Genomic DNA, 1,153,433 nt, shown 5'->3' on the forward strand with positions numbered 1-1,153,433 from the left:
CCTGAACTGGAAGCATAAATCTAATTTATACTCCCCGAAATAATCCCTAGCTGCTGCCAGACTTTGCTGTAGGCCACTTGGGGTGAGATCACTCAATGCAGTCATCAGCATTCAATTGGGCCCAGTATTTTGTTACATTCATTGTTTTAGGATCTAATTTCACACCCCTTCGATTACTCTCAACACCAGAAAAGAAAAAAAAAAGAAGAAAATGGTGCCATTAGCAATACCAACCGCAGAATAATCATTTTAGCAACACAAACGACTGGCGTGATTGTTACTCCACAGCACACAGTCATTGCTTGCTATAAGCAAGCTGAATCAGTAGCCAGTCTGGGACCCCAATGCTACTGACATTCTCCAATAGGCTTCTATGAGCTACAGTATCAAGTGAATGATGATGCACATCCAGGGCAACAAACAAATTCACACCTCTCCCTTTGGTATACTTTTCTCATCAGAATAGCGAATATAAGCGTTGTAAACCGTAGAGAACGCTGCACGGAAACCTGCCCGTTACCAGAAACCAGTGGGTTCTTTCAGCCCACTATGCCAATCTAGAAGTCATCCGGCTAGTAAAATCCCCTCCTAGAATATCAGAAAAGAGTTTGTAATGTGTCACTTTGTGTACACCTGAATGGTAACGACATTAGCCCAGGCTGTTCCTGCACCATAAAATCTGTTCACCAGCCTGGTAAGTGAACCAACATCTCTCAATATATAGCATGCAGACGGCTAGCTTTCAGCATATTTCGGTCACCAAAGGAGAAACTATACAATTTTCAGACAGATTCTAACACGTGTTGGCGTCAGACAAAAGGGCTAATAAAAATGTTTGATCTATTTCTCCAGGGAAGACCGGGTTGTCCAATTCAGGTTACTCCCTGTGGGCACCTGCAGCCTCTACGCTGCGGAAAGTATGCACGTCGGTTGTTTAACATAGTCTCCTTTTTTCGATTTTAAAAGCAATTCATATCGTTTCTTAATCTCCATTTCTCCCTTCCCAGAAACGAAGACATGAGGGCAGTATAAACTTCACATTAGCTTTTCTAAATTCTGTATCAAACTAGGCATTAGGAATCCAAACAAGCAGTTTTATAATTGGGCACATTTGATCTCCTTAATTGAACAGCAGGGAACCAGTTTAATTCTGTTCAACTTTCGCTTTAACTCCGATAAAAAAAAAGTCCATTCCCACTTCAATCCAAGACGTAATTTGTCTGGGTCTCTGGAACATCGTGCACTCAGCCACCCACACCTGTGCTAGCATTACTAGCTTTCCCCTCACACTCCAGACCAGTTAAGGCATAGTGCATTCTGTTCACATCTAGGGTGCAACTAAATCCCAAAGCCAGCTTCACAATAAAGAGGTCTGTACAATCAACTAATACAATTATTTAACTGGCTTGCTTCTTATTGGTCGGTCATGATGTGACATTCCCCTAACAAATATCCAGTAATGCATTTCTTATATAGCACAACATACCTAGAGGTCTCACAGCGCTGAAATAACAGAAGGCATTATTATCCCACACAGTGGGACTCAATTTATCGACCTCAGAAGGATGAAGGGTTGAGTGAACCTGCCGGAATTGGAATCGGCCACAGCAGGCTGCACACCCATATCCAGGACGAGCACTTCGCTCACTGTGCAATCAGCCCATTACATGCCTGCCAATAAATTTGGCTAGTAGGTCATCCAGTTATCGACTTTAATGTTCAGTTGTCTGTGTGGTACCTTTAACAGAACACAATTTCTAATGACATTTCCCCACCTGGAAAAATGACAGACATTGCCATCCCCCATCAATCAAGTTGTGTCCCAGTTAGAATCTGACAGATTATCTAAACCGCTTGCTTTGCCCAACACTCGGAAAATGGACAGTCTCACTGTATTTCCTAAAACACTGAAGGCGGAATTGTTCTGAAGGAAGATTGGCTATGTATTAGATTTGATTGCTGTCTGGGTCGAGCACTTTGAAACGTATCGGTCGTACTGCCTCTCGTGAGAGAACTAGAAATACCATCATTCAAGGAAACTGCCAGAGAACCAAAAAGATAAACACCCCAACATGGCTACTAACAGAGTTCCTTGATGAGCTGATGCTACAGTTCAGTAGATTGTAGAACGTTTACTATTTTGGTGCCCCAAGATGCAGGCCATCTAACAGAATGTAATTTTGAGTTACCGTCAATGTTTCTAGAAATGGACATGGCTTAGTTGAGATTTTTGTATGTTAGCGGTCTTGGAATTTGTAAGTTTGTCGATTGGTTTAGGCTGTGTTTATTTTGATATAAACCTTTGTATGGGTAGCATCTGAATCTTAGGTCCCAAAAGTACACGATCACTGAGAAGGGTGGGGACTAAGGGTGTCACTTGCCAAAGAACAGACTTGCATACAACTCTGCCTTTTGCAAGTAGGCTTTATGTGAAAGTTTTTTTCTGGAACGAGTCATCTTTTCAAATACTTCCATAGAAAAGCAACAAAGTACGTACAAAAAAAAAGGCCATCATATGGGGGAAGGAAGATAGTTCATGATAAGGTCATCAGAGATGTAACAAAATGTGATGAGTGATTGGTATCATTATCAGACTAATGTGGAACAAAAGCCTGGGGAGGGCTGAACGGGTTTATCTTTTAGCACCCGGTGGAAACGGACATGGGAATCAAGCACGGTACAAAAAACAGGAGCACGATAAAGAGTTGCACAGGGAAAGTGGATGAACTGCACACTATGCAGCAGATAAAGGACCCAAACTGGAGCGGAGCACGTGGGGGTGGGGCGTTGTCACAGAAAAGACACGCAAGCCAACAAGACCATCATCTAAATGAGGGCCCATTTGCTGCAAAAAAGGTTCTGGTGAGGGTTTCAAGCAAGCCCAAGAGGATGGCAGGGTGCAGAGGAAAATGGCATACTGTTGAACACAAAGCATAAAACGCATGCGTTTACCACGGGATTCACCCCATGTCGTTGGCATCCTGACTGGTCAGGGCTAGTTTTAAGGGTGTGTGGGAAAGTGCAAGTCAACATGGATATCATTAGTGGGAGAAAAGAGGCTCGTTTGGTCTATTTATTGAAAGTGACAATGGATTTCACAAGTTAAAATGGTACAGAATTAGGAAATGGCATTAAAAACTCTGATGAGCTACTGCTTCTTGGTTGCTACACCTTGTGAAGGGATGGATATAACATGGCATTGTGTTACCTGGAGTGGTGAGGATATGGTGTTGGAATGCAACATTAGCAGAGGGTTGAGACATACTGGAAAGGGCGGCTTTGGCAGAGTCCGATTTGCCTACACCACTGAGTCACATGTTTTTATGGCAAAGTAGGGAGACCGCCTGTGAAGCAAGCATGACGGCTTGCCCCTCATGTATAACACAATAAATCACATTCAGATGTGTACCGCTGCAAGGATCACACACTCAATACCAATGGCGCCGTCGTTCAAGAATACACTCAATACCAACGGCGCTGTCGTTCAAGAATACACTCAGCCCATTAAACAACAAGCAATTTTTCAACAATTTATTCCTATCAAAAGTGTCCAAAAACAATTTTAAAAAAAATGTTTTAGATCTGTTTCCTGCAGAACCTCATAAGGTCCCTCTTGGCAGCAGTAGGACAAGAGTCAACGCATATTAAGTACCAGTGCAATAAATGCCAACAACTCGGCATTGTATGGCCATGCTCCCACTGAACAGCTGCAAGTTGGACCAAAGATGTTTAGGCTACTTTTTGAAAGAGCAGGTTTTTACAAGCAATGGCAACGTAAGCGAAGCACCCAATGCCGTGCACTCGAAATCCGCAATTAATGAAACCCTTTCAAGCACAGGATCGCTAATTGGATAAAGTCCATTGCAGAACTGCACACTTTCCGTTTGATGGTAAATGCAGTCCAAGGAGCTCAAAATCCTTTAGGTAAGGATCACTGACGTCAGACGCTTGAAGACGCTAGGAACAACTTGCCCCAGCCCATTTCTAACAGTTTTTTTTTCCACAAAGGAAAAGCTCTTTAAAAGTCTTCCAACTTCCACAATGTGCCTGTTTGGAGGGCCACATATCCAAAGTTCACATGTCATTGGGGAGCCCAAACAATTTGACCGTGCCAGCTTCCCGATTGCTGTCGTATTTTCCATCCTTGTCATCACATGCAAAGGCCAGTAGGGGGCGCTTGGGGTGCCAGGCCACTGTGAAGGTGGGCGACTCGCACTGAACTTCACACAGCTTCTCACCTGAAGTCATTAAAAAGATGAAATGGCAATAAGTGCAACAGCAAGTCATCAAATGAATAAAGAAAAGTGCTAACAGAACTTTACAAAAAACGATGTGTTTAATAAAGTCCAGTATAGTATATACCTAGCACGCTCTCATTGTACCGTCTAGTGCAACACTTTCAAAATGCCCCACAAGGGTATACTGAAATATTTAAAAACTGGCCAACAGTGCACTCTGCTAGAGACTATGGGTACCCATTCGTGACTCTGAGCAGGCACATCCTTTGTGAAACGATCTTTTCTATGCTGCCAAACGCACACCATGTTACCCTTGTTGCATATACCTTTTCTGTAATATCATGGCCTGCAGTTCAGCAAATTTCTTAATAGCGGCAGTCCCTGACAGTATGCAGCAAACAACAATGTTTATCTGGCACCCCTCCCCCCCAATCACAAACAAAAAATAAATACTAACATACATGTTACATGTCGATAACCCCAGAAGAGTAACAGATTAAATGAGGCAGAAACAATTTATTACTACCCCTCCTAAGCAACAGCAGTGTCCATTTGTTGGGTAACTGAACAGATCACTAGCCTTGCTGTTGGCTCTATCAACTAATCTTGCCTCTGCGTAATTTGCACCCCTCCCCCACCCCTGGGTAGGATATCTCCCATTGCCACACACACACGCCATTCTTTCGCTAGCTCCCTCCCCCCTAAAAGAAACCCCCCAATTTAGTCATTATGAATCAGTAACTCCACAAGGAAACAATGTGCAGCATACCCGTTTCGACCAGTGCGATATCGATGAAGTGATCCTCCGACGCAGAGGCCAGCATTTTCCCATCGTGACTGAAGCTCAGGGTTCTCACCGGCCAGTCAAGTCTGCAAGTAAGAATACACCAATGAGTTACAAGGCGCACAACTGGTGAGATGAAGCTGAAAGCGAACAACGCCTGGTTGCAAAAGACATCTAACCACAGCTTTATGGCAGAACTGCTCATGGCTATTCACCTTGGACCTCTAAATCCTACTCATTTACGTATGCTCTACACCGAAGGAGCTGTTAAAACCACTTTAATGTGTAAATGAAGCATGTGGTCTCTTCGTTTTGATTGCTCTGAATGTGAAGACAGACCATGTTGCTACTTCATTTCCCATAAGAATGCTCCCATGTGCTCCATGTACATCTAGCTCATGATGGTCTCATTTAGGAGGTCATTACATAATGCGTGTGATGTCACGCATTGACCTTAGTTCGATTGTCTTCCATCGCAATACATACTGTTGATAGGGAAGGAGGTATGACATTGTCTCCGTTTTATCCAAACACTCCGAGCAGGAAACTTTTTAGAAATGCAATACGAATGAAAGAGTGCAAGAGCTTCTCATATACGGACCACCTAACACAAGAGGGACTGGAAAACAGGCTCAGGTGGAGCAAACAGAAAGGAGGATCGCCAAAAGGCAGGGACGAGCCAAATCCAATATCAAGGCTGTATGCTAGCCCCAGGGACAGAGCACAACAACCAATCCCCATCCCAGGTGCCACAAGAGTCCCATTACACCAGCAAGACATTGGGGACAAGCACCTATAAGATCCCAATGTCTCAGTCAGTTGGTAGAGGAATTAGAATGAAGAGCTCACTCAGAGCTGGCCGGGTCCAGAAGGAGCTGGAGAAGAACAGGAGCTGGGGCTGGAGGCAAGGTGAGAAGCCTAGAAAGGAAGGCGATGAGGACAAGAGCAAGCTGGAAGACAGGCCCATAAAGCTGGGGGTAGGGAGGAGACCAGAAGCTGGGGAAGGACCGATCCTAGAAGTGGGGTATTCGGAGACCCAGCCGGCTGGGAGGAGCAAGACTCAGACTCCTGTAAAAAGAAATCATGAGGCGGCTGGGAGAAGATAAATACATAAAAAAGGTTATACAAAATCTCAGCGTGCTGGGAAGAGAAAGACTCAGGAGTAGAAGGAGGAGAACCCAGACCTCACATCAACATGGCAAAATGGTTGAAGAAGGTAGGAAGGACAGATGGCTGGTGAGAGAACACCGATTAGAGCTGGGCATGAAAAGAACAGGAGAGAGGAAAGATGCGTAGTTGGTGGAAGGGTTGTTGAGAGTTTGGGGAGTGTCAAAACACTGGAGAGGCGGTGATAGAAATAAGTAGAGGTGGAACGTGCAATATCAAGGTGTTGAAGCAGGAGGGGTAGAAGGAACTAAAGAAGGGAGGTGGAGGAACACAGCACTAAGGAAGGGCGGGAGACAAGTGGAATATTGTTGGAGTAGGAAGAAGAATATGCATCATAAGTGAGATAGGAGATCATGAGTGAGAAGGAGGTGGTGGAACTGAAACTACAACTGTTTACAGCCAAATAGTGCTGTGGAACAACATTTGAGGCAAGACGCTGGGTGAAGTGTTGTACGTGGGTGAGAACCAAAACCCTGGGAGAGATGGAGGAGCAGAGGCATAGTGAGAATCCGGACCAGACTAGAGCAGCTGTTCATCCTTTTAGTATTGGTCAAATGTACTAAATGAAAAAAAATCGACCCCTCCTTTCACAAATGAGGCTGAATTTTAAAAATGTATGCAAATATTCAATTTTGCCTCTTATTGAATTCTTAAGTAGAGGTGGTTATTTTATACTGTACAGACATATGCCTATCTGATATCTATGAATGTGTTAATATGCTGCAAGGACGCTTCATGAAAACTACATTACATTTGGCTCTGTCTATTCCAAATGCGGTGATTCGCTACGAATTTGGTACATTATCTTTGGCAAGCCACCTCAAATGGCAATCTCTATGTACTTATGCCAAGATCTTGGAACTCCAAAGAACTCCTTATATCTTGATTTTAATACTATAGCCTCACAAAATGTCCTGAAATCTTTATCCACCTTTATTAAACGTATGAATGAGATATTTTTGGATTTGGGTGTTACACACAAAGATCTAACACAGTGTCCAGGCTTTGGAAAAAAAAATTATATATATATATATATATATATATGACTGGATTTCTTCTACCGAATTGCTAAGCACATATACAACTTTTAAAGAATATGCTAAACATACTAACATTGAATATAGGCAAAACAAATTGCCTTGTTTTGCCTAGATTCAAACTACAGAAAGCGGGTGGGTCCCGCTCCCCCACACTAGCTTCCAAACTATGGAACACCATGCCCAACTAGCTGAGATCTGAACCCTCATTCCACTCCTTTAAAATCAAGACAAAATCGTGGCTAGCAGTTCCTGTCAACCCTCCGACTGTTTAGTCTGCACAGTTTGCCACCACACCTACGACAACCTGCTCCTGCATATACTCTGTACTTTCTTGTACAATCATTTATGCATATCCCTCATGCTCTTCAGTTATCTCACTGTATATTTTGTAATTAACAATATCATGTAGTATACTTGTACACTGTAAATGTAAAATACATCACATGCCGCATCTACCACATTGTATATTTTGAAATTATTAGCATTATGTATTATATCCTTGTACCTAACTGTATCACATGCCTGTAACAAAAACCAAAGCCCCAGATGCCTCTGGGCCCGGCACGCTCTACAAATAAAGAAATACAAATACTAAGAAAAGAGTGCCCTGTAGCAATTACATCATTTCTACCACTTCTTGCAGATTCCCTCTTTGCAACTGCCCTGTTGAATCTCTTAAACATCTCATCTTGGAATGTCCTCACTTTAAGGTTCCACGTACGCTTTATCTGAACAAATTTGTGAATCCTGCATTTGCGGACTCGTACGATTACTTACGGGCCAGAATGATGCTAGGAACTCAAACCTCTGATCTTTGACCTAGTTCAGCTGCTTCGAATTGTTGAAACTGAATTAAAAAAAATCTATGAAGAGAAATGTGGATTAGCAATATGGTGATGTTATCGAATCTTGTTATTTAAGATTTATGGCCATTAATTTGAGAAACGCAGGTTCCCATGAATTGTATAAAAAGGTTAGTCTTATCTTTCTATTCGCAAGAAGTCCCTCTACCATGCACCTTCATTGCTTTGCTTTTTGTGCCAATGACGAACTATGACCATCTCGATATTCGCTCCAAGTATAAAGGAACGCATTTTTGCACATTGCAGTTTGCATAGAGATATTTGCACAATGTATTTTGTATGGAGAGGATCTATAATTGTTTCATTGATTCTCTTACCTCAAATCGAATTGTTTATTATTCAAATTTTAAAGGTAGTTTTTGTATAGGATACATGTTTTAATATTGTTTTGTTTACTTCGTATGATATTGTTATGCTTTTTCTTAGAGCAGTTGCAAGGCACGCAGTGGCTCCGATTCTTGCTGGAAGGCTGGCCTCTCAACACGACAGGCCCCAAGTCCAAAGCTGAAAGAACCAAAGGGGCCATTAGAAACCTGCATAGAGTCTAAATATGAGGAGGATTCATGAGACCATGAAGCCTGAGACTATCTGCTTACTGGTATTGGTGTTAAGCAACAAGGAGAGACCTGGCCTGATTGAGAACTGGTAGAGGTTTTGGTTGAACACTATTCCCCGAAGAGACTTTTTTTAAATGTATTTTTAAGTTGTGCTTGTGCAGAATCACTACCTCAGCCTGGAGAACAGCCATCTAACATTTGGCCAAATACAGCCTCAACTGTTTTATTTCGGCCCCAAATTCCACCCATTTGTTAATAAAACCTCTAACCCTATTCCCTTGTCTGGCCTTTTAAAATAAATCTTTATAATTGTTCATAACTTACAGAGGATAAGTTATCAGATAGTAAATGTGCTGCAGGATGTGTGTGAGAAATGCTTCACAGTCTGATGAATGGACATTCACCAAAGTAATGCATACCCATTAGTCTAATAATGCCACATATGTACGACCATGGCTTAAACTCACAAATATCTGAAGCTGTAAGAGTAAAAGGTAAAAGGGCGGGCAATAAGAACACAAACAAAATGTAACAGCTAGGTTTGATTTCTTAAAAATAGGTATCCAATTAAAGCCAATGGTTTCATGAATACATCCACCTTGTCGAAGTCGTTCTTCAAATCATCTCTTCAACATATGTCATGTGCATACTGCCAACAAATTACACCCTTAATAGTCTCTGTAGTCTGCTTGAGAAAGTTCCTAAACTGCTTTTCTAGCCATGAGGAATTCGAGAAACAGGATTTCTTTGGAGGTAAATGTGTCAATGATGGTGTGAAGAAAACCGTGCACAAGTCAAAGAATTTTGTATTCACATCTTTGAACATTAGTGAAAAGACCAGAAGTGTGAAGATTTTGAAGTACCCCAGAGCATGTGTGTGCATAGGGGGGGATTTGTAGTCTAGCACTAAATGCTATGCACCATCTTGTGTGGGTCTATTGTATGGATTTGCCTGTTGTATTAGGAAACCTTGGTCCAACAATTGGTCTACATTTCCAGAGTGGAAAGACACCCGCTATAGTAGCAGCTCTTGCTAGTCATGGATGATCATGCCACTGTAAAAGGCAGACTGCAAGTGACCTGTTGCAGTGATCTGGATGGCACGAGGTGCCTTTATGGCTTTGGACATCCAAGGAGGCTTCGGGATGAGTGTATAGCCAGGCCAGATTATGTGCAGAGCATCGGCAGGTGGGGGGAAGGAAGGTACACCTGGTTAAAGACATCTCTGGCTGCATACAGACAGGCTAGTGATTGAACGTTCGAGAAGAAACAGAACATGGAGACAGTGTCGCCTGCATCAGGGGATTATGTAGTTGTGAGGAAGATGGGGAGAGTGACCAGTGTAGGCGTGGGCAGTGTAGGTGTCTAGATGTGTGCCTGGTGCGATCTGTTAAGCATGCAAGGAATTTAATGGTGGGGGGTGGCTGGGAACCAGAGCCAGATGTTTGCAGACATTGACTCAAGTTTTATATCATTGAGTTTTGCCTCGAACTTACAGGATTCCCCTCCACCCCTGAGAGGTTGAGGCTCTCTGTGTAGTCAGTTTGCCAGGTTATGTAAGTTGAGTGGGAATGTTTTAGGCTGTTTTGTCGGTCATGGTGGCAGCAGGAGTGCATTATTAATGGAGCGCTGGTGGAATTCTCTTGCGCTTCCACATCCAGGTTGAGGCAGCCGCCTTAGTTTACTGGGGGCTTCTCTACACAACTGGTGAGTTGGGAACAGGACATTTTGCAACTCTGACTGGTATGTATTTGGATAGCAGACGAGGTCCAAGATAATAATTTTGAAAGGGTGTAGTTGGGATGAATGTACAGCCTGTGTTGGCAAGCCACATACATAATTGCCCATTTGCTTCGTGGGTTAGCCACCACGGCAGCCATTTGTCAGTGGCTGCCTTCAGAAGGTGAACAGACATGTCCGACTGGCTATAGGAGGACGGAACAGTTGGGGGAACCAAAGATCGCATTGCGTTGCATTCTGCTACTTGTAGACTTATGTTGTATAGGCTAAGTCTAATGTGGTAGTCACCAGGACTTTCATCAAGATGAGCATAATTAAATTAGTTAATCTTTTCAAACATGCGGAATACCAGATACCAGTCTCCAAGCACATGACTGGGATTCGAACCTGTTTTGCTCTGCATTGACTTGCTTTCAAGATAGACACATTGCCCTGAGTTATCCTCCTGACTTGGGGGCATAGCAAATATCCGTCTGAAATTACTGAAAATGTGGACTATAGAGGTTACTAAATTCAACATGCCGATAACCTCCATTATCTGCTACGTCTAAAACATCTGGGTGGGGGAGGGGGAAGCCTTACAATATGTTCCATCATAAACCATATTGTGCTATCTCCACTTTCACATGAAGCTACTGCTAGCGAGCTGGTGGAGCACCAAGGGATCCGAGCAGTGACGTAGACATTTGTCGGAAACAGATCCCAAGGGAATCAAAATGCTGGGGTGGATCTATGGAAACTCCCGGGAGAGGAGGCATAATTTGAAATTTTATTGAGCTTTGTATCCCTTGAACCAGTTTTAGACCTGTCCCGGACAAATTGCCATCCATCCTCTAGTATCATGTTAAGAAAGTTTGGTGCGATGCTGGTCACGCTCTGCCTGTTGATCCAATGCTTGTACAATTCTGTTAGCAGCTATTGTAAATCATTCAGCAATCATGCAAAGTTAATCTGATTCCTTTAATTTAGATAACAGCCGACACGTGTTGCGACCCACAGGTCGTTCTCAAGGCTCTGCTGATTGAAAATCTCAATTAGTGAAGTAAGTCTGATATGTAAGCCTCCTGTTAGATCTACTGTCACTGTCCGTATCCCCGTTGGGTTTCCTGCATTACAAAGATCTAACTTATTTCACTAATTGATATTTTCAAACAGCATAGCCTTGAGAACAACATTCTGCAGGTGAATTTTGGAAAAAACGCAGGAAGCTCTATAGTTTGATTTACATGGAACTTTGACACGAACATTGGTGAAAAACGAGGATGTGCGCGTAGCACCACTGTCTTTATGCAGAACTATACAGAGGTCTGAGCTTGTAGTTCACTGACCCTTCTGAAGTCTGGCTTTGTGCACAGGCTCAAAGGCCCCCCCCCACGAGCCTTGCGAGTATGACATTGAGGTCCGAAGCAAAAGTGGGATTAGAGATTGGAGGGTACAGTTTGACGCCCTCCATGAAAGCCTCAACTGCGGCACCTGCCAACACAAAGATGTACTGTTAGATGTGGTAAGCGCAGAGTGCCGTTCCCGAGTCAAGTAGCTAGAGAAGTTGGTTTACTGCATTGGTTGGTGAATAATCGTTGGGATTGAGAAAGTGTGGTCTGCACCACAACACAAAGTGTTTTCATTTGTTAAAATAGCAGTGCTGTGTGTTAGGCTTGCATAACTCCTTGAGTATTTTCATGCACCTTTGGTCTAGGTGACCAGATTCTATGACCTCAGGAGCCGAGCTGCTAAGTTCAGCTTCTGAGGGCATGGGTGCAGCATTGTACCCAGATTCTGGGTCAACAGGTTGTCCGTGCAAGATAGTTTCATGGGAGGACACAGGGATATCCTTTGGGGGTGTGAGAACCAGGTATGGCAAGGCCACATTGGGGCCATTAAGATCAATGTTACTTGATCCTGGCTGTAGCTTGTGGATCATTATGCTGAGAAGCAGTGTCCGGTTGGGGGGTGGGGATGTAGGAAGTGTATGAAAATCTCCCTGACTAGCATCAGAAGAGCGTTCCCCTTGGATCCCTTCTGGGGAACCCTGGACGCGTAATCTTAGCATCGCGCCTTTTCCAGGGTCACAAAAAAGTATTTCTGGGAACCCCCAGTTTGAGAAGACATTGGCTAGCACGTCTGTGTTTAGTTGCCATTTGGGACTATTTCGTGCGGTCGCCCCCGACCCCCCCCCCCGGTTGCCAGTTTGCTTGCTCCTTTCGTAAGGACAGACGCGGAACGGGGGCTCCCACCTATGCTCGGTGGGGGAATTGCCTGATGAGCTGGATTTTGCTCATTCCCCAGATCCCCATACGATCAGAGTATGATCAAGAAATAAATGGACAGAGACCTCCAGGCGCACTAGACTTGGGGCCTGGCGCTTCCACCCCCCTCAACGGCGACGCAAGTCAAGCAGAGCAGCACACCAAAGCTACAAAAAACGATGACACTGAAGGGAGTTGAATCTTATTTAGCTTCCCAAGCTGAGCTGGGAACTTTGGGATCCAACTACTTCAGCCAGCTCTGTAGTTATAGTCTGGGGATTGGCATTATAGGGGAGTGTGGGACCTCCTGAAAGGTTCTAAAGGACTTTTCTATTAGTCTACACGTCACTAAAATGGCAACCAAGACCAAAGGCAAAGTGAATAAAGGAAATGCGCCACACGCGGATACTACGGGCCCCCTCGCATCTATGTGGGTAAACAAAGATACGAATGATGAGCGCAGGCCTGCCCAGGGGGGATCCCCGAGGCAAGAGGCCCTCCTGGAGAGCTCAGATGGGGTCATACCAATAACACGCCAAGACCTGCGAGGAGAGATGAGCTCACTTCAGGCTTCACTGGGAAGAACATTTCAGGAACAATTTCAACTAATGAGATCAGACATTAACCAAGCTATGGCAGAAATTAAGCAGGAAGTAAGCGAACTGGGTGAGAGAACAGATATAATCGAAAAATGCTTACAAGATGTGGGCAAAGCATCGATGGAAAACAGCGAGGCTATTGAAAGACTTGATATAACGACGCGCAACCTAGAGATTAGAATGGAGGATATGGAAAACAGATCTCGGAGAGTCAATATTAGGTTGAAGCTTCTGCAAGAAACGGTTCAGGATCAGGACCTGGAACACGGTTCAGGGAATTTTCGCTGAGCTACTGGGGGAATCTGCCCCCAACAAGATCGAGCTAGATATGGTCCACAGAGTAGGATACCTCAACAGGAGCCCGAAGGCCAGACCGCGTGATGTACTGGCTGCATTCACAAGATACGCCCAGAAGGAGGCGGTCCTCAGGGCAGCCAGACAAAAAGAGCCGTTGATATTCCCTGGTCAGCGAATTGAAAAATACCAAGACCTGGCTGCCAGCACACTGCTGAAACGGCTGCAATGGAGCCCGTTAACTTCAAAGCTCAAGGAAAATGGAATAAAATACAGGTGGACTTTCTCATTCAGGATAAACTGGATGCACGTCAACACAAGGGTGAGTACTTCATATAATGCGCAATTACCTCAAGGGTTTATTTCCTAGGGACCTGCTTCATACTGGTGGTGGATTGGTAAGTCCCTTCTGATATGTAGGCGATGGTCCTAAAGAAATGGAATGCAGGTTATAGACCATAGACGTCCATTCTAGCATGTTGGTAAAGTGGTGCAGTTAACTCAAAAGGTTAGCTGCAGAGTTGTAGGGATGTTTGAATATCGTCTAGCGCTTGTAGCGTAGCCGTAGGGTATGCAATCCTCAAAGTCCTTAAGCTTAATGGCGATCCAGGCTCAAAGACAGTCTAAATATATATACAGGAACGTGCGTCCCTTAATTAACAGGTCTTCATCCAAATGGATATTAATGACCGAGTCCATTATGCGCTAAATGTGTTTCTTACCTCTGTTAAAAAAATACTCATCAGGCAACAGTCTTCAGACTGCTGCGACGGACACGCGAGTAAAAATCGTGGGAGGACGAAAGTGAAAGTTTATACTCATGACGTGTGAACGCGGGTGCGCGATGACGTCATATGTAAACAATGACCATCACGCTCCGCGCTTACTCGGGAGCGAGAAATCTCAATGGTACGTGCAAGAACAATAAAAAAAGTGAAAAAGAAATGATTGTTTGGTCTGATATGTTCTAGGACTACTGTGCAAAATGAATAATGCTGTGTAGTATTACCATTACACATTCATGAAGAATGCAGAGTAGGTCAAGGTATTATGGTATCTATAATAGCAAGGGGCACCTCTGCTCACAGTATTAGTTGTAAAACCGCATTAGAGGTTTTCATATTTCTACTCAAGTTTACTCAGGAGAAGGCAATTATGTCTGTGGGATTACAGACATAGCGACAGTATGGTTCCCCATGTGAATCATGTTTTTCTGGTTTGTTAATAGGTAATTCCAAACAGAAGACGAGTGTACACAAACACAGATAGTAGGTATCTAACAGTATATATTCTAAGATTTTTCTTATTGGTTCTCCAGCTTTAAGTGAGTAGGTTCAGATCTACCTGTGGTTATCTTTCAATATTGAGCACGTTACATTCATATTGCTAATTACAACCATTAAAAAGAATTTGCAAACCAGTACATAGTCAGCATTAGAGATTTATTCTGCAGATTCTTACCATCTACATAGCAGTAAATAGCTGGACGCTGGTCTACTCTCTAAGGTTACCCAATTAAATGCGAGTAAAGGAACCGCAATTCCCATGTTATAGCAACATATCCCAATGTCTCCCATGAAATTCAGATCTATATCCTGTGTATGTATAATATGATTTCCTACATTGAAATGGTGGTATCATATGTATGGTTAGTAACCCTATGGGTTTAGAGTTCGGGATTGCATGTAGGTGGACTCGGTCCCTCAACCACCTCAACAGGCTTATACTGATATTCAATTTGCATATGACAGATTATTCCAAAAACTGAGGATAATGCTTTTAGAGGAATGTTCCTAAGTGGAAGTCTTCATTCATCCCATATGGGCTCATGCTGTCAAGTTGATCGATCCAGTAGCGTTTGCATTGATCTAGCCTCCTGGCATGATTTCCTCCTGTTGGTGCTATCTGAATCACTTACAAAATTTGATATCTTAATTGTGCTACGGTGTGGCGTTTCTCCATGAAGTGTCTCGCAAATGGTGATGATGGTTCATTTTACGTTCTGATGTTACTCTCATGTTCATTGCATCTTTTTCATCCTCCGTCTGGTCTGCCCCACATAATATATGCCACATGGGCAGCTCAGTGCATATATTACCAACTTTGTATCGCAGGTGGCATAATGTCTACGTTTGATTTTCGCCCCTATGCGCGGGTGTCTCACAATCGCCTTTTGTGATGTTGTTACAATTTCCACAGTGTAAGCATGCAAATGTTCCAAATTTCTTGGTTTGTAATGTCCTTTGGCGTGGGTCACGATTCTGCTTTTACCAGCTTATCTGTAAAGTGACCTCCACTGTTGTAAGCTACAAGTGGAGGTTCTGGAAATAGTCTTTGCAATTGGGGATCCAATTGGATAATCCTCCAGGTTTTTCTTATGAGACGGTTAATCTGATGATTTCGGCTTGAATATTTCAAGGTGTACAAAAATCGTATTTCCTTCTCCGGTTTTTTCTTTAGTAATTCATCTCTTGATGTGAGTGCAGATCTCTTTAGCTGCTGTTATTACACTCTCATGGTAACCTCCCTCTGTGTATTTAGCTGATGTCTTGTCCATTTGTACTGTTAGTGTAGATTCTACTGATGTTCTTTTTGCCCAGAGGAACTGACTGTACGGTAGGTTATCTCCAATATATTTGGATGATGGCTTCTATAGTGTAAGCTGTTATTAACATCTGTGGGCTTAGTGAACAGATTGGTAATGATTATGCCATCCTTCAGTTCAAGTTCTACATCCAAGTAATGGATCTTCGGTGTTCCGATCTCTATTGTAAATTTTATTCTGTCATCAATGGAATTAATATATGTCAGAAAGGTTTCCAATTGTGTTGTATCCCCTCTCAGGATTACAAACACATCATCGATGTATCTCATCAAACATATTAGTCTAGTACTCCATTCCACACGTGAGGTGATCTGTTGCGATTCCAGGTGATGCATAAAAAGGTTAGCATAGGCGGGGGGCATTGCTGAGCCCATGGAGGTGCCGGAGGCCTGTAAATAAAACTGATGATTGAATCTAAAGAAGCTGTTGTGTAGTCTAATTTTAGCCAGTTCGATTATGAATGAATTTTCGGCTTTGCACTTGTTTTCTCCCAACAGTGCCCATTCCAGTGCTTCTAGTCCCTTGTCATGTGGGAGGGATGTGTACAAACTTTGTACATCAAAGGTTACCAGAAGGTCATTTTCTTGTAGATTTTGTATGGCGTTTATGACATTCGGAAAATGTGTGGTATCTCGGAGGTATGTGCTGAAGGATTTTGTCCACGTAAATAGCCAATGGATCAAACACACTGTCTGTTCCTGCAACAATTGGTCTCCATGGAGGTTTTGTGAGTTGTTTGTGAATTTTAGGGAGGCCGTAAAACACAGGTGTTATTGGGTTAGTTTTGAATAGGTAACGCTTCGTTTTGTCCGAGATCCAGCCTTTTTCGAGGGCCTTCTCTAGCACCGTCTCAATCAGTGTTGACATTTTATGAGTCGGGTCCTAGTTAATTGGTATATAGGTATCCCCGTCGTTCAATAGTGCCATGCAATGTGAATTGTAGAAGGTGGTATCCATAATCACTATTGCCCCTCCTTTATCTGCCGGCTTCAATGTCAGGGTGCTGTCAAGTCCTTAATGATTCTACTCTGGTGTTTGATATATTTCTTGACTTTGTTATAGTCGATTTTCTTTATTTGACTCAACATCTGAGATTCAAAAAGTTTCAGCGTGCTGTTCTGGATGGGGGGGTCAAATGAGCTTTTAGGTTTTATCAAGAAATTCCGTTGTCACTAGATCATCATTAGGTGGTTGTGCGTCAAAGAACACTTTTAGCCGCATCTTTCTCAGTCTGTGCAAATTCACCCGTTCTTCTAAATGCGTGGTGTTTTGAGTGGGGGTAAAGGACAAGCCTAGGTTCAATAGCTCAAGTTGATTCTTGGCCAGTTGTTTTGAAGATAGATTGACCACTAGGTGTTGTTTGGTTTGTTCCTTGGTCTTCGGTTTCTTAGCCCCTCTTCTTGTGGTCTTTTGTACAAAAAAAGCTTGGGGTACTGAGGAAGATGTCGCAATCTGGGAGGTGTGGAGAATCCCGGTTCTTGAAGATGTTGACAGGGGTTGTCCCGTTGGTATGTCACCTGTTCTCCTCGTGTCTTCACCACTTGATGGAATTTCACTACTTATATCACTGGTGTCTTGTCTTGGTGTCTCGGTCTGGGGTCTATTTGGACGAGTTGACCTTGTGTTTTGGTAAAACTCTTGCCAAGAGTACACAATGTCCTGTGAATGATCCAGGTTATCATGCCTGAATTTGCGTACTTTGCATTGTTAGATTTCTTTTTTATATTGGTCTAGTGATAGGTTAATATACTCTATAATATTGTTTTCAATTACTCCCTGGTTTTAAAGGAACTAAGCTCTTCACTAAGATCACTGATCTCTTGGTCTAGCTTTGTGACCGATTTGGACAGTTCTTCGATGGTGAGTGGTATTAAATCAAGTGACCATTTGTTCAGTATTTGTTCCCACTTTTTTTTACAAATTCAGGGACTTCCTTGCAGAGGGTTGGTTTTAAGTAGACTCTTAATCCCGTTGGTATCCTTGGGACGCGGTAGTTTTGTGCAAGTGTGGCATGCAGCTTCTTTGAGATTTCCCTGCGAATCAGTTTCTCTAGGCAGAAGATTATTTGTTCCCGATTGGTTGCTACCCGGGGTGGTAATTTATTTCTTTGATTAAGCCTAGTATACTTGATGCTTCTGCCTCATTAAAAGCGAATGTTCCAGCGTGCTTATTAGTGATTGTATACATTTTTGATAAAGACCTATTCTTCCTTGCTGGTTTCTTTGGCGGGTGCAGGCTATGTTACAGTGTCACACACTCAGAAGACATATATATATATATATATTGGGCAGAAAATAGTAAACAATGCTGCACACCAGTGGTTAAATGTGTGTGTTAACAGGTTATGTGGAGGTAGTGAGGCGCAGAGGAGAAAGAGGGAGACACAACCCCGACACTAGGCTGTGGTATACAGAAAGCCAAGAAAGTATCCACAAGCAGTGGATCACCCGCATCCCGTGCACACTCTGGTTTCTGTCAAGGACAAAAAGATTTTTCTTACAATACTGTATGCATTCAATTAAATCTGTCAGTTCTCATTTACAATTTTACATGTATTCAAAAATGTTTTCAATGAAAGGTTTTCTTTCCAAATAACGAAGGTAATTGAATCTGACATAGAACAGTCAAAGTTTGTTAAATACAATACTTGTTGCTGTACTTAAAGCATTTGCTCTGCCCCCTTTACAGCATAGAGTTCTTTCATCCTGAAATTTACAGTGGTGGTCTCCTATTTAAATTAAGCGCCAACTGAATGAATAATCTGTGCTATTCACCAATAGAGGCAAAACAAGTTTTGGGCAGTTGAAATATAGTTAACAGCTATTGCAAGTAGACATCCATGCTCATGCTGGATATCTTTTGTGCCTTCTATCTTTAATACCAAGTTACTGGCTGCTTGCTACTCCTCTATATGGTACATTAACATCTTGCAGTGCTCATTTTCCAATCCTCTATCTGCAGTGTATCTGTTTCTTGGAACTATTCTGCTCAACCTACTACATTGTCCTGCAAACAATGGCTTACACTAAAAACAACCAAAAAAGTACACCAACAATCAAGGATTCTACTACTCCATCCACCACACTGAAAAGACCCAAAAGCGACTCTCCACCACCGCACTCTTTATCAGACCCAGCTATTGAGGCCATTCTTTCTGAAATCAGATCCCTAAAACCCTTTATAGAAACCACAGATCAAAAGCTTCAGCAACTTGACAATAGATGTAAAGGGTTTGAGTGTTGAATGGAAGAGGTGGAAAAAAGGGTCAGAATTGTGGAAGACCTATCTCCAAGGGTGGCTCGGTTAGAAAAATCAGTTAAAGACCTACAGAAGCACAACAAGGACTTGTAAAACAGGAATAGACGCAATTATCTTTGTGTTTCTGGTCTACCAGAGGGCTGCGAAAGCTCCAATCCCATGGCCTTCCTACAAAAACTACCTGCTATTCTTAATCTTCCTCCAGAGACTCCACTTAACATTCAATGAGCTCATCGTGTCGAACAACTGAGAATTTCAGCTTCTTCTCATCCTGCTTCCAGAACTCTCATTCAATTTACTTGAAGATACTCAGCTCCAAATCATTATGTCCTCTGTCAAGGAAATAAAATCTCTAACATGGCACGGCTGTAAGCTTTTCATCTCACAAGATGTGGCCAAAAGTACTGCTCTACACTGGAAAGAATGTCCCCCACTACGCCCTGCGTTGAAGCAGCTCAACATTCGATATGGCTTATATCATCCCTGTAATTTCAAGGTCACTCACAATGGCAGCTCTGCTATGTTTGACGGCCCGAAGGACTCAAAAGCTTTCATATGTACTTTAAAAATTGAAAATGTGGGCACATCCACTCCGGTGACTCCAACCTCTTGAATCCTAATTTTACTTGTTCTTCATTTTTCTGGTTTTATATCTTTTTTCTTATACCAGTTAATCTCATTCTTCTCATAATGCCGTTATCTCTCGTACTATTTTTTGTGAGACAATAGCGGTATGGCATCCTTCTGCCGTGTACCATCTTTTTCCTTCTGACAGACCGGCGGTGTCAATGGTTCCCGTGACATCTTCCCTTCCTTCCCTTTTGCATTTTTCCAGGTCTGATTATTTTCTTGTTCGTCTGTCTGTTTCCTCATAATGTGAAGCATGTTCTTCATGTGTACCTATGGCTCTCTAGTTTCAGGTTGCTTTAGTCGGATGTGTTTTTTAATCAGGCCATTTATCCCCCCTCCCCGTTTTCCTCCTGTGTTCCCCTTTTATACATTACTCTTGATTTTGAGAATGGTAATTGCACTCTGTTTTCTGAAATGGATTACTTAACCGAAAATTGGCCTTGGTGGGCTCATCATTGTTCTCCACATCTGTATTATGTATGCTAAGATGCTAACATATTACATTTACATGTGTCTCTTAATTGTATCTCCTGCAACATTAAGGGCTGCAATAACCCCATCAAAAGATGTAAAGTTTTATGTCATTTGAACAAACATAATTCATCTGTGGCATGCTTACAAGAAACACATTTATCCTTGCAAGAGGCTATGAAATTGAAATTATGTTGGTTAAGGAGGTTGTTGCTAGCCCATCAGTTGCAAAAAGAATGGTGTGGCTATACTGATTAGTAAAAAGTTATATAAAAAGTTATCTTTTAAAATTCTGAGTAGTGACGCCGATACAGAGGAACGATGGGTATGGGTCAAGCTCCAGATCGATTCTACTTTTGTTTCGATCCTCAATGTATATGGTGCTACAAAGCCTGACCACCAGTTTTGGACAGCTATTAAAAAAATTATTCTCATCAATAATTTCCCTATCTTAATTATGTGTGGGGATGTCAATCAAGTCCTTGACTTGATTTTTGGACAGGAAATCCAGTGTAGTACATATATCCTCAAAAACCCAAGTCTTTTTTAGGATGTCTTTCTGAAACCGGTCTAATAGAGGTTGTCGCATCCCACATAACTTGACTACACCTCCCATTCTCTTCTTCACAATACGCTATCTCATCTCAATCTTCACCTCCAAAACACTCACATGAACTATTGTAGATTCAATCATTTCCAATATTATCATCTCAGATCATGCCCCTGTTAGAACTACATTCATCTTTGATAACGTCAGTAAACCCTCCTCACCTTTGAAATTTAACAGCCACTTATTACAGTATCAACAGATCATTCTCTCTGTCCAGTCCTTCCTGCAAGAGTTTTACGATAAGAACCTTGTTGAAGAACTTCAGTTGTGAATAACTGGGATGCTTGCAAAGGAGCACTTAGATGTCACATTATGGCATATTCTGGTAGGATGAAGAGACTGCGTAAAAAACAACTTGATGATCTATATTCTCGTTTGACTTCTGTAGAGAAACTATACTACAATAATCTTAATACCACCAATCTTCACCTGGTTATAGCTCTGCAGTGCCAAATTAATAATGAATTTACCAATTTAGCGGCAGGTACAATACTCAAATATAAATCTAAAATATATCAAACTTCTAACAAGGCTGGTAAATCACTAGCCTCATATTTGAAAACCAGGAAAGAAAGATGCTATGTGTCCAACATTAAAGACGCCTCAGGCGCAATACATAATCACCCTAAAGCTATCCTGAATTGCTTTCTAGAAATTCAATGAAAACATACAATCCGGATACCCCTATTCATACCAAGAAAATGCAGTCTTTTCTTAATAAAATTAATAGATCGTCCTATCCACAAATTGACCTCTCTCACCTAGACAGTGACATTACACTATTAGATATCAACCACGCTATAAAAGGGCTAGGCAAAAACAAGGCTCCAGGTCCCGATGGTTTTTCAGTTGAATTCTTCAACTCCCTGGCACATTCTATTGCACCAAAACTCAGTCATTATTCTCATACTATCTCACAAAAATACTCCTCAAGTTCATTTTCTGAAGCTTTGATTATATTATTCCCTAAGCCGGATAAAGATTATCTCTTCTAATGCCAGACTTTCTAGATGCCCTCCATATTGTTTCCAAAGACAAAAAAGATAGACAAGGATACTCTGCAATTGCTCTCGATGCTCAAAAGGCTTTTGATCGCGTTAGCTAGATCTTCATGTTCGACTCCCTTCAATGGCACGGCTGCAGTGAAAAATGTACCACCTTAGTTAAACTTCTCTACTCATGCCCTATATCATCCCCTTTAATCAATGGTCTAACTTCCTCCTTCTTTCCTCTCTTCAGGGGCACACAACAGGGATGTCCCTTTTCCCCTATTCTCTACATTCTATCATTAGAACCTTGATTAGAATCTATTAGAGAAAACAGAACTATTCCAGGAATCCCAGCTAGTTCATCGCATTTTAAAACTGCAGCGTATGCTGATGACGTCCTTATTTTCATTAAAAATCCCAAACTCCTTATCACCCACCTACTAGATTCCCTTCATCAATTCAGTGCAGTTTCTGAGTATAAACCTAATAAGAAAAAGTCTGAAATATTACCCCCTAGCCCCTTCTGTCTTAAACATGAATTGGAACCTTACGGTTTAAAATGGTGTAATGAATTCATTGAATATCTCGGTATTAGTTACACGTCCACGATTCAGAATACTATTAACCTTTTTGTTAGATAAACAAAGATCTTACCTCCAAATGGTCTCCCCTTTATCTTTCATGGTGGGGCAGGCTCGATACTATTAAAATGATGCTCTCCCCTATTATCCTCAGCTTCTCCCTGTTCCTCGCCCTCTCTCTTTTTTCAAACCAATCTATTCTACTTGACATCCTCTGGGGCTCTGGCAAATGTAAAAGAATATCTACGGCAAAATGATTTGCTCCTTATCATATGGGTGGGGTCAAGTTTCCAGATTTCAAACTAGATCACTCTGCTTAACAATCCTGCTGTTGGTTTAATTCCCCTCACATTTGGTCTATCCTTATGAACCTGCGGATCTCATTTATCTCTTTAATCACACCTCCATGTCTCTGTCTGAACCTAATAAAGCCTCTGTGGCTGCCCTCAAGATCTTTCTTTTTCCACACAATAAAACCCTAACAATAACTTACCCCCACCCCACCCCCGTTGTGACATAACAAAAACATCGCCATTACTAATAGAGTATTGTACCGGAAATCTTGGATAAAAACAAGGCATTAGATTTATACAACAAATTATTAAGGGCCCTGACATTCTTCCTTTTCAGCAGTTCAGACACTTATACTCTATCCTAGCACTGAATTCAACTTTTACAATAAGCTTATCAACTCCTGTCTAGATGCTCTTCAACTTTTCTAATAACATCCTATCCCCAGATGTTCTTAGGCTGTGGCAACTAACCACCTCATTAGACCTCAAGGCTTTAAAACTCTATAAAGCCCTTAACACGAAATCTATTACTCAACCAGTACATTTATTATGGGAAGCAGACTTTGGACTAACACTTAATCGGATTTGGTCTTTGATATTCTCCAAAATTAGAAACATTTCAACAGCAGCCAACATAACACAGCACTTTCTTTTTTTCATTCATAGGGAATTTATTACCCCTGTCAAACTTTCCAAATCTAAAAACGAACTAAGCAATAGTTGCTGAATGCCCCGGCTTCCTATGAACAGATGTTTTTTAGCTGTTAGTTTTTCGTTCTGGCAAAATATTTGGATATTCCTTAAACGTATATTTTTTTTATCAATGTTCCACTATCTTTTAAATATTGTCTTCGGTAGCCTCGCCTTTGAAGGCCAAAATGAGTTGGTTTCAGGGAAATTATATGATCTATTTATAACTATTGCTTTAAAAAACGTATAACGGCAAATTGGAAAAACTCACGCGCACAGATTGGTGGCACAATATTTGTAATGTACAAAATCTGGAACAAAGCAAGGCTAATTCACAAAATTCCATTCAAAAGCACAATACAAAACGGTCATTTTTTATTATCCACTATCTTAACTATTACAATGTCACATCACATGGCACATACAAATGTCTCTTCTATTTTCATTGTACCTGCATTTATTCAAAGGTTTTATTTCCTACTGCATTTAAAATGCATGTGTTCTTAATTTTCCTCCTCGCCTTCCCCCCTTCCCAACCTCTTTTCCCCCGCTTGTCTCCCTAGTCTGTCCCCCCATGTCCGTCTGTTTCCTAAAAAAAAAAAATCAGCTGTTCTAAAAATGCTGACATCATTGAATATGATAGAATAAAGGCTTATGTCTCAAGTATGTTTATTATAATTTATCATCAGTTCCTATTATTATCCACTTTTAGTTTTCTGGCTTATATCATCTTGTATCTAATTCAATATCTGCATTGTTGTATTGCTTCTTCTTACACTAATCTCAATAAATATTATTGAACAAAAAGAAAAATATGAAAGTATGCATCGTCATGTCCAATGTTGCCATGTAATCCCTTATCTTTAATAGTGGGATGAGTTCATGCAACCTTGTCATCATGAATTTTTGAGGTCTGTGTGAAGAAATTGACTTAGCCGGTACAGAAATGGCACTGAACGACTTTGCAGTTTTAACATCAGTCTTGCAGGCTTGAAGTACCTCATCCGTCTGGGCAGCGGGGGGGGGGGGGTAATATTCCCATCAAAGGGTAAATGATCACCTCCTCATGGATATCTAGACCTCAGAGTGAAGAGAAGTTTCAAGATCGGCATTGTCTCCACATACAAACAGAACAGTTTGTAGCTCTAGGTGTGTTACCAGCGATGGCGTGATGATTTACCTGCAACTGCTATGAAGCCGCTTCTTACCCTTATAACAACCGAAGGAAAAAATGTCCCTTGAGCATAAGCATGAAAACAATCTCCAAACCTTTCTAAAGCTTCCCAGTTGTGCAAGTTGTACATAGCCAATACAGATGCCACACTAATCTGTCTCGAGGAAAGTGTGGCGTTCTTTTTGCCCTGACATTGCAACAACTTTGAATCTTTGCCCAGGACGGAAGCTGGATTCCAAATAGGGCTTTTGCAATTACTGAGGGATGCAGAGACAATCCTAGACTATGTAGCCCATGATGATAAAATGCTCATCCTTTGGGGTTTTACAGAGTCCAAGGAGTTGCAAATCTGTTCATAATGAGGCTTTGACCAATTGCTCATTGCATATTTCATGAATGAAGCCTCTCTTGCTAACAGTAGTTTATCTGATACGGAAGAAGAAGAAAGCCTTGGAAAAAAGGCCAGAGGAGGCAGGCTCCCGAGAAGTCAACACATCCAATGCCTGCATAGCGACTGATTATCAAATAGAACTTCTTGGAGGAATAAATATGTGCCTAGTCCCCCTTCATCCAAGTAATACAAAATGTCTACTTTTCTTTGCGGCAGGAGAGTCGACTTAACTCTGTAGGTACCAGATAAGGAAAAGAACCAAAAAAGGTTCAGATGGCAAAATATGTATCCGATAGCTTGTTGGCAAAGACATCCAGGGACCATACATTTTGAAGAGGGTGCAGAAGGCCCAGAAACTGACTCTTATCTTAAAGAAGCCATACGAGATGTAGGAGCGTCCACCAGAGTTCACAATTCACCTGAGGGCAAAGAAGGTACTAAAGACTTGTCAGTGTTATGGCACACATTTAAAGTTGCAGGTCATTGAACCTGAAGGTTGGAAAGGCAAGTCAGTAATGAAAGCTGGAAGGTACAAGGAAAAACCTGCGAAAAAATTACACAATGTGAGAAGTCTTCTCCCGTACTAAAACGATCCTGAGGTGGTACTATGAATTATTTGGATGGATCGAAATTATCACTCTCAAAAGGCAGAAACCTGCAAATGTTCTAAGGGAGAGTTATACACACTTATGATATGAAGAAAGTTTGTGCTTGTGTTCATGCATCTTATGAACAGAAGCTGCTCAAGTACCGAAGCCGGTCTTGTATGTTGTCTGTGCTCCATCTTAATGGGATTTCCCCTGTTTTTGGTTTGTTGGTACCAAGGTAACCAGCTAAGGAATCGCTGCTGCAGACTTAACGATACAGGGACCCTGGAGTGAGTTAGTAAATGTTTTTTATTAACGTTTCCACAAAGCATCACAGCATAACAAAGGAGATGATTCAAACTTCTACAAAGTTGGACAAATGTATGATGGTGCAGACCTATTTCACTATTCAATTATTCTGCGGTATTAGGTCTACATTGGAGACTTAACCCATATTCACTTCAGCTTCCCTTATCAACTGGTATTTATCAATACATTTGATACATTGCATGTGCTGTAGGTTCCATTCCCAGAGGTTCTAACAGTCAGGTGAGTTTTGTATGGGATCCAGATATCTGTGGGTCTTGTGGATATCGAGGTCATGCCCCGATATGATTCTACCTTTTCATAACTGAAGGATAATTCTCAGAGTGGGGCTTGTACTCTTGGAGAGTGTTGGGGAGAATTCTCCTAAAAGGCTAATTTCCCTTACCTATAGAGTCCCCCAGCAGCTTTGCTAGATTAGAAGGGTATATTTTTTTCACATGCCAAGAGCGTGACTCTTTTTCCCACTCCTAGACAGATGGCTGATGCGTGTTTTAGGCTATATTTTGTGCTTCTGGTCCATGGGGTTTTTCTCAACCTCATAGGTATCATCTTTTTACATGTGTGTTACACAGCACCCTCAGTGCAGTAACACAGTGGTGTCATATTGACCCCCAAACAGTATCCATACCGTGGGACGGACTACTGTCTCCCAGGGCATGTACAGTCCCCATTGACTTTACTAGTCAATAGTTATGAACAAAACCAGTACAACCCATTTTACTATGGAAGTACTGGAAAGGGTTAATAGTTTTTCCCTGGTGTTCATTTTCGAGAGGGTACCGTCCAGTCTCTCTCTCCAAAGTTTCTGGCTGGTGGCAGTGGTTACTGCCATTAATATTCAACTGTGAATATTTTCCTATGGGATTTTCCCATTGTTCGAGGCTACCACTTTTACTGACAGCCTCTAACAAACCGCTGTTTATTTTTTTATTAACTTTAATCCGATGTTTTTTTTTTTGCCAGATATTTAATAATATTTCCTTCTCGTGTCTTTCTCTGAAATCCTAACCCAGGTCGGGGATCCTTTGTTCGTCCTTTTGGCGGGCTTCTGCACAGAAGTCCTCCTTTCGGCGCCACTGAGTCTGGGGTAGACAGGATGTGGGGGGGGGGGGGGAATAGGCACCCTGAACAGGCTTACCTAAGCAACTCAAGTCACAGTCTGCCCTGATAGGCTGGGGGGGTTATCCTGCCAGGATATACTGTGTGAGTGACAGCTAGGCTGTATGAATGAGAGTTTTTCTGCATAAAAGCAGGGCTCTGAGGACTGGAGGACAAGACGTCACCACTGGACCTAAGAAATCCGAAGAGGAGAGAAGCCGAAGACATCTGCAACGACAACCACCGGTGAAGTCCTGCTGCAGATCCTCACCACTTTTCTCCAACGACTCGAGAAGATCTTCACCTGCAAGAGTCTTCTTCCCTTGAGCTGGTGGGGCCAACCAGTTCGCCAATCGCCTTCCAGGACCTGCCTTGGTCGAATCGCCAGTGCCAAGCATTAGGAGACCGGATAGCCAGGCACCCGTCCACCACGACCGTGATTTAAAGGAGCGTACCTTTTATTTAGTTTTGGGAGCACTGCGGCTGGCTTCATCCCTGGGCAGTGCAGTAACTCGAACCTTCCTCCACGACGAGAGCCTCTCTTCCTCTGCTGGATCTCCCGAATTGCCAGGAACTACCGCCACCGTAGGAGCCTCTTCCAATTTCAAGGTACATTGTTCCGCCAGGCCTCCGGTTTCCTTGGGTACTGCTAAAGGTGTTTTAAATCCTTTACTTACCTTCTGGGTTGGCCGCCCTGATCGTCTAACATTGTCTTTTACCTTCTGCAACCGCCTTTTCAAATCGTTAAACAAAGACTTGACCGCAGCTACTAGAACCGTTTGATCTTGGGCACTTTGCCTTGTACCACTGACTCTGGCACAGGCCTATTGACTCTGGCTAAATCTGTTACAACTGCCTTCTCTAGATTGCTTTTCATCAGGAAATGTGTTGGTGCACCTAAACTCTTATTACCACTTTTTCTTTCCCCCTTTTTAATATTGTGAAGTGCCATTTTGCTCTGTTTTCACCTAAGTATTGCCTATGCTGAAGTACTGCCTTGCCTAACTTGTTCACAATCCAATTGGGAAGTGTTGCTGGTGTGTTTAGGAGTCTAACCCTGTATGTCTTGCCCTTTCCCTCCCTCTGAAGAAATTGTTAGAGTGCCATTTCTGCTTATACACTGCCGTTTTGCTCAGTTTTCACTCTTGCTCAAACTGGTCTACAATTTAAATAGGGAGTTGTGTATACTTTTCTTGACTGTTTTAACTCACTTTAATGATAGTCATTTGTGTGTTGATTTAAGGGTGTGTAAAATAAATATATATATTCTTTTTGATAGACAGCCTTGGTCAATGTTTCCTTGTTCCATAGTATTGTAGCCCTATTGTGTAAAGCCCGAATACTGCTCATCTCCCCCTGAGATAAGTCTGACTGCTCAGCCAGAGCTACCAACTAAATCTGTGTGGTACAGAGTGATTCCAAAGGGGATTTATATACCTGTAGTCTTAATCTTCTGTAGTGCTCCCTAAAGGAACTGCATAGGATTCTGCCTAACAGAGAGTGGGCCTTGCCCCCATGCTTTTGTGATAGAGCGTTTGCTAACAGAAGCAATAGTCCTGCAATTTTGAGCATGCAATTTTGAGCTCTCCCTCTACCTGTGGTGTTCCCCAGCTGTCCAACCACTCTCTCTGCCTGTTCAACCAATGCCTGGCACTTCTTGCCCACCGCATTGCCACTCTCTGCCCCAACTTCCAGTGCTATGCGGATGTCACTCAGCGTATTTTCAGGCTACCTTCAGCCACCTCTTCTCCATCACTCATCTCTGACTGTCTGCTATCCATGAGTGGTGTGCCGCCAATGATCTCTGCATTAAGGCCATTAAGACAGATTCTCCTCATCAGCACACACGCTCCCCCCCTTTCCTGTCACTCTGGTCAGCCTCTCTGGACCCTCTTCCTGCAAGGCTAAAAACCTTGGAGTCATCTTCAACTCCACTCTCCTTCTCCCCTCACGTCTCTAAGAAGTCGCACTACCAGCTGCACCTCTTCAGAGGTATTCTGCCTTTCATCTCCTTCCCCCAGAAGCTCACCGTCTCCCAGAGCTCTGGTTCTCTCTAGGCTGGACTAATGCAACAACCTCTTTCTAAATCTGTCTGCTTCTACTCTCCGCCCTCTGCAACTCATCCAGAACAGGACTGCGAGACTTGTCCTTGGCCTCAAGGCCAGGCATCGTATCTCTCCAGGACTGAAATCTCTGCACTGGCTCCCAGTGGCTGCAAGGATTAAGTTCAAAACCCTCTGCATTGTCCACTAGGCCTTCTGGGATCTGGGGCCTCAATACCTTCAACTCTCTCTTCCTAAATATCTTCCTTCTCAAGCTCTTTGCTCATCCGCCTCCAACTCCCTCAGGGTCAATCGCTTCTCCAAGCAACAAGTTGGTGGTAGATCTCTTTCTTCAGCTGGGGCCTAACTCTGGAACAGCCTCCCTGCCTGCCTGAAACTTGAGCACCATCTCCAGTTCCGGAAGCACCTAAAAACCTTCCTTTGCTTCTGCTTTCTCTCCCCCTCTCCCCTGTTGACTTCCTGACTGAAACTGCACTGGTTACCGGGCTACCCTTCTGATCTCTGGCCCAGGTCACCTCCCTCACCAGTTGTACACCTGCACTGCCTCGCTGGCAACCCCCACACTTCGGGACTGTTTTCTGTATCCCTACAGTCCCCCTAACAGCACATGACACCTGATGTCTGCACTTACCTTTGTACTTGCCACCAGCTGGCCGTATTTTTTATTTATTCTATTATCCCCATATCATATCAATGGCCTTTGTATATCCTAATGTTGGGTACGTTTCTCTAAAGTCCAATTGGAATGAGACTCTACAAGACCACTCCCTTAGTTTTAGGGCCCCAACTTCTAATATGGGCCTGTGCCACCCAAGATTGGTAGAGTGGCAGAGCAGCCAAGCTTATCTTGGGAGGAGGAATGTGAGCTGTAAATTAGTACACAGCAATCAAAACATATATAGACCCAGCAAAACACTTACAAACTTAGTTATCAAAAATAGTGATTGATTGTATATATACACAAACAAGGCAGTTATCAACTAAAGTAACATATCAACTAGCAACAAACAAACATCAGGATAATCAGGAGAAATAAAGCAGCGGAGTAAATTGCCATGTACTTTTCCTACCCCCGCACGGAGCGACTTCTGGTCAGGTAAGTAAAAGCACCTATTTGAATTAACTATGACATGCATTATTTACAGTAAAAGCATTTCTGATGATTATATCTGCTTAGATTCACATGCTGTGCATATAGTACGACATCCAGTGGTAACCGCAGAGCAGTGCAACTCGTCTTTCGAGAATCTAAAAGGGAACGTCGACATGGGCGTGCCTGTAACTCTATCCCCAATGTGACGTGTAGTGTACCCAAGATCCCTCACACGCCGAGGTCCCTCCGATTGTATTTTTTCTGCCGTAAGCGAGTCTTGTGACTATCGCGAGCGTGTTCAGAAAAGAGAGAAAAGCAGTAGACGTCCATGTTCCTTCCATCCGAGCGGGGAGGAAGGGTGGGCGCATGTGAATCTAAGCAGATACAATCATCAGAAATGCTTTTACGCTAAGTAATGCATGTCTTCTCATGCTTGTCGTTCTGCTTAGAATCACATGCTGTGCATAGACTAGCAAGCAGTACCCGGAGTTGGGTTGTGAGAAGGAACAATAGTGAAAAGATGTCTTTGTACTGCTTGTCCCACCTGAGAATAAGACCTAGAATGAGTGTCTAGGCAATAGTGTTTTGAAAAGGTGTGTACAGAACTCCAAGTTGCTGCTTTGCAAATGGACTCTAGGAGAACATTTGCAATGAATGCTATGGAAGCCCCGTGCCTCGAGTAGTGTGCTCTAGGCTTGAAGGGCAGTTCTCTTAGCAAGACTGTAACAGAGTGTGATTCATTTGACAATCCGCCTTGAGATAGATTTGAGACAGGGTCTCCCTCTCTACCTGCTGCTACTGAAACGAAAAACCGATTTGTTTTCCTTAGTGGTCGAGTTCTTTCCATGTAGAACATGACTGCCCTGTGTACATCCAGTGTTTGCAGGCATCTCCAGCGTAAACACATTTCCCTGACCATGTGATCCAGAGTCCGTTCCCCTTGGACATTTTCTGGGGGTACCTGGAGGCGAAGTCTTGGCATCGAGCGTTCTCCAGAGTTGCAAACAAGTTTATCCCTGGGAACCCCATTCTGCGAAAACTTTGGAGGCAATGTCTTTGTGTAATCGACATTCGTAGTCCATGGGAAGTGGGAAATCTCTGCTGACTACGTCTGCCAGAAGATTGAGTTCCCCTGGAACATGTCGTGATAACAGGAACATGTGTCCGAGAGCCCACTTCCAAATGTTCTGAGACAGTTTGGACAGCCCTGGAGAGTGAGTGCCTGGTTTGTTCAGATGGTACATGGCCGTGGTGCTGTCTGTAATGATCAGGACCGTCTTTCCTTGCAGTTGTGTCTGAAAGGCTTTCAGAGCTTTGAATATTGCTGATAGCTCCAACAGATTTATGTGGTTGGATGCAACTTCTGAGGACCAGACTCTGTGCGCCGTTTGCTAAAGCAGGTGAGCTCCCCCATCCTGTGAGAGATGCATCGGTCATGAGAGTGGCTTCTACTGCTGTGGTGGTGAAGGACTCTACTTTCAAGAGGTTTTCCCATCGACCACCACTGGAGAGAGAGAACGAGGGCTGGCAGAGACAACCAGATCATCCCATTGTCCGCTTGCCTGACACCCCTGGCTGTTGAGCCACTCTTGCATTGGACGCATGCGCAGCCGCGCGTGAAGAACCAAATAAATCCATGACACCATCATTCCTAACAGTCACATTGCCTTGCGTACAGTCAACTCCCGACTGGCTACATATTGAGGGATTTGAAACATGTTCTGGACCCTCTCGTTGGAGGGGACAACCATGTTGTCCCTTGTTCATATTAGAGCCCCTAGGAATAGTTTGACTGGACTGGACTGGGGTCTAAGCGGGATTTCTTCTCTTTGATGGAGAATCCCAGGCTGAATAAGAGGTCCATCGTCTTTTGAGTATTTGACAGGCATTTTCCGTGGGAATCCCCGGTTATGAGCCAGTCGTCGAGGTAAGGATAAACTGGGATGATAGCCTGCGCAGGTGTGCTGCTGCCACTGTCAGTACCTTTGTAAATACCCTTGGTGCTGAGGCAATGCCGAAGGGTAGTACTTTGAACTGATAGTGTGTCTTCTATCATGAAGATGAGGTATTTTCTGTGCGCTGGCAACATTGAAATATGAACGCATACATCTTTCATGTCCAATGTTGCCATGTAGTCTCCCTCTGTGAGCAGGGGAATTACTTCCTGCAGAGTGACCATACAAAACTTTTGAGGTTTGACAAATGTGTTCGCTGGGCGTAAATCTAGTACAGGGCGCATGGTGAGATCCTTTTTGGGTACAAGGAAGTACCCTGAATAAATACCCTTGTTTACCTGTAGAAGAGGTGTGACTTCTATGGCAGCCTTTTCCTGCAGGATCTCATCCTCTTGTAGCAGGATGCGCAGGTGTTCCGGCGTCAGGCGTCTTGATCGTGGAGGTCTGAATTAAGGGGGGGCCGGCAGAATTCTATGGAGTACCCACCGGTCTGTAGTTATCCCCTCCCGTGCTTGAAGAAGTGATGTTAGCCAGCCCCCTACAGGGGAGGCATCGGAGGGGACCCAGATCTGCTGGTCATTTTTGACCTGAGGCTGGGGAGCCTTAGGAGTGGAATTCCGGCCCCTTCCCACATAGTTGACCTCCAGGGGGAAACAGGGTAGCGTAGCTGGTTCCCTGGTGTGAGGACCAGTTATTTCCCGAGCCATATTGGTTGGGAGGAAAGAGAGATTGGCCACGAAAGGAACGTCTAGAAACGCTCCCTCTCCTTGGGGAAGCCCTCTGTTTGATTTGATCCAGGGTCTTGAGGGCGTTGGGCTCCTTTTTAGCTGTTTCAAGCGCTTCATTAACCGCTTTCCCAAATAAGTTTGTTTCCTCCACAGGCTTATTTATTAATGGAGCTTGGGTTTCTGGTTTGAAACCGGAGTTTCGTAACCATGCATGCCTCTTTAGGAGGGTTCCTTGTGCAAAGGTCCTGCCAGCTGTTTGTCGCATCCAAAGTATTTTTGAGAATACTCTGATTAACCCATTTGCCCTCAGCCACAATGGAAAGCAGGCGAGCATGCAGCGGTTAAGGGACTTCTTGAAGGCCCTCCTGTAGCACGTTCCATTGTGCATCTGAATAGCTAGTAAACAAAGTTGAGTTATTAGCTATGCAAGTGGAAAAAGCTGCGGCAGTTGTGACCCTCTTCCCTAGTGCGTATAACCTTTTGCACTCCTTGTCAGTGGTGCTTCTACTGTTGGCATGGGGACTCCCGTCCTCTTCCTGGTTGTAGTTAATACTGGGGAATCAAGAGTAGCATGTCCTCTGGTGTAAAGCGGGGGAAGGTCAGAAGGGGAAGGGTGAAAGTTTTTCTACTCTAGGACTGACTGCCCTTGTTAGAGCCGGTGTCAACAATGAAGGAGCCAAGTGTTTGATTGAATTCAACAAAGGAATAGCCTGGTCGGTGGTTTTTCTTTTAAGATGTCCTCGACAAAATCAGCCTCTGGTACAGCTTCCTGAGTAGCAATCTGGAAATGTTCAGCTGCCCTCCTTAAAACGGCGTTAAACACCATCTGGTCGTCAACTGGGGAGGCCTGTCGAGTAGGTGTGGTAGGGGGTGAATCCATGCACAGGGCGTCAGGTTCCGGTGTTGAAGTAGGTGATGCCCAAGGCCGAGGGTCGACTCAGTCGTGGTTGTCCTCCCATCCCTCTGTGGGGTCAATGGGATCATCTCCAGGGTCCCCAAATGGATATTCATCCTGGTTGAATTGATCTATAGGGATCTCATCCTCAGTGAGGTCATAAGTCTCTTCTTCTTGAGAAGGATCAAAGGTTTTTTGAAACAGGAAGAAAAAGGCTCTTCTCTCGAGGCCTTTTGGGTGGGGACTTCTCAGAGTTCTACAAACCTCTCTAACCCATTCATACACCCCTCAAACTTCTCTTCGGTCCATATTGAGGAACCAGGAGTCTAGGGGTGGAAAAGGTTCTTCTAGTTGATCTTCTGATTTAGCACGTCGAAGAATGACAAAGGGCCCTTTGAAAAGCCTTTGAGGTTCGCACAGTTGTGGCATATCTTCGGACATATCTTTAGGCCTATGTGTAGGTTGACTAGTCCTTAGGTTTATACTTCGGTTTTGACAAGTCCTTTGGTTTCGATGAGTCCTTTGACCGTTCTTTGATTTGCCACCGAAACCATGTTAGCAATGCTTTCGGTAATACTTGGAGTCACCAGAGTGTTTAGACTGCGGTTGCGCGGTTTATTTCGGCGTAACCGGGGCCTTTCGTTCTGCCTTTTCTGATGCGCTTCGACGGACGCTTCAATATTGGTGGTAGCGCCTTTTGATTTAAAATGCGCTGTCGCATGCCGCACCTGCGGTTGCGGGAAGGGCTGCCGATCCCGACTATCGGCGGGCACTGCCACTCCTTGGCGCTATGGAACGCTTTGACTTTTGTCGAAGACAGACCGGTGGTTGTGTCTTTAGTGTGGGAAGAATGTACGTCTTTGTCGACGGGATGTACAGTCCCCATAGCATGACTCGCGTCATGTCTGTTGGGGCTGGGGACGGATGACGCGGAGCGAGAACGCTCCACCGTGAGGTCAACGGTCTCCAGTTTCAGAGCCCTGGTCGTCACGAAGCGGCTGTGGCGGCAGGGGGGGGGGGGAGACTGACTACTCCTCGGCCTGCGACATCCCGTAGGCCGCAAACCACTTAACACAGCGCTCCTTCAGTGTCTTCGGATGCATAGGCCACCTTGTTGTGGTCAAAGGGGTTCGTCTTTCCACAGGAATTTGGCTTTGCATGAAGGACAAAACCTAAATGGAGTCCTCTCCATAGCGGAGGAATAATACAGTGACAAGACCAAGAGAGGAAAGGGAAAGCATTCTTACATAGGAAATGTCCACCCCACAGTACCTTGAGAGTGAGGATGATGCAGCTGAAAGCCTTCTGGAGGCACAGCTGCAAAACCAGTCTCCTACTGCTTGGTCGTGGTGACGAAAGGGGGACCCTGGATGGGCTCCTGCAGCAGTAGTCGAGAGAAAGACTTGCGTTTTCTTACTCCTGCATTGGTCAGTTTTGGCGCCTTTTTCCTCAGCGACAGGAGCGAACAATCACAGCTGTTTGGAATCTTATTTTCTCGGTCCTACACTCCGATGAGGGGACTCTGAGAAGATTTGTGCTTCTGCAGGTCCACACGGATGTTCCAACGAGATTGGTCAATGGCAAGGCAGTGCACTTTAAGGTGGTTGACATACCATGCGTAACAGGGTTCTGCTGCCTTGGAAGGTGGCAGGATGGCTCAAATTGAAGAGTGTATGAAGGCTGGTTATAACCACCAGAGGAAAGAAGGAAGTCATCCTTGGCAGAGCTGCCCAGTAAAATTGAAAAACAGGGGCCAGGACAGCAGCAGTACTTCTGTGGTTACTGGAGGTGCTGCAGGCACCTCTGGTTGTCATCTTCCTAGGAGTTTCAGTTCCAGTGGTTGACTTCGCCGTCTGTCGCAAAAGCCTTGCCTTTTACGCAGGAACCCATTTATTCAGTCCTATGGACCGGTCAATCATCTGGGTAGAACCGCCAGCAGCCCAGTTTGAACTGGTTCCAGCCATGCATACCCTAAGACAAAGGCCAGAGAGGTTTCGGGTTCCTGCCTCAGCAGACACACGGAGCCTAGGCGTGCTTCACAAAGGGAGCCCGCAAAAGACAACCTCAAAAAGAACACAGCCCTACCTGAAAAGGTAGAAGGGCCATGAAGGAACAGGCACATGAAAAATTGTGCTGAAAGACTGGGGCCATTTTGGCTAAAACTGTCATCCATCGGTGCTGTACTGCAGCTGCAAAAACAGCCAGCGAATAAATAACACAGAAATGGTAGAAAAATGTATCCACTGCCACCAGCCATTTAGGTCTGTTACTAGAACTATACAAGTTACAGGAGCAGTGCGGAAGGAGTTACTGTGTAGCCCCACAGCACTCCATATAAGGTGGTGTGTGCAGATCCCACTACAGTGTAGCCCCTCAGCACTCCACATAAGGTGATGTGTGCTGATATCACAAAAAGAAAGGTAAAAAAGATGAACGTATCCTACTATCCTTGGGAACAGTAGTTCTCAGGGAAGAGTAATAAATAAAAAAAGGGAACACCAAGGGACTCCCCAGCAACACTGCATGTAAGAGTGCTGCTTGATGCAAAAATCCATTACAGATGCCTGTAGGGATATACATGGAGGAAAGTCAAAAGAAATACAGAAACAAAAAAGAAAGACTGAATAGTAAAAAGTCCCAGTCACTCAGTCACTCAGGAGAATAAATCACAAAAACAAAATCACAGAAGTCCAGCAAAAGTGCTGGGGGTCTCAGATTGGAAAATAGGAGATAATGTGAAATTTTCCATCAAAATTCCACTAAAATACCTTGCACCAAAATATGAATAGGATAAATGACTCACTTTAATGGTACTTCTGGTGCTTTTATCTGCTTAGATTCATATGCTCTGCATAGTCCGACATCTAGTGGAAGTTGCACAGTATTACAAGATTTGTTTTCAAAACTCAAAAACTGACATCGACAGGGCACGTTTAGTAATACTATCCCTAGTGTGAGGTGTACTGTATCCATGGTCCTTCACGCGTAGAGGTCCCTCAGATTGTTTCTGCCATGAGGTTGCATGAAGTGTAGGGAGAGTACAGATGTGATAAAGCAGCAACAGTGACAACCTAGAAAACATCTATGCGCCTTCTACTCCAGTAGGGGAGGAAGGGTGGGCGCATGAGAATCTAAGCAGATACAAGCACCAGAAATACTATTATGTATCTCTTCTGGAGCTTGTATCTGGAGGAGGAGACGGGAAGTTAAATAGTACAACGGCAAATAGATGTTTTAGGACAGGTTGTCCCACCTGTGAATCTGCTTTAGAGTGCGTCAATGCAGTAATGCTGTGTGAACATATGGATGGAACTCCATGTAGCAGCCTTGCAGATGGGGTCTAGAGGGAAGTTTGCAATGAAAGCTAAGGTAGCTCCTGTACCTCTGGTACAGTGTGCCCTAGAGGTGAAAGGTAAGACTTTCTTGGATAGGGAATAGCAGAGCTGTGCGCACTGGGGTATCCATCTGGTGATGGCATTCTTCGATATGGGATCACCCTCTCTACCAGGCGCTATGGAAACAAAGTTGGTTTTCCTTAGAGGTTTTGTTGTGTTCACATAGTAGAAGGCAGCCCTCCATACATCAAGTGTATGGAGAATTCTTTCTACTGAGTTTGATGGATTTTGAAAGACGGTAGGAGGTTCTATGGATTGGTTTACATGGAACTTTGAAATGAACTTCGGTGAGAACCTAGGATGTGTTCGGAGGACAACCTTGTCCTTGTGTATAATATAAGAGACTTGTACAGACAAAGCCTGTAGCTCACCGACTAATCTTATGGAGGTGATAGCTACTAGGAATGCAGTCTTGTAAGATGTTTTAGGCTGGCCTTGTGCATAGGCTCAAAGGGTGGGCCCATGAGCTTGCAGAGCACAACACAGATCCCAACCCGGAGGAGGGTTGGAAATTGGGGCGCATAGCCCCTTTACCCCTTCCATGAATGCCTTAATGACAGGGACTTTCACCAGGACACCTTGTTCTATGAAGTGGTGTACGCCGACAGGGCCGCCAGATGCACCTTTATGGAATGAAATACTAGGCCGGAGTCTAGTAGGTAAAGCATGTAGTGTAGAACGTTAGATGGAAAACATTCTATTGGGTTTCGTGATTGTGATGTACACCATATCACAAATCTCTTCCACATATTATAATAGCAGTGCCTGGTGTTGGGTTTCCGTGCCTCTTAAGGATATCCATACAACTTTGTGGAAAATTTAAGTGGTCAAACTATTACTTCAGGAGCCAAGCCGGCAAGTTCATAGACTGTGGGCAGGGTGGAGGGATGCAGCTTTGTTTTTTTTTTATTTATTTGAATTTGTAAAGCGCACTACAGCCCAAGGGAATCGAGGCGATGTTGCAGAGGTAGCATGCACCAGTGGAACGCAATAATGCCAGTCGAGCCCAGTTTATACAAACAATAGGGTTCGGATAGCTTTCCTGAAGGCTGTGTGCGAATCAATGCTTATCGGGTGCGGTGGTAGGGAATTCCAGTGTGTTGCGACAATGACAGGGAAGCTAGATCCTCCTGCGCAAGTCATCTGGGTCTCAGGAATGGTGATTCAGTTTGTGTATGCGGTTCTTGGGGGTCTGCCTGTGGTAGGGTTGGCAATTTTCTGTGAAAAGGTAAAGGGGGGGCAGTGTTATGAAGATATTTGTGGGAGAGGGCAAGAGTTTTGAAAAGGATGCGCTCCTTGATGGGGAGCCAGTGGACAAGTTTCCTGGTTGCTGAAAAGTGGTCCCTTTTGCATATGCCGGTGGCCGCCCTGAGTGCATTGTTTTGGATAGTCTGAGTTTTCTGATGCTTTTTACGGAAGTGCCTGCTAGGAGGGCGTTGCAGTAATCAAGCCGAGACCCGATTATTGCTATGGTAAGCCAGTGCTCGGAAAAAAAAGGTCTAGGTGCAGTAAGCAATTTAGAGTGGTAAGCTGCTGCAGACGCTATGGCGTTGACTTGTCTGACCATCGATAGGTTGGAGCCTAGGTAGACCCCCAGGGTTTTGACCGCCTGTGAAACAGGGATTGAAGTGTTATCGACTGAGAAAGATCTGTTCTTTTCATCGAGTTTCTTTAGGGTTCCTGGTGATCCAATAAGTTTGGTTTTTTCACCGTTAAGGCACAACCAGTTTTCTGCCATCCAAGTTTGAATCGTGGCATAAATTGAGTTTAGAGTTTCCCTGTCAGACTCAGTCACCAGTGAGAGAGGTGACCTGCGTGTCATCAGCATAGTTAATTTATGTGATGCCTAGTGAGTCCAGGAAATTGAATAGTGGCCTCATGAACAGGTTGTAGAGGGTGGGTGGAATGCAGGATCCTAGTGGAACTTCACATTGGATCAGATTAGGGCTGCCGCAAGCTTGGTCAGAAAAAACGTTCATACCTCTTTCTTGGAGAAAGGATGTGATCCAGGCTATAGCATTGGGTAAAAAATTGGCAGCGGAGGAGAGGTGGTGGCAGAGGGTATAATGGTCCACCAAGTCAAAAGCTGAGGAGAAGTCAACGAACAGAAGGAGGGCGGGTTGGCCTGCGTCCCTGAAATCATCAATTTGGTTTGAGGTCCAATAGTGCGGTTTCGGTCCCATGGCCACGACGGAAGCCCGACTGCCAGAGGCCAAGAAGGTTATTAGCCTCTAGGAATTTATGGCCCCCCGGTTACATTGTTTGTAAACCCCACCCACCCCTATGTCCCCCGTTTCAGTGTTTGCGGCCCCCACCCACATACCCCTGTGACATGGTTTGTGCTCCCCACAGGTTCTAGGCTGCCCCCTACCCTTCCCCAGACCTTCCCTCCTGTAAATTTCAGGCACTACCCCAATTGCCGCATGGCATACTAATTGTAGCCGCCTGTCTTCACAGCATCCTTTCACCTCTCCTCCTACCCCCCCTTTTTTTATGTCCATTAGCATTTACTCTTCTCATTTGTCCCGTGACCTCTGATAGCAGCTTGTCCGTCTCCCTCCTTCCCTTCTTGTCTTTTCCTCCCTCTCCCCCCAGCAATATTCTGAATTGTCGCCCAACCTATTTCCATAGTCGCTTGTTTTGTTCCTCTCCTCCACCCTCTCTCCACAACCCCCCCCCAAACCCCTTTCCCCACGTGTTACTCATGCACTACATCAATTGTCGTCAGGCATAGTAATGTTACTGCTGGTTTTGTCTCACTCTTCCCTTCCCCTCTTCTCCTTAATTGTTCCTTGCCCTATCTGAACTGTCGCCAGGCTGGATATGATAGTTATTTTTCACATTCTGATCTGTTTCAAGGACTTGTTAAGAATGTATGTATTTTTTTCTCCCATGTTCCCTCCCTCCTTGAAGCTCTTTGAAACACATTGTGTATAGGCGCTATACAAATAATCGATTCAATTCAGGTGAGCTGCTTTGCCGAGGATTTTTAATAGGAAAGGGACTGTGGTGATGGGTCTGTAGTTCCTTGGGATGGTTGGGTCGAGCAAGGGTTTCTTCAGAAGCGGGCGTACCCAGGCTTCTTTGAGACAAGGAGGGACATGGTCTGACGTGAAGGAGGCTTTGATAAAGGCTGTGCGAGTGTAGAGGTACATTCTTTGATAACTTGAGCGGGACAGGCTTCTCCTTTACAGTTGGGAGGGTTTGATTGATTTAAGGAGGGCTATGACTTCCTGTTCGTTCATTTCCTTGAAGGAAAAGGAAGGGACGTCACAAGGTGTTACAGTGGAGGTTAGATATTTGTTGTATTAGTGCCTGTTGGTGGTCGATTATTTTGGTTTAAGAATGTTCAGCTTGTCCAGCAAGGCATCCTGGATACTGTTACACAACTCCTTGTCTTTAGTGACGGTTGGCAGGGTGGGAGCTGGAGTTTCCAACTCTCTGAAAATGGTAAAGATCTTTTTGGAGCCTGATTTAGCATTTGCTATCCTAGTGTTGAACGAGTTGGACTTGGCTTTAATAACGGCAGATTTGTATTCTCTGGAGATGGACTTGAATGCTAATCTAGAGGAGTCACTAGGCTTTGCTAACCAGTTAGTGTGCGCTGTTCTTTTCCTAGTGCCCAACTCAAGAAGCTCAGAGGAGAACCATGCATTCATGTGTTTGGTGTGTAGAGAAAACGCACTGGTGGGGGATATCTGTACTTCTGCTCTCTACATGGCAGAGGAGAGGCAAAGAGGACCCCAGCCAAGATTCTCTATTACGGTAGCAATGGACGAGCAATCAAGACCTAGCTTCTCAGGAGGTGATGCGGCCCGGTTCTAAGTATAGTGTAGTCCCTAAGTACCCACAAAGGAATGTCCATACACTGCATTAGTTAAAACACAGTCTTTATATAAATAAGGTGCAATGTTACATACACTATCACGATAACACACTTTGTGCTCCGACAATTCCAAAATGGTAAAAATGTACAGTTCTAGGTGGTAACACGATTACTCCGATTCCATTAAAATGCATCAACTGTACTCGGGTCAGATAGCATACGAATCAACACAGCAAAACGATATCAACCATAGACTTAGGAGGAAGACAAGTTGGTTAGACAATTGGCAGAATACTGGCCCCGTTACCTAGACACAATTCTGTATGAGGATCTGCCACCTGGGCAAACTGTAAATTAAGATGCACTACAAGCCCAGTCAATATATTGTCAATTTAAAGTTGCATCTTCTTCTATAGTTCTGCAACCCAAATGTACCCTGTGTTGTAGAGTTCTTTGTCTGGGAATCGAAAGACCCTTACCGAGTGTGCTCCCTTTAAAGCAGGAGCCACGGGTCGTCAAACTTTCGAGATGAAGAAAAGGTGAACGTTTGTCATTGAGGCAGCAGCTTCAGTCCTTGTGGTGCTCATTGACGAGTGATCATAAACGTCCTGCAACAGGGGAAGCGTGCGTTGCACCTTGACAACGATTGTTTGTTGCCGTAAAGAGTTCGAGAAGAACTTTGGCCCAGCAAGGGCGCCGAGTCGTCAGCATCTGGCGTCGGCGAACAGGACGGGACCACGGCTGGCTTCAGTAGCTTCGTCGGCGTCCGAGGTCTTCGGGTGGCAGGAAACCCACCGGAAGATTCTCCTCGGTCATCGGCGACCTCGACTTTCTCCGACAGGACGCAAGTGGTCGACAGTGATGAACAAGGAAGTCCTTGGATTAAATGTTTTTAGGCAAAGTGAGCAAGGCAGCTCCGTGGTGGCAGCAACTGGCGATATCAGAGGCAGCAGGTGTAGCAGTGTCAAGGGTCATATTCACAGGCACAGTGGCGGAAGCAACTGGTGGCAGCATAGGGGCATTCATTTTGGCAGAATCAACATTCATATTCAAGGGCACAGTGGAGGCAACAACTGGTGTTAGCATAGGGGCAATCATTGTAGCAGAATCAACATTCATATTCAAAAGGCACAGTGGCGGAAGCAACTGGTGGCAGCATAGGGGCATTCATTTTGGCAGAATCAACATTCATATTCAAGGGCACAGTGGAGGCAACAACTGGTGTTAGCATAGGGGCAATCATTGTAGCAGAATCAACATTCATATTCAAAAGGCACAGTGGCGGAAGAAACTGGTGGCAGCATAGGGGCATTCATTTTGGCAGAATCAACATTCATGTTCAAAGGCACAGTGGAGGCAGCAATTAGTGTTCGCATGAGGGCAGATACTCGACCATCCTGGGAAGTGTAGGTAATAGGCTTGGTGATGGTTACCATAGCTTTCAGTAGAGGTGCAGACACTACATCCTCAGGATTCCTTGCTGTAATCACGGGAGCATTAGCAGGCGAGGGCAGTGCCGGGTGCTCAGACTGATGGCGGGTTGCTTTCAAGTGCGATCGTCTTGTTGCACGGGTGCATAATCTATGAAGTGACGGTGCGGAGATGAGACTTAACGACCTGTGCACCTTAGTTTGCATAGGTGCGGATGTCAAGCAGAGAGGAAGTCATGAAGGTTGCGTGATGGCTCATTTGACACGGCGGGTAGATTTGTCAGATTGAATCATGCATAGAGCGTGATCAGATCAAGTTAGGTTGGCTCCATACTGAGCCAGGCAGGAGCTCAGTATATATGCGGGCAGGGATGTCACGTCTGCGACCGCAGGAGTGGAGTAGCACCCAAAGCTGTTGGTGCGGGCGATCTGATGTAAAGGAACGTGGAGGGCGCTAGATGGGTATGTGAGCCTAGACCCTAGATGCAAGTTCCTGGTAAGGAGGTGCGGGGCTTTGAAGGAGAGAGGGGCAGAGAGGGTGCACGCTCGAAGGCAGGTAGCCCTCATGGCCAAGACGTTTGGCGTAGATTTAACTGCCTTGGCGATATCAGGAGATCAGGTGAAAAGGGATATAGCGCTCCTTCTAGAAGCAGGCCATTTACCTTGGTGGACAGGCCCGTAGCATTGGCTGGCGGCAGTCGGCATCCTCAAGCTGCAGAGAGCAGCTGGGGCCTTTTCATCCGGCCTTCTTCTGAAGGCTTTGCCTACTGGTTTCCCCCCTCTCCCTTTAAGGCGGGAGAGGAGGAGCAAGCAGGCATGGGCAGCCAATCAACACTCGGGCCAGCAGCGATGAGGCTCCCGGGTGCTCTTGTTTATGTTGGTTGCCATGACACCCAAGTCGGCCATTTTACAGTCGCTGGATACCGCGTTGAGCTCAGTGATCGAAGGGGATGCGAGGGAACACTCCGGTGTCCCTCGTGTCTTCTGTGTTGCAAATTCCTCCCGACGTGGATCAGACCCTCGTGTTTTATCAACATGTTGTATGGGAGCTTGATTGGGATCGCACAGCGCCACCTTGAGTAAATGTGGAAACCAAGGTTGTCTCACCCACATAGGAGCAACCAAGAACAGAGTTACTTGCTCCTGGTGCATTTTGTGCACTATCTTGCTCAGGAGTGGCATCTGAGGAAAAGCTTTAGCAAGTTCTCCTGACCAGTTCATCCACGGGGTGTTCCCTTTGGACCCTGGTTGGGGAAAGCTGGACGCCAAGTCTGGGCATTGTGTGTTTAGGGTTGTGGCGAACAAGTCTATGGGGGCATGACCCCATAGTGAGAATATTAAGTCTAGGAAATCTGTCGAGTTGCCACTCATGTTCTTCTGGTAGAGTGTCTGCTTAGAGTGTCTACCAGAGAATAGAGTTCCCCTGGAACATGTTGAGATGTTAGGAACATGTTCCGCTTGAGTGCCCACAACCATATTTTTGGGGATAGTTTGGACAGATTTACAGTGTGCCTTCAATCCGAATTGAAGAGCCTTGAGACCTGCCAGGAGTTCTATGGAGTCGATATGTCTGGGCAGTAGCGTGTGTCCAATGGCCGTGGGCTGTGTGGTGGAGGAAGAGGGCCACCCCATCCGGCGAGTGAGGTATCTGTAGTTAGGATCGCTTGTGCTGGTGGAGCACGAAAAGGTTTTCCTTTTAACAGGTTGTCCTTGAACCACCAGCGAAGAGCCTGAACCAGGGTTAGCGAAACAACCAATAGATCGTCCCCACTGTCCGCTTGCCCAAGACCAGTTTTGCTAACCATTCATGCATCGGACGTGGCATGAAGCCATCATCCCGAGCAAACGCATTGCTTTGCGTACTTTTATTTGGCGACCAACCTTGTAGTGAGTGCTATGCTGGGAATGCATTGGAGGGACAGGGCCTCCATGTCCTTGTCCTGTATTCCCTTACGTGCATTCTGAGTTTTCTGCACAGGAGTCCATGTTGGACTCCTGGCAGTGCAGCTCTTCCTCTTTTTGGTTGTGGTGAACAGAGACCCTTGGGATACCCCTATGGCACCCATGGGTGGTAGTAGAACCTTGTGCCCCTAGTGTATGTTTTTGGGCACTTGTGTGTTGCCCACAGAGCAGGGTATGCACTGGTGGCAGCTCCATGCTGAATTTGACAGGTGCTCAAAGTATCCCCCATTTTTGCATACCCAGGCCCTGCCATAGGAATCAGTGGATTCCTGACAGGTGACAAGATGGCCCCTGTGGCCTCTTGGTTTCTATTATCCGTTACCTTGTTTTCCCAAAGGCCTGGGAAGCCCAGACTCTGTCCCTCCCCCTGACTGGCTGTTGGGTGGAAGAACCACATATGGTACTCTGGCCAGACTGGCTAGAGCCTTCCCAGTGACTGTATGTTGTGGGTACACCCGTGGGTGGGACCTGGGTGAATGGTGTGTGTGACCAATATGCATTCCATGGGTGTCTAGTATCTGTGTGTGACACAAAGAATGAGACAGCCCTGCCTGAAACTGACATGATTGCAGTTTAGTGTGCTGAAAGGCTGGGTGCTTGCCCCAATCCACATGCCTTGTTATGGGTCTCTGGGTGGAAGTGAATGGCCTGAAAGCACTGTGAGCCCGATTGGCTGCCTGTCTGCATGAACGCCCTTTTGACTGATTGGCTGACTGAGCTTGGCTCAGCAGTGTGAATGAGTGACAGATCTGTATATCTGGGGACCCCTCACTTACCAAATTGTTCAGAAGCTGAAGTTGAAGCTGCTTTTCCTTGAAGCCCAGCTGGAAGAAGGTGGTTTGCTGCTGCTCTCAGTCGACAAAATCCGAAAGCTGCCATGTCTGTCAAGGACTGATCCAAGATAGGACCTGTTTAGGAGACCTCTCCCCGAGCTACGAGGGAACATCGTGCAGAAGCTGATCTTCATCAAGGCACTCTGGAAGTTAGTCCCAACAGGCTGTCGACGGGGTCTGCCGAGAAACATTGAAGTAAAGCACCATGACATTGAGGCTATCAAAGTCCATCACTATCAACCGGGTTTCAGAGGATGTCTGACTTCTGGAAGCCCATCGAGTCGTACTGCCCCGAAGCGGGGACAGCTTGATGCGCCGTGCTGCTAGACGACCAGAGCTGCACCGCTTCACCATTGCTTAAGAACATTTAAACCAAGGGCTCCCGTGCCATCACCTTTGACAGCTTTGTCCCACCACAGAAGGTCAAGGTTACCGAAGATTGAGGAGAATCTGCCGGTGGGTTTCCCGCCACGTGAAGTCCACAGGACTATGATGAGTGAAAATCCAGCCATACTAGAGTCCCGATTGTAGACACCAACACCCAATGCCCACTGCCGGGCCCACGCTTGTCACAGAGTCCTCTTTGAAGCACTGAACTCTTGTCAACGAGGTGCACCGCACGCCTCGTCTATGCATCAAGCATCACGACGACCGTGCCTCCTGCTTTAAAGGGAGTCCACCCACAAGGAATCAGTCGACGAGTCGAAGAACCTCTGCTAACGCAGGTACATTGGGGTAGTGGAACATTTTGGCCAAGAAACAAGACTATTTATACATATATGGACTGGATTGTTAATACACTTTATTACAGGTTGCCCAGGCGGGGGTGGGGTCCTCACTCAGAACTGCCTCTAGGTAGATGGGGTCAGCATTCTGCCATTGTTTTATCCAAGTTGTCTTCCTACCCATGTCCTGTGCTGCTACACATTACTGTTTGATTTGTATGCCATTAGAAACCGTCAGTAGTTGATGCATTTTAAAGCAGTCAAAAGTTGTGTGGTACCACATAGGCATCGTATATATTTGCCATATTAGATTTTCCAAAGTACAAAGTGTTTTATTAATTGTATATATACCTTGAACCTTATTTATATATAAAGAACTGTTAGCAAAGAACAGTGTGTGGACATTCCGTTGTGGGGGGCTTGGGGACTACACTGTACTTAAGAACCAGCCTACATCACCTCCTGAGAGCTTAAGCCTTGGTTGCTTTACCATTGCTACCACAGAGAACCTTGGCTGCTTTGCCCTGTGCTTCTACTGTGCCATATAGTAGAGGGCAGGAGTCCAGATAACCCCCCACCTCCAGTCTTTACAGGGAGGTGCCTGCAACAGCATGTTCTGTATCCTCGTCTGAGTGGAAAGCCAGCTCCTCTATTATGTTTAGGATAGCCCAAGATATAATTTTCTTTGGCTGGGGACTAGACTTTCTTCTAGTTTATGGAGAAGCCTGTATCAAGAGAAGGTTTATTGTCTTTTGCGTATTTAATTTGCAAATTTGAGGAGTTTCCCTGGTGATTAGCCAGTCGTCCAGCTAAGGGTATACTGGGGTGGACTTTCTGCGCAGGTGTGTTGCCACTACTGCGAATACCTTTGTGAATACTCTTGGTGCAGAGGCAATGCCGAATGGGAGTACTTTGAACTGGTAGTGTACTCCAGCCATCCTCAAGCGCAAGTATTTTAAGTGTGCCGTGTGCATTGAAATATGAAAGTATGCATCTTCCATGTCCAACATTGCCATGAAGTCTTCCCGTTTTAGGTGTGGAATCACCTCCTGTAGCGTGATCATACGAAATTTTGGGGTTGGGCATATTTGTTCGCAGAGCGCTGATCTAATTCTGGGCGCATGGTAACGTCTTTCTTTGGCACAAAGAAGTATGTTCAATAGATACCCTTGTTTACCTCGTTTGCTGGGACGATCCCTATGGCGTCCTTCTCGAGTAGCACCTTTATTTCCTCCAGCAGTATGCTTTATTCATGTGCTGTCATTTTCTTCGGTTTGTTTGTTTAATCATTTATAATGCGCACCAGACCCAAGGGTATCAGGGCGCAGCAGTTACAAGATATGCAAAGTTTAAGTTCACAAGTTAGTTACAGGATATGCAAAGCTTAGGTTCACAAGTTACAGAGTAAATAGGGAAAGGTACATTTACAGGCAAAGGATAAGTCAGTGATTACAGTGATGTGAATATACAGTGTGCAGTGTACAAGAAATGTTACTTAAGTGCAGAGCATGCAGGTACAGTACAAAGTATGAGTGATAACCGAGCGAGTCTTAGAGATCAGTGGACTTGAGCCAATTAATGTAGCTAAGTCTGAAGTTCAGATAGGGTTGGTCTTCCCTAATGGGGTGTGGCAGAGAGTTCCATAGTTGGGCAGCTTTGACGGGAAAACTACAGTGGAGAGCCAGTTATTTTGTCGCCTGATCGCGTAATATTTGATCTTCTAGCCACGCCGAGTGCCGCTCTAAGGGCATTATTCTGGAGGATTTGTATCTTCTGAATAATCTATTTGTTGGGGCCAATGTAGAGGGCATTACAAAAGTCTAGTCTAGAGCGTAGAAGGGCTCTGACTACTACGATGCAATTGTCCTCTGAGAGAAAAGGTTTGCCAGTTCTGATAAGCTTACAAGTGTAGGCAGTGGCTGAGGCCATGGAGTTCACCTGTTTGGTGAAGGAGAGAGAGGAATCCAGGTAAATACTGAGGGTTTTTACCTCTTTAGCCACCTTGATAAGGTTGCCATCGATTATGGAGTAGTAGTCTCGGCCTAGTTTCTTCAGGTTGGGGGAGGGGGTCCCCAAGATGATGAGCTCAGTTTTGTCATCATTCAGGCAGAGACCGTAAGTAGCCATCTAGGATCTGAGCATCATCTGCATAATTGGTGTAGGCGATACCAAGATGGTCCAGATCGTCAAAAAGTGGCTTGGTGAATATGTGGAGACGCAGGAGTCCTGGGGAACCCCGCAAGTGATAGGGATGGCGCCTGCTGCTGCTGTAGAAGACCCTAATGGTCCAGTCACTCAAGAAAGACTTGATCCAGGCTATAGCCTCTTCAGAAAAGTGGGCGGCTGAGTCTAGGTGGCTGCATAAGACCTTGTGGTCCACAAGGTCAAATGCAGCCGACAGGTCAAGCAGTAGGAGGGCGTCTGTTTTTCCTTTGTCTCTTAACTCATCGACTTGTGTCTTCAAGTCGATAAGGGTGGTCTCAGTTCCGTGATGGGGACCGAAACCTGATTGGTGTGCTCCTAAGACTTTAAGTTTCAAGTAATGCTGGATTTGGAGTTAGGCAATCTTGTCGAGTATTTTTAGCAGAAAGGGTACTGTCGTGATGGGACGGTAGTTGGTGGGTAGGAGTGGATCAAGTGTTTGCTTTTTTAACAATGGGAGCACCGAAGATTGAAAAATGAGGCATTGATAAGTTTGGTTATAAAGGGTGCAAGGTCCCTTGCAGCATCCTTTATGAGCTGGGCAGAGGTCGCCCTGGCAGTTGGAGGGCTTGAGCGTATTAACTTTCTACCTCAAGGATAGATGTTTTAGTGAAACTGAAAAGGGCAGGGGGGGTTAGATAAGGTGTCCTTAACGGGGAGGTCAGGAGTAGTATTGTTAGAGGTGGTGACCTGAGATGGTTTTTTAGGGCCATTTTATTTTGGAGGGTGGTTACTTTGTTAGAGTGCTTGTTGTATATCTAAGCACCAAGTTTTATCCTTAGTGCAAGTGTCAGTTGTGAGGATGGGAGACTAGTTCCTTGTGAATGGTGAATAATTCCTTAATACTGGAGTTGGCGTTGGAAATTTGCTTGTTGTAGGAATTGCATTTGGCCAGGTAAACTTTTTTGTAATGGGATGCAATTTAGGTTAGTTTGGTTGAATCAGCATCCGAAGGGAGTAGTCTCCAAGAAGTTTCACAACTCCTCTTTAGTTGTCATAGGTCCCTTAACTGAGGGGTGAACAATGTTTTCAGGTGCGATTTGGCCTTGCTAGATCTGAGTTTCATAGGGGCAATAGTGTCAAGTGATGTTAACATAATTTTATTGTACTCGTTAACAAGTGTTTCTGGATCTAGGTCAGCAGCAAGCGAGTTAAGGGTGGGGAGGATGGCAGAGATCACCTTTATCCACTGTGATACACTTTGTTTCTTGTTAGACAAGGTGGGGTAATAAGTGTAGCTGGTGGGAGTGGTCTGGTAGTTGAAAGTGCAAAGGACAGGAGGAAATGGTCAGTCCAGGGTTGCGAGGAAATGGAGGTAATATTGGCGGTGCAGTTGTAGTCCGCCACCCAGTCGAGAATTCTCCCTTTATAATGAGTGGGTTCGCAGATTTTTTGGGATAGACCAAGTTCGGAAAGTATAATAGCAGTAGCTATGGCATATTCATCTAGTGGGTTGTTGAAATCACCTAAATGTAATAACAGAGGTGGTTTTGAGGTTATTGGAAAGGTATAGATGTCCTCCTCGAAAGAGCCGATAGGTCCAGGAGGTCTATAAATTAGGTGAATCGTAAGGGTCTGGGACTTGACTAATGGGAGTTTGATTGCGAGGGTTTCACAGGATCTGAAGATCTGGAAGGGACAGAGTCTCATATAAAGGATGGATTTAGAAATAATGGCAATGCCTCCACCTCAAGCTTGGTCTCTGGCTTGTCTCAGTATTGTGTAGTCATCTGGAACTGCTAAGGATAGCATGGGCCCTGCTGCTTCATGCTGCCAGGTCTCTGCGAAGGCAAGGAAATCCAGGTTGTCTGCCAATATTAGGTCAGATATGTCTGTAGCATGAGCGACCATCAACCTAGCATTTATTAGGGCTCCTTTGAGTGGGTTGGCAGTAGTCGTAGCTGTGGCCCCAGTGGAGGTAATATTTGGAAGTACATTCTTGGGTTTGTAGGCATTGTAGGGTTCATTAGTAGCGTGGAGGTAAGGTTTAGTGATAGTGGGGTTAACACTAATGGTCTTCTGGCTGGTTGAAGGGATAGTTCTCTTATTAACCGTAGGCAGCGATCTGGTAAGAGTTTCGAAGACTTTAGATAATCTGGAGCGGAGTCTGGAGTTCCTAGAGCCTAGAGTACAGGGATTGCTTAGGAATGGGTTCAAGTGGAATAACTGGCTTGTCCGGTGGTAGGAGAGCCTGTCGATATTTTGGTCAGACTTGGTGGGTTGTGTGTGTCCAGGAGGGAGTATGAAATCGGCTAAACCAGCAGTGCAAGCATAGTATAGTATAGTATAGTATGCTGGTTGGACCGTGCAAACAAGCACAGTATGCACAGTGGCTAATCTAGTGCTAGCCAGCATGGGAGTCAATAGTGTGGTCGAATATGTACTGCATAAAATCGATGCGAGACAGTCCACGGCAAATGTTAAAGTATATCAATCGGTATACATATACTGCTATTGACACAGTTAGAAGCGCATAACATGGTGTGAACAGCCGGTATGTAATCACCGCGATGACAATCAACAGGCATGTAGATACATTGGAGTAACTAGAAGTATATAAAGGCAGTGGGTACAGATTACGGGCAAGCAGATACAATATATGTGAGCAGCCGTAGTTATCCATGGAAGAACTATGATCGCGGGCGGCTCAGAACGTTGAGGCGTAGAGATATGAATGTTCGCTGTAGTACATTTACACTCTTAGCGAATAGTCGTGGTAGTTAGGCCGGGAATATGATAAGCCGAACCTGGGTTAGAACACAAATATTTAAGCAGGTTTTAAGCAAGTTTGTACTTTTCAGATCGACTCGTGCGTAAGTCAAGTGTAGACTTGGGGGCTCAGTGAAATGTGAACGATGGTGGTGTTGTACCTTTAGAAAGGGAGTGGGAAACACCGCGCTCCCATGAGCACAACAGGCGCAGAACAGGGCCTTTTCCTCTGCGCCTTCTCCGGATGGGCAACGCTGGCTTCCGCCTGCCAGTGGCTCACGTACGGGTTTGTAGGGCGTTGTGTTGCTAGGTGACGTTCAGGCTGCTGCGTTTAGCGCAGGCGGCCATTTTATGATCAGGCACAATAGAATTAACGTGATACAGGGCGGGCCGCAGTATACACGATGGCCAGCAAGGGCAATGCAAGTAAAAGCAACAGATGTCCGTTGCTGCTAGGCCCTCAAGTGCTCACCTCGGGGTGATATGGCCTTTGAATCAGCTGCTCCTGCAACTCAGTCATGAAGAATAGATCAGCTGCTTCGGCAGGCGGTAGGGTGGTCTTTGTAGCAACTCGAAACAATACCCACCTTCCACAGTGGACAACACCCACTTGTCTGATGTTATCCCTTCTCATGCGAGGGTGAATTGAGAAATGTGGCCTCCTACTGGAGTGGCATGGGAGGGGACCTGAAACAGCTTGTCATTGTTGAGGGGGTTGAGGCTCTCCCACGTGAGGTTCTGCTCCTTTTATTTCCTCTTTGAAAATTGGACGAGGAACTTCGGCCTTGATACAAGGCCTGCCCGCCGGAGAGTAGCCCGAGGAACGTTGTGCACCCTGCCTCCGAAATCTCCTAGAGTTTGGGGACCCCCGTTGGGAATAGGGTTTGTCAACTGTCCAAGGTATTTAAGAGCAGCATACTTCTACGGCCTAGACAAATAACACATTTGGCTCTACTGCCAAGGGTTGCTTGAGTCTCTAACTTGAACCCAGATTGTCTAAGCCAAGCATGGTGCTTGATGAGTGTGCCTTCCGCTATGATGCGTCCTGCATCATCTGCCACATCAAGGATATTCTTTAGGATTCAGTTTGAGATCAGCATGCCTTCGGAGATAGTCAGTAATTAAGCCTTTAGTGGTTCTGGGACGGGTTCTATTTGGGGTTCCAGAACATCCCATTTGTGGCAGCCGTAACTAGCTAACAACGTAGTGTTGTTAGTGATTCTAGTCTGGTATGCTTCTTTCTCCCAAAAGTATATATCTTTTTGATCTCCTTGTCTGGCGGGACTTCTGCGGACACCAGCGGAGTGCCTGCCCTTCTCCTGGGGGGTGGGGACCAGTGGGGAATCTGGCTTGAGCTGACCTCCGATACACAGCTGGGTCTGTGGGCGCAGGCCTGAATAGCTTCTCTATTCTACAGTTGACCGCCCTTGTGAGACTAGGCACCAGTAGGGATGGTTGGATACATCTCTGTACAGAATGCAGGAGTGGTATAAACTGGGCAGCGGACCTCTTGTCCCCCAGAATATCTTCCACAAAGTCATTGTCGACCTGTGCCTCCCAAGTGTCGCTATTAAAATGCTGTGCCGCTTTAGCAGTTCATTGTACTGGAGTTAATTGCCAATTAGGCAAATCTGCTACAGGCTGGTCCTGGTGGTCTGGCGACTGAAGTCATTGGGCCTCATTACGAGGTTGGAGGTAGCCATGGTGCCATTAGCGCCATGGCTGCCTCCAAAACCCTTCCAACTTCGCCCTGATGAATGGAGCAATTACCGGTCCAGTCCATGGTTGGCGGGACCGGTAATTCCCCATTCACCAGAACCATTCCCCATTCCCATTGAGCCCTATGGGGGCTCAAATCGGAATGGTCTTGGTGAATGGGGAATTCACCCTACTTGCGGCACCGTACAAATTGCGGTACCGTTATTAGCTCTAGAGTCCCTTTGCGGGTCCCGTCCCCAACGCCTGGAAACACCAGGTGTTAAGGAAGGACCCGCAAAGGGAACTCATAGTAGGGCGGTAAGGGATTACCGATGCCCTTGCCGGTAATCCCTTACCGCCCACCTCGTAATGAGGCCCACTGTCATAAAACTGGTCTTGGCCATAGGGGCAGAGTGGTCATCAATAGAGTCCTGAGAGGGAATATATATATATATATATATATATATATATATATATATATATATATACATATACATATACATACACACACATATATACACTTACACTTATACTATACACTTATAACAAAGCGTTTCAAAGCGCTCCAACGCAAGGAGGGATTCTTACTAGGCATTGTTACATTCAGAATGGGCTGAGCGTTTAGAGGTACAACATTGGATAGGCAGAATACAAACTCTTATAACATAAAACAATATGTAATGCATGTGGCCAAAGGTCGTTACAAAATGTATGAGCTGAACATGGAGGAGAGAAGGGGGGTGGAGGTGGCAAGACAAACCTGGCAATACGTGCAAGATACAAGTAGTTTGGGATGGGGCGAAGGGTGGAGGGGGAGGCAAGTACGCACATCAAGTCGAAGTGATGGATCAGATTATAAACAGTCACTTAGTTTCAATTATATGCACAGGCACAGTATACATATGCTGAAGAGGTGGCTTTAGAAGTAGTGACAGATTCAAATGTATAAGTGAGCTGCTTACTCACGAATGAGAACTGCCGGATGTAGTGAAATCTGGTGAGACTTGTGTGAGGAGTCATCGAAAGTCCCAAGATCAGGTGACACCTGCAGATGCACCCGAGAGTAGGGGGAGGGGCAGAGGTAGACCCGCCACTTCCGGACAGGCTCAGACAGGGGACTTAGTTTGTCACTTAAGGGTGGGCCGGCTACCGCCTGGTGGTTCCCCCATTATCCCTATGATGAAACTGCCCAATCACTGCATCAGCAGTGCTCGACGATGGTGACGGCACTCCAGTGCCCGAGTAAAAACAAATGCAGAATGATGGAATGAACTAAGCGCCCAATGATGATGCAGGTTCCCAATGATATGTCTGAAAAGTGTCTTGCAACATCGAGGACGGAGTGCCTAGAACATAGGTGCTAAGCTGTGGTTCAAGACAAGACCTTTTGTCAGAGGGGTGGCAATGCGTGGCAGTGCCGATGCCCATGGCTGTGGCTGTGAGGCATCTTTAAGAATTGTTAATTGGTCAGGATATCTGTGCATGAAGACTACGAAACAAGAACTTATCCTTATGATCTTATTATGATCTTATTGAATTGTTCAGGTGTATATTTGCATGTGGGCGGGAAACCCGACATGACGGGCGTGGCCTGGGAACAGGGGTCGCCTGGGAGGGGTGGGTGACATCCTTATGGCGCCTGAGCGAGTGTCTAAGAGGACGAAAAACCCTGTCTGGGTGTCTTTTGGGGCCAAGCGCTTCGAGAAATATATGTTTTGCCGACCTTGCCTTAAGCAGCGATGCACTGACTTGTTTCTTAATTAGTTGGTGCATTTTCTGCATGGTCTCGAAATGCCTTTTGCCACCCGCTTTTCAGCGCGCAAAAGGAGGGCCTTTTTATGTGCGGTGCCCAAACTGACTTTCTCTTTATACTTTGGGGAACTGTCGTGAGGCTAAAGCATGCGTGATGGTCCAGAGGGCAGTGAAGAACCGGAGGCTTTATCCCTGGACACCGCATGGGTCTCGACACTACCATTGAGAGTCGGCCGCGAGTAATGTCTTTAGTGGGTTTGTGTGTGCCTTAGACGCTGGGTGTCTTCTCCATCACAGAACCGCCGACCTACTTCTTGGAGTCAGGGCCACCCCCCCACCCCTCGGTGTCACTCATGACCTTCATACTCCCCTCGCTGGCGTCTTCCGTCACATCGATGGAGGCCTCGGCCTGCAGGGCATGAGCTAGCCAGCGTTTGGTATGCCGATCCTTTAGGGTCTTAGGCTGAAAAGGTTTACAGAATTTACAATCCTTTTGGCGTGATCCCTCAGAAGACCGTGATTGCACACTGAATGCACGTCCTTCCACAGAAATTTTCGGTTGGCAGGAGAGCCAAAATTTAAATGGGGTTTTGTCCATTGTATGTTAAAAGGGCAGATGGGTGAGAAAAGAAGAACGGGGATGATGGAATAAGCATTCTCTAAAGAGTTCAGTATGAAGAACCAATGTCACCGATGGCATCAATAGCTCGAGCTGCGCTCGTTGCTTCAGTTCTGTTTTTTCGATGAAACATATAGGAGGAACACCCAGGCGTGCCCCATAACTGATGCACTCATCGTGAGAGGAAAGTGCAAGAAAACGTAAACTGTACTGTGGGGTAGGATGGGAGGGTCGATGAGGAATACGTGGGAGGAACATCCAGTCGAAAGAACGTTACAGTTGGTAAGTAACTTGTTCTTCAAATGGATTGTGTCCTCCCAAGTATTCCTCATCTTATGATAGACTCCCATAGCAGTGACAATTATGGGAGGCGGGAGTACTAGTTTTATTTTTCGTGAACAGAATGCAGAACTGCCTTGGCAAATAATCCCTCATTGGAGGAGGCAGTATCCAAGCAGTAATGCTTGACAAAAGTATGCATTGTTTTCCAAGTTGCAGCTGCACAAATATCCGGTGCCGGGACTCCCCTCTTTAGAGCCGCAGAAGTAGCCATTCCCCTTGTAGAATGGGCACAAAGCCCATCTGGTGGGTCTTTTCCCGCTAATCTGTAGTATTCAATTATGACTAAGATGATCCAGCGGGATATGGTCTGTTTTGTTACAGATAAGCCTAGTTTATGACCAGTACAACCCACAAATAGTAGGTCATCCTGTCTCAATTTAGAGATCCTTGAGATTTAAAAACCAAGAGCCCTCTTGGGATCTAGTCTGTGCAGTCTCTCCTCTTCCTTACAAACATTCGTCAACACTGCTTGCTGTCAGCACGGCAACAGAATCCGAACGGGCAAGACTTTCGTTCATTCAGTGGTAAGCAGCTTCCGCTCTTTTTTCTAACCTCTTTTTAGCAGGAAGTTGGATTAGATCAACTTCAACCCATGCTATACTACCCAAATCACCTCTTCCATACAGCCCATTTTCACCCCCTTTTCCCATTTGGTTCATGTATACCTCCACCATTACAATAAAAGTATATTTACATCTTTTTTCTATTTAGTATCTTTTCGGACCAAACTGCTGCCTGTACCACTTAATTACATATATCTTTATACTAATCTTATGACTATGTGTAAATCTTCTAAATACTGAGCCAGTACACATAGCAATAACATACATTGAGAGAAATATTTTTATACTCATTTTTCAACAGAACAGAACCTGTGCTACAGACCAAACAACGTATTCTATAATTATGTGGAAATCACCATATCAACATCATTGACCTCGCACATAAGTACATATTATGTTTTCTTGTGACACCTTATTGAGATATAATGTGACATCTAGCACAAGACATAATGCTGCTTCCCACTTGATCCTCACCCTTTCTTCTTTCTTTCCCTTTCTTCCTCCTTCCTCTCAGATCTAAATAAAATTGTTCTACACCACAATCCTCCTGAAGAACTGCCGCGCATCAGCGGCGGGGAAACACGTGTTGAGGAATCATACTGCTTCGCTCTGTTAAACCATAACCTTCTAAGCCTCAATCGTCTTCATAAACTATCTCATTGAAATCAGGACTTCTACCCCATTATCTAGTGAACACAACTAAGGATATTACAATTTGGAACTTTACTGGATTGAGGAACCATATTGCTTCGCTCTGTCAAACTAAAATCTTTCAAGCCTCAATCATCCTCAAACTATCTTATTTGAAACCAGGACTTCTATTCCAATACCTAGTGAACACAACTAAAGATATCATAATTTGGAATCTAACTGGATCAAAATAAAGCATCAGCGAACTTAGTGACGACAACTAAGTACCTTTACAAAAACAATCACAGCTAACGTGCAATTTACTTTGAGGACTTTGCGCTAGCAATTTAGGACATTACAAGCCATCATCACCTCCACAAATTTTCTTTTCTGGAACCAGGATCCTTCCCTTGGACTTTGTCACAGTATCAGAAAAAATCTTTTTTGCTTTTGTCACCGTATCCAGGCTTGTCTGTCTTATCTATGCTTGAATTTAATAACTTGTAATTAAATATCTTGTTGAATATCACTATTAGTGTCATCACTTTATTTTGAGAAGCGCGACAGGAGGGCTTTTTTCCCCTTCAGTTTCTCTCCTCTTCCTTGCCCAAATGAGGAGGATAAAATGTTGGTAGTACTATTTTTTGTGACAAATGGAAGTCCGAAACTACCTCCGGTAAGAATGAAGGTTTAACTTTAATCCTTATAAAAAAATAGTATATGGTGGTCTGAATGAGAGAGCCTAAAGTTCACTAACCTTGCGGGCTGATGATAGGGCCACAAGAAGGACAGTTTTTAGTGTTAAAAGCCTCAATGGACATGAGTGCAGAGGCTCAAAAGGAATGCAAGTCAAGAATTTTAATACTAAATTTAAGTCCCAAGTTGGGACATGAAAAGGTATTGGAGGGTGTACGTTAGCAAGTCCTTTTAAGAATTGAATTATTAGTGGTATTTTGAAATATGAAACTTCTTCCGAGGTGTGCTTGAAAATGGACAGCGCAGCAAGGTATCCTTCGATTGTTCCTATTTGGAGCCCCAGATTGGCTAGATGTAATAGAAAAGAGAGCACTACTGGAGTGCCACATTGAAAAGGGTCCACATCCTTATCTTTGCACCAGTTACTAAACCTGTTCCAGCGACATCGATACAAAGATTTTGTTGCTGGCCTTCTGGCCGAAAGCAAGACTTACATTACGTCATCCGGAAGATCCCAATCCTTGTATCTCAACCTCTCAGAAACCATGCGTGAAGGTTGAGTGTCTTGACCTCTAGATGGAGAGCCCGACCTTCCTCTTGCGAGAGAAGATCCTCTTTGCGGAAGACGTATTGGAGGGAAGATGGACATGTCTAGAAGTTCTGGGTACCACGTCCTCCTGGCCCAATTTGGGGCAATTAGGATCATGGTTTTCCTGAACAACCTCCCGATTACTTGAGGAATCACGGGGGCTGGGGGGAAACGTGTACAGCAGTGGAAACTTCCACTTTACTATGAATGCGTCTCCCAGAGCTCCTCTTTGAGGAAATTCCCTTGAGCAGTACTGATCGCACTTCCGGTTGATCGCGGTGGCGAACAGATCCACCTGAGGGGTTCCCCAAAGGGCGAAGATCTCCAGAAGGACTTCCTGAGCCAGCTCCCACTCGTGAGAGACCGTGCTCTGCCTGCTCAGAGCGTCTGCTGCCGTGTTATTCTCTCCGGCTAGGTGAATTGCCGATAGAGAAATTCCTTCTCGTATTGCCCAGAACCATAGCTGCATTGCCTCTCTGCACAGTGGTAGTGACCCTACTCCTCCTCTTTTGTTGAGGTAGTACATGGCCACCGTGTTGTCCGTCATTATCAGGACATTCTTTCCCTCTACAGAGGGCAGAAAGGCCTTCAGCGCTAGTCTGATTGCCCTTAGCTCCAAAAGGCTGATGTGTAGTTTGGACTCCGATGGAGACCAATGACCGCTGATTGTCAGATCGTTCGTGTGTGCTCCCCACCCTGTGAGTGAGGCGTCCGTCACTACTGTTATCTCCGGCCTTGGTTGCCAAAAACACTCTCCCTTGAGAATGTTGTCGTTGCAAGCCCACCATAAAAGATCCTGAGCAACACTCGGGATTTGCAGAAGATCCAACATATTCCCTGAGAACTGGGACGACTGAGTTCTGAGTGCCCATTGAAGGGATCTCATTCTCAACCTGGCCTCTGGTACTAGGAAAATGCAGGATGCCATGAGGCCGAGCAACGTGAGCAAATCGAAGGCCGGTAGAGGTTGGGCATTCTGGAATTTTGTTACCATCTGCTGGATGTGGAGAGCTCTCACTTCGGGAGGTGAGGCTTTTCCCGAGGAAGTGTCCAAGACTGCTCTGATAAACTGGAGCTTCTGGGATGGTATCATGTGGGACTTCTTTAAATTGAAGGAGAAGCCCAATTTGTGGAGGAAGTGGCAGGTGATCGAAAAATGTTCCTGAGCTTGTTCTGGAGAACTTGCTCTGATCAACCAGTCATCCAGGTAGGGATATATGTGAATACCTCCTCTCCTGAGACTTGCTGTCACAACCGTCAACAGTTTGGTGAAAACCCTCGGGGCGGAGGTCAACCCGAATGGCAGAACTCGAAACTGATAATGAGAATTGCCAATCGCGAACCTCAGGTACTTTCTGTGCTTTGGATGTATTGGCACATGAAAGTAAGCATCCTGAAGGTCCAATGATACCAATCAATCTTGGAGTTGGAGAGCCTGAAGGATCTGAGAAAGTCACCATCTTGAACTTGTCCTTCCTGAGGAACTTGTTCAAGTTTCTTAAGTCCAAGATGGGTCTCAGTCCTCCGTCCTTTTTTGTAATGAGAAAATATGGGGAGTACCAACCCCTGTTCCTCTCCGCTACAGGTACCAGTTCTATGGCACCTTTCTCTAGCAGGGTTAAAATTTCCTGCAACAGGAGCGGATCTGGAATTTTGACAGAGTTGGCTCCCGGTGGATGATTCTGATGATGATTTTTAGAAAGGGGAGACGGTAACCTTGGGCTACTGTTTCCAGTGCCCAAGCATCTGAGGTAATGCCCCGCCATTCCTTCAGATGCTGAGAGATCCTGCCTCCCACTGGTGTTTTGTGCAACAAGGTCTCAGAGGGATTTGGAGGCGGCTGCAGGAGTGGCTGAGGGTACAGATGCCGCTCCCGAGGCTGATTGTGCACCTCTTCCTCGTGCTCCACGAGGGAAGTTTCTTTTGCCCCTTTGAGAAGCCTGTCCTTTTCCTCTACCAAAAGAGGAATAGTATCGAAAAGAACGACCCCTCCAGGAAGATGAGCTGGAATAGGGTTTTAGAGGCTGGCGCATGGAGGTGCTAAGCGATTTAGCTGCCGCTTTCGAGGTCTGAAGTTTTTCTAGGCTTTCATCAGCCTTGCTGCCAAACAGCCTCTAGCCATCAAAGGGCATGTTAAGGAGTCTGGCTTGCACATCTGGTGCAACCCCCGACTTCCTCAACCACGCAAATCTGCATAGCACAACGCTTGCAGCCATGGACCTGCTGATACTATCAGCAGTATCCAGTCGAGACTGGAGACATTCGCCCATTGCCTCCTTCCCGTCTTTGACTATATTCAGGAAGCCTTCCCTTTCCTCGCCTTCCGGAATATGATCTGCCGCCGTCGAAATACAGTCCCACAGGGTATGGGTAAACCTGGCCAGGGTACAAGTGACATTTGTCGATTTAAGGGCCATACTGCCTGAAGTGAAAGCTTTACGTGCCCATGCGTCAACTTTTTTATCCTCTCTATCTGGAGGAATAGTGGGATATGCAGTTTATTTTGATGTAGATGCTGCCTGAATGACTTGACTTTCTGGAGTCAGATGCTTAAATATTCAGGATCCGTTCCAGCTGGTTTATATTTTTTTGGAAAAGTGCCATCTGCAGCAGCAATACGCTGAGGTCTATCCCAGTTTTTTTCCACCGTCCTATGAAGAGCCCTGTGAAAGGGGAGAACTGGATCTTTTTGAGGCTCTCTGACAAATATCTGTCATGTCATCCTGTTCAAAAACAGGTGAAGTGTTACCCCAACCCATATATTCTATTACTCTGGTCATAGTACCCCTGTACCCAGCATCTGCATGCTCTGCAGGATCAGGTCTGGCAAAATAATTCTGGGGAGGTGTCAATTCCACTGGCAGAATGTAGAGCATCACTCAGGTCTCTCATTCTAGATTCCTGGTCAATAAGTTCCTCAGGAACTTGCTTTGTGCCATAAGAAACTCCAAAAGGAGTAACTTTGTCTTCTTCTGAGCCAGATTCCTCATAAATTGAGGACATGGACTTAAAAGTCTGACCTGGGCAAAGGAGTGAACCTCCTTTTCTTCTTCTTCTACCATACGTGTAGAAGGGATTGATAAATCCTTCGAAGTTGTCGAAGGAGTCTTCGGTGACTTCGAAGATGACTTTGACACGGGCGGCGAGGATGTTTTTGGTTTTGGTGCTGAAACGGTCGACACCGACAATGTGTTTTTTGTATGGCATCCGAGAAGTGCTCGACTCTCGAAGAGTCTTCGACGGCTTGGCGTCGACTAGAGTTTTTTTAGTATCCTCGACACTACTGGTTTTTACAATGGTAGTCTTGGACTTCCCTTCGTCGTCCAATGGAGCGACCTTAGGGGTATGGCGTTTGAGGTTCTTTCAAGGGGTTCGGGGCCGCGTTCTCGAAAACCTCCATCTTTTTACGGAATTCTTCCCATTTACTGGCAGAATCCGATTTTGTCGGACATCGAATTTCTTCGGTCGACTCTGAAGAAGATGATGAGGGAGATCTATGTCTCCTCTTCATTTTTTTAGACTATGACGAAGAGTGTCTCAATCCACTCCTAGATCGAGATCTCTTGGAGTGCCTATGGCGATCCGATTCCTTCGAATTAGTCACTTTATGTTTTTTAGACAGCCTTCTTAGAGGCTTCCCTCCCCACCGACAGTTTACCTCTCCTCTCACGAAGAGCTTTTGCGGTCATGGATTGGCAGGAACCGCAGGCGTCTGTTCGGTGACTGGAATCGAGACACCAGAGACAAACCCGGTGGGGATCTGTGATCGACTTTTGATCCACAATCTACACACTTCTTGAACCCAGTCTTGGGTGTCGAAGGAGTCGAAGAGGACATTTTCTTCACAGAAAATCTGAAGCGCGCCGTTCTCGATAGCGAAGCGACCGGAAAAACAGAACTGAAGCAACGGGCGCGGCTCAAGCTCTTTATACCATCGGTGACGTCAACAGAGTACGGAGTCCGTCGAGGGACAATCGACGCCACGACCTCGAGCACAGCGCCCTTTGCCGAAGCAGCGAAGCTGGAGACAACGAGTTATCATAAAATGAGGAATACGTGGGAGGACACAATCCATTCAAAATATAATTACATTTCCATGCGAGGTGGAGAAAATATCGGCTAGCTCTGCATGACAACATTGAGAAGTATTTGAATAATACACACACAGATAAACTGGTGTGTAATGGAACTGGTGCAAAAAGATGAACATAAAATGAGTTTAAAAACGGCTATTCAACGATAAATGATCCACATTTTGTTGTGCATAAATGGATTTCCATTCAGCTTCCGTTATGTCCCAGCGTAAAGATTTTTTGCTTTTATTGTACTTAGCTAGACGATTTCCCAGAACCAAAGAGAAAACATTTATCCTGAGACAATGAATAGTACGGCAGTTCAGATTAGGGTTTCCTCACAGAACAGGAAAGTGAAAAGATATCACAGCTGTGCAACATCTGCATACTGAATGCAGACACCACAGCGGTCAACAAAACCTCCCAGCAACTCTGCTCATTGAATGAAAATTATGGGAGGCGGGATCAAACCCAGAGGCAACCGGCAACACATGGTCAGGCAAGGCTGACCTAGAACATTTCATCTTGAACAGATGGTGATGTGTGTTAGGAATTTTTCTAAAGTCCACCTTTGGTATGTCCCCTCGGTATACAGTACTCCACATCTAGTATGGACCTGTACCACACTCAAGGTGTTGGTATTGCGGAGGAGCAACCAGGCTTCTCTTAGGAGTGATATGTGAGCTGTAGGTCAGTAGGGAGACCTTGGAATATACATCGGTCCAAAGAAACACTTGAAGTTATATAAAAATAGTTATTTTATATATACGCAAGGCAAAGATAACTCTTCAGATAGGTAAGTGCTATTTCAAGTCTAGTAAACACGAGAAAACCAATGCAATAATTCAGGGGAGTAAACCAGTGTAAAAACGTATACAGTTGATAAATGCAATTCAAAGCAAGTAAAACCACTGTTCTAGTACTCTGACTGTTCTGTTGTAGGAATTCAATGAACGAACACCAACAATAGCAGGTAAGCACTTTAAGACTTGCAATGCTTTGCCGAGCCCCTAAGGCTTTAGCAGTTCACCCCTATCTAGCTATGAGCTCTTCAAAGTCAGATTAGAGGGAAAAGAAGGTAAAGGACAGCTGTAGACAAGGCAAAGCTCCAGGACTCTTGAATTACAAGTAAGAAGCTTTTATCAGTAGAAAGGATTCAAGGACTTTGGAGACAGCATCCTGAAAGCACACAAGCATTAGACCTGTGCAAACATGTATGTTGGCAAACTCCCAAACACTTGAATCAGCACTCCAACAACAAAGCAGCAGCAGACCGACACAAGCTAAGTATTACCACACGTCCCACAGTACCTGAGGAGCTATGAAGATGAAGCTGGACGCCTTCACGATACAGCAGCACGCGACCCGCTCTCCCATTCCTTGGTTGTGGGGACGAAAGGAGGGACTCTTGAAGGGGTGACGTAGCAGAAGTCGAGAAGGTTCATCCAGCAAAGGATTCTTCGTTTTCCAATACAGATCAGGGGTTTTGGCACCTTTTATCGCACACCAATGAAGCACGGTTACTGCCAGGTTCGATTTGCCTCGCTTGCTCAGCCCTGCACTCTGGTGAGGGGACCATATGCAACAGCCAATCCGGCCAAAAAGCTCCTTCTCAAAAGATAACCTTCTCCCAAGGCAAGAAGGCAGGCGGGCCAAATAGTTAGGTGCACGAATTTCCAGAGAATAGGGGGAGAGCATCTTCGCTAGTCATTTGAACAACTAGATAACTGCCAAAGCACAGATCTGAAGGAGCGTCCTGGAAACCAGCACTTTCATAGGGCACATCTTAAAAAAATCAAGTTAGCATTTTATTTTAACCATGGGGCACAAATGTGTTTAGGGGGAGTTGCTGCTGCAATGTTCCACGAATTAGATACCCTAAGTTACTGGTGTGCATGCAGGAAGTGTCTCCATGGACGTAAGCAGAGGCAATTCACCTTCATCAAAAGCAAAGACGTGCCTTTCATTCATTCATTCCTGATCCCTCAAACCACAAACATGTCATTTAACGCATTCCCATTGTGACAAATGGAAAGGGGTGAGGAAGAATTCAATACCTTCAACTTTTTTGTTTTAAAGGCTATTAAGGTTTTACCCCAGTATTAATACTCCCCTCCCCCAACCACTCTCCATTGCAGCCAGATAGGGCGGAGCGAAATAATGAAAAGTAAACCGGGTACTTTTTTTTTTTAAAGAAAACACCCAATGCCGAGACAGACCTAGCGCCTGCCCTCTGGTCAATTTGGTGCCACACCATCCCAGCGCTTGCCTCTGCCCAGGCACTGGTGCCCCACCGGCAATGAGAAATATTGCTCTTTTGTATCAAATTTGGTAGTTACCCATTGCTGGAGGTACCTTAACTGCACCCCAGAAAGTGCACTCTTCTCTGAAATGTCCTGGATATTCAATTAATCTTATTCACAAAGAAATAGTTGATCTTCCTACAAAGCATTGGAGAATGGACTACACTGGTGGATTTAGATATATTGGTTAGGGAGTTTTACTAAAGTCCACCTGTGGTAGAATTGTACAAGACTCACTCTTAGATGTACGGCTCCAACTCTTAGGTTTGGCCTGACCTACCCAAAAAGTAAGGCTATGGTCGAGCAGCCAGGCTTAGTATAGGAGGGAGAGGAGGGAGAAGGGCTGTAGCTGAGTACAAAGACCTTTGAGCAAACGTCTAGTCAAGGAAAAAATAGTTATATAAAAATATATATAGACACTAGGACAAAGTTAAAATCGCTACAGTTCAGGTAAGTAAACCAGATAGATCTATACATCAGATATTTCCTGTTGCAATACTCAGTTCAATATTAGATTGTAAGATGATGTACAGGTAAGTATAGAGTAGCTTCAAGTTAGCAAATCATTCATCAACCAACATTTACTCAAATAGCAATACTGGTAGGTCGGCAACTTTTAAGAAAGCCTTAAGGACACTGGGAACCAGCGACTCTTGGGCGGCAGAACAAAGGAAAGCAAACACTGTCAAATATGTCAAATATCAGAAGAATCTTTTTCGTAACAAGTAATAGAATTTTATTCAAAGGGTTCAGGAGGGACTAGATAGGCCACCTGAAGGATTTCAGTCTCTGTGACGGATGTCCTTAGGCCCAGGAGAACAGGATTGGGTCATCCATCCCAAAGTAGCTCAGGAGGAGCAAACAAACACAACTGCATAGGTAAGCACCCAGGAGTCAGTCAGTACCTTCTGTGACGAAGGACGATGTTGTTACTGTCAGGTGCCCGCGGTAAGATGACAGCAGCTCTAGTTCGGGTCTCCGTCCTTGACGACTGGAGGAGGAACTTTCTGCAGGAGCAGATGGTCGGACGGTCACATTCGAAATCGAGGCACTTGGTTGCAGAGTCTCGACACCTGCTAGCAGTGATTGTCGTCAACTGGCAGACTTGCTTCCTTCTCTCGGTCCTCAACTCTTCTGAAGGGACTTCTAGGATCGGGATGGAGTCTCTGTAGGCTCAGACAGATGTCCACAAGTTTGAAGCCAGAACCGCGCTGGACAGGACCGATGCACTGCATCAATGCCAGAAGTCCCAGGGTATTGGGTTTTGCAGGTTTGGATGGTAGCAGCACTTAATGGGATGACAAACTGCAGATTGTCTCGAGACTGGTTAGGCCCGGAAGTCCAAGGGAGGAAGCCGTCCTGTCTGGCTCTTCCCTGTCGCACAGAAGAAAGGGCTGCAGCAGCAGCGGTCAGCTTGCAAGGGGTCCACAATGAGTACAACAGTGAAGTAGTCTAGGGACACACTTAGACAAACAGGTATAAAACTACTACTTTACTTAGTAGTCATTGTTCACTGTTATTTGACCATAACAGGTATTATCACACAACAAAAAGTGTACCCCATTGCACTGCATTGTAAGATGCATTGTACAATGATGGGAACTACCACAAGTGGTAAAGAGTTACTAAACGTAGTAACTAGACTAAGGGAAACAATGTTTCCCAGTACTGGGAGCCTGAAGGACATGGCAATGTCCCCATAACAAATGAGCAAAAGCCAGTGTAGTGAAGGCTTCACTGCACTGTAAAAAAAACAGGTCTCAGACAAAAATAAAAGCAAAATGTTTGGGGGTTCATAGAAATGGAAGGAAAGGTGCAGTAAAGAGGAATCTTACCTAACAAAAGGATAAGCCATTGTGAGTTGGCGAGAAAAGACAGGTACCATTTTAGGTCAATGGTGACCCATGTGTCCTTTACCACAGCTGTGACAGCAGCCTACGTGTACAACTCTCAAACGTTGGCAGAAAATATCCATAGCCACCAGCCACTTGGATAGACTTGCCACTAACTAGAACGTCACAGGAGAAGTGTGCAACGCCATAAAATTTGTCCCATCCATATAAGGTGGGGTGTGCTGATCTCACAAATGAAAAGCCTATGTAGGATAAAACATATCCCTCTATCCTGGTAACAATGTTTTCAGGAATATAAAAGAAAAGAAGCTCGAGGAGCTCCCAGCAACACTGCACTGCAGATGCTGTGTTCTGCAAATAGTAAAATATGAATGCCTCAAAAAGATGGCAGAATGCAGACTCCATCAAAGCTAACCAAATAGGGATCCCAAAGTCACAGAAAAAGAATGAGTGAGGGAGGAAAAAGGTTCCCACTCACTCAGGAGAGTCAGATAAAACCCCAAAAGTCCAGCCAAAGTGCTCTGGGGCTCACTTATTGGGGAGAAAAAAACACAAGATAGAAATTCTACCTAGCAATATCCATACATCTGAGATAAGAGCAATAATAAACTACTGATACTTGCCCCATCAATTAAGCCAGAATAATAATGCAACTGCCTCCTTACTCAAGTTCCTAAGATTTAGTAAGGCACATTGTAGGTGATAAGAACTGCCTCAATTAGAATTCTGCCTAACATTTCTCTAATTTTCAAATCTGACATTTATTTTAATTTTAGGAAGGGTACCAGTAGATACCTGGTTTCTTTTAGGGGAGTTTGAATTTGTTTTGGTACAGTGGCACCAAGGAAAGAAACAGCAATGCATTATTAAAAGTAATTTTCAATTGAAGGTCGGAGGTTACAACTGAAGGACATCCAAATTGGGGGCCTGGTGGGCAGCACCACAGGAGGTATTCATGTAAAGAGATGCAGAAGGAGAGGGTGGACAGCAGAGGTAACGGCGAAAGGGTGCATGTTTTTACCAGTAAATCAAGCTGGCAATTTGCACACCCTGATTTGCAGCCACATATTCTCTAAACAGGTTGTCAACACCAAACTTACACAATTAGCGGGCATCAGATGAACACTGCTTGTGTTTTATAGTGGAGCCACAGCTCCTCCATTCTGGCAAGAGGCAAGTGAGTTGTTTGTAGAAGGGGGGCAGGGCATGGGCAAAGCAGCAATCTCTGCCTGGTCTTCATTCAACACAGCATAAATGCTAATTTGTAAAGACGACTGTATGAGGGTACAAAAAGCATTTGCAGACAAAATCACATCAGCACAGGCCAGAGTAGGCAAGGACCTGGATCAACTGAATATGCAAGGATTGACACTGTTGGGGTAAAGAAAGTTCTTGACCCCCTACTCTCGTTCAATTTCTCTGCCGTAACGGACAAAGAGGGAGCTGAATTATTGAGTACTTTGCACCCTACCAGTTGCCCAGGAGACCTTCTACCCTCTAAAATAATTCTTGAGCACAAGGACCTATTTGTGCCGTTCCTTCAAAGATTTGTCAAGGTTTCTTTTGCAAAGTTTGGTCCCTGTGGTCATTAAGGATGTTGTGGGTACTCCCCTCCTGAAGAAACCAGGGCCGTATCCCAAAGATTACTCCAACCTTATACCCCTTTTTTACTTTACACAATTAAAGTGGCTACCACTAAGATGCAAGTTCACGTGGAGACCATCAGCCTTCTACATAAGAAACAGTCTGGTTTCCGATGTGCCCATGGGATCGAGAGTGCTCTGCTTCACACCTTCAAACCCAAATGCTCTCGGCCTTAGAAAGGAGTGGTTCAGGACTGCTGATTCTTTTAGATATCAGCAATGTTCAATCTCCTGGACCATAAAAGAATGCTGCACAGGCTGACCGACAGGTTGTTAATCAATGAAAGCCACAGCATGGATGGAATCCTTCCTCTGTGGCCGTAACTCTAGAATCTGTTGGAGAGATGTTTTGTCCGACCCTGAACCCATCCTGTGCGGGGTTCCACAGGGGACTTGCTTATCCCCATCGCTCTAACATTTATATCAAACCGTTGTGTGATGAGATTGGGGATATTTTTCACCAATTATGCAGAGGACTTCCAGCTTTCCATGGACTTGGGGATTATGCAATCGATCAGGAAAAGCTAAATACCATCTATATGCTCATTAAAGGTTGGATGTCCTCAATCTGGCTCTGCCTAAATGCCTCTAAAACAGAGCTAATCATAAGTCAAGAATATAAGAGCTTCTGTATTGACGGAGGCCGTATGCCTGTGATCAGTAAAGTTAAAACCCCTGGTACTTTTATGAGGGCCTCGCTCAACGCTGACTTGCATATTCATTTTATAGTTAAGAATGTCAACTACTACCCAAGAGCCCCGAGACAGACCTGCCCTATGGTCACTAGACCAAACCGTGTGAAATTGGTCCGAGCCATCATTTTATCGCGGCTCGACTACTGCAATTCACTGCTTGGAGGTGCAAGCAAGGATTGTATGAATATGCTTCAAAATGACGCAGTACGTATAGTGTACAACATTGCACGTAGGGACCCAGTATCTGCAGCCCACCGGGAACTTCCCTGGCACCCGATGGTAGCGAGAGTGCAGTATGCACACAGTCCAATTGACCACTGGTTTTAAAACTCTGGGAAATGGGCGGTCTTTTCCCATCCTGATCTCACAGGCTTGGAACGAGCTCCCAGAACAGTTGCAGAAAGAAAACCACCTCAGCTTTAGAAAACATTATTTGCCTAGGTTAGCCCTCTCGCCGGTTTCTTTTCGTGTCGTCTGTGTTTGTCCTTCAATGTAGTGCCTGGATGCCTACAGGCTTTGGTGCTCGTCAATGAAGTGCTTAAGCTACAAAAACATTTTAGGTACCAAAAAAACAAATTTAACAAAATGATGGACATGCAAGAAGCCCTCCAGGTAAGCCAGAGACTGTTGTGTTATACTGCCTAAAATAAGGCAAATTAAAACAGGCAGTAACTAATATACAGGTGTTTGGTCTCAGCATAGCAGTGAAGGTAACAAAGGGCAGACGCAACAGCAGTCAATGCCACACAGTGGAATTACTTTTCTATTCATTCATTTGAAGAGGGCCATTTCATTGATGGCAATTACTGGGCACAAAGAAAGTAGGAGTTAAAACAAAAATGTAAATCTACAATTTAACAATACCCTAGTCAAGAAAGAGAACTACTTTTTTTACTCCTTGTAATTTTTAATGGTTTATTTGTACAGCGCTTGTAAACAAATGAAGTGCTTCAAAGTGCTTCAAGGCAGAAAGGGAGCAAGGGAAAAACAGTAGTCATTCTTAGGCCTTGAAGTGTCTGAATGTTCTAACAAAAATCATTTGCGTACTAGGCCTGATGGCATTTCACCTAGTGCAAGTGCATGAAGTGTAACAGGCTCAACATGATTAGGGAGGGAAGACAAGACAGAACTTACTAGACTAGTAAATTAGGCCATGCAAAGGTACAGGCGGAGGTGCAACAGTGGGAGAAGGGGAAGACAGTGCGCCCAGTCTAGCAGGGCCCTGGGTTAAGTGCATAGATGTTACCCCTCTCATGGAACGAAAGCTGAAAGTGCGAAAGTGCAGTAGTGCTGCGCATAGTGCAGAGGCATGGAGGCAAGTACAAAGCCTGGGGCCTGTGAGGCTCTGGAGGGGAGTCAGCAAAAACTGAGCAGAATTAGGGGAGAGATGGAGGAGTGAGGCTGGAGAGAAAGAGAATCAAGGTTAGCAAAGAAGAGGGAGAGAGAAAGAGCAAGAGAAAACGAAGATCTTGGAGTTCCCGGAACTTAAGGCGTTCTGGCTCAAGGCGAATAGGCATGGAAGCTGTTCCAGAGGGAGGCACCTGCAGAGGATAAAGGTCTACCCCCAAATCCTCTAGTGCCCCATTTGCAGTCCATATTGTACAGTCCTTAAGTCACTCACCTGGAAAAGCACCGTACGCAGACCAGCTCATCTACATCCCACAGGCTAACGAGGGCGTCTGCACTTCCTGTGGCAAAGTACTTTCCTGTGGGATCAAACTTAATGCAGATGCAGTTAGAAGGGTGGGCGTTGATGGACTGCACCGGCTTAAGCTCTGGATAGCTGGAGAGGGTAGAATAGCAGAGGTGACATGAACCATAGGACACCAATACGGTCCTAATATTTGAAAGAAAAGGCATACACACAACATGGAAAAAGCATATTAATGTTCTACAGCTGTCTGCAACCTGTGCTCTTTGGACGGTTTGCACTACAACTATTAGGATTCCCTACCATGGACAACACTGGCTAGGACTAACGGCGAGGTGGCTCAAAACAACGTATAGCTATATCTGCACTCTTGGCAGCTCTCACTTTGGCAACTTGCAGCAAAGAACTTTTTCTGCGCAGTCTGTTGTGGACAGCATTGCCTGGGAAACCTTTTCATGCAATCACCGTCAAAGGTATTTATTGCAGAGCACATCTAATCGCAATCCAGCTCCAGTTGTATTGGTGCTACCACAGAGTTGAAAATTAAGATTCGATGAGCAGGATCTAAAACCAGTTCCTGGGTGTCGGGCATCACCCAGTATGCAGGCGCTACCTCTGAGGAACCAGGAGCATGTGCACAGCGCACTGCTAATCTAACTTCCACGAGATACACACTAACTTTTTGCCCATTATATAGGTTTATTTCTATTTAAATGTGCGCTAATCGTCTTTATGTACATTCTCAAATACAAAGTAAATGTTGCATGCATGTTTGTAAGGCACCAGTTGGCCTGGGGAGATAAAAGAAGCTCTTGTTAACTGTTGCTTTTAAGCGAGCCAAGCTCTGCTATGGTAGAAGCAGACGCTCAATAGCTCCCAGCAATTTCAAACCCTGTAGCAGATTAACAATTGACAATGTGCACTCTGTATAGGGCTTTGACGCAACCAAGCATTGTCCTACTGCTTACCTCAGGATATTGATGCACCCATTTCCATTGGTTAGAAAGAAGAGGTTGTTGTCATTGTTCCACGAGATTTCATTTACTTCGAACTTGAACTGCTCTTCAAACTTGCAGCGATGCATCTTGGCATCAATGAACGTCACCACATCATCCTTGTTCCCGACAGCAATAGTCTGCCCATCAGGGCTCCAGCAGATGTTAATGTTCTCTCCTTTAATGTAAAAACAATGTTGTTAGCATGGTCAAGCCTCCATCAGCTGCTCAGATTGCACTTCCTATTCATCAAGCATAGAGCACATGTTATGCTAGATTAGGTTACTGGGATTTTCACAGTGAGCCACTGCTAAACACATGACTGCAGATGTTTTGGCATATCTGAAACAAATGGCTGGGCTAGGTTAGTGGAGAAGAGAGAAAGTGCAAGATAACTTTCCTGTTCTGTTGATGCGCGCAGTTTAGTAGCATCCAGGTACTGTGTGCTGGTTATTAGTTTAGGCTCCCTGTGTCAAGGGTATAATGTCATGTGTGTCCAGATGGAAGCACTATGTACCTGTAGTGCTCTGCCCCAGTCAGAGATGTGCAGGTTCTTTGCAGGGGTACACTTCTGTTTGTAGGAAGGAATTTTAAATTACTGTGTGTACATGGCATAGTTGGTTTGCATACAGTGCGTTTGGACGTCAAGGAGCATTATAATGCTCAGGCACACAATTCATACTATAAAATACATTGGGGCAACAGTTAATATAGGGTGCGAGTGTGCAAGCGTGCAAACCTCCTGGTACACAGTTCAGCATCTGCACATGTCCCTTCTTCAGCAATTGTGCAAGTTAGTTTCAGGAAAATGAACTAAATGGCCCACTGTCTCTCCAGTTATGCACAGATGGAGCCTTGGGGTTTGCCATACCCACCAATCTGAATGATGTACCTTTCAAAGCTTTGGTGAGCATCCAACTAGGCTAGTCCAACCCCATTCACTCGGGCACATCCACAGAAATGTGGATTGAGGGGTCTGGCTACAGTGCCTTTATGGGCCCTGCAACAAGCCTACATGGGTAGAACAATATCTTTAGCCATTCCTTGTGGCACAACCAAAGGAAAGGCCACAAAAAAAGAAATGGGTGCAGTGTTAAGAGTTTTAAAAGTCTTGATAGTCATTTTCCCAACATATGTGGCAAATGGCTACCAACACAGTAAAAAGGTTACAGCATGGTGTAACCAAAATCAAAATACAACTACCTCTAGCACACTACCCAACCCACTTTCTGGGCAAGAACTCACAAGGACAAATAGGCGTGCTCTGGGAGGACCCTTTCCCGTTAAGCCGGACAGGCTACAAGCGCAACATACCAAAAAGGAATCAAAGCTGCAGTAGTAAGACAGCTCAGCGGGTTAAACGCTCGTTGCTGTGATCTGCGTTTATTCTGCAGGTCGCAGGTTCAAATCCTGGCAAGGCCAACTCAGCCTTTAATCCTTCTGAAGTCGATAAATGTGTACCAATTTAAGTTGGGTAGTAATAGTAATGTAGGTAAATATGTCCCATGTAAAGCACTTTAGATTAAAGCGCTATATATAACAAATTAGTATTATACTTCCGTTTAAGTGCCGCCACCAGCAAAAGAATGTGCTCAAACTCAAATAAACCCAACAAAAGGTTAAGGGCAGTCAAAGTTAGTGTTAGGTAAGATTTTCACATTCGCGATACATCTTCCTCACCTGTGTCAACCCCAGAACACTTTGCTTTGTCATTATTTTATCTTGTCCCTATGGGAGTGGGAATCTTTTTCCTCTTACCTGTCTTTTACTGTTTTTATGGGTGACCTTTTAAATGTCTCTGCATAGTGTATGGTTGAAGTTCCTACAACTTTTAGGCTTATACTGGGTTGCCCCTTTGGGCCCCCATGTTCATTTCGCCTTCATATACTTCGGTGAACTACTGTTCTCAAGTAGTAAAGAGGGATTTCCGTCCCCTTTACATTTCGTATAAGTGAGCCAGTAGACTCCCACACCTTATGTGGAGTGCTGGGGGAATACAACGTATCCCATTTCTTACTTACCTGGTAACATTTTGTTACAATTGCGAGTTTACATGAATGGCTGGTGGCATTGGTTTTACCTTTAGGACTTTTACTCGCAAGGCTGTTAATTCAGCCTTGGTAATGCACAGAAAGGCCACCATTTTGCTAAAAATGGTGGGGTCCTTTTACGCCATTTCTTGTGTGCTTGCTGTTTGGGGTTTTCCCCCCGGCTTTCTAGGTGGGAACGACCTCAGAGGAGGTTTGGTCTTCAGCTGGAATCCTTTGGATTCCCCGCCCAGGCCCCAGAGTGACTGGAAAGGCAGGAAGAGCGGGAGGAGCCCAAAACTCAGCAGCCCTTTACCTCTCATATAATAACTTTATTCGGCTAAAAGCAATGAAAGTATGCAAACACAATGATCCAAAAAATACAAGTATATGAAAGACATTTCCTATAAATGGACAGGTAAATTTGGGCAGCTGCGAATTGGAGGTGAACTGGACGTCACTTGGTTCTTTGGTAATGCTTAGGTACATGCCAGCAGCTATATCGAAACACAAAAATACCCTGCGATTGTCAGTGGACCGTGAACCTTGATGGCTTAGGCACAGTGGCCTTACTTAAGGCCCGATTTCCCAGTGGTACAGCATTTGCTGCCGTGAGCACACACCAATAGGGAGTTTTCACAAGGCAGGAGATTAGGAATTAGGTAGGTGTCTGCACGACCTCGAGATTCTGTATGTCCTCAAGTAGGGCATGGTCTTTAAACTCAATTCTAATAGAGACATGTGTGTGGGCACCCTTTCAGTAGAACCCGATTCAGCAGGCAATTTGTTCCAGCCTAACAAACGTGCAGCTGCTCACCGCCCAGATCCAGTAAAGGCACTTTTTTTTTAAAAGGGCATCTCTGGATTCGTGATTGTTTGAGGCAAGCTTGGAGACCCTGTGGAGGTAGAATGCCCCCCCCCCCCACCTGTGACAGCATCATCCTCCTTCTGTTAGAAGTTATACTGCCAAATGGACAAGCCATCCAGGTAGTTTCCCTTTTCGAGATGCTAGATATCCTGGGAACCCCGGCTATATGTGGGAGCAGGGATACAACAGTGTGGGCTGGGAGGAAGTATGGCCAGACTCGTTTCGGGCTTGATTGTTTCTAACTGGTTTAGGTAATGCCATCATACAAATCGGGCCTGTTAGGAGATGAGTGGTTATCTCTGGCCCATTCATATGCCCATTGTAATCCCCCACCCCTCCCCCATCTTGCCCCTAATCATTTTGGATAGAACCAAGGATATTAGGATTATCAGGGCTATTCTCAGGCACTGACAGACCTTAGTCCACTTGATGCATGTGCGCCCCCTCCTTTGGCCCACGGGACGGTTGGGTACCTCTCCTTTGTAAGCCCCCACCAACCAATTAAATAAAATGAGAAACCAGGTTCTTAAGTTGGGAGAGTTCGGCCAGAACGGAGCTATACTGGCAAGCGATGGACTACACCCAACTGTAATGGTTGGTGAAACCATGGCTATTTGCTCACAGGGAATGGTGCACGGGGGCACAGTGTCTTGTCTGGCAGTGGATCACCAGGAACCCCCGCTGAGAATGCCAGAGTAACCGTTTCTACAAGCCCTCTATTCGCAGGCACAGGCAGATCTTCACCCCACAGTTGTCTTGTGGGCGATCCTTGCACACGTGGTCAAATCCATCCTTTTTGCCGAGTGAGATGGTACTTCAAATAGAGGCGCCATGGGCTTTGTTGTATTGTCCCTTGTCACAGATGTCCCAAGTGTCCCAGGTGTCATGCTACAATGGATAGGAGGATCACTAGGAGGTTGAGGAGTCGGGTCAACTGGGCCTGCAGAAATGGCTGGGGTTGTGAGCATTGTACAACTGATGAGGGCATTCCAGGGTCGAGTTGAGTGGCAGCCCTTCCCCTTACGGAGGACCCAGGAGGGACGCCGATGAGTGCCGGGAAGGGCACTGCTACCTCACCTTCAGTTGTGGGGCATGTGGTATCATCAGTTTTAACAGTTTCCCAGTTTCCAGAATTGACAAAGTCAGCAGGAACTTGTGGTTCGAGCCCCGCTCCCCGCGGGCTGGAAGTAGTTACAATAGTTAAAAACACTGAATGATCCCAGAAAGTTATTAATATCCGTGATGAGAAGATGGGCATTCCCAAAGGATCTCATATCATTCCCTGAGCTCTGTGTGTCTGGTGGCCAGTGGAAGATACACTAGGGGGTTTCTTTTTCTTTTTATAAATAGGATTATCCGCTGTGAAATAGGTGCGGGAACAGCTTCAAAAACAGTTCGCTCTTCCAAAGTGGCATGGGGGGGGGGGGGTTAGCCCTTCCATTTACATCCACCAGTCCTTAGGACTCCTGATGAAATCTCTCCTGTATCTCCCGCTGGATCAATTACTCCAGGACCTGGGCCACCTGAGCAGTGTGGTAGTGTTATGACAGGGTGACAAGGTGTCTCTCACCTCTAGGCTTGTGTTCCCCGCTCTGGCTCTTCTGTGACTAAGGTTTCACTGCACTGGCGCCAGCAAGACGCTGTATGTAAAGTACAGGTACTCCCAGGTTCCTGCTGAGGGATGCTGAGAATCTTACGTGTAACTCCTCTCCAGGATACCACCAGGTGCGAACACCCACTGGGTGCAAACACATGCACCATTTCACCCCATGTGCCCTTAGCCCTTTGTCTTTCACCTTGCCTGAAAGGAACCAACTACCAGTGGGGGGCTGGATGTCCTTATTGAACAGCCAGACTGCCCCTTGCTGTAAAATGCAGGGAGAGAAAGCAGATGTTGTGCTGTTCCTGTTAAATACTCCGAAATGACCACTAGAGCTGAAACTGAAGAGGAAGATGAAGAATCAGCGGCAGTAGAGATTGTGAGGGACCAGAGAGTCCGCTGTGTAACCGCAGCCTGCAGTTACCCTTCCTTCCCAGCAACAGATCCCGAAAAGGAAGACCCTGACCCAGAGCCTGGTGGGATCCACTAAACTGAAGAAGACCTGCATTTTCAGCCATCCCTTTTCGAGCTGCAACCTTACCGGGCTGCATTACCCCAATGCCCTGGGACCTCAAGCCATTACGCAGTGCATAGTCTTCCGAATCGTGCTGAAACTCTGGTGGCATCCTTCTGGATCTCCAGAGACTTGAATTGCATCCTTGAAGTCCCTCACAAGAGTGCTAGACAAGATTAGAGAGAATCCGACCAGCGATATTCAGTCTTCTCCTGGCTCCTGAAAAGGGTGCCAAAACCACAGAACTGCATCCATCCGCTAAGAAACATTTCCCTGGAATCTTCCCCGTTGATCCCTGCTGCGAATTCCCCTCCAGAGTCCTGTCTTAACGACAAAGAATTCATCTAACAGGTTTTTGGCTGCAGATCATGAAGACATCCAGCAGCAAACTCTTCAGTGCTGAGGTACTGTGTTGCCAAGGGTATTACTTACCTTAAGCCTTTTGTGATTCCAGTTAAGCTTTGGTAATGAATCATGTGACTGGGAGTCCTCTCATCCAGTTCACCTAGGCCCATTGCCGGAATCCCTCTAACGGGTCTTCTCTGAAGTCCCTGGAACCCTTTTACAACTCTAAAGTAAGATAGATACTTGTTTTAAAACAGCTTTCCTCAGCAACTCTGACCTGTGCTACATCTGTGCCTATCCCAACCAGTCTGTTCGCCACTAGAGACCTACTGAGAATACTCATGCTCCAAAAATAGAGAAGGACTTATGGTTTGGACCTTTTGCTTAGTAAATACAACAATAGTTTAAAAGTTACTTATTTGTAATAGATGTGGTAACTGTCCCACTGAAATGTGAGGAGTTACAATAGTTCTTACTATCCTTTCAATGCGTTTTGCCATTCTTAAAAGTATATGGGATACATCACTCACCGTAATCGTATTTGATGCTTGTATCTGCTTAGATTCACATGCCACGCATAGGCCGACATCTAGTGGTAGCCGTGCAGTATTATTGTTTTTGAAACTCGAAAAGGGACGTTGACAGGGCGTGCCAGTAATGCCATCCTTAGTGCGACGTCCACTGTACACATGGTCCTTCACGTGTCGATGTCCCTCAGATGCTTTTGTTTCTGACATGAGGTAGCATGAGGTCCAGCGTGAGAACAGATGTTATAAAGCAGATGAGTAGATAAAGCCAGAAAACATCTATGCACCTTCTAATGCACAGGGGAACAAGGGTGGCCGCATGTGAATCTAAGCAGATACTAGCTTCAGAAATATGATTATGGTGAGTAAATGTATCCCTTATGAGGCTTGTGGATCTGCCTAGATCAAATGCTATGCATAGATTAACAAGCAGTGTCTGGAGATTTTCTTAGCTGCGTTTGAAGGGTTTTGAAAGAAAGAAGGTAGTTCAATGGACTGGTTAACATGGAACTTGGATATTAGCTTAGGTGAAAACCTAGGGTGTGTTCTTAGTACCAACTTGTCTTTGTGGATAACAAAGAAAGGGTCTTGCACCGACAAAGCTGGTAGCTCACCGACTTCTTATGGAGGTGATGGCCACCAGAAAAGCCATTTTGTACGGTAGGTGTTTAAGGCTGGATTTATGCATAGGCACAAATGGTGGACCTAGGAGTATGAGCTTTGAGAGCGTCACATTGATATACCACCATGGAGGTGGGTTTGAAATTGGGGGTGGGGCAGGGGGGGGAGTGGTGGTTAAGAGCACTCCATGGACGCCTTAACAGGGACTTTCCACCAGGACACCCTGTTTTGAGAAGTTGTGTATGCAGATGGGAGCTACTAGGTGAACTTTGATGGAGTTGAATACTAGGCCAGATTCTAGTAAGTGAAGAATGGGTGATGAGGTACATTCAATGGGGTTTACATTTTTGGACTGGCACCATATTACAAATCCTTTCCATTTGTTAAAGTAACAAGTGTCTGGTGTTTGGTTTCTGTGCCTCTGAGGATTTTCAAACACCTTTGAGGTAGTTTTAGATGACCAAGCTACGACTTCAGGAGCCAAGCTGCCAAGTTCATTACCAAGGACATGGATGTAACGTTGTCCCCCAGTGTTGGATTAGCATGTTGAAGGGGCACGGGAGCTTGATTGGATCGCACATCACCAGTTTGCACAGATGCGGATGCCATTGTTGTCTCACCCACGTAGGAGCCTCTACGATTAGAGTTACTTGTTCCTGGTGCATCTGGGGCACCATCCTGCTCAGGAGCGGTGTTGGGGGGAAAAGCCTAAGCAAATTACCCTGACCGGATCATCCACAGGGCATTCCCCTTGGATCTGGGTTGTGGAAATCTGGATGTGAAGTTTGGCCTTTTTGTGTTTAGGCTTGAGGCGAACAAGTCCAAAGGAGGACAGCTCCAGAGGGAAATTATATAGTCTAAATGTTCTCTCCTGAGCTGCCACTCATGTTCTTTGTGTAGGGAATCTCTGCTTAGCGAGTCTGCCAGAAAGGAGCTCCCCTGGAATGTGTTGACACTACGAACAGGTTCCGCTCAAGTGCCCACGTCAACATTTTTTTGGGCTAGCCTGGACAGACTTGGAGAGTGTGCCTCCCTGCTTGTTTTTGTAAAACATGGCAGTGGTGCAGTCTGTGAGGACTTGTACGGTTTGACCAGTTAGATGCACTTGAAAGGTTTGTAGGCCCTTGAGCATGGCTACCAGCTCCAAAAGGTTTATGTGATTCTGGGCTGTGATTTGTTTCCACAGGCCATGCACTGTCTGGTGAAGGTAATGGGCTCCCCACCTGGAGTGTGATGCGTCTGTTTTAACAATCACTTGCAGTGGAGGGCTGTGAAATTGTTTTACCTTTAACAGATTTTCCTTTGTCCACCAGTATAGCGCTTAAACTAGGATGTTACGCTCACCTGGTATCCACGGGGACGCCACCCAGCTGCAGGGACTCTGGTGCCCTTCTCAGCCGCTCCCTGGTATAATCAGCGGGGAAGTTCTGCCTGGAAAACAGATGGGCAATGTTCAAGACTGGGCAACTGGGGTAAGAGCCTCCCAACACCCCGTATGCCCGCAGCCCCTCCCCGGACCTTTCCTCACCTTGTTGTGGGTTTTGGCGTGCTCTCCGTCCTGCCTTCTTGGCAGGGGCGCGTTGTCCTTTGTGGGCGAGTGCGATCTAGTTACTTCACTGATGCTGCCCTTTAGAGTCTTTCAGGTAGGTCCAATTACTGTTATACTGTAAGCCTTTCCTGGATTCAATAGTGTCTTTTCTCTCTCCTAAGGTGCGCAGAAGTTCGCTGTGGAACGTTGGCTGAATTTGGACTCACCGGCAGGTGATGGTGTTTCGAGAGCGCCTTGATGCGGTAAGTAGGCGCTATGTGCAGCGCTATGATGCCTTGCCTTTGCTAACCTGTTTTTTGTTCCCGTAGGTTGCGGTGCTCACCCAGAGCAAGAAGTCCCAAGGCGATGCTGGTCGATGGGCGACTTGAGAGGTAAGCTGCCAGCACAATTGTAAATGTCTAATGTCTTGTTTCTCCCCTTTTGCAGAACCGACGGTCCGGGAGGCTTGCTGTTCCTTGGATGCTGTTTGCAGGAGCAGAGGGCAGCTAGCAGAGGAATCACAGGTAAGCTGCTGCTAATAGCGATGTCCCTTTTGTTTTTCAGGTGCTGTTCTTCCGAGGTTCGCAGATGCTGCTGAACACGATGAGCGTCACGTTGCAGGATTGCAAAATAACGAAGCGTGTTCTCCAAGTCGGGTGTGGTTTAAATATCATCAAGAAAGTAGTCCAGGTAAAATAGTCCCTAGGCTACCACACCCAAAACACTATACCGCATAGCTTGGTTCCAAGGAGTCAAGCTATGTGGATGCCTCCATGTTGATTGGCATTGAAATAAAGTAGTTCCCAAGCACAAGTCTCCATTAAGTATGAGCCTGGCGCCTGTGCCAGGAGTGGCCCCAAAAGGGCCTAGGCAAAGGATGTCTAAGCTTGTTGGGAGCCCGAGCCGAGACCCCTCCTGGCCCATGCGCCTGCCGGGGGGGTGAGGGGGGTTTTCAGGAAGTGGTTTGTGACATAGGGTTAGCGAAACAACCACTAGATCATCCCACTGACCACTTGCCTGAAACCACTGTTGTTTCACTGACCACTGTTTCACTAACCACTGTTGCATTGGGTGCATGCACAACCCATGCTGCACAACCGTGCACGTGGAGCCAGGTAAATGCATGAAGCCATCATCCCGTGCAAGCGCATTGCTTTGCATAAAGTTATTTGGCGACCGGCTAGGTCCTGAGGTATTTGCAGAAGTATGTTTTGTACTCTTTCGTTTGATGGGAAGACTAGCCCCTCTGTTTTTATGATAGCTCCTAAGAACTGTTTGGTATTGATTGGAGCGAAACCATTTCTTTCTCATTGATTGAGAATCCCATTTGGAAGAGAAGATTGATTGTTCTTTGGGTATTTTGCCTGCAGATCTGAGGGGATTCACCTGTTATCAGCCAGTTGTCCAGAGAAGGGTACACTGGGATTGATTCTCTGCGTAGGTGCGCCGCCACTACTGCTAGTAACTAGGTGAATACCCTGTGGGATTACTTCTTGTAGTGTTGTCATGTGAAAGTGTTTGCAGGGCGCAGGTCTAGGTCTTTCTTTGGCACAAGAAGTGCAATGAATAGATACCCTTGTTTACCCGGTTTGCAGGGAGGTTTTCTAATGGCGTCCATTAGCAGCAGTGCTTTGACCTCTTCCAGCCGAATGTGCTGTTTGTATGAGCTCTAGGCAATAGCCTCCCGCCATGGTGGAAAGTTGTGTTATGTTACTTTGCATGTATACAGCGCCTTATGTATCATTGGTATGATCTCAAAGTGCTGGTAGGTTGAACACCCTGGGGAACCGGGGCAGGAGGTGGTTGGGGGGGAGGGGGGAGGGAGAGGGGGAGATTCATTCTGGTGGGTTGATACCCAGACTGATTTCTGGCTGCGTTAGGCCTGAGGGGACGCATAGGCTAGCGGTGTGTGCTGAGCTAGCTGTGTTGAATTAGGATGATGAGGAGTATGTACCGGGTGTTAGTATGAGAACTGCTATACCAAATGTGTCATAGGATTGCTGTGTTCTAGGTGAGTGGTGGTGTATAGGAGAGAGTAAGCGTGGTGGCGTGATATGGTAGTTTTCAGTAAGGTGCTTGAGATCGAGCACTCATCTGTACCATCTATTCTATCAGTTTTATTCACTCTGTCCGTTCATTCAGCTTCGTCTGTTCATACATTTCGTCTGGATCATTTAGGTTACTACTCTTCCCATTAATTCCATCATTCGATCCTTCATCTACATGAACTGCTCCATGCAATCCGTTGATAAATTTCATCCTTCCCATCAGTTTAGTGTGTTCCGTTTGTTCCATCCTTTTTATTCATTCGATCTGTTCCATGTGTTTTACACACTTCAACCATTCCATCCGGCTCCGTCGCTCCATCCAGTTCATCAATTCCATCCATTCTACCCGTCTCATCCACTCTACCTGTTCCATTCACTTCCTCTATTCCATCAGACCGAGCCACTCCATCTGTTCCCTCTGCTTTGTTTGTTTCATTAACTCCATCTGTACTGTCTACTGGATCCGTTTTCATCCACTGCATCGGTTCAGTCCATTTGATCGGTTCCATTTGTTAAAGCTACTAATTTTCCATTCGTTCAATCTGCTCGGTAGGCTCACCCGTTCAATCCACTCATCATTTTTATATGTTCGACTCCTACCATCCATTCAGTCTGTTCCATCCATTCATTTGTGTCACCCACTCCACCCGTTCTAATAACTATGTGTTTCGTCTGTTCCATTTTCTCTGTTAGCCAGTATGTTTACTCTGTTCCATCTGATTCATCTGTTCCAGTCACTTCATCCGTTCGTTTTGACCAGTAGGCTTATTCCCGCTAGCCCTTTGTTCCATCCTTTGCATTCACTCTATCCATTTGATTCATTGTGTGCGTTCGATCTGCTCTGCAACAGAGCACGGTGAGTGAAAGGCCCTCTTTAGGGCTTTTTTTATTCCAACTTCCATTCGATGCATCCGTTTCACCCACTGCATCCACTTCATCAGTTTTAATTTACATTAGCAGTTTTACTTTTCCATTTTTCTCGATCTGGTCACGATGCTGGATGTTATTTTTCATACAGCAACCTTGGGCTACTGTTTGTTGTTGCTGTTATACTGTTTGTGTTAAGAGTTGATTTTAGGGGAAGAGCCACGTTTTCAGTAATTTGTGGAAAGGCACAAGGTCCTCAGTGATTTGGATGTGGGGTGGAAGTGAGTTCCACAGAGTGGGGGCTAGGGCTGAGAATGATGATCCACCTAACCTGACAGTTGGTTTTTGGTATCACTAGGAGGCAGGCAGAGCTTGATCTTAGAGTGGGTGGTGGATGGTAGGGTTTTAGTTTGTCCTGAAGATATTGAGGTCCTGTTTTATGCATTGCTCGGTGAGAGATGCATAAGGTTTTGAATGTCACCCTTCGGGCAACCGGAAGCCAGTGCAGAGTTTTGAGAGCTGGGGAGATGTGATCTCTTGGGCAAAGTGCTAGTAGCAGTTTGGCCGCTGTATTTTGTGCTCTTTGTAGTTTAGTCAGGTGGTATGCATGGACTCTGAGGTAGAGGGGGTTAGCATAGTCCAGTCTTGACATAACGATTGAATGGACCGCAGACAGTCTGTTGGGAAAGGAGAGGTATGGAAAAATGCGCCTAAGAATTTTGAGGTGGTAGTGGCAGGACTTCGAGACGTTGTTGACTTGGAGCAAGAGGGTTAGGTCAGAGTCGAGAGTGCATCCAAGGATTGTTACTGAGTTTGAGGTCGACAGGGAATTGCCCATGGGAGATGGCCAGGGTAGGGGGTGCGGAAGAAGTTCGGTGTTGACTGGTAGGGTGGGGGAAGCATAGGAGGAGAGTAGGGTTATTTGGTTTCTATTGTTGAGGAAGGATGCTATTCATTTAAGAGCGTTTCCACAGATTCCTAGGGAGTGAAGCAGTCGAGGAGGATGGAGTGGTTGATTGTGTCAAAGGGAAGGTAGGCCATGTGTTGTTGGCGGTATGTTTCAGTGGGTGGCCAGAGCAAAATGTCTGAGAATTGTCTTCATTTCCAGCCAATTTCAGAGACATTTCCCTGTGTCCACTCACTGAAACACGTCGCCAACAACAGATATCATACATTCTCGCGTTCCCACAGGTGTCCCGACGAACAAGGTACCTCACATGTGTGGGTGCAGCTACCGGGGGCGCAAATGGAAAAGGGTAACCCACTGGTAACCCCAAGCCTTTCGCCACATCCCATTTTGTTCATGTGGGCAAACTACAGATTTGGGCCTAGGGTGTCGAAGCCAGCAAGGAAAACAGGGAACCCCATGCATTTCCGAAAAGAGGACACCCTTTGGAATCCATAGAGGTCCGACTTGCGCAAATCGGCCCAGAATCTGCTACCCAGAACCCCCGGCAAATTCCAAATTTGGGGGTAAAAAACACAATTTCCAGACATTTCACTCTGCTCAACCACCGAAACACGCTGCCAATCACAGATGTCATACCTTCCCGCGTTCCCACAGGTGTCCCAATGAAAACGGTACCTCACATGTGTGGGTTCACCAATCTAGCTGCAAAGGGAAAAGGCTAACACATTGATAACCACAAAAGGGTTTGGGGAGATAACCTACAGATTTGGGCTTTTGGTGTCCAAGCCACCAAGGAAAACTGGGAACCCCATGCATTTCTGAAAAGAGGGCACCAGTAGGAATCCACAGAGGTACAACTTGCGCGAAGCGGACCAGAATGTTTTACCCAGAACCCCTGACAAAGTGAAAAATGTGGAGGTTTTTTCGGCACATTTCGGACTTTGCCGGGGCTTCTGGGTAATACATTCTGGGCCGATTTGTGCAAATCATACCTCTGCGGATTCCCACGGGTGTCCTCTTTTTGGAAATGCATGGGGTTCCCCGTTTTCCTTGGTGGCTTGGACACCCGAGGCCCATATCTGTATGGTGTGCCGGAAGGCAGAGAGTCTGAAATTCCGGCCTGAAAACAGACTTGGGGTTACTTGTGTTTTAGGCTTTCCCCTTGGCGCATCCACACATGTGAGGTACCGTCACCTGTGGGAACGCGGGACGGTAGGCCATGTGGTGTGTGGTTTTCATAACGTTTTGACCCATTTGCTGGTGCCCTTTGTCACACAACCCTTTCATTTCCCAAATGTGACCTACATTTAGTCGCTGCTTTAGGCACCCTCACTTTTGTAACCTGCACAAGTCACCTACCCTTGAAAAGGTATGCCTGTGCTCTTTCAAAAAATGTATGCTTGCCGTTCCTCACCACATTGGTTTTCCCGATTTGCTCATGCCAAGTGCGTCTGTTCAGGCCGTGAGCGTAAAACTCCTGTGTACCATGGTTCAGTGTTTGGCTTGTGGTATTGCTTGTTTGGTAAAACACTACAAAAAATGTGTGCTCTCCTAACTGCAAGAGTCGGGGGAATGTAGCGGAGCATTGCTTTTCTCAAAATTCATAGAAGCCATTGCCGTACCAAGCTAACCATGTCCAACACATACCTTTTTGTTCGGTCATTTTCCCGCTTTTCCCCCCAATCTATGGCGGTTTCCCCTACCTAGTTGTTGCCTGACCTACGCAAATCACCCCTTCCTAAACTTGGAATTTTGTCTACTTTTCAGAAATATATGCCTTTCTGTCCTCCAAATCAGCTTTCCTACCCTTTTCTTCCATTCCGTCCATGCATGTACAATTGGCAAAAATGGCCAAAATCGCCTACCTCTCACAAAACGGTTGATAACCACATCAAAATAATTTATTTCCGTTTCCACTCAACCTGCTCTTGAAAGCCAGGCAATTGGGGAATTCAGCACAGCAAACCATTCGTTCCTAGCTCTTACAAAGAAAAAACCAAAGGCTACTTTGTAAATCAATTTATTGGCATTTTTTGAAAAAAAACCCAAATTGTCCCCTTTTTGGTTATTTTCTCTCACCCCCCACAGCAACCTAGGATTCCTGGGCGGCGTTACGACCGCCTACATGTGGGAAAAAACAAGCCAAATTTGGCCGCAATCTCATGTAACAAAAAAGTTACAAGCCACACATACCGAAATCACCAAAAAAAGGCCCTGGCACTGGGGAGAAATACCCATGGCATTTAAAGGGTTAAACTTTGTACAAGTAATGGTGTTAGCCAAAAGAAAGAACTCTGCCACATGCGCCCGACTATGATGGCGGAAAAAACAATCTGAGGGACCTCGACGCGTGAAGGACCATGGGTACACTGGATGTCACACTAGGGATAGTATTACTGGCACGCCCTGTCGAAGTCCCTTTTCGAGTTTTGAAAACAAAAAATACAATACTCCACGGCTACCACTAGATGTCGGCCTATGCATAGCATGGGATCTAAGCAGATCCACAAGCCTCAGAAATAAGGTTATTTTATTCACCTGTGAATTGGTTCCCCCACTTCCCAAAAGTAATACTGTTGGCTTCACCCAACTATTCCTTTCATAATACAAAAGTGTATACGAGTTTACCAACTAGGTCTTGCTTCCCCATACCTGCTGTATAGCCAGTCTAGAAAAAGTCTGCCTTGGGTTGTACTTACCTTGAATAGTTGTGTGCAATTCTTAATAAGCATATTGTGGGATTTACTAACCTTGGTCTGCCTTGTGCCATCCTAAAATAAGTTATGAGAGTTACTGCTTACCTCAATCTGTGTTCCACTGATCTGAAAGGCAACTAATAGTTTATTACAACATTAGGTCTTACTCCCCTAGCATAACAGGGTTATTCTAAATGTGGTTATAGGTTTATACTGTTCCATGAATGTGTGTTTCACTATTCAGAAAAGTATCCTGGTAACAGGGTTGGTTTCCCCAAGTGATTTCTTAGCAGAGTGTCACTGCATAACAGACAGGGTCTACTACCCTTGAATTACTGCAAGTAATCTAGAAGTAATTTGTGATTTTACTCTCCCCTGAAGAGCTGCGTTCTATACTAAATGTGTAAGATCAGGTTTGATGTGCCTAGAAATACTGTGTTATTCTAAGCAAGGTCTATGCTTTGGCCTATGTTTTGGCGTGTGTACCTTAAGCATTGCGTTGTGTTTTAATATGGGGTTTACGATTCTATGACAAAGTACTTAACAACCAAGATTTACCTTGACCTATTTGTATCTATAATAAACCTTTATTTTGTATAATACTTCTGGGTGTTAGTGTTTCATTTGAACCATTTGTATGCTCTTTGTACCTTCCAACAGACCTCTCCCTCCTAAGATACTTCTGGCTGCTCGGTCTACGCTACCAAATACTCAGGTGGTAAAGCCTTATACTAAAAGTGGAGTTTTGTACTGTCTCAGTTGTATAGTTTTACTAAACCCTTAGTTGTACTTCAGAAAGACTGTCCTAACAGTTAGCAATGGGAACCGAAACCATTTCTAACTTATCACCTCTGTTTCCATCTCCCCTCTTGGGAGTCTTGCTGTGAGTGCTCATCCACTACTACGCCTTGGTGAGGCAGCCAATATACAAAGAAGCCCTGCATCAAAGGTGCATATTGGCATTACTGAACCCTAAACTTAGGATCTGGGAAAATACTTTCAACAGCTACATATAGAAGGATCAATGAAATTGGCAGGGACCATCATCTAGGCAATCTGGGAAATTTACTGGTGCATTGCAACAACATTAGGAAGAACAATAGAAGTACATGAGACCAGTTTAAAAATTGAGAAATTGTGGTAGCAAACACTGCAGAATATTACTTGAATACTGCACATTTGGCATTAACATTAGTGAGATGGGGGCGTGGCTTGGACGCCATGTGAAAGGACGTGCCTGAACGGGAGCTCCCGCTGATCCGAACATTATCCGGCTGAATCCGCGCAACGGCCGCTACGATGTGGCATAGACGGTGATGACTGTAAATGCGAAGCTCGGCTGCACATGTGGATGCATTCTCATACGGGATTGTGCAGCGCTTGTGTACTCAGGAGCCGCGTGAAGTTTTTGGGCCGGAGCTTCGCCGGCAGACAAAATGGCTGCCGTCGCTTGATGTTGGGACAAAGGATCGGGGACCGGATTCTGGAGGCGATTCCCTCAGTTCACGTTCAGCGCGATCCAGCGAGAGCAAGCTTGACTGGAGGTAGCCGAAACTGTGTGGCGACGGGGGGACATAGTGCCCCCAGGCCTGGGGCCTAAGCGAGATCGAAGGGACGCTCCTGATCGAAGATATGACGAGCAAGCTCCTGAGGGCGAAGAATAAACAGCCCACGCTCGACGAATTTGCCAAGACATCGCCTGGCACCGAGGGGACCAGGAGCAAAGAGAAGGCCCAGCCCAAGGAGATGGCCGCAGGAGGAACGAACCAGGAGGTCCTGGCAGCGATCGCAGATCTGAAGGCGACATGGGAGACCAAACTCCAACTTGCGGTGGCCGAACTGAAAACTGCGATGGAACTTCAGGTCGGGGCGGTACAGGAGGACGTGAACCTCCTGAGGCAAGATGTGCGAACCCTGGCCGAGCGCACAGAAACCCTGGAGAAGGAGATGGGCCCGACTGTGGCGGAAAGCACCGCGCACAAACGAGAGATCCATGCCCTGGTGCAGAGGGTAGGCAACCTGGAAAGCAGGGCTGAAGAGGCAGAAGGTCGGGCCCGCAGAAACAACATCCGGATTGTGGGCCTACCAGAGGGAGCTGAGGGCCAGAATCCCACAGATTTTATTGAGACTTTGCTGCTGCAGGAGATCACCGGAGGTGCCCTAACGCAGGGATTTGCAGTGGAGAGGGCACATAGGGCCCTGATCAGAAGGCCACCGCCGGGTAATCCGCCCAGGCCCGTGATCGCCAAGATCCTCAACTACAAAGACCGGGAGAAGATTCTGGAACATTTTCGTAAAGGGGGCACCATACGGCGAGGGGAGGCAACCATCACTGCTTACCCCGACTACACTCTACAAGTGCAGCGCAGTCGGATGAACTTTGGGGCGGTCAAAAGGCGCCTGCGGACGGCCGGTTTCAAGTATATGTTACTCTACCCAGCCAAACTTAAGGTCTTCTTCAAGGCTAAGACGCTGTTTTTCGACACCTCTGAGGAGGCCATGGAATGGCTCGATGCGCAGAACTGCCCTCAGGAGCCTGATGAGCAGATGGCGGACGGAGCAGGGAGAGTTAAGTGAAACAGTGGGCCCGGCGGACTTTGAACATTTGGACTGGAATATAGTCTTTGCCACTTTGTGATGGGGATGCACTTTTTAACTGTTTCGAACATGGTCCGCGAGCGCGGATATAAATGTGTAGGGGGCATCCGAGGGCCGTTTTATTCGTACCCCAGTGTGTTGTTAGGTTAGTCACTGTGTGGGGTGTGACACCCTGTCGGGTTCTCTACGGGGGCTTCCGTAGAGAACCGAACACGGGGATGCCTGAGATCCAGGGATGGAGCTGGGCGGTTGGTTGGGTTAGGGGGGTGGGGGGTGTTAGTTGTTATGTGAGCCTGGGGAAGAAACTGAGAAGGGATGTAGTCGGGACTGGGGGGAGGTGATCAGACCAGAGGGGGAAGTGGGAGCTACGGATAAATCATGGGAGACCTTAAGGTATTGACATGGAATGTTAGAGGGTTGAATAGCTACCTGAAGCGTAATAAGGTCATGTTGTATTTGAAGAGGCAGAGGATAGACGTGGCCTTGTTACAGGAGACGCATTTGACACGGGATAAACTTGAAATGGTGCGGAGAAAATGGAGGGGGACAGTGGTTGGATCCACATTCTCTGCGTATGCCAGGGGTGTGCTGGTTTGGGTTGCACCACATGTCCCGTTCAAGCTCTTGGGGGAGGTTGTGGAGTCGGACGGGCGGCTGGCCATGGTTCGGGGGATTGTGGAAGGTAGAGTTGTCTGTATCATAAACACTTATGCGCCCAACCAGGACACAGCGACTTACTTCAAGACACTGCGCGCGAGACTCGGTGAAGGGATGGGGAGCACAGTAATCTGGGGTGGAGACTTTAATTGTGTGCTTAACCCCAGGGAGGACAGGTCGGATGACAAAATGGTTAGGCCCAGCCCAGCGGCCAAGGTGTTGCAGTCGCTGCTAGCGGATCTAGGCCTGGTAGACGTGTGGAGAGCGAGACACCCGGGTGGGAGGCAGTATTCGCACTATTCGGCTCCGCACCAACTGCACACGAGGCTCGACTACTTTTTTGCCACTCCAGACATTCTTACGGAGTGTGAACAGATTGACTACAGGGCGAGGGTCCTCTCGGACCACTCGCCCCTAATCATGCATTGGCGGCTGCGCCCCCCACGTGCACGGATTCCAACATGGCGCCTTCGGGCGGAAGCGCTACGGGATCCGGTATTCAAGGAGGACATGAGGGAGGAGATAGTCGCGTACTTTGAGTCGAACACAGGGAGTGTCAAATCGGCTGGTACTTTGTGGGAGGCTTTTAAGGTGGTGATGAGGGGAGTTGCTATCGCGAAGTCCAAGGGATTAATGGGCGGAATCCTGACCGACCTGCGAGAGGCCGAGATCGAGCTGGAAAAAGAATTGGAGAAGGGTGGGACCGATATGGAAGTAGTTACTGAGCTGCAGCAGCGGTGCTCTGGGCATTGGGACAGACTTTGTAACCTGAATTTTACGAAGTACATTGAGAGGTTGCATGCGGGTGGGGACAAGACAGGCAGGCTCCTCGCTTGGCTATATAAGAGCGAAACCCCTAGGGCTCCGATCCGATCGGTCATCACCGAAGGGGGTGCGGAGATCGATACGCAAGAAGGGGTAAATGGGGCATTCGCAGAATACTACCAAACATTGTATGAAGATCGGGAAGGGGGGAGCCGAGAGGAGATAGATGAAGTACTCGGGGATATAGGCCTGCCCAGAATCAGCGATGAAGAGCGAGAGGAGATGGATGCTCCGATCACTCTGGAAGAGCTCAGAGAAATAGTGCGACAGCTGCCCACTTGCAAGGCCCCGGGAGCGGACGGGTTCCCCAGCGAGTTTTATAAGGCGTATGGGGAGGAGGTACTCCCACCCATGCTGGACATGTTTAATGAGGCGTTTGAGCTGGGACAGCTACCAGAATCACTCAGGGAAGCGGTCATAGTGCCACTCCCCAAGCACAATACACCGGGACACGGTTGCGGCTCCTATCGACCCTTGTCAATGCTGAACCAGGACAGCAAGATCCTAACAGCTGTCTTGGCGGCTAGAATGAGGAGAGTGATAGGCAAGCTGATTCACCCTGACCAGACGGGCTATGTCCCGGACAGGAACATTACCCACAACCATAGACGCCTACACAGAGTGGTCGAATGGGGATGTAGCAAAGACGGCGAAATGGCGATAGTGGCGCTGGATGCGGTCAAGGCGTTCGACTCTGTTCGTTGGCCGTGGCTGTTGGCGGCACTGGATCACTTCGGAATGGGGCCAGGGTACAGGAGGTGGGCCAAATTATTATATAGCGCGCCTCTAGCCAGAGTTCGTACGGGGGCAGTAGTGTCGGATAGGTGGCAGTTAGGTAGAGGCACCAGGCAGGGATGTCCTTGGTCCCCAAGGTTGTACATCCTGGCCCTTGAGCCCTTGGCAATTTACCTCCGGCAACAGTATGACCCGGTGGGCATAGAGGTGGGGGGGGAGAGCCATCTGATATCCCTGTATGCCGACGATATGCTGTTGTACCTCCAATACCCTGAAGAGAACTTGCAATATGTCTTGGAGGTGATGGAGGTTTGCTTGGCTTTCTGGTATAGCGGTCAACCCTCGGAAATCCACCCTGTTCCCGCTGGGCGGCTTTGTGGGGATACCGGCTGAGAGGTTGCCAGTATTGCGAATCCCATGGGCGACAAGCACCTTTCGGTACCTTGGCATAGACGTATATCACACGACCGGGGAGGAACACAGGCACAATACTGAAATGGCAGTGGGGAGGATCGAGAAGTGCATGAGGTTTTGGGAGAAACTACCCTTAGCGATGATGGGCCGGGGTGCTATGCTTAAGATGGTCGTGCTACCTAGGCTGCTGCATTATTTCAATAACATTCCATACATGATACCCAAGGGGTTTTTTGCTAGACTACATAGGGTATGTAGAGATTTCTTATGGCAGGGCACGCGTAACAGGGTCGCATTGTGGAAATTGCAGAAGGCTTATGAGAAAGGCGGCGTGAGGCTGCCGAACTTTGAGGCCTACTACGTGGCAGCGCAGCTGCAGTACGTGGCCAAGTGGCTTTCGGACGACGAAACCCCGGAACATAGACTGTTGGGAAAGGACTGCTCCCCCTTCTACCTGCGAGAGATTATTTGGGTATCCAGCACATGGATGAGGGGGCGTCCTAAGATGCTAGCGTTGGGCAGGAACATGTGGCGAAGAGCCTGCCGGATGATGGGGGATCCCCTGCCGTGCATGCCGCAGCTGCCGCTGGTGGCCTTGGCAGGGGAAGACAGACAGCTTAGGGCCATCCTGCGAACATACTGGGAGTCAGTGGGGCTGGTCACTTTGGGGGACATTTGGCAGGATGGGGCCTTGGCGGAGTTCGCAGATCTAGAGGCGGGGGCGGGGCTGCATGCGGGGCAATACATGACGTTCCACAGAGTGGTCAGGGAGGTCCGGAGCACTTGGCCCGAGACCGTATTGGCTGACGAGCCGGATGCGACGCTGGAGATTATGTATGACGCATCCGAGGGCGGGCATGAGGTCTCCAGGCTGTACGAGATGCTGATGGCAAAGGTTGGGAAGGATTTGGGGTACCTGAGGTTGGAATGGGAAACAGAGATGGGGGCCCCGATGGCGGATGGGCAGTGGGAGCGCGCCCTGGGGTACCACAAAAAAGTATCGAGGAATGCCAGGTTTAAACAGATACAACTATATATCACGCATAGGGCATATATGACCCCCCTGAGAATTTCCAGATTTCGAGACGCTGGGCGCCAGGCGTGTCCCAAGTGTAACACAGAGAACGCTGATATGATTCACATGTTCTGGGCCTGCCCTGTGATTGCAACCTACTGGAGTGAAGTGGCGCAGAAGCTGGCAGGGAGGGGCATTGTACTTAAGATAGATTCGGCCTGGGCCTGTTTGCTTGGAGGGTACCCCAGGGCGCGCAAGCTTCGGCACGTGGAGAAGCTTAAAGATTTGGCTTATACACTTGCCAAACGCAGAATAGCCATGGGATGGAAGAATTGTCAGAGGCCACGGGTGGAGGTATGGTGGCGTGACCTCCAGAAATGGGCTGCCGCCGAGACGACAGCATGGTGGGAGGCCAGCAGGGCGGGAGGGGAGGAAGAGGTGAGCTCCCTCACGGCATGGAAGGTGCTATTGGCTGAACTGTTTAGTACGGGGTCGACCTCGGCTGGATCTGAGAGCGACGGAACCCCACCACACGGAACGGACAATGATGGTGGACACCCTACAGGCTCATAGGGGGGAGGGAAGGGGATTGTTAAGTTAATTCTGTTCTGTTTTTTCTTTCTTTTCTTTTTCATATCTGTTGTTTGGCCTTTGTTGTGGCTTGATGTGTTCTATTTATGTTCTGTTGCACTGTGTGGTCGTTATAAAATAAAATACATTTTTAAAAAAAAAACATTAGTGAGATCCAAGGGAACATCGCATATTTGGATGGAGTGTCTGGGAGATTGAAGGATATTTTAGGGTGATTTGGAAACATCTGGGAGAAAACATTAACAAAATATACCTTGTAGACCACTGCAAGTGGTCTGAGACATTGTTTATTCTGTAACATGTAGTGCTGTGCACTGTTTTTTCATTCAGGTAGGATCTGTCCTGGTACATAGTCCTACTAGAGCGGAGAGCTTGCCCTGTACGTGTCGGAGGACTTCTGTGGTACGCGTTTATCTTACGGCATCCACCTTAAACAGGTCAGGATGCATCATAATGTGTGCAGTCTCTGCACTGAGGGAACGATTACATTCTGGGACAAGTCACGCTTTAGAAGGTCCTGAAAGGACTGTATACCTTTTGACCATCTTTTTTAAGGTGGCATCAAGATTTAGTGATGCAAATTGTATTCTGGTGCATGTACTCCAGAAACATCTGTACTTTGTGATGCAGATTGCAGTCACTAACATGTAGTCACTAACATGTAGTCACATGGGGCTTTAAACAATGAGCAGAGAAATGTGCATTCATCAACATCTAGTCCTATGAAAGTTAACAGAAAGGCCATCTTAAGTGAGTGAACCAGAATGCCTTTTGTGGCATAGAGTGCTGTTGAGATATCTGTATTCAGGGAGGCTGGTAGGTTTACTTGAGGCGAGTCTTGCGACAACATTTATATTAAGGGACTTGTACTGCATTCTATAATAAAGTGTCAGTTATGGTCTTCTGCACCATAATAGGCACACTGACATTCCCCTATGAGGTCTTCCATAAAAAGCAAAAGAGCATTCTTGGATATGTACCCCCCCCCCAATAACAAAGCTCCCCCTGATGCAGATGAAGTGCACAACTTTTTAAAATTGTGATTTACTTGCAGACGCGCTTTCGTTTATGAGAATCAGGCCTGGGCTCTGCAATTAAAGGCAAGCTGTCCGACAGTAATTATTTTCTTTTAATGTTGATATAAGTCTAAGACAAAAGAGGACACCACATTTTAAAAAGACTACTTTGCTTCACACATCAAAAACCTGAAAGGCAAAATATAATGTGTTCTTTGCTTGTGAACAGGGATGCTAGCAAAGATACAGGAATGCGCTTCCCATCAACATACACCATGATCTGTTTTCATTCAATTTATCTGGCTGCCGGTCCAACCTCTGATGTAACATTCTCAAAAGTACTACTGACAAGAAAGCAGGTCTGTGCCATGAAGATTTGCTCTTTAAAAAAATAATCATTTTATATTTTCAACAAATTTAATATTTATAACGCACCAACGGTACATAGGCCAAGATGCGCACAAAAGAAAAACAGCAGGAGCAAATAAAAAGATACAAAGACAAACATGATAAACAACGAGAGACCGCTTAAGAAATACCAGTAATAAGAATTGGATTAAATGCCAGTGATATCCAAAGGCCGGTTAAGAGAAGAAGTGGGTCTTGAGCACCTTCTTGAAGAGTGGCAGCAAGTGAATTTCTCTGTGATCTGGTGGAAGATTGTTCCATAGATGAGGCACTGTGGTGTCAAAAGCCAATCTCCCAGCTCTTTGGAGTTTAACACGTGGGGTAACTAAAAGATAGATGTTATTAGAACGCAATGTGCGCAAGCTGGATTTGAAGGTCAATCTGGCTTTCAGGTAGAAGGGAGCAAACCCATACAGATACTTATAGGCAATATGCAGAGATCACGATGAGCTTCACCGATGCGGCCCATACCCTTAAACTGATAAATAATCCTGACTCCACTATTCTGCAAAGGCTGCAGTTTGGATAAATTGAGGGGTGACATGCAGGAAGCAACCACAATCAATTTTTGCCCCAACAATAGCTCGTGCTAGGTGGGCACTCTAGAACGAAAGGGGGGGATTACGGCAGAGCAGCTTCAAGTAGTACGATGTTGTAGACACAACATGGCTGGTGTGAGCCTTCATATTTAAGCTAGTGTCAAGGCAGTCCACCATGTTCTGAACCTTAGCTGCCAACAGGACAGCGCATCTGGCACTAGTAACTCTCTGCAAAACCTACCTAGTCTACATTGTGTGCCGACAATAAGAAACTCTGTTTTTGAATCATTAAGCGGCAGACCATTAAAGGCCATCCAACTTTGGATGATGTTATAAATCTCAATGTCAGCTGCATCCGGTTTATAATCCCTAAAGAGTTGGCAATACCTGTGTGTCATTGGCACGGTTGGTGTAAAGAAAAAGATCAAGAATATCAAAGATAACAAATAGGACCCCTGTGGGACTCGCATTCCAGATTAACTGGAATGGCTTCAGGTGAAGACTCAGTTTATTCAGACAAAGTGGAAGGAACCCAGTTTGCAGCTGGAGGTGAAGTTAGCTGGGGAATACAACCAGTCAGTATATCAAATACTGCAGATGGATCCAGGCGAATAAGGAATGCCAATCCACTCTTGTCCACAATCTGTAGCATGCTGGGCTTAAGGTCCAGCAATGCAATCTCCATGCCATGAACGACCTTGAACCCAGATTACCTGCAGACAAGTAGGGTAGGTTGTGCCCGTCAAGATAAGAGCTGGACTGTAAATAGGCAACCCCATAAATGATAGTTAGTAGGAACGACACATTGGTTATGGGCTGATTATTAGTAGGCACATTTGGTGTCCAACATGCCAGTTTAAGAGATGACAGAATTATGGGTGAGCTAAAGGAGGTACTGATGAACTTAGTAATAGCGACAACCAAAGTGGCAGGAAAATAGTTTACAATAGCGCCTGGACAAGGATCCTCTTTACACACCATGAGCTTAAGAGAATGGATAACAGATGTGACCTCATATTCCGTAACCTTGGAGAACATGAATGATGGATCAACACATGGAGGAGACTCCCTACGAAGGTGGTGTGGGGAGGGCTTGTCTTGTTTTGGAGTAGTGTCTGCTTATGAGTGTGAACCTTACTCATAAGAGCCTCCTGTATCTAGGTACACCATGCCTCATCCTCCAAGATGGATACACATGGTTTCACATCCAGGGATTCCAATTCTAACAATTTTAAATAATTCATTATTAAGACTAAATCGCTACTCATAATGTTCTTTCTTAGCCATAATTAGGGCACTCTATCATTTAGTTATCTGTAAGTAACTTTCCTTATTGTGAGCAGATAAAGATATTATCAAATTTTTGTAGGATCCATTTTTCTCCTATCGGAATTTGGGTAGCCCCAGTCAATACAGATATTTTCGATCCCTTAATGGAATGATCTCATCACTAGCCGATAGTAATGATCTGCAATATCTTAAACCGAGTAAAGTGAAGCAAGCACTTCCGGAGAAGAGCTCAGCACAGAGGAAAATAAATAACATTTTCTTAAAAATCTCAATTTTACACAAATTGCGTATAATTACCCCAATGTGAGTAGGGTGTATTCGGGGCTTAAGATCTGGGGTTGGCAAAACAAATGTAATAAAATGGTGATCTGACCACTGTTCGAGCGATCAGTTTTATGCTTAATCCCCTCTGAGTGAGACAACCAGCACTTTTTGCTGGACTTCGGGACCTTTTTTCTTGTTCTCCTGAATGAAGGGATCCTTTGTCTCCCCCTCCACCCCCCGCCCTCAATCATTCTTATTTGCTCCAACCAAGGGAACTCTGTTCTTTATGTTTTACCTTATTCTATGCTTTCCTCCATATCTCTTAAAGGCAATGGTTTCACGTTTACAGCTCACAGCACCCTATGTGAAGTGTTGGTGGGGACCTTTTGGGTTCTCCTTTTATATGCTTTCATTTCTCCCCCCCCCCCGCCAACTACTGTTCTTAAAGAAAAAGGGATACGAGAGATTAGCACACCCACCTTATGTGGAGACAACTAATGTCCCCCTTCCCTCTGCTCCTGCAACTTGTTGATTACAGTGACAACCCTATAGTTATGGCTGGTGGCAGGGGATGTGTTCTACCCACATTGCTGCAGACTGTATTCACAGCCCCGGTTATGCATAAAAGGGTAACCTATGTTCTAACATGGTGGCTCCTTTCTTTTTTCACCATTTCTTGTGTGGTTGTGCCTCGTTAGCCCTTCTACCATTCTAGGTAGGGGAAGTCTGAATGTGAGTTTTGCCTTTGGCGGGAACCCTTTGTTTGCCCACCTAGTCTACAGTGTATCTGAGGACAGGAAGCGGGGGTGGGGAGGGGGTGAGTTGGACACTCTCCTGCCCTTTGTCTGCTGACGGGCCTGAATGGAACCAGTTTCCACTGGGGAGCCGTCTGTCCTGATTGGACAGTGTAAGGGAGGCCTGGTATCACAAATATGACACTGACAATAGTTACAAGTTTCAAAACCTTTATTAGATTCTTGGAGTTTGGAAATACTCCTACTTTGATCTATAATTAGTCACTACCATCAAATAATAAAGAGAATACAGTCCTAGTCAGTCTTTGTCAAGTCAAAATGGCCTATACCAGCAAAACCGAATGCCTACCCTATCGCTTATACAAAAAGTGTGTAAAAGGGAATATGTATGCAAAGGAAAGTCAGTGTTCTAACATAAAAGATCAAGATGGCGATGTCAGCTCTCATCCCCACATTGGACAGCACAGAGTAAGTCGGCCCACAAACAGGATGACACTCTGGCTCAGGTCATCAACAAAGGCAGTTCAAAAAGTGGGTCGAGGCCCTCTTGGCCTTCCACATTAAAGTCACTTATTCTAATGTTGCAAAAGTTCTTTCACAGTTCAACCACTGTTCACGTAGGTCTCCCTCAGTCAGGCTCAGACCTTTCAACCAAAAAGTACCCGATTGTACGTAGATCTCCCTCAGAAAGGCTAGCACCTCGCAATCAATGCAGTCGCAGGGGATCCCTTCCCCCCACTTTTTTTTCCACGCTTTGGTCTCCCCGAGTCAGGCTCGGACCTTTCACTGATGTCGAAGACTGTCGAATGTGCGAGGCTTTTACCATAAACCTCTGCAGGACCACGTCAACTTTCACTGCAGTTTCTCCTTTATGTCATTTACCGCAGTGTCCCTTGGTCTTGGCAGTTCCATACCACAAAAGTTCAAAGAAATCTTCCTCTTAAAGCAATCACCTTTCAACTTCCCCTTTCGTCAGGGTTGATCTTGACCATTGCACCGTTCAGAGTTTGTTCACTTTAGATCTAGACATCAATGATTTCGCAGGAACTGTTGTGTGGGCTACTTCCTGGCTTCTCAATTATCGTCAACTGAAAGTTCAATACAAGTTTGCTTTCTTTTGCGTCCCATCAGCATGTGTGCAACCTTCAATTGTAACATACACTGTTGCGGCTTCAATCTTTCCTTGACACACCAGCCTGTCATGTCTCACTAACTTACCGGCTGTGTGCATTCCTTTGTCTTTGCAGCTTTAATTCCTGAGTCAAGGTTAATACCACTGGCTTGGCCTCGCCTCGCAAACTCTGTCGTTGACCCGGGAGGGTTGCCGGAGTCCTTTAAACACAATGCAGGTTTCTTCTGGTCTGCGATTTGGCTTTCTCTGCGTATCCTCCACGCTTTCCCGGAGGCAACAACCTCCGGCAGGGAACTTCAGGGTTTCTCTACACTTCCCTCTCGTCCCTCGATCGGTCGTCCTGCTCCAGTGGGTTATCCTTCACCCCGGAAGATATGCTCCTTGTCGTGTCTTACCTTGCTCAGAGTGTGTCTCTATGTTCCACCTTTTATCCGTGTGGGGGGAGCTAATGGGTATGTGATATGTGATTAAGGTCAAGTGCCAGACTTTGCCTGACCTGATTAGCGGGACATGTCCAATGAGACATGCAAGTGTTAGCCTCCTTACCCTCAGTCGACCTCTTCCTCGGCCAAGTGTTTCTGTAGAAAGGGTGCTCTCGCGGGGGTGGGGGGGGGGGGGCAGTGGGGGTTGGCGGTTTGGGGTGTTGGAGAATCCTATAAAATCGGATGGGGTACAGGAAAAAGGGGTGGGGGAATGCTGCATCTTACCAATCGTCTCACCCCCCCATTCCCCGAAGTACCGCCCCCCCACCCTTGTGATCCGCCCGCACTGGTCCACTCCCAGGGTCTGGATCCAAAAGGCGATGGCCGTGCCCTGCCACCCAAGAGAGAGAGAGAGATATCCCTGGGGGCTAGCAAGTGAGACACTCTTTGGTTCCTCACAACAGCCATCCACCCCTTTCTGTAAACTGCAGGGAGAGTTTGCAGAGGAATGAATGGGAAAGGTGGGGTTCTTGAGGCAGAAGGCAAGTCGACCACTGGAACAGAAGATCCGAATCAGAAGAGGACCATAGTTGCCGGCAGACCCTTCCAGTAACCGCAAAGAGACCGCTGCTGTGACCTTCCAGGGCTGCAAACTGCGAATAGCAAGGGACCTCCATTGCAATACATCGTCTTCCAGTGCACAAATCCTCCCAGAACTTTGGTGAGGTCCAGTTGGATCTCCAGAGTCAATATCACCCTCTGCAAGTCCCCTCACCAGAATGCAGGACTGCAGAATCAAGACGGACTGACCGGACAATAACAGTTCACTGTTGAGGCTTTTGAAAAAGGCACTAAAACTGCAGACCGATTTCGGAGATTGAAGAATTTTTTGCAGAGGGTCATTTATCACGACTGCTGCTGCAACATACCTTCCAGAGTTCCTCCTTTAGTCACCACGCCGAGGAAACAGGCGACCGGGTCCATCGCTGCTGCATCGGTAAAGAAACCAGCTGCATTTTCCTCAATACACCCAAGGTACTGTGGGGCTAAAGGTAGTAATGACCTCAAGCCGAATAGTCGCTCCAGTGTGAAACCAGGAGTTGGGGTGTTCACCCATGCCCATTGCCCAGGCTTAACAGCTTGTGCGCCTATAGGAAATACTTTACAAGGTCCATACTAACATTTGAATTCCACTAAAGCGTTAATTTTAAAGTAACTTGGAACTTTGCCTATTCTGCTGCTTCATAAGACTTTACACCCCTCCTCAACTGCCCTTGATAAACTCAACTGGTTAGGGATTGGACTGCTAAAGCATTAGAAACATTGAAAAGTGTTAAGCAGCAGATTGCGACTGCTAGTGCTGAATAACTCATTTTCCTTCTAACAGAACTTTGTCCGAGTGACATTACAAATTAATGATGTTAGGACAGTTTTTCTGAAGTCCAACTAAGGGCTTAGTAAAACCATACAACCGAGATTACAACTCCACTCTTAGTATAAAGCTGTACCACCAGAGCATTTGGTAACATAAAACGAGCAGCCAGGCTTATTTTAGAAGGGAGAGTGTGCTGCAGGAAGGCACAAAGAACGTGTATTATACAAAGGGTTCAACAGAAACACTTACAATCAGAAGTATTATAAAAAATAAAAGGTTCATTATAAATACAATTGGACCAAGCTAAGTTAAGTCTTGGGGTTAGTACTTTGTCATAGAGTCATAAACACATTAACACAACGTTTGCAGGTACACAGACCAAAGCATAAACCTTGTTTAGAATAACAGTAATTCAGACCTCATACACATTTAGTATAGGCCACACCTATTCATGGGGGTGCGGGGGTAAAACCATAAGCTACTTTCAGATTACCCTACAGTAAATCAAGTGTAGTAGACCCTGTCAGTCATGCAGGTTAGTAAACCAACTCCGTTATCAGGATACCTTTCTGAATATTGGAAAAGGAACAGTATCGACCTATAACTACATTCAGGATAACACTTGGTTATACCAGGTGAGTAAGAGCTTTTGGTGCAATATACAATTGCAGTTGCTTTTCAGATCAGTGGAACACAGACAAAGGTAAGCAATAGCCTTCTACAAGGTCAGCTACACCTTAAGGACACTTTAAGGGGTTCCATGTAATAATGTTGCCACAAAAATATCGCCATACAAAAATATCGCCGAAAGATTGTCGTTTTTTGTGGTGACATTATTGCATGGAACATGCGGGGGAGACCCCCGCAACCCCCACTTTTTTTTTTGCCCCTATTGCCACATATATGGTCACCCAAATAATATTTGGGTGACATTTTTGCGGCGATATTATTTACGGCGACCATATATGTGGCGCTATTAATACCCGATACCCTTTAAGGATGGCACGCAGCTATTCTAGGCAGGTACAACTAAAGGGTGTAATACAGTTACTTTTCAGATCAGTGGAACACAGACTAAGCTAACCAATAACCAACTTATTTTAGGATGGCACACAGCTATTCAAGTTAAGTAAACCCCAATGCAGGCTTATTCTAAACAGGATATACAGCAGGTCAGGGGAAGCAAGACCCAGTTGGTAAACCTATACATTAATATTCTGAAAGAAATAGTTAAGTGAAGCCACCAGCTTCTGTGAAAGAGGCATAACCAATTCACAGGCGAGTAAAGAAACCTCACATATACTTTTCAGAATGGCAGAACACATTCAAGGTAAGTAAGAACTTGTTTAACTGCTCACTCTCATAGGGGCAGTTACCAACCAACTCTTTCACAAGTAACTAACTTTTAAAAACGTATACTTTCCAAGGCAGAATCATTTTCTTATCCAGTCCTTCAAAAGTATACTGCACGAGTTCTCTCAGAGGCATAAGAGGGACCCTAGTGGTCTAGGAGCCAGCTGTAGGCTGGGTGAGATAGAGTTAAGTTGCAGGGAAAGTCACAGTAAATTCTGCCCATCAGCCTATTCAGCGGCTATCCTAGCAGCAAAATAACTTTACTTTGCCTGTAAAATTGAGATTTCATTGAATCAGCCTAAGGCTCTCTTTGCTGTGATAAAGTCTTTATCCTCTTCCACTAAATGTGTCCCTAGTATTAGACCTACTCAGGAGCTGTGTGACTTATCTTACTTTATTATTAATTAGGTCATGACTATCCGTGCTTATACTGCAGAGAGCTCTGCTCTTTTTGCTCCTGACCCAATGTCTAGCAATTTGTTTCCTCTATTCTCAGAGGATTTGGCCCGGAATGCTATGCAACGGATCAAGACTAGTGCACCATCTGATCCATTGCCTCTAGGTGTGATGAAGGAGATTTCATCTCATCTCTTAGGAGAGATTACGGCAGCTGTGAACATCTCTTGGCAGCCGGGGTCCATCCCCTCCAAGCTCAAAGCTGCTACGGTTATCCCCCCTTCTAAAGAAACCTGCTTTAGACTCGTCCCTACCTTCCAATTTTCAGCCCATTTCTCTTCTCCCTTTTCTGATGAAACTTCTGGAATCACTGGTCTCCCCTATTCGGTTGTCTTTTCTGGAATCTTACAATTTCCTTGATCCAGCCCAATCTGGTTTTCGTCCAGGCAGGGGCACGGAGTGTCCTTGTCTCTGTCCAGGATGATATGGGCAGGCTGGTGGACATAGCTCCCCTACCCTCTGCCCGAACCCCGTGAGGGATGCTGTGCACACCACCCGTTACGCTCACCTGGTATCCGCGGGGACGCCACCCAGCCGTAGGGACTCTGGTATCCTTCTCTGCGGTTCCCAGGTGTGACCAGCAGCGAAGTTCTGCCTGGAATACAGGTGGGCAATGTTCAAGACTGGGCAACTGGGGTAAACAAACCCCCACCACCCCGTATGCCCGCAGCCCCTCTGGACCTCTCCTCAGCTCGTTTTTAATTCAGGTGTGCTCTCTGTCCTGTCTTCTTGGCAGGAGCGCGTTGTCCTTTGTGGGCGAATGCGATCTAGTTACTTCACTGATGCCGGCCCGTTTTGAGTCTTTCAGGTAGGTCTGATTGCTGTTGTATATTGTTGTTATTTTTGCATGCCTTTCTTGGTTTAAATAATGTCTTTTTCTCTTCCTTAGGTGCGCGGAAGTCCAATGTGATGCATTGGCTGAATTGGGTCTCGCCGGTAAATGATGGCGTATTAAGAGCGCCTTGATGCGGTAGGTAGGCGCTATGTGCAGCGCTATGATGCCTTGCCTTTGCTAACCTGTTGTCTTTTCTTTCCCACAGATTGCGGCGATCACCCGTTGTATGAAATCCCAAGGCGATGCTGGTCGATGGGTGACTTGCGAGGTAAGCTTAGACAGTTTGTTATGTTGTAAAAGTGTCTAATGTCTTGTTTCTTCCTTTTTTGCAGATCCACCGGTCCGGGAGACGCACTGATCCTAGGATGCTGTTTGCAGGAGCTGCGGGCATCTAACAATGAAATTACAGGTAAGCTACTGCTGTTAATGTCTTTTTGTCTCTTTACAGATGCTGTTTTTCCGAGGTTCGCGGGTACAGCTGAACACGATGAGCGTCACGTTGCAGGATTGCAAAGTAACGCGAAGCGCGTTATCCAAGTCGGGTGTGATTTAAATAGCTTCAAGAAAGTATTCCAGGTAAAGTAGTTCCTAGGTTACCACACCCAAAACACTATACCGCATACCTTGGTTCCAAGGAGCCAAGCTATGTGGATGCCTCCATGTTAGCTGGAACTTGAAATAAAGTAGTTCCCTAAACACAAGTCTTTATTAAGTATGAGTCTGGTGCCAAAGGCTCCAGGACTGGCCCCAAGAGGGCCTAGGCAAAGTATGCCTAAGTTTGTTGGAGACCCGAGCCAAGACCCCTCCTGGCCCATGGGCTTGCCAGGGAGGTTTCTGGTGTGGGTCGTGACAGCACCACTATCCTCGTGCGGGCATTGTCCCTGGCCATGGTCTTTGTTGCACGGCTGATGGCCTTCACGTGCCTATTGTGTCCTCAATCTTTAGCGGACGTGCCTCTAGGACATCCAGTCACACCATCACAGCAGCCACAGGACCAGTAGGGGGTGTTGGGGTGGGGTTGCGAAGCCTGGGGGGGCTGGACTGCCTGAGGGTGTGTCCTTATCAGCCACCCAGGTGTTGGCGCGACATCGGCGTACCAGGCACTCTGGTCTTGGGCTGTGCACCTCCACACGGTGATGGCTCTCCGGTGGTGTGCTCATTTCCGGCACATTCATTTCTTCAGGTGTGGGGGCCGAAGCAGCATGCTTGTCGTTGCTGCTTGCCCCTCCCCCTCCTTGTCAGCCCTGGAGGGTTGGGCCATTGGTGGTGGTGTGGCCCTAGAGGGTTGTGCCCTTGGTGGTGGCGTGGCACTGCTGCAGTGTGGTGTGCTGTGGTAGGTTGCAGGGTGCTGGTGGAGGCATGAGTGGGCGCTCAATGGGATAGCCCTGCTACCTCATCCACCCTGGACGCCTCAGGTGATGCCTGCGTGCATGTAGGGGACATAGGGGATGGCATTAGATCACATTTGATCACGTGTTTTGGCATGCATAGCAGTACATACAGGAGGGTGGGGGTTGCACAGGGCGGTTGGACTCATCAACAGGCACAGCCTTCTTGCATTTTGCAGTGGGTTGGTATATATGGGGCCTGGTGCGGAAGGGGGGGGACATACTTGGGAATGTGGCTTCCTGGTGGTGGCATTGCATGGGTAAATTGTTGACATAGGCAGTTATTAATTGTCTGGCATCTGGTTTACACAGCCAGCTGGCAATGGTGCACTGCTGTACCCACACCATGGCTGTGTGTTGCATGGCACTTGGATGTGTCCCTTGGCTGCCCTCCCCACAGCTCAGGCTCATAGGGGTGGCCTAGGTGAACTGGCACATGGGTGCTGCTGTGGGTGCCTGTGATGGCTTACACACTGCACCCAACTCACAATGCCCGGCTCATGGATATTCCCACTGGGGTAAGGTGTGGCCGGATGGTCAGATTACATATGGTATTGGAGGGTTGACTCACCTTCAGCCTCCTGGGTGGCAGTGCCTGCCTCCACGCCTCCGACTCCCTCTGTCTCTGCCATGTTTATAATGCTGCTGCATCGCTCCTCATCGCATGAGCTTGGTGGTGGTTATCTGCCTTCGGTGCCATGCAGTCTGTCTGGTGCTGGGCTAGGATGCCCCGGACCCGCAGGTCATTTAAGCACTTCCTGCAGTCTTCCCCATCCCTGTGGACACCACAGAGGCAGACACCTTCTGGCCGATGAGGCCCCAGATGTGCTTGCAGAGCTTTATTTGTAAATGGTGTGCCCCATACAGCTCCTAATAGTGCCAAAACAACTCCTCCACAAGGATGTTGAGCTCAGACTCTGTACATTATGGTTTACGGAGCCAATCCTGGGCTGACTTGCCCCTTGCACGCTCCTATGACATTTCCGTTGTGTTCAGTTGCTCTGGGTGGCTGCCAGGGGCTCAGATTTCTTTTTATGGATTGCGATTTCGAAAATGGCTGCTGCAGTGTTTCCCATTGTGGCAGTAATGCATTTCCTGCACGCTATTACCGTGCGATGTTGGATGCAGACTACGCTAGCTCCATTTAGGTTGGGATTTCAGGAGTTATGTTTTCGGGCGTTATTGGCATCGAACGGTATTCACGTTAACACCGGGGACTTGTGCGCGTGGCCACAGCTGTGATACTGTGGTTTCAGCATGATTACTACCGACGTTAACGCTAAAACCGCTCGACAGGTATTACACCCAGATAACACCCAACTCGTGATGAGGCCCCATGTCTTATAAATGACCATGCAATATATTGAAATAGTCTGAAAAGGTAACCATTAAGTTTTCCATTTTTGGGTAACATTTCCATTGATTTTTTATTACACACGTTTCCTTCGTCACATGATTTACTACGATTCGTACATTTTGAACTTTAGATGACTTTGTGTATCCCTATTTTAGAGATACTCGCATAGTTCAGTGCAATGCGAGCCTTGCCAAACACTCAAATTGTGTCCTTTTTTAAATTACCATGTCTGTCTTCACAGATCGTAAACATGGAGGAAACCACAGACACATCCAAGATCCGAATGGTGAAGCCAAGCAACTTGCACAGAAACATTTTTTAATCTTTTTTGATGTGGTCTAAATTATAATACTGTCCATTTTCTATTGAACAATGGTATGAATATATACATCGATTAAAGGACTGTGATGCTACATCGACCACTATTCCAGAGTCAACACAACAGCAACCTAACTCACCTTTCAAGTAATTGCTTTAGAATATTCCTTCAGATTAGACTACTCAAAATATGTATTTGTACAAGTTCAACTTAAAACATATTGATTATCTATGTATAATATTAGCTTTTGTTATAAACTGGCTTGTAGGCTTTGTCAATAGAGAACATCTTTTACATGTCATTTTTTTAAGTGTTACATCTATTATTACAATTACTGTTATATAGGTGGAGCCTGGAACTTCAACAACATACTATTGTTCTACTGCAACTGGTGTGGAGTATGAGGTATGAGAAGTGATAATCAGTAACTATTAGGATAAATCAATAAATTATCAATCTTTTTTTACATTTAAGATTTTGATAATTTGCAATGGTCAGCAAATTGCAAAGCATTAGGTCAACAATCTAGATGTATTTATCGCAGAACACATAAAACAATGAAAGTAAACCTAAACTTTAGCTGCTTAGCGAAAAATTGAAAATCCGTGAAACAAAATAACTACAGCGCATTAAAGGAGCTACAATTTAATCAATATGTTTTGCAGGAGTATCCTGCACCAACTCCCTGCGACATCTCTGAAGGTTCTCAGGTACAGTTTTCAAATCGGTCTTTAAAATGTTACACGTACACAGTTTTTGACTTCATATCAATACTAATTTGTAATTGAAAAAATGTTACTCATCTTTTTACATACTGTAAGGTCGACAATCCACTTTCTCAAGATGTACTGTGAGATCATAGATTTTAAACATTAAATTGTTTAACAATTTAATCAATGTTCTTTGAATTTGTTACGTACAAGGAATGTACTATGAAGCGGTCAAAATTGAATAGACATGGACAAGAGGTATACATGAGATATTGTAAAATATCAGCAATCCATTTTAACAGATGTAATATTTAATATGTTTTAATGGTTTCCATAGTGACATTCTGATATATATAATTATTTAAGTGGAAGAGCAAATTTCGAGGTTTATACAATTTCAAAATGCTGTTCTTCAGCTTGGTCTAGTGGGCGGCAAATCCAATTCGACTGTTTCAAGGAAAATAAGGAAAACAAGGGCACAACTTTTTTTTTTATAAATTGCTTATCAGTTATTTCATTGATGTTACATTTTCATGTTGCAATTCATAAATTGTGTGTGCAATGTATTAAGCATGTTTATTTCTCTTCTATTAGAGGCCTAGGAAGAAGAGGAGCATAAAGACTCGGACAACTACACAAACTAATGATGTCACTTGCCAAACAGTTGTCACTTGGGAGCAACTACTTGTTTAGGCTCAGCATGGTCCTTGCAAGAGTTAGTGTTGCGATGCAAATGTCCAGTGGCCCGAGTTTAAATTAAATGTCAGCAGTGACCCATGGAAAGCAACCCTGTATCATTGTTACAGCACACCATGTCACCCAGAAAAATGAGACAACAAAGTAGATGTTTCAGAATTCCTTTCAGAACTGCTCACACATTCCACACCCTGTAAAATAATTCTATATAAGAAACAGATGATGTGCCCTGTTTCCCCGGTACATGAGAACAAATCAGAAATAATCACACAGAAATAACAAAAGCCTCTTTCCTACTGATTGACGATTGTGCTTGTGATGTGGACTTCACTCTTCCGAGCGTTGAGGACTTACCCACCACCATGGAATCGCAAACCACTATACTTATGGACAATTCGCTATTAAATGAACCAAAACACATTGTATTCAACTGCGGTCTGATCAAGATTATAAAAATGATTAAATGAGATCATAAATTGCATAGGAGGATTTGTGGGGAGCCATTGGTGAAGTTTACTGGTGTAGTCAACGGCACCAACCTGAAGATCAAGGGTAGCAGTGTACACCACCTTATCTCACTTTCATGATCTGCTCAACCTATACTTGGAAAACTGACTGCTGGAAATTTACTTTGTTCATCTGCTTTCTTGTTTAGCAGATCAACATACAGCACAATTATACTACAAATATCAGAAGGATTTCTTGTTCCACTATTAGCCAGGCATGGACACTCGAACAAATGTCAATGGACAATGCTCTCGCTGGCAAAAGGCTCTAGCTTGCTTGTGATGGACAGTTTGACAGTCCGAGGTTTTTATACTAAATGCTACATTTGCCACTTCCAAGATATGGAACCCAAATAAATATTGAGTTCAGTCATCGTGCAAGTATCTGAATTCACATCTTCTGTTGCCATGGAAAAATATGGTTTAATTAAATCCATTCAACTTCTGCAATACAAAGAAATGTAAATAGACCCGATAGCCACTGACAGGCGCATTTCTCAGACAAAGCATCAATAGGATGTCTGGCACATCACAAAAAAAAAAAAAAGAAAAGTGAAAAAAAAGACAGCTGCTGGAACAAACCGTTACAGAAAACCTTTTATATTGGTCACAGTCTATCGGCAACCATCTTTGGTGGAGCTCAAACGTGTGAGGGATCTGTAGCTATTCTGCTTGAAAAAAAGCCATTAATTGAAGAAGTTCTAACATACACCTTTGAAAGAAAACAAACGTTCACATGCACCATTGAGCAAGGAGCAGGAGTGTAAGAAAAGGTGGTTAGTCCCAGGCTCTCCTCCTTACACAGAACCTGAGAAGATTGCGTACAACAAAACACTTTCAAGTGACATGCGAGGACTCCGAGTTCAGCCACAATGGAGATTTAGAGGTGTGCCATAATATCTGCCTAAAGTACATTCCTTAATGGTTGCATTTTGGCATAGACGGTATGAAAGCCAGAACAAGACTGGCTGTACTTGCACACAACGAGAACGTTTGGAAGAGAACAAGCAAAAACTTCAAGAATTTTTGGGATCTCGTTACAACAAGAAATTTACCAAAAGAAGCAAACAGCGAGTGGCAAAGCCAATCTTCCAGCAGATGGTTTTGAATTTGTGAAATATCCGACATTGAATTCACTGGCCATGCAAACGCATGGAGTTGTTCCAGATTTTGCTTCCAAGACCCAGTCTATGCCACAGAACATTGCAAAAGAGGTTTGCACTCCCAAACGTGAACTTGCTGAAAGGTTTACTTCAAGATTCAAATAATGTGTGCCTCTCTTCACAATGTTTAACAAAGCCAGTTTCAAGCTTTTTCATTGTACAATAAATGGAATACTATGCCACTTGAGATGCAATTGTTGAATAATTTATTTTTAGATTAATTACTGTTTCTGGAGTAATGTCACTAGATAGGCCTTAACTTTTATTGATTTTTGTATTTTACCATCATATTTCAAGTGTGCGACTCAAACAAAATCATACAACAGTTACCAGGAACTACTGTTGGCTCCCCGGGCCAACCAATGTAACGTTATAAACTAGCTAAGTGTTCCCTAGTGGTAGCTCCTGGTGACCGGTTAAAGCTGGATGCCCAGGCACCCCTTGCAATTCCTGCTTAGTCAATCCTAATGTCGAGACCGGTTTGTAATGAACTCACAATAGTTGACTAATAGAAGAAGAAAATAGGAGTAGCAGACATACAGGAACTCAGTATCTCCAGAGCTTGGGTCCTCGCCAGGCTGGACTACTGCAACAGCCTCTTCCTCAATCTGCCTTAATCCTCCCTTCGCCCCTTCAAATGATCCAGAATAGGACAGCAAGACTTATCCTTAGTCTCAAGCGCAAGGACCGCATAACTCAAGCCCAGAAATATCTCCACTGGCTCCTGGTGGCTGTGAGGATCAAGTTCAAGACCCTCTGCATCATCCACATAGCTTTCCGGGGCCAGGGTCCCCACTACATCCAACTATTTACCTAAATATCTCCCTCTTCGAGACCTTCGGTTATCTAGCTGCAATTCTATGCAGATCAGACGCTATTCCAAGAAGTGGTGGGTAGATCTCTTTCCTCGGCCGAAGCATCCCTCTGTAATGGCCTTCCTGCCCTTAAGGCTTCTGCCTCATCTCCTTAAGTTCCGGAATATTCTCAAGACACAACTTTACTCTTCTTCACCCTCCCTGCCCCCACACTTGTCCACCAAGCCTCCACTTGGCACCCTCCTCCACCTGACCTCCCCTTAGCAGCAGCAGGATCCTCCTGCTCCGCACCCCTCCTGCCCTGCACCTTCCCCTCACCCTAGAATTTTCCCTTCTGCCCTCACCTACATCTCCCCACTGCCTCCACCCTGCACTTCTTGTTACTGCTCTTGCATGATCCGAATGACACAAGGCCGAGTAAGATAATTGTTTTTTTTCTTCCCTGCGCCGCATCTTTGTCTTGTGGCGCCTTGAAACAGCATTTTTTGTATAGGCGCTTCACAAATAACCAATAAATAAAATAAATTAAGTCAAACCTCGCTGGAAAGTAGGAATCATGATAAGTGGCAGCAGATAGCAATAGACCAAGTATTTATTTGCCAACATTGAAATAACGAGCAAAGGAATAGGTCTTGCCAATGTGCACTATGAACATGCGTCTGTGGCCTTTGCACATTTACTTCTTACTGTGGAGGACAACGAGGCACTCATGCATCAATAGGATTGCTGCAATAGATAAAGATCAGCCTTTCAAAACTGCACTCTAGGCATGATGGAATTTTAGTGATGTAAACTTTTTTTCTTTCTATTGTTGCTCATTCACTTTGACTCCTCCCTCTCCTTTTCCCACCATATTTCTCTTACCTCTTGCGCGTCGCTACCATCTTTTCAATATTTGCAAAGTCCGCTCCTCTCTCACCTTCCATGTCACTAAACTTTTAATCTCCTCCCTTATCTTCTCTACCCTCTTTTCTCCTCTTTGGACTACCTGCTTCTCATCTTGCCCCCCTCAAATCCATCTACCACTCAGCCGTCCATACCCTGTCTCCTTGCCCCTCATCACTCAGTTCTTCTTAGATTTCCTCCCTTGGCTCGCTTCCCTTTCGCTCCCAACTTAAATTTCATTTCCTCTGTCTAGTCTTTAAATCTCTCCATGATCTTGCTCCCCCCTTAGATCTCCTCTCTCCTCTTTCTACACTCCTTCCCGCTCCCTTCGTTCTGCTGATCACTTCCTTCTCACCGTCCCTCCTTCCCCATATGCCTCCTCCAGTTTCCGCTCCTTTCAGCTCCTACCCCCCTGCACTGGAACTCTACCTCTCTCAATCCGCTCTACGCCTGCCTTTTCCTCCTTCCGTACTTCCCTGAAATCTCTCCTTCTCCATTCCCGCCCGGATACCTTTCCCACTTCTCACTCTCTCTCCTTCCCTCACATCTTCCCTATGTACCTCTCCCTACCCACTCCCGCCCCTTACCCTCCCTCATGTTCACCCTTATACCCTTTGTTTCCCTCTTCATTTCCTTCCTCACCCCTTCCCTATACACTCACAAATTGCTCTGTTTTATTGGTTTGATTCATGATTGTAAATTGCTTCTACGGTAATCATTTTCTATGTATTTTGTTGTTATAATGTAAAGCGCTTTGGATTAAAGCACTATATAAAACAAATACAATACAATCCAGTTAAAGACTTATTTTAGACACTCAATAAGGGTTGAGTGATCGGTTTCAGTGTCTTCGATTTTGTAGATGATTTGAGCGTCATCTGCGTAGTTGTAGCATGTCATTTTGTGAAGATTCGGATTACTGGAGTCTGGTAGATGTTGCAGTACAGTGGTGATAGGGAGCACCCTTGTGGTTTTACTTAGTTATATTATACCAATGTGCGCCTGTCAAGGATACAGTTTACCGGTCGACAGCTTCTTCAACCACAAATGGAGAATAATCAACAACGATTCTGTGCTGACCATTATCTGGGACGATCGCCAGACACCAATCTGTCCTTTTGTGGTTGCAGTTCTAAAGGAGCAACAGGGCAGCCTATAGGTTCTGAAAAAATGCGGATGTGAAAGTGTTGCATCTGAAATTTAAACCACCAATTTCTTCTCTGTAATGGAACGCCATGAAATCGGCAATGGAAGATAATAACTTGAAAAATGTGAAAAATGTAAAGACTGGGATTAATCCATCGATGAACGGATTAGAAGATCACTGTTCAGTTACACAAAAAATTAGAAACATGCAATTTTCGCTAGCTATAACCTTGACTGGGAAAAGTTAGTCATATTTTTGTGGGCTTAATTACTGCTTTTCTTCGTTATTTCAAAAGTAAAAGTACTTATTACGCTCCCGGCTATCTTCAAAATAAACCGTTTATCATTTTTGTGAAACGAAACAAAAGTTTTGTGTCTGTTGTGGATGTTTGTGACCTAGTTTTCTATTATCTAACGTTATCACGTTAGTTTCTGCAAAAAATGGCGAAACAAATTCAGAAAGGCAGAAAAGGCGGAGTTCGGTATTAGAAAAAAGAAGGAAAGGAAATCAATTCAAATGAGTGTCCCTCCCCAAAACCCCCGGTCCTCTTATTCGACACTAAGCGTATTCAAGGGTTTCGGGGGTGTCCCCCGCATCCATAAAAGGAAAACGGGGGACAAATAAAGAATTTTTGAAGAAAATCACCCTGCAGTGGTATTTGCGCTTCTCAATGGGGAGGCAGAACTCACATCGCAGGGTGAGCGTTGGAGACCAGGAGCACAGGTAAGTGAGACACCAGGGATAGGTATGGAAGTATTAAGGGTTAGGTGGGTGAAGCGAAGGGGATGGTGGCAAGGAGTGCGATTTGTTCCCTTTTACGAACATTTCTAATTCATCATTTTCAAATTCAAAATGTTTGTAAACGAAATAATCATGTACATCCATCACGTTGGTGATGACAGGGTACGTTTGGAAAAGCTTCCGACTAACATTAAAATAGGTACTCATCTTGAGTGTCTAGTGATGTCAGCGTTCGGGCGGGTAATCGGAGCGCCACAAGGGCACTTGAAGTTAGGGTGATGGATCAACAGATAACATTAGCACAAGATGGCAGTACCAGTCATTTAAAATGAGAAAAACTAAGCTAACTTGCATTGGAATTATAATTTTTTTTTTTTAGTTTAAGAACGATCTATGTATGCTCTAAAATACATGCCCAATTGGGCTAACAACATTTCTGAACGAGCTACCACTTTAAATATTACCATCACCTCCAGCCAACAGGATCTACTTTTCCATTATAAATCCAGCAAGTCCCCTAATGTAGAGGGGAAAAAAACAAAACAGAACTGGACAAACTTGTCCAGACTACCCTGCTGTCATAGGTCTGCATCACCACGACTCCCTAATCATCTACAGAGCCCCTGGCTATGACGGACAATTCCCAAGCAACTTCTGTGATTCCATAGCCACCATCCAAATAAACCATTCCGCCCTCAACCTTCTAGGGGACTTTAATATCTGGCTCGACATTCCCACCAACCCCATGACCCACTCACTGGTCGACTGCCTGGATGAGCTTAACCTCTGCCTTCTCATGAACGGCTCAACTCACTCTAAAGGACCCACCCTTGATGCCATCTTTAGCTCCCACGACCAGATACATTTAAGCCCCACTATACCTATCAACTGGTCTGATCACTTCATTTTGCCTTTCACCATTCGCTCGCTTGCCCACCACCATCCCCACACTTGAACCAGAACCCCTGTATCAATGCAAATGCTGGAAGAAACTAAAGATCCTCCCTAACCTAGCCGATGCCCTGCTTCAAACTCCTCCCTCAACCATCCCACGTAATGAACCCTTAACCATCAACTCCTTTGACTCTTGGCTCAATATCTCACTAATCCCACTCACCCCCACCTGCCAATCCTTCGCTTGCCGTGGCCCTTATCCCAGATGGTTTACACCAGAACTGAAGACTGCAAAACAACTGGATAAATCCCTCGAACGCAAATGGCGGAAAGATAAAAAACAACCCGAGTAGATCCACCCTGGACCGACACCATTGCCACTACAAAGTCGAAATCCGAAAGCAAAAAAAGTCACTACTTTTCTTGAATCCTCAAATGTGAAAACCCCAGCAAGGAACTCCACAAAATCATTTCTGAATTCACCAAGCCAACCTGTACCTCCACCCCAATATCAGTCAATATGCAACTCGCTCCCTCCACTTCTACACCACTGCTCTCAACATAACAAATTCTCTCAACAAACTGGCTCTCCTGTCCCCACCATGTAATGCACCCGCCCTACCAGTCACCCCCCCGCCTGCCCCAGCAACTACAACCCAACACACATTCGACTCATTCACACCAATATCGAGAGATCGAGAGACATTTCACAACCTTCTCTCTGCCTGGAAACCATCTGGCTTCCCCCTTGACCCCTGCCCAGCCTCAATCCTCAAAGAAATATCCTCATCCACCTGGGCAGGAGAGTATGCAAGAACCATCCTAAATGACTCCCTCTCCTCGGGAATCGACACCTTCAAAACTGCACATGTCAATCCTCTTCTAAAAAAAGACTTCCCTCAACCCCAAAAACTAGCGCCCGATCTCAAACACCGGGTGCTTGATCGAACCGCATACTCCCAACTAAATGCCTTTGTCGAATCCAACAATCTAATATAGACCCTGCACAATCAGGCTTCAGACCACGACAGGGAACCAAAACCACTCTGACCTCAATCTCAGACAATCTTAAAATCACTGCAGACTCTGCGGGATGCGCTGCACTAATCCTTCCAGACCTCTCTGCTGCCTTTGACACAATCAACCACTCAATCCTCCTCGACCGCCTCCACTCCCTAGGAATCCGTGGAAACGCTCTTAAATGGATGGCATCCTTCCTCAACAAGAGGAAACAAAAACACTCTCCACCTTTGCTTCCGCCACCTGAACAGTCAATACCAGAGTCCCACAAGGAACATGCCTATCAGCCCTCCTGTTCAACCTCTACATGTCCACCCTCCTAGAAATAATCCTCCCGCACAATATCCTGTGCCATGACTACGCCGATGACACCCAAATAATCCTACAACTCCTCAACTCAAACTCCAACTGTCAGCCCGACCTCGCAGCCTGCCTCCTTGACATTGGTCGTTGGATGACTACAAACCACCTCCTCCTAAACCCTACTAAAACCGAAATCATGGTGTGCGGCAACACCAAGCTTCTCCCACACTCTACCATGGCCCACATCCATGGGCAATCTACCCACCACCTTGACCACCTTGGATGCACTCTCGACTCCGACCTAACCCTCTCTCGCCAAATCAACAACTTATCTGATGGAACGGATAGAGGGGATGGAACGGATAAATGGAGTGTACGGAACAGATGGAACAGATGGAAATGAAGAAACACATGAAATGATTAAACGGATGGAACATATGGAGTGGATGGAAATAATGAACCCATGGAGCAAACGGAACAGATAGAGTGGATGGAACAGATAGGATAGAGTAGGGAGCGGACAGAGTGCATGGAGCGGACAGAGTGCATGGAGCGGACCAAACAAATGTCGTTGGTGGTGCGGATGACAGACAACGCAGATTTTATGGATGTTGCAGATGCTGCGGATGTCACAGATCTAACAGATGCTACAGTTGGTACAGACGTTGCAGTGCAAATGTTATGGATATTGCGGATACTACCGGCTATGCAGATGCTACGAATGGTGTGAATGCTACAGGGGTGCAGATGCCACGGATGGTGCGGACAGGGTAGATGCTACGGATACTGCGGATGGTGCGGATGGTGCGGATGCTATGGATGGTGCAGATGATGCGGACACTGCGGATGGTGCAGACGCCGAGGATGGTGCGGACACTGTGGCAGATGGTACATATCTGTATCTCCTATTTAGGCTATGTGCCTGTATCCTCATGTTATCTGTATCACATGTTTACCCCCATCTATCCTGTGACTATATATACACACCTATATGTACGCCCCCCCCTGTCCTGCTCTCATGCCTGGTCGCAGGCGCTTTACTGATAACCACCATATCACACTACTATGCATACTATCTCCTATATACCATCATTCAACTAGAACACAGCTATACCATGATAAATTCGGCCTAGCTGTTCTCATACTAACATGACCCCACAAACACATCATCCTAATAAAACACTGCTAGCTGAGCACATTCCGGATAGCTTAGGCGTCTCCCCAGGCCTAACGCAGCCAGAACTCAGTCTGGGTGTCCACCTTCCAGACTGAACACATCCGACTGATTTCCTCAGCACCCCACCTACCGCTAAGAAGCCGCTTTCATGCAACAACCACACCAGCTGCACACATATTCGGTGCGCCCACGCACCATACGACACTCTCTCTTTACTGACTTGAACTGCGGTTCCCTAGGGCGTTCAACCTACCAGCGCTTTGTGGTCGTACCAATGATATATAAGGCGCTATACAAATGCCAAATAACATAACATTGCCTGTGATCACAATTGCCATTTTGTTTTTTTCCAAGCCAAAAGCAGAGACTAAAACAATGATTTACTTTATTAGAATAATTGAAGGTACTCATTCACCATCTACAGCACCTACCTCCCCATAGTCACCAAGGTAAACAAATGGCTAGTGATCAGCATAGGCCACATTTGTACACCTCATATTCATACAAAGACTAGACAGCTGAGAACAGAGTAATTCTTCAAAGTTGAACACAGAGGATTCAACTCTGAGTAAACCAGTGTCTGTGGCTCCTTGATTAAAATGGGAAAGCATTTTACTTGTATTAATGCGGGTTCATTTTGAATTACAATAATTAGAAACATGTTGATTGTCCATGTTGTAAAACTAATAAAAATATTATTTTTTTTAAAGAAATATGTGGCTCCTATAAATTTGATGTGGTTCCTAAAATAATAGCCTGGTGAGCTAATGACTTAAGACAAAATGTCTGAAGTAACACCCCTTTCATGGGAAACACCACAGTGTAAACCCTACCAAACATTGGAAAATCCCTGCAATATAAACAAACATTGTTTTCTTAAAATAAGGAGCATGCAGTCTTGGAACCCCCAGTTTTCACCGATCACCAAATAGTATTCTTATTATGAACTTGAAATTAAAGTACTTAAGTGATAAGAAGAGACAACAGAGCAGGAAATCTTAGAAAAAATAATTAAAATTCACTTGTATTCTCATTTGCACGTTCATTGTCAATAACAATCTTGGATTCTGCTGCCGCAAAAGAGTTCATTTCGACTACAGTCCTGTTGCAATAACTTTTCTCCGAATTACATGTGTAACTACAGCCAATGTCTGCTCTTCAGCCATTAAAAGGGGAGTCCCAATTCTTTTGGAAGGTTAACTGGTTTGGAAAAGGCTGTGAAGGGAGATGAACAGTGGTGGCATATATTCAGATCTTATTTGATAGCAAGGGGGACTGCAGTATGATGCGCAGCTTTCAGTAGATTAAGCCTTCTTTTTTCACAACATTTCGGCCCTAGGGTATTAGTGAACTGTGCTCTGTAAATGGTGTCATTTTAAAGAGATGTTTTGCTGGACAAAGGTGATCTAGTTAAGCGAAAGAATTCTGGTGCAGAAGGACGAGTTCTAAGAAGAACATAGCACAGATACATCTCTGAGGGAACCAAGATGGCAGAGAATACAGAACAATTAAATTGGTAGAACAAGCTTTATGCTGCTAAAGAGGAACACAGTGGGGTTGAATAACCTGAAGTGCAGTTGAATTCTATGGTAGGAAGACGTGTAGCCCTTTGTCAATTGTAATCAGGCAGAACGGATCAATTCAAGGCCGACAAATACATTAAGGTTTTCAACCTATATATACAAGCACAAATGTATTGGAAATTCTACAAAGATGGGCCAACTAAGAAAACTAACAATTTACCTTCCCCTAGGAAGTTCAAGCAAAACAATCAGAGGGGTGAACAAAGTCTCTGGATTATGTAATGCTTACTTCAGTAGTCTCTTCAGGATGCAGTAAGGTCATGTTTGGTCTGACCGTACCGTGGTCCGTCTGACACAACGGAAGAATTTTTTCCAATAATGATCAGTCGATTTGGGGCAAAAAAAATAAAATTAAATAAATAACGTACCAAGCGTGTGGTACAGTACACAAGCCACTCCAGGAACCTGAGCTAGCATGTCAATACTAATAAAATGTATTGTTAACCCTAATCAGTGTGACTTAAAATAAAAAACCAGCCCAACACAATTAATTGGTATACAGTAATAAAAACAAAAATGCCAACATTTGATCTTCTAGTTCAAATCTCATCTAATTGAGTGTGATGGGGGAGGGCCGATACACCTCCAATAGCTCAAGATTTTCCACAAGTGTGAAGTAGCTTGGTTTTAGATTCCTTTGTGTCCTCAATCAACTCGTTATTTTAATGCAAAGTCATTTTAACACAGATTTTTTTTTTAGGAATATGCTGTAGTTATCCAGCACTAAATCTGGTAGAACAGGCGTAGAGTGGTCCTGAATCCAGGTTTTAGTGATGAAAAGCAAACCTACTCTCCCTCCTCTCCCCCCCCCCCCGTTGTAGTACATTGTGAACTAATGTTGCGCTGTTCATAGGCGAGAGTGCATTCATGCACATGAATATTAGGCTGTGCCGAGACATATTTTGAGCAAAGTTTGACTTTTATAAATGAGAATTTGACAGTAAAGATTTTCTTCCACCAGACACCTTTGGTCTGGGCACTTACGATTGTGACATGAACAGAGCTAGAACAGGCATTATTAAACACTAGCACTTTTTTTGTTTTTGTTTTATTGGTTAAACAATTCAACCATTAACATAAAAGACAAAGATTTTAAAAATACCAAAAAAAGAAGACAGTGTAAAAATAAAATGGAAGCAAACTAATCAAATCAAACCATGCAATAAATTCATCTTTCCTTTGCAGATTGAATAACCTTTCGCACCAAAAAAAAAAAAAAACACCTAAAATTTAGACTGCATTTGCAATCAACACAACTCATGTCATCTTCAGACAATTAGTATTTCCATGTTTCAGATAGACTACACGTCCTTCACATTAAGAGTTAAATCAAAGGAGGATGAGACAGCATTTACAATTGATGTAGTTGAACCTGAAACAGTAATTCCACATATAATCTGCAGATATTGCATACTCATTTTGACATTTATAGAATGCTCTCATCCTAATGTGTTTTAGAGCATCACATACAAGCAGTAAATGCCTGCCTATCTACAACTGTTTCATCGTTGCAAAATCTGCAGAAAAAAGTACCTGTTGTCAGTCCATATCTCAGTAATACTTCTTTGGTCCAAACCAAATGTAATCGTAATCTAAGAAAGGTGGATCCTACCAGTCTGCTGGAATAGTATATGGCCAATATTCCCTGTTTTTTTATGATCGTATTTGAGATGGCTTAAAGATGGATATGCATGAAGTTCCGAAATAGTATTGGTCCAATCTGCTGCAAATAATGCTTTCTTTAATTTATCTGGGTTTCCAGTGAGATCTAGCATAGAGCATCCTGACTCAGCCAAAAGAATTTGTGCCAACCCCTTTAACTTAGACAAGGGACGAAGTTCACCACGTTCACATGCCTTTTTAAGTTCCCCCAACAATGAGTTCTCTGATGCAGTTAACAGTTTCCCCATAGAAGGATAGGTAACGCCAAGATGATCAAGCCTTTAGCGAAATGGTCCACAGTTTGTACCGGAAGATTACACGCGACATTGACGATGGAAGATGCAAGACCCTTTTCCATATTGAGGCTTCCAAAAAAAGGAAACTAATAGTACTGGATCACCTATTTCAATCCTGTAGAGTAATTTCAGGACAATGTTGCCCTCGAAGAAAGGCCTACAGGGCAGTAAGGAGAACTGAGTCCACCCTCTCTAACTGATAGGCCAATTTGGTGGTCTTAGATAGAAATCATGATGAGGGATTCTTTGGAATATATCTTACAGCGCAAACACTGAAAAGAATCTATCCTCTCAACCACTTCCGATTGAACCCTCCACTTGAGTGTGACCTACTTCCGGGTATTAGAGAGTTGCAACACCTTGGTCTTTACAGGGTTCAGTGTTAAAGAATTGGCCTTCACAAAAGCAGAGAACCCGTTCAAGAGTCGCTGGAGGACAATGGGTGAGTTATCAAACACAAAAGTCATCTCATAGCCCATCCATAAAAGATTTTAAAATTGATATTTTCAGGGTTGCCAAGGACATCGGCTGTAAATGCTGTTCCAAATCAGCAATGTCCAGACTGTATAGGCAAGGGGCTAAGAAGCACCCCTGGCATACCCATTTGTATGTTTTCATTGGGCGGGACAACAAACCTTGGTGGTTCAGACTTATTTGTATAGTTCGGTGGCTATGGAGCACAAATATTAGTCTTGGAAGACATGGTGGAATACCCCATTTCCAAATTTTACGCCACAGCAGTGATCTATCGGATGTTGCTGCAAGGTTGATAGTAGCCATGTAAATCGGGTTACTCCCTCTTGACCAAGCCCTACTCTGTATACACTTAAGTGGCACATCGTTCTAAATGGTACCCATCCCCCTCCAGAATCTAGTTTGCCACTTGGGCATTATATTTTGGCTATTGGCCCAAGTTTCCAGGTGTTATAACAGGACGCAGGAAAACAGTTTGAGTGCGCGTCAAGTATGGCTATTGGGCGGTAGTTGGATGACGGCGCTCTATCCACTGTCTTGTAAATGGGAATACTGTGGGCACTGCCCCACGTTGGATGAAATTGCTCAAGTTCAATGATGTCGAGAAATACAGTGTGTCAAATTTTTGCCCAGTGTGGCGGGTTCTGTTTAAACAACCTATTTATAAGCCCATTTGGACCCGGAGCCCTCGAGTTACTGATGTTACCAATTAAATATAATACCCAAAGGGTCAACCTTCGCAAAATCATTAGCTACTGTACCTCTGACTTGATGGGTGGGCATAGCGTACATGGACTCTAAACGATTTACCCAGTCTTCCTCTGCGACACATGTTTTTTAACATTGGCCTTTTACAGGCAGAAGTGTATTTCAGCAGAGTGGTCATTTGCATTTCTCACATTTTCATGGATTCTTTCAGAGTGTATTAAGGGCACTTCTTCATACTATAAAAACACATCAATTAATTACATACGCAACACTTTCATACATCAACAGAAATTACATTAATCCATAAAAAACAAAAACTAAAAATAGATCATTGGATCTTCAAACAATAACCAACCTTTTGTGGAGACAGTGGTGATGGATTTATCAAAACGTACGTCCCAAATTCGGACAGTTTTGTCCCCAGATGCTGTGACAAAGAGTTCAGGGTTGGTTGGATGCCAACACAGCTGATCCACGCTGTCCCCATGTCCCCGAAAATTGTTCTCCTTAACCTAGAGGGGTGTGCGAACACAAACACAAATTAACAATGCTGACAAAGTACTTACAAGCATTTGACTAAGAAAATCCATTATAACACTGCCATACAAAAGACCTCCAATGGCCCCAGTAGAACCAAATGTACTCTGGCATCAAACTTCAACTTCGAGCAGGAGCACGAGTGGCCAGAGAGGCTGCACTAGGGGCACAAAGCTCATCCTGCCCCAGTTTGCCACACATTAAACATTGACCCACAGTTAAAAGTGCCACACAATCTCATCACCCTCTTCCGCCTCACACACCTACACCCCAAACCAGGACTGCAAGCAATTGGCAATTAATTCAAAATGGATTAGCCAATAATGTGCCAGTTACACAAAGTGCACAACATAACCCAATGCTGAACTTCAATCATCATTGCAAATGGAAAATGTAGTGTCAGACCTCCCCATCAACCAGTATGCAGACAATTCCCAACTTTACCAGAGAGCAACACCTCTTCAAAATATTAATCACATAAATACCAATCTAGGTCCAATCTAGGTTGAATTGTTTGACCAAGTCCTTGCCTAGGTCTTGGGGGTGAGGGGTGGTCTGACTACAGGGGCCAGCTACCAGCGTGTGCGCGCACGCGCACACACACACACACACACACACACACACACACACACACACACACACACACACACTAAGCGATGCTGGGACAAGAGGCTGCGCAGAGAGGTTCCTCTGGTCTATACCCACCATGCCTCTGCCATCTGACATTGAGCGGGAACATGCTCATGTCCCCTTTAGAGAGGTCCCAGGCATAGGTTATTACAGGCAAAATACAAGCACCCCAATTGTACACTTTCTTCCCAAACACTGTTCAATAAAGTAGTTGTGGGACTACCACCTCATGTGAGGTAGTCTTGTATTGCCTTTACAAAACAGAGTTTACTACTGGGACCATCAAGAAAGTCCACAAAGAACAATGTTCCAACCAGGAGCACCTGAACTTGAAACACCAGATTATTTCCAAAAGTAGTGTTCCCAGCAGTCACAAGCATGGACACATGCAGGTATAATGCTGTGGTTCTAGGGTGCATATCTGGAAACAGTTTGAAACAGGAAATGAACAACCTAATAATTGTGGAAGCCATTGATCATTAATTAAATAGAAATTGAGGTAACATATGGAACGGACTAAAGTCGATAGTTTGGGAGAGATTAAGAAACAAACATTAGAACAACAGTATCAAAATAAAAACATTGAATTATGTACTGTAAATAGATAGCCCTGAAGAAGCTCACCATACACTTGGTAATTTACATGTGCTGTGTAGTGCAACACCTGAAGGCTGAGACTAATCCGTCAGATCTCCAACGAAATTCATTTAAATGGATATTCTGACTGACAACTAATCTATTGAGTACTTTTGATCACTAATAGAATTGAATGTAATGGGCATTAAAACATTTTTAAAAAGTATTGGGCTAAGAAAGAGCAAAGGAAGGTTTCACTATACTTGGAGAAGTTAATTGGACTTAATTTCTTGATTTTCCTTTTGTGACTAAAATAGACAAACACGTAACATTAGTCTGACCTTAAGAAAGTAAGCCAATATTAAAATATACGCATTTCTAATTTTCGCACAATATTCTATAATTACCTAAATATTAAATTCTATTGTATATGGCAAGGGCAAGTAACAGTTCATGGTAATGGATTAAGCTGCGACTAGAAATAAAAGAAAATCTTAAAGGAAAACTTTTTTTCCTCACAGAATATAGCGCAACACAAGCACAAGCATGCCAAGGAGCCTCGAATCAACCAAGTTACAGTAACTGCTGTGCAAAAACGTACAGATACATGAACCGTAGACCTCACCTGTAGCAGCCCACTTTAGGCATGCACAGAGTGCAACCAAAATATGGCAGCTGGTCTCAATCAAGGCACGTACCAGTATGGGTGGCCCCCAAGGGGAGCGCCAACCCGCAATGTAACCTAAAAGCTTTATGGGAAAACGTGGGTATTTTGAGACTTAGCAGCAGAAAACGATCAGATTACAGCAAGAGAAACGATGCTGGATATAAGAGGTCAGAAGGACGTGTCGAGCATGAAGGCGCGAGGCGAAATCAGGAGGAAGAGGGTGAAGAATATTGTTTCCCATTCCGAACCTCTATGTTGAGGACTATGAAGAAACGTTCATACACAGTGGGCACCAACATCCACTCTCCGCCCCCTCACCCCTGCCCCCAATCACCCACAAAGCAATGTTCTGAACAAACAAATGACATCCTGGTCATCTGGAAAGGGGGTCAAGATCTAGAAAACATTTCTGATGGAGGGGTCAATTACCCAAATGCTGTGTGTTCTCAGTTAAGATTTATAATTACCATACACAGACATTGTTTAACATTTTTTCCGAGACCATTTGGTGAAAAATTCTTTACACCAGAAACCTTACCATGAAAAAGGTACCTTACAGGCAAAAGCTGCCTACAGAAACAGTACTAAATGGATCAAATTTGAAGAAGAGGCAGACATCTTCATAAATAGACAGGAGGTATATCTGAAAAGACTATAAAGAAAACACACAAAAACAGAGGCGCACATATATAGCCTGTGCGTGCATTTGAGGGGGTCATACGTGCACGCGAGATGTGCGAGACATGCTCGCGAAAGTCAATAGCTTTGCTATAATTTCATACATACAAATACATAAAAACATAGTGTCTAGACAAATGGCAAGTTTTGGAGTCTGTCTCTCTGCAATGGACACCATCGAGCAGAAGTTACTCATTGTGCATGTTCATGAAACACAATGCTGATTCAAACCTAGTGTAAGCACACCCTTGGCAACACAAGTCAATGGCAAACTGCAATACACAGAGTGGTGGTCTTCATGCTCAAGTATCAGTGAGGGAATATGCATGCGTGAAGCAAACACCAGAAGAACAAGGAACAGAACATTAATTTTTCAAAATAAATAAATAAATAAATGAAAGGTACTGATAGTCCCTATGGTAGCACATTTGAACAGCGAAGAGGATGACATTGTACAAACAACCAAATTGGCAATGGAGGGAGGACTACTGCTCTGTAAGGGTAGAGGGTTGAATAGTGACTGAAGCGCCTACTCTGCCCCAACACTACTACTAAAACAGCAGGGATCTCAATGTTATGTTATAAGTACTTATATAGAGGACCATCACCAACGGAATTGGTCCCCAGGCGATCTGGCGGATCTGTAAACAGGAAGGAGGGTGGGTAGGGTTAGTCAGGAAGAGGGAAGGAGGAGTGTGGGAGAAGTGGTGTGCTGTTGGCAGCTTCAGCTCGGTATACACCGAGTGCTGGGCTTTGGTGCACGTATTGGGTCGGGCGAGACCTTGTGTGCTGTAGGTGCAGTTTATGTGTTGTTGATGCGGTGTGGTAAAGTGTGTGCAGATTGCTGGGAGAAAAAAGGTTGTGTGACTTGTGTGGGTAGAGTATGCAGAAAATTGAGGATTGGGTTAGCGGGGTTTGTATCCTGATTCAGGTACTTCTGGGTCTGTTTGAGCTGTATCCCTGTGGGTGGGGTTCTTGCTGGTTCCTTATGGGCCGTCTCGCTGTGGTGGTGCTGCGCGGATCCAGCTGTATCATACTGAGTATTGTATGGAGTGATGGGTGTGTCTGAACCTTTTCTTCGGGTGTGGAACTGGGTTGGTACCATCTATTCTCTTGTTATCCAAGTCAGTTGAGGCTTTGAATGGTTCAGGGTCGGAGTGCTCTTGATGAGGCGTCCTAGTGCATCCATCTTGGTCAGCCTGTGTATTCAGTCGTTAGTTTCTTCCTACCATGACTATCTTTCAGTTAGTACTTTGGTTTCCGTGGGGTGACTTCCTTAGGGCTATTGTTTAGTTGTAGTTTGTGTATGATAGCGCATTGTGCTTCCCGCTGTATCTTGATGAGCATTGTGTAATGTGGTTGCTTATTCTGTTGCGCACCCTCTGGATTGGAGCTAATAATAAAGGGTTTCCTATTCCCTTGCTATCTGCCGTGAGTAGGTATGTTGGGAATGGCTATAGTTTAGGGTCATGGTCCTATTGATGAGTCGTCCTGGTGTTTGTCTTCGTCTTTCTATGTATTCGGTCGTTGGTCCTATTACAGCTGTCTCTCGGTTAGTCGTTTGGCATGTCGTGGGATATTTTCCTTAGGGTTTTTCATCGATTGCTTGGTGTGCATCAGGCTCTGTCTCTTTGTTCATCTATGTTTTAGTTGTGTGTGCGGCCCTGTGGCCGGTCTTTCTAGTTCTGACATGAAGAGCTAAGTTTTGGAGTAGTTTCCTAAATAGTAGGTGGTTTCTTGTGTTACCCATGTACTTTGGAAGGTCGTTCCACAATGTGTGTCACAATGTAAAGATGACGCCTATTGAGTTTGTCAGACTCCAAAGTCAAAAGAAACACCGAGTCCAAATCACAGAAAAATAAATGAGGGAGTGGGGAAAAGGTCTCACTCTCTCCAGGTTAGAAATTAAAAGTCCTCAAGTCCAGCAAAAAGAGCTGGGGATCTCTAAGGTAGAAGGGAACTAGCACATTCCTGAGAAGTCTCCCAAACACAGGGCCGGGGTCAAAATGTCCGGCAGAAGAAGCAGATCCAGAATTTTGAAAGAGTTGTTTCCCGGTGGATGATCCAGAGGCTTTTTTGGAAAGGAAGGCAGTAACCTTGGGCTACAGTTTCCAGAGCCCAAGCATCTGAAGTAATTCCTCGCCACTTGTTCAGGTGCTGAGTAAGTCTGCCTCCCACCAGGGTCATGTGAGTCAAGGCCTCAGAGTGGTTTTGAGGCGGCTGAAGCAGTGGCTAATGGTAAAACTGCTGCTGCTTGGGTTGTCAAGAACAGATGAAAGAAACTGAAGGTATACCCTTTTTGCCATTTTAGGTAGAACAGGCCGAGGGTAAGCTATTCTGTTCAGAAGGGCTGCGAGCTAGCACAGAAGCATCCAAAACCACAATTGTACTCCAGTACCAAAGCACAGATTGGTCGAATAAAAGGGCCCTGTGCAAATGAACGCAGGCAGAGACTGGCATGATTTGGGCTTTTGTGTAGGCATGGCAAAAGGCACTTGCCAGGCACAGCCATAGTGAATTAACTGCCCATTAATGGTAGCAGGTGAAAAATGGTGCGAGTATCTGGGCATCTAATAGCGGTGTCTAGCAAATGCCAAATACTTGTATACAAGCCAAAACTGATGCTCGTTTTTAACAGATCTTCACTGAAGGACATGTAGAATGCTTATAAATCGAGTGGCTGAGGGCAGACCTGGTTGACATGTTTATTACAGCAGTAGTGGGGTTACAACTCTAATTAAGTCATTAACTCTGAGGACTGCTTTGAAAAAACACCGGCAGGCACGGAGTGCACATTTGATGGTAAGGCTTGATTAACACACGCTCAAAGAGTTCCCATGAGAAGGTGTTTTGGGGGGCGGGGAGGGGCAGGAAATGGGTGGGAATTGCCATAGGAATTAGCGTGGCTATGGGCAGGCAATGGGTGGGAAAATAACCAAACACCACCTACAAGCTGCGTGTCCCTCCTCATATGCCATTTTCCATATCTGTACTCCAAAGCAATAGTTTTGGCTTTCAGGTGTCGTAAGCGACACCCAATAGCCCCAGCTAAAAAGGTAAAGAGTGGGGTTTAATGGCACTAGTGACATTTACGGCATACAAAGGGGGCAGGACTACTTTAAATACCCCTATTCTTGTCCTGTAAAGATCAAGATCTGCTTCCAAGTGCTTCCTGATGTGGCGATTCGTAATTGGATGGGCGAGCTGGGCAACTAGGACCCACAATAGGTGCAATTCAACAATCAGCACATGGCACGAAGAAGCTTGGGAAAGGTAGGAAATGTCCTGCTTAGTGTAGTTCACAAGTAGTTTGAGGCAGGAAACAGGGTGAAGAGCTGTTCCTTGACTTCTGGGTTGCTGGGAGGCTCCGTCTCAGGTCAAAGATAACGCCTTTATTCTTCACTTCGCAACCAGCTAGGTTTATAGCAAGCACTTGCACAGTTCCCCCTCCTCCACCGAGCATGTTCCTGGTTACCAGTGTCCCACCTGCAGTAGACCCTCCCCAGGCAGCAGGTCATCCCAAATATTCCTTGCGATGGTAATGGGGAAAAGGTGTGCCCCATTTACCGAGGCCTCTGACTTGAAGTCCATTGAAGTCGGCGACTTTTGGAGCAGACTGCACCCCCAACAGATCGTCAGGTTTATCATTCTTCAATGTCCAAAAATGATATCAAGGTGTGGGGGGGGGGGTCTTCCCCACCTATTATAAAGGCAAAAGGACCGGGCTTGCTGAGCTCGGAATAGTCTGCCTGGCATTGTCATACCCAAAGCACTTTGTAGGAAAGGAGGAGGGAACCAAATTCAAGACGGTTGGACCCTGCTGCAACTATAGCTTTCTCCTGGCCTACTCTGAAACCTGTCCCCCTGCTCTCTGTGCCTACATCAAAGGGACTCCAGCCGTTCCTACCCTGGCGTGAACCCATTTTGTCCTTGATGGGCCTCTCGTTTTGAAGCCCTGATCCCATCCCACCACTAGTCTATTTCCCGACTTCTGCAGAAAGAGTTAAAGCTTTCCAGGAACATATGGACCTGGAAGATGAACACAGATTGCCCGTTTTGGGCAAAACAGGTTCCAGGTAGCTGAACATACAGGAATCCTCTGCCAGTTGAGTGAATCATTGAAAACCAAGACGATATAACAAATGACAGTAAATTGATGTCACTAGTAGAATTGTATAATCCCAGGAGTAACCACTACTAGTAGAATTGTATAATCCCAGGAGTAACCACGTCAAACCAGTCATGGCTTACATTTATTCAGATCTGCCACCAGACTCTGGGGGCACACAATAACATTTTAAAACTTTACTCCCTTTCCAAAAGGGCATCTTGTTTTCAATCACCAAAATAAATCAGCATGAAGGCTACCTTCATATTGTAAACTTCTACCACTTTTTTAGCACATTTGTTAACCAAAATCGGGTTTACACTTCTTGGTGAACAAATTGGCTTGACACTTCCTAAAAGTGAAACCTCATTGCATCTAATATGCTTCTGGCATGCCAAATAATCATGCCCTGTGAGGTTTACAGGGGGTGTCGTATATGTGGATGAATGCACCTAATGACCTGCAGGCCCATCTCGGTACAAAGCAAACAAAACCAGATTGTAAAATACAGACCACTGTGAAAGAATGTGTACCAGATTCATGGCAGAATTCATTTAAAATCAACCCTATAGATAAGGGGTGTATTGCCCCCCCTAAAAATTGGCAAATGCTGCCAAAAAAAAAATTGGAAGTAAAAATGCTCCCAACAAAAAATAAAAAAGTAGAATGTTTCACCCTCATAGCTCCATGGATATGTTTGGACCAGTAGTACCCCAGGAATAAACTACTATTTTTAACTGCCCGATTGGAAATCTTATAACATGCATGAATAACTAGGTATAAAGAAATAATTAGTACAAAAACATTTCCGTTAAAACATTTTTACTCCCTTATACAATACTCTCATTGGGGAATTTAACTTACATTTTTGTTCCCTAAAAAAATCATTTCACTCCCAACTTTAAAAAAAAAGGGAATAAAATACTACGACTTCCATATCTTGTCTGGAGCACTGCATTAAAGGAATCCTAAAAATAAAAATTTAAAAACCTGGGAGAGACTTTGCCCATAGCAGATGGAAATCGGACATCTACATGCCGATGAAAACTGCATGCTATGGAAAGAGTAAACTATGGCCCAGAGCAATATTGTGGGTCGTAATGAGGAGTTTTAAATAGGTGTAATGCCACCGTGTAAATGGTGAATGTGGTTAGTCACTTGTGTTACATATGGCCTAGTAGTGATTGTAGATTAACCTGGACCCTCATCCAGGTCCCTGCTTCACCAAACTCTGCCTCCACATTAGAAGGCCCTACATTGGTTTCCAATATTCCCCAACCTTTCGAGAGGAGGGTAATGTAGGGTGCTTTCTACTCCCTTCCAAAATGGCTCCAAGGGAACTTTGCACCAGCAAAAAGTCAAAATTGAATGGACTGGGTACTTTATCTACCACATTTCAAACAAAGTACATAGACAACCATAAGGAGGGCTGCAGAATAACATTTTGTGCCTTGCCACCATTAGTGATGTGCTCTCACTAATAGACATAGAAAGACTATCAACTGAGGCACTTCCTTTTAGGCCCAGGAGACCACCAATATATACAAGGGTAATTCCATACCACGCCCTGCAGACCACAGCAAGCAGGTTTGCACCAATACTTTTACAAGATCATTCTTCCATGGAACGTCTGCTCACCCCAAACTTACCTTTATGTAGTAAGTACATTCCTTTTGGCTCTTGGGGCATCCCTGCCCAGTACCAAGTGAGCACAATATACCAACGAAACAGAGAAGAACACTAACACACAGGTCACTCTGCCCCTGTGGCATAAAAAAGGTCTGACTCTGATGCACTCCCTTTGTCGCGTAATCACAAGAACCAATCAAACGGGAAATTCTGTACATATGCGCGTCACAATTTGCTGACCACATCAAAAAGAGTATACCAAATAATTTTGCACAGAGGGTCAACTTATGCAGTGCTTCCGCTAGGTAAGAACACATTTTTAACATACATAATAAGGATTCCAGAACACACACAAAAAATAAATAAATACATACAATTTCCGTTATCCCTCTACTACTCCATCCCTCCCGCACCATGGCCCTACTCTGTCGTATAACGAGAGAACCAGTCTGTCTACTAACATCTATCCACCTTTGTTAAATTACAGCTGGGACAGCACACACGTCCTATGAGGTAGGTCCCACCGGGACACTCAGCCCAGGATACTTAAAGATGCGAAGAAACCAGTATAATTTAGCAACTGATAACCATGCCATCTCAACCATGCCATCTCGTCCCCACCCACCCATACTTACCACAGGGTTTGGAAGAGGTTGCACTTAAAGATCACTAGAATTCCCATGGTATGTGTGGTAGCTATTACTTACACCACACATTTGTGTTCTGAACACAAGACCATTCCCACAATAGTTGTAATACCATTCATCCAGAGGGGGCTCTCAATGTCACTCTTCCGGCAACATTCTTATAGGGAATCGGGTCGTCCATTAATCAGGGACAAGGATACAGCGAGACCTGGCGCCAAATGCGAGCCTCTCATCATTTTAATAATCTGAGCAAATGCCCAAAATGTTGACCTTGCCAAAGATTGTTGGAGCATACCAGCAAGTTGAGGTAATAGAGGCTATGAAGGACGCAAGGCAAGCTTTTTTAAGTGCCCAATCTAATAAAACACCTTACTCGAAATTATACATTGTGCTCTGCAGGTTACACCCCCGATGTCTGCTTAGGGCCCTCAAGCCATTGAACTCTCTGCCTTGCAACTTTAGACAGATTTCTGCAGAAGTACCTTAGCTCGGTGAGCTATAGTAGGATGTGTAAGTGATTTCAATCCGGCACTTCACCCAAGTCAATGCCTAGCATGGGATGCACAACTGAAACCCTTAATTGATTTGTGTCTATAAGTTTGTTTATTGTGAACGATGTACCACTTATCTCTTTTAACCCCCCCCCTGGTCACACTGAACCAGGAATCAGGCTGGTTTGCAAAGTTAAAATATTTATTTTACATTTCACAACATAACACTATTTTTAATGGCTGCACAATGATCACCAATGGGGTGATGTCACACTACAATCTCTTTAATCAGAAGGAGTAATGATGGGAAAGAACAATGCAGCACAGAAAGAATACTTGTTTGTGTTCAATCAAATGGCAACGTGATTACCATTTCCCCCTGCACACCCCTCAATCCCCTCAATATGCAATATAAAGAAATGGAGAGAGCACAGGTTTCAGGAATGCAGAATTCAAGCAAATATATCAATCCCAATTTCTCCCCAGTTGATTGGCAAACTTGTCAAAAATGATTTTAAAGTTGGCTTTGAATGAATGGGGTAAAACTGAAAATGGTTTTAATTCACTGGAATTGTTGAAATACTAATGGGAGCCGCTTTGTAGGGTTTCAGACAAACACTAGCAATGAGTAGAGAGAAAGAAGCAAGTAGAAAACTGAATTTTGAGGTCGGGTGCAATGAAAAGCTATTTTACACGTTCTAGATTGGAGCCACACAAAAAATGTGCGGCAACCTTTTCCGCGCTTGGTAAGCGCGATTACGGAAGTATGAAGAAGTTATGAAAGTTTTCATGGAGGTCGTTTTTTTCAGCTAGAGGCAAAATGTAAAACAAAAATGCGCTTTTAAAATACAAACAAGGTTTCTTTACACTAGGGATGGACTATGAAGATACAAACTACATGACATCACAGCCACCAGACCAGGACGTCACCGATCAGCTTTTTTGTCCGCCGAGACACTTGCCTTCTTCAGATAAAATATATCAGTGCAAAGATGATTTTAACAATATTATTACAGGACTATAGTATAAGAGTGTTCAGGCAAGACAAAAAAGATTTCTAACAATACAGGTCTGGATATAAAATAGCTTTGATTTGGATAGGGATGACTATGGACAGTACATAGGCTAGTGACAATCCTATACTATGGATACTCACTACCAATGTTTTGAATGGAACCGTCTGGGATTCTGGTCAGGGATTTCTTGGACAGACTGCTGGGCACACCGGACTGGACGGGTCGGGTCAGCGATCAGCAGGGCCCTCTGGACACCACACGGCAGGAAATTAGGACCAGCTGAAAGTGGTTCAGCTATGCTCGGAGCCTTTATGCAGTCTGGAACAAGGAATATGGATGGATCTCCTTCAAAGTGCTTCGCCAAATTCGAGATGGTGGGTGGATCAGTCTGTCTTTCTAGGTCCTCAGCGGTCTCTATTTATGTGTTTCATAAAGGGGTGGGTATACTGAATTATCCTAGGCGCACCCCCTAGGTAGTCTATTGGCTAAAGTCTGCTCTCTCCCTTGATTTGAGGGGAAAACAGAGTGTCATCATGATGATGCGGTTTATGAGGCAGGGAAAACCTCTTGCACAAAAACCTATTTTTCTTTACATGTGAAAATTTATACCAATAACATACATAGATCACATATTTTGTGGAGCACACTCTTCCAATCTTCGTTGCGGTGGGATCTTGGGTCTGGATTTGACAAGTTTTCACACTTTTTGTCCGGGACACAAGGTCTAATTTGTCCACAATATTATACATATGTGCACATTGTATATGGGCATAATCGTATGAAGTTTCATGCTTCTGACGAATACAATTGCTACAAAACCTGAATTTTCACTACGCCTTCTCAGAACATCGCACAGAGTTCTGGGCCCTTTCAAAATGTGCACAGAAAAAAAAAACATTAATACTGTCATTTTACAATTTTTACAAGTTTGCATGGTCATTTATCAGTCTTTTTTAAAAATATGCTTTCTGTCCATTGAGAATCTACAAAAATGTATATCCCCGCCTCCAAAGGTTTCTTTAGCTCAAGAGCAATCCCGCCTTCTTCCTCTGGCAGATGCCACTGTTGACACTTACAATCTGCATATCCTTTCAGCCAAGGAAGGTTAATTGTCTCCCAAGAGCAGCAGCCCAAAATCTCCTCCCCTCTTAATCAACACATGAATGTGAGTTCCTGGCCTTTGTGGGAAGCAGAAGAGATGCCTTTTGTTAGGGGAAAGCTAGGGAAAACTGGTTTGGTGACCGAGTTCAGCTAAATCCACTGTCAATTTATAACATTTTCTTAATTTAAAATAAAACTTGCAATTTTTAATCAAGCAGCTAGAACTCTGATTCCAGTCTATAAACCATGGAGATTAAATAGTTACAATTTATGTTCCTCTTAATGACAGGTCACTTAGATTTACGACATTAGATCTTAATGGTGCAAATTTGCAGTTTAAATGCAGGCTTTTTAAACAGTCACAGACAGCCGCTGGTACTGCTCCCATATTTTGACAGATTTTCACAGTCAAGCACACTTTTTAATGTGGATATTTTGATGACAGATTCCACTTTTCCTCACATTATGGGTTCATATTGATTCCTTAAATTAAGTGGCGGGTAACATCCAGCACAGATATTGTGTGTTTTGATCCGGTATTCTGTATTTTCAGCAACCAAGAAAAAAGGGGTTTAAGAGCAATTTCTGGGTTTCTTGCAATAAAGCACCGCCTTTCCTGCAGTGTTCCATTTTTACTCGGTAGGCAGCCCAGTGACAGGATTCAGCAGCGAGGTCTCCTTTCCACTACGCGTATAGGCGCGTTATAAATGCCATATCATATCATATAATTACTACTGACAACAGGCAAAGTAGATTTGGCAGCCATCTTTCCGTGTTTCAAAGCGCAATTTTCATAGGTTTTGGCACGCATAGGGCTTTTGCAGACATTTTTGATGATTCTTTAACCATCAGCTCACAGGGATGTCGCAGGGCAGAGTAGAGTGGGTTAAAACATCCCACAGATGTAATGTGTGCAGTGCAAATCATGCACTGAGATCTGTTAAGGATTTCAATCAGGCAATACACCTGGGTCTCAGCCTAGCATGCAATGCACAAATGAAATACTTAATTATTGTCTATAGGTTCAATATTCTGAGTGATATACCACTCATATCACACCGCTTCTCAAAATACCCCCAGGTCACAATGGACCAGGAATCAATATTTCCTTATTTAAAATTCAAACATATGTTTTAATACATATGGGGCAGCAATCACCAATGTGGTGATAATACAAATCAGAAAGTAGGCAAGGCAGTTGAATTCACTTATAGCAACACATAATATAAAAACACAGGGAAAGAACAGTTTGGCTTGTTTAAAAGATAGCGCTTAGGTTAAGATTTCCCCCCTGCAAGTTTCTCAACTCACAAAGAAGCAATTCTACACAGATCTAAGTGAGCAGCAGGCATTTAGGAATAAGGAACAGTGTATAGGGTTTAAATGCAATCTTCCCTCCCCAAACAAGAGAGAAACACGTTTTTGTGTAAATGTTACACTTTTAATGACATTTGCTTAGTGAAACAATGAAAAGGGTGCAAAAATCCTTAAATGAATATATATTCCTTTGGGAACAACACTGAAAAGATCCCAACAAAAAGAAGCTATCATATGAGCAACAATACACACTTTAATCAGAATGGAAGTTTGGAAATACTGTGAATGCGAATTCCCGCCTAAATTTCCCATATGCGATTTTTAAGAAAGACGTTTTTAGGTGTGGATGTAGCTAAGGGTCTTAGGTTTAAATCTGAGTTGAAATTAAGTCTCTAGCTATAAAATTGAGGAAGTTATACAAGTTTGAATGAGAGGCGTTTGTGGAAAATTAGAACAGAGAAAAACAGGAAATCTGTAATGACAGGTTGATTTTACTTAAACTAGATTAATGCTAAGAAAAAGAGAATGCCACCCGTGAATCTCCACAGTTAAGCACGGCCGCTTGTAACCCTTCACGTGGCGGATACTCCGTTTTCTTTATGGGAATTACTTTATTTAATCCAAATCACCAATGACTTATATCCAAGAAAAACAAATGAGAAAATATCACTAAAATTTGGAATCACAGATAGGGTGGCAAGAATGGTTCTGACAATATTATGGTTCTTAAGTTAAAGATGGGACAGGTTATAGATTGAGATAGGAGAGGGCAATATGTGCTATGGTTTACTATGATTCCTATTGATACTTACAGTCCACTTTAATTTAAGATTTGGACCGTCAGGGTTCTGGTCATCCGGATCAGTTTACAGACAGCAGGGCACTTCTGGCGGGATAGGTCAGCTGGGCGGTTCTGGTCAATTGGACTGGTACAGCAGATACTAGGAATATGTTTACATATGAATCACAATTTATATGAAAAAATATAATATAACACTTTCTTCATCTGTGAGTAAATTTCCTGTCACTTCAAAGAAACATTAGTCCATGTGACAAACTCATATTTGGCTTCAGGCCAATAGTCCTTTGTTTGAGGGTTTCTTTAATGCACAACGCGTTTCGGGCTCTGAACACCCTTGATCAGGTGCGGACAAATGTCTTATTTTAATGATTTTAGGTTCTGAAAATTATAGCATGTATTTATGATCAGTTCCTTAATCCTTGTTTTCTCAAATATAATTTTTACTGTTTTTGTGATTTTTATCAGTGTTAATTTGGACCTCATGTACCTGTAACTCTGAAGATTTTTCTTCTTACAGACATCTCAAAACGTGTCCGTGCTGCTTGTACAGTTGGGTCTGGTTCTATGCCTGCTCTTTCCTTCAAGCGCCTTTGGCGGTTTTTAGTCTATAGAGAAAACGAAAAACGTTCGCTTTGGAAACTGACTATAGTTCTTATGTGGGTGGGTTTTGTGCTGGAAACAGTCACTAGAACATAGCGCTGTGTCCCAGTCACAGAACCCTGGTTAACTGATTCTGGAACAACTTGCATTTTTCTGTGCCAGTCTGATTTGTTCTGCTCACCTCAGCGTGGCTGTCTCCCCGGGTGGCCTGGTTTCTTTTCTCCACTCTGTCTCGCGTCCTTGCCTCCGGCCTGCTTGTCCTTGTTCACTTCTTACCCCGTTGGTCTTCTCGTGACTTCTCCTGGTTACGGAGAATGAAGTGCTTGTGTCGCCTGGTTCTGCTTTCGCGTTCACATAGTTTTGTTGGTTACGATGGTAACCATGTTGTAATCAGTCCTTTCTCTCTTTCCATCTAGACGAAGATGTCTATTCCTGTGGGTTTCGCCGAGCGCCATCTTGTAATATCTTGGGGTGGTGGAATCATTGTGTTGAGTAACACTAGTACTTTCTCCCAATGTGTATCTGCAACAATTTCACTGATGTGTTCCGAGGGCTCTGGCTTGTGGTATGCACCATATCATTTGTAGAAATGTCCTCTTCAGTAGTCATTTGATTTTCTAATCATGAGAACCGTCTATTTCCGGTGGGGATCACTGCGTTTAATTAACTTGTGCTTTCTCGTGATCTGTGTTGGCTACACTTGCCCTAGTGTGTATAATAGGCTCAATCATGGAGCGCTCATACTATGGTTGATAAAATGCACATTTTAACAGTCATAAGCCGTGTTGCAGCGATTTTTGTAAAAACTATTTTGCACGTTATAGGAAACAACGTAGGTCCCAATCAGCGTTCATCCCATTCACTGCATAGAATTAAATTTTTCAATCCAATAGGTTTCTTTCTGTAACAGTATTTTATTGAGGTTTCCCCCTCTCCTCAGTGTTTTTATCTGTTCAAGAATAATGAACCTTATTTGGGCAATATTGTGTCTCTTTTTGAAATGTTGCATTACTGGAGATTTGATGGCACCTGTCCTTATATTTGACTTGTGTTCTGACCATCTTGTTTTCACTTTCCTTGTCATTACCACGTAATATATACCGCAGGGGCATCTTATTCCATATATTACATTCTTAGAGTCACATGTAGACGAGTGATGGAGATTTTTCGTATACCCTTTATGGGGATGGGTAATGGTGTTACCTTTGATTAAGTTGTTGCAGTTATGGGTTTGTCTTTCAGCTGAAAAATCTGCTTTAACCAGATGCTCTCCGATTGATTTACTTTTATTGTAGGCAAAAAGTGGGGTGTTCTGGAAAAAGTCTTTTCATCATGGGATCAAGTGTGAGTTGTCAGTTTTTTTTGATGATTTTCTTTTTTCGACTCTGTTGAGAGTATGTGGTAACATATACCAATTTCTCCACTTCTGTTTTTTCTTTAGGTTTCAATGCTTCTTCTCTAGTGATCCTGCTTACTTTATCCACACTTGTGCTGATGTTAATTGGCTGGTAACCCCTTTTTTCAAATTTACTTTTGAGGACTTCCGTCTTGTTATTGTATTCATCTTCTTCCGAGATAATCCATCTGCATCTTAAAATTTGACTGAATGGTATACTTTCTATTGTTCTTCGTGGATGAAAGCTAATTGTGTGTATATTGTTTCCAGTTTGCTTCTTTTCTTGTATATTTGGATATCCAAGAATTCAGTTGTGTCTCTACTTGTCTTTGTTGTTAATTTTATTCTGGGTGCCTTTCTATTCAGATGTTGAAAGAATATCTCTAGTTCTTCATAAGGGCCACTTCAGATGCCAAAGATGTCACCTATGAAGCAGTAAATACATTTTATAGTTGCTTCGTCCACCTTTCTTCATTGAAGATATCTGTATCTTCTAGGTACGCCATGTAAGTGTTAGCATAGCTGGGAGCCATGGCGGCCCACATTGATGTTCCTGACGTTTGCACAAAGTACTTGTCCTCGAACATAAAAAAGTTGTTCTGCAAAACGATTTTTAACAATTTTAGAATTAACAGTTTGTCTGCTTTACAATCCGTGTAATAGGAACTCCATGGCTTCCAGTCGCCCCTCGTGGGTGATGTTAGTGTAAAGACTTACAACATCCATTGTGAAGAGAATGTCATGTTCTTCATTTATTTCGATGTTCTTTAATTTGTTCAAAAAATCATTTGTGTCTGATATAGGTCTTGAATTTATGAACTGAGGGTTGGATTGCCGGGTCTATTTATTGTGCCAGAGGTTCAAGTAAACTGTTGTTGGCCGCAATGATTGGTCTTCCTGGTGGATTCATCAGATCTTTGTGTACTTTTGGTAGCATGTATATTATAGGGATTGATGGATGAAGATTCATCAAGAAATTTTTTGTACGGTGATTAATTAATTTGTCATTTTCCGCTTCATCTAATGTGATTTTTATGAGTTTCTGGACTTTTTCGGTGGGATTTTCAAAGATTTCAAGATGTCATCTGACAACTGTCTTTCTATTTCCATTTTATATTGTTCTGAATTCATCACTACCAGTGCACCTCCCTTATCTGCTGGTTTCAGTATTAGAATAGGATTTTGCCACAGGTTTTTCAGCACCTGTTGCTCTCCTTGTAAAATTCATTTTCGTTCTTTTCGGTAATTCAGTTTCTCCAGATCTTTTAGAACCTGTTTTTGGAACACTTCAATCAGTGGGTTTTGTATTGGTGGCATAAATGTACTTTTTGATTGCAAATATCTAGAAATGACATCTTCTTTTGGAGTTCCCCATTCACATGTATCTAAGAATAATTTGAGTTTCATCTTCCGAGTCAGTTTAAAGAAATCAATTTTTTTCTTTTAAAAGTGAACTGCTGTGGCTGGGGACGAATGAAATACCTTTTTGTAAAGTTTTTTCCTCAAATTTGCTCAACCTATAGTCGGAAATATTGATGACTAACTTCTCTTCTGCATGAAGTTCACTTTCCGGCTTGGATTTTTTCTTCTTGCCTCTTCTTGTTTTGCCCGATCTAAAAAAGATGCAATATTTTCAGATGGTGATTTTGTTCCCTTTGATGTTGTTGGTACTTGTTCGTCTCTTTCTGTGGATGTTTGTTGTTCTAGTTCCGGTATTTCTGATTCACCACTTGATGCCTCAGAGGAGGCACTTCCTGTAGTCAGGGTTCTTTTATTGTAGGGTGTTCTTCCACTTTTCGAATTATCTTTCTGTTGATAATATTCCATCCATGAATAAACAATGTCCAGCTTGTAATCTAGAGTATCCCTTCGGAATTTTCTTGGCTTCCATTTCTTAAACCTCAATAAAAATACTGTTACAGAAAGAAACATATTGGATTGAAAAATGTTATTCTATGCAGCCGAATGGGATGAACGCTGATTGGGACCTAAGTTGTTTCGTATAACGTGCAAAATAGTTTTTACAAAAATTGCTGCAACACGGCTTATGACTGTTAAAATGTACATTCTATCAACCATACTATGACCGCTCCATGATTGAGCCTATTAAGTGTAGCCAACACAGATCACGAGAAAGCACAAGTTAATTAAACACAGTGATCCCCACTGGAAATAGACGGTTCTCATGATTAGAAAACCGAGCGAACACAGTCAAATGACTGCTGAAGTGGACATTTGTACAAATTATATGGTGCATACCACAAGCCAGAGCCCTGGGAACACATCAGTGAAGTTGTTGCAGATACGCATTGGGAGAAAGTACTAGTGTTACTCAACACAATGATTCCACCACCCTAAGATATTACAGGATGGGGCTCGGCGAAACCCACAGGAAGACATCTTCGTCTACATGGAAAGAGAGAAAGGACCAATTACAACACGGTTACCATCGTAACCAACAAAACTATGTGAACGCGAAAGCAGAACCAGGCGACTCGAGCACTTCATTCTCCGTAACCAGGAGATGTTACGAGAAGACCAACAGAGTAAGAAGTGAACAAGGACAAGCAGACCAGAGGCAAGGACACAAGACAGAGTGGAGAAAAGAAACCAGGCCACCCGGGGAGAACGGCATGCTGAGATGAGCAGAACAAATCAGACAAGCACAGAAAAATGCAATTTGTTCCAGAGTCAGTTAACCAGGGTTCTGTGAGTGGGACACAGCACTATGTTCTAGTGACTGTTCCCAGCACAAAACCCACCCACAAAAGAACTATAGTCAGTTTCCAAAGCGAACGTTTTTCATTTTCTCTACAGACTAAAAACCGCCAACGGCGCTTGAAGGAAAGAGCAGGCATAGAACCAGACCCAACTGTACAAGCAGCAATGACACGTTTGAGATGTTTACAAAAAGAAAAAATCTTCAGAGTTACAGGTACATGAGGTCCAAACACTGATAAAAATTACAAAAACAGTAAAAATGATATTATTTGAGAAAACAAGGATTAAGGAACTGATCAGAAATACGTGTTATTTTAATTTTCAGAACCTAAAAATCATTAAAATAAGACATTTGTCCGCACCTGATGAAGGGTGTTCAGAGCCCGAAATGTGTTGTGCATTAAAGAAACCCTCAAACAAAGGACTATTGGCCTGAAGTCAAATATAAGTTTGACACATGGACTAATGTTTCTTTGAAGTGACAAGAAATTTACTCACAGATGAAGAAAGTGTTATACTATATTTTTTCGTATAAATTGTGATTCATATGTAAACATATTCCTAGTATCTTTTGTTTCACACTGTTAAGCATGAGGTAATGCCAAAATGGTATAATGATCGATGTTTTGAATATTGAAGAAATTTGAAAACTAATGGTTTACATTAGTCATCATCGAACATACTTAGTTTAAATAATTAAAAAAAGTGAAAAACTGCAAGCAATTAGAATATTTTTGCATAGTTGTATGCTCAAAGGTGTGCACAGAGCCAAGGTAATTTTTGCTAAACTGACCCCAAAAATTGTTTCATGTATATTGGATTCTGTAGCCCAGAATCTGACTCGGTCAGCACCTAAATAATTCAGAAAGTGATTTGAAATGTTCTATCAGAACGAGAAGGCAAATCCAAGAAAGGTGTGCTCCTCTACACCACTGTTACCATTGTTACAATTGGACTGGTACCTCAGACTGGAATGGATTGGCCCTTCTGGTTACTGGACACCGTAGATCAGCAGGATTGCGAGTTTCAGCCGGCCAGCATTAATGGTAGCAAGCCAGATTGGATCAGAATTATTTCCCTTAAGTTTGGGGATGGTTTCAGTATTTGGGCCTAGCTGAAATAGAGTTCAGCAAATGCTGAGGCCTTGGCTTTCAAAGAAATCTTGAATCGGGAACAAGATGAAGAAGTCAGGAACAGAACGCCACACGGAAATCAGGATGGAGTCAGGAATCAGTTTGCGTCTGTGTGTTGTGAGGTTCCCCTATTTGTCCTGCCAAATGGCATCACTAAGTTTATGGTAGCGGCAGACTTACAACCCACACGCACTAGGCTATGATTGGTCAAAGGCACATTTTCGCCTTGCTTTTTGCTGGTTGGATGGCAGAAAGGGTTGTCATATTTTATGATGTGACTTGGGAACTTCCCACAGTTATTTGGACCAAAATTTAACTTTGCCATTAATACATATTTATATAATTATTCCCTGTAATAAAATCGGACACATACATTTCATATTTTGTGGGTTACGTTTACATCCAACTCCCAGGTCGGTGGGATCTTCCTTCGTCTTTCTGAGGAATTTTGTCAATTTTAATCATAAAGGTTTGGCATAACAATTCCTAATTCGGTACCTATATGTGCAATCACCCCTAGAACATTGGTACACAATCTTGATCTGCAGCATTAATAGTTTCTGCACAATTAGTCTTTTTGCATAACTTCAGTTCCTTACGTAGTGAGAAATCCTACCATGTCTTCACATGTCTATCATAAATTCAGATTTCAATGTAGGTACTTTTCATTACTTTACTTATTTTTGCTGCCAAATTAAATGCCATGATGTTCTGTGGCAAAATAAGCAATTTAAACTCAAAATCACAGGTCAGTTTTTTTCTTACTTCCCAAGTGTGAGCAAATGGCCAGTCCCTTGAAGTTCACAGAGAAGCCTCTCCCAGCATCCTGCCCCTCCTCTGGGAGGCTGGTTGTCCAAGCCTTCTATTGCCTTTGTTTGAATCATGTCTAATGAGGTCCTTTGTTATGAGTATGTGAGGCCTCCCAGCAGCAATTAGGCCTTCCTGCCAGCAGTGAAGTGTCAACCTTTCCCAGGCTGAGGATTGTCAAGCAGATTTTAACTCCAAGCTGGGTTACTTTAAGTTTTCACCTACATCTTTCATTAAAATATATAAAATGAACACAGTTTATAGGTGGATTTTTAAATGTCTTAAAGAATTAAACCTTTAAACAAAAATGTGCTTTCAAAAAAGGCGATTTTGCACTTTCTTCATGGAAAAACACATTAAACTGAGTTCTTTTAAATACGATTTTCCTATGCAGCACATACACAGTTTGATTCAGCATTAGGTCTTCCCTTGAGAGCTGGGATTGTTTGCAGTCTGGATACATGTATCGTGCCTCTGTTTAAAGTTTCTGTCTGCACAGCTGATTTTGTTACATGTTGCCATTTTAGCCGCGTTTTTCCCCGTGGAAGTGAAAACAAATGTCCCTGGGCTGCTTTTTCCTTAGATACATTTTCTAAAGCTGTCAGTCAATGGGACCCGGTTCCTCTGAGCCCCACTGGATGATCCTGACATTTCAGTACCCTTTTACTCTCAATGATTCAATGGAAATAAATTGATCTAGGGCCAAAACAGCACTTTTGAAGATTGCAAGCTGGCATTTTAAAAGGCATTTCAGCACAATTCTGAGGCTTTGTTCCATGTTGAATGTAACAGAGCCCACTGACATGCTCTTGCAGTGATAACTGTGGTTTCACCACCCCTTGACTGTGTGTGGCCAGGTGTGCAGCCTTTTCTTGATTGTGACCCAATGCAGTTTTGCAGATTTTGGCGCGCACAGGAGTCGGCGCATCCATTTTGGGCTGTTTCTTTCACCATTTGTAAGTGGGGCACATTGGAATGGGTCAAAATATCCCACAGATCTACCACCGTGCTCAAGCTTCACAAGTGCCCCACCCAGATAGCTTTATTACAGGATTATAACCTGTGGCTAATTTAGGGATTCAGAGATCTCGGCTGCTGAAAGTTTAAACCACGGACTGTGTCACAGGTCTGCTCCAAGCAATTTTGAAGGTGTTCAAAAACAACTGTCTTTTCTTCTCTCCTTCCTCTACTAGTCACCTTCATCCTCCCAAGTTCGAGCTCTAAGGCTGCAGAGTTACTTACAAAATCTGAAGGAGTGAATAAAGCAATTGGGGAAGGAGAGAAGGCGAGTGTGTGGTCGTGGCAAGGTGGAGGAGTGAGTGAATGAATGGAGTGCGGAATCAGATCTGGTATAAGTGCAGGTAGACGAGAGGCAGCCTTACACTCACGTGCACGCTATAAACCCCTAGCAACAAAACATATAGGCGCAGACAAGCATCAAACCGTACATGCACACTTATACATTTGTAAGTGCTTCCCTTTTGAGGTTGAAGTTCTGTAAAATAAACTACAACTCTGGGAGTATATGTTATAATATTTAGGGATGGGTTGCATTTGAGTATCAGGTATTCACCTAATAGGAGTTCTTTCTATGTTTCTTTGTTTAGTAAGTGCTTCTATGTTAGGTGAGCAATTGTTGCAATATCTCCACTACAGAAAATCATCATTAAACAAGCTCAGAAAAGGGCGAGAAAAATGTGAGAGGAGCTACTTAATGGTTTGGTGCCTTGAAGGCCCTTCAAGGGATAAAAAGGTTTGCACTTCTTCCACAATGCCCATACCAGGAATATCCTCAGATGAGAACAGTGATGCAGACCCACTGGCTGAACATTGCAGTTTTGAAGTTCAGATGTATTGGAACCTCACAGAAATACAGCTTCAAGGTTGGCACCTACGTTTTATATATATTTTTTTCTTACTATTTTATTCTCCGTTTTCTCCTCTCCTCGCCCCCTTTTCTTTTTTCTGTGCACTTAATCTTTCAGAATTGTCCCTGGGCCTAGTATGAGAGCTACAAATGTTTGTCTCCTCCCTGCCATTAATTGTCCCCCATCCCCTCCAGCACCATCAGGCTTAGTACGATAGTCGCTTGTATTGTTCCTCTCCCTCCTTTCTCCCCCCCCCCACTCACCTATTGTTAATCTCCAGCTCTACCAGAAATGTCGTCAGATCAAGTACGGTAGTCGCCTGTCTGTTTCCCATTTCCTTCCTATAAAAGTTGCCAGGCCAAGTACGATAGTTGATTTCACATTATTATTGTTCATCGCCTGTAAGAATGTCATTGTATTTTCGCTTGTTCCCTCCCTTGCTGTGAAGCGCTTTGAAAAACATTGTGTATAGGCATTATTTAAATAAACTATCATATCATATCACTTTGCACAGGACAAGCCCCAACTGTGTGAACTTGCTGTTGCCATGAATTTCCACCCCGACACGAAGACATAAGCCTTTCTAGGCAATACAATCTAGAAAAACGTGCTGTGAATTCTACTGGTTAAACATTAGAAAAAGTGGGTGGGGTGCAGTTAAGATTTGCTCACCAGTTCTATGTGGAATACCGAGAAACAAGAGATGCAATCTGAGCACTTGTAGGTAAAAAGTAGGTGAAAGCCCTGTCAGAAAGAAAAAGACAATGGTCCGAATCTGTTGCGCCACAATTTCTTGTATCTATATGGAGTCTTTCAAACTTGTACGTTTAGGTACACTTTCATTTCTTCATGTATTGTGCATTCACTCCATTATGTCTTCATTGTTTCTTATTTTTCCATTTCCTGACTCAATTGGTTGATTTGTGTAAATTGTACATTGGCTAAGATTCCCTCTCAAAGTCCCTCGACACGAGTTTCCCCATCTTATATTATCAGACGGTTCATCAGGAGGGATTCAACTCAATTATAATAAAGCTTGAACCTGTAATTAAATGGAAATATGTGCATCAATACCTATAGTAAATTAGAAACAGCTATACTGCGAGATCTCCATTTGTGTAACTTGTGTATTGGGACACTTGTTTTTCATTCTCTAGTTTTAAAGCTTGAAAGTGCCTTATGGGGCGTTACCCATTCTTACCTTAATTTAGCTTACTTGTGGATTTTGAGATCGTTATGTCCTTCAAAAAGTCTTTGCAGATGATGAATATACTGTGGTTATTCTCTAGTGGACATATAGTACTGTCTCCATTGTAGAATCAATTTCTTGCTTTAATTGAAAATCTATTGCGATCTTTCTAAAAGAGGGGGGAAATAAATGAAGAGCCATACTTATTGCTCTCTATTATGTGTCATTTCCTACTGTTTCATATAAGCTGCTGTGTACACAGCTCACAATATCTCATTTATAAATTGCTTTTTTGTTGGCCCAGTGACTTACCTTGAGAATACCGTTTTTCAGTATTTCTACACGCTCGAAGTTTCCTCGCGGCATTTCGGCCGTGCTATTTTCAAAATGCCTGCTTATTATATGTACGTGGTAACGTCAAATTTGCATCACCGCGTCATAACCCAGTCTCCATTTTGGATTGGGGAACCATTTTGTTGCCATAGTTTACTTTCTGGAAAACAATTGCGGTGTACCAAACTATGTTGGAATTGAATGAGTTTACAATATTGATGTATATTGTTGGGCTGTTAAATGCTTAGAAGACAAATATAGCCGCCCTGCAACATGGGGTAGGCACCATGTTTATGCTCTCTGAATTGACTTGTGCATCTGTGTGCCGCCGCCCTGCAACATGGGTTAGGCACCATGTTTTATGCTCGCTAAATTGACTCTTGTATCTGTGTGCCGTTGCTGCCTTGTAACATGGGTTAGGCACCATGATTATGCTCCAATGGATATGATCACCACGTACCTCTCTTTTGCACTTTGCTTATAATGCCTGACTTTGCACTTTTCCACATTGCTGTAATGCACCCTTATGCTTCATATTCTGCAATCAATCTCTTAAGCGCCTAGATAGTGCTATACAAATAAACTCATTCTTTTCATTTCTCTCTTCCCCTCTTTTAATATACAATCCTTCACTTGAAATGATGAATGAACTGATAAACATTTTATATTGTTGGAGATCTAGTTGGCTATTCCTATTACTAGATGGAATCAATACTTTATATGTAAAGACATCTACTGAATGAGGTCTTGTGCGAGTTCATACATATGATGGGAGACTGAAATGCACACTAAATACTTGACAAGCTTATGCACTACATGAAAATTATAAAGATAATGGAATCATAAACAGTGATGCATCTCAGCTCTCCTTCTCCTGCTAGACCTCTCAGCGGCATTTGATTTGGTAGATCACAAAACCCTATATCATCATCTATCTTCCACGGCCAACTTCTCCCCGAAAGCCTGTGAATGGATATCGTCCTTCCTCAGAGAAAGAGTGATGAAGGTGTTCTCCGATTCCTCGAGTGCCATCCCAAGTCCAATTAAATGTGGGGTCCCTCAAGGATCCTGCATAGCACAACTCTCTACAACCCGTTTACCAGGCCACTGTTCCAAATTCTCAATGCCCTGGGCATCTCATATAGTAACTATGCAGATGACACCCAGGTGCTCATCTCACTGACAGGTGACAATTCAGTCCTGGATGGCTGAAAACTGGCTGTGTCTAAACAGTGAGAAAACGGAACTCCTGCTAATTGGATCCACAGCTACACTGGGCAAATTGGGCTTGCAATACGGCTCATTCACAATAGATAACTTTATGTTATCAAGACACTATGTGTGTATTTTGAACTTAGCATGACCATGGAGAGGCAGGTTAATGCCATAGCCTCCTCAGCTGCCTATCATTCCAAACTTATCAATGCAGTCAGGCCGTTCCTATCACAAGAGAACTGCTTCACCATTGCTAGGCCCACCATCGGGTCCAGGCTGGATTACTCCAATGCTCTCTTTGCTGGAACGTCCCAAAATAATTTGGCTAAACTCCAAGTAGCTCAGAATAATGCCCTGAGGGCCGCAGCTGGTATCACACGTAGGGATCACATTTATGGGGTCAGAAGGCAGGTGCACTGGCTACCTGTCAAAGAAAGGATTATTTTCAAAACACTGGCAATTGCACACAAATGTCTCCATCAATAGCGCCCATTTACCTAGCTCAAAGGATCATCAAAAAAACACCCCCTAGACCTTCCAGAACTGCATATGCCAATCGCCTCATTGTTCCTCCTACACGAAGAGTAGGAGCCGGTGGTTCTAGGTTCCCAACCCAGGCTGCAACCTACTGGAACACCCTCCCAGCAGGGGCGCCAAGTATGGGAGGGCTCCGGGACCCGAGCCCCCGACGGCAGAATGAAGTCGGGGCTGAGCCCCCTCTCCCCCCGGGCCGCAGAGAAGAGACGTAGTATGGATGGCCCTTTGTTCCATCCATACTGTGTTTCTCTCTGGCGGCCCAGGTAAAATCCGGATTAAAAAACAATGTTTAGAGTTGAGGGACAGATGCAAAGCAAGAGGCTCTTGCTTTCCATCTGTGCCTCCATTTCTAAAAATCGTTTTGGGTTGGGTGTATTTGTACATCTGTGCACCCCACTTTGGAAGAGGAGTGCACAGATGTAGAGGAACACCCAACCCAAAACGATTTTTAGAAATGGAGGAACAGATGGAAAGCAAGAGCCTCTGTCCCTCAATTTATAAAAATCGTTTTGGGTTGGGTGTACCTCTACATCTGTGCACCCCTCTTGCATTGCATCTGCGGAGGGAGGGGGCAGGGAGAGAGCAAATGAGACTGGTTGCATGTCTCCGAGTGTGCACGTGGTGAGGGTGAATGCTATGGGCGGGGAACAGAGGCATTGAGGAAGAGAACTCCCCTGAATTCTAAGGAAGGAAACAGTATGGGGGGGTGTGGGGCAGTAGAATGTGATAATTCGGCATTTTCAAGACCACACAAATCGGCCAAAATAAAATCTGTCTTTTTTGTATTTTTTCTTCATAATGCAGAATTATCACATAGAACTCAGTATGAATCTATGCTTCACTTTTAATGGCACTTCTCAATAGGGCTGCTATACTTCAATAGGAAATGACCAACACTACCCCGCAAGGAATTGCATACTCTTGATGCCACCAAAGCAGCACTTCACCCACCACAGTTGCTTTATTTTTAATGGCACAGTGTGTGTACTTCTCAGCCACTCTGCTTTACATTTAAACAGACCGAATTGTCATTTCTCAGCAGAACTGCAAAACTATACCATTGTGTTCTGTATGTTGAGTACTACTTCACCACGAATGTGGATTCATGGCACTCTCCCAGTGTCTAAATAGTAGATCTGGCTACATTCAATTGGCAACAGGCATGTCCCGAGCTGCCTGCTGTCCATAAGCTGCCACTCAGGATGTTGGAAGCCATCATGGGGCAAGAGATAGAAGGTTTGTGTCTGTAAGATATCACAATATACAATTGTCTTCCCAGATGGGAGACTCACTCCATTAATATACATGGGGTCACTGAGATGACCAAGAGTGAAACTGTACATTCAGTTGTGAGATTACCAGCAACAGGTGATACTAGCCAAGGAGTGAGGTGCCCACTCAATCAGACCCTCCAGCTTATAGCGATTTTGCGATCCTGCAAAATGCTGCAAAAATGGCCGTTTTGCGCAAAAGGCCGCAAAAACGGCAGTTTTGTGCAAAAACAGCATCTTTTAAAAACTTTTTTTTTACTTTTTTTGTAAGTAATTTGCAAAAATTACTGTTTTAAGAAAAATTATACTCGGGGTGCCAGGTTCTCAATTTTATTTTTTACACAAGAAATGAAATTTGCCAAGGCATCTCATCACTTGCGCCACAAAAAAGTGCAGCCCAATCCACAAGGGACACATGAATGGGCACATTTTATATGCGCGCCCATTCAGATGGCCTTTTTCACCTCCTTCATCAAATAAAGTAGCGTTTCTGTCAATTTAAAAGTGCATCCCTCATTTCCAAGCAAAATGCACTTTTAAATGTGTAGAAATTGTAGACAACCCTACGCGCATGGGATGTGGGGCTGACACTGGATGACAGGGTCTTTCCTGACCCTGTCATGCATTTCTTTTAAGGTATGAACCGCTGCTGTGTTGCTTGCATTTCTGTTCCTCAAACAGGATCAAAATGAATTTTTTGGGTCGCATTTTACAGCGGCAGGCACCTGGAGGGCCTGTCCCTGTGAAAGGCGCTGGGAGCTTGCAGAACACTGTCAGGAGAGCGATTCCATTCAAAGTACTGCCCATTTTGATGACAAAAATCTATCGAATGTTCCAATTTGACCTATTTCGTCCAGTACTATTCGATCGATTTTTATAAATACTGAACATATGTTGCGGGGGTGTAACCCGCTACCCATGTTCAGTATTTTTGGTCTAGGGTGGTTGAGAAGTGTTTTCCCCTTTTTCTTCAAAATTGGAGGCGGGGACAGAAAAAAAGAAAATAACGAAAAAGGGACCCTGCGGAGTCGGATCCAACCCGCGTTAGAGGGACGGATCTGGCACCGCAGGGTTGCAGGGGAAGCAGCAGCGACCAAGCAGTTAAGTAGGGGAGGTGGTGGGGTGGTGGTGAAAGGTACATTTTGGCTTGTTTGGCAGAAGTGCAAATCAATTTGCAGCGAAATTGACTACGGTCAATTCCGCCGCAAATAATTACACTTCGGTCAAACAACCCAGATCACCATTCAAGGCAGCTAGCCAGCACACAATTTGCGGTACAGCTCAAGCCTGTGGAAATGCGCCGGTCACCTTTGAGAATAAGGTGACCTTCTCATTTCCAAAAATAGCATATCCTCCGTTCTTTTTTTAAATGCCCCATTATTTGAGGAACTGGGTCAAAATGTACCATTCAAAAAAATAAAAAAAATGGTTACACTATGAGAGAGAGGGAGAGTGATGGGTGAGATGTGAAGTGATAGGCAAGAAAGCAGAGGGAGAGCAGTGGGTCAGAGGAGGAAGCGCTGCACAAGAGAGCAGAGGAAGCAGTGATGCGGTGGGCCAGAAATCTGAGAGCAAGCAGAGGTACAGAAAGTAGAGGGAGCGTGTGGTCAGTGAGCCAGAAAGCAGAGAGGAAGCGGTTGGCCAGAAAGAGGCAGTGAGCTGCAGATTGGGAAAAAGGATGAGGGAAGAGTGCGATAGAATGGGAGAAAGGATGCAAGATGCAGAAGCAGCACAAAAGAATGAAGGACTGTATATTTGCGGAGGAATTGGAGAGTGTAAGGTGCGAGTTGGGAGTACGATTTGGTGTGGCAGGGGCTGGGCAGTGTAAATTGTGACTTGACAGTGTGACATAGCACGTGTGTATTTGTATGACAGAGTGAGAGGTTAAGGAATGTAAGTTGTGATGGAGAGTTGGTGAGATGTGTGTTGGTGAGAGAGGTGTGTTGGTGTTTGGGGGATTGGAGAACATAGAAGGGGAATATTTTCAGCATTACAATTGATAATGATCAATTTAGTTAATACTATTAAATAGGCATGAACATTAAACCAGAAATGTAGCCAAGCCAGAGACATCTGGGACTCTTCCTTTTAAATTAATACAAAAGATATATAATAATGATACCCTGGCTCTTTTGTAGCCTTGCACTATGCCTATTTTCTGCAATGTGTCAATCTTACACCCTCCAGTTAATACAAAATGTCCCACAAAAATTCTGCAATAAATAAAGGTTTGTGCCGCAAAATTTGCCATTTCATGCCACAAAATCCTGGAAGATCTGCTCAATATATCACACTGTTTAAGTGTGTGAGACCCATCCTAAATGCTTGCCCAAAGAGCCTTGGCCAGAATTTCACACTGAAGAAGTGAGCATGTGATCCAGGGTCTGCAGCCCACACACACACGCAGGGAATTTCCATGCTCCCACTTGCGAGATTTGCACCAAATTAGTGAGATTGTGCGCCAAGGTAGGATGCACACGCACAGTCTTTGCTCTGAGGTTTGACACACTCACGGGATGGGATGGCATTTCGGTCTCCCATCCTACTTGTGTTGCTCTGCCTTTTGAGGGCCACATGAGGACCCTGGCTCCTGCCCTGGCTGACTTTTGCAACCACTCCTTCGCCTCTGGAGTCTTCCCATCCCCACTCAAGCACTCCCTTGTGCACCCTCTTCTTAAGAAACCCTCTTCCGACCCCTCCTGCCCGGTTAACTATCGCCCAATCTCCATCACTCCCTTCCTGGGCAAGCTCCTGGAGAAACTGGCCATCTCCCAGCGTAACCTCCATGCTGAAACTGTTGGTAGTCTCCATGACCATCAATCTGGCTTCAGAGCGGCCAGAAGCACGGAAACTGCTCTCCTGAACATCCGTGAGGACCTACTCTTGAACCTCGACTCAACACTCCGTGTGTTCTCATTCTGCTCGATCTCTCTTCTGCCTTTGACACTGTCAACCATGCCATCCTGCTCAACCGTCTCCGTGATAACCTGGGTATCACTGGTCAGGCTCTGGCGTGGCTGACCTCTTTCCTTTCCAATCGACCCTCCCAGGTCCAACTTGGGTCCTTCCTCTCTGACATCTTTTTCTCTACCTGTGGTGTTCCCCGGGATCTAATCTCTCTCCCTGGCTGTTCAACCAGTATCTGGCACTCCTTGCCCACCGCATCGCCGCTCTCTGCCCCTACTTTCAGTGCTATGCGGACGACACCCAGCTCATTTTCAGGCTACCCTCGGCCTCCTCCTCTCCTTCCCTCATCTCTGACTGTGTCTGCCATCCAGGAATGGTGTGCCGCCAATGACCTCTGCCTTAATGCTAGTAAGACTGAGATTCTACTCATCAGCACACCCACTCCCTCCTTCCCTGTAGCTCTCTGGCCAGCCTCGCTTGGCCCTCCTCCTGCAAGGCAAAAAACCTCGGGGTCATCTTCGACTCCACACTCTCCTTCTCTCCTCATATATCTGACGTCTCTAAGAAGTCACACTACCAGCTGCACCTCCTCAGAGGTATTCTTCCCTTCCTCTCCTGCCCCCAGAAGCTCACTGTCTCCCGAGCCCTGGTTCTCTCGAAGCTGGACTACTTTAACGGCCTCTATCTTAATCTGCCTGCCTCCACTCTCCGCCCCCTGCAACTCATCCAGGACAGAACTGCGAGACTTGTCCTTGGCCTCATGCCCAGGGACCGTATTTCTCCAGGACTGAAATCTCTACACTGGCCCCCAGTGGCTGCGAGGATTAAGTTCAAAACCCTCTGCATTGTCCACAAGGCCTTCTGGGGCCTAAATACCTTCAACTCTCTCTTCCTAAATATCTTCCTTCCTGAACCCTTCGCTCATCCATCTCCAACTCCCTCAGGGTCAGCCGCTTCTCGAAGCAACGAGCTGGGGGTAGATCTCTCGCCGTGGCAGGGGCCTCCCTCTGGAACAGCCTTCCTGCCTCCCTGAAACTTGAGGAGAACCATCTCCGGTTCCGGAAGCACCTCAAAACCTTCCTCTTTGCTTCTGCTTTCTCTCTCCCTCTCCCCTGCTAAATTCTCGACTGAATCTGCACCGAATCTGCAACTGGGCCACTCTCACCGACCTCGGTCCTGGGCCCAGCCACTCTCCTCTTGCACTGCCTCCCTGGCAACCCCTGCACTGAGGGACTGTCTCTGTATCCCTACAGCCCCCCCTTTCCCAGCACTTGCCTGCACTTACCTTGCACTTGCCACCAGCTGGACCTATTTATTTACTTTATTCTACTTACTTGTACTGCACTTCCCCCCTCCCCTTCCCCTTGCACTTTTCCCTTCCCCCTACCCCTGCACTTGCGCGGTCTGAATGACACCTGGCCTAGTAGGATCGTTGTCTGTCTTCCCCTTGTTCCCCCCTCCCTGCCTCGTCGCGCCTTAAAACACTTGTGTATAGGCGCATTACAAATGCCATATCATATCATATATCATACTACAACCTGGATTATTATAGAGGGGTGGAGTAGGGGCAGTGAGGGCCTACTGGAATGCAACTGGAAGGCTGAAACCTCCTTCTTACTTGACTTTAGTATATGCAGTACAAGCTAGCCAATGTTTCCACTGTTCTGCACCCCACCCCCTTGCACCAAGTTGGCGACTACATGCAAATGGTCATAACTGCCGGTGATGTAACTTGCTACATTTGGGCAACCCCCGGGGGAAATTCATAAGTCAGCTCCCCTGCCTCCCACCCCAAGTCAGAATGATCGTATCTCGTACAGCCTTCCATAAGGCGTTAAAGACGAGGATTTTTGTTTGATTCGCAACGGTATTAATCCACTGTACTGGGCCTCTCTCCTGTAACCCTGAAGCAAGCCTGCATACATATTCTTTACAGCGCCTCTATGCTCGTTGGCTGTAGTGCGCTATACAAATATTGAAATAATCTCCACGTCTGTGTTCAGGCCTGAAAAACAACTGTCCATAGAACAGATCCAAGACGCTTCTTTATATCCAAGTAGTTTCTCATGGTCCGCCCCCCTCATCCTCTTGGGGGCATATCAATTATGTTCCAAACCAAAAGCCCCGTTAAGAAGTCTGAGGCACCAACACAGAAAATGAAAATCAAAAGACGTGTTAAACGTCTTTTGACATGTATAATTGTACCGAGGATGTTACATACACATAACCTTTCAACAGTTACTTGAAAATAACTACCGCACACAACTTTTTAATTGTATACACAAAGCCAACCGAATGCGTTATTCAAACGCCCAGTGTACATTAGTTCTTTGTCGCTGACAGCTTCACATCGCTTCGAGTCTTTCAATTGGGCTTTGAATCAGCAAGCACCAATGGTCATTTCTTTCCCCTTACCAGTCGGTCTTTTTCCAACAGGAAAACACTGGCCGTCTTGTCGAAGGACCCCGATGCTAGCCGGCGACCGTCACAGCTCCACGCCACAGAGTGCACTTTGGAGGAATGAGCCAGAAACTCACGGGTCTTGCAGTTTCCCCGAAAGAACTCCTGCATCTCCTGAGCATATTGGGAAGCCATGGCGAGACGGAGCGCCATGGCAATACTGCGCCTGCGCACGACACAGACTCATGCAGCCAATCACTGGCGAAGCAGGACTAGAGCCCCGCATAAGTTAAAAGTTTGTGTGTTTATGGGAATGGTTGCGGCCATCTTAGAATCATGATTTTCCGTTCAATGAGAAGTCAATGTACACGTGCAGCTCTAAAATGACAGACCCCACTAACACAGGAGACATTTTTTTTAAAGCAAATCCTATTATTACAGGCACGGCAGTTTGTTGCCAATTTGGTGCTCAGGGCGAAACACTAGCATGTGCCCCCTTGAATGGCACTTCACTCCCAAACTCACCTCTGTGTCATGCGACAAAACCCTCTTCAATATCAAATCATTGCTAAACAAATACAGTGGGTTTTATTACATTGTAATTCAAGTACTTTACAGGAGAAATCGAATGTGGAAACACAGATGTTGCTGCCCAGAAAAATGGTTCTTCTGTCACCTGCTCTTAGGGAAGGTCTTGCCTGAATGCAGTGTCAAACTGTCTGTACTGATACACTGTGGTTTGACCAGCCTGCTGGGGTATGAGGGCACTGTTATGCTCTTTCAAATGTGACGGCACAGTAATAATGAAGCAGGGAGGCAAATGTAAACACATAGCCCTGTGGATATGCAGCAATCTCTTTATTAAGCGCGAATTGCCGCCTGAGCAGAAACTCAACCACGTGGGCCGCAACCCAGAAAACATAAAGATGGAAAGGAAACACGGCTCCTTAACAATAGAAATGGGAGGTTACATCTTCCCCTTCCTCAACAGAAAACTTGGGGTCTCTTAGTTCATTTCTTCTATCCACATTGAAGGCCTGCGCACCACTCTTCGCGAGGGGATGCGTACCGTTGGGCACTCGCTTGTGGTGCAGTCACTGGCGCTATCACCAGCGTCCCTGTCCTCTTCTCTGTATTCAGAGTCTGAATCCGAGGAGTCCTCTTCCGTGATAGGGTTGGTGTTTTCCTGGCCTCTGTCACCTTCGAAAGTTCGGAAAAATGATGAGTTCTGGATGATGGTGCCCCGTGGGCTTGCCGCAGTTATCATTGACCCTTGTATGTGTGTTACGGTCATTGGTTCAGGCTTGAACACAGGGATGTCTTTGACATCCTGGCTTTGTTTTACCAGGACTTGGTCCCCTATCTGGATGTGGCAGGGTTTTGCTTTCCTTTTTTGGTCGGCATATTTCTTCATCCTTGCTTTGCTATCTCTGTCCTTTGTTCTTGTGGTGTCGAAGTATGTGTTGGGGAGCGAGGCACTTGGATTTTGTGGCAGTGTGGTTCTTACCACTCATCCAAACATCAGTGCCGAGGGACACTCTCCTGTTAAGCTGTGTGGGGTGTTTCTGTGTTCTCTTAGTAACGTGCATATTGCCTGCATGAAAGAGCCATTGGTGATTGAGCAGATTTGTAGGGCCCGTTTCAGGTTACCCATAAATCTTTCCACCGTTCCACAGCGGCGTGATCTTGCGATGCTGAAAGCCAAGATGTTCTGCGAACATGGCGAAATCATGTCCGCCGAATGGGAGGCCATTGTCTGATGTTAATGTGAACGGAATCCCATAATATGCAAAAGTCTTGTCTAATGCCGGTATTACTGCTCGGGCACTGGTAGAGTGAATGAGATGCACCTCCGGGAATGTGGACATATCGTCGAATCGCAAGCACGTACTTGCCATTTGCTAATGGGCCGAACATGTCAATGGCAACCTCGTCCCATACTTGCAGTGGCATTAAAGACATTTTGAGGGGCTCTGGAAAAGTGCATGGGACGACTGCCCTACATGCAAAGCATTTGCTGAGTATCTGTTCGAATTTCTCGTCCATCATGGGGAACCACACTTTGGTCCTTAGCTGTCACTTCGTCGATACAATTCCCCTGTGTCCCAAGTGTGCTAGTGCCAACAGTTGTTCTTGCAAGCTTGTGGGGATGACGATTCTATTTTCTTTGAGTAGGAGTGCTTCCGGAGACATAGGCAGCGTGTGGTTGATGAGTTTGAATGTGCAAAAATCTCTCTCTTCGGCTGAAGATAGGGTTTTCCCAGGGTCGGTTTTGGCGTGCCACTGATTTGACCTCAGGCATTCTTGTACTTTTTGAAGTAGATGGTCATTCTTCAGAGCTTCTACTAGCTGAGCACTTATGATGGACTTGGGAAGTGCATTGCTTATTAAGTAGTGTATGTACTGGTTTGCTTTGTTGGACTGGCGTTCCTCATGGGCAGGAAGCTGGTATCTGGACAGGAAGTCCACCGGGTTGTTGTCCTTCCCTAGGCGGTCTATAATCTTAAATGAGTATTCTTGCAGTCTTAGACCCCACCTTGCGATGCGTGGTGGCATCTTAGCTGTAGGTTTGCCATATATTGTGGTCAGAGCCTGGTGATCAGTGATGATTGTGAATGGTCGTCCATATAGGAACAGGTGGTAGTGTTGGCATGCCCACACAACCGCACGGCTTTCCTTCTCCGGTTGTGAATATGCGCATTTGGTTGTTGAGAGGCTGAGGCTGGGATAGGCTACGATGTGCCTCGGGGAGTCGGGTAAGGCTCCTGGTCTAGATTGTGCGAGTATCGTTCCTAGCCCAACAGGGCTGGCATCCATTGTCAATTCTGTGTCTAGACCCGGGTCATAGTATGCCATGCAGGATGCTGACGCGATGCGTCTCTTGATTTCCTAGAAGGCTTCTTCGCACTTGTCAGACCAGTAGAAGTCTTGATGTTTCCCTGTCAGTAGTCGGAGGGGTGTGCTCACTGAAGCAAAATCCTGAATGTAGCGCGTACAGTAGCTCGCCATTACCAGGAATTATATAACTGCAGATCCGGAGGTAGTTGTGGGAGCCTCCACAGGTGCTTTTACGTTTTCTGGGTCCGGTTGTAGGCCATTGCTTGAAAATATCTGTATGATAAATTTTAATGCGGATTTGTGCACTTGCACTTGTCTGGGTTGAGCGTGAGGTGAGCATCCTCAAGGGCCATACAAACTCTTCTTAATGTGTCATCGTGTATTTCTTGGGTAGTGCCGAGAATTAAAATGTCATCACTATAATTTAAACAATTTGGAATGTGCTTGATAACTTGATGGATTTCGTTTTGGAATATTTCAGACGATGATGACACTCCAAAGCTGAGTCCTTTGTACCTAAACAGGCCCAGGTGTGTGGAGAAAGTGGTGATGTATCGGGATGATGGATGCAGTTCAAGTTGGTGATATCCCTTATTTAAGTCCAATTTGGAGAATACGTTTGCCCCATGTAGTAGATGCATCATGTCCGTCAAACTGGGTGCAAGATGATGTTCTCTTTCTATGGCTACATTTGGGGCACTCATGTCCACGCAAATGCTGATGCTGGTTTTGTTTTCGTTTTTAGGCACGGGCATAGTGGGGGATACCCACGGTGTGGGTCCCGACGCAGATTCCATTATGTCTTGTTCCAACAGGGATTGAATTTCATCCTCCACATGTCTCTGGATATTTAGGGGAATGCCTCTGTAGTGTTAAGCCGTCGGTTGATTCTGCGTGTTTAGATGCAATTTGATTTGTTTGCCCTTGAGCTTCCCCAGACCTTTAAATAACGACAGAAACATTTTCTGTATCATTTCCTTCGGGCTGGTGGTGTATGCTGCAGACATGATCTGGTACATTATATGTATGAGACCCATTTGAATGGCTGATCGGAAACTGAGTGTGCTTCCCCCTGGTAGCTCTTCTTTTATGACATAAGTTTAGATTTATTAGACTTTTGTCCTTGTATTGACATGTAGCTGTAAACATACCTCAACAGTTGAGAGGTGTGTTCGATCCATATGCGTAGATCAGGGTGTCTGCTTCGCGTACATCTTTCTTTGTGGTCAGAGACTCATATGTGTCCTCGTTGATTACATTTACTGTGGCACCGGTGTCGATTAGAAATTCACGACTCTGCCCATTTACTTGTAGCAATAATGTCAGACTGTATTCTGCAGCAATGCTATTCGCTATAGCATGAGCGTATCCTCTCTTGCGATCTTCGCTGGAGGAAGAGGAGTGTGAGTCCCAACGACGTCGTTGTCATGCCTGCTGGACATATCTCTGGACCAGGAACGACCTCTCCATACAAAATGAGTTACGCCCATAGAACCACTAGACCATTCTACTCGAAATGGAGGTTGTTCGATGCATTGCCCGGAAAACGATGTCTGCATTTTTCACGTCGTTAAAATTCACGTGATTTAGTTCCGCCACGTGTATCACGGCAGTGCATACATAAGCGTTTTGCAGCTGAACTCCGGACCTGAGTTCTCGCATTCCCTTCAGCAATTTCTTTGGCCTTTTTTGAGCGTGTTTTCCTCCACACGCTAATTCCTGGAGCCGTGTATCCTGTTCGCGTGCCAAATCTCCACGCGGACGCTGTCTGCAAGCGCGGCTGTCCTGAGCTGCGTGTATCCTGTTCGCGTGTCAAATCTCCACGCGGACGCTGTCTGCAAGCGCGGCTGTCCTGAGCTGCGTGTATCCTGTTCGCGTGCCAAATCTCCACGCGGACGCTGTCTGCAAGCACGGCTGTCCTGAGCTGCGTGTATCCTGTTCGCGTGCCAAATCTCCACGTGGACGCTGTCTGCAAGCGCGGCTGTCCTGAGCTGCGTGTATCCTGTCCGCGTACTAAATCTCCACGCGGACGCTGTCTGCAAGCGCGGCTGTCCTGAGCTGCGTGTATCCTGTTTGCTTGCTAAATCTTCACGCGGAAACGCTGTCTCCAAGCGCGGCTGGCCTGGCTGCATGTACGCTGTCGCGTGCAACCCTGCACGTGGTTTTCTGAACTTCTTTGAACCTTTGGTGCCTGTGACAGTTAACAGATGAAAATCTAATTTTGTTCTTCGTGGGAAAGAAAGTATTTCATGAACTATTGGAAGGTGATTGTGCACAGTACTTTGGTCGGTATCCTGTGGTGCACCAACCCGGTATCTAGCGTGAGCCTCGTGCCGTTCGGGATAAGCCGCCCTTACTAATCTTCCCATCCTTTATCGTTGTTTCAACTCCTGGTTTTCTTCAAGAGACTTTCGTTGAATTCTTCAGTTTGGCCATAAGGTTAGTGTTTCGAATTAATGCTAATACTGTGCTATCATAGTGATTTGAGTTTGGGACAGTTTCTTATGATACTTTATCTATCCTAGGCATATCTTACGATACAATACCCACGCCCTTTCCAGTGATCCATCTCTCTGCCTGTTTTATCAGTCAGAGAGTTGTATCATTTGGAAGGTCTAATTTGACCTACCTACAATCAAGTCGTGTGAAAAAGGATCCGGAAGAGCCCTACCAATTGCATCCTTTTTTGGTTAGCGTATCCTTTTCAATTGATACATTGGTGATTTTTGACAGAATCAGAACCCATGGAGGGCACGGATCCTTTAACTGTTTTGACTCAGTTAATCACTGACTTGAGAAATGAAATGATTACGGCACAGGACATGCTACGGCATCAAATGGATGTTATGCAAGATGCCATGCATGCCACTCCTCAGGGAGCACAGGTTCCAGTAGCCACTGCATCTGGATCTGGGACTACGACACCATCATTATCACAGGAAACTCTTAAAGTGGTTATGCCCACACAGTTTCCCTTGGCTCCCCCGGAAAGGTTCACAGGTGATCCTAAAACCTATAGAACTTTTGTTAATCAGTGCCGACTTCATTTCCTTTGCCGGCCTAATTCGTTTCCCGATCTAACTACTAAAGCAGCATTTGTGCTTTCCCATTTGGGGGGTACAGCTGCTGCTTGGGCAAATCCTTTATTGGAATCAAATAGCCCCTTGTTGTACAATTGCGATGATCTTCTGGCTGCTATGAACAAAGTCTTTGATATGCGCTACGCTACTCAAGCCACAGATCTGGAGTTGCTGAATCTACAACAAGGCACTTAACCTCTGTTGGCTTACATCGCACGATTCAACCAATTAACAGCCGAAACCCAATGGCCGGAAGACAAGAAGACGGCTGTTTTCTACAAGGGTCTTTCAGAAGAACTCAAAGATGCCTTGTCCATGGTTCCAGTGGTTCCTACATGTTTTTCAGAATTTCTTGATTTGATTTTACAAATTGATGCCCAAAGAAATGCCCGCAAAGGAGAGAGAAAACCTTTCCTTCATGCACCGGTTCGTTCTGATACACCGGCAGCTTCTTCGAATGATCCTGAACCAATGCAAATTGGTGCGGTGAGAGGCCGGTTGTCTAGAGCAGAAAGAGAGAACCGAAGAAAAAATAATTTATGTATGTATTGCGGTTCATCTGAGCATTTACTGGCGGCATGTCCTAAAAAACCAGTTAAGCCTTCGGGAAACGCCAAAACTCGACAGTAGCAGGAGTCCCTGTGTCGAGTGTTACACCGGACTCCATTACATTTCCAGCGCATGCACCTATAGCTGTTGAGATGACTTTACGTTTTGATGATCAAGAATTGGTTTCCAAGGCTATGGTTGATTCTGGAGCCACTAATAATTACATCGATATCACATATGCCAAGAAATGTTCTATACCCCTTGTAGACAAGAACAAACCTGAAACTGTTAATACGGTGGATGGATCAGTCTTGATTTCCGGTATGGTAACTCAGGAGACTGTACCTATTCAGATGACTTTATTAAATGGTCATTCGGAGGAAATAGTCTTCAATGTCATTGCGGCTCCTCAGTACAAAATATTACTTGGACTTAATTGGTTGACTCTTCATAATCCCGCCATTGACTGAGTTACGGGATTGATCCAATATCCTTCCGTTTTTTGCAATGAACATTGCTTTACCAGTCAGGTGGTGTCAAATAAATCACATATTTTGGCCTCTATGGAGGGAATTTCCACTATTAGTGTGGTACATCCGAGCGGTACACATCCCAAGTGAATATGCAGATTTTGCTGATATGTTTGACAAAGGTCAGGCAGAACAGCTGCCTCCACATAGGCAGTATGATTGTCCAATTGAACTAATTCCTGGAGCTAAAATCCCTACTGGTTGAGTTTATTCTTTAACTCCCAAAGAAGATGTTGTCTTGAAAGAATACATCGATAAAGCTCTTGATATGGGATTTATACGGCCATCTCAATCGCCGGCTGCCTCTTTATTCTTTGTTCCAAAGAAGGAAGGAGATCTAAGGCCTTGCATTGATTACAGGGCTATTAACGAAATCACCATAAAGAATCAGTACCCTTTACCACTGATTAATGTTCTGTTAGATCAATTAGGAACTTCCAAGTATTTCTCTAAATTGGACTTGCGCGGTGCTTACAATCTGGTTCGCATTCGCGAAGGAGACGAATGGAAGACCGCTTTTAAGATGCGGTACGGCCTTTATGAATATTTAGTGATGCCTTTTGGTCTTTGTAACGCTCCCGCCACATTTCAGTTCTTCATGAACAATATCTTCAGAGATAACCTTCCGGCGAGCGGGCAGGAGCCCCCACCTCTACACCATCGGAGCGGGCAGGAGCCCCCACCTCTGCACCATCGGAGCGGGCAGGAGCCCCCACCTCTGCACCGTCGGAGCGGGCAGGAGCCTCTAGCACACACGAGGCACAGCCAGGACTCCAGGTGTGCCATCCAGTGGAATCCCCTGCTCGCACCCTCCTGGGCACTTCCTGCCACTACTGCAGTGCCTCACTTGCATGTTTACCCACCTTTTGGCCCACAACCCGCACGCGCCGACATTACAAAAAAACAAAATGTTGGGCGCGATGCGGGATGAAAGCGAGGCTCGGCCTCGACTTCGTTGCTAGGCAACGCATCTTTGCTTTACATAAACAGGAACTTCCACCGGCAGGCGGAATAGCCGGCGGCCACCCCAAGGCCACTATAAGGCCAAGCTGCCCTGTTTGCCCCTGTTCGCCGCTGGCAGGCGCGAGGCGCTCGTACCTATCGAACCTTGCTATTTGGACTTGTTTCCATCACAGGCATCCACCTGCTGCCACCCTTCTCCGTAAAAAGTGCCTTTTGTCTCGGAACCACAAAGTGCCGAGTGCCAGGTCTCCTGCTCCTCCTGGAACCCACCTACAACATCCTGATTATGCATGCACCTATTCAGGGTAAGAAGCTCACCACCAGCATGCTACCCAAACCGTTAATGTAACCTTGTTGCACTGTTTGTTCACACTGCTACTAGTAATTGACTTCAAGTCACTCTTCTCATGCTGCTTGAACATTGACACTGGTACACTTGTACATTGCTGCTTGGTCTCACAACACCCGTACTACACCTTTGTCACATACACATACCTGTGTATGGCTGTGTGGCCTGAGTACACTCGCCACTTTCAACTGTGTTGTGCCTTATGGTCGCCTCAGACCACTTTAAATTGTGTTGTGCCTTATGGTCGCCTCAGACCACTTTAAATTTTGTTGTGCCTTATGGTCGCTTTCAGACCACTTCAAACTGTGTTGTGCCTTATGGTCGCTTTCAGACCACTTTAAATTGTGTTGTGCCTTATGGTCGCCTCAGACCACCTTAAACGGTGTCATGCATTATGGTCGCTTTCAGACCACTTTAAATTGTGTTGTGCCTTATGGTCGCCCGAGACCACTTTAAATTGTGTCGTGCCTTATGGTCGCTTTCAGACCACTTCAAATTGTGTTGTGCCTTATGGTCGCTTTCAGACCACTTCAAATTGTGTTGTGCCTTATGGTCACTTTCAGACCACTTCAAATTGTGTTGTGCCTTATGGTCGCTTTCAGACCACTTTAAATTGTGTTGTGCCTTATGGTCGCTTTCAGACCACTTTAAATTGTGTTGTGCCTTATGGTCGCTTTCAGACCACTTCAAATTGTGCTGTACCTTATGCCTTTGTCAATCTCTAGGTGCCATGCCGCAGTATATATGCATTATTAGCCATGATTAGGACTCTCAATCCTAGGCGCCATGTTGTAATATGTTTGCATATTAGCCACAATTAGGACTCTCCAAGTCTGAACCCTTGCTGTAGCATATCCGCCTTACAGATACTAACAGGATCTTCCAACCTAGATTGATAGTACATCTGCACCCCAGTCCCTACCGGACTTGCCAAATACAGGCACTATCTTGCCATTCCCACAATATGTACGCTACTACCTGCTTCTCACACACACGCGGTACCATAGCCTGGACTCTTCTAACCATCACCATAACAATGGCCCTTACTAACTCTACACCCTGCAACTTGCAAGAGAGAAACCTGCGATTTAGAGCTAGGCTCCCACGACTTTATGACATCAAAAATAAAAGAACCAATCCACCAGTACCCACGCGCACCTCCACTGCCATTAATCCTAACCTCCCAGACCCTGCGACGATAAATCGTCCTGAACCACTTGATTACCTATACTACAAACAGAGGAGACCTAACCACCCTAATCCCAGATCTGCCAAAGATAACACGATAAGTCCAACACTATCAGGAGCCCTTATTAATGCTAGGTCCCTTATAGCACACAATACCGAAATAGCTGAAATACTGTCTATGGAAAATTTAGATATCCTTGCTGTCACTGAAACCTGGCTCCATGATGCAGCTGGTCCTGCCCTCTCGACTGCCATACCAGATAATTTGAATATCCTAAGAGTCGACCGACCTAACACCAGAGGAGGCGGCCTGGCCATCATAACCAAAACACATCTAGCTGCCAGACTCGCCCCACACCCAGCTTTCACATTGTGTGAACTTCTCTCAGCTAAAATACCTATCTCAAATAACAGCACACTAACAATACTTCTTGTGTACAGACCACCAGGTCCACTAGGCAACTTTGAGGAAGACCTATCCAGCCTCCTCACTGACAGCATTAAAGACTCCACTCAGCTCCTTCTACTAGGCGACTTTAACCTAGGTTTTAATGACGCTGAAGACAAACAAGCCCAAGCAATCCAATCCATTCTAGTCAATCACGACATTACCCAAAATGTCCTAGTTCCTACACATACAAAAGGACGTACACTAGACTGGATAGCCAACCACAACTGCAACATCACCATCTCTAGTATCCTACCTCAAATATGGACTGACCATTATCTTATATGCTTTACAGCCAACATCGAACCTCCCAAACCTAATAAGAATAAAATAGCACCCCCCATGCCAACAAGAAGTAAAAAAGAAATCACAGCTGAAAAACGACTTCCACTTCTCCTACCAACTCTCACAGCTAGTTCTAATGAATCCAACCCTAGTGAGTTAGTTGAATCATTTAACAACTCCATGACCAAAGCTCTAGACTTGATTGCCCCTACCAAACTCCATAAAAGTAAACGTGAAACTCACTTTAACTCTTTGTTCACCCCCCATCTCAAAGAAATGCGTATCCAAAAACACAAACTCCAAGCTATTTGGAGGCATACTCCTTCCGCTGACAATAAAACCACACTTGCTAACTTTGCCAAAAAATACAAAAAGGAAATTATTCAAACGAAAAAAGATTCATTCAATGATAGAATCAGTAAAGCCAACTCTAACTCCAAAGAGCTCTTCACCATTCTCCGTGAATTGGAAAATCCTATTGCCCCTACAGACAATGTCCCCAAGGACAAATCCTGGTGCACTAGTATCCAAAATGCTCTAGCAAATAAAATCACAACCCTTCAATCTAAGATTGCTAAGAAAAAAGCCTCTTTGGGCCCTTGTGGAACTCACACCACCCCAGTGAAGGAGTTACCAAGCACACCCACCCAAAATAACGCTAAACCCTTCAGGTTTACCAATATCTCTATATTGGAAACTGAAAAGGTCATTCTGTCCCTTAAACCGTCGAATTGCCAAGGTGACAGTTGCCCTGTGCAAATCATCAAGGATGCAGCCAGAGATCTAGCACCCTTCATCTCGAAACCTATCAATGCCTCCTTCAACACGAGCACTGTACCCACCAACCTCAAAGAATCCTGGGTTCTCCCCCTTCTCAAAAAACAGGCACTTGACCCAGCTGTCCCCACTAACTACAGGCCTATTACTACGGTCCCATTTCTCCTTAAAATCATTGACAGAGTAGCCTACCTCTAAATCCAAAAATATTTAGAGACGCACCAACTATTAGGTTCACGGTAATCTGGCTTCAGACCACTGCACGGTACTGAAACGGCCCTCATTGACCTCAAGACACAAATCGACGAGCTGTAAGGATAAAGGTACTACAGCTATTCTCCTCCTCCTTGACCTATCAGCGGCCTTTGACCTAGTGGATCATGCAGTATTATGCAACCATCTAGCGTCTGCCGCTCACTTCTCAAGTGAAGCTATAGCATGGGTACAATCCTTCCTAGCCAACCGTACGATGAGAGTGTTCTCCCCTGTAGCGGCAGCGGACCCAATCCAGATCACTTGTGGTGTCCCACAAGGCTCATGTGTCTCCCCGACAATGTACAATATCTTTACTAAGCCTCTCTTCGACAAACTTGACAAATTAGGGGTAACCTATACGAATTATGCGGACGATACGCAGATTCTCATACCTCTATCAGGCAACTTTGTCGAAGACACAGCTCTAATAAACAAAATCTACCTCCTCATTCAGGCATGGATGGCCTCCCACGGCCTCTGCCTAAATGACGACAAAACTGAGATATTAATACTGGGGTCCGACTCCAACCTAAAAAAACTGAGTCCCAACTATCGCAATTCCAACATAGATGGTAACACAATCAAGGTGGCCACCGAGGTAAAAACTCTAGGCTTTTACCTCGATTCCACTTTATCTCTTAAAAAACAAGTTAACACCCTGGCATCCTCTACAGCGTACACCTGTAAATTAATCAGGACCTGTAGACCTTACCTCTCTAAAACTAACTGCATCATGCTAGCCAATGCATTAGTTATGTCCAAACTGGACTATTGCAATGCCCTCTATGCAGGTGCCAACAAATCCTTTATAAATAAAATGCAAATCCTCCAAAATAACGCTCTTAGAGCAGCCCTTGACATACCCCGTAAAGCACATATTTCAAACGTTAGGAAAGACCACCACTGGCTCAAAATTAGCGACAGAGTCCTGCTCAAGACACTATTGCTTACCCATAAAGGGCTCAACAACACTGCTCCCCCCTACATCTCGGCCAGACTGACTAGAAAATCATCCAGTCACCACACTAGGGCTACTAACCACTACCTGCTCGAAACCCCCAGATTCAGACGATCCAAAGCGGGCGGAGCAAGCTTCCCTGTCAGAGCTGCCCAGGCCTGGAACGCATTGCCCATTGCACTGAGAGCTAACCTACCCTACTCTAATTTCAGATGCAAGGTAAAAAACTGGCTCTGGACTAACGACAATTAATTCTCGTGGCACCCAACGACCACGATACCCTTGTCTAAAATGATTCTGCTCTCACACCTTTACCTCTCAAAACTGTAATATGTTAGTTTTTTCTTCCACACGGCGTGTATTGACATGTACTTACCGCATTGTTATGTTTTTTTATACTCTGTATGTAACCTAAGATTAAGTAACCTTGTACCTGCTGCGCCCGCCTACCCTTGGGTTTTGTGCGCATTATCAAATAAACAAATCAAATCAAATATGATGGACCAATTCGTGGTGATTTACTTGGATGACATTTTGATATATTCATCGTCTTTTCCAGAACATGTTAAACACGTGTTAGCTGTCTTACAAAGACTGAGAGAGAACAAACTTTTTGTTAAAGCCGAGAAATGTGTCTTTCATACACAAGAAGTGGAATTTCTGGGTTACGACATTACCAATCAAGGTGTTCGAATGAGTCGTTCCAAAGTGAAGGCCATATTGAATTGGCCTGTTCCACACAATGTCAAGTCATTACAGTCATTCCTAGGTTTTGCGAATTTTTATCGCAGATTTATTCGTTCTTTCTCCAAAACAGTGGCCCCATTGACAGCTTTTACTAGTTCCAAAGTTCCATTCTGTTGGAACCAGAATGCCCAAGTTTCTTTTGAGAGGTTAAAGGAAGCATTTACCACTGCACCTGTACTTCAACATCCTGATCCGGATTGTCAGTTTATCGTTGAAGCAGACGCTTCCAGTGTCGCTACAGGAGCTGCACTTTCGCAAGTTTGTGCAGAAACCAAGGAGGAGCATCCAGTTGCTTTCTTCTCACGTAAGCTTACCTCATATGAACAAAACTATACTGTCACTGAGCGTGAATTACTTGCAATCAAGGATGCTTTCCAAGAATGGCGACATCATCTTCTTGGGGCCAAACATCAGGTGCTGGTGTATTCGGATCATAGAAATCTTCAGGCATTCAAAACTATGAAAGGTTTTACAGCTAGACAGGCCAGATGGCATGTCTTTTTTGCTCAATACGATTTTCGAATTACTTATCGCCCTGCCAGACAACATGTCAAGTCGGATGCTTTGTCTCGCATCGGAGAAGAGGTGAAGGAAGAACCATCGGTGCAAAATAAGTTGTTGGCAGATCACGTGATATGTAGTTGTTCTGCACAACCGTCCCTAAAAAACGAGTTACAGGAGTGGGTGAAACTAAATCCACAATTGATTCAGGAATTGAATATTGACATATACAATGGTTTGCCTTTCAAACAAGGAGTACTCTATCTACCAACTGGTACCACTCGGAACAAGGCCCTCAGTTGGGGTCATGATTCCTTGATTGCCGCCCATCCTGGACAGAAGAAGACCCTAGAGTTGCTGAAAAGATGGTGTTAGTGGCCGTCTATAACACACAATGTTCTAAATTATGTTTCAACATGTTCTGTATGCAGTCAATGCAAGAACACTCCTGGCAAACCAGTGGGTTTACTCCAGTCCCTACCTGTTCCTAAAAAACCATGGGACATGATATCAATGGATTTTGTGGTAGAACTTCCAAGAAATAAAGGCTACGATACCATATGGGTGGTGGTGGACTACTTTACAAAATTGGCGCTTTTTATTCCCTGTATTGGTGTACCAACAGCTGCTGGTCTGGCTGATCTATTCATCTGGCATATATTCCGGTTTTTTGGCCTACCTTCAGTGATAATCACTGACAGGGGCTCACAATTTGCGTCACGTTTTTGGAGAGCACTAAATTCGGCATTACTAATTGATGACAGGTTGTCTAGTGCTTATCACCCTCAAACGGATGGACAGACTGAGAGAGTCAATAGCACTATGGAACAATATCTGCGATGTTTGTGCCTGCAGTTTCAGTCAGATTGGCTCAATGTTCTGCCGGCAACGGAGTTCGCCTATAATAATTCCTACCATAGTGCCATAGGTTCTTCGCCTTTCTATGCTCTGTATGGGCAACACCCACGATCCATTCCTTTGGATTCCAGTTTGTCTTTGGATATTCCTGCAGCAGGACGTAATATTAGAGATCTAAAGAGTCTACAGACGAAAGTTAAGCAGCAATTGGAGCAAGCTAAAAAACGAGATAAGACCTATGCAGATGCTCATAGAATCCCTGCACCTGTTACAAAGCAGGTATGAAGGTATGGCTATCCACAAAAAACTTGAGGATACCCGGTAAAAAGAAATTGTTGCCTAAATACATCGGGCCATATGAAGTGCTCCACGTTATAAATCCGGCTGCTGTCCGTCTGGCATTGCCACAACGGTGGCGAGTGCATCCTGTATTCCACGTGTCACTCATCAAACCGTGCTCGGATGCTACTAGATTGCCTATACGGCCTGTTGCTATTTCTGTGAAAGGGTCAGACGAATATGAAGTACAAGACATACTGGACATGAGGCTACGGTCTGGGAAACCATATTATCTGGTGGATTGGAAAGGTTATGGTCCCGAGGATAGATCCTGGGAACCTCTGTCTAACATTCATGCTCCTGCTTTATTAAGGCGATTCCACTCGAAAAGGGGAGAGGCTGCTCCTTTGGGGGGTGGCACTGTCATGCCTGCTGGAGATATCTCTGGACCAGGAACGACCTCTCCATACAAAATGAGTTACGCCCATAGAACCACTATACCATTTTACTCGAAATGGAGGTTGTTCGATGCATTGCCCGGAAAATGACGTATGCATTTTTCACGTCGTTAAAATTCACGTGATTTAGTTCTGTCACGTGTATCACGGCAAACGCCGATCGCTGCTTCTGATTAAGTCAATTTTGGCGTTTTGTAGCTGAACTCCGGACCTGCGTTCTCGCATTCCCTTCAGCAACTTCTTTGGTCTTTTTTGAGCGTGTTTTCCTCCACACGCTAATTCCTGGAGCCGAGTATCCTGTTCGCGTGCCAAATCTCCATGCGGACGCTGTCTGCAAGCGTGGCTGTCCTGAGCTGCGTGTATCCTGTTCGCGTGCCAAATCTCCACGCGAACGCTGTCTGCAAGCGCGGCTGTCCTGAGCTGCGTGTATCCTGTTTGCTTGCTAAATCTTCACGCGGAAACGCTGTCTCCAAGCGCAGCTGGCCTGGCTGCGTATACGCTGTCGCGTGCAACCCTGCGCATGGTTTTCTGAACTTCTTTGAACCTTTGGTGCCTGTGACAGTTAACAGGTGAAAATCTAATTTTCTTCTTCGTGGGAAAGAAAGTATTTCATGAACTATTGGAAGGTGATTGTGCACAGTACTTTGGACGCTATCCTGTGGTGCACCAACCCGGTATCTAGCGTGAGCCTTGTGCCGTTCGGGATAAGTCTCCCTTACTAATCTTCCCCTCCTTTATCGTTGTTTCAACTCCTGGTTTTCTTCAAGAGACTTTCGTTGAATTCTTCAGTTTGGCCATAAGGTTAGTGTTTCGAATTAATGCTAATACTGTGCTATCATAGTGATTTAAAGTTTGGGACAGTTTCTTATGATACTTTATCTATCCTAGGCATATCTTACGATACAATACCCACGCCCTTTCCAGTGATCCATCTCTCTGCCTGTTTTATCAGTCAGAGAGTTGCATCATTTGGAAGGTCTAATTTGACCTACCTACAATCAAGTCGTGTGAAAAGGGATCCGGAAGAGCCCTACCAATTGTATCCTTTTTTGGTTACAGTATCCTTTTCAATTGATACATTGGTGATTTTTGACAGTCGTGGAAATTCATCTAGGTATATAACCTTGTCACGTGGGTGCCGCTTTTGTGAGTCTTGTCTTCCCCTGTGGCAACTAGAGTGACCTCTCTGTTCTAAATTTCTGTCTGTCTCTGCGTGACGATTATCGCGAGTCGCTGTGGGAGCTAAGCCTGCTGGTGGCGGGAGACCTCCCGTGTAGGGTCGCAGGCTTTCTCGCCTTGAGCGACGGCCAACTTGTCTCAAGGAATCTCTGCTTGTTTCCGCTGATTGGAAGAATATAATGTTTTTGCAGACAGATTGGAAGTGGTTCTCCCCTCCACATTTGTCACAATGATGACCTATTGCCGGGCATGGACCAACGTGAGAGAATTTATAGCCACATCTGTAGCATTTCTTTTGCTCTGTTGTGTCTCCTAGCGTTCTGATGGGGCACACCATTGCTGACGCTGTGGATTGCATTATCTTGATGTTTCTAAGTGACTCTTTTTGCAAAGATAGCACAGAGTCTGCTTTCAATAATTGTAGGATTTCGTCCAGCGTTCTGCTTTTCTGGAGCAATTTTTTCGGAATTCAGGCGACTCACAGTCCGCTATTGCTTGAGACTTCAGTGCTTCTTCAGTCGAGTATCGATCAAAGTCACAGTATTTAGCACATTTTCTCAACCACATCACAAAATTGTCCATGTTTTCACCCTTGTCTTGGGTGGTGGTATGCAAAATATGCCTTTAATAATCTACGTTTCTCAATGGTGCAAAGTAGTTGTTCAGGGAATCAATGACGCCTTGAAATGTGTCAGTATTGTTTTCTGGCATCTCGAATACAATGGGCCTCATTACAAGTGAAGCGGTAAGGGGTTAACGGCACCGGTAAAGGTGCCGGCGCCGTTAACCCCGTACCGCCTCATTATGAGGTTCCCTCGCGAGTCCCACTCTGACTGTCTGGTCAGACCAGACGTCCTTTGCGGGTCCCGCAAGGGGACCAGCATGCTAACAACGGGTCTGTTCTTAACAGGCCCGTTGTTAGCATGTTTCCCATTCCCATTGAGCCCTATGGGGGCTCAAATGGGAATGGGGATGGTCCGGGGCCGGGTTCCCTGAATGGGGAAATACCGGGCCCTCCAAAGTCGGAATGGCTCAGTATTTCCCGATTCAGGGACCACGGACTCGGACCCGAGTTTGGAGGCAGCCATGGCCTTGTCAAGGGCATGGCTGCCTCCAAACTCGTAATGAGGCCCAATGTTTCTTTTTTTTTAACTTTATTATTAGGTTTTTAACAAAAGCAAACAGAAGCGACCTGTACCTACAGGTCCAAATAACAAAGAGACAAAACAGTACGTTCATAGCACATACAATGCACATCTAATAACTGTGGATCGAACATTCTTTAGCGTAGTTGTCCTTTAAGCTAGTCTGTTCTGCTGAGCGCTTGTGATCATATCTGGGGTCTGACGTTCAACCTGGATATGCTTTGCGGGTTTAAGATTGAGAGTTTACGGCATCAGGAGCCGACAGTAAGTAGCTAATGTAGGGGGCCCAAATGTCGGGAGGACGCGCATACAGGGGAAGGGTCCGTATAAAGTCAGCATCCAGGTCTTGACAGTAAAGGATGTCTTTCTTCCATGCTGTGAGTAAGGGAAGGGGGCCTCGTCCCCAAGTCAGGGCTATTCTTCTGCGGGCAAGCACCAGGAGCAGCGAGGCCAGCTTCCTCACTGGGGCTTGTAGGTGTTTCGTCATACTCAGGAGAGCGAAGGTCGGATCAGGGGCCAGCACCTCACCGATTATGGCACTCGTATGTTGTAGGACTGAGGACCAAAATCGGGCTACTCCCGGGCAGTGCCATGCGAGGTGAATAAAGTCAGCGGAGGGAGTGCCGCACCTTTCGCATTGGTCGGAGGCTTCAGGGTGGTGTTGTCGTTTCTTTTGGGGACTGTAGTATGTTTGATGCATGAAGTTGAAGTGGATCTGTTTAAATTGAGTGTTTAGAGCTACTTTTTGGGTTTGTCGAAGGATATAGGTCCATTCGTCTTCGGGTATTGTGGCATGTAGGGCCGCCTCCCAGCGCTGTTTCGCCCTTACGGCGGTCACAGTTGTGTCAGCGAGCAGTGTTCTGTAAATTGTGGAAACTAATCAACCCTCTCCCTTTGCCTGGATCACCTTGTGTAACAGGGGCCATGTCGGCGGTTGTTTGGGGATGTTGGGAAGTGGGTCTGTAAGGTGTGTCTCAGTCTGAAGTAGAGAAAAATGTCAAGCGAGGTGGTGCCGCCCCTTTCCCTGATCATTTGTGGGGTTATAAACATGTTGTCTGGGAAGAGGTCCCCAAAAGTCTTGATGTTGGTCTTGTCCAGCCAAGTCAAAAATACTTTTTCGTTGGTCAGGGGAATGCCGGGGATAAACTTGATGGGCAGTAGCGGCGAGTATCTTATCTGTAGTTCGTATTTACGGGCGATTTTCTTCCAGATGACATATGATGATAGGACTGTGGTTAGCGTGTTATGCGGGACCGAGAGATTGCTGAAGATGACGGCTGATAAGAAATCGGGGGAGGCTAAGGCACGTTCAACTTGTACATGTGGACGGACATATTCAGTGGCATACCAGTGGCTTAAGAATTGGGCGTGAGCGGCCCAGTAGTACTTTTCTATATCGGGCATTGCAAGGCCGCCCTGCGACACCGGTAATGTCAGCGTCGCGTAGGCGACTCTTGCTGGTTTGCCCGCCCATATTAGTTCTAAGATGAGGCTTCTAATTTTCTGAAGGAATGTGCGTGGAGTATTAGGGGTATATTCGTGAACAAATAAAGGAGTTTGGGGAGAATCACCATCTTAGTCAGCGAGACCCTCCCCCATAGTGTTAGGGGAAGCGACTTCCATCTCTGGATGCGCTCGCGGAGGGATTGGACCACTTGTCCGTAGTTGTCTTTAAAGATCTCGTCATGGTTGAGCGACATGAGAATGCCAAGATAGCGGACTCCGGTGCTTTCCCACCTGAATCCGTGGTCATCACGGAACCTAGATGTGGCCATTGTCAGAGGAAATATTACCGATTTGGAATGGTTTATTTTGAGACCAGAGATGCCGCTAAATCGGACCACTTTGCGCATAATGGGGTTGAGATTCACTTGGGGATCTTTAGTGAAGAGCATCACGTCATCAGCATAGAGGGAGACGATCAATCTATGTGGGCCCAGGGTGATGCCTCTATTAAACCGGTGCGTTCTTAGCCTAGAGGCAAGTGGTTCCATAATTAGGGCAAAAATAAGGGCCGACAGTGGACAGCCCTGTCTAGTTCCACGTTCCAGCCTGACTCCGGGGGATCTGGTAGAGCCAAGGGTGATGTAAGAACGGGGGTCGTTGTATAGTAATGAAACCAACCTGATAAAACGTCTTCCCAGACCCATTTGTGTGAGCGTTCCAAAGAGGTATGGCCATTCGACTGAGTCGAAGGCCTTCTCAGCGTCTAACAGCGCTGCAATGGCCTGTTGTGTGGGGTCGAGTGCGGCGATGACTCCAAACAATCGTCGGATACCATATGTCGTGTTACGACCAGGAGTGAAGCCGGCTTGGTCACCCAGGACCAGTGCCGGCATGAGAGGAAGGAGGCGGTTTGCAAGGATCTTGGCCAGAATCTTGTTGTCGAGGTTAATTAGTGAGATCGGCCTGTAGGAGGCGCAGTCATCTTGGGGTTTGCCTGATTTGTGGATGAGAATTACATTGGCTTCGCGGAGGGTGGGTGGAAGGATCCCTCGCTCCAGGGCCTCTTCGTATACTTGGAGGAGTAGCGGAGCTAGCGCGGAGGCATGGGCTTTATAAAATTCGCCTGTGAGGCCATCAGGACCAGGTGCCTTAGTGTTTGGGAGAGATTTTATTGTCTCAGTGATTTCCTCCTGTGTGATGGGTGCGTTCAGTGGTTCGCGTAGGTCATGGATTACCCAGTACAGTTCGGTATCGTTAAGGTAGTTCTGAATCTCTTCGGGGTTACTAGTGATATGGGAGCTGTACAGGTCTTGATAGAAATCGTGGAATGTGCTCACAATATCTCCTTCGGTGTATGTCAAATTTCAACTCGTGTCTCGGATACATTCCACCCGAGAGGGTGATTGATCTATCCTCAGAAGGCGGGCCAGGAGCGCCCCGGGTTTCTGTCCCTCCCCATATTGCTTGATCTTGTGATTGCGACCCAGAAATTTCAGTTCGCGTTCGGCTGACTCTTGGAATTTCGACAGTTCTATCTTTAGATCGGCCTGGGTCTGCACGCTGGGGGATGTTGATTGTTTGTTTCCTAGGTCTTTCAGGCGTTGTTCACTTTCTGATAGCTCGCGCCTAATCAATTTTAGGATGCCATTTTCCTTGGCCATGCACACGCCTCTCACGTAGCATTTCAGCGTTTCCCATAACGTGCCGGCTGAATCGACTGACCCCTGGTTTGTCTCAAGGAACGTGGTGATGTCCTGGCGAAGCTCATCAGCGAAGACAGGATCTGACAGCGAGCCCGACTTAAATCTCCAATTCACGGGGGTTCTTGGAGCCTCGGATAACATAAAGTCAAGTGTGACCATGGAATGGTCGGAGAGGGTTTGTGGCAGGATTTGGCAGGAACCCCAACTGTATGGACTGTGGGTCCAGACCAGTAGATAGTCGATGCGAGAGCTGGTGTTGTGAACCGCTGAGTGAAAGGTGTAGTCTTGGGAATTCGGATGGGTGTGTCTCCAGATATCGGATAGATCAAAGGCCTGGCAGATCTCTGTGACCTGGCGGCTGGCCTTGGAGATTCTGCTGTTGGAGCTGTGCGATTTGTCGATTTGGGGGTCGAGCGGGGTGTTGAGATCAGCACCCCAGATGATCGTTGCAGAGGTATACGCACTCAGGTTTGACATAATCCAATTAAAGTTATTCGGTCCGTCGACATTGGGGGCGTAGGTGTTCACCACAACTATTTCTTTCCCAGCAAGGAGACCTCGCACTAGCAGGAACCTGCCCTCTTCGTCCTTTTTGAAGCTGATCAGGCTAAAACTGGCTTTCTTGTCAATCAGTATCGCAACGCCTCTCGCATATGAAGAGTACAAGGAGAAGTATCTATGACAGCCCCATGAGCGGGCCCAAAATTGCTCTGCTGATGGTGAAAGGTGGGTTTCTTGTAGCATAGCGATAGTGACCTTGTGTCTCCGCAAGTATTGCAGCACTTTCCTGAGTTTGGCGGGTTGGTTGCCACTGCGGATGTTCCAAGTAGCAGTTCTAAGTAAACCCAGATTGCAGCGGTAGTAAGGAGGGGGCTGGCGCCACCTCAATCATGCGGATCAAGTAAGACTTAAGGGTGCTAATGGGCCTGTTACGTGTTCTAGGTTCCGGAATGTGGAACTGTGATTGTAGTGTGCTTGAACGTGGTTGGTAGGACGAAAACAACTTGCAAACTCCTGGATCCCTCCCCTGCGCAGGCAACCCCCAACAGGCCCACGAGATAACCACCCTCCCCTGTCTGGGCAACTCCCAACTGGCCCATAGTGAACAGTTCCCAGTGAACAAAACAGTCAGCATTGCTGTGCTGGGGGCGCTAGTGGCCTTCCAAGTGGTGGCTGGCTCCCAACCTCAGTGTGAGTTTGTTCCGGATCGGCGAGAATGTTTCTTGTTTTAGCGAGATATCTCTTGTATGAGCCAATAATAGAATATGTCTTTTATGGCGGATCTCTTCTCGGTCTGTTTCCTCGTTGTGGGTTTGCCACGTTTGGGGCAGATCTGCAGCCATTGCGGTCTAGGTATTCATTAGTCTCCTCCGGCGTGTTGAAGAACTGCGTTTTGCCTCTGTATTGTATGCAAAGTTTTGCTGGAAAAAGCATGGAATACTGAATTTGATTCTCTTGTAATCTTCGCTTTACTGTTGTGAATGAAAGCCTTTGCGCCTGAACTGCTTGGGAGAAGTCAGGGAAGAATTAAATCTTGTCACCATCATATTGAAGTGTGCCTTTGTCTCTGGCGGCTCTCAGAATGGCGTCGCGGTCCCTGTAATTGAACAATTTTGCTATTATGGGCCGAGGATTTGTTCCTGGGACAGGTCTTGCGTTGGGGACTCTATGGGCTCTCTTGACCACGAAGAGTTTGGATAGGATCTCTGTTCCGAATAGATCTGTGCAGATTTTTTCTACGTACTCTTCCATTCTTTGGTTAGGCTGGTTTTCTCTAACACCGACAATCCTTATATTATTTCGTCGGGAGCGTCCTTCGAGATCTTCGTTCTTGGCGCTCACCGCCTTCACTTGCGCTTCTAATAAGTATACTCTGGTGGTTAGGGCCGAAGAGCCATCATCTAGGTCGGAGACTCTCTGCTCGATCGTATCTAATCTGTCAGCGTGTTTGTCTAACCGATGTTGGAGCTGGTCGACTTTAGAGGAGAGGGAGTCTAGTTTGCTGCCTAGGCCTCCTATTCCTGCCTTGAGGTCTAGCAGAATTTCTCTGATATCAAGTTCTTGTGGCTCTCCGGCTTCGTGAGGCAGTTCTTGATTGGGTGATTGTGGTCTGCTGTTTGGGGCGGTTGCCTTGGTGGAGGAACAGCCTTCAAAGTTTAGTTTTCGCTGTGATCTGTCATTTTTCCCCATCTTTGTGATGACTACGGATGGCGGGGCACTAGGGAGTCAACGTGCGGCACACCCGCGACGGGCAGCTGGAGGACCACAGGGTATTCCAATGCCTGGAAGGCCGGGGTTCTTGGGTCTCAGGTTTGTTGTCGCCCTATAGCCGTTATACTGTCCAGTATGGCGTGGAGGAGGCCCGTGTGCCAGGCCGCAGGAGGGATGCCAGCAGTTCCAGAGTAACATGCCTATTGGTGTTCCTTCAGACACGTCTTGGGTATTGCCGCAGAGTGGACCAGGCTGCTCTCGGGTTCTGGGGGTGTGATTACGCCAGCTATCTGGTCCGGAGTTCACTCGTTGGGTACTGGGTGCGCAGTACCGGAGGGGTCTGCGGCTTCATGGGGTGATGGGATGATCCGTGTGGGCTGGCCTTCCCCTTATGCGTGTGGAGCCACACGGGTAAGCAATGTGGAGGCCCCGCGTGGCTCCTTGACTGGTGAGTTAGTTTTGCTGCCGCGGTGGGTGACCTTAGGATGGTCTTGGCGCTGGAATATGGTGGCCTCTGCCACACCCCCGGCCGATCGCTGATTTTCCCCCCGGCACGTGACGGGTTACAGGGCCCGCTGGCCATGAGGAGCACCGGCCTGCAGCACGGGAGATCTGGGAGCCGCCAGGCCCGCCGCGGGTCCCCGCGACTGAGGCCGGGGGTGCAGGGCGCACGTACCTGGTTTCCTGCCGGGCTGCCGCTCCGGTTCCCGTGCCGACTCCCACGGCACCCGCGGGCTCCGCCGGCCCTCCGATTGCGCGTCAGCCTCTGCAGCCGCGCCCCTCCGAACCTCCAGGAGCTCCAGCGGCGCACGGTGGGTGGTCCGGGCCGGCGCCGAAGAGCGTTGTGGAGACACGGCCCCTCGCTCCACGCAGCTCCGCAGGAACGCCGGCCTGGCGCGGGCTTCACCCCGTGTTGAGGTGGCCGGTTCCGCTTCCCGTCACTTTCCCCCGCGGCTTCGGTGAGGCTGCGCTCTCCGGTCAGCTGAAAGGAGGGGGGGTGGGTGGCCTCTCCGCCTCTCGCACACGGGCGGGACCACGAAGGGCAGGTGAAATGCCCGCGGGAGCCTGTGGGGAAACTTTCTGGCTGTCGGTGGCTGGAGATCCTAAGCTGTCTGGATGCCACGGAACGCATGATTAATCAGGATTTTTAGGGAGCTCCACGGAGCTCACAGGGAGGCCGCCATCTTGGAGAGGCCCAATGTTTCTTACTACCAGGCCAAGAGAAGGCATCAGAATTCCTCGTAATCTGCGTTCTTCTCAGACTCCTGATGCGTTGATGCATATTTGCAGTTCTTTTAGCCATCTGGCCCATCTAGGCGCCAAACTGCTGGTATCAAAAATGTCGAAGTGCTGCATGGCCTGCAGCCACAGTGAGTCAGTTCCACTGTCATCCCTGGGTGTAGGGTGGTGAGACGTGGAGCTAGACTGAGGGTTTTGCAGACTACTGTCAGTCTCATTGCTGGACATGGTGGCAAGGGACTATTTAAGTTTCACCAGGGCAGATGATGCTGACTTGTGTTCACAGTCTATTGATGTAGGTGGCTGGATGGCCACAGCACAGTAGATGAGGCCTTTAGTGGCACATGCTGTCAGGGCACATAGCTGGAGGGACAATGGGAAATTGTCATGATGCCTACGTCCAAGGAGCCAGGTCCGACCCAGCAACCCCAGAGGCAGGCATCATTCCCCCCAGGGAAGTGCCAGCGGGCCCAAGCTGGGGCCCTTTGGACACAGTCCTGGCGCCTTAGGCACCAGGCTCATAAAGCTAGACATGTGTTCAAGTGTTTTAATGTGCACTTACCTGATGCAGACCATGCTGCTACATCCAGGCCCTCTTGAGGCCTGAATGGAACTACTTTACCTGTGGGACTACTTTCCACCTGGGTGTGGTCGGGGAAGGATACATACCTGATCGGTGGAAGGATACATGCCTGGAACTTCTTCCAAAGCTATTTAAACCACGCCCGATCAGCAACTCACGCTTCGCGTTGTTCTGCTCCTCGCAGCTGGACGCTCACCGTGTCAGCTCCTGCATCTGGACTTCAGCCACGCCTGTCAGCATCCTGGGTCGCCTGCAAAGTGAGATAAGAGAGAATTGGGGAGAGAAAGAAGACCTTACCTGCTAAAGCTGCATCACGGGGACATCACACCGACGATCCTGAAAGGGAAGACATCATTCTAAATGCATTTCGCTTCGATCGCTGCAGCGCTGCATTTCACCCACCTTTCCTGGGCGCCTCCATCTTCAGCAGCGATCATCCGGATCCGCACCCACTTCCCAGAGCCTAGAGAGAAAAGACAAGAAAACAAGGTGAGAGAAGGAAGGGAAATAGGAAAAGCTCAGTTTCCTTCTAAGACTTACCTGTTGGGTCATTCCCATTTCATTTCGGGTCCTGCCGCTTCCTGGCATTCCGGACCCCGGCCCCAATGGGGAAAAAAGACAAAGACATTGAATGAGCGAATGCAAAGACATTACCTGAACGCTCATCCAGAACTTACACTTCGGGTCGGCGCCATATCTCCGGCATTCCGAACCCCGGCCCCTAAGGGGAAAAAGACATAAGCATTAGCGCTTGCTGCAATAAGACAATGAACATTATTATTAAGCTTGAACTTTTGAACTTGCAACAGAACTCTTACAGCGCCTCACCTGAATAGTCAAGCTTATTTTGAACTCCCATCAAACCTCAATCCAGTGAAGTAACTGGGTTTCAACGCGCCCCTGCATCAGAAGCAGGATGGAGAACTCATCCTTCCAGACCCTAAGGTGAGACTTCACGGGGAATCGTGGAAGGGTATCGAGGAGGGTTGGAAGGGAGTGGGAGGCTTGAGCATTATTCCGTCAGTAGGTAATACTCCCTTTTCACGCACAGGGGAATATTCCTGCGAGCCAGAAAAGCCACAGTAGAGGGGCCCTTCCTGTCCATCATCAGAGTCCTGCGCTTCACCATTGAAGAAGCATCAGCACTCGAAGCCAGACCTGCGCCTCCGTGGGAATCAGGTGAGCGTGACAGAAATGCAGCGTGCTCTGTAAAATGGTGGTTTCAATCTTTCCTCAGTGACGGCGCTCGTGATTCAGGGCTAGAGGAAGGTCTGCATATCATGCGCATGCCACCCGCGATGGAGAAATTTCACTGTGGTAGAGTAATGTAGCAGAAAATGTGTCTGTCTTACTTCCTCGTGTGGGGAGTGCTGGGGAGCGTGTCTTCTGATCCTGTGATGTGGCCCAGGATTTGGAAACGTACCGCGCTGCGTGGGGTGCAACCCACAAAACATAACGATGGAAAGGAGACACGGCTCCTTTCCATAGCTATAGAAATGGGACGTTGCTGGCACACTGGACCACTGACCCTGTGTTTCAGGTGTTCTGTTCGAACCATCTCACTTGTTTTTTGCGAGGAGTAACACCATACTAACCATATGAATTATTTTCTGATAGAAGGTTATCATTACAAGGTGGACAGTCTGATAGACTCATATTGTTCTCTATCAGAATATCCCTATGGGAGAGGGAAAGGGGATAAATAGCACCAATGACTGTGCCTGTCTGCTTTGCATTAAATCACAGAGCATTTCGGGAATATAACAATGATCAGAGATCTCTACATGCAGGGGTGCTGCTAGGTCTGGAAAAGATCTGGGGCTACGATAATGTCGGGACTGTCGGGACTTGGGGCTAGCCAGCCTTTTGGTTGTAGCTCCTGAGCACCTATCCGGTGCTACAACCAAAAGATCCAAGGCTATAGCCCCCTCAGTCCTCCCCCCAGCAACGCCTCTACATGTGATAAACAAGTCTATGATAAAAAAGGTTGTATGTATGAATTGGTAAATACATAACAGACACATGGCTTGGTGCTCACATCACTGTTCCCAACACTCACCCTAACATTAAAATGTTTATAACCATGAACCATACACACTCATTCAGACATGTAAAGGTTTGGGATTTGAGGATAAAATGGCTGCAACATCAGCCACTCAAAATGGGGTACAAGGGCTCTTTTGCTTCTTGGTTCTAGAGAATTTTACATGAGGAGGGGCTGGGTCTCAGTATGAGCATGGCCAGCTCCCAATACAGAAACATCTTTTGCGAATGATATCTTTAGACAGGAACTGATACCTTATAAGAGACACCCAATAAAGAGGGAAAATATACAGAAAGGATTGTATTTCTTACAACCATTAACCTGACCAGTAATATGCTGATAAAGCGTTTTAAACAGAACCGGGTTCTGATACGTGCTATAGGGTCCACAATTCACCAGCCACTACCTCCTCAGCATTGCATAGGCCTCATGGGTTATTTCTGCAATAAAGAGCAGGTCCATGGTTTATCTAACAGAGCTGGAATTAGCATCTCTTATTAGTGCTAGCCTGCAGCTAGTGAAAATCATGGTGTGGCAGTGTAGAAAGGGTGTTTGGCCTAATGGATGTACAATTTGAGGTAAAAACTTTGATTGCTTTATGTGTTTAAGTGTGGGGATAGTATGACACCCTCATTAGAGCTACATAATTAAACAATTCCAGTGTGCTATTGTATGAAGGTGGGACACAACAAACAAAAGGAGTTATATATGCTGTTACCTAAAGGAGCAGCACATACACGCCTTAACAAACAGGGTGATAACTTCGGCAGAGCACAAATCATTGCTGCCCACATACACTGCATTGATTTGCCACAGACTAATGTCGGCACAGTGACACAATGGACCATGCTTTCCAAATCAAGGTGTCTGTAAAGCATCTCAGAGGCTGCGTTCGCAATATGCATTCTTTCATTTGAAACAAAGGAATTATTAACTTTCTACCAGTGGTGAACTAAGAGGCAGCTGTCTGGGTTGGGCCCTTCCCGTGCCCCCTCTGCACCCCGGCAGCGCCTTAAGCTCTGCTCCGTGGGCAGTGCCCACCCCCTGCCCACCCCAGGAAACGGGGCTGATTACAGGCACGGAAGAGGGAAGCGCTATATAAAAACCTGTTATTATAATGAGTGAGTAGCCTACCAGCAGAGTATGTTATGGGGCCTGCTCTTGTCACATAGCTGCCCTCAAGGACTACAAGACACCGTGGTCAAGTTACTGTCGCTGGTGCCGGTGTTGTGGCGGGTCCGCTCTTTATTGTTATTATTAAAAAATATGTTATTTGTGTTGGTTAATTCACGTCTTGAGGAGGTAAGGATGTTAGTGACGCCACGGATAGCCCGTGGGAAGTATTGCTCCGCGATAGGCAGATGCACCCACGATTCACTTGTGGGTCACTGCACAGCTGAGTTAACCGCTGAATCGATTGAGACTGTGCCTTTTACTGTTGGGAACGAAGCTACGTGTAAACCGCACAACACGTTAGGAAGTACCTCGCTGTGACTTAAGCGAGAGGCAGCTGCATCCCTGACTTACCCCGACTTACCCGTGGGTCACTGCTTAGGTGAGTTAACCACAAAACTGATTAAGACGGTTCATTTCACTGTTGGGAACACAGCGACGTGTAAACCGCGCAACACAAGAAGAAGTAAGTACCCTGCTGTGACTGAAGCCAACAACAGGTATCCCATACCTAGTAATCAACCATGATACCCGGCATCCCAATAGAGCATGGAGGCCCACTAGGACTGTAGATTTGCACAGCTACTGCTGAAGTTTACCCACACAATGTGCTTTTGCCGTATTGGCTGGCGATATCCAAGACAGTAGACGAGCCAGCAAGAAAAGGTCTCTCCTATGCAGTTTAATGGTCCAGTGCATGTGGATGATGAATACGCAACGTCTGTGTGGGTTTACCCCTCCTCCAGAGGGAAGATACCTGCACGTGCACGGTAGCCAGTAAAGAGCTATGTCTGAAGATTGAAGCTTACTGACTAGAATGGCTAATCCCCCACACTAACGTGAGATGGGGGTTTAGATTCTATTAAAGACAAGGAGGCGATTATTATGCATTACAATCTTTACTCTGCAGCAAAGAAAAACAACTTTTACAAACAAAAAAGTTGTAAAGAACAGAACTAAATAGAGTTCAATGTCAATGTAAGGGAGCTCCCCAATCCATCATGGAGGACAGGTCATGCCCTGCAGGAGACCAATGAGCAGGGACCCTTCCTTATATAAGTCCATTACTCTAATCCCAATTTCTCTTTCTGTAGCTGTCTTGAACCAGATGTCCACTGCACAGATCAGATGATAAACAATGAAGGCAAATCCAGCGAAGCTCTCGTATCATGCACTCCATAACTTGTAACTGCGAGCCACACTCCTGATCAGAACCTCAACTCGTAGCTGTTAGAACAACAAGCAAGGGGAGAACAGCAAACCAAAGAATGTTCTCTCTTGAAACACCTTTTTACATGCATGTCATAACTGTCATATCATATCATATCAAGGGTGGATGGGTGGGATAATAATCACCTCCTTGTCTTTAATAGAATCTAAACCCCCATCTCACGTTAGTATGGGGGATTAGCCATTCTATGACAGGACAGGCGGCTCATATTATGCAAGTTCGAAGCCATTGCATCCCATTAGTATAACATGATCAATACAATAAAGCCAATATAATAAAATAATATAATAAAATAATAGGAGAAGAAAACGTTTTCTATGCTTTCATTAGATCAATCAGCAGACCGCAAGAGAATTGCCCAAGACTAGGCTGGCCGATTAACTGTCTTATAAGGCATAGACAAATCCACTGCAAGAAAAAAACAACTGGAAGATGTGCCAATTCCAATGTCCCTTACAGGCCACCAAAACCAACTGGTTAAAAAGTGGGGGAAAACACTGAACAAAGTTTTCCTATACTAATAGGTTAGGACAAACCCCATCGGAACAATAAACTCCTCCGTTGTCCAATCAAACATTTAAAACACTTAAATTCATACCATCTTTGGGAACCTAGACAGCAAACCAAAGAAGATAAGCACTTAGCTCTCCTGGAGATAAAGAAAAAATACCCCTAGGGGTGAAAGCTTTGTAGGTTCCATCCCATGCGTTAAAGGAAGATATTGCATTAGAAACCGGGCTTGTCACATAACTACACTGGGGAACGAGTGGGAAAGACAAATCTTCATAAAAGGTAAAACGGGAGTAAAAAGGTTGTTTTATTAATCTGTAATAGGACGACCTATCCTGAGCGGAGCTGAAAAGCAATAGACTTAACACACAATTGTCTTCAGACATATGGGTATACTAAAGAAGGTATGTCTTCTGGAGGCAGAAGCAGAATGGAAGAGAGGGGTCCCGCCTGAAAAGCTAAACATGCCAAACCGCCAGAACTGAGACCTTCAGACCTCCTGAGCTCTTGAAGAAGGACTCTGACACCATGACAAAAGGCAGATATTTACAAAAACCTGACCCTTAAGAGACCAAAACTGACAATGAGAAAAAATGTATCTTACATCCAATTGCTACCATTATAGTGATATCTGAACCCCCTTGTAGCTTGAACCTTGTTCCCTCCTCCATGGTTGAAACATCCCCTAGAGGATCATAAACTAACCAAAGGAGGACCCTTAAATTCCAAAGTCTTAGCAAAACTCTAAACTGCAAAGAACTGATCACTAAACAGTTCAAATGAAGTTGCTCACCAGAAGAGGACCCGCCTCTATCTTAGGCAATTTGAAGAACCTTGAAGCTCCCAGCACCCTGAGCTGGCACCTTATTGCAAAAAAACAATCTCCTGTGAAAACCCAAAAGGTCTACCTGCCATGCAGGTGACTAGGAGAATCAAGTCATTAACTAAATATATATATCCCTGCCCTCTGGGAAACGCACAGACTGACACCTTTTGATAGTTAATGTAGAGACGCTGGAACGCATTGTAAGAAGAGGGTCGTAATAACTTGGATGGGAGATTAGTAGCGCTCCCAGACCCCTCTAACCCACCAAAGGACATTGAGCCTTCCCAAAGGAGGAGAACCCTCCCCCACTTATCTAAGGAAAACCTTGCAACCCAGAAGAAGGCTACCCTGAAGACCACGCTAAAGCCCCGCTTTACACCTTTAAAATAAATAAATACACTTTTGCACTTCTAACCAACCCCCTGACCGTGGAAGGGGCTCCGATTAACTCATTGAAATAACAGGAATTAGCACAAAGGAAAGCAAACTGACGGGAAGGAAATGCTCAGTGTGAGTCTGCACTGATCACGAGTGAGAACTCCTGTAAAAGGAAAAACAAAAACCATCGGGTGTTATTCCAAGAGGTGTAATATCATAATGCAATCTCCCCCAAGGATGGCGGGAAGGGGAATGAGGGGGGAAAGGACTCTGGGGAATTATCATGTCCCGTAAATGAAAGGTTGTGAAAGAATACTGGGACCACTGTCCCCTCAAACCCTGAGGTCTGAGTCTCTTTATGCGTGTGAGGCTGAACTGGCCACTAAGGGAATCAGGGGGAAGGAAAAATATTAAGCACATTGCCCATAGCAGAAATAGCACTTATATAGTGCTACAAACCCTCAGGTATACTAGTGTTGCTCATCACTACTACAAACAGTGTGTGGTGTGAGGTGTTTACTAGCCAGATGAAAGACTGAATTAAACCTTTCCAAGTTAGGAACCTGCATCAGTAGGCTCCGCACGGCTGTGAAAGCCTGCAGTATATTATCTGCACTGTAGAAAAAATTATATACATATATAACGAAAGAGGCTAAACAACTCTCTTGAGGGTACAGAAACCTACTTGTACTCCTCGAGCCGAGGAGAAATTGTAACACACTGCTAGACGGTTAGCTGAACAATAGGCCAAGCTTTGGGAGGAAACCCATGGGGCAGGCGCCAGAAAGTTATTATTTGGCAACTCGTCCATCTGATACCAGCAAGTGTTTCCAAACACTCCATCCAAGCAGAACATGGATGCCCAACCTGCCTTGTAACAAAACTGAACAGTTACCCTCGAGCTGACCTTGTCTCCACCAATAGTTTAATAGTAAAATGAATGTCAAAATGGGACAAATAGAAAGGGAAACACCTCCCCAGTAAAGAGAGCCTCAAGCCCTGCAGACCTCAATAGGGGCATAAAGTATAATTTTCTTCCTCATGATGTGAGAACATTTCTGCAGCTTAATCAGCATGGGTATTGGGTGGAGCAATTGTTATTGGGGAAAGCAAAAACCTAAGGAAAGGACTGAGTTGTCCTAAAACTAACTAAGGTAAAGGGTGCCAGAATTTTAACTAAAAGATGAAGGTTAACACCAGAGCGATGGCTAGAGGAGAGGTAAAACCCCCACATGAGTTTCTTTATAACTACCTCCTCACACTCTTTTCTTTTAAGTACTTAATAAATAAAAAATATAAAATATATAAAATATATAAAATATCCAAGGAAGAGGGGTTATGCCCTCACAGGGGTCCGAACCCCCGGCCCTCATAGAAGCGGATACCTACTGAGCTATCCGGGCTACTGACAATTCTGAGAAACGCAAATGTGTTCCAGTCAACACTTAAACATATTAGCAGCTATTAAAATCCATGGCGCTAACCTGCCATGATGCTAATTACGCCACCGTAATTTACGGTGGCGTAATTAGCGCCTTCCCCACTCCCATTATGCCCTATGGGGCAAAAATGGGAATGGGGAAGGGAAAATGGGAAATGGGGATTTACCGCCCCACTCACCTTGGAATGGGGCGGTAAATCCGCCATCCACCATTGTGTAAACGTAGTTTACACCATGGTGGTAAAGTTGGCGCAATTAGCGCCTGGGTTGTAATGACCCCCATTGTTTAGCAAAAGAGTACACTGAGCAAGTGCACACTCAGCTGCTCAACCTAGCAGGGTGTGGCAACCAGCAGTACACGAGGGAGCACCTCTCAGTAGCATCCAGGCAAAGCCTGAAACCTAGCAGGTTATGGCATACTTACAGAAAAAAAAAATTAAAGACATCTGCCATATGCAGCACCTAAACAAAGCTGCCGACCTTAAGGGAGGAATACACTGAGCAAGTGTGCCTCCATCTGCTCGCCCGAGCAGGGCGTGATAACCAGCAGTACACAAGGGGGTAACCTCGCTGTAGAACTCAGGCAGAACCTGAAACCAAGCCGGTTATGGCACACAAACAGTTAAGGTAATCACCAACGCCATATGCAGCACACAAACAAAGTTGCCAACTTTAAGCGAGGAATACACTGAGCAAGTGTACCTCAAACTGCTCACCCGAGCAGGGTGTGGAACCAGCAGTACACAAGGGGTTTACCTCGCAGAAGAACACAGGCAAGCCTGCAACCAAGCAGATTTATGGCTCCCATACAGTGAAAGAAATCACCAATGCCATATACAGCACCTAAACAAAGCTGCTGACCTTAAGGGAGGAATACACTGAACAAGTGCACCTCAAACTGCTCACCCGAGCAGGGTGTGGAACCAGCAATACACGAGGGGTTTACCTTGCAGAACAAAACAGGCAAAGCCTGCACCGAGCAGGTTTATGGCACCTACAGTGAAGATAATCCTTTATGCCATATGCCGCGCTTAAACAAAACTGCAGACTAGAAGCGCATCAGGCACTGGAGCGCGGGTTTCAAACATATAAATTACAAAACATTCATATTCAAAAGTAATTAAAATTATATATATAATTTTGCTAAAGTGAAAAAATGCAGACTGGGCTGTCTCAAGTTGTCGCGCATAACTAGGGTGACCAGGCAACCCGGATTTCATTTTAGAAACCCCCTCTGGGATTTGCATGGTTGGGCGGTATGGTAAATAAAAATGGAATTATTATTTTTCCCCAACACGTTCAGAATTTTTAAGTTGTAGGGTAGGTTCAAACCTCGAACCTTCCAGGTACCAGTGACAACCCCTACTGACTGTGCTACAGACTGGCTTCAAAATAATAGAAAAGAAGGAAACATAGGAAACATAGCGGACCGAGCACGCCCGCAGCACCTGGCAGTCCCAGGTGTAATTCAAAGGAAAATAAAACGTAAATTTAACCAATATACATTTTTAAATATCCATGATGTTCTGGACATTGTTTTAGAACTCAGGTACCCAGCCTCCCAACACCAAGCACTTAGCCGTTGAGCCACTGGAGGGTGTGCTATCCAAATAAACACTGCAGCCCACAAAAGGGCTTTGTACTCGGGTCGCCAGCCCTGCAGGCCCCGAATAAGCTAATTAGACACACACGGAGGCTAAAACAAACAAAAGAGAGGCTTGCGTGCACTGGCCTTGAAGCTTATCAGCTTCAGTCAGACAGGCGCGATGGCCGTAAACCTGAAATAAACAGAACAAATTAGAAGAGGAATGCTTGCGTGCGCCTGCACGAAGCATTACCAGCTTCTGACAGCCCATAAATCTTTATATAAAGAGAAAACAATACACGCTTAAGCAAACGCCCAGAGGCAAACCAGCGCAAGCGTTGGAAAGTCAAATAAACAGTACTTTATAATCAAAAAGGACCAATATATATTAAATGTACACAAAGAAATGCTACAAGTACACAATTATCCTTCCCTAATGTAACCAATTTAGGTTTATGTCTACAGACAACATGCAAGACACAAACTGAAAGGCGTGAACTTAGCTGTGGTGTCAGCAGCAAAGAAAGAGGAATTTGGATTAGAGTAATGGACTTATATAAGGAAGGGTCCCTGCTCATTGGTCTCCTGCAGGGCATGACCTGTCCTCCATGATGGATTGGGGAGCTCCCTTACATTGACATTGAACTCTATTTAGTTCTGTTCTTTACAACTTTTTTGTTTGTAAAAGTTTTTTTTTCTTTGCTGCTGTGGTTTCGGAGTAAAGATTGTAATGCATAATATGAGCCTCCTGTCTTGTCATAGAATTTAAAACTACAGTGTTACATTGATGAACCCAATCCACTGTGGAAGATTGAACTTGTATTGTTGTACAGTGCATTTGATGAAAACTGATATCCCCTGATGAATTTCCATAGAGTAATGAACTAAGAGGTTTAGGAAAGAAACATGTTGGACATTTTAGAATTTTGTCATGGATTTGTGTATGTTGAGTATGGCATGAATGTTTTGTGAGAGATGAGCAGTGGGGTGTGAATTAATGAATGTAGATGCAAATTTTGCACAGCACCAGCCACTTTATTGCTTAGGAAATCCAAAATAATTTGACTTAACGATTTACTGCACTATCTGTTTTTGCTGCACGATAACAACATCAATTGGAATGATGATTCTTCAAGTATTGTTTTGATTTTAAATATTGTTATTATTATATTAAAATATGTATTTTTTCAAATTGAGTATTGGTTCAGACTGATTAATTATTCGGTCAAGGCTGAAGTCGCAAGTTTCTAACAATTGAGAATATGTCCACAAGCGCGTATGGTTGTTTGTTAAAGGTATAACCTGCTTTGAGGGATTGCTTGTGGAGTTTTCTCCTTCCAGCCTCTTATGGTTGTTGTTTGGTTAGTTCAACCCTTACACATGCTGTCAACAATTACAAACAAATTCTTCCACACATACAAATTAATAACTCCAGAGGTTCCGAGCCATTACAAAAATCAATTAAATTAAACATATTATATCCCTCTTTAAATGATGGTGAACACTTAAAATCATTTATCTTTAAAACCAATCAAATTGATTTTTAAATAAACATTTACAATTCTTATTGTTGATGCAATACTACTACCACTTACAGTCTTTTACATAATTCATGTTTGTTTTCTTGATGCTGGACGCACCCTGTCATTAGTGGAGTCACATGTCATACCATCCCATCCAGCCTACCAAAACAAAACAACAAACTACAACCACCTTAACAGCCTTGGTTACATGACTTTGCCACCAAATGCAATGTCCATTATGTAGTCCTGTTCTCCATCGTCACGTGATCTTCCAGCCCACGCTCAACCTGGCTGCTCTCGCCCTCAGGCTCCTCCTCAGCACTGCTGGTGGTCCATGACAGCTCCCCCTTCAGACTCCCGTGGACTCTGCGGCTTTTACTCAGAATCGGCAGAACCAGCTGCAGTTTCTCGTGAGTGACTCGCTGCCTCTCAGCCATAACCATCAAACCCTGCTTCTGAGTGACCATCCAGCGACGTGGCAGTCAGGCCCCTTTGTTTCAATTCCTTAGCATGAACTTACTGCTGCGTGGCATGCAGCAAGTCCGGACACAGTAGGCTAAGCTCCCTTGAACCCTGCTCAGGAAGCAGTGGTACACCTTCCGGGCCAAGAAGGCCTCTGTGGGAGCCGTCTCTGAAGTGGTGTGAGGGGTGGTCATGTACACCAGAAGGCATGATGTTAGGGCCTCCTCTAGGGATTGTCCTTGGTCTTGACCAATGCGGAAGGCCTTATTGAGGGTCCGCATTAATCGCTCGACCTCCCCTTAGGCCCCTGGCCAGCATGGGGTGATGTGTGGATGTTCCACACCATGGAACGCAAGGAACCTCGCAAAATCCTCCCCTTGAAATGGTGGTCCATTTTCCGACCTCACCGATTCAGATAGCCCAATGGCCACAACCAGCTGTTCCAGGACCGGTAGTACTGTTTTTTTTTATGATGAGTTTGCCTACAAACTTTACATTATTATATTTCTACTAAAATACATTTCCATATATTCATTTCATCTTTTAATTCCAAAACATTTAAAATAAACATCTTCTCTAAAAGTCCTTAGGTCCTCTTATTCACTTGACACTCCACTTTCAAAGTCCGACTTATCATTTTCTCTCATTGCCTGTTTATTCTTTTAACAGACTTAATGAGGACCAGAATTGAACCACTCTCATTGTCCATCATTGTCATCTTGTCCTGTCATGATATATGCCCATCGTTCTTTCTCATCTAAGGCTCTTTTATCTGTTGGCAGCATATTAGCGAAAAGGTGTCGTTTATCTGTCAATGCAGTGCATTCCATTAGCAAATGGTATATTGATTCTTTATATGTCTTTTGCTCGCAGAATCTACATGATATCATTTCTTTCTCGATATGTTTAGAAAGTATTTCTAATCAACCTGTCAGGGAATTTCTTCAAATAGGTTGGTATCTCGTTTAAGCTTCTAATATCTTGATCTATCTGTATGTTCAATTTGTATTCTTTTTTCGTTTGTACTGTGTCTGCCACCGTGGATGCCACAAAAGGCACCAGTTGATACCTTGAGTATTCAACCACCACTACTAGGAAGTGCTGTGACTGATGCACTCTAATAAAATGCAGGCTGAGGGCTTTCCAGGGCTCTGTTGCTCGTTCCGGGGAATTAATCGGCAGGGCTCTGGCTGTGAGCCTGGCCACTCAGCCCCACACTTACCTCTCCGGAGCACTGTTCACCTTGACTTCCAGGTCAGGGAACCACACATTTTCCCAGAGAAGGGCCTTGGTTTTGCTAGCTCCCTGATGTCCCACATGGGCCAATTCCAGCACCCGCTGCTGCAACTCTTGAGGTATCACCAATTGCGAGCCCCTCAGAAGGACCCCTTCCAGGCCATTAGATAGCTTGCCCCTCACCCTCCATAGTCCTTTAAGGAACGCCTGAGATTCTAGCGCCCAGTGACTGTTGGATGTCAGGTAAAACTTCCACTGCCCATCATGTAGCTGGACAGTCCATTGCAGCGAATTGCGGCCGCATTAACGAGATTTTCCATACCATCATCCACCTTGACACAGCATTCCGTTGTTAGAAGCAGATGCCTCGACAAGTAATCAGCCAGATTGTCAGCCCTGGCCCTAAAAACCAGTGTCATACCATATTCTTGAAGCTGCAGCAGCAACCTCTCCAGCCGGACGGGTGGTCGCTGCGCCGACCCTGTCTTGATGGGGATCAATGGCTTGTCGTTTGTAAATGTAGTCACAGGGTGGCCGTAGATGTACAGGTGAAAGTGCTTACACCCCCTGAGCACCACCAGAGCCTCCCTCTTGATTTGAGAGTACCTGCGTTCATTAGCGGTAAGAGCCTTTCTGGTATACCCCATTGGGTGCCTCTCGCCTTCCAGGTTGAACTGCAGAAGCACCGTCCTGTCATGCGGCGCCTCTTCCGTTGGTCTCTATGACACCGATGGAAGCGAATTGCGTGTTTACATATTCCTCCATTCAACATGGAGTCGACTGCCTTCTGCAACGTTGCAGTCTACCAAGGATCAGGTGACTCACTGGCCCCGCCTACCTTTCCAGGGAAGATTCTTCAGTCAGTGAATCCAGGAAGTCACTGGGTTGCTACTCCTGATAGCGAACGCTCCGTGAGTGCGATTCTATCCTAATTCTTACCTTTTCATGTGCTAACAGATCTCTAACATATATCCCACTTCTATTTTAGAACTCTCTTCCTCTTTCCAGTTTCGTACGCCATCCCAACCCGGCACGTGACAATTCCGGTTTCTCGTGGACCAGGTAGTTGGTACTTCGGCTTTCCGATTGCAAACCCTCTTCCCTGCCAGACTCCTTATTCCGTTTTTCCTTCCATTACTAGATTCGACTTCACAGACCATCTTGTGAAAGATAGACACACTACCCGCTACAAAGGTGCTGCAATCCTCAAACACACTCCGCCCACTAACGATCCAGCAAACTAAAGTAAAGGAATTACTTCCATACGTTACCTCCGCGGCAACCGCACAGGGTAAACAAAGGTAAAAGGAAGGTTCCTTTCTTTTTCCAATACCTTAGAGTACGTTTCTCTTCTTCTCATGTCTTTCCTCATGTTTTTGCATACTTAGTAACTAGATCCCTCTCCTCCTACGCCGGTACGCACATTACAGCTTTCAGAGAACACTCCTCCCAGAGAACTATTAACAGGTGCTACGTATTTCTAATCCTCCTAAATATAAGCCCTCCTTTTTCATCTTTTTGACACTAAATCATTCTGTCATTTTCTTTATCACAGTACCCTAACAACCTACCATCTCTCCGGCTGATCCTTCAGAATTAAGATAGAAGTCTACATCTACAGATTCCATTGGGCTCGGTCCTCCTTCAACTGAAGATCAGGGTTTTCTTCCCCAGAGAGTTTCCCTGAGGGTCCTGGCAATCTGTTGCCGTTCCCTGGCACAGGAGCCCAGGGTCCACAGGGGGATTCCTTGATTCCCACAACTGCTGTTTCTGATTCCAGTGTTCCTGAAGGTGGGTCACTTTGTGTACTTAATACGATAGTGATACTCACAATTTATAACATGTCCCCAGCCCTATCGGACTGGCATCGACTACCAGCTCAGTGGTATGCGATGGGTGAAATTATGCCATGGAAGTTTACGCAACCTGGGCTGCTTGCCCTACTTCCATTCTTGGTCTTTCTTCATGAGGAGAGTGGTTTTCCTGGTTTGGGAGACAACAGCAGGGCACGCTATGGGTTAACAATGCACTTATTTCTTGAGTGTCAATAGTGACTTGTGTCCTTGTACATCATTTTTTTAATAAAGCATAGTCAATAACGCGAAATCAATGAGAATTGGTACATACTCTTTTCATATGGTGCATTCAATTTGTGCAGATTTACATTAATAAAACAAAGTTTTTCACAACGAAAGATTCCATTGAGAAATATTTTTCATAGATCAAAATGAGTCCATTATTCATGTGAAAATACTTTCATTGAAAAGTCCATCTGCATAAAACACTATTATCTCTTTCAAGGAGCCAATTGTACTGAAGTAGATCTGTGTAGTCCAGTACCACTACGTGTATGTGTACACTACGCGTTTTCGGATAATGAGACCTTCCATCAGGTGTGAATAGTAGGGTAATTTTCTGCAAGACAAGTAAATAAGAGCTAGGTCACTATTACTTAAATGTATGTTATTCAGTCAATAAATAAATCGGAAATTGAAATTCAGCTGATCTGAGTTGTCTGTATCTATTCCAAAGTGGAAAAAACATTCTAAGTTAAATCAACCATCCAAGAGAAGTAATTCTAGATATGCAGCTGCATATTGTTCGTGTGGCCTCAGTATTTTATCCATTAGTGCCTGGAAGGTAGCTGGAGCCCCATGTAGCCAAAAGGGCAAAACCGTGAATTAGAACAGGCCCTGGGGTGTGTCAAATGCTGTCTTCTCTTGGTCAGCAGGTTTGAGGGGAATCTGCCAATAGCCTTTTGTCAAGTCCAGGGTGCTCAGGAATGCGGCCAAACCTAGTCTTTCTATGAGCTCATCAATTCTGGGCATCGGATACACTTCATACTTTGAAATGGCATTCAGTTGCCTAAAGTCCATACAGAACCTGGTGGAGCCGTCTGGTTTTGGCACTAAGACGACTGCAGAACACCAGGTGATCTCCCCATGTTTTGCCTCCGGAATTCGGTATGGCCTAAGGCGTACTGTTTTCCCCTCCTCTGTAGGTATGGAATGGGTCGCCAAATGGGTCCGTCCTGGTATACCAGAAAAGGTCTCGGCTACCGGGTTCAATGTAGCAAATAATTCCGTTCTTTGGTTCTTATTTAATTGCTCCCCCAATTGCACATCCTGTAGGCTACTATGTTGGTTTGGGACCAATTGTTCTGGGACGGACATATCTGATAAGGTTGAACACAGCACAATTTGGGTTCCTTCTTTCCACAGCTTGAGTAGATTGATATTATAGTTTTGATATTTGTTTTTCCGTTCGGGTTGTTCCACCTCATAGTTTACTGGTCCCAAGATTTTGGTTACCTGATAAGGCCTGTGGCATTGGGCCAGCATTTTATTTGTGTGGGTAGGCAGTAGTACCAGTACCTTGTCACCTATCTTCAAGGATCTGGGTCTGCTTCCTTGGTCATAGTACTTTTCTTGCTTTTCTTGTGCTCTACCCAGGTTTTCTTGAGCGTAGTCCCTCAGTTTCCCCAATTGCTCCCTCAGGTCGTGAACATAGTCTGTGAGGGATGTTTCTTCATGTTGTTCCCAATTGTCCTTTAGTAATCCCAGCACCAACTTGGGTTGTCTCCCGAATAACAGCTCAAAAGGGGAGTACCCTGTGGACGATTGGGGTGTATCCCTTAGAACCATTAGCACCCCTGGCAAAACCCGTTCCCACCCCAATCCAGTAGGGCTGGTGGCTCTCTTTATCATCTGTTTAATGGTCTTGTTATATCTTTCCACCAACCCATCTGTCTGTGGGTGGTACACTGAGGGTTTTAGGTGATGTATACCCAGGGTTTTGCACACTTCCCTCATAACGACTGATGCGAAATTGCTCCCTTGGTCTGTCACGATCTCAAGGGGTATTCCCACTCTAGCAAAGAAGGGTAATAGGACATCGCACACCTGTCTGGCTCAGGTTCCTCTTAAAGGGAACGCCTCAGGGTATCTAGTGGCGTAATCCACTATTACTAGGAGGAACCAAAATCCTCGATTAGAGGGTTCTAATGGCCTACTATGTCCATTCCTATCCTCTGGAATGGCTCCTTGATCAAGGGCATTCGTTGCAGGGGTAATCGGGCTGGTGTGTGGTTGCTCGTTTTCTGAAATAGGACACCCTCCTGGCAGTATTTGGCTATATATGCGTATATCCCCGGCCAGTAGAAGTTCTGTAATACCCTTTTCCCCCATCATGTTTTCTTCTAAGTGACCTCCTATGGAATGATCATGTGCTAGTTTAATCAGTGTCTTCCGATACGACTGGGGAACCAACAATTGTTCCTTCTCTTCGTTGTCTGTTCCTCTGGTCACCCTATAATATAGCCCTTGTTTCTTCTTGAAGTGTGGAGTTTCGCTCTGTTTTAAGGCTTGTTCACGTGCTCGTTTTAGGGTTTCGTCTAGCCCTGCTTCAGTCTGGAAGGATGGCAGATGATCCCCCACTCGCCAGTCTATGAGGGCAATATCCTCTTCTTTTCTCCCATTCTGTTTATTCTTCCTTTTCTGGTTCCTGGTGGGGTTTCCCCTTATGTCCCTTCCTCTTATCTCGGTTTGGGCAAATGGGGCGTCCTTTAACCATTGATCAAACTCAGGAATGTCTGTCCCTATTAGGACGGGAGCGGGCAGGGTGGGGATAATGGCCACTTTAACCGGTAGTTCCTTCCCCTGTAACCCTAATACAACACAACTTCTTTTGTTGGGTACCCTTTAATATCCCCATGTACACATTTAATGTCAATAGATCTCACCTGTCCTGGATCTGGTTCGCTCACATGTGGTTGTATGACCGTCTGTCGACTTCCGCTATCCATCATAGCTTGTTGAGGATGTTCATCCACTGTTACCTCTATTACAAAGGGCAACTTTTTCCGATTTCCATGCTGTTGTAAGGTCCCTATTTCCATGGGTTCGGTCTTGTTTCTCTTGGCACAAAACCGGGCAATGTGTCCCCATTCCCCACATTCAAAGCATTGGGGCGTCTATCCTTTCATTAGGCTGGTGCCTTTATTGGTCTTCAGTTCAGGTCTTGTTCTCTGCTCCGGCGCGCCTCCCTGGTTGTTACTGCGCAAGGTGGGAAGATCATGGTGGTGCCTTGCTGGTAGCGTTGAAATATTGCGAGGGGTTCCGGCCTTTTGGTAGGCCATGGCCACATCAATAGCTTCAGACAGGGTCAGGCGGTGACGTTGCCTAACCCACCTTTGGATGGGCCCTGGTAAGGCTTCAATGAATTGTTCAAGCATTATCTTCTCTTTTATTTGCCCAATTGTGGCTGTATTGGTTTGCAACCATTTCTCCGCTAAATCTTGTATTCGATAAAAGAGCTGCCTTGGGCTTTCGCCGGGTTTTGTCAGTTTTCGGAATTGGAGCTTATAGGATTCATCGTCCATTCCTAGCCTCTCCAGTACTGACTTCTTGATGTCTGCATATGGGGTGTCCCCATTAGGATTGGCCACCTGATAGGCTCCTTGGATCACTCCAGTGAGAAGGGGTGCCAGAAAGAAAGACCATCGGTCCTGTGGCCATTGTGCCGCTCGAGCTATTCGTTCAAAATGTACAAAGAAGAAACTGGGATCCTCTCCCGCCTGGTATTTTTGAAGCACTGTAGGGGGAATGGCTGGATGTGACCTGTGTGCCGCTACTGATTCCCCCAGAATCCTCAGGGCTTCCCTGCCCTGCTCTTGGGCTGCTGTTTGTACCTGTATAGCCTGTTGCAGGGCTTGACTATCTGCTTGGGCCTGATGACCTTGCACCTGCACTAGTTGTTGTAACTGTTGTTGCCCCTCAGCCAATGCCTTTATGACTGCCTCCATGGTTTTAGGGTAGACGTGTCTCTGCGAATCCTACTGCTGCCACCACTGTTAAGTAGTGAGCCAGAGACAAGAAGGTAAGGTAACCAATAAGATTTTATTTGTACAGCACACCAGTGGTTAATCGGTTTGGGTACAACCGGTCTTCTTCTCAGCCAATTAGCTTCAGTTAAAGTTCGTAAGGCAAAACAATAAAAAGGGGTTTCACAGGCTGCTCCTAACCTCAGAACTCAAGGATTGCAATATTTCCACAAATGAAGTTCGTAACGTGTAACTCAAAGTTGCAGTATTCCAAATGAATGCAGTTCATAACATGGAAAACACAGGAATGGCAGCCTTTCTTTCCCCAAAACGGCCATTCGTACCTTGAAAACCCCAGAGTAAAATCCTCCTTAAAGCAACATGTATTAAGGACTCAAGCTTTTTTATTCCACACGCTCAAATGGTTCAGAGCTTAATTTTCCCTGCCCTGCTGCAGGTTCCCAGACTCAGCCGTTCCGCGCTGGCCTCAGGCTGGAATTCAGTAAATAAAGAAACTTTCCTTTTCACGCTGTTGAGACTCCTTTCTCGTCAGACGCCTTCATCTGCTGTGCAGTCGGATTTGACTGCAGGACCGGTATGGGGCACTCCGGTGAGATTTCCTTTTCCCTCTAATACGCCCACCGATATGGGGTACTGGTCTCGTACCATTCCTGGCCCACTCCGTCAGCCTGCTTCCACTCCTGCAAAGCGAGAGACAAGTTGAGTTGTTTTCCGATGCTTTTAACTCCGATGTGCCTCCTCCCCAGCAATTAGCGTCGGGCTTTTCCAGCCCTGGGCTCCTTACACCTGATGCTAATTCACCTCCTCCGAGCTTCAACCTCACGGAGTTAGCCTTGGTTTTAAACCCCGACTGCCCGAAACCCACAGTATAGGGAAACATGGTTTTCCGTCTTTCTTGTCTGATTTCTATTCCTATTTTCTGGCTTTTGTTTTGATTATGTATTCGGTGGGGCATTCTGGGATATGTAGTCTGTGTCTCTTCTTCTTCCCTCGTGTCGCTTAGATTTAGCTTTGTTTTGTCCAGTGTGATAGTTGACTGGTGGGGCATTCTGGGATATGTAGTCTGGGTTTTTACTTGTTCACTCGTGTCTCTTAGATTTGGCATTACATGGTCCGGTGTGATATTAGACTCATATCCCTCCCTCCTGCTTTGTTCAGTAGTGGCCGCTACTGTTTCCCCATCACACATACTCAATGGGGAGGTTTATTTTCGATAAAGCAGTCCTTGTTTAATAAAGAAAAAAGGACTCCCTTTCTTTAAGCCTTCTACTGGTATTGCTTGTAAAAATGCTTCAGCGATAACTGGATTATTCCGCTGGGCGAAGCCCAAGTCTGGATAGATGGTGGATTCCTTTCCCCTCCTTTCTTCGACGTCAACTGACTCATCGGCTTCCCCAAAGCCTAAGTTACCTCTCTCTGCTTTATCGGGTTCACCTTCCACAAAATGAAGAAATAGAGCTCTTTCCAAAATCCCCTTTGCAATTTGATCTCCCTGGCATACCTCAAAAGGGATCTCATCATGGTTTTGTTTAAGAGAACCTTCACGCCTCCTCTAAAGTCAGGATCGATAACGCCTGCTAAGACATCTATCCCGAACTTCCACGCAAGGCCAGATTTTGGAGATAATCGAATGTAACACCCCAGAGGGGGGTATCAAAACCAAGTCTGTAGGAATCATTCCTCTCTTACCAGGGGGAATGGTGGCTTCCCTACTTCTGCAGATGTCAAACCCTAGTGATTCCTTGGTGGCAATGGAAGGGGTAGAGGCTCTTTGACTAGGTTTTTTAAATTGTAGGGTTCCCGCAATTCGTGTCAATTGAGTCAGATCCCACTCTGACACCATATATAAGGAACTCATGGTGGCAACAGTAAAGACAGACACAAGTGATCACAGTTCAAGGGTGTTTGTTCAACTATAAATGCAGGGTGGAAAAATATCTTACCTAAATCTAAAATGGGAGCAAGCATCAACCATCAAATGAAAAATAAGGCAATCCTAGTGGCGGTGTGTCAGAATAAAAAGGCCTATATTAAGAAAAACCTATTGACAATTATTTACAACTAATTACAGAATAAGTGTGGGATATAGTATCAAAATAAAGGAAACAGTGTTCAAATAATAAGTCAGGATGTTATTGCCTTGAGGTCTCCCATATCACGTTTTTAGCACAGGACAAGGTGGGGCATTGGAGCAAAGAACACACTTGAGCCTCTTCAGCACGAGCTGATAGTTCCGTTCCAGCGAGCAGGTTCTTCGATAGTAAGGAGTCTGTTTCCTTTGAGGCTTGATGTATCCAACAAACAAACACAAAGCTCTGCTTCACAAAGATTTTGTTTTGGGTGAAGACTTCACCCATGGGTCCCCCTCTTCCAGGCGCAGACCCTTAATAATATTGCTTATAACGATTTCACAAAACAGTTCCTTTCTTATTGAACTTTGGGTGCTAGTATTTCACCCCTGGATCTCCCTCAACCGGGCTTGGATCTCAATTGACAAGGGGAACACATTCATTCCCCCTGCCCCCGTCTCGCAATACGTCTCACTTTCACAAATCACAATGTCTTTTTAAACAGGTTTCTCTCAGCAGCGGGGTTCACTCTTGCCGACCATGCCGATATACAGTTCATGTACTAACTTTTCACAATGCAGGAATCGGTTCCCTTACTTTCTCAAAAGTTTGTCGGCAAATACTTTGGATTGTACAGGGATTTTGCTCGACCTCCTTTATGACCACTTTGACCTATCTTGGTGGATCTCCTATGGCCTTCTAGTATCTGTAGTCGTATTTGACACGGGATTGACCAGGGTTTCTCGAGTCAGCACCCACGTGGTTCTGGTTACCTCTGCAGCTGGTCTTCCCTTAACATATAGTTCTTTGAGCTCTTCTTCATATGCCAATTTGCGACTTTCATTCAACAGAGCCCGGTTCTTATCGGTTTTCCCTTCGACTCACCGACTGTGATGAACCGATTGGCTTTCCTTGGATCTGGAGTCAAGGCTGTCACCACGGTAGCAGGAGTTTCCCTCGCTACGACTTATCAGCGTTGTTAAGACGGATTTCTGAACTCTGTCCTGGTGGCGCAGAAGTTCAGAAGGCCAACCTAATTACTTGGAACAGGGTAACCTCTGGACGAGCCAGACCAATCAAGGTAGCGATCGCGGCGGTCAAGACTAGGTCTCAAGAGGGGTGAGGGTGACTGAAAGCCCGCAATGAGCACACAAAGCAAGAGCGCTTACAAACTACTCCAAACAGTTGTTATATCAAAAATATATACACATTTATTTTAAGGCCTTTAAATCAACGACCGTAGCGAGAAAATCACAATATCACAATATTAAGCCAACACATACCATATCAACACAATATATATACAAATAGGACAGTCGCAAGCATTAGAGGCACGAAATGTGTAGTCCACCTGCAAGGGAAGGAAAACAGGCAGTGCGATAATGCTTTCGACGCAGTTCGCCTTCAGAGGCACCTAACTAGATGGAAGTCCGAGCCCTGCGAAGAGTGGAGCCTTGTGCTCAAAGTACCTGCCACGCCGGTGCCAACGGGCAAAAGGGGAAGCTCTTCGGAGGAAGTCAGGCAGTTCGGGTTAGTGCACAGCAGAAGGAGAACAGGTTCCGCAACTCAAGCGCAGCCTCCACAGCGAGCAGAAGCAGAGCGCGAGTACGGACAAAAGGGTGCTGTTTTTACACAGCGGGGAAAAGCAATGGGCTACTGCAGGAGGGCGACCAGATCCTAGCTATACTACTCACCGGTCCCCGATGCAAGCAGACCCAGGCTTCTCCACGTTAGTTTCAGCAGCTGGCAGGTTCAGAAGAGCAGGGAACGCCTCGTCGTCGTGTAGAGCAAAAAGACGTCCCAATCGAAGAAACCTGCACAGTTTTGTCACCACCGCAGGGCAACGGAGCGGCCGTGTGTATCCGAGCCAAATGTACACTACTCACTTCAGACTTGGGAACGCCAAGTGTACGAAGCGTGTGAGAGTGACCAGGACTCGAAATACAACACAACCTGGCGGCAGTTACAGAGCAGGACTCCCTTGTAAGCTGGTCAGTCAACTGGATGGCCCAGAGACACTTCCGAAGGCTTACTTGGCAGGAGATGATGAAGTCGCCGGGAATAGCTGTTCCTGCTATTCCAAAGGTCGAAGCACCAGTACAGGCCTTCTGGTTCGATCAAAGGAGGAAAGGGTTTCACAGGACGACAGCAGTGCAAAGGAGGATTCCTTCAGCGGGTCACCAGCGATTCCTCGGTCCAGCCTCGTGGTTGCAGGATACTTGGCTCCTGTATTCCTTCGTTCGTGAGAACTCAGGAGATCGACATGGTAGTGGTGTTTCCAGCCCCCTCTTATCCACGGTTCCCTTCGCGCCAAAACGGAGGGGAGCCAATGGGAGATCCGCTCATCAACACACATACCATACGTGGATCAATCGCGGACCACGGTGGTCCCAGGCATTCACACCACCCTAGACTCTCTGGCACCCAGGATGTGTATTGGGACCAGACATCCCAGCCCACACCCTGGAGGCACACAAAAGACATGTAGAAGCCCGCGAAAGCAACCACGTTTCGCGGGAAAGTACATGCCCAAATAAGGAAGGCCCTGGGTCGCTCGACCTGGGGAAGGTGAAGGGAGCAAGACGGTCAGTGGACAGGACAAAGGAGCCTCGTGGTCTGGCCATTTTGGGAGCCAGGCCACCATTTTGGGTTCAGTGCGAAAAACGCGCTCAGAACGCCAAAAGGAGCTCAAAATACACAAAACGATCGCTGCCACCATTCCAGTCCCTGAATGACTTGCACCGATCAAATACCATCCTAAACGAGTATCTAGGGCCTGTAGAAGGCTAGAGACCCAAGAGAGCTGTAACTTAGCTTACAATGCCCTCTTGTGTCATGTTGCACTAAAGCCGCAACATGATAAAAGAAACTACGGGAAACAGCGTTCCCCGGTACTGACTGTCTTAAGGGCATGTCAGTTTCCCCGTAAGAAAAGGAGCGAAAGCCCAGAGGAGTGCGGCAGAAGGCTGCACTTCTCTGGCAAAGTCAAGAACAAGGTGAAAAACAACAGCAAAAAGTTTAGGGGTTGCCACATGGAAGGAAAATTACCTACAATTATGAAATCTTTCCTAACACTCGCCCCTCCAAGACTATGGACAGGGGGAACTAATCCACCCCTGGATGAGTCTCTTGTTCAGGTCGGTTAAACATTCTGGACAACCCATCAGCATTGCTATGTTGGACACCTGGCCTATGCTCAATAGTGAAGTCGAAGCCTTGTAGACTTATGGACCACCTAAGCAACTTTGGATTCTCCCCCTTCATGTTCATTAGCCACTTTAACGGCTTATGGTCAGTCTGCACAGTGAAGTGGGTCCCATAGAGGTAGGGCCTCAGCTTCCCTTGGGCCCACACAACAGAGAAACATTCTTTCTCTACCGTGGACCATCTGAGCTCTCTGTCCTTAAGCTGGCGACTAATAAAACCGATAGGGTGTTCCTTACCCTTCTCATCTACTTGTGATAGTACAGCTCCTATCCCAGTGTCAGAGGCATCCGTCTGCACGATAAAAGGTCTTTGATAATCAGGGGCCCTGAGGACAGGGGCCTGGCACAAGGAGTCTTTTAAGCCATTGAAGGCCTTCTCACACTCGTCGGTCCAAGTTACCTTCTTGGATTTCTTCGGAGTTGTGAGGGCAGTCAGAGGAGCAGCTATGGTGCCATAGTCTGCCACAAAATTGCGGTAATACCCCGTGAGTCCTAAGAAGGCTCTCACTTGGGTTTGTGTAGTGGGGGTAGGCCAGTCTTGTACTGCTTGTACCTGACTGAGTAGAGGCTGTCTCCTCCCTCCACCTACTTCATGTCCAAGGTAAACCACTGAGCCTTGTCCATTTTGGTGAGGGGCCACTCGGACACCCTCAAAAGAGCTATCTGAAGGACTGCTTTGGAACAGGTCGGGGAGAGGTTCAGACTCCTCTTCCTCAACGTCTGAAGCCAGTAGCAGTGCTGCGATTTCGACTCTTGGGACGAAAGCCTTCAGCCTATTCACGTGAAACACTTTTGGAGCCTGTCCAGGCCTTCCAAGGTCCACTAAATAGTTGACCTCACCCAGGGGCTCCACCATTGTGTAAGGGCCTGACCATTTGTCCTGTAAAGCTCGAGGCCTTATGGGATTCATGATCAGGACTTGCTGACCAGGTGTAAAGTTGATGAGGGAAGCTTTCTGGTCGTACCAATGTTTCACCAGCGCTTGCCCTGCCTTCAATTTATCACTAGCCAAGCCCATCAGAAGTACCATCCGTTTTCTGAGCCCTAGCACATAATCAACTACATTGGTAGTAACAGGGGGAGTGGGCATCTCCCATCCCTCTTTGACGATGGCTAAGGGTCCCCGTACGGGATGACCGAACAGAAGTTCGAAGGGGCTGAAGCCAACCCCCTCCTGTGGTACCTCTCGGTAGGCAAACAGTAAGCATGGTAAAAGAAGATCCCATTTTCTTCTCTGAGGCTCCTCCAGAGCCCCAATCATGCTCTTTAACGTTCTGTTGAAACGTTCCACCAGACCATTGGTCTGGGGGTGGTATGCAGAAGAGAACTTGTAGGTGACCCCACATTCTTTCCACATAGCCTGCATATACTTCGACATAAAGTTGCTGCCACGATCTGACACAACTTCTTTAGGGAAGCCAACCCTAGTAAATATGCCGAGTAAAGCTTTTGCAACTGACTTGGCAGTTACAGTTTTCAATGGGATGGCCTCAGGATACCTGGTTGCATGGTCGACCAGCACCAGGATAAACCTATTGCCTGAGGATGTTTGCGGGTCAAGGGGACCAACGATGTCGATCCCTACCCTTTCAAATGGTAGCCCCACAACTGGGAGCGGTACCAACGGAGCTTGGATTGTCGCGCCAACCTTACCAGACAACTGGCAGGAGGCACAACTCCTGCAGTGACTTTCTACTTGCACCCCCATCTTGGGCCAGTAGAAGTGCATGGATAACCTTTGCTTGGTCCTCTTCATACCAAGGTGACCAGCAAGGGGAACTTCATGCGCCAACTGCAGGAGGAAGGGCCTAACAGCAAGGGGAACCACCAACCTCCTATGGTCTCCTTCTGTAGACTCTGTGGGCTCACTATACAGGAGTCCACCTTCCCAATAAATCCTATGTGTCCCAGGAGGTTCACCCTCAAGCTGGGCGCAGGCCTGTCTCCTTAGGCCTTCCAGAGATGGGCACTCACGTTGGCCTTTACTGAATTCGTCCCTATCAGGACCTCCTTCAACTAACAAGTCTTTTAGTTCAGGATGATCGTTGGGGTCGAATACTTCAGGCATCGCCACTTCCTCGTCAGGCCCGGGCGATTGACCAACTTCCTCCACCGCAGTGGTAGGCGAGCTCGGGGGAATATTCTCTTTCCCTCGTTTTGACTTGTAGACTCCTTTCGCCTTGGGTTTCCCCTTCGGCTGGGGCGGCGTATTAGACTTGGCCAATGCTGCCCGTGCTTGAGACCGTGTGTAGGGTCTTTCGGCAGTGTCTCCTACGAGCCCTAAAGCTCTGAGATCATTACCCAACAAGACCTTTCCCGGGACGTTTCTCTGAATGCTCACTGGAATCCTGACTGCTGTACCATTTAAAGTAAGATTTACAGGTATTACTGGAAACATACGGAGGGGGCCGTCAGCCAACTTAGTGGGCATCAGAGTAGCTCTGGCAACTTCCTCTGAGTCTACCAAGGTAGAATCCACTACAGTGCGACTGCACCCACTATCCCTAAGAGCTGGAGTATCCACTCCATTGATCAGCACACTGTCTTTAAAGTAGTGCTTGGTATTATCCGGAATCCTAGCATAAGCCTCTGCGACTTTAGGCTCCCAGGAACCCAGGGACACTAAAACTACCTCAGCCTCTATTCCGCTGGGAAATGAGTCTGAGGAGAAGGATGCTCCTGTAATCTCTTCTTCCTCGTAGGAGGAGAAGGCCAGATTAGCGGAGTGGACCCCCAAAGGTCTAACCTTACACCGGGGATCCCCCTTCACATGGTCAGTTGCTCCACAAGAAAAACAAGCCCCAGTGGGTCTGTTTACGTAGGGAGGCTTATTGTAACCAGAGTTCTGTTTCGGAGGCTGACCTCCACTACCCTGTGAGTTCTCTTGTGTCTTACCCTTGTTTTTCTTTTTGTGGCCCTTATGGGAAGAAGATTTAGCAGATTCCCCACCCTCCATATCTTTGGACTTTTTCCCTTCCTCCTGCTTACCAGGATGAGTTTTGTCCTTATGGGACACTCGATGTGACACCCATAAGTCTGCTGCAATGGCCAGCTTCTTAGGATCTATCTCCTTCGAATCGGCCAAATGCTGCTTAAGCTCCGGGGAAGAAGAAGCAAAAATGTGTTCAGCATGACAAGATTTATCATGCCTTCGAAGGTAGAAACCTTATAACCTTCGACCCAGCCAGTTACGTTTTTCAAGGATTCAGCGACATAAGATACCCAAGTACCACCTTCCTTTTTCTTATACTCTCGAAAACGCTTTAAATATTGGGCCGGAGTCTTCCCAAACTTTAAAATGAGAGTTTGCTTTAACATTGCGAAATCAGCTCGCTCAGCCTTCGACATTTCCATAATGGCACTACAGCCAGAATGGGGCAGTCTACTGAGCAACCACGCAATCTTATCAGCATTGTCAACTTCTTGAACCTCGCATGCATACTCAAACGCATTCAGCCAGTCCATAATGTCATTCCTTTCTTCATACACACTGAGCAGATCTTTCGGAAACCGTGGATGAGAGGAAGCCCCAGACCCATGTCCAGGACCCTTGGACCCATTTGCAACCTGAAGCTTGGCCAGTTCCAACTGGTGATCCCTGTCTTTTTGTTTTTCTGCCTGTTCGATTTTTAGTTTGGCTATGCTGAATTCAAGCTCCTGCTGCCTAAACCGCAGCTCTTGCTTCTTGAATTCAAGCATAGCCTCCCCATCAGCACTGGCAGAGGAAACATTAGACATCACATCCTCCCTGTCCTCGTGGTCGCGATGGATCAGTGCAGCGGCAGAACCGTCGGTTCTACCAGTGAGAGCAGCCCCACCACCTTCTGCACTGTCCTCAGAAGTTATAGCGTCAAGCTGCGCTTCTTGCCACGCCACGATTCTTTGGATCATTTCCAATTTAGTGCCTTGAGAGGAAACACCTCTCTCCGCACACATCTTCTTCAATGTTTCTGATTTGGAAGCATTTAAAGTTAACAAGGTATTTGTTTCCATACTGTTAGATAGGACTATGGCCTTTTTAAAGTTATACTACAACAATTCACTACGTGTACTGGTTGGAATAACCTGAAATGCCTTAGTTCGTGCGCAACACTGGATACCTTCAGTCGTATCCCACCGCTGTACACCAATTTGTTAAGACGGATTTCTGAACTCTGTCCTGGTGGCGCAGAAGTTCAGAAGGCCAACCTAATTACTTGGAACAGGGTAACCTCTGGATGAGCCAGACCAATCAAGGTAGCGATCGCGGCGGTCAAGACTAGGTCTCAAGAGGGGTGAGGGTGACTGAAAGCCCGCAATGAGCACACAAAGCAAGAGCGCTTACAAACTACTCCAAACAGTTGTTATATCAAAAATATATACACATTTATTTTAAGGCCTTTAAAACAACGACCGTAGCGAGAAAATCACAATATCACAATATTAAGCCAACACATACCATATCAACACAATATATATACAAATACGACAGTCGCAAGCATTAGAGGCACGAAATGTGTAGTCCACCTGCAAGGGAAGGAAAACAGGCAGTGCGATAATGCTTTCGACGCAGTTCGCCTTCAGAGGCACCTAACTAGATGGAAGTCCGAGCCCTGCGAAGAGTGGAGCCTTGTGCTCAAAGTACCTGCCACGCCGGTGCCAACGGGCAAAAGGGGAAGCTCTTCGGAGGAAGTCAGGCAGTTCGGGTTAGTGCACAGCAGAAGGAGAACAGGTTCCGCAACTCAAGCGCAGCCTCCACAGCGAGCAGAAGCAGAGCGCGAGTACGGACAAAAGGGTGCTGTTTTTACACAGCGGGGAAAAGCAATGGGCTACTGCAGGAGGGCGACCAGATCCTAGCTATACTACTCACCGGTCCCCGATGCAAGCAGACCCAGGCTTCTCCACGTTAGTTTCAGCAGCTGGCAGGTTCAGAAGAGCAGGGAACGCCTCGCCGTCGTGTAGAGCAAAAAGACGTCCCAATCGAAGAAACCTGCACAGTTTTGTCACCACCGCAGGGCAACGGAGCGGCCGTGTGTATCCGAGCCAAATGTACACTACTCACTTCAGACTTGGGAACGCCAAGTGTACGAAGCGTGTGAGAGTGACCAGGACTCGAAATACAACACAACCTGGCGGCAGTTACAGAGCAGGACTCCCTTGTAAGCTGGTCAGTCAACTGGATGGCCCAGAGACACTTCCGAAGGCTTACTTGGCAGGAGATGATGAAGTCGCCGGGAATAGCTGTTCCTGCTATTCCAAAGGTCGAAGCACCAGTACAGGCCTTCTGGTTCGATCAAAGGAGGAAAGGGTTTCACAGGACGACAGCAGTGCAAAGGAGGATTCCTTCAGCGGGTCACCAGCGATTCCTCGGTCCAGCCTCGTGGTTGCAGGATACTTGGCTCCTGTATTCCTTCGTTCGTGAGAACTCAGGAGATCGACATGGTAGTGGTGTTTCCAGCCCCCTCTTATCCACGGTTCCCTTCGCGCCAAAACGGAGGGGAGCCAATGGGAGATCCGCTCATCAACACACATACCATACGTGGACCAATCGCGGACCACGGTGGTCCCAGGCATTCACACCACCCTAGACTCTCTGGCACCCAGGATGTGTATTGGGACCAGACATCCCAGCCCACACCCTGGAGGCACACAAAAGACATGTAGAAGCCCGCGAAAGCAACCACGTTTCGCGGGAAAGTACATGCCCAAATAAGGAAGGCCCCGGGTCGCTCGACCTGGGGAAGGTGAAGGGAGCAAGACGGTCAGTGGACAGGACAAAGGAGCCTCGTGGTCTGGCCATTTTGGGAGCCAGGCCACCATTTTGGGTTCAGTGCGAAAAACGCGCTCAGAACGCCAAAAGGAGCTCAAAATACACAAAACGATCGCTGCCACCATTCCAGTCCCTGAATGACTTGCACCGATCAAATACCATCCTAAACGAGTATCTAGGGCCTGTAGAAGGCTAGAGACCCAAGAGAGCTGTAACTTAGCTTACAGTGCCCTCTTGTGTCATGTTGCACTAAAGCCGCAACATGATAAAAGAAACTACGGGAAACAGCGTTCCCCGGTACTGACTGTCTTAAGGGCATGTCAGTTTCCCCGTAAGAAAAGGAGCGAAAGCCCAGAGGAGTGCGGCAGAAGGCTGCACTTCTCTGGCAAAGTCAAGAACAAGGTGAAAAACAACAGCAAAAAGTTTAGGGGTTGCCACATGGAAGGAAAATTACCTACAATTATGAAATCTTTCCTAACAAGCGTGGACACACTGCATGTACCATTGACGACTGTTGCAAAATACTTAACTATTGTCTATGGCCTTACGATTCCCTCTGTGGAGGTTTGGCGGGTCTGAGTCGAAAAGGGCAAGGTCGCGTCTCTCCTTGTCACTTCTCGATGTTTGCCGCCTTTCTCCTCCTTTAGAATTGCCGGGTCTGGATAGCTGTCTCGTCGTGCTGTCTGCCTCGCTCGTCTTGTGATCCACCTTAAATCCCTTTGGGGAAAGGAAAGGGCTGTCAGGTGTGCGTGATCCAGGTCTATTGCCTGACCCTGGTATTGGGACACGTCAGGAAAATGGCCATGGTGTTAGTCTGTTGTCTTTCATATTGTGCGAAAGTGTTCATGTGGGAAAAGGAGGGGCAGTGTTTTGGAATGTCCTACGTGGTAGGATGGGGAAAAGGTGTTACAAGAAGGAGAGGGATACCGCATCTCACCCGTCGGCATCCTGCTCCCACTCCCCAAGAACCGCCCATCCAGGTGATCCGCCCTCACTGGTCCACCCACAGGAACGGGATCCAATAGTAATGGCCGTGTCCTGGCCACCTGGATGACAGATCCCAGGGACTAGCTAGGGAGACACCTTCGGGTTTCTCACAGGATGCAGTCTGGACCGGTAGAGCCCAGGAGCAGAGGTGTCACAACTACCGTGGTTGGGCCGCCGTAGGTCTCTCCAAGCGAGGAATTCCATGCTCTGGAAACGGCATGCTGCTGCTCCTATTTTCTGGCACTTGAAGCTGCCTTGCAAGAGAGCAGCAGCCACTCTCACACGCGTCTGTTGCCACAGTAACACCTGTAACACCGGCATGGGTGTTAGGTCAGTTGATTGCTGCTGTCGGCCCCAGCTCCACCTACGCTTTAAAAGCGTAACCAAATAGAGGCTCGCTGCTTCTGATTAGCAACTTTCCGAATTCACATGTTTTGTCTTGGTAAAGTGCATTACCGCTGACCCGGCTTGCCTTACGGACTGCTTCCTGTCTTCAGAACTTATCCGTACTTTCATCACAGACTATTTGCCTTCCTTTGCTACCGCTGACTCTGCTTGCCTTATGGACTGCTTCCTGTCTTCATCCCTTATCAGTACCTTCATCACAGACTATTCACCTTCATTTGCTGCACCTCTGACCCGGCTTGACTTACGTACTCCTTACTGTCTTCAGCCCTTATCGGTATCTTCATCACAGTCTGCTAGTTTAACTCTGTTCTTCAATTACGGTAAGTTTCCGACTTCAGGCATCACCTCAGCTGTTTTTTTTTGTGTCACAAACTAAACTTGGCACCTACAACGGATTGCTTACTCTTCTCATCCCAGTAGCCTGACTTACATACCTTGCTACTGTCAGCTCCATAGTAATCATTGTCTGCTATTAACAGTTACTCCTCATCTTGAAGTCTTGCACTGCAGCAATAATTTCTGCTTGTTCCGGACCTGTGGCAATTGTTATCCTCTCTTCCTGAAGATTTATTAGAACACATACTCAGCTTATGGCTACAATCGGATTCCTGTGTACATCCAGGATGCTCTGCAGTGACACTCTGTGCACCAACCCGACACTAGTGTGGCACTCGTGCTAGTCGGGCATAAATTCTCATACTAACCTTCCTATTTGTTATTTTATCCCAGTCGTTGTCTATGATTCTTTCAATTACTCATCATCTCCTCCTTCAGTCCAACCATATTTGGTCAGAAAGAACGCCTCATTCTTATGTATGCACTTTATGTTTCCTTGTCAGGGGTTATATTATCATTGCTGTCAATGTAGGTCCCGGAGGGGAGGCAGTCCTGACACATCTCACACCCAGGTATTCATCACAGTTAGAACAGTGTTTGGAAAATCTGACACCATCTTACACCGATTATTAACTATTGTGCCTTTCCTTGCAGCCTTGGTGACTGGCGGTGTGTTCTCCCCGCTCTTTTGTGTGATCTGTCCCTTTGGCGGGTTCCTACCTTTACCGCAGAGGGGTGTATCATAAAAAAGAGTTTTTCCCTCACGAGAGGAGGCCTGGGTTAAGGTCTAACCCAGGCTCTTCAATCAAGATCATCCTTTTCCAAATTGTCTGTCACTTCTGCTTCTCCGGAGCCCTTGGTTTGGTGAGTAACAAGAGTAAAGTAGGAGCCCTTCCCCAGATACAGGCCCCTTTATTTAAAACACAAAAATCCATGTTATAGAATGTGCCTTTTCCTAAAATTGCAACCTTTTCCGTATACAATTTTTTCATGGTGCAGAATCAGAGGCTTTTGAAAACGTCAGGCTCTTTGCTTTTCATAGGCGCAACCACTCTGACCCTTCTACTCCTCTCATTGTGCTTCATTTCCTGTTACCTTCAGGTGCTTCCTGCACCCCTTTGCTTATTCTTTCCTTTCCGTGCACATTTGAACTCTTCTTTCCTTTCCATGCACACTTGCACTCTTGTTATTCCTTTGCATGCACACTTGCACCTGCTTTTCTGTTTCTTTCTTATCGTGCCCCTGTTGCCAAGAGAAAACACAGAGAAGTTGAAGCGCTGACTATGGGACAACAGGTTACTCGACCCTGGTCATAATTTCAGAAATTTGTGGTCGGGTGGATTCCGGGTCGATAACAGTGCGGGCAGAAAGAAGTACAAAATCGGGAGACAAGGAAGGTCAAGGAGCGTTCCAAAAGTCATAAGGGGGATTTCCAGTTTAACAGGCAGACAAGGAGCAAGACAAAAGGATCACCGTGGGACGTAGCAGAGTCGTAGATCAAGAGAGCAAGACAGGTCACAAGGTTCGGTAAGGCTGTAGAAAGTAAATTCAGAAGCAGTGAATTCAAAAACAGGCGGGGCATAAGTAGGAAGGTACAGAAGTCACATGACAGCATGGGAATGGTTCTAACGTAAAAAAACATGTGATCTAATGAACGCGGAAGGACTGCGTCTCCACAGCAACCCCCAACGCCGCCGAAGAGAGACACAGTGGTTAGCTGTTGGCTTGGGAATACGTGGACAACGTTGACCAGATACTTTAGTGAGTAAACGGGAGGCTAATGTAGAGAAAGAATTACTTGCCGGAAAACGCGTTTCCGATCTCCCTGAATTCCGGGGCTCCCGTCGTTTCCTGACACCTGTGAATTTAAGAAAGAACTGTGACATGTTAAAGTTGTGTGTTTGAAAGTTGGAAGAGGTTGAGAATCTTGGGGAAAGGAATCCTGACAGGCCTAGAAGGAAAAACATCCGGATAGCAGTGACTTTGTGTTTAACAGTTGGAAGGGGCCTGAGGCTTGGGCAAGGGAACCCTAAGAGGCTCAACCAAGTTAGAGACGTATTAGTTTGGTTATCGTATTGAGATTAAAGTGTGAGGAAGCGAACCCCAAGAAGCTTACAAAAGGAACTGTGTTACTATTATTCTATGTTGTTTTGAAACTTGAACAAGCTGAAGCTTGGGGAAGGGAACCCCAAGGAACTCAAAGACATTGAAGGTAGTTGGAATAACTACAAGGGGCCTGTGGAGAAGGTCTTATGAACAGCCATGTTGATTGAACTAATTTCTGTGATGTTGACCAAGTAGCACCTGGTAAGAAAACCACCTGAGACCAACCATGGATTCCACTTTTTGTTGAATCACTATTTTCTTATTTTTGAAAATACTTCCTATTACATTTTTCTACAGAGTGAGGGCAAGAATAGGTTTGGACACAGACAGACTTTGATGTTGGACTCTTAGACAACAATGGCCATTAGAAACATCCGTTAAGGGAATTACCCCTTTAGAGTTAGGGCCAGTCAGGCATTACACCAACGCAGGAACCTTAGTAAATAAAGGTTTTCAAGATAATCCTTTTGAGTCTGTGTCTCTCTTGATACCATGCCTGTCTCACATATGGTGTCAGTAGTAGGAAGCAACTCAACTGAATCAAGCTGAGGGACCCTGAAGTATGAGAAGTTAAGTGATAGGGCGTCCAACCCTTCAGTGCCCAAAAAAAGGTCTGTTGGGTTTGATCTTTGTAGTAGCCGGACAGAGACCATCCCACCAAAGGAAAGACGTCTTATCCCTACTGATCTTGTTCTTATTCCAATTCCCAAAATGTACATTAGGTGGGCACACAAGTTAGGACTGCCATGGAAGTTTGGCATCGTTGTCCTGGCTGGGAGGATTGCCCCTGGTTTTAGTGGGGATGTAAATGTACTGCTCCAAAACCATGGGGAGGAGGCCTTTCACATCCAGGCGGGAGACCAAACAGGCGAAGGAATACTTGAAAGAGTCATGTTGCCTATCCCTAGGGAAGAGACCAAGAAAGATGTTACTGAACGAGGGACTTTAGGCTTTGGGGAAGCTGATGCGCAACCGCGTTCTACCCAAACCTCAGCCATCCAGGACGAAAGCTCTGACATTCTCCCCTACTTAGCCTTTGCTCAGCAGAACAATCCTCTACTAGCTGAAGCCTTTCTACAGGTTGTACCTGAGTCTGAGGGTCAGAAGGGAGGAGGGCCATTTTTCCTTTTAAAGAAAGGACTCCTGTATAGAGGGGATGTTACTTCTGACGGGATACCAAGAATACAGCTAGTGGTTCCCGAAGTCACCAACAAATAGTTCTCAAGATCGCACACTCACATCTCACATCTCCCAGGAGAGCATTTAGGTCAAGCCGATAATCAGATTCACTTGGCCAACAGGTTCTATTGGCCGGGGATACATGTCGATCTGAAAAATATTATTCAAACCTATGAGTTATGTCAACGCACAAGTACTCATTTACCTCCATCAGCCCCTTTAAATCCATTACCGATAATCGAAGTGCCATTCTTGAGAATCAGAATGGACATCATTGGGCCCCTCAAACAATCTAAGCTAGGGAACAAATATGTATTGGTGATACTGGACTTTGCCACCCTATACCTAGAGGCAATTCCCTTATGCAACAACACCACCCAACAGATACTCAAACATTTACTTTCCTTCTTTTCTCAAGCAGGTTTCCCTAAGGAAATTCTAATGGACCAGGGCACCACCTTTATGAGTAAACTCATGGGGGATGTAAAAGAGCTACTTCATATAAACACCTTCAGAATGTCCGTTTATCACCCCCTGACAGACAAATTAGTTAAATGGTTTAATAAGACCCTTAAGACCAAGTCTTAAAAAACATATTGACAAGGACGGTACCAACTGGGACCAAATGATTCCATGGGCTCTCTTTGCCATAAGAAAAACCTCTCAAGCATCCACTGGTTTCTCAACTTTTAAACTATTGTATGGGCAAGAAGCAAGAGATGTTTTCGATATGCTTTGAAAAACATGGGAGGAGAGGGAAGAGGCTCCAACACCATTGTTGCAGATCGCCTCTCAGTTAAAAGAGCATATGGCAACCATCCGGCCTTTGGTTCAAGATCACCTTGGTAAATCTTAAAGTCAACAGAAAGCGTCTTATGATAAGAAGGTGTCACTTATTTTTCCATTGGCTAAAACGTCCTTGTGCTTCTCCCTACCTCAAATAACAAGCTCATTTCTAAATGGCATGGCCCATATTTATTTATTTTTATGTTTACATTTATAAAGCGCACATAGCAGCCCTTGTTACAAGCAATGCTTACTTAGTTACAGGAGAACGGAATAAAAGACAGCCTTGAAAGACAGCCTGTCTGTGGTCTGTGGTTCATGGTTACAGTGAACCTAGTACCAGACAGGTAGTGATTGCACGTCAAAAGTATCAAGTGGTGGGGGTTTACTATGGTTCAAAGGTTACAGGTGAACCAGATACAACTAATACCTTGTGGACAAGATATCTAGGAATACCTAGGGGTGTAGTGTGGACTAGTTGAAGAGCCTTGTTTTGTGGGCTTTGTGGAAGGACATGTGAGAGGTCTCGTTCCTTAGGGTGTTTGGGAGGGCATTCCTTTGTTTTGGCGCTATGAAAGGTAAGCTGGCACTGCCCGCTTTGACCCTTTTGATAGTGGGGTCGTTCATCTGGTTGGAGTAGTGTGATCGGATGGATCTGGAGGACCTGGGTCTGACTACTTTCCCTGCGAGATAAGAAGGGGCTGTGAGAGCGAGGCACTTGTGGGTTATGGCTAGGGTCTTGAATATGATGTGTTCTTTGATGGGTAGCCAATGAGCAACGCACCGAGAATGGGAGATATGCTCTGTCTTGGGAATGTTCAGGGCAGCTCTGAGCACATTATTTTGAATGATTTGAATTCTGTTGAGATTTTTGGCTGAAGTGCTGGCAAAAAAGGACATTGCAGTAGTCAAGTTTTGCCCCAATAGTGTCTCTGGCTATTGAGAGGCAGTTCTGTTCGGACAGTTAGGATTTAACTGCATTAATCAATTTAGTTGTATATGAGGCCGAGGAGGCAATGGCACTTACCTGGCGTGTCATGGAGAGTGTGGAATCGAGGTACACACCCATAGTTTTTACTGAGGGTGAAACAGTGATTAGTGTGTCATCTATAGTGAAAGCACTGTATTGTTTATTGAGTTTATTAAGTGTTTCCTTGGGGCCGACTAGGAGGACTTCTGTTTTATCCCCGTTGAGGCAGAGACCGTTCGCTGCCATCCAGGCTTGGATGGTGGCATAAGTCGTGTGCAGTGTCTTGGCATCTTCTTCGTATGAGCCAGAGAGAGGGAGGAGGACCTGCGTGTCGTCGGCATAGTTTGTGTAAGCTATGCCAAGAGCGTCCAACAATTTGGGTGCAACAATTTCTTGAGGAAGTGCAGTTGTTTTGGGTGGAACCTCATCTCTGTGAGGCTTTAAATCAGGAGATTACGCTGGAAGAGATTTTGGCGGTGGTTAACGGGCTTCCGTGTTCCAAGTCACCAGGGCCAGACGGACTGTCTGGGGAATTTTATAAGGTGTATGCCTCCATTCTCGCTCCCGTTCTCTTGTGGGTCTATGCGGAGTCGCTTGCTGCTGGGACGCTTTCCGCCTCGATGCGTGAGGCGAATACGGTGCTGCTGCATAAGAAGGCCGAACCGGCCAAGGACTGCGCTTCATACCGACCGATCTCCTTTAATCAATGTTAACAACAAGATTTTTGCCACAGTGCTCGCTAACTGACTTCTCCCCTTGCTGCCAGGGCTAGTGCTGGCGGATCAGGTCAGGTTTACCCTCAGGAGAAATACGTTTGGTTTATGATGTTTTGTGGGGATTCTGGAAGCACTTGAATGGGAGTCACAGGCGGTCACTGTTTTTCTGGACACCAACAAGGCTTTTGACACTGTCGAATGGCCCTTTTTATTTGCGGTACTACAAAAACGTGAGATGGGCGCTCACTTTATATCATTGGTGTCCCTGCTATATGTAAACCCATCAGCGAGGATCGTGGTGGGTCATGCCAGATACGAAAGCTTCGATATGGGGAGAGAGACACGTAAGGGCTGCCCGCTTTACCCGCTCCTGTTTGCTCTAGCAACAGAGTCACTGGCTGCGATTCTACGGGAATGGCATATCCAGAGGGTGTTGTGGCTGGGGCCGCATACAGTGATCATCTCTTTGTATGCGGCGGACCTGGCCCTGTTTATCGAGGATCCGGCATGTAACCTGAGCCCAGTAATGCGAGAAGTGGTTAGGTTTGGGGAGTTCTCGGGTCTTAAGATCAATCACAATAAATCAGTGGTTTTTTCCCTGACGTAAAGGATGAGAAAGTTCACGGACGAGTTTGGCCTTAAGTGGGAATCCTCTGGGGTCCGCTACCTGTCGGTGGAGGTGTCACGCAGTTGGGACAACCTGTTTCGAGACAAAAATGGGAGAACAATTGGGTCCCTCCAGGATCCAGTGGCGAGATGGCAGACACTCCCTCTCACACTGCTGGGCCGTATCTCGATTGTGAAAATGATTATTCTCCCCAATTTTCTTTATCTCTTTCTTAACATTCCATTGCTTCTGTCCGGGGGCTTCTTCTTACGCCTATGGGGGGGGTCATCCTTGACTTGCTCTGGGCAGGGAAACCAGCGAGGCATTGCTACAGAGGGTGATTCAATCCCAGGGAGAAGGCCGTCTGGTTTCACGCATATACAGTAGTCATATGTTTTGTTATTTGGCCTTTATATATTGTGCTGTCTATATCATTAGTATGACCTCAAAGCGCCTGTGGGTTGAACTCCCTCGGGGACTGCAGTCCAAGTCAGTCGAGAGAGTAGGCTGTTATAGGGTGCTTGGGTGCACTCAATATGTGAGCAGCTGATGTGATTGCTTGATTTATTTTATTTATTTATTTTAATTCTTATAACGCGCCGTATGCCCATAGGCCTCAGGGCGCACAAAAAACAGAGACATAGACAGGACAACAAGAGAGATTAAGCAGGATCGGAAAGGGGTCATAAGGGTTACTCCATGTTAAAAAGGTAGGTTTTTATGGCTTTGTAAAAGGAGGTAGTTTTTGATTTGTCGTAGCCCTGTCGGCAGAGCATTCCAAAATAGAGTGCCCTGAATGTCAAGCATGGTGGCTCCAAATTTTGCGTTCTTAAATCTGGGGGAAGCAAGGACTATGGCAGAGGATGAACGAAGATTTCTTCCATTGCTCTTGATGTTAATGCGTTCAGACAAGTAGGTGGGACTGCTGAAAAAGAGGCATTTATGTGTCTTAGTGAGCATTTTATGTGTAATGCAGTGTTTAACTGGTAGCCAATGAAGCTTCTTCCTGAAGATGGAGCTATTGGAGCGACGAGATTGAGTGAAGATGGTCCGCACGGCATTGTTCTGGGCCACTTGTAAGGATTGGATATTTGCGTCAGTAGTACCAGACAATAGTCTATTGCAATAGTCCAGTCTGGAGTTTATCAACGCTGTGGATAGAAGAGCACAGTTTTTGGCTGTTAGATATGGACAGATGTAATTGATTTGCTTATTGATCAGTCCGCAGCTAGACCTGATGTAAGAGACATGCGGCTTCATGGATAATTCGTCGTCTAAGACAACTCCCAGAGTTTTTAACTTCCTCTGGACTGTGATGATGTTGCCTGCAATAAGGAAGTTGGAATGATCAGTATCTAGTTTGCTCTGGGTGTTCTTGGAGGATACTATCATCAGTTCGGTTTTATTGTTGTTTAAGGCTAGAGAGTTACAAGCCATCCAATCCTGGATGGCTTTGTAAATGTTATTGATGGCCTCAACATCATTTCTGTACTGACCACTAAGCTGTATGACCACCTGTGTGTCGTCTGCGTAGTTGGTATACTGAACACCATGTTTGTTTAAGAGGTTCAAGAGAGGGCAAATGTACAAATTTAAAAGCAGTGGCAACAGGCAGGAGCCTTTAGGACACCACAGGTTTGGGAGATAGGAGTGGAGTGGTGGCTCCCTACACAAACCCTAACCATGCGAGGGCCCAAAAAGGAGGCGATCCAGTTAGATGCCATCGAGGAACAATGTACGACCTCTCCGAGCCTTGTCACTAGTAAGCTGTGATCTACCAGATCAAAGGCTGCGGAGAGGTCAAGAAGCATCAGTAGTGCGGCTTGATTCTTGTCAGCAATGATCGCCAGTGTGGATTTAAGGTCGAGCATGGCTGTTTCAGTACCATGCCGAGCCCTATAACCCTACTGTCGAGTGCCGAGGATCTTGTGTTCTTCAACATGAGCCTGGAGTTGTTTGTAGGCCAGTTTGTCCAGTATCTTTAGTATAAAAGGCACGTTGGTTATTGGCCTATAATTATCCTTATTGGTGGGGTCTAAATTTTCCTTTTTCAACAAGGGTGTTATCCAAGCTGATTTTAGCGCATATGGTACCACACCTTCGTCAAAAGATATGTTTATCAACTTGGTGATCCAGGGTACTAGCAAGTCACTCGATTCTTTGAAAATGTTCGTGGGACAATCGTCACCAGGGCAGGAAGTAGATTTAAGATCTTGTATGACCTTGAGCACTTCCTTTTCAGAACAGTGGGAAAAGGAGAATTGGGGTATTTTATCTTCATTGTTATTGAGGTGCTTGGCATTTTTTGTGGGCAGTGGCTGTGTTACGTTGCTAAGGGATTTATTGATTTTGTCTTTATGAGAGTCCATTTTCGAAAGGAAAGCATTGTGGATGTCTTGACACCATTTTGAGTCTATAGTTAAGTTATTGGAAGGTGGAGGCTGGTCCTGAAAATCAGATAGGATTTTAAACAGTTCACCAACATTGGATTGAGCATTTATAATTCTTTTGTTGTAATGTGTGGCTTTTGCATTAGTGATACGTTTCTTGTATTCACGGGTGAATTTTTTGTAGGCATCTAGTGTGTTGTTGTTAGGGTCCTGTCTCCAGGATCTTTCCAGAGCCCTTTTGTTTTGTCTGGCCCTAACAATGTCATCTGAGAACCAGGTGTTTTTTGTAGTTTCAGACTTGATGGATTTCATTTTCATAGTTGATGGTAGCTGCACCCTAACCTTAGGTGTGTTGGTAATGAGAGATCAGTTGAATGTGTGCAGTCTGGGGGTTGGTCTCCGAGACTGCATTCTGGCGGCAGTAGGCCTGTGTAGGGCGTTTATGTGTGCAGCTAGGCCGATTTCTGCGTGGGGTGTAGCTGCGTTCTAGCAGGATGTTGAGGTGTTCATGGAGTATTGTTGCTACGTGAGCAGGAAGGCCGAAATTGATTGGGGTGTGACTGCGCTCTATTCTGTGTTGGTGTAGAGTAGATAGTCAGCATAGTGGTAGGAGAGGTGAGTGTCTGGAATGGAGGTTTTATTGTTATGAGCCCACTGTTCTGGATTACATTCATGCGCTTCACGATAGCTGTACTCAGTGAGAGATGGGAGAGGGGTAGGTAGGCATGTGTAGTGGACTCAGGAAGTCGCTAGTTAGTGGTCCTATATCTAGTGCCTGCAGGACGCTAAGGTTGTCATCAATGGCAACTGCTTTCTGATTCTGTCATGGTGACTTGTTAGTCACTTCAGCGGTGTCATTGTTCGGTATCTTCTCGAACATTTGTCTGCAGGTTGTATTTACATTCCGATGTAATGATGTTGAAGTCATGGTCCATGGGGTTGTAGTGTTTTAGCGGCCCTAGATGGTCTTAATCATGTTTACGGAAAGAGCCAGGTCTTTAGAGCTTTGCGGAAGTCCATATAGACTTGGGTGTGTCGAATGTGTGGGGGGAGTGAGTTCCACATCTTGGATCCAAGGTTAATAAGGCAGATCCTCCAATCCTGGCTAAATTGGAGGTTGGAATCACTAGTGAGAGGGCAGTGCTAGATCTTCGGGTGCGTGAATGAAGGTAGGGTTTAATCTTCTCTTGTAGGAACGTTGGGCCGGTCTTGTGCACTGCTCGGTGTGTAATGCATAGAGTTTTGAAGGTGGCCCTTTGTCCTACAGGGAGCCAGTGAAGGGTGCAGAGAGCGGGCGAGATGTGGTCTCTGTGTCCCAGGGCGAGAAGGAGAAGGGCAGCAGTGTTTTGGGTTCTTTGGAGTTTGCCAAATTGGTATGCCAGTAGTCCCAGGTATAAGGAGTTGGCATAGGCCAGTCTTGACATAACAATGGATATAGCAGTGGACATAGCAGAAGAGAGTCGTTTGGAGTAGGTGAGGTAAGGAAAAATGTGTCTAGGGAGTTTGAGGTGGAAGTGACAAGATTTTGATACATTATTGATCTGAGAGCAGAGAGTTAGGTCTGAGTCCATAGTGCAGCCACGGTTTTTTACTGTTTTGGAGGGAGGGGGTGCCAAGAGAGGAAGGCCATGGCAGTGGTTGCGGGAGAAGGGCAGTACTGCCGCACACCATGATTTCAGTTTTATCTGGGTTCAGAAGGAGGTGTTTTTTTTGTCATCCATCAGTGAATATCACTATGGCAAGCATCAAGGTTGGGGCGTGGATTGGTGCTTGTTTTGGGAATTCTCAAGATAATTTGGGTATCATCGGCGTAGTTGTAACAGGAGAGGTTGTGCGCACAGATGATTCCTGGTGGCATGGTCAGATAGAGGTTAAATAGGAGAGCAGAGAGGCAGGCGGCTTGGGGTACTCCTGTGTTCACAGCGCGAGCAGTTGAGCCAAAACGGGAGAGGAAATCAATTTGTTTCCTGTTGCTGAGGAAGGAGGCAATCCATTTGAGTGCCGTGCCACGGATTCCTAGGGAGTGGAGGCAGTCAAGGAGGATATAATGGTTAACGGTGTTGAATGCTCCTGATAGACCAAGGAGAATCGGTGCTGCGCAACCCTCTGAGTCTGCCTAGACCTTGAGTTGATCTCAGATCGAGATCAAAGTAGTTTCTGTGCCATGGTGCGCCCTTAAGCGTGATTGTGCAGGGTCAAGTAGTTTGTTGGATTCTACAAAGCGGATGAGCTGGGAGTATGCAGCCCTGTCAACGAGTTTCGCGAGAAATCTGGTGTTGGAGATCGGTCTGTAATTCTTGGGGTCAAGGGGTTTGAGGGATTCCTTTTTTAGAAGGGGTTTGACATGCTCTATTTTAAAAGCCTCTGGAAAGGAGCCAGAGGTGAGGGAGTCATTTAGTAAGGACCGTGCATGTTCTCCTGCGCAAGTAGAGAATATTTCTTTCAAAAGAGAGGCGGGCCAGGGGTCGAGGGGGGATCCGGAGGGTCAGCTGCTGGATAGTATATCAAAGAACTTGTTTCTCGAGATGGGTTGGAAAGAGTCAAAGGCTGGCATTGCGGACGTCAGGTAGATGGGATCAGGAGGGGTAGCGGTTGGCGGGGGGGTGAGGGTGGAGAGTTTGGAATTAAGGGTTGCCGTCCTGTCAAGTGCAGTGTTGTAGAAATGTAGTGAGAGGGAATCGCAGAGAGTTTGCGTGGTGGTGGTTTGGGTAGAGGTGCAAGTAGGTTTCACAAATCCTGAGATAATCTTGTGGAGTTCTGTGCTGCTGCTGCCACAGTTCAGAATTTGTTTATTGTAATAGGCCTTTTTGGCTTTTCGGATCTTGGATTTGTAGTTAGGTTTGTGGTGGTAGGAGAACATAGATCTGCTAAGAGCAGATTTAGATGCTCACAATTTGCACTCAATGGCCTCCTAAACTTTAGTGTGTGGCTCTGCTCAACATGAAACATTTTAGGCTGACACCTTTCTCCCCACTCCATGGAGCCATTCTATGCAGGTAAATTAATCAGCTAAATTATCCAGAGTACAAAAAGAGTGTTGCATGAAAAGAAAATGCTTTCAAAGAGTTGGCGTAGGGCCTTGAAGAGGAATTATAGGACTGACAAATGAGAAAATAAATATTTTTAAAAAAGAAAAAGGGGACACCCCAACCTCAATCTCTATGGACAATGTTTAGTGAGCTGGGCATCCACGTTTTTGAATTTAAAATAAAAAACTAAAATAAAAAAAGGAGGACAAAGACAAACAAAAAACAAGATGCCAGGATTCAAAGACTTACAGGGCTGCAAAAAGAATACAACTATCTTCTCTATCTTTCTAAAAGCGTCAAGTACCTACATTTAAGATACATCTTGTCAGCTGACCCGAAGTCAGGTAGGTGTTTAAGAAACTGGGACTGGATTAAACATTTGGGGTCTCATTGTTAAATTGTGCTATGAATCCGCATCAGTTTGGCTTGTGGCCTGGTCTCCCTTCTTGGCCAGCACTCCTGGGCTCCAACTGGCCTGCCCTTCGGCACACGTTACGGGAACTCCATTCTTCAGAGGCCTTGCCTGGGAAGCCAGCCAAGGGCCACAGCCAAGGGCAGCTCTCTTGAGAAAGCTCTCCTTCCCAGTTTTCCCCTGTATGCCGTGGACGCCTGACAGAACTTCCTACAGCGAGAACAAGGTCAGGTGGTTTGGGCAGTGAGCACAGCCATTACTGTACTCTAGTAAAACCACACCACTACTACATTACTACTACCTGCTACCAATACAGTGTTTACTGTGCTCATTACTCTGCCGCTGTATCATATAGCCATTATACCGCGAATATATTCACGGCATAGGCTAGCCAATTACTCCTTCTACTTAACCCCAGGTGCATCATTGTTTACTTTATTTGAATCTGGATCAATTGTAAACACTGCTGATATTTCACATCTAGGTGAATTGTAGGCCCTGCTTGTTTACTGCGTCTAGGTGAATTATAGGCCCTGCTTGTATACTGTATCTAGGTGAGTTGTAGGTCTGGCTTGAATATTGCATATGGGTGAATATAAGCACTGCTTATTAAATCTAACTGGGTAGTAGGCATTGCCTACAATTTGAAACTAGATGCATTGCTGCACCCTTGGGTTAACCGTGTGTTGCACTGAGTTAGCCATTGTGTTGAACTGTGCCGCTCTCTATAGAGAGTCATTGTGGTGAAGTGTGCTGCACTCTTTAGTTAGCCATTATGCTGAACTGTGCTGCGCTCTATGGCGAGCCATTGTATTGAACTGTGCAGCGCACTACAGGGAACCATTGTGTAGAACAAGCTGGCAGTACAGCCACTACTGAACACACAGGGGCTTCACACCAGCCCCAAAGTCTGACTAAGGTAAGACACCACTGACCCTAATAGTGGTGAGCCACACTGCACTAAAGTGCATTTCCTCCCACAGAGCAAAGGAAATATAAGATTGGCAACACTGGTTATCAATCAAGAACCCAGCAACCAACGGAAGGCCAGCACCTCTGTGAACTGAACATAAACTGCAGACCCCATAAGGAGAAAGAGACACACTGGGCCAACAAGGGAAGAAATAACCACAGGTTAATAGAGGGAGGCTTTCACCACAGTGAACCCAATACAAATGCAAATTTATAGAAACACACTTAAGGAGACAACCATACAGAACCCCCACAAGGGGGAACAAAAAGAACAACACCGGTGACCATAAGGAAGGAAGGGCCCTGCCATCGTGGAACAGACACAACCACATCACCACTGAAAGACCACCACCTCTGAACCAGATACGACAAAACCACAGGACACCATAAGGAGAGACAACCACAAATGCAAAACCGGTACAACCACAAATGACCACAGGAAGGCCACCGCAGGGAGGCACTCGCCACTACTGAACCCAACACTAATACAAGAGCCCATAAAGGGTGACTGCCACTCAGGAACCCACAAGGGAAAACCAAACCACAGGAAGGCCTTCCCCACTGTGAACCTGACGCAACTACAACTACAAAACTACAGGCTCCCATAAGGGAAGATCAAAACTAAAGGGTACCAAAGAGAGGCATTCGCAACTGAACCCGATATGAACACAAATACAAACATAATTACATAACTGCCAGACCCCGCAAGGGCAGGCACTCCACAAGGAAAGATCTAACCACAGGCCACAGCAGATCACCACAGGAGTCCCTCGCTGCAGCGAGACAGATACTAGTTGTTATTATACAAGAGATATCCTCGTGCACAGACTAGTCCAACCCGCAACAAACAACCCTGCCTAGAATAAAAGCATCTGCACAGAACACAGTACAATATGCCACTCACAAGGAAAGACTGACATACAAGGACCAACCGAAACAGAGCAAATTAAATGGAACACCACACCTGAAAATAGATGTACACCAAAGGATCATCCAGCTTGACTGCTTGACTAACAGAAATAAGCAAATTTGCCGAAACAAGACTAATATCGCTCTACCCAACACCCTACATGCCAACCCAGCACCCACTTGGACAGCCAACAATACCAAAGAATCCCAAGCACATCATCAGGATAAGGGAACAACAAAGATGTGAAACTTCCATAAACAAACCAGAAGGAAAGGACATCACCATGCCAATTATCACCAAATATTTGCACAACCAAAGGATCCAGCAACATCAACTAAGACGACCACAATGAAGACATCAACCCAATACAGAACCCAACTGAACTACTCAATGAAGAATCATACCCCACAGGCCCAACCATGCAATCAAGCAGCAATAAAGAACAACATCGCCATCAAAAGACACAGCCAAAAACCAAACAAATCACAAGAGTCAAAAAGTTACATTATAGCCTAGTCAACGCCACGTCCATGTCCAGACACAACAGAAATCTATGACCCGCTATATGACGGAGTGATAGACCTCCTATTCATCACTGAAACAAGGCTTACTCAAAACAACAAGATCATAGTGCGCGACTGCATACCCAACAACTTCAATCTCAAGTAAGCCAACAGACAAGGAAAAAGAGGACAACTCGCTGTGGCATACAAAGACTGCCTAACAATAACACAGCCAAACTATTAAACATCACAACCTGCGAATCACTAATACAATTATACTCAGATCCTCAAACGAATATCATGTTTGTACTCATTTATAGGCCACCAACCTAGGACCCTACATTCATAGACACCTTCGTAGAAGCAGTCACCAACATGGCCATCGAACACGATCACCTGATCATCCTTGGAGACCAACATCTGGCTCGAAGAAGAGAACACCAACTCACCCAAAACACTAACCAGTCAACTATGGGCAATGGATCTAAGACAAATGTTGAAAGGAGCAACGCACACAGCAGGCCACACCCTAGATGCAATCTTTGGCAACAAAACCTTGTCACTACGGCAGCCCCAATGTAAATCCCTCTGGAGTGACCACCTATTTATACCCACTGTGATCCTTGCACCCTGAAGGATTCCTGACATTCGCCCAATAACCCAGCAATCCAGATAAGTAATTAGAGAACCATCAACAACTAAACGCAACCAGTTTAGAAGTAAGGACAAATTAAATGGATCACGAAAACAGTAGATGACATCGCACCAGAAAAACCTTTCTACCAATCAGGGAAGAAAACATTGGCTAGATGGTTCATGCCCCATCTTAAAGCACTGGAAAAAAGAAACAGGAAACTACAACAAAAATGGAGAAAAAACTACAACCAACATAATAAACTAGATAACAAAGACAGATTAGGCTATACAAAGTCAAAATGCTCAAAATGCTCAAAGCCAAAAAGAAACTCTACAATGAACAGATCGTATAAACAGGCAACGCCCAGAAAGAAATGTTCAATTTCATAAACGAGATGCAACACCAGTCCATGTGTAACACCGATCCCTACATGAAAATTACGTGACTACCTCGCCAACCACTTTAAAAATAAAATCACCAACATTCAGCTAATCATACAAGCAAGCCAAAAAAGTCCCACAGACCACCTTAACCAGCGTACACCCGACCAACGACCAGACTAGACGTATTATTGCCAATCTCAACAGATAAATTCAGCAACCTGGTGAGCAAAAGCAACAGAGCGGCAGATCGGAAAGGTTGCCGCCAAAAAGGGTGTTTTCACAAACAAATCACAGCAAAAAGGCTGTGGTGTGACCAGGTAAAAGTGTCTCCATTATACTGCACAAGTGGAACGAGGGTTGTGGGGGTCCCCCACCCTGCTTCCCTTGAATGGTATAATGGGTCCAGTGGTTACGGGACTGTCCGCCGCATCCATTACATGGATTGCGCGGGCCACACCAATGCCCTTTTGCAGCACTTTTCCATGAAAACAGCCTCCTTGGCGGCGAGATTCTCACATGGAATGTGGAATACAACCTCTGGCTCTCACTAGCAACAGGACCACTGCCACAAGCCTTCAAATCACCCTATATCAAACCACTCCTTAACAATCCCTCGTGAAACTTGAAAGAGCTTACTAACTACTGACAAATTGCAAATATACCATACCCGGCAAAGCTACTAGAAAGCTACGCCTACGAGCAAATCCTGGAATATATGGAAAACAACCTGCTGCTTGATCTGGTACAAGTGGTCTTCAGACCCATGACCAGTGGTCGAAGTGTAAGAAGAGAAGTAGTGGAACTATTTTCCCTGCTGGCTTGTCACTACTCCACACAAACCCCATCATCACGCACCCTCCCACACGACTCCTGAATAAATGTGCCTGCTGTTTAAGGAAACGTTCAGTTCAGTGCACTGAAGTGCTAGTTTCATCTTCTTCCTACACTTACCTTAAAACGAATTCCTTCCAGAACGGTTTGTTTTAAAATAAAAGTACAAACATAGAGGAGCACTGCTCCCCACCGCCCCTGCCCACTTCGACCACTGCCCATTACAGGAACGGGATCTGCGCTACTATCAGGGATGACCTAAAGACCAACGCATACTCCAACACAATCTGCACTAATACTACACAATCTCTCAGCAGCCTTCGACGCAGTCAACCACGACACTCATCAAGAGACTAGAAAATATTGGGATAGGCAACACTGCTCTCCTCTGTTTAAAGTCCTTCCTCACAGAAAGAACTATCTGGCTGCAATTGTTCAAATTAGCACCTCGGAAAGCAACATGCAGTGTGCCACAGGGCTCATCGCCTTCACCATTAATCTTACATCTACATGACTCTGCTGATCAGACTCATCAAAAACCATGGCCTCACCTACAACAACTATGCAGACACCCGAATCATCTTTGAAATGCAGGCGGTGAGGAGCAAAACCCGACACTAACCAACAGCCTCACTGAATTAAACCAATGGATGAGCACCAACAGCACTCAACCCGGACAAGACCGAATGAAATCATGATAACACCCAATGACCTAGAAAACAACCAGCACATCCCATGGCCCGCCAAACAAGGCACCTCGCTAGATCCTTCCAAGGTAGTAAAAATTCTAGGAATCCTAATGTACTACGAGCTAACACTAGAACCACAAGTAAACGCTGTAGTTAAGAAATGCTTCTTTCACCTACACACGATAAAGAAAATACTTCCCTACCTCTCCTTCACACATAGAATGCTTGCCGTCATCTATTAGTTAAGAATAGATTCTGCCAACAGCAGCTACAACAGAATTCAACGAATACAGAACGCAGCTGCAAGACTACTCCTTGAACTGACTAGAAGAGAACACATCACACAAGCACTGAGAAAGCTGCACTGACTGCCAGTCAAAAAAACAAATCAACTTCAAAGCACTCTGTATTACAGAGCAATCCACGGCCAAGCAGGTAAATGCATACAAGAGAAAATCACCATATACAAACCAACACGAAATCTAAGATCCAGCAGCGACAAAGCATCAAACACAAATACTCAAAACAATGGCAGATATACCAAGGGAAGGGTAAGCACGAAGCGGCGGTGGGAGGGAGACCTGGGTAGGAGCATATTGGAAGAGGACTGGACATACATATTGGACCAAACCCAGAGGATGTTGCTGAAGCCAGGCTCCACACAGGCACTTTTCTTCTGTTTCGGACTCTTGTGCTATGTGCAGATCTGTGCCAGCGGGATGTCTTCATTTGGCCTGGGACTGCCCACAGATTTCCCACTTCTGGGCCGGGGTACTGGAGAAGCCTCCTTGATTGTTGGTGAAGGATTAGAGCTGGATCCCGTGCTTGCACTCCTGGGTTGCACAAGGTCCTTGTTGAGGGGGATCAGGCGCCTGACAGGACTGCCACTGGTGACCGCCCGCAGGAGGGTGGCCATGACAGGTGAGGGGGTCATCCCCCCAGCCTACAGGGGTGGATGCAGGATGTGGCATACTGTCATGATGTGGCGACTGCTTTCATTCGAACTCTACCACTGCATGCTCGGCCACCGGCGGTCTGGGCTCCATATGTGCAATATTTGATTACAACGTCTGATTTGAACAGTGGTCTGGAATTGTGGGCGAGATTGATATCATATGTAATGTCAATGTACATGGCCGACTGTAAATGATGGGCAAGTCAATGTCACTTGCGTTGTTACTGCATATTGTACTCTTCTGTTAAGGCAGGCGGTGGGGGGAATCAGACTCTTCATGTTTCTTTTGTGTTGCAAAACCAAAATAAAGTATTTTTTTTAAAAAAAGAAATATCAGTACGTATCAGCAGATATTACCAAATTACTGTGAATGCAAGCAAACGTACAAGGCCAAACGCTAATGATGTTATTTTTAAAAAAAAATTTTTTTTTTTATTATTGTTTGGCTGTAAACAACAACCTTTCAATAAATACAATTTACAGATCAATTCATCAGTACATTTTTTTAAAAATCATCTCATACCATTTAAAAAAAACAAGGTGTATACAGTCTTCCAGGTGCGTTCACATTCTGAGATTAGTTCAGAATTACTTTTAAAACAATTCATTTAAGAAGCCAGTTGTTGCTAATCTAATTGACATTAGTTTTGGACCAAAAATCAGCAGCCATAATTCCTCGATATCAGTTATCGTCTGATCTTTAAAACAGTGGAAAAAATATTTACGACGTGCAACATACAGTACTGGACAATAGGCTATGACATGTTTCAGGGTTTCTTTAGTATTGCAATCTTTACAGAACCGGCAGATATTTTCACTAACATCTATTCATTTCCGCCTGGCTAATATAACTTTGGTATGCCAGAGGTTGAGACGGAATCGAATATAGTTGTCTCTAAATTTTGGAGATGGATATTTTAGAATATATGATTCAGTACCTCTAAACCTCTTATGGCCAAATTGAGCTGAATTCCAGTCTCTAAAATGGGAACATTTTTCAAGCGTATATATCCAGTCTCTTCGATACAGTTTTATTTTGGCCTGTACAGGAGTATGGATTAGAGAGTCTAAAGAAATATCCGCATCAGTAAGAATATATAAAGCTGTGTTTAGCCAATACTTAGGGTATTGATGTTCAGAATATTTTAAGTATTGGCCTAAAATACAAGAAATATCCATGTATTGTAATGACAATATACACTTTCTTAAAAAGGCTATACATTTCCATGCAACAGCACTAAATAGAGACAATAGTCCTAATTCGAATCGAAGCATTGCAATAGGTACACAGGTAGGAAGATTAAAAAGTACGCGCCAATATTTGCCTTCCATACGGTACCAGAATACCCGGGGCAACATTGACGCAGCTTCTGAGCTATACGTGATAATAGGTTTGACTTTCATAGAATAAAATGATAATAAATGATTACACGTGAACTTTCCAAACTTATATAATATAACCTTGGATTGAGAAATCAGGACCTGTAAATTCGATTCAAGGTCCATTTGGAATACTTTATCATTATCATTCAAGCTAATCATACTACCTAAATATCTATATCATGGTGTAATAAGGATTTGAGCACTTTTAATAGACCACTTAAATTGGGAATATTTAGTGGTTTTACGATTATGACACACCATAATTTGCGTTTTAGTTAAATTGATGGTCATGGCATTTTCCAAAGTATACTCAGATAACCCATTAATCAGTCGTTGCAATCCAGCCGGGGTTTTTGAGAGCAGAATAAGATCATCTGCATAGAGAATCCAAGGTATCTGATCCTGGCCTAGTTTAAGGGCATCAGAATTAATATTCTTGAATTTTTCACCCATATCCAGAATAAATAAGTTAAATATTGTAGCCGCCATGATACACACTTGCTTCAACCCTCGGTATGTTAAGAGAGGGGGGGTTAGCATCCCATCGAGGGTTAGGCAAACATAAACTGACATATTTTCATGAAAAATAGCAATAAGTTTGACCAGTGAATAAGGGCAGCCCATTAGCAACAATTTATGCAGCATTAAGTTGCGATCTATAGAATCAAATGCCTCTTTGAAGTCTACAAAAGCAATGAAAAGAGATTGCTTTTGCTGGCAGCAGAGGGCCTTGATTGAGGTCTCGCATGTTTGATTAATTAATCCATTGGTGAAGATCTCTTAAAATTAGGGAAGCAAAGATTTTCCCCGGGACATCCAGTAGGGCGATAGGCCTATAATTGGTAGGATCGTGTCTATCGCCCTTTTTATAAATGGGTACAATCAATGAAGTGCACCACGAGCTTGGTATCTTTTGGGTGACTAGAACTTGTGAGAATATTTCAAACAGGGTTGGTGCCCATAGATCTGGAAACTCCTTCAACATAACATTGGAAAGCCCATCCGGGCCCGGGGCTCGCGACCTACTTGCCTTATGGATATAATAAAGAATATTGTCAATTGTGAAAGCTATTGGAAAAGGGCCCTCTAGTTTTACAGGAGGTATACAGTGATCAGAAGAGGATGATGCATAAAGTCGGAAAAATGAGATTGCCATACTGACGGAGCAACATCATTAATCTGTATCTGACACTGAGAGGATTTATATGTTTCCGTTATTAAGGACCAACATTCTGCAGAGTTTTTTGATAAAACTTTGGCCAGCATAGCTTCACCATCTTTTTGAAATAAGGTAGATTGGTATGTTCTTCTCCAATTCCTATATTGGGTCTTAATAGCTTTAAGAGCCCCGCCCAACGTTGGTCGACTGGTAAAGACTGTGCCAATTTCTTTTTTTTCCGGAATAGTGTTTTCCCGTTCTGCATATTTAGGTCATAAGAGTGAGATGTGACAGAAGAACTTATTCGCTTTGTTGATCCAGCAAACTGATACATTAGTTTTGTGTAATCATAATCACTGTCATGAACCATGGACATAGCCCCTTCTGGTCTTCCTGGTCCTGGTCCAGATGGAGAGTGTGCTCCTTGATACTTCCAACATGGCCGTGCCCAGTGCCGTGTTCCGTACTAGCCTGTACGTCGGATACGGCACGTTCTATAAATGGGCCACGCCCCCAAGCCTCCGCGCGTCTCAACGCTATCTCTAGGTAGTGTCTCGACGTGTGTGTGCTGCTCGGCGTTACCCTTCCAAGTTCCTGGCCAACTCCCTTATTCTTTCTTCCCTTTTCCCCTGTTTCCAGTATCCCTTACCTTTCTTCAATCCTCTTCCTGGACGTCCTGGAACACGTGACTTCCTGGAACTTTGAACGCTCGCGCTGGAGTCAGACTCGACTTGCGCGCACTTATACAAGTCCCGGTCCGGCCGGGAGAAGGAGTCCTCCGCGGAACGCCACAAGAAGAGAACTCAGGTGAGCCGGGGGGAAACCTTTGACAATCACAGCTCATGGCATTTCTCAGGCTCGTACAGGTGGCTTTGAGACGATCCGTGAAATGCAATAGCTTAGATCTAGACCACCGTAATCGATTTCGAGCACAATTGACCTGGGTCGTACCTTCCATAGTCATAGGCATCGATAGGGGAGTAATATCATGACCACTAGAACTAAATGTCCAATTGAGATTCAGCATGTTCTGTCCGAGCTCACCAAAACCTGAAACCCCTTCAAGAGATGGAACGGTGAACGACTAACATAGATAAAATCGATGATAGCCATAGAGTTACCCCTCTTCCAAGTCGGGTGAGGGGGACAATCCTCAGGGAAGGAGCCATTCACCATCAGCGTGTATTTTGATTGGATAAACATATTCCAACATCGTAAGCGTTCATCAGAGGTTACTTTGAATTTATTTAAACAACGCAGGTTCAGATCCCCTGCTAAAATTATGTGACACTGCTTAGGATGTTGATATATTTTCTCCCATAAGTACTCTAAAGTTCTCAGATATGCGTTAGTTGAAAGAGCTGCAGGGTTCCAATACGTATTAATTATAAAATAGTGGGTTTCAACGATAGTCAATTGAACAAGTTCAATATATGGAGTCGAGGCTTCATATGTGATCATTGACATAGCCAGGGATGTTTTCAACAACAACAACAATCCAGACATAGGGAGACCTTTAGTAGCAGAAATTGCAGGATTAAGGATGGAGTGATAGCCATCCAAGGACGGACAATGGGAGAACATTGTTTCCTGAAGTAGGATAATATCATAATCTCTTAATTTGGTAGCTGCAACAGAAACCGCTAGGGTCCAAATTAAGAGAGTCGCTTACTAATAGCTGCTCAACCTTACACGGGTCAGACTTAGAGATGACTCTTAGATGGTCAGTCGAGAGTTTGAATCCCATATCCCATAGCACTGGACGGGCAGCCAATATAGTATTTAACACTACTCTTCAGCGCAGCCAGAGCCGTGCTATGGAGAGATCATGACTAAATGGGAATTCAAGTTGCTCAATGTCACCCGAATTAATATCCTCCAGAGCATAAGTGTCACCAAAGATGGCCAATACGCTAGAGCGATTCAAATTGTAAGAAGGGAACGGTAAAGGTCTGCATTTGATTATTAAAGAGTGGAGATTATTCTTTACATCAAATTTTTTTGCTTGATTTGTTTACTATTGGTATTAATAACAGGCGCAGGTGGGGGGCCCACCCTTTCAAAAGAAGAGGACAAAATTTGATTTTGGATGGAAGTAGCAGTAGGTAAAGGCAGTCTCAATAGACCATCATCACCTAGAGCATCACATCTGCCTGGAATAGGATGGTATTTTAGCATATATTGTTCAATGGTTGAGGTTATAATATAGTCTAAGGCAGGGGGCCCCAGGTGTAGAGTTGCATTGATCCATTTTATTAGAGGCCATCAAGGAAGAGGGGGGTAACGGCTGAAGTACAACCTTTGAGGTAGGAAACTGCTGCGGTTGAGGCAGCCTAACTTCTTGCGACAATGTAAGGTAACCATCTTTCAAATTATGAACATCAGAGATGTTGGTTTCTAATAGTGGAGGATTAGAGGTTTTAGCATTCAGATAGAGATCTATCTCTTTGCGCAACTCAGCACGCTTCAAGCGCAAGCCAGCAATCGCTAAATCATTTATTTTTGGAATATTGGGTTTATCCTGTGGGCTATCCAAAACCACAGGCTTCTTCTCGATCAGAGCCACAATATCATCCAAGGGAGAATGGTCCACCGGATTTCTCACAGTGAACGACTCCCTTGACTTTCTTTCGGCGGTGAGTTTAGCATATTTATTCTGAACTGCTTTAGCTGCCATAGTAATTTTATTTTTAGCGGGTAACTTCAACCCCTTAAAAAATGATTTTGCAATAGATGAAGGATCTGTTGTTTAGACCGATTTTTAGTTTTTTTTCTCATAGGGTTCGTATTAGTCGACGTAAATTGTTTAGAATGGGCAGTACCCGCAAAAATTGTAAATAGTTCCTTGGGTAACTGAAGACCAGTCTCCGTCACATTAGAAGGTAAAGAGCTAGTTAACGGACACTCAGGCGCATGACTCTGAGCAGGAGAACAAACTTCTTGTATTATTTGCGGGAAGAAAGGGAGAACAGTCGAAGAGGCGGCGGCCAGATTAGCTGCAGTTAATTGGGGTTTGTCAAATGGGGAAAGGGAAGTCCTTAGTTGCTTTCTGCTGCAATAAATTTGCTAGAGGTAACTGTTGTTTTTCAGGTAAAGTAGGGATAATTTCCTTAGTTGATTTCCGTTGTTGTAGGATCAACTGTGATTGCCATCTTGTTAATTTTATAAGTTGTTTATCTTGCATTTGAAGTTTTTCATTTAAAGTTTCAAATAATTTAAATAACGAAGATATGGCCAAATTCATTGCGTGTAAGGTAGTTTCAACCAATATCGCAGAAGACAGTGACAGAGCAGATGGCGGGGAAGGGGAGGGAATAGAGGACTGAGTGGCAGCATTCGGGATAGTTTGGGGCTGTCGAGGTGTAGGGGCTGTGTAGGAGGAAACTGACATATGTTTCTCATCATCTGAGTAAATGTGAAAGATTTCAGGTAGCTCATAATTGGTCCCAGAAGCCACATTGTCATCAATAAAAGATGAATTAGAATGAAGTTCAATTATGGCCTGGTCCCTTATGGACACATCGGCGAATGCTGCGGATGTAGGATTAGAGGATATGGCTGGCATAAATGAGATACATGGAGCAGATAGGGTTACAGGGCGTTTTAAACCTGGTATAATGGGGGATTTCTCAAAGGGACCATGTTATACACTTGAGGCAGCATTGTAACAAATTGCGTTGAGGCTTGATTGTTATTAACACATGGTAATTTTTTCGAACTAATAATAGGAGCCAACAAAGTAGCCGGTAGCTCAGGGCCCGCTTTAGGCTGTAAAGGTATCTCACTACCTTTCAGCATTGTTACATCAGAGATAAAACACATAAAATTATGAGAAGCTAAAGCTGTATGTTGGTCAGTAACGGCATAATTGGAAGAAAGAACATTATTAAATACCTTCTTATCTTTACTCACGGTGGAAAGCATCTGTTGGATATCACGAGAAACTACTGTGGGTTTGGTTCTGTCAATTTTTGGGACTCGTGAACATGAGGTGGCACGCGGTCGCGGCGTGCTTCCCATTTGCTTTCTTTTCTGATTAGCAGGAGGAGGGGAGGGCGGAACAGACTCCAGCTTGTTTGACCTCAAAAAATACAAGCGACGGCGCATTTAAGGCACAGCTAATAAACAATTATTTTAAAATTGCAGTTATAATATTATAAAATCAGCTAACGTCTAAAAAGAATAAGTGAAACTGCCTACTGCACGGCTGCACAGCAAACAGCCAACAGTCACTTAGGAATCACTTGTGAAGCGCGCGCTGAAGCGCGTTCACAAGGTAGTTGTAGAAACGCTGGGAAAATGGCCGGGTGCAGGAGGAGCCAATACACTCTGCAAACAAAAGCAATAGATTAGCCGTACATGGTGTAGAAAAGTTCAAAAGTTCATTCGAAATGTTGAGAAAAGTTCATAACAGGCGCAGGGGGTGGTGCATACCATTCGCTCCAAGGCACGTCACATGGACGCAGTCGCTGAAGCGAAGACCAAAAAGCCAAGGAAACCGGCAGCACAACTGCGCCCATAACAGCCAACAGTCACATAGGAATCACTTGTGAACCCGTTGCCAAGTCCTACTACAGATGTCAGGATTTTGTATGGTGCCACTGCTGCTGGGGACTTTGCTGTCCTAGATGGGATGATAGAGCCAATATGTGTTCCGGAACGTAAATATACCAGGCACCCGTACACGGCGTGGATGTGTTATTATATAGCACTTACGCTTAAGTGCTTCATATAGAAGAAATATACATACAATATCACCCAACCTGTGTTGGTACTCATTTATCATCCTCAGCAGGATGAAAGGTTGAGTTGACCTTGCCGGGAGTCGAACCTGCAACCTGCAGATCACACACACATTGCAGCAGCGAGTGCTAAACCCACTGAGCTATTGTACTGGCTATAGCTATCAGAAAACCCACCATTCCAGAAACAAAGAGCCACATGCTACTGGCCACAACCCAGGACCCCAGGAGCCCAATAAAACATTTTTGAGGTGTAACAAAGGAGACCACAGGGCTAGCCTCAGAGGTCGCAAGTGTGAAACCCCAAGGGTCGCAGGTGCAACGCCTGGCGACCCCTAAATGACATGCCTGAGGAAGAACAGACAAGGTAAATCAGAACAACAGAAGAGGAATAAAGGGCACACCTCAATGGTGAACAAGAAGTAATGGGAACCATACATTGGACAAACAATGAGGAATCCCACTATGGGTGTACACACAGGTTGACTTGAGAATAGCCACAGAAATAAGGGAAGCTCAATGCCTCTCTGCAAGTTATTGTTACAGGCACCACATCCTGCAAACCCACGGAAGGGGGCAGCACAAAGGCAAGTAGCAAACACACTGGCAGAAGGAGGAGGTGCAGGATAGAGCCTGCAAGGCTTTAAAAATTGGAGCCAGTGTGGGAAAAGACGTATTTGTATTCCCGCCTGTGTTCAGAAAAAGTTAAAATGAAACACCGGAACAGAATTTTGTCTTATCTCAGGGACACATGTTTTTATTATAGCTGCAGCTATCTCCTCATTGTCATGCAATCTGCCATGTGAACCACCCGCCCTCTCATTATCTAGCTATTCCTGCTATCCCCCATGCATAAGAAGAGCATGTATAGGTTTTTACAGTTAGTGTAGTCTTACAAAGGTCTTTGACCCTGGCTAAATCTGAACTGGCTAGTGCGTCCACTTACTCTCTCGCAGCTGTTCCTCGGCTTTATAACATGCTAAACTTGTTCCGTAAGTACAAGTGGGCTGCTGAATCCATACACAGGCATTTACTATTATTGCAAGCTCAGGATTTCTAAAGCAAGACCTGTTTGCAATTTTCTGTTTTAGAGAACCACCTATTTCAAAAAGGCTTCTAAAGCCTACAATATTTAATACACAGCTCACAATCAATCCTTTTCTTACATAGTTCTCTAAAACACCTACTTAATCTGCCATGTCTATAGCTAACATTTCTCTAATCATGTTTTCTTGCATAATAAAACATTTGTAGTAGATTTTGGAGTTACTTGTGATTGTGATCTGAGCCATGAAGGCATTGGAGAAATGAATTACTATACTAAACAAGCATAGTGCTACATAACATTCCAATAATACTACTCACTTCATCTAAAACGTTTCGTTTTACCAGTACTGCAGGCACAACCCCTTGGCATGCCATTTATTTCTTCTTTGCACAAATCCTCTCTGCGATGAAATAGCCATACATGTGGTTTTGGCATAGCTTATTATGGAGCAAAGCAAAATTGCACCAGTACAGACATTATGGAGCCAAATTGCCCCTTGGAGCATCTTGTTTCACCCTTAGTTAATCTTTAATAATGGCCTTGCCCATTCGATAGTTGCTCCTTACAGGACGTAATTCCTTTTCTCCATTTGCAGATCCGCTTCCAGCGTCCTAGATATTGTGATTCCTCTGTTGATCCAAAATTGTCTTTTGAAGAATAGCAATGAAAATGTCCAATGTCTCAACAGAAGGGGTACCTTTCTAGTATATGACAGATCACACAATGGTGTGGGTAGAAGGATGAAGCTTGCTTTTAAGAATAAAAGCGTAGATCCAAAACTAGCAGCCACAATATTTTTGATGCTGTCTGAGTGGTAAGCAGTGCCTGCAATGCCCCTTTTTCAACTGGGATGCAGTCCTGATGCTGACAGATACCCATTTACGAGCCTGGATGCTGTGTTCTGTCCCCTTCCAATGGTATTTTAGAACCTGTTTGCAGAGAGTAGACAACTGTCTAGCTATCTCTTACAGTAGTTGATTAACAGTGGATAAAGCACATGTTTTGGTAGCTGGACAGCCCATGACTACCTCATAAAGAGAACACCCAAAACCTGAATGCCAGCATTTAACAATGTATACATTGCTGTTGCTCCATACAGTATGTGGCAGGCCAAATCAGGGTAAATACTCCTCTATGTATTTTTAACAATGCTCACTTCCGTACTGTTCTATCTGGCAAATGCTTCTGGTTGTTTGCTAAACATACATACTATCACTAATATACTATATATAACATATTTCTCTTTGACAGGGAGGCAGCCTTAATACACTCTAACTGTAATGCTTCAAAAGAAATTCAGGTAGCTAAATAATGTCTTTTTTAAATATTTTGGGCTTCCTCACTCTCACCAATCTTAGGTTTTATTGTTACTCCCCACTTGCAGTGAGCAACCCTACACATTCCTTCTGCACCTACATAAGATGGGCCCTGAGCACAGAACAACATTAAAGGCTAATACATATGTGGTAATCTCCATTTTCTTCTCATTTTACATTTCTTAGCCAATAACGACCTACATATTTCTCAGTCTGTTTCCATTCCGGAAGCTCTTGCACAGCGGCCTCAGCCTAAATAGTTTGCACTATCTCAAGAATATGTATCAACATATCATTTCCTCTGGCTGCATCATGTGTGTAATATACATGTCTAATACAAAGGACTGTATGGTTGCCTTTGCAATTTGGTCAACAAAAACATTATGTCACAGATCTCTGGGTGGGACAACTCACAAGAGAGTCTTGGAATGGTTTAACTGGATTTATTCAATAATAGTAATAGAGCAAAACGGGGAAAAACCATGGGTCGTGTTGGTCTTCTTTTCCAGTATTAGGATGCCTCTCTTTCTCTTTCATGCGGGAACCGCCAAGGGGTGTGTAGTGATACACACAATTGCAAATTTGCCAATCAGGGCTTTAGATGACAGCATTAACCGCTGAAAGCCAATAGTTTATTCAAAGTATGTGCCAAAAATGCTGACAGTAGTCTGTTGTAGCACTTCCATTACGCATTAGTGAGCTACAAGGAATATGCAGGACTAGTAGGGGTGGTAGGTCACATTATGCATTGTAGATAGACAGGCAGGGCGAAGGCCCCAGCTCTGTAGCTAATAGACATTATTGGAGTGTTTGGAACATTATGGCACCTATATAGCGCTTAGATAGCCAATCTTAAGCGCTATGAACACTAAGCTATGAGTGCATGCCTTTTAGAGCTTGCTCACATGGGGTTAATTCATCTCGGCTTCTCTTAGAATATTCTGCCTTTCTAACTGTAGCCCTGCATGGCTTCGTAAACTAATCTTCCTTTCTCTGGGAAGGCACTGATAAGACATTCCTGAGCTTTCGCGCAGATGGGCTCCAAGCAGGGAGGGACACAGAAAAGGAGCACAGTGGAAATTCACAGAGTTGGGTTTTTCCATGAGCAAGCCTATATTTTGCACAGGGAAAGTTCTGGAACTGTGCGTCATGGACTGACAGCACGAGATTATAAAAATGCATGCCCACATGACTCAGGTGGGAGATCGATCTGTGGACTTGGTTCGAGCAAGATCAAGTGTCCGGAATCTGTGGCTCTTTCGGCACCCTACAGCGCTGTCCTCTGAGCGGGGCTTGTTACAGCTAGCTTATGAGGGCCAGGGTCTCCCAGTGCTGATTGAAGGGGCGTAAGACTGTGTTTCTCTATGTTTCTCTAAGTTCTATGTTTCTCTATATTTTGCATTTCTCTAAGTTTTGTGCTTTGTAATCTTCTCTAACTTGAATCCCAAAATGTTGCTGAAATTCAATGTTTAGAATAAATACTAAAACTTTTTGAAGGTGTCATTTGTCACTAGCATGAGTTCACTGCTCTGCACAATAAAACCTGTATTTTGGGCTGAATTGGGTAATTTTTGCTCTAAGGGCTGGTCCCGAGGAAGATTTGCCCAATATCAAGACATTTGGTGGCAGCTTGGGGATTTGTGCAGAGCAGTGCCTTGCTGTGAAATGACAAATTGTGTGAGAGAACACAGTGCAGAGTGATGAGCAGGCTGTCGCATTTCCTTGGTGGTCTCACTGCAGCTCTGAGACACAAAAGACAGCAACATTGTGTCGGCTTGCCGTGGCCGATAGCTTGTGTGGTTAAGACTCCCTTCAGTAAATCAGTCGTGACTGACTTATTGCTTGGGAATGGAGCCAGGGAGCACATGGCGATAAACAAGCGGGAAATGGCTATGTTTAAAGCGCTCAGATGAATGGTCAAGAAAGATTTATGTTCAATTAGGAAAGAATTTTATCATCCGGCTTCCCCAGTTTAAAGTTGTAATTTGAAATGCAAAGTGAGACGGAGTTCTCAACTCTATTCTGTCATGAGGGCAGGAAAATAGTTGCGAGGATTTGACATGCAAATTGTGAATAGTAATTCAACCATTGATTCAGCCCCAGTGTGCTAGCGAGTGGGGGGCTGTAATGTAAGGAGGTGAAGGTTCGCTTTTTTAAATGTATGATTTTGAAGTGTTGACATTCCTGAAGATAACGTGGGAATGAGCCGTGTTTAGGAGAAAGAGTAACATCTGTGTTGAGAGCCTAGAGGGTTTGTTTTTCTTTTGGCAACTGTAAATTCCATGTGCTGGTGGTGCATTCTGTTTTAAGGAAACACACTAAAATGGCTACATTGCATTTTAGCTGTGCCATGCTTACAATGGGTGAGAGACTCACTTAAAAAAGAAAGTGAGTGAATGGTATTTGGATTTTCAATTTTTGTGTATTGATTTGGAATTGCAGAATCAGTTTGCAATGGTTTGGGGGGAAAAGACAATTTATATTTTTCTAAATTGCCCCTAAATTGCCCCTGGAGTATTTTTGACTGTTCTCACGCTATGCCATGGATTTGTACTGTTGCGTTATAAGTGATGTATGTTTTGGAAATAGTGACCTGTTGACTGCGGTACATGGTGAAAAATGTTGACACATTAACAGCCCACAAGCAATATAGAGTGTGGGTTGCTCTTGCAGGAAAAAAAAAACATGCATGGAGCTGCACTACACATGGGATGTTTTAAATGCACTGAAATAAGTGGTTATATTCTGGCAATGGTACAACAGAATGAAAAATCTGTGTGTGATAAGACAGCACAAAGATTTAGTGGGTTGCGGGTTCTTTTGAAAGATAGCACATTGCATTGGAGTGAGTTTGTGAAGCCAAACTACAAGGTTACGAGGAAAAAGAAAAAAAAATGTATGCCTTTAAATGGGACATTGATCAGTTTAAAACAGGCTAAAAGACGCTTTGACATTTTGTAAAAATTACATGGAGTAGAATCTGATGACAAGAAAAAGTGCCTCTTGTGAAAATAAGAGTCTTGCTGTGCAGAGCTTGTGCCTTGAAGATAACTTGCACTGTCTTGGGCGAGGTGCGCGAAGAAAAAAAAACACTGTTGGAGGAAGGCAGAAAAGCAGAATACTGCGCTCCTGTTCAGTGAAATGGTGTTTACAGAAGCTGGCAGATATGGGAGCGTTTCTGAGTTGCTGAAAGCAGTGCAGGAAACAGTTAATCTGGATGAACTGTCTGAACCGAGTGCCTTCCATTGAAGCCGCCACAGTTTAAGAATTTTAGGCAAAGAGATAAGTTTGCTGCTGCTCATGGCGCTGCCATGTGCACATGAAAGATAAACAATGACATTCCTGCATTCCATCCCCTGTGAGAGATACCGTCAGTGTGAGCAAAAACTGAGGAGGGGGGTGCAAAGACAGAATGCTGAAACAGAACTGAAGGCAATAATTGCTGTGAGTGAGAAATTGAAAAAGAGTGCAATCTACCTTACATGCTGATGTACGCATGCTTTCTAACACCGGCATGCAATAACAGAGCTGATCAGAAGTAAAGAATTTGCCCAGTATCAACACTGGAAGGAAAACAAACGCTGCATGCAGAATGGCAGACGGGCACATCACATCTGAACATTTGGGGAACCTGTGCAACTGTGAATGGGCTAAGAAAAGACAGCTGCCCATTTCAAGAGACATTGCCGTGCAAGCTGCATCCCATGCGCCATGTGATGTGATGTGAAGTGAAGAGACATTGCCGTGCAAGCTGCATCCCAGTGCTCCATGTGATGTGAACTGAAGTAAAGCGCTGTGCACTGGAGAAGAAACCTCTAGGCGCTTTGAGAAGTGAAAATACACAGCTGGCAAAAATGCAAGCTACATTGCCAGGGCTGGAGTAACTGACAAAGACATTATGGTGTTCCAGATGGAAGCAAAACTGACAAAGGTATCCGTTTTGCAAGAGACAACATGCAGAACTGAGTATAACATGAACACTGCACATTAGCCATGATCCAGAAGCCTCACGGCTTAGTGCAAGAATGAATGATTTGTTGAAGCAACAAAAGGAACTGACTCAGACTATCGCGCTCAAAGGGGTGGCCCAAGAAATCAGCAGACACCCTTTGGGAAAATGACAAGTGGAAAACCAGAGGCTTGAAAGACACTAGCTGTATGGAGAAAAATAAACAAAGCTGCTTGTGCAACTGCAGGCGGTATGGGACTGAAAGACTTTACCTTTGAAAAATGGAGTGATGCCAGCAGGGCAACCTAAATCAAGATCATGAAACACTGGAAGCAAGTTGGCGCCTGGCATTCGTGATCGCTCTGGTGACAAAGAAAAGCATTGATCCATTGAGAAGTGCGACCTGGGTACTTATTATATGGCTTTTGTAAAATCACAGATCAGTCTGAAGTACCATTGACCAACTATGATCGCATTGCACAAATGAGTTTATGATTAGGTAGTTACACCCCGTATGGTTGAGTGCAAATAAGCACCCAGTAACATGCAGAAGGGTGACAAATAATTGCAGTAGTTACCTGATGAGACTTCTGAAGGTGGGGGGTGGTGTTAAGGGAAGGGGTGGATAACGCTGATATTGAAGTTTTGATGACATCCTAACATGAAGAATAATGACATTGTACTTTTGATGAAATCCTAACATTTCTGTTTGTATTTTGCCTAGGCAAAAAACCAAGACAGTTGCGTGCCATGATTGGGGTAGATGTGTGCAATTTGCGGGTGACACTGATCAGTCAAGCAGACGCATTCTCAGAGAAAGCGAGTCACTGCGAGATGAAATGTGAACTTTGAACCTGCCCTGCACCACACTCAATGCTGCTAACATGCATGACGTATGAGGACATTTGTTCTGCAACCTGTGAGAAGGTGTCCAACAGAGTAATAACTTTTGCTGAACTGGCACGGTGCAGACTTGGCTAGTTATCAAACATTTGATGCTGCACATTCAAATGATTCAGTTGCTGGAAATAACCTGGTTGATATGTTTTGCCTTTCTTGTTTAAAGGACTGTGGAGAATGGGTTGTGGACTGTGAGACCATGCACCACAAACAGCTGTGTGACACAGCACTTGAATGCTAACACATTGAAAAATGGTTTTTAAATGCATTTTTGAGATGAATCTGAAAAAACGAAATGTTTTGCTCTTCCAACTGAATTGCTTTAACCAGAGATGCTTTGCTTTTTTGAAAAAAAAAAAACTTCTACGTTGCACGTAGGCAAGAAAATGATTTATGAATTGTTGGGGCAGCAGGATTATGCAAGCAGGAGCGTAATATATTTTGAGATAAAATGAGTGCGCACACCAAAGTCAGCTGTGCGTAGGTTAAGGTCCTTAATTTGAAGTAATGCTGCCAAGTGTGTGAGCTCTAATTTGAGATGGTAACCTTTGAAACACTGGATACTTTTACAGCCAGCCTTAAGGCGGGTAAAATGAAACCATGACTGACTTGATGTTTGATTTTATGACACATAGTGTGACACGGTTTTTGTTAAACCAACCAGTTTCATGTTTTTTGTGGGGACAGCTGTCTCCAGCACAATAATGCAAAGAGTCACCTTTTGATTGTAGACATTTAGAATAATTCTTTGGAAAAGCGCTACAAATGAGTATCCACATGGAATTGCTAGCGTACTGGCCTGGCACATTGTCGGGCATCTTTTGTCACTGACTCATATGACTGGTGTTTATGAGATCCTAGGCCCAAATGTTTCAGTGAATGGATCCAACAATTTGTTTGTTTTATGTTTTTCTGACCAAGAACTGCAGCAAGTGTTCTCGCCAAGATTTTATGGACTATAACTTGACTAAATGCATTTCACACAATGGTATGATGAAACAGTCACTGCCGGATGGTAGTATGGTGTTTGTAGCTAAAACTAATATTGTATATGGTAGGCATCCCACTTGGAGAAGGATATTCTCCAAGTCACACAAGGTAGAAAATGTGAACATGTTAGATTTTCCAGCAGTAAGGCAACATTTAAATTGTAGGCTGGTAATGCACACCTCTATTATTACAGTGATACACTTAGACATAGATTTATCACGAGGCAATGTTTCCTTAGTACTACCAAGCTGCTACAAATGGAGTCCATTTCTATGGCCCATCACCAAGGTGCGCGTAGCTAGGGAGCTCGATTCATTATTTGCGGGAGCAGCGGGGAGTAACCGGAGCTTTATCACAATAAGCTAGCCACTATGGGTTCTGATGCCAGCTCTGCTATAAAACCTCTGGCCTAGTGGGGCCCATTGATACGCCCAACACTGCTACAAGTATTGGCAACCACTGGAGATGGCAGAATTTTAGGTATGAAGACATTTTTTCTGCCATAGGGCAGGTCAACAAGACTGCTAAATACACACGATGCATTTTATGGCAAACATTGTTAAATCAGCAGGTGTTGGCTTTTCACTCTGAGTGGGGGCGACCATCCTCAACACACTGGCACACAGAGCTACAGTTACCAGCAAACATATGGATCAAACCGCTTGCTTTTGATTGCATGAATAACACATGCCATGCTTTAATGCAAATTAGTAGAATTGTTTTTATTTTGATAACCTGGTGCCCATGGGTTCACCTTGCTCATGAAATTAGATGGTTTTTGGTTGGGTTCCACATACATGGGGGAAGTGTCTAATCACACAGCCCATAGTCACATTTGAATGCCCTGGGATCAGGGGGAGGGTAGGCCCTTAGAGTGAAAGGCTGCCAGGTTTAGAATTGGTAACCATACATAAATGCAATAGTGCATTGTAGATTAGACTACACCGGATTGCCTTGACATTCTAACTGCATGCTGCTTTTTAACTGACAATCAGTTATACAATCATTATTTAGGTATTTTTGTGTAGGCCAGGTTTTGGCAAGGGTATATGTCACTGTTCACTTTGTGTACATTTTTGTTTAGGTAGTGTTTTTACTAACCTTGCATGCCACGCTGACTAACCGCTAGAAGATAGTTTGCTTAAACCTCTTGCTTAGCCCCAAGGTCTTTATCACTGCACTACATACTATGTTGATGGGTATTAGTCAGCATTGTCGCACACACTTTGAATAGGGGTGGAGTGTAGTGATACACACAATTGCAAATTTGCCAATCAGGGCTTTAGATGACAGCATTAGCCGCTGAAAGCCAATAGTTTATTCAAAGTATGTGCCAAAAATGCTGACAGTAGTCTGTTGTAGCACTTCCATTACGCAATAGTGAGCTACAAGGAATATGCAGGCCTAGTAGGGGTGGTAGGTCACATTATGCATTGTAGATAGACAGGCAGGGCGAAGGCCCCAGCTCTGTAGCTAATAGACATTATTGGAGTGTTTGGAACATTATGGCACCTATATAGCGCTTAGATAGCCAATCTTAAGCGCTATGAACACTAAGCTATGAGTGCATGCCTTTTAGAGCTTGCTCACATGGGGTTAATTCATCTCGGCTTCTCTTAGAATATTCTGCCTTTCTAACTGTAGCCCTGCATGGCTTCGTAAACTAATCTTCCTTTCTCTGGGAAGGCACTGATAAGACATTCCTGAGCTTTCGCGCAGATGGGCTCCAAGCAGGGAGGGGCACAGAAAAGGAGCACAGTGGAAATTCACAGAGTTGGGTTTTTCCATGAGCAAGCCTATATTTTGCACAGGGAAAGTTCTGGAACTGTGCGTCATGGACTGACAGCACAAGATTATAAAAATGCATGCCCACATGACTCAGGTGGGAGATCGATCTGTGGACTTGGTTCGAGCAAGATCAAGTGTCCAGAATCTGTGGCTCTGTCGGCACCCTACAGCGCTGTCTTCTGAGCGGGGCTTGTTACAGCTAGCTTATGAGGGCCAGGGTCTCCCAGTGCTGATTGAAGGGGCGTAAGACTGTGTTTCTCTATGTTTCTCTAGGTTCTATGTTTCTCTATATTTTGCATTTCTCTAAGTTTTGTGCTTTGTAATCTTCTCTAACTTGAATCCCAAAATGTTGCTGAAATTCACTGTTTAGAATAAATACTAAAACTTTTTGAAGGTGTCATTTGTCACTAGCATGAGTTCACTGCTCGGCACAATAGAACCTGTATTTTGGGCTGAATTGGGTAATTTTTGCTCTAAGGGCTGGTCCCGAGGAAGATTTGCCCAATATCAAGACAGGGTGTTGTGTCTTCTCCCTGGGATGTGCACTGTAGGCTCTGTCTTTCCTTCAAGGTCGTTAGGGAGGTTTTATTGTTCCCTCTGCTATTTCTCCTTTAGATTTTCATCAGAGTTACTCTCAAAGTTCTTGACTCAAACTTTAGCCCGCATCAGATAGGGACTGGCTTGATGTGTCTCTTTGACACTGTTGTTGTTTTTATACGGGACTCCTTTTTAAATGTGTTTGCACCTTGATGACAGTTATGTTTTGATCTGAGTCGCCGTGTAACCAACAAGGGCACAGGAGTTCCTGCCCTTCTGTACTTGATCATAGCATGGGCATCCCAGTGCCTTGTCCTCCCCCCTCTCTTTATCCAGACCCCTCGCTCCCCCCTCCCTCTTCACCCCCCCTTCCTCCCGGCATAAGTCATACATTACATGTTGAACCAAAGAATGACACCAACACTTTGTTTAAGATTGGAAGATTAGAATGCCTCAGCAGCTTTATTTTGCATAAAGTCTTGGAGTTATCTTACAGGCGATCCGTAATTCACTGCCACTGATATGCTACTCAATGTGCGGCTACCTAGGTATTCCTTGCCCCCCCCCTCCCTTATCGTCCTCGTCCGGTGGACGCCTCAGATTGAGCCCGGCCCTTACTAGTAACCTCTCTCAACCCCGGCCGTTTGTGATTTGATTTTTTCTACCCCGTGTTTTCCCTAGGCCCCCTTTTTTCTCTAGGTCTTAGTTGGGAATACCCGACCCCCCCGCTCCTCCCCTGACACTTCCCCTGCGTTCTGGTCTGGGTCTAGCTAAAACCGGCAGCCACGCGGTGCCTCGCTAATGTTCAGGTTCCTATACCGGCACCACCACAAGTGCCCCAACATTACACATATTCCATATCCGTAGTTAGGGCCGACACCGCCCTCCGATGCCGGCCCCCACTTTCTGCCTGCCTAGTTGGTCATCGCTTTGCGACGTCCATCTAACCTTTTCCTTTCTAACTCTACTCTGTCCCCCCTACGTCCCCCAGTTGCTGCTGGTACTGGAATCCCAGCCCTATCTATGCTATGCAACCCCCAGGTCTCCCTTCCGTCTTCCCGAGCCCCCAAGAACTTCCCTGTTCCCTCTCTCCCAAGGCTCCCCTGGTGACGTCTTACCCAGTGCCCCCCCTGCCAGCGTCATGTCTCTTCCAGATACCCTATCCCTCCTTCTTCCTTCCTTTCCCAACTGGCTCCTCCATTCCCCCGGTCCACCCTTTGCTGCGCCCCGCCAAGCCCCCTTTTTCCTGTCCTTTCTGGCCCTCCCTGTCCTGGCTCCCTTTCCCCCCAGATATTCTTCCCTTTCTTGAATCCCCCCACAAATCCCCCCCCTTCGTGAAGACTTCCCCTTGCTGTTATTTTGTCCCCGTTACCTAACCCCCCGTATTCTCCTCTTGTTCCCCCCCAACCGGCTTCTCTTGCTGCCCTTGTTTGAGTTTGTTGTTCGTCCCCCCCCCCCACAATTTTGGTCTTGGAATTGGCTCCCAAGTCCCCTACATCCCTCCCCTTTTTCCCAGGGCCTCCCCCAAGCCTATTGCTCTTGGGGCGCCGTACATCTAATCTATTGGCTGATCATTCCCCTATAGGTCTGTCAGTGCTTCGTTAAAGCGATCGCAATGTAACTCCGCTGGGCAACCTGTAAAACAAAAAAGACAATTTATTACCAAACATTTTTTATTTTGGGAGGGTGGGTGGGAAACAAAACGATGCTCCAGTGAGGCGGGAAACCGAGGGAGAATGTGTGATTGTTCTCACAAGCCCGTGCCTTTATGGGCTGGCTTCTCCTCGGTTTCCCGCCCCGCCCCTCCGGTTTCGCGCGTTTCAGGGGGGCGGGCTCCGTGTGCCTCTCTTCCTCCCGCCCCCCTGACCAAGCGCCCGCCAGAGTATCTGACCCCGCAGGGTATTTCTGCTAGCGTATGCAATGTCTCATTCAATCAACTTCACCTCTGTTTTACGATATCACCCTCTCCTTCACTTACTTCGGCGACGGATTGCCATCTGTTCTTTGTGTCGGGCTTCAGAGACCCAACTCCGCCTCTGCTATCAGCTGTTTTGACATCCCGCCTCTCGTCAGCTGTCCTCTCCCTCGTAGCCCCTCTCCTGTCTTCAGCGGGATTCACCGTGGAGACGGCAAGCTCCTCCCACCGAGCCGAAACCCCTCCTTCAGGACAGTGGGGGCTAGGAGCGGGAGCAGGTTCTCTCCGAGTGCCATGAGGAGAAGGCGGGTCACCGGACTTCTCTGCTCTGAACTTCTCACTGCGTAGTAGTTTTAAACGTTATGGATTTCCTTCGTTGTTACAATGACTTGCAACGTAAACTCAGCCAACGGGCACAAACAACTCAGCCAACGGGCTAGAACATCTGGATATACACAATCAAAGAAACTCGTATCTTGTTTCTTCTGACACGCAACTTAATATGCCCATTTGTAACTTGGTTCGTCTTCCGGGCTAGCTGCTTCCTATCAAAAAATAAAACAAACAAGAACAAAACCAGTACATTGGAAAAAAATACCTACAACTTGGAAGACCACTTTCTATTGGAGCACAGAAGTGTCTGTCAAACCAATCAAAAGGCTCTATGACTTTATCCATTTACTCTCTCCTTGCTGTGCTGCCTGGTGAAGCTGCCTGACCTACCCATCTGGGACTGGGACTGATCTCCTTTCCGTACCTCTGCCTCATTACTCATTACTTTTAATTTGTCTTATGAGAGGGGTAGCAAGGTAGCAGGATTCAGAGTATCACAACGCTACATGGTAATGTTTGAAGCTAACACCTTCAGCTCAGATCTTTTTAACCTGACATTTATCAATTGCATTTGGCGCAAACAATGTAACTTGGTGTCTTTGCATTATGACATTGGCCTGTTTCATAGAAAGGGCTGCAGCCGCTACAACCCATAAACAATTTGCAAGTGCTTTTGTGTGTCCAATGTAGAAGAAAAATAGGCACAAAGTCTCCTTTCCCCGACTTGCTGTTGAGTTAGTACAGTTAATGCACAGCCTTGCTTTTCATGCACAAACATAAATCAGGCATGCCTAAAAACAGATGAATTATATAAAACAGATATTAAAACATCAAAAGATTCTTGCAGAGTGGCATTCCATGGCAAGGGAACTGGGGTGAGTTGGATGCAAATGTTTGAGCAAATCCATTCCCTACAGATTTAAAACACATTTATTAGTGACAACAAGCTGAGCCATGCACAATATAGGATGTATACTGAACTGTTTAGGATCAGATATTTGGACTTTGGCCCAGCTCTACACTGTGCAGTCTATTTTTCTATAGTCATCTTCATAATGATTCCTAGCTGAATATTACTGGCCTTGCCTAGGGTGAACATTTCTGGCATGGTGATTGGCATAATACCTAGCCATAGTAGTCAGCCATGTCATTTGTTTAGAAGAGGCAACAATCCCTCTATAAAATGTGATCAAAAAGCTTTCTGCCCCTCTGGCATAGCCATGTCCATTCCACTAAACGAGGTAAAAGCTTCTTCTTTTCATGCAAAATATTTTTCAACTGACTTCCCTTTTTCCTGTCAGCAAGCAGTCAATGTAACCCAATTCATTTGTTTGCGGTGAACCACTTGCTGGATACATGTTATTAGCAGTGCTGGAAGAGCTACTATTTCTTTGGCCTATTCCCCAGTCTTCCCCCTTTCCTTCGGTGCCTCTGTCAGTTCATACCACTTTATGAGAGGATCTAAACTGTTTTGCATTCTGCATTGGCGTTACATATCTGCTAGCAGAATACATGAAAACCACTGATCTATATTTCCCAATTTGAGTGGATCTGTTTTAAGTACCCTGTCTGCCTGGGTGCACCACGGTTCTGGATTGTATCTAATATATGGATAATCTTTGGTAAAAGACAGTAATTCCACATGGTTCCAAGGGACATGAACTTGGTGAGTCAGGTTCTCGGTATCAAACCCATGCACCTCTCTCATTGGAAATGCTTGAGTTGCCATAGACTTTGATGGAGCATTTATGATCCATAATAAAAATGTTGACACTATTGCAGGACAGAATTTTGTCTCAAGTTTATACTTCTTAACTGCTTGGTCCATGTCCTCATAATTATTTATTTTATTTTATTTATTTGCATTTGTTAAGTGCACTTGCAGCCCATAAGGCATCGAGGCACTGTTACAGAGAATACGCAGATTTAAGATTACAGACAGGTGCCAGGAGGGCTCTTAGTTACAGATTGTCAGGCATATATGCAGTGGATGATACAGATTCAGGTTAGACAAAAAGTCTGGTTTTGATAGCCTTGCGAAAGGCTAGGTGGGACTCCGTCTGGTAAGGGATACACTTGCTCCTTAACGTTTAGCCTTTTATGCAGCTCCCACATGTGTTTGCCCAGCCTTTGTACTATTGCAAATACAAGTGTATCTCATTCCTGGGGCACATATACTTTAGCCTGTTCAACTCCTAGTAGCCCCTTTTTTATCCATGTTAACACTACCTTTTCTGTGGTTTCTGTGTCATGGGCTGTAATCCCGCACCTTGATGTGGCGAGGTCACCTCATCACCAGGTACACAGTAGGGGGGGATGGAGGAGGCAGTTCTACCATTAAACATTCTAACAATGGATCTGTTTTATCCTCCAATATCTTTTTTGATTATGGTGTCGGGGTGAGGTGTAAATCCTGGCTGCATCACACCCTCAGTCCTCGTATTTTCACGGTCTCACTCATCCCAATCTTTTTTTTATCTCTTTATGATTATATGCATGCTCTTCCTTTCAGATTGTGGTTTACGTTTTTTAATCTGCTTCCTTCATATAATTTTGTCGAGCACAGTGTTCCCATTGCTTATACATTTCCCATTGCAGGGGTCTAATGCCTTATCACCCTTTGAGGCTAATATTTCCCTTAAATATCCTATTTTTCCTAGATCAAAAGACCCATGCACTTGGAATTTTATTTGCAAAAACGACACTACCCCCAAACCTCTCCTGATCAGTAATTCCCATCCTGGCTTTCCTTCCAGAGGAACAGACACATGTTTTTCTATTTCCTATTGACTCTTACAACATTTTTATCCCAACTCTTTATCGATTACTTTGTTTCCCCTTTTCTTTTGTGATCACAAAAGTTGCATTGATAATGTCCCACTTTAAATACAACGTGACCACAATCAATGCAGTCTACATACTTATTTCATGAAATCTCCATTCCATGGTTTCAACAGTGTACACAGAGTGTATTTCCCTATGGTTCATTTTAGCAGTAAGCTTCCATAGAAACACATAATTACATTTGTAAGCGTATTTCCCTATGACTCATTAAAATTATGCTTTCCACCGGAAACACAACATTACATTTCTAAGCGCATTCCCCTATGGCTCATTATCAGAATGCTTTCCACAGGGAATATATTACATTTTCATAATATCAAACCATTAAATATAATTCTGGAATGGTCTTGTTCTGGAGTGACGCCCGGCCGGCCCAAAGAGTCGGGGTTTGCTCTGCAGTACTTTAAGACAAGATAGCTGTACCTTGAGATGGATGGGGGTGCAAGTTTTCTTACTCCAACACCAATCAATAAGGACAACGCAATGGTTTGGCAAAGGGGAGTCCGTTTATTGACAAGTACAAAAAATGGGGAAACATGGAAATCAACAGTGTCGCTTCAACTCCCTCGAACTTCATACAAAACATAACTTTTATACTCAAAACGCATCATAATCTGAAGTGTAACACTCAAAAGTTAACATGCAATTCTATTGGTTAGGAAAAGGTAACTTTAATATAGGTGCTATATCTGTATATGGTAACGGAGTGAGGGGATTGGGTAAACACTATCAGGTGGGCGTCTAAGCCTTTCCTTCAAAAATGCCTGCTGTAGACTTCACTACAGGTACAACGTCCTATAGGTTCTATTAACTATAGGACCCTAGATTATTGGGTCCATTGTGATTGGGTTGGCATCAACCTCATGCATACATTTCCACTTTGCTTAGCAGCACGCAGAACGGTCAACCAGGTGCAGGGTGCCCTAAGATTCACCCGGCCGTCCCTCAATCCATCATTACTTAAGTGGCTATGTGTTAATTATTTGGCTGTGGTCGGCCTCAAAACTGTGTCTTCTTGTCAGGAAAAGTTATGATATCTCTGACTGGGCGGCTGCCAAGCGTAGGTGTGAACCCATGCCTCTTCTTGCTCGGCTGGTCACGTGCTAGCACAGCATGGATTTAACTAGTTTCTTTCAATTTGTGCATTTGATTTTCGTTTCACCGCCACCTGCCTTCGCCTTCTTATCTCGATCCTTCAGAGGCAGGATATTTTCTGTTCTTAGCTTCAATTAAAAGTAACTACTGTTCATAGCTTCTATTGATATGACCTTGGCCTCCCTGACACAAGCTGCCTCTGCCGAGTTTCGATTCAGCCTTCATTCCTCGTGTTTGCTAGAATATGAATCTTCTTGCGTTTGGCCTACAATAACCTGGGTTGGTTCTGTTTTTAGTGCAAAGTGGACTCGTACTTGTATAACATGCTTCATTTTGAGGTAGATTGTGTACAATGGCGTTTGCTGCTCTATTCTTGTACTTAGCATAGCAAGCCACACTGTTTCCTTAGCTTTCTTGCAGTTACAAGCATATGTACAGGCGTTAGCTGGTTGAATATCTTCATCCTGCTTACAGTTTAAGCTCCTTTGTGTTCTAACATCGCTTTCTTCTTATAGGTTCACAACATCCTTATTCATGGCATTTCGTCTCTTTGTGTCATCCTTGGGTCATCATATCTTCTATGGGTGTGTTAGTCCAGGCCCTCGTGACGTCACCATTTGTCTTCCATTAAGGATGTTTTGGTTTCTTCCTGTACAGTACCTAAAGAATTCTTCATTTCCTTTCATTTGCTGGTAGGGTTTTCTTAGTGGATACCTCGCTGTCCAATAGGTATTGTTCTTGTGATAGCTACTGGGCAGAGCCCTACTGCGGCTCTCTGCTGATTTATTTGCTCTTCATACATCACATATCTCAGTGTGAACATTCCTGGTACTTCAAAATGGGCGACTGGAGCGCAGGCTTTATTTGGGACCTCCTCTACACTCCCCCCTCTGGTCGATTCATCGACCAATTCCTCCTTTGGATTCAACTTACTTGGTTCCACTGTATTCATCTTCACTTCGTCATCTGGGTTTGTTCCTTCTTCATCTTCTGGGTCTGTGCACGATGGTTTGAAGAAGTGTCTCTTTTGAGTCCATATTTTTATTACTCCTCTCAGGCTTCCTGCTGTCCTTACATGTTCTTCTTTGTGCCATGTCATCAGCTGACATTGTCCACTTGGGCTGCAATAAATCCATCTTCCCACATAATTTCTGCGTTTCCTGAGATAAAGAAACTTTGTACCTTCTGGCGTGTGCTTGCTGGCCTTCACAAAGTCTCTTATTTCTTCATCAGTCAGATCTCTGGGCTTCCATCCTGGTTTGACATCAATCATGATCTTCATCGCTATGGCTTTCTTGGCAGTTTTCTGGCATTGTGAGATTATTATCTTGATAACACAAAATCCCAGCAATATCATCACTAGCAGGGCTCCCAGGAACTTGAATGCATCTGCCATCCATTGTGGAAGCCATGAAAACAGTGATCCAAACCAGCTGTCACCATCAACTTCGTCGGTTTCATTAGTCATCTGGTTCTGCAGGTTTGTCAGCATACCTATAGCTTCCGTTAAAGTTCCATTTTCTTCGTCATGAGAAGGTATAAATGTGCAACATGATTCTCCAATTTTTGCACAAACTCCTCTATCCATAGCTGTGATCATGTCAAGAACATATCTGTTCTGGAGAGTCATCAGTCGGATGACTCTTAATTCTTCCTTGATTGCATTGAATCCTTTTATGGCCGTGTTGATCATCTGTAGCAATTCCCATCTGGTTATCTGCAATCATTTAGTATTTACTCCAACTTGGATTCTTGGCATGAAGATCATTGTGAACACTGATGAGGTGAGGCTAAACAGCCTGTGTTGATATGGGATTGCATGAAATGCTTCTTCTGATTTAGCAGAGAAGTAATTTTCTCTCTTCATTCCAGTTATCAGTTCCACAGATCTCTTCTTCCTCAGGTGAGCATCTGCTTTCGGGAAACTGTCAATGTTCAGGTCACTTTCCGGGATTACTAGTGCTAGAACGTGGACATTCACTATTGTGCATATGCCTCCCCATTTTTCGGCAGTCTGATGTATGCTTTGGGTCCACATGCCCAATAATGATCTATACTTACTGCAGTCCTATGAGTCATTCCTGGAGCCTCAAAAATTGGTCCACACTTTTGATTCTCCCCCATTTTTCTTGTGCCCTTGTTCCTGAAGCACAATTTCGGGTTTTCGAGAGGCACTATCTGCAAGGGTCCTCCTCTGTCTTTGACCCATGTCATTAATTTTGTAGGTTTAGGCCATAGTGGTTTGCACAGTCTTTGTGAGTTTTCGATGGCTTCCTTGCAGGTTCTGAGGACCATCCATGCTCGGCAGATCACCACTCCTTGTTCCCAACCATCTGGTGAAAGTACTGTTCCCCAAATCTGCATTTGGCCTCTGTTTTTCCAAATTTGAGCCTCTTCTGGAGTTTTCCCTTGGACGTTCAGTCTCGGGTTTACGTCCCATCTTATTCCTGCTCCTTTAACTTCAGGTTTGTCGTACCTGATCACATGATTCCCAGTATGGGCTCTGTTTCTCGTTTTAATGTCCTAAACATAATCATCTTCATTGGGATAAGCTGTTTCAGTTGCACTTATCAGTGAGGCATCACTTCCCATGAACTGCCCTCTGGTAATGCACATTACTATGTGTGAGAGACAGTGGCCCTCATTACGACCCTTTCGTTAAGGGGTTAACAGCGCCTTAAAAGGTGTCGGCGCTGTTAAACCCTTAACGCCTGATTACGAGGTCCCTTTGCGGCTCCCGACCTTAACGGCAGGTCTGGACCAGCCGTTAAAGTAGGGACCCGCAAAGGGACTTTTGAGGTAATTACGGTACCGCAATTTGCGGTACCGTAATTACTGCCTTCCCCAGTCCCATTGAGCCCTATGTGGCAAAAATGGGAATGGGGAGGGGCCAATGGTAAATGGGGAATTACCGCCCGCCAACCTTGGAATGGGGTGATAATTCCCCATTTACCATTGGCGGAATCGGTAAGTTACCGGCGTTAACCATGGCGCTATTAGCGCCATTGGTTAACGCCGGAGTCGTAATGAGGGCCAGTGTGCTGTTGGGACATCAATTTCTACAGCCACAAAGATCTTGGACTTTCCCATGCTGTATGGTAGGAGTGCACAAACGAAGCATTGCCCTTCGGATTTTCATCTTCCAACTTCCTTCATGTGCTGGTACCAAATGTTGTTTCCCAGATGTGCTGTGCTGTCCAGGTAGTCGTTTAGTTCATTGTCATCTTCATGCATGCTTCTCTTAATTCTTAGTGTTCTCATGTAGTTTGCTGCTACTACATATCTGAATGCATCTGTGTGGCTCTATCTTGTGGAGGGTTCTCAGGTATCCTGGCCCATGGTGCAGGCTGCAGTAATCTGGCTTACAGAGTAGCAGTGTGTGTGAGGTCATCTGCTAGAGGAATGTTTGTGGTGGAAGTGTTCTGCTGGGTGACGGTTGATCAGAGAGAGAAAGCAGTGAGCAGAGAAGATGGGTGTGGGGGTGAGCCCGGTGTTTCCCTTGTGATCTTGTGTCCCCTACCATCCCTGTGTCTTGTTGAGGAGTACAGGACAAGGACAATAAAGACTCTAAGAATTTACCTGGAGTACTGGATGTCTTCATTACTACACTGGCGATGAGGATGGGATGGTAGGTGGATTGCCTTCCAGATGGCGCTGCTGAGGGGGGTGCAGCACTCCTGGAACACTGCACCCGTGATGCCCCCCCCACACCCAGGCGGGTCCTTGCAGTGCTTAATTTGTGGCAGTGGTTGCCAGTTCCCAACACCGGCACTCTTTTTTGGGGACCGGGACATGGCTAGGCATGTGCAATTACTTTGTTCAGTTTCCACCGTTCCAAGATCATAAATCATTGCTCTGCAGCTCTGCTTGCAGTTGCAGGCCATGGCTGGCTGCTGGGCCTGGGAGTACAGCAACAAACAGCCAATGAAAACCAACATTCTGTTGTTAATATGCAGTATTTGATACATTCTATATAGTAACACAGAATGTACAGTTTTCGTTGGCTGTTCTCCAGCCAGTGAAATGACATGATGACCTGCGTGGGTCATATGGGTCTGTTGCTGTTGCGAGGGCAGGCAGACCACCTTCACTTCACGAGGCACACTTGATTTGATAAGGCGTGGCCGTGCCGTGACTCGTGAGAAAGCCTGCCTGCCTCACGTGTGGTCCCGTGTGCGGCCTACTACAGTTGCAGGCTTTCAGTTTCAGCTTAAGTTCCTTAGGCTGCTAAGGTAAGTCAAGTGTCAGTTAAACTTTCTGGCCCTCATTACGACCCTGGCGGAAAGTGACTGACCTGACCGCCATAGCGTAAATAGCGTTTCCGCCATTGCACGACGGAGCAAAGTGCGGCTAATTCCGACCCATCGGGCACGAGCACTACGCCATGGCGGAAGTGCAAAGTCCGCGATGGCAGAAATGACCCCAAAACGCCCCTCACCGCCGTCGTACGGCGCCCTAGGTGCAATTCCGCCACCCATCTTAGCGGTCACCGTAATGAGCGGCAATCGGAAAGTACGGTGACCGTAAATATACGGAAACGGAAGTAAAAACATGGTCCCGGAACGGGAAACAGCACGCCGTACACCTATAAAATCAGAATTCCCACACAACCATTAAAAATACTACCCTGAGACACATCCCAACCCGTCATCCACCCTAGTGAAAGCAATAAAAATGGGAAAAGTAGAGAAAAAAGCGTGCGACCGCAAGCGGCAGGTCCACTTCTCCCGTGAGGAACTCACCGTGCTCACAGAGACCCTCCAGGAGAATGCTGCCGTCGTCTTCTCGACGCAAATGACCAGGACGGCACTTGCGAACAAGAAGGCCATATGGGCCCTGGTGGCACAGCGGGTAAGTGCGGTGGGGACCGCACCCCGCAACCCACAGCAATGCAGAAAGCGATGGGACGACCTGCGGATCCGCGTCCGTAGCATAATTTCTGCCAACCGAAACATTGCCACAGCTACCGGGGGAGGATCGGAATCACCCATCAAGTTGACCCCCTGGGAAGAAATCTGTGCCTCCACCATTGGAATGGAGAGTATAGAGGGAGTCGGAGGGATGGAGAAAGGAGTGCAGACATCCGAAGAATCAGGTAGGTGGGCCAAATTAAACAATGCTAAATCCACAATGTCCAATCATGTGAAGTACCATGTGTCCACATAGTCCAACAGTAACACATGTCCAGGAGAACGTCCACATACATCGGCCTGATAGCGCACTTTAAAACTCACATTAAATACATAAATAATTAAAAATCCTAAAAACACCCTCTACACGTGCAGCAGGCACACCCTAACTGCAGGCTGCAAAACAACTGCATCCTCAATCCACACAAAAATGAAACCACCTCCAAGGCCCCGACCCAAATCACCCTCAGGTACCACCCCAATGCATGTGATACATTGCCATTCCAATTTCAACAGACCCATTAATAACGCTCGCCCTCCTTTACTCCACCAGAGGGTCCGATTCAAACGACGAGCTCCAGGACACCCCTACCAGCACACCTGCAAAGAGGGCCAAGACCAACGGCCAAAGACCCTCCACCTCAGCTGCACGCATCAAGACACGGCAGCAGCACAAATCAAGTGGCAGCACACAGGAGGGAACTTCAACAGGCACCCCAGCAGCCAGCATGCCCACAACAGCACCACCACTGGTCCCCCCAATGGATGCCACAGAAGGCACTGCTTCTGGTGGCAGCAGCACCATAGGTGACACTGCATTAATGGCAGCATGCTCCGACACAGAAAACGGGGATGTCGAAGTAAGATCCATCCATGACCTGTCTCAATCCCCCTGTTTGTTTCATCCCGTACACCATGAGGATACCACGCAGGGGCACCCACAAGATGACGACTGGCCATCCCCCACAAGCCCTGTGGCAAGGCAACATGAGGTGACCAGCCCCTCTGTGACACCACCGCAAATGGCCATGGCACAGCAGAGGCAACAGTCCCTCGACCAGGTGATCGTGCAACAGCAGCAACTGGCCACGCTCCTCAAGGACCATGCTGATGAATGTGGGGCTACTAAGGCAGCCATAGAAACATCAACTGAGACACTTAGGGCAGAAATGGAGAGAAGCACCGAGAGCCTGAGAGTACAAATGGAGAGAAGCACCGAGAGCCTGAGAGTACAAATGGAGAGAAGCACCGAGAGCCTGAGGGGGGAACTGCATGCGACGTCCAAAGACGTATGTGCTGAACTTGCCGCTGTGCGCCGTGTGCTCACTGAGCTCTCACAAACCCTTAGGGACATGCATGGACGTGAGCAGGCAGAGACATCATCCGTTGCAAGTTCCGTCCAGGGCAGCCCCCAACGTAGATCTGGGAGGAACCTGCGCTCCACAGGCAGGGGTGCCCCTGATACCCGGAGAGGGGGCTTGCAATAGCGTCTGCCCACTGACTATGAGCATCTTCGGACACTGGTGTTCGGGGGGGAGGTAGGAGGGTGGAGGGGGTGTGTTGGGCTCACTTGGGTGGCGGGTCGATGGGGTGTGTAACATAATTTCACATATGCTATAAACAATGCACGATCATCCAATGAGATGTGTGGACATTGATCTCTGTGTACGAGGCCTTTATAGGCGTACAGTCCATATTGTGCATGTTCCAGACACACACAGTGCCACAAGTCCCGTGTCCATGTATCAGCCACCAGGCGTGAGTGCTAGAAGCATGAATCAATGAGAATCTGACGAATGTCACGGCCCTCCTGTGCCTCGCAGACTCCTTGAGGTGCTGCCACATCCCCACCCTCATCATGACCATCTTCAGGTGCTTGCAGTTCTGCGTCAGGGGGCATGGGCACATTTCTACGTACGCACATGTTGTGTAGCATGACACATGCCATGACCATCTTTGCAACCTTCACATGGCGGTACAGGAGTGCCCCGCCAGACCTGCTGAGGCAGCGGAAACGAGTCTTCAGTAGGCCGAATGCCTGTTCAATGACTACACGGGTACGTGAGTGGGCATGGTTGTAGTCCTCCTCAGGCTGGTTCTGTGGGTTCCGGAGTGGTGTAAGGAGCCATCTCTTCAGTGGATACCCGGCATCACCTGTATGTGGACAATGAAGGATGTTTGTGGAATGACATTGCTACGTAGGCCCCCCCCCCTTCCTGCCAGGTCATTGCCGCATCACATACCCCACATTATCATGCATGAAATGAGACTCACCGAGTAGCCAGGATCTGTTCCCTGCGTGTCGCTCCATGTAGCGTGGTATTTTAGAGTTCCTCAAGACCATAGAATCATGGGTTGATCCTGGAAATCGTGCACAACAATGTGTAATGATCCTGTTGGAGTCACACACCATTTGTACATTCAGAGAATTAAATTGTTTTCGGTTGCGGTACTTGGCCTCCATGGCATGTGGGACGACCAATTCCACATGGGTGCAGTCGATGGCACCAATGCAACCCGGTATGCCGCCAAGTGCATGGAATCCCACTTTTGTGTTCGTAATTTCCTGATCCGAGCGTGGCAGAGAGATGTAGTCGTCTGCGTGCTTCAGGAGGGCATTGAGCACTTCCAATAGTGTCTGTGAGAACACTGGCTGTGAAATGCCATGCAACTGTCCGACTGTGTGCTGGTAGGTGCCTGTGGCCAGGAAGTGGAGTACAGACACCACCTTCAGTAGGGGTGGAATGGCGGTTGGGCTATCTATCATGCTGACAAGGTCAGCCTGTGTCATGTCCACAATGGCGGTTATGGTGTCCCGGTCCAAACGGTAGAGGGTGTGGATCTGCTCATCCGTGAGGTCGAACGGATGTGCTCGGAGGCGTGGGATTGCGGGCTGCCTGCGTGGTGGTAGTGGCTGTGCTGGCGGGCCTTGCTGGGCCTGCCTTGCCCTCCTCCTCCTCCTGCGTCTCCTCTGTGCGGCCGGTTGTTGTAGTAGTTGGTGTTCGTCTTCTTCTTGAAGTTGGAGTACTTGCAGTGCTATCAGGTCCCCCAGGGCCAACATCGCTAGTCCTGCCGGTAGCATTTTGGAGTGGGTGTGGTTGTGGGAGGGGGTTGGGTGTGCAATTTATGTGTTTTCAAGCTGTATTGCCTCCACCTGTGGTGATTCATTCCACCTGCGCAAGCTGCAATCCCCTTTGGGCGAGCACGTCCCGCACACAACGCTGCAATTCGACGCATGGCATCTTGCTATTACAATCATGTATTTGATCCCGATGGCAGTGAAATAATGGTTCATATGTTCATTCTGCTATGGTCCCATTGTTTCACATACTATCTTTGCAGTCGCGAACAAACTTGTGAAGGGTCAGTGGAATGTAGTACTCGATTAACGGTGGACCCTCATGCAGCACTGTACCGCGGTTCACCGACGGGCGGGGCGTCCCATTTGTGAGTGAAGCCACTTTGCATTTTCACACATTTCCGCACTACATGGATGGATTTGTGATTTCAAGCGGTCACAGATGCCTTTTCGACGTGATGTTGCAAATGAGGAATTCGAAGGACGGCGCTTTCGGTCTTCAGCTAGTGACGAGGAGACGCCCACAGGTCTGACTGCAAATATAACGTTCTATTGTTTAATGTCCTTGGGACAGGGGCCATGGCGAGAATGCAATGATTGATATGAATAGTATGGGATGCGCAATAGCGTAGTGGACGATAAGGCAGGACGTTCCCAAATACATGTTACTTCACAACACTGGAATTCCGGCCTGGAGCACAGTGGATTTTGCAGACTGCATTACGCACGGACTCAATGGAAAATTCACATGTTATGTGAGTAAGTAATCAGGCGTTTTCATACCGGGATGAGGGAATGATGTATGGATGCATGGACATATGATCTGATGGAGAGTTTGCCATTTACAGGGCTTTTTGGGATCTATCCACCTCCCCTGCGCTATGTGATGCAGAGCTGCCATAGTGGGACCATCGTCTATCTGCCCTTGTTGAACCCTCCCTGTCTCGACGCGCCTTCAGACACTTGTGTCTATGCATGTTACTAATCCCATCGAATGGATTCGGTTTTGACAGACGCATGCACACAAACACTCGTTTGTAATAGTGTTTTCACCTCGATTTTCATAGTTATGATTCGCAGGTGATTTTTGGGTGGGAATAATCCTTTGGAGTGGGCTAGCATGCATATGGCTGTGGATTTAGTGTGGTGATTGAAGTGAGTAATACAAATCAAGTTCTGATGCCCATACTATTCTTTTTCATTTCATTTGGGTGACAGGTATCTCCTCCCCTTTTGCCGCTGCCATCTGTATGCCACTCCTGCAGATGGCTTTTACTCCCGACACCTGCTGCTTCGAGTTAATCAGTGGAGCACCATTACGATCTTATGGGACGATCGACAATGGGCCACATGCCCTTACGCAGTTCTAGTGGCTAGGAGCAACATTTGGACCTTTCAGCTGGATTAGTGCCTACCTAATTGGACGGCCCTGCGGTTCTAGGCGCTTCCATGTTGCCTTTTTGGACGTGAATGTAGCCCCTGTGTACCATGGAGGAACAGGGCGTCACACAAGAAGAAGCTGGTCATTTATTGCGGATGCAGCCCACAATGATGAAATGTATTTTGGGGTTCATGACCTAATGGCTGTATGGGCTTGGTGATTTTGTGGTGCATTAAATTTCTATTCTGATATTAACCGTGTAGCGTTCTTCTTTGCAAGTAATGTAGCATATTCCTATTTGTGGTGCGATGTTTTGTGAGGAGATCTGCATTGGGTTCCGCCTTCTGGTTATAGTTGCGTGGTACTGTACTGGCCGCGTTTGCCTACGAAGCCCAGTGTGGTCAGGGATCGGGGCTACCATTATGACTGTTTTAATGAGGTCATGCTCATGGGCGGGGGATTAGCTTTTGTGTAACAGATGCCGGTCAGCCAGGTGGATTGGTGGAATGATGTGATTATCAGAATATGGCTGGTCACAGGTGCCTGTGTTTGCGTGCGTTTCTTGGAGGGAGACTGAGGTCATGTCCATTGGAATAGCTTCTGTATTCGTGCCATCTGTGCCCTGCAGCTCCCATTGTCCCCTCTTGAGATGAGCCTGGCTGCTCAGTCACTCTGCCAACTTGTGTGGTACATGCTTATGCAGATGGTTGGTTTGTTTACTGGCAGGATTACAGGGCTGGTGCAGTCTCACTCAAGATACTGCTTTGAATGTTGCCTTACACTGGTGTCAAGCGATGGGGGGCCTGTTTTTGTTTGTCTCATATTTCAGTTCATGTTGCTGTACTTGAACCTTCACATGCCTGTGCTGCATCAGTGCGGCAATGGTGCCATGGCAAATATGGATGGCCACTCACAAGGCACTTGGAGCCCCTAGATTAATTTGTTCGTTGGCATGCATGGGTGACTTGTACATTTCACTGGTTGCATTGTGTGACTTCATTGCACCTACGGGGAGTTGTGCAATGTGGCCAGGGAGTGGTGTACAGGCACTCAGTAGGGCCGTTTACGGTTGATTCGCGATGCCGTACTTCTCACCATGGCGGAATGGTACTTTCCGCCATGCTTGATGGCGTTAGGTACATGTCCGCTAGGGTCAGAATTCGCGTACCATTGCGCCATGGTGGTAGTTACGGTTTGGCATGGCGCGCGTGCGCGTACTTGGTGCAGTTAGCGTTGGCGTTCACTACGGTGTCGCTAATGGCATCGTACTTTACGGTGACGGGTCATAATCGCACCGAGCGCTATTCGATGGCGGTATTGCATTTCCGCCATCGTTTTTCGATTTCCGCCAGGGTCGTAATGAGGGCCTCTGTCTGGATTTTCACCACTAAACTAAGCAGGCTCAGGATTGGACAAAGCAGCTGGCAGGCCGCGGGCACAAGGCAATGCGAGCGGCGCTGGCAGTCCAGGCAGTCCAGCGGCAGCAATGTCATCAATTAGCCAGTGAGTGCTGCCCCGGCGGCGCAATTATAATGTAACGGCCACCGGGGCAGCAAATAATAACAGCCTGCCCGAGCCCTGGGGCGGCCCCCTGCCCCCCTCAACTTTCACTGTCTGTGGCAGGTGTGGCGACTGGCGTGGCCCGCCGCGGCCCGTCCCGCGGCCGCCGCAAGCTCAGGATTGGCCCGAGCTGGCAGGCTGCGGGCGCAAGGAAATGTGAGCGCCGCGCAGTCCAGCATCATCCAGCCAGTGCGGCTGCCTGGCCGGCCGCAATTATAATGTGACGGGCCAGGCACAACAAACCAAACCCGGCCATAACTGGCTGCATGGTGCACCAATGCCTAACACGCCATAACACGCAGAAAGTCATGAGGGAGCATAACAAGGCATACCATCCATAGAAGGAATATATGCATGCCAAGAACAAAGGGCATAAAAGGCACAAAGGGCATAAAAGGAATCAAGGGCATAAAAAAGTGCTGCACGGATCAACAACCACGAACTAAGCTGTACATGGTGTGATAAGGCACGACAAGGCAACCTCCATTTCAAATCATTGCAATGCATAACCATGCATAACAAAGCATAGCAAGGCTTTTCAAGGAGTACGTGGGTTAATGAGGGTGAGAGGGGATGTGTCAGTACTGGGTGTGGGTAAGTGGAGTCGAGAGGCCGGTGCAGGTGAGTTGGTGGGTGATGGTAAGAAGTGTTGGGTGGGGGAGTCTCCGTGAGGTTCATGAGGTGACGTTGGGGCCAAGAGAGGGTGTGTTGGATGGCAGGAGTGAGAGGAGGTGTGGTTGGGGTGAATGGAGATGATTAGGGCTGGGGTGGGTGGGAGGGACCTGGATGGGTAGGTGGGTAGGGTGAAATAAGGAGCTGTAGTGGAGAGGTGATATAATGGTGGTATGCTGGGTATGTGTGTGTGACTGTGGGGTGATGGGTTGGGTGGAAGGCTTCAGGGTGGATCTGTGGGAGTTTCCCATTGCCAGGGGTCCTGTGACTTGAGATCCATGGTGGGGTGAGAGTAGCTGGGAGATGTAGGCTAAGTGGTTGGGGGCGAGAAGAGATGATCTGATTGACTGGTTGCCGTGCAAGGGTGTGGGCCGGATAGGTGGAGTGGAGGTGAGAAGAGGTGGGTGTTTCCATTGCTGGGGATTGGAGGGGAGCATGGGTATGGCTTTCCCAGTGGCCTTGTCTATGCAGTCTCATGCAGGGCAGTACTTATTCCTGGAGAGGTTGGGAGCCAGTTGTCTTAAAGGTCATGAGACTACACTCTCTGCAGAGCGGGTTGGCGCAGAGCTTTCTTAAATGACCAGATGTTTGGCTTGGTGCGTGTACCCTATGGAAGAGAGTTCTAGATCTTAGGTGTCATGACAGAGACTGCGTTATCTACTATGCCAATCTTTATGGAACAGTGGGGTTGCTAGCGTTGAAGTCAACCACATTTTAATTTCTCTGTACCTTATAATCCCCTTCTGGGGAACCCTTCTATGCACAATGTAACTTGCCCACTAACATTCATCTCTCTTCATAAAAGTTTATCTTCCTTGTATCTTGTCTAGCTTGTCTAATTTCCGGCACCTCTATGGCCTGGTCATGTGCCCTCTGCTGATTGAGACCCCCCCATGTCCGCCTGTATTTCAGGGGCACCTTTCTTACCATACAGCTCCTTGAATGGGACCCGGGCTAGTTCTAGCCTTCAGTATGCCTCTTCACACACTGTTTGATGCTGTCCGGGCGGCAGAACAGCACTGCAGCCTTGGCTGGACGAGGTGGGTAATGTAAGGCAGCCCTAGGGCCCCTAGGACTGCCTAGGTCCTCTGACCAAGACTGCCAGTGTCGCAGTGCCAGTTGTGCCGCTCAGATCATGTTGTGGTGCCTGGGAGGGGATTTCACTGTGTGGCCTTCAGTGGCAGCGCTAGCGACCAGTGCACAAGTAAATGAGCAGGGTCTGAATGGACCTGCCAGTAGGAGGAATGCATCTGGCCTTACATATGGGAAGGAAGGTGCATGCAGGATAAGTGAGTCAGGGCGGGGGCAGCCTTCACAGTCACCTCGTAAATTTCACACATGCCGATTTAATGATTTTTATATGCAAAAATGCCTTCCGTTCCACCATGAATGTGCAAGGTGGGAGCCGGAGGCTGTTGTGTTGTTATGACAAGTTTATTCCAGACAAATGCAGCATCTTTGCCCAAAATGAGGCACAGGTGGCTATGTCTTGTAATTGTGAAACCGAGCGGATTAAGGTCGGGAGGTGGATTCATAAATTAAAATCCAGGTCCCTGCTCCATTCACAAATACAGTGATGCAAACAAAGAAAACGAAAACGAACAGAGTTACCTGCAGTGGCAATGGATCTCGTTTGGGGGCAAAGGTTGTGAACGATATTTCAAATGTCGATGAGGGCTGTACCTGGTAAGTAGTGCAAAAGAGACTAGCAATACAAATGAGATCATACAGCTCGATGATTAACAAAACGCAGGTGAATTTAATTTGGCATGCCATGCCAGGTGAACAGGTGCTGAACTGTTCCGTAATGCCTGGGCAGGTTCACACATAGACAGTAGCGTGTGTGTCCATGGGATGGGATGAGTAGATCTGTGAGGTTGTTTAGGTTCAGCTGAGCCGGCCCCACAGGGTTACCTAATTGCCTGCCCTGCCCATGACAAACAAAGGCCATGTTGTACCTACCTGCAGCGACGGCGCTGAGTCTTTACATGTTATGGTATTATAGGTTATTTATAACGCACCTAATACCACCAGAGTTCGGTTTCCAAGCGCAGATCTGGGATTCAAACCTCTGTTTCTCTGCGTGGTCTTGTTTCCAAAACCAGTGCTTTGCCCCTGTGCGTGCATGTTATAATACAAGGTATTAATTAAAACAGTAATAATTTGTTTAGGGTAATTCCCTAACTTGCTCTTAGGTATATTTATGAAGTATTAGCAGCACCATGGGAGGTGCCTGCTGTTCAGCATAAGTGTATAATCCTGGCCAGATAATGTAATCTCACCTGACTTCCACTGCAAAGGGTCACTCTACCCTCTTCTTCCCCTCTGCATTGTTGAAGGCAAGTCAAACATATGTCTGCGGGTGCTGTGATAGAGGTCAGTAAAATATTGTGCAGTGTGTGTAACGTCCTGTCATCTTAAATCCAAACTGCCATAGAAAGTTTGCCCTGTTAGTAAAATGTCTCTCTTGCAATACGTACAGATTTGGCCCACTGTGTCCTATGAGGCTTTTTTTTCCCCGCCCTCATGTTTGGTGCATACAGTTCAGGGGGCAATGGTCGTGCCTTTTGTGTGAACCCAAATATCCCAATTCTGCCTGCAGCAGTTTAATTTCCTATTGAGCATATACAGGTATCACGCCAGCGGTTTGCAATTTAATTGACTTAGTGCCTTTGCCCCCCTTTAGGTTTGCAGTGAGCGACTTCATCAGAGCTTTCAGAGTCGCAGGCTGCTGTGTGGTATGCTGCATCCTTGTCCCTGAAAACAAAGTAAGAATTAAGACGTACTTTACCAAGCATAAGTGGGGTGTAATTGTTTTAATGACTCAAGGAAAGTGGGTGTTTTTTTTTAAATGGAGACGGGCATGGGTACTACACTACAGAGCGACATTTCAAAAGTCACAAAATTAAATTGTATGGTTCAGTGTGGTGTGTTGGGGGATACAAGGAGGCAAATGGCACTTTGCAGCCATTTACAAACCACCCACATGGTATTTGTTGTTAGATTTCTTTTTGCAATGTTCTCTTCAGCCAGGACATGTCAAACGTGTGCACATTTGTATTTATTAGCCCGGCTCTAATGGAAAGCGCATTCCATGTGTGCACCATAATATGTGTTTGTTCTTATACATTTGCTGTTCACCAGTCCTTGATTCCATTTGAAGCACTTAAGAGGTCTGTTGTCCTGTCATGTCCTGACCCCTGGCCTGATCATTGTGTGTAGTGAAACTTCTAAGGAATCCCATGATATTGATTATCCCTACTTCTCATTTATTTCCCTAGAATGTCTGGAACCCAGAAGAAAATGTCTTCATATTTTTCAAAGCCTGGTAAAAAAACGTAGCACAGATGAGCCCTCAAGCAAGCAAAGTAAACGGGAATCTGGTTCTAAGTCAGATAGTGTTCGTGAAGAACCAGAAAAAACACTAGATGAGACCACCAGCGCTACTACTGTCAACATCCAAACAGAAAACCAGAAGCAAGCATTCCACTTGGAGAGGGACTGAGCGACACTGGTATCACTGATGAAGATTGCGAACCACCGAACGACAGTGACACAGAAACTCCAAGTACTAGCACGCCGGAATCTGGTCAATTATCACTTCTGCAACGTTCAGCTCCCTTAACAAAAGTCTGACTCCCTAAAGGTTGGAAGCTGGACCAGAAACAATTTTTTCAAAGCAAGTACCCATGGTTGATTGTTAGAGGACACACTCTTGGATGCACCATTTGCCGTCAAGTCAATAGCTTTGGTGCAGAGAAAATTCATGGGATGAAATTGTCTAAAGAATGGACTGAGTGTACTATTAGCTCATATGGTACCAACAAAGACAAGCAACAAAGATCCTTATGAAAGAAGATTACCGAACATTTTTCAACAAAGGCACACGTCACAGCATCAAAAATATTAGAGCAGGCAAAAAAAAGATAGATTGCTTACAGTAACGTCTAGAGCCCAGGCAGGGAAAATAGCAACAACTGCCAGAATATTCTGAACGGCTTATAAAGAAGCAAAGCGAAACAGGCCAGCCTATGGTTTTGAATCTGAGATAGACTGCCAGCAATTGAATGAGCTAGATATGGGACGCATTTTACATTCCAATGTGGCTTGCTCAAGCATACAGCAGCACATTTAATCGGAAATTAAATGAAAGACATTTGCCAAAATAGTTGCGTCTTCTCCTAAGGTGAGCCTTTTGCTTGATGAGGCAACTGCCCTAAATAAAAAACAGTGCTTTAATTGTGTACCTACGTACTCAGCTGCAGATATGGAGTCTCCAGCTAATATTTTTGTTGACCTTATCGAGCTCAGTGATGTGTCTGCTGAAGGTATAGTGAATAGTTTGCTGTCTTTGCTCCAAAAGGACCCAATTAACGTTAGTGGACTTTCTCACCAAATGTCTGGTGTCAGTCGCTTGTGATGGAGCATCAGTAATGTTTGGCCGCAATAGTGGGGTTGTGAAAAGGTTATTAGAAAGAATTTCTCCCAATATGTAGCCTGGCACTGCTCAGCACACCGCTTAGAACTTGCAGACAATGATGTCATGAAAGACATTGGAGCTACAAATCATTTCAAAGCATTGCTAGACAAACTGTATTCTGTATAAAATCGTTTGCAGCTAAAAGAATGTGCAGATGCTCTTGACATTCAGCTTTGTAAAATAGGAAGAGTGTTAGATACTCGCTGGGTTGCCTCAAGCTACAGAACAGTAGAGGCTGTCTGGAATGCTTATCCTGCACTTTACAAACACTTTACATTGGCATCTTGTGATGGCACAACACGAAACATGTACACTGGACTATGTAGGCGCCTTTCGTCTCTGCAGTTTGTTGGTAATCTTGGGATTATGTTTGATGCACTTCAAGAGTTATCAGAATTGTCTCTTGACTTACACAAGCGTGATTACACGATAATTGTTGCACATTGTGCTATTTGCAGACAAATATCAGTGTTTGAGCCAATGGTAGAAAGGTGAGGAAAACACTCTTCCCAGTGCCAGAAGGCCATAGTAGAAAATAGTTTCCAAGGAGTGACCCTGCATGAAGGAAAGGCGTGCGACAAAAGAATTGAACATGGACAGTTTTTTCGCAGTCTTGCAGAAAATGTACAGAGTCGTTTGTTGTCTACAGGAGGTTCTGCTGCTGCTGACAACAAAGTTGCGTACGAGAAACTAATAAGCGAACTCAAGGTTTTGTGCAAGCAGTACTGGCCAGTTGAGTTAACACCTACGTGTGGAGAAAGTGAGATAGAGTCTCTGTGTGAAAGATTTGACATTGGTGACTCGTCAAACCATTCGGGGAACATAGGGAGACAGGTGGAAAAGAAGCTAATAGACACTACAAGGAACTTTTGACAGCTGTGGACACTGTTGCCATCTCCACTGCTGAGTGTGAACAAGGGTTTTCACAAATGAATCTTGTCTGCACATCAACAAGAACATCCCTGCATACTGACACCATTTCATCCTTATTATTTATTAATCTCGTTGGCCCACCGTTGAAGAAGTTCAACCCCATCCCCTATGTCAATTCATGGATTGCAAAAGGACAAAGAGCTACTGATGACCCTAGGAGTAAGGAACGAAATGAGGACATGGCCAGGTCAGATTTAGACATTTTATGGGCTTTTATGAGCGAATAGAGACACCTATGCACACTATTGACCTTGTAATTATTTAATATATTATTTATTTGTACTTTATTTAGTAACTGCTATTTGCATTTGTTTGTTTTGTTCATCTATTGCAAATTGCACTTTACTATAGCAGCTTAGCCATGTTGATCCCAACCAGCTTTTGGCAAAGTTGTAATAGAATCTGGAGTTACCATGACATTTTGTGAAATGTTATACAGAATAGTTTGCCATGTTAGGCTAAATACTGTGGCTGGCAGAATGTTAATTACTTCAAACAAACACAACATTTAAATAGCATTTGCCAGACTTCTATTTAATTGATATAGATTCAATGCCTTCTTTACCTCCTTTTCTAAGTTTAAAATGAAAGCCAAACATGGCACCTTGTTCTTTCTTGTTTGGTTCTTTTCTATATCCAATGTGTTTGTTTATTCTTAGTGTGTTTATTTATTATTTATTCAGTGTGAGGTTAAATAAAAAAGTGTTTTTGAGGATCATGTCCCAGATTTGTAATTACTGCAATATCTGTTAACTTTCATTCAATCAAACCTAATGTTTCAAATACAGTATTATTTTTCCTAGTGTACGTCAAAACAGAAAGATACTCTCACTTTGAGTCTCACAAGAGACCCCAGCTCCACTCAGCCATTTGGGAAACAGGGCCGTGGGAGGGGGTGGGCGGTGGGGGATCATTCTACAAAATTGACAAATAAGATAACATCCACAGGTTTGCAACAATTTTATCAAATGCATTATCACTTCGAGGACTGCAAATATGGTCCAGATGTCTATCGAGTGTGGTTTAGAACTTAGAAGTGTGTTCAAATGCACTTGTTTGCCTCTGAGGTTGCCGGAATGCTGGAACCACTACACCTACCATAACAAGTAAGTGTTTTCCAACTTTAAAGCATTATACTTTCTCAACCCATGTGTGCCCTTCCCCATCCATCCCACTACTAGCCTGTGCCAGCATTTGCTGCAGCGCCAAACATGTGACATGGTGCAGCAGCAGTGTAATGGGCTGGTGGTGGGCTGATCTAGGTAGGTCTAGCACTGAAATGGTGCGGACCGCGCGTCCGCACTGCGGGGCGGCACCGCACCCGGCATTATGGGGCCAATATTTTTTGGGCACTGCCACTTATTTTTTTACAAATTAAGCACTGGGTCCTTGTCGAGTTGGCCCGGCGTATGGAGTTCGTTGCCCTTTGGGACCACGTTGGGCTGTATTTGCTGTTTCTGCCAATTGGAGCCAATGACAGCATTTCTCCGAGTTGTGGAAGGCGGCGCTACGGGCGCACAATGGGCTGGCGCCCCTCTGTCCAGCGTGTAGTCGAGGGTGGTTTCGGAGTGCAGCCCGTGTCCTGGACTGGGAGCTGACCTACTATCTGAGCAGCCTGGGGTGCCACCGTCGGAGGGCGGACCTGCTCCGCCGCGTTCCCAGCCAGGATGGAGTCTGAGCGCAGTGGTAGTCGTAACAAGTGGGGTCCGTTCCACCTGTTTTGTGCTGGAGTTGTTCTCAGAGTCTCACTGGACTGGGAGAGGGAGCAACCTCCATGCCGGTTTGGAGGATTTGGTTCTGGCTCTTTTTGGAGTCTCCGTGCTGTGGAGAAATCAGCCCGATTGTTGGAGGTGTCCACGGTCCTCCTGTTAGCTTTGCAGGAGGGGCAACGGGTGTCTTGTGCCCATTTCCGCTGTAACTTTCTTCCATGCCCACGGGAAATCCTGTCTTTCTGGGACGGTGGTCCGGCATAGGAGTGGTGACGTCACTCTGGTGCGGCTGGTCCCAGGTCTGTCACGTTATCAGAAGGCCGTTGGTGTTTTCTAGGGGCGGTTCCACACTCGTACTGTAGAACGAGGATGTTAACAAGAACGCGTCCATGGGTGGGCATGTTTTTTTATATATTGACGTGATCTGGCCGAGGTTTCAGGCATGGACATGCGATGGTGGAGCCAACAACCAGAAGCGAGTTTCAAGTTTTGTTTACATTGTTGCCATAACGAAGAGACTTTCATTAGTGACAGAGTGGTCGTGTGCCAGCCAAGGGGCATTCTACCAGGTTAGTGTTTTGGGCCGTATGAGAGGGTATGATAGAGTATATGTTGTGGCCCATGTTAGAGGGTTCGGTGCCTGGTGTCCCCATTTTAGGTCCCCGGAGTAGAATAGGGGTGTGTTACTGAAGGCCGTTGTTAGCCCCCTGTGGTGTCCTTTGTTGTGGCCTTTCGTGGGAAATAGACCCTTGGTATATGGGTTTAGGTTTTCCTTTGCAACTCCCAGGTGAGGGGTAGGGGGTTTGTAATGTAATTTAATATTCTGCAAATGTGTAATGTAATGAATACTGCAAATGCAAATGTCCAATACCATCTGTGATTCATCTGGGGGGGTGGAACGTAGTTTCTGGGTAGTGTTAACCCCAAGGAGTGTGGATTGGGGTTTGAACTTATTTAAAGAAGAAAATATGAAAATGCATTAATGTGACCTTTGTCATTTGGATCACTGACTTTCATGCAACATTGACATTGTTTGGTGCCCAGGAGTTCATGTCGGTTTGCAGCTGTGGGCTGTGCTGGGGGTCATCATCTAATTTCTTCACATGTATTATGCAATGTTTTAGCTTTGAAAAGTGCTTTTCATGGTGTTTGCAATCAATTTCCATGTTATTATGATATGTTATCGCCATGTCATACTGTTGCATGTTTAGTGTTATCAGTGTTCGGGGTGTGAGTGTAGTGAATAGGGGCATGCAAGTAGTTTGGTACACCTGTGGTCACATGTTTTATGAGTTTTTAGCGCCTGGTGTGTGCACCGGAGCGGTTCTCCATGTCTGTGTGTGAGAATTTGTGTTGAGCTAGTTGACTGTAGGAGTTGTTGTTTTGCCATGGTGCCCAGTTTTGATATTGGGGTAGGTCGCTGTGTGTGTGGTCATGGGTTGGACTAGATTCATTGCCCATGTGTGTGTGTGTAGAGTGTTAGGTGTGTCTGTTCTCATTCCGCTGTTCTATTGTAGTGCCTGGTCTAACCCCGGTGGTTTCATGGTGCCTGGTTTGGTCCCAGAATAGGTCGCTATAGTGTTTTGGTCCCAGTTGTGCACTATTCCTGAGCGTGTGGTTGCAGTTAATATAATGGTTATAGTGTTGTGTTGTAGTCATTAGTGCCTGATGTGTCGTCAGGGTGGGTCACTATTGGCGTGGGTGTTGTGTCATTAGTGCCGGATGTGCCATCAGTGTGGGTCACTATTGGCATTGGTGTGTGGTCATTAGTGCCTGATGGTTTCAGGGAAGGTCACTTTTGGCATTGGGTGTTGTTCACAGGGCAGTTGTTTTGCTGCAGTGTATTCCATAGCGTTGTTTTAACTTTAGTCTGGTCGCTATGCCTGAGTTCTGTTGAATTTTCATGTCGTCCATAGTGCTTGGTCTAAGGGCCGAAGTAGGTCACTATGGGGTTTGGGTTTTAACTTTGCCAGTGTACCTCCTGTTTCCGAGTTTTGGTAAATCAGGTTGTCACTAGTTGTTTAGAAATGGTGTAATGTTAGTAAGAGGAAATGGCCAACAGTTTTGTGGTAGTGGAGCAGGATTGTGGATGCGGTTTTTCTTTTTACTGCAGTCAGGGTTGTGCTGCGTGGGTCCCTCGGTTGCTGTTGGGCATTTGTTGTTGCTCCCTTATGGGGCGGTTGGTTTGTGCTCAGAGGGGCAGCTCTGATACTTCGAGGTGGCAGACCGGAGTGGACGGTGTTAAGTGCGTTGGAGGGTAAATTGGTTAGGTAGTTGTGTTAGTGTTATCTAACAATAGCGTGGCTAGGGGTGGCAGCCCTAGGCCCTGAGGGTCAGCTCAGGACAGGCGTAAGTGCTCTGTTTATTATTTTTGAGGCCTTGAAGTGTTAACCGAGGGATTTGGTGAGTTGTGTTGTGCGGTTAGCGTGCCGTTGGCATTTTCTACTTGGTCCGGTTTGCCCTGTGAATGGTTTTCTTTTGTGTGGTTCCTATTAATTGAAGTTGCCAGGGGTTCGGTAAATAGGCGGCCACTGTGTAGCGGAAGTTCTGGTACTGTGTTGTGTTGGATGTTTAAGGTTTGGTGCTGGTCATGTTACCTTAGTCATTTTTTGTGTTTCCCTAGGGAGGGGGAGGTGTAGTAATCTGGCTTACAGAGTAGCAGTGTGTGTGAGGTCATCTGCTAGTGGAATGTTTGTGGTGGAAGTGTTTTGCTGGGTGTCGGTTGGTCAGAGAGAGAAAGCGGTGAGCAAAGAAGATGGGTGTGGGGGTGAGCCCGGCGTTGCCCTTGTGATCTTGTGTCCCCTACCATCCCTGTGTCTTGTTGAGGAGTACAGGACAAGGACACTAAAGACTCTAAGAACTTACGTGGAGTACTGGAGGTCTTCATTACTACACAGGCTTCTTCATCTGCGCTATTTGAGTCAACAGGAGTCTGGCAGCTCTTTCCTGGTCCTCATGCATCTTTTCTCTGCTGCGTGCAAATGCCCATGCCAACCAGCCTGACACTCGTCCAGTATATGGCTGTATTGTGGAACTGGTACTTGTCCTTTGTGTTGGAACATGTATGCTGGGTAATGCAGTCTCTGTGGTTTTATTTTTCAGCTCCTCATGCAGTTTCCTCGCTCTGGCTATGTGCGGGAATAGTAAGTCTACTAACATTTGTGTCCTTGCGGAGAGTTTTTCTGAGGCTGCTCTGTTTTCTTAAGGGTTTCTGATATGACTGCTACTGTTGGTCTTTCTCTTAATTCTTCTTGTTTTCTCATGCTATCTTCTGTGAGAGTTTTTATAGTGGGCAGTCTCGTCTTCTCTACTGCCTTCGTTTGTGGTTCTGCGGTCATTGACACTAGGCCTGTTTCGTGTGCATTCAGTGTGTGTGTGTGCGCGCGTGTAGTTGTCAGTGTTTTTTCTTCATTCATTTCATGCCGACCCTGTCTCCGGCTTTCCTGCTCATTCGTTACCATAAGTGTGTGTATATCGCTATAATCACGTTCATTTCAAGTTAATTTACTCTACCATCAGATTTTCTAGGGACTGCAATGACTATATAAGGTCTGGGTGCTCTTGTGGGCTTCATCCGTGCATCATCAGGTGGGTGCACTGAAATTGGAACGCTTCGTGCACCAATAAAGAATGCAGTTCTGATCGTTAATGACAGTAAAATAATAATAAATACAATGCATAAGTACATTATGGTTCAATATGTAAGGCAAAGCATTTTCTTCCAGAGAAGCAGGGGTGCCTCTCTGCTTGTGGGAGGACCAGGTTGCTGCTCTGGGCCCCCATCTCGATCATTCGTCAAATGTCAATGTTATTATTCCCTTAACCAATGTCATCTTTCAAATACTGCGTTTGCGAGTGTTAGATGATTCACAAGTGTCCTCCCTCTTGCGGGCGACGGATTGTCTCTTATTTCAGGATACAGTTCCTTTGCTAGACTTTGGGAAAAACAGATTATATAACACTTCAGTGAGCCCTTTTACTGTGCATGTTCAATGTAGGTCAGTGTCGTGATCTTGGCGATCCGCCTTGATGGTCGTGCAGCTATAAACTACCTCCGTCCCCAAGTACCGCTCGAGCAGAAAAAAATATACTGCCCTAGCAATCTTTGAGGCCACAGGTGATGAGTGGCGTCGTCAGATACCGGGAACACCGGAAGGACCCCTGAGTGCTGTAATGCAAAGGTTAGGATCAGGTACGCTTTGAACAAGAATGGCAGTGCAAGCAGACAAGGAAAAATGACAAAGCTTACCCTGGGGATGATAGAACCGGTGGGAAACCTGAATAGACAACAAGGGAAGACCAACAGCAGGCTGGGATGTGCTGCAGTTCCTCCAACTCACACCTGCAGCCAGAGCGTGACCAGAGAGCAAGTCAATCCAAGGTCCAGGTGGTTATTAGCTCGCCAAGACAGAAGGGTAATCCAGAGCAATTCCAGGGCCAGAAAGGGGGGTCAAGAGTTCCAAGGGTCCAGAAGCTACGACGAATCCAAAGGGAAATCCAAGACAAGTCCAAATAACGTTCCGTGGTCGAGTTCCAAACTGTAGCTAGAAGCAAAAGGGTAATGCCGAACAGGTCTCAGGTAGAAACAGCTGTGAAGCGCTGAGTGTTTCCTCTCGGCTCCTTTTGAAGGGAAGCTAGATCACGTGACAGGGCACGTGACCGCACAGGAGCGTCACGTGAGGCCGGACGCCATCAGTGATTGGTGTTTGTCCAACGTGGAAGCCGGCGTCGGCTGCAGACGAAGAACCCATGACTAGTCACGTGATCGTCTGAGCGAGACGCGATCGGGTTCTCCCGTGCGCGGGAGCTGGAGCCGACGACCCCGGAGCCGTCGAGCATGGATGAGACGCCAGGGCAAGCGCCAACACGGAAACGGGCAGAAGGAGGTGGTTCTGACCCCTCTGACATCCCGCCTGCCGTGTCTTCCCTGTTGGTGTGGGTGGTGGGTATGGGAACGGATGGTGCCGGGTAAGTGTCGGGAGGAGGGCATGATTGAGGACGTGACAGTCAGCTCCCAATCAACCCCTCGAATCTGCTTCAGTCCTGAGGACATGTTGGACACTGGTCAGTATGAAGAAATAGGGAAAAAATAACAAATATAACAAATGGAGTTCTCGACTCTGCTTCCTCGATCTGTCCCTTGGCAGAAAGTTTTACTGTCTTCTCCTAAGGATTCGATGGAGATTGGAAGTTGTGCTATAATAGCATGCAAGAGCATGTTTAGCTGAGTACACTTTACTGGTTCTCTGAGGAATGTATGTACGTCAACATTGGTTGGTCTTCCCACTAGCTCTGGAAAGTTCTCAATGAGGTGAAAGAAGACGTTGTAGGCAAATCTGCTGTCTTCTGGTGACAAGGACATCTGTCCAATCTTCGTTGAGTTTCAGGATCATATGTTTTTTCCTTGATGTAAACAATGTCTGCACTGTCCGTTCGCGTGGAGTGTGACCAAAATAATGATCTTATTCAAAAGATGGCTTAAATGTTCAGTGTTTGTTGGATCTCAAAGAAATGTACATGTATCAGTTGTTCTCCCGACAATGGTTGGACAGTCTTGGATTATGCAGAAGAATATTGTGTTGACAAGCTCATTTATTTCCGCCTGTGTTGGGAACATTTGCTTCTTTCTCACTGTACTCAGGGAGTATAATAAATTGTTCAGCAATGACAGTAAGCAGTTGTCTTATTATATTTTTGTTTTCAGGATCTTGAAGAAAGTCTGTGACACTTGTGAGCCTCCCTACCAATGACAGATATGATCTTAGCACTAGGTTGAAATAGGTGACCACGTCTTTTGTGACATCTCTACTGTGGGACATCATAAGTGATTCCAAATAGGGTCTCGGTGTGGAAGGAATCAGGGTACTGTATCTTCTTCCAATTTATGTGTCCTTGATAAAAATTTGGCATATCCTTCCTAATCAAGGCTTCAGCTTGCCTCAGTCCAAAGTTCAAAGTCAACAGACTATGTTGTGGCTTATACGTGCAATTTTCATCTTCACCACATCCTTTTGCAAAAAGTTCCTTGTCTTTACTTTGCTGGTCATGCGTCCTTCTTCCTCGTCATGGATCTCGTCTGCACGTGCTGTGGTTCTTCCCCGTTGCTCGTCGAGTCCTCTCGTTGGGGTGCAGGCAGGGGGCTTTCTCCGATGTAGGGTTTGATATCACTGAGAAAAATCCATGCTCTCTTGTCCTTTAGCTTCACAGCGGACGGAGTGCAGTCCTCTATGATAAAAGGACCATTGAATCTTGGCTCGTCCCACCTTTTCCTTGTATGGTTTCTCACCAGGACGGCATCTCCAGGGAAGATGAGTGTAACACATAGACCTTTAACTGAGTCTGGTTTAGTGTCTACTTCTGTGTTCTGTGCTGCACTGCACCCTTTTCGTCGTTGCTGCAGCTGGTCTGAAATTACAGTAAGGCAAGATGTCATACAGTTTAGATAGTTTTGTATTTCAGATCCTAAGCCCTCTCCTGTTGACTGGGCATCACATCTAGCTCTATCTCAGTGTGTTAGGGGGGTTCTCATTCTTCTTCCTGTGGCTATCTTGTGTGGCGTAAAATGATGGTCGGAGCCAGGTTGGTTCCGAAGAGCATACAGTGTCAGTGGAAGGCTGGGCAACCATCCCCACTTTAGTGTAAGCTTCAACTTGGTTATTCTTTCTTTCAACAAGCCGTTGAGCTTCTTACAGATCCCAATACCTTGTGGAAGATACGCCGACGAGAACCTGTGCTTTATACCAAGCAGCAAGTTAATCTGCTCGAACACTCCATTGACAAAATGAGGGCCATTAATTGATCTCATGACTTCGCATACCCCCCACCTGGGGAACACTTCCCTCATTAAAAATGTGCCCGCACAGGTAGAGTTTGGGTGTGTACATGGACCTGCCTCTATCCATCTAGAGAATGGACACACCACAACAATTAAATATCTGTACCTGGTACATACTTGAATCATGTCGACGTAATCGACATGCAAGTTCTGAAAAGGCTCATTTGGCCTGGGGATGACTCCTCTCACAACCTTTAGTGGGTGCCCAGCAGTGAATTGCTGGCAGATTATGCAGTTCACCAGAAAGAATGCAACATGCTCGGTTAAATTCGGTATGAACCAGTCTTCCACAAGCATTGCTGCTAGATTCTCTTTTGTCATATGCACTGGGTAATGTAACTGCTCCAGCACTGTTTTTAATAGGGCTACAGGCATTCCTGGTTTACCAGTGCTGCCTTGTGGCTACAAGCTGTCAGAGGGGTTTAAAGAACACCCTCAATGTTTCCATAGGTTTTTCTATTCCTGTGGTGCCTCCCCTTGGAGTTCCATTAACTGAGTTTGCCCCAAATTGTTGTAGCCTTCAGGTGTTCTTCATACAACCAACATTAGTCCATTGGTATGGATAGTTTCTACTGCCATAACCGTCTCACTTTTTGATGCCATTCGCTGTGCTTCCGTGTCTGCTGCTTGATTTCCACGTGAGATAAAATCTGTCCCTTTCATTTGGGCGGCGCATTTCATGACCGCTATGCCCTCTGGGAGCTGTAGTGCCTTGATCAGCCTGTCCAATAAGGCTGCGTGCTGCACTGGCATCTGCTCGGAGGTAGCCCCTCCTTTTCCAGCGTGCTAAGCCTGCATGCACTGTTGACATCACATAGGCGGAGCCACTGTACACCGTTACTTCCTGGTCTGCATGATTCTCAATGGCGAGTATCAACGGCAATAATTCTGCAGCCTATGCTGAATAATGAGATGGTATTCGTGCACTAAGAAGCACTTGGAACTCGCAATTTGCTGTGTGCTTTATCACAGCAATGCCTGTGTATCTTTGCCCATCACTTTGTTCGATTCTCGAAGACCCGTCAATAAAGACGATCTCTCCTCCTGCCAAGGCATTTTCTTTCACCCTGGGAATTTCATCATAGAATTCTTCATAATTCGTGCAGTCATGTATCGGCTCTCCCTTAGTGACTGGCTCTGCGATGAACATAGCTGGGATTACTATCTTACATCAGACTATTTTAATCAATGGGTTTGATATGATCACTTCATAAGCAGAAGCTCTCTGAGATGTCAATGTGCCCTTTGTTTTCTCTAGAATGGCAAATAATGAGTGCTCGACGTACAACGTCATGGAACATCCCATCACAATGGTTGTAGCCTACTGTATGGCAAATGCCGCGGCAGCTAAACTTTGTTCACATGGGAAGTGGCCTCTCATTACTGGGTCCAGATTCCCACTGTAGTATGCTAGGGACTTGTACCCCAAGGAGGTTCTTTGAGGGAGAACTGCCGTCATGAAGCTGCCATCTGTGTGTGAAAACAGGTAAAAATCCTCTGCATAATTGGGAATTCAGAGAACTGGAGCCGTACAGATCGCTCTCTTGAGTTCAGCAAACCCTTTCTCCATGGCTTCAGACCATACAATCTTTTCTTTTGTCACTTGGGCCTTATTTTTAGGGCCTGCAGTAAAGGCTTAGTATAAGAGCTGTAATCGAAAACCCATGCCCTAACATAGTTGCACAGGCCTAGAAAGTTCTGCATTTGCTTTATCGTGTGTGGCTTGGCTGTGTTCAATATGGCTTCAGCCCTTTCTGGGGTCACTTTCTTGCCTTCATGTGAGATCAGCTGGCCTATGCACAGCACTTCCTGTTGGTAATATTGTAACTTTTCCTTGTCAACCTTATAACCTTTCTCAGCCAGTATAGTCAGTAGTTGAATAGAATCGTGCCTGCATTGTTCTTCTGTTGTGCTGCAAATTAGGATGTCATCCACATATTGTAAGACGACATTTTCTAGTGCAATATTGCTCAAATCCATCTGCAGGACTCTGCTGAAAATAGACAGAGATTCACAGTATCCCTGTGGCAGCCTCAGGCTTTTCAGACGCATTTGTCTGAACGTGAATGACATCAGATCTTGTGATTCACGTTGCAACGGGAATGAGAAAAATGCATTTTTCAAGTCAATCACTGTGAAATATTTTGCCTCAATGCGTATATTACATAGAATTGTAGCCGGGTTAGGGACTAAAGGGAACTGAGCGTCAACAATATCATTTATTGGGCGTAAATCCTGAATTAAACACCAAGACCCTCCCTTTGATTTTTTGATCGGATAAACCGCGGTATTGCATGACGACTCTGACGTCACTAAAATGCCCTTGTCCATCATGGCAGAACTTGTCTTAGAAATCCCTTCTTCTGCCTCTAGGGACATGGGATATTGTCGTACCTTGGGTAGAATTGCTCCTGGTTTTTATTTAATCTTCACTTCCCCAACCCCCTTCAAGAGGCCTATGTCATAGGGTCCTGTAGTCCACACTAAGACAGGCACTTTGGCTATGTCGTCATCAAAATATTCTGAACGTTTTAGCGCCAACATCATTCTCTGAGGTACTTTTCTTTTAATCACCTTTACCGGACAGGCGAGGATTACCTCTACCATTGTCTCTCCCATTTCTGCTTGTTCTTCAAACAGATCATCATCGGTGATGTCAGTCACTCGATATCCTTCTTCGATGGCGATAATCGTGCACCATTGTCTGCCTTCATCATCGTAACCGTCAACCAGTACCACTTTCCCTCGCACTGCAGCTGTGTGTATCATCAAGGAAAATACTTGTCCCTCCTCCTCATGCATCGGTATTCTTGGTCTGAATAAGAACTGATCAGGGGTTCTTATAATTTTGTCTGCAAGGCCTGGTAATACCGCCATAAGCACACCCATGCCATATGCAAACATTTCTGGTTCTAATGGTATGGCCCTCATGGCTCTGTGTCCTGAATATGCTATAATCATTTCACATGCATTTGAGTAGTGCATTCCTGGGGTGTAGCATACTATGCCCTCCTCCGTGAACAAAATTGTCATGTTCAACTTTGTCATTAGGTCTCGACCCAAAATGTTTCCTGGGGTCTGACGTGAATACAATAATGGTACATTCATTTCACACTCTCCTATGGAGACTGGGAGTGTATTTGTAAAGGGTACTCGACTGTGAGCTCCTGTAAAACTCTGAGTATCTATGGCCTCGCCAGACAAGGAAACTTTGCCTTCATGTATGCACAAGCGTGTTGCACCCGTGTCCACTAGGAAGGAATATTCTTTACCCCCTATAACGACATCCACCCTAGGTTCCCTGTGAGGGTCTGCTGTCACTGATAGGATAGAGCGCATCAGGGTTCCCAGTGAGCCGTCCTAGTCCATGTACAAATTTGGCCCACTGTGTACTTGCAGATTTCCCCCATTCCCAATGTTATTTCCCCTTCCAGGGTTTGGAGTCTGCCCTGTGCTCATCATGTGTGACACTTTCAACGGTGCCTGTTGGGTTTGTCTTTGTGGAAAAATTGCCCATGTCTGAGGTTGCACTCCTTGTTGCGCTCCTGGCGCTTGTTGTTGCACCGTGTGATTCTGTGCAACGCCCTGTTGTAAAACTGCAGGTGGATTTGCCATGCCTGCTCCCATTTCTTGGCTGTTCTGTATCATGCCTCGATTTCTGCATGTGTGCGCCAAGTGCCCTGTCATTCCACATAGCCAACATACTGGCGGTGGTCGGATTACTTGTCCATTCGACATATCCGGGTTTCAATTTTGCATGTTTTGGAAGCCTCCTTGATTATTTTGGAAACTTCCCTGATTGCTCTGCCATCCTCTTCCCCTAAATCCTCTTCCCCGTGGGTAAAAACCTACGTTACTTTGATTATTCTGTTGTGGACTAGCCACCTGCTGGGTGTTTTGTTCAGCTGCGCTAGTTAGCATGGCCCCTTCAAGAGCATACTTTGATAATTTCTTCTGCACCAATTTCGCTTCCTCACCCTTTTGAGTTGCTTCCTTTTTTTGATTCTTTTCCTGCAGCAGTCTACAATAATGTGCGATAGTCAACTGTATTTCAGCCCAATGTTTAGCCTCAACTCCTACCAATTTCTTGAGTTGTTTCTGCACTGGTTCTGGCAAGCCTTGGCACAATATATGGTAAAACACAGGTATTGATTTCGTCCAAGATTCATGCTTTTCGGGCACCCATTCATCATGGAAATTCTGTATATAAATTAGCAGATCTTCAGAATCCTTCATTTTTCGAGTCATTATAGCTCCCATATCGGAAGTATCTGGGTAAAGTACTCATAGCGCTTTCCAGACTGCAGCACTACAATTCTTAAATGGCGCTCCATCATGTGCGGTATTAATTGTGGTTACACCAGGGTAGCCTGCTCGTGCCCACACATCGTCTGCTCTCTCACCATGTATGGCGATTAGAAGACCCTTAATGTACCCTATAGCTAACCTGTTTCCTCCGGTCATTTTTTCTAACTCATGTATCCATTTTCCGGCTCCCGATGTCAGCATTGGAAGCTTGTTTTTCAAATTTTCTCGATCCATGTGTGGCCATGGAATATATTGTGGTCTTACTCCCCCCTTCTCTAGTAGAGGAAATTGAAATGCATAGCCCTCTTCCTCTTCTCTCATTGTCCTCCTGTCTATTGCAGGGGTAATATTCCCGTATCGCCGTCTACCTGGCAATGTCCATAGGCTGTCTACATAGGGTGGTGAAGATGTACTGGAGGACCCGAATTAAAAATATATCGAATCAACAGCTGAATGAACTGGAGGCCCCCCCCACTTAAACCTAAGCAGAGAAAGTCGTATGGACGTATGTGGTGTTGTAATTATGTTACGCTCACCTGGTTCCCACGGGGGTGTCGACCGGAACTGGGCCGCTGTTATTTCCACCAGCGTGACGTGTAGCGCCGAGATGACTGACTGGACTGGCCCGCTCAGCCTAGTTTGTCTGGCTCGTAAGAATATTCTTCTGCAAAGGAGAAGAGGAATTAACCACCCGTGGAATTGAGTGTCAACCCACCTTCCCCACTCCCGTTGTCTTCCCACTGATCACTCTTGATGTCCCCTCCTTAGTCTCACCTGATGGTTTGGAAGGATGAGATCTCCATCCTGCGTCGACCGCAGGGGCGCGTTGATGACCAGTTACTTCACTGCCGTAGAGGAATTGGTGAGTTCCAGAATTGACTCTAAAGTCCAATTGTTCATAAGAGTTCAAATGTCTGCTCTTCACTCTGTCCGATTCCTTGCAGGTTGCCGATTAATCCACTCGAAGATTTCCAAATGGCACTCGGTAAGATTCAGGTAAGTCTATTGTGGTTTTCCCCTTAGGGGCCGGGGTACGGCGATGAAGCAGAGTGGACTGTGCCGACCCGAGATGAGATGAGACCCCCGTGGTAAATCAGGTAAGTTTTGTGGGGGGGTAACTGGTATTGTCCTTGCTTTCTCCCCTTAGGGGCCGGGGTACGGCGATGAAGCAGAGTTGACTGCGCCGACCCGAAATGAGGTGAGTACCTCCCGTGGTAAATCAGGTAAGGCCTTGGGGGTAGCTTGTATGGCCTTAGAGAGTCCCCTTGCTCACCTTGCTGTCTTTGCCTCCTTAGGTGTCGGAGGGCGGCCGCGAGATGGAGAGAGCGTGATGGAATGCTGAAGTACCGCCAAGCAGGTGAGTTCAGCGCGGCGCCGTAGGAATGCGAAGCAATGCTTCAAAGACTTCTGTCTTTCAGTTTCGTGGCGAAATGGATCAGGATTCAGGTAAGGATTAAAGTTAAAACTCCTGTTCTAACCTTTATCCTTTTTGTCTTTTTGTTTCAGGAGTCCCAGGACTGAAGCGGGCGTGGCTGAAGACTGGAGCTGCTGAAAACACGGTGAGCGTTACGCTGCAGCAAGCAGAATAACGCGACGCACGTGTGGCTGTCCGGGCGTGGTTTAGTCTTCCGGGGGCAGGCATCATGACAAATTATGTGAAAATGGTATTCATAATGTTAGTATATACAAGTATTCAAAAAAGCATCGTATTCATAAGGTAGAAAATGTCATTACTATGATGTAATAAGGTGGCAAGGCACAGAATGGACAATAACATTTTCTGTACATAGACAGAAAATCGCCTTGGCTAAATGCCTTTAATGAAAATGCATGTACTGAAAATGTGGCTAAAATGAGCAGAGAGTGTAGGATGAGATCATTTTGAAGTAGAAACATTCAAGGGTAGTAAGCTGTCAGAATGTTGACGAATAGGCAGTAAGCAGACATTAAATTGGGCCTGGTTGAAAACCTTATCTGAAGAATCCAGCTGCACCAATTATAATTGAACAGAGCACCGGAGAAGAGTCAGGAATGCATGCTAGAGTGTATTTCATTTTGAAGGTTTAGTTCAATTAAAATTAATTGCCCAGTGAGCTAATGCTAATGATGAAGTTGTCTAAGACTGTGCAGGAACGGTGGGGGCAGATTGCTCCCTCACATTTGGCTATAAAAATGAGCTCTGTGTGATGCTGGGGAGAGTTGAGGTTGGGAGTTCAACCACGGAACAGGGGCTGCTCTGTGCCAGCAGTGGCATGAAATAAACCTCTATGAACTTAACAGTCTCTGTGCTGATCCATTGAGTTGTCCTTATTGAATTGTGTTGGAGTATGTGAATCCTGCACCCCAACCTCCTCAAGGTGCAGCTAAGTTGTTTTACAGGTAAAAAAGGGTGTGCTCTGACCTATGGGCCCGTCAGAGGACTCTGCGCCCTGCTGTACATTTGGTAGCGAGGAGGATGGTTGTTGACCATCAACTATTGATTAAAATAAGACACCTAATGGCCGTTGACACAAAGTAACTCTAGGTCTTTGGCAAAATCATGAGTCCTTCACCATTTCGGGCTGAGTAGACTGTGAAGCTCCCCGTAGACAATGGTAGTGTAATTGAGACTGCAGACGGGACCTGAAGGAGCCCGTGTTTATGAACATCTCCATTTCCATTCCTACGGGCAGCTAACCAGACGAAAACCTGAAGAAGGCAGTGATCGAGAGGATTGGGAGAACAAAGGTGAGTGAAAACCGCCCTAGCCAATAGAGACAGGGACACAGGGAAAAAGAATAATGGCAGTCAAGATTTGGGAACAAAGCAAAAATATTAACTGCATTTAAAAATCAATAACAAGAGTAAAATATTCATGAGGGGCTCGCATGCAACCGACCAGATCGTGTCTGAACTTTGTCGTTATGTTATGTTGTGTGTCTAAGTGTTGCATGTTGCGGCTGTTCATTTGATTTATCTTATGGCATAACTGAATGCGCACTGTAAAAATATTGGAGCTAGTATAAAAATGATATTTTAAGCTAAATAAAAAAATTGGCGTCAAGCCAAGGTTTTGAAATTGCATTAAAATAAATGATCAGATATTATAGTTTAAAGCACACAAATTCGTGGTGATTGCAGCCCAAAAAGAGTTAGACAGCTTTTCAAAAGTGCAAAAAAATTGGTACACTTTAAGCAAACACATTTTGTTTCAAACCAGCAGCTATGGAGTTAGATTTGTGATGTCCTCTTAGAAGACAAGATAACTGACAAATCGTGCCAAGAACGATAGATTTTCGCAGTAAAATAGCTGAATTAAAATGATTTATAGAAGTACTCTTTCTCGTGCGTTAAGCGCGCGCTGAGGGAAAAGCAGGGGAGGTCCGGCTAGAACCAGGAACTGTGAGCCTGAAGCAAAGACAGAGCTTAGTGAAATTAAATCGAGGGCGCATTTGCACCTAAACTCAAAAAGAATAAAATATATATTATAAGCTGGTTTTGTTAAAATGTGTGTATGAGGTTGCAGGTAGTGATTTAAAAGATCGTAAGGTTTTATATTTAACATCAGAAGCAGGCAGTACAAGAGAAATGAAACATGCTTGCTTTATGGCCCACGAAAGTGAGCAGTGATTTGTCAAGAAAGGAATGTGCAAAGACAGTTTTGAGATAAATACTGCACGGCAAATGACCCTGCCTTGCAAAGCTGTATGGGAAAAGAGACAGGCTAACAGCCGTTGTAATTGTTAGGCTATTTCAGTGATCTGGAAAATGCTCGAGTGAATGCGTCTTATACATTGCATGTATTTTTTGAAAATAAGGTGCTTTACATACAAAATGAGTGAGTTCCATGGTAGAACAGCCCAGTTGTGAAGTTTAAAGGCAGCTATATATGTGTAACGCTCACCTGATTCCCGCAGAGGCGCCGGTCTTGACTGGGTGAATGCCGTATCTTCAAAGGTGATGTGTAACACACGGTTGGCTCTTTGGGCTGGACCTCTGTGCACTGTATGTCTGACTCGAAGAGTAAGATGTCTGCAGATAGAAAATATGGGATTAATGAACTGGGGTTATTGGGTGCCTCTCTCCTCTTCCCTTTCTCTTCTCCTGTAGAACCCCAAAGGTTAACGCCCTCACCTTAGGTAAGTGAACGCCGAGCTCTCCATCTGCCTCGGGGCAGGGTGCCATAACCAGTTTCTTCACTGGATAAGGGTGCAGGCCTCTTGACCTCAGAGGACTGCTGTCCGTCGTTAACTGCACGAACGGTAAGTTCTGGGCACTTCAAATGTCTTAAAAGTCTTTTGTAATGATATCTCTTGTTTTGCAGGGTTCCGGCGATGGTGGATGGCGGGCTGATGAGAGTTGAGGATCGAACCCGCGTGAGGAATAGAAGCGCCTGGAAGCACGTAAGTAAGCGCTTGTAGCCTGCTTCACGATGCGCACTAACTGTCCCTTTTATCTTGCAGGTACAAGTTCGGAGCTTTAGAGAAGCTGAAGGGTGCTGGAATACCCACTGGATTCGGCGTGGGAAGGAGTAATGGCACGTGAGTAATAAAGTTGCCCAATGTCTTTAAACGCACCTTCTTTTGTCTTTCAGTTGCGGGATGCAGCGCCGAAGGCCTCCGGAGCGTGCGAAGAGCTGGTAAGCTTTTTGTCTTTCAGATGCCGGAATGCAGTGCGAAGACCTCCGGAGCATGCGAAGAGTAGGTAAGCCTTTGTCTTTCAGATGCCGGAATGCAGCGCGAGGCGTTGGTGACAGCCGATGGACCAGGTAAGAGATGCACTGCCACTGAAGACCGTAGTGCTAACCTGTTCTTTCTTTGTCTTTACAGGTGCTGCTGAAGACTGGATTCCAGGATGGTAAGCCTTTGTTCCCTTAGGCCCAGGTTCAGAAGCAGAAGACACGATGAGCGTTCTGCTGCAGAGAATGCAGAATAACGCAAAGCAAGATTCATCCATCGGGTGTGGTTTAAATAGCCTCCTGTAGTGCTTAGGTGTCTCCTTCCACAGCCACGCCTAGGTAAGAAAAGAGTTCCTGCTTTCCAGAAGAGTTCCAGTGTTCTGAACCTAGGGACTGGCTCCTGCCCCACCCAACAGGAAAAGTAGTCCCAAACAGAAGAGGATCAGGGGTTCAACTGGCAGGTAAGTAAGCAGCATGGTCTGCTGCAGGTAAGTCCACCCAAGCATTATGAGCCCGGCGCTTCCAGCGCTGGGACTGGGCATCTTTATGAACCTGGTGCCACTGGCGCCAGGACAGGGTCCAAAAGGTCCCAATTGGGACTGGCTGGCACTCGGAACCGGGGTTATGGGTCTGCTTCCAAGGGAGTCGGGCAAGTCCTGATCTTTTGGAAGCAGAGATCATGACAGCACTATTCTTTGCCGAGTTTGACTTCATAATTACCACCTAGGTAGGCCCTGCAGCGACACGTGTGCATGTGTTTATGTATTCTTAAGTGCTGTATGGAAACAGAATGCTAGCAGTAGTGGTGAACTTTAACATTGAGTTTGCAGGGTGAGCGCGCCTAATTGGCTTATTATATTGGGATTTTAATACTTGCATGGGGAGGGGGAATTCAAGGCTGTGTTTGACCATCCTGCGCACATAATGGGGGAACCAGTGATGACAATGAAACATGTCTTACCTCCATTTCTATTCCTTTATATTGTGGGGTGGCAAGCAGCCTGGTGTGGGAGGGCAACCTGGACCTGGTTGAGCATAACAGAAGACATTGGCTGGGTCATTGCGCCAACAGTCCCAGTGGCACATACATGCAGGACTGCCAGCAATTTAGACAAAAGGAATATGGCAGTCAGTGTATGAATGTTGCTTTCTATAGCATGTGTGGCTCTGAAGGAGCTAGAGAATGGAGGTCATAGTTTAATTTAGCTGCCTCCTCGCTCACAACCCCTTTCTGGGCTAGCAGAGATCCTTCAAAGGGCAGAATCTGTGTCTGTGCATATCTATGAATGCCACCAGCCTCATACATGTCACTCAATTGTGTGCTGTTTGGATACGTGGCTTTCATACCCTTTGTTTGCAGACACCTTGGCTCAGATATTGCTTTGTATTCCTGATATGTGGACCTGTAGTTAAGTCTATTGTGTATGTGCATTGTATGCCAGAGGCACAGTGTTGCCATGTTTTGTGAACTGCCTTTGGGAGTGTTGATGTTACGAAAAGCCGGCGGACCTGGAATGTTTGGCATCGCTGGCGCCGCATTTCCTCTGCCTATAGGAGTACCCCCAAGATGGCATACCGGACAAAGGGTATCAGTACAGTCTTGCAGACAGCCGAGAAGCCCGGCCCCCAAACCCGGATGCAGTATTTCTGGAACAGAAACCAAGACCGCAGTGCGTTGCTACTGCGTATGGTGGTTGCGCTACACAATCCTCTTCCACACGTCTGCCGAGCGCGGACGCTCACCTTGCCGTTCTGTTTAGAACACAGATTTCCATTTCAATCCGTCCTCATTCCCAAACCCAGAACGGCAGAGTCAAGACTACATCACCCAGAATTCACTTTGCCCACTCCACGGAAATCCCACACAGCACTTCTGAAACCAATCTTGTCTTCGATCGGCAGGACTTTCCATCAGCTACACGCTAGGCGATCATTTCCTTGCACCTGAAAGGTAGTATAGCCCTCTCCTAATACTTTACGTCTATCACGCTAGACATCCCTTTAACTCTCCTCTTTATATTATAGTCGTGCTCCGAGCCTTAGAAAACAACTAAGTCCATCAAGCCAGCAATTCCGAGAGGGAAAACCCACGCTCTCTAGCGACGATCCCTATTCCTCGTGATCAGCGCTCTCAAGCCTCACAGGGTTTTTCTCCCTTCCGAGGGTTTCCCTGTCGTATTCTCCTGTTGCTTAAACTCGCGAGCTCGGAGAGAACGTGGTAGGTGAACTTCTCATCTCCTCTAATCGTTCTGAAGAAAAGGTAAGCTCTTCTTCGATTGTACTGTCTAAACTGTCATCAACTGAGTAGGAGTGTTATTTCAAAGGAAGAGTTGGATATTTGTAACAGTTGATAGGTGCTTCATTTTAGAAAATTGTATTTGTATGCATTATTTGTTAATGCCTTCACATTAGTCCAGTCCAGATGTCCATGAGCTGGGGAAAAAAAAAACATTGCCGACATTTCAGTGGATTCCAGGCTGTTTAGACTCATAATTAGGCCAGGATTTGTGATGTCATATTTCTGTGGGTTTGGACAGTAAATCACACATCTTGGAAGCCATTTTTCCAAAATGCCTTGCAGAGGGAGAAGCCACCGACACACTGGTTGGTGTAAGGTGGCCTAGCTCACTCCCAAATTCCCACAAAGATGCGTACGCCTCACCAACTTCCAAAGTCACCAGCCACCACTGGGCTGAACTGACCCTAGCAGCAGCATCAGTTAAATATACCAGCTCTGTGTAAGACTTACATTTGTGATTTTAAAAAAAGTAGCCTTTCCTACATGGATAGCCAGTGAGCAGCTCATCTGGCGCAAAGTCATGTGTATTCTTTCAAAGAATACTGAGAGTTGCATACTGCAGCACTCAGCACGTTCAGAGCCTGTGAGGATTTTTGTGAGATGCCTGCAAGGATGACAGTGTAGTAATACAATTTAACACTGGTAAGGACACGAGCAATGAATGAGCAGGGTTTTTTAAGTATGGCAGGGAAAGGAAAGGGCTGGAGGCATTAGCAAATGTGATAGTGGAAGGGAAGTAATGACACATGGACGTCACTCCACCAAAATGATAGAGGTAGCGGAAGTGACATCTCATGACCCTTGACCTCTGATGATATCACTGTAGGAAAAGTTTTAAACTTTTTATTTTAGGGGAGCAAAGGAGACCGCAGGGCAACAAGGGATACTTCAGGGGCTGCAGCCGCGACCAACGGTGACCCCCAAATGACGTCCCTGCAATGGCACTCTAACGATAAAGTGCAACAAACAGAGTGTAGCATGTAACCTGGCATGGCATGAGCAAGGGTTATTTTACAGCTACAGAAGTAGTGTTAGAATTAAAAGAGGTAGTGATAAACTTCATGAGATGAGAAGCAAGTGATTTTACATGGGGTTTTAAATCAACGTGCAGGCAGGAGCAGGCACTGCCCTGTAGCTGAATGGTCCATTGCCATTCATGCGTTCTATCATTTTTTACTTATAATGCCCCCTGAAATTGAAGGAGGTTACTGGATCGTCTGTGACCTGCTTTTGGGGAATTTTGGGGATAGCACACATGTAGTGAAGGGGGTTTTGGGGTGCTCCTAATGGCTTTTTCTAGGAGCTCCACCGTGAGTGGTAGGACAGTTTGCATGGAGTCATACCAGGGGTGGTAGTTTACAATTTTGAGGCCTTGTCAGTCGGAGTGGAGAAAATGTTTATTAACTAGGGAAAAACTTTTGGTTTGAGATGAGCAGTTGAGATTCTGGTATCGTAGGAATTAGATGAATGAAGAAAGGCTTGAATGACAAAGCGTGAAAGCATGATGACAGTGTTGAGGTTACCAAGGAAAACATGATTATTTAGGGCATGCCTTAGTTAAACACAAGCAATTTTGAAGGCATGAAAGCGGCAGAAGGCAAATGAGATTGGGTGAGTGAGAAGTAAAAGATTTTAGTATGTGTGCAGCGTGATGAATATAGTCAGCTGTATAACCTGGTGAAGAAATAACAAAAAAAAGAGATTAAGGATTTTAGAAATTCAGGCGCAGGCTGCGAATTATGAACATTTGCAGACACGAGGTAGAAACAGATGGCCTCCAGGAAAATAAAGGCAGCCATAAAATAGGGAAATATGGCAAATAAATAAAGAGCAAGCAGAATGAAATAAGAATCATGAATGACGGTAGTGGTTCAAGTAAGGTTTCCGGGGGGGCACCCAAGAGAAAAACGTAAGGATTCTGGGGGGCACCCGAGAGAAAAACTTAAGGATTCCGGGGGGGCACCCGAGAGAAAAATGTAAGGTTTCCGGGGGGGGCACCCGAGAGAAAAACTTAAGGTTTCCATAAGGTTACCGGGGGGTGGCACCTGAGAGAAAAACGTAAGAGGATTCGCCTTGTTCCTGCGCTTTAATACAGCGGTCAGAAGAAATGTGAACCCAGAGCCCACATAATAGGGGATGATAGGCTATGGTGACGATTAAAGACGGCATCATAGGGGTTCGTTTACACCGCATGTCGGGGTATTGATTAGAAGGCAGGTATACGTGTGTCCAGCTGGTGTTCGTCTAGTCTGTCAAGTGTCTGTTATACATGTCCCGTTGTATGTCACATGTAAGGAATTTTGTCTCCTTGTTGGTTGAAATCAAGTAAGGGTTTTATGCGATTCTATAGTTGAGAGGGAATCGCACACAGATTGATGTCCTTTGAGTAAATTGGCGGTATAAATAATTTGGCAGGAAGAGACTGGATTGGAGATTGCGGTATTTGGTGCTCGCTCATAGTAATGGGAGTGTTGGACTCACATAGGTATATCATTAGAAACAGAGTGAAGCCCGGAAAACATTACTCCAAGTGGAGGAGTGGGTTAAAGGTACCGCCCACAAGATGTTTATGCTGCGGCCACAAATTGAGTCTTCATCTAAAGCCATCTTACAACGCATGGCAACTTACTTGCTTGCCACATATACAAGCAAAAGTTAGAAAATGCTATGCTATTCTCAAATTGTAAAAATATAAGAACAAGGAAAGGAGGAAGAACCTCCCACAGCTTGGTTGGAAATAAATATATATATATGCACTGAGGGGGGTGAGACACCTGCAGCAATGCCCGCCCCGCCTGAAACAGGAACCGAGGGAAGTAAGCCTGAGGGACTCTACCCATTACAGATTGCTCAAAGCAGCCACAGGGTATAGCAACCCGGCTTATGAGTCGCCTACATGAAGTAGTAACAGAAATCAAGGGAAGGATAAGGACAAGAATCTCACGTCCTTAGCCCCAAAGGGACAAGGGGAGACGCGATGATGCGTTAATGAAGGAGGGGATCAGGCACAGGCAAGTGCATCTCTCGATAAGGGGAGAGGGGGAAAGAAGAGGAAAGAAAGTGAAGACAGAACTGATGAGATGGCATTTACAAAGGACGAATGGATGGGAGGACAAATCTCATTGAAACTCGATGGGAAAGGAAGTGATGATGGGAGGCCTAAAGAGAAGTTAATTGAGGCACAGAGGAAGAAGAAAGAGAAGGAGTTAAGGGACGGAAGGACAAGAAGTAAAGTTAGGCTAAGGCGGAAACAGCTTTATCACGAAGAGCAAGAAAAGCAGCTTGATCGCAAACCAGAGAGTAGCCTATGAACGAGACAGACAGAAACAGTAGAGGTTAGAAGAAAAGAAAAAGGTACGTGAAAGAAGGGATGAGGAAGTTCAAAGGAAAGATGAACGTAAAAATAAAGGGAAAAGTAAGAAGGTAGGGTCAGAAAAGAGGCGAAGAAGCGCAAAAGGATTGGTCACAGGAATAAATAAGCAAATAAATAAATCAGGAAATACTGAAATTGAGTGGTTATCTTGAATAAGAAATGAATAAAGGGAAAATTGACAAATAGGAACAATTGGGCAAATTAATAGAAGGATAAGGGATACACTCAAAAGCATAAATCGAAAAGAAAAAAAGTGAAAAACAAATAGCAATTATGAGGTTTCCTGACCAACAGAAAAAAGGAGCGTTGGACAATAAAAAACATCAAGAGACCATGAAGACCAAGAAAAGCAGTATGGCTGATAAAATTGGGTCAATTAAACGAAGGAAACCTGCACAAGTAAGCTAAACAACTTGTGAATGTCAGTAACAATTTTGATTTATTTTTCAGACAAGCTATGAACCTCTTGCGTGTAAGCACAAGAAATTGTCTGCATGGCCTTAAATTAGGGAGAAAAGAGAAAAAGGTAGGTACTAGTTCACGCCAAAAGGGTGTGAACACACAATCGATCAACACTAAAGGTAAGAGGATCCAGGTGAGTAACTGTCTTCAAAAGTTAGCTGTTTTTCCCAAGACAGGTACAACAGGTGTGGAAAGAGTAGAAAATAGATAACAACATGGCCATTTCAGACAACCACAGGAAAGAGAAGTAAAATTGAAAGTGGGTAATCATTTTCATGTTCATAATGTCAAAAGCATTGTTATGATAGAGGTATGCAAGCATTAGAATAGGCAAACATTAATGGGAACAATAAAGGTGGAGGCACGTAGTAAGAATTGGTGCCATAGTCTTAGAAGACAGGGGTAGGCTAGATCAAATTAGACAGGGACGGTGTGCAGTGAAACGCCTCTCTTTTATCTCCCTCAGATGAACATAAAGCACAAGCATAGACCATGGTCCAACTAACGGCAATAAAAGAATAGGAAGAATGGCAGCTGAGCCTAGGAAGTATGTGCAGCTAACCAGCAAGAATTTACTGCTAAACTGAAGAAGTATGTGTAGCTAAGCAGCAAGAATGTACTGCGAACCTGGAAGAATGCAGCTAAACTGAGCAAAGAACCAAGCCGAAATTAAGTATCCCCACGGGGTGGTTGGAAAATAGTTGTTTATGTGCACCAACGAATAGGGGAGAATGACCCAGAGAGTATTTTTTGCTAGCAGAAAAGGAGGAAGGGGGTTAAAGTCGGGAAGAAAACCTGATCCTTTGCAAATGCCCGAATGACTTTTGCCTTTATTTTTACTTTTTACAGACGACAGGGATCCCCAAGGACGTTTCTGTCATCTACTATGGACGTGCCTAGAAGACCAGGAAAGAAGAAGACATCTTTCTTTAATTATTTTGTCTCCTTAGGGTTGCATTTGGCACCCGGAAGGGGAATATGTGTCCCATGAAGGACATGATATATTTTGTGTTATTGAAAACAAAAATCATTTTCTAAGCCAGCTGACACAGAGCTAAGAATGGGGGGTATTTTAGTTATGGTGAGAAAATGACCCACAAAAGGGAAATGTTCAAAAGAAAATGTTTTGTAGCTTGTCTAGGGGGCAGGGGTGTCAAATCAGAGGGAATGTCTCGCAATTTCTAGGGAATAAGGTATAAAAGCCAATGCGAAAAGAGGTTTTAAGAAAATAGGTTGGTAGGAAATGTGTTAAATAATAGAGACCTGTTTATTTTACAAAAGAAACTCATTCCGTTTTATATTACAGGTATACGTCAAGGGACCTGTATGCCTTGGGAAATTAACGTTGAACCGCGTGAGGAGAGAGGAAGGCTGTAGAGAAACCCAGTGAAAGCCTGAAGCTGAATTATGTCTGCAAAAAGACTCCCCCAACCCTGCATCCCCATGCCGAACCGTCCCATCTTGTGGACTCATTGAACAATGAACCCTTTTTGAAAGAGAGACAATCTGGAGCAAAAAACTGAACTTCATGTGAAAAGGAAAAAACAATGGACTTCTGGTCTAAGCATCAAAAAGAACCTGGGAGACGGATTGTGAAAACAGCACAATGGAAAGGAAAAGGCGACAGGACACAGATGGTCCACTAATGCCAAACAAAAGACGAATAAAATGGAAGATACGGAAATGGAAAGAGTGTGGAAAAGAGGGAAGGACAAAGTGAAAACAATATGCATGGGCAGGAGAAGGTGATCAAGGAGAGACTGTACTTTGTTGGGATGGGAGTTGCAGACAAGGTGTGACATACGAAGAGACAATGGGCTAATGGGTTACCTCAAAGCTTGACCAAGCCTCTCGAGTCTCACAATGGCTGTGAATCGTCCAAGGCATACAGTTAGATTAAAGGCACATGATTACAGGAAGTAGGGCTTACATGAAAGGAGATGACACACACATGTTTGTTTTAAATAACAATACGTTAGTATGTGCCAAGTTATAAGATTGTGTTAAGATAAATATCAAGGAGAATAGACATCGAATATGGTTTAAAGTTGTTGTTTTACAAACAAAAACTTTCAAGACGGGGGAGTGTACTGGAGGACCCAAATGAAAAATGTATTGAATCAACAGCTGAATGAACTGGAGGGCCCCCGCCACCACTTAAACCTAAGCAGAGAAAGTTGTATGGACTTATGTGGTGTTGTAATTATGTGAAAATGGTGTTCATAATGTTAGTATATACAAGTATTCAGAAAATCATTGTATTCATAAGGTAGAAAATGTCATTACCATGATGTAGTAAGGTGGCAAGGCACAGAATGGACAATAACATTTTCTGTACATAGACAGAAAATCGCCTTGGCTAAATGCCTTTAATGAAAATGCATGTTCTGAAAATGTGGCTAAAATGAGCAGAGAGTGTAGGATGAGATCATTTTAAAGTTGAAACATTCAAGGGTAGTAAGCTGTCAGAATGTTGACGAATAGGCAGTAAGCAGACATTACATTGGGCCTGGTCGAAAACCTTATCAGAAGAATCCAGCTGCACCAATTATAACTGAAAAGAGCACCAAAGAAGAGTCAGGAATGCATGCTAGAGCGTATTTCATTTTAAAGGTTTAGTTCAATTAAAATGAATTGCCCAGTGAACTAATGCTAACGATGAAGTTGTCTAAGACTGTGCAGGAACGGTGGGGGCAGATTGCTCCCTCACATTTGGCTATGAAAATGAGCTCTGTGTGATGCTGGGGAGAGTTGAGGCTGGGAGCTCAACCACGGAACAGAGGCTGCTCTGTGCCAGCAGTGGCATGAAATAAACCTCTATGAATTTAACAGTCTCTGTGCTGATCCATTGAGTTGTCCTTATTGAATTGTGTTGGAGTTTGTGAATCCTGCAGCCCAACCTCCTCAAGGTGCAGCTATCTTGTTTTACAGGAACAAAAGGGTGTGCTCTGACCTATGGGCCCGTCAGAGGACTCTGCGCCCTCCTGTACAAAGATAGCCCCCTCTGACCATGAGGTACTCCTTCATGTCAGTCAGACTGCGTGGCTGACTCTGATGCCATTGGTGCAGACTTGCTGGTGTCTGACCATTGTATCCCTTTTTCCCTTGGGAGTCGTCTCTCGCTTCGTCCCTTTTCCTCTTTCTCCTCGCACTCCTCTCTTTCGGAGTCGGACATTGTCTGTCCCCAACTTGTGCGACTTCTAGTATCCTCTTTGTACCTACTTATTTCTAGCCTATCCAGGGATAAGTCTCTATTTCCACTACTCCGGGAGACATCCTCAGTTTCGCAAAGCTGAGTGCTCTCCAGGCGCTCATCCTCCCCCTCTCCTTGGGGTATTTGGTCTAGCCCCATTTCATCATATATTTTATCGATCGTTTCGCTGATGCTTCTGGTATCGAAGTCATCTTCAACATTTGCCCTAGACGTACCTGGTATTGAATTGTACGCTGGAAGACATTCTTCAAGGTCTTCCCAGTCTACAACTGGATTGAGTTTTTTAACTTCCCTCTCCAAATATTCAATATCCCGTGCTCTCTGTCTTTGCTTACATTCAATATCGTCATGAAATTCTTTGCGCTTCCTCGCCTCTTCTCTGACCCTATCTTCTTCCTTTCTCTTTTCATTTCTACGCTCATCTGCCCTTTGCATTTCCTCATCTCTTCGTCTCCTTATCCTTTTCTCGCGTATCCTTTGCTCTTCTTCTAACCTTTGCTGTTTCTGTCTGTCTGGATCGTAGACTGTTCTTGGGTTGGGATCGAGCTGTTTTTCTTGCTCCTCGCGATATAGCTGTTCTCGCCTTTGTCTGTCTTTCCTTCTTATCCTTTCGTCTCTTAACTCCTTTTCTTTCCCCTTTTTCTGTGTCTCATCTAACCTCTCCCTTTGTCTTGCATCATCAATGCCTTTACCACCGAATTTCAATAAAATGTGTCCTCCCATCCATTCATCTTTTGCTAATGCTATCTCATTAGTTCTGTCTTCGCTCCCTTTCCATCTCTTCCCTTCTCTCTCCTTGTCAAGAGATGCACTTGTCTGTGCTTGATCTCTTCTTTTGTCATCGCGTCTCCCCTTGTCCCTTGGGACTGCGGAGGTAATATTCTTGTCCTTATCTCTCTCTTGATTCTCGTCACTACTATGGGGGTCATTCCGAGTCGGGTGGTAGGGGATACCGGGCACCGGTAAGGAGACCGGTGCCGGTAATCCCCTACCGATCGATTCCGAGGTCCCCTAACGGGAACCCTAAGGGATGTGTGGTCGGACCAAACGTCCCTTACAGGTCCCATTAGGGGACCAGGACGCTAATTACGGGCCTGCCATTAGCAGGCCCGTAAATAGCACCTTCCCCATTCCCATTGAGCCCTATGGGCTCAATGGGAATGGGGAATGGTTGGTGCAATGGGGACTTACCGGTCCCGCCAGAGTCGGACTAGACTGGTAAGTCCCCATTGCACCAAACCGGACACGGTCACGGTATGGGAGGCAGCCATGGAGCTAATTGCTCCATGGCTACCACCATACTCGTAATGACCCCCAATGTGTAGGTGACTCATATACAGGGTTGCTGTACCCTGTGGCTGCTTTAAGTTCCCTCAACGGGTATAATCCCTCGTCCTTACTTCCTTCAATTTTCGTTTCGGGCAGGGCAGGTGGCGCGGTAGGCGTCTCACCCCCCTCTGTGCATACATTAAGTATCCAATCTGTTGGCGGCTCCTCCTCCTTTACCTGTTTGTACATTTTCCACAACTCGAGAACAGCAAGGCGTTTTTCTAACTTCTTGCCTGTATATGTGACATGCAAATATGTCGTCATATGTTGCAAGGCGGCTTTAGATAAAGACCCGTTTTGTGGCCAAGGCATAAACATCTTGTGGGCAGTACCTTTAACCCACTCAGTGCTATATTTTTTTAGCTTGTGTCATGTTTTGGCAATTGCTTACATAAGTGTGCTAATGGAGTTATGTCTTCCATGCTTAAATCTGTTCCCTTTCCTTTTATAAAACACTTGTCAACGCTTTCATGCAACTTCAACACTTCCAACAATATGAGCGAGCACCAAACACTGCAAGCTCCAATCCAAATTTTCCACAAAAAATGTTTATATTACCGATTTGTTCCAAAAACATCAATTCATGTGCAATTCTATCTCCATTATTAAATCGATACTTTTTAAATCAGTTTTCTGAAAAACAAATATTTTACATAGGATGCCATAACAAAACATATAAGACAGACGCTTGACAGACTAGACGAACACCAGCTAGACGGACACAGATATCTCTGCCTCTAATCATTACCCCTTCATGGAGTTTAAACGTACCCGTCACAACGTCTTTAAACGTTGTGGTAGCCTAATCGTTCCCCATTATGTGGGACTCTGCGTACACGTTTCTTCTAGCCGTTATATTTAAAGCATAGGAATAAGGCGAATCTCTCACTTCTCAGGTGTCTGTCCCGGTAACCTCTCCCTTCTCGGGTGTCCTCCCCGGTAACCTTTATTTATTTTAATTATTCTCAAGTCATCATCCCCTTATACATATATACAGTCTTCTCTATTCTTCAGTATTTTGTTTTACCTCCTCCTTCCGTTACCTTTCCGTTTACTTGTTCTAAGGCATGCACTGTTTGCCAAAGCACTCCATTTTTTCTTCACTCACCGTTCGCATAGTTCTTCTCTGGACCCTCTAGATCACTGTCTTTGTTACCCCCTTCTTCAGCTTTTCGCCCGATCGGCTGCCTGTAGGAATGGGAAGGGAAGTGTGGGAAAACGGGTCCCTTCAGGCCCTAACTGCAGTTTCTTGCTTACGCTACCATTGTCTACGGGGAGCTTCATGGTCTACTCAGCCCAATGGCAAAGGACTTGTGATATTGCCGAAGACCTTTTACTTTATGTCGACGGCCAATAGGTGTCTTATTTTAATCAATAATCGATAGTCAATAAACCATCAAATCTCTGCTACCAAGTGTACTGGAGCCCCCGGCTGGCCCATAGAGGGGTTTGCTCTGCAGTACTTTGAGACAAGATAGCTGCACCTTGAGATGGATGGGGGTGCAGGTTTTCTTACTCCAACACCAATGAATAAGGACAACTCAATGGTTTGGCAAAGGGGAGTCCGTTTAATGACAAGTACAATAAACGGGGAAACATGGAAATCAACAGTGATGCGATAGCTCGTCTCGCTTCAACTCCCTCGAACTTCACACAAAACATAACTTTATACTCAAAACGCGTCATAATCTGACGTGTAACACTCAAAAGTTAACATGCAATTCTATTGGTTAGGAAACGGTAACTTTAATATGGGTGCTATATCTGTATATGGTAACAGAGTGAGGGGATTGGGTAAACACTATCAGGTGGGCGTCTAAGCCTTTCCTTCAAAAATGCCTGCTGTAGACGTCACTAAAGGTACAAAGTCATATTGGTTCTATTAACTATAGGACCCTAGATTATTTGGTCCATTGTGATTTGGTTGGTATCAACCCCATGCATAAATTTCCACTTTGGTTAGCAGCACGCAGAACGGTCAACCAGGTGCACGGTGCCCTAAGATTCACCCGGCCTTCCCTCGATCCATGATTACTTTAGTGGCTATGTGTCAATTAGTTGGCTCTGGTCAGCCTCGAAACTGTGTCTTCTTGTCAGGAAAAGTTAAGATATCTCTGTCTGGGCGGCTGCCAAGCGCAGGTGTGAACCCGTGTCTCTTCTCGCTCGGCTGGTCATGTGCTAGCACACCATGGATTTACCTAGTTTATTTCAATTTGTGCATTTGATTTTCGTTTCACCGCCACCTGCCTTCGCCTTCTTATCTCGATCCTTCAGAGGCAGGATATTCTGTTCTTAGCTTCAATTAAAAGTAACGACTGTTCATAGCTTCTATTGATATGACCTTTACTTCCCTGGCACGAGCTCCCTCTGCCGAGTTTCGATTCAGCCTTCTTTCCTCGTGTTTGCTAGAATATGAATCTTCTTGTGTTTGGCCTACAATAACCTGGGTTGGTTCTGTTTTTAGTGCAAAGTGGACTCGCACTTGTATAACATGCTTCATTTTGAGGTAGATTGTGTACAATGGCGCTTGCCGCTCTATTCTTCTACTTAGCATAGCAAGCCACACTGTTTCCTTAGCTTTCTTGCAGTTACAAGCATATGTACAGGCATTAGCTGGTTGAATATCTTCATCCTGCTTACAGTTTAAGCTCCTTTGTGTTCTAACATCGCGTTCTTCTTATAGGTTCACGACATCCTTATTCATGGCATTTCATCTCTTTGTGTCCTCCTTGGGTCGTCATATCTTCTATTGGTGTGTTAGTCCAGGCCCTCGTGACGTCACCATTCGTCTTCCATTAAGGATTTTTTGGTTTCTTCCTGCACATTACTTAAGCAATCTTCATTTCGTTTTATTTGCTGGTAGGGATTTCTTAGTGGATACCTCACTGTCCATGGTTGTCTGGTTATTGGTACTTCAATAGGTATTGTTCTTCTGATAGGTACTGGGCAGGACCTACTGTAGCTGTCTGCTGATTTATTTGCTCCTCATACGTCACATTTCTCAGTGTGAACGTTTCTGGTACTTCAAAATGGGCGACTGGAGCGCAGGCTTTATTTGGGACCTCCTCTACAGTCTCACCTAATTTTCTGCAGTATTCTGTGCCAGTGCTTCATCAGGAATGTAAATCACTTTTCCTCACACCGACAGAGCTCCTCTGTTGTAGGGATCTATCGTGTCCAAGAAGTCAGCTGGTGAGTGAAGATGTGTCTGCAAGAAAAACAGCAGTGTACCCCACTCCCGACTCCCACCTTTGAGTGTTCTCCGACCGTGGCATGCTTAGTCCAACTGGATTGTAAATGCAATGAGGTCTCATCTAGTGGTGCCAATTGTAACGCTCACCTGGTTCCCTCGGAGGCGCAGGCCTTGATCTGGTGGGGATACCGTCTTCAGTGTTAGGCGCAGGGTTTGTTTTGCTCCCGGACAGGGCCACCTTCTCACCGAAAGTTTAAGCTGAAGAGTGAGGTGTCTGCAAGGGTAAACCAAGGTATTAGTGATTGGAAGGTTGGGAAAGTTCCTAGCCCCTCTCGCCCTTTCTTTCCCCGTGGAACTGGGTTGATAATTGCGCTTACCTTAGATAGGTAAATGCCGGGCTCTCCATCCTGCGTCTTGTGCAGGGGCGCTGGGTCCAGTTGCTTCACTGGATGCGAGCTCTGCCTCTTGATAGCAGAGGGTTAGCTGAGAGCGAAGAAGCCGTTAGTGCACAAGCGTGCCTTGTAAGTATTTAAGTTCCTTTTAGATTGTTCTCTTCTCTTTCAAAAGTCTTAAGTCTTTAAAGTCTATGTCTTTTCCTTTTCAGATGCTGTGGCGGTGAAGATTATCCTTCTAATGGCACGTAAGTAGAAAGACTGCACTAGCGCTGTAGAATGCACCGTAATGTCTCTTTTGTCTTTGCAGGTGCCGAGGTGCAGCGCGGACAGATTGGAAGCGAACGTAACACAGGTAAGCAGTCTTGTAACTAAGCGTTACTAACCGATGTATCTTGTCTTGCAGGTGCCGGAATGCAGCGCGAGCTGAGTTGGAACGGGCGTAACACAGGTAAGCAGACTTTGTAGTTAAATATTACTGACCGATGTTCTTCTCTTTGCAGATGTCGGATGCCGGAAGAGAAAGGCTGAAAAAGGCGCCTTGGATGCTGCCGTTGGATTAGGTAAGTAGATGCGCTGCCTTTGCTTTAGCCTAACCTGTGCCTTTGTTTTGCAGGAGCTGCTGAAGACTGAAGAAGACTGAAGGTTGGATCCCAGCAGGTGATTTCGTGTTCACAGGATCTGGAGCTGGAGGTTTCCTGGAGCTGACACGGTGAGCGTCCTGCTGCAGATGCAGAATAACGCGAAGCACGTGAAACCAATCGGGTGTGGTTTAAATAGCCTTCTGTAGTGCTTAGGCGTCTTCTTCCACGGCCTCACCTAGGTAAGAAAAAGAGTTCCAGATTTCTAGAAGAGTTCCTGTGTTCTGCTTCCAGGGAGTGGCTCCTGCTCCACCCAGACAGAAAAAGTAGTCCCAGGCAGAGAAGGATCAGGAGACCAGCTAGCTGGTAAGTAAGCAGCATGGTCTGCTACAGGTAGGTCCACCAAGCACTCTTATCTAATATTAGCCCGGCGCTTCCTGTGCCGGGACCAGTCACCTTCATGAGCCTGGCGCCACTGGCGCCAGGACAAGGTCCAAAAGGTCCCAATAGGGACTGGCTGGTTCCTGGGATCAGAGTTATGGGCCTGCTTCCAAGGTCGTGGGGCAAGTCCTGACCCCTTGGAAGCAGGGATCATGTCAGCACCCCCCCTTAAGGCCACTCCCAAGGTTGACTTCTCCGGAGCTCTTGGTTTGTTAGGAAATGTCCGATGAAATTTCTTGATTAGTCGAGGTGCGTGTACATGTTCTGCAGGTTCCCAAGATCTTTCTTGGGGGCCGTAGCCTTTCCAGTCAATCAGGTAGTGTAGTTTTGATTTGGAGATCTTGGAATCCAGGATATTTTTGATTTCAAACTCGAGTTCTCCGTCAACTAGGATAGGTCCAGGAGATTTAGTCAATCGGGTTTCTGGTTGAACAGGTTTTAGTAGTGAAACATGAAAGACTGGGTGCATTTTCATACGAGAGGGTAAATCCAACTTGACCGCTACTGGATTTATTATGGCAGTGATAGAGTAGGGTCCCAGGTATCTTGGGTTAAAGGTGCGTGATCCCTTTAAGGGTAAATGTTTGGTGGATAACCAGACTTGATCTCCTATTTGGTATTGAGGGGTTTCCTTCCGATGTTGATCTGCTCCTTTCTTGTATTGTTCCTTGGCCTTTTGAAGGTGGGTAGTAGCTTCCTTGAAGGCTTGGGTGATGGTTGAATGTAGGTGGTCAACTGCTGGTGTTCCAAGATCCTGAGGTGGATCCAGGTTAGAGGTTCGAGGATGGTTACCATACAAAAGAAAAAACGGGGTCTTTCCGGTTCCAGAGTGGACTGAGTTATTGTAAGCGTACTCGGCTATCCAAAGGATGTCCTTCCAAGTTCCTTCTGTCTGTTGCAGCATGCAGCGCAGGTACTGTTCCAAAGTCTGATTGGTCCTTTCGGTCTGACCGTCGGTTTGTGGGTGGTGACTGGTTGAAAGTCTCACATCAATTTGAGCCAACCGACAGCAACTCCGCCAGAAGTGGGAGATGAATTGACTTCCTCTGTCCGAGATTAAAATTGAAGGAAAGCCGTGCAACCGAACGATGTTTTCAAGAAATTCTCGAGCCAGGATTGCTGCTGACGGTAAACCCTTTAGTGGGATGAAATGTGCCATTTTTGAGAATAAGTCTACGATTACCAGGATTGTATTGTATCCGGAACAGGGAGGTAAGTCGGTGATAAAGTCCATGGAGAGGGTATGCCAGGGACGAGGTGGGATGTCAATTGGTTGTAAGAGGCCTGCTGGTTTCTCCTTAGGACTCTTGTTTTGGGCGCACACTCCACAGGACATGACAAAGTTTCTGATGTCCTTTCTCCAAGATGGCCACCAGAAGTGACGCTTGACCTTTTCCGAGGTCTTGGCCATACCCGGGTGTCCTTCCATTAAGGAGTCATGATAACAAGAGATGACTTGATTTTGTAAGCTAGTACAGGGTAGATAAAGTCGTTCCTTGAAGTACAATAAGTCGTTCTTTACTGTGAAGTCTTCCCCCTGAAGATGCCATTTTTGTATGTCTGCTGGAGTTACAAGTTGTTTAACCTGGGCTTCAATATCTTCAATGGATTGCATGCCGATCAGACCCAGGATTCTTTGTTCAGGAATAATAGGTACGGGCTCAGGGTTAACCATGTGTTCATCTACTCCAATTCGAGAGAGGGCATCCGCTTTACCATTCTTATTGCCTGGTCGGTAGGTGATTATAAAATCAAATTCAGCAAAAAATAATGCCCAGCGAAGTTGTCTGGAGGATTGGTCTTTGGCTGATTTAAGATACTATAGGTTACGATGGTCAGTAATGACGGTGACAGTGTGTCGGGCTCCTAGGAGATAATGGCGCCAGGCCTTAAAGGCGGACTTAATAGCCAAAAGTTCCTTATCAGTAATGGTGTAGTTGATTTCTGGGGCCGAGAATTTGCGAGACCAAAACGCCACGGGTGTAACTGGTTGGTTTCTGGATCTCTTTGTGAAAGCACTGCTCCCATAGCGAGGCTGGAGGCATCGGTCTCGACGATGTAAGGTAGTTCCGGGCGGGGATGTTTTAAAATCGGGGCTGAGGTAAATTTAGTCTTTAGCTCCTGAAAGGCTTGTTCTGCCTCGGTAGACCATTCAAAACGTTTGTTTTTTCTGAGGAGAGCTGTAATGGGTTGGACTACCCGAGAGAAGTCTGGAATAAACCTACGATAGAAGTTGGCGAAGCCCAACATACTTTGAACCCCTTTTACAGACGTTGGTGAGGGCCACTTGATGATTGCGTCTACTTTCCTCGAGTCCATGTGAACTCCGTCAGGCGACAAAATAAATCCCAAAAATTCGACCTCAGTGACATGAAAGACGCACTTCTCTAATTTTGCAAAAAGTTTGTGTTTTCGGAGCCTCTCCAGTACCGCGGTGACGTGTTTTCAGTGTTCTGCCTCAGAGGACGAATAAACCAGAATATCGTCAATATAAACAACTACACACACATCAATGAGTTCACGGAGCACGTCATTCATAAAGAACTGGAACGCGGCCGGTGCGTTACACAACCCGAAGGGCATCACTTGATACTCGAACAGTTCATACTTGGTACGAAAGGCCGTCTTCCATTCATCGCCCTCCTTTATTCGCACCAAATGGTAGGCTCCTCTGAGGTCCAACTTAGTGTATATACAGGCGTTTTTGACTTGGTCAAGTAGTTCTGGGATCAATGGCAATGGATACCTGTTCTTAATTGTAATCTGGTTCAGGGCACGGTAGTCTATACACGTTCTTAAGTCTCCCTCCTTTTTTGGCACGAAGAACAGAGCTGAGGAGGCCGGGGACTTCGAAGGACGGATGAATCCATTAGCCAAGTACTGGTCCAAATATTGCCTTAGGTGGAGATTTTCAGGTTCAGTGAGGGCATAAATCCGACTGCACGGAGGAGTGGATCCGGGAATCAGGTCTATCTGACAGTCGTATGATCTGTGGGGAGGCAAAGAATTAGCTTGGTCTTTCCGAAAGACATCTTGGAATTCCTGGTATTCAGGAGGCAGTTGTGGACTCTCAGAAACAGTTGCAGCTAGTTTGGTGGAGGGCTGAGGGTAACAGGTAGAAGCGCATTCTGGAAACCGGATTGTCTTTGCTCGCCAATCAATTTGAGGATTGTGTTTCTCCAACCAAGGAACTCCCAAGATGACTTGAAACTGCGGGGCCTTGATCACATCAAACACGATCTTCTCTTGATGCCCATCTTGGCTTACTAACGTTACTTCCATGGTGGTGTGAGTTACGGGTCCGGAAGCTATTTCCGTCCCATCCACGGTGGTGATGACGTCTTTCACCGTCTTTGGACAAAGAGATAGATTCATCCTGGCGGCCAGTCCACAGTCCAAGTAATTCCCGATTGCGCCACTATCAATGTATGCTTTAATGGCATGCATACGATTAGGTTGCTCTGGACTCACGAGGACCATGGGCATGATGAAATGCGAGGTCAAAGAACTGGTTTTAATGCTCGGCAAGCGGACCTCTACACTTGCCGGGCGAGGTCCCGGCTCAGAATTCTCGGTACCTTTATCAGACGCCCCTACTATCTTCTTCTTGGGCTTCACTGGACAATCTCGAAGAAAGTGCCCTGAGTTTCCGCAATAGAGGCATAATTGCAGTTGTCTCCTCCTTTCCCTCTCCTTTTGGGTTAAAGGTCCTTTAACAACCCCTATTTGCATGGGTTCCACAGAATCAGTTCCTTTCGTGGAACTTTGTAGCCTTGGAAAAAGTCGGGTTTCAAATCTGGATCAATCGGCTTTCCGATCCTGTAGTCGATGATCCAGTTGCACTACCAGATCGATATATTCGGAACAGTCTTGTGGAGGATTTACCACTTGAGCCAGAACGTCTTTTAATTCCCCACGCAGACCTCTGTAAAACAGTGTGATCCTCTTATCCTCCGGCCATCCGGTTTCCACCACTAGTCTGTTAAATGATGCAATATAAGTCAGAAGATCTTGATTGCCCTGTCGTAGTGAAAGAAGTTCATTGTCCAAGGCCTGTCCCTGATAGTGCTTTGCGAACAGTTTCTCCATACTGGCTTGGAAGTCCTGGAAGTTATGGAGAATGGGGTCATCTTGAGACACTAAAGGAACAGACCAATCTGCGGCACTGCCACTGAGTTAAGAGAGCACGAAGGCCACTTTAGCCTGGTCCGTTGGAAAAGCGGCGGGTCTGCATAAAAAGTGCAAGCGACATTAATTGATGAACACAGCAAACCTTTTCGGATCACCTGAAAAGCGTTCGGGCGGAGCCAAAGGTATATTTCCTGGTAGATTGATTTGCACCGGATTTGAGGAAGCTGTAGGAGCGTGGCCCCCACTAGGGGTGGGTAGAGGAGTTTGTCCAGCTTGGGCTTGCAGCAATTGCCTAGCCAAATCGTCTGTTCGCTCCTTGGAGACCACTAACTCCCTCCTTAGGGCATTTGTTTCCTGACGTGCGGCGTGTACTTCCGCCCTCAACTCCCCGAGTAAATGGGCCAATTGGTCTGTGTCTGAGGTTTCCATTGCGCCTGGGCGGGAATTATGTGGTATGGCTTCGCGTTCTGTAACGCTCACCTGGTTCCCTCGGAGGAGCAGGCCTTGATCTGGTGGGGATACCGTCTTCAGTGTTAGGCGCAGGGTTTGTTTTGCTCCCGGACAGGGCCACCTTCTCACCGAAAGTTTAAGCTGAAGAGTGAGGTGTCTGCAAGGGTAAACCAAGGTATTAGTGATTGGAAGGTTGGGAAAGTTCCTAGCCCCTCTCGCCCTTTCTTTCCCCGTGGAACTGGGTTGATAATTGCGCTTACCTTAGATAGGTAAATGCCGGGCTCTCCATCCTGCGTCTTGTGCAGGGGCGCTGGGTCCAGTTGCTTCACTGGATGCGAGCTCTGCCTCTTGATAGCAGAGGGTTAGCTGAGAGCGAAGAAGCCGTTAGTGCACAAGCGTGCCTTGTAAGTATTTAAGTTCCTTTTAGATTGTTCTCTTCTCTTTCAAAAGTCTTAAGTCTTTAAAGTCTATGTCTTTTCCTTTTCAGATGCTGTGGCGGTGAAGATTATCCTTCTAATGGCACGTAAGTAGAAAGACTGCACTAGCGCTGTAGAATGCACCGTAATGTCTCTTTTGTCTTTGCAGGTGCCGAGGTGCAGCGCGGACAGATTGGAAGCGAACGTAACACAGGTAAGCAGTCTTGTAACTAAGCGTTACTAACCGCTGTATCTTGTCTTGCAGGTGCCGGAATGCAGCGCGAGCTGAGTTGGAACGGGCGTAACACAGGTAAGCAGACTTTGTAGTTAAATAATACTGACCGATGTTCTTTCTCTTTGCAGATGTCGGATGCCGGAAGAGAAAGGCTGAAAAAGGCGCCTTGGATGCTGCCGTTGGATTAGGTAAGTAGATGCGCTGCCTTTGCTTTAGCCTAACCTGTGCCTTTGTTTTGCAGGAGCTGCTGAAGACTGAAGAAGACTGAAGGTTGGATCCCAGCAGGTGATTTCGTGTTCACAGGATCTGGAGCTGGAGGTTTCCTGGAGCTGACACGGTGAGCGTCTTGCTGCAGATGCAGAATAACGCGAAGCACGTGAAACCAATCGGGTGTGGTTTAAATAGCCTTCTGTAGTGCTTAGGCGTCTTCTTCCACGGCCTCACCTAGGTAAGAAAAAGAGTTCCAGATTTCTAGAAGAGTTCCTGTGTTCTGCTTCCAGGGAGTGGCTCCTGCTCCACCCAGACAGAAAAAGTAGTCCCAGGCAGAGAAGGATCAGGAGACCAGCTAGCTGGTAAGTAAGCAGCATGGTCTGCTACAGGTAGGTCCACCAAGCACTCTTATCTAATATTAGCCCGGCGCTTCCTGTGCCGGGACCAGTCACCTTCATGAGCCTGGCGCCACTGGCGCCAGGACAAGGTCCAAAAGGTCCCAATAGGGACTGGCTGGTTCCCGGGATCAGAGTTATGGGCCTGCTTCCAAGGTCGTGGGGCAAGTCCTGACCCCTTGGAAGCAGGGATCATGACACCAATTGTGGAAAAATACTTATTTGTATTCCTGCCTGTGTTCAGAAAATAACTTTAAGGCACAATGAAACACGGGAAAAGAATTGTGTCTTATTCTGAGACACATGTTTTTATTATAGCTGCAGCTATCTCCACATGGTCATACAATTTGCCATGTGAACCATCTGCCCTCTCATTTTCTGCTGTGTCTGCTCTCCCCCATTTATAAGGAGAGTATTTATACATTGTACAGTTAGTGTAGTCTTACAAAGGTCTTTGACCCTGCCTAAATCTGAACTAGCCATGGCGTCAACGTACTCTCTCGCAGCTGTTCCTTGACTATACAACAAGCTAAACTTGTTCTGTAAGTACAAGTGGGCAGCTGAATCCATACACAGTCATTTACTGTTATTGCAAGCTCAGGATTTCTAAAGCAAGACCTGCACGCAGTTTTCTGTTTTAGAGAACCTATATCAAATTGGCTTCCAAACACTACAATTTTTAAAACATAGCTTTCACCAGGCAGCAGAAGAGCAGACAAGAGTCACAGGAAAAGCACAAGGCATAAGTCAGCAAGGCAGAGAGAGATTCAAATGGGTCACAGCTGCACGAGGTTCAGAATGCAATGCAAGAACAAGGAAGCTTCAGAGCGTGGCAGTTTATAAGCAGTGCTAGCAGGGTGGAAAGCTGCATGCTCAGGCGGAACACACGGTCACATGTGTGGTAAATGGAAATCTATGGCATGGACTTTGGGAGAGTATCCAATGCTGACAAGCACCGGGATTTTTTGTATAGAAACAAAAGCACAATAATAGCTGTGGCATTTTGGATTTTGCATTCCATTGAAAGGAGTCTGTTTGCTTCCAGTCAGAGTTAAACCAGTGTGCATGCAACTCAGATTCCAAAAGAGTTTCTGGTTTTGACTGCCGGGTTTTCCAGGTATATTATGGGAATTGAAGTCCATGTTTTTGTAAATACAGATTTATGGAAGGAAATGATTCAGGGTCTTCTCTGTAGATGGTAGACAACACCCTGCATGTCTACAGACTGCACCACCCAGAGGCAGAGATGTGACAGTTCGTAACGTGACAACAGGGAGAAGGATTTGACCAGATTTCACCAAAGTCCTAGGATATTGCTAACATTTTAACTTGACGCAGTGAACAAATATCTAACAATTCATCTTTTATCAAATTCAGGTGGTTTTGAACAGAGATGAATCCAATACAAGAGATCTAAATTGAAATGTGTTGTTTATAAATGTTCAATCAAGCTCAGTATGGACAAGTATATTAGGAGTACTTTGTAGAATTGCCAACAGATTTTTGAGGTAGCTGTTTCGGCAGATACACGTTTTATGCCCTCCAACGTTCCCCAAAACTTTGCTCCATATAGGTCACTTTCGATTGACTGTTTTTTTAAACTTCCAGGGCCAAAGATATAGATCTATTGCCAATGGTATGTGCAAATGTCAACATTACAGAAGACATTCTGATATCTTGAAGCACTCCACCCTATGCATACGATTCACTTGACTTCGTCATTTCCTAAGAGGTCCCATGCGTTGGCATCCTCTTCCTCCGAGTTTGAGATGGGTTGCAGAGGGGGCATGCACTATGTTCACACCCTCCACCCTGAGAGATTTGTTAAGAGCATCTTCCATGTAGTCTGCTCTTGTGTCTGCAAGCTTTTATGAGCGCCACACTTCCAGTGACCTCTGGAGCAAAATCCCTGGTTTTGAGAGTATTTGGCTCCTTAGCCTCGCATAGAAGCAGCTTTGGATCCGGAACGCCCAGGTCTCCTCTTCTTCATCAGCTAGAGTGCAAGTCCGGGCCAGATACCTGATATTCATTTGGTGATTTGTGTACTTCCTAAAGCAACTGGCAGAGCAGAACACTTTCGTAGTCCACATAGACAAGTGGGGTCAAATATTATGTAAGTGCTTTCTTTGCTGCATCATGGAGTGAGTCTACAGGCTTTTATTTATTTGTATTTAGTTTATTTATATAGCGCGCCTGGCCCAGAGGCATCTGGGCACATTTCTTTAACAGTTACATATACAGTAGCACAAATATACACAGGATGCATATATATATAAAACATTTACTAATACAATTTACATACAGTAGATATTTACAATAGAGATTGACAAGACATAAACAAGGCATGGCAAAGCAGTAGATAGCAACACAGGTTGCAGTTGGCAGTATGATAAAAGATGGCTTTAGTAGTCCTGTGCTGCAAGCCAAGTTTTAACTTTACATCTGAATGAGTGGAATGAGGGTTCTGATCCGAGTGGGTTAGGTAGTGAGTTCCACAGTTTAGTGGCAAGCACCGGGAAGCTGCTTAAACCTAGGTAATGATAGGCAATGTGCTTGAGCAGCTTGGTTTGAATGTTGGGTGTGAAGCGGTTCGCCAGGTATTTTGGTACCTGGTTGGCAGGGCATGTATGCGTAAGTGAGAGAGATTTGAGGCTGATTCTTTGAGTCACCGATAACCAATGCAGACTACTTCTGGTGTCAGAGATATTATTTCTTGAGATGTTTAGTGCTGCCCTAATGGCGTTATTCTGTGTTACCTGTACCTTATTTAAGCTCTGTTGACTAGTCCCTAGATAGAGTGCGTTGCAGTAGTTGAGTTTCGACATGATGAGGGTTCTAGCAAGGGTGGTGCAGTTGACTGTGGTGAGGAATGGTCGACGTGCCGTGATAAGTTTGCATGTATAGGCTGTTGATGATATTACAGCGTTAGTTTGTCTTGATAGGGCTAGTGTAGAATCGAGATATATCCCTAGGGTTTTAGTGTTGTTAGACACCTTTATGATGTTGCCATCAATGATTAAAGATTTGAAGGCAGGGTCTAGTCTATTGAGTCTAGGTTGGGATCAAAGGAGGAGTAGCTTGGTTTTATCGTCATTAAGACAGAGCCTCTGTTGTACCATCCAGGCCTGGATGACTAAATAGACGTCATTTAATGCTTTGGAGTAAACTGTGTGGTTCCCGGTGATAGGGATGAGTATTTGGGTGTCTTCTGCGTAATTCCTGTAGGTGACACCCAAATAGTCAAGAATGTCAAAGAGGGGCTTCGTAAACACATTGTAGAGTGTTGGTGATACGCATGATCCTTGTGTGACCACATACAACACTGGGGATGGCAGAGGCCACTGGGAAAAAGACCCTCATAGATCTATTTCCCAAGAATGATCTGATCCAAGAGGTAGCTTTGTCAGACAAGTGGGCTGCAGAGGTGAGATGTTGGCAGAGTATTTGGTGGTTAACCAGATCGAAAGCCGCCGATAAATCCAGCAGTAGTAGGAGGGCCAGCTTGCCGTTCTTCGATTTGAGTTTTTAAATAGATTAGGGCTGTTTCGGTTCCACGGCTTGAGAATCTTAGAGATTTTATGTTGTGCTCTGCCTGCTCAGAATGTGTACCACCAGCCTTTGAGAGCCAGAAAGGAGTACCGACATTAGGGGGGAAATGGAGGTTCCCTCTCCTCATCTGAAAGGATGCCACAAGGGCCTCAACCACCCACACCCTGGTGGGCTTCATCAACATTCCAAGGAGTGCCTGGAGTAACTGGTTCTCCATCTGTTCTGAGACATGTGAATTAAACGACTACATAGAGTTGCACATTACTTTCTTGCAATGGGATCAATCTCCCACTTTGCAATGAATAACAGATCTAGACGTTCAATATACATACTGACAAAACTAGACAGTGAGGTAGCTGGACAATGGTACAAATAGAGGGGCCCGCAAAGAGGGTCAGACACACAGATGCACACGAGTCTTTGGCATATAGAGAGGAACACAGATAGTGCGTATAAGCGTTATTTTTTATTAAAAATCATAACATGCATGCAGGGGAAAACCAGCGTTAGCACTTCCGTGCTGTGGGGTCCCCTGCATGCAATTTTAAACATTCACGAGGCAAAGCGGAACAGGAACCAAGCTCGCTTTTACTCTTCCGTGTTCCTGTTGTCTTGTGAAAAAGTTACCGTCTGCAAAGTACGCTTTTCAAAATAACGTTTACTAATAGATTCCCATGGGGTCTGCCTGGGCTTTAGGTTCACACCTACGTGAAATGCGTAACACTAAACACACTGATGAGATAATGCAGAGCAGAGATTCTATCGCCGCCCTAACTCCGACTCTGCAATCACTGCCCAAGAGTGGGCTGTGGTGTTAAAAGGAGGATAAAAAAAAGGAATATGCCTTTGATGCCCCCATTTAACGCTCCACGGCCTCCACCCATAGGAAAATGAGTCAGAGTGCATGTGTCCTGTGTTTACTCATGGTCAATTTCAATTTGTCAAACGTGATATCGAGCAGAGAAGCATGTTATGAAACACAAGAGCAACAAATCAGCAATGTATCAAAACAATCTCTTTGTTTTGCATAAGTATTGACAAACAGGACTTATTTCAAAAAACAAACATGCCATTGAAAAATAATCGAAACAGGATCTAGAGGGCGTGACGTTTGAGATGAAATGAAACTTGGCGTGAGTCAGAATATCCCCTCCTTCTACAGCTGTCAGCGGGCCGCACGAGACAGCAAGAATGCGTTTTTTTTAAATGAGAAATGTTGCTGTTGTGCCTGCAGGTGAGAGCTTCGCCGGCCCGCCCGACGCACAATAACCGCACATCCTTAGAGCCTGGCTTGAGATTGATTGCTCGCGTCTGCCTACGCCGCTCTGTCATTGATTATACCAGCCTGCCTCTCCACACTTTATTATGGATTGCTGCTGCCTCGTCCTGAACGCACCCGGAAGTCCCTCACCCTCCCACAGCTAAGCACCCGTGAATCCCGTGATGAGAGCTACACCAGTGGGTCATGGAGCAGGTCATCATCATCTCGGACGGGGAGGAGGAGATGGGCGCCCGCCCCCGCAAAAGGCGGCGGAGGGCGGGGACCAGTTGCAGCCCTGCCACTGCGGTGAGTTACTAGGAGAGGGCACGCGCGTACCATAACAAGAGCCCTTATCGGGGCATCTACTCAGAAGGGAGACCCCTTCAAGCCCCGTGGAACCCCCATTCCAAACGGCTCATCTTCCGTTGGACACCACCCCCCACCCATTTTCCCCCTGACGCCATCACCCCCAGGGGCCCACTTAAGATACTCAATTTCGTATGACCAGTTCCGGCATCTAACTCATCCCCATCGTCCAATGCTCCATTGCCCCGTGAATGAGTGTCCTTCATATAAACCCCCTGCAATAGTCGCCCCCCGCCTTCAGGTTACCGGGACATCAGCATCCTAGAGTGGCCCAGCTACCAAACTTTACATCAGCACCATCACGGCCGTGGGGAGCCTTTAACGGGATCCTCAGGACTTTAGCAATGAAACGTCACATGATGTGGATTGTTTACATATCCTTCTTTTGCATATAGACATCATTACACCATTAAGTGCCTAAAGTGGCATTTGTCTTCACTAGTTGCAGTCGCGTGGCATTTCTGTTTTACATTGCAGGTTTACAATCGAGCGACACACCTTGGGTGTCCAAGACATGGCCCAGTTTAGACACTATACATTCGTCTCTCAAAGCAACGCACTCCCGCGAATTCCAAACATGTTCTTGTTGCCAAACGTGTTCTCGTTCAAATGGAGGCGCGGGAATAGGCGGTGCTTTCTGAAAGCGGCGCAGGGTTTTAGGGATGGCGTCAAGGCTTTTCAAATGAAAGTGTCATCAAGCCTCCGGGCCTCCTCAGCAACTGCGCCCACATTTCCAGTCAGCAGCCTAGTAACGCCACAATACATTCCTTTATGTATTACTCACATTCTGGGGCTTGCAGTGTGCGCTTTGCAGCACTAGCCTTACAAGCTGCGTTTGCTAGAGCCTGTCCGTGCTTCCATTGGGGAAAACATACGTTTTATCACATTGTTGCCTTTCAACACTGGTTCCTCCATGTCGGCCACTTGCTTGCAAAGAAGGATTCTGTGCTCTAGCACCTCGAAGCGCCTGCATCGGTATTACCAATAATGATCACAGACCAAATAATCAGACAGACCAAAGAAAGTTGGTAAAACAATGCTTTAATCTCAATGACAGAAAGCAGCGAGAAATACAGCTATCAAAGTAGATACTTAATTTTTCACACCAAAGTTTGCTTGCAAAGTTTATTTGTCTTTACATGCATAATTCAAGATGTCATGCTATGTTGCATTTCACAAAAACCTCATGTGGGAGGGATTGGATTAGGGGAACATATCTATTTATAGAATAATGTTATAATATCTCATTGGCTTCGCCTTATCTGTAAGGCACCCCATAGCTACTTTTACACATGTCACATACTGATTATGGCAGCAGGCTAATAACTGCAACATTGTATATGAAACTGCATGGCCGGTCTTTTGATTGGTTAGTAACCCTATCCAACAGTGGACTTTCGGCTTGTTTTAGCAGTGCGATCAAAGTGAAACCTAGGTGTTCAAGCTGTGTCAGCTTGTTTTCCCAATTAGTCCATTGTATGTCATCAACTTGATCCTTAGCCAAGGTCTATTGTTTGTAGTTGACCTCGTAGTCTGCTCACTGTTCTGTGACATTCGAGGGAGTGTGAGTACACCTCTTTCTGAACTCTAAGCTCTATCACATGTCAGGAGCAGTGCCAGCATTGAGCGTGTGCAGCATGTATGGCTGCACTTGGCCCCGTGCATGCTAGGGCCCCGCACTGAGGGTGCTGTTGACCCCTCCTCCACCCCCCTCTTTCAGGCTGCAGCATGGACCATGTGCTCAGAGTACCTAAACCTGCTGCAGTGCAATCTGAGCTCAGGGGCGGCACTCGCTGCAGCACGCACGACGACAGGGAAGCTTGCTGGAATATCTTTTTTTCAAAAGCGGCTATTCTCCCTTGAGGTTTGGCTCCCTTTTTGTTTTTTGTGGTGAGGCAACTTGTCACCTGTCAACCTCCTGCTGCGACTCTGGAGAGTCAAACACCACCCCCCCGCCCCCGCAACCTCACATCCCCCGTCGCAATGTCCCAATAGGCACTCTCGGTGCCTCGTAAGCACTGCTGATCACTTTCTTTCTTAAAGCTGAGTGTTTAAAGTGGGTGCAATTTACTATTGATGGCTTATTTAAGCGACAATTGTTGTTAAGAACTGCAAAGGGACACATTTATTATTTTGATGCAAAGCAGCAGTTAGCTGCCTAAATCTGTGCCTTCTTCCAGCACAATTAAACCTATTGCACAAAACCTTTTTTAGCTATTTGCGGTTTTTTCCACATGCTTATATTTACCAAGCCAAAAAGCGTTTATGTAGACTGTAACGTTTTCCTCACATTATATATGAAGCATGCTAGTGAGCCATGAATATTTACCAAGGGTGCAACAAGAGGTTTCTCATCCTGGAGACTGGAGGGGATATTTTCTCTGGTTCTGGCCCCGTACTGATTTTCAGGGCAAAATTCGATGCATGTTGGTGGACAGTGTCCGCCCACTTTTTTCAATGGGTAGATGCAACCCAGGATCTGTGTTTTTGAGGCCAGCATTAAAAAAAAAAAAAAGTTTGCTTGCTCAAGTGTTCAGCTACTAGGATTTCATACCAGGTTGTCCTGTTTCCAATGCAGACGCTTACCCACAACAACACATAAAAGTGCCATTGAAGCGCACGCCTGATGTTTTGGATTTTGCTTTCTTGAGAATATTTAATTATTAATTGTTGGGCTTAAAAGTTGGGCACCTTAAGGGGACCTGCACTTAATTGGCTGCACTTGTCCCCGCAAATCCTAGAGCTGGCCCTGGTCAATTTCCGTCTCTCAGTTTCTGCTATTTGAGTTAATTAACCAGTGTGTCATTACCCTTTCTGGCCTTAAGATACTTGCTCACTCCATCTCACACAGGTGTTTGCCTTCATGGTTGTTCACTACTTGGCATCAGCTAATGTCCTTGTCCTCCTAATCTTAGCAAAAATATGTCTTGTGTATGTGGTCTATTCATTCGCCCCTCTCTGTGCCTTACGCCTATCTCGAAATAGCCTCCTTGACTGAAGGCCAACGTACTCCCTTATTTTGCACATGAAAACAGCTTCTTCATCAATTCTTCAATTTGCAATCCTAGGTATCTGGGTTTATTCTTTAACACAAGCAGTTGTCCATTTTCTTCCAATGGCCATCCTAAACGTTTTATTTTTGTATATACCTCTTCTTAGCAAGTTCTATATGCTTTTTCTATCTTGCGTTTCAGCGTCTTTACAATTATTGGTCATCACGGTACTTCTTATTTTCATGACAACTTCATCTTTCGGTACATGTTTCTCTTGGTGCTTCTGTTACATCGTTTGTCTCAAGTATTTTCATATTGTTTCAACATAGGCTCATATGTCTTCTTTATGACATATCGCTGTCATCTGACTCTTGTTTTAACGTTCATCCATGATTCTCAGAGACACTTCCTGGCATTTAGGCAATTGACAGCCTTCTTGGTAACTTCCCTTCATTGTCTCTGTGAGGATATATTCTGAATGGCTGTCTGAGTGCACATGGTCTTTCGCACAATTGATGTGGTATGGACATGTCACACAAACTTGTGCATGAATTCCCAATGGTAGTCCTTTGCCTGCTACACCAATAGGACGTGGTGAAGGGGCGGGGACTAGAGAAGAGGCCTCCACCTGCTCCTCTACAATTCATAGCTATTCAGCAGGCTTTCAGTGTTTCAGCTCCCTGCTGGATTACTGTCTCATGATAATTGGTGGCTATTAGCTTTATCTCGGTTAATAATGTATGCCTGCACAGGGGTGCCTCAGACTGCATTCCACTCAAAGCAAGGGTGGGGGCATCATGTTGAAATGGGCCCCACACACATTTTAAGCTTGCCTGTGGACAGCACATAACCTATTACAGCATAAATGCAGAGATAGAGTTGTCAAGTTTTAATCTTCATTGCAGCAGAGTGCTCAATGAATGTACAAGGGCTTGTAGCATCGATGGGCATATTACTTTAGAGTCTTGAAGAACAAAAATGATCGGCAGAGCCACACCAATGTCCATGAGTGCAGCAGTTGGCAATCTGCTAAACCGAAAGAGAGAGTGAAGGCATAGGAATTAATCTTAATCTAGACAATATTTCGGAATGCAACCATTAACACTACGTTGTTTATGGTGAGTCTTGGCTAGTTCATTTTGATCCCACTTTACATTGGAACACAACAGGATTGTGCAAGGATCTTTATTACCATGACCGGAAATATGTAAAAAAAAAAAAAAAATAAGGCTGAGGGGCGTGGCCCCAGGCCAGGTCACAGCTCTTCATGGAACCCAAGCCTGTCCAATTTGCATGTAAGCGAAGGGAGCATACGAATGGCCACAACTTTGAACGTGAAACTTGTCTGTGATAGTGATTCAGTAAGAAACCGTTTTGTGCGAGTAATGGAACTTTTATTGGTTACAATAGTCTCCATAACAAAAACCTGTCTGTAAATTGCAGGACATATATAACACTTTGGACATCCTCTGAACAGTATGTGAGGCTTTGGCTGTTTCGGCATCCAGTCTCCCATACCAAGTCTTGTATAGGGGCTGCTTGTGCGTCAGAGCTTGGCATGGGAGCAGATCTGAGAGTTTCCTGGGCCTTGGGACAGAGCAGAGCTCCGTCAAGACAAACTTTGCCAGAGCTCCGCTCTGTCTTGTTCTGGCCCATTTCCTACACTGGGTTGTAGAGGTGCAGTGTTGTGATATTTCATGTATGTTGGGAATGGTGCTCAGTTGTCGTGTGGGCACCTCAGTTGGTATGCGTATTGTTGGCTGGAATGTAACATTTGAGCATGTTAGAGCAAGGGGCAGTCAGATGAGACCTCATTCCGTATGTTGGGGAGTGGTCCAAGCAATCCTGAAGTCCGTATAGCAATTAAAAACATGACCTAGCAAGGTATAAGAAAGAATACAAAGGCCACAACACAACAAAACAAGCTGGTCTCATCCCCAACACTCTGACTAATGAGGATCTGGGAATTGGCAAATGAGAGAAGGGTACTTTCTGAAGACCTACTTTGTGTTCATTAATCTAAGCACAGAGGGTCTTGTGATTATCTTTTGGTTTAAATAATGGCTCGTCTGGGAAATGAAAAGCCCTGGCCCCCATTTAAACATCCCTTTTTTTTTTTCTTTATTATATTACAGCTAGTGCTTTAGCTTTTTATAAACCAAGATTTTCATAACCATAGTTATTGTTTCCCCCAATTACTAGACGTTCACGTTGTGGCAATTCTGCTTGCTTCTGTATTCGCCTCTGTGGGCTATTACATCAAGCCTCAAGTCCGATTCCATTGCCCAATTTGAGCTGAAGTCTTAGTCTATCTAAGACTCAAGTTCAACGTATTGGATACAATACGTTGAACTTGAGCCTTCTATAGTTCGTAGGGATATAGGAGTTGGGTATTTCTTTGTGATAATGACCTGGTGCTAGTGGCCTCAGCTGCCTGTTGATGTAATCTTTGCTGGTGCTTTTTGTCGTTAATTCATATCCAGGTCTGTTCTCCACCGAATGCCAGATTCTTGTACAAGTAGCCATTTTATACTCCTTCAATAGTTTTTTTGTTGCATCAGTTGGGGCCTTATGCCAGAGGCTGTAGTCGAATGAATACATGTTCTGGTAATACATTGCTTGTTGCATAGTTGGCATCATGTTCTCAGAGGGGGTGGTCACATTCCCACAGAGGGAATTACACTGGAGTACAGGCGTTTAGCAGCTTCTTGATACAGCGACTCTGTAATCTTTTTACCTCTTTGCAGTTATTCCATCCCAATACCATGCACCCATACAGTAGCTTTGGTGCGATTTTCATTTTGTATACAGTCATCGAGGCAGCTGATGAACAGCCTGAGTGTTGTGCCGCAAATCATTTAATGGCAAGGCACCCAACTGTTGCCTTGGTTCTTGCTCAAGATGGCCAATGTGTGCTCCCCAGTATAGAAGACTGTGAAAGAAGACGCCCAGAGATCTATATTCATCTACCTGTTCTAGTCTGGGCCCATGCAATGTCCAGTGAAACTTCTTCCGGACCTTTTTCCTGTTAGGCTGAAATGACTTTTGTGCAGACTGATTAAATCATGATCTTTAGCGAATGTGATCAATAGATCTGAGTACAATTTGCGGACTTTTTTTGGAGTGAGGTATAAGCACAAGGTCATCTGCATATAACCATGCTATATCTGTTGTTCCTAACTTTGGCGGATTAGATGATGTGGATTCAGGCAAGCAGTGTGAGATCCACCAGATACAAATTAAAAAGTAGAGGTGCCAATACATAATCTTGTTTGAAGCCTGTTGTGGTGCGCATGCAGTCAGTTAAGTTGCCATTGTTCTTGGTTCGTACTCTGACGATTGTATTTGTATACAATGCGCTGATGTGTGGGAAAATACTCATTTGTATTCCTGCTTGTTCTCAGAATATAACTAAGGCAAAATGAAACCACTGGAACAGAATTAGTCTTCCAATTTGGATAATTACTTCTCTGATCCATTGTAGCGCACTCCAATTTTACATACTTTAGATACCAGATGGCTACGTGTTTGATCATCTGACTTATGGATACGCTCCCATCTGTTGCCTTTATAAGGTTAGTGTGTTTTTACTAGGGGTGTACCGAATAGTGAAATTACTATTCGGCCGAATAGTGAGCCGAATAGTTGTATTTTAAAAAATACATTGCCCAGAACATGAGAAATACTGCTCCGCAAGACAGTAAAGAGCATGTGAATGCACGCATCATGGATGCACACATTCAGCTGCCCTTTTCAACCCCATTTGAGCATTTGCATAACCAAAAGAGGCCCTAGAAATAATTTTAAAATTGGCCCCATATTACACATTTTCAGCAAGTCTAACCCTTTTCCTATGGGAACATTTGCAACATGGCCCAACATTTCTGGGGGAGAACTAAAGCCCAATTTGCCAATGGTCATTGCGCAGGTAGCACTACTTAATTTTCTGTACATTCAAGGTGGGGTGTTACTCTTTCAGCCCCCAGCGTCCACCTCAACCTCCTCAAACGGTATAACCGTCTGGGCCAGGAGCTTTGTGCGCCAGGAGCGCCCTAATCACCTTTCTCACCTCTCTTCCGAAATTTCTTGATTGAGGGCTTCCCTCGTATTCCTACTACTTTCCCCCAGTTTCACCTTTTGTATAAATTTCTCCTGTGTTTCGCTCCGGGGGGCCTGAGAGGCATATAGGGAGTTGTAGTACTCCGCAATAGCCTCCTGTAAATCTTCTTGCCTTGTAACCCGAGCACCTGACTCTGATTTCAGTGCTGTGATCGCATTTCTTGCCCTTTTACCCCAGGCGAGCTAATAATGCATCCAGCTTATTGGCTTTCATGTAGTATTTTTGCCTCACAGCCAGCAGGGCACCATCAGCCTTCTTAGTGTGCAAGAGTTCCAACTGACCACCGCTTTTCTGTAAACCCGCATTGCTGCCCGGGAGCGGGTATCGCCTGCCGCTGGCCTAGCAGCCTCCACTTCGCCCTCTAACTGGGCCTCTAGTATTTTCAATTGCTTCGCACGGTGAGCTGACGCTGCATCAGTTTCCCCCCCCCTAGAGCGGCTTTAAAAGCATCCCACCTTACCCCCTCCCCCTATGTCCTCCTTCCTATTGGTATCAAAGAATAATTGATCTTCTCCAATTTTTTTTTCCCCCCTAACCTCGGGATCCCTCACTATGGCCTCTGAAAATTTCCAACCCCACAGTCCCTTCACCCTCCGGCCTGGGTCTAACACCATGCAAACCGTTTTATGGTCCGCTATTCCTATCGGCCCAGTATGTACCTCTCGAATGCTACCCACCAGGCCTGCCTACCCACCAGGCCTGCCGAAACCCAAATATAATCAATTCTGGACTGCGAGCCGTGAACCCCCGATAGAAAGGTGTGGCCTTCCTAGTCTCCCTTACATTCCATTATCGCGCAGTCCCACCCTACTAATCCTTTTTTTCATCTCTGCGGACATTACTGCTCCTCCCCCGTATGACCGCTTTCCACCCCTGTCCCATGCAATATTGAGATCGTCCATAAGGACGATCTGACCCCATGCTTCGTCCTCTAACACCTTCAGGACCCGATGCAAAAATTGCTCCTGACCCGTGTTAGGGGCATACACTACTGTAACTGTGTATTGGGCCTCTTGGTACTTCCCCCCCTGGCTATTATATACCTCCCTTCTTTATCCCTAAACAGATCGCAGACTCTGAAATCCACCGTGTTTCGAATGGCTACGGCCACCCCCCTTGCTTTGCTACGACCTGAGGCATGGAGGATACGGTCGAATCTGCGTAATTTTAATCTGCGCTGGTCCCTGTGTACCAAGTGCGTTTCCTGAAGCCCCATAATGTCCTGCCCCTCCTTCCGCGTGAAATGCTCCAGCTTCTTCCTTTTTTAAGAGGGGTATTCAACCCCCTCACGTTATGTGTTGGCCACTTAAGCGGACCCCTAACAATGCTTGGTCGCCACGCTTGGTAGCCTCCTATTGCCCCTCCCCACAGTTGGCTGCTCGTTGCCCTCCCCCCCTCCCCCCAACACTCCCCTTTGTCTCTCCCCCTCCCCGCTCCAAACCCCCACTGAAGAATAACACCTTTCCCGCACTCTCTCCACTCCTAACTCGGGCATCTCGCCCTTTCCCTTTCCCAAAATGGCTGCTCCACCAGTAACCCCAATGCTTTCATCCGCCTTTTAAAGGCCCACCACCCCTATTACTGTCCATTCTGCGTAGGGATTCATTCACTTTTGTGCTCTCCCTTCGCCGAGTTTTCCTGGATGCTGCAGGTCGTTATCCTTTGGTTCTTTCCTCCGTTAATCCCCTACAGTCGTCCACTCCCACTCCCAAGACCTCGATCTGGATCGGCCGGTCGTGTTTCTTGGCTTTGAGCCCGATGGGGTGTCCTCCAGGTCCATGCGCAACAGGTCAGCTCTTTCTTGAAGTGATGTGATCCGCCTCTGGGCACCCTCCCATTCAAAGAGCAGACCAAACGGATAGGTCCATTTGTATTGTATTGCTTTCTCGTTTAGTAGCTTCAGTAGCGGACCCATCTGCCTCCTCTTCAGGAGTGTACTGCTTGCCAGATCTTGAAACAGCGCAATCGGTTGACTCTCAAACATAATGGGTTCCTTTAGTCTTGCTGCCCTGAGAACCGTTTCTTTTTGTGCATACCTAGCGAATGCTGCCAGGACGTCCCTCGGCCGCGCAGACTGTCCCTTAGTCAGACGCCCCATTCTATGTACGCGATCTAGCTCAGCTTTCCAGGCTCGCTCTCGCCCAGGATATCTGCAAAGATGCCTTGGAGTACCTCTTTCAAGTTCTTATCCTGTACTGTTTCCGGCAACATTTTCACTCTGATGTTAATTCTGCGGGATCGGTTTTCCAAGTCCTCCATCTGCATTTCCAGGTTTCTGGTGGCGGTATCCAACCTTTCGATTGCTTCGCTATTGGCAGTGGTGTCTTTATCCACTTCCTGGAGGCCTCTCTCTAGGGTATCTGTTCTTTCGCCCAGTTGACGTATTTCTTATTTCATTTCTCCTAAAGCCTCATTAAGGTCTGCTCGCATCAACTGGAATTGCTCTTGAAAAGTCTTTGCTAAATTATTTTTGTAAAGCTTGCAACTCCCCTAGGAATTCTTGCCTATGCATTATTGCCAAGTCCTCTGCATTCCCCTGGGGGGTGCCCTCCCCCACGATCTACCTGGGGGGGGGGAGGTCTGCTTCCTTCCTTCAAGGCCTGCACCGGCCACAGTTCGTGGAGGGTGCCACGATTATCTCCTGAGGCCTGAGGCGCCTTGCTCCCCTTCCCCTTGATATTCGTGGTCATTCCGCCTGCCTCGCCTCTCCCTGAGGCCGTGTTGATGTATCCGCGGAGGGCTGCAAACTCCCCGCGAGCAGGAGGATGGGGCTTTCTGTAGCATGGGTCCGCTCCCTCTGTATAGCTGGCCCAGGAATTTGTTTCTCCCCAGGGGCCCCCCTAGATGCCCAGCTGGAAGCCGGCACTTGACCACCAGCACCACTCAGTAAACAGGGGTGGCCACACCTCCTCCTCGACCCGGGGACAAGTGTTGCTGTGGCTATGCTCCTCTGAAAACTCTCAATGTCCCCTCCAGGCATGGGTCAGTTGCCCGCTGTGTTTGTACTCCTCGCTCTCGGCGCCCCAGTGTCCGAAACGCCTTTACACCCCCGAACGCAGGACCAGTCCGAGCAGCGCTCGGAGAAGTTGGGGGAGCAGGGGCCCACGCGCCTGCCCAGGTTTCACCGCTTGGCGGACGGATAGGGGTACCCCCCCCTTCCAAGATGGTCTCCTACCTTCTACTGCTCCTCCAACCAGCCGGAGCGCCACTGTTGGTTGTGCTCCCTTGTCTGCAGTCTCCCGCGGGCCGCCTCTCTCCCACTGGCTCACAGATTCTCCCTGCGTCGCAGCAGCCGGTCGCCTCCTCACCCCTCCGTATCTCAACACCAGCTGCTTGCGGGTTAGGCTCCGCGGGCTCGCCGTCTGTGGGCGGCTGTTGCCAGCAGCTTCTCCTCGATCCGGGCTCCCGCACTCACTCAGCCCCCGGTCCCAACCTGGGCACAGTCAACAAGAACGGGCCGCCTCCAGGTGAGTCTTTGTCGCTGCAGCCGCCTTTACTTTTGATGGCCTCAAGACCTCCGCGGGACCCTCGGTAGGCTGCGTCCCGCTCCCGCTATCCACGCTACGCACCAGTCCTCCCCTGCCGATCCTCCGCTCTGTGCCTCCTCAGTGGCCGCACACGCCAAAGCACCCCGGCACGCTGTTCAACGGGGCGATCGGCTTCGCTACCCTTTGGATTTTTCCACAATCGCTATCCCGAAGGTCCCGAGCTACCCAAACCTTGGCTGCTGCTGGGGGTGGTGGGCACCTTTAGCAGATGGGTCTGGGGAGCGCCGTCGGCACGTCCACACAGTGCCGGTGGCCATCTTGGAATCCCCGTCCGTTTTTTAAGAACGGAAAACTGAGATCTCAGACCGCCTAGAGGACGCACAGCTCTTAATGTATTGTAGGTAATTCGACACAATGCCCTCCTGTAGGAACCGGCTCCTTTCTCGGCCGCTATGCAGGGTATTTTTGCTTGTGTTGCGTGCAGCAGTAGTCAGTAAGCTATAAGCTTACTGGCTACTGCTGTTTTCCCACTGTTCTCTTTCGTTCGAGGATTGGCTATCGTCTCTCACACTGAGAGAAAATTGGCAATCATCGAAATTCGAGTAAGTATTCCAGGAACCTTCGGCCGAACCCGAATAGCTGATTTTCAGCCGAAATTCGGCCAAATACCTACTCGAAGCCGAAGTTCGGTACACCCCTAGTTTTTACAAATGCAGCCTCTGCACATTTTTGGTCAGTCTCTCAGTACCGTTAGGTGAGAACTTGGGGATATTGGTTAAAGTCCCTTTTTGTTCTGGTGTGTTTTTTTTTTTTTTTTTTTTTTTTTTTTTTTTTTGTCTCCACAGATGAATAATAATTTTTATCATCTGTGTTCCTATGGGCAGCGCGAGTGAAGCAACTACTTTCTGCGCCCTCTATGGACCCATCAAGGTGAACTTGGCCTACTTGATTTTGGCAGTCCTATAAATTTAATTCTAATTGGTGTTGGGTGTGTTTTGAGTCAGTCAGGTTCAATCACAGTTTTATTTTTTTTTTTTTATTCTTTTTTTTTTTTTTTTTCTCTTTTTTTTTTTTTTTTCCTTGTTTGGTATTTTTTTATGTGTGCATTAGCATTCTACTAGTGGTCCAGATCTTCAATCAAAATTGAAACAGTATATCTGCCACTATGCGACCTACTGGTTTATTATTTTGTATGCTAAAAATGTGCATGCTTCCAAAAGATTAACTGCTGTGTCACTTGTGTACCCTGACGAACAACTATCCGTTTTTTCTTCTTTCCTTTTTTTTACTGAACTAGATTACTCTTTTGTCGTTGAAACTACGCTTATGATGATACTTTGTAATGATACACTCGTAGTAGGCACTAAGCACTTTTTGACAATACCTTCACACTGACTATCGCACACTGTTTTAGATAGACAGTGGGCTATGAATTATATTTAGCAGTGTCCTATAGGTAGTTTTTAGATTTTCTAGAACTTTTTTTGATAACTATATACAATAATATACATTTTAAGATGTTATTGTGTGGATGAACATTTTTATTTCTACTGTGGTTTTTGTATAACTAATAAAATATGTTGCTTTAATTACTTACCTGACTGAACCGCTCATCACGCCCACACCTACCTGAGCCAACTACTTATTGAATAATTGTTGTATTCATCCGTGTGACCTCTTGTTCTGTTATTTTTTTACATATAGTTCCACGGGATAGGGGTTACCCATTCTTTTTGCTTCTAAAATTGTACTCCTGCCAAGGCATTAGCTTACTCTCTCGCAGCTGTTCCTTGGCTCTGTAACACCCTAGCATTTGCTCTGTAAGCAAAAGTTGCTTACAGAGCAAATGCTAGGGTGTTACCAGCCGAACCCATATAAAGGCATTTACTTAAATTGCAAGCTAAGGAGTGCTGATGCAAGATATGTTTGCAGTTTTCTGTTTCAGGGAACCTATGTCGGAAAACCAGCTTCCAAAGCCTAACATTTTTTTAATACAAAGCTCACAGATGCGCAATAGACCTTGCGATATACCCCAGGAGTTCAATTTTGGCCAGAGTGTCGCACAGTGAACCACGTCGAACGCTGAGCTAAAGTCCACCAAAGCTGTATGTAACTGGCAGATTTCGTAGGGACCGTGCGCTTTCCACTTCACTGCTGAGAAGCATCAAATTGTCCATGGTGGAGCACTATTTGCGGAAACCAACTGGTTGAAAGGAAGTATTTGTTTCTGGACAGGCAATTGTTAGCTCGGCCAACAGTGTCCTGGCAAATATTTTTGTGGGGGGGATCCAGATAGCTGTTGTGTTCGTTATACAGTCTGCGTTTGGGTCCAAGTGCCAGGTAACAACCAGTGTTGCTAATAGATGCGAACACCCAATGGAGGACCTCTGTCCATCTAACCAGATTGCGTTCATTAAGGCACTTCAGGTGCCATCCAGCCCCAATGCTTTTTTTAATGCGGTTCCCAATATCCTTCTGATTGCATTTAGGAATCTATTTAATATTTGCCCATGCAGACTTTTCTTTAGGCGTTGTTCTGCTTAATTTATGCTTGGTTCAAAATGGCGCGGGCGCGCAATGCATTCTGGGAGCGCTCGGAGCCATGTTGGATATTTACTTCACTCCGCAGTGAAAGGCTGCACACATTTTGCTGAAGTGTTAGGTTCACAGTGCTGAGACAAACATGCTTTTTCAAACTTGGTATGCAGTCAAGGCCATTTCTGCTGGGGAAAAACTAATGTTATGACTTGCTACTGTTCTCCGTGGAGCATGTTTTTAGAGCAGGGAGGCCCTGCGTTCCTTGGGAGAGCTCTCGATTGACCCAGCTGGCAACCGACGGCTGTTCCTCAACTGCGCAGGTGCAATTCCAGAGAATGAACTCCCCTTTTGTGGCGTTCCTATATATGCGGAAACCCGGAGGGGTCAGGTGAGACTTCAGCCAGAGTAGGACGCTCCGTCTGGCCTTCCTGTGAGCTGTAGCACTCTTCCTGGCTGCCCCCTGGAGTCTTTCAGCCGCTTCTGGATGAGATGAGGACAAGAATTATGCTCGCGGTGATGTATTTCTTTTGACTTCTTTACTTCTTCTGTGATCTATGCCCATGTTAGTTTTAGGAGTTATTTCTATGTACTTGTAATCTTTGAATAAATAGCAGTAAAGAGCTGATTATCTTCTAAAGAGTGGGTGGCTGTGAGTTATTGTGTCCATTTGTTTATGGGTTGAAGTATTTGCTCTATAATTGCATTGGTGATTTATGGTTGTTCCGTGCACTTTGCAGAGGAGAGCAATACAGGCGTGGTGGTGTTTCCTAGTGTGTTTTTGTGTTTGTTTGATGCCTCACTAGAAGGTTGGGGTTGCTGGATGACAGTTTTCAAAAATGCTCTTTGTTCTTAACTGCGCTTCATCGATCTTGGCAGTTTTTTCATATATATATATATATATATATATATATATATTTTTTTTTTTTAGCTTGACCATGCTTCTATGTGCCCGCAGCCAGGATCGATATTGTGTTTTTAATACTCTCCAACTGGTAACGATTTTCTGCGGGTCAGTGTTCTCTGGAGATGCATTTTCAGGGCTTTTCAAGGATCCTTTTTCTGTTCCATGTTTGGTGATCGTAGCCATAGGAATGGTTGCGCCTCTTTGTGCTCTCCAGTATCGACTGCCATCTTTTGGTGTTTGAGGGCGGGAATGTGTGGGTAACAGTTTCAGTGATAAGTGCCTCATATTCCTCTGTAATAGTCATTTCTGCTGCCAGTGAGACGTCAAGTCCCATCCGAGGACTTTGAGGAGTATCAGTCCATCTTGCAAGTACTCCCACACTTTGATGAAGCACAAACCTGCCCACTCCAGTTTGTAGTGCTTCCATGATATTCTGTTAGCGCCCTCGTTAATATTTATGTTGCCAATCTGATCTCTAGTATATTTGATTTCTGGGGAAACATGCAAGGATTAGGGGAATGTGGTCACTTTCTTTCTCTTCCACCACTACTGAAGTCCTGAACTAAGTGACAGTAGCGGGCCTGAATAAAACAATAGTCAATGGTATTTGCCACGTGTGTCTTTTTTTAAAGCTTCTACCGTTTAGCATGACAAAGCCAATGGTTTATTAAGTAGGCTTTCCATTTTTTACTTTTGGTATTGCTTGTTGTTTTCTAGAGCAATGTCGGTGGGATATTTAGTACATTCTCCAATTTAGTTACTTGTGGTAGTTTCGTGTTCAGATTTCCCAGATTAACATGATTCGTATAGGGGTTGGTGGTGTTAGACTTCCATCGCAGTGTCAATGCCATACATGATTTCCTTTTGTTCTTTATGTTCCAGTTGGGTCATATATATTTGTAACGAGGGTCATCTGGGGTGATCCGATCCATTAGTAGATGGTCTGTATTTCCTGCGATTTGTTTCAGGGAGAATGAGTAGGTCACACTGATTAATAGTCCTCCCATAGGCCCCTGCCTTGCTAAGATCTGTAGCTAGTTTCTTCTGTCACATATCAGGGGGTGCATAGCCCATGTTTCTTGCAAGACAGCTACTGCAAAGACATTGAGGTGGCTCCAGATTTCCCTCCTGTTATTGGTAGTTGGATGGCCCTCTGGTTTTCCAGGAGTGCACTTGTGCCATGCTGTTTGGTTCTAGGAATTAATTTGGGTTGTAGTGCTCCCGCTGGCCGTGTCCAATCATCTCTGAGGAATGTTGGGTGCAATTGGCCTTGTTGTCTTCACATATGTCGTCCTTGCCCAGTTATGAGTGATTTTCACTATCTGGTTTCCTTGGCCTAATTGTATAGGTTTGCCAGTGTTCCTGTCCCTCCCCAATTGGGTTAAGGGACTTGTTCTCCTACTGGACATGGCCCTGCATTTGTAAGACCATCTTTAGGAATCTGCTATTGTGGGTCAAAATCCTAGCTTTGATAGAATTTGAGTTAACGTATGCAATGGCCTTTGTCGTGCTCCTCTTCCAACTGGTTCACAATTTGTATGTCACTCGTGGTGATTAATCTCAATGGATATAAAGAATATAAAGAGTGGCATAGCAATAAGATGGCGCTGCAGTTGGGAATGCTCTGTCTGGAAGTGCAAAAGTTGCTTTTGATGTATATTCCCAGCCCAGGGTCTACATCATTCGTCTTTGCCGGGAATAACCAGTGTAGGTGTGGCAGAGATTATGAAGGCAAGATTAGAGATGATTGGTTTTATACCTAAATATTGTGATATCATTTTGAGAGTTTCTGTATGTGAAAGAACTTCCCTATAGATGCTTTTGCAATTGCTGACAAAAGATGTCAGAAGGCAGTCCAGAGCCTGCATCTTGGGGGTTGAGGAAAATGAAAGGTGTTTATTGGCCAGGTGCTCTGTGTGCCACCATTGGTGCCTCTGCTTGTATGGTGTTGGGCTGTGTCGCTGTCATAGTGCTGTCTACTATTGTTATTACTGGTTCATGGAGCCAGACCCCTCTGAGGAATTTGTTTCACTGATGGTGCCAATGTCCAGTATCCTAGAGTTCAGCAGGGGGAGCTCAGGTGTGCATGTCAGACTGCCGTCCAATATTGTACCAGGGGCTAGCAGATCTCTCGCTACATTAGCTGTTCCTGCTTCTTTGTCTGCTACCCTGCTGGAATTTGCATCTACCACTGGGGGAAATGAATGTAGATTTTCCCTCTTCCTCCGATATGGTAGTGGCAGATACTTGGAGGTAGGGATCAGGTGAGTAGTAATATTTTCTTCAAAGGCATTTAGAATTGACCGAGTCATTCTAGTGCCTATGCATGCCAGCAAGGTGTTAATCTGGTCAACTAGTGGCTCATTGTAATATGCAGTTTCATTCTCGCTTGTGAAGTATTCTGTAATTTACTTAGTCATTAATAGTGCTTTGAGCTCACCTCCCCTTTTGTTTGCCATGGGTGCGTGTCTCTGCTGGGAGGATCAGTGTGACCAGTCCGCTCCCGGATGTGTATTTTGCTGTTGTCAGCCAGAGGGGAGATACCACTCATCCTTCTAGTGTTGGGCTCACCAGCTTCTTGGACGCCGGATGACGATGTGACGGCGACTTGCTTTGCGCGCTAATTAGCAGCTTTTTGTAGCCTGGTATTGGCGGTTTAAAGGGCAGCTTTGCCCTGTAGTCACTGCCTCCTGCTGCCACGTAATCTAGATCTTGGTGTGCTCGTAGTTGCTCTCGGGTAAAGGATGCCATCATGAAAGAATAAGCCATAAGTCCTTTTTATGTTGGTTGGCAGGAGGGAGAGCCGTCTCAAACTTCGCCCATACTTACTCAGGTGTCATGCGCACTGAGGCTGTTATGACTTTTGCACATCGGGCCATGAACAGCGTTTGTCAAATGATTAGACAGGTGCCAGATTCCCTGATCGTTTCTCCCAGAAGGCTATCTCCATGTCCCTCAGAATCCTAAAACTCTTCTAACACAGACTCATGCCAAAATTAATACTGCCCCTTCACCTGGGTTTGAGGCAGCTCCATACCTTCAGTGTCTGAATAATTCTGAAACCTTGCTAGAGGGTTTCAAGGGGAGGTTGATTATATGAGGACTAGGAAATGGGAAATGTGGGTGGGTGTATTCTCAAAGTACCCCGCACATCTGGGTGCACCATCTGTTAGGGGAGTTTTTCTAAAGTCCCACTTGGAGGTAAGACTTTAGTAAGCTATCCCAGTGGTGCTGATTATGTTGTTGGGGTGTCATCTTCACTTGCAACATCCACAATTTCTCACCCTGTGCATTGCGACTGGAACCATAAACACTTTCTGGCAATTGTTGATTCTCCTTGCAGCGATCATCATTCCCTTGTCAGTGACATTGTTGGGGGGGGGGGGGTCTTGTGTAATGGTTTGAACTTTTCTCCTTGATTATTATAGTCCTTCACTAGAACCTGGTCTCCAAGCTTTGTCCAAGGTTTCACTCCTGCCCTTTGACTCATCTCTTTTGTATAATTCTCATAAGCTGATTTGCTGGAATGGTTTCACTCGCTGCGTTTTCAAGCAACATGAAGGCCGGGGCCTGGGGAGCATGTCATTTGAAGTATGACTTTTATCCCTATAGTTCAGTAGTCTGCAAATGTTGACTGTCCAGATGTTTTGGACTACAACTGCCTTCAGCCCTGGACAGCATAGTCTATGATATGATATGATAAGGCATTTGTAATGCGCCTATACACAAGTGTTTCAAGGTGCGACGAGGCAGGGAGGGGGGAACAAGGGGAAGACAGACAACGATCCTACTAGGCCAGGTGTCATTCAGATCGTGCAGGGGTAGGGGGAAGGGAGAGGTGCATGGGGAAGGGGAGGGGGGGGGGAAGTGCAGTACAAGGTAAGTAGAATAAATAAATAAAAGGGCCAACTGGTGGCAAGTGCAAGGTAAGTGCAGAACAAGTGCTGGGAAGGGGGGGCTGTAGGGATACAGAGACAGTCCGCAGTCCAGGGGTTGCCAGGGAGGCAGTGCAAGTGGAGAGTGGCTGGGCCCAGGACCGAGGTCGGTGAGAGTGGCCCAGTTGCAGATTCAGTGCAGTGTCAGCGAAGAATTAGCAGGGGAGAGGGAGAGAGAAAGCAGAAGCAAAGAGGAAGGTTTTGAGGTGCTTCCGGAACCGGAGATGGTTCTCCTCAAGTTTCAGGGGGGCAGGAAGGCTGTTCCAGAGGGAGGCCCCTGCCGCGGAGAGAGATTACCCCCAGCTCGTTGCTTCGAGAAGCGGCTGACCCTGAGGGAGTTGGAGACGGATGAGCGAAGGGCTCGGGAAGGAAGATATTTAGGAAGAGAGAGTTGAAGGTATTTGGGCCTCAAGGGATCATGGGAGTCATAGTGCAAAACAATTACGCAGGTTCATCCTTTGTCTAGATATAGCAATTCATAGCTACTATATACATTAAAAGCTGTAAATCCAAACTTACGAATATACTGTGGTTCACAATAATTGCCTCCCATTTTTAGTGTTCTGACCCATAACCTTCAATTTATTTTGGGCACAGTACCCGTTATAGCTCTAGTCCTAAGTGTCCTGGCAATGTGAGGAGTCCGGAATGAAACTAGGACACAAGATTGCATTGTTTTTGGTTAAAGACTTTTATTCAAATGAAAGAGTTGGGGGGGGAAAAGGCCTCTTGACCCTGCTCTAAGAGGAATTTTGGTACCGAAACCAAAACTAAGAATCTGCCGTGTCAGGATGTCAAAAACCAAACTGTTTGGCCCAGTTGCCGAAACGCCCCGGTGTCCCCCCCAAGTTTGCTTGGGCTTACTCACTGGCTCTGTGTAGCGTCTTCGGTCCTGTTAACGCTTACGCTGTTTGTCTTTGCCTCTTGCTGCCCGCTATGGGCTGCTCTGACATCTCCGGCTTCTCCCGTGACTCCGCTCCTGCAGGCCTGCTCTTCTTGAGGTCCCAGTGTGGGTGATGCTGCTTCTTCCAGCTGCTGAAAGGCCAGCAATCCTCTCGTAGTTCCTGGCGTCTTCATGGCACATCCTGCTTGCGCAACGTTACTTTACTTCTCTGCTGGCGAGCCCCTTCGTTCCACCACAACGGCTCGTGCCTCCAGTTTCCACAGGCTTCCGAAGGAGATGCAACGTCTTCATCTTTAAGTGTCCCGCACAACTGGGATTTCGGAAAACATCTAGCACACAGCTTGAGGTTCCTATTGCTCTGCGTCATCTCCTTCATCCTCCTCATCCCAGTACTTGAGTAGTTGTGGGAATTGTAGTCCATTGATATCAACTGATGAATAGTATTTGGAAAATCTCTCTCAATGGTTCTGTATGAAAACACTGTTCTGTATTAAGGGGAAATGGAACTGAAAAAGGTGTTCTTGGAGCTTTTACTTTTTAGACCAGGAATGGGAGGTTGTTCTGGATGGTGTTGGGGAAATGGTTTCTCTATTCCCTAAAGGGGGGAGCAGATTCATGGCAATAGACCATTAGGGTATTGGGTATCAGGGGATCTTTTTCATGGGCAAATGGGTGGGATACCATGTGTCATCCAATTAAGTAATGACATCTCCTCGGTAGTTGTCTCCTCCCATGTGATCCTCCCTCATATAGCCGCCCCCAGGGTCCGAATCGGGTAGCGGCTGCCGCCCCTGGCCACGTGGGAGGTCGTCACTGCTGGGGAATCCATGATGATTCGATTCATCACACTGGCCTGGTCCTTTAGCCCTCTCCCAAGAGGAGAGGGTTTTGTGAGAAACCTGGGGGTATTCTCCCAAGCGAGCCTCAAGAATTCCTTTTTCAGGTGGCCATAGAAGGGTTGATCCCAACCCTGGGGCTGAAAGAGAGAGAAGGGATCACCTGGATGAGGAAAACCAGGGGTATGCTCGGGGAAATGCCCCAGGTGAGACGCAGTATTATGCTGAGGAAGGAGAGGACGCCAATATCCCTGAGGACTTTGTGGGCTATAATACTTCTGCCTCCCTTCGTCCCATTGAATCTCTGTTTTCCTGTGTCCTACCCAAACACTCCCGAACATTCTTTTGCACGTCCCTCTGGTTTTTCTCTTCCAAACACCAGGAGAAAACACTACCATTCCCACAATCGCCCTTGTTCATTTCACAGTAATAATGACGACACCCGCCCCTCTTTTCGACACAGACACCAAAGACATTTCTCTGACATGTTTCCCTGACATGTCCTAACACCAGGGTCCGGCAATTGACCGGAATCGCACACACCCGACGGCCCTTTCCCTTTCCCTTCCCCTTCCTCACATGGATAAAAGGTCGAGCACGAGAGCACAATACAAGCAAGGCAGGCCACACAATGAGAGAGCTAACGCAGTACGGCAGTTCAAGAGGAGGAGAAAGACGGTGCGAACCGAGAGGATGACGAGGAGAGACGTGACCTTGCCCTTCCCGAGTCAGGCCCGTGACTTCTCTACAGAAGGAATCGTAAGACCGCGAACATTATCCAGCGGGTGTTACCGCAGATGTCGAACGGTACACAAGGCCCTCCTACGCTGATAACCAAGCTGAGGGGAGACGCTTGCCACTGTGGTACCGGCCTTGACTCAAGAGAACAGAAGAAGCCGAGCGGTTAATCACAGCTGGTAAGTTGAGGGGAGAGCCGATAAGAATCCGAACTTTGTTTGAAAAAAAGTAGCAAAATGGCTAATTGAAGAAAGTGTCAAGAATTGTTTGATATAAGAGGGGGAAAAGCAGCGAAAAGAGGATTCAGACACCACATGGGTGTTCACTTGAGAAACTGTGGGCGATTACCCTAAGATTGAAACTGTTACCAGAAGGCCTTGGGTACATCGCGAGAAGAGGGTCAAAGTGGTTATATGGGGGTCTAGAAAAATCCTCTGTACAGTCGAAAGTCTTTGAATGACAAAGGAAGGTAAAACTAAGGGGAAGTGAATCCGGCAACGTAAAACTGTGTGTATTACAAAGATTGGCAAGAGTGAACCCGACGGAGGGATGCCGATGAAAAGGGGGCAAAGTCTGAAGCCCCAGGGTACAGTGTGTTGATAAGAGTGGATCCGGCAAAGGGTTGTCCACAGTGAACTGTATGAAAAGACATTAAGATTTGTGAAAGGCACAGAGAAGATTGTGTTGAAAGCCGTAGTGAACCCGACGTAGGGAGGCTGACATTCGAGAGGGGTCTGAGCCCGGTCGAGGCGGACCCAGGGGTGAAGAAGCATCCCTCTGTAAACCAGTAGAAGAAAACTTTTGTTTTGTTGTTCTAAATATCGTAGGCCTTCGGAAGCAAGAGACACCACATCGAAGACCCCGATATCGTAAGGAACTTTCTAGGGATCTGAGCCTGGAAGAGGGGGATCCAAGGGTGAGCAGGCATCACCCAACGTGCAAGCAGAAATGAACTCTTTGGTTCTTATTTTGGAATACATCAGATCCTCAGAGGCAAGAGGCTTTTTGTAGAAAAGAGACTTAACCACGGAAGGCTCTGATAGTTGAGATCGGAACTGTTAGCTCCTGCTGGGAAAGCTTGAGTGTGTGCTGTGCTCCGTAGTCCTGCCTTGTCCCGTGCTCAAAACGTGGGGAAGGTAGACCCTGTCTACTGCATCCTGACTTATTATTTGTGAACACTTCTTTCTTTCCTGTGAACTCTATCCCACACTCTTTGTTTGCAATTAGCGTAAGGATTGGCAACAGGTTTTTCTTAGATAGGCCCTTTTATTTGGCAAGACACCTGTAGGACTGCGTTATCATTTGATGGTCGTAGCTTGCTCCCATCTTCGATTTAGGTTTAGATTAGGCGACCCCCGCACCACCTGCATATACAGTTTAATGAACACCCTTGAACTGTGAGCATGTGTCTGTCTTTACTGTTGCCACCATGAGTTCCTTTCAGTTCCCAGAGTACATCCACTTCCAGCACTGGCCATATATCACAGCTGCAAAACAAGGCATGTAATGTCAAAAGAAGGAATATATGTATTTCTATATTGGTCATTTTTACAGCGCCTATGCACTTAAACAAGCTTTTCAAAGCACTCCAACGCCGGGTGGGAGTAGGTTAGCAAACAGAAATTGACATTCTTAATAGGCATTGGAGCATTCAGAAAAATGCTAAGTTTTGGAGGTACACCAAAGAACAAAGGGAATACAAACTGGTTACAACATATGACGTAAATGATTGTACGTGCCTGACAGTCGTTTTAACAATGTAAGAGCTATATAAAAAAAAGGAGAGGGGGGAGGAATGGGTAAGACGAACAAGGAAGAGTTCATCATACGAGCGTTTCTGTGCAGGAAAGGGTTGCAAATATGGCACAAGATAGAGTTCTTGCACAAAAGCGAGGAAATTAAACAAAAGCATGTTTGCCATGGTCTCAAAAGGGTGACGTAGCCAATGATAAGGCGGGCTCAGTCACATTTCCCAATAAATGAGTGTGAAAGAGATCTTGGTGCATGAAAAGGATTAACATTGAGTTGCAGCGCAGCTATAGTCTTGGTTCTATACATTTAAAGAGAAACCTGTCCCCAATTTAAGTAAGCCCCCAGACCCAGCCAATCTTATTCTGTAAACATAAACCAACTCTCCTGCCAGGGTGGCCAACTTTACAACATTATTTCTGCAGACGCTTTAGTCCGGTTGCGTCCAAACATTACTGAACCGAACTTGAGTAACAATACTGTTGACAGAGCCCCACCAAATGCTAGAACTGATTATATTTCCTTGAAAAGCAGTCACGAGAATGTTCGCCGCCGCGCCCCAAATCTGGCCATCTTATGGACCCATGGGAGGGCCCAGCAAACCAGTTTGAAGGCCACTGTTTTAAACAGAGGCAGATCTGGTGTGCGCCGCCATTCCCTGCAGCATCACCCTCTTTAAACCCCATATGTCCACCTTTTTGTTAACATTGGCGGTAGTGACATTTTTAAACACACCCACCACACACCTATGCATACAGGGCACACTTGTTTGATTTCATTCCTGCACCAATTCTGGGATTTCCGAGGCTCGTGTACCGACATGATCAGAAATGACATCAAATGGAAGGAGAGCCGAATAAATATGTGATGCTTAATACGTGAATGGTAACGATGAGTATGGAACAACTCTAGTCTACTAAACCACGACTGAGGCTTTTTATTGGAAAGTAAAATCTGTAAACTTATTTCCAGGGGCTCACAATTTTGGCAGATAAACAATGAGGTTACATTATTTGCTCAGGGTCAGACGGTTTGGTAAAGAGTGAAACTGGGATTTAGGCCCAGCCTGCAATTTAGAACTTAACCACCTATCCTCCCAGCTTCATATAAATATTGTGATTGCTGCCTGAAAGCTTCCAGGGAGAAGTGGGATGCACAAAAGAGCGTTGTTAGTGCCGATGCCTAACAGTGTGTCCTGCTTATCCATGATGGATGCACATTGGAGCTGCATGGCGTGCGTGTGTGAGTCACAGTCACAGGGGAGCAGGACAGGGCATTCAGGCCCTGCACTGGGAATAGGTGGATGGCCGTGGCAGGGTGTCTGTCTCTCTCACTCTCTCACTCTCTCACTCTCTGTGTGACAAATCAACTTGCGGTGCACCAGTTGTCCAGGGATGAATATAGGTTTCTAAACCATCAATCAGCCCCACACCTCTACACCAGAAGGGATCTGAACAAATTGGAAACGCATAAACCTCATTGTCCAATTTTTGGTAACATGGGCCAAACGGCAGGCTTATCTCCTACTTCATTATTCTTACAATAGACCGTTCTATCACCCACCCTGTAAAGGAACACAGAGGACAGACATTTTCACGGAGGGAAAGGGATGCACTCTGGATACGGACAGGAGGGTGGTCGGTAAAGCAATCATTCTTAACTGTTCAAGGTTATTTGGTTTCAGCACCAAGGGGTCGTAAATTTCACTAGGGGCCTTCGGAGAAGGACCAGGGGGACAGAACCACAATGTACCTGGTGCTTGAGATGATCTTGATGCTTGACATCATCAAGTCGGTTCCAGGACGCTTTTCAGCTCCTGCGACAGAGTTCAAGACCGGAGACGGCTGCAGTATCAGGCGGCAGGCAGTTCGGCAAGTGAGGCTGGACGGATGGCTACAGACTGGCCTACACGGCAGCTTTGGGGTCAAGAATCACTGTCTCTGTACTGGTTGACGGATCTCGAATGCTGGTTGAGGCGACTTGGATGATTTTAGTGACTGCAGCACGACAACAGTCAGTGGTGCAGCCAGTCGTGGTTTGTGGGCTTGACTGCCTCGAAAATGTCCTTTAAAAGATGGATGCTTGTTGTGGCACTCCCATTAGCTTCTTCACAGGGGTTTTGTTCTCCTTTAAGGCGGACGGACCAAAGCGGAGGAGAGTGTTTGCAGGCAGCAGCTTTGTTCGTTGCTCAGAGACTCTCTGGCACTTCACACCTAGGAAGCTTGCTAGCAGAAGCTAGCGGGGCACCATGTGTGCTGGCTGGGTACCGGTTCTGGAGCTGCTGGATGGGTCCTCTGAGGTCGGTATCTCCCTCTGTTCCCTGGGAGATGTTTAGGGTAGGAATCTTGATTCCCTCTTGGAAATCCTGGCCTTCCTTCACTGGCAGAAGCTGCAAGGCAGACTATACCTTCAGCCAGGTTCCAAATGAACCCTTTCAAAGTCGTCGGATGATCTGCCAAAAGAGGGGCTCAACCCTCTTTTAAAGCCAAATGGGCTCCAGTGATTGGTGCAGGCTAAGCCTACCTTAAGGAACCAATCCTGGGTCTCCATCAACCGTCTTCTGTTGTCTGAGATCATAACCCGAGTGCTTTGCAACAGAAAGGGTAAGGGCTGATAACATTTATTACTAAGTCCCACCCATCTCCCTTTCTGTTTTGATCAAAATCTCTCTCTCTGGTTAATTGAGCTCTCTGTGGCTCCTGATCAAAGCACAGATTTCCCTTGAAGTTTGTGGTGAGAACCGACCTTCTGTCTTCATTAATTCACATACATCTTCCCTCTGAAAGGGGGTCTCCCTGCCGGGGTTGCCTACTGTAAACAGTTGTCCCAGACATGCCATTTACTGCCCTTCATACAGAGGGGAGGGAGCTAGCTTCAAGTTGACACATTGCATATCAAAAGAGGTGTTGGTGTGTCCTGTCCTCTGTGAACAAGCCCCTTTGCAGGTCTGCTTCAATTAACTCTCATTATGCGCTGCCACCACCAAGAACCATAATATAACAGGTCGGATCCATGGAGCCTTTGATATTTTAATTAGGCTGGCCATCGCTGGTGGAAGGTGTTGCCTTCCCCAATGCCTGAGCTGTGTTGATGTACCCGTGGCTGTCACATTCCAGCTGAACATGACAGGGAGGACTGCACCTGTATTACCCCCCCCCCCCCCCCCCCACTCCCTCAGAGAACACTTGACTATGTGTTTGTTGTGCGGCGAGCATAGGAAAGTGTGCGGATTAGCTCCACGCATTTTCTGTGGTTGATCTCCCACCATTCATTTTCATTACCAAACTTCAAAAAAGCCAAGGCGAGTGCACACTCCCAGTGCGAATGGGCGATTCCTCAGGCTCCTAAAAGAAGGACAAAGAGTGGCCTTTAACAGGCAGCTTCTGCTGGCAACCTAGATCCAAATATTCATTAAAGTGTGGGTTTCAACAGCCTAAACAAATGTTTTTTAGGTGCGCCTTGAAAAGGGCACATCCGATGATAAAGCTGACTTATTTTTTTCATTTATTGATCTGTTTGTAACATATACATCTGTATGGAAACCACTTTAGCAAAAGAAGTATGGTTTTAGCTTGATTTGAGTGGAAGAATACAATAAAACTGTATTCTGAGACCAGGCCTGATTTGCAGATGGTCTTTCCCCTTTTGTAACGGTTTGGCGTGCTGAAAAACATATAATTTAGCTATAGTCGCTCCCAGTGGGACAGGCATGCCCAAACGTGATTCCCGAGCCTGCTGGCCCTAAAGATTCAAGCTACACTTCACTGATGATGTCCAATGAGGTAGAAACATGTCTGGGGTTGCTTGTGGTCTTGTGCAGAAAGAATGTGGCCAAGCAGTTCGGGCTGGACTGCCCTTTTTCGGGTGGGACCAAGCTTGATTTGCATATGGTCTTTCCCCCTTTTACAGTGGTTTGGCAGGCTGAAAAATTAGGGTCTGGATGGTTTCCCACAGCTGTGCCCTTGGTTATGATTGATGCAAAGCCTTCCAGCCATCTCCTTTTGATTTTGTTGTGACATAGACTAACAGTAAAAGAAAATGTTATCGGGGCCAGTGCAAGGATTTTTGCCACCTAGACAAATCCTAATCCCAATGCGTCCTGACTATACAGTCCCCTTCATCCCAGATGTAATAGGGGAATTGGTGTAAGGGGGGTGTTGGTGAGTGGGGTGTGTGGGCGCTTGGAGCATAGAAGGGGAATATTTTCACAATTATAACTGATAATGATAACGTTCATATCAAGTAGGCATGCACATTAAACCAAAAAAGTAGAGTAAAACGAGCACTGTTCTGTCAAATCTGGCACTCTAAATTGGTACAAAAGGTGCAAATAATGATAACCTGGCTCACTCGTAGCCTCACACCATGCCTCTTTCTTGCAACCTGGAAATCTTGCACCCTGCAGTCAAGTGCTACAAAATTGCAGCAATAAATAAAATGTTGTGCTGCAAAATTAGCTTTTTATATGCCGCAACATTTTCTATTTCATGCCGCCTTACCCTACAGGGTCCGTGTAATACTCTGCTAACACAAAACAAGACCTCTGAAAGCCTATGTGCTCCTCTGCACTTGAAATATAAGACAAAAAAGTGTGAGCCCCAATCACTGGGAAGGCTTTCAACAGCAGTTCCTGTAGCATCGAAACCGAGTCAGAACTTCACTGCACTGGAATGGTGCTGTGGGACACAGGACATAGCCCATTAAATCCAGACAGTCCAGAAGAAAAAAAGTACAGTGTTGTAATTAGGAAAGCAGGATAAATCAGATTGCACTATGAAACCTCATGTAAGGTTATTACAAATGCCTGGGATCCTCTCCTAGGACATAGAGTGGGACGTAGACAAGGACTAACATTTTGGAGTGTACCACTCATTCAACCTCAACTTGGGTAATTCTAAGCAATGACATCATATTCATGCAGAGTTTAGGTATTTTCAAGCAGACAGTGGACTACCTTAACGAGTTTACTGCAAACACCCGTCCCCCAACGCCCCCCCCCCCCCACCACCCTGTGAGAAACCAGAAGGTGTCTCGCCCGCTAATGCCCAGGGATCTGTCATCCAGGCAGCATGACACGGCCATCACAGTTCCTGGGAGTGGACCATTGCGGGAGGATCACCTGGATCAGTGGTTTTAGGGGAGTGGGAGTGGGACACCGGATGGTGAGACGCGGTATCCCCTTCCCTGCAACACCTTTTCCCCCATCCTACTAGGTAGGATACTTAGGAACTCAAGCCCCCCCATACCCCCACTCCCCTTTTCCTGACACAAACACTTTCTCACGGGACAGCTCACTGGGAGAGAAAACGGACTAACCCCTTAGCTGTATACCTGACATGTCCCAACACAAGGGTCGGGCAATTACTGATCATTACACACACTGGACTTCCATCACACTTCCACACATGGAAGAAGGCGGAGCACGAAAGCACACTCTGAGCAAGACAAACCGCACGAGGAAGCAGCAGTTCCAAGATGGCAGTTTAAGACCAGGAGCAAGACCAAAGAGGGTTGCAAGGAGGGGAAGTACCCTTCACCTTTTCGGAGAAAAAACGCTGCTATCATGAGTCCTCGAAAATAGGAAAGGTAAGACCTGGAATTAAAGCTGAAGAAATGTGCAGTGTCTGTCTGAGGTACCCGGGGCTCGCCTGTGTCGATAGCCCAGGCGGGGAGGAGCGATTGCCGCTGTGGTACTGTCCTTGTGTTACGCTCACCTGGTTCCCACAGGGGCGTCGATGGGACCCGGACAGCTGCTGTCTCCACCAATGAGATGCGTAGTGAAGAGATGACGGTCTGGACTGGCCCGCCTAATCTTGTCTGCTGGATTCGTAGAAGTATTCTCCTGCAAGTGGAGAAAGGCATTTAGCCACCCGTGGACTTTAGTGATGGCCCCCCAACTGTTCTCGTTCTCCCCACTAATCACCTCCGATATCCCCACTTGGTAACCTCACCTTATGTTTTTAAATGATGAGCGCTCCATCCTGTATGGCATGCAGGGGCGCTTAGATACCAGTTACTTCACTGGTTTGAAGGTACTGAAGGAGTTCCGGAGGAATATTGACTCCAGTGTCTATAAAGTTCAAAGAGTTCAATATGTCCGATGTTCACTCTTGTTCCATTCCCTCGTTATGTTGCAGCTGGGTCCAAAAGAATATTGCCTGGAGGCAGCTGATGGCGTTCAGGTAAGAGTCTGTATTACCAAACACTGTCCGGTAAAAGTTGTATGAGTTTAACTTGCTGTTTTCTCTCCCTTTATAGTTGTGGCATAGAAAGATGCAGCGAATTAAAGGATAATACCTCCGGTGGTAAAGCAGGTAAGCCTATGGTGGCAAAGAGATTGTATTTGTCGGTTTTCTCGGCTCACCTTGTTGTTCCTTTTGTTTTCCCCCCCAGGTGCTGGGTTTCGACGAAGAAAATGATGGCGGCAGCGCCGAGTTGAAAGATGCGGTGGACTGGTGAGTATAACGCGGCGATGCTGCTGGCGAAGCGACGCGTGCTGAAATAATGTCCTTTCCAGGCTCGGAGATGTGCTGGGTCCGGAATCGGGTAAGGAATCAAATAATGTCCGTGATCTAACCTCTTCTCCTTTCTTTTCCTTTTGTCTAGGAGCTCCGGATTCGAGGCGGGCGTGGCAGAAGACTGGATGCTGACTTGCAGACACGGTGAGCGTTACGCTGCTGGATGCAGAATAACACGAAGCATGAGCTGCTGTTCGGGTGTGGTTTAAATAGCCTGCAAAGTAGTCCAAGGTAAGAAGTTCCCCAGAACCACACCCGAGTAAAAAATAGTCCCTGTAATAAAATAGTCCCATCCAGGCCTCACGTTGGCTTGGACTCATTTGCAGCATGGTCTGCATAAGGTAAGTAAAGTCTATGAGCCTTGCGCCTAAGGCGCCAGGACTGATTTCTATGATGAGCCTTGCGCCTAAGGCGCCAGGACTGAATCCAAACAGCCCCCAGCTGGAGCTGTTGGGGTTTTAATGAGTATCTGGATGCCTGCTCCCGGGGCTGATGGACTCGATCCGGATGCCCGAGGGTAGGCATCATGACACCTTGGCTCCTACAACAAAGCATTGCCAGTAAAGTCAGCACAGCCGGTGAGTCAGGGAGACTGATACAAGACCGATCTGTGTTAGCGCCAAGGTTGCAAGCAGCAACATTGTATGAAAGAATTTGAAAGGAACAGCATATGAAGCCTATGTGGTGAGCGGCACAAATATAATTGAACATCCAAGGAGTGACCTGAACTTTTGAAAAGATAGATATAATATACATAGTGGTCTGGCACCATGTGGGTGCTCATTGAAAGGTCTCTGTTAGGTATCCGACTGTGAGGTGGCAAAGGTAAAATTGTGAATTTGGGAACTAGAAGTGGGCCTGCAACAGGTAGAGCTAAACCCAGCGCACATTCAAAAGTCTTCGATGGCTAATACGAACTGCAATTGGTCTGTGGCTGTTTGAGGGGGATCCGGGGTGAACCGTGAGTCACCCGAGAGGATATTTTCTGAACATTGGAGAAGGGGATCTGAGCCTGGAAGACTGGGGGATCCAAAGTAAAGATTGTGGTATAAGAAAGGGATCGGAGCCTGGTGAGGGCGATCCAGGGTGAAGTCAAATCACCTGACTTAAGTACTTGTAAGAGGAAAGTAACTTTGTTTTGGTACATCAGGCCCTCTGAATTGAGAGACTTTGATAACGTAAGCGACTTGGGCTCAGAAGGCCCTGATGCTGGTAATGGAACTGTGTCCTTGTGCTGAAAAAGTCAGAGAGAGTGCTATGCTCGAGTGAACCGTCTTGTCCCGTGCTGAAAACGTGGGTAAGGATTCCTAGTCATTTCATCGACTGAAGCATCGAAATGCCACACCATCGAAACCAAAGCAGTGTTTACCAATGCATCGACAGGCTATCTATTACAAGTAAAAGTGCTTTTCCATGTAAACCAGTCCATCGAAAATATAAATGGACTGGTTTCAATGGAAATACACTTTTACATGTAAAAGATAACGTTACAAAAAAAATGTATTGAAATGCTAAAGTCACCTGGAGCTGTCCAGTGCTTTCCAGCACCCCCCCCAACCCGCACTCCAACCCTAACCCTAATGTAACCCTTAATCTAACCCTAGTCCCAACCCCAACCCTAACCCTAATGTAACCCTAGCCCCAACCCTAACCCCAGTTTCGATTATGCCATCGAATTAGAATCAATAGAAGGGCATTTCAATGGAAATGCTTATAATTCGATGGTATAACATTCGATGGAATGGGTTTAGATGAATTGACTAGATACTGTGGGGAAGGGAGGCCAACAGCCTGATCATTCTGACATCATTCTGTGAACACTTTTCTTTTTCATGAACACTACCCCACACTGTTTGTTTAGAGATAAGGATTGGCAATATTTATTTTTTAGTATAGGCCTTTTTATTTTGACGAAACTCCACTAGGACTTTATTATTCGATGGTCGTAGCTTGCTCCCATTTATAGATTTAGCTTTAGATAAGCGTTTATCACAAGTTCAATAAACACCCTTGAACTGTGGCCAATTGTGTCTATTTTACTATTGATACCATGCCTTTCTTACACCCCACATTCATGGAAAAGTAAATGTGACTAGAAACCTCTGGTTATTAAGCATGTTATAAATAACCCATCATGTCCTATATCTTTAGGTGAACAGGTACAAACATGAACCATACCAAGATCAGAATTCAGTCACTTACCAGTTCATGAGACTATCTACATAGGAAGAATAGAAAACCTAGTAAGAACCTAAAGAAACCTAAGCTGTACAGGTCAGAACAGATCAGGCAGCAGAACCGGGTGCTCCAGACGCACCACACCGAGACATACATAACTGGTCTCACATTTTCACCTGTACCCTAACCCCCACAAGAAGAAAGCGAAGTGGAAGGATGGGGGCATGGGCCACAGATGCTCAGCATGTACCATAACAAGACATTTCCCCCAACCCCCACCACCCCAACCCCCATATGTTATTTACCATACATATACACAGTGCTCCAGATAGGATTTTGTAGTGAGAGTATTTACTCCCAATTTTCAGAATTGGAGAGTAAATCCAATTTCCAGAGTAAAACTTATTTTCATCCTTCGCAAGAGAGTAAAAAGTGTCTGACAACTATCCAATTTGTGCGTAAAATTAACTCTGTTCGAAAACATAAGTGACAAAACAGCTGTATTTCAAAGTGGTTCTAAATAATGTATTGCACCTGTGGAAAAAGAAATTACCCACACAAGAACCTTGTAGATGCATACTACCCAACTTCATCTTCGTGATACTTGGGCACAAACTCTCTTAAGAGTTACTATAGATGCCAGCTAGTAACATCGGGTGATTCATAAATCAAGTCCATCACTCTACTAGCATCACTTCTCTGCCTCTCGGGCCTACTGTTGCTGCCTGGCACTACCTGCTTGACAGCCACTCCATGTTTTGCTCCATCTCTCCTTCCCTTTGCAACTTTGTTTCCCCTGTACCTCACTTTCTGACGCTTTGCTTCTCACCCTTGTGTTGCGATGCTACATTTTGTGGTCTGTTTCTCTGTCACTCTGCCTCTCCCATCTCTACATTCTATTGTTGCTTTTTTCCTTCTATATCTTGCTGTATTGGTTGATATAAGTCCTCTTTCTCTCATGTCATTACTCTGGCTATATCTGTTTTTTCATTTCCTCGGTGATGGTTGCTACTCCTTTTTATTCTTTCTTGCGGTGTCTCTTATGATATTGGCCTGCCCTTCTCTAGTCTTTTCCATTTACATCTCTCCCCACCTGCTGTTGATCTGTGTTTTATTTGATTGTCTATAAATGTCATGTTTGCTCTTCTTCTACCCCTTACTTCTATTGTGGGATCGTCCTATTATTAACTCTTGTTTCCCTTCTCACTTTCTTTGTTGCCCTATCATGTAGCTCATTGCTCTTTTCCTGTTGCTCGAATTCCTGTTATGGATTGTCTAGTATGTTCTCTGTCCCTTCGGCCCCTCACCCCCTGCCACACCTTTTCTGTATTGCTTGTTCAGAGTTGCTCTTACTCTCCTGTTTTTCTGTTTGTCTTTTAATATTGCACCAATAAATATCCAAAAAGCTGAAAATGCCTTTTCCATTTAAAATTCTAGTGCAGCTTTACCAGTGGGTGCTCCTTTTTAGGTGTGTGCAAACAGTCTTTTGGCCATTAGGCTGTGAATTATAGAGTTGGAGGTTTGTCTGACCAGATGCACCACTTACTTGAATGCAGATGCTTTACCAACCCTGTATGCCAGTACAAGTGCAAGACCCCGTATGAGATGTTTGTTCTGAGCCATTACAGTTATAGCAGCCTCGGTCAGGTGGGTTTTTTGAGCCATTACAAGTATAGCAGCACTGAAGAGCTGTGTGTTCTGAGCCATTGCAGGTATAGCACCCTTATGAGGTGTCTGTTCTGCGCCTTTACAATTAAGACACGCCTGGTTGATTATCAACCAGTATGAGAAAAATCCCAATGGTATTCAGTGTAATCTAGTGCCTGAGGCCAAGTGGATAGAACATCTCACAAAAAACGTAGAAAATTCCCACAAGGTCCTACATGGCCCCGGCAAAGATGTCAAATGGTATCTCTCTTTTGATGAACAAGACTTAGCAGATCTAATTGCTAAATCATCCTCTTCTAAAGCAGCAGGCGCAAATGGGCTGACATATCAGGTCTTAAAGAATAATATAGCTGTTTGGTCCAGAATGCTGCATTGGCTTTTCAAAGAGATCCTCAAGAAGCAATTATCCCCCCCCCCCACCCTTCATTGAAAATGGCTACAATTATCCAGTTTTTAAGGGGGGGGGGGCGCGATCAATCACAATCGTCGAATTTTATTTGAAATTGTCGGCCTTGGCCAGACCGAGGATCAATACGAACAAGATCCACTGGCTGGCCTATGCTGACGACCTTGTTCTTTTGGACAACACAGCCATGGGGCTTCAGCATCTCATAAATAAGCTGAGTGACTACGCCAAGTAGAACGGGCTCTGTATAAACCCAACGAAATCTAAAGTAGGTGTTTTCAAGCACACGCGCAAAAAGGTTGATTTCTCCCAATGGGTGTTGGACGGTCAGGTCCTCCCCATAGTGGAGGAAGTAGTGTATTTGGGATACATGATTTACGCGTCTCCCTCGATGAATACGGTGGAAATGGATGTGCAGAACAAAATTAAGCAGCTTATACCACAAATGAGAAAAGTCCTCTTTTTTTAAATTTACGTTTGTGCCCCTAATAAAATTTTATACAGCAAATGTCACTTCAGTGATTTTATACGGGCTGGGGGCTAAACCCCAGCTGTGGAGCATAAATTGGCAAAAATGGGAGGGCTCAGTTTGGAAGAGAGCCCTTGGACTCCCAATGATCCTTTCAATGTCAAGCCTAAGATTTGAGTTGGGTTTGAAATCCTTGACAACATTGGCAGAATGGAGATTGGTCTCCCTTTTTCGGCTAATTATCGCAGCCCAGGAAGGTACGTTATATGCAGACATTAGGGCTCACTTGGAGCACTCTAAATCCAAACCACTGTCTCAGTTAGCATTAAAAGTAAAGGAGATCCTCGCCAAGGCTGATGCCGATCTCGAAACATTAATTATCAACCCTGTAAAAGCAAAAAAAGCCCTTGAACTGACGGACTGGATCCTAACAGCTAAATAGGTTCTTATCAGTTGACCAGAAATGAGGGTCTCTGTCAAGATACCCGGTGAGGTTTCCGGATTGGAAAATTAGGAAAAATGTCCTAAGAACTTGTTTAAATCTGGTCCAAACTGGAGAGATTCTTGTTAAGAGGGCAAGGGGACGTAACTAATAAATTATGTGGCATATGTACAAATCTGGAAAATCAATCTCGGAAACATCTTTTGCTGGATTGTGAAGGTACTTGGCAACTAAGATTGGCCTTATTTGCTAGATTTACAGCTAGAGAAGATGGCATAGTTTCTGAAATGTTTTGGGACAGATTGATTTTGTGCTATGACACAGCACTAATGATAGCGGTGGTTCAGGTTTTGAAAGATGTGATATAACAATATGTAAACATCTTTAGACCATAACTACCGTTTGTTTTGGGTTGTATATGCCTTTTTTTTGTGCTTGAAGGAATCTGGGTTCAATGTTTGGCTCTGTTTGATTGGAAAAAAGCTCTTAGTCTTTTTTTTTTCTTCTACTTCCAGGAAATCTAAATTGTTTTATGGGTCTTAAACATATTATTCTGACTTTTTTCTTATTTACTTTTTGTTTATGTGCTATTTGAAGTATTAGTTCTTGTTTTACATTGTAAAAGTTTTCTTTATAACCAAATACAATAACCAAAATAATTTTCAAAAACAAACATGTTACACAATAATCTCTGCAGCAGGGTTATCGAGCCACTGAGCTGCCTTTTCCAAAAGGCTGTTGACACTGAAGGGCACATAGGGTTGTGGCACTGGCAATTCCATGTGAGGCTTGCTTGACGTAAATGGCTTGTCCAAAGCTCTAAGCTTGTTTGGACTATCCTAAATTAGTCAGGAGATTCATAAAAAGGGTTTGAAATGTGCTAGATTTTTGGCAGTGGGGTCTCAGTAATCGGACATAGGAGAAGCAGAAGTTTTGAAAAGCGAAAGACCGAGTAGAAGGGATTGAAGTGTATGACAGCAATACCATCTTCTCACACTGTCAGAGGTTAGTGGGGAGGGCTCCGTACTTTAGCTCGCTGCAGAAAATGACAACACGTGTTCGTGCTTTCTTAACAGCCGCTCTGTTAAGAAATTCAGGCACTGTCCTAAAACATAGCGGTCCTGCTAAGAAATGTGGGCATGATGCAATCAGCCCTGCTGTGAATATTTGGCATTGTGCCATGACATGGGTACGGTATAGCAGCTCCGTTGATAAATTAGGATACTTAGCCTGAAATATATAGCAGTCCCGTTGAGAGATACAGGTACAAGCTGTGCCACTGAAAATATATACAGCAATGCCTCTACCTGTATCCATTATACATGCTTGCGGTGGGTGGTCGGAAAGGGAGTTAAAGTTCAGACCACATGCCTAGCTATGCAATATGTGTGCTTCTGTGATGAAAAGAAAACAAAGTATGAAATGCCCATGCCGCTGCAACTGCGCTGTCTCCATTAAAGACAATTAAGCAGAAATTCAGCCCTTGTTTAAGACAAATATCATTTTTACACAATGCTACCTGTGTCCAAAAGAAAAGTGAAAAGCATGTTCATGATTCAAGATGCTGTAATACCACTGTAAACTAAAACATGCAGGCAGTTGAACAAAGTGAAAAAAACACAAATTCTTGTTTACTTTACTCAAAGTATTATCTTGATAGCATCATTAACAGAGGAGAGTTTTTTAAAAAATTTAAACCGACCAGGACTCATCCCAGTTGCTGGGATACACATGGGTGTATATGAACACTTTTGCATACATCAATGCAAGCAGCTTCAACGTTGTAATCTGCAACGTTGACGTTGCTTACTTTGGTTTATATGAATGTGTTCATATACACCCATGTTCTCAGCAGCATTTTTGTAAAATAACGAATGTCGTTATTTTACAAAAATACTGCTAAGATTTCAGTATTGTGCCTGTTCTGACAAACAGGCTCAATCCTGAAGGTTCACTGTCGTGCACTACGAGGACGCCCAGGCCCACTTGGAAATACTGGTGGAGCCTGGGCGTACTGATTTGGCGCAGTGAATCCTGCTTTTTAGCACATTCACTGCGCCAAGTTCAGAATCGGGCCCTGAGGGTGTTCTAATAACTTTTTAGACTCTTTATAGACCTGCAGCTCAGGCTGTACCGGGCGTTATGGTCCCTCATACCTCGTTAAAAGTCTTCACAGTCCATAACGCCTGGTACGGCCCTCGCTGCAGGTATATAAAGCTATATTATATGTAGTTAGAGGGTGGTTCGAGGCTTGCCTACCAGAGAGGTGCAGCCAAGAAAGTAACTAACACTTATAGACTCTCTAACCAGATATGTTCCCCTAACCAATCCCTGAACCCAATGGGTTTTATTACTTGCCACCTAGGATGTCGTCGCTGACGCACTTTGAGGTATAAACTCTTTGTGTAACCAAACTACATTTGAGTGCGTGCACTATGGACCGTTGTTCGCCAGATTGCCCTACTTTATTAAACTGATAATAAAGTAGCATTTTGCCATATTCTTTGAGTCTGTCCGGTTATTTGGGTTCAAATTAATTTTGTTATGGTAATTCCATTCTGCGCATAAACAACGCTCCAGGTGCTACTGCAAAGCCACATGCGGCTGGTCTTAGTCTTGACGCAATGACAGTATTTGCATCAATTTTAGCACTGACATTAACGGCCCAGTTGTGGTAGTTGGGGTTGCACAAATAATCCCATGAATCCTGTCATTGTTCCAGTGCTTAAACCAACCTGAATCTGGTTTTGGCACAAGCGCTACAACCAACAGTGGAAGAAGACACAGCATCATTTTGACACAGCCATTATATCCGTAGTTTGCTTATTCCCAGTTTGATCCTATCCCAGTACAGTCGCAATTTAATCTTGAGTTTGTATAGCCCCCAAAATGGAGCTAGATGACGCCTCCACTTTTTTCCAGTTTGCATTGTGCCTGGTATTTTCAAATTTGCTGAAGCCAATTCTAGTTCCAGTTTGACAATTTCTTATTTTAATTGTGTTCATCATGTTTGACGGGATTCCAGTATCCTGGTGTTTCACAACTCTAGTATATTAGCAGGTTGCACAGTTTAGGCGTACTTCAATTTTACGATTGTGTAATAGCACAGTGAGGTACAAAAAACTGCAATGTAATCGGACACCCAGTTTACTGTTAGAAAATATCAATACACTCCCAGTTTGGACATTTCGCTCAGTTCAGGTATACTCGGTTTTAAAATCCAAATGAGCTTCCAGTTTGCAAAACCCATTGCCGTCGAAGTTTGAACATCTAAGCATATATTTCCATTCTGTCCAATTAAACTATTTGCAGTGAAAAATCCCAGTATATTCCTAGTTTCACAATTCCAGTATACTCCGGGTGCGACAACTCCTGTATACCTCCAGACCCACAATATTGGTATGCTGTGTATTCCCAGATTGCAAACTTCAGGCATATTTTCAGTTTGTTTTAAGAGTTTGTAAAACTCCAGACATTTTCTAAATTTGCAAAATATCTGTGTATTCCCAGATGGGATTGTCCCAGTGTATATTTATCGTGTTTGTCCAATGCCAATGTGACCACAGTTTGCCAACGCCATTGTGCTCCTACTATCCCATTCCTAACTTCTTCGGCCAACCCCGGAATGTTTCCAGTTGGCCCAACTCTGGTATATTCCTTGTTTCTACAATCCCAGTTTTGTTCTGAGTTTCAGGCTTGGGATTCTGTGCTACAGATGTGTTCCAGACTAGTTTTACGATGGTTCCAGTTTGCCAAATTCAATTATTACCTCTTTGACAATCCCAGTTTCATTTTTTATTTTGAACATTTTGCCAGTATGCGAAAATCCACTGTATTCCCAGTTTGCACAGTTCACGGATACTACACTTTTTCTGCGCAATTTTGTATATACCCTTATAGAATTGACACTATGCATTTTTTCTTCCGTTTTACTTTACATTGCCAGTATTTTACCAGATTAATCTAATTGTGCACACTTACAGATTAACAATTGCAGTATAGTGCAATTTTTTAAACATTTTTGTATATTCACAGTTTAATAATCCCAGGCCACTCATTTTGCACAAGTATATTCTGAGGTTGCTCATTCCAGTTTCGACCGTCTTAGTGTATTCACATAACCACAGTCTATACACACTGTTCGACAGTCTTGGCATATATTTTGCAGGTTTAGTTTAGTGTGACTGCACTCTACAGGTTTTGCAGTGTGCTTTGCTGGTGTGCGCCACAAAACATTGGAAGGTGCCATTAAATCTTGTATGTCATTTAGTAGATTAAACTCGCCACCACTATATTTATTGTATGGAAAGTAAATGTACATGTGCCTTGCAGGTGTGTTGGCTTCCTTGAGTTGGCACATAGTTGGGCAGTGAATATTCCCTCTCTTCCTTCGACGTTGCCATATCTTCCATTTAATAACCTATTGCAGTAAATACAGAGAAACTGCCTGACCTTTATCCACAATGAAATACTGCAAGCCAGCGGCAGAAACCCTGCTCTTTCAATAAGAACGTCCAATGTGTGGTGTCCTGTTAAATGCCCTGTGGTTTAGTAGCATCCTGCACCTCTGTGCACCTACAATGTCCAGTTTAATGCAATCAGGGATTGTGCTATTGAGTTGGAAATGACATTCAGTACACACTGATGGTTTGGAAAGAAACTGATTAGTATTACTTTGACAAAGCGATAAATGCCACAAGTCTATGACATAAACATTAGCTACCATCTCAGGATCTGAAGAGGACCAGCCAAGGTGTGCACGCTTTTTTGAGAGTACTGAACCTTCTGCCAAGTAGTTCAATCTGGAAATTAAAAAGGTAGCCCTGATTGGAAAACCAGGAAAATTGTCATGAATGATCCCAGCACAGGATGTCCAGTGATAAGGACCAGATGCAGGATGAGGAAAGATTGAGTTGGCTAGAGATGGGAGCAGAAGTACTCCAGTAACAGCTGATTATGTGAGTGAAATCCCTGATTGAGTTGGCAGTCACTAGCAGCCAAATGTTGACCAGTTCTCCTGTTGGTTGGCTGTGGTGGAGAGCATGGTTTGTTCTGTTGAAGAAATTCTACATTTCAGTTGTAGAGATGCTGAAACCAGAGCTGTCCTTGTCTGTGTCTTCCCTAGGTAAGTGTCGGTGGAGATAGTTGCTAGGTCGAGTTCCTTGATTGGACCAGAGGTGAATCAGTTGGCTGTGCCAGCTATTGTGCTTGCTGAAGTAGGACTAGGATCAGAGCTGGAACTACCTGGTTTTAAAGACACTAACAGGAGGGCTCCCTGCTGGGAAATGTACACTTATGGACATACACATCAGACTGGGCTATGTGGGCACATCCCAGAGTTTGTAAATGATGCAGCACTTGGAACGACGCTTTATGAGTAGGAAAGATCCCTGGGTAGAAGAGGAAGCCCCACAAAGCCTGAGTTCAGAGTTGGTTCTGCTGTCAAATTCCCTTGTTTGAGATGGCAAAGATTCAGATCAAAGCATGAGGTATGGATGACTTCAATTATTGTTCTAGCCTGGCTTTCAAAACAGAGGGCAGTCTAAAAAAAAAAATATATATATATATATATATATATTTTTTTTTTTTATTAATCCCAGTTTTAGCAAATTGGTATATTTGTCCTCAAAAGCAGGTTCGGTGTTCCCATAAAATGTAAAAGTGTATCCTCTTCAAATCCTGAGATGGTCTCTGCACGTTAAGAAACGTGCATGCACTGTCAGCTGTAGTATTGCTGCCACACCAGAGAAAAATGCACAGTGGGATTGGATATTTAACACCGCCCCATTACCCTGGGAACTTGCTCACAAAACTGCTCTGATAGCCAGTGCCCCTCTTTTTCCTGCTTCGAATAACATTTGTAAGAAATGATTTTCACTTCCAGTCCTAATAATTCTGGGTATGGCTATTATGTTGGCAATATGTGTTTCATTCATGTGCTGGAACCTTTATTTTCTCCTCTGCTGGGTCTGGGGAGGTTTAAATTGGTGTGTTGATCACCCTTAGCGGCACTGAGGACCTCACTTGTCTGTCCCAAGTAGCAGAGCATAAGCAGCTGCTGCAGCCAGCCCTATGCTGCCTTCTTCTGCACCTAGTCTTACTAATTGCTCCAAGGGAATACGCCTCTCAAGGGATCATAACTTGCGGTGGAGCGCAAGGATGTCCCTGGACCTTGCCTTCTACTGTTGGAAGTAGCAGTGCTGATGGTGTGTAGGGCTTGCATCTGTTGCCACGGTGCCTGTCTGCATTCCTTTCTGGAACTCCACCAGCCTGCTATTCCAGAGAAGCTTTCAAAAGGCAACATGTTAAGTGATCTCAGGGATCAGCACTTGGAGATCCTTATTCCTTAACCAAGATAAGATAATGTTGGTGTCGCAGCCCTCGTACACTTCCCTGTTTTTGGATTGGTGAATGAGACGTACCTGGAGATTGCTGTCATAGCAAAGCTACAGGCCAGATTTACCAGCTAAGGGGAGGATCCAGCCCAAGCGCTCTTCCGAATATCTCATCTTAGGGAGCTTGCGGTGAATGGAGCAGAGTTCCACCAGCCTAGTGTACTCTTCTGTGCCTGCCCTTGCCATTCCAAAGCCCATGGCAAATATGCTCCATTGCTGTGGAGACGGATTTAATCTTGCAGCAGGTGGTAGCCAACATGTAGAGGCTGTCCCCTATCCTCTTTCTCTCTGCAGGTTCTCTTCGGTAGGTAAAGACTGTTTGTTTGCAGGTTGGATATGGTATGTGCAGGATGTATCTGACCCAACAGGGCCATGTTGGTCTTTGGATGAAGTGGCTTGCAGAGTATTAGTGGAGGGCCCATTTCAAAATGCTGTTTGGGGGGCCATTGACTACAGCTGGGAAAACCTGCCTATAAATTGTAACAAGAAAAATGCGTTATTTAAGGTTATCAAATTTCAAAAGGGGAGTGGAAAATGGTAAGTCTGTGTTTTGGGGCACAGGCATTTTCCGCCTGTGTAGTTTTGTATGCCTGGAGCACATCTCTCACCAGACAACCAACATATTATTAAGAAAGTTAAGAAGAATTCAGTACAGTATGGATAAAGCCACAGAGATGCGTATTATTACAATGTGATGTCGAGGTTATGCTAGAGGTGATTTTGAAAAAATGTTCCAATTTTTGTCTGTTGGTACAGCGTAAGGATACCTTCTGCTTAGAGTCGCAGACTAATCCTGTTGCTGAGAGCCAGTGGATAACTTACCTTTTTGGAGCTATATAAAGGTGTCTCATTGACTCAGAATGATTTTTCATATGAGGGTCCTTGGACTCGTAACAGTCTCAGAGGAGCAAATTCTAGCAATAGTAGCTCTGACTTGAGTCCCTGGCCCTAATGACTCGTGCAACATGGTGATGAAAGTAACTCGGGAGATTTGGGCTTTGATTCTCCTCTTACTTTTTAGTAACATTTTAGAAACTAGCTCTTCCCCCCCAACCACATGGGGAAACTTCAATTATAATCCCAATCTTTAAAACGGGAGATCAAACTTGTCCAGGTAGCTATCACCCCATTACCCTCCTGGATGCCAACAGTAACATTTTCTCTGCACTGTTTTTTTAAATATTTTTATTTTTTATTGGTTTAACAATTCAATTTACAGACTTATATACATTTGCATGACAATGCACCACCCATTGTGTCTGTGCATTCCAACACCCACCCCAATACCCCCCACCCGCTACCCAGCCTATTCAAAATACAATGTTCTGCCACATTACATACAACTGTACTAAGTATATGCATTGACATTAGTCCGTTGCTTGTGATGGGGCATTTATTACCCTTCGGGTATCACTGTGTGCCGAGGCCATCAATTCCTGCACCATATGCATCCAGGAATCTAAGTCTAAGAAGGCTTATGTAATCTGTTGTACTGGCTCGAGATCAAGGCCATCAATGCCTCACAAAATATACTAGGACATTTGGGGGGGTGGGGGATTGCAAAGTGATGGTGGTTCTGAGCATTGTCTACCTGGGTTTCAACTTAATGAAAGTCTCCTCATGCAGTATTACGTGACAAGCTATCTGAGAGGGGGTCTGTAGTATACTAGCATTGCAAGTGTCTTATAATGTCCAGCCTGGAAGGTGATGGGATGAGGGTTCCGGAAAGTGGTGAGAGAGCAGTTGAGAGCACGAGTGCAGGCTGGACAAATAGATGCTGCGCTGCTGATGGGGTTTATGGAGATTTATAGAAACTAAACTACCTTAATCCTTAATAAGGATGCTGTGCATACCTTTCTTGGTATGGCAGAATACTATTCGAGATGTGTTCCCAGTTTTGCAGATATGACGCTGAACATGACACTGTTGATTAAGAATCTCGCTCAATTTGAATGCAACTCGAAGTGTACTGAAGAATTGGATTCTGTCAAGGCCACATTGGAATCTATCCCATCACTTAAAGATTTTAAGTTCGGTAAGAGATTGATAATCTCCACGGATGCCAGCAACATGGGACACATGCTGTCTTCACTCGAATGGACGGTGGTAAAGCATGTATCCCCTTTCCATCACGTCTTTTTGGCGGAGCAGAGGTGAACTACTGCACGATTGAGAAGGAACTGCTGGCCGTCAAGTTGCCGATAGACTTTTCTATGGTGAAATAAATCGATCGTACGTACAGATCTTCCCCAACAAGGGTGAAACACGTGTATGGGGTTGCTGGTGGTACTCTCGTTCAGGTTGGAATTGCCATTGCATTTCGGTGCTGGACTGCCCCTGGGCAGGACAAAGACTGATATGCAAATGGATATTTCCCATCTGTGAAAGGCACAGTGAGTAAAAGCAGTGGCTGCGAACTCTCAAGTGGTTAATAACCACTGAACAGGTTATCAAGTCTGTTCTTTCGAGAGAGGGGCACCCGCTACCTTTGCAAAACTAATTTCTATTTAAAGACATGTTCTACATACAAATCAGCGGGACTGCCATGGGCGCAGCCTTCGCCCCGAGCATGGCCATAATATTTATGGCTGAATATGAAGGGATCCATGTCCTGAAAGTCAACAACCCCTTCCATGACAAGATACATCACTGGTACCAATACATTGATGAAGTCATCCTAATCTGGAAAAGTGACGAGCAAACCCTAAACCACTTTCTGACATGGTTGAACAGACCAACCCAGGAAATCAAGTTTACAATGACCAGCATCAATGCAGAGATAAACTTCCTAGACCTCACAATTAAACCATCCAACAGGGCCCTGACATGCACTCTGTTTTTGAAAGAAACAGACAGGAACATTGTTTTACACTATAAAAGCAATCGCCCAAATAATCTTTGGGATAATCTTCCATACGGACAGTTTCTTCGCCTTCGCAGAAACTGCACGGAGGCATCACAGTACCACACACATGCCAACATTCTGCAAGAAAAACTACATGCTAGAGGGTACCCTAAAAAACTCCTCAGCAATACCAAAAAAAAGAGCCAAGTATACACCAAGAGAATCCGTGGTAACACCCAAAATCCACACCAATGTTGATGTCTTGACCGGTGTGTCTACATTTGGCCCTACTACCATCAAGTTGGAAGGATTTATCAAGAAATTCTGGCCACTAGTACAACTGAGCCTACCATAAGAGAAACCTCCTAAAATTGCACTTGGACGCTCCAAAAATCTTAAGGACATGCTGACCAATGCTAGCATGAGCAAGAACACCAGATCCTTTACCTGGGACATTAGAAAAATTAAAGGCCACCACCCTTGTGGGATGTGCTCTTGTTGCAGGTTGACTAGAAAAATGTCATCCTTCCTAATTCAAGACAGGGTATGGAACATTCACCACTTCTCCAACTGCCAAACGTCCAATGTAATAGAATGCCTGTGTGGACTTCGATATGTTGGAAAAACAAAGATAAATGTGTACAAAAGAATGTGAACACAGGTCCAGAATTCGATACAGAACTTTAACAGCCCCTATGGTGCCCCACTATGTTGCATTTCAGCATAGCCCTGACGATCTGCTTTGGTGGGTCCTTGACACAGTATCCACCTCCTCTAACACCACCAGTGCCCTCAACCATAAAGAGGCCTGGTGGATGTTCAAACCTGACTCTATAAATAAAGGTCTGAATTAGGAATCACCTAGCGGCCCATACAGCTAATAACCCTGCCTTTGCATCCAGTACTTGACATTAAGGGCCGTGTACCCCTGCTGCCCCCCCCCCCCACTGGGTGTCTGGGCTGTACCAGCATCATAGTCTGTGCCTTATCTGCCAGCTATCTGTCCTAAACATGTCCACTCTCCAGGCTTACCAGCACATGCCTTCCAGTTTCGTGCCACACAATACCTATCATAACCCCAGCACCTCGGGACCCGCTACCTCGGGCCCCTTGGACCTAGCGTCCTCCATTTCCATAGATACCAGTCCTTACACCTACACGCATGTGCCGTGTGACTACATCAATCTCCCCTGCGCACGTGGGTCTTTAGACTCCCGCTCCAATTTTTCCTTGCGGCCCCCCATGTAGTCCACCATTTAATTAGGCCCCCTAGCTCCACCAGGTATGGCCTCAACCCAGAATTTTGGGTCGTACTCACTTCACTTTCCGCTTAGCACCGTGTACACTAAGGTAGTGCGCAGGGAGTAGTGTCTCTTGTGACGCATGCGCACCTGCCCTACATGACACAGCTCTAACTAGATCTAACATGTATCCCGCTTTTCAGCAGCGGGCGGCTTCTCGGTACAGCTACTCGTGCGGCCAAGTTACACAGCCCGTCCAGGTAAGGAGCTTCACCCCCTCCTCTCCCCTCTTGTGCAACCCCCCCTAGGGCTGTGCACTTTCGGTGACTAAGCTGGTCCTTCAATCTTTACAGGACCTCGTACCTGCCTACTGGATCCTCCACACTTTAGGAGCCCAGCCTCAGATTGCGATCTTGACTCCCCAACCTCTTTGAAGAGGCAACACCATCTTGCTTACCAGCGCCTTTGGAACTCGGCCATACCCAAGAACCATGGTAAATACTTCTAGATCCTTGACCCTCCTTTTTTTTTCTACTATTAATCGCTACCTGGACAGACTTTAGAACTATGTCCTCGCATGTCTCCCACAGCACTACGGCCCCAAAGTGGGAGTCTGCAACACTCTTGGTCCCCAAAGAAATTAAGAATATTTTAATTCTACCCCAGAGAGAGATCCTGGTCCCAGCACACGGAAGGTCAGTGTCCTCACACCTAGTACTGTCTTTTGTGTCAGCAGAATTTCTGCCTAGTTTAATGTCAGAGTTTGAAGCACCTATGTGAAACACACAATATGGCTAACGCCAGCCCTTTTTTTATATGTTCCTCCTATAGGGAGACCTTCCCAGCCTATTGAAGAAGGCTTTTGAACAGCATCTTGTCGCAACGTCTGGGGTCCCTCTACTGTCTACGTTTAGGCTACCCCGTACTACATCTGAACTATCGATTCAAACCTAGATGTTGACCTTTGATTAGGCCACCCTTTTGTGCCCGGCTTCTGCAACTATGCATCTATATAGATTGCTGTAATGTGACTGATACCCACTGTAACTGTTGTACTATACAAGTCACTGGAGCTGAAGGATTTGCTCACAAATAGCACTTTATACCATTTGAGTTCTTGCTGCTTATACCACCTACAATACTTCGTTTCAAGTTTTTGAACAGCTCTAAGACCACTTATAAATACTGGTCCTATTTATGAAAACCTGTGTGTTCTATTGTGTAATAAGGTTGTAAATTATGCAGATGTTACACTTGAATTGCTCTCTAGTGTACCCCTCATGACAAGGACATAAATCTGGTTTAGCAAATTGACAGTAAAATGGTTAAATACCCAGGGAAGGACACCCCCATGTATCTACGCATTCTGAACAAGGCACCTTAGGAACGCATGAGAACCTTGCAACCGTTTCTCTTGGGTACAACGTCATAATTTGTTACAATACTTTGTAAGGAATGCAGCTCCTGCTCCGCTACTATACAGCTCTCCCGGCACACCAGCGATGGCACCGTCCAGGCCTGTGGCACACCGAGAAGTCTCTAACTGAGAGCGCTACCACCATGGCCTCACACGGAGCAGCACACTCTGCAGGTGTTTCCGGACTAGCACCGCAACTCCCACTGTTCTGACAGGTAAGCCGCTCAACCGTTTGCATGCAGCGCTACTACCAGTGGCTGCCCTCCTTGAGCAGTACCCTTTCCATAATGTGAGTGATGTCTGTGCTGGTCGGTAGCACAATCCTCACTGTTACACTCCAGGCTCAGCCACGTCTGCCCCTGGCAAACTTTTGTATTCTAAAGGATGCCACTTTTTCTCACATAATCCAAAAAAACAGATCCTCGCTAGGACTGCTACCGGTCCCCTCCAGTGGCCACAATTCTCCAGGGTGGCCCCACTGGGAACTGCTTCCCCAACTGTTTAATCTCTTCCAGGCTGACATTAGTTCTGTTACCAGTTAAGGGAGCAGCCAGTGTCGGTACCACTTCAAACGCAAGACCTAGAAAAACTGATGTCAAAAAGACCAAAACTACAATAAACTCTTGACACCTAAAACCAAACAAGGTGACAGTGAAGATACCCCACTGCCACCTATTTAGGAGTTTAATCCCGTGCAAACTGGGCTGCTCTGTAGTACGTTCGCATTTCGAAGGGATTGTGTCCTCCGATGTATTCCTTATCTTTGATAATACGTTTCCAGCTTGCTGGCCTTAGAAATTTTTTCTCTGTAGAGGGCGCTGCGTGTCGACGTCCGCCGAGTCGATGTCCCTCGACGGCCACCGTATCGGCGCCGACGTCACCATGCCCATAAGTAGCCACGCGCGGTGTCCGTTGCTCAGTTCCGTTTTTCCATTCTTCGTGGAGCCTCGGAACATGCTCAGTTCAGTCAGATAACTAATCTACATCTACTCGAAATATACCAACTCGTTCTCGATGGCATCTTCATCGGAACCGACAACGCCGCGATCCGGCTTCAAAAAATGTCGAGACTGCGGTAAAAAAATGACGATAACGGATCCACACAGGATCTGCTTGTGGTGCTTGGGAGCCGAGCACCATTGTTCGTAGTTTGAGGACTGCATGTCCATGACGGCGAAAGCCTTGCACGAGCGCAAGGGGAATCTCGAGAGAGGTAAGTCGGTCAAAACCTCCTCAAAAGTTTCTTCGGCCGGGTCGAGGCATTTGTCTCCTCGCCGTCAAACATTCCCATTCTAGATCTCGAAGTAGCTCCCACCATTCGGCGAGATCAAGACACTCAAAGAGACGTGGAAGATCCCCTTCCTCGTCTTCTTTTTCCCCAGAAAGGGTCTCCTGCCCCACAAAACACAGCTCTCGGGCTGAGTAGGAGGAATTCAGGAAGAAAATGTTAAGCGTCTTCGAGAAAGCAGCCTCGTCCCCCTGAAGACAGCTGAGGGTGATACCCCGGGTGAAAAACCCAAAAAATCAAAACGCAGCGAGTCGCAGCACCCGGTGAAACATTCCACCCGAGAGCACCACGGACCATCGGGTAAGAAGGCACCGTCTTCGTTGTCGAAGATCCCTTCGACGCATGGATCGACGCCGTTGTCGAAGGGTTCTTCGACGCATCGGTCGATCGACTTGACGCCATAGTCGAGGCCGACATCGACGCCGATGAAGGAGAAGACCACGGCTACTCCACAGACAACAGTGATTCCAAGAGCCTTCGGCACGACGCCGAGACTGTCGTCGATGTCCTCTAGTAGGATCCCGATCCTCTCGAGTTCCTCGAGGCCTCTTCCAGTTTTCTCAATGCCCTTTTCAGCGCCTTCGAAGCCTGTCACATCGGCGTCGACGACATCAACGTTTTCTTGCCCAATAATGACGAATTTGGCTCCTTCTGCCTTAGAAATGGGTTTTATACCATTTCAGAGGTCATGTCAGAGTACCCTGGATTATCTTCAATTTATGAAGAAGGGGAAGATTCTGACCAGGAAACCTTTGAGTTGCAGAGGACCACACTACCTGTTTCAGAGGATTTCACCTCTGAGGAAAGAAGGTTGAAAGACCTACAGGAGTCATTACATGAGGCAAGTGGGCTGGACACTTCCCCAGAAGTGGATTTTGTTAAGCCAGACCCAGGGGAACATGCCGAAACACCCTATAGAACCCTGATGGCAAGAATTATTGAATTCATGGGTTGGTCTGCGCCTTCGCCTGTTTTTCAACAGGATGACCTGACAGACATATTAGACAAAGGTCCACAGGAGGATCCTGTGGTCCCCTTATATACAGCCTTACAAAGAAAAATTGCATCTAACTGGGAAACTCCTGAAGTTATCCCTGCTGTCAATAAAAGATTATCAGCCAAGTATAGGGTATCTGCTGCTGACCCTGAATACCTATCGAAACACCCAACTCCAGAGAGCCTGGTGGTCCAAGCGGCAACTTCATCAAGCAGCAGGACCGCTTACCCTACTTTCCCACAGGATAGAGATGACAAGAGGTACGATTCTATGGCAAAGAAAGTCTTCTCTGCTTGTAGTATGGCGTTGAAGTCCATCAACGCCACCTGTACGCTCGCCATGTTCAGTCACACACTGTGGGAGTGTGCTTCATCAGCGGCTGACTGCATACCCGAAGGAGAGGAAAAGGAAGCCTTCCTTAACATTATTAAAGATGCCATGTGCGAGTCACTTCAAACTGGCATCGATTCCGCTGACTGTATCAGCAGGGCCATGGCGGCAAGTACAACAATCCGCAGGCATGCGTGGTTGCGAAAGTCGGGCTTTGCTCCAGATGTACAGGCCAGACTTTTGAATATGCCCTTTGACGGCTCTTCATTATTCGGAAAAAAGGCTGATGACAGTCTGGAAAAGCTGCAGACATCTAAAGCAGCAGGAGCTGCTATCCGCCAAACTCCTTTTCGCCCCTTGGGAACCTCTGGGAAACGAAAGTCCTTTTCGCTATTATTCCGCATTCGGGAAAGGCAGAGGACAGCCGGCTCAGAGGCCAAAGGAGATCCACCCGAGGTGGACAGGTCAAAGGTACTAAGGCTGCAGCAGCAGCAGGTGCCTCTTTACCCTCAGCATCTGCATCAGCCGCCCCAAAACCACTGAGGTCTTTCCACACAAAACACCTGTAGGGGGCAGGTTAACTCACCATCTGACGGAATGGCAGGCTATAACGTCAGATGCTTGGGCATTGGAGACAGTTGCCCAGGGTTACTGCCTACCCTTTCTACACATCCCTCAGTCATCCACCGGGGAACAGCTCTCTAAAAGTTCCAGATCCGCTCCTCTTGCAGGAAATTATAGACCTTCTAGAGAAAGGTGCCATAGAACCGGTACCTGTAGCGGACAGGAACAAGGGCTGGTACTCTTCCCTCCCCCCCCCAACCCTCCCCCCCGCCTATTTTCTCATACCAAAGAAGGACGGAGGACTGAGACCCATCCTGGATTTACGAGAATTGAACAAGTTCCTTAGGAAGGACAAGTTCAAGATGGTAACTCTCTCTGATCCTTAAGGCCCTCCAGCTCCAGGACTGGCTGGTATCTCTGGACCTTCAGGATGCTTATTTCCATGTGCCAATCCATCCCAAACACAGGAAATACCTGAGGTTCGCAATTGGCGACTCATTATCAATTTCAAGTTCTGCCGTTTGGGCTGACCTCCGCCCCGAGGGTCTTCACCAAGCTGATGTCGGTAGTGGCTGTGAGTCTAAGGAGGGAAGGGATCCACGTCTACCCCTACCTGGACGATTGGCAGATCAGGGCTGTATCTTCGGAACAAGCTCAGACCCAACTAGATTATGTCTGCCACTTCCTTCACAAACTGGGCTTCTCCCTCAATTTAAAGAAGTCACAGATGATACCATCACAGAGACTCCAGTTCATTGGAGCGGTCCTGGACACTTCCCTGGGAAAAGCCTCGCCACCAGAGGTGAGGGCTCAAGATATTCTGCAGATGGTCAACAAGTTTCAAAATGCCCAACATCTCCCAGCCTTTGACTTTTTTGAGGTTGCTAGGCCTCATGGCATCCTGCATCTTCCTTGTGCCAGAGGCTCGCCTGAGAACTCAGTGGTTGCAATTCTCAGGGAGAATGACAGATCTCCTCCGGATTCCGGACAAAGTAGCCCGCGACCTTCAATGGTGGGCCTATCCAGAGAACATCTTGAAAGGAGAACTGTTTTGGCAACCATGGCCGGAGATAACTGTAGTCACAGATGCCTCACTCATGGGGTGGGGAGCCCATGCCAACGACTTGACCATCAGCGGTCGTTGGTCTCCATCGGAGTCCAGACTACACATCAACCTATTGGAGCTGAGAGCGATCAGACTAGCGCTGAAAGCTTTCCTGCCATCAGTACAGGGGAGAAATGTCCTGATATTGACGGACAACACGGTGGCCATGCACTACCTCAACAAAAGGGGAGGCGTAGGGTCACTGCCACTGTGAGAGAGGCAATGCAGCTCTGGTTTTGGGAAATTCGGGAAGGAATCTCTCTATCGGCAGTCCACCTAGCCGGAGAGAAGAACTTGACAGCGGACGCTCTGAGCAGGCAGAGCAGTCTCCCACGAGTGGGAGCTAGCCCAGGAAGTCCTCCAAGAGATCTTTGCCCTTTGGGGAACCCCTCAGGTGGATCTGTTCGCCACAAGCACCAACAGGAAGTGCGATCTGTTCTGTTTGAGGGAATTCCCCCCCGAGAGGAGCTCTGGGTGACGCGTTCGTAGTGGACTGGGAGTTTCCACTCCTTTACGCGTTACCACCAGTCCCTGTTATTCATCAAATGATCGGAAGGTTGAGAAGATTCCGGAAAACCATGATCCTAATTGCCCCGGACTGGGCCAGGAGAACGTGGTACCCGGACCTTCTAGATATGTCCATCTGCTCTCCAATCCGTCTTCCACTCAAAGAGAATCTTCTCTCGCAGAAGGGAGGTCAGGTTCTCCATCCAGACACCAGAACCCTCAACCTTCACGCTTGGCTTCTGAAAGGGTGAGGTACAAGGATTGGGATCTCCCTGATGACGTCATGGAGGTGTTGCTTTCGGCCAGAAGACCAGCAACAAAGTCTTTATACCGCTGCCGTTGGAACAAATTTTGCAGCAGGTGTAGGGAAGAGAATATTGACCCTTTTTCATGTGGTACACCAACAGTGTTATCGTTTCTACTCTACTTGGCAAACTCGGGCCTTCAAGTTGGCACTGTAAAAGGCTATCTCGCAGCGCTTTCAATCTTCAAGCGCACTGCAGAGGAACCATCGTATTTCAAACTACCTTTAGTGATACAATTTCTCAAAGGATTAACTAATGTTTATCCTCCAAAACCATTCCAGGTTCCCTTATGGGACTTAAATTTAGTCTTAAACTTCCTAATGGGCACTCCATTCGAACCACTTCACTCTTGTTCGCTGAGATTTCTTGCGCTTAAAACTGTCCTATTGGTAGCACTAAAATCTGCTAGGAGGGTGAGCAAGCTACAAGCTCTCTCCTGTAAACCCCCACATACAATTTTCCACAAGGACAAAGTTGTATTACAGGTGAAGCCTAAATTCCTCCCAAAGGTGGTTTCTTAATTTCATATTACTCAGAAAATTACCTTACCTTCGTTCTACCCTCCTCCCCATCCGGGGAAAGAGGAAGAAAGGCTACATAGGCTGGACCCAAGGCGAGCTCTAAGCTTTTACATCAGTAGAATGGCTAGAATCAGGCAAGCAGACCAACTGTTTGTAGGATACTCGGGTCACAAGTTGGGACTACCCATAACAAAACAAACCATTTCCAGGTGGATTATTTTGGCCATTCTGGAATGTTACAAACTGGCAGGGAAAGAGCCACCCCAAAATCTCATTCAACCAGGGGTATCGCATCCTCTTTGGCTCTCCAAATAGGGGTACCGGTCGGAGACATAGGTGCGTCTGCCACATACATTCACAAAATTTTACAACCTGGATTCCTCCACTAGTCAAGAGACAAGATTTGGCAAGGCCGTATTACATGCGGTCCATCCCTAAAGGGATACATAACATTCTTACTCCCACCTCCAATTACATACCACTGCTATGGGAGTCTATCAAAGATGAGGAATACGTCGGAGGACACAATCCCTTCGAAGAACAAGTTACTTCTTATCTTGTAACGTTCTTTCGACGGGATGTTCCTCCGACGTATTCCTTATCGCCCCTCCCATCCATCCCCGCAGTAATACTTCCCTTGTGGTTGCAGCTTACGCTCCTTCAAGGTCAATAACCAATTCAGGCATGACTTTTCTTATGCTACAAAACGGAACTGAGCAACGGACGCCGTGCGTGGCTATTAATGGGCATGGTGACGTCGGCGCCGATACGGTGGCCGTCGAGGGACATCGACTCGGCGGACGTCGACGTGCAGCGCCCTCTACAGAGAAAACATTTCTGAGGCCAGCAAGCTGGAAACATATTATCAAAGATAAGAATACGTCAGAGGAACATCCCGTCGAAAGAACGTTACAAGGTAAGAAGTAACTTGTTCTTCTGGCAGACTCGCCCCTCCCTTCTCCTTGGGCTGTATTAACACCCTGTAGGCCACTCTCTGCATTTTACCCTGCCACAGGAAGCGCAGTATCCTTTTTAGCTCCTCAAAGTGCAGGTTGGGCAAATCTATAGGCAATGCCTGATACAGATAGAGCACTCTGGGGAGAAGCGTTGTCTTCAGCCGGCCCATCCACGCAATGGTAATTCGTCCAGGTGTCCAGTTCCCCGAAGAGCTGGTTCAGTAGTGGGGGGAAGTTTTTTTCATAGAGGTCGCCCAGGTCCGCAGGAATTATCTCTCCATTCTGCTTTGCGGCCCCCAGTGACCCCTCTTAATGGGAGATGTACTGATTTACTTACGTTCACCTTGAACCCAGACACACTACCGTACCTCTTCATTGTTTGAAGCACCCTAGAGACCGTTTCTTCTCCCGCTGAGAAGTACAGTAGAACGTCATCCGCGTACATGCTCAACTTGTAGTCATCATCTCGCACCCTGATGCCTCCTATTTGGCCATCCCTATGTATTTTATCCTTTAGTGGCTCCATTGTCAGCGCAAAAGGAGGGGCAAGAGCGGGCACCCCTGCCTAGTTCCCCTACTGAGAGCCAATTCCCTGGATTTTGTCCCGTTCATGACCACCCTCGCTGTGGGTCCTGAGTAAATTGCCCTGATAGCACTACACATTCTTTCTCCTGCTCCTATTTTTCGTAACTCTGCAAACAGGAACCCCCATTCAACTCGGTTGAATGCCTTTTCTGTTTCAAGACTCGGCAAAGCATGGTCCCCCCAATCTTCTCCGACGTGTTCCATAAGGTCCAGTGTCTCTCTAATTGCATCCAGACCCTGCCTACCCACTATAAATCCCATTGGACCTGGGTGGACGATTCGAGGTAGCTTCTCCTCGAACCGTGTCACCAAAATTCGGGTGAATCTTTTCTCGTACACATTCAAAAGCGAGGTGGGGCGGTATGAGAAGCATTGGGTGGGGTCCCTTCGTTCGGGATCATGGAGATTAGTGCCTTGCTGAACGTGGGTGCAGCCATTATACAATTTCACCATATGTTGAGAGAGGACTCCCGCATATTTCTTAGAAACCTATGTTGTACCCATCCTCTCCTGGTTCCTTCCCGCTCGTGACGCAGGATATCGCCTCCTGTACTTCGGGTGTTATAGAGCTCTCTAGTTGCTCTGTTTCTGAACTTGTGAATCCCTTCATGTCCACCTCCCACAGGTATTCATCCACTGCGGTTGGTTCGGGGGAGCCTCATATTCGTACAGTTTCTCGTAGTACTGGGCAAACCCTTCTGCTATGTCTTTTGGTGCAGCCCGGGCACCTTCAGCGGGGTTTCCAAGATTGGATACCCACCTTTCTGCTCTCTATGCACAGAGCCTCACCGTCAGGATTGTGTCTGCCTTATCCCCTTTCTCGTAGTATTTTTGTTTAATGCATCCATTTCCACATGGTGTCTCCCATCCCCAGTGCTTTCAGCTCTGTTCTCTTAGCAAGCAATGCATCTCTAATTTCTTCTATGTCCCCCTCTGTGGCGTGCATCCTTTCCTCCCCCTCCACTATCTCGCTCCGCAATCTCTCCTCATTCAGATTTCTTCATCTTAATTTTTTCATCTTGCCCCCTCTCTGATTAGTAGCCCTCTCCAGGTTGCCTTCACATTATCCCAGACCACCTCTGTGCGAACATCCCCGGTATCGTTCAGCTCAAAGTATTCAGTTATTGCTTTAGCCACTTGGTCTGCAAAGAGGGGGTCTTTTCAAAGCGTCTCATTACACGGCCAGCCGCTGTCCGGCCTGTGTAATCCAATTATGTCAAGGGTCATTAGTACCATGTCGTGGTCGGTTCCTACCCACCAGTCTGCTTGCAAAGCCCATCACCTTGGTCCCCTGATCTCTATTCAGGAGCATGTAATCAATCCTTGTATATGTTTTGTGGGGGTGCTGAGAAAAAGGTGTACCCTTCCTCACGTGGGTGCTACTCTCTCCACACATCAATGAGGCCCAGTGTCTCAATCGCCCGCCCTTGATACCCTAGTGTTTCATCTCCTCTCCCCGGTGCCTGCTGGTCCACCGTTTTCCTTTGCCAGGGTTCGTCTGCCAACGAGTTGTGCCCCCCCCCCCGCAGCCACCCTACCCCTGTATTGCGTTGAGCGCATTAGTTATAAATTGCCTTTGCCCCCGATTCGGTGCATAAAATGCCACTAGTAACACTCTCGCCCCCTTCATAATGCCTTGCAGTATCAGTAACCTCCCCTCCAGCAGGTTGGTGGCTACACATTCCTGCAATTTACATTGTTTGTGGAGCACCATTCCGCCCCCCCCCCCTTTTTTTGGAGCTTCCTGAAGCCCAGTGGTTCTGTCCCATCCCTGCGCATTTTAACGTCTTCTCCTCCCCTTGGTTCAACCGTGTTTCCTGAAAGAAGAGCATGTCCAGGGAGGCTTTACAGAATTCTCTGGCAACCGAAGATCATTGTCGGGGAGTTTAGACCCTTACATTCAACGTTCCTACAACCAGACCCCTGCAAACTTCACCTTTCCCCATTGCAAACGCTCCACTCTGCCTACATTCCCTCTATGCAGGTGCTATATTCATTGCACCTGCCATTTCTAACCCTGGAGCCGTTTTGATAACCACAACCCCACAATAACTGCAAAATCTTTTGGAACTGTAACTTGAGTTTGATCAGAGTCATGGAGACGCCATCTCTCCCAACAAGGGCCACTTCAGAGCAGAGGTGTGAGCCTCCCCCCAGCAATCCATTTTAGCACTTATACCTTCCACCCAGAATCGTTCTCTCTGCATCTTCATTCAAGTTGTCACTCCAATGGACTTATGCTCCTGTGACTGCTCTGGCAGTCTAGGGGTCTTATGGGGTGAGGGCCCGTTCAGCCCTATATATTTTCCTGCCTGTTTGTCCTCTCCTCCTCCTCTGTGGTCCCGGGACCGAGCCAGGTCTTTCCTTGCTTGTACTCGGCACTTCGGGTCCCCTTGTTTCCATTTCCATGCCTGCTGTAAGGTGGCCCAGGGCCTGTTCTGCCTCCACCGCCTAAATTATCGGGTAGTCTACTGAGTACACTTCAAATTGTAACGAGAAGGAGTATCCCTACCGGTACCTGATGCCTTTTATCCTGGAGTCACTGATAGATCGTCACCTTAGAGCCTTCAAAGTCCAATTGCTTTGCTTTATTTAGCACCTCTGTTTTATCTTTGTAGCCCAAGAATTTTGCCACTATGGAGCGTGGGCCATTCCCATATGGTTTTCCTCTCCTGTGTGCCCTTTCAAGTTGCACCTCTTTACCTCCATCTGCCTCAAACAGGTGGTGCACCAGGCCCTGAACCTTCTCCTCCACTTGCCTCAGGGTTTATCTTGCTGTCTCTCTCAGGCCCAGTATTCGTATGTTAAGTCTTTCTCTGTTTTCCAGGTCATCCATTTTCAGCATGACTTCCTCCTCCCGGAGCTCTAGCTCTGTCCATCTAGCACCGAGGCTCATTTCAACTAAATCTACATTCAGTTGGTTTTGTTCTAGGCCCTCCACTTTGCTCTCCACCATTGTCTTTGTGCTGATTGGGTCGGCCGATGAGGCCTGTATATCACCCCCTGAGGGCTTTGTTTTCAGCTAGTATGTGTCGTGAGTCTTCCTTGGTCGAGAATTGGGACATGTCGATTTCTGCCATCTTTTTCGACTCCAGTGCCTTCTTAGTTATCCCACCCATTTTTCCTTGCTGTGGCGTTGCACTGTCCATCTCTACCCCTTGTCCGCCTTGCTCCGGGTGTTTTCCCATACCCTCCCGGTGTTTCTTGTTCCTCTCTTGTTCTCTTCCAGCTACCTCCTGTGACTTGCTCCTCTAGATGCCTGGGGTATCTTCTGTTGTACCCCCTCCCCTTTTTTCCAGGCTCCACAGGTTTACCCCTTCTGCATTCTCTCTATGCACTTTTCTCAAGTTCCACTGTCATTCAACATGCAGGTGTCGTTGCACTCTCCTCCCAGTACCTGCTCACTGGTATCAGCTCACTTGCCCACTAGTCTGGGTGTCTGTTGGCTACCCACTGTCCACGGGGTCCGTATTCACGTTTCCTCCTACCTGTGCCCCTTTTTGGTTTGCTTGACGGTGGCAACCTCAGATCTTGTCTGCCTTCTGGGGGGCCATTTCCCGCCTGCCTGGGAGGTCCGGGGCACGAGCAGATCCAGCCACTGTATTTTCAGTCTGCCCCAACCCTTCCTGCTGTCTCTATTGTTCCTTCTCAAATCACCCATCTGAGGATGTTGCAGAGCGGGTGCCTCGTTGGACCCTGTGGTCCCCCAGTGAGGTTCTGGTCCTTCCTTGGTATCTCACTGGGCTTGGTGGGCAGAGGGGAGGGGGAGGCCGCGCAGTGCCGTGTGTTTCAGGTGGGTGCCTTTTCCCCTTCAGCAACGTGCGGCTGCTGCCTGGTCTCTGTTTCAGTACGTTCCTCCCTCCGCTTTTGTGCTGTTAGTTAAGCGAGGGGTGTTGGTGGAACTGCAGCAGGGGTGCTAGCCCGCCTCCGGCTGAAGTCCACGGGTGTCCCACAGTTCACTGCTCCCTGTTGCCTATGGCTCCCCCTCCTTCTCTCCCCGCGCATCCCTTTGGGGGCTACATGGGGTCCCTGGGTCCCAACTGGTGTCCAAATACCCCCGTTACTTATGTTTGTCTCTCCGCCGCCCCCTCTGCTCTTTCCTTCCTAGTTATGGGGTGAGGGGGGACACTGTGCAGAGGTCCCTGTCTGATGCGCTGCAGGCGGTGCTTGGCAGTGGGTGCTGGTCCCGCTCCCCCCACGGGTAGGGCTCCCAGCTTCCCTGGGACTTTACGCTATCTCACGGGGGCAGAGCGGGGGCTTCTGTTACGGGCCACTCTCACCTCTTTCCTCCGTTCGCCACGCAGTGTTCCTCACGTCGGGTCGCAACGCCAGCTCTCCGATCAGGGCTCAGCGTCCGGGCCCCTTTTTCCGCTCTTCCCTGCAGCTTCGGTGGGGTTTATGGTATGACCCCGTGCCTCTGAGTCCTGCCAGGTTCCCGGGGGAGGGATTCGCTCTGGTGCACAGCTGTTTGCTCCTTGTGACGCAGGCCTTGCGTCCTCTTCGTTTGCCCGGAGGCCCCACAGCGTTCTCGCGTCGCCGTTCAGCACCCTTGACTCTGCGTTTCCCCTCCTGTTATTCGAGTACCATGCACTTTATCCGACGGCAGCCATATTTTTCTCCGAAATCTCTGGGTGGAAAATCACTATTTCATCGGTTCATTGCTGGTGGAGGCGGGAGCAGCTTGCCGCCATCCCCTCACGCGCCCCCTAGTGGTCTCCTTCCTGAGTCATTTTAACGCAGATATTGCAGTGCCATGTGCACTTTTTAGCTTTAATAAAAAGGCTCTATAACCTTGATTTCTGCAATAATAGAACCATTATCTGCCCATCATGTTATCTGTACTGCGTTAACGTTAAGGGAAGGGGGGGTCAGCACCCCTCTACAGCCTGTTGCATTAGTGCTCTGGGTTTTAATTCCTTCATTTTCTTTTATTTTTCTCCTTTTATCTTTAAAATGGCGATTTGCATAATATCTAGTCATGGTCAAAATCTGAGCAGTAGTTTGTCGGCCATGTAGACTCCTAGTATGTCATTCTATGCAACAATCCCTCTACAAAATGTGAACTAAAGGCTTTCTGTCCTTCTGGCATAGCCATGTCCATTCCACTAAACGAGGTTAATGCTTCTTCCTTTCGTACAAAATATTTTTCAACTGACTCTCCTTGTCTGCAAGCAGTCAATTTATCCCAATTCATTTGCTTGCGGAAGACCACTTGCTGGATACGTGTTATTGGCAGTGCTAGAATAGCTATTCTTTGGACAATTTCCCAGTCTTCCCCTTTTATTTGCTGCCTCTGCCAGCTCCTTACACTTTATGACAGGATTTAAACTGTCTTGCATTCTGCATTGGCGCCATATATCATTTGGTAAGGAGGTTGATGAGTCTTGAAAAGGTTAAGATTGATTTAGATACACTTGATGCACTATGGCATTATCTAGTTTGTGTGTCCTTTCAGAGGGACGTCTTCCAGAAGACTTTCCAGATAAATAATCCTGAAATCCTCCCAAAAGCTATATCAAGTGAGCCAGTCTGCACAACAGTCCTTCAACCATTCTTCCCAAGGACAGTACAGACCACATCACAGAGGACAAGGTTGTCTATGTGGGTCTCTTGCCAAGGGCAGTACCACACCTTAACAGTGACTACCAATAGTCCCTTTCCTAACTTGCAGCTCCACTAGGTGTGGGGCATAAAACATGGAACCCACACTTCGGGAGTGTTGTTAGATACCGTGCTACATGAATGCTGTATAGAATTTCAAGAAATGCCCTACACAGTACCACCAAAAAAAGCTGCACCCTACTGAAAAATCAGATGATTATCCTATTAAAGGAAGAGGTTGCAGTACTTCTATAATAAGGAGCTTTCGAAGAGGTCATTATTCAAGAAACACAGTATTGTATAACATTTACTTGCTGATGCCCAAAAAAGGATGGACTCATGTCACCATCCCTTGACCTGTGGCCAGCAGAAGTAAAGAAGAAAGCTTACAGAACAACTTTGGACATGAGAGATGCGTGGTTTCAGTTTTCCATGTTTCAGAGCCATTGAAAGTTCCTACAATTCAATGTAGATCAAATAAACTTATCAGTTGAAACGTTATTCCATTTTGGCATAACAAAAGCACCTTGTGTCTTAAAGAAGATTATTGGCAGCGGTTGTCTCGCCTCTGCTATAGGCAGGTTGCATACCATTCTACTCTTGCTGGACAACTGCCTAATTTTCAGAAACCTGCTGAGGCAGTGCTTTGGGAATACACCAAATAGTACAATGTTCCTTTTATTAATTGGGAATCTCCATAAATAAGCTAAAATAGTCTGATCCTGGCACAAATAAAGATATTTCTAAGTGCATATTTAAATACAGCAGAAACACTAGCCTACATTTCAATGCAGAGGGTCAAGGCTTTCAAAACACTTGATATACACAGATATATACGTTATTTCATTTACTACCATTTTGTATTTACATTTTGATATATACACAGCTGTGTGTATTCTCAAATGGGGAGAGGAACCCTGGATTTGCACTTTATTTTGATCTATGTCTACTAAATAAAGATGTTTGTGCGATCTCGCATGTAGGTGGCGGGTTACAACTGAGCATTTAACCCACATAAACAATATCGAGATATATATCATATATCACCATTCAGCCCAAAAATATAGAGATCTGACATTTGGCCCATATCGCCCAGCCCTGGCCTCATGCATGTTAAAGAGGTGACCATTCATCAGTGAACTTGTGCAGGTGATCGATAACCAATACCTTCCTCCAAGGGTGGGGTGCATACCTTCATCATATCACATCACTTCTCAGGGAACGAGGACAACAAGTTAAGCTTCTCTGCACATCAATGTCTTAGAACTAAAGTTTGTACAAAACGTGTTATTAAGCATCCAAACACATATTGTAAACGAGTACATTTCCCATCAAAACTGACAACACGATAGTGATGTTTTATCTAAACAAACAGGTGGGGTGGCATCAAATTCCCTGACATTATTCAACATGGGTGGTGCAACTGATTTTGACACTGGTCCAATCTTAGGAGCATATTGCAACAAGCACAGAATCTTCGAGGAGTACAGCTTTTAGCAGACAGCCTCAGCAGAAATGACGAACACTAATGGGAGTTAACCTCAAAAGCACACATCTGTTTTTGCCAGTTGGGGTACTCCAGATATTGATTAACTTTCAAAACATAAATGTTTAATGCCACTCCTTCCCCTACAGGCACACAGAAGAGGGGGTTCTCAAGGTAATGCTCTAAAGGTGACCCTGGCAGGAATATTTGCCTACACTTCCCGCTTAGCCCCAGATGTCTCAAATCCACAGAATAGTCCACGAACTACACCATGTGAGCATGACACTAATACCGATCACAACAACATGGGTGTCAATGTGTGTGGTTTTTCCATGTACTGTGCAATGCACTAGTACATTCCGTTGGGCTGCTTCCAATGTATGCTTCAACCCAATGTATGCTTCAACATGACATCAACATCGGTTAACCAATCCACATCCTCCTAAGCTAAACCTGGTAGCCAGGTACCTGAGGTCAGAGTTTGGACACTTTTATCTCCCTCCAAGGTGCATGAACCTCCCCAGCGAAGCTGTTAAAGAGGTCAGTTCCTAGCCATAACTCCATTTTAAAGTCCGCCTTCACTGGAAATAAATATGCACCATGCAAGAAAGAGACACATGGGCAGCATGTCACAGGATAGAAAACATTTATCGCTGAATTTATGCATCCATCATGATTTTATAAGGTGGCATAAATTACACAATTTTAAACTGGTACGTACCTTCTATTTTGATAGGCCAGTATACTTAAAGGTCAAATGCATCACTTGTTTTCCATTGGACATAAACACTTCCTGAAACACATGATCATTTTCTGTCCCAATTACCTAATTTATGTTAATCACCATGACTAGGTGTTATGCAGTTTTTCTAAATCACACGACATGTGTTGCAACCTTTTAAAACTAGAAAAACAGGTTTTGGAATGATGCACTTCATAGCACACTGTGTCCAAGACATATATAAGCTGTCTGGCTTTCTATTGGTTACCCAGTCTGGCTCATGTTTCCTCTGAATTTATGCCAGCAACACTATTGAAAAATAATATATTCTGCTATTTAAACTGCTGAATCACTACATATTGGCTTCTGCTCAATGTTCTCCCTTCCTGAGTTTGCACATGGCACTATATGTTCTGTTTGCTTAACACTTCTAACTTTTCAGGAGATTTAATGCATGCAGTTTATTTGTAGTACATGATGTAATATGGCTGCCTTTTGCTGACCTATATTCTATATCAGAAATCTATATTCTGTGTTAATGATGTGTGTGATGACTTTTACACTGTTAGACAGGAAGTTGGCGTACATGCCCTGAATGATATTTTCACCTATCTATCACCAGAGAGAGTGGGTCTACTCCTCTTCAAAGCCCACAAACCAGACACTCTTGTCACTTTAACAAATGGAAAAGATTTGCCATTTGGTGTGGTACACATACATTAATCGTGTGGATTGGCACCTGGATACATGGTCACATAACTTCTGTGCTGATTAGACTGTGATTTAGTTGTCATTTGCCTTAAGGTAAAGCTCTTTACCTCTATAGAATTCACTGCATCGCAACATATGTTTTTTTATGCTGGAAAGTGCCAGTCTTCAACACATTCTTTGAAGGAGTTAAATGCATGAACATACCAACTGTTCAAGCGGCTCAAAACTGGGATTTAAACAGTTTTGCACGGACTGATGCTTCCTCCATTTGTACGTATTCATAAGCGTTCCTTAAAACAGTGTGTTTTGAAGTAAACTTTGTTGGTTCCATTGCATGCATAAGAAGAGTGCGTGAATTGCATTGAATTCACGTACTATTGAATGCCATTGAATGATCCATTTGTGGCAAATGACGCAGTGGCTTTTAGAACTCAGCAAAACATTTCACCTAAATGAATTTCCATATTTTATGTAAACAAGTCCATTGAACTACCTGCATTCTTCCAAAAAGGCCACCGTCTCATGCAGAAAGACCTTTATACACATTAGATTTGTGTAGAGCAGTAATGCTATACATGGACAGAACAAATCAGTATCTAGGACTAGTTGGCTATTAATTGCTTTTGTCACAGGTCAAAAAAGTAGCTCATTTCAGGGGTTTCAAAATTTGCACAAAAGGTGTTTTTGCCAACTGGAAGGGTTAACTGCACCAGAGAAGAAAAGCTATGCTTAAATTCCCGGCCAATGCTCCTCCAGGCAGTATTTTCAAAGTGGGAACGTGGCGTTCAGAGCACACTTTTACACATCACTATAGCATAGGTACACATACTGGAGCAGATTAGCAGGTGGGTGAATTGGGATTGATGAGCATCAGAAGATGAGCGTTAATTGCCCAACAATAGTTTTTCTAGTGCTTAGAGTAACATGTGCCCACCCATCCCAAATGCAAAACTCTTTGCAAGGAGACAACCTGCTGTCTGCCTAACGGATTGACAGAAAGTAAACCATCCCAGGGCTTCGTCACAGCGGGACATTGTGGCAGCCTGCACACACAGAGTGACAGAAATGCCCCTGTCAACACCTACTTTTACTTTGAATGTAAACTAATCGTATTACTCTGGATCAACCACTAGATGCCAGAACCTGCACAGCATGCTTTTCTAAACCGATGAAAGCATCTAAAAGGCTATTACTGGGTAAGTAATGTCAGTTATATAGCTTTGCTGGCCCCAAATTTGGGGGCAACCACCAAAGTGTTCCTTACTCTCCCTGGGTCTGTATCCTGACCCAGGTAGTTGTATTGGTTCTGTTTGGATGACCCTGTACTTTTAAAAGAGTAAACCGCCCAAGTTGTAGCCATTTTAGCCTACATGAATTGTTTTCTTCCTGAAGACTTCCAAAATAGAGCTCCCGGCTCTGTGAAATACATTTACCAGGCAAATGTGCATTGCTATCCTTGTGAGTAATTTAGTGGAGACCAGCAATGCCAATATAGATTGACTTTTCTTACGTATGCTCCAGCCAGAAGCTCGTAAAGGAATGTGTAGGGTAATCTCGGTAGTGTTCTAAAAAGATTTTACACGCACAGTTGCCATTGTAGTAGTCTTACAATGCTGGAGCTTTTCCTGATGGTGGTATATGGTTCCCCCAGCCCAAGGTGAACCAGACTGTGGTCCGGTGTGGACAGGAAATGTGAAAAGAGCAAAGTGTGAGGGGATAAGAAAAGCCAGGAGTAGGATATTATCGGACCAATAAATGGAAAGGTAAAATGGTAGGGTGTACGCTTGTGGCTGTAAGGGTGCATGTGTAATCCTTGGTAGTGGATAAGACTAAAGTTGATCATCAAGGAAGGGAGTAAAATCCGGCCAGGATATTTGGGTTATGTTGGGGCAGTTTCTAGTACAGTGATTTTTAAGATAATAGTCTGTGACTTCATATGCTGGCTGTCGGATTCCTCTGAAATCCGCAAACTCTGACTTTGCCCAGAAGTCTGTCCACAACGGTTTGTGTGGTTGTCTGCAACAGGTGGCTCGCCGGCAACCCCCCTGGCCTGGTACATAACTAGGGCACTGTGAGAAACCTGAAGGTGTCTCACTGGCTAGTCCCGGGGATCTGTCATCCTGGTGGCCAGGACACAGCCATCGATATTGGATCCAGTTTGTGGGGGTGGACCAGTGCGGGAGGATGACCTGGATGGTGCCGGGGGGTGTTTGGGAAGTGGAACACAGACTGGCGAGACGCAGTTCCACCTTTTCCGCATTCTACCTCGTAGCATATTCAAAAGTTCATTCCTCCTTTTCCTACACAAACACTTTCTCACACAGTGAAAGACAATGGTCTAACAGCAGAGCCTTTTACCTGACATGTCCCAACACAAAGGTTAGGCAGAGTCGGGCAATTGCTGATAACTACGCATGCATGACTGCCCTTTCCCTTCCCCACAGGGATAAAAGGCAGAGCACGTTGGCACACTATGAGCAAGGCTGAAAACACGCGGAAACAAGCTATTCCGGGAGCAGTTCAAATGAAGGAGTCACAGCACCAAGCTTCAAACGTGGGGAAGGGAGACCCGGGCTACAACATCCTGACTTATCTTTTTTGAGAACCCTTCTTTCTTTGTGACCATTACCCACACTATTTTTTATTTAGAGGTAAGGACTGGGAATTTTATTATTTTTTTTTTTTTTTAGTATATGCCCTTTTTATTTGACAAGACTCCACTAGGACTGTATTCTTCTTATTATTATTTGATGGTCGTAGCTTGCTCCCATCTTAGATTGAGGTTTAGATTAGGCGTTTATCCCAACCATTTTTAGAGTTTAATAAACACTGTTGAACTGTGATCACTTGTCTTGCTTTGATACCATGCCTTCGGTTGTAGGTGAAAAGGGTCGACTCCAAACCTATACGGAAGCAAAAAAATAAAAAAAAAATACATTTAAAAAAAGGCATTCAACCTTTTTTTCGGTCCTTTTGACTCAAAACGATTGTAATTCGAATCGATGTATTCGACCCTTTGACTGGACACCCATGCCTTCCTTACAGCACCAATAACAGTCACAAAAAGTAACAAATTGCTATTTGCAATTATGGTCCAAACTATTTGACTGCTGCCTAAGAGGTTCCAAATAGTTCATTTTAGAGCATATTTGGTCACTGACATTGACCAAAACTAACAGCTGCACAGCGCAGTAACTCTTCAAACTCGCTTACTTGGGGGCCAAAAATCGGATCTTAGCTGGTATGTTGGGCCAGCCCTAAGGACATTGTCCTTTTGCCTTATTGGGCAGTCTGAGCCTGCCTCTCCCCTCCAGTTTAATATAGAAGTTGGCATTATGTACCAGAAACTTTGTTAACTGCTGGGACTCGATCATAAAGCACCTAAGAGAGACAACTGATTAGAGGACCATAGTGGGAGGTCTGCACTTGCATCTTTTGTGACTTCTAATATAACGGCAAACGTCTACTACTTTCATGACTAGAAGGAACCGTTTCCAGTGCTGTTTTCCTCCGATCCATTGGGGACAACTGTATCCATTCTTTAAGAGGCAGTGATTGTCACTGTTCCCTCCTCAGAACTCTGTTGTGCTGTTTGACCTCTGGAGCCTTGCACTTCATCCTCCTGACGTCCTGGCATGGCTGCCTTCTCAGCTGGACCCTTTACTCAATGATGCATCCCTGTAGCAGGATCCTGCTATTGTCGTCTAGGTGTGAAGACCTTCAGTTGCACTTGCTCTGAACTGTGACTGATGGGTGACCTTTGAGTGAAACTGTCACTTGTTAAATCTACGAAGGTATGCCATTGTTCTGCTGCCTTTGTTTCTTCAAGGGTCCCTCTGGCCTCCAGATCTATTCCTCTGGGGTTGGACATCTTCTACCACAGTTTAGTTTGTTTATTTATAAAGCGCATCCGAACCCTCAGGTAACTGGGCGCATAATCATGTGTACAGCAGAGTTACATATCGTTACACGAGCATCATAGTACAACAGACAGAATGTACATTAGTCCAGGCTCTGAATCTTACATACAAGAGTAGAATATACCAAGAAAAGTATGTACAGAGAATATGCAAAAAAGAAAAAAAAGTTACAGTGGCTAAAGTGGACCGGGTTACAGGTTGGTCCTGAATAGGCTGTAGGTGGAGTGAACATTACTACAGGTAGAGGGCGACGGCTAGCTAGTCATGTCGGTGAGAGTCTGGCTGTTTAAGCTAGTAGCCATGATTTTACCATGGCTCTGAATGGCCAGAATGCGGCTTCAGATCTAATTGTAGTGGGGAGGGTGTTCCAACATTGTGCTGCAAGCACTGGAAAACTGGAGCCCCCCTGCTGTTTTTAGGTTATAATTAGGGATCTTTAGTTGGTGTAGGTAAGGTGTTCTGGTGGGTCTAGTGGGGCAGTGTCTAGCGAATTTGTCAGAAAGGTATGTTGGGGCAGTATGTGATAGGCACTTGTGGGTGATGACCAGTGTTCTTTGCTTAATTCTGTCACGGATCAGAGCCAGTGGACTTCTTTTCTAACCATGGATATGTGCGCCTTGCGCGGGAGGTTGAGGGCACATCTTAGTGCATTATTTTGCAGGATCTGGAGTCTGTTCAAATTTTTAGTGGTAGTGCCAGTCCCTGCCACCCTGGCTTTCATACTGTGGCTGGGCCTGCTGCTCCAAGGGCTCTATTCTGCAGGCTCTTATCTCATTCTATTCCTCTGGATTTTTTGTTGTGATCTCTGACTCACCTATGAAGGTTGGTTTGTTCCCTTTGCCCATGACTGTAGTGTTCTATGTCATTTCTCTGCTTTATGAAGGTCGATTGTGTGTGGCCAGAAAAAGGACATGGCTGAGGATTTTTATTAATTTTTTTAATTCGGGGGTATTTACCCCACCACCACATGCACACACAATATATATATTTTTTTAACTTAACTACATTTTGACTTATTACCCACTGTATGGCCCCTGTGCTGATCTAGCGTATCCAAAACTGAAGTGTGTGTGACTGTCCCTGCTGGTGATGTCATCACTCACCTTTGCAAGCTCTGACCTGGAGTTTGGCAAGCGGAACAGTTAATCTGGACTGCCTCTGATCCCTCTGGGGATCTTCTTTGGGTCTAAACTGCTTTTATTGCACCATGTGCAGAATCTCTTCTTAATGTAGTGTGGGATAACATTGGCCCATTCTTTCATGTGGACCCTTGGATTTAACATTTTGGGAATGGGATGTTGAGGCCCTTTTGCCTTCCAAAAAGTCCTTATTTCTGCATTCTATAGTCCATAGGACAACTTTCTGTGTTTTCCACATATGTTCATTTGAGTTCTTTTTAAATGTGTATATAATGTGTATATTTTAATTCCTTCATGCAGTGTCATCATGTAAAGCATATATATTTTTAAAGCTAGGTTGTGTGGACCTCCCCTTGCCATTCAACCACTCAAAAGTCAGCCATTCTAAAGGGAAACACCCGGTCAGCCAATTAAAGTGATGCATCTGGATCCTAGAAGTAAATCCTAACCAAATCTTCCTAAGAGTCAGTATGTGTACTATTGTGATCTGGACAGTAGAATATGAGCATGTTGGTAGTACGTAGAGGCATTTGAGGTTTTCTATCCAGAGCTGCCACGTGGACATTCTGTCAGTGGGGCACATTGGGCAGAGTCACTTTGGAGGAGCCTGGTGCACCCTAGAATTTAACAGGAATACCTAGCAACAGAAAATGGGTAACACCTGATGGCAAAATCACAGGGGAGCAAGTCCCAGTGAAGCAAAATGGCTGTTGGCAATACCTCACAGCAGAGACGTGTGGGCACATCCAGTAGTAGACTTATGGTGGACAAATCCAAGAATAATTAATAGCAAGACGTCTAGGTGCTAGGCCATGATCTGTGACATAGGAGCTAACTTGATGGAACTCCTGAGTGTACAGCTGCAGTGGGAATATTCTGGAGCAAATTGTAGGGAAGCCCGTGCGCATATCGGTACATTCTCCTGCACCGGTGCAGGTTGAAGAAGAGCCTGTGTGCTTCTTTTTAAGGTACAGCTAGAATAAACTGGATATTTAAATGAGTGGGGCTGCTGCGATTTACTTTAGAAATGCTTACATTTCCTAACTGCTTCTGTTCGGTATGTACATGCTCCTTTTCCCCCCTACCACCTGCCTCTGGTTCATAATGTATACGCTGCTCCCAAAGTCCTTTTTTTGTTAGTAGATTCAGCCTCCATCCTGTCGGTTATGTTTGTGCAACACTGCATGGGTCCTTTTAAGCGCATTATCTCTGCAATTCATTTCAAAATGGGAATGTTTCAGTGTGCTTGTTTCTTGTTATAGGATCTCATCGATTTAACAGAAGAGGACTTCAATGTTGACAGAAGGCACAGCGATGGTGGAGTGATTGATCTGACCAACCTCGAGGGGTTGGAAGACATGCAGGACAGGTCTGGATCCAGAACAGAATCAGACGGCGAATTGTATCAATCTGAGGAGGACTGCATGTTCATCAAATCAGAGGAATCTAGCAAAGTGTCCTCCCTCCATGGTGTTCGAGAACAGACCAATTCCTCCCCGGAGTTGGACCTGTTCAAGAGTGGCACTTCTTCAGAGTTCAACTCTTCCACCTCCAACTCTTTGGAGGACTGCTTCAAAAGCAGAGACCGGCTGAGTGATAATGGGACTGCTGCAAGCAGTGACTTGGGCTCTCTGGATAACATTGATCTTGTGGCACCCAGCAACATGTACTCCTCGAGCAGTAAAAGCAGCTTCACATCATTAGGATCTCTGTCAGATGACCTTCAGGACAGTAGCTCCAAGAGCAGCTTTACAGCTTCTCCAGCAGTGCAGGAGGATGGCAGAGAAATGAAATCCCTTCTTTACAGAAGAGACTCCTTTGAAAACCCTCCCCATTGCTCCAAAATGTTTCACAGTGACTCCCTAGACAACCATATTCTCCTCTCCAGCAGAGAATCAAGTGATGAAAGACCCCTGCTAGAAACCTCATTCCATTGCTCGAGTAGGGAGTCACATAATGGCTCCTCTCTAGGAAACCTTCCTTCTTTGTCGAATGATTCCCCGCTGTCGGCGTCAGTAGAAAATTCACCTCACGTCCCCAGCAGGGAATCGTGTGATGGCAGACTTTCTCTAGAAAACCTGTCCCCTTATAGGAGCAATTCCTGTGTCACCGGACCCTTACTAGAATCATCTCTCCATCCCTCTAGCAGGGAGTTGCATGAAAGCAGGCCCTCCCCTCAAACCCCCCATCTTTTCTCCAGCATAGAATTCAGTGACCGCAATGCCTCACTCGAAACATTTCAATTTCTGTTTAACAGGGAATCCCGTCACCCAAGTCTACCTCCAGCAAACTCTCTCCATGTCTCCAGAAGAGAATCCTGTGATAGCAGGCAGACCTGCCTCCCAAACATCTCCACCTTTTTTAGAAAGGAGTCTTGGGATAGTAAACATTCTCCAAACAATGTGACCCTTATGTGCAGCACAGCCTCTTCTAATAGCAGACCCAACCTTGGAATACCTACAATGACGAGAGAGCCATCCAGCAGCGTCTCTCAAGAATGTAATACTTTGCATAATCCCCACTTGACCTCTTCTCCCTCTCTGGGATTTGTGGTGGTAGAGCCACATGACCCCTCAAGGACCACTGTGCCACAGTTGTCTCCATCTGCAGCAAACAAAGTGGATTCTGAACGGTCCCTTGATGCTGCTGACACGCCAGTTGTAGCAAGCCGGGCTTGGCTGAACAAACTTAAATACTTCCGGAAGCTCCCCATACAGCACATCTTCTTCCAGGGCCTCAAGTTGGATGCAGAGACTATAAAGGTACATTTTGGTTGGGTGTTATCTGTTCCAGGGTCCATTGTTGTATTGTCTATTTTGCCTGTTTATCCGCATTTAACGGAGCCAAAAACATCCTTGTAGGTTGATTTAAAACATTAACTTTTGAAAAGATGACTATTTTATGGGCCTCTATTTTAAATGAAAAAAGTGTTTACCCTGGTGTGAAGTGGGGTGGCAGGTAGCGAAGATGAAGACCAGAGCAATCTTGTTGGCAACCTCTTTTTAGTCCTGTTCTGACTTGCAAGGCGTAGGAGCATGGACCCCATCCTTCTCCTAAGTAAATGTCCACCATGCCTCCAACACTCCACTGCACACATTTTAAAATCCTATAAGACAAAACTCCCCATTACCAGAATTTCATTGCAATCCTTGCCACTCATGGACTTCTCCACAAGGGACCCTGTTGAGTACCCCCTGCCCTCTTAGCCATTAACGGACAACCCAACACTCTAGCCGCGGGGGGTGATGTTGCACATTCATTGCTCTGCTAGGTGACCCATGCCAGATCAGACTTTAAACACATCTGCAACATCTATACCATAGAACTGGACATTCCTCTCATCCTCAGAACTTCTGATAACAGTCCTTAACAAATAGAATAATCCCTCTGCTACACCTAGCAAACCATATTATCCACAGGAAATCACTATAGGTCCCTTGTACAAATTCTCTTGCCGACCGGCTTTTAACCTCTTGGCATCAACGTACATGGTTCATCCTACACCTGCTACAAAACCATCACCTCTATTGTACTCTTGGCCTTTGAAAAAGCTTTTTGGAACAGTTCTTAGCCCCAGTGAAACGCATCTTTCTCTCCTTTGCACACCTACCCCCTAGCAGATTTCAGTTTTGTGCTTGAGGATAACTCAGTCGGTTCATCTAACAAATTGCTCGACACATGCAGCGACCTACACTTTTATATTTTATCCAAAGACCCTCCCCATAACCAGGAACACAGTCGGCCAACATGGTCTGGAAGTAGGCAGAATTGGCTCACCCTTTGTCCTATGGTAAGCTTTTAGGAGTGTCTTATTCTCTATTAAGCTGCACACGACTAAATGGAACCATTAAGACTCATCTGGTTCATATCAAACAAAAATGTCCTCTCTGGATAATTTCATGTTTCCCTGAAAGAAAATGTAGCACACATCAATCTCGAGTCTACTCTCAAGCCTCCGAGCTCTGTCAAACAGCAGATCTCTCACTGTGGAGTACTGCATACTCGTACAGAGGAACCAAAGCCACAGCCAACCAAACCCCTGGTTCACAAAAACACTCTACAAACTCAACAAAAGATGGATACAATCTGGCAGAGACCCAAAGACTCTAGGCACGTGTTCAACACAAACATGCTGTAGAAATGTACCAGAAAGCAATTTTCAACATTGAAATAGATCACTTTGCTAGACAAACAAAAATTTCATACACTGGTCAAGGGAGTGGAAACAATTGGTGCAGCAATTCATCTCACTGCAATGTTCCCCATCTTTGTTTTACCCTACCCCCCCATTGCTGAAAAGTAGGACATTAATCGGCCAGGTTAACCAGGGATCTGACCCACTCTACCAACAATACAACCCACTAAATAGATTCTCATTTTCAGTTGCACACGCAAATAACCTGCTCCCCAACAGACTAGAATGACCACAAAGCATCGGCCATTGCAGCGGCCCCTGCTCACCTCCTCTTCAAACCCTCACTGCGTTCATCAGCAGCTCACTACAGACAGGACAAGATGAACTCTCAACTCCATGATCACAGCCCTACTGAAACAGAATTGTTGGATCCCAACAATTAAAGCCACATTACACTACATTGGAATTTCAGTTTCACAGAAGAAAATAAATAGTATTGATTGCGTAGTTCCATGCACCCGCAACAGGTTGCCTACGTCTCGCCACAGAGTGATGGATCAAGTCCTTCTTCTCAGACCCCAGCCTCAGTATATGACTAGGAAACCTATCGTCCAATCAAAACTATGGAGTGTCGTGTAATTAAAGTCCCCCGCGACCCTCCCCTTTCCAACATTTGTCAAGCCGTCCATGGGAACAGTAATTGTGACAGTGTATACACTGCAAGGTGAGTGCAGACGCCTGATTTTCCGTGGCTGGCAGAAGGGGCTGCCACTGCAAATTGAATGTGGTTACCTGATGTGCAGCGGTAGGCAGACGTGGCTGTCAACAGACTGTTCTATTTGCTGCACTGCTCTGTCCACCCCTCATTTGTAGCCTGGGTACTGTTTTGCACCCAGTTTTACCAAAGTGGTTTTGAAAGCCGCAGAAGACGATGGCTCCTGATGCACTCACAGGCAAGGTGGAGCTTAGCGGTGGGGATAGGGTTACCAGACCAATTCCTAGCCCTTCTTTAATCTTTACATTGTGGGGGTTTGTGGAAAAGCCAGGGTGAGTTACAATATATAACTCATGAACAAGGGCAACAATTAACTTGTTGTAGTGTTGACCAATGACCTGCCTTAATACCATGTATCCTGGCTTGTTTTTCATACAGCCTTTTGCAACATATTCATGCATTTTATGCTGTTCACATACCTGACATTTTTAGATTCCCGTTATTATTCTTTTTACTTTTTTGTTATGAATCTTGTATACTGAGCCAAAACACCAGCATAGTGGTCTGGAAGTATCCAGGAGGTTTTTCTGGAGTGTGACTTATTGTGTCTCCACCCAGGGTATTTAGAACTTATTCTGACAAGGAAAAGGAGCAGCGGGAGGATAAGTGAAGCAGGAATGGTGAGTGACGCAGGTGCCAGAAACAGAGGAACGGGAGGCTGGAGACAGGGAAGTCATGTTTTGTGATGGCATGCATGCCTGTAGATAAAGGTATAGAGTGCCAAATATCAGAATTGAAGAAAATGTATTTTCTAACATGTTTGCAATCATATGGACTGTAAATGTGATATTTTTCCAAAGCATTAGGTCATTAAGAACTGTTTGGCTGTGTAATGGGCGTGAGAGCTGCTCAAGTGGACCCTTAAGGTGTGTTGGCTTTGTGCCAGGATTGCCTTTAAATATTTACCAAAAGGCAACCCCTGAATAGTAATTCTGGGACTTCCAATCTTAGAGGCCAAGAATGGCCCAATAAGGAATACACTGTGTAAAAGGTGGACAGCAAAGGGAATGTAGGACAGGTATAGTTCCACTGGTAAAATACTAGCATAGGTTGAGGCACGGTACCCTTAAATGAGAGGGTCTCAATCATATTGAGCCAGTGTTGGAACATGACATTTTCCTGCGAACATCAAACCAATGGAATCCATCTGTTTTTAGCACCTTCTAAATGGAGGTGAATTTCATTGGAATTAATTGTAAATGCCTCTGGTAATCGTTAATTGCTGGAGGCATTTACACTTTTTCCAAAACTTAGTGGAACAAAAAGATTGTGGCATTTTTGCATGTTTTAACTCTTGTTTTCCTGTGTTCCAAACCAAGAAAATGGCATGGAGTGTACCCTCCCGGACATGCAAACGTTGCGTCTCCCGTCCACACAACTAATATGTTTTTCTTTAAAATGCGGCCCAGTGAATCCAGTCCCTGAAGCCATTTTATATGCAAGTGCCTACCTGCTCCTAGAGAATGGCAAGTGTAATGCGGCCAATAAGAAGAATAAACCTGATACCAGGAAGGTTGGCACTCGAGGAAAAATAGTTGTAAAGGCAGTGTTTAATGACTGCAACCGTGTAAGCTCATTTATTTATTAATTTTTATTTATATAAGGCGCCACATGCCCATGCGCTTCAGAGCTCATGTATGAATCAAATCAAATTCAATACATGGAATGGGATGATGCCCTTGCGTGGCAGGCAGGTGGAACAAGTTGCTTCAAGGGCTTTTGAAAATGGACACAGACCACTCTCACTGCCACTTGAGGGCTTGCTCTGGTGAAAGGTCCAAGTTGAAGCCGCTTAAAGTGGGGAAAATTATGCTTAACCCCCAGCACCTCTAATAGCTGAAAATGTGTAGACTATTGCTCGCACTGTCACGTTGCCATGGACACACTCCCCTGCATATAACCAGGTGCATCACAATAGGTCCAGAAGGACAGTGGAGGAATGGGGGCTGTTCTCACAATTGTGCGTCTGGCATGATGTGAAACTGAGGTTTCTCTGGGATCTCTAAGTTATGGAAACCAGGGGCCCTGGAAAGAGGAAAGCATGAGTGCTATCAGTGACAAACTGCCCAGAGCCCATCACTCTTGCACCCCATGTTCAGACTAATCTTAGATTCTAGGTCAACCAAGACTGGACAGTCCAGCGAGCAATTCCACTGTGGAAGGTAAAACTGGAGATCGTTCCACGCAGGAGACGGATGACTCTCTACAGAATACCAGGTACTAAGTCATGGAGTCTTGACTGGGAAGTTGTAGCAGGGAAGGGTGACACGGGCAGAAGTGTTGGCAGGAGTTGAGCTGAAGTCTTGCACAGTGTGAGAAACCTCTATTGGATCAAGTTCTTGGGGCTGGAGCAGTGCGGGAGGATCACCTGGATGGGCAGGGGCGGGGGGGCCTTTCGGGGAGAGGAAGTGGGACACTGAAGGGTGAGATGCGGTATCCCCTTCCTTGTGACACCTTTTCCCCATCCTACCAGGTAGTTTACCTAGAAGCTCAATTTTCCCCAACCCCCACAACCCCCTTTTTGCGACAAAACACTTTCTCACGGACAATTCATTGTGAGCGACAACGGACTAACATCAGAGCCATATACCTGACATTTCCCAACACAAGGGTCAGGCAGAGTCGGGCAATTACACACACCTTACTTCATTCACACTTTACCACACGGATAAAAGTCAGAGCACGAAAGCACACTGAGCAAGACAAAATGCGCGAGGAAGCAGCAATTGCGAGATGGCAGTTTAAACCAAGGAGAAAGGCGGCGAGACCTGAGAGGATGACAAGGAGGGCATTACCTTGCCCTTTTCAACAAAGAACCGTGACTTTCAAGAAGCCTCAAGGAAAAGAAACGTAAGACCGGGAATTGCAGCTGACGAACGGTGGTGTGCGTCAATGATACATGTGGCACTCCTGCATTGTTTGCCAAGGCGGGGAGAAGCGATTGCCACTGTGGTACTGTCCTTGACTCCAACAGCAAAGCAACGGGAGTGAGTTCCGCACAGCCAGTGAGTTGGAGAAACTGATAGCAAACCAGACTGTTATGCTCAAGGTTGCAAGCAGCAACATTGTATGAAAAAAGAACTTGTATATGATTTGAACTTTATGAAACCAAACTAGGTACCAGATACAGAGTGCTCCGGCCCCACATGGTTGCTCTCTCAAAGGTCTCTGTTTAGTCCCCCTCCCCTCTGAATGGTTAAGAATGATTGACTGTGAAATCGAAGTGGTCCTGTACCGGGTTAAGTTGAATCCCGTGCACATTCGAAAGTCTTAGTCTGTAAACTGAAATTGGTCTGAGCCCGGCCAAGGGGAACTAATGGTATAATAGGGGATCTGAGCCTGGCTGAGGGGGATCCAGGATGAAGAGTGAATCGACAGACTTTAATATTTGGGAAGGAACTTCTTTTTGTCGTTTCTGGTACATCAGACCCTCTGACTCAAGAGACTTTGAATAAAAGACTTGGGAACAGAAGGCCCTGCTGTTGGTAAAAGGAACAGCGACCTTGTGCCGAAGAAGCACAAGAGTGTGCTGTGCTCTTGTGACCGGCCTTGTCCCGTACTAAAAATGTGGGTAAGAGAGGCCAGCGGCCTAAACACCCCGACTTAGCATTTTGTGAACACGTCTTCCTTTTTGTGACCATTATCCCACACTATTTGTAGCATACCAGTAAGGATTGGCAATTTCTTTAGTATAGGCCCTTTTTATTGGACTAGATGCCACTAGGACTGTATTTATTATTATTTGATGGTCGTAGCTTGCACCCATCCTAGATTTAGGCGTTTTCACACCCCTGATAAAGTTCAATAAACACCCTTGAACTGTGATCACTTGTGTCTTACTTTGATACCATGCCTTCCTTACAGCAGGTTCAGGACAGACAGACTGACGAGATGACCTATGATGAAGGACATTCATTCCACTGCTATTTGCCCTGCAGTCATCCATCATGATGACGACTGGGCATAATCCTTCCAGTGCCCCCTGTGATGAACCAGGAATGAGACACGGACGCAGAGGACTCATGTTTTTGGTTATAAACTTTATTTAAATAATGTCTTGGTAAAATTCCTGACTATGCCTAAACCTGGAGGTATTTCCCTACCTCAACCAAAAAAGTAAGGGCCGTTCCTTCGTCAAGATGTCCAAAGCAAAATTGTCCTGTGTCCTAAGTCCTAAGCTAGCCCACGCTCTCTAAAAGTAACTCTGTTGCTAAGGGTAATGTCTTTGGCCTTGAAAGTGCACAAATGGTCAAGTTCAAATGAAAGGTGTACCCCCAACACAAAATTTCCAATGAATAGTATGCAGAGTTCCAGGGAATGGTTCCCTGCCCCAGATTCCTTCTTCACCAATACAACAGATCAACAAAAACAGCAACGTTCGTTATAGCCCAACTACTTCCTCTTGGAGTTGCTCTCCACTCCTAGGGAAATGTTCCTTTCACCAGGTAGTTCAACCAATTCAAATTCCTAAGGGTATATTCTTTGTTCAACAAAACAACCTGGGTGCAAAACAACTTGGATGCGGGTCCCGGCCTCGCAGGATACTTGGTATACTCCTGTGCCAGATTCTATTCCACTTTAATTTCAATTTGTCTCACAGGCTTTTCTTTGCCTGGTATACTCTCATAACAGGATTTTCTCGCACAGTTCACTTATAAATGTGCAAACGTGTCTTCTGTAATTATTTCTTTTGACATATCTGATTTCAAATCCCTTTCATTCACTTCACTGGCTCGTGTGTGTCTTTGATAGCGTTGCCAAAGCACCCCAGTGTCCCAGCTTCCCTTCTCAGTACTCGCTGGCTTTTTGTGGCGTTCTGTGGTCCTCTCGCAGTAAACATGAAGCATTGTTCTGTCTCCATTTCATGGGTTCACTGGTTTCGCCCAATAGCTTACACATCCTTTGCTGCTACCGATCTGCTGCTGGGCCCTTCTGTGTTCGGGTGGGATGGGCACTGCTTCTCGGTTCCGTAGCGCCAGGAAGGCGTCTTATCTCTTCCTACTATGGTCCCAGCATGGCGAACCGGCTCCAGCAGTCCTTCTCCTTCCACTGTCTCCCTGCGCTTCTATGTTCCACGGTCTTCTCTGTGGCTCGGCAGGCCCTCGGTCAGCACCAAGACGATGAAGCTTCTCCAGATGGCGTCTTTCTCTTCTATGCTGGTTGGGTTTTTTAAATGTCCCAGCACCTATAATAAACTCGCAACCACTACAGCACGTCTGTGCTTCTCAGCCTCACTGATCCTCACTGCTCCATTCAGCCTCAGCAACCCAGTGTTATCTCCCCCCACCCTCCAGGGACGCCTCTGCCGTTGTGGTCCTCCCTCAAATAGCCGCCCCCAGGGTCAGTATCAGGTAGCAGCTGCTGGCAACTTTCCTAGTCCTACATAGAACACAAGTAAGAGGATGATGCCTAGCAAATGCATCATCGTGGGCTGTGGCCCAAATTATCTCACCTAACTTTTATTGATCTGCAAAGCATTTCTTACTCCAATTCTCTGGCCTATCATTAGATCATGCAGTTTTGCCTATGTTACCAGCTGCAGTGCTGTCCCCTCATCGACATCCACCTTTTGTTTAATGTAATGATTGTTTTCCAATGCTTTTCCAATGTTTTCTTTCTTTGGCAGGTTGTAAGGGTTTCGAGGAGTGGCATGTTTGTGGTTATAGACCTTTGATGGTAAAAGAAACCCTCACTATCCCTATCTCTCTATCCCTATCTCTAAGAGGTGTTTCCCTGCCTCAAATCAATAGTAGAGCATCTGTTAAAATGTCTGTCCAAATGAAAGTCCGCCATCCTGTGTCACAACCTACTTCTACCTTTTACAGCTAAAGACTAATCTAGATCAACAGAAAGTTCCTTCTCAAGGAGAATTACTCCCTTCTCCTGGTATGGGGGTGGCGTTCCCAAAATGCTCTCGTGCAACAAGGTTCTGGGGGAATGACTCCCTTCCCCTAGCTTGTAGCAATCCTACAGAAAGTTATTTCTTCAGGAGAATGATTCCCTTCTCCTGGCATACGGGTGGTGTTCTGAAAATGTCCTCTTGTAAACCGAAACCAGGGGAATGACTTCCTTCCCTTGGCTGGTAGTTTCAGCACTTCCTGAACAGGAGAATGGCTACCTTCTCAATACAGTTAACAACAAGGCCATGGGAATTTCTCCCTTCCCCTGGCATTTCTCCACCGTGCTTGAAAGGATTCGGTTTTCTCACCAGGAGAAGGACTACCTCCTGATTTATTTATTTTTTTTTTATTTTTTTTTACTTTGGTTTTATCTTGGTATTCGTTCACTGGATCAAAAAGAAGAGTCCTTCTTATGTTTCCATTTTATGGGGCTTAACATCAAAACCTGTTGTCAATGGCTCCTTGGTATTCCTCATGCTTCCTGTGAGCCACTTCGTCTCCGTACTAGGACGGTCAGTAATCATGTTTTCAGTGCTCTTCTTCCTAGTACCTTCTGCCTTAGTTGTTTACCTGACTCTACAGAAATACATATTTACATTCAATATAGTGGTTTGAGATGGAGGGGGGGGGCTAAGGCATGTGGGGGTGTCTTAACCACACCTAGAGGGACTATTGGGTAGTGGCCTCACCTTCCTAGCCTCATCGGAAAGAGCTCCCTCTTGTGGAGAAGGGATGATACCTGGTGAATCGTCGCATACCCTTCCCCTTAATACTGCTGGCTTCTCCATCTCCCTCTAAGGGAAGCCAAGAAAGGAAATTGACATTTCCCTGTTCTCTGCCTTTTCTGTGTTCTACATTAAAACAGAAAGGCTGGAGATCAAGGAACCAGCGCATTATTTGTGGGATTGCCTTTCCTCGGACTGGGCCAGGTGAGTGCAGAGTGGTCAGTTACTCATTTGAATTTCATTGGGTTCTTTTTCCCCGTAGATTCCTCATCAGATAGCCATTCCATTGTCAGCTGCTCGGAAAATTCAACAGGGGGCATAGTGCACCTCGACTCAGCCGTCGATCCATCTTGACTTGATGCCTCAGTCGTCAGCTCCAGACGTGACATCGATCATTGTACGTATACTACATCACTACGCCCCTCTACCTCCGTTAATCTTTTCAACGTGCTCGACACGCTGCTCGAGGAACAATGCTTTACTTCGTTTTTTCTCAACATTTTGTTGTCGTTGTTGGAACACGAGTCAAGCCATGTCCAGAGCCTCCGGATTCAAGCGCTTCAGTGATTGCAGCTCCAAATGTTTGTTAAGGACCCACACGACATCTCTGTGTGGTGTCTCGGTCTCGGCCACGACACAGAGAGCTGTAGTTCGTGTGGCAAGATGAATCCGAAGTCCCTCACAGAACGAGCAGCGATGTCGACCTCCCTCAATCCCCCGGGGTGCTCGACCGTTTGGTCGCCGGAAGCTGAAAAGGAGGGGCCGGCCCCAGTAAAGGAAGAGGGGCATTGGAAAAATAGATCACATTCCCGAAGCCATTTGTCCTCTTCCACCTCCCACAAGAAGAAATGATGGCACCGATACCGGCGCAAGTCCTCCGATTCTGGGAGGAATTTAAAACACAAATGTAACACATGTTTTGGAAGACAGCTGTGGGTAAGGTTGAGCACTCCATGCAGCAGGCCCCAGTAGCTCCAACGGTACCCGGTGACCCTAGCCCCAGAGCAAAAACCATCATGAAACCATCGGCGGAGCCATCTGGCTCTGCACCAAGCAAGGGCGGGCCACCTTCAGCACAGGTCCTTTCCAAAGCGCCCTCAGCACCAAAGAAACTGTTGGCGCCCACGTCCTGGACTGACCTTTTCGGAGCCACTGACGACAAGGGCAGCTTTGACCCTACCTACTGAGGGGCTGGAGGATCCAACTTTTTCATCGACCACGTAAATCTAGTGACACTGGCTGAAGGTCTCCATGTGGAAACGCAGCAGGCCCACCCATAAGGCCACGCTACTGCCAAATACAGCAGGGCTTTGGTGGACAGGGTGGTGGATACCCTGGGGTGGGGTGCTCCAGTTAGGCCTGTTTAAGGCTATGAGTTAACTGACATACTGTGTCCTGCTCTGGAGGGGTTGGTGGTGCAGGTGGCCACATCTACATCCAGTCTCCCAACTGATAGGGAGGGAAAAAAGCTTGACGCCTTTGCAAAGATCAGGCAGCATGGCCTTGAAGGCGATCAGTGACTCTTGCGGTTTCGCCAAATATTCTGATCGTGGATGACCATTGGGGAGGCTGCCCAGTAGGTACCCAAAGGGAAGATGCAGGAAGGCTTCCAACGTTTGGTAGACCACTGCAAGGAGGTGGCCCGGCAGTCTTTGCAGATGGGCCTGGACGTCACAGACTATATCGGCAGATTGATGGAGTTGGACACAGTGCTCTGGAGGCAGGCTTTCCTGCATACTTCAGGATTCTTACAGAATGTCCAAAATAAACTTCTTGACATTGATTTCGATGGTGAGAATCTTTTCGGCCCAAGGTCGACGACTCTGGAGAAATTCAGAGTTCAAGCTAGCCGCAAAGTTGTTGGGCCTAGCTGTGCAACAGACGGCCAAGCCTGCCTTTTTTATTTCTCATCAATGGGGTAGAGGCTACAGGTGCTATGTCCCCTATGGTAGGAAGGCTCTGCTCCCGCAAGCCAGGCAGGGGCATAGGCGTTTCTCGTTCTTTGGAAGGGCCATGGAGGCCTCTAGAGGCCCGCAGACAGCAGCTGCCCTGAAAGCCGCGTTGCTTTCTCCCCCACGATACCCCGGTTTGAGGGAGGATATTCGTGCACTGGGCCCAATGGCGGGAGATTACCAACGGCGCCTGGGCTCTTCAGCTTATGTAGTGCAGTTACTGTCTGCTTTTCTTAAAAAAGCCACTTGACAGCCCACCACCACTACCACCACCAGAACAGGAGCATCAGGAAGAAATGCAAGCCCTGCTTTTGAAGGATGCCGTGGAAGAGCAGAGAGGATTGGGCTGGTATTCACAGTATTTTCTGGTACCCAAGAAAGTTGGAGGACTCCGTCCCATTTTGGACCTTCGAGCCTTGAACAAGTTTCAGAGGAAAGACAAGTTCAAGATGGTGACATTGAGAGAAACTCTCCATGTTGTAAAACTGGCTGGTGTCGATAGATCTCCAGGATGCATACTGTCATGTGCTGATCCTGTGATTTTTGATGGAAGTTCCTGAGATTCCTCATAGGGGACCAGCATTCCCATTTCAAGGCGCTTCCCTTTGGGTTGACCTCCACTCCGAGGGTCTTCACCAAGGTCGCGGAGGTAGTCACGGCCCACCTCGGGAGAACCAGCGTCCATTTGTTTCCGTACCTGGATGACTGGCTGATCCGGGGAAGGTCGACTGCGCAGGTTTTGTCCCATCTCGCAGGCACCTGTTCACTACTCCACAGGCTGGGTTTCTCCCTGAACTTGCAGAAGTACCACACATCAGCACCGAGTCTCCAGTTCATCGGAGCAGTCCTAGACACTCTGGTGGTGAAGGCTTTTCCTCCTGAGGAGAGAGTAGCCAGTGTTTGACAGATGGTCCAGCTCTTCCCGAACCACACCACCTTGGCAGTGGCTTCCTTCCTCCACCTATTGGGTCTCATGGCCTCCCGCATATTTGTGGTGCCAGAGTCCAGCGTAGTAACGGATGTGTCCTTGAAAGGTTGGCACGCTCCCTGCGAGAACTTGCAGGTGAGCGGCCTTTGGTCAGCGATTGAGGCCAGGTGTCACATAAACAGACTGGAGTAGCGAGCCGCCATCGGGTTGAATATGAAGGCATTCGCACCCCCCACCCCCCCTGTTTAAATATTCCAAGCTGTGGTATTCGACAGCATCCACTTTTTTTTCGATCAGTCCTATTATGGGCACTTTTGTACCATGGTGCCAGCAGTTCTGTTATAGTTGTCTTTCAGTTTTTTGAGCTTGGTAAGACAATAACGTACTCTTCAAATGGCAACCTGTACCGGCATTGGATTTAGTCATCCCTCCATATAGTAATGCCTGGGTGAGAGTTCAGTGAGACATTCAAAATTATAATTGAAACATCACCATTCTGGCTCTTCGGCTTTATTAAATGGCGTGCAGATTCCAGCTACCACCATAGTTTTTAACTTATTTTTTAAGGACATGTGATAGATAATGCAGCTCATCTCTAAAACAATTACTTGCCCATTTAGGGTGCTTTCTGATCATTTTTTTTGCTATCAGTTATCCACTGCACAGCTCTACTCTGTAGATGACCTCTGTCTAGAAAGTGCAAATATTCTGAGCAATATTGAGTTACTTTTGTTTTCTGTGTGGGTCTGAACAATCCAAATTCTTGAAATTTTCGTTGCTTCAGTCAATTTCATTTCAGTCTTTTGATTTATTTTAGGTGTTTGAAGAACTCTTCCTAGCCCATTCTAAATTAGGTACTCTAGCAGTGCTCTACATGAGGAGGGCAATGTTTTCAAGAGGTGCGTTCTTTAGCGCATGGAGTGAATTTCAGATAAGGCATAATTCCACAGCCCCACAAATCCCTGCCAAACCACAATGGAGAGTTTTTGCTACCGCAGACTGTTTTTGATCACCTCTATGGTTATTTCTTGTGCTACTCGCATCGAATGCTTTGTTAGTCTCTCAAAGCATTAAAGTCTCAGAGTCTGGCCTCTTACCTGAGTTCTGGTTTAGCAAAGGAACAAAGCAGCAAACCCATTAGCTTACAGAAAAATCTGTGTGAGTAGCTGCTTCATTGAGCAGCAGCCTCACTGGCTTATAGAGGCTTGTATCGAGTTTGGCGGGACAACTTTACAGCAAATTGTGGTGTCTGAGCTAACAAGGCTTCAAACGGCCCAGACCATCTAGCTTCTACACAGGTTTTCCAGCTATGACCGTTCAGAAATAACCAGTGTCCTGGTTAAAACTAAGTGTTTCCAGCACCTTTGGTAGCAATCAATGCACCTACAGATAGTTAACAACTTTCACTAACTGTGTACAGTAATTAAATACTGCGTCATCCATTAACTGCTGTGACAAATCTTATGATGTTGTGCCTTCTCCTCGAAGGGGAGACACTACCCGTAAGGCCAGAGAGGTGAGGCTGCTACCCGATAGACTCCCTGGGGGTGGAGCGCAGCGGGATTCCCCCTCTGGAATACAGGGAGGAAGGACATAATGGTTGAACGCGGTATTCTTCTACCTCACCAGACCCTCACTTAACTCCAATGCTCTCACACTCCCATCTACCCCCATACTTCTATGTGTGTAGGTAAGGTAGATATTCCAACCTCCTCAAGAAGTACTGAGAGGAGGAAGAGTGAAGGAGACCTAAAGGTATCCTCCCTCAGAAGAACTGGGTCGAGGAAGAATGAAGACCTAAAGGTAACCTCCTTAATAGACACTGACTCTAGGAAGAACATTGGTTACCCAAGGGAGAATAATAATCGAAGTACTGGGACGAGGAGGAGACACAGAGGAATAACTATCGAAAATCCAAAGACCCTGAAAAATGACTTGGTGATTCATGCCAACTATTGCCAACCAGCCGATATATAAAAATAGACGAAGGACTCCATGAGAAGAGCCAGCCAACCAGCAGGCGAGGCAATCCAGCCCGGGATGTTCGATGTCTTGACATCTATGAAGCCGCAAGCAAACCGCTCCCCGAGCCAGGAGACTTAAAGGCTGAACCCTTGTCCCCATGGCATGGAGCCACTTCAAAGAAGTGTTGGTGCCAGAAAGACGGCAGCGAGACTCAGAGAAGGTGGACCAGGTGTCCAGAGAATTACACCATAGCCGCCAACAAGATCCTGCTGCAAAGCCGCATAGGATCACCGAAAGCAGAGAAGAGCAGTGCGAACGAAGATCCGCTGCCTGCAGAGATCCAGTGAAGAGCTCCCGAGAAGCAGGTAACTGGAGTAGAAGCAAGTCCGGATGGGGGCCGGGTGTGAGAATCCCAATTAAGAGTGGGAAAGAGTGCATGAGGAACAATCTTCCTCTGCCCAGTGCTTGGTCCATGACCACTCTCAAAGTAAATAGCGAAAGATGGCGCACTGGAAGTTGTATTCTTCGGCAGGAGATTGAACCAGGTCTGCCAAAAGCAAGTCATCAAGAAGTGGGGATCTGGGACCCGCACCCCCAAGAAAAGGTTACAAACCCCTTTTCATGTCGTAGTACTTGGCAGAAAAGTATACCAAGTTCAACGGGAGAAATAGGAGAAACCAAGGTCGGACCCTCATTACAATTGGATCTTTGTTTTAAAAGAAAGGCCAGGAGGACGACGTCATCCCAGCTGGTGTTGTGAAATAGAATATAAAGAAGACCAGGGGAGTGGAGGCATTCCCTCTGATATTGTGAAATGGGAAAACAAAACTAACAAGGACCAGAAGAAAGCCGCTATTCTCCTGGCAGACCATTCCAGAAGGTAGATCAAAGCAGGAACCCACGGAAAGGGATCCATCCTCTCTGGTGAATGGCTCCCTTTCCATGTACGGGACTACCATAGTTGCATACAATCGCAAACACGTAGTGGGGAATCTGTGAAAAGATTTACCAGCTTGTCCTTTGTTGTGATAGTTCAGCTTCCTCTACTGAAAACACATCTGGTAACTGTGCATATCCTATCAATCACTGCAAATGCTGTTCACATTGTATACGCAGATTTTAATTCCTTTTTCTCATTCCTCACATCAACATATATTCATAGCCTAGATTTTGCAATTTTTTTTAAATTTTTTTATTTTGTGCATTTAAGACACATTGTCGTTTCACACACAACAGTAAAATATCAATACAAAACTTTTAAAATGCCTAGGGAATACATATTAAACCAATGAAATACAGCTATAAAGCTTTTCATTTCATACTTAAACATTTCTAATATTACGCGTTTAATCGTGCTCCTAGGAAGGTACTTATAGTTATACTTTGCATTTTGTTAAGCCAAACATGAAAGGCTGAGGCAGAAATTATTATATAAGATTTGCCAGAGTAGTAAAGCATGCTCCAAAACTGATCAGAGTCAAAATTAACAAATTTGGCATAGCCCCTTTAAATATAGACCAATCAAAACCCTGCTGTGAGTCAAAACATGATGGGCTGTTTCAACATGCAAGAAGCATAGCCAACGGAGACTAGCATCTCTGATAATCCCCTTCCAAGCTCCTGTATTGGCTAACACCAGCAATAAATCAAACCGTAGGTAAAGTATAAATCTTATGAGTGCCGGGAATCGGAGTGAAACAAGATTTTTGCTAACGGAATTCCCAAATAAACCCTGTTGGGTGTAAATGACATACTTGTGTGCCTCTGCCAATCTGCTGAAGGATGAGATGCGCGTCAGATATGTGATATTTGACGCTAAGGTTATTCAAGAATAGAGGGATGTCACTTTTATTAGTGCAAAATAGATTTATATCATGGCAATGCATGTCCACCGTAGACTCCAGTTCCCTAAACCATAAGCTTTTATATCGGAGGTCATTATGTTCTAATGTAGAGAATAACAAGGAGGGCGTCGAACTACAATTATATTTCATCTCCGCCCAAAGCTTGCAAGCCACAATTTTCCAGGAAGACCGAAGTGAATGGAAACCCAGCTCCAGTCGCACAGCCTCCACTGGAATGGAGCTGGGTAGATTCAGAATAGAAAGAAGAATTTTGCCCTCCAATTTCAGGGGCCATAAGAGGGCCTTGCATGGAAAAACCTCAAGAGCATACATAATAGTAGGTATAATGGACACCCTATATGCAATGACGAGGGCTTCAATAGATGCTCTCCCATTATCTAAAATAACCCTCCTGATTGCCAGCCACTTGGCCCAGGTTTTCTTTACAATGACCTCCTCTAGATGAGCAAATGCACGCCGAGATACTTCTAGGTGATGATGGGCTCCAACCTTGATGCTAACCAATACCCAAGGGAATGCCTTCCTGCCCTTGGTCCTGCTGACACAACTCATGACCTTTGTCTTGGAGATATTAATTTGCAGGCCATTGCGATTAGAATAGGCTTGAAGTGCATTTAACAAGCGCTGTAATCCCAATGCGGTCCTGTCCATTTTATTTTCAAATTTCTCTATTGGCATTTCTTAAGATTACAACAGTAGCATGTCTTGGCCAGCATGCTACGTCATTGAGTATTATAAGTAATAAATAACAGAACGGGGGTGGCGCTGTGGAGCATCCCAAGATGGCTACCTAGCCTTTCAGCTCCGTGCGGCTTCGGCATTCATCTGTTCCCATCTGCGGTTCCCGATATTGTGAAGGACTATCGGCTGGCCGAGCTGTTTCTGCCACTGCACTGGACATTTTGTGCGATTTTGGTTTCAATCGGCCCACCTGGGACCTGGCTGACGGCCCTGTCGGATTTGGGCCTAGTACTCCATCCGGCCCCGGCGGTTGCCTAACATCCAGCTCTCCCGCCTGGCCTGCCTGACTCCCGGGTCCCCTCCCCGCTTCCCGCCACGGTGGGTGCCTGGGGGTCCTGCTGCGGACGCCGCCACACTGCAGATGCCACCTACTGCGTCAGTGATCATCGCCGACAGCACGGAGGATCATATCGCCCCACTGCCGCGGCGGACCAGGTGAGCGGGGGCTGGAGCGGTGGGCGTCGAGACCTCTGCCCGCTGTCTGCGATATTACGGGCCTGTACTGTCATAAGGAAGCGGCCCTCACCATACTGTCTACCCACTTTCCCGCTGACAGTGTCGCCGCCTCTGCCCGCGCCCTCCTATGAAAGATCCCGCTGTCACCCCTACGCAACCTGTACACCTAAGGAGGCTGTGATCGCTTGCCATCACAGCCTTGCCACTCCACCGCTGACTCTCTGCTACCCACGGTGGCCCCCACCTGCCCTCAACCGCCTACCGCCTACCGCCACCGAAGGACACTGCGTTTGAGCCTCCCGGCGGCCCCTCTCAGCTCTCCATCCTACCCATAAGTGGGCCCTCACTGCAACCGGGCCCACCACAACGACAATGCCTAGCAGAAATAAGGCGGGGGCCAAGGAGGTACAATGGACAAGTACACTAAAGCGGTCCCTCGAGATGAGTCAGCCAGCACATAATCGCCACAGGATGAGCCAGACGTAACCCTGCACCGAGCGGTCGAGGCCCCCGACCTCACCCTACTGATGGAATCCATGGCTAAAAACTTTGCCTCCTTCCATGAAAAATTAGACGACATCAATGCTAACGTTGCCTCGCTTAAGGCTCGAGTGGACCAGGCGGGATCAAGGATCACCGAGGCTGAAAATAGGATCTCGGTGAACGAAGATGGCATCACCGCGCTGCAGTACACTGTGGCCTCCCTAACGCGCGATATGAAAGGTGTCAAGGCGAAGTGTGACGATCTGGAGTTGCGCTCCCGTAGGAACAACTTTCGCATCATCGGGGTCCCTGAAAATGCCCTCAAGGGGCGGATGGAGGACGCAGTGGAGAAACTCCTCAAGGACCTACTGGACGACTCTGCCCTCTCTCCGTATTTCACGGTCGAGCGGGCTCATCGGGCCCTGTCTCCGCGCCCCAGACCCGGCAACATCCCCAGACCCATTATCGGCAAGATTCTCAACTACCGCGACAGAGATCTCCTCCTCCTCCTGTCGCGGTAAAAGGGAGACCTGCGATTTGAAGCCCATACGGTTAGAATCTTCCCGGACTTCTCGCTGGCGGTGCAGCAGGAAAGGCGCCAGTTCTTAAGCGTCAAAAAGCTGCTCGGGGAGCGCAACGTCCCCTACGCCATCCTGTTCCCGGCACGACTAAAGATTACCCATCATGGTAAGATCTTCTTCTTCACTGTCCCTGACGAAGCGGTGAAGTTAATTGAATTACATATACCTCTTCCTGGGCCACGAGCCGACCACACGCCATAGACTACACAGCCTACGATGTTATAAAAATGTCCACGGATCCATGACTTTTGATGTGTTGATGGCAACCCCACCGTGTCCACTAAATAACTGCGGCCTCTTGCCATGTGTATGCGGGCCATGGGCTAGCTCCTAAACTGCTTCCTCGCCTTCTCCCTCACTTGGCCCCTGGAGCAATCCCTGTGCCCTGCTCTCTCTTGCGATGTCATCTTGCCAGTGGGTCATCTCTGGTCTCGGAGGCTGTCTGATACCTGTTTTACCGCAACAACACACTCTGGACAGCATCTGCTGCCCCACATCGAGCCACAAATGCCGGCCGCGCGGCACCAGCGCCCCCCCCGTTGCAATGTTTGCTTTCACTTTTATTTTGTTCTTTCTATTGACTGGCCCCTGTTGGGCTAGGATGTGGCCCTATCCACGTTAGAGCTGGTCCTCTGACCTTTGGTTTCCGGTCGGAGCAGGCCCAAGGGGCTTCGGGTGTGTTTTGGGGTGGGAGATATGCACTACATGTTGGGGTTGGGCAGCGAGGGTCGGGGGTGACGTAATTGGGGTTGTGTTAACAGTTAAAAACATGGCTGAGAGACGCATTACTTCAACTCAACACTACTGTGCACACGGCAAGTGCATAAGGGAAAATCCTTACAAATACTACTACTGGGATGTTCCATAATATATTGCTATGGCTCTGAACATTGTCACATGGAATATTCGTGGCCTAAGCAATTTCACTAAGGCCCGCAGGATAACTGCCTATGCCCAGCGACATGGCGCCAAAATCCTCTTTCTCCAAGAAACCCACGCTCTCGGGCGCCTAGCAGCATGTCTCGCCCCCACGTGGGGCAACAGATTCTATACAAAGTACTCCACCCAATCCAGGGGGGTCCTTACTCTAATCCATAAGTCGGTCCAGTTTTCCCTGCGTTCCAGCCATATTGACCCTGAGGGTAGATACGTGATCCTCCATTGCTCATTCGCTAATATGGAATGCCTCCTAGTGAACACATATGCCCCGAACTTTGATGCCCCTGAGTTCTTTGATGCCATCACCACCACGCTTCTGAAATATATTGGGATTCCCATCATTTGGGGCGGGGACATGAATTTGATCCTAGACAAAGACCTGGATAGGTCTGGGACGGCCCGCAGAGCCCCATTACGCGCTGCCCATAGGTTACATGCCCATATTGACACACTAGATCTCAGAGATGCTTGGAGAGCTCTCAACCCACAGATGAGAGAGTACACTTTTTACTCATCGGTACACAACAGCCTCTCCAGGATCGACCTTTTCTTCATATCGAGCTGCTTGATTGGCAGGGTCATAGAGACCAAGATACTACCGCGCACACTATCGGACCATTCACCGGTAACACTCCAGATAACACTGGGACACGACCAGCACCCCCGCTCCTCTTGGAGATTTAAGTCGGAGGCCCTGCTTTAAAGCCGATATCTTAGCTGACATCAACACCTTCTTCGAGTGTAACAACAGGCATGACACCTCCGATGAAGTGCGCTGGGAGGCATTCAAGGTCTTCATCAGAGGGATGTGCATATCTAGAGAGGCTGGGGTCCTCAAGGCCATAAAAAACAGCTTGCAACAGTCCGAAGCGAAAGAGCTTGAGGGGGCATATGCCACCTCCCCTTCCCCGACCGCACTGGCACAGATTAGAGCGGAATTAGAAACGTTCGAGTCTCACGCCCTAAGAGAAGTTCGGTACTTCGCCCGCCCTGTGGTGGCCAGGAAGTATGGTGAGGGAGATAGGCCGGGTAGGACACTGTCCAGACTGGTCCGAACTGAGGGGGGCAGAAACCGCATTGATTGCATCAAGGACACACAAGGCACCATGTGCTGGTCCGACCAGGATATCTTTGGGACATTCGCCACATTCTATACGACCCTGTATGGCCACCAGCAAGAACACAGCCTGCAAGACACTGACGCCCTGTTAGATCAGATCCCCATGACCCTCCTCTCCCGCGCGACCAGTGACCTCCTTGAGGCCCCTATCGCCCTCGATGAAATAACCACGGTCATCTCAAACTGCCCTAGGGGAAAAGCGCCAGGCCCGGACGGCCTCACCTCAGAGTTTTATCGGGAGCATGTAGCCATTCTGGCACCCAGACTCCTGGAGGTGTGGAACAAATCCCTAGAGTCAAACATCCTACCCCAATCCATGCGTGAGGCGCTTATAACTGTATTACCCAAGCCAGGTAAACCGTTGGACGAATGCGGGTCTTATAGGCCCCTTTCTCTGATCAACACTGACACAAAAATATTTGCCAAGATCATTGCCAATAGTTTTCTCCCCATCATGCCCCACTTAGTCCACCCCGACCAGAGTGGCTTCGTGCCTGGCAGATCCACCACCCTTAATATTCGTTGCCTGTTCAATGTTCTGGCTAGAATTGACCCCAACGCACAGGCCGTGGCGGTCACCCTCGATGCCCAGAAGGCATTTGATATGGTGTCCTGGCAATACATGTGGGCGGTGCTCCCAATTGGCCCACGCATGAGATCGTACATCAAACTCCTCTACACAAGCCCCGCAGCCAGAGTCCTGGTCAACTCCAGGGCCTCGGCCCCCTTTGCTCTCCACAGAGGTACCCGCCAGGGCTGCCCGTTTTCTCTGTTACTCTTTGCGCTCGCCATAGAGCCCATGGCTGATAACGTAAGGGACAAACATACACGTAAAGGTATACGTCTTCGTGATACTCCCGAGATAATTTCTATATATGCCGACGACGTGCTCCTATATATTAGAGACCCGGCTGCCCACCTAGACCCGATATTGAGAGACATAACCAAAATTGGCACTTTCTCGGGCTTCACCATAAATTATTCCAAATCTGAAATCTTCCCGCTCACCCTGTCCACTACACAAACGTCCTGCGAATTCCCCCCTCCGATGGTCACCGAGAGGCATCGGGTACCTTGGAGTGCAGGTGTCCCTCACTAAAGATTCGCTGTTGGCTGACAACTGCGCGGCTGTGGCGCAGATTGCTGAGGCTCAAATGTTGAAATGGTGCAGTCTCCCACTCTTTGTCGGGTAGACTATCTCTAATCAAAATGATTATGGTCCCTAAATTCCTCTACGTCTTCACAAATGTGCCGATCTGGCCCGGAAAGCGATATTCAGGAACTTGCACGCTGCGTGTGCCCAATTTCTGTGGCACTCAGGCGCGGTTGGTAAGAAATGGCAACACATGACTCTTTCCTATGGTAACGGGTTTCACCGCTCCCGATTTTTGCCAAATATTGGACAGCTGCGCAGGCCCAACACGCCACATACTGGTACACGTTCTCTGCCCCCCCCCCCCCCTGCATGTGAAGCTCGAGAAACTAGCGAGCGAGAGCGTCAACACCCTCTCCCTCATTCTCCATCACACATCACGCCGACGCCCCGGCAGACCCTGTAGCGGCCACTGTCAGGGCCTGGAAATATACCTTGCAGATACAACCTGACCACCACTCGTACTACAAATGGCTGCCCATCTGGCAGTTCCCGGGCCTCAGCCCTACACATGATAAGCTTTTAATGAAACACTGGCATGATCTGGGCTATCGGGCCCTGACCGACTTTTACCCTGACGGGAAGTTTATCACTCCGCAGACGTGGCGCCCCAGACACCTAGGTACTGCATTGGAACTGTTACAATACTACAGGCTGAGGGCGGCGTTCCGTGCCTGGTGGCCCTCATACCCAGATGAGCCCCCAGACTCACCTGAGATCCAGTATATATCCAACTCTGCTGGTGCTAGGGGGATAGTGACCGCGCTGTACAAATTGTTGATGGCCGGCCCCACAGACGTGCCAGACAAGGCGCGAGATACGTGGAGTGAGGAGCTGGGCCTCCCCATCACGGACGCAATGTGGGGGAAAATGTGCACACACTCGAACCACCTCTCTGAATGCCAGGCATAGGTGCATGCAATACAAGCTCCTTAACAGACTATATTACACACCTCAAAGACTGGACAGGTTTGCACACACCCAGGCTCGCACCTGCCCTAAGTGCGGTTCTCCTGCTGCAGATCATACTCATAAGTTCTGGTCCTGTGACGCGCTGGGCCCATACTGGAAGGCCATAATTGAAGCTCTCTGACATCACAGCGTCCCGTATCCCTGCAGAACCCCTAGCTGTACTGTTTGGCCCGTGGCATAGCCCGGAGTTGAGGAAAATGTCTAGGTTTCTCAATCTTGCCACCATAATAGCCAACAAATGCATATTGCAATGTTGGAAGCGCCGATTTTTTTATTTTTATTTTATTTTTATTCCCCCCCCCCCCTCGTTTGAGATGTGGATGAGGGGCCTCACCTGGACTCAAACGTGCGAGGAGGACTACATCAATACTCTCCCGCTGGCCTCCCGCCCCAGGAATGTGTGGACTGAATTTTGTACATATTTAAATAACAAAGACGACTCCTGATGTAAACTAAGCTACTGCTGGGCCGCTTGGATCCGGGCAATGGCCCCACCGGTACCTGCCTAACATTCCCATGTATTGCACTACTATGTATGTATCTGTTACTCTTGCTATGCTGTACAATGTATTGTCTGTATTCTCAACATGCCACTAAATAAAAGTTTAAAAAAAATAAATAACAGAAGATTAACATTAAATCAACATTAACTGTCTCCGTGTGATAGATGATACCGTTCGGTATGAGTGGGACAAGTGAGGGGGCAAAGCGTGAGGGGTGAGGGGTAAGGGTAAGGAAGGGAGGGGAGGGCAGGGAAGGGAAGGAGATGGTCAAATTCGGATTCGGGGAATGACCTGTTTCAGGTGCATCTGTAGGTGGTGAGTTCCAATAACAGTGGAGCAAGTTTGTTCAGGGGGGTTTATCGTCGGAGGGATGAAACCTACTCCATGTTAGCGCTTTCCAAGCGTCTAGCGCCATACTTGCATCATCAGGAGATCTAGTGACACTATCCTCCCAAGCTTTGGTTTCAGCTCCCACCCAGCACTCCAACTCTCCATACAATGTGGTGTATTGTGGGCCATTAGGTCGTTTCTATGCCATGGTCCATTTGGTAAGTACACACGCAATGTCCACGAGTTCCAGTGTGCTTAATTTTAGCTAGTCTGGAATAAGTTCCTAAAAGGCATTCACTGGGGGAGCATTCGTATTGGGACATGCCTGCCCTCCTGCACGTCTGCTCCACCTCAGCCCAAAGACGCTGCACCTTGGTGCATTCCCAGAACATATGTAAAAGATCTGCCTTGTCGGCATTACACCAAGTGCAGTTAGGGTGAGCTTGTTTGTTGAACTTCGCCATTCTATGTAGAGTTAGGTATGTGCAATATAATACATTCAGTTGAATTAATGGAAACCTGGAATTCCTGGACACCTCTTTAGGGAACGCAAGAGCCCCGTCCCACTCATCGGTCATTTCCAGCCCTAGATCTTTCTCCCATTTGGATTTTAATTCGGTGCTGCAGGAGTTAGGATTGTCCATTAGGTGGCCGTATATTTGGGACACCGGTTTTCAGCCCTCCCCGCGGTTCTACACTAATGTCACAAAGGAGTCTGCTTCCTCAGTCCATACGTCCCACTTGGTCTGCGCTACCCTACGGATCCTCTGGTACCATAGAAATTGACCGCTAGGTGCATCATCTTGGGACTCCAGTGAGGTGAAATCGTGAAAGTGCCATCTGTATGTAAATCTCCCCATGTGTAAACTCCTTTTCGAATGGATTGTGTCCTCCCACGTATTCCTCATCTTGTGATATTCATTATCGCCAGCTTCGCTGCTACAGAATTATTTTTTTCGGCAGATGGCGCTGTGCTCAAGGTCTTGGCGTCAATTGGCCATCGACAGGCTCTGTACCGGGTCGACGTCACTGTTGGTAGAAATGGCTCGAGCCGCGCCCGTTGGCTTCAGTTCCGTTTCCACTCTCGAGAACGGCGCGATTCGAGATTTTCTGTCAGAAAACGTCATCATCATCTACCTCTTCTACACCCAAAACTGGGTTTAAGAAGTGTATCGACTGCGGTTTGAAGATGTCAATCACCAATCCTCACTGCATCTGTCTTTGGTGCCTGGGTTCAGATCCTCGAACCGGTGACGGTGGCTCCTGTCAGTCGATGACTGAGAAGGCCCTCCGTGAGAGGAAAGGTAAAGATAAACTAGCGGTGGGGTACGAGGCTTCGAAGGCCACTTCGAAGGCCTCGTCGAAAAGATATAAAAAACGTCCGATTCAAAAGAATCGGAACGTCACAAAAAACACTCTTAAGAGATCCCGATCTCTTAGTAGATCGAGGCGATCTTAATCTTCTAAAAAAGTTAAAAGGAGACATAGATCTCCATCATCCAATACATCGACCGAATTGGTTCGATGCCCTTCTAAATCTGATTCCCCAAGAAAATGGGAGGACTTTAGAAGAAAGATGATGGAGGTCTTTGAGAATGCGGCCTCGACCCCCTCGAAGAAACCCCAAAAGAGCCATACCCCGGTCGCTCCATAGGACGACACAGGGAAGTCGGGAACTACTGCGGTAAGACCCAGTAGTATGGGTGAAACCCGTAAAACTCAAGTCGACAAGTCGTTGAGGAGTCCTCGAGAGTTTAGTGTTTCACTGACACCTCATAAAAAACAGAAGTTGTCAAACATCCGCAACTTCGTCGACGCCATCGGATGCCGACAGCTTCGATATCGAAGCCTAAAGCGTCTTCAACGCCTTTGTCGAAGACTTTATCAGGGTCGTCGAAGAATCCTTCCATTCCTTCGATGAAAACTCAGGAGGAAGAGAGGAGAATTTACGCCATTACCAAAATCAGATTTTTTTTAAGTCTGTCTTCGATTTTTGAAGAAACTGGCTCTGAGGATGAGGAAATCTCTCCTTTTTGGAGTGCAATATGGCACTAGACAATTTCCAAAGGAATTTATAGACCCAGAATCTAAAATGAGAGACCTGTGCGGGACTCTGCATTCTGCTAGTGGCATTGACACATCACCTGAGCTACCTGCAGAACATGCAGATTTAGGTTACAGGAGTGGTAGAATATATGGGCTGGGGTAGAGCCTCGCCCACTTTTGAACAAGACGATATGACGGACATAATTGTTCGGGCCCCAAGAAGGATCCCGTTCTCCCCTTCCATAGGGCGCTTCAGAGAACAGTGGAAAAGAACTGGGAAACCCCTCACAACATTGCTGCGGTAAACAGCAATTTTCCTAAGTATAGAACTTCTACTTCTGATCCCGAGTACCTGAATAGACATCCAACTCCAGAAAGTCTGGTTATTCAGGCTGCAGCTATTTTGAGACAAACTGCATATCCAACCATACCTCCGGATAGAGAGGATAAGAAGGTTGATGCTTGTGCATGTAAAGTTTTTACTTCGGGTAGCATGGCCTTAAAGTCAACCAATGTCACCTGTACCCTAGCCAGGTTCACACATATCCTGTGGGAATGCATTTCATCGGCGGCTGAACATATTCCGGAAGGCGAGGCAAGGGAAGGCTTCCTGAATATTGTCAAAGATTGGAATGAGGCAATGTCTCCAGTCTGGACTGGATACTGCTGAAAGTATTAGCAGATCAATGGCATGCAGCACAGTGCTACGCAGATTTGCGTGGTTGAGAAAGTCGGGTTGAGGAAGTCAGGGTTTGCACCAGATGTGCACGCCAGACTTCTCAACATGCCTTTTGATAGCTCGAGGTTGTTTGGTAGTAAGGCTGATGAGAGCCTAGAAAAACTACAGTCCTCAAAAGCGGCAGCTAAATCCCTGGTGCCTCAGTGCGACAACCTCCGAAACCCTATTCGGGCTCATCTTCCTGGAGGGGTTGTCCTTTTCGGTACTACTCTTCTTTTGGTAGAGGAAGATGACAGGCTTTTCAAATGGGCAAAAGAAATGTCACTCGTGGTGGACGAGGAAAGACTACAAAGCCATCTTCAAGAATGGCATCTTTACCCTCAGCCGCTCCTGCAGCCGGCGCCAAATCACTCTGAGGCCTTATCATACAAAACACCAGTGGGAGGCAAAATCTCTCAGCATCTGGAAGAATGGCGTGGCATTACTTCAGATGCTTGGGCACTGGAAACAGGAAGGGGAGGCAGTAACTTTGATCTACTAAAAAGGCCTTGCGTTCATCCACCGGGAGCCAACTCGACCAAAATTCCAGACCCTCTCGTTTTGCAGGAAATTTTAACCCTGCTAGAGAGAGGTAATAGAACATGTACCTGTGGCGGAGAGGAACAAGGGTTGGTACTCCCCTTATTTTCTCATCCCAAAGCAGGACGGAGGATTGAGACCCATCTTGGATTTAAGAAACTTGAACAAGTTCCTCAGGAAGGACAGGTTCAAGATGGTAACCCTTTCTCAGATCCTTCAGGCTCTCCAACTCAAGACTGGTTGGTATCATTGGACCTTCAGGATGCTTACTTTCATGTGCCAATCCATCTCCAGCACAAAAAGTACCTGGGTTCGCGGTTGGCGGTTCTCACTATCAGTTTCGAGTTCTGCCATTCGGGCTGACCTCTGCCCCGAGGGTTTTCACCAAACTGATGGTGGTAGTGGCAGCGAGTCTGAGGGGGTGGATTCACATATACCCTTACTGGTTGATCAGAGCACGTTCTCCCGAACAAGTTCAAAAACATCTGTCGATCACCTGTCACTTCCTTCACAGTCTGGGCTTCTTGAAATTGGGGGAGAAGTCCCACATGATACCATCCCAAAAACTCCAGTTTATCGTAGCAGTCTTGGACACTTCCTCGGGCAAAGCCGATAAGAGCTCTCCACATTCTGCAGATGGTAACACAATTCCAGAAAGCCCAGCATCTGCCGGCCTTTGATTTACTGAGGTTGCTTGGCCTCATGGCATCCTGCATTTTTCTGGTTCCAGAGGCCAGATTGAGAATGAGATCCCTTCAATGGGCCCTCAGGACTCGGTGGGCCCAGTTCTCGGGGAGTATGTTGGATCTTCTATGGTGGGCTTGCAACAACATCCTCAAAGGGGAATCTTTTTGGCAACCATGGCCGGAGATAACAGTAGTAACGGATGCCTCACTGACGGGGTGGGGAGCTCATACCAACGATCTGACAATCAGCGGTCGTTGGTCTCCATCGGAGTCCAAACTACACACACCTGTTGGAGCTGAGGGCAATCAGACTAGCGCTGAAGGCCTTCCTGCCCTCTGTACAAGGAAAGAATGTCTTGATAATGACGGACAACACAGTGGCCATGTACTACCACAACAAAAGAGGAGGCGTAGGATCACTACCACTGTGCAGGGAAGCAATTGAGCTCTGGTTCTGGGCAATACGGGAACAAATCTCTATCGGCAGTTCACCTAGCTGGAGAGCAGAACACGGCGGCAGATGCTCTGAGCAGGCAGAGCAGTCTCCCACGAGTGGGAGTTCGCTCAGGAAGTTCTTCTGGAGATCTTCACCCTTTGGGGAACCCCTCAAGTGCATCTGTAAGGGAATTTCCTCCGAGAGGAGCTCTAGCAGACGCATTCGTGGTGGAGTGGGAGTTCACTCTACTGTATGCGTTTTCTCCTGTACCTGTGATTCCTCAAGTAATCAGGAGGTTGAGAAAGTTCAGGAAAACCATGATCCTAATTGCCCAGGATTGGGCCAGGATGACGTGGTACCCGGACCTTCTGGACATGTCCATCTGCCCTCCAATACGTCTTTCACAAAGAGAGGATCTTCTCTCGCAAGAGGAAGGTCGGGTTCTCCATCCAGAGGTCAAGACACTCAACCTTCATGCATGGTTTCTGAGAGGTTGCGATACAGGGATTGGGACCTTCTGGGCGACCTAATGGAAATTTGGCTTTCGGCCAGAAGGCCAGCAGCAAAATCCTTGTATCGGTCCCGTTGGAACAAATTCAGTAACTGGTACAAAGATAAGGATGTGGACCCTTTTTAATGTGGCACCCCTATGGTGCTTTCTTTCCTATTGCATCTAGCCAATCTGGGGCTCCAGATCGGAACAATTAAAGGATATCGTTCTGCGCTGTACATTTTCAAGCGCTCCTCGGAAGAGGTTTCTTACTTCAAAATTCCATTAATCATTCAGTTCCTGAAAGGACTTAACAATGTATATCCACCAGTACCATTTCATGTCCCAACTTGGGATTTAAACCTAGTTCTTAAATTTCTAACTTGTATACCATTTGAGCCTCTGCACTCCTGTCCATTGAGGCTTCTAACACTAAAAACTGTCCTACTTGTAGCATTAACATCAGCCCGCAGGGTTAGTGAACTACAGGCTCTCTCATGTAAACCTCCATATACCACATTTTACAAGCACATGGTAGTTCTTAAGGTTAAACCATCTTTCTTACCAAAAGTAGTTTCTAACTTCCGTTTTGTCACAAAAAATCATTTTACCAACATTCTATCCTCCTCCTCATTTGGGTAAAGAGGAGAGACTGCATTTACTGGACCCCAAAATCGCCCGCAGTTTTTACATTTCAAGAATGTCAAAATTACGTCCAGATAACCTAACTTTTTGTGGGTTATACAGGCCGTAAATTGGGGTTGGGGGGGGTTGACGAAACAAACTATATCCCGCTGGATCATTCTAGCTATATTGGAATGCTACAGATTAGCAGGAAAAGACCCACCGGATGGGCTACGGGCCCATCCACTAGGGGAATGGCTACTTCTGCGGCTTTGAAGAGGGGAGTCCCTGCAAAAGATATTTACTCGGCTGCAACATGGGCATCAATGCATACCTCAATCAAGCATCACTGCTTAGATGCTTCCTCCTCCAATGAGGGTTTATTTGCCAGGGCAGTACTTCATTCCGTCCATGAAAACAATAACTACTACTCCCACCTCCAAATTGACCACTGTTATGGGAGTCTTATCACAAGATGAGGAATATGTGGGAGGACACAATCCATTCGAAGAACAAGTTACTTACCAACTGTAACGTTTTCGACTGGATGTTCCTCCCACGTATTCCTCATAGACCCTCCCAGCCTACCCCGCAGTACAGTTTACGTTTTTTTACACTTTCCTCTCATGATGGGCTTTTCAGTCACAGGTCACGCTTGGGTGTTCCTCGAATATTTCCTCGAAAAAACAGAACTGAAGCCAACGGGCGTGGCTCGAGCTATTTATACCAACAGTGATGTCGACACGGTACGGAGCCTGTCGAGGGACAATCAACGCCACGACCTCGAGCACAGCGCCCTCTGCTGAAATATTTTTAGCAAAGCTGGCGGTAACGAATATCACAAGATGAGGAATACGTGGCAGGAACATCAGTCGAAAGAACGTTACAGTTGGTAAGTAACTTGTTCTTCTTTCCCAGAGTCTAATGGTCGCCAGGTCGATGCTGCTTTTGCATAGGTCCAAGATCATTGGAATTTTGGGGGAGTATGAATGTTCTAGGTGCAAGAGTGTCTTGGCCCTATGCCATATTCTCCTTCCCAGGGTAGCTAATAAAGGTGCTCCACTCAAGAGGTGTTGGGGCGCCCAGATAAGTTCTTTCAGTCGTATCGGGGTGGTTAAGTGTTGTAGTAAAGCAGTTTCTGACGTGACTTTGTCCGCTTACCACTTAGCCACGGAGCTAAGTTGGGCTGCCAAGTAGTATTTCTCTAGATCTGGGAGTTGAATTTCACCTTGTCTATATTGGAGGTTAGTGTGGATAGCACCATCCTGTGTCTGCCTTTCCCCCATAAAAACTTGCGAAATAACATCTCAAGCAAGCGATAAAAAGGGGCATTGATGTAGCAATGTATTTTCTGAAACTCATAGAGAAACCTGGGAAGGACAATCGTTTTAATCATAGACAAGGGAAGCTTAGACCAGAAGCCTATCGATTTGCGTAGGGCAGGTAGCGCAGCCATAGTGTTATACTCGTGCATCAGTTCCGGAGTGTGCATTATGTTGACCCCAAGGTATCGGAATGTGGTCAGTTGCCAGTGTACGCCCACTGAAGGCAGGTATTCGATGTTCTTGCCTCTCAAGTCCGCCAATGGGAAGAGGCAGGACTTTTGTTTGCTGAACTGTATTCCAGAAACCTTGGCATAGTTATCCAGTACCTCCAGCATGGTCGGTACGTTCAGGTGTGGGTCCCTGACGTATAGGAGGACGTCATCTGCATATAGGGAGATTATATGGTTTATCCCACCCAATCGTGTGGCTGCATCGAAAAACTGTTTCTTAAAGTAGATGGCAATGGGCTCTAGTCCCAGTATGTAAAGCATGGGGGGACAACGGCAGCCTTGCCTAGTGCCCCTACATATGTTCCATGCCGCAGAAACATACCTCCCAGATTTCACTCGTGCCCTTGGCCTGGTGTAAAGTACTTCCACCCATCTGATAAATTTCCCCCCAAAGCCGAAATTCTTAAGGACCACCATTAGCCATTCCCAATAGATGGAGTCAAATGCCTTTATGGCGTCTGAGGATAACGGTGCATAAGAACCTGCGTTTAGGTTGGTCTGGGCTATAACGTGTTGGAGCCTGTGAAGGTTCGTAGTGGTGTTGCGGCCTGGCACGAAGCAGTTTTGATCTGTGTGTACTATCCCGCCTATCAATCTGGAGAGCCTTTTTGCTAGGATCGTGGTCCGTATTTTTACATCATAATTAAGCATTGCGAGTGGGCGGTAGGACTCGCAATCATCTGCAGGTTTGTTGGGTTTAAGCATCGGGACCACAACAGTCTCACGCATGCTCTCTGGTAGGACCCCTTGATCGTATGCTTCTTGAAAGACTTTGTCTAGTAGCGGTGTCAGGGATGATTCATAGGCTTTATAGAATTCATGGGGTAACCGATCGCTGCCTGGGGCCTTAGATGTAGCCAAGGATTTAATTGCCTCAGTTATCTCCTCCATGGTGCTGTCTGCACCTAGGGCTTCACTTTGTGCGAGTGATAACCTGGGTAGCCCTATCTCATCCAGTGTGCCTGTAATCTCGTCTGGCGGGACCTGGGTGTCATGAGAGTATAACTGGGCATAGAAATGTTTAAAGGTTTCATTAATGCTTTGTTGGGTCTGGTGCAGGGTGTCATTGTCGCCTTTCAGTGTGGTGGTTAAATGTCTAGGATGTTCTTTCTTACAGAGCCAAGCTAGTAGGCGGCTGGGTTTATCTGCTTCTGTGTGTGCCCTAGTGGTCCTAGTGGTGTGGTCGAACTTGGCAAGCCTGCCCCAAGCTTCTTTGTGTTTGTTTCTGAGCTGTTTTAGCTTGTCTTCCTCCCGCTGGGTGCCCTGGGTGGTGGATTCTAGTCGCTCTTTTTCCCTTTGTTCCAGTTCAGTCCGTAATAGCCTCCTGATACCCCCTGCTTTTGCTATGATTTCTCCTCACATTACTACTTTCAGGGCATCCCATATTGTGCTTAGGCGGTCTACACTTCCCATGTTTACCTCAATATAATTCTCTAGGGAGTCCTTAAGGTAATTTTTAAATGCCAGGTCTTCCAGTGATTCAGTGGGCATTCTCCATGTCGGGATGGGGGATATAGGGCCAGTAATGCTCCATTCCACCATTAGGGGCGAGTGGTCTGAAATAGATCTGCCCAAATATTGTGCCATTTCCATCTGGGGTAGGTGTTCCCTACCAGTAAAAACATAATCTATCCTTATGTAGAGGCTGTGCGGGGATGTGAAATAGGAGTAGCCTCTTTCCCCAGGGTATAACTCTCGCCAGACATCTACTGGATCTAGGTGTTCTAACATGGTGTTCAGTGCGGTAGTGGCTGCTGTCGGGCCATTGAGGAGGAGTGTTGATCTATCCAACTCTGGGTTACATACACAATTAGTCTCCCTCCCCACTCCCCCCCGCACCCCTCCCCCCCAAAGTATAAAAAAGACATTCCTGTATTGTGCAATCTTGGCATACATTAGGTTCAGGTGGCTGGGATATTGCTACTGGGGAGATATGAGTTCACAATGCATACCTCTATTTGGTAAATACAACCCTATAGAATCACATACCTGCCCTCTGGGTCAGTCTCTGTCTTGGTTAGTTGGAAGGGGAGTTGGGGGCGGATCCAAGTAAATGCCCCCCAAGCATATCGGGCGTAGGCCGCCCCAAACCCCTGCCCGCCCCAGTGTCCCTGCAACTTGGCCATGGATTCCCTTGTTAAGTGAGTTTCTTGTAGTAGGGCTATTCCAATCTTCTTCCTGTGCAGGTAAGATTTAATCACATTTTTTGTGAAGATAAGTGTCTAATCCCCGCACGTTCCAAGTTAACACATTAATGCATGCTGCCATAGTGATTCAGGGGAGAGGTCTAGGGTAACTTTCCCTCTGCCATCAACGCCTCTCGTGGTGGTCAAGCAGTAAGGGTGTCTTGCGTCCCAGACACCTGGTTCCAGCCTGCCCAATCCCCCCACCCTTCTGTCCCCCCCCCCAGACCATTGAATCATTATTTTGGAGACTTTTGAACACTATTTTAACATTCATTCCAGTTGAATGAGCGAACAAAACCATAACCACAAAGAACTGCCCTCAGCAGTTGCTTTGAAAAGGCAACGCTCGGGAGCTCCCGCACCATCTAGGCCTGTCCAGGTCATTAGACGCGGGTGGTGTGCCGGCAACAGGCCCGCACAGGTTCCGATAGGGTGGGTTGTAGTGGATAGCATGTGTGGTTCTGTGGACTCCCGTCCACAGTAGCAGTTAATGGCATTACAGTGGTGGGTGGTCATAATAGCTCTGCATCTTGCAGCCACGCCGTGTAGCTGCTAGTTTTATGTGGAGCCCCCAGTCCCAACATCTCTCTTCAGCTCATGTAATGGGCTCCTCGTCTCCGGCCAGATTGTTGTGCTCCAGCCACATGTTGTCCGCAGCGGGGGTTTCCAGGAATATTGCCTTTCCTTTATAGAGCACCTTCAGGCGTGATGGGTATAGTAGCATGTACTTAAGATTGAGTTCCCGAAGCCTGGCCTTCACTGGCACAAAGGAATTCCTTGCACGCTGCACTGTAGGGGTGTAATCCGAGTACATGACAACCCTGGAATCATTTCGTTTGATCTATCCCCCCTTCTCTCGAGAATTTAAGTATTGTTTCTCTGTCTCGCAAGTTTCGGATTTTCGCGATCATTGATCCTGGTGAGGGGCTTTTTTGCAGAGATCTATGAGCCCTCTCCACTGAGAATCCTTGAGAGAGTTTTCTGGCCCCAATTTCTTGCTGTAACATGGTCTCCACGAATTCAGTCGAGTTTGATCCTTCCATATCTTCTGGAATTTCCTAGTATGCATATATTGTTGCGGCAGGCTCGCCCCTCCGCACCTTCTGATCGCACCTCGAGTCGTGCCACCTTCATCTCCAACTCTTGGACCCTAGCTTTCAGATCCTAGGTGGTCTCGACAGTGTCTTGCAGACCTGCTTCTGCCATGGTCACTCTCTCGGTCAAATTACAGGCATCTTGGTGCATTAATTGCATGTCTGATTTGACCTTGTCTATTTTGGTGTCCAATAAACGATCTGAGCGCTGTCATGGCCTATAGTACTTGTGTGTCCTTAGGATTGTCATCGGAGGTGGGTGATTCCTGTTGTGTGGTGGTCTCGTGTTGTGGTTGCTGTTTGGGCCTGGCCGCTGCGAAGGAATCCATTATCGATGACTTAGGTTTGTTCCTGGAGGGGGACATTCCTATTTGGATCTCTTGAGTCACTTCAATGGCGTCTGCGTGGTATATTGCTGTCGCAATGTATTACGTGGAGAGTTGTGCAACAGGCCCTCAATCCCGTGGAAGTGCGTGGTCGTCCAACTCAATACCGGCTGTGCCTACGGTGTGCCCCAGTGCTTTGGTGGAAATGTGAGCAAGGTGTCTGGGCACTTATGAGGCGATGATTGGCAGTCGCAGATGTAATTGAGTCGAGTGGATGGTCCAAATCGGTGGATTTAGGCGATGCAGGCATCTTGGACGCACCGCAGCAGCCAAGGTGGCTTGCCGACTGTTGGGCGGTGTGTGCCAATGTATTTAGTGGTGGCCCAGGGTGCTGCCAACCGCCTCAACCCCCCCAGGCATCTTCACCCTGTCGCCTGTGGCATCAGAGTGAGCCCTTGGCTCCGGGGTAGAGGTTCACTAGTCACCGGGGACGAAGGGCCACTCCCTATGGTATCCGCCACATGGGGCGCAGGATCAGGGAGGGGAGGTAGGTAGCCACCAGTGGGGGGGTGAACACCTGGAGCCCGGGGCACAAGATGATTCCATGAGGTGTTGGCAGGTTCTGGAGGCCCGTGTAGGTTGTGTCTGTATGAGCAGCCCCAGCGCTGCTGGCAGTCGAATATTTAAATGCCCTTGGGGTCCGGTGAGACTGGGGCTGGGTTCGCTGAGCACGAGAGGTCTGTCCACCAGGATCCAAGAACAGCCTAGGGGCAACCTGGAAAAATGGGGCGAGGAGTCATGAAGGGGCCACGCCATCAAATGTCAGGAGATGCAGCAAGGGCCCACGTACCTCAGTGCGAGCTCTGGCGTCCTGTTTTTCGGTGTTCCGTTTGGCTCTGAGTGCTCAGTGTGCGACCTGGCGCATGAAGACAACCGCGGGCTAGCATTTCGGTGCCAGGTCTTGCTGTCCGCTTGTCGCACCAAGGTAGGACGGTCGCGGGTGGATTCCTGCGTCGCACCACAGAGGGGGTACCAAGGGGGCCGGGATGCAGGGCGGCATAGATCAAGCCGAGGAGCTGAGGTATGGGGCAGAGTTCAGATCGTATCCCAGTGTGAGCATACGTGGGAAACTCCGTTCAGCACCCCGTCCTCCAAGGCCCGGTTAGTTTTGACAAGGCAGTCCATCTCTCAGCATTCTCGGGGCTCCGGCAGCGCCATCTTGTGAGACTCGAGGCGGTCTCGTAGAACTGTCGTTTCGGTAGGAAACCGAATCCGATTCACCTCCAAAGGCATTCCGGGTAGTGGGGAAGAGGTTCTCCTACCTGATGCTGCATTTAGTTGAAGAAAAATTCGATCTTGCCCTGCAAATATAGGATCAAATTAAGATCTCGGACGGGAGCTCAGCAGAGCAACCTCCTCACGCCATGCGCGCTAGCCACGCCCCCAATGCAGGGTCCTGTCCATAACCACTGTCATCGGCGTACCCGAGATGGACCATCTCTTCCAAGCCAAATCTTGGTGGAAAATTATGATATATTTTATTTATATCGCGCTCATACACAGGTGTTTCAGAGCGCGACCAAGCAAAGGGAGGGGAACATGGGAGAACAAAAATATGATCTTAATAGGCCCAGTGACATTAAGAACGTGCAAGTGCATGGGAAAGGGGGTTTGGGGGGAGTGCATGGAAGAGAAGAAATGGAACGAGAACAGAATAAATAATAAGTGGAATACATAAATAAATGCAGTGGAAATGGTAGTCCAGCCAGACAAGTGGCAAGTGCATGATTAGTAAGATAGAGTATATCTGATAAATGCATAAGGAGAGTGCGGGACTGTATGGGTACAGATCCAGATCCCAGTGCTGGAGGTGGCCCGGAGGCAGTGCAGGAGGGTGGCCAGGTGCACGGTGCCGAGAGAGAGAAACAGATGAGCAGGGGAAAGGAGGGGCAAAGGCAGAAGCGAAGAGGAAGTTCTTCAGGTGCTTCTGGAACTGGAGATGGTTCTCTATAAGTTTCAGGGTGGACGGGATGCTGTTCCAAAGAGAGGCCCCAGCCGATGACGGATCTGCCCCCGGCTCGTTTCTTTGAAAAAGACTGACCCTGAGGAAATTAGGAGTAGAGGAGCAAAGGGCTTGAGAAGGGAGGTATTTATGGAGAGATAGTTTAAGGGATTTCGGACCCATGCCCCAGAAAGCCTTGTGGACAATGCAGAGGGTTTTGATTGTAATCCTTACATCCACAGGGGAGCCAATGAAGGGGATTTCAGAGCTGGAGAGCTACGATCCCAGGGCTTGAGGCCGAGGCCAACTCTTGCAGTCCTGTTCTGGATTAGTTACATTTGACGAAGTAAAGTTTGCTAGGGGAGATGTAGGGGGTCCAACCAACAAGGGGGTCAAATCAAAAACAGACATTCACAGCATCCCCTTGCACGTTTCGTTCTAACTGGGCTCCCTCGGGGCCACAGCCAAGAACGGGGACTCAGCTAAACGGTTCGATGTAATAATGTCGCCACAAAAATCTCGGCGTGCAAAAATATCACCGAAAAATGGCAGTTTTTTGTGGCGACATTATTGCATGGAACATGCGGGGGACATCCCCGCAACCCCCAAATAAAAAAAAAAAAAAAAATTAAAAAAAAATAAATAAATACAAAAAACATTCTTTTTTTTTTTTTTGCCCCTGTCCCCATATATATGGTCACCCAAATAATATCGCCACGACATTTTCGCAGGGATATTATTTACGGCGACCATATATATGGTGATATTATTAACTGATTTCAGCTAAACAACCAACATTGAAGTCCCGGTAATGATAATGCCCCAGCCTTTGCCTCCCCAGTCAAGCATACAAAGTGTCATACACGTTGTTCATGAGGTTGGCCATTTTTGCCCCTCTGCCTCCCTAATGGCTCAGAAGGAAGTAGGGGAGTACGCAGATCTAACCCCAATACAAAGCCCCCCCTTTGGGGCGACCCAATAATGGGGGTTTGGGGGAGACGAAAGAACAAAGCGTAGCCTTCCAAGGAGAAGGGGTATGGGGGTGGTGAGCCATGTTTCTTGAAAACAAAAGATGTGCGCGGACAGATTCTTTTGCTCTCAAGGGATTTGCAAGAAATGAACGACGATGGCTCCAGGAGTTCCAAGAGAGTAGGGTCAGTGGTGCAGACTCATTTACCAGCAATCGGGCCAAAGTAAGGACACATCGCCAATCCCTGCTCATTCTACCCTTATGAGACGTGGGCCCCTGGTCAATCCCCTTAACCTGCGGCACAGCTAAACAGGGACCATAGGATCCACCATGTATCCCATGTTTTGAGGAAGCCTGACCAGCAGCTGGGAGATGAGAAAAAATGTCAAAGCCTACATCACGCTATAGTTTAGCCTTTTTGCACACAGTCGGCAATCAATGTGGAAGCAAATTTCGCGAGCGTCCATTTGGTAGCGCAGTGATAACGGTGGAAGCTCTAGCCTCACAATGTCTTCAGAGGCGAGTCCATAAAGATCAGGAATAAGCTGTAACAGCTGAAGCAACCAAGTTTGATTCAGGAAGGAACTAGCTGGCTGCTGAAGGCTCAAGTTCCACAATCTTAATACATTTAGAACGGGCCAGTTTCCTAGCGGGTTCCCAGTGTGTGCTCCCTTCGACTGAGGACCTGTTCCCTGTCTCCACACAGGATTGCCATGATGCCCGGAGTGGATTAGCTCTGTCCTCGACATTCCCCCCCCGCCACCTGGTTTGTAATTAGGCAGTGGGGTTTCCTGCCTAGGGGCCCTGATATTGTGGCCACTATGATGCACCTCTGTATTGTGGTATTGCGAAGCGACGCGCCTCAGGAAGAGGACTATAGGCAGCGATAGGGTCAGAAATGTGGGTTCTTTTATTCACAGGACCATGCAATGTCATTTGGCGAGTGGCTCCATCAGGGAGAGTGTTTACTGCCAAATAGTTTCCTGTTAAATGAGGCCACATCGGGGTCAGCGAGTTGTGTTGGAAACTCCACTGCTGCCCTATCCAGGGTCTCACTGTGGATTGGGGGAGACTTTGTTATGTGGCACAAAAAAGGAGAACTTGGTTTGCCAGACCTAGCTGTCACTGCCTTTTCCAGGTGGTTCTTTGGCTCCTGTACTTTATTGTATGATATGTCACTGATGGGAGAGGGCATGGTTTTGTCCATCTTAGGTTGTTCTTACACTAAGGCTCTGAGCCATCATTTGTTTAATCGAGGAGTTATCCTCAGCCAGCTTGGAACAAAGTAAAAATAGCGCATCGAGTTTAGCTAAAATCAAGTCCGAAGAGGACCCTGAGGTTTCCAGCACCTCCCCAGAAGAGCACTTAGGACTGAGTGAATTCAGAGTCCCACCCCAACCCCCCTTCCGTGTCTGAATAGTATGAGAATTCAGGTGAAACTAGTTGTTCCAGGTTGGGGGTTACAGAGAGATTAGAGATACCTGAATGTATTTGGCTGTAATCATTTGGAGATAAAGAAGTTATTTTCAAATTTAGACAATGCTTCAAGAAGTATTGGCTGTTGTCAATCAGAAAGGTGCTTTGTAAGAGGTTGACGTCACACTGCTGTTGTACTGATTTTGCACTCCGCTTTGTACAATTCGTAACCTTGGGGAGCGTTGTTCAGAAATATGTAGTCTTTCTTTTGCACAGAAGACATATATATGGAAAAAACAAGGAAAGGTGCGCACTCCAATTCTCTGCATAACCTTCCAGGCCACTGGTGTACTCCTCCGACCGGTTTCTGTGCCAATACACGTCATCAGGGAGGCTGAGTGGACTTGCAGCTCACCGCAGGTGCAGGTGATAAAAATCTGCTGCAAGGGCCACCCCCCCCCCATTTCTCCACTGTGGGATTGGGCGTGAGCGTTTTCTCTTCTGACCAGATGACTACATCTACCAGTATCCCTTGCAGCTGATTTTTATCACCTGCACCTGCAGTGAGCTGCAAGTCCACCCAGCCTCCCTGATGACGTGTATTGGCACAGAAACCGGTCGGAGGAGTACACCAGTGGCCTGGAAGGTTATGCAGAGAATTGGAGTGCGCACCTTTCCTTGTTTTTCTCTCTCTCTCTCTATATATATATATATATATATATTTTTTTTTTACCAGGTTTTGTTTTGGCAGTAGTTTGCTTGGCTGCTTTTTATTATGTTGAGCAAGCTGGAGCAGTGTGCCTACTTTGCAGCCCGAGTAACCGCCCTGCAGGGGGCAGGTTTAGGGGGTTGGCTTTTCCTATACTTAATCTTCCCACACCCCTAGTGATCGGCGAGGCATCGTCTCCAACAACCCTCGTTGAGTCCTGTCAGAGGGAGGTGGAAAAGGGGGTGGGGGGAGGTGGGAAGGAAGGAAGCGGGGAGCCGTTCATAGATGTAATCGCCCCAGACCGCAGAAAATAAGTCTCACCAGCCTCTTTCTCTATGAAGGGATGTATGATCTGCTGTGGTCCTCCATTGAGACTCCAGATCACGCCACAACTGCCAATAACTGCAGTGACTCTGCAGTAACTCTGCGGTAACCCCGCTGCGCTCCACGCAGTTCCGGGGTCTATGTAGCCCTCTCCTCCTCCAAAACGGTGTCCAGTGAGGAAAGACTCCTCCACACCGCACAGCATCCTCTGCTAACCACTGCAGTGACTCTGCCTATTTTGCAATAGGATTTCCTGCAAATGTGTGTAGTCTAGTTTAGCACTGCGGTCATAGAACACAGTCGTGCGGTTCCCTATATGCCGGGCATGGCAGTAATGAGGCTAGATTTACTACAGGGCAACTCGTACGTATGATATGTTTTATTTATATTGCGCTCATACACAAGTGTTTCAGAGCGTGAATTGGCCATATTCATTAGCATTCTTAGTTTGTAATTTAAGTAGAAAAATGTTGGGTTTTAGTTTTGAGTAACAATGTAGTAACTGAGTGCGGTACTGCTAGAACAAGGGATGTATTTTTGGTGCATTTACTGCAAGAGCACCCATGGCGACAGACCTCGGGTAGGGCGAGATCTAGCACTGAACAGTCCTGCACAATTGGGCAATGTTTGGCCCCCTGTTTGTGTTATCACGGTTTGTGCATAACCTTCCTTTTCGTGATAGTATACAATAGATTGGCTCCTGGATTATAAAAAGCCTAGAGGGGACATGGCCTGGAGCCGATGGCAGACAGAGGCTGAATAGCCGAGCTCCGGCCGAGACACTGTTTCTCGATCCTTTTTGCCGGCATAAGAAGTGCCTACGACCACGAAAAGCTGATGCAGAGGTGGGAGAAGCTGACCCTGACACAATCTGCTTGACCAGCCTGGAAATCGGACCCTCTAGTCGGCGAAATTGTCCTCAAATCATAATCCCTCCTCCGCTTCCATACGCATCCAAGATGGCGCCCCGCGCCACTTAGCGGAAACTCCGAGAAGGAAGCTGCTATCAAACGGCACCCGGGGATTAAGGTGGCCAGATCGAGCAGAGACAAAACGACAGAGCACGATCGCATGCAGGACATCGGAAGGGAGAGCCCTCACCCTGCTTCTCACCGCTGGGCGAGGCCCGCCACAGCGGCACCTGGACACCGCTCCTGTGGTACACTACGCGGGCTCAGCCGTCGCTGAGGACGGCCCGCTGAGGGCGCACATGACCACCGGAGGTTCCATCCCAGCGTCGCCCCGGGGCTCAAGACAGCGAGAACCAGCAGAAAGAGCGCGACTACGGCGCACCCAGATCTTCCTGCCCCGGCGAGTCGACGCTCAGAGGTAAGGGCAGCGACGGCGACATCACGGATATACGGCGGCACCTCTACCCCCCTGCAGATTCGGATTTATTGACTTTTGACACCTTGGGAACATCACTCATTACTCTACACACGGGGAGACGGCTGATACCCCCATCGGTAACTCATCTAAAGTGTCCCAGACCCCTAGATGGCCGCCAGGAACAAAGCGAAAGCAGCCACCATGGACTCATTTGTATCCGCCAAGTCAAAAACCCCTACACAGGCTCGCTCTTGTACCCCAGAGATTACCCACACGAAAGAGGGGGAAACCACAGATAACCACTCCCAAATACTGGAGGCTATTGCTTCATTGAGGACACACATAATCGACAAATTTAAAATGGACATTCAACTCATGCGTCAGGACGCCCGCAAATTAACTGAGAGGGTGACAAACACTGAGACTTCAATAGAAGAAACGGCTGGGGCCTTGAAGTCCAAGGTTGCAGACCTAGAGAAGAAAGTGGCTATCCTGGAGGAGAGGTCCGAGAAGGCCGAAGGTCGGGCTAGACTGGGCAACATTAGGATCCTAGGAGTACCAGAAGGAAACAAAGGCCCAAACGCTACAGCCTACGTAGAATCCTTGCTACAACAGGAGATTGGGGCCGGGAAACTGTCGCATTGTTTCGCGGTCGAAAGGGCCCACAGGTCCCTCCAGAAGCAGCCCCCACCTGGCTCATTTCCACGACCAATAATTGCTAAAATTCAAAACTTTCAGGATAGGGAAATTATCTTACGGCACTCCAGGGAAGAAGGCCCCATCGAACGTGGCGACTCTAAAATAACCATTTACCCTGATTACACTCAGAAAGTGCAGAGGGAGAGGAACTCTTTCGTCCCAGTAAAAGCAAGACTTTGACAACTAAACCTGAAATACAGGCTGCTCTATCCATTGCGCTTGAGTCATCTTCAAGGGGCGTGCCATATTCCTAGAAAACCCAACGGCCGCCAACATGTGGCTGGAAGATCACAACCTTGCAGATGGTAAAGATGCTCCCCAGATGGAAGATTGAGGCTCTCAGACCGTCGGCATATGACGCACGCTGCCATAAATGGCCACAGCAAGCACAAGCAACTGGACCTCGGAAGGTAATCCAACTAACAGTTAGCTACATAGAAACGGCCCTCGTTCGGCCTCTCTGCCAGACACTTGCCCTATCCCCTGCAGACAATCCGGGTCGGGTCAGCCACCTGCCCGACCCAGCTCGCGCCCGATACCCGGATGGGTCTAGACGGCTCGAGAGCGCCCAAGCACCACAACGAAGATGTAGTTGCAGGGCGCACCAGTTCGAGTTTTGTTAACAGTTTTGTTAGTTATACAGTCTTCATGCCACTACTGCTTAAGAAGCACAAGATGGGTGCATGCTACAAGTCGGGGGGCGAAGAACCCGATTACTCCCGTCAACAGTCTCATAACCTTGGATTGGCATTACTACAGGCTCCAGAGGAGGAGCTGCCTGCCCGGCTCGAAATATTGAATCGATGGCGTCACAACTCAAAGTGATGACATGGAACGTGAGAGGGATGAGCTCATACCTGAGACGAAACCGAATACAGTCCTATCTCCGCAGGAAAAAGGTTACGATTGCGATGTTGCAAGAGACGCACCTTACGGAAGACACCATGTCCAAATTAACAGATCGATGGGCTGGGACCGGGAGAGGATCCCCCTACTCTAAATACTCAAGGGGATGTTCACATGGGTGAACCCAAATGTGCCCTTCCAAATGCAAGGATTCGAGTCCGATAAAGAGGGAAGGTATGTAATAATGTGGGGCACTATCGAGCAGACTCCAATTTGCTTAGTCAATTCGTACTTCCCGCAACATGGAATACCATCACACCATAGAGCAATATGCTCACGAATGGCACACCACCGAAATAGGACCTTTATATGGGGGGGGACTTCAACTGTGTCATTGATGGCTCTATGGACAGGTCAGCGCCATGCGCTCTGATAGAAACGCTGCAACAACTCGACTTGGTGGATATTTGGAGGGAACAGCATCCTGCTGAAAAGATCTATTCTTACTATTCAGCCCCGCTTAAGATCCACACGAGAATCGACTATCTGTTCATCGACAGAGAACAAATACCATTGGCAGAAACCACGGCATATTTAGGAAGATCAATCTCAGACCACTCCCCACTGATCATGCAATGGCAATTAACGGGGCCTAGACCACCATTCCCCATGTGGAGGATGCCTACTGCGGCCCTCGCCGACCCGGAGTTCAGAGAGGACCTCGCTGAAAAACTAGAAGAACACATTGACATTAATAAAGGCTAAGTATCTACCTGGAGCACATTGTGGGAAGCCATGAAGGTGGTGGCTGTTAGGCAGAAACCTGTGCAGTTCCCTCTGGGACCACTGCAAAAAGTTTAAGACTACAGGAGTTTGCAGTAAACCCAATTGGTAGCAGTCTGCACCACCCAGATTTACCTGGTAGCTGTGGCTGAGCAGTCAGACTTCTCTCAAGACGAGTTAGGCAGTATATGGAGTATACAAGATAGGGCAATTTACACAGTAGAACAAGCAGACACGGATCAGAGCTTGGGTGTAAAGAAATATAATTATTTATTTAAAAACACATCTATGAAAAACACACTGGCACTAATATGGCAAACAACTTCAATCACAGTTACTATAAGTATATATCAATCCCATAACAATATTTCGACTTGTCTAGGTTCAAAGACACCACTTATTTGCAGACAGAGGTGAGTGCTTAACCTAGATGGCACTCTAGTATTCGTTAGAAAGGGAGAGAAAAAGGCAGGGTATGAAACCAACCCAGTACCAACACTTTTACGAAGCAAATGCAAGGCAAGCAAGGCAGGGTCTACTGTAGATCACAAAGTTCAGAGGCCAGGCCCACTCGGAGAGGCAAGGCGGTATGTCCCATAAATATCACAGTGGAAATGCACTTCAAGTCTTTGTAGCAAAATGTCACAGAAAGGTTCGACCAGTTTTAGAACAAAAGTTAAGGTCTGGAGGCGTCCCAGTGGAAAGGTAAGGATTTAAGACACCTCACGCTAACCGTCACAAGGGAAGCCAGGCGGACACAGTACCTCGAAAGTGAAGAGACCGCTCCGGCGGGGGCAGTTGTTCCTGGTGGTGGATGCAAGTCGGGGCTTTGCCAGAAGAAGAGATGATCTCGTCGTAGAGGAAAGTTGAAGATCGTTGCACCACCAAGGAAGAGACCAGCCGTGGAGTGCTCAGTCACAAGGCACCACCTTTTGGTCGCAGTACAGTGGTTAGTGGCTATCTGGTTGCCGGGGTGCTCAGCACGGGCAATTCGACCACTAGACGTCCTGGAAGCAAAGAAAAAGCAAGGGACCGGTTGTTCCCACCAGTCAAAGGGAAGAAGACTCTCCAGCAGAGAGATCTCCTCTGTCGTTGGGAAGTGGTGAGTCGATTCAGCAGGGCTCCACCGGTGGTGTTGTCGTTGCAGGTCGGCTCAGCTTCTCCCTCGTCGGATTCTTAGGTCCTGTGGCGACTTCTGAAGTTCCAGTCCCCAAAGCCCTGCTTTTATGCAGAAAACCCCCATTCATTCAGCCTAGCTGTCAATCAAACATGCTAAGTGGTGAGCGGGGCGGCTCACCACTTGGGCCAATCACACCAGAGTGCGACTTGAGTTGGCAAGGCAACTCAGTCCAGGGTGCCTAAACCCCCTCCCACACTCTGTGGTACCACAACAGAATGGCACCACTCTGGAGGGCTTCTGTGCTGAAGCCCGCCAAAAGTGGAACAAAGGGCTCAACCTTTGGTTTGGAGTTACAGAGGCGAACACATACGCCATTTTAAAAACCGAGTTCTTGCAGAAAATACCAACCGGTGAATTCATTTTAATTTAATAAACCGGCGGTATGACCGAGGCTACATAGAAAAAGTATTAGCCTCGACCAATGGGAAAATCCCATAGGAATATATTTGCGGTCGAATATAAAAAGTAGTATCCACTGCCACCAGCCAAAACTCGACGAGGGGGGACGGGACAGTGCCCCCTCGAACAACAGACCCAGGGGTAATCGAATTACCCCTACCAGTAAGTCCACAATAGGATGGTTTGTGCTGGTTCTGTTAGTAAATTTAGGTCTAGTAAAGCCAATGGTGACTTTACATGCCCTGGGAGACAGTAGTCAGTGCCAGGGTATGGAGTCTATGATGGGGGTCACCTAGGACACCCCAGTGTTACGGCACGGAGGGTGCTGTTTAACACAGATGGCAAAACACATGAGACCCTACGGAGTAAAAGACCCCATAGCCCATAGAACACATTAACATTCAAAGAAATGCCACAAATCATGTTCAAGAGTGGGTGAAAAAGAGTCTCTCTCTTGGCAGGATGGGAAAAACAAACTCCAGAAATCCAGCAAAGCTGCTGCGGGACTCACTAGGTTAGGAAATTCAGCCTAAACAGAGAATTCTCCCTAACAGTGGCTAGAGGAGAAATAATATCAAAAGCTGGAGGCACTCGCAGGCAATTGAGGACTGAACTCGAAGCACAAGAGGAAAAGATCTCCCGTCTAGAATCCACCTCAGCCATTACTCCAGAGGTCAAAATGAAGTTGAAGGAAGCCCGCGAGAAATGCCAATCTTCCTGGGACAGATTAGAGAAGTTTGACTTCGCAACATACACTACCAGGTCTCGCAAGGAGTCCGACAAACCCGGCAGACTGCTGGCCTGGCTGTGTAAGCGTGAACGCCCCAGGCACCTCCCAACGGAGATACTGGACGAAAACGGGATACGTCACAAGACACAATTAGAAATTAATGAAGCGTTGGCCAAATTCTACTCCAGATTGTACTCCCATGACACACAAATAGTCAGATGAAATTAAAGAAACACTGGATGAGATAGGCCTCCCCAAAATATCCAGCGAACGGAGAGCGGCACTGGAGATGGAAATAACAGCAGAAGACGTGACGGGAGCAATCAGATCGCTGGCCACCTGTAAGGCTCCCGGAAGTGACGGCCTCCCGTCTGAATTTTACAAAACATACGAATCCACCCTCACCCCCAATCCTCCACGAGGTCTACCTAGAGGCCTACGAAAACGGGGTTTTACCTAACACTATGAAAGAGACAATAATTAGTCCCATGCTCAAACCAAACAAACCACCCACTGACTGACTCTTATCGCCCTCTGGCCATGTTAAATTATGACAGCAAGATTCTCACCACTGTTCTGGCCAGCAGACTCGCTAGGGTGGTAGGGTCCCTAATCCACGAAGACCAGAATGGTATTGCTCCAGGACGTAATACCACAGCCAACCTGAGAAGGCTTCAACACATTATGGCCGAAACCTATGAGAATGAAGAAGACCTAGCAGTACTATCATTCGATGCCATCAAGGCCTTTGATTCTATCTTCTGGGAGTGGCTCGTCGAGGTGCTGAGAGGGTTCGGGTTTGGCGAGAGCTTAGTCAGATGGATCACAGTACTCTATAATTCTCCTGTGACAAGAGTTAAAACCGGCAGAACAGTGTCTGAATCCTGGAAAATAGAAAGGGGCACCAGACAAGGGTGCCCACTGTCGCCCATGCTATACATATTGGGCCTGGAGCCGATTGCCTTATATTTTAGCAAACAGTTCTTTGACGCTGGCATCAAAGTGGGCAACGAACATAACATAATATCCCTATACGCGGACAATGTCCTTTTATACTTGAAAGATCCCCAGGTCAATGCACCAATCACATTGGATGTACTAGACAACTATGCGAAATACTCTGGGATCAAATTCAGTAGACTGAAATCCTCTGCCTTTCCCTTGGCTAGCCTGAGAGGCCCAGAAGAAACTGATCTCCCGGACATTGGGATAAAGTGGCAACTTGACACGTTTCGGTACCTAGGAATTAATGTGAGCCACACCCCGATGCTCACACACGAGCACAACACGGAAGTGGCAATAACCAGCCTTCGCAGATCCATGAAATTTTGGTCTAGACTCCCACTTGCAATGGTAGGCAGAGCAGCAATCGTTAAGATGATAATCCTCCCCCGATTTCTGTATTTCTTCGTCAACATATGCCACTACGTCAGACCGCCCTTCTTTAACAAATTGGAGGCACTTATCAAGGACTTCCTATGGGGACCTACCAGGCATAAATTTACTTTGGCTACCCTATCCCTCCCATACAAGGAAGGGGGAATACAACTCCCAGACCTTCAGTTGTATTATCTTGAGGCACAGCTTAGCCACGTGACGAAGTGGCTCTCAGACGATCCATCAGCCGAGCTGGGACTATTGCGACAATCTCCCTCCAGAATATTCCCCAAGGAAACTCTTTGGAACCCTCTACGACAATCCCCAGATGCCCCCCTGATCGACGAACTTGGTAGGCAGATTTGGACCAGAACCTGCTACATCAGGCAGGTGAAACACCCTTACTCTCCAGACAACCCCATTCTGGTTGACGTGTGCAGAACAGAATCGGATCTCTCCACAGCTAGGAGGTGGGAGGGCTCCGGAATTTACACATGGGGGGGGGGGGGGGGATATGTTTGAGGAGGGCGAATTCAGGGATTTTGAGTCACTGCAGGCTAATGAAGGGCTAACAAGCGGCCAGTTTCTCTGGTATCACCGGCTCAAACAAACCGCCAAGAAGATCTGGTGCAGCTGGCCGGAGGAACCCACCCCAGACCCACTGTTACAGGAGATGCACGACCTCGCGGATGGCTGGAAACTGGTCTCTCGACTCTATAAGAGGCTCATCGACAAACCCAACCCCAAAAGTGACACTGAAGGCGAAATGGGAAACGGACCTCGAAAATATGCTTACAGACAAGGAATGGGAAAGAACGTTACTATATCCCAAGAAGGTGTCGAAACTCCAGATTCGGTCAGATACAACTAAACGTCCTATATCGGACTTATGACCCCACACAGGGTGGCCTCCTTCAACAAACAAGGCTCCCCGGCTTGCCCATGGTGTGGGAACGACAAAGCTGATCTGATCCACATGTTCTGGACTTGTACCAGGACAATGGCGCTGTGGTCCAAAGTTAAACAGACCTGCACAGATGCCGGGATAAGCAGATATGAATGGACACCCGGGGAATGCTTATTAGGGGTCTACCCCAGACCAAACAAATGCAAGCATGTTGTTAAGTTGATGGACATTGCATGTATCCTTGCAAAGAGAACTATAGCCATGGCATGGAAGACACCATGGGGCCCTAGACATGAACGCTGGATGAAAGAACTAGAGAGATGGACTGCAGCCGAAACCAGAGCCTGGCAAGATGGAATCCTCTCTAGCGGAGACATTGCGAGTGGCACTCTTTGAAGGCCCTCCTGAGAGATCTACACTTCAGTGCAGACCATAAACCCCCCCTGATAAACCCCACCACTTTGCCATAACTGATCCCTCGCACTCGCCTGGATATGGTGATCTTCTTGACCGAGATCCCTCCCACTTCCTGTGATATCGGAACCCCTATTTGCAGCCATGCCCACCTAAGTAAGAGGAACTGTTTTGCATGAAGACTGTTGTTTGTTTATTGTTTTAGTTAATGTTCTTGTATTTGTATGCATCCAATACAAATGCCAATAAAATACGTTTTTAAAAAAAGCCTAGAGAAGGCGAGCTTGCTTATGCTTTCTTTAACTCATTGTATGCCCTTTCTGCTTCTTTAGTACAGATTAAAAGGTTCTTGAGTGTTTTAATGGGTCATCTCTTGTAATGGCTTTAGTATCAGTGTTTAGCCCAATATTCAGTGGTGCCAATGCCCAGTTGTCCATAAAATGTTATAATTTCACTGATAGTCACTGGTTTCAGTAAATTCAAAATTGTTTAAATCCTAAATTATGTAAGGTTTCTACATCCTGCCAACACGCCATGTTTCAGGCAATGTGCTTTCTCCTTAATCTGCTGCAATTTTGATTTGGAAGCTTTGTTAACCTTTTCTGCTAGAGTGGCTAACAGTACTAAAGTGTCTTGTTTCCATGCTTTATATGAAGGCGATGTGACCTACAATTCATCTACATGCTGTACTAATGTTGATCTTCCACCCGTTCCCCCCCTTCCTGGGACTGTAATGCCCTCCAGATCTTTCTTTAGAGCTTTTGAAAAGTGGGGTGGACTGTTTCAGTAGCCCTGAGGTGTTGGCTTTGACTCTCCCTCAGTGGTCGGCGGCAGCGATGCTCCTCGACTTTTTTTAAAGTTACGTTTTACTGTTCCTCTACTTTTATTTTAAAAGCAAACCATTCTAGAATGGCTCTGTTTTTAAAATAAAAGGGCAGGAAGAAGTTGAAACTTGCACTTCAGTGCACCTCACTGAACATTCCCTTAAACAGCAGGCCCATGTGTTTTGGGGGTTTGTATTGTGTGATGCAATGGCATTTGGGAGTAGAGGTGGCAGGCCAGTAGGTAATATAGTTCCACTACTTCTTTTGGTACACTTTGGCAACTGCACTGCCCCCTATAAACTGGTGGGCCTGACTTGTTCCGAGTCCTGTATCACCAAGATCATATTCCTGTAGCTCAGAAGAGTTGTAGTTCTGTAACTGGCATGCTAGTTGCTTGCTGACTATAACGGACTTGCTGGACCCTGTAAGGAACACATGGTGGCAATTGTAAGACAGACACAACTGACCACAGTTCGAGGGTGTTTATTATAAACATTCCCAACAGTGTGATAAACGACTATCTAAACCTAAATCTACAGATGGGAGAAAGCTACGACCATCAAATAATAATAATAATAATAATAATAATAATAATAATAATGCAGTTCTAGTGGAGTCTTGTCAAATCAAAAGGGGCCTATACTAAAAAAACTATTGGCAATCTTTACCACTAATTTACAAATAATCTGGGGTAATGTTCACGAAAAAGAAAAGTGTTCACAAAATGGTATGTCTGCTGGATGCTCAGCCTCACTTCGCTACGTTTTCAGCACGGGGCAAGGCGTGTCACTCGAGCAAAGCACACACTATGGCTTCTGCGGCACGAGGGTTCAGCTCAGTTTCCACAGTTCAAGACCTTCTGTGTTCAAGCCTCTTTACTTCTTGCAAGTCTCTTGACTCAGAGGGTCTGGTGCACAACACAATAAGTAAACGTTATTTCCCCTTTAGTATTTCACATGTACACGGTTCGAGTGTTCACCCTGGATCCCCTTCCGCCAGGCTCAGATCCTTTCAAGGCAAAAAACGTTTAACTCAAAATGTTCAGGTTGGATCCCCCACTGCCAGGCTTAGATCCTGCTAAATTAGTCTTCCCTCAGCTGGGCTTGAACAAATGGTGATGTACTTCGAACTATCGAAGACTCAATCTCAATCTTCCTTTTCTTACACTCGGCATCAGTTGGATACCAAACAGAGACTTTTGAATGAGCGCCCACATGGCGCTGGACCACTCTGTAGATGGTATCTTGGTTTGACCTCCCAATGTACAATTACTCATGTTTAGTTTCCAATTATATTTGCGTCGCTAATCGCCAACGCCTTTCACACAGTTCCCTTTATACAAAGTTGCTGCTTGCAACCTTGATTGAAAACACAAGCTGGTTTGGTATCAGTCTCTCCGACTGACATCTTTGCTGTCTTTTCTGACGCTGCTTTGTTGTAGGAGCCAAGGACAGTATAACAGTGGCAATCACTCCTCCCCGCTTGAGTTGTCGTCGTGGGAGAACCCTGGTACCTCTGACACACTGCACAGGTTTGCTCAGCCTTCGTTCCTGGTTTTCAGTTTCTTACGTTCCAAGGTTCACAAAAGTAACGGTCTTTAGAGTCCAAGGGTAGTTCCCTCCTTGTGACCCTCTATGGTCTCGCCGTCTGTCTCCTTGTATTAAACTGCCATCTTGGAAATGGTGTCTCCTCGTGTGTTTTGTCTCGCTCAGAGTCTGCTTTCCTGCTCCGCCTTTTATCTGTGCGGGGAAAAGTGATGGAAGTCAAGTGTGTGTAATGATCCTAATTGCCTGACCTTGCCTGACGATGTTTGGACAAGTCAGGTATACAGCTCTGCTGTTAGTCTGTCGCTCATGATGGGCTGTCCGTGAGAAAGTGTTTGTGTCGGGAAAGGGGCGGGTTTGAGTTCCCAGGTATTCTTCGTGGTAGGATGGGGAAAAAGGTGTTAAAGGGAAGGGGATAAACCGCGTCTCAACCACCGATATCCTATTTCCACTCCCCGAAAACCCCTGGATGACAGATCCCCAGGGACTAGCGGGTGAGACCACTTCATGTTTCTAAAACCCAGAGTCTTTTTTTTTTTTTTCTTTTCATCCTTGTGTTTGCTGTCGCTTTGGTGTCACACTCGCACTGACTGGGACTTTCTGGTGATCCTCCATATTCAGCGCCAATGGAAAAAATTGTTTAATAGCATGGGCTGTATCAGTCGTAGCTATGTGTATAGACATTAACCCTCCACTAGATAACGCGTTTCGGCTCACACAAAGCCTTTATCAAATCAGGGCTACGTTGGTTCAGACAAACATAATATTGTATTGGAGTATTACCATTCATACAACAATTCAATGTCACATATACCATGTAAAAAATGTAATTTGCAAAAACATGTGTGCCAATAATTTAGACAGAGAAACAGGGGTTGGTGAAGGGGAGGATAGAATGGGTTCAGAGAAACATCAAAATAATGCCATAAAATCGACATACACAATCAAGCAAAAAATGTCAGTATATCAATCAAATCAAAACAAATAAAGAAACAGGAATATTGGAAAGCAAACAAGTAGGGGGAAAGAAGATAGAAAAATACCCATTAGTTCGGTCATAACAAAAATAGGAAAATCTTTTCCTCCTGATAGAAGGCCTGAAAAGCACATTTTAAAAATCTGCTTACCCAAATTTAGTGTGCTAGTCCTTATGAATGTTGTCCGATATGCAATAATAGGGACAAATCCCAAAGACAGAGAGTCTACAATTAAAGAGTTAAAATAACCCCAAGTTAGTCAAACAATATAATTAACAATTGGTCACTCATAGTAATAGTGAGGAAACCTATAACAATTGTGGAGTAGGAACCTATACCGGTCCTGGTCAACGTATCCTCTCTTTGTGGGGTAACTGCTAATTATGTTCCGGTAGTCATGGCATTCCTGCCCCAATCCTTATCAATATAAATACTCTCTGAGAATGTGCGAAATATATAGTGTAAGATTATTGTGGAAATAAAATACAATACGTGCTGACGTATCTTTAGATTGCGCTCGAAATACAAATTGTGTACCAGATACAACTACTCGCATCTACGTGTGTGCGAAGTAAATAATGTAAAATTATTGCAAAAATATATAATAAGTGCTGGCGTGTCTTTTGAATGCGCTTGTGATGCCAGATAAACAAGGCATTCCTGCCCAGATCCTTTACAAATAAAACGCTTACTAAAGTGTGCCAAATGAGAACGGCTAAGAAGAAAGGCCATATTAGTGCTCAGTGATTGCTAGCGCATTGTATTGAGAACGTTCGTATTAGGAAAGTAAGAACTGGTAGTTGACTTACTTTACCCCTCCGGTTACACTCGCGTCGGCTGCTCAATAGGCAAAGGCAGCCGGCGCCATTTTGAATTAAGTTAAAATAGCGTTCGAAAAGCCATGGCAACGCGTCTACTCGTTGCCATGGGAGCCTCTCTGGTGTCAGCGTCGGCTGCTCAATAGGCAACGCAGCCGGCGCCGAAGAATAAAGCGGCCACTAATGCCGCCATGATGGAAAGTTAAAGTGCCGGTCAGATAAGAGACAGCCTTGCGCTATACCACTGTGCTTGCGGAGCTCTGTTTGCACAATATTTATGAGGGGCTGCCACCACGACCCCCATCATCATAAGTATTAAATTGGCAATTAGCCTGAATTACGGCTCGGAAATCACCTCAGATTAATTACTTCTGTTATAAATTAGATCCCATGAGTGCTATGTAACGTCAATGTGTTGGTGACAACCAAGTTACTGAAAGTCCAATTAATGTTTGTGTGCTGAACCCCACATCAGTTGTAATGTTAGGCTGGAAAATAGCCCAACCCTACACAATATCCCTGTAGGTGGCCGGTGCCCATAGGTTACTAGGTATTCCACAAAAATCACAAAGAGGTACATGTTAACTGCACAGAATGTGCATGCATTTCATCAGTATATAAGTTGTAATAGGTGGAAACATTTAACCAGTCATTTGTGCATTGACAAAGATATATACATTCTATAGGAATGACGCCATCTCCTTATCATTGTTGAGACCAGTGACAGTGGAATTAAAATAGCATATAGTGCGTGCTTCTGACTGCCTCAAAGCCTTCAGTCTATCTCCTCCTCGTTTGCTCAGTGTGACTTGCTTGAAGCCTATAAATCTAATGTTTGCTTTATTGTGCATCTGATGACAGCTTTGCCAGTGTTCTGTTAAGGGCAAGGAATTATCTTGACTGCCAATTTTTGTCAGGTGTTCCTGAATGCGTACTCTTAGTTCACTTTTGGTGCTGCCAATATAAATCTTATTACAGACACAAATAATACAATAGACGACAAATTTAGTCCTGCAGTTGATCCCTTGGCGGATTACCCATTGTTTGCCATGTATATCTGTAAATTCAGTCGTCTGTTGATAGGCATATTTTCATTGCGTGCACATGCCACATTTTCTGAATCCACTTGAGTTGCTGGATAGCCAGGTCGTACGGTTCATTTGCTCCATATCTGGTAGTAGTGATGGGCTAAGCATGGTCTTGAGAGTTCCAGCTCTCTTAAAGATCATACGAGGTCTCTCCTCTATAACTTCGGTGATGTGGTCGTCAAGTTTCAACAGATACCAATGTTTGTCCAATATACGTTGAATCTGCTGGTGGTCCCTGCAGTATTGCGTTATGAAGCAACATATTCCTAACAATGCCCCTGATAAATCCAGTTTGTGCATGATTAACTGTTCTCCATGGCACTGTATGTTCCAGCCTCCCTGCAAGCATTCATCTCAGATTTAAGTCTGTATTTAAGGAGAGACGGGATAATAGTGGAGTATTCATAGTCCTTCTTTCCTGGTTCAGGGAGTTGCATGATGAAGTTATATCCATACTTTTACATTGTTTACCTGTCTCTGTATTGTCACTGTAAAGTGTACATAATATTGGAACAAAAAAGTACTTTTATTGGACATGCAATTAAAATTGCAAACTATCAATTGCTAGCTGCTTGAGTAACCTTGAGTAGTGTATAAACAGGAAGCGGTCTCAATTAAACATTGCAGAGGATTTTAGTGTTTTCTTATTGATTTTGTTTAACATCATTCAACAGCATGATCTGCACATTACTTATGTAATGGGAATACAATTCCCATCTAATCTGTAATACTCATTGTCTCCCCCTTAAGAAGCTTCCTCTTGCTCTGTAGATATCTGAGCATGCCATTTGCTTTTAACCTTCTTATTTCCAATGTTATTGGTCCTCCTAATCTGCTACGCACTGATGGTACGGCTGATCTTTGTCAGAAGGAACGGGCACTCTAGAGTGGTCATACGCTCAGCAGTAGCAGCATATGTTTCTCAGGTCTGTGCATGTTTTATAACAAGGTGTGCTATAGTGTCACTTGCTATTCCAGATCATTTTGTGTCTTTGACAAGCAGTTCTTGTGCTGTGCTCTTTTTCGGTGGTGACACTAACCCCTTCTAACTCCTCTTGTGCAGAACCGTCAGCGGCCGCCTGTACCCATCTCTGACCGGCGGCTGAACATGGTGGCTACCACTATAGAGGAAGAATTCTCTCAAGGCACGCTGCAGTTCCTTATGGATTTTGTGACTCCCCAGCATTACCCCCCAAAGGAATATGTGTCGCATGTTGTCCGGAAGATTCTGCTGTCCAGCAAGGACATAGACATGGACATGCTCATGGAGGCATACGATGTGCTGATGAAAATTCAACAGTAGGTAGATGACTTGACCCTCCACACCCCACCCCCATTCTAGGCTGATGCATTTTACCAAATGCTGCCTTGTGTGTTAGAAGTCCAGATGGTTTACCTAAGTGCACTTTAAATTGGAGGGAACTGAGGCAGCCTTTCCAGTGTGGGCAAGATTAAGCTTTGGCATGTGAATGCAAGAAAGAACAAGCCCTTTGTGATCTGGCAGATTGAGCCCTGGGAGGAGCAGGCTAGATACTGCCCCCGCCATGTAGGACAGAAGGTACACTGGGTGATGGGAGGAGGTAATATCTTTCACTGTAAGAGGAGAATGAGCCACCCCTTCGAGTTCAGATGCTAATCAAGGAAGGATACTGCTTCCTCTGGTTTGGAACAGACCATGATCTGAGGGAGTCTGAGATGGAGAATGCCTCCTTCACTGCATGGCAGGAGTAACTCCGGTCATAGATGCAGTCTGAGCCATTGAGAAAGAGCAATCCTTTCAGGTTGGAGGCAACCACTTAAAGTGAAGAGTGGCAGGCAGACAGACCTATCCCACTGTACTAAATCTGGAAATGGGGCCAAAATGTCTAAAGCCTATGGGTTACTAGTTTGGATTGAAGGGTAAACAATACATTAATGTGCCCTTATACATTCTAATGGTTAAAAAGAACATTTCTAATTTCAGGTTTCATCCAGCATCACTCTACACATTGAGCTGGGACTGGGACCTGCTGACTAAGGTTATGGAGAAAAAGGTAGGTAATCCTCTTTAGCACCTTAGTCTGGTATAACCCACTACTCAAGGCACATCTCTGAGCAACACATCACATTTTCCTTTTCTGTATACATATTGGTCATTCAGCTTTTCCTGGTACACCCAAATTGACCAGCTCTTGATGTTGAATTCTCTTTTGTCAAGTCTTTTGCTACACTTTAATCTCCTATCAGGTGAGTGTAATTTTTTCATGTTGAGCAGCATTTGTAATGTGTGAACCTTACCGTTTTCATGATCGGCCGCTGTTTAGATGGATGAGGTAGTTATCTGCCAGTGCATGATTGTTAGGCCGAATTTTCAATGATTGTTGAAGGCTTGGAAAGCCTGTAGTGTTAGACAAGGTTATTACCAGGTTAGACATGACTCCCACAATAAGTGTGACTGAGCAACGAAACCTCCCTCTTGTGAGAGGAGATGGGTGGTACTAAGATATGGTTAGTCGCACAGGAACGCATATTAGAGGTAATTCTACACACTATATTGACTGAACTATGCTATTATGCGATTTTGGAGGTAGGTATTAAGAGGTAAACACAAGTAATATATACATTGCAAAGTGTCTCAGAAGAGACACAAACGCAATCGGTAGCACACACCTTTCAGAGTTTAGAAAAATACATGGGCTATTTTAGATACTTTACAAAGGCTAAAAGGGCTAAAACTAAAAATAGAAGAACGTAGTTTAAAAATTGTAACCATGCCCATGAAATGATCAAACCACTGTAAAAAGTTTAAAAGTGTATACATGAAGTTCAACTGATAGTCTGCAGGCAGCTCCCGGTTAGAATGAAAAGTAAGGTACATCTTACCAGCATTTCACAAATGCTTCGGGTGACTTTGTGTGGGCTCTTTGAGGAGCCCACTTATGACGGCAGAGCAGCCATTTTTGCCATACCCTGTAGCACAAACACAAAGAGACCACAAACAAAATATGTTTCCAGTAAAAGGTTTAAAATGTGGCAGTCCCCTTGAAGATCTTTTTTTTTAAAAAAAATTGTGTTTATTTATTTTTTCACATTGCAATTCTTGAAGTCTTGAAGGAGTAAGTGTCTGCCAACGAAGTAAAAAGGCTGCATAATGGTGAAGCTAAAATTAAAATACATTGCAGCTGCCAGTCTTCTCCCAACATACTTTAAATGTGGGAACTCGATTAGTGGCAAAATGGGGTAATTTTAGAGAACCTGTGCACAGGCAGTCATGTGATCTACGAAGGGACGGCACATCAAAAATATTTTAATCTTAACCTCTGGCATTGCTCTGGGCAACCCTCTAGACCATCGTTTTTGCCTGTCGAGCCATTCCAAAAGTGGACAGACCATATGCAAATCAGGCCTGGTCCCACCCCCAAATGTATAGTCCCACCCGAACTGCTTGGTCACATCCCTTCTGCATGAGACCACAAGCATCCCCAGACATGTTTCGGCCTCATTGCGCATCATCAGTGAGGAGTAGCTTGGGTCTCTAGGCCCACAGGCATGGGACCCACGTCTGGGCATCTGTAGCAGCAACAAAGTTTGGAGACCCAAATATCAAAAGGTTTATTGGCTGTTCGACTGGATTACTAAACTCTGGCCTGGTGGAAAAAATTTTAGGAGGCCACCCTAATTATTGTGAGCAGAGAGCCAAACCAATCAAAGTAGCATGGAGAGAGGCAAAGTCTAAATGAGTGGGGTCAGGGTCCACAATAAGTGCACACAGTGAAACACCAAGGATTACAGTTAGAGAGTTATCAAAATAACACATTTATTATAGGCCCAGAAAACACATGAACAATGACTATTGGCAAGTAATAATATCACACAATACTAAGCACTATACAACACTGTAGTAAAGCAATCGCACCTAGAAAACCCCCCACTCCCCTCCATCCTGGCCCCCAATGCCTGTAAAGGAAGGCAAGTAATTATGTGTCATGAATTTGCATTCCTGGAGGCTCTGGGACAGATGGAGATGCCGCCATTGATTATTCCCTTGCATTCTGTGTGTGCCCTTTGGTCTAGTGCTTACACTAGCTGCGCGCTCTGGTGCATTTAACCAGCGTAACTCTGCCCACTCTTCGCGTTGCAACTTTCTTACCACTTTTGTCCAACGCTGTAAGTTACTTCTTACGCGCACCCTGCCTTTTTTTACCCTCTATCCTTGTTCTGTCTTCTGCAGCGTGCTACCTGCACCAGCTGTTTATCGGCTCCACGGTCTCTTCTCTTTTCTGCTGGATTCCTTCTGCTCTTTCTGGCCATTTTTTTATTTTTTATTTTATTGTAAAACTTCAGTTCAATATACAATATCAAACTTTAGTTACATTAAATTAAATCCAATCCACCTCCCAATTCCCAACAAACAGTCCAAGTTCGATAAGCTCAAAAGAAACCAAATCATCAATTTCCTTTGGACAAAATTTGTAGCTCAAGTTGAGGCATGTTGCAAAATTGGATCGAGAAAATTAATCGGGCTGCAGGAAAGCTTGTTTTGACCTGCTACAACATGATCCCACCATTCATCAGTGTCATACATTTGAGGTTTAAATTAATTCAGATGCAGTTTGCGTTGGTCAGTCAACATTGGACACGCAGTTACTAGATGTTTTGAGGACTCAACTTCCGATGATTTGCAGAACCGACAAGTGTTGATTGCGGTTTCTTTGTTTTTACGTAACCATAGCATTTCGTTTGTGTTTAAGGCATTCAGACGAAATCTCAAGAACTGCTTCCTGTGATGGCATGATGGACAGTTTGTAAGGTATTTTGGTTGGTGATGCAGTTTTACCAAACTTTTAGAAGAGGGCACGGTGGATTTGAGGGCTAGCCTGTTATTGTATGTTAAAATCCAATCCCACGCGGCTAGCTTCTTTTTGGCATGTTGGGGACACATAATGAGCTCTTCATATATGTTTGCATCGACCATAATTGCGTTGAGTTTGGTCTTCCATGTTATTAGAAGGGATGAAACTGCATCATCGTTTTCATTCCTAAAGATTTTATATGCAGGAATTTTGTCGCTAAGCAGCATTTTGCGTAGTGTAGATAATGATTTCCAGACAACTGTCATGTAGATTGAGTTTAGGGCTAATTCATATCTCAGAGCCGAAATTGATATGTAGTTTGGTAGGCCCAAAACACGCCTCCAAAACGTCTCTTCCAGTCTATGCCATAGATTGTGGTTTATGTTCTGGCTATTACACTCACATATCGTTGTTTGTCACGGCTGCTGTTCTTCTACTGGATTTCCTCATTCAACTCAGCACACAGTGATACGGCTGCACTCCTCTACATCTTCGAGGATCTGAGGAGCCTATGCAAATAGGCTCTGCCAGGGGACCTTTGATGCCTACTGAAAGGAAAAGGAGAAGAGACAAGGGGCTGTGTTTATATTGTGCTTCAGAGGGGCATCTTTTACGTGACTGTCCTGAGGTACCCCCTCGAAAGCCAGGAAATGGAAGACCCCGGTCCCTGGACGGACTACCAACCGTGGTTTTCCTAAAGGTCCCACGTGTGCTAACAAGTGGAAGGATGATGGACTGGATAACTGCTTAATGATCGTAAGAACCACCCTACAATGGAGAGACCACGAAAGAAATGAGGTTTTGCCCTTCGTAGATGGCAAAGCTGCCGGTACTGTTTTGGATATCCACTTGGCCAGGAAAGAGGGCATTCCTTTACTCTCCAGAACAGAAGAACAAACTGTAGCGGGAGTAGACTGTCGTCCACTGAGTTCTGGTCCGATCATTCACATGTCGATACTCTTACAGGTTTCCATCTTTGATCATCATGAGGACGTCCTTTGATGTTATTCGAGCAGTACACTTCCCCCCCATCAAACTGGGTATTCCTTGGTTACGCTTGCACAACCCTCTCATTGACTGGTCTCTCAATACGGTGTTATTTCACTCTAGTTTTGCAAATCCGGTTGTCTACCCTAGTCTCATAGGAATCAAAACCTTGCTACCTATTCTTCTCATGAAATTGTGGGGGTCAACTGCATTCCACCTCAGTATCAAGAGTTTTCTAATATCTTTGAGGATAGGGTTCCGAAGGAGTTACCTCCACATAGACCAGAGGATTGTGCCATCGAAGTGTTAACCGATTCAAAAATCCCATTTGGACGCATGTATTTATTGACCATACCGGAAAAGAAGGCCCTCGGAGAATACCTCAATAACCACGTGTAGAATGGTCTCATTGGCCCCTCTAAGTCTTCTGCCAAAGCTTTTTTATACCAAAGACGGACCATAAGGAACTTGGACTTTGCATTGATTTCAGATGGCTTCCTAAGGTTACTATCTGTGATCGCTACCCATGCCTTTAATCAAGGACATATTAGAGGTGGTTCAGGGAGCGGTTGTATTTAGCAAGTTGGATCTTAGCTGTGCCTACCATTTGTTAAGAATAAGAGCTGGCGACGAGTGGAAGATTGCCTTTCGCACTCCTTATGGTCTTTGTGAGTACCGTGTCATGCTGTTTGGGCTGATTAACTCACCAGCAATTTTCAAACGATTTACGGATTGTCTGTTCACCGACCTCCTAGATCTGTCGGTGATGATCTATTTAGACGATATCCTAGCCTTTTCTTCTAATCCTAAACACCATCACAAGCATCTCACTGAAGAACTAAGATGACTCTGTACCCATCACTAGTTTGCCACACCAGGGAAGTGTTTGAGGGTTTTTCAGTACCGTACCTAGGGTTCATTCTTTCAGACAGAGGAGTTGAGATGGACTCTAAGGTTGTCTCCATACTTAATTGGCATTCTCCCACCTCTGAGGTTCCTGGGTCTAGCCAACTTCTGAAAGTTCATAAGGAATTCTTCCCACTTGGTCCTTCCTCTCACTGCATTTTTAAAGGACTTGCCATTTGGTTGGAACTCAGAGGTTGAACAGACCTTTCTGAGCCTCAAAAACAAGTTCCGTTCTGCTCACATTCTCAAGCAACCTAACCAACAACCCCCCTTTATAGTGGAGACGGATGCTTCGGCTGGCGCAGTTGGGGCTGTTAAAACAATTGCAGGACGGATTTGAAAAACCCAGTTGCTTATTGTTCAAAGACTCCAAACCCCAGTGAAGTAAACTACTCCATAATAGAAAAGGATTTATTAGCCATCATACAAGCCTGTGGGGAATGGAGGCATTTACTCCAGGGTTCCTTGCATCCTTTTGAGATGAGAACAGATCACAATCTCAAGGTACAATAGCAGATGGAATGCTATAATGCAGGTCAGGCCAGATGGGATTGCTGTTTTTGCCCAATGTAACTGCTTTATTACCTTAATCCCTGGAAGCCAGAACACAGCGGCAGAGAGTTTATCCCGGAGTCCTGCTTTTTGTCATGATACACTCTTCAAAAGAGAACTTGAACATAACTGATGCTAAAAGAAGACAAGTTTTTGTTTGTAGTGTCCTCTTTCTTCAGGAGGTGAAGGATGCAAACTTGAGAAACACGCATTCACTCTCTTCAGGGTTTCACTCCCGGCTTGTAAGAAAGGAAGGTCTGATTTTTCTTAATGACTGTCTGTTTGTTCCTAATCCTTCTCTCTAACTTCAGATCTTACCTGGGGACAGAGAATTGCCGCTAATACAGATCTGATCACTCTGTCTCTGGTGGCCAACAATAAAACCAGACATCCAACACTATGTTCAATCTTGTTCTATATGTACCGGAAGTAAATACTCCACTGCTAAGCCCATAGGCTTTTTGGAGCAAGCCAAAATACCTTCACAACCCTAGACCCATCTGTCTGCAGACTTTGTGGTTGACCTTCCTCGCTCTCAGGTGTACTGAGTCGTCATGGTGACTGTGGATAGTTATAGTAAAGATGCCCCCTTTACACCCCTTAAGGGTATCACTACCGCTCCCAAGATGGTGCATGTCTTCCTGAGAGACATATTTAGGTTACATGTGTTGCCCATTTCTAGCATAGAGGATTGGGGATCGCAATACACTTCTAGGTTTTGGAAGACCATGTGTAATCTACTCATTCTAGAATGAGCCCTCCCTCTGGTTACCATCCCCAATCCAACGGACAAACGGAACGTCTCAATAGCACAATGGAACAATATCTAAGATGTTTTACCAACTCCGAACAGAAAAATTGCGTGACTCTTACCAACAGCGGAATTCCCTTACAACAATGTCACACATTCAGCTATAAAGATGTCTTCATTTTACTGCCTTTATGGTAGGCATCCCAAGATCTTTCTGTCCCTTTCTTTCCCATCTTCCGATGTATAGAAGGTACTCTCTCTTACAGTCCATCTCGTCTGACCAAAAAGAAGTCTATAGCAACCTGGAAGAAAGTCGAGCTCGGAATAAACAACTTGCAGCTATCCACTGGAGAAGGGTACCAGAATAGAAAGAAGGTTCACATGTCTGGCTATCCACCAAATACCTGCCAAGATGGATTCACCCATCCAAGTTATCTCTCGGATATATCGGTCCCTTTACCATAACGGCATAGGAAAACCCAGTGGCCTTGAGATTCGAGCAACCTCAAGCTCTTCAACGCTCCATTCTGTCTTTCATGCTTCCTTGCTGAGGTCCCATGTGCCTGATGATTTCCACAGAAAAAAACCCACAAGGATGAATTCTTCGACCAGTCGTCTGAAGAATATGAGGTGGAGACACTACTGGATTCCAGGTATCCAAAGGGAAGAGTGTAATATCTGATCCGTTGGAAAGGATATTCCTCCCTAGAAGACTCATGGGAACCTTTATCTAATCTCAAGGCTCCAAGACTCCTACGTCAATTCCACAACCTTCATCCTGGGAAACCCAATGTCCCAACCCTTTAAAGGGGTCATACTGTCATGAATTTGCATTCCTGCAGGTTCTGGGACGGATGGAGAAACAGCCATTGATTATTCCCCCACGTTACTTCTGTGCATTCCCTACAGTCTAGTGTTTACACTAGCTATGCGCTCTGGCGCATTTAAACTGCCCACTCTTCGCGTTGCAACTTTCTTACTGCTTTGTTCCAACGCTGTAAGTTACTCCTTACGCACAGCCTGCATTTGTTACCTGCTGCCTTCTGTCCCTTTTCTGCCTTATGCAGATTGCCTACCTGCACTGGCTGTTTATCCACTGTGCAGTCTCTCTCCTCTTTTCCACTGGACGACTTCTGCTCTTTCTGGCTATTACTCTCTCGTATCGTTGTTTGTCATGGCTGCTTTTCTTCTACTGGACTTCCTGTTTCAACTCAGAACACAGCGATACGTCAGCAGTCCTCTACATCTTCTGGTTTATTTTCCGTCTATGGGTTCCCCCACCCCCCAACTACGGGCTGATTCCGGAGGTAGCGCCATTCTTTCCTTTTGATTCCATTCCTAGGAAATTGTGGCGACCTCCCAGAACACTCTGTCGCTTAAAGAAGGGAACTCCCCAGAGATGCTCTATCGACATGGCGACGAGAGATTCCAACCAATCTGTCACCCGCAGGCGTTCCGACTGGCGGTTTCTTCCGCGCTGGGCTTTGGGACATAGGTACGGGAGGTACTAGTCCCTCCTTTGTGTCGGTTATTTTTCCTCCTGGTAGCGCGGGGCCGCTGGGAGTATATCTACTCTCCCGGCCCAGCGGTCCCTGCGTTGCAACTTTCCTTTGGAAGCTCTCGCTCTTCCGGGTTTCTTCGCTCCTGCCTCGCTCTGTCCAGGCTCCAGCCACTCGCGCTCTACAGCGAGTGTTCTTCTTACTTCCCTTCCCTCCAGTTTTCTCTGCTGCCGCCGTGCCTCGGCGGTTTCTGTTTTCTCTGTTCTGGCGGCCCCATCCCCGCGGATAGGCGCCGCCCCTTTTCCCTGCGCTTTTCTTTTCTTTATTTATCTCTCTCCTCTCCTACGGTCCTGAACCCCCTTGCAGGCCTTGGCTGGTGGTAGTTCCGGCTCCCACGACAGGATTCCTCTGGTCCACTGCTGTGTTACCTTCAGTTTCTCTTACGGATCCAGTCTACTGTTCTACTTTTCGGCTGGAACTACGTCTTCCAGAGGAGTCCAAGGGTTTTTCCCCATTCGGGGTTTTTTCCCCTATTTCGGCTTGGTTCCGGAAGGGAGGTCCTCGGACAGCTGTTCTCTCCAGCGGTCACGGTGGCCTCCCTCCGTGACAAGCAAGCTCATCGGAAAAAGGAGAAGGATTATCTATTCCGACGGCGTCTGCAGGACCCCGACAGCGAATCCGGCGGTTCAGGTGAGGAGAGTTCGACAGAAGGGGGAGAAAAGGGAGACCAGACACTTAAACTGTCACACAATCCAACTTGACCTCCTCCTCAGGTGAGAGTGAAGGGGTACTCGTAGTTAACTGTGATATTAGGTTATCACCAACTGTCCGTAGGATTTACAATCCTAACTTTAGAAGTTCAACCGTAAATTCTATGCAGCCTTGTGCCCAAAGGTTCACAAAGTTCTCCATTAGTTTAGGAGTTGGAAAAAATTAGGAGAGGGGTCCCGGAGACCTGAAGATGGGTCAAACAGTCAGATGAAATAGTATTCTAGAGAATAAAAACTTTCCCAACTTTTGAATGGCTTTTAGAAACAAATTGTGCCAAAGCAAAACAAGAGGAAATGTTTTAAAAGTTAGGCAATTTTCCAAGGGGGAACAGGTAAATATAGCAACAATTTACCACCCAAACTCAGATTTCTGTTCTTGGCGCTTCGTCAGAGGGTCGCCTGAGGTAAGTTTTCCTGCCTTTTGGATCCGGTCACTGGTGCCCAAGAGCTTCGGGTGCAAGAAGAGTTCCGTTTGTGGATGGAAAGTTGGTGCAACCTCTTCTCGACAAACCATGAAAGAACCACTGCTACAGTACTCTTCAGGACACTCAAGACATGGGAAAGCATGTTATAGGGATGGTCACCGTTGCACAGTGACACCAGGTGTCCCGATTGCTGCGGTCGAATAAAGTCTCCTATCTCAGTACCCATTGATGGCAGGGAGCTGAAATTTTGCAGTAGGGCTTCTTGTCGCCCACGCTGAAGACTCCTGCAGAGTTCCAGGTCGGAAATCAGAATGACATTGCTTCTGTCACGGTAGCCCAGACTGTACCTCGTCCGTCCACTGGGTGGTTCCGGGACACTTCCGAAGGCTCCAATCTGCTTGAGTACCAGAAGACGCCAGGACCAGTTGTTCCTATCAGTCCAGAAGATTGAAGCCCGCCCACCTGGTGCCTTCCTGCTTCCCGCTCTTTTCCCTACTTAAGGAGCGCTCCAGCCTCTCTTCCTTTGCAGCTGGGGAGCAGGAGCAAGTGGATCTAGGTCACCTTGCCTAAGCCCCGCCCACCTGGTGCCTTCCTGGTTGCCGCTCTTTTTCACCACTTAGCAAGCCCCGCCCACCTGGTGCCTTCCTGCTTGCTGCTCTTTTCCCTACTAACCCCCTCCTTCCAGCCTACTTCTGCAGGAGTCTGTCCTGATGCATTCTGGTTTCACCGTCTTGTGGCCAATGCTGGATTTGACTTTTATGGACTTCATTGATTCACGGTGCGTCACCCTTTCTCAACTCTCATGCTGGACTTCCTTTGCATCTTGTACTTATGGTGGTCCTGAATCATGCTGTTCCCGTCTTCATCTTGTATCCTGGCTTGCAACATGTGTTACTACTGACTTCTGCAGTTGTGTTCGCTCTTCCCTCTCGCTTCTCCTCTCTTTTTGACTGCTTACTCTGTTCTCCCCTCCTCTCCCTTCTCCTATCTCCTCCCCTTACTTTCTTCTATGCACTTACTCTATCAGTATTGTCCCTGGACCTAGTTTGTCGCTTGTTTTGTTCCTCCCCTCCCTTTCTGCACCCCTCTCCCTCACCTTTTGTTTTTCTCCAGCTTTACCAGAAATGTCATCAGGCCTAGTACGGTAGTTGCCTGTCTGTTTCCATTTCCTTCCCACTCTCCCCCTCCCTTCCTTATCTATGTCTTAGCTCTTGCACTATCTCAAATGTCGTCAGGCTGAGTAAGATAGTTAATTTTACATCTTTACTGTTCATGGCCTGTAAGAATGTCATTTTTTTTTTTTCCTTGCCTTGAAGCGCTTTGAAACAGATTGTGTATAGGCACTATATAAATAAACTATCATATCATATATCAAGCACTGACAACGGTCTCGGAGATCAGTAGCCAGACAGGGCTCCACCAGGACTCCATCCAGATTCGGCCGCCAGACCTCTTTCGGGATCATCTACGGGTCTTCCACAGTCTTCACAGCTACACAGGATATTTGTCTCCTCTTCAAATCTGCTGGAAAGACTGCAGCGCCCCTCTTATCCCAGAGTCAGGTGAGTGATCAGACTCAGCCCTCCAATGACAAGATCTGCACCACAAATGCACACCAGCAGTTGTCCAATCAGAGAACACTGTGGGTTTCAGGCAAGCATGTGCACCAGACTCTCAGGTGATAGTATGTAGATTGGGGCCACAGTACCAGCCCACTTCCTGGGACCCCACTTGTGTGGTATACAATAGCCTGCAAAGAACAAGCCTTTCCGAGGCAAATGCTTGACCATTAAAAGACATTCCTGATCTAACAGGGCACGAAGAAAGCTAAGGGACAAAATAGCCAAAGAATTAACAATATACCTTGTGGCACTGCCATGTTTGAACACTAGGCACTGCTAGTAACCACAGTAAGGCTAACTAAAAGTACAGTAAAAAGTAGGGGAAATGAACTGCTGCTGCCAGTTTTCCCTTAGGCACACCTTAGGCAACCAAAAAATCCCTTTGAGTGTTTTCTAGGGCTTTACAGAAGAAACCCCATTGCAGTTACAGGAAAGGTAACCAAGTCAAAAGACTAAGGGAAACATAGTTTCCCAGTACTGACGGCCTCAAGGACTAATCAGTTTTCCCATAACCTGTGAGCAAAAGACATTGGAGCAAATCTGAAGGCTTCACTTCACTGTAAGAAGTCTTGTCAGTGTTAAAAACAAAAGCAAAAAGTTTGGGTGTCCATAGAATATGGAGAGAAAGTTGCTCAAAAGAGAATGTTCCTAACAATGGCTAATCAAGTTGGCAAAGGGAGAGCCAGATGGACTTTTTGGCTTAACTGGTTTTCTTTTGGTACCATACACCAGAGAGAATAGAGCATAATTACATGCAGCCTTCCCCAACATTTTACTTTGGTTGTGGAGTATGACTTGTTGTTCTGGGATTGTTAAGCTATGCCGCCTTCTGCGACAACAGAATGGGAGTACCCTAATGATGATCTTGATGGGTTTTATAGGTGGGGATGTGAACAAAGAGTCGTGAGTGGTAATGGTAATTTTTAATTATGTCATGGATGATGCTAGACATTTTGAGGCTCATGCTCTTGTATACTAAAGGCAGCATTTGTACATTGGTACATAAGTATTTAAATCCACCCAGTGTTTGAAACTAAAGGTAGGTTCTTCCACTTAAATTTACGTACCTGAAAAACATTCTTTTGCCAGTATTCCATGCACACATTCGGGTTGTACACTTAGGCCTTTTTAAAGGAAAAATATCAAAGAAGAATTTATTTTAACAAGCATATTTCACAAGTAGAAAAAATATATATACTAATATTCTTCCAGAATAAAGTCACTTTGACTACATTATTCTCACTTAATAAATCAAACATATTATACATATCGTTCAGTGCTGTAGTTAGTGACGCACTTCAATTTCTTGCACCATACGTAAACAATCTGAACAATTTGTACTATTGCACCAGTCTAGACTGGCTCAGCTATCACTTTTTTCACAAATAACGCCCCCATTCAATAGCCATTTAAATCGTTAGGTAGCCTAAAAGATGAAAACATCAACAGCACTCCTACAATATTTGCTGTAATGTCCTGTCTTGGACATCACATGATTTTATGTGCAGTACATAACAGTCGACACAGGTGTGTTTGGCCTTCTTTAACGGGGTGTACTCTCAATCAGGAGCATCTCCACAGTTCTTCTGTAGGCCTTCATCAAGATAACGCAAAATGTCAAACCCCACGTTTTATCTGCCACCATGCTCTCACCTCAGAAGAGCTTCTTTTCCCATGAGGCCAGCACCTATAAAAACATAGGCGTAAGTCAACTTACTGTGCCTTCAAATACAGTATACCATTTTAACCCGCCACAGTTGCATCTCAGGATGGGTAAGAACACTTACTTTGGACATATTAATGGTGTCCAGAAAAGCACCATCTCTGTCACTTCTCTTAATTATGTAATTTACACCCGAACCAAATCACACAAGGTCTGGAAAAAGGAATGCAAATCACATTCTATAACACCCTTTAAATCTCCTTGGTCATGTTGCTATTGTACTCCGCTCATGATAAATGAATTGAATTTCACTTCCTTCATCTTCCCAGCTTGTAATCTTGGCAGGCCATCTTAGCCTTGGCGATATGAGTGTCCTAGTCCAGGGAAATGCCCTCTTCCAGTGGCTCCCTCACAGCTGCTCTAAAGGGGAGGAAAAAGTTAAATTCATGCCTTTTTCTATGTTTCACAAACAATTGTACCAGTTGAGTATTCACCCCGAGCCCACGGTATCAACAGTGGTGCAGGCTCTGATACTCATTATGCTAAAAAACGATCAGTTCTCATTTGCCTCTTATTTCATGTCAAAATGGCCATAGGTCCCTCGCTTCCCTGTAACGCGCATGCAATAGTTACCTGATACCAAGAATGTCACGCATTTGGTTCGGGCGATGTCAAGCGACGGTGGCTCTGCTGATGAAGTTAATCACCATCCTCCTCTGCTCTAATACAAGAGACGTGTCTTACTTCAATTTGTTGTGCTTTCTGCCTCTCGTTCTCGACAGCATAAAAGTCTTTCGAATGGATTGTGCCTCCCACATATTCCTCATCTTTGACATGCTAATGTCCAGCTTCAGCTGCTTCGGCAAACTTTTTCGGCAGAGGACACAGTGCGTTGATTGTGTCGAGTCGATGTCCCTTGATGACCTCCGTTGAGGATGTCGTCATTGGAGAACATGTATAGCACGTGCGGCACCCGTTGTCCTGTTCCATTTTTCTGAGACAGCATTTCCTTTGTCTACGAAATTCGGCACGCCTCTTTTGTCTATCGTTTTCTTCGAGAAATTCCTTGATGTCTTAGTCTTCGACTCCATCTGCACCGAAGACCAGCTTTAAAAAATGCTGAGACTGCGGGTCCAAGATGTCCCTGACTGACCCGCACTGTCTGCTTGTGCTGCCTCATGGAGGGCGACAACATGGCCAGTTGTTTCCAAGTGCCAGTCCATGACGGGAAAGGCCTTGAGGGAGGGAAATTACCAAAATCCCCTAAATCCTGACCTTTTAAGCCTTCGACCAACGAATCGAGAGGAGACTCTCCTCGGAGGAAGAAGGTGAAGCGTTTTAGGTCTAGGAGTGACTCACACCACTCTTCGTCATCTGCGAAAAAATCGTAGAGAAGGCACCGGAGGTCGCCTTCGTTGACTCATTCGTCCGACGTCTCCCACGAAAGGGTGGCATGACGCACAAAAAAATCTACCCCGGCTGAATGGAAAGCTTTCCGAAAGGAAATGTTTTAACATTTTTGAGAAACGAGATCATGCTCCTACCAAGCCTTCAAAGCAAGCCGGTAAGGATGGGTCTCGCTCCAAATCCTGCGCGCACTGGAGCCTGGGGAAATGGCCTGACAAACATCGAGAGCCCTCAAGGTCTTCATCTGATGGTAAGCATAAAGAGAAGTTGAGGTCCTTGACACCATTGTGACCTTCGACGCCTTCAAAATCGTAGACGCCAGCAGTGTTGACACCCACCAGGCTCTCGACTACAACAGAGTCGATGACGCCCGTCGAGTTATCGATGTCGACATCGAAACAATTTGAAAATAGCAGCGCCACATACGCCGGATGTCTTATCGAAGTCAAGCACCCCTCCTTAGTCGGCGCCAATAAACCCTTTGACGTCATCGGAGCCTATAGCCTCCTTACCTGACAAAATATATACTTCTGTTCCCAGAAAGGAGTTTTTAGCACAGGCTGCATTCCTTTTGGCGCAGAGCCTACTTCTGTAGTGCGTTGCAAAAAACTAAATACAATTTAACATTTTACAAATGTATTCAGCTAACTGTTATTTACACCTCATATTTAAATACTAACTACCTTCATTTAGTAGCCACCCAGGTCTGTGTGATAAAATTTGCATGAAAAAGGCTTTCTCAGTGCTATAGTGCTTAGAAACAGTCAACAGAAGACTTGCCTAATTGTAAAGCGCTCAGCGGTGCGGGAAGGTTGTAGCTCTTCCTCAACACTTCAAATTGGGGAGCTCCGGAGACCAATCCGGCAGTTAAAAAGAATTGACATGAAAATACTGCTCCTCCAGTAGTGACCCTGATTAACACCCCACTCTGGAGAGTCTGGTGGTGCAGGTAGCTACAGCGACTTCAAAACAGGCAGCATACCCTACCATCCATCCCTCCTGATGGGGACGACAAGTGTGTAGATGGGTGGGCGAGAAATGTATTTTCAGCAGGGAGTATGGCACTGAAATGGGCCAACTCCACCTGTGCCCTGGCAAAATTTTCATTTTTCCATCCGGCCGTGTTCAGGTGAGCGTGGGTGAGAGCCCGACCCTCTTGGGCCTTGTGATCTGGGCTTTGTTTTGGTGCTTGAGCCCCCCGGGCCCTGCCCGCAGCGTTGTCCGCCCGTGTCCCTGCTTCCCCTCTCGCCCCGCCCCCAGCTGTCCCACGTGGTGTGATTGGCTGCTCTAAGGCAGCCGGCGAACCTAGCCGCCGTCCCAGCTCCCGACCGCCTTTCCATCCGGGCGTGTTCAGGTGAGCGTGGGTGAGAGCCCGACCCTCTTGGGCCTTGTGATCTGGGCTTTGTTTTGGTGCTTGAGCCCCGGGCCCTGCCCGCAGCGTTGTCCGCCCCGTGTCCCTGCTTCTCCTCTCCTCCCGCCCCCAGCCGTCCCCCGTGGACTGATTGGCTTGCTGGCCCCTTTGACTGACCCTTCCAGGGCAGCCCCCTGCCCGGCAGCCCTTGCAGCTAAGGGCCCGGGGAAAAGGGAGGCTCCTACATTGGCGGCTCCAAGACATGTCTGCAGGGGAAGCAAAGGAAGCCAGACACCAACAAAACTGTGAGTATGGCATGGGTGGGGTGTAGAGCAATCACTCTACTCCAGAAAGCCCCTGCCACTCTACCTTACCTCCCATAGCATAGACTGCCATAGACTTAAATCAAGACATACCTAGGAAGACTTGCAACCACTTTAAATGGATTGTAAATACTGCCTTACGATGCACATGAACTTACTTGCCAATTTTAGGTAGTGCCACACGTGTAGGGAACTGAACTTTAGCTTGCACCGCATCTAGATAAAAACTGGTATTCTTAACATGCACCACACTTAGAATTCTGAACCCTAGCTTGCGTCGCATCTAGATAGAAATGTGATTGTTAGCATGTGCCTCACTCAGGATTCTTAACTCTAGCTTGCGTCGCATCTAGATAGAAATGGGATCGTTAGCATGTTAGAAGTGTCCTCAATAGCCTCTGTGAAAAGTCATATTTAGAAGTGTGCCCAATAGCCTCTCTGTTAAAGTTGAACCTAGAAGTGTCCCCAATAGCCTTTTGTGAAAACCGAATTTAGAAGTGTACCCAATAGCCTCTTTGTGAAAGTAGAATTTAGAAGTGTCCCCAATAGCCTCTCTGAGAAAGTAGAATTTAGAAGTGTCCTCAATAGCCTCTTTGGTAAAGTTGAATTTAGAAGTGTGCCCAATAGCGTCTGTGAAAAGTAGAATTTAGAAGTGTCCCCAATAGCCTCTCTGTGAAAGTAGAATTTAGAAATGTGCCCAATAGCCTCTGTGAAAAGTTGAACCTAGAAGTGTGCCCAATAGCCTCTCTGAGAAAGTAGAATTTTGAAGGGTTCCCAATAGCCACTTTAGAACATTTTAGAAAACATTCGAATGACTATATAACCCACCATATGCTTACTCTCTCCTTTACACCACCACTCAACTAGAACACAGATACTATGACACCATTCGGTATAACTGTTCTCGTACCAACATCCGTCACATACTCCACATCACTCTATGTAAACACTGCTGGTTACACACCCCCAGCTAGGCGTTCTCCTCGGGCCTAACGCAGCCACATCCGGTCTGGATAAATCCTGCCAGAACGAATACATACTCTTGACCCCTCAACCACCACACCTACCGCTAAGAAGCAGCTATTACTCGAATACCGCACAAGCTGCACACATACATGGTGCCCACACGCACCTTTGACTCTCTCTACTCCCTCTACTGATCTGAACTTCGGTTCCCAAGGGCGTTCAACCTACCAGCGCCTTCAGACCATACCAATGGTATATAAGGCGCTATATAAATGCAAAATAACAATAACAATATACTCTGTGGGATTGCATATCTATGGCAGCAGAGCATATTCCTGAGGGGGAAGAAAGGGATGGCTTCTTAGCTATTAAGGACGGAAAAGAAGCGAATTGTGAAGCCCTTCAGTCGGGGTTGGATACTGCAGATAGTGCAAGCAGATCCATGGCTACCAGCACCGTAATGCGCATATATGCGTGGTTGAGGAAGTCGGGTTTTTCACCAGACGTGCAGTTTAGGCTTTTCAACATGCCTTTTAACAGGTCTCCTCTTTCTCCAGTACTGGATCTTTCACGGATTCACATGCTGTGAATATTTCCCGTCGTCAGGCTGGGAAACCTCAGCAACTTTAACTTCGCATTTTCCTATGGAAAACTTTGACACTTTAGTGTCCTATCAATGTTCTTTTTGGGTGCTACAGGCTACACCAGTAGGACGTCTCATATAAATAACCCTGCCCCCGCGGCTTCCCTTCAGATTTCAACCATCTTCAAACTGTTCGGATCGCCTTGTGTTTCTCTTTTGTGTTTTGCACATGTTTTTCCGTATCCGGCCAATATATCTGTGGGCCAGAAAAAAAATCCCTGTTTAGGCCTTGTGCTACGTGCGTCCTAAAGGTTTTCGAAGGGGATAGTCATACGGATTGTCTCTACTGTCTGTATCCCCATCATTTGGCAGATTCCTGTGAGATATGCCAAGGGTTTTCGCAGAAGACTTTGAAGGACTGCAACCGCCGGCTCATCTGTTGGCTGAATGAGGGCACTTACTTGGCTTCGGAGGTGGGTTCAGGCCAGGGGAGCCAATCTTTGGTGACGGCGTGGAAGGCCTCTGCGCACCGACGGGTGGCGTTGGCAGAATCCCCCCGCTAAGAAGCAACTGACCAGTTCCAACGCCTGAGGTGGGGAGAAGTAGCAAGTCCTCTACATCCAGGTTACATCACTCGAAAGGGGCGAGTGGCTCCTCGCTGTCCAAGTCGGATCAGCTGGACAAGTCGAAGGTGTGGTAGGCCAGAGAAGTCGAAGGCGGCGGCTGACAGAGGACAGACGAAGCCATGGGAGTCTTCCTTCTCAAAGCACTCGTTGTCTAAGGACCATCATAGATCATCGTCCAGCCGGAACTCGTCGAAGCATCGTTCTGGCTCTTCTTCCTAAAAGTCCGCTTCACCAGAGAAATCTAAGACCGTGGAGGCCTCAGATCCGACGACCAGAGTGTCGTCGAAGGATGTTCCCTCGTCAACGGTGGTGGTACAATCTGCTCTTCCGTCGTCGACGTTGGTGTCTGCCCCGTCCATGGCAGTGACTCACAGTGGTCCGCTGCTGTTGTCGTTGGCGCAGATGGATTCGGAGAGCTTGTTGCCGACGGAAGGACCATGGTAATCTGCCGGCTTTGGGCCCATGCTTCCAGTGGGCATTCTGCAACAGGAACCGGCTGCGTATTCGGTTTCCGCGTGAATGGAGTCAGAACAGGAGCCGATTTTTGATCCGTTGGCTCTGGCTCTGCAAGGTGCACGCCCGTCTACGTCGAGTGGGGTGGGGGCTGGGCCGTCCCTTTACCCGTTGGTGAATCAACAGTCCCTGCTATCCATGCAGGTGTTGAATACGCTCCAGTCATTGTTGGGGCAACTTGCTTCCACCTCTTCCGAGCCCGGTGGCTCTGGTGGTTGAGCGTGTGAAAAGAGGACACTGAAACGGCGAAGTCTTTAGGTTCCCTGCAGAGTGGCCGTTCTTTTCGTTCATTTCGGGCCTTTTGTGGAGCCTCTGGTAATGCCCGGTTTGCCGCCTCCCGACATAGAGGTTACGTACGCTTCAGCTATTCGTCTCAAGGCTACTGGCACTTGTTCCAGTCGGCTCAAAAGAGCAGAGACTTTCAAGCGCAGCATAAGAAGGGTGCACATGCCTCGGCTGCTAAAGGAAGGCAGTCGAAGTTTCAACAATGACAGCCATGTGGGCAGTCTGCTGGGGGGGGGGGCAGGGTGGCGAACCACGTCGTCGAGTGGTAACTAATCACTTCAGACCGCTGGGTGCTGGATACAGTACGTCTCGGCCACTCGTTGGAGTTTCGGCATCCTCCAGTCCCCATTCTGCCGGTGCATGTGGCGCAACCGCATCTTCCATTCTTGCGGCAGGAGGTGATACTCATGCTAGCGAAAGGGGCAATAGAACCAGTTCCGCTCTCGGAACGGGGCCAGGGGGTGTACTCCCGGTATTTCTTCGTTAAAAAAAAAAAAAGCCCAATGACAAGTGGAGGCCTATTCTAGATCTTCGGCAACTAAACAAGAATCTGCAACGTAATATGCTCACACTTCTGGATGTCATCCGCTCGGTGCAACTGGGAGAGGTCCTGGCGTCAAATCCGGAAGTTGCCAATTTTCACATCCCGATGAGGCAAAATCACTGCAAGTTCCTGCGTTTTGTGGTCGGGGAGGATCATTACCAGTTCCGTGTCCTCCCGTTTAATAATAATAATTTGGCACTTATATAGCGCTACAAAACCTCAGGTATCTGAGCGCTGCTTATTATTACCCACGGTGTGCGGTGCTCATTTATCAACCTCCGAAGGATGAAAGGCTGAATTTGGCTTTGCCGGGATTCAAACCTGCGTTTGCAGGCTCTGCATGGATGTCAAAGCGAGCGCACTACTCGCTGTGCCACTTGACCGGCTGTTTGTGAATGTCCTGGGATAAGACTTCAGGCCAAAGTGCCTGGCTCCAGTGGCTGCCTTTCTCCGCAGGGTAGGCCATCATGTGTACCCCTACCTGAACGATTGGTTGGTAAGCGGTCTGTCACCTGAACGGACGTTTGAGTCTCTCATGGCGACCCTGGGCCTGTTGCAACAGCAGGGATTCGCCGTCCACTTCAAAAAATCCTATCTGACGCCGTCCAGGGATTTGGTGTTTCTTAGGGCTCAGTTTCTTACCCAGGACAATCTGCTGAAACCTTCCAGCGAAAGAGTGGTGAAGTGGGGCCGTGGTACGGTGGTCTCAGTCCGAAGTTACATGTCACTGTTGGGAGCCATGTCGTCATGCATTCCACTCATTTCAAATTGCTGCCTGTTCATGAGACCAGTGCAGGAATTCCTCACAGACAGGTGGTAGCAGAATCTAGGGTTGTGGTCGGACAAAGTGGTTGTCGCCCGGGAACTGGTGGAAGCCCTTCAGTGGTGGACGTCCAGGGCATGCCCCTGCTGGAACCGGAGTTTCAGTTTACGATCGTGGCAGACGCTTCCCAGGTGGGGTGCGGGTCGCACCTTGACAAGTCCCAGGTACGGGGCCTATGGTTTCGGGAGGAGACGACGTTGCATTTCAACGAGCTGGAGTTGGGGGCGGCGCACTGGGTTCTTAAGAAGTTTCTACCTCGCCTTCAAGGAGCAGTGGTGCGGCTGTTGACTGACACTACCACCACAATGTTCTTTTTGAGGAAGCGGGGCAGCACGCATTTCCGGATCCTGTCAAAGGAGGCTCAGGAGGTCTGGCATTGGTCCCTGGCTCAGCGGATCCATATTGTGGCTTTCCATTTACCGGGGGTCCAGAAGGTTCAGGCAGACGCGCTCAGCAGAGACACCAGTCAGCTGCACAAGTGGAGGCTGAAGGAGCAGGTTGCAAGAATCCTCCGAAAATGGGGGTCTCCCCCGCTGGACTTGTATGCCACGAAGGAAAACGAGCAGTGTCCGGGGTTTGCCAGCAGAGTGGCTCATCCAGAGTCAATGGGGGACGTGTTCGCGTGGACGGGCCTCTTTGCGTATGCGTTTCCCCTGTTTCCATTGATTCGGAGAACGATCCAGTGGGTGCGCAAGTACCAGTGCAAAGTGATTTTGGTAGCCCCGTTCTGGCCCAGGCCGACGTGGTTTTCAGATCTCCTTCATCTAGCTGTGGAAGAGCCGTTTCGTCTAGGAGGGGGCTGGGATCTCCTGTCGCAGGACGAAGGCAAAGTGTGGAATCACAATCCAGCATCGCTCAGCCTGGCTGCGTGGCTCCTGATCACGCCCAGTTCGGTCATCTATGTATCTCACAGGAGTGTCGTTGGAGCCTGGAGGCGGCAAGTGCCCCTTCTACCAATGTATCGTATGGTCATGAATGGGCAAGATTCTGTGCCTGGTATGAGGGGCACCCAGAGGTGCAGCCATTGGACGTCTCTCCGGCCGAGATTCTCACGTACCTGTTACAGCTTGCGCAAGGGGGCCTGGCGTTGGCATCGATCAAGGTGCATTTGCCAGCGATTTCCAGGTTCACAAGACGGCGCCATGCTACTCCCCTATTTAGTGATTGGTTGGGTAAACATTTTCTGAAAGGACTGTTTCAGACTTTTCCCCCGGAGAAGAGGTTTGCACCAGTGTGGAGCCTCAATGTGGTTCTCTGCTCTGATGCAACCACTGTTTGAACCCATGTCAACAGCTTCCTGGAAGTTCCTCGCGTGGAAAGTCGTATTTCTGGTGGCAATCACGTCTGCCAGAAGAGTGTCAGAATTGCAGCTACTGGTCATTGACCCGCCATATCTGAGATTTGAGGGACCATGTTCTCCTAGCTACTAATTCGCACTTTATCCCTTAAGTGCCGTCGGCATTTCACCAACTTGCTTCCATTGCCTTAGCCTCGTTCTTTGCTAATGGACCACGCCAGCAGAAAAAGCCCTGCATTCTCTCGACGTCAAGAGGGCATTGAAGTTTTATCTGAACCGTACTCAGGGTTTCCGGAGGTCGAAACAGCTGTTTTTGGCATTTGGTCCCTCCAACAAGGAGCTATCTATTTCCAAGCAGGGACTTACCCGTTGGGTCTCCTCTAAAATTTCATTTTGTCACTCAAACTGGCAAGCCTTTGATGGGCACTCCTAAGACCCATTCTACACGTCATTGGTGGTGCTATGGTCTGGTATACCGCTCGTGGACATTTGCCAGGCGGCTTCCTGGGCGGTGCTGCATAACTTCACCAGGCACTACTGTCTGGGACATCAACATGTGGAAGATGTGCAGGTGGGACGGGCAGTCCTCCAACGCCTGTTTAAAAAGTAGGCCCTGCAGCATTAGGGGATTTTATTTATTTATTTATTTTGCCTTACTGTTTTTTGTTATGCATGTGGATCTATGTGATTTTTTGGGTTCATTGTCATGTCTTCGGGCCTGGGGTATGGTTTGCCTGTCATGCACCATCAAGTTGTCATACTGCTATATAATCTATTCACAGCATGTGAATTCATGAATGATCCAATGCTGGAGAAGGGAGTAGTTTCTTAACTGTAACTCCATTTCTCCTGCGTTGGTATCTTTCATGGATTCACATGTGCCCAATGGCTGCCCCTGCAGGCAAACCGTGGTTGGGGTTTCCTCTGTTTTGGAGCTTAAGATCTGAAGGGAAGCTGCGGGGGCGGGGCTATTTATCAGACGTCCTATTGGTGTAGCCTGCAGCACCTAAAAAGAACATTGATGGGACACTAAAGTGTTGAAGTTTTCCATAGGAAAACGTTAAGCAGACCCTCCAGCTTATAACGATTTTGCGATCCCGCAAAATGCCGCAAAATCAGCCGTTTTGTGCAAAAACAGCATTTTTTTAAAATATGTAAAAAAAAGTTTACATTTTTTTTAAAGTAATGAGCAAAAATTACTGTTTTAAAAAAAAAAACAATGCTCAGGGTGCCAGGTTCTTAACTTTTTTTTTTTTACACATGAAATGAAATGCGCTAAAACATCTCATCACTTGCGCCCCAAAAAAGTGCAGCCCAATCCACAAGGGACACATGAATGGGCACATTTTATATATGCGCATTCAGATGGCCTTTTTCACCTCCTTGATCTAATAAAATGGCGTTTCTGTCAATTTAAAAGCGCATCCCTCATTTCCAAGCAAGATGCACTTTTAAATGTGCAGAAATTGCAGGCAAACCTACGCGCACAGGATGTGGGGCTGCCACTGCATGACAGGGTCTTTCTTGACCCTGCCATGCATTTCTTTTAAGGTATGACCCGCTGCTGTGTCACTTGCATTTCTGTTCCTCAAACAGGAAAAAAATTCATTTTTTTGGGTCGCATTTTACAGCGGCAGGCACCTGGAGGGCCTGTCCCTGTGAAAGGCGTTGGGAGCTTGCAGAACACTGTCGGGAGAGCGATTCCATTCAAAGTAATGCCCATTTTGATGACACAAATCTATCGAATGTTACAATTTGACCTATTTCGTCCAGTACTATTCGATCAATTTTTATAAATACTGAACATGTGTTGCGAGGGTGTCACCCGCTCCCCATGTTCACTATTTCTGGTCTAGGGTGGTTGCAGAAGTGTTTTGGCCTTTTTCCTCAAAATTGGAGGCGAGGACAGAAAAAAAAAATAACGAAAAAGGACCCCGCGGAGTCGGATCCGACCCGCGTTAGAGGGACGGATCTGGCACCGCAGGGTTGCAGGGGAAGCGGCAGCGACCAAGCAGTTAAGTAGGGGAGGGGGTAGGGTGGTGGTGAAAGGTACTTTTTGGGTTGTTTGGCTGAAGTGCAAATCAATTTGCAGAGAAATTGACTACGGTCAATTCCGCCACAAATAATTACACTTCGGCCAAACAACCCATAACACCATTCAAGGCAGCTGGCCAGCGCACAATTTGCGCTACAGCTCAAGCCTGTGGAAATGCGCCGGTCACCTTTGAGAATAAGGTGACCTGCTCATTTCCAAAAATCATATCCTCCGTTCTTTTTTTAAATGCCCCATTATTTGAGGTACTGGGTCAAAATCTACATTTAACATTTTTTTTAAAAATGGTTACACTATGAGAGAGAGGGAGAGTGATGGGTGAGATGTGAAGTGATAGGCAAGAAAGCAGAGGGAGAGCAGTGGGTCAGAGGAGGAAGCGCTGCACAAGAGAGCAGAGGAAGCAGTGTGGCGGTGGGCCAGAAATCTGAGAGCGAGCAGAGGTACAGAAAGTAGAGGGAGCGTGTGGGTAGTGAGCCAGAAAGCAGAGAGCAAGCGGTTGGCCAGAAAGAGGCAGTGAGCTGCAGATTGGGAAAAAGGATGAGGGAAGAGTGCGATAGAATGGGAGAAAGGATGCAAGATGCAGAAGCAGCACAAAAGAATGAAGGACTGTATATTGCGGGAGGAATTGTAGAGTGTAAGGTGTGAGTTGGGAGTATGATTTGGAGTGTGGCAAGGGCTGGGCAGTGCAAATTGTGACGTGACAGTGTGACACAGCACATGAGTATTTGTATGACAGAGTGAGGTTAAGCAATGTAAGTTGTGATGGAGAGTTGGTGAGATGTGTGTTAGTGAGAGAGGTGTGTGGGTGTTTGGGGGATTGGAGAACATAGAAGGGGAATATTTTCAGCATTATAATTGATAATGATCAATTTAGTTAATACTATTAAATAGGCATGAACATTAAACCAGAAACGTAGCCAAATCAAATTAATACATAATAATGATACCCTGGCTCTCTTGTAGCCTTGCACTCTGCCTATTTCCTTCAATGTGGCAATCTTACACCCCCCAGTTAATACAAAATGTCCCGCAAAAATGCAGCAATAAATAAAGGTTTGTGCTGCAAAATTTGCCATTTCATGCCGCAAAATCCTGGAAGGTCTGGTTAAGTTAAAGTTACTGAGGTTTCCCATCCCGATGACGGGAAATATTCACAGCATGTGAATCCATGAAAGATACCAATGCTGGAGAAATGGAGTTACAGGTAAGAAACTACTCCCTTTTGGCAGCACGGCTGACGAGAGCCTTGAGAAGTTGCAGACCTCGAAGGCGTCGGCCAAATCTTTTGTTGCCGCTGTTAGCCAACCTCAGCCTTTTCGTCCTAGAGACCAACCTTGGAGGGGTAGATCTTACTCAGTTTGAAGGGGCGAGAGGAATAGCCAGTCAAAAGGGACAAAGGTTTCCTTGTGATGGACGAGGTAGAGGTGCCAAGCCAGCTCAAGCAGCAGCCTCCTTACCATCAACCTCTGCAGCAGCTGCCACAAAACCAATGTGAGGTCTAGAGTCAGAGTACACCAGTGGGGGGCAGAGTGTCTCAGCATCTGCAAGAATGGCGAGACACGACTTTGGATGCTTGGGCTCTGGAAACAGTAGCCGACTGTTACTGCCTTCCTTTTATAAAAAGACCTCTGAACAATCCACCGGGGAGCTGCTCTTTGATGGTTCCGGATCCGCGCCTTGTGCAGGAAGTTTTAACCCTGCTAGAGAAGGGTGCCATAGAACCGGTACCTGTAGCAGAGAGGAACGAGGGATGGTACTCCCCCATATTTATTTATCCCTAAAAGGTCGTAGGACCGAGACCCATCTTGGACTTGAGAGGCTTGAAAAAGTTCCTCAGGAAGGACATGTTCAAGATGGTCACACTTTCTCAGATCCTTTAGGTCCTCCAACTTCAGAATTGGTTGGTGTCATTGGACCTTCAGGATGCTTATTTTCATGTGCAAATCCATCTCAAGCACAGAAAATACCTGAGGTTCGCAGTTGGCGCACTATCAGTTTCAAGTTCTGCCTTTCGGGCTAACCTCTGCTTTTTTTTCACCAAACTGATGGCGGTAGTGGCAGCGAATCTCAGGAAAAGGGAATTGCACGTCTACCCCTACCTGGACGACTGGCTGATCAGGGCTAAGTTCTCCCGAACAAGCCTTGGATCATCTGAAAGTCACCTGCCACTCTCTCCAGACTGGGCTTCTCCCTCAATTACAAGAAGTCCCATATGACACCTTCCCAACAGCTCCAGTACATAGGACCTGTACTAGACACATCCTTGGTAAAGTGCTTGCCACCCAAGGTTAAGGGCTCAAGACATTCTTCAGATGGTTACCAAATTTCAGAGTGCCCAGAATCTTCAGCTGGATTTAATTTTTGTAACTTTTTTTAGGTTGCTCGCATCATGGCATCCTGCATTTTTCTGGTGCTAGAGGCTCACCTGAGAATAAGATCCCTTCAATAAGAAAACAATGGTCCCAGTTATCAGGAAAGATGTCAGACCATCTTTAGATTCCAGACAGTGTCTCACAGGATCTTCTGTGGTGGGCCTGCGGGAAAAATCTTCTGAAGGGAGAACCCCTTTTGGCAACCATGGCTGGAGATTACAGTAGTGATGAACACCTCACTCACAGGGTGGGGAGCCCATACCAACGATTTAACCATCAGCGTTCGTTGGTCTCCATTGGAGTCCAAGCTACATATCAACCTTTTAGAGCTGAGGGCAATCAGACTAGCGCTGAAGGCCTTTCTGTCCTTTGTACGGGGGGAAAAAAGTCCTGATAATAACGGACAACACAGTGGCAATGTACTACCTCAACAAGAGAAGGTGTAGGGTCACTGTCACTGTGCAGAGAAGCAATGCAGCTCTGGTACTGGGCAATTCAAGAAGGAATCTCCCTATCGGCAGCTCACCTAGGCGGAGAGGAGAACACGGCTGCGGACACTCTCAGCAGTCTCCCACGAGTGGGAACTAGCTCAGGAAGTCCTTCAAGAGATCTTCACCCTTTGGGGAACCCCTCAAGTGGATCTGTTCGCGACCAGAATCAACCGTAAGTGCAAACTGTACTGCTCCACGGAATTTACCCCAAGAGGAGCTCTAGGGGACGCGTTCGTAGTGGACTGTGAGTTTCCACTTCTGTATGCGTTTCCTCCATTCCCCGTCATTACTCATGTGATCAGAAGGTTGAAAAAGTTCAGGAAACACATGATCCCCATTGCCCCGGATTGGGCAGGAGGACGTGGTACCTGGACCTTGTAGACATGTTCATCTGTCCTCCAATACGTCTTCCACAAACAGAGAATCTTCTCTCGCAAGAGGAGGGTCAGGGCCTCCATCCAGAGGTCAACATTCTCAACATTCACGCTTGGTTTCTGAAAGGTTGAGATATAAGGATTGGGACCTCCCAGATGACGTTATGGAGGTGTTGCTTTCGGCTAGAAGACGAGCAACAAAATCCTTGTACTATTGCCGTTGGAACAAGTTTTGCAACTAGTGCAAAGAAAAGAATGAAGATTCCCCCTGCTAATAGCGCAGGGAGCTCTTGATTCTATTAAAGACAAGGAGGCGAGCATTAAGCTTTCTCTTCTCTTTAATTCACTCTCCAGCAGTTTCAACAAATACATCATATTTCGTGAAAATATTAAAACTTTTTTTTTTCAATAAAAACCTAAAGTCCCATCATTCCCTGTAGTTCCAGTCTCTAGTCTCTGTGCCTTAGCCCTTCCTGTTCCTGTGTACTTCCTCTTCTTTGACTGCTTAACTGTAAACCTCTGTAACATTAACTTGCCAACGGGTCCAACAACTTCCCTTTTTCCTGCTTTCAGCAGCGTTCTATCTCTTGCCTCGGAATTTGCAATCCGATCGGAATCATCCACCCTCTTCGAATAGAATCATCCGTTCTTTTGGTCATCTCCTAGCGTTGGAAAGTAAACAATAGAGATATGTTAGGGCTGGGATTACACCCCTATATCGAGGAGAAAACGGTCATCATGATTATTCGCAATTCATATCTCTTACATTACAATATTCTTCCCGTTTTCTGTGTATCTGGGTCGGGAATTTAATGCTCGCCTCCTTGTCTTTAATAGAATCAAGAGCTCCCTGCGCTATTAGCAGGGGGAATCTTCATTCTATGTCAAGACGGAGGCGAGCATTAAGCTTGTTCAAAGCTTCTTGCTACCGCAGTTGCCATCGTGCTGATTGGTCTAAAATAAAACGTCCTAAATGTTTTATCACTAGACCAATCTGCTGCCTTCATGATATCTTGTAATGATGTGCCTTGTCCTAATGCTTTCGACGCCATCGCTCCTCTGACAGAGTGTGCTCCAAATGCTGATACATCAATGCCCGCTAGGCTCATGATATCTCTGACCTATCTCGCTATTGTGGCTGATGCTACGCCTTTGTGTGGTTTTCTACGCGCTATAAGTAGTTGGGTTGTACCTACTGGTCTCCTTTCTGCTGTCCTACTCTCCTATTCCTTAATACACGAAGCCACGCACCATTTGGGGTAGTCCTGCATGTATGGGTATGTGATTGTAGATGAGTCTGTTTTCGTTCTCTTCGCCAGGAAGAAAGTTACTCCCTCTGGTCCATATGTTTTCCTATCTATTTCCAGCGCCTTCACGTCTGCTACTCTCCTGCACGATACCATACACAGTAATATGGCTAGTTTCCCTGATAGCTGTTCTAGTGATAGGTATCTGTTGCTAGGCCAGTCTGATAATAGTTTCAGCACCACTGATACATCCCATAGAACCTTGTACTTAGGTTGAGGTGGCTTCCTAAATCTTATGCCTTTTAGGAGTCTAATCACTGCTATGTTCTCCCCTACCGGAATATCATCCAGTGGCACGTGACCTGCAGAAATTGCAGGTCTGTAGACTCCTATGGTTCTATATGCCTTGCCGTCCTGCAGAAGTTCTGCTAGGAAGTTCAGTATTTCGACTAAAGGTGCAGAAACGGGATGAAGATCTCTCCTTCTGCACCATGACAACCACTTATTCCAAGCTGCGTCGTAGCTCCTTCTGGTTGAGGGTGCCCAGGACTCGGCGATAAGACTTGCAGCCTGCGCCGAAATGCCTGGGAGGTACCAGCATCTCCTGCTATCCTGCACGCCATCAATGGCAACGTCCCCTTCACTCTCAGAGGGTGAAATGACCCAACTGGGTCCGTGAGCAGGTCCACTGCTTGTGGCAGCATTCTCGGATAATCTACTAGCATTTCTATGAGAGTTGGAAACCAAACTTGTGATTTCCATATTGGTGCTATTAGTATCAGATTCGCCGCCTCTCTGCGAGCTTTCGCTAGCACTCTGCTCAACATTAAGAACGGCGGGAAGGCATATAGCGTCAGTTCCCTCCAGTCCTGCAGGAATGCATCTACTCCAGCTGCTGCTGGGTCTAATCTCCAACTGAAGAACCTCGTCGTCTGTGCGTTCAGTCTGGACGCAAACGGATCTGTATGGGCCGGTCCCCAACGTTCTTCCAGCTGTCGAAAAACTACTCGGTCCAGCTTCCAGTTGCTGGAGTCCGAGAGGTACCTGGAGTTCCAGTCCGCTATCACGTTTTGTGATCCTGGCAGGTATTCCGCTACTACTGAAATCCCTGATGCCAGGCAAGAGTGCCAGAAATCCTTGGCTATCTCTGCCAGAAGTTCGTTCCACCTAGATGATTGATATATTTCACTGCTGAAATGTTGTCCATTTTCAACAGAATACAGGAGTTCACTTTCCCTTTCGTAAACGCCTTGATCGCAAATGACCCTGCTAGTAATTCTAGACAGTTGATGTGAAGTTTGAGTTCTTCCGAGCTCCACTTCCCTCCTGTCTGAAGGTCTCCGCAACGGGCTCCCCAGCCTGCTCTGCTGGCGTCCGACTCTATGATCAGGTCTGGGCGATCGCCGAAAATGGCTCTCCCGTTCCATGCTTCCATATTTGCTAGCCACCACTCCAGCTCTGTTCTGGCCTCTTGGTCGATGTGGACCATCTGATGATATTGCAGACCCTGCTGAAGGTGTCTTATCTTTAGTCTCTGAAGGGCTCGATAGTGCAGGGGCCCTGGAAATATTGCTTGTATGGAGGCTGCTAGGAGGCCTACCACTCGGGCTATCGCGCGTAGTGATATAACTGGTCTGCTGAGACATGTCTATCTCTCTTTTTATGTCTCGAATTGTTCTGTTCGGATGCTCTAGTGTCGCTGATCTGGTGTCTATCACGAAGCCTAGAAATTCTATTCTCTTGGCTGGTCTCATTTCCGATTTTTCTCGGTTCACTAAAAATCCCAGCGATGTCAGGAGATTCACTACCCAGTCGGTCTGATAGTGGAGCGTCTCCCTGCAGCTGGCCATCAGTAGGATATCGTCCAGGTATATAATCATACGAATCCCTTTCTCTCTGATCGCTGCCGCTACTGGTTTCATAATTTTTGTGAAGGCCCAAGGTGCTGATGCCAGGCCAAACGGCATGGTAGCAAACTGCCATAATTGCTCGCCCCAGTAAAATGCTAGGAATGGGCGGAACTCTTTTCGAACTGGTATTGTCAAATAAGCGTCTTTGAGGTCTATCCTCACTAACCAATCGTCTTGTCGGAGTGTGTCTCTGAGGTGATGAGTACCTTCCATTTTGAAGTGGTTGTAAGCTACCCATCTGTTCATGTCCTTTAGGTTTATTACGGGTCTCACTTTGTCCTTTCGATGGACTAAAAACATGTTGCTCACAAATTTGGGAGGTGTCACGCAAGGCTCTATCGCTTGCTTCTCCGCTAACTGCAGCAGTTCTGTGTGCAGAAGATCTCTCTTTTCGTGTTTTCGCTAGAGGGCGTGGTGTCTGACCCTGGTAAGGAGTCTCTATAAAGTCTATAAGCATGCCTTTTGTTGTCTAACACCCAGGCATCGCCAGAAAGCGCTTGCCAGTTCTCCCAGAATATTGCTGTTCTCCCCCCAACTGGTGGATAATTTGAGGCTCTCACGTGCGGGAGAATTGTCCTCTCCCTTGTCCTCTGCAACGTCTTCCTCTCGGGAAGCGACCCCTTGGAGGGAAGAAGGCGTCTTGCTGTCTGTTTTCCCAGTAATTACTCCTGTTTCCTTGAGGCCTCCTGAATGTTTGGTAGCCACCGGCCGTTTGGCCTCTAGACCGACCGGTCCCTCCAAAAATTTGTGTCGGGAAAATCTTTTTAATGGATGCTTGGGCCTTTTCTAGGGATGTGTATGTTCCAACAAACCTCCCCATTTCTTTTCCGAAGGTTTCTCCGAATAGAAGGCCTTGTGCGGCTTCGCCCGCTTCATAGGATGACGGGTCTCCTAACTTCTGATCAATTTTTAGTAGGAGTCCTTTCCTGCGTTCAGAAGAAATTGCGCAGTTCGCATTGCCTAGCAGACATACTGCTCTCTGGGCCCAGTTTGCTAGAACTCCTGGGTCCACTTCTTCCCCCGTGTCCTTCGCACGTTCTGCTAGATCCATGATCTTCACTAATGGTCCCGCTATGTCAAGAAGCTTCTCCTGACAGCTTTTCCAAGAGCGGTCAATGCCCTTTCTTGGATCTTTATTCGCCTTTGATACAAATGACAGCATTTTCGGATCAAGCTCCGGCGCCTCTGCTACCTTCCCCGGTAATTCTGGTTTCAGGCACTCTGCCCTCATCCTCTGCCTTACTTCTTTTTCTAAGGCCTTTTGCAATCCCTGCGTCATGTATTTCGCCACTCTTGGCAACGGTACCCATTCTGATGATCTTGGGTTTCTGATATCCTCGGGATTAAACATATCGGAGGTCTCTTCCTCCTCTAAATTGTTGAGCTTTCTGAGCCTCTTCCTCGGCGGTGGTTGGCTGCTCTCGTCCCCTTCGTTGTCCGCCTCTTCTTGCGAGGAGGTAGGGGATTCTGGGATTTCCTCTTCGGGAAAGACTCCCTCCAAATTGCCCATATTATCATCCCCTGGGTAGGGGGTCTCGAGGCTCGGCACCTGTGTTTTCTTTATGAACGCTTCTCTTATCTTAATAAAAGCGTCTTCAGCCTCCGGGGCCTCAGTATTCGCCCCCTCAGTTTGGCCCGGGGGGTCAGAAGAGTCTTTGCTCTTCCGGGCCTTGATGCGCCCCTTGGGGTCCTTTGCAGCGACCCTGGTGGACGTGCTGTCTCCGGTGCATTTACCTTGGTATGTAGCCTGTCTTGCAGGGGTCTCATACCCTGCGCTACTGCCTCTGTGAGCGAGTCTACCAGCACTTCTTTAAAGCTGTAGGCTTAATCCTCTGGGTAGGTAGCCTCTTGCTCCTCATCACTCCACTCAAAGTTAGACATCATTGTGCTGTTCAGGTGCCTTCTCAATACCTTTCCAGGTGTAAGTGCGCGTCCACTGCTCCGCTCTATGAGGCTGCACCTGTTTGCCCTTTTTTCCTGCAGTGCAGGGTACTTCAGATATGGGCTTTCTGATTTATCAGTGAAAGAATGTGCTTTTCAGCTATCTGCCGTTTAGTCTTTCTGTGAGCTTATTAGTGCTCCGAACACGAAAAACGCGGTGAAAAAACCCTTTCAAATTCCGGATGTCACCGCTTCGTGTATCTTGCTCCTCCTCCCCAAAGGTGGGGGCTCAGGAGCAGAGCGCTCTCGCCCTGATTGGCTCCCGAGCGCTTCACTCTTCCAGGAGGAGGGAGTTCCCCTCTTCTAGAGCGCGAGCTTCCGGGTCCTCATGCTCCGCCCCCACGAGGGTGGGGGCTATCTCACTCCCTAGCGCGAGCAGGAAGACAAGATCTCTTCTTGCTTGCTCCGCCTCCCCAAGGGTGGGGGCCGCTAGCCCTCGATCGCGCTGTGGAGCGCTGCAGGCTTACCTGAGGAGATCGGCAGGCCCCTACTGTGTCGGGTAACGCAACATGGGGCCGCCGAATCTCCTCAACCAAGTGTAAATTGCTATGCTGCGCGCTGTACTCACGTCTCGCAAATACTCTTATAACCATGTTGCCTTATAAAAATGTTAACACACGATCTACATGTCTATTAAAATAAACACATTCGCTGAGCTCTATAATAACGTGTTACTTATCTGGAGAGCAGGAAAAGAAGAGGAAGTACACAGGAACAGGAAGGGCTAAGGCACAGAGACTAGAGACTGGAACTACAGGGAATGATGGGACTTGAGGTTTTTATTGAGAAAAAAAAGTTTTAATATTTTCACGAAATATGATGTATTTGTTGAAACTGCTGGAGAGTGAATTAAAGAGAAGAGAAAGCTTAATGCTCGCCTCCGTCTTGACATAGAATTTAGATCCTTTTCTGTGTAAAACGCCGGACGTATTATCCTTCTTTCTGTCCATAGCCAATTCGGGACTCCAGATTGGTACTAATAAAGGCTATATGGTGGCGCTGTCCATTTTTTAAGTGCTACTCAGAGCAATGCTTTTATTTCAAAATCCCACTGGTCCTGAAAGGACTCGCTAATGTGTATCCTCCATCTCCTTTCCAGGTTCAGATTTGGGACCTAAATCTTGTCTGAAAGTTCCTAATGTGTGCACCCTTTGAACCCCTGCACACATGTCTCTGAGGTATTAACCTTTAAAACCATTTTATTGGTTGCTTTCACATCAGCCGCCAGAATCGGCGAGTTGCAGGCACTGTCCGTTTAGCCCCCCTTTACAGTCCTTTACAAGGACAAAGTTGTCCTGACGGTCAAACCTTCATTCTTGGTGAAAATGGTTTTGGATTTTCATCTGAACCAGAAATTGTCCTTCCCTCCTTCTACCAGTCTCCTCACCCTGTTAAGTAGGAAGAAAGACTTCATAGGTTAGATCCTAGAAAAGCACTAAGCTTTTACATTTCGAGACCATCCAAATTGCAGTGTTGTGCTAGACACAGAAATGTCTTAATTGAACATGCAATAAACGCTTACCGTGTTGGTATGCTCTGCTGAAATCACCATGCCCCATAGCCAGGACCACCTCCGACGAATGAAACCTTCACAATGAGCTAGCCCACAAGCTTAATACCACTAAAGCTAGTGCAGCGAATCACTGAAAAGGGTGATATTTCCCTAGCGTGGGGAGAATCTCTGGTTGGGCTGTAATCCTGCTTCTCTGATGAATGACTGGTTCGATACTGGGTCTTCTTGCTTACAAGACAGCTAAATTACTGGCCAGTTCACAAACCAATTTGCCCCTCAAACACACCTTTGGAGAAGGTTCTCCTACCTTAAGATGATAATCTTGATATAGCAGTGCTGAAGAGATGGGTGATTAGAAGACTTTCGGAAATGAAACGAAACGGGATGGGTATGTTAGTGAGGGACTTGACCCGAACGGCACAAGGGACGCACTAGTGTCAGGTTGGTGCACTAAGAACAGCAGAGCGTCTATAGTCCAGTGCACTGTAGAAAATAGGAAGAGAGGTGGACGGCTGCCATTAATGAGGCGCATGGAACGAGTCCTGTTGGAAGGCAGAGACTGCTGAAAGATTGCCTCAGGGTCCGTCTGCTGAAATCGGGAAGCAGACACGATAGGAAGTGGCAGGGCCGCGTTGAATTCAGCGAAAATAGAACCTTGACATGGAAAGCCAGAGCAAACGGCAACAGACCGAGAAGGCTGAATAAGCCTGAAAAAACTCAAGCAGTTTATGAGGTGAATTAACACTAATCAGAAGCACCGGTTCCTAACCCAACTGTGCTTAAATTGAGAATGTCACGCCTCTCATGTGTCGTAACCCGAGACAACGTGCTTTGTTTAGGACCTACCATTGTTGCCATGGGAACCTCCCTGTAATTCTATAACGGGAAAAGAAAGGTCTAGCAGCTGTTCGGGTTGCGAAACATTGCTTAGTCCGAACAGTAGATATGACATGCGGTTTGATGGATCAACTATTCATAGGGTATAGAGGACACAAACTGGGTCAAGCTGTTACCAGGCAGTTTATGCTCTGGACGCTTCCCAAAATACTATTTTGGGAGTCTGTCAAAGATGAGCAATATGTTGAGGAGACAATCCATTCGAAGAACAAGTTATTTACTGCTGTTAACGTTCTTTCGACTGGATATTCCTCCACTGTATTCCTCATCGCCCTCCCATGCTACCCCTCTGTAGAATCTCCCATGATATTACAGCTTCTGCTCCACCAGCGGAGTACTATCAAGCCCGTATTCATGAGCATCTCTGCTGCATGAAGAGGAGGAAAAACAGAACTGAGGCCAACTAGCGCCGCACGTGCTATATGTTCTCTGATGACGTCACCCTGGATGGATGCCTTCGAGGGACATTGACTCGACGCCATTGACGCAGGGCGCTCTCTGCCGAAAAAGTTTTCCAAAGCAGCTTAAGCTGGCCATTAACATGTCAAAGACGAGGAATACATTGGAGGAGCATCCAGTCGAAAGAACTTTACCAGGGGTAAGTAACTTGTTCATCAGTTGCATGCGTACAAACTGTGGCCATCTTGGATGTGCACATTAAACACAGCTCTAGATTCCAGTGAATATGTAACATCTACTTATAACTGTCTCTAAAACAGAGTGTTCTAGAAATTCTTGCATTTCATGACTATATAGATGTAACCTGAGGCGGGAAACTCATGTTATACTTAGAATGTTATTTTAAAATTTTTGCCACAAAAAGGAGGCAATTCTATTCAATATATTCATTGAGTCTTCACTTTGATGTCTAGATTCATATCCCCTGGTTTTAGACTGGCAAAGGGCCCCATTCTATTCTCCCATTTAGACTTCTCTATACTGTATTGAATTTTTAAATCCATTTCTGTTCCATTTTATTAAGTTTTAAATCTGTTTCCACCTGGTGTGGATTTCACCTACCATATTACAAACCAGAAAATGTCATCCACTGAATGTTGTTTTGATTTGAAGTGCTCAACCAGGGGTTTGTCTGGTACCCTGTTTCTTTGGCGCCTTTACGTTTTGTTTTCCCTACATAAACCAAATTGCAAGGGCATTTAATCCCATATGTCGAATATTTGGTTTTGCAGTTAGATAATTTTAGATGCCAACATATGTCATTGATGTCAATTGCCTTGATGTTCTTAGTTAATCCACACACTGAAGTGGCCATATTTAAAGTGCTCTGTTATGGGAGGTAAGCCCCAAAGGGTAAAAGTAGGAATGACTACCTTCCATTAGACGCTTTTTAAAAACAAAAAAAATATAAATATTTTTTAACTCATTTGAATCCCGGTAGAGGGAGGTTCTGACCTGGGCACCCACCTTTGGTGAATGATCAGGCCAAGACTGACTAGACCTGTATGGATAGTTTTCAATTAGGTTGTTACGTAATGTTGTCTTGCTTTTACACTGTCAGATGAACATAATTTTGATCTCCGAGCTTCTGGCTTTTCCAAAGGTTGGCCAATTGTATGCCATCCCAGGTTCTGGGGTTTGTTTGTTTTATGATTTATATTGCGCCCCAGACCCGGAGGTATTCGGGCGCGAAAGCATAAAGGTTGTTAGGCTTAGGTTACAGTTACATACAGGAATAGTACAGCTAAGGTTACAATGCTGTATGCAAAAACAATAGGCAGAGCAGGTAGGTATATACTGTAAGTAACAGGAGTAGTATGAAGCACATGGATATAGCACAAGTAATGAAGTCACGTATATACAAAAGATCCTAGGAGGGATGCAGGTCGGGGTGCCTGTCAAGTGGGGTCAGACATGTTCCTTTATCCAGTGAATGAGACTAGATCTAAATTGTAGGTAGGGTAAATCGCTTAGAGCAGGAGGAAGGGAGTTCCAATATTGAGCTGCTTTAACAGGGATACTGCTCCCACCGGATTTAGTGAGCTTAAATCTAGGTACTAGTAGTAGGCTGGAATTAGCTTTTCTTAGGGAGCGGGAGGCTGTTTGTCTAATGAGTCTGTCTGTGAGGTATTGTGAGGCTGCATGGTTAAGGCATTTGTGTGTTAGGGATGCGGTTTTAAGGAGAATTGTATCTTTTGTAGAGAGCCAGTTGACGGATCTTCTAAGATCAGATATGTGGGCATTTTTGGGGAGACTTAGAGCAGCTCTCGGGGCGTTATTTTGGAGGGTTTGAATTTTGGAAGTAATTAATGTATTGCTGCCTAAGTACTAAGGTGATGTAGGAGGAGAAACCGACTCTGTTGTGATAGATGGGTTGCATGTGGAATCTTTAAGGTGGACTTTAGAAGAATTGCAGAAATGAAGGTACTAGTTTTAAACCTATTTGGGTCTATGTGAAACCATTTAGAGGAGCAATTGGTAGTTAATACTACAGTGTTTGGGTGTATGAAGGGCTTGAAATGTGCTGCAGCCACTCAGTTAAATTGTGGTGGCTTTTTGACCTGGGATTATAGTTTACATTCTTTGACAGGGCAAACTCTGGAATAGTAATTCCAGACTCTGTGGGCCATACTGTGTGAAATGTGAATGTAGTTGAACAAAATGGGTATGATGGGCTGCTATGGATCTTTTGACATATTCTCATAGTTGGTGCGATCCTGATCTACATGAACACTGTAATATTGTGATAATATATTGTCTTACAGTAAAGCTCAGGTTTCCTGCTATGAGCGTTACACGACTATTGCCACATAAGGCTATGACCCGTGTTGCTTGTATAGTGCTTTATGCAACAGTATGTCCATCTCTTCGCTCGAAGGAGCAGGGAGGGACTCTTTCAGGTTGCATGCCAACCAGGTAAGAACCACTGTGCCCAAAGATCAGAACTGAAGGGGGCTGTCAGCCCTGAATGGCCAGTTCTATAGCAGGAACCTTGAAGACATGAGTTTAGAGTGGATATTAGTATGCAGGTTCTTTGTTGAGAATATAGCCCTTAAGGTGCTGCCTGTGCACTCAATGAGCCCTGGCCGCAACCTTTTAAGATACCTGATGCGTTTCGGAAACAGCCCCACTAGTCGATTTTTGGGCTCCTCTGAGAATAATCTCCATGTACATCGTTCTTTTTTCACCACTTCCTTGAGCAGCAGGTGCCTGGTGAGATTAACAGGTGGCAGTAGGGTAACCCCAGATATAATTGGGGGTTTGGAGGGGAGGGGGGAGGCCCAGTACACTGGATAACCTGCTGTTTGTGCCTGAAGAATGCCCGTGTAAGTGCTAGGAAAGACGTCGGGCCCAAAACATAGATGACTGGCTTGATACACAAATGCATTTGCTTCAAAACTGACTCATGGACAAGTGAAATGCTAATCTGGGCTGCCTATACACTTGGAAACCCTCTTTATAACCCAAAAGCTGACTCCCAGTCCCAAGCACTTTTCCAGCAGTAGGCTAAATCACAAACCCTTGTAAAACCCAGGTGGGATTGCATGAAAACCTGTGGCAACATAGTTCTTTGCACGAACACTGATCCCCAGACTGGGCATTGTTTTTCCAGCAGCAAAGGGGAAGTGTATTTTAGTTCAATATTTTAAAATGTTTTGAAATACTGTTCCTTTGAGAGTTCCAGACAAAGCAGGAGCAGCAGGAGGAGGAGAGGGAGGACATTTAGTCTTCTGTGTATTTGGTAGAAAGGGAAACTAGATTTAAATACCCTGCTTTCCACCTTACACTCGCATGCACCCGAGCCCCAAATGCAACATTTGCCTCCAGCCTAGCAACATAGACTTACCTTTTCATTTGAATGTGATTGGTCCTGTCTTTTAAGGAGAAGTTTTTTTGGCAGTACATTGATGGGGATGTTTAACTGCCAAATTGATCTGAGGCCGGGCAGTTCAACGGGCTGAGTTGAGACGTGGGAGGGCAGTAACAGAAAAAGGGAATTAAGGCGTTTAATGTTGGTTATTGGTGTAGCCTCTAAAATCTCGTATGCAGGCTCAAAGCAGTAAAGATGACTGAAGGGGAGTGTGCATAATGGAACAGCAAAAAGTTAATGTATAAGGTTTTTTGTGAATTCTTTTTATGTTAACAATGCTTTTCTGGATTCACATCTCCATTAGGGCCTCGCCTCCTTATCGTGGTCATCCCCACCTTTCCCCTGACCTCGCAACTCCTCCTTCGCTGACCTGAACCTTCTCGAGTCACTTCCCGTCAGCAAAGAGAGTTGGGAACTCCAATACAGTGTGTGCGTGGTTCCAAAAGCTGGTGTCCAGATCCATCCATGACCAGAGAACTAGGATTACCAATTTTCTCATGCGAAACAGCCACTGATCGCTATACAATCAGAAGGCTGCACAGTGGCACCAAAACTCTATAAAACCTCAAGGGCGCAATTAGTGGTTGGTAGCTGTAGAAGGAAGAGATCCTTTTGTTGAAGAGAAGAAGCTGGGGAAGGAGCTAAATGCAGTCGGCTGGAGCAGATCTCCTGCATCCTGGGGAGAGCAAGAGGCAGAAGGCCGGAGAGGAGTCCCAGAAACCCAGGGAAAGGAGGAGGCAGGAGGTTGCAGGGAGGACCTAGGAGTCTGGGTAAAGGCAAACCAGAAAGGTGGGAAGTTAAGTGGCCAGTGTACTGGGAGAAGGAGCACCCAAGGGGCTGGCTAAAGGAAGACCCAGAAAAGGAGAAGCTGGAGAGACATGGAGAACAGTTGTGGTCCAAAAGGGATGAAGATAGTGGTTGAGTAAGGATTGAATTGGGATAAGCCCTGTGAAGAAAGGGCTGTGCTACCTGCTGTTTAGCTGTGGCGAGTGGACTTGGACAAGAACCCTCCTGTGTGCCTGTGAAGATGAGGTGCATGTGCCTATAACGTCTGCACTCTTGCAGTCACCTGACTACAAAAGGTCGCCTCGCATGCCCTTGAGGCGTAAGCCCTGTGGAGAAAGGGCTGTGCTACCTGCTGTTTAGCGGTTTGGCGATCGGGCGTGCGAAAATGGCGTATTTTCCACGATGTCTACACGGGTTTCGCCAATTTTGAGGACCCAAGCTAAAAAAAAACGCAAATGTCCTGAAGGATTTGAAGGACATGGAACGGTACAACGACCCATTACTACCAAAGTCGCTATTTTTCATGCAGCTCAACTATTGATGGACATGACACAATCACTCTTAATGCTACTGTTGTAGCTATTTTTCTACTACTCTAGGCATAGTTTGTTTTAAATTGATTTTAGTAATTTTAATTGTCTTCGTTGCCTTGTTGCTTTGCTGCTTTTATTTAGGTATAAGCCACTATTGTTTGCGTTGTAAAAGAAGCCCAACTTCAGTTATTAACAATTTCGCTGTGTACTTTAAGTACTTTCTGCAGGATACAAACGTATTTGTCTAGTTTGTGTACCTCGCTATGTTCCACTTCGTAGAATCTCGCCCTTCCTAGTGATTAAGTGCAGCTGCTGTATTTGTAGATATATAGAACTACAAATACCAGCAGACTTGTAGTCCTTCGAACCGTACTTCTTGATACGTCAGGTGCGTCAGCGCCGGCGCGTCTGAGACGGTTTGTGGCGGTTCTTGGTGTGAGTATCTGTGTCTGCCACTCCTTTATTGGTTTTTCCCTGCTCACTTCCAAATTTTATATTGGTTCACTGACCATTCATGGCGTCTCGTTGTGACCTTGTTTCTTCAATTGCACGCAATCGGATAAATAGGCTTTTGCTGAACACACGGGACAATACTGAACATGGTGTTGTTCACGCACCAACTTCTGGATCTCTTGAACACACTTTTAGTCCTTGTGAGCCGTCATCACCAGTGGAATCTAACGTTCAGTTATATTCTATTCCATCTGGTATTAGCACATCAATAGGGACTGGAACAAAATACATGTTACTCAATACTCGCTCTTTAGTCAAGCACTGTCATGAGGTTGCTGACCTCATTGTTCAGAACAAAGTGGATATATGTGCTCTCACCAAAACATGGTTGCACGATACTGCTTTCCATTCCTTACATTTGGCTACTCCCTCTGGCTACTCCTCTTTCCATTCTGATAGACTGGAAAAACGTGGTGGGGGCGTGGCAATAATTTACAGATCTACTATTAATATACATAAATCCAGGGAACTAGTCTTCAATCAATGTGAAACTCTTTCTTAAATTGAGTCTCACCTCAACAGCCTCCCTCAATCTTCTAGTACTCTATAGACCACCTACTGATACCCCCCTCTTTGAAGAACAATTGTTGGCTTTTATTGGTAACTTCTGTAAGCCTCATTCACCTACCATCATACTAGGAGATATCAAACTTTGGGCTGATAACCCCCTAGATGTGGCATCCACTTCTCTAGTTGATTCTTTATCCTCACTATCCTTCACTCAGCATATCAAAGTCCCCACCCATACAGGTGGTAACACATTGGACTGGGTAATAGCTAAAAATACCCCCATTAACAATATTAATGTAGATCAATGTATCTGCTCAGATCACTTTTCTGTAAGTTTTCAGACAGATCATAACTATACTAATAGTTCCAATAATCTGCCAATCTCGTCTATCCGGTCAAGGAACATACGCAAAATCACGCAAGATGACTTTCGTACCACGGTTATACCTCTATTACCATCTCTAGAGATGTCCATGCCACTTGGTGATTTTGTAGCAAAAATAAGATCTGCTCTTGATACTGCACTGGAAATATTGGCCCCACTCATACCATCCAACAAAAAAAAGGGAAAAAAAAGTGCCCTATATTCCTCTCTCAGTTGAAATAACTGAGGCTCGCTCAAAAAAACGCCAATTGGAACGACAATGGCACAAACAGCCCTCCGAGTCTAACCTGAATTCTTACAAGCGGGCTCTCTTACACTATAAGTCACTTATCCGCTCCACGAAAGAACTGCACCTCAACTCAAGGGTCTCTAAAGCTAAATCTAGCTCTAAAGAGCTCTTTAGCATCCTCCAGGAGCTTAAAGGTTGCACCTCCACATCACTGTCTTCAGCGGACAGCGCCTGGTGTCAAAATATCCATAATAGTTTCACAAATAAAACCTTAACGCATCAAAACAACATCAGTGCTCAGGTTAAACTATTATCTAAAACCACAATTACGTTGGATAACTTGGACTCCTCCAACGATCCCGCTGTTTTCACTTTTAAATCTGTAACTATAGAAGATGTCATTGATACTGTTTCCAAACTGAAACCAACCTCTTGCCCCATGGATTACCACTTTTGTGAATAGATCCTTTCAGGAATCTTATGTCCCTGAGAACATAAAGGAAGCATGGGTTACACCTCTACTTAAGAAGGAAAACTTGGACCCTGCAGAGGGGGGTAATTATCGTCCAATTACCAATGTTCCCTTTTTGCTGAAAATTTTAGATAAAATCACGTACTGCCAATACCAAATTTTTGTCGAGGAACATGACATACTGGCGTCACAACAATCTGGGTTTCGCCCTAATCATGGGACTGAGACTGCGCTCTTAAATTTAAAATCTTATATTGCCGGTCTTGTTGACAAAGGTCATACAGCCCTGCTGCTTTTATTATATCTATCGGCCGCATTCGACTTAGTCGATCACCAGCTCTTGGCCGATAGACTAATCACAATTGGTAAATGTTCTCCAGAAGCTTCAGCTTGGTTTAAATCATTCCTGGGCCCAAGAAACATGAGGGTAACAAAGGATAATGCTCATTCTATAGCATCCCTATTGTTATGCGGTGTCCCACAGGGCTCATGTCTTCCCCCCCCTTACTTTTTAATATTTACTCAGTCTCCTCTGCGTTCTTTTGTCAACCATGCGCATTTATTTCGCCAACTATGCCGATGACACGCAGATTGTTGTCCAACTTACTGGTGAGTACTTAAAAGATGCAGAACATATTAATGCTATCTTTGCTGAAATCCAGAAGTGGATGGCATTTAACTCATTAGCCCTTAACAACGCTAAGACTGAGCTGTTGATCTTAGGCACCCAGCAGAGATTAAAGAAACTTGATACAAAGTATGACAACTTCCTGATAGGCCAACACGTCATTGCTGTTTCTAAATCTGTAAAAACTCTAGGGGTCTTTTTTGACCCTCAGTTATCCTTCACCCGTCAGGTCAATTACCTTAAATCTTCCTGCTACTATTATATCCAGCTCTTATGGCAGATTCGTCCGTTTCTGTCTAAAGAAAATCTTGCCTTGATCGCAGCTGCCATTGTAAACTGCAAGCTGGACTATTGTAATAGTCTGATGATTGGTACTTCGCAGGCCAACGTGAAAACCATGCAGATTATTCAAAACAGTGCAGTTAGGGCTGTAATGGGCCTTAAGCGTAATATGCACATTTCCGATGCTAGGCGTAGCCTGCATTGGCTGCCAGTTAAACAGCGCCTAGATCATAAAAGTTTATCCATAGTCTTTAAATGTCTGTTCGGTCAAGCACCATCTTATCTTACAGCTAGGCTCAGAAAGAAGCAAGTTACCCGTTCTTTGCGCTCTAACAGTAACATCATCTTGGCTCAACCACCAGTTGCCCTGAAAAGATTTGGCGGTGTTAGTTTTGATTCTTGGGCTCCAGCTCTATGGAATTCACTCCCTAGCTATTTTGCTAACAGCGACTCTGTGGTTGTGGTTACCTTTTAAAAAGCAACTAAAGACCTTCTTGTTTGATAAAGGTTAGGACACTCATAACTTTTCCGACCCTGCACTCTGATATCTGGTTTTCCTTCTGTCATTTCTCTTCATCATGATTGGCCTGTGTGATGACGGGCCTCCCTTGGTAACTGTCTTTTTTTGTGGTACGTGTTTGTCATTGTTGTCTGCTCTCTCTCTCTCTACTGTGAGCGCCCTGAGGCCTTTGGGTTAGTGGCGCAATATAAGAACCTAGATAGATAGACAAACAATATCTCCTGTGACCCCCCTGCCCGGCACTTCGCGACTGTGTGATGTGATGGATGCAGGCACTACCCTGGGGGTGTGTACCGTCGACCGTACTTTCAACCCGCGATTTGAATCCCTCATTCAACAACCTATAACTAATTTAACATTATGGGGTTCTAAGTTAAATGACATACTTCATCAACCGCCGCCTTGGACCGGAATAATGTATAGTGACCAACCGAGTGCTGCTGCTACTGCAGGCGAGTTGGGCTCAGACGCTGATCGGGGGCCGCTACACTCGACTTGCCTGTGGGTTGGGCCATTGCGCGCTGAAGGCGGTGTTGCCTGTGGGGTTGGAGTGAGGCAGACGGCATCCGTAGCGCAAGAGACTCCCTTGCTGAACTTTGGGGAACGCCCTCTGATGAGTGAGAAGGAGGGGGATTGACCATTGTAAACAGCCTTGTAAAACACAGTAACAGCAACGCGTATATGCCTGAACGAACTCCGGCAGTTTTGAATGACTTTGTGGAAGCGTTGCCTCATACAGCGAGTAGTTGTTCTAGTCCCCTTAGTGCTAAGAAACTGGTAGAGCCTATTAGTGCAAGTTCGCCGGTATGCAATGCAGATAGGTCGCCTGAAGCAGACCATATTGATAAAGTATTCTGCTTGTCGCACCTGACACCCGTAGAATCGCCAGATGTAGCAGAGGATGCTATTTTACCTCAGCACGTGGAGGCTGAAGGTCAGGCTATGGCTGCATATGAGGAATTAAGGCTGGAAACAAAGAGAGATGAGCGTCGTGTCTCTCTCTTGATGTCGCAAATGTGCTTCAGTCTGATTTCAATGAACAAAGCCTGTACCACTAAACTCCAAAAAGCGACTATGCTGCATTTAGACCCTATGGAAAAAACCTCTTTGAAGCGTCATAATACACAACTGACGAAGACATATGGTCTAATGTAAGTTATAAACGAAGCCATCGGAACACGCCTTAAGTGATGACTCTGTACACGACCTATCCTACAATCAGTTGAACTCTCAAAAAGGTAAACTACTTTGAAAAGAGCGGGGTTTAAAGCCTCTAAACAGCTCCGAAAAAAATCACAATTGTCAGGCTATACTGAATCTGATGCGGGTGACTCTCCCGATTCATCATTCATAGAGCGCCCATTTCCAAAAATTGGGCGTGGAAGTGTGTCCCTGCACAGGAGGGCTCCGCAGCCAAAGAACCAAATTACTGATTCTGAGGCTAAGGTGACTACGTCACCAATTGAGCTTCAAGCCACTGTAATTTCCTCAATGGCGATCTCTTTGGCTCCTTTCATGAAATGATACGAAAATCTAAATGTATCTACTAAAGACCTCACGACACTGGTGGCTCTACTGAATACTAAAGTGGGCCATTTGGAACAAATGTGGTCAATCATTTACTGACCACTATGAAGGGATCTAAAGGCTAGACGTGACTTGTGTGATCAAAGGAAAAATGACGCAATTTGTTAGGGAGAATTCTCTGTTTAGGCTGAATTTCCTAACCTAGTGAGTCCCCCAGCAGCTTTGCTGGATTTTTGGGGTTTATTTTTTTTCTCCTGCCAAGAGTGAGACTCTTTTACCCTCACTCTTGGGCATGATTTGAGTGTGTTTCTTTGAATCTAGATGTGTTTAATGGGCTATGGGGTCTTTTACCCCATAGGGCTTCATGTGTTTTTGTGATGTGTGTTGTTACACAGCACCCTCAGTGCAGTAACACAGTGGTGTCATAGTGACCCCCCCCCCCCCCAGTATAGACTCCATACCCTGGGACTGACTACTGTCTCCCAGGGCATGTAAAGTCACCATTGACTTTACTAGTCTTAAATTCTGAACAGAACCAGTACAAACCATCATATTGTGGACGTACTGGCTGGGGCAATTCAATTGCCCCAGGGTCTGTTAGTCGAGGGGGCACGTCTCCGTCCCCCCTGATCGAGTTTTGGCTGGTGGCAGTGGATACTACTTTTTATATTGAACCGCAAATATTTTCCTATGGGATTTCCCATTGTTTTAGGCTACTATCTTTATTTAATTATTTACGGTAGCCTCGAACATACCGCCGGTTTATTTAATTAATATTAATTGCCAAAACTTGATTCTAAAATGGCCTTTGTGTTCTCTTCTATGACTCCAACCCAAGTCGAGCCCTTTGTTCCACTTTTTGGCAGGCTTCTCCACAGAAGCCCTCCAAAGTGGTGCCACTCTGTCTGGGGTACTTAAGAGGGGTGGAGGGGGATTTAGGCACCCTGGACTGAGTTGCCTAGGCAACTCAAGTCGCACTCCGTCCTGATTGGCCGGCCGGCTCACCACTTAGCATGTTTGAGTGACAGCTAGGCTGAGTGAATGGGGGTTTTCTGCATAAAAGCAAGGCTTTGGGGACTGGAACTTCAGAAGTCGCCACAGGACCTAGGAATCCGACGAGGGAGAAGCTAAGCCGACCTGCCACGACGACCCCACCGGTGGAGCCCTGCTGGACCGTCTCAGCACTTTTCCCAACGACAGAGGAGATATCCCACCGGAGAGTCTTCTTCCTTTGACTGGTGGGGATAACCAGTTTCACCGTCTTTTCGCCTTCCCAACGTACCTCGTGGCCGCCTTGCCTGTGCCAAGCACCCTGGCAACCGGGATACCATGTTTTACCACGACCGCGAAACAAAGGTACCACCTTTAACCGGAAAAACTCTGCGGCTGGTTTCTTCCCTGGCAGTGCAACGACCTTCATCTTTCCTCCAAGTCGAGATCTTCTCTTCCCCTGGACGACGACGCGACTTGCAACCACTGCCAGGAACAACTGCCACCGCTGGAGGATCCTTCCCACTTAAGGTACCGTGTCCCGCCTGGCTTCCCTTGCCACCGACTGTACGGGGTAGATTTAGTCCCCGGCTTTCGAACCTGGGTTAGCCTGGGACACCCTGGCTAAACTTTTCTGAGCCTCTCTAAACTCCTTTTGAACTCTCTGCAAGACTTTCTAAGCCTAGTGTAACTGTGTGATCTTGGGTGCATTTGTGCTCTGCTCTCTCTAAGAGTGGACCCAGCCTTTGGACTTTGGCTCACCAGTGACTTTTGCTCTTCTGCCTTGCTAACAGTGTTCCTGAATCTTAGAGTGGTGTACCTTTCCATATTCTGTCTTTTTCCCTCCCTTTTTCACAAACTTATTAGAGTGCTATCTAGTCAAGCGCTCGCCTCTGTATGAAAATAAGTGGTGTCTTACTAAGACTTATCTGATAAGGAAAAAGGGGTGTATATATTACAATAGTAACTGTCTTTAGAATATTTTACAACAAGAGTGCTGGAGTGTTTCAAACAGTGTGTTTTTAAATAAATAATTATATACTTTGATACCCAAGCTCTGGTCAGTGTTTGCTTGTATTATTGTGTCCGAGTGCCTATTGTGTATACATTGCATACTGCCTAACTTTTCTTGAGAGAAGTCTAACTGCTCAGCCACAGCTACCAGGTAAATCTGGGTGGTACAGACTGCTACCAAGTGGGTTTACTGCTAACACCTGTAGTCCTAAATCTTTTGCAGTGTTCCCTAAGGGAACTGCACAGGTTTCTGCCTAATACCATTGATAAAAAAAACTCTTTGCGGAAGTTGGAAGAGAAGCTCTCTTTATTTAAACACAAGGGTATAGGAACATCTGGGGTCTCGCAACGTGATGAACTTGACACCATCAGAACATCAACAATGGACCGGAACTTGACTTTTTTCGATCCCACAAAGGCAAAGCTACAGGCCACTTGCCAAGATCCCATTGGAGAGCATAGTAGCTTCGTAAGATCCCTCCCGGAAATGGCAACTTCAGTTACAGACCAGCATGAACTGATTATGGCTTCTGCAGAAGCTGGTCTAACTAGTTCAGCGCCTAAGACTTCTACAATTGTTGAAATTTTACCATCGAACACACAAGGGCAAACGATCAGTGACTCATCTGAGTGTGACGACATCGTCGAAATTTCTTTTAATACTGCCTTTGAACAGGCCAGGGCGGTTAAGCGGCAACTAGGTGTCGACGGGCAAGTAGCAATGGCATCTAACATGATACCTCATATAAGTCACGAGAAAAGTATGGTCCCTACAATCCAGATAGTTTGGAAATCCAATGTATTTCCGATTTTTGCTGGTGGTCTCCAGAATTCGACGAACCTGTCGGAATTAAAATCCAAACCTCTGAAACCCACCAAAAAAAACCCCAAATCTACCTGGCAAAAAAAAATAGAAGCGCAGAAATTTTTGAGGAATATAAAAGGGGTGCAGATTGTGACTAATGATACCAACAAACCTACATTGGTACTACCTTTTGAATAACAGCAACATGATTCAACCTGACATGACGAAAGAAGTGGCCACACATCCTGAGGTGGTGGATTTGGCATGTCCCTCCCATGACATACGGGCTGAGCTTCTAAATATGTCCACATATGATGACATAGAACAAGAGGACGCACGGGGAGCTGTCACACCGGTGAAGTGTTAAAAACAAGACAGATTCTAATATGCCTGTAATTGCAACACAGAGAAACGTAAACGTCCAACTTGATGTCAAAGCGGATCGATGTAAAGTGACGGTGGACAAGAAAGTATGTCAACCTGGGGGGGATTTATCTCCCCTGATGGAAGAAATTGAAATAGCAAGAACCTGTTGCTTTATTGGAGAACCGGTAGTTTTGGAAGGTGAACCATGTGCCCCACCGAGTCCAGTCTTTGTGACAATGCACGAAAAGTGGCTGAAGTTGAGCACAAATTCCCAAGGAGCGATCACAGGGGGAAAAAGTGTTTATCCACCATGACACAGGAAGAAATGTGGAAGATGATCTTCGAACCGTCAATACAATATCCAGTGGAACACGGATGGTCGACAAAAATCTCATGGGCAATGAAATTGAACCGTGGTTTCAATCTCAACCACTCAAATGCAACTATTCTAGAATGGAACGCGACAAGACAGTCTTCAAGTTAATGATTGAGCGGCTCGACTCAAGACAAGTTGATTCTGAACGGCAACATTATTAGGCTATTTGATTATGTACCGAGTCTTTGTGCTATAACGTCCAATGACCTAAGGATTGTTGAGTTTCCGGACGAAAAACGGAATGACAAGGTGGTCCGTCACGTGACTTGGTCTTTAATCGCTACTACAATTCTTGGGGCCAATGTAGCGCTTTTTTCATTGGGGTTTGAGGTCCACAAGTTGGAAGTGAACTATGTGACACAAACTACGACATGTGAAAAGGACAACCCAGATAAAACAGCCTGCCCACACCAAAGTACGGTGTTATGTCTTCCGACTGATTTGGACAGTGTTTGCCCTCAGTTGGCCGCCATAAGGAAGCCTGAAAAGTCATGGAAGGGAAGCCATAACCCTGATGAAATTCAGTCAGTTAGAAAGAACTTAGCTGCAAAGCCAGAGGACGATGTGAATGTACAAGACGTCACTAAGTCAGAAATAAGAATTACAATATAAGGAATCCAAGGTCCTGGTAATACTTTGGACACCAGCAATAAATGTGCTAAAGCAATGGATCATAACGGCGACTGGCGTTGGTTGGCAGCAACGCTTAACAGTAAACCCCAACAATAACGCCAGGAGGCGAAAAACCATGTTGCGTGTACAGTGGCCTCTTGGAACACACAAGGCTTTACGCACTTGTTTAATTCGAACTGGCTGGATGGTCTTCAGATTGCTTGTTTACAGGAAACCTGTCTAAGTGTAGTCCCTATGACAACTGATTTTGAAGTGGCTCTGAATCTGGCAATAAAACTTGAGAAAGGGCGTCCGATGGCAAGTTTGATCATTTTGGTCAGAAGAGCTTTGGGTTTTCGGATCAAAAAGTCAACTAATCACACACCATTTATTCAAGAAACCACGATTGAAAGGCAGACTTCAAGTGACAACGTCTCAGATGAAATAACATATAGAATCTTTAGTGGAATCATCAAAGAGCAGGAAAACTCGAGTATATAGAGCAGATTTCAAGAATACTAGATCGTCTGCAAGAAAGTACCGAATGGGTAAACATCATGATCTGCGGGGACTTAAATATTGACTTAAGTCAGTGGAAATGGACAAAAAGATCCTAGCTAAAGAATGGTTGGAAGAGATGGACGCGAGAAATCTTCAAATGTTAAATGGAAACACTCTTGGAGACATCCCTCTGTTACCCACTTGGCACCGAGCGGACTCGTCATCAATAATTGACTACATATTTGTGTCCGAGAATTTGCATCCTCGAATTAAATCTTTGAAGATCTTGAGTAACCAGCAGTGATCATGACATGTTAACATTGGAACTACTGATTTCGCAGAAGGATACAAATTTGAAGTGGCTTCACAAAATTTCGGTAGAAGCCAATAGTCAGAGTACGATTGGAGGAGCATGAAGTTGCCCAACTGTCAAACTACTACGACCGTGGAATACGACCATCTATTGCTGCAATTTAAAGTTAAGAATGTTTGGTTGAAACATATGAATTTCATCCGCACACACTGCTTCGATTTGGAGATTTTAAAACTGCTCTGATGAGACGCGCAATCCGCTTAACTCAAGCTTTGGGAATTGAGGCAGGAAAGCTTGAAACAAAAGCTGTGAAACAAAGGTACAAACATTGGTTAAAATCCCACAAGCACTCCATTATAAAAAACAATGCTGAAGTAATGCTAACGTCGTTAAAAAATAAAAGCACACGGGTCTTCTGGGGTCTTAATAACTTGCAGGCTCCGCAAAAAGCACTACAAACGTGTTTGGTGTCTGAAGCTGTGTGGATTTCTCACTTTGAGGCCCTATATAAAAGAAATAACACGTCCGGTGGTTCGATCACGACCACCTTCTTACCTTGGTCACTCACCTTTTCAAAAGACGATATTGTGGCAATCATGAAGGCCAAAAACTCGAGAGCCCCTGGCCCGGATGGCCTTACAAACTTTACCATCAACAGCACCCTGTGATATAGGCAGAGATATGCGTGGCATTATTTGACAGAATAAACGAGCAAGGTCGAAACTCAAAATTCGGGAAGTCCGCAATCATTGTGCCGGTATTTAAAAAAGGCGACAGAAGAAGTCCTGAAACTATTGCCCGGTAGCATTGTTGGACGTGTTGGGAAAAATCTACGCAACAATACTAAAACAAAAATTGGTCGATTGGGCAGTAAAAACAGCGCATTTAGACGCAAGACAGTCTGGTTTTGTTAAACAGGTGGGTTGTTCCTTTACATATGTTGCTACTCAATATGATCAAAATGGAGTCTCTGAAATCAAATACGACGGTGTACTTAGCCTTCATTGACTTTTCCAACGCCTTTGACACCGTCGACCGGTCACTTCTGTGACAACTTTTAGCCCCATCACGATTTTACCGACTTCTTTAAAGTGTTCACTTTAGTTGTGCAGTCTTGTACGGCCAGAATTTGTGCCTATATGTTGAGTGGCAGGGCTGTCGGGTAGTGAGTGGGGAGGGAGCGGGTCAGGATACTGGTCTAACAAAAGTACACAACCAAAGTGACCATTTTAATAAAATAAACCAGTAAAAATATATAGAACCCTTTTAGTGGTTTATTTTGGCCCCAATTTGTGCACATTTGTGGCTAAACTTTAATCCTCTTTCTGGTCTATTTGTCCGCTGTGTGATTCCAACAACACTGGCTCAAGTGCTGAACTCCCACCCTATTCCTGGCCTACTGAAATGCCCTTGCTGCTCTCTTCTCTGCACTGGACTGTGCCAAATCAATCTACTTCAACCTAATTTCCTCCCTTCTCAATCCTCTTTGCAAACGTTCATCTAGCCTCCAAGCTTTGCTGACGCATTTAAAGCCACCACCCATTGCCTCCTCCCTCTACACTTGATGACTTTGCTTGCTACTTTTCCTCTAAAATGTGACAACCCTCCTCTCCTCTCCTCTTCCTTACCCACCTATCTTTTATCCACCTCTCACTTCTCGAACACATCTGCCATAACGACTTAGCACTGAACCTTCACAGCACCAACCCATTTTATGCTCTTGTCAAACCGTTTGTTCCTCAAACGGTCAAATGCTTTATCTCAATCGCCTGCTCCAATCTATCTTGTGGTCTTTAATCTCTCTCACCGCTGGACTCTACCCTGCCTCCTTTAAATCTGCAACTGCCCTGCCTTTTTGAAGAAAACCTCTGCTGACCTAAGTGTCCCAGTAAAATACCTCCTGTGTTCCCTCCTACTATATTATTCAAAGGTCCTTGAGGTGAGCAGTTGGTCTTCAGCCAGATCACTAAGTACCCTGAGGATTTTCACCCGAGCTCCCAAAACTTCATCAGTTTTACACGAGGATCATACAGAAAAGTCAGTAAGATAAATTGAATTGGTTATATTAAGGAACTGCCTTCAACCTTTGGGGCATGGCTTTACAGCTTCATGCGAAATTAGTTCAATTCAGTCCACCCACATGACGAAGATCCCTACCTCTAGCGGATCTTACCATTTCGCGTAACAAGACTTTATCTGTAGCCTAGCACCCACCTGATCACCGTTCTGTTCTTAGACTGGAAATCCTGTCTTCATAGTGATGTCCCATGCATCACATCACGGGTTGTACTTGCACCCCAGGCAGAGACTAATATCATGGCCACTCAGCCTTAAGACTTTCATATACGTGCCAACCAAACAAATCCTTCACTGTGCCACTTTCCCCATTATGACAGCGGGCACAACATCTCCAACCATGGCTGCGGTTTTGCTTTGCCCGTGGCTCAACTACATCCAGGGGCCTAAAAGAAAAATAATGCGGTCATCTTTGACACTCGGCTCTCCAAGCTCTATTCTATATTGATACTGTTTGTCTTCTGCCACTTTCAACACTGTTCACCACTACTGTCCTCCTCACTCTATAGGACATTGGTGGGGCAAAATGACTGCTGCTCTGCAGGTTTACAGTCATGAGTAGTGCCTAATGATCCTCCTCAGCCTGACACTACTACTAAACCAATAGTGTGAAACAGACACAACTTGTCTGGTATGCCTTCTTCTCCTCTTTTGGTAACCGGTGATGGCGACTGAGGGCAGGCTCTTAAGGAGAGATGTTAGCTGATAGTACAACACAGACAGTACAGTGACGCTAAAATAAAAGAATGTCCTGCAAAGATTCTATAGAAATAGGAAGTTTAATTAACAACACACTCAACTAATTAAAACACTAAAGATCACCCATGTAAAGGAAATAATGATAATATAGACTTAAGGGCACTCTGGGTTGATAAACTTGAGATGCTCAATCGAAAGATTTCAGCATTAATGCCAACGTTCAAGGATCATATAAGGGGAGGGGCTATACAAATCACAAATGTCCTTTAAGGTGGACCAAGGGGCTGAGCCACTTCAAATACTTCCAACGCACCTTATAGGGAGACTGGTGTAAGCGGGCACACCATATACAGCTTAACCCTTCAATTATAACTTGACCCACCTCTTACCTGTCTCCAAACCCCTCTCTATTGGGTTCAAGATCACCCTGGTGTACCTCGCTAGGAAGATGGTAAGTGTAAGGAAGATGAAGAGGTTAGGACAGGTAGGTTCCCCAAATACCCCTAAGGAGAAAACGCAAGGTTAGAGTAACTGTAGCACAGAAGGAGAGGCGGATAAAAGGATTGCTGGTGTACGGTTCTTTTTAGTTGTTAAAAGTGAATTATATACTTTTCAGGGACACCACGCAGGGTTTTGTGAACAAGTGAAGTTATTCTAAGCAGCTGCATCACTAAAAAATAAAACACAAACCTATAAAAAGAGTGTCTTTAAAAGGAAATATACAAAGTCTATACAGTGCACTCTATTAAAAACTATTTATAATTACCTTAATTGTACTTGCAAGACAACCTGGCCAGGGTTGTCTCCGGGTCCTTGCTGCTGCTCTCGAGTTCTTCTTTCTTCCTGCGCTCTTTGGTGCTGGCTCTTCTGACAGTGGACACCAGGTAGCAGCAGTAGCAACAGGGTGTGGGGACCCTATAGTCTTTATATGGGCTGGGCTGCATATGTCAGATGCAGCCCAGCACTCGGAGGGAACATGGGGGGGTGGAAGGGCCCATACTACTCACTACACCTGGGTCACGTCTGCCAGGTGTGGCCCAGGGAGTTCTGGTGGTTCACCTGTAAAGCCAGCAGGAGGGCTAACGCACATTTAAGGCTCTCCCCAGCTATGGGGAGCACCAGTAATTAAGTTGGTGTGCCCCGGGCCCCAGCAATCATTGGTGACCTGGAGAGGCAACAAAATATACAAAGCGCTCCTCTTGCAAGGGGAGTCCCAGCATAGAGGCCCGGGCTGTGGCGGTCACACCGGCACTGAGCCTATCCCCCTGTTGAAGGGGTTGTCCAACTGTCACTGGTACTCCACTCTTGCTAGTGACTGTATTTTTTATTTTTATTTAGAGTAATGGGAGCCTTGCATGCTCACGTGCAAGGGTCCCTTACTGAAACTTGTTTCTCACTTGTTCTGGGTCCCCAGCGCAGCTTGCGTCTGGGTCCTGATTTTTATTTTTTATTTTTTATTTTGGGATCCCAGTGTGGTGTTAAATGCTCCTCCCTCCAACACCCTTTGAACTATCTCGTTCCTGAGGATAGCCTTGGGCAGGTTGAATTGATCCAGCCATGATTTAGGACAGGCCACTGGTTGCCACCCAGTACCTTGAATCTCGGGCACCTTCCACAGTACCCCTGAACTTAGAGAAACCTGCTCTAAGAAAGGAGGGACAGAAGACTGAGAGGACTGGAACCTCACCCTTGGTGTACCATTTGTTCATTTCATAAGTGGTCTGCTCTCCCTGGTGGTACGACAAGAGCCGCCGGGGCCTCATATAGGTTGTCCCCCGGACTTGGCGCAGCACTCTGCATCAATTTGGGGACCCTATCTTCCAGTGGAGGAATGGGTAACTCCACCACATCCAGCGTGGCAGGAGCAATTGGAGCAGAATCGGGAACAACGTCTGAAGGAATACTCTGAGGATGAGTTTCAGGTTCCCTAGGAGAGGGATCTGGATCAGTGGGTGTAGGGACCAACAATGTCTGCTCCCACCGTTGGTCTTGGTAGACACCTAAGTGATCACTCTCGGCATCAACGTCTACCCTAGCTTCCGGCTGACCATCTGATCTCTCAGCCTCGGTAGCTGGAGAAGCTTCCGGGGATTGAGCCTTCGAAGGATCTTCGGGCCTTTCAGCGCAGAGTCGCCGCTGTCTTGTGTGAGAAGGTGTCTCGCCTGCTAGTCCCTGGGGGTCTCTTTCTCATGTGGCCAGGGCACGGCCATTGCCTTTCGATCAAGACCCTGGAAGTGGAACAGTGCGCGAGAATCACTTGGGTGAGGGGTCTTCAGAGAGTGGGAGTGGGACACCTGATGGCGAGATGTGGTGTCCTCCACCCACTATAACACCTTGACTCCATCCTACAAGGTAGGATACCTGGCAACTGTACCCCCCCCCCCCACACCCCTTACCTACATGAACATTTTCACCCAGACCAGCCTGCTCTGGGAGAAAACAACCTCGCACCCGAGCATTATACCTGACATGTTCCGCTACTATGGTCAGGCTAAATCAAACAATTACTGTTAACAACACACACCTGACTTCCATTAAGCTTCCCCACGCGGATAAAAGGCGGAGCACGAGAGCAGACTCTGATCGAGACAAAGCACACGAAGGAACACCGTTTTCTAGACTGCAGCTGAACGATGGGAGAGAGGTGACCAACTGAGAAGGGAGAGAAGGAGGGAGATACCCTTGACCTTTCTGGTGAGAAACAGTTACTTTCCGGAAACCTTCAGATTAAAGGCGTAAAGCCAGGAAACCAGACTGAAGAATTCTGTGTTGTGTCTCAGAGATACCCAGGGCCCTCCTGCATGGCTAGTTAAGTCAGGGAGGAGCAGCAGCTGCTGTGGTACCGTCCTTGGCTCCAGGATCCAAGCATCACCAGAGGAATCAACCCTGCCGGTGAGTTGGGGAGACCGATGCAAGACCGGTCTGTGTTGAAGTCGAGGTTTCAAGCGGCAACATTGTATCAAGAACGAAGAATATTAATGTGTGTGAGACGCGAGTGAAGCTCAATTGCCGATGGATGTTTGAACTTTAATATGAATCAGAGAAGGTACGAGGCAAAGTAAGAGTAGTCCGGTACCTTGTGTGTGCTCAATCGAATGTGTCTCTGTGTACCCAGCCAAGAAGTGTCAGAAACAAAGGTAATTGAGTGAAACTAATGGATGAAATGAATCAAAGTGGTCCTCCGATGGTTTAAGAAAAATCCATCGCACAGTCGAAAGTCTTTGAATTTTGATAACAAAAGAAAGCAAAGAAAGTGAGATTATAAGGTCTGCGCCCAAGCGAGAACCGTGATCTGAGCCCAATTGAGGGAGACCAATTGGGAACCTGTGTTTAAGGAGGTCCAAGCCTGAGTCGGGGAGACCCGTGGTGAACAGTAAGCCTGAGAACTTGTGAATGTGATATCCTAATGAGAATGGTACTTGTTGGTTACGCGAGGCACTCTGCAATAAGAGTCTTTCATTAGGAAAAAGACTTTGGCGCAGAAGGCCCAGATACCTATGTTTTGAACTGCATCCTCAAGGCAGAGAAGCCAGAGTATGTATGAAGCTTGAGTGTGCCTACTTGTCCCGTGCTGAAAACATGGGTAAGGTAGGCCAACTGCTCAACTATCCTAACATATTGTTTCGTGAATACTTTTCTTTTGCATACATCGTTTTCCCCCACCATTTGTATTGAGAAGTAAGGATTGGCAATAGGTTTATTAGATAGGCCTTTTTTACTTTGGCAGAGACTCCACTAGGACTGTTATTTTTTGATGGTCATAGCTTGCTCCCATCCTTAGATTTAGGGTTAGATACGTGTTCAACCAACCCATTGAAGTTCAATAAACACCCTTGAACTGTGATCACTTATGTCTGTCTTCATTATTTGATACCATGCCTTCCTTACACTTGTTACTTATCCCTTGGCCGGTTCTTCATCAGTCACCTCCGCAGTCAGCTCAACCTCATCCCTGACTGGGTGCAGATGGTTCCTGTGCAAGGTCTTGATGTTCCTTGGCTGTCCTTCTCACAGTCGGTAGACATGGAGCTCTCCCAGCTAATGCTCTATGATGAAAAGCTGAGACTCCCACTTGTCACCTCGCTTGTTGTGTCCTCTTTCCCAGGGCTGCGGATGAACACATGATCGCGAGGTTGAAGAGCGTGAAACCTGACCATAGCATCGTAGCAGCATTTGTTCCCTTCTGCCGTCTACTCTGCGGCAGCCTGGACAAACTAATATGATTGCTCCAGTTGACGCTTGAGCTGTTTAACATAGCTATAATAGCGCAGTGCTGGCAATAATACTCGACATCTGCTGCTAGTTTGGACCAGAAAAACCTTGAGCAGACCAACTCGAAGGTTCTGTCGCTGCCAAGATGTCCATGCTGGTCGTGGAGTGCTTTCCTTGTACATGATTCCACCCTTCTGCACAAGTGTTCTCCACTCCTTCAGCATTGCAGCTTGCTCTGGGCCATGAATGACATCTTTGGACATATCCGCTCCTGCAGTCTTCGCTTTCAGGAACAGAAGGATGCCAGGGATCCGCTAGCTGTGACATACAGATCTCATCTCGGGCCAGACGTGGTAGCTCAGGCTCCTCCATATTGGTGATACTGCAGAAGATGGTGGGTACCGCCTCAGCTGGGGATCCCAAGCAATCCACACCCCTGACTTTGTCCGGCTCCTGCTGACTTGCAGACTGTCAGATAGCTCTGATGCCTGCTGAAGGCCACTCCTTTCACAGCGTGGATCCAGCTGTATCCAGCTGAGCATGAAGCCTCCTAGAGAGGGCATCGGCATTGATGGTAGTGTGCCCAGGTCTGTACTGTACACTGAAGTTGTATGTGGACTGTGCGGCGAGCCAACGGTTTCCAGTAGCATCCAGCTTTGCCGACTTAAACACATACGTATGGGAATTGATGTCCGTCCTCACCGTAAAGGTGTCGCAGTAGGGGTAATCCTGGAACTACGGCCCATTTGAATGCCAAAAATTCCAACTTGTGAACTGGGTAATTCTTTTCTGATGCATGCAGGCCTCGGCTGGCGAAAGCGACTGGTCTTGTCTCACCGGTAGAGAACAGCTCCCAATCCCTCCAGACTCACGTCCACATGCCGGATGTAAGGTAACTGCAGATCCACGTAGGCCAGGACTGGTGCTGTGGTGAGGGTCTGCTTGGGCTCCTCGAAGGCCTGCTGGCATCGGTGAGTTGAACGCTCACCAAAGGACTCCTGTGATGATATAAATGGTCCGCAGAGTTGGCAGTGTTCTTCCGGCTCCTCTGGGTAGGTGGGTACCCTTTCGTGAGGCCCACAAGTGGTCTGGCTATGTTGACGTATCCCGTGACAAACCACCTATAGTAAATACAGGATCCCAGGAAACCCTAACTCCTTGAGGGTTTGAGGTCTTGGCCAGGTGAGGAGGGCATCCATCTTTGCCGGATCCATGGCGATGCCTTCCGCAAAGACAATGTGCCCAATGTACTTGACACTTGTCTGGCAAAACTGGAACTTGTCCATACTGACCTTTAGCCCTTGCTCCCGCTGGCGATCTAGCACCTTCATGATCCTCCTGTTGTGTTCTCCCGAAACACAATGATGTCATCTACGTACACCAGTACCTCCAGGAAGTTCATATCGCTGAGGGTTTTCTCCATAAGGCGTTGGAAAGTCGCTGGCGCAACAGAGCTACTCTGAGGCATCTTGACAAACTCTTAAAATCCCAAGGGACAGATGAAAGCGGTCTTCTCATGATCTGCTGGATGCATCGGGATCTGGTAGTAGCCACTCCGCAAGTCCAGGACTGAAAACCACATATTCGCAGTCGGACAGTCCAGTGCCTCGTCCACTGGGGCATGGTGTTCTGGTCCGGAATAGTGTGGGTGTTGAGTCAACGGTAGTCGATGCACATCCAGACATCCCAAATTTTCTTTTGGACGTCTACAATGGGAGAAGCGTAGGGGCTCTTGGATTCCTGGATAATCCCTGCCTGCAGCAAAACATCCAGATGGTGGCGTACATCCTCCAAGTCTCCTGGGGCCAGGCGTCTGGACCGCTCCCTGAAGAGTGTCATCAGACACCCAGATCCAATGTTCCACTCGATGGGCCTTGCCAATGTCCCAGGGGCTTGTGGACAATGCTGCGGCGCAGGGTGTGCTGCTCCCTCAGGTGGTCCTTATACTTCTGGGAGTTTCAAAAGCCCAAGGTCTTCGGGTCCAATGCCATCTTGGATGAGCTGGTGATGACACTTGCTGGGGCTACAGATGCAGTCAGGCGGAACTGTGCGATGATGGTGCATCCTGGTACACGGATGGTCCTGTTGGTCACATTAATGACCGGTACCTTTATGGTCTTCAGGTCTGTTCTGTTAATTGTCACCAGGGTCCGTTGTGCCAGTTAATCACCTTGGAGCTCTCCATGTTCTGGTGCCTCCATCCCCAGACGTCTTGGTTGTTGCTCCCCGCTGATTCGCACTCTGCCAGGAACCATCATAGTGGCATGTTCCAGGGTTCTGATCTGCCCGAACCGGGTGGAGCAAACATCTCCAATGGGGCCATGGGTTGGAGCTCTGGACCAGATCTCTCAAGTATGCCTGTTGGCAGATGGGGTGCATGGACAACGTGCTGGCATATCGTGGTCCAGCCATCTCCCGACATAATGCAGCCATTGCGTTGAACATCAAGGAATTGGTTCCAATCACCACCAGTGTTGTGGGATCTTCACTTCGTCTGCTGCAGACCAGAGCCAGGGTGTCGATTTGGAGCGCTGACTCCAGCTACATCATGTGGAAACTGCAGTCTGACCCGGATGTACCCCAAATATTTGCAAGGGTTGTCTCCCATGCTGAGAAGGTTCAGCCCAGCCAAGAGCTCCAATTGGATATGCACCAGGTGTTTTCTGTAGAAGGGCTCATAAACGATGGTCACCTGTGAGCCGCTATCCAGAAGCGCTTGTGCCTGTGGACCAGCGATGGCAATTGTTAGTGGCTGGTGGCCCTACGAGCCCATCGGTTATTGCCCATGATGTTCGGGTGCTGTGCTTGCAGGTAGTTTGACAACAGGTGATCTTCCTCTTGGGTGGACTAGTCGGTCTGGGTGGATGCTGGTTCCCAGATGACCCCACTGGTGGTATCACTGCAGCCTCTGGTCCATCTGGTGGCGCAGACTTGTTAGTTGTCACCTCTACTCATTTAGAGCATAGTAGTATTGAGGATTCAGGTGCTTCGCTTCCTGGTCCTAGCTGGCGTTTCCCACCATCGCATGTGTTGGACTATTTAAGGCCTAGAACCTTGCTGCGACTTGGTTGTAATATGATGGGTTTGTACACGTTCGAAAGGTGTGGCCCTCCTGTCCGAGGCTGGAGTTGTGCGTTACGCTGTTGGTTCATTTGGGGCAGCTGTGGCTCTTGAGCGTGCCGGAAGAGCTGGTGTTCTCTCTCTCGAGATGGCAGTGAAGAGCCTCTCCCGGGCTCTGGTGGTATGGATGTCATAACAGGCTGTGGCTTGGCCTGCACCCTATGCAGCTGCATCACCTTGAGGGTTCCCAGTAGACTGCAGATCATACTCCGGGGCTGCATATGGAGACACCAGTTGACATCTCGCCCTCCAGAGTACGCACCTCTTGGACCAGTTCATCAAAGTGTGGTGGCCTCTGTGCCCGTTCTCCGAGTCGTAGCTGCATAAGTAACAGCGACAGAGATTTGGCTCCCTGCATGATCTGTTGCAGCCTGACCAGGTTCAGGCTGTTAGGCTCAATCTCCTTCGGTTGCAAAGCCAGCTGAAGAATTGGCTTGGTCCTGGCCAGATATTCGGAGAGACATTCGCCCTGTTGGAGGCAGATGGCATAGTACTTCAGCTCTGCACCAGACCCGATGGCTTCAAACACTCCATCGAGCGTGTACATGATGTCCTTCGCTGTGGGGGTATGGATGCGTGGCATGGAGCACCTGGATGACCACACAGACTCTCAATGATGCTACACCTCTTCTTCCGGTTCGTAGCTCTCCAGTCCTGTATCATCTGGTTGGTCTGCCCAGTTTGTATTCCTCTTCACCCCTCGGGGTTGGTTTCTCCCCAGAGAAGGGTCTTGGTTGTATATAGGGGCCATGCTTTGATGGTGCTGCAATGGCCTTGTGTAACATGTCCTTGAAAGCATCCGCCATGGAGGAAGCGATCAATTTGGTGCCTCTATCATCTGGTGTAGCACTGGCACACGCTCTAGGCCATGGTGGGATAGGGATGCTTACGGGCGCAGCCATGATAGCATCTGCACTGGGCGCAGCAGGATGATGCAGCGCTGGGCAAGGCAGGATTTGGATTAAGCATAGGTGGTGTGATTGGTGCACTAGCCTGCAACACTGACCATATGTTCAGTGCCCAGAGAGAATAAGACACTATTGGGTTTTCCTCATGGATAGTATGGGGCAATGTCTGGGTATCAGCTTCCGTAAACCAATAGCCGACCAGGATTCTTGTTACTGCTTGGCCAGGGGCTTTACCCAGGCATTTAACCTGTCCAGTGAGGGATTCTAAACCTGAGCACCTGGTGTAGAGGTCTGCTCCAAGGGACGTCACGTAATGGTCGGGCTTAATCCCCTCACACTCAGTCCAGCTGGCTACCTGAAGCCGATCCATGAGGATGGTACCTGTCTAATAATGTGGCAAATCAAAAACAGTGATTATAATACTATATACACATTCCTATGCAAAACTTGCACAAAACAAACTGACTGCAAAAAAACAAAACTTACGCTAGCAAACTGTACAATACCCCAGGAAGGGGAAAAGGTAGTTATAGGGTAAGTAGGTAGTATAGGGAGGGTATAGGCACACCAAAGGTGATCTCAGCAGTGCCTCCAAAACATGTAGCGGGGTGATCTTCCAATGCACCTTATAGGGAGATGGGTGTAGGCGGGCACACAATATACAGCTTAATGCTTTACTTATAACTTGACCTGCCTCTTACCTGTCTCCAAACTCTGCTCTCCTGGGTTTCAAGATCACCCTGGTGTACCTCACTGGGAAGATGGTAAGGGTAGGCAAGATCAAGAGGTTAGGGCAGGTAAGTTACCCAAACACCTCTAAGGAGAAAATACAAGGTTAGAATAACTGGGGAACAAAAGGAGAGGCGGACAAAAGTACTGCTGGTGTACGGTTCTTTTTAGTTAAAAGCCTACTTATATACTTTTCTAGTACAACCGCAGGGTTTTGTGAGTTTTTACAAAAAGGGACAAAACACAAGACATTATATACAATTTGTTATCCCAAGCAGCTGTGTTGCTAAAAAAATAAGACAAACCTATAAAAGAGTCCTTTAAAATTGTAAAAGTGTCTTTAAAAAAATATAAAAAAGTCTATACAGTGCAATGTATTAAGAACTATTTATAATGTGCTTAGTTGCAAGACAACCTTGGTCCTTGCTTCTGCTCTCAGGTAGTTCTTCTTTCTTCTTGCGCTCTTTGGTGCTGGAGCAGCAACAGGGTATAGGGGCCCCAAAGTCCTTATATGGGCTGGGCTGCGTATGTCAGCTGCAGCCTAGCACTCAGAGGAAACGTGGGGGGCTCGACAATACTCGCTCACCTGGGCCACGTCTGCTAGGTGTGGCCTAGCAAGTCCTGGGGGGGCCACCTATAACGGAGCTGGCCCTTATTTTTGAATGAAGCCCCCTGGAGAGCTAACACAAATTTAAGGCACTTCCCAGCTATGGGGACTGCCAATAATTAAGTATGTGTGTCCCGGAATTGCACCATTCATTCAAATCAGTCACTTTGTATAAATCAACACACAATCTCCAATATACTCTCCTTCTGGGAACTTGTACACTTGTTCACAGAGGTAGTTACAAGTTCACTAATTCCAGTTTTCTCTGGCCCTTTCTTGGCCTTGAAAACGCTTGCTGAAAACTAATTTTCCTTTAATTCATCCCAGTATTTTGCTCAGCTCCAGGTTATCCTTAATTTCCTTTTTTGTTGGTTTAGGATCGACCAAATCTTTCACTAGGTTTTCCCTGCAGTTTCTTGCTTTCGTGAATATCCATGTCTTTAGCAATTCACATGAATTCAAACTTGACTGTCATTCGTATTGCCCGAACGGTCTCTTGCTCGCTCACTCGCGAGCGTCCCGACCGGTGGCAACCAAGCAAGCTACACCTCAGCGTCCCGGAGTCACTCTGGCTTCTCAGACTCACTGGGTACTCTGTCTTCAGGTGCTCTTCTCTGCATTGGCAGGCTTGCTGTGGCTGTCGCTTCTCCCGGCTCAGCGTGCCTCTTCTCCCAGGCCTCTGCCGCATTGGCTGTATGGAGAGAGTCCATTTGACTTTGAGGTATGCAGATCAGCTCAGCTGCCAGAGACCTGTAAAATGCCCACGCTATGATCCGCTTCTGCTGCACCAGCTCTGCAGCTCGTAAACACTTCGGGCACGCGTCTCTCTTGCTTCACCTCCAGATTCTCCCGCAAGCATTCCACAGATGGTCTCATTGGCCTCACCTGAGCGGGCCATTTATACCGTCCCCTTGGCGTCCGGTGTAGGTAACGTTAATTCATTAAACGATCTTGGTACCTAGCATCCCTCTTCCTCGTACCAGAGTGGTGTCTGTGTGTGTGTGAAAGAGTCAATAAAGAGAAGATGTCTGTTTCTGGTGCGTCTCTTCCTCGTCCCAGTACCTGATTGGTGTTCACCAGGAGATGATTTACTGTAAGGATAGGGAAAGGACTGATAATGCCCGAAAAAGGCCTGGGAGACATGACTTGTTCTAAAAGGGAAAGGGGGTTATACCGTGTCTCACCCCCTTGGGTGCCTCATCCCCACTTCCCCAAGTCTCCTCTACCCAGGTGATCCTCCGTCGTATATCCACCCCCAGGCTCAGGATCTGATAGCGACAGCCTTTCCCTGGCCACCTGGGAGGACGATTTATTTGGGAAAGAGTGAGGACACCCTCAAGTTCCTTACACTGTATAATTGTGTTATCCCAGTAGCCGCTATATCCTAATCAGACATGGCTTATATTTAAAGTTTAATGTTTCACTGGGCAGACTAGGGTTCCCAATTATTATGCTTTCAATCAGAGGTGCAGATAATTAAAAAGCTGCCTCTGCCAGATGGAATTTTGTTTTCCAGCAGTTGTCTGGAATACAGAGCAGAGCAGTTGCTGGGGATGTCGGGAGACAGTCAAAGCAAAGGCACATGGGTGCACTATGATATTGGCACAGAGCTTAATAAAAGTGGGTCCTGAAAGATGAAGTACTCTCTCCCACACCAAATAACATTTTGTCACCCTCTGACACTCGTCAGAAATTCAAATTAATTTAAGACAGCTTTAATAGCCCATACAACCTGTTCACTGCTGAAATGGGGCAAACACTTAAAACAAAGTTCAATAGTGCATACAATGTGTGCACTATGTTGTATTACTTCAGCTCTGTAACTAAACACATGAGGGACCGGATCTCGGCAGGCAACAGTTTGTACGTTCGCCAGCTTACCTAAGAACAAGGAAATGGTGTGTTTCCTGTCTCAGCCGGCTGGCTCTCAAACCACAAGGGTTCAGTTGGCAGTTTTTGGCTTTACATGGGCTGATTGTTAGCTGATACACAAACCTGTGTCACATAGTTTGCAGTGAGACGCACTTGGTAAAAGATAAGCATTTTTCACCTCGGATACAGAAAGCTTTCTGATATATCTTGCAGAAGAACGTGATTCGTTAATGTTACAAATATTTGACCTTTGATAAAGAAAAATGACACGCCACCCGTTTACTGTTGAAGAAGCGGATATTACAAATCCACACGTGCAGGGCAGCCATTTTTACAGATATACATATATTGCCCCAGAACAAAGTCAATTACACACTAGAGGCCAGCAGACTTGCCTGTGTGTTGAAACCAGAGGAGAGGAGAGGAGAGGAGAGGAGAGGAGAGGAGAGGAGAGGAGAGGAGAGGAGAGGAGAGGAGAGGAGAGGAGAGGAGAGGCAAGAGAGAAACACAGGCAGGTCCAAGGAAGCAGATATCTGTCAATCTCCTAAGGAGCCATTTACTTTGATGCCATTTCCTCTCTAGACATGAGTACACATCGGTTTACCCTTTGAATAGAAAATATAGGCATGGGAGTCTGGCATAGCAGGAGAAATGCGTTTCCCTTATTTTTAAACTAAACATCACTTGTTTCATTATTTGAATACTCAACACGCTCTTCGCTTACATGATAATCTTGTTCATAGGTTTGATGATATTTTATGTGATATCTGCTTTTGCACTTTCTTGTTTAACTAAGATAAGAACCCTCCAAAAATATGGAATCATATGAAACACCTTAAAGTGATAACTCTTATGTCAGTGTATATTTCGTGCAACTAGTCAGAGTGTTATCTCAGAGTCAAGAACCTTCATTCCCTAACTATGTGTTTCTGATGGCCTCGGAGCCTAGCCCTGAATGTCCATATGCGGTGGGAGTCGGCCTAGGGTGTTTCAGTCAAGAATGACTGTTGAGGGGTCAATTGTCACAGCCTTGCAAGGGGTGGAGATAAGGGACTCGTGGTCACGCCTGAATCACAGGCAATCACGAAACCTTGGGTTTCACAAATCTGCTCTAGCCTAGATGGCTTCCTATCTGGAAGTTTCCTCCTTTAGACATGCCCTCGAACTTGCAAACCCCTCTCACTCAAACCCCTCTGCCTGTCGGCGTCCCCCCCAAGGTTCAGCCCTTGAACCTCGGTTCTTCACCCTGCATATCTCTGATCTAGGTTTACTTATTTTGTCCTTTGTCTTTTACTCTTATCTTCTCTGCTATCAGCACTCAAATAATGTTATTCTTTCCTTCATCCCAGCTATTTCAGAATGGTTTACCAACAGTTTCACTACAATTCATCACTTGATTTCTCTGCTTTCTCATGCTGAACTCTTCAAAAACATAAATCCTCTTCCTGCCTTTTCCCAACACCATCCCTAGCCTCCCCTCTCCTGTATCTTTGCTGTCTGACCTTCTTGCCTCGTCTAAGGCGTGTAACATAGGGTTCCTTTTTGCTAGAATAATTCATCACTACCAACACCTCTGCTGCTCTAATTTACTTTCTCAACACTTGAAACGTTCACCATTTGTGTCTACGAAAACTCTAATCTCCACGCTCAGCTAGCACAACTACTGCTTGTTCCTAATCTTTGACCTTCCCTTCCTACTCTAGATAAAGTTCTCAACTTTGCTACCCACCACTCTACCCAGATACTTCCACCTACCGATAACATGCAGGTTTGCCCCGCCCCTGCGGTGACACTACCAGTACCCAGGCCTTGTCAAGAGCAGAAGAGGGGACGTCTGCCACAAACCAACCAGAGCCAGTTCTGGCCCTTAGGGGGACCCAAAGCCTAACCCCTCTGCTTGTATCAGCATGTTTATTTGCAACCCCTTATTACCATCCTTACCTCTAAAACCAAATGTTTGGCTGCGTTTCTGTTTTCATTCCAATCAGAAAGAAAAACAGCGAGACCAAGAGATATCAACAAACCCCATTGGGCAAAGCAAGCCTAAAAGAAAGGTCAAGGACATGGCCTGTCACCCAGAACATCATCCCCGAAGATCTGCAGGTTACTTCAGTGCAAAGGAACAACAGCGCTTAGATGCCTGACAAATGTACAAAAGAGAGCCACAGGCTCAAGCCTGTGAGACGAACAGGGGAGCTCTGCACTGCCAACTGTAAGCAGAGGCGAGTACCCCGGCGAAAGAGACAATCCCCTAGACTACCAGAGATGTGGAAGGGAGCAACCTCTTTACCCACCAGCGAACCTTGCATTACTGCATCACAAAGGGGGCACACATTTAAACCTTGACCCTCCCAGCCCAAAATGGTGTTCGTTCTCTGACAAATCCGTGCAGAGAACGTGGGTGGGGTTTGTTCCCATTTAAAGATTTTTTTTTTTTCCTGCATATACACGCGTAGGAGGGAAGGTTGGAGCCAGATTGAGTATGGAAAGGTGGCCAATTAGCCCAGTGGGAGGAATACCTAAACAGGAGACAAAAGAAGCAGGCAGTGTGGATTATTGGTTAGGTTGATTACATCGAATCTATTTCTTTTTTTTTTTTTTTTTTTGGGACAGGTTCATTTTGCTGCATATATATTTGGGGGGGAGGACCACCCGTAGCCCACCCGCCTTAGTCCCCCACATTAATGATATCCCTAAATCCAATCACCACATATGTGGCAAAATGCTCAAAAATTATTGATCAATTCTCCTGTGACCAAACTCCAGTGCAGTAATCTGCCAATCCCAGGTTATTCAAGTGAGGTCAGTAGTTGTGGTGGGCCCAGAGACCAGCAGAGGTTTGTGGAGGAGATGAGGCATTGGCTTAGCAGTGAAAATGGTTCTGCAGTTTGACTGTGCATGCTTGTGTATCAGGAGTCCTCCGATCCCAACACCTAAAAATCGTTATCAAAAAGCACATACCGGGCTAGAAACACAGTTTATTTCAGCTGGGCAAGCACAAATCAAACCGAACAGTGGTCTGGAACAGATTGATAAGGGCTGACATCTGGGCATACAGCGAATATTCGTTTTATACTACAATGGTCCATGTATTGCAAACAGTTGTAACTCAAACTCTTCATATCGTCCATGGTTCCCAAGAAGCTCATTGGGTGAACTACATCATATCCTTGGAGCTAACGTCTGTTAGTAGAACGTGATTGGAGCTAAAAGAGCAACAGTATCCCAACTCCTTGCCTCCCCATGTGGCGCCACATAGCTTCTCACCCCTCCCAGGAACAGTTTTCAATTGGTAAATTAACATTTGTGCTGACTGCTGGGACTTTTATTCTGACATTGGTGCGCATCATTTTGAAAGGAACGCGAGACACCCTGCTTCTGATGAGAAGGGAGACATTGACATGGTATCTGCTTGATTACGGCCTTCTCAAACCTTGTAGGGGATACTCTGAAGGCTGCCCACCTCCCAGGGACATAGAAGCTTACTGTTTGATTGGTCCTCAAAGGAACGCAACTCCGTTCAGCTTCCCATTCCCATAACCACTTGCCGAAAAGGCAGTCGTAGCCATGTGAATGGTTCTCTGGCTCTGGTCCACTTCCCCTCTACCCTCGAGAGCCCAGAGGTTTTGCCTGCCAATCTGTCATTACGTCACCCAGTCATGTCTTAGCTGCTTCGGTCTGCCCATGACGTGCAGCTTTAGCCTCGCCTCCCTCCTCCCTGGCCCATGGTGTGTTGATCATGAGTTCAGTGCAGGTTTCCCGGGCAAGGTCCACCCTAGGAGCATAGCAAAAACAAAGAGGTGATGGCCGGAAGGTTTAGAATGAATCTTAACCACTGGCATTGCTCTGGGCAACCCTCTAGACCATCGTTCTTCACTTGCCAAGCCATTACAGAAGGGGAAAGACCATATGCAAATCAGGCTTGGTGTGTTGATCATGCATCCCTGCTAAATGTGTTTACCTGGGCTTTTTTCATTATCTGTCATGTCCTCGGGTAGTTCCTACGACCTTGTCCCGACACCCAGTCCAGTGTCCTACCCCTCCCATTCACCTGTCTCCCGGGGCTCACGTAGGCAACCCCGTTTGGCTCGCGCGCGGGCCAAACAAACGCCATACACCCTGCAGTCACGATTGCGGCCGTTCCTCCATTGGCAGTTGCCTTGGAGATTAGGCCACCTCTCGAGCAGTAACACACTCGCTCGTGCTGTTGTGGCCCGATCACGTGACCCGAGGAAACGGTCACGTGCCCCGGTTTCGCGGTCACGTGACTCCGGTTGACATCATGTGACCAGGAAGTGGACGATATTTAAGCAGTGCAGTGCCGGTATCCTACGCTTCACAGCTGGTTTACCAGGAGTACTCCGTTTGACTTTCTTACCTGTATTGCTTACCTGGCTTCCTTGGACTTGGCTTATGTTTACTGGACTTCTTGTGGATCACGTTTGGATTTGGCTACATCGGCTTTTCTGCTCATCACGGCTCCTGACCCCGGACTGAACTACGGACTTCCTCTGGATCTCGTTCTTGTTTATCCCTGTGGTGTAGACTGCTCTTCCTGGCTTCAGACCTTCGTCTGCAACGGATCTCTGTTGGGCCTCCCTGATTGCACCTCTACACGGGGAATCTCACTCTCCAGTTGGTGGCTTCCACCTGATTACCTGGGGCCCTCTTCAATACACTCTCCAGGTGGAGACTGGCGAGGTACATCTAGACCTATCCCGCAGGGTGGGTCTTTTGCCTACGTGAGTCCCGGAACCATCCTCCCGTTCAGGTTTTCCATCCCTTTCATCAGACCCCCGGTAAGACTGACTGTATTCGGATTATTGTATGTAGTGTCCTGACTGCTTGGTATCTAATCATTGCCTTTTTCCACAGCTGCCTTGGGGTTCCTAGTACTTCGGTTCCGGCTTCGGATTATTTCCACCTGTGGCCGCAAAGGTTGCACAGGGAGTGATTTAGTGATTCTCCCTGTGCGGCACTTGGGGACAGAGGTCTTCTATATCTTCACGACTCTCAACACAAGACAGACTGTGAAGCCTTGTCGTGCAAGATATGGAGGGTGCCGCCGAAGACCCCCTGGCTGCTGTCATCCAAGCAATCACGTTACTACGAGCCGATATGGTGGCGGCTAATACCGCGGTCCATCAGCGTCTTGACCTGTTACAAAGCACCCAACACCCCTTACCCTTGGACCCGGAGCTCGGAGACGCCCCTCCAGCATCGATACCCCTTGTACACCCAATCCCGACTCCCTCGGCTCCTGTTCCGGTGGTTTTGCCTTCTCCCTTTCCTTTGGCTGCCCCAGAAAAGTTCCATGGGGACCCAAGAAGGTTTAGGACTTTCCTTAACCAGTGTAAATTGCACTTCTTGTGTCGACCCCTTGTTTTTCCGGATCCTACCACCAAGGCGGCATTCACTCTCTCTCACCTAGCCGGCACGGCTGCTGCTTGGGCAAACCCGCTGTTAGAAACCAACCATCCTGCCCTCTATGATTTCGATCAGCTAGTATTGGAAATGTCCCGAGTGTTCGACACCAGGTACAAAGCACAATCCCATGATCTGGAACTACTGGACCTGTCCCAGGGGAAGGGCTCTCTTATTGAATACATCACAAGATTTAACCAACTGGCAGCAGAGACCTCCTGGCCTGAAAGTAAGAGATCGGTGGTATTCTATAGAGGACTAAGCAGCCCTATGAAAGACGCCTTGGCTATGGTACCGTCTCTGCCAGTCCAGTTCCCGGCCCTGGTGGACCTGGCTCTCCAAGTAGACGCACGACGCTCCGAACGCAGGGCTGAGGCCGGGTTTTCCCAAACGGCCAGCTCTGCTATTCCGTCGTCGTCCTCTGAAGCCACCGGTGAGCCGATGCAAATAGGAGGTGTTAGGAGTCCCATCACCTCGAGAGAGAGAGAGGGAGCGCAGAAGGGCTGAGAATGCCTGCTTTTATTGCGGCTTAGGGGGGCATTTTGTGAAGGAGTGTCCCCGGAGACCCAGACCCAAGAAGCAGGTTTTTCATCCAGCTCGATCCTAGATACGGGGGTAGGATCGAGTTCTCCATGCCCTTCCCCGAAGATCGTTCCATCATTTGGTCAGATCAGGCCCATTCAGGTAGATGCCACCATACAGCCTGCCCCTGGGATTATCCACCCCGTGCGGATCATTATCGATTCCGAGGCCTCCGGGAACTATATTGATATCGCTCTGGCTCGGACATTGAACCTACCCCTGATCAATAAACCCCGACCCGAACCGGTTCAAGCAGTTGATGGGACGGAACTCGCTTCTGGTCCCATTAAGCAACAGACCACCCCCCTCGTCCTCACTATCCTGTCAGTCCATAGGGAAATCCTCCATTTCGATCTGATATCCACGCCTCAGTTCGGGGTCATAGTAGGCATACCCTGGTTACGAGAACATAACCCGCATATAGATTGGGGAACGGGACACGTCCATTTCGAATCTGAACTCTGTCAGAACTACTGCCTCCCCGTGGACAGTGAAACAGACACACCAGCATTTGCACTCAGTGCTGTCGCCCAACTCACGATACTGGGCGACGACATTCCCCCTGCCTCACACATAGTGGGTTTAGTCACCGCTCCCATCCCTGTGGCTTATCAGGATTACACTTTGCTATTCGATCAGGGCTCCTCTGAAGTACTCCCTCCTCACCGCTCCTATGACTGTCCAATCGACCTTGTGCCTGGGGCCTTGGTACCTTCAGGCCGCATCTATTCTTTGTCCCTATCGGAAGACCTGACTCTTAAGGAGTACATTGATAAGGCGCTGCGTTTGGGTCACATTCGTCCTTCCAAGTCGGCTGCAGCCAGTCCCATATTCTTCGTGCCCAAAAAAGAAGGCGACATTCATCCCTGTGTGGATTACCGTCGGCTTAACGCCGTCACGGTGAAGAACCGTTATCCGATTCCACTCATCTCTCCCCTCCTGGACCGGTTAACCCACGCCTCCATTTATACCAAGCTGGATTTGCGGGGGGCATATAACCTCGTCCGCATCCGAAAGGGTGATGAATGGAAGACCGCCTTCTGTACGCGGTATGGCCTTTTTGAGTATACGGTCATGCCCTTCGGCCTGTGCAACGCCCCTGCCACCTTCCAACATTTCATGAACGACATCTTCTCGGACATATTAGACACGTTTGTGGTGGTGTATCTTGATGACATTCTCGTCTTCTCTCACACCCTGGAAGAACACATACAACACGTACGAGAAGTATTGTCCCGACTGCAAGAACACTCATTGTTTATCAAACCCGAAAAATGTCTGTTCCATGTGTCTAACGTGGAGTTTCTGGGGTTTAACATCACGCCTGGTGGTCTGGCCATGAATCATGCCAAGGTTCGAGCTATCCTCGATTGGCCAACACCAAAGACCCTAAAGACTTTGCAATCTTCCCTGGGTTTCGCCAATTTCTATCGGCGCTTTATCTCTGGGTTCTCTTCTCTCGTGTCGCCTCTTACGTCCCTTACCAGTCCTCTTGTTCCTTTTGAATGGCAGGAGATACACCAGCAGGCCTTCGAGGCGTTGAAGAACGCTTTTACCACTGCCCCGGTGCTCCAACACCCCGATCCCGACCAACCATACGTCGTTGAGGCCGATGCCTCTTCATTTGCGTTGGGGGCGATTCTGTCACAGGTTTGTCCCACTACAGGGCGGTTGTATCCTGTGGCCTTCCATTCGCGTAAGTTCAGCCCCGCAGAATCCCACTATACCGTAACCGAAAAAGAGCTACTGGCGGTAATGGACGCCTTCCGAACCTGGCGTCACCACCTGTTGGGGGCCAAACATAAGGTTACGGTATACACAGATCACAGGAACCTGCAAGACCTGGCAGCCTTGAAATGTGTAAACAGTAGACAGGTCAGGTGGCATCTGTTCTTCGCCGCTTTCGACTTTCAGATTAAACACCGCTCTGGTACAGAACATAGCAAGGCGGACGCTTTGTCTCGCTCCCCTGGGGGGGTTTCGTTACCGGTGTTTCCCGACACACTCTTACCCCGGGGACATGTTGTCTGTACATGCACACCCCCTCTGGCACTACTAGAAGACATTCGTTCCTGGGTTCAAAGGCACCCCGATCAGCTGTCAGAATGGGATCCCACCTATCACAACGGTTTGCCATATGTACAGGATCGTCTAGTACTCCCTACCACTGACACCAGAAACCTAGCCCTAGAGTGGTCCCATGACGCCCCGATCAATGGTCACCCGGGCCAGGCCCGCACCTTGGATCTCTTGAAACGATGGTGTTGGTGGCCGTCCATGAGGCACGACGTGGGCTGTTACGTCAACACATGCTCAGTCTGTGCTCAGGGCAAACATCGTAGGGGTCGTCCATTGGGGCTACTGCGACCCTTACCCGTGCCACCAAAACCCTGGCACACCCTGAGCATGGATTTCGTAACCGATTTACCCAAGATCCAGGGTTACGACACCATATGGGGTAGTGGTCGATGTCTTCACCAAGATGGCTCAATTCATCCCTTGTCATGGTATCCCGTCTGCCCCTGCCTTGGCCAAGTTATTCTTTGACAACGTTTTCTGCCGTTACGGCCTTCCCTCTGTCCTGGTGTCCGATCGAGGCTCTCAGTTCACGTCCCGTTTTTGGCGTGCATTGACCGCTCTTCTGGGTATCGATGCCCGGTTCTCCTCCGCTTATCACCCGGAAACCGATGGCCAGACCGAGAGAACAAATCAGTCCATGGAACAATATCTGCGTTGTTTGATGCTACAACAACAATCAACCTGGTTACAGAACATACATTACGCTGAGTTCGCCTACAACAACGCTACTCACTCCTCCACGGGTCTCTCTCCATTTTACGCCATGTATGGCCAGCATCCCAGGGTCCTCCCTATCCCCGACATTTCTCCCACCGAGAACCCTGCAGCAGTAGCCTGCGTTCGAGACATGTCAGCCCTCCATACCCAGGTCCTCGTTCATCTGCAGGAGGCACAGGCATCCATGAAGGCCTCCGCAGACGCTAGGCGTACCATGGCCCCGTTGTATCCCGTTGGGTCCCGGGTTTGGCTGTCCTCCCGTCATCTCCACTTGAAGGGCTGCCGCAAACTCATGCCCCGTTTTGTGGGTCCTTATGTTGTTTCCCATGTCATCAACCCGGTGGCCTATCGCCTGGTTCTTCCCTCCTCTTGGCGGGTACATCCTGTGTTTCACACCTCCCTCCTCAAGCCCTGCCCATCCTCGACGCGTCTTCGCCCTTCTCCTGCCCCCGTGTCCCTGGATGCACCTGATGTTTTCGAGGTCTCGGGCATTTTGGGGTCCCGTGTCCTTCGGGGTCGCCTGCAGTACCTTGTTGACTGGTTGGGTTATGGTCCGGAGGAACGCACCTGGGTCCCCGCCTCGGATGTCCATGCCCCTCGATTGATCTCCCGGTTTCATAGGGAACATCCTTCCTGCCCACGGGGTCGTGGGCCTTTGAGGGGGGGCTCTGTCATGTCCTCGGGTAGTTCCTACGACCTTGTCCCGACACCCAGTCCAGTGTCCTACCCCTCCCATTCACCTGTCTCCCGGGGCTCACGTAGGCAACCCCGTTTGGCTCGCGCGCGGGCCAAACAAACGCCATACACCCTGCAGTCACGATTGCGGCCGTTCCTCCATTGGCAGTTGCCTTGGAGATTAGGCCACCGCTCGAGCAGTAACACACTCGCTCGTGCTGTTGTGGCCCGATCACGTGACCCGAGGAAACGGTCACGTGCCCCGGTTTCGCGGTCACGTGACTCCGGTTGACATCATGTGACCAGGAAGTGGACGATATTTAAGCAGTGCAGTGCCGGTATCCTACGCTTCACAGCTGGTTTACCAGGAGTACTCCGTTTGACTTTCTTACCTGTATTGCTTACCTGGCTTCCTTGGACTTGGCTTATGTTTACTGGACTTCTTGTGGATCACGTTTGGATTTGGCTACATCGGCTTTTCTGCTCATCATGGCTCCTGACCCCGGACTGAACTACGGACTTCCTCTGGATCTCGTTCTTGTTTATCCCTTTGGTGTAGACTGCTCTTCCTGGCTTCAGACCTTCGTCTGCAACGGATCTCTGTTGGGCCTCCCTGATTGCACCTCTACACGGGGAATCTCTCTCCAGTTGGTGGCTTCCACCTGATTACCTGGGGCCCTCTTCAATACACTCTCCAGGTGGAGACTGGCGAGGTACATCTAGACCTATCCCGCAGGGTGGGTCTTTTGCCTACGTGAGTCCCGGAACCATCCTCCCGTTCAGGTTTTCCATCCCTTTCATCAGATCCCCGGTAAGACTGACTGTATTCGGATTATTGTATGTAGTGTCCTGACTGCTTGGTATCTAATCATTGCCTTTTTCCACAGCTGCCTTGGGGTTCCTAGTACTTCGGTTCCGGCTTCGGATTATTTCCACCTGTGGCCGCAAAGGTTGCACAGGGAGTGATTTAGTGATTCTCCCTGTGCGGCACTTGGGGACAGAGGTCTTCTATATCTTCACGACTCTCAACACAAGACATTATCGTGTACTGGCATGCAAGGGTTCCCTGGGCCGATAGTACACACAGTTCCTCCATACCCCTGCGTTTTCCCTCAAGGTGGTATGTGCGACCTCCCACCCCCCCAGCACTTATTGGGCACTGAATTAGCACCTTTAATGCACTTGTGTGGTGAGTGAATAGAACTAGTTTAAGAAGTGAATGTAAAGTGAATGGTACAGAGTGAACAAAGGGTGTATGAATAGCTTGGAGTAGAGTAGTAAGTGGAGGGTGGGAGAGAGAGTGAGTAGTGGGAGGAGAGAGCGAGTAGTGGGAGGAGAGAGCATAATAGTGCAAGAAGGGAGAGTACTAGTGGAAGATGAGCAGTAGAAGGAAGAGATTAAAACAAGGAGGAAGGGGGTAGTAGAAGAGAGTAGTAGTGAAGTGGCATGGGAGGAGTGCTAACATCAAAGTTTAGAGGCAGGAACAAGTGGAGTGAAACATTGAGGGACAGAGAACTGGTTGAAAAGTATGTCTGTTGGAGTGGTAGTGAGGGTAGAGAAGAAGAGATGAGTGAGCATTACTGAAATGGCCAGATTTGTACAGAGTTAAGTGTGAGGCACATCCCAAACTCCCATTAGAATACTAATTTTTTCTTAGAGTAAGAAGTCCCTAAGGGAGTTTGGGGAGCCTGTATTTAGTGAAACACTTCTAGCTCAATACAGACATTGGACAGTAGGGCTTATCGGTCTACTCAGCATCTCATTCCCTCCTCTACACTGTCCCATGCCCTTCAGTGCCTCCTATCCATTGGCGGCTGTTGAGTTTGGAAGCTGGTGGGGCGTAAATTCCCCCAGGTGAATTTTTGAGCCAGCGTGCAAGCCCACACCCCCGCAAAGGGAGTTCTCCCCTCCCCCTCCGCCCCCCCTCCCCCCCACTCGGGAACTTTTTGGGAAAATGGCCTCCAAAATGTGCAATTTACTGTCCAAAAAACCCACCGAAATATGATAAAAAGCATTAGGTTTTACATACTAATGGTGGTACATTATTCTTACGTGTGCAATTGTGATGGTGTATTTTACAGCAGCTTGTTTTGAGAATAGCTGGTACTATGGTGTATGCATAAAGAAATTAATGATGGAAACATATGTTCATCATGCTGTTACTGGCATATGTGTTACTAAGGTGGGATTGGTTGGATTTGTTCATGTAAGGTGTTGCTGATGGTCTGTAAAGAGAAAGCGAGAGACTGATCTGAGAAACGGCAACATAGGCTCAGAGCAGTATTAAAATGGTTTTCAGACATGGAGAGAGTTAACTGCTTGTAACATTGAAGCTGCCCCAGAATACTCATTAGTACAATGTGTAAAGAAAGTACCAGCAACTAACACCATGTGCCAGTTATCAGTTGTACAATGCTGCAATATACACATTTCTATAATGTTTTCGTTCTGGGGCTTTAAATGTGCGCTTTGCGGATCTCACATTACAAAATTTATTTGCTGCAGCCCTTAAGGTACCCGATTTTATAAGCACTCTGCGTGTCCTTCACTGAAGTCCTGTTAAAAAACAGCGTTGGCAAAGCCACTGAGGTCCTGTTCAAACACAAGCATTGACAAGGCCAACATGTTTGGCTTGTGCATACGTTTTAAGCTTTTGCCAGGCAAAACCCTGGCCTGCGTAATTTTGACATTAGAAATGGCTGCAGCACTTCACAGAAGTCTTCCATCCGGACTGGGTGAGAGGAAGGAGAAGAATATAGATGACAGGAATCACTTGGCACAGAGTTCTTCACCACAGTGCCCATGAGTGACTAAGGGTAGTCAGCCAACCCTCCCCTCCCCCGGTCTCCTGTAAAGGGGAAAATGCGGTCCTTCTGTGTACCTCATAAGGCTTTAAGTAGTAGAGCCCACAGCTGGAAATGGACACAGTTTACTGTGGGAACTCCCTCCCCTTGCCACATTTGCGCATTCAGGGGTTGGGGGTATCGAGTTGGGGCTCGGAGGGCAGGTGGATTGTCCGTGGTGTGGGCAGGACTGAGAGGGGGAGCGAGGTGTTGATTAATGTGGGTGCCAGGAATATATCATGCTGGCTGCTTTGCATAAAAACAAAGTGCATTTTGGGAACATAAGAATGACCATCAATTTATCAAACATGTCTGGGAGAGTGATTCAAATGTACATTCCTTCTGAGCATGCAATGCACACTCTGTATGATATAGTGAAATGTGTGCGAAGCACAAGACCTGCATACAGCTTTGGATTGTTTCATTGTTTGAGTTTGGGCTTCCCTGGTAAGCAAAGGATGACTTTCAGGTGCAGTTTGCATTGAGAATCCAAACAAAGGAAACTCGCAAGACAGTTTTTGCTGGAGCGCAGGTCTGTCTTGGTAATTAGTTAAATCATCTTTTATAAGGCGCGCAATACTGGAGACCAGCCTCTAAACTCGGAACTGGGATGCAAACCTGTGTTGCTCTGCTTTGTCTTGCTTCCAAAACAAGGACGTTGCCAAGAGTTATCCTTCCGGCACAATTCCTTCCCTGGAAGAGCCAGGCTGGTAAGCTTTTTATCAAGATCCACATCAAGGATTTATGCCAAAGAACACAACCAACACAGGTAGTAAAGCTCAGTGGCAACATGCTCCTCTTGGAAGCAAGATGATGCAGAGCAACACAGGTCTGAATTCCGGGTCTGTGCTTAAAAATCTGTTCGGTAATAAGTGCGCTATAAATAACCAATTCAATTGAAACCAAGTCCAACCGTCAAAACAAAACCATCTGCCAAATCCAAAGCTCCCAAAATATCGACCGTGAACGCATGAAAAGCCGGGACCTACCCCACCTGGAGCCTAATCCAACGCAGGAGCAGACTGACCATTAATTAGTGAGTGGGCGTTCACCGGACTGCTGGTTGCCTGCTGCGTTAGGGCTGCCTTGCCAAATGCAGTGGCTGACCTTCTCCCTACCCCCACCAAGCTAAGGGCTGACTCGACAGAAACAAAACAAAATTATAACATTACTTTCAAGATATTGATTTGATTGAGTGACCGAAAGCATGGATCATAAAAGTACACTTTTTAAGTGAAATCGGAATGCTTTATTTTAACTTAATATACTAGAGAATGCCAACTTACAGTCACACCTTCAAGGCTACTTTCAAGACACATTGGTGAAAGTTCACAATGTACATCCCATCATGTTCAAGCCAGGAAGAACTACCTCTTGTTTTTCATCCTTCTGGAATTGATTGTTTACCACTACGATGGCTGAACATGTGTGCTGTGAAGCAGGGCAGCAAGCACTATAGCCAAAGAATCGGTATACTACAACTTGTGGACAGTGCCTGTAACATTGGTACATTAAAGGGACCATTTTTAAAAGTTTCAAAAAGTCTTACACCCAGGGCTTCTGGTGGCATGTCAGTTTGTGCCTGCCAATAGGCGACCCTACCCACGTGCAGCGCTGACCGCCTGGTTATGTGCCCAAAATCCAATCCTAGGGCGCCCCCTCCCCGATACGCACGTTGCTCTTCATTTACTAGCCCAACGTTTCTATGTCTCTCTCTCTCTCTCCCTCCCCAACCGGCTCCTCATACACGTCTTGGAAAAACCTTTCAATCGAAGAAGCCGTGGTTTCGTTTTCGTGGTCGCCACCAGCCATTAATTGTAGAAAGGGTAACATAAAAATGTTAAATGCAAAGATAGAGAAAGGGGATACTATAACACCTCCAGCACCCTATTGTAAGATAGTGTGTGCTGGCTCTATAAAGATACAGATGTAAGTAAAGTCAATTTCACTTCACTACTCTTGGAAAGGTATTTAAACCTTAGCAGAAATCCAAAGGATTTCCATGTGATACTGCACTGAGGGTGCAAGGGCACGGTGTTTGGTGGCCTCCCCCGGATCCTCGCTTGCAGCTTCCCTTAAGTGCTTGTGTGCAACTGCAGATGTGACTGCTTGCCCAGGGAGAGAAGCCTTTGCTGGTTTGGCCTGGACCCCCTGGTTCTGATCCTGGTCTAGGGCAGCACGCCATGTCATTCCTTAAATGTCTAAAGTGTAGTGGCGCACCAAGGGAACCTCCTACTATTTTTGCCATTCACCCCACTTCTACCCTGCCCGAGGCTTCCTGCCAAAATACTGGGCACAAAGCTGAGAGAAAGCTCCTGGTTGTCAAGAGGCAAAGACAACAGGGAGCGACAGATAAAACCAAAGCCTCCACCTCAGTCTCCTTGTACTCTGTTTCTGCATTTGGGGTGTGGGGGGGTGATCCCACCAACTTCCCCAGCCCCTATAGTGTTGAAAACAGAAGTCCACCAACATCTAAAGGTCAGCAATGAGGTCTGCGGAGGACCTCAAGAAGGGGCCTATGGAGGGGCATGCGGAGTAGAAATCTTCGGTAATCGGGGTGGTCTGCATGACACACATGGGGGGGGGGATGGTCAGCAAACAAGGAGGTGGTATTCACCACCAAAGGAGTTAACCTAGGTGGATGGCCAATTTTGGGAAGGCATTCCGACACAGTTCAAGATATGGGTGGTCCGCTGCCAAGCCCACCTCCCACTGTGTCTGAGGTACTGTACCTTTTTACCAAATATAATGGTTTGCATGAACCAAAAGTTCTGTAAATGCTACCGCCAAAGGTTCGAACACCGAAAGTTCGATTCTTTGATGGTAGCAAAAAAAACCGGGGGCTGTGGTATACAGTATAGTGAGCGGGGATTGCGGGGGAACCCCTGCAGCCTTCCCTTAAAAAAAAAAAAAAGAAAAAAAAGGACCCTGCAGCGCCAGTTCCCGATCACGGAAGTGAAAGGAAACTGGCTCCGCAGGGACCCAACGTGAAGAAGATAAGTGGGGTTTGTGTATGTTGGGGGTGTGGGTGGGGGTGTGTTGAGGGTGGGGTGTGTCATGGGTGTGTTGTGGGTGGGGGTGTGGGTATGTACGTGTGTTCACATGAGAAAGGTGCAAACTTTTAGTAACTTTCCAGCCGCAGGAGATTCAGCCGCGGTCGGATCACGTACATCCGTGTCTGAGCCCTGTGTTCCTGTGTCGGCACCACTATTGTGTTCCCTGCATCTGGCCAATCCTGCCCTGGGTCGGCGAAGGCAGCACCTGCCAGTAGCGGTCTGTCACTCAGCACTTCCCCTGCAACCTCCAGCATGGATTTCACCCCAGTTTTGGATTTTACCCTGGTCTATGGTTCCAACCCTGGCTCCAGTATGGTCATGGCCCCATCCATTTCCACCCTTAACGTCCAGTTTATTGAGGATGAACTGCCTATCGACTCTCCCATGCTAAACCTTCCCATCTGCTCCCAAACTACATGGAGTGAGCCCTTATCACTGTCGAGCTCATCAGCCAGTTCCTATGCCACAATGTGGAACCATCGATGCAGGAACGGCTACCGAAACCCCTCCCCGCCTCCAAGCTGGGATTGACAATACTTCCAGGAAGTGCAATTGCAAGTGCAACTAAGTGTTGGTGGAGTTAGAAGTAATTAGAAATGTGCTCTCAACCCTCCTAGAATCGCAGGGGAGGGAGCAGAGTGAGGGGGAGTCATCTGACATCTCAACTGTGTGCAAGGGGCCCTCTGATTTACCGCTGGTACACCCCTTGGAACAGGTTCCCCAGTGTCCAACGATTACAGATCCTATAATTGCATGTCCTAGCCTGGTGCCTGGGAAAATTCCTTTCTAAGGAGCGCAAAGACCAGCGTGCCTAGTAGGGTGCCCATTTCAAGGGGATTGGGTCCTCCGACGTATTCCATATCTATGACAGGTAATGTCCACAGCTGTGCTGCTTTGGAAAATCTTGGGCGTCTGCGTCGATGACGTTGATGCGCTGTCCCCGAGGACCTCCTCCGACGGCTGACGTCACCCGATGTGATAAGTAGGACGCACGACGCCCATAGCCTCAGTTCCGATTTTTCTGCGAACGTGTTCGCTTCGTGAATCTCGGTACGCCTCGACTCGTTGGAGTTTGCTGTTTTCGATTCTCGGTTCGTTGAACCTGTTAGGTTTTTTTTGAAGACCTGTTCGTGGCGATGTCTAGTTCGTCTTCGACCCGCGTCCAGGCTTCAAGAAATGCGGGGACTGTGGGTCCAGGATGTCGGTCACGGACTCGCACGACGCCTGCCTCTGGTGCCTCAGGGAGGCCCACGATACGGACGACTGTGTCGATTGTCAGTCGCTCACGGCAAAGGCCTTGCGGGAACGCAAGAAGAAGCTGTCGGTATGCCAGGTGTCTAAGCCCCGGAAGTCGAGGTCTGCGGGGCTTTCGACAGATGACTCGAGGGGCGACTCTCCACGTCATCGTTGGAAGCCCAGTGGGTCTCCTTCCAGGAGTCGGTCTCGCCTCTCCTCTGCCTCTTCGAGGCATCCCCGGAAGCGCCACCATAGGTCGCCTTCCCCGTCCTCTTCCGAGGACTCCGCCCGTTGGCGAGTCGCTTATCCCTCCATGCAAGCGACACCGCAGGAATGGGCTTTCTTCGGGAAGCAGATGCTAGCGATTCTTGAATCGCAGGGCACGGTCCGTCCGCGGCTCCGAGTGGGGTCGGTCGGCACCGGTCGAGAGACACTGCTCGTACGCCTTCGGGCTCGGGTGGTCGGCACGGCTCGCAGGAGAGGTCCCGCTCGGACAAGGGTAGCCGTTCTCGCCATGCCCGTTCCAGGTCCCGGTCCTCGACGCGCTCGAGACAGCGTGCTCCTGTGCCGTCTTCGAAGAAGACGTCGACGCCTGCGGCGCCGAGGTCGTCGAGAGACACGCTCGGAGCTCCAGCTTCGAGGCCTGTGTCGCCGCCGCCGATGCTGCGGCGCTGCAGCTGACGTCGACGCCGATTCGCTCGACGCCTTTTCTGTGGACGGCGACTCGTTTGGCGCCCTGGATGCCTTTTCGAGGCGGTGGTGTCGGAGGGGCCCCGTGGCACGGGGTTTGCCCCTAGAAAGGCTCTGGCTAAGGTCAGGCACTGCGTTGGTCCCCAGAGGTCTTCCTCTCCCCGCCTGGAGTACATTTCAGAGGGTGATGAAGGCTCTGACGGTTTGGTTCCGGTTACGGTTCCAGATGAGCTCATCTCGGGCCATAGCCAGTTTGATGACCTGAGGCAGTCACTGCATGATGCCAGTGGACTGGACACCTCTCCGGAGGTGGAGTTTTGTAGGCCGGAGCCTGGCACTCATGCCGATTCTTCATATCCGCGCCTTATGTCTCGGGTCACCGAGTATTTGGGTTGGTCAGCTCCCCCAGGGGAGTTCGTTCAGGATGATCTCACGGACATCCTTGATCTCGGTCCCCCCACTGACCCGGTTTTGCCGTTTCACATGGCTCTGCAGAGAAGGGTGGCGGCGGCTTGGACTGCTCCGGAGAGTCTCCTGGCAGTGGGCAAGTCTTTGTCGCGAAAATACCGTCCTGCCAGTAGCGACCCCTGTTACTTGTCCAGGCACCCCACTCCGGATAGTTTGGTGGTGCAGGCGGCTACGGCCCCGGCAAAGCAGGCGTCATATCCTACCATCCCTCCGGATAGGGACGACAAACGTTTTGACGGCTGGGCGAAGAAAGTGTTTTCTTCGGGGGGTATGGCGCTTCAGGCGGCCAACTCCATATGTGCTTTGTCTCGTTTCACACACACTCTGTGGAATTGTGTTGCATTAGCGGCTGAACATATTCCCGAAGGGGGCGAACGGGATGGTTTCCTTGCTATGGTTCAGGATGGCAAGGATGCCATGTGTGAGGCCGTTCCGTCGGGTTTGGACTTGGCAGATTGTGTCAGCCTGTCCATGGCGGCGAGCACCGTAATGCGCAGGTTTGCGTGGTTGAGGAAGTCTGGGTTCGCTCCTGATGTGCAGTCCCGGCTCCTCAACATGCCCTTTGACGCACCTTTTTGGCAGCAAGGCTGACGAGAGCCTTGAGAGGTTGGAGACCTCCAAAGCTGCAGCGAAGTCGTTGGGCGCTGCAGTTCGCCAACCTCCGCCTTTTCGTCCTAGGTGACAGCAATGGAGGGGAGGTTCCTTTCGCTATTACACGTCCTTCAGTAAAGCGAAGGGAGCTAGCAGTCAAAGAGGCCATCGTAAGAGTGCCAGAGGTGGAAAAAAGGTACTCGAGGTGCCATGGCCGCTCGGGCAGTTGCCTCTTTGCCCTCAGGCAACGCCGCAGCCGCTACCACTCAGTCATGAGGTCAGGACCCATGGTTCGCCGGTTGGTGGAAGGCTGGCGCAGCATCTTGTACAGTGGCAAGCCATTACTTCAGATGTGTGGGTTCTGGAGATCATAACCCATGGCTACTGTCTTCCTTTTCGGCAGAGGCCTCACGACTATCCACCAGGGAACCTCTCTTTGAAGTGTCCGGATCTGCTCCTTGCGCAGGAAATTCAAGCCCTGCTGGAGAAAGGCGCCATAGATCTGGTGCCTGTAGCGGAGAGGAACAAGGTATGGTATTCCCCTTATTTTTTGGTTTCGAAGAAAGACGGGGGATTGAGACCCATCATGGACTTGCGCGGTTTGAACAAACTCCTCAGGAAGGACAAGTTCAAGATGGTGACTTTCTCAAGTCTTCCAGGCCCTTCAACTTCAGGACTGGTTGGTGTCTCTCGACCTCAAGGATGCTTACTTCCATGTGGCGATCCATCCCAAGCACAAGAAGTACCTCAGGTTCGCGGTTGGCGACTCGCACTTTCAGTTTTGGGTCCTGACGTTCGGATTGACCTCCGCCCCGAGGGTTTTCACCAAGCTCATGGTGGTGGTGGCAGCGCACCTCAGGAAAGGGGGGATTCACGTCTACCCCTACCTGGACGATTGGTTGATCAGGGGGAGCTCTCCCGAGCAAGTCATGGATCATCTGTCCGTCACCTGCCACTCCCTTCACAGGCTGGGCTTCTCCCTCAATTTAAAGAAGTCCCATTTGACACCAACGCAGCGGCTCCAGTACATCGGAGCAGTGCTCGACACGTCCCTGGGGCAGTGTTTTCCTCCTCAGGTGAGGGCTCTGCACTTTCAGCAGATGGTGAACAAGTTTCAATTTGCCCAGGATCTCCCAGCGTCCGAGTTCTTGAGACTGCTCGGCCTCATGGCATCCTGCATTCTTCTGGTGCCAGAGGCTCGTCTGCGGATGAGATCTTTGCAGTGGGCACTCAAGCTACAGTGGTCTCAGTCCTTCAGCAGGCTGTCGGAGCCTGTTCAGGTACCGCCCTCGGTAGCCCGGGACCTTCTATGGTGGGCCGTCGAGGGCAATCTGATGAAGGGGGCCCCATTTTGGCTGCCCTGGCCGGAGGTGACGATCGTGACGGACGCATCCCTCACAGGATGGGGAGCTCATGCCAACGAGTTGACAGTCAGCGGTTGTTGGTCTCCGTCGGAGTCCAGACTCCATATCAATCTGTTGGAGCTGAGGGCCGTCAGGCTAGCCCTGAAGGCTTTTCTGCCGACTGTGCGTGGAAAGAGTGTCCTGATTCTAACGGACAACACTCTGGCCATGCACTACCTCAACAAAAAGGGGGGGGGGGCAGGGTCACTTCCGCTGTGCAGGGAGGCGATGCAGCTCGAGTTCTGGTTCATCTGGCCGGAGACGACAACGTGACGGCGGGCGCTCTGAGCAGGCAGAGCACGATCTCTCACGAGTGGGAGCTGGCTCAGGAGATTCTCCTGGAGATCTTCGCCCTTTGGGGGACCCCTCAAGTGGATCTCTTCGCCTCCAGTGTCAACCGGAAGTGCGAAAGGTTTTGCTTGCAGGAATTTCCTCCAAAAGGAGCCTTAGGGGACGCGTTCGTGGTGGAGTGGTCATTCCCACTGCTGTACAAGTTTCCTCCAGTCCCCGTCATCCCGCAAGTGCTGCGGAGGTTACGGAGGTTCGGTTCCCGGATGATCCTCATTGATCCGGCGTGGGCCCGGAGGACGTGGTACCTGGACCTTCTCGACTTGTCCATCTGCCCTCCACGTTGTCTTCCGTACCCAGACGATCTGCTCTCATGGGAGGGGGGTCAGGTTCTCCATCCAGAGGTCAGATCCCTCAACCTTCACGCTCGGCTTCTGAAAGGTTGAGGTAGACCACACTGAAGACGTGATGGAGGTGTTGCTCTCGGCCAGGCGGCCGGCAACAAAGTCTCTGTACCGTTGCCGTTGGAGACTGCGACTGGTGTAGAGTTAAGAATGTGGATCCTTTTGATTGTGACATTCCCATGGTTCTGTCTTTTTTGCTTTTTTGGCCCACAGGGGCTTGCAAGTGGGGACCATTAAAGGTTACCTGGCGGCGCTGTCCATATTTAAGCGCTCGTCTGAAGAGTGTTCCTATTTTAAGATTCCTTTAATTTCGCAGTTCTTGAAAGGGCTCACTAATGTGTTCCCTCCGTCACCTTTTCTGGTGCCAGGTTGGGATTTGAACCTTGTTCTTATGGGTGCGCCGTTTGAGCCTTTACATTCTTGCCCTTTGAGGCTGTTAACTCTGAAAACTCTGGTTTTGGTTGTGGTTACTTCCGCTCGCAGAGTGAGTGAGTTGCAGGCACTTTCAGTTAAGCCACCCTTCACTGCGTCTACTGCCCTGCAGAGGGGTGTTCCTATTCGTCACATCTGTGATGCAGCCACCTGGGCTTCAGTACATACTTTTGTACGTCACTACTCCCTCGATTCCATTAGAGGGCAAGATCTGGCCTTTGGCAAGGCAGTTCTCTATTCCGCAATTCGATTGGGCATGCTAAATTTGTATTCTAAATTCTTTCCCACCTCCTTGCTTGGTAATGCTTTGGGAGTCTGTCATAGATATGGAATACGTCGGAGGACCCAATCCCCTCGAAGAACAAGTTACTTTTTTACCTAGTAATGTTCTTTCGATGGGATGGTCCGACGACTTATTCCATATCGCTCCCTACCTGCCTTCCCCGCTGCAGAATTTCTTTTGCGATTGCAGCTTGCGTTCCGCAGGGCCTTGTGTGTCTGACTGGCAGAAAACTGGTGGCACACGTTCTGGGGAAAAAACTATAACTGAGGCTATGGGCGTCGAGAGTCCTACTTATCACATGGGATGACGTCGGCCGTCGGAGGAGGTCCTCGGGGACGGCGCATCGACGTCATCGACGCAGGACGCAGACGCCAAAGATTTTCCGAAGCAGCACAGCTGTGGACATTACCTGTCATAGATATGGAATACGTCGTCGGACCATCTCATCGAAAGAACGTTACCAGGTAAGAAAGTAACTTGTTCTTCTAAGGTAATGCCTACCCCCCCAGCGAGAGTGTGCCCCAAGGCAAGCAGACTCTAAATGCCACAGCTCAAGAGAGATGAGAGCTCTTGTCCCTTTGTGCAGTGCGGGTGCATTCCAGCAACCTGCTCAAGGTCGGTCAAGATGTGCCTTGGTGTATCTTCAAGAGGTACCCAAACTGGTGAGGTATATGCTGGAATCAAGGGATGCCCTCTTGAGTAAAAGCCTACACTGGCTACGGTTTGCAAGGGGATGTACTTTTATGCACAGGGAATCCATGGTGTGATGTTGAAGAGTGCCAAGCTTTGGCAAACAGTCTTGTGACATTGTGGAAATGGCCTTCTGGGACTGGAGGGTGGCAAAAGAGGTATTGGGGGAGAAAAGTGGGGGGGGCCTGGATGGACACCCAGGAGTGGCATCCTAATTAGCCCACATCTCTCCCTAGGTTATGGGTGTCCTACGAGGTCAACTATGAGGACCTCTCCTCTAGGACGAGATCGGGCAGGCCTCATGGTGGATAGGCCCCCATAACGAGTGATATTTGGAAGGAGAAGGGGCCCCATGAAACATCTTTCCCTCCCCCTCAGTAACTCTTGATCTGTTGTACTGGGTTTTGTTGTATTGATTGCATTTGCTTTTGTGTGATGTTTTTTCTTATGTGTTTGATGGATTCTTGAATCCATATAAACTTATTGACTGACTGACACAATCTAAAAAGATGATGCCTATGGAGTCTGTCAGACTCCAAAACCAAAAGAAACAGAGTTCAAATCAAATAAAAATGCATGTGATGGTGGGAAAAAGGTCTCACTCTCTTCAGGATAGAAATGAAAAGTCCAAAAGTCCAGCAAAAAGCTATGGGTCTCTAAGGTAGAAGGGAATTAGCACATTTCCGAGAATTCTCCATAACACTATGTAATAATGTAATTTTGTATATTTGTATAGTGCTCTTATTGGTTTTCAGCACTTACCCCCTAGGTTACTGTTACTTTTATAAATCAAAATTTGGTGTCCCTATTCTATGCCTCACTTTGTTCACACCCTCATAAACTGGCTGACCACGTGTTCTCATTTGTGTGCTATTGTACAGATACACTTCCAGAGAATACGTCCTGCCCTCCTTTCCACCCCTTCTTACCAGCTTTTCTACCATCAACACTCCCTCCTACCTCATTTCCTGACCTTTGATCTTCTTCCTACTCGCTTTGTTTCAGCAAAGACAATCTGCAATGTTCGAAGTTACTCCACCTGTTTTAGTATTAAATCATTTTTGAAAATTGTAGTTATGCTTTTTTATTTTTTTTGGTCTTTTATCAATCCTTTTTTTTAAACTATGTATTGTACTTAATATTGTCTAAGTAATAACTTGAATACATGTTTGACTGCAGTTGAATGGCTAAAATCAGTCTGACATCAACCAACTCGGCCATGGTGATCTTTATGTAAATGGCAGAGAAGCTCTGACTTGGAGAGATTAAATGGACTGCCCTAGATTATGCCAGTGCGGCGTGTCACATTTTCATAAACACGTTGTAAGCATTGATACATTTCTAATTGCGATTAAATGAGTTCACTTCTATGTGCCAACACATATGGAACGCAGTGCTGCCAATCCGATGTGTTGACGGACATTGGTCAGGTGTCTGAGTGTGAGGACAGCCACTATAATGCACGTCTTTGTTTCATTCAGGATGAGGAGTTGCCAGGGCGGTTTCTCTTTTTGCGATATGTGCTCCAGACCCTGCAGGACGATTTCCAGACCAACCTCGTGAGGCGCACACTGCAAAAGTCCATCACCAAGGCTGTGCTATCTTGCGACTTGCACTTCTCCAATGTCCGGTAAGAAGCAGACGGCTAATGCACGAAGCACCTGTCTGTAGGGACTGCTTGACCTCTTTTCATTCTTCCCTGTGATCTGCAAATGTGCACAGCTTCTTTCATTAATATTGCTTTACTAATTTTAGTTTTAATTATATTTATAGGAGAATGGTTTATACACCTGCCACATAAATGAATTACTTGTCCACAAACAACTGTTAGATTATTCATTTTATTTCAGTGTAACTAATTTAAATAAAAACCTTAAAGGCATTGCAACGCGAACCATTAATTGGTCATAGAACAGCTCTGCGCCTTGTCACTAATTTGCTCTCGCTCACTCTTGCTCTCCGCCTTCTTTGGTCACACTCCCACATGTATTAAAAATGTTAAACCACAACATGAAGCAAAATGAGTTGATGCGTTCCCAATAAGCTTAGCTGAACAACAAACCAGAAACTTGTCCATATTTTCAAGTTCTCAATCTTTGCCAGCTCATCCAAGGGTATTGGAATGGAAGTGAACATCCAAAGTTGGTGGTTTCCAGAAAGATATCCAAGGATGAGAACCTTTCTGTTGAGTTAACTCTTTATTTTTTATTTTTATTGTTTAAGCATTGACCTAGCTCGAGAGCAGCTGAGTGCTGTATAAGAGTGTGGGTAGCAACCATTTCGGCTGCCATAACAGTAGCGCAATACTGTGAGGTGTGTGCATCGGTATGTACATCCATTGGAATTAGTCTTTGGTCGGTATTGTTGAAAGAGCCATGTTTTGAGACGTTTGCAAAATTGGAGGATTGCAGAGGCATTCCGAGCAGACACCGGGATCGAGTTCCAGAGGGTGTGTTTATGACAAGAGGATTGTTTTTGGGGTCCTCTCTTTGCGGACGAGTTGTAATTCAAGCCGGTTGGTTGATTTGCTGCACGAGGAGTGTGTGCGCGCCCACCAGATATGTGAAGCTTAGCCACCAGGTACGCTGGTGTGCTACTCATGATTGCTATGTAGATGATACATGCAGTCTTGAACAGTACCATGGCTTGGAGTGGAAGTGTAGGATGGGGGTAATTTGGTCAACCTTCCATGCTCCCTTACTACGACGTGCTGCAGCATGGTGGACTGATTTTAAGGGAGCCAAGTGTGCAGCTGGGAGCCCTGTCAGGAGAGCATTTCGCACATCGATGTGCGAGACCACAAGCGCCTGCACATGGTCCGGAGGTAATGCGGCAGGGTTGAAGGGTTTGATTTTTTTTTTTCCAAGGGTAGAGATTCTGAGCCAGGCTATTTGGGCCTTCTTGGCTATGTTTTTCTGGAAGGACAGGCTGCTGTCCATGGTGAAGCCTAAGGATTTTGCGGAGTATGAGAGGTGGATCAAATCCTTCTAGGCTCATATCACTGAGCCATTATTGGATAAGTTAGTTTTTAGCGGGCAGACTGATGAGGACAAATTCAGTCTTGGATCGGTTTAGTTTGAAATAAGCGGTCAACATTCGGGACTGGATGATTGCTAGGTAATTGCAGAGACGAATGATGTCCTGCCCGCTATTTACTCATGTACAACTGAGCATCAGCTGCATATTGGTGGATGGCTATATTGGGATCTTTGAGGAGAGTGACCAAAGGCTCTGACTGAATGGGCTGACCTCTCCTCCTCCTCCGCTTGCCTCCTCCTCCAAACGTATCTTACTTTGGGACTTCATCTATCTCGACTCCCCTGATGTGGCCACCGCTCTCTTTGACCTCTGCAACACTCTGGCCCAACCCACTCTGTAAGGCACACCTTAGATGTCCTCCTCTCAACAGACATCCCTCTCTCCCCTCACTACCCTACCCTCCTCGTCTGACCACTCTCTACTCTCTTCCCACCTTGACCTACCCTTTCCCCAGTCTCCTCCCCCTGCACTGCCAGTCTACTTCTCCATCATTCGACCTGTGAAGCATGTGTCGGTCGCTGCTTTTGCCTCCTCTTTCATCCCTCGCCCGCCCCTTTCTTTGGACTCTCCTTCTGACTCTGCCCTATCTAACTTCCATCTCTATTAGGCAAGATTGCATGCAGTACCCTGTGGGAGACTGCACCAGCCTTGTCCTCTTGGCAATAGTTAACCCAACCTTTGGTATAAGCATGTACTACGCAAGTTGGTAGAATGACTGAGCAGCCAGGCTTATCTCAAGAGGGGTCAATGTGAGCTGTAGGGTTATAACATAGAGATTTGCAGTGACATGTATTCAAATAACACTTATACTCAAGGTTTCTTCATTACATCATTATTTATTAATTTAAACAGTCAGTTTGAATAAGCCTTCTTTAGAAGGGAGCAAATATGGAACACTTGAATATTCTTAAAAATACACTTCTGTTTCAGCAAATCAGTAGATAACCTTTGGGGATGGCACAGAATCCCTCCCTTCACCCTGAGGTGACTTCAATTGGTAGGACAGTGGGGACATTGTTAGGACAATGTGGACATTGATATATCACTGGTACATTTAAAGCAATCCTGAGTTTGGTGTCAAAAGGAAAAGGTTAGGGAAGGAAACGATGGTTAACAATGTTCTCAAACGGGTAAGCACTTTTGAACCCCCCACTGCAATGTAGATTAACCCTTTCCCAGCTATGCGAGTAAATAATGTATGACTTTTTGGAGGTACAGGTCAAAACACAAAGTCGTAGGTTAGAGTCTTTCAGAGAGCCAGGACAGCCAATGTCACTTGAGCAAAGACTAGGGGAGCTGAGGCACTTCTTTGAAGGTAAGTAAAGTCTTTGTTATAGAGAGTTTTGTAGAAAAAGAAATCACTGTTGGGCCACAAGCTGGGAGGCTTGTGATGAGCAAAGCTGCAAGCAACTCTGCAAAAGGCAGCCAGGGCAAGTCTCAACTGAGAGCTAGCAATGCTACACAACATAAGTACCCCTTAGTTCACAGTACCTTAGGTGTGAAGAAATGCTTCCAGCTGGCTTCTGTTCCTGTTGTAGGTCCTGCAGATCCTATTGTTCCTGGGCCTCAGTCGTGGGGACAAGAGGGAGGACGTCTGGGGACTCCTGCACTATGATTCGAAGGTCGGCGGAAGCAATGGGCAAACTTCAGGTCAGCAGCACTTCGCAGTTTCAGCTTCTCACCAATAGCACCACCGTGGTTCTTGGACAACTTGCAGACATTCCTTGCTTCTGAGGTTCAGCACTCTGTTAAGGTGGCTCAGGCTTGGACAGCCTTGCTTCAAGGGAGTCCAGAAGATCTTCCTGGAGCTATGGCCTGACTTACAAATGATGCACTTGATTCTGATGCTCCTGCACCCTGGCACTCTGGTCCAACAGCAGCAATGGAAGTACAGCCAGCAGAGATGGTTTCCAGTCGAGTTCATCTTGGGGTTGATTGATCCCACCAACCTAAGGGGGGGGGGGTCGTCCGTTGCAGGGCTTCTCTAGTCTAAGCAAATTCGGAGCTTCTGCACTGCAGCTGGGCTTCACCGGGCAAACCAATGGTCCAGGAGTGGCAGCAGTGGACGACTCTGCCTTCCCTGCAAAAGACCTCGCCTTTTATGCAAGTCTCTCCCATTCATTTGCAGCCTAGCTGTCAATCACACTGCAGGGTGCATTCTTGTAACCAAGGAGACTAAGCACAGGGAGTTTCGGGCACCTCCCTTGCTTCCTGCCCTGCCAGACACGCTGGAGCCAGAGGTGGGATTCACCACTGAATCCCGCCAAAGACAAAATTAACAAAGGGACCAAACCTGGTTTGGCGTACAGAGTAAACCTCAAGAAGGACCTTTGCTACAAGAAATGGTGAAAAAAGACCAGGGCCATTTTGACAAAATGGGCACCCATCGGTGCTATACTACAGCTGCAAAAAGTAAGTCCAAGTCCAGCAAAAGAGCTAGGGGGCTCTATGGTGTAAGGGAATTAGTACATTTCTGAGAATTCTCCCTAACACTCTCACTATCATTAACACCCTGGACATCCTTGCCCCTGTTATCAGGGTCCACTTGAAGCCTGCCACTAAATGCAACTCTTGGTATGACTGACTTAGTCGCTTTGAAACGAAAGTGCAAAGCAGCAGTGGCAGACAGCAGTGGCAGACATCTAGCTCATCTCCTGACAAACTGGCCTGCCGACTATTCCATAGGCAATACGTCTTTCCATCTTCTCCAAGAAAGAGCATGTCCACGCTCGCTTCTCTGGAGCCACCAATAACACGGCTGAATTCTTTAAAATTTGCAAGGAACTCGCCAAATCCTACCGCAATCTCCTCTTCCCTCCCAGGCCTTCTGCTCAGCACTGGCCTCCCACTTTTCCTCAAACTATTGACATTCTGTCCTCTCTGTAATCAGCCCCCTCCCCTCCACCTCCCACCCTCTCTCCTCTTTTGGCCCCCCTGATCCCATCATACTTTCCTCCCTCTCTCCCGTTGCACCTGATGAGATCTCTAGAGTGGTCTGTTAGGGAGAATTCTCTGTTTAGGCTGAATTTCCTAACCTAGTGAGTCCCCAGCAGCTTTGCTGGATTTCTGGAGTTTTTTTTGTTTTCTCCTGACAAGAGTGAGACTCTCTTCCTCACACTCTTGGACATGATTTGAGGGGTTCCTTTGACTGTTAATGTGTTTTATGGGCTATGGGGTCTTTTACTCCATAGGGTCTAATGTGTTTTTACTATGTGTGTTACACAGCACCCTCAGTGCAGTGACACAGGGGTGTCATAGTGACACCCCACCATAGACTCCATAACCTGGGACTGACTTCTGTCTCCCAGGGCATGTGAAGTCACCATTGGCTTTACTAGTCCCAAATTACGAACAGAAACCAGTACAAACCGTCATATTGTGGATGTACTGGTCGGGGCAATTCGATTGCCCCGGGGTCTGTTATTCGAGGGGGCACGTCTCCGTCCCCCTGATCGAGTTTTGGCTGGTGGCAGTGGATACTACTTTTTATATTCGACCGCGAATATATCTCTATGGGATTTTCCCATTGTTTGAGGCTACCAACTTTAATTATTTAATTCCTATAGCCTCGAACATACCGCCGGGTTATTTATTTAATATTAATTCACCGGTTGGTATTTTTTGCCAGGACTCGATTCTAAAATGGCATTTGTGTTCTCATCTGTGATTCCAACCCAAGTCGAGCCCTTTCTTCCACTTTTTGGCGGGCTTCTCCACAGAAGCCTCCAAAAGTGGTGCCACTCTGTCTGGGTACCAAAGGGGGTGTGGGAGGGGGTTTAGGCACCCTGGACTGAGTTGCCTTGGCAACTCAAGTCGCACTCTTGTGTGATTGGCCCACCACTTAGCATGTTTGACAGCTAGGCTGAATGAATGGGGGTTTCTTGCATAAAAGCAGGGCTTTTGGGACTGGAACTTCAGAAGTCGCCACAGGACCTGAGAATCTGAAGAGGGAGAAGCTGAGCCGACCTGCAACGACGATACCACCGGTGGAGCCCTGCTGAACCGTCTCACCACTTCCCGACGACAGAGGAGATCTTCTTGGCGGAGAGTCTCTTCCCCTTGAGCTGGTGTGGACAACCAGTTCGCTTTCCTTTTCGCCTACCAGGACGTCTAGTGGTCGAATTGCCCGTGCCAAGCACCCCGGCAACCGGATAGCGACTTACCACTGAACCGCGAAAGAAAGGACCGCTCCTTTGAATCGAGAAACTCTGCGGCTGGTTTCTTCCCTGGCAGCACAACAACCTCCTGCTTTCCTCCCCGATGAGATCTTCTCTTCTGTCGGGCGAAGCACCGACTCGCAACCGCTGTCAGGAACAACTGCCCCCGCTGGAGTGTTCTCACCATTTCAAGGTACTGTGTCCGCCTGGCCTCCCTTTCTATAGATTGCTACAAGGTGACAGTAAATCTTTAACCACCTAGACTGGGCTGGCCTCTTGACCATCTAACTGGTCCCTTTCTTTTGGTGCAACTTCTTTCTGAACCTTTTCGAGACTTTTTTTTCAGCCGTGTGACCTTGGACACATTTCGTTCCGATCCTCTTAAAGTGGACCCAGCTTTCTTAACTCTAACTTCACGGTTTGATTCTGCCTTCCTCTCTTGCTGTTTCTTTTGAAAGTGTTGGGATCGGTTTCAATTTATGCTCTGCCTTTCTCCCCCTTTTAAACCGAATCATTAGAGTGCCATCTGCGTTAAGCGCTCACCGCTGTCTGAAAATAAGTGGTGCTTTACTTAAGACTAGTCTAAGATTCTTTTGAAGGAGCGTATATACTTTAGTGACTGTGTTTTTGAACTTGCTTGATATTAGTGCCAGTGTGTTTTCATAGATGTGTTTTTAAATAAATAACTATATATCTTTTACACCAAAGCTCTGGTCAGTGTTTGCTTTTTCTACTGTGTTTACCTGCCCTATTGTGTATGCTCTGTATACTGCCTAACTCTTCTTGAGAGAAGTCTGACTGCTCAGCCACAGCTACCAGGTAAATCTGGGTGGTGCAGACTGCTACCAATTGGGTTTACTGCTAACTCCTGTAGTCCTAAACTTTTTGCAGTGGTCCCTAAGGGAACTGCACAGGTTTCTGCCTCACATGGTCCCCTCTATGAAAGTCTCCTCTAAACAGGTGCTACCCTTCTCCTTCAGAACCATCAAGGACAATATTGACACTCTTGCCCCTGCCTTGGTGGACCTCGAAAAACACTCTACCGTCACAGGTTCTTACCCTCAAGCACTCTTGTGCACCCTTTCCTGATGACCCCTCTTGCCCGGCTGACTATCGACCTAACTCTATCACTCCTTTCATGGGAAAACCTATGGAGAAGCTGGTCATCCCCCAACTCACCCTCTACACTGAATTGGCTGGCTGCCTCTGACCACCAGTTTGGTTTCAGGGCAGCCAGAGGCACTGAAACTGCTCTCCTGAATACCTGAGAAGACCTGTTCTCTAATCTGGACTCTAACACTCCTTCTGTTCTGATGCGTCTCAATCTTTCTTCTACTTTTGACACGGTCAACCACTCCATCCTCAGTCTGTGATACCCTAGACATCACAGACAGGGCAGTGGCATGGCTTCCCTCTCTCCTCTCTAATAGACCCTCCCCACCCCCGAGTGCAAATGGGTAATTTTCTCTCCTCCACCTCACTTTACCTGAGGCATCCCACTGGGCTCTACCCTTTCTCCTTGGCTCTTCAACATCTACCTGGCCCCTCTGGCCCACCATATCTCCACCTACCCCCCTCAGATTCAGTGTTCAGCAGACGACACAGCTGTTTCCAGCTGCTTTCCCCTACCTTCTCCTCTTCCTCCTCCTATTCCTCCCTCATACCCGACTGCCTGACTGCTATTCAGGCATTGTGCTCTTCAAACTGTCCCTCCCTCAATGCCAGCAACACAGAGATCCTCCTCATTGGGATGTCTGCTCCTAGTCTCGCCCCTCCCCAATCTCTGGCCAGATTCCTTGGGTCCCCTCCACTCACCCACTTGTAAGGCAACAAACTTTGGGATCATCTTTGACTCCCCTCTCTCCTTCTCTCCACACATCACAGACCTTGCCAAGAAGTGCAATTTTCAGCTCCATCTCCCCAGCGGCAGTCTACCTTTCCTCACCCAGAAGCTCAATGTCTTCAGAGCCCTGGTTCTCTGCAGGCTGGACTACTGCAATAGCCTCTTCCTCAACCTCCCTCTTTCCTCCCTTCACCCCCTCTAACTAATCCAGAATAGGACTACAAGACTTATCCTTGGCCTCAGGCCTGGGGACTGCATCCCTCCAGCCCTAAAATCTCTCCACTGGCTCCTGGTGACTCCATGGATCAAATTCAAGATCCTCTGCATCATCCACAAAGCTGGCTGGGGCCTGGCACCTCTCTACATCCAGCTTTATCTCCCGAAATCCCTCCCAACCAGAGCCTTTCGGTCTTCTGGCACCAACTCTCTGCAGGTCAAACGTTTATCCAAGCAGAGAGTGGGAGGTAGATCCCTCTCCTCGGCTGGTGCCTCCCTCTGAAAGAGCCCCCCCACCCGTCAGACTTGAATCTGATCTTCTTAAGTACCAGAAACCGCTTAAGACCTTCCTTTTTTCCTCTTCCTTCCCTGTCCCCCTCCCTTGCTAAACTCTCCATCTGCTGCTGGACTGAAGCCTGTTCCCTTCAGTCACATAAGGGCCAGACTAACCCCTCCTCCCCCCCCACAAGCCTCCCGCCCAGCATCCTCTGCTAGCACTTACCCTTGGGCTACCATTCCCAGACTATCCCAACTTGGACCACCTGTCCACTGCACTCCTCTTCCCCTCTCCCCCTCTTTCCCCTGGCACTTGCCACCTCGTCCTAACCTGAACTTACCCGCCCCCACCCATGGGGGCACCCCACTAATGCACTTCTCCCTCTACCCCCTACACTTGCCACCTAGTTCATGCATTTGAATGGTAGGATTGTCACAAGAACAATATAACAGTTTGTGTTGTTGTATTCTTATGATTGGCCATGTCCCCCTATCCCCTTTTTGTCTTATGGCGCCTGGAAACACCTGTGTATAGGGACCATACAAATGTCCAATAAATAAAATGGGTCCACTATCGGTGTGGGAACGGATGTAGCTGATACAACCAAGACTTCTATAGGAGTAATCCATTTTGCAGTTAAAATCCTGCTTAAACTCTGCAGGGTCATTCTGGAGGAGGATCGGAAACAAGGCAAGGCTAGTGCATCTATTGACCAGAGGCTTCAAGGAATGGGGGCAAAGAGCTTGGCACAGTAGAACTGGTGCCTGCTGAGACCGGTGCCCCCACCAACATGCATGATAGCCAGTCTGAATCTAATGTCCCGCACGATTGCCAGGAGGGTGAAGCGTGTAATGGAGACCTTTCCATCTTCATGGCATGGAAGGAGAGGCACCTGGCGAAACGTGCAAAGAAACGGGGGGGGGGGCTATGGTTCCTAGTAAAAGCCCTGAAGCGTCTGGTCTTCCAGCAATTGAGCCACTCAACAACTATTGCTGACTAGCCAACAGCACCTAAGAAATTACCATGCGACGGAAGCATTTACACTGGTCCGCTGGTACCTTAACTAGTTGGCTGGTTGGCGATGGTGCTGCTGTGAGTGTCCATTTGCATAGCAGAATTGCTGAATAATTCCAGGAGGCCCAAGGCATTCCCTGTGGTGGGAAAGTCTGTTTCCAGCTCATTTACCGGTAAGGTTGTGAATGAGCGATGTTGAATGAGGGGGCTTTTAGCCTGACCTTTTGTGAGCCGTAGTTGAGTGGGTGACTGATAATGGGATGACGGCGTGTTCAGACCAGTCAGGTGGGATAGGGTCTGCAAAGGTGATGCAAGAGGATGATGTGAAGACTAAGTTTAGGGTGTTGCCTTTGTTGTACATTGGGAAGAGCACAATTTGCTTGAGGTCCTTGGAAGCGGTCCGTGTGAAAAGCGTGCTTTTAGTGTGCTTGGCAGCCTGTGACTTGGGGACGTTAAAATCACCAAGAAAGACATTACTAGAATGTGCTAATTTGGCAGATGTGAGTATTCTTTTTATTTTATTCAGCACACAGCAGCCCGTGGGCATCCTGGCGCTGTTACAGATATCCTATACATGTTGCATCTGGAAGGCGTATGCATAGTTAAAATTGATGTTGGAACATTTCAAGCTTGCCTTATCCGAACAGCCACGTTTTGAAGGCTTTGCGGAATGCCCAATAGGAAGGTTCTGCTCTGAAAGTGGGATTGCAACAAATTCCATTGTTTTCCTGCAAAGTAAGGGAAGCTTACCCCTCCCGCTTTGGCACGTCTGACTTTGGGAAGTAGTCTATGGGCATACAGTGTTATGGTAGGTCTGGATGAGTATGCTCCGACTATTTTCTGGGAGAGATAAGGAGGGGCTGAAATGGTGAGGCACTTATGAGTGATGGCCAATGTTTTGAAAATGACTCGCTCCCTGATGGGCAGCCAGTGGACTTCCCTTCTTGCTGGTGTGATGTGTTCTCTCTTTGGGATGCTGAGGGCTGCTCGGAGCCAGTGGAGTTGCTAGGTCTGGAAAAGACCTGGGGCTAAGCTGATGTCAGAACTCTTGGGACTGGGGGCTAGCTAGTCTTTTGGTTGTAGCTCCTGATATTATTTCCGGGGCTACAACCAAAAGATTAGGGGCTATAGCCCCCTTAACCCCCTTAGGACCCCTAGCAACGCCCCTGCTCGGAGTGTATTATTTTGGATGACTTATACTTTTTGTAGATTTTTGGATGATGTGCCAGCAAAAAGGACATCGCAATAGTTCAGCCTAGAGCCTATGACGGCTCTGTGATGGTGAGGCAGCTGACAGTGGACAAAAACTGTTTGGCTGTGTGGAGGGGAGCCAGGATGTCAGAGCAGTCCTTGATGATCGTGCCAGGACAGGCATCGCCTCTGCATTTCGAGGAGTTGAGGTTTTTTAAAATGGAGACCACTTCAAATTCCAAAACGTCCTTGAAGGAGAACAGAGGGGTGTCTGGGGTGGATGGGATTGAGGTGGCGGCTGAGGCTCTGTGATGGGGTGTGTCCAGACTAATATTATTGGTGCAGATTTTTTTGTTAAGCAGGTCTATTATGAAACAAGGCTTCGTCTTTAGTGAGGGCTTTTGGGGCAGAGGCTGGTGTCTCAAATTCTCCGAAGATTGTGCCCTAGCACCTTGAAGTGTCTTTTGTGGTAAATGAAATTACAATAATTGATCTTAGACCAAGTACTCGACAGACTCCAAGAATATGGCAAAGTATTACTTTATTATCAATTGAATAAAGCAGGGTGTCATGGTCATCGGGCCAAGGATGCAAACATTGAAGGGCCACATACACAGGGGGTCCGGAATAAAAGTAAGCAAGAACATTTTATTTGGGACAAGAATGCTTTTATTTGTGACATAACACCTAATTTCAGGTGCACGGTGCATTTAACATGGAAGTTCCATCACTAAAGCAGCCCCACGTGTACTTTTGGGTGTGGCTGCTGATGCTACTGGGTTGCCTTGCACGTGCTGACTCTTTAAGAGTGGCAGGCAAGCCAGGCCTAGTGGGCATGCCCACGATCGCAGCTATATAAGCTGCTCTGATCCCCGAGGGAGAGGCTTCGCATTATTCGGCACTTCCATTCACCGCCGCCTGGGATTAAACTTACCTTTGGAAATACTGCTTCCTGCTTTCATACTTACCACCTTGGGAACTTGCTCTCACTTGTGCGTGTTTTCGTTGATCCTCACATTCTACTTCAAATCTTCCGGAACGCTGCACAACGCGCTTAGTCAGCGACAGCAGCACCTGCAAGTAAAACAAAAGGCAAGGTTAGACACTTAAAATACATTCAGTTTAAGGTTGTGCTACCACCGAACCTCGCGCTTTGCCTTAAACCATCACTCACCTGTTGTCGTACATTGCGGTTTCATCCATCTTCCTCCTGGCTGCCTTCCGCACCTCCACAGCTGCTTTTGGGCTGCATTTCCATCTATTGGGAAGAAAGCAGAAGAGAAAAACGTTATTCAGGAATTAACAGCAATATTGAGAGCAATAATACCAAGGCAGAAAACAAGAAGAGACAAAGAGAAAACAGAAAGAGAAAGAGACAAGAGGAGAAGTATAGTCGCAGCTGGACTGCAGTATTACTTACCAGGGATCAGTGAAGGAACTAGATCCCATCAACAAGCGCCCCTGTCAGAAGTAGCAGGACGGAGAGTTTACCATCAATAATTAACAGTTGAGCCCTATGGGCCAGCATATGCCCACAGAAATCGCACCGTGGGTAGAAGGGTTTGAGAGGTACAGTAGTCACCGAACAGCACGTTTTCTCATATCCACGCAGGAGCAGTGTCACCAATTGCTGCCACTCATAGATTATCCGCAGAGGGAAAGACTTGACGTGGGTGATCTAACTCCTGGGAGGGCTGTAACCGAGCCCCAACATCTCCGCAGAGACCAGGTGAGCGTAAAAGAACACAAAGCCTCTACTACTCTCTGTCTGGGCGTTATGGAAACTTCAGAGACAGGCCAATTGGCCCAATTACTAGGGGAATTGCGGGCTGAAGTACATGCTTCAAGGCAGGAATCTAGTGCGTTAAGGAGGGGTCTTATTGTGACTCGAGAAAGAACCGACATCTTGGCAAGACAGATGCTACAGGCACAATCGGGGCAGGTTCCCTTGCCGGGGATAGCCCATTCTTCCACGCCACAGCAATCCACACAGGTTCAGATGGTCCTTCCAGGAGCAGTGCCTCTAGCGCGAACACTTCGCCGGCGAACCAAACAAGTTCGCCATATTCATGAACCAATGTCGCCTTCATTTCTTATGCAAACCAGGAGCCTTTCCTAACGATCAAGCCAAAGTTGCATTCTTACACTCGTACCTAGGAGGCAACGCAGCGGCTGGTCAATACCATTGGTAACTCAAGATGATCCTTTGCTTTGGAACTTTAGGGATTTTTAGCATGAGATGGAGAAATTGTTTGCCCGACATACTCGAGGACAAGCTCTGGACAACAAATTGTTGTCACTCAGACAGGGGCATCAAGATCTATTAACCTACATTGCAACCTTCAGTCGTCTCATAGCACAGACCAACTGGCCAGAAGAAAAGAGAACTACGCTCTTTTATCAAGGGCTACGTGGGGAACGTGTTGGCTCAAGTTGTGAACCCACCTGAGGGGTGTGTGGACTACATTGACCGGACAGTGCAACTCGATCGTAGGTTGCAGAATAGGAAAATGGATCAAGCCAGAACGAAGGGAAGGTCAGTTTATGTGCGACCCCTGTGAGAACCAGGCCAAACCACACGAACAAACGGAACCAATGCAAATCAGTGGTTTACGGAGTCCTCTTACCAAGGTGGAAAGAGAAAGGAAGGCAGGAACAGCTCTGCTTATATTATGGTAAAGCAGGTCACTTCCTTCGTGAATGCCCGGTAAAACCACCCAAGAAAATAGTTGGAGCAAGGGATAAAAATGATGAAGTAGTAGTACAGGACTCGGGGGGGGGGGGGGGGGGGGGGGGGGGGTAGAAACTCCAATGCCCGGCAAGCGTAGGGGTCCACTTGTCGAGCGAGAAAAAGCAATCCGTGCAGACCTCACATCTAGTCCTTCCGGTACTATTGGTGAATCATGAGCAACCGTCAGATACATGCCTTGGAGGCGTACATTGACAGTGGAGCTGTGGGAAACGCCAAGATCTGGCTATCCGAATAAGCCTTCCTCTCCAACAAAAGCAGAAATCTGATAATGTCACTGCAGTGGATAGTTCTCAGCTATCTTACGGCCCGGTGAGACAATACACAGAGAAAGTCAAGCTTCTGTTGCAGGACGGGCATCAAGAGGACATTACCTTAGATCTCATCAGTGGTCCTCTGTTCCAGAAAACATTGGGAATGCCTTAGCTGGAGACTGATAATCCTAGGATCGACTGGCGAAAGCGAGTTCTGACCTTTTCTCAAGACTGTGCCGACACCTGTTACAACAAAGAAGTCGTCAATCTGAAACCAAGGAAGGAATCGTGCTGGGCCTCACTGGCTCTTTACTACTTGAATACTTGGATTACCAGGATGTCTTCCAAAAAGAGCAAGCCAAAGTTTTACCCCCGCACAGACCCTACGATTGCCAAATAGACCTTGTACCTGGAGCCCAAATTTCCTGCAGCCGAATTAACGCTCTAACAGAGCAGGAACACAAACATCTTAGAATGTACCTGGATCAGTATCTGGCAAACTGTTTTATCCGTCATCCAAATACCCTGCTTCTTCGCCCCTCTTCTTCGTGCCTAAAAAGGAAGGGGACTTAAGAAGCTGTATTGACTACAGAGCAATCCATCAGATCACAGTAAAAAAACGATACCCCTTACCACTTATACCAGAACTCCTGGATCAGGTGAAACACGCTCAGCTTTAAACAAAGCTGGATTTACAAGGGGCCTACCATCTTGTGAGAGTCAAAAAAGGAGGCGAGTGGAAGACGGCCTTTCGCACGAATTATGGCCTCTTCGAATACCAGGTCATGCCCTTCGGGTTATGTAGCCCGCGGCGTTCCAATTCTTTATGAATGACGTGCTCCGTGAGCTATTGGACGTTTGCGCACTTGTCTACATAGATGACATTCTCATCTACTCAAATTCCAAGGAAGAACATGTTGGTAGTGTCCGGGCAGTCCTAGAGAAGCTTCGACAACACTGGAAGAGCTGGAAAAATGTTTCTTCCATGTGACCGAGGTTGAGTTTCTCGGTTTCATGCTCGCACCACAGGGCGTACATATGGACACGCGAAAGGTGGACTCAATCCTCCAATGGCCCTCACCAACATCCACGTAAGGAGTCAAAGTGTGCTCGGATTTGCTAATTTCTATCATCGATTTATACCTGGGTTCTCACAGATCATACACCCAATTATTTCCCTGCTGAAAAAGAACAAGAAATTCCATTGGTCCACAGAAGCTGAAGAAGCCGTTCAGAAGCTGAAACTAGCATTTACCACAGCACCAGTTCTTCGACATCCAGGCATGGCCACAGGCCCCAGAACACAAATACCACACCATCTAGTGATGGGGGCAACGGGTCACTCGACTGCCTTATGTCCCTTTGGGACCTATAAACACAGGGGCCCTAGCTGGACGCATAGAGATGTGAGCAGGAACCCTTTTTATTTCAGTGCAGGACTCCTTTTACTTTATTTCAGTGCAGGAGTGCTTTCCAGGAGCTAAAAGCCTTTATTCCAGAGAACATCCTCATGTGCTGACTCATTGGGTGTGGCTCCCTAGGCCTGGTCTTCATGTGCTGATTCATCGGGTGTGGCAGGCAGGCTGAACCTGGTGGGCGTGGCTTCAGAATCTCCGCTATATAAGCTGCTCCATCCTTAAGGCCGTTGTTTCGCCTTACTGTGCACTCGCGTGCAACGTGACGCTCACCGCTGCTTGGACCAGTTTACTTACCTTTTGAAACCAGGCGTTCTCCTGCATACTCATCTCTCAGGAAACTGGTGCTTCATCGCTTCATCTGCAGACACATCTCCTGACATTCAGTGATCTTGATCCCGACACCGCAGCAGCGCACTCCGCATCCACGAACTCGGACCCTGTGAAGAAGAAAGAAAGACAAGGTTAGAACATCTGTCCTAGGGCCATGCAGCATTTGAACCTGTGCACCCACTAGTTAACAACTTACTAGCTACTGTACCGCTGCAGCTTCGTTCCTCATTCCCTCCGACTATCGCTTCGAGCTCTGCAGCTTCTGCCGGGCCGGCAACATCACCTGCAAGGGAAGAAAGCAAAAGAGCAAAACATCAAAAGCGGAACGGATAGCAATATAAGACCACGAACTTTACAATATAACAAAAACAGATGAGGAAAGGCAAACAAGAACACTTAACTGAAGAACAGTGGCTTAATCGCAGCAGGACTGGACTACCACGTGCAAGGGGCCAGTGAAGGAACTCGGTCCAGATCATACCAATGCCCCTGCCAGAAGCAGCAGGACAGAGTGCTCGACAGAACTAATCAACAGGTGAGCTTTCCAAGGACGTCGCATCCCACGGGTACCACGGTTTGGGAGAAGGGGTCTGGAAGGGGATCAGGCGCACAAGCTGGCATACTCGTGCCCCCTATTCTCCATGCAGGAGCAGTCCCGAGCAGCATCACCTATTACCACCAGTCACCACATAAGTGCAGAGGGTGAAGTCGGTCCTGAGCGACCTCGCCCCCGGGAGGGCTGCAACCGTGCTCCAACGCCTCCACAGAGATCAGGTGAGCGTAACACATCCTCGACCAGACCTGCCATACGTGGTTGAAACAGATGCTTCAAACGTAGCAATGGAAGAAGTATTATCCCAATGGGACCCGGAAACAGGCCAGTTACATCCCGTCACATTCTGGTCCCGCATGTTTTCTGACCTCGAATTGAACTACGCAATCACGGATAAGGAATTACTGGCGGTTAAAGCAACATTAAAGGCATGGAGACATGATCTTTTTGGGGCAAGACACACGGTCACCATCATCACGGACCTCCGTAACTTACAATAATTGAAGACAGCCAAAGCATAATCCTCGTGCCAACTTTGTTGGGCTCTCTTTTTCGCAGAATACGACTTTATTATCACCTATAGACCTGGATTACGGAATGGAAAGGCAGACGCATTATCATGCATGAATGAAGGGAAAAGAGGCTTTTACAACATCCAATCCCGTGGGCATCAATTCAACGAATCCAAACCAAGATCGCCGCCACCACGTGTGTAGATGATTTAAAACCAGTTTGCAATCCCAGATCAGTCAACGCAAAAGGAATGTGTTTTAAAGGGAGACCGGTACACCATCGAAAACAATCTACCATGTTTTCAGACATGCTTGTATATCCAGAACCAGAAACTGCAAAATCATATAATTACAAACTATCATGGTTCATTAGTGGAGGGAAATCCAGGAATAGCCGAAACTCGGGCTACGATAAAGCAAAACTACTGGTGGCCAACTTGGAGAAAATACATTGCCCAGTTTATTGCAACCTGTGGTGTCTGCGCGCAACACAAGTCTCAGAAACAAAACCCTGCTGGCTTACTACGTCCCTTGATGGTACCGGCAGCACCTTGGCATGCTCTGTCAATGGACTTTATCACGGATCTTCCTCCCTGCAATGGTTACAACACCATCTTAGTCATTGTGGATTTATTCTCCAAAATGGCCCATTTCATCCCTCTGAAGGGACTCCCAACTGCATCGACTCTCGCTACTGTGTTTTTAGAACCAATTGTCCGATTGCATGGATTCCCATCAATATTAATATTGGATTGTGGAACTCTATTTGTTTCCGCCTTTTGGAGAAGGTGTTGTACAATTGCCAAAATTGACCTCCGGTTGTCCACAAGCCATCACCCACAAACTGATGGGCTGACCGAACAAACTAATCAGACGTTCGAGCAGTATTTAAGGTGTATGTTACAGCACTCCGTTGACTCCTGGAAAAATATACTCTGGGTAGCCGAGTATGCATACAACAACTCTGTTCACACGAGTACTGGACAAACTGAATTCTATACTGTGCATGGAAGACATCCGCAGACATCAGTGTTTGATCCACTTGATACTTTGGAAATGCCAGCAATAAAAACCTTGCCTAAAACCATCACTCAGGTTCTTGAGGAAGTGACAGAACATTTGGCTAAGGCCAAAGAAAGACAAAAACTGTTTGCTGATTGGCACTGAAAAGAAGCTCCTGATTACCAGATTGGGGATAAAGTCTGGTTAGCATCCAGATAGATACTGTTGAAAGGACCAAAGGCCTTCCGCCCCACATATTTGGGCCCCTCTACTATCAAAGCAATAATCAATCCTACCGCCATGAAATTGGAGTTACCATCGCACATGAAGATTCCTCCAGTATTTCATGTCTCTCTCCTCAAACCAATGAAACCAAATACACGGATTAGCCCTCCACCTCAGCCTGAATTACTAGATGGAGTATGAAGTTAAATCCATCCTGGACTCCAAGATGGTTCGGTCCAAATTGTACTACCTTCTAGACTGGAAAGATTACGGAGCTCAAGACCAAACATGGGAACCCAATGAACATTTAATCAGGCCGTTCCATCGCAATAATCCCACCAAACCAGGACTGGGAGGAGGACCACCCTTGAGAGGGGCCTTAAGGGGGAGTGCTGTCATGTTCATCGGGCCAAGGACGCAAACATTGAATGGCCGCATACACAATGGGCCCGGAAGGACAGTCCTGGCGCCTTTGGCGCTAGGCTCATGAATAAAAGTAAGCAAGAACATTTTATTTGGGACAAGAATGCTTTTATTTGGGACATAACACCTCATTTCGGGTGCACGGTGCATTTAACATGGGAACTTCATCACTAAAGCAGCTCCCATGTGTACTCTTGGGGTGTGGCTGCTGATGCTACTGGGTTGCCTTGCACGTGCTGACTCTCTAGGGGTGGCAGGCAAGCCAGGCCTAGTGGGCGTGCCCACGATCGCAGCTATATAAGCTGCTCCGATCCCCAATCGTTATTTTGCACTTCCATGCAGCGTAACGCTCACTGCCGCCTAGGATTAAACTTACCTTTTGGAAATCCTGCTTCCTGCTTTCATACTTACCACCTGGGGAACATGCTCTCACCTGTGTGCATCTTTGTTGATCCTGACATCCTTCTTCAAATCTTCTGGGACGCTGAAATCTTCATCTTGGCACCGCAGCTCATCTTCAAATCTTCTGGGACGCTGAAATCTTCATCTTGGCACCGCAGCATGACGCGCTTCGTCAGCGACAGTAGCACCTGCAAGTAAAACAAAAGGTTAGACGGACATTCAGTTTAAGGTTGCGCTACCACCGAACCTCGCGCTTTGCCTTAAACCATCACTCAGCTGTTGTTGGACATAGCGGTTTCATCTTCCTCCTGGCCGCGTTCCGCGCCTCCACAGCTGCTTTTGGGCCGCATTTCCATCTATTGGGAAGAAAGCAGAAGAGAAAAATGTTATTCAGGAATTAACAGCAATAATACCAAGGCAGAAAACGAGAAGAGGCAAAGAGAAAACAGAAAGGCAAAGAGACGAGAGGAGAAGCATAGTCGCAGCTGGACTGGACTATTACTTACCAGGGTTCAGTGAAGGAACTAGATCCCATCGACAAGCGCCCCTGCCAGAAGTAGCAGGACGGAGAGCTTACCATCAATAAACGGGTGAGCCCTATGGGCTGGTACATGCCCACAGAAATCACACCTTTGGTAGAAGGGTTTGAGAGGTACAATAGTCACTGAACAGCGCACTCACGTTTTCTCATATCCACGCAGGAGCAGTGTCGCCAATGCCGCTGCTCACAACTTATCCGCAGAGGGAAAGACTTGACGTGGGTGATCTAACTCCTGGGAGGGCTGCAACCGAGCCCCAACACCTCAGCAGAGACCAGGTGAGCGTAACACAGGGTCAATGTCATGATCTCTGCTTCCAAAAGGTCAGGGTTTTCCCAACTCCCTTGGAAGCAGATCCATAACCCAGGTTCCGAGTGCCAACCAGTCCCAATTGGGACCTTTTGGACCCAGTCCTGGCGCCAGTGGCACCAGGCTCATAAATATGCCCAGTCCCAGCGCTGGAAGCGCCGGGCTCATAATGCTTGGGTGGACTTACCTACAGCAGACCATGCTGCTTACTTGCCTGCCAGTTGAGCCTCTGATCCTCTTCTGTTTGGAACTACTTTTCCTGTTGGGTGGGGCAGGAGCCACTCCCTAGATTCAGAACACTGGAACTCTTCTGGAAAGCAGGAACTCTTTTCTTACCTAGGCGTGGCTGTGGAAGGAGACACCTAAGCACTACAGGAGGCTATTTAAACCACACCCGATGGATGAATCTTGCTTTGCGTTATTCTGCATCCTCTGCAGCAGAACGCTCATCGTGTCTTCTGCATCTGATCCTGGGCCTAAGGAAAAAGGCTTACCATCCTGAATCCAGTCTTCAGCAACACCTACAAAGACAAGAAAGAACAGGTTAGCATTACGGTCTTCAGTGACAGCTCTTCACTTACCTGGTCCATCGGCTGTCACCAACGCCTCGCGCTGCATTCCGGCATCTGAAAGACAAAGGCTTACCTACTCTTCGTGCGCTCCAGAGGTCTTCACACTGCATTCCGGCATCTGAAAGACAAAAGTTTACCAACTCTTCGCACGCTCCGGAGGCCTTCGGCGCTGCATCCCGCATCTGAAAGACAAAACAAGGTGCGTTTAAAGACATTGGGGAACTTTAATACTCACGTGCCATTGCTCCTTTCCACAACTAACCCAGTGGGTATTCCGGCACCCTGCAGCCGCTCCGAACTTGTACCTGCAAAATAAAAAGACAGTTAGAGCGCATCGTGAAGCAGGCAACAAGCGCTTACTTACGTGCTTCCAGGCGCTTCTATTCATCACACGGGCTCCATCTTCAACTCACTTCAGCCCGTCATCCGCCATCGCCGGAACCCTGCAAAACAAGAAACATCATTACTAAAGACTTTAAAGACATTAGAATTATTCGAAACTTACCGTTCGTGCAGTAAACGACGGACAGCAGTCCTCTGAAGTCAAGAGGCCTGCTCCCCTTATCCAGTGAAGAAACTGGTTACAGCACCCTGCCCCGAGGCAGATGGAGAGCACGGCGTTCACTTACCTAAGGTGAGAGCGTTAACCTTTGGGGTTCTACAGGAGAAGAGAAAGGGAAGAAGAGAGAGACCTTCAATAACCCAGTTCCTTAATCCCATATTTTCTATCTGCAGACATCTTACCCTTCGAGTCAGACATACAGTGCACAGAGGTCCAGCCCAAAGAGCCAGCCGTGTGTTACACATCACCTTTGAAGATACGGTATACGCCCAGTCAAGACCGGCGCCTCTACGGGAATCAGGTGAGCGTTACAGTCAACTGGCAGTCATCGGACTGATGACTGCACACTCGCAATCAAATTTGAATTACATGGAGGTCTTATACCCCAACATGCAGCATCTGTGATGTTATTCTATGTGGGAAAATACAAAACCTATCAAGGGAAGGGATTGGTTAAGGGAACATATGTACTTCTAGAACAAATAAGGATTAGTGCATCATTTCCTACCCCTTAGCTGTAGGGCACACCTTGAAATACCTCTAAATAAATATAGTACTGAATATAGTGGACATAACCGTGGATTGGCTCCTGCAACATTATATGTTGCGTTGTCTCTCAACCCCACTGATTGGTTGGCATATTATCCTAACCTTGGACTTTTGGCTCCTTAGCAGCACGTACATGAAATTAAACCTAGGTGTTTGAATCCCATCAGACTACTCCCCATTTTCTCAATTAGTCCATCTCTCATCGGCAGGCTATCGGCCAAAGTCTTCCGTTTGTAGTTGACCTTGTACCTGCTCAGTGTCCTGGAACATTCAAGGGAGTGTGAGCACACAACTATCTTAGCTTAAGGCTCTAATGAATAGCCTTTGTTTTCGCCATCTGAGTCACATGTGAAGAGACCACTAATGTATCCATTTCATCCTTCCATTACTGCCATTTGATTTCATTTATGCAAGGTGTTGTTGATCCTCTTGTCCTCTAGAGACTGGCTCACTCTTAACACTTAAGAACTTTAAACACTTTTAATTGTCCAACAGTTTGTCTCACAGATGTTTTCGTCTTCCATCTATTGAAGAATGTCCCACATTCAGAGCTCATCCATTCAGAGCGTTGTGCTCTGAATTAATTCCGAGCTTTGTGCATTGGTGCATTCAAAGATTTGTCTATTTATGTATTCAGAGCTTTGTGAATTTGTGTATTCAAGCTTTGTGCTCTGTGCTTATCCTTTGAAAATAGCACTGCTAACTGAAGGTTAACTTTGGCTCGTCGTCGGCTCTGCACACAAAACTGTTTTCATGCGTCTTCTGATTCTTCCAGCTTTGGCCTGTCTCTGAGGTAGATTGGTTATGTTAAACGTGAGCCAGTGTCCATTTTCCTAATATGGCCGTCCTTGCCACATTATATATTCCTCTATAGCAAGCTTCTATATGTTGTCTTTCTACCTTGCATTACTGCGTATTTACAGTTATTGTCAGTAAGTTGCTTTATTTTCTTTAGATCCATCATTACTTTAGCTTTAGGTACATGTTACTGTTAGTGCTTCAGTCATATCGTTTCAACATAGGTTCATATATCTCCTTCATGACATTACTTTGTCCTTTCAGATTTCATCTTAGCGTACATACATGATGCCCACAGATGCGTTCTGACATCTTGGCAGGCGACAACCTTCCATTCTTCCATTCTTTCATGCATCATCCTTATACACTTTCAGTGCGAGGGTACATTCTATATAGCTGGCTGAGTGCATAAAATCTCATACACTGGATGCAATATCGGAGCAATGTAGGGTTCCTATCTGCGGCTCTTCTGCGACTGGTCGAATATGATGGCAGCATGGGTGCGGGAACTGGCAGGATAGCGTCTACCTGTGCCTCTACATTTCCCCTTTTGGTACGATTTTCAACCACATTCTCTTCTTCCATTGTCTTTATCTCCTTTTCATCATTTATCAGCATCTTATCTTCATCCTCCTTTCTTTCTTGGGATCAAAACCTTTGCAATCCCCCCACCCCCCTCAGGTGGCCTGCATTGTTTTGTGTTCATACACACTCCAGGTCATTCTTACAGATGGTGAACATAATATCCAACATCCTACATTTTTTTTCCGATCCTTAGGGTAATGGAACTTGGTTCCTGGAGATGCATTGGTACTTTTCTTTGTGTGTACTGGCTTCATTTTGCATCTGCTCACCCGTTCCAGCGTCAATGTCAATCATTATCTTCATCCCAGTAGCCTTCTTGGCTGTCTTCTTACATTGTCACACAATCATCCTTATATGACTGAATCCGAGCAATACGAACACTAGTATTGCTCCAAGTACTTTAAAAGCATTTGCCAGCCAAGTTGGAATCCATGACAATAAAGATGTAAAACAATCGTCTCATGCTGTCTCATCAACTTCATCCTCCATTTTCGTATGCAGGGTCGTCGGCATAGTTATTGCCTCTGTCAGGGTTCTGTTTCCTCCCATCATGAGATGGTATGAACATACAGCAAGAAGGCCCGACCTTGGCGCTCACCCCTTCTTAAATTACTGTAATCGGGTCTAGAACCTACCTGTTCTGGAGGGACATCAGCCTGATGGCTCTCAATTGTTCTCCAATTGCATTGAATCCTTTTATTGTTGGATTAATCGTCTGCAGTAACTTTCATTTTGTAATCTGCAGCCACCTGGCATTTACTGTAAAGTCCTGGCAAGAATAAAGCTGTCATTATCATTGCCGCCTTGATGAACAGTTTATGCTCATCTGGGATATTGTCATAGGACTCTTGCTATTGCTGAAAAATAGTTGCTTCTCTTCAGTCTGCGAGGTTCGGTTGATCTTTGCCCTTGGGTACCCATCGATTTTTGGAAATTCATAAAAATGCAGATCACTTTGGGGCATCACCAATGCTGGTACATGTAGCATTACTATGGAGAATACCCCCCCCCCACACACAATTCTTAGGCAACTGCATGTAGCCTCTGGCCCAATATCGATCCATTAATACTGCAGTTCCTTCATGTGTTCATGGAACTTCAATTATCTGTCCACATCCTTTATTTTGTCCGCCCAGTATCCGGCCATTATTCTTGAAGCATGTTCTTAGGTTTCTTAGTGGTATTATAGATCGTGGTCCTGCTTCATTGTCGGCCCATGTGAGTAGCTTCGAGTACTTGGCCCATGATTTCAGGCATTTATCACTCACTATCCGCACTATGCTTGCTGATTCTTTCTTCAATAAATGTGCAGGGCAGGTCAATAGTCCTTCTTCCCATCCGGTACTGGTGAAGACATGTCCCATATATCACTAGCCGAGGTCTTTCTCCGCATCTCGTCTCTCCTGGTTTTTCAGTCATTTCTGAACAATTCAACTTCTTCATCTGCAGAAGGTCTTTCTTCAATCTGGGATGGATACATAAGTTTCTTACTTCTTTACAGCCTAGTCCATTTTCCATCCTTCTTGTTTTCACATAGGTATCTTCATATGGGAATTCCAATTTTGATTGCCATTGTAACATAGCCCATTTTCCTTCAAATTGTCCTCTGGCTGTGCATGTTGCTAGATGACTGAGGCATTTTGCATCATGTGAAGACATTTCTCTTGCAAAAAATGTTCTTGCTACATTCATAGCATACGGTATTGGGGAGCAAACTTAACAACTTTAGTCTGATGTTCTTTCGCCCACCTCTTAGAAGTGTTGGTACCATAGATTATTTTTTAAATGAATCGAATTTTCAAGATCTGTATTTATACCTTCATGTTTCTCCTCAATATCCCATTTAAATCGAAAAAGAATCCTAGTTATATTATAAAACAGGGTGTTTATATTTTTAGGGGGACAATAAATGTTTCATTAATACCCTCCATATTCGATTGATGCCACCATCAATATTACATGAAAACCTATCGATTTTCTGGATGGTAACTGTAGAAGCAAAGAACCAAGCAACATGAGTTAGACAGATGGTTTATTGCTTATAAGGAAGACTGGGTAGTAGAGACCCCCAACCATCTCTACAGTGTAACATCAACTGACTGGTTAGTCAAGAAATAACGTTCTATAAGCAATGCTCCAGAAATTACATGTCATAGCATCACTCACCAGAATTCCACTCAGCACAATAATGGAATACTATGCTAAGACATCACCATAACACCCCCCTCCCTTATCGAAATAAAAAAAACTATATACAGATATATTTTAAATGATACCCACAAAAAAAAAGACTTGAAAGATAATATATATGCATTTCATCTCCTCACCTTGACTACTCTTGATAAATTCCACACCTGTCCACTTTCCAATTTAACAGCACCCTCGAAAACTTGAGCAACCCTGACTGGATCCGAATACAGAGGATCACCTTTCTTTGCGATAACAGCTTTTCTGATTCTGACCAGATCACCAACTTCAACAACCGTCCTCCTTCTTGGAAACTTCTCGTTAATTTTCTTGACCCATTTTCCTTTTCGCTCATCCATTCTTCTTTTTACTTCATCTACCACCTTATAAGTTTCTCTCGCCCGACCTAACCAAGCCGGAGACAATAAAGTGTTGCCCTCCGGCCTCTCATTAACTCAAATGGGCTAACCCCTGTATCAGTATTAGGAGCCATCCGCAAAGCATACATTTGGTCCTTGACCGCAACCTTCCTGTCCAAACCACATGCACTTGCCCCCCTAATACCCTCCATTATACAGCGGTTAACCCTCTCAATCATACCATTGGCTTGAGGGTAATATAGTGCCGTCGTTTTATGTTTAATACCACACTTGTACATGTACTCCTGAAAGATGCCCCCAGTGAACTGTGGACCATTATCTGTCAACATGCTCCTAGGTAACCCTTTCCTCAGAATGCCACTATAGACTGTCCTGTGACATCCCTCATTATTTTGAACTCCGTCCATCGTGAGAACATATCCACCAAAACTAGCACAAATCTACCACGACCACTACCCATATCTACCGGGCCTAAGACATCCATGGCCAGATCCTGCCAGACACCCTTTGGACTTTCGACTCAACGGCTGTACCACCGCAGATATGTTTTTCCCAGACTTTTCACAATCTACACATCCACCAACTGCTTTCTCAACTTCATGGTCTAAACCCGCCCACCAATAATCAGCCTTAATTACTTCTTTGGTTTTATATGTCCTAATATGACCCCGATGCGCAATGGCAATAAGACTTCTCCTTAGACAAGTAGGGACCACAAGCCTGTCCCACCGATATATCAAACTGTCCTTCACCGACCGTTCGAATCTCACCTCCCACAAAGCCCTTTCTTCACTGGATAATAACCTCTTCTCGGGCCATCCCTCTCTAATGGAATTTATTATGCGCCTCCACATTTCATCTGATGCCAATGCTCTAACCCACTCTTCTTTGTGAATTACACCTTCCACGGTGGCAAACACCATATTCTCGAATTCTGCAGACGGCCTTCCATCATCCTCATCTTCAACTCTTATTCTCGACGCATGATCTGCCTGCACATTGTTTTTACCCACCAAGACCTCAATACTGAACTTGTGGCATTGTAATCTGGTCACCCAACAAGCAACTTTCTAGAAACTTTGTCCAGACCTTTACTTTTAAAAATGGCTTTCAATGGCTTATGATCTGTTCTCAATAAAAAATCCTGACCCCACACAAAGTTTTTTAGTTTTTCTATCCCCAATGACACGCCAATGCCTCTTTTTCTAACACAGAGTAATTTAGTTCGGGACCCCTCAACATTCGGGAAGCATGCAACACCACCGATTCTGCTCCATCAATTCCAACTTGCGACATCACCACTCCAATGCCGGTTTCACTCGCATCCACTGACAATATCGTCTTTTTTCTAGTGTCGTACATGGCTAGGGGTTTGGACTTCATCTCATTAAATTCTCTTTCGACTCTCTGTTCCAAACAAATTCCCCCCCTTTCCTCAATAATGCCCTCAGTGCGGTAACACTGTCAGCATAATTTTCTATGAAACGGTGGTAGAATTCTATTGTCCCCAAAAATGATCGAAGGTCTGCCTTATTCTTTGGAGACCTCATTCTCTTTATTCCATCTACTAGCTCTCTCTTCGGCTTCAGCCCTTCCTCAGATATTTCATGCCCTAAATACTCCACCACCTGAGTGGAAAAACACACATTTCTCACTTCGCAAAGTAATACCGCGTACTCTGAAAATTTCTAAAACCATCTCCACTTTCCTTCTTATTCCTCTTCAGTTCTTCCACAAATTAACACATCATCTTGGAAACCCCAGACATTTGTGACACCCCTGAATAATCCATCCATGACTTTTTGGAAAACAGAGGAAGCCGATATTAATCCGAATGGCATGCGCCTAAACTGATAGATACCTTCATATGTAATAAAGGCCATGAGCTTTCGTGACTCAGCATCTAAGTTGATTTGATGATAGGCACTGGCCATATCTAATTTGGCAAAGTATTTGGCATTCCCGATTCTGTTTAAAAGTTCTCCCATGTTGGGGAGTGGATGACTTTCGGCTACCACACAACGGTTCAATTCTCTCAAGTCAATACTTACTCTCAAATCCCCACCAGGCTTTTTAACCACAACGACAGGAGAAATCCATTCAACAGCCTTGGCTGGTTCAATTATACCAGCTTTCTCCAATTCCATTCTCACAGCATTACGCATTGACACCAGCAACAGTCTGAGTTTTGCCGCCACGGGCGTGCAACCATCCTTCAAGACAATTTTATGGACCATCCCTTTGAGGCAACCGACACCCTTGTTGAAAACATCAGGATATTTGGCAATTAAACTCATGGAACTGTCATCTAAACTGCTACTCACCGACACTTTCTCCACATTTAACACCTGTTCCTTGCTATTTGGATCTAGCTTAATACATAATCCCCTTTGCTCCTTCCATCCTAATAATGTTTCACCCTTCTTGGTGATGTACAGTTTTCCATACGTAACCCTATTCTTAAATTTGAAAGTTGCCAAACAACATCCTAATACATCGATTTTCCCACCATTATAGCCCCCAGGCGTCTTGTCCGACTGGCTTAAATCGTCCATCCTACCACCCAGAACATTCTCAAAAACAGCCTTAGACATCAAAGAGATTTTGGAGCAAGAATCTGCAAGCATTTTGACCTGACATCCATTCACTTCAAACCAGGCAGAAGGGTGATCACACTCATCAACTTCAGAACATTTAACCATGTTCACAGTAACAATTTAGTTTTCTGAACCCTCACAATCCTCAGACGATGGTTCATCAGCCTCCTCAACAAACATAATACTCCTGCCAGCGCCAATATTGTAATTAGTACAGCAATTCTCAAAATGTCCCAATTATTTTACAAATGTTGCAGTTCGCCCTTCTCGCAGGACAGATCGGAGAGGTGGATAGGTGACGGGCACTCCCACAACGAAAACAGTCGTTCCTCTCTCCTTTTTCCTCCTGGAATATTTTCTCTTTGGGTAGACTTATTTGCTGTCTGGGCTGCGTTTCCACCCTTCCCTTGGTACGTGTCGCCACATTTGGACGTTTTGCGTTTCTGTTTTCTTTGGTCTTTGACAGCATCCCTCTTTTGGTCACCCACTTTTAGAACTTCAACCTGTTGAACAACTTTGGATTCTTTTGTGGCTAACTTCGCCACACATTGCAAAGTATATTCAATTCTTTTTGCAATAGCGACAACTTCATCAAGGCAAGGATCATCTTTTAGCCACACTTCTTTCCGAATCTTGTCATTAGAACAGTGCAGCATGAACTGATCTCTAATATGTTCATCTAAGCTTTCACCAAATTTGCAGTTCAATGATAAATGTCTCAGGGCAGTAATGTATTCTTCCACCCTCTCACCCTCATGCTGCATTCTTATGCCGAAATGATAGCGTTCTAACACAGTACTTATTTTTGCCTCAAATGCTGCATCAAACTCATTCATACCTTCTTCAACATCCAATTCACTCAAATTAGGCAATGTTTCAAAAATTCGCTGCCCCTCATAACACAGAAGATGCATGAGCATAGATACCTTCCTTTCTACTGACATACCATTGCCACAGGTGGCCTTCACATAATGTAAGAAACCTCTCTTCCAGGGCCCCCATTTGATTCTTGGAGGGCCAGGCGATGGTAGGAACATTTGGGGTCCCGGAATTCCAGACAAAGCCATCCTGTCTGCAAAACTTCCGAATGGCACGCACAAATCCACAGAGCTATGAAGACTGCTTACTTGATGCTCACCTCAGTTATAATTCCATAGGCAAGTCCAGAATTCGTTTGGATAGCAATATTTTGATACACGACAGCTATCCCACGTTGCCGCCTTCCACAAGTGGCCCTGGGCGGAGACAAGCGATGTAATTCAACTTCCCGTCCTTCCTTCTGCACATGTGACGTGGCACGTGACTCCTCACGGGCTCAACAACGGGGTCCTTCCATCGTGCTCGCCGCACGCATTCTTCCCGAAAATGACTCCGATGAAGCAGAAGAACTGGCACTCACCCCACTCACACGCGGATTGCGTGTGGGGACGCTGCAACGAAAGCGATTCGAGGCAATCTGTGGATCTCGCCAAGCCACCGCCAGAAAAGGGAGACGCCAGCCCGAATCTACACTCCGAATACCACCAGGTAGGCACAGATGAGTGCAGGAGCGTCTCTCCTCATGCGGTTGGTGCGAGGAGTGGGGCAGCTTCTCCTCAGCAGGCCTCGCGGTTGGGGGGTCTCAAATCCTCAAATAAAAATCTGCTGCAGTCATTGCTCCGTTGATGGACAGTACCACAGCAATCCCATCCTCGTCGCCAAATGTAGAAGCAAAGAACCAAGCAACATGAGTTAGACAGATGGTTTCTTGCTTGTAGAGACCCCCAACCATCTCCACAGTGTAACATCAACTGACTGGTTAGTCAAGCAATAACATTCTATAAGCAATGCTCCAGAACTTGCATGTCATAGCATCATGTCATAGCATCACTCATTCCACTCAGCACAATAATAGAATACCATGCTAAGACATCACCATAACAGTAATGAATTTCTGAAATGTTGAAGCCTCTCCATTTGGTATCTACCTTAATATGCACATGTGTAATCTCCTTCTATATCAAAAACTGGAGTATTACTGCAATTATCACTCTCCAGACAATACAATTATTCTTAAGGTCCTCCAAAAATGTGATATTTATTCTTCTTCGTACTAGGGCTGGATAAGTCTCTAATATATAGGAAAGAAGAGCTGATAGGAATGTGTGTACTAGTGTGATAATAGGTATCATAAACAATGGTCGATACTCTTCTTTATTTCTCCAAATTCTGAGTTCTTCTCTTGTTGTTCCGTTAAGCCTGTCTAAAAGAGTGTTCCAAGGTAGCTGCAAGTCTATTGTATCTTTGTCAACTTTAAGAAACAACAATCTTTAATCAATTTGAAAAATGTCAAACCCGAATCTATTGTGTGTGTGTGCACTTCATTCTCCTTATTCTAGTTTCTAGCCATCTTGCGAGTCTGCATGCATAGAACTACTTCGCTTGCTTCACTTGGGTTGTCTTCGGGAAGGCATGTTTCATTTGAAGTCGTGAAGATGTTATGTTATCTTAAAGGACATTTGTACGGCGCACTATCGCCAACGGAGCGGTCCCCTGGTGCTCTGATGGATCTGAAAAGTAAATTGGGTGGTGTGAGTTCGTAGTAGAGTGGGAGAAGTGCAAGAGAGCAGTGAAGTGCTGTTGGCAGCTTCTGTTCAGTTAAAACCGTTTGCTGAGATTAGGTGTGGTTTTTGGTTGGTAGCCATCGTATTCTGTTGTGCGATTTGTTTTGTTGTTGCAGCGTAGTGAAATTTTTGCGGTTTGGTGTGCTTTTAGAGGTGTGGTTGTATTTGGTTAGAGCTTGAGAGGTGTATACAGAAGGAGGAGAATTTTTATTTGGTTGTTAGTGGCATTGCTATCTAGATGTGATGCATGCCAATTTCCACATTTTTTCTAGGTGTGGTGCGCAAATCTCCTTTCTATCTAAATGTGGCACAGGCTAATATTCACAAATCCTGTCTCTGTGTGATACAGGCTAATATTCACAAATCCTGTCTAGATGTGACGCATGCTGATATTCACAATCCATCTAAATGTGACCCAGGCTATTTATAATTATGTGTAAATGTGACGCATGCTGAGATTCACAATTCCATCTAAATGCGGCACTGGCTAATATTCACAATCCTGTCTAAATGTGAGGCAAGCTAATGCTCATAGTTTTTTCTGGAGTGGCTAGCATAGTTAGGGTACAGTTCATCTAAATTTGAGAGATGGATAGGCAATACATTTGACCACTTAGTGGATATATATGGGGTTAACAGTTGCTAAAGAGAGTGGTACATCATGCAGGCTTCAAGCTAATGGGTGGTGGGTGTTTGGGAGAATTCTAATTTCTATGCTAATTCCCTTCAACCTTGGAGACCACCAGCTCTTTTGCTGGACTTTAGGCCTTTTTAATTTTAACCCTGGGGTGAGAGACCTTTTTCTCACTCATGTGTTTTGACCTAATTTGGATTCTGTGTTTTACAATATTTGAAGTCTGACAAACTCCATTGTCATCTACTTTTTGTATGGTGACACACTGCACCTTCAGTGCAATGTCACAGAGAAATCCTTTGGATTTCTCGTAAGGTTTAAATACCTTTTTGTGTGAGAACTAATGTTCCCAAGAATAGTAAAGTGAAATTGACTTTACTTCTCTTTGTAGGTCCAGCACGCCCCATCTAATCTGGAGTGCTGGGGGGTTGGTTTACCTAGTAGCCCTGTATCCTACAAACTCATGTAACCTTTTTTTGTTACCCTCACTACTTTAAATGACTGGTAGCAGTGGTTTAATTTTCCTACCATTGTGCTTTTCTACTGCAGGCTGAATCCTCGGCTGCAGTACAGGACCCATGGGTGACAATTTCTGTCAAAATGACCCTGTCTTCTTTTTTTGCCATTTCCGGTTTGTGAGGTCTTTCTTGGCTTTTACTCTGTGCGCTGAGCCAGGTTTGGGCCTTTTGTTCATTTTGCCTTTGGCATGCTTCAGCCCTGAAGACCTCCTCTGTCTGCAGTGTGTTTGGCAAGGCTGGATGTGAGGACGTCCCCGAAACTCCCTTGTCCTTTGTCCCTAGGAGTGCATGAATGGAACCAGTCCTGATTGGCTGGCTGGCTGTCCTTTCAGGACAAACACCCTGCTGTTTGATTGACGGCCTAGGATGTGCATGAATGGGAGAAACCTGCTTGAAAGGCAAGGGTTTTGGGACTAGAGGCAGAGTGGACCACTGGGAGAAATACCTGATGGAGAAACCGTGAACAAAGCTTGCTGCATTCTCCTGGACCTTTGAATTGCCCAGTGAAGCCCTGCTGCTGTGTTGAAACTCCTTTTTCAAGTTCACCAGAGAAGCTTCCGAAAGGACGACTTCTTCCCTTGGGTTAGTGGAACCAACTAATACAGAGAAACTCCACTGGACCATCTTCCCTGATTGGCTGTACTACGCTGCTGCAATAACCGAGTGCCATGGGTCGAGAAATTCGTAGTTGAGTGAAACGTCTGTGATCCGGTCAGAAGCTCCAGGAGTCTCCCAAGGACCCTCCAGAAGCAGGACGACCTGAGCTAGTCCCCTCACCAGAGTGCTGGACCCAAAGAGTGAAGGGAGCCCAACCGGTATCCAAGATCCGCGACAGTGCTGTTTACCGAGTGCTGAAACCTCGAAGTGCCGCTGATCCGAAAAGAGTCCGTAGCTGCGATGACTTTCAAATTGCTGCCGCAGGAGCCCTCCAGACGTCCTCCCTCTTGTCCCCATGACTGAGGCTCAGGAGCCCAGGGTCCGCACCGCTCCAACATGACCAAACCAAAGTTACTGTTTAGACTTGGGGTACCTAGCTCATTGTCTTTTTGGCAGTGCTCTCCTCAGTTGAGATTTGCATTGGCTGCTTTTGAGAGTTGATTTCAACTCTCATTTCACAGGCTTTACACCTTGTGACCCTGCAAGGGAGTTTCTACAAACTCTCTAACTTTGTGCAAGGCTTTTCTATATAAGTGCCTCAGTTCCATAGCCTATGTTCCAATTGACTGACTGTCCTGGCTCCCTGCAGACTCTTCTAGCCCATTGACTTTGATAGTTCTGTCCCTCGTAGGTGGTAACTTGTTTGACTGTTATTGATGGGAAAGGCTTGTCTATATCTCATTGGAAGATTTAATTGTCCTAATCTATACTGAGAACCTGTTTAACCTTTTTTCTTGCTTTAACCTTTCCTTTCAGCAACCTCTGAATCTGCAAAGTACAACTAGTGTGATACATAAATGCCATTACTGTCATTGTGAATGAAGTCTCCTCGGCGTGTAGGAATTGTGTAATAAGCATATCTGAAGTGTATCTATTAACTTGCTGTGTTTCTGAAAAGTATTTTTAAAGTATATTTTGTTACCTGAATTGCCCTCTTTAAAGAATGCTTATTCAAAACTTGATGATAAATAATTATTTATAACTCGAAACTTGAGTGTAAGTGTTACTTGGATACTTGTATAAACAAATTTCATTGCTACAGCTCCACAGCTCACATTTACCCCTCTTGAGATAGGCCTGGCTGCTCAGTCACACTACCAACTTGTGTAGTACAGACCTATACCAAACAGTGGGTTACCTAATACCAATCAAATTAGTGTTGTGTAGTCTCACACAGTGTGAATGCACCAATTCTTACCTAACAGTGAGGAAGATAAGGTAGGAGAGAGGTGGGCTAGTTTAGTAGGGCGCAGTGATTACTGTGCCTCCGGTCTCCACCACATCTACTTTCCACACTTTGTCCCTTCAATTGAACTGCAGTAGGGCTAGCTTCCTCTACCTCATGGGGCCCTTCAAAACGGGGTGTACTCCAGGTGCGTATTATTGTGCGCACTAGCACTTGATCTCCTGGATCCAACCTTGGAAGTTTCAGCAAATCTTCTGTTTCATGCATATGATTGTTTTTGACCCCTCTGTTCTGTTCTTGATCTGTTGAGACATGAGAAAAACACTTGAAATCATTGTTGGTAAACAATCGTGCATTTAGTCACCTAGTGCCTTTGCTACACTGTGGGCATCAGTTGTTACCCTAGTTCAGAGGTATTCAAACTGTGCGCTGCCGCATCCCAGGGGAGGAGCGAGAGCCCAGCATAAAATGTGTGTGAAAAAATAACCTTTTTTTCAAGTTATTTTTTTTCGTTTGGAGGAAATGGCCACGGGCGCCTCACATGGTCTGACTGGACCATAAAACTGTCTCAGGCACCAATGGAAAAAGTGGCCCGCAGTTGCAAATGGATATTCATTCCTTTAGTCACTAACTGTTTGAATAGTACACAAGGGGGTGTTTTGTGTTAAAATGTAAGAAAATTGTGATACTAAAAGAATATTTATTTAGCAACAATGCTCAAAACTACTAGCTGCATAGTGAAGTAACTCATCAAACTGGCCCACATTGGCCTTAAAAGTGGCCCATTTTGACTGGCCCACACTAGCATTTTGCATTTTTGGAACAGGCATCGCCCTATTGCCCCATAGGCCAGTCCGAACCTGGCGGCTCATCCATAATGGGCGAGGGGGTGTCCACCCAGTGGCCCCCTCATGCATTATAGAAGAGCCGAGGAACCAGTCCAGTGAAATACTTGGCACTCCCTCAGCTGCTTTTTCCAGCTGAGGGAATGCTCCTAGGCTGGCTGAACTGTCAAAGGAAAACAGTGTTTCCCTTTGACAGTTCAATTCCCCAGCCGCATATGCTCACTGGGCCATGCAACGCTGGGGGCATTTTGCTTCGCCAGCCTTGCATAGCTCATTGGAAATGCTGGCTGGGGCACTGCATGTCTGTATGTGCGAGGGGAGCTCCTGTGCCTCCTCGCACATACAGACAGAGTAACCTGGATCAGGGCATTTCAGCACCCACGCGCAGGCCCCTGCAGAAGGTACGTTTTATGTTAATTTATTTTGTATTTAAATGTGTATGGACGCGTTTATTAGGAGCGAGTGTATGGTGATGGGTGCTTATATGATTGAGTGATTGCTGTGTGAATGTGTTTGTTTTGGTCCATTGAGCTGATTTTGGCGAGTGGGTGGTAGAAGGGGGAAGGAGGGTTGTTCAACAAAGGCATTTTAAAAACGCCTTTGTTTCACAATCCCCCTACTTTTAAAGGATATCTATCATAGATGTCTAGTCAAAAATACCATGCTTTCCCCCTTTGCCCCCCAGCACCAATTGCAAACGGTTTGACTTTTTACCCATTTCTTTTATTTTTTTAAATTTGTCATTTATAAATCCACACGCAGGAGAAATTATACAAGAGCATTACATGTAGCATCTTGGGTCATGTAACCCAGAGTCCCCATCTCCCATCCCTTGCGTTCCCCGGCAAGCATAGTTCTCAGACCTCAGACTGACTTGGCAGCACTGGTGGGTCCTCCATAGCGTGAAGGGCCCTTGCGATCAGGTGCGGTTTGTGGGTCAGGGCCGGATAGTTCCGTTCATAGTCTAGTACTGGCTCCGAGATATCCCGAAATCGATGAAGCAGTCCCGTCCTGGCTGCCGTGACTTTCTCGGCTATTAAAATATCCCAAAGTTTGACCCAACAAAGGGCCATCAAGGGCCTGTCCGTAGACTTCCAGGTGCGGGCCACTGTGAGCTTAGCCGCTAACAAGAACTGGGATACCAGGGCCGCTCTTCTCCCCGACCGCGGGTATGAGCCTGACAGTGGAATCCCTAAAAGGACCTGTTCGGGCGTGAGCGGAATGGTCATCTGGGTGACGTCTTTTATGGTAGCTAAGCAGAGAGACCAAAACTCTTGCACCTGGGGGCAGGTCCACCACATGTGAAAGTAGGATCCTGGGAGGCCGCAAAGTCACCAACAGTGAGGGTCTAGTGCTGGTTGGAAGTGATGAAGGCGTAGAGGGGGGTAATACCAGCGCAGGAGTAGTTTATGGGCACACTCCTGGTTGGTAATACAGCGGGAAGTCGCCCGTGTTCTTGTCCAAATGTCCACCCATGTATGGTCCTCAATGGTGTGTCTGAGGTCCGTTTCCCACTGGGACATATAGGAAGGCCTGGACTGGAAGGGGACCTCCTGCAGCAGCCTATACAGGGCTGATGTCTTCCCCCGGGCCGGTAGGTCGCTCACCGTCCGTTCCAGTGAGGTAAGGGGTCTTGTGGCCGCCGCTCGGGTCTGTGGGTGGGAGCACCAATGTCTGAGCTGAGCGTAGGAGTACCTATCCGTTTCCGCTAACTGAAAAGTCATCTTGCAGCGTTCAAAGGTTAGGGGGGAGTCCCTTTCAAAAAGTTGCCCTAAAGTGGCGACGCCCCCTGCGACCCAGTTTCTAAAGTTTTGGGGACGGGCCCCGGGGGAGAAAGCTGTGTTGAGGAAGATTGGGGAGAGCGCACTCAAGTCTCCTGGGACGCCCCGGTGTCTGCGAGCCCACTCCCAGGCCCTAATCGTTTGTTTTGTAGCTGTAAGAGTGCCCGGCCAGCTGCGGCGTAAGGCTTGTGGGTAAGAACGGGAGGAAACGAAGGGGGAGAGAAAGGCAGGATTGTTCGCTCTCCACCCATTTCGGTCGACCTGTAGCAAGCCCCCATGCCTGGAGGTGGGCCAGCTGTGCCGCCATATGGTATTTACGGAGGTCGGGAACCCCCAGGCCTCCCAATCTCGTGCTGGCCATCATTGTTCTCAGCGGGATGTGCGCTTTCTTCCCCTTCCAGATAAAGTCCACCATCTTCCTTTGGAGCCGCTGCAAAGGGGAAAGCGGAATGGTGATCGGGAGGGCGGCACAAGCATAGAGGAAGCGAGGAAGTAAGTTCATTTTGCATGCTGTGATCCGGCCTAGGAGGGAGATCTCTTGGGGTTGCCAGCGGGTCAGATCCTTTTCTAGTTCCTCGAAGAGTGACGGGAAGTTAGCCCGGTAAACTTCCGTTGCGCGTGCAGGGATCTGAACCCCCAAACAGGGATTGATTTGATGCTCCATTGGAACGGACCTCTCTCCACAAGGGCCTCCCGTTCAGCTGGCGTCATGCCCACTCCCAGCGCCGCCGACCTTTGAAAGTTAATCGCGAATCCCGAGACCATCCCAAAGTTGTGGATTTCGGTTAAGGCCTCACTCATGGATCTCTCAATGTTTGTAATGGTAAGCAGAACGTCATCCGCGTAGAGGGCCACTTTATGTTGCGCAGAGCCTGTGCTCAGGCCACTGATTCGGGGGTTTTTCCGGACTCGTTGAGCCAGCGGCTCCATAGCTAAAGCGAAGAGCAGAGGGGATAGAGGACATCCCTGCCTCGTTCCGCCCGTGAGGGAGATTGGGTCCGACAAGCGGCCGTTGACTCTCAGCCTCGTCCTGGGGGACTGGTAGTTCGCCAGGATCATCTTCTGAAAGGTCGGACCGAAGCCAAAAGCCCCCAGAGTGAGGCGCAGATAAGACCATTCCACCTTGTCGAACGCTTTGGTTGCGTCAAGTGCCAATAAAGCTAGCTGTTGGAAGTCCCGAGTGGCAATTTCAATGAGGTCCAGTGCCCTGCGGATGTTGTCTTTCATCGACCTGTGGTTTATGAAGCCTGTTTGATTCGGGTCTATAATATTAGGGAGGATAGGTGCCAGACGGTTGGCCAAGACTTTAGAATATATGTTGGCGTCCAGATTCAGCAACGCAACAGGTCTATACGAGCTAATATCATGAGGGTCTTTCCCAGGCTTGGGGATAAGAACTGTAATAGATTCTTGCATCGTTGGGGTGACCGTACCAGTGGCCACGAATGAGTTGAAGAGGCTGGCCAGGGGGGCCCCTAATTGGGGCCGGAAGATTTTGTAGAAGCAGTTGGAAAATCCATCCGGGCCCGGGGCTCTAGATTTTAAGCTCTTAATGGCCGCCTCCACCTCCTCGATTGTAATCGGGGCTTCCAGGTCTTCCGTGGCCGCCGGGGTCAGGTGTGGTAGGGCCGCCTCTTGAATGTATGAGTGCTGCTTGATCGGATCCCTCGGGCCGCCGTCATTATTTCCAGGTGGTGGGCGGTTGCCAAGCGTACTTTCTCATGGTCAGCGTCGTGGATCACCCCCTGCGGATCACGTAGGTCTAAAATAGTATTCCTGTTCTTCGCCTTTGCCAGTTTGTTAACCAGGAGCTTGTTGGCCTTATTGTTGTGGGCATAGTACCATTGCTTAGACTTGGTTAGCAGGTTCGCCGTAGCCTCAGCGTAGTGGGCTTCTAGCCGTTTCCTGGCCATTTGCAGGATCCTGTAAGATTTGGGGGCCCAGCCCTTCCTTTTATGTGTAGCCTCAGCTTCCAAAGCGGCGCGCAACGCCCTCTCTTTTCTTTCTTTCTCGCCTCTGAGGACCGCCTTCATGGCGTCCCAGGTGTTGGCCGGGGAAGTGTCCTTGTCCCGGTTTTCAACGAAAAAGTTCTTAATGGAGTTGGCGATTGAGTCCCTCACTGTCATGTCTCCCAGGATAGGGTCATAGAGGCACCACCGGCGGCGTGGAGGGTGGTCCGGGTCATGAGACCGCAGGGTCAGAGTAACTGGGGCATGGTCCGAAAGGATCCGGGGGCCAATTATCACATCAGTGAAAGACAGGATCTGTGGGGAGGTCGAGATCAGTTCAATTCTGGAAAAGGTACAATGCACATATGAATAGAAGGTAAAGTCCCGTTCGTCCGGGACAGAACCCTCCAAGAGGCCACAATGTTCAATGTGCGAAATAGGTGGAGCAAGCCGGCGGCCAACTTCAAATCTCTAGAAGACTGGGGGTGGGATCTGTCCTTGAGAGGGTCCGGAGCCCCATTAAAGTCTCCTCCCATGACGACATACCCCTCGATGAATGGGAGGAGAGAGTCCTCCAAGTCCTGGTAGAAGCTCTCCTGATACTTATTCGGGGCGTACACCGAGATGAGGGTGTAGAGCTGACCTTGGATGGAGCATTTGACTGCAATGAAGCGACCCTCCTGGCACCGAAGTGAGTCAAGGATCTGAGGCCTCAGGTCTTTTGAGAATAAAATAGCGATGCCACCCTTCTTAGTGCCGTTAGAGGCGAGGAATTGTAGCGGAAAGAGTCTGCTTCGGAGGCGTGGAAAGTCCGCCGGAATCAGGTGGGTCTCTTGCAAAAAAGCGATCGAAGACCCGTCATCTTGTAGCCTCTGTAGGATCGATTTCCTCTTCGGGGGGGGAGGGGAGTTAAGGCCCCTAACGTTCAAGGAGGTGTACTTGAGTTTCAGGTGAGGGGGTTGATCCGGGCGATCCTCTTGCTGAGGGGAATGGGGTCGTGGGGGAGTTAGGTAAGCCATGTACGTGAGAGCATGATTGAGTTGGAGTCTCCTGTGGTCGAGGGTTTCTAACTGGTCTCCAACGGGAGAAAAGCACATTCAAAAACAACCTCCAACGGGAGGACCAAAGTGCGGCCAGGGGGGTCGATTTAGAACTATCGACATGGCGCCAGGGCTGTCATTCGACAGCACCAACATGTTTGAAAGTCTCTCCAAGGGTAAAGTGATGACATCCGCCTTGGAGGGGGTTATGGACCGCGTCGGATCCGCGGCAAAATGTGAGGCTTAAGGTCGTTCCAGAGTCATGGCTCCAGTGCAGGTCGTTAAGGCGTGTCATTTAGGTTTGCGATTTCTCTGCACTCTGGACCATGGGGTCTGTTTCGTCTTTGGGGAGATTGCGTCTGAGGCCGGGCTTGATCGGCCTGGAGCGGAGAGGTCTGAGGTCTCTGGGGAGTCCGGGCGGAGGATTGACGCCGCATCGTCGAGGTGGCTGATGGTGCGCTGAGTGCCCTTGTACGAAAACTGTAGAGCCGTAGGAAAGAGCCATCGATAACGGATCTGCTGATCCCGAAGAAAGAGTGACAAAGGCTGGAGCATCCTGCGCTTTTGAAGAGTCAGCGGGGAGAGGTCTTGGAAGATCTGTATTGGGATTCCCTGGAATGAGCGCTTGTCCTTAGAACGGCCAATCGCTGCTATGGCCTCCTTAGTGGTGTAGAAGTGGACCCTAGTAATCACGTCCGGGGGGGAGGGGTCCGTATCAACCCCTCGGCGAGTGCGCAGCTTGTGGGTCCGATCCAGCAGCAGTTGAGTCTCATCCAAGTCTGGGAGGAGGGACTGGAAGAAGGTGCTAACGTATTCCGGGAGCTCCCGATCGGAGATCGAGGCGGGCACCCCGCGAAGCCGTAAGTTGTTGTGGCGGGAGCGGTTCTCCAAGTCCTCCTGTTTATGTTCGAGGATTTCGGTTCTTGCCACCAGCAATTGGACGGTGCGTTGAATTTCCATTAATGAAGCAGAGTGGTCCGTGGTCAGGTCCTCGACCTCGCCAACCCTCTGTTCGATGCTGGCGACTCTTTGCTCGGTCTGCTCCAGTTTGGCGGTGAGTTCTGACATGCAGGCTCTGAATTCCGATTTGATATCGCTCATGAAAGCTTGAAGATCCTCCTTAGTTGCGAGCGTTCTGCCGTCATCGGACGTCTTCTGGGGGGTAAGCTTGAGGGGTCCGCTTTCCCACCCTTCCCCAAGGCCTGCAGCATAGCCGAGATGTCGGCTGATTTAGGAGGCTTCAGTGCTTTGGCCATAGCTCCGTGGGGAGGGGACGTCACCCGAGGGGGATTCCCGTGTTCACGTTTTGCAAGGGGCTGAAGAGGGCGGCCAAATAGATGTGCGGGTTGGGCAGAGCCCGGGGATCCCAGGCGGTGGAGCGGACAGGTTAAGAATCCAGCTTCTCACGAAGCAGAACAGTTCATCAAAGTTGGGCAGTCCAGCGAGCTGGGCGGCCGCCTAGGAAGATGGCGGCGGAGGCCGGCACCTCCGGCCAGTGGCAAGAAGACATGGACATGGGCAGGGGCGCCCCAGGAAGTCACAGGGGGGGGACACACTCCGTATGGGGTCAGAGTAGGTGGAGCTCGAGGGCCCTCCTGGCGGGGATAGTAGGCGCCCAGAGGGGGTGTTGCGGTAGGCCTCAGGGCAGCCCCGGGGGGGGGGCAGAGAGCAGGTAGCAGAGATTTACCCCTTAGCTGAGGGGCCAGAAGACCGTCGTCCCAGGGCGGTATGTGTGGCTCCACGCAAATCGGGGCCACACTGTAGCTGGAGGGCCTCCGGGGTGAAAGCTGGCAGGGCCACCTCAGGGGTCGGGGGGAGTGCGGGGCAGGGCTGAAGGGCAGCCCACCTCACCTGAGTGGTGTGTGTGGTCGTCCTCCCAGCCGGGGCCACGCTGCAACAGGAAGGCCTTCGATGGTAGCCGAGGAGGCAGGGCCCTACCCCCGAGAGCAGCAGGCCGAAGATGGGCAGGGGCACCCCAGGAATCGGAGAGGGTGCTGAGGTAGAGCTGAGGGGCCGCCAATCTCAGCCGGCGACATGTGTGGCTCTCACTCGAGTGGGACCACGGGGGGGCCTCCGGTGGTAGCCGAGGGAGGCAGCAGGCAGAAAATGGGCAGGGGCGTCCCAGGAATCGAGGGTGGGGGGTCCGCAGGGATCCCAGCGAGGAGGCGGTGTCGGGAGCCGCCGAGTCGGGTGATCACAGGGGCACCGGTAGCAGGCCTCGCAGCGTCGAGTATCAGGCACAGGGGGGGGGGACGCTCCGGTGCAGGGTGTCGGGCGGGACAAGCCTCCTGCGTGGGCCCCCCGCCACCAGGCGCGTCTCAGGGGCAGATGACAGTCAGCCGCCAGCCGGGAGTGGGTCGCGAAGATGCGGCAGCCGTTTTGGGCCGTGTTACGGGAGCGGACCTTCATGCTCCCCGTCATGTTTTCGCCGTCAGCGAAGGCGTTATGCCTCCAAAACGTTGCTCTCCATAGCCCAGGACCACAGCAGCTGAAAGCTCCCCATCACGACCAACAAACTCAGCTGGACACAGGTAAAATTAACGCTGAACCGCGGATCCGAGCGGAGGCCATTAGAGGAGCTGCCTCATCGCTGGCGCTCTAGGCCACTCCCCCCCATTTCTTTTTTTAAGTATGCTCTAAAAAGATTTTTTTTTTTCCACTCAAACTTTATTGAACATTTTCCAAGAAAGGTGCATAGCAATAAATCATTGAAAACATCACCAAAAAACAGCAAATGAACCCTAGCCACCCACCCTCCCCCACCCCCCGCTCATACACAACCGAACCCAATAGGGCGCTGGAGACTCAATTATCAGACAAACCAGGACCAAAAAAGCTAACAATGCTGACAGTGCGGGCTCAACTCCAAAAACAGAAAAAGAAATGGATTCCCCTGTTGAAAGATAAACACATTGCGTAAACCACCCACCACCCAAACATCTTAGTTTCATCGACTCACAGTCCTCATATAGCAAAACTACCATCCAATCTTGAAGGAATGACTTCATGGTATCGTGAATTAGGGCTGCGAGTTTCTCATATGTAAATATTGCCCAGAGTTTGGCCATCCATTCTGATTTGGAGGGCACCAGGCCACCTTTCCACCTCTGAGCAAGGGCAAGCCTCCCTACACGCAACAAGGCTTGAACCACCCTCGGCAGGCCAGGTTCAACCGCCTCCGGGGCCAGCATGCCAAAGAGGAATAGAAGGGGCAGCAGCGGCAGGTCAGCACTTGAAATCTCCTTAATCCAGCTCAGAAGATCTGACCAGTATACTTGTATGACAGGGCACTCCCACCAAAGATGGAACCATGACCCACGCTGTCCACAGTTCCTTGGGCAAAGAGGGGACTTGCCCCGGAACATTTTAGCAAGTCTCTCTGGTGAGAGGTGCCATGCGTGTAGTGTCTTAAAGTTATGTTCCATGCTGCCGTGTACAAAGAGCCAGAGAAAAGGGACTTAAAAATAGCAGACCATGTGGATTCCCCTACCCCCCCCCCACTCTTCTCTCCCACTTTTTTGAAGCTCCCTCTACTCTCAACATCTGCTGTAATTAAGGCATTATAAAATTTAGAGAGGGACCCTCTCCTTGACTTGAATTCCACTATCACTTTTTCAAAAGGTGTGAGGGGGCGGGTCAGATCTTCAACCCACTGGCTATCAGTCAGGATCCCCTTCACTCGGATGTAGTCAAATCCCCCATGGCTTCCACCAAGCTATCATAAACGAATAATGCTCCCTGCCGAAAAAGTTGTGCGGCCCGTTCCAAACCCACATCCGACCACCCCTGAGTAGGTTTCTTTTGCCCAACTCGAACAGGGGAACCCCACAATGAAGACCGAGGGGAAGGGCAGGAAGAAATAGCTGCATTTCCCCTATCGTCTCCCCATAGTGCCCACAGCACCGACAACGTGGGATGGGTTCTTATCCAGAGGCCCATAAGAGATCCCTCACTTTCCTGGGGTGAGCATGGATGTCTTCGATATATGACAAACAGGTCCTTATTTCAACCCTCAAATGCTCCAACATTAATCTTAATTGAGCAGCCTTGTGGTAGCGTCGGAAGTCAGGCAGGCCAAATCCCCCATGGGATCTCGGAAGCGCCAGGATCTCGTATTTAACCATGTTTTTTTTTCCCACTCCAAATGAAACGCAGGACCTGTGACTGAAGAGATTTGAAAAATAAATCTGGGATAGCGACCGGGACAGAGGAAAAAAGGTAGCGAAGCCGAGGCAGTATATTCGTCTTAATTGACACCGTACGACCAAACCAAGAGATTCAAGGGAGCCCATCGACGCAGATCCAAATCCATCTTAGCAAGGATGGGGGGATAATTTGCTTCAAAGAGGAGAGACACGTTCCTTGTGAGGAGAACTCCCAAGTAAGGTGCAGCCTCGCACTCAATTCTAATACCCCCCAATGTTTCCTTCCCCTCAACCTCCATATCCGCTCTATCCATAGGCATCAAACAAGATTTCATTAGGTTGATGTTTCAGCCCGGAAAAAGCACCAAAAGAGCGAATCAAGTCTAGGAGGTTTGGGAGCGAGCTTTGGAGATTAGTTACATATGCCAGGATGTCGTCTGCAAAAAGCAAAAGCTTAAAGTCAAGGTCTCCACAACGGACCCCCGTAGTCCCCTGATAGTGTCTTATGGCTATGGCCAGGGGCTCCATCGCAAGAGCATAGAGAAGGGGAGATATCGGACAGCCCTGCTGGGTCACCCCTGGAGAGAGAGGAGGAGCCGAAGTCGTTCCATTTACTGCCACTCTGGCAGTCGGCCCGTTATATAGCGTTGCATTCCACCTACAAAATCTAACCCCCAGCCTCATTTTCTGTAAAACCTTGCTCATATAAGCCCACTCTACCCGGTCAAAGGCTTTTTCCGAGTCTAATGACAGGAGATAGGTCTCCTCCCCAGTAAGAGCAACTTTGTGCATCAGGTCCAGCGACTTCCTGATGTTATTTCCCCCTTGCCTCCCTGATATAAAGCCCACCTGATCGCCATGCACCAACGACAGAAGGTGCTGGGCCAGCCTATTCACCAAAAGTTTGGCTAGAACCTTCACATCCGTGTTGAGCAGGGAGGTAGGGCGGTAGGACTGGCATTTTCTTGGATCCTTTCCTCCCTTAGGGATGACTACAATACGGGTTGAGAGCATTGTTTGCGGGAGACAGCCGGAATCTAGGATAGCGTTGAAAAGCAGATAGAAACGGGGCAAGGGCAGAGCGAAAGGATTTATAAAAGAAAACCGTGAACCCATTGTCCCCCCGGGTGATGCCTGATTTCATCAAGGTTATAGTATCAATCACTTCCTGGGGCGTTATGTGTCTCTCCTTAGGGTCAGATTTCTCGAGGGGGAGACAGGGAATTGGTAACACGTCTAGGAAACTGTCTATATCTGCTCCACCCCCATCATATTCTGTCCTGTACAGACGCTCATAATATATACGGAATTGCTCTGCTTTCCCAGGGTCGTCTTTGCAGCTCGCCCCATCCAGAAGGATAAGCGAGTCCACCCGCCTATTCTTCCTAAACTCCTGTAATCTCCAGGCTAAAATGTTATCAGCTTTCTCCCCCTTCTCCATGTATTTTTGCTTATGGAAGGACAATTTCCTCTCAGTTTGCCCAACAAGGAGAGCAGCGAGTTTCGCTTTAAGTTGTTGGAGCTCGGCCCACTTACCCAGAAACGTCTGGGACTTTAATTTGCCCCCTGGTTGAATGGCTTCAAATTTATCCCGAAGGAGTCTCTCCTCCCTACCCATCTCCTGCTTCCTCGCTGCCCCCAGCCCTATAAGGACACCCCTGATTGTGGCCTTAAAAGCTTCCCAGACCCCCTCCACTCCCACCTGCCCATCGTCATTGATTTCAAAGAACTCCTTTATGGAGGCTAGAATGGTCTGGGCCAGCTCCTTGTCCTTCAACAGATGGTTACAAGTGCACCTCCCAGGCCCTATAGCTCTCGGGGGGGATCCCCAACTGAACCGTAACCATGTCATGGTCAGACCAAGGGGTCACCTCCACTTCACTTCAGAGATCATTTCATAGAGTGCTTTGTCAACGAAAATATAATCCGTTCTAGAAAATGAGGAATTTGCCCCTGAAAAAAGTGTATATAGGGGTTCATGGCCTTCCCGAGCGAGTCTCTGAGCCCTAGCTATTCATTGGTGGTCCAGAAAGACGCTGCCAATTGCCTCTGTACCTGTGAATCTGCGCCGGCCTGATCGGACTTCCTATCATGAGCTAGGTTGAGTACCATATTATTATCACCTCCCACCACAAGAGCACCCTCGGTAAAGGTTATAATTTTAGGCTGCACCTCTGACCAAAAGTGATCCTGAGCTTCATTAGTAGTGTATATAGAGATTAAGGTCATCTTGGCCCCTCTAATTTCCCCTTGACCATTACATACTGACCTTTTGGATCCCTGCATTGAGCCTTTCGGGGTAAAATGCGCTTTCTGGGAGACAACAACCGCCACTCCTCTTTTCTTAGTTTGGCATGACGCATGAAAAACCTTTTGTATTGACCTGGCCTTGAGAGACGGCTCACCACCCCTCTCCCAGAGAGTTTCTTGAAGAAGGTGAAAATCCAGCTTTAACCTATTAAATTCCTTCACCACTAGGGACCTCTTATAAGGAGAGTTGAGACCACGCGTATTCAGAGAGCCCAGCGTCGGCAGATGACTAATTTCAGCCATCTGGTAAGTCGAGTCCAAGCTCTGATTCCACCCTGGAGCCCAAGCTCCCTTGAGGTACCCCTCCTGACTGATTCTCTAATGGTCCCCCATAACATATATCACGCCCCAAAGAACAGAGTCCACTAGGTTGGTGCAAGCAAAGATACTCTTCACCCAAAAGAAAACATCCCTCTCCCCCCCACTTTCCCTGAGCGCCTGGATTACCTGCGACGTAGAACTAGCCGCACAACCAGGCCACCATAGGCCGCCTCCACCAGGGCAGCCAACCACAATGAAATCGCCACATTCTGAGCCCCCAAAACATAAACCAACATCAGGTACTTCCTCAACCCCCCCTTCCAGTAAGACCCACAACACGTATAACCAACACATCCAACATGGAGGTCCACCCGCCAGGGCACGCCCAAACCAAATTAGGCAGACTAATCTGCATCCCGCTTCAAACCCGCTTTGGAAAAACCCACTGGATCAAGTCAGGTAGCAGGCTGCTTGGGGGTGGACGGCGTCACTTTTCTATATTTCCTGTGGCCTCGGATGCGACGCCTTTCTGCAAATCCAGTAGCTTCACGACGATCCACCACTTCCCCGCCCTCTTTACCGACTCCCAAGGAGGAGTCTCCCAAAAGTTCCAGTCACTCTCTGTATATCGCTCTCCTTAACAAGGGAATATTTATAACCTTCAAGTTCAAACGAGAACAAAATGGGTGACCCCACCTATATCTCACGCCTTTGGATTGAAGCCACTTCGTCAGGGGACTGCATAGCCTCCCGCGTGAGAGGGTGAGCGCAGAAAGGTCTTGATAGATCACAAACTTAGAACATCCCCAGTCTATGGTGTCTTTTCTTCGCGCCAGTTCCAGGATTTTGGCTGTTTTGGAATAGTAGTGGCATTTTGCAAGAATTGATCTGGGGCCTCTAGCGGGTGCACCTGCTCTGTGAGCTCTGTCGAGGGTCGGCTCGCTGGTGTTCCCCTATCGAAGAGTTTCCTTATAATCGCTTTAACAGTTCTTGCGCTAGCTGCCTGCGTCTCCCCCTCTTGTACAGGAATACCAAGGAACCTCAGGTTAGAGCGCCGCTCCCTGTTTTCCAAGTCATCAAGTTTGAGGGTAACTTTCTCCTCTCTAATTCTGCCAGACGCATATCAAATTGAGTTTCTAGGAGGTCGACTGAGTTTTGATTGTCCTCCAGGGCTTGGACTCGCTCGTCAACAGAATCTACCTTTTTGTCTAACGAGTCCAGCCTTTTGCTAATGTCTGCCCTAAAACCCTGGATATCCTCCAACATGGTCGCAATACCTCTACTCATTGTTTGGGCATCCATCGCCTCTGGCTGGCCTGCGGACTGCATGGCACACGTAGCCCTAGCCGACTGAGGTGTGCCGGAACCTTTGTAGGGATTGCCCCCAGTCCATCGGGAAAAGATTCAGCCGGGAGAAAGGGCGCCAAAGGCACCCTCGAGGGCCTCAGAGGAGCCTCAAGAGAAGCCACGCAGGAGATCTACCAAAGACCAGGCCCCCGAGGTAGCACTGGGAACAATGGATCCGGATGAACCTGGGAGCCCAAGAGCGGTCAGATGGGCCCCTGCTCTGGACTACACTATGTACGGCACACTCGCCCCCTCTCTCACAAATGTAACTCCAGACCGGTAATTATTGGTTCAAAGTCCAGCAGATGACTCCCAGGCTAGGCACTTGGCAATATACTAAGGGAGGACGCCCCAACCACTGACAGTGATGACAAAAGGAGGGGGCACTCTGATCCCCACGAGACAATTCCCAGCTCAAAATCGGCAGATGTACAGGGCCCAGGGCATATACGTGAGGAGGAGTGGGTTGGAGGCCTTGACTGGGGATGCGAGATCAAAAACACTGTCAGTCCAGAGGTGGGTGCCAAGCCGTTGAAAGCTGAGGTGATGACTGCTGAGGCCCCCACAATAGTGCACACTGATGTTCTAGGTGGATTCTCTTCCTCTGGGACCACAGGCTTGAGGGGGCAGAAAATGCATGCAGAGCCAGAGCAGGGCGGAGGGAGGGGCAAAGCTCCCACCCTGCACTGAAACGGCCCCAAGGCTCTGATGCACCCGGAGAAAAGATTAAGCAGGGAGCATACATTTCTAAACTCACGATGCGGAGAGTGAGGGGCTTGAAAAACACTAAATAGAGAGATTGTCTTGCTCCCCACAATAATGATCAGCCTGGGCGGCCCTGTCAAAAAGAACTCCACCACAGTATTGATTGGCCGGTTCCCAGGGTCCGGGCCCCCATCCCTGCACAATCAACAGACTCCACGGAGAATGGCACACAGTCCCTCAGCAGGGGGAATGAGGAGGGGGGGCCCAATACACCAACCTTCACAGCGCTGGGGGGGGGGGGCAATCACTCTGCTCTTCGGCTCTCCCAGGGTTCATCCAAGAATTGCTGTGCGTCACCCCTGGCCAGTCTTCAGACTGGGGTCTTGCTGCCCTCCACACAACTCCCAGACACCCATCAGGTCCACAACCTCAACTGGGATCCTGCGTCGGAGGAGGTAGGTACTTCCACTGTTTACAGTCTCGTTGAGGGTCACCCACACAAACGCCTCAACTGCGCACAGTCCGCCAAGCACCGTGGGCGGTGCAGGGCTCCGCCGCTCACCGGAGCACGGGCCGCAAGTCTCCCACTGCGGGACAGGGCTTGGGGCTTGCTCAACTTCATCAGCCACTGCCTTAGTCAGCCAACGGTCACTGAAGCCCGAGTCCCGCAGTCCGGCCATCAGGCTTTCTCGAGAGGAAGGAAGGGTTGGCTACTCTTGCTCCTCCTCACCACACGTCCAGCCAACGTCAGTACCAGGCAGGGCAACAACCCCTCCCCCACCGCGGAGCAGGCCAACTCGCCGCGGCCCTGATGGTGGGAAACAGCCTTAGCACCGCTCTCGCTGCACACCAAGCAGGGTTCAATCTCTGGCCCCACGACACCCCCAGCCACCGGGTTTGCGTGTCAGATGCCTGCGGGGGGGGGTGTCGGGTTAAGGGGGGCCTCAGATCCCAATTTCAGGCCTCCATGGACGGATATCGGCTGAGACGCTTCCGCACATCTCTTCGCCCCCTTGTGGCTCCTAAAAAGAAACATTTTAACCCATTATTTAAAAAGAAAATCATGGAGGGAAAACTCCCCGAACCCCCCTTGATTGGTTCGGGCTCCCTTGCTGAGCTCGGTCGCTATGGCATTTTTGTGGGAAATATTTATGCCCCTCCACTTAAAAAATTCACCAGCTCCCACTGGCCCTCGGACTGTGTTGGTAGTGTGGGGAGCCCAGGGACTGTGTCACGATCCCTGCTTCCAAGGGGTCAGGACTTGCCCCACGACCTTGGAAGCAGGCCCATGACTCTGATCCCAGGAACCAGCCAGTCCCTATAGGGACCCTCTGGACCTTGTCCTGGCGCCAGTGGCGCCAGGCTCATGATGGTGACTGGTCCCGGCACAGGAAGCGCCGGGCTCATATTGGATAAGAGTGCTTGGTGGACCTACCTGTAGCAGACCATGCTGCTTACTTACCAGCTAACTGGTCTCCTGATCCTTCTCTGCCTGGAACTACTTTTTCTGTCTGGGTGGAGCAGGAGCCACTCCCTGGAAGCAGAACACAGGAACTCTTTTTGAAATCTGGAACTCTTTTCTTACCTGGGTGGGGGCGTGGAAGGAGAAGCCTAAGCACTACAGAAGGCTATTTAAACCACACCCGATTGGTTTCACGTGCTTCGCGTTATTCTGCATCTGCAGCAGGACGCTCACCGTGTCAGCTCCAGGAAATCTCCAGCTCCAGATCCTGTGAACACGAAATAACCTGCTGGAATCCAATCTGCAGTCTTCTTCAGTCTCCTGCAGCTCCTGCAAAACAAAGGCACAGGTTAGGTTAAAGTAAAGGCAGTGAATCTACTTACCTAATCCAACGGCAGCATCCAAGGCGCCTTTTTCTGCCTTTCTCTTCCGGCATCCGACATCTGCAAAGAGAGAGAACATCGGTTAGTAATATTCAACTACAAGTTCTGCTTACCTGTGTTACGCTCGCTTTCAATCTGTTCGCGCTGCACCTCAGCACCTGCAAAGACAAAAGAGACATTACGGAGCATTCTCCAGCGCTAGTGCAGTCTTTCTACTTACGTGCCATTAGAAGGATAATCTTCATCGTCACAGCCTCTGAAAAGGGAAAGACATAGACTTTACAGACTTAAGACTTTTGAAAGAGAAGAAAGCAAGGCAAAAGGAACTTTAATACTTACAAGGCACTCTCGTGCATTAACGGCGTCTTCGCTCTCAGCAAATCCTCTGCTATCAAGAGGCAGAGCTCGCATCCAGTGAAGCAACTGGATCCAGCGCCCCTGCATAAGACGCAGGATGGAGAGCCCGGCATTTACCTATAGAAGGTAAGCGCAATATCAACCCAGTTCCACGGGGAAAGAAAGGGCGAGAGGGGCTAGGAACTTTCCGAACCTTCCAAACACTAATACCTTGGTTTACTCTTGCAGACATCTCTCTCTTCAGCTTAAACTGTCGGTGGGAAGGGGGCCCAGTCCGGGAGCAAAACGAACCCTGCGCCTAACACTGAAGACAGTATCCTCGCCAGATCAAGACCCGCGCCTCCGGGGGAACCAGGTGAGCGTTACAGACTGGTGGGAGCAGGATGGGTAGGAGCAAGGCACATTGGGGGATAGTGGTGGGAGCAGGGCGGGAAGAATGCAGGGTCTGTGGTGGGGTGGAATGAGGGACCCTAGAGACTGTGATAGGAGCAGGTGGGGGAGCCCAGGGACTAGGAGTAGGGTGTGGTGACGGTGCACAATAGTTCATAGCCATTTGTACATACGGTCTATTTGGCGTTTTTGGGGAGCCCGGACTTCCCAAATTTTGCTCTGGCTGGTCCCAGGCCAAAAAGGTTTGAAGACCACTGCCCTAGTTGGAGGAGTGAATGGGGTTCTCATACAGCGTCCAGTCACCAACTCATGAGGAGTTAGATGGTGAGCAGAACCAGCTGATTTCTAAGGGCATATAACGCAAGGGGTAGGCAATGTAGCCATCCCTTTTTCAAAGTAATCTATAACTTCGCTATGCGCTCCTTCAATAATCCATTTAATCTCACAGACGTCATTCGCCTGTGGGTGATCAGTGGAGGAGAACTTCTGTTTTATACCTAACAGAAGTACTATCTGCTCAAACAACTAATTTACAAAATGCAGTCCATTGTCAGACTGCAAAACCTCACACACTCCCCCACCTGGGAAACACCTTGCGTACAAGTAACTTGGCAGCGCGTGGGCATCGGGATTTGTGCATGGACCTGCCTCTATACATATAGAGAAAGCACATACCACAACCAGCATGTATCTGTAGCCGTTGCATATTTGTAGCATGTCTGCAAAATATATATGGAGATGCTGAAATGGGCCATTGTGTCTATAAGATTGCTCCTCTCACTGTTCGCAAAGTGTGCCCTGCAGTGCATTTCTGGCACGCTATGCAATTCACAATGAACTGTGCCACGTGTTCCAGAAGATTGGGTGAAAGGCACTCTTCTGCAATTGTTGCAGCTAGACTCTCTCGAGTTGTGTGTCCTGGGTAGTGAAGCTGCTCCAGAGTTACTCTCCATAATGCTAGAGGCATAACTGGCTTTCCAGTGCAGTTTGGTCTCGAAATTGCCTCAGTGGGGGAAAAACACCCTCGCTTTCTCCATAAATCCTGTTCTTCTTGTGGAGCTCGACCTTGTATTTCAATTAACTGAACAATAGACAGCATGTTAAAGTCCTCCTTTGCTAACATGCATAGTCTTATCATTTGTTCAACATCTTCCTTCTCTAAACTAGATGTTGGTGGTTAATAGGCTGCTTTTTTTGGCCTCTGTGTCTGCGGCTTCATTTCTCCAGGAAATTAAATCTGCTTGTTTAGAATGAGCTGAGCCTTTTGCAACTGCTATGGTCCATGGGAGACTTGATGCTTCTATAAGCCTATCTAGTAGGACCACATGTTGCCCTGGAGTGCCGAATGCGCGGAGGAAGCCCCTCCTTTTCCAGCTTGACAAACCTTTGTGTACAGTAGGTGTCACATAGGCGGAGTCAGAGAACACTGTCACTTCCTCATCCTCAAAGCTCTGCAGCGCTTCGATAAGTGTCGTGTAACGCTCACCTGATTCCCGCAGAGGCGCCGGTCTTGACTGGGTGAATGCCGTATCTTCAAAGGTGTTGTGTAACACACGGTTGGCTCTTTGGGCTGGACCTCTGTGCACTGTATGTCTGACTCGAAGAGTAAGATGTCTGCAGATAGAAAATATGGGATTAATGAACTGGGGTTATTGGGTGCCTCTCGCCTCTTCCTCTTCTCCTGTAGAACCCCAAAGGTTAACGCCCTCACCTTAGGTAAGTGAACGCCGAGCTCTCCATCTGCCTCGGGGCAGGGTGCCGTAACCAGTTCCTTCACTGGATAAGGGTGCAGGCCTCTTGACCTCAGAGGACTGCTGTCCGTCGTTAACTGCACGAACGGTAAGTTCTGGGCGCTTCAAATGTCTTAAAAGTCTTTTGTAATGATATCTCTTGTTTTGCAGAGTTCCGGCGATGGCGGATGGCGGGCTGATGAGAGTTGAGGATCGAACCCGCGTGAGGAATAGAAGCGCCTGGAAGCACGTAGGTAAGCGCTTGTAGCCTGCTTCACGATGCGCACTAACTGTCCCTTTTATCTTGCAGGTACAAGTTCGGAGCTTTAGAGAAGCTGAAGGGTGCTGGAATACCCACTGGATTCGGCGTGGGAAGGAGTAATGGCACGTGAGTAATAAAGTTGCCCAATGTCTTTAAACGCACCTTCTTTTGTCTTTCAGATGCGGGATGCAGCGCCGAAGGCCTCCGGAGCGTGCAAAGAGCTGGTAAGCTTTTGCCTTTCAGATGCCGGAATGCAGCGCGAGGCGTTGGTGACAGCCGATGGACCAGGTAAGAGATGCGCTGCCACTGAAGACCGTAGTGCTAACCTGTTCTTTCTTTGTCTTTACAGGTGCTGCTGAAGACTGGATTCCAGGATGGTAAGCCTTTGTTTCCTTAGGCCCAGGATCAGAAGCAGAAGACACGATGAGCGTTCTGCTGCAGAGAATGCAGAATAACACAAAGCAAGATTCATCCATCGGGTGTGGTTTAAATAGCCTCCTGTAGTGCTTAGGTGTCTCCTTCCACAGCCACGCCTAGGTAAGAAAAGAGTTCCTGCTTTCCAGAAGAGTTCCAGTGTTCTGAACCTAGGGAGTGGCACCTGCCCCACCCAACAGGAAAAGTAGTCCCAAACAGAAGAGGATCCGGGGTTCAACTGGCAGGTAAGTAAGCAGCATGGTCTGCTGCAGGTAAGTCCACCCAAGCATTATGAGCCCGGCGCTTCCAGCGCTGGGACTGGGCATCTTTATGAGCCTGGTGCCACTGGCGCCAGGACAGGGTCCAAAAGGTCCCAATTGGGACTGGCTGGCACTCGGAACCGGGGTTATGGGTCTGCTTCCAAGGGAGTCGGGCAAGTCCTGATCTTTTGGAAGCAGAGATCATGACATGTCGCTAATTCTGCAGCTTGTGCTGAATAGTTTGAAGACAATCTCATGCTTGTTACTACCTTGAATTCACATTCTGTATTCAGTTTCACTACTGCTGTTGTATGCCTTTCCTCAGTCGGCTGGTCAATTTTCGAAGAACCATCAATAAAAAAAACTTCACCCCTCCCGATTGAATGTTCTCTAGCTTAGTGGGGGATTTCATTATAATTCTCAATATATGTTATACGATCATGCACATAATCATCCTTTACTACTGGTTCTGCTATAAACATTGTTGGATTCACTGTTTTACATCTAACAATTTTGATGGTGGGGTTGGAAATAATCACCTCGTACCCCGACTCTTTGTGTGGTCAATGTACTTTGGGTTTCTCTAAAATTGAGAATAATGCATGCTCTACAAATAACGTTATTGGGCACCCCATCGTTATACCTGAAGCTTTTTCAATTGCAAATGCAGCAGCAGCTAAAGATTGCTCACAGGGATAGTGTCCCTACTGGATCTAGAATCCCACTGTAGTATGCCAGTGGTTTATGTCAATGTCCTAATGTCGTCTGTGTAAGAACTGCTTTTATGACTTCTCCATTTGAATGGGAGAATAAATACAATTCTTAATTATTATCTGGGATCCCTAACAGGGGCTGTACTAATCGCCTTTTTCAATTCTTCGAACCCTTCGGTCATCTCATCTGTCCATGTTATCGTGCTCTTATCTTGTGCTTCTTTAAGTCCTTTTAAAAGTGTTCTGATATACGTACTGTAGTCGAAAACCCTGGCCCTGCAATAATTGCATAAACCTAGAAACTGTTGCATTTGCCTTACTGTTATGGTACTTAGGTTTTCATGATTGCGTCTGCTCTTTCAGGGGTCACCTTTCTCCCTTTGTGAGAGATGAACTGTCCTATGTACAAAACTTCTTCCTGACAATATTGCAACTTCTCCTTGTCTACCTTATTTCCTTTCTCTAATAGTATGGTCATGAGTTTAACGGAGTCTTCTACACCTTTCCTCTGTCTCACTACACACCAAAATGTCAACCACATACTGAATTATTGCACTTTCAAGTTGGACATTACCCAAGTTCACCTCGAGGACTCTGTTAAAGATGGAAGGGGACTCACAGTACCCGTGGGGCAAACAAGTATGTTTCGGACATATTATTCTTTAGGAAAAGGGAAGTCAAATATTGTGAATCTTCATGAAGTGGAATTGAAAAGAATGCATTTTTAAAATCTATTACTGTAATATATTTAGCATTAGATGGGATATTGCACAATATTGTCGAAGGATTTGGATCTAAAGGAAACTCTGCTTCAACTATATTGTTTAGAGGGCGAAGGTCCTGAATAAATCTCCACAACCCCACCGTTGATTTTTTTTTTTAAATTTTCTTTTCCTTTTCCACAGGATACACAGCCATTTTACATGACGAATCTGATAAGACCAATATGCCTTGCTTCAATAAAGCAGAAATAGTCTCAAATATACATTCATCCGCCTTTCTGGACATGGGATATTGCTTTGCCTGTAGTAAAAGAGCTCCTGGTTTTAATTTAATTTTAACTGCACCTATCCCTTTTAACAAATCCTCATCATATGGGCTTATGATCCATAAAATATCTGGCACTTTCTCCAACTCTTCCTGAAGGAATGACATCTTCTTTTTACCAACACTTTTCTTTGCAGTATTTTTATATTCCTTACTGCTAGAGATACTTCTCAGAAATCTGTCCATTCCTCTCTGCCTTTATAGACCCCCCAGCTCTTTTACTGGACTTTAGGACTTTTAATTTCTAACCTGGAGACGGTGAGACCTTTTTCCCCTCGCTCAAGTATTTTTCAGTGATTTGGACTCTGTTTCTTTTGACTTTGGAGTCTAACAAACTCCATAGGCATCATCTTTGCATTGTGACACACAGCACCTTCAGTGCATTGACACAGGGGAAGTCTTTTAGATTTCCCAAAGGTTTAAAGACCTTCTCTTGGTGAAACTACTGTTTCCAAGAGCAGTGAAGTGAAATTGACTTCACTACATTGTGTAACTTTCTAGACCCAGCACACACTATTTTACCATAGGGTGCTGGAGGGGCTACTTAGTATCACCTTTGTCTAGTTTCTCATGTAACAATTTTATGTTACTATTTCTACAATTAATGGCTGGTGGCAGTCGTTTACTTTTGACTACAGTTGTGTGTTTTTACTGCGGGCTGCGTTCGCAGCTGCAGTAAGGCATCCATTGGTGCCCATTTTGTCAAAATGGCCCTGGTCGCCTTTTTTCCCATTTCTTGTTGGAAAGGCCCTTTCTGAGATTTATTCCGCGTGCCAAACCAGGTTTGGTCCCTTTGTTTGTTTTTCCTTAGGCAGAATTCACGAGTGAAGCCTGCCTCTGGCTCCAGTATGTCTGGCAGGGGCAGGAAGTGAGGGAGGTGGCTGAAACTCCCTGTGCTTAATCCCCTTGGTTACAGGTATGCACCCAAAGGTGATTGGCCGGCTGGCTGTCTGGCAAGGACAGCCACCCTGCTGTGTGATTGACCGCTAGGCCAGAATGAATGGGAGAAACATAAAAGGCAAGGCTTTTTGGCTTTTTGGCTTTGAAGGCAGTCGGCCACTGGACGAAGGAATACGAAGAAGAACTTGGAAGAGACGCCTCCTGCAACTCCTGCACCGTTGGTTTGCCTATTGAAGCCCTGCTGCTGTGCTTAAGCTCCAAATTTGCTTCAACTAGAGAATCCCTGCAAGGACGACTTCTGCCTTTGAGTTGGTGAGACCAATCAACTCCAAAGTAAGCCGGTCTGGATATCCTCTCAGAGCTGGCTGTACTTCCACTGCGCTGCTGCTGGAACCGAAGTGCCAGGGAGAGGAACACCAGATTGTGTGTGTTGCTTTTAAGTCAGACCCGAGCACCAGAAATATCCTCCGGACTTCCCTGATGCAGGACTGACCAAGCCTGAGCCACCTCAAGAGTGCTGGACCCCAGATGCAAGGAAAGTCCAGAGTGGTATCCGAGAACCACAGTGTTGCTATTTGCTGTCAGACACGAGGAGCTGAAACAATGAAGGACTGCTGAATCGAAGTTTGCCCATTGCTGCCGCTGACCTTCCGATTGCAGAGCAGGAGTCCCCAGACGTCCTCCCTCTTGTCCCCACGACTGAGGCTCGGGAACAATAGGATCTGCAGAGCTGTACGGGAACAGAAGCCAGCTGGAACCATTTCTTCTAACAAGAGGTACTGTAAAGGCTAAGAGAAACTTACCTCTTGTTGTGTAGCCCTGCGTGTTCTCCGTTGAGACCTGTCTTGGTTACCTTGCAGAGTTGCTAAAGCTTTGCCCCTCACAAGCCTCCCAGCTTGTGGCCCTTCAAGTGTTTTATTTTCAACAAACATTTCTAAAAACTTTGCAAGACTTTTTACCTACCTGCAAAAGAAGATCTTCAGCTGCCCTTGACATTGTGCAATTAACATTGGCTGTCCTGGCTCCATGAGATACTCCTCTTTACCTCTGACTTTATGCTTTGGCCTTCCCCCCAGTAAAGGGTTAATTTACTCTGCATTGGACTGTTTTTAAAAGTACTTGCTTGTTTGTGAATTATTTAACTATTGTTTTATTCCTCTATTCTATCTTTTACACCAAACTCAGTATTGCTCTAAATGTACCAGTGATAAATCAATGTCCACAGTGTCCTTGCTATTTGTCACCTGAGGGAGTAGAAAGTGCCTGTGTGCCATCCCCAATGGTTATCTGCTTTAGAGAAACTAAGAGCGTGTTTTGAAGTGTACTTTAATTGTTACATATATTGCTCCCTTCTAAAGAAGGCATATACAACTGACTGTGAAATAAATTAATAATTGTTTTATCAAGAAACCTTGAGTGTAAGTGTTTATTTGAATAGCTGCTACTACACACAACATTACTGCTCCCATTGACCCCTCTTGAGATAAGCCTGGCTACTCAGCCACACTACCAGCCTGTGTAGTTCAGACTTATAACAAAGGTTGGGTCCCTATTGCCAGGAGGCCAAGGTTATTGTAGTGCACCCAAAGGGTACGTCATACAATCTTGCCTAACACTGCCTTTACTGGATCGACATGTTTTCATTTCCTCCTGCATCTGCCTCCTCCTAATTCTACCATTTCCTCCTGTCCCCTGCTATTTCGTCCTATTTAACTCTCAGCATCTCCTCCTGTCCGTTCACCCCCTCTGTTACAACTCCCTATTTGGAAAAGAAACTGGAGAACCATCAAGAACAGCAACTTAGAGGAGCGACTAGAAATCTCAAAGCCAGCAACCACGTAATTGGATGCAACAGACATGGAAGAAAAAGCAAACCTAATCCAGAAATGGATTGCAGAAACAATAAATGCCATCTGCCCGGAAAAACGTGTCGTCCCATCAAGAAAGAAAACAATGGCAAAATGATACACACCCCACCTAAAAGTGATGGAAAGAAATAACAGAAAACTAGAACAAGAATGGAGGAACAAACGCGACCAAGGAAAAAGAATACAATACCTACTACAAATCAGACCATACAAATACAAAATTCTACAAGCAAAAAAGAAATACTATTACAAGCGGATCGAAAAAACCACCAACCCTCAAAAAGAATTATTCACCATCATGAATGAGATGAGAAACCCACCGGGATGCAACAATCGCACTGACACCCTTCCAAAAACTATGCAATATTGATATTTTATTTGTATGGTGCTCGTACACCAGTGTTTCAGAGCACGATTCCTCGCGATGAGCTCACAGACCATTTTAAGAACAAAATCACCAGCATACACCATATCATACAAAGTGGACCAATCAACCAGACAACCCACCAGCTACTACCAACCCCGGGACCAGCTAACAAAATGTACTGCTTCCAACAGATTTTGAGAGAAAAACTACTAAGTTTGGTGAAAAAGATCAACAAGGTAGGTTCTCTGATGGACCCCTGCCCTCCAGGCATCTATAAATCTATCCTCGCACAGGACACACCAGCGGAATGTTACCTAAACCTCTTCAATCAATCCCTTTCAACAGGGAAAGTACCAAGAGCTTTCAAAACGGCCTACGTCAAACCTCTACTCAAGGATACATCTGGCGATGTGGATGACCTCTCAAAATACAGACCAATATCTAACATCCCTTACCCAGCAAAAATACTAGAGACCTATGTCTACGAACAACTACTGGAGCATGTTGAAAATAACCAACTACTGGATCAGGCGCAAGTAGTTTTCAGACCCCTGAGAGGAACAAACAGCATTAGTTTCAATATGGATGACCTAAAGATGAACGCAGATTCCAACACCAGATCAGGACTGATGATACTTGATCTCTCAGCTGCCTTCAACACAGTCAACCACAGCATCATAATAAAAAAGAATGGAAGAAATGGGGCTCACTGACACAGCACTGCTCTGGATCAAATCATTCCTCGCGGAAAGGACAAACGGTCTGGTTAAAGCCTTCCAAATCCACGCCCCAGGATTCTTCCTGTGGCGTAACACAAGGCTCCTCACTATCCTTGCTTCTTTTCAACATCTACATGACCCTGCTAATCAACCCAATCAAAAGGCACGGACTAACATGCTGCAACTACACATACAATACACAAATCATCTTCAAATTCGGGGACATTCAAGAAGAGAACGCCCCCCTAGGAGAGTCTCAAGGAGCTCTGCTAATGGATAAACAGTAACAAACTCAAAATCATTCCTGACAAAACTGAAATCGTGATTACAACTGAAGACAAAGGGAACGGCCAGCACATACTATGGCCCATGGAACTGGAAACCAACCAACGCCATCCAAAGCTGTAAAAAACCTTGTTGTCCTCATGGACAACCAGTTAACACTTGAACACCAGGTGAATGAAATAATCCGGAAATGCTTCTTCTTTCTACAAACAAGAAAAAAGATCCTACCATTCCTCTCCTTCACGCGCAAAACACTGGCCATCATATTCCTCATGTCCAGGATTGATTATGCTATCAACATATACCTCGGAATGCCAGAATACCTAATGAGGAAACTACAACTAATACAAAATGCGGCAGCCCAGACTCCTCCTCAAACTCTGCAGAAGAGATCACATCAAATCACACCAGTGCACAGGATGCTACATTGGCTCCCGGTCAAAAACAGAATCTTCTTCAAAGCCATGCACATAACGCACAGAGCAATACACGGCCAGGGAGCAGCCTTTATCCAAAAGAAATTCTCCTTCTACAAACCAGCTAGAACCCTGAGATCCTGCAATGACATCCGCCTTGAACCCAAAATGTCCCAGAAGAAAAAACTGGGTGGCTCAGCATTCACCCGCTTAGCTGTGAATCTATGGAACTCCATTCAGAGGGAAATTTGAACCGTGGAGGACCATACAAAATTCAGTAAACTGCTGAAAGCCTGGCTCTTCAACCACAAACCGAACACAATGAAGCTGACTGAATGACGTCTGCACACCTCCCGATTAACAAAGCACAGGGGAAAAAGCGAAATAACAAGGAAAAACAAGATTGAGGGATAGAACTGGAAAGAGAAGAACCCCACCTCCCCGGCCAACATATAGCTGCGTAAAAGAGAGGGTGATAAGCCAGAAACGCTAGGGCCAGACAAGTAGGCCAAGGAAAACACAGGAATGGAAAGGGGAAAGGGATGGTCACCCCAGGCATGCCATACGACTAAGGGCAACAAGAGGGAGCTGAACCAAACACCAACTACCCCCTTACTAGATCACTCTCTGGGCTAGGAACAGGCATCTAGTCAGAAATAGGGACTGCACTCAGAATTCGGGCAACAGACGCGCGTAGCAAAGTAGTGCAAGAACCCTTCACCCAGCTGCGACTTTACCGATACATTTAGAAAGGGCACACAGCAGAAGGGAAGATGCAAATAATAAATGGGAAAAGCTGAAGATCAGCCACGGCCACTAACAACCCAAACTGTTTCTAACAATCAACCCGCTGCAAACACCTCACATACTGCACTAAAACAACTAGAACTCCACAGCACAGTAAACCGCACACTTCACTTCACCATAACAAGACATAGCACAAACAACCTTGCACAACACCACATGACGTCTGCCTCCTGAATCTCGCACCAAAGCTCAGTGAACAGTACATCCAAACTGGAGCTGCCAACCACACATAACCGCTCCCTTTATTTCTCCTGCTCCTCCAACTAACCTACACCACCGCCATTTTTTTTTCTTTTTTCACAGAACCGCCAGAGCGCCGAGAGACTACTGAAGTGGCACCTCTGCGCAATATAAAAACCTTTAACATTAACTACCTCATTTGCCAACGTGTCTCATACCACCTCCTTATTTATACGCTCTCCTTCAGATGTGGCCAGCTCTCCCTTAACCTGCTATGGTCTCAACACCTCTTCCTGCTCTCTACTGTTGCCCAGTCCCCGCTGTCTTCTGTCACTCCAAACTGTGCTCCTTCCACCACTGTCAGTTCCTTCTCCAAATGTGAGATTCCTGCTCCTGCAACCCACAAGGAGAAGCTGAGGCTGGGTGTTTATATATTGTGTGCTCTCCTCCCCTTGGTGGAAGATTCAATGATGGTCTCCACCTGTGGCTTATCATTGGATGAGGACTGTGATTTGTTGTCTCAGAGTGATCCTGGGGCCGCCTTGGTCTCAAGGAGCTTGACCAAGCCTATCCCTGAACAATGTCTTGAATTTTAATCCTTTTCGTGTGACTCTTACTGGTGCTGCCTGTGAACCAAGATCTTCACTGTTTCCAGTGTGTGAATTAGAAGCTGGAAACACGCTGGCTAAGTGTTGGGAAAGATTTTCTTTTTGCGCATTTCACAAAGACTTCTATGGGTCACCTTTCCTTTTGCTTTGTTTTGGCTTCTGGCAGGACTTGCAGGTAAATAAAGCCTTATGCTTTACTTCCCTTTCCTTGTGATCATTTGTGTGGGGAAACTGATCGTACGGAGAGTCTATTTCTCTCTTTAGGGATTACTTGTATTTTTACAACTGCACACATCCTCCTAAAGTGAAGTGCATTTGGGATACTTTGGATCCTAAGAACTTTCTTTTGTAACTTTTGGGTTACAAATGCAATATTTCCAGAATGGGCCGGTGCCAGTGGATATATGCCTACTATGTTTTAATCTTTTTACTTGTGCACTTTTTTGAATTAATCGCAAATCACTACTTATAGTGGCTAGAAGATGTGTGGTAGGTCAGAATTAAGAGATGGTCATGAAGGCATGGGGTCGGAACACGTCCTTATTCTTTCTTTTATGAAAACAAAGGTCTACCTGCCCCCAAGTCTAAGATTCTTAGTCCTACTCTAAAAATAAATATGTAAAAGGGTGCCCATCAGGATGTCCTCAGTCTAGAATATTTTTCTAACATGAGGTCCCTCCCTACCTCTGCAATAAAAAGCACCATGGTTTGTCTCAGTCTCTTGATCCCGCTCTGTAGGGTTTTTTGTTTCTCCCCATCTTCAGGGCTTTCCCTTGCTTTCTCTAGTTTCCTACTTTGGGGTTTCTATATTCTCACCCGCCGCCCCCCAACCCCAATTGCAGCTTCTCTGTATTCTTTCTGCCTTGGGGTTTCTTGGTTCTCACCCCGCCTTGGGGCTTCTTGCAATTTATCTCACTCTATGGCAGTCCTGTACTTTAACGGTCTCTGTGCTCTCCCCACACTGGAGCTTCTCTGTATCCTCCACACCTTGGGGTTTCGTGCTTCTCCCCCCTTCCTTGGGGTCTCCTTGGGCTCACCCCACCTTGGAGTGTTTTTGGGAACAGCCCGCCTTGGGGCTTCTCATGGTCATCTCCCTGCCTCGGGGTTTCTTGGTTCTCACCTCGCCTCGGGGTTTCTTGGTTCTCACCTCGCCTCGGGGTTTCTTGGTTCTCACCTCGCCTCGGGGTTTCTTGGTTCTCACCTCGCCTCGGGGCTTCTCGATTTTTCTCCACGCCTTGGGCCATCTCGGTTCTCACCCTGCTTTGGGGCTCAACCCTGCCTTGAGGTTTCTTGGTTCTCACCTCGCCTTGGGGCTCAACCCTGCCTTGAGGTTGCTTGGTTCTCACCTCGCCTTGGGGCTTCTTCGTTCTCACCTTGCCTTGGGGCTTCTTGGTCTTCTCCCCGCATTGGAGCTTCTCAGTTGTTACCCCACCTTGGGGTCCCTTTGGGCTCACCCCGCTTATGACTTCTTGCATTCTGCCCACTCAGTGGCTGTTATGTTGCTCTTGCCCCCTTGGGGGCTTCTCTGGATTCTCCCTGCTTTGGAGTTTCTTGGTTCTTATGCCGCCTTGGGGCTTCTCGATATTCTCCCTGTCTTGGGGCATCTCGGTTCTACCCCGCTTTGGGCTTACCCCACCTTGGGGCTTCTCACAGTTCTACCCGCTCTGGGGCTGTCCTGTGCTCTCTCCACCTTAGGGATTCTTGGTATTGACCTCTCCTTGGGGTTTCTTGGTTCTCACACCAACTTGGTCTATCTGGGCTGACCCCGCCTTGGGGCTACTTGGTTCTCATCCCTTCTTGGGGTCTCTTTGGACTCCACCCTGCTTGGGGCTTCTTGCGGTTCTCCCCACTCTGGGGCTGTCCTGTGCTCTTCTCACCTTGGAGTGTCTCTGTACTCTCCCCACCTTGGGGCTTTTCGGTATTCTCCCTGTTTTGGGGTTTCTTGGTTTTCACCCTACCTTGGTGTCTCTTTGGTCTCACCCTGCCTTGGGTCTTCTCGATTTTCTACCCGTCTTGGGGCTCCTTGGTTCTCAACACACCTTGGGGTCTCTTTGGTCTCCCCCCGCCTTGGGGCTTCTTGCTGTTCTACCCACTCTGGGGATGCTCTGTACCCTTCCTACATTGGGTTCTCTCTGTGCTCTCCCCTCCTTGGTGCTTTTTAATATTCTCCCTGCCTTGGGGCTTCTCAGTTCTCATCTAGTTTTGGGGTGTCTTGCGGCTCACGCCGCCTTGAGGCTTCTTGATATTCTCCTAGCCTTGACTTTGCCACATACTTTTGTCTTCTGGGTGGTATGCCAAGGGAGGAATAGTGAGTCTGTCTGTCAACTGGGTTTTGCATCAGATGCAGCTTATTGTTGGCTCCCATCTGGCTCAGCACGGGACTCTGGTGGCAACATCCCTGTGGGAGAGCCCTTTGGCTCTCTGTAGACTCTTGCTGTCCTCTGGGCCAGGCCCTTCTGTTCTCTGTTGGCAGGCACTGCACCTTTCTGCGGCATCGACTGCCTGTGGGAACGCCACTCCTGGTGTATTCTCTCTCTCGGTCTTGCCACACAGGCCATGTGGATATGGGTTCCCTTGAGCTCTAACACCACTTCTGATTAGCTCTTCGTCTGGTGCTCCTCCAAGGGTCTGGGCCATAGACTGTTCTGCTGTTTCAGGCGAGAAATGTGGAAACTTGGGCTCAGAACCCTGAAGGCAAGCCCCTGAACACTCACACCAGAGAGAATACAACCCGCTAGGGAAGAAAGGCCCAAGTCGATCTTGTAAGGGTAGCAAGTTTAAATCTCACACAAAGATGAGAGCAACAGCAAAGAACTCTGCTGCTAAGAATGTTCTGCCGAAAAAGGGTACAAGCAGGGTCTTAAGCGGAGACGCATAGTCATTGTGACGCAATACATGCAGTAAAAACCTGCGCAGCTGGTTGGTTTGCAGGGTCCGCCTGCCCCATAAGGGATGCCAGGTCATTGGTCCCAGCACAGTCTGTCTGTCTGTCTTCCATCATGTGGGTGCTGCAGAGATCTTCTCATCGACGAAGATCAAAAGAACAAATTAACTACACCCTTAACATGCTACTAGAGCAACAGAGGTTCGAATCACGGATCCGTGCTTAGAAACCAAACTCTGGTATAGGGTGCATTATAATAAAAACAAATAAATGATGCTGTGCTCCTTGCAGGCTTTAAGAATGGCACAACGGAGGTTCTGGGGCACTCTGACCTCCACACACACATTTCAGTCACACTTCTTCGTGCCATCCGGCTCCAGTGTCTCAACCTTCGTTTTGAACTATAATTTATCCTTCCCAGCACCTTGCAATACAAATTACATGATTGTAGCTCACAGACGTGCAATGTCTGTTCTCTTTGAAAATTCAAGACTTTAGGGGTGATGGTCGAAGATAACCTTGTGCCATGAAATTCAGGGCTCTTGGGGTTTAGGCAGTTATATGGGCCATAACTCTGGGTCGCCTAGGGGTGTGGGCCAGGTCATTCTTTGGCCAGTGCGAGATAACGTGCAGTGCCGGTCTTTGATTGTGGCCTTGTAGGGCACAATCCTTTCGGATAGAAACCTATTTTTGCAGCACTGTTAGAACTATGAATGGACTTTATAGCGGTTGGGGGTGTGGATTGTCCTCATGGGAGCTCGGACATAGCTGGAAGTTTCCCTCGTCTCACAATTAAGGCATAGTGCATGAAATACTGCATTCGCTGTGCAGGCCTTGTCTCCGAACTATAGTTACTAACATCTACGCAAAATGCTCTAACATCTAAACAAAATGGCAGTGTCCTGGTCTACACTGTGAGTTAACTATATTGGGGTGTGGGTCCTACCACAGTCACCCCTCCCCATGGCTCATAGTGCTCCGAATGCAGCTCGCCTTACTCTAAAGCGCTTCGGGGGGTGGGACGGGCTCTCACCCTTCCCAACAAAACAAACCAGCCAGTATAATCATTAATACCCGCTCCCACATAGCCAGCAAAGTTATTATGGTTGGGGGTGAACACCTTGTATCCTTTTTGGGGGTTTTGCTAGTCTTCATTGTCTTTCTTGTTCACCATAATAGATTGTTCCCCTCGTAATCCATCCTAACAAATTGGTAGCCGGGGCTGGATAAGGTCTGTGTCACTCAATGTAAATTCCCTGGGGTGATCAAATAGTTCTTGGTACACAGAACTCTAAGGTTTAAAGGTGTTTGGCCTGTAAAAGTTACATTACTTCAATTATGTGAAAACCTACACTGTTGTTACTCTTGCTGTACACACAGTTGAATATTTGAAAACGTTGTTTGCAGAAGTAGGCTAACCCTTCTCTGAACACAAGTAGATTAGTGCAGAAACTGATGGATGAGGAATAAAGAAAAATGCTTTAACTGTTGGTGGTGTACCTGATGCTGGGCTAGGGCCAAGCAGTAGTAATGGTGCTGTAAATATTGAAACCATATAGAGCACAACTGAATCTGAAGAAAGGGCTTTAAAATACTCTATTGCCACTTCTGATACTGATGCAGATTTTGATTAAGGGGTTGTTTTCCCAGACCAAACACACTGCGGAATTCCACAAAAGGAATCACCCGCCCTTCCCGCAACACATCACCATTCCTCAGTACCCCCATAAGAGAGTTAGGTAGGTTCAGGGAATTGGAGTCACTTGAGTTGTGGTGTTGCAGAGGCTGGATATGTTGTCGGCTCCTTTGGGGACTGAGCCAGGTGCATGTGCTATGTTTGCATCATCCATTCGTGGAGTGTCAACGTTTCTTAAAGTGATGCCTATGGACCCTTTGTTTGTTGAGTCTTGGGAAAAGCTACGAAGGACTTGGGAGGGTAAATTTGGGATGTGACATTTCAGATAAAGTATGGGGATGGATACAGAAGGCTAGTTTAAGTAGCACGTTGGGTTTGAACTTGCAACTTACCAGGCAGAAGATTCTTCGACACCTATATTGGACCCAAGTACGCATGCATGGTTTGTATCTATTGGACAGTGAGGTGTGCCGGTGTTGTGGTAAGGAATGTGGCATGCTATATCTTATTGAGTTGCCCCAGGGTACTTGACTTTTGGGTGGGTGGGGATGTATTGGACAGGAGGGGCACTATTTTAACCTTGAGATTTCCAAGGATGCCTTTGCAAATTATGTTGTCTGAAAAAGGGAGGTGCGAGATTAAAATCTAACAATAGAGTTTTTAAACATTTATTTTAAAAGAAAGGGGAAGTTTGGGATTAGGGAGATGGAAATCAAATATATGGTGGCATAGAGGGAGTCCTATGAGATTAAAAAAGAAAAGGTCTGAACTTTCCAGCTAGAATTGGTGAGGCAGAGTGGCCCTACAGGTTCTTCTAGATGGTTTAGGAATGGTTCTGGCTCTTCTCATCCAAGATTTCCTAAGGATCTGTTAAATATTCATGATGAGAAAAATGCCAGATTGGTGGACTGCATTTGACTATGCTTGTGAAGTACAAGAGGTAAAATAGACTAGGGTTGCTTATCCTCTTGGCAGGCTTCCCCAGAATGGATGCAGTGGTATTATGGAGCTCTTGAAGCTGAGAGAAAGGATTTTGAAAAATGAAAGCGGCTCTGCGTTTAATGTTTCTGGAGACTCCTGCTCAGTACTTGGCGTTTTAGAGACCACAGGAAAAAGGAGATCATCACCTGGGTCACTGATCTAAATGATTCTCCTAAAAACCTGAGTGGGTGGGTTGAAGGCAAGAAGGTAAATGCTTTTGAAGGCATGATACACCTGGTCATGGTGGAACATATGTTTGCTTCTTTCTCCCCTGAGCTCAAGCAGCATTTGTCAGATTTCAAGGAGTTGGATTCAAAGAGACTGGAAATTGATGATGTTAGTGTCCCATAAGGACAAATGTGCTTCTGGTAGTTATAAGGAGAGGAAAAAGGAGAAAGAGGGTGGCCAGGTGCGATGGAGCAGAGGTTACTCTAGCGTCCATGAGCCACAAGCTGATGCTTCCATCCCTGAAAATACCAATAATTATGTCAAGGATAGTGTAGTGGTAGATGGTACAGGTACCACTGCTCTCAGACACTGGGGCCAGCATTACTGCGGTAGATTCCACTTTTGTAAACTCAGAGGCTCTGACTCTGCTCCTCTGAGACCCACCAAGTTAGCAGAGCCCCCCACCCCCACTCAAAGCTTCCCAGCAATGCTGATCACTCTAGCAGTAAATGGAGGAGTATAATCGTCCAGAGCGAAATCCCATGAAGGAACATGATCTCAAAGACTTGTAGTCTTGTGGACTACACAGCAGATCTCAGGCCAGTAAAAATCATTGTATATTTTGTACTTACCCATCTAGCTGGAATTATTAGTGTTCCTCTGTGTGGACTCCTTGTAGCGCTAAACTACTCTCATGCCCCTCCTAAATCTGTGCTTTAACACACTGCTACCTACCTTAATTGGGTTTTGGTTAGACTTAAGTGTCTTACCTGTTGAACCATAATAGGTTGGCCTCCCAAAATCCATCCCCAGGGTTGATTTTGAAAACCCATCTTAACACTAAGCTTTCAGAATGATTTGTTTCTTTTTTGAGCGTGTGTGTGTGGAAATAGAAACATTGAATCCCCTTCATGAGATTCTCTTGCTGGGTAACAATGGTTCTGAAACCTGGTCTTCCCAGGCAAGATCTTTGTTCGGGAAGTACTAGATTGGCTACTTTGTAACCGAGGAGTTCACTGCGGGTTCCAGGAATGTTGTGAAAGGATTCTCTTGATATAACGTGTGACGATGTAACGGTATCAAAACACGCATCATCGATTAAAGAGGGATATATTTTCCCTTAAAAGAAAGTTTTTTTTGGGTGCTGGTGTTTTTGGCCTAGTTGAGGAGTGTCAGGTGGGCGGGTGCATCAATATTGGCCAACAAAGTCTGATCAGGGATATGGGCAGAGATGCAGCTTCAGTGGTTGGCCTTCTCCAGTGGGTTTGGAGGGAGTATACACTGCCAAGACTGTTCTTCGGTGTGGCATTATGATTGTTCCCTGCCATGTGACCTGGACCCAAGGTAAAACAACCAGGGAGTCCTGCCCCCAAACACAACATTTACTGGCCGAGGGAGGCATCCGTTTCCCTGAGTCAGCACCTAGGAAGTCAAAACAACCAGGCAGAGGACTTCATAAACCACATTTTATTTAATGGAAAAATCAGAATAGTTGCAAGATCATGTGTTTTAATTGTTTATGGAATACAAAGGCTAACACCTGTTACTCTCATTGTTTTCTGAGGCAGGGACGTGATCCAGTGGCTTATGAATGCTGTGACCTTCTGTCCCTCAGAAGCAGAGCCTGAAAGCATTCCATCGCTCTGGGCAGATGTGCCTCGGAACAAGAAACAGATGTAAGTGTCATTTTAATGTGTGTCCATTACCAGTTGATATGTTATTTTGCATTTATATAGCGCTCTGTATATCATTGGTATGACCTCAAAGCGCTCGTAGGTTGAACGCCCTCGGGGACCGTAGTCCAGGTCAGTTGGGAGAGTAAAGAGTCAGAGGGTGCTTGGGTGCACCAATTATGTGGGCAGCCGATGCAATTGCCTAATTGTAGCTGCAGCCTAACATTAGGTGTTGTGGTATTTGATATCAGTTGAATGTGTGCAGTCTGGAGGATAGACACCAAGACTGGGTTCTGGCTGCATTAGGCCTGTGTAGGACGCTTCTGTGTGCAGCGAGGCCGGTTTTCGTGAGATGTAACTGAGTTTTATTAGAATGATGAGGTGTTTGTGGAGTAATGTTCGTATGTGAGCAGCTAGGCTGAAATTGATTGAGGGTTGTAGTTGCACTCTAATTGTGTGTTGGTGACGAGTAGAGTGTAAGCATAGTGATATGGGAGGTGAGTGTTTTGATGGAGTTATAATCTAAGGAGCTTGCTATTCCGGATTTCAAGCGGGTGTTTGCTTAGTAGTGACTTAATATGCACATTCAGTGGCATCATTGCTTAGGATCTCATTGAGCATTTGTCATCGGGTTGCAAGTCTTAGTTGCCTCAGATGGTCATAGTCGGCATTACGGAAAGACACGTTTTTAGAGCTTTACGGAAGGTCATATAGTCTTGGGTGTGTCGAATATGTGGGGGGAGTGAGTTCCACAGAGTTGGGGGGGGGCCAAGATTGAGAAGGCGGATCCTCCGGTTCTGACAGAGTTAGAGGTTGGAATCACTAGAAAGAGGGCAGTGCTTGATCTTAGGGTGCGAGATGGGAGGTAGGGTTTCATCTTCTCTTGTAGGTACGTTGGTCCGGTCTTGTGCACTGCTCAGTGAGTGATGCTTAGGGTCTTGAAGGTGGCCCTTCGTCTGACTGGGAGCCAGTGGAGGGTTCGGAGAGCGGGTGAGATGTTGTCTCTGTGACCCAGAGCCAGGGGCAGTTTTGCAGCAGTGTTTTGGGCTCTTTGGAGTTTGTTGAGTTGGTATGCCGGTGCTCCCAGGTATAGGGAGTTGGCATAGTCCAGTCTCAACATCACAATAGACATAACTGCAAGTCTGTTGGGGTAGGCGAGGTATGGAAAAATGTATCAGACGTTTGAAGTGGTAGTGACAGCATTTTGATACATTGTCGATCCGACGTGAGAGGGTTAGGCCTGAGTCCATAGTGAGCCTAGGTTTTTGACTATAACGGAGGGGCGGGAGGTGGGCTGAGGGAGGGGTCCATGGGAGCGGATCTGGTACAAGGGCATTATTGCCACACACCATGATATGTTTTATCAGGGTTCAAAAGGAGGTGGTTTTTAGTGATCCATTGGTCAATATCAAGGGGACAAGCTTCAAGGTCGGGATGAGGGTTGGTGCTTGTCTTGGGGATTCTTAGGATCATTTTTGTATCTTCAGCATGGTTGTGCATGCGGATGATTCCTGGTAGAGTGGTCAGATAGAGGTTGAGCAGGAGAACAGATAGGCATGCAACTTGGGGTACTTCAGTGTTCACTGAGCGAGCAGTTGAGACGAAAGCAGAGAGTAAAGTTGTTTCCTATTGCAGAGGAAGGAGGCAGTCCATTTGAGAGCAGTGCCACGGATTCCTAGGGAGTGGAGGCGGTCAAGGAGGATTGAATGGTTAACCGTGGCAAAGGCTGCAGAGAGATCGAGGAGAATCAGTGTTGCGCAGCCCTCAGAGTCTGCAGTGACCTTGAGATCATCCCAGATCGAGATCCGAGTGGTTTCTGTTCCATGTCGCGGTCTGAAGTCTGATTGTGCGGGGTCGAGGAGATTGTTGAATTCTACGAAAGAGTTGAGCTGGGAGTATGCAGTCCGGTCAGTGAATTTCGTGTGAAATCTGGTGTTGGAGATCGATCGTCCTGTAATTCTTTGGGTCAAGGGGGTCCTTTTTTAGAAGTGGCTTAGCATGCGCTATTTTGAAGGTGTGAAGACCTGAACAACCCATACCCTTGTGAAGCTTCCAGGGATAGTGGAGAAGACAGCTTATTCCCCTATGAAAAATGCAAGGACGGTGGAGACGAGGCTACATCACCCAAAGAAAACAGAGAAAAGGAACTTACCGCGGCCAGCTCGTAGAAGGGATGGGGGAGCCCACCAAGCCAAGACCCAGTTTGCCGTGGCCAGCGGAGCATGACAGAACCTTCCTTGGAGGAATGGCAGGGGCAGCCCATGGAGAGACGAGTTCCCGCTGTGCCCGTGAGGGAGGGGTAGTTTGGACGGGGGAACGCTGCGGGGCGAACATTGCATCCATGAGCAGCCGATGCAGTGCCGAGTGGCGGTTCCGCGGCTGTGCGAGCAAGCATGCCGAGGTGTGTTCCAGGGCTGCCGGCATGAGGAAGCGGTCTGCCGGTCGCGGTTGGAAGGAGGCCGCGTGTTGGAGACAGACCCAGGAGTGCAGAGGGAGGGGGAGGCTCGAGCTAACAGCTGAGCCGCGAGCACACTGTGTGGCGGCAGGGCTTCCGGCCGCGGAGCGGTCGAGTGGGGGGGGGGGCCGCAATGCAGTGAGGACGCACACAGTTCTAATGGCCGGCCACAAAGAAGCATAAAACATAAAGATCTTAAAAAAACACGGAAATATAAACCATACCTTCCCTCACTCTATACTTACCGGGGCAACGGGAGGGGGTCACTAGACCCGGCCGCAGGAACACATCAAACGCCATACTCCCAGGTAAAGGGGGGCGGGGCTTGGTAGGGTTCTTATGGTCTGTGGCAGGAAGTAGACGCCGATTGGACAGTTAAGTGCTGCCTATATAAGAGCCTGAAAGTATGACAAGGGGTGCTCATTCTTGTTCTCTTCACAGATCGGACCAGACGTGGAGTAAGGAGCTACTGGAAGCACCTGGGCGTATGAGGACTAAGATGAAAAGGTTGGAAAGAGGTCCTTACGTTGTGCCCTACAGGAGAAACAGAGAAAACCCTGGTCAACAAGTAGAACTTCAAGAGGGAAATTATTTAGAAACGACTTTGTTATTGACTTGGCTGCATAACTTATTGAGTCTGAATAAAAGACAACCCTCAATTTTCACTTTAACACCGGTTGTTTGTCTCATTGTCACAGGATGCTTCAGGGAAGATACCAGAGGTGAGGGAGTTGTTTAGTATGGCTTTCGTGTGTTCTCCTGCGCAGGTAGAGGAGAATTTTTCTTTCAGGACAGAGGCGGGGAAGGGGTCAAGGGGTAACCATGAGGGTTTGCTGGCTGATAGGTGAAGGAACCTGTCTTTGGAGATGGGTTTGAAGGAGTCGAAAATAGGTAAAGTGGGCATCGGGGCAATGGGATCAGGAGAGATCGGTGAAGGGAAGGGGGGGGAGCAAGGACATTTTGGTGTTCACGGTTACCATCCTGTTAAGTGCAGTGTTGAAGAAATGTAGGGAGAGGGAGTCGCAGAGTGATTGTGTGCGGGTGGATTGGGCAGAGGTGCACATAGGTTTCATGAATTCCAATATGATCATATGGAGTTCTTTGCTGCGGTTGCCGCAGTTGAAAATGTGTTTATTGTAATAGGCTTTTTTTGGCCTTTCGGATTTGTGATTACAGTGGTGCAGGGCGAAGATGGATCTCCCGAGATCTGTTTTAGATGCTCGCCATTTGCACTCAAGAATTATTTTGTTTTTTTTTACGTTCCTCAGATGAGGAGTGAACCATTTAAGGGCAGACCTTTGCATGAGGGGCACAAGGGGGTGAGGGGAATTAGTGAGTCATTAAGTCAGGAATCGAAGGAATCAATGGTTAAGGGTCTGACTGTGCGGCGTAGCAGGGGGACGGAGAAGCAGGGCTATGGCTAGATCAATGGGAGGACCTTCACTGTGTTCCAGCATTCGAGATCAGGGGTATGTTGGGAGAGGTTGAGCGCATCAAGACTGTCAACCAGCGGGTAATTCATGGGGTTGTTGGGCATATCAAACCAGATATTGAAATCTCCCAGGAGTGCAAGAGAAGGGTGATTTACCTGAATGGTAGCTATTGAGACACATAGATTGTTGGCGAAATGTCTGTCCGGTTCAGGGGTGTCTGTAGATGAGTAGGAAGCTGAGGATGAGAGTAGATGGTAGCGAGACCTTTACCACCAGGGATTCACAGGAGGCATTGGATGTCAGGGATTCGACGAGTGAGACAGAGAAATGGGGTTTGAAGAGGATTGTCACTCCGCACCTCTGGAGGGTCTATTGTGGGCAATAAGTGGGTAGCAAGGGGGAAAGCTTTGAGCGCTACTGGGGCAAAGTCGTCAGAGAACCAGGTTTCAGTGATAGACATGAGGTCATGATTGTCAGAGGATAGGAGGTCAAAGATGCTGTCTATTTTTTGCTACGGAGCTGGCATCAAAAAGGATGCATTTGACTTTGTGAGTGGAGGTGGTTTTCGTGATGCTCAACGCAGGGGGAGGTTGGCGGATATGGGTGCCCGATGGGATGGTGGGTGTGGTAGGGTCATTCAGGGTGGTTCAGACCGGTTGAGGTGGGGTAGGGCGGGGGCTGGATCTCTGTGGATTTTGAGTGTCGGGAAAGGGTTACGTCGATGGGGGGGCGGGAAGAGTAGGCAGGCAGAGGTAGTAATGTGAGACGAGGGGTGGGTTAGGGGTGTTTGGTGGGTGGAGAGTGGATCATTTGAGGTGTGGGGGTTTAGGCAGGTAGTTCTTGGATTGAGTCTGGTGGATGCTGGTGGTTTAGGTGTACTGGATGAGAAGTCAACAGGAGAGAGGAGTGTCCGAGGGTAGGGGAGGGAGAGACTGGGTGGTTGGACTGACGCAGAAGTGGTGAGGTGTGGAGGGTCCAAGGAGAGGACCAGTTGTGTTTCCGACTTTTTGTGGGTTTTGGTGCCATCGGAGAGTGAGAAAGGGTTAGAGGGGGAGGTAGAAGAGGCTACTGTTCTAGCAAGGGCGAGACTAGCTACTTTCAGAGAAGGGAAGGGATATGAAGGGGAGGGGTTTGTTGGCGGGTGTCGACTAGGGGTTCAGGGGGAGGGAGAGGGCAGCATGGGAGGTAGGTTGAGGGTGAGGGTGGGGGGAGTTACCCAGTGGGCAAAGGGGGAGGGCGAGGGTGGCATGAGATATAGGTTGAGAGGGTGGGCACAAGGATGCTGTGGTAGTGGTACTTGACCCAACCACTGTGACTGAGGGTCTGGTGCAAGATAATGTATGGATAAGGTCAAATGGAAAAGCTGCCAAACCCTACTATAAACGTCATTTTTCCTTCTGAGGTGACCAGTGAAAATTACATTGGCAAAACATCTGTACAATTGTAAAAAAGCATTTTTAGAAACCCTTTACTCGTCAGCAATATGGTTATAGCTGCAATTTTGCAAGAAGTTAAATATTGAACACAACCTTTAAAAAAGCAGTTGAGCAGAAGAATGGTACACTCCGAGGATTCTATGATCATTCATCCTCAGGTTTATATTTCAGTTTTTTGCTGAAATTTGTTTGCAGAAAAAACTCATGGAATTTATTCTTTTTTTTTTATTTGTGGGGGTTTGCCACCCTAAATCCCTCTTCCCTTTTAACTATTATCTATCCTTCCACCATCCCTTATATGCCCTTAACCACCATCCCAACCCCCATATTTTTTCCAAATATTTCGGCAAAAAACTCTGCGAGAATAAACGTGCAATGAATGTTGTACCCACTCTGATTCCCAGGTCACAATGCTATGTGCCCTTTATAAAATGCAAAAAAAGGGAGGACGACAGGTCGACTACCTCTTTCTTTAGTCACTGACTCAACAGATCAGAAAAAGCCAATCTGATTCGATCAAAGATTGTTACAACCACTATTCATACAGCATATTTGTTTATTTTAATACATATTTATCCATAGCAAAACTAAAAAGAGGCCTCCAATCAAAGGTCCTATATATTCATCTTAAAAAGACTTGTTTAAACCTGTGCAAAACCACTTACATTCTTCAGTGACAATACAGTGTACCATATAGTGAAATGATCACAAAAAAACAGAAAACATAAAACAAGGTTAAAAACAGCTTCAAAATACTGTTAGTTTATATTATTGGCTTTCAAGTTAAAGGAAGGATCTGGCATCCAGGACCGTGGTCTTTCCTGCATGAATGAATGCGACAATTTATTCAAAGAAGACTATATATAAATATTTATATACAGTCTCTCTGTTCTACTGGACAAGATTGTTTGAGAGATGTAAATAGAGTTGTAAATTCACTAAAACACCTCTGTAGCACTTAATTTGGATTGAGAAGGAGAAAAAACAGTGAACAGTTCCCTCGATTATAGTCGACATATGTTTCAGTCATGTTGACACATACAGTTCACCCTCACAGTGCTGTTGGTCTTATTAGTTAAAGCTGTCTTCAGGACAAATAGTTTTGATTTTGACGTGTAGTTTATACTTTCCCAGTTTTCAAATTTCCTTATTACACATTCTAAAAAAAAAAAGAATTAAAAAACTTGTTTTTAAACACATATAAGAGTGTTCTTTGGTGGTTCTATGCTTCAGAATAGTGGCAGAGGAATCTCTTCGTATTCCACTTCAATTACTGACCTGTATCTTTCTCAGACTTCTTTGAAACTATAGAAAAATTCAAAAGATTTCTTAGCGCCGTCTGGCTGCTTATGGGTGTTCAGTGCCAAATGGTCACCATACCGACAGGTATATATACTTCAGTTAGTGTTGGTCATATTCGGTTTAGATATATTGCTTATTTCTATTCAAGTAAGGTTCACCATCATTATATATCATATAGGTACCTTCCAGGTGTATGCAGAACAGCTTGATGTTATATTGTTACCGTCATGCGGTAGTTGATGGTAAATATCTTGCACGGTCTTTGCTGCTTTTTCACACTGCACTTACTTTGCAGGTGTCACCCGCCGTCTGTAACAGAGCAGAGCGGAGGATAAAAGTCAGTTATTTTGCTACTAATGTCGTATGGCATGTTTGTATATTATGCCCATGCAGTAGTCACTATGTTCTTACTTCAGTCATCTATGACTAAGACATTTGAAGAAAATGTATCCAATTGTGTCTTTTTGCTAAAAATGCACATAGAGGAAGTTTATTGTAGTAAAAGGTAGTAAGAAATTGTCCTTTTATGGGACAAACCAATACATAATTGTTGCATTGTTACCATTTAGCCTCTTGTGAGGCGTTCAACTGAATACAAAAACCACACTTTCTATTTGGTGCCCGTTACATTAACATCCGAAGTTTCGTGCGGGAGCACTTTGTATGCCGTATCTACCTGAGTTCTCGCTTACCTCCAAAAATGCTTCGAGAAGGAGCCCAGTATCTTTTTACACAGTCGGCATTCTATGCGGTAGCTCACGTCCGGAAACAGTTGTTTCTAGGCAGACCATCACGTGTCATTGGCCCGCCCACTGCCTTGGGACAGTCACGTCTCGGTTTTATGGGATATGTAGTGCACCAAAGGTCCAGACCAGCACCAAAATGCTAGGCAATTCTCCTTTGAACAAGAGTACCAAGAGCAACCCCGGACTAATGTCTGGTAGAGAGAGTCCCAGGACCCCCCTTGTTAATTTGAATAATTCAAGTAACTTTGGGTCTCACCCTAAGTTACTAGGGGAATCCAGACGTGGACCCCTTGCTCACTATTCTTAGAGAGGCACAGCTCCACCCTACTGAGGCCCAACCAGACTGAAACGCGTGTCTGGGGTTGCTGTTGGTACTCTTGTTCAGAGAATTGCCTAGCATTTGGGTGCTGAACTGCCCCAGGGCAGGTCAAAGACTGATATGTTTAGGATATTTCTCCTCTGTGAAAGATAGTGAGCTAAAGAATCTGGGTAAGGCTCTCGTAACCAGGACTGTCTGGCAGAGAGACTCCCAGGATCCCCCTTGTTAATTTGCAGAAAAAGAACCAAGACACAACAAGCAAACAAGAAATGGCAAAAAAAGGAGCCCAGCATTCTGGTAGAATCGTGACCCTCTTGTGCATTACCATGGCTGATTTGGCAGCCTGCAAATAATAATGACAAAGTCATAAAAGTAGTTCACTGCCACCAGCCATTCAAGTTATCTTGTAATTGTAACAAAAATGTTGCCAGGTAAGTGAGAGGGGATGCAGTGTATCTCCCCAGCACTCCACGGAAGATGGGGTGTGGTGGCTCTCTATATAAAATATGAAGAAGAGTAGATCCTCCCCCTCTATCTGTTTATAGACTGATGAAAATGTAATTTCGGGGCATGTGCTCTGCCCTCCTGTCCAACATTGTAAATGTCTGAAGCATTGTCCATTGAGGCAGCCAGGCTGCCCTCATTATAAACAGGTACATTGGAAAATAGGTGACAGTGCACATATTTATTTAGGACAACATAAAAACATAGAAATGCTTACAATGTGCACACTATACAAAACATAGAACATAGCTCCCTGACATAAGAAATCACCCACACGCAATAGACATTAGAAAAACGCGTCAGAATTGGGCCCAGAACACGAGCATAGGGATCCATTCGTTTCACATAATGCATTACAAATAAATTGCAGGCCTTAAATCTCCTGGAAATTTAAAAGTGTTGAACAAATAAAAAATGAGTGTCATGTGCATCTCAGAAAGGGAGGGCTTGGACAGAAGCCACGGTGCAGTAACTTTGCAGTTTAAATGGTAAGAATAGTGTAGGGGAGGTGCCAAGCTCGATTCACACGACAACCGCCCATTTTGAAGTACCAGGAACATTCACGCTGAAATATGTGACGTATGATGAGCAAATAAACCAGCGCAGAGCTGCAGTTGGGCTCTGCCCAGTACCTATCGGAAGAACAGCACTTGTTGAAGTACCGACACCTAAGAAAACCTGGACAGTGAGGTACCCATTGAGAAAACCATATCGACAAGTGAGACAAAATGATTGTCCGAATACAATACCTGAAGAAGCTAAAAAGCTACTAAAAGAATACGAATGGTGACATCACAAGAACCCGGACTGACTCACAGATAGAAGATATGACGACCTGTGAATGATGAAAAGAGACGAAACACCATGTATAAGTGACATCCTGAGCCTAAAGTGAAATAATTGATGTCAAGATGTCAGAAATGATGCCATATGCGCGATGAAGATAATCAGTTGGTTTAAACGTGTACATATGCAAGGAACCGCAAGAAGCACAGAAATCGTGAGGCTTGCTTATGCTTAGTAGTAAAATGGATTGCAGCAAGCGCCACCTACACATATCTACCTCAAAAGGAGCACTTTATATAAGTATACTTTCACTATGCACAAGAGCAGAATCAACCAAAGGTTACTAAACGTCTTAAGGGGAGAGCTTTGCAGCAAACAAATCGAGAATTAAAGGTGGAGAGAAACTCAGACAAAGGTAATCGTGCCAAGAAGCCATGGTTGTATCGGCTGAAATAGACCAACAGTGGATACAATTAATGAGAGGAACAGAGTATCCTGTTCAGAAAGGTCAAGATAAGCCACAGATGGCAGACGACTGGCAGAATTAAATCAAATACACGAAATTGCATGAAGAATAATTCTATTTCACAGTGTCAAAATCGCGTGACCAGACGAGCAAGAAGGGATGAAACTTTCACACCTATGCATGGACCTTTGCCATGCACAGATGCCTTAAATTCCAGACCAAGAAGCAAACTCGAGGCCAACCAAAAGAAATAATTGACACATTACCACTGAAATGATGATTGATTGTAGCAATAATTTGAGGGAAGCTGGGGGTGCAGACGAACTCTCTGCACTTGGTCGGCTATTCTGCACGCTTCTAAGCAAGTGGAAAAGTATGAGTGGGGTTGATGCCAACCCAATCATAGTGGACTGTGTAATACAGGATCCTATAGTTAGTAGAACCAATGAGAGGTCATACTTTTAGTGACGTCTACAGTAGCCATTTTGAAGGAAGGGCTTAGATGCCCCACCTGACACTGTTTATCCAATTCCCTCTCCCCGTTACCGTATACAGATGTAGTACCTATATTAGTTACCTTCCTAGAACCAATCCAGTTGCATGCTAAGTTTTGTGCGTTACACGTCAGTGATGACGAGTTTTTGGTATAAATGGGTGTGCAGTCATATTTTCGAATGAATATTTTCGAAAGTCATAATGTCGAAAATATTCGAAAATAAGAATGTCAAATACAAAACTTTTAAGAAGCATGTTTGGTTTTTTTTAAGCATTAACATTGTAACATTTAATAATAATTATATTAACATTACAATAGGTATATTGCTAAAGTAGTTTCTATAATAACTATATAGTTTAAATATTTATTTTAAATATAATACTAATAAATACTAAATAGGTAGTGTTTTTTAACTTTGAACAATCAGTTTACGTTTTCTCCCCTAGATGGTGCTATCGTATTACAAATGGGGATGTGCATTTTGTTATTTGTTATTGATTTGTACGTAAGGTAGCGTAAGTCTACGTATGCGTGGGCGCCATTTTTAAAGTCCATTCTGGAAGCGTTTGTCGCGTTCGGGTCTCTGTGTCTTTGTTCCTGTTTTTTTTAGGATTTGGATGTTTTTTTTTTTTTTTACCGCATTTCATGGACTCAATGGATTTTTTTTTTTTTCGGATTTAATTGATGTAACGGATTTTTTTTTCAGATCTATGGACTTTTTTTTTTTTTATTGGATTGTGGATTTTTTCTTGGGCCTTGTTGGATTTTCACCTTTTTATCTTCGCTGGATTTAACTGTTTTTGACCGCAGATTTGGACTTTGCTTGGATGTTGTTTTTTATTTTTCTATGGATTGCCTTCTGGACATTGGGATCCCTGGATTTGTTTGGTTGGTGTTTTTGGCTACTGTTGGTATTTGCCATGGCGGATCGTTGATTCTACAAAAACGTATTTTTAACACTTTAAATTATATGCTATAGAATCCAGGTAGTTTTCGTTGTCATCCTGGTTAAATGTTTGTACTATTTGCTCAAGTTTCTGCTCGTAGTCTCTGTATTTCTTCCTTTTTAATTCTGCGTTTGCAAGTGAAATTGTTTGAGACGAAATTCTTGATGGGATTATTCATTTTGTAATTCTTTTAAAAAATGGCATAAATTTGGGTTTTTTGTGTTGAAATTTTTATTAATTTGGCTATGCCATCCTTCCAATGCATTATTTGTTCACGGTCTCCCCTCTAATGTGACTTGGTAGCAATTCCATAATTTTACACTATATTTCATCCTTCGTCTTGTGCCACTCCTTGTTAATTGTCCTAACCAAGTGTTCTCCATGTAATCTAACAAGTCCGAATTTTCCTCCTCATGATTTTTAAAATAGTCACTGTCTATTAAATGTTCGTAAAAATGTATAACTTGATCCTCAACAAATGCCACTCCGAAAAGTGTTTTTATGTTATTTTGATAAGTACTGTTCTCCGTGTATTTTGTGCTTAGTCCCAGTTTCTTCCATATGACTTGAGTAAAATGAAAAAAAAAACCGTGTATGTTTGTATCTGTATATATTGTAGAAAATGCCTTAATTTGTGCTATTTCGAAATCCATGATATTTGTGGGTTTTGAATCTGGTACAGTGTAATACATAAACAAGTGGTATGAGTGTTATTTATTGATCCATTTACTGTAAAGAATTGTTGGAAAGTTTGGGGGCATGCCTTGAATGTTGCGTCACTTTGCCACATTTCGCTTTGACTCAGTTGCTGGAAATTGTTCGCCGTTCCAAATATTAATATATTTTCGTCTCTTTTCTATGGTAGCATGGTGGAAATTTTCTCCTTTTTCAGTTAATTTAAACACATCTGGTATGGTTATATCATTGTATATCGTAGGTGCTGGTGGGAGATTTTCTTTCTGTTGTTTTTTCGGTTTACTGTTCGTTGCATCTGTTTTTCACCAGGCATTTGTGCTGATGTGTAACAGTAACTTGTCACATACTGTCGTTATTACTGAGCCGCTTGCTTGACCCAGGTTTTCTACTGCCTTTCTTTTTAGCTCATGAAGAGTTTTTTTATTATTATATTTGTTTTATCCAGAAGATGGTTGTGCTCTCCTTTTATTTTTATATTAGAAGACTCACTTATCACCCGTGCGGTACTTTTTGTTCTTCCATATTCAGTGCACTTCCAATATATGCGTTCATTTTTTTCTGATTCCTTATTGTAAATGTATCCTTTATAAACCAGTTGTTTTCCTTCCTTTTGTGAAGTTATATACAACTTTTTCTGCCATTTTCAATCTAAAACAACGAAAAAAAATGTTTCACTATTTTTGTCACACATTAATAGTAATATATTTTTCGAATTCAATATCTAGTTACATATTTATTATGGTAATATTGCCTGTTTTTGCCTGAAGTAGCTGTATTGAATGTACTGTAGTCCGCTCTGACGTTTGATTCTGTCAGGTAATGACGGTTTTTCACAACCGTCATCTGTTCCTTGGTATTTAGGCAAGGTTCTTTACTCGTGAGTGTCACCTATTTGTTTAACCCTTACTACTCTTCATTCTGTGGGGTTTTCGTTAGTCATAATGTATTTTATTTACAAATGGTCAAATGGTTATGTGTTGGGGGTCGAGGGGGGTGACTGCAGGGTTTCGGGTGAGAGTGGGGCTGTGGGGGGGGAACCCCCCCATAAAAACGGCTATTGCTGACACTTTACATTGGTATGTTAGCATTGTTGTTCGACTTTTTTTCGACATTTTCTTTCTCGAATAATTGTCTTTTACTGTTATATGTATACTTTTTCGACATATTTATTTTCGACATTTTTTTTCTCAACATTTTTGTATTTCGGCATTATGTTTTCGATATTATGACTATAAACCGTATCAATGATGTGTTTTTTCTGAAATGAATTGGAGTTGTCTGAAATGAATTGGAGTTTCAGCGAGAAGGAAGATCAAGCAAATTGCTGATAATTGAGTTGTCATTATTGATTTGATGCAAGAGTATTAATCTGCATCCCCATCCATTCAAGGTTGCTGCTGCTCATCTTAAATTGCTGTTTGGGAAACCCCCAGTCCTATGGGCCGGCTGGGGTCCCTACTGCACAATATATTTACAAAGTTGCTGCTTACAAATGAAATTGGCATAAAGTCAGTAAAAGATAAGCTAGGTGAGGTAACAAATAGAAAACCAGACAACTAATCTTATGTTCTCTGCCGGATGTCTGGAGAGGTGCGTCATTCCAGAACCGCTATTTTCCAGTTTTTAAGTTGCAACATATGTATTGTGATTGAGTAAATGTGGAAAACAACCAGCCATGCTAATTGGCATAGATGAGGTCATTGTGACAAGAAATTATCATGTGTTTCGGGAAGTGTGTATGTCCAAAGAAAAACAAGTGATGTATTTGATCTTTGTAAATTGTCCTATCAAAATAGAAGGTACATATTAGCATAAAATCATTGTGTAATTTTTGCTATCTCATAAAATCATTATGGATGTAGAAATGGGGTGAGATATTGTTTTTTTCAGCATGTAGGACAGTTGATTAAACGAGATTCTCCCAGCCAGCTGTCTGTGCCTCTTCCTTGCATGGTGTGTATTTATGTTCAGGGTTGGCTGACTGCAAGGAGGTATGGCTAAGACATAGCCTCTTTAACAAATGTAAAGGGGATGTAAATCCCCCTTTTAACCCTTGGGTACAGTAGTTCACCCAAGAGGTAATGAGAGAAATTAAAAAGGGAAGCACAAAGGGCAACCCAGCCTAAACCCAAACGTAATGGGGAACTAGAAGTCCAATCGTACACTATGGAGGGACATAAAAAGGTCACCCATAAAAAGAGTAAAAGAACTGCGGTTCCCGAGAGTGTTCAACCTACCAGCGCTTTGAGGTCATACCAATGAAATATAAGGCGCTATATAAATGCCAATTAACATAACATAACTAGGTGAGAGGGGAAAAAGATTCTCACTCACCTAGGGACAAGGACAAATAATCAACAAGTCCAAGCAAAATATCCTGGGGTTGACGCAGATCAGGAAGATGTATCATAAATATGAAAATCTTACCTTACATTGAGGGGAGAAGCTCAAAGAAATGGTCTGCAGGTTAGGAAACATTTCTTCCCCAGAATACTGGCCCAGCGTAACTTTTACTCTGCCTCAGGTCCAGTTACTGAGTACTTTGAAACATGTCTGCTTTTCCCACTTTTACCTCTTCGAAGGCTCTGGGTTACCTTAGAAGATAGTTCTCTAACCAGTGTCTGCTGTCCTCTCCTTAAATGCAAAAGGAACCTAGATAGGGTCTTGCCTATCCAGGTTTGGATCGGGATATTCAATGAATGGTGCAACACTTCCTTGCTCAAGGCACAGTCAGTGTGGTAGTTCCTGCATCCTCTGTCTGATGGCAGTCTGCGTCATCGCAGTTCTTCATGCTCATCTTCGGAGGAGATAGTTACATCTGGCGGAACACTGGAATCAGGCAATTGATCCACAATCAGCACTGATACGAGTTGCAAGTATGCTAAATCTGGACCTTTTCTGGTGGTCTCAAGAAGTGAACCTGCTGGAGGTCTGCACTTTCGCATAATACATCCACAACGTGTTATTGACCATGGTCATATGGGGCTGGGGGCTACCCTGGATCAGCTTTCCGTCCACGGCCTCTGATCACAGCAAGATCAGCAGGAACACATCAAGATTTTGGAACTGAAAGCCATTTAAATGGCACTATGGCCTTTTCTTTCTTTCATTTATAAGGCAAATGACAGTCCTGATACAGACCACATGACCTGCATGCACAGTATAAACAAGCCAGGCGGGACAATATCTCCAGGGATTTGCAGGCTTGTGCGACAGGGCCAGCGTTGTGGCCCTATCAAGGAGGGGGGGGGGGCACCCCATCACGGGTGCCTGAGTGCAGGCAGACCCCCTCCCAAACCCTCCTTGCCTGCATTGGTGGTGGCGTCCAGGCAGGAGAAGCAGTACAGCAGTTACAAGGAAGAACCCGGAGCAGTGGTCCACAAAAAACGAAGGCGTTCCACGAGTGGCACAACACCAGTCTCCAACACAGGAGGACGTGGGAAAGGATTGCAGAAAACCATGGGGTCCTGAAGCACCCACAACACCAGCCTTCAAAGAAGCAAGGATCCAGCAGAGTCAGCTGGAGCCCGCACCGGGACAAGCCTCCACTAAATCACCAGAGAAATATTCTTTAAAATCAAGCCTCCATGAAGGCATTTACCCACTACACCACAAGGGATGTAGTTATTTTAAAGACCCCTTCAGGCATGGAGCCACATAACTTCTCTGAACCTCAGCAGGGTCCATGTTGAAAAGGGATGGAGCTTAGCAGCACTTTTAAGCCCTCCAATGGCCTTCCCCTGTCACACCCCCTGGAGCCAGTTAAGTTATTGGACAGGGTGAATATCAATCCTGGGAGGGGTGGGTTATTTAAGGAGGTGTGCGAGTGTGAATTAGTCGGGCGAGGACAGGAGGTGGTGGAGGACGCTCTAGAGACCAGATGAGGCGAAAGCGCCTGGAGTGCAGAGGCTATTTTTAAGGAGTGGGAGGAGAGGGTCTGTGGACTGTTTTGAGTGTGAGAGTAGAATTGGGGGCTAGCGAAGGGAGTGAGCAGGGCACCATATCCCTGAGGTTCGTGAAGTAGCAGTGATAGTTGGAAAGAAGGACAGTAGCTAGCGGGAGTAGCAAACAAGAGAAATAGGTAGTAAAGTGGTGGTGGTTAGTAGAGGGAGTGATTGCGCATTTGTGAGTACAGAGATGCACACTGAAAGTAGTGGGAGACGAAGGTAGTAAGGAGAAGGTGTGAGCAACAGCGTAGGAACAGAAGTAGAGGGAGAGTGGGAAGAGCGACAGTGAATAGGAGAATACAAGTAGCTAGTGGCGTAGAGTGAAACTGATTATATCTAGAAGAATAGTAAGAAGCCAGGAAGTAAAGTTTGATGAAGGATGTAAGTAAAGACAACACAGGTGGGTCGGTAGTTGGAGGTGCAAGCATTAGTAGGAACAGGAGTAGGAAAGGAAGTAAGATTGAAGGGCAGAAGTGGATTGGCGGAGTGAGAGATTGGAGGAACAGTGAAGTGGTGGGCGAACCGCTTACAAGACCAGTATAGTGAAGGGTCTGGTATGAGAGGGTGTGAAAGGAGTGACCGTGATGCTGGACGAACAAAGGGACCATTCATTGCTCCCTGAGAATACTAAGCATGAATAGGAGAGAGAAGGTTAGAAGAGCCCTAGGAAGTCAGGTAGCCAACTATTTAGGGAAAACACGAAAAGCTCAGGAAGTGAAAGACATGGGGTTACTGATCCCAGTGTTACCAACATCCCCGATAGGGACGTCTGGGTCAGGGAGGCTGAGACGAGGCTTGGGTAGACCAGAGAGAGGGCTGGCCCTGGTGTCAAATATACCAAGCCCCACTAGGCCCAAATATCTTTGCCACAAGAGGTACGTCTATCCTATTGTAAAATAATTTTAATAAAGACCCTTGGACTTGCTATTGGAGTCGGCGTGGTTCTTTGTGGCAGGCCACCCTGTGACACTGGCCATCCAGATATGGGAGTGGGTGCTGGAGGACTCAATTTCTCTGAAATCCATACACCTGCCAAAATGTCAGAACGAGGAGGCATACATCCTGAGCAGAGGCACGCACACCAATCGGGAGTTGGAACTTCACCCGACGATAACGCATTGTTTTAGAAATGGGGATTACCTTGTCTGGATGTGTATGCTTCAGAAAGCAATGTGAAATGCAAGAGATTTGCATCAAGAGGGGTTTCCTGTAGCAAGGAGATGCCTTTAAAATTCCCTGGCCTGGGAAGAGACCTCCATTTATGCATTTCCTCCATTTTCTCTGACGCCAAAGTTTATCTGCAGGTGAGCCATGACTCGCTGAACGACAATGATACTAGTTATGCCCCATTGGCCAGCAAGGACATGGTTCTCGGACCTCATTGAAGTGGCACAAAATGAACCAATCACTATCCTGGAATTCCCAAATATGCACTCCAACAAGTTGGAGGATTTTTCATCCATCCCCTTAATTTAGTGAGCTGGTACCTGAAGTCTTGACATTAGGACATTTGGGCCTCTCTGAAGAGAACTTGAAAATGGTCCAGGCGGCCAGGAAAACTTTACACATGCTCGCAGTACAGGAGTATGTGTATTTGGTTTTTCCATTGGTGTACAGAAAGGATTGTTAACCTACTGCAGTATGCTGGTGGAGTCCTGTACCTTTTGCATATACCTTTCAGTGATCTGCACTTACCAAAGTTCAGAAGAAATTATGTTCTCAACATCTGATATAATCCTGTGATTTGGTGTCGCTTTGAAGGCATGTTGAGGATAGACCCACCAGGAAAGGCTCTGCATCTGGGGTGGGATCGGAATCTAGTCCTTTGAGTCATATCTCACAAGCCCTTAAAGCAATGCCCTCAGTGGACTTAAGGTTCATATCTTTAAATACAACATTTTAGAGACCATTGCATCAGCCATAAGAAGCAGTACAATAAAAGCTTGGTCTTCGTCACAGTCGTGCACTGAAATGTTACTTGGACAGGACCAGATCTTTTGGAAATCTGACAATTTGAGTTATGGTATTCTCAACCAGGCACTGCAGCATCAATGCCAGCCATTGCGTGATAGGTATAGGTATACTTACACAGAATAATAAACCCCCACAGGACATTCATGCTCATGTTGAGCATGCTAAGGCCGCAGCTGTAGATTTCTGAGAAACCTTCCTTGGGACGTTATTGCCAAGACAGCTATCTGGTCCTTATCTGCTTTCGGCAAGCACTACTCCATCGACACCAGCAGTAAAGCAGATGCAAGGTTTGGTCAGGTTATTCTTTAAATAAAACATGTAAAAAGTTAAAAATGTTTTCTTAGCGTTAAAGCCTCCATCCATGAAGTGTGGAGGAAAGGCGACTGGATGTAGGAGTAAGAAAGTTACTCCTGTAGTGACTACTGTACTCGTAGTCCATAGTCAAATTTCCTCCATACGACCCTCCCACCAGCCCCTTTAAAAGTTAGCATTGTAATTCATCCCAGATAACACAATGAAAAAGGGACTGACTGGAGTAGCCTGAGGCTGCATGCATCGGGGCAAGGCCTGCGTGTGTGAGGACTCTGCCCACAAATTGGAATTTGAAGGCACATTTTTCTTTGCAGTGCAAATGTGCCTGTCCTGTCCACATGAGACCGGACACCCAGGAAGAATGGGGGGGGGTAGGGGTCTATGGACTAGGAGTATAGTAGTAACTAAGGGGAGTAACGTTTTCTTTTTAAATTGGTCTGAAATAACTTGCAAGATCTGAATATGTTGCCTCATGAAAAGCCTTCTAATGGATGCTTATTTTCCAGGCTTTCAACCTTTGCTGCACACATGCCTATTGTTCCAATAAATGTTACCTGATTTTCATCAGCACCACTTAACCAGAGCCTTCAATCCACATCTTAGAGCACACTTTAAAATGCGCTTCTGAGCTGAACAAGCTTTGTGTTAGAGTACTTGAGCTGATTTATGACGCAGAGCTTAAGATAGTTATTTAAGTCCCCAGAGAAAGAATCATCCTTGCACTCTGACAACAAGGATCTATGTGATCACTGTAAATATTTTACTGCAAATTACTAAAAGGTTGAATTGCATCCCCTCACCCCCCCCCCCTTTTCAAAATATATATATATAGGGAGAGACACGCTCCCCCATCAATTGTAATATTTACTTTACCCCACCCCCCAAATATATATGGGGTGAAATTTGGATGTCGAAATTCGACATTTTTGTATACGCAGTAAATGTACGCGCAATGATGGACTGATACCGACATCAAAGTATAGACATTCATCCTAAACCGCTTGTCTTGTACTGTAAACCTATTGATTTCAGCAATATGTTCCTATAAAAGGGCACTTTGGGCATACATAAGAGTACATGATTTAAATCTTGAACTCCCAGCTCATAATGGAGTTCGAACCGCCTACGCTATTGTCAGGATTCCATGGCACATTTCTAGATTTTCAATGAGAAATTACTGTAGAAAATCTGCATTCAAAAGAATTAAGTAAACATTTATTTTTAATCTTCATTATTACATTATTAGTAGGAGCATTGGTTGAGTGATGTTTGATTTTGGGTTTAGTATTTTAATATGTCAATATTGTGATGTTTCCTTAATGACAACTATATAAAAGAAGTGCCTAATTCCCCAAACCAAGATGGAGGTTCAGTGCAACACAAATGATTGGTAGAAAAATATTATGAGGTAGTTTGGAACATTTCACAATATTCTAAACTGCCTTTCATTCCAGTTTCTTTAGAGGAAGGTTGTAGTTTATTTAGCTCTTAGGATATTTAGTATAAGTTATTATAAAAATCCTTTTTTAAGAAAGAATTTACAGTGAGTTTAATTTCTACAGAAATTTCGTTTAGGAAGAAATCCTTGTAACTTCAAGACCAACTTACAGATGAAGCAAGCTAAGTTTTCTAAAGTGAAATGTTTCCATCTTCAATTTATCTCAAGAAGAAGTTATTTTAAATTCTAAGAAACTGTACTTATCTGCATTTGATTTTTGTGCACATTTATTTGAACTCTACTGCGCTCGTATTCTAGGAAAGAAAATTCTGATGTACGTTTATTTTTTCCTCTCGCGGCTGCGTGTACGGGTAATGAAAGTTTAGTGTAGATGTTTTAGAGCATTTTGGTCAGGATATTTATTGTGACATATTGGTTCTAATTTAGCTTTATATTTTCACTTAACGTACGCGTGTTATTTTAATTAGTGTTGTGATGTATAATACTTATAACACGCTCCTCTTTATTTCATTTTACTGTTGAATTCAATCCTAGTCAGGAATCTGTTAGAGTATGCTCGTACGTTCCACTTTTAAGTTTTACTTCCTGGTTTGACGTACTAGTGTTGTCAAATAGCGTTTCGAGTGGCGTCGTGTTGAGTTCCGGCATTTCTCCGTGAATACATTTACTTTTTGTGGAGCGGCTACTGAGTGTTGCTACGTGTTACAGTGACCGTTTGAGCACGCGGCTTATTTTTTGCTTTGTGTCATTATTTCTACTTCGTTCTGAATGCGCGTACATCGCGTTCTTCTAATCAGCTGAACTTTTCGTTTATTGTGCATCAAGCCATCTAACCTCCTTGGAGCATCCAAAGTCTACAGTACAGTTTTGAATGATATTTACATATGCAGATACAAGAAAGTAAAAGCTGAAAGTAGAATTATTCAGAAGTTTTATTTAACAGAGACTTAAGAACTATAGTAAAACATTTGTTCTTCAAGCAAGCCAGTTTCTGACTTTCTACAACATAAATTCAAAGAATATCCAAAGCGTTTCAAGAATATTGAATATTGACCTTCATTGTAAATTCTATAAGTTATCAGAAGAACATCTAAAAATACAAAAGACAAACTATAAATGCCTATCAGCAATCAAGCAGAGGCAGCAGGTACATGATAATAGTTTTTTGTTAATATTATAAATAGCAGAAGTCAACATACAGAAAAGAGTTTATTTAATCTGTATATTTTTTGTGCTTAGATTTCACACACACACGTTACTGATGAAACTTCCTCAATCCAGTTCCAAAGAGTTAATCATCTACTGAGTCTAATATTCTGGGAACCAGTGTCGTGTCTTAAGAAACAGTGAAGATCTGCAGTTGTTTTTTCTCCTCCATTCCCCTTTCCCCTTGGGTTTGCCTGTTGGGTAGTTTTATATTTTATGAACTATTGAGCAGGCATATCAAGGGGGTCTGGTGGGCCAGCATCACTCCTGCAAGAAGATCCAAGATATGGACCTGACAGCTCTTCCCTCCAAGGCCCATTGTGACAGACTGAATGGGTATTTAAAACCTGAATACATTGTCCTAACAGCATTACTGTTAAGATGGCCTTTCAGAACCAACCCCTGTGGTAGGGCTCTGATAGGCCAACCTATGTCTGTGAACACGGTTCTTGACATTTAGTCTAGCCAAAGTCAATCTTGGTAGCATGAGCTGAGTAGTATAGTAGATTTCAAATAAATACATTTAACCATACATCGAAACAGTCAGATTCCACCCAGAAGTACAAAAATATACCAGTTTATTAGGCCTTCAAACACTAAGCAAAAATGAGGTATTTGTGCTAGTTTGAACCTGGATACCTTGCGCTTGCAATTCGAAAAGAATTTTAACTTAGCCTATTTGTTTGCAGTGCATTTTATTTGCGTAGTTTTAGTGGTCAGCCGACGCGTGTTTCAACCTCTCGGGGTCTTTATTAACCGGCATTGACCACCAGATGATATTGCAGACATATGCCGAGAAGAGCAGACAGGGCCATCCCGCCAGACATTTGCCCAACAGGGTTACTACTATGGATACCATGAGCCATAACTGACGTTCAACCAAACATCGCTAGCAGGCAGCAACAATCTACAACCTAGCCTTGATAAAGACCCTGAGAGGTCGAAACATGTGGTGGCTGACCACCAAAACTACACAAATAAAAAGCATTTCAAACAAATGGTCTAAGTGTTAAAATTCAGTTCGAATTGCAAGCGCAAGGTATCCGGGTTCAAAGTAACACAGATTCTTAAAACACCAGGTGTGGGCAACCCCTCACTCACCTGTGACGTCGCAGCAAATCAATCAAATCAAGCCAGGTTTAAGTGCAGTGCAATTGGAGTCAAACCCTAGTGCCCAACTGTTTCTACTGGTAAAATTAAGTAAATCCTAGATCACACTGCACTTGTGTACACATACCTATACACTAGTTTGAAAGTGAGACAACCTACCCTTTCCCCTAATACACAGTAAAAGCATTTCATTGCAGTAAAGCAATAAAACTGTAACCAGTAAAGTGAAAAGAACAATGATTTAAAATACAAACCAAATACACCGCCTTAGGTAAAAGGCAGACGCCAAACTTCATCAGTCCTTCCCTATCGGGTAAGTGGGCCTAGTACCTCAACAGTGCAAAAGTTCTAGGTAAGCACCTGAGAGGGATAGGAAGTCTCAAATGTTCCCCCTACACAAGCTTTGGTAAAGCCAGCATGTCGGTAAAAAGAATGTATTTTAAAAGCACCTGTGGAATTTCAGGGGTAACGCCCAATCCCTCCACACTAAGGTTTTTTTTTTTTTTAAAACTATTTTTATTCATTTTACAACCAAAACAGCATACAGCAGACTTACAGTGCTTAACGTTATATACCACACTTCTATCCTAGGCCTATTGCATGCCTTCCATTGCATAGCAATTCTACACTTGGCAAGTATATATGCCAGATCTTTTAATTTGCTTACATGCTTTAGGTGCTGCGGCCTAGGGAATCCTCCTACTAAATGCCCACGCTGATTCAATGTTTATTTTAATCCCCTTTCATCTAGCCGGTGGGCTACCTCTTCCCAGAATTTCCCAATTTCTGGGCATGCCCAAAACGTGCGTCATTCCCACATTTTCTTCCCCCATATTTGGGACATGTCTGCTTGCTTTCTTTCTTCAATCTGGCAACTTTTGGAGAGTCATGTATGCCCTGTCTGTTATATATAATAGTATTTGTTGTAGCCTTGTGTTTCTTGACACTTTCTTATGGTATCCTTGGGCCCGCTCCCACATCCCATCGCTCATGGGCTCGCCCACTTCTTCTTCCCAGCTATGTCTTAATTGCGCCACCTCTTTCCCCACTCTAGACACCAATAATTCATACAATCTGGATATCTCATGCCCTCCATCTGCTATATCGTATATCGTTTCTACGGTGGGGTCGGGTTGCTCATCTAGCGTTACTTCCGACCCCCCACACTAAGGGTTGCCCCAAAGGGGCGGGTGTAGTGGGTGCTTGGCTGGAACTACAATAAATCGCAGCCAGACAAGCAAGTGCTGGGGTGTAGGCTTTGCACCCATACAACCGCTATGGTGGGCTGGGAAAACTAAAACTGGTAAGTACACTTGCACTCCTTACTCTGATTGACCATCCTTGGGGTGCTCAGTCACTGGGGACACTTTTGGCCACTAGTCTAGTATGTGAATGTTCAGTGGTCTTGGGAGCAGTGGCTGAAGATGGAGTCAGGATTTAGCCTACGTATGCAGTGGTACAGATCTCCATTTCTGGGACGGCACTACCAGATACCTCAGTTCAACAGCAACAGCAGGTCCCATGAGGTGAGGAGACCTCCAGGACACAGCAAAAGTAAATGAGTAGAGAAGAAGCAGTCAGTGGTCAGCAGGTAAGAATCCTAGTGGTGGTAAAGATTCAACTCCAGGAAGACCCCTCTTCATCCCGGAGAGCAGTAACAGCAGGAGAGATTATATTAAGTACCAAGCTACAGCTTTGGACGGCCACCAGTGCAAAGAGGCCTTCAAAGTATCCTGGAGTGCCCGTCCACTGCAGACGTTCTCTGATGGTGGGCCTCTAGTGCAGGGGGCTCACATCTGGTCTGTCCCACCGGTCCATGGTTTGAAGCCCAGGAGAGGGCCTTGTTTGTTTGCAGCAGGTCTAAACCGGGAGATGCTTTAGGCAATGCTGGTTGTCCGTTGTAAGTGTTCAAGGTCAGCGTGGGCTCTTCATGGTTTGAGTCCAGTGTACCAATGAAGGAATGGCTGCAGGACTCCCCTTCTTATCTAGGATGTAACCCACTAATGCCAGGGACTGGCGCCATTCAAAAAAGAGCTGTCCAATCCTGGACAGCCTCAAACACCTCCTCTGATCAGGAACCGACTTAGTCTGGCATGTATTTCTATTGGAACCAGAAAGTCCCAACTCCCGTTTCCACCAGGTCAGATGCACAAAGCAATTTTTCTCAGGAATTGAAGCTGGATCCTGTGAAAGTGCATAACGTATATGGATTTTCCAGACCCGAAAGAGCAAACCGAAGGCCAAAGAACACGATGGCCAAAAGAAAGGCTTTAAACTACATGGCACAGCCATTTTGAGTGGTACTCGAATTGGCATTATGCAGTACAAAAAGATGGTGTGCAGGAGTTTACCAGATAAATGAAACCTGGTTCACTAACGCCAACCTGTCCCAGGCAAATCTAAAAGAAAATGTTGATCTTGCAGGAAACTGGGGAAAAAGGATACAGAGTAACCCCACAGTACTTCACTGTAAGGTGTTGTGTGTTATGCTAAAATCTCAATAATACGGAACGGGGACACTTTCCACCTGCACTGGTCAAGGGTTGGCCAGTGCTAACAAAATAAAGGAGTTGGACAAGATAAGTGAAGCAAACGTGGTCTTGCCACCAAAGTCAGGTTAGGATTCAAGACATTACAAAATAGCTGGGGGACCATTGAATTCATTTGAAGCAAAGTTGCAAAAGGGAAAATCTTTCCCCCAATTACTGTAAACCTTGATCCGATATATTGTCTGTTTGACGAAAGAGGCAGTAGGGACCATATTTTTAAAATATTTTGACTTGCTACAGTAGGATCGATTCAATTCAAAACGTATCCCTGCTGACTAAGACTTTACAATTTGTTTGACACTCTGTGTATCTGACCACTAACTTTTCAGGTTTCAGGTCAAGATACAAACCTTACCTACCAGTAAGATAGCTCAGCAGGATGAGTGCTCAATGCTGTGATCTGCAGGTCGCAAGTTCGAATCCCAGCAAGCCCAAATCAGCCTTTCATCCTTCTAAGGTTGATATACGGGCACAAACTTCGGTTGGGTAATAATTGTATGAAAATATGTATATAAATATGTTGTGTGTACAGAGCTTGGGAGAAAGTGCCATATAAGTGATCATTATCAATACTAATTTAACAAACCTATGGGCACTCTGTCTGAAGGGGATGTGTTTGTTCAGTTCTTATTAAATCACAAATAGAATTTGGAACGGCTCACTGACTAGCATTCCGAGAACATATCACAGCAGCACATCTCTTATGTTCATGGCATACCAAAAGAAGTTCTTATTGTATGGCTATCATAGTGGGCAACTTCAGTTTCTGTTTATAAAAAAAAAAATGCAACTAACTACACATTTTATTTCCCATTTTGGTCAACATTTGTTACTGCTTAAACATTCAACCCTGTATAAAAGTAATGCGAGAATGTTGTTTTTTATATACTTTTCTAGGGCTTTAATGTTTTAAACCATGCATTTTGAAAAATATATTAACCCTATACCCGAGGCACACCCAACTAGTAACATCATTATGGGAATGGGAAGTTTACATTATAATCAAGTGTACAGGACTAACATTACTACGTTTAGAGCCCATCACTAATTTTGCATTTTACTCACATAGACAAATTGTTTCTGCAGACTGTGCCTATACAAGTAGCACACTAGTACATTATATAATCATCTTAGGTTTTGCAAGTTGTATAAACCACCAGTAATAGATTGAATGCATCTAAAGCTTTCAGTGACTTTGTGGGAAGTATAAGGTCATATTTTGAACAGCCTCCTGACTGGACACTGCAAAGATAAGAAACCTGTAACATAGACAACATATCCATCAGGTCCAACAGTATATGTAAAATATATAATCTGTTAATTCGATTCAGAAGCAAATGGAAGTAAGTCTCCCCAGACAATGTTGAAAAAGTTCTGCTTCTCAGCCTTCTGGACCCTTGCAAGTTTGATGGCATAGATTTGCTCTTTCGGCAATTGGAAGCAACCGAATCTGGCGTTCCCTCCTAGCGGGAACAGTCATGGAAAAGTCAGATCTGTACCCTTTGCTTGCCGAGGTTCTGATAATCCACAAAAAGTCACTCAAAGAATTAGAAACTCCATCTGTTCCTCACAGTTTGTGCAACTAAAACCTATTACAACGGTCTACCAATCTGTTACTTTCTGGTTGGTAAACAGAGTCTAACTCACACTAAATACCCCTTCTTTCAGCATACGTAAAAGACACCAGACTGTAATCTCAAACTTTTAGACCACCCATGTACAACGCCAGGTGAAGCTACCTATACCCACTATGCTGCAACAGTGTCCTCAGTCTCCACCAGAAGTGACAGTACCCCGTAAAGGCATGGTGTGTGCACTTTCCTGTCACCTGTTCTCATCTAGCCGGGCCATAGCTACATTGTTTTAGAATAAGGACGTTCAGTGACTTGCCCTGCAGCTTTTGTTCCATGCCGCTACCCCAGGTGAATCGATGAGTGGGGGTGGGGGTTGTCGACTCTACAGTCTCAAAAACAATACTGCTGCATTGTGTCTTGTGCTGCAGACCCCATATCTATGCCACTGAACTGTGACTTCGAATGGATTGTGCCCTCCCACGTATTCCTCATCTTAGATATTCGTATCTTCAGCATTGTTCAGTGACTAGACTTCCTGTTTGGTGTCCCCTTGCCCTCTGTAAGGTCTTAAGTTTACTAACTGGCAGAAGGGACCATCTGTAGACCCTGTCTCTGTGCCCATAGGATTATATTGAGTTATTAGATTAAACAGGGGATCCATTGCATCAGGCTCAACCAATCCTTGCTCAACTTTATTTTAAAGGCTATTTCTGTGAATCCCGGATTAGGGGATTTTAATGGAGAAACCTGCATGTTTCCTTCCCTCCTCCCCTCAAGGACTTATTGGAGTTTATAAGGCTTAACACACGTGTGACCATGCTCTTACAAATGCTTTTGTCTTGAAAAACTTCCGACAAGTGTGGTTATGTCCTTTTGTGAAGTGTCCATATAAATAATTAATTGTGATCAGTGTATTGTGTAGACCTTCCCTTTATTATGTGCCTATGTGCTGGCTACTTGTTAACCGACCTGCTCCTTCCAGAGAGAATAACATGACTCTGCCATTCTACCATTTGGAGTGAAGAGATTCTTGAAGGAACGTCATGAAAGCCAAGTAGTTTGATGTATGCGTATCCTACACCTCAGACATATTAAAGATATGCTTACAGATACCAAGGGAGACAAAAAAAATACCACTAAGAAAGAATTTGATTATTATACAGTAACCTGTTTGATCTTCCCATGGTGGTAGGAGCTCTAAATGCCATGGATGCATCCATTGTAATGTTCTGCTCCCTGTGTACACATAACATGTTTCAGTAATGCAGTAGTCTGTCTTATCGCTCACTCTGTTGTAACTTTACATATTCACCATTCCCTGCTCTCTCTCTCCCTCTCTCCAGGGTGGCATGCATCTTCCAGCAGATGCTGTCCATGGCTGTGGAGGTAGACAAGTCCCCCACCATCAGTTCCAACAAAATAGCTGAGGCCTTGTTTCTGTATGTGCCGAGCATTCCAGAGCGGAGCCAGAGGTGAGGAAAGTGTTCTGTGAATGCCATTAATGATTTACACCTGCTGCGATCAAGCTCTTGATCCTTGTACATATAGTGCCCGTCACTGGGCTGCATCCTTGATGCCCCTTCAGAATCTTCCATACAATTAACTTTCAGACTTCCTTTCCCCTTTTGCACCAGCCCTTTACCCTTCACTCGATCTCCTTTCCTTGCACCCCCTTTACTTGCCACATTGCTGAGTCACTTATCGCACACCCCCATCCATTGCCTTGGCTCACATGTGGACAAAAGACCTTGTTTTGCCAATCGGCCTTTGCCAGACATGACTAAAAGCTGTGGTCGGGGTCTTGCTGGTAAGTGTGGCTTTGGGGGTCTGCCCTTGGAAAATGCAGAGCACAAGACGGAGAGCAGAATTGGCTTTTATTGTGCTCACAAGATGCACTTTCTTGAAAAGTCGGCTGCATATTTCAGTTCATGGAACCAGAGGAACAGCTAGGAGGGTCCATCTGGGATCTGGTGATGGAGGAGGAGCAAGATCGACCTATCATATTAATTTGTGTTTTCAGGAAAGGTGGATGATGTTTATGTATGCGTTTATGTTCGGTTTGTATGACTGTGGTGATGTGGTTGAGTGTTTTTGCTTTTGAGTAAAGTATATGTGAAAAAATGCATCTCTGTTCGTGTGACTGTGTATATATATATATATATATATATATATAGTTCTGAGGCTTGTGGAACTGCTTAGTCACATGCTTTGCATAGGCCGCCATCTAGTGGTAAGTGCAGAGTATTGCATGGCTTGTTTGCAAAGTTCGAAAAGGTACGTCGACTGGGCGTGTCTGTAATACTATCCCTAGTGTGATATCTGTTTGTAACCATGGTCCTTCACATGTCAAGGTCCCTCAGATAATTTATTTCCGCCATAGTTGTCATTCGCATGTTGCAGAGTTTGTGACTTATGTCCTTTATTTAGTTATAACTTCATTATCGCTTGTCAACATCTTCGACAATCAACGATGCAACAGACTTCTCGACGGCATTTTCAACAAAGAAGCTCTACGGCATCCGTTCCGGCGATTGCCATCTGCTTCGCCCTACACCAGGCTGCAGCCTGTACAGTAGGGAGAGTGTGGGGTGTTATATCTTCTCCCCTTAGAGGATGCGTACATTTACACACTCCCTATATTCTCTGTTTAATTTCCCTGTTCTTCAATCATGGAAAAGATGTCATTTAAATGATATCATTCCTGCCATGAAACATATCCTTGGAAGGACACTCACCGGGTGTGCAATCGCTGCCTCCCGAGAGATTATGGTGAAAAACGCTGTGCAGCCGCCAGCTTTTTTGACCAAAAACTTTAAAGGATCAATGCACTAAGCATTGTGCGGCCCACGCCATGCAAGCGTAAGCTTGCCTAGACTTCCCAACGGGCGCCAGAGAGTCCGAAGAAGAATAAGGTGCTTTCAGCACACATAGTGATGCTGAAGACGATATGGGATCAGCAGATTCCCGAGTGCCAGCCCCCCCCTCCAGAAGGCAGGTTGGCAGAACTGCTATGGAGACTACCCCCAGCGACAGTGGCACATACTAACGCACACAACATGGGGATGCTCATTTACATAAGCTCACAACCTCATATGGGGAGGAGAAGCAGAGGAAGCCTTTCGTTTTTTGAAGGAAAAGTTCACTGCAGTACCTGTTTTGCTGCATCCAAATGTGGAACAACCGTTCTTTGTGGAAGCTGATGCTTCAGATGTTGCCCTTGGAGCTGTGTTGTCCTAGAGACACCCAGTAACGGGTCAGCTTCTGGTGTAGGTAGCCCTGGTGGTCCGCTTGTCGGCCCTTTTTTGGGGCCTGAAAAGTCAAGTCTGATCTATGTTCCACGTCGGGCTAGTTTACCATTGGAGTCAATCAGGGACTCTGGGGGGACGATGGTCCTATTACGAGCCTACATCAGTGTGCTTTTTGCACCCTTTTTCTCAATTCTGTATTGTCCAAGGTTTACAAGAATTGGAAAATGTAGTGTGAGAAGAGAGTGAAGTGCGAAGGCGTGGTAATGATTGTGTTGAGAAGTGTCTGAGCATCATCTCCAGTCTCTTAAATGGTTCCCATTTGCCTAGTAATATGTGTCCAGCAGCATCTAGCGATGGGCACTTGGCTAATGCAAGGCAGCGTATGATGGATCAAGCTTCCCAGACTGTTGGGGATCTAGAATGGAGATGCAGTTTGCACAGGGGTGTATGAGAAACCTCAAGGTGTCTCCCTGACTAGTCCCCACAGTCTGTCATCCAAGTGGCCAGGACACGGCCATCGCTATTGTATCCAGTACCTAGGGGTGGACTAGTGAGGGAGGATCACTTGGATGGGGGGGGTCCTCCAGGAGTGGACACGGACAGGTGAGACACGGTATCCTCCTCCTTCCGTCAACCTTTCCCCAACCTACCACGTAGGATACACAAGCACTTTACCCCCACTCTGGACCCACTTTTCCGACACAAATGCTTTTGCACACTACAAAGGACGATGGACTAACACTCGAGCTATTTACCTGACTTGCCCTGACACCAGGGTCCGGCAAAGTCAGGCAATTGACCCAAACCCCACACACCTGACGGCCCTTTCCCTTCCCCACAGGGATAAAAGGTGGAGCACAATACGAGCAAGGCAAACTGCACTCACAGAGAGCTAACTCAGCACAGCAGTTCAAGAGGAGGAGAAAGACTGTGTATACCGAGAGAGTGAAAAGAAAAGATGCAACCTTTCCTTTCTGACCAAAGCCCCTGAGACCTCTGCAGAAGGAATCGTAAGACCACGAACAATAGCCAGCATGTGTTGCAGCAGATGTCAACGGTACACAAGACCCTCCTCCTCTGATAACCAAGCCGGGAAGACCCGCTTGTCTCTGTGGTACCAAACTTGTCTCAACCAGAAAGAAAGCTAAGCGATTCCTCACAGCCGGTGAGTCGAACGGAGAGTCGATAGGAACCCGAACTGTGTTGAACGAAAAGTAGCAAACGGCTAAATGAACTTTGAAATCATAAAGAGCAATTGATGTGCAAGGGGGAAAACCAGCAACAGAGTCCGGCACCACGTGGGTGCTCACTCAGGAAACTCTGGCCGATTACCCAATTATTAAAACTACCAAAACCAGAAGGCCTTGGGAAAGGCAAGAAGAGGGCTCAAAGTGGTCATACAGGGTTCTTGTAAAATCCTCTGTACAGTCGAAAATCTTTGACCGTCCGATGATTGTGAAGCTAAGAGAAGTGAAACCCGCATCATAAGAGTTGAATGAAAAAACCATTGACAGATTGGCAGACATGAACCCGAACAAGGGCTGCCGACAAAGGAGGATGAAGTCTAAAGTCCCGAAATACAGTGTGTTGACAAGACTGAACCCACTGAGGGTTGTCCACAGTGAACTGTTGAAAAATACATTTGACAAAAGTCACCAAATAAGTTGCATTGAAAGTCATAGAGCACCTGATCGAAGGAGGTGAACAGTCAAGTCAGATCCGAGCCCAAAAGAGGGGATCCAAGAGTGAAAATACAACACCCACCTACCCATGAATGCCACAATTCAAAATATAATGGGGAAAGCCTTTTTAATGCATGATATGCCAGAGGCAACCCGGTAGAGTAGTGATATTTGAGAGGGGTCTGAGCTGTCACCCTATTGCAGAGAAGATATTTTTGTTGAACTTTGGTCTAGATATTTGGACCTGGCAGACCCTCGAAAGCAGGAGAACATAACAGAGGGTCTAATATCATTAAAGAACTTTCTAGAGATCTGCTCCCAGAAGAAGGGGATCCAGAGGTGAGGCATCACCTGATGTACATGTGAAAAGGAACTCTTTGATCATTATTTGAATACATCAGGCACACAGTGGCAAGAGACGTTTTGATAATAAAAGAGACTTAACCACCGAATGCCCTCATTGCTGAAAGTGGAACAGTTAGTTCATGGTGGGAAAGCTCGAGCGTGTGCTGTCCTCAAAGTCCCACCTTGTCCAGTGCTGAAAGCGTGGGGAAGGGAGACCTCAAATACTGCACCCTGACCTATTATTTGTGAACACTTTCTACTTTCTTAAGAACATTATCCCACGCTTCTTTTTGTATTTAGCGTAAGGATTGGCAATAGGTTTTTCTTAGAATAGGCTTTTATTTGACAGGGCACCACTAGCACTGCCTTATTATTTGAAGGTCAAAGCTTGCTCCCATCTTAGATTTAGGTTTAGATTAGGCGTTTTCCCAACCTACCTTTGCAGTTTAATAAACACCCTTGGGTCTCAGAAGGGAGCTAGTTTATTGTTGACAGAGAAACATCAGTTCAACGGGCAGTCTACTGGGTGCCCCCGAACTGCTGATATAATACCTGCAACCGCACAATCTGCTCGCAAATTATTGACATCTTCTACACCTGTGACTGACGAGGCACGGGTGCACAACCATGGTGGGTCAGACCAAACTTGTGTACTGATTGAAAGTGGGGCTACGCTTTCTAGAGCAGGTGATAGCCCGAGGGCCTGTGCCAGAGGGAGTTTGCCTTTACCTGTGCCACCCATGGTGCCACAGGATGGGGCGTCAAACTTGCCAGGGCTTGATCCTTTACAGGGTTGGCGCTCAGAACCCATGGGAAGAAGTGTATACGCGTGCCCGGGTCAAGGCCCTATCTGAGGTCCTGGGGTGGGGGGGGGGGAGGTCAATGATATTAGATTCTCTATCTTTTCGACCTGCGTGATTTTTTTCGGATTGCATGTTTTTTGGGGGTGTAATGATAGGTTTAGCTTTATTAACGCCTATTAACCTCTATATCAGTACCTGCTTTCTGAATTGTAAGCTGGCTTTGGCCAGTAAAGTAATCCTGGTATGTCTTGATGCTGTGTTTAATACTTGCCATCTGCATGATTCCTGGCATAGTTCCATTTTGGGTCAGCCTTTGAGAGTAGTGGAGAAAGATGAGTTTAGACGGGAGGGTTGTCGTCACTATCTTCGTGATAGGAATTCAATGTTGGACTGCCCCAATGCATCTTTAATCTCTGTGTTAAAAGCCCCTTTTGCCCATTTCGCTCTATTTCAAGGAGATCCAAGGATGATGTTTCCGGCTGCATAAATGTGACCCCCTGTCTAGTGCCTGATCTGGCCCAAAGGGATAATTCAATTTAACGCGGGGGTTTGAGGGAAGGCCGGATTTTCGGTGCTGGCTTCAAGTGCCTGGCGCCTCCACATTCTTTTGGGAGTAGGGGCTATTGTGCGACCAATGGGCCCAAGTTCCATTCCTCGTGTTACTTGTAGTGGAATGTGAATGGTTTGGCTAGTAAGCTCCTGATTGGCATGCTCTAATAGAAAAGTATAAAATAATTTGCCACCAGGAAACATGCCTTGCACCCACGTATAAGCTTAATTATCGTAATTTTTATAGGCCAGCAGTTCTATCTATCGGGCCACTCTTAGGATGGACTCATAATTTGGCTCCAGGAAACCCTTAAGGCTGAGTGTAGCCAGATGGACATGGACATTGAGAAAAAGGGGCGACTTTAATCTGGCTCTTCTAAACCTGTACTTAAGGCAAAATCAGCAAGCTATTGTGTACTTGGAGAGCGTATCAAGCAGTGGAAGTGTCCCGGTTGCAGGGTATGGTGATTTCTGTTGTCTATTGGTCGTTGACTTTAATTGTCAGAGGCTCCCAGCCAAATCCTCAATTATTTAATTGAGGGAGTTGAACTTTGGGGTATTCTTGCGCCAGTGGTGGCTCCCCCTTTGTTGTCTATCCTTATGCAGATAAAATGTGTTCCATTTTATTCTCCTATGGACTGTGAGCATGTAATTGGAGGTTCCCTGAGGATGTCCCTGCCCGTGTCACTTTTCGTATTCAAGATAGGAGTAGTCATATTGGTTATAAATGTATATCAATGCTCCATTGGGAGGTCTTGATAGCTTTCAGTGTTGGGAAACGCTTTGAGAGCAACCATGACCCTCTTGTGGCATGTTTCTTGCCTGAAATGTTTGGCTCAGGTAGAACTATAGGGATGTCCTGAGTGATTCTCATACTCCATCTATTGTCAGGACATGGTGCTGGTCATCTGTGATCCAAAGGAACCTACTTCCATCAATTTATAAGGCTTTGCTCCCTGTGCTTGTGGCTTTCTCGCAGCAGAATTCATTATTTTTCCATATTGTTTTTTAATAACATAGTGGTTGATAGGGTAGTTCCTTTGATGACGAGAAGGGTTTGAGGGACTTCCACCTCTGATGCTAAGCTGTGCCGCTGGTTTGATGGGAGTACAGAGCAGCTAAGGCTGCTTTTCTAAAAACTCTCAAATAGTGAGGGAAAAAGTTCACGAAATGTTGCAAGTTTAAGATCTCCCTACAAGTTCCCTTTTCATTGTGAAAACGGAATATGCAGAAAGCATTTGGCGGGTGCTGGAGTCAGCAACAAGGGGAAAAAAACAGTACTTTTTTTTACCTTTAACGAAGTATAATATTAAGCCAGAGCAGGAGTCAACATTGTATAATAATGACCCAGGCGAATGGTATAGCCACTTCTGTTCTGTGTTCGCTCGGACGCATGTCCTTAGGGAATGGGTGCAGCTGTAAGGAAGCCATGGATTGACTTTCAAGGCATGGTGCCCGTGCTAGTTGCTATTACTGCTAAGGAAGTGGAACGAGCGGTACTTGAACAGAGAAGTGACAGTGCTCCTGGTCCGGATCTCCTCCCAACAGATATGTTTAGGCATCAACCCAGTATTTTGGTGCCCTTTTTAAAAAGGTTTTTCAATTGTGTCTTCTCTACAAATATTCCTCCAAATAGTTGGAGAGAAGCTGCTATTCTGCATAATTTTACAAAGGGGGTCCCAAAGTTGCCATCAAACTTTAGGCCCATTTCTCTGACTCTTTGGCTAAGTTCTATTCCAGGGTCATCTTACATCAGTTGGAGGAATGGGTTGATGATTCAGCTATCCTCTCGTGTGTACCAGCGGGCTTCCGAACAGTGGTCTCTGCTTGATCAGGCCATGAGGTTGGATCTTTTATTGCGCAAATATGTATCTTTAAATCTGCACCCAGTATACTTGGCATTTGTTGACCTGCAAATGGCATTTGACACTGTTCCTAGAGAACTTTTTTGGGCGACCCTGGAGAGGTTGCAGATTCCCCCAATGCTAAGTCGTGCCATTAGGTCATTGTATTCTGGAAACAGTGCTTACGTTCGATGGGGGCCCAATAGTTGAATGACAGAGCCAGTCCCTATTGGTATTGGGAGTCAGGCAGGGATGTGTGTTGGCTCCCCTTTTATTTTTGTTATACTTTAATGATATTGCCTCTGATTTGCATGAAATAGTCCAGGATTCTCCATGTTTGGGTTCTCATAAATGGAGCTTACTTCTATTTGCCGATGATGCGGTTCTTTTGGGCAAAACCCCGGTGGGGATTCAAAATCAGCTTGATGTATTTAGGAAACTGTGCTTCAAAAGGCCTTCGTATCAATCGGTCAAAAACAAAGACCATGGTGTGCACACCACGTGAGCGTTATGCTCGCTCATGAACCAAATTCTATTTAAATAATCACCTATTGGAGTTGGTGGACTCCTTTTAATTACCTGGGTCTGGCCTTCTCCCACAAACTAAAATGATCATCCCAGACTGCAAGGAGCTCTGTGATGGGCACATACCAATGTGGCCTTATTGCTAGTATGGTTTCCCATTTGATGGGGTAATTTCGATACCCCTAAAAATATACTCCATGCAAGTGGTCGCGGCAATTTCAAATGGAGCCGAGTTGCGGGGATGGGGTGACTGTGCGTGTATTCAAGTGTCCGAGAACAAATTCTTTAAAAGACTATTGGGTTTGTCCATTAATGCTCATTCTGTACCAGCTGCTTTTGAAGTAGGGTGGGTCCAGATTAAATACATCATTATGCTTGCACCTGTGCTGTACTGGCTGAGGATTTGGAACACGGAGGCTCTTCCACCGTATAGGGAAAGACTGGAAGAGTTGCTATCCTCGGCTGGAGACAGATCGCTGCCTTGGTTCATCCACGTGCAAACTATGCTTAATAACATTGGACTTGCTGACCTATGATCAAACCCCACAAGACTTCGCTCTGGTTATAAAAGCTGTGTCATCAAGTCTTCCTTTAATTGATGGGCATGGTGTAAGATGATTGACTTTTGCCTTACGAGTAAGTGGGCTACTAAATATCTGTCGATAAAGATCTGGGGCTTTCAGCAGTACTTGGACCCTCATTTGAATGCAAAAGCAAAGAAAACCTTTATTCGAACTGTACACTTGGCATTTTGCCATCTGTGTGCTACACTTGTAAATGGGGGGGGGGGGGAACTTGTCTTCGTCCTGTACTTGCTGTCTTGCTCCAGTGGAGGATAAAATGGATTTCTTTTGTTTTTGCCCTGTCTATGCAAGGGAATTGACCCATTGGTTGAAGCCAATCTGGTTGCGCCTAGATGTAAAATCTTCTTCTATTGCGCTTGAATCATTGAAATGTGTCACTTTATTAGTTGAGATCAAAGCTATTTTAACTTTTTTAAATGATGCTTTTAGAAAATGGTTTGGGTGCCCTAAAGTTTTTAAACTATTTATAATGTTTTGTATTTGTTTTAAGATTGTTACTTTTATGTTTGTCTTGTGTGATCAACAGCTGAAAGAAATTACACAAGATCTGACAGAGAACTTTTGGTGAACAAAGCGGAATTCTGTGAGAGTAGACACTACCTCCTAGGAGCCAGACACAGAGTAACATTTTTTTATGGACCATAGAAATGTACCATTCTTGCGTTCAGCCAACACGTTGACACCACAGCAATTGTGTTGGTTCTTAATTTTTGCTGAGTACGATTTTGGAATCACTTTTAAGCCAGGGTGTCGGAATGGCAAGACTGACGCCTTGTCAAGGTGCTACCCTGTGTTAGGCAAAATTCCCATTTATGTGTAATTTTCCCTCCAGTTGTGTACCCCCCCAACTTTTTGCCAATGTTAAACACCATAGTCTGACCTTACCAGAAGAGCCCAGCCTTCTGCTGCACTTCTCTGGGCTTTCTGTTCACTTTTTATGGGGAATCTGACATGCCCTCAAGACAGTCAGTACTGGGAGACTTTGTTTCCCTTAGTCCTTTCCAATGTTGCAACTTTTCTGCAACATGGAATAAGTGTACAATGTACCTTCCAGTACAGTGCCCTTTGGTCTATTAGTCATTTCCAAAGGCCCTAGATACTATTGAAGGATTTTTTTTAGAAGTGCAGATGTGCCTTGGACAGGGCTGGTGTCAGCTTATCATTTAGCATATTTTTGACCCTATCCTGTCCGGTAAACCAAGATTACTGCGTTTGGCACAAATAGGTGGCCTGGCTCCAAAATGGCCATGCCATGAGGTTCTTTGTCCTTTCCTTTGGCCATCTTGCCCCTTCACCTTCCCCAAGTCGAGCCGATCCTGGGTCAGTCCTTATTTGGGCATGCATTCCCCTGCGAAATGCCAAGCTCTCACGGGCTTCTGCAAGCCGTGTGTGTGTGTGTGTGTGTGTGTGTGTGTGTGTGTGTGTGTGTGTGTGTGTGTGTGTGTGTGCCACCAGGATGTGGGCTGGAACGTCTGGTTCCAATACACATCCTGGGTGATAGTCTGGTGTGCTGTGAATGCCTGGGACCACTGAGGTCCGTGATTGGTCCACGTATGGTATGCCTGTATGTGAGCAGATCTCCTATTGGCCGCAAAGGAGATTCTGGATAAGAGAAGGCCCCAAACACCCATACCATTTCGATCTCTGGAGTTCTCACTGAACGAAGGATAGGCTCCAAGTATACTGAAACTAAGAAGCCGAGTCGAGGAACCGCTGGTGACCTGCTGGAAGGTTTGGCACCCTGAGCCCGCTGTCGTCCCGTGGGACCCCGCTGCATCTGGTCGCCCTAGAAGATCTGCAAAGACGCTTCTACCCATTGGAGTAGTGCGACCAACTATTCTCGGCACCTTCATCAAACCCTGCTAGTAATCTCTCTCGGAAGTGTCCCTGGCCCAACCAGTGGGCTGACCAGCTTACGCAGACTCTTTGCCCTGATACCGATACTGCTGCCATTTCGAGGAGGCTCTCGAAACTTGGTACGTGGCTAGCTCTGTGTTCACGGCACTCACACCGAGTTTCGTACACTTGGCGTTTCCAGGTCTGGAGTAAAGTGAGTGCGTCCGAACCGGATTATACGAGGTTACCGTGTTGCCCAGCCGTGGTGACGAACTTTGCAGGTGTGCTGCATTTGTGCCCCTCTTGCCCCTGAAGCCTGCTGCAGTGAAACTGGCCTGATCCATCCACCAGGAGCGGAGAAATGGCCATTGTCCCATTTGGGAATCATCGCTGTATCTTTGTTGCTGAAAGCTGCAGAGCTGCCAAATTGCCGCACTTGAACCTGCAACCGAAGTGGACTCGACTGCCGAACTTTGGTCCGGAGTGCGCCGGGTGTCTGTGAATAATCGCAAACCTAACCAGTGGCCCCTAGCGCCTCCATCCATTTTTACACACAAGTGGCCCCTGAGGTCCCATCTAACTTTTCCCAACTCTTGAATCGACTCTGCCCTCAAGTGGAGACACTCCTCGAATAGTGGGAACCTATTCTTCATCGCCACACCCACCTTTCTGAGCTGCTACAACCCCTTGAAGAGACCCCGTTTGGCCCATCTACGTTACCGCGTGCGCCAGCATTGCAAGTCCATTTGAGCATTAGGCTCCACTCTTCTTAGGGATTGGACTGCCTCTCAGTTAGGTTTGTGTTGGGTTGTGTTCGGACAAGGCTCAGGATAGTCGCAAGAGACATGCTTCCAGGTCTCGGTCCTCATCTCAAGCGAGACCGCAGAAACCTGGTAAGTGTTCAAGGTCGGCGTCGACTCCGTCGGCACTATGTCCATCAGATACCGACGTCAAAGCTTTGCCTTCAGGGCTTTTTGCCCAAAATGTACAGTTGGAGATCCCTGATACTGTGGATCCTCCAAGGAAGGCTACTTCTAAGTCTGTGAGGCCTGTGGTGGACTCCAGACCCTCTTCTGGCCCGAGGCAGGGCTTTTACCTCCCTCTGGATGACATAAATGAGGAGGAGGAGGAGGAGGAAAGATCAGGCTTTGATATGGACCCTGTTGAGCCTGATGTGGCTCCTGTCTTTTCTGGAGACAGTTAGTTGGAAGAGTTAAGGCAAACTCTTCATGATGCCAGTGGTTTGGACACTTCTCCGGAAGTGTAATTTGGCAGGTCTGAGGAAGGAAGTTGATGAGGTGATGGAGGCGCTTATCAAATGGTAGGAGATTAGGCTGAGGGCCCTGGAACAAGACGGTGCCATTAAGATAGACATTAATGATGAATCTGGAGGACTGGAAGGGGGCCAAGAGGACCTCCACCGAGTGCCACCATTAATGGGGGAAGAGGAGGAAAGGGAGAGAAGTGCTACCATATGAAGGATCCATAGGTCTGGCGAAGGAACGACGAACAAGATGTCGGTGATTGTCTGGAGGAAGCAATGACATAGGGACCTGTTCTTTTGTTATTTTATCCACTCCCCCCGCACTCCCCCTCTCCTGGTCACCTCAGCAGTTGTAACGTAATGATTTTTGGGAGGGCTCATCTGCTCCTGCAGGATTCCGAGCTGGGACTTGTCAGTCGACAACGAAATAGTCGAAATATGGCCACCCAGTACAGAATTGCTCCTCCGTTGCATCCACCTTGACGCAGTCCTCTGCGCCCACCCCACGTGTGCAGTATGACAGCCCTCCAAAGCAAACATTGAGCGACACATCACGACTGTGCATACAAAAATCCTTGTGCCATGCGCATGCTATTGGACGTATGACCAAACAGATGCCCGTACCCTCCAATGTTTTGAAAACACACACACCTCAACATTCGTCGGAACCTCCTACACAAGACACTCGTTATTTTAAACAACCGTTGAGACACCCTCACTCATGTACTAAAACTTTTGCACAAGAACATGCATCGCTAAAAGACGCTCGCTACACTGAGGAATTGTTTTCTGACCAGACACATGGCCCTGAATAGGTTTCATTTGCTCTTAAAGATGCACCCAGGACATGCTCTTGGACAAAGAAGAGATTTGAATTTACTTCTAATCTCATCCTTTGTTTCCTTTATGGAGAAATATCCTGGTAGACAGAAACACATTGATTTAGAATAGGGCGAGCCTCCTTCTAAATCCTCTAAATTACATGAGGAAGTTATTTCACAACTCCAAAGTGAAATATTTACAGAGGAGGTTATTGCTTTAGGTCAGGATAATACTGATGGTCAGGGAACTTTACAATATTATCCTGATGATGATCCTTATAATCAGGACAACACATTTCTGCTTCCGTCACCTCAAGAAGATGACCCACCTGTAGCTGACCATCCTGTTCATGGCCAAATCCTATATAATAATCAGTTTAGAAAGGCAACATACCATTTTAAAATTCAGACACAACATGTTTGTGGATAATTTATTCCATTGCTTCAGTCTCTATCCAAAAGAATTCAACCTTCATTATTAACACCTTCTCTTACTTACTAGGGGTGGAGAAAACATTTCGTCCAGCTCCCTCTGACCCATTCTATATATGAGGTCACCTTAAGCCAGATTCCCTGGTGGTTACCACCACCCGCAAAAGGGCAGGGACCCCCTTAACTTCTGCAGAGGCTCCTCCTGAAAAGCAGAGTAAAAAAACAGTTCACTCTAAGGAAAAAAGTGGCTACCTCTGCCGCTTACCAAGTGCAGATTGCCAATATTACCGCTTTTTCCAGTTATAATGGGGCACTCTGGGACAATGTTCAGTCACTGCTGGACTCAAATTTCAAAAACAGGGGCCAAGTGCAAACAAGTTGCTAACAATGTTAAGGGTAATTTAGATGCAGCTGACAGTGCTGGTAGGATTGTTGCAGGGGGCACTTTACGAAAGCGCCATGCTTGGGTGAGACAACCTGGATTTAATCTTGAGGCTCAAGCAACTTTACTTAATATGCCCCTTGAGGCTAATTTGTTATTTGGAAAGGCGTGTGAATGACGCCTTGGAGACTGCTATTAAAAAAAAGAGCCTGAAACTCTAAAATCCATAAACCAGATTTCAAAGAAACTCTATGTTCAGCAGGGTATTTTTAACTTATATCCTCAGCACCAAGAGTATACACCAAAGTCCTTGCAGTAGTGGCTGCCCACCTGTGCAGACCGTCCATTCCAGTGTACCCTTATCCCGACAACTGGCTTATTATAGGAGAGACCCCTCCAGCGTGTCAACAAAACACCCAAAAGACAATCAACTTCAAACTAGGCTTCTTGATCAGCGAGGAAACAATCCAGTCTTGTTCCAAATCAAACAAAGGTTTCTTGGTGCTCACATTCGAACCGAAGATGCCTTAGTCTTCCCCTCCAACGAGAGGGTACAAAATATGCTTTTTCAAATAACTTATGTAGCTGGTCTTCAGATAACTGTCAAAGGCCAGGGGGCGTGGCTAAGCAGCCATGGTGTAAGACCCGCTTCTGAACGTCTCCTGCCGATCCGTAATTCTCCTTGGGTGTATGGGCACCTTAACCCTGAACATTCGCTACCTGAGATAGACCGGAGCCGGTGGGAACACTAGCTGCATCAAATGATGGAACTCCGCTCAAAATTCATCAAGTATTAGAGCGGCTAGTGCAGAAATTGTGCTGGCGGTGGAGGACGGCGCTCGGAATTAAAGATGATGGCTGTGCGAGCTTGCTGAACAAAGGAACGGGAAGACTGAGGAGGAGGGCTTGTTGCGCGCCCTGAGGGGAAGCATCCTTTGTCTGCCGGGAAAGGGGGCCAAGTAGCAACGTGAAGTGCCCAAGTTGTGCCAATGTGGAGGAGCGGCCGCCTCAGCTGAGGCTCCGGACCGGGTACGCAACAGGGGAGGTGCGCCCTGCCCTTCATCGCTGTGTGCCCGGCGCATAGGACACAGGGGGCCCACGGAAACGGGAGTGCACGTGCGTGCCACAGACCCGGCGGCGCACAAGCGCTCTGTGGATCCGACGCAATAGATACAGGACACCCCCGAAGGGCCCCGAAAGTGGCTGTAAATAAGGCTGCAGCACCCGCCTGAGACTGAGACAGCTGAGGCCAACAGAGGGCCCCCAACGTAAGGCTAGCCCAGTGGCTGGTTAGGAAGGCTGCGGGGCCTCCCGGGTCTATGACAACGTGGCTAGGGGCCAGCAAACCTTGCCTTAAACTGGGGGGATGCCAGACGGCAGGGTGACATCCAAACTCCCAAATCCAGGGGGAAGCAGCCCATAATGGAAGACTTCACCAAGACCCCGCAACAGGCGGAGGGGGCGAGACTTAAGGACAAAATGCCACCAGAGGACACCACTCCGTGAGTTGACCGGCAGATCCTAGAAGCAATTGCAGACCTCAAGACCACGTGGGAAAGCAAGCTAGAGGCAGCCACTGCCGAACGAAAGGCAGCGCTGGAGCTCAAAATTGGTGCAGTACAGGAGGAGGTCAACTTGCTCAGATTGGACATGCGGAAAATGGTGGAACGCACAGACGAGATGGAGAAAGAAGTGACCATAAACACGACAGCCCGGGCCTCCCGTGCCTCGGAGATCCACATCCTGAGGCAGCAAGTGGCCAACCTGGAGAACAGGGCAGAGAAGGCCGAAGGAACAACGTGCGCATAGTGGGCCTTCCGGAGGGGGAAGAAGGCCCTAACCCGACGGACTATGTTGAAAACATGCTACTGCAGGAAATAGGAGTTGGGGTCTTCACGCAAGGCTTCGCGGTGGAGAGAGCACACAGAGCGCTCAAGAGGAGAATCCCATCCCCTGAACCCTCCCGAGGCCAATCATTGCCAAGATACTGGAATATTTCCGGAAGGGGGACACCATACAAAGGGCTTCTGCGACCATTTTGGCATATCCCAACTACACACTTCAAGTGCAGAGGCGGAGGCTGAACTATGGGACAGTGAAGAGGAGATTGCGAGAGGCGGGGATGCGATACATGCTGATGTTCCCAGCTAAGCTGAAAGTGATCCACAAATCCAAATTTCTGTTTTTCGAGAGTCCAGAAGACGTGACAGATTGGTTGGACGGACAAAATTGCCCGGAGGGAGCGGACGGCTGAAAGGATGACACGGACAAATGATGCCCGATCCCGGGACCGAGGTGCTGTACATATTGTGACTCTAGGACTTGATTATAATAGTGTAGAGATGTGTTGATTCTCAGGGCGACAAATTCTATTGCCATATGGAGGATGCACAACGTATCATGGTAATTAACAGGAGACAAGTAGGAAGCACTCTTAACCCCAATAGTTAGGACGTTAGATCACCAAAATATTGGTGACACCCTGCCGGGTTCCCGACCTCGGCACTTCGAGGCGGGACCAAACACGGGGGAGCCTGAAATCCAGGGATGGAGCTGGGCATTAGTTGGGGCATGGTTGGGGGGTGGGAGGGAAGGGGAAGTGTGCAGTGGGGAACAGTTGAGTTTGGGGAGATGGGCGTGCTAGTTGAGGAGGTTAAGTTGGGAGAGGGAGGGGTACCAGCCCAATTTCATGCTGACCGGGACTGGAATGGTGGCCCAGGGAGGGGGGAGGCGGTACATACCTTGCATGGCTACGGATAGTCTCGGAATTGTAACTTGGAATATAAGCGGTCTCAACAGTTATCTGAAAAGGAATAAAGTGATGATGTACCTGAGAAGGCTGAAAGTGGATATAGCATTACTGCAGGAGGCCCACCTTACCAGGGACAAACTAGAGTTAGTCAAGAGAAAGTGGAGGGGGAACCACCACGGGGGCCACATACTCAGCGTATGCGAGGGGGGTGGTCACGTGGGTAGCACCTCATGTACCATTCCAGCTGCTTCAATCGACAGCAGACCCAGATGGAAGAATGCTAGTGGTGCGTGGGATGCTGGAGAACATGGAGGTGAGCATTGTAAAAACACATGCTTCCAACCAAGATACGGCGGCCTACTACAGGGCCCTGTATGATAAAAATAGCCCCCTAATGGGCAGCGGCACCATCTCGGGAGGTGACTTCATTAGTACATTAGACCTCCTGGATGGACAGGTCTGACATGAAACTAGAGAGACCCACCCCAGCAGCGAAGGCACTATTGGCCCTTCTGCGGGACTTTGAGCTAGAAGACATATGGAAACTGCTGCATCCGGAGGACAGGCAGTACTCGCATTACTCGGGGCCCCCCACAACCTATACACTAGACTGCACTATATGTTTGTGACCTCGGGGATAGCTGGGGAAATGATAGGTTCGGAATACAAGGCTCGAGTGCTTTCGGACCACTCCCCTTTGGTGGCAGAGTGGAGGCATCAGCCCCCCAGGGCGAGAATCCCAACGTGGAAACTCAGAGCTGAGGCTTTGCAGGACTCGGGGTTCCAAGAGGATCTAAGGGAGGCTATTACAGAGTATTTTGACATTAACACTGGTAGTGTGAAGTCGGAGGGGACCCTATGGGAGGCGTTCAGAGTGGTAGTACGGGGAGCGGCCATATCTAAGTCCAGAGGGCTCCAAGGGGGTATAGAGCGGGAGCTACGGGAGACAGAGGGAGCTGGAAGAAATAATACAGAAGGGGAGTACCTCACAGGAAGATACGACAAGGGCAAACCTACTCCAGCAGGCTAGCAGTGGGCACTGGGACAGGCTCTGTAAATTAAACTACAAAAGATATATCGAAAGGCAACATGCAGGGGGAGATAAACCAGGCAGGCTGCTGGCGTGGCTATACAAGAATGAAACGCCGCGCTCAGTGATCAGGGAGATAAAGGATGAAGATGGCCAGACCTGGGATACCCAAGGAGTCAATGAGGGGTTTCTTAGATTCTACAGGCGCCTATATGAGGATACGGGGGAGGAGACGGGCAGGAGACCCAGGAAACTTTGGAGGACATGGGACTGCCTAAGCTTAGTGACCAGGAGCGGGAGGACCAAGATGCCCCAATCACTCTTGAAGAACTAGAGACGGTGGTACAGCACCTACCCACGTGTAAGGCCCCGGGGTCATATGTCTCCCGAGTGAATTTTACAAGACGCACAAGCAGGAGGTGCTCCCCCTGCTGGTCGCCATGTTAAACGAGGTGTTTGAACAAGGGAGGCTACCGGAGTCCCTCAGGGAGGCGGTGATAATCCCGCTCTTAAAACCAGGTAAGCCAAGCTCAGACTGCTGATCCTACCGACCCCTGTCCATGCTTAACCAAGACAGCAAGATCCTTATGGCTGCGTTGGCGAACAAGCTTAAACTTGTCATAGGGAAACTGATCCACCCCGATCAAACAGGGTACGTCCCAGTCAGGAATATAACAATCACAGGAGACTCCACCACATAATTGAGCAGACAGAAAGGGACCCGGGTGAAATGGCGATAGTCTTGTTGGATTCCATTAAGGCGTTCGACTTGGCGAGGTGGCCGTGGTTGCTGGCGACACTGAGGGAATATGGCATGGGGCCGGGGTACCTGAGGTGGGTCAGAATGATTTTATAGCTCCCCAATCGCTAGGGTTAAAACCAGCGCCATAATCTCAGACAAATGGCTGCTCAGTCGGGGCACGAGACAGGGCTGCCCCTGGTCGCCCATGTTCTGTATCCTCCCTCGGGAGCTGCTGGCTATCTGCCTCAGACAACAGAATGGGGAGATCGGTATCCCCACAAAAGGAGGGACGCACCTTATATCCCTATATGCAGACGATATCCTGCTATACCTGCGCTTCCCAGAGGAAAACCTGCAATATGTCTTGGAGGTGATGGAACATTATGCCACCCTCTCGGGTATAGCGGTGAACCCTAGGAAATCGAGCATGTTCCCCTTGGGGAGATACAGAAAGGCCCCACCGAAACACTTAGCTGTCCTGCCGATACCCTGGCAGAATAGGACCTTTCGATATCTGGGTATCGATATATATACCACTCGGCCGAGGACGAACACAAACACAACACGGAGCGGGCAGTGGCAGGCATTAACAGCATGAGGTTCTGGTCTAGGCTGCCCCTAGCCATGATGGGTACGGCAGCGCTGATTAAGATGGTGGTCCTGCCGAGACTACTGCATTTCTTTATGAATATTCCATATATGCTCCCTAAACGGTTCTTCTGGAAGCTCCACAGCTTATGCAGGGGCTTTATCTGGTACAACACTAGAAATAGGGTGGCCTTATGGAAGTTGCAAAACCCGAGTGACAAAGGGGGCATAAACCTACCGCATTTTGAGCTATACTATCTGGCAGGGCAGCTTTAGTATGTGGCTAGATGGTTGTCCGAAGAGGAGACCGCTGAAACCAGGCTTTTGTACAAGGACTCTGCCCGTTACTACTTGAGGGAGGTGGTGTGGTTGCCAAAATCTAAGGTGCAGGGCAGGGCAAGACTCTTGACACTGGGCTGGGAAATTTGGAACAGAACGTGGCAGGTGGTGGGAATTCCAACCCCATGCTCCCTGCAGGTGCCGTTGGTAGCGGTATGCGGGGAGGACCCGCAATTGACAATAGCGATCCGTAAATATTGGGAACCAATGGGGCTTGCGACACTTGGGGATGTATGGCAAGAGGGTGAGGCACTAGACTTCAGAAAGTTGATGGAAGATACCGGGGTGCACATAGGCCAACATATTACTTATACAAGAGTCATCAAACAGGTGCAGGACAGATGGCCTGCGGAAGTGCTAACCGAGCAACCAGATATGGCTATTGAGGCAATGTACGATATTTCGGAGGGTGGGCACGAAATATATCGCATATACGAGATACTGATGACCAAGGTGGGTAAGGAGGTGCTGCAACTGAGGCGTGATTGGGAGGAGGCGGCGGGAGAACCCTTACTAGACGGACAGTGGGCGAGAGTTCAACGGTACCACAAGGTGTCCCGCAATGCAAGGCTCCAGCAGTTGTGGGGAGGCGGAGGCTGGGCTGATACATATGTTCTGGGCTTGCCCGGAGGTGGGTAGATTCTGGACAGAGATTCTGCTATGCTTAGCAGAGAAGGGGTTTGTATTGGAGGTGGAGTCGGAATGGGCATGTATGCTGGGGGTGTTCGCCAGACCGCGCAACCTGAAACACATTAGTAAAATGAAAGACCTGTCCTACATCCTGACCAAACGAAGAATTGCAATGTGCTGGAAGGCTGCCCAGCGACCCAGAATAGAGGTGTGGTGGGCGGACCTCCTGAAATGGGCAAACGCAGAAACAGTTTGGTATGAAGCAATCAGCAGAGGGGGGGAGGAAGAAGTGGGACCCCTGATAGAATGGAGGCAACTGGTGACCACAATGGCAGGTACCCCCCAGGTGGGCCTCAGTGAGGATAATACGAAGGAGACGAATGAGTAAAATGAGATACGGTAGCGGGCGGCATTGAAATAGGGGCTAGAGTTAAAGGGGTGGGGGGGACCTCATTGTTTGTTGTATGAACATAATGTAGCAGACTTGTATGCAAATGTCCTCAGAGTTGTAATGTTTGTTGTGTTTGTAATAAAATAAATAAAACATTTTAAAAATAAAAAACTGTACAAAAGGCCATGTGCCTTTTAGGGATGATGGCTTCTTGCATTTATCGAGTACCTCATGCTCAGCTGTCCATGCGCCCTAAGCAAGAGTGGCTAGCGAAACAAAGTTTGCAAGCAAGCGGTCAGTGGGACGATCTAGTGGTGATTTCGCAAAACCTGGTTCACTCTCTGAAGTGTTGGACAATGGAGAACCTTCTGCAGGGAAAATCATTCACCACGCCCGCATTAGAGGCTACTCTTACCACAGACTCATCCCTGTCAGGCTGGGGAGCACATCTTCTCCAACACGCTGCATTCAGCAAATGGTCACAATTTGAAGCAAAGAAGCACATCAACCTTCTGGAGTTGTTGGCAGTGTTGAAAGCGCTTCAAGCCTTTCAAAATCAACTTCAGGGGAAAACAGTCCTACTCCTAACAGACAACACTACGACCATGTTTTACATAAACAAGGTGTAGCACATTCTCCAGGTCTGTCCAAACTAGCACAGAACATATGGAATTGGCCACTAAACACAACCTGTTCCTACTATGCAAAAACATTCCAGCGGAACACAACTGTCTAGCCAATGCATATAAGAGAGACTTACAGCTTCTGTCGGAACACGAATGGCAGTTGCACAGAGACTTTCTACACAACATCTTTGCAAACTGGGGTCAGACATGTATCTATTTGCAACCCAGTACAACGCACAACGCCCAAGCTATATGTTCATTTACCCCCAAACAGAGATCAAGGGGAACGCTCTATGGATGAGCTGGTCAGGAAGATTTGCTTGAACCCCTCCCTCCCTCACCCTCCAACACTGCTCCTAAAGCAGATCCATCCACAAGATGCTCCAGGAATAAGTCAAACTCATTCTAATAGCTCCAATTTGGGCACGTCAACAATGGTTCTCATACCTGCTCAGAATATCCCTTTGCTCACTTCCATACCCAGTAGGGACATCAACCCAATTGATTGATTGTTCTCCTTCACACATCATTCCCTACTTACTTTATCTCTTGGATTCAGGTTTTGTCTTTAACTCTCTTAAAGTCAATTTAGCAGCACTCTCTGCATACACCACCTCTGAAGCTGAAGTGTCTTGGTGGAAGTTGCCAGAAGTGAAGGCATTTATACAGGGGGTTAAAAGACTACACCAACCCATTTCTAACCCAACTCCTTTATGGCATTTAAATGTTGTACTGACAAACACATTGGTCCCCCCCTTTGAGCCAATGCACAAGATCAGTCTTAAACGCCTCACTTACAAGACTACATTTCTCATTGCCATTACATCTATTAGAAGGGTTAGTGAACTACAAGCGCTCTCAGTTAAAGATCCCTTTGTTGTCGTTCATAAAGACAAGGTGGTGCTAACAACACATCCCCACGCCTTTCAACTAAATGTATTTCAAAGGTGCATGTCAACCAGTCCACAGAACTTCCCGCTTTCTTCCCAAACCCTACCAATTCAGCAGAAAAGAGCCTCCATACATTAGATGTTAGAAGGGATGTAATGTATTACCTTAACAAGGCAAAGCCAATGGGAAAGACTGATCAATTCTTTGTGCCAGTAGCTACTGGAAGAGAAGGGATCCTTTCTCTAAATCAGCTATCTCAAAATGGATAATTCAGATTTGCTATTACCTTTCAAACAAGACTGCCTTTCATGACCGTGGCACAGGAGCTACTTGAGCTTTTATTGCAAATGTCCCTTTAGATGCCATTTGCAAAGCAGCTACTTGGAGTTCTATACATATTTCCACACACATTACTGTCTGAATTCACAGTCCAAACAAGATTCCCAAGTGGGACAAGCTGTGTTAAGACATCTCCTTGCTGCTGTACCTTCAAACATCCCACCACTTTTTTCAGGTACTGCTTGCTAGTCTATGCAAAGCATGTCATTCTAAGCAGATCCACAAGCCTCGGAAGGCATACATCACTTACCGTAATCATATTTCTGATGCTTGTATCTGCTAACATGCGCCCAGTCTTCCTCCCCTCTTGGAGTTGAAGGTACATAGACCTCTTACACCTACTTTTATGTGCTCATGCATAAACTTCATGCTCCATCATGTTTGAAACAAAACAATCTGAGGGACCTCAGCGCATGAAGGACATGGGTACAACGGATGTTACACTAGGGATAGTATTCCAAACATGCACAGTTGATGTCCCTTTTTGAACTTTGAAAACAAGGCCTGCAATACTCAGCCCTTGCCACTAGATGGCGGTCTATGCAAAGCATGTGAATCTAAGCAAATGCAAGCAACAGAAATAAGATTACGGTAAGTATATCTGTATTTCTGAGGCTTGTGGATCTGCTTAGATCACATGCTATGCATAGGCTGACATCTAGTGGTAGCCGCAGAGTATTACATTTTTTGTTTTCGAAACTCTAAAAGGAACGTAGACTGCACGTGCCAGTAATACTATCCCTAGTATGAAGTCTTCTGTAGCCATGGTCCTTCACGTTTGGATGTCCCTCAGATTGTTTTTTTTTTCTGTCATGATAGTCGGATGCATATCGCAGAGTTCCTTCTTGCCTGACGCCATTACTTTCTAAAAAGTTAAACTTGGTATATCTTTCTGTCCTTTTGGCAACTTTTTACCGCAGGATCTCTGGCAACGGCTTCAAGGACAAGACGATCCGTTGACAACAGCAACACCCAACTCGACAAACCTTTGCCTGCAGCCTTCCAAGGCCTCATCGGGCCTCAGCCCTGCCAGTAGAGAGAGCGGGTGGGGGTACATATTTTAGTCTCACTAAGAAAATGCATTTTACCCTCTACTCCCATTTATTTCGCCAGGCCACCATCCTTATACATGATGGAAAACACTCCTTTTAATTTTTTTTTAATTCTGTCCTTCCTGTAACAGGCAGTTTCCCTGGAAGGATTTGCACATGGTGTTTAACCTTTGCCTCCCTAGTGACCACGCCGAAAAACAGTGCAAGTATTGCAAACTTTTCAGGCCTAAAACTTTGAAGGACCGCAAGACTAAATGCTGGGCCCACCACGCCATGCAGACCGAGGCCGCCATGGATGTTGAGGGAACCTCCAGCAATGGCAGCATCAGCGTCCTGAGTGATGCTGAGGGCAATCGGGATCCTTTGGATTCCCATGTGCGAGCCCCCAACAGGCAGGCCGGCGGTTCTGCTACGGCGACGCCACCCGGTGGCTTAAGCACTACCAAGTCACACCATATGGAGCACATCCCCTAAGGCCAAAGGTCCACCACGTTGTCAACCGATAAGCCGCACACGGTGTCGAGGGAAAGGTCTGAGCATTCCCTGACCTCTGGGCCGTCGCGATCACCACACGACAGGCCCCCGAAACAGACGTTCAAGTCAGTTTCCGACACCATGTCAAAATCTGGGACGTCCCCTGGTTCTGGCGACCGGGCGTCAAGATGCGACGACGTCCTCGGGGGGAGTGGGAGCTCAACGTTAAGCGACTTAATCAAAAAAACACGTTCCTGACACCCTACTAAAGGCCAGAATGTCGAAAAACCATCAATTGTAGACGCCCCAGGCTACAAAGTCTCAAGCTACTAAAAGTAGGGATTACACTACCCCCTGAGGGCACTGTTTCAGGGGAAATGCATCCTAAGCAGACTCTTGTCCCAGAACCTCCACCTACACCTGCCCAGCCTACTCCCTCTGTGTTGCCAAGCTCCCCCCAATAGACCAGTGAACAATTTAATAGGGTCATGAGGAGAATGTCCAGTTTTGTAAACTTCTTTGACGAACACCCCAAGCGGCTCCAAAACCTTAAGGGGCCCACGCAAAGCGGGCAGCAGGCACACAGCCCACAGCCAAAAAAGTCAGGCTAGACACCACGCAAGCTACCACCTCATCATATCAGGACCTAGGTCAGGACACTTGTTATTATAACACCCGAAGCTCACAGGACCCTGGCTTGTATACAGACTCGGAGGACCAAGGCGACACAGGAGACTTCGATCAATATTATGATGATGACATATACATCATCTAATCCCCAGACCACACCGACCCAGCGGTGGCTGACTCCCCGGTAGACAACCAACTGCAATATAATGACCTGCACCTAAAGGCTGCAGAGCCCTTCAAAATAGATACCCAGGAAGCCCAGGTCGATAAATACTTTGAGGAAGACATCCTTGGGGATAAGAAATCTGCAGCACAGTTTATCCCCTTACTTCAGTCGGTTCACAGACGTATTCAACAATCTCTGCTTACCCCCTATCTGACATGAGCAGTCAACCCACGCATCGAAAAGATGTTTAGACCAGCCCCCTCAGACTCATCATACATTAGGGGGCAGCTAATAGCTGACTCGCTAGAATAGCGGGAACCCCTCTGGCCTCTGCCAAAGCCCCTTCTGACAAGGAGAGTAAAAAGATCTGCACCCTGTGCAGGAAAGTAGCCTCCTCGGCTGCCTATCAAACTAGGATAGCTAATAATACCACGCTTTTAGCCTGCTATAATTGTCCCAAGTGGGACGAGATCGCACAACAAATAGACTCAGTCCCAGAACCACTAAAAACACAGCTCTCGCTCAACATCGCTGAGGGTAAACGGGTAGCTAGTTACATCCTTAAAAAATAACCTGGACACGCAGACAATGCAGGAAGAATCCTGGCAGAAGGCACACTGATCAAACGCCTCGCATGGTTCCGTCAATCGGGATTCAAAATGGAGACCCAGGCAACCCTCTTAAATGTGCCCTTTGAGCCCAACACTTTAATTGGCAAAGCAGTTGAGGATGCACTTAAAAGTGCAAAGGAGGAATATGATACCCTCAAATCTCCGGGTCAGCTCACTAACAAACCCTTTGGGCAGAGGGGAGGCTCCACCTCATGCTGGTTTAGAGGGCAGAACTCCCAGCGGTCTTCCCAACAACAACCAGGGAGGGCAAAGTTTGTCTTGGGGTTACAAGGAGAGTCCTCCCAACAGGGTTTTCAAAGAGGCCAAAGAAGATCTAGAAGCAGGGGTAGATCCTCCTCCACAAGAGGGGGCTCAACCCCTCCTAAACAATGACCCCCCCCGCTACAGGTTCCCTTCCATGCCACCCCAGCAGGAGGCCATATTTCACAATTTGCCCATGCATGTGAGGGGATCACGTCGAACAAGTGGGTACTTTCCACCGTGGAGGGGGGAATTGCATAGGTGATTCAAACACCCGCCAATCACCCATCAAGACAAAGACAGCCTTCATAGGAAGAACAACTCATCCCGTTGGAAGAGGTCAAGGCACTGCTACTAAAGGACGCCATAGAAATCTTCCCGGCAAAACAAGTTAAACAAGAATATTTATTCAATGTACTTCCTTGTGACAAAAAAAGACCGAACAATTTGCCCTGTCCTATACATGTGCCCTGCGAATACCTATGTCAAGCCACAGAAATTCTGCATGACGATGCTACAATGAGTAATACCACTGCTAAAACAGGGGGACTACATGGTAACCTTGGACATGAAAGATGCATACTTTCATATTTCAATGTTCCCAGCGCACAGAAAATTCCTGCGCTTCAAAATAGCGAACCAACACTACCAATTCAAGGTGCTATTCTTCGCCATAGCCTCCGCTGCAAGGGTATTCACCACCTACACAGAGAATCAATCCCAGTGTACCCTTGTCTGGACGACTGACTGATAAATGGGGAATCCCCCCAAATTTGCAAGCAAAATACCCAGAGAACAATCAATCTCCTGTTCCAATTGGGATTCCCAGTCAACGAGAAAAAATAGTCTTGTTCCAAGCATGACAAAACAGTTCTTGGGAGCTGTCATAAAGACAGAAGAGGGTCTAGTCTTTCCATCAAACGATAGAGTGCAAAACATGCTGCTACAAATACCTCTGTATCTAGCTGTTTGCCAAACCGCCGTATGCAAAGCAATGTGCTTGCTCAGGATGATGGCATCATGCATTTACTTGGTGCTGCACATGTGCCCAATGCAAGAGTGGTTAGCAAACAGTGGTCTTGTGCAAGCTGTGAGTGGGACGATTTAGTGGTTGTTTCACCAACCCTAGTACAACCTCTGCGCTGGTGTACAAAGGAGAACCTGCTAAAGGGGAAACCCTTTCACAATCCTTCAGTGCAAGCGGTCGTCACAACAGACTCATCACTCATAGGGTGGGGAGCCCATTACCTTCATCACACAGCGTGTGGTCTGTGGACTCCAATCACAGGCCAAAATCACATCAACTTTCTGGAACTTCCAGCACTGCTCAAGGCTCTACAAGCCTTCCAAGCACACATGTCCCATCAGACAGTACAAATGTTCACAGACAGCACCACTGCTGTTGTGCATAAACAAGCAATGGGGGCACACACTCTCCAAGTCTGTCCTGGCTAACACAAAAAAATGGAAGTGGGAACTCAAGCGGGGCATGTTCCTAACACTGCAACATGTCCAGGGGAACTCAATTCTCAAGCGGACTCACTAAGCAGAGATCCTCTACCAGAAGAGCACGAGTGGCAACTTGACAAAGATATCATAGACTGGATCATCACACAATGGGGCTACCCACCTCTAGAGGTGTATGGAAATCCTTAAGCAGGCACGTAAACCAAACACTAGACACTGTTACTTTAACAAGTGGAAGAGATGTGTATTATGGTGCCAGTCAAAACAAATAAACACAGTAGAATGTACTCCATAATACATTCTTCATTACATGCTTCACTTACTAGACTCACGGCTAGTATTTAACTCGATCAAAGTTCACTTAGCGGCTCTATTGTTACGCTCACCTGGTCTCTGCGGGAGCGTTGGGACACGGTTGGAGCCCTCCCTCGGCTTGGCTCCTCTGGATTGCCTCCCTCTCCCGGTTGCTGCAGGGCCTGCTGTTCTGGATGCTGGTATTGCCCCTGAGAGAAGATGAGAGCTAATGAGAATGGTGTGGTGGTGTCGTGAATTCCCTTGACCCTCTCGTGCCAAAATTAAGTTTGCAAGTGTTTTCCCATGCAAGCTCACTTGTTGTGTTGTAATGTTGAGCTATCCATCCTGGTTATCGTAACAGGGGCGCGTAGAGCGGACCGAGTTGCTTCACTGGTCCGTGGAAGTGTTGATCCAGACAGACCGGCTGTGACCAATCCACTTAGAAGGTAAGTCTTTTGGTTGTGATTATAGTTTGTTTAGTATAATGTCTTTGTCTTGTTCCATTTTTTTTAAATTTTGTTTTATTTGTCTTCGTTGAAATTAATCAACCTTTCAAAAAGAAAATTTAAACAAACTTATTACAACATATCAAGTCATAAGGTTTTAAAAACAATAAAACTTATAACTTTCTGATTTACAGACGCATATAAAAGAAAAAGAAAAAAAACAGAAAAATGAAAAAAAGTAATATTAAAATAAGAAATAAAGTAAAATATAAAACTGGAACCTTAAGAATCATTTGACACATGCTGTGACATCTTAGCCTATGAACAATTTAGAAAATCAATATTGCCATTTAAGCAAAGCTAAAGTCACTGCAAAATAAACCAAATTAAACTTACATTATGCTGAACTTATCACATTATGTGTTCGAGTCCAATCATTTTGTGCCATACTAGATACGCTCCCCTTATTGATTCAATTTTAAACCATTTACGAAATTTATTGTAGATATTGGAATAGGTAAATATGTGCAATTCAAAATTATCGCCCAAGATTGTTTTTGATCTAAACTCCTCAGGTATGTACAATGTCTTGAAAAATGAACCTCTTTGAGAAGTTAACTGCAAGCATTGTGTGATCAGATGTTCGAGTGTTTCCTTTTCCAATTGCAAATTACAAAAGCGACAAATGTTCAACTGAGGATCTAACAATTTCCGTCTGACATTTACATCCTTGGTTATCCACAGGTTAAAGCCCATACATAGAATTTCCGAGTGATAGGTCATTGATGGGGCTTTAATCATGTATAGGGGTAAATTTTTCCTTATTTTGGGATGAAAGCGACATAGATCGCCGTCTCTATATTGTAGACATCTTTCGTGAGTTTTTATCCAATCAATGTCATATATCTTTTCTTTTGCCTTCAATGGATTATTAATGAGTAAATCAATGGTAATATCTTCCTCGGCCAATTTTCGATATGCGCTCTGCAATCATGTGGTTACAAACTTATGTTTAGACAAGAATATGTATTTAGTCAAGGTTTTTGAAATTACATCCATAGAGGTTGACAACAGACATTTTCTAAACAATGAGCATAATCGCCAAGAGTAATGTGCTTCCAAGGAAATCAATCCCAATTCATAGAGTATCCACGAGATAGGGACACACTGAGGCAGATGCAAGATATGCTTCCAGTATTTCCCTTCCCATTTCTCAAAGTCAAAACGTGTGTTACTTGGCAGAGATTCTAAGCCGTAGATTATGCTTGGTACTTGCTTTTGGACCCAATAAGGAAGCGCCAGTTTGATAGAAAATTTGCCAAATCTATACATGATGATTTTGGTTTGGGAAATAGCGGTCTCCAGTTTAGTACCAATACGTTCTAACTGAGCCTTGTTTCACCCCACATGCAGTAGGTATAGGATCAGATAATAAACGATTCAGTGATAAACAAATACGAACTGAAGTGTTAGAATGTAATGCAAAAATTAGATCGCATAGAGTCATAGGGCACTTATCCCTCTGCAGTTTCTGAAATAGAATTGCACGTGAGATCGAATCAATGGCAGAAAATAAGTCAACAAAAGCAAAATAAACTGATTGTTTCGATATTTGACATTGAGTTTTTATGTCATTCAAACATAATAAATTAATTTGTGTACCCATTCCTGAGACAAACTGTTTGGTTGGGATCTTGTAACTTATTAGCTAAGGTCCAAGCATTGAATTGTGGTAGCAGCAATTTAGTGAACATTTTTCCTGGAGAATCAAGCAGCGCTATTGGTCTATAATTCTGTGGTAATGTTTGATCGCCCTTCTTATAAATTGGGATTATAATCGATGTCTTCCAAGATTGAGGGATCATCTGTAGCCGTATTACTGCTTGAAAGATGTTAGATAAGATCAGAGCCCATTCTTTGGGATTAGCTTTTAACATTGCATTACTTATGCCATCTGGACCGCAGGCTCTAGATGTACTCGCATATCTGATGGTGTCCTCAATGTCTACAGAGGAAACTTCCATGAGCCATGGACGAGAGACCTTATGAAGGCATTCGGATTTGATCGAACTGCTCATCAGCATAAAGCTTCAGATAATAATTAACCCAGACTTGTTGATGTACCCCATTAAGCTGAGCGTCAGCCTGTAAATTTATGTTGTGGCTAGTGGCTATTTAATAACTGCCACATTTCAGCCGAGTTCTTATTGGTTATTGCTCGCTGCATTCTTTCACTGTCTTTTTGGAATGTAATAGCTTTGTGACTTTTCAACCAGTTTTTATACTTGGTTTTAGCATTAGTTGGAGCTAACCAGCTTATGTTTGTGGTTGATGTTAGAATATCTCTTTTTTCCTTCCTATATTCATTATGTCTATTTTGCAAGATGTAGTCAAAAGCATGTTTGTGTGTCAGACCTTTTTTGTGCATTCTGTCATTGTATTAACATATGGAAACAGTAAGTCTGGATATCGCATAGCCTGTTTGAGTATGTTATTCTGTATCGTGCGACCAAATGCTTTAAGATTTGTCTGATTCCACCTTAGTCGTATTCTTGACACATTGATTACCACAGATTGGGTGAAATAGTTCTTATCAACCACAGTTGTGTCCCAATTTAACACTAGGGAAAGCAAGTTGTGATCACTGCAAGTTTGTGCAAGTATATTCAAATCTTTGACTTGTTCAATAATAATTCTTGCAATGTCTAATAATCCCATCCCAACGGGTATGAGGAAGCAGATCGGAGTGTGGAGCGAATCAGGGGAGTTCCTTGAGCCTGATGGAACTGGTAAATTGGCCTTTATAATGGAATTCTAGTCACTGGTATAGCGGCCAAGCGTTCGTTGTTAAGAATTCTAACCTTTTTTGTTTTTTTTTTTCTTGTAGGAGAAGGCCTGACGGTGAAGAACGAAGTCCAGATGCAACTCCGCGGTTGCAGGGTGAAGATGCTGTGAAGAAAAGGAATGAAGTGGAGCTCCGGGTAGCTGGACGCCCGGATCAGGTGAGAAGAAGGCTCCGACTCCAGTAGTGATGGGTGCAGGTAAGAGGCGCGCACAGCGATGGAGCGGCTGGAAGCAGGTAGGAGCGCCCTCGGCGATGGAGTAGCTGGATTCAGGTAAGATGTCTTCAGAAGCAGCTGGAATCAATTGGATGCACAGCTAAGGACAGCGGTAAGCGTTACGCTGCAAAAGCAGAACAACGCGAAGCAGAGGCATGTGGATGGGTTGGCCTTATATAGGCTGGCCCTGGCCCCTCCCTTTAGCCCCGCCTAGTGGCTCCACCTTGCCCCACCCAGGGACTCATGCACGTGCCTTCCAATGTTGTTCTGGGGCCACGCTCCGCCATGCTGCACAAGAGGCGCAAGGACTGGGTCCATTTTGACCCTGGAGATGAGGGAGGACTGGCCCTTAGTTCTGTGGCCATGACATCTATCCACGTACACCACTTCTCAAAGTAAGGTGTCCTGGTGGAAAATCCCAGTCATTAAAGCATTCATGGAGGGAGTAAAAAGAGTCCAGCCTCCTATTTCAAACCCGCTGCCAGGGTGGGACCTAAATGTGCTTGCAAAGCTCTTGGGACCCCCCCCCTATTTGTAAGTCCAACCTTGCATATAAGACACCTTTTCTTTGTTAACCACAAAAACAATTTGGTATTAAGAATGCACCCAAGGTTTTCACCTAAATTCATTTCAAAGTTCCATGTCAATCAAGCCATCGAACTACCAGCTTTCTTTCAAAATCCATCAAGCTCAGCTGAGAAAAAACTCCATACACTAGATGTAAGGAGGGTGGTCCGTTACTATGTAAACAAGACCAGACCACGAAGGAAAAGAGACCAACTGTTTGTCTCCATACCTCCAGGCAGGGAAGGAGACTGCATTTCCAAAAACGCCATCTCCAGATGGATAGGCAGATGCATACAGCTCTGCTACTCTCTAGCAAATAACACTGCCTTTCACACCAAGAGCTCACTCCACCAGGGGCACTGGAGCTACCTTGCGCTTTATTGCAAATGTCCTGCTGGGCACCATTTGCAAAGCAGCTACATGGAGCTCTATCCACACCTTTACTCGGCACTACTGCATTGACACTCGCACTAAAGAAGATTCTCAGGTGGGACAAGCAGTGCTAAAACGTCTATTTGCCACGCTACCTTCTTACAACCCACCACCTTCTCCAAACACTGCTTGCTAATATATGCATAGCATGTGATCCAAGCAGATTCCACAAGCCTCAGAAGGGATACATTACTCACCTCAATCGTATTTCTGATGCTTGTATCTGGTTAGATTTACATGCACCCACCCTTCTTCCCCTTGGAGTAGAAGGTCCATAGATGTTTTCTGGGCTTTATCAGGTACACAATCTGCTTTACTACACCTGTACTAACGCTACGCTTAATGCAACCTCATGTCAGAAACAAAACAATCTGAGGGACCTCGATTGGGCACAACATGGGTACAGTAGACGTCACACTGGGGATAGTATTACTGGCACGCCCTGTCGACGCCACTTTTTGAGTTTCGGAAAAAACTACTTTAATACTCTGCAGCTTCCGTTAGATGTCGGCCTATGCATAGCATGTGAATCGAAGCAGATAGAAGCCTCAAATAGGATTACGGTGAGTAATGTATTACATATAGACTTTAGTTAAAGTGCAATTAAGGTGAGTAAACATAACCATTGAAATTCAGCACATTGGGAAACACATGACCGGATTAACTCGGCGTGTTCCCGTTGATCTCCCCCATATTGTCATTCTGTCCAATCAGGAGAGCCAGCCCCCCAGTGGGGAATGGTTTTGCTCAGGCACACCAGACTCCTCCTCACTTCCTGCCTTCACAAACACTCTGGCGCCTCGGCGGTCTAGACAAATGGTACCCACCGAAGACAGAACTTCAACTAGGATCTCCTCCACCTAGAAAGAATAGTGACCCTTCTGGGCATTACTGCGGCTGGTTTGACAGCCTGTGTGTAATATCAACACAAAAGTCATTCATGTATGTCCACTGCCACCAGGCATAAGAGTTAGCTTGTCACAGTAACAGAAATGTTACTGAAACAGTGAGAAAGGGGATACCATGCATCTCCCGAGCTCTCCACATGAGGTGAGGTGTGCTGGTCTCAGTATATAAAATGTAAATTGGATGGAAATCCCTCTCTACACTTGAACAGTGATTCTACAAGGTAAGTCAAGAGAAAATAATAAGGGAAGCCCCAAGGGCAACCCAGCAACAATAGAAAGTGCTGTGTGCGGCAATGAATGAATGTAGATGCCCAAAAAAGATATAATCAAAAGTACACTATGGAGAGTCATCAAAATGACACCCATAAAAAGATAAAAAGAAAGGTTTAGTGGGTAAAAGGTTTCCCACTTACTTAGGAACATATGAAGCTGTGTGCTGCAGTAGTGAAACACAGATGCCTTTAAGAGCTCTGGAGCCGACATACTTGGTATTATAGGCAAAATACAAAGAATAGCGTTCCAAAAGACCAAGCCTATGAGAATAAATGAGTGGAAAAGGGCTCCACTGATCCAGGATTAAAGAAAAAGTTCCTGAGGTCTAGCAAAAAGTGCAGGGTGCGTCTCACTAGGAGAGGGGATAAAGCATAAAAATGATAATCTCCCTAAAAGAGGGTGCCTTCCCATGAGATCCTCCCTCATTATACCGCCCCCAGGGGTACTATCGGGTAGCTTCCTCACCTCCCTGTTCTCATGGAAAGGGACTCCCTCCTAGGGAGAAATGGCAAAAGCAAGTGAACCATCACAGTGCTCTTGGCCTTTGCAGCGGGAACACACCGAGTTAAACTGGTCCTGAGTTTCCCAATTCGCTGAATTTCAAGTGTTTTGTTGCGTTAGTTTACTCGTCTTAACTGCACTTCAGCAAGTTTTTTACCTTGAATTATTTTTCACGCCCACTGTATATCTTTCGGCACCACTAGGCATTACCCACTGTATAATTTTCAGTGCCAATGTCCATAGCCTTTGGCCATGGACACTGTATATTTTTTTTTGGTGCCTCTGGCCGTGCCCTTCGGCCGTGCCTACTGTGTATTTTCAGCGCTGCTGCCACAGCCTTTGGCCATGTCCACTGTATTTTTTTGACGCCACTATCCATGGCCTTCGGCCGTGCACACTGAATATTATTTTTGCCCCAATGGCACGGGAGTACACAATTGTTTGCAAACCTTTTGGCAAAATCCGTTGCACGAGTCATATGTTATTAGCGACTCCGTTGTTCATTTTCCTATGTAAGGACCATGGGTACAGTGGACGTCACACTATGCATAGTATTACTGGCACGCCCTGTCGACGTCCATTTTCGAGTTTTGAAAACAACTGTAATACTCCACAGCTTCCACTAGATGTCGGCCTATGCATAGCATGTGAATCTAAGCAGATACAAGCATCAGAAATACGATTACAGTTAGTACTGTATTATATATATTTGCCTACACTTGAATGTTCTCTTAGCAGACAATGCCATTTTTATTGTTGCATTACATATAGAGATGTAGCATCCAACCACAAAACATGATGTATGCAGGTCTGCATCATGTTGTTTTTGCTGGATACAAGCACTAAAGCTTTTTTATATCTCGCCAAAGCTGCCTTTTTATGTTTATAAAGCAATTAACTGCAGCAGACGAGTCCTTGTATTTACGAGGTGTTACCCAATGTAATTCATGCACAAATCAATCATGAAAAGGGTGAGTGTTTTTCTTGTAAGCTGCTTTATAACGGCGACAGTCTCACCTCTATATCTGTTTTGCAACAGTGGATTCTTGAAAATCTGTCTTAGAAATGTCTTTTATATTTTGAGTGTAAATGACAACTATATGCAATAACCTATGTGGACTATACACTATCAAAGTGTTATAAGATGTCCGACTGCCAAAACATGATAAAAGAGGCCATTAGCAGGCAGACACTCTCCACTTATTAACAGAGAGTTATGGTTAATCTTCAGTCCATCATCTGTGTTGATCACAACCTACATGACCAAGCGGTTTGTTTACTGCAAAACGCGTATTTTTTAGCCAGGATGTTTCCTTTTTTCCTGTCGCATTTATTAAGCAATATGACCCGAGCGGCGGGGGCATTACCGACTCAGGTAATGCCCCGGGGCCCATAGGTATAGGGCCGAGTGAAGCGAGAGCCTTAACGAAGGCCCCGGGGCATTACCTGAGTTGGTAATGCCCCCGCCGCGAGGGTCATATTGCTATTAGTACCCCGGTCCGCAATATATGCGTGACCGGGGCACTAAAAGCATTTTTTTCTGTCCCGAAAAGCCGCAGCGTTTCGAGACAGAAAAAAAAGAAATGACCGCCGGGAAAGGGAAAACGGGAGTCCGTTTTCTCTTTCCATGGCGGCCTTCGGGAGCGGAGGCGCTGGGAACACAAGTGTTCCCAGCGCGGCCGCTCCCGAAAAAAAAAAAAGAAGCAGAAGTTAAGTGGGGTTGGGAGGGCGGGAGGGAGGGGAAGGGGGGAGAGGAAAAAAAACGTACCTGCGTCCCTGGCAGGGGATGATGGAAGCCTCCAGCTGTGTGGAGACGTGGAGTCTCCACACTGCTGGAGGCTGCCATCGTCCCCCACCAGGGATGCAGGAGCATGAAGGTAAGGGGGTGGGGTAGGGAGGAGGGAGGGAAGGGGGGAAAAAAAGTTACCTGAGTCCCCAGCGGGGGGGGGCGAAGGCAGCCTCTCAGCCGTGGAGAGGCTCGGAGCGGGGATGGCCCCGCTTTGAGCCTCCTCAGTGGCTAAGGAGCTGCCACGCCCTCCGCCGAGGACAAGGCCGCTGGAATCCCAGGCTCTCGGCAGGGTAAGGACCCGGCGAGAGCCAATTAGAGTGCGTGTTGCATTCTGCTTGACTCTCCCCGGGTACTAAAATTAATAAAGAAATACTGTTGCCAGGAACCATAGTGGTGTTTCGAAGGGATTGTGTCCTCCGACGTATTCCTTATCTTTGATAATTCGTCTCCAGCTTGCTGGCCTCGGAATTTTTTTCTCTGTAGAGGGCGCTGCGCATCGACGTCCGGCGAGTCGATGTCCCTCGACAGCCACCGTATCGGCGCCGAAGTCACCATGCCCATAAATAGCCACGCGTGGCGTCCGTTGCTCAGTTCCGTTTTTCCGCGCTTCGTGGGGCCTCGGAATAATATTGCTCAGTTCAGTCAGATAAACCTCTTATATTTCCTCGATAAAACCAACTTGTTCTCGATGGCTTCTTCATCCGAACCGACGACTCCGCGGTCCAGCTTAAAAAAATGTCGAGACTGCGGAAAGAAAATGTTGATAACGGATCCTCACAGGATCTGTTTGTGGTGCTTGGGAGTCGAGCACCATTGTTCGGAGTGTGAGGACTGCATGTCCATGATGGCGAAAGCCTTGAAGGAGAGCAAAGGGAAACTCAAGAGAGGTAAGTCAGTCAAAACCTCCTCAAAAGTTTCTTCGGTCGAGGCATTAGTCTCCTCGCCGTCGAAAGCATTCCCATACTAGGTCTCGAAGTAGCTCCCACCTCTCGTCGAGATCTAGATACTCAAAGAAGAGATGTCGAAGATCCCCTTCTTCGTCATCTTCTGTTTCTCCAGAAAGGGTATCCTGCCCCACAAAACACAGCTCTCGGGCTGAGTGGGAGGAATTCAGGAAGAAAATGCTAAGCATCTTCGAGAAAGCGGCCTCGACCCCCTTGAAGACAGCGGAGGGTGATTAAACTGGGTGAAAAACCCAAAAAATCAAAACGCTGCGAGTCGTTGCACCCGGCGAAAGAGTCCACCCGAGAGCGCCACGGGCCATCGGGTTGGAAGGCACCATCTTCGACACTGTCGTTGAAGATCCCTTCCACGCATGGATTGACGCCGTTGTCGAAGGGTTCTTCAACGCATCGGTCGATCGAAGCAACGCCATCGTCGACATAGACGCCGATAAAAGAGAAAACCACGGTTACTTCACAGCCAACGGTTATACCCAGAGCCTCCAGCACGACGCCGAGAACGTCGTCGACATCGTCGAGTAGGATCCCGATCCTCTCGAGTTCTTCGAGGCCTCTTCCAGTTTTCTCGATGCCTTTCTCAGTGCCTTCGAAGCCTTTCACATCGGCGTCGACGACTTTGAAGTTTTCTCGCCCAATAATGACACGTTTGGCTCCTTCTGCATTAGAAATGGGTTTTACACCATTTCCGAGGTCAGAGTACCCCAGATCATCTTCAATCTATGAAGAAGGGGAGGATTCTGACCAAGAAAGACCCTTCGGGCTGCAGAGGACCACACCACCTGTTTCAGAGGATTTTACCTCTGAGGAAAGAAGGTTGAAAGACCTACAGGAATAATTACATGAGGCAAGTGGGCTGGACACTTCCCCAGAAGTGGAATTTGTCAAACCAGGGGAACATGCCGAAACCCCCTATAGAACCCTGATGGCAAGAATTATTGAATTCATGGGTTGGTCTGCGCCTTCACCTGTTTTTCAACAGGATGACCTTACAGACATACTAGACAAAGGTCCACAGGAGGATCCTGTGGTCTCTTTCCATACAGCCTTACAAAGAAAGATTTCATCCAATTGGGAAACTCCTGAGGTTATCCCTGCAGTCAATAAGATTGTCAGCCAAATATAGGGTAGCTGCAACTGACCCTGAATATTTATCAAAACACCCGACTCCAGAGATCCTGGTGGTTCAAGCGGCAACTTCATCAAGCAGCAGATCCGCTTACCCTACTGTCCCACAGAATAGAGACAAAAGGTACGATTCTATGGCAAAAAAAGTCTTTTCTGCTTGTAGAATGGCGTTGAAGTCCATCAACGCCACTTGTACGCTCGCCAGGTTCAGTCACACACTGTGGGAGTGTGCTTAATCAGCGGCTGACTGCATACCGGAAGGAGAGGAAAGGGAAGCCTTCCTTAACATCATTAAAGATGGCAAAGATGCCATGTGCGAATCTATTCAAACTGGCATCAATTCCGCTGACCGTATCAGCAGGGCCATGGCGGCAAGTACTACAATCCACAGGCATGCGTGGTTGCGAAAGTCTAGCTTTGCTCCAGATGTACAGGCCAGACTTTTGAATATGCCCTTTGACGGCTCTTCTTTATTCGGTAAAAAGGCTGATGACAGTCTGGAAAAGTTGCAAACATCTAAAGCAGCAGCAAAATCTTTAGGAGCTGCAATCTTCCAAACTCCTTTTCGCCCCTTAGGAACCTCTGGGAGAGGAAAGTCCTTTCGCTATTCCGCATTCGGGGAAGGCAGAGGACAGCCGGCTCAAAGAGGCCAAAGGAGATCCACCCTAGGTGGACTGGTCAAAAGTACTAAAGCCGCAGCAGCAGCAGGTGCCTCTTTACCCTCTGCATCTGCATCAGCCGCCCCCAAACCACTCTGAGGTCTTTCCACACAAAACACCTGTAGGGGGCAGGTTAACTCACCATCTGACGGAATGGCAGGCTATTACGTCAGATGCTTGGGCATTGGAGACAGTTGCCCAGGGTTACTGCCTACCCTTTCTACACATCACTCAGTCATCCACCGGGGCACAGCTCTCTAAAAGTTCCAGATCCGCTCCTCTTGCAGGAAATTGTAGACCTGCTAGAGAAAGGTGCCATAGAACCGGTACCTGTAGCGGAGAGGAACAAGGGCTGGTACTCCCTATCCCCTCCCTTCCCCACCCCCTCCCCCTACTTTCTCATACCGAAGGATGGAGGACTGAGACCCATCTTGGTCTTACGAGAATTGAACAAGTTCCTCAGGAAGGACAAGTTCAAGATGTTAACTCTCTCTCTCAGATCCTTCAGGCCCTCCAGTCCAGGACTGGCTGGTATCTCTGGACCTCCAGGATGCTTATTTCCATGTGCCAATCCATCTCAAACACAGGGGATACCTGAGGTTCGCAATTGGCGGCTCTCATTATCAATTTCGAGTTCTGCCATTTGGGCTGACCTCCGCCCCGAGGGTCTTCACCAAGCTAATGTCGGTAGTGGCTGCAAGTCTAAGGAGGGAAGGGATCCACGTCTACCCCTACCTGGACGATTGGCTGATCAGAGCTGTATCTTCGGAACAAGCTCAGATCAGCTAGATTATGTCTGCCACTTCCTTCACAAACTGGGCTTCTCCCTCAAGTGTCCAGCGGTCCTGGACACTTCCCTGGGAAAAGCCTCGCCACCAGAGGTGAGGGCTGAAGATATTCTGCAGATGGTCAACAAGTTTCAAAATGCCCAACATCTCCCAGCCTTTGACTTTTTGAGATTGCTAGGCCTCATGGCATCCTGCATCTTCCTTGTGCCAGAGGCTCGCCTGAGAATGAGATCTCTCCAGTGGGCACTAAGTACCCAGTGGTCACAAAATTCACAAAGAATGACAGATCTCCTCCGGATTCCGGACAAGGTAGCCCACGACCTTCAATGGTGGGCCTATCCAGAGAACATCTTGAAAGGAGAACTTTTTTGGCAACCATGGCCGGAGATAACTGTAGTCACAGACGCCTCACTCACGGGGTGGGGAGCCCATGGCAACGACTTGACCATCAGCGGTCGTTGGTCTCCATCGGAGTCCAGACTACACATCAACCTATTAGAGCTGAGAGCGATCAGACTAGCGCTGAAAGCTTTCCTGCCATCAGTACAGGGGAGAAATGTCCTGATAATGACGGACAACACGGTGGCCAAGCACTACCTCAACAAAAGGGGAGGTGTAGGCTCGCTGTGCAGAGAGGCAATGCAGCTCTGGTTTTGGGCAATTCAGGAAGGAATCTCTCTATCGGCAGTCCACCGAGCCAGAGAGAAGAATTTTACAGCGGACGCTCTGAGCAGGCAGAGCACAGTCTCCCACGAGTGGGAGCTAGCTCAGGAAATCCTTCACGAGATCTTCGCCCTTTCAGCAACCCCTCAGGTGGATCTGTTCGCCAAAAGCACCAACAGGAAGTGCGATCTGTTCTGTTCAAGGGAATTTTCCCCGAGAGGAGCTCTAGGGGACGCGTTCGTAGTGGACTGGGAGTTCCCACTCCTTTACGCGTTTCCACCAGTCCCTGTTATTCCTCAAATGATCAGGAGGTTGAGAAGATTCCGGAAAACCATGATCCTAATTGCCCCGGACTGGGCCAGGAGAACGTGGTACCCGGACCTTCTGGATATGTCCACCTGCCCTCCAATCCGTCTTCTACTCAAAGAGAATCTTCTCTCGCAGAAAGGAGGTCAGGTTCTCCATCCAGACATAAGAACCCTCAACCTTCACCCTTGGCTTCTGAAAGGTTGAGGTACAAGGATTGGGACCTCATTGATGACGTCATGGAGGTGTTGCTTTCGGCCAGAAGACCAGCAACAAAGTCTTTATACCGCTGCCGTTGGAACAAATTTTGCAGCTGGTATAGAGAAGAGAATATCAACCCTTTTTCATGTGGTACACCAACGGTGTTATCGTTTCTACTCTACTTGGCAAACTCAGGTCTTCAAGTTGGCACTGTAAAAGGCTATCTCGCAGCACTATCAATCTTCAAGCGCACTGCGGAGGAACCATCATATTTCAAACTACCCCTAGTAATACAATTTATCAAGGGACTAACTAATGTTTATCCTCCAAGACCATTCCAAGTTCCCTTATGGGACTTAAATTTAGTCTTACATTTCCTAATGGGTACTCCCTTCGAACCACTCCACTCTTGTTCGCTGAGATTTCTCACTCTTAAAACTGTCCTAATAGTAGCACTAACATCTGCTAGGAGGGTGAGCGAATTACAAGCTCTATCTTGTAACCCCCCCCTACAATTTTCCATAAGGACAAAGTTGTCCTACAGATGAAGCCTAATTTCCTCCCAAAGGTGGTTTCTGAATTTCACATCACTCAGAAAATTACCTTACCTTCGTTCTACCCTCCTCCCCATCCGGGGAAAGAGGAAGAAAGACTACATAGGCTGGACCCAAGGCAAAGCCGTATTACATTCGGTTCATTCCTAAAAGGGATACATGACATTATTACTCCCACCTCCAATTACATGCCACTGCTATGGCAGTCTATCAAAGATAAGGAATACGTCGGAGGACACAATCCCTTCGAAGAACAAGTTACTTCTTACCTTGTAACGTTCTTTCGATGGGATGTTCCTCCGACGTATTCCTTATCGCCCCTCCCATCCATCCCCGCAGTAATACTTCCCTTGTGGTTGCAGTTTACGCTCCTTCAAGGTCAATAACCAATTCAGGCATGACTTTTCTTATGCTACAAAACGGAACTGAGCAACGGACGCCGCGCGTGGCTATTTATGGGCATGGTGACGTCGGCGCCGATACAGTGGCTGTCGAGGGACATCGACTCGGCGGACGTCGACGCGCAGCGCCCACTACAGAGAAAACATTTCTGAGGCCAGCAAGCTGGAGACGAATTATCAAAGATAAGGAATACGTCGGAGGAACATCCCATCGAAAGAACGTTACAAGCTAAGAAGTAATTTTTTTTCTTCTTTCCCCTGGATTGCTGCAAGGACATTCGTTCCCCACAGCTGCTCACTGGAGTGCATTCCATTTGCTGCTTTTCTTTTGAAAATCTTCTCTTTGGAAATATTTAGTAAAGTTTTGAAGTTGACCAGATTTATCGCAACAAACCCCTTGAATTTTAGTGGATGTGGGAACTCATGACAGGCTTAACTCGGCTTCGTACCTGTTGATGTCCCCCATAGTGCCATTTCCGTTTAATTTAATGGTTTTGTTATACCATAGTTTTTGTCTCACTGGACATGGCCTTAGGCCTTGGCCAGTGTATATGTTCCCTCAATATGTTTCTTTTACACTCCCTTCAGGTGGAAACAAGTAAGGGGAGGGGGGAGGAGACAGACAAGGTTGCTATCATACTAGGTCCAGGGACAATTCTGATAGAACAAGTGCATAGAAGAAAGTAAGGGAGGAGATGGGGGGAAAAGGGAGAGGAGGAGAGAACGGAGAGTAAGCAGTCAAGAAGAGTGGAGAGCAAATACAATTGCAGAAGTCAGTAGTAACACAATGTTGCAAGCCAGGAACATATTGTTAACACAACCTTGCAGTGTCACGGTTTTGCTAATAACCAGTGTTCTAGGTATCTGTCTGAATGTCACTCAATCAAGTTTAGAAAGAGAAAAGGCTTTAGCAGCAGTAGGAAGGCGGGGTCAGTAAAAACAGAATAAATGTTTTGTCACAATTCTCCCCATGTTCCTAGAAAGGCTTACACATTTCTTGATGTACTCATGAACACAGGCTTCTTTTCATTGCGTCGTGATCACTGCGGTTCATGTTGCATGGCCTTTTCCTGATTGCCTTCTGTCTTTTAAGCAGGGAGACCTTTTTCAACACAATGATGAGCGAGCTCCTGCGGGGCAAACTGCTGGAAGTGATGTTCAACCACAGCTGCAAGACTCCACCAACTGGCTCGCTCTCGCGAACCAAAATACTGTATTTTATCAAGCACTCGGAGCTTCTCCTGGAAGATAAGGTAAGCAGCACTCGCATAAATGCCGGAAGCAGATGGCTTTTCATAGACTTGACAATCGCTTTAATTATTTGTAAGTTTAGCAATGCAGCCAGGGGGGCTGGGCTCCTTAACTGCTGGTGCTAGCAACAGTTGGGGTGCGTTTAGTTGACTCCTCTAAGTCGAGGGGATAATGCCACAGAACCCTGGTGTTGGCAGATTTGTATGCTGCATGGAGATGTACATGGGGGGTGGAGGTTCATTGTAGTAAGGTGCATGGTCGATTTTTCAGCTCCTTTTGATTTTCCTATTTTTTTCGTGTTAATTTCTTTGTACTTCCAGGGCCCTTGTCCCAGCATGACTTTGTTTTGGATTATTTTGATATGGATGGCAAATGTTCTAGCGTTGAGCCTGAAGTGCATGGCATGGTTAGCATTGTGCTAGAATGTAGCTAAGGCGGCAGCTACACTTCTGCTTCATTGCGCTTCTCCGTTTTCGTTGCTTGCAATGGCGCTAGCTTAGAAGTAGCATTGCTTGGCTAGGCTGTGCCATTTTCTTTAGCAGAGAATACCCCTGGGCGTGTCCTCATATTGTGCTTGGTTCTTCTATCAGAACAACAGGCAGTTGTCCATTTTTGGAATAGGCAAAATACTTTCTGTTGTAAATATCAAGAGTCTTTGAGCTGTCTTTATTTTAGCAGATAAACATGAATATTACATTATTATACTACACATATTCTAATGTCCTGTTCTAAGCAACAATATTCTGTGGGGAAAGAAAAACAGCGGGCAATATTTGAGAAGTTTTCTTCTGCAAAGTTTAACTTTGGGGGAATATTTCTCTTGTGCACGCGCCCTTTCTTGTTCAGGTATTTTGCCTGGCACAGTACTCTTTGTGATGCTTTCAATACATCACCGTATTCACATTGCTCGTTATTTCTCGTGTTGTGTTGTTTCTTAACGTCTCAGATGGACACATTTGTTGCTATTTCACAATTTGTTTCCATCACGAATACATGACTTTACCTGTGCACAAATGTTTTGATGGTGATTGCAAAGGTTTGGTAGTTGCAGAGAATTAAAGGATCCGAAGTTGGAAGTTTTAAAATCCATAAGCTAGTTATCAGGCCTGCTTTTAAAACAGAGCACTGTTGTGAAACGAAATTAACTTGTGACTCCAGTGAAATGAATTGGCTGTCTTCTCGTTGTTTCTCTGCAATTTCTCTGCACACTCTCGAGTCCTTTTTGATGGGTAGGACCCTATAAACGACTTTTCCCATCTACTATATCGCATGTGACCCATGCATTTGCTCAAATGTACTTTGAAATGCGTCACTGGATCTATGTCCTGGAGTGCAGTGGGGCTGCATTTTTTCAGTCGGGATGGTTGAAATTCTGCCCAGGCCTACTCAGATTAGATGCTACGATGATGGATACAATCTACGAGGTGATTAGTGAATCTGAGCATGTGCCTGAACAATGTGGGTTCAAGGGGGCCCTGACGGGAAAGACTTCTGTCGAACAGAATGATGCGTCAGTCAATATGTTTATTCAGAGAAACTCCAGAACATAAATACAAAGGAAGGGAAATAAACCTCATAATTCATCAGGTACAACAAATAAGTGTAATATACATTCTCCAGCATGGGGTCTGGCATGGATTCACATGCTCATGAATATTCCCTGTCGTCAGGCTGGGAATCCTCGGTAAAGAAAAAAACAGTTTCAGTTTAGTTTCTGAACTGTACTTCTACTAATAACCAATCACTGGTCTCTGGGTCATACTGCCCCCAGCCAATGACTGCCCTCTACTTAAGCCCCTCCTCTGGCAGCCATCTTCACATTATTACTGCACGTTCAAACGTTGGGAGTCCTCGTGCTGGAGCTCTCTAGCTTTTACTGCGTTTTGCGTTTTTTTGAAGAGTTTACTCTTATATTTTCAGTCAATCGAGACTCAAGCTCCACCAATTCGACTTCCAATCAACTGGGACCCGTTTTCGGAATTTTCTACGCCCCTCAAGGGCATCTTTTTGTCGAGTTTTCCATTTCTCTTCGGATTCCAGAAGATCTTTGAGGCCTACCCCTTGTGGACATGGCCAGGACAAAGGAAGCATGACGCCTGTTGGATCCAAGCTGTTCAGGAGCTGCCCTGGATGCAGACTACAGATCGTCTTTAAGGAGGATGAGCACTCTCGGTGCCTCTACTGCCTTCGTGACGAAAAATTGCACGTGGAGAAGGACTGTGCGTTTTGTAAGAACATGTCAGAACGGACAATGAAGGATCGTCTTACTCGACTCACCAACTGGCTGGAGGGGAAGAGCCCAGCAGCGGGTGAGAAGAAGAAATCCGAGCGGTCTTCTAAGACGTTTGATGGCGCTCTGGTGACGGGAGCCCAACAAAAGGCAAAGCACCGCGAGTGGCGATCGGTCAGGCTCCTTGGCTGCCAGACAGGGTGCAGTATCACCGACGAGATCAACCACGAGCCAACGCTTTGGCTCGGTGAAGAGGAAGTCTGAGTTCCCGGGTAAGCTGAGGGAGAAGCCCCGGTCGATCCCGATGGAGACAGCCGAGAGGGAGCAAGGCGGTGACCCCCCCCCCCCCCAAGGTGAAGGCCTCGGGCACGCCCAAGGTCGTGAAGGCCCCGATTCACCCGGCTAAGGCCTCGATTGAGAGAGTTGTGGCGGCCCTGGCAAAACCTACGGAGACTTCCCCAGTGGAGACGGCGTCAGGGACTAGAGTTTAAGTGCCACCCCAGAGGGAATCTTTTTTGCCTATTGAGAAGACCCCCGTGAAACCCCAGCAGGTGAAAGAGGGGGGCACGGTAGCCATAATGGACACGGATACCACCTCTGAGGATGAGTTGGCTAGCGTCCAAAGGATCTAGGACAAGAAGTCCGAGGAATCCAGGGCCCACGGGAAGGATCCTGACTAGGCTGACGAAGAGAGCAATGGGGGAGGCGACGAGAAAGAAGGGGCTGTGGAGGGCCCCACACCCCAGCCGTCGGTCCCGTAGCAGCCAGTGCCCGTACCAGGGGACAATTCAGGAGCCATCTTGATGGCCATACAGGCCCTGTGTACGCAGATAAGGACAAGGATGCCCTTACCCCCCACAGACATCCCAGCGGAGCCTGGACCGTCGGGGAGCCCTCCTAACGAGCAGAGATGAGCCCATCCTCCTCCCCCCTTCCAGCGTTCACCCCATCCCCTCCTCCGAGCGATGAGACAGGAACGACGACGGGGTCGGATGACAGTGGTGACGACGGTATGGACCTCCCATCACCACCTCCTCGGGCCCCCCCCTGACCAAATTGGCTCCTTCCACGCCATGATCGCCAGGGCATCTGAGCTCTTCCAGCTCTGCCCCGAAGAACAGGAGGGCTTACTCTACCAACGACGGGAGGCCAAGAGGAAGACTGTCCTCTCAGTCCCTTTGCTGGACGACATCTGGGACGAGGGGCTGGCTCTCCTGAAGAACCCGTCCACGGCTCCTGCTAAGAGAGACCGATACGAGAAGTAGTACTGGGTTCCGGACTCTGTCCCTATGTGCCTCAGAGCACAGCCGTCCCCGGATTCAGTGGTCTCTGCGGCGGCCAAGAAGAAATCGGCGACGGCCTCAACTTCCACTCACCTGGCCACCCCCCACCCCTCCGCCGGACGGTGAGGGGAAGAAGCTGGACACCATGGGACGACGGGTCATCTCGTCGGCGGCGAAGATTATTAAAGCGGCAATGGCCTCGTGATCGTGCCACGCTACTACAGGGACTGGGGTTCAAGGTCGCTCCCCTCCTGGACTTCCTCCTGAACGACAAGAGGGCTGAGGCCCTGGCAATCCTACAGGAAGGTGAGATGGCTTCGGACCACGCCATTACGGTGGCCACGGACATCGCCGATACTGGCTTTTGCCAGATGGGCAACAGCGTTTGGCTTCGCCGGCGCGTTTGGCTCAAGGCCACCGATTTCCACCAGGATGTGCAGACCAGGGTTTTGGACATGCCCTTCGACGGGGAACAACCTGTTCGGCAAGACAGTGGACGAGTCACTGCAGGCCATCAAGGCGGACACCGAAACGGCTCGGGCCTTGGGTGTTGTGCAACAACGACAGCCGTCCTTTCGGAACTCCGGAGGCAAGCAAGGTGCCTCCAAATGATACATCGGCGGCTCCTCGTCGTACCACCAAGCAGCCCACTCCTTGTCACAGGAAGCCTACAGAGGACGCGGCAAGACCGGAGAATCCCGTCGTTGCCAAGGCAGCAAGGCCGCAACGAAACAGGACTGAATCGGCTGTGGCGTCGGGGCCCCCACCCAAGCACCCCGGTGGGAGGCCGGCTGGCGAATTTCATCAGCGTGTTGGAATCCATCTCCACTGACCGTTGGGTGCTAGATGCCCTGGCCCGCGGGCACACTGGAATTTCAAAGAACGTGTCCCTGTATTCCACCCGTGGCCAGGAAGGAAAACCACGTCCCACAACTGCTTCTGGAGGTACGAGCGATGCTAAGAAAGGGAGCCATAGAACTCATCCCAAAGAGGCTCCGGGGCTTTGGAGTGTACTCACGGTACTTCCTCGTCCGTTAGAAGAGCGGCGGTTGGCGACCCATCCTGGACCTTTGTCGTCTAAACAAGTACATAAAGTCCCAGAAATTCCAGATGGTCACCCTCCAGCACGTACTGTGACAGCTGGAGGAAGGCGACTTTCTGTTGTCGCTGGACTGGTAGGATGACTACTTCCACATCCCCATTCTAAAAGGACATTGAAAATTACTACGATTTGTGGTCCAAGGGCGACGCTATCAGTTCAAGGCCCTTCCCTTCGGATTGAAGTCGGCGCCCAGGGTGTTCAAGTGCCTAGCACCAGTGGCGGCGCGGCTGTGCCTGCAGGGGATCCACGTCTACCCCTACGTGGACGTTTGCCTCATCCGACCAAAATCAAGGGAACTCGCTGTGAACTACACAGCGAAGACCATACAACTGCTCACGGATCTGGGATTCTCGATCAACTTTGCGAAATCCCACTTGGTACTGTCACAAGGCGCCCTGTTGCTGGGAGCCAGACTCAACACAGTTGCGCGATTGGCTTCGCCGTCGTAGGAAATGACGAAGGCCATCCTGGGCAAGGTACAACGGCTGTTGACCATGGACATGGCCAGGGTGAGGTCCATCATGTCCCTACTTGGCATGATGTCATCATGCATCTACCTCATGCACCTATGCAGGTTGCGAATTCGACCACTGCAGGAGTTCCTCGACGCCCGTTGGATGCAAGCGGCGGGCAGCTTCGAAGACAGGATCTCACTCAACAAGACTTTCCGCCAAGCGATCCGGTGGTGGGGCAGCGGCGGGCATGGACTTCCAGACCACGGCACATCAGGAAACGGTGACGACGGACACCTCCCTCGAGGGATGGGGCGCACACACCGGAGATCTCCATGCAAGTGGTCTTTGGCTCCTGGAGGAGAGGTCACTACACATCAATGTCCTGGAGCTTCAAGCCGTGTTCTTGGCCCTCAGGTCGTTCCTTCCGTCCCTGTAGGGCAAAGTGGTAAGGATCTTCACCGACAACACCACCACAATGTTCTGCATCCGGAAGCAGGGGGGCTGTCAATGTGCACACAATAATGGAGGAGAGGAATCGACACTCTCCCCCGAACCACAGAAGCCGAATGAATTCGACCCTCCACCCGTGGTTGGCACAGGCGCCTGATTATAGACACAGGACACCACGTGGCAGCCAATGGGGGGAAGAGGAGTTAGGAAGAGGTTGTGGATAGGGTAGGTATGTAGGAACACCGGATAGAGGGTTAGGGAATTCCTAAGGTGGATAGGAAAGGGGAAGCACAGGGAAAAAACCTCCTTATCTAGTTTTTTTTTCCTAAACTAAACACATAGGTTTCGGCGCTATGAATCTTGCCTCCAGCCTACCTCCAAAATCGTATAAACACACCTTAATACGTGTGAACATGTAACAAGATAAACATATAGCAAGCATAGATGAACACCAACAATGGAATTAGATTCCATACATGAAATACATGACACATGGCCCGTTGGGCAAGCTGAAGCAATACTGAACACATATGGCCATAATGTACACGTGCCAAGACAGGAACACAGAACACTGGTGTGCCTAATCAGCCTTGAACCCTGAATGTCCTGTACTGTATGTTGCTGATTTAACAATCCGAAACATGGTCCACACTCTGTCGTGTGCCTTTGAACACACGAGTATTAATCATCGACATCCTGAAAACACACACTTTGCTATAAAACTCGTAATGTGCCCAGGACTTATCTGAGTTCCGAGCAGCCCCACGGGACCACTCGGAGTCTGAAAAAAATGCCGTAACCAATGTCAGCCAGCCCGCCCGCATTCCTCCTGCTTCCAGTATTTACCAGAGTAATGTACCCATTACTTATCTGAGCTCTGAGCGGCCCCACGGGACCACTCAGAGTCTGAAGAAAACGCTGTAGCCAGTTCGCCCGCTTCGTATTGCTCCAAAGTTTTACGGGCTGTAAGGAAAGCTTCGCTCGCGTCTCGCTCCGACCGCACCCATCCAGGAACACAAAATAAGCCACACCTGCTTTATGCTGCCCTTCATTACTTGCAGCTGGCAACGCGCGGCAACTTGCGCTGAACTACAGGTCCTCCCCGGAATGCTGGGAAATGTAGTTCTCTTTACCAAGGCTTCAATAAGCAAACTTAGTTACTCCCTGGCGGCACCAGCCCTTATTCCTGACATTACCTCCTCTCCCAGGCCTCTTTCCAGGACCGGGTTTTTCTGGATGTCTCAAATGAAATAATTTCACCAATCTGGGGGCATGTACGGCCTCTGCTGGTTCCCATGAACAGTCTTCTGGTCCGTAACCTACCCATTGAATGAGGTACCATAGATGCGTCTTCTTCCTTTTCACGTCCAAAATCCTTTTAACCTCGTATTCCTCTTGTCCATCTTGTACAATGGGTGGAGGCCGTTTGGTTTTCATTCCGGGAGCTGCAGGTTTAAGTAAAGATACATGAAATACCGGATGTACCGGCACAGTCTTTGGCAAACGCAATTTCATAGCAGTATTTGATACACACTTACATATTTCATAAGGACCAATAAACCGAGGCATAAATTTACGTGATCCTACCAATGAAAGATTGCGTGTTGATAACCAAACCCGATCCCCCACTAGATACTGCGGACTCTCTTGTCGATGTTTATCCGCCTGTTTTTTATATGCTTCTTTGGCTCTCTCCAAATTTGTGCGTGCCCTCTGTCTGACTTGAAGAAGCAACTGTTTTCGCTCTTGCAACGCTGGCATATTTTCCATATTTGGTAGTTGTTCTGGTATCATGTTTTGTTCATGCCCATACAAACATTCATTAGGTGCCATTCCCAAAGAACTGTGAAAAGTGTTATTATATGTAAACTCCGCCAACCACAGTGCCTGCACCCATGATTCTCTGCCATCCCCCAGGTAACCTCTCAGGTATTGCTCCAATGTCTCGTTCACTCTTTCGGTCTGCCCATCGGTTTGAGGATGATAGCTAGTGGACAGAGCACAATTGATTCCTAACATCCGACAGAAAGCACGCCAAAACCTGGATGTAAACTGCGAGCCCCTATCCGACACAATGCTCTTTGGCAGACCATGCAATCTGACTACATGTTGCAAAAACAACTCTGCCAACTTGCCCGCTCCCGGAATTCCCACACATGGAACAAAATGGGCTTGTTTGGACAGAAAATCTACCACCACCCAAATGGTATTGAACTGATTATCGGGTGGTAGGTCAGTAATGAAATCCATTGACAGGTGAGTCCATGCTCTTTCAGGAGTGGCCAATGGTTGTAAGAGCCCTCTCTTTTTTACATGCTCAGACTTATTACGCGCACAATTTTCACAGTGCAATAAATAGTTCTCCACATCCTTTCTTAATTTAGGCCACCAAAAGTACTTCTCTAACATAATTTGCATTTTCCTTTGCCCAGCATGTCCTGCTAAAGGTGACTTATGGCACCAATACAACGCCTTTTCTTGTAATTCCTTGGTGGGTAAGTACAAATGCCCATTATGGTAAGGCAACCCCTCCCGCACCATCCGTGTTGCATCCATATTTTTCCACTTCTGCATTTGACTTGGTGACAACACCTTCTTTATTTGATCAGTTATGTGTTTAGTGACTGCTCCAATAACTTTTTCTGGGGCAATGATTGTTTTGACTTCTTCTACTAGATTGTCTGTATTTTGTTGTCGGGATAAGGCATCCGCCTTCCCATTTTTACTGCCGGGTCTGAATGTTACCACAAAATCAAACTCATTAAAATACTGGGACCATCTCAGTTGTCTCTGGCTCAGGGTTTGTGCAGTTTTAAAATATTGCAAGTTCTTGTGATCTGTTACCACCACCACCTGATGTCGTGCCCCTAGTAAATAATGTCTCCATTCTAGAAAGGCTGCCCGAATGGCCAACAATTCCTTATCAGTAATGGAATAGTTCTGCTCACAATTGGTCAATTTTCTAGAGAAAAACGCCACTGGATGCCATATTCCATCTTCCTCTTTCTGTGACAATATAGCTCCTATGGCCAAATTGCTAGCATCTGTCTCCACCTGAAAAGCTTTCTCAGTGTTTGGATGTCTTAACACGGGTGCTGTAGTAAAGGCTTTCTTTAATTCTTTAAATGCACTTTCTGCCTCAGAATTCCAAACAAATCTTACTGCCTTCCGAAGTAATTGTGTGATAGGAGAAACTATCTTAGAGAAATTACTAATGAAACGCCGATAAAAATTGGCGAACCCTAAGAATGATTGGATATCTTTAATGCACTGCGGGGAAGGCCACTCAGTTACTGCCTGCACTTTCTTGGGATCCATAACCACTCCTGCTGGTGTCAAAATAAATCCTAAAAATTCAACCCGTTTTACATGGAATACACATTTCTCCAATTTTACACTCAGTTGGTATTCCTGCAGACGCTTCAACACGGCCTGTACATGTCCAACATGTTGTTCTGGGGAATCTGAGTATATCAAAATGTCGTCAATGTAAACAATAACAAAAATGTCAATGAAATCTCGCAATACTTCTTGCATAAAAAACTGAAAGGCCGCCGGAGCGTTACATAAGCCAAATGGCATTACAAGGTACTCAAACAACCCAAACTTAGTTCTGAAGGCCGTCTTCCACTCATCACCCTCCTTAACTCTTATCAAGTGATAGGCACCTCTCAAATCAAACTTAGTGTAAATCTTTGCGGACCGTACTTGATCCAACAAGACAGAAATCAAAGGTAAAGGAAACCTATTCTTAATTGTGACCTTATTTAATGCACGATAATCAATGCATGTTCGTAAAGTGCCTTCCTTTTTGGGAACGAAAAATAAGGGGGAAGAAACAGGGGATGTTGAATGTCGGATAAACCCTTTAGCCAACATCTCATCAAGATATTCTCTGAGATGTTTGTTTTCAGTTTCAGTGAGGGCATATATCCGACTGCAAGGCAACTTGGCCCCCTCCTCTAAGTCGATTACACAATCATATGATCGATGCGGTGGTAGTTGTTCCGCTCCTTTTTTGTCAAAAACTTTAGCAAATTCCATATACTGGGCAGGGATCTCTGTTTCCACCACTCCCACTACTGGCATATCCAGTTTCCTTTCCACCAACAATTCTGCCGGTCCCGATTCTGATAACATATGTTCCTTACACTCCTGTTCCTCGAACCACAACCTCTGCTTTGCCCAGTCAATTCTTGGATTATGTTCCTTCAACCAAGGCATTCCCAGGATCACACCAAACTGAGGTGCTGCTATCAAATCAAATGTGATTTCCTTTCTATGACCTGCCGCACATATCATTTCCAATTTCTCAGTCTGCTTCCGAATCGGTCCGGATATCAATGGGGAACCATCCACTGACTGCACACCTTCCACCCTCTCCTTGTCTTGCACAGGTAATCCTAACTGTTCAGCCAAAGTAATGTCTACAAAATTTCCCCTAGCCCCCGAATCCACCATTGCCCATACCTCTTTTTTGGACAACGCAAAACATAATGTCACCAGGATATAAAAATGAGAGGTTTTACTTCCAACCGTGTTTGCTACCCATCTGGGGAACCTTACTTCACTCGGGCCAGACACCTGTGTTCCCCCTAGGGCCGGCCCATCTCTTTTACCGTTTCCTTCTTGCTCTTGTCTCCCCCGCCCCCTTTCTGAGGAGTATTAGGGCAATTGCGGATAAAATGCCCTGCTTGTCCACAATAAAGACATAGATTGTTACTTTTACGCTGCTCTTTTTCCGCGGTTGATAAAGGTCCTCTGATACTACCAATCTGCATGGGTTCCGCCTCACTCAACCTTCCTCCTCTACTTCTGTCTAGTCTCGCAAATGAAACAGCCTCCGGTCTTTTTCTTTCACCTCTTCTCTCGTTCAATCTGTGATTGAGTCTCAATGCCAAATCTATCATAGCTGTACATGTTCTAGGTTGCGGCTCCACTTGAGCAATGGCATCCTTTAGTTCATCCTTCAATCCTTGATAAAATAATACTGTTTGTTTAGCCTCTGGCCATTCTGTTTCAATCACCAATCTATTAAATTGGGTCACGTACGTTACCAAATCTTTAGTACCCTGCTTCAACCCTAATAATTCTTTATCTTGGGCCAAAGACACTTCCCGCCGATCAAACAACCTTCCAAATTCTGCCAAAAACCCATCCCAACTATACAACAAAGGATCATCCTTTTGAACCAAGGGCATTGCCCAGGCCGCCGCATCCCCTGTCAAGTATGATATTACAAATGCTGTTCTGGCCTGAATGGTCTCAAACGCCATGGGTTTGCACAGAAAATGCAATCTACATTGTGTAAGAAACGTCATATACTTCCGAGGATCCCCAGAAAACCGTTCAGGTGCCGCTAACGGTACATTACTAGGAGATTGAACTATAACGGTAGAATTTTGACTAGTAGATGGTTCTCTAACATTAGACCCACTAGCCCCCTCCAAGGGGGTTCGCTGAGCCATCAAACCTTGTACTTGTACTTTTAAATTGTCTGACTCTTGGCGTGCCTGTGCTAATTCTAACTGAATATCTTGAAGAGCCTTTAGCACATCGGCTAAAGGCTGAGGAGTCGTATCCATTTGGCTTGGGTGGTTTTAGTATCCCAGTATGGGGGTGGCTTATTATGTCAATGTGCACACAATAATGGAGGAGAGGAATCGACACTCTCCCCCGAACCACAGAAGCCGAATGAATTCGACCCTCCACCCGTGGTTGGCACAGGCGCCTGATTATAGACACAGGACACCACGTGGCAGCCAATGGGGGGAAGAGGAGTTAGGAAGAGGTTGTGGATAGGGTAGGGATGTAGGAACACCGGATAGAGGGTTAGGGAATTCCTAAGGTGGATAGGAAAGGGGAAGCACAGGGAAAAAACCTCCTTATCTATTTTTTTTTTCCTAAACTAAACACATAGGTTTCGGCGCTATGAATCTTGCCTCCAGCCTACCTCCAAAATCGTATAAACACACCTTAATACGTGTGAACATGTAACAAGATAAACATATAGCAAGCATAGATGAACACCAACAATGGAATTAGATTCCATACATGAAATACATGACACATGGCCCGTTGGGCAAGCTGAAGCAACACTGAACACATATGGCCATAATGTACACGTGCCAAGACAGGGACACAGAACACTGGTGTGCCTAATCAGCCTTGAACCCTGAATGTCCTGTACTGTATGTTGCTGATTTAACAATCCGAAACATGGTCCACACTCTGTCGTGTGCCTTTGAACACACGAATATTAATCATCGACATCCTGAAAACACACACTTTGCTATAAAACTCGTAATGTGCCCAGGACTTATCTGAGTTCCGAGCAGCCCCACGGGACCACTCGGAGTCTGAAGAAAATGCCGTAACCAATGTCAGCCAGCCCGCCCGCATTCCTCCTGCTTCCAGTATTTACCAGAGTAATGTACCCATTACTTATCTGAGCGGCCCCACGGGACCACTCAGAGTCTGAAGAAAACGCTGTAGCCAGTTCGCCCGCTTCGTATTGCTCCAAAGTTTTACGGGCTGTAAGGAAAGCTTCGCTCGCGTCTCGCTCCGACCGCACCCATCCAGGAACACAAAATAAGCCACACCTGCGGCTGCGAGCGTGTTGGCTTTATGCTGCCCTTCATTACTTGCAGCTGGCAACGCGCGGCAACTTGCGCTGAACTACAGGTCCTCCCCGGAATGCTGGGAAATGTAGTTCTCTTTACCAATGCTTCAATAAGCAAACTTAGTTACTCCCCGGCGGCACCAGCCCTTATTCCTGACAGGGGCACCAGATCCCCAGCCCTATCCAAGGAAGCGCAGGATCTGTGGCACTGGGCCGTTGCCCAAGGGATGTTCCTGGTACCCTTCCATCTGGCAGGAATAAAGAACACCATTGCCGACTCAGCAGGGAGCTATGCTTGTGCGACGAGTGGGAGCTGCGGCAGGATCAAGTGGCTCTACTATTCCGACGATGGGGCAATCCCCAGATCGACCTATTTGCGACGGCGATGAAGGCCAAGTGCCGGAGGTTCGCCCGCAGGTTTCCCTAGCCGGGGAGCATGGGCGATGCCTTCTCATTCCCCTGGGACAGCATATTCCTGTATGCGTTCTCACCCTTGCCATTGCTGCTGCGACTCATCCGTCAACTCAGACGGTCCCGGTGCAGGATGATCCTCGTCGCACCGGCGTGGCCGAGGCAGATCTGTTTCCCAGACCTTCTGGACATGTCAGTGTCCAACACCCCCCCTACCCCCAGGGTGAACTACCGACGGACGCAGATCTTCTTGCCAGGGAAGGAGGCGCCAGCCTCCACCACGACCCAGGATCGCTGAACCTACAGGCCTGACTCCTGCAGCACTAGAGTTCGGAGGGTACGATATCCCAGCGGACTGCAAGGAGGTGCTTGCATAGGCCAGGGCATCCTCGACTCTCCAGTGCTATGGACACAAATGGAAGAGGTTCTGTCTGGTGCTGTGCACAGAAAACGAACCCTCTGCCGATTACGGCCCCTCAAGTGCTGCCATACTTGCTGTCGCTGGCTAAAGGCGGGGCTGGCACATGCCTCCATCAAGATCCATCTGGCGGCTATCGCTCCGGGGCGGTCATCTCTATGGTCTTATCGTCTGGTGAACAAGTTCATGACAGGACTGTTCCGATAGTTCCTGCCGGTGAAGGCTCCGGCCCCGGCGTGGGTGCTCAACGTGGTGCTGACCAGGCTCATGGGGCTGCCATTCGAGCTGCTGCATTCGGCACCGTTGAAGTTCCTGGAGTGGAAGACAGTGTTTCTTGTAGCCATCACCTCCGCACAATGAGTGGGAGAGATCCAGGCCCTTTCCTGTAAACTTCCATACCTGACTTTCCACGAGACGAGGGTACTGCTGAGGACGCACCCCTCCTTCATGCCCAAGGTGCCGTCGGACTTCCATCTCAACGAGCCCTTGGTGTTGTCTGTTTTCTTCCCGTCGCCGGCTGAGAGGACTTTGCACTCGCTGGATGTGGCTAGAGCGCTGAAGTACTACGTGGGCCGCACAGAGTTTTCGGAAGACATCAGAACTGTTTGTGAACTTTGGACCTGTGAACCAAGGGAAGGCCCTCTCGAAGGCTTCCATTTCCAGATGGCTCTCCGGCTGCATCATGCACTGTCATCAGTTGGCAAACTGACCGTTGCCCGGCCGTCAGAGCCCACTCAACCAGAGCGATCGCTGCTACCACGGTGTTCCTGTCTGGTGTGCACCTGCTGGACATCTGCAGGGCTGCTACGTGGAGATCGACGCACACTTTCACAAGATTTTACTGTGTCGACTGGGATTCCAGGGAGGAGTCCAGAGTCGGCCAGGCAGTGCTGTGCAACCTGTTCGCCTGAAGGTGAGCCTGGTGAGGAGGTAAGAGATGCTTAATGTTGAGTTGTTGAAATGCTTAATTTTGTGCCTTGCCTCCTCCCGTGGTTGTGCATGTGTGTACTGCTATGTATTATTGTATTCATGAGCATGTGAATCCATGCCAGACCCCATGCTGGAGAAGGAACAAGTTACTTACCTGTAACTGTTGTTCTCCAGCATGGGTCTGGCATGGATTCACATGTAAACCCTCCCTCCTACCCCTCTGCTGCTCTTCCCTTGTTCCTACTGCCACTTTACGTGCTACCAAATCTGAAGATGGCTGCCAGAGGAGGGGCTTAGGTAGAGGGCAGTCATTGACTGGGGGCAGTATGACCTAGAGACCAGTGATGGGTTATTAGTTGAAGGACAGTTCAGAAACGAAACTGAAACAGATTTTTTCTTTACCAAGGATTCCCAGCCTGACGACGGAATATTCATGAGCATGTGAATCCATGCCAGACCCCATGCTGGAGAACAGTTGCAGCTAAGTAACGTGTTCCTTAGCATAACAAACAGATTAACTCCCGTTTTGTTTTCTTGTAGATGTATATCATTCTCAGTCGAGACAAGAATCGGTTGTAATTGAAAGTGCAGTTGAAAGAGATCTTTTTAAGTGACCAGCAGGTTCTTGGCCATCGTGGGGTAAAAATATGCTGAAACACTGTCAAAACCCACAAAATGTAAGATAAACAATGGTCATCTTGGTTTTATCTACCATTTGCTGAAAAATAGACTTTCTTTTACACCCAGTATCACTGACAAGTGTGTAGTAAACGATTGCCCCACTGATTCTCTTTTCACCTAGAGGCCGCTGATCAAAGAAAGAAAAACTGGTGTGGTTAATGTTCAAGCAAAAGGTAAAACTGCTCTAAATCACACTCTCTCTCCCCCCGCCGACCCCCCTGACTTATAACATCTGACCTCAAATAAAGCCAAGGCTTTGTGCAGAATTAACATTTTAACTCCATCCATGATTAGAGACATCATTTAATAAATGACCATCGCCAAGTTTTTCCAAAAAAAGCACACGTTGCCTGGTGGAACGCGTTCCCACAGTGCCTGCGACTGCACTCGAACTTTCTCTTTCAAAAAACACTTTACATAATTTACTTTGCTGTTGCATGGACTGATTTTTATGACTGATTTTTTTCTGTTGTCCTGTTTACTATCTTGTAATGTTTTTTTTTTTTTATTTTTTAAAGCGCTTTCACGCCCATGGGCTCAAGCGCTCTGAAAATAAATACGTACCTAAGCCATCCAATTGTCAAGTCTAAGCCATCCAATTGTCAAGGCCAACCATGTCTTTTAGTAACTTATGAGAATGGTGTCAGGGTGGTAGTCCTAAACTAAACTTGCATAACATCTTGTACTTTTTGCGGATGAGTTTACAGACCCTTCTTTTCACTGAAAAACATTCTGATTCCTTATCTGGGAAGAGATTCTGTAATGTGCTCCATTAGGGACCTTAGCTACTAATAGTTAGGATATCAAAGACACCCTGTCTCATTAGTCTCCTGGCACAGTTAGCTGTGTGTGCTCCTTCCTTTTTGTGCCAGATGTACCTAAATCTGGACTAGTGGGGGGTAGGCTAGAAGGCAGCATTGAATTGAAATCCAGAAGAGGAGGTGGGGGGGGGGGATAGTCCGGCTCTGTGATGACTGTGATATCTTTGCAATCTGGGGCAGTCCCTTCCTTTCAATGTTGTCTGCTGTCGCAGAGATTAAGAAGTAACTCCACAAAAACCACAGGAAGCAGCAGAGATCCCTCAAGTTGTCCCTGATGTTGGTGGTGAGGTGCTAGAGAGCTATTGTCTGCGCAGACCGGGGACCTCCAGGAGAATATCTAAAGGAGTCATGGTGGTGCTACCTGAACTCTGAAGGCAGACAGGCTGCTCAGCTTTGCTTGTTATGAACCCTGCCGTGTTCTGCTGAAGATGTTTCACTTACCAGATAACCTTGGTGGATCTGCGCTGTGGGTGCATCCCTATCCCTACCGAGGGCCATGATGGGGCAGCTCATGACGGTAGCTGATCAGAAGATGTCCAGTGGTGGCTGGCAGGGTTGTGGAGGAGGAAGTAAGTTAATGCCCCTCACTTGTGACAGTCGAGCAAGAAAAATGAAACCAAGAACAGGCTTGAAACTCAACACGCCACCCTAGAGACCGTTACTTTGCTATTCAGGGGATAAAACGCGGTGTAGTCCTGTGGACATTTTAGATTTAGGGTCTTTCCAAAAGCGAACAACTATATTGCTCACAAACCCAGCATTGATGCCTTCGAAAGATAAAGGGAAACCCATGGTGTTGGAGAGCTTTATCATTTTTATGCTTCATTCCCCTCTCCTAGTGAGAGCTCCCCCTGGTCCCCCCTCCATTACCTTTTTTGCTGGACTTCTGAACCTTTTTCTTTCTAGCCTGACTGAGGGGAGCCTTTTTTCCCCCTCATTCATTCTTATTTGCTCTGACTTTTGGAACCCTGTTCTGTGTTTTATCTTTACTATGGAGTCTGCTTTCCTCCATATTTCTTTAAAGGCATCTGTGTAACTTTTGCAGCACAGAGCACCTTATGTGCAGTGTTGCTGTGAACCCTTTGGGTTCTCCTTTGAGATTCCTTTATTATCCTCAAGTAACTACAGTTCATAAGGATAGAGGGGATACTTTGTATCTCTCCAAAAACATTATACTATGAGAGATTAGCACACACCACCTTATGTGGAGTCCTCCGCCTCTTCTAGGCATTCCAGGAAGCGCCGGCATAGGTCGCCTTCTCTGTCCTCTTCCGAGGATTCCGCCCGTCGGCGGGTCGCTTATCCCTCCATGCAAGCGACACCGGAGGAATGGGCTTCCTTCGGGAAGGAGATGCTAGCGATTCTGGAATCGCAGGGCACCGGTCCGTCTGCGCCTCCGAGTGGGGTCGGTCGGCACCGGTCGAGAGACACCGCCCGTACGCCTTCAGGCTCGGGTGGTCGGCACGGCTCGCGGGAGAGGTCCCGCTCGGACAAGGGTAGCCGTTCTCGCCATGCCCGTTCCAGGTCCCAGTCCTCGACGTGCTCGAGACCGCGTGATCCTGTGCCGTCTTCGAAGAAGACATCGACGCCTGTGGCGCCGAGGTAGTCGACGATTACTCTCGAGGTTCCGTCTTCGAGGGGGTCGTCGGCGCCCAGGTTGTCGAGACACACGCTCGGAGCTCCGGCTTCGAGGACTGTGTCGACGCCACCGAAGCTGGAGGCGTTGCAGCTGACGTCGATGCCGATTCGCTCGACGTTGACGCCTTTTCTGACGACGCCAGCGCTGTCTCGCTCGGCGCCCTCGACGCCTTTTCTGTCGATGCCGACTCGCTCAGCGCCCTCGACGCCTTTCGAGGCGGTGGTGTCGGAGGGGCCCCGTGGCGCGGGATTTGCCCCTAAAAAGGCTATGGCTAAGGTCCGGCACTGCTTTGGTCCGCATAGGTCTTCTTCTCCCCGCCTGGAGTACATTTCAGAGGGTGATGAAGGCTCTGATGGCGGTCTGGTTACGGTTCCGGATGAACTTATCTCGGGCCATAGTCAGTTTGATGACCTGAGGCAGTCACTGCATGATGCCAGTGGATTGGACACCTCTCCGGAGGTGGAGTTTTGTCGGCCAGAGCCTGGCACTCATGCCGATTCGTCAGATCGGTGCCTTATGTCTCGGGTTACCGAGTACTTGGGTTGGTCGGCTCCCCCAGGGGAGTTCGTTCAGGATGATCTCACGGACATCCTTGATCTCGGTCCACCCACTGACCCGGTTTTGCTTTTTCATATGGCTTTGCAGAGAAGGTTGGCGGCGGCTTGGACTGCTCCGGAGAGTCTCCCGGCAGTGGGCAAGTCTTTGTCGTGAAAATACCGTCCAGCCAGTAGCGACCCCTGCTACTTGTCTAGGCACCCCACCCTGGAGAGTTTGGTGGTGCAGGCAGCTACGGCCCCGGCAAAGCAGGCGTCGTATCCTACCATCCCTCCGGATAGGGACGACAAACGTTTTGACGGCTGGGCGAAGAAAGTGTTTTCTTCTGGGGGTATGGCGCTTCAGGCGGCCAACTCCATATGTGCCTTGTCTCGTTTCACACACTCTGTGGAACTGTGTTGCATTAGCGGCTGATCATATTCCCGAAGGCGACGAACGGGATGGTTTCCTTGCTATGGTTCAGGATGGCAAGGATGCCATGTGTGAGGCCGTTCAGTCGGGTTTGGACTTGGCGGATTGTGTCAGCCGGTCCATGGTGGCGAGCACCGTAATGCGCAGGTTTGCGTGGTTGAGGAAGTCTGGGTTTGCTCCTGATGTGCAGTCCCGGCTCCTCAACATGCCCTTTGACGGTGAACAACTTTTTGGCAGCAAGGCTGACGAGAGCCTTGAGAGGTTGCAGACCTCCAAAGCTGCAGCGAAGTTGTTGGGTGCTGCAGTTCACCAACCTCCGCCTTTTCGTCCTAGGGGACAGGAATGGAGGGGAGGTTCCTTTCGCTATTACTCGTCCTTCAGTAAAGCGAGAGGAGCTGGCAGTCAAAGAGGCCATCGTAAGAGTGCCAGAGGTGGAAGCAAAGGTACTCGAGGTGCCAAGGCCGCTCGGGCAGTTGCCTCTTTGCCCTCAGGCAACGCCACAGCCGCTACCACTCAGTCATGAGGCCAGGTCCTATGGTTCGCCGGTTGGGGGAAGGCTGGCGCAGCATCTTGTAGAGTGGCAAGCCATTACTTCTGATGTGTGGGTTCTGGAGATCATAACCCACGGCTACTGTCTTCCTTTTCGGCAGAGGCCTCATGACAATCCACCAGGGAACCTCTCTTTGAAGAGTCTGGATCCGCTCCTTGCTCAGGAAATTCAAGCCCTGCTGGAGAAAGGCGCCATAGAACTGGTGCCTGTAGCGGAGAGGAACAAGGGATGGTATTTCCCTTATTTTTTGATTCCAAAGAAAGACTGGGGATTGAGACCCATCATGGACTTGCGTGGTTTGAACAAACTCCTCAGGAAGGACAAGTTCAAGATGGTGACTCTTTCTCAAGTCCTCCAGACCCTTCAGCTTCAGGACTGGTTGGTGTCTCTCGACCTCAAGGATGCTTACTTCCATGTGCCGATCCATCCCAAGCACAAGAAGTACCTGAGGTTCGCGGTTGGCGACTCGCACTTTCAGTTTCGGGTCCTGCCGTTCAGATTGACCTCCGCCCCGAGGGTTTTCACCAAGCTCATGGTGGTGGTGGCAGCGCATCTCAGGAAAGGGGGGATTCACGTCGATCAACCTACCTGGATGATTGGTTGATAAGGGGGAGCTCTCCCGAGCAAGTCCTGGATCATCTGTCCGTCACCAGCCACTCCCTTGACAAGCTGGGCTTCTCCCTCAATTTAAAGAAGTCCCATTTGACACCAACGCAGCGGCTCCAGTACATCGGAGCAGTGCTCGTCACGTCCCTGGGGCAGTGTTTTCCTCCTCAGGTGAGGGCTCTTCACATTCAGCAGATGGTGCACAAGTTTCAGTTTGCCCAGAATCGCCCAGCGTCCGTGTTCTTGAGACTGCTCGGCCTCATGGCATCCTGCATTCTTCTGGTGCCAGAGGCTCGTCTGCGGATGAGATCTTTGCAGCGGGCACTCAAGCTCCAGTGGTCTCAGTCTTCCGGCAGGCTGTCGGACCCTGTTCAGGTGCCGCCCTCGGTAGCCCGGGACCTTCTGTGGTGGGCCGTCAAGGGTAATCTGATGAAGGGGGCCCCATTTTGGCTGCCCTGGCCGGATGTGACGATTGTGACGGACGCATCCCTCGCGGGATGGGGAGCTCATGCCAACGAACTGACAGTCAGCGGTCGTTGGTCCCCGTCGGAGTCCAGACTCCATATCAATCGATTGGAGATGAGGGCCGTCAGGCAGGCCCTGAAGGTTTTTCTGCCGACTGTGCGCGGGAAGAGTGTCCTGTTTCTGACGGACAACACGGTGGCCATGCACTACCTCAACAAAAAGGGGGGGGCATGGTCACTTCCGCTGTGCAGGGAGGAGATGCAGCTCGAGTTCTGGGCCATCCAGCAGGAAGTTTCGATCTCGGCAGTTCATCTGGCCGGAGACGACAACGAGACGGCGGATGCTCTGAGCAGGCAGAGCACGATCTCTCACGAGTGGGAGCTGGCTCAGGAGATTCTCCTGGAGATCTTCGCCCTTTGGGGGACCCCTCAAGTGGATCTCTTCGCCTCCAGTGTCAACCGGAAGTGCGAAAGGTTTTGCTCGCGGGAATTTCCTCCAAAAGGAGCCTTAGGGGACGCGTTCGTGGTGGAGTGGTCATTCCCACTGCAGTACGCGTTTCCTCCAGTCCCCGTCATCCCGCAAGTGTTGCGGAGGTTACGGAGGTTCGGTTCCCGGATGTTCCTCATTGCTCCGGCGTGGGCTCGGAGGACGTGGTACCCGAACCTTCTCGACTTGTCCATCTGCCCTCCACGTCGTCTTCCCTACCGAGACGATCTGCTCTCACGGGAGGGGGGTCAGGTTCTCCATCCAGAGGTCAGATCCCTCAATCTTCACGCTTGGCTTTCCTATGGTTTTGTCTTTTTTGCTTTCTTTGGCCCACAGGGGCTTGCAAGGGGGGACCATTAAAGGTTACCTGGCGGCGCTGTCCATATTTAAGCGCTTGTCTGAAGAGTGTTCCTATTTTAAGATTCCTTTTAATTTCGCAGTTTTTGAAAGGGCTCACTAATGTGTTCCCTCCGTCACCTTTTTTGGTGCCAGGTTGGGATTTGAACCTTGTTCTTAAGTTACTTATGGGTGCTCCGTTTGAGCATTTGCATTCTTGCCCTTTGAGGCTGTTAACTCTGAAAACTGTGTTTTTAGTTGCGGTTACTTCCGCTCACAGAGTGAGTGAGTTACAGGCACTTTCAGTTAAGCCACCCTTCACTGTATTTCACAAGGACAGGGTTGTCCTTTGAGTTCGTCCTTCTTTTCTTCCGAAGGTGATTTCAGAATTTCATTTGATCCAGAAGGTTGTTCTTCCGGCGTTCTATCCTCCTCCACATCCTGGTAAGGAAGAGGAGAGGCTCCATAGGCTTGATCCTAGGAGTGCGTTGAGCTTTTATATCTCGCGCATGTCCCGGGTCAGAGTGGACGATCAACTTTTCATTGGTTACGCTGGAAAACGTTTGGGACAAGCTGTGACGAAACAGACTTTGTCTCGTTGAATTATTTTAGCTATCTTCGAGTGTTACTGCTTGACAGGTAAGGACCCTCCGGCTGGCTTGCGGGCCCATTCTACAAGAGGAGTGGCTGCGTCTACTGCCCTGCAGAGGGGAGTTCCTATTCGTCACATCTGTGATGCAGCCACCTGGGCTTCAGTACATACTTTTGTACGTCACTTTTCCCTCAATTCCATCAGGGGGCAGGATCTGGCCTTTGGCAAGGCAGTTCTCTATTCCGCTATTTGATTGGGCATGCTAAATTTGTATTCTAAATTCTTTCCCACCTCCTTGTTTGGTACTGCTTTGGGAGTCTGTCATAGATATGGAATACGTCGGAGGACCCAATCCCCTCGAAGAACAAGTTACTTTCTTACCTGGTAACGTTCTTTCGATGGGATGGTCCGACGACGTATTCCTTATCGCTCCCTCCCTGCCTTCCCTGCTGCAGAATTTCTTTTGCGATTGCAGCTTGCGTTCCGCAAGGCCTTGTGTGTCTGACTGGCAGAAAACTGGTGGCACACGTTCTGGGAAAAAACTATAACTGAGGCTATGGGCGTCGGCATCCTACTTATCACATCTGGTGACGTCGGCCGTCGGAGGATGTCCTCGGGGACGGCGCATCGACGTCATCCACGCAGACGCCAAAGATTTTCCGAAGCAGCGCAGCTATGGACATTACCTGTCATAGATATGGAATACGTCGTCGGACCATCCCATCGAAAGAACGTTACCAGGTAAGAGCTATGGACATTACCTGTCATAGATATGGAATACGTCGTCGGACCATCCCATCGAAAGAACGTTACCAGGTAAGAAAGTAACTTGTTCTTTTTCACTCTCTCTCATATTCACAATGGGGTGTTCCTCACTGAACACCACCTTGACCTGTACTTTTTTGCATTGCATACCCATTCTTGTTCTGGTGGCATTAGCACCTCTGGATGATTGGACAACCGATGCAGGTCATGATCATGACGAGCAAAGGGACAGTTATCTTAAACATAGCCACAAGCCCATTGGGTGCCCAAGCGAGCAATGAATCCAGCCAGGATGCTGGTGAAATGTTTTGCGTCTCTTTCGTCATTCTTTCGTGCACCGTTCTTATTTTCTCTACCGCCTCTGCAGCGTCATTGGCAGGAATTGCGATACAACAAGCGCTGCCTATCTTATGACACATTTCTCCTTCCATTGCCATCATAAGATGGCGAACAAAACGGTTTTGGAGGGTCATCAAACTTAGAGTCCCTTTTCAGTTACATGTGCCAATTCGAGCAGTTTGTAGCTGGTTATCTGCAGCCGTTTTGCATTGGCTGCAGCTTGCACCCAAGGAACTATAAGAAGAGTAAAGACAACAGATGCTGAACTGAATAATTTCAAATGAGATGGCATGTTATCTAGGCTCTTGGTGGATTCCACCGAGCGATAGTTACTACTGGACCTTTTCTTCCTTGTTACCTCGTGTTGGTTGGTTTGTTTGTCATTTTCTCCTTGGCTCTGGGCATTCATTGAGCGGTATTAAGTCTGCATGGGATACCACTAACGTTGGGTTATGAAGGGTCACCAGTGCACAAACTCCTTTACAATCTGGTGGTAGCTGGGTGGTGTATGCTCTTGCTCTGGACCCCACCAAGTGGCCATCAAAGCAGCTGCCCCCTTCTGCAACGCCTCAATATCCATCATCCGCTTGCAGCCGGTAATCATCCCAGCATTTTTGTTCCATTGGCTCTAAAACATAGAGAATATTGTGTTTGTTACTTTGTTTCCTGGACGTGTTGTCTTTGATCCATGTCAATGCATGTATATAAATGTTCCAAATGCTTTTACATCTAGCATTTGTTTTATTAACCACCCTTTCTTCAAAGCCCAACATCCCTTCTGCACGGCACTGTGCCATCCCTCTTTCCCATTTCCCATTGTGTAATACCAAACACTGAATTTGCATCAAGGGCCTGGTGTAGCACCAGGACACACCATACCCCATGGAGGTTTTACAGTTTATTCTTTTATGGACAGTGGCCACCTGTTTTCCCTTTTTGGCCCCCTCGGTTACATATTCCAGAACCATGTGCCTATTTTTCTCCTCATGTGCCATGCTTTCCAGTTGTATAAAGTCGTCCTCGTACACCTCCTCCCACTCACCAATCTACTTTACTTCTACCGTATGTGCCTGGAACATAACCCTGGTACTGCACAAGGCCAGATGTACCAGACACCCCCCTCTTGCGCTGTGACCTCTTGCAGCAAGAATTGCTTTGGCGTTCCTATGAGGTGTGAAATCATTGAGCACATGTAGCAGGTATCATTGGTGCTCGCTTGTCCCGTTTTCTTCATTTGCCCATACCATATTTATTCAGAGGCCAGATCTATGCCTTCCCCAACAGTGTTTAATAATTCCAGTGTGATAGCCACTCTTCTTTTAGTTTGTGTTCTCCTGTCACCACCAGCTGATGGGCTCCATTTATCCTTATGTGCTAAATACCAGAAGAGAAGAAGACCGAAAACAAGCATGCAGAATAATATAATACTTTTTACCTTTCCCCCACTCTTTTCATTTTTACCAACCCACTTTCCTTTTCCTTGTCCATCATCCATTCTCATTGTGGGTTTCATGCAACACCTTCTTATAATACAACATGTTAATGTGTGTTATACTTCCAGTCAGGTCACTCCTACTCTTTCCAATGTGCTGCTGCTGGTATCTCGTCGAACATCAGTGTGATAAATCCATGCACATCCTTTTATTTTCTCTGCTGTGGGTGTCAAGAAGATAACTTCAAACAGACCACAAAACCAAGGCTCTTTCCAAGTTCTTACTGTGTTTCGAATGAGGATCTTATCTCCCGGATAGAGTGGCTGTGCTTGTGGAAATTCTTGCGCACTCGCTTCAGTGTTTGTTGGCGCGCCTGTAGATTGCTGGACCTTGTGGCAAATGTAGCGAAGCACATTTGTCATCTCAGTCAAATAGTTTTTAATTAAATTTCAAGGATTTCTGAGCTAGGGTTAGCGTCTGAAATTTTAACGTGAAGTAGGGACAGGTGCATGCATTCTCCTTCCTTTTACAATTTCATGTGGAGTTAGGGGGTGATCCACAGAAGGTGTTCCGCAGGGCAAAGACTGCAAGAGGGAGGTAAAAAAGCAAATTTTGACACATAGTATTTGTTAGCTTAGCCAAGCGCTCTTTTAGTAAGCAGTTTATCCTTTCCACAATCCCGTTCGCCTTAGGCCGTTAAACTGTGCAAAGTTTGTGTTGTATTTCCCAGGAGACCTATTGGCTCCTCAGAGATCATTAGCGAAGTGCTGACCATTATCTGAACTTATCTCTTCACATACGCCCCATCTTGGGAATACTTCCTTCACTGAAATCTTTGCTGCGGATTTGGCGTCATTCTTTGCACACTACTACTATTAAGTACCTGTAGGAGGCACATCTTTCTTGCATGTCGACATAGTCAATATGCAAGAACCGGAATGGCCCTTCCGGCTGTTGTATCGTTCCCCTTAAGGTTTTCAATGTGTGACCAGACAAACTGTTTGCAAAACTGTTTACTCGCTCATCTCATGCATGTTTGAAACATACCATACCTCACACAGCTCTGCTGCTACGCTTTCTTTGGATGCATGAGTGGGGAAATGCAGCTGTTCTGAAGCTACATTTAAAAAATGTTTGGGCATCACAGGCTTCCCTGTGCAATTCTGCTGCCATATTGGTTCTGTTGGTGACTGTGAAAAACCTCTGTGTATCCATAATTCTTTTTCCTCTTTTGGCACTATCATTATATTTACTATGGGGGATCATGTTGAAATGTTCCTATCTTTCTTCCTCTCCACTCTTTTTTTTTTTCTTTCTTTCTGCTGTGATCAGTGGCACCCTCTCCCCCTTCCTTTGGGGTACATGAGCACTCCCCCTGGTAAGTAAGCTGCTACTTTTGCCCTCTGTGAGCCATGTTGTTCCCTTTCGATACCCTGTCTTGTTTTCCTGTATGGGTCAGCTCATTGTATTATTGTCACCTCTACTGGAGCTTTTAATGCCTCCATTTTTGAATAGTTCTGCTTGTTGTACAGGAGAACATCACTTTTTTTTTTTAAAATCACTTTTTTTCCCACTGGAATGGATAGTCAATGTGACATAGGCAGAATCGGAAAAGATATTTGCTGATTGCCCCGCCATCATTTTTAGTTCTCTTACCATTGCCACCAATTCTGCTGCCTGTGCTAAATAAGGTAGCCCGTGCTGGGCTGCTATTACATATTTCCCATTTATGCCGCATACTACTGCCGCACCAGTATGTCTTCTTCCTGTCCTGTCCTCAATGCTTGAGGACCCGGCAATATGACCATGTCTGCTCCTGCTATTTCTTCCTCTTTTACCCGTATGTCCTCTTCCATCCTGTCCATCTGTGCTGCACAGTCATGTATGTAATCCCCTTCCTCTATTGGTTCTGCTAGGTAAATTGCTGGGTTTACATTACACTTCGACACCTTACTACCTCTATGGCTGGGTTTTTCAGTATGCGCTCATATCCTGATGCCCTTTGCTTTGTTAGTGTGCTTTTTGATTTCTCAAAAACAGCAAATGAGTGTTCCATGTACAATACTACGAAACACCCCAAGGTAATCGTTGATGACTTCAATTGCTGCAGCCGTAAGAGATTGTTCACAAGGGAAGTGTTTTTGCATAAATGGGTCCAGGCTTCTGTAGTAAGCTAGTGGATGGATGTCCCTGTGGCTTCTTTTGTGTGAGGACATCCGTCATCACTGGGCCGTCTGAATGCGAGAACAAATAGAATTTCTCACTATAGTTTGGTGTTGCTAACACTGGTGCATGTGCTAGTGCGTATTTTTATTCTGCAAAAACTCTCATCCATGTCAGATGTCCATTTTATGTCCCTCTTCTCTGTCTGTGCTTCTTTAAAGCTCTGCAATAGGGGTTTTGTGAATGTGGCATAATCAAATACCCAAGCTCTGCATTAATTGTATAAACCTCTGCATTTCTTTTACCGTTCGCGGAAGAGTGGTGGAATAAATGTCGTCTTTCGGGCATTATTGTTCGACCTTCAATAGAGATTATTTGTACCAAGTACAGTACCTCTTCGATGTTTATTAAAAAGGGCACCTGGTTGATGCCTTGCTCTACCCAGGTGGGTAGTCGCATATTAAAGAGCAAAAATGATCAAGGTCATGGGATACCTGGCTGATGAACGAAAGGTGAACACACACCTATGGGGGTAACACCTTGGTAAGTGTGTACACGTTACTGTGAATGAATTCTGACAAAAATGTATCCGGACAATTCTGAGTACTGCAGGCACATTTTTAATAAAACTGCAGTTTACGTGTTTGTAGATACACTTAACTAGGAGTTACACAAGATTCAACAGTATTTACACATTTTTCAGGTATAGTAACCAGTTTGTAAGTGACAAATTTCAAATATTTGTAGCGTCTTTCCAATGCTTGCACATCCACTGAGGGGTCCTTGGGAAGGAGACCAGTGGATTTAGTGAGTTGATGGCATGTAATAATCAGCACATATACATAAAACCAATGTAGGTTTGAACAGGGTCAACGCAGACAATATACCAGTCAACACAACAGTGTTTCGGCCAGAAGGTGAGCTGGGATGAGCTCTGATGGTGTGGCCTTCATCAGGACGAGATATTCCGAAGCGGGAAGTATCTTGTGAGCTCTGTTGAGATAAACAGACGAGATGTTATAGGAGTGGGCACATTCGTGGGTATCTAGCACAGGTAGAGGTTTAAATACATGAAGGACCGGTGCTTACCGGAACTTGGGAGCGCAGTGGCTCAGGGAGTAGCAGTGTCAGGAGTACACTGGAGCATTTTCGAGGTTCTAGAAGTGGCCGTTCCTGTGGAAGTAGGAAGGACATGGAGGCTGTGTTAAGCCATAAAGAGTGGGGGAGCAACTAAGGGTTAAAAAAGGGGTAAGAGCAAAGCTTACCTTAAGGAGGCCTGTTACCGCGCAAATTATGTACCCTTATTATTGTACCCTTTTTCTGCGAGTAGGGACAAAATGTGTACTGAGCCTGTTCAAACCTCTTCTGTCTCACTGCATATTAGCAGGTCATCCACATATTGGATCACTGTGCTTGATGTTTGCACGTTGCATGGATCCATTTGTATTCTATTGAAGATGCTGGGCGATTCACTGTACCCATGGGGCAAACAAGTATGTTCGAATCTGATTCTGCGATACATGAAGGCAGTCGGATATCTTGAATCTGGGTAAAAGGGTATAGAGAAAAGGGCGCTATTCAAATCAATAACTAAAGTATTTAGCCTTTGCTGGTATATTACACAATATTGTGCTGGGGGTTGGAACCACAGACAATTCTGCTTCTACCACTTCATTTAGGGGACACAAATCCTGAATGAAACGCCATGGCTCGCCTTTTTATTTCTTTATTGGGTAGATTATCGGGTTGCTGGTGGATGTGGATGTCTTGTTGCCATAATGCTTGCAGAGTGAATTATATCCCTTCATCGGCTTCTCTGATCAATGGATATTGTTTTGCCTGGGGCAGCAGGGCCCCTTGTTTTATTTGTACTGCCCCAATCCATTTTAGCACCCCTACATCATGTGGTCCCTTTGTCCATAATTTATCTGGCACCTATTTGGGATCTCCCTCTGTGTGTTTGTTTTACTTCTTCACAAGCTGTGTCAGAATGGGCACTAGTTTTTCCACTACCTCAATTGCACATGGTATCTGTATCTACAACACCATCTCTCCTTCCTCCTTGACATCGGCGAATAGTTCTTCATCCGACACTCCTGTAATTGTCAAAGTGGAGTCAATGCACAGCCCTGTTCACCACTCCATATTGTCATCTGCGCCACACATAATCACCATGTCCTTACGTATTACTGCTTCTTCCAACTGAAGCACTGTTGTTTTCCCCTTTGTCATCCTTCTGGCACTCTGCTCTGAATATGAATTCTGATGCCAGTCGAAACACCTCCTGTTTTTCCAGGACACATCCTAGCAGAACTTCGACCACGTACAGGAACGTGCTGTTATATAGGGGCTGTGCTCGCAAGGTGCTTTGTGCATGTGCTGCCAAGAGAAGAGCTTCTACCCGGGCATAGTAAACACTCGGCGTGGAGCACACATCCCGCTCTCTGTGAATTATATAGTTGCATTTAGTTTACTAAGCAAATCTCTCCCCAATATGTTGATTGTATTTTTGGCGTATAATAAGGGAGCCACAAGATATTGTGTCCCTATAGTTAATGGCAACTTTTTGTTACTGGAACGGCAACCACCACCCCACATAATCCGTGTGTATCCATGACTTTGTTAGATGAATCCCGCATTTCTAATGCAGGATTTTGGTGCTCCTGTGATTGAGAAATGAGATTTCTCTTGATCCCATTTCCACTGCCACCTCGGGTTCCTCTTCAGGGTCATCAGTTACTGCTGTGACTGGACACGCTCAGACTCTCTGTGGGCGTGGGCCCCCCTGTTGCTGTGTGTTGTTCGGCGTGAAAGGGAAGGGATTCCCTCCCAACATGCCGACTCCTGTGTAGTGGAGCACCAGGTTTTGCCCTAGCACCACTGTGGTTCCTCCTGCTACCGTGGGTGGCTTGGTCATCACTGGGACTGTTGCCTCGCTGTCAGTTGTTCCTCCTTGGGGCTGCACTCCCCCCCTGTTGTGCTTGTATCTGCACTGGAGCACTCTATATCTGCTGCCACTAGAGTCCTTGCTGTTGCCCTACTTTGTGTGCCTGCCGCTGTTGCAGAAACTGACAAATGCGTGCTAAGTGTCCCATGTTCTGACATGTGTAGCAGGATCCGAAGACTGTGTACCCACGATACCTCCCTCTTCTTCGCTGAGGAAACCCTCTTCCCTTAGGGAATTATCCCCCATGCATGTAGTTCCCCTGTGGTAGTATTCCCCATGGTGGGCCATACTGTGGGTGCATGTACTATCCTTGTTGTGGTGTTTGTCCTACGGGAATTCTCCCTGCGGTGCTAATTCCATGGCAGCAGCGTCTAGTACGAATTGTGCACCTTCCATAGTCTATTTAGCCAGCTTCTTTTGTACTAATTTTCCTGCCTTTGCAGGATTCTCCGCTGCCTGCCTCTCACTTTCCTGCTTCCTTTTACAATAGTGTATTATTGTGGCTTTTATCTCGGGCCAGCCTTTAGCTCCTATGCCCATTATCTTGTCTAAGGATGCCTGTGTTGGCAATCCTTTCACTTGTCTGTGATAGAACAATGGTATACATTCATCACAGAACCTTCGTGTCTCTTGGGTCCATAAATCCTGAATTATTATTTTTTTAACTTTGTTTATTTTAAATCAAGGCAGAATGACAAGTACAAACATTATAAGCAGTGGTTATTTAGGCATGTTGATCCCCAGTCCTTTATCCCCCCCCTGCGTTTCCTCCCTCCCCCCTTCCTTTGGTCCATCTGTCCCTTAGGCCTTGTAGGCGGGCTCTTCCCTCCCGGGCTGTTCAGTTTGGGCCTCAGCGTCTACGTATCGTCCTCCGGGATCTCCTGATTTTTTAAGATCCAGCGGGCCCCGGTAGGTTTATAGGTCAGGGCGGGGAAGCGCTGGTCGAATTCCAGCACTGGGGCCCAGATATTCTGGAAACGATGAAGAGTTCCCGTTTGTGCTGCCGTCACCTTCTCCGCTAACAAAATGTCCCAAAGTTTGGTCCACCATTGGGCTATGTGAGTGCCTTCCGGGGTTTTCCAAGCTCGGGCCACCACCGTTTTCCCTGCTAGTAGGCAGTGGGTTAGTAGTTTCGCTCTGGCTCCGGAGCGTGGGTAGGTCCCGAGAATTGGAGCTCCCAGAAAAAACGGTTCTGGTTCCAGGGGAATCGTTGTTCCGGTAATTTGTGTGATGCACCCTAGGCAAGCTTTCCAGAATGGTTGGATCTTCGGGCAAGCCCACCACATGTGGAAGAAGGAGCCTGGGTGGCCGCATCCTCTCCAGCAAGAATGATCCACCTGGGGGTTCATATGGTGAAGTCTGAGGGGCGGATAGTACCACCGCAGCGTGATCTTGTACGCACATTCCCTATTGGTGATGCAGGTGGACGAGGTGGGTGTTCTGGTCCATATGTCAACGCAGGTTTGATCCTCTATCGGGTGACCCAGGTCCGCCTCCCATTGGGCCATGCAGCGGGTTCTTGTGGTCAGGAAGTCGCTTAGGAAGCGCCTGTATAGGGTGGATACTCTGCCACGGGTTGGAAGGTCTCCCAGAGTGAGTTCTAGGGCAGTAGGAGGGCGTGTCGCTGCTTGCAAAGTTTGGGGATGTGAGCACCAGTGGCGTAGTTGAATGTATATGAATCTATCCCGTTCCTGGAGTTGGAATTTCTCCATGCATTGGGCGAATGTGAGAGGTCTCCCCCACCCCGTATACAGCTGGTCTATGGTCTCCAGCCCGCCTTTGATCCAGTTACGAAAATTGCGAGGATTCGTTCCCAGTGCGAACGTTGGATTATGGAAGACCGGGGAACGTGGGCTCAGTCCTCTTGGCACTCCCTTTCGTTTTAGCGCCCAGTCCCAGGTGCTAAGGGTGTGTTTGGTTGATAGCAGGAGCTCTCCCCATTGGGTCCTGAGGGGGGGCGGGATGTGTGGTAGAAATCGTAGGGGTAGGGGCGCCCGTGATTGTTCCAGCTCTACCCATCTGGGGCGGTTTGTCGTATTTTGCCAGGCCTGGACCTGGGCCAGTTGGGCTGCCACTCTGTAGGCCTGCAAGTCTGGGACCCCCAGCCCTCCCAATTTGGAACTCCCCAGCATAGTTCTGAGAGGGATTCTCGCTTTCTTACCTCTCCAGATAAAGTTCAGCATTTTTCTCTGGATCCCTCGAAGAGTTGGCGTGGGGATTGCTACTGGTAGGGAGGCACAGGCGTATAGGAATCTCGGAAGGAGGTTCATCTTGCATGCAGTGATGCGCCCGAGCAGTGAGATCTCTTGGGTCTCCCAGCGCTTCAAGTCGCCTTCCAGTTCTTTAAAGAGTTGGGGGAAATTGGCTTTGTACGTGTCCCTTGGGTCAGCCGGGATGTGGACCCCTAGATAGGGGATGGCACTCTTTTCCCATGTTATCGGGCACATCTTAGTCAATGGTTCTCGTTCTGCTGGGGTGAGGCCGATACCCAAGGCGGATGATTTATCGAAGTTTATGGTGAGGCCTGAGACTTCGCCGTAGCTGGCGATTTCACGTATCGCGTGTTTGAGAGATGAGTGGGCCTCCGAGATCGTGAACAGAATGTCATCCGTGTATAGGGCGAGTTTGTGATGCGTAGGGCCACTTTGTATGCCCTTGATTTGGTCATTTCGCCTGATCTTTTGTGCGAAAGGGCTCCATGGTGAGTGCAAAGAGCAAGGGCGACAGTGGACAGCCTTGCCGGGTTCCGCATGATAAGGGGATTGGGGCCGAGTTATGTCCGTTGATCCTCAGGCTAGTTTTAGGGCTATCATAGTTGGCTAGAACCATCGTTTGGAAAGCTGGCCCGAAGCCGAAGGCCCCTAGGGTGTGTCTCATGAACGTCCGATCCACCCTATCAAACGCCTTAGCTGCGTCGAGAGCCACCAAGACTAGTTTTTGGGAGTTCCGGGAGGCAAGGTTCACCAGGTTCAGGGTTCTCCGGATGTTGTCACCTGCTGTCCGGTCGGTGTAGGATGGAACCTGCCTGGTCGGGGTGAATGATCTTCGGCAAGATGCGGTTTAAGCGGGTTGCTAGAATTTTTGAGTATATGTTTGCATCGATGTTTAAAAGTGCGATCGGTCTGTAGGACGTTATGCTTCTTGGATCTTTTCCAGGTTTAGGCAGGAGGATGGTAGTTGATTCCTGCATCGATGGGGTCACCCCTCCCGTTTCCCTGAAGGAGTTGAATAGGGTAGCCAGGTGGGGGGGGTCAATTGTGCTCTGAATAGTTTGTAAAACCTGGGTGAGAAGCCGTCCAGGCCGGGGGCCCGTGTTTTAAGTGATTTGATGGTCTCCTCAGTTTCCTCCCCTGGAATGGGCTCCTCCAGTTCGTCTCTCATTGCGTCGGAGAGCAGGGGCACTGCTGCAGGTATTCCTTCTGTTGTGGTAAGTTTCGTGGGGTTGCCTTCATGATTTGGGTCAAATAATCTATTGCGAGGCTTTGCTTTTCGGGCTCTGAGTATAGTGTGACCCCGTAGGAATCACGCAGGCCCGTGATTGCGTTGACGCGTCTCTGCTTGGCTAGTTTGGCCACCAGGAACTTGTTCACCTTGTTACCCTTCGCGTAGTAGGACTGTTTGGCCTTCGCCATTAGTTGGGCGGTTTGTTCCGCATAGTGGGCTTCCAGTTTTTTCCGTGCCATACGAATGATCCGTTGCGTTTTGGGGGACCAGCCTTTCTCCTTATGGCGTGCCTCGGCCTTTCTTAGTTCGTTCTCTAGGGCCGTCCGGGTCTGACGCCTGTCTCGGTGGTAGGCCGCACCTTGGGCTATCAGGGAGCCCCTGATTACTGCCTTCATGGCGTCCCAGTTGTTTGCTAATGAGGTGTCTGAGGCTTTGTTTTCGTTAAAGAAATTTCTTATTCCTGTTGCGATCTTGTCTCTGGTGGCCATGTCGTTAAGGATCGGGTCGTACAACATCCATTTACGTTGGTTATTGGGGTTAGGGTTATGAACCCGGAGTTCCAGGAGCACTGGGGCGTGGTCGGATATCGCTCTTGTGCCGATGGAGACTTCTTTGACTGAGGGGAACGTTTGCGGGGAGATCAGGAATAGGTCGATCCTTGAAAAGGTGCGATGGACGAAAGAGTAAAAGGAGAAATCTTTCATCAGGGTGGAACACCCGCCATGAGTCTATTATCTCCAGGGTCCTGAAGAATCGAAGGGGGCTAAGTGCTTGGGCGAAGTCGCCTGGAGTCGGGGGGTGTGATCGGTCTTTGGTGGGGTAGGGAACACCATTGAAATCCCCACAGACAATTGTTTGGCCCTCCACAAAGCTAGCGAGAGATGTGCCCAAGGAGTCATAGAAGTGTCACTGTCTAGTGTTAGGGGCGTACACTGAGATGAGGGTATATAGGTCTCCCATCAGGAGGCATTTGACCGCTGTAAATCGGCCTTCTGGGCATATTTTCGTTTCCAGAATCTGTGGGTTCAAGTCTTTCCTGAAGAGAATCGCCGTACCTCCTTTTTTGTTTGTGCCAGAGGCGAAGAATTGGAGCAGGAATAAACGGGATCGGAGACGGGTTACATCTGCCGGCAGCAGGTGAGTCTCTTGGAGCATGGCTATTGCTGCGTCTTCGTCCCAGAGTTTCAGTAGAATTGCCTTTCGCTTGTTAGGGGAGTTCAGGCCATTAACATTCAGGGAGAGGACCCGAAGCGTCTGGAAGTCCACTGAAGACTCACTCTCCTTTCCTTGGGTTAGGGGGGGGTCGTGGGGCGGTGGTTCAACTGCCATGTCTGTTAGGGAATCTCTTGATATCATCCTGCACTTGAGGTTTTAACGCGGAACCCCAACAGGGGGCCGCAACTTTAACAGGGGGGTAGACCGACATTGTAAGTACGGTCGTACCTATGGCCAACAGGGCCAACTGTCCCATCACGTATCATGTACTGTGGGTTTCCAAGGAACAAGGGATGGAAAGTATCCTCAGTGTGTATGAACCATGGGTATGGCCCGCCGCCGCCACCACATTCAAGGTTCCTTAGCTCGAAATCTAGGTGGCGAGTTCTACTTTAGGTAGGGGCATCTGTGTCCAGGCTCAATTGCTGACGGAACCTGGGATCGTGGAAGCGTCCCCGTTCATCTCTTTCTGTTGCTCCGCTGGGTTGACGACCATGGCGTGCGTTTGTGCTTTGGAGAGGGAAGCGGTCCAGAGTCTTCGGTCCCCTCTGGGTTTGGCGTGGAAGTATCTCGGGGCGAGGCTGGGTGTAAGATTTTCTCTGCGTCTTCCAAGTGGCTGATTCGGCGTAGGGTGCCATTATATGTAAACTGGAGAGCTGTCGGAAACAGCCACCTGTAACGGATCTGTTGCTCCTGAAGGAACACTGTCAGAGGCCGAAGTGCTCTTCTTTTCTGGAGAGTAAGTGGTGAGAGGTCCTGGTATATTTGAAGTGGAGTGCTCTGAAAAGTGATCTCATCTCCTTGGCGACTGATCGCTGATATTGCCTCTTTGGTCGTGAAGAAGTGGACCCTGGTGGTAACATCTGGGGGGGGGTCCGAATCTGTCCCACGGCGCGGGCGGAGTCTGTGGGTCCGGTCCAGCAGGAGCTGGGATTTGTCCAGGTCCGGGAGTAGGGCCTCAAAGAAGCTTCCCACGTAGTCCGCTAGCTTGTTGTCGGGGATAGAGGATGGGACGCCCCGAATGCGGAGGTTATTGCGGCGTGCTCTGTTTTCAAGGTCCTCATGTTTGAACTCCAGGATCTCGTATTTGTGATGCAGGGAATCGATAGATTTTTGCACTTCCCCCAGTGTGGTAGCGTGATCCTGAGAATGGTCCTCGATCTCTCCGAACCTCTGTTCGATTTCCGTGACCCTCTGGTCCGTTTGATCAACTTTAGCGGTGAGTTCCGAAAGGCAGGCGCGAAACTCCGATTTGATATCCGCCATGAAGGCTATCAGGTCTCCTTTAGTGGCGAGGGCGCCCCTGTCTTCTTGTGGCTTCTGTGGGGTCAGTTTAGGAGGATCCTGTTTCTTGGGTTTCTCGGGTGCAGTAAACATGGCGGAGATATCTGTGCCCTTGCTCACCTTAGTTTGCCTCGGCATGCTGCTCGTGTCAGGCGGTCTTGATTGAGAGAGTAGCAGCGAGGCCTAGGGCGGTGGGAGACTGCACTCGGGGTGTATCTCGCACTCGACCTCCGCTCTGGGCGAGTGGGCAGGGGCGCCCCAGGAAGCGTTGGGGAGGGTCTCCGTCGGGGACGGTGCAGGATGGCCGATTATTGCACGAGGGGGGTATGTCGCTACGATGAGGCCCACAGGTTCAAGGCCTCTCTGGATGAAAGCACGTCTTCCGTTGCTTCCCGCCCCTCCTCCGGTCTCCATCGGTGGTCCCTCGCTGGTGGGGGTTCCAGGTCCCTCTGTGAGCTTCTCGTGTGCGGTTTTGTGATGGTATAGGCTGTCGTTGAGCAGGGGTCCCGACTATTTCTGCGTAGCGGGGGGAGGAGTGGAAGCCCTCTCTCCCGGTCCCTCAGAGTGTGCGCCGGGAACTCAGGCCCTAGTCGCAGAGGCTGCACACCGGTGTGTTCTGGGTCGCCTTGGTATGAATCGGATGATTCTGTGCTAGAGTCCGCTCCCCCTCTCCAGCTCTCCAGCTCCCCAGTGTTCTAGGGCCCCGCTATCGCCGGGTGCGGAGTGTGCTGCTGGTTTCCAGCTTGGCGGCCATCTTGGTTTCTTCGGTTGAAGACTGGGGAGAAGTTCGGCCGCTGAATTCTGGTAGAACGCCTCCACGGTCGAAGGCTATGTTTGGCCAGGTTGTGCCATGTCGGTTCCGGTCACCTTAGATGGCATTGGCGACGCGGAAACCCGCTTAGAACCGCCGGAATTTGACGGCGGAGGCGGGCATCCCACGGGCGGCTTCAGAGGAGCGACCACATCCATGGCGCTCCAAGCCACGCCGCATCCTGAATTATTTTTATATATTCAGCTGGGTTGTCTTCTCCTTTCATTTTATGAGTCATCACTGTCCCCAAGTCATAGCTGTCTGGATACATGGTTCTTAGAACTTCCTAGACATGTGCTCTACAATTGTTAAATGGAGCTCTGTCATGAGCATTGGTGCTCAATTTCACTCCTTTTGTAGCCTATCTGATTCCAAATTGTGCCTGCCTGGTCTCTTATGATTGCGTCAAGCAAACTTTTCATATCCCCTAAGGCCGACGTCACACCGGCTGTCTCTTTCTCGAGTGCTTGTATCCATTTACTGGCCCTGCCCACGAGAGATGGTAAACTACATATTAGGTTAGCCCGGTCCATTGTTTGCCAGGGTACAAAATGGGCTCCCCCTCGTCCCTTCTGTAATAATGGCATTTGCCTGCATTTTTGGTCTTGCCCCTCCTCCCCTGACAGCTTGTGTTAACCCCATGTTTACCTTCCCTGTCCTACTGCGTAAGGAGGTGGACAGTCCCTACCACAACTGTCACTGTTGTCTCTGGTATTTTCGTCCCCTTTTCCTTAGTTTATCGGCTGTCCATTCGTCACTGTCCCCGTCACCCAATTTGTCTCCTATTGACCCTTTCTCTGAAGCTACATGTTCTTTGTCCCCCTCAGTCTTTTTCTGTTGCCTCTTCTCCGTCCTACCCATCTGTTTTGAATCGAATTCTTCCTGATACCCATTCCCCTTGTTCTTCCTCCTCCCCTCCTCTTTTATTACCCGTTCTGCTTCACTGAAGAGCACATCAACTTGCTGGGGCATGTTCTTTTCGATGTCTGCTAGATATTTTCTTTTGCCCCATGTATGAATCTCCTCTCTTTGTCCCTCCATCTCTTTTTCTCCTGTGCTTTTCTCCTGCTCGTCCTTAGATGTTTCCTGCTGCGGGTTAGTGTACCCTGCGGCTGGTCTTAAAGTGGGATATAGCCCATAGGGCGGGGGCGGTGAGCTTGGGCCGCCCCTCCACTCCCACTGTCATTTCTTTTTTTAATTTGTCCTCTTTAGTCTTCTCTTATAGTTTCCACATACTCAATATATTCCGCCTGCTTTTTAGCGTGGAGCCTTTATATTTTGTTAACGGGTATGAGAACGTATTCTCTATTTTACTGTCAAAAGTCCCTTCTCCTGGCTAGGCGTGGAAACACTGTCCTGCAGTCTCCTCTGCCCACTGGAAGTTGTATTTTAATATTTTTTTGCGATACTGGGGCAATTTGCAGCACATATGGTCTAAGGGGCTGTCCATACATACCATTATTCTTCTTTTGTATTCCACTATTCTGTGTTTTCCCCTTTTTCTGTTTCCCTCAATTCTTCCCCCTCCTTTATTCCCAAGCACACCTTTCAATGTTCAGTCTGGCCCTCTGCAAGGGCCTGACCACTCACTCGCAGTTAGTATTTGACAGCCCGCTTCACGGGGATCACCATTCCCTATATTAATGAAAGAGTGTCCAGTGTCTACCCATGCACCACTGGCACACACTTGCTCTTTATGAATGCGAAAGCCTGCTATTTTACACGCAATACCTCTGGATGCTGACTCGCTCACCGCGAGTCCTCACCATACGATGACTTTAACTACCACATACTCATTCCTCTCTACAAAAAAATAGAAACCAACACGATTCCCTAATGATGCAACTATACAGTCACCTGTACTATGCGCCACTCCTAACAGAGTTCACCACGCACCCCTCCTGCTTGCCCACTCCCTATCGGGTGGTACGCTCTAATATCTACACTACTACGGCAGATCGTCCTCCCTTCTCTTCAGGATACGTTCCATGCGCCATAAAAACAATCAATTCTACGCCCCCCCTTCTACTAGCATACACCTATTGTGCAGCGTCTTCTTGCACGTCTTGGATATTCTCGAGTCCCCTCTGTACTGAGCTTCCACCACAGGCTCGCCCTTCCACTGAAATGCGAGATGGCTTTTGGGACCTGGCAGAACTTCACAAACTCAGCGTCTGCAGGGCCTCCTCAGTTATGCGCTGTGAACAGGTCTGCGGTCACCAGACCCGCGCCCCCAGGGAGGATGGCCTGGATACCCTCAGTAGTCCGGGGAGGACGGAGACATCTTGCTAGGGCCTCCAATATGTAGTCGTGGGTCGGCTATTTGATTCATAATAAAACCACATACTGCAAAAATGGAGCACAAACCAGGCAGCACCACTTTTATTTACAGCTGGGTGAGCACAAATGAAATGGAACAGTGGATTACCTCTGATTGAGAGGCTGGCATCTGAATGGACTACAAGTGGTTTTATAACCAGAAATACAATATTCGCATATCGGGAGAAACCCGTGCAAGTTGGAGAATCTTTTTTTTTTTCTGTGCTTCCCAGGGATCTGAATGGTTTGCAATCTCCTCCTCTTCGATAGTTACATTAATTAGTGAAAAACGTCATTAGAGCAAACAGTTCAATAGCGTCCCATCACCTGACCTCCCATGTGGTACCACATTTTGTTCACAACCCACCCCGGAACATTGTTATTAATGAAGCAACATTTGTGCTGACTGCCGGAACTTTAATACACTTCCATTGGTCAGCACCATTGAGAACGGGACACAAGACAACCTGCAGCTGGTGGGAAATGGGATATTCACACAATACCTGTTAGATAATGACCTTTGCCAACTGTGTGGTAAATACTTTGAGGGCTGGCCACCTCGTCAGAGCTCATGAACTTAACGTCTGATTGGTCCTCCCAGGAACGCCACGCCGTCCATTGTTCCCTTCTCACAGCCGCCTGCTGATGGGCATTGGCAGTCATGTGACTGGTACACTGGAACAGAGCCTCCCTTCCCGCTGCCGTGCAGGGTGGCTTGTTTGGCTGACCGCTCTGCAGTTATATCACCCAGTTCCGGTTGTGCAAATTCCCAATGAAGGAAATTTTGCCTCCTCCACACCTTTGCACTTCCCTGTCGTTCTGGTCACATGTTTTAAAATGAAGGTTCCCAGTTCCAGCCTGCCCCGAGGGATTCCTCACTACACGAATTTGTGATTGTGCTATTTTTATCCCTCCCCTCCTTTAGCTAATCCTACAGCAGTGCTTTGGACCAAGTTTTCATCCAATGTATGGTCACCCCCTATCATTCCCGGCGAAGTCTTTTATAAAGTATATCTGTGGCTCAAAGTATCTAAATTATTCCCCATCTGGCAACCCCCACCATATATACCTTCTTTACTCCCGCAGTTGGTAGGTGCGCCCCCCTATCTGGTTTTGAATTGGCACCTTTAACACAGGTTTATGAAGTCTTACCTCAAGTGGACTTTAGGAAAACTTCCCTAACACAAAGAACCATTTCATCAGCCAGAGGGTTCCCACTGCCCAGTGGAAGGACATTTATAGCATCTGGTCCTCCTGGCACGTTTCAGGATTAATTCCTCTTGCTGATGGCCTTGAGAGGCCTGCTGAAAACAATGAGAAGTATAGAAGCGAAGATCATCAAAGTTGAGGAGGCGCTTGAGCTATTCAGTACATGTTTTGACAGAGCCGTGAAAGAGGTAGATACAATTGAACAGAGGCCAGAGTCACACAAGCATAGATTTCAGGAGTGTGCTGCATTGTCAATTTTCCAATGTGCGGTGAAGGCACAATCCTTTGAGAATCCAGCGAGTGCAGAAAACCTGAGAATCCTAATGTTGCCAATGCCTGATTGTAATGAGGAGCTGGTGAACATTGTGCAAGCTTTTTCTGTATGCAGAATTACAATCTGAAACAGATTGCTGTGCAGACCTCCTTTGCAAGCGATCAAGATGCCTATGACTGAAAGTCTCCAACAAAGGACAGTGATTGCCAAACTTGGTAATGTGAGAGAAAGGGTATTGATCATGAAGAGATTGGCCAAAGAAATGGTACATTGGATTACGGGAGCGAGGATTCTCATTTTACCAGATTTATCCTGAGAGTCTAAATCAGTGATAGGAATTGCAACACATTAAAAAATGTGGGAGTTCCGTCAAACCATGGGACTTGATTGCAGGGGGTGGAGATAAACGCCTTCATGGTCGAAATGACATTTACCCGCATGGTGATAAACTCTTTGGGATAACTGTAGTCTACCAGTGTCGGAATGGGACAAGCTTGAAATTGTCCATGATGTCCTCTCATAGGGATATTGGTCTCCTACTTGTTCTGTAATGGAACAGTCTGTAGTTAGATGTTGTGTCCACTTGCTTCTTGTTCCTAATCAAAAGGGTTTCGGAATAATGCCTACAGGACTCAACTAAGGGTTTAACCTACTCTTTGGTCTTCCCCTCTATTTTTCCCCCATCTAGACAAAGTCCTCAACTTTGCTACCTGCACTCTCTGCAACCTACCCAGATCCTCCCCTTCGTCTACCTCCCAGCAACATGGTGGTTGGAACTTCATGCACAACTTCTACCTTTTCAAGTTCCTTCTTCTAATCTTCAAAGCCGTCAATGGTCTTGCTCCTCATTATCTGTCTAATTGCATCTGTTTAATCATCGTCTGGTTCCCTCTGCTCCTACTTTGCACTCAATCTCTCTGCACCATGCCTTCAGTGCATCATCTCTCCATAGCTCTTTATCCTTGCTCGTCCCGCTCCACTGTAACCTCACAATCCAAGCAACCCAACTGTGGATCTCTTCAAAACTCTGTTTAATCTTCACTTACTTGCTAAAGAGGAAACTCTGCCTACCCTCTTACCCCTTCCTTATCCCACCACTCCTTCCAGTGGCACGCAAGAATATCATTTTGTTTATATAGTACTCTTTAGTTTGAAGCACTTGGCCCTTTACATTATTGTAACCTTTGCAAATCACCTTGCATATTCATTTTTCTGCCTATATGTTTTGTCAATGGTATGTCACACTTTTTTAACACCCTTTTAAACTGCCTCACCACTTGTTCTCATCTTTGTGCTATTGTACAGGCACCCTTTGCCAGAATGCCTCTCCCATCTGTAAATGTGTTATTGTGAGTAATTTCTTATCGAAATTGGCATCCCCTTTTTTCAAATAAGTACAAATCTAAAACCAAATAAAAATAACCTTCGAGGGTTTCATTCATATAAAGTCTCAGGATGGAATAAACAACAGATCAGTTAGTCCTCAATTGGGGACACTGGGCTCAACCTGATTCTTTTGATCACAAACATCTCCAAAGGAGTGTAACTAACTCATCTCACCCACTCTACCTATTACTCTCTTTTAAGAGAAACAGTGCTTTTTCCTACTGCAAAGATTGCAGTGTCCCTTTCCCTGCATAAGGGATACAGTGCCCTTCTTGCACTTGAGGTTTTTCTACCTCCCTGTGCAAAGAGATATAATGCCCTTAACTAAAAGAGATGGGGTGTCCTTCACGCCGGCGCCCAGCCCAGGGTTCACCAGGTAATGGAGCCCAGCTCCTGAGGCCTTTCCTCAGATGTAACAACAGCTGTGTCCAGTTTGCAGTACTTGGCTCTTTGTTAACCCTACTTTAAGCACTCCTGATCTGATGCTGCTTGTGCTGCTGTGGTCGTGGATCTCCTCTGCTCCGCCTCGTGCCTGCTTCTTCGCCTCCTTTTTTTCAAATAAATTTTATTTAACATTTATACTCGTAACGTTGGCGGAACAGTCGAATCTCAGCAACATCCAAAAAATACATCTTATAAAAAAGCTTAGACTAAGTAAAGAGTGTATCAATTCGGGTTCCCCCCAATGCCCATATTTGCACCACAACCCTCCCCCATGTACATCCCGTACCGTGGTACCTTATCTCTTGTTCTTCATAGCTATTTCAACGAAGACTCATTAGGCTTGTGCCTGGAGCGCACCAGAATGATGAGACGTACCACTGATATCACTTGTGCAGTGTTTTTTTTATTTCATAAGTATGGACACGCTAGTTCTTCCATAAGCAAAGCCAACATGTGTTTCGACCCAAAAGTTCTTTATCAAGGCGTGGTTGGTATATGGTTGATGGATCCTGTACAAGGGGGCTGGAGGGTGGCTTGTAGGCCAGTGAGGCCTCCAGGTGTAAGATGCGCAGTCCAGTGATCTTTCTAGATTGTCCATACTTATTAAATATAAAACCACTGCACGACTGATATCAGTGGTACGTTTTATCATTCTAATGCCCTTCACGCACAGGCCCAACAAGTCTCGCCTCTACCAATCCAGCATCAGGACCGACCGGGTTCCCCCAAGCCCCCTCTATCAACACAATTACAACATAGAGTGCTTTTGAGCAACGGCTTTGTGAACCATCATTCAGGCAGCAGGAAGAACTTCCAACAAGACCACCAGATTAGCGTAACGATCCAACATTTCCTCTTGAGCCGCTTTATACAGCCATTTCAAGTAGTGTTCATTCATAACCTTATCTGTCCACATCTTTCTCTATGCACTTATCCTATGTCATTTTTACCCTCCATCTTGTCTGGATCATTCTGCGAATCCCAAATCCTGGAGTCTTGAGGGGACGGCGTAGCATCATAAAGTCTGCCAATGCAGACAACAAAAATGGGCCCCACACTTTTACAGATTGGGCATTAGTTCCTTTTGAAGTTTCAGAAATGTTTTTCGAGTTTAAGATTTGGCAGCATTTTGCTAACCATATGTCTATACTAGAGAGATCTATCTGACCCCATTGTCTAAATATCTAACTGCTAGTAGGGTGTACAGTCATTTTGACAGTGATCTCTCTCTCTCTCTTCCCTCTTTGTCCACGATTCCCAACACCAACAATCGAGGATCAATGAGATGGTGATATGATGTATTTCTAAAATCCTCTCCTGGGGGGGAGGAGTTTCGGAGGCCACCCTATTTTTAGTAAACAGGGAAAGCACTGAGAGGTTAGCCAAAACCCAATCAAGGTGGAGTGGAAGAGTCAAGGCTTAGTATGAGGGGAAAGTGTGAGCGTGGTTAGGGCTACTATGAGGACCCACAAAACCACACCAATAATTCAAGTAAGTAAGTATAGAAACATGCAATTATTTATTAGGCCTTTATGAGCACACTAAGCATAAACATCACAGGTAAGTAATGCAATCTGAAAACATATAGAACATATGTATACATTCACTCTTAAAAATAAGATTGCATGTGCATTAAATACCAGTGTTAAACAGGTGAGTAATCAGATGCAGGAAAAACAGATTATTTAGAATTGTCACAAACCAAGTTGCCTCTGTCTTTTGAATTCCAACCCTAAAATGTCTAGGGCCTTGTGCCCAAAAACTCAAGTTCCTTCTATAGTTTCTTCAGGAAAGGTATTTCAGATCTGATGCAGTGGGCTCTTGTGGTAGTTTTAATGTTATTTAAACTAAACTAAGCTAAAAGTACCCCGACTCCATCCTATTCACAGGGTAAGTTCTAGGAAAGGATCCTTAGCCTAGGTCCGATGACCAAAGGCCAGGCCAGAGGGAGTTTAGGGACAAGGGCACTACACCCAATGTTACCCTATTGAGTGACGGGGGCAGAGGGTGTGGGACAGAAAATAGCTATGTTTACTTACCCCTCTAACTCTGATTCTTCCAGATGACACTGCAGGTCAATTTTTGGGGACACAATTTTCTATCCTTGGTTTGGGTGAGGACTCGCAGGTGCAGGCGTCACCTTTTGTGTTGGAGCTGGACACGGTTCTCACAAGACAGTTCCAGGCAACTTCTTGAAGAAGCCCCCAATAAAAAAGATGCGATTTCGGCAGCGCAGACCATTCAGGATATTTCATGGGATTGCAGAGAGAATGTTCCCGCGGAGGTCACCACAGTCCGGCTATGACCGGCGACCCTCCAGCGGTGAACACAGAAGCAGCCCCAGCATAGCTTCCCTTCTTTTGAGATGGATGAAAATGCAAGAGCAGTCAACCTATGGCATAAGCTGAAGATCTTGCAATTCCCAAGGCTCTGCTCGGAATGGCAGCGACTGCAGCCCAAAACTGATCTGGTCAGTCCGCTGGGTGGTCCAGGGACTCTTCCGAAGGCTTCCCAAGCCATTGATTCTTCAGTAGGTCAGTGCTGGTTTTTCCCGACCAGTCCAAGGGTCTTCTGAGATCAGGCAGAGGAGATGGGCTTCACCGGGCCAATCATTCGAGTCGATGCTGGTCAGCTGAAGATGTAGTCCTCGGGCCGTCAGTGGGCTGCCTTTCTTTGTAGAAGTCTTGGTTTCAGCGATGATCTGTCGAATAGCTGCTATGTGGGGTCTTGTGTATATATGTAGGCCAAACGAATATACAAAAAGTCACCCATAGGTTACTAATATCACCTTGAGTCTGTGTTATAGCAAAGTGAACTCTGAGGAGTCATTTACAAAATGCTTTCTGAACAACAAAGTTAGGCTTCAATGATGTCTACATATGAAATGCATTTTTGACTTTGTGTTGGGTTTTTGTCATTTCTCATGACCAAGTGGTCAGAGTTATACAATGTATTTTTCCTTGAATACATTTTGTATTTATTTTTACACATCCGACACATCCAACCTCTTCCATATGCTTATGAAGATGACATTTCACTGTTTTGTTAACTACTAGTCCCCTACTGTTGTTGCAACTTCTAAGGGTAGCCTTTTGGGATTACTGTGCTTTCTGTTGAATAGCTGCAGGAGCCCTTCTTTTATCCAAGATTCAGGTTGGTTGCTCACCCAAGCCCACCAGTGGTAAGGATCTGCAACATGCAAACAGCCCAGGGTTGTTCAATCCTGGACAAACGTCTGCGACAGACCTTCGGGCGCTAGAGGATGCGCACTGGGACCAGACAGTCCCAGCCCCCACCTCTGGCTCACACACAAAACCCACATACCCACAAAAGCAGCAACCTTCACTGGGAAAGGGGTAATCATATATGGCATATCCTGACTTTGGAAGGCAGGGAGAAGGGCAAGATGGTCAAAGAACAAGCGGAAATCCTGTGGTACAGCTATTTAGGGTGCACAAGAAAAATATCACATAAATGGTACAAATCACACCGCTGCCACCATCTTGCCTTGGGCACATTGCCAAAGCAACCAAAAAGCCACTAGGTAAAAAGTTATACGAAAACAAAGTATTTTAACAGCACTTCACTCAAAGGTGATGAGTGCAATTATAAAATTACAAGAATTCCAAAAGAGAGGCAAAGTCTCCCAGTACCGACAGTCTTGGGTACTAGTCAATTTCCCCATAATAATGAGCAACACAGGCAAGGGAAGTAAAGCAGAAGGCTTTACAGACCCTCAAAATCAGGACAGGGTTCAAAAATAAGCATAGCGACTGGTGGTCCCATAGCAATCTGTGGAGGTAAAGTTGCAACAACAAATATTTCCTAACAGATGGGGTCTCTGTATTCAATCATAGATCTGACTTCTGGCCAGGATTCCCTTAATTCTCCACATTCTTTGCAGCAGTTGACTGGTTTGCTCTGATCAATAGTGTGTAGTCTGACTGGTGTAATGACATTGGTATAAAATCTTATATTGTATCGCTATTAGTTGCACACTCCTTTTTGTACTTTTCCACCGCCCTCGATGCTTTGTACCAGGCCTCACCACTTTTGCTTATGCTTATCAAACTACGGTGAGGGTAATTGAACCTTTTCAGCAGTCGATCTTAGTGACCAATTTCTCGAAATACGTGTTGGGTTTCGTAGCACCTTGTTAGAATCTCACTATGTATCCCCCAAAGTCTAACTTGAAGTTTTCAAATCTTTCCCATTCTTTTAGGCCATATTCAGGTTTGCAATCCTCAATGTCTTCATTCCCAATCCATGGAGCATATTCCTTATATTTAGACAACCACCCTGTATTTGCCCTATATGAGAAGTGCGGGTTAGAGAATATTGGTGTGAGTGGTGAGGGGAAGGATGTCAGCCCAAACTGTGCCACACCATTATTCCATATTGTCAGGCTACATTCAGTTGTGGGGTTAATAGGCAAAGAAAAGGCCCTACTCTGATTCTTTACCCAGGGTTGTATCCAAATTCTTGTTTCCACAATAGCATGCTCCATAACGAGCCCTAGGCTTTCCGATTTCGGATTCATCCACTCTAGGTTTTGCTTATGTTGATCTGCAGTATACGATTTTGAAATATTTGGGCATCCTATTTCACCATGTGCTCTAGGGTGCATCATTAATCCACACAAAACTAAAGAATATTTTGTAAGAGATTCTGATCCTCTCTGGGTATTTCAATTTAGGAGCACCTGGAACACGTTAAGGAGGCTGAGAAGAATATACATTTTTATCAGATGTATGCGACCCAGACATGTAAGATTGGCTCGACCAATTGTTGAAATCTTTATAAATACTGCGTATAAGCTTGGGTTAATTGGCCTTATAAAGGGATACGTATTTAGTGGTTGAGTACATTTTGAAGGCCATTTGTATGGGCATTTTCCCCTTATTTCTCATATTGTTGCACGAGGCGCAGAGATACTAAGTATTTCAGATTTGTCTTTGTTTCCTTTGAACCCCAAAACCTTGGAATAAGCTGCAATTTCTTTACCTTATCTAATGATGCGGGTACATTTGTTAAGGTTAGCATCAGTGAAGAGGCAGATTTTATGAGTGTCTGTTAGGAAAGATTTCTCTTTACTGCACCTTTACTTCCATCTTTATGGAACCCCAAAACTTTTCGCTTTTATTTTTTTTATCTGACCTGTACTTTTCACAGTACAATGCAACCTTAAGCTTCACTACACTGACTTTTGCTCATATTTTATGGGGAAACTGGCATGTCCTTCCGGCTGTCAGAACTGGGAAACCTTGTTTACCCTAAGTCATGTTACTGTGGTACTACTTTTGGTTACTTTTGGATCACTTGTGGTAACTTTTTTTATCATTGTAAAATGCAGATTACACTGCAGTACTGTAGAGGTCATGTTTGCTTTGCCCTAGACTAACACTCAGAGGATTGGTGGTTACTCTAGGTGTGCTTAAAGAATAAGCTGGTGGCAGCAGTGACTTTTTCCCACTTTTTGGGAATTTTCGTTTAGCCTTGCTGCATGTACCACGTTTGGCTACCAACTGTGGCTACTGGTCAACCATGGCTATGCCACGAGATTCTTAGCTTGTCATTTGGCCAGGAAAATCCATATAAGGACTTCCAGTGCCTGGGAAAGCAGAAGCTTTTGGCAGGCTGCTGGAGGGCTGTGTGCGTTTGCTGGCAGGATGTGGGCTGGGACTGTCTGGTCCCAAACCACAAACTGTTTTCGGTGTGTCTGAGTGGTATGCATGAATGTTCCCGCCATTGGTCCTGATTGGACCACTGCTGCCGTATGGGGGCTAGTCCTGCTATTGGCTAGTGAGGGCAGCTGCTGTTACCTGGCTTTTAGGATGAGAAGAGGACCCCTGCACCCATTCTTCAGAGATCCTGGAGAAACCTGAAGGAGCCAAGAATCCTATTCAGCTACGAGACCCAAGAAGAAACCCGAGACCTGACTGAAGGAGGCGTGGCGACCAACTTCTGCTGCTGTCCTGGAGAGGAGCCTCTGTCTTGCTTGTGATCTTTAGCAGTCCTGAGAAGGAGCTACAACCCTTGGAGTGGAGGACCCATCCATTCCTGACGTCTGCTCGGTGCCCTGTCAAAGAGCCTTCAGAAGTGCCCTGGAACCGTCCTGTGGCTAACCAACTTTGATTTTGAGCTACTGTGCTGCTGGCTTCACCGTTCCGAGTTTCGCCCTGGAACTTGGGGGATCCTCAGCTGGTACTACGAGACTGATCCCTACGAAATGTCGACATCCTAGCATCGAGGGAACCCAAGATACGAGGGAAAGTCGGACTGCAGCTGCTGAGTCGCTTTGCGTCGCCTTGCTGCGATGACCACCGTCTGAAATCGCTTACCTGACCAGAGTCCAGTCCTGAGAGGGGTCCTGCATCGAGTTCTGCTGCATTCTTCAATTGAGAGTCCTTACAACAGTGAAAGACTTCAACCGGAGATCAGCTTGAACCTGCAACCCCTGGCAATCAAGGACTGCGACTTTCGGCGGGAAAAGCAACCTTTCATAGTCCTGCCAAGTTTGGGGGGAAGAAATGGACTACAGGGGTTTAGTTACAGAGCTTCTTACCTACCCCTTTGCTCCCATTATAAGTCAATGGGATTATAATAAACCTTTATTCTAACATTTTTGGCTTTGCCATTGCTTGTTTGTGCAAGACCTCTGAACTTTGGGGTTACTTTTCGTAGTTAATCGAACTCTTACCCTAAACATAAGCGCCCTTCCCTGGACCCCAGAGACCCAACCTGCATTTGTTCCTGCTTTATAACTTTTGTGGAACTTTTACCTGAACTATTTAGCAAAAGGCCCCAGACAGCTTAGAGCTGGACAGAACATTTTAGTTAGGGATCATCTGTGTATCTTGAGTGCATAATGCCAATCTACCTGTCCTTTGCAGTAGTTTGATATGTATTATGCCCTATAATAAGTGACTACATATATGTATCTGTGTGTTAGTCTTGTGTGATAACTCTAGGTGCTAGTAGTCATTTTTCAAATGTGTGTTTTGGGCCAATAAATAACTGTATTTTTATACATCCTGTGTAAGTGTAATTTGTGATTCCCATTGTGTGACCTCATTGTGGCCCCTTTACAGGCTCACCCCCTCTAAAGAACTTAGCCTAGATCGCCTTTCTCTGCTACCTCACCTGGTTTGGCTATAGCTCCCCAGAGTTGGCCCGGTCACAATATAGGTTGGCACCAGGCCAGAGTATAGAAAATCAGTCTGAATAGTGTCTCTCGCCAAAGGTACTCTCTCTGTGGTGTTGGCCCTGATCCGAGCTACAAAAGGTTCCATTATAATGGGAATAGCAGTGGAGATTGTGCATGTTTGGAAAGGTTTCTTTTTGGCAACTTTCCCACATAGTTTGTATGTACCACCCAAACTTCTTGATTTGTTTTTGACCCTGCACTGCCTTTTTGAGAGTTAGTAATGCCTTCAGCGTCACTTCTCCTGCCTTTTGCTTATTTCTTATGTGGAAACGGATACTTTTGTACCACCCTCGCTTTTTACACTTGGGACTTTAGATTACTTTTATATGTGCCTAAAGACGTGCTGGTGACAGCAGATACATTTTTACCATGTTTGCATTATTTTTAGTGTGCACATTTGCATTTACTGCGTATGGCTACTAAACATAAATAGTGCCCTAAAATGGCTGTGCCACAAGATTTCTGCGTGTTCTTTGGCTATACAGTAGTTTGGCCGCCTTCTTGCCTCGTCAGATCCGAAAAGCCCATATGGTTCTCTGGTTTTCTCTCTGTCCCTCCCTCTCTCTGTCCCGCTCAGTCTCTCTCTCGCCGTCTCCCTCCCTCTCTCTCGCTCTCTATCGCCGTCTCCCTCTCTCTCGCTCTCTATCGCCATCTCCCTCTCTCTCGCTCTCTATCGCCGTCTCCCTCTCTCTCGCTCTCTATCGCCGTCTCCCTCTCTCTCGCTCTCTATCGCCGTCTCCCTCTCTCTCGCTCTCTATCGCCGTCTCCCTCTCTCTCGCTCTCTATCGCCGTCTCCCTCTCTCTCGCTCTCTATCGCCGTCTCGCTCTCTATCGCCGTCTCCCTCTCTCTCGCTCTCTATCGCCGTCTCCCTCTCTCTCGCTCTCTATCGCCGTCTCCCTCTCTCTCGCTCTCTATCGCCGTCTCCCTCTCTCTCGCTCTCTATCGCCGTCTCCCTCTCTCTCGCTCTCTATCGCCGTCTCCCTCTCCCTCTCTCTCGCTCTCTATCGCCGTCTCCCTCTCTCTCGCTCTCTATCGCCGTCTCCCTCTCTCTCGCTCTCTATCGCCGTCTCCCTCTCTCTCTCTCGCTCTCTATCGCCGTCTCCCTCTCTCTCGCTCTCTATCGCCGTCTCCCTCTCTCTCGCTCTCTATCGCCGTCTCCCTCTCTCGCTCTCTATCGCCGTCTCCCTCTCTCTCGCTCTCTATCGCCGTCTCCCTTGCTCTCGCTCTCTATCGCCGTCTCCCTCGCTCTCGCTCTCTATCGCCGTCTCCCTCGCTCTCGCTCTGTCTGCCTCTCTCTCTTGTCTCTGTCTGCCTCTCTCTCTTGTCTCTGTCTGCCTCTCTCTTGTCTCTGTCTGCCTCTCTCTTGTCTCTGTCTGCCTCTCTCTTGTCTCTGTCTGCCTCTCTCTCTTGTCTCTGTCTGCCTCTCTCTCTTGTCTCTGTCTGCCTCTCTCTCTTGTCTCTGTCTGCCTCTCTCTTGTCTCTGTCTGCCTCTCTCTCTTGTCTCTGTCTGCCTCTCTCTCTTGTCTCTGTCTGCCTCTCTCTCTTGTCTCTGTCTGCCTCTCTCTCTTGTCTCTGTCTGCCTCTCTCTCTTGTCTCTGTCGGCCTCTCTCTTGTCTGTCGGCCTCTCTCTCTCTCTGTCGGCCTCTCTCTCTCTCTCTGTCGGTCTCTCTCTCTCTCTCTCTCTCTCTCTCTCTCTCTCTCTCTCTCTGTCTGTCGGCCTCAGCCTCGGCCTCGGCCTCTCTCTCTCTCTCTCGGTCGGCCTCGGCCTCGGCCTCTCTCTCTCTCTCTCTCTCTCTGTCGGTCGGCCTCTCTCTCTCTCTCTCTCTGTCTGTCGGCCTCGGCCTCTCTCTCTCTCTCTCTCTCTCTCTCTGTCCGTCGGCCTCTCTCTCTCTCTCTCTCTCTGTCCGTCGGCCTCGGCCTCTCTCTCTCTCTGTCTGTGTCGGCCTCGGCCTCTCTCTCTGTCTGTGTCGGCCTCGGCCTCTCTCTCTCTGTGTCTGTCTGTCTCGGCCTCTCTCTCTCTGTATGTCTGTCTGTCTCGGCCTCTCTCTCTCTGTGTCTGTCTGTCTCGGCCTCTCTCTCTCTGTGTCTGTCTCGGCCTCTCTCTCTCTGTCTCTGTCTGTCTCGGCCTCTCTCTCTCTGTCTGTCTGTCTCGGCCTCTCTCTTCTCTCTGTGTCTGTCTGTCTCGGCCTCTCTCTTCTCTCTCTCTCTCTCTCTCTCTCTCTCGCTGCCTCTCTCTTCTCTCTCTCTCTCTTGCTGCCACTCTCTTGTCTCTCTCTCGCTGCCACTCTCTTGTCTCTCTCTCGCTGCCACTCTCTTGTCTCTCTCTCTCTGCCACTCTCGTCTCTCTCTGCCACTCTCTTGTCTCTCTCTCTCTGCCGCTCTCTTGTCTCTCTCTCTGCCGCTCTCTTGTCTCTCTCTCTCTCTGCCACTCTCTTCTCTCTCTCTCTCTGCCACTCTCTTCTCTCTCTCTCTGCCACTCTTCTCTTTCTCTCTGCCACTCTTCTCTCTCTCTCTCTCTACCACTCTTCTCTCTCTCTCTGCCACTCTTGTATCTCTCTCTCTCCCTCTCTCTCTCTCTCTCTGCCACTCTCTTCTCTTCTCTCTCTCTCTCTTCTGCCTCTATCTCTCTGCCTCTGTGCGGCTGTTTCAGTGCCTGTCTCGGTCTGTCCTAGGAAGTGGGTAGGACTGTGTAGTTCCATTTCACATCTGTGGAACCAGAGCGTCTAGGCATGACTGAAACCAACAGTAGTCACTTATTGGACAACTACTGACTGTTTGAATGGTGCAGATCCTTATTATTGGTGGGCGTAGACTTGATTCCAGGCTGGATTTTGCATACGTTGAGGACTCCTGCAGTAATTTCGTCAGATAAGCGTTGGAGCCAAGAATCACTTGTAGAAGAACAGCCGACAGAAGGTCTGACTAAGACTCCTGATGTGGCCTGGCATACTTTCTTGCATCTGGCCTCCTGAAGCTCTGTTGGACTATCTGATCTCCAAAGACCCAGAGCAGTGCTTCAGTCCTTGGACTAGTGGGACCAACTAGTTTCAATGCCTTCTCGAGGATTCAGCCATCCTAAACATAAAGTGTTCCGTGCACCACCCAGCGGACTGAACCGCTCTCTCATGGGCTACCTTGCTAGAAGCGTTGCTGTTCGGCGATTGCATCCGGAACTTCAGGGTCCCCAGTTTGTTTACTCCACTGGCCTCAAGGGATCATGTCCTAGAGAAGCTTCTCTGGAAGGATGCGTGCTGGCATCTGTGTGCAGTGGTAGTCGCTGGAACTCTCCTCCCATCCTGTAAAGTGTTCTGTAGAGCCCTGCATCATTGAGTCTTGCATTTCTTCATCGGCAGGGTTGCATCCGGACCTGACTGGAAGACTCCTTGCACCTGCAGTTCCTGAGCACCTCTCACTAGACCCAACAGCGGAAAATCCAACCTCTGGTGCCCATCTGCATCTCTTTTCCCCCCTCCCCCCCGCCATGGGGGTAATTAAACACAAAGCATTTGTCTCCCCCTGTCCTCCCTAGTATAACATTGGGAATCAGTCACTTTGTATCCTAACATTCCATTCCACTACCTTTTGGTCGTCGAACCTGGGTAGTACCCTCTCAAAGATCAGTACACACCGTACCTAGTAACTTTGTTGAAGATCTTCTTTGAACTCACTGATACAAATACATTATAACTTATCTACAGAGATTATAATCTGGGGAGAAGCATTGTCACTCCTGTGACTTTTGGGCACACAGCCCCAGATTGGATAGGCTGAAATTGGGGAAATTCACTTGTGACTTGGCTCTAACTTTACTGCATCTCCTTACTTCCTGTGTTGAATAAGTCATTTGAATCCATTTTAAGAACCTATTGTGAAGAAATATATATGTTCATTAATGAGTAGGGTGCGATATGACCGGTTAGTTTCATGTTTTATTGTGTGTAAAGGCTTAGAATAAATATTTGTATTTTTATATATTCCTATCTAAATTGTGTGCTTCAATGTGGGGACTCATTTTGGAATCCCTGACGCCAATCACAATCCTGAGAATAGCCTTGACTGCTCTCCATGTTTACCTTGATTGAATTCCCTATAACTCGGGTAGCCTCCTAATATCTGTCCATCAGGCCAGATTCTAGAAACCCATCTCAACAGTGCACATCCCAATTTATTCCCCTAGGTATAAAATAAAGGATCTTTCTGGGTGCCATGGAATGTAATGGCTGTCCTGGGTCTCTGGTAACTTGTCAAAATCATGGTCCTACAATTTCCCACCAAATCAAACATCTCAAACTCCGACTAGAAACCTCTGGATGCTTTTATCTGCAAATTTAACGGAGTCTCTGTATGTCATCAAAACAGTTCCTGTTTGCCACAAACCCTGACTGGTCTGGATCAATTAGTTCGGGTAGTAATAGTTTGAGTTCTTAGGCCAGGATTCTTGTGTACATTTGTAAGTCAACGTTAATCAGCGCTATCTACCTATATGAAGAGCATTTTGTTGGAACTTTACCTGGTTTTAGAATTACATGAATATTTGAAAGATACATTGAATTACTTCTTCTCCTCTGTGCCAGAAGGTATCAGATTTGTTACGTATATATGGCTATATAGGGCCTGTAGGTCTTACAGTAATCTGCTGTGAAGCCCTCTGGTCCTAGGCTTTTCTGAAACTTAAGCTGAGAGATAGCTCTTAAATGTTTTATTTTGTGTGTTGGTTATAAATTCAACAAACCTTTTGCACAATTTATCACAACATTAATAATACGTAATAAGAATGAATAATTAATAAAGTGATACTTACTAGGCTCATGAATAAACGAGTCAAGTCCTGATGAGATCAATTAAAATCAAATAAAACCATTATAATTGCATATTTCACTAAAACAGTTAAGATCATTAATAAAGAGTTCTTCAGTATATACATAATGTGCTGGGGGAATAAACAAAGTGCTCCTTAAAATGAATCAATTTGGGGTGGGGGGGCATGTCCTGGGCCCATGTGGTGAGGCTGTGAAAGCGTGCAGCTCCCATTGAGATTCTGTAAAGATCCTGTAGTTCGGGGGAGGAAGGCAACTTTTGCTGCAAATCAAACCGGGGTACTGTGGGGGAAGCAGTTGCCTTGAGAATAGCATTGTCCCGATTGAAATCTGATAACTATAACGAAATTACGGTGCATGGAAACCTGGCCCCGCTGATAGGAAAACGGCGGACCGAGCTGGGCAGTGCTGAGGAGGAGGGGGCCGTGCAGTGATCGCCCTGCACGGCGATCCCCGCTTGGCCCATGTGCCGGACCCATACGGGAAGTGAGCAATCGAGGGAAGGGTGGCCGCGCAGTCCTGTGACTGCTGGAGAACGAAAGCGGGACCGAGACGCACACTGTGCCTCAGCGGATCACTGCATGCGCTGCCAGGGTGCTGGTCGCTGGTTGCGAGCTAAGTTGCAGCTGAGCGTATCGGTGGACTGAGGCTTGACGTGCGCTCCTTCCCACAGACTGCAAGGGAGCGAGGAGGGTATGGTGTACGCATGGGATTTACTGAACTGGAGAGGGAGAAGTGGGGAAAGCACAACGTACGAAGATCAAGGAGACGTAACGGAGCCCCCTAGCTCCTAGTGAGGGGGAAGATTAACACTGCTTCTCCCTGAGCCAACCTAGTATGTAGGATTTGCACCAGTACATGGGGACCGGACTGCGCTGGGGTCCCGCTGTGACTGTTACATTGCGGTGATGGCAATACCCTGGCAGGGCAGACCTCACACCTGACAGGCGCAGTGTGTGCTGTGACCTCTGCGTCCTGGGACTGACTAGGACGTGAGTCATTGCATGGGAGGCAGTGGGCACCAAGAGGACGTGTGGCGCCCGGGTGAGGCACCCCATGTGTGAGCTCCTGCACCGAAGGCACGGGAGGTAAGGAGGGATCTATGGTTGTCTGGCCCTCTGATATGAAGACTGAGCCCCTAAAGGTGCATTGGCAGAGTCCATGATGTGCAGTGGACGCAGTCACGCCAAGTATTGAGGCGCACAGTTGGTGCATGATACTAGCCGCTGTTAGCGCTTGCTTCGGGGCGAAGGTGCTGGACATACAGTGCACGCCACAGATAAAGCTGGGAGGTTTTGCTGGCAGAGATTGGCATTGCAGCATTGAAGAGAAGGGGATGACTTCCATTAAAGTACTGACCTGGAACGTGCAAGGGTTAGGCATGTACCTACGTAGAAAGAGTGAAATCTTTTCTGAAACGAAAGAGATCTACCGCCCTCCTTCAGGAGACCCACTTAACTGAGAGGAATTAAGGGTGCCCAGGAGCGCTGGTGGGGGAAGGGTATGGGGCGGTATACTCTAAATATGCCAAAGGGTGTTCACGTGGTTGGATGATTCAGTGCCGTTCCAGCTGCTTGAGGTGGAGGCAGATGAGGATGGGAGGTACCTCATTCTCCGGGGTTACACAGATCACATGGATGTGCGTATAGTTAATTCCTACTTCCCAAACCATGGCATCCCACCTCGCATTCACGCACTCTGCATGTTAGCGTACCACAAGGAGTGCTTCTTTCTATGGGGAGGTGACTTTAACTGCGTCAGGGATCCGCTGCTGGATAGATCCTCTCCTCCACAGGATGGCCTCTCGCTGGGAACTACAGCCCTCAATGGGGTTCTAACCAATTTTGACTTAGTGGATGTCTGGAGGGAGTTGCATCCGGGGAGCAGAGGTTACACCTTTTTCTCCACGCCACATGTTCTAGTTACCAGGATCGACTATATTTTTGTGGGGCGTAGACAATTGGTTGATATAGGCGATGCAGAGCATCTTGGTCGAACAATATCAGACCAGTCACCGCTAATGGTACTTAAGGTGCACTAGACCCCACATTCCAATGTGGCGCATGCCAGCCGACACCTTGACGGACAAATCATTCCAAGATAAGCTGCAAACCACACTAGCTGAATTCTTCAAGCACAATGTGGGTAGTGTAGAGAAGTGGGGTACGGTGTGGGAAGCCCTGAAAGTAGTGGTGAGGGGTGATATTATAGCCATTGCTGCGGAAATTCGCAGAATGCTGAGGGCTGAGTTGGAGAAGATGGAGGAGGAAATCCGAAAGGCAGAGGTCCAAGAGGTGGGTCAGCGACCAGGAGAAGGGTTAGATGAAGCCAGACACTGCTGTCTTGTAGCGTGGGAAAGGTTGTTTAAGTTTGACTACATGTTGAGAAGCACAAGGGCGCATGACTAAGGGGATAGACCGGGTAGGCTTTTGGCACGGCTTTGCAGAAGGGAACACCCTAGGCACTTGACTACTGTGCTAAGGAAGGAAAGTGGGAGTGTCAGCAGGACCCAGCTTGAGAGTAACGACATCTTCGCCAAGTACTACCCTCGATTATATAGCCATGAGGAAAAGGTCCTCTTTGATGATGTGATGGAGGCCTTGTCATCAATTGGGCTTCCCAAGTTGCAAATGCGCCGCTTGCCGCACTGGAGCGTCCCATCACTGTTGAGGAAGTGAGTGCTGCGATTACCTCGCTGGCCACTCGTAAGATGCAGGGTAGCAATGGGCTCCTGTCCGAATTTTATAAAACATACAACTCAACAGTGGCCCGGGTACTGCTAGAGTATTTGAGGAAGCCTATTCCGAAGGCGTACTCGCGGCAAGCATGCAGGAAGAGGAAACACTGTTTATCCCAATACCTAAGCCTGGGAAGCCGCCGGATAGATGCGAGTCCTACCAGCCTCTGGCCATGTTAAATTATGACATGAAAATACGGACTAGGATATTGGCAGGGAGGCTACGCAAAGTGATCGCCGGTCTAATACATAGTGATCAGATGGGTTTCATCCCAGGCCGGAGCACTACTCAACCTGCGGCGTCTGCAACATGTTATCGTGCAGACCAATGAGCACTCCGAGCTGTACGCAGTGGTATCGCTAGATGCAATTAAAGCTTTTAATTCGCAATATTGGGAGTGGCTGTTTGCAGTATTGCAGGAATTTGGGTTTGGCGAGCGATTTATGTTCTGGGTAAGGCTCCTGTATTTATCCTCGACTGCAAGAGTCAAATCTGTGAGAGATGTGTCGGCGACATGGGCAATACAAAAGGGGTATGCGCCGCGGTTGCCTGCTATCTCCAATGTTGTATGTGCAGGCAACACATACAACATCCGGGTTGGCGACACTACACACTTGGTGTAGCTATATGCCGATGACTTCCTGCTGAACTTTGGGGAACCGGAACATAATCTCCTGATAGTTATGGAAGTACTGAACAACTTTGCCAAGCTGTCTGGGATATCCTTCAACAGGGAGAAGTCTTGTCTATGCCCATTGGCGGGTTTCTGTGGGGTGGGTGTCGATGCGCTGCCGGATCTGGGACTCTTATGGAACATGGGTTCCTTTTTAAGTATCTGAGCTACACGTCATGCACACACCTGCAGATATGCATACACGAAACACAGTTGGGGTGGTGAAAGGGCTGAAGAGCTCAATGGCATTCTGATCTAGGTTTCCATTATTGCTGCTGGGTAGGGTTGCGATTGTGAAAATAATCGTTCCTCACAGATTTTTGTATTTCTTTATGAACATTCATCATCCATTCTCTGGACTTGATATGGGGAATCTTGTGGGGCACATCTCGACATAGGATTGCCTTTACAACACTGTACCTACCTTACAGGGAGGGTGGTGTACAACTTCCGAACATAGAATGTTACTACCTGGAGGCACAGCTCAGTTTTATTGCAAAATGGTTCTCAGATTATCCTACCTCTGAGTCACGGCTGCTACAGCAATTGGTGGCCCCTGCTCAATTTAAGGAAGTGTTATGGTTAACACTGAGCTGACTGGGTTCTTTACCTTTATTTGGTTGCCTTGGGCAGAAAGGTTTGGTTCAGAACGCTGAAACTATTGAAAATAGAGTGCCCCTACTCACCTGAGGTCCCAATTGCAGTGGACGTGTGTAGGAATAGGAATGATCTTGTGGCGGTATGACGCTGGGAGGGTTGGGAGGGCTGGGGTGTCTCCACTTGGGACAACCTGTTCGACAATGGTAGATTCAAAGAACTGGACGCCGTAACTGAGCAGGCTGGTCTACCCAAAGGGCAATTCCTGCGATATTTGAGAATAGCTGGAGTGGCTAAGAAAAAATGGTCTGAGTGGCCTTAGGACTCAGAGGAGACTCCGCTTCTGGCGCTGATATACTCCCTGGAAGATGGCTGGCGACCGGTCTCCAGATTGTATGGTAGTCTAGCTACAAGGCCTAACCCTCAGAGTTCTTTTTTTTTTTTTTTTTAACGTTTTTTTAACTTTTTTTTTATTGGCAGAAGGTTAGGACAGGTACAGCACATTTCACACAGACAAGAACCACAAATTGCGTTTAGGCATTACATCATGATCTATTACAAGCAGCACAGATTCGGGGAGGGGGGAGCATAGTATCATGGGGGATTGTGAGGTACTGAGTTCTTATGGTGAGTCGGGCGGGCCCGGCAGGGGGGGTAGAGCTCCACTCCACCTCATCTCTGCTGTTTAGATAGCTACAGAATTCAGTCCACACATTCCTGTGGCGAGACGGCATGGGTAATGATCCAATATACTCTTCTTCACATGTTTGTACCCAAGTAAGGGCTTTCAGCCACATCTCCCGGGTGGGGGGGGGGGCGCCGCTTCCAGCATTGTAATATACATCTTTTTGCAACACTAGCACTCACATTTAAGAATTTTGACATTTTTTTTGCACCTTCTCCAGCCCAAATTCCAAACAAGGCCAATGGGTCAAGGTCCACCGGGGACCCAACTATCTCTGAGAGCGCTTTCGTCACATCCAGCCAAAACGTACCCAGCGCAGCACAGGACCAGAACATATGTATATGATCAGCATCTTCAGATGTACATTTTGGGGCATGTGTGAGTCGGGGTGCGAGAAAATTTTGCAATTCTGAGCGGTGTATAATAAAGTCTGTTAAGAAGTTTGTATTGTATGCAGCGGAATCTAGCGCTGAGAGAGACCTTGCGCGTGTGCACACCCATTTTGTACCACATCTCTTCAGTAATTTCCCTTTCTAGCTCCGTGGCCCAAGCTTCCAGTGGTTTTGGGGATGTGTCCTCTAGTTTCCCCAGCTGCATTTTGTAAAGGGAGGATATTATGCCCCTGCAGAGTTTGATATGTAGTGGAGTTCTGGTGAGTCTGGGGGCTCGTCTGGGTAGGAGGGCCACATTTCACGGACTGCCGCTCTTAGCCTGAAGTATTGTAGTCATTGATCATGTCAGGAATAGGCCCACCCTTGGAGGTATTAGTCTACAGGACACACCCGAAATCATCTCACTGTATGCTGATGATGTACTTCTATGTGTTAGAAACCTCTCCACACCCAATCATCCGAGACATAACTAAAATTGGCATAGTATCGTACCTCACTCAGGGCATGAGATTCAAATGGTTCTATTTCCGCTCTGATTTTTTGCTAGGGTTGCCGGGGCTGGTGCAGAAGCATGTTCCCGTTCCAGTGCTTTAAGCTTAGTTTCAGAATTGTTTAGGGCCTGCCTTATGGACTTAAGAACCCCAGCCTCTCTTGAGATGCACATCCCCCTGATATATACCTTAAATGCCTCCCAGTGGGTCCCCTCGGTGGTGTCCTGCGTGTTATTTAAAAAAAAAAGCGTTTATATCCGATAGGATCTCAGCTTTAAAGACAATATCAGACAGCGCCTCAGCTTTAAAGCGCCAGGGGGGTCGAGCGGTCAGGGTCCTACCCAGTTGGATCTGTAGCAATACAAGAGAGTGATCAGAAAGCGTGCCTGCAAGGATCTTAACATCCGTCACCTTGCCTACCTGGCAGCCCGACAGTAGAAACATACTAATTCTTGAAGAACTGTTGTGTACTGTTGAGTGGAAAGTGTAGTCCCTCTCCTGGGGATGGAACGTTCTCCATACATCGTGTAGGTTTAGGGAACCCATGTGTGTATGAAGTTGTTTGGCAGCTCGGGAAGTGACCCTGCGTGAGGTGGTAGTTCTATCCAAAACATCGTCGAGTATAAGATTCATGTCCCCCGCCCCCCCATATAATAGGGACTTCTACATATCTTGCTAGGATATCGGTTACTGCATATATAAATTCGGGGAATCAGTGTTGGGGCCATATGAGTTGGCTATCAAGCATTCCTCGTTATCCAGAGTGCAGTGGAGGATCACATATATACCATCTGTATCGATGTGGGCTGTGTGGAGCGTGAATTTAACCGATTTGTGGATAAGAGTCAAGACTCCCCTGGACTGAGTCGAGTAGTGGGTATAGAATCTGTTGGGACCCCAGGTCTGCGCCAGGTTTGATGATAGTAGTTTCAGAGCGTGAGTTTCCTGCAATAGGAGTACTTGATCCCATGTCTTTGTGCATATGCTGTAATCCTACGGGATTTTGTGAAGTTTGTTAAACCCCGAATGTTCCATGTCATCATTTTGATAGCCATGGTGACAATTTATGGAACATCCCAAGTAAAGGACCCATCTCTGTCTACGCACGCTTCCCTTCAAAGCCAGTCATAACCTTTCTGACGATTTTCGTAAAACATTCCCCAACTTCACCACCCCCCACCCTCACCGCCCAGTCCAAACTAGTTGTGTGATAGTACCCACCCTTGGAGTGACCAACTACGTGCCTTCCCCAACTTGGCAACGCTTGACCAGTAGCCCAACCGGGGCTCAAACATAAACACTCCGCCTTAAGAGGCATTACAGCTGCAGTTGGGGCTGCCGTTGCCGTCTGATCCACACAATTAATGCATATTGTGATGATAAATCTTCAAAACGGCTTGATGGAACTTAGGTTACAATGAAGCAAACATAGTGGGTATCGAGATCAAAACTGGTGCCGTAGGCCGCCGTCAAACAGTGTGGCTCGGTTTTCAAAGTTTAGGCCCAATTAATGTCGTCGTGGACAGGCCAACTGGGGATGTAGTCCTTCCACAGGCAGTGTTCCTGAAATGTTGATGCAGGGGCTGAATAAGGCCCAGAATATAGCAGGGAAGGGGGAACAAGTTGGGCCACCGGAGGGCGGTTTGTAGATTGGCCACGGCTTGTAAGGGCTACTGCTAAGGCTTGGGAGTCCAGCTCTTAGTCGTTATCCATTGGATCCACCGGGGGATCCACTAGGGGGATTTGTGCCTCGATGAATTTAACTGCCTCATCCGGGACAGTGAAAAAATAGTTTGTTTCGGTTAGTGAATTTGAGACTCACAGGGAAGAGCATCGCATATTCAATTTTCCTGTCTCAACTCTTTTTCACACCTCCAAATTGGCGTTGCTCCATTTGCACCCCTACTGAGAAGTCGGGGAAGATCCTAATGATTTGTGAGTCCAGTCTCAGTTCCCCTTTCTCTCTGGCCAGGCGAAGTATGAGGTCTCTGTCCTTGTAGCTTAGCAATTTTGCTATTATTGGCCTGGGGAAATCTCCGGGTTTAGGCCTGGGTGCCAGTGAGCGATGTGAAAGGTGACAGCTCAGGATTGTCTAGGAGGTTTTTGAGAAGTTGTTCGACCGCGAGTTCCATCCGCCCCTTTAGCGCGGATTCAGGTACCCCCACAATGCGAATGTCATTTCTTCGTGACCTAGATTCGAGCTCATTGTACTTGGCTTTGACCTGCTTCATGTCACGGACGAGCTCTGTGACTGTGTTTTGCAGGGTGTGGACATTGTCCTCATTAGTTCCTATTCTTTGCTCCGTCTCGGTGATCCGGGCCCCATGCTGGTCGAGTTTATCTCTTAAGTAGGCAACGTTCGCATTCATATCGTCCAATTTTTCATGGTAGGCTGCACATTTTTTGGCCATGCACTCCATCATTGTAGACAAGTCCGGCTGAGGGGGATCCGGCAGGGTATCGGTCACTCGCAGTCGCGGCCATCGCCGTGACTGGCGATTTCTTCCGCGTTGGAGTTTGAGGAGACGCAGAGGAAGGTTACTTTAGTCCCTTTTCTGTGTTCGCAGCCGCCGCTCCAAACGCGGGACGCAACGCTGCCGGGAGTATTTAAATCCCCGCCTCCCGGCAGGTCGTTGCGTTGCAGCCCCCTCTGTTGTTTACCTTTCGACTCTGGGTCCTTCGCTCTTCCTCTGCACCTCGCTTTGGAATTACTCAGGGGTTTTTCCCTGTGGTTACTTTTCTCCGGTGTCCCGTCCCCGGAACACCGTACTTTTGTTTTCCGTTTCTCTCCGCCGCCTTCCCTGGGCGGCGCTAGCTGTGCCTTTTTCTCCGGCGCTCTCTCTTTCTCTCTTTCTCTCTTTCTCTCTTTCTCTCTTTCTCTCTTTCTCTCTTTCTCTCTTTCTCTCTTTCTCTCTTTCTCTCTTTCTCTCTTTCTCTCTTTCTCTCTTGCTTTCTCTCTTTCTCTCTTTCTCTCTTGCTTTCTCTCTTTCTCTCTTTCTCTCTTGCTTTCTCTCTTTCTCTCTTTCTCTCTTGCTTTCTCTCTTTCTCTCTCTCTCTCTTTCTCTCTCTCTCTTTCTCTCTCTCTCTTTCTCTCTCTCTTTCTCTCTCTTTCTCTCTCGCTTTCTCTCTCTCTTTCTCTCTCTCTTTCTCTCTTCCCTTGCTCTTTAAGTCCAGTCAGCGTGGGGTTTTCTCCCGTGCTCCTCCGCAGTGCTTTCTTGGAAGATTTCTACCTCCACCTCAGCCGTTCAGCTGCTGCCTTCTCCGCCTGCTCTTCAGGCCTAGTGCTACCATTGGACTTGGACGTTTTGCGGTCACTACCCTCAGTGTTGGAGATCCTTCGCTTCCTTCTTTCATCTGTGAACAACTGGCCTTCTGAGACAAGTCTTGACACCTCTTATCAGGGTTTTTTCCCCTTGCGGGTTTTTCCCTGTATTTTCTGGCTTGGTTCCGGAAAGGAGGTCACTGTGCTGCTGTTCTCACCCAGCGGCCACAGTGGCTTCTCTCCGTGACAAGCCCACGCACCAGAAGAAGGAGAGAGACTACCTGGCACGTCGAGGCCTGCAAGATACCATTGACTCGGAAAGCTCAGGTGAGGAGAGCGTGTGCACAGGGGGAACTCAGCCAAGGGTACCGTTCAAGTCACAGATTGCAACGCCAAAGAGTATCACGATGTCAGCTGAGGAACAGGTCCAAGAGCTGTGGAAGGCTTTCCAGGCCATGTCCCAGGAGCTACAAGGTGTCAAAACTGAGAACGCTTTGCTTAAACAAATGGTTGCGGCTAGGGAACCGACTCCCTCGGAATTGCCACCCATGGCGCTGTCCTCTGGGAAATTTGATGGCTCCCCCAAGAAGGTGAAGGAGTTTCTTGAAGCATGCTTGGTTCATTTCACATTCAGACCCCGTACCTTTGCTACAGATCAGGCCCGGGTGGGTTTCCTAATATCCAACATGACTGGAAATGCTCTGTCCTGGGCCACCCCTTTGGTGACTAGTGGAAACGCCATTCTGCAGGACTATTCGGTGTTTCAGAATCTTCTCAAGCAGACCTTCGAACGACTAGAGCTCTCCTTTACAGCCTGCGAAGACCTGTTGGATGTCAGACAAGGCTCTCTAGACGTTTTGTCATACATCTCCTCTTTCAAAACATTATCAGCCGGAGCAGGATGGCCCGAGACAGCGCAGTATGCCATTTTCAGAAGAGGTCTGAAGGAGGAAATTAAAGACGAGCTGGCCAGATCCCCTCGTTCTCCTACTTTCTCAGATCTGCTTTCTGCTGCCCTTCATATTGAGTATCGCCTTCAAGAGAGACGAGTTGAACGTCGTAAGCAAAGGACTCCTGGCTATACCTCAGACCCCACTGTACCCGTTCTCCCTGGTCGCTCTACTAACATTGTTACCGAGATGCAGATTGGTGCCACCAGGGTGCCCTTGTCCGCAGCTGAAAGACGTCGCAGAAAAGAGAAAGGACTGCGTGCCTACTGCGGATCAGACCAACATCTTCTCAGAGACTGTACAGAACTGTCAAGCAAGAGGTCGGGAAACGACTACCCTCGGCGGTAGTAGCGACAAGCGACTAAGGGTCTTCGAGCAATCTTCATCGTCCCTATGTCTCTCTGTTAGTGACCTCTTCCGAATCTAAGGAGGACTCCAGGCTGATGGTCATTCCAGTACAACTCAACCTCGGAAACCATCAGGTGGAAACACTGACTCTATTGGACTGTGGCGCGGCAGGGAACTTCGTCGACACCCTGTGGGCAGACAGGGTGGGTCTCCGTCGGATCCCCCGGGCAGAAGGTGGAAGGTGTGGACGGTTCGCCTTTGTCTTCAGGTCCCATCACCCATACCACTGAGGATCTCTCCTTGACGATCAAACAACATAAGGAAGTTTTGTGTTTTGATATTATCAGGGCTGCCCATTTCCCCATCTTGGGCATTACATGGCTCCGTCGACATAATCCTCTGATTAATTGGACCGAGAATCAGATACGTTTCAGTTCCCCGTATTGCGCAACCAACTGTTTTTCACTGGAAGGTCGAGCTGATCTTCAGCCAGTCAAGGTGTTTCCCAACAACCATGTGGGTGTCCATGCTTTACCCAATTTCTGCTCTGGGTTTTCAGAGGTTTTTCAGGAGTGCCTCCATGCCAGACTTCCACCCCATCCGCAAGAGGACTGCACTATCGATCTGGAGCCCAATGCCTTGGTTCCATTCGGATGGATGTTCGCTCTCACCCAAACCGAGAGACAAGTTCTTCGGAGATACTTGGATACCAACATGGAGAATGGTCTCATCCAACCTTCAAAGTCTCCAGCAGGAGCCCCTTTGTTTTTCATCAAGAAAAGAGATTCCGCCGACCTTAGACCCTGCATTGACTACAAGGGCCTAAATACAGTGACAGTCCGTGACTGGTATCCTATGCCCCTAATCACAGACATTATTGAGGCGGTGCAAGGTGCTTGAGTCTTTACCAAACTGGATCTTCGCAACGCATACCATCTGTTGGGGATTGCCATGGGTGACGAATGGAAAACCGCATTTCGTACTCCTCTGGGCTTATTTGAGTATAAGGTTATGCCGTTCGGTTTGGTGAACGCCTCAGCGGTATTCCAGAGGTTCATGGACCGAATGTTCTCTGACATGCTTTCCATCTCTGTCATCTATTTAGATGATATCTTGGTTTTTCCCCTAACATGAGAGAACACATAGTACAAGTACGACGAGTTTTGGAGCGTCTTAAGGAGAACAATCTACTGGTCAAGGAGGAGAAGTGCAGATTCGCTGTACCTTCGGTACATTATCTGGGATATGTTCTGTCAGAAGGAGGGATCGCCATGGATCCTGACAAGGTGCACGTTATTCTTGACTGGCCGGCCCCGACCTCTGTCCGGGAGGTCCAGAGGTTCTTGGGTCTTTCGAATTACTACAGGCGATTCATTCCAAACTTTTCGGAGGTGGTGTTTCCCATCACCCGCCTACTCAAGAAGACGGCCTATCCTTTTTCCTGGTCTACTGAGGCAGAAAGAAGTTTGTCACCTGAAAACCCTCTTCTGCTCTGCCCCGATTCTGCAGCATCCCAACCAAACTCTTTCATTTATACTGGAGACGGACGCCTCCGCTATAGCTGTCGGAGCTGTGTTGCTTCAGTCCTTCAACATGGTGGAGCATCCTGTCGCCTATCTCTCCAAGACTCTTTCTCCCAGCCAACTCAACTACTCGGTTCTGGAGAAGGAATTGTTGGCGATGAAGTTGGCTTGTGAGGAATGGAGGCACCTTCTCATGGGTGCCCGTCATCGGTTCCTCATTCGCACCGACCATAAGAACCTAAAGGCTTTACAGGACATGGAATGTTCGAACTCCAGGCAGGCTAGATGGGCCTACCTGTTTTCGCAGTACGACTTCCAGATCACGTACATCCCTGGATCTCTCAATCGTCTGGCTGACGCTTTGTCTCGCAAGGATTCCCACTTGGAAACGGTAGCTGTCAAGTCTGAGCCATTGTTCCACAGAAATCGGATCCTAGCCACGGTGGGTTCTTTCCTTCAGGAAGTCAAGGCTGCTGTTGCACAAGAGGCTCCTCATATCTCTTTTTCCGCTGATTCCCCTTTCCAAATCAAGGACGGTTGGGTCTTCTACAAGAAGAGGTGGTATATCCCTGAAGGGTCGCTGCGCCGGAAAGTCCTAAAATGGTGTCACGACTCACGTCTAGGCGGACACAGAAGTAGAAATGGTACGTTGGAACTTATCTCGAGGTCGTTTCTTTGGCCCAACATCAGGAGAGACGTGTTCAACTACGTAAAGACCTGCCCGACTTGTGCCAGAGTCAAATATGCCGCGGGGAAGCCCCTAGGACTTCTCACCCAAGTGGAGATGCCGACTCGCCCGTGGGGACTCATCTCCACGGACTTCATAGTGGAGCTTCCTGATTCTGAGTCATGCACATGTATCATGGTTACGGTGGACGCTCTAAGCAAGCTAGCCCATTTCTCTCCTCTTCCGGGACTCCCTTCTGCCACCAAGATGGCAGAAACATTTGCCCGAGATATCTTCAAGCTTCATGGCCTCCCCGACAAGATAATATCCGATCGAGGAAGCCAGTACATTTCCAAATTCTGGACGGCTTTATGTACTCGATTGGGAGTGGAAAGGGCCCTTTCCTCTGGGTTTCACCCACAGACAAACGGCAAAACGGAACAACTCAACGCAACCCTGGAGCAGTACTTGCGATGCTTTATTTCCCAGCATCAAGATAATTGGATTTCTCTACTCCCTACTGCGGAATTTGTTTACAACAACTCCAGGCACACTGCCACAGGCCTATCCCCTTTTCTTTTGTACCTACGGTGTTCACCCTCGTTATTTAATGCCCGAGGTGCCCAGTTTCTCCAACTCTCCAACTGCGGAAGAGGTGCTAAGAAATATCAAGGAGGCCAGGGACAATGCATTGCTAAGTTTGGTGACTAGTAGACAGCGGAATAAGATTGAAGCCGACAAACATCGCAGGGAAGCACCTTCATGGAAACCTGGGGACAAGGTGTGGTTGTCCACCAGATTCCTTCCCAGATGGACAAGACCTTCTAAACTGTCTCCATGTTTCTTGGGACCTTTCCCCATTCTCTCCAAGGTCAATCCTGTTGCCTATCGTCTACAACTCTCTCCATCTCTCAGACGCATACACCCTGTTTTTCACGCCTCTCTTCTTAAACCCTACTATTCAGATACACATCGCCGGCCTCTCAACCGGAATCTTCCTGTCACTGCAGCCGACCAGGAAGAATACGAAGTTTCTGCCATTCGTGATTCTAGATTCCTTCGTGGTCGGTTGGAATACCTCCTGTCATGGAAGGGTTACCCGGTATCGGAGGATTCCTGGGAGCCAGCTTCCCAAGTACATGCCCCTCAGCTGTTGGCCAGGTTCCATCGCTTGCACCCGGGCAAGCCTGGGTGGTTGCACTCTAGGGGGGGGCATACTGTCACTCGCAGTCGCGGCCATCGCCGTGACTGGCGATTTCTTCCGCGTTGGAGTTTGAGGAGACGCAGAGGAAGGTTACTTTCTCCAGCATGGGGTCTGGCATGGATTCACATGCTCATGAATATTCCCCGTCGTCAGGCTGGGAATCCTCGGTAAAGAAAAAACCAGTATCAGTTTCGTTTCTGATCTGTCTTTCGTAGTAATAACCAATCACTGGTCTCTGCGTCATACTGACCACAGCCAATGACTGCCCTCTACCTAAGCACCGCCTCTGGCAGCCATCTTCAGATTTTTACCGCACGTTCATGTGTTGGGATCCTCGTGCTATTGCTCTCGAGCGTTAGTGCTATTTTTTCACGTTTTTTCTCAAAAACTTCGTTTTTTCGGTCAAAAGAGCCTCAAGCTCCACCGACTCTCCATCCGATCAACGGGGACCCGTTTCGGATTCGTCTGCGCCCCTCAAGGGTGAAAATTTCGTCGAGCTACGCTTTTGGAGGACTCCAGAAGTTTCTCAGGCCCGGCATGGCCCAGGAGAAGGGAAGCTCGACGCCCGGAAAGCTGTTCAGGGTCTGCCCTGGATGCCAGCTGCAGAACGTCTTCAAGGAGGACGAACACTCTTTTTGTCTTTACTGCCTACATGAGGACAAGACGCACGTGGAGAAGAACTGTGCGTTTTGCGGCAACATGTCGGAGCGGACCATGAAGGACCGCCATCAACGTCTCGCCAACTGGCTAGAAGGGAAGAGCCCGTCCGGCGAGAAGAAGAAGAAATCCGAGCGGTCTTCTAAGACCTTTGAGGACGCCCCGGCGACGGGGGTCCAACATAAGGCCAAGCACCGCGAGTCCGCTGGCACCGGGAGCGCCGAACGGTCGGGCTCTACGGGCGCCAGGCAGGGCGCACCCTCCCCGGCCCCATCAACCACGAGCCAACGCTCTGGGTCGGGTAAGAGGAAGGCCGAGCACCTGGCGAAGCTCCTGGAGAGGCCCCGGTCGAGCTCAAAGGCGGAGGGGGAGCGAGGCAGTGTCCCCCCCCCTCAAGGATAAGGCGGTGAGCGCACCTAAGGTGGTGAAGGCCTTAATCCATCCGGCCAAGCCCTCTATCGAAACTGTCGCGGCGGCCCTGGCTCAGCCTGTGGAGGCTACACCAGTGGTGGCGACCTCGGGGCTCAGAGTCTCCCTGCCACCTCGGAGGGAGTCCTCTTTTGTGCCCATTGATAGGACCCCCGTGAAATCCCCCGTGGGGAAGAAAAAGGGGGGGGGCAGGGCGTCGTAGATTCGGCCTCAACCTCGGAGGAGGAGCTGGTCGAGGTCTTAAGCCACGGCCTCGGCGTGGAAGAAGACCGGCCCGTCGGGATGGATCCCGACGCAGGTGACGACGAGGGTACCGACGGGGCCCCTGATCGCCCGTCGGATTCCCCTCTGCCAGCGCCGCGAGACAACTCGGCGGCCATTTTGTTGGCTATACAGTCCTTATGCTCTGAGATAAGGACGAGACTACTGTTGCCGACGGAACCTCTCCCGTCGGGGGACCCAGAACCGGGACCTTCTGGTGTTCCCCCTACCAAGAAAAGAAGGATCCACCCTCCACCTCCTTTTCAGCCGTCGCGCCCCTTCCAGCCCTCCTCCCCGTCCACCCGAGGGGATGATACGGGGACTGACACGGCAGCGACGGGTACGGACGACGAGGTATACGACGAGGATGTACCGTCGTTGCCTCCCACCAGGGCTTCTCCGCCCGACGAGATTGGATCGTTCCACTCAATGATCGCCAGGGCATCCGAGCTTTTCCAACTCTGCCCTGAGGAGAAGAAGGAAGGTTTCCTTTATCAGCGGCGCGAGGCCAAGAGGAAGACGGTCCTCACAGTGCCTCTATTGGACGACATTTGGGATGAGGGCCTCACCCTCCTCAAGAACCCGTCCACGACGCCAGCTAGAAGAGACCGGTACGAGAAAAAGTACCGGGTCCCGGACACGGCCCCCCTGTGCCTCCGGGCGCAGCCTACCCCGGACTCCGTCGTCTCCGCGGCGGCCAGGAAAAAAGCGGGGGGGGGGTGCGGCCTCCTCATCGACTTCCCCACCGGACGGCAAGGGAAAGAAATTGGACGCTATGGGACGCAGAGTCATCTCCTCTGCAGCGACGACGATTAAAGCTGCCAACGCCTTGGCTATCGTGGCCCGATACGACAGGGAGCTCTGGTACAAACTGGCTCCCCTGCTGGACTTCTTGCCGGACGACAAGAGGGCAGAGGCCCTGGAGATCCTGCAGGAAGGTGAGGTGGCTTCGGACCACGCCATTACCGTTGCGACGGACATCGCCGACACTGGGTTCCGCCAGTTGGGCAACGGCGTTTGCCTTAGGCAGCGTGGATGGCTCAAGGCTACGGACTTCCGTCAAGACGTTCAGACCAGAGTCCTGGACATGCCCTTCGATGGGAACAACCTGTTTGGGGAAAACGGTGGACGATTCCCTTCAGGCCATTAAAGCGGACACCGAGACGGCCCGGGCCCTTGGAGTTCTGCAACAACGACGGACGCCCTTTCGGAGCAGCGGAGGCAAGGGCGCCTCCAAAGGTTCCGGCGGCGGTTTCTCCTCCTACCGTCAAGCGGCCCGCTCGTCATCTCAGGAGGCCTACAGAGGACGAGGCAAGCCTGGCGGACCCCGCCGTCGTCGCCAAGGACAAGGCGCTAAAGCCTCGTCGAAGCAGGATTGAACCGGCCGGGGGGTCGGGCCCCCACCGAAGCACCCCGGTGGGAGGCCGGCTGGCGAGCTTCGTCAGCGTGTGGGAGTCCATCTCCATCGACCGTTGGGTGCTGGACGCCTTGTCCTGGGGCCACGCGCTCGAGTTTCAAGGAAAGTGTCCGCGCGTCCCCCCCGTGGCCAGGAAAGAACTTCACGTCCCTCGACTTCTCCTGGAGGTGAAGGCGATGCTCAAGAAGGGCGCCATCGAACTCGTCCCAAAGAGGCTTCGGGGCTCCGGAGTCTACTCGAGATACTTCCTTGTGAAGAAGACGACGGGGGGATGGCGCCCCATCCTGGACCTGCGACGTCTGAACAAGTTCATCAAGGCGCAAAAGTTCCGGATGGTCACCCTCCAGCACGTCCTGGGTCAGCTGGAGGAAGGAGACTTCCTGTCGTCGTTGGATTTGGAGGATGCCTACTTCCATATTCCCATCTTGAAGGGGCACCGAAAATTCCTCAGGTTTGTGGTCCAAGGGCGGCATTACCAGTTCAAAGCCCTCCCCTTCGGTCTACGGTCGGCACCCAGGGTGTTCACCAAGTGCCTCGCACCGGTGGCGGCGCAGCTGCGCCGCGAGGGGATCCACGTCTACCCCTACCTGGACGACTGGCTCATCCGAGCCAAGACGAGGGAGCTCGCCGTGGAGCACACGGCAAGGACCGTCCAACTTCTCACAGACCTGGGATTCTCCGTGAACTACGCCAAGTCCCACCTGGTACCCGCGCAAAACGCACTGTTTCTGGGAGCGAAGCTCGACAGTGTCCCTTCTGGCCTCCCCGTCGGAGGAAAGGACCAGGTCCATCCTGGGCAAGGTACAGCGGATGTTGGTTTCCGACGCAGCCAAGGTGAGGTCCATCAAGTCCCTCCTCGGAATGATGTCTTCTTGCATCTACCTCATTCCCATGTGCAGGCTCCGGATGCGCCCGTTGCAGGAGTTCCTGGATGCGCGCTGGATCCAAACGACGGGCGGCTTCGAGGAGAGGATCACACTCGACGAGAGTTTCCGCCGAGCGGTCCGGTGGTGGGGCACCCGCGCGCATCTGACGCCGGGCATGGACTTCCAGACCACCAGGAGACAGTGACCACGGATGCCTCCCTGGAAGGGTGGGGAGCGCACACCGAAAATCTGCACGCAAGAGGCCTTTGGCTCCCGACGGAGAAGTCCCTCCATATCAACGTCCTGGAGCTCCGTGCAGTGTTCTGGGCCCTCAGGTCCTTCCTTCCGTCCCTCAAGGGCAAGGTGGTGAGGATCTTCACCGACAACACCACCACCATGTTTTACATCAGGAAACAGGGCGGAACCAGGTCCCCAGCACTGTCCAAGGAGGCGCAGGACCTGTGGCATTGGGCCGTCGCCCAAAGGATGTTTCTGGTGCCGTTTCATCTGGCAGGGATAAAAAACACCATCGCCGACTCACTCAGCAGGGAGCTGCGCTCGTGCCACAAGTGAGAGCTACGGCAGGATCTAGTGGATCGCCTCTTCCGACGGTGTGGCACACCCCAGATCGACCTGTTCGCGACGGCGACAAACTCCAAGTGCCGGAGGTTCGCCAGCAGGTTTCCCCAGGCGAGGAGCATGGGCGATGCTTTCTCGTTCCCCTGGGAGGGCCTGTTCCTCTACGCGTTCCCTCCTTTGCCACTGCTAATCCGGCTCGTCAACCAGCTCAAGAGGTCACGGTGCAGGATGATCCTCGTTGCACCTGCGTGGCCGAGGCAGATATGGTTCCCGGACCTTCTGGACTTATCAGCGTCCCCGCCAATCAAGCTGCCGGTGGACGCGGATCTGCTCTCCAGGGAAGGAGGCGCCATCCTCCATCACGACCCGAAATCGCTGAACTTGCAGGCCTGGCTCCTGCAGCGCTAGAGTTTGGAGGATACGACATACCGGCCGACTGCAGAGAGGTTCTTGCAAAGGCCAGGGCGTCCTCGACTCTTAAATGCTACGGACACAAATGGAAGAGGTTCTCTGTCTGGTGCCACGCACAGAAGATTAACCCTCTACGGATTACGGCTCCCCAAGTTCTGCCGTACCTGCTGACGCTGGCCAAAGCTGGACTGGCACACGCGTCCATCAAGATTCATCTTGCTGCGATCTCCCGATACACCAGAACCACGGGACGGACGTCCTTGTGGTCTCATCGTCTGGTGAAAGAGTTCATGAAGGGACTGTTCAGATCGTTCCCGCCGGTGAAGGCTCCGGCCCCGGCGTGGGAGCTCAACGTGGTGCTGACCAAGCTCATGGGACCTCCGTTCGAGCCTCTGCACTCGGCCCCGTTGAAGTTTCTGTCGTGGAAAACAGCGTTTCTTGTGGCCATCACCTCCGCACGACGGGTGGGAGAGATCCAGGCCCTTTCCTGCAAGGCCCCGTACTTGACTTTTCACGACACGAGGGTAGTGCTCAGGACGCACCCCTCCTTCATGCCCAAGGTACGGTCGGACTTCCATCTCAACGAACCCTTGGTGTTGCCTGTATTCTTCCCGTCGCCTTCGTCGCCGGCTGAGAGGACTTTGCACTCGCTGGATGTGGCTAGAGCGCTGAAGTTCTACGTGGACCGCACAAAGTGTTTTCGGAAGACGTCACAACTCTTTGTGAACTTTGGACCTGTCAATCAGGGGAAGGCTCTCTCGAAGGCTTCAATTTCCAGATGGCTCTCCGGCTGTATCATGTACTGTCATCGGTTGGCAAACCGACCGCTGCCCGGCCGTCCGAGAGCCCATTCCACCAGAGCGATCGCAGCTACCACGGCGTTCCTTTCTGGTGTGCCCCTGCTGGACATATGCAGGGCTGCTGCGTGGAGGTCGACGCACACCTTCACGAAGTTCTACTGCGTCGATCGGGATTCCAGGGAGGAGTCCAGGGTCGGCCAAGCAGTGCTGCGCAACCTGTTCGCCTGAGGTGAGCCTGGTGAGGAGGTAAGATGCTTAATGTTGAGTTTGATGCAATGCTTAATGTTGAGCCTTTGCCACTTCCCGTGGTTGTGCATGTGTGTACTGCTATGTATTCTTTATTCATGAGCATGTGAATCCATGCCAGACCCCATGCTGGAGAAGGAACAAGTTACTTACCTGTAACTGTTGTTCTCCAGCATGGGTCTGGCATGGATTCACATGCGAACCCTCCCGCCTACCCCTCTGCGGCTCTTCACTTGGTCATACTGCCACTTCACGTGCTTCCAAATCTGAAGATGGCTGCCAGAGGCGGTGCTTAGGTAGAGGGCAGTCATTGGCTGTGGTCAGTATGACGCAGAGACCAGTGATTGGTTATTACTACGAAAGACAGATCAGAAACGAAACTGATACTGGTTTTTTCTTTACCGAGGATTCCCAGCCTGACGACGGGGAATATTCATGAGCATGTGAATCCATGCCAGACCCATGCTGGAGAACAACAGTTACAGGTAAGTAACTTGTTCCTTAGTCCCTTTTCTGTGTTCGCAGCCGCCGCTCCGAACGCGGGACGCAACGCTGCCGGGAGTATTTAAATCCCCACCTCCCGGCAGGTCGTTGCGTTGCAACCCCCTCTGTTGTTTACCTTTCAACTCTGGGTCCTTCGCTCTTCCTCTGCACCTCGCTTTGGAATTACTCAGGAGTTTTTCCCCGTGGTTACTTTTCTCCGGTGTCCCGGTCCCCGGAACAGCGTACTTTTGTTTTCCGTTTCTCTCGCCGCCTTCCCTGGGCAGCGCTAGCTGTGCCTTTTTCTCCGGCGGCCGGGCTCTCTCTCTCTTTCTCTTTCTCTTTCTCTTTCTCTCTTTCTCTTTCTCTTTCTCTTTCTCTCACCCTTTTTCTTCCCTTGCTCTTTGAGTCCAGTCAGCGTGGGGTTTTCTCCTGTGCTCCTCCGCAGTGCTTTCTTGGAAGATTTCTACCTCCACCTCAGCCGTTCAGCTGCTGCCTTCTCCGCCTGCTCTTCAGGCCTAGTGCTACCATTGGACTTAGACGTTTTGCGGCCACTACCCTCAGTGTTGGAGATCCTTCGCTTCCTTCTTTCATCTGTGAACAACTGGCCTTCTGAGACAAGTCTTGACACCTCTTATCAGGGTTTTTTCCCCTTGCTGGTTTTTCCCTGTATTTTCTGGCTTGGTTCCGGAAAGGAGGTCACTGTGTCGCTGTTCTCACCCAGCGGCCACAGTGGCTTCTCTCCGTGACAATCCCACGCACCAGAAGGAGAGAGACTACCTGGCAAGTCGAGGCCTGCAAGATACCATTGACTCGGAACGCTCAGGTGAGGAGAGCGTGTGCACAGGGGGAACTCAGCCAAGGGTACTGTTCAAGTCACAGTATCCCCATCATCCTGTAGCGTGGAGGACGACGCTTCGTCCGACTTGGCGTTGCCTTGGTAAACTTACCCATGGCACCAACCTTGCTGGTACCCCGCATTCTGTTCGGCATCATTGTGGTAAGGAGCAGCTCCCAATTTGTCAGGATTGGTGGGGGTCGTAGATTAGGAGGGCTGGGGTGGGGCGGCAGTTGGCCCGTGCTTATAGCGTGCCGAAAAATTGAGCTAGGTAGGTGTTTGCCCCAAATGGTTGGGAATGGGCAGCCCGTGGGCGAGCACTGGTATCGAGGTATCTATGGACCAAGACTGGTCAGGGAGGTCGTATCTTGGTGGGTTGAGCAGATGCCTCACACGCGCCTCCGGTGTAGCAAGCGTTAATAGGGGAGCCAGGAGGACTCCTACATAGTCGGTAACGCTTTACATATTGATTGGGCCCACAGGGCATCATGCAGTCGATGGGGTGGACATGGGGGGGGGGGGGGCCCAAAATGAAAAAAAGATGCAGTTTGGTCTGCATGTGCTGATACAGCCCCGCAGCTTCATAGCTCCTTCAGCGCAGATTAGCAGCCCATAGGTGCGTGGGCCCCCCTGATGCAGAGGCAGTCTAGTGAGGCGTTAATTTCACAATATGAAGGGCCGGCGCGTAGTGGATTCTTCAGCTGCACCCACTTTATATGCGCCCGTGCAGCGGGGGCGCAGGAACAGACAGTCGTTTGTGGGGGGAGACCCGGGAGGCCCATCCACGCACACGCGTGCAGGGTGCCTAGTCGCGGCAAGAACTCATGCCGCCCGGGTCTTCGGCAATGCCGCGCTTGGACAGAGCGTAGAGCCACGCCAGGGAGGAGGGGAGGCAGGCCACGGCCCAGCCGCTGATGAGCTGATGACCACGGTGGTCCGGGCAAGGCCGCAATGTAGACGGCAGCACCACAGCCCCCCTGCACGCACCTACCGTCACCGCCCGCCAACAGGAATCTCCGCGGCGGCAAGGCAGAAGGCACCCCAGGCGGAGGCACAGATCAGCGGCCCCTTCTCTCCCTCCCGTGCAGCATCTCCGGGGCCGACAGCAGGTCAGAGGGGGGCTCCTCAGCGGTATGATGCAACGCTTTGCCGGCGCGACCTCCAGGGCCGCCGAGACTGCACCGCTCTCCGGGTCTCGAGAAGGCGGGCCTAGCGGGTCTGTATGGGCGGCAGACATTCTCGGCCGTATCTCGGGAAGCGTTGAGCTGCCGACAATGGTTTTCTCCCAGTGTGTGCCCCGTGCACAGGGGGCACCCAGGCTTCGTTTATGGGGGCAAAAGGTGAAGGGATTCCGCTGTTGATCGCAGATTGAAGTCTGTGGGTCACAGAGCTTTAGAGCTTGGCGGCCATCTTGCTGGCTGCTCAACAGCGCCCCAACCCTCAGAGTTCTAAACTTAAACTGCGCTGCAAAGCTGACCTTGGGGTGGACATCGAGGAGCGGAATTGGAACGCATACTTGCGTTTCCTAGGCAGGTGTCTAGGAATCCACAATTCAAGCTGGTCCAACTAAATGTTCTGCATCGCACTTATGACACCTAGCAGGATGGCCAAGTTTACAAAAGGCAGGCAGCCGACTTGTCCCTGATGTGGGGAAAAGGGCACTAATTTGGCACACATGTTCTGGGTTTGCATAAAGGTACGAGACTTCTAGGCTCGAGTTGAGCAGGCATGCAGAAAGGCTGGAGTTACAAGATACTCCTGGAGACCAAAAGAGTGCCTACTGGGATCATACCTGAGGAAGAACAAGCTTAAACATGTTAGGTCAATGACATGGCATGCATCCTTGCGAAGCGGTGTATTGCTATGTCCTGGAGGACCACAATACCTGCGCTGACTCAGACTTCGAGACCTGGGCAGAGGCGTAGACCAGGGTATGGTATAGGTCAACAAGGGCACTGGAGGCGACCGGGGGAGCTTATGAATCCTGGAGAATGTTAATCTGGGACCTGTTTCACCCTTCAGATGACAAACCACTGTGCGCACACTGCCATGATTTAATAGACTGCTTTACTAACTGATCTCTCTGCTCTCCTTAAACCTATTGCCTGTTTCAGCATATCTCTTTTTACTATAAGGGGCTCCGGCGCACTAAGCAGATTCTCTGTAGCCCCCAGTCTCCTGTCCTGTTTTGATAGCACATTATGAGGTTATGACCGAGTTCACATGCGTCAGACGGTTGTTGTGTTAGTTGACACTGTTTATAGTATTTGCAAATGGTTGGAGTGTTCGATTGAATATACTTGAACTGATGCATAAAGATGTAACGTATGTATATGTACTGACTTAAATGCCAATAAAGAAATTTAAAAATGAATTAAGATGAATCAATTTGGCAAGAGGATTCACTCCACACATGATATGCAGCTGCAGTGGAAACAATCGACTGAGCCCCAAAGATAAAACTCCAGAACTGATCAGACTCAACTAAGTCTGTGCTAGTGCTAAAACAAGAATAACACATTTTAAATAGTAGGGCTTAAATTTGGGGCACCGAGTGAGAAGGTGATGTGATGTTTCCACAGCCAGATGGCAGTCAGCATATCCTCTCACTGCGAGGCAATATTATCCAACGACCTGTGTGCTCTCTTGTGGGTAAAATAAAATGGAAGAAGATGGTGCCAGAAACCCTGACACTGCATACATTTCCTTTTTTGCAAGAGAGTCAATGGTACTAATGCTGTCAGAGTCTCTAGTTTTCTTTTTTTAAATGATTGATGCATTAATGGCCAGTACCAGGTCTTCAAGCACAATAAGCATGTGCCCTAAATGGCTTAATGCAATTGTAATAACAAGTTGTTGGCACATTCCTGAGAGTATTGTTGTGACATATAACTAAATGTGTTCAAGGATGGAGTAGATGCATGGATGGTCAGATAAAGATTGCAATGCTGAACAAGCCATAGGAAGCGAATGAATGGAACTCCACAGCAGAGGGCTTCAACAGGCACAGAACTAGGTACTCCCAAAATGAACCGCAGAAGCTGACCCTAGAATTTGTCCACCAAGGTCGTCATGGTTTCCGGCAAGAGAGCAAGTCCGTAAAGTATGCCTGGTACAATACTTTTGCAATAAATAGATATGAGGCCCTCAATATTATGACCAATCAATTCCCCAACTTCCAAGCTTTGCTTATAAATCGTTTGAGCAACAACCACTTTCTCAATATTTAAATTCTGATAAAATTGCCATAGCAATCCGGCCGAGGAGCATAACAAAAAGGAACTCCCAAATAAATGTAATGATCAACTATTCCTACCGGGAATGATTGAACAACCAACCAAAGCTTGCTTTTTTGGTTTTTCCACCACATATCATGGTTTTTGTTTTAGAGACGTTAACTGTGAGGATGTTTTTTCCAGCATAAGAGGAAAGGGCATCCAGCGAGGGTTGGAAACCAATCTGAGTTTGGTCCAACAAGATGGTATTGTCAGTATACCGATCCAAGGAACTGATATATTTTCAATATGTAGAGGAAAATTGCGAGCTCACACAATAACCGGGCCCATATCGCTGACCTATAGATTATGAAGAAGAAGCGTTAAAACGCAGCCCTGTATTAATCCAAGGCAAGTAGGGATTTCCTGCGTGATCTCTCCAGCCTGATTAATCCGTAAATCCACAGCGGCATCAGTATAGTGAAATGAGGAAATACATTAAGGATGCATCAATTACCCAACTTCCAAGCTTAGCCCATAGTAGTGGACAAGAGAGAATCGAATGCCTTGGTGAAGTCAATAAGCAGAGGTAAAGTTTCCCATTGGTTTTACCCCTGCAAGCAGAGAAGATACATTAAAGGGCACTGATATTATGCAAAGCTCTGTGCCCTTGGCGATAGCCCACCTGAAAGGGAGATAACAGGACTCTGGCAGTGGCCCATAATCAGTTTTCCTTTTTTTTTTTTTTTACCGAATTGCAGAAAAAAAATATGGGCTAATGTCCAGCATTGCCAGGAGCCTGTAATCTTGGGGGTTGGTACAACAGCCTTTTTTGAAGACTGGGATCAATATTGACTTACGCCAAGACACCGTAATGGAGCTACTATTTACATTTTTTTTTAAAACATTGTTCTAAAACAAAACAAAAGCCCAGAACTCAGGATTTTCGTTAAGCTCAACGTTAGCCAAAGAGTCTGGAGATGCAGGTTTTTGAGGGAGTTAATTGTGATAAACAATATCATCCCTTCCAAAACCAGCTACGAAAGGCGCTGTTGGATAGTAAGGAATAACATTTATTGGGGGACAAGCAGGATCATAATAAAGATCCTCAATAGCTGACAACAAATCAGATTCGCCCATCAGATTCAATTCTATTTTAGACTGACCATTGGCAAAATTTCTGTCCATGGGCCAGAACTTCTTTTCGTTGGTGCTTCTGAGGAGCCCAATGAGAAACTTCCGGCATTTAAAATGTAAAATGTGTAGTGTCTAAGCCAGTTCTTGTACAAAGTAGCAACATGAGCAATCGTTTGCTTTTTTTCATACAAAGTATAAGTGGGATCATTCCTAATGCCAGTGCATTTCTTCCGATTAATCATTTTGGCATGGAATATGGCTGTCAAAGATGTTGGGGTTTATTGATGGAATCCGTAAAGGCCTCAAGTCCAAATGCAACAGCTTTCTCAGGAATTGCATCAGGCAGAGATCCCAACTGTTTCTCACAAGCCACTCGAGCACGGAAACGTGATTGGAATTCATAAAATCACTGATATTAGAGACCTTCCCACCACTCCATATAAACGCAGTGTCCCTGGAAGTTTGAGGTGACATATTGATTGATCGAATAACCTTTTAGGTAGATGAGATCTCAAAAGTCCAGGATAATACAGCGTGATCACTGAGCGTGGTAAATACAACAGAGATGATCCCACACTGCACCCAAAGATTCCTATACACAAACATGTAGCCGAGGCAAGAGGAGCTTTTCCCATTGGTCCAGGTAGTGAATGGCATCTCCTTATTTCCAACTTTGCAATTCAAACACACTGATCATACATCTTAATAAACGTGGCCCATCCCAAATCTCCCCCAGGCAGAGACAGTTACTTTAGGCATGTGTCATAATAAGAATCTTCATGTGATTTTTGGAATAGCCGTCCACAATTTGGGAGCATTCAGATCACCAGCAACGATAACACTGCCGCCAGGACAAACTTCAGACCATTTAAGAAGAACTTTATCAATAATGCTTAGGATCACCCCAATGGCCAAACCAACAGGGGGGGCTATAAACATTATTAATAGTAAGGCCCCTGTCTGTTCCTGCATTACAATACCAGAAGCTGCGTGGGCTGGCTGCCTGGATCGAGTGTTGGATCCAGCCCTTCACTTTGCCCTGAAGCTGCCGAAGCAGCCTCAAATCATCATTCAAATAGAAGGTAAACCCGGATGGGCTTGGGAAGAATCTTTATTGCCTATGTGTTTTCCGCCGCATATGCACGCTGAATTGAATCATCCCCAGCTGTCTCATAATTCATACTGCCGCACTGAAAACTGTGTGCTTGATGCCAGGGTTTTTTATTTTATCTTGAAAACATTTGAAATCAAAAAGAAACAAAGAACCAAAAAGTCCTTTAAAAATGGCCGCCTCTGCAACAAAAGTTACCCTGCAGCCTGCTGCCTTCCCTGATTGGGCAGAGCGTGGCCCCTTTCACCAATTTTCAGGCACCAGCAGGCGTAAGCCAGCACCCACAATAAAGGCCCACATAGTAAGGCTTCTGTCTGTTCCTGGCCATGCCTCGGCTCGCCTCCCTGTTACTTGAAGAAAAATGCTTACACCAATGGCCCTCTTGTCTTTGTCATCGACAAGTGAGAACTGCAACTCTGTTTCTTCCTATGCGCCATGGACCTCCTTTCATCTGCCTCTCTAGACATTAACCTTGCAGATGCCCCTTGTTCTGCGGTGACTCTCCATTCTGCCCTACTCTCTGACTCATTCACACTGTTTCCAACTACTGCATTGCTGTGCCCTACCTCCTGTGCCATTACTCTAACACTGTCATAGTTTGCCTGTAATTCGTTAATAGCTGTGCCTCCATCCCAATACTGAATGTACCCGTTTGCCTGAAAATCGTAGTTGGCTATGCCTCCACCCCCCACTGAAAGTACCAGTTTGCCTGAAAATCATTGTTAGCTGTGCCTCCATCCCTGACTGAAAGTGCCTGTTTGTGTGAAACTCATCTTTACTGGGTGTACAACTGGTACTACCACCTTTTTACATATGTTTGCTTTGAGCTCATCCTGCATTTTCGTCTGTTAATCCTACCTTGTCTTCGGTGTCCCGTACCCTTTGGCCCCCAAACACCCCCTGTGTTTTGCTCCACACCCCCCCTTCGTGCCTAAGTACATCAGCCTGGTAAGTGTCCTCCTCACCATTGCAGCTAGCTATGTCACTATCCATCTCTCCTATCTTCTCTAAATGCTTCTGTTTCCTATCTCTCTCCTATCTCTCTCCTATCACTAAATCTGTCCGGAAGAAACTTAAAGAGCACATAGTGGTCTCCAGCCCAGGCCTTCCTATTGCAGACACCTATGTCACGGCTTCTACCAGAGAGAGACTCACAGACATCCTCTTTGTCGTTACCTCACCCGACCTATGGATACGGTACATGGTTGCCTTTCTCTCTCTCCTATCGCCTCTTCTCCTATTAATGGTGGCCTCCTTGATCTCTTCGCCATTTCCAGGGTCATCATTAATGCCCATCGGAATGGAACCATCATGGTGCAGTGTCCTCAACCCAACCTTCTTCTTTTCGACAGGCTCCAACTTACCTCTCTCCCTGAACAGGCTCCCCTGCCTGCTATGACTGCCTCTGCCTCTGCACAGGCTCCCTTGCCTACTGTGCCTTCCTCTGCACAGGCTCCCTTGCCCACTGTGCCTTCCTCCTCCTCTGCACAGGCTCCCTTGGCTTTCATCACTGTCCCAGCTCCCTTGTTGTGCTTGGCTCTCTTTCCACCCTCGGGGGAGACTACCGCTCCCTGCGCCCACGCCGCGGAAGACTTTGAAAGATGGCAAACTTCTCCATATTGTCACGCTTAACTCTCGCGAGGATGTTGAACATCCATGAGTTCAACATCCTCGAACTCATAGATGTTGATGTGCTCGCCATCACAGAGACATGGTTCAAGGACAACTCCCTCACAAGCTTTGACGCACTCCTCCCTGAAGGATACAAGATCCTCTGCACCCAGGCCCAAGAGGACAGGGGGGAGAGTGGTGCTGATCTTCCCAGAATGGATACCTGTGCCCATCATCCCTACTTGGGCCTACTCCTCCTTAGAGTGCCTAGTCTGCAGGCTCTTGCGCTCCTAAATCTTCTCTTCTTCTGGCCACCTTCTATCGGCCACCAGGACAGTCCTCCCTCTTCCTCTCAGAATGGGTTGACCTGGCCTCCTCTCTACTTCCTCCTCTAAACTCCTCCTGCTGCGTGATCTCAACATCCATCTGGACTCTGACTCCTCAGGACCTTCCGCAACCTATGTGATTCTCTATATCTTAAACTCTGGCTCCACGCACACAGTGGGCCACTCTTTGGATGCTTTTATCTCTACCGACATCCCTCTCTCTAACTCTCTCTCTTGGACCAACCACGCTCTTCTCTCTTCACACCTGAAGCTCTCCTCTTGCTTTGGCACATCCTGCGCGGCCTCTCGGTTCCAAAGTCACCAGACCCATGAAAAGAGTGACAGCGGCTACCTTTGCATCCACCTAATCTCCGCCTCCTACTCCTTTGGCTGACTTCCACCCTGACACAGCCCTCGCTAACTTCAATCTCTCTGTTTCTAACACTCTTGATACTCTTGCCCCTACCATGAGGGTCCGACTGAAGCCTTCCAAAAAGTGCAACTCTTGGTACGACTCCGATCTAGCTGCCCTCAAACGCAAGTGTAGAGCAGCTGAGCGGAAATGGAATTCGTCAGACGGACCCTCTGACAAACTGGCCTGCCACCACTTCGTCAGACGGACCCTCTGACAAACTGGCCTGCCACCACTTCGTCAGACGAACCCTCTGACAAACTGGCCTGCCACCACTTCGTCAGACGGACCCTCTGACAAACTGGCCTGCTACCACTTCCTCCAAAGGCAATATTGACTCCGCACACCCTCCAAGAAAAGTCTTTATTCAAGCCCGCATTTCCGTGGCATCAAACAAAGCCAAACTTTTCAAAGTCTGTAAGGAACTGGCCAATCCTGCAGCAGCCTCCTCCTCTTCTCCAGTATGGGGTCTGGCATGGATTCACATGCTCATGAATATTCCCCGTCGCCAGGCTGGGAATCCTCAGTAAAGAAAAAACCAGTATCAGTTTCGTTTCTGTCTTTCGTAGTAATAACCAATCACTGGTCTCTGCGTCATACTGACCACAGCCAATGACTGCCCTCTACCTAAGCACCGCCTCTGGCAGCCATCTTCAGATTTTTACCGCACGTTCATGTGTTGGGATCCTCGTGCTATTGCTCTCGAGCGTTAGTGCTATTTTTTCACGTTTTTTTCTCAAAACTTCGTTTTTTCCGGTCAAAAGAGCCTCAAGCTCCACCGACTCTTCATCCGATCAACGGGGACCCGTGTCGGATTCGTCTGCGCCCCTCAAGGGTGAAGATTTCGTCGAGCTACGTTTTGGAGGACTCCAGAAGCTTCTCAGGCCCGGACATGGCCCAGGAGAAGGGAAGCTCGACGCCCGGAAAGCTGTTCAGGGTCTGCCCTGGATGCCAGCTGCAGAACATCTTTAAGGAGGACGAACACTCCTTTTGTCTCTACTGCTTACATGAGGACAAGACGCACGTGGAGAAGGACTGTGCGTTTTGCGGCAATATGTCGGAGCGGACCATGAAGGACCGCCACCAACGCCTCGCCAACTGGCTGGAAGGGAAGTGCCCGTCAGGCGAGAAGAAGAGGAAGAAATCCGAGCGGTCTTCTAAGACCTTTGAGGACGCCCCGGCGATGGGGGTCCAACACAAGGCCAAGCACCGCAAGTCCGCTGGCACCGGGAGCGCCGAACGGTCGGGCTCTACAGGCGCCAGGCAGGGTGCACCCTCCCCGGCACCTTCAGCCACGAGCCAACGCTCTGGGTCGGGTAAGAGGAAGGGCGAGCACCCGGCGAAGCTCCTGGAGAGGCCCCGGTCGAGCTCGAAGGCCCCATCGGAGGGGGAGCGAGGCAGTGTCCCCCCCCCCTCAAGGATAAGGCGGTGAGCGCACCTAAGGTGGTGAAGGCCTTAATCCATCCGGCCAAGCCCTCTATCGATACTGTTGCGGCGGCCCTGGCTCAGCCTGTGGAGGCTACACCAGTGGTGGTGACCTCGGGGCTCAGAGTCTCCCTGCCACCTCGGAGGGAGTCCTCTTTTGTGCCCATCGATAGGACCCTCGTGAAATCCCCGGCGGGGAAGAAAAAGGGGGGGCAGGGCGTCGTCGTAGATTCGGCTTCAGAGGAAGAGCTGATCGAGGTCTTAAGCCACGGCCTTGGCGTGGATGAAGACCGGCCCGTCAGGATGGATCCCGATGCAGGTGACGACGACATCGTCGAGGGTGCCGACGGGGCCCCTGATCGCCCGTCGGATTCCCCTCTGCCAGCGCCGCAAGACAACTCGGCGGCCATTTTGTTGGCTATACAGTCCTTATGCTCAGAGATAAGGACGAGACTACCGTTGCCGACGGAGGAACCTCTCCCGTCGGGGGATCCTGAACCGGGACCTTCTGGTGTTCCCCCGCCCAAGGAAAGGATTCACCCTCCACCTCCTTTTCAGCCGTCGCGACCCGTCCAGCCCTCCTCCCCGTCCACCTGAGGGGATGATACAGGGACTGACACGGCAGCGACGGGTACGGACGACGAGGTATACGACGAGGATCTCCCGTCGTCACCTCCCACCAGGGCTTCTCCGCCCAACGAGATTGGATCGTTCCACTCCATGATCGCCAGGGCATCCGAGCTTTTCCAACTCTGCCCTGAGGAGAAGAAAAAGGAAGGATTCCTTTATCAACAGCGCGAGGCCAAGAGGAAGACGGTCCTCGCGGTGCCTCTACTGGACGACATTTGGGATGAGGGCCTCGCCCTCCTCAAGAACCCTTCCACGACGCCAGCTAGAAGAGACCGGTACGAGAAGAAGTACCGGGTCCCGGACACGGCCCCCCTGTGCCTCCGGGTGCAGCCTACCCCGGACTCCGTCGTCTCCGCGGCGGCCAGGAAGAAAGCGGGGGGTGGGTGTGGCCTCCACATCGACTTCCCCACCGGACGGCGAGGGAAAGAAATTGGACGCTATGGGACGCAGGGTCATCTCGTCTGCAGCGACGACGATTAAAGCGGCCAACGCCTTGGCTATCTTGGCCCGCTACGACAGGGAGCTATGGTACAAACTGGCTCCCCTGCTGGACTTCCTACCGGACGACAAGAGGGCGGATGCCCTGGAGATCCTACAGGAAGGTGAGGTGGTGTCGGACCACGCCATCACTATTGCGACGGACATCGCCAACACTGGGTTTCGCCAGTTGGGCAACGGCGTGTGCCTTAGGCGGTGTGGATGGCTCAAGGCTACGGACTTCCGTCAAGACGTACAGACCAGAGACCTGGACATGCAGTTCGATGGGAGCAACCTGTTTGGGAAAACAGTGGACGATTCCCTTCAGGCCATTAAAGCGGACACTGAGACGGCCCGGGCCCTTGGGGTTCTACAGCAACAACGGACGCCCTTTTGGAGCAGCGGAGGCGAGGGCGCCTCCAAAGGTTCCGGTGGCGGTTTCTCTACCTACCATCAAGCGGCCCGCTCGTCGTCTCAGGAGGCCTACAGAGGACGAGGCAAGTCTGGCGGACCCTGCCGTCGTCGCCAAGGAGGTCAAGGCGGCAAAGCCTCGTCGAAACAGGATTGAACCGGCCGTGGGGTCGGGCCCCCACCGAAGCACCCTGGTGGGATGCCGGCTGGCGAGCTTCGTCAGCGTGTGGGAGTCCATCTCCACTGACCGTTGGGTGCTGGACGCCTTAGCCTGGGGCCACGCGCTCGAGTTTCAAAGAAGGTGCCCGCGCGTCCCCCCCCCCCGTGGCCAGGAAAGAGCTTCACGTCCCTCAGCTTCTCCTGGAGGTAAAGGCGTTGCTCAGGAAGGGCGCCATCGAACTCGTCCCAAAGAGGCTTCGGGGCTCCGGAGTTTACTCGAGATACTTCCTCGTGAAGAAGAAGACGGGAGGATGGCGCCCCATCCTAGACCTGCGACGTCTGAACAAGTTCATCAAGGCGCAGAAGTTCCGGATGGTCACCCTCCAGCACGTCCTGGGTCAGCTGGAGGAAGGAGACTTCCTGTCGTCGTTGGATTTGGATGATGCCTACTTCCATATTCCCATCCTAAAGGGGCACCGAAAATTCCTCAGGTTTGTGGTCCAAGGGCGTCACTACCAGTTCAAAGCCCTCCCCTTCGGACTACGGTCGGCACCGAGGGTATTTACCAAGTGCCTTGCACCGGTGGCGGCGCAGCTGCGCCGCGAGGGGATCCACGTCTACCCCTACCTGGACGACTGGCTCATCCGAGCCAAGACGAGGGAGCTCGCCGTGGAGCACACGGCAAGGACCGTCCAACTTCTCACAGACCTGGGATTCTCCGTGAACTACGCCAAGTCCCACCTGGTACCTGCGCAAAACGCACTGTTTCTGGGAGCGAAGCTCGACACAGTGTCCCTTCTGGCCTCCCCGTCGGAGGAAAGGACCAGGTCCATCCTGGGCAAGGTACAGCGGATGTTGGTTTCCGACGCAGCCAAGGTGAGGTCCATCAAGTCCCTCCTCGGAATGATGTCTTCTTGCATCTACCTCATTCCCATGTGCAGGCTCCGGATGCGCCCGTTGCAGGAGTTCCTGGACGCGCGCTGGATCCAAACGACGGGCGGCTTCGAGGAGAGGATCACACTCGAGAGTTTCCGCCGAGCGGTCCGGTGGTGGGGCACCCGCGCGCATCTGACGCCGGGCATGGACTTCCAGACCACCAGGAGACAGTGACCACGGATGCCTCCCTGGAAGGGTGGGGAGCGCACACCGAAAATCTGCACGCGAGAGGCCTTTGGCTCCCGACGGAGAAGTCCCTCCATATCAACGTCCTGGAGCTCCGTGCAGTGTTCTGGGCCCTCGGGTCCTTCCTTCCGTCCCTCAAGGGCAAGGTGGTGAGGATCTTCACCGACAACACCACCACCATGTTTTACATCAGGAAACAGGGCGGAACCAGGTCCCCAGCACTGTCCAAGGAGGCGCAGGACCTGTGGCATTGGGCCGTCGCCCAAAGGATGTTTCTGGTGCCGTTTCATCTGGCAGGGATAAAAAACACCATCGCCGACTCACTCAGCAGGGAGCTGCGCTCGTGCCACGAGTGGGAACTACGGCAGGATCTAGTGGATCGCCTCTTCCGACGGTGTGGCACACCCCAGATCGACCTGTTCGCGACGGCGACAAACTCCAAGTGCCGGAGGTTCGCCAGCAGGTTTCCCCAGGCGAGGAGCATGGGCGATGCTTTCTCGTTCCCCTGGGAGGGCGTGTTCCTCTACGCGTTCCCTCCTTTGCCACTGCTAATCCGGCTCGTCAACCAGCTCAAGAGGTCACGGTGCAGGATGATCCTCGTCGCACCTGCGTGGCCGAGGCAGATATGGTTCCCGGACCTTCTGGACTTATCAGCGTCCCCGCCAATCAAGCTGCCGGTGGACGCGGATCTACTCTCCAGGGAAGGAGGCGCTATCCTCCACCACGACCCGAAATCGCTGAACTTGCAGGCCTGGCTCCTGCAGCGCTAGAGTTTGGAGGATACGACATACCGGCCGACTGCAGAGAGGTTCTTGCAAAGGCCAGGGCGTCCTCGACTCTTAAATGCTACGGACACAAATGGAAGAGGTTCTCTGTCTGGTGCCACGCACAGAAGATTAACCCTCTACGGATTACGGCTCCCCAGGTACTGCCGTACCTGCTGACGCTGGCCAAAGCTGGACTGGCACACGCGTCCATCAAGATTCATCTTGCTGCGATCTCCCGATACACCAGAACCACGGGCCGGACGTCCTTGTGGTCTCATCGTCTGGTGAAAGAGTTCATGAAGGGACTGTTCAGATCGTTCCCGCCGGTGAAGGCTCCGGCCCCGGCGTGGGAGCTCAACGTGGTGCTGACCAAGCTCATGGGACCTCTGTTCGAGCCTCTGCACTCGGCCCCGTTGAAGTTTCTGTCGTGGAAAACAGCGTTTCTTGTGGCCATCACCTCCGCACGACGGGTGGGAGAGATCCAGGCCCTTTCCTGCAAGGCCCCGTACTTGACTTTTCACGACACGAGGGTAGTGCTCAGGACGCACCCCTCCTTCATGCCCAAGGTACCGTCGGACTTCCATCTCAACGAACCCTTGGTGTTGCCTGTGTTCTTCCCCTCGCCTTCGTCGCCGGCTGAGAGGACTTTGCACTCGCTGGATGTGGCTAGAGCGCTGAAGTTCTACGTGGACCGCACAAAGTGTTTTCGGAAGACGTCACGACTCTTTGTGAATTTTGGACCTGTCAATCAGGGGAAGGCTCTCTCGAAGGCTTCCATTTCCAGATGGCTCTCCGGCTGTATCATGTACTGTCATCGGTTGGCAAACCGACCGCTGCCTGGCCGTCCGAGAGCCCATTCCACCAGAGCGATCGCAGCCACCACGGCGTTCCTTTCTGGTGTGCCCCTGCTGGACATATGCAGGGTTGCTACGTGGAGGTCGACGCACACCTTCACGAAATTCTACTGCGTCGATCGGGATTCCAGGGAGGAGTCCAGGGTCGGCCAAGCAGTGCTGCGCAACCTGTTCGCCTGAGGTGAGCCTGGTGAGGAGGTAAAATGCTTAATGTTGGGTTTGATGTAATGCTTAATGTTGAGCCTTTGCCACCTCCCGTGGTTGTGCATGTGTGTACTGCTATGTATTCTTTATTCATGAGCATGTGAATCCATGCCAGACCCCATGCTGGAGAAGGAACAAGTTACTTACCTGTAACTGTTGTTCTCCAGCATGGGTCTGGCATGGATTCACATGCGAACCCTCCCGCCTACCCCTCTGCGGCTCTTCACTTGGTCATACTGCCACTTCACGTGCTTCCAAATCTGAAGATGGCTGCCAGAGGCGGTGCTTAGGTAGAGGGCAGTCATTGGCTGTGGTCAGTATGACGCAGAGACCAGTGATTGGTTATTAGTACGAAAGACAGATCAGAAACGAAACTGATACTGGTTTTTTCTTTACCGAGGATTCCCAGCCTGACGGGGAATATTCATGAGCATGTGAATCCATGCCAGACCCATGCTGGAGAACAACAGTTACAGGTAAGTAACTTGTTCCTTGTCACACCCTCCCAGGACCTTTGCTCGTTCCTGGCTGCACAGTTCACTGCAAAAACCCAAGACATCCTTTCCTCTCCTCTCTCTCTCTTCCACACCACATCATACAACAACACCTCAGGAGCCTCCCTTGGATCCTCCACCCCTTCTTCTGTCTTCTTTCACTCCTGTCGCACCTGATGAGGTCGCCAGACAAGACTGGTCTATGAAGGCTTCATCCAAACAGGTGGACCCCTGCCAAACCATTAAGGACAATATTGACTCTCTCGTTCCAGCCTTGGGCTGATCTATGCAATCTCTTTTGCCACTGGAGTTTTCCCAACTTCACTTAAGCACTCCATTGTGCACCCTCTGCTTATGAAACCCTCTGCTGACCCCTCCATTCCGGCAAACTACTGCGCTATCTCCATCACGCCTTTCATGGGCAAACTCCTGGAGACGTTTGGCTGTCTCAGATTACCCTCCACACTGAATCTGCTGGTTGCTTCCATGACCATCAGTCTTGCTTTAGAGCATCTAGAGTCATGGAAACTGCTCTTCTGAACCCATCGTGAAGACCTGCTCTCAAATCTTGACACTAACACTCCCTCTGTCCTCATTCTTCCCGACCTCTCCTCTGCCTTTGACACAGTAAACCATAACATCCTGATCGCACGTCTCCATGACACTCTGGGAATCACAGGTCAGGCTCTGGCGTGGTTAACCTCCTTCCTTTCCGACCATCCCAGGTGGAACTTGGGTCCTTTCTCTCTACTATCACTCTTTCAACCTGTGGCATTCTTCAGGGTTCTAACCCATCCCCTTGGTTCTTCAATGTCTACATCGCTGCCCTGGCATGTGTGATTTCCACCTTCATCTCGAACTTCCAGTGTTATGCGGATGACCTGCAACTCTCCTTCAGCCACCTCCTCTTCCTCGCTCATATGTGATTGTCTGTCTGCCATTCAGTCATGGTGTGCTGCAAACGACCTCTGCCTGAACGCCAGTAAGACCCAGATCGTTCACATTGGGACTCGTGCTCCCGCTTTCCCACTTTCACTCTGGCTGACCTCCCTTGGCCCTGCGCCAGCACCCACCTGCAAGGCAAAAAACCTTGGTCATCTTCGACTCCACTTTCTCCTTCTCCACTCACATTTCGGACATTTCTAAAAAGTCCAACTACCAGCTGCACCTCCTCGGATGTACTCTCCTGTAAGTCTAGAAACTACCCTACCAAAGCATAGAAGGTATATTATGTTGGCCGAAAATCAATCGCATCATATGCCCTACATCGCCAATGGGAATCGTCAGCATAACCAAAGGGCGTCCATTTTGTGCTGTAACATCCGCCATTTGCTTTCTCTTCCCTTCTGTTCAACGCTTTGCAAAATGTATTTTATTTCATAAAACTCATGCACGGAACGAGGCCACAGTTTACATGTTGAGAGACCGGCCCAGACAAAAATGCCAAACAGTACAGAAATACATGGTTTTCCTTCCTCACAAGTCCTTGAATGCGAGCAGATAGGCATTTAATCAGCGGCCCAGGTGCCGGCCAGTCTCGCTGAAGCTGTAGAAACAGGCCGTTAAAGCATGAATTATACTTGTTAGCGACCCCCCTTCGGGGCTCTCCTCAGATCAGACTGACCCCTAGTTCACGAATAGACACCTGTAGATAACACGCTTTGGAATGTGTCTCTCCTACGAACACAGTATCCTCGCTGAACAAGTGACTTGTGTTCTTCATAACAAAGAACTATGCCTGCATACTGCAAAATTGTGCCTGTTGCTAAAACATGTAATATAGATTGAGTAAGGAACGTGTCATATTTGTCATAATTGTCAATCACCGAACCCTAGCTCAAGAAGATACATTATGGGCGGTTTTGATGTGTCACAAAGAGATTGTATGATTGTCTTTTCTTATATATGATACTGTTGTAGAATGTTCGCTCTCTTGCGTCTCACGAGGTCTGGGTGATGCACGTTGCGAGACGTTAGACCCAGTCGGCCGACTGAGAATATTTGCTTTGCAATAAACCCTAGTACTGGGAAATCGAACCTTGTGTCCGTCGTATCACTTAGTGTATGGTGATTGTCCCTTGTTTCCATACGCGAGGGTCTTCAGGGCCTAGCACTTCCTTTTCTCACTTTCCCCTAGCGGCTCACTGTCTCCAGAGCCCTGGTTCTCTCAAGGCTGGACTACTTCAACAGTCTTTCTCAACATCCATGCTTCTGCTGTGTGCCCTTTCCAACTCATCCAAAACAGAACCACAAGACTTATCCTTGGCCTCAAGCCCAGGGACCGCATCTCTCCAGCGCTTAAATCCCTCCCCTGGCTCCCTCTGTCTGCAAGGATCAAGTTCAAGACCATCTGCTTTGTCCCCAAGGCTTTCTGGGGCCAGGGACCTACCTATCTGCAACAATGCCTACCTAAACACTGTCCTTCCTGAGCCCTGCGCTCATCTATCTACGACCTTCTGTGAGTGAGCCGATTCTCCAAGCAGAGATTTGGAGGGAGATCTTTATCCTCTGCTGGGGCCTCCCTCTGGAATAATCTCCCTGCATCTTGAGCCGGATCTCCTTAAATTCCAGAAACTTCTTAAGACATTCCTCTTTTCCTCTTCCTTCTCTCTCCCTCTACCCTGCTAACCTCTCTCTCTGCTCTATCCCTCTATCCCTCCTTTTCCGTACAGCCCGATGACTGGCCGCCTGGTGTCTCACAGGTACCTGGCACTCTTGTCAGTCTTCTCGCACTTGCCTCCGGGCATTGCACTTGCCTCATTGTTACTGCACTTGGTCAATGATCCATACACAAAAATACAATACAATACAATACAACAATAAGAGTGGCACCTCTCAGCACTTACACAGCTTCTGACTGACTGGGTGCACTCTCCCCACACCGTACTGCGCGCTTGCACTATATGAATGTACCATGCCTTGAAGACAGTCTGTTTTTTGCTTATCTCCCCTCCTCATATGGTTGCACCTTGAAACACTTGTGTATAGGCGCATTACAAATGAACAATAAATGAAATAAATAAATGATGAGCATTTGAATCGGCAAAGAATGGTTATTCCGAGTTGGAGACATAATTTAGGGTGAAATAATATCACAAAAATGTTTTAAACATAACTAAGACTGTGCTGCTATTGCGAGACCGCCACAGGGCGACCCCTAATTCTACAGGAAGCAGAACAGTAGAAGATGTGATGGCCATCAATTATAAAAGCCTCAGTAGACCAAGTTTCCTGAAGTATGAAGACATCACTTGACTTGATGAATTCAATGCCCAGTGGATGTGTAATGAAAGAACAAAAACCACAGGTATTCCAACAGAACCCATTGATGGCATTTGACTGGCAACATTGTAATTGATTATCCAAGGCTGAAAGTTGTTGGACCCAGCGAATACTTGCGCAGGTACCCATGGAATTGTCAGAGGAATAAACGCTGGGAATCCGCAGGCAAAACTGGCCAGCTTGAGTGTTCACAAAGGAGTTTGGAACTTTGTTCTTAAGAGCCGATGAATAGGAGTCAAAATTATCAAGTTATCTAGTGGATTGGTTATGACATACTGCAAGCTTCAGCTGCGATTTTAACAAAGTTGCAGCACAGGTGCACAACAAAGACACAACTGCTGAGGAAGCAAATTCATTTGAACCCCAATTAGTGGGACTGTGCCATTTGGGAACTTCAATATGCAATATATCATTATTGATGGAGCCACAACCAAGGAATGTTTTTCCACAAAGCTAATAAGAAAGAACGGTTGAAAAATGGGCTGCCAGCTTTTGGTGATAATTCTTCCAACTTTATTAGTCTTCCCACTAATGAAGCTGCCTTAGGCGCAAGAAAGCCACTGAAGACTCTGGGCAGCAGTTCAGGAAGCTTGCAAGAATTCAAGGGGAAAGAGTTAAAATTACCCGATGCTGCAGGAATTGGAGAGATACTGTTAGATTGAGGAGCGGGCCTGATGGGCAGGTCTGCCTTAGAATGCCCAGCATCCATAGAAATGTTTGCCAAATCCGGTACAAAGTATGATACAAATGTGCCATTAGGATGTATCCATTTGTCCAAGGGTCCCTGCAGCGCCACTTGTCTGAACTTCCCATCGCCTTGGGCTTTAGTAAAAGTAGTGTGACAAGAAGAGAGACTATGATTTAGGCCCATGACGTCGTGAGATTGGCTGTGATACTGGCACATTTGCAAACACCACTTACTTTCTATGCTTAGTTGGATTGCGAACTATCTGGCGTTTGCGGTGGAGTTTGTTACATAAAAGTGGGGAACTGTTGATCATAGAAATCTTGTTACACAAACCTTCCATTGCATCTTCTTCAGTGTCAACGATGATGTTAATAGTTTGGTTGCGGTACCAAAGCCTCCAATGATACAGGGCTAAGCTTGTGGATTTCACGTACAGTATCAGAAGAATCAACGGTGGACACAGATAGTTGGGTTTGATGACAATTTTTCAGCCAGAGGATCATTCCTGCTCTCGGGATGAGCAGCCTGTTGTGTACTAACATCTGTATTACAATTGAGGATAATATAAATAACTTTAGCCACAAGGGGGGGGCACTAGAGAGCCCCCCAAGATGGCCACGAGCCTGTGAGCTCCCACACACCTACATAGATCCAGATATTATTCAGAGGTTTTCCCAGCTGAAACCTATATACATAGGTCTGTGGGGTGCTGCCAGGCTAATGTTGTTAAAGACCGGGCAGGGAGGGCACTTGTGGTGCAGGTCACGTTCCAAGGGAAACTTAACACCTTAATCAATTACTATTGCCCAAACCAAGAAAGTCACGCTGGACTGGATATAACAGCAGCTGAGGAAATTACTTGAAGGAGAGTTAATCTGCCCAGCGACTTCAACGCAGTGATGGACCATGCATGTGATTGATCGGGGGATGGCCAACGCCCTGGAAGCAGGGGGACAAGTAAACTACAGGGGATGGGCTTCATGTGGGAGATAGGAGATGTATGGAGGGTAAGGAACCAGAACACACAGCAAAACACGCGCCACTCAAGCACCCCATAACTCGGCGTCACAGTTAGACTTCTTTCTGATATCAGTCACTGCTGGGACAGGATGGAGAGGTTGCAATCCTAGCCTGCACGCAGTCGGACCATGTCCCCGTGCAGCTGGCCATTGAACTATCAAGCCGTGCAAGAGAGAGACCTCCCTGGAGGTTGTTCAAAAGTGAAGGCCTCACAGACAGTATTTAGAGAGGGCTTGGCGGCTGCCATAGACACTTTATTTTTAATTCAGAGATGTGTGGAATCCGCTGGGACATTGTGGGAAAGTTTTAAATGTGTGATCAGAGGGCAATGCATATCCAGGGAATCTGGGATCATAAAGCAAATTAGGGAGGAGCTAGCCGCCAAGGTACGTAACATACAAGCAGAGAATCTGCAACAGCTGCAGGACTTCCAGGAGATGGCAAGACGGGAAGCCAAATACATATGGGGCATGTCAGCAATACGTCAATATGGGGAGGGGTAGACCCAAAGCAGGACGCTAGAAAGGGCAACCAAGGTGGACAACCTCAAGAGCAGAATCCCAGCGATAAAGGATGAACATGGGGTCGATCGGTTTGAGGATAAGGAGATAGTCCAGCAATTCCTTGGGTTCCATAAATAACTATATTCCCCCAAACTACGGCTTCCCAGGCAGAGATGGATTCAGATCTAGACCAGGTTGGTCTGCACTGGTGTACAGAGGACCAAAGGGAGTGGTTGGGTCGTCCATTGACACTGGCGGAGGTGTTTGGTGAGATTAAGTCCCTACCATCTGGGACCTGATGGGTTTACGTCCAAATTCTACAAACACTATGCCGATAAACTGGCACCATATCTGTTGCAGATGTATCAGCACAGTCTGGAGGAGGGGCAGCTGCCGGAATTCCTGAGGGAGGTATTGGCAGTGGTGTTGCTGAAGCCGGATAAACCCTGCAAAGACTGCTCCTCCTACCGCCTGATATCACTTATCAACCTTGACAGCAAAATCTTAGCCAAAATTTTAGCACCCGTCTATCACCCATGATGCAAACAATGGTGATAGCAGATCGGGCTAGTTTCATACCAGGATGCTCCGCCTCATATGGACTCGGGAGCATGTTTTGGGCTGATCTGTGCGGTGCAACAAGAGGACTTAGTGGTGGCAGCTCTGCACGACGCCACCAAGACGTTCGATTCAGTCGAATGGCCGTTTCTGTTCTCTGTGCTGCCCGTATGGGAATAGGGGAGCGGTTCATAGCTATGGTGTCATTTTTGTACAGATGCCAGATTGCCAGGGTAAGGGTGAATGGTCAACTGACACAGACTATAGTATTGGGGACGGGGATGCGCCAGGGGTGCCCTCTGTCCCCCCTGTTCTTCGCCCTGGCAATAGAACCACTAGCGGAAAGAATAAGAGAAGCACACATACACCGGGGAGTCCAACTGTACACGCACAAATTGGTGATATCATTATACGCAGACTATATGGTGCTATTTATCGAAGACCCCAGCACCAATTTGGACCCAAATATGTGTGATGTTCAGCGATTCAGGGACCTATCGGGGCTGAAAGTAAACGCCACTAAATCGGTCTTCTTCCCGCTAACGGACCAAGTGGAGCAGTATCACGATGGGTGGGGATTCCAATGGCATATGGTCCAAACCCGCTATCTGGGGATTAACATTGCAAGGGACGTCAGGGATATATCCAATAGTAACTACACAAGAGTTCTAGAACAGGCAAAGGTGGCCATGTCCAGATTGAAGACCCAATTTATACGGCAGAATATCTTTGATTAAAATGACATTATTTCCCAGGTTTGTATATATTTTCCTAAACACCCCCGTAGCGGTACCCTGGGTATATTTCAGGGAACTGAAATTAGAAATATCACAGTTCATAATAGTGGGCAAACAAGCCAGGGTCTCCTGGGACAAACTAACTGCGCCCATACAGAAAGGGTGCCTGGTGTTGTCAGAGTTTGAAAAGTACTACAACGTGACACCGGCATGATTTTTTCCTCTACTGGTTTGGGGTGCAGGGAGATAGAAGGCATGTGGAAATAGAAGGGGCAATCGCAGCGCCAGCCCTGTTGAGGTCTGTAATTCTCACAGCACCGAGCAGAGCACACCGGATGCACAGTATGGTAGATGTAACCTGCAAGGCCTGGACACGCATATGACATAAGATCAGGGGGGAGGTTCTCTTCTCCCAGGCCTCCGGTAATACATATTCCTGAAGTTGGTGTCCGTGATGAAACTACTGCCAGTGACACACTTTGAGGAGCGTTTCCCCAATGGGATGTTTATAACACTGGAAACGTTGAAGGAGAAAGGGGGAGCTATCTGCGTTGGACGTGTTCTTTTATAGACTGAAGGTGACCTTACGTCAGCTGTTCTCCACCTTCCACAGACAATCACAGGCTGATCGCATACTAGATAGAATGCTCCAGGGAGGTCTTGGTAGCAAAGTAACATCAGGACTATACACCATGAACCTCGAATCAGTGAAGGAGAGGGGCAGCGTCTCCTCGAGGGAAATGGGAACTGACGCTGGGATGGGAGATTTAGGAAGAGATGTGGAGATACTGTTGCGAGATGACTAAAAAGGGGGCCATCAACTTAAGATTCAAATCAATCCTTTTCAAACACCTGCACCAATATAATTGCATACCGCACCAACTGAAAGAATACTTCCCAGACACTTCAGGTAAATGTATCAGATTTGACAACGCACTGGCAGACTTTCTCCACAGGGTTGTTCTAACATCTGGCAATTTTGGGAGCAGGTGTTCGAAATAGTCCGTGGCATCACAGGGCAGGAGGTGGAACCAGATCCATTGATGGCCCTTTTGGGTTACACTAAACCGATACCCAAACACACTAGAAAACTGGTGGGGTTGCTCCTAGTACTGGCCAAGCGGCTGGTGGCAATGCTGTGGGGGGTGAGGCAGAGCCCGAGGATAGCTCATTGGAGAGGACATTTCATATTGTAATTATATGGAAAGCGGGTGGGGCTCCATGACCCGTAACTGACATGGCGATAGACATATGTGGGACGCTTATATGCAATTTCTGCTCAGACAATCTGATGATGGTGAGTTGAAGCCCTCCACATCCTAGTTCAACCACAGAAAGTGGAGGGGATGAGGTGCGCCTGGTACATACGTTCAAATTTCCTCCAACCTACAATTGTCACTACTAGCAGAGGAAAAGGAACCAATGTGACATAAAATATATGTACGAAGCATAGTTCTGTAAACAAACTGTATCATACAAAATGTGGGGAAGTACTGAAGGGTAGGGGTAAGGGTATTGTTTGTTTTGGCACATGGTTCCTGTTCTGTTTTAAATGGCAATAAATGGAATACATTTTTTTTAAAAAAAAGCTTTTGCCACAATAGATTTTAATTCACACTGCTCTGCGGCTATATTGGAGCAGAGTATGAACAATGTATCCGTCCTGGAAAGAATAGTGTTAATGGAAGCAGAAGAAATTGCACCTCTTAGAAAGGAAGTGCTCTTTGAAAAAACAGAGACGACATCAGTACTGTTGCTTACATCGCTGGAAGAGTCTGAGCTGGACACAAGCGCTAGGAGGTTAGGACTAGCTGTTAAGTTTGATCCAATGAGGTTATTGAAACTGAAGAATTGCGCTTCAAATGTAAGCATAAGTTAAATAAAGAGCCATTGTTGTCTATAGGAGGCGAAAGACCATGAATGCTGTTGGTCTAGAATACGAGGGAGGTTGCAAGAGAATGTAACCGGGGAAGGTTGTATTGGTAAGATTTCTGCAGCCACAGGACGATAATTGCTGTGTCCAAAAAGCCAAATTTTTTTGTCTGCAAAGAGGAGCCCACATCGCATTTCTTTTTTGCCTTTTTTTGGGTGGTGTACCTCATTAAGGCCATACAAGCGTTTTGTAGGACTCCAACAGCACTTCCCCCTGCCGCAGGGTCCACTGTGCAAACCATACCTTCGGGTGTTTGCAGATTTCATACAGGCTGATATGTTATTGCAAATGCAGGTTAAAGGTGAAGCAGGAGCGCGTACTGTGGAGTGAAGCAAACAATGAAAGCCAAAGCATGCCCGGCTTTGAGGGGAAAGGATATTACACCCCCAAACAAGCCGGTCCTAGAAAGCGGAATCAGCAAGAAGGGGGTAACCTTGCCCACTACACGCATAAAACACACATTCACAGATGCAACAGTGTCCACCAGTACGGGGACAGAGGAATCGTTCACGAGCACCTGACATCAAGGTTGTCTCCTTGCTTTCCCCTTCAACACTCCCACGCTGGAGACAAATAAGACATTTTATTCCTCCTACACCTCTTCTTCCTCCTGGGCTGGGTTGTCTTCGGCTTGGTCAAATTGGGCAACGTTGGAATGCATTGCTGCTGAAAGAACCCCGCCCTCACCGGGCCTCGAGGCGCTATCACTGGTGTAGTGGCTTTGCACATTCTTGCATAGTGGTCAGCACCCCCACACCTGCCACACGTCTATCCTGCCGCTGGGCACGCCGCAGGGTGAGGTAAATCATACCCACTTGAAGCATGAGTTGACTGGGGCCGACCCCTTCTCTCATTGACTCATCCCCCAGCGCCTGGCTCCTCTGCCACGAACCACCGCACGGACATCTTCAGTTTTGCTGGGGCGCTCCCCTGCCTCCATGCATGACACACGCAGATCGGACACCTCCTGCCACTGCCCCAGCTCCAGTATGCGTGGAAGAGTGATGCCGGGCTCCCTCAGGACTTGTCTGTGCAGTTTACCAGACGTGCACCCCTGGATTAGTTGGTTCCTGATCATAGTCTCTGGGTCAACCCATGCACATGGCACCGCTAGCATCCTCAACCTCCCATAGAAAGTATCTAATGTCTCATAATCTTTCTGCGTGCCGCCCCCATGAGAAACCTCTCATAATCTGTATTTGCAAGGGGGAGAAAATAGTCCTGGAGTGCGTCTGTGGCCACCGCATAGGTGACGTCACGTGGTTGAAGAGACAAAAATACCTTGTGCACTGCCGGCCCGGCACAGTAAAGCAAAGTGGGCAGCTTGCTGTCATCATTATTCGAGGGGATTTTATCCTCCGATGTATTCCACATCTATGACAGTAATCACCACAGCTGTGCTGCTTCGGAAAATTTTCCTGCATCGATGACGTCAATACGCTGTCCCTCAAGGGCCTCTGTCGAGAGCCGAATGTTATAAGTAGGATGCACGACGCCCGTAGCCTCAGTTCCGTTTTTTCCGCTAACGTGTTCGCTTCGGAATCTCGGCGTGCCTCGGTTCTTCTCCTGTTGAATCGGTTCTTCGTTCTTGGTTTCTTGTGAGAATCATGTCTTCGTCTTCTACCCCGAGGTCGGGCTTCAAGAAGTGCCGCAACTGCGGTTCCAAGATGTTGCTTACGGACCCGTGCGATGTCTGCCTGTGGTGCCTCGGCGAGGATCATGCCACCGATGACTGCGATGAATGCCAGTCTTTGACGTCGAAGACCTTGCGGGAGCGGAAGAAGGAAATTATCTGTAGGTAGGGTTTCCAAACCCTGTAAGTCGAAATCCGCTGGGCTTTCGACTGACAATTCGAGGGGCGACTCTCTGCATCAGCGTAAGTCCAGGGGGTCTCGGTCCCGGAGTAGTTCCCGCCATTCCTAGGCACTCTCGGAAGCGCCGTCACCGGTCGCCTTCCATGTCCTCGTCCGAGGACTCCGCCAGACGGCGGGTAGCTTGTCCCAACAAGCATTCATCTCTGGCGGAATGGGACGTGTTTAGCAAGGAGATGGCGATTTTCGAATCTCAGGGCTCCGTTCCGTCCGCGCCTTCGAGAGAAGCTGCTAAGGAACGGCCTAGGGCCACCGCTTGCATGCCTTTGGGCTCAGGCGGTCGGCGCGATCATCGGGAGCCGTCGAGGTCCCGATCGGACAAGGTAGATCACTCTAGCCATGCCCACTCCAGGTCGTGGTCCTCGTCGCCCTCGACACCTTTGGAGCCTGTGAGGCCTTCTAAGAACGCATTGATGCCGTTGGTGCCGAGGCCGTCGAAGGACACGCTCGGGGCTCCAGCCTCAAAGCCGTTGTCTAAGCCGTCGGCACCTCACTCGACGCCGATTCCGTCGATGCCCTCAACGCCTTTTGAAAGGCTTTATCGGAGGTGCCCCGGAGACCAGTGGAAACCCAGAAGAAGGCCCTGAGTAATCAGTGAGGCCTGTGTTTGAGCCTTTTTCTGTACCCTCATCCAGGGATTTATTCCAGCCTTTGGATTACATCTCGGAGGTGGATGAAGGGTCAGATGTGGAGGGGTTTGTTCCTCCGGAGGTTCCTGATGATCTGTGATCAGGTCATAGCCAGATGGAAGACCTTACATGATGCCAGTGGTCTGGACACCTCTCCGGAGGTTGAGTTTGGCAGGCCTGAGCTTGGTACACACGCCGAGTCGTCGTACAGGCGTCTCATGTCAAGGGTGACTGAGTACCTGGGGTGGTCTGCTCCACCTGTGGATTTTCTGCAGGATGACCTGACAGATAATTTGGACCAAGGTCCACCCACTGACCCAGTGCTGCCATTTCATATGGCCTTACACAGAAGGGTGGCGGCGGCTTGGACTGCTCCGGAGAGTCTCCCGGCAGTGAATAAGTCGCTACCTAAAAAATACCGTCCAGCCAGTGGTGCACCCCACTCCGGAGAGTTTGGTCGTGCAGGCGGCTAGGGCTCCAGCAAAGTAGGTTGCGTAACCTTCCATCCCCCCGGATAGGGACAACAAGTGCTTTGACGGTTGGTCGAAGAAAGTGTTTTCATCTGGGGGTTTGGCTTTAAAGGCAGCCAACTCTGTTAGTGCCTTGGCAAGATTCACTCGCACTCTGTCAAACTATTTCTTTGGCAGCTGAACATATTTGCGAAGGGGAGGAACGGGATGGTTTTCTTCCCCTCGTTCAGGATGGCAAGGATGCCATGTGTGAATCCATTCATTCAGGTCTGGACGTGGCAGACTGTCAGCCGGTCCATGGCGGCGAGCACTGTGATGCGCAGGTTTGCGTGGATGCGGAAGTCGGGGTTTGCTCCTGATGTACAGTTCCGGCTTGTCAACATGCCCTTTGATGGTGACCATCTTTTTGGCAGAAAGGCTGATGAGAGCCTTGAGTGGTTGCAGACCTCCAAAGCTGCACCAAAGTCATTGAGCGCTGCAGTACGTCCACCTCCACCTTTTTGTCCTAGGGGACAGCAATGGAGGGGAGGTTCCTTTCGATACTACTCTTCTTTGGTAGATCGAGGGGAGGTGCCAGTCAAACGGGCCAACGTAGGATTACCAGAGGTGGAAAACAAGGTACTCGAGGTGCCAAAGCAACTCGGGCAGTTGCCTCTGCCCTCAGGCACTGCTGCAGCCGCTTCAGCTCAGTCATGAGGCCATGTCCCAGGGTTCGCCGGTTGGGGGAAGGCTGGTGCAGCATCTTGTAGAATGGCATGCCATTACTTCAAATGTGTGGTTTCTGGAGATCATAGCCCACGGCTACTGTCTTCCTTTCCGACAGAGGCCTCATGACAATCCACCGGGAAGCTCTCTTTGAAGAGTCCGGATCTGCTCCTTGCGCAGGAAATCAAATCCCTGCTGAATAAAGGTGTCATAGAACTAGTGCCTGTATCGGAACAAGGGATGGTATTCCCCTTATTTTTTTATTTCAAAGAAAGACTGGGGATTGAGACCCATCATGGACTTGCGCGATTTGAACAAGCTCCTCAGGAAGGACAAGTTCAAGATGGTTACTCTTTCTCAAGTCGTCCAGACCCTTCAACTTCAGGACTGGTTGGTGTCTCTCGACCTCAAGGACGCTTATTTTCATGTGCCGATCGATCCCAAGCACAAGAAGTACCTGAGGTTCGCGGTTGGCAACTCGCACTTTCAGTTTCAGGTCCTGCCGTTCGGATTGACCTCAGCCCTGAGGGTTTTCACCAAGCTCATGGTGGTGGTGGCAGTGTATCTCGGGAAAGGGGGGATTCACGTCTACCCCTACCTGGATGATTGGTTGATCAGGGCGCGCTCTCCTGAGCAAGTCCTGGATTATCTGTCAGTCACCTGCCACTCCCTTCACAAGCTGGGCTTCTCCCTCAACTTGAAGTCCCACTTGAGGCCAACTCAGCGGCTCCAGTACATTGGAGCAGTGCTCGACACGTCCCTGGGGCAGTGTTTTCCTCCCCAGGTGAGGGCTCACCACATTCAGCAGATAGTGCACAAGTTTCAACAGGCCCAGAGTCTCCCAATGTTCGAGTTCTTGAGGTTGCTCGGCCTCATGGCATCCTGCATTCTTCTGGTGCCAGAGGCCAGGTTGTGAATGCGATCTTTGCAATGGGCTCTCAAGCTCCAGTGGTCAGTCCTCTGGCAGGATGTCGGACCCCGTTCAGGTGCCGCCCTCGGTCGCCCAGGACCTTCTGTGGTGGGCCGTCAAAGGCAATTTGATGAGGGGGGCTCCGTTTTGGCTACCCTGGCCGGAGGTGACAATCCTGACGGACGCGTCCCTCACGGGATGGGGAGCTTCATGCCAACGAGCTTACAGTCAGCGGTTGTTGGTCTCCGTCGGAGTCCAGACGCCATATCAATCTGTTGGAGCTGAGGGCTGTCCGGCTTGCCCTGAAGGCTTTTCTGCCGACTGTGCGAGGAAAGAATGTCCTGATTCTGACGACAACACACTGGCCATGCACTACCTCAACAAAAAGGGGGAGGGGCAGGGTCACTTCCTCTGTGCAGGGAGGCGATGTAGCTCTGGTTCTGGGCCATCCAGCAGGAAATTTCGATCTCGGCAGTTCATCTGGCCGGAGACGAAAACGAGACGGCGGATGCTTTGAGCAGGCAGAGCGTGATCTCTCACGAGTGGGAGTTGGCTCAGGAGATTCTCCTGGAGATCTTCGCCCTTTGGGGGACCCCTCAAGTGGATCTCTTAGCCTCCAGTGTCAACCGTAAGTGCAAAAGGTTCTGCTTGCGGGAATTTCCTCCAAGAGGAGCCTTAAGAGACTTGTTCGTAGTGGAGTGGTCCTTCCCACTTCTGTAGCACGTTTCTGTGATGAATGGTGCAATTCAATCTCTTTCTCCCCTGCAAGCACACTCTCCTCACCTGAGCTGTCTGAGTTGTCGGTCTCTTGTAGGCGTCGTCGTGCAAGGTAGTCTCTTCCCTTCTTATGATGAATGTGCTTGTCACGGAGGGAAGCCACAGTGACTGCCGTATAAACAGCTGTCCCCTGACTCCCTTTCCGGAACCAAGCCAGAAATCGGGGGGGGGAAAACCCAAAAGGGAAAAAACCCTGGGGTGTGTAGTGTTGACTCTTCCAATCCGGATGACAGGACAATCGCTGATGAGAGCAATGGTGCGAGGCGGATAGCAGAGTAGTAGATGTCCAACAGTCCAAGCCAAGGAGTAGCAGAGTCCGGGAAGTCGGAAGCTCTTTGTGGCAGTTCGAAGATATGGCACTGGATCCAGGTAGAGGAAGAGGGTATGCAGCAAGCACAGCTCAGAGGAGCCCAGCAGAAAGAGAGAGAGACAGAGACAGACCGAGAAGCGGCAGGAAATGAAGCAAGGAGTAGCGTTCCGAGGAAAAACAGGAACACAGGCGGACAGGGAAACCCTCTGGCAGATCCGAAATGCGGACGGCAGAGGATCAGAGCGAGGAAACCCAGAAACAGGAAAGCATCCAAAGTGGGTTGCAACGCAGCGTCTACCAGGAGGCGGGGAGTTAAATACTCCCAGCAGCGCTACGTCACGTAACTGGGGCTGGAAGCAAGAACACAGAGAAGGGACTAAAACACCCTACCTCTGTGTCTCCAGCTCCAACGCGGAAACATCTGCCAATTTCGGCTATGGCCGTGACGGCGGATGACAGTTTCCTCCAGTCTCCGTCATCCCACAAGTGTTGCAGAGGTTATGGAGGTTCAGTTCCCGGATGATCCTCATTGCTCCGGCATGGGCCCCGGAGGACGTGGTACCCGGATCTTCTCGACTTGTCCATCTGCCCTCCACGTCGTCTTCCCTACTGAGACTATCTGCTCTCACGGGAGGGGGTCAGGTTCTCCATCTAGAGGTCAGATCCCTCAACCTTCATGCTTGGTTTCTGAAAGGTTGAGGTACAAGGATTGGGACCTCCCTGAAGACGTGATGGAGGTGTTGCTCTTGGCAAGAAGATCAGCAACAAAATCCCTGTGCCGTTGGAGAAAGTTCTGCGACTGGTGCAGGGTACAGAATGTGGATCCTTTTCAGTGTTCAATTCCTGTGGATCTGTCTTTTTTTCTTTCTTTAGCCCACAAGGGCCTGCAAGTGGGTACCATTAAAGGTTACCTGGCGGCGCTGTCCATATTTAAGCGCTCGTCAGAGGAGTGTTCTTATTTTAAGATTCCTTTGATTTCTCTGTTTCTAAAAGGACTGACAAATGTGTTCCCACCGTCTCCTTTCCAGGTACCGGGATGGGATTTGAACCTAGTTCTGAAATTCCTAATGGGTGCTCCGTTTGAGCCCTTACATTCTTGTCCTTTGAGACTGTTGACCTTTTAAAACTGTATTTTTGGTTGCGGTTACTTCCGCTCGCAGAGTGAGTGAGTTGCAGGCACTTTCCGCTATGCCACCTTTCACTGTATCATAAGGACATGGTTGTCCTTAGGGTTCGTCCTTCTTTTCGTCCGAAGGCTGTGTCGGATTTGCATTGAGCCAGAAGGTAATCTATCCTCCTCCGCATCCTGGTAAGGAAGAGGAGAGGCTCCATAGGTTGGATCCTAGGAGAGCTTTGAGAGTCTATCTTTCTCAGATGTCCCGGGTCAGAGTGGATGATCAGCTATTTGTGGGATACGCTGGAAGGCGTTTAGGTCAAGCTGTTTCTAAGCAGACCTTGTCCCGATGGATCATCTTGACAATCTCTGAATGCTACAGTCTGGCGGGTATTGGACCCTCCGGTAGGCTTACGGGCCCATTCTACTAGTGGTGTAGCTGCCTCTACTGCTCTGCAGAGGGGTGTTCCCATTCGTAATATTTGTAAAGCAGCCACATGGGCCTCTATCCATACTTTTGTAAAACACTACTCCCTGGATTCTATCCATGGGCAAGATTTGGCCTTTGGTAAGGCGGACCTCTTTTCTGAAATTTGATTGAGCATTCTAAAATTCTAAATTCTTTTCCCACCTCCATACGTTGGTACTGCTTTGGGAGTCTGTTATAGATGTGGAATATGTCGGAGGACACAATCCCCTCGAAGAACAAGTTACTTTCTTACCTGGTAACGTTCTTTCGATGGGATGTTCCTCCGATGTATTCCACATCGCACCCTCCCAGCCTGCCCCTCTACAGAATTTCTTATGCGATTGCAGCTTACGTTTCCGCAAGGCTTTCGTAGTCCTACTGGCAGAAGATTGGTGCCACATGTTCTGGGAAAAAACGACAACTGAGGCTACGGGCGTCGTGCATCCTACTTATAACATCCGGTGACATCGGCTCTCGACTGAGGCCCTCAAGGGACAGCATATCGACGTCATCGATGCAGACGCCGAACATTTTTCCGAAGGAGCACAGCTGTGGTCATTACTGTCATAGATGTGGAATACGTCGGACTAACATCCCATCAAAAGAACGTTACCAGGTAACAAAGTAACTTGTTTGTCTCCATCGTGGCCCTGAAATACATTTCTAGTCTATCCAGCCACATCTTTCAACGTGGCCCAAGGCTCGAAGATGCACCTGAGGTATCAAACTCGGGCATTGGTGGTAGCGCACCAGGCGGTCTTGCCTCAGGTTGTTGTGGTGCAGCCATTGCAGGAGGCTGCGCTTGAGGTAGAGCAGGCAATGCAGGGGGCTACGCCGGAGGTTGGACTCGTAATGGGGAGCTTGCGCCTGAGGCTGTCCTTGAGCTGGAAGTTGTTGTCCTACTTTCTGCTGAGGCGCCGCCTGTCCATCACCCTCCACGGCACTGAGCGCACGAGTACCCTTGCATTGGCACACAAAGGCCGCAACTCATGCCACTTTCATTGCAGGCTAGATGGAAATCGCCAAACCCCTTGACCAGCAGAATTCCACAAGAATGTCCAAGAAATGTCACCAGGAGGAAGTCACCACCAAGTATATAGTATTAGTTGCACACCCATGTTGTTGAGAAATTGAGCCAAGAGGGCCCAGAGTTATCCCACAAGCATAGTAGGCATCCCCTGGATCCACCATTCACTCGATGAAAACACAATGAAAATATGCAAAATCCTCATCAAAACCACATCATATGGTATAAGTAGCCTTCTGCTGCTAAGCGTTCCAAAAATTGGCCCTGGATGGCCACCAGACACTTCGAAATTGAAGCCGCGACCCTCCTGGACCCGGTCACAAAATGGCCGCCGCCTGCGTGGTCTGCACCCTTCCCTTCGGCATGTTCGAACGGTGAAGATGTTATCAAAATTTTAAAAAATCACAGTTGAATATCACTGCCTGGCCTGGGATGCAGTCACTCTTTTTCGCCACTGTTGTGGTACTTCCCGCACCTCAGCGGGTGTCCGTGAGCCCACTCCCTCCACAGACCTCACTTGGACACATTCGTGTGGTTCGGGCTCCCCGGTCGCTCTGTGCAGCCGGGAACGCCCCCTTCATTTATACTGCACACGGCATAGTGCAACGTCACTCTGCCGCGTGCATGCAGCCCTTAAAGGGGCAACATCACACAGTGCAGCAAGACATCAAAGCACAAAAACACTCCACGCACTTAATGCAACAAGGCAACATATTTTACTGCCATATGACGTATGGCACAAATATGTAGCTCCAAACTCCTTACTCCATTTAACATGCAATGAAACTAGGGGGCCGTACAATGTCCACAGGAGTAGGTATTCGCAAGTATTAGCAGATAACGGGCTCATACATTCCAACCCTCCCGATTTTAGGTGGGGAACTGGGGAATTCCCGACTTCAAGAAAAAATATTGCTGTTTTTCACGTTCTCCCGCCTAAAATATTTCTAGCCCCAATGTATCCTTAAGGGAAAATGTGCAACTCCCGATTTCTCTGATCAAATCTCCCACCCAGATGATTTGGAATGTGGGCATGTCTGCGAGCCTGTGTGAGCAAGTCAAAATAAATTGCCACTACAAAAGGTTCTCTCGAAGTTCACACAACGTGCTGTGCGTTTATTTTTTTATTTTTTTTGTCAGATGCATTTCTCAGTCACAAGGCACTCGGCGTAATCCGGGGTGGGGAGGAGGTAATCACCTCTCTCGAGATGAGGTGACAGAAACTGAGCTTCTTTACTGAAGCTACTCTGCGAGCTTCAATGAACAGCAAGCAGCCCAACGTCCTGTGTGCTCGGGCGATGCACTCCCACGCTGGAGCTCTGTCCAGCTGCTCTCTGTGCTCAGAACGGCACTCTACCCGGCCTCTAGCTGGGTCCCGTGGACGCTAAGTCTTTGGCACTCCTCCAAAGAATCACCACCAGTAGCAACGGGAAAGTCTCCACAATCTCAATAGGCCTGTCACACTGCTGTTTCTGCTATTCAGATACGAAGGGGAGAGTGGTCTCTTACACATATTCTTAGAAAGTCCTGTTAGCGCTTAAGTCTTCACTTGATTAGTCTGCGGTATACAGATCTTGAGCCACCTTGCATATGTTGCTGCTCCAAGGTCTCCAGCTCTTTTGGCAATTGGAACTCTATTAACCCCCTCATTCTCTTAGGTTCCGCAGCCGTTTTGATCAACTCTTCCCTTACCACTGTCTTCATTGGGTCCGATTAGTCTGCATTGCTACTTCTGCTATATCATTGCATTTATAAACATTTATCACTTGTAAAATAGTTTTTTTGTTAATTGGGTCTCTAAGGAGATAATTTTCCAAACTCCATGTTCTCCTCTCCCTCCTTCAGCCCTGCCCCCAATTCGATTTAGAATGGGGCATGTTCTCAAAGTGAGATACGCCGTAGGTCTTTTTTAGAATTTTTTTAAACATTTTTTTAAATAGTCTGGAGCGAAAGACTTAATCCGAGAGTACGACCTGTGAACGTGCAAATACAATGTGTAACTTCTATCTGACATGTCATTAGTACCTAAAGTATCAGAAATACCAGCTGTTCTAAGGCTGAATTTCAGCCTACTTCAAATTGCTTCACATCTGCAGTAGGTTGATTTATTAAATATATCTTTCAGCAGGTCTATGGCTAAATTGAAGTCGCCTGCACAAGTAACATCTCCTTGGGACTAGGCCCTGATTTGGATCGTACACAGAACCTATGGTGAGGTTGTCTGACCTATATTGCCCACAATACCTTCCCACTTTATCGCTGGTCATTTCCTTGAGAGAAGGAAGCATTTCTGTGGATTGTAATTGTAACTGCCAACATTGTCTCGTTTTTACCTGCATAAAACATTGTGTGTAACAAAACTTTATTCGGCCATAAGACCATCAAAGTAAATCCAAACACAAACATATACTACAATTTACTAATTATGTACAAACTGCATGCCCGTGAGAACTCATCAGTTCCCGCTTAAGGTCGAGGTGCATTGCAGGGCTCCAGCAACCCGAAACCACATTGATTTCCCATCAATCTGGTCCCCAGGGTTGTAAGGTTTGCGCCAGATAAAACATAGTTAAATGGGGTACTTCCAGGTAAATCCCCTGGTCCTTGGTGGAAGGATGAACTGATTCCAATGCTACTATTAGCAGTCCAACCATTGCTCCCGAGTTTCCCAAATACACTTATAGCCATTCTCTGGTCTCAGAAGACTAGTTTTACGGAGTTGTGGGGTTACTACCCTCACCAAACATTCTATGACAATCCACTATATCTTCCCTGGAGACAAAAGCACATCCCCTAGCAGTGCAGAGCCAGTGTATACATTTAATGAGGAGAGCGTCCTTTGGTTCTCGCTTATTGCTAGCCAGTTTGGGAACCCTATGGAGGAAGACCATGGTGTGTGTTCTTGGCCCACCATAATCTACTGCAAAGTCTGAGATCTAGGGTCCTTCCTACTGTTACATTGTGTTCTCGTTGCACGTGACTCACGAGCCTCCGGGGCAGTTTGTATTGGGTATGTGGTACGAGCCTTGCTGGGCTTGTTCTGTTGCATTTTCTCAAGCAGGAACTGCACCTTATAGCTAAGCTAATAGCGTTGGGCTCGCAGGGGGTGTTAACCGGGTGATATTGGCTGTTGTGCTTCCCTATAAGGGACGACAGTCCACTTGATACAGGCTAGATTTTGGTTTCAGAGGGTGGGAGACGAGGTACCCTAGACATTGGTATAATGCATGGGTACTTCCCATGCAAACCCCCCTCTCCTTCCCTGGGCCTCTATCAAAACTAGAAGCAGATTTTTAATTTCTGCTAATTCAGAAAGCACCTGTGCGCAGTTAATGGTGGCAGTTTCCTTGGATAGGGGTTCAGGGGTTAGACAGGTTCATTGGTTAGCTGGCTTGGATGCCCTAAGCGGAGTGAGACGGAGAAAGGAACTAGACTCTGAGCCCATACACAGCGCATTCTCACTCCAGGTGCTGCTGGTAAGGCCAGATGGACGCATGGTCTGGGTTTCATCTTCAGTTTCCATGGCTGCCTGTTCTAAGGGACATGATGCAAGAGTGGACAGGGTGGGCGGAGAGTGATCTTGGGTGGGTCAGGTGGGGAGGATATGGGATCATTGGACACTACTATTGGTGGTCCCCCCCATCCCATACTTATCCCATCAGAAGGACACCAATGAGGTCATCAGAGAATCGAGGGGAACATTATCCAAGATGGTAACAGCTGGGATTGAAGACGAAGATACTTTGGCCATGGTCATTGCTTTAACTTTATTATTAACAGTCACCATATCCATACGGGCAGTTTTCCTGATAGTAAACAGAGGGCATCCATGGGTGGCTGGTTCTTCCTCGTTTGTAGCTTTAGGGCGCCCTTCTGGGCGGGGGGCGGACCAGTCCGCCTGATTACTTGGTATTCCCCCCCAATCCCCCAAGGTAATTGACCACAGCAGTTGGTGCCTCGCCCAGGGCATCGTGATGGTGTTCCAGGAGATGTAAGGGCTCTTTTTGCAGGGGTGGGGGGGTCCCCCCCACACATTTTGCAGTGCTACTGGAGTTACTACTGGGTATTCCCCCCCCAGAGCCAAAATCAATTGCCGTGGCATGTTCCTTGCTATGTCTCAGTGGGCAGGTCCCCACCTCTTCTCACGGTCAGTATCTTTCGTTTGGCCTTGACGTCCTGGTCATCCAGCTGATTTTATTGGGGGATAGGCTGCTTGCAGAAGGAGTGGGGGGTAGGGCGAAATGGGTGATGGCTCCACCACCTCCATTAAGCCTCCATCGTCTCTTTTATACCTGCATAAAACATTGTGGTATACTCCTTATATTTTAGCCTTTGCTGATCCTCTACCTTCAGGGGAGTTTCTTGCTAGCACACAATATCTGGTATTTCCTTTGATAATTACAAGATAAGCTTCTGAGCATTGAAGGTTTTCTTCAAGCCTCTTATATTATGCGTCCATAATTTTACCATTTTCACAATACCTTTTGTAACTCTGATCTTAGTTGAATCAAAATGAAATGTTTTGGTGTATTTGGGTCCCATATTATTGAGGATCCTTCTGTGGTACCTCCGCACTGCTCCCACCAAACCTTCTGCTTAGCATGGTGAATTAGACACACCCTATCCCACGGCCCTGTAGACAGAAAACCTGATGGAGATATTCCAAACTTGCCTATATATTATTTATTTTATACTGCACCAGTAGCCTGTGGGAATTGGGGGGCACAATTTACACGCAAGGGACGACCATTAAAGATAGGACAAGCAAGGCAGCTGTTAAAAGGATGGACGCGGGTAGGAACTACTTTGAACAGGAAGGTTTTCAGGAATTTTCTGTACAGACCCAGATTTTATTCAAGTCGAAGGGCAGGAGACTAGGAGTTCCAGGATCTTGCCACTCTAACAGGGAATTATCTGCCTCCACCCCTTGAGCGCTTGAAACTTGGACAGACAAGCAGAGACTGGGTTGAGGAGTGCAGAGCTCTGCGTGGGATGTTCATAGACACCCAGGCTTTTAACTACTTAGGGGCACTTCTAAAGATACATCGGTGAGCAATGGTGAGGCTCTTGACGATAATACCATCATTCACTGGAAGCCAGTGCAGGGCTCTTCTATGTGGTTATACACTATTGACAGGTTGTCCTCATCTTGATTGTAGTGCCCTGTTAACTTAAAAACCACCTGGGTGCCATCGGCGTAGTTGGTAAACACTACACCCTGGTGTTCCAGGAGCGTGCAGAGAGATCTGATGTATAGATTAAATAGGAGGGGCGAAAGACCGGTCCCCTGAGGGACTCCACATGTTATGGGAGCGAGGGGGGAACAAGCCTGGCCCCATGTTACCCCTGATTCTCTGCCCATAAGGAACGGACCGAACCATGGTGTTACGCTCACCTGGTATCCACAGGGACGCCACCCAGCCGGGTTACTCGCTGGTATGCTTCTCAGCTTTGCCCTGATGTGGTCTGCAGGGGAGGTTCTGCCTGAAAATACAGGAGGACTGTGTTCAAGACTGACCGACTGGTGTAAGTATCCTCCCTCCACCCCTGTATGATTTCAGTCCCTCTGGCGCCCTCTCCTCACCTTGTGGTAGAATTAGGCGTGCTCTCCGTCCTGCCTTCTTTGCAGGGGCGCGTTGTCTTTCATGGGCGAGTGCGGTCCAGTTACTTCACTGACGCCGGCCCGTTTGATATTGTTCAGGTAGGTCTTATTGCTGTTCTTTAGTTTTGTTGCTATCCTGCATGCCTTTCTTTGTTTAAAATGTCTCTTTTTTTCTCCCCTGGGTATGCGGAGCTTCAGCGCGGCGAACTGGCTTGGTTGAGCCCCGCTGGTAAATGATGGCGCATTAAGAGCGCTATAATGCTGTAAGTAAGCGCTATGCGCAGCGCTGCAAAGTCTTGCCTTTGCTAACCTGTGTTTTCCTTCCTTGTAGGTCGCAGTGTTCTTCAGCGCGAGTGGAATGTCCGGAGTGGTGCCAGCCGAGAGGCGACCAGCCAGCTAAGCCTTTTGAGCAGTTCGTAATTTGTAAATGTCTCTACTGCTTTCTTTAATGTTGCCTCTGTCTTCCTCTTTCAGGTCGTTCTGTCTGGGAGGCGTGCAGATTTGAGGAAGCTGTTCTCAGTAGCTGCAAGTGTTTAAAGATGAAGACTGCCGGTAAGATGCTACTGCTAATGATGATCCTTTTGTCTCCTTGCAGGTTCTGCTTCTCCGAGGTTCGAGGGAATAGCTGGACACGGCGAGCGTCACGTTGCAAGCTGCAAAGTAACGCAAAGCGTGTTGTCTTACTGGGGTGTGGTTTAAATAGCCCCAACAAAATAGTCCAGGTAGTAGTCCCTAGGCTACCACACCCAAAACACTAGACCGCATAGCTTGGTTCTTAAGAACCAAGCTATGTGGATGCCTCCATGTTGGCTGACAATACAATAAAGTAGTCCCCAAGCACATTGTTTTTCATGGTGTATGAGCCTGGCGCCATAGGCGCCAGTACTGGCCCCATGAGGGCTTTTGAAGAGGATGCCAGGCTCTAGAGGCCTGAGTCCTGACTCCACCTGGCAAATGGGTTTGCCACAGGGGGTTTTTGGTGATGGTCGTGACACATGCAATGACTTCATCAGTGGATTGGTCCAAGTCATAGTGTGTTCAGGAGGAGATCATGGTCCACCAAGTCAAAAGCTGCAGACATGTCGAGCAACATCAACAGGCCTGGACTTCCCTAATTGATAATTTGCAGCAAATATGTCTGCAAATCCACCAGAGCAGTCTCTGTGCTAATAGGCCAGGTAGGACTTGATGGGATTCAGGGAAAATTTGGAATTGTGAGGTAGCAAACTTATCTAGGATTTTCAGGAGGAAATTAGAGTCAGTAATTGACCTGAGATTGTTGGGTTCCCTAGGGTCACAATTGTTTTTTTTCAATAGGGGGAATAACTGTCACGGTTTTTATGGAGGCCAGAACCTGACTATTCCTAAAAGGCGAGTTTACAAACCTGGTTAAGAAGGGGGCAAAGTGGTCTTTATGTGCCATTGTGATCCTGGGTGTAAGAAGATATTCGGCACAAGAGGTATGGCGCAAGGATGAACACATTTTTGCCATTTCTGTGCTAGAAATGGGGGATAGCTGAACTTTGCATGTTCACTGGCCGCCCGAAGGGGTACTTCCACCGGCATATTTGTTTGTCTGAGCTTGCATGTTTTACATAAAGCTCTGTTGTGTGTCAGGAAGGTTCCAACTTCACATAGTAACACTATAGCGACCGTTAACTTGTAATTACTGCATCTTTGCCATAATAGATTAGTCCTGAGTCAGTTTGGCCTCTGTGCCAAGGTTCAGTTTAACTAATAACTCCATAGCAGTTGGATATCGCCTTCTGCATCAGAATCTAAAAAGCCCTCTTCTTACCTAACTTAGTGTATTCGTGGCAGGTAGTTGAGTGAGTATTGTGTTCAATCCCTAACGTTGAAAGCAGCAACAACTTCTGACACTCCATGTGGAGATATTGTTACTACTTTTTATTATGTGTTCTTAGCTGCAACCCAAACGTATTCCTCTTGGTCTTGGTGTATAGCTTGGATTTACTGGCAAATTTGTGACACCACCATGGATTCTTGCTCCGTTTTTATTGTAACGCCTCTGCAGATTGTTCCCTACACTGCAAAGCTCCAAAACCTTCATCCACTGTCTGAATGGTGGTTTCATTATTGTTCACTCTGAACTGCAATCCCAAGGCAAGAGCCTTCTGTACTTGATACCTGCTCTTTTCTTTTTTCATTATATATCTTTTTATCGAAATCTCGATGAGCATAGCATCGTGTCAGCATCAACATAACTTTCCTTTTAGAGGCATTGAAACTTCAGTTTACATTTTCTTTTTAAACCAATGTTCCCTGCCAACAAACATTAAATAGTAAGGTTAATAAATTATATAAAATATAAGAAAATAATATTGGTTAGTTCCTTCCAGTGTCCCAGACTGTTATGTATCCCAGACTGTCTTCATATAGCATATCTTTTTAACATACCCCACTCTCGTCTGTTTCAAATGTGGGTAGTACATATGTTTTGTAACAGGTGTTTCAGGGTCTGTGGCCTAAAAAACATGTGTTTTGTCCTGTATGAACTCAGAAAATGGAGCCCAGGTTCTGGAAAATAGCTGCATGTTTTCAGTTATATGTGCGGTCGGTTTTTCCATAGCCACGATCTCCCAAATCTTGACCGACCAATATGATCAGATTGGCCCCTCTTTCGTTTTCTAGAAGTGTGCTTGGTTCAATTTGGCCGCTAGTATTAACTGTGTTATTAGTTCCGCTCTGTGTCCTGATGCCGGGACTACGCCATCGTCGGGTACCTCTCCTAGCAGTAAGATATGAGGACACACAGGGAGTGATGCTCCTGTGATTTCTTTTATCTTTGATTTTTTGCCAGTAAGTCTGTATCGTAGGACATTGCAACCACATATGTATGAATTCCCATAGCTGGCCACAGCCATGCCAACGGATGTATATGAATTGTTTCCAAATTGCTCGAATTACAATTGACCTTATATATATATATATATATATATATATATATATATATATATATATATATATATATATATATATATATATATATATATATATATATATATATATATATATATATATATATATATATATATATATATATATATATATATATACGGTCAATTGTGACCCTTTAAATTCGTGCAATTGTGCATTAGAACAATTGCAAACAAACAATTCGGGTAATACCATGCCAACAGCGTTGGATACCTGCTTTTAATAATTAATCAGTGAAAGTTTTCATGTTGCATCGCTTTGCCCACATGGTCGGAGAAGAGTCATTAAATCTTTGAATCTCGCTGTCCAGAATGTGATGGCTTTTCCTCTTGCACGCCGTTTCCACAATTCTCTCCTTGGTAGTGCAGTTGTGAAGCTTCACCAGTTTGTGTCTTGACGCTGCCCCTAGCTCATTTTGTGGGTTTCCCTACTCAATAAACTCTTTCAATATCTGTTTCTTTATCACTCAAATTAACTCCTAGCATTGGAAATGGGGCACTCATGCAATCCTTCATATTCTGCACTTCAATCCTTCCTTTAGGTTTTTCACTCTCTCCTTTAGAACGATTTCCAAATCTATGCACTTCGATTGCTGTTCTTAAACTCTGTTTGAAAGTTTTGACCACTTCAGAAGTGGTTGCCTCTGATTCCTTCAGCTAGGAGTGATCATCTTTAATGTAATTTAATCAGCTCCTTATGTTTTCTATCTCTGGCTTGTATGTGATTGCCGAGAGAAGATCCTCTCTCTCTTCACATAGTCATTTTCAGCTCTAACCTTAACCCAGTGAGGCCTGTAACACTTGCTTTGAGAGACCTTCTGCCATTTGTATTCCTCTGTTCATTTCTTTATATGATTATTTTCCATGAATTGTTTGGCTTTCCGCTAAGTTTGGGATTTCTGTCTGGTCTGACCCAAAGTGATGGCATATCCAATAAGCTGCCTCTCCTTGCTTTTTTCGGTGACTTGAGGAAGTTCCTGTGTGAGAATGCTGATCTTCTATTGTCGAAGATTTGGTAGCAGTCACGTGTACTTCTAGACTCGCATTGTTCAGAATGCATCATCAGTTGTAGTCTAAGCAGGTGTTTTTCATCCATAGGTCCCCCTCGTCCCTTAAAATGCTTTAGGAGTGTCGCTGCTCTGGTGTTTTGTATTTATTGAGCATTTGTTAGGCTCTTATACAATATATACAAAACACTAGAGCAGCAATACTCCTGAAGCATATTAAGGGTCGAGGGGGACCTATGGATGCAGAATAACTGCTTACCACTGTTTGTGGTGATATAAAGGGGGGCCCTTCATTTTTATGATATGGTATTTATAACGCGCCTGTACAAAAGTGTTTCTATGTGCCACTAGACCAGGTTGCCACTGGTCTTGGTTTGCATGTGCCCATGCCCTACTACAGCTGTAGGTGTACTGTACAGTGGTGATCCCCAGCCTTCACCCAGCACACTCAATTAGGGTTGAGGTTTGTTTTGGGGCTGAGGGGGTCAGCAGTTTCACCGTACACTTGTCGGGTTTCCTGCATCCACAGCTGATCAATTGCATGATCTAAATTACTTCATTTATGTACCAAGGGAGGCACGCAGCTGACAAGTTGCTCAGCAGTTGACTGCACCAGTGTCTAGATGTCAAGAGCCTCTTTGACCCCTGATGGATCTGTTTTCCAGGCCAAGGAAGGGGGAAAAAAAACAGGAGCTTGCCCAATTGGACCCAAGAGAATTTGTTCTGTGCAGAGCGCCATCTTTTGCCACACCCTCACACCTGAGGTGGAGATATAATTCTTCTCCTTTATCCTTGAAGTCTGCAACCTTTGTTTCTACAGATTCTTAGGACTAAAACTCTGATCAGCTCTAGCCAGCACCGTCATTGGATCAGGATTATGGGCAAGGTTACCCGATTGTCAAGATGAAAAACTGTGGCAGCCAATAGCATAAAAGGAGTACCCCCTCTTCAGGACCGCCAACCTCGCCCACTACACCCTTCTCACAGCCCCCTCTCTCAAACAGCCCTCCACATCCCACAGTATTACCAGCATATGCTTATAAATTGTTTGATTTTGGCTAAGGATGTAAGCTTAAAAATGAAGATTTTGCTCTCATTGATATATATCTGTTTCCCAACCGGCTTCTGTGGTGCAATCAGTTAAAGCATGTGGCTGGTACCTGAAAGGTTGGGGGTTCAAGCCAATCCTGCAATGGCAAAATTCTGAAATTATTATGACGTTTAATTAGTCTAGAATTGTTGCTAGTGGAGTTGTGACCCTCTTTTCACCCAAAACCGGGACTGTCTCACTTTCTTTCACCAAAACAGAGACTTTTTAAAAATATTAAATAGGCTCCTGGGATGGGAGTACAGAGACCAAATTCTGAATAGACCCGGCAAAACCTGGATGTCTGGTCACCCTAATCATGGGAGTGGGGTCGAAAGGTTGTGGCATTGCCAGTTTTGCTGCCACCTGCATTGCCTAGCTATTCACTTACTGTGGCTACTATCTATCGGCCATCTGGTCAGATTACAGCCTTCCTCTCTGAGTGGGCGGACCTCTCCTCCTCGCTCCTGGTCTCCACTACTCAACTCTTCCTTCTTGGACACTTCAACATCCAACTGGATGCCTCCTGTCCTCCCTCTGGACTCTTTCGTGACCTCTGTGACTCTCTCTCACTCACTATTCTCACCTCTGGCCCAACTCATTCTGCAGGGCACACTCTTGATGTTCTGATCTCCTCAGACCTTCCACACTCTGTCCCTCTCACCACTCCTCTCTCCTGGAGTGATCACGTTCTCCTCTCCTCCCACCTCACCCTCCCTACCCCTCAGGCCAAGCCACCTCCATTACTGCCACCCACCTTCTCAGTCATTCGACCCATGAAGTGCGTGTCAGATGTGGCTTTTGCTGCCACCTTCTCACCCTCCACCTTTGGCTGACTCTCATCCTGACAGTGTTAGGGAGAATTCTCTCTTTAGGCTGAATTTCCTAACCTAGTGAGTCCCCCAGCAACTTTGCTGGATTTCTGGAGTTTGTTTTTTTCTCCTGCCAAGAGTGAGACTTTCTCCCACGCTTGGACATGATTTATGGTGTTCCTTTGACTGTTAATGTGTTTTATGGGCTATGGGATCCTTTACTCATAGGGTCTCATGTGTTTTTACTATGTGTGTTACACAGCACCCTCCGTGCAGTAACACAGGGGTGTCATAGTGACACCCCACCATAGACTCCATACCCTGGGACTGACTACTGTCTCCCAGGGCATGTAAAGTCACCATTGGCTTTACTAGTCCCAAATTATTAACAGAAACCAGTACAAACCATCATATTGTGGACGTACTGGTCGGGGCAATTCGATTGCCCCGGGGTCTGTTAGTCGAGGGGGCACGTCTCCGCCCCCCCTGATCGAGTCTTGGCTGGTGACAGTGGATACTACTTTTTATATTCGACCGCGAATATATCCCTATGGGATTTTCCCATTGTTCGAGGCTACCAACTTTAATTATTTAATTCTCATAGCTTCGAACATACCGCTGGTTTATTTAATATTAATTCACTGGTTGGTATTTTTTGCCAGGACTCGATTCTAAAATGGCGTTTGTGTTCTCTTCTGTGACTCCAACCCAAGTCGAGCCCTTTGTTCCACTTTTTGGCGGGCTTCTCCACAGAAGCCTCCAAAAGTGTTGCCACTCTGTCTGGGTACCACAGGGTGTGTGGGAGGGGGTTTAGGCACCCTGGACTGAGTTACCTTGGTAACTCAAGTCGCACTCTTGTGTGATTGGCCCAAGTGGTGAGCCGGCTGGCTCACCACTTAGCATGTTTGATTGACAGCTAGGCTGAGTGAATGGGGGTGTGCTGCATAAAAGCAGGGCTTTGGGGACTGGAACTTCAGAAGTCGCCACAGGACCTGAGAATCCGACGAGGGAGAAACTGAGCCGACCTACCACGACAACACCACCGGTGGAGCCCTGCAGAACCGACTCGCCACTTCCCGACGACAGAGAAGATCTCCCGGCTGGAGAGGCTTCTTCCCCTGACTGGTGGGCACAACCAGTTTACCTTCTTCTCTTCGCACCCCAGCCCGGCTTGTGGTCGAATTGCCCGTGCCAAGCACCCCGCCAACCATTGGACCGCGAATAAAAGGACCGCTCCTTTTACCTGAGAACTCCGCGGCTGGTTTCTTCACTGGCAGTGCAACGGACTCCTGTCTTCCTCCCCAACAAGATCCTCTCTTCCCCCGGACGAAGCACCGACTTGCATCCGCTGCCAGGAACTGCCCCCACTGGAGTTTCCTCACCACTTTAAGGTACCGTGTCCGCCAGGCCTCCCTTTCTAAAGATTGCTACAAGGTAATAATAACCCCTTAACCTTCTGGACTGGGCTGGCCGCCTTGACCTTCTAACTTGTCCCTTTCTTTTGGTCCAACTCTTTTTGAACCTTTGCAAGACTCTTGTGCACTGCAACCTTGTGACCTTGGACACATTTTGTTTGATCCTCTTAAAGTGGATCCGGCCTATTGAACTCTAACTTCACGGTTTTACTTTGCCTACCTCTCTTGTTGTGTTCTTGTAAAAGTGTTGGGATCTGTTTCAATTTATTCTCTGCTTTTCTCTCCCTTATAAAACAAATTATTAGAGTGCCATCTGCGTTAAGCGCTCACCGCTGTCTGAAAATAAGTGGGGCTTTACTTAAGACTTGTCTAATATTCTTCTAAGGGAGTGTATATCTTTTAGTGACCGTGTTTTTGAATTGCTTACTATTGGTTCCTGTGTGTTTTTCTAGATGTGGTTTTAAATAAATAACTATATCTCTTTTACACCAAGCCCTGGTCAGTGTTTGCTTGTTCTACTGTGTTCTCTTGACCTATTGCGAATACTCTGTATACTGCCTAACTCTTCTTGAGGGAAGTCTGACTGCTCAGCCACAGCTACCAAGTGAATCTGTGTGGTACAGACTGCTACTAAGTGGGTTTACTGCCAAACACCTGTATTCTTAAATCTTTTGCAGTGGTCCCAGAGGGAACTGCACAGGTTTCTGCCTAACACACAGCCCTCTCCACGCTCCACTCTGCTATATATATATATATGATACTCTTGATATCCTTGTCCCGTCATGTGAATCTGCCTGAAGCCCAAAGCCAAGTGCAACTCCTCATAAGACTCACAGCTCGTCACCCTAAAACGCAAGTATAGGGTGGCCGAGAGGAAATGGCGTGCTTCATGTGCATCCTCTGACAAACTGGCCTGCCGTCTGCTGCAAAGGCACGGCTCTCTGTCCTAACCAAGAAGAGAGCGCATATCCAAGCCCATGTCTCTGTGGTATCCAATAACTCGGCTGAACTCTTTAAAATCTGCAAGGAACTGGCCAACCCTGCCACAGTCTCTACCTCTCCTGTCCCCTCCAAGGCTCTCTGTACGGCACTGTTGTCTCACTTCATCTCTAAAACTCAGGACATCCACCTCTCCTCCCTCTTTCACTGCCTTTCCCCTGTTCTCTGCAGACAAGGTTTCTAGACAACTCTGCAGACAAGGTTTCTAGACAAGTCAGATCTATGAAAGTCTCATAGAAACAGGTTCACCCCTGTTCCTCCAAAACTATCAAGGACCACATCGACTCCCTGGCTCCTGCCCTGGCTGATTTCTGCAATCACTCCTTCGCCACTGGAGTCTTCCCCTCCCCCCTGAAGCACTCCCACTGCCGACCCCTCCGCCCGGCCAACCATCACCCAATCTCCATCACTCCCTTCCTGAGCAAGCTCCTGGAGAAACTGGCCATCTCCCAGCTTAATCTCCACACTGAATCTGTTGGTTGTCTCCATGACCATCTGTCTGGCTTCAGAGCTGCCAGAAGCACGGAAACTGCTCTCCTGAACATCCATGAAGACCTGCTCTCCAACCTTGACTGTAACATCCCTTGCGTCCTCATCCTGCTTGATCTCTCTTCTGCCTTTGACACTGTCAACCATGCCATCCTGCTCAACCGTCTCCGTGATAACCTGGGTATCACTGGTCAGGCTCTGGCATGGCTGACTTTTTTCCTCTACGACCAACCCTCTCAGGTCCAACTTGGGTCCTTACTCTCTGCTATCTTTTTCTCTACCTCTGGTGTTCCCCAGGGATCTAACCTCTATCCCTGGCTGTTCAACCAATACTTGGCACTCCTGGCCCAGCGCATCGCCGCTCTCTGCCCCAACTTTCAGTGTTATGCGGATGACACCCAGCTCATCTTTAGGCTACCCTCGGCCTCCTCCTCTACTTCCCTCATCTGACTGTCTGCTATCCAGGAGTGCTGTGCCGCCAATGGCCTCTGCCTTAATGCCAGTAAGACGAATTCTCCTCATCGGCACACCTGCTCCCTCCTTTCCTGTTGCTTTCTGGCCGGCCTCTATTGGCCCCCTTCCAGCTCCCACCTGTGAGGCTAAACACCTTGGGGTCATCTTCAACTCTAAACTCTCCTTCTCTCCTCACATCTCTGACGTCTCTAAGAAGTCACACTACCAACTGCACCTCCTCAGAGGTATTCTTCCTTTCCTCTCTCCCCCCCCCCCCCCATCCCCGAACCTCAGTCTCCAGAGCTCTGGTTCTCTCTAGGCTGGACTATTGCAACTGCCCATTTCTAAATCTGCCTGCTTCTGCTCTCCGCCCCCTGCAACCTGTCCAGAACAGGACTGCAAGACTTGTCCTTGGCCTCAAGCCCAGGGATCGTATCTCTCCAGGACTGAAATCTCTGCACTGACTCCCAGAAGCTGCAAGGATTAAGTTCAAAACCCTCTGCATCGTTCACAAGGCCTTCTGGTGCCTGGTGCCTCAATACCTTCAACTCTCTTCCTAAATACCTTCTTTCTCAAGCTGTTCGCTCATCTGCCTCAAACTCCCTTCGGGTCAGTCGCTTCTCCAAGCAACGAGTTGATGGTAGATCTCTTTCTTGGGTTGGGGCCTCCCTCTCGAACAGCCTCCCTGCCTCCCTTAAACTTGAGGAGAATCATCTTTGTTTGCGGAAGCACCTCAAAACTTTTCTTTGCTTCTGCTTTTTCTTCTCCTCTCCTTTCCCGACTTCCTGACTGACACTGATATTGCATTGGTTGCCTGGCCGCCCTCGCATCTCGGGCCAGGTCCCCTCCCCCGCCAGTCGCACCCCTGCAGTGCCCTCCTGGCAACCCTGCACTTGGGGACTGTTCCGTATCCCTACAGTCCCACTACCAGCAATTGACACCTGATGTCTGCACTTACCCTTGCACTTGCCTCTTGCTTGCCGTACTTTTACTTCTTATTCATTTATTTTCTTATTCTATGTACTGCACTGTCCTCTTCCCCACCCCCTCCACGCACTCTCCGCCCTCCCCCTCCACTTCCCATGCACTTGCGCGATCTGAATGACACCTGGCCTAGTAGGATCGCTGTCTGTCTTCCCTCTGTTCCCCTCCCTTGCCTCGTCATGCCTTGAAACACTTGTGTATATATAGCTTTATAAATGCCATATCATATCATAAAAGCTTTTCACAATATATGAACCAATCTCAAATTGAAAAAGTATTGGTTAAGTAACGAGTTTCGTATTTGGTATATCCATGTCAAGTTACTGTGATGTCTAAATAGATTTTTCATAAACCAGCTGTTTGCCTTTATGAATGCTACATTATTTACTTGCATTGTCTTGCCCGTCTCTTCCTTAGGGTGGAAATGGAGAATCGGAGAGGTGGGATGAAATGCTTCACTACTTATATTTGTTGTTCATCAGTTATGAAAGCATTGTGTTTGGTAAGTTGTTCTCCTCACTAACAATTTAAAAAAGGCTTTGCTTCAAGAGGAAAAACTCAAATCCCATCATTGTAACCCAGGATTTGTGTCTCATTCGGCCAGATTTATTTTGGCGTATGTCACTGCACCGTATTGTGCTACACAAATTAATTAATGAGTCTTAATTGAAGGCATTCAACCTTAATCACAAAAATAGCAGTTCTGAATGGGGATTTTCTAAATTCAGCAGAAAGGATATGTTTACAAAGCATTGAGCACCTCTACGCCTTTTCATTGGAGGAGTTGACCGTAATTCAGGATCCAAGAAACCTGCTGTTGTCCAGTATTAAGCTATTTATAGATTAAATATTTCTGAAAATTCCCACAGCTCACTCAGCCTGATTGAGCTTTTTGTGATTGCTCTCCTACATTTCTCCTTGCTTAATCTAGTAGACTAAAATCCCTGAATTGTAGGAAGTCGAAGATCCATACCCTCTGTCAATGTACCCTTGGCTCTGTTGTCTTCCCCCTGGAATTATGGTTTCTCTTTCTTCACTGGCTGTGAATCAATGTTACAACATTCCTTTTTGCTGTTCCTACTAGGCCCCAATAAATCTGGGTAGAACAAAAACAAATCCATCTCCAATAAGTGGCTCACTTTTGGCAGAGCAAACCTATCTTGTTAGCGTGAATGATGCAAAAACTAAGAAATGTTTCCTTTACTTTGCTCACTTATTTCAAACACTAAATGGAACTACTTCTCCATCTGTATCTTTGAAGCAAGAGCTTACTCTGGAAAATTGTACTAGTTTTGTCAGCAACTGTGTACTACATCTGTGTACTATCTGCAAAGCAGCCACAACCAGCACACCAACATAGCCCCACGTATCTGGTGACATACGCTCCTCGCACAGCGGTTTGACCAACCGGATCAGATCGCAACTCATCTGCAGAGAGAGGACCCACAAATAATCCTTCTCTTGTCACGCACCCATCCTCTGTAACTCTATCAGGTATCCGCTCGAAATATCCCTGCATTTGTGCAATTGTGAAAATCTTTCAAAACATGGCTTTTTCAACACCAACTGACCAATGACTAACACTAATAGACAAAAACTGCACCTCTCAGTACTGCCCTACTATCAAAAGATGCCAGCCCAAATGCTGGCTACCCACACCCTATACAGATGTGCTTTGCTGCTCTCGAACTGGGTCCGCACATGAAACAAAACATATAAAAAATAAATAATCCTAACGCTGTAGCACTCATTAGATCTTCCATCTTTTTAGTTTAGTGCTAGTTCCCAAGGCTTCCTCCATTGTAAAATCTCTCATCCCAGAACTGAACAATCTGTATCCCTTATTTCATTTTAACCTATTCCATCTCCATCAATGACCAAAGTGATTGATTCATGTTTGCCTCTTTCAGAGATATTCTATTAAATTGGTTAACCGAAGCAGGCCCAAGTCCCCAGACAAGTAAAGCTACTTAAGACAAAGCTTCCATCAGTCTACAGTAACCCACAACTTTGTAATTCATCATTGTCGGGCATTATGCCTACTGAACTGACATCCACGATACCTAGAAGCACTTCTGAAGACCCCTTCCCTCATCTGAACTATTTCCAATAGTTTCTGTTGTCAGCCCTGCAAGGGTGTGTAGACTATGCTAGTCATGTTTAGAGGATGATGGCAGTAGTGCCAGGCTCTGTTTCAGTTAGGAATTGTCGACCATTTGCTACTTCTGTAAAGCCTTGGCCAAATAGGCGTATCTGGTCTGGCTCTACAGTGACTTTGCTCTTTTCTGTCGTCTCGCTTCCAGTCTGTGGCCCGACCTCTTTCCTGCTCTTTACTGTGGAATGCCTAATGGGTGGGCACGTTCTCCACTCTTGTTTAAGCTATGTCTTCCCACTGGCGTGCCTGGAAGGTTGTTTTTATATGTATGTGAATGATACTGAGGTGCCCTTCTAATGGATAGAAAATGTGTTGTGGCAGCTGACATCTTCTGCAAATGTCTCCCTGCAATAGGCTGCCAGATGTCCATAACCGCTTGAAAGTGCATGCATTAAGATTCATTTTTGCACTCTTGAACTCCTCCTCTGATTGGAGATTTGCTTTCTGAGCTTAGTACATTGGGCATCGTGCTTCTAGTGTTACTGCTGTGAAGAATCTGGGTGTGAAGTTGGACCATGACTTGACACTTGGTCCACCAATTTCATCAGTAATTAAAGGTCTTTTCAGCTATGTCCTTTGAGACTTGGTTGTTAACTTAAGTCGAAGACTGTCCCCTTGGCATGATGATATGCACTGTTTTTTCCTGCTGGCCTATTGTTTTTTTTTCCTGATAAGTCCTAATCCAAGGCCTCATCGAAGACATGACTCTGAAGTGGAGCTGAGTCACCTATGGTATCGCAGATTTGATATGTCCCATGGTCACCCTATTTGTCAGGTAAAATGTTCAGAAATGTGAATAATCTTCCTGACCTGTGTGAACCCCAGAACATTTTGCTTGGACTTGGTGATTATTTGTCCTTGTCTCTAGGTGAGTGGGAATCTTTTTCCCCTCTCACCTAGTCGTATACTCTTTTTATGGATGAGCTTTTTATGTTTTTGTTGGGATTTATAGGTCCCTATAACTTTTGGGCTTAAGCTGGGTTGCCCCTTTGGGTTCCCTTTTTAATTTCTCTTATCTCTTGGGTGAACTACTGTTCCCAAGAAGTAAAGTGGGATTTCCATCCTCTTTACATTTACTTTAGTGAGCCAGCACACCCCAACTTACGTGAATTACTGGGGAGATGCAATGCATCCCCTTGCTTAATTAACTGGTAACATTTTTGTTACAAATACAAGTTAACTTAAATGGCTGGTGGCAGTGAAACTACTTTAATGACGTTTAGTCATTATTACTTGAAGGCTGTCAAATCAGCTGCAGTGATGCACAGGAGGGTCAACATTCTGCTAGAATGGTGGGCTCCTCCTTTTTTGTCATTTCTTGTTTGCTTGTTGCTTCTTGGGTCTTCTGCTGTTCCAGGTGGGAAAGACCCTGGTTGAGGTTTTGTCTTTGGCGGGAATCCTTTGTATTGCCCGCTGAGACTCCAGAGTGTGTGAGAAGGCAGGAAGCGAGGGAGTAATCCAAACCTTTGCAGCCCTTTGTCTTGTACCTTGCCTGAAAGAAACCAGTTCCTACTGGAGGGGGGGGGGGGTGTTGGCTGTCCTGACTCGACAACCAGACCGCCTCTTTCTGTAAACTGCCAGGAGATTTTGCAGACAGTCTGCTGTAGTTCCTAATCAATACTCTAATTCTGGATGCTGCTGACAAGTCGACCACTGGAGCCAAATCCGAAGAGGAAGAGAGAAACGACAGCTGTAACCATTTCCAGCCACCAGAGAGCCTGCTGTGTAACCAGAGCCCTTCCCGTCGACCTGGAGGTCCCAGATGTGACGACTTCTATCCAGGGGCTGGTGAGATGCACTTGTCTTGAGGATCTGCAAAATGAGCCATCCCTCGACATGCTCTGACCTTGCTGGGCTGCAAAATGCCAATACCAGGGGACCTAGAGCCTGAGTGCATCTTCCGAAGTCCGAATCCTGCTGAAACTTTGGACTATTGCTGGACCTCCAGACACATGATTCGAATTCCTGAAGTCCTCTCACCACTGTGCAGGACCGAGAGTGTGAAGAGAATCCGACCTACAATATTCTTTCTTCATCTGGTTCCTGTAAAATGGAGCCAAATCCACAGAGCCGCGAGAAGGTGTGAAGAATCCTTTGTTGAAAGCCTCCCCCGTCGATTGCTGACAATTTCCTTTCAGTGTCCATTTCATCAGTCTGCAGACCAAGAACCCAAGGACCGGGACCTATGCTGCAGCATCCTGAAGGCATCCACCCAGAAGCTTTTATTTTCTGCTCCGTGTGATGAATCGGCAACGATTCACCCAGAAAGCCTGGACACGGACTCTTCTCATGTGGCCAGGGAAAGGCAGACTCTTTATGATCTCTACCCTGGGAGTGGTATTCTGCAGGAGGATCATGTGGGTTGGGGGCGGGGTGGTGTAACCAGGTCATGAGGAATGGGAAAACCCCTTGTTTAACTTTCCCCTAACCTCCAATCTTTTAATGGCTTACTGTAAAATCCAAGAAATTTGAAAAACCAACTTTGTTATTAAGGACTTCAAGTCCCATAATTCTCCAAGTACTGGCATAAGGAAGAGGCTGAAGAGGAACAATGCAGGCATGGTTAGCTAATTAATGACAATGACTCACACCTGAGAGAGACTGAGGGTTTTAAAAGGCCCCCTCAGGTGCAGGCAATTGAGAGAAGGGAGAGAAGTGACGCTGATGCAGAGGCTTAAGGAGGAGGAGAGCAGTGTGAGCAGAAGGAGCAGTGCAGGCCATGTATGCAGCCGAGGTTGGGACTGGAGAAGGAAGACGCCAGGACTGTTGGAAAGCCTGGTGCTGGTCCAAAGAGGGTCTGTGTCTCCAGAGGTCCCAGGTGCAGAGGTTGTGCAGCGGGAAGCATGTTGAAGAAATGCTGGTCCTTTGAAAGCTCATTCTGCAGAGGCTGCACAGCGGAAAGTGAAAGCAGTGAGGGAAGCTTTCCCTCTCGAGAGGTCTCAGGTGGCTGGCATGCACCAGGAGCTCTCGGGAGCCAGGAAGTCTCCAGCAACAAGTGGAGCGGACGAAGGTCTGCAGCGAGAAAATGGCTCTGGGCCGCTCCGGGACCGCTTATACATACTAAGCAGGCGGTTTCACTTGTTTGTGAGTGAAAACACTGCTAATATTACTTTTGAATACCAAACAATCAAAAAGCAAAGAAAGTAGTATTATATTTTAACCAACTTTTTCATTTTTACTTATGACAATAATTGGTCTTTTTGTTATGAACATTGTTACCCTCATGAACCCCTTATTCAACACTCTTGAACTCTATTGTTGATTCTAGTATTGTCTTCATACTTTTCCCAGATCCCCTCCCACCCTACCCGCTGATAGGCAGAAACCTGTGCAGTTCCCTCTGGGACCACTGCAAAAGATTTAAGACTACAGGTGTTTGGCAGAAAAGCCACTTGGTAGCAGTCTGTACCACACAGATTCACTTGGTAGCTGTGGCTGAGCAGTCAGACTTCCCTCAAGAAGAGTTAGGCAGTATACAGAGTATTCACAATAGGTCAAAAGAACACAGTAGAACAAATAAACACTGACCAGAGCTTGGTGTAAAAGAGAGATAATTATTTATTTAAAACCACATCTAGAAAAACACACAGGCACTAATGTTAAGCAGTTAAAAACATGGTCACTATAAGATATACACTCCCTTAGAAGAATATTAGACAAGTCTTAAGTAAAGCCCCACTTATTTTCAGACAGCGGTGAGCGCTTAACGCAGATGGCGCTCTAATAATTCGTTTTAAAAGGGAGAGAAAAGCAGAGTATAATTTGAAACAGATCCCACCACTTTCACAAGAACACAACAAGAGAGGAAGGCAAGTAAAACCGTGAAGTTATAGTTCAGAAGGCCGGATCCACTTTAAGAGGATCAGAACGAAATGTGTCCAAGGTCACACGGTTGAAGTGCACAAGAGTCTTGCAAAGGTTCAAAAAGAGTTGGACCAAAAGAAAGGGACCAGTTAGAAGGTCAAGGCAGCCAGTCAAGAAGGTTAAGGGATTCTTGATACCTTGTAGCAATCTTTAGAAAGGGAGGCCTGGCAGACACGGTACCTTAAAGTGGTGAGAATATTCCAGAGGGAGCAGTTGTTGCTGGCAGCGGATGCAAGTCAGTGCTTCGTCCGGGGGAAGAGAGGATCTCGTCGGGGAGGAAGACAGGAGTCTGTTGCACTGCCAGGCAAGAAACCAGTTGCGGAGTTCTCAGGTAAAAGGAGCGGTCCTTTTATTCGCGGTCCAGTGGTAAGTGGCTATCCGGTTGCCGGGGTGCTTGGCACGGGCAATTCGACCACAAGACGTCCTGGGATGCAAGAAAAAGAAGGTAAACTGGTTGTGCCCACCAGTCAGGGGAAGAAGCCTCTCCAGCCGGGTGATCTTCTCTGTCGTCGGGAAGTGGTGAGTTGGTTCCGCAGGGCTCCACCGGTGGTGTCGTCGTGGCAGGTCGGCTCAGCTTCTCCCTTGTCGGATTCTCAGGTCCTGTGGCAACTTGTGAAGTTCCAGTCCCCAAAGCCCTGCTTTTATGCAGCACACCCCCTTTCACTCAGCCTAGCTGTCAATCAAACATGCTAAGTGGTGAGCCGGCTGGCTCACCACTTGGACCAATCACACAAGAGTGCGACTTGAGTTACCAAGGTAACTTAGTCCAGGGTGCCTAAACCCCCTCCCACACCCCCTGTGGTACCCAGACAGAGTGGCACCACTTTTGGAGGCTTCTGTGGAGAAGCCCGCCAAAAAGTGGAACAAAGGGCTCGACTTGGGTTGGAGTCACAGAAGAGAACACAAAAGCCATTTTAGAATCGAGTCCTGGCAAAAAAATACCAACCGGCGAATTAATATTAAATAAATAAACCGGCGGTATGTTCGAGGCTATGAGAATTAAATAATTAAAGTTGGTAGCCTCGAACAATGTGAAAATCCCATAGGGATATATTCGCGGTCGAATATAAAAAGTAGTATCCACTGCCACCAGCCAAAATTCGATCAGGGGGGACGGAGACGTGCCCCCTCGACTAACAGACCCCGGGGCAATCGAATTGCCCCGACCAGTACGTCCACAATATGATGGTTTGTACCGGTTTCTGTTAATAATTTGGGACTAGTAAAGCCAATGGTGACTTTACATGCCCTGGGAGACAGTAGTCAGTCCCAGGGTATGGAGTCTATGGTGGGGTGTCACTATGACACCCCTGTGTCACTGCACGGAGGGTGCTGTGTAGCACACATAGGAAAAACACATCAGACCCTATGGGGTAAAGGACCCCATAGCCCATAAAACACATTAACAGTCAAAGGAACACCATAAATCATGTCCAAGAGTGGGAGAAAGAGTCTTACTCTTGGCAGGAGAAAAAAAACAAACTCCAGAAATCTAGCAAAGATGCTGGGGGACTCACTAGGTTAGGAAATTCAGCCTAAAGATAGAATTCTCCTTAACACCCGCCCCCTTCCTATTATTTTTCGAACCAAACAGAACCATGGTTGTAACCAGAACAGTTCCATGAGCCAACCCCTCGGCCATATCTTCTGCTGTCCTTATCTGATATGGATGTTTCTGAGAATCCGGGGTTTAAAGTATTGAGACTCCCTCTCCCCCACATAGTCCTGAAATGGTTCCCATATGGCCAAGAATTTCAGATATGTCCCTGATTTTGTGGCGCAAATGTTCTCCATTGCCATAACTCTCCACACTTTCACCCACCACCATGGAGCTGTAGGGCCTTCCACTGTCTTCCATCGTTGGGCCACTGTCATCCTTGCTGCAGCCAGTAGGTGGGTTATGAGGGCTGCTCTGTTCCCTGAAGCTGCATATATCCTTTCTGCCACTGCCCCCAGCAGAATGACTTTCAGGGACTATGGTAGGTCTGCGCCCGTTATGTCTCTGATAAGGCTCAGTATTTCTTCCCAGTACACTTTTATCCTTGGGCACGACCACCACATGTGGAACATGTCTCCTCTTTCTCCACACTGATGCCAACATTCTGGGGGATACGTGGGGATCATTTTGTGTATTCTACTTGTACCAGCGATAACATAGTTTGTATGCCGATTCTTTAATTGCTGTGGATTTGGATAGTGTTTGAGCCCTCCTCCAGATTTGACTCCATTCTTCCTGTGTAATCTCCTCCCCTATGTCCGGCTCCCAGTCCTTCATGTATTGGAGGGTGTCGTCTGTTTGTGCCTGGTGTAGTAGCTTGTATAGTCTAGTAATCCCTCTTTCATGTGTCCCCTCCCGTATTGTTAGTTCTAGGCCTACTGGGGGTCGTAACCCAGCCCTTTTTACCTCTGGGTGTGAGTTCCAGTGACTCAATTGTATATATTTCAATCTGTGATTTTCGGTGATGCCAAATCTTTGCTTGCATGCTTCGAATGTAAGTGGGGCATCATCCTTGTAGGGACAGGGTGTCTGCTTCCCTCCAATCTTCCCAGAACATTTTATGAAGCCCAGGCGAGAAGTCTGGATTATGCACGATAGGGGACAGCGGGCCCAGGCCTTGTTTGACCCCCCCCTGCTACGGATAGCCTTATCCCAGCTGTGTAGTGTCGTCTTAGTGGCCTCTAATAGGATACCTCCCTTATCTCAAGCTTTTGGCTTTAGGAAGGTAGCATACCCAATGGGATGTCTGTCGCTGTCTGTTCTATTTTCCCCCAACCTGGAAGAGGGTCTCTAACCGCCCATTTCAGAGCTGGTGTCAACTAAGCTGCTAGAACATATCTCCCCATATCTGGGACTCCCAGTCCCCCAAGAAGCGTGGGCTGCATCAGGATCCTTTTTTTAAACCCGGCCTTCTGGAGTTCCTGAATTCGTTTTGGGGGGATCATCACCGGGGTTGAACTTACTACATACAGTAATTTGGGTAGCAGGGTCATTTTTATCACCGCTATGTTAGCAAACCATGATAATTCCTGAGCGTCCCATCTCTGCAAGTCCTCCTGAAGGTGCTTCCATAGAGGTGTAATGTTTGCCTTGAGCAAGTTCTTTACGGTTCTAGTGATATGGATTCCTAAATATTCCAGGGACTGCTTTTCCCACTTTAGGGGATAGCGTTCCTTCAAGCTTGCTATGTCCCCGCTACCTTCGGTTATATTCAGCGCTTTGGATTTTGAATAGTTTATTGTAAACCCTGATGTCTTTTCAAACTCCTGCAATTCTTTATTCTGGGTAATGTGTGTATTGAGTCTGCCATATAGAGCATAATATCTGCATAGAGGGCTATCTTGTTTTGGATCTCCCCGGTGCGCACCCCTTTAATTCCTGGGTCTTCCCTTATTCTGCAAGGAAATGGCTCCATTGCCATGGCAAATATGAGCGGAGAGAGAGGGCACCCCTGCTGAGTACCTCTCCGGATGTTGATTCTTTCTGAGGTGCAGCCATTCACCATGAGTTGCAAAGATGGATGCTGGTAGTTTGCCAAAACCATCTTAGTGAATGTCGGTCCACAGCCGAAGCCTTCCAGTACCAATCTTAAGTACTCCCAGTCTATGCTATTGAATGCCCGTGTGGCGTCTAGTCGGCAATCGAGAATTTCTGGGGCCCCCTGACTCCCCAATCTATGATGCCAATTACGCGCCAGACGTTATCCTGTGTGTCTCCCCCTTACAAAGCCTGCCTGGTCTGTGTGTATTCTCTGGCAGTACTGTCGCCAACCGATTCGCCAGTATTTTTGCATACAATTTTGCGTCTGTATTGAGGAGAGCTATGGGGTGGTAACTGGTGCATTCTACTGGGTCTTTCCCAGGCTTTAGGGGTAATATCGTGGTCAAGTGTCCCATGTCCTTTGAAACTGCTCCCCTATTCCTGATTAAATTGAAAAGGCGAGTGAGGGGGGTTACCACTGTGTCTGGAACATTGTGTAGAACCCATTTCCTTAGCCAACTGGGCCTGGGGCCTTTCCCCTGGGTAGTGCTGCTATATCATCACACACTTCCTGCATTGTGATGAGGTCTCCTAGTTGTCCTTTGTGTTCCGATATCTGTGGCAATTTTATGGCCGACAAATAAGACACTTGTTCTGCTGTGTTTAGGTTCTCGCTAGTGAGCAGTTTTTTGTGAAAGTGGACCATTGTTTCTAGTTTCTCCTCGTCTCCCGTTTGCAGTTCCCCATTACTATTTCTTAACCGGGTAATATGATTGCGCGCCTTCAGTTTGCGTAGTTTAGCTGCCAAAGATTTGCTCGCTTTCCCCCCGTGTATGTAATATGATTGTTTAATGTTCAGCAGTATTTGCGCTGTTCTATCTGCTGTGTGGTTTTCTAGTTTGGCTCTGGCCTTTTTAAGACCCCGCCAGGCTCTGGGCGTCTGACGGGTCTTATGAAGCTTTTCAGCATTTCTTACCTTTTCCTCTAATTTACACGTTATAAGGGCTTTCCCCCTGTAGAATTGTGTTGCCTGTGCTATGAATTCCCCTCTGATTACTGCTTTCCCCGCGTCCCACACCACCCTCCAGTCCACCTCCCCATTGTCATTTTCAAGGAAATAATTTCATGTGTGCCCTAAATGCGATATCCCTCAGTATTGTTTCATTTAGCCTCCATTGTGGTCGAGGTCTATTCATTGTCACTTGCAGTTCTATGTAGGTCACCACTGGGGCATGATCGGAGAGATATTGAACCCCAATTTCTATTTTCTTGACATAGGGGATTAATGTAGAGGACACCAGAATCATGTCAATTCTAGACTAACCCCTGTGCACCGCTGAGTAGTGTGTATTCCCAGATTTCCGGGTGGGAAAACCGCCACGTTTCAATCACCTCCAAGTCTCTAAAAAGTTTTCCCAGGGCCTGTCTGTTTCACTGGTCTGCTGCCGTCGGGGGCGGGGGGGGGGTGTTTTATCTATTTGTGGGTCCATCACACAGTCTCCTCCTACTATCACTCGGCCCTCACAACACCCTGTGGAGTAGTTTGGGTATATACTGGTCCTGTTTTTCATATGGGACATAGACTGCTAGAATTGTATACATTTGCCCATTGACAGTACCCTTTACACCCAGTTATCTACCTTCCTGATCCTTTGTTTGCTGTTTGTGGAAGCCTAAGTCTCTGCTGCATAGGATTGCCTCCCCTTTTGTATTTGTCTGGCATGAGGCAAAAAACTGAAGAGGGTATGTTCTGCTACGCATCCTTTTCTCATCTTTCTGGAGCAGGTGTGTCTCCTGTAGGGTCGCTATCTTTGATTGCATAGCTTCCAGTCTGCCTAGGATCGATGGTCTTTTAGCGGGGGAGGTTAGCCCCTGGACATTACAATGTTCACTTCTTCCATTACTCCCTAGGTGAAGGTTCTCTGCATATTGGACCCCATGTTCTGTTGCTGTAACTTTCTCTGCCTGTTTTTGCTTCTGTTACACATTTGTGGAGGTGGCTCCCCTTTCTTCACGGTTTTTGGGTTCTTTGCTTTTCTGTCCCTCGTTCCCTTTTCCTCCCTTACCCACCCACTTCCCTTTCCCCAATCCTGGGAGTGCATGAGGCCTGGGTTCCTAATGGGCCCCCAGCTGGTCAAAACAGGCTTAGGGCCTCTAAATTCCCCCCCAGTTCACAATACTCAGGAGTTGTATTACCTGACCCTGCTTCCAAGATTTGTGACCTCCTACCTCTGTGCAGGCGCTCTGATGCACATTTAGGTAGCACTTCACGCATTGTCCGTGTGATGGGCTGCGTTCAGATCCGGTGGGCCTCTCCATTCACGGTCATGAGTCGGTTGGCGAGCTTCCGGTTCTTCCTGTCCTCCCTCGTCTTTGCTTTCTTTCCGTTGACCATTCCCATGGTTTGCTGGTCATATTAGGCCGCCGGAGCGCGGGCGCCTCCTGCTGCTCATCCTCCAAGTGTAGCAGAGCCAGACCCTCTGCGCAGTTCCCAATTCTCCTCTGTTTTCCTTCCCATGTAAATGACAGGCCAAACGGGGGCGTCCATCTATATCTGATTTGATGTGCTTGAAGGGCCTTCGTAACAGGTTGCATTAGCCGTCTTTTATGGAGAGTGATCAGAGCAAGGTCCTGGTACAGCTATATGCGAGACCCATTAATCGTAAGGTCTCCGTTTGTCCTTGCCGCGCGTAGCACCTCCTTTTTCTGGCCATACGATGTCATCGCTATCGGGACATCTCTGGGTCTCGACCCTGGTTCATTGCGTATTGGGCCCACTCATGTATTCTGTCGAAGCCGATTGTCTCTGGTTGGGTATCAGCTAGCAGGCTGCTAAAGCAGAGTTGCATTGTGGCTTTTAGATCCTTGTCCTGCACCATTTCTACCAGGTCTTTGACCCTAATATTGGATCTTCTGGAGCGGTTTTCCAGATCCTCTGCCTGGAGTTCCAGATTGTTTGTCGAGGTCGCCAACTGGTCTAGTAACAAGCTGTTTTGATTAGTCTCTTCCGTAACATTCGAGAGGCCCCTTTCAACTATGTCCACTCTTTCTCCTATCTCCACCATTTCTTTATTGACCTCCTGGAGGGGCGATTTCAGGTCCTCCCTTAATTGTTCCATTTGACTATGGAAGGCTTTAGTCATTCTGGCCTCCATTACTTTTAAGCAGTTCAAGAGTTCATCTTTGTCGGTTGCCATTATGCTAGTTGGGAGGTCCTTTGTTTCAGTAGTTGGCACCGGTGGAGGGGATGGTGAATCTGCGTGTGTTTGGCGCCTTTGCCGCCAGCACTTCTCTATCTGCCCTTCCTGGGGTCTCGCCGGGGTTCTTGCTCTCAATGGGCCCGTTTTGGGTTTGGTGCCTGGCATCTGAGTCGCTCTGGCCACTGTAGGCTGGCATTACGCCTAGTGTAGAGTGTATGTTGCTATTGTAGCCAATGCCCTTTTGATTTGACTTGAGTACTCCGGCTATTATATGTCTGTCGCAGTTCTTGGGTCTGGTCCACTATTTGGGCTCGGCTCTTCACTTTTCGAGCCAGTATGAGAAGCAGGGTCTCCTGTGCTTCTTTGGGTTAGAAGTGGGAATCCGGCGGCTGGGCTGATGGTGTTTCTCAGTCTTGGGAGACCCCTTAAATGGACCATATATACCCTGCTGTGTGGCCCCTTTAATTTTCAGGATACTGTGGGGGTGGGGGGGGGGCTCAACCCTGTGTCTCTGCCAGTGCTCCTGTGTCAGCGTTCCCTCCGTTGGAGGCACCCCAGTGTATATCGCGGACCGGACTCTCCTATCCCTCCCCGACCAGCATAGTCCCACTTCTGGCCCAATCTCACTGTGCTGTTACGTGAGCGGGGGTGTGGGAGGGCTCCCATTGCTGTGTCTCAGGCCCCTTGCTACCGTGGTGTGAGCCTCTTCACGCCTTTCTTTTCTCATGGGTCGTCACTCCCCCATGCCCTGCTTCTGGTATGCTTCTCGTGCCTGCACCGCTATTCCTCCGGTGTGCGAGAGGGCCCCGCTCATGGGCCGACCTCCCCTCGGCGCCCGACTCCCACTTGGCTCCTGGGCTCATGCAGGATTGACACCTCCGCTGTTGTGCCGCTTGGGTTGGCCCGGATCCACCCTCCACCGCCCCGCCGCTTCCCCTCGGGTGAGTGTCCGATTCCCCCAGATGGGCCCCAGGCTCTGCCTTGAGTCGGAGTTCCTCACTGTCCAGGGGGACCCCAGGCTGCCACAATCCAGAGTCTGGTGCGACCACAAACCGCTGGACGTGCCAGGCGTCGGTTCCCTGCTCGTCTTGGGAGGGTCCGGACAACCGCAGCGTTATGCCTCTCTCCTCCTCTGCCACTCGGCCCGTCAGGCCACGGGGCTCTCCCTCGGTGCCTGTCTGCACCCCTGCTGGTCCACGCCGAGGGCTCCCTCTCCCCTGGGAACTTCGCCTCGCTAGCAGCCGCTGCTGGTACCTTGGTCACGACAGTAGCCGGTGCTCCGCAGGTTCACCCGGTCTGCTGTGTTGCTCCGTTGGGTGGGAGATCCTCCGTCATGGACTATCTCGCTGTCCCTGGGCGAGTCCACCGTCGGGACCCAGGTCTCTTGCCACCCGCTGTTGCCGTGTCCTGGGGGATGGGGCGATACCTCCGATCGTGTGCAGCCGTGCGTTGCCGATTGCTGGCTATTGCTGCTCTGGAGCCCCGCGCTTCCTCCTGAGGCCTCCAGCGGGGTATGTCCTCCCCCACTGTTGGATGCGCGCATGATTGCTGCGGGGGCCTTGGGCTCCGCCACACACACCGGACCACTTCCTCAGACCCTCACCTCACGGATGTTCGATCTGAATCTTGTTGTGCTTTCCAGCTGCATATTTTCACTTGTCTGTGAGCTTATTGCCGCGATTTTCTCCCTTTTAGTTTGCCTGCACGGAGGACCCGAGGAGTACGTCCTCACAGTCCGGCGGCCATCTTGGAATCACGAAACTGGTATTTTAAGAATCCAACTAACTGTGAAACTAAGCATGTGAGTTTATGGGAACTCTAACAACCCGATGAGGCAACGTTGTTAAGGGCTAATGCCTACAACCATTACCGAAGCCAAGCAAATCTAAAACTTAAGCAATGTAAGCCCAACCAATATTGCAAAAGGCAAAAGAGGGGTAATGGAAAACCTAAGGGTGTGAAGTTAGTTAATCATGTTTGATGAACTATACAACAGCGGCTAACATAAATGCACATTGCCAAAGCCAAGAAAGAAGCAGAACAAGCGTGTATCCTTATCAATATGTGGTTACTGTTACATTGGGGTAACAAAAGTGGCAAAGATGCTGCCTTTCTGAAAAAGTTTATTCAGAGGGAGATTAGCATAATTTGCAATGGAGTCTTGGAGTACAAAGGTGAATTTTGGTTTCTTTGAAAAGTTCCTAAAAGTTTAATGCTGTTGAAGCTAAGAACATAGTGACGTTGTTGTTACCACTGAAGCACATTCTGTTTATGAAGTGCTAGTCAGGTATTGTAGTATACCCGGTTGGCAAACCTTTGACGTGGTGGCCTGTCCTATGAGGAGACCAGGTAACAGTTGGCAAAGTTCTGAACTGTTGTTATAACGATCATTATTCTATACTTTATGGTGCTGAAGAAGAGAATTGTACAATCCTGCTGTTCATTCAGTTGTGGCAAAACCATCCTGACAAAGACAATTTGTGTTATTTTGAGATTCATTTTGACGCGAAGAAGAGAAGGAACATTTTATCTTGAGCTGTTGAAACTTTCTATTGTCCAGTGGAAGTTACAAAGAACTGTTAGAAATGTGTTATCAATCAGAGGTTTCTTATTTCTTTTGAACTGTGAAGTGAGAACCCTGATTGAATCTGAGGAAGTGGAATTCGCCCAGATCATAAGCCAGGATTGTGGTCATATTACACGTTCAATTGTAATAGTTTGTTGTGTTGAACTGCCATGTACTACCCTATGGATTTGTTGAATGCATAAGTGTGAGGGACAGATATCCTTTCTTAGCTTGTTTCTGTTAGTTACTTCATGCATGGAAATCCTTATTGGGGAAGGGACTGTGAGGCGTTTATCCAACCTTTATGATTTAATAATAGGGCACATTTTGAAAATACTATACAGTTGTCCGCCTTCCATTTTTTTGAATTTTTTTTTATTGGCGTTTCTATTAATACAAAGTCAACATGTATCCCTCCCCAACCACTCCACTCCCCTCGCCTGCCCTACCCTGAACCCCCCTTTCGAAAGGATTGTCATCCCACGTATTCCTCATCTTTGATATGTAATGTCCAGCTTCAGCTGCTTCAGAAAAAAAAGTCTCCGTCAAGGGTGATGTCATCGAAGGGTATATATAGCTCGCGCAGCGCCCGTTGGCCTCGGTTCAATTTTTCCGTGTTAGCACCGGCTTCGAGTAAAATTCAGCGCGCCTCTTCTGTGAGGTACGTTACAAAAATCATCGAAGATATGTCTTCGTCTTCGACCCCGTTGACGCCGAAGTCCGGCTTTAAGAAATTCAGAGATTGTGACTCGAAAATGTCACTTACTGACCCGCATTGCATCTGCCTGTGGTGCCTTGGGGAGAGCCACGATACCGCTGAGTGTTCCAAGTGTCAGTCCATGACAGAAAAGCCCTTGAGGGAACGGAAGGGGAAACTCAAGCTAGGAAAAATCCCCAAAAAGTCACCTACTCGAACTGCTAGACCTTCGACCGACGAGTCGAGGGAACACTCTCCTTGGAGGATGAAGGCCAAGGGTTATGGGTCGAAGAGTGGTTCCCACCACTCATCCTCTTCTTTGAAAATGTCGAAGAGGAGGCACTGACTGTCGCCTTTGTCGACTTCATCGGCCGATTCCCTGGAAAGGGTTGCATGCCCTTCTAGAAATTTGACACCAGCTGAATGGGAAGCATTCCGGGTTCAGATGTCGAAAATATCTGACAAACATAGCCATGCTCCGACCGTGCCTTCGGATGAAGCCAGAAAGGAGAGGTCCCGGTCGAAAACCTGCACGGCCTTGAGCCCGGGTTAAAGACCTTATGCCCATCGGGAGCCCTCGAGGCCCCAGTCTGAAAAGACCAAGGATCACAAGAAACATGGCGATAAGTGTAGGTTGAGCTTGTCAACGCCTTTGACACCCGCCAGGCCCTCGATGCCTATTAAGTCCTAGAGATCCTAGCACTCCTCATACATCGACGTTGACAAACAAAATGTTGACGACTTTGACAAAACCAGACAAAGTTTATGCTCCTCTCCCAAAGGACTTTCAAGTCCCTTACTTCTATTTTTGAAGAGGGAGGAACTTTCTGATAATGAGGAAGCACCATTTGGGTTACAATACAGTACACTCAATGTACCAGCGAGCTTCATCTCTGAGGAGAGCAGGATGCAAGATTTATATGGAAACTTGGAAACAGCAAGTAGGGTTGACACCTCCCAAGAACTGGAGTTCGGAAAGCCTGAACCAGGGGAACATGCTGATTCTTCCTATTGTCAGTTTAGGTTAAAGTTGGTCTTGAGTATTTGGGCTGAAGTAGGCCCTCATTACACTACGACCAGGACCACCTAACAGCCATTCTGGACGAGGGTCCTCGGACTGATCCCATTTTGCCCTTTCATGTGGCACTTCAAAAAAAGGGTGGCCAGGAAATAGGAGACTCTGGAGTCTAATCCGGTAGTCGACAAGAACCTGACTAAGTAGCGGCCCCGACTACCTGTCAAATCACCCCACTCCAGAGAGTCGGGTGGTGCAGGCAGCTACGGCTACTTCAAAACAGGCATCGTACCATACCATCCCTCCTGATAGGGAAGATAAACGCGCAGATGTATGGGCAAAGAACATATTTTCTGCAGGGATCATGGCACTGAAGTCTGCCAACTCCACTTGTGCCCTCACAAAATTTGTCGTACACTCTGTGGGACTGTATCTCCATGACGGCAGAGCACATTCCCGAATGGGAAGAAAGGGATGGCTTCTTAGCTATTGTTCAGGATGGCAAAGAGGCCATGTGTGAGTCCCTTCAATCAGGATCGGATTCTGCAGATAGCATCAGCAGATCCATGGCTACCAACATTGTCGTGCGCAGAGTTGGGTGGTTGAGGAAGTCCAGTTTTGCTCCTGATGTGCAAACTCAGCTTCTCAGCATGCCTTTTGACAGGTCTCATCTTTTTGGCAACAAGGCTGACGGGAGCCTTGAGAAGTTGCAGACCTCAAAGGCGGCAGCCAAATATTTAGGCACCCCTATTAAGCAAACTTAACATTTTCGCCCTAGTGGGTAACCTTGTAGAGGTAGATCTTTTTGCTACTACTCCTCAGTTGGAAGGGAGAGAGGAATGGCAAGTCAAAGAGGCCAAAGAAGATTCTGTCGTGGTGGACAAGGTAGAGGTGCAAAGCCAGCTCAAGAAGCAGCCTCCTTACCATCTGCCTCTGCAGCAGCCGCCACAAAACCAATCTGAGGTCTTGAGCCACCATTCACCAGTGGGGGGCAGACTGTCTCAGCATCTGCAAGAATGGCGAGACATTACTTTGGATGCATGAGCTTTGGAAACCATAGCCCACGGTTACTGCCTTCCTTTCATAAGAAGACCTCAGAACAATCCACCGGGAAACCACTCGGAGGATTGCGCATCGGCTCTTTGTGCAGGAAATGTTAACTCTGCTAGAGAAAGGTGCTATAGAACCAGTACCTGTAGCAGAGAGGAACAAGGGATGGTGGTACTCATATTTTTTGATCCCCAAAAACGACAGAGGACTGAGACCCATCTTGTACTTGAGATACTCCGAACAAGTTCCTCGGGAAGGACAAGTTCAACATGGTCACACTTTCTCAGATCCTTCAGGCCCTCCAGTTCCAGGATTGGTTGGTGTCATTGGACCTTCAGGGTGCTTTTTTTTCATGTGCCAATCTCTCTCAAACACAGAAAATACCTGAGGTTCGTGGTTCTCATTTTCAGTTTCAAGTTCTGACATTTGGGATGTCCTCCACCCTGAGGGTTTTCACCAAACTGGTGGCGATGGTGGCAGTGAATCTCAGGACAGGGGGATTCACGTCTACCCCTACCTTGACAATTGGCTGATCAGGACACGTTCTCCTGATCAAGCTCTGGATCATCTGTCTGCTGCCACTTCCTTCAAGGACTGGGCTTCTCCCTCTATTACAAGAAGTCTCATATGACACCTTTCCAAAAGCTTCAGTACATCGGAGCTGTAATGGACACATCCTTGGGAAAGAGCTTGCCACCCAAGGTGAGGGCTCAAGACATTCTTCAGATGGTTACCAAATTTCAGTGTGCCCAGAATCTGCCGGCCTCATGGCATCCTGCATTTTCTGGTGCCGGAAGCCCGTTTGAGAATGAGATCCCTTCAATCGGCTCTAAGGACACAATGGTCCCAGTTTTCAGGAAAAATGTCGGACCAACTTCAGATCCCATCCAGGGTCTCATAGGATCTTCTGTGGTTGGCCTGCAAGGACAATATCCTGATGGGAGAACCCTTTTGGCAACCATGGGTGGAGATAACCGTAGTGACGGACGCCTCGCTCATGGGTTGGGGAGCCCATGCCGAAGATCTGACGGTCAGCGGACATTAACTACCCATCAATCCTTTGAAGCTGAGGGCAATCGGACTAGTGCTGAAGGCATTCCTGCTCTCTGTCCGTGGAAAGAATGTCCTGATAATGATGGACAACACAGTGGCCATGCACTACCTCAACAAGAGAGGCGGCGTAGGGTTACTACCACTGTGCAGAGAGGCAATGCAGCTCTGGCACTGAGTAATTCAAGAAAATCGGCAGCTCACCTAGCCGTAGAGGAGAACACGGCGGCGGACGCTCTGAGCAGGCAGAGCAGTCTCTCAGGAGTGGGAACTAGCTCAGGAAGTCCTTCAAGCGATCTTCACCCTTTGGGGAACCCCTCAAGTGGATCTGTTCGCGACCGGTGTCAACCAGAAGTGCAAACTGTACTGCTCCAGGGAATTTCCCCCAAAAGGAGCTCTAGGAGATTTGTTCGTGGTGGACTGGGAGTTTCCAGTTGTTAACGCGTTTCCTCCGATCCCCGTCATTCCTTATGTAATCAGGAGGTTGAGAAGATTTGGGAAACATATGATCCCAATTGCTCCAGATTGGGCCAGGAGACCGTGGTACCCTGACCTTCTGGCCATGTCAATTTGTCCTCTGATGCGTCTTCCACAAAGAGAGGACCTTCTCTCACGAGAGGAGGGTCAGGTTCTCCATCCAGAGGTCAAAACTCTCAACCGTCACACTTGGTTTCTGAAAGGCTGAGATGCAAGGATTGGGACTTCACGGATGACGTGATGGTGTTGCTTTTGGCTAGAAGACCAGCAAACCAATCTTTGTGCTGTTGGAATAAGTTTTGCAACTGGTGCAAGGAAAATGTTGATTATTTTCTGGGTAAAACTCTGGCTGTCCTATCCTTTCTTCTATTGTTGGCTAATAGGGGCCTTCAGATAGGTACAATCAAGGACTAAATGGCAGTGCTATCGATCTTTAAGCGCTCTTCAGAGGAATGCGCCTATTGCAAAATGCCGCTGGTGACTCAGTTCCTAAAGGGGCTCACTAATGTGTTCCCTTCATCCCCTTTCCAGGTTCCGCTTTGGGACTTAAATCTGGTTTTGAAATTCCTCATGTGTGCTCCATTTGAACCTTTGCACACATGTCCACTAAGGTTGTTAACCTTTAAAACAATCCTATTGATAGCTATTACATCAGCCCGTAGAGTGAGCGAGTTGCAGGCACTTTCATCCAAGCCACCCTTTACCGTCTTCCACAAGGACAGGGTTGTTTTAAGGGTCAAAACCTCATTTTTGCCCAGTCTTTTGCCCGGACTTTCATTTGAGTCAGAAAATTGTTCTGCCTTCCGTCTATCCTCCACCTCATCCTGGTAAGGAATAGGAAAGACTCCATAGGTTGGACCCTAAGAGAGCGCTAAGCTTTTATCTCTAGTATGTCTAAATTGAGAGTTGATGACCAACTTTTTGTCAGATACACAGGACACCCGGTAGCTCAGGCTGTTTACAAAAAGTCCTTGTCTAGATGGATTATTCTCACAATTTCAGAATGCTACAGACTAGCAGGTAAAGACTCTCCTGAAGGTTTGAGAGCTCATTCCACCATATCTGTGAAGCTGCAACGTGGTCTTCCATCCACACATTTACAAAACATTACTGTCTGGTTGCTTCCTATGCTCGGGATGGTACATTTGGCAAAGCAGTACTTTGCTCTGCTCTTGAAAATGTTTAAATTGTAATTCTACTCTCCCCTTCAAACATAAAGCTTTGGGAGTCTGTCAAAAAGGAGGAATAATTGGGAGGACACAATCCATTCGAAGAACAAGTTACTTAACCCTGGTAACGCCCTCTGTCGAATTTCTTTTTCCAAATCAGCTGAAGCTGGACATTACATGTCAAAGATGAGGAATACGTGGAAGATTCAGTCGAAAGAAGGTTACCAGGGGTAAGTAACTTGTTCTTCTGCCACCCTCCTCCACTTGTGCATTTGTTTGATGACACAAGTAGCATTCAAAGGTGAGTCAGGTGATGCCCAGCAGACAAACTCTGTGGGGACAGTAGGACTCCCTATAATCATTGAGCAGAAATGACAGCACCACATCCCAGTCCCTAGAAAAATGTTCTTGTTCCTCCTGTAACGGGTATGAGATCCACTCCAATGTGACAAAATTCCAAACCTTGGTGAACCAGTCCTGTTTATGCAGGGGTTCGCTGTTCTTTCATTTTTGGGCAATTGCTAGGAGCACTGCTAGGTTCAGAATGGAGAATGCCTTTCGCTGATGCCTTGGCCCTGATCTGTCCTTTTGCTCTTGTAGGCGAACTAGACATCCCAGTATAACCTTAATTTTGGTCAACCCCACCACACATGCAGCCAATCTCCCTTTTCCCCACATTCTCTCCAGCACCTGTTTTGAGATTTTAGGATTAAACCGGTGTAGAATTCTCTTATGTTTTGAGCGTGCAAGTTTTGTTATGTCTTGCCAAAGATTTTCCCACTCTTCCTCTGAGATGCCTTCTTCTAGCGTGGTCTCCCAACTGCGTTTATATGTAATCATTGCCTCAATTTTGTATAGACTGGAAATAAGGTGTTTGAAAATGTTTTGGTTACACAACTGGGACACAGACGGGGTGAGGGTTCTAGTAGCCGCTGCCTTATTGGGCGAAGACATCAGCCAATGCTGGAGTGGAAAGGATTGTATCCTTTGTGTTTCCTCCAGCCCCAATTCTAACTTACATTGGTCAAATTATTTAATGGCGTCCACTTGAAACATATCCCTGAGTTTCGTACATCTTGCCTCTCTCCAATTGGGGATGGAATTGTTTAATAAGCACGGGGTTGTGGAATAGTGATGTGAAAGGTAATGGGAATGTGGTAATTCATTGCTGTGAGGTTGCTTTGTCCCATGTATCCTCAACTAGTTTGGTTATCTTGCTTTTGTGTACATTATGGGGCTGTTGCGGCATAGCATCCCTACCAGAGCCTGTTCCACGTGTACCCATCTTTTCTCTGGGTCATTTGCGAACCAATCTTTTGCCACCTGGGGGTTGGACCACTTGGAAGTATTTGCAAAAGTTTGGGAGGCCTGTATTATTAGGCAGAATTGCATGCAGTACCCTCTGGGACCACCACACACAATTAGGACTACAGGCGTAAGCAAGACCAACCTTTGGTATAAGTCTGTACCACACAGTTTGTTGGTAGCGAGCTGAGAAACCAGGATTATCTCAAGAGTGACTGTGAGCAGTACCAGTAGTTACACAAAGGACTTTCAATCACAGTTGTTCAAGTAGATACTTATTCAAATGGATTGTGTCCTCCAACGTATTCCAAAACAATGACATGTAATGTCCACAGCTGTGCACTTTAAAAACTTTTTCGGCATAGTGTTATGCTCACCTGGCTCCCACAGAGGCGTCGATCTGGACTGGACAGCTGCGGTCTCCACCAGTGTGGCGCGTAGGGTCGAGATGACGGACTGGACTGGCCCACCTAGCTTTGTTTGCTTGGCCCGTAGGAATATTCTTCTGCGAATGGAGAAAGGGAATTAACCACCCGTGGAGTTGAGCGTAAATCCCCCCACCCCGCCGTTCTCCCCACTGATCACCTTTGATGTCCCCTCTTATAGTCTCACCTGATGGTTTGAAAAGATGAGCTCTCCATCCTACATTGAGCGCAGGGGCGCGTAGATAACCAGTTGCTTCACTGGCTCGAAGGAATTGGTGAGTTCCAGAACAAAATTGACTCTGATATTCCCGGCAAGATGCCGTAAGTATGTAGTCCGTAAGAGTTCAAATGCCTGACTTTCACTCTTGTCCGATTCCTTGCAGGTTGCAGCTTGACCCTACTGAAGAGTTCCTTGTGGCAACTGGTAATATTCTGGTAAGGATTTGTATTATCCAACACAGTTCGATAAATAATGTCCATATATAACCTGTGCTTTCTCCCTTATTCAGGCGCTGAGAGAAAGTATGAAGTCTCGGGGAATAATGCCTCCGGCGGTAAAATCAGGTAAGTCTTTTGTGGTGAGGAGGGTTCCCCTCGTTAGTCCCTTTGTTTCACCTTGCAGTCCTTTTGTTTCCCCTTAGGGGCCGGGGTTCGGCTAGGATGCAGTGGGAGCTGCGCCGACCCGTGAAGAGGAATAGTACCCCCGGTGGTAAAATCAGGTAAGTCTATGGGGGGGTATTCCTCTGTGTATTCCCTTGGCTTGCAGGCACGGTGAGCATTACGTTGCTGGATGCAGAATAACGCAAAGCGTGTGCTGCTCTTCGGGCGTGGTTTAAATAGCCTCCAAAGTAGTCCCGGGTAAGTATTCCTCCCCAGCCCCACCCGAGTAAAAAAAATAGTTCCTATGTAAAATAGTCCCTTCCATGCCTCTTTTGGCTTGGAACTCTTGCAGCATGGTCTGCATCAGGTACATTTTAATCTATGAGCTTGGCGCCTATGGCGCCAGGACTGACTCTCCATATGAGCCTGGCGCCATAGGCTGCTGGACTTGGTCTCGGTCCCCGGGGGTAGGCATCATGACACATAGGGCGTCCTGCGTCGATGTAGGGTTGATGTCCCTCGAAGTCCTCCATCGAGGGTGATGTCACCGGATGCTATAAATAGAACGCACACCACCTGTAGCTTCAGTTCTGTTTTTTCCGCAAACGTGTTTGCTTCGAGAACTCGGCGCGCCTCGTGTTTCCTCATAGAGATGTCGTCTTCTTCGACCCCTCAGACTCTGTGGTCTGGCTTCAAGATTTGGATGGACTGCAAGTCGAAAATGTTGATTACCAACCTGCATCGCATTTGTTTGGTGCTTAGGCGAGTGTCACAACACTGATGACTGTTCAAAATGCCAGTCGCTGACTGCCAAGGCCTTGTGGGAGCGTAAGCTGAAGCTCCAAGTAGGTAGGAGCTCTAAAACTAGTAAGTGCCATAAATCGAAGTCGAAAGGGGTGTCCACCGATGAATCAAGGGGCGACTGCCCACGTCGCGAGGAGGCCCAGGGTTCTCGGTCCCGTAGTGGGTCCGGCCATTCTTCTTCCTTGTCACGACATTCTTGGAAACGCTGTTATCAGTTGCCTTCCCTGTCCTTGAAGAATGGAGCCACGATTTTTCAATTGCAGGGCACGGTTCCTGTCGCGCATTCTAACAAAGCCGGCAAGGAACGTTCTTGTACCGTGGCTCGCATGCATTTGGGCTCGGGTCTGCGATGCGACTTGTATCGGGAACCTTCAAGGTCCCGTTCAGACAAGGCTTCGGATAGTCGTAAGAGACGTGCTTCCAGGTTTCCGTCCTCGTCGCCAGCGAGACCGGCGTAACCTGCTATGGGCTCGAAGCCGACGTCAACTCGGTCAGCGCCGTGTTTGTCCGACTCGGACATCGAGGCTTTGCCCTCTTATCAGCCCACGGTGCAGCCGGCACCTGTGTCGACGCCGAGGCCTTCGGCGCCCTCGACTCCTTCAGGTATTTTTGCCCGCAATTTACCATTGGAGTACCGTGATCTGGTGGATCCTCCAAGGAAGGCTACAGCGAAGTCTGTGAGGTCTCTGTTGGACTGTAGGCCCTCTTCTGTCCCCATTTTCACCTCCCTCTGGACATTTATGAAGAGGAAGAAAGGTCTGACTTTGAGGACCCTGCTGAGCATGATATGGCTCCTGTCTTTGCTGGAGACAGTCAATTGGAGGAGTTGAGGCAAACCCTTCATGATGCCTGCGGGTTGGACACTTCTCTGGAAGTGGAATTTGGTAGGCCTGAGCTTGGGGCTCATGCTGAGTCGTTGTACAGGCGGCTCATGGCTAGGGTCTCGGAGTATCTGGGCTGGTCCAGTCCTCCTGAATATTTTGTACAGGATGATCTAACGGACGTTTTAGATCAAGGTACGTCTTATGACCCGGTGTTACCTTTTCATCTCACTTTACAGAAAAGGGTGGCAGTCATCAGAATCTCTTCTGGCTATTAACAAATCTTTGACAAAGAAGTACCGCCCTTCCGGTGGCGACACCAGCTACTTATCCACTCAACCCCTCTCCAGAGAGTTTGGTGGTTCAGGCGGCTACGGCCACCTCAAGGCAGGCGGTGCACTCTACCATCCCTCCGGATAGGGACAACAAACGCTTTGACGGTTGGGGTTCGCAAGGTATTTTCTGCGGGGAGTATGGTGTTGAAATCAGCCAACTCCACTTGTGCCTTAGCAAGGTTTTCACACACTCAGTGGAACTGTTTTTCCTCTAGCGGCTGAGCATATTCCCGAGGGGGAAGAAGGGGATGGGTTCCTTGCTCTCGTGCAGGATGGCAAGAATGCCATGTGCGAATCCCTTCAGTCTGGGTTGGACACGGCCAACAGTGTTAGCTGGTCCATGGCTGCGAGCACCGTTATATATGCAGGTTTGCGTGGTTGCGGAAGTCGCGTTTTGCCCCGGATGTGCACGCCTGTCTTTTGAACATGCCCTTTGATGGCGCCAGTTTGTTTGGCAGCAAGGCTGACGAGAGCCTTGAGAGGTTGCAGACCTCAAAAGCTGGGGCAAAATCTTTAAGCGCCACTGTGCGTCAACCTCTGCCTTTTCGTCCTAGGTGACAGCAGTGGAGGGGAGGTTCTTTTCGTTAGTACTCTTCCTTTGGTAGAACGAGAGGATCCGCCAGTCAAAGGGGTCAGCGTAAAAGTACCTGTGGTGGTCTGGGAAATGGAGGTGCCAAAGCCACTCATGCAGCTGCCTCTTTGCCTTCAGGCACTGCCGCAGCCGCTCCAAAACAGTCATGAGGCCATGTCCCATGGTTCGCCGGTTGGGGACAGACTGTCTCAACATCTCAGAGTGGCGAGCCATTACTTCGGATGCGTGGGTTCTGGATACCATAGCCCATGGCTACTGCCTTCCCTTCCTACAGCAGCCTCACGACAATCCACCGGGGAAACTCTCTTTGAAGCTTCCAGATCCGCTCCTTGTACCGGAAATCTTTACCCTGCTGGAGAAAGGCGCTATAGAACTGGTGCCTGAAGCGGAGAGGAACAAGGGTTGGTATTCCCCTTATTTTTTGATCCCAAAGAAAGACTGGGGATTGAGACCCATCCTGGACTTGCATTGGTTGAACACACTTCTCAGGAAGGACAAGTTCAAGATGGTAACTCTTTCTCAAGACCTCCAGGCCCTTCAACTTCAGGATTGGTTGGTGTCTCTGGACCTACAGGATGCTTACTTTCATGTGCTGATTCATCCCAAGCACAGAAAGTACCTGAGGTTTGCGGCTGGCGACTCGCACTTTCAGTTTCGGGTCCTGCCATTCGGATTGACCTCCGCCCAAGGGTCTTCACCAAGCTAATGATTGTGGTGGCAGCGTATCTCAGGCGAGGGGCGGGGGGGGGGATTGATGTCTACCCCTACCTGGACGACTGGCTGATCTGGGGGCCCTCTCCCGAGCAAGCGTTGGATGTTGGATCACCTCAGTCTCACCTGCCGCTCCCTCTACAGGCTGGGCTTCTCCCTCAGTTTCAAGAAGTTACATCTGACACCTTCCCAACAGCTCCAGTACATCGGGGCTGTGTTGGACACGTCCTTGGGGAAGTGCTCGCCTCCCAAGGTAAGGGCTCATCACATTGTGCAGATGGTGGACAAGTTTCAACATGCCCATAGTCTCCCGAAATTTGAATTCTTAAGGTTGCTCGGCCTCATGGCATCCAGCATTTTTCTGGTGCCAGAGGCCAGGCTGAGGATGAGATCCCTGCAATGGGTCCTCAAGATGCAGTGGTCGCAGTTCTCAGGCAAGATGTCAGATCCCGTTCAGATTCCACTCTGTCTCCCAGGATCTTCTATGGTGGGCCAACGAAGGGAACCTGATGAAGGGGGAGCCATTTTGGCAACCATGGCCATACGTGACGGTAGTGACGGATGCCTCCCTCACAGGATGGGGCGCTCATGCCAGCGACTTGACCGCCAGTGGTTGTTGGTCTCCGTCGGAGTCCAAACTCCACATCAATCTGTTAGAGATGCTAGCCATCAAGCTGGCCCTGGAGGCTTTTCTGCTATCTGTGCGTGGGAAAAGTGTCCTGATCATGACGGACAACACAGTGGCCATGCATTACCTCAACAAAAAAGGGGGCTAGGGTCACTCCCGTTGTGCAGAGAGGCAATGCAGCTCTGGTTCTGGGCCATCCTGCAGGGAATTTCGATCTCGGCGGTTCATCTGGCCGGAGCTGAAAATGTGGCAGAGGACGCTCTGAGCAGTCCTTCAGGAAATCTTCCCCCTTTGGGGACCCCCACAAGTGGATCTCTTCGCCACCAGTGCCAAACGGAAGTGCAAGAGATTCTGCCCAAGGGAATTTCCTCCGAGAGGAGCCTTAGGCGGCGCGTTCATGGTGGATGGTCATTCCCACTGCTGTACGCGTTTCCTCCTGTCCCCGTCATTCCTCAAGTGTTGCAGAGGTTCGGTTCCCTCATGATCCTCATTGCTCCGGATCGGGCCAGGAGAGCGTTGTACCCAGACCTTCTAGAAATGTCTACATCGGTTGGATCGTAGGAGAGCTCTGAGCTTTTATATTTCTAGGATGTCCAGCGTGACGATCAACTCTTTGTGGGATATGCTGGACACCGATTGGGCCAGGCTGTTACCAAACAGACCTTGTCCAGGTGGATTATCCTCACCATTACTGAGTGCTACCGATTGAAGGGTTGAGAGCCCATTCCACTAGCGGTGTGGCTACTTCCACTGCCCTCCAACGAGAAGTTCCTATTGGGAACATTTGTGATGCAGCCATATGGGCTTCTATCAACACCTTTGTTAAACATTACTCCCTGGATACGGTCTATGGCCTTTGGTAAGGCGGTTCTGTATTCCGCCATCTGATTGGGTACTCTAAATTCTTTTCCCTCCTCCATTTTCTGGTACTGCTTTGGGAGTCTGTCATAGATGTGGAATACGTTGGAGGACACAATCCATTTGAAGAACAAGTTACTTACCAACTGGTAACTTTCTTTCGACTGGATGTTCCTCCAACGTATTCCACATCACCCTCCCAGCCTGCCCCTCTGGAGAATTTCCTAGGTGGTTGCAGCTTACGTCCCCGCAAGGCTATGTGCAGGCAAGCAGGCATTGGATTGGTGCCACACGTTATGGGGGAAAAAACAAAAACTGAGGCTACGGGCGCCGTGCTTCCTACTTATAGCATCCGGTGAAGTTGCCCTTGATGGAGGCCTTCTCAGAAGTAGTTTAAGCGAAAAAGAATCATTTGTGGAGTCACAAGCTGATTAGGCCTGCAAGTTGGGAACGTTTCACAAACTTTCTCCACGAGAGTAGCGTTCTCTCAATCGGGTTGGCATAGTAACTTTTTGTGAAGCAAACAAATGTTGCTGAGGTCGTGGTTCCTGGCAGTTCCTGCAGATCTCTCTGTTCCTGAGCCTCAGTCATGGGGACAAGAGGGAGGACGTCGGGGGACTCCTGCACATGATCGTTGAAGAAAGCAAACAAAATGGAGTCACTTCAGTTCCAATAGCTGTAGATTCAAGAACACGAACTGGTGTCCCTCTCCCTGGTTAAACCTAACCAGCCTTGAGAATGGTATCCAGGTGTCTTATGAGTTTATTGGTCCCACCAACTCAAAGGAAGAAGCCGTGCTTGAAGGAGCTTCTCTGTCGAATGGAGTTGCCAGAGTGCATTTGGGTCTCCTAGGAGACTAAGCACAGGGGGTTTCAGGCACCTCCCTCACTTCCTGCCCACCCCAGACACTCAGACGCCAAGGGCTGACTTCAGTCCTGAAACCCCGCCAAAGGCACGCGAACAAAAGGACCAAAACTAGTTTGGTGCGCAGAGACACACTAGAAACACCTTTCCAAAAAGAAATGGTGAAAAAAGAAGACTTGGACCTGTTTAAACAAAGGGGTTTAAGGCGCCATTTTGAAAAACATGGCTACTGTGATTTTTAGCTACCGGTGTTAGCTGTCGGGAAAAATCATGGTAGTTCGTTGTAAAACCACTGCCACCATGCTTTTCAATAGGAAAGGGTAGCATTAATTTAACTGCTACATGAGTGTTAAGACACAGGGGATACTATGTAACCGCTCCAGCACTCCATGGTAAGATTGTGTGTGCTGGGTCTATGAACTTGGAAAAGACTAGTAAAGTCAATTTCACTTTACATTCTCTGGGAAACAGTAGTTTATCCCAGAGAAAGTTGCTGGGGGTCTCTAAGAAGAAGGGAATTAGCACATTTCTGAGAATTCTCCTTAACATAGACCACCCTCATTTGTGGACTTCATCAGTGTGTTTAATGCTATGCGAGGAGATTTATTATTCCATACAAAGGCAGACACCAGGGAATTTAATGCCCGACAAAATGAGCCAGGGATCGGGGTTGGGAGTGTCTGGAATAAGTATAGAACTCTAGTAGGATGACCATTTTAACTATGTTTATCCTCACCAACCACAAGACCTATAGTGGGCCCCATTTATGAACCTTTTGCTTTAGTTTATTCAGGACTGACTGGTGGTTAGCAAAAAATAGCCCTTCAATGTCTGTAAAAGTGACCCCCAGGAGTGTTATGCCCCCAGCACCCATCTGAATTTCATTGTCTTTAGCCGATCTGCATTCTTCTCGCTCAAGGGACCGATTTAGAATCAGACTCTGTGACATTCATTTTTAGCTTGCCACTGCTCCGAACGCCTCGCTTTCCCGCACAACCGCCGGCAGTAAGTTTACAGGATCTGTAAGAGTGAGGAGGATATCGTCTGCATAAACCAATAGTTTGTGAGCTTCTCTACCGAATTGAATCCCCCGGAAAGGGTTCAAGATGTATTGCACAAAGCAAGGGCGAGAGGGGGCATCCTTGCTTATTGCCTCAGATATCTGCCCATTAATGAGGAAACGTACTACCGGATTGTAGTAGTTCGTCTGGATTTTACCCATAAACCCTGGGGCAAACCCCATCTCCTCAATGGTGTGGAAGAGAAAAGGTCATTCGACTCTGTAGAACGCCTTCCCCGCATCCAATGACAGGAAGATTGCCTTGACCCCTTTTATTGAGACTTTCTGCACTAGGTGGGATGCTCGCTGTATATTATCATGAGTTTGCCGTTGATGTATAAATCCTGCTTGGTCAGGATCGATAAAGACCCGGCAAGATGACTTCCAGTCTGTTAGCCAAAATGTTAGTACACAGTTTGGCAGCAATTTTTATAAGTGCCGTTGGCCGGTAAAATCCAGACAATGTCTGGTTTTTATCTGGCTTGGGGTGGGGTACTAATTTAGCCTCTTCCATTGTAGGGGTAATGTGCCTGCTCGTGCCAAAGGAATTAAATAGGCGGGTCAGTTTGGGGGCAAGTATTGTCTGAAATGTGTTATAAAATATGGCTGGGTATCCGTCTGGACGCGGAGACTTGTTCAGCTGGAGATTCCTGATCTCCCTTTGGACTTCCTCTTGCATAATGTCTGCTTGTAAAATTTCTTTTGTCTCTGGGGGGACCTGCGGAAGGGATATAGATCGTATGTACACCCGTTGTGCATAGTCCAAACGGTCTGATTTATATAGAGCAGTGTAAAATGCAGAGAATTGAGTCTTAATTTCAGTGGTCATTGTCACCTTATTCCCCTGAGGAGGGGGCGGTCTATAATCACCTGAATTATCTGCGAAGCCGTTTCTTGTTTAAGTTGCTGTGACAGCAGCTTGTCGGCCTTATTGGCATTCACATAATATTTCTGTCTCGTATACAGCAAGGTCTTCTCTGCTTTCCTTGTCTGCAATACATCTAGACACCCTCTAACATTTCTGTACGTTCTTTGGAGTTCAACTGCCGTATTTGTTTCCATTTGTTGCAGGATTGTACGAAGTTCAAGCTCAAATTCTGTTTCTAGGAGTCTTAACGGTTTGCGCCTGTGAGCACCCGCCTCTATCAGTTTGCATCGAAAGGTCGCTTTAAATGCGTTGCAGAGGGTGGTCTCTGATATCTCGGGATGGGTATTATTTAGGAAGAACGCATAAATTGGATCCTCTAACCGTTCTCACACTACTGAATCCGATAGCAATTCTCCCCGGGAACCTCAAATTCCGGAGCCCTCTCCTTTGTATGTGGAAGATTCATTTCTATTGTGATTGGGGCATGGTCTGACAGAGCAATCGTATGTCCCTCTACCTGTTACTCAGTAGCATGGCCGAGGACCATATGTAGTCTATCCTTGAAAAAGATCTGTGCACATGCAAATGAAAGGTGTAGCTCTTCTCCATACCTCACAATGAGATCAAGACATCTCTCAAGGCCAGGTGGTCCATTCTTGTCTTAAGAGACTGAGATGGGCGGAGTTGTGCATACTGACTACTAGAGCTCCTGTCGCGTTTGGGATCCCATTCCATATTAGTCTCCCATTACTAAGATATCACCTCTCCCAAAGGTTTCCAGACCTGCTAGGATCGTCCTTAAGAAGCCATCTTGAACATTATTAGGGGCATAAATGGAGGCGACTGTAAGAGTCACCAACCTTATTTGGAGTATAAGAAAGAGGAACCTACCTCCCTTATCTGCACGTAAGTTCAGTACCTGAGCCGATGTGCCTGGTTTTTGAGCTATTAAGACTCGCTCCTTCTTTACCTGAGCGTTTGCATGAAAAATATGGTGGTATTGTTAGAGTTTGTGCCTCTGCAGCCTTTTAATATGGGTCTCCTGTAGCACCACCAAGTCTGATTGATGGTGCGAGAGAAGACTCTCCAGTTTCTTTTTACGGGGTGGTTCAATCCCTGCATATTAAGCGTCTGGCATTTGAATTTGAGTCGTGCTGAATGAGCTGCCCTCTGCCTCTACCATCGTTGCCCAATTCCTCTTTGGGTGAATACACTTCCCATATGCACATTGAGCCCAACCCCCACACTTCCCCCTCACCCCCACCCTTTCCCACCCCAAATTGTACTTTGGTATTAAACTCAAAACATCTAACACCGCCCAAACCCCGAACCCTGGTGCGAGCTACCATTCCTATGTAATCCTCTGGCTCTGCACCCTCGGCTGTAGATCGCCAACTCATCCAGGGATAACCTGTGGGGTGTCTTAAGCCCCCTTGTGGTGAAATCCAAGGGGACGTCTTAGCAGAGGGCTACCACCCCCTGTGCCTCCAATTGTAGTCACTTTTACTTTAAGGCCTGCTCATTTTTTTCTTGAGCTAGCTCAGTTAAGTTGGTGTTTTGCTTTGAATGCCCACGGGACGTCTTTCCTGTGGTGTCTGGGCGCCCGACCCGCTGGTTCCTTCTCCGACCTCTGGCTGCTTGCGACCATTCCCATGGTTTAGTCTTTTGAGGGAGGCCTGTTCCATCCGTCAGTTCTGGGTCTGTGTTGTCGTCCTCATTGATGTGCAGCAAGTGGATCCCCTCTTCACGAGTTGAAATCCTGTGCCGTCTCCCTTCTTGGGTGAAGAGGAGTCCGAACTTAAAGGTCATTTTATATTGTATTTGTTTTGCCTGTAGTGCCTTAACCACCATCCCCATATTCCTGCGCTTCTGCAGGGCAGTCTTTGAGAGGTCCTGGTGGAGTTGCATTTCGGCCCCATTATAAGTGAGCGGTTCCGCTAGCCTGGTTGCTCTCAGTATAAGCTCCTTTTGAGGGTAGGATGCCAGCGCAGCCTGACTGGATGTGCCCCAGGTTCCAATTTTTTGGGCCCGTTCTGTGGACCCTCTCCAGGGAGATGTCCGCATTTCCCTCATCGCCCAGGAGCCCAGTAAAGATATGTGGGACTGCTTCCTTTAACCCGGCATCTTCAATCGATTTAGGTAGGTTTTTTATGCAGATGTTTGATCTCAGAGACCTGCTTTCCAGGTCTTCGCTCTGTAGTTTGACATTATGTGCAATCCTGATCAATCCTGGTCTTAAGCCATTTCCTTTAGCGCCCTTTCGGTGGTATCTGCCTGTTCAAGCGTCCCGATGTCCTTTTTAATTTGAGAGCATTGACTTGTCTTCCGATGTGATTGTTGCAAATTGTGCTTGGAAGGATGCAGTTAAGTCTTTCTTGGAATTCGTGTAAACACTTCTCCAGTTCCGCTGAAGAGACCGGCATCGCGTGCGCAGTCTTACGGGACCAGCTTCCTGAGATGTTTGTGTCGCACTCAGTTGCGGTTAGGGGTCCGGTTCTCTAGCAGCAGCTTTGGATGGTACTGTCAGAGTTTAATCGACTGAAGCTGCTCACCTTGGGTGTTCTTCTTTATGGTCCCTGGCATTAGCACCTGAGTATAGGAGGTTTGCACCCCTTAGAGGAAGGGCCTGAACTTTTCCGGGACCATTCCCTGAGGGGAATGGGGGAGACCCGGCACTTGGAATCTTGTCAGTATTCACATGCTGCATGGGGAGTTGTGTATATTTGGGACCAAGGCCCTATCCAATTCACACCGCCTGTGGACTATAAATCCCTCTCTCCTTGCCCGGGCCTTCGTATTGGGGGAGACCCTCTTCTATGCTGATAAAGAACCTTTGTGGGTTTGCTGGGTGAGTGGGAGCCGCTCTGAGCTGTTAGTACTGCGCTCGCGTTTCAGAGCGTTTAGCTTTATATGATGGATCTGCACTCAGCAACCTGTCCCCTCTCTCTTTTCAGCGTGTCTCTCCCGGGCTCGCATGGGTGAAGCCTCGCTGCCAGGTGGTCGTGTTTGCAGACAGGTGGGGCTGCGTCAGCCCCTGGTTTCACCAGCAGGCCACCGCCCTAAAGCCCACACGGCCGCCAAGGATTCTCACAGCTCCTCTGCGTTGCTGGGTCCCTTTCAGCGTGTGATTGTAGCAGGGCAGGTATCTCCCTCGAAGCAGACCTGGGGCCCTCGGTGGCTCCAGCCCTTTCAGTCCTTCCCAAGGCTGGCACAATGTAGTGCCCTGTGGTGCCACTCTGATCAAGTTGGCGAGCCGTCAGCTCACTCTCTCCGCATTGACCACCTTAGTGCATCTCCATTTGCTCTCATCAAGCCTCCTGGTGGCAGGCCATGCCGACCCATGTTCTGACTTTTGAGAGAGCTTATGGATGCCCTGTGGCCAGAATGTTATTCCGGCTAGCGTGTGGTCGGTGTGGAGCTCGATTTTGCTGAGCCGTGCCTTGCCTGATTTTGTAGGCCTGTATGGGGATGGAACTCTGTGCGCTCACGTCTTTACCCTGTGGCCACCATCTTGGATCTTCCACCTCACATTTCTGACCACTTACATGAGGTCCTGTGTTGACTTGGGTAATACTTACCTTAAGTCTTGTGTGAATCCTGAGTGGGTGATTAGAGTATTTGGGAGTTTTCCCATACCATTCGTCCAAGCCTAATGCTGTAACGCGTATTAGGGAGCCTTCTGTGAAGTCCCTAATCACTTTTCAACTAACTCTGAAGTGATACTTTCTTGTGTGAAGAGATATTCTCTGGAACTCTGACTTTCCTGCAACTGAACACTATACGGACCTGCTTACAGCTAGTACAGCTGGCTCCTAGACCACTAGGGTCCCTCTTCTGCCTCTGAGGAAACTCATGCTGAAGACTAGGGAAGGACTTTAAAAGATAAGGCTTCTGTTTTGAAATGTATAACACGTGTTGAAAGTCTCTACTTCTAATTGAGTTGCAGAGTAAGCAGGACTCCTGCAGCCATTTCTTCAGATCAGCATTGGAGCCTAGAATCCCTCGTAGTCTAACAACTGACTAAAGATCCGAAGAAGACACCTGAAGAAGCCTGGCATCCCTTCCTGTGTCTAGCCCGGTTGGACTATCTGATCTCCGAAGACCCTGAGCCGTGTTCAGCCCTTGGTTTAGTGGGTTCAACTAGTCTCAACAGCTTGTCGTTGATCCACCCGTCCTGAGCCTTTGGAAGTGTACCTGGACCACCTGGTGGACTGACCAGCTCTTTTGGGCTACGGTGCCAGCAGTGTCTCCGTTCTACATTTGCACCCAAAACTTTGGTGGTCAGCAGCTCGTGGTACAAATCACCTTCCCTGCAAATTTCAACCCCCCAGCCTCAAGGGATCCTATTCTGGAGAAGCTTCTACAATCACGCAGGAACTCTCCTTCCCCCATCCTGTGAACTGTTCTGAAGCTGCCTGCAACAGTGAATCTTGCATTTCATTTCTTCATCAATAGGGGTTGCATCTTCAATCTAGACCTGACCGGAAGAATCCTTGCTCCTGGTCACCTGTCAATTGAACCAACAGCGGGAAATCAAATCTCCAGCAACCCCCCCACCCCGCTACCCCCACCTGTCGACCCATCAAGTCATCTGGGAAAATCGCAGTAAGTGGGGTAGGTAAACACAAAGGATTTGTCTCCCCCTGTCCTGCATAGGATAACATTGCGAACTAGTATCTTTGTATCCTTCCATGCCACTGCCTTTTGGTCGCCAAACCCGGGTAGTACCATCTAAAGGATAAGAACACATTTTACTTAACTAGTAACTTTTTTGCATCTCTTCTTTTGAATAATCACCAACACAAGTAACTTTCCTGCTACAAATGCATTCTGGGGAGAGGCTTTGTGGCTCCTGTGACTTTTGGGCACAAGATCCCATTCTTCTTACGGATTGTACTGCTGAAGTTAGGGAAAATAACTTGTGACTCGGTTCCATCTTTACTGCATTAATTTACTTATCTCTTGGTGTTTATTTAAATGCATTTTGAATGTATAAGTTTATTATTGAATATTGTGCAATAATTTAACCTTCTAATTTCATATTTTAGTGTGTTTTTAAGGCCTCAAATAAATATTGTATTTTTATACATTCCTCTCTGAATTGAATTATTGTATGATTCACTGTGTGGACTCATTTTGGACCCATGACCCCATTCAAATGATCCTGTGACTAGCCTTGGCTGCGCTCCATTGCTACCTTAATTGGGTTTTGGCTAACCTCTTACAGTTCCTTGTTCACAATAACTAGGGTGGCCTCCTAAAATCAGTTCACCAGGCCAGATTCTGGAAATTCATCTGAACACGCTGTAGGTAGGTTTCAATAAGCTTGTGTTTTGACGATAGTTTAAAAATTCTATTACAATTTTACCAATTTTGTTTTCCTTTCTTCCATATCCAATGCTTACACAGGGGCAGGATATTGGACCCAGGTTCAACGACCAAAAGTTGAGTGGAATGGAATAAGGAGACAAAGGGACTTGCTCCCAATGTTATCCTTTTGGGGGAATAGGCGGGGCCTCATTGAATTACCCCCTGACTTGGACTTTCCCAGATGCTGATGTGGACCGACTGGGGGTCGCTTGGGTCTCTATCATCCGCCTTAGGTTCCGGTGAGAGGTGCCCAGGAGTTGTGAGTTCAAAGATTATTTTGGTCGGGTGCAGCTACAAGATGCAACCTCTGTCGGTGAGGAAATGCAAGAACCACTGATGCAGGCCTCTTCAGGGCACTTGACCAGTTGGAGGAAGGTGAGTTCCAGCGGTGGTCTTTGCACACAAGCGACACAGGCTTCCTTACGGTCGCGGTCACAGCAGCTGCTCGAGGACAGGTGACCTTAAAGATGGAAAACTGAAATTCAGGGAGAATGCTTCTAGTGGCACAAGCTGGTGACTGCCGAAGGTTCGGACTCAAACGCAGAACAGCAAGTCCATGAGAGAGCTTCTCATTCCACTGGCCAGTCCAGGGACACCTCTAAAGGCTCAGAAGGACAGGATCCTCAAAGGCAACAAGACGAGTTGGTCCACTAGTCAGATCCTCCAGTTTATCTCGATTTTCCGATCACGTATGATGTGGCAAAATAATAGCCGTTTAAAAAAAAAATCAATTAAATAGCTGGAGAAATGGCAGTTTTAAAAAGCGGACTTCTTTTACTAACAGAGAAAAGGCCAGCTTCACACTTTTCTTTGCTCATGTGATGAGGCATTTACGCATTTCATCACTTGCGCCCAAAAAAGGAGCAGCCCAATCCACAAAGGTCATCTGAATGAGTGAATTTTATGTGCTCCCTTTCATATGCCCTTTTTTCACCTCTTTTGTGCATTTGCGCAAATGAGGGGCCTTTCTGCACATTTAAAAGCGCATCCCGGATTCTCAAACGGGTATGCACTTTTAAATGTGCAGAAAACTAAGGTAACCCCGTGCGCCAGTTTTGAATAGCTGCAGGGCGGAGGGGGGTGCACATTGCATGACAAAGTCTTCAGTGGCCCTGAAATGCAATTATTTTGTGTGGAAGCAGAGGCATGTACCGCTGCTGTCTCACTTGCATTTATATTCCTCAAACATGGATAGAAATGTATTTTCTGTTTTTTGTAATCATATTTTACAGTGACGGGCCTTTGAAGCGCCTGTCATGGTGAAATGCACCCCCAGCATCTGCTTGAGTGCTAGGAGACTGTAGAATATTTGTGTCAGGCGAGCACTCCTAACACTAATGTATTCAATGGAGCAGGCCAGCACATCATTTGTGCTACCGCTCATCCCCCTGGAAATGGGTCGTCTTTGAGAATAAGGTGGCCTGAGCACTTCTAAAAATGGGGCATCTAAAAAACATTGCATCATCTATTTTTAGTTGCCAGGTGTTTTTTAAGGAACTGCCCCAAAATTTGAATTAAAAAAAATGTATAATAAATACTGGCCATGTGAGGGGGAAGAGACAGCCAAAGAGACAGGTGAGGAGTGATGGGCAGGAAAGTGGAGGGAGAGCAGTGGGCCAGAGGTCAAGGGGTGGGCAAAAGAACAGAGGGATTGGTGTGCCCAGAGGAGGATCAGTCCAGCAGAAAGCATAGAGAGGGCAGTTAGCCGGAAAAATTGGGAGCAAGGATGTGGGTGGGGGAGAGTGCGATAAAATGGAAAGAATTATGGAAGATGCAGCAGGAGTAAGAAACAATGAGGGAATATAGACTGCAGAATTAACCGGGGAGCACAAGATACTTTTAGGTACATGGTTGGGAGTGTGGCAGGAACTGGGGACTGTGAGTAGTGGCTTAATCGTGTATCAGATCATGTCAGTATGTATGTGACTGTGACAGTGTGAGACGTTTAGGAGTGTACGTTGTAATGGGAAATTGGTGAGTGTGAGGAATGTTGGCGAGTGGGTGCATGCCGGATTGTAAAACAGAGGGAGATTATTTTCACCATAACAATTGATAATCAGCAATGTAAATAATAAATACCAAATAAGTAGAGGAAAACGAGCCAAGGACATCTGAGACTCTTCGATCAAACGGTGCAAATAATAAAAACCAGGCTCTCTGGTAGCCTCATAATACCTCTGTCTTGCAGCATGTCAATCTAACACCCTTTGAGTCAATAAGAAATGTGCTGCAAAAATGCTGCAATGAATAAAATGTTATGCTGCAAAACATTTGATTTCATGCTGCAAAATCCTGAAGGGTCTGACTAGTCAAAGGGCTGAAGCACTGCTTAGGTTCTGTGGAGACCAGGCAGAGGAGCAGGGCTTCACCAGGCCGGCTACTGGAAGGGATGCTAGGCCACTTCATGAGGTGTCTTCAGATCTTCAGCAGGCTGCTCTTCTACGAAGGATTTTTGGCCCCCATGATCATCTGAAGAAATGGCTCCAGAGGTCCTCTTCTAGTCCAAAATCCGAGCTAGAAGCAAGTCCAAGCTCACTAATGGGAAGGATCTGCACCATTCAAACAGCCAGTAGTTGTCCAATCAGGGACAAATACTGGTTTCCCATTTGCCCCAAACCTAGACTTTCTGGCACCAACGACTAGATAGTCTCACCCCCTTCCTGGGCGCCACACACAAGCCATCACTAGCCTGCGAAACCAGTAGCTTTCCCAGGTAATTACATGTCCTTTTAAGGAATTTCCTTAAATGACAAGGCAGGAAGAAGGCCAAACAACATTTCCAAGGAAGCAAGCAAATAGCTTGTGGCACGGCCATTTTGTAGTAGCCATACAAGGTAAACCTGAATGTGCACAGCAAAAATAATGCAAACATTGTAACAATATAACTGCTGCCACCAGCTTGTACATAGGCATGTATAAAAGTAACCAGAAATTTCTTATGTAAAAGGCTAGGGTAATTTAAAAGTGTCCCTTTTACATTACACTGTAAGGTGCTGTCTACAATGTTAAAAAGTACAATAATTACATTTTTCCAGTACTGATAATCTTAAGGACTGATAGGTTTCCCTGTATCAATGAGCAAAAAGCTGCCTTAACCTGGTAGTGGTATTACAGACCACCTTCTTCCACCCCCGAATTTAACAAAACATTTTCTCACCTCCTTAATTTCCTTAAAGGGCCCAACTGCGCCACGTTGGCTGTCTGTGATCTCAACAGAAGGTACGGCAGCCAATTGGCCAAAGACGCTACCAATCTAGAAAATGTATTGCAAAATATAGATTTTCATGTCACCAACAGTGAACCCACAATGGAAAATGGACATCAGCTAGACTGGGTAGTAACAACCTAGAGACGCATTACTACCAGACGGAACCATGTATCTGGTGAGATCATTTTAGCGTTACCTTTCAGGTCTCTCCACCAATTCCCAAGGATAAAAACCCTAATCCACCAATGAAAGTAGTCCAAGGGAACTTCAAAAACATCAGTAGGGAACAACTTGAATCCTGTCTAAAGGATATCAATGCCAATACCAAAGATGAAGACTCCTGTGACACCATGATGACCAATCTTCTCGATCACCTAAAAGAACTAATAGACCAGAACGCTCCCCTTCAGATTGAAATCCTTAGATCCAAGACCAAACACCAAGGATGGTTCTCAGAAGAACTGTCTCTACAATAAGGAACAAAGAGAAAACTAGAAAACGTTTGGAAATAAAAACCCACAGCAGAAAATAAAGAAAAATGGAAGACTGCCGAGCTTAGTTACAAGAAAGAGATAATGGAGGCAAAAAAGCAATACTTCAATAATCAGATCACTTTAGCTGATAATGCGACAAGCAAATTATTCAATATCCTGAAATCCATTGTCAAACCGAAGGCAATCTCGCCCCCCTTTACTCCATCACAACAGGAATGTGATAATACCCAGAAAGCATTCTTTCAGAAAATCGAAAAAGCTATAGATAAAATCATAGAATCTCAATTAAATAAACCCAACAACATAAAAAATGCCCCCAGAAGAGGCTCTTGAGAAGATTCAAATCTTCAACTTTTCTAATATCACTTCAAAGGACATGGAATAAACACTGGCTTCCATGAAACCTAGACCATGTGCAGAAAACACTCTACCAGCTAAAATGATGCTAGAAAATGCAGATATATTTGCTCCCATAGTAGCAAAAATCAACAACACCCCCTTCAAAGATCAGCCAGTCTCCCAGTCTATAAAAAGGGTCACTGTAACTCCTCTGGTTAAAAAACAGGTTTAGACCCAAGAGACCCCAGTAATCTTAGGCCAATTACGAACTGCAATTTCCTACTAAAAATCATGGATAGGGTAGCCACCTCACAACTACAGGTGCACATAGAAATCTCCAACTCCATCCATCCACAACAGTCCGGGTTTAGACCGGCACACAGTACAGAAACGGCCATGTTAGACCTTCAGACGAAGATGCTTAGCATCAAGGACAAGGGAAAGGCAGGCCTCCTTATCCTACTAGATCTCAGTGTGGCATTCGATATATTAGACCATGATTTGGTCTAAGTTGCACTGGGAAAAACGGCCAACTGTTCTTCAGCAGCAAGAAAATGGATCTCGTGTCGACTGGGGAGACAAATTCTCCATGGAAAGAGAGATACTCTGCGGATGTACCGCAGGGAGCCAGCATATCAGCATGTCACCTCTACTTTTCAACCTATACATCAGATTCCTATGCTATGTATTAGATCATGTAAATATGTTTTTTACTAATTACGCTGACGATACACAGCTAGTGTTGGCACTAAGCGGGAACCACAAAAAAGATGACGACAATTTACTTAGAATATATGCCATCATTGAACAATGGATTGACCTAAACTGGATGTGCCTAAATGGCAAGAAAACAGTTTTTTTTTTGTAAACAATTTTAATTTTTATTTTAGAAACCAAACAGAACACCACACAATACAACTGTTTCAGCACATAGAAGCATCATTAAACCTTCATATTACACACAATAATTCCCCAACTCCCCCCCTCCTCCCCCTTAAACTAGAGCCGGCTCCTCCATGTCATCCACAGGAGCATTATCGGGTAGCGCAGTGCGTATGCGCTCATCGTCCGAGCCCTCCGATTCATCGTGACCCTGGTGTGGGTTAGCCATAGAGGCCACCAATTGCCGCCAGGCCAGCAGGGGCCCTACCTCTTCCTCACCCCCTCTAGTGACTGCTTCAAACCAAACTACGGATTCCGCCTCCGCCCACCTCAAGAGGTCCGCCCACCATAGCTCTACCTTGGGCCTGTGGGCCGCCTTCCAGCCCATAGCAATCCTGCGCTTGGCCAGCACACAGGCCAAATCCTTCATCTTGCTTGTGTGCTTTAGGTCCCGGGGTCTGGGAAAAATCCCAAGCATACATGACCACGCTGATCCGACGTCCAACACCACTCCCCCTCCAGCCAGTTCCATTTTGACCTCCTCCCAAAATCTGCACACTTCTGGGCAGGCCCAAAACATGTGTAGTAGCCCCGCTTCCACCTCCCCACACCTGCTGCATTTCTGCGTAACCGAGCCTCCAAACCTTGCAATCTTCTGGGGAGTCAGATAAACCCTGTGAGTAACATACAGCTGGAGTTGTTGGAGTCTCGCGTTCCGGGACACCTTTTTATGGTATCTCTGGGCCCTCTCCCATTGCCCGTCCATTATGGGTCCGCCCACCTCCCCCTCCCAATCCTGTCTCAATTGGAGCAGCTCCTTCCCAGCCTTCGCTCTCAGGAGCTCGTATATTCTCGATATTTCGTGCCCGCCCTCTGAAACATCATACATGGTTTCCAGGGAGGCATCAGGATCTCCAGCCAATGCCGTCTCAGGCCATCTCTCTCTAACCCGTTTCACAAGCCTAGCGTAGGTTATAAATTGGCCTCTGTGCACCCCTGTCTCATCTTGCAGCCTCTGGAAGTCCAGTACCTCTCCTTCCTGCCATATGTCCCCAAGGGTGGCCAGGCTCACCGATTCCCAATATCTACGGACTGTCTCAAATAGTTGAGTCGTTTCCACACAACGCCACCAATGGGGCCTGCTGGGAGAGCGGCTCCACGTCCCCCATCATTCTCCATGTTCTGTGCCAGACCTCCCATCCCAGCCTCAATAGCCGCCCCCTTCCCAACAGTTTGTTCTTTTGTAACCATACCACTTCCTTCAGGAAGTATGGGGCAGAGTCTTCCCCGCAAAAGCCTAGCTTCCGCCGAGTCCTCAGCCGACAGCCACCTGGCCACATACAGTAGCTGCCCCGCCAGATAGAGTTCAAAGTTTGGCAGGCCTATGCCCCCCTTATCGCACGGGTTCTGAAGTTTCCACAGGGCCATCCTGTTTCTAGAGTTACCCCATACGAAACCTCTGCACATGCTATGTAGTTTCACAAATAGGCTCCTGGGGATCAAAAACGTAACATTCACAAAAAAATGCAAGAGTCTGGGCAGGACCATCATTTTAAGCAAGGCCGCCCTCCCCATCATGGACAGGGGCAATCTAGACCAAAATACCATGCTGTTCTTGACCCCTTCTATGGCTCTCTGTGTTATGTTTGTGTTCCGCCTCAATCTTGTGATAGATACTTACTCCCAAATACCTAAATGTTTCCGTCTGCCATGGTACTGGCAGAATAGGCAGCCTCTCTAACGGGACGTTCTTATATCTGCCCAGGGGAAACAGACTAGATTTTCTAGGGTTCATTGATCTGCCCGAGAGAGTGGCGTAGCGGTCCAGCACCTCCAGTACATACTGCAGGTTCTCCTCCGGGTAGCGCAGGTACAGGAGCATATCATCCGCGTACAGTGATATCAGATGTCTACCGCTCACTGTGCTGATGCCCACCTCCCCATACTGTTGCCGCAGGTATATCGCCAACGGCTCTAGTGCAAGTATGTATAACATGGGTGACCAGGGGCAACCCTGCCTGGACCCCCTGCTGAGTTGCCAGACATCTGAAACTATGGCTCCTGTTTTGACCCTAGCCATCGGGGTGCTATACAACAACTGGACCCACCTGATGTATCCAGGTCCCATGCCGTATCCCTTTAGGGCCGCTTTGAGCCAAGGCCACCGCACCGAATCAAAGGCTTTGACAGCGTCTAGCGACACGATGGCTAACTCGCCCGTGTCTTCCGCAGTTTGATCAATAATGTGGTGGAGCCTCCTATGGTTATCAGTGATGTTTCTGCCCGGGACGTAGCCCGTCTGATCTGGGTGTATCAGCTTACCGATCACCCTCTTCAACCTATTAGCCAGCACTGCCGTGAGTATCTTGCTGTCCTGATTGAGCATGGACAAAGGCCTATAGGACCCGCACTCCGCGGCCGGTTTACCTGGTTTCAGTAGTGGGACGATCACAGCCTCGCGGAGGGACAATGGAAGTTCCCCCTGCTCGTAGGCCTCGTTGAACATGGCAAGCAGTGGCTGAAGCAGCTCCTGCGTGTATGTCTTGTAAAACTCACTGGGCAACCCATCTGACCCCGGCGCCTTGCACGTGGGGAGATTGCGGATCACCACCTCCAGCTCGTCCGAGGTGACAGGGGCGTCCAACTCCCCACGTTCTAGTTCATCTAGGGTGGGCAGCCCAATGTCCTCTAATGTGTCCAGTATATCTTGGCACATATCCTCCCCAGTGTCCTCATACAAGTGTTTATAAAATTTGAGGAACTCCTCGTTCACCCCTTCCTGGGTATTGCGGATGCGACCTCCCTCCCCCCGAACCTCATTGATCACTGACCGGGGGGTCTCGCTCCTGTACAGCCAGGCCAGCAGTCTGCCAGGCTTGTCTCCCCCAGCGTGTAACCGCTCCGTATATTTCTTGTAGTTTAATCTACACAGTCGAGTGACAAGGGGGGAAACCATAGCAAGGGCAGGGGATATTAGGAAACAACTTAAGGGCGAGCTTAATCATTGGGAGCAGCGGATTGAACAACTGGAAAGTGCCCCGGTGGCCACAGAGCGAAGAGAGGCCAACCTCAAAGAACTTAGAAATAACACTGCTTTAGCATGGGATAGGCTCGCCAAATTTGACTATGCCACCAAAACCGACAGGATACATACCGAAGCAGATAAACCTGGTAGAATGTTAGCTTGGCTCTGCAAGAAAGAGCACCCCAGGCACACAATCACGGGGGTACAGACCGACGACGGAGGGATAGCACAGACACAGCAAGCCATAAACGAAACCTTTAAAGGCTTTTATGAACACCTCTACTCACATAACGATCAGGTGCCCTTAGAACAAATCATGGATACGCTGGAAGAGATAGGACTCCCCAGGATACCCCCGGAACACTCTGAGGCCCTAGATGCAGACATTACACCTGAGGATATCTCTGAGGCAATTAGATCACTAGCCACCCGTAAGACTCCTGGGAGCGACGGCCTGCCCACTGAGTTTTACAAGGCGTACGAGTCCACCCTAACGCCCCTCCTACATGAGGTCTTTCGGGAAGCACATGAAATAGGGATTCTACCCGACAGCATGAGGGAGACCCTCCTGATCCCGATCATTAAGCCTGATAAGCCTCCTGATAGATGCGACTCTTACCGTCCGATAGCAATCCTTAACTGCGACGTGAAAATCCTGACCACAGTGTTAGCAAGCAGATTAGCCAGAATCATAGGGGACGTGGTACATGAAGATCAGTGCGGCTTTATACCAGCCCGAAATACTACCATGAATTTGCGCAGAGTCCAACACGTTATTGCCCAAACCGAAGATTGCACAGAACAGTACGCCCTATTGTCCCTTGACGCCATCAAGGCGTTTGACTCGATTTTTTGGGAATGGCTAATACCAGTTTTGGAAGGGTTTGGCTTCGGCCCGGGGTTCATTAGGTGGATCAAGATATTATACACAAAGCCTAGAGCCAGGGTAAAAACCGGGAAATACATATCGGAGGTCTGGAACATATGCAGGGGAACCAGACAGGGTTGTCCTCTCTCCCCTATGCTTTATGTGCTGGGACTAGAACCCATCGCTATCTACTTCCGAAAACAATTTTTCGATGCTGGAATCCGACTGGGCAACTCGGACCACATTATTTCCCTCTATGCAGATGATGTCTTATTATTTGTCAGGGACCCATACAACAATGTGCCCACGATGTTAGACGTCCTAGACAACTTTGCGAAGTTTTTTGGTATAAAATTCAGCCGGGCAAAATCCTGCCTTTTCCCCCTGGCAGATCTTAAGAGGAGGGTGACTTCGCAACTACCCCTGATGGGAATAAAATGGGAGCACACCTCGTTCAAATACTTAGGGATACACATAATGCACTCCCCAGAACAAATGCATGAACACAACACTAAGGCTGCTCTTCCTGCCTTAAGGAAATCTATGGCCTTCTGGGCGAAACTCCCCCTATCCATGATGGGCAGGGCCTCCATAATTAAAATGATCGTCCTCCCTAGATTCTTGTATGGGTTCCAAAACGTACATTTCTATATCAAAGCCCCCTTTTTTCGCCTAATGGAAAGGATGCTGAGAGACTTCCTGTGGGGGAGGGGAAGACGTAAGATAGCACTTACTACTTTGTCATTGCCGTACACCCAGGGGGGAATCCAACTCCCGAACTTTGAAAAATACTATCTAGCAGCACAGCTTGGCTTTATCACCAAGTGGCTGGCTGACGATGCCACATCGGAGACGCCATTCCTGCAGCCACTGATCTCCCCGTTATATATGAAAGAACTTCCCTGGGCCCCCACCCACCTGATAGCAAATGCACCCATGTTGGTCACCCTTGGCCGCAGAGTCTGGAGTAGGACTGAATCTCTTGCCCATGCCAAACATCAATTCTCCCCGAACATACCGCTGATCTCGGACCTATGCAAATCCCCCGAGGACTTACAGCACCTCAGACACTGGGAACAAAAAGGGATATACACATGGGGGGACCTGTACACAGAGGGGGAGTTCAAAGAATTCAAAACTCTCCAAGAAGAAAATGATATCCACACAGGCCAGTTTCTGTGGTACCAAAAGTTAAGATTCACGGCAAGAACCAACTGGCCGACATGGCCAGAGGAACCAAATTCAAACCCCCTGATCACACTACTATACGAATTAGGTGAGGGAGGTAGACCGGTGTCTCAGATCTATAGCCACCTAAGCGACACCCCCAATCCACGCAGCGCTGGTCTAAAATCCAGCTGGGAAGCAGACATAGGCCGAGAATTAACAGATGGCGAATGGGAGAGGGCCCTGACATATCCTAAAACAGTGTCCAGGAACCATAGATTTAGACAAATACAACTGAACCTCTTGCACCGGACATACTTAACCCCATCCAGGCTGGCCAAACTTCACAAGTCTCAAAATTCCAAATGCACATGGTGCGAAATGGACAATGCAGATCTGCTTCACGCATTCTGGCAATGTGCCAAGACACAGTCTTTGTGGTTCTTCATACAACAAACTAGTGAGAAACTGGGGCTGACCAGATACGAATGGTCTCCGGCGGTATGCCTATTGGGCACGTATCCCAGACCAGCAAAGCTAAAGCACCTCGCCAAATTAATGGATATCATGTGCATCCTGGCTAAGAGGACAATCGCGATGTCCTGGAAGAAACCATCGGGACCTCAACAGAAAATCTGGCACAAAGAACTGAAACGCTGGGTGCTAGCAGAAACAAAAGCCTGGGAGGAAAGTGTGGCCAGATCCGCAGAAGCCTCGAGCATGACCTTGGATGCCTGGAAAGGACTCACAGACCCCTTGTTCTACCCCTCTGATAAGCCCCCATGAGCCGGCACGAACCCACTATAAGAAGATCCATAGACTAAACTGGAGCCCCGGAAGCAGCCCACTCATGACTGCTCGTAGCCCCGACCGGAAGATCCCCCCTCCCCTGAAGGGATTAGCCCCCCTTTACACCCCCATTTGGCACCGGCTTCTCAAGAAACGAAATTGGAGATAGTTAAAGTTCTAATGTTAAGTTGTTATTATTTTTGTTTTGAGATGCAATGCAATTCATCCTCTAAAGGCAGCTGAGGTAACTGCCCTGTGGTTGTACTACATAACAAATGCCAATAAACAAATTTTAAAATAAATTAATCTACACAGAGTGCATTGCCGGCTAACTGAAGGTCCCTTACCTTTGCTCTGTTCTCATGGGCGGCATCCTCCTGTTGTGCAAGGCTCTCCAGCTCCATTTCCGTGTCCTGAAGTTCCCTTTCGATACCGCCCTGGAGCCCTTCAGATTTGGAAATGGCTACTCTTCGCACCACCACCTTAAAGGCCTCCCACAGCGTCCCCACAGAACGTACGCTGCCCGTGTTTATCTCAAAAAATTCCTCGATGGCATCCCTCAAACCCTCCCAGAACCCCTCATCCTGCAGTGCCTCTGTCCTAAGTCTCCACGTTGGGATCCGAGGCCTGGGGGGGTTGGTGTCGCCACTCTACCAGGGGCGAATGGTCAGATAATACACAGGCTTTGTATTCCGCTCCCACCATTTCTCTCATTATCTCAGCCGACACAAACACATAATCTAGCCTTGTGTGCAAGTCATGTGGCGCTGCATAGTGCGAGTACTGCTTATCCGTGGGATGCAGCCTTCTCCACACATCCTCCAGGCCAAGGTCTCCCAACAATGCCCCAAGCGCTTTGGCCGCCGGCGACATCTTCCCGGTCTTATCAACGGACCTATCCACTCTGGGATTCGGGGTGCAGTTGAGGTCCCCCCAACACCATCGCACCCCCAGCCAGGGGGCCAAGTTTACCATAAAGGGACCTAAAATAAGCTGCGGTGTCGTGGTTGGGGGCGTACAGATTTATGATATGCACTTCCCTATTTTCCAGGAGCCTTGTTACCGTCACCATTCTGCCCTCCGGGTCTACCGTTGAGCTAAGCGCCTGAAACGGCACATGCGGTGCCACCCAGGTGATAACCCCTCTAGCGTACGCGGAGTTACCCCTCCATTTCCTCTTGACCACCTCCAACTTCTCCCTGGTGAGGTGAGTCTCCTGCAGCAGGGCTATGTCAATGCGCATCCTTTAAGTACAGCATTACTTTATTTTGTTTCAGATAACTATTGAGGCCCCGTACATTCCAGGTCACTATGCAGAGATTACCCGATGCCATCTATTTGGTCTGTTCCCAACTCCCCTCTCCTCTGAATGCTCCCTCTAATGATCCTTGCACCGGCTCTCCCCTTTCCCATTCCCAACAATTCCCCCTTCCCTGTTTCTCAACTACACACCACAGCACACAACCCAACCCCTCCCCCCACCCTACCCTTCCCCAACAAATGCCCAGCTCCATCCCTGGATCTCAGGCCCACCCGCGTCTGGTCCTGTCTCGTATACGAGGACTAGGATCCCGCGGGGCGTCACCAATCTAACAGTGACCGAACGAAATAAACAACTATTGGGATCAGGGGGTGTCCCCCAGGAGCTCCCTATCATCTTTTTTAGGAGAAGTGCATCCAACGGATCCAACCGGCCGACACCATGACACACTCCCTACCGGCATAGTACAATTCTATATTCAAGTCCCAATGTCTTAACTATATCTCCCCGGGTGCCGCAACGTCATTCTACTTATCTCCAGCAGCTTCCAATTGGACATCCGGTTCCTGAGGTCGGCCCTGCATGTCCAGCCAATCCATCGCCTCTGCCGGCATCTCGAAGAAAAGAGATCTGTTCTTATAAAACACCTTCAACTTGGCTGGATAAAGCAACATGTAACGAAGGCCTGCTTCTCTCAGCCTTCTTTTAACCGACCCAAAGTTCATCCCGCTGCGCTGTACAAGCGGCATATAGTCTGGGTACGCCGTGATTTTTGCTGACCCCCTCTCAACCGTTCCTCCCCTCCGGAAAAATTCGAGAATCTTCTCTCGATCCCGATAGTTTAGGATCTTTGCAATCATCGGCCGCGGAGGGGCTCCTGGGGCCGGTCTCCTTGTCAGGGCTCTGTGCGCTCTTTCGACCGCGAACCCTTGGGTCAGCAGCCCGCCTGTTATCTCCTGTAAAAGCAAGGTTTCCACGTATTCTGTGGGGTTTGACCCTTCCATTCCTTCCGGTAGACCCACTATATGGATGTTATTGCACCTGGCATGACCCTCTGCTTGCTCTGCTCTGTCCTCCAGGTTGCCCACCCGTTGCACGAGGGGATGGAGCTCCTTCGCATGAGCGGCACATGTCTCCGTAGTCAGGGCCATCTCCTTCTCCAAGGCCCCAGTGTGCTCCGCAATCGTCCGCACATCTTGTCGCAGCAGGTTCACCTCCTCCTGGACCGCTCCAATCTTAAGGTCCAGGCCCTCCTGCCGTTCTCTCATAGCAAGGCCCAATTTCGTCTCCCAGGCCACTTTTAAGTCAGCAATCGCTGCCAACACCTCCCGGATCGTACCCGGTGCCTCCGCCGCTGCCACGGGGTCTCCTTACTTTTGCCCTCCTCCGCTCCCGGGGGCGACTTGGTATAGGCCTCCATCGTGGGCTGCTTGATCCTAGGTCTAACCACTTTGGAGGACATCCTGCTAAAGCGATTGGGCGGAAGCCTGTCGTGCTTGCCCAACTCAAATGTCCGCGTGGTCACAACCCCCCCTCAGCTGTCCAGTCGTGCGCCTGTCTCTCCGCCCGTTGTCTTGAGTGTTTTAGGCGTCACCTTGGTGCCTCTCCAGTATTGCTCGCTGCCCCCGAGCTATATTCTCTGACCTCCTTCTCCGCTATAGTCCGTGTGGTGCCTGCTCTTTGTTGGGGGCTGTGATGTGTTCGCCCGACTGCCAGCAGCCGCTCCTATACGGCTGCGTCTTCCGTCGTTCTTAAGATTGCGACATGGCCAGCGCCTGCTGCGGGGTTCCTAAGGCTCGCTACAGTTTCGCGCAGAGGCGCGATTGCCGCTCACTCATGTTGTCGTGGCAGCTCGTTGCTCCGGCCCTTTTTTGTGGCTATTTGCATGCCACGTTTTGTAATCTGCTACGTGCCCAGCCTGCCTCCTCACATTTGTCTTTCTCCGGAGTGGGTCAGGATCATCAAAGGGTTAGCGTCTCCACCCAGGCGCCATATGGTCCTGCCGCCCAGCTTCTGACGACTTGCGGTGCAATCCTGATGTGTGGATCCTGCTCCTCCGCCAATGCGCCTATGGCTATTTGTCCAGTCGCCCTTCGCGTATTTTGTGTGCAGGCAGTATGGCGAAGTTTCCCGGACTACTGACAATGGGCTGTTTTGCATCCGTGAGCAGCCCGCATCCCCTTGTTTGTCAGTTTCTGGGGCGAGTCAGGATTCCCAAGGGGTTAACTTCCCTGCACCGGCACTATGCAGTCCAGCTGCCCAAGTTGTTGTGGTTGATGCCCTCCCTCGCAATCCCAGTGTGTCCATACTTTGTGAGCGTATCTCGCTCCTCTTCCAGTGCCCGCGACTATTTTCTCACTCCCAATTCCCTCACATGTCATTGTGCACACGACATGGCAAGGTTTCCAATATGTTATCACTGGGCTGGGTTGCATACGCGAGCAGCCCACCTCCTCGCAGTGATCAGTTTCTCTTCTGCAGCTCGCACTGTCCGGGGCCACTTTCCGCTTGCCACTGTATCTGCTCGCGAAGCATACAATGTATCTGTTCTGTCCTTCCCTCGACTCGCGGTGTGTCTGCTTTCTGAGTGCCGTCCGTCTTGTGCCTCTTGACTCTTCAATGACCCACAGCCCGCAGCCTTCTCAGTTCATGCAAGTGCTGCGGTCCCCACCCCCAGGAATCCGTTGTGTGAGCATTGCAGCCCGCGCTCCCCTGAGGCTCGCCCTTCCACAACCACCATTACGGGGAGCCCCGGTGTAGGCGCCGCGTGTTTAGTTTCATTTCCTCTGCCCTGTCTGTATCTGGCACAGGGGCTCTCGTACGCGGCAGCGCTGTGCAGGGCTGTGGCTCCACTGTTCGCCTTCTCGCGATCCAATGCTGCCAGCTGGGTGGAGGATCGCCGCTCACGCCGCTCTGCCCCAGGCTTCCTTTGTCCTAAGCCGCCATCTTGGGGTCCTGTAACGAAGGATCCCCGGACTTCAAATGTTCACAATCCGGTTCCAACTTCTCGGGCATCCGTGAGCTTGCATGCACTGCATGCCCCATGCATTCACACGTCCTTCAGCGTCGCATGAGGCTTCCCTGCCAGCTTTAGATGCACTTAATATCAGGATAATGGCTGGATCAACAAGAGCTCTCGGGAAACACCACCTCCTACGTGGCCATGTAGCCACGCCCCCCCAAGAAAACAGAGTTAATGGTTTTTGGGTCCCAACAGGCCAGAAACTCTCTCTCTCCAGATTACTGCACATTTCAGATTGAAAACACACACATCAAGGTGCTCGATAAAGTTACAACACTAGGTATGATGATCGAAGCATCTCTAGGAGCCGAAGCACAGGTCCAATACACAAAAAAATGTAACTACTCTCTAAACTTAACTAAGACTCCTAAAATCCATCAGAGCATATTTGTCTGAAAACAGTGCCACCATGGCCAGGGCCAACTACTCTATCCCGCCTAGACTACGGTAATGCACTAATGGTAGGAGCAAATAAAAAATGCCTACAAGTCTCAGATTATCCAGATCAATTCTGTCAGGATTATCAAGTATAAATCCAAATACGATCATATCAGCACTTCCAGGAGAGAGTTGCATTGGCTCAAAGTAGAAAGCGGAACTCAATTCAAGGCCCTTACACTAGCTCATAGATTTATTCATGGGAAGGCACCATGCTACCTGAAAACTAAAATTCACACACACCCACCGATTCGTAGTTTAAGATCAACTGACCAAATCAGGATTGCGGTAGCCACACATAGACGCAAGGAAGGATTGGGTAAATATTTCGCCATCATTACAGCAGGCCTCTGGAATAACTTGCCCACCAACATAAGGAAAGAAGCTATCTACGCTTCCGTAAAATGGTTAAGACTCATCTCTTCAATTAAACTCAGCATAGTGGCATCTTAGTCATATGCGCTAATCACAGACACTGTCCTGTCTACTTATGTTTGTCCTCACGTGTTCATGTCTCTGCGCCCCGAGACTTGAGTTACCGGCGCAATAGAAATAAATAAAATAAATAAAAAGGCAAGGGAAGTGAAGCTGAAGGCTTTACTTCCCTTCAAAAGGCAAGACAGGATAAAAACGGAGAAGCAATAGGGTTTCATAGGAAACTATGGAGGGAAAGTTGTGAAAAGAGAAATCATTCCTAATAGCAGGTGACTTCTGACACAAGCTGAACATCTGTAAAGTATCAAGGCTGGTCACTCAACTGGTTGGTCCAGGGACTTTTCCGATGACTCGGCAGGCACGGATCCTCGAGCAGAGGTTGAGACTGGTTGTTCCGCCTGATCGAAGCACAAATCAAGTCCTCCTTGAGATCAATACAGAGGAGTAGGGCTTTACTGGGACAAGCAAGCTTGTTCCACTGTGGCCCACCTTAACTCTGTGTCATTAAGCTGAATGCTGATGAAACATGTAGGGTGCTCCCTGCCATGCCATCCAGCTGAGAGGACTGCTCCTATAGGACTCTTGCCTTTGGAAACAGTCTTTTCCCGGCTTTCCCACCGCTTCCTCTGTCTTCTTTCAACTTCCCAGGCTGGCTTGTCATTCGTGCTGGTATGTGGCTCCCCTTCCCTTAGTCCTTTGTTTTATGTGTTTCTCAGGACTAATCCCCTGCGTAAGTCTATACCGTTCCTGTATCTTCTCTGTGCCATTCTTCCTTCCTGGTGGCTACATTGTCTCAGAACTGGCCTTGCTGGAAATCGTTGGGATCTTCTTCATGCCAGTACTGGAGTTAGTCCTACTATCTGTACTTTTAGCAAACTTCTTTGTCTCAGTAGAAGTAACTGGTATTATGTTACAATAACAAAAAGAAGTACTATTAAGGGGGGGGGGGGTTGGTCGACAGGTGGTAATGGGCTTGAGAGGGTTAGGTTTGGGGTGTTGTGCTGACTTTTACCCAGGTGGTCGTCCTTATCCCCAGGAGAGGAGTCCTTCCCCATTAGGTCCTCCCTCCTTGAACACCCCTAGGGGGAATATTGGGTAGCTGCCTTTTTAGGGAGAATTCTCATTTCGAATGGATTGTGTTCACCGTATTCCTCATCTTATGATATTCGTATCTCACCAGCTTCCCTGCTTCGGAAAAGAAAATCTTGGCAGAGAGTGCTGTGTACGAGGTTGTGGCATCGATGTCCCTCGACGGGCTCCGTACTGTGTCGACATCACCATCAGTAAAAGTAGCTTGTGCCGCACCCTTTGGCTTCAGTTCAGTTTTTCTGATAGCTTCGCTCTCGAGTTAACGGCGCACTTGGAAATTTTCTTAAAGAAAATGTCGTCTTCTTCTACCCCTACTACTCCCAAGACTGGGTACAAAAACATATATTGACTGTGGATCGAAAATGTTGATTACAGACCCTCACCGTGTTTGTCTTTGGTGCCTGGGTTCGGACCATCGAACCGGCAACTGTGGCTCCTGTCAGTTGATGACGGAGAAGGCTCTTCATAAGAGAAAAGGTAAACTGGCAGAAGAGCCAGACCCCAGTCGCTCCGTTGGACGACGCAGGAGAGTCAAACTACTGTGGAAAGATCCAGTAGTATGGGTGAACCTCAAATCTCGACCCAACGTCAAATCGTCAAAGGTTCTTTGACACTTAAAAAGAAACATAAGCCGTCGAAGCCCTTGACGACTTTATCGAAGCCGAAGGAGTTTTTGACACCTTCTTCAAAGACGTCATCGATGACTTCGAAGACTCCTTCGATTCCTTCTAGGAAATTGAGACACAGGAAAGGAGATTTATTCCTTTACCTAAATCAGACTTTTTAAAGTCTGTCTTCTTTCTTTGAAGAGGAAAGTGCCTCGGAAGAAGTTTCTCCTTCTGGATTACAGTTTGGTACCAGAGAGGTGCCAGATGAATTAATCGATCCAGAATCGAAAATGAGAGACCTGTGTGACACCCTTCACTCTGCTAGTGGCATTGATACGTCACCAGAGCTAGAGTTTACAAAACCTGACCCTCCAGAACATGCAGATTCAGGTTATGAATAGGGTTGTTGAATACATGGGCTGAGGTAGATCCTCACCCTCATTTGATCAGGATGATATGACTGATATCCTGGACCTGGGCCCCCAGAAGGACCCAGTTCTCCCCTTCCATAGGGCACTTCAGAGGACAGTGGAAAAAACTGGGAGGCTCCTGCGACTGCTTCTGCATTTTTTTTATTTAAAAAAAAAACTATTTTATTAGTTTCTTCAAACAAACAATACAAACCAAACATGCAGTGCATATATCAACAGTCCAATTGTACATTACTTAATTCTATTCACTGCTTCCCTTATCCCACCCCCCTTTCAAGCCCATTACTTCCCAAATTCCGTTCCTGCATCTTGTGGTAGAGTCTCACTTTCCATGGGTTCTGTCGGGTCTTGTATTGACCAAAACAACTCCGCTATTAATAATAATTTCCAGGCCATCAGGGTCTCTGTCTCCTCCCCCCCCCCCACACTGCTCGCTTCTTGTCATACCATGGTTTCTGCATCCACCCATTTCTGCAAATCTTTCCACCACACCTCTACTTGCGGTCTGTGGCATGTCTTCCACCCCATTGCAATTCTCCTCTTTGCAAGCACATATGCCAGATCTTTCAATTTACTCACATGCTTGAGTTTCTGTGATCTGGGGAACCCCCCCAACAAACAGGCCCACACTGTGTCCACCACAATCTTGACCCCATTCTCTGCTAGTTTTTGTGCCACTTCACTCCAGAAGCGCTCAATAACCGGGCATGACCAAAACATGTGTACCATGCCCGCCTTCTCTTCATCACATTTAGGGCATGCTTTCCGCCCTGCATTTTCAAACCTAGATATCCTCTGGGGTGTCTTATACGCCCTATGCATAATGTACAGTTGCATCTGTTGTAAAAGCAGTTGTATCTGCTTTAATCTCGCATTCCTCGACACCTTCTTATGGTACCCCTGGGCCCGTTCCCACATCCCGTCCTCCATCCCGGCTCCTACTTCCGCTTCCCAGTCTTGTCTCAATTGCGCTACTTCCTTCCCAAGACATCATCATCTCGTATATTCTAGATATCTCATGTCCCCCCTCTGCTATGTCGTATATTATATCTATGGCAGCATCTGGTTCTTCCTCCAGTACCATTTCGGGCCACATTCTCTTAATTTTCTGCACCATTCTGTGATACGTAATATACTGGCCCGTGTGTAACCCGGTTTCCTCACCCAGCACCCCAAAATCTATGATGGTCCCCTCTCGCCAAATATCATCCATTGTTGCTAACCCAACCTGTTCCCAGTGGTTCCTGATTATCATCCTTAGCTACTTTTCTCCCCCTGCCAGTGCCACTAGTGGCACCTGCGGGGAACATGGGGATAGGTTCTCCATCATCTGGCATGCCCTGCGGCACATCTTCCACCCAAGTATCATCATCTTGGGACGCCCTTCCATTTCTGTCTTGTGCAACCACATCATCTCTTTCAGGTAAAACGGGCCGCAATCTTGTCCAAACAACCTGGATTCGGGGGTCACTTCATCTGAAAGCCATTTGGCAACATACTGCAGTTGGCTTGCTACCTAATAGACCTCATAATTAGGCAATTTTATCCCCCCTTTCTCATAAAAGTTCTGTAGCTTCCATAGTGCCACTCTGTTTCGCGTGCCATGCCACAGGAAATCCCTGCACATACTGTTCAGTTTAATGAAGAACTTCTTGGGTGTCAGGTGTGGTATATTCCCAAAATACTGCAGGGGCCTAGGTAGGACCACCATCTTTAGCATTGCCCCATGTCCCATCATTGCCAAGGGCAGCTTCACCTACAACCTCATGCAATTTTCAATTTTCTTAATGGCTACCTCCATGTTGCGCATATGCTCCTCTTCCACTGTGTGGTATACATCTATTCCTAAATAGCGAAATGTGCTAACCGCCCATGGCACCTGTAACACTGGTAACTGTCCCACTGGAATCCCTTTGTATCCACCTAATGGGAACAGGCTAGATTTCGGAGGGTTAACCGCTATACCAGACAACCCTGCATATCTCTCCATCACTTCTAAAATGTACTGGAGATTTTCTTCCGGGTGCTTCAAATAAAGCAGCATGTCATCCGCATGTAGGGAGATCAAATGTCGTTCCCCTCCCACAGCAATGCCTATAATGTCATATTGTTGTTGCAAGTATATTGCTAGGGGTTCCAGGGCCAATATGTAGAGCATTGGAGACTACGGACAGCCTTGTCTGGTACCTCTGCGGAGCTGCCATCTTTCCGATATCACTGCTCCCGTTTTTACTCTGGTTAGCAGTTCACTATATAGCATTTTCGACCACTGTATATATCCAGGCCCCATCCCATAGCCCGCCAGCAGCCATGGCCACTTGACCGAGTCGAAGGCCTTTATTGCGTCCAAAGACACAATTGCCATTTCACCCTTGTTCTCGTTCCCAAACTCTAACTTGCTGGAGTCGTCTAGGATTATGGGATATATTCCTATTCGGGACATAGCCCGTCTGATCGGGGTGATTAGTTTACCAATAACCCTCCTAAGTCTGTTTGCCAAAACAGCCGTCAGTATCTTGCTGTCTTGATTCAACATCGACAAAGGTCTATATGAACCGCAGCTATGCCCAGGCTTGTTAGGTTTGGGAAGTGGTATTATAATCGCTTCTCTAAGTGACCCTGGCAAACTTCCCACCTCAAACGCTTCATTCAACATTTCTAACAGTGGGGGGAGCACCTCTTCTTTGTATACTTTATAAAATTCACTTGGGAGTCCATCAGCCCCTGGAGTCTTACTAGTGAGCAACTGTCTCACCACCTCTTCTAGCTCCTCCAACGTAATCGGTGCATCTAGCTCCTCTCTTTCCTCAGCACTTATCTTTGGCAGTCCTATATCCTCCAGTGTTTATCGTCGTGCAACTACTCTCCCCATCATCTCCATACATTTCTGTTGCAGCCTGAGTATCAATTCCATGTCTTCCTTAGTATTACTTCCTCCCCTCAATGCCTTTTCTAGTTCCCCTTCTGTTTCCCGTAGGTCAGCCAGGATCCCTCCTTGCAGACCTTTAGATTCTGCTATGGCTACCCCTCTTATCACAACCTTAAAGGCTTCCCACAATGTGCCCACCGAGTCCACACTGCCAGTATTCATCTCCTTCCCTCATGTCCTCCCTAAAAAAAGGGTCTCTCAGTGGCTCCGCTCGGAGGCGCCATGTCGGAATCCTTGCTCTAGGGGGGTGGTATTGCCATCCGAGGATCAAGGGCGAGTGGTCCGAAAGGACCCTTGCTTTATATCCTGCTTGTGTAATCTCTGTTATTACCTCTGGTGTAGCAAAGACATAGTCCAACCTCGTATGTATCTGCTGCGGGGCGGAATAATGCGAGTATTGCCTTTCTTGGGGGGGTGTCTCATCCTCCACACATCTCCCAAACCAAAGTCATCCAGCAATGTCTGCAGCGCTTTAGCAGCTGGGGCGGGTCTATCCATCTTCCCATCTGATCTATCCACCCTAGGATTTAATACACAGTTGAAGTCCCCACCCCAGATCACCGCGCTCCCCATACACATGTTCTGAAGTATGCTGCTGTATTTTGATTCGGGGCGTACGTATTCACGATGCTTATCTCCCCTTTTTCCACCAATCCCCTCATTATAACCATCCTCCCATCTCTGCTATCTCCTGCAACAGCTGAAACGGGACATGCGGCGCCACCCAGATAAACACTCCCCTAGCATAGCCAGAATATGATGAGCCCGCCACAACTCCCTTCCATTTCTTCGCAATCATCTCCATCTTATCCCATGTCAGGTGAGTCTCCTGCAGCAATGCAATGTCTATCTTTTGCCTACACAGGTACAACATGACCTTGTTCCTCTTTAAATAGCTATTAAGCCCCTAACATTCCAAGTAATTACTTTAAGGTCCCCCATGGCCTATTAGTGTTCCACCCTTCCTCCCGCCGGTGCATTCCAGATCCAAGTTCCATCTCAGTCTATATAGGCTTGTTTCCCAGTTTAAACTCCCCTTAACCAAAAACACATCAAACACCCCATCTCCCCTCCCTCCATCGCCCCAACAATACCCTCCCAAACTGTTGCCCAGCTCCATCCCTGGATCTCAGGGACCCCCGTATCTAGCCCTTTCTGGCAATAGCCTGTACTCGCAGCTCAGCAGGGTAAAGTCGCCTTAGTACTATTTCTCAGGGGTAGGGTGCCATCATCCTGCTGCTCCTGTTTGCTTCAGGTTCCACAAGCTTCATGCTACCTAGTTTACATGTATATGTTACGTACTATAATCAAGTCCAACCAATGTAGCATGTACCAAGGTAGTACAGATCAACTATTTATGTCATAACCTTCTATGGGACTCTTCCGCCCTTTATGATTCCACCATACATAAAAATGCTCATCACTTACCATGCTCCTCACGGTTCTGTTCCTCTCCTCGCTTTGGACAGTCCTGCAAGTCCAACCATGCTGCCGCTTCCTCTAAAGAGTCGAAATAAAAACGCCTTGCTTTTATACAAGACCTTGAGCTTCGCAGGATATAATAACATGTACTTAATTCCGGCTGTGCGCAGCCTCCTCTTGACTGCCACATAGCTGTATCGCTGCCTCTGCACTAACATGGTGTAATCAGGATACGCAGTGACGGTTACAGATGCTCTTTCTATCATTCCTCCTTTGCGAAAATATTCCAGAATCTTTTCTCTATCTTTATAGTTCCGGATCTTTGCAATTATTGCCCGGGGGGGAGCCCCAGGTCGGGGTCTCCTCATCAAAGCTCTGTGTGCTCGCTCAACCGTAAATCCCTGTGAAAGTTTGTCAACCCCCATTTCTTGCAGGATCATATTTTCCTCATAGTCCGTGGGGTCCTGACCCTCTTCCCCTTCAGGCAGGCCGACCACACGACTGTTACGTCTCGCCCTTCCCTCTGCCTCTTCCGCTCGATTCTCTAGGTTAGCCACTTGCTGTTTCAATATATGGACCTCCTTTGTATTGCTTGCGCTGGCTTCTGTATTAGTTTCCACCGCACTTTCCAGGCCACTCGTTCTCTCCGCAAGCGCTCTAACATCTTGTCGCTGTAGGGCAACTTCTATTCCCACTGCATCTATCTATTTTGGCCTCCAATGCAGTCCATAGGTCCGCCATTGTTATACCCCATGACGCCTTCAGCTCCGTTATAGCTTCTAGGATCTGATGGTTTCCTTTCAAGGAGGTATCTCCCTCCGGCGCAACCGGTGCTCCCTGCGCCGATGAAACAGGGGTCTGATGAGTCTTAGCAAAGACATCAATTGTGGGTTGTTTGGCCTTGGGCTTAGCTCCTCTCGCCGCCATCCTTCGGTCTTGCCTGTATGACTAGGTCCGGTACTGTAGCAGTGCGCCAGCCAAGTTAGCTCATTTAGTTGTGCTCCCACGAGAACAGCTAAAGTTTGGCAGCACTATCGTCCAAAACCTACAGCAGGTAGCACTGTGCGCCTAATTGTGTTTCAGATGGGTTGCAGCCTCCCACGTATCCAACAGCACCCGTGATCAGGCTCAACTTTGCTTCTAATGGTCCACCACGGTGGCAATTTGTAGCTTGGGCGGTCGTCCACCCTGGCATAGAGTATGCCTCCCCCTCAGCGAGGGTCTGCCTGTTGTGTCAGTGGCCCACCCAACAGACACCTTCATTCAGTGCAAGCAACCGCCCAGCGGCTGCTCAGGATGAGTCAGGCGTGGTTCTTCTCAGGAACCGTCTCTTATGTAATGTGCAATGCAGTGGTCTTGTGTGACCACCTTCAGTGCGTGTGCCTCTTTTTACACAGGTCATACCAAAAGCCAGTACATCCGCTCGAGCCTCTGTCTTCGAGTGCAATTAGCAAGGTGCCCTCTTCCAGTTGGTCAGACACGCAGGGCAATGTTGCCAGGAAATCAGGGCTTGTAGCATAATTGTTTTTTGATATTGAAATGCAGCATAGATCTGCCGCGCACCTCACTCCCGTGTCTACGCCCTCCTTTGCTCGTGAGTGCGATGTTTTCACTTCCCCAGCCTGGTGCAACAATGTTTCCGCTGCGCCTGCTCCAACTCGACGGTTCCGCGTAATTGGCAGCAGTGAGTCCGCGCCGGCTTCCTTGCACAGCGCGGGCCCTTTGTTGTGTTTGCGCAACAATGTGTATGCTTTGTCGGCCCCAGCTCAGCAGCTGATCATATCTCGGCAAAGGCGCACCATGTGGTCCGCGCTGGGTTCGCCTGAACCGCACGGAGCGTCAGTCTGCACGGGCACTGCTACAGCCGTCGCCGTTGGGACCATATGTATCCCATCATATGCTTGCCGCCGCAGTATTCAGGCGCCCATGCACTGCGAGCGTTAAGTCAGCAGTGCCGAGCGTTCCCACTCCCAGTGCAGCAATGTGCGCTGCAGTATGAGCGCAATTCAAGCAACAGCAGGCGCCGTACAATTCGATCTGTTCCTCTAGCCTTCGCTGCTCGGGTCTATACGGCAGCTTCCCCCATATCAGGCACAATTCCTTTGTTAGCCACCATTTTGTGTATCCTTATTTCAGGGCGGCCGCTCACCAAAGAAGCTTCCGTTTCCCATTTGCCAATTCCAATTCACTTGTAGATTTCAATTAATACAGAGCACATGTTCCGACCTCCATGCTTCAATTTGTGGGTGACGCGTGTCTCTTTTCCACGTGTTTTTGCCGGATCTGTGTCGGATCACTCGGAGCAGCTCTTCAGACACGTCCTACTTCATGGCTAGTTGGCCACGCCCCCCAAAACTGCTTATGCAGTTAACAGTAATTTTCCTAAGAAATACAGAGCTTCTAGTAGTGACCCTGATTACCTAAAAAAGGCATCCCAAAGGGGCGGCTGATCATATTCCGGAAGGCGAGGAAAGGAAGGCTTCCTGAATATTATAAAGGATGGGAAGAAGGCAATGAGGTAATGTCTCCAATCTCGACTGGAAACTGCTGATTGCATCAGCAGATCCATGGCTGCAAGCACAGTGCTAAGCAGATTTGCGTGGTTGAGGAAGTCGGGGTTTGCACCTGATGTGCAGCCCAAGCTACTCAACATGCCTTTTGATGGCTTGAGGCTGTTTGGCAGTAAAGCTGGTGAAAGCTTAAAAAAAACTGCAGACCTCCAAAGCGGTGGCTAAATCTCTTAGCGCCTCTATGCTACAGCCTCAGAAACCTTATTCTCATCTTCCTGGAGAGGTTGTTCTTTTCGATACTACTCCTCTTTTGGTAGAGGAAGAGGACAGGCCATTCAAAGAGGTAAAAGAAATATCCCTTGTGGCGGATAAGGAAAAGGTGTGAAACCAGCCTCAGGAACGGCATCTTTGCCCTCAGCCGCTCCTGCAGCCGCCTCCAAGTCACTCTGAGGCCTTATCACACAAGATCCCGGTGGGAGGCAGAATCTCACAGCATCTGAAAGAATGGCAGGGCATTACTTCAGATGCTTGGGCACTGGAGACAGTAGCTCAAGGTTACTGCCTTCCCTTCCTAAGAAGGCCTCAGGACCATCCACTGGGAACAAACTCTGTCAAAATTCCAGATCCGCTGCTTGTGCAGGAAATTTTAACCCCGCTAGAGAAAGGTGCAATAGAACATGTACCTGTAGCGGAGAGGAACAAGGGTTGGTATTCCCCATACTTTCTCATCCCAAAGAAGGACAGAGGATTGAGACCCATCTTGGACTTAAGAAACTTGAACAAGTTCCTCAGGAAGGACAAGTTGAAGATGGTAACCCTTTTTCAGATCCCTCAGGCTCTCCAACTCTAGACTGGTTGGTATCATTGGACCTTCAGGATGCTTACTTTCATGTGCCAATCCATCTCAAGCACAGAAAGTACCTGAGGTTTGCGGTTGTCGGTTCTTACTATCGGTTTCCAGTTCTGCCATTCGGGCTGACCTCCGCCTCGAAGGTTTTCACCAAACTGATGGCGGTTGTTGCAGCGAGCATCAGGAGAGGGGGGGATTCACGTCTACCCCTACCTGGACGATTGGTTGATCAGAGCGCATTCTCCAGAACAAGCTCAGGAACATCTGTCAATCACCTGTCACTACCTTTACAGACTGGGCTTCTCCCTCAATTTCAAGAAGTCCCACATGATACCCTCCCAAAAGCTCCAGTTTATCGGAGCAGACATGGATACTTCCTCGGGCAAAGCCTCGCCTCCCAAGGTCAGAGCTCTCCACATTCTGCAGATGGTAAAAAAGTTTCAAAATGCCCAACATCTTCCGGCCTTCGATTTTCTGAGGTTGCTCAGTCTCATGGCATCCTGCATCTTTCTAGTGCCAGAGGCCCGATTGAGGACAAGATCCCTTCAATGGGCTCTCAGGACTCAGTGGTCCCAATTCTCGGGGAATATAGCTGATCTTCAGCAAATTCCAAGCACAGTTGCTCAACACCTTCTTTGGTGGGCTTGCAACGAACATTCTCAAGGGAGAATCATTTTGGCAACTATGGCCGAAGATAACTTTAGTGACGGACGCCTCACTTACAGGATGGGGAGCCCACACCAACGATCTGACTATAAGCGGTCGCTGGTCTCCATCAAGGCCAAACTACACATCAACCTGTTGGAGCTGAGGGCAATCAGACTTGCGCTGAAGACCTTCCTGCCCTCTGTACAGGGAAAGAATGTCTTGATAATGACAGACAACACGGTGGTCATGTACTACCTCAACAAGAGAGGAGGAGTAGGGTCACTACCACTGTGCAGAGAGGCAATGCAGCTCTGGTTCTGGGCAATACGAGAAGGAATCTCTCTATCAGCAGTTCACCTAGCCGGAGAGCAGAACACGGCGGCGGACGCTCTGAGCAGGCAGAGCAGTGTCCCACGAGTGGGCACTAGCTCAGGAAGTCCTTCAAGAGATCTTCACCCTTTGGGGAGCCCCTCAAGTAGATCTGTCCGCATACAGGGTCAATCGGAAGTACGAACAGTACTGCTCAAGGCAATTTCCTCCGAGGGGAGCTCTAGGAGACGCGTTCGCAGTGGACTGGGAGTTTCCACTCTGTACGCGTTTCCGCCAGTCCCTGTGATTCCATCGTAATCAGGAGGTTGAGAAAGTTCAGGAGAACCATGATCCTAATTGCCCCGAATGGGCCAGGAGGACGTGATACACTGATATTCTGGACATGTCCATCTGCCCTCCAATACGTCTTCCACAAAGAGAGGATCTTCTCTTGCAAGAGGAAGGTCGGGTTCTCCATCCAGAGATCAAGACACTCCACCTTCATGCATGGTTTCTGAGGGGTTTAGATACAAGGATTAGGATCTTCCAGATGACTTAATGGAGATTTTGCTTTCGGCCAGAAGGCCTGCAACTAAATCCCTGTACCGGTGTCGTTGGAATAAATTCAGTATCTGGTGCAGGGATAAGGATGTGGACCCTTTTCAATGTGGCACCCCAATGGTGCTTTCTTTCCTATTGTATCTAGCCAGTCTGGGGCTCCAGATCGGAACAATTAAAGGATATCTGGCTGCACTATCCATTTTCAAGCGCTCCTCGGAAGAGGTTTCCTACTTTAAAATTCCATTAATCATTCAATTCTTGAAAGGGCTCACTAATGTGTACCCTCCAGTCCCTTTTCATGTCTGGACTTGGGATTTCAATCTTGTACTTACATTTCTAACTTGTATACCTTTTGAGCCTCTGCATTCCTGTCCCTTGAGGCTTCTAATATTAAAAACTGTCCTCCTTGTGGCCTTAACATAAGCCCGCAGGGTTAGTGAGTTGCAGGCTCTCTCATGCAAACCTCTGTACACTACTTTTCACAAAGACAAGGTAGTACTTAAGGTTAAACCTTCTTTCTTACCAAAAGTAGTTTCTGACTTCCACTTGTCACAAAAAATCATACTACCAACGTTCTACCCTCTTCCTCATTTGGGCAAAGAGGAGAGGTTTCATAGACTGGACCCAAAAAGGGCTCTGTTTTTATATTTCAAGAATGTCAAAATTACGTCAAGATGACCAACTTTTTGTAGGTTATACTGGCCATAAATTGGGATTAGCGATGACAAAACAGACCATATCCCGCTGGATCATTTTGGCTATAGTTGAGTGCTACAGATTGGCGGGAAAGGACCTGCCGGATGGACTTCGAGCCCATTCCACTAGGGGTATAGCACCTTCTGCGGCTCTGAAGAGGGGAGTCCCTGCAGCTGATATTTGTTCAGCTGCAACATGGGCATCAATGCATCCCATCATCAAGCCATTACTACTTAGATGCTTCTTCTTCCAATGAAGGATTATTTGCTAAGGCGGAACTCCATTCCGTCCATGAGAAAAATAATTTGTACTCCCACCTCCAAAATTACCACTGCTATGGGAATCTATCCTGAGATGAGGAATACGTGGGAGGACACAATCCATTCGAAGAATGGGTTACTTACCAACTGTAACGGTCTTTCGATTGGATGTTCCTCCCATGTATTCCTCATCGCCCCTCCCATCCTACCCAGCAGTACAGTTTACGTTAGTTACACTTCTCTCTCACGAAGTGCTTTTCAGTCATGAGGCACGCCTGGGTGTTCATCAAATATTTCCTCAAAAAAACAGAACTGAAGAAAACGGGCGCGGCACAAGCTTCTTCTACTGATGGTGTTGACACGGTACGGAGTCCGTCGAGGGGAATCGACACCACGACCTCGTGCACAGTGCCCTCTGCCGAGAAAAATCTTTCCGAAGCAGCAAAGCTGCCGAGATATCATAAAATGGGAATACGTGGGAGGAACATCCAGTCGAAAGAATGTTAAAGTTGGTAAGTAACTTGTTCTTCTGTGCTAATTCCCTTCAACCGAGATCCTCAGCTCTTTTGCTGGACTTTAGGACTGTACATTTTTTTTCCGTGGAGTGAGTTTTTCTCACTTTCTCATGTATTTTGATCTGATCTGGATTCGGTTTTTCCTTGGTTCTTGGAGTCTGAAACACCATAGGCATCTACTTTTTGTATGCTGACACCCAGCACCTTCAGTGCATTGTCACAGAGAAATCCTTTAGATTTCTCTTAGGTTTGAATACCTTTTCTTGGGTGAACTACTGTTCCCAAGAATAGTAAAGTGAAATTGACTTTACTTACCTTTTTCATATGTAGGTCCAGCACATCGCATCTTATGTGGAGTGCTGAGCGGTTACTTAGTAGCCCCTTTTCCTACTTACTCATGTAACATTTGTTATGTCCCCCCTCACTACTTTAAATGTCTGGTGGCAGTGGTTTAATTTTCCTACCATTGTGCTTTTCTACCGCAGGCTGAATCCTAAGCTGCAGTATAGCACCCATGGGTGACCATTGTGTCAAAATGGCCCCGGTCTTCTTTTTTCGCCATTTCTTGTTTGTGAACTCTTTCTTGGGCTTTACTATGCACGCCAAACCAGGTTTAACCCTTTTGTTAATGTTGCCTTTGCGGGCTTCAGTACTGAAACCCACCTCTGGCTCCAGTGTGTCTGGCAGGGAGTGAGGGAGGTGCCTGAAACTCCCCTGTCCTTAGTCTCCTTGGTTAACTGAATGCACCCAGTCCTAATTGCCTGGCTGGCTGGCTGTCCTTGCAGGAGAGCCACCCTGCTATGTGAGTGACAGCTAGGCTGTGGATGAATGGGAAAAACCTGCATAAAAGGCAAGGCTTCTTCGACTGAACGAAACATCCGAGGAAGGAATCGTGAAGAGAAGCTTGCTGCATCCTCCTGGACCGTTGAACTGCCCGGTGAAGACTTGCTGCTGTGCTGAAACTCTGAATCGACAAGAGAAGTTCCGGAGAGGACAACTTCTTCCCTTGGTTTAGTGGGACCAGCTAACCCCGAGACAAACTTGTTGGAAGACCTTCCACAACTGGCTGTACTTCTTTTCTGCTGCTGGAACAGAGTGCCAGGGGTCGAGAAATTCATAGTCGAGTGCAACGTCTGCAAGCCGGCAAAAGCTCCAGGAAGATCCCGAGGACCCTCCCCAAGCAAGACAACCCAGGCTCGAGTCACCTCACCAGAGTGCTGTGAAGGAAGCCCAACCAGTGACCAAGATCCGCAGTAGTGCTGTTTACTGCACGCTTAAACCACAAAGTGCCGCTGAATTGAAAAGAGCCTGTAGCTTCCGCCGACCTTCGAACTGCTGTGCAGGAGTACTTCAGACGTCCTCCTTCTTGTCTCCATGACCGAGGCCCAGGAACACAGGATCTGCAAAGCTACAACCAGAACAGAAGCCAGCTGGATCCTCTTCTAACCTAAGGTACTGTTCTGACTAAGGGGTATGTCGATAGCTTGCATTATCTCACTTGAGACTTGCAGTAGCTGCTTTTTGAAGAGTTGATCTCGGCTCTAACTTTCACAAGCCTAACAGCTTGTGGCCCAACAGTGATGTTCTACAAACTCTCTAACTTTGTGCAAGACGTCTTTGCTATCTAAGAAGTGCCTCAGCTCCATAGACTTTATTCAAATTGACTTTGGCTGTCCCTGACCCATTGAATTTGATTACAACTTTTCCTCGTAGGTTATACATTGGTTTTAATAATATTGCTGGGAAATGTTTTATCTAGACTTCATTGGAAGATTTAAAGTGCTCACATGCTCTTTACCAACCTCAGAAGTTTACCAAGCACGAATGTGATCTATAAATGCCAATACTGTCCTAGTAATTGAAGTCACTTCAGGGTGTAGGAAGTGTTTATGAAGCATCTGTAAAGAGTATCTACTTGCTTACCTTGATTCTGAGAAAGTATTTTGAAGTGTATTTTTATTGTTGCACATTGCCCTTTTTAAAGAGTGCTTATTTATAACTGACTGTTAAATAATTATTTTACTAGGAAACCTTGAGTTGTAAGTGTTATTTGGATACTTGTATATGTGGAATTCGATGCTGCAGCTCACATTTGCCCTTCTTGAGATTGGTCTGGCTGCTCAGTCACTCTACCAACTTGTTTAGTACAGACCTATACCAATAGGTGGGTTACCTAATACCAAGAGGACAAGACTGATGTAGTCTCCCACAGGGTTACTGCATAAAATCTTGCATAACACGCCTCACCCCCCGAGCCTCATGAAAAGGGGCTCCCCTCTAGGGAGATGTGACGAGACCTAGTCAATCGTCACACCACCCTTCCTTGTCATGTTCAACAGGTCAGTTACCTCAACTTCAGTGGGGAAGGACTCCTTTCCCACCCCCCCCCTTTATAGGAACCGTGGCCTCCTTTTTCATGGTTTCCCCCCATTGGGTTTGAGTTTCAACTTAGACTTCGTTAATGTGGCCTTATTTGTTTGAGACCGGGTATGCAGTAGCTCTGCTGCATCCCCCACAAGACCCAGGTCCCTGAGGTCATTACCCCTCAGAACTCTCCCTGGGGCTTGCCTCTGGACACAGGAATTCTAACCACTCCTCCATGTATAGCTATAGTGACATGTGAGGGGGACTATCAGCCAAATTGCTGGGCCTCAGAGGAGCTCTGGCAGAACATGTAAGTTTACCACAGTTTTGCTGGCCCAGTGATCCTGATAGCATTGTTTTCTACACCGTCAAACATTAAACTATCCTTACAATAATGCTTTGCATAATCGGGTATGGAAGCATGAGCTTCAGCAATTCTAGGTTTCCAGGATCCCACGGATACTAGAACTACTTATGATTCAGTGCTACAGGGCAAGGAGTCAGAAGTGACGGATGCACCTGTGAGTATCTCTTCCACAACACAAACGAATGCCAGATTCACAGAATGGCCCCTGAAGGTCTTACCCTTACATCTGGGGGTCCCCTTTCACATGCTCCACAAGATCATGAGGACATTTGTCTGTAGGGAAGCTTGCTGTGCACACTTTCTTATTTGGGCTGGTAAGTCCCACAACCCTTAACCTGCTCTCCATTTGACCTACTCACTTTATGGAACATTTTGCAGCTAAATGCTGTTTCAGTTTAGGGGAACAAACATATGTTGAAGCATAACAAAGTGCACCATGCAATCAAAAGTGGTTACTTTACGACATTCAACTCAGCCACTCAATTTCTTCAAAGAATCATTCACATAATTTTGCTAAAGTATTATTTTCATTTTTTCTTGTGGCCTCTAAACCTCTCCAAGTATTGGGCAGGAGTCTTCCCAAACTTTAAGAGCAGAGCCTGCTCTAATTTTTCATTGGACCTCATTATGAGTTTGGCAGTATTTCAGCAGTAAATCTGCCAAAATACCTCCAAAACACAATTATCATCGCAGCCACAATTACAAGTGGTGGTAGGGAGGTTAATTTCCCATTTTGGGAGTCTGTATGACTAAATGTGGATTTCAGCAGAATTACCATTGGTGGTAATTCTGCCTATTTTGGCAATTTTTGGCTGTAAGGTGAATGATTTACCTCTAACCTTTTTTCTGGGGGGTTATCCTCCACCTTACCATGAACCTCATAATATGGCATTATCCAGTTCCACACACCTCTCCATAACATCTGCTCTACTTTACACTATTGGGTCCAACCACTGGCCTTAAAATTGTGCAGTTCACACCAGCATGTGCCTTGTGGCAAGCAAGCACTGCTGTCGCAGCACTCGCTGGGAGACTGCAAATTCACAAATGTTCAATATCTGGGTATACCCATCACCCCCATGGCTGGTATGCCCAGACGTGGGTCCTGTTTCTGCTGGGCCTAGAGACCTAAGCTACACTTTATTGATGACGCCCAATGGGGCCAAAACATGTCTGGGGTTCCTTCTGGTCTCATGCAGAACAGATGTGCTCAGCAGTTTTTGTTGGACTGCACCTTTTGTGGTAGGACCAGGCATTATTTGCATAAGGTCTTTCCCCTTTCTGTAATCGCTTGTCAGATAAAGAACGATGGTCTGGAGAGTTGCCCAGAGAGATAACCGAGAGGTTAATTCTAAACCTTCCAGCCATCACATCTTCTGTTACCATTCTGGATCCGTCAAATTTCAACACGTGATTTTAAAGATGATCACACCAGAGCATAATGTATGGGATGCTTACGTGTATATCCCCATATGGTTGCTACATTGAAAATTCCTCTGTGGCACAAATGGTCAATTGCTCCAGTTCAGAGTCATTGCCTTTGGTCCGAGCGCTGTCCACAGGGTGTTCACCAATGTTATGGTTGCTGTAATATCTTTCTTAAGATAAGGGATCCATATGAATCCATATTTGGCTGACTGGCTTATTCAGGCAGCACCTTTGGGGAGGAATGGTGAAGCACACAGACAACACTTTAATTTTTGCTTGAGCCTGACATGCAATATCAGAAAATCATCCATCATGCCTCATCCTAACTCAACAATACATGTGGGATAGACCCAAATGTATTTGGCAAAACATTTACCTAAGGACTGTCAAACACATTATTTCCTAATTCTCACTTTAAAGACTACCCGGCTGGGTCTCCCCTGATACATGGGTAAGCAGAATAGCTGAGGGTGTTCCCTTCTTGCTTCTGGATCTAGCAGTATTCATAATCACAGATTACTCTCTTGTGGGCACGTTATCACTGTTTGTGCTCTACATTTGTATGATCTGTCAGGTCCTCAGGACAGGGATTTGCATATCAGTGTTTTGGAGCTCAAAGAAATTTTTCTGGCCCTGAAAAGAAACAATGTTCATTATGAAGTGCTAAACTGATACAGATTAGCTTCCCGCAAGTATTAGCTCTCTCCCAGTTCTGGATCGGATCGTCCATCAGTAGCACCCATGGTTGATCTATTTTCAAAAAAACAGTAAATGCCTGCTATTCGTCTAATTAAGGGGTCAGCGAATCAACTTTATAGGAGATGCTTTTCTTATTTCACGGAATTGATAACTCCACTGTGTCACCCACCCCCCTCCCCCTTCAAACTTTGGGAGCCAAGGTACTAGACAAATTAGGACAACAGTTGGGCAATTATTTGGGCTTGCCCAGAGTTGCCTGGACCCCTCCTAAAATCTTTCGCATAGGAGTGAATCTCCTGGCTCAAAACTAGGGGTCTAATCCTTCACCCACACCCATTGCAGCTGGACCTGGTGGCTTTGTTCCATAGGGTGTGATTTTTAATGGAATTTATTTTATTGGGCATTTGTAAGGCGCTTATACATGAAGACATTTTGTTTCAAATAGCCCGCAGGGGAAGTAAACAAGGGAAACAGCTAAACATTAGGATAACTGTGATGACCAAAATATTAAAAGCGGTCCTACTAGGCCTTGTGAACATTCAGTGCGTGCAAGTGCAAAGAGAAGGGACATGGGAAAGGGGAGGTTCCACAGAGGGGGAGAGGGGTACCAGAGAGCCAGTTGTAAAGGCATCAGGTAAGTGCCAGAGAGCCAGTTGCAAATGCAACAGGTAAGTGCCTGGCAGTGACCACTTGGTAGAGGAGGGGTCGCAAGCTAATAGAATACGTGGTGGCCTGTTCGACATCGCAGGCCAGTGGTGCCGAAGGCAAGTGCAGGGGGAGGGCGGATGCTGTGGGCGATTGAACAGAAGGCCAGGGCCCAGGCCACCAAACACAGCGACTGTAGGGTTTAGCAGGGGAGAGAGAGGGGGCGGGGGGGGGAGGACGAGAAGGGAAAAGTCTTGAAGTGCTTGCAGAACTTGAGGAGAACTGTCTCAAGACGGAGAGAAAGGGGGAGGCTGTTCCAGAGGAGGGAGCCAGCCGAGGAAAGAGCGGCCACCTGCTTAGAGAAACGCTTCACAAGCTGACTGTTGGAGCCAGAGGATCGGAAGGATCTAGAAGGACAGTATTTGTTGAGTGCAAGTTGCAGATAGCGTCGTCCCTGGACCAGACAGCCTTATGGATGATGCAGAGGGATTTAAATTTGATCCTTGCAACAACCGGGAGCCAGTGGAGAGATTTTAGGGTTGGAGAGATACGATCCCTGGGCTTGAGGTCCAGGATAAGTCTTGCCACCCTATTCTAGATAGGCTGTTGGGGACGGAGAGAGGAAGAAGGTAGATTAAGGAAGAGGCTGTTAGCCTGGAGAGTACCAAAGCTATGTAGACATTAAGCCTCTGGGGAAAAGTGAGGAAAGGGTGGATTTCCCTGAGGAGATGGAGGTGGAAATGGGCATTCTTGGCAAGGTCCAGGATGTGAGGAATGAAGGAGAGAGAGGAGTCGAAGAGAACTCCCAGGTTTCTGGTTTCAGAGGAATGAGAGGGGGGAGAACCCATAGAGAGTGGCCAGAGTGAAGGGAGAGGAGGGAACAGGAGCCCCGATAGGAAGAATCTCAGTCTTGCTGGCATTGAGACAGCTCATTGGAGGTGCACCAAGACTGCATGGTGGGCAGGCAAACTGGAATGGCAGAGGAATTCAGACGAAATGCAGAGGTTAGTCTGAAGAAGAGTTGGGTGTCATCTGCATAACACTGGAAGTGCAGGGAGAAAGTGGAGATAAGGTGAGCAAGACGGGCAATATAGATGTTTAAAGAGCCAGGTAGAAAGTATAGAGCCCTGGGGTAATGCCACAAGTGGCGATGGAGGTGGGTGAGGAGAGAATTAGGATTATCTTGTGAAAATCTGGATACCTTCAGCGGCCAGGCTGCAGTCTGCCAGATCGCAGTGCGCAAGTAAGTGGACTAGGCTTTATAGCATATTTCTAATCAATTAAATTAATCTTTTTTTTTTTTTTAAACTTTTATTTTTATCGGCAGAGGTTCACAAGGTACAAACATAAGGCAACAAGCATAAGAGACATATAAGACATAGAGGTGCTTACAGGCTGCCTTGTCAACATTACAACAGTGATTACAATGTTTTGCGAGTAAAGGAAAAAACCTGAGGATATCATGGTGCAGAAGTGGTGGCCGGGGACAGACAGGACACCGACCCACCCTCGGACTGATTATTGAGATATGTGTTAAATTCATTCCAAATGTTCTTGGGACGAGACTGGGCCGGCAGCATGGACAGATAGTCCTCCTCGCAATTCCGCGACCATGTTAGCAGGCCCAACCACCTCTGCGGGGTCGGGGGAGAGGGACACCTCCAACACTGGAGTATACACTTCTTGGCAATCATACAACTAACATTTAAAAACTTTTTCAGGCGTTTAGTTTCATCAGTACTCCAGACCCCAAATAGGACTGCAAGGGGATCGGGATCAGTAGTGGTTTCAGTTACTGCACTAAGTGTCTTTAGGACCCCGTCCCAGAAACTGAACAAGTTCTGACAGGTCCAGAACATATGTAGATGATCTACGTCCGCGGCTCCGCAACGTGGGCACAGGCGCGTCTCAGAACGAGCAAACCCTGAAGTCCTGCGCGGTGTATAATATAGCCTATTAAGGAGCTTATATTGCATGGCCCGGAAGCGGAAGTTGAGAGAGACTTTTTGGGTGTGGAGACACATGCTCTCCCATAGCTCATCAGTTATCTCCAGACCCAGTTCGTCTGCCCATTTGTTGCGAGCACCAAGGACTGGAGTAGAAGGGGCGTCCTGCAGGATATGATATAGTGATGAGATGACGCCCCGTGCACCGCCCGAGTTAGCAATGTACGCTATAGCCGGGTTGTCAGGGGGCTCGTCAGGGAAAGAGGGCCACCTAGAGCGGAACGCTGCGCGGAGCCTGTAGTACTGGAGGGTCTCTAAGGGGGATCTAGTGTGACCCGGCTTCCAAGTCTGGGGGTTTATGAATTTGCCCTCTGGATAGAAGTCCGATAGTGCCCTATACCCCAGAGCCTCCCAGCGGCGGGCCAAGGCAGCGTCCAGCGTGGGCTCTAACCCGGGACAGGCCCATACGGGCAGCCACTTGTAGTACGGGGAGGTCCCCTCTGATGAGCCCAGTATGCGTGTCCAGGCAAACATGGTCGCAGCGATGGGATCAACTGGGGAGTCCGGGGCGTAGTGTCGCTGTAACACTAGGGACATTAAATTAATGCCGGCGGTTGCCAACCGTTCCAGCTTAACATGAGGGCGCACCGGGGCACCAGGGTACCAATGAGTGGCATATTGGCCTTGGGCCGCCATCCAGTATGTAGCAAAGTCAGGAGCAGCAATACCCCCTCGTCTGTATGAGTGCCATGTCGGTCCACTTCTTGCGGACCGCACCTGAGTGCCAGAGGAATTGTGCGCAGAGTGTGTGCAACTTAGTGAAATATGTCCTCCCAGGCCAAACGGGAATGTTACTAAAGGTGTAAAGGAGCTTAGGGAGCAGAATCATCTTAATCAGTGACAGTCGACCTGCAACGGACAACGGAAGAGTGCGCCATCGTGAGATTTTAGCCTCAACCAACTGCGCTAACGCAGAATAATTATCGGTGAGTAGGGTGGATTTAGTAAGGGATACATGTACGCCCAGGTATTTAATGCCTTCAGGGGCCCAGCGCAGGGGATATTCGGAGACGGGCTGTATGGTGGATTGAGTGAGCGGGAAGATCTCCGACTTGGAATAGTTAATCGTAAAGCCGGAATGGGTGCCAATGCGGGTGACATCTCTCAATATGGGATTGAGGTGAGTTGTGGGATCTCTGATATAAAGTAGGACGTCGTCTGCGTAAAGGGATATAATTTCAGGCTCCTCTATCAATCTTATTCCCTTATGAGAGTGTTTTGAGCGGACATAGTCCGCCATTGGTTCTATCACTAGTGCGAAGAGAATTGGAGAGAAGGGGCAGCCCTGACGGGTACCTCTAAATAGCGTGAAGCCCTCGGATGTCAGTGAGTTAACTCGAACCCGCGCAACGGGAGAGGTGTACAATAGTCTAATAAACCCTATCATGTTTGGGCCAACACCCATTGTCTCGAGGACCAGCCACATGTATTTCCAGGAGACCATGTCAAAGGCTTTCTGGGCGTCCAGCGTAACCGCCACCGCCTGGGCGTTCTGATCTATGCGGGACATGACATTGAACAATCTCCTGATATTGTGGGAGGTGGACCTGCCCGGGACGAAGCCCGCTTGGTCCTCATGCACCAGGTGCGTCATGATTGGCAAAAAGCGATTGGCAATGATCTTAGCGAAGATCTTTGTGTCAAGATTCATGAGGGAGAGAGGTCTGTATGACCCGCACTCATCTTCAGGCTTACCCGGTTTGAGCAGCACCGTGATGACCGCTTCACGCATGGAGGGGGGAAGGATGGAGGCCCGGAGAGCCTCATTCCATACCTCAAGCAACCGGGGGGCCAGAATAGCTATGTGCTCCTGGTAAAAGTCTGCGGTTAGCCCATCCGGGCCAGGCGCTTTGCCTTTGGGCAAGTCGGAGATGGACGACACTATCTCGTCTAGCGTAATCGGGGAGTCTAGCTGGTCCCTGGTCTGCTGGGAGATTTCTGTAGTGGGGATCTGCTCAAGGAGCTCGCGCATACGTTGCTCGGTGTGTTCTACGGGTCTGGAATAAAGGGAACTATAGAATACTGTAAATACGTCTAGAATTTCCCGGTCCGCCCACCGAGCCTCCCCATTCTGATCTTTGATAGAAGAGATCTGTGTTCGGCCCGTCTCCCCCCTTACAAGTGTCGCAAGCGTTTTCCCGGGCCTGTCGCCCTCCCCATACCTCCTGGCGGCCTGAGGGCGGCTGAAGTAACAGACTTCGGAGGTGGCCAGTGTGTTATATACCTGAAGTTCATCAGAGATTTGGGCAAGAATGGTGGGGTCAGAGCCGGTAGTGTTGAGCTGCTCAAGTTGTTTCAGTTTGGTCTCAGAGCGCCCCAGAGCAGCCCTAATGGCCCTCAGTACCCCGGCCTCCCGGGAGATGGACATGCCCCTTATGTATACCTTGAAGGCCTCCCATCTGATCGCGGCAGTCGTGTCCCGAAGTGAGTTAAGTTCAAAGAACGATCCGATGTCAGCTAGTATTTCGGACTTAAACACGATGTCTTTTAGGGCTTCGGACTTGAAGCGCCAAGTGCTAGCTGTTGGAGCAGGAGTGCCCAGTCTTAGGGATAGTGTGATTGGAGCGTGATCAGAAAGCGTGCGGGCCAGAATGCCCGCACCCTCCACCCCGTCCATTAACTCGCTGGAGGCCAAGAACAGATCTATCCTGGACGAACTGTCGTGCACCGATGAATAGTAGGTATATTCCCGCTCCTGGGGATGGAGAGTTCTCCAGGCGTCACAAATATTGAGCGACTGCATATGGATCCGTAGCCTGCGCGCCGCGCGCGACAGTGCTCTGGGACCCGTGGCAGTTCTGTCCAGAACAGTATCCAATATAAGGTTCAGATCCCCTCCCCATATGATATGCACCCCCACAAATCCCAGAAGTATGGTGGCTATTGTGTCAAAGAATTCCGGAGAGTCCACGTTGGGACAGTAGGTGTTAACGAGCAGATATTCCCTGTTGGCTAGTGTGCAGTGCAATATAACGTAGCGGCCTTCGGGGTTGATGTAGCTTTTATGGAGCCCACACTTAATTGATTTGTGAATAATCGTGAGAACACCCCTTGATTGCGTGGAATAGGAAGTGTAAAATCTAGCGGGACCCCATGACGGGGCAACTACCCTTGGTATAAGTCCATTGGAGTGTGTCTCCTGCAAGAGCAGGATTTTACAGTTATGCCTGTTGGCATATGCCATAATCTTGCGGGCTTTGGTGTGGTTGCTCAACCCCCGGACTTTCCAGGACATTATGACAGTAGACACTTCAGTGGTAGCCATCCCCATCTACAATCTTCATCCTTAATGAACATCCCAACACAAATGACCATGTGAGCTCCCCAAGTAAAAATAGCGTGTGCGCTTGTGCCACCTCAGAATGCACCTCGCGAAACCCCTTATGCCTTTTTGAGAAACAACCCCAATTCCACCCCCCACCCGCACCACTAAACATGAATCAGTAGTGTAAACATCACCCACCCCTGAAAGCGCGCAGATGGGCCAACACCAACCTGGCCCACACTTCCCCAAGGCCCAACGGGGGCCAACACATACCAACAAAACAGAAGAGAACAGTGCAATCGCAATGGGGTACGCCGTTGCCACGCACTAGCACGCTTAGAGCCAAATGGCTCTGTTGCAAAACGAACAGTGGCAATAGACTCATAACGCAACCCTGGCCCCGCAAGGCGGGAAGCCGGGGATCGCGCACGAGCCTCTGCGGTTCTCGTGACTACCTCAGCAGTGTCGACAGTTATATAGCATCCACCGCCTGTGTCCCAGAGTGGGGCACTGGACCAGTCACAAAGAGGCAAGAAATCTACCATCGTGAAATTAGAAGAGGAAGAATAACAATAGGGTAGCAAAATATTGTTACATTGGTTTCGCATAAGGCAACATAGAGGTCCCCAGAAGGATGGGCGACTGAACACCGTGGCCAGGGCAGTCGGCAGATACATAGACCGTCCCAGAGGGGGAGCTGGCCCCAAATCAAATTTCTGGGTCACAGGCAAGCGCCACGCCTACAGCAGGTAGCATGATAGTGTCCCATCGTGGCCAGCCACCCGGGCATACCCCAAAACAGCGTGCACTGAGTGAGGCCCAGCTCTATGACACAGAAAGTGTGCGGGTGATAACAGGGCCAGTCACCGCCCCCCAAGACATCGAGCCACCGAGGGATACCGGCGTAAAGGTCAGGTCCCGGCAGTGTGAGAGCTAGGTGGCCAGTACCAACAGTTCGCGACTGACCCCCGCCACAGGCGAGCGCCGCCGGGAGCCAGGGCGACTCGATGAGCCGAACAGTGTAAACAGTAATAACTTGTAATTACAGAATCAACAAATGCAGTCAATAACCTCACTCCATGACACCCAACTATCATTCATCAGCGATGGCATCTCCAGGGCCCTGAAGCGGTATCTGCATCTCAATAAACTTTACCGCCTCATCAGGGATGGTAAAAAAATAGTTTGCCCATGTGGGTGATTTTGAGTCTAGCAGGAAACAGAATGGCATATGGGACTTTGCGCTCCCTGAGCATCTTCTTGACGCCAAGGAACTGACGCCTCTCCTGCTGCACGGCCATTGAGAAGTCCGGGAAAATTCGGATAATATTGGCCTCCAACTGCAACTCCCCCTTCTCACGTGCCAGGCGGAGGATAAGGTCTCTGTCACAATAATTGAGAATCCTGGCTATGATGGGCCTGGGGCTATCTCCAGGCCTGGGACGCGGAGACAGGGCCCGGTGAGCCCGCTCGATGGTGAAGTAGGGGGAGAGGTCAGGGTCACCAAGCAGGCCCTTGAGAAGACGTTCGACCGCATCCTCCATTCGTCCCCTCAGGGCAGTCTCCGGGACCCCAAAGATGCGCAGGTTGTTTCTGCGAGAGCGGGATTCTAAGTCGTCGCATTTTGCCTTTACACCCTTCATGTCGCGCGATAAGGCAGCCACAGTGTCTTGTAGTGTGTGTATCTCGTCCTCGTTGGTGGATATCCGGTTTTCGGCCTCTGTGATTCTAGAGCCAGCCTGATCGACGCGTGTTTTGAGTGAGGCCACGTTAGCATTGATATCGTCAAGCTTTTCATGAAAAGAGGCAAAGTTTTTGGCCATCGATTCCATCATGGCAGTAAGATCAGGAGCCGCAGCCACGGGACTCGGGTCGGCGTCGGGTTCCTCAGGCGTAGTCGACGCCTGGCCCACCTCGGATCGGGGGACCGCCTTTGTAGATTTGTCCATGGCCCCCCCCTGGCGCTACTCTTGGAGCGATTTGACATGATCCGGATCAGAGAGTCAGAGAGGGAGATATTGAGAAGAGATTAGCCAGGAACGGGCACAAAGGAGGCAGCCGAACGGGTCCGGATCAATCCAGCCCACGAGCCAGGAGGGCCCAGTTATAAACTTGGTGTAGGGCCTACCAGCGGGACCCCAGTGCAGCTCCCAGCCCAAGGAAACAGCTCATAGTCCAGCAGAGATTGGGAAGATAGGGAGGTGTAGCTGAGGGACGGGATCACCCGTATGTGTAGATGGGGTGCCGCGAAGCCAGTGAGTGGGGTCCGGTCAATGAAGCCATGCCGCTTAAGGTGAGATTGCCCAGTTGCGCCGCGTGATCGGGGCAGAAGCGTAGGAGGTCCGCCGGGCGCGACGCAGGTCACCCTCCCAGCAGGATGAGGCGTAGTGTAGAGGGCGACAATTCAGGAGGGAGTCGAGGCTCCAGGCGGCGCGGTGGAGGAGGGCCCCCACGGGGAGGGCCGCGCGCCACTGGGCAGGCGAGGCCCGCTGGCAGAGTGGGCAATGCGCGGGGAGTCTGGGCCCCCGCAGGGCCTCCCGAATGCAGGCGAAAATCCCCCGGTTCTCACCTCCAGCCCGCCGCGTCCTCAGGCCGCTCCAACTCCAGGCCAAGTCGCTGCAGCGATCACCGAGGAAGGGACACTTACAGGAGCGGCGATGGCGGAGGGAGCAGGGCTCCGCCGCGGCAGCACTTCCGGCGGGCACGCACCACGTCCAGCCCCGCGGCGCCGATCCTCAGCGGGAAGGGTGGGCAGGTGAAGGTGAAGGGGCACCAGGCAGCAATGAAGAGGGGCCGCGTTCGGGACCCAGGCACGGGTCAGCGGCGCCGGAGACGGCAGCCGGCACCCTCCAGGGCCGCGGCGCAGGCAGGAAATGCCGACGGCCCAGGGCCGCGCCGCCTCGAGTGCAGCCCGAAGGCGGAGTGATGGCACCCGATGTCCGATTTCCTCTGGGATTCGGTGTGGGATAAGAGCACGGCAGCAGGAGCACGCGGATCAAAGCAGGGTTGCCAGATCGGCCACAGAACCGCAGATGTGAGCGGATAAGCGGCGGCCAGGCGCGGAGCTCAAATACTAGGCAGCCATCTTGCAGGCTGCTCAACAGCGCCCCCAATTAAATTAATCTTTTAAAGGCGTTGTTAGAGGATGTTATTTTTCATGTCATATTTAGTTAATTCTGCAATTAAATATGAATCTTATAAATTTCTCTGGGCAGTCCAGAGTTAACAGGCATTTCCTCTGGTGCTTTCTAACTACCCATCATGGCCTTAGAACGTACTGTACTGTTGTCGCAAACCTTTTGAGCTCATGACAGTGGCACTGCTAAAATTGGTAGCGCGGCAGATTGCCTTTCTTGTTGCAATTAACTCTGCCACCAGAATCAGCGAGTTGCAGGCATTAGGCCCTAATGACCCGTTTTTTCTAACCAGGACATAGGGATTCTACACATGGTAATATCGAACTTTCACCTGAACCATAACACTGCACTCCTAGTATTTTTTCCTAAGCCAGAGAGACCTCTTCACAATTCAGATATGTGCAGGGCTCTTGGAGTTCGGGGTATTATGTGTGTCATGTGTGCACATGTTAAGTCCTTTCCTTGAAAAGGCTGTCTACTCCGATCCGATGCCTTTCGGTTGTTTATTAGGCAAACACAACACCGGTTACCTCGCGCGCATACAATTATTACCTGTTGCCAGTTCACACGCGTGCTTCAGTTAGTAAAGTTAATTTACATGCGTTAATTTACATTTATATTAAACTCTGTTTTCACTTTGATGTCTTATTACTTGCAGGAAGGCAAAATAAGCAACTTTTAAAGGCTTGCTTGCAACACTGAACCTGGAAACTATATTTACATCGGGTTCTTCAAGCTTTAAACTGACAGTCTCATCAAAATATACTTTTTTCACAACCCTTATCATTCTTCCTCCTGTTAATTCCTGGCTCCCTGTTAAGTCCTCTGTTCACTCAGGAAGCAACCTTTGCCTTTCTTGGGTTACTTCTGTGGATTTTCTCAGCAGCTCAAACTGCTTTGACCTGCTGTGGATGTAAGCTGAATGAATCTTAAACAAGATTCCAAACTACCTCACAGTAGCCCAAGGCCAATCAATGCGGGTGATCACTCTCCATCTTGTCTTGGGATGACGCTAGTTTCCTACAAAGAGAGTTAAGTCCAAAGTATGTACTGGTGTGTAGTGCAAAGAATTACCACCTTGCCACCCACAAACTTAATGAATAGCATGCGCCTTACTTCCAGTCCCTGCCTTAGACACCCTGACTCTCCGTCTTACGAGTAAATGGTGGGGAACCCCGACTACAACCCCTTTCCCACCCATAATTTATCCACTGAAATTCTCTTTGTAGCAATTCAAGAGTCTTCCTAAATCCAGGATGTCCAGCTAAAGGCGAATCGTGACGAGCCTTCAGGGCTTCCTGGAGTAAATCCTCGGACGGCAGATACAATTTTGCATCTACACAGGGCAGACCCTCCTTGATCTGTCATACGTATGATTTTCTTCCCATTCCAAAAGCTGCTCTGCTGACATCTGCTGTAGAAGTCGCTCGCAAAAATATTTAACTTTCTGTACCTCTTCAACAATGACATTTATGTCTTCTAACGACGGCATTAGTGTACTGCGATCATTTTTCAAACTCCCAGGTTAATACCTAGATAAGGCATCATCCTTCCCATTCTGTCGTCCGGGTTTATATGTGATTACAAAGTAACATTCAGTGAAAAATAAAGACAACTGCAGCTTTCTAGGCGTCAAGGTCTTCTCAGATCATAGAAAAGTTACATTCCTGTGATCCGTGAGCACTTTGATGTCAAGTTCCCGAAAGGTAATGTCTCCATTCCGCTAATGCTGCCTTGATTGCTAAAAGTTCTCTGTCCGAAGTGGTGTCATTCGTCTCTGCCGGAGAACACTTTTTAGAAAAGAATGCTACTGGATGAAGCTGTCCCGTCTCCCGATGTCATTGAGACAGAACTGTGCCGATGGCAACATCTGAAGCATCTGCCTGCACAAAGAAAGGCTGCTCTATATCCAGATGGAGTAAAATTGGTCCTGTGATGAATTTGCCCTTCAGGAATCTGAAAGCCTCCTCCGCCTCATCACTCCACTCAAATTTCACCCTTTACTTCAGCACTCTGGTAATGGGAAAAATTGCGGATAAAGCCGTGATCAAAATTGGAAAATCTGATGAAACTTTGTCCTTCACATTTGGGGATACCGGGCCACTCCTTCCCCGCCTTAATCTTTGTCAAATCCATCTCTAGACCCTCAGGGTAAATGGCAAATCCCAAGAATTCGACCCGCAACATGTGGAACTAGACTTTTTCGAGCTTGGCAAACAGATGATTTTCCGTCAACTTGATTAATACCTTCTGCTCATGTTGTTCATACTGTCCCAGCTCCTTTATCATCAATGTAGACTACTACAAAAATCTCTAGGAATTCACAGAGCACCTCATTCATGCAAGAGCATTACAAAGACCAAATGGCATTACTTGGTATTCAAATAAATCGAAGGGAGTTCTGAACGCCGTCTTCCACTCTACCCCCATCTTATCCTCGACCAGATGGTATGGCCCTCTAAAATCCATCTTCGTGAATACTCTGGCTCCCTGAATCCTATCCAGCATCACTGATATCCATGGTAGCGGATAGCGATTTTTGCTCGTGATCTTATTTAGGGCTCGATAATCGATGCACATGCTCCAGTTTTTATCCTTCTTTGGCACAGAAATAAGGGTGACACATCTGGTGACTGTGAGTATCGGATAATGGCCTTATACAAATTCTCCTCAGCTGCTCATTTTCCTTTTCAGTCAAGGCATATATTCTGCCACAAGGAATCGGTGCCCCGTCCTCCAAGTCTATCTTACTTGTATGGATGATGCAGAGGGAGTTTGCTCACTTCCTGTTAACTAAATACATCTTCTCAATTCCCCTATAAAATTTGGGCAAAACTGCAAAACTCCTGCTATTGCTCCTACCACATGCTCAACCACTGTGCCTCCAGCCAAACACCACCCCAATACCTCCTCAGCTTCTTGTTGCACCCATTCCTGAAACTTCACACTACATTGTTCTCTGCATAGCTTTGACTGGTTTTCCCCAGTCTATCATTGGATTGTGCAGGGTCAGCCACAGCATTCCTAGAATGATTTGCAATTGTGGTGCATTGATAAGCTCATGGCGATCTCCTCGCTGTGCCTTTCAGCAATTTTCATTCCCAACTGACTGTATGAGTGATTGGCCTTGAAGTAAGTTGTGTGCCATCCTCAGCTCTCACTTGCTCAGGAACTCCTTTGTTAACTACTGGGGCCACAAGTCTACTAGCTAATGCCTGATACATAATGTTCCCCATTGCACTCGAATCTATAACACTTTGACCACCACACCTAAGCTTACCTTCCCAAAATAAGGATACATTGAGTGTTGTTTGCGGCACTTCAGTCTGAATAGTATTCAACACCTGCTGACCTCTTCCAGAAAATGATGGGAATAGTCTTGGGGCATGTGGACATCTACCCACAAAATGGGTACTATCCTCACAATACATTATAAACAAAGGTTCTCCTTACTGTCCTTCTCCTCCTTGGTGAGTGGTGGTCTAGTCTGACTTTCCCTTGCATGACTCTGTAATTCCCTAGCAACCTGGTCCCCTTTAGATCGTTCACTCTTACTCCAGACTGTACACTCTGGAAAATGCCTTCTTTTCTCAGACCTTCTTTCTGCTAATCTGACATCTAGTCGCATTACCAGGGAAATTATATCCTCGCTAGAGGTTGGTGTCTCCACCATTGCTGCCAGGGCGACCAACAGCTCCTCACGAAACCCTCTATAAAAGAGAGGCCCTTTTTTTCCTCCGGTCAACCACTGTCTTGAACCAAGGCCCTGAACTGAGTTACTTAAGCCATTAGCTCCCTGCTTTCCTGTTGCAACTCCAGCAATTCTCTGTCCACACACAGAGAAGACGTCCTCCTATCTTACCAAACTCCAGTCTTAAACTGAATCCAATTGTGTAGCTCTAAAGCCCCCCTTTCAACCAAAGTGACTGAGCAACCTGCAGCTTCTCCTGTTAAGTACAAAATCAAAAATGCCACCCTAGAAGTTCACGTGGGGAAAGATTCTGGTCTACACATAAAGTGCAGCTCACACTGCATCAGAAATTACTTATATTTTCGTGAGTCCCCTCCAAACCACTCAGGAGGAGCTAAGGGTGTTGTCACCAAAGATATTCCCAGGGTCAGACTAACCCTCTTGTCAACCACTGGATCACTCTTCCGCATTTCTACTCCTGGTTCAGGATACAAAACTGAGGTTCCCCATCAACATCCCTACTACTCTAGAATGATGACCCAGCTAGAGACATGGTTTCTTTTCTTGCTGTCTTCATATCCTATTATTTTCATCAACATCCTCCCCAAAGGACTCAAACCTAACTCACTCAGACTCCATCTTCACTCAGGCAGGACTAATTACGTGGGCCTTTCATTCTGTCAGGTCTCAGCATTTACAAAAAGGTGACAGCACATCAACTGATAATGCACATGGCTACATAAACTATTCTATAAGATGTTTCTCACTCTGGAGAATCTGAAATCAACTTTTAATTCACTGTACCATTCAAAGATGAGAAATATCAATTTGCATTTCAGTCTGGTCCAGCCAACAAGGACAGTTTAGCTTTGAAATGCCAGGTAATTAACGAATACCAACAGTAACCCCGAACACACATTCCTGCCTTAATGGACATCATCAGTGAGGTGAAGCTGTGTCTCTCTCATCCATTTTATTTGGCTGGAGGGGGATGATGCACAAATTGATATTTATCCTTGGTGAAAGGGACAGTGATCTCAAATTTGGTAGCAGACCCTCGTGAGTGGCAACCATCCCATATAACAGTTCATTTGGTTGTGTTTGTTCACCCTTGTGGGGTCCACACTTTAAAAAAAAATGTTTTCTTTTTTCTTATACACCACTTAAATTAAAAACAACAAAACGTTGTGTGCAATACTACACACCGTGGCGGGAGTGTCATACAGCTTCATTTTCTTGGCACACGTTTCAATTTATCATTTCTTCTATCTCATTGTCGCTTGTGAGTATGCAAATGTGTCTTTCCTAGGGGAGGGTTCTTAGCTCTGGTCTGGTTCTCAACGGGTCACAGTTAGTGGTGTGCACTTACTTCGCCCCTATGTTTGTGTTTACGTTCCCTTGTTCGCTGGGGCTCTCCGAGTTATTTCCAGCAGTGGGTGCAAATAGTTCTTGCACCATTGTGTTCCATGCTACTATTTTCCCGCTGTTTTCGTGTACCCCTCTTTGTAATGCTGTGGTTCATACCGCTGACTCGGCTATTGACCAATGTTTCACGTCTGCCCACCATGCCTCGACTGCTGGGCCTGTTTTGGATTTTCAGGCTACCGCTATTCAGCGTTTCGTCAGGATGCCCATTAGGTTTTTCATTTTTGCCAGATGTGTTCTTTGCTTGCCCACTCTCGGGAATAGTCCCAGCAGATAGGAGAATTCTGGTGACCAACCCTGCATTTGAATTCCACCTGCAGCTGCCTTCATTTTGATTTGGTCCCAGAATTTCACTATTACTGGGCAGGCCCAAAACATATGCAGCATGTCTGCATCTTCCACTATGCATCTGGGGCAGGTCTGCTTTGTTTTGCATTCCATTTTGGATATTCTGTTGGGAGTGAGGTATGCTCTCTGCATAACATATAGTTGTGTTTGCTGGAATCTCGCATTTCTGGAAACCTTCTTTATGTACATTAAGACCTTTTCCCATTCCTCGTCCGTGAAGGTTTTCTGGAGTTCCATTTTCCACTTGTCTGCGATTCTGTGGCGTTTTGGTTACGCAGGAGCATATCATACAGTCTGGACACAGTGTGTCCACCCTCAACCACATTGCACCATGCATCTACCTATGCATGGTATGATGCAGCATACCCCAAGGTTCGGTTCTTGGCCCTTTACTATTCTCACTCTACACCGCTCTCCTTGCCCCTGTTAACTCTTCATTCAGTATTTCTCACCATTTTTATGCTGATGACACCCAACTCTTCCTTCTCTTCTCTTCCTTTCCTTCTCTTCCTTCTCATCTGATCTCCACCTTAAACTCTCTTCCTGTCTTACTGCCATTAAAAACTGGATGTCATTCCGCTTTCTTTCCCTCAATACTGATAAGATTGAAGTCTTATTTTTCCCCACCAACCCTCTTCCCCCTCCCTCTCCTCCACCTTTCATTCACTTTCCCCCCTCTAATCTTCCTATCTCTGCCCACGCTCGGAATCTAGGCATTCACTTTGACTCCTTCTTCTCCTTTTCCCACCATATTTCTCTTCTCGCACCTGTCGCTACCACCTCTTTAATATTCGCAAAGTCTGCTCATCTCTCACCTCCCATGCTACTAAACTTTTAATCTCCTCCCTTATCTTCTCTCGCCTCTTCAACTGCTCCTCTTTACTCTTTGATCTACCTGCTTCTCACCTCGCCCGCCTCAAATCTATCTACCATTCTGCTGTCGGTACCCTCTGTCTCCTTGCCTCCCATGACTCCATTTCTGCTTCACTTTCCTCCCTTGGCTGGTTTCCCTTTCACTCCCAACTTAAATTTAATTTCCTCTGCCTAGTCTTTAAATCTCTCCATTATCTCGCTCCCCCTTATCTCCTCTCTCCTCTTTCTACACTCCTTCCTGCTCCCTTCGCTTAGCTGACCACTTCCTTCTTGCTGTTCCTCCTTCCCCGTGTGCCTCCTCCCGTTTCCGCTCCTTTCAGCTCCTAACCCCCCTGCACTGGAACTCCTTACCTCTCTCTGCTCTGTACCTACCTTCTCCTCCTTCCGCACTTCCCTGAAATCTCTCCTCCTCATTCCCCGCCATGAAACCCTCCCCTCCTCTCATTCCCTCTCCTTCCCTCAAATCTTCCCTATGATCCTCTACCTTCCCCTTCGCTCCCTCATTCTCGCCCTTATACCCCTTCTGTCTCCCTCCTCCGTCCCTTCCTCACCCTTCCCTCTTCCCTCAGTTTAATTGCTCTACTTTCTGTTTTGTTGGTTTGATTCATAATTGTAAATTGCTTCTACTGTTATGTTATATTTATTCTGTTAAAATGTACAGCGTTTTGGATTAAAGCGCTATATAAACACAATAAATACAATACAATACAATCTAGTACCTCTTCCGTTCGCGCTTTGTCAGATAGACCTGGCCACCTTCTTTTCATTTCCTTCACCATGCTGTTGTATAGCATGAATTGGGCTTTGTGTATGTTGTACTCTTCCACAGAGTTTGGAACTCCACCCATCGTCCCTCCTTCCATAAATCTGCTACTTGCGCGATTCATTTGACTTCCCAGTGTCTTTGATACGCCGTGAGCACCTCTAGTCGTATGTTCACCAGTCCCGATAGAGGGACCTGTGCTAAGCTGGGGGTCCGGGTTTCCCAGAATTGTCCATGCTTTCCACCATAGGCTCAGGCCCAGTGTCCTTAGGGAAGGGATTGTCTGGTGCTGGGGCTTTTTCATCCATATGATCGTGCTGTAGTGCAGGTTGTAGGAGTATTGTGTCTATGGAGGTCTCATCTCCCAACCAGTGTGCTACGAACTGCAGCTGTCCTGCCAGGTAGTAAAGCTCAAAATTCGGTAGTTTGATCCCACCCAACTCGTAGTCTGTTTGCAGTGTGATAAATGCCATCTATTCCTGCCTCCCTCCCACAGGAATACCCTTGCTATTGTGTTCAGATGTCTAAAGAATTTCCCGGATATATTGTAGGGTATATTCGTGAAATAATACAGGAGACAACGGAGTACTATCATTTTCAGCAGGGCTGCCCTTCCCACCATCCCCAGGGGCATCATCTTCCAGAATACCATGGACTTGATATATTTTATTTATATTGCGCTCATCCACAAGTGTTTCAGAGCGTGACCAAACAAAGGGAGGGGAAGAAGGGAGAACAAAAACAACTATCTTAGGCCCAGTGACATTAAGAATGCGCAAGTGCATGGAAAAGGGGGAAAGTGTGAGGAAGGGCGAGAAGTGGAAAGTGCGGAACAGAGGAGAGAACAGAATAAATAAATACAGGCAATGAACAGTGGTAGTGCAGTCAGCAAGTGGCAAGTTCATGATTAGTCAGATGGGGTATATCTGATAAGTGCAGAAGAAAAGTGGGGGACTGTATGGGTACAGATCCCAGTGCAAGGGGTGGCTCAGAGGCAGTGCAGGAGGGAGGCAGGGTGAGCAGGTACCTGGGCCCAAAAGACAGAACGTGGCCAGGTGCACAGTGCCAAGAGAGAAAACAGATCAGCAGGGCAGAAGAGGGGAAAAGGCAGAAGCGAAGAGGAAATTCTTGAGGTGCTATGGATCTCCTCAAGTTTCAAGGTGGCCCAAAAGAGAGGTCCCAGCCAAAGACCGAGATCTGCCTGAGCTCATTTCTTTGAGAAACCACTGACCCTGAGGGAGTTAGAAGTAGAGGAGCGAAGGGCTCGAGAGGGGGAGGTATTTACGGAGGGATAGTTGAAAGTATTTTGGACCCAGGCCCCAGAAAGCCTTGTGGACAATGCAGAGGGTTTTAAATGTAATCCTTGCATCCACTGGGAGCCAATGAAGGGATTTCAGAGCTTAAGATCCCAGGACTTGAGGCCAAGGACAAGTCTCACAGTCCTGTTCTGGATTAATTGTAAAGGGTGGAGAGTGGAGGCAGGTAGATTAAGAAAGAGGCTGTTACAGTAGTCCAACCTAGAGGGATCCAGAGCTTGGGAGGCAGTGAGCTTCTGAGAGAAGGAGAGCAAAGGCAGAGTACCTCCAAGGAGGTGCAGTAAGAAGTTTGACTTTTTAGAGATGTCAGAGATGTGTGCGGAGAAGGAAAGTGTCATGATGCCTACCCCCAAGGAGCCAGATCGGATCCAGCGTCCCCGGAAGCAGACATCATGTTCTCGGGGGGAGGTCCAGCGGCCCCTGGTAGGGGCCCTGTGGACTCAGTCCTGGCGCCCTAGGCGCCAGGCTCATAACAAGTGAACTTATGTAAAGAGTGATTTTGTGTAAACTTACCTGATGCAGACCATGCTGCAACATCCAGGCCTCCTTGAGGCCTGAATGGGACTACTTTACCTGTGGGACTATTTTGCCACTCGGGCGTGGTCAGGGAAGGATACATATCTGGTTGGGGAAGGATACATACCTGGAACTTCTTTGGCGGCTATTTAAGCCATGCCCAGACAGCAGCTCACGCTTCGCGTTGTTCTGCTCCTAGCAGCTGGACGCTCACCGTGTCAGCTCCTGCATCCCGGCTACAGCCACGCCCGATTAGATCCTGGAACACCTAGATGGAGAGGAGAGGAGAGAAGAGAGAAGGTGAGAACAAGAACATTGCCAGTTGCTTACCTGTGTCCGGAGTAGTCACGCTGGCTACCTGAAGAAGAAGAAGAGTTTATTTTAAACGCTTCTTGTCGCTTGTTGCAGCGCCGCGTTCACTCACCTGTCCACGAAACATCTTCATTCTTCATCGCGGCCCTCTGCATGGTCCATCGCATACCTGCACCTAGGGGAAGAAGAAAGACAAAAGGTGAGCAGCAGGATTGTTATGATGAAACCTGGGTTCCATCTTTAATACTTACCTGTCTGTACTAGGCGGGTCCTGTCAGCATCTCGGGTCGGCGCTGCTTCTTGGGCAGTTACCGTACCCCAGCCCCTAAGGGGAAAAAAGACAAAGCATTACTGGATGTATTTAAAAGACATTTTCAAGGAATCATCTTACCTCTTATCCACCCGAGTTATTTCCGGCGATTCCATTCTTCACTCCTGAAACTCCCACAGTTTCTGTAATAAGGAACGGACTTCAGATTTCGAAGACGGATGAAAGGGAGATCATTTTCTTGAACTTTTACGAACTACATACTCACGGCGCTTGCCTGGAAAGTCAGGTGAACTTGAACCTCACGTTTCCAGCTAACCAGTAAAGTAACTGGATATACACGCACCCCTGTACCAGAAGCAGGATGGAGAGTTCATCCTTTCAAAACCTAAGGTGAGACTTAGCGGGGGGAATTTTAGGAGGTGGCCAACAGAGTGAACTGGGAGGTGGGAAGCCAAAGCGTCACTCCGTAGATAGCTAACCCCTTTTCTCCATCTGCAGAAGGATTCTCCTGCGGATTAGACAAGCAAGATTCGGGGGTCCTGTCCAGTCGGTCTTCCGAGTTCTGCGCATCACCCTAGAAGCGGCCACAGCAACCCAGACCAGATCAGCGCCTCCGTGGGAGTCAGGTGAGCGTTACAGAAAGTGTGGAGTCAAAGATGACCCCGAGATTCTTAGCCTTGTAGGTAGGGGTAGGGCCAAGGGAGGCCAGCCAGAGGGTGAGGGGAGAAGATGATGGTGTACCAATGAGGAGGATCTCTGTCTTGTTGGCATTTAGACAAGGATCGTTGGCGGCACACCAATTTTGAATTGCGATTAGGCAATCGGAGATGAGGGAAGGAGAGGAGGTGTCTGAGGGAAGCCTGAAAAGGAGTTGGGTGCCATCAGCATAGCACTGGATGTTTGAGCAGAAAATGGAAATGCAGTAGGTGAGAGTTGTCGGGTATTGGTTGAAAAGCCAGGGCGAGAGGTTAGACCCCTGGGGAACACCACAGGTAGAGAGGGAGATGGAGGATAGGATGGACCCAAGTTATACCTGGCAGGGTCGATCAGAAAGAAAAGCCGTCAGCCAGGCCAGAGCCTGATCGGTGATACCCAGGTTGTCACAGAGACGATTGAGGAGGATGGGTATGGTTGACCGTGTCGAAAGCAGAGGAGAGATCAAGTAGGATGAGGACAGAGGGAATGTTGGAGTCAAGGTTGGAAAGCAGGTCTTCACGGATGTTCAGGAGAGCAGTTTCCATGCTTCTGGCGGTTCTGAAACCAGATTGGTTATCATGGAGAGAGCCAACCGAGTCGGAATAAAGGGTAAGCTGAGAGATGGCCAGCTTTTCCAGGAGCTTCCCCAAAAAAGTGAGTAATGGAAATTGGGCAATAGTTGGCCGGACAAGAGGGATCAGCTGGGGGTTTCTTGCTTGGTGATGTTCTCGAGTGCTGCCAGCGTGTTAACTTTGTGTGATGTCACTGAGGCATGGTGTATATCAATTCGTAGGTAGCAGAAGGAGGTCGGCGCCCATTTCCGGCCTAGGTTAGGCAACCTGTCTATACTAGTCCGCCTGAGTGCTGCTAGTGGGTACAAGGAGGATTTTTCTTTGTTGATGGATATGCCTGATAATTTAGCGAATTCTTCTACAATGTCTAATAGGTGTGGCAGATTATCCTGTGGGTTATTGACGTACAGGAGCACATTGTCGGGATATAACGAAATTAGATGGATGTTATCTATTCTTATTCCCCCATTGCCGTATTCCTCCCACGCCCTCCTGAGGAACACTGCAAGCGGTTCCATAGCTAGTATGTAGAGCATTGACGACAGCGGACACCCTTGTTTCGTGCCTCTATATATTCTTCATGCCACTTATGTGTCTGGAGAAGGTTGCCGTCCTTGAAGGACTTCTGGGGAGGGGTACAAATCAGAGGTCCACCCTGCAGAGGTGTAGAAGGAGCCCGAGGGGAGCAGAAGAGGAAGGAGGAGAGGGCAAGGCAGCCAAGGAGGAGGCAAAGAGGGAGGCAAGGAGGCAGAAGAAGGGAGAGATGGGACAGCAGGAGACGAAAGGAAATTGAGGTGTGGGAAGCGTCTGTCAAAGAGAAGGTTGGCTTGAAGACCATGACAGTGCCATTCAGGTAGACATTAATGATGACCTTAGTGGAGTGGAAGGGGTCCCGGAGTGCCTCCCAAAGGGTACCACCATTAATGGGTGAGGAAGAGAAAGGAGAGGGCACAGAGACCATATGAGGAGTCCAAAGGTCCGGCGAAGGCATGACCGAGGATGTCGGTGAGGGTCTGTCTGGAGGAAGCGCTGAAGTAGGTGTCAGCGATAGGGAGACCAGGGTTAGAGACCAAGATTGACAACAAAAACAGGGTGCCTCTTTTTTTACCACTGAGAAATAGGTTCTGGACCCTCAAAGTAGTAGTATCAAACAGAAAAAGCACCCAACTACTGTTGCGCCCCTCACCAGCTTCACCATGACTGGTCCCACCATCCGCTGTATTCGGCCTCCAGGAGCAGACAGACGCCTCGCCCCCGTAATGGCTAAATTGGGCCGTATTGATGCCCGCACTCTACCATACAGCAGCAATGGCACTACAGGCACTGCTTTCCAGCTACTTGCTTGCAGCTACTTCCTTGAACCCCATCACGATTTGAAGTCTGAGGTCAGGTCAGGTCAGGTCCAGTCAGGTCCGGTCAGAGCCAAGCACTGCCGGGCTGTGAGACTTGTCTGTGGGAAAGTTGACGTGAGACAACTCCACTGTGTGTCACACTTCAGTCACCTCCAGAAAGAATCTGATTCAGAATAGCCGCCAAGGTAGCTCGGCGGCAACGCATTGTTCTTGAGTGCAAGACAACGCAGAGCGACACTGGTACGAGTGCTGCTCTGTTATTTATAAATTGCATAAAATAGTGTTTAATCACGGGGGCCATTTACCAGATTTTTCCTGTATTTCTCGAAAACCCAGAAACCCTAATTATATGAATAGTCTCATGTAATGGTAGTACTTGGATGGTGTTGGTGCTACGGAGTGCTTCTATTACCGTGGCTACTCTGTTGTAATGCATACCTGGTGTGGAGCACACAATCACCTTGTCAGTGTGTGAAATGATCATGTTTGAGTCCCTATGGTGAGGGGTAATTCGAATAGTCCCAGAAATTACCTTGGTGTCCATACTGTAATTTGTCAATACAAGCCTTTCCTCCCTTAAACAGGATTGGGTGGCTCCTGTGTCCACCATAAGGTAAATATTCTGTTCCCTATCCTCACTCTCACTTTGGGTTCTTTGTCTGCATCTGGGGTGATTGAAAGAACTGGGCACATCAGGATTTGCTGTATTGAGAGAACTTGGCATGTCTGAGCTTGCTGTGAGATGTCCTATTATGTATATGTATTTGACCCTGGAAGTGGTAAAGCAATGCACTATACTGGAGCTAGTGCCCTAGGAAGCATCACTGTTCCCCGTGGAAGGGTATATTGGTGTCATGGTACTGTAGAGTTGCACGTGCTGGAGCCTGTTGGGTGGCTTTCTGCATGACGTTCGGGGTTGGGTACTGTATGGGCTGTCCCTGTGTGGGTGTGATCATTTGCACTGTGCCTTAGTTCTGGGGTTCTGCAGATCCAGTTGCATACATAGGTCCTGGAGCTGTGGCTGGTTTGGGACAAAACAATCCCTGCCTGTGTAGGCCTGTGTGCGTAGTATGGAACTGGGGGTGCTCCTGGGTGGTATTGCATGGGAGGTCTGCTTAGACAATCTTTAGTCATGTGCCCCATCTTTCCACATGTCCAACATGCTTCTCCACATCATGGTCATAATCCCCCAAACCCTCCTCTTAGCCCTTTTTGTGAATTACCTCATGCCGCTTGCACCCCTCCCCTGCCTTGTCGATTGCTGCCTGGGTTGTTGGTCCACTCCTGTGATGGTCCTGCCTGCTGTTGGGCATCTGTAGGGTCGGTCACTACTGCACCTTATATACTAACTTTTGCCAATTTCTTTTGTACTAACTTTGCTTCAGCACTGTGCCTTTTCTTCCACTGCCCTTTCATTTGCACTCTTACGTTGACAAAAATGTACTGTATGCGCCTGTATCTCACCCCATCCTTTCGCCTCCATACCTACTATTCGAGGGGATTGGGTCCTCCGACGTATTCCATATCTGACATGTAATGCCCCCAGCTGTGCTGCTTCGGAAAATGTTCTGCGTCCTTCGTCGATGCTCTGTCCCCGAGGACCTCCTCCTCCGATGGCCGACGTCACCCGATGTGATAAGTAGGACGCACGACGCCCGTGGCCTCAGTTCCCTTTTTTCCGCAAACGTGTTTGCTTCGTGAATCTCGGTACGCCTCGACTCTTTGGAGTTTGTTGTATTCTTCTCGGTTTCTTTGAACCTGTTTGGTTTTTGTGAAAACCTGTTAGTGAAACGATGTCTACCTCATCTTCCACCCCGCGACCTGGCTTCAAGAAATGCAGGGACTGTGGGTGCAAGATGTCGGTCACGGACTCGCACGACGCCTGCCTCTGGTGCCTCGGGGAGGCCCACGATACGGACGACTGTGTCGACTGCCAGTCGCTCACGGCCAAGGCCTTGCGGGAGCACAAGAAGTTGTTGTTGGTAGGTCGGGTGTCAAAGCCCTGGAAGTCGAGGTCTACGGGGCTTTCGACGGATGACTCGAGAGGCGACTCTCCGCGTCATCATCGGAAATCCAGTGGGTCTCCTTCTAGGAGTCGGTCTCGCCACTCCTCTGCCTCTTTGAGGCATTCCCGGAAGCACCGGCATCGGTCGCCTTGCCCGTCCTCTTCTGAGGACTCCGCCCGTCGGCAGGTCGCTTATCCCACCATGCAAGCGACACCGGGGGAATGGGCTTCCTTCGGGAAGAAAATGTTGGCGATTCTCGAATCGCAGGGCACCGGTCCGTCTGTGCCTCCGAGGGGTCGGTCGGCACCGGTCGAGAGACACCGCCCGTATGCCTTCGGGCTCGGATGGTCGGCACGGCTCGCGGGAGAGGTCCCGCTCAGACAAGGGTAGCTGTTCTTGCCATGCCCATGCCCATTCCAGGTCCCGGTCCTCGACGCGCTCAAGACCGCGTGATCCTGTGCCGTCTTCGAGGAAGACGTCGACGCCTGTGGCGCCGAAGTCCTCGAGGATCTCTCTCGGGGCTCTGCCTCCGAGGGGGTTGTCGACGCTGTCGGCGCCTAGGTCGTCGAGAGACACGCTCGGAGCTCCGGCTTCGAGGCCTGTGTCGACGCCGTCAATGCTGGCGGCGCTGCAGCTGAAGTCAATTCACTCGACGTTGACTCGTTCAGCGCCCTCGACGCCTTTCGAGGCAGTGGTGTCGGAGGGGCCCCGTGGTACGGGGTTAGCCCCTAGAAAGGGTCTGGCTAAGGTCAGGCATAGCTTTGGTCCCCAGGTGTCTTCCTCTCACTGCCTGGAGTACATTTCAGAAGGTGATGAAGGCTCTGATGAAGGCTTGGTTCCGGTGCCAGATGAGCCTCTCTCGGGCCATAGCCAGTTTGATGACCTGAGGCAGTCACTGCATGATGCCAGTGGACTGGACACCTCTCCGGAGGTGGAGTTTTGTAGGCCGGAGCCTGGCACTCATGCCGATTCTTCGTACCGGCGCCTTATGTCTCGGGTCACTGAGTACTTGGGATGGTCGGCTCCCCCAGGGGAGTTTGTTCAGGATGATCTCACGGACATCCTTGATCTTGGTCCCCCCACTGACCCGGTACTGCCGTTTCATATGGCTCTGCAGAGAAGGGTGACAGCGGCTTGGGCTGCTCCGGAGAGTCTCCCGGCAGTGGGCAAGTCTTTGTCGCGAAAATACCGTCCAGCCAGTAGCAATCCCTGCTGCTTGTCCAGGCACCCCACTCCGGAGTGTCTGGTGGTGCAGGCGGCTACGGCCCCGGCAAAGCAGGCGTCGTACCCTACCATCCCTCCGGATAGGGATGACAAACGTTTTGATGGCTGGGCAAAGAAAGTGTTTTCTTCTGGGGGTATGGCGCTTCAGGCAGCCAACTCCGTATGTGCCTTGTCTCGTTTCACACACACTCTGTGGAACTGTGTTGCATTAATGGCTGCACATATTCCTGAAGGGGACGAACAGGATGGTTTCCTTGCTATGGTTCAGGATGGCAAGGATGCCATGTGTGAGGCCGTTCAGTTGGGTTTGGACATGGCAGATTGTGTCAGCCGGTCCATGGCGGCGAGCACCGTAATACGCAGGTTTGCGTGGTTGCGGAAGTCTGGTTTTGCTCCTGATGTGCAGTCCCGGCTCCTCACCATGTCCTTTGACGGTGAACACCTTTTTGGCAGCAAGGCTGACAAGAGCCTTGAGAGGTTGCAGACCTCCAAAGCTGCAGCGAAGTCGTTGGACGCTGCAGTTCGACAACCTCCGCCTTTTCATCCTAGGGGCAGCAATGGAGGGGAGGTTCCTTTCGCTATTACTCGTCCTTCAGTAAAGCGAGAGGAGCTGTCAGTCAAAGAGGCCAACGCAGGGGTACCAGAGGTGGACGACAGGGTACCCGTGGTGCCAAGGGCGCTCGGGCAGTTGCCACTTTGCCCTCGGGTAACGCCGCTGCCGCTCCCACTCAGTCATGAGGACATGTCCCATGGTTCGCCGTTTGGGGGAAGGCTGGCGCAGCATCTTGTAGAGTGGCAAGCCATTACTTCAGATGTGTGGGTTCTGGAGATCATAACCCACGGCTACTGTCTTCCCTTTCGGCACAGGCCTCGCGACAATCCACCGGGGAACCTCTCTTTGCAGAGTCCGGATCCGCTCCTTGCGCAGGAAATTCAAGCCTTGCTGGAGAAAGGCGCCATAGAACTGGTGCCTGTAGCAGAGAGGAACAAGGGATGGTATTCCCCTTATTTTTTGATTTCGAAGAAAGACGGGGGATTGAGACCCATCATGGACTTGCGCGGTTTGAACAAACTCCTCAGGAAGGACAAGTTCAAGATGGTTACTCTCTCTCAAGTCCTCCAGGCCCTTCAGCTTCAGGACTGGTTGGTGTCACTCGACCTCAAGGATGCTTACTTCCATGTGCCGATCCATCCCAAGCACAAGAAGTACCTGAGGTTCGCGGTTGGCGACTCGCACTTTCAGTTTCGGGTCCTGCCGTTCGGATTGACCTCCGCCCCGAGGGTTTTCACCAAGCTCATGGTGGTGGTGGCAGCGCATCTCAGGCAAGGGGGGATTCACTTCTACCCCTACCTGGACGATTGGTTGATCAGGGGGAGCTCTCCCGAGCAAGTCCTGGATCATCTGTCCGTCGCCTGCCACTCCCTTCACAGGCTGGGCTTCTCCCTCAATTTAAAGAAGTCCCATTTGACGCCAACACAGCGGCTCCAGTACATCGGAGCAGTGCTCGACACTTCCCTGGGGCAGTGTTTTCCTCCCCAGGTAAGGGCTCTTCACATTCAGCAGATGGTGCACAAGTTTCAGCATGCCCAGACGCTCCCAGCGTTCGAGTTCTTGAGGTTGCTCGGCCTCATGGCATCCTGCATTCTTCTGGTGCCAGAGGCTCGCCTGCGGATGAGATCTTTGCAGTGGGCGCTCAAGACGCAATGGTCGCAGTCCTCCGGCAGGATGTCAGACCCGGTTCAGGTGCCGCCCTCGGTCGCCCGGGACCTTCTGTGGTGGGCCGTCGAAGGCAACTTGATGAAGGGGGCTCCATTTTGGCTTCCCTGGCCGGAGGTGACGATCGTGACGGATGCATCCCTCATGGGTTGGGGAGCTCATGCCAACGGGCTGACAGTCAGCGGTCGTTGGTCTCTGTCGGAGTCCAGACTCCATATCAATTTGTTGGAGCTGAGGGCCGTCAAGCTTGCCCTGAAGGCTTTTCTGCCGACTGTGCGAGGAAAGAGTGTCCTGATCCTGACGGACAACACAGTGGCCATGCACTAGCTCAACAAAAAGGGGGGGGGGCAGGGTCACTTCCTCTGTGCAGGGAGGCGATGCAGCTCGAGTTCTGGGCCATCTAGCAGGAAGTTTCGATCTCGGCAGTTCATCTGGCCAGAGACGAAAACGTGACGGTCGGACGCTCTGAGCAGGCAGAGCACGATCTCTCACGAGTGGGAGTTGGCTCAGGAGATTCTCCTGGAGATCTTCACCCTTTGGGGGACCCCTCAAGTGGATCTCTTCGCCTCCAGTGTCAACCGGAAGTGCGAAAGGTTTTGCTCGCGGGAATTTCCTCCAAAAGGAGACGCGTTCGTGGTGGAGTGGTCATTCCCGCTGCTGTACGCGTTTCCTCCAGTCCCCGTCATCCCGCAAGTGCTGCGGAGGTTACGGAAGTTCTGTTCCTGGATGATCCTCATTGCTCCGGCGTGGGCTCGGAGGACGTGGTACCCGGACCTTCTCGACTTGTCCATCTGCCCTCCGCGTCGTCTTCCCTACCGAGACGATCTGCTCTCACGGTAGGGGGGTCAGGTTCTCCATCCAGAGATCAGATCCCTCAACCTTCATGCTTGGCTTCTGAAAGGTTGAGGTATAGGGATTGGGACCTCCCTGAAGACGTGATGGAGGTGTTGCTTTCGGCCCGAAGGCCAGCAACAAAGTCTCTGTACCGTTGCCGTTGGCGTAAGTTCTGCGACTGGTGCAGAGTTCAGAATGTGGATCCTTTTGCATGCAACATCCCCATGGTTCTGTCCTTTTTACTTTCTTTGGCCCACAGGGGCTTGCAAGTGGGTACCATTAAAGGTTACCTGGCGGCTCTGTCCATCTTTAAGCGCTTGTCTGAAGAGTGTTCTTACTTTAAAATCCCTTTAATTTCACAGTTTCTGAAAGGGCTCACAAATGTGTTCCCTCCGTCACCTTTCCTGGTGCCCGGTTGGGATTTAAACCTTGTTCTTAAGTTTCTTATGGGTGCTCCGTTTGAGCCTTTACATTCTTGCCCTTTGAGGCTGTTAACTCTGAAAACTGTGTTTTTAGTTGCGGTTACTTCCGCTCGCAGAGTGAGTGAGTTACAGGCACTTTCAGTTAAGCCACCCTTCACTGTATTTCACAAGGACAGGGTTGTCCTTAGTGTTCGTCCTTCTTTTCTTCCGAAGGTAGTGACGGAATTTCATTTGGCCCAGAAGATTGTTCTTCCGGCATTCTATCCTCCTCCGCATCCTGGTAAGGAAGAGGAGAGGCTCCATAGGCTTGATCCTAGGAGAGCTTTAAGCTTTTATGTTTCACGCATGTCCCTGGTGTCAGAGTGGACGATCAACTCTTTATTGGTAACGCTGGAAAGCGTTTGGGGAAAGCTGTGACGAAACAGACTTTGTCTCGCTGGATTATTTTGGCCATCTCGGAGTGCTACCGCTTGGCGGGTAAGGACCCACCGGCTGGCTTGCGGGCCCCTTCTACCAGGGGTATGGCTGCGTCTACTGCCCTGCAGAGGGGTGTTCCTATTCGCAACATCTCTGATGCAGCCACCTGGGCTTCAGTACATACATTTGTACGTCACTATTCCCTCGATTCCATCCGAGCACAGGATCTGGCCTTTGGCAAGGCGGTCCTTTGCTCTGCTATTTGATTGGCTATTCTACATTTTGATTCTAAATTCTTTCCCTCCTCCTTGCTCTGGTACTGCTTTGGGAGTCTGTCATAGATATGGAATACGTCAGAGGACCCAATCCCCTTGAAGAACAAGTTACTTTCTTACCTGGTAACGTTCTTTCGATGGGATGGTCCGACGACGTATTCCATATCGCTCCCGCCCTGCCTTCCCCGCTGCAGAATTTCTTTTGCGATTGCAGCTTACGTTCCGCAAGGCTTTGTGTCTGACTGGCAGTTGACTAGTGTCACACGTTCTGGGGGAAAAAACTACAACTGAGGCTACGGGCGTCGTGCGTCCTACTTATCACATCGGATGACGTTGGAGGAGGCCCTCGATGACGGCGCATCGACGTCATCGACGCAGGACGCAGAGGCCGAAAAAAGTTTCCGAAGCAGCACAGCTGTGGTGATTACATGTCATAGATATGGAATACTTCGTCGGACCATCCCATCGAAAGAACGTTACCAGGTAAGAAAGTAACTTGTTCTTCTCCTGCTGCCGACGTCTCGTAGTCTACCATAGGGCAAGGCCTCTCCCTCTTCCTGGCTGCCCTTTGCAATTCCTCTTTGCTTTTATTTATTGCTGCTCCTGGAGCCTGTGTTGACTGGCTGCTTTTCTCGAAGTTATTTATGGTGACGACTGTGCAGGTGTCAGAGCCTGTGTCGTACTTGTTCTATCTGGATGGGACCAGAGTGCTGTACCTTCTATATATTCCTTTCCTTTATTCCTGCCCTCAATTTCCTCATGCAATTTCCATAATTGTAATATGCTCTCTTTTTTTTTCAGTTTTGTACCCTTGTATGTGGACAATAAAGGGGTGTACATGCGTGCAATTATATTTCTATCGTGTGGGCCCTCATCGGCCCAAGCTTTAAACATCTTCCCTCCAGTGCCCGCCACCCACTCACTATTGTACTTTATTTTCTCCCTATATGGTGGGAGCTCCTTGCACGTATTCTCTAATGGAGTACTTATATTCTTCTACAGAGTAAAATCACAAACACAATTGGCCAATACCTAGTGCTCACAATAAACAAAAACAATGCTTTTAACTTCACTGCCAAGGATCGCCCCTCTATGGTGCGCCCTCGAGTTACCTTCGGACACAAAACACAAGAAAAGCAGAGAAAAAACAATACTGAATGCAAAACAGCGTGTCGTCGCACACGACCAAAATCACCAAAACCACGCCCCCACCCGAATGCCATCTCCACTCCAATCTGTTCCCTACACTCAAAAACTTGCATCAAATACTTGTCTATGATAACCTTATACACCATGTATGTGTGTGTGTGTGTGTGTATATGTATATGTATATATATATATATATATATATAATGTATTTTTAAAAATATTTCTGGAGCTTGTGGATCTGCTTAGATCACATGCTCTGCATAGTCCGACATCTAGTGGAAGTTGCAGAGTATTACAGGTTTTTTTTTCGAAACTCCGACGTCAACAGGGTGTGTTTGGTAATACTATCCCTAGTGTGATGTGTACTGTACCCATGGTCCTTCACGCGTCGAGGTCCCTCAAATTGTTTTTTTCCGCCATCAAAGTCTCTCACAAATGCAGAGTTCTCTTCCCGGCTGATGCCTTCGATTAGCTAAAGTTTGTACTTAGACTTTCTTTCTTTCCATTGTTGTTCGCCTTGCCGCACGACTGCTTGATTGCTCGATGGCTCTTGACAAACACCCTTGTCGACGACTGACCGATCAACGACCAGAGGCGGCCTTAACGGGCCTCTTTCAGGCTTTGGCCCATTACAGTAGGAAGAGAAGGGGGAAGTGCTTCATGCTGACCTCTTTAGAGAATGCTTATTCTACCGTTCCCTTTCTTCTTTTCTCGCCCATCTGCCCTTTTAAAATACAATGGACAAAACCGCATTTAAATTTTGCCCTTCCTGCCACCAAAAATTCCCTTGAAAGGACATGCACCGAGTGTGCAATCACTGTCTTCCGAAGGATCATCCTGAAAAGGATTGTAAATCGTGTAAACCTTTGGCCTAAGACCCTAAAGGATCGGCAGCCTCCATCAACGTGACAGAAGACTCTAGCGAGGGCAGTATCGGGGTCATGAGTGACACAGGTGCGGGGTCCCGACTCCAAGAAGGCGGCCGGCGGTTCTGTGATGGAGAAGACACTCAGCTGCCAAGGCACACACAAGAGCACACTAAAGACATACCCCATGGCCGACTCTCGACGGTACTGTCGAGCGTTGATGCCCATGCGGTGTCCAGGGATAAAGCCTCAGGTTTTTCACTGTCCTCTGGGCTATTGCGCACGCTTTTGCCTCAAGACAGTTCCCCAAAACTGAAAGAGAAAGTCGGTTCAGGCATCACACATAAAAAGGTCCTCCTTTCGCGTGCTGAAAAACAGGCGGTGAAAAGGCCTTTCAGCGTCCCCTAAGAAAACGGCCAAAATGCAACAACTAATTAAGAAACACATCAGTGCTTCTTTGCTTAAGACAAGGGCTTCGAAAAAGTTGCCTTTTTCGAAGCTCTTGACCCCAAAAGAAACCCAGTTAACGTTTCCATCCACTTGGACCCTCTCTGGGCCCATGCGCCATAATGATGTCGTCACTCCCTCCCAAGCCACCCCTGTGATGTCAGGCTTTCCGCCCTCATTCAATTATACACCTGAACAATTCCACAAAATGATAAGGAGAATGTCTTCTTTCGTGGACTTAATGGACCGACATCCTGACAAATAAACAATTCTTAATGATGCCTCACAGCCAGGGGCATCAGCACAGCCACCCCCTCCCAAAAGGTCTCGCCTTGAGCCACTAGGCAATCCGGCCTCTGCATTCCAGGACACCGCTCACACATACCAATAACCCTCTCAGGACTCGTATTATGACGATTAAGTAGACCCAGAGTCTCAGGGGGACCTCTATGACCAAGACCAGTTTTATGATGACAATGGCATTTACGTAATCCAGTCACCAGACCACCAGGACCAGCCGGCAGCAGATTTTCCTGTTGACCATCAACTTCAGTACAACAAACTGCTAAAGGCGCCACAGCATGTCAATATCGACACTCAGGAGACACAGGTGGCCAGACTTCATGGAGGATATTCTGGGGGACTAAAAATCCACCACTGAGTTTATACCACTCCTGCATTCTGTGCAAAGATGTATCCAACCATCTCTACTGGCGGTCAACCCTAGAATAGAGAAGCTATTCCTACCCGCGCCCACTGTCCCCCTGTATATTAGGGGGCAGCTTAAACCAGATTTGCTAGTGGTCACCACCATCAGGAAGAGGGCAGGCACTCCCCTGGCGTCGGCAGAAGCCCTGCCAGACAAGGAGAGCAAAAAGATGTATTCTTTCGGGAGAAAGGTCGCCTCCTCTACAGTATACCAGACCAGAATCGCTAACACTACGCTGTTAGCTAGTTACAGCTGCCACAAATGAGATGATCTGGAACGCCAAATTGAAGCCGTCGAGAATCACTAAAAGCTCAATTAATGAAGACTATCTCTCAAGGCACGCAGATCTCGAACTGCATCCTAAAGAACAACTTTGATGCAGCAGATAATGCAGGACGTATCATAGCAGAGGGAATGCTCGTCAAGCTCCATGCCTGGCTTAGACAGCCAGGGTTCAAGCTAGAGACTCAAGCAACCCTCTTAAACATGCCAGTGGAGCCAAATGTGTTATTCAGGAAGGCCGTAGAAGACGCCCTCAAGAGTGCCAAGTGTTAGGCAAGATTATATGTAGTAACCCCGTGGGAGTCTACACCAGCCTTGTCCTCTTGGCAATAGGTAGCCAAATCTTTGGTATAGGCCTGCTGTACTAAACAAGTTGGTAGTGACTGAGCAGCCATGCTTATCTCAAGAGGGGTCAATGTGAGCTGTAGGGTTGCAACATAGAGATTCACAGCGACAGGTATTCAAATAACACTTATACTCAAGGTTTCTTATTAAAATAATTATTAATTTAACAGTCCAGTCTTCTTTAGAAATGGCAATTGGTAACAATAAAATACACTTCAAAAATACGCTTCTTCAGTTTCAATTAAGTAGATACCCTTTTGGGATGTCTCACACACAATCACTTCCTACACCCTGAAGTGATTTCAATTGCTAGGACACTGTGGACATTGATATATCACTTTACACTTAAATGCAATACTGGAGTAATGGAAAAAGGAAACTGTTAGGGAAGGAAACAATGGTTAACACGTTTCTACAAATAAGTAAGCACTTTGCAATCCCCCCATTGAAATATAGGTTAACCCTTTCCCAGCTATACAAGTGACTTATGTATGACTTTTTGGAGGGACAGATCAACACAAAAGTCAGAGGGTCAGAAGAGTCTACAGGGAGCCAGGACAGCCAATGTCAATTGAACAAAGACTAGGTGAGCTTAGGCACTTCTTGAAGATAGGACAAAAGTCTTGCACAATAATAGTGTTTTTGTAGAAAACGATCATTGTTGGGCCGCAAGCTGGGAGGCTTGTGAAAAGCAAAGCTGCAAGCAACTCTGCAAAGGGTAGCAAATGCAAGTCTCCAGTGAGAGCAAGCAAGCTACACAAAACAAGAGATAAGTACTCCTAGTTACACAGTACCTTGTTTCTGAAGAAAAGGGTCCAGCTGGCTGCTGTTCCTGTTGTAGTCCTGCAGATCCTGTTGTTCTTGGGCTTCGGTCGTGGGGACAAGAGGAAGGATGCCTGGGGACTCCTGCACTACAGTTGGCGGCAGCGATGGGCTTACTCTAGATCAGCGTCACTTTGCGGTTTCAGCTACTCGCAAGTAGCACCACCGCGGTTCTTGGACACCTTGGACTCCCCTTGTTTCTGGGGTCCAGCACTCTGTTGGTTGAGGTGGCTGAGGCTTGGGTCGTCCTGCTTTTAGGGAGTCCTTAGGATCTCCCTGGAGCTCGGGTCTGGCTTAAAGGCCTTGCACCTTATTCTGCTGTTCCTGTTCCCTGGTACTCGGTTGCAGCCGCAGCAAAGAAGTACAGCCAGCAGAGAGATGGGTTCCAGTCAAGTTCGTCTTTGGGTTGGTGGGACCAAGTGACCACAAGGAAGAAGTCGTCCTTTCGGGGCTTCTCTAGTCAACATTTTAGAGCTTCAGCACTGAAGCAGGGCTTCAACGGGCAAACCAAGGGTCCAGAAGAGTGCAGCAAGCTTCTCTTCCAGTTTCTTCTTGGGTTCCTTCGTCCAGTGGTCGACTCGGCCTTCCTTGCAAAAGACCTCGCCTTTTATCAAGGTTTCTCCCATTCATTCGCAGCCTAGCTGTCACTCACACAGCAGGGTGGCTGTCCTTCAAGGACAGCCAGCCAATCACCTTAGGGTGCATTCCTGTAACCAAGAAGACTAAGCACAGGGAGTTTTGAGACCTTCCCTCGCTTCATGCCCTGCCAGACACGCTGGAGCCAGAGGCGGGCTTCACCCATGAATCCCACCGAAGGCAAAACGGAAAAAGGGACCAAACCTGGTTTGGCACGCAGGGTTAAAACCTAACAATGACCTTGCAAACAAGAAATGGCAAAAAAAAGACTACTGGGGCCATTTTGACAAAATGGGCACCCATGGGTGCAATACTGCAGCGGAGGATTCAGTCAGTGGTAAAAATGCACAATAGTAGGAAAAATAAACCACTTCTAGCAGCCATTAATTGTAGTGAGGGTAACATAATAATGGTAGAGAAGAAAATCGACAAAAGGGGATACTAAGTTTCTCCAGCATGGGGTCTGGCATGGATTCACATGCTCATGAATATTCCCTGTCGTCAGGCTGGGAATCCTTGCTAAAGAAAAAATCAGTTTGTTACGCTTCTGAACTGTCTTTCTGCTAGTAACCAATCACTGGTCTCTGGGTCATACTGCCCCCAGCCAATGACTGCCCTCTACCTAAGCCCCTCCTCTGGCAGCCATCTTCAGATTTTTACTGCACGTTCAAATGTTGGGAGTCCTTGTGCTGTAGCTCTCTAGCTTTTACTGCGTTTTATGTTTTTTTGCAGAGTTTACTCTTATATTTTCGGTCAATCGAGCCTCAAGCTCCACCGATTCTACTTCCGATCAACAGGGACCCGTTTTCTGAATTTTCTACGCCCCACAAGGGCATCTTTTCGTCGAGTTTTCCACTTCTCCGAGGATTCCAGAAGATCTTTGAGGCCTACCGTGTGTGGTCATGGCCTAGGACAAAGGAAGCATGACGCCTGTTGGACCCAAGCTGTTCAGGAGCTGCCCTGGATGCGGGCTACAGAACGTCTTTGAGGATGAGCACTCTCGGTGCCTCTACTGCCTTCACAATGACAAATCGCACGTGGAGAAGGACTGTGCGTTTTGTAAGAACATGTCCAAACGGACAATGAAGGATCGGCGTATTCGACTCACCAACTGGCTGGAGAGGAAGAGCCCAGCAGCAGGTGAGAAGAAGTCTGAGCGGTCTTCTAAGACCTTTGAGGGCTCTCTGGCGACAGGGGCCCAGCAAAAGGCAAAGCACTGCGAGTCTGCGGGCACCGGGAGTGCCGATCGGTCGGGCGCCTCGGCTGCCAGGCAGGGCGCATTATCACCGACGCCATCAACCACGAGCCAACGCTCTGGTTTGGTGAAGAGGAAGTCTGAGAACCTAGGTTAGCTTCGGGAGAAGCCCCGGTCGATCCCGACAGAGACAGCCGAGGGGGAGCGAGGCGGCAACCCTCCCCCCAAGGTGAAGGCCTCTGGCACGCCCAAGGTCGTGAAGGCCCTGATTCACTTGGCTAAAGCCTTGATTGAAGGAGTCGTGGCGGCCCTGGCGAAACCTACAGAGGCTTCCCCAGTGGAGACGGGTTCAGGGGCTAGAGTTTCCCTGCCACCCCGGAGGGAATCATCTTTTCTGCCTATTGAGAAGACCCCTGTGAAACCCCAGCAGGAGAAAGAGGGGGGCACGGTAGCCATAACGGCCACGGATACGACCTCTGAGGATGAGTTGGCTAGCGTCCAAAGGATCCTGGACAAGGTTTGAGGAATCCAGAGCCCACAGGAAGGATCCTGACGAGGCCAATGAGGACAAGGATGCACTTACCCCCCACTGATGACCCAGCGGGGCCTGGTCCATCGGGGAGCCCGCCTAACAAGCGGAGACGAGTCCATCCTCCTCCCCCCCTTCCAGCCTTCAGCCCCATCCCCTCCTCCGAGGGATGAGACGGGAACGGAGACATCGGGGACGGATGACGAGGGTGGTGACGACAGAATGGACCTCCCATCACCACCCGCTCAGGTCTCCCCCTCCCCCCCCCCCAACCCACCTTGCGAAATTGGCTCCTTCCACACTGTGATCGATAGGGCATCTGAGCTCTTCAAGCTCTGCCCCGAAGAACAGAAGGAGGGTTTCCTCTACCAACGGCAGGAGGCCAACAGGAAGACTGTCCTCTCAGTCCCGTTACTGGACGACATCTTGGACGAGGGGCTGGCGCTCCTGAAGAACCAGTCCACGTCTCCTGCTGAGAGAGACCGGTACGAGAAGAAGTACCGGGTTCAGGACTCCGCCCCTATGTGCCTCAGGGCCCAGCCGTCCCCAGATTCAGTGGTCTCCGTGGCGGCCAAAAGGAAACAGACGTTGAGGGGGAAGAAGCTGGACGTCGCCGAAATTCTGGATGGTGACCCTCCACCATGTGCTGGGACAGCTGGAGGAAAGCGACTTCCTATCGTCGCTGGACTTGGAGGATGCCTACTTCCACATCCCCATTCTAAAGGGACATTGCAAAATCCTACGATTCGTGGTCCAGGGGCGGCATTATTAGTTCAAGGCCCTTCCCTTCGGATTGAAGTCGGCTCCCAGGGTATTCACCAAGTGCCTGGCACCAGTGGCGGCGCGGCTGCGCCTGCAGGGGATCCACATCTACCCCTACCTGGACGACTGGCTCATCCGAGCAAGGTCAAGAGATCTCGCTGTCGATCACACAGCGAAGACCGTCCAACTGCTCACGGATCTGGGATTCTCGATTAACTTCGTGAAATCCCACTTGGTACCGTCACAAGTCGCCCTGTTCCTGGGAGTCAGACTCGACACAGGGGCGCGAATGGCTTCGCCGTCGGAGGAAATGACAAAGGCCATCCTGGGCAAGGTACAATGTCTGTTGACCATGAACGTGGCCAGGGTGAGGTCCATCAAGTCCCTACTCAGCAGGATGTCCTCGTACATCTACCTTGTGCGCCTATGCAGGCTGCAGATGCGACCACTGCAGGAGTTCCTCGATGCCCGTTGGATGCAAGCGGCGGGCAGGTTCGAAGACAGGATCTCACTCAACGAGACTTTCTGCCAAGCGATCCGGTGGTGGGGCACCTGCGTGCATCTAGCGGCGGGTATGGACTTCCAACCCCAGCACATCAGGAAACTGTGACGACGGATGCCTCCTTGGAGGGATGGGGAGCACACACACCAGAGAACTCCACAGAAGAGGCCTTTGGCTCCCGGAGGAGAGGTCACTACACATCAATGTCCTGGAGCTCCGAGCCATGTTCTGGGCCCTCGGGTCGTTCCCTCCGTCCCTCAAGGGCAAGGTGGTAAGGGTCTTCACCAACAACACCACCACGATGTTCTACATCCAGAAGCAGGAGGGCACCAGATCCCCAGCCCTATCCAAGGAAGAGCAGGATCTGTGGCACTGGGCCGTCGCCCAGGGGGTTTTTCTGGTACCCTTCCATCTGGCAGGAATAAAGAACACCATCACCGACTTACTCAGCAGGGAGCTGCGCTCATGCCACGAGTGGGAGCTGCGGCAGGATCAAGTGGATCTCCTATTATGACTATGGGGCAATCCCCAGATCGACCTATTCGTGATGGCGACGAACGCCAAGTGCCGGAGGTTCGCCAGCAGGTTTCCCCAGCCAGGGATCATGGGCGATGCCTTCTCATTCCCCTGGAACAGCCTGTTCCTGTATGAGTTCCCACCGTTGCCGTTGCTGCTGCGACTCATCCGTCAACTCAGACAGTCCCGGTGCAGGATGATCCTCGTCGCACTGGCTTGGCCGAGGCAGATTTGGTTCCCGGACCTTCTGGACATGTCAGCTCCCCCACCCCCAGTCAAACTGCCGACCGACGCGGATCTTCTTGCCAGAGAAGGATGCGCCATTCTCCACCACGACTCGGGGTCGCTGAACCTGCAGGCCTGGCTCCTGCAGCACTAGAGTTCGGAGGGTACGATATCCCGGCAGACTGCAAGGAGGTGCTTGCAAAGGCCAGGGCATCCTCGACTCTCAAGTGCTATGGACACAAATGGAAGAGGTTCTCTGTCTGGTGCTGTGCACAGCAGATTAACCCTCTGCGGTTTACGGCCCTCAAGTGCTGCCGTACTTGCTATCACTGGCCAAGGTGGGGCTGGCACATGCCTCCATCAAGGTCCATCTGGCGGCTATATCCCACTACACCAGAACTCTGGGGCGGTCATCTCTATGGTCTCATCGCCTGGTGAAGGAGTTCATGAAAGAACTGCTCCGATCGTTCCCGCCGGTGAAGGCCCAGGCATGGGGACTCAACATGGTGCTGACCGGCCGTCCAAGAGCCCATTCGACCAGAGCAATCGCTGCTACCACGGTGTTCTTGTCTGGTGTGCCCCTGCTGGACATCTGCAGGGCTGCTAGGTGGAGATCGACGCACACCTTCACGAGATTCTACTGCGTCAACCGGAATTCCAGGGAGGAGTCCAGAGTCGGCCAGTCGGTGCTGCGCAACCTGTTTGCCTGAAGGTGGGCCTGGTGAGGAGGTAAGAGATGCTTAATATTGAGTTGTTGAAATGCTTAATGTTGAGCCTTGCCACCTTCCGTGGTTGTGCATGTGTGTACTGCTATGGATTCTTGTTTTCATGAGCATGTGAAACCATGCCAGACCCCATGCTGGAGAAGGAACAAGTAACTTACCTGTAACTGTTGTTCTCCAGCATGGGTCTAGCATGGATTCACATGCGAATCCTCCCTCCTACCCCTCTGCGGCTCTTCTCTTGGTCCTACTGCCACTTTACGTGCTACCAAATCTGAAGATGGCTACCAGAAGAGGGGCTTAGGTAGAGGGCAGTCATTGGCTGGGGGCATTATGACCCAGTGATTGGTTACTAGTAGAAAGACAGTTCAGAAACGAAAGTGAAACTGATTTTTTCTTTACTGAGGATTCCCAGCCTGACGACGGCGAATATTCATGAGCATGTGAATCCATGCCAGGCCCATGCTGGAGAACAACAGTTACAGGTAAGTAACTTGTTCCATCCCCCCAGCACTCCATGTAAGATGGTGTGTGCTGGGTCTACACCGAGAAAAAGGTAAGTAAAGTCAAATTCACTTCGCTGCTCTTGGAAACAGTTTATCCAGGATAAGGTATTTAAACCTTAGGAGAAACCCAAAGGACTTCTCTGTGACACTGCACTGTGGGTGATGTGTGTTACAATACAAAAGGTGATGCCTATGGAGTTTGTCAGACTCCAAAACCAAAAGAAACAGAGTCCAAATCAGATAAAAACACATAAGAGATTGGGGGGGGGGAGGGCTTTCTCTATCCAGAATACAAATTTAAAGTCCAGCAAAATAGTGGTGGGGGGGGTCTCTAAGGTAGAAGGGGAATTAACAAAGAATTGACAATTCTCTGTACACCAAGGAGGAGTACAGCACTCTTAAATCCTTTGGTCAGTTGACAAACCCTATTCCCAATGGGGCTCCCTAAACTCTAGGAGATTGTGGGCCAGGGTGCACAAAGTTCCGCAAGCTACTCTCAGGGCGGGCAGTCCTCGTCTTGGGGCCAGTCACAATGCCAGGGTTCCTCGTCCAATTTTCAAAGAGGGAATAAAAGGGGCAGAGGAAGAAACAGAACCTCACCTGGGAGAGGCTCAACCCCTACCAAACAATGACGCACACTTTCAAGTCCCCTCCCATGCCACTCCAGTAGGAGGCGGGATCTCTCACTCCACCCACGAATAGGAGTGGGTGTTGTCCATCGTGGCAGGCAGCTATTGTATCGAGTTGCTACAAAAACCACCCTATCGCCCACCAAGACAGAAGAAAATGACAGCAGAAGAACAAAGCACACTGCTGGAGGAAATAAAGGCCGCTGCTCGAGAAGGACACCATAGAAATCGTACCGGCAAATGAGGTAAACAAGGGTATTTATTAAATGTACTTCCTTCTGCCAAAGAAAGACCTTACCAATACCAATACTAGATCTGCGCCCTGCGAACAAATATGTCAAACCCCAGTAGTTTCGTATGACCACGCTCCAAGAGGTGATTCCACTCCTGAAGTGTGGAGCCTGCATGACTACGTTGGATATGAAAGATGCATACTGTCATGATGCCTACCCCCGGGCATCAGGACCAAGCCCTCAGCTCCGAGAGCAGGCATCCAGACACTTATTAAAACCCCAACAGCCCCGGCTCGGGGCTGTTTGGGTTCAGTCTTGGCGCCTTAGGCGCCAGGCTCATCATAGGAATCAGTCCTGGCGCCCTAGGCGCCAGGCTCATAGACGTTACTTACCTGATGTAGACCATGCTGCAAGTGAGTTCAAGCCAACGTGAGGCCTGGGTCGGACTATTGTATTACAGGGACTATTTTTCACTCGGGCGTGGTTCTGGGGAACTTCTTACCTGGAACTACTTTGGAGGCTGTTTAAACCATGTCCGAACAGCAGCACACGCTTCGCGTTATTCTGCATCCAGCAGCGTAACGCTCACCGTGCCTGCAGTCAGCATCCAGTCTTCTGCCTCGCCTGCCTCGAATCTGGAGCTCCTAAAAAAAAGAGGAAAGAAAAGGACAAGGTTAGAAAACGAACTATTTTCAAATTCCTCACCTGATTCCAGATCCATCTCCCCTCCGGACCTGGAAAGAACATCATTTCAGTACGCGTCGCATCTCCAGCTGCAGCGCCGCGCCATACCTCGCAGCATCTTCCGATTCGGCGCTGCCTCCATCATTTCTTCGCCGAACTCCGGCACCTGGGGAACAAAAGAAAACAACAAGGTGAGCTGAGAAAACCAACAAATATAACTTATCACCATAGACTTACCTGATTTACCACCGGAGGCATTATTCTATAACTCTCCACATCTGCCGCACCTGCAAAGAGAGAGAAAACCACACGTTAAACGCACAACATTTACCGGACAGCGTCGGGTAATACAGATTCTTACCTGAGCGCCACCAGCTACCACGAGAGCATCTTCTCACAAACCCAGCTGCAAGGGAAGGAAGGAAGGGGGGAACAAGAGTGAACATCGGACATATTGAACTCTATGAACTTAATACTTACTGGTCCTAGCCAGGAACCTCAGAGTCCATACTCTCCGGAACGCTCCCATGCCTTCAAACCAGTGCAGTAACTGGCATCAACGCGCCCCTTAAATCCATGCAGGATGGAGAGCTCATCTTTCAAGAGTATAAGGTGAGATTGCTGAAAGGGCACTTCGAAGTGAGGGGAGGACTGTGGGGGGTGCCATCACTTGAATCCACGATTGGCTAAATCCATCCCTCCACTTGCAGGAGAATACTTCTACGGGTCAAGCAGACAAGATTAGGAGGGCGAGTCCAGTCCGTCATCTCTGCACTACGCATCACGTTGGTGGAGACCGAAGCCGCCCGGGTCCGACCGACGCCCCTGTGGGAGCCAGGTGAGCTTAACACATACTTTCATATTTCAATGCACCCTGTGCACAGAAATTCTCCAGCATGGGGTCTGGCATGGATTCACATGCTCATGAATATTCCCCGTTGTCAGGCTGGGAATCCTGGGTAAAGAAACAATCAGTATCGGTTTCGTTTCTGATCTGTCTTTCTTAGTAGTAACCAATCACTGATCTCTGGGTCATACTGCCCCCAGCCAATGACTGCCCTCTCCTTAAGCCCCTCCCCTGGCAGCCATCCTCAGATTTTTACTGCATGTTCAAGTGTTGGGAGTCCTCGTGCTTTAGCTCTCGAGCTTTTACTGCGTTTTCGTGCTTTTTCAGGAGATTTTCTCATTTCTTCGGTTTAATCGAGCCTCAAGCTCCACCTTTTCTACTTCCGATAACAGGGATCAGTTTCGGAATTCTTCTACGCCCCTCTAGGGTGAAGTTTTCGTCGAGTTGCGCTTCTTGGAGGATTCCAGAAGATCTGAGGCCTACCTCAACGGACATGGCCCAGGACAAGGGAAGCTCGACGCCCGGATCCAAGCTGTTCAGGATTGCAAAATGTTTTCAAGGAGGACGAGCATTCGAGATGTCTCTACTGCCTTCATGAGGACAAGACGCACGTGGAGAAGGACTGTGCATTCTGCAAGAACCTGTCGGAACGGACCAAGCAAGATAGTCGTTCCCGCCTCGCCGCCTGGCTGGAGAAGGGCACAGCAGGTGAGAAGGTGAAGAAAAAGTCTGAGCGGTCTTCTAAGTCCTGTGAGGGCGCCCTGGCAACGGGGGCCCAACAGAAGGCCAAGCACCGCGAGTCCGCGGGCACCGGGAGCGCCTAAAGGTCGGGCTCTTTGGCTGCCAGGCAAGGCGCGACTTCCCCGGCACGATCAACCACGAGCCAGCGCTCTGGTTCGGGGAAGAGGAAGTCCGAGAACCCGGGTAAGCTTCTGGAGAAGCCCCGGTCGATCTCGAGGGTAGCCGAGGGGGATCGAGGCGATGACCCTCCCCCCAAAGCGAAGGCCCAGGACGCACCTAAGGTGGTGAGGGCCTTGATCCACCCGTCAAAGGCCTCTATCGAGGTTGTCGCAGCGGCCCCGGCGAAGCCGGCAGAGGCTACGCCAGTGGAGGCGGCCTCGGGGCCCAGAGTTTCCCTGCCACCGCAGAGGGAATCCTCTTTCCAGACCATCATTAAGACCTCCGTGAAGACCCTGGTGGAAAAAGGGGGGGGGTTGAGGGGGCCGGTGGCCATTATGGACTTGGATTCAGCCTCCGAGGAGGATCTGGTGGAAACCGTGAAAGGCCTCAATGAGAAGTTCAAGAAGGTTCGATCCCAGGGGAAGTTTCCTGCTGATGTGATCGAAGATAGCGATGATGGCGACGACGAGGGCCCAGTGGAGCAGCCGTCCCGCCCGTTGCAACCATTACCCGAGCCCCAGGATAGCTCGGCGGCCATTTTGTTGGCAATCCAATCCTTATTTACTGAGATAAGGACGAGGTTACCACGGGCCCCGACGGAGGATCCAGAACCAGGACCGTCGGGAAGCCCTCCGAACAAGCGGAGGAGAGTCCACCCCGCGCCGCCCTTCATGCCCACGAGGCCTGTGGACCCCTCATCCCCCTTGCCGGACCCTCGGGATGATACGGCGACGGATACAGCAACGGGGACATTCCGTCATCGCCCCCCCCCCCAACTTGGACCTCTCCGCCCGACGAAATTGGCTCTTTTCACGCCATGATAGCCAGGGCGTCAGAGCTCTTCCAGCTCTTCCCTGAGGAACAGAAAAAGGAAGGTTTTCTTTACCAACGACGAGAGGCCAAGAGAAAGACGGTCCTCGCTGTACCGTTGCTCGACGACATCTGGGACGAAGGGCTGGCTATCCTGAAGGACCCCTCCATGACACCCGCCAAAAGGGGCAGGTATGAGAAGAAGTACCGGGTCCCTGATGCCGCCCCCTTGTGCCTCAGGGCCCAGCCCATGCCGGACTTGGTCGTCTCGGCAGCGGCCAAGAAGAAAGCAGAGGGTGCGGCGGCTTCAACTTCCCTGCCAGACAGCAAGGGCAAGAAGTTGGACGCCATGGGACGACAAGTCATCTCATCGGCGGCGACGACTATTCAGGCGGCCAATACCTTAGCGATTGTGGCCCGTTACGACAGGGAGCTTTGGTTCAAGATAGCTCCTCTGCTAGATTTCCTACCGGACGACAAGAGGGCAGAGGCCCTACAGATTCTGCAGGAAGGTGAGGTGGCGTCGGATCACGCCATAACTGTGGCAACGGACATTGCCGATACCGGATTTCGCCAGCTGGGCAAAGGGGTTTGCCTCCGACGACGAGGATGGCTCAAGGCGACAGACTTTCGCCAGGACGTCCAGACCAGAGTGTTGGACATGCCGTTCGACGGCAACAACCTGTTTGGGAAGACGGTGGATGAGTTCCTCCAGGCCATCAAGACAGACACGGAAACAGCCCGAGCCCTAGGAGTCCTTCAGCAACGGCGGCCCTTTTGGAGCTCCAAGAGATCCATCGGTGGCTCTTCTACTTACCGCCAGGCGGCCCGCTCTTCGTTCCAGGAGGCCTACAGAGGCCGCGGCAAGCAAGGAGGGTCTCGCCGTCGTCAAGGGGGCCAAGGCGGCAAGGCCTCTTTCAAGCAGGACTGAACCGGCTTTAGTGCCGGGCCCCCACCGAAGCACCTCAGTGGGAGGCCGGCTGACAAAGTTCATCAGCGTGTGGGAGTCCATCTCCACCGACCGTTGGGTGCTGGACACCCTAGCCCGCGGACACTCGCTAGAATTTCAAAAGAAGTGTCCTTGCATTCCTCCCGTGGCCAGGAAGGAGAATCACGTCCCTCAACTGCTGTTGGAGGTAAGGGCGATGCTCAAGAAAGGTGCCATCAAGCTCGTCCCCAAGAGGCTCCGGGGCTCCGGAGTATACTCAAGATACGTCCTCGTCAGAAAGAAGACAGGCTGTTGGCGCCCCATCCTGGACCTGCGTCGGTTGAACAAGTACATCAAGACACAGAAATTCAGGATGGTCACCCTCCAGCACGTGCTGGGACAGCTGGAGGAGGGTGACTACCTATCGTCGCTGGACCTGGAGGATGCTTACTTCCACATCCCCATTCTAAAAGGACACAAAGTTCCTCAAATTCGTAGTCCAGGGGCGTCACTACCAATTCAGAGCCCTGCCGTTTGGATTAAAGTCGGCACCCAGGGTGTTCAAGTGCCTCGCACCAGTGGCGGCGTGGCTGCGCCTGCAAGGGATCCACGTCTACCCCTACCTGGACGACTGGCTAATCCGTGCAAGGTCAAGAGAACTCTCCGTCGAACTCAAAACGAGGACCGTCCGCCTGCTGACGGAACTGGGATTCGCCATCAACTACCCCAAATCCCACCTGGTTCCGTCGCAGGTGGCACTGTTTCTGGGAGCGAAGCTCGATACAGTGAAGCGATTGGCATCTCCGTCGGAAGAAAGGACGAAGGCCATTTTGGCCAAGGTGCAGCGTCTGTTAGCCACGGATGTGGCCAGGGTGAGGCCCATCAAGTCCCTCCTTGGGATGATGTCCTCATGCATCTACCTTGTGCCCCTTTGCAGACTTGGGATGCGTCCACTACAAGAGTTCCTCAATGCCTGCTGGATTCAAGGGGCGGGCAGCTTCCAAGACCGGATCCCGCTCGACGAGTTTCGTCGGGCGATTCTATGTTGGGGTACCCGTGCGCACCTCACGGCAGGCACGGACTTTCAGACCCTGGCGTATCAGGAGACGGTAACGACGGACGCCTCCCTGGAGGGATGGGGTGCCCACACCGGAGATCTCCACGCAAGAGGTCTCTGGCTCCCGGAGGAGAGGTCTCTCCACATCAACATCCTGGAGCTACGAGCCGTGTTCTGGGCGCTCAAATCGTTCCTTCCGTCCCTCAAGGACAAAGTGGTGAGGATCTTCACCGACAACACCACCACGATGTTCTACATCCGGAAGCAGGGAGGCACCAGATCCCCAGCCCTATCCAAGGAGGGCCAGGATCCGTGGCACTGGGCCGTCGCCCAGGGGAAGTTTCTGGTTCCCTTTCACCTGGCAGGAATAAAAAACACCATTGCAGACTCACTCAGCAGGGAGCTGCGCTCATGCCACGAGTGGGAACTATGCCAGGACTAGGTGAATCGGCTCTTTCAACGATGGGGCAAACTCCAGATCGACCTGTTTGCGACGGTGACGAACTAGTGCCAGAGGTTCGCCAGCAGGATCACACAGCCGAGGAGCATGGGCGATGCTTTCTCTTTCCCTTGAGATGGCCTGTTCCTGTACGCGTTCCCTCCGTTGTCGTTGCTGCTCCGTCTCATCAACCAGCTCAAGAGGTCCTGGTGCAGGATGATCCTCGTCGCACCGGCGTGGCCGAGGCAGATCTGGTTCCCGGACCTTCTGGACTTGTCAGCGTCCCCACCTATCAAGCTGGCGATGGACGCGGATCTTCTCTCCAGAGAAGGAGGCGCCATTCTTCATCACGACCCGGAGTCTCTGAACTTGCAGGCTTTGCTCCTGCAGCACTAGAGTTTGGAGGATACGATATCCTGGCTGACTGCAGAGAGGTTCTTGCAAAAGCCAGGGCGTCCTCAACTCTCAAATGCTATGGACATAAGTGGAAGAGGTTCTCTGTCTGGTGCCGTGCACAGAAGATTAACCCTCTGCGGATTACGGCCCCTCAAGTATTGCCACACCTACTGTCGCTGGCCAAAGCTGGACTGGCTCACGCCTCCATCAAGATACATCTGGCTGCCATCTCCCGATACACCAGAACTACAGGACGGGTGTCCTTGTGGTCTCATCGCCTGGTGAAGGAATTTATGAAGGGACTATTCCGATCGTTCCCGCCAGTGAAGGCCCCTGCCCCGGCATGGGAGCTCAACGTGGTGCTGACCAGGCTCATGGGGGCCCCATTCGAGCCTATGCATTCGGCGCCGTTGTTCCTGTCGTGGAAGACAGCATTTCTTGTGGCCATTACCTCCGCACAACGAGTGGGAGAGATCCAGGCCCTATCTTGCAAGCCTCCATACTTGACTTACCACGACACGAGTGTGGTGCTGAGGACGCACCCCTCCTTTATGCCCAAGGTGCCGTCGGACTTCCACCTCAACGAGCCCTTGGTGTTGCCAGTTTTCTTCCCGTCGCCTTCGTCTCCGGCCGAGAGGACTTTGCACTCGCTGGATGTGGCTAGAGCGCTGAAGTTCTATGTGGACCGCACAAAGTGTTTTCAGAAGTCATCACAGCTGTTGTGAACTTTGGACCTGTGAATCAAGGGAAGGCTCTCTTGCAGGCTTCCATTTCCAGATGGCTCGCCGGCTGCATCATGCACTGTCACCGGTTGGCAAACCGACCGCTGCCCGGCCGTCCGAGAGCCCATTCGACCAGAGCGATCGCTGCTACCACGGCGTTCATGTCTGGTGTGCTCCTGCTAGACATCTGCAGGACGGCTACGTGGAGGTTGACGCACACCTTCACAAGATTCTACTGCGTCGATCGGAACTACAGGGAGGAGTCCAGGGTTGGCCAAGCAGTGCTGCGCAACCTGTTCACTTAAGGTGAGCCTGGTGAGGAGGTAAGAGATGCTTAATGTTGAGTTGTTGTATTGCTTAATGTTGAGCCTGTTGCCACCTCCCGTGGTTGTGCATGTTTATACTGCTATGTATTCTTATATTCATGAGCATGTGAATCCATGCCAGACCCCATGCTGGAGAAGGAAACAGTTACTTACCTGTAACTGTTGTTCTCCAGCATGGGTCTGGCATGGATTCACATGCGAACCCTCCCTCCTTCCCCTCTGCGGCTCCTCACGTGGTCATACTGCCACTCTACGTGCTACCAAATCTGAGCATGGCTGCCAGGGGAGGGGCTTAGGGAGAGGGCAGTCATTGGCTAGGGGCAGTATGACCCAGAGATCAGTGATTGGTTACTACTAAGAAAGACAGATCAGCAACAAAACTGATACTGATTTCTTTCATTACCGAGGGTTCCCAACCTGACGACGGGGAATATTCATGAGCATTTGAATCCATGCCAGACCCATGCTGGAGAACAACAGTTACAGGTAAGTAACTTGTTCCATACCTGCGTTTCAGGATTCCGGGAATACACTGCCAGTTCAAAGTACTCCCATTAGGCATTGCCTCAGCACCAAGAGTATTCACAAAGATGCTTGCCGTTGTGGCAGCACACCTGCGCAGAAAGTCCATCCCAATATACCCTTCTGGACGACTAGCTAATCACCAGGGAATCTCTTCAAATGGCAAATCAAATACGCAAAAAACTATAAACCTTCTCTTCAATCTGGGTTTCTCTATCAACAAGAAGAAATCAAGTCTAGTCCCCAACTAAATAAAACAATGTCTAGGGCTATCCTAGACCCAAAAGAGGAGCTGGCTTTCCCCTCAAACGAGAGAGTACAGAATATGCTGTTGCAGGTACCTCACTACAAGGTCAGTCACCAGATATCTGTATGCAAAGCAATGCGCTTGCTCGGGATGATGGCCTCTTGCATTCACTTGGTTCCACACGCGCGCCTGCGCATGCGTCCAGTGCAGGATTGCTTAGCGAAACAGTGGTCTCAGACAAACGGACAATGGGACGATCTAGTGCATGGGTGCACAACATACGGCCCGCGGGCCAGTTGCGGCCCGCCGTGCCCTTTTGACCGGCCCGGAAGACAACAAAGACTTTCCTAATGGAGGGCGGCCCGTGGCCGCCCTCCATTAGGAAAGTCTTTGTTGTCTTCCGGGCCGGTGAAAACACTGGCCCTCATTGGCTCAGCGCACATACGCATCACGTCGCTCCTACGAGCCACGTAATGCGTGTGTGCTGCACCAATGGAGGGCCAGCACTACGGCTGGCGTGGTCCATAAGGCTTGATGCCGGAAGGCATTTCAGCCTTGGACCACGCCAGCCGTAGTAAGATTCCAGCGACTTCCAGCTTACCTGCCTGCCTTCCAGCACGTCTCCGGTAAGTGGTCTGTTTGTGTTTTTGTGTCGGGTTTGTTTTGCTTTGTTTGTGTATGTTGCGGGGGGTGTGTGTCGGATGTGTATGAATGTTTGTATTTGAATGTATTTTGTGTGTATGTTGAGATGCGGGGGTGGGGGGGTGTGTCGGATGTGTATGAATGTTTGTGTTTGAATGTATTTTGTGTGTATGTTGAGATGCGGGGGTGGGGGGGTGTGTCGGATGTGTATGAATGTTTGTGTTTGAATGTATTTTGTGTGTATGTTGAGATGCGGGGGTGGAGGGGTGTGTCGGATGTGTATGAATGTATTTGAATGTATTTTGTGTGTATGTTGAGATGTGGGGGGGTGTGTGAATGTTTGTATTTGAATGTATTTTGTGTGTATGTTGAGATGTGGGGGGGGGTGAATGTTTGTATTTGAATGTATTTTGTGTGTATGTTGAGATGCGGGGGTGGGGGGGTGTCGGATGTGTATGAATGTTTTGATTTGAATGTTTTTTGTTTCCTGAGTTGGGGGGGTGGGGGTTCGGGTCTGTATGGGTGCTTGTTTGAGAGTTTGCTGAGTTGGGGGGCTCGGGGGTTCGGGTCTGTAGGGGTGCATGCTTGAGTGAGTGTGTGTGCTGAGTTGGGGGTGGGGGTGGGGGTTTGGAGTTGGGGGGGGTGGGGGGTTCGGGTCTGTATGGGTGCATGTTTGTGTGCTGAGTTGGGGGGCTGGGGGGTTCGGGTCTGTATGGGTGCATGCTTGAGTCAGTGTGTGTGCTGAGTTGGGGGTGGGGGTTTGGGGTTGGGGGGTTGGGGGGTTCGGGTCTGTATGGGTGCATGTTTGTGTGTGTGCTGATTTGGGGGGTTTGGGTCTGTATGGGTGCATGTTTGTGTGTGTGCTGAGTTGGGGGTGGGGGGTTCGGGTCTGTATGGGTGCATGTTTGTGTGCTGGGGTGGGGGGGTTCGGGTCTGTATGGGTGCATGTTTGTGTGTGCCGAGTTGGGGGGGTTTGGTTGAGGGTGAGGGGGCCATGGGGCATAGTGTTTGGTTGGGGGTGAGGAGGCCATGGGGCATAGTGTTTGGTTGGGGGTGAGGGGGCCATGGGGCATAGTGTTTGGTTGGGGGTGAGGAGGCCATGGGGCATAGTGTTTGGTTGGGGGTGAGGGGGCCATGGGGCATAGTGTTTGGTTGGGGGTGAGGGGGCCATGGGGCATAGTGTTTGGTTGGGGGTGAGGGGGCCATGGGGCATAGTGTTTGGTTGGGGGTGAGGGGGCCATGGGGCATAGTGTTTGGTTGGGGGTGAGGGAGCCAAGGGGCATAGTGTTTGGTTGGGGGTGAGGGAGCCATGGGGCATAGTGTTTGGTTGGGGGTGAGGGACATGGGGCATAGTGTTTGGTTGGGGGTGAGGGGGCCATGGGGCATAGTGTTTGGTTGGGGGTGAGGGGGCCATGGGGCATAGTGTTTGGTTGGGGGTGAGGGGGACATGGGGCATAGTGTTTGGTTGGGGGTGAGGGGGCCATGGGGCATAGTGTTTGGTTGGGGGTGAGGGGGCCATGGGGCATAGTGTTTGGTTGGGGGTGAGGGGGCCATGGGGCATAGTGTTTGGTTGGGGGTGAGGGGGACATGGGGCATAGTGTTTGGTTGGGGGTGAGGGGGCCATGGGGCATAGTGTTTGGTTGGGGGTGAGGGGGCCATGGGGCATAGTGTTTGGTTGGGGGTGAGGGAACCATGGGGCATAGTGTTTGGTTGGGGGTGAGGGGGCCATGGGGCATAGTGTTTGATTGGGGGGTGAGGGAAAGGGGGCATAGTGTTTGGTTGGGGATGGGAGCCATTGGGCATAGTGTTTGGTTGGGGGTGAGGGGGCCATGGGACATAGTGTTTGGCTGGGGATCAGGGACAGGGGGCATAGTGTTTGGTTGGGGGTGAGGGGGCCATGGGGCATAGTGTTTGGTTGGGTGAGGGGGCCATGGGGCATAGTGTTGCACTCCAAGAGTGAACTCAATAATAAAGCTAAAACAGGCACAGTTAGGAGATGTACATCCTTTGCTTTTTTGAGGAAACCTGACTCAACGAAGGCCATACTCCTCTTGGGCAACCCAAACAGCAAACTATAGCAGTCCAAAATAACGGAATGTCCAATCAAGAGTCAATAAAATATATATAATTTCATTAAACAGACGGCATACAATAACTAAATCGAAATAAATGATAACAATGGAAAATGTATAGTACAAAATGTAAGATTGAAATGTAATAAAAATCGTTACCCCTCAAAAACATATTCTTTTTCCATGTGTTTAATACAAATTGGGGGTTGAAAAAGCCTCCTGACATGTCCCGCCTACCGCCCCGCCCACTTTTACTTTTCGGCCCACTTTAGCCCTCATGTAAGGTACTTTCGGCCCTCTGTCAAAATCAGTTGTGCACCCCTGATCTAGTGGTTGTTTCGCTAACCCTGGTTCAGGCTCTTTAATGGTGGTCAAGGGACAACCTCTTAAAAGGAACACTTTTTAGTGTTCCATGCATACAAGCAATCCTAACTACAGACTCCTCACTTGCCGGATGCGGGGGGGAGGGTCCACTTCCTCCACCACACAGCCAACGGCCAGTGGACACATGCTACTGCCCAAAGACTTATCAACTTCTTAGCACTCTTGGCAGTCCTCAAGACTCTTCAGCAACATCTCAAGGGTCAAATGGTACAGGTCCTCACAGACAGCACCACAGCCATGTTCTATCTGAACAAGCAAGGAGGTACACACTCTCAGAATCTGTCCTAGCTATCCCAAAGAATATGGAAGTGGTCACTCCGTCGGAACATGTTCCTAACATCTCAATATGTTCATGGGGAACTCAATTCTCTGGCAGACACCCTAAGCAGACACCCTCTACCAGAGGAACACAAGTGGCAACAGAGATATCTTAGACAGAATATTCTAACTATGGGGTCAATCCCCACTAGATTTGTTCACCACAAACCTAAACGCACAATGCCCAAACTTTGCGTCCAGGTTTCCCCCAACCAGGGTCCAATGGGAACCCCCTGTGGGTGAACTGGGCAGGGAAATGTGCTTATACAATATCGCCCCCCCGACACCACTCCTGAGCAAAATAGTGCACAAGATGCATCAGGAACAAGTAACGATGATCAGGATTGCTCCTATGTTGGCGAGACAACCTTGGTTTCCACATCTGCTCAAACTGGTGATGTGCGACCCAATCAAGCTCCCGTGCCCATACAACATGTTCACGCAACACAAAGGGGTATCCTTCCACCCACGCCCACAATCAATGAACTTGGCAGCTTGGCTCCTGAAGTCATAGTTAGGCCACTTCCACAGAGGTGTATGGATATCCTTGAAGAGGCACGAAACCCAACACCAGGCACTTCGATTTTAATAAGTGGAAGAGATTTGTGATATGGTGTACATACTAACCACTAAACCTAATAGAATGTTCTCTAGCTAACCTTCTACACTACATGCTTTACCTACTAGACTCTGGCCGAGTATTTAATTCCATAACGGTGCATCTGGCGGCCCTGACGGCTTACAACACTTTACAGAACAAGGTGTCCTGGTGGAAAGTCCCTGTCATTAAGGAAGGTGTGAAGAGGCTATATCCCCCAATTTCCAACCCTCCTCTGGGTTGGGATCGCAATGTTGTGCTCTCCAAGCTCGTGGGTCCACCCTTTGAGCCTATGCACAAGGCCAGCCTGAAACATTTTACTTACAAGACTGCGTTCCTAGTAGCTATCGCCTCCATAAGACGTGTCAGTGAGCTACAGGCTTTGTCAGTACAAGACCCCTTTTTCATTATACGCATACACAAGGTTGTCCTCCAAACGCATTCTAGTTTCTCACCCAAGTTAATTTCAAAGTTCCATGTAAACCAGTCCATAGAACTTCCTACCTTCTTTCAAAATCCATCAAACTCAGTAGAAAGAAGCCTCCATACACTTGATGTATGGAGGGCAGTCTTGTACTTTCTGAACAAAACAAAACCTCTAAGGAAAAAGACCAACTCTTTGTTTCCATAGCACCTGGTAGAGCAGGCAATCGCATATCAAAGAACGGCATCTCCAGATGGATAGTCAAATGCATACAGCTATGCTATTTCCTATCCATGAATGTTCTACCTTTCACCCCAACGGCACACTCTGCCAGAGGTACAGGACATACCTTAGCTTTCATTGCAAATGTCCCTTTAGATGCCATCTGCAAAGCTGCTTCATGGAGTTCCATCCATACGTTTACACAACATTATTGCATTGATACAGTCTAAAGCAGATTCACAGGTGGGACAAGCTTTACTAAAACATCTTTGCCGCTCTACCTTCTAACTTCCCACCTCCTTCTCCAGATACTGCTTGCTAATCTATGCAGAGCATGTGATCTAAGCAGATCCACAAGCTCCAGAAGAGATACATTACTCACTGTAATCTTATTTCTGGTGCTTGTATCTGATTAGATTCACATGCGCCCACCCTTCCTCCCCTACTGGAGAAGAAGGCACATAGATGTTTTCTTGGTTATCGCTATTTCTGCTTTATCACATCTGTACTCGCGCAACACTTCATGCAACCTCATGTCAGAAACAACCAATCTGAGGGACCTCAAAGCGTGAAGGACCATGGGTACAGTACAAGTCACACTAGGGATAGTATTACCAAACCTGCCCTGTCGATGTCTGTTTTCGAGTTTCGAATTACAAATCTTGTTATACTCTGCGACTTCCACTAGATGTCGGACTAAGAGCATGTGAATCTAAACAGATACAAGCACCAGAAATACGATTATGTTGAGTAATGCATCATATATTTCTGGAGCTTGTGGAACTGCTTAGATCACATGCTCTGCATAGTCTGTAGGGAAGGCATGGTATTAACAGCAAGAAGGACACAAGTGACCACAGTTCAAGATTGAACTTTCACATGGTTGTGATAAACTCCTATCTAAACTTAAATCTAAGATGGGAGCAAGCTACGACCATCAAATAAGAATAATTCAGTCCTAGTGGAGTATTGTCAAAATAAAGGGGCCTATACTAAAAAACCTATTGCCAATCCTTTCCACTAATTTACAAATAGTGTGGGGAAAGTGTTCATGAAAAAGAAAGAAGTGTTCACAAAATGATATGTCGGTATGTTTTGGCCGTTGGCCTCCCTTCCCCACGTTTTGAGCACAGGCCAAGGCGGTTCACTCGAGCAAAGCACACACTCTGGCTTCTGCGGCACGAGGATACAGTTCCATTACCAGCATCAGGACCTTCTGTGTCAAAGTGTCTTGATTCAGAGGGCCTGATGTACAAACAAAGCAAGATGCAAAAGTTATTTTCCTTTTACAAGTATTCAATTTGGGCGTTCATCCTGGATCCCCCTCAGCCGGGCTCAGATCCCCTTATTACAATGTTCAGAGAATATTCTTTCTCAGCTGACTCACGGTTCACCCCGGAACCCCCTGAGCCGGGCTCAGATCTTTCAATTTCCCAACTAGTCTCCCTCATCCTGGCTCGGACCAATTGCAGTATACATTAAACCATCAAAGACTTTCGAATGTGCACAGGGTTTAGCTTGACCCGTTGCAGGACCACTTTGATCTCAAGATTCCCTTTTCTCACACTTAGCATCAGTTAGGTACCTAACAGATCCTTTCGAATGAGCACCCACGTGGCGCCGGACCACTCTGTCTACAGTATCTTTTCTTGGCCTCCCAAAGTTCAGTCACTCTTTTGGTTTCCAATTATATTTGCGTCGATCAAACACTGTTCTCTTAGATTTCTTCATACAATGTTGCTGCTTGCAACCTTGGTTCAAAACACAGGCTGGTTTAGTATCGGTCTCTGACTCCCCATCTGTGCTGTCTTTACTGACGGTGCTTTGTTGTTGGAGCCAAGGACAGTACCACGGTGGAAATCGCTCCTCCCCGCCTTGGTTATCGATGTGGGAGAGACCCGGGTACCTCAGACACAGTGTACAGGTTTGATCAGCTTTAGTTCCTGCTCTTAGGTTTCTTACTTTCCAAGGTTCACGAAAGTAAGTCTCCTTGCAACCTTCTCTGGTATCGCCGTCTTTCTCCTAGTATTAAACTGCCATCTTGGAACTTCTGCTTCCTCGTGTGTTCTGCCTCGCTCAGAGTGTGATTTCGTGCTCCGCGTTTTATCCGTGCGGGGAAGTGTGATGTAAGTCAGGTGTGTGTAATGATCAGTAATTGCTTGGCCATTGGGACATGTCGGGTATACGGCTCTGGTGATTGAGCTGTCCGTGAGAAAGTGTTTGTGTCGGGAAAGTGGGGAGTTCAGTTCTTAGGTATCCTACCTGGTAGGATGGGGAAAAGGTGTTACAGCGAAGGGAATACTGCAACTCCCCATCCAGTGTCCCACTTCCACTCCGAAGACCCCTCATCCAGGTGATCCTCTTGCACTGGTCCACCCCCAGGAATTGGATCTAAAAGTGATGGCCATGTCCTTGCCACCTGGAGGACAGATCCCCGGGGACTAGTGGGTGAGACACCTTGAGGTTTCTCACATACCCTTCCCCTATGCAAGGTGGATATGACTGGTCTTTGTCCAGACTCTTCATTGCTGAGACCTGGGAAAGAACAGGGACGAGATATATCCAGGAACTCTTGCATATTCCACAGATCTTTTTTTGATGGTAGAGGCGAGGTGGTTTTATCGGTCTCTCGAAAATAGCCAACAAACTGTTCTCTAGGGGTAGACTTTGCTGTTATGGGTTCTTTATATCTTGGGGACTGAGGGGTGGGAAGGGGATTCATGGGATTCCGTGTTTCCCATTCCCATATTGGAGAGTTTTGGGAATAGTAATTTGTGTGCCAGCAGTCCTGGGTGAACATTTTCTATTGTGAGGTGGCCTTTCCTGCAAGAGAGTGGAAAATCCCCAACCCAGAATGACTTAAACAGGATTTGCCCCTGGTGTTAATGTATACAGGTATTTTAGGGTACACTTAATTGTCCGTGTGTACACCAGTAACTCTAGCTACGGTAGCATTCTCAAGGTCTGTTGTTGTGACCAAGTCCGCTCTTATAGCTGTTTGCTTGATACCGGAGTCAATTAACGCCTTTACTTGCCTCCCATTCAACCAAGACATTTCATATGTGAAGTCTGCAGAGGACCGACATAAACATATGCTGAAGGTCTCTAGAGCTTCTTCAGGTTCTTTCAACTCTTCTCCCTGTAAACAGCCTGGTTCCATAGGTTCATCTTTCAAATTCTTTGGGCAGTGCCTGGCCAAATGGCCCATTTCTCTGCATGAAAAGCAGATAATGGGGGTGGTCTGCTTCCTTTAGGTTGCTCCCTTTTTACTTCTGTCTCATTTTTAGGGTCAGATCTTTTGGCTTCTAGTCATTCTTTTGGTATCCATTCCTTGATTTTATATGTCTACTCCTTATATGTGCTGGTTTGTCTACTCCCTGAGGTTGGGGTCGGTGGGTAGGTTTGTAATCCCTTCCTCACCTCGATGTACTGAGTGGAAGTGTTTGGCTACATCTGAGTGGTTTTGTGCAGTTTCAATGGCCATGGCTAGGGTAGGTGGACCTAACTGTACGTCGGCCTTTTGCAAAAAGTGGGTAAGGAATTGGTGAACTGTTCTAAGGTAATCATTTCTTTTTTTTGTTAAACTTGATTTATTCGATGGTTATATTACAAGCAGCATGATTCACAGTCCTATACATACAGTATACAGCACTTCCATAAGTGATCAACACGTATAACATTTTCAAATGAATACCAGTTTCAGTTCAGGTGCTATCTAAATCAGAATTAATCTCACGCAAGTACTTCCTCAATGGAGCCCAAATGTCCGTAGCGCAGCGTGTCGTGGGTACACAAAGAACAAATTGCTCTTCATGTTCATTAACATAGGTTAGTTTGTGTAACCAGTCGTCAAGGCTGGGTGCATTCTTAGACTTCCAACCTTTTAATATGCATTTCTTTGCAACTGCACAAGCAACATTAAACAGCCTTCTTGTAGTCTCAGCAGTCTTGCCAATATCCCCAAACAGGTACCTGATTTGAGCAAGTGAGGATGGAATGTGTACTATGTTTCTATAGCCTCAGAAACCCTGCCCCAGAATGTCGCAATCGGGGGGCATGTCCAGTACATATGGAAGGTGTCCGCTTGCAGGCTCCCACACTTTAGACATTCGCCAGTACAGTCTGGAACGAACTTGACCATTCTGACGGGTGTAGTGCAATTGGTTCAGGACCTTAAACTGAATCAGCCGCAACCCAGCCTTCAAAGATACCGATTTGGTTATTTGGCAATATTTGCTCCATTTATTGTCTCCAATTGTGGCTACCACATGCCCTTCCCATTCGTCTTTAATGGAATTCTGAGGGGGAAGATGAGATTGTATTAACCTATATAATCTAGACACTGTTTTTTGTACCATCATTAGTAATGATGGCGCTTATACATTCGTGTGACTTTGGTTCCATCGGGAATGATGGCCATCTCTCACGGAATGAGCTTGCATTCAGTGGTATTGCAGCAATTTAGACTGACCTCCCCCTATAGGATCCGAAAAGTCATTTTGAGTGACACATTTCCCTTCAGGGTACATGTCGCCTTTCTTCAATCGCTTTACGGGATCCCAAGATTTTTTAAGCAAGTCGTCAAACGTGGAGGTCGATACCCGGAAAGCACTGTGGTGGAGCTCTGCAGTGATAGGGCACGTCTATACCCATCTTCCCACAAGATTTTCATCACTGCACTTGCAGGGTAAAATGTGCAGGAGTGCCTATGCCTTTCGCTAAATATAACTGAGCAAATGTTCATGGGGGATGCCGTGTATCTCTCCAGAGGTATATGTGTAGCTGTGTCTTCGGAGTTATACCAGTTTCTTGCAAATTGGGCATGTGATGCTAGAAAGTAATAGCAAACAGTAATGGAGAGAAGGGGCAGTCCTGTCTGGTGCCCCTCCCGAGAGAGAATAGTGCCAAAAGTGTTTGGTTTGTTAAGACTTTTGCTCCTGGGTTGGAATACAGTAGTCGAACGGAGCTCAAGAAGTATGGGCCAACCCCAAAACAGCGCAGGACCAAGAACAAATATCTCCATGATATAGTCAAATACCTTTTCGGGGTCAAGAGCGGCCACCAACGCTGTCACACAAGGACTCACGTGTGCCATCACCCCGAATAAGCAACGTAAATTCAAAGCAGTTGACCTCGTAGGGATAAGGCCCGACTGATCCGGATTCACCAATTGGGGAATAACCGGGAGAAGCCTTGAAGCCAGGCTTTTTGCAAATATTTTAGCATCCGTATTAATCAGTGACAAAGGCCTATACGAGGCCACATCATGAGGGGGTTGGTGTGGTTTAAGTAACACTGTGATTATTTATTTGGCATTTGTAGCACGCGCCAAACCTGTAGGTATCTGGACGCTGGAAAGCAGGTAATGCACATTACAAGGTTACCACAGGCAACCATAGAAAACAAAGGTTTGGCATAAATAATATTACACATATTTACAGACATAAGATATTTACATATACATTTTTTTGTTTGTACATAATCAGTAATATTTACATGTGCAACCTTATTAACATAGGTAATAAGCAAATGATATAGCGCAGATATATTCACATGAGCAAATTGTGTAGGATGAGACTGTGATCATTAAGTCACAAAGGCTACACATTGGAGGTGAGGAACCAGGCTTTAAGTTTTCTGCGAAATGAAGTGTGGGACGGGTCATATCTAATGTCTAGAGGTAGGGTCTTCCAGCCTTTGGCTGCCAGAACTGGAAAGCTATGTTCCTCCAGACTTGGTTCTTTTGAATTTTGGGACAGAGAGAAGGAAGGCTGAAGTGGAGCGTGTGGTCTTGATGTTTTGGGTTGGAGTTAACAGGTTGGTAAGATATTTAGGAGCTATGTTAATGAGGCATCTGTGGGTGGGTGCCATTGTTTTGAATTTGATCCGGTCCTGAACCGGAAGCCAGCGCACTTTACGTCTGATTTCAGATATGTTCTCTTCTTGGTATGTTTAGTGCTGCTCGTAGGACGTTGTTTTGAGTGACCTGTAGTTTTTTAATGAATGGCCTTGCGCATTGACTGCGGGAGTGTACCTCGTTCCATGGATTCCTACCACACCTCCAATAGGATAGGAGCTAGCTCGTGGTGGAATTCCTTATAGAGTCGATCCACAGGCCTTCAGAAACCGGTGCTTTCCCAAAACACTAATGACTGAATGGCACTGACAATCTCATTTTGGGTTACTGGATGATCTAGAGTGAGCCTGGTTTGGGACGAAAGCGTGAGGAGGCCCACGGCCATTAAATATTGGGTGAGTTCCTCCTCCATGACCTCATCTCGAATAGAATATATAAGCGTAGAATTGTATGAATGTGTCATTAATATCTTTGTCGTTAATCATAACCGTGCCATCCGCTCCCTGAATCCCAGTAATAGTGTTACAATGATTCCCGGCTTTTAACAGATTCGCCAGTGATCTACCGGCTTTATTCCCTTCTCCGTATCTTCGAGCCCTGGCAGAGGTAGCCATATACAAAAACTTCCTAAGTGCCAATTTGTGGAATTCACCCAATATCTCCTGTATCTGTGCAAGGGATTGCTCATTGTGTGCTTTACCATATATGTTTTTCCTGTTCCCTGTGTTGGGTTTCAACTTGGCCTAGTTCCCTTCTAATAATTTTGAGTGATCCAGAGATTTTGGCCATTATGATGACCCTTACCCACACTTTGTCTGCCAGAGCACTGTATGTGTACGGACTGATCCCACATTAATGGCAAAAAATTCGGTGATTTCAACATGTAGGGTTTCGGTCACGCAGGGGTCTCTTACGAGAGCGGAAGGCATCCTCCATCACAGGGCATGTGCTGGAGAGTCAGACAGTTCAAGGGCCAAGGAGACTGGAGAATGGTCGACAATGTGCATGGAAGGATGATGCAATTCTGAACCATATTGGCGATGAGGGGAGTTAGTAACCAAAAGTCTATTTGGGACTCAGAGTCATGGACTGAGGAATAATACGTACATTCTTTGCTATGTGGGTAAAGTGTTTGCCATATGTCTGTGAGGGGGAGCTGTAGTAAGATTTGATGTAGTGTGTGTGCGCCGCTCTCGTGAGTGCGCGTCGAGCATCAGAGGACGGGTCCAATTTTGTGTTTAGAATGTTATTAAAATCTTCTTTTGTAGTCTGGTCTCGGTCTCCTTTTGTGGTCTGCGCAGCCGACGTGGGAGCGGAAATAGACGATTCTACATAGTTCATAGCCTCAGTAGGATTTTTGAAAAAGTGTGCCCTGCCTCCATGTTCAATCCGCAGCTTTGCTGGGAAAATCAATGTACGTGGAATCTGGCGTAGTCTAAGTTGTCTCTTCCCCGGGTCATATGTTCTCCTCTGGGCCTGCTCTGTGAATATTACTTTCCTCGTATCTCAACGTTCCCAGTTCTCTTGACAGTGTCAGGATTAAGACTCTGTCTCTGTAATTTAGCAGCCTTGCTATGATAGTGCGGGGGGGCACGGTTTAGTGGTCGGGACCAGGGTGCGATGCGCACGTTCCACCAGGAAATATTCAGAGAATGAAGTTGTGGTAAACAGGGATTTGAGAAGCGCTTCCACAAAAATTTCCATTTGGCCTTTGCAAGCTGATTCCGGACTCCGACAATGCGTATGTTTATCCTAGATCTCGATTTCAAATCTTCACATTTGCCTCTCATCTTGGATAGTTCTCTCTTCAGGTGCGTTATGTCCTGGTCATGTTGATCTACCTTGTCTTCAGTCAAACTTATTCTGGCTTCAGTGCCCGTTATCCGTGTGCTCTCCTTCTCCAGCTTTGATTTGAGTGACCCAATTGTTGCTACTGTCACCAAGTTTTACATTTATGGACAAGAAGCCAGTCTGCACCATTGTTAGTAAGTGATTTCTCTAGGATTTCCAGTTGACATTGATGGTGCATGAAGTACCAGGAGTGCTGATGATCTCACCACCGGAGTCTGGGAGTTGGTATAGGAATCCATCAGACCCTTCTTCCCACCTGCGCCCTTCATTATTATCGACCAAAGGTTTGCAAAGATGATGTCCTTTACCAAGCAATCGGATCTCTTCAGTTGTTTCTCCCAGAAGAGGCAGGTTTTATTGGAATTTGCAGTTGATCAGCCGGGCCACCTCCTCAGAGGTTCCAGTGCCAGGTAGTCGCACCCAGTTGTATACGAATTGTTTGTTTTACAACTGTTCGAATGACAATTGACCGAATTGTGAAGGTCAATTGTAACATATATGTGGGGGGAAATCCCCCACAACCACCCACCCAACGCCAAACCCCCCAAAACCCCTATATATTACCAAACCGATATATATATATTTGGTCAATTGTGACCCTTTAAATTCGGTCAATTGTTCATTTGAACAATTGTAAACTAACAATTTGGGTAATACCGTCGCACCCCCCAGTCGCGTTGTTAGATATGCCCTGGCAGCTGCACGTATGTTTCCCCACAGCAGGTTCGAAATCAGGAAACCAGAGAAGAATCGGGCCATCTCCCCGTCTGCACAAGGAGATGTTCTGCCAAGTGCAGGTCAAGGCCGTAGAGTGGAGAGGTTCCCCCTATATGGTGATAGTTTGTCCACATATATGTGTGTGCCCTGTCTTCATGCCCAAATGGGTCTGCTTACCACACTGCTTAATACACTTCGCGACCCTTTAGGGTTTCACACTACTAGGGTGCTAGGGACCGATGGTGACCGCCCCACAGCCTCCAACACATATATGCATCTATAGGGGCACTGTGTCTGAGCTTTGATGTTGGTGACTTGTACAGGTCGGAGACACGCACATTCATTGTTTATTGTGGCATCGATGTATTATCACTCTGTGTAAGAGCCAAGCGTTTCTTCCACTTATTCATGCCTTTAACACTGAGCCATGCGAAGATACAGGATGGATTGTAGGGGTGCACAGCAAGACCTCCCACCTCACCAGGAATCCGTGGACTTGTCTGCAGTCGCGCCGCCACTCCAGGGTGCTGGATGTATACGGATTGCAGCAGCTGGCAAGTTGCCCAAGAATTGGTGTATTGCAGGAGGATGTTTTACAGTCTCTCCACTTCACCCGGGGAAGTGAGTGGGTCTGGCAGATGTGTGGCTGGGTGAAGGGAGAGGGCCTTGTGTCTTCACATGGGTATAATGGGATTGCCGTCCAGCGCTGCAAACGGGGAGCTGCGCCCTCATAACATGCCCCAGCTGCACTTATGTCCGCACCGAGTAGCGTCAGGCCACCGGTCCAGCGGGCCACCTAAACCTACAGTGTGTTAGATCCAGCAGGAACTGGGGGACCGTCTCCGTCCACACCAGTAGTGGCGGCTCAGCTCAGCCGATTTGTCCCGTTGCTTCTTCAAAGGCGCAGCTGGAGCTGTACGTCTCTGCACTACTTGCGCTCAGCAGTGTGTCCCTCACTCGGTCACAGCAGGGGCTTCTCACTTGGGCCACACCTGCGGGGGGTTCTGCGCTCTGCGCAGTTCATGGTCCTCAACCGGCCGCCAGCAGATGGACTATCGTCCCGAAGCCCCGCCGAGCGGAAAGGCAATCTAGGCACCCTCGGCAGGGGGGATTGGTCTTCGCCTCCGTCCGGTCCCATGATCAGCAGTCACTGGCAGCCCCCACTGATGAAAGCGTGGGGGAGCAGAATCCGATCTCTCCCAGGGGCATGTAGTTAATGGCTCCTCCCTCACATAGGCCGCTGAAGCCACTTACTTTCCTCAATCAGGATGTCTTTGATCGCAGAAGCCCTACGCGGGCGTCAGCCACTGCACTCCTCGGTCAGTTTACAACAGGGAATCCCATGTCGTTACAGAGCCTAGGGAGATCCAAGCAAGATATCCGCTGCACCTTGCCTTCCGCTATGTACTTTTCAAACAATTGTGCAAAAAGAAAGCACCGGTAGGATATTTAAATAAAAAGGATCTAGCCCGAGACGCCGACTCGCAGCTAGGCAGCTATCCCCAGTGCTGCTCAGGGTAATCATTTCTATTCATTCTTCTAAGAATCTATTGAGCCAAAGGGATGTGTTTTTTTTTATATGTTCACCCATTTCCAGAGTGGGGGGGGTTTCTCCAGGATTTAATCTAATGGCCCTCAATTTATGCCGATAGAAAGTACACTTTTGACCTACTCGTTTCAATAGCCCTTCTTTGATGGATACAAAGGTGGTTCCCTGGGCAAGATTGAGTAGTTGGTAGGCGGTTCGTAGTTCACCTTTCAACAGAGGCCCCAAATAGCATAGTTTAAGGTTTTATACCCATCCTAACTGTTCGGCTTATCGTTTGAAATTCAGAAAGAAGTTCCCTAGATCTTCACATTCTAGGTATTTTTAAAGTATCCCCTGTGGCAGTAGGGGTCTGGCTTGTAACTCGACCAATTTCATAAAGTTTTCTTGAAGCCTAGCTTCGGCCTGCATTTGATGGGCCGGCAACAGGGCTAAAACAGCTGCTAGGTCAGCCATTTCTTCTGGTGGGGTAATGGGTCCTTAGTTGTTTTTTTTCCGAATCAGAAAAAAACAGGTTTCGACTCCTTCGGATAAAGTTTCAAAGTCGTCTGATCCTTCTGAGTCTGATAACGCTGAAGGGAACGATTTTGGTAGGTTGGTCTCTAATCTGTGGTTTCTACAACCAATGGTAATGTATCCAAAAAAAAGATTCAGGAGCGGGAGGGTTTAGGGCACTAGGTCTAATGAAGGTAAAGGCTGGTCGGATTTTCAGTATTCTTTGATCCCACTGTTGGATATTATAATGAGAGTGTGGGAAAGTATCAAATAGTACTTGAGTTTTAAAAAAACAGGTCTTGTTGACCAGTCGGGATACGTAGTTGAGGGAACAAAACCTCTTTTAGAGTGGATACACAGTCAAAGTTAAGGAGTTCAACGATTATATTTTCCCCTTCTGGTGGAATGACCATTATCAGCATGGATTTAAAATTATCAATTGAATCAAATCACATTCCTGACACCCCATGCAAGGAAAGCATGGTATCAACAGTAAGACGGACACAAGTGACCACAGTTCAATGGTATTTATTGAACTTTTGCAAAGGGTGTGATAAACGCCTATCTAAATCTACAGATGGGTGCAAGCTACGACCATCAAATAATAATAATGCCGTCCTAGTGGAGTCTTGTCAAAATAAAAGGGACCTCCACTAAAAAACATATTGCCAATCCTTACAGCTAATTTACAAATAGTGTGGGGGTAGTGTTCATGAAAAAGAAAAGTGTTCACAAAATGATATGTCAGGATGTTCGGGCTGTTGTTCTCCCTGCCCTGCGTTTTGAGCACAGGGCAAGGCGGTTCACTCGAGCAAAGCACACACTCTGTCTTCTGCAGCACAAGGATACAGTTCCATTATCGGCATCAGGACCTACTATTTCCATGTCTATTTACTTCTTAAAAAGTCTCTTGTTTCAGAGGGCTTGATGTACAAACAAAACAAGATGCAAAAGTTATTTTTCTGTTAAAAGTATTCAATTTGGGTGTTGATACTAGATCCCCCTTGCCGGCCTCAGATCCCTTTTCAAAAACAAAAGTTAAATGTTGGATCCCCCTCTCCTGTGCTCAGATCCCCATATTACAATGTTCAGAAAATATTCTTTCTCGGGTGACTTACTGTTCCATCCCCTCCCCCCCACCATGTCCCCCTTAGCCGGGCTGAGATCTCTTTCAATTTCCCAATTAGTCTCCCTCAGCCGGGCTCGGACAAATTGCAGTATACATTAAACCAATGAAGACTTTCAAATGTGCACAGGGTTTAGCTTGACCCGTTGCAGGACCACTTGGATCTCAAGATTCACTTTTTCTCACACTTAGCATCAGTTGGATACCTAACGGAGCCTTTTGAATGAGCACCCACGTGGCGCTGGACCACTGTGTCTACAGTATTTTTTCTTGGCCTCATAAAGTTCAGTCACTCCTTTGGTTTCCAATTATATTCACGTCGCTCATCACATATGTCTCACACACTTCTCTTAGATATCTTCATACAATGTTGGTGCTTGCAACCTTGATTCAAAACACAGGCTGGTTTGGTGTCAGTCTCTCCGACTCACTGGCTGTGCTGTCTTTACTGATGCTGCTTAGTTGTAGGAGCGAAGGACAGTATCATGGCAGCAATCGCTCCTCCCCGCCTTGGTTATGAGCCCTGGGTACCTCTGACACACTGTACAAGTTTGATCAGCTTTAGTTCCTGGTCTTGGGTTTCTTTTCAAGGTTCACAAAAGTGACGGTCTTTGAAGGTCAAGTTCACCTCCCTCCTTGCAACCCTCTCTGGTCTCGCCGTTTTTCTCCTCGTATTAAACTGCCATCTTGGAACTGCTGTTTCCTCATGTGTTCTGCCTCGCTCAGAGTGTGCTTTCGTGCTCCGCCTTTGTTCAGTGTGGGAAAGTGTGATGGAAGTCAGGTGTGTGTAATGATCAGTAATTGCCTGACCATTGTATTGGGACATGTCAGGTATACGGCTCTGGTGTTAGTCCGTTGTCGCTCACGGTGAGCTGACCGTGAGAAAGTGTTTGTGTTGGGAAATGGGAGTCAGGGTTTGAGTTCCTAGGTATTCTACCTGGTAGGATGGGGAAAAGGTGTTCAGGGAAGGGGATACAGTGTTAGGCAAGATTGTGTGCAGTTCCCTTTGGGTGCAGTATAGCAACCTTGACCTCCTGGCAATAGGAACCCAACCTTTGGTATAAGTCTGTACTACACAGGTCGGTAGTGTGGCTGAGCAGCCAGGCTTATCTCAAGAGGGATCAGTTTGAGCAGTAGGGTTGTAACACAGAGTTTCACAGTGACAGTTATTGAAATAAACACTCAAACTCAAGGTTTCTTTTTATCAATTTTATAAGCCTTCTTCAGAAGGGAGCAAAACATGTAACAATTATAATACACGTAAAAACACACTCTTAGTTTCTCTAAATCAGATACCACCCATTGGGGATGGCACACACACTTCCTACACCCTCAGGTGGCTTAAATAGCTAGGGCACTGTGGGCATTGATGTATCATTGCCACATTTAGAGAATTTCAGAGTTTGGTGCAAGGGTTAGATAGGAGAATAAAACAAAAGTTAACAAATAATTCATAAGGTAAGTACTTTTAAAACATTCCAATGTCAAGTAAATTAACCCTTTCCTGGAGGAAAGGTAAAACACAAAGATCTTCTTTGCGGCCAAGTATAATTCTTGCATAATGTTTTTAGAAAGGTTTGTAGAAATAAGTTTCACTTGAAGGGCCACAAGCTGGGAGGCTTGCGAGCGGCAAAAATGCAAGCAACTCTGCAAGGTTAACCAAGACAAGTCTCAACTGAGAGCAAGTAAGGCTACACCACAAGAGGTAAGTTCTCTCAGACTTTACAGTACCTTTGGTTAGAAGAAATGGTTCCAGCTGGCTTCTGTTCCTGTACAGCTCTGCAGATCCTGGTGTTCCTGGGCCTCAGTCATGGGGACAAGATGGAGGACGTCTGGGGACTCCTGCTCTGCAATGGGAGGGTCAGCAGCAGAAATGGGCAAACTTCAATTCAGTGGAACTTTGGCGTCTCAGCTCTGGAAGACTTCCCAGTGCCACTGCACTGAAGGTGCTGTGTATCAGAATGCAAAGATGATGCCTAGAGAGTTTGCCATACTCCAAAGTCACAAGAAACAGAGTCCAAATCTCACAGAACTACATGAGAGACTGGGAAAAAGTTCTCACTCTCTCCAGGTTAAAAATTAAAAAGTCCTAGAGTCCAGCTAAGGCAGAGAGGAATTGGCACATTTCTGAGAATTCTTCCAAACACTCGTCTCCCCCTAGACTAAGGGACAGGAGGATTTAATCCACCCCTGGATGAATCTCCTTACTCCAGTCAGTCATACTTTCAGAAGAGACCCATCAGCATTTTGGTGATTGCATCCTGACCTTTGTTCTATGGTAAAATCAAACCTCTGAAGGCTGATAGACCATCTTAACAATTTACGATTGCCCCCTTTCATCTGCACTAACCATCACAAGGGTCGGTGGTCTGTTTGAATTACAAAAGTAGACCCATACAAGTATGGTCCAGCCTTCTACAAAGACCATAAAATGGCAAAGCATTCAAGTTCTATGGTTGGCCACCTTGTTTCAGGATCCTTTGGTTTCCCACTGATGAGACAGATTGGGTGTGCCCTGACTTTCTCAACAAGCTGACTCAAAACTGCACCTATACCTGTATTAGAAGCATCTGTTTGTACAATAAAGGATTGTTTGTAGTCTGGAGCTCTTAAGACTGGAGCTTGACAAAGGGCTTCCTTACGTCCTTCAAATGCCTTAGTGCACTCCACATTCCACCTGACCTTCTTGGGGAATTTGGGTGACGAGATCGCATTCAAGGGAGCTATGGTCCCATAGTTCTCAATGAAGTTCCTATAGTAACCTGTGAGACCTAGAAAGGCTCTCACTTGGGTTTGAGTAGTAGAGGTGGCCCGGTCTTGTACAGCTTGTACTTTGCTAGGCAATGGCCTTATTCACCTCCTACTACCTCACGTTGCAGGTAGACCACTTTACTCTGACCAATTTGACATTTGCTTGCCTTTATGGTCAGATGGGCCTGCTCAAGAGCCTGTAAAACATATCCTATGTGGTCAATATGTTCTTTCCAAGTAGGGCTGAACACTGCAATGTCATCAAAGTATGCCATGCAGAAGTCCTCCATCCCATTCAGAACATGATTTACCATCCTTTGGAATGTAGCTGGTGCATTATTTAGTCCAAAGGGCATTACCTTAAACTGGTAGAGACCTCCTGGGATTGAAAATGCAGTTTTCTCTTTGGCATGGTCTGTCAGAGCTATTTGCCAATAACCTGCGGTTAGGTCAAATGTACTGAGGAACTTGGCTGAACCAAGTTTGTCCACCACCTCATCTATCCTAGGTAAAGGATGGACATCAGTCTTTGTGACTTCATTAAGAGCTCTCTAGTCCACACAGAATCTCAACTCCTTGGATCCTGCCTTTGGCACTTGTACAACTGGACGACTAGCCCATGTACTTGTAGATGGCTCTATCACCCCAAGATCAAGAATCTCATTGACCTCTTCCTTTATGTGGGTTCTTACATGGTCTAACATTCTGTAACCCCTGCTCCTAACAGGGAGACAGTCACCAGTGAGAATATCATGCTGGCCCCAAGGGGTCAAGCCTGGTGTCAGTGAAAACAGGGAGGCAAACTGATTTAACATAATGTTGCACTCCTCCTGCTGTTGCAGAGTCAGGTCAGAAGAGAGATTAACTCGTTCTATCTTCCCATCTAAAGGTTGTTCCCTGATGAGGTTGGGTAAAGGCTCACTCTCCTCCTCCTCTTGATCAGAGGCTAAAAGCAAAGCTCCTAGTTTTGGTCTAGCGATATAAGCCTTTAGGCTGTTGGTGTGAAAGACCCTGGGGGCCTCCTTGGGATTGCCCAAGTCCACCAAATAATTGACCTCCAAGTTTGCACACAACCTTGAAGGGTCCAATCCATTTGTCCTGTAAGGCCCTCTGCCTTGTATGTGCCATAACTAGAACTAGCTGGTCTTGAGTAAACTCAACCATGTTGGCCTCCTGGTCATGCCAGTGTTTAACTGGAGCCTGACCTGAGCTTCTGTCATCATGTGTGTCGTTCTCCTTCGGAGATCCAACACATGGTCAGGGACTCCCACTGGCTTGTGGGAAGGAGCACTCTCCAACCTTTCCTTGATTAGGGCCAATGGACCTCTAACCGGATGACCATAGAGAAGCTCAAAGGGGCTGAAGCCATCCCCTTCTTGAGGTACTTCTCTATAAGCAAAGAGAAGGCATGGCAGTAGAAGGTCCCACTTTCTTCGAAGGTGTTCTATTAAACCTCTCCACCAACCCATTGGTTTGGGGATGATAGGCTGTTGAGAACTTGTAGGTTACTCCACAATTTTTCCACATGGTCTGCATGTAGTGGGACATAAACTTGGTCCCCCTGTCTGAGATAACCTCCTTAGGAAACCCAACTCTGGTTAAAATAAAATACCAAAAAGGTCCTTAGCCACTGCCTGAGCAGTAACAGTCCTCATAGGTATGTCTTCAGGATACCTGGTAGCATGGTCTACCACAACAAATATAAGTTGGTTGCCTGAAGATGTGGAATGATCTAAGGGACCACCAGCGTCGGTCCCTGCCCTCTCAAAAGGTTCTCCCACCACTGGGAGGGGCACCAAGGGTGCCACGTTCTTGGCTCCACTCTTGCCAGAAGTCTGACAAGTGCGACAGCTTCTACAAAATGTATCTACATCAGACCCCATCTTAGGCCAGTAAAAATACAGAGAAGTCATATACTTGGTCTTGTTAAAAAATAACTGACCAGCTAAAGGAATCTCATGGGCTAACTGTAGAAACTGAGGTCTCACCTTCGGAGGCACTACCCAAGCAAATGAACACATTTCCCAAGCAAGAAGGGACACCCACTGGCTCCCAGTTAAAGAGCTGATACTCTTTATGACCATGTCCATCACACTCATGTGCCTCTCTGCTCCTCCCTACCTAGCAGAAAGAATCCACCGTGCCATGACAAACAGACCCAGGCGGGCCTAGTACTCTGACTAGCTCTCAACCCCCACCTTCAAAAGAACCAAAGCTGGAGGCGCAAGCTTCGCTTACCTGGCATGAAAGAATTGGAATGCGCTACCACTGTCACTTAGAAATTAAACTTCATTCACAGCATTCTGCAGAGCGCTCAAACCCAAGCTCTTTAACTAGCCTTGCCTGCCATGTATATACGTAAGAAAGGACAGCTTCCCTTGGAACCTGTCCTTTCCTTGCTCTGTTCTCTGCCAATATATGCACCTCTGCCTGACTGTGTTACTGCATAAATATTGTGCCTTTTACTGTAATGTTAAACAAAGCTGTCTGTAACAGCACCACGATGCCTCAGGGCTGTTTGGTATTTATTTTATTTGAATGTATAAAGCGCCCTGTCTACTGTAGTCCCCTGGGGTAGACTCTATAGGCTCACTGTAATGGAGGCCATCCTCCATTACAGTTAATCTTTTGATTTGGTATGAAAACAAGATACCAGTATACAAGACCTTTCTGATTTTTCTATCAAAATAAATACAGCCGCATAGGCAAAATGTCTTGGGTATGCCCTGTGAAATCTGTACTTTTCTGAACTAATTGGTATTTCTCGTGTTGAGCATGGCAAGTAGAGGACAATCACTCTTTTGTCTGTTCTAACCCAATAGGTGACCTAGGGAAGTCACCAGATCCTCCACTACTGCAGCACATCATTTCCTAACCCCCTTTATCTAATATAATACAAGCGTATGCGCACTCCAGATTAGGTTCCCTACCTTTCGAGTTTTTAGGTTATCTCAAGAGGGGTCAATATGAGCATTAGGGGAGTTGCACAGAGATTCACAGTGACAAATATCCAAATAAGCACTTCTACTCAAGGTTTCTTGATTAAACCATTATTAATTTAACAGTCAGTTTGAATAGGCCTTTTTCAGAAGGGGAAATATAATAGTAACACACAAATACACTCCAAAATACACACTTAGTTTCTCTAAATCAGCAAATACCAATTGGGGTTGGCACACAGACACTTCCTACACCCTCAGGTGACTTAAATAGCTAGGACACTGTGGACATTAATATATCACTGGTACATTTAGAGCAATACTGAGATGAGTGTTAAAGAGATTTCAGAATAAAACAAGAGATCACACAAATATTCTGAATCAGGTAAGTACTTTTAAACCCCAAAATGCAAAGCAAATTAACCTTTTCCTGGAGGGGAAGGTAAGACTCAAGTAGAGGAGAGGAGTCATTCAGGGAGCCAGGCCAGCCAATGTCAATTGGGCAAAAGTCTAGGTGAGCTGAAGCACTTCTTACAGGTAAGTAAACGTCTTGCACAATGTTTTGGAAGTCTTTGTAGAAAAAGTTGAATCAAAGTAGGGTCACAAGTTGGAAGGCTTATGAGAGGTAGAAGATGGTTGCTTCGGTAGAGTTGCTTGCAAGACAAGTCTCAACTGAGATCAAGTAAGGCTACCACCGCAAGAGGCAAGTCCTCTCAGACTTGACAGTACCTTTGGTTGGAAGAAATGTGTTCAGCTGGTTTCTATTCATGTGTGGCTCTGCAGATCATGTTGTTCCTTGGCCTCAGTCGTGAGGACAAGAGGGAGGACTTCTAGGGACTCCAGCAACACAATGGGATGGTCGACTACTGAAAAGGACCAACTTCTATTCAGCAGCACTTCGCGGTTTCAGCTCCTCGCATCTCAGCAAATAGCAGCACCGCGGTCTCACGGATACCACTCTGGACGTTCCTCGTATCTGGGATCCAGCACTCTGTTGAGGTGGCTCAGACTTGGTCAATCTTGCTTACTGGGAGTACGGAGGATCTTCCAGCAGCTCGGGTCTGTCTTAAAAGTGATGCATTCAGTTTGTTGTTCCTCTCCCTGGCACTTCGATTCTAGCAGCAGTGGAAGTACACAGCCAGCTCTGAGAGGATGTCCAAACAAGTTCACTTTGGAGTTGATAGGTCCCACCAACACAAGGGGAGAAGTCGTCCTTGCAGGGCTTCTCTAGTCGAGGTGAATTCGGAGCTTCAGCACAGCAGCAGGGCTTCACTGGGAAAACCAACGGTCCGGGAGTTGCAGCAGGTGTCTCTTTGAAGTTCTTCTTCGGATTCTTTTGTCCAGTGGTCGACTCTGCCTTCCAAGCCAACAAGCCTCACCTTTTATGCAGGTTTCTCCCATTCATTCCAGCCTAGCTGTCAATCACACAGCAAGGTGGCTGTCCTTGCCAGCCAGCCGGCCAATCGCCTTTGGATGCATTCCTGTAACCAAGGGGATTAAGCAGAGGGAGTTTCGGGCACCTCCCTCACTTCCTGCCCCTCTGTCAGACATACTGGAGCCAGAGGCGGGCTTAAAGACGAAACGAACAAAGGAACCAAACCTGGTTTGGGGTGCAGAGTAAATCTCAAGAAGCACCTTTACAGCAAGAAATGGCAAAAAAAGACCAGGGCCATTTTGACAAACTGCAGCTGCGAGCACAGCCCGCGGAGAAACACACAATGATGGTAAAAACTAAACCACTGCCACCAGCCATTAATTGTAGAATGGGTAACATAAAAATGTTACATGAGAAACTAGACAAAGGGGATACTAAGTAACCCCTCCAGCACCCTATTGTAAGATAGTGTGTGCTGGGTCTAGAAAGTTACAAAATGTAAGTAAAATCAATTTCACTTTACTGCTCTTGGAAACAGTAGTTTCACCAACAGAAGGTATTTAAACCTTTGGGACATCTGGAAGACTTCCCAGTGCCACTGCACTGAAGGTGCTGTGTGTCACAATATAAAGATGATGCCTATGGAGTTTGTCAGACTCCAAAGTCACAAGAAACGGAGTCCAAATCTCACAAAAATACATGAAAGAGTGGGAAAAAGGTCTCCCTCTCTCCAGGTTAAAAATTAAAAAGTCCTAGAGTCCAGCAAAAGTGATGGGTGCCTCTAAGGTAGGGAGGAATTAGCAAATTTCTGATAATTCTCCCTAACGCCCGTACGGGCAACCAAATATGTAAGGCAAGTCCCAAAGACAAATAATAAAAATCAGTCCAATGAGCCAAAAATTCAAGGATGAGATGGTAGAAAAACAAATGTTTATTACACACAAAGTCTGGGCTGGGGAATTGGCAAAAAGACATTCAAAATGTCATCTGAAAATGGCTGCATTTATGGTAAACATCAGAAGGGAAATGACAGCAAATGTTACAGATTATTCACAAATCCCCAGCCTGTGATTGGACAGTCATTTGCAGTATAGGTGAATCTAGACAATACCTAGCCCTATTGGCCTATCCTACCCTTGTGACCCTGGCATGACGTCAGTTTATTAATTAATTAGCACTGAGGTTATCTTCCTTCCCATGATGCTAATTGGATGCTACATTTTATAACTTGTATCATCTAGACTTAATAGTTGACTGGCTGTTCGTGGAGTGAGTGAGTGAGTGACTTCATAACATTCAACCAATCCATGCGTGAGATGTGACAGTGTGACAACAAAATGATAACTTTACATCCTCTTCCCAAAGACCCTATTGGTTGGCACCATCTTACCGTTCCCATCATTATAAACTGTTCATCGCCAGTTCGGTATTGCAACTCCTCGTTGGAAACATTTCTTGCTTCTCTTTCCTTTCTTATGGTTTGTGCATAATTTCATTTGCTCTGTCTTTGACCTCATGGGCTTGGGGGCTTGCAAACTTCACTCTCTTGCAATGATAGAAAATATGTCTAAGATGACAGTATTATAAACATGCCATTGGTACCCAATTAATTCTACTCTGTGTGATGATGTTTTGTGTGGTTTCTTCTTTAGCAACTGGATCTCTTTCAGGGATGTTTCTCCTACAGAGGGCAGTGTTGCTCCTCGATCCCTCTGTCTAGACAGGCATGCTCGTCACTGCTCATTGTTTAATTCCTTCTAACTTGTGACCTTCACTGTGATACGTTTCATGAGTTGTTATATGTCCTTTGAACACAGGCTTGGGAACTTGGCTAAGCTGATGTATTTTAACCAGTCTATGTGCAGTATTGGTCCTTTAGCTCTATGGTCTGTTGCTTTTTCATGATCTCCCTACCGCAATTCAGGCTTGGGAATGTGTTTGTCCCCCTTTCCGTAACCAATCACTGTGCAGACTTCAATAGTGCTGTGGGAAGTTGTAGCTTGTATGTGTATGCTTTTAAGCAAGGATCTGGCTGATAGTTTCTGTTAAATTAAAAGGATTTTTAAGCTTCAGAGATGGATGAATGTGTCTCGAGGCTTACTTGTGGTGTTCATTCAATTAGTGTAAGAGTTAATTTGTTAATTGCTATCATTATGAGTGCTCTACTGATTCCCTGACTAATGTTAAGTGTTTCTATGCCTCCTAAGGATATGTGATTATACTCAGATGTAAGGTCTGTCCATTATGGTTTACTTGCCTCTTAGGGATATGGGCCATTTAAGTCTGGTTACTAGAGCATTTTTGGGCATACACAGGGAATTCTATACGTGTGTGGCTGCTTTCTTTATGCTGTGTGCCTTTTCACAACGACTTTCAAAGCTTGTATTTGCGTGCATGTTGGGGATGTTGGATGTACTCCCCAGGAAAGTCAGTAATCCCTATGTTCTCTGTTTTTCCTCGCCCTTATGTTCTCTATAGTCTTCATCCTGCAGCTGTACAGATATTTAAATCATTGTATAGAAGGTATATAAATCATATGAAAGGCCTGATAACACTTGCTTTGTAGCCCATCTACTCATCGTAAAATAGAGTTCACACTTTAAATTGCTACCCACATTTCTCGTTTTGTGCTTTTGAATGGCCTTCGAGTAGAAGCACTGCTGTAAGTACTAAGAGGTTGCCAGAGGCCCTGGTGTATTTTGTACAGTATAAATAGGAAAGAAGAGTCACGCAGACATCCAGGTTATGCAAGGATCTTCACGCTTCAGAAAACTGGTTAGAAACAAAGATGGAAGGAAGTGTGATCAATATGTAATCAAAAAGAACAGTCCCTTAAAATGAACTGTTGGCCCAAATCCCAAACTTATCTAGATGTAAGATTTGGGTAACTCACAAGAGCAGAGTGCCATAAGCTCACCACTTTTCTGAGCAGAAGTGATGGCTATAAGAAAGGTAGTGTTCCAGATCAACTCTCATCCCAGTCTCTGCTGTCTGTTTTCCAATTCTCCTTCACCCTCACCTCTTCCCACTATACCTTTCCTGTCTGCACACTCTTTGTACCCTTGCACTGCTCTTTTCTTTCCCCACTCCTTCCACTTCTTTACGGCACCCTGTGTTCCTCCTCATTCACTACCCTTTGTGTTTTGTTTGCCTTAATGCACTAAACGCTCACCAAAAGGAAGCTTGGAAGGAGTACAACGGACCCAAAGTGGGGGGGCAAGGGTGGCTTGGTGGGAGATCTTTGAGAGTGCTGGGGCTGTAGATGAACAGGCAAAGACGGGCCTATGGCATTTATCTGGCCTTATTTAAGGGAGACCCACAATACTGCAGTTATGCTATGTCAATAATCAATAGGTGAAGAAAGTGAAGGGTGGCATAAAGTAGCAATCTAACCTGTATGCGACTAGTTAAAATCTACCAGAGCCTCAAAGTGGAAGACATTTCCAATGACCATGGTAAACCCTGCATTTCAAAGAAGCAAATCCTCTTTTAAAGTTCTGACCAGATGCAAAAGCATCTAGTGACGGATGGCCCATCTGTAAAGAAACATGACCACCTAGTTGCTAAAATCCTGTTCATGTTGGCTCTGTATGAGATTGCTGAAGTGATCTGGCTGAATGTTGGATGATCCGGCCGTATGAAATGCCAAGAACTAATGCTTAAAATAAAACATTGCAGGAGTGTTGGGAGGGGGGGGGGGCAGTTCTTATGTTGTAAAACTGAATTTAATTAAGAGTTTGGAAAAAAAGTGTATTTTACAATAAGGGGCTATTTTGCCCCGAGAGAGGGCTGAAAGACCTTAAGGACAAACCAGATGACCCTTCAGTTGCAGCGTTAGTATGTGGGAGAGGTGCTTCAGGTGAGACAGGGTTCACTGTAAAACCATCAACAGTACAAGTATTCTTGGGGCGGGGGGTGCACAGGTCTTAGGGGCCTCCCTAAAAAATCAGACTTTCTTTTATAGGCAGTGTTTTATTGTTTGACACCGTCTTCCCACCCCTCTGCCCAGCTTGTGATAGTGCATGGTATATACCTTTTTATAAGGTATGGAATTAAAGGACGATCACATGATAAAGATGAACATTTTACTCAGACAGGTCTCATCAAGGGTGTCCTCCTCCCTTTCATTAGACTTGCTTTGCCTACCCATTAAGAAAGCTGTGTTTGTGTGTGTGATTATAAGCTATATATTCTAAACTGAATCAGTCATGTTTTGCACAATTGTTTCAGGATACTCTCTATGGGGATAAGGTATGGGAAGACTTAACAAATGTGAGGAAGGTGGTCATAATGGATAGCTAATTGTTTTAATTTTCTCTGCACATTTCTTCGAAATGTTGAAAGAAATAGAATTTACCATCTAAGCAAGCTTTTCTTTTGCCTTTAGAACATTTGAGAACTCCATTGACTGAGAGGGTGGACTTGAAGATCCAGAAAGCAAAGGTTCCACTGATGGAGGATGATATAATTTCAAAACTGGATGTGGATCAGCACTTAGATGCTTTCGGTGGACGCATCTCAAAGGGCCATGAAGAGGTTGGTGATGCGCAGATCCTAGAGAGGATGCAGGTCCTGAGAACAGTCCTGTACACTACAATCCAATACCCGGCGCCAAAGTTCTCTGTTGCTGCAAATGGACTGGAGTAACTACAAGACTGTGAAGCCCTCTGTGATGGCATCTTCTTAGACATGCCAGGGTGGCGTGGCAATGTCCTTCCTCAACGTTTTATGCAAGAAAGCATGTGGGGAAAGGAAGGAGGTTGTGTCTGCATGCAGATAATCCCTGGGAGTCAAATGATTTACTCTGCATGTCAGTTAAGTGGGGGAGGCAAAGCCTTTGCCTACAGTTCATGTATTTATAGAAATCTTTACAATTCATTTTTCGAAACTGTTTTCTACAGAGAGGGAATAAAGTGACCCACTCCCATCTTTATATCATCTGATCAAATATTTGAAAGATCGAGCTATAACTCATTCCATGTGAAATATTGGTGCAGATTATATCTCTAATAGCACCACTGCAAAGTATCTGGCCAATGAAGGTTCTTCAATGTTAAGATAATTCAGAAGGTTTGCGTGCCTTTTGGCATCCTGGTACCTGAAGGTTAACAGTTTTAATCCCAGCACATCGACTCACTTTGAAACGGTTGCTCTTAAGTTTCGAGGTAGAAACATCTTTAAGACTTGAGGGATGTGTACTGTGTAAACATGCTGACATCTTAATTGAGACTACTTAGTCACCTGTGTACATTGACTCAGACTCTGGAATTTCTAGTGTCTTAAATGTAATGTGGGTTACAAGTGTGACTTCTATTGTTCAGACCCTTTCTCCACTTTGGTGGATTCACGCGGAGCATAGAACAACATTTTTTAAGGTGGGGCTACTTTGAGCAGCTTAAACAAAGTGAGGAAATTAGTTGGGATTGTTCATACTGCAGGCAGGTGTTTTTGGGCTTGAGTTGTGATCTGAGACCTTGCTTGTTTTTTTATTTATTGCATACTGTACCTTCCAAATTGCACATGGCACTGTCCATTTGTAATTATGTACTTTATTGGGATTCACATCTTTGTATATCCTGTTAATGTACTGCACTGATCTGCTTCCTACTCTCTTGTATGTATAGTGTCTCCCTTTGCAGGGTTGTCTGAATGTAACATATAACACATGTTTGTATAGGTCTCTCAACCAGCTGGACTGGACTTGGAAATATTATTTTTTAAACTTTATTCTCGCAAGAGGATTCTGCTGCTCCGATTACAGAAGTCTATTCGGTGATTATAACCTTGGTCTCTTTGATGGGTCTGTACACCATTACCTTCTGAACATTTAGTGCCTGGCCCTGGTGGCCCCATCCTCGGAGGATGCAAAGAAGAATGGTAACGTTTAACGAACTACGGGTCAAAATGTTGATGTACACTGTTTTCTCTACAAAAGAGGCATGCAGTGACTCAGGGTCGCGCAGTCCCACAATGCCCCTTGCAAAGACAATCCTAGAACACCAAGGCCTTTCAAGTACAACATGTCTCTGTTCTGCGTGATGCAAATTAAAGACATTGTCTCAAGTACTCGGCTGCAAAGACTGGCAGTATAAGCAGGTAATTAACTGACACCCTACCGTTAATATGTTGCCGGCATTCATCTGCTTCTAGGGTTGCTTTTTGCAGTCTCCATCTACAAAGTGACCAAACCACTCAGGGGCCTGCTGTAACCCTTGCTTCCTTAACTGGGAACCACAACGCTGTGCCACCACTTCCAGACAGCCATTTAATATGCTAATTTCACATGCATGATCAAATCCCTTCTGCGCTTTAAAACATGCATCCTGAGTTTGTGAATTTATGTGCCTTTGCAGCATAGGTTGCCTCTATGCTAAAGAGCTTTGCTATATTGGTCAGGTGTGCAACATGTGTTACATATCATCAGCCATTGCCCTGATATGTCTCCCCCATTTGGCTATATTTCATTGTGTAATGTGATGGAGGAATATGCACAGTGTTCCATATGGCAAATCGCAATCTTTTCCGATATGCACAAGGTTTTACTACAAGTGTATATTTCGTATGTACTTTGTTTAAACATACATCTTTATGGAAATGGTGTCTGTCTTCATTCCACAGTTGGACCAACTTCTTTGCGCTAAACATATAGCCTGGTGATGAAATGCACTTACTGCAGGGTTGGTTTTGGTTTCTTTGTCGCACTGCAAATGAAAGATAACTCACAGCACACCCATCCTTCACAACTCCCTCTTTACTTACAGTATACTCATGATGTTAATACCGTATAGAACATCCTTTGGGCCCTCCTGATGGGGGGGGAGCAGCCCCCCCCCTTGTTTGAAGACCACTTATTTAAAGGGTTAAGAAGCAGTGGTGTGGGGAAGATTTCATTTGTAGCTTTGTAGCTCGCAACTATGATTTTTAATATTTAATTTACAGTTAAGATTTAGAGTAACCTTAACAGTAATATTTCCCATGTTTTCAGTAACCTTTTTAGGGAATGTATTTTCACCGATTTCTTCTTCTTTTGAGGTTACAGTGTAGCTGCATAGCATATTGGGGCAAGTGGATTTGACAAAGGGGGCACATTAAGTGAAAGGGTATATATTTTCTGCTTGATTGTGGTGAAGGGGGATGATTGGGGTTAATGGTATTGCTGTTGTGGATGGGTGTAGATTGTGGCTGAATGCAGATTTTGTGAAAGGTTTGCAAGTATTATGGGCCATGTGGATGGTGGAATGGGGTGTGTATGGTGCTGTTGACTGATGGCAGATATGTGCGCATAGTGGTGCTTATGGTAGCATAGGATGCTGTTGGGTATGTATGGCTGGGTCACGGTATGAATCTAATTCCCAAACTATTGGCTTTGCCAATGGAAACTATAGGATCTGTAAGGGTGCAGAAGTACAATTCTGACACAGTGGTGGCATGCCTGTCGGCAAATACTTTTATTATAGAAGTTAAGAAAAGGAAAAAGCTTATCTTGCCCTATTTATATGAGGGGTTGCCCTAACTCAACAAAAACCCTAAGGTCTCTGTCAGGATGTCAGAAAAGTAAAATGTCCACTGTCCTGTGTCCAAACCTATTTCCGTCCCTTACACTAAACTAAGGAAAAACTGGGAGTCTTCTTGATACAGAAAGGGTCCTTCTCTTGTTCTGGATACAACCCTTTTTTAAGTTCAGTTTGTGGTATAAAAAAAACACGAGTGATTCTTTAAACACAATTCCCAGATATCAATTTGGGTGTTAGGGGAGTCTCTTCCCCTTATTCTCGTCTTCAACTCCCAAACGTAGTGTTAAGTCTGGTTCACTATCCTGCCAGACTTAACCGCAGACCTTTTTATCCCAACAATGTATTTTCCTTGTATCAGGAGGGAAAAAGTCACTTCCCCTTGTTTCTTCCTCCAACTCAGAACTGTAGCGCCAAGTCTAGTGCAATATCCTGCCACACTTGACCGTAGAATTCAGAATTCCAACAAATCTCTCTCTTTGGCAATGGGTCCTCGACCCTTTGTTTCAATTCCTTTCACTTCTTTCTCTTTCAGTGGGCCCCAGATCTCTCTGGGCTGTCTCAAGATCTCCTTGACTTCTTCCGTAACATTGGTCTAATGTGTGGGTCCCATACCCCTTTATATTCTCTCGGGCTCCCCCTAACTTACTGTAGGCCTCAGCCCCTTGATTCTGTGTTTCTTCTCTTTTATATGGGCCCCCGGCTCACGTGCTTTGCTCTTGCGGGTTCGCCCAACTTCATATGGGTCCCAGACTTTTGTGGGTTGCTTTTGCGGGTTCTTTACCCCAGCTTCCCTGTCTAAGGGAACAAACCTTGTGTACTCTCCTGCCAGGTACTGTTCCACATAGGGCACTTTACCAAGTTTGTTTCTGTGTTTACTTCTTTGGGTTCTCCGCCCGATGGCTTTGCCTCTGTGGTTTGTTTGGGTCTTAGACCACTTGGTGTATTGGCCTTCATACACACTTGGTTTACTTGCACTCCTTCATACATGCATGGTTTACTTGCCTGCCAAGTTTTTATGGATGCAGCATATGTCTGTGTCTTTTTCTTTCTCTGAGTGTCCTTAACCCATTTAATCTCAGCTTTACTGCTTATCGGGTACCCAACTCGTCTTAGGCTCCTTTTGTTCGCTTCCCAGCCCTTCTCATGGACCTTTGGCGGTAGAGCGATTCGCAGCGACTTCCAGCTGTTCCTCAGAGCCTTTGATGTTCAGCCAGCTCCGTACTACACATACAGCGCTCCAGCAGGGGAGGCTTCGTCTGCTGTTTACATCCAGACTCATATGTGACACTGCATTGGATCTATGGGAATACGTCTGGGTCCCTCTTTGTTGTACGGGACATTTATTGCCTTTGCACGCAAGATGTATATTGACTACTTTATACATTTTCCTCCAAATTGATGGGGGGGGGGGGGTGTATCAAAAATGGACACCCGGAATAGGTTGTCATCCAGTTACTGCCATCAACTGTTTTTTTTAGCTGCATCCCTTCCTCTGGATTTGAAATATCTCTATTGCAGAAGCTCCAACTTCCCTTGGGGTTCTGAAGAAGGCGGCTATCTCCATTCTCTTCCGAAACATCCCGTTTGTACAACCCCGACACCATTGGGGGGTTGCCAACTATTATGGGACGTAGACCTGGGATGTGTTTCTAGATCTAACTATATTTCATACTTACAGTTTATGAAGTATTGGTGTTTAATAAACCCTGTTTGACTTAGCTAGATAGGGCCAGCAGCATAGGATTGAGTTCTTATATCTGCAAAAGTTAGATTGGCTTATAATTATAGCCAATTATTTGTTGCTATTTTCACCCTTTGACCTATGGTTTGTTCTGTTTTTGATGAAAATCCTATTTTATATGTATGTTCCACTGTTTGTATAATAGGCCATACAGAATGAGCAATCTGTTTAGGCATAGTGCTATCTCTACTAGGTAGGTGTGTTGTTACTGCTTTGTTTCTCCTTTGTTTTATCTGCTTACTTTGAAGCAGGTTTCTTTCAATTCAAATTTAACATTTCAACCCTTGTTGGATCCATTGGCCTACTGAATAAATCATTTTATTTTTCATTTATATGTGTGCCTTTCATCAGATTTATTTTGACAAAGTCCACAATAGCCACTTGCCCTTTATGAGAAGGTGGCTTTGTAGAATTTGTTTTCCAATTGGTTCATTTAGCGGAGCACCCTCCGTGTGTGATATTTGTATAACTCATTTGTCCCCTTCATGCCTTTGACTTTTTCTCTTCTGTTATACTTCTCTTGGACATAGACAGCACTGTACCTTGTTTCTGTGTTCCTCTTGCGTGGTATCCTGCTCTGGCTTCTCCGACTCTCTGGGCGAGCCTGCGATCCTCCTCTCTCAGCTCACACGGTCGATCGCATCCCTGCTTTGCCTGCAGCGAGTCAGACTTTCCGGCTTCCCTCTGGGAGGCATCCCAAGTCTTCTGCGTACTTAGATTCTCTTCAGTTTCTTGGGGTCTGATGGTTCTTGACAACACCCTTTCAGATGGCGGTCTTGTTCCACTGTCCTCCTGGTTCACAGTTTCCTTCTGTTTCTCGTCTGCGGCATTCAAACTTTGCTCTCGGTTCCTCCAGAACAGGCTTGACCAGTGGCTTAGATGATTTTCATAGAGTCGAGTAGCATTCTTCTTCGTCTAAGTATTTTCTTGCCACTTAGTTTCATCAACTCTACACAGATAGAGGGGGCGTGGCTACAAGTAGGAGGATGTGTACCGGTGGTCTCCCGTCAATCCTGATATGGACTGAAGCTATGCATAACTGAAGCTGAAACGAGCCATAATTGGTGGAGCAGGTGTGCGAAACTGCGGGGCATAGCTGGAGGGCAACATGACCCTGAAGAAGATCAGCGCAGAGCGCACACGATGGATCCAAAATGGTGACCTGCCTGCGAACAAAGGACCGAAATAGATAGAGCAGCTGGAGCGCTCTGACCGATGTTAGCTGCGGCGTCGTGGGGCACGGACATAAGGAGCGGAGAGCGTGAGGTACTCTGCCACTGAATCGTAAGGTGAATGCGACCTGGCAGGCTAAGGGACCGGTAACACAGCTGGTTTACGAGGCATCCAGGGAACGTGTGCTCATGACCGGGTGATCGAGGGGGCTGGCCCTGAGCGCTAAAAAGCTGCACCAGAGTGGAGCGCGATCACTAGAGCACCGCAACCTCCCTGCTATGGGCAGAACGTGACGGCATGGTGAGCTGACTGCAGGAGGAGCAGCCCAAGTGTGAACACTCTCGGAAACAAAGTATTAAAGAAACCTTCTGCAGCTCCATAAGTGTTTGTAGCCGGACTGTGCCCGCTCAAGAGTGCTACACTTGTAGCACGAATAGACACGTGGCTGCAGAGGACAAAGATGAGTTTATTGAAGCCTGGAACTAGGCCCCAGGGACCAGATGAGGGACGTAGCACCAAGACGGGGAAATGATACAAAAAGACAAACCTGCCTGAACACGCGATAAGGAATACATTGAAAGACAACATGACACCTGCAAATGACAATATTGGAACATGTAGACAGCAAAGCAAATGCTTGGCAGGGATGTTACCAGGTCAAATAGGGGCGAGACTGCTCCCACCAAACAAAACCCTGAGTAGCCCCCAGGTGCCCTGCGCTTAAGAACTACGGAGCTACCCCGGAGGTATACCAAAGGAAGTAAGCGATCCCTTGCTCCCCGGAAAGGGGCCCAGGAGTGCCACAGGTCAAGAGGGGGAGAGACATGGCCTACTCACAACACCGGAGTGCCCATATTACAGAGAAGTCTATCCTAACCCTTCCAGTCTGAGTCTATAGCTCACAAGACCGGCGGAGCTCCACTGCGCACTTGACAGAAATTGGACCCCAGCCATCTAGAACTGGAATAAACTGAAGTAACAGAATGGCATCTAAACTTCCCAAGACCAAAGGGAAGCAATCCACACTGGAGGAATTTACAAAGACCCCACAGCCAACAGAGGGGCCAGGAACAAAGACAGGAATCAACAAGTAGACACAACCCCAGCGCGTAATGACCAGCAAATCCTGGACGTGATTGCGGACCTGAAGGCGACATGGGAAACCAAACTGGAGGCAGCCACAGCCGAACTCAAGGCAGTGCTGGAACTCAAAGTGGGCGCAGTGCAGGAGGAGGTCAACCTACTCAGACAAGATGTATGAACAATAGCAGAGCGCACAGGCGAGCTGGAGAAAGAAGTGACCACAAATACGGCAACTCGTGCATCTCATACCTCGGAGATCCACGCACTGAAACAGCAAGTAAGCAACCTGGAAAGGAGGGCAGAGGAAGCTGAAGGGTGTGCCCGGAGGAACAACATACGCATAGTGGGCCTTCCGGAGGTTGAAGAAGGCCCTAACTCAACGGATTATGTTGAGACCATGCTACTCCAGGAAATGGGAGGAGGGGCGCTCACCCAAGGGTTCGCGGTGGAAAGAGCACAGAGAGCCCTCACAAGGAGACTCCCCTGGTGCCCCCCCCGTCACTCCCCCCAGCCCCTCCCCCGAGGCCAATAATTGCCAAGATACTGAACTACCAAGATGGAGAGAAGATCCTGGAACACTTCCGGAAAGGAGGCACAATACAAAGAGCATCCGCGACTATCACAGCATATCCAGACTACACACTTCTGGTGCAGGGACGATGACTGAACTATGGGACCGTGAAGAAGAGATTGCGGGAAGCAGGCTACAGATATATGTTGATGTACCCGGCGGAACTGAAAGTTTCATAAAAACAAGGCCCTGTTCTTTGAGACCCTAGAAGACGCGACGGAGTGGTTGGACGCCCAAAACTGCCCGTCTGGAGCAGACAGCCAGAAAGAGGACTGAATGAATAAGTGAGGCGTGATCCCGAAGCTAAGGTGCTGTATAAACTATGACATTGGGACTTGAATATAAGATAGGGCAGGATAGACATGGAAAGGATGGGCTACAAGCAGAGCATGCAGTATTGAATAAGCATAACATAATGTGGCATAGCAATGGGCGACATGATGGACTCACTCTTATACCCCTATGGGTAGAATAGTTGGGTTGCCGGTAGTGTGGTAACCCCCTGCTGTGTCCCTAGTATCGGCATAGCCGAATAGGTATTAAATGCGGGTAGGCCTGAAATCCAGGGATGGAATTGGGCAACAGTTGGGAATGGGAAGGGTGGGGGGGTGTAAAGGGAGTTGGAGGGCGTGTTGTGGTTTTAATAAGAGAACAAGCTTACATCCATGTGCCGAAGCGCAAGATACAAAGGATGAAAAGGGAGAAGAGCAGACCTGAGTATGGATGATGGGGGACCTCAAGATAGTTACCTGGAATGTCAGGGGGCTAAATAGTTATCTCAAGAGAAACAAAATTATTATGTACCTTAGGAGGCAGAAAATAGATATCGCTTTACTAAAAGAAACCCATCTTACAAAAGAAAAACGAGGTAATAAGGAAGAAATGGAAAGGGACTACAGTGGGGGCAACATGCTCTGCATATGCTAGAGGAGTAATCACCTGGGTGGCACCGCATGTCCCTTTTCAGCTGCTACAATCTGTGGCGGAGGTAGATGGGAGGATGGTGATGGTACGGGGACAAATAAAAAACAGAGAAGTGTGCATTCTTAATACATATGCCCCGAACCAAGATACTGTGGCCTACTTCAAGACTCTATACAGTAAAATAAACTCATACTTGTGTGGGGGGGCACGGTTATATGGGGAGGTGATTTTAACTGTACGCGAAATCCCAGGATGGACTGGTCGGATTGGAAATTGGATAAACCCAACCCGGCTGCCAGAACCTTACAGACCTTGCTGAAAGATTTTAAGCTAGAAGACATGTGGAGGCTACACCACCACGTTGATGGACATTATTCGCACTACTTAGCCCCACATAATTTGTATACACGGTTAGATTACATGCCTCCCTGGAAATGATAGGAGAGAGAGTGCAGACCGAATATAGAGCGAGAATCCTCTTGGATCACTCACCACTGGTCTTAACATGCTCCCAGAGCTAGAATTCCTACATGGCGGCTGAGAGCCGAAGCACTAAAAGACACAGCGTTCAGAGAGGACCTGAGAAAGGAGATTGTTCAATATTTTGAAAACAATACTGGAAGCGTAAAATCCGTAGGTACCCAATGGGAAGCATTCAAAGTGGTGCTAAGGGGATCAGCGATAGCTAAATCTAAAGGACTGCAGGGGGGAATTTTGCAAGAACTGCAGAAGGCAGAGGAGGAACTTGAGGCAGCTACGCGCAGTGGAGTCGACTCCCCAGACAGGGCGAATATTATAAATCATTTACAGCAATCATGCGAAAGACACTGGGAGATGCTATGCAACCTAAATTATAAGAAATGCATAGAGAGACGGCACGCCAGCGGAGACAAACCGGGGCGGCTGTTGGCATGGTTGTACAAAAGCAAAACACTGAGACCGATGGTTAGAGCAATACAAGGAGAAGGAGGACAGATTCTTGATACCCAGGAGGGAGTGAACGAAGGGTTATTTGAATTTTATACATTATTGTATGGAGATACAGATGAAGGGAAGGACAGGGAGATAATGGAAATATTGGAAGTCATCGGCAGAGAGAAAGAGAGAGAGAGAAAGAAAGAGAGGGAGAAGAAAAAAAATAATACATTTGGAAGCCCCTGTCACACTAGAGGAACTAGAAGCTGTGATTAAAGAATTGCCCACTTGTAAAGCCCCGGGCTCGGATGGACTCCCTAGTGAGTTCTATCAAACATATAAGACAGAAGTGCTTCCCCCACTACTGGCCATGTTAAATGAAGCTCACGAAATCGGAATGCTGCCAGAATCTTGAAGGGAGGCGATAATCATTCCGATTCTTAAACCTGATAAGCAGAGCATGGAGCGTGGATTGTACAGACTGCTATCCAGGACAGTAAAATACTTACGGCTGTATTGGCCGGGAGATTGAGACGGGTTATAAGCAAACTTATACATTCTGACCAAACTGGATACATCCCACATAGGAATATATCAGACAATCTCAGAAGGCTTCACCGGGTCATTGAACAGACAGAAGGGGAAACGCAAGAGGTTGCAATAGTCTCATTGGACACGGTGAAGGCCTTCGACTCTATGAAATGGCCATGGTTTATAGCGGCTTCACGGGAATATGGTATAGGTCCCGAGTATCTAAAGTGGGTTAAACTATTATATAGCTCACCACTAGCCAGAGTAAAGACTGGAGCGGTTATCTCCGAGAGGTGGCAACTTAGTAGAGGTACTAGACAGGGGTGCCCTTGGTCCCCAATGTTCTATATCCTCGCATTAGAGCCCCTAGCGATATACCTTAGGCAACAGTACGAAGAGGTGGGGATTCACATGAAAGGAGGGCCACATCTAATATCGCTGTATGCGTATGATATGTTATATTTAAGATACCCGGAGGAAAACTTGCAATACATCCTAGCAGCGATGGATCCATTTGCTTTGCTCTCGGGCATTGCAGTCAACCCTAAAAAATTGCGCATATTCCCCCTGGGCAGATATAAAGGGATCCCGCAGGAGCAACTACCCATCCTACAAATACCCTGGGAGACCACAACCTTTAGATACCTGGGGATAGATATCTATCACACGGTGGAGGATGAACACAGGCACAACACAGAGAAGGCTCTAATAAATATCAAGAACAGTATGAGATTCTGGTCTAAGCTCCCTCTGGCCATGGTGGGAAGGGTAGCCCTGTTGAAAATGGTTGTATTACCACGGCTGATACACTTTTTGGGAAATATACCATACATGATACCTAAACGCTTTTTTGCCAAACTCCAGAGCATGTGTAGAGGCTTCATCTGGCCCAACACTAGAAACAAGATAGCCCTGTGGAAACTACAAAACACGTATGCCAAAGGAGGCATAAAACGCCCCAATTTCGAGATTTATTACTGGGCCAGTCAGCTACAATATGTGGCCAAATGGCTATCGGAAGACCCAACAGCTGAGTCCAGACTGCTGAGATCAGAGTGTTCCCCATTCTTCCTGAAAGAATGGATATGGTTGCCCAAATTGGAGATAAAGGGGGGGGGGTCCGAGAATGTTGTAATTGGGATGGCAAATGTGGCAGAAAGCCTGTCAGGCTACGGAGAACCCGACTCCCGTGTTCCCCGCAGATAACACTGGTAGCACTAACCAAAGGGGACATACAATTAAGGAAAACAATACGCATGTACTGGGAATCGGTGGGCATCGCAACAATGGGAGACATATGGCAATATGGGAAGATGCTGGAGTTTAACGCATTGGTTGAGGAAACGGCCTACATCAAGGGGAAATATATCACATATACCAGACTGGTGCGACGAGTGAAAGAAACATGGTCTGAAATAGTTCTGGAAGACCAGCCAGATACAACCATTGAAACCATCTATGACATCACAGAGGGAGAGTACGAGGTTTCCCGAATTTATGAACTACTGATGAGCAGGTTGGGGAAAGAGTTAACCCAGCTAAGACAGGAATGGGAAGAGGAAGTGGGGGAATGTATGAATGATGGGTTGTGGGATAGCCCGATTTAAAAACGCAGAAACACAGCAATGTCCCAAATGTGGAGAAGTGAAAGCGGAAATGACCCATATGTTCTGGGCATGCCCAGAAATGAGTAAATTCTGGAAAGAAGTAGCACACGGGCTGACAGAAAAGGGGATCATGCTAGATGTAGAATCGGTGTGGGTATGTATTTTGGGGGCAGGGGAGAGGAGGGGGTTCCCCAGACCACACATGTTAAAGCATGTGAGCAAACTTAAAGACCTAGCTTACATACTGGCCAAGCGCAGGATTGTTATGGGCTGGAAAGCATGTAACAGGCCAAAGGTAGAAGTGTGGTGTAATGACCTCAAGAGGTGGGCTGAAACCGAAATGGTGGGCTGGAAAGCATGTAACAGGCCAAAGGTAGAAGTGTGGTGTAATGACCTCAAGAGGTGGGCTGAAACCGAAATGGTGGTATGGACCGAAGCAGCCAGTAGATGGGGGAGGAAGAAACAGATATATTAACGCCCTGGAGGCATTTAGTGGCTAATTTAGTTGGGTCCACCTAGTTATGGTTAAGTGAGGATAATACTTCCCAGAAGACAGAAGAGGGATCATCCCAAGAGGTGGTAACGTCGGAGGGCGAAATGGAGTAGGCTCAATTTAAGGGGGGGAGTGTAAAGGGTAAGTAGCGGGTATAGCTTAACAAAATACGGGATATTTAACAATGTGTAAAATGCACTGCTAAGTTTTGTTTTTTGTATGTTGTTTGGTTGTTAGATAAAATTGATACCAATTTGTTTAAAAAAAAAACTCTACACAGATAAGAGGTGTGGGAGACCACAGGGTACTGAATGTGGTTAGATGAAGGAGAATACTGCGTTCTCCGAAGGCGATTGTCACTGTCCCATGGAGGTATTCCCCTCCCATGAGATTCACCCGCTGAGTACCACCTACAGGCGGACTACCGGGTAGCGGCCTCTCCTCACTGACCTATGGGAATGGGCGTCCGCCATGGAAGCAATGACAGTACCCTGGGATTGGTCACAGTTCGTATATCACATTGCACTTCATGAAGCGATGCACAAAGCTGTGATTGGTATGGAACGAATACAAATGCCAAAAGTATTGGCTTTGCCAATGCTTGAGTTTTCCAGTTCGTTTGTATATCAAATTACACTTTATGAAACTAGTTACAAAAGTAAGACTGTTTCTTTCTCATTGAACAAGTCCAAAACGCCTAAACTATTGGCTTTGCCAATGTTTGTTAAAGGAGTTTTCTGACGTTTATTTGTTTGTATAGCTTATTACACTTTACGAAACCAGATACAAAGTTACACCTCTTTGTATAGCAATGAACAGTTACTGTTTGCTAATGCTTGTTCCGTTTTTATTCATATGTCTGTATGTTTGTATATCATATTACATTTTATAAAAGGATACGTGAAGCTTTGATCGTTTGTTGTCAGACTCCTCAGGGCTCGAAATAGCATTCCCCTAAACTTCCAAATATGATGCAAATATGTTATTTATGACCCCTTATGCTTTAAATGGTGTATAGATGTGTCCTAATGGTTATTTTCAGACTTTCCCAAATGCACACTTAAAGAGTTTGTCGCCAGGATCCCACGTCACGACAAGGTAGGACCTTTGTTTAGTACAGCGCAAAGACTCCTTCCCAGGGGTTTCCACAGGCAAAGGTACCACGGATTCAGGTTCTGGCAGGGCTGAAGCCTCTAAGGCTACCGGCTCCCAAGCCGAAGGGCCCAGGGGCTCTTCCGGGCGGTCTACAGAGGGGTGATCAAGTTCGGCCTCCTCATCGGATCCAGTGGGCAAGGAATTGTCATGTTCTTCCTCCAAGAGTCAGTCCTTTGCACGACTACCAGCTCAACTGCTGAGGGTGCACAGCCTACCGGAGCTGCCTCCAAGGTCGTGAGTCAGGCGATTTGACTACCGGCCAGCAGGCCAAAGGCTCAAGGCCTTCCAGAGCGAGCTCTGAGGTCGAAGCTTCTGTGTCCTCCCTTGTGGGATGTGGCACAGGGCTTTCACGCCCATTGCATGGTGCAAGGCTTCAAGATGGCGAATAAGCAAGTCGCAGAACCTGCTAGACTGACGGCCATCTTGGATTCAGATCAGGGCCTTCCCGTGCTCTTTCCCATTGAGTGGGGCATGTAAGAAGGTTCCAGTCCCCTTCCCTCTGGAAGTGATGGCAGACATTATGGTACAGATGGTTGGTATCCGCAGAGATACATCTACCCATCACAGCCTGTGGTGCCTAGATGCTTTGATCAGCAACAGAGGCACACTCGGCACCTGGCAGCTTGTGAGGATTGCTCCTACGAGCGCTTCCTCCTCCTCCTCCTCCTCATGCATTCCCCGCAGATGACTGGGTTCCTCAAGGATATAGTCAAGGTGGTGATCCTGCAGGTCGTGAATCCTAGGCTTGTCCCTCCTCCGGTCCAGGCTTTGCTCGTTATCCAGACCCCTCTTCCTCCTGTACCACCAATGCCTCCCCCTCAGCAACTGTTGGATCCATCTTGGGGTCCAGACCAATGGGGGCCCCGCTGGCACCTGTGTCCCAGGGCCTGGGCTCCCCTCAGTCTGTAAACAAACTGACCGCCTTCAGGGCTTTGCAGAGTTCTTGGGGGTGGGGGGGGGTCCCACTGCCAGATAAGGGCCCCAAGGAGTTGGGAGTGCTAGCAAAGGCTTTGGGCTTTGGGCAAGTGCACCACGAGCCGTTGAAGCATTCCGCTCCAGAAGGACGACATGCAGGTGGCGAGAAAGGTTTGGGAGTAGCCCTGGGCCAACGCCAAATGAACAAGATATTAGACAGCAGGTTCAGGCAGTTCTCCTCAGCCGTATTCTTCAGTGGTGGCTGCGGCCTCGCTGTATTCTAAACCATAGTCTTTGTCGTCTTCCTCCGTGGGAGCCACTTCCAGTTATTTGTCCTTGAGTCTTTGGGCAAACAATGCTATGCCATCTCAGGGCTACATTTGTGGCAGGCTACGGCCGACGTCCTGTTAGCCGCAGCTAACCAGAAGCTGTGGTGGGAGCTTGGGGAGTTCCTGCCTGACCCCCCCTGCCCCCTCTGAAAAGGAAAGTCTCCTTCAAGGTCAGCCTGGCGGATGCCCAGCGATTGCGCAGGACCTAAAAAGACCTCTACACAAACCGCCAAGTCCTTGGCCATCCTGACTAAGCCAGAGCAGAAGTCCTTCCCTCACTCTGAGTGCAGGACCGACTTCAAACCCTGAACTTTTACCGGCTTCAAGGTGTTTTGGGACTGTGGTGCATGGAGGCCTGACTGGTCCCCCAGTGACCACTGGAGGAAGCAGCAGAAGACTTTGTGCGGTTGTTTCCGCTGCCCCTACTCTGCTCCTGCCTCAGATGCCAAGAAGCAGTGACGTCATGGTCGGGGAACACAGCTTGCCAGTAGGGGGGCCAGCTGGCTCTCTTCCAGGACAGCTGGAAGTGTTATTTCAAGACTCCTTGGGTCCTTTCTATAGACTCCACAGGCTTCAGTCTTCCTCTGCCATCCTCTCCTCCTCTACGTCAGATCGGGTCCCCGGCTCTTTTATGGGAGATCTTTTCTCTTTTGGAGATGCATGCAGTGGAACTGGTTACTCAGTCAAACAGGGGCTCTGGCTTCTACTCCAGGATTTTTGCAGTACGCAAGAACAACCATTTTAAATGGAAACAGGGTATTCTGTGTCCAGTAGCGCTGCTACAAAATTTACAAAAGCAGGCCAGCCACGTGGCTAGTGGTCTGTGGCAAACCCTGGAACCCGAGAATGTATATAGTGTATAAGTACCACTGGCACTTTGCGCTTAACCTCTCTAGGAAAAACGATATTGTGTCTAAGATGAATACACGTTATACAAGAATGCAGTTGCAAAGTAAATCTTGAAAGGATTTATGGGTGGGGTGTAACTCAAAAATGAATGCGTTGTAACTTTCTTTTTCTAATTCTTGAAAGGAGTGTTCCAGATTCTTATTGCTCTAGATTTGTGAGTTCACAAGATATTCACTCTTAGTATATCTTGCATTGAAACAGCCAACACATGTTTCGACTCTGCGTCTTTTTCAGGGCTGCTTGTGCATTGATTATGATCAGTTTACTTGAATATATTAATGTTTGAGCCACATTGTTACATACAGATTGCACAATGTAGGTGCCATTGCAATTGAATACATTAAAGTTAATTGATACATATCAAAGGACCCTATTCAAGGAGAAAGGTGGGGAAGATAAACAGACATGTTGCTTTGTGGCTTATCGCAGTCATAAATCTTCCAATTAGCGTAGTCTCCATTCATTGTCAAGTCTAGATGCAATATCTTACATTATTGGCTTTGCCCATAGACGGTTGGTATATTGTGCCCAGTGGGTAGTTGTTATAGGATAAAATTGTCAACCACAATGCACACCTTATTACATTTGTATTCAAGTATGTCAGATTTTGGCTCAGGATAATTGATTTTAAGGGTGAATGTAATTAGAGTTGCACGGGAGAAGTGCTCAGCCTTGGTATCTAGGCTGGTCAAACATACAAAATAGTGGGGTTGCCCACAGTCAGGAGGACAACTTTGGAAAACACAGCCCGCACCTTCTTATAATTCTTTTTATAGAATTATTATGTGTAAGAAAAAAGAAGATTTTGCCCCTGATGAAGAGTGAAAACAATACTCGAAACGCGTTGGGCCAGATCAAGACTTTACTTTTTTTGTCAAAATTTTAATAAATATCTGTTTTAGATAAACATATGAATTGTCAAATATTAATTGGGTCATCTCAGAGAAATTTTCTGGCGACTGCAAGGGAAAGATGATCATTGAATACATAAAACTAAGAACTACCTGGTTAACTAAAATGATATCTCTGTATTTCTTGGTTAGCGATACAATCCTAATATCCTAATAACTACATACAGGCTTTTGCCCTTTTGATAGTGTGCAGGGGACACAGGTTTCCGTAAATTAGGAAATGTAGTTGTTATAGGAGCTCATCTAATATGGTATTCGTGACAGTTTCACTGGTGCTCCAATGGTGCCGGAACCAGGTTGAGTTGTGCATTCACATACCTTAATTGTTGGTGGTCTTATTTGCAAGCCACATAATTCACTGTGTGGTGCTTGGTCACTATCCCATTCTAGGTCTGTGCGTACTATTACCATTGTGCTAGTGTGACAAATTGGAGAGACTGCTCACCTAATGTGTTTGAAAGATGTAACCTGCAAATGATCAGATAAGATTGACATTTTTAGGGAAATGTTATAATCTGGTATCCAGACGAGTTGTGGTAAGCACCTAGGCTTCAAACTTATCCGGTTTGCTATTGTACAACCAGGCTGGCCTGAGAGTAGTCCTGGACCGGTCATTTCTCAACCTGTCTGTACCGCTCGAACGCTTCAAGATGATTACTCCCGCACACATAGGACAATCCCTGTGCGCAGGTGACTGGATGTGCTCCCTAGACGTCAAGAATGCATACCTTCATGTACCCGTTTACCAGCTGCATCGGAGGTTTCAGTGGTTCATGATTATGTCAGATCACTTTCAGTGCAAAGTGCTGCCCTTCGCCTCAGTTCGAGCCCTTGTGTGTTCACAAAGTAGATGAATGCAGTGGCTGGTCTCCGCCTGGACGGCCACCACTTGTACCCCTACCTGGAATACTGGCTGGTCGGGGCCAGCTCTCCTGAGGGTGGGGTGCACACCTGCCAGCGGCTGGCATATGTTCACCAGCTGTGTTTTCCCCCTCAACAGATGGAACTCGCTGTTGGTTCCCACCCAGGATTTGGTCTCCCTTGGGGTGTGCTGGGACATGGCTGTGCAATGGGTGTTCCCACATGACTAAGAGGCTAATTTCCATCCGCAAGGCGATAGGGCAGTTTCTGGCCAACTCGACCAGCTTGGCATGGTGGTTCCCAAACCTCCTGGGGCTGATGGTATCTTGCATGCTCACGGTGCAGCATGCCTGCCTCAAATTAAGACGCCTCCAGCTACACCTGGCGGCCAATTAGGACCAGGAGACCGAGTCTCCGTTGCACAGGATCCCAAAGCCTTCCTGCATATAAATCCACTCCAGTTTAGGGCAGTGGGCCTGGCGCTCAAGGCTTTTTTTTTGCCCCTCATCAGGGTCAAGATGGTTCTGGTCAGGACGGACAACTCCATGACCATGTTTTACCTCAATGAGCAGGGTGGCGCCCATTCCCCCGTCCTGTGCATGGAGGCGGTTTTTGATCTGGGCATGGGCCCTGACGGAGGGGATTTGGATTTCTACAGTCCACCTCCTGGGGGACAGCAATGCAGAAGCAGACCAGCTGAGCCGCTTGGGGTTTAACACCTACGAGTGGGAGTTTACACGTCAACTCCTTGTTGCCCCTGTTCCAGTGCTGGGTGTTTCCGGATCTGGACTTATTCGCATCGCCGCTGAATTCCAAGTGCCCCCGGTTTGCTTCATGGTTATGATAGAGTATGGGGTGTCTGCGAGACGCCTTCCAGATCTGCTGGCATGACCGCAGGTGTTATGTGTTCCCTCCTCCCCCATTGCTCCAGCAGACCCCGCGTAAATTCCGGGCATTGGTGGGCTGCAGGCTCATCCTGATTGCCCCACACTGGCCCTTCGATCTGCTGCAGTTGTGCTCCCAGGCACCTGTCCATCTTCCGATCTGCAGTGGCCTAGTTCCTGACCAGCTGAGACTATGGCATGCTCAGTTTTCGGATGACAACCTGGACGTCATACAGGAGGCTGTCTACTTAATCCCAGTATAAGAGCAAGTGGACTAGGTTTTTGCCAGTGGGCTTGCGACAGGGGTCTCGACCCCATTTCCTGCTTGTCAGACGATCTGGGGTGGTCCAGGCTTTTCCTCTGGTGCATAGACCGCATCCAGTCTGGGAACTCACTGTGGTTCTGGCAGCCTTGCAGTGAAAGCCCTTTTACACGATGGCCTCTGTGGACATCCGGCTGGGGACACTGAAGAAAGTGATGTTGGTGGTACTCGATTCTGCGTGCAGGGTCAGCGAGCTGCAACTGTTGTCATCATGCAAGCCTTTCACCATGTTACAGAACGACAAGGTCATCTTGCCCACTCCTTCAAATTCTGTGCCCAGGGTGGTCCCTCCATTCCATTTGAATCAGGAAATCTTCCTGCTGGTGTTCTTCTCGAATCCACAGTTGGACGCAGAAAGGGCTTTACATTGCTTGGACCTCAAGAAAGTCCCCAAATTCTGTCTCTCTCGGACAAAGTACTTCAGGAAGTCTGGGGCATTGTTTATCACTTTCGGGGGCTTGTCTCCCGGTACCCGGGCTTCCAAAGCTTCTATCGCCCGTTGGATGGTCCAGGCCATCTCAGATACCTATAAGGCCATGGGCAAACCGGTTCCTGAGGGGATTCATGTCCATGCAGTCAGAGCTGCAGGCCACAGCCTTTGCGTTTCAGAGGCATGCTTCTTGTGATGTCATCAGCAGAGCGACCACTTGGGCAACTATGTCGGCCTTCTGTGAGCACTATTCCCTGGATACCAGCTCCAGACGCGATGCTGACTTCAGTCAGGTGGTTCGGAAGAAACTTTTTGCTTTGTCCTATATATGAGGCAGGTGGCCACAGCTGCAACATATGGTCTTTTTCTGTGGAATCGCCTACAAGTATGGAGGAAAGGGAACAGGATGTATGAATAATTAAAGTTACTCACTGCAGTGATGAGTCCTCATCGTCCCCTTCCCTCCATACATCCCACCCACCTTCCCTTGCTTGTTGCCAGGGTGTAATATATTCAGTATAGCCAGGTATTTAAGTGTGTGCTGTTTTAAAAGGAGACTGAGGTACTGGAGGGTGAGGTCTTGGGGGGCAGGGTGGCCTTCCCACTCCCAGGGCTCTGCCCCTGAGCACTATATATCCTAAATGTAGAGGGGAGCTCAATTTTCCGCTACCTAAGGTTCTGGTACCGTCGCCATGTTGGGCGATGCCCACAAGGATAGAGATGGAGAAATCTACTTTATTTCGGTTTTCACCATTAACAGACAAATGGAGAAAAACATTTAAAAAGTCAAATTAAAAACTGCAAAATGAAAAGGCTTAACATTTTCTTGCCATATGGTTAAAAGCTGCAGCAATGAACTCGCACAGATCATTAATAAAATGCAGCTCCAAACATGACAGAAAGAAATTCATAGCATTGGAGACATGCCCTGATATGGTTGGCAATAAAATGACTTTTCAGCCAAAGACTCCTCAAATCTAGTAACTTTGGGCATATAAATAAAAAATAATTTAAGTCCTCCTCAGTTCCATAGCCATACAGAGCTTGGTGTTATACAACCAAGTCATACGTGCCCTCAGAGGCTCATTTTCAAACGCACCATTGCAATGACGTGCCTTTGCACTGGTGAGCTAATAATGCTCAAAGAGAAATTCTCATCGTAGGTGCCACGTGCCTTCCTCAGATACCCCATTGTGTGTAATTTTTCCATACTATTAATTGCAAATTCAAAATGTCTCTTTCGAAGGGATTATGTCCTCCCACATATTCCTTATCTTTGATATTTCCAATATCCAGCTTGCTGCTTCGGAATTTTCTTTTCAGTAGAGTGCGCTGTGTGTATGACTAGTTGATTCGGTATCACTCAGAGGCTTCCGTCCTGATGTCAACGTCATCCTTGGTATAAATAGCTCGCGCAGCACCCATTGCTCAGTTCCGTTTTTTGCACTGCACAGCTTTGCTAAGTTAATTCTTGGTTCCGTGTGAATCTTCGAATTTGAGTTTTCGTGTGAGAATACTTTCGAGTTCCGATGAAATGGCTTCATCATCTTCTCCATCTACTCCCGGTCCGGGTTTAAAAAATGCAGCAACTGCGGGGCTAAAATGTCTGACGGACCTGCGCAGGATCTGCCTCTGGTGTCTAGGGGCAGAGCACCCGTGTTCGGAGTGTGACAAATGTATGTCGATGATGGCCAATGCCTTGAGGGAGCGCAGAGGAAAGTTGGAGAGAGGTAGGACTCCAAGATCTGCTACCCGGTATAAATGCAAGTCATCTGACGAGTCGAGGCCTTTGTCTCCCAGGCATAAAAAACCAAGACACTCCCGTTCACGAAGTGGATTGCACCATTCCTCGTCTTCGAGGCATGATAAAAGGAGGTGCCATAGATCGCCCTCCACTTCTTCTTCTAGTTCACCTGAAAGGGTTCTCTGTCCCATGAAACATAGTACCCCGGCTCAATGGGAGGAATTCAGATTGAGCAGGTTAAAGGTTTTTTGAGAACGCAGCCTTGCCCCACTCGGAAGCACCTAGAGGCGATACCCCAGACAAAACATCTGGGAAGCACAGAAACTGTGAGGCCTCGGCCGTGGAAACTCCTCGAGACTGAGTTAATCCCTTGAGTAGAGAGAAAGCCTCTGTGACCCAAAAAATGTACGTAATCGATGCCGAAAGAAACCCACATAGCAAAGTCAAAGGATGTGTCGTTGATGCCATCAGTGCCAAAATCAAAGCAGGGGTCATACCTTCGAGTATCGACCTGCTCGACGCCGTACATGGCAATTCCTTTGGTTTCAGCGAAGTCGTCGACATTCGTGTCGAAGACATTGACGTCTTTGGAGAAATCAAAGCCGTTGACGTTCTCATCAATGGTTTCAACACTGTCAGCACGTATCATGACATCTATAGTGCCTTCTTCCTCTCCTCCTCCTTTAGGGAAGATTTGCCCACCACAACTCGTTCAGACAATTTTCAAACTCTTTCCTCAATCTATGAGGAAGCAGAAGAATCATCTGACAAGGAGAGACCATTTGGACTGGAATATGGACACCTTCTGTCCCAGAAGAACTTATTTCTGAACAATCAAGGATAAAAAATCTGCAACTCACTGCATGAGGCAAGTGGCATTGATGCTTTCCCCCCAAAGCTGAGTTTGGTAAAGCAGATCCAGGGATTATGTTGAATGCAACTACAGACAGCTCATGTCTAGAGTAACAGAATACATGGGATGGTCCAGTCCCAAACCTGTTTTTCAAGCAGGATGATTTGATGGACATTCTAGATAAGGGAACACAGGAAGAACCTATTGTGCCTTTTCATAAGGCTCTTCAAAAGAGGGTAACTTCTAACTGGGAAACACCTGAGGTTATCCCGGTGGTGAATAAAAGGCTAGCAGCCAAATACAGAGCTTCAGCCTCTGACCCTCTATAGCTGTCGAAACATCCAACACCTGAAAGCCTTGTCGTTCAGGCTGCTACCGCTTCTGGCAAACAAAATGCCTATCCTACAATTCCAGAAGATAGGGATGACAAAAAATACGACGCCATGGCCAAGAAAGTTTTCTCGGCTATTTTCTGGCATTAAACTCTGCTAATGGAGACCACCAGGGGGCGCGGAGCATGCAGGACGTGTACGCATCGCGCTCCTGAAAGCACCGCAGGGCCTAGTGGACTTTCATAGTCCCCAGCCTGGAGTACAAGACTGAGCCAGAGAAGACCTGTTTCCTGATCAGAGGGCCCCACCCTGAGACCTGCCGTGATGTGGACCGGGGCCCTGGCTATAGAGGTGTCTGGACAAAGTGCACATGAGCGACACCGGACGCCGCCGCCCCCGTGGCGCCGTGAAGAAGCCCCACCCCCCGTGACCTAGAAGCATATTTCGCGGAGGTGTGCTGGGGGATGCACCGCACCGTGGGGGACCTGCAGTGAGGCGTGTATGGACGCGGCCCCCACAGACACAGTGAACCCTACGAGAGCCGAGGACCAAGGAGGACACGGCCCGGGCTTCCCGCCCGCTATCAGCGCAGCGCAATGGGTGTGTCATGATCTCTGCTTCCAAAAGGTCAGGGTTTTCCCAACTCCCTTGGAAGCAGATCCATAACCCAGGTTCCGAGTGCCAACCAGTCCCAATTGGGACCTTTTGGACCCAGTCCTGGCGCCAGTGGCACCAGGCTCATAATTATGCCCAGTCCCAGCGCTGGAAGCGCCGGGCTCATAATGCTTGGGTGGACTTACCTTCAGCAGACCATGCTGCTTACTTGCCTGCCAGTTGAGCCTCTGATCCTCTTCTGTTTGGAACTACTTTTCCTGTTGGGTGGGGCTGGAGCCACTCCCTAGATTCAGAACACTGGAACTCTTCTGGAAGGCAGGAACTCTTTTCTTACCAGGAACTCTTTTCTTACTTAGGCGTGGCTGTGGAAGGAGACACCTAAGCACTACAGGAGGCTATTTAAACCACACCCGGTGGATGAATCTTGCTTTGCGTTATTCTGCAACCTCTGCAGCAGAACGCTCATCGTGTCTTCTGCATTCGGTCCAGGGCCTAAGGAAAAAGGCTTACCATCCTGAATCCAGTCTTCAGCAACACCTATAAAGACAAGAAAGAACAGGTTAGCATTCCGGCATCTGAAAGGCAAAGGCTTACCATCCTGAATCCAGTCTTCAGCAACACCTATAAAGACAAGAAAGAACAGGTTAGCATTCCGGCATCTGAAAGGCAAAGGCTTACCTACTCTTCGTGCGCTCCGGAGGTCTTCACACTGCATTCCGGCATCTGAAAGACAAAACAAGGTGCGTTTAAAGACATTGGGGAACTGTAATACTCACGTGCCATTACTCCTTTCCACATCTAATCCAGTGGGTATTCCGGCACCCTGCAGCCGCTCCGAACTCGTACCTGCAAAATAAAAAGACAGTTAGAGCGCATAGTGAAGCAGGCAACAAGCGCTTACTTACGTGCTTCCAGGCGCTTCTATTCATCACACGGGCTCCATCTTCAACTCACTTAAGCCCGTCATCCGCCATCGCCGGAACCCTGCAAAACAAGAGACATCATTACTAAAGACTTTAAAGACATTTGAATGACTCGAAACTTACCGTTCGTGCAGTAAACGACGGACAGCAGTCCTCTGAAGTCAAGAGGCCTGCGCTACCTATCCAGTGAAGAAACTGGTTACAGCACCCTGCCCCGAGGCAGATGGAGAGCTCGGCATTCACTTACCTAAGGTGAGAGCGTTAACCTTTGGGGGTCTACAGGAGAGGAGAAGAGGAAAGAGATAGGGACACCCCAATAACCCCAGTTCATTAACCCCATATTTTCTATCTGCAGACATCTTACTCTACACGTCAGGCATACAGTGCACAGAGGTCCAGCCCAAAGAGCCAACCAGGTGCTACACATCACCTTTGAAGATACGGTAGTCACCCAGTCAAGACCGGCGCCTCTGCGAGAATCAGGTGAGCGTTACAGAACGCAAAGCCTACCGCAAAACTCTCGCCCAGGCGCTATGGAAACCTCGGATACTGACCCCCTAGCCCGGTTACTTGGGGAACTAAGGGCAGAAGTGCATGCAGCTCGTCAGGAAACGAATGCTCTAAGAAGGGAACTAATTATTTCCAAGGAGAGAACAGACAATCTTGCTAGACAAGTGCTACAGTCACAAGCCGGACAGACCCCGTTACCTGCATCAGGGGCAAATCTTCCTTCAACATCCTCTATGAATCCAGTGCAGATCAACCTACCTGGGAATGTACCTCTGGCTCCGCCCGAACGATTTTCTGGTGACCCAAAGAGGTTTGCAGTATTTATCAATCAGTGCCGGTTGCACTTCTTATGCCGGCCAGCAGCCTTTCCAACTGATCAAGCAAAAGTAGCTTTTGTACTTTCGTACCTTAGTGGCAATGCGGCAGACTGGTCGATCCCTCTAGTTAATCAAGATAATCCGGTTCTCCATGATTTTCAAGCCTTTCAGCTTAGTATGGAAAAACTGTTCGCAAGACATTCACAGGGGCAGGCCTTGGACAATGAGCTTCTTTCGTTGCGACAGGGTAATCAAGACCTTTTGGCTTATATTGCATCTTTCAATAGACTAATAGTGGAAACTCAATGGCCTGAGGACAAAAGGATTACGCTGTTTTATAGAGGTCTACGTGGAGAGCTCAAAGACGTTTTAGCCCAAGTAGTGAATCCCCCACAAGACTGTTCGGATTATATAGACTTGGTCGTTCAAATAGATCACAGGCTGCAGAACAGGAAGGCCGATCGTTCCAAGTTTGATGCTCGAGTATTTTCCAAACCGCCAACTCCTTCCAAAGGAGTAGAATCCGGGGAACCCATGCAAATAGGGGGTCTGAAAGGTCCTCTAACACAAAGGGAGCGGGAAAGGAGGAAACAGTTGCAATTATGCCTATATTGCGGAAACTCAGGGCACTTTCTTCGAGACTGTCCGGTGAAACCTGCCAAGAAGGCAGTAGGAGCTGCAGTTACCAAAGTTACAAACTCTGAGCAGGGAAACAACCTCGCCCGACAAGAATAGAGGTCCTCTTGCCGAGCGTGAAAACCAGTTCCGTGACCTCGCATTTCGTGATACCTATGGTCCTCATTAGCCCTGATAATCCGGATCGATTACATGCAATTGAAGCTTACGTCGACAGCGGTGCCATCGGCAATTATGTGGATCATGAAATGGTTTTGAGGATGAATCTAACTCTTTGTCCCAAGGCTGTAAAGGACGTCATTACTACGGTGGATGGTACGGAGATAGCCTCCGGGCCAGTAACGCATACCACTCAAGAGGTGACGCTAGTAAGTCAAGATGGACACCATGAGAAGATCGTGTTCGATGTGATCAAGGCCCCTCAGTTTCAGATTATTCTAGGAATACCTTGGTTAGAGAAACACAATCCTCTGATCGATTGGCGAGCAAGAACGGTCCAGTTTCCAGAATGTGTCTCTACTTGTCACCCTCCACCTGGTGTTGCACTGGCAGCAATTTCTTCAGAGACTCCCCAGTTACCTCCCGAATACCTAGAATACCAAGATGTTTTCCGGAAGGATCAGGCTAACTCTCTACCTCCTCATAGGTCTTATGACTGCCAGATAGACCTGATACCTGGATCTACTCCTCCTTGTAGTAGAATTTATGCCCTCACCGAGCCTGAGAACCTTCACCTTCGACAATACCTGGATCAATACCTGGCAAATGGGTTTATTCGTCCTTCCAAGTCCCCTGCTTCTTCAGCTTTGTTCTTCGTTCCAAAAAAGGAAGGAGACCTTAGAACTTGTATCGATTATCGCTCCCTGAACCAGATCACCGTTAAGAATAGATATCCGTTACCTTTGATCCCTGAACTCCTGGACCAAGTCAGAAAAGCATGCATATATACAAAGCTGGATCTTAGAGGAGCTTACCACTTGGTACGAGTAAAAGAGGGCGATGAATGGAAGACGGCCTTCCGCACCAAGTATGGGCTATTTGAATATCAGGTCATGCCCTTCGGACTTTGTAATGCCCCGGCCGCCTTTCAATATTTTATGAACGATGTCCTCAGAGAGCTCATAGATGTATGTGTTGTTGTTTACATTGACGACATCCTCGTTTATTCTTCATCGGAATCTGAACATCGGAAACACGTGAAAATGGTCCTCGAAAGATTACGTCAACACAAACTTTTCGCTAAGTTGGAAAAATGTGTTTTCAACGTGACTGAAGTTGAATTCTTGGGATTCATATTATCACCTGGCGGAGTGCGTATGGATTCAAAGAAGGTCGATGCAGTTCTCAAATGGCCATCACCATCCTCCGTAAAAGGTGTGCAAAGCATGTTAGGCTTCGCTAACTTTTACCGCAGGTTTATCCCCGAATTCTCTCGAATAGTCCAGCCCATCACTGCCTTGTTAAAGAAAAACAAACGTTTTGAATGGTCTACCGAGGCGGAACAAGCTTTCCAGGATTTGAAGACTAAATTTATCTCTGCACCAATCTTAAAACACCCTCGCCCCGAACTCCCCTACATCGTGGAAACTGATGCTTCAAGCCTTGCCATGGGGGCAGTTCTATCACAAAAGGACCCGGTAACCAATCAGTTGCATCCCGTGGCATTTTGGTCCCGCAAATTCTCGCCTCCTGAAATCAATTACACGATTACTGACAAGGAACTTCTGGCTATCAAGTCTGCCTTTAAGGCTTGGCGGCATTATCTGCTGGGGGCCCGACACACCGTTACTGTGATTACGGATCACCGAAACCTGCAATATTTGAAGACCGCAAAAGCCCAATCCTCTAGACAACTCCGTTGGGCATTATTCTTTGCCGAGTTTGACTTCATAATTACCTATCGACCTGGTACAAAGAACGGTAAAGCCGATGCCCTTTCTCGGATGGGAGTGGAAGAACACTTGGTCAACCCTAAACCTGTACCAATCATTCCCGAACAAAGAATTCTGGGTGTAATCGCCACAGAATCCATAGAGGAAGTTAAGGATAAAGCCAGGCAACTTGTAACTCCAGCAGACATACAGAATTGGCATCTGCAGGGAAAGGACTTTGCAGTAAAGGACAACTTATTGTATTTCCAAGAACGATTATACCTACCCAGCACAGATTTACAGAAAAAAGTAATCTCTTGTTATCACGACTCTTTAATGGAAGGTCATCCCGGTATAGCCAAGACCTCAGAAAAGATCAAGCGCTACTTCTGGTGGCCGTCTTGGAAAAAAGATATCAGAGACTTTATAATGTCCTGTGGAGTATGCGCCCAAAACAAGAGTCAAAAGGAAAGACCAGCAGGCCTCTTACGCCCTATTGACATCCCACCTCGCCCTTGGCATACGCTTTCTATGGACTTCATCACCGATCTACCTCCATGCTCCGGATACAATACGATTCTAGTAATCGTGGACTTATTCTCCAAGATGGCGCATTTCATTCCGCTCAAAGGCTTGCCAACAGCAGCAACTCTGGCCCGAGAATTTCTTGAAAACATCGTCCGACTGCACGGTTTTCCTTCGGTTCTAATTTCGGATCGAGGTAGTCAATTTATTTCTCATTTTTGGCGAAGTTGCTGTCGGTCGGCTCAAATTGATGTGAGACTATCGACCAGTCACCACCCTCAGACCGACGGACAAACCGAGAGGACCAATCAAACTCTGGAACAGTATTTACGCTGCATGCTGCAACAAACTGAAAAAACTTGGAAAGATATCCTTTGGATAGCCGAGTATGCCTACAATAACTCTGTCCATTCGGGAACTGGGAAAACCCCGTTTTTTCTTTTGTACGGCAGTCACCCTCGAACCTCGGAGTTGGATCCCCTCCAAGATCTTGAAACACCAGCAGTAGACTACCTGCATTCTACAATCACCCAAGCCTTTAAGGAAGCTGTTTCTCACCTTCAAAGGGCTAAAGAACAATACAAGAAAGGAGCAGATCAACATCGGAAGGAAGCCCCTCACTATCAAGTAGGGGATCAAGTCTGGTTATCCACCAAATATCTATCTCTAAAAGGGCCACGCACATTCAACCCAAGATACCTTGGTCCCTATTCCATCACTACCATAGTAAACCCAGTAGCGGTCAAGTTGGACTTGCCCCCGCACATGAAGATACATCCGGTCTTCCACGTCTCTCTATTAAAACCCGTGCAACCTCAAACCCGACTAACCAAATCTCCAAAACCTATCCTAGTGGATGGAGAACTCGAGTTTGAAGTCAAAAGCATTCTGGACTCCAAGATCTCCAAATCTAAACTATTCTACCTAATTGACTGGAAAGGCTACGGCCCCCAAGAGAGATCCTGGGAACCTGCTGAATATGTCCACGCTCCTCGCCTAATCAAAAGATTTCACCGAACATTTCCTGACAAGCCAAAACCCCCGGAGAAGCCCGGTTTGGGAGGGGCCTTGAGGGGGGGTACTGTCATGATCTCTGCTTCCAAAAGGTCAGGGTTTTCCCAACTCCCTTGGAAGCAGATCCATAACCCAGGTTCCGAGTGCCAACCAGTCCCAATTGGGACCTTTTGGACCCAGTCCTGGCGCCAGTGGCACCAGGCTCATAAATATGCCCAGTCCCAGCGCTGGAAGCGCCGGGCTCATAATGCTTGGGTGGACTTACCTTCAGCAGACCATGCTGCTTACTTGCCTGCCAGTTGAGCCTCTGATCCTCTTCTGTTTGGAACTACTTTTCCTGTTGGGTGGGGCTGGAGCCACTCCCTAGATTCAGAACACTGGAACTCTTCTGGAAGGCAGGAACTCTTTTCTTACCAGGAACTCTTTTCTTACTTAGGCGTGGCTGTGGAAGGAGACACCTAAGCACTACAGGAGGCTATTTAAACCACACCCGGTGGATGAATCTTGCTTTGCGTTATTCTGCAACCTCTGCAGCAGAACGCTCATCGTGTCTTCTGCATCCGGTCCAGGGCCTAAGGAAAAAGGCTTACCATCCTGAATCCAGTCTTCAGCAACACCTATAAAGACAAGAAAGAACAGGTTAGCATTCCGGCATCTGAAAGGCAAAGGCTTACCATCCTGAATCCAGTCTTCAGCAACACCTATAAAGACAAGAAAGAACAGGTTAGCATTCCGGCATCTGAAAGGCAAAGGCTTACCTACTCTTCGTGCGCTCCGGAGGTCTTCACACTGCATTCCGGCATCTGAAAGACAAAACAAGGTGCGTTTAAAGACATTGGGGAACTGTAATACTCACGTGCCATTACTCCTTTCCACATCTAATCCAGTGGGTATTCCGGCACCCTGCAGCCGCTCCGAACTCGTACCTGCAAAATAAAAAGACAGTTAGAGCGCATAGTGAAGCAGGCAACAAGCGCTTACTTACGTGCTTCCAGGCGCTTCTATTCATCACACGGGCTCCATCTTCAACTCACTTCAGCCCGTCATCCGCCATCGCCGGAACCCTGCAAAACAAGAGACATCATTACTAAAGACTTTAAAGACATTTGAATGACTCGAAACTTACCGTTCGTGCAGTAAACGACGGACAGCAGTCCTCTGAAGTCAAGAGGCCTGCGCTACCTATCCAGTGAAGAAACTGGTTACAGCACCCTGCCCCGAGGCAGATGGAGAGCTCGGCATTCACTTACCTAAGGTGAGAGCGTTAACCTTTGGGGGTCTACAGGAGAGGAGAAGAGGAAAGAGATAGGGACACCCCAATAACCCCAGTTCATTAACCCCATATTTTCTATCTGCAGACATCTTACTCTACACGTCAGGCATACAGTGCACAGAGGTCCAGCCCAAAGAGCCAACCAGGTGCTACACATCACCTTTGAAGATACGGTAGTCACCCAGTCAAGACCGGCGCCTCTGCGAGAATCAGGTGAGCGTTACAGGGTGCAGCACAGAGGGGTGCCTCCCAATACCGAGGGCCTTGAGCTCGTTCCTGGCCCACACTCAGCGAACGGAGGCCCCTGCGACTGGCATCGGCCCCGTGGACGCCCCAGAAGCGCCTTGGCCTACTCAGCAGAGCCCAGCACAGTGACGGGGACCAGTTGGAGGTGAGAACGTGGGGGGGACAGGGACAATCGAGTGGACGAGCCACCTGGGGGCAGCCCCCCCAGGGCCTTCTCCTTGGTTGCATGCAGGTACGCCACCCGGTCGGGGCACGACGAAAAGAGCACAGGGCTGCTCGAATTCGACGGATCCTACTAGGCCCAGTATCGCCGAGACTCTTCTCAGACCAACAGGCCCCACCTAGGGCACAGCGCTACTCATGGATCCACGTGCCCTCACTGTCCGAGTATCCAGTGGCCCGGTCACTGTAGGGGCCCTGGACCGTCGACCCCCACACCGGCCCTCATAAGGGGTATAGCGGCACCGCCCTGAGGTGCGCCAGAAGGCTCGGACCCTGGAACGACCCCCAGTACCCAGGGCGATCTCATCCCTCCAGCGCTTCCGCCGACCCCTGGGACGCCATAATCACCATGCCAATGGGTGGCGATCCCCCTCCAGCAGCACTCACCAAAGAGGATCTCAAGGACATTCTTCAAGAGATTAAGGCGATTCGCACGGACATTCAAGCCTCCATAGTGGATCTCAAGGGGAGGATGGAGACCCTGGAGGATAAAATGGAAGGCATGGAAAATAATCACCTCCAGGCAGACCTGCTCAACATGAAATACGAGGCTAGGATAACGGACTTGGAAATGAGAGAGGAAGACATAATTTTGAAGATGGACGATCTTGAAAACCGAGAACGCCGAAACAACCTGCGCATCATGGGTGTGACTCAAGAGAGAGGTGAAACTGCGGCGGACGTGGGGAGGAAGGTCCAGGGCCTGATAAATCAGCTTTTTACTTTGGAGGGCGGCAAGGAAGTCCAGCTGGAAAGAGCGCATGGTGGTGGAGGGTGCGCGGGCGGGGGACCGAGGTCCATTGTGATGCGGTTCCTCCGTTATAGAGAGAAAATGGAGGTCTTGGAGAAGGCAAAAAGACGGGGGAGCTTTATCTTTGAAGGCGACACAATTAAGATATTCCAGGACCTATCCACCCGCAGAAGAGATTGTCGTCCACTCACCCAGTGGCTCACAAGCCAAGACATTTAGATACAGATGGTCCTTCCCCTTCGCCCTTTCCTTTGAACGGGCCGGGGTAGACTATCGAGTGATCAGTGGCAAAGAAGCCTCACAAGTACTACAAGTGCTCAAGGGGGACGCCCCGGAAGGGGGAAATATGATGGAGACCCAAGAACCAGGCGATACTGTGAGAGAACCGGCGGGTCCCTGGTCCACGAAGAAGAAAACAAAGGGCAGGAGAAAATTCAGGAAACCTAACACGCCGACGTCAGAGGCTGAAGGGGACTAGGAGTGTAAAGATAGTTTAACGGAAAAATTAAGTCTGGCTCGTAGGCGACCTCGGCTGGGGACACAAAGCTTACTAAGAGAACTGCGGTGCAGGAACATGCACACACCCTGGTGGCTTGCCCGTTGGCAGGCGTCTTGGACAAAGGAGGGAGGAGGAAGGGAGGACGGAGGGGAATTGATGTTCAGGGGCTCGAGACACGATATCCACCGCACTTCAAACGGGCTCAGGGAAGCCCCGACATGCCCGGGAAGACAGGATACTTAAGAACGGAAAGCGATGGCAGTCAATGAAAAAAGGGGCCGGGTCGAGTCACTCACGGTGGTCTCGCTCAACGTCAAGGGGCTCAACTCGCCGACGAAGCGCTCCCTTCTCGGCAGGTTTCTATAAGGCTTTTTCGGCGGGGTTCCTTGCAGACTTTTTTTCGAATATTATGAGAACAGGGAGGGCACCCCCTTCCTTTGGCAAAGCGCTGATCACAGTGATTCCGAAGGGGGGAAAGACCCTGCGGATTGCCGCTCCTACAGACCCATCTCCCTCCTGAATGTAGATGCGAAGCTATTTACCAGGATTATCACCTCGAGACTGGACAGCTACATGCCAAGGCTAATTCACTCAGATCAGGTGGGTTTCATACGGGGAAGGCAAGGCGCAGATACCCTGCGCAAGACGCTGTACCTGATGAGAGAGGCAGCACCGAAGGGTGGGAACCCCGTCCTGGTGTCCATTGATGCTGAGGTGGCGTTCGATCGGGTTGACTGGGGATTCCTTCAGGGGGTACTTGAGAAGCTGGGCTTCGGGGCGGGTATTAAACAAGCCGTCAAGGCCCTATATGTGTCACCTACCGCCAGAGTTACAGTCAATGGGCGTCTGTCACGAGTTTTTCTTCTCCAGAGAGGTACGAGGCAGGGTTGCCCCCTTTCCCCTCTCCTCTTCGCCATGACAATGGAGATTCTGGCAGAGTACCTCAGGGGGGCCTCAATGGTGAGAGGAATTGAGGTGGGCGAACGCACCTTCAAATTAGGCCTCTATGCAGACGACATCCTGCTCCACCTGCGGGACCCGGCAAGGTCGGTCCCAGCCGCTTTGCAGGTGATTCAACAGTTTGGCCACTTCTCCGGGTGCAAGGTAAACATCAGCAAGTCCATGATCTTTCCCTTCGCACCTGATGCGGATAGAAACCTTGTGGAACTCTTCCCACTGGGCCTCCGAATCTGTTCGGAAGAGATAAAATACTTGGGGATCAACATAGTCCGTCCCGACGGGGATCTAGGCCAGGCAAACTACCCCCCGCTCTTTGACAAACTATTCAGGGACATGGAGGCTTTGGGGAAGGGGCAGATCTCCTGGATGGGAAGAATAAACGCCATAAAAATGAATTTGCTCCCCAGGGTGCTGTACGTCTTCCAAATGCTCCCCTTGGAGGCTCCTGAATCATACCTTAGAGAAGCCAAAAGGCGCATAGTGAAGTTCATATGGCAGGGCCAGAGACATAGGATTGGGTACGAGACTCTCACCCTCCCCAAGGATAGAGGAGGGGTTGCCCGGACCTTAATGCCTACCATAGAGCAGCCCAAGTTAGGGCCCTGGCTCCCCACCTTAGAGAGGACACAAATAAACAATGGGTATTCATTGAAAATTTCTACCTGCGCCCAGTCACGGTGGGGTAATGGCTATGGGTCCCACTGAAAAAGCTCCCCAAAAGAAATAGGGACCACCCAATACTGGGCACAATGTGGAAAGCACTAGCAGGGAAAGGCTCTAGCGAGAAAGTCACCACATGGCCCTCTCCTCTGAGCCACATCTGGTCAACGCCAGTCCTCGAAGAAATTCCGGGCCACGAACACTATCAGTCATGGTTTGACGCGGGCCTGTGTAGAGGAGGCCAATTGGTAAGGGAAGACACTTTCATAAGTATCCAGGAACTCGAAGCGGCTCTGGGAATCGGCAGGCTCTCCCCGCTCTTATACCTGCGCCTTAAGGGCGTCCTAATGAAACCTAAACTAAAATCATGCTTACAAAGAGGGCTGACCCCGGTTAAAAAAATCTTAGACTCCCACACAGAAATGAAGGGCCTCGTCTCCCTCCTTCACAGAGCACTGTTAACCTCCCGCGAGGTAACGACTAAGAGCCTTAGAGGGAAATGGGAGAGGGACTTGGGCTGCACCATCGGGGACGGGCTCTGGGGGAGGCTATGTAGCAGGGCATTTAAGACTTCTATCTCATGCCAGTACAAGTACCACGCCATCAAGCTTCTCCACAGATGGCAGTACGACCAGATCTCCCTCTCTAGGATGTTCCCAGACACTGTCCCGTTGTGTTGGCACGGATGTGGGGAAAGAGCCAACTACTGGCATATGTGGTGGTCCTGCAGGAAAGTACAAGTCTATTGGTCAGAAGTGCTCAGCTGGCTCGAGGAGGCGGGAGAGGGGGTTTACCCATCAGACCCATTGTTATTGATATTTGGCCTCTGCTACAGGGATGACCACTGGGAGAAACTCCCGAACCTGACGCACTTCTTGCTATTGGCAGCCAGAGCTGTATGGGCCAGGACTTGGAAGAGAGCATCCCTCCCCTCGAAGAGGGAATGGGTGTTGGTGGCCAAAGACATTTATTTCATGGAGAGACTAACATCAGCATTACACGGCTCCTGCACACAGGTTGAGACTGATTGGCTGCAATTTATGGAAGCGTTCGCCAATGTTGAGGACGATACGGGAGCCTAGCTGATGTACCCCACCCGGCCCGAAAACTGGTTGTGGTAGGAGACTCTTTGCACTTCCGCAAGTAAAGTCCATTTATGTTAATTCCTTGTATGCCCGGTTGGAGCTGCCCGAAACGTTTACTCATGGAGATGTGGATCGTGTGCCTCATCGTTAAGGGTCTTGTGCGGGAGGGGGGAGGTAGGGTATAAACAGCAGAGTTTTTCTAATCGAAGTTGGCTCGGGCCGGCGCCCGGTTGCCATTGTTTGTATTAATGCTTTGTTGTCTTGAAAAACCATAAAAGTTGAAAAAATCTGCTAATGCTACATGCACGCTGGTGAGGTTTACCCACACCCTTTGGGACTGTATTTCAATGGCGGCTGACCACATCCCTGAAGGGGAAGAACAAGACGGTTTCTTGAACATTATCAAGGATGAAAAGTATGCAATGTGCAAATCCCTCCAGACTGGTCTCGACTCTGTTGACAGCATCAGCAGAGCCATGGTGCCTAGTGCGGTAATCTGCAGATTTGCGTGGTTGCAGAAGTCTGGATTTGCCCCAGATGTTCAATCCAGACTTCTCAACATGCCCTTTGATGGCACACATCTATTCAGGAACAAAGCTGATGAGTTTGGAGAAGCTGCAAACTTCCAAGGCGGCGGCCAAGTCCCTTGGATCTGCAATACGGCAAACTCCAAACTGCCCTAATGGTGCGTCCTGGGGGGGGTAGGTCCTTTTGCTGTTGTTCTGCATTCGGAAAAGGTAGAGGACAGCCAACTCAAAGAGGCCAAAGACAATTCCGCTTTGGTGGACGGGGTAGAGGAACTAAGACCGCAACAGCAGGGGCTGCCTTACCTTCAGCCACTGCACCAACTGCTTCAAAACTTCTCTAAGGTCTTTGATCACAAGACTGCAGTCGGAGGCAGGTTGTCACAGCATCTGACAGAATGGCAGGCTATTACTTATGATCGGGCACTGGAAACAGTTGCCCAAGGTTACTGCCTACCTTTTCTGCAAAAACCTCAATCATCCACTGGCGAACAGCTCTTTGATGGTTCCGGATCCGCTCCTTATGCTGGAGATTTTAACCCTGCTGGAGAAAGGTGCTATCGAACCAGTACCTGTAGTGGAGAGGAACAAGGGTTGGTACTCCCCTTATTTTCTAATTCCAAAGAAGGGCGGAGGATTAAGACCCATCTTGGACTCAAGAGACTTGAACAAGTACCTCAGGAAGGACAAGTTGAAGATGGTAACCCTTTCTCAGATCCTTCAGGCCCTCAAGTTTCAGGATTGGATGGTGTCATTGGACCTTCAGGATGCCTACTTTCATCCATCTCAAGCACAGAAGGTACCTGAGGTTCGCCGTTGGCAACTCACTATCAGTTTTGGGTTCTGCCATTTGGGCCAACCTCCAGCCCCAAGCGTTTTAACCAAGCTAATGGTGGTGGTAGCAACGAGTCTCAGGAGAGGGGGGGTGGATTCACGTCTACCCCTACCTGGACGATTGGCTGATCAGGGCCAGTTCGCCAGAACAAGCCCTAGTTCATCTCAGCTATACTTGCCACTCCCTCCACAAGCTGGGCATCTCCCTCAACTTCAAGAAGTCCCACATGATACCATCACAAAGGCTCCAATTCATTGGAGCAGTCCTGGATGCATCCCTGGGAAAAGCCTCGCCACCAGATGTGGGGGCTCAAGACATTCTGCAGATGGTGACAAAATTCCAGAATGCTCAGCATCTTCCGGTATTCAACTTTCTAAATTTGCTCAGCGTCATGGCATCCTGAATTTCTCTGGTGCCAGAGGCTCGCCTGAGGATGAGATATCGCAGTGGGCTCTCAGGACCCAGTGGTCACAATTCTCAGGAAGGATGTCAGATCTCCTACAAATCCCAAACAGTCTCACTGGATTTTCAGTGGTGGGCCTGTCTGGAGAACATCTTGAAAGGAGAACCATTTTGGCAACCATGGCCCGAGATAACAGTAGTAACGAACGCCTCACTCACGGGGTGGGGAGCCCATACCAACGATTTAACCATCAGTGGTTGTTGGTCTCCATCAGAGTTCAAACTACATATCAACCTTTTAGAGATGAGGGTAATCAGACTGGCATTTGTTTTCTTCAGTGCCTGTCTAATTAGACCCAAGTAGCATGAAAATCCTACAGTAGAACAATTAGTCTTCCTTACAATTTCCATATCAACCAAAGAAAAAGCATATTTGTATTGTTCAAATGTACATTAACAATATCTAAAAACAAAGTAAACATATAATTCAAAATAATGTCCAATTTGTTGCAAAAATATCACAAATTGTATACAGTGACAAAAATACATAAAGTTTAACAAAGAGAAAATAAGAGCAACCTCAAATAAGACATAAGATTCAAAACAATATCGAGGTGCTTCTTATTAGTAAAAGTCGCCCACTAAGTAATTTTAAGGGTTTTCTTTAGTAAAGTTATGGGATCTAGCCCCTTTAGTAAATTTGAGGGGCTCAGGGGTCTATGTCGGTCTCTAGTGCCGAGAGTAAGAGATCATTAGCCTGAATTGGCATGTATCACTTGCTACGTCTGACTGATTACGTTTCGGAAGTGCTTAACAGAATGGTTCCTCCTTACTCAGTACCAAAGAAAGTCTTCTGCGTAACGTCAGAAGATAATTGTTTACAATTATTTGGCGCCCACTATCTCCTGATTAAAAGAAGCCAGTGAAACAAAAGGAAGAAAGAGCAGATGGTTAGTTTACCATCTGAGGGTTCTATGTAATAATGTCCCCGCAAAAATGTCGCCTGGCGAAGAAGTCACCAAAAAAGGCTGTTTTTTGTGGGGACATTATTCTATTGAACCCTTGCTCCCCTTGACCCCATATATATATTTGGTCCTCATATATAATGTCACCACAACCTTTTCCTGGCGACATTATGCATGGCAACCATATAGATGGGGAAATTATTAACTGATACCCATCTGAGTCTGCAGACCAAATAGCCCACACCAAAAAAGTGCTAAAAACTCGACCAAAAATGATCAGGTAGAAATAGAGGGAAAAGAAGTGTGCACCAGACTGTGTGCAACATTACAGTGACATTCTAGCTATTGAGATGTGGCATTAGGAGGGAAAGGGTTACTGAGACTCACTCACCCTCTGTATTCGTGCAGCCAGATGCATTGCTTTGTGTGGTTGTAAAGACGTGCACGGGCTAGGATGCTGCATGTGACAGGGAACAAAGAGCACCGTACCGTGACCTGATTATAAACGTATGCCAAGCTGCAACTCAAGAGATGGATATAGGACACTAAGGCTTGTTCGGTAAAATTAGAGCAAATTAATACTTGTGTCCTATCTGTTGTCAATTCAGAAGATGGCTGGGTCGGGATGCTGAAAGGTTCTTGGTGAGGAGCATCATGGGGTTACAGGTGTACTCTCGAAGATGATCTAGAGCTTCTTATCTGCTCCTGCAAAGGGAGAGCAATCGGATAAGAAGGCACGGGTATGATTCACACGGTATCATAAACCTTCTTTTAACTAACCGCAAACCCGTGGTTCAGGGTTGGGTATTCACTTTATCACTGACACAGAGATCTTACGGGATGTGGCCTTCTATAAGTTGTAGCCATTCGCAAATTGTCGACTCCAGCTGGAGGGGACAGAAGTTCGTAATATAGGTTGGTCATAAAAAGGCAGCACGGTCAGGGATGTGGCCAGCCGAGGACCCAGACGGATGGTTTCTCGGCAAGCTCCGTGAATCCTTATGGCCCTGAGCCCCTTAGCCCCCTCTAAAAGCACCGATATTTGGGGAAAAGCGAACCACACAGCAACGAACATCTCAGGCACCCGAGAATGTTGAAATGCAGCAGTAATCTTTAACGGAAGAGAAGTTGCGGGCAATTTTTGATTGGGTCCCGCACTGGACTTCGTGCCAAAATGGCGGCTGCTGCTCGCTCAACGAAAGAAAAGAAGGTACGCAGCAACCACATAAGCTTGTGCGACATCTGAGCGGTGTCACCCTAACCTCCCTGGAACAGAAATGAAGAGTGGCACACTGAACGCCTTGGGACATCATCCGGTGCCCGGGGCGCACTGACAAATTAATGCTGTGTTTTAAAAAAGGTAGCAGGCGCTTCTCTCCAGAAAGAACATGGCATGATAACCTGTTCTGAGATGAGAGTTTGCAGCACATGCTTTTTGCTCACTGTACCTTTCACAGATGGGAAATAACCATTTGCATATCAGTCTGTCCCGCCCACATGAGCAGTCCAGCACCGAAATGCTATGGCAATTCCTCTCTGAACAAGAGTACCACCAGCAACCCCATACACATGTTTCAGCCTTGTTGGGCGTCATCAGTGAGGTGAAGCTGTGCCTCTCTGAGCACAGTGAGCAGGGAGTCCACGTCTGGTTGCCCCCAGGTAACTCAGGGTGACCAACCCCAATGTTCCTTGCTAATATTTTTAAAAAAAGGTAGCAGGCGCTTCTCCCCAGAAAGAACAGGGCATGATAACCTGTTCTGAGATGAGAGTTTGCAGCACACGCTTTTTGCTCACTGTACCTTTCACAGATGGGAAATATCCATTTGCATATCAGTCTTTGTCCCGCCCACCTGAGCAGTCCAGCACCAAAATGCTATGGCAATTCCTCTCTGAACAAGAGTACCACCAGCAACCCCATACACATGTTTCAGCCTTGTTGGGCCTCATCAGTGAGGTGAAGCTGTGCCTCTCTGAGCACAGTGAGCAGGGAGTCCACGTCTGGTTGCCCCCAGGTAACTCAGGGTGACCAACCCCAAGTTCCTTGCAAATATTTTAAAAAAGGTAGCAGGCGCTTCTCTCCAGAAAGAACATGGCATGATAACCTGTTCTGAGATGAGAGTTTGCAGCACACACTTTTTGCTCACTGTACCTTTCACAGATGGGAAATATCCATTTGCATATCAGTCTTTGTCCCGCCCACATGAGCAGTCCAGCACCAAAATGCTATGGCAATTCCTCTCGGAACAAGAGTACCACCAGCAACCCCATACACATGTTTCAGCCTTGTTGGGCCTCATCAGTGAGGTGAAGCTGTGCCTCTCTGAGCACAGTGAGCAGGGAGTCCACGTCTGGTTGCCCCCAGGTAACTCAGGATGACCAACCCCAAGTTCCTTGCAAATATTTTAGAAAAGGTAGCAGGCGCTTCTCTCCAGAATTAATGCCGTGGCAGAGTTGGGACTGAACCGTGGCTTGCTGCCTCTCTTTTCGCCGACACGCACCGAGGCGCCGACTGCTACAGCGTGGGAGCGTTGTGCTCAGAGAACAGATGGGCGAACCCCAAGGAAGGGTCACTGAATGTGTGCGCGAAGGAAGGAAAGAATAAAAGCAGCTGGGAAAGAGACGGATAAGACGGCAGCCACCAAAGAAGAGAGCCACTACCCAGCGAATACGCAACGAGTTGGGAAGAGAGCAGAGCGGATTGAGGTGAGTACAGTGGCCTCAGCTGAGGTGTGGCAGAGAGCCCCTAAGCGTCAGAGATAGCGGGTACACCACGGCTCACTCCCCGGAGCAGAAACAGAAGGGGGCTGTATAGCAGTGCACAATTAAACGGTGGAACGGGGCAGAACCCGCCACCCAAAGCAAGCGTCTGGGGAAAGATCCTCGCTGATGAGAGCGGAGGGAGCTACGAATAAGGAGAGAAGACCCCGGGGACTTGAGGAAATCCGCAGCTGCCATATAAACAAGGAGCTCCACACCTAGTGGACGAAACCGGCTTGAGCAAGGAATGAAGTGCCCTGCAAGGCACTGTACGAAGCAAATATAGCGCTCAAAAGAGGCTGAAACAGCTGGAAGCACCCAAGTAAGCAGAAAGGGTGACAGGGCACCAATCTCTCAGCAATTGGCAAGAGCTGAAGGCAACACGCACAATCCCTTACCGAGAAGCTGGAAAGGAATTTCCGCACTGCAATAACGCACCAAATAAAGTGACTACCCATAGAGCAGAAAAGTCTGGAAGCATTTATATACACAGCTGGCAAGCTGCACGTTAATCAGGTAGAGCCCCATGAACAAGGAACTGAGAAAGACCTACTGAATCTAAGCTTCTGGTGCAGGCTACTTCTTGTCTCTTGTCTGCCCCTCATCAAACATGTCCAAGCAGGGGCAGAAGCAGAAAGGCTCGTCCTCTGGAGACATCAAGGTACTTATGCAAGCCGCAGATACACAGAATCACACTTTACAGCAAATAACGGAGCAGGTACACTCTCTTATCCAAGAAGATAAACTGTCCCAGGAGGATCCACCGCTATGCAAGTATGACCTGATGGAGATGCTACAGGAGCTTAAGAAAGACATTAGAGATAGTGCCTTTGACCTGGCCAAGTCAATAGCGGATTTCAATAAAGGGATCATGGCAGTGGAAAAGCAGGTAGATGAAGCAGAAACAGCATTAGCAGAGCAAGGACACAAACAAGATGTGCTATCCAGAAAAGTCGAGGAACTGAAGCAACAACTAGACCGAATCCAAAACAAACAAGAGGATGCTGAAAATAGATAGAGGCGGAACAATATATGAATTCGAGGCATACCCAAATCAATCCCACACTCTGAGCTTCAACGAACAGTAATTGAACTATTTCAACAAATATTGGGACCAAACAACGAGAGCAACATAATTCTGGACAGGGCCCATAGGGTCTATTACACCTACCAAACCAATAGAAATTTGACCCCAGACATGCTAACCAGAGTACACCTGTACCAACTAAAAGAAGATATCATGAAGGCGGCTCGTAGGACAGAACCCATCCGATCCTGGACAACAACTATTCAGCTTTATCAGGACCTAGCGCAAGCCACATTGCAGAAGAGGAAACGGCTGAGGGTGGTGACAGACTGGTTAAGAAACAAGGCAATCCAATACCACTGGGAGGGACAGTGATACACAATCACGAAAGAAGAATGGGAGGAACTTTTGAGGGACATGGAAGGCAAGGAAAGCACTACCGAAAGGAGGTCCCCGTTGGATCACCCCAAAGAAAGCAAGGCTCGGGAGAGAGAACATGGGAAACCGGCGCGACCTCGCTTACGAGGCTATAAAAAAGAGCACAAAGAGAATCTCTACATGATGATCCCACATAAGGAAGTACAGTGTTGCTTGTAATCCTTGAACCTTGGGTGCCGGCTACCATTTTGAAGAAAGAAGCTGAAGGGTGACCTTATGGAGGTAATACTTGGGAAGAGAGCAGACTAACGTCCACTAATGAGCCACCCATTGAGGGTAAGAGGTTGGGCATGGAGATGGGGGTGATTGAAGAGGGGAGAGTATTGGGGTTGGGGGAGGAAGGGCTGGAGGGGAAACACAGATCCCTTCATTCCTGGCAAAGTTAATTCCTAGTGAACTGTTATTTCGAAGGGATTGTGTCCTCCGACGTATTCCTTATCTTTGATAATACGTTTCCAGCTTGCTGGCCTCGGAAATTTTTTCTGTAGGGGGAGCTGCGCGTCGACTTTCCGCCGAGTCGATGTCCCTCGACGGCCACCGTATCGGCGCCGACGTCACCATGCCCATAAATAGCCACGCGCTGCGTCCATTGCTCAGTTCTGTTTTTCTGCGCTTCGTGGGGCCTCGGAACGTCGTTGCTCAGTTCAGTCAGGTTTACTATCTATTTCGACTCGAATATTCCTTATCGTTCTCGATGGATTCTTCATCAGAACCGACGACGCCGCAATCCGGCTTCAAGAAATGTCAAAACTGCGGTAAAAAAATTTCAATAACGGATCCACACAGGGTCTGTTTATGGTGCTTGGGGTCCGAGCACCATTGTTCAGAGTGTGAGGACTGCATGTCCATGACGGCGAAAGCCCTGAAGTAGCAAAAGGGGAAGCTCGAGAGAGGTAAGTCAGCCAAATCCTCCTCGAAGGTTTCGTCGGCTGAGTCGAGGCATTCGTCTCCTCGCCGTCGAAAACACTCCCATTCTAGATCTCGAAGCAGCTCCCACCATTCGTCGAGATCTAGACACTCGAAAAAGAGACGCTGAACGTCCCATTCCTCGTCGTCTTCTGTGTCCCCAGAAAGAGTTTCCTGTCCCACCAAACACAGTCCTCAAGCTGAGTGGGAGGAATTCAGAAAGAAAATGTTATGCGTCTTCGAGAACGCAGCCTCGACCCCCTCGAAGACAGCTGAGGGTGATACCCCGGGTGAAAAAGCCAAAAAATCAAAACGCTGCGAGTCGCAGCACCCGGCGAAACATTCCACCCGAGAGTGCCATGAGCCATCGGGTAAGAAGGCACCGTCTTCGACGCCGTTGTCGAAGGTTCCTTCGACACACAGATCGGCGCCATCGACGCCGTTGTCGAAGGGTTCCTCGACGCATCGGTCGATCGACTCGACGCCATCGTCGACGCCAACGTCAACGCCGATGAAAGAGAGGACCAAGGCTCCACAGCCAACAGTGATTTCAAGGGCCTCCGGCACGACGCCGAGACCGTCGTCGATGCCCTTGAGTAGGATCCCGTTCCTCTCGAGTTCTTCGAGACCCCTTCCAGTTTTTTCGATGCCATTTTCGGCGCCTTTGAAGCCTGTTACATCGGCCTCGACGACTTTGACATTTTCTCGTCCAATAACGACGAGTTTGGCTCCTTGGGCCCTAGAGATGGGCTTTACTCCAATTTCAGAGATCAGAATACCCTGGTCTTTCTTCAATTTATGAAGAAGAGGAAGACTCTGACCAGGAAACATTTGGTTTACAGAGAACCACACTGCCTACTGCAGAGGATTTCACCTCTGAAGAAAGAAGGCTGAAGGAACTACAGGAGTCACTTCATGAGGCAAGTGGACTAGACACTTCCCCAGAAGTGGAATTTGTAAAGCCAGACCCAGGGGAACATGCTGAAACACCATATAGAACCCTGATGGCAAGAATAATTGAGTTTATGGGTTGGTCTGCGCCTTCACCTGTTTTCCAACAGGATGATCTAACAGATATATTGGACAAAGGCCCACAGGAGGACCCGGTGGTCCCCTTCCATGCAGCCCTACAAAGAAAAATTGCATCTAATTGGGAAACTCTCGAAGTTATCCCAGCAGTCAATAAAAGATTGTCGACAAAGTATAGGGTAGCGGCTGCTGACCCTGAATACCTGTGAAAACACCTGACCCCAGAGAGCCTGGTGGTTCAAGCGGCAACTTCATCCAGCAGTAGGACTGCTTACCCTACTGTCCCACAGGATAGGGATGACAAGAGGTACGACTCTATGGCAAAGAAGGTCTTCTCTGCCTGTAGTATGGCGTTGAAGTCCATCAACGCCACCTGTACGCTCGCCAGGTTCAGTCACACACTATGGGAGTGTGCTTCATCAGCGGCTGACTGCATACCTGATGGAGAGGAAAAGGAAGCCTTCCTTAACATCATTAAAGATGGCAAAGATGCCATGTGTGAATCACTTCAAATGGGCATCGATTCCGCTGACAGTATCAGCAGGGCCATGGCGGCAAGTACAACAATCCGCAGGCATGCGTGGTTGCAAAAGTCGGGCTTTGCCCCTGATGTACAGGCAGACTTTTGAATATGCCCTTTGACGGCTCTTCATTATTTGGGAAAAAGGCTGATGACAGTCTGGAAAAGTTACAGACTTCTAAAGCAGCAGCAAAATCCTTAGGAGCTGCTATCCGCCAAACTCCTTTTCGCCCCTCAGGAACCTCTGGGAGAGGAAAGTCCTTTCGCTATTATTCCGCATTCGGGAAAGGCAGAGGACAGCCGGCTCAAAGAGGCCAAAGGAGATCCACCTGAGGTGGACGGGTCAAAGGTTCTAAGACCGCAGCAGCAGCAGGTGCCTCTTTACCCTCAGCATCTGCATCAGCCGCCCCCAAACTACTCTGAGGCCTTCACACACAAGACACCTGTAGGGGGCAGGTTAACTCACCATCTGACGGAATGGCAGGCTATAACGTCAGATGCTTGGGCGTTGGAGACAGTTGCCCAAGGTTACTGCCTACCCTTTCTACACATCCCTCCGAGTCATCCACCGGGGAACAGCTCTCTAAAAGTTCCAGATCCGCTCCTCTTGCAGGAAATTATGGACCTGCTAGAGAAAGGTGCCATAGAACCGGTACCTGTAGCGGACAGGAACAAGGGCTGGTACTCCCCCCTACTTTCTCATACCAAAGAAGGATGGAGGACTGAGACCCATCCTGGAGTTACGAGAATTGAACAAGTTCCTCAGGAAGGACGAGTTCAAGATGGTAACTCTCTCTCAGATCCTTCAGGCCCTCCAGCTCCAGGACTGGCTGGTATCTCTGGACCTTAATTATGCTTATTTCCATGTGCCAATCCATCTCAAGCAAAGGAAATACCTGAGGTTCGCAATTGGCAACTCTCATTATCAATTTCGAGTTCTGCCATTTGGGCTGACCTCCGCCCTGAGGGTCTTCACCAAGCTGATGTCGGTAGTGGCGGTGAGTCTAAGGAGGGAAGGGATCCACGTCTATCCCTACCTGGACGATTGGCTGATCAGGGCTGTATCTTCGGAACAGGCCCAGACCCAGCTAGATTATGTCTACCTCTTCCTTCACAGACTGGGCTTCTCCCTCAATTTAAAGAAGTCACAGATGATGCCATCACAGAGACCCCAGTTCATTGGAGCGGTCCTGGACACTTCCCTGGGAAAAGCCTCGCCACCAGAGGTGAGGGCTCAAGATATTCTACAGATGGTCACCAAGTTTCAAAATGCCCAGCGTCTCCCAGCCTTCGACTTTTTGAGGTTGCTAGGCCTCATGGCATCCTGCATCTTCCTTGTGCCAGAGGCTCGCCTGAGAATGAGATCTCTTCAGTGGGCACTGAGAAGTCAGTGGTCACAATTCTCAGGGAGAATGACAGTCCTCCTCCGGATTCCGGACAAGGTAGCCCACGACCTTCAATGGTGGGCCTATCCAGAGAACATCTTGAAAGGAGAACTGTTTTGGCAACCATGGCTGGAGATAACAGTAGTCACAGACGCCTCGCTCACAGGGTGGGGAGCCCATGCCAACGACTTGACCATCAGCGGTCGTTGGTCTCCATCGGAGTCCAGATTACATATCAACCTATTAGAGCTGAGAGCGATCAGACCAGCGCTGAAAGCTTTCTTGCCATCAGTACAGGGGAGAAATGTCCTGATAATGACAGACAACACAGTGGCCATGCACTACCTCAACAAAAGAGGAGGCGTAGGATCACTGCCACTGAGAGGCAATGCAGCTCTGGTTTTGGGCAATTCGGGAAGGAATCTCTCTATCGGCAGTCCACCTAGCCGGAGAGAAGAATTTAACAGCGGACTCTCTGAGCAGGCAGAGCACAGTCTCCCACGAGTGGGAGCTAGCTCAGGAAGTCCTTCAAGAGATCTTTGCCCTTTGGGGAACCCCTCAGTTGGATCTGTTCGCCACAAGCACCAACAGGAAGTGCGATCTGTTCTGTTCAAGGGAATTTCCCCCGAGAGGAGCTCTAGGAGATGCGTCCGTAGTGGACTGGGAGTTTCCACTCCTTTTCGCATTCCCACAAGTCCCTGTTATTCCTCAAATGATCAGGAGGTTGAGAAGATTCCGGAAAACCATGATTCTAATTGCCCCGGATTGCGCCAGGAGAACGTGGTACCCGGACCTTCTAAATATGTCCATCTGCCCTCCAATTCGTCTTCCACTCAAAGAGAATCTTCTCTCGCAGAAGGGATGTCAGGTTCTCCATCCAGACACCAGAACCCTCAACCTTCATGCTTGGCTTCTGAAAGGTTGAGGTACAAGGATTGGGATCTCCCTGATGACGTCATGGAGGTGTTGCTTTCGGCCAGAAGACCAGCAACAAAGTCTTTATACCGCTGCCGTTGGAACAAGTTTTGCAGCTGGTGTAGGGAAGAGAATATCAACCCTTTTTCATGTCGTACACCAACGGTGTTATCGTTTCTACTCTACTTGGCAAACTCAGGCCATCAAGTTGGCACTGTGAAAGGCTATCTCGCAGCGCTTTCTATCTTCAAGCGCACCTCGGAGGAACCATCGTATTTCAAAATTCCTCTAGTGGTACAATTTCTCAAGGGTCTAACTAATGTTTACCCTCCAAAACCATTCCAGGTTCCATTATGGGACTTAAATTTAGTCTTAAACTTCTTAATGGGCACTCCATTCGAACCACTTCACTCTTGCACATTGAGATTTCTCACACTTAAAACTGTCCTACTGTCGGCACTAAAATCTGCTAGGAGGGTGAGTGAGCTACAAGCTCTCTCCTGTAAACCCCCACATACAATCTTCCACAAGGACAAGGTTGTCCTACAGGTGAAGTCTAATTTCCTCCCAAAGGTGGTTTCTGAATTCCATATTACTCAGAAAATGACCTTGCCTTCATTCTACCCTCCTCCCCATCGGGGAAAGAGGAGGAAAGCCTACACAGGCTGGACCCTAGGCGAGCTCTCAGCTTTTACATCAGCAGAATGGCTAGGATCAGGCAAGCAGACCAACTGTTTGTAGGATACTCAGGTCACAAGTTGGGAACACCCATAACAAAACAAACCATCTCCAGGTGGATTATTTTGGCCATCCTGGAATGTTACAGACTAGCAGGGAAAGAGCCACCCCAAAATCTCAGGGCTTATTCAACCAGGGGTATCGCAGCCTCTTCGGCTCTCCAGAGAGGGGTACGGTCCGGGGCATATGTGCGGCTGCCACATGGTCGTCCGCACATACATTCACAAAATTTTACAATCTGAATTCCTCCACTGCTCTAGAGACCAGATTTGGCAAGGCCGTATTACATTTGGTCCATCCCTAAAGGGATACATAACACTATCACTCCTTCCTCCAATTACATACCACTGCTATGGGAGTCTATCAAAGATAAGGAATACGTCGGAGGACACAATCCCTTCGAAGAACAAGTTACTTCTTACCTGGTAACGTTCTTTCGACGGGATGTTCCTCCGACGTATTCCTTACCGCCCCTCCCATCCATCCCCACAGTGATAACTTCCCTTGTGGTTGCAGCTTTCGCTCCTTCAAGGTTATTAACCGATTCAGGCATGTCTTTTCTTATGCTACAAAACGGAACTGAGCAACGGACGCAGCGCGTGGCTATTTATGGGCATGGTGACGTCGGCGCCGATACGGTGGCCGTCGAGGGACATCGACTCGGCGGACGTCGACGCGGAGCGCCCTCTACAGAAAAAATTTCCGAGGCCAGCAAGCTGGAAACGTATTATCAAAGATAAGGAATACGTCGGAGGAACATCCCGTTGAAAGAACTTTATCAGGTAAAAAGTAACTTGTTTAATTGTGTGATAATTCACATTATTTGTTGTTGCTATGGGGTTTTCAAAAGTTGGGACACGGGAAAGGGACGAGACTTTATACAAAACACACATTACAGTTGAGAATAAAAGCTACATGAATGCGGTGCCCAAGGGCTCAAATGAGAGAGGAGGTGGATTAGCCAAATAATGTCTGACCCCAAAGACGGCTGATTTGACGTTCAGTACGTTCAACGTTCAAGGGCTAAACTCCCCTAAAAAAGGTTGTCTATTATGAGACGGCTGGGAGAACTGCAAGCCTCAGTGGTGTGGGTGCAAGAAACCCACTTGCTCCCGGAAGACGAACGCAGATTGAAGCACAGAGCCTTCCCAATACAACTTTTAGCCTCGAGTGGGATGAAAAAGAGAGGAGTGGGAATCCTCATAGGTAAAGGAGTCCACTTCGAGAAGTAGTTTGTTAAAAGAGATCCGGAAGGGTGATACTTGATTTTAGGGGGAATGCTAATGAACCAACAAGTGACTATGGTGGCGATCTATGCTTCCAATGAAAAGCAAGATTGGTTCCTGATGGAGTTGCTCCCAAAAATAGCAGAATGGGGGAAAGGTCAAATCCTTATAGGGGGAGATTTCAATTCCGTGATGGACACTTCAATGGATAAAACTCTCCCAGCAACACCTAGCGACAATGTGAACAGGCGACCTCTGGCTCAATTCCTCGTAGACTTACAACTAATTGAAACCTGGCACTTTTTTCGCCCTCAAGAGGAAGACTACACCTTTTACTCAGAAGTACATAAAGGGTTTTCCCAGATCGACATGATCCTAGTCTCCGATACAGATATCCCACAGGTCACCGGATTGGAGATTGGGGTGCGATGTATATCTGATCATGCATAGGACTCCATGACCATGGAAATGCCACATTCGAAATCACAAACTCGCAAACCATGGCGACTGAATGAACTGCTATTGAAAGATCTGGCTTTGAGAACAGACCTTGAACAAGTGTTGAGGAACCATTTCACCGAAAATACCACGCCAGGGATCGACTGGGGGATACTATGGGATGCTAGCAAAGCAGTAGTCTGAGGGGAATTTATTGCACACAGTGAATTTCCTAAGGAGAAAAGAAGGAGAGAGGCAGGAATTAGAGACAAAAGTGAAGATAGTAGAAGTACAATACAAAGACAAAAAATCCCAAAGAGCTTGGCGAGAACTCAAACAAACTAAGGCCACATTAGAAGCTCACTATGCGGATGAATCCGCACAACTCCTTCTAAAAACGAAACAAATGTATTATATAAAAGGGGATAAAGACAATTGACTATTAGTGGCCAAATTTAAAAAGCATAAGAATCGCAACCGCATCACCCAACTGGCACATGCAGGGGGGGAGATAGCTAAGGACGAAAAAAAGATAGCAGAGGTCATGCAAGTATTTTATGTTAAACACTTATCAAGGGACAATCTACAAAAGGAGACGCAAATGGAATTCTTAGCACAGATGGAGCTGCCAAAAATTACTGATAATGACAGATTGGAGTTGGAAGCACCAATATCAGAAGAGGAGGTGCGAGGAGTCATTAATGCCCTGAAAAGGAACAAATCCCCGGGCCCAGATGGTCTGGGCAATGCCTATAATAAAACTTTCAAAAACGTATTGGTCAGCCCACTAACACACCTATTTAATCATATAAGAGACACTGGCCAAGTCACGGGGGAAATGTGTCCAGCCACCACAGTCCTTCTCCTAAAACCGGATAGAGACCCAAAGGAGTGAGCAAGTTATCGTCCTATTTCTTTGCTAAATAACGATGCAAAAATCTACTCCTCTGTCTTAGCGCAAAGGTTGGCCAAAATCCTCCCTACAATAATCCTCTCAGATCAGACGGGCTTTGTAAGAGGGCGCCATACATATGATAATATCCGCAGAGCAATAAATACCACTGAATGGGCTCGACGAACAGGCCAACCTATGTCTATAATAGGGCTGGACGCTTCTAGGGCCTTCGATAGCCTAGATTGGAACTTTCTTCAGCTGGTCCTGGGAAAATTTGGATGTGGTCCAATCTTCTCCTGGATGGTACTGGCCAATTTTGTACATCCATCGACAAAATTGATGATCAATGGCCAGCTGACTGAGAGCATCCCAATTCGTAAGGGCACTAGACAGGGGTGCCCCCTTTCACCATTATTTTTTTCTATGGCCATGGAGCTACCCTACCAGCACAACGAATACGAGCAGAGCAAAGCATTCGGGGGATAAACACGGGGACCTGCGGAACCTAGAAAATCGCTTTATATGCAGATGATGTCATTCTCTTCCTGAAAGACACAGTAAACTCCCTCACCCAGGTAATTACAATGCTAAAGAAATTTGCGGAAGTCTCGGGGTTCCATATTAACTACCCTAAATCTAGCACACTTAATATCACAGAAAACCCAAAAAAAGTAACAAGGTAGTAAAGGGAATATCCACTAAAGTTGAGTCAAGGGCCCATAACCTATCTAGGCATAAACCTAACCCCTACCTACAGGAAGCTCTATGGGGCAAATATCCCGAGACTGTTGACAACATTGATAGAAGACCTGAAAAGGTGGGATATGCAAGAGTTATCCTGGTTTGCTCGAATAGCGGCAGTCAAGATGTCCCTGCTCCCCAGATTCCTCTATTTTACAGGTGCCTTCCCATTCAAAATCCCTCCCCCAGCAATCCAGAATCTACAAAAGAAGGTTATGGCCTTCATTTGGAAAGGAAAGAAGCCAAGAATCCCCCAAAAAGTCCTCTTCCAAACACAAGCCATGGAGGGTTTGGGGAAGCCAGAATTCCGCAGATACCTATGGGCAGCACAAGTAGCACCAATCCTACAATGGTCTCCAAGAGAAAACGAAAATCGATGGGTACACCTAGAAAAAGAGGCAATAAAAACCCCTTTGGAAAGACTGGGATTCCTACGCCCGAGACATAGAGGTGTGGGAGGAACGCTGCTGGAAACAACGAAAGCGACCCTGTGGTATTGGGATAAGGCTCTACGGAGTAAAAAGCTAAAATTAGGGGGAGGTCCACTCACACCAATGGCCAATAACCCATATTTCTCTCAAGGTACACAACCACACTTCTGGTTCCAATGGGAAGGAGGGGGGAATCTTACCCTACAAGAACTCTACACAGAAGGAGTACCCCTGACATTCGAGGAATGTAAGGAAAGGTTCTCGATCGCCGAAACCGAACGATTTCACTATATTCAAATAAGGCATTTAATCACAAACACAAAGGTGAAAGAAGGAGCATCCCAATAACCAATAGGGCTGGAACTTACCATACAAGAAGGGAAACCTGAAAAAGGAATAGTGCAAATATATCGCCTACTCTGCGGAGCAAACCCAGAAGAAATACTCACATACATGACGAAATAGGAAGACGAGATGGGCAAGCCCAATCCTATAGAAACATGGGGACAAATATGGCACCGAACAGCGAAAAGCTCTAAATGTGCCTCAATCAAGGAGGCAGCAGTGCAAACTGTGCCTTAGATGGTACATGACTCCACAGCGAATACACTCCATCAAAGTAAGTTACTCCCCGTTGTGCTGGCGAGGCTGCAGAGAAGTAGGAGACATGATCCACATGTGGTGTCCTGCCCCCGGGCACAGACATATTGGAAGGAAATCCTAAGTCATATTAAGGAAATAACGGAAGTACAGCTCCCCATGGACCCTGTGGTGATATTGCTGGGGGTGCCAGTTGAGAATATTTATGCTAATACCGGAAATAACGCCATGCTCATCACCCACATGTTAAGCGCAGCAAGGATTAACTTGGCACATATGTGGAAAAACAAACAAGGCCCAATTGAAGCTATGTGGTGGGTTAAACTGTGGGGAATCATGGCCCTGGAAAAACTGGAAAAAGTTAACAGCCCTGGCATACGGCTCATTCTCGAAATATTTGAATACATGGATGCCCCTTCATGAATTTACCAGAGACAAGGAATAAATGTACTTTAAACCTAGGATATTATGAAAAGTCTCTATAATATGGCCAAGGGGGCCAGCTGAAACATCCCGCAGACGGGTACCGCAAAGACATTTAGATGGGACATGTTTCATATTAAACTCAACTGCACTTTACTAATATGAGAACAAGCAAGGGAGGGGGGAGGGAATATTTGTTAATTTCTTGTTGTTCATTGTTTAATAATTATTATGCTCAAGAACTCAACTACATAAGTAACCTTATGAAACTTAAGAAAACAAGACACGGAATGAATTTTATCATGTTTCATTTCTTGCATAATCTGTCATCAGAGCTCTTGTGGTAAAATATAAAATAAAGTTTGTAAAAAAAAAAAATAGGCAGCACGGATATTAGCGTGGAGCGCTCTACAGTAATCTCAACCTACAGTCAATATCTCCTCATTACTTACCTCGTAGTCAACTGTAATGGGGAGACCCCCGGCCGGCCCATAGATTCGGGGTTTGCTCCGAAGTACTTTAAGACGAGATAGCTGCACCTTGAGATGGATGGGTGTGCAGATTTATTACGCCAACACCAGTCAATAAGGACAACTCCATGGTTTGGCAAAGGGTATCCGTTTAATGACAAGTACAAAAAACGGGGAGTCATGGCAATCAGCAGTGGTGTGATAGTCCGTCTCGCTTCAACTCCCCCGAACTTCATACAAACAGTAACATTTATACCCAAAACTCATCATAATCTGACGTGTAACACTCAAAGTTAACATGCAATTCTATTGGTTAGGAAAAGGTAACTTTACTATAGCTACTATATCTGTATAGGTAACGGAGTGAGAGGATTGGATAAACACTATCAAATGGGCGTCTCAGCCCTCCCTTCTAACATTACTCTAGTAGACATCACTATGAGTACGATTTCCCATTGGTTCTACTATTTATAGGACCCTAGATTATTTGGTCCATTGTGATTGGGTTGGCATCAACCCCATGCATACATTTTCCACTTTGCTTAGCAGCACGCAGAATGGTCAACCAGGTGCAGGGTGCCCCACGATTCACCCGGCCTCAATCCATCATTACTTTAGTGGCTATGTGTCAATTAGTTGGCTGTGGTCGGCCTCAAAACTGTGTCTTCTTGTCAGGAAAAGTTATGATATCTCTGTCTGGGCCGCTGCCAAACGTAGGTGTGAACCCATGCTTCTTCTTGCTCGGATGGTCACGTGCTACTACACTGTGAATTTGCCTCGTTTCTCTCAATTTGTGTATTTGATTTTCGTTTCACCCGCCACCTGCCTTCGCCTTCTTATCTCGATCCTTCAGAGGCAGGATATTCTGTTCTTAACTTCAATTAAAAGTAACTACTGTTCATAGCTTCCATTGGTATGACCTTGGCTTCCCCGGCACAAGCTGCCTCTGCCGAGTTTCGATTCAGCCTTCTTTCCTTGTGTTTGCTAGAATATGGATCTTCTTGCGTTTGGCCTATAATAACCTGGGTTGGTTCTGCTTTTAGTGCAAAGTGGACTAGCACTTATATGCCATGCTTCGTTTTTGAGGTAGATTGTGTACAATGGTGCTTGCCGCTCTATTCTTCTACTTAGCATTGCAAGCCGCACTGCTTTCTTAGCTTTCTTGCGGTTACAAGCATATGTACAGGCATTAGCTGGTTGAATATCTTCATCCTTTTCACAGCTTAAGCTTCTTTGCATTTTAACATCGCTTTCTTCTTCTAGGGTCATGATATCCTTAGTCATGGCGTTTTGTCTTTTCGTGTCATCCTTTGGTCGTCATTTCTTCTATGGGTGTGTTAGTCCAGGCCCTTGTGACGTTACCATTCGTCTTCCATTAAGGACTTTTTGGTTTCTTCCTGGACAGTACTTAAGCAATCTTCATTTAGTTTCATTTGCTGGTAGGGTTTTCTCAATGGGTACCTTACTGTCCATGGTTGTCTGGTTATTGGTACTTCAATAGGTATTGTTCTTCTGATAGGCACTGGGCAGAGCCCTACTGCGACTCTCTGCTGGTTTATTTTCTCATCATACATCACATATTTTGGTGCAAATGTTCCTGGTACTCCAAAATGGGCGATGGGAGTGCAGGCTTTATTTGGGACCTCCTCAACACTCCCCCCTCTGGTCGATTCATCAACCACTTCCGCTTCCTCTTTTGGATTCATCTTACTTGGTTGTTCTGTATTCATCTTCACTTCATCTTCTGGGTTCATTTCTTCTTCATCTTCTGGGTTTGTACACAATGGTTTGAAGAAGTGTCTCCTTGGAGTCCATATTTTTATCACTCCTCTCAGGCTTCCTGCTGTCTTTACATGTTCGTCTTTGTTCCATGTCATCAGCTGACATTGTCCATTTGGGCTGCAGTAAATCCATGTTCCTTCATAATTTCTGCGTTTTCTGGGATAAAGAAACTTTGTACCTTCTTGTGTGTGCTTGCTACCCTTCACAAAGTCTCTTATTTCTTCATCAGTCAGATCTCTGGGCTTCCATTCTGGTTTGACATCAGTCATGATCTTCATCCATATGGCTTTCTTCATGAAAACAGTGATCCAAACCAGCTGTCATCATCAACTTCATCGGTTTCATTGATCATCTGGTTCTGCAGGTTTGTCAGCATACTTATAGCTTCTGTTAAAGTTCCATTTTCCTCGTCGTGAGAAGGTATAAACGTGCAACATCATTCTCCTATTTTTACACGAACTCCTCCATCCGTAGCTGTGATCATGTCAAGTACATATCTGTTCTGGAGAGTCATCAGTCGGTTGGTTCTTAACTCTCCCTTGATTGCATTGAATCCTTTTATTGTCGTGTTGATGGTTTGCAGTAACTCCCATCTGGTTATCTGCAACCATTTAGTATTTACTCCAACTTGGATTTGTGGCATGAAAATCATTGCGAACACTGATGAGGTGAGGCTGAACAGCCTGTGTTCATATGAGATTGCATGAATGCTTCTTCTGATTTAGCAGAGAAGTAATTCTCTCTCTTCATTTGGGTTATCAGTCCCACAGATCTCTTCTTCCTCTGGGGAGCATCTGCTTTCGGAAAACTGTCAATATTCAGGTCACTTTCCGGGATTACTAATGCTGGAGCGTGGACGTTCACTATTGTGCAAATACCTCCCCAGTTTTTCGGCAGTCTGATGTATGCTTTGGGTCCACATGCCCAATAATGATCCATGATCACTGCAGTACCATGAGTTATTCCTGAAATTTGTCCGCAGTTTTGCTTCTCCCCCATTTTTCTTGTGCCATTGTTCCTGAAGCACAATTTTGGACTTTCTAGTGGCACTATCTGCAAGGGTCCTCCTCTGTCTTCGACCCATGTTAGTCATTTTGTAAGTTTAGGCCATAGTAGTTTGCACAGTCTTTGTGAGTTTTCAATTGCCTCCTTGCAGGCTCTGAGGACCATCCATGCTCTGCAGATCACTACTCCTTTTTCCCATCCGTCTGGTGAAAGCACTGTTCCCCTAATCTGCATTTGGCCTCTGTTTTTCCAATTTTGAGCCTCTTCTGGAGTTTTTCCTTGGACATTTAGTTTTGGGTTCACTTCCCATCTTATTCCTGCTCCTTTAACTCCAGGCTTCTCGTACATGATCACATGATTCCTAGTGTGAGCTCTGTTTCTCGTCTTAATGGCCCAAACATAATCATCTTCATCTGTATAAGCTGTTTCAGTTGCCCATATCAATGAGGCATCACTTCCCATGAACTGGCCTCTGGTATTGCACATTGCTATGTGTGAGAGACAGTGTGCTGTCGGGACATCGATTTCTACAGCCACGAAGATCTTGGACTTCCCCATGCTGTACGGTAGAAGTGCACAAACAAATTATTTTTCTTCTGAATTTCGTCTTCCAACTTCTTTCATGTGCAGGTACTAAATGTTGTTTCTCAGATGTGCTGTGCTGTCCAGGTAGTCGTTTAGTTTATTGCCATCTTCATGCATGCTTCTCTTGATTCTTAAGGTTTTCCTGTAGTTCGCTATAACTACATCTCTGAATGCCTCTGTATGGCTTTTTCTTCCTGGAGGACCCTCGGGTATACTGATCCATGGTGCAGGTCTCTTCATCTGCGCCATTTGAGTGGACAGGAGTCTGGCAGCTCTTTCCTGGTCCTCGTGCTTCTTTTCTCTGCTGCGTGCAAATGCCCATGCCAACCAGCCGGACACTGGTCCGGTATATGGCTGTATTGTAGACCTGGTACTTCTCCCTTGTGTTAAAATATGTGTGCTTGGCAATACAGTCTCTGCTGTTTTGTTCTTCATTTCCTCTTGTAGTTTCCTCGCTCTGGCTATGTATGGGAATAGTAAGTCTACTAACATTTGCGTCCTTGCAGAGAGTTTTTCTGAGTTGGCCCTTGTTTTCTCAAGAGTTTTTGATATGACTGCTTCTGTTGGTCTTTCTCTTAATTCTTCTTGTTTTCTCTAACCATCTTCTGTGAAGTTCCTTATGGCAGGCAGTCTCATCTTCTCTGCTGCTTTCCTTTGTGGTTCTGTGGTCATTGACACTAGGCCTGTTTTGTGTACATTCAGTGTTTGTGTGCGTATAGTTGTCAGTGATTTTACTTCATTCACCTCTTGCCAACCCTGTTTCTGGCTTTTCTTTTCATTCATTACCACAAGTGTGTGCGTATTGTTGCTAATTACATCCATTTTGAGTTTAGTCACTCCACCATCAGATCTTCTATGGACTGGAATGACTATATAAGGTCTGGGTTTCATGCGTGTATCATCAGGGGGGTGCACTGAAATTGGAACGCTTTGTGCACCAATAAAGAATGCAGTTCTGATTGTTAATGACAGTGAGATAATGATGAATATAATACATAATTAATGTATGCCCTTATAGGTCAGTCAGCAACATTTGCTTCCAGAGAAGCGGGGGTGCCTCTCTGCTTGTGGGAGGACCAGGTTGCTGCTCTGGACCCCCATCTCGATCATTCGCCAAATGTCAATGTTGTTATTCCCTTAACCAATATCGTCTTTCGAGTTCTGTGTTTAGGAGTGTCTGGTGCTTCAAAGTGTCCCCCATCTTGCGAGTGACAATTGTCTCTTATTTCAGGATACAGTTCCTTTGCTAGACTATGGGAAAAATCAAATGAAGTAATACTTCAATATTCCCTTTACTGTGCATGTTCAAAGTAGGTAAGCTCCCAGTCCACCCCTCCAATCTGCTTCAGTCCAGAGGACATGTCAGACACTGATCAGTATGAGAAGAATAGGAACGAAAAATAACAGGTATAACAAGTGAAGTTCTTAACACTGCTTCCTCGATCTGTCCCTCGGTGGAAAGTTTTTAGAGTCTCCTCAGATAATCTCTCTGATGGTTGGAAAGTTCCACTTGGAGTATGATTCCATGCAGGAACATTCCCATCTGTGCGACATTAGCTGGATCTCTGATGAAGGTGAGGACGTCAACATCGATATGTCTTCCCATTAGCTCTGGGAAGTCAGTGACTAGGCAAAAGAGGACATTGTGTGCCAATCTGCTGTCTTCTGGTGACAGGGACATCTGTCCTGTCTTGCTGGGTTCAGGATTATATGTTTTTTCCTTGATGTAAACAATGTCTGCACTGTCCGGTCACGTGGAGTGCAACTAAAATGACTATCTTATTTGTTTGCTGGGTATCGAAAAAATGTGAGTGTGTCTGTCGTTCTTCCAATAAGAGTTGGACAGTCTTCGATTATGCGAAAGAACAGTGTGTTGACAAGCCCATTTATTTCCGCCTGTGTTGGGAACATTTGATTCTTTCTCACTGTACTCCGGGAGTAGGATAAGTTCTTCGGCAATGACAGTGAGGAGATGTCTTATTGTCTTTTCGTATTCAGGATCTTGTAAAAAGTCTGTGACACTGGTGAGCCTCCCTACCAGTGACGGGTATGATCTTAGCACTAGATTGAAATAGGTGACCACATCCTTTGTGATGTCTCTACTGTGGGACACCATAAGGGATACCAAATAGGGTTTCGGTGTGGAAAGAATCTGGGTACTGTATTTTCTTCCAATTTATGTGTCCTCGATCAAAATTTGGCATATCCTTTCTAATCAAGGCTTCAGCGTGCCTCAGTACAAAGTCAACAGACTATGTTGTGGGTTACACATGCAATTTTCTTCTTCACCCTGCAATTAGGATGCACAGAGTGTCTGTTTTTATGTCCTTATCCCCTTTTTGCTTAGAGGAATGTCCAAAATGAAGCCACAACTTTTTGCACAAAAGTTCTTTGTCTAGCTGGTCATGCGTCCTTCTTCCTCATCATGGATCTCGTCTGCACATGCTGTGGTTCTTCCCCATTGCTCGTCAATTCCTCTCGTTGGGGTGCAGGCAGGGGGCCTTCTCCGATGTAGGGTTTGATATCACTGAGAAGAATCCATGCTCTCCTGCCCTGTAGCTTCACAGCGGACGGAGTGCAGTCCTCTACGTTAAAAGGACCGTTGAATGTTGGCTCGTCCCACCTTTACCTTGTATGTTTTTTCACAAGGACGGCATCTCCAGGGAAGACGAGTGGAACACGTAGACCTTGAACTGAATCTGATGTAGTGTCTCCTTCTGTGTTCTGTGCTGCAAGGCACCCTTTTCGTCGTCGCTGCAGCTGGTCTGAAATAACAGTAAGGCAAGATGTCATACAGTTCAAATAGTTTCGCATTTCCAACCCTAAAACCTCTCCTGTTGACTGAGCATCACATCTAGCTCTATCTCAGGTTGTTAGGGGAGTTCTCATTCTTTTTCCTGTGGCTATCTTGTGTGGCGTAAAATGTTGGTCGGACCCTGGTTGGTTCCGAAGTGCATACAGTGCCAATGGAATGCAGTGCAGCCATCCCTTCTTTAGAGTAAGTGTCAGGATTAGTCAGGCGAGTACAAAGGCAGCGAATATGGCAAGGGAAATGTGCACTAAATTACACAGTGAATAGCTTCGAATTAAACTACGTGCACACAGGAACGACGACTCATGTATGCTAGAACCCAGGAGTGCAAATAGAGTGTGACAACAAACCCAATATATGAAAAGGGATGTGGGGTAAGCAACTGACCGCGAGGAAAGTCGGCAAGCGCCTCACCCCCAATTGCTGTTACAGGTACTGACAGCGCTAAACCCACGTGGAGGGCAAGCAATGACAGGATCTGTGAACTAACACTCTTGGTGGTATTAAATAAGGGAACTAAAGAACTGTACTCACGAGGACGAGATAAACCTCTTGAATGTCAGCTAGCCCACGAATCCTGTTGATGAAACTGGGACCCAGATAGTCTATAACAGCAATGGGAGGAAAACTAAATACCTAAGTTGGAATAGTGATTACAAATTAGTGAGGAAAACATAAGCATTAACACAGGAGCTAGCTACAACCGCACACCACACCTAATAATCAAATGGGAAATAAATGCAGAAGTGCAATGGAGAACATGGAATGGATCCCAATAGAAAGTAAGGATCAGGAGCAGGGAAAAACGAAATAACCAATGCAAACTTCTCCCTACCCCTCCAAGGAAAAGACAGGAAGCTAATCTAAGAGGAAGGCTAAGGCATACGGGTTTACAGCAGCAAAGGACAGAGTCAAAGAAATATAGAACACAAACAAACTGGGCTGCATCTAAAAGGGGAAAGCACTGAGAAATGCTGCCTGCAAACAGAGGAAGACAAAATGGGAATCAAGGGAGCAGAAATCAATTAGCGTATGAATCCGAAATTCAGGGCGGAGGAACAAGAAAACAGGAACTAGGAACTAGGCACAAAAGCTAAGATCAAGGAAAAAAGGGACTAGTCACAACAGGAAACACTGCAACGATGACCAGCGCTGGACTGAAGTAAGACTGAGGCTTTTAAAGCTGCTTAACGAGCACACGCCTCAGGTGTGCTGATTGCTGCACCTGCAGCCACAGCTGTTGCCTATCCTCCACCCAACCTTGTCCTGCAAGGGTGGAGGTGGAGCAGTGGGCCAGGCATTCTGGGAAGCATAGTCATTTGGTTAAAGAAGCATGCTGGCTGCCAAAAACCTGGAATGGATCCGGAAGGGAAGTAGCTTGGAAAATAGGGATTTAGCGCTCCCAATTCATCACAGCACTGTAGCATAAGGTTCGGAGGAAAGGTCCAGTAGGGAATAAACCCCAAATCATGCCCCCAAGTGGTGGGAACGGGAGCGAAGGGAGCGAGTCGTGACAGTATACCCCCTCCTACGGCCGTCTTCGGGTGCCCGCCACCCGCACGAGACATCTTCTTTCCATGATGGGAGTGCTTTTTCTTTGGAGGTGGCACTGATGGAAATGGTGGCCTGTGGGCAAAGGCAGATGGACTTCCATGATAGGAGTGCTTTGTCTTTGGAGGTGGTACTGATGGAAACGGTGGCTTCTGGTGAGGAAGAGACTCATGGTTCGAAGAAAGGCATGAAGGACTTGCAGGACCTGAAGCAGAGTTGGAAGGTCCAGGAAGCTCAGTCACTGGGAGTGGACCCTTATAAGTCTTTGAGGAGGGAGGCAGGCTGGTGCAACATGCCTTAGACAATGGTAGAAGCCCTGTTAGCCTTTCTGCCGAGAGTGGACATGTGGGAGGTGAGGAAATTGCTGGCTTCAGGAAAGGTTTATGTTCAGCCATTAGAGAAGGTGGCGGCTGAGGTAGAGGTTCAGATTTTCTTCTGTCATCCATCTGGGAAAAGGCTTGTGGTTGAAAGTGACTAAGGTTTGACTGCACATGTTCTACGCCTTGGAGACCTGAAAGTCCAATGGGTTGTACAAGGCTGGTACTCCTGGTGACAGTCGTGTGACCACCTTGTTGCACGTGGGATACAACAGCAGGGACGTTTGGCATACTGATAGGAGTGATAGACGCAGTACTTGGTATTTCAGGCACACTCGCAGAAGGAGCAATAACAGACACATTTTGAACTGCAGCAGTCATTTCCTTCCTTTGGCTACTAGCACCCAACTGGTGCTTCTTGGTGGAATTCTGTTGCACAAGTCCTGTAGGTAATACGCCGGTCTGCACCACCCCCTGTGCACACCCAGGTGAGTGGTTCTGACTCACCACTTGGTCCAGCTTGATGACTCTGAAGCAGGAGCTGGCAAAAGTCTCAAACTCTGATGCTGCATTTTTAGGAGGCTCTGATGCTAAAGTGAAGCAGTTGGGAGAATCGTCTTGTGGAAAAGGCAGGCATTCTGGTGCTCCTCCTGAAGCAAAAGAAAGGCAAGCTAGACGTTCATCGACAGTAAATGGTTGGGATTCAGGAGGAATCGCTGGAGCAGAAGAAAATACAGCAGGATCTGATGGTGTAGACAGGTATACCTCTGATATTGGCAACGAGGCTAAGCAGGATACAGGCGTCTCATGAACTGAAGGCAAATACTCAGTATACTCCGGGACTGAAGACATGCACTTTTGATGGATTACCGGAGGCTCTAAAGCTGAAGGATGATCTGCAGGATGAGTCACTGTAGCTGAAGACAGGCAGGCCAGGGGAAACCTTGAGGCTGAAGGCATGCAAGCTGAAGCAATCTCAGTTGCTGGATACAAACATGTCCAGGTCTTTGGGACTGGCTCTTGAGTAAATGGCAGACATGGCAGCGGTTCATTGGTTGAAGACACGTGTGCCAAAGATGACTGCAGGGCTGTGGATTGGATCATAGAAGAGTCAATGGTTGTAGGAGGACAGACAGAAGTCTCAGAAGTTGACAGACACATTGGTGGCTCAGGAATGGAGGGCACCTTTAGGGCAGTAGACTCCTTGGCACCAGTAACCAAAGACTGAGCTGTGCCCTTGCAGTCCCTTTCTTTAGTGGGTGACACAGAGTCTCTTTCTTTGTAGAAGTCAAAATCAACCAGTGGAATCACCATAGTAAAGTCTCTGTTAATCAGGATTTCGTCAATTGTCCATTCCTCTGTTTTAGCTTCTGAAAGAGGCAGATTATCAATCAACAGTTCAGGAATCGCCTGCCGGTTTTTTGGTTCTGTATACTGTGGAATGAGTCCATCAGAACATGAAATCTGTACTGTCTCTGACTGTTCGTATTGATCAGAATTGGCAGAAGGAAGAGTGAACCCAGAGGTAACATCGTTTTCCACATCAGCTTTAACATCTACTTCAGTCTCAGCAGCTGTATCAAGAGCAGGGCCTAAGCCTACTGTAGTGACTGAATCTGTGTATGCCACCATTGTGGATTGTGTTTGGAAATCAGAAGCGTGTATGTGTGCTAGCTCAGAATTATGACAAACTGCTACACAGGAAATTTTAGGTAAAGGAGTGGCTTGTAAATCTTCAGCTAACTGCAATCCCTGACAAACAGCAGAACAATTGTTAGAAACTGTGCCCAGATTAAGCGCTGTGCTAGACGAAAGACCTTCACTCCCAATAGATCTAACATATTGACAAATATCATGGTTTACCAAAGTGTCTGCACTCAGGGGCTGAACAGTGTTCACTTCCTCAACATCAACAGATAAAGTCTGAGGTGTATTCAGTAAAGAGTGCAAGGTTTTATTCTCCTCTTGTAAAGAAATGAATTCTTGTCTTAACTCCTCAAGCTTAGCTCTTAGCATACCCTGCATTAACTGTACATCACTATCAGTAGGCACAGGGGGAGGCATAGTGGCATCAGGGCTGGATCCTGCACTAGCAATCTGGATGTGCACCGATTGTGCATTGTCCTCTACTGCTTTCAGGTTCTGAGATTTATACTTTCTCTTACTAACTTGGTCTGTGTTTCCCTTAAGCAAACTATTGACATTAGACCTCTTGGCATTAGGGACTACAGTATGTACTTGTGCAAAAGAGTATGCTTTAGACTGAGGGTAGAAAACAGAAGTTATGCAAGGAACCCCTCCATTCTTTATGTTTGTACCATGAAACTGTTCTATCTGAGGTGAAGCACAACTGGAATCATGGGGTTCAACAACAGAGGTACTCTTGTATAATAAGTCTAACAGTGTGTTGTTTTCTGCGGCTAAGGCTTGCGCTGACATAGAATCTGGATCAAAACAAAAGACAGAACTAGGATCAGGCAATGTAGGATGTGCCATCCTATGGGGAAAAATACTTTGCACGTTAATGCCCATTCGTGACAAGGAGTTAATTTAAGTCAGGACTAGTGATTTGATTGTCACAGGTAAATGTAGGGGAAGCTTTCTGTACAAACTTGTTAGAGGCCTTGCTGCCTTTCTTTCTTAAACTTGCCATATTCAATGGGAATTTTGGGCTGGTCATTCTGTCAGGATTAATCAGGCGAGTACAAAGGCAGCGAATATGGCAAGGGAAATGTGCACTTAATCACACAGTGAATAGCTTCGAATTAAACTACGTGCACACAGGAACAACGACTCATGTATGATAGAACCCAGGAGTGCAAATAGAGTGTGACAACAAACCCAATATATGAAAAGGGATGTGGGGTAAGCACCTGACCGCGAGGAAAGTCGGCAAGCGCCTTACCCCCAATTGCTGTTACAGGTACTGACAGCGCTAAACCCACGTGGAGGGCAAGCAATGACAGGATCTGTGAACTAACACTCTTGATGGTATTAAATAAGGGAACTAAAGAACTGTACTCATGAGGACGAGATAAACCTCTTGAATGTCAGCTAGCCCACGAATCCTGTTGATGAAACTGGGACCCAGAAAGGCTATAACAGCAATGGGAGGAAAACTAAATACCTAAGTTGGAATAGTGATTACAAATTAGTGAGGAAAACATAAGCATTAACACAGGATCTAGCTACAACCGCACACCACACCTAATAATCAAATGGGAAATAAATGCAGAAGTGCAATGAGAACATGGAATGGATCCCAATAGAAAGTAAGGATCAGGAGCAGGGAAAAACGAAATAACCAATGCAAACTTCTCCCTACCCCTCCAAGGAAAAGACAGGAAGCTAATCTAAGAGGAAGGCTAAGGCATACGGGTTTACAGCAGCAAAGGACAGAGTCAAAGAAATATAGAACACAGAAAAACTGGGCTGCATCTAAAAGGGGAAAGCACTGAGAAATGCTGCCTGCAAACAGAGGAAGACAAAATGGGAATCAAGGCAGCAGAAATCAATTAGCGCATGAATCCAAAATTCAGGGCGGAGGAACAAGAAAACAGGAACTAGGAACTAGGTACAAAAGCTAAAATCAAGGAAAAAGGGACTAGTCACAACAGGAAACACTGCAACGATGACCAGCGCTGGACTGAAGTAAGACTGAGGCTTTTAAAGCTGCTTAACGAGCACACGCCTCAGGTGTGCTGATTGCTGCACCTGCAGCCACAGCTGTTGCCTATCCTCCACCCAACCTTGTCCTGCAAGGGTGGAGGTGGAGCAGTGGGCCAGGCATTCTGGGAAGCATAGTCATTTGGTTAAAGAAGCATGCTGGCTGCCAAAAACCTGGAATGGATCCGGAAGGGAAGTAGCTTGGAAAATAGGGATTTAGCGCTCCCAATTCATCACAGCACTGTAGCATAAGGTTCGGAGGAAAGGTCCAGTAGGGAATAAACCCCAAATCATGCCCCCAAGTGGTGGGAACGGGAGCGAAGGGAGCGAGTCGTGACAGTAAGCTTCAACTTGGCTATCCTTTCCTTTAACAAGACGTTGAGCTTCTCACAGATCCCATTACCTTGCGAATGATACGCTGACGAGAACTTGTGCTTTATACCAAGCAGCAAGCTAATCTGCTCAAATATTGAATTAACAAAGTGAGGGCCATTATCTGATCTCATGACTTCGCACACCCCCCACCTTGGGAAGACTTCACTCACTAAAAATGTGGCCGCACAGGTAGAGTCTGGGTGTGTGAATGGACCTGCCTCTACCCATCTAGAGAATGGACACACCACAACAATTAAGTGTCTGTACCCGTTGCATACTTGAATCATGTCGATGTAATCGACGTGCAAGTGCTGAAAAGGCCCATTTGGCCTGGGGATGACTCCTCTCATTACCTTTAATGTGTGCCCAGCAGTGAATTGCTGGCAGATCATGCAGTTCACCTTAAAAAAATGCAACATGCTCTGCCAAATTCGATATGAACCAGTCTTTCACAAGCGTTGCTGCTAGATTCTCCTTTGTCATATGGGCTGGGTAATGTAGTTGTTCCAGCGTTATTTTTAATAGGGCTACAGGCATTGCTGGTTTACCAGTGCTCTCTTGTCTCCACAAGCTGTCAGAGGGGTTTAAAGAACACCCTTGACGTTTCCACAGGTTTTTCTCTTCCTTCAGTGCCTTCACTTGGAGTTCCATTAACTGTGTTTGCCCCAAATTGCTGTAACCCTCAGGTGCGGTTCGTGTAATCAACATTCTTTCATTGTACAGGCGACTTCCACTTCCATAATCGTCTCACTTTTGGTTGTCATACGCTTGGCTTCCGTGTCTTCTGCTTGGTTTCCGCGTGAGCCAAAATCTGCCCCCTTGGTGTGGGCGGCACATTTCACAACCGCTATACCTACTAGGAGCTGTAGTGGCTTAATCAGCCTGTCCAATAAGGGTGCGTGCTGCACTGACGTGCTGTCTGCTCGGAGGTAACCCCTCCTTTTCCAGCCTGCTAAGCCTGCGTGCACTGTTGACGTCACATAGCCAGAGTCACTGTACACAGTTAATTATTGGTCTGCGTGATTCTCAATGGCGAGTATCAACGGCAATAATTCTGCAGCCTGTGCTGAATGAGATGGTATTGGAGCACAAAGAAGCACTCGAAACTCTCCATTCGCTGTGTGCTTTATCACAGCAACGCCTATGTATCTTTGCCCATCACTTTGGTTGATTCTAGAAGACACGTCAATAAAGACGATCTCTCCTCCTGCCAAGGCATTTTCTTTTACCCTGGGAATTTCATCATAGAATTCTTCATAATTCGCGCAGTCATGTATCGGCTCTCCCTCAGTGACTGTTATGCTCACCTGACTCCCACGGAGGCGCAGGTCTGGTTTGGAGTGTTGTTGCTTCTTCTATGGTGAAGCGCAGGACCCGGAAGATGGACTGGACCGGACCTTCGAATCTGGCTTGTCTGGCTCGCAGGAATATCTTTCTGTATGTGAAAAGGGAGTTTTAACTATCTGCGGGAGAAAGTATAAGCCTCCCGCTCCCTTCTCACCCCTCTACGAAACCCTCCTGCGACCCCCACGTGAAGTCTCACCTTAGGGTTTGAAAGGTTGAGCTCTCCATCCTGCTTCTCATGCAGGGGCGCGTTGTATCGAGTTACTTCACTGGGATTTTGATTGTAGAGGGTTCAAGTTTTGTTTTCCCGGTTTAGTACCGTAAGGATTCTGTTAATGAGTATGATTCCGCAATAATAATTGTTCGTTGTCTCTTTTTCAGGTGCGGAAACTATTCCGAGAAGAGCTGTGGAACCGAAGAATGAGACTCTGGTGAGCTTGATGAGAGTTCTCTCAGTGTCCTTGTATCAATGCGCTCACTAACGCTGATGTCTTTTTTCCCCATAGGGGCCAGGGTCTGGAAATGCCAGGATGCGGCACCGACCCGAAATTAAGTTGGAATAACCCAACAGGTAAGCTTTGTAATGGAAATTAAGGTTTCCTTGTTTTCTTTCCCCTCTCACCTTTATTCTTGTCTTTTTCTCCCTAGGCGCGGTGATGTGGCTGCGAGTCCAGATGTCGCCGTAGAACATGGTGGTACCTTGTACAGGTGAGTGAGATGCAGCGCTGCAGCGATCGATGCAATGTGCTTTTAAATGGATGTCTTCCTTTTCAGGACCGTAGGCGAGATGTCTCCCGAATGCGGATTTAGCAGGTAAGGACTCTTCTTTACCCTTTTCTCTTCTCTTCTCTCTTTGCAGGTGTTCCAGGATGCTGGCAGGAGTGGCAGAAGACAGAATGCAGGAGCAAACACGGTGAGCGTCCAGCTGCTAGATGCAGAACAACGCGAAGCGTGAGTTGCTGCTTGGGCGTGGCTTAAATAGCCTTCAAAGTAGTTCCAGGTATGTATCCTTCCTCTCGGGTATGTATTCCTCCCCTGACCACACCCGTGTGGTTAAGTAGTTCCAAAGATAAAGTAGTCCCATTCAGGCCTCAGAAGGCCTGGATGTTGCAGCATGGTCTGCATCAGGTAAATTAACACTAAGCACCTTTAACACAAAGTCCCCTTTTATGAGCCTGCCGCCTATGGCGCCAGGACTGTGGCCCGATATGAGCCTGGCGCCAAAGGCGCCAGGACTGAGTCCAAAGAGCCCCTACTTGAGGCTGGTGTGACTTCCCTTGAAGACATGATGTCTGCCTCTGGGGTAGCTGGGTCTTGTCTGGCACCTTGGAGGTAGGCATCATGACAGTGACTGGCTCTGCAATGAACATAGCTCGGTTTACTATCTTACATCGGACTATTTTAATCAATGGGTTTGATATGATTACTTGATGAGAAGAAGCTCTCTGAGATGTCAATGTGCCCTTTGGTTTCTCTAGAATGGTAAATAATGAGAGCTTGACGTACAATGTCATTGAGCATCCCATTACAATGGTTGTCGCCTTCTCTATGGCGAACGCTGCGGCAGCTAAATGTTGTTCGAATGGGAAGTGGCCTCTCATTACTGTGTCCAGATTCCCACTGTAATAAGCCAGGTGCTTGTACCACAACAAGGTTCTTTGAGCGAGCACTGCCGTCATGACGCTGCCATTTGTGTGCGAAAACAAATAAAATTCCTCTGCATAATTGGGGATCCCTAGAACTGGAGCTGTGCAAATAGCTCTTTTGAGTTCAGCAAACCCTTTCTCCATGGCCTCAGACCATTCGGTCTTTTCTTTCCTTCTTTAGAGCATGAAGTAAAGGCTTAGTGTAAGAGCTGTAGTCGAGGACCCATGCCCTGACATAGTTGCATAGGCCTAAAAAGCTCTGGATCTGCTTTATCGGGTGTGATTTAGCCGTGTTCAATATGGCTTCAGCCCTTTCTGTGGTCACTCTCTTTCCTTCATGTGAAATCAGCTGGCCTATGTACAGCACTTCCTGTTGACAATATTGCAACTTTTCCTTGTCAACCTTATATCCTTTCTCAGCCAGTATAATCAGTAGTTGAATAGATAATCGTGCCTGCATTGCTTTTCTGTTGTGCTGCATATTAGGATGTCATCCACATATTGTAAGACAACACTTTTTAATGCAATATATCTTAAATCCATCTGCAGGACTCTGTTGAAAATAGAAGCAGACTCACAGTACCCCTGTGGCAGCCACGTACTTTTCAGACGCATTTGTCTGAACGTGAATGAAAATCACCGTGAAATATTTTGTCTCAACGGGTATATTGCATAATATTGTAGACGGGTTAGGGACTAGAGGGAACTCGGTCTCAACAATATTGTTTATTGGTCTAAGGTCTTGCACTAGCCTCCAAGACCCCCCCTTTTTTCCACAGGATACACTGACGTATTACATGGTCTGACGTCACTAAGATGCCCTGGTCCATCATGGCAGACATTGTCTTAAAAATCCCTTCATCTGCCTCTCTGGACATGGGATATTGTCATGCTTTGGGTAGAATTGCTCCTGGTTTTAATTTAATTTTCTCTTCACCCACCCCCTTCAAGAGGCTCCTGGTTTTAATTTCATTTTCTCTTCTCCCACCCCCTTCAAGAGTCATAGGGTCCTGTAGTCCATACTGACAGGCACTTTAGCTATATCGTCATCAAAATATTCAGGACGTTTTAGTGCCAACATCATGCTCTGAGGCACTTCTCTTTTAATCATCTTTTCCCAAAAGGTGAGACTCACTTCCACCATTGTCTCTCCCATTTCTGCTTGTTCTTCAAATAGATCGTCATCGGTGACGTCAGTCACTTGATATCTGTCAGGTTTCCTTAATTACTCTCATCAGGTTTCCTTTAATTACTGTTAGGCTCCCTTTAATTATTTCCCTTTATTTCTGTGTGGGTTTGGCTACTACACCATGAATTTGCCTCGTTTCTCTCAATTTGTGTATTTGATTTTCGTTTCACCCACCACCTGCCTTCGCCTTCTTATCACGATCCTTCAGAGGCAGAATATTCTGTTCTTAGCTTCAATTAAAAGTAACTACTGTTCATAGCTTCCACTGGTATGACCTTGGCTTCCCCGGCACAAGCTGCCTATGCCGAGTTTCAATTCAGCCTTCTTTCCTCGTGTTTGCTACAATATGAATCTTCTTGCGTTTGGCCTATAATAACCTGGGTTGGTTCTGCTTTTAGTGCAAAGTGGACTAGCACTTATATAACATGCTTCATTTTTGAGTTAGATTGTGTACAACGGCGATTGCCGCTCTATTCTTCTACTTAGCATAGCAAGCCGCACTGCTTTCTTAGCTTTCTTGTGGTTACAAGCATATGTACAGGCGTTAGCTGGTTGAATATATTCATCCTTTTCACAGCTTAAGCTCCTTAATATTTTAATATCGCTTTCTTCTTCTAGGTTCATGATATCCTTATTCATGGCGTTTTGTCTTTTCGCGTCATCCTTTGGTCTTCATTTCTTCTATGGGTGCGTTAGTCCAGGCCCTCGTGACGTCACCATTCGTCTTCCATTAAGGACTTTTGGGTTTCTTCCTGGACAGTACTTAAGCAACCTTAATTTCGTTTCATTTGCTGGTAGGGTTTTCTCAATGGGTTCCTTACTGTCCAGGGTTGTCTGGTTATTGGTACTTCAATAGGTATTGTTCTTCTGATAGGCACTGGGCAGAGCCCTACTGCGGCTGTCTGCTGGTTTATTTGCTCATCATACGTCACATATTTTGGTGCAAATGTTCCTGGTACTCCAGAATGGGCGATGGGAGTGCAGGCTTTATTTGGGACCTCCTCTACACCATTCTACAGCGTGCTTTGGTGGTCTGCTTCTGGCTCCTAGTTGCCTGGTGACCGTGTTCGCGATCACTGGCAGTGCTCCATGTCATGTGGATCCAGAGTCCTAGGGCCTCATTACGACCCTGGCGGAATAGGTTAACGGGCACCTCAAATGAATGTGGACCCGTTAAACCTATTCCGCCTGATTACAAGGTCCCTTCGCGGACCCGGTAAGGACGCCTGGTAAAACCTTACCAGGTCCCGCGAGGGGACAGGGAGCTAACAACGGGCCGGTCATAATCAGCCCGTTGTTAGCTCCCTGCACCCATTCGCATTGAGCCCTATGGGGTCTCGAATGGGAATGAGGAAGGTCCGGGCCCAGGTTCCAAGCTGCCTCCAAACCCGGAATGGCCCGGTAATTCCCCATTCAGGGAACCCGGACCCGGTTTTGGAGGCAGCCATGCCGCCAATAGTGGCATGGCTACCGCCAAAGCCGTAATGAGGCCCCGAGACGTCTCGTCTGGTGTTTAGCTTATGTCGTAAATTGTCAGCCATCTTGGGAGGGTGTTGTACTTGTGTCTCCTACTGTTGTATCCCTGATGTTCCGTATTTAGTGGTATTCATCGTTAGAGATCCTTATTGGAGTATGTATGTTCATCAAATGCAACACTGTGTGTACAGTCAAAGATAGCTGGCTGTATAGAGGTTCTCTAATGGCTTAGTAACAGGAGGTTCATGTATAAGGTGGCCCAATGTGGTGTAAAACCTTATATCCAGTTAACTGACATTTTTGTTGGGCGCAATGTTTGTTGGGCGCAAAGTCCTAGGTTGATCGACCCTCCCCTCATAGTCCCTTATGAGTCAGTAGTGTCATTATGAATGATACAGCGGATCGGGTCTGTCCAGGAACTGACGCAAGAATGGCACTATGTGGTACACATGGTGTGTTAGCAGGGCAACTCGCATAAGCTGCCAGGGGTGAGAAATTACCACTGGTTGACATCCGCAAGGTGTACAGAATGCCAAATCTGTGGTGTTGATAGCTCACAGTTGTATATGGGCTAACTAGAGGCTAAGAGTTAGCTGTGTATTGGAAGGTAGGCATCTCCTCATTCAGACCATCCTGCAGGCTATTAAAGTGGTGGATCCAACGGGCCTCCTTATTGAGTAATGATCTTTGTGTATCGGGTGTGCGTTTTTTACTACGTCCAGCACCCACCACTTGACGTCCTCTGCTTTATGTTGTTTCTCCATACAGTGCGAGACCAGCGATGCCGACATGTTCTTAAATCTAATCCTGGATCTGTGTTCATTTTTCCTCAGATGTATAGCCTTGATGTTTGTCCCACTTATTTTAAGACACACGGGCACTGTATGCAGTAGACCACATTGGTGATTTTGCAGTTTGAAAGGAAACGCAATTCCCATTCTTTGCCATTGACCTGAAATTATGTTGTTTTGGTGGTGTATTTACATGCCTCACATGGAAAATGCCCTTTCAGTGGGCGCAGATCCCATGTGGAGGTGGTAGCTGTGGTTTTCTGTATTTTAGTGTGGATTTGGAAGGAGTTTGTATTGTAAGTTGTAACATGTGTAAGCCTCTCTTCATGGTCTTCTTTCTTCTTTGGTCCCAATAATGTCGACTCAGCTATATGACAAAGGTGGGGTGAAGGAAATGTTGCGCTTGATATTCGTGTTGCGGTTTTTTGTTCTTTGTAAGGATTACCCATTCTTTAGGCGGTCAGTTTGGGCAGTCACCTTAGATGGTCAGCTTAGCTTGCAGAACCAAAAAGATTCTTTCGTTTGGTATAATATGCTTTGGTGTTATAACCTTAGGGTTTACCACATTAGATTTAATAAGAGGTTGAGAGACATTAAAATGGCAGTAAACCATAACCTCTTCTGGCACAGTGGTAAGAATCTCCCTGTTTCTTCCCACAAACTTTCCTCAGTACCCTGGGCCCTGTCTCCACCCTGGTGATCCTCCTGCAGTACGACACCCCCAGGGTTGGGATCAGGAAGCGTCTTCCTTTCCCTGGCCGCCTGGGAGGAGACTTTAGGCAGGGTTCCAGTGAGGGATCTGCAAGATTCTTTACATGGCCTTCCCCTAAAGACCTGACCTCCAGGTTTCTTTTCCCCTGTTATTTTTTGCCTCCCCCGCATTCTTAGTAGATCCATCAGGTTTCCAGTGCCATACTGGGTCACCTGGAAAGACTTCAAAATAATGTTGACAGTATGAAAACTGCCCCCGCACCCCCAACATCAAAGCAAAAACCCCCACCATTGTCTAAGCACATATTTGTTCAGCCACATCGTAAGCAGACAGCATATTCTTTGTTTGAGGAGTGCAAGACTGGACAAATCCTGGCAGATGCGCATCTTGTCACCCTCATACTCGCATGCTAGGAGGCATTTGGCTCGGTCAAACATGGCAGCCTTTTCCACATAATAATGAAAGCGGACGGGCGTGGCTAAGAGGCCATGAGATAGGACTCTGACTCCAGGAACTCCTGTGATCCGACAAAGCTGAAACATAAAGCTGCAGCAAATGAAACTGGACCCATGTACTTATGAACCTGTGGCGTGCATGATGGGCAAAGCTCGTTGAAAACAGAGGCTCCCGCTAGATGCTAATCGCACGAAGTCAGGGGAGACTGACACAATGGAGGATTATAAAATGGCGCTGGCAAGAAGCCAAAATAGGACGGAGGACCGCAGAGGAGCCCCTGCGAGTGGGGATGCAGGTGAAAAGCAGGGACAGTGAAAGCAGCGGCACACACACTGGAGAGCGGAGGACAGCGTAAACATTGCTGTAGCCCGCAGATTCAATCCGAGAGGAGAAGGGGCGACACATTGTGGCAGAGACACACAAAGGAAATACTGTAGCCGAGTCGAGACGCAGGGAAGACTGCAAAAACCAGAAGGCACTCTGGATGTAGCAGGACAAGAAGCTCCTGTTCATGCTTCCTTGCTGCCCAGCCAGGCAAGTCGAATCGGGTGACCGAATACCTGAACCCGCAGCGTGAGAAGCGAGGGGACAGAAAATGGCACTTAGCCGATACGAGACAATAGAACCCGGAATGGCCTGAGGCGGATTAGCAAGCCCCAAGTTGAAACGGAGCAGAGAAAACTGCTGAGCAAATGTGGGCCAGACAAAACACACGGCCAGAGGGTTAGTGCAAACAATGCCATATTAATTACACATAGCGGCATGAGCGCTCGGTTGAGAGCCAGTGACACGGTGGCAGCCCGAGGTACTGCTCTTGTGCAAAAGAGGTTGTCTCAGCAAAACAAAGTGATGCACGTGAGACACAGAGGCCTTCCAGACCTGAGTAAGCACATGGGAGCTTCAACTGAAGCTTAGGAGCACACGGAGCAGTACAAGACATTGCGTGCATTTAGTAAATAGACTAATATACCGACTGCCCCGGTGTTTCAGACAGAAGGAAAAGGAAACGCCACCCGTGACAGAGCGAAGACCAAAAAGACTGCACTGGGCAAGTAGCACTGCCGGGATGCGCACGAGTGCATGCGGAGATGCTCAGGAGTAGTGCTCTGTCAGCAGTGAGGCAGTGGACAGGCATTGGGCACTGGAGGGACTGAGGACCCCCATTGGCGAATAAGTGGGCGTAAAAGCACACGACAGGCAGTGCTATAGGAAGCCCGCAGCCACGAAGAAGAGGCTGAGGGGCGGCACGAGAACCCAAACACTGCGCAGGAAACATGCACTGGTGCTAAACCCGGGCGGAGCAATGTCTTCAAAAGGAGGGAAAAGTTAAGGGAAAGCAGCCTACAATGGACATATTCGCCAAGTTGCAGCAGTCGCCGGCTGCCCCGGCACAAGACATGGCTACTACACCTGCAGATGCGGCCCCGCCAAGAGATGACCACGTGATCCTTGCAGCCATCACTGAACTAAAAACCTCATGGGGGATAGCGATAGCGGATCTGAAAGCTGCACTGGAAACCAAGATCGACGCGGTGGGGATAGAGGTTAATCTGCTGAGACAGGACGTGAGAGTGCTTGCAGAGAGGACAAGTGGCCTAGAGAGCTCTGTGAAAAGCAACACGGATACTAGCACAAATAATGCCAGAGAAGTCCACATACTAAAACAACAGGTGTCCAACGTGGAAAACCGAGCAGAGGAAGCCGAGGGAAGAGCGAGACGCACCAACATACGTGTGGTCAGACTGCCGGAGGGAAAAGAAGGCCAGGACCCCACGGACTATGTGGAGAACTTGATTATCCAGGAAATAGGAGCTAGCAAGCTCTCCCAAGGGTTCGCAATTGAACACACGCACAGGGCCCTGATGAGAAGACCGGAGCCCCCCCTCGTGCAATCATAGCGAAGATCCTGAACTACAGGGGTAGGGAGAAGATCCTGGAGTTCTTTCGGAAAGGAGGGACGATAACAAGGGCATCGGCGGCTATCATTGCATACCCTGATTACACCATGCTGGTGCAGAGACAGCGCTACAGCAATGTGGCTATAAAAAGGAGACTGCACACAGCTGGATTCAAATACATGCTCCTGTATCCTGCAAAGCTCAAGAGTCTAAGATTCTACACAAAGGCAAAGCACACTTCTTCGACACCCCAGAAGACGTGGCAAACTGGTTGGATGCGCATGGCTGCCTGGAGCGGGAAGAGGATAAGGATCGAGACAAACACAATAAGTGATTAAATGCCATGCAAGATACAGTGAAATGTGAGGGAGCCTGGGGCAGAAACAGTAGAAAGGGATAACAATGGGCGCAGCTAGAAAAGGTAGCATGACTCCAATCTGGGGCAACCCGGGTTTCTCCCCTGGCCTCTGCAGCCGCAGCTTCGCAAAGTGGAAAGAGGGTAGTCTTCACAGGATCTCTGACTTTCTGGAGGGGGGCCAGCCCTCTCGTTCGAGGACTGCAAGGCGAGGTTCAACATCCCCGAGGAGGAAAGATTCCGCTACTCGCAGATACGCCACTGGATCTCTCAGCGCATCGTCAAAGAGCACGGCTCCAGAGACCTAATGCCTCTAGAATTCACATTGACATCTTCCCCTCCGAGGGGCAAGATATCTGCTCTCTACAAACTCTTGGAAAAGACTAACCCAGAGACGAAAGAAAGATACATGTTGAACTGGGAGAGGGACCTGGGGCGCCCCCTGGAGCCAGAGGCATGGAGCAGAATATGGTCAAGCCTTCACAAAAGCACCCAGTGTGTTACCAACAGGGAAGGTGGATATAAGGTGTGCTACAGGTATTACATTACGCCAACCCAGCTGCTCAAATCTGGCGCAAGCTTATCACCGAACTGCTGGAGAGGCTGCCCGCAAGAGGGATCGCTATTCCATCTTCTATGGGACTTCCCTAAAGCAGCACACTACTGGAAATGGGTGCTGACCCACGTCCAGGCAATCACAGGCCTCTCCATCCCGTGGGACCCCGGAATCATCCTGCTGAGGGACACGGGGGACGAGGACTTGCCATTATCAGGGAACATGGCCCGCTTGTGCACACAATTGTTAACAGCAGCCAAGATAGCCCTCACCTGACTTTGGAAGCACCCTGAAGGCCCTTCTATCCCGCTGTGGTGGACCAAGTGTTGGGATATTGTCATAGCCGAAAAGATTACAGCACTCCGCACAGGCAACCTCAATCCCTTCCGAAACACCTGGGCCCCATTCATGGCCTACGCAGAACGCTATCCAGCTCTCACGCAAAAGCCCCCAACCGCCCGTTGGCTAGACTGAACTATAAACTGATGCACCTTCCCCAGACAGAGCTTTCTGCCGCTGGTCCCCCGGTTCCACGGCCAAATAACGCAAAGAATGAACTTTGTGATCATTTATGATTGTCCTAACACTGCTATGAACTGTGCCTTTTTGCGCTTTTGCCAATACTGATGTCTACTGTCTAATTGTTGTTTCTTTTGTTGATAATAAATAAAATATCCATGTTGAAAAAAAAGAATAGCTCTTTGGAAGCTACAGAACGCACACGATAAAGGGGGCATAAAATTGCCGAATTATGAGATCTACTATGTAGCTAGCCAACTACAACATGTGGCAAAATGGCTATCGGAGAACCCGAACTCGGAATCAAGACTGTTAAGAGCAGAATGCGCCCCATACTTTTTGAAAGAGATGATATGGCTGCCAAAGGCAGAAAGCAAAAAGCGCTCAAAAATGTTGCTATTGGGATGGCGAGTATGGCAAAAAGCCTGCCAGGCCATGGAGAACCCAGCCCTGAGTTCTCCACAGGTGCCGCTGGTTGCACTGACAAGAGGAGATGAACAGCTATTAAAGGTGATCAGGAGGTACTGGGAAGTGGCAGGAATTGTAACAATTGGAGATATAGGGCAAGATGAAGAGATTAAAGGATTTGGGGCGCTGGTAGAGGAAACAGGATTACACGAAGGGAAATATCTAACATATAACAGAATAGTACAGCGGATAAGGGACACATGGTCGGATCGGAAGCCGTACTAGAAGAACAACCTGATGCCGCAATAGAAACCATATATGACATAGCGGAGGGAGGGCATGAGATCTCCAGAATATACAAGCTATTGATGTCCAGAGTGGGGAAGGAAGTGGTACAACTGAGAATTGACTGGGAGGCGGGTGCTGGGATACCTGTGAGTGATGGGATGTGGGAATGAGCTCAAAGATATCATAAGAAAGTATCCAGGAATGCGAGGCTACAACAAATACAGCTGTATATAACCCACAGAGCATACATGACACCCCAGAGGATAGCCAAGTTCAAAAATGCAAGGAGACAGATGTGTCCTAAATGCCAGGTAGAAGGAGTGGGCATGACGCATATGTTCTGGGCATGTCCCGAAATTGGGAAGTTTTGGGAAGAAATAGCCTGCTGGCTAGGAAGAAAGGGAATCAAGATAGATGTTGAATCAGTATGGGCATGTATGGATGGCAAATTCCCCAGGTTGCATAAATTAAAACATGTAAGCAAACTAAAGGACTTGGCGTACATACTTGCTAAGCGCAGAATAGCAATGGGGTGGAAGGCATGTAACAGGCCCAGGATAGAAGTCTGGTGGAATGACCTCCAGAAATGGATCGAAGCTGAGACAGCTGTATGGCAAGAAGCGGGTAACAAAGGGGAAGAGGAAGAAGCAGGAACCCCGACAGCCTGGAGATATTTAGTGGCCGCACTGAACGGGTCCACCCAAGATTGGTCGAGTCAACAGGACTCAGTTGAAGACATGGGAAGTGAATCACCTGGGCAAGAGGTAGGTGCGTACGGCGTAGCGAAGTAGGCTCGAAATAGGGGGAGGGAAAAGGACAAGCAGTAGACATTAAAGAACACGTGTAAATTTCAAATGTTGAAACATTTACTGCAAAGTTGGGTTTTGTGTTGTTTGATTATAACAAAATGTATAAAATAGTTTTTTTTTAAAAAGGATGAAAGCGGACCACCACCCACCTGGGGTCTTTGTCCACCCCTATGCACCCAGTCAATCTTGATTTCCTTGCCACTCTCATCTGCAAAGAGGATGTTCACTATTACCTTGATCTTTTTCACCTCTGTTACTTGAGGCCACAGACCCTAAGGTTGTTCCTCTTTCTGTTTTTCTGATCAAGCTTCAGCCAGACTTCTTCCCTCTTGGTCTCCAAGTCCAAGAACCTAGCATCATATCTCTAAGTTAAGGTAGTTGTTTTCCATACTTTCCGCCTTATTTTTCAGCAGGGCTGGTCTTTGCATCAGGCAGCCCAGGCGGCTGCCTGATGTCAGTCAGCCTCTAGGGGGCGCTGCACCAGCAGCAGGGGTGGACTGGGAACTAAAAGAGGCCCTGCAAATAATTACTGGAGATCAAGAGAGGCCCTGGAAATAATTTTCTAAGTACCCCCATTTGACACATTTTAAGCAAGCCCAATGCTTTTCACATGAGAACATTTTGAAATACCATACAAGAGGCCCAGGGTGCAGAGGCCCACCGGGAAATCTCCAGAGTCCCCTATAGGCCAGTCCACCGCTGACCAGCAGTCCACAGTGCCAGTGCTAGAATACAAGTGTAACACACTCATTTCCTAACATTATAAAAATGAATGGGTGAATGGGCCTGTTCATTTTTATAATGTTAGGAAACTAACGTGTTACACATGTATTCTACCACTGACACTGCAGCAGGCTGTGGCCTCGGCCAGGGCAGTTTCTAGTCCATTTGGTGCCCAGGGCGAAACACTAGGAATGCACCCCCCCACACCCCATCCCATGCGCCACTCCCACTGAGCGCCACTCCCGCTGCACCCTGCGCACCACTCCCATCGCACCCCGCGCACCACTCCCACTGCCCCCTGCGCGCCATTCCCAAACTACACTGTTAAGGAACTCCTACCCAAAGTCAAACAGTCCATCACACAAGGAATGAATTGCCATTTGCAACGGTGGGCCACTTTTTCACTGGTGCCCAAGACAAATTTATGCCCCAGTCCCACTTAGGCTGTAGATAATGAGGACTGGGCACACCAAGACACCATGAATATGGCATAGGATGCAGTATATACAACCAACAAAGAACACAAGATGCTGAAGGGGGTTTGGAGGCAACCTAAGCCAAAAGGGCAATGACAAGGAGACACCTGAACCCAATAAACAATTACTTTAACATTCTTTGAATGGGAATCAAGTGTATGCTTTGATATAGTAAAGTCTTGACTGTTGTAAGGATACATGGACCAGGATTATTTCTTTATTCATGCAATGTGTGTCGGATACAGGTATCCGACACACATTGCATAAATAAATAAATTATCCATCTCCATGTACCCGACAAACATTGCATAAATGAATAAATAAACCGGTTCGTGGCTTAAAGAATATATACTCAGCAACACTGGTCAAAACTATTATCTGTATAGTGAATAGTGGGGCCGGCTGGTGTTGTCGGCCACAGCCATTACAGAAAAGAGGAGCGATTGGGTCACTAAATCCTGAAGTTGTTCCCATCACAAACACACACTGCCAAGCAGCAGCAGAATCAGCAAATACAAACAGTTGCTGCATCCTGCCCTCGCTGATTGGGCCTTGTTTCAGGACACCCGGCAGTAACTACAGCCTGCAGAGGCAAGCACACTTCTTTCCTCCTGCTCCCATCCTTGCAGATGAGGCCTATTGCTGCATAGGCATTTTGTTTATTTTAAAATTGTATTGTGGAGATGACTGGGCCATCCAAGAACAGCCTCTGGAGGCCACAACGCTAGACACTTTTGTCAAGGCTCAAGTAGTCATGAAAAAGGAAGCGAGCACTGGTGGTGGACTCTCCTCAGGAGACCAAAAGGCTGGTTCTCCGATGACCTGGGCAGTGTCACCGCCCGCAGATCTTAGACAGTTGCAAGTTCCAGCAGGGTTGGATTGGTCCGTCCGTCGGCCATTCGGCCCGTGGCCAGGCCAAAATCACTTTGAGAGTGAGGCCCTGGGGGCCGGTACCACGCTTGGGCCACTTTGGGGGTTACTACACCCCCCTTGTTCCCGCTCCCGAGCATATTGTTCGTCGTTCCCTCTTTTCTGGGCATGCACTGCTGACTTTATGTTAGTGCAAGAGTTTAATACAAATCACTGTTCGCTCAGACTTGTCTTATACTCTTCTTTGTCGTTGTGCTTCTTTTGTTTGGAATAACAATCACGCTAGTCTAACGAGATAAACAAACACCTACACAAACGTGCCTTGTGAAGGATGGATGCAGGCGCTGGACCAAAAGCTGAGCGAAATCTTCGCAGCAGCTGGCCTGGGAAAGCGACTCAACAACTACAGTAGAAACAGTCTCCGTGGACGGTTGGCCCGTCTTCCGTATAATGCAAATACCCAGACTTGCACGATGCATGTGCTTCACTTTCTTTGTTCCATTGGGGGCGACATGCTGTAGCATCAATTCATGGGGCCTCATTACGAGTCCGGCGGTAACCAGGTGGTTTTACCACCTCGGTTACCGCCGGACTCGTATTACCATTCCGCCTCCGTGACTCCCGGAAATACCATGGCATTACGACCCTGGTGTCCCGGGAATTCCAGAGGCGGAATTCGGTAAATCCCCATTCCCATTGAGTTCCATAGGACTCAATGGGAATGGGGAAGTGGAAACACCGGCACCATCTCGTGATGGTGCTGGTGTTTCCACGTCCGCCTGCAGGCGGGTGGTGTTACACCGGCCAGGTCAGACCTGGCGGGAAGATCACCTCCCGCCTGCAGGACTCGAGATCGGGAGGTCCGGAATTAACAGTGGCGGCGGGTTTACCGCCACTGTTAATTCCGGACCGCCCGACCTGTAATGAGGCCCATGGCCTTTAAAATACACAAACGCTGGGAAATGGCCGTAACTTGCTAATTCCACATTAATTAAAGCCAGGTATTTAAAGTATGGTTCAAGTGTTGGGGAATCACCTGCTCACACTTTCTGTCGTGTGACCAACCAGTGCGCAAAAGATGTTTCAGAGCGTGGGGCTCTTGATGCCACCCATTTCTGCATTTGATACACCAGCAGGTAAACACACCCTGGGGAGGCAGCTCCTTCTGATAGTCCATTTCTCTCCCAAGCTCGGGACAATGTTCTTTACCATAATGGAGAATGTGAAAAAGCGCAGGGCTGCAAGGCTGGGGGTGAGGGCGGAGGGCAAAGCGTACTACGCCTGGGGTACACTGGAGATGCTTCCCCTGATACCAGCAGTACTCCAAGTCTCTTGAAATGAAATTCGTCTATACACTGTACAATGTGCAAGGGCTGCTGTTATTCAAGCAGCACGCAACTAGTAATTTGCAAAAAGTAAACTTAACGAGTCCCAAGAAAAGGCTGCATTCCACCCTTTAAGAATTTGATTGTTTTTGTTTTTATGTTGGGATGGTAGACATCGTTTTTCTTTGGAATCTTACAGTTTATGGTGCTGTCGGGAGCTAAAATGAGTGGTCACGAAGGAAACATTTAAGAATTTTGAGAATTCACGAGCATGAGCGAAACAAACCCCAATACTCAAACTTCCATTTCTCTTCCGCGGTAATGCACTGCAGTGTGTTTCAATGTAAAGTCCACATTGTAATGTCATAAATTTTTAACGCCACCTCTCCAACATTAACATTGGGAGCTATGTTGAATTGTACATGCAGGTCAACTCTCTGCGTATGTTTAAAGTACACTTTACCACTCACATGGAGTAGTGATATTGTTTACGTGTGTCCCTCCTAAATATATTTAACTTCCTGTGAAATATTTGATGCAATACATATTGCATAAATGCATGTATTTTAATGCTGAGATAGACGGGCTTGTACAGCAATCGGTGGGTATGTTGCTGGTGCTTGTTCTTGGAGGTTCGAGTAATTTTCAAGACCAGTTCATCACCTTTTAAGAGTGGCTAAATGTTTGAGGTCATACGAATGACATTAGCGTAGATCTGAAATTGTCTATTCTCTGACCTGAGTCACAGCAGCAAACTGGTAATTGTTATTAAAAATAAAGAGCAAAAGCAGACTAACATAACCAGCCTTGTTTGAGTTTGACCCTCCTATTGCTGTTTTCTGAGGTTCATGAAATTTAGCAGATGCCAGCATTGACAATTTTGTTAACTCATAGTCCCCACTCCTACTGCTCAGCCCATGACACATTCATGAGATCACAGGTCGGGGGAGGGGGGCAACAATGATGCTTCCCGCCTGGGGTGCAATCTGTTGTAAGACCGGCCCTGTTTTTCAGTGAGTCCACTTTGCCCTTCAAATCAGAACTGGATGCTTGGATGTACCCCTCAAAGCTTTGATTTCCAACAGAATGCCATGAATGTCATCTTTGGTGGCCAGGGACCAAGATTCTCCTACTGTACGTACCTTCCAACAGCAACACGTCCTTACCTCCACTCACCATTGTCTCGTGGTCTCCTAAATTTCTGTATGGCCCAGCTACTTTGGGTGATAGTCCCCTCTAGCTTGCTAGATCCCAGGTCTTTGACTCTTCTCTATAGACACATCAGGGTACATTGTCAGGCTCAGGGCCTCGCTCTGATCTTCAGCGGGGCACCAGGTCCTCCAGAGACCCCAATCACAGCACAGTCTGCACAGGAGTCGGTTGAGGCCTTCACCAGCCCAGCCTCCGCTCCAGCACTTCCAGGGGCATAGTGCTTCACCCTGGGTCCCTCACACTCAGAAAATCAACAGTCCTATGCCCAAACACAGGCAAGGATGATGAGGATCCAGAAGTGAACATAAGTCAGGGGTTGGCATCACAATATCACTCTCCCAGAGCAGGGCTCACACAGCTTCACGCGGCCTTCTTGGCCTGCACCCCTAGTGGTCTCAAGGCAAGCGGTTGTAAAACAACAATCTTTCCTTGTAGCATCTCTGCACATAAGCAACAACTTCATACATGCCCCTATTCTACTTAAGGACCTACCAGAATCAATAAATACAGGCATCTGCTTCTTTCTTGTGCATTAATCTTCTATAAATGCAGAATGAATAACTGATAGGCCCCTGTCTCTTTAACGATTACTCAATGCAGGGTTGCAGCTCCTTTGAAAATAGCTAATCATTACATACTGACTCCATTGAGCTGGTGTGAAATCTTATTGATCCCCTATGTACTGGCCTGGCTGGCTGGTAATTAGCCAATTGCTTCGTTCATCCACACAACCGGTCTTTCTGCCAAGTGCCACAAGATTCTAGTTCCGTCCCATTTGACTTCTATGCTCTCTTCTGGCCACTTATCTAATTATTGACATACTTGCTGCTCAATTTGCTTGCGCAAATATGCTGGCACTCGGCCATGTCCAGTATGCTCCTTAGAGTTAGGTTTATCTGTCAAGCTACGTAATGCAAAATGTCCCTGCAGCATGTTGTACATTGTACAAAAGGGACACAGCCCCTTTAAGAAAGACCACAGGGAAAGAGCGGGAGGAAGGAGGAAGGGGAGGGGGCTGGAGGGGCGGAAGGCAGAAAGTGTACAGGCGTGAATAAAGAAAGTTCACGGCAGCGCTGGCTTCTTCTCGTTATTGCGTGACTGAATAGAGCCCAGCACTGGCGACGAAGCCGATGCGATCCTTCGCGTGCCGGCAACAGTGGTAGGAGAGCGGCAAGCCCAGCAGTCAGAAAGGGCCCGTGTGCCCCGTTGGAGAGCCCGTACGCCCGGGGGAAAAAGTGAGAGGGTCGGTGCGCCCATTGGAAGGCAGTGGCCTGTGTGCCCTGCCTTCCAATGGGCGCACCGGCCCTCTGCTGGAGGGCCGGTGCGGTCTGCTGGAGGGCCCGTGTGCCCAGAAGTGATCGAGAGGGCCCGTGTGCCCAGAGGAGACAGCAGCGGCCCGGGCGCCCTGCTGGAGGGCCCGTGTGCCCAGAAGAGATTGTGAGGGCCCGTGCGCCCAGAGGAGATAGCAGCAGCCTGTGCGCCCTGCTGGAGGGCCCGTGTGCCCAGAGGAGATTGGGAGGGCCCGTGTGCCCGCAAGTGGACCCAGCGGCGACGTTAGAAGGCCAGCACACGTCAGCGCGCCGCGGCCCGTGTGCCCACCGGAGCCTGAAGAGCCAGCGACGCGGAAGCCCGGAGAGCCAGAAGAGGCCCGTACGTCGTCGCGTAGGACCGAAGAAGACCCGCAGGCCCGCGGCGCCAACTACAAGTAAGGTGCCGGGTGGGATAACTGCAAAGAGGGGAACCCCGTGTCTCCCGCATGTGACATTACCATAAACACATTAAAGGTGAACAAAGTCACAGCAAAAGAGAACCCTGCGTCTCCCCACGTGACATCTATCATATGCCAAGGAAGCCACATTAAAGAGGGAAACCCTGTGTCTCCCACGAGTGACACGCAAAAGAGTAAAGAACACACCACGGCACAAGGGAATCCCCGCGTCTCCCCATGTGACATTAACAAAATCTAACTGCAAAGAGGGGAACCCCGTGTCTCCCGCACGTGACATTACCATAAAAACATTTAAGGGCGAAAGAAGTCACAGCAAAAGAAAACCCTGCGTCTCCCCACGTGACATCTATTATATACCAAGGAAGCCACATTAGAGAGGGAAACCCCGGGTCTCCCACAAGTGACACTCAAAGACCAAGGAGCGCACGCCACGACACAAAGAATTCCCCGTGTCTCCCCACGTGACATCAACGAAACCACACGCAAGGAAGGCCGCGCTAAGGAAAGAAACCCTGTGTCTCCCACAAGTGACACCAAGAAAAAAAAAAACTCCACCGCAGAACCCTGCACCACACCCGGACAACAAGACCAACCTGGGCACACGTGCACAGGAAGACACAGCGCCAAGAGACAATCGTGACCAACGCCCACGCGCCACCGAACTAACTAGAGCATACCAAGCTGCACCATCATGTCAGCCCAGGATACAGCAGATCCCAATGCCCAACCAACACCACCAGGAGCACCCTCCTCTTATGCAAGCCTAATGAGAAGACCCGCCCCGTTCACATTAAACCCACACCACGACCAGGGCCAACGATGGGAAGAGTGGATGGAGGAATTCGAGGACTTTGTGGGTGCAATTAGCACACAAGAACCTCCCAACATACTAAGCATCTTTGCAAATGTCGCAGGGAGAGAAATCAAAAATATCATCCGCATGATTCCCCTACAGGACCGCACCACATATGCGAAACTCCGACAAGCCATAAATGAAAAGATTGTCATCTCACCCAACCGTGACTATGAGAGATACACTTTCAACCAATGTGGTCAATTACCTCACGAATCAATAGGAGAATTCGTCATTCGCCTTCAAAGGAAAATATCGAAGTGCGATTTCGCCAACTTCAATGACGAAGAAGCCGTAAGGCTACGCATCATAGAAGGGTGTGTATCCTCTATGTTCCGGAAACACCTCCTAAAGAAACCCTTATCCCTAAAGGAAGTTTTGGACCTAGCCAGAGTTTATGAGAGAGTGGACATCCAGGCAGCAGCCATTGAGAACCCCAAGAAAGGAGAAGTTATAGCAGCAATGCACCCATACACCCGACACCCAGCTCCACAGACAAGGATAAACCCGAGATATCTGACACAACGAACACCAAGCGACCGCCAATGCTATCGCTGTGGTTTCGAGTATCCGCACAGAGGTCCGTGCCCTGCCATCGGCCAACGCTGCATGAGATGCGGTATGGAAAACCATTTCCAAGTGATGTGCAAGGAACTACTACCAGAAGGGAGCTCGACGCGGCCGCGACCCGCCACTCGCATGACGGAGACACACACGGAACAACTCCGCCAGGCAGACAGAAGTACGACATTCCCCACGAATGCTTATCAGCGTCCAAACACCGTAAGAGCCCGTGAGGGGCTTCAGATTGAACCAGATAGGAAAGATCATGAACTATATGACATCCACCAGAGCGACTTCATGCAAAACCTGGAACACGGGACGACCTACAAGGCAGAAACCCCAAGCCCTTTCGAACAAGGTAGAGACCCATATCTCGATCCCCCACCACAACATCAGCCGGGAGGGAATGAACCAGCCCGATACCTACAAGATGGCTACGACAGAGAGTACGTATGCCTCCTCAGTGCTGAAACTGAAGACACCTCAGCTCCCAGAGTAACAATACAGTTGGGAAGTACCAGAAACAGATTTATCGTCGACACAGGAGCGATGGTAAACGTCATGAATGAAGACATCTACAGGGAAATAGCCTCCTCATACCCACTACAAGAATCCAAGACTCACATTTTTCAATGGGGAGCGGCGCAGCCGATGACCTCCAAAGGAAAATTTCAATGTGATCTACGGCACAGGGACATCACGGTAACTGCCACGATACACGTCAAAAAGAGCCCATCCGTCGGCCGCTGCCTCCTCAGCTACCGCATGGCCAACGCCCTCGCCTTGATTGACCTACACTACAACCAGTCAGAAGTAATAGAGGGACTACCAGTACCACACAAATCCATCAGAGCAATGATTGACAGGCCCCTGGCGAAGGGAAACCTCAAGAGCCAATTCTCCAAGTTATTCGAAGGGGTTGGTATGCTAAAAGGATCACGCATCAAACGACACATCGACAATACCATCAGGCCAGTACCGCAACACCCGCGCAAAGTGGGTTTCCACCTTCAAGAACAAGTATCAAAAGAAATCCAACTTCTCATTCTCAACGACATTATAGAGAAAGCAGAAGGGCCAACACCATGGGTATCACCAATAGTAATAGTTCCCAAGGACAATGGTCGTCTCCGCATATGCGTTGACATGCGCATCCCGAACACGGCCATCCAGAGAGAAAGGCACCCAGGCCCGAGCCTGGAGGACATGTTGATTAGGTTAAACCAAGCGAGGTTCTTCTCAAAGCTTGACCTCAACCAGGGCTACCACCAACTGGTCCTGGACCCAGAATCACGACCCATCACCACATTTGCAACGCACAACGGCCTTTTTCGATACAAAAGGCGCAACTTCGGCATATCATCTGCCGCAGAGATCTTTCAAGAGACCATCAGACGTCTCATAGCATCGGAGATGAACGTACTAAACTATAGTGACGACATCTTAATATTTGGAAGAGATCAGGAACAACACGACAGAGCCCTAAGAACCATCTGCTCCATCCTGCAAGACGCGGGACTGACTCTCAACGAAGACAAGTGTGACATCAACAAGACAAGCCTTAAATTCTTCGGCCACATATTCTCGAGCAAAGGGATAACAGCCGACCCGGACAAGATTAAGGCCATTACCGATCTCCAAGCACCTACGACCACGGCAGACCTGCGCTCCCTAGTGGGCATGGCAGGATACTGTGCACGTTACCTCCCGAACTACGCCACAACAACTGACCCACTCCGCAACCTCCTAAAGAAGAATACACCATTCGTATGGGATGCACCCTGTCAGGAAGCATTCATAACGATAAAAGAAGGTCTCACCAACAACCGACAACTGGCGTACTTTCGTCCGGACTGGCACACCATCATTACGGTCGATGCAAGTCCAGTAGGACTAGGAGCCATCCTTGCCCAGACCGACACCGCAGACAACACTCATCACGCGATAGTTGCATATGCCAGCCGAGCCCTGTCACACACGGAAAAGGCCTACTCCCAGGCAGAAAGGGAAAGCCTGGCTGCAGTATGGGCATGCGAAAAATACCACCACTTTATCATTGGCCGGAGGTTCACCCTAGTAACGGACCACCAAGCCCTAATATTAATCTTCGGGAACCCCAAAACGAAAATGCCACCTCTCATAGAACGGTGGGGGATAAGACTGCAAGAGTACGATTATTGCATCATCCACAAACCAGGAGGAGACGCCAACCCAGCAGACTATCTATCCAGACACCCCCTACTGGACAAAGACGGCACCCTAGCCAGGGAAGCCACAGAATACATCTCATACCTGTCATCAAATGCCATGCCACCGACCATCTCGACCGCAACGTTCGAAGAAAGGAGCAAAGCCGACCCAACACTCAGAGCTGCTGTCTTTCTCACTCGGTCCAACAAATGGAGGGAACGTCACACAAAAGGAACCGGAGGGGAGGATGTAGACCAGAAGGAACTGGACCGGCTGGCCAAGATACACGACAAACTCGTAGCCACTGACCAAGGACTCTTGCTATGGGGGAGAAGGCTAGTAGCACCAAGGGACCTAAGGAAGACCCTAGCAACGCTGGCACATGAGGGCCACAGGGGAATAGGCAGCACAAAACGATTTCTCAGGAACTATGTCTGGTTCCCCTACATGGATGTGATAGTAGAAGACATGCTCAGACACTGCAGGCCATGTCAACTTGCAGCGAAAGGACCAAACCCAAACCCTCTGCAACTAACCACACTCCCGACAAGACCCTGGCAAAAGGTTGCAATGGACTTCTATGGACCTTTAGAAGAAGGGGGTTATCTATTAGTAGTAATGGATGAATATTCGAGATTCCCCTTTGTTAAGCAAACGCCGTCAACATCCTTCATGGAAACCACACCCATAGTGGACGAACTATTCAGCGAGTGGGGCATCCCCAACGTCATCAAGACTGACAACGGTTCTCCATTTCAAGGAAGAGAATTCGCAAACTTCGCAAGCCACCTAGGATTTCACCACCAAAAGATTACACCTCTCTAGCCCCAAGCCAACGGGATGGTGGAAAGGTTTATGGCCACAATCAAACTAACCAGACAAAAAGCAGTAGCGGAACAGACGCCTCACCCGAAAGCCATCTGCAGCATGCTTTGGAGCTACCGAAATACCCCACACGACGCCACGGGAAAGACACCAGCTGAGCTCATGGTGAGGTACCAACCCAGGACACGCATTCCCCGAAGGGAGGACTACACCCCTGAAGAAGACCTAGCCATCAGGGAACGAGATGCCGAAAAGAAGAGAAGGGCCAAGCAATGGGCCGACACCAAACGGAGAGCGAAAGAACAACAACTAGAGATGGGGCAAATGGTCCTGGTGCAACAAACTCAACGCAATAAAACGGACACCCGATACAGCCCCGAGCCGCGAATCATCACAGCCATCAAGGGGCCCATGATCACAGCGACGTGAGAACTGGGAGACATCACTCGCAACTCCTCCTTCTTCAAGAAGCTATATCTGGAGGAGCCCGAAACACAAGAGACACCCGACGAGAACTTCAGTGAAGAAGAAGAAGCAGAACCCCCAGTGGAGTCAGCCGGCGAAAGCCGAGAATCCCCGGGGAGACCCCCTAGAACAGTAAAGAGACCAGTGAGGCTCATCGAACAGATGTAACTGGGCTCCCATGTTAAGTACGGGGGAGGTGTTGTACATTGTACAAAAGGGACACAGCCCCTTTAAGAAAGACCACAGGGAAAGAGCGGGAGGAAGGAGGAAGGGGAGGGGGCTGGAGGGGCGGAAGGCAGAAAGTGTACAGGCGTGAATAAAGAAAGTTCACGGCAGCGCTGGCTCCGTCTCGTTATTGCGTGACTGAATAGAGCCCAACACAGCATGGCTTTGTCGTGCAAAGTGTATCGCGCTCTGGATAGTTTGCTCAGATTGTTGACTTATTCTGACCTTGCTGCTTCTGAGCCGAATATATTCTTAGATTTGACAAGGCATGTTCTGAATAAGTCTGTACCATGGAACAATTATAAATCCAATGTATACTTTAGTCTATACATTCAATAAGCAATCTGCTTCTATCCGCTATTCTTAAGCTCGAATTGTTCTATGGTACGCCCTTGTCTTTCTAGTTCTGTGCACACATTGGTACAACCCTGCCCTTCTTACCAGTTAGTCAATAAATGACTTTCTATGGTTGTAAGCATTTTAAGCACTCACGTGCTGATGTTCTAACACTGTAAAAGCATTGTAGGTCATGGCATTTCACTTAAATCCAATGCACAACGCATGCCATACAACACGTGTAGCTCAATAGTGCATGTAGGATTTACATATTGGCATTTCACGTGCATACAAAAATAATCATCCGGTGTTCTGTGCAACAATCACTCAAAGCCCGTATTTGGGGCTAAAATGGCTTGTACTGCTGTAACTATCCAGATCCACATTCCCCTCTCCCAAAAGCTGTTTCAAGATCCAACAACATAGTACATGTGAACACAATCAATCCACATTCTAAAACGACACCTTGCAATTCCAAACCACCACCTCGTGTGTAGTGCAGGCGCGTTATTGACATGGCACAGCGCTTCCCTAAGGACATTTTCCCGATTGATCAGAATATGATGGGAAAAGATGCACCGTTCCCATAACATGCCAGCAGTATAGATACTGCTGGAGGCATGCTATGAAAATACTTTCCGCACCACACCAGTGGAGTTATGTTAACGCTCCCTCCCCTAGAGGGAGAATGTATTTTGCCTACAGAGAGACGGAGTAAAATCCAGCCAGCAAAAGCGGGTTGACTGCTGCAGCCTTCCCCAGTATTTATTTGCTCACAGATCATCTCCAAAGGTCATCCTGGGAGACGCTCCATGTGCCAAGTGCTGTTAGGGAAAGGCTGCTCTAGCCAATAAGCTACTTGATTATAGGCTGCTGCAGCCTTCCCATGGCATGGCCACTCTCTGTGATTGGCTATCGTCACTCGGTTTGTGAGATGGTAGCCAATTAGCTTCAAGTAAGTATTCCAAAAGGTATTTGGCCGAAGCCAAATACCAAAATGTTGGCCGAATGCTCACTCGAAGCCAAAATTCAGTACACCCCTACTATTTGGTGCCTTGTAACCAAAGATCTGGAGAAAATGTATCTATGCTTTCAGGACTTCCAATGTACCTTTCTTTTTAGATGGAAAGAAACGCTTTTCTATTAGAAGGGCTCTCGTTATTAGTTTGTTTTTTTCAATTACCTCTGGTTTGGCTATCTGCTGACCAGAAGCACCAGTTTAATTTCTGCTTTGTCTGGATAGCGGGTGAGTGGGGGGGGGGGCTTCTTTGAAGCAACATTTTCTGTCTCCTTGCAAATTTCTTGGCACTGTTTGCTGCATCCCCTTCACAGAGCTCTGACTTCGATTGCAAAAGAAAACCACCATGGTTCTTCCCCTTGCTTGATCTGTAAACTCAGTATATATATTTTAATCTGTACAGTATATAATAGATCATCGCGCCCCAATTAAATTACAGTTTGGGTGACTGGCGGGAGCATTATTTACTGAGGAATTGCCATCAGTCTAATGTTCTCAAAAACGAAATGTGTGACATGGCATAAAAGCCGGACAAAATTTACCAGCTCACCTAGAGTTAAAAGTGGCTCACGTATGTGCCACAGTGCCAGCAAACAGATTTGCAGAGAACCAGTTAAATACTAGGTTAGAATTGGACATTTTTTAAATAAAAAATAATTTGGTTTACATTGGTGTAAGGGTTTTAAATTTGTTTCTCACATGTGGTTTTAAATAAGCGAAACAGTTTACTGGACAAACCACTTGTAGCTATTTGTTAAGACTGCAGAAATATACTGAGTGTAGGGATTTCAGTATATTATAAAGCCATTTTATGGAGTGAGTTTGTTCTCATATCAACACATGAATTTATGTTAGGCATTCTGATTTCCCTCAAGAGTGTTTAATCTCTTAGGTCTCCCTCTTGTTAGGGAGATCTTGTAGAGTAAGTGGACTCTCCTATAGGGTCACAATTATGAATTAACCCGTTGGGGTTTACTGGTTTTGCGCCAAAGGGCCCTGTTTGACATGTATCCAGTGGACAACTCCAGAGGACACCATCACATGCATTTTAACCCAAGGGACTTTTGACCACTTGCTCCCAAGAACAGAAACTCCTCAGGGTAATCGGACTATGTCAACATTCACCCTGTATGATCTCTCTGAAAGCTTCTGCTTTGAAAAACATCCCTTTGTGGAGCGTCCGTGCACTGGGAAAATATGGTCTGCCACCAGACTTGTTAGTATATATTCCACCGAAGGTAGCCTTTGTTTCACTGTAAAAAATAAAAAAGGAAAGGCATATGAACTGACTATTATGTCCCAAACAAAATGGAAGAAACAGGCACATGAAGCAATCAACTCCACACAAAAGTAAAGACCATAACACCCACTCCACATAAAATGTTTAGAAATGCATGGGGAGCCTATTAAAATGCAGGAGTTATCAAAATATGTTAATGTTAAAGGTATTTGTACTGCTCACCGTCACCACCGGAGTCATAGCTCTCAACCATTTCTGTTGCAAAGGCGGGTGAAATCACCCGATTTTGTTTTAGGCGGGTGAGACGCCCATTGCAATGAATGGGCGTGCAGGAGGCTTGGCGGGTGAGTCAGCCTTTTACAAGGCGGGTGACACCCGCCAAAAGCGTGTGAGTTGAGAGCTATGCCGCAGTGGTCCCCAGGCACACTGGCAGATCAGAAAATGGAGGGGATAGGGGGTTAGTAGGGTGCAGTGGCAATAGGACAGTGAGAGTTGTGATGTTCGGTGGGCAGCTTCAGTTCGGTTTATACCGTTTGCTGAACTTAGGTGCAGTTTTTCAGGTTGGTGCGAATTCCCATGTGTAAAGACCGGAGGGGGGTGTCTGTACTCCTGCGCTCTATATGGCAGAGGAGAGGCACAGAGGACCCCAGCCAAGATTCTCTATTGTTGGTAGCAATGGACGAGCAATCAAGGCCTAGCTTCTCAGGAGGTGATGCGGGCTGGTTCTTAAGTACAGTGTAGTCCCCAAGCACCCCCAAAGGAATGTCTATAAACTGTATTAGTTAAAACACATTTTTTCTATAAATAAGGTTCAAGGTTATATACACAATAACGATAATAAACTTTGTGCTCCGACAATTCTAAAATGGTAAATCTATACAGTTCTAGGTGGTACCACTGTTACTCTGATTCCATTAAAATGCATCAACTGTACTCTGTTCAAATAGCATACGAATCAACACAGTAAAACGATATCAACCATAGGCTTGGGAGGAAAACAAGTTGGTTAGAAAATTGGCAGAATACTGAGCCCCTACCACTAGGCACAGTTCTGTATGAGGATCCCCCCACCTGGGCAACCTGTAAATGAAGATGCACTACAAGCCCAGTCCATATATTGTCTATTAAAGCCTTATCTTCTTCTATAGTTCTGCAACCCAAATGTACCTTGTGTTGGAGAGTTCTTCGTCAGGGAATCAACTGACCCTTCTTGAGTACACTCCCTTTCAGGCAAGAGCCACGGGTCATCGAACTTCCGAGATGAAGAAAAGGTGAATGTTGTCGTTGAGGCAGCAGCTTCGTTCCTTGCCGCGCTTGTTGACGATTGGTCTAAAATGTCCTGCAACAGGGGAGGCGTGCGGTACATCTTGACGAGTGTTCGTTGCCGCAAAGACTCAGTGAAGAACTTTGGCCCATCAAGGGCGTCGGGTCTTTGGCGTCTGGCGTCAGCGAATGGGACGTGACCACTGCTGGCTTCAGTAGCTTCATCGGCGTCTCTGAGGTCTTCGGGTGGTGGGAAACCCACCGACAGATTCTCCTCAGTCATCGGCGCCCTTGACTTTCTCCGGCAGGACGAAAGCGGTCGACGAGATTGAACCGGGGAGTCCTTGGATCAACTGTTCTTAGGCAAAGGGAGCACTGCGGCTCCAGTCGGCGACAGCGGTCATCGACAGTGGTCCGGTGCTTCTCTTCGTTCTGCTTGGCGGTCCCCTTCTCCAGTTGGCAGCCTTTTGTAGGTCTGTCTACCAGGGAGCTTTGGCAAAGATCAGCTGGTGCACGATGGTCCCTCATAGCTCAAGAAGAGGTCTCCGAGCCAGGTCCTTTCTTGGATCAGTTACTTGAAGGCACAGCAGCTTTCAGATTAGCGAAGGACAGCAGCAGCAGTTCTTCTTCCTGTCGGCTTCAAAGTGAAGCATCAGTTTCAATGTCAGTTTCTACTTCAGCTTCTGAACAATTTCTAGCAGTGAGAGGCCCCCAGATATACTGTTGATCTCCCAATCATTCTGCTGGATCACACGCAGGCAACCAATCACTCAAAAGGGCATTCAGGCAGTCAGGCAGCCAATCAGGCGCATGGTGTATTTCGGCCATTCTTCTCCATCCAGACACTCACAACACAGAATGTGGGTTTCGACAACCACTCTGCCATTCATCACTACACACTACATTCATACCAGTTTCGGGCAGGGCTGTCTCAGTCATTGTGTCAAACACCAGATACTAGACACCCATAACACAGAATGCGTATTAGTCACACACTCCATTCACCCAGGTCCCACCCCATGGGTGTACCCACAACATACAGTCTTTGGGAAGGCTCCAGCCTGGTCGTCACTTCCCCACACTACCATATATGGAACTTCCACCCAACAGCCAGTCAGGTGGGAAGGGAAAGAGTCAGGGCTTCCCAGGACTTTGGGAAAAGTAAGGTAACAGGCAATAGAAAGCAAGAGGCCCCAGCGGCCATCTTCTTTCCTATCAGGAATCCACTGATACCAATGACAGGGCCTGGGCATCCCAAAATGGAGGACGCTCAGGGCACCTGTCAATTCAGCACAGAGCTGCCACCAGCTGTACCCTGCTATGTGGGCCACTCACAGATTCCCAAAAACATACACTAGGAGTACAGGGTCGTACTGCCACCCATGGGTGCCATAAGGGTAACCCAAGGATCTGTTCATCAAACCAAAAGAGAGCTGCACTGCCAGGAGTCCCACATGAACTCCTGCACGGAAAACAAGTCAGAACACACATGATAAAGCAATAAAGGATAAGGTTACGGAGGCCCTGTCCCTCCAATGCATTTCCAGCATCACACCATGTGCTGTTGTGCCGGGTTATGTGATGTTTGTCTGTTGTTGCAATGTTGCGAAGTACGTGTGGATTGCTGTGCAGAGAAGTGGTTGTGTGAGTTTGTTTATAAGAAGAGTATGCAGAAAGTTGAGGTTTTAGCATTGGGTTAGTGGGTTTTCTTACCTTCATCTTTAGTAAACAACTGTTTCCTAGTTAAATTGGGCAGTGACCTGGCTATTGAGCTTATCGTCCTTTGGAACATGTATATACAATGGATAGGATTCCACCAGAATAATTTGGATTCCAAATAACCGGACAAACCCAAGAAGATGGCAAGTTACTGTTTTATTAACAAGTATCTTAAACAGGGAAGTTACAACGAACATCAATGGACGTATACTCAGTCTCTCAATGAGCTCCACAAAAATACAAGTGGTTGTGTGGGTTTCTGTGTGAGAGCTGTATGTGGAAAGATGAGGGTTTATAGTTGGGTTAGTGGTTTTTTTCCTCTTTCTTTTTCCTCTTAGTTTTTGAGTTTATGGTGATCCTGTGTATTTGTTTTTTTTTATTTGTCCCTTGCGGGTGGTCCTTACCTACCTATGTTTCCTCTGTGGACTAGTGGTATGTGGTAATGGCATCCTCCCCCCGCCCTCCGGACAGGGAAGATTAAGTTAGGGATGATGAGTTCCCTCTCTGGGATTCCGTTTCCTACTGCGTATATGCGTCCTAGTAGTTTCCTTCTGGTTCTGGAGCAGAGAGCCAAGTTTTGAGTAATTTTCTGAATTGAAGAGGATCTCTTGTGTTACGTATGTTTTTTGGTAGTTCATTCCAGGTGCCAGGTGAGCGAAAGATTATCCTCTAAATTTTCTTTTGTTGTGCGGTAATGATTCTAGATGGATGTTGTTGCTTGATCTGAGTGGTCTTGTTGGTGGTAGATGTTTATTTTCTCTTTTAGGAACTCTGCTGCTTGGCCATGGACTGCTCTGTGTGTTATGCACATTGATTTGAACTTTAGTCACTGTTTTCTTGGTAGCCATAGTAGCATTTTCAGTGCTGGGGTAATGTGTTCTCTTCGTGGCAGTTTGAGCAGGTGGCTGGCCACAGCATTTTGAATGCACTGTAGTTTTTTTTAACTGTTGTTCTGGCATTCCTAGGTATTGGCTGTTAATACAGTCTACTCTGGATGAGAGTGCAGTCTACTCTGGATGAGAGCAATGATGGTGAGCATTTCATGAGTGAAAGAGACAAATGGGAGGATCCTTTTTACTGCATGCAGGAGGAAGAAGCATTTTTTGATTATAGCGTTTACTTGTGGCTCCAGTGTTAGATCGTTGTACATCAAAACTCACAGGTTCTTTAATATCGTCGATTGAGCTGGCACTGTACCAAGTTCCGTCAGCCAAGGGAGGTAGTGATTGTTTTCTCCGCTTTTGGATATGATCATTATTTCTGCCCGGGTTGAGTTTGAGGTTGTTTGAGTTCAACCAACCATAGAGCTCTTGTAGGCAGCCTTCCAGCGTTGTGTTTTCTTCCTGTGCATCTTGTATTTTGTAGACTATTTGTGTGTCGTCAGTGTAGTTGTAGCATGCGAGGCCGTGCCTTTTAATGAGCTAGATTAATGGAGCCAGGTATATGTTGAAAAGCAATGGGGAGAAAGATGATACTTGTGGTGCTCCACAGGTGGATTATTTTGAGATGGATTTGAAAGGTTTGATCCATATAGTTTCTGTTCTTTTTGTCAGGAAGGATTTAATCCATAGTAAGGCTAGGTCAGTGATTTCTATTTCTTCCAATCTCCCAAAGAGAATGTCGTGGTTGACTGTGAAATGCTGCAGAGTGATCCAGAAGTATTAGAGCTGTGCTTTTGTCTGAGTCTGCATTAGTCTTTAGATCATCCCAGATTGAAAGCAGGGCCATTTCTGTCCCCCCTCATCGGTCTGAAGCCTTGTGCCTGGTCCATCAGTACGTGGTGTTCTATGAATTCTTGTGTTATTCCATAGACGCATGTTTAGAGGAGTTTTTCTGGGTACGGGATGTTGGAGATGGGTCTGCAGTTGGAGAGGTCCTCAAAGTTGCCTGATGTGTCTTTGAGGAGCGGGTGGATGTATGCTGATATGAAGGATTGAAATTGATTGGTTAAAAAGGTTTCTGTAGAACCATGGGTGTTCCTTGTTCAAGGATTGATTTGTGCAAGTCTGGGGGACGGGGAGCCTGCTGTGTTGCTAGCTTTGATATTGTTTACCAGCTTGACTAATGTCTCCACCGATATTTGGGGGAAGCTTCGGAGTTTGTTCTGGCAATCCTCATAGGGGTGGGTTGCTTGGTCTGCTTTGTATGATCTGTTGGATGGTGCTGATTTTGTTTTTGAAGTGGTCTGCAAGGTCGTTGCATAGTTTAAGCGATGATATCGGCGTGTTGTTGCAGCCAGGGATGTTTCTCGTTTTGTTTAGGATTTTAAACAGTTCTTTTTGGGTGTTGGGGTCTTTGGTGATTCTGTTGTCAAAGTATTTATTTTTTGCCTTTTGGATTTCCTTTTTGTACGAGTGAATTTGTTGTTGGAATTGAAATTTCTTGGCCCAGTCTTTTTTTATTCCTCATTCTAGTCCAAGCTTCCTGTTTTTTCTTTACATGGCGCGGAGTAGTGGGCTAAACCATTTTGCTGTTTTTGCATGATGGGGTAAAAGGTTTTTCCTCAGAGATCTCGTCTATTGTTCTGTTGATCCATTTTTTGAAGTATTTCTGTTTTTCTGTCAAGGTCAGCTTCATCCATTGTTGTTGCCAATGGTTTGTTTATTTCCAGTCATTCTATTAGATTGCTATTTTTGATGGTTCTCCAGTTTCTTTTCATGATAGTTGACAGTTTGTCGGGTTGTTGGTGTAGCCAGCGTGATCATGAAGGGGATGATGAGGTGGTCGCTCTAGAGGATCTGTATTGGTGGTGCCGTGGTAACAAGGTTTTTGTTGGCGAAGATTGCATCTAGTGCGTGTTCCGCCACGTGAGTTGCTCCTTTGACTAGTTGATTTAGTTTCATTGGCCCTCACTATAAGGTTGGCGGAATGGTTTTACCGGCACCGGTAAAGGTGCCGGTGCCGGTAAACCCGTTCTACCCTATTATGAGGTCACCTCGCGGGACCCGCAATGGGTGCCTGGAAAAACCAGGCATCCTTACCGGGTCCCGCAATGGGACCAGGGAGCTAACAACGGGTCCGTCATCAACAGGCTTGTTTTTAGCTCCATCCCCATTGAGCCCTATGGGGGCTCGAATGGGAATGGGGAGGGACCGGGTCCGGGTTCCTCGGACGGGGAATTACCGGGTCCGCCAAGGTTGCGATGGCCCGGTAATTCCTCATTCGAGGAACCCGGGCCCGGATTGCGGTATGGAGGCAACCATGCCGCTAAAAGCGGCATGGTTACCTCCCACCTTCTAATGAGGCCCATTGTCTTCAGTTGTTTGGCTAGTGATTGTTGTGTTTGTGGTTTCTTCGTCAAACCAGATATTGAAGTCACCAAGTATTATCAGGTGTTCCTGTTCGATGGCTAGGTTGGTGATTGCTTTCATGAAGGAGTCCACAAAGGTTGCAGTGTATGTCGGCGGTCTGTATACCAGAATGCATTTGAGGGTCTTTTGGGGTCTGTTGATAGGCAGCATTCGATGCTTAATAGGTTTTCAGTTTTAAATTTGCAGGTGTTCCTGGTATGCTATTGCCAGTCCTCCTCCTCTTTTGTTTTTCCAATTTACTTGTGCACACTTGTAGTTGTCAGGGAGGCAGTTATGGGGTTACGAATAAGATGTCTATACCTCTGTCATGCAGGAGGTCGTAGATCTCAGTGGCTGGAGTGGCCATGGACCTGGCGTTGATTAGATTGCAGTGGATCGTTTATGTGATTTGGTTTGTTTTTTGATCCTTGTTTTATCTTGCGGATGTTCAGTTGGAGTGCTTCTGCGTTGTTGTTGCAGACTGGTTGGGGTTCCATGGAGGCTGCTTCGTCATTGAGGCGATCAGTTAGATTGATAGTTGGGTTTATGAATTCTACAGCTTAATCATCTTTTGTGCTTTGATGTGGTTGTTGGCAGTGCCCTTGTGTTTTTGAGATGTATGGAGTCAGGGTGTTGGTAATGTATCTTTCTGTTCTTGGGTCCTCCAGAATCTGGTCGAGCAAAAGTGGTGTGTATAAACTTGCACCTGAATATTTGCAGTAGATATGAGACGCCTGCATAAAGACTGCCGAATTTGGAGAAGATATAGGGTACTGAGAGCATTTGAAATAATGTAGAATTTAAATAAAGCAATTTGAGTAAATCACTCTCAGGGGTCGAAATAAGGATTTTAACAGCCAAAGCTAAAAGCATCTCCAGCCTATCACCCAGTAAGCAGGAACTGTGGGCAATCAGTGGCGGTTAGTACAGCGCAAGTGTAACTCCATAAAACATGCATACTATAACTTTGTCAATTCTATTTGACCAATTATGCTCTAAATGTCTTCTGGATGTGTCAGAGTGCTCATTTATATACATTATTCAATCCACAGTTTTAGTGTCACATAGGTATGATTGCATAGCAACAGTTGGCTTGTGGAGCCAAAAGTAGACCCCGGTAGCTGTTTCTCTCAAGCCAACCAGGCTCTCTTAGGCTATAACCATGAATTGCCAACAGTTCCTTTTATCCCAGAAGGGCAGACTTTGCATTTCATGTTGATAACTTTGGGCACTTTTCAGTTTATTAGTCGCACACCAAAATGGCAAAATCTTCAAGGAACTTTAGTGGGATTTGGGGCAGGTCATGTTGCAAGCGGTCATGTTGAGTCTGTTTATTATGGAACATTTAGTACTAGGAGCTCCTCAACACTCTGCAGTTCATGCGTGTGTGGGGAGGTGGTTTGTCTGCACGGAGCTAGTTGCATTATGTAGTCCCAGGGCATCAGTCGTAAGAGAATATCCGGGTAGGAAACTGCAGCATTTATCCCTTTTTTGATGGACTAGGAACATAGCAGCCTCTTAAAACAACTTGTCCCAAGACATTCAAAGTACGTTTGGGGCATGCAGTACAAAGTACTAGTACTGTGTGACAGTAATTTCAAAGTACAGCAGGTTTGGGTGGACTGTTCTATAACAAGTGGTGAAATGTATATTCCTTGAGCTTTCTGTCGGCTGCTCTTCTTTGGCACTTTGGTCACTTCAGAGCAGCTAGAAACATGGAAACTGCTCTCCTGAACATCCGTGAAGACCTGCTCTCTAACCTGGATTCCAATCTCCCCTCTGTCCTCATCCTACTTGATCTCTCCTCTGCCTTGGACATGGTCAACCATGCCATCCTGCTCAACCATCTCTGTGATAACCTGGGTATCGCAGATCAGGTCCTGATCTGGCAGATAGATAGATAGATAGATAGATAGATAGATAGATAGATAGATAATCTCTCTATCTATCTCTCTCTCTCTCTCTCTCTCTCTCTCTCTCTCTCTCTCTCTCTCTCTCTCTCTCTCTCTCTCTCTCTCTCTCTCTCTCCCTCCCCCCCTGCAGTGTTCCGCAAGGGTCTAACCTATCTCCCTGGTTGTTCAACCAATATTTGGCACCTCTCGCCCACCGCATTGCCGCACTCTGCTCCAACTTCCAGTGCTATGCATATGACACCCAGCTTGTTTCAGGCTCCCCTCTGCCACCTCCTCTCCTTCTCTCATCCCTGATTGTCTGTCTGCAATCCGAGAATGGTGCACCCCCAATTATCTATACCTGAATGCCAGCAAGACAGAGATCCTCTTTATCGGTACACCTACACCTCTCTTTCCCTGCACTCTATGGCCAGCCTCCCTTGGCTCTCTTCCCACCTGCGTGGCTAAGAACCTCTGGGTTATCTTCGACTCCACCCTCTCCTTCTCTCCCATCATCACTGATGTCTCTAAGAAGTCAAACTACCAACTTCACCTTCTCAGAGGATTTCTTCCTTTCCTCTCCTTCCCCCAGAAGCTCACTGTCTCTAGAGCTCTGGTCCTTTCTAGGCTTGACTACTGTAAGAGCCTCATTTTAATTCTGCCTGCCTCTACTCTCTGTCCTCTCCAACTCATCCAGAACAGGGCTGCGAGACTGGTCCTTGGCCTCAAGCCCAGGGATCGTATCTGTCCACCACTGAAATCTCCCCATTGGCTCCCAGTGGCTGCAAAGATCAAATTCAAGACCCTTTGCATTGTCCACAAGGCCTTCTGGGGCCTGGGACCAAAATATCTCCAGGTTTCTCCTCTGAAGTATCCCCCTACTAGAGCTCTTTGCTCTTTGAACTCCAACTCCTTGAGGGACAATCGCTTTTCTAAGCAAAGAGCTGAAGGCAGATCTCTATCCTCGGCTGGCACCTCCCTCTGGTACAGCCTCCCTGCCTCTATGAAACTTGAGCAGAGCCATCTCTGGTTCCAGAAGCTGCTGAAGACTTTCCCCTTTGCTTCTGCCTTCTCTCTTCCTCTTCCCTGCCAATCTCCTGTGTCACTGCACAAGTTACCTGGCTACCCTTTAAACCTCAGGACCCTGTCCGCCAGTTGCAAACCTGCACTGCCGCATGGCAACCTTGCACTTAGGGCTGTATCTGTAACCCTACAGTCCCCTTACCTACACGCCCATTCACCTGCTGCCTGCACTTAACCCTTGCGCTGCCACCTTCTGGGCACACTTCCTTTCTCCTGTTTTGTTTGGGTTTTGTTGATCCTATGTCCTGCACTTCTCCCCCTCCCCTTCCCCTGGCACTTCTCCCCCTTTCCTCTCCCTGCACTTGCGCAATCTCAATGTCACTGGCCCTAGAAGATTGTTGTCTTGTTCCTCCCTGTTCCCTTCCCATGCCTCCTTGCGTCTTGAAACACCTGTCTATAGGCGTGCTATAAATAAAATATATCATTTCATACTGGCCAATTTCAACCACTCCATCACAAACGGTACCCGAGGTCCCAGGAGTGCAGCAGCGTAGAGGAGCAAGAACCAAATAATTCAAGCCTGGTTATGAAAGTGGCCAAAGCTGGCTAGGTGCCAACTCAGAGCACAGCCAAGATTAACATTCATCCTATGCCTAGAGTGTAGGGTGCCCAGCCCCTTTACTGTAGTGACCAAACTGAGCTCTTCAAGCTGTTAAAGGGTGGTGGCAGTGAGTTGGGCAGATTCAGAAGCCAGTGGGCATTAGGATATTCATATCACAAGGCTTGAGGTTGTGAGAAGAGAGGCTCTATCCCTAAATTTATGGTCCATTGTTGATGGTTTGAAGGCATGGTGGTCTTCGGGCAACCTGTTAGTCTGGGTTCACTCCTTTATAGGATTGGACAATGAACCCTTATGTAGAAAAGAGAGGAGTCAACGATCTTAAGATAACCAAGCATACCAATCTCCAGCATGGTGCAATGCAAGGAAATGAAGACCACCACTAAAACAGGATTTGCCAGCTATACACCAACCATTGAAGATTCCATTCCTCTGTACCCTTGGCAAGACTATGATCTCTTCACATTCTACAAGGGTGTAAACAGTTACTGTAGCAAAGGACAAACATGAAGCCCCCCTGTGCAGACCAGAAGACAGATGAGTATCAACTGTGGACGTGTGTGTTGCAATGAGCTTAAATTGCTGTTGGGTGGTAGGAGACATATCCCTCAGTGATTCACCAGGCAAACTCGTGAAGAAATGCCTAGCACAGTGGCTTGAAAACTACAGACAGTTCAACTTGCAAGCATCACTTGCCCAACAAAAACAAAAAATATAAGTAAAAGTTCTGTGATCATATATATATATATATATATAGCTCCTGCCATATGTAATGGCATAGAAGGGCTGCATGGCAGAGCATATCCTGAACAGAGGAGGAGTACCGCCATGCAAGCAGAAGCAATTGTATTTTAGGCACTATATGGAAAGCAGAGCAACCTAGGGTGGAGGCGCTGGAAGCCAAAGAGGGTGAAGAAAGGCAAGGAGTGCATTAAAGACAATAGAAACGGACAGCTGTGCCACTTTTGTGGGACTCTATTGGGCACAGCACTGCAAGATGAATGACCAGTGTATGAACTCCTAGGGCAATACCTGCATTTGAGGGCACTGCTTCACCATAGGTTGTTATAGGGGGCCCCTTTTTTCCAATGTAACATTTTTGACAGGTCAGAACGCCCCCTGGTTGTCCTTCGTCCCACCTCTTTTTGATATGGGGTTTTCTTTTTGATATGGAATTTGATATCAAAATGTTTCAATATCAAATTTTATATCGATTTGATATCCATTTCATATAAACGACAATATAAAGTGTGTTTGTGTACTTTGATACAGTTTGATATCAAGTGTATATCAAAATGTTTTAAAATGAGAGCGCATGTGCGCTGTTGCTTGGTCGAGGGCAAAGTGAGTTGTGAGAGTTAGACAGCAAGTGTTAGGGTTTGGTGATGCGGGAGTGTGTGGTGCTGTGTGTGTGAGAGTAGATAGAGATGGAAAATAAAATTAGGCAGATTGGGTGACGTCACGCAGTGCTAAGAGTTTTATGAATATAAATCTAGGCACGCTAAACGACATCATGACTTGGTGGGGCTTTAGAGAATTTTAATATAATTCTAGGGGGATCACCAACATGATTTTATGTGGATTGGATATAAAATTACAACACTTATAGCCAATGTTTGATATCAAATATTTTTCTGATATTTTTTATATAAAATTATTCATCAGTCATTTTTATATCACAATACATGTTATGCTATCAAAATTTCTAGATATCAAAATAATACCTTTTATATAAACTCTATATAATGTTAACATAAAACGTGATTGAAAGGGCCATCTTAAGATTGTGATGGTGACACAGGGGAGGGTCGCACAACCCGGATATATACCACTCTGCGATGGGCTAGAAAACACAGCGCTTTTGAGCTTTTCACTGACTATTCCGGAAGCAGCTATTAAGAACAGCTATAGCTATGGCGACTGGCGAGCACCCCCAGGAAGTCCCATGAATTTGCTGGTGTACGAAGGGATGGAGGATGCTCAGGATCAAATGGCCGGCTATGAACCCGAAGAGTTTTGGAACAATGACAATGCTGTTTTCGAGCAATCATTTGCAATCGACGCAAACCCTGAAGATTAGGACTGCGAAGCTACAGTGATGTCGGCGGACGCGGCAATGATGACAGAGTGCTTCCAGCCCCCAAACACTGATTAAAAACAGGGCCAAGTGTGCAGGGGTGCGGCGAACCAGACTGCGCCACAGACTATTCATATTTATTGCGCTTGCTGTTCCAGCCGTTTGAAACCCCAGGGTCTTTTGAAAGTAGGCTGTGTAAGGACTGTCTATCGCTGCTGGAGACCGACAGACTTAAAGGCAATGCCACTATTCAATGCATTTGTTGTTCAAAACAAACTGAAATCCCAGCAGATATCAATCTATGCGAAGATCGACATGTACACGCAGACCCCTCTTTGCGCTGATATTCGTGCCACCCAGGGGATTACAGCCATCGTAACAGGGACATGTTTAAAACAAAACTTTTATAGGTGGTGCTATGGACATAAAATAAATGATCCACAGCAGGATGCTCATGAGTGTTTGGAAAAAACAATTCGATACGTAAAATATGTTTTGTGTTGAGCCCAAAACGCATTATAGACTTGTTGCAGCTGACACAGATAAGGATCATAGCAGGGACTGAGCAATGGATATCTTAAACATTATGGGCTATAGAATCAGCAAATCACCTGCTTTTGAAAATGAAGCAGTTTCGTCGCTTGTGTCCTGATCATTGAAAAAAACTGTCCCCAACTGGGCGTGGATACAATGGGCCTCATTCCGAGTCCGGCGCTAATGGAAAAACGATGGCGGTAAAGTAATTCCGCCATCCTTTTCTGCCGTGGACTATTCCGACCCTTCACACCGTAATTACCGCCGCCGTAAAGTACGACGGCGTAAATAGCGGACCAGTGTCGCGCGCCCGACACACCACGTCGGAAATAACGCTAAGGCGTAAACCAGTGCTGATCCCAAGTAAAGCGGACACGGTAAAAACGGCCTCCACAAGGGCGCAAAGTACCTTAACGCCATGGCGTAATTACCGGCATCGCAGAGAAGGTGTTAACAACCCTGAACAGTGCCAGAAAGAGGAACAGGTGCACCCAATCAGCACAGGTGGAGTCCATAGAGTCAGGCACAGCACAAAAGGAGCACACCCACACACCACACCCCCTCCCACACCAAGATGATACCAATTCTCGCAGCATTCATGGAGCTGGAGGCCCTGCTTGCAAGGCAGCAACGACGACATCAACAACATCAACAACAGCAACCACAGCAACCACAGCCCCCACCACAGAGGATACACAGGAGGAGAAGGAGGCAGAGACAGGCCCAGCATGCCCTACCGGTGCAGCCACCATTACCATGCCGTCAGCCCCCAATTCCACGCATCAGACCCACCCCCTTCAACCTCACACCAGAGCAGATACACACCCTGTACCGGCTTGACCGGGACACGATAACCACCATAGTGGCCCTGATACATAACGACATAGTGAGCCTAATAGAAATCAGCACTGCCATCCCCCCTCTACTAAAGGTAGTGTCTGTGCTCCACTTCCTTGCCACAGGGACCTACCAGCATACAGTGGGGCACATGCATGGCATTTCACAGCCCATATTTTCCCGGATACTCAACCAAGTGCTCGATGCCCTCCTCAAGCACAGAAGGGACTACATATGCCTCCCCCGGACTCCCCAGGAGACATATGATACCAAAGCTGCTTTCCATGCACTTGCAGGCATGCCAAATTGCATAGGTGCCATCGACTGCACCCACGTAGAATTGGTGGTTCCCCATGCCATGGAGGTGCCGTATCGCAACCGCAAGCAATATCACTCCATCAACGTCCAGATGGTGTGTAATGCCAGTAAAGCCATCAGACAATGCAATGCCCGATACCCCGGATCAACTCATGACTCCTTGGTCCTGCGCAACTCTACACTACCACGCTACATGGAGCGACATGCTGAACGACATACCTGGCTGCTTGGTGAGTAACCGGAATGGGCCATGGCAGTCCATTGGGGCTGTGAGTAGGCTGGCAGCATACTCCACCCGGGTGGTAAAGGGTGGGGTAGAGAGATGCATAAGGGTGGGACAGTCAACGCCATTGTACGATGTAATGGGGTGACTGTATCCTGGGACATGTGTGCATGGCCAGTGAACACCTGCTGCAATGTCAGATTAGCCCAATTCTCCACCATGATTGCACGAACACTTACCTTCATTCCACTCTCATGCAGGTGATGCTGGCTACCCATTGAAGCCGTGGCTCATGACCCCGGTCCGCAACCCACAAAACAGGCACCAGGAGGACTACAATAGATCTCATACCCGTACACGGATGGTGATAGAGCAGACCTTCGGCCTTTTGAAGGCACGATTTCGTTGCCTCAGCCGGTCAGGTGGGGCCCTCATCTACAGCCACAAGAAGGTGTCCAAGATCACCATGGCATGTGCAATGCTGCACAACATGTGCATCCATCGGAACGTGCCACTGCTCCCTGACGTGGGTCTGCTACCACCAGAGGAGGAGGAGGAGGAGGAAGGAATGGCAGGACAGCATCACGGGGCCGATGCACAGGAGGGACGTCACGTGCGACAAGCATTGATTGACCAATATTTCTGAGTCACAAGTCAGCTGAGGGGGTGAGGATGACAGGACATTGGGCACTGGGTGTGGGGATACATGTACTACATGCACTGTGAGACATTAAAAGACACATGCACAATGATCAATGTCCACTCTGTTTTCCAGGATACACCAAACTGTGTATTGTATAATCATGTGAAAACGTGTACAAATAATCCTCCACCCTCACCCCCCTCCCCCCCAACTCCCACGCACACCCTCACCCCCCTCCCCCCCAACTCCCACGCACACCCTCACCCCCCTCACCCTCCCCCCACAACAGCCCCACAATGGTCCCATCAATACTACATAGGCCACATGTGTGTGGCTTCATAGTCAATGGGCACGCCTCGAGCATGAGGAATCATTTTCGCATTGTGCGTTGTGACCTGCGGACCGGGCTGGTCTGCGTGGAGGAGCACTGGGAGGGTGGTTCCTCCTGCTGGGGCTGAGATCTGGGGGTTGCTGCCTCCAGGGCATCAGCAATCCTGCCGAGCACCTCACAGAGCCGGTTTGTTGATGTAGTGATGACCTCGCCCAGAGCCTGCAGGTCATTGTGATGCACCAACCCTGATTCCCGGTTGTCCCGGAGAAACTCCTCAATCATGGCCGTGAGGTTCTGGGAGTGCACAGCTTCTGTGGCCGATGTGGGGGATGTGGTTGGCAGGCTCGGTATTGGGCCTGCAGGCCTCTCAGGTGTTTCGCCAGGGGACGTGGGCTGATGTGAGACAGGTGTTACCCCTTTGCCTGTGAGACCTGGCCCATCACTCGACCCGGAGTCGCTGTGTGCAACCTGGCTGTATGATGGTGACTCAGGGCTGTAGACGTTGGTCTCCTCCACGTTGACCACGGAATGGGATGTGGGGCTGTCTGGCACACTAAGGAGGCACATGGCAGCATTCTCCCCTGACATGCTGGATTCCTCAGGGTGCAGCGTGGTGCATGTTTCCGGCGGAACTGCAGCCATGTCCAGGTGCGCGGGTGGGGGTTGTGTACCCTCCATGGGGGTTGCTGGAGCAGGTGGTGTAGTATGGGCCTTATGTCTGCCAGCAGGTATGCGCTGTACCCTGCCCCTGTCCCGGGAGGTACTTGGCCGGGAGCCTTCCTGCTCCTCACTTTCATGACCGCTACCTGTGGGGGGCAAGAGAGAGACAGCATGATCAATGATCTGGGGGTCATCATGACTTCAAGCCTATGGTAACACATTGGGAGACCAGCGTCTTGGTGATATTTTGGTTGGTGAGTGAACTTGGCTTGGATGGTAAAAGCATACTGTTGGCGGGGTCAATCATGTTGGCGGAGTACTGTGGTGAGTGACATTGACCATCTTTCTGTGTGGAATGGCCAATATGGGTGTCAGCCTTGCACCTGACATCATCTTGGGTCCCACTTGTTACGACATGGTTGCGGGGGGGGGGGCTACGAAGCAAACATGATGTGACTCTTTGGCCGGCCCTTTGCGGTGAATTACATTAGGGATGCATGTACTGTTTGGACTCATGACACTCACCTGCATCAGCGGATGAGGGGTCACCGCAATCCATTTCGCCCACACCTTCGATGGCTTCTGTGCCCATCATCTCTGCACATGTTTCCTCCCAGGGCATCATTTTAATGGGTGAGCCTGGGCCTCCTCCTGTCTCCAGGGCCTGCTGACGGTTTGCTGACATGATGGCCCGCACCCTGAGACGGAGGTCATCCCAGCGTTTGCGGCAATGCGTTGTGCTGCGGGGGGTGTTCCCAACGGCGCTCACCCTCTGTGCGACCAACTCCCATATCTCCTTCTTTCTGAGGATGGTGGGCCTACGCATGTCGCTGCAGAATACGTTATCTGCATGTTCATGCAGAGTGTCGACCAGGACCTGTAACTCATCCTGGGTGAATTTTTCTTTTCGGATGCGCGCAGCGCCCTTTTTCAGAACTTTTGGCATGATGATCTTCTCTGTTGTATATTTGGGCGATCTGAGTCCTGTATGGAGTCCTGTATGTCCTGTATGGAGAGGATTGCAATGGATTGGGTTTTTAAATATGGCCGCCGTGATGCTTCCCGTTCCTGTGCGATGACGTTATTTCCGTTTCCGGTATTTAACGGTGGCCGTAATTTACGGTTAGCGTAAATTACGGTCTCCGCTAATTACGGATTCCATCGAAGGCGATGTGTTAAATGCGTCTAGGTCTATGGCGGTAAGGGGTTTGACGGGACCTTTTGCGCTATGCCGCAAGGGAGTTTACCGCCATGGCGGAATACTCGTGCACGCGAAGTCGGAATATGGTGGAAATAGCGCCTTCCGACCACATCGTACATGGTATTTACGCCATGGCGGTAATTACTGTTACTTACCGCCGGACTCGGAATGAGGCCCAATATATATAAATGGAGTGTAACACGAGTGATTAGCCAAGCAGCAGCATACAATGTGCTTTCACGGTATTCGCAGGTGTTATTTGAATAACTATATATTGAATAAAATTGTTGTTTTGAAATGCAAATTAAACCTGTGGTTTATAAAAACAGACTGTCTTTATGTTGAGTTGTTGCAGGGATACACGTCTGGCCTGAAGCAGTCAAAAATATATTATGATGAAGGCGGTGCCAGCAGTTATGGCGGGTTGACAGCCTGTACCATAAAATGCAAGCCAATGATGAGAAAGTGTCACGGGGGGCTGTTAAGACCTGGCTTTCAGGTGAGGAGGCCTACGCATTGCATAAGCCAGCCTTAAACGGCGAATGACCGTGGTATGTGATGTCAATAAACAACGGCAGGCAGATATCATGGATTTGAGCCAGCTCAGGCAAGACAACGATGGTTTACGCTATATTCTAGCCGCCATCAACTTTCTATCAAAATACACCTATATTGAGGATTTGAAGAACAAGACGGAGCACAGCGTAGTGGCAGCTTTTAAGCCCATATTTAACAACGGCAAAGTCCCTTCTAAACTACAGACGGATGCCAGTAAAGAGTTTCTAAAAAACTGCTGCAAAACCTTATGAAGCAGGACAGCGTACACCACTTTGTAACACACTCTGAAGTTAAAGCCTCTATTGTAGAATGTTTTATACGCACCTTTAAACCACGACTCCGGTGCTTTTTTACAGGCAAAAACACCAGCAGTTGTTACATTTTCAACAACCGGGAGCCTGCGCAGCATATTAACTGTGCAACACATTGAAAGAAAAGAACCGTGGGACAAAACCTGCACCAATATTAACAGTTTTTTTTTATAGCTTATTGCTATATAGCAACATTGTGGAGTATCAAAGGGTGGGGGACAGCTATGCCCGCTGCTTGGAACCGTGGAGATTAAAGGAAACAAAGATAGTGTGTACATTCAATATAGAAAACCAGAGTATGTCCCAGTGTGTAAAAACCACTTTGTCACCATCAACATACAGATAAGAAACGATCAGGGACAGTTTGTATCATTTAAATATGGAAAAATCCAGTGATGGTCGCACTTCAGACCGCTCTGGCTAAAAGACTAATAAAAGCAGCACTATAATGGCGGTGGTAAAGAACTATGTAGACCCAAGGGCTTACATGCAATAATATATGAACCAAGCCGGTTAAGGCAATCAATTTGTTAAGTGTGTAAGCGTCTCATCGACTGTTAGACTGGCGCATGCAGAGGCACTCCAGATATAGAATGTGAAATACCCTGTGGAGAGAGTCACTCTAAAAGTCTTCAGCTTGCCTACCGGTAGCCGTGGTACCAGTCAAGACAACCTGTTTCTAGGGAAGCTCCCAAAAATAATCATCATGGAGATTGTTGAAACAATGGCCCTCAATGGGGCATACGATAAAAACCCCTTTGAGTCGAACACTAACATTAACTATGCATCGCTGCACAAGAATGGTGTTTCGATCCCCGGCAAAGCGTATACCCACAACTTTGGACTTCCGAACATAATCAGAGAATATATGGGGTGGTGGCTGTCACAGGGAAACACATGCGCGATGTGCCAGTTTCATTTACACACAACCAATATGCTCTCGGCTATACCCGACTGGCCTTTGATCCAAGACCCAATAACACATCAGCAGGGCATTTCAACCTCACGAGGACCGGAAACCTACACGCTGAGATAAGGATTGAAAGAAACCCAACTGCCACACATTCGCTGCTAGTGTGGAATGTTTGATAGCGTTCTTGAGATCAACGCGCAGAGAAGAACAAGTTAGTTACCCCAGGTAACGTTCTTTCGACTGGATGTTCCTCCCACATATTCCTCATCTTTTCACACATGTTGTCCAGCTTCAGCTGCGTTAGAGAAAAAAAAATTCTCAGCAGATGGCACTGAGCATCGATTGCATTGACTCAATGTCCCTCGAAGGCCTCTGTCGAGGATGATGTCATCGAAGGCATATATATCACGCGCAGCACCCATTGGCTTCAGTTCTGTTTTTCCCCTTTAACAGCAGAAATACCCGCTAAAACGGGAGTGACCCTACTCAGCTTTGATGGAACGGAAGCTGTAATAGCACAGGAAATTCTACTGAGGGGTAGGATGGGAGGGCGATGAGGAATATGTTGGCGGTACATCCAGCCGAAATAATGTTACCAGGGGTAAGTAACTTGTTCTTCGAATGGATTGGGTCCTCCCACGTATTCCTAATCTTTTGACAGACTCCCACAGCAGTATTAGGTTTGGAGGAGGGAGTAGAATTAGATTTTATATTTTTTCATGGACCGAGTGCAGGACTGCCTTACCAAAGCTTCCGTCCTGACCGAGGGAAGATTCCACGCAATAATGCTTTTGCAAATGTGTGGATAGTGGACCACATTGCCACTTCACAGATGCTCTTAATTGGTACGCCCCTTTGCAGGGCTGTAGAGGTAGCCATGCCCCTGCTGGAATGGGATTAAGCCTTCAGGAGGATCCTTCCCAGCCAGCCTGTAACATTCTGAAATGGCCAGAATTATCCATCTGGATAAGGTCTATTTAGGAACAGCCCGAGCCAGCTTATGACCTGTATATCCAATGAAAAGTTGGTCATTAATACATCGCTTTGACGTTCTAGGGATATAAAAGCTTAACGCTCTTTGCAGGTCTAACCTATGGAGTCTTTCCTCCTTCTTGCCAGGATGAGGTGGGGGAGAGAAAGAAGGTACAATATTTTTTTTACCTATATGAAAATTAGAAATGATTCAATTAAGGTTTGACCCTTAGAACAACCCTATCTTTGTGGAAGATAGTAAAGGGTGGCTTGGACGAAAGTGCCTGCAACTCGCTCACACTACGGGCTGATGTTAGAGCTACCAACATAATGGTTTTAAATGTTAGCAATCTCAAAGGACGTGAGTATAAGGGTTCAAAAGGTGCACACATTAGGAATTTTAGTACCAGATTAAGATCCCAAATTGGAACCTGGAAAGGAAATGGGAGGGTGGTGGTGGTGGGACACATTGGTGAGCCCTTTTAGAAATTGTCACCAGTGGAATTTTGAAATAGGAACATTCCTCGGACGAGTGCTTAAAAATGGATATCGCTGCCAAATAGCCCTTAATATCACCAATCTGGAGCCCCAAACTGGCTAAAGGTAGCAGAAAGGATAGAACATCCAGTGTTTTACATAGAAAATGGTCTACATTATTTTCTCTGCATCAGTTGCAGAACTTATTCCAATGGCAAAAGGTACAGGGCCTCATTACGACTCAGGCGGTAAGGGGTTAACGGCAGCGTTAACAGCGCCGCCCCTTACCGCCTGATTACGAGGTCCCCTAGCGCCATGGTGCTTTTAACACCTGCTTTTAGCAAGTGTTAAAATCCATGGCGCTAAGGGACCATGGAGTTAATTACGCCACCGTAATTTACGGTGGCGTAATTAACGCCTTCCCCACTCCCATTATGCCCTATGGGGCAAAAATGGGAATGGGGAAGGGTAAATGGGGATTGGGGACTTACCGCCCCGCCTAGGTCGGAATGGGGCGGTAAGTCCGCCAACCACCATGGCGTAAACATAGTTTACGCCATGGTGGTAAAGTCACGGCCCAGGCGGTAACTTACCGCCTGGGTCATAATGAGGCCCACAGACTTTGTTGCTGGCCTTCTGGCCGAAAGCAAAATCTCCATAACGTCATCCGGGAGGTCCCAATCATTAAATCTCAGCCTCTCAGAAACCAAGCATGAAGGTCGAGTGTTTTGACCTCTGAATGAAGAACCCAATCCTCCTCTCGCAAGAGAAGGTCCTCTCTTTGTGGAAGGCTCATTGGAGGACAGATTGACATGTTGTGGGCTACATTGACCCACTCAGCAGAATCCCCATCCATAACCAAGCTATGCTTCTGCAGTCAACAGCAAAATGGCTGCGCTGGCTCCTTGGAGCACCATTGCCCCGCACCAAAACTGCCTTTTGCAGCTGCAAAATGATGGCTGCACCATCTTGCCAAACACCTATTGGGAGAGTTGGAACAGGGAGCACACGAGAAAGGCCACAGTGTGTGTTCTTGTGTGCACCAAAAGAAGGGAATTGGAAAAAGACAGCGCTGCTCAGGTACTTGCAAAAGGTTCCCATTGAAAAGGATGCTGCCCTGACACTATTTTCATCTGTTCATCATCACACTACTTTTATCAGTGAGACCCTGCCATGCCCACCCATATACAGATTGTGCTCCAGCAGAAGAGAGCCTTATTCCTGAATGACAGGCCATGCCAGGCCAAATCTGAGAAATCAAAAGAAGCTTACTTTCAGCCGCACTGGAAAATGCTTTACTTTGGGCTACAAAATGTCAAAAATCAATGCTTCAACGATGCCCTGGCTCTCTGGGACTAGGTCAATTTCAGTGGATCTGTGTTTTAAACAATTTGCTGTATAACAGAAACTGACTATGACTGCAGAACAATGTGGGAAATTCAGATGGAACCTTTTGAAAGGAACATGCCAGGAGGCCTCACACTGTGTTTAAATGTACTTTTGCAAATAAGAAAAATACCGGTTTTAATAAGTACAATGTTGAATAAAAACCTGTCCTGGCCTAGCAATGTAAAGGGGTTTTGCTGGGAAACTTAAGTGATGTTTTATTTAACAGGCTTGCTTCTGATTCAAAACAAAATAAACTAAAATAAAGAAATAAATGTTTTTGGCTGTACTGGGAAATTAGCGCAAACAGGTTTCTGCCATAGCCCAAGGGACATTTGGGTTCTGATAACAGCAGTGCCCTACCCCAAGAGATGCCACAGCAGATTCTAGGACACATGTGTGCTAATTGCCACCTTTGAAAACTTTGAATGGACCAAATGCACTACCAACCCAGGGTCATCAGACTTTTGTCTGTCTAGGCTGGGGCCTCTTACAATAGAGATTCTGGGACATGGACATGTGAAATAGGAAATCACACGTCCTCGCGACTTCTACTGGGCGCTTCAAAGCCAATTCAAGAGCAGCCTGGAAGTACATGACCATATTTAGAGGACAATGGCACACCATTTGCCTCAAAAGACTATTTTATTAATAAACGTTTAAGACTTATCTTTGCAACAGGATGTCGCAGGAATATAAAAAGTTAACAGTTTAAATGCAATTTTGTGGTTTTTCATTTAAGACGCAGTAGCCTTCAATGCGACATTGGGAACAGTAATGGCAGAGAATTGGACGTTCTGAGAAAAGTGTACATGATGCCACTCTGAAATTCAATATTTACATGCCTTATGATAATCTATACCCATGTATAAAGTTATAGAATTTTAGGTCGAATATTTATTACTGAAAATCGCAAAAAACGATTAGATGGCCGAAACAAAGTCCTACAACCGTGAAAATTGGACTGTAATGCTCTGCGTAAAATATGTAATCTGCCTATGTAATTGGTTAAGATGCCACAACTGTAAAAATGTGTCATTTATGTCAAAACTAGGTTGTGGCTAAATTAACGGTGGGAGGTTCTGGACATAGTAAACTCACATCATAAAGCTGATGTCATGTCTCTAAAAGTCCAACCAGCTGACAGGAAGGCCGTAGCACTCACCCCTGACCAATCCAGTTGTTTAGAGGCGTGCCCTGCTAAGCCTGCCCCACCATATAATTCTATGATGTCACCATGCCGTATAAATAAGGGTGGCTGACAGAACTCTAGGCTCTCTCCTGAATTTCCACTGCCTGCATATCCTGACATTCCATATCCACCTTTGGAAGATTGCAGTCTCTATTGCAAGGCCAAAGCATAGCTGACCTTATCCAGCAAGGCCTTGATCCTGAAATCCCACTAAAAACCCCATAACAAAATCCCACTAACTTCAAGGAAAAAGGGGAAAGGTAGCTGAGCCCGCTTTAGGATTCTCCAGTGCCACCTGCTTGCCCTGCTTACCCGCTCTATCCCGCTGAGGCGACGCTGTGCCGTGATCAGACCTTTGCCCAGCTGTCTTGCCAGGAGAGCCGGCTATCTGGTGACCTGATCCTTGGAGTCCAGAACCGGTTGGCCGGTCCTAATCCCAAATCCAAGAGCGGATTGTGAGTATTTCCCCTCCAACAGCAATCCATAGCCTACCCCACCTTGATACTTTGGCCCTCATTACGACCCTGGCGGAAAGCAACTGACCTGACCGCCATAGCGTAAATAGCGTTTCCGCCATTGCACGACGGAGTAAAGTGCGGCTAATTCTGACCCATCGGGCACGAGCACTACGCCTTGGCGGAAGTGCAAAGTCCGCGATGGCGGAAATGTCCCCAAAACGCCCCTCACCGCCGTCGTACGGCGACCTAGGTGCAATTCCGCCACCGGACATAGCGGTCACCGTAATGAGCGGCAATCGGAAAATACGGTGACCGTAAATATACGGAAACGGAAGCACAAACATGGTCCCGGAACGGGAAACAGCACGCCGTTCACCTATAAAAGCAGAATTTTCACACAACCATTAAAATTACTACCCTGAGAGACATCCCAACCCGTCATCCACCCTAGTGAAACCAAAACAATGGGAAAAGTAGCGAAAAAAGCGTGCGACCGCAAGCGGCAGGTCCACTTCTCACGTGAGGAACTCACGGTGCTCACAGAGACCCTCCAGGAGAACGCTGCCGTCGTCTTCTCGACGCAAATGACCAGGACGGCACTTGCGAACAAGAAGGCCATATGGGCCCTGGTGGCACAGCGGGTAAGTGCGGTGGGGACCGCACCCCGCAACCCACAGCAATGCAGAAAGCGATGGGACGACTTGCGGATACGCGTACGGAGCATACTATCCGCCAACCGTAACATTGCCACAGCTACCGGGGGAGGATCGGAATCACCCATCAAGTTGACCCCCTGGGAAGAAATCTGTGCCTCCACCATTGGAATGGAGACCATAGAGGGAGTCGGAGGGATGGAGAAAGGAGTGCAGACATCCGAAGAATCAGGTAGGTGTCCCAAATAAAACTATGCTAAAACCACAATGTCCAATCATGTGAAGTACCATGTGTCCACATAGTGCAACAGAAACACATGTCCAGGAGAACGTCCACTTACATTGGCCTGATAGCGCACATTAAAAGTCAAATTAAATAAATAAATAATTAAAATTCCTAAAAACACCCTCTACACGTGCAGCAGGCACCCCCTAACTGCAGGCTGCAATACAACTGCACCCTCAATCCACACAAAAATGAAACCACCTCCAAGGCCCTGACCCAAATCACCCTCAGGTACCACCCCAATGCATGTGATACATTGCCATTCCAATTTCCACAGACCCATAAATAACGCTCGCCCTCCTTTACTCCACCACAGGGTCCGATTCCAACGACGAGCTCCAGGACACCCCTACCAGCACACCTGCAAAGAGGGCCAAGACCAACGGCCAAAGACCCTCCACCTCAGCTGCACGGATCAAGACACGGCAGCAGCACAAATCAAGTGGCAGCACACAGGAGGGGACTTCAACAGGCACCCCAGCAGCCAGCATGGCCACAACACCACCACCACCACAGGCCCCCCCAATGGATGCCACAGAAGGCACTGCTTCTGGTGGCAGCAGCACCATAGGTGACACTGCATTAATGGCAGCATGCTCCGACACAGAAAACGGTGATGTCGATGTACGATCCATCCATGACCTGTCTCAATCCCCCTGTTTGTTTCATCCCGTACACCATGAGGATACCACGCAGGGGCACTCACAATACAACGACTGGCCATCCCCCACAAGCCCTGTGTCAAGGCAACATGAGGTGATCAGCCCCTCTGTGACACCACCGCAAATGGCCATGGCCCAGCAGAGGCAACAGTCCCTCGACCAGGTGATCGTGCAACAGCAGCAACTGGCCACGCTCCTCAAGGACCATGCTGATGAATGTGGGGGTACCAAGGCAGCCATAGAAACATGTACAGAGACACTAAGGGCAGAAATGGAGAGAAGCACCGAGAGCCTGAGAGTACAAATGGAGAGAAACACCGAGAGCCTGAGAGTACAAATGGAGAGAAGCACCGAGAGCCTGAGAGTACAAATGGAGAGAAGCACCGAGAGCCTGAGGGGGGAACTGCATGCGACGTCCAAAGACGTATGTGCTGAACTTGCCGCTGTGCGCCGTGTGCTCACTGAGCTCTCACAAACCCTTAGGGACATGCATGGACGTGAGCAGGCAGAGACATCATCCGTTGCAAGTTCCGTCCAGGGCAGCCCCCAACGTAGATCTGGGAGGAACCTGCGCTCCACAGGCAGGGGTGCCCCTGATACCCGGAGAGGGGGCTTGCAATAGCGTCTGCCCACTGACAATGAGCATCCTTGGACACTGGTGTTCGGGGGGGAGGTAGGAGGGTGGAGGGGGTGTGTTGGGCTTACTTGGGTGGCGGGTCGATGGGGTGTGTAACACAATTTCACATATGCTATAAACATTTCACAATCATCCAATGAGATGTGTGGACATTGATCTTTGTGTACGAGGCCATTATAGGCGTACAGTCCATATTGTGCATGTTCCAGACACACACAGTGCCACAAGTCCCGTGTCCATGTATCAGCCACCAGGCGTGAGTGCTAGAAGCATGAATCTATGATAATCTGACGAATTTCACGGCCCTCCTGTGCCTCGCGGACTCCTTGAGGTGCTGCCACATCCCCACCCACATCATGACCATATTCAGGTGCTTGCAGTTCTGCGTCAGGGGGCATGGGCACATTTCTACGTATGCACATGTTGTGTAGCATGACACATGCCATGACCATCTTTGCAACCTTCTCATGGCGGTACAGGAGTGCCCCGCCAGACCTGCTGAGGTAGCGGAAACGACCCTTCAGTAGGCCGAATGCCTGTTCTAGGACTACACGGGTACGTGAGTGGGCATGGTTGTAGTCCTCCTCATGCTGGTTCTGTGGGTTCCGGAGTGGTGTAAGGAGCCATCTCTTCAGTGGATACCCGGCATCACCTGTATGTGGACAATAAAGGATGTTTGAGGAATGACATTGCTACGTAAGCACCCCCCCCCCTTCCTGCCAGGTCATTGCCGCATCACATACCCCACATTATCATGCATGAAATGAGACTCACCGAGTAGCCAGGATCTGTTCCCTGCATGTCGCTCCATGTAGCGTGGTATTGTAGAGTTCCGTAAGACCATGGAATCATGGGTTGATCCAGGAAATCGGGCACAACAATGTGTAATGATCCTGTTTGAGTCACACACCATTTGTACATTAAGAGAATGATATTGTTTTCGGTTGCGGTACTGGGCCTCCATGGCATGTCGGACTACCAATTCCACATGGGTGCAGTCGATGGCACCAATGCAACCCGGTATGCCGGCAAGTGCATGGAATCCCACTTTTGTGTTCGTAATTTCCTGCTCCGAGCGTGGTAGAGAGATGTAGTCGTCTGCGTGCTTCAGGAGGGCATCGAGCACTTGCAATAGTGTCCGTGACAACAGTGGCTGTGAAATGCCATGCAACTGTCCGACTGTGTGCTGGTAGGTGCCTGTGGCCAGGAAGTGGAGTACAGACACCACCTTCAGTAGGGGTGGGATGGCGGTTGGGCTATCTATCATGCTCACAAGGTCAGCGTGTGTCATGTCCACAATGGCGGTTATGGTGTCCCGGTCCAAACGGTAGAGGGTGTGGATCTGCTCATCAGTGAGGTTGAACGGATGTGCTCGGAGGCGTGGGATTGCGGGCTGCCTGCGTGGTGGCAGTGGCTGTGCTGGTGGGCCTTGCTGGCCCTGCCTTGCCCTCCTCCTCCTCCTGCGTCTCCTCTGTGCGGCCGGTTGTTGTAGTAGTTGGTGTTCGTCTTCTTCTTGAAGTTGGAGTACTTGCAGTGCTATCAGGTCCCCCAGGGCCAACATCGCTAGTCCTGCCGGTAGCATTTTGGAGTGGGTGTGGTTGTGGGAGGGGGTTGGGTGTGCAATTTATGTGTTTTCAAGCTGTATAGCCTCCACCTGTGGTGATTCATTCCACCTGTGCAAGCTGCAATCCCCTTTGGGCGAGCACGTCCCGCACACAACGCTGCAAATCGACGCATGGCATCTTGCTATTACAATCATGTATTTCATCCCGATGGCAGTGAGATATTGCTTCATATGTTGATTCTGCTATGGTCCCATTGTTTCACATACTATCTCTGCAGTCGGGAACAAACTTGTGAAGGGTCAGTGGAATGTAGTACTCGATTAACGGTGGACCCTCATGCAGCGCTGTACCGCGGTTCACCGACGGGCGGGGCGTCCCATTTGTGAGTGAAGCCAGTTGCCATTTTCACACACTGCCGCACTAAATGGATGGATTTGTGATTTCAAGCGGTCACAGATGCCTTTTCGACGTGATGTTGCAAATGAGGAATTCGAAGGACAGCGCTTTCGGTTTCCAGCTAGCGGCGAGGAGACGCCCACAGGTCTGACTGCAGATAGAAAGTTCTATTGTTTAATGTCCTTGGGACAGGGCCCATGCCGAGAATGCAATGATTGATATGAATAGTATGGGATGCGCAATAGCGTAGTGGAGGAATAGGCAGGACGTTCCCAAATACATGTTACTTCACAACACTAGAATTCCGGCCGGGAGCACAGTGGATTTTACAGACTCAATGGAAATTTCAAATGTTATGTGAGTAAATAATCAGGCGTTTTTATACTGGGATGAGGGAATGATGTATGGATGCATGGACAGATGATTTAATAGAGAGTCTGCCATGTACATGGCTTTTTGGAATCCATCAACTTCCTCTGCGCCATGTGATGCAGGGCTGCCATAGTGGGACCATCGTCTATCTGCCCTTGTTGAACCCTCCCTGTCTCGACGCGCCTTCAAACACTTGTGTCTATGCACGTTACTAATCCCATCTAATGGATTCTGTTTTAACCGACGCATGCACAAACACTCGTTAGTAATAGTGTTTTCACCTCGATTTATATAGTTATGATTCGCAAGTGATTTTTGGGTGCGAATAATCCTCTTGAGTGGGCTAGCATGCATATGGCTGTGGATTTAGTGTGATCTTTGAAGTGAGTAATTCAAATGGAGTTCAGATGCCCATACTATTCTTTTTCGTTTCATTTGGGTGACAGGTATCTCCTCCCCTTTTGCCGCTGCCATCTGTATGCCACTCCTGCAGATGGCTTTTACTCCCGACACCTGCTGCTTCGTGTTAATCAGTGGAGCACCATTACGATCTTATGGGACGATCGCCAATGGCCCACATGCCCTTACGCAGTACTAGTGGCTAGGAGCAACATTTCGAGCTTTCAGCTGGACTAGTGCCTACCTAATGGGACGGCCCTGCGGTTCTAGGCGCTTCCATGTTGCCTTTTTGAACGTGAATGTAGCCCCTGTGTACCATGGAGGAACAGGGCGTCACACAAGAAGAAGCTGGTCATTTATTGCGGATGCAGCCCACAATTATGAGATATGATTTGGAGTTCATGACCTAATAGCTGTATGGCCCGGGTGATTTTGTTGTGCATTAAATTTTGATTATGCTATTGACCGTGTAGCGTTATTCTTTGCAAGTAATGTAGCATATTCCTATTTGTGGAGCGATGTATTGTGAGGAGATCTGCTTTGGGTTCGGCCTTCTGAGTATAGTTGCGTGGTACTGTACTGGGCGCGTTTGCCTACGAAGGCCAGCAAGGTCAGGGATAGGGGATGTAATTATGTCTGTTTTGATGATGTCATGCTCATGGGAGGGGGATTAGCTTTTGTGTAACAGATGCCGGTCAGCCAGGTGGATTGGTGGAATGATGTGATTTTCAGAATATGGCTGGTCAATGGTGCCTGTGTTTGCGTGCGTTTATTGGAGGGAGACTGAGGTCATGTCCATTGGAATAGCTTCTGTATTCGTGCCATCTGTGCCCTGCTGCTCCCATTGGCCCCTCATGAGATGTGCCTGGCTGCTCAGTCACTCTGCCAACTTGTGTGGTACATGCTTATGCTGATGGTTGGTTTGTTTACTGGCAGGAGTACAGGGCTGGTGCAGTCTCACTCAGGATACTGCTTTGTATGTTGCCTTACACTGGTGTCAAGCGATGGGGGGCCTGTTTTTGTTTGTCTCAGTTTTCAGTTCATGTTGCTGTACTTGAAGCTTCACATGCCTGTGCTGCATCAGTACGGCAATGGTGCCATGGCTAATATGGATGGCCACTCACAAGGCACTTGGAGCCCCTACATTCATTTGTTCGTTGGCATGCATGGGTGACTTGTACATTTCACTGGTTGCATTGTGTGACTTCATTGCACCTACGAGGAGTTGTGCAATTTGGCAGGGAGTGGTGTACAGGCACTCAGTAGGGCCTTTTACGGTTGGTTTGCGATGCCGTACTTCTCACCATGGCGGAATGGTACTTTCCGCCATGCTTGATGGCGTTAGGTACATGTCCGCTAGGGTCAGAATTCCCGTACCGTTGCGCCATGGTGGTAATTACGGTTTCGCAGTGCGCGCGTGTGCGTACTTGGTGCAGTTAGCGTTGGCGTTCACTACGGTGTCGCTAATGGCATCGTACTTTACGGTGACGGGTCATAATCGCACCGAGCGGTATTCGATGGCGGTATTGCATTTCCGCCATCGTTTTTCGATTTCCCCCAGGGTCGTAATGAGGGCCTTTGTCTTTGTTCTACTTTCCAAGTAATCCTATCCATACCCTGGTAACTTGTCCAAAACTGTTAGAATACTCTGTGCAGCCTGTCCTTGTTTTTCTAATGTTAGCCCAATTCTTTCATTCACCTCATCTTTTAGCAATATTTGGAATAATTTAAATTAATTCCCACATAGATCTGAAAGCGGGGTGAAAGGGTTAAGTTGCAAATTAACCTGGGATCGTACCGTGTCTTTCTTTAACAATCTAGTCTTAATAATTATCAAGACATTCTTTCCCCTTACAGAGGGCAGAAAGGCCATCAGTGCTAGTCCGATTGCCCTTAGCTCCAAAAAATTCATATGTAGTTTGGACTCTGATGGAGATCGACGATCGCTGACTGTCAGATCGTTGGTATGTGCTCCCCACCCTGTGAGTGAGGCATCCATAAATACTGTGATCTCCGGCCATGGTTGCTTCAGAATATTGTCCTCTCAGGCCCACCACAGAAGATCCTGTGCAACCCTGGTTGGAACCTGAAGTAAGTGACATCTTTCCTGATAACTGGGAGCATGGAGTTCTTATAGCCTATTGAAGGGATCACATTCTCAGGCAGGCCTCTGGCACCAGAAAAATGCAGGATGCCATCAGGCCGAGCAACCTCAAAAACAAAATCAAAGGTCTGTTTTTGCCCACAGGACTGTGGGCATTCTGAAACCTGGTGATCATCTAAAGAATGTCTTGAGCCCTCACCTCGGGTGGCAAGCTCGTCCCCAAGGAAGTATCCAGCACCGCTCCGATGAACTGGAGTTTCTGAGATGGTGTCATATGGGACTTCTTGTAATTGAGGGAGAAGCCCAGTCTGTGGAGAGTGTGGCAGGTGACATTGAGATTATCCTGGGCTTGATCGGGAGACACGCTCTGATCAGCCAATCATCCAGGTAGGGGTAGACATGAATCCCCCTCTCCTGAGACCCGTTGCCGCCATCACCATCAGTTTGGTGAAAACCCTCGGGGCAGAGGTCAGCCCAAATGGCAGAACTCTAAACTGATGGGGAGAACCGCCAACCGTGAACCTCAGGTATTTGCTTGAGATGGGTTGGCACATGAAAATAAGCAGTCTGAAGGTCCAATGACACCAACCATTCCTGGATTTGGAGGTCCTGAAGGATCTGAGAAAGTGTGACCATCTTGAATGTGTTCTTCCTGAGGAACTTGTTCAAGTATCTCAAGTCCAAGATTGGTCTCAGTTTTCCGTCCTTTTTGGGTATTAGAAAATAAGGGGAGTACCAACCCGTGTTCCTTTCTACTACAGGCACTGGTTCTATAGCACCTTTCTCTAGCACGGTTTAAATCTCCTGAACAAGGAGCGCATCCGGAATCCTCAGAATGGTTCCCTGGTGGATTGTTCTGAGGTTTTCTTTTAACAAAGGAAGGCAGTAACCATGGGCTACGGTTTCCAGAGCTCAAGCATCCGAAGTAATGTCTCACCATTCTTATAGATGCTGAGACAGCCCCCCCCACTGGTGAACTGCAAAGAAGAATGGTGTGAGCCACTCTACGACCTGGACCGCTTGGCCTTCTTCCTCCGAGTCGCCGCCTCTCGACTCGTCAGTCAAAGGTTTAACAGATTGGGGATTTTGTTTTTATTTTTTTTTAGGGATTTTGCCTACTTTCAGCTTCACAAGATGTGAAGCAACGTGCCGAATTCCTTCAGAGCAATGGATCTCGTTGAAAAATGTAACTAAAGCCAACAGCACTGCAGATGCTATATATGCCTTCAATGACATCCTCAATGGAGGCCTCCAAGGGACATTGAGTCAACACCATTGACGCACAGCGCCCTCTTCTGAGAATTTTATTTTCAGAAGCAGCTGAAGCTGGACAACATGTGTCAAAAGACGAGGAATATGTAGGAGGACACAATCCATTTGAAACATACTTTTTGATATTTAATGGACACTCTACAGATAAGAGGATTTTCTGTGCAAGCATAGACACACACGAAAAACAGTTCACAGTGTGTATGCCAGCAATACATGTCCCAGCCATTTACAATGCAAGCCTGGTGGTGAACACCGACCAACGTGACTGTGTTGGAACATACTGGGAAGCTTTGTGGCCGGAGGGGGTTGCGTTAATGGTGTTTGACAGTTTGGCTCGCTTCCTGCACCACCCCATATATGCTGGGGTTTTAACAGACTATGTATGAAGCACTGTAGAGTATTTCCGCTATATCACTGTACTGGTTCAAGACTCTAAAGCCATGACCTGTGGTCGACACAGTAGATTATTCATCACTCAAATCTCAGACTGGAGAGTGCCATCGGCATGTATTCGAGCAACCCCAAGCAAAACAATCAAATGGTGACCCGATTTGTTAAGAAGACGCTGCACAACGTGTATAGATCTCACAAAATGTTTACAGTGTCAAAAATGTAAATGTGTATCGTCTATACAGCGATATATGTGTCAATAAAAAAGCTTTTTTTTTAAAACCATGCAGCACGTATTATTTAACATACTAGACATTATAACAACCAGTCATGTTCATGAATTGAAAACATTGATTAATAAAAAGACATTTAATACTGAAGAAAAATGTTTTAGTACAATATAGCAGCGAAGAATCATACACATTCAACAAGCAGTGCCCCACATTACTCTAAGCATATAGGCCTGTCACCACCAGGTAGGGGTCTAGACGTTTCAGAGTCACGCATGATGGCGGCGCTCAGTGGAGGCTGCTTATGGGTGTGCTTAACGGGCTGTATTGTTGGCGAGGAGTTGCAGGAGCCCCGGCTTTTAGCCGCTCCAGAAGGCGGCGTTGGGCGACATTACCCACAACCAAAGTTGGTATATTTAAATCAGCCAACGCCTGAATAAACTCGTTCCGTCTGATGGGGGCATTTATTGTAGAAGTGGGGTGGCAGTTTATAACACTTCGTACTAGATTGTGCAAGGTCGAATCCCTTAAAAACCCTGCCTTCATAAACAAACTTTCCCCCATCGGTCCACACGGCCACATCCTTTACAAGTTTCATCTTATGCAGCAATAGTTTCGCATTAGGTTTAGAATGTTGACTAAGCATGTTTAACACATCGGCCACAATCGAATCGGTCCCGACAGTTCCCTTGTACCGCTAAATTCTTCAGGCGGCATGTATATAGTTAGTGTTTTACTCTACATCGCTGTGTCGGGCATGGTTTAAGTATTTGTGCAGAATATTGGAATACACCACCGCTTTCTCATGCGCTGATAAAATAGATCTGTTCAAAACATCCTTCATTTCTGAGTCAAGACGCATGCTAGCAACTTTTTGTATATCCCAATCCGGCGGCGCTGTGGGAGTCAGGTTTTCTAACTGACACTTGTTCACAAGATGCATTTTATGGGTGTATTCCATTATTAACCCCCAAGCAAGCTGGCGATTAGCAGTAGGGCTAGGTCTATAAGCGATCCTATGAACCCACCGGCCTGCGTGACCACTTTTCTTTTAGCCCTCAGCGATATTTGCTTACTGCACAGTTTCTTGATTACCTCTTTCAACACACTTATTTGACAGTGTGTTAGGGGGATGTGTCCCTTTAATGTGTTCTAAGCAATCTCCGCACTAGCGCCCACCAGATCATCAGATGCAGTGGCTAGAATGGCCTTACGTTGTTGGGGGGTGGGAGTGGCATATAAAAGCATTTTCAACATCGCAGTTTCTTCGTATACGGGTCGACGTGATGAAAGCGCAACAGGGCACTGATGCAATATTGCGCTTAATGTTTTTTAGATGTCTTTCATGGGATATAAACAATGCGTAACCCCGGGGGAAATAGATCGGTGTGCAATCTATACACTTCTCTAGAGAGATTGTTTTTGAATGAACCAGGAGATATCCACAGGGCTTACTGGTCGCGTCTGCAAAAAGCTTCCATGAAAAAATGAGTTTGTCGGATACATCTGGCGGGCTATCACGGCTAGTTGCTGTTTATCCTGGGGGTTTTAAATAACACTCTATAGCTTGCATTTGTTATCAATCTATTACTCTTTCCCTTGCTAAATATGTTTTGCTCAATATAACATATGCTCCGATTGCAGTGATGGGAATATTGAGCGAAGGCTTTTTCTAGTTCGGCATTACAACCCCGCCCAGTCATCAAATCATCTACAATAATCATATTCACCACGCTCAGCAGTAATAAACGATCAACCTTGAGACTCTCAGGCATCCCTTCTACAAACCGAAGGAACTGCTGTTGCAGGGTGTTGCAAAGAGGTTGCCAACAGCTGTAAAGCCAAATAATATTTTCAGGGGCCTTTGCTATAACGGTGTGGGCATTTTTTTTAAGGATTGACAAAATAACTCTTGCCACAGCTAGAAGGGTCTGCCAGCACACACGCAAAGGGGTGTTGTAGCCTGGTATCTATAATGACAAATACTTATGCATTAGCAAAACATGCGCAGATATCCACGTGTGCGCCTCTCAGTGAGTTTAAAATCACATTGACTAGCGTGCCTTTCGAGCTTCTAAAAGTTGATAAAGCAAACATTACTACGGCTGCGCCCTTTTACCCGGCGTTTAAGCGCCATGTCGAAACTTACACCAAATTGAAAACAAAAAAGCTGAAAATAAAAAACATGATGCATTATACATCTTGAAAACTGTATAAAACACATACAATATACATTGCACACAAAATAGGTTTAGAAGTTAAAATGAATCATTCAGCATATTGCGCCCCAGCCCAGCACACCTGTAAAAAAAACACTTAGCATTTGCCAGGCATTCTACGGCACCCATTTTCAGAAATAAGAGGAATTTGGGGTGTTGGAGCACAGGCCCCTTTGGATGAAACAAACAAACAACTCCATGTTACAGGGCACCACAGACACTCCTCGGGCCCTGATGGGAAAACCAGAAACAACTTTGATCCTAGGGGCCCCCAGACACTCCTCTGGCCCAGATGAGCGAATCAAACAACTTTGATCCTAGGGCACCCCCAGACATTCTTTGGGGGGCCCCCCTCAGGATGAATCCAAAACAGGACTTCACCCTCTGTGCCGTTGGTTGTCAAAACTCTGATCAATGTCTTGGTAGCAGCAGCTCCTCCGGTGTACAACCCTTGGTGATGACAAAGCAATGAGAACCATGCAGACCAAAGTGGGCTCGGTGTTGAATTTACAAAAGAAGTCTGCGTTGCCTGTCCCACAGACACTCCATCAGGCGTAGCAAACACGCCAGACCCAAGCGGGCCTAGCGTTGACTTTACAAAATAACTCTGCAGCGCTGGGATCCCAAATCCCACAACCCTTGCTGGTGCTGTAACAAAAGAGGGTACCCCATTCTGGTGTCGTTGAAACATTCCAAATGTGTTGCTGTTACGCTCACCTGGCTCCCACAGAGGCGTCGATCTAGACTGGACTGCTGCGGTCTCCACCAATGTGACCCCTAGGGCCGAGATGACGGACTGGACTGGCCCACCTAGCTTCGTTTGCTTGGCCCGTAGGAATATTATTCGCAAATGGAGAAAGGGAATTAACCACCCGTGGAGTTGAGCGTAAATCCACCCACCCCGCTGTTCTCCCCACTGATCACCTTGGATGTTCCCTCTTTTAGTCTCACCTGATGATTTGAAAAGATGAGCTCTCCATCCTGCATTGAGCGCAGGGGCGCGTAGATAACCAGTTGCTTCACTGGCTCGAAGGAATTGGTGAGTTCCAGGACAATATTGACTCCGATATTCCCGGCAAGACACCATAAGTATGTAGGTCGTAAGAGTTCAAATGCCTGACTTTCACTCTTGTCCGATTCCTTGCAGGTGGCAGCTTGACCCGACTGAAGAGTTCCTCGTGGCAACCGGTAATGTTCTGGTAAGGATTTGTATTATCCAACACAGTTCCATAAAATAATGTCCATTTGTAACCTGTTGCTTTCTCCCTTATTCAGGCGCTGAGAGAAAGTATGAAGTCTCGGGGAATGATGCCTCTGGCGGTAAAATCAGGGAAGTCTTTTGTGGTGAGGAGGGTTCCCCTTGTTAGTCCCTTGTTTCATGTTGCTGTCCTTTTGTTTCCCCTTAGGGGCCGGGGTTCGGCTAGGATGCAGTGGAAGCTGCGCCGACCCGTGAAGAATAGTACCCCCTGTGGTAAAATCAGGTAAGTCTATGGGGGGTATTCCTCTGTGTATTCCCTTGGCTCACCTTGCTGTTCTTGTCTTCTCCTTAGGTGCCGGAGTGCGGTGGTAACATGCAGGAGGATGCAGTGAAATGTGAAGATGCTGCGAAGGCCGGTGAGTTAAGCGCGGCGCTGCAGCAGGCGAGGCGACGCGCATAAAATAACTTCTTTCTTCCAGCTCGAAGGCGCGATGGATCGGGAATTCAGGTAAGGATCAAAGGTATTGCTCTTGTTCTAACCTGTTCTCCTTCTTTCTCCCTTTTGCTAGGAGCTCGAAACTCGAGGTGGGCGTGGCAGAAGACTGGATGCAGACTTGCAGGCACGGTGAGCGTTACGCTGCTGGATGCAGAATGACGCGAAGCGTGTGCTGCTCTTCGGGCGTGGTTTAAATAGCCTCCAAAGTAGTCCCAGGTAAGTATTCCTCCCCAGCCCCACCCGAGTAAAAAAATAGTCCCTAGGTAAAATAGTCCCTTCCAAGCCTCGTTTGGCTTGGAGCTCTTGCAGCATGGTCTGCATCAGCTAAGTTTTAATATATGAGCCTGGCACCATAGGCGCCAGGACGGACTCTCAGGACTGCATCCAAATAGCCCCTAGCAGGGGTTGTTGGGCTTGCTTGGGGTAACTTGATGCCTGCTTCCGGGGTTGCTGGGCTTGGTCTGGGTCCCCAGGGGTAGGCATCATGACAGTTGCTCCATGCAGAACAGCCCCCGTCCCAGTGCCCTCAAAAGCCCCAGTAGAAACAGGTTGCATCATTCCATTCACCTCAGGACATCAGAGATGTGTTGGACCGTCTGTCAAAAGTGCCATCCCCCCCTCCATCCTGCCAACCGAAATTTGCTGAATCAGTCATTCTACAATTCACATCCAGAGATTGAGATGCCTGTGCCATCCGGGTGTTGCAGGCCATTTCTATAAAAACAGAAATATAGAATCAGCGGCTTATGATGTTAACATTTATACCCAAAGTCAGAATAGAAGATCCTGAATCTCGGCGGCTTAAAAAAATGTCAACTGCTTGTGTGATCTGTGACACATTTACAAACCGAACATTCTTTTATAAAGGGTGCTGTTATATTTTAAAATCATGACATAGTTAAGAAAACACAATAGTGACTATGTAACCATCAGACACAGTGTGGCCGTTTGGACCAGTAGGGACAGCCGTAGGATCGCCGCTGCAATACCGCAGATGTCCCCAACGGTCCAAATGGCTGCACTGTCCCAAACGGTCCAAATGGTCAAATGAGCTCTCCAGCGATTTTGAAAGAGCACCCGTGTTTAAAATTAATATTTAACACACAATATTACATATCTAACGCTAATGTTTGTTTTAAAAACTGACACGCACACTTTGCTGGAATTTGTGATTGTAAGAATACATGTGAACACAACCTTTTCTGCAGTATGTGTTTAACATGCTGAGCTATCCTCTGAACCATCACTGCACCTACGTTTAGCAAAATATATTTCAACTTTGGCTATTGTAAATGTTCAATACAGCCCTGCAGAAATGTGAGTCGGGATCGCTTGAGCCCTTTTAAAAGGGTTAGAGCTGTAGCAGCTAGCAGTAAAACACTCAGCCGTGTGCTATTTAAGTTTGGTGAAGAATGCAAACCAACTTCTTTAGCACAGACAGCTCTGTAGTTTAAACACCCCATACTAGAAATTGCTAAAGCTCACAAAAGCAATGGCTTTCAAATACTGCATAGCTTAACTGAAGTAGAGCGCTGTGAACTACCTTGCAGATATTTAAAAAAACATTCTCACACCCATTGCTTGCAACAAATACAAGGTATTTGGTTAGTGGTTATTAACTATGTCCCGCACAAAGGCCTCCAAGACCCTAGAACATCGCAAGGCCTTCAGAGAAACAAGTCTTTACATTTCAAATGTCACGCTCGGTGTCTGTAGCCATCTTTCACACAGTGCGGAGCTGTCAATAGCTCCTAACACAGATTGAGTAGGCCTAACACTGCTGTTTCATGTTTTAAAAGCACAATGCCCTGCTGCCAGAAACACCTTTTGAAAAATATATGCAAACCCACCCCGCCCCCCGGCCAATATCACTTACATTAGCCTGGGCCTGGGGCAGCGTCTTCCTGCTCCCGCTCATGTATCTGCCTTCAGAGTAGGTTTCCCAAAGTCTCCGGTGCCAGCCCTCTCCTGCTCACTGCTGGCACGATAAACACTCTCCCGCTGAGAACTGCGCCTAGAGGGGGCTGTCCATGTTAGCTATTCACCTTCGCAGGTATGGCTGCACCTCTCACATCCAGTTGTGCAAGCCCGGCGCTTTAACAATGGTTCAGGGGTCCCCTTTTTTTATAGAACAAGTTACGCATCTTTGTAGAAGGAGCTTTGTAGTTCTTTTCCCACCTTGTGACACTCAGCCAACACCATCAGCGCTACATCATTTTTTATGTCCCACATTGTCTTAGATTGTGTGAGCACGCAATACTCAGCCCTGGATCTCTTGACACTGCCTGCCAATTTGTCACACCTTGTCTAGTAGCTATATAAATTTCTGTGTTTATCAGGAAATGTGCACGTGTGGGGGCCTGAGTCATTATCATGAATGCCCCGTCATTTTAAATGTTTGATATCTCTTTGGACTGCGTGAGCCCGCGATACACAACCCTGGGTCTCCCCACAGTGTCATGTCGTCACACCCAATTAAAATATTTGGTTAAACCCCCTGGGCATAACAAGAGCCCTGATACATGGGCTGTCCTGTCTTCTAAGCTGAAATTCTGCGGGGGCCGTGGGCTGTCTTTCAGCTCGGCACAGATGCATTTAATTAAGCCTTTTATAAAACACTTGACGCTTCTTTTTTTTAAATGAGGGTAATGCACTGCCCGCAGCCGCCCATAGGACTTTGATTTCAGCTGTGTTCAAGAAATGGGGACAGATTATATATTTGTATTTTGTTAACAGTTTTAAATCTCCTAATAGGTGTGTGTCTGTGTAACCCCTGCCAGCTACACGACTTTATTGCTTGCAGGTGTAGCAAACATTTTTTCAGAGCAGGCTATTCTCATGTATTGAATTTGTTTAGACTGCTGTAAGCTTTATCGAAGGACACATCTCTCACTCACACCACAGACACACTTGTTTCAAATATAAACCCATTTAGTTCTAAAAAAAAAAAAAACATGCACGCATGTTTTACAGGCCCTTTATAAGGCTGTACTAATCATGTTTTAAAACAAGAGCGCATAATTGCGCCTGCGCTGCCCTCACATTCACATTTCCCATTGGCGCTGGAACATTACACTTGTTTTGCCAGCTTCTATTTTCAATTGTTCCATGGTCCTTACAAACATACATGCCTGGGCATATGTGCTCCGCCGCAATCCCCCCACCTCCCCAACAATGGCGTGCCTAAAACCCTGCATTTTATATTGAATCCATATAAAATCATGTCAGCGAGCCCCCTAGAATTAAATTCAAACTCTCTAAGATCAAGTTGTGATGTCATTTAGCGCGCCTAGATTTATATTCATAAAACTTAGCACAGAGTGATGTCACCCAATCTGCCTAGCTTTATATTCCATCTCTATCAAACACACACACACACAGCACCACCCACGTCATCACCGCGTCACCAAACACTAAGACTCACCGTCTACAACTCACTTTGCCCTCGACCAATCAACAGCGCACGTGCACTCTCCCATAATAAAAACATTTTCAAATACACTTTATATCAAACCATATCAAAGTACATAAACACTTTATATAGCTGTTTATATAAAATTCCTATCAAATTGATATCGAAACATTTTGATATAAAAAGTGAATGGATGTCAAATTCCATATAAACAATAAAAAAAAATAAAAACCCACATCAAAAGGGGGCAGGAATAAGGACAACCAGGGGGCATTCTAACTTGTCAAAAAGTTTACATTGGAAAAAAGGGGCCCCCTGTAACTACTACCATATGCATTTACACTGCATGTAGAGACGCATGTAGAGACAATTGACAACTGGACCAAACCTTTGGTGGCACTGAGGTGCAGTGTTATGCAGCAAGTAAAACACAAACAGCTCTATGCATGTAGGCTTCCATGGGGCCACATGTGATTTCAAACTTACAAGCTACTCACCTGACCCAGGTCAGCCTCAGTTGGCAAGAGGCAAGTTCATGCACATCATTTGACGATTCCATTAAAATCCATTACCTGGGTGGCCACCAGGGGGCGCACAGGCAATGCCAGCTTGAGTGCTGAGCTCCTCTGAGGCCGGGCTGTTGAGGTACATGACCCCGTTGTAGCCCCCTCCCCACAGAGGTGCAATCACACGGAGTTTGGAAGGGAGACCTAGGAGCTCCATAGCGTGCATTCACAAAGCCTAAAGTCCCCGCAAAGTGGTCAGACGGGCCGCTCCGGGGCCTGCCTGTGGCGGAGGCAGAGTGCGAACGTGACACGCAGCCAGGAGGCGCATCTCCTGTGCCGGAGCTCCAGGCACGGAGTGGGGGTGCGGCACGGAGGTCCCGCAGCCGTCGTGGAAGCGGACTCCCCAGCCCAGCTTGGTTTTCCTGGGAAGGCATCGGCCGATTGTGGGTCCCGCCTCGGCAGTCGTGGAAAGGAGGACATCAGCAGAGGAGCAGCCGCGGCTTCCGTGATGCTCGCCACTGTCGTGGTGCTCCCAGGCAGCGTGCCCTGCATTGTGGTGAACAGACAGGGGGGAGGGTGGGCGTCCCCCACCCCCCTGGCCGGAGGGGCAGAGAAGTCTCAGGCGATCTCGCCAGAGCAGGAAGGATCGTTGCTCCGGGGGCAGGCGTGGAACCTGACTGGGCAGCGAAGAGACAGGAAATGTGGCCCCCTGAAGGTGAAACTGAGCACGCAGGACAAAGGATAGGTGGAGTCCAAGGAGCATATACTAGGTCCAGGCAGACGAGGCAGATGGGGGGTGAGACGGCCCCCGACCCCTACAAGATCATTTATTGTCCAGTGGTACCAAGGGGAGGCCCTGCTACACCCCCTTAACGTGAAAGGGTCCCAGCACAAAGATTACACCGCCTGGGACCACCCAAATTCCAATATTGTACCTGGACCAAGTCGCCCAAAGAAGGGGGCAGACTCACTGGGGAGACCCGAGCTAGTAACACCGAAGACCAAGCAGGAGAGTCAGCGTACCCAGACGTTTACTCGGGGGTGCCCAGGAGGGTTCCTGGGGTCCCCCACAGGCCAACACACGGTATCCTGAGCGGAGGAGGACCCCTCCATAAAAGGTATAACGTGCTCAGCACTGGAGGAGGAAGATAACACATAAGCGGGGCCCCACAACTGGAGGGGCGATCCAGGTCAGAAACACCCAGCCTTCCGAAATCTACTCAGCCCAGAGGAGGAGTTGCCTTCTCTGCTCAAGTCTGAGCCAAACCTCCCAAACATCGACGAGAGTCCACATGGACTGGAGGGAAACCCTGCAGGGAAATCACTTTCACGGCTCAGTGAGCACCCGGGAGAACCTTGGCGGGAAGGGGATCAATCCCTGACAAACTCTGTCCCTATGGATCCGTCAGCAATGGAAAAGGGCTTTGCCGCAGTCTTGCAGGAAATAAGGGACATGAGGTCCGATAGAGCGCAGAGGATGGAAAAGATGTACCAGAGGGTGGACAAGGTCGAGGACAGGCTACTACAGCTGGCAACTAACCAAGCGTCCTTCTCGACCCAAGAAACGCAAATGGTAGTGAGAACGGAGGCTTTGGAGAAAAGAGACGAGGAAAGGGCCAGGCAAATGGATGACTTCGAGAACCGAGAAAGGAGAAATAACCTTCGAATTTTTGGGGTTCCGGAAGTGGAAGGGGAAACGGAAAGAGACATACAGCGAGTGGTGAAAGACATAATCAATCTCCTCTTTGCAAACAAATTAACCACCAAACCCACAATTGACAGAGTGCACATGGCAGGGGGCAGGGCAGGAGGTCCCCGGTCCATTTTCACTATTATGCGGAAACAACAAAGGTGTTGGAGGAGGCCAGGAAAGCTCGGCAAATCTCATACAACAATACAAACATATTGGTCTTCAGGACCTCTCTGCATATACCCTGGCCAAACGGAGAATGTGTCGCCCCCCTGGCCCAATACCTAAGGGAGAAGGGTGTGCGCTACAGATGGGGTTACCCCTTTTCCTTGATGTTCGAATATATGGGGCGGAAAATAACCCTAGTAACAGAAAGCGACATAAGAGAAGCGATCCGAGAATATGTGGAGGACTAACTCCCAGAGGGGGCCCACAGGGTTGGCAGTGGAGGGGACAAGTCAGTCGGAGTGATCGAGAGACAGAAGGAAAATGATGGGCTCCAGGAAATTTAAGAAGTTAAACACGCCCTCACCGACAGCGGACAGGGGGCGGTGTAGCCAGGAGGGATGAAAGGATGGTCACCTGAGGCCATGACGGAGGGTGGGAAGAAAGACCAAATCAATCGACTGTAAAGGCGATCCCTCCGAACAGAAAGTTTGAGGGGAACTCTGTAGGGATAATTGCTTAGAGGGAGGGGGCTCATCGGGAAAGTTCATTTCAGGCCAGCCCAGCTCGGACGGGCAAGTTGGTGGTCCGGCCGAACACCAGAAATGGTTGAACTAAATGGTCGGGCGCCGGGGGAGGGAGGGAGGGGAAGGAGGATGGAGGGAGTTGGGTTGGACCGTGTTGGGATTATGAAGGGGGGGCAGTTGTTGGTTTGTTCAAGTTCCTTGGGGGGGGAGAGGGAGGGGAAATGGGGGAGGACAGGGGCCTGTAGGAACTCCAAATCAGAAAATGGCTGAACATCCACCAGTGTTGGCGGTGGGCTCTCTAAACGTAAGGGGGATGAATACTCCCACCAAAAGATCCCTATTAGCAAGGGAATTTCATAGAGCTAAATTAGACTTCCTCTTTTTGCAAGAGACCCATTGGGTGAGGGGGAATGAGCCCAACCTGCGGGGAAGAAGGATCCGCAAGGTCCTAAGCGCTTCATACAAGACTAAAAAAAGGGGGGTGGCTCTTCTTGTGGCGAAGGAAGTAGGCTTCACTACGGAGGCCGTGTCGAAGGACGCGGACGGACGTTATCTGCTTGTTGAAGTTCCTTGGGGGGAAGGGACGGGGGAGAGGGAAGGGAAATGGGGAAGGACAGGGAGATAGTCGTTGGGAAATTAGTTTGAGGACAGGGGCCTGTAGGAACTCCAAATCAGAAAATGGCTGAACATCCACCAGTGTTGGCGGTGGGCTCTCTAAACGAAAGGGGGATGAATACTCCCACCAAAAGATCCCTATTAGCAAGGGAATTTCATAGAGCTAAATTAGACTTCCTCTTTTTGCAAGAGACCCATTGGGTGAGGGGGAATGAGCTCAACCTGCGGGGAAGAAGGATCGGGGAGGTCCTAAGCGCTTCATGCAAGACTAAAAAAAGGGGGGTGGCTCTTCTTGTGGCGAAGGAAGTAGGCTTTACTACGGAGGCCGTGTCGAAGGACGCGGACGGACGTTATCTGCTAGTGAGGGGTTCCCTACAGGGCACCCCATTAACACTGTCAGTGGTGTATGGCCCCAATGAAGGTCAGGCGCCGTTTTGGGAGGAGGTGAAGGAAAAGCTACAACTTTTCGCAAGAGGCTTAGTGATAGTTGGGGTGACTTTAACATGGTCCTGGACGTTGCAACCGATAGGATAAGACTGGGACCTCAGTCCAACCGGGCAGCAGATGATCTAATGGCACAGAGATTCCGTAAAAACCAACCAAGATCTAGGCCTAGAAGATTCACTCCCAGATCGGAGGGCAGGTGACCCTGCATACACCTTCTACTCTAAATTACACTAATCCTTCTCGAGGATCGATTAAATTCTTGTCGATATCTCGTCGATATCTCCTTGTGTCCCCATGTGATAGACCATAGAGTAGACCCAGTACCCTGGTCAGATCATGACTTGGTCTGGGTTTCGTTAAAGGGGGGATGTAACCGCAAGCGTGGAGGACGCTGGAAGTGTAACGATTCCCTGTTGAAGGACGAGGTGGTAGCTCAAACAGTGCTAGAAAGCATAGTGGAGTACCTTGAAATGAACGACAATGGGGAGGTGGGTATACATACGCTACGGGACGCCTTTGAGGCAACGATCCGGGGGGTCCTGATCAGGTTAGGAGCTCAAAAGAAAAGGGGCGGGAGAAGCCCAGGAGAAGGCCGTTAGAGGTAAAATAGCAGAGCTTCAGCCGGGGGGGTTACGGGATAGGCCATTAGAGCCAAGCCAGGTATCCTTGCTGGAAGAATATAGCCTACAGCTGAAAGAACTCCTCCTGAATAAAACAGAGAGAAGTCTCCTGATGCTAAAGCAAAAATACTATGACAAAGGGGACAAAGCCGACAAAATATTGGCATGGAAGTTGAGGGAGGCCCATAATAGTAAGATGGTGAAAGCGGTTCATACCGAACCCAGGAAACTGGGGTAGGACGCTGCGAGCTTTTGGGGAGACATTCCGTCAATATTATAGAAAGCTGTACCAATCGGAATATAAAGGGGATGATGCCCAAATTGAGGATTTTTTAGATTCTAGTCCCATTATGGCCCTGGCGAGGGAGGTGGCGGAGTGTATGGAGGCCCCAATATCGGAGGAGGAGGTATTGCAGGTAATCAAGGGATTGAAGGGAGGTACATCATCAGGGGAGGATGGATTTTCGGTGAAATTTTATAAAACGTACCGGTCCACCATGGCGCCATACTTGGTGAAAGTATTTAATGTGGTTCTGGAGGAGGGAATCTTGCCAGACTCGATGATGGGGGACTGAATAGTAGTCCTGCCAAAGGAAGGAAGAGATCCGACTGAATGCTCCTCCTACCGGCCGATAAAACTCCTCAATGTAGATGTCAATATTCTGGCAAAGGTGGTGGGGAAAAGGATGGAGGGGATCATGCCAATGTTGGTCCACGGGGACCAGGTGGGCTTTATGAGAGGTCGCCAGGGAGCGGACAATATTAGAAAAACATTAGATTTGATCCATTACACTCAGGAGGTGGACCTGGATGTGAGCCTTTGACAGAGTCGAATGGAGGTACATGACTCGACTCCTCCAAAAGATGGGCTTTGGGCTAAACATTACAAATTGGGTGGTGGCTTTGTATAGGGCCCCGACAGCTAGAATCCAGGTAAATGGAGAGCTTTCCGCCCGTTCTCCCTAACGTGGGGCATGAGACAAGGCTGTCCTCTCTCCCCCCGCTATACTCTCTCACAATGGAACGGCTCGCAATAGCTGTAAGGTATCATGAAGGCATCCAGGGAATAAAAAGGGGCGAGGTGGAATTTAAGCTCTCATTGTTTGCGGGTGATATACTGGCCTATGTTGTGGATCCTCAACAATCGCTTCCCCCCTCCTGTCTTTAGTTGGATATTTTGGGCAATTCTCAGGGTTGAAAATAAAAATAGCAAAATCAATGCTGCTCCCTATCCAGGCACAGGATCCACTGCTGGACTCACTGGATAGGTTTGGAGGGATTAGAGTACAGCAGGAGGCCATCCATTATCTGGGCATCCTCCTCACCAGGGAGGTCTCTAGGTTGGGTTGCATTAATTATGAACCCGCAATGACGGAAATCAAGTTGGATTTGAAGAGATGGGGCACTATGATCTTATCATGGTATGGACGTATGACGGCGGTGAAAATGAATGTCCTGCCGAGATCGCTCTACCTTTTCACAGCCCTGCCCACAATTATCCCTGAACAGTTCTTCCGGGACCTCCAGAGAGCAGTGCAAGACTTTATATGGCAGGGCAAAACCCCAAGGACCAAGAGAAAGGTCCTCACCCTACCTAGGGAGGATGGGGGGTTTCGGACTTCCGCCTTTACTTCTATGCGGCTCAATTAAGAGTCCTCGTAGAACATATGCGGGAAGGGTACATATTGGACATACCTAGAGGACATGGACATGCACCCCCTTAAGGTACGTGACCTTCTCTGGTCTCTGCGAAAAACCATCCCAAAAAATGTGCTGAACCACCCAACGCTGGGGGTGCTCTGGACCATCTGGAAAGAAGGGGCCCAATCCAACCACTTGACAACATGGCCCTCCCCGTTAAACTCTCTTTGGGGTCCTTCACTGGGGCTGGGCAATAGGGGATTTAAACATGCGCAGGCCTGGTCCGACATAGGTATGGAATGGGTGGGCCAACTGTTCAGAGAAGGGGAATTCCTAACATATGAACAACTAGCAGAGACTCTGGGACGGGATACAATCTCCATATTTGAATATCTAAGGCTGGAGGGTATCCTATGTGATCTGATCCTGGGGGGGGGGGTTGATGAGACCACTGACTCCCTTCAAAGCAATGCTGGACTCTGCAGACTCAAGACAAGGGATGATGTCAAAGATGTACAAACTATTGAACTCCAGTAATTTTATGGAGAGGAGGGGGTTCCGTAATTATTGGAACAGACTGGCGGGGGTGGTCCCCTCGGAGGAAGCGTGGAGCAAGATTTTCAGAATAGCTTTCCATGGAAACCTGTTTACAGCAGACATGGAATACAATTTTAAGATCCTACAAGTATGGCACAGGGATCCATCGAGGCTAGCGAAAATGTTCCCTAGGGTATCGCCCAATTGTCCAAGAGGCTGTGGTCTGATGGGTACAAGGGAACATATGTGGTGGCAGTGTCCACAGATTCAGAAGTACTGGGAGAGCGTGAGAGGCTGGATCGTGGAAGTCGTCGGGGAAGCACTCCCACTGGACTCACCGACGATCCTTCTGGGCCTCCCCCTGTGAGGTTCGGATGTGTATAGATACCCCACGATGTGGGAAACAATGCTAAGGGCGGGGAGGGCAGTGCTGGCACAGAGGTGGGGGAGCCCGGTGCCCCCTTCCAAGGAGGACTGGCAGAGAAAATTAAAGAACATGTTCCTCATGGATAAACTAACTGCATTAGTTAATGACGATTCAAGCACATTTCGATTGAATTGGGAGGGGTTGAGACAATCATGGGGATGGGATGTTTGTTGAAACACGCTGGCAAACCAGCCCCTTGGGAGAGGGGAAAGGGGGCCGCAACAATGATTAAGAGAGAATAACAGGTTGATGTCTGGCAAAAGAGGGGAGCCCTTGCTCTGACACACAGAGGTGGTAACACAGCCCACTACAAGAAACACCTCTGGCCTGGTCCTCACGTAGAGACGACATTTTTCCTGGACGTCCCAACGTTTTTGTCCTCCATTGGTTGACTATTTCTAGGGGTTTCAGTTCGGGGAAACCCCAGTTGGGGGGGGAGGGGAGGGTGGGGTGGGTTCGGGGAGGGCAGACAATGGTTGTAATGCGAATGTTGGAAAAGTGTTTACAAGTATCCTAGGGGCAATGTTATTGTTTGTCAAAAATGCCATTAAAACCTATGTTAAAAAAAAAAACATTACCTGCTACCTCCAGTTGGCAGCACTGCACACAGATCTGCCAAACAAGTTATATTTTTAGTATGCTGTACCATTATATGAGGGGGGCAGGGCGTCGCACAGGTCTAGAAACCCCCTTCCCACCCGACTTGCGAGCAAGTGGGTTTGCACAATTGCTTCCTGCTTCTTACCCAGGTCAGCTGGGCACACCATGATATGGAAACTGCTGAGTGAAGTTGTGCCAATCCTGCCTGTTGAAGCAAATGCCCCCACAGATCATGCTCAAATGTAAAGTTTCTCCACTTGTTCACTGTCTCTGCACCCCTTCATTGTCTCCCTCCCCTGCACAGCCACCCGCCAGTGATATTACACCCCCATCAAATACCACAGTATTTAGAACATGCATTGCCAGGAGGTCGGAACCATTCATCTCCTGTCTATAGGTGGGGAAGAGCCTGGTTAGCTCGATACAAACAGCTACCAGGAGACACTTGAATCCAGACACCACGGTGAAGAAAAAACGAAAAATTAGATAAAACCCAAATTGGGGGTGTTTGAAAACGCGTACGAGTAATCATTTAAACCATAATGGGTCATCGAGAAAGGGTTAGTTTGCCTTTGATGGCAAATTTACAGTTGCTGTTCACTACGCACTAGCTCCTCATTACATAGGTCAGATAGCCAAAGGCTGCATTCAGATACTGATTAATTTTTAAACTTAGTTTGATACCAGGAATCTCAAGCTTTCTACTGCAGGAGCCCAGAATCCACCTCGAGGAATTTCACCACCACAAAAGCTTTGATCCTGTGCCAAACATGATCAAAAGAGGGGAATACACATTGGAATTCTATGCCCAGACGTTTGTAGATGGGAAAGCAACCTGGCAGAAAACTCCTTACATCAAGGAGATTTAACTGAAAACAGCAAGTTGCACAAATCTGCACAACACAGCCAACCACAGGGGTAAAAATGTAATTTACTAGCTAGCCATAAAAATTCACTTGCCACCTGGATTCTATACAAACAACTCACCTCGCACCATTACTTACTCGCAAACAGTGAATTATCACTAGCTAGTGAGGAGTGCAAATTGTGTACCCCAATTTCTGGTAGGTTTTTGCAAGACCTTTAAACAGAATTTAAAAAAAATTACAAAAATGTATTTATGCTGCACCGCAGCCCGAAGGCATCAGGGCGCACCTATACACAGTAGACAACCAAAAAAAGATTCACAAAACATCGGTACACAAGGACATGGCCAGGGAGCAGGTCTAGGATTATTCAGAGGAATGTCTTCATGTTTTTTTTTTTTAAAAGACAAACATAAAAGCAGACTACAGAAGGACTCCGTCCCCTCTCAACCCTTTAAAAGAAAATATAAGAGTTCTATTTGGCTGTTGTCTCTGGCAATCAATTCTGAAACAAAAAGGCCTGCTCTAACTTAGTTCTCCCCCTCTCTCCTCCTGGACTTCACATAATTACCCCTTGCACATAACCGCAATCTGCCTACAAAATGCCAAATTAACGTAGCAATGCCACTTCGAGCCGCATCACACCAGCAACCAACATGCAGCACACACTGCTACTGATAGATCATTGACTCTCCCTCCTGGATGAAACATAACCCACAGTATGTCCATCTGCCTTCCATCCTAACCTGTCAAACCCTCCCCTTGTTTTCCTTACAGAGCATGGCACAGGGTCCAAAATGGCACAACAGCGCTATAAATGAAATCCTTAGATCAACAATGGTTTTGCCTTTGCAAAATGGTATGTCAACTGGATCATAACTTAGTTTTCTGAGGGGAACAAGCAGGGGCGTTGCTAGGGGGGGGCTAAGGGGGGTATAGCCCCTGATCTTTTGGTTGTAGCCCCGGATAGAATCTCAGGAGCTACAGCCAAAAGACTAGCTAGCCCCCAGTCCCAACAGTTCCAACATCAGCTTAGCCCCGGGTCTTTTCCAGACCTAGCAACTCCCCTGGGAACAAGTCTGAAACGCTCTTACTGGTTGGGGTCTGCTGTGCTTCACCATATGCTATGATTCAGCACTCGCTCAGAATACACGGCGTGCTCTGTGCACTGCCCAGATCAACCAAGAATCCAATTCCCAACTCTTGCAAGACTAGAGATTATACGCAAGAGCGTACGTAACGTATTTTCAAACTATTGAGTGCCTTTGGGTGAGGGTGGAGTAAAGGCAAAGCCAAGCCCAATGTAAAGTGTAAACAGTAGTAGATCTGGGAGAGCTGAACAAGAAACAAAGTAATTGTTTATGGGATTACAAAATGCCTTTTTTTTCCCCTATGCGAAACATTTGAAAACTGGTTTCAAAATCTCACTTTTGTATTAGATTCGGGCGAATGCTTCTGTGCCGTTCATGTTGGTTTTATTTTGATGGAAGATGAAAGGGAATGCGATCAATGACTTAACTGCATGGGTTCAAGACACTATAAACTGAAAGCGCTCAAGTTTCCCGTGACCATGTTTGAGGAGGCCACACAGTCTTTTTTTTTTAGCACAAACCACTAGAAAAACTGTCCCGATAAAGTGCTACCATTGATCTTATAAAACTACCTTAGGCAATGCAGAAACTCCAACTCTAAGTATAAGGCTGTAACACCTGATATTAGGGTAGCAATGACAGACAGCCAGGCTTATTTTCGGAGGTATTGAGGGATGTGGATATCTACAAATTAATTGTAGCATACATATGGTCCAAAGAAACACTGATGTACATACAAATAATGGTGTATTCTATATAGACATTGGCAAAGATAAATCTTTGGAAAAGTAAGTACTATATCATAACTCCTAAACACAATTATAAAAACCAACACAATCCTTATGGTATGCAAACCAAAGTGTTACCTTATTTAGAATACCAGTATGAAGTTCAAAGGTGAGTAAAACCTAGTGATATACATTTAAGAATGCCAGGGTGCTATTCATGGGGAATAAAACCATATTAGTTCGATTTTTAGAAAGACCCAATGAAATTCAAGGGAAGCCAACCCCGATGGTAACCAGTGTTATTCAGTTTCAAGAATCACATAGTTTTACCAACACGGTTACAAGTATAAACCTTGCAACATATGTAACATATTCTCCTCTCAGAATGGATACAGTTACACTCGGAGTACTTTTCAGAACACAGTTCAAAAGGTAAATAAATAACTTAGATACTTTTCAGAGGGGAAGTCAGCTACTCATGGATATGTAAGAACTCTGTAAGGGTGTTTTAGAATGGCACTAAGCAATTCAAGGTAAGCACAACTCAAAGCTACACTTTTAGAATGGCATCAGCTAATCAAAGCGAGTAAAACCCTATTGGTCATAAACTAACACTATTTCTATTACAGGAATAGTCATACCAATGATACTTTTCAGGAAAATGGAACACAATTCTAAGGTCAGTAACAAACTTTGTATACTTTTCCGAGGGGTAGAATGCAACTCTGGGATACGTGAGAACTCTTTAGAACTATTTTAGAAATGTGCTAAGCAGTTCAGGGTAATGTGAGGGGTCAGTAATGTGAGGCAGACAACTGCATGTAGTTTTCTCAAGATTAGACATTTTATTAAAGAAAAAGGATGCAAATACATCCTTGCTTGTCTTACTCTATGAGGGTATTGCCTACCTGGTCTAAAGCCTAAGGGAATAACTCCTAACAGACAAATTGGTCCTCACACTAAAACAAAACATTTAAAAAAGGTAGTTAAACATAAAGAACAAACAATTAGACAGTATGTGCTTGACTTTCACCTATCCTGGGTAAATCCCTTTCCCAAAGCCAATTTCCCAAATGATATATGTCAAAACAAAGGTTCAAACAAACAAAGATCCCTTTCCAATTCCAGTCAATAAAATAGCACCAAATGGAAATCCTGGATATCCTCTTTCCAAGATTATTTGATACCATTCAAAGAATAGGTTAATAACTTCACACGGTAACAGTAGGCGAAGGGTGGTTGTTTAGATGAAATCAACAACCCAAAAAGAAGCATCCTGACAATTATACTGCAGACTCCTTTGTTCCACAGTATGTCACTACTCTGACCAACTTCAATGCGACATCCACTGACAGTTCTATACACCACCACAGTACAGGTACTTCTGCTTCAACTTTATACTTCAGAATTATTAGGCATATAAAGACAAGACACTTCAACCTCTACAGGTAGGCAATTTCCTATACGCCAAGAAAAAAGGTAGCCTCATGGTCTTCCTTCCTGCCACAAGTATAACCTGCCTCTGCCCAAAGACTGACTTTCTCTCAATTTAAACAGTCTTCAGCATTACAAATTATTTTCTTAATCTTTTTACGAGCACCCAGCTCCCTTGCCCAGCTTTGTTCACACCTTCTTGGTTCCTGCAACTATCCAGACGCTGTATTGCAACTCTTCCAGCTTCAGGGAACAATACAACACTTGCATCAAAGAATACTTGACGTTTAACAACCTCGCAGGTCAGGATGAACAGATCTAAATAGGTCTTGTTTCACTATGGCAAGGGTTTAGCTTCTTGGCTTGGGTAATGCAGGTTCTCCTAGTCAGTACAACAACTTCTGGACTCAAACAATAATTGTTTAGAAGCCTACGTGGTCCAGTCTTCAAAGGAAAAACAGACTTAGGCGCATGAGAACAAGATAGATTTTTTAGCTTTAAAAAAAAAAAACACAATTTTATTAATTTTCTTTTTATAAACAAAACACAACGTCCGGACTTGACATATTACAATCTGAAACAAACTGTGTCCATCGGTTTCCCTTGCTCCCTCCCCCAAACTCCCCCCTCCGCAACTCCCAGCCTAACCACCTACATATACCAATATCACATTGCAACTGAGTAACCTTGTCGTCAACAACAGCCTCTGTACCTGCTATATTCCTGCCTCCCCTTCCATGCCTGCTTCCCCATACCCAGAAGTAGCTATATTTGATACCAACTGTGTCCAAGCGTTCAGGTGTACGCTACTTTGATCTTGGACTCGACAGGCTACTTCCTGCCATACTGAGGTCTCCGCTTTCATCAATTTCTGAAGGTCCGGCCACCATACTCTTACTTCCAGCCCGCTGTACGATTTCCACCCCATCGCTATTCTGCGTTTCACCAATATATATGCCAAATCTTTCAGCTTACTCGCATGTTTCGCCTTCTTTGGTCTGGCAAAGCATCCCAGCAGACAGGCCCCAAGAGCTCTCATATCTAGTGTAATATCCACCCGTGCCAACGCTTGGGCTATGTCTTCCTAGTAATGTCTAATTTTCGTGCAGGCCGAGAACATATGTACCAAGTCAGCATTGTTTAACCCACATTTCAGGCAGGATTGTACTGGTGCATTACTAAACTTGGCCATCTTGTTCAGGGTCAGATACACCCCGTGAGTCACATACAATTGAATCAACTGAAATCTGGCAGTCCTAGACACTTTCTTGTGGTAAGCCAATATCCAACCCCGTACTTCATCTGTCAGTTGTTCCTGCTGATCTGTTTCCCAGCCATGCCTGGTCTGCTGTAGCGGGTCCCCCAGCCTTGACATCCATGCCTCATATATTCGAAACGTGTCCACCTTTCGGAGATATCATAAAATGTTTCTATTGTCTCGTCTATTTGTAATTCTTCAGTGGCAATTGGCCACTTCTGCCTAAGACTAGTAAGGAGACTGGTATGTGTGAGATGTCAGTCCAGATGTATCCCTGTGTCCCCCAAGAGTTCAGAGAAACCTTTCGGTATCCCTCCCACTTAAAAACGTTCCCACTGTTGCTACCCCCACTGGTTCCCTGTACTTTCTCACATGTAGTCTCAACTGGCTGTCTCCCACCTCAAGTGTTACCAGCTGAATCTGAAGGGAATATGGTGTGGTTTACCCCATCAGCTGACAAGCCCTGCGCCACATTGCCCTACCCAGCTTCACCAATAAGGGAGGTCTCGAGTCTGAACTGTCCATATTTGCTCTTTCAAAAGGAATGGGGGACCCGCGGTCAGTAGAAGCTGAGTTTCTTGGGTCTGTACGTTGGACAGCCATTTGGCTACAAACTGAGTTTGTCTCACTACAAAATAAACCTCAAAAATAGGCACTTTAATACCGCCTTGGTCATATGAGTTCAGAGGTTTCTTTAGTGCCACTCTGCACCTCGAATTATGCCATAAGAAGCTACGACATACCATCTAGTCTCCTGAAAAAGATCTTTGGGATTTCATACGAGACATTACTGAAATAATGGAGAAGTCTCAGGAGCACCACCATCTTCAATAGTGCAGCTCGCCCCATCCATGACAGCGGCAACATGGTCCAGATACGGGGGAGGGTGTCATGACCACTGTGAGAGGGCACAAGTTGTGCCACAAGGGCCTTAAAACCACTGCAAAAGGGCTCCTGGAGCCAGTCCTGGTGCCTTTGGCATCAGGCTCATATGTAGGAAGGAAGGGCTGTTCAAACTAGGTCCCATTTATGTACATGGGCCTTTAAATCCAACATGGAAGCACCCACACAGTCTAGTTCTAACAACCAAGCCATGCGGTCTAGTGTTTTGGGTGTGGCAGGCCTGGAACTACTTTCCCTGGTACTACTTTACCTGGGCTATATAAACCACACCCTGACTGCACAACTCGCTTCGTGTTATTCTGCAGCCAGCAGCATGACGCTCATCGTGTCCAGCTCCTGGTCTTCAGCATCTTCCTGTAATCCTGCAAGAACAAGATTATTCTGTTTTACCTGAGAAAACACCATCCAGCACTCAGCATCTCAACTGGGCTGCAATCTGTGGAAACCGAGAGAAGAAGAAACATCACTCACCTGTGACTACTAGCTTAAGGACTTCCGGCGAACCGCTACCATAGCTGCTGTTCAAACATTGCGACCTGCAATAACGAGAAAGGGAAAAACAATATTAGAATGCGCGCTTCCAACACATTGAATTCCATCAGTCTTACCTTAAGCACAACGCGCTACGCCACGCTTCCATCCGGAGCACCACAGCGACACCTGCAAAGGAAAAGAGACATATTCAGGTTCGCTTTCAATATTAAACAACCGCACAGTGCCGTACTTACCTTAACGGATTCCGGGGGTCTGTGTTTCATCGCGCTCTCATCCACTCGCAGCACCACAGCGGCCTGTGAGGAGAAGAAGAAAACACAGGTTAGCTTTAAAAGACAGTAAAGGCACTGCGCTTTGCGCTTTCTCTTACCTAGAAACATGTCTCTCCATCCGGCACGCCAGCATCAAGACCTTCGCACCTGAAAAGGAGGAGATAAAGACATTAACGAATTCCCACCATAAACAGAACAAAGACTTACAATTAACAAACCTACCTGCCTACCAGCAGATTCAGGGTCACAGCAGGCCTGGGCCCAAGGAAGGTGTACTGCACCAGTGAAGCAACTCGGGCAGCTCGCCAACAAACGTCAAGCCCCCCTGCACAAGAAACACAGGACGGATAGCTCACCCTACAAATAACTAAGGTGAGAAAAAAACCCAGTGGGAGGGAATCGGTCAGAGGGAGGTGGGAGATTCACCCATTAGACAGTTATCACAAATCCTCCCTTCTGTAAATGCAGATTCATTATTCAGCACTGGACAACTACGCATCCAGGGTTCCAGATCTCAGAGCCTTCCAGACGCCCCCGGGGATATCAGGTAAGCGTAGCAGAGGGGGCATGGATTGGCAGCCATGCAGTAGGTCGCATCCCTGGCTACTCCTGGTGATCTGACATTGATGCCAGATTTTACAGAGGCTATACCGAGTGCATACGCCAGCAGAGACATCGACATCAACATTATCAAAGGACTGTGCATAGCCAGGTGATCATTTTATTAAGGCGGACGTGACCATGGCAGAGATTGAGCCGACCAAAGTTCCTAGCCCGTACAGCTAATGTGGACGCAAGATGGCAGAGTGCTGAGAACAAAGGTCTGCAAGAGAGTAAAGCCGAAGCAAGGTTCGCCGCTTTGGGGGACAGCAAGGATTCGTGTTCACCCAGTGGAATACCATGTGGCTCGAGGTGCACAAAGTGGGACCAGAGAGGGAGCTGGCCCTGGCAGCTACAAGAAGCAATTTGCAGGAGCAGACTTCAGCTGCTGCGAAAGGGCAGACCACAGGGGGAGCAGGCCCTGCCTTTCTATAGGAGGAGGAGGAGGCGGACCACAGCGGAAACAGGCCTGTGAGGTGCTTGGAAGCATGGCCGAACTGTGGCCTTGGCTGAAGTTAAAGGGAGGACTAGAATAACGGCTGGATTTATGGGCACAAGAAGGTCAGATAGGCCTGCAGATAGGAAAAGAAAAACCTTGTAGGATATACCATATGGAATAGGAACGTACTGAGTGCAACAGCTGTGACTTCTAATGTTATGCTAAATTTCCGCTTTTCACCCAGAGTATGAAATGGCCCACCATGCACCTACCGGTATCCTGCTAGCCGTCTTCTCTCTGCCCGGTACAGGAAAGGATGTCTTCCTAATCGTAATCGTGGCAAAAGGAAATCCCCCCCGAGACCCTCTCCGGACCCCGGCCTGAGGCTTGGGCTCAGTGAAGGCACCAGGGAAACCCCAAAGGGAAAAAACCCTGAGAAGAGCAGCTAGTGTTCGTAGACTCCTGAATGTCTTCTCCTTGGGATCAGGACAGGCTGTCAGGCCGAAGTGGAACTCTTGTATTTATCCATAGAATCGGTACCAGGCTGGATGTCTACAGTATCTGAAAGAGAGAGGAGAATGTTATAAAAATGGTAAGTCTCTCCCCTAACAGCACCCCCTTTTCCTGTCTTCCTTACCCTCAGACCGTGAATCTTTAGAGTTAAATGTTGAAGGTGATGTTAAGGATGATTCCCATCGAAATCTGAGACAGAACGAAAGAAAAGTAGAAAGGAGAAATGGAAAGCGTTTAGACAGATCCAGCTTAGCAAACTCACCGCTGAATGAAAATATCTCCGAAATCCTATACCTCAGATTGGGACAGAGATTCGTTTGGGTACGAACAGATTGAGCGTTCCGAACCAAAGAGAAACCGATGCGTCGAGTACAAGTTGGAACCAAAGTCTGATTCTGCAGAGGACAAAGAATAGGAAGAGCGTGGTGAAAACAGGAAGAATGGGAAACGCGTCCTATGCGTAGAATAATGCCTACGAGAAAAGGGGCAGAGTCTGACACTTATTGTGACATCTGGCAGCGATATTCTCGTAGGAGATTGAACGAAGATGATTAACTGAGCCGAATGAGGCCTAGGTCTGAAGACAGAGTAACAGATCTGTATTGGTAAGAGAAAAGAGGAAAGGCATGAATATGAAATTAGAAATTAGATTTCTGGAGCAACCTAGAGAGAATAATCCTTAGGCGAACTCACAGAGCGTGGGCGTACTCCTAAGAGAGTAGCAACGCGACAAGCCTGGGGTTCGTCGTCCGGATATACCGTCCTTCCGGAAGTGGGCAGAGCCTCCGGAGCTGGAGATGAAAACACTAGACTGCAGCAAGGAGTCAGAAAGGATTCCCTCTGGGAAACGCTCCCCTTATTGTCATTACACCAAAATTTTGCAGAGGGTACAAAGTGGTCATCACAGTATGCCCCCTCTTAGAGGTATTTCCCCCTGGTTTGTCGGGATGTCGGGCATGGAATCTCCTAACTAAACGTGGGGCATGAATTGCTGATTCTGGTTCCCATGTCGATCAGCTGGAGAGTATCCCTTCCAATTTACCAAGTATTGTAACCGCCCTCGATGGTATCGAGAGTCACATAGATCCGCCACCTCATACTCAGGATCCGACGCAATCAACACTGGAGGAGGACGTTCATCCACTTTAGGGTGAAAATGATTTCTGAGATCTGTCTTCAACTGAGATACGTGGAATACCAGATGTATCCGTGCCCAAGAATTAGGAAGTTGGAGTTTAAAAGCTGCTGAACCAGTTGCCTTGATGACTCGAAAGGGACCCAAATATTTGGGGGACAATTCTGAAGGAACCAGATGTCGAGGCAGAAATCTGGACGATAACCAAACTCGATCACCTGATTGAATCTCTGGAGCCTGAGTGCGATGGCGATCCGCAAATTCCTTCCTACGACCTTGGGATTCTCTTAAGGCAAAGGCGGCTGTCTTGTGCCCTTCCTTAATCTTCGTTATTAAATGATCGACATCAGGAAAATTTGAAGATGATATCATTGTAGTAGGGAAAGAACTTGGATGAAATCCATAGGTACAGAAGAAGGGAGTAGAACGAAGAGAAGAGTGATAAGCATTATTATATACAAATTCTGCTAAAGGTAATAATTCTTTCCAATCTTCCTGTGCTGCTCCTACATAGCTCTGCAGGTACCCTTCAAGGGTTTGGTTCATTCTCTCAGTTTGTCCATTGGACTGCGGGTGGTACCCCAAACTGAAGGCTCGAGAAATGCCTAGAATCTGACATACTCGACCCCAATATCTGGAAGTGTATTGCGATCCTCGATCCGAGATAATCATTTCGGGGAGACCATGAAGGGAAAAGATCTGAGATACAAAAATGCGCGCCATCTGGGCTGCCATCGGAAATCCCACGAGGGGGATGAAGTGTGCCATCTTAGTGAAGGAATCCACCGTAACCATAATAGTTGACCATCCTTCTGATTTAGGTAAGTCAACCACGAAATCTGTTGAAATGATTTGCCACGGGTGTGTTGGAATAGGCATCTCCACCAACTTTCCCACTGGGGACCGATGAGGACATTTGGTTTGAAGACAAACAGGACACGATGCCACATAATTTCTTATGTCTCTTTTCAAGGATGGCCACCAAAAGTAATGAGACACCAACTCCTGTGTATTTGCCATCCCTCGATGTCCTGCGGCTCTGGAGTCATGACACATCTCCAAGACTTCTTTTTGAAGTTTCTTCGTGGGTATGAAGGCTCTGCGACCAAAGAAAAAGCAACCTTCCATTTTAGTGAGAGCAGATCTACATCTCGGTGATAGAGAAGACTTCACTAGAAACTTAGATTGTAGTTGCAATAGAGTTAGAAAACTTTGGCGGGGTTGTAAACCCAACGCTAGTCGAGGAAAAATTCTTTCAGATCTAAATTGTTCGGCTAGGATGGGTTCTTTGCGAGATAATGCATCTGCTTTAAGATTGATCCTTCTTGGGATGAAAGAGAATTGAATTCGGAAGGGCGAAAAAAAATGAGCCCATCGGGCCTGCCGGCTATTGCAAGTTTGGGCGTATTGAAGAATTCGAAGATTTTGGTGATCAGTGCGTACCTCTACCGGAAACCTCGCTCCCAGCAAGAGGTGTCGCCATTCCTCAAAGGCCCGTTTGATAGCCAAAAACTCCTTTTCTAAAACAGTATAGTTCAATTCAGCCGTAGATAAAGTCTTTGATAGGAAGGCTATGGGACGTTCATGAGATTGATCATCTTGTTGGAGCAAAACTGCTCCCAATGCAAATTGAGAAGTGTCCCGTCTCCACTATAAATGGACGATGCTGATCCGGGTTCATCAAAATAGGAGCTGAAGAAAGTAGATCTTTAAGTCTTTCAAAAGCTTCCTGAGTCTGTTGACCCCATTCAAATATTTTACCCTTCTTTAATAGATTGGTCAGTGGTTGAGTAAGAAAAGAGAAATTCGGAATAAACTTTCTATAAAAGTTAGCGAATCCAATAAATCTTTGTATATCTTTTCCAGATTTTGGAGCTGGCCAGTCTTTAACAGCGGATACCTTCTGGGGATCCATGGCAGTACCTTTAGAAGATATAACATATCCCAAATAAACTACTTGGGACTGATGAAAGGAACATTTGTCCAAATTACAACATAGATGATTCTGTTGGAGTCGTCTCAAGACTTCCTTCACATGATGATAATGTTCTGGTACGGATGAGGAAACAATCAGGATGTCATCTAAATATATGATAATTGTATGTAACAGTAAATCTGCAAATAAATGATCCATAAAATGTTGAAATATTGACGCTGTATTTGATAAACCAAAGGGCATCACTCGATATTGGTAATGACCAAACGGAGTCCGGAAAGCGGTCTTCCACTCATCGCCTTCCTTAACTCTGATGAGGTGGTAAGCTCCCTTAAGATCTAACTTGGTAAACACCTTTGCTCTTTTAACCGCCTCCAAGATGCCAGGGATGAGAGGCATAGGATACTTATCGGGGACCGTAATCTTGTTCAGCCCCCGATAATCTATACAGGGTCTTAATTCTGTTGAGTGTTTTTTGGGATGAAAAATAAAGAAGCCGCCGCCGGCGATGTGGATTTGGTTATCAGACCATTCTTGAGATTGATCCTTAGATATTCCTGAAGTACTTCCTTTTCTGAATCAGACAGAATATACATTCGGCCAAACGGTAAGGGAAGATCTGGAAGTAGATTAATTATACAATCATCCCCCCCGATGCAGAGGTAGTTGTGTATATTCCGAAGTGGAGAAGACTTCCTTGTATTGATGATGCTCTTCCGGAAGACCCACCACCTGGCAGAGAGTTGCAACCCCTGCCTCTTCTTCACAAGAGGAAACATTCTCGAGTTGGAGATTCCTATGATCGCTCAGACAGTGCTCCAGACAGTATTCGGAACCCAGAAAAAATTATCCTGCCGACCAGATAATAAACAGATGTTTTCTTAGCCAGGGGAGCCCAAGAATTATGGGGTGGTGAGCAGCTTGAATAATATCCAAGGAAATAGATTCCTGATGAGAAGAGATGGTCATACTGAGTAACTGTTTGTTCCTTAATTGGTCCGGAGACTAAAGGACTTCCGTCCACACTCTCGACAGGGATCGTCTCCACTTTACAGATGCAGGAAATGTCATGTTCCGTAGCCCAATGCTCATTCATGAAATTCCCTGCCGCCCCACAGTCTATCAATGCCGGGACATTTTGGAACATCCGTTTTCCCATGGTAAATGATACCTTTAGTATCAACATACCGTTGTCCAAAGGCGGAGAACAGACTGAAGTATGTGTCTTCAATGAGGAACCTTGTGGTGACACAGATTCCCGTACCGTGGTTCCTCTCACGGCCGGGTGCTGGCGTTTCCCGACCTGCGAGGAAGAGCAATTGGACATTCATGGACTGTATGAATGTTCGCCCCGCAGTACATACAGAGGCCAAGCGTCCTCCTGCGGGCTCTTTCTTCAGGAGATAATGGACCCTTGGCCGCCATCCCCAACTGCATAGGTTCATCCGTCGACGGAACTCGACTTGTGCTAGGGGGATGTGGTACAGGTCGATAGGTCTTCCCTTTCCGCCATTCGTACTGATGTTCTTTCAATCGGTAATCAATTTGGAGAACTAAAGAAATAAGTTCAGTAAGGGTGGCAGATCTGGGTATCCACGAGATCTCATCCTTAAGTTCTTCGGACAACCCTCTGCAAAATGTTGTCATCTGTGCCTCATCCGCCCAAGTAGTTTTGCTGGCCATTTGTTTAAAGCGAGTAATATAGGACAGAATGTCCTGATTCCCCTGTTTGAGGTCTAACAGATTTTCTTGTGAGGCAGCCCTAATCTCCTGCCTCCCAAACATTGATCTAATGCTATTACAAAAGGCAGTGTGCGAATCCAAAATTGGATTATTAGAGGTAACAAAGGGAGTGGCCCAGGCCAGGGCTGGCCCTGTCATTTGAGAAATCATATATCTAACCCTGTCCCTATCCGTGTGAAAATATGCTCTCTTAAAGGTGAACTGGATGGAACAGGAGTCAATAAACTCCTTCACCTTGTGGGGGTTCCCATCAAATTGTCCTACGGGCAAAGGTCATGGCGGTACCTCTGAAAAATGCGGAATCCGGCTAGCTGTGACTTGTTGAGCAGCTTGCTGAGCGGCTTGTTGCGCCGCTTGTTGTTGGTTTTGCTGATTTTGCCGTAAGGTGGCATTTTCTTGTTGGAGGTGCTGTACCTCTGTAGTGAGGGATTGAACTGCAGCTATAAGCTGTTGGATTTGTTGATCCATGCTACACCGCTCAGAAAAACCGTCAGGTAAAATGTGTGCCAAACCTAACTCTGGATGATAGCCCATTACACCTCAAATAGTACTATTCTTGGGCGTTGCTATCTGTTATGCTAAATTTCCGCTTTTCACCCAGAGTACGAAATGGCCCACCATGCACCTACCGGTATCCTGCTAGCCGCCTTCTCTCTGCCCGGTACAGGAAAGGATGTCTTCCTAATCGTGATTGTGGCAAAACAAAATCCCCCCCGAGACCCTCTCCGGACCCTGGCCCGAGGCTTGGGCTCAGTGAAGGCCCCAGGGAAACCCTGAAGGGAAAAAACCCTGAGAAGAGCAGCTAGTGTTCGTAGACTCCTGAATGTCTTCTCCTTGGGATCAGGACAGGCTGTCAGGCCGAAATGGAACTCTTGTATTTACCCAGAGAATGGGTACCAGGGCTGGATGTCTACAGTATCCGAAAGAGAGAGGAGAATGTTATAAAAATGGTAAGTCTCTCCCCTAACAGCACCCCCTTTTCCTGTCTTCCTTACCCTCTGACCGTGAATCTTTAGAGTTAAATGTTGAAGGTGAAGTTAAGGATGATTCCCATCGAAATCTGAGACGGAACGAAAGAAAAGTAGAAAGGAGAAATGGAAAGCGTTTAGACAGATCCAGCGTAGCGAACTCACCGCTGAATGAAAATATCTCCGAAATCCTTTACCTCGGATTGGGACCGAGATTCGTTTGGGTACGAACAGATTGAGCGTTCCGAACCAAAGAGGAACCGATGCGTCGAGTACAAGTTGGAACCAACGTCTGATTCTGCAGTGGGACAAAGAATAGGAAGAGCACGGTGAAAACAGGAAGAATGGGAAACGCGTCCTATGCATAGAATAATGCCTACGAGAAAAGGGGCAGAGTCTGATGCTTATTGTGACGTCTGGCAGAGACGTTCTTGTAGGAGATTAAACGAAGATGATTAACCGAGCCGAACGAGGCCTCGGTCTGAAGACAGAGTAACAGATCTGTATCGGTAAGAGAAAAGAGGAAAGGCATGAATATGAAATTAGAAATTAGAACGCTGGAGCAACCTAGAGAGAATAATCCTTAGGCGATCTCACGGAGCGTGGGCGTACTCCTAAGAGAGTAGCAACGCGACGAGCCTGAGGTTCACCGTCCGGATATAACGTCCTTCCGGAGGTGGGCGGAGCCTCCGGAGCTGGAGATGAAAACACTAGACTGCAGCAAGGAGTCAGAAAGGATTCCCTCTGGAAAACGCTCCCCTTATTGTCATTACACCAAAGGTTTTGCTGAGGGTACGAAGTGGTCATCACAATGGATAATATTAAGAGAATTGCAGGCTGCCACAACTGGTCATTATAAATAAGGTATGAAATTGCATGCCCATCCATATTCAGCGCTGCTATGGATGGTTGAGTGAGATCACAATCCCAGGCATGCTTAAAGAGCCTGGACACTGAGGTGCACCTGGGCCCTAGTGAAAGCAAGATCAAGCGGCACACGAATCTTGTTGGGGCCAGGGCGAGCCCAGAAAAGGAAGGACCGCAGAGTAATGAGAGAAAGCATTGGTAGCACAGAATCGCATGGTCCAGACCCAAGGAAGACAATGGAAGCATAGTTGGGACACAGGAAGCCCAAGGGCCCTACACAGCTGGGAGCGAGACGGAACACACAAGTTTCGGCAAGATAGAATAGGCTCCATAAACTGTGCCTACAGGGGGCGAGAAGGAACAAAGACCAACGCCTGCAAGGGTGCAGCTAAGGGAGCAGGATGAGGACATCTTCAACAGCAGAAACTGGACAGACAAAAGAGCGACCAGGAAGCGGAGTGAGCAAGTATAGACTGGATCAGCCATGATGTCTAAAGCCAATAAGAATAAGGCAAAGCAGTCCACTATAGACAGATTTCCAAGCTGGCACCAACAATGGAAAGCACTCACACAACCACCTCAGCAACTCGGGGGGGGGGGGGGTGGGGGGAGGGGGAGAACGTACCTCGGTGCGCGGAGACCAGCAGGTCCTAGAAGCTATAGCAGCATTGAAGAACGCTCTAGAATTTAAAATGGGCGCCATCAGTTTAGACGTGAACCTCCTTTGGCACAATGTGAGGGCAATGGCAGAACGTACAGGAGTGCTGGAGAAAGAAAGAAGTGGCACTGAACTCAAGAAGCTATAAGAACAACTCCCGAGATGTCTGTCCTGGAACTAGTGCGGAATCTTGAAAGCAGGGCAGAGGAGGCGGAGGGGAGAGCAAGGAGGAACAAGGTGCAAATCATTGGGCGTCCGGAAGGAGAAGGAGCAAACCCGACGAACTTTGTGGAAAATATGTTTTTGCAGGAAATAAGCCCAGGGAAACTCACTCAGGGGCTCACAGTGGAGGGCGCGCCCAGAGCTCTGTCGAGGAAACACCACCTGGTGCTCCACCATGGCCCATAATAGCCTGGCTACTTAACTATAAAGACAGGGAGAAGACCCTGGAACACTTCTGCAAAGGGGAAACAATCCAAAGAGCATGAACCAACATCACAGCATACCCGGACTACACTTTCCTGATGCAGAGGATGAGCTACACATCAGTCAAGAGGAGGCTCTGTGTAGGGAATCTTAAATATGTTGTGCCCAGCCAAGCTGAAAGTCATATACAAGGGCCGCTCCATCTTCTTCGAGACCCCAGAAGATGCACATAAGGTGATGGATTCTGAAAATGGATGATCAGGTGAGAGATGCGAGTGACATGCCAGGAACATAGCTATGGTCTACTATCCAGCACAACAGAGTTACAGAAGAGTTGCATATGTTTAAACTGTTCAGAAAGCAGGAACTACTGGAGTGTAGCCCAATCGGGATGCAGCAGGAGGAAGCACCCTACACCTCAGACAAGATAAGATTGTGTTAGGATACTACCCGTTAAGTATCCTCCTGCTGCATTCCGAACACCAGCACAAGCGACTGGAAAGGAGTGAGAAGCGGGGATGCCCAAGCACAGAACATTGAGCTGGGCAGTTGTTGGGAAAGGGGCCTGGGGTTTGGGTAGGCAAAAGGAAGGTAGCCTACAGGTCCACACAAGGTAGATTTAGTAAAAGCAACAGATGGGTAACATTAGCTGGCACCTTAATGAGTGATGGGGGAGCGTCAGAAAACAGATATTGGTCTCCTTCAGGAGACTCACCTCACTAAAGAAAAGCAATACATTTTAGTCAAAAATGTGTCAGGGCACAACCCTGAGTTCGACTTACTCGGCATATGCCAGAGGGGTCTTACTATTTCCCCCCAAGCTACAATCCCAACATGGAGGCTCAGGGGTGTAGCCCTTAAAGATGTGTTCCGTGGTCACCTAAGGGAAGGGGTGAAAGAATGTTTCAAATATAACACAGGTAGCGTGCAATCAGCGGGCACGCTCTGGGCAGCCTTTAAAGTGGTGGTCAGAGGGACAGCTATAGCGAAAATTAGAGGAATTAAATATCATAGAGAGAGACCTATGAAAGGCAGAAACCAAACTGGAACTCAGAGTTCGGGGGATAGATCCAAAGAAAGAACCCAGGTGGTGTTCTGCTTGCAGCAGGAATGTCTAGAGCACTGGAACAGGCTCAGCATGCTGAATTACTGGAAATATGTGCACCGACAACATGCAGAGGAGGACAAGCCCGGGCGCATGTTGGCCTGGCTTTACAAAAGTGAGAGTTAATAAGCTCGGTGGTAGATGGTGATGGGGTGCTGTGTGAAATTCAGGAAGGGGTCAATAGATGTTTTTACGAGTATTACAGGAAGTTATATGAAGAAACCTCAGAATGCCCGGAGTCAGACATAGAAGAAGCACTTTCACAGATGGTCCTCCCCAAGTTGGACGCAGAGAAATTAGACAGGCTCGAGGCTCCCATAACCATAGAGGAAGTAGAGCACAACATAAGGGAGTTGCCTATGGGCAAGGTCCCGCGGGCAAACAGGTTTCCCAGCAAATTCGACAAAGAGTGCCGAGCAGATGTAATGGCCCCATTCCTGGCTTCGCTGAATGAGGCACTAGACAGGGGTAAGCTGCCAGGGTGACTTAGAGAGTCGATAATTGTTCCCCTTCTGAAGCCGAACAAGCCAGATACACAGTGTGGCTCGTACAGACCCCCATCGTTACTGAACCATTCCAAAATGCATGTACCTGTTTTGACCCTAGCCGTCGGCTCGCTATATAGCAGCTTTAACCATTTACTATACATTGGTCCCATGCCAAAACTCTTCAGCACTGTTATTAACCATGGCCATCGGACAGTCAAACGCCTTGACTGCATCATGCGAGGCCACTGCCAGTTGTTGTGTGTTTCCTCAGGTATAATCTATTATGTGGGGCAATCTCTTGAGGTTACTAGTAATAATCCTATGTGGTACATATCTGGACTGATCTGAGTGTATGAGCTTGGCTATGGCCGTCTTAAGCCTGTTCGCCATTAAGTCTGTGAGAATGTTCCCGTTGTGGTTAAGCAGCGATAGGGGTCTATGCGAGCCACACTCCGTATCCAGCTTATTTGGCTTCTAAAAGGGGACAATTATCAATTCTAAGTGACCCAGGCAATTTACCTATGTCTAGCTCCTCATTCAGCATAGCCAACAATGGGGCCATGACATCTGCTCTGTATTCTTTGTAAAATTCGCTGGGCAACCCGTCTGCCCCCGGGGTCTTGCCCACCGTCAACTCCCTTTTGACGTGATCTAATTCCTTATAGTTATGGGGGCTTCCAGCCCGTTTACCTCCTCTGCGTCTAGCTTAGGGAGGACTATCAGTGAAAGTGCCTCCTCTAGCTCAGACTCCTGACATTCTGAGATTTCTTCGTATAACTTCCTGTAATACTCATAAAAACACTTATTCACACCTTCTTGCGTCTTGCACAGCACCCCATCACTACTCTCACAATCGAGCGTATCAACTCCTTTTTGGTCTCACTTCTGCAAAGCCAGGCTGACAGGCGCCCGGGTTTGTCCCCTTCTGCATGTTGCCGTTCCACATATTTCCTGTAACTCAGCATACCAAGCCTATTACATTGCTCCAGGCATTCTTGCTGTAGGCGGGACACCTCTTGGGCCCTTTCTTTGGACTTCTCTGAATTCCAGTTTGGTTTCTGCCTTTCGTAGATCTCCTTCTATAGTGTCCTTCATTCCTTTTATTTTTGCTATAGCTGTCCCTATGACCACCACTTCAAAGGCTTCCCATAGTGTGTCCACCAATTCCACACTACCAGTGTTATATTTAAAATATTCTTTCAGCCCCTTCCTTAAGTGTTCCTGGAACACGTCTTTAAGGGATTCACCCCTGAGCTTCCATGTCAGTATCCTAGCCCCGGTGGGGAGGGGTGGGGGGTGGTTTTGGAGAATAAACTGCTACATAACCACCAAGGGGGTGCGATCTGTCCATTGCTGGGTTAAGCGTACAGTTAAAATCACCCCCCCCTCATATCAACGTGCCATCCATGTATGAGCTGATCGGAGGATATAGTGACCGAAAATAGCCTGCCGTGTATTGGTTCGGTGCATAAATGTTGATGACGCAGATTTCCCTTTGCTCCACCAGCCCCTGTAGTACAATCATTCTACATTCCTTAGCAAGGCAGGTCTTGAGGCCTCTAAATGGGATTCTCGGTGCCACCCATATCAAGACCTCCCCCCCTCTGGCATAGGCTGAATACGACAAAGTCAGGGTTGTGCCCCCCCCCACTTTTTTGCTTAAGTGTCTTGCTTCTCTTTAGTGAGGTGGGTCTACTGTAGGAGAGCAATAACGCCTTTGATGCCTCAAGCAAGTCATTACACCATTAAGTTTAATATAGCTGCTCAATCCCCTCATATTCCAGGATGCTATTTTAAAGGTCCCCCATCCCTCATTAAGGTACGAGCAAATGTTACCCGTCGGTTGATTTTACTGTATCTACCCCATGTGGATCTGTAGGCTAACCCCCTTCTAACTACCCCAACCACCCCTGCCTCTTCCCAAAAACTGCCCAGCTCAATGCTCAGGCATCCCTGCTTCTCACTCCGATCACGAGTAAAAGTGACTGGAGGAGGGGTGCAGCAGGAGGATACGTAACCGCTAGTATCCTAAAACAATCTAATCTAGTCTGAGGTGTAGGGTGCTTCTCCTGGTGTGTTCCCGGTTCGGCACTGCTCCAGTGGTTCCTGCATTTTGTCAACAATGTAAGCATATGTGATTCTTCTGTATCTCGGTTGTGCTTGATAGTAGAGCCATGGTTCTGCTCCTCCGTGCTTCACCAGTATCTACTCAGTGCTTTTGGGTATGTCGCTCCCGCCTAGTCATCGGTTTTAGCAAGTAGATTTTCTGAGTCCATCTAGTTATGCGCCTCTTCTGGGGTCTCAAAGAAGATGGCACAGCCCTTGTATACAACTTTCAGTCTGGCTGGGTACAACAGCATGTATTTAATATTCCCTATATGCAGCATCCTCTGGACTGACGGGTAGCTCATCCTCTGTTTCTGCACCAGATGGTGTAGTCCGGATATGCCATGATGTTAGCCGATGCTCTTTCAATCGTTACACCTTTGCTGAAGTGTTCAAGGATTTTCTCCCTTTCTTTATAGTTTTGTATCCGGGCTATTATGGGCCTTGGTGGAGCTCCTGGTGGCGGCTTCCCTGACGGGGCCCTATGCACTCTCTCCACTGTGAATCCCCGAGTGAGGGTCCCTGCGCCAATTTCCTGCAGAAGCATATTTTCCACAAAATGTGTTGTGTTTGCTCCTCCTTCCCCTTTCCAGAAGCCCAACTATACGTGCGTTGTTCCTCCTTGCTTGCCCCTCTGCTTCCTCTGCCCTGCTTTCAAGATTCTGCACTTGTTGTTGCAGGACTGAAACTTCTCTGGAGTGGTCTTTACAGCTGCTAGAGTTCGCAGCCACTTCTTTTTCCATCACTCCTGTACGTTCCTCCAGCACCCTCACATCTTGCCTCAGGAGATTCACATCTAAGCTGATGGCATCCATTTTGAAATTCCATTGCAGTCTTCAATGCTGCTATAGCTTGCAGGACCTGGTGGTCTCCCCCCACCTGGGTACGTTATCCCGGAGTCACTGAGTTAGTCGGCTGAGTGCCTTCCGGTGTTGGAGCTGGCTTGGCAAACATGTCTATAGGGGGCCGTTTCACCTTGTTCTTATTGGCCGTGGACGCCATGGCTGATCCAGTCTGCGCTGCTGCGCTCTTCGCAATCTGGTCTCTCTCTAGTCCTGCACTATTAACAATAGGGTCTGGCCTCTGCTGTTAGGGTTGCCCAAGTCCTGCTCCCTTTGCCGCCACCCCACGGGCATCGGTCAGAGTTTGTTCCTCATTTACAAGCTACGCCACCTCTTTCCAATTGACATATCGGCCTCTGTGTGAACAGTTTGTGAAGCCTGTTCCATCTTCCCCGAACTTGTGTGCGCTCTCACCCAGCTGTATAGGGACCCTGGGCTTCTTGTGCCTAAGCTATTCTTCAATTGTGCTTCTTGGGACTTGATCATGTGCCTACGCCCCACTATTGATTGCACTTATTGTCTTGCAGTCCAACCCTTTCGTGGGCTCTCACAGGCACCTCCAGGTTTCTTGTGTCCCTTGGTCTTGCTTCTTCTATGGCCCTGATGCACCACAATGTTAGGCCTGCTTGAGTTCACCTGGGAGTGTGACCTCACAGAACAATCAAAAACGGTGCAGTGTTTGCATGGGTGTGCGATTACATCCCCTACTCTTAGTGCGCACCCCAGTGCTCTGCTCTCAATCTACTCACCTTTATGCTATCTTTGACCATCTGGTGTTCCTTGCCTTTCTTATTGTGGGCTTCTTGGGCTTGGAGCCCCCCTTTATCTGGGGCGCCCCTCAGTCCTGTAAGTCACCAACTGTGCCCCAGCTCGGCCTCTTGGCTCTTCATATTTCCTTGGGGCTCTTGTGCCCATCTGCCTTTCCCCACTGCTGCGTGCACCCTGCTCACCTTGTATCCCAGGGGTTGCACCAGCGCAGGCCTCTCCTTTTTCCACTTGTGCTCCATTAGCTATTGAGTATCCGTGGCATTTACCACTATGTTGCCAATGTTGCCTTCCAAGTTTCTGCCTGGGTGAGATTCTGCGCGGCTCGCAGTGAAAATGGGCTCCTCCTCCAATGTTCCATGCATCGGCTCGGATGGCTCAAACCGACCGTAGCTTCTTGCATGACCGTTTCTCAGGTCGTGTCTTGTTGACACCCTTATGGGCCGGTATAAGCAGGCCTTTCCTCCATGCCCCAGGATCAGCATTTAGTTGTTCACTTATTATACCTCGTCTGCTCCACTTGCACACTGCAGTTTGGGATTATAACATGCTGCCACTTGCCCCCTGCATCGCTTCTTCAGCCGCTCTCAATGGCCTGCGGCATTCTTAGCTCTTCGGTTCCCAGTGACTTGTGACAATGTTGATGGGAGCAAGTACAGATGCACACCCAAGGCTGCAGTGCAACGCGCTCCTCCCTTCTTCTCCGGCCACCACTCACTTCAGCATGCTCCAGATTCACTTGCAATCACCCCGTTCTGAATTGTCCATGCTAGGGGCCTGCAGCAGAGCAGGCAGGCGTCAGGCTCTGTTCAGAGCCTCTCGGAAGTCTCCCCGCAACGGGTCCTCTCTGTAATCGGCAGTGCACCCTCGTGCTCTTCCACATAGCAACAGTTATGGTCCCGCTCTGTAATCTCTGGTGCCATCCAGTGTGTCATACGTATCCTGGCCCTCATGACAAGGCAGGCGTTAAGGGTTTAACGGCGCCGTCGGCGCCGTTAACCCTTAACCCCTGATTCACACTTTAATGCCTGCTTTTTGCAGGCGTTAAAGTCCAAGGCGCTAAGCGACCTTGGTGCTAATTACGGCACCGTAATTTACGGTGCCGTAATTAGCGCCTTCCGCATCCCCATTATGCAATATGGGGCAAAAATGGGAATGGGGAAGGGCAAATGGTGAATGGGGAATTACCGCCCCACTCATCTTGGAATGGGGCGGTAATTCCGCCATCCACCATGGCGGAATCCGGCATGGACCATGGTGCTACTAGCACCATGGTCCACCGCCTGACTTGTAATGAGGGCCCCTGTCTGTGTTATTCAAAACCTCCTGGGACTCGTGCCTCTGTCATGCTTCCTGCCACGGTCTTGTCCAAGCAGTGGCAACCACAGGTTTGCTAGGAGGGGGTGGGGGTTGTACCCCATCTCCTCCAACCACCAGCGGTGCCCAGCTTAGTCTCCTCGATTCCGCGGCTATTTTCACATAACCCTTTGTTCCTCAGCATCCGCCATCTTCCCAACTCTTCTTGTCAGACCACTACCTTCTCACAGCTCGTCTCGCTTTATACTTCCATTATTCTTCCTGCTGCTCTCTCCTAGTGATGCACCACTTCTGGATGTGCTTGCCGGTTCATTCTTGTGCATTATCGCATTCTGCAAGTTCCAACTATGCTTGGGGATCAGTTTCAGATCCACAGGAGCTCATGGAACTACATCCTACAACATGGCTCCTTGGCCACGCCCCGACCAAGATAGATCTTGAACCTTAAAGGCTTGCTGAGTGTACCCAAATGCAGAGCTTCACTTACCAGCTCCAGGAACACTGGGGTTGCAGGATGCCTCACTTTCCAGACTTCAGCTTCTACTACTGCTTTGGGCACACTTGGGACCACACCCTTCTGCAGCACGGGCGTCTCTGATCTAGCCACGCGAATTGGGAGTTTCCTTCACTCCTCATCTTGCCTTCTACTATGAGGATCAGGCTTCAGCACGGTCACGGCTCTGTAATCACAACCACTAGGCGCACATGGGGAAAACTCCACTCTCTACACGTCGTCCTCGGTGCAGCCACAGCCATGCAGGTTTTGAGAACACAGGACCCTTTCAGAACTCGAAGGTGAAATCTGCTGTCTCCACATTCCGGTCTCCTTTCTGTGATCACGCTTCCTCATGAATTGCCTGCCTCGTGCTCTTCTACTACTACTACTGCCAGCCTTCCAACTCCTACACCTTTCTCTCCTGCTGCAGCTTTTATGCTTCTCAGGTTTGGCAATTGGCTTCAAGTGTGAACCATTAGTTTCAATTGCCTGGTGGCATGGCTTGCAGCTGGTGGAATAGGTCTGCTTCAGAGACGGCATGTGCCAGATCCTGAAAGATCTGACAAATACATGGGTTTCAAGCTGCGAGCATAGCCTACAAACGGTAGGAATAAGGGAGTGAACATCTCAGGTTCACTGCGCTGAGAGACGGAGCGAGGAGATTTGCACAGAGACGAGACATGAGGAGTGAAATGCAGAGGCCAACAGAGATATCCGGAACAAAGATGGCGGCTGTATGACAAAGAACGCAGTGGAATTGAGTGAAGTGCCCAGGAGACCCGGGAAGTTCGGAGGATCCCAAGCGAGGGGATGGCTTGCATGCGAGTGACTGGACACCAGGATTGAGAGCAGAAAAGGTGGGACGCTGAAGCAAAAGTGCACTCAGTGGAGAGGCAGCGAGAGGAGGGGGATGGCGGCAAATTACCTGAAACAAGGAGAACGCCGCAGCTGCAACAAGGCAAGTGCTGCGCGTCCCTCTGAAGAGACTAGTTTCCCCCCTTAGCTGCGAACTAGCAGTGACCCGCATATTGGAGCACCCGGCAGCCATGGAGGGCACAACGAACCATCAGACAATGCCGCCATGTGTCTAGGAAAGCCGTAAGGGCTTTGTAACATTTTGCTTAAGCCCGCTGGGACGGGACGCTTTGTGCATAACAGAGGTGGAATGGGACAGCAAAGGGAACGTAAGAACCAGTGCCGAGTGGAGGCAACAAGAGGCCAGCCATTGTTGCATGAGGGCTGCAAGCATTAATCACAGAGATAGCACACTGCCGACACTGCCGGTGAATAGACACTGGGAGGGGGATGACTGCTCGAGCCTGGGTCAAGCAGTGACATCAGGAGGGAGATCTGTTTTAAATGAAGCCTGTAGTGATAAGAGAACAGAAAGACAAAAGGGGGAGTACATATTAACCCGGGCTGAGCAGTGAAGCTACGGGAGTGACCCCTACAGCACCAAACCTGCAGCGCATAAACAAGGAAAAGAGGTGCCAACCGATGCTTGAGGCTACAAGTGAAGAGAATTGAGAAACCTGGACCGAGTGGTGAAACAGAATCTGTACCCCCACTATGCCTGACCTAAGGTGGCTGAGACAAGTGCCACAATAACCCTGAGGGGGGCAATAAAGCAGGGAGAGTACAAGTAAATCAGAGCAGAGCAAAATAGAAAATTGTAGCCCCTGCAGGGCCGGCTGGAAGCTGCCATAAAGTCATAACAAGCAGCTGGTAAAAAGCAGCAATATTGAAGTAATGTTGCATGTCACAGGTATTCACACATGCAAAAAGGGCCCGACCCGACAGTCAAGCCCCAGAGGCGGACAAGTAGGGGAAACAGACCAAGTCTGCAATGCACTGGGCATAAGGAAGCCACCGGAGCCTGGAGGGCTGGAGGGCCCTCTTGTCCCCTGTGAAAGAACTGCACACAACGAGGTTGCCCAAAGGGGCAGCTGCGCCACAACTTCAGGACACAAGGGGCAGAGTACATAGAAACTGGAAGCATCGATCGGTAACTAACGCAGAAAGCAGATTGGCTAAATGCCTCCCAAACTGGCCAAAAACAAAAGCAAGCCAATCTACCGTAGACGGTTTTACTAAAACTAAGCAGCAGGCATCTGGTGGAAAAACAGAACCTGCAATGGAGAAAGGGTGCCATGGAGTTGCACAACCAAGTAATGCTAGCAAAAGCAGACCTGAAGGCCTCATTGGGGTCACAGATTGAAGTAGTGCAACTAGATGTAGGGCTGCTGAGACATGAAGTGCAGAGCCTGGCAGAGCGCATTACTGCGCTTGAGACGCAAGTGCAAGAATTCTGGGGCGCTGCGGAACACAAATGCAGAGGTACATGTATTGCAACAGAAAGTCAGAGTGGGGGGGGCCGAAGGACGGGCCCGAAGAAATAATATCTGCATAGTAGGACTGCCGGAGGGGGAAGGAATGAAAAGACCTGACAACGTACATAGAAAATATGTTACTTCAGGAAATTGGCCTGGTAACCTCACACAGGACTTAACAATTGAGAGCGCGCATAGGGCTGATGCTAGGGTGCCCCCCTTACCCCTCCAGAGCGCCTTCAAGACTGATCATTGCTAAAGTCCTGAATTACAAAGACAGAGAATGCTGGCTTATTCCAGGCAAGGAGGAGAACTGAAGAGAGCCTCGGCAGACCTGGAAGTCTACCCAGATTACACGTTTCGGGTGCAGAAGAACAGGGCACCATTTTCAGCGGCAAAGAGCAGGCTCCGTACAGCCGGACTGAAATAAATGCTGATCTACCCAGCCCAGCTTAAAATTATATACAAAAATAAGACTTGGTTCTTTGACCAACCAGAAGTTCAGGCATGGATGGATAGGGAGAAGATAGAACGCAGTGGAGAAGATGACCAGGGCAAGCGCAAGGAGGGTCCTACCCGACCAAAGGCCAGAAACGATGAAGGCACTTCGAACCATAAGCAATGATCAGCTGTGCGCTTCAAAAGTATTGCAACTATACACTCATCCTGGGGCTACTGATATTGGAGATATGGGACAAATCTCCTGGTGGCTCAGATAGTAGATGCTTGGATTTGTGATTACTTTACATATGGCGGGTTTTACTAACAGTCAATGCTTTACAACAAAGAAGAGACCGGACTTACAGCTGCATCAGCCACAACCTCCAAGTTCCATTTCTTAAGGGAAATTGTTTGTTTGCCCATTCGCTGTGCACTAGCCCCAGGCAGGACAGCTTGGGGCAGATGCAAGAAGCGGACCCATCTGAGCAGGGGTAAAAAAGCTGGGCTGTTTTTGGTTCAGGAAGTTAAGGGGGCTTATAGGGGGGAGGGGTTGCCTGCATGCACTTGGACAGAAAATAGCACAACAGAGTTGGAACACCAAGTGTGGAGAAGGGGGAAGAGAGATAGATGTAAATGGCGGGTAAAGTGAATGTGCTCACCTGGAACGTCGGGAGGTTGAATGCCTAGGTAAAGAAAACTAGAGTATACTCATACCTCAAGAGATGCAAAGTAGAGATTGCCATGATTCAGAAAACAGGCACAATTGGTAGGCAGATGGAGAGGTCAATTATTTGGTTCCACATATTCCACGGAGTACTGATATGGATAGCACCCTCGGTACCCTTCAACGTCACACAGGTGAAAACAGACAGTGAGTTCAGAATGGTGCTCGTCAACGGCCTTCTTGAGCAGGTCGATGCGTGTTTGGTTAACACGTACACCCCCAACCACAGTGCAGATAGGTTCTTTCAGAATCTATATCCCCGATTGGGTCTGTATCGAGATAGTAATATGATATGGGGAGGGGAACTTTAATTGTACGTTAAACCCAATAGTCGATAGATCGGACATTAAATATACCAAATTTAGCACTGCCCACAAATTCCTTACAGACGCGCCAAGATTCTTTTGCTTTAGTGGATGCCTGGAGGGTTCTTCATCCAGACACCAGACACTACTCACACTTCTCAGTACCACAGAGAGTATATACAAGGATAAATTACTTTTTTGTAGGATGGAAATTAACACATCATATCACCCACGCTCAGTATGAAGGGAAGGTCTTATCAGATCATGCACTGCTTAGTCTACAATGACAATATGTGCCCCCCCATGGCCCAGATACCCACGTGGAGGCTTAGAAGTGAATCGCTCAGGGATCCTGCATTTACAAACAGTATCAAAGATAGCATCATAGAATTTGTTTCGCACAATATGGGCAGTGTACCCAGTGCCGGAACCTTCTGGGAAGCATTGAAAGTGGTAGAGGGGAGGCCATAGCGAGATCCAGCAGTATCCACGTAACTTATAACAAGGAATTGTCCTCAGTGCAGCGACAATTAAGGAAATTAGAGCAATCTGGTGAGCAGCAACCAGACAGTCAAGTAAAGGTGAGGGAGGCAAAACAGAAATGTATGGACTGCTGGGAGAGACTGGGCAAATATAGTTTCACAAAATACACAGAGAGACGGCATATAGAAGAGGATGAGCACAGCCGATTGTTAGCATGGTTATATATGAATGAAGCCCAACAGAGCCCCATACATACGATAAACATGGGACAGGAAAAAGTATGCTATACCCAGGAGGGGGTTAATGATTTGTTCTGTGAATTGTACCAAGAACTGTACCAAGATAGACCTCCGACGCCCAGCAGCTACTTAGAGGAAGTATTAGAGGCGCTCGAGCTCCCGGCACTGAGGCAGGAGGAAAAGGACAGTCTGGAGGAGCCTATCACCCCGGAAGATATAAAAACCACAATAACAGGGTTGCCGACAGGAAAGACACCGGGTTCAGATGGGCTACCTGGCAAATTCTATAAAGAATATGCACACAATATTAGCCCCCCACTTGCTCAGAGCATTTACCGACCCTTACGAAGCAGGGTCACTCCTACTAAGGCTTAGGGAATCTATTATCATAGCCCTTCCTAAACCCTCTCCCTAACCCTCAAGACCCTGTTGGAGTGCAGTTCTTACAAGCCCCTCGCACTACTTAAACAGGATAAGATACTTACGTCCATACTGGCGACTAGGATGAAGAGAGTGATAACCAAATTAGTGCAGCCAGACCAACCGGGCTACCTTCCAGGCCATAGCATGACCTGGAACTTGCAGAGATCACATGTAATGGACAGGACAGCGGCCTGGGAGACTCAGACTCAGTAAGTGTTTGGATTCAGTGAAATGGGACTGGCTGTATGCAAGGCTGCGTAGATTTGGGTTCGAACAGGCATTTATTAACAGGGCCCCCTCAGAATTGGTGAATACCATTCCCATCTTCAATCTCACGAATTACATTCTGTCACAAGAAGAAACTGACATTCTGAATAAAGGCCTCTCCTTTGTTCCAACCAAAAAGGCTGACCCATTCCAGAAAGCCTTAGAACTACAGAAGTTCTTCAGACTAGTACGACTTAAATATTTTTTTTAGAAATTCACAACCAAAGGACGACCATGAAAACATCACAGGTCTAAAACCCCCCTCCACCTTCACACCACTGAACAATATGGTCAGTCCTGCCATCTTGGCATTCGAAAATAAGATCACACATGCAAGCGAATGTCTCCTTCAGAATAGAAATGATCAACAAGACAATCTTTCTAGAAAAGAATGCACAGCCCTCCGTAATCTGATGACTCTTGTCATTAAACCTGCAGACAAAGGGGGAGGCATTGTCCTTTGGGATAAGCTAGCGTATGATAAAGAAGTAAAAAAACAACTTAACAACACCACCTTTTACCACCAGGTCGATACCGACCCAACTCGTCTGGCTGAGGAAATCACAAGCCTCATGTATCATGCTAATCGTGAGGGGTGGATAAGTAATGACGAACAACAATTTTTGATCGCAAAAATCCGATCATCCCAGCCTTTTATCTACTACCAAAAGTACATAAGCATGCCACCAGCACACCAGAGAGGCCAATAGTTTCCGCCCAAGTTTCCATTCTCGAGCCACTATCGATATATGTATATTGGTTCGTCCGTCCATTTATCAAAGAGAAGAGATGTTTTGTAAAGGACTCCACCAATATGATTCAAATAGTAGCAAGCCTGAAGACCATGAGCACCGACATTCTCATCACCCTTGACGTCACCTCTCTATATACTAGCATTCCCCAACTAGACTGCATTCAAGTCATTGAAATGTACCAGAACAAAATAATCTCCACCTTACACACTGTACCTACACATTTTCTTCTAGAATGTATCAGAATCGCACTTATGGAAATCTTTTTCCCATACGATGGATGTTTCTACAACCAGAAAAATGGGACAAGTAAGGGGGCAACATTTGCCCCCAACCTTGCCAACTTTTTCATGGACAATCTAGAGACCAATTCGATCTATCATCCAGAGAATCCATACAAACACACTATTCTCTTTTGGTATAGGTATATCAATGACGTTTTTATGGTCTGGAGGGGCTCAACGGTAGACCTTTGTTCATTTACCGAATGATTGAATCATAAAAACTCACAGATTCAATTCACTGGCACCAATAACATCAACTCGATTGCTTTTCTGGATCTTGTAATCAGGAAATCCCAAGACGGACTCCTGGAAACCACATTGTATCGAAAAGAAACAGACAAAAACACTCTTACGCTTTGATAGCTTCCATCCATTTAGCCTAAAGGAGAACCTCCCGATAGGACAATTCCTCAGAATTAGACAGAATTGTACCGATATCTCGGAGTTTGAACATCATGGCAAAATTCTTAAAACCCGACTACAAAATCGCGGATGCCACAAAGAAACCATCCAAAGGACATACAGAAGAGCCAAACATACTGACAGGCAGACTTGCCTCTCTCCATCAGATAAAAACAAGCTAGATAAGATCACATGTGTATCAACCTTTTCACCCATTAGTCATAATCTGAGGAAAACAATATTACAGAATTGGCATATTGTTAAAACCCCCAACTTTGACCCTCTGACTCTGCGTTTCGCATTTAAAAGACAATCTAACCTTAGGGATAAACTTGTACACATGTACCCTCATACACACAATACCTCTAACTCTCAGACAACACTTTGGTGCCTACCACCAGTGATAGGCAACTATAAATGTGGCTCCTGTTCTGTCTGTGCCTTGACCAAAAATCTAAAAACGATTGAACTTTATGATCTAAAATGGACTTTTCCATCATTTACCAACTGCAACACCCCATGGGCAATTTACGGTATCAAATGTCCTTGTGACTCAATTTATATTGGAAAGACTATACGTCCGGTGAAACAAAGAATTTGTGAACACTGTTCCTGTATAAAAAACTAAATAGATAACAAACCCATGTTGTCCCATTACACCCAGATGAAACACTCTTGCAATGACCTCTTCTGGTTTATCATTCAAACCATCCCTGCGCCACCACGAGGCAGCAATAGGGATTTACTTCTCACTAAATAAGAACAAAAATTGATGTTTAACTTAAAAACAGCAACACAAGGTTTAAACTCCACAGTTGAATGGTCGTTGTTCTGGTGAATCTCAATCTCACCTTCATGTGACTCTAACCCCTAGATCCTCACAATAAGTGAGCACTTGTTGCCACTCCTGCACACAACCCATAAAAACTGGGCGAGACACACTAAACTAGCCCCCCTGTCCTCTTGTTAACACATGCACAATGCGAGCATCAGATGAAGAATCAATCATGTACCTGATTAGAGAAATATCAAGCCTAGTCCCCTGCCTTTTTAAGTGATCTGACATCACATGATGTTTAGACCAACAGTGGTCTTTCGCTCTGAAACCAACTTGAGTAGTCCTATTATGTTCTTTCATATTCGTAGGTGCAGGACACAATACAAACATTTTTTTTTCTTACACAGCAAATGTTCACCGACTTATTAACACTTCCGCTGTGTAATGCTGAGTTTGGATGGTATTTAGAACCACCATAGCGTTGAACCATTTTTCTGACCTTTACATGGTTCGGTTTCACACACCGAACAAGAAACACAGAAACTAGCGGTCTAGTGTTTCACAACACCGCAGGTCACTTCCGGCTTTTCCGGGTCTACGGCGTCACACGCCCCCTAACAACGAAGCATTCGCCATTGGTCGGACTGAGATCCTTTCGTGCACTCGCTGACTTTCCTGCACTTTTCGGAAAACCCAGGTCTAATAAGGCGAGGGAAGTGAGGGGTCATCAGAGCCAAGCTAATACCATTTCTGATAAACTGCATGAAAGTGCAGGTCTAATGGGTTATGTCATAGAAGGCTGGATTCTGTGCTGCTAGGTAATAATCACCTGGTGGATCCAATCAGGTGTCAGCGTGGAGTCTAATGGTACTTTTTTCTAATGCTGATGACGTTCTCTCTTTGTTTGTTTCGTTTTGGTGTTTGTGTTGAATTTTGAACGGAAAATGAAGGAAGTGGCAGTTTCTGAAGTTGACCCAATCTATGAATGGGCTTATTAGAAGATATCAAAGGAGGAGGTTGCCTGATGTTGCACCCGTTCGGCCGTCAAAAGTTACGCGTGTTGAAATTTCTAAAAAAGGTCGTTAAATGATAAAGGCTTGAAACATACTGCTGGGGATCGAGTGACTCGAGTCCTAACCTCGCCGTGCGGGGAAGCCAGCCTGTTCGCAGCGCCGCTTCTCAGAACAACCACGAAGACAGCCTGCCAGAAGCGCCGCTCCTCGCCCCCACCCTTGGGAAGGAGGAGTTTGAAGAAACGGCGAACGCTCAGCAAAATAAGCCACAGAAGGGGAGGCTGGTCCCTGAGAAGCCAATGGGGCCCCGAACAGCATCTGAAACTGGCAACAGCTGTGCATTCCTACAAAATGAGGTAGGAGGGGCCGGAGTGTAAAGCGGACATGAACGGTCGTCAGCTGTGAGGCCGTTAGGTTAAAGGGAGAGAGAGCGAAGTGACAAACAATCATACAAGCCATGACTTGTAAAGAGAGAGAGGCTTATGGAGGAGCGTAAATCCCAGATGTATTCTAGACACAGTTATAAAAGGCAGTGAAGCGTCGTATTTTCTCCAAGTGGGATTCAGGAGCTGTTTGACAATGAACTGGGGAGAATAATTGAATTTACAGAGAAAGACACTCGTTGTTTATGATAACTGAGTTACAGTTCCCCAACTCACTTTGTCATTGTGGATGAGAATAGGATTAAAAGTCTAAGGACCTCATTACAAGGACGGCGGTAAGGGTTTACCGGTACTGGTAAGGGCACCAGTACCGGTAAACCCTTACCGCCTTACTACGAGGTCCCTTTGCGGGTTGGTACTTTAATGCCTGCTGTTTAGCAGGCGTTAAAAACCAACCCGCAAAGGGACCAGGGTGCTAATTACAGTACCGCAATTTGCGGCACTGTAATTAGCGCCTTCCCCATTCCCATAGAGCCCTATGGGGCAAAAATGGGAATAGGGAAGGGCAAAGGGGGAAGGGGGAATTACCGCCTCGACAACCTTGGAATAGGGCGGTAATTCCCCTTTCCTCCAAGGTGGTGCCGGTATTTTACCGGCATGGACCAAGCTGCTAATAGCACCTTGGTCCTCCGCCTACCGTGTAATGAGGCCCTAAGTCTTAAGACACCACCTGAGCAACACATGTTGTCTGACAAAAAAGTTGAAAACATTTCGAGAGTCCATGGCAAGGCCAAGAGCTACTACACAAACAAGGGACTTCCCTTTATTCAACTTTTGAGAAGGGTACTAGCCAGAAGGAAGAAGAGACTTATCCAGCTTATTCCTGTTCTTCAGTAATTCCTTCTTCATTGTTTTTCTTCTTCTTTCAAGAGTTTGCTTAGTAATTAAAGTTTGTTAGGACTCATCTAGTGTCCTGTGTTTTATCCACCGCCCAGCTCTGTTACAGCGTCAACAAGCATTTGCCATTGCTCTGATTGAGATCCTTTCGTGCACTCGCTGACTTTCCTGCACTTTTCGTAAAACCGAGGTAAGAATGGCATTAATCTATTCATTAAAGACTTTTGTCTTGCGCTCTATACATGACTGTGACCTCCCCTTTTTGGTTTCTCTTGTCCCGGTATACTAATAGGCACCTTAATAGCCCACACTCAGGGGCTTGGTTTACACTGCACCAGCGCCTTTTCCAGTATACTGACCATAGCGCAAACGGAAAAGACCATCAAAGGTAAAAAACAAAAATCAGTTTTACCACTGCCTGCCTTCCACCTAGCAGAAACGAGGGTCAACAACAATCAAACTGAACCCCCCCCCTTCTTTTGATTTCTACTCTGCAGGTTGGTCACGTGACCTTCACAACTGCAATAAAGCATATACTGCCTTATTAAGGATACTGCGTCACCTACAGACACAGAACAACAGCACTTCTCCGCCTAATACCCATCTAGGAGCATTCGCGCTAAACAGAATCTAAACAGGTATTTGAGAAATGGGATCAATAAACCCTGATGTAGTTCTTTTCTACGTTGGATTTCTCTTCTTTATAATCACTCCCCTAGACTTTAGTCACAAGCAGAAAATTGTTTTTTCATTGTTAAAATTCACCTTACAAGAAGCACAACGCTGTACTGCTGGAATAACAAAATTTAGCATCACGCAACTGCAAAAATACAACATGCTTTAATAGGTGAGCACAAATATCTGTCTTTACCGCAATTTTTATTATAATACTCTTCTAGTATTCAATACACAGGCTCCACATATAGAATATTGGACAAAATTGATTGTTTTTAGTTTTAAAAAAAGTATTTTTAAGATTTGTAATTACACATCTACTTAAAGAATGCATGAAAAATCAGAAACATCATGTTAGTCTCTGCACTACAACCGTTAAAAGATGTGTGAGTGATGTACACCATGATGGTATGTCATTTTCATTAATATTGCTCAAATGCCAACATGCCACTCTGAAACCAGCCCGTTTTTTCTTCTTGTTCTGTTCATTTGTAGTGGGTTACACTTATAAGTATGGTCAGTTGAGAAGTACTCAACACAAGAAATACCTTCTGAAAAAAAAAATCTTCTCTTTGTCCTGAAGACGTCTAGACTTGTGGCAACAGACATATTCTGGAACTGGCTGATTTCTTCTGTCGCCATTAGCCGAAACATATGTCGACCATCACAACAAAAGCCTAAGGGTTCTAATAGAGCCGTCTATCATCAACAAGAGTGCTCTACCCTTGTGCCTGTTTTTCGAATATTAATTAAAAACAAGACACAATGCTCACGTACTAACCCCACCACAATTTTTGATTGTGTTATATCAGATTTCAAGTCTGTTTCTTAGTTTTGTGTAATGTTTTCAGTCAAAGATCTTTTTTTTAAAAAAACAATTGTCTGTTTTTTATATGTTTTATTGAGAATGTAATAACATACATTTGTACTGTTATCTTCAGGTTGGCTTTAAAATTTGTTTTCTGGTGTAATAACTATACCTGTCCCAGTCAATTTGGCATCCTCATGAACATCAATTGAAATGTTGATCTTGTTCTACAATTAATTGACCTCTTCCGGTAATAAGTATATTCACCGCTGGGTTGTTTCTGCTAGAGACAGGGTCATCACCTTCACTGTTCTTTTTCTGTCTCTCATTTATTAAGTGGGTCCAGTTAGTGTATACTAGACAGATGGCAAGGGTCAAAATGGGTTAGCACATTTCAGAGGCATGGGAATTAGAGACAGGAAGACAAGGGTGCCCTCTATCATCGCTGCTGTACGTCCTTGCCATGGAATGGATTACCCAGTATCTCAGAACAGAATACAAGGAAGCAGGTATTGACATAGATGGGACCAGACACCTTAGATCCCTCTATGCTGATACATTATTATACATTCAGAACCCTGAGAATAATTTGGAATTACTGCTGGAAGCTATGGTGCTTTTTGCTAAACTGTCAGGGATTACAATCAGTCTGGAAATGTCAGCTCTATTCCCAATAGCTGGACTATGCAGGATGAGCATATATGTGCTGGCACTGCAATGGAAAGTGCATATGTTCATGTATCTAGGGGTTAATGTGTACCATGACCCTGAGGAGGAACACAAATGTAATATGCAACGTGCGCTAAAAGGCGTTCAGGGCTCTATGAAGTTCTGGGCTAAACTTTCACTCTCAATGTTGGGAAGAGCAGCTTTGCTGAAGAGGGTAGTACTACCCAGGCACTTTGCAAATGTCCCGTTTTACATGGACACTTTTTTAAAGACCCTAGAGAGTATCTGTAGAGGCTTCCTTTCGGGGTAGGGGCAGAATAGAAGAGCATTATCAACTCTATACAGGCCGTACAAAGAAGGGGGCATTAGGGTCCCACATTTTGAACTGTACTATATAGCAGGGCAGCTCATTTTCATAGTAGATTGGCTAGCAGAAGACCCCACCCCGGACACAATGATGTTGCAATCTACTGGGCATCTGAAAGAGTTACTGTGGCTGCAGAATCCTTGCAGTGTGCCAGTAGGTCACGCTTAGTGGACTTGGGTGTGAAGGTGTGGGACAGGGCCATGGCAGTGATGTGACTAATGGACCCTTTATCGACGCAGATTCCTTTGGTCTCAGTGGTGTCACATTTGGCAAGCAAAGATCGGGGTATGCATGTACTGTGAGGTCTGCGGGGTGGCTACCACAGGGGACTTGTTACAAGATACTCCTTATATACCCTTCTCAGAGCTGAGAAGACAGACTGGCATCCACACAGGCCAATATCTACTGTATAGCAGGATCAAGAGATTACACGCAGGTGGCCTGCATGCACTGAGTTAATGGAGAAACACTTGATAGTGGATGTCCTATATGATGTAGCAGAGGGAGGGCATGCCATATCGAGAATATGCAAGCTCCTGTCTAATGGAACTGCCTCCCCTCTAGTGCTAAGGAGCACATGGGAGGAAGATATAGGGGCAAACTTCACTGATGTACAATGGGGGGGATACTGGGATACCACAAGAAGGTGTCACGAAATGGATGGTTGCATCTTGTACAACTGCTAGTTACGCACAGGGCATACATGACACCGCAACAGATCTCCCATTTTCCGTGTGCAGTGGTTCAGGGCTGTCCCACGTGCAAGGCCATAGATGCACGGATGATACACATGTTCTGGGCATGCCCAGTGGTGGGGACATTTTGGAGGGAGATGGCGGGTAGACTACAAAAAGGAAGGGTGGAATTAAATGCGCTTTCCCCGGGTGCTTACCTATTGGGCTGTTTTTCGCGTCCCTAAGACCGCAAACATATTCCAAAGTTAAAAGGATCTGGCGTGTAGCCTTGCCAAACAAAAGATTGCCATGGCATGGAAATCGGCCAATGGCCAATTGTCACTCTCATAGTGGCACACTGGGAGGCATTTGGCTCTGTCAAACACTGCAGCCTTTTCCACATAGTGATGAAAGCAGACCACCACCCACCTGGGTTCTTTGTTAACTCTATGCACCCTGTCAATCTTCAACTCCTTGCCACACATCTGCAAAGAGGATGTTCGTTCACTATTGCCTTGATCTTTTTCTCCTCTGTTACTTGAGGCCACAGGCCTTCGGGTTATTCTTTCTCTTACAGTTTTCCGGATCAAGCTTCAGTCTGACTTCTTCCCTCTTGGTCTCCAAGTCCAACAACCTAGTATTGTATCTCCAAGTTAAGATGGTAGTTTTCCATAACTTCCACTTTATTTTTCAGTGAGTCCACTCTGCCTTTCAAATCAGAACTGCAAGCTTGGATACGCTCCCCCTTAAACTTTGATTTCCAACAGAATGCCATGAATGTCATCTTTGGTGGCCAGGGACCAAGAGTCTCCTCCTGTACCATCCTGCAGCAAAATGTCCTTAATTCCACTCGCCATTGTCTCCCAAATTTCTGTAGGGCCCAGCTACTTTGGAGGATAGGCCCTAGCATTTTGATAGATCCCAGGTCTTTACGACTCTTCTCCATAGACACATCAAGGCACAACGTCAGGCTCAGGGCCTCACACTCTGATCTTTAGCAGGGCACCAGGTCCTCCAAAGACTCCAATCACAGCACAGTCTGCGCCTCTGCTCCGGCACTTTCAGGGCCCCAGTCCTCACCTACCCTACCCTTAACCCCCACCCCACTCAGAAAATCAACAGTCCTAAACCCAACACAGGCAAAGATCCTGAGGGAACAAGGATACACTTGAATAGGTTGGGGAATTCACGTATGCACTCTCCTTTTTCCTATCACCATAACAATTAAATAAACACTCAAAATATGTTACCTTCTTGGTTTTCATAAGGAAAGGTACATTGTCGAGATAACACAAAATGTATCGATACTGATCATACAGGGAGAAAAAAACACAAGAGCATGAACAATAATTAATCCAGTTGCTTGTGCATCAAAACAAGGAATGAGTCCTTCACTGTCGTTATCCGATAGACAGTATCACATAGAAAACAAGTGAACATTTTTAACAGAGACAACAAAACAAGTAACAAATTGCTCTTCCAGAGAACAGCGACAATACACTGTGGTTAACAGGTGCGTCTACACCGTGGTGTTTCAGCCGTCTATTGGGGCTAGATATGCCTCATATCTGACACGGCCTTCTTCAGGACAGGGGGCTGTATGATATGGAAGTTCTTTGAGTGCTGTGAACAGGTAAAGGGAAAAGTAATCAGGGTGTGCTCAAGTGGTCATTATTTGGCAATGAATAAATCAATAGCTGTGCCATGTGAAAAGTTTCAAGGAAAAACACAGCTTACCTATGGACGTGAACGTGAATAACCACAGGCACTTTGAAGGGGACACAGTCTCATCTGTGATGATCCCAAAGGGCTCCTATTGCCAAAACGAGGGGTGACATTTTATGTTTTAGTCTCCTCAGTCTTTTTATACTTGTAGAGAAAGACATGATTGGACTGTATGACAGTATATAATTAAACTGTACACCAATATATAAGGCCACTGTCTGCTTAATTAAGCTTACCTCTAAATTGGGGCTGTGGTCTTGTTGAAAGTAATCGGTATTGGCCTCGAAGACCGGTATTGTCCTAAGAGAGGGCATTTAGTTAGTTATCAGATCGAGCATGCTGTTTAGTGTATAGCTAACGTGATGGTTCATGTGGCATTCACTACATACCTCTTAGATTCTGAATTGCGCAGCGCTCGCGGGCCGCGTGTGACAGGTAAAGAGCTGAAGAGCTCTGCACGGGTTGCTGAGTCACTCTGTGGGCTCGAAGACCAGGAAGCACAGCGTTGCTAATGCCGTTGCTAGGTCTTGAGTCTATTTATATGGGCGGCCATCTTGGAGAGGTGTCCGGAGCCGTAACAGGATTATGAATGAGGCTAGGTGCCTATTCGGGACTCAAAATTGTTAGAAAAACAATTTGTCGGTCCCCCGATAAATCCGCTCCTTATGGCATAATTTGGACATCATGTTTATGGCGGTTGCCATAGAAACCTTTTATGACACCAGCAATTCTAAAAATTCGATTGTGCATGGTGACAATGTCATGTCTGTTGTAAGGTTGCTACATAAAAAAAAGTTATCTACACACGGTGGTCAGCACACATAGATGCTTATTGGAAAATTGTATCATTGACAGCATATCGTAGCTTTGCATTGCATCTGACTAATTGTGGGCGGCACAATAGGGAGGCACGGTGCATTTTAGGCTATACATTGACAGCCTGTGAACAACACATGGCAGAATCATAGTGTCCTTATGATTCGTGACATTGAATAACAGATCTTGGTTATACATTGTGCCAGCCCTGTTACAAGGGACACAAGGTGGATGCATGGTAGCTCATAAATGATATCCCTTAGTAGGGGATGACACTTTTTCCAAAACAGAAGTCGTGATCACGAAGGAGAGCATACAACTGAACTCTATTGGTATATACTCCCATATCAGAATGGGGTATGCGGACCTATATGTGGAACCATCATACCTGTAAGCAGTTTGGATGTTTATGCTATACAGGGCATCTGACCAGTAGACTCACAGAAAAGATTTCCATTCAACAGAAATGTTGAGTTCAGCTTGCACGGTGTCCAATTTATGCACCCATCGTTGCTCAAGTTGCGTCAAAATTCTATTTAAATCTCCCCCCCGCTTTGCGGGTGTCACTTTTTGCAGAATAAACCACCTTAAGTCTGTGTCTTTGTGGTTCTTTCGGCTGAAATGCTAGACCAGGGTCTTGTCGGCTATCTTGTTCCTTATGCATGAGCAGTGCTCAGAGATGCGCATCTTGATGGGATGGATAGTCTTTCCTACGTAAAGTAGTCCACACGGGCATTGTATTATGTAAATCAAGCCCTTTGTATTACAGTTTGTATGGTCCTTCATTGTCCACTTGGTTGTCTTGTGCTCAAATTATTTTTTCTGTAATGTAAGTGGGCAGGCCACACACTTGCCACACTTGTAATGCCCCAGGATTGGGGGTAGATTCCACAATGTGTTGTCTACTTGTGGGGGTGGTTCTATAAATGTGTGTACCAGGGAATCTTTTAAGTTCTTGTTCTTTTTAAAAGCAAAGCAAGGTGTTTTGTTCAATGTGCCTGGCTGTTTCACCAGGTGCCAATTTTTCTTTATGGTCTTTTGTATCAGTTGGCTCAAAGGTCCAAAGGTAGTTACACACAATAACCTCCCTAGTTCTTTCTTGGGCTTCTTCTCGAGGCAGATCTCTCTTGGTGTGTGTCTCGCTCTCTTCTGGGCTTGTCTGATCGATTTGCGGGGGTTAAGCTACTTGATTATAGGCTGCTGCAGCCTTCATCTGGCATGGCCACTTTCTGTAATTAGCCATCATCACTCGGTTTGAGAGATGGTAGCTAATTAGCTTCAAGTAAGTATTCCAAAAGGTATTCGGCCCAAGCCAAATACCAAGATTTTGTCGAAGCCAAAATTCAGTACACCCCTACTATTTGGTGCCTTGTAACCAAAGACCTGATATGATATGATATGATATGGTATTTGTAACGCGCCTATACACAGGTGTTTCAAGGCGCGACGAGGCAGGGAGGGGAGGGACAAGGGGAGACAGACAACGATCCTACTAGGCCAGGTGTCATTCAGATCGCGCAATTGCAGGGGTGGGGGAGGGGGAAAAGTGCAAGGGGAAGGGGAGGGGGGAAGTGCAGTACAAGGTAAGTGGCGTAAAGTAATAAATAAATAAATAAATAAATAGGGCCAGCTGGTGGCAAGTGCGAGGTAAGTGCAGAGCAAGTGCTGGGGAAGGGGGGAGGGGCTGTAGGGATACAGAGACAGTGCCGCAGTGCAAAGGGGTTCCAGGGCATCAGTGCAAGAGGAGAGTGGCTGGGCCAAGGACCGAGGCCGTCTAGAGTGGTCCAGTTGCAGGATAAGTGCAGTTTGAGTGAATAATTAATTAGCTGTTCAGCAGGGAAGAGGGAGAGAGAAAGCAGAAGCAAAGAGGAAGGTTTTGAGGTGCTTCCGGAACCGGAGATGGTTCTCCTCAAGTTTTAGGGAGGCAGGAAGGCTGTTCCAGAGGGAGGCCCCTGCCGCGGAGAGAGATCTACCCCCAGCTCGTTGCTTCGAGAAGCGGCTAACCCTGAGGGAATTGGAGGCGGATGAGCGAAGGGCTCGGGAAGGAAGATATTTGGGAAGAGAGAGTTGAAGGTATTTAGGACCCAGGCCCCAGAAGGCCTTGTGGACAATGCGGAGAAAAAACTATTAATCTATGCTTTCAGAACTTCCGATGTAGCTATCTTTTCAGATGGAAAGAAACGCTTTTCTGTTAGAAGGGTTTTCGGTATTACTTTGTTTTTTCAATTACCTCTGGTTTGGCTATCTGCGAACTAGAAACAGCAGCTTTATTTGGTATCGGGTAATAATATATGTATATATAAATATCGCTGTATAAACGGTCGTCACGAACGGGCAAAGGCAATATTTTTGCTGGGGATATTAGGAGCGGGCGTGTCCCCTGCAGGTTCCATGCATTAACATCGGCGCAAAAATATGGCAATTTTGTATGGTGATATTTTTGCGGGGATATTAAAACATGGAACCCTATATTACTGCTTTGTCTGGATAGCTGCAGGGGGTTGGGGTTCTTTGAAGCAAACATCTCCTTGCTAATCACTTGACAGCGTTTGGTGCATCCCCTTCACAGAGCTCCAACTTATATTTAAAAAGAAAACCACCATGGCTCTTCCCCTTCATCTGTAAAACCAATAATATATATATATATATATATATATATATATATATATATATATATATATATATATATATATTAATCTGTACAGTATATAATAGATCATCGCGCCCCAATTAAATTACAGTTTGGGTAACTTGCTGCAGCATTATTTACAGAGGAATTACCATCAGGCTAATGTTCCCAAAAAAGAAATGTGTGACATGGTATAAAAGCCACACAAAATGTACCAGCTCACCTGTGTCTCACGCAAAGACCACATCTGCCAAATGTGCCAACAAACAGATTTGCAGAGAACCAGTTGAATAACTAGGTTAGAATTGGCCATTTTGTAAGCAAAATTAATTTGGTTGATTTTGGAGTAGGATTTTAAATGGTTTTAAATAGGCGAAAAGCAGTTTACTGGACAAACCATGTGTAGCCGTTTGTGAGCACTGTAGAAATATACTGTGTGTAGCGAGTATACTACAAAGCCATTTCATGAAGTGATTTTATTCTACGTATCAACACCTGAATTTATGTTAAGCATTCTCACTTCCCTTAAAAGTGCTTAATCTCAGGGCGTGGCCAGGAGTGCCAACAATGTGGCAGCTCCTCTAATGGCCTGCGTTCGGGACCCACGGCATCCGACAATCTAACCTTTCCGCGGTCGTCCAGAAGTGATCTCATCAATGGCAATAAGAACGGCAGAGGCACCCTCGACAGGCTAGAGGGGCTCCTAGACCCCCGGGAAGACCTGAAACGGACCGAATTTGCACGCGCCCCCTGGCCCGAAATGCTGTTTCCAAGATGGCGTGCAGACTCCGTCTGACATATGGAGGCGTGGAAGGGTAGCTCCGCCGAGAGGCACAGCGGCTGGAATCTAGCTCGGAAGGGACATGGAATAGAGGGGAGCCGAGTTTAATGATCCGTGAGTCCAGATGAGGGCCGGCAACACAGCAAAGTGACAAGAAGCCCCCTCCCCCTCTCTCAACAGAAGCGAGGGCCATAGCGCGGCCCCGGGGAGCCGCAGACCCCCACCACCGTGTGACTGCCGTGAGGAAGGAGAAGCTTCGTCGCCCAGCGAGACGAAACCCATGCTACTCCCCGGGGGTGGGGGGTGACGGGCGCTGCTCCGGAGACGCCGACCCAGCTGGTGCCCCCAGAGCCGTGCCCAGCCCGAGCCTGCCGCTGAGCCTTTGTGGCCCTGCAGTGGCCCAGGGGCACCCAACGTCAATGAGGTGAGAGCCATGCTACAACGAGATCCATGGCCGGATCCCGAAGCGCCAAACCAGGGATCCCCCCCAACTATATCTCGCTCACTGCACTCCCAGAAGCACCTGCTGCACGCCGAAGAACCCGCGGGGTGGAGGGGCAGACAGAGCGGCAACACCGGTGGGGCCTCAGAGTCAGCCTTCTAGCAACAGAAAAGAAATTTCACCCACAGCCTACCGCCAATTACAGCATCCCGATCCAACGGCAGCACCTGGTTAGATGACCCTTTGTGCAGCAGGTGCTGCCCAGGTCCTCGAGCAGCGCCACCATTAGGCATCGCCATTCTCGCTGTGGGCCCTCACTGGGCCCTCTGATCCGGCTGTTTCCTGAGGCACCCCGGCCCATGTCCCTCATACCATTGATGACCCACGGCCTACCAGTAGCCTAAGACCCCCCCCCCTCTGGATGCTCCCGGCTGAGCTGCATGACCTAAGCAGCGCTCCACCTCAGAGCCTAGCCCGGCTACACTACGGCTCCTGCGCGGCTCCAGCCACGCTGACTCCATGGTGGCGTGCTCACACTAAGCCCTCCAGCCTGGCAGATTCCTGGGGCGCCTGGCCCACTCTCCTCCCATTCATGTCACCTGCAATCTGAGGCTCAATCTTTCTGGCGAGAAAAGAGCATCCCACCTCCACCCGGGCCCACCTGGCGGCGTTGGGAGTCTTGCCCTAGGGTGCTCCCCACTACTAGCCACCAAGCCCCTAGCAAGTCTGGAGCCTGGAGATCCGCTCACCGAAACCCCCCCCCCAGGATTGACTTCCGACTGCCAGAAAACCCTGGCTAAGGCCTCCCTCTTAATGTCATCTGGCAACACAAGGGCCCCCAGGACAAGCCCTCCCGATAACGGACGCCCCCGCCCCGCACAAGAGTCATCACGCACTTGGGCTTGCTGCCGCGTGTTATTGTCCAAAAAGAACAGACCGCCACAGATCCGGAGTGCAGGGTTTGGGAAAACCGTCCTCTGAGACCAGCAAGCTTCACTAGCAGAACTAAAGCCGACGCAAGAGACCCCGAATCAGACATCAAGAACAATGGCGAAGCTCGTTAAAGCAACCAAAAGCTCAGACATCTCCACCATGCTGCTGGCAGCGCAAAAGATTAAAAAACCGGACCCCCACTCCCCCCACAAACTCACCCCACAGAAGACCTCCGAAGAGCAGGGAAGGCTGGCAACCAAGGAAGACATCCAGGCCTTTATGCTAGACATTAAAGCAGAGTTCAGATCCTGCATGGCAGAGTTCTCCATGAAGCTGGAACAAACAGATCAAAGAGTCAGAGGCAGAACAGAGGCTGGGCGAGGTCGAGGACCTGACCCAGAGTCACGAAGCAACATTGGTGGAGATGAAACGAGTAATCCAGGCTCTGCAGAACAGGAGCGAAGTGCTGGAATTTAAGCAGGAGGACCTGGAAAACAGGGCTCGAAGAAACAATCTTCGTATCCGAGGGGTCCCCTCAACAGTACAAGATAAAGACCTGCCAGAATATATAGGCAACTTCTTTCAAGCCCTGCTCCCAACTCACTGACAAGGCCCAACTCATCCTAGACCGCACCCACAGGCTGCGCCCAAGAAAAGGGGTGGATTCGGACGCTCCACCAGATGTGATGACTAGGGTCCACTGTTACACCATCAAAGAGGCCATCTCGGCAATAAGCCGCACCAAGGATGAGCTGTCCTTTCAGGGCGCCCCGCTCCAGATTTACTAGGACCTCTCCCTGATAACTCTGCAAGAAAGAAGAGCCCTTAAACCTTTAACTGTATTCCTGCAGAACCAGCCGATCCGTTACCGATGGCTATTCCCCACTGCTCTCCAATTCACCTACCAGGGAACCCAATGCAGAATAAGCCACTTAGAAGACGCAGGACTATGCTCCAACCAGTCTCTCCTGGGAACTCGCCCACTCACAGTCCACACCACCCACAGGAAGAACCAAACCATTCCCCCCTGAAACAGCCTCAACCTGTCTGGTCCAAGGTGCAGAGGTGCCAGAAGATGAGATAGAACTGCTATGACCTACGGCCGTGAAACGACTGACCGCAGAACCAATGATGGAAACAACGATGCTGCGGGCCCCGAGTGGTCCATATCCCACTCCGAGGGGTATGCCGTCAATCTACCCTTGGAGGCGAACTCAGTTATGTTCTGTTGTCCTGGCCATGTTGGCTGGGAAGACAGATATGGCCCGGTTGGCCACGGGAGACGATGAGCTGCATCACCACAAGTTTACTCTCCCGTTGGAGGGATTACAAAACCCAGCCACAGGAGAACTGCACTTACGCTAAGCCTATATATGATAACTGAGTAAAACCCATCGCCCCCAGGATCAGCTCCAAGCACCGCAGGATACTCGGAGGGTCCCCATCCACGCCAAAAACAGAACTTCCTGACGATAAACGTCAGAGGCTTAAACTCCCCCCAAAAGAGGAAATCCACACTGCAACGCTTGCAGAATGAAGTGGCCTCTGTTGTCTTCCTCCAAGAGACTCCTTTGACCCCGGCAGATTTCACCCGGCTTCACGATAGACAATTTCCGTTGCAGTTTTTGGCATCAAATGGCACAAAGAAAGGTGGAGCGGCAGTGCTCTTTGCCAAGGGCCTCAGACCACAAATCTTAGACACTTTGCTTTGCCCGGAGGGCCGCTTCGTAGCAATCAAATGCCGGATCTATGACCAACTCTACTCACTTATCTCGGCCTATGCTCCAAATGACAAACAAGAGGAGTTCTATTTAGCCCTAGAAGAGGCCCTGCCACAATTTGTTGATGGCCAGACGATCATTGGGGGAGATTTCAACGGAGTTCCAGAGCCACTCAAAGATAAATCACACCCTCCGGCTCGCAAAGATATTAGCTTGGCGGCAGCTCTGCTCAAATTATTCAGAGCCCTAGATGTGGTGGACATTTGGAGAGTCCTGCATCCTGAGGAATGAGACTATTCGTTCTATTCATATGTGCATAGAACTTATTCTCGCATCGACCTCCTGCTGGCTTCCCCTCAAGTCTTGGCTTTCACAGACGACGTGACCATTGGTCCTAGGCTGCTATCAGATCACGGCCCAATCCCTAACGCTTAGAGCCCATGACCCTGACCCGACCCCAAGAGGCAGGTGGACCCTATATGATCCGATTTTGTGAGACATGTCACTAAGAGATGCTGTGGTGAAATCTATCAAGGAGTTTAAGGAAAACAAAAACGAAGATACCTCCCCAGCTAATACCTGGGATGCAATGAAGGCGGTGGTGAGAGGAGCCCTAATCTCTCAAGGAGCAGCATACCATAAAAAGAAGCGGCAAGCCCGCCATATGCTGGAAGAGAAAGTACAGGAGGCGGAAGCAGTGTGTAAAGCTAAACACTGGACCCCGAGAACCTACCAGGCCCTGCAGACAGCCCAGAAGAAGTTAGAAGCTCACTATGCGGAGGAGACAGCCCAGTTCTTAGCCAGAACAAAACAAAGCTACTACGCCAAAGGTAATAAGGCAAACAAATTCCTGGTGGAGAAACTAGCAAAGGTCAAGAAGAGGAACACCATCCTGGGCCTGTGTGATCCTCAGGATAGAGTCCAGTTTGCGGATCATGACAAGCTACAATTAGCAGTGGCCCACCTCACAGATACTATGTTGGCATCTCCGAGATCGCATGAAGAGCAACAAAACTACTTACGAGACGTAGCCCTCCCTCATATAGCTGACACAATGAGAGAAGAGCTAGAGGCCCCGATCACAAGCAAGGAGGTTGATGCTGCAAGAGCCCCAGGACCAGACGGGTACTCGACCCGATTCTATAAAATCTTTCGTCCCCAGCTGCTGACCCCCTTAGACAACGCTCTTTAATTCCTTCGCCATCTCAGGGACGATCACCCCGTCAATGCAAGAATTGATCATACTCCTCGCTCTCAAGCTGGGAAAAGACCCCAGAGACAGGATGGCGTATAGACCCATCTCCCTACTGAATCTGGACGCTAATATATATTCGAAGGTCCTAGCAAACTGACTGGCGAGAGTACTCCCAGACGGGATTCATAATGAATAGAGCTACTGTAGACAACATACACAGGGTCCTCAATTTGATTGAGGTCGCAAATTTAGATTCACAGAAATTAGCAGTGCTAGCCGTAGACGCAACCAAGGCTTTCGATAAAGTGGATTGGTCGTTCCTCTGACTCACCTCGGAATCCTTTCATTTCGGGCCCTCCTTTCCAAAACTCATCCTAGCGAACTACCAAGCCCCAAAAACCTTTCTTCGGGTCAAAGGCCTACTATCCAGTCCAATCCCCCCAACATGAGGAAACAGGAAGGGATGCCCGCTTTCCCCCCTGCTCTTCGCACTAGTTATGGAACCCATAGCTCAACGAATCCACCTCAACCCTAGAATTAAAGGCCTCCAAGTAGGCACCTCTCAACACAAGATCGCGCTGTACGCAGACGATGTGATACTAACCATAACGGACACTTCTCAGTCACTGAGGTCTTCCCTAGCAGAAATTCATAGATTCGGAAGGGTATCAGGATTTTCTATTAACGTTGCTAAATCATCAGCCCTGGGAGTATGGCTGGAACCAGAAGACAAAGAATCCTTCAGATCCCACTGCACGATCCAATTGAGCGAAAAGTCGATTCCTTACCTAGGGGTCCATATCCCTGCTTGTCCGGAAGATACCTATCAGACGAACTTCCCGCCATTATTCAAGATCTTGGAGAGAGACCTCGATCGCTGGCTCTCACAGGAGATTTCGCTACTGGGTCACATCGCGGCCTGTAAAATGAACCTCCTCCCTCTGTTCCTTTACGCTTGTTCAGCCCTCCCCATCATGATCCCACGCCCCTCGCTCCAGAGGAAGGTATTTCGCTTTATCTGGAAAGGCAAAAGGTCACGGATCCCACAGAGAACAATGCTGAGCGGCCCAAACCTAGGAGGCCTGGGGGTCCCCGATCTCCAGAAATACCAGATAGCAGTGCAGATAGCTCACACTCAGGCTTGGACCAGCAGCTCGAGTCGCCCAAAATGGGCAGAGATTGAACAATCTCGCTTACCCCTTCCCCTCCGCTTTCTCCTGCCTCTTCCTGCCTCCCTACGTAGGACATGGCCGGCCACCTTGTCTTCCACTAAACACACCTTAAAAGAATGGGAGTGGGCGTGTAAATATAGAGGCATCCCGAGAGACTTGAGCCCATCCACCCCAGTGTTTCATAACCCTGCCTTCTCACCGGGAGCCTGCCCCTCGAACTTCAAAAATTGGATCACCGGGGGTCTTAGCTCCCTGGGTCAGCTATTTGAGGGGAACCAGCCACTTACCTTCGAACAATGTAAGAGCACCTTTCACCTAGCGGAAACAGAAAGGTTCTTATATGCGCAATTACGACATTGGTGCTCGCACCCACTGGCCTGCTTAGCGACCACACGAGAACTAGACCCCATTGAACTGACAGCGGCAGATCCACCGCACCGGGGACGAATCTCAACGCTATATAGACTATTGCAGAAAAACGTTCTCGTCGCTAAAGCGACCTATATGCCACAGTGGGAAGCAGACTTAGGACACCCGATACAGGACCAGTCCTGGGCAGACATCTGGTCAAGAACTCATTTGTCCTCCTTCTGCATTACCAACCGGGAGTGCATGCATAAATTACTTCTAAGGTGGTACTACCCGCCGTTCCGACTACATCACTTCAATCAGGCCCTGGACCCCCGATGTTGGTGCTGCTGCGGCCTTCTGGGCTCTTACATGCATATGTGGTGGTCATGCCCAATGGTTGTGAACTTCTGGTCCCAATGCATTGCCACCATAGCAGACATTACCCAGATAACGCTGCCGTAGGAGCCAGAACCTATTTTGCTAGGAGTCCCGATCCCAAGCATATATCCAAGATCTGGCAAGAGGGCGACCCTCATAACACATTTTCTCCTGGCCGCTAAGATCACAGCGGCACAAACATGGAAATCCCTAGAGGGCCCCCTAATGATCCTCTGCTAGCTAAAACTCTGGGACATCTTCATAGCGGAAAAGATCACAGCGGCAAACAGAGGACTTCTCCACCGCTTCACAAACATCTGGTCACCTGTGATCGACTATGACCAGAGCTACACAGCACTAACATATACCACGTTTAGTGGCTAGTGCCCTACTGGCCGAGAACAAGGATACGGTCCAACGATCGGAGGAGCGAGAACTTGACAGCGATTAAGGGGTAGAGGGTGCAGGGAAAGCTTCAGGGAATTTGAATATATGGCTTAACAAGTTGCAAGTACTAAAATATCTGTAATGCATTGTGCTCCTGTGTGCTGATCAAAAATAAACAAGTTTTATTAAAAAAAAGTGCTTAATCTCTTAGGCCTCCTTCTTGCTAGAGTCAGATAGTGGGTCACAATTATGAATTAAACTATTGGTTTTGGCACCAAAAGGCCCTGTGTGGCATGTATCCAGTGGGCAACTCCAGAGGAAACCATGACATGTATTTTAACCCCAGTGACCTTCTGACCTCTTGTCCAAAAAGGTTAATCAGACTTTTTCAACATTCACCCTGTGTGACCTCTGAAAAGCTTCAGCTTTGAAAAAGTTTTACCGACTGATTCGGAAGCGGCCTCTCTCTGTTTCACTGTTGGAAACGAACGGCGTTGTGAGGTGCGGCTTGAGTCAGGAGCCAGGAGCGTGCAACGTGCAAGGTCCTTTTTTCAAACTTCCGCAAACTCCCGAAGCAGTGCCCTGGGAGTAGTGAGCTGCGGATCGCTTGCTCTGTTGTCCCGAGGGGGGGTCAGCCAGGAGCCTAAGTGCTCCTGAAGAGCTCAAGAAAACGCTCGGAGTGGAGAGCGGAGCCCCCGGCCCCCTGGCGCCCGGAATTCACAGCACGAACAACCCAGAAAGCAGGAGAACGGGACCTGCCACTGAAGGCAGAGAAGTGGAGTGGGCGTGCCTGCCTGAGCTGAGTTGGCTTGAGCTGCCGCTGACTTGCCTCTCGAGCCCCTAACCTCCCAGGTGCCGGGTGGCTCACAGCTGAACGGCGGTGAACTGCGGTAAGAGGCTGCTGAGAGGCGTGTCACCTCGTTCCTCTGGCGCCAGGGGACCACTCCGGTGGTGATAGTGCGCGGTACAAATGACCTTTAACATTAACATTAACATTAACCTTGTTGCACCTTGATGCCCCGTTTCCCCGTTTGTCTGTTGGTTGATTTGTTTTGGGTTAGTACTGAGATCGTATTGGGCTGCCGGGCTTGTTCAAGGACAATAAACTGCCATAAAGCATGCCCGAGCGCCTTCTATAGTCTGGCTCCTTCTCCCCTGTGTGCTCTGCTTAGCCAAGGGTGCAGACGGTTGGAAGTGGCTGTGCGTTTTTTTTTTTTTTTTTTTTTTTTTTTTTAGCAGTGAGGAGTGTGGCTGCGAGTGTGTAGTCTCTGGCAGTCACTCTGCACCCTCTACTGTCCCTGGGAGGGGCTACCACTGCTGTGGTTCTACAAGACCCACTCCATACCGCGGAGCGGGGCCGCGGAGTGTGGCTGCGAGTGTGCAGTCTTTGGCAGTCGGCGCATGGCTGAAATGGCGAAATCGCCGGATATTGGGTTCCGACAGGATTTCGAGCAGGACCCCAGGGAAGCAGACGAGGGTCGTTTGCTCAGAAGTGCCTTTGCTCGAAACACCTTAAAAATTCAAAACCGCGGTGTGAAAAGCCAGCTCCCGCATGGTTTGACCCCGTCATACAAAGCTAACAAAGCAGTGACTTTACAAACAACTCACGCCTGCCCAAGGCGTACAGACATACTCCAACACCCTATGGAGGAAAACGCCACCACGCAAATCAGTCCAAAGCGAATAAGTACGGCAGATGTGGAGGGAGCTCACCAGGTCATACCCGATTCCACGCAGCAGATACAAACGCAGGACCCTTCAGCGCTCCCGCCTGTGGGCTCGCCCGTGCCCGCGCAACTGCAGGCTCACCCCCAACAGCTCCAGGCCCCGGTGGCCTCCGGAGGGAGGACCGACCCCTGTGAGCGAGGGGGGGTGCTTGCCAACGAGCGGCTGGAGATCCAGCAGCGACGGCCCATTCCAGACAGAGAGCACGACTCCAACTACCCACACTTGGCGGGGACAGCTGGTCAAACGGCGTCGTTCGAGCCAAGGCAGCCACGACACATTCAGGGGGCAGAGCCAGGACCGGCCTCCAGGCCATCGGCAGAGGAGGTCACGTGGGAGGAAATCCCAGAAAAAAGGGCGCTCACGCCCCCCAATGAGGAGGTAGGGGGGTCATCAACCCCTCAGGAGTGTCGGGCCAGAGAGCTCTCGAGGCAGGGATCAGAGGCTAGCCTGATGCAACTCAGAAATGAACATACACTGCAAACCAAGGCACAAGTGCACTCTAACTTACTTACTTCAGCCCCTCTCAGCCAAGACTGTTCACCCACTCGTCCCCGGGCAGACAGGGGGGGCCCAAAGAACGACGTTATTGTCCTCCCCACGGACAGCCCAGAAATCACCAACTCTCCACCAGTATACGAAGGTGGGGTACCGAATGTAAAAAAACGAGGCAGAACCGACGGGTGGTCGCCGGACACGAGAAAATTGAGTTCACACTTGAGAAAAGAGCCCCCAAAAAGGAAAAACAAAAAAAAAACGGCCCCGAATTCTCAGGCCGCGAAAATCAAGACAGGCAGCCAAGTAGTAAAAAAACATGGAACCTTGAATCAATAAAACCTTCTATGGCAAGCCTAGTAACAGACTTCTTTCAGGCCTTTGCTCCAGATTCTAAATCTAGGCAAGAGGACCTCACAGATGAAGAAATCTTGGAAGCGATAAAATCTTGCCAACCCCCGGATAAACAAAGGAAAACTGGACGCGGCCAAGTTGTGCGCCCTCCCGCATCAAGTCTGGAAACGGGCGCCCTAGCTCCGAGCCCACCTCCACGGGCCCCACCTCCAGTACCCCAAGAGACGCCTCTCCAACCTCGTCTGGCCCCAGCGCCCGCAACCGAACAGGGTCCAGTGCTCTCCAGACCAGCGATTGAGCACGGTGTCCCGGACAAGGCGGCTTCCCTAGGAACTCCGACAGCAGAATTTCCACCAAGCCCGCGGAGCAGCAAGAAAGGACCATTGATCCCAAATTCACCGGAAATTACAGTCGTCCCGACACTACCAGCGACGGGGGGGCCACAGCCTACCCAAGGGAAGGCAGGTGGCCTCAGGGGTCAGTCGCCCGACATTCCACTCCAAGAACAACGCCACCAAGTGAAAGCCAACCAGCTGGCCTGTCCAAGGCCAGTAGGGGCGCCATCGGTGCATCTCCCAAAACCACGACCCCTGAACCGGCCCAGCGGTGGTCCTGCAGAGCCACCATCTACGCCGGTAGTGAGATGCCTCTTAAACGAAAGTTCCGCCTCAACACCAATGTCCAAACAGCGCCCCCATTCAGTGGGCTCTCCAATCGACTCATCAGGCCAAAATAAAAGGGACCTTCTGTCCATAATGTCAGCAGTCACAATCGCCCTAAACCCCTTCACTAAACTGTATGAAGGCATCAATGAAAACCTAAAGGATCACACTTCGATCCAGGCCTCCATGCTTGCAAAACTGACCTTCTTGGAAGGTTACATCACAGCCCTAGACGGGCAATTAAAAGCCTTGAAGCTAAACGCGGACCGTGACACCACAACAGTTGCGCCCTGTCTGACATTAGCCCCAATAGTGAACGTAGTTGAGTCATCAAATCCGTCTCCACAACAAAGCTTACCATCCTCCAGCATCACTCCTTGTCAGCAGGAGGGATCGGCTCCTCGAAACTTGATCAATCACGAGGTCATCATTATAACAGACGAGACTCAACAAATGGCCCAGCCCCGAAATCCATCTGCGAGGCTAAAGGATGGGTCTTATCCCATCTTCTCAACAGCAAGAGCAGAAAAACAGAACCTAGAAGGGAAACCAGCAATTCAGAAAATCCCGCCAGCAAAACAAACAGCTATAGGTGTTGACAAAAGTCCTACGACCCCCGGAAATCAAATTCAAATGGTGGCTGTGCCAGCAGGAAAGCAAAAAAGTACAAACTCTTCTCCGCGCTCCACAGAAGACTTTCTAGAAGAGAATGATCTAATGGAACTCTCTCAACATATGGATGACCCCCAACCCGCTTGGCGGATCAAGGGGGGGTTAGTGACTCTGGGGCCACCCCACCAGACAATCTTGGGCAATCCGGGAAACTCACAGGAGATTTCAACAACCAAAGACGCAGGCAAAGATGACAAAGGGCATACTTCCCTGACACTGGAGGACCGCAGGCACAATCACTCCAGACGGCGAGCACGTCCCTCCAACAGCCCGCCAGGTCGTAGAGCAGTGTCATTCGCCTCTCCCCGAGCGAGAGATGCATCGGGCAGAAACAAAGCGGCCGCCAGCGCATCATCGGCCCAGTACGCGCCAGGGGGGCGCCAGTCAGAACGTCCCGCAAAGAAAGGGGAACACCATGCCTCACCGTCTACCTTAAAAGAGCAAAAGGGGGCGCACCAGTCGATCCACTATTCTTCAAGAACAGAGACTTACCGCAAGGAAACTAAACCTTCGATTGTGTCTCCAATAAAGTTGAAACAGCACAGAGACAATAAGGACGACATAATTCTTAATCGAAGAGGGCTACTTGCACTATTCAGTCTGATCCCAAAACTTCGTGACATAAAATCGCCCGACCTAAAGATAGTGGATCCCTACCATACACATGACAGAGCTAGAGTGAATATCCACATTGTTTCCGAGAGAGTGAAAAGGGAAATAGTGCGAGCAAAAGAGGACTTGGCCGCTCTAGGATACATCATCAATCCCCAAAGTTCAAACTCAATCCAAAGGGTTTCGGAACACCTTGAGAGATACTCTGTCAGACAGGAAAAATCCATCGGAAAGGAGAAGGGACGAGAACGTAAAAGAAGTGCAGGACAAGTTCAAACTGGGGATACTCCCAATGCAAAGCCTCAAGACCCCGCCGCGCAACACCGGCGGGACAAACCAAGGTCGCTAAAACTGACCAAAACCGTTGATCGCCAGACAGCTAGGTCTCCCAGGAAAATCTGTAAATCACCTGAAGGGGTCATGACACAGCATTTAGTGCAGAGAACCGGGTTAAACATGAGAATAACAACACAAGCGGATCCCTCCAAGGCAAAGCAAAGCGACAAACGACAGGGGTTGTGGGCTTGGCTTCCCAAGGTGCTGTCCCAAACGAACAGATAGCAACCCGCAGGTCAGCTGGAAGGGCCTCTAGATCGTCCGACGGTCGACCACCACGTAACATCCCTCCACTTTTGCTCCTGGAATACCCGCGGCCATTTACACCTCACAACGACGGGAGACGCAAATCTAGCATCCTTCGATATCATCTGCTTACAAGAGACTTGGTTGGTCCAAACACCTGCGCTGGATGGATACGACATAATCTTGGCCCCAGCCAGCAAAGGGCTTCTGGGTCGCCCGACGTCGGGCCTATTAACGGCCTACCGGCAGGGAATCGGCCTAAAACACAAGGCCACCCTTTTAGCAAACCTTTCGATCTTGGCAGTTCTACTCGAATGGATTGAAAACTCCCATTCCAGACCTTCGCAAATTGCGATTGTGAACACGTACTGGAATCCGGCGGCTATAAACCCACAAGCCTACCTAATGATGATGGAGAACCTGGTGGACGATATTCAAGCAACGCACCAGGTACCAGCCATCATAATGTGTGGGGATCTAAACATCAAATGTAGTGAGGAAATCATAAAACCGGGCAAAGTCTTAAATCTGACGCCAGCAGCAAAAAGAGGGCACCTTTGGGCGTCCCTAATGTCCTCAAGAAACCTAGTAAACCTGAACTCGGTCTTCCCGAATGTACATCGCCTGCCAACTTGGGAACAGGGTCTCCTTAACGCTACCATCGACTACATTTATACATCAAGAAAACTCTTGGGGAAGGTCAAAGGTTATGAAGAACGCAAAACAACAGCCAGCGACCACAATCAGCTTACGATGTCACTGGCTTCCCGCTTCTCACAGCCCGCGCCGTATGTTCTGGCAGTGGAAACAAACCAGCGCGGTAATCGATTGAACCTGACAGCACGAGCAGTAGCAGCCCTGCAGGCCACATATGTCCAGAAGGAGAACACCGAGAGCATCGAAAACCTGGATTACGTTCCTCTGCTGGTACAATACAGGTCGAAAACTACCCAGCAGTCTTCCTCGACCATCCAACCTAAACACTCTTACGATGTGGCTCTTGTGGCCAAAAGGCGTGACTTTCGCAGGCTGAAGAGACAGCTGGGAAACCAGCCCCAAAACAAAGACCAACTAAGGGAGGCAACAGTAGCCTACAAAAACTGGGTAAAAAACCACCGCCACCAGCTTTATCAGCAGGATGCGGAATGCATGTTAAGAGCCATCTGCGGAAACAAGGCAAAGGAGTTCTGGTCATTGTTAAAATCTCCGGCCGCTTCATTCACCAATTTAACAATCAACGCCATAGCCGAGCAAAAATGGATCTCTCACTTCGCCACAGTCTTTCAAGCACCAGCAACAACTGCCCCAGCAAGAGAGGCCGTAATGGGGGATAATCAGTCGGCCACGGACTGGCTAAAACTGGACGATCAAGCTGAAATCGGAGACCAAATCAAAAAATTAAAGACCTCGAGAGCAGCAGGCCCTGATGGAATCTCTAACATAGACTTGAAAGCAAACCCAGTTGAATGGGCTTCGATGATCGCGTCGATCTTTACAAAATGTGCGGCGCAGAAAGCCCTGCCGCAGTCATGGACCAAATCCATCATTGTTCCGATCTATAAGAAAGGTGACATCACAGATCCGCAAAACTATCGTCCCATCGCATTGCTAGATTGTATTGGCAAAGTCTATGGGAGCCTGCTCCTGAAACGATTTCAAGCTTGGGCAGAGTTGGCACTGTGCAATGACAAGTTCCAAACTGGATTAAAAAAGAAGTTGGGTACGGCGGCGAACATTCTAACCATCAGCACCCTAAAAAGTAAGGTCTGGGAAGGGAAACCTCGAATTTTCGTTGCTTTCATTGACCTCTCCCAGGCCTTTGACCTAGTGGACCGGAACCGATTATGGCAAAAACTAGAAGGGTGGAGTTGCCCCCAGCAGCTTTTACAGCCAATTAGAGCCCTACACTCGGACACCACCTCAAGGGTCCGACTGTCACAAAGGGGGAACTTATCAGGAGAAATCTCGACTGACTGGGGGGTAAAGCAAGGCTGCCCAATGGCTCCAGCACTGTTTCTGGCCTATATCGGAGATCTTGGGTCATCAGAAGATCTGACACGCACTTTTCCTCCACAAGTTGCAGAGGTGAAAATAAGCCATCTACTGTACGCCGATGATCTCATCTTACTGGACCAGACACAGATCGGCCTCCAGAGGCAGCTCTCTAACCTCCTCGTTTACATGCAGGAAAACAACTTAAGAATAAATAAAGAAAAAACAAAAATTCTGATAATGGCAGCTGGGCACAAAAAAAACATCGACAAATTCACATGGCGTTTGGAGGAGCACGAGATCGAAAGGGTTACGGAATACAAATACTTGGGTGTACCAATTGACAGTTCGAGACTCGAGACCTCTATGCAGGCATCTCTCTTCAACAAAACTAAGAAGCTGGCTTCTCAAGGAAAGGCAATCGACATCAAATTTGGAAAATTTTCCTGCATCCCAGTACTAGAATTTTACAGGAAAGAAGTTGTGCCGTCTATCACCTATGGGGCTGAAGCCATGCCATTGATTCCAGCAAAAACCTGGCAACATCTAGAAGGCCTGTTTTGGAAGTCGGTGTTGGGCTTGCCAAAATCTACATCCACCGCCGCAATTCGCCGCGAGCTGAGCCTCCTGTCTCTAAAGACAACTGTAAATATCAACACACTCAGGCTATACAGGAAATGTATAACGGACGACAGTGATCACATCTACGGTCTCCTCAACAAAGAAATCCACTCTGGTAAGGTGAAGATGCTGACAGACTGGAAAGATTTCAACAAGGCCCAACTGGAATCGGTGGAGTGTTCCAATCCCAATCCCACGAGAGTCTACCAGAAACTAAAAGATCTAGACTGGATTCAAACTCAAGATACAGCATTTAAGAACAAACTTCTTCATCACCTCCCCCCATGTGTCAACAAACTCAACGAGCCGATGAAATACCTGCAGAAATTCCCCAACAGGGGGGCTCGAAATGCGCTCTTGAGAATAAGACTGAATCTGTTAGAGACCAACGAAATCCGGTACATCAGAGGACTAGTGGACTCAAGCAAATGCCGCCTGTGCGGAGTGGAGACGGAATCAATCAGACACCTGCTACTGGTCTGCCCAAAAACTGTAACTCTGAGAGCATCCTACTTCAAACACCTAACCGGGGACGACAGAGGGTGGGACGAAGATACCTGGTGGCCAAGACTGATGGGAGGAGACCGCACATCGTGGCTCCTAGCAACCACAAAAATCTTGGAGCACACCATGAAAATGATAACAGCCGGAGGGGCCCACCATGAGGAGTAGCAGTGACTCAGATTCTTTCCTTTTTTTGCAGCAACTTGTTTTTGTAAAGTTCGCTTACGGAACATATACAAATAAATAAATAAATAAATAAAAGGTCCCTTTGTGGAGCCACCAGTGCACTGTTGAGCCACCAGTGCACTGGGAAAAGATGAACTGCCACCAGACTGTAGAGGAACAGATAGGCGTTATCCTGCCAGTACCCATCCCCTCGCCACCATCATATTGGAAAAGTCAGAATGTACCCTCACACTGAAAGTGTGGAAGGATGTCATATGGAAAAAGACTACATGAAGGATGTCGCCTTCCAAGATGTCAGAATGCATCGATGAACATCATGGATGGACGTTAAATGAAATCAGATAAGGACAAAGTGATGTAATGAATAAGATATATGAACCTATGCTGAAACAATATGAAAATATTAAGTAATAAAGTAACTGAAGCACTAAGTAACATGAACCTGAAGTTAAGGTAATCATGAATCTAAAAGAAATTAAGCAACTTACTGACCAATAACTGTAAATATGCAGTAATGCAAAGTAGAAAGAAAACACATAGAAGCTTGCTATAGAGGAATATATATCATGGCAAGGACGGCCATCTTAGGAAAACGGACTGTTCACGTTGAAAGTAACCAAGTGACCTCAGAAGCAGGCCGAACCTTTAAGAATCAGAAGGCATGAAAATACAGCCCAGTCAGCAGACCCGGCGATCAGTCAAGGTTGGCCCAGAGCAACAATTCTATTTTTAAAGGATAAGCACAGAGCACAAAGGGAGTACATGGATGAGCCCTGAACATGAGACGTTCTTCTTAGATGAAGGAAGACAAAAACATCTGTGAAAGTCAAACTGCTGGCCAAATTAAATGTATAAAGTTCATATGAGAGAGTGAGCAAGGCTCTAGAGGCCAAGAGGAACAACAGCACCTTGCATAATTAAATCAAATAGTAGTAAATGGAAGCCTGAAATGAACACATTTGTGGTCCACTCATACGTGAGCCAGAAGTTGAAAACAAAGACTATTAATTGGAGCTCTAAGCTAAGATAGTGGTGGGTTCATACTCCCTTGAATGTTCCAGAACAGTGAGCAGCAACATGGTCAACTACAGACGGAGAACTTTGGCTGATGGGCTACTGATGACAGATGGTCCAATTGGGAAAATGGGGAGTAGACTGGTGGGATTCAAACAAATAAGTTTAGTTTCACATACATGTTACTAAGGAGCCAAAAGTCCAAGGTTGGGATAGTATGCCAACCAACCAGTGGGGGTTCGGGAGACAAGCTAACATACAATGTTGCAAGAGCCAATCACTTGATGTTTTGTCCATCATAATCAGTACTGCATGCATGTAGAGGTATTCCAGGGCGTGCCCTACAGACAAAGGGTAGCCAATGAGGCACTTATACTTCTATATTTTAGAAGTAGATATGGTCCCTTAACCATTCCCTCCCTTCGAGAGGTTTTGAATTTTGCCACATAGAATGATTTTATAGATGATGCATATTGGGGGTAAAAGACCTCCATGTAATCAAACTTGGTTGTGAGTGTGCAAGCATCAGTCCGAAGTCTGCCAGATGATCCTGCATTAAACTGATAATAAAGTAGTATTACGCCATATTCTTGGAGTCGGTCCGGTTATTCGGTCTAAGATCTATTTTTGTAATTCCAACTATCACAAAAAACACTTTAATGCGCTAGAGCACATTTGGTAGCAGTGTGGATGATTACGGTCTAGTCAGCTTAGACCAGATCCAGAATCCCCCTCCTACCCCCCAGACAATTGGCTACTCCCGCAATTAGTCAGAGGACCATGAATTTCCTGTGGAGAGCGGCGTGCAGAGTCACGTGTGAAGACGATTTGGTCGGCAGGTCCCTCTTAAACAAAAGTCCAGTCCCCGCAGGCACCCTGTGGATGAAAGGCAAACTGGTTGATTGAGGGAGAGTCAATGGCGGAGGACTCAAACTGGGTCACAGATGTAAGTAGAACAAAGAAAATGACAAAATAAGAGGGACGGTTTGCGGTATAAATGAATAGGTGTAAAAAGTAGCGGGATTCTTTGGGGAGATTACAAAGAGAAAGATACCTCCATTCTTCATCCCAAAAGTGCAGAAGAGTTCACACTTTTTTTTATTTAAGATTCCTGAGGCAAGGTCCATAGAAGAGTGTGTATCAAACTCAAGAAAGGAGTGAAATAGAGACAGGCTACCTTTACTAAGATAGTAAAGAAAGGCACACGCAGTAAACATATTTTTCAAAGTGCACATGTGGGATTATAAAAGTGTTAATATACATTTTTGTTGTGCCTAGGCTAATGAATATAAAACCATGGTCAAAACCTTCACTCATTTTCTACTAGGAGATTGATGTCAATCAAGAAGGGAAACATCTAAGGAAAATAATATACAACTAAAGAATACATTTAACATAATAATACAAGAACGATATAAAAAAGATTAGTGGAAAGTATAAAAAAGGAGGAAACAAAATACCAATCCCAATCCCATGGATTTGGAAAATATATAAAGGAAGAAACATTTCTAAACACCAGAAAGACCTGCACTGGCTGTCCATAATGGACTGCATCAGTTTCAAAACGTGTACCATTTATCCATCGCTCCCACTCTCTCTCCCACTATACAGGATTCTCAAATCTAGCTGTGTTTAGGAGTGTACTCAATTACTCAGACGTAGGCCTCTCTCCCACTGTACAAGATTCATAAAAACTAGCTGTGTTTAGGAGTGTACTCTACTGTTCCAATTGACTCAAATCTAGCTGTGCTTGGACTGATGCTGGAATCGTATTGCTGGGTGTAGGCCTCTCTCCTGCGTTTGGGATCCCAAATTATAGTGAGAAACATTATTTATTCTCCCATTCAAATGGAGAAGTCATAACAGCAGTTATTACACAGAAGACGACAGTAGAACAAGGACATAAACCATTGGCATGTTATAGTGGGATTTTGGATCCAGTAATGAAGGGACACTATCCCTGTGAGCAATGTTTAGCTGCTGCTGCATTTGCAATTGTAAAGGCTTCAAGTACAACAATGGGGTGTTCAGTAACATTATTTGTAGAACATGCATGATTTGCAATTTTAGAGAAACCCAAAAGTACATGGACTACACAAAGAGCATTGGGGTACGAGGTGATCATTTCTAACCCTGCGGTTAAAATGGTTAGATGCAAGACAGTGAACCCAGCCACATTAATCGCAGACCCAGTAGGAGAGCACAACTATGTGCATGATTGTACAATGTATATTGAGAATTATAATATCTCCCAAGTGGCTATTTCCAGGGGGGGGATTGTCTTTATTGATGGTTCATCAGAAATCGACCAGGCAACTGGGGAAATGCATACTGGATCAGCTGTAGTAAAGCTAAATAGAGAAGGTGAATTTGAGGGTGTAACAAGTATGAGGTTGCTTTTACTCAGCACAGGCTGAAGAATTAGTAGCGCTCAAAGCACTGCAAAGCTTTGAGGATGAGGAAGTTACAGTGTACTCCACCTATGTGACGTCAACTGTGCACGCAGTGCTGTCATGCTGGAAAAGGAAGGGCTTCCTCCACGCAGACGGCACTCCGGTGCAACATGCAGCCCTTTTGGGTAGGCTTCTAGAAGCATTTCGACTTCCATTAACCCTAGCTATCGTAAAATGCTCAGTGCATTCTAAACAAGCAGATTTAATTTCCAGCAGAAACAAAGTCACAGAGGCTAAAAATACAGCCCATTATACATCCATATTCAGTTTAGAGAAAAAAGATGTAAACAAATGGCAGGATGATGCATGTTGGTAAATAGAGAGCAGGTGAGCAGTTCCTTCTGGGCTCCCTCGTTGAACTTTAAAGCATTTCTTGCTAGCACCATCTTCCCTCGCCGCATCGCAGCCTGCCTGCCTGCTGTGTGTGTGCTTCCTGTTTTCCCTTCCTTGAGACCTCCCTTCCCCTGTGATTGGGCAAACAGACCCTTTTACCAGCTACCGCTAGGGCTGCCCCTCAACCTGCTGCAGCCCCTGTGGTGAAGGGCCCTGAGGCTAAGGGCAGCTCCTCTGAAGCAGCTCCAGTGGGTGTCTGTCGGTGTCAGCAGGATATTAGCAGCTGTAAACCTGCTGCGACAAATCAGGAAAGTTGAATCTGGGCGTTCTGCATTGTTGGAACTGTGGTACTGTTACTGTGTCTCCTAAGGCTCTCTAGGTGCCCACCCTGTGGCAGTACCTTTGTACTGCCGAATGTACCCATCTGCTCCTTCCACACATTACCTTTGGTGACCCCCCCTTTCCCCTGCATATCCCATTAGGCTCTCTCCCACGGTCTAGGTCCCCAATCCTGCAAGGGGGCCGCGGTACTTTTGAGTCACTTACTTCTTCCTCCTCTACTCCTCCCTCACTACTGTTCTCTTAGACTGACCACTTTCATCTTTCCCCTCACCCCAACACTCTGTCCTCCAGGCAAAACCCACCCCAGCACTTCCACCTACCTTCTTGGCCATTCTGCCCATGAAGCATGTCAGTTGATGCCTTTTCCTCCACCTTCTCTGCGCCTCCTACTCCTGCAGCTGACTCTCACCCAGACACTGCCCTCTCTAATCTGCATCTTGCCATTTCCAACACTCTGGAAATCCTTTCCCCTGCCATGAGAATCCATCTGAAGCCTACCTCCAAGTGCAACTCTTGGTATGACTCTGACCCTGACGCCCTGAAAGGCAAGTGCATGGTGGCTAAGAAGAAGTGGAGGGCTTCAGGTGCATCCTTGAACAAACAAACCCGCTTCCTGCTCCAAAGGCAATACAGACTCTGTCCTGTCCAAGAACAGTCTCCACATCCAAGCCCACATCTCTCTGCAAAGAGCTGGCCAATCCTCCTGCAGTCTCCACCTCTCCTGTTCCCTCCCAGGCCCACTGTACAGCCCTGGCTTCTCACTTCTCTACTAAAACTCAGGACAGTCTGCCCTCGCTCTCCTCTTCCTCTCCTGCTACCCTAGCCCCCTGCTCCCCTCCAGCCACCTCTACTTCTCCTCCACCTTTCTCGCCTCTCTCTCTGATAACACCGACAACGTTTCTAGACAAGGCAGTCTATGGAAGTGTCGTCTAAATAGGTGCTCCCCTGCTCCTCCAAAACCATCAAGGACCACATTGCAGAAATCAACAAAGGCTGGAGCGAGGGTGTCAGTCACTCTTCGTCACTGGTGCTTTTCATCACTGGTGCTTTCCCCCACACCCCCTCTTCTCCTCAAGCACTCCCTTGTGCACCCCCTCCTTAAAAGGCCTTCTGCCGACTAACTGTCTGGCTATCGCCTGATGTCTAACACTCCTTTCCGGGTCAAACTTCTGGAAAGGTTGTCCGTCTCCCAGCTTACTCTCCACACTGAAACTGTTGGCTGTCTCCATGTCTACCAGTCTGGCCGGAGAGCAGTCGAAGGCACAGAAACTGCTCTCCTGAACACCCATGAAGATCTGCTCTCCATCTCAACTACAGCACCCCTTCTGTCCTCAGCCACCTAGAACTTTTCCCTCCTTTCAACATGGTCAAATCACACCATCCTGATCAAGCGTCTCCATGAGAACCTGGGCATCACAGATCAAGCCCTGGGGGTGGTTGATCTTTCCTCCTGGACCAACCCTCCCAGCTGCAATTTGGGTCCTCACTCCCTCTCCACCACCTCTCTCCTCCACATGTGGTGTTTCCCAAGGCTTCAAAATAGACAGTGGTGTCATCTTCAACTCCACTCTCTCATCACAGCACAGACCTTTCCAAGAAGGCCCACTAGCAGCTGCACCTCCTCAGAGGTACTCTTCCTTTTGTCACTTTCCCAGCAGCTCATTGTCTCCAGAGCCCTGGTTCTCTTTTTCTCAATCTGCCTTCCTGTACTCTCCACCCTCTGCAACTAATCCAGAACATGACTGCAAGACTTATCCTTGGCCTCAAGCCCCGGGACCATCTCTCTCCAGCCCTGAAATTTCTCTACTGGCTTGGAGTGGCCGCAGTGATCAAGTTGAAGGCCCTCTGCATCATCCACAAGGCTTTCTGGGGCTAGGGCCCGCACTACATCCAACTCTCTTCCTAAATACCTTCCTTCACGAGCCCTTCACTCTGCTGCCTCCAACTCTCAGGGTCAGACGCTTCTCCAGGCAGAGTGTAGGTAGGAGGCAGACCACTTTCCTCTGCAGGTGCCTCCCTCTGGAACAGCCTTCCTGCCCCTCTCAAACTTGATTATAGAACAAAGGGGTGCCTGATTACAGTCCCAGGTCCTTCAGGCGTTATAAAATAGTCAACAGAACAATTGGATCCATGGAACCAGGAATAGCCTCTCAACACATTTATTTACTTCATAAACGCCAATAAATGTTCAATTTTCAATTTATAAAAACTTTTATTTGCACATCATATTCATATAAAATACTAGAACATTTCCACAGACAAATATCTACAAGTTCCACTCATACTCAGTCACTCCTACCATTCACTCAATTTTTGCTTTTTCGTATCAAATTTTTGACATGTAAATATAAATGGCCTCATATATGAACGGCCTCCGACCCTAACTCAAGATTACACAAAAGTCCTCCAATTGATTATCACTTTTCTTTCCCTTTGCACTTCCGCAGCCCCCTTCACTTTGCGTTCTTGCACTGGCACGATCTGAATGACACATGGCCTAGTAAGATAGTTTGTCTTGTCTGCCCTCTGTACCCTCCCTTGTCTTCTCACACCTAGAAACACAGGCACACTATAAATGACTTTTCATAAAGGAGGGCTTTAACATGCTATCTATTGTCCAGTAAATACAAGGTCAAGCTCCACAAGAACAGGATGTATGGAGGAAACAGGGGTGTTCTGCCTCCAAATTACCTCAGGGGGACGGGAATAACGGATAGTACTGGAAAGCCAGTTATTCCTCCAACATGGAGAGGAGCAGCTTCACTGGCAAGCACATATGTTTAGCTGCAACAATTGCAGAAGAATGGTTCTCATCCAACATGTGGCACGGTTCATTGTGCGTCAGTTTACTGCAGGACACTTTGTGAACAGTAGGAGGAGTAATCTCTAGACCAAATGGCCCATTTACATACAGATTATGTAGACATGGTACAGACATGTAATGGCCATCAATATATGCTGGTCGCAGCGTGTCCTTTTTCTAGATGGATCAAGGCAAGTCCATTCACACACCCAGATGCCTTGTGCACTGCCAAGTTTCTGGTAGACTAAGTGTTCCCTGGGTGGGATACAAAGTTTTGCAGTATGACAATGTACCACACTTTGTAAATGAACTTTTTGAGGCATTAGTACTTTTGTTGTTAGGTATAAAAGCGCACATTTATGCCTGCTTCCCCACCCACAGTCCGACAGTATGTGAGAAACTAAACGGACTTAAGGAGAGAATAGCTGAATTAAGAACTTTGAAAAAAGGATTGGTTGCATGGTCTGCCCCTTGCTTTGTTTTCATTAAGAAACCAACCTGGCTCGGCTCGCCGGACCGATAGCACAGCGAGTAGAGCGCTCGCTTTGACATCTGTGCAGAGCCTGCCGACGCAGGTTTGAATGCCGACGGGGCCAAACTCAGCCTTTCATCCTTCCGAGGTCGATGAATGAGCACCACGCACTGTGGGTAATAATAAGCAGCGCTCAGATACCCGAGGGTTCGTAGCGCTAGATAAATGCTAAATTATTATTTGACTCCTCACAAGTTGGGGACTGGACGTTGTGAGGGAACCCCATTGACTGCTCCAAGTAGGGTAAGAATGGGTGCCGACAGTGTAGGAAGGGCATTAGATGACGAGATTCAGGATTATTTTGCAATTATTAAGTGTTTCTTTCATATCTCAACAGATCAAAAACCGGAGGGAGGGGTCAAAAAGAAGCAATACCAACAATCAATCTCAGGATTTGCTCGAACACCCAAAACTGTATCCCAGAGGCCAAGTGTTAGTACGAAAGTTCAAACTGACCTTGAGCACTCCTCGTTTTGAAGGTCCTTACGAAGTGGAGGAAGCTAACCCCACTGCCGTGAAATTGAAAGGACGGCGATTGTGGCTACATACACACACACCACATCAAACCATGCATACGTATAAAGACGAAACATCATTCCCTCCGGAAGACACCCCAAGAGAAGCAAGACAACTAGTTACGCATATGCTGACTCTCCAAATGGCTAGAATGAAGTGCACACAAGCACTATTGCCTATGATTTAATATTTTTTTAATCAACTAGGTCATTGGGTTCCAGATTTGACAAAGATAAAAATAGACTTGGAACACTCCCATTGGACAAACTTTAAATAACAATGAGGAACGAGTCCAGACCCAGAACAAAGGAGCATCAACTAGAAGTTATGATGCCTGCATTAACACTAGCGTATACATTATCTGTTTTATCTACGTGTAACAGGCTGATCCAGCTTTGGTTCGAAGATTAATCTATTACCTTTTTGGAGGACCCAAAAACTGCATTGTATGGAGAGTGGTACTCCAGTTTTTGATTTAAAAGCGATTAAAAAGGAGATAACAAATTTGCACATTAAAGTGAATATAACATGGACATTTTAGAGGCTCATTGCCATCCAAAGGGTCAATAGGTTTTCATGGAATACTAATGTTGAGTCTTACAGGTCTTGTCATTGTGGCAGTTGAAAAATCCGATTCCTGACCCTCATCTTCCAGGCTGTGTTTTTCTTGTAACACATTCTCTTTTATTGCTTCTGCCGTATCAGTGACATTACTGAGGAAGTGTTCTTTGGACTTTGGATACAGGAATGAACAGATGTCAACCAACAATCGTGTTTAAGGTGCCTCTTATCTACTGCTCAGGTCTGCTGCAATAGTTTTCAATTTCTCTCGATAGTGGACGATCAGTCGGACCAAAACCAGAATGTTATTCAATAGGTGATTCAATATTGGTCCGATTGCTGCTGATGCAGTGACATGTGTGCCCCAAGCAAGAGAATCTGTGAACATGTGGACTGACCCAAGTACTAATGAAATGCCCCCAAGGTTCAACATGTCATTTTGTTTTGGCATCAAATGCCAGCGACTTCTATCTGCAGTAAGAACTGCACACATCGCTTGCTGCTGCTCAATGAAGCGGTCTATCGTGGCATATGTTGAGCCCCACCTTGTGACTACATCATAAATCAGGGAATGTTTAGTTGTTTGTTTTAAGGTTAGCTCTCGCCTTTTCTTCCAGCTGCGGCTGAAAGACTCAACCAGCTGTCTGCAACTTTTCACTGCCGTGTCAACACACTGAATTTTTAAACACTTTTGAACTCCTAAATGTAAGTTGTGACCAAGCAGCTTAATCACTGTTCTTAAGTTCCTGTTGAAATGCTTTCTTCATGTTTGAGGCATTATCTGTGCCAATATAAAAGTCTATTCATGTCTAGCTGCCATTGTTGTACCATGCCTACAAATATTTCAGCTATGTGTTTTGTAGTACGATCTTCGGGCATATACAGTGGGCCTCATTACAACCCTGGCTTTGGACCATGGTGCTTTTAGCACCATGGTCCATGACGGATTCCGCCATGGTGGATGGCGGATTTACCGCCCCATTCCAAGGTTGGCGGGGCGGTAAATCCCATGGCCTCTTCCCCATTCCCATTTTTGGCCCATAGGGCTCAATGGGAATGGGGAAGGCGCTAATTACGGCACCGTAAATTACAGTGCCGTAATTAGCACCAAGGTCCCTTAGCGGGTTGGACTTAAACGCCTGCAAAAAGCAGGCGTTAAAGTGTGAATCTGGCGTTAAGGGTTTAACGGCGCCGCAACCTTTTACGGCGCCGTTAACCCCTTAACGCCAGGGTTGTAATGAGGCCCAGTGTCTCCAAGCAGTGAGACTGCATGACCCACTCTGGTGAGATGTGGTGGAGTGTCAGGCTAATGTATGGCTCCCCTCTGCCAGCATTGCTAGTCCAAAGATAGTAGTTGCTGCAAACCATCTGACTCTGCCAACAGCTTCCTGCACTTCATTTCTCAAAGCTGAATACAATTTGGCAGTTCGTATTTAAGATTCAGCCGGTTTACTAAATGCTTGAAACCTGGTCTTTCTACTATGTAATAGGGAACCATATCTTTCACAATGAAGAAAACAGCAGCATTCATTTGTTGTGCAGATTTAGTTAGAGGTAGGGTCATATTTCTTTTGCTTCTCAAACATTTTCCATAGTATATGGAGTGAGGTTTTCTGGGGATTAGTGGCATCACCGCAAATGCAAAGAAAATGAACTCAAAGGTAAACTAAGCTAGGTAAGTTAAAATCATCTACAAGTGGACAGCCCCACACACCAGTACCAAGGTAGCAGCACCTCGCCAGTCCAAGCTGGGCCTGTGTGCTGCTGTGTGTGGTGCAGTGCACTGCACAAAATGCACATTTTACACTCCTAATCATGATAATTTTATTTGGTGATGAATGTTTAGTTTAAAACTAAAAATATCTTTGTACTGGATGCTTCTGTGGAATCTGCTGTAGTAGTGAAAGTGGCAGGAGGAGCAAGTAGTTTCCTTTTGATGGACGGCTGTGTTTCTAGAAAAAGGGCTGGATGATGCTCTCAAAGATGTGTAAACATATTAGATGTGTTTCCGTCCTTAGCAGAAATTGTTTTGGTACCAGCACAGCAAGTGGGAAAGCCATCTTTTATTCCTCCTCTCCTCTGATTTTAGCATAGCCAAAGTAGTTCTGCACTGCTGAAGTTCTAAGTTTCATGGGAGGGTACAGCAGCATTTCCTCACGTGATGGGCCGGTGGTGGCAAGGTGGACATCTACCTCTTCCATCATTGTTGGATTTGGTTGCTTTTTTAAGATGGATAGTGGCATAGTAGTCCTGCACCAAAACTTACCTTCCAGCTACAATGTTAAATCATGCCGGTTGGTAAGCCTGCAAGGGTCTTGGACCCTAGCAGAAGTCAACACAGGGCAACAGACCCAATCACGGAGCGTGGTTGGGGAAGGAGGCGGTCGACTGAAGGCAGGCGTGGACTGGACCAAAAGAGGCCCTGGAAATAATTTTCAAAGTGTCCCCATATTACACATTTTCAACCAGCCCAACCCTTTTCCCATGAGAAAATGCAGAAATAAAATAGGTTATCACACAAGAGGCCCAGTGTGCAGAGGCCTACCAGGAAAATCTCCAGAGATCTCTATAGGCCAGTCCACCCCTGAAGGTACTGGGAAGGAACTGGGGCTAGGAGTGGGAGTGAGTCTGCAAGCCTTAGAAGCGTGTTTGCAACAACAGAAACTAAATTTAGCTGACTTGTCTGGCATATAGCGGCAAGGCATTACAATCAATAGGCCCACAAGGCCCTCCTCCCACTAGTAGTAGTCTGCTAATCTCTTCCTCTCAGCCCACATCTTACCTCAATGGTAACATGAGATGCGGAAGGCGTTCTGCTTTTCTCCAGGCTCTTAGCCAATGCACTCTCCCCTCTGATGTACTACAAGAGGAAAATTACTTTTTTTCACCAAGGCTAGAAAAGAATAGGCAGAATACATTTTAGACCTTGCCCAATGAGTCTGTCCTGGTCCTTATAACCCAACCCTCCCCTCGCACTTCAAACATGTTCCCACTCACTGCAATCTTAGGTCATCCCTAGTCTAAAAATAAAAGTGACACGACTTGTCAATCTTTAAAGGGCTCAAACCTACATCACCGTGCCACTGCAGTAGCGAGTCAAAAAAATAAAAATAAAGCTTCAGCTCAGGATAATAATAATAAGAGCAGCATCCAACTACAAAGTGGGTACTGATGCAAGGGCGAATGTGTGTGCGACAGTGGGTCAGGAACTACGACACTATTGCCCCTAACTTTGCAATTGCTTCTGCATCACACAGCACTCCCACACATATTCTTGGCCAGTCACACAAGCACTACAGGGCCAGGGCCTATGGCTGTAATCTCTTGTAAAATAGCAGACCAAGTCTTGTCTTCAGCATCCAGTACGTAGTTATCATTTTAGGAACATTATTTTACATTCCATTTGTCAATCAGAAAAGAACCCAATATTTGACATTGCCAGTGGCAGCGGACTCCTTGTTTCTTTGGAGTGGTGGTACAATGAGCGTAGCATGGGGAGCCTGAAGGAGCCAACCAAGGCTTGGTCAGTGGGATCTCCCCCGGGAGAACACTGATTAAATTGTGCATTTTTCAGCAAAATGTCTGTCAATTACAAAAAAAGCCACACATCAGTTTTGTAAGGCAAGACATGAAAAACTACATTAAGTGAGTGACAGGGTACAGGAGCATTTTTAGGATGCCTTTGCCAACTTTATGCCTTTATTCTGCAAAAACATTCATGCCAATGCTGCCCATATACCAAATACATGCCAGTATTCTTACGTAAGAAACAGTCATATTTGCTATGCCCATAACGGAACACAGCCACACTGCCACTGCAAGCATGTCATTACCGCTATGTAAAGGCAAGCTTTTGCACAGGCTGGGGTCAGAATTAGGACCAACTCAGAAATATGAAGGCAAATTAAAATTACAAATGGATATCAATCAAATGAAGTGACAAAACTGTTACCGTACCTCCGGCTCCTTACATAAAAGCACAGGAAGTGGGATGCATTCTTCGGTAATCGGTTCCAAATACTATAACACACTTGAAATTGAAATCCAAAACTGCATCCTGTACAAGCGATATAGGTTCCGTGCACTAGTAGCATTTCAGACTGTGTCCCATCACACTATTGGATAGCTCTCTGGCGCACAGATGGGCACGTAAGCAGATCATTGAGTGGGCGGGGAGGGGCATCGAGGTATGGCATGCTGGCTCCACAGTGCAAGTGTGGGCAGCTCTGTCACCAGGTCAAGCCTCCAGCTCTCTCGGGGGCCCTGTGACCGACTCAGTCAGACTCACCACAGTCACAAAACAGGTGCCTGCAAAACTGCAAACCAACCAGCACCCTTAGCCCTTCAAATCTCGGACGTTCAAAGGCAGGTGCATGATCACCCATTAAACACATCACGCCTGCTACTACCAGGAACTTTCCACCCATTTCGTTAAGTGTGCATATAGGTGCAGAGGGTAACACTCAAAATATAGTGTGGGCTAGTGAGCAGACAGCCCCGCCCCTCCCATATGTAGACAAATGGAATGTACTCCCTTCGTAATTGCAAAAGGAATTCCCAGCTCCCTCCCCCACATATCAGCAGTAATGTGCATGCAGAGGTGGTCTGGCCTACTGAAATAACAGAGGACCAATTGAGAGGCCAACCAGTCACTCACCAGACCCTGACCCAGTCCACCCCCCTGGACCTGCCTCTGCCCCTCCGCATCAACCAACTACTGATATACAGCCACCATAGTATTAACTTGCCATAACATAGGCCAGTCCGCCCCAGTGTTTACCCTCTCTGCACGACCCACAGACCACATGACAAAAAGTGCACCCACCCCACAGGCATGCATCACACGGCACCGGTATATTAGCACAGTGGGGGCTCCACCCCTGCACAAAAGTAAATCTTTTGCAAAAGCATTGCACAGGCATTCCGCTACCCCAAGCATTTCTCTTGGAAACGGCAGAGTCTCGAGCTGGTGTACGTCCTTGGTGGTGTAAGTATAGGATTTTAAACGGTTGTTCACACCCCTGACCTTGTCATCAATAATTGGCTTCTACTTGTCTATGAAAATATTCTAGTAGCATGACCAGTTCAATCACCCATCAGGCCTTGGTCATCAAGTGTAAGCACTCCCCTCTATTTACTTTGTTTACAATCCTGTAAACACACCCACATAACTATAATAGCACACTAATAGTTGCAAGTACTCTTGACTGTTTACATATGCATCAATGACAGTTTCGTGCTGCTTTTATGTGTGTAAATACTGAACTCGGAGCTTCCAGAGAAGCAGCATGTGTTGTGTTTTTATTTTTTTGAAGGGTCACTAATCCGGTCACATCATGTCTATGCCTCAACGGGGTACTTGTGTGTGCAGTCAGCAGACTAGCAGAGACACTGGTGAGAATGTGAGGGCTCTAACCTGTAAAGCGCCAAAGCATGCCAGCGTCTCTTCGCCTTCAGAAAAACCTGCTGGTCCCATCTAAAAGATTGAAGAACTACAGTAAGTGGTTGAGAATCAAGACCATGCTGCTAACTCCTGGTCTGTGTGCTCACTACTGCTTAGAACTCCCCAGCTCTGTCACATGGACACACAGCACACCACATAGAAACAATAACACATTTAAGTTACACTAACCCCAACCCACAGGGTGAAGGCGCTAGATTTCAACAGGGGGCTAGGGGGGGGTAGAGCGGGACAGAATGGACACATGGAAAGAAGGCCATGAGACAGAAAGGGAGGGAAGAAGAAAGAAAAAAAAAAGAGGATAGTGGCCCTGGTGTGGGGGCTGCTCACTCACCTTATATTTAAAATCCTTGGCACAGGCACATGCAAGTGTGACAGGAGGCAGGGTTTTATAAGGAGCCCAAGGAGCGCTGCTCATACTGTCTCTGACAGTGAGGCGACATGTGCATCGGATTTCTGGAATGTTGCAGCCTGGGACCGAGGACACTCCACCTCCTCCAGCCCGAGCCAGGCTCCCTGAAGCAGCCCAGCCAGGCTCCCTGAAGCAGTCCAACTCCACCTCCTCCACAACCAGGCACCAGGCTCGCTTGAAGCCAGTCCAGCCTGCAATTTCCAATTGGATTCATTGAAGTGCATTGCACAGTGCACACAGTACACATGCACACAAAAAAAAAATGTCAACCAGTGTACCGTTACGAACGTAACGGTTATTTAAGGGAAATGAACAGTGTTTACACCGGTATACCGTTACAACCCTAGTACCAACAAATGCAAAAGGTGCGAAGGAGAACATCAGATGAAAGTTATGTGGTTCCCTTATACCTTAGGAACATCTAAAATATTCATAGCTATGGAAGTTTCAGTGAAAAAGGCACATTGCCCGACGCATCCGTTACCAGTATGTATTACAATTGTAGGCTTTGCAAGTGTTTAACATACATTCCCCAACAGTTAACTGCAAACATGTTTTAGAAAAAGCCTTAGCCTGCAAGAACACAGAATGTCCTTGCTAGATCACAGCTGTTGAGCCCGCGTCAAGTGCACGTACAAAGAAGTGTTCAATTAGCCACGAGAAGCTGTAGGAGGAAATGGGAGACTCAGGCTGCAGTTCAATGTTAGCACTAAGTCAATGGCTGTTATAATGTAATCTATGATGTAAACTGTACATATAGTCCCTTTATGAATGGGAGAGACAGAAAGGGCTCAGATGCTGTCTTTACACCACACTGAGTAAAACTCCAGCTGTTAATATAAACCACTCTGAGCATGGCGTCAGGCAAAGGCAGGATTGAGGGGGTGCAGGGAGGGGGAGCCTACTGCTGTTATGAACAACCATCTTTCCTAGCAGCCACTTTTTCCCTTCACCAGCTGACTTGTCCGACACGTAGATCTCTGCAACGGAGGATCCCCAGTTTGTATGAAAAGAGTATTTACAGTCCTGGTGAAGCACTGGAACAGAAGAATGCAAAAAAAGGGGCAAGACTGTTCCACAATAACATTGTATGATCCGATATAACAATGACATGCATTTCCTATAGGGAACATACTGTTAAATGAACTGTAGAGAAATAGACTTCGCTATGTAGTGATTTGTTCCCTGTGAAAGCATCTTGTTAAAGAGACATAGGGAAACACAGTTGAATATGTAATGTTTCCATGGGAAGCATACTGGTAATGAATTGTAAGAGAAATACACTTGATGTATAAAAAGTTAGAAACCATGGCATGGATGAATCATGAAAGAGCTTGCAGATCGCATTTGTGGACACACAGCAATGCAATTTGGTAATCACAAAAGTAAAAGAAAAGAAATGGGATTAAGATGTTTTATGAGGCAACAGGAGTTAGAAAAACATGTGTCTACCCCACTGGAAGGAACGCCAGGCTAGGAATTCATGATTAACCCTTTAAGTGCCATGGACGAGGTATCTCGTCCTTGGAAGTGCATACGCAGTGCCAAGGACGAGATAGCTCGTCCTTTTCGGCACCTTGTTTTGAGCGATCCATGCAAAGCAGGGATCACTCAAAACTGTAATCCAACCCCCGGGCTATGTGAGGGGGAGGTGCCCCCTTACTGCCAGGGGGCTAGATTACCTTCGATTTCACGTCGGCGTGCATAAAGCACGTCGGCGTGAAACTGAAAGTAAATTCACTGCAGCAACCATTTTCGGCTGCTGCGGTGAAGAGAGAAGGGAAGAGCCCTTCTTGCTCCACCTCGATCTTCGGCTGTATTTCAAGCCGGAGATCGAGGCGGGTATCGTTGGAAAGGGGAGATTCTCCCCTTTGCAACGATACCCATTGTGTGGCATTGCTGCCCGCGGATCGGGCGCAGGGCGCGCGATCCGTGGGCAGCAATGTCACCGGATCAATAGAGATCCGTTTGTGACGTGGGGGGGCTGCTTAGTAAGCGACCCCCTTGCCCCCGTGGCCCCAAAGCTTTGGGGCCACAGCGCTAGAGACCCCTGGGGGCAGATAATCACTGCCCCCAGGGGTGAAAAAGAACAAAAAAGGAAGAAAAAAAAAGCGAGGGAGGTGGAGATGGGAGGGGGTTTGAGGCCCTCGGGCTCACTAGGCCACCAGGGATATTGGAAAAAGTGGTGTCCCTGGAAAGGGGAGGTTCTCCCCTTTCCAAGGACACCGCTTATATGACGCATTGCTGGTCACGGATCAGCGCAGAGCGCTCGATCCGTGACCAGCAACCACTGGACCACCATGGAAATGTTTGTGACATGGGGGCAGGGGGACTGCTTCAAGTAAGCAGCCCTCTCCCCCCCCCAATCCCCCAAAGCATATGTGCACAACCCTGGGGGCAGATGGCTGATCATCTGCCCCTAGGGAAGGGGGGGCAAAAAAAAAATAAAAAAATAGAACGGGGATGGGGGTGGGAGGCCTGGGATTTTTTTGCCCCCAAGAAATGGTGGTGGCCCTCCCCCTCCCACACCAAGTGGAAAGGGGGGGGGCACCCCTTGTAGCCCTCCCTGGGGGCAGATTTATGGCCCCAGGCAGGAGTACATGAGGAGGCCCCCCATCCAATTGGGGGGAGGGCTACCAGGAATTAGTGTGCAGGCCCCCCAAAGGATGGGGCCTGCAGGTTAGCCCCCCCCCGGGGGCAGATGGCTGATCATCTGCCCCAGGGAAGGGGGCAAAACCAAAAAAATATATATATTAACATTTCAAAAGGGAATTTTGTGTGGGATTGGGGGGGGGGGACTCGCGACCAGGGATAGATTTTACAGAAATGGGGGGTGGCCCTCTCCCCCTCACCCCAAGGGGGAATGGGGGCACCCCTTGTAGCCCTCCCTGGGGGCAGATATCTGCTCCTAAGAAGGGGCATCTGCCCCCAGGGAGGACTGAATGAGATGCCCACCCTGCATTTGGTGTGGGGGGGTAGAGGGTCACCCCCCATTACATTAGAAAATTACTGGTGTGCCAATCTGGTGCCAGGGGGCCCAAACCTTACTGCCCCACCCACTGGGGGGCCTGTCTGACCATTTTTGGGGGCCCTCTCCCCCCCCACCCCAAATGAAGGGCGGGTGTACCTCACGCAGCTGTTTGGAGGAGGCCCAGGGAGGCATGCATGAGGTGCCCCGCCACCCATTTGGGGTGAGGGGGGAGAGGGCCTCCAAAAATGGTGGGGCAGGCCCCCTGGTGGGTGGGGCAGTAAGATTTGGGCACACCGGAGCCTGATTACTAACTAGGGTGGTGGTGGTTGTTGTGTGTGACCTTGGCTCTCTCTCTGCCTTGGTAGTTGAGTGGCCCCAAGTTCACCAGTGGTCCAGGAGCTGCGCCCCCAAGTTCTCACAATCAAAGTGTCCAAAGTTGCATCCTTTTGTGATGAACGGCGCACATTCTGTCAGGGTACATATATTCAGAGAGGGTACAAAGCACCCGTGCTGCACAGTTCATATCCTCTGTCAAGGCTAGTCACCCTGCCAAAGTGTAACGGTGTTGCATGTGCAAGTCACCCTACCACCGTGCAGTGCACTTTCCCCTGAAATGCAAGTGCCAATTACGTATTGACCTACTGTAATTTCACATGAGAGGAGCATGCCCGAATGGGTGAAGTGTGTCATCTGGGATTGTTACAAGAGCCATGTATTGATGCAATCATTCTATTTGGTAAACTGTAGGTCTGGCCATATTCATGGGGGTTTACTTGTTTCCATTTCCTAGTGACGATGAGGGTTGTGTAGATAATTAGCTACTCTTTCACCCAAAGGGCTGCACGCTTTTCCGAGGGCCAACCACATCTGGCTCTCAAAGGGATGCCCTCCTGGTGCATTGGTTTGGGGTCAGGGGGGAAGCGCTTTCACCAGCTCAGAGGAGCAGTCAGCAATGTCCAGGAAAAAGGAGATGCAACCCCCCCACCCTACAGTGGTGCACCTGGGAGGAAATGATTTAGCGTCTGATGGTTTGGTGCCAGATTTCCAGGATGTTTTTTTTTTTTTTTTTGCTGGGGGATGCCATATGCCCACTGGTCTTATTTCTATTTCCAATCCGTGTGCAGTCTAGCATTCCGTGGTGGTAGATGACTGAGAAGTGTCATGTATCTGGTTGAAGGAATTGAAAAATGTACATATAGTCGCCAGACAGTTTGGATGTGTTATTGGTAGGCAAAGCACTGAATGTAATTCTTATGTTTCCTTTGCAGTTGCGGCTACTGAAAAGCTTTTGCTGACTTATGCAAGTACAACATATATTACTTGGTAATGTGGGGGTGGAGGGTTACTGGGGTGGAAGGAATTGTGGCTGCATTGTTAGTGATATGGGTGGGAAAGGGTAGTGGGGAGGTTCACAGGCCAGTGATGTTTGTGTCTTGCTTTGAGGAAGGTGGCTGCTTTGCAGAAGGAAAGGTTTGGCCGACATAAGTAGCAGCACATTTTTTTTCCAGTAGATATGCAGATGGTCATTTTTTATTAGCATGCTATGCACACTTGGTACAGAGCTCATTCATTTTACTGCAACGTTCACCATTTCTGTGGTCCAATTCCAGCAGTGGGCCCATCCTTTTGCAGGGGGAAAAGCTGTAACACAGGGTAGCTAGAGGGGCAGGACATTGGGGAGGTGGGGGGATCTCATTGGCCTTGGGTGTCCGTCTCCCAGGTGGATATTTTGTCCCCCAAATTCAGCATTGGGTGCAGGGTGCCTTGGCATGGTCCCCATCCTTTCCTGGAAGGGAAAGCTGTAGTGCGGACCAGGAAGCGATGTAGGGTGGTGGTGGTTGATGTGTGTGACCTTGGCCCCCAAGTCGAGGGCCCCCAAGTTCACCAGTGACCCTGGAGCTGTGGCCGAAACACTCACAATGAAAGTGTCTGAAGGTGCATCCATTTATGGTAATTGTGGCACGTTCTGTCAGGGTACCTATATTCAGAGAGCGTACAAAACACACTTCCTGTGGACATATCCTCTGGCAGACTAGTCACCCTGCCAAAGTATAGTGCTGTAGCATGTGCAAGTCACCTTAACACCGTTCAGTGCAGTTGGTGGACCACAGGAGTAGAAAGCTTCACTGCTTACAAAACTGTGTTATTGGCACAAGGTGACATACTATCTTCTTCACCTCTTTCCCCTGAAAATAATGTGGCAATTATGTGTCGACTTACTGTTATCTCAAATGAGAGGTGTGTTCCGAGTGGGTGAAGTATGTGTCTGGGATTGTTACAAGAGCCATGTGTTGGAGCAATCGTTGTTTTATTTGGTAAACTTTATGTGTAGCCATAATCATGGGGGTTTTCCTGTTTCCATTTCCTAGTGAGGATGAGGGTTGTGTGGATTTTCGGCCACTCGTATATCCAAAGGGCTGCACGACTTTTCCGAGAGCCACCTACATCTGGGTCTGGAAGGGATGGCCTTGCAGTGCATTGGTTTGGGGTCGGCGGGGATGTGCCTTCACCAGCTCAGAGAAGCCATCATCAAGGCCCAAGCAAAAGGAGAGCCCCCCCCCCCCCTGACCTTATAGTGGTGCACCTGGGAGGAAATGATTTTGCATTTGTGGGAAAGAAGGGGGTACGGGAGCTGCTCATGGCAGACCTTGAATGGATTGCACAGAGGTTTCCAAACTCTGTGGTGGCCTGGTCCCAGATGATTCCCAGGATGGATTGGAGAACTCAAGGGAATACAAGGGCCATCAACCGCTCGGTGTGGAAACTGAATGGCGAGTTCACTAGACTGACAGAGGGCAACAACAGAATACGGAACATTCACCATGGCATTATCAAAGGTGCTGTGAGGTTTCACAGAGATGGGGAGCACCTTTCCAAATCAGGCATGGAGCTGTTCATTGGAGACATAATGGATTTTGCCCATATGCTATTCTACGGGGGAGGGAGGGTGCCCAGTAACTGATGGACGTACTGGAATATGTGAAATGTGAATAAAATGGTAGCAAGTATGTTGGCAGTGAGACTCCGACTTCCTAGCAATTGTCTGCGTTCATGGTATGACAATGCATTCAGTATGTCTGTGCGGCTTATTTCTTAGCTACCCATCACCACTTGCATCAGCCTAAATCAATTTGCTTGGCCTTGCATTAATTTCGTCCTAGTGACCTTTTCCCTTACAACAGACACCCCTATGTGAGTGAGCAGGTGTTTTTGTCAAAAGTGTGCCAGCAGTTGCCTGGAAGGGCCTGCCGTGTACTTTTGTTATCTTCCCCGTCTGCTTCTTCATTGCCTATGGCTTTTCAACTCACCCAATCACTAATACATTGCATGGTTGCTTCTCACCTCGATTTCCCATCCACCAACATCCCATGGAGGAGGGCATGGTGCAAAGCATGTTGGCTGTTTCTGAATTGGTAGTGTGGCTGAAATCCTTGTCCCCACACTTGTATTTGTGTGAAGTTTAGCGGAAGAGGACATCATCCTTAGCTTTTTTTGTTGCCTTTCTTTTAGGTGCAGGTGTGTTGTAGCCGTCTACCCACTTGTAGGAAAGCATTCAGCTGATCCTTAGCATTTCACGTGTTTGCAAAGTAGTGCTCTGTTTATTGTACCGTGCAGGGAGTACATCATATTGCAGAGGGCTGCTACAGTTTGTGAGCAAAGTCTGGACATTTTGGTGTACTTGGGTGGATTAGGTTTGTGGCACTGAATACCACTTACTCTGCTACGTTCCATACTTTGAGAAGCACACATACTTATTGTTTCAGTCTTCATCTGTTCTTTGGGCAGTGAAGGGTTCCATAGCGAAGGCACTCATGGCTTCTCGGCGATCAATGTCTGGTGCGGAGGCATTTGCTGCAGTGATGGAGTCTGGCTCAGAGCAAGGCACAGGGGTGGACATGCAATCAGAAACAGATAGTGCTTCTGAGGGGCAGGAGGGAAGTCAGTTGGCCATTGACGAAAGTCCCTCCTCCAACTCATCATCATCTGATGACGAAGAGGAAGGAAGAGTGCATCCACCTTTTCGCACTCTTCCCACATGGAGGGGACCTGTATGGGGTAGGGGACGTGCAAGACGGCCACGCAATGTGGCAGTTCCTGACATGGCTGAAGAGTCGCTCTGGGTGCCTCCAGCAATGGCTCAGCCTGTTGTGTCCCCTTTCACTGGCATATCAGGGTGCACAGTGAATACAGATGGGTTTCAGCCTATTGATTTTTTCAACCTTTTTGTTGATGATGGATTCATTGCAGATGTGGTTCAGCAAACCAATTTATACGCTGCACAGTTCATGAGGTCAAGGGGTGCCACTCTGAAACCCCACTCCAGAGAACAAGCATGGGTTCCCACAACCGATGTTGAAATGAGACCGTTTTGGGGTCTCATTCTGCTCACGGGAATTGGACACAAGCCATCTGTCGAGATATACTGGTCTACTGTAGCACCACTTTATTGCCTGTTTTTTGCAGCTACAATGAGCAGAAATCGCTTTCAAGCACTGCACCGTATGTTGCACTTCAATGTGAACTCAGCAGCATTACCCAGAACGGACCCAAACTTGATAGGCTCTTCAAACTGAAGCCATTTCTGGACCACTTCACTCACAGATTTGCAGAGGTGTATGTTCCTAGCCAGAACATATCCATTGATGAATCGTTGGTGTTGTTCAAAGGTCGCCTATTGTTCAGGCAATACATTCCTAACAAGAGATTACAATATGGGATTAACATGTACATGTGTGAAAGTACCACTAGGTATGTCTGCAGCATGAGAGTCTACACCGGTAAAGACTCTACCCTAAACCCTCCGGGCTGCCCAGCTCATTTAGGGACAAGTGAGAAGATAGTTTGGGATCTTCTCACACCATAGCTCCACAAGGGAAACCATTTGTATGTAGACAATTTCTACACAGGAATTCCACTGTTCAAGGAATTGTTCAATGTGGGCACACTGGCATGCGGTACAATCAGCAGTAACCACAAAGGCTTCCCCAGACAACTTGTGTGTAAGAAGTTGGCCAAGGGACAATGTATGGCATTGTGGCGGGATGAATTGTTGGCAGTGAAATTCTGCGACAAAAAGGGACGTGTACATGCTAAGTACTATTCATGATGAAAGTACTTCAGCAGTCCCTCTGCGCGGGCAGACTCGGCAAGTGTGGAAGCCCAACTGCATTCTGGAGTACAACAAGTACATGGGTAGAGTAGACAAAAATGACCAGGTGCTTGAGTCATACCATGCTGAACACAAGTCGCGTTTCTGGTACAAAAAGTTAGCCACACACATTGTGCATACGGCAACGTACAATGCTTATGTGGTGTACCGTGCAGCTACTCCACAAAACAACCTCTCCTTTATGGACTTTGAATTAGCAATTGTTCAATCTCTGGCTAATGTTCATGTACAAATTCCCTCCTTTCCAGAGGTGGAAGATGTGGCCAGATTGCAAGAGTGACACTTTGTTGATTATGTTCCTCCCACTGCCACGAAGGCACAACCTTACCGAAAATGTAAGGTGTGTACAAAACAAGGAAAGAGGAAGGATACTCGGGTGTACTGTCCCCAATGCCCTTCCCAGCCTGCCCTCTGCTTTCAGCCTGGTTTCCTTTTGTATCATACAAAGGAAAAATATTGGAAGATCGACCGATTTCTGAAAATGCCCATCATTCCTTGAAAGGGACCCTTAGCCGCTGAAATCGTGCATGTCTTATAAAGGAATGGCACTCTTGCACCCTGCCCTGGAGGTGTACCTTCAATGAAAATGCAACAGGATGTCAACTCAGTTCACTTGATTTAGCGTGCCTTCACGAGCATTGCTAGTCCTGCTTTCTCCACTGAGGCCTGCCTTGGAAAGGCAACCACAGCGTAGCTTTCCCTCGAGGCCCGCCTACGAAATATACATACTTCTAGATCCCTCAGCTCAAGGCGTGACTTGCAAAGGAACGCTAATCAGGCTCCTTCCATTGGAGGCGTGCCTGCGAAATAGTAATCATTGCGGATCCCTTTACTCAAGTCGTGCCATGCGGGTCATTCCCCTTTGGTGTGCTTTGGCAAGCAATGCTAGTCCTGCTCCCTCCACTTGAGGCCTTCCTGGGAAAGAGACATCACCCCCGGCACCTTTCAATTCAGGTCTGGCTCATAAGGAAAAGGCAGTCTAGCTCCCTGTGCGTGTGGTGTGCCTTGCAAAGTAATGCAATTTAGGCTCCTTCCACTTTAGGCGCACCTTGGAAAGGAATGCCACTCCACCGCCTCTAGTTGAGGCGGGCCATGGAGAAGAAGGGTGGAGCACTCTGGGTCACTCCCCTTTGGGGTGTCTTGGCAAGGCACACTAGTGCAGCTTGCTCCTGTTCGGGATTGCCCCAGAAAAAAAACATCTGGAAAGCCCCATCCGCTTCCGGCGTACTTTGGGAAGGAACCGAAATCTGCCTCCTTCCACCTAAGGTTTGGCATGCAAAGAAACGCCAGTCCCGCTCCCTCTACTCAAGGGGTGCATTGTGGAAGACCATAACACCATTCAGGTTCCCTCCACTCAAGGGGTGTCTTTTCAAAATAATACACGCCACTTTGGCTTCCTCCCTTGAGGTCTGAGTGTCATTAAAGTGGTACTTGGACACCAACTATATGGCAGCAGTGTCTTGCGTACCACGTAACATTCTGCCTTGTTTATTGTTTTACTGCAAGTAATGTTATGTGCGGTGTAAGTGACACGTCTTCTGTAGGAATTAATTGGATATGATTGGTGTGTGTATTCAAAAAACATGCAGATACAATTTCTGTGAATGCACTTTTCCAGCACTGCAGAAATAATTGTCATGTTGCAGGGTGTGTGTTTTGTGTGGGTACGGTTGAACATATGAATGTTTGCCCGGAGTTGCTATGGGCATACTCGAAGTTGGTGTGGAAGATAGCGCCTGTAGGGAAGGGTAGCCAAGTAAGCCAGTATGCACTTGCTATCAGTGTCCACATATGAATGCAGGCACATAAAGCTTGAATGCAGACACAGTTGCTATACAATTGCTGCCAAATGATAGTTAAAATATTGCTAGAGACACAGTTACATTGTAAGGACATGTCCAAGTGTGTATATATGCTCATGTGCAGATACACTTGCTCTGGTGCTAGTGATTTGGTACAAGTGCAACTGCTGAAACGGATGCCAACTGACTGCAGACACGAAAGGGATACGAATGGCCAGTGATCCAGTGGGTGCCTTGTCGTGGCATCACTTCTCACAAGGACGATCCTTCTTGTGCTACACAAGGAGGTTTCTCCTCATACTAAATCCCACCGTGCGTGTCCAACTGCATTGTGACTGGTATGTATGGGAAGTGTGAGGAAAGGTGCATGTGAAATGGCTTACTACCAGTACTTTACTGTTTCCTGAGCGCACCACAGAGAAGTTACTATACAAATGATGTACCCATTGTCATTGGGACACGTATGGGGACGCGGGAAGGTAGGCCATGTGTTGTTGGCGGTGTGTTTCGGTGGGTGGCTAGAGCGAAATGTCTGAGAATTGTCTTCATTTCCAGCCAATTTCAGAGACATTTCCCTGTGTCCACTCACCGAAACAGGTTGCCAACAACAGATATCATACCTTCTCGCGTTCCCACAGGTGTCAGTACCTCACATGTGTGGGTGCACCTACCGGGGGGGGGGGGGGGGGGGGGGGGGAGGGGTTCAAAAGGAAAAGGATAACCCACTGGTAACCCCAAGCCTTTCGGCACATCCCATTTTGTTCATGTGGGTAACCTACAGATTTGCGCCTAGGGTGTCGAAGCCAGCAAGGAAAACAGGGAACCCTATGCATTTCCCAAAAGAGGACACCCGTGGGAATCCACAGAGGTCTGCCTTGCGCAAATTGCCCCAGTTTTTATTAGCCACAATCCCCGACAAAGTGTGATATTTGGTGGGGAAAAAACACAATGTTCACTTTGTATGGGGTTCTGGGTAATAAATTCTGGACCGCTTCGCAAAAATCATTCCTATGCGGATTCCCACGGGTGTCCTCTTTTTGGAAATGCATGGGGTTCCCCGTTTTCCTTGGTAGCTTGGACACCCGAGGCCCATATCTGTATGGGGTGCGGAGAAAGTGTGAAATTCAGGTGTGAAAACAGACTTGGGGTTACCTGTGTTTTAGGCTTTCCCCTTGGCGCCCAGGTAGGTGCACCCACACGTGAAGTACCGTTTTCATCGGGACACCTGTGGGAACATGGGACAGTAGGCCATGTGTTGGCAGCGTGTTTTGATGGGTGAGCCGAGTGAAATGTGCAGAAAATGTGTTTTTTCCCCACATTTCAGACTTTGCAGGGGTGCCTGGGTAATAAATTATGGGCCGATGTGCGCAAATCATACCTCTGCGGATTCCCACGGATGTCCTCTTTTCGGAAATGCATGGGGTTCCCTGTTTTCCTTGGTGGATCGGACACCCAAGGCCCATGTCTGTATGTTGAGCTTGTCTGGAGAAAGTGTCAAATTCAGGTGTGAAAACAGACTTGGGTTACCTGTGTTTTAATTGAAAAACAAAATTGAGGTGTGCCGGTGTGGTGAGGCGCTGGGTTAGAACTAAATTTGAAAAGACAAACTGAAGTCAATGCGACCCTTACAAACCAAATAAGATTGGGTTGCTGCACGAAAACTGCTAATACATGCAAAAACTTGAGAAATGTCACCTCTAAATGATTGCGCAGCCCTAAGCGAATGGTAAATATCCTATTCAAATTGAATGTGTAACTGGACAACAAATACAGTGAAAAAAATGAGTCCAAAGCAATAGATTCTTCAGTCAAAAAAACGCTGTTGAAACAGATTTTATGAGTTGATGCAAAAACATGACTGCCAACACGTGTTTCGACCCAAAACAACGGGTCCTTTTCAAGGCAAGACTGGTGTTGGTATGATTCATATACATTACAATACAGCAAAATATTACATAATCATGCCATAAGGATAAGAACATTTGAAATATAAACACAATTAACCAGCAGAGGAAGAAGAGGGGGCCAGAGTTAGAGAAGAGAAATGCAATCAAGAAAGAAAAAAGCCCATATGGATATTACATCATGTCAAAGAGCAAAGCAACCATTTCAATGTGAAACATATTCCAAGTAAATAAGGAGTAAATAAAAAACATTTGATTGGTTACCATATGATGTTGCGCCAAAAATCGCAGTCGAAGTGTCCATATGTGAATGTCCATATAATGAAAATAAAATAATATGTAAAAAAGAGAGAAAACACCATAAACCTGAATCCTAAATGAATAAACAACTGATACATTTTAACAATGTATTAATCCCATGTACATGCATAGTGCAAAGTTAACATATTGTGCCCAGGATCAAAATGCTCATCCCTCATGCGCCTCATGGTGGTAAAATGTATTATTACATTGTCACCCGTGTGTGATATAAATGTTAAAATGAATAAATGTTTTACCGTATGTTATTCAAACTGAGTTGGAAAACCCAAGCTCTCCTTAGGAGCAAATATATGGGCCAATTATAAAGTAGTTGACTATCCTCAAGAATATAAACGGCAAATAACTGAAAAATACACAAACAAAGAAACCCAAGACATGAGTTGTCTTGACAAGAGATCGACATAACACTTAAATGGGTTGTCAAAAATATCCAAATGCGTAAAAATAATGGACAGCGATACCTGAAGCAGTCTCTGTTACTGATACATTGTGGTACATTCCCAGAACATGGCAGTTTGTTCAAATGTTGCAACTGTCAAAAAAAAGACAATGCATCAAAACCAAATTCTGCAGGTAGGTCGAATAACATAAATATTTGTAAGAATCAGTCTAACAGTGAGATACTCTGAAAGTACTGTGAAGCCCATACCTGTAAGTTCAGGGGCTGGTTCCCCACTGTGGCCAAAGTCCAAACGCTTCACGAAATCAGTGTTGTGCAGTTCATTCCTTCCATGCGTTTAGAAAAAAGAACCTAAAAATGTGTCACGTGACTCAGTAGGCAAGCGCTTGCATCTTGTTTGTGCCCTAGACAATGTCTACATGTGTTAACACAACTATTAAATAAAAGTCTAATGCATAATAAGCTGTAATGGCAGTGTGCATGCGAAATAAAAATATTTAAAAAAATAAAAATTAAAAAAATCAAAAATCTCTGGAATGTTTAATGACGGCGAGGGACGGATGAGCAATTTGATACTGGAAAAGATTCCGGACGGTCTTGGTTGTTTAAATTTGACTAGATGTAAATACATGAAAACAAACCAGGAATAATGAAAATGCAGTTGCTGCAAGTACAGGAAATATGCACCAGCATTTGTATAAAGAATTACAAAAATACATTTAGTTCCGTGTCCGTATTGAGACCAAGACTGGTACAACAAAGTTTGGCGATGGTGCGTGCCTCAAGCTGACGTAAAAGTAATTGACGGTCCCCGCCTCTTGGGTGGGAATGCGCTTGAATGAGCCCGATGAACTTAAGATCTTTTACTGAATCCATTTGATGATTCTGTTGCCAATGCAGGGCAAGTGGCAGCTTCGGATCTTGGCTCTTCAGGTGTGCAAAATGTTCTCAAATGCGGACTCGCAGTTCTCTTATAGTAGAACCAACATATACTTTGCGGCATACGCATAAAATGGCGTACACCACTATTTCGATTTACAATCGATAAAATCAGAAATGTGAATTGACAAACCATGGTGGCAACTGAATGTATTTTGGATAAGAGCATATTGGCAAAAATTGCATAGACCACATTTGAAAAAACCAACAGGTTTGGGTGGAGGCCAAGTTAAAGGCTGTGTATGAGTAGGCTTTGGTTGTAAGAACAAAGGGCAGAGTTTGTTGCGCAATGTTTTATTACAAGTAAAGATGAGTTTGGGTGTAGCCGAGACATAAGGCAAAAGGTCTGGGTCAAGTCTCAACAAATGCCAATGTTTGCTTAACAGGCGATAGAGCATGTAATGGTCTTCTGAATATTTCGTTATGAACTGTACATACTCCAGACTTGGTCTGGTGGGTTCTGTATTCGTAAACCAACGACTGATCCTGAGTGAATGTGTTGATGCTGTTGAACCCTTGCTTAATGCATTGACTACTGTATCCACATTCATGGAACCTCCACCTAATCATGCAACACATGTTGAAAAGCCATGTCAGTACTGCAATTACGTCTCGCACGATAGAATTCTCCAAATGGGATGTTAGAGATGACCGATTTTTTATGGCAGCTGGAGGCATGCAACATAGCGGTGGATTTCCGAAAGGTTTGAGTTTGTAGTTCACCATTCACAATGGTAATCTGGAGATCAAGGAATTCCATAGACCCAGAGCTCACATGTCCAGAAAATTCTATGCCAAAATTATTACGATTAAGATATTCAGAAAAATCAGCAAAGGACGAAGAGGTCCCATTCCAAATGACCAGGACGTCATCTATGTAGCGTCTCCATACTATGAGATTCTGTTTATATGGGTGGTATGTGTATATGTGTTTGTCCTAAAAAAAACCCCATGAATAAGTTAGCCAAAGAAGGGGCACATTTCACGCCCATGGCTACTCCTTTTGTCTGTAAATAATATTGATTATTAAACAAAAACTGGTTATGTGCTAACGTGAAATGCAAGAAATCTTTGATCATGTAAACATGTTGACTGTAATGCTGAGTGGTTGCGAAAAGTGTAATCAATGGTTTGAAGAGCTAATCGATGTTGTATCGATGTGTACAATTCTTTAACATCAAACATGGCTAGAAGATAATTGGGGCACCATTTTAACTGATGTAAAATCGCCAATGTTTGAGTGGAATCTCGCAGGTAGGCTGGTAATGCTGGTACAATATCCTTGATTGCAGAATCAATGTACTGGGAAAGTCCCTCAGTGGCCCATCCTAAGCCACTCATAATAGGTCGTACCTGGGGTAATGTGTATGCCTTGTGAATTTTGGGCAGAAAATACATTGTAGGAATGACCGGATTAGGTCTGTAAAGGAAAGCCTTTTCAGCATCTGTCAGTGTCCCACGTGAGTGCCAGTCATATAACAAAACTTTCAATTCAGATACCGTCTCTTTGGTAGGGTTGCCAGGTAACAATAGATAACATCCAGGAGTGCTCAGATGTTCATTGGCCATAGTAATATAATCTGCAGTATTTAAAATGACAATATTACCACCTTTATCGGCTTCTTTAATGATAATACTCATATCTGCAGCAAGATTTTTAAGAGCTGTTTTTTTCGGAAAAAGCGAGATTGCTCTTGGTTGACTGAAACTGGGAACGATCCATTTGTTTGTGAATATCTTGAGTGACTGCCTGATAAAGGGTGTCTGACAGTAGCATCAGTGATAGCTGGTACAAATTTAGATCTGGGTTTGTGCTCCATCATTTCAAAATTATGTTGGTGAATGCCTAATTCCTGTTGTAAGACATTGGAGGTGCTTGCAGTATCAACATTAAGTGACATGAGAAGTCGTGTGTCTTCTATATCAGAAATGGTTAAGCTACTAAGTGATGGAGAGGCAATATGTGGCCTGTAGATTGCAACTAGTTGATGGAAATACTTTTTAAGTCTAAGCTTACGGATAAATTTGAATAAATCAATTTGGAAATCAATAAGATCAGAATGACAACTCGGTACAAAAGAAAAACCTTTATTCAGAAGGGACAGTTCAGCGGAGGACAAGACCTTACTTGATAAATTACAGACTAAGTGCGGAGTATCGATTTGATTGGCAAGTTTTTGGAGCTGGAGCGAGTGTGCCTCTTGTTTGCGTTTCTCCCTTTGTCTGGCCCTTGCTCCTCTTCCTCTTCCTCCTCGGAAGATGTGGCGGGAGTTGTGGTAGGTCTCCCTAAAGGGACAGTGAAGCAAACTGTTTTGTTTGATAGAGCAGTTTGACTAGGGATGTTGCCTTTTTTGTATCATTTTATTTCAGCTAGAAAGCCTCTGCATTGATGCGCAAGAGCAGGAGTAACACTTTCCTCCCCTTTATCGGTAGCACTGGGTTGATCTTACTCGGATTCCATCTCCGATGAAACTGGTGTGATGGTGGGAGTTGTGATTAAAGATTTGATGTTATCCTGATCAAATTTCATCTGAAAGGTATAGACTCGATCATTGTTATAATCCCTTTCATCACGATAAAATTTACGAAATTTCCGTATTTTCATCTCATCCTGATAGTCCTGGAGTAAAGCATGCATTTTGTCATAATTTTTATCTTGGACTGTGTTCGGATTGGCCATTTCGGCTATTTCTTTTTGTAACGCATCAATTTGTGTAGTAACACGAGCGTGTTCACGTTCAGCATGGATAACCAATAACTTGAGCATTTTCTCTGAACTGAGCGTAAGATTTTCTTCCCACTCCTGGGCTAGGTCTTGGTCGTCATTGTGAGTGAAGTCCGGAAAGATAAGAATGCGCAGACCTCTAGGAATCATGTTGTGCTCAATATAGTTATCAAGTGATACCTTCTCCCAATATTTATTTCTTGTTTGGAAAGTCTTTCCAATCGGACAAATTTATTAGAAAGTGTTTCTGTAGCTTTACCATAATTGGAAAAGGCATTGCTCATGCTACCTTTAGGGGCGAAGAGTGCTACTCTGTCCCTTTCACGATTAGCAATATATTCTGCCATGGTTAACCCCTAGATAGAAGAATGCAACGTATAGAAACAGTACAAATACAAAAGCTATGGTAACCCTGCAAGCCTCCAAGGCACGGTAAACTGAAAAACAAAATTGAGGTGTGCCGGAGTGATGAGACGCAGGGTTTGAACTAAATTTGAAAAGACAAACTAAAGTCAATGCGACCCTTACAAACCAAATATGATTGGGTTGCTGCACGAAAGAGGGACCAGGAGTCACTGTCATGATGCCTACCTCTAAGGAGCCAGGCCGGGCCCAGCAACCCCAGAGGCAGACATCATTTTCCCCAGGGAAGTCTCAGCGGGCCCAAGTCGGGGCCCTTTGGACTCAGTCCTGGCGCCCTAGGCGCCAGGCTCATAGAAGAGGATATGTGTTTAAGTGCTTGGGTGCACACTTACCTGATGCAGACCTTGCTGCTTCATCCAGGCCCTCTTGAGGCCTGAATGGGACTACTTAACCTGTAGGACTACTTCACCACCCGGGTGTGGTCGGGGAAGGATACATACCAGGAACTTCTTCCAAGGCTATTTAAACCCCACCCGAACAGCCACACATGCTTCGCGTTGTTCTGCACCTAGCAGCTGGACGCTCACCGTGTCAGCTCCTGCATCCTGACTTCAGCCACGCCTGCCAGCACCCTGGAACACCTGCAAGGGGAGAAAGGAAGAGAATAGGAGAAGAAAAGCCCTTACCTGCTTAATCTGCATCCCGGAGTCATTTCTCCAACGGCCCTGAAAAGGAAGACATCATTTTAAAGGCATTTCGTTTCGATCGCTGCAGCGTTGCATTTTACTCACCTTTGCAAGGCGCTTCCATCTTCAGCAGCGATCTTCCGGATTCATCTACGCCCCGGTGCCTAGAGGAAAAAAGACAAGAACAAAGGTGAGAGGGAGAAAAGGAATAAGGAAAGCTCAGTTTCCTTTTAAGTCTTACCTGTTGGATTATTCCCACTGCATTTCGGGTCCTGCCGCTTCCTGGCATCTCCGGACCCCGGCCCCTATGGTGAAAAAAGACAAAGACATTGAATGAGCGAATGCAAAGACATTACCTGAGCGCTCATCCAGAACTGTTTCACTTCGGGTCGGCGCCATATCTCCGGCACTCCGAACCCCGGCCCCTAAGGGGAAAAAGACATAAGCATCAGCGCCTGCTGCAATTAGACAACGAACATTATTATTAAGCTTGAACTTTTGAACAGAACTTTTACAGCGCCTTACCTGAACAGTCAAGCTTACCTGAACTCCCATCAATCCTCAATCCAGTGAAGTAACTGGGTTTCAACGCGCCCCTGCATCAGAAGCAGGATGGAGAGTTCATCCTTCCAAACCCTAAGGTGAGGCTTCACGGGTATCGTGGAGGAGGTATCGTGGAGGGTTGGAAGGGAGTGGGAGGCTTGAGCATTGTTCCACAGTTGGTAATACTCCCTTTTCACGTACAGGAGGGTATCCAACGAGCCAGGGAAGCCAGAATAGAGGGGCCCTTCCTGTCCATCTTCAGAGTTCTGCGCCTTCGACGCCGCGCCTCCGTGGGAACCAGGTGAGCGTTACAGTCACCTCAAAAACTGCCAATACATACAAACACTTGAAAAATGTCACCTCTAAATGATTGAGCAGCCCTAAGCGAATGGTAAATTTTTTGTTATATGACTGGCACTCACGTGAGACACTGACAGATGAGGAAAAGGCTTTCCTTTACATACCTAATCCGGTCATTCCTACAATGTATTTTCTGCCCAAAATTCACAAGGCATACACAACATTACCCCAGGTACGACCTATTTTGAGTGGCTTAGGATGGGCCACTGAGGGACTTTCCCAGTACATTGATTCTGCAATCAAGGATATTGTACCAGCATTACCAGCCTGACAACCCATTTAAGTTATATGTCAATCTCTTGTCAAGACAACTCATGTCTTGGGTTTCTTTATGTATTTTTCAGTTATTTGCCATTTATATTCTTGAGGAGAATCAAATACTTTAGAATTGGCCCATATGCCCCTAAGGAGGGCTTGGGTTTTCCAACTCAGTTTGAATAACATACGGTAAAACATGTATTCATTTTAACATTTATATCACACACGGGTGACAATGTAATAATACATTTTACCACCATGAGGGATGAGCATTTTGATCCTTGGCACAATAGTCTTGTTACCTTTGCACTATGCATGTACATGGGATTAATAAATTGTTAAAATGTATCAGTTGTTTATTCATTTAGGATTCAGGTTTACGGTGCCTTCTCTTTTTTACATATTATTTTGTTTTCATTATATGGACATTCACATATGGACACTTCAACCGCGATTTTTGGCTCAACAACATATGGTAACAAATCAAATGTTTTTTATTCACTTGGAATATGTTTCACATTGAAATGGTTGCTTTGCTCTTTGACATGATGTAATGTCCATATGGGCTTTTTTTCTTTCTTGGTTGCATTTCTCTTCTCTAACTCTGGCCCCCTCTTCTTCCTCTGCTGGTTAATTGTGTTTATATTTCAAATGTTCTTATCCTTATGGCATGATTATATCATATTTTGCTGTATTGGAATGTATATGAATCATACCAACACCACAGTCTTGCCTTGAAAAGGACCCGTTGTTTTGGGTCGAAACACGTGTTGGCAGTCTTGTTTTTGCATCAACTCATAAAATCTGTTTCAACAGTGTTTTTTTGACTGAAGAATCTATTGCTTTGGACTCTTTTTTTCACTGTATTTGTTGTCCAGTTACACATTCAATTTAAATAGGATATTTACCATTCGCTTAGGGCTGCGCAATCATTTAGAGGTGACATTTCTCAAGTGTTTACCTGTGTTTTAGGCTTTCCCTTTGGCACCCAGGAAGGTGCACCCACACATGTGAGGTACCGTTTTCATCAGCACACCTGTGAGAATGTGGGATGGTATAACATTTGTTGCGTTTGTGTGGTTTTCTTAACGTTTTGACCCATTTGCTGGTGCCCTGTCACACAACCCTTTCATTTCCCAAATGTGACCTAGATTTAGTCGCTGCTTTAGGCACCATACACGTTTGTAACCTGCACAACTCATCTACCCTTGAAAAGGTCTGCCTGTGCTCTTTCAAAAAAATGTGCGCTTGCCGTTCCTCACCACATTGGTTTTCTCGATTTACACATGCAAAGTGCGTCTGTTCAGGTCGTGAGCGTAAAACTCCTGTGTACCGTGACCCAGTGTTCGGCTTGTGGTATTGCTTGTTTTGTAAAAAACACTACAAAAAATGTGTGCTTTCCTAACTGCAAGAGTCGGGGGAAATGTAGCAGAGCATTGCTTTTCTCAAAATTCATAGCAGCCATTGCCGTACCAAGCCAACGATGTCCAACCCATTTTTTTTTTCCAGTCATTTTCCCACTTTTCCCCTAGCTAGCGTTTGCCTGACCTACGCAAATCACCCCTTCCTAAACTTGGAATGTTGTCTACTTTTCAGAAATATATGCCTTTCTGTCCTCCAATTCGGCTTTCCTACCCTTTTCTTCCATTCCGTCCATGCATGTCCAATTGACAAAAATGGCCAAAATCACCTACCTCTCACAGAACAGTTGATAACCACATCAAAATTTGCTTTCATTTCCACTCAACCTGTTCTTGAAAGCCAGGAAATTGGGGAATTCAGCACAGCAAACCATTTGTTCCTAGCTCTTAAACGGAAAAAAAACCACCGGCTTCTTTCTACATCATTTTATTGGCATTTTTTGAAAAATGCCAATATTTTCGCACTTTTTGCTCATTTTCTCTCACCCCCCCCCCTACAGCAACCTAGGATTCCTGGATGGCGTTAAGACCACCTACATGTGCGGGGAAAAAAAAAAAAAAAAAAAAAAAAAAAAAAAAGCCAAATTTGCCCGAGGTATCTCATGTAACAAAAAAGTTACAAGGCATTGAATGGCCACATACCGAAATCACCAAAAAAAGGGTCTGGGGGGGGGGGAATACCCATGCACTTAAAGGGTTAAAAAAATAAAAAGTTGGGAATAGTGATGTTTCTGAAAAAACAAAAAAAAAAAAAATGGCATGAATACACTGCTGACAACCTTGATCTGCAATTCCCACTGCATGGATCTTTTGACCTAGAACAAATAAGATATTTAAAGGGAAGTACTAGCCACTAAGGGTGATGAGGTCATTAAACCCCTGCAATGGAAAGTATACAAGCAATGGGAAGATTTTTTTCTCCCCCCCCCAGCCCCAAGACAAAACCATGAGAGAAGCACTTTAAGAAACGCAAGCCAAACTGAAAAAGAAAGTGCATGCATATGATCAGAAAGTTGAAAGATTGGGATGAGGGAGATGATGAAGATAACGGGTAGGAATGTAGCCATGGCTTACCCCTCAGCCCCAGCACCCAAATCAAAAGTGACTTAAGACAGATCCATTGTTAGACTGTTTAATGGTTAAAAGACCCCCCCCCCCCACCACCTTATCAAGTACCTAGTGACAAGGTGGTCTCTTTGCCACCTTGTGCTCACAGGATTACAGCCCACAACACAAACTTCAGAAGAGGTAGTAGTGGCATGGATTAAAAATGGTGTAGAAGGAGTGGAGCAAGCTTAAGTATACGTGCTCCAGGAACACGACACGCTTGCAATAGTAGAGGCTGTGCAAACAAATGTTGGAATTTCATAAAGATAAATACACTAGGGCCGAAGCATAGCCAACGCCAGATAATTACAAGGACATAGACCGAGCAGTCAAGGAGTATAAATGTGATGCAAAGTTCGGTCCTGCAACATTTTTATTGTGTCAAATGCCCCATCAAAGTCTATGGTAACTCAAGTGTTCCCGGTCAGGGCAGTGCCCAAGTTTGACACTGATAATCCAACGCACCAGGTTCATGTCCCTTGGAACGCTATGGAAGTACTGACCTTTACTAACGATTATCCAGATAATAGACAAAATACAGAACAGTGGTACACCCAGACAGACCGGGTACTTAAACAGGTCAGCTCACATTGGTAGATTGTTTACATGCATTCTACCAGCAGATAATGGCACCAATGCAGGATAGTTTACATCCTGTCCCAACGCGGGAAGAGGTGAGAGAGGAAGCAGGAAAAAGGGGGGCAGACTGAGGAATTGGCAAAAGAAATAATAGCTCTTCCAGCACTATTGATAAAATATTCAGCAAGTGGTTCCCCGCAAGTAACTGAATTGGGATAAGCTGACTGCTTGCAGGCAGGCAAAAGGGGCGTCAGATAAATATTTTGTACGAAAGGAAGAAGCTTTTCATTTATTTAGCGGAATGGACATGCTATGCCAGAGGTACAGAAAGCCCTTCACATTTTGTAGAAGGATGGTTGCCTTATTTTAAAACGGGATACACAAACCTAGGAGTCTACACAGCC

The 1,153,433-nt window shown here is 47.2% G+C and overlaps 2 protein-coding genes and 2 long non-coding RNA genes across 7 annotated transcripts; 2 read left to right on the plus strand and 2 right to left on the minus strand.

Moving 5' to 3' along the window:
• Window positions 1–3,517: 3,517 nt before the first annotated feature.
• Window positions 3,518–153,067, minus strand: THOC3 (THO complex subunit 3). Its single transcript, XM_069651447.1, has 6 exons — window positions 152,817–153,067; window positions 120,581–120,737; window positions 71,124–71,328; window positions 70,126–70,287; window positions 5,008–5,108; window positions 3,518–4,238 (listed from the first exon to the last, which is right to left on the minus strand). The coding sequence occupies exons 1-6, from the start codon at window positions 153,012–153,014 to the stop codon at window positions 4,075–4,077; spliced, it is 987 nt and encodes a 328-aa protein (XP_069507548.1). The 5' UTR covers window positions 153,015–153,067; the 3' UTR covers window positions 3,518–4,074.
• Window positions 153,068–310,793: 157,726 nt separating this feature from the next.
• SIMC1 (SUMO interacting motifs containing 1) lies at window positions 310,794–924,825 on the plus strand. Of its 3 annotated transcripts, none has more exons than XM_069651448.1 (10): window positions 310,796–311,211; window positions 379,054–380,553; window positions 434,415–434,650; window positions 435,315–435,384; window positions 521,631–521,779; window positions 589,219–589,326; window positions 616,384–616,512; window positions 657,366–657,525; window positions 778,719–778,803; window positions 922,618–924,825. In XM_069651448.1, the coding sequence occupies exons 1-10, from the start codon at window positions 311,110–311,112 to the stop codon at window positions 922,875–922,877; spliced, it is 2,799 nt and encodes a 932-aa protein (XP_069507549.1). In that variant the 5' UTR covers window positions 310,796–311,109; the 3' UTR covers window positions 922,878–924,825. The 3 variants fall into 3 exon arrangements, with proteins under 3 accessions (XP_069507552.1, XP_069507549.1, XP_069507551.1); XM_069651450.1 differs by having other exon boundaries at window positions 310,798–311,211; window positions 657,369–657,525; XM_069651451.1 differs by lacking the exon at window positions 589,219–589,326 and having other exon boundaries at window positions 310,794–311,211.
• Window positions 924,826–974,328: 49,503 nt separating this feature from the next.
• Window positions 974,329–1,091,597, minus strand: LOC138580703 (uncharacterized). Its single transcript, XR_011304329.1, has 2 exons — window positions 1,091,462–1,091,597; window positions 974,329–980,336 (listed from the first exon to the last, which is right to left on the minus strand). It is a non-coding gene; the product is annotated as an uncharacterized lncRNA (long non-coding RNA).
• LOC138580702 (uncharacterized) lies at window positions 1,091,251–1,126,626 on the plus strand. Of its 2 annotated transcripts, none has more exons than XR_011304327.1 (6): window positions 1,091,251–1,091,450; window positions 1,091,583–1,092,001; window positions 1,093,024–1,093,115; window positions 1,093,218–1,093,313; window positions 1,093,423–1,093,563; window positions 1,124,868–1,126,626. It is a non-coding gene; the product is annotated as an uncharacterized lncRNA (long non-coding RNA). The 2 variants fall into 2 exon arrangements; XR_011304328.1 differs by lacking the exon at window positions 1,124,868–1,126,626 and adding an exon at window positions 1,094,096–1,094,577.
• Window positions 1,126,627–1,153,433: the final 26,807 nt, after the last annotated feature.

This window comes from Ambystoma mexicanum, chromosome 3p (assembly GCF_040938575.1).
Source record: "Ambystoma mexicanum isolate Mex_15411 chromosome 3p, UKY_AmexF1_1, whole genome shotgun sequence".
NCBI classification, from domain to species: domain Eukaryota; kingdom Metazoa; phylum Chordata; class Amphibia; order Caudata; family Ambystomatidae; genus Ambystoma; species Ambystoma mexicanum.

Coding starts and splice junctions, on each gene's coding strand:
- THOC3 (XM_069651447.1), bottom strand. CDS start 153,014: ATGGCGCTCCGTCTCGCCATGGCTTCCCAATATGCTCAGGAGATGCAG. Junction 120,738..152,816: donor TGTTGGAAAAAGACCGACTG/GTAAGGGGAAAG, acceptor ACACCCCTCTAG/GTTAAGGAGAACAATTTTCG. Junction 71,329..120,580: donor CACCACTGTCTCCACAAAAG/GTTGGTTATTGT, acceptor TTTACATTAAAG/GAGAGAACATTAACATCTGC.
- SIMC1 (XM_069651448.1), top strand. CDS start 311,110: ATGGAGCAGGTCATCATCATCTCGGACGGGGAGGAGGAGATGGGCGCC. Junction 311,212..379,053: donor GTTGCAGCCCTGCCACTGCG/GTGAGTTACTAG, acceptor TTCTTGTTATAG/GATCTCATCGATTTAACAGA. Junction 434,651..435,314: donor GTGCTGATGAAAATTCAACA/GTAGGTAGATGA, acceptor TTCTAATTTCAG/GTTTCATCCAGCATCACTCT.